This window comes from Trachypithecus francoisi, unplaced genomic scaffold (assembly GCF_009764315.1).
Source record: "Trachypithecus francoisi isolate TF-2019V2 unplaced genomic scaffold, Tfra_2.0 Lachesis_group4, whole genome shotgun sequence".
Taxonomy (NCBI): Eukaryota; Metazoa; Chordata; class Mammalia; order Primates; family Cercopithecidae; genus Trachypithecus; species Trachypithecus francoisi.
Window position 1 is genome coordinate 61,755,588 of NW_022681469.1, and position 1,002,048 is coordinate 62,757,635.

A 1,002,048-nucleotide genomic window follows, 5' to 3' on the forward strand; every position below is an offset into this window, starting at 1 on the left:
CTCATCTGTGAGCTGGAAATAGTAACCATGGCGTTTCCCAGCTCAAAAAAGGTATCTACATTTTTTATCCTAGTTATGCATTATACTTATATTTTTAAAAATGCTTGCTTAGTGAATTAGTCAGTAAAAAATGTTTTTGTGTTCGAATTTTGTGTTATCTCTTATGATAAAAGATGTACATGCAATATATAGAAAAATATATTTAATGTAAAGCATTGCAGTTTCTGACTGGCATACACATTTACATTTTTTACTTATTGCTAACTACCTCGACTAGCCAGCTGTGAGACCTCCACAGAGTTTTAACTCATCTTACCCTCTATTTTATCCTACTGAAATCTAACATGTCTACTGCAACTCACCACCATTTCCTCCCACTTCTGTCACCCTGGAAGCCCATGGGGAGCAGTGGAACATGGAAGCAGGGACATGTGAGGAAGGGAAATGACTGAGAAGAATGTACACCGCTATCCAGATCCCATTAGGCCGTTAGCAACCACAGAACCCACCAAGTCTCCTGCTGCAATAGAGAGGACGTAGAATGAAAGGAAGAGAAGGAAGAAGCAGAGAGGAAAGTTAAGACGTTAATAATAACCTGGGCAACAAAAGGATGCCCCCATCTCTACAAAAGATGAAAAACAAAACAAAACAAATTAGCCAGGTGCAGTAGCACACACCTGTAGTCCTACTCAGGAGGCTGAGGCGGGAGGATACCTTGAGCCCAGGAGTTTGAAGTTGCAGTGAGCTATGATTGTGCCACTGCACTCCAGAATGGGTGACAGAGCAAGATTCTGTCTCAAAAAAGAAAAAGGAGTTAATACATCATGGGAGAAAAAGAGAACAAGTCCTTTTCAATCCTCAAGGAGTGTTCTAGAGTCCTTCTTTATCACTTCGGCATCTCACTACTATTTCTCAGTCCCTAACAGCTGATACTAGAATTCTGCTGTGTCTCCTCTACCCTCTACCTAAAGTTCTTGCTCTGCATACACTTCAGGTCCAGGGTATTGAAGGCAGTGCTGCTAGTCCAGAATTGGGGACGGTTCTTTTTTTATCATCATCTATTATGGTCTAGCAGGACACAAAGAAGTGGAACAGAGGGAGACCCTGTATCAATCAAACAATCAGTCAGTCAGTAGAACAATGAGAAACAGGGATTTTCTGCCCCTCACCCTATTGAGTGATCTTCCTGGACTTCACAGGCCATGACTCTGAAAGAAATTGATCTCACTGAAAATGTAAAGATTTTGTTGTTCATTTCTTCTTCTTTCACTATATATGATGCATTTTCAAAACTTTTCAGCACTTAAACCTTGGGAATTATATTTTATATTGTTCTAGTCACAATGTGCTTGTAAATTTTTAATCTCTACACTAGACCCAGTCACTGATATTTTGTTTCCTTAATTTTTAAAATTAAATATTAAAAATCTGCTCTATAATTTTATGTGGAAGAAAGCATTGGATCATAAGGAAATATATATATTCACAGTTCATGTGAAGACAATATATATACATATATAGATATAGATATAGATATTCTTGTCCCAACTCTGCCACAAGGGTGTTGGGCAAGTCAGATTTATTTTGTTCTTTTTAAAGTGTATACCATCTCTGAAATTCAGTTGCTTCAATGTAAACTGGGGATAATATTTATCTTACTGGGCTCTCCTGATCTTTAAAATAGGTAATGTATTTGATAACTATTATTAAATGATAGCTTTAACATTCTACCTTCTTTTCCTTTTTAATGAGAGAATCAGGTCAGGCACAGTGGCTCATGCCTGTAAACCCAGCACTTTGGGAGGCCGAGGTGGGTGGATCACTTGAGGTCAGGAGTTCGAGACCAGCCTGGCCAACATGGTGAAATCCCATCTCTACTAAAAAAATACAAAAATTAGCCAGGTGCCTATAATCCCAGCTACTTGGGAGGCTGAGGCAGGAGAATCGCTCAAACCTGCAAGGCAGAGGTTGCATTGAGCCGAGGTTGTGCCACTGCACTCTAGCCTGGGTGACAGAGCAAGATTCCATCTGAAAAAAAAATTAATAATAATAAAGAGAGAATCACAAATGTTTGGGGATATGAGGTGACTTGGGAATATGGGATAATAGGTGGGATACAACCTATTATAGATGGGATAAAATTGGGAAATTAAACCACTTTATGAAATAAATGTTATTTAATTCAGAAACTCTTGATTTTATAAATATTTTATAAAATGCTTATTTATTTATATATTTATTTATTTTGGAGACAGGGTCTCACTCTGTCACCCAGATGAGTGCAGTAGTGCAATCTCAGCTCACTGCAACCTCTGCCTCCCAAGCTCAAGCAATTCTCCTGCCTCAGCCTGCTGAGTAACTGAGATTACAGGTGTGCACCACTACTACCCAGCTAATATGTGTATTTTCAGGAGAGATGTTGGTCAGGCTGATCTCGAGCTCCTAAACTCAAATGATCCACTTGCCTTGACCTCCTAAAGTGCTGTGATTACAGGTGTGAGCCACCACACCAGGCCTAAAGATGTTTTTGAGAAGAGAAAGAGGGACTTTAAGCCAAAATACAGCTAGAAAAAAATAGATTAAATAGATGTTTGTATCTTCAAACGAGTAGACAGATATCGCCATATTCTTGCACAATAAGGCAGTAAAATCACTACTGTCCCTGATCCACTGTCCACTTGCTAAAGGTGGAACTCTGCTTTTGCCACCTGCTGTGTGTTTAAGTAGCATTTTAGTCCCATTGCTAGGACAGCATCAGGGAAACAGATGCATAGGGAAAAATCCAGTTGCCTGCTCCTGCGGGTATAACAAAAAACAACTAGATTGATGAAATGCTGTCTCAAGTACATATTTTACATAAATTGCACATATTTTAAATAAATGTACATATTGTACATATTTTAAATAAATTTAACTTTAATTTTTGTTGATTATTAAAATCACAAGCTGGATACAGTGGTATATGCCTATAGTACCAGCTACCTGGGATGCATGGCAAAGGATTGCTTTAGCTAAAAAGAAGATTAAAAATAGTTCATCAATGCTAGACTGGATAAAGAAAATGTGGTACAATACAACATGGAAAACTGTGCAGCCATAAAAAGAACAAGATCATGTCATTTGAAGGGAGCTGGAGACAATTGTCCTTAGCAAACTAATACAGAAACAGAAACCCAAATACCACATGTCCTTACTTATAAGTGGGAGCTAAATGATGAGAACACATGGACACATAGAGGCGAACAACACACAGTGGGGCCTTTCAGAGGGTGGAAGGTAGAAGGAGAGAGAAGATCAGGAAAAACAACTAATGGTTACTAGACTTAATAACTGGATGACAAAGTAATCTGTACAACAAACCCCCATGATACACGTTTACTTATGTAACAAACCTGTACTTGTACACCTGAACTTAAAATAAAAGTTAAAAAAAGCCTTTTCAAATAAAAATATAAAATTGAAAGATTAAGGAAAAATTGACATTTAAATGTTAAAATTTATAACATAAAGTAGTTCAATACCAGTCATTTAAAAAATTTACATTTTACATGTTACATATGTTTTTCAGTTATCTCACTATAGATTTGGGTACTATATTCATTTTATGCACAGATGAATTATAAATTGCATTTATATTCAATTAAAATTTAAATAAACATTTTAATAATGAAGTAACATATTAATATATGTGTATTTTCCATTTTAAGAAATTTTACCTCAATTATTATTTTTTTTGAGATGGGGTCTCGCTCTGTCACCCAGACTAGAGTGCAGTGGCATGATCTCAGCTCTCTGCAACCTCTGCCTCCCAGGTTCAAGCAATTCTCCTGCCTCAGCCTCCCAAGTAGCTGGGATTATGGGTGCGCACCACCATGCCTGGCTAATTTTTTGTATTTTTAGTAGGCACGGGGTTTCACTACGCTGGCCAGGCTGGTCTCAAACTCCTGACTTTGTGATCCACCCGCCTCAGCCTCCCAAAGTGCTGGGATTATAGGCGTGAGCCACTGCACCTGGCCCAATTTTTTTATATCTATAATATTTATACAGACATTTCTATAATCAATAAACAAGATATATAGTTACATGTTTATTCCTCTGGAAGTTAGTAATATCATTTTTGTCTACTCATTCACATCTTTAGGGAAACAAAGTCATGTTTGTATTATGATTTCTATCATAAAATATATTGTACCAATTGTTCACAAGCATCCTACTATATTCTCTGGCTACCAATGAACTCGAAGGGAAAAAATTCGATTTCTTCTGTTCCAGAATTTTGCATATAGAATTCTCTTTCTAAAATATTGACTAATTTCAGAGGTTTGGTCTTAGCCATGTTCAGAGGTAAAATTAAAAGTATATAAACACGAGACTAAGGAAGAGTTAGTCAAATTTCAGCTGAATTCATAGAGCATCCCTTAGTTTCCCTTTGCTTCCTTCTATGAAATAGGATTGTTAGGAGCAAAGAGGCAGCTCATGGGAAGACAACACATGACCTAGTGAGACAATGCTAAGCACCCAGATGAGGCTTGGCACTGCCCGGGAAACTGGCGGTTGAGGGCACGAGCATGCGTGCATGAAAGCACACAGGTACACAGCCACCCGTATCCCCACCCCCTGCCCCGACACTTTCCTTCTAAGTGCTGAGAGATGCTATGGCACTGCTCAGAAAAATCCTCTCTGTATTTTCTTCTAATGAAATCATAGTTTATAAATACAACAAGGTGCACATTAACATGAAAAGCAATAGAGTTAAATTATTTTTCTCTTTGGTCCTCCTGTACCTTACTTCATCAAACTGCAGACCCTCAGGATAGTGAGACAGCGACAAGATTTACTCTCTGCACTTGATTGCCAAGTGGACCAGAGGCATCATTTCAGCTTCCTATCAGCTGGTTTATAACAACCTCCACTCAGGTCTCACTTAGAAGAGAACACAGATCCGAGGGAAAATCATTCTGTTTGGGACGTTTTCCAAAACATATTAAACTGAACATTAGAGAAAGCTGTAAAGAGAAAAATTATAGAGGCCCAGCTTGGATACCTCTTTGCTACACTGCTTTGGGGTTATTGGCAGTCTGCCGGAAGGTACCTTATGTGCTCATGAGAGAGGCCTTCTTAGACTGTTTTAAAACGGCTTCATCTAGACCCAGAATGAGATAACATAAGACTGAGACTTGACTCTCTCAGAAATGAGCATTGGATGGGGGAAGTGTAGCTTCATATGTCATCATACCAGAAATACTGAAGTTCGTTTAGGGAACTTAGAGAGGGTTTATGACAAAAATATATTTACAATGGCATAATCTTTACATTTTGATACTTTCTAAAGTTAGTTTTGCCATGCTGAAAGGAGTCCGGTTTTAACTAAGACCAGAGCAATGGCACTTTGCAGATGAAAAGAGAAGCAAGTGATGCTGTCCTTAGATCAATCCTATTTCTCAGGGATTCAGAAGGGAAGATATGCTAGGAGGCATGCCCACAGCGGTTTGAGATGCTGACCTTACCCCACCCGTCTCTACAGATCATGTGGTCCATCCAGAGTCTTGTGCTCACATGCGGACTGCTTGCTGACACAGCAGGATTATTTTTAAGTATTATTTAATGGTCTTGAGTCTTTTGTTGGGGAAAAAAATAAAAGAGTGGGATGGAGAATTCCTCTTTTTATCATAAGTAAGGGTATGCATTTCTGGAAGCTCTGACCAGATCACCAAGACCCGAGGCAGTGAAGCTCACCATCTGGAATAAAGTTCCACTTAGCCATCTGCAAGCCACTTACAAAGACTATTTTAGGCACAAAATAGCAGCAAATTCTGTAATGTTCATCCAAGAGCCTGCATTTCTGAAATTTCCTCACAATATTTTCTAAAGGAAATCAGTCACTGAATGAGTGGGTCTACCCTGTGTCTCTAAAATCCAGTACATACTAACACCAACTGAAAGTACTTACACAGGCCAGGCACAGTGGCTCACACCTGTAATACCAGCACTTAGGGAGGCCGAGGCAGGTGGATCACGTGAGGTCAGGAGTTCAAGACTAGCCTGGCCAACATGGTGAAACCCCACCTCTACTAAAAATACATAAATTAGCCGGGCGTGATGCATGCCTATAGTCACAGCTACTCCGGAGGCTGAGGCGGGAGAATCGCTTGAACCCGGGAGGTGGAGGTTGCAGTGATTCGAAATCATGCCATTGCACTGCAGCCTGGGTGACAGAGCAAGACTCCATCTAAATAAATAAATAAACAAATAAATAAACTACACATACACACCCACACACATACAGGACATGGAGCCATTATGAAATGAAAACAGCTAAGGTGAGACTGGGTTCGGCCAGCTATGTGACTTCTAAGTGGCATCACAATTTGACAGGTCTTTTAGGGAGTTCATAACTGAGAAGTACAGAAACTTTATTTGGTCAACAAACCATAAGTGGTCTCTAGAAATAGATGAATTCAACTCAAAGTAAACACTAAATTAGCCAAAATGGTAATGATCAATTTACAACAAAAATGCAGTTGCATTTGAGACTGAAAACATTGCCCCATGGGACCAGTTCATTTTCTTTCTGTTGGGGGCTGGCATGGGGATCCAAACCATAACTCGAAGTGATAAGGACAAAACCAGCATGGTAAGAATTCCATATCTCATCTGAACAAGCATGCAAATCTGGATCGCCAAAGAGTGTACTAGAAATAGATTATCTAGCCACACCCTGCAGATTCTGGGACCTGGGAATTGTATTAAAAAAGCACCTCAGACAAACCGTTGACATCAGTTTTGAATTGGGGAATGACTGAAAGCTTATCCATTGTGCCAACATCACTCTAGGACAATCAAATATACCATCTGCACTTTAGAGATATACCAGCCCCCTGACTAAACAGTTCATATTCTTATCTCCTGCCGCCTGGACCTATTTGAATGAGCACTGCCAGTGAAGCTCTTTCTGGAAATATCTATGGCTGAATAACTTCTTTCTAACCAACACCTGCTTTCATTACTTGCATTGTTACCTTCACTTAATTTTGCTACATCCTGTGATCTATTCTGCTTCCTGAAAAGCAGATTTTTCAGACAATAGTACTGAAAAAATCCCAGCAAAACTGGAAATCAGATCTATTTTGGGTTAATTTAAGCTTCAGTGTCATAATCACTAGGCATATTGCTTTCTACATTGGTTTTTACACTTCATCTCACAAAGGACACTGTTAATTCCAAACACTGGTGTAACCTCTCACTGTTCCTGTTCTTCTTCATGTATTACCTGCCTAAAGAATTGAGATAGTTGGTTGTCTAACAGTGGGTTTGCCTGGTCCAAAGGTTTCAGAAATTTTATTAATTTATTTATATCCATTCCCTCATTCTACTCATAGGCACAGTAAGAACATATTTCAGTTATGTTAAAAAGCACACATTAATTTTAATAGAATATTAGAAGTCCCTAACTATCAAGAGCGAGCTGTTAAGTTTTTTTTAAATGGAGACTAATACATGTTTTGTTTTGTTTTGTTTTGTTTTGTTTTCCGACAGGGTTTCACTCTGTCTGTCACCCGGGCCAGACTGCAACAGTGTGATCTCGGCTTGAGGCAGCCTTGACTTCCCAAGCTCAAGCGATCCTCATGCCTCTGCCTCCCAAGTAGCTGAAACTACAGGCACATGCCGCCAAGCTTGGCTAATTTTTGTATTTTTTATAGAGATGGGGTTTCACCATGCTGCCCAGGCTGGTCTCAAACTCCTGGCCTCAAGTGATCCGGCTGTCTCAGCCTCCCAAAGTGCTGGGATCACAAGCATGAGCCACTGCACCCAGCCATATATTAATTTTTATTAGGAAAATACACACGTATAATAAAGAGAAAATGACTAATATTGAAGAAAATATGCTTGTAACTCACCACAGACAATAGAGTTTTTTAAACATGTAAATCTCTTAATCTTGAAATGCAGAAGGTCAGGATCTCCCCTTCCTCATTTTTGTTCCTTTCCTCATCCATTGTGGAAGGTATAATTAAGGTAAAATGTGTTTGTCAGGAGGAGGACAATACCGGCAAACTCTGTTGAGATGTTGTGATGTTCCAACTGGAAAAATATTTATCCAGCAGTGAAAAGTAAGGCATGGCTACCTGTCTGCAAGGAACATTGCCTAGAGTTTTCATTTCTGCATGACAAGTTCCCCTAAGGACCAAGTCACAAACTAGGAGACTTGGCAGATAATTGGAAAAGTTAAGAACATCATGAGAAGAAGAAAGAAGGTAGTAAGAGACCAGGGTCAGAAGACTTCAGAACACCTGAAAGGGATTCTAATCGAGCCAAACATTAACAATTAACGTTAACAATTTGAATTGAGAGAACATCAGTAGGAAAAGGAAATGAATGTTTGGTATAATTCAACAGCATTTAGATTTCACTAGTTTCCTTTTTTTTTTTTTTTTTTTTTTTGAGACGGAGTCTCGCTCTGTCGCCCAGGCTGGAGTGCAGTGGCCGGATCTCAGCTCACTGCAAGCTCCGCCTCCCGGGTTTATGCCATTCTCCTGCCTCAGCCTCCCGAGTAGCTGGGACTACAGGCGCCTACCACCTCGCCCAGCTAGTTTTTGTATTTTTAGTAGAGAGGGGGTTTCACCGTGTTAGCCAGGATGGTCTCGATCTCCTGACCTCGTGATCCGCCCGTCTCGGCCTCCCAAAGTGCTGGGATTACAGGCTTGAGCCACCACGCCCGGCCTCCTTTTTTGTTTTCTTAACTTTTATCTTAAGTTCAGGGGTACATGTGAAGGTTTGTTATATAGGTAAACTTGGGTCATGGGAGTTTGTTGTACAGATGATTTTGCCACCCAGGTATTCATTTTCTTTAGTCTGTCACTGATGGACATTAAGGTTTATTCCATGTCTTTGCTATTGTGACTAGTACTGCAATGAACATATGTGGCATGTATCCTTTGTCATCTAAAATGATTGTTTTCTTTCAAGTAGAAAACTATACCTAAATATCCTGCCAAATGTTAAAGATAAACTAAGAGTTTAGCTTACATTATCTACATTTTTTTTCTAACAACTAGTCCAATAACAATAGTATCACTACACTTCAAATTCTGTCCAGTCCTTACCTTAATTTTGCAAAAAGCATCAGTGGTACCTGTTAAATGCCCAAAGAGGGGGAAAATGTTTATTCTATCTCCTCCCTAATTTAACACTTGATTTTTCTTCGCAATTTGATTTGAATGTTGCTCCACTTTTATTCATGCAACAAAATTTTACTGAATAACTACCATAACTCAGACACAGTTAGGTAATGGTTTAATCTGCCTGTTAATTAAAGCTTTGCCACTTGATGAGTTCACAAAAAAATATTACCTCCCAGGCTGTTTGATGTCTCTATAATTTTACTAAAGGTCTCTTTACTTGCTCTCATGTCTTACTTCTTTGGTCCAAAAATTAGCTGGGTGCAGTGTCTCGCCGGTGTAATCCCAGCACTTTGGGAGGCCAAGGCGGGCGGATTACCTGAGGTCAGGAATTTGAGACCAGTTAAACACCATGGTGAAACTCCCGCCTCTACTGAAAATACAAAAATTAGCCGGGCGTAGTAGTGTGCGCCTGTAGTCCTAGCTACTCGGGAGGCTGAGGCAGGAGAATTGCTAGAACCCAGAAGGGGGAGGTTTCAAACCAAGATGGTGCCACTTCTCTGCAGCCTGGGCAACAAGAATCATACACCAGCCTGGGCAACAAGAGTGAAACTCCATCTCAAGGAAAACAAACATACAAACAAACAAACGTCTACTTTATATTTTAAAATGTAGGCCAGGGTTTACTTACCATCTTAAGCCTTCTTTCCCTTCCCACCCCTCTAAAATATTGGACACCACTTCCTTTGTGCTCTGAATAAGCTAATCTATATTTCTATAATATCTATGTTATATAAATATATCTTTAAATATCCATAACACACACTGTATTTTATTTTCCTAGCTACTTTTTGGAAAATTACTTCTTCCCCTTTTCATCTCTGTAGTTCAGTTGGAACTAACTTCACCTTCACAAAACTCACATAAAAATGATATAAGTAGTAAAAACCAGACTTCATTTTGAAATTGATATGAATGCTTGAAAAGAAAAGGTCTCTTTTCTGAAATCTTAATTGCTAAGCATCGTATAAAATCAAGGATCATATATGCCACCATTTGTTGGTGGCAAGCCTGAGAGTGAAATCATTAGAGTAAAACTCAGCCAAGAAGTAAAGAGGTAGACAATGTGTCCTAAAACTATGTGAGTTCCTGGATCTAGCTGTGGCTGAAGCCATTTGTACCCCCAGATATTTAGATGTTCTTGCTAATGAACATTATTCTGATTAAATCAGTTTAGACTGAATTTTCATCATTTGCAAGCAGAAAAGCCTGCAGTAATACATCATGTCTGTTGCTGTAACTATACTGTTCTGTCTAAATTGCCTCTTCTAGTCTATGACAGAACTTGGAACAAAATGGGTACTCTTTTGGTTTACTGATTAAAGAATGAATATGAATGAATAAAATAAATACATGGAGGAATATAGAAAAAAGGTAAATTTCTCGTTGTAGCCCCAGTATACCAACAATTTGGTGCCCTTGTTCTAAAACAAACAGAAATGCCCAGTGAAAAAACTAATTAATTATTTCCAAGTTATTGTACTGCACTGTGCTGGTCAAAGTGGATCACCATCCCTTGAAAAATCCTAAGATGGCTTACTCAGGTTGAATGGATTTAGGAAATATCTCAGGATAACCAAACCCTTTACTTACTTCTTAACACCAAATGATATCTTCCAGGTCCTAAAGTTATTTTAAATGGCACATGAGATGGCGTCTCTGTCTGTTCTCTTGAGATCAGGTTTCATGGTCTAATCAGACTCACCATTAACAATCTTCCCCTGGACAGGAACAGAGTTAATATAGTGTGATGAGAGAGTGTTGGCCGGTGGCTCAAGCAGCTCTGCAAGTCTGCACATGTGGATTCTATTTTCAAACCTATGATTGATTTACTTTCAGACTATGGCAAACCCTCCACTCTCCCACATGATGCTTATCAACAAATGGTGTCTGCTTAACTCATTTATTGAGAAAATGTAACTGCATTTCAGAAATTTAAAATTATTTCCCATGAACAATTTTTGTTTCTCTTACCACAATGTAGTTCTGCATGCATAATACACTACCTGATCTAAATAGTTACATTAAGACTTTTTTTTAAATTTTGAAAGTTCAACATTTCCTCTTAATGAAGATATTGGCCTATGTTTCCAATTTGATATTCTTCTTATCTCGATTTATGTTATTTATAGCTGTAAAAAAAATCACTCTGAAGATCCATTGTTTTTGAACATTCTCTTAAGTTGTTTCCTATGGATTGTAAGCTACTCATATAGGGATGAATGAGTATTGAACGTACATCTGTTGATTTGACTTAATGACATTTGAATTTGATACAATAATCATCAGTTCACATATATAAGGTGATATATGTGTGTGTATCATTTCCAAATGCAAACTGCTAGAAGAAGGGAGTATATATACATTTGGAACTCATTTTTCTTTTGATGGTATACAAAGTTGAGTTAGCTTGTGTTGGAAAGAAATGGCAGGGGCTGTGAAAAACAGAGTTTCTGAATTATTACTGTACCTTAAAGTCAAGAGCTAGGATAGATGACTTTGAGGGATACTTTAGAAGTCATTTTATTATTTGAAAACCAATACTAGATACCATAAGAAATCATATAAGACACTATCATCCATAAATTTTCTTTAAATTATTTTTAAATGTACTTGGTGTATGGATTTGTGGTTAGAGTTATGCTGACCTACTTAGTTCCATGTTATGGAACACGTGAAATAATATCAGCACTGTCTGTTTCTTCAAAGACTGAAAAAGAAAAGTTACTGGGAAATCATCTCGGCCTGGCACTTTGGGAAGGATATTAAATCAATGTTTTGTTCCATGTTAGTCTCTCTTGCTGGGTCAAGTTTTTTGTTATTTGAGTTTGTTGGTTATTTAGTTATTTTGGTTTTCATTGTTATCTTCCATTTCTTCTAGGGTTTTGTAATTATTTTCCTGTACTTCTATAAATACACACTAAAAATGATTTGATTACTTCTGTGTCTGTACCCTTTAGCTTTTTGTCTGTATAATTGTGTAATTCTGTTTTCTCACGTAATTTATTTATGTATTGTAAAATATTTTATTTAAAATTTGGCTCTGCATTATTTATCAATGTTGTGTTTTTATATTTGGTTCACTTATTTATGTCTTTAACTTTATTTGTGCCTTTCAATCTTCTTTCTTTAGATTTTTTTTTTTTGGTCTATTTCTATCTTATTTTGTTAGATGTTTAATTTTTCAGATTTATTCTATATCAGCTTAAGTTGCATGAAAATATAATGCTATGAAGCTGTGTCTAAGCTGAAGTTTGGCTCTATCCTATACATCATATATAGCATATCATATCTCATATATATATGGGATATGTAGGGGTTCATCTAAAATATTTTCTGAGTATTAAATATATTTACATACATAAGCATATACAAACATATATATGTGCATGTGTATGTGTATATATGCATATATAATAACTGGATAATTTTTTTATTTCATTGGTGTCATTTGTTCTATACTACATTTTGGAATATGTTATCTAAAAATACTGTTTTTAAAACACGTTCAAAATACCTTGAGAGGAAGTGTTATTCTAGTGATGTATTTATTTATTTTATATATTTGGATTAACCTGACTAATAACTATATACATCTACATGCTTTTATAGACTTACTATTTCTCGAGATATAAGATTTCTTAAGTTAGCCTCCTGCTTCTACAATTTTTTTTATAGTTACACCCATGAGAATCTGCAATTCTTGTTTAATATACTTTATTATTTGCTGCGTAATAATCAATTCATTTCTCTAATTCAAGAACATTAGTTTTCCATGAGTTGAGTGTTTCCATGTTGAGTTCTATACCTAATATATACCATTTTTCTATGACTACTTTAAAGAAATTGTCTTTTCTGTAGTTTTTAGTTTTTAAGATATTTTATTTTTTTCCTAATAGTCATTTGTTTATTCTATGATACAGTTTTTGTGCTCATTTGTTTATATTTTTCCAGTCTCTAATTTATATCACTCTTTTGTTTCATGAGATAATGAAGCAAAAAAATGGTATAAATTAGACTTATTTTTTGTTTGCTTACCTGTTTTATTTTTTGTTTCATTTATTTCATGTTTTCATGTTTTTTGTACTTCTTGGAGATGTGCAAGTATTTTTGAAATAATTTTTTAAAATATTTTGTGTAAATCCTATAAAATGTTTTTTTCCAATATTATATTATATGTTCTTAAAATTGGAGTAGCATTTTTTATAGGGCTCAGGGGATTATTGTTTTCATCTTTCTGATAATTAATGTGGGCAGTTATATCTGGATATTATCCCCTGGGATATAATTTATATAAATTTCCTGTAATTATTTTACTTCCTTATCTGAGACCTGTTTGTGTTCACATCAGAACATTGTGAAGTTTGAGGGTGATTATTGCTGACTTGTGTTCTATGTGTAATAACTTTATAATCTCATATTAGATCGGAGCCATGGGTTCGTCAGTAAAAACTGCATATTAACATGATTGGTGGATTGGTCTCTGATATTTTAAAATTAAAGGTTTTATTCCATCAAATTAGGAGTCTTTCCTAAGCCAATAGGAGATATATTTGAATTTAATATCAAAGTTAAATCATTAAGGTTTCTTTTCCCACGGATTCATTCAGAGAAGTTGAGTTCCACACCATTGCCAATCTTTCCAGCATCATTCCACCTCCTCTCTCAGCCAAAGGAGAGAAAAATAGACAAACTATGAAGAGCTCAAACATGACTTTCTTTGAGAGCTTTCCCTCAGGTACTTGCACAGCTACAGAGATTCTTGTGTAATTTATTTTCTCTTTTGTGATTCTGATGGAAAATTCTATATTTATTTTTGTTGACCATTATGATTTTATGTTGCCTCTGCTGCCTTTCTACCTGCGAGAAGACAAACTCATTCATCTTTAATGAATAATTCTCATGGTGATGATGACATTTGCCTTCTCTTTCCTTTAGTTATCTGTCTGCAGATAGAATTAATTACTCTTGAAATGGGGTTTGCCAATTATTTAACCTGAAATAATCTCATTTTCCACAGCTCAATCAAAATCCTGGGAGGTAAAACTTCTCTAACAAATGTTCTTAGTATCCTCGATGATCAATCCACCAGAATACTCATTTTCTTCTAAAAATATTACTTTACTTTTTTAGCTCCATGATGACAATCATACCTTCCAGTCAAAAAAAAAATAGCTTTTTATTTTAAAATGTTTAGAGGCTATGATTTCTGTAAAATTAAAGACAAGGCTCTTTCTTTAGCTTTTGCCACACTAATTTGTCCTGGTCAAGCCAAAATATCATTTTAGTTCGTGTGGTACTTAATTGTGAACAGCAATGGCTGGAGGATTTTAAGGGTCACTAGGTCCAGATGTTTGGTCATTAGTCACCACCATATAACCCACCTTCAATATAATAAATATGGATAAAATAAGGAAACGCTTCAGCCGTCAACAAGATTAGTGTTCAAGACTAATAGGAGCCTGATTTCTGCTTTTTAACTTTGTTAACATTTAACCCTTTGAGGGCACAGAATTTCACTTGAAGTAAATCTCTCTCCTCACACACTCTGCTCTTATTTTCTGAAGTTTATATACCTTCATTAATGGCACATCCATTCACCAAAGAAGTGCAGGCATGCTTTTAAGTATTTTAATACTTTACATCACACTTCATATCTTTTTCTTAACAACATATTGGAATGTTTAAGAAGGTGGTTTTGCTGGACAGTCAGGTAATTGTCTGATAAAGTGACCTATGTCTGTGGCTATAGAACAGCCTATTTAAAAGAATTTATTGGACATATTGGGTTGATCTGTACTCCCTAAAACAATAAAAGGATTATTTGAAAACCTTCTTTGTGGGTTTCCTCTTCTTTTTATTTTTTGGTATTTGTATAGAAAAAAAAGTACATGTCCTAAAATCTTCTATCTCTTGTGTAGTATTTCTCAACTGGTGCAATGAAAATAAAACTTGCAACTGTATGCTGCAGGCCTTAGAATCTAGCTACAATAGATGCCATTTCTGTCACTTCTGTAGGCACCGCTGTAGTAAATGAAATAGTAATAATACTAACCATGTAGAGTTGTTATTTGGATGAACAAGATAATGTAGGCATTCAATTAATACTAATTTTATTTTTCTTATTTGCATTGATGTTTGAACAATATTCTGAACGATATGTTTGCAAATAAAATACCCACTTCAAGAGGTGGATAAGATTGTTGGCTACAAGCTGCAAAGGATCCTTTTGCTGGTATTTTGGCATTATGGAATGCCTATAATATCTGCTATTTTAAATGTAACTCTTTGTGGAAACTCACTTTTTTGTTATTAAATTAAATATCATCTTGAGTCTGTTACTCGGACAACTTTTTTTCTGTTAAAACAGGCCTCATCCTGAATTATTAATAACTCACTGTAATTATAGCTTTATATTAAAATAAGAATTCCAAATTGAAAAAAAAGGAAAATATATATCTTTGGCTAGTTGATGCAGTTCACAATGCTAATTGTTTACTATATATGTATCAGCATTCTTAGAAACATCTTTTTTATTTTAGCTTTACTGATCTATAATTTACAGATAAAAGTGGTATATATTCAAGGTGTTCAATATGATGATTTGATATTGTATAATGATCACCACAATCAAATTAATCAACACATTCATCACCACACAATTACTTTCTTTGTGTGTATGTGTGTGTGGTAAGGACACAACATCTACTCTCAGCAAATTTCAGGTAAATAATACAGTCTTGCCAACTAGAGTCACCATGCTGTACATTAGATGCCCGTGAGTTACTCATCTCATAATTGAAAGTTGTATACTCTTTAACCAACATTCACCACTTTTCCCATGCCCAAGCCCCTGGAAACCACCATTCAGGGTATAATTTTGATGATAATACAATGGTGTCAGTTGTGGCCTCCTGAGTACCAATCTTTCTGCTCTGTGCAAATGCTCCAGAACTCTAAGCCTGGCCATGTGAAAATCACAGATTGTCTCTTCCAGGTCTTTAAGTCCTTTCTTGACATGTCACAGGAGCTAACTGACAATGATCTGGGTGAAAATAATTACTCAACTGAAAGAAACCAGTAGAAAAATAATGGATCATCCGCTTCAACCAAAAAGTGGAGAGGTCCATTGACTAAATTCCAAAACAACCTCAGAATCCTTCCTCTTATCATGAATTGTTTTTTGTTTGTTTGTTTTCTTCTCTATCTACTGCTAGTTCATATATTTCCTCTGTAATTTATTGTTTTCTTTGCTCCAAAAATAATAACTATCTCATTCCATATGGTCTATTGTGATGGCACAATGCATTTATAGATAAAAAAGAAGTAATTGATTGCTGTATCAATTATATGATCCTAAAAAGGCAAATTTGTATAGGCTTCTATATAGTTAACTGCATTATTCATTTTCTATTAAGATGTTTTTATATTTTGCAAACTCAATCGGCTTTCGGTCTTATTTATGCACTGTACTAAACTCTTTTTTGTTTCTTCGTTTGTTTGTTTGTATAGAAACAAGGTCTTGCTCTATCGCCTAGTCTGTATACAAAGGTGAAATCAGAGCTCACTGCAGCCTCAACTTCCTGGGTTCAAGCATCCTCCCATCTCAACCTCCCAAGCAGCTGAGACTATAGGCATATGCCACAACACCTGGCTACTTTTTTTTTTTTTTGTACAGACAAGGTCTTGCTATGTTTCCCAGACTATTTTCCCAGGTCTTGAACTCCTGGCTTCAATTGATTCCCCCACCTTAATCTCCCAAAGTGGTGGGATTACAGGTGTGAGCCACCATACCTGGCCTGTTTTTTTGTTTTGTTTTGTTTTGAATATATAATATTTATTTTTCAAGATTGTTTATTAATCCAGATACATAAAATAGTTTACATTTAGTATGTGTGTATAACATACACAGGGTAATTACCTATTGTCCACACCAGTGTATATATACATGTACATCAATACATAAATTAATATTCATTTATAATTTATGTTCCCTTATAAATTTGGAAATTAGCTTTCCAATGCTTATATCTATTTCCATTGAGTCTGGGAAAATTGTCACAATTTATGTATTATGCTGCTGTGAAGCTATATATGCAATATATAAAATTTATTTTCAAATGTCGACTGAACACTTTATAGATTTTTATTTCCTCCATCTCTTTCTGTAACCCTATTACTTAAATTATTAGTACAGCTGTCTGAGAGATCAGATTTAAGGCCTTCAAATGTTTCCTTGGTCTTAGAACAGATGCCTCAGGAGACTTTCCATCAGAAAGGTACATTGGATTAGCACAGCCTGTTTCTCTACCATATTCTTTAAGCAGAACTGACAGCCTCAAAATAAGAAAAACAATTTTTGTTAGGATGTGTATGGAATTTAAAGAGAGGGCATATTTTCTCCTTACCAGTATGAAGGATACCAAAATTGATTATCTAGAAAACAATTTCATACCATTCCAATGAATGAAAGGAGGTCAAATGAAATCCATAAATGTGTCAGGCTTCTATCAAATGTAATAGATGCTTACAAAATCAGAAGAGTGTTTTAATGAAGACGGAAATTAGTGTATCAGCTTGGTAGACCTATCAATCCAGGCATAATTCTTTGGCATATGATAGCAATATTGAATGCATACACGGTGATCTAGTTTTGCCAGAACACATACATCAATGTTTACTGATTAAGTGGCAGTGAAGTGTCATAAGATCTGAGACAGAATCTTCAATTCCTTAGCAGAAGAATGGATTTAGTGAAGAATGCTGCACCTGCTACTTTTCACCAAGTGAGATTTAAGGATTAATTTTTTCTTTTAACTCTGAACTGAGTATGTAGACTGGATTATACCTAAGAATTGGAAGACACAATTCTAAGATGACAAGTAGAAATATTTCACAAGTTATAGACAGCTAAGATTAACTCATGAAAAATAAATGGAAAATGTAAGCAAAATATAAATCATTTTATTGTACTTCTCTAATTGTATGAGAGGGGACATGTGTCTGAATATAAACTTGTGTTTGGGCTACAAAAATCTTCATATTTGGCAAAGGAGTTTTTCATCATAGGACTGCAGCTTTTCTAGACTAGATTTCTGCCTCTGACTATACATTATTTATGCAGGCACCAGTTGAACTAATGATATTGTTCAAGCAATGAGATACTTTCCTACAGAGTGAAAATCAAGAAATCCCATGCAAACTGCACAGGCATTTTCATTTCATTATTTTAATAGTAAAATATACACTTTAAAACCTGGAAGGCAAAAAAAAAATGTATCTAATTTTGACTTGTTAAGCATATCTAAAATTTCCTTTTACAAAACTACACCAAATTCAAGATTTTTTAAATAATTATTATTATACTTTAAGTTCTAGGGTACATATGCACAACACACAGGTTTCTTACATAGGTATACATGTGCCATGTTGATTTGCTGCACCCATTAACTTGTCATTTACATTAGGTATTTCTCCTAATGCTATCCCTCCCCCAGCCTCCCACCCCATGACAGGCCCCGGTGTGTGATATTCCCCTCCCTGTGTCCAAGTGTTCTCATTGTTCAATTCCCACCTATGAGTGAAAACATGCAGTGTTTGGTTTTTTGTCCTTGCAATAGTTTGCTCAGAATGATGGTTTCCAGCTTCATCCGTGTCCCTGCAAAGAACATGAACTCATCCTTTTTTATGGCTGCATAGTATTCCATGGTGTATATGTGCCGCATTTTCTTAATCCAGTCTATCATTGATGGACATTTGGGTTAGTTCCAAGTCTTTGCTATTGTGAATAGTGCCGCAATAAACATACATGTGCATGCATCTTTATAGTAGCATGATTTATAATCCTTTGAGTATATACCCAGTAATGGGATCACTGGGCCAAATGATATTTCTGGTTCTAGATCCTTCAGGAATCGCCACACTGTCTTTCACCATGGTTGAACTAATTTACACTCCCACCAACAGTGTAAAAGTGTTCCTATTTCTCCACATCCTCTCCAGCATCTGTTGTTAAGTTCTTTGTAGATTCTTGTTATTAGCCCTTTGTCAGATGGGTAGATTGCAAACATTTTCTCCCATTCTGTAGGTTGCCTGTTCATGCTGAGGGTAGTTTCTTTTGCTGTGCAGAAGCTCTTCAGTTTAATTAGATCCCATTTGTCAATTTTGGCTTTTGTTGCCATTTCTTTTGATATTTTAGTCATGAAGTCCTTGCCCATGCTTATATCCTGAATGGTATTGCGTAGGTTTTCTTCTATGGTTTTTATGGTTTTAGGTCTAACATTTAAGTCTTTATCTTGAATTAATTTTTGTATAAGGTATAAGGAAGGGATCCAGATTCAGCTTTCTACATATGGCTAGCCAGTTTTCTCAGCACAATTTATTAAATAGGGAATTCTTTCCCATTTCTTGTTTTTGTCAGGTTTATCAAAGATCAGATGGTTGTAGATGTGTGGCATTATTTCTGAGGCCTCTATTCTGATCCATTGGGGGGTGTGTGTGTGTGTGTGTGTGTGTGTATGTCTGTTTTGGTACCAGTACCATGCTGTTTTGGTTACTGTAGCCTTGTAGTATAGTTTGAAGTCAGGTAGCATGATGCCTCCAGCTTTCTTCTTTTTGCTTAGGATTGTCTTGACAGTGCGGGTTCTTTTTTGGTTCCATATGAACTTTAAAGTAGTTTTTCCCAGTTCTGTGAAGAAAGTCATTGGTAGCTTGATGGGGGTGGCATTGAATCTATACATTACCTTGGACAGTATGGCCATTTTCATGATATTGATTCTTACTATCCATGAGCATGGAATTTTCTTCCATTTGTTTGTGTCCTCTTTTATTTCATTGAGCAGTGGTTTGTAGTTCTCCTTGAAGAGGTCCTTCACATCCCCTGTAAGTTGTATTCCTAGGTATTTTATTCTCTTTGTAGCAATTGTGAATGGGATCTCAGTCATGATTTGGCTCTGTTTGTCTATTATTAATATATAGGAATGCTTGTGACTTTTGCACATTGATTTTGTATCCTGAGACTTTGCTGAAGTTGCTTATCAGCTTAAGGAGATTTGGGGCTGAGACGATGGGGCTTTCTAAATACACAATCATGTCATCTGCAAACAGGGATAATTTGATTTCCTCTTTTCCTAATTGAATACTCTTTATTTCTTTCTCTTGCCTGATTGCCCTGGCCAGAACGTCCAACACCATGTTGAATAGAAGTGATACGAGAGGACATCCTTGTCTTGTGCCAGTTTTCAAGGGGAATGCTTCCAGTTTTTGCCAATTAAGTATGATATTGGCTGTGGATTTGTCATAAATAGCACTTATTATTTTGAGATATGTTCCATTGATACTTAGTTTATTGAGAGTTTTTAGCATGAAGGGTTATTGAATTTTGTCAAAGGCCTTTTCTGCATGTATTGAGATAATCAAGTGGTTTTGGTCATTGGTTCTGTATATGTGATGGATTACATTTACTGATTTGCATATGTTGAACCAGCCTTGCATTCCAGGGTTGAAGCCGACTTGATCATCGTGGATAGAGTTTTTGATGTGCTGCTGGATTTGGTTTGCCAGTATTTTATTGAGTATTTTTGCATTGATGTTCATCAGGAATATTGGTCTAAAATTCTCTTTTTTTGTTGTGTCTCTGCCAGGCTTTGGTATCAGGATGATGCTGGCCTCATAAAATGAGTTAGGGAGGATTCCCTCTTTTTCTATTGATTGGTATAGTTTCAAAAAGAATGGTACCAGCTCCTTTTTGTACCCATGGTAGAATTTGGCTGTGAATATGTCTGGTCCTGAATGTTTTTTGGTTGTTAGGCTATTAATTATTGTCTCAATTTCAGGGCTTGTTATTGGTCTATTCAGAGATTCAACTTCTTCCTGGTTTAGTCTTGGGATGGTGTATGTGTCCAGGACTTTATACATTTCTTTTAGATTTTCTAGTTTATTTGCATAGACATCTTTATCATATTCTCTGATGGTAGTTTTTATTTCTGTGGGATCAGTGGTGATATCCCCTTTATCATTTTTTATTGCATCTATTTGATTCTTCTCTCTTTTCTTCTTTATTAGTCTTACTAGCAGTCTATCAATTTTGTTGATCTTTTGAAAAAACCAGCTGCTGAATTCATTGATTTTTGGAAGGCTTTTTTTGTGTCTCTATCTCCTTCAGTTCTTCTCTGATCTTAGTTATTTCTTGCCTTATGCTAAGTTTTGAATTTTTTGCTCTTGCTTCTATAGTTCTTTTAATTGTGATGTTAGAGTATCTATTTTAGATCTTTCTTTCTTTCTCTTGTGGGCATTTAGTGCTATAAATTTCCCTCTACACATTGCTTTAAGTGTGTCCCAGAGATTCTGGTGTGTTGTGTCTTTGTTCTCACTGGTTTCAAAGAACATCTTTATTTCTGTCTTCATTTTGTTATTTACCCAGTAGTCATTCAGGAGCAGGTTGTTCAGTTTCCATGTAGTTGTGCAGTTTTGAGTGAGTTTCTTAATCCTGAGTTCTAGTTTGATTGCACTGTGATCAGAGAGACCGTTGTGATTTCTGTTCTTTTGCATTTGCTGAGGAGTGCTTTACTTCCAATTATGTGGTCAACTTTAGAATAAGTGTGATGTGGTACTGAGAAGAAGGTATATTCTGTTGATTTGGGGTGGAGAGTTCTGTAGATGTCTATTAGGTCTGCTTGGTGCAGAGATGAGTTCAAGTCTTGGATATCCTTGCTAAACTTCTGTCTCATTGATCTGTCTAATATTTACAGTGGGGTGTTAAAGTCTCCAAGTATTATTGTGTGGGAGTCTAAGTCTCTTTGCAGGGAGTCTAAGTCTCTTTGCAGGTCTCTAACAACTTGCTTTATGAATACAGGCTGCTCCTGTATTGGGTGCATATATATTTAGGATAGTTAGTTCTTCTTGTTGAATTGATCCCTTTACCATTATGTAATGGCCTTCTTTGTCTCTTTATATTTTTGTTGGCTTAAAGTCTGTTTTATCAGAGACGAGGATTGCAACCCCTGTTTTTGTTTTGTTTTGTTTGTTTGTTTGCTTTCCATTTGCTTGGTAGAACTTTCTCCATCCCTTTATTTTGAGCCTATGTGTGTCTCTGCACATGAGATGGGTCTTCTGAATACAGCACACTGATGAGTCTTAACTCTTTATCCAGTTTGACATTCTGTGTCCTTTAATTGGGGCATTAGCCCATTTACATTTCAGGTTAATATTGTTATGTGTGAATTTGATCCTGTTATTATGATGCTAGCTGGTTATTTCACCCATTAATTGAAGTAGTTTTTTCATACCATTGATGGTCTTTACAGTTTGGCATGTTTTTGGAGTGTCTGGTACCAGTTGTTCCTTTCCATGTTTAGTGCTTCCTTCAGGAGCTCTTGTAAGGCAGGCCTGGTGGGGACAAAATCTCTCAGCATTTGCTTGTCTGTAAATGATTTTATTTTCCTTCACTTATGAAGCTTAGTTTGGCTGGATATGAAATTCTGAGTTGAAAATTATTTTCTTTAAGAACGTTGAATATTGGCCCCCACTCACTTTGGCTTGTAGCGTTTCTGCTGAGAGATCCACCGTTAGTCTAATGGACTTCCCTTTGTGGGTAACCTGACCTTTCTCTCTGACTGCCCTTAACATTTTTCCTTCACTTCAGCATTGGTGAATCTGACAATTATGTGTCTTTGGGTTGCTCTACTTGAGGAGTATCTTTGTGGTATTCTCTGTATTTCCTGAATTAGAATGTTGGCCTGCCTTGCTAGGTAAGGGAAGTTCTCCTGGATAATATCCTGCAGAGTGTTTTCCAACCTGATTCCATTCTCCTCATCACTTTTAGGTACACCAGTCAAACGTAGATTTGGTCTTTTCACATAGTTTCACATTTCTTGGAGGCTTTGTTCATTTCTTTTTTTTCTTTTTTCTCTAAACTTCTTGCTTTATTTCATTAACTTAATCTTCAATCACTGATACCCTTTTTTCCACTTGATAAAATCAGCTATAAGCTTGTGTGTGTGTCACGAAGTTCTTGTGCCATGGTTTTCAGCTCCATCGGGTAATTTAAGGTCTTCTCTACACTGTTTATTCTAGTTAGCCATTCATCTAACATTTTTTCAAGGTTTTTAGCTTCCTTGCAGTGGGTTAGAACATGCTCCTTTAGCTCAGAGAAGTTTGTTATTACCAATCTTCTGAAGCCTACTTTGGTCAACTCGTCAAAGTCATTCTCTGTGCAGCTTTGTTCTGTTGCTGGCGAGGAGCTGCAATCCTTTGTAGGAGAAGAGGTGCTCTGTTTTTTACAATTTTCAGCCTTTCTGCTCTGGTTTCTCCCCACCTTTGTGGTTTTTATCCACCTTTGGTCTTTGATGTTGGTGGCCTAAAGATGGGGTTTTGGTGTAGGTGTCCTTTTTGTTGATGTTGAAGTTAATCCTTTTTGTTTGTTAGTTTTCATTCTAACAGTCAGGTCCCTCAGCTGCAGGTCTGTTGGAGTTTGCTGGAGGCTCACTCCAGACCCTGTTTGCCTGGGTATCACCAGCAGAGGTTGTAGAACAGCAAATATTGCTGAACAGAAAATACTGCTCCCTGATCCTTCCTCTTGAAGTTTTGTCTCAGAGCGGCACTCGCCTATACGAGGTGTCTGTAGGCCCCTACTGGGAGGTGTCTGCCAGTTAGGCTACATGGGGGTCAGAGACCCACTTGAGGAGGCAGTCTCTTCATTCTCAGAGCTCAAATGCCATGCTTGGAGAACCACTGCTCTCTTCAGAGCTATCAGACAGGGACGTTTAAGTCTGCAGAAGTTGTCTGCTGCCTTTTGCTCAGCTATACCCTGCCCACAGAGGTGGAGTCTATAGAAGTAGTAGGCCTTGCTGAGCTGCGGTGGGCTTCACCCAGTTCGAGCTTCCTGGCTTCTTTGTTTACCTACTCAAACCTCAGCAATGACAGACACCCCTCCTGCAGCCAGACTGCTGCCTTGCAGTTTGATCTCAGACTGCTGTACTAGTAGTGAGCAAGGCTCCATAGGCATGGGACCCACCGAGGCAGGCACAGGAGAGAATCTCCTTGTCTGCAGGTTGCTAATACTGTGGGAAAAGTGCAGTATTTGGGCAGAAGTGTCCTGTTTTTCCAGGTACAGTCAGTCACAGCTTTCTTTGGCTAGGAAAGTGAAATTCCCTGACCCCTTGCACTTCCCAGGTGAGGCGATGCTCTGCTCTACTTCTGCTCACCCTCTGTGGGCTGCATCCACTGTCCAGCCAGTCCCAGTGAGATGAAGCAGGTACCTCAGTTGGAAATGCAGAAATCACCCATCTTCTGTGTCGATCATGCTGGGAGCTGCAGACTGAAGTTGTTCTTATTTGGCCATCTTGGAATGGATCCAAAGAATTTTCTTTAAAGTAACAACAGGCTAAAATAACAAGTAACAATAATAATCTTGTATATGTATATGTGTATATGTATATGTATAGAGAGACACAATACTTATTGTTAATATGGGTCATTTGACTTCTGATTTCTAGTCCAACATATAAAGAACTTGGAAGTCATCGTTATCATCCAAATATGAAAGAAGTTGAACAAACTGAAAATCAACAGTTCTTAGCTCAATCAGACAATTGAAGTCACAAGTCGAACTACCCCTTGAAAACTGGAAAGATGGAGAAGTGGATTCAGAGAATAACAGCTTACCTGAAGTGGAAGCCCAGGAACAGAACCCTGCAACTGGCATCAGTAACAGGATTAACATGTTAAGCTAGAAATGATGAATTGCTGGAGGTACAATGTAAACTAATTTGACAGTTAAAAACTCTGAGGTGTCAAAGTCTTAGTAAAGACCTTCACTTTTTTTTTTTTTTTTTTTTTTTTGAGGCGGAGTCTCGCTCTGTTGCCCGAACTGGAGTGCAGTGGCCGGATCTCAGCTCACTGCAAGCTCCGCCTCCCGGGTTTATGCCATTCTCCTGCCTCAGCCTCCCGAGTAGCTGGGACTACAGGTGCCCGCCATCTCGCCCGGCTAGTTTTTTTTGTATTTTTAGTAGAGACGGGGTTTCACCGTGTTAGCCAGGATGGTCTCGATCTCCTGACCTCGCGATCCGCCCGTCTCGGCCTCCCAAAGTGCTGGGATTACAGGCTTGAGCCACCGCGCCCGGCCAGACCTTCACATTTTTATGAGTTTTACCTGCAGATTCTCAGTCAGGTTCTAGCTTTAAAGATTTAAGCAAAATTACCTCTTGTTTCCAGCAGGATGACGGGAAAAAGCAACTATTTTGGAATATACTCTGAGCTCTCAGTTCTCATCAAAAAACTATAAAAATAAAATCATGTCATTTTCTGCAACATGGATTGAACTGGAAGACATTATGTTAAGTGAAATAAGCCAGGCACAGAAAGATAAATATCATGTTTTCTCATTCATATGTAGGAACTAAAAGAATTGATCTCATGAAAATAAAGAGTAGAATGGTGGTTATCAGACACTAGGGAGTATAGGGAGTAAAGGAGTATGAAGGTTAACGGGTACAAAAGTACAATTAGCTAGAAGAAATATGTTCTAATCTTTGACAGCACAGTAGAACAACTATAGTTAAAAATAATGTGTTGTATATGTCCAAATAGCTAGAAGAGAAGATTTGGAATGTTCTCAACACAAATAAATTATAAACATCTGAGGTGATGGATATCCCAGTTACCCTTATTTGATAGTTGCACATTGTATGCATGTACCAAAATATCACATGAACCTCATAAATATATACAACTATTATAGCTATTGTATATCAATTTTTAAAAAGTCCTGGCCCCGAGGAAACCATTTCATCAGAGAATAACTGGGGTTTTGCCAGACCCTAATCAAACAGAGAGAAGGGAAATGCCCAACTCAGGCTCACTAAAAGACTGAGACCTAATCACAGGTTTGTAGAACACCTCCCCACCTACCTTACCAACACATAGATAGCACGACTATATAACAGGAATGTAGCTAAAAGAACTATAAGTTCCAGACCCTATTTATGTAGTCTCTCGGAAAACCTGAGAATCACAGGGGAAGCAAAATCATGGACATTAAATAAAATGTTAGTTTCTGACACCAAAGCTACAGCAAACTGAACATGGCCTAAACCCCAGAAAGAAAAACATAAAACTTCACACTAAAGACCTTTCTATATCAGTTCCTCTTGGCAGGTAATCATGTCTTGCTTTCAATGAAAAATTACAAGGCATGCTAAAGGGCAAAAATTACACTCTGATGAGGCAAAGCAAGCATCAGAATGAAAACCAGATCTAGCATAGGTTTTAGAATGATCACATTAGGAATTTAAAATACCTATGATTAATATGCTAATGATTCTAATGGAAAAGTAAGCAGTATACAAAACAATGGGTACCATAAACAAAGAGATAGCAATTCTAAGAAAGGATCAAAAGAAAATGCTAGAAATGAAGAGTCCCTTTGATGAGCTCATCAATAGACTGGACACAGTTGTAGAGCAAATCAGTAACCTCGAATATGTGTCAATAGAAACCTCTAAAACTGAAATGTAAAGAGAAAAAATTAATGAAAAAGATAGAATAGAATTTCCAATTACTGAGATAAATACAAAAGGCATAACATATGTATAATGGAAATACCAGAGAAAAGAGTAAACAAAAAAAATTTTCAAGTAGTCATGGCTGAGAATTTTCCAAAATTAATGACACCGAGCCATAGATCTAGAAAGCTAAGAAAACACCAAGCAGAACAAATATCAAAAATTCTATACCTAAGTACACAATATTCCAACTATAGAAAATCAAACACAAAGAGAAAGTCTTAAAGAAGCCAGAGGGGAAAAAATACTATATTACCTACTGAGGAATAGGGATTTGAATTACAATTATATTCAGAAACCTCAGAAAGCATCCAAAGAAAAAGAACATGGAAAGAAATATTTAAAGTATTTTTTAAAAGCACCGTCAACATAAAATATTTTATCTAGCAAAATTACCCTTCAAAAGTAAAAGAGAAATAAAGACTCTCTCAGACAAACAGAAATGGATGGAATTTGTCAGTGGTAGATCTGCTTTGCAAGAAATGTTAAGAGAAGTTCTTCAGAGAGAAATAAATTATATAGAAACTCAAAGCTATATAAAGGAAGAACATTCGAGACACTGAAAGCTGTATAAAGGAAGCATTAGAGAAAGCTTTATAAGTTATATAAAGGAAGTATTAGAGAAACTCAAAGCTATATAAAGGAAGAGCATTAGAGAAGGAGTAAGTGAAGGTAGTACAAAATCTTTCATTTTTCTCATTCTTAATCAATTTAACAGATAACGTATTGTCCAAAATACTAACAATGTACTTGACCATTATAGCTTTTTGATAAGTAAAATTAATGACAGCAAGATTACAAGGGATGGGAGGAAAGAATTAGGAAGATCCTGTTATAAGGTACTTGCATTACCCATGAAACAATATAGTTTTATTTGAAGCTGAATTTGGATTACTGGTAAATGTATACTGCAAACTCTAAGGCAAAAATGGGCTAGCCATTTTACATCAATTAACTTACATATTTTTATTTTTATTTTATTTTACTTTATTTTATTTTTTGAGATGGAGTCTCGCTCTGTCGCCCAGGCTGGAGTGCAGTGGCCGGATCTCAGCTCACTGCAAGCTCCGCCTCCCGGGTTTACGCCATTCTCCTGCCTCAGCCTCCCGAGTAGCTGGGACTACAGGCGCCCGCTACCTCATCCGGCTAGTTTTTGTATTTTTTTAGTAGAGACGGGGTTTCACCCTGTTAGCCAGGATGGTCTCGATCTTCTGACCTCGTGATCCGCCCGTCTCGGCCTCCCAAAGTGCTGGGATTATAGGCCTGAGCCACTGCACCTGGCCAATTTACATATTTTTAAACCCTTGTAGTAAACATATGCATCATATTATAGATGTGAAATTAAGCATAGATTCAGAAGAAAATTTTCAGAAAATATTTTTTTCTAGACAAGAAAACTAAGGGACGTATAAATTTTCAATTTACTCAAGTACTAAGTGGAGGACTCATAATTTTAACCTCTATCAGCTTTCAAATCCTGTAATTTCTACCACAGGCTCATGATGCTTCCAATTTGTGAACTGTCTTTGAAATATGAACCAAATCACAAACTCATGAGTAAATGGTCAAAGAAAATCAAAGCAAAAAAGAGAATAGATATTTTTTTAAATGATATCAATATAAGAAATATGTTTGGAAGTAGCAAATGTCCTTTGTACATTGGTATTGAATAAAAGATAGTGATGAGGAGTACATATTAAAAATAGTCCAATTATTTACATTCCAGGAATAGTACTGTTATCAATCAACTTAAAGCTATACAACTTTAAAGTATGGAAAACTGAATTCAATGTCCTAGAGAGGCGTGCCTTAATTCATTCCTTCAATAATAAATGTTTGCCAACCAAGTACAACACTGCCCTGAACAAGTCTCTCTGGTATTTCTGTACTCTCTACTTGTATGTGACTTATAATTGTTCTCTTCCATCTTAAACTGCTGAAGTATTAGAAATTGTATCTCAATAGCCTTCATTAGTCCTAATTCTGCTATTTGATAAGTACCAGTATCTTTGCCACATGACAGCCCTAGAAATATTTGAGGTATATTATATCCCATTGTTTCTCTGAGCTAAACATTCCTATAGTATTTCTTCTTGAGGGGAAAGTCATGACTTGCATTTTCTACCTGCTACTCTGAGGAATAGTTCCAGATTGGTGACCTATGCTTACAAAATATTTCTCAAAGCTGTGGCAACAAAAGCCAAAATTGACAAATGGGATCTAATTAAACTAAAGAGCTTCTGCACAGCAAAAGAAACTGCCATCAGTGTGAACAGGCAACCTACAGAATGGGAGAAAATTTTTGCAATCTGCTCATCTGACAAAGGGCTAATATCCAGAACCTACAAAGAACTCAAACAAATTTACAAGAAAAAAACAAACAACCCCATCAAAAAGTGGGCAAAGGATATGAACAGACATTTCTCAAAAGAAGGCATTCATACAGCCAACAGACACATGAAAAAATGCTCATCATCACTCACCATCAGAGAAATACAAATCAAAACCACAATGAGATACCATCTCACACCAGTTAGAATGGCAATCATTCAAAAGTCAGGAAACAACAGGTGCTGGAGAGGCTGTGGAGAAACAGGAACACTTTTACACTGTTGGTGGGATTGTAAACTAGTTCAACCATTGTGGAAAACAGTGTGGCGATTCCTCAAGGATCTAGAACTAGAAATACCACATGACCCAGCCATCCCATTACTGGGTATATACCCAAAGGATTATAAATCATGCTGCTATAAAGACACATGCACACGTATGTTTATTGTGGCACTATTCACAATAGCAAAGACTTGGAATCAACCCAAATGTCCATCAGTGACAGACTGGATTAAGAAAATGTGGCACAAATACACCATGGAATACTATGCAGCCATAAAAAAAGGATGAGTTCGTGTCCTTTGTAGGTACATGGATGCAGCTGGAAACCATCATTCTCAGCAAACTATCGCAAGAACAGAAAACCAAACACCACATGTTCTCACTCATAGGTGGGAATTGAACAATGAGATCACTTGGACACGGGAGGGGAACATCACACACTGGGGCCTATTGTGGGGAGGGGGCAAGGGGGAGGGTTGGCATTGGGAGTTATACCTGATGTAAATGACGAGTTGATGGGTGCTGATGAGTTGATGGGTGCAGCACACCAACATGGCACATGTATACATATGTAACAAACCTGCACACTGTGCACATGTACCCTAGAACTTAAAGTATAATTTAAAAAAATATATTTCTCTTGGCCCACACAGAGTTAAAAAAAAAAAAAAATCACTTAGCAAGATTAAAAGTCACAAGATACTACACAAGAATACATGTTTACCACATTTTTCTAAGTATCTAAGGGTTCCAAGAATGAAGTCCCCATGTATATTGGAGTAGTTGCCCCATAACTAGGGCAATACCCAGTCCACCACACATTTCACCAGTCCTTACTGCCTTTTCCCCACTAAGGAAGGCCAAGCAGCAGTTGTCATTTAGTATCTTGCCGTTCTTTCTTTGTTTTTCTTTCTCTTTCTTTTTCTTCCTTTCTCTGTCTTTTTCTCTTTTTAATTCTGGGTCCACTTCACTCCTTTACATTACAAACCTGGCTCCTCAGGCGATTAAATTTGTCCTGAAACTGTATGTCACTTTGTCTCATAAAATTTCATATCCAGAACTAAGCACAATACACCATTTTTAGACCACCCTCTTTGATTCTGATGTTATATTACTATATAAAAATAAAAATTGCATTACATTTTTTGACATCCCAAGTAAGCTTACAGTGAATTCACAGTCAAGTAAAAGTCTCAAGGCTGAAGCCCTGCATGCCACACAGCTGGAATTCCTTGAAAACCACCTGCAGACTGAACATTTCCCTATATCCTAGTGGGATACTTGGAGCTCTAGCTAACTGTGAGACTAAACATAAGTCACCCCTGCAATGACCCATAGCTATGTTCTAATAACAGCTTTTACCTTATTCTCACTTGAATCTTTATTCTGATGACTTGATCTTTGCCTATTAATACCTATGCAGAAGTTCCTGCTTTATATTTTGCCATGTCAGTACATGTGCTGCCTCATCCCTAAACCCTAGCAGAGTAACTGATACTGTTACTGGCTTTAGACAGCAAGCTTGTGTATATTTCAAAATGAACCTTGTGGCTAGATTTGCCTATTAGTCTGACACTGCCTTTTACCATTGTTTCTGTTCTATCTCTTGAGTGGATGTGCCAGGCCTCTGCTAGTTGACAAAGGACTCTCGTCCCCCAAAGTCAACTAGCAGACAGGGCCAGATGAAGGTCCTAGGCACTACTACTTATCTGCATGGTGCTTCTATTAAATATATCACACTTACATTTTTATGCAAATAGTTAAGGGATTCTTTGTACTGTAACAGTTAACTATAACAGTTAAAATTTGTTTTAATTATAAATAATAATATCTCTCAGTGGTATATTCAATAATATAAGTATACTACATACTCAATAATATAAGTATACCATATAACTATTTTTATATTAGCATGGTGTTACATTCCCAAAATATTCACAAAAGACCTTTACATGGTTCACGTTTTCCGAATGTTCTTTCCTTTCAGTTACCATCAACCTCTTTGCTGCTCACTTTAGCACTAAACTACAGCTGATGCTTGGAATTTTTGAATGAAAAACTTTACAAATGTTCCTACTACATTTACCGAAATTCTTCCTTTCACTTTATAAACCCCTTTCAACCTTGATTTGCTCACTCAGCATTTTACTTATGAATTCTAGTTTTAAAGCTTCTGAAATTTTGATAATTATCCCCTGATTATCTACAAAGTAAAGCAAACTTGGATAGCGACTTGTGGCTCTCCTCTATAGATAACTATTTGGGTTAATATTTTAATATTGAAAGGTAAATTTGAATTGTGGCATTTAAAACTTCTTAGTTACAATTTATTAATCAATAAAATCAAATAGTTCAGGCAAAAATGATAAGAATCTGGTATAAGTGGTCTAACTAAGTATTTGAGTTGTAGAATTCACAGAACTTGCTAACAATTCCATGCACTCCACAGAAGGTACCAAGTTCAAATAGTCCCCTAGATAAATTTTGAAAAAACATTAAACTTTCCAAAACATACACCAGTGGATTTCAACCGGAGGTGAATGTTTGCCAAAGGACATTTGTCAACGTCTGAAAAACATTTTTGATTGTTACAACTGGGCAAGCTGGCAGGAAGTGGGGTTAGGTGTCCCTAATGGCTTCTAGTAGGTACAGGCCAGATATGCTGCTCAACATTTTGTTACACATAGGACAGCCCCTACAGCAAAAAATTATCAACCCCATAATCAAAAGTGCCAACATTGAGAAACCCTGGCATAGAGAAAAATGATAAATAGAAAGCACATTCTTAGTTTATATTCAAAGACAAATGAAATTCCAAAACTAAAAACTACCAAAATGGCTATAATAAATTTATGCATAAAGCTTACTTATAATTGTCTATGCAAATGCAATGATAAAATATGAACAATTCCAATTGTCTTACTGAAATAATAATCATGACAAATGTTTTATTTCATGAGCAGATGGATAATTCAACAAAAGCAATCTGATGATAATATCTCATTTTATTGAATAATAAAAACAACTAGATCTCAATACATCCCAAACAGCATTTCAAAAAATTTACTATCCAATTCTAATTTAAAAATACAATCCTCATGCCTATAATCCCAGCACTTTGGGAGGCCGAGGCAGGCAGATCACAAGGTCAAGAGATCGAGACTACCCTGGCCATCATGGTGAAACCCCATCTCTACTAAAAATACAAAATTAGCTGGGCATGGTTGCACGGCTGTAGTCTCAGCTACTCAGGAGGCTGAGGCAGGAGAATCGCTTGAACCCGCGAAGTAGAGGTTGCAGTGAGCCGAGATTGTGCCACTGCACTCCAGCCTGGGAACAGAGCAAGACTCTGTCTCAAAAAAATAAAAAATAAATAAAAAATAAAATAAATAAATGAATAAAAAATATAATCCTAGTCTAGTGATTGAAATAATCTTTATTAATATGGTAAAAAGCATTTGTGTGTGTGTGTGTGTATATAATTAGGGATTATACTACATAATGTAAAGTCTATATACTTGATATAAAAATATGCACAAAATCATGTTGAATAATGAACTACTAGAGGCATTTCTGTTAAAATTAGAAATTTAAAAATGTGACAATTACCAGTATATTAGGTTATATTCTAGAATGTAATAAGACAAGAAAATATGTATTAACATGAATTTTATATGGAAGAGGCAAAATAAGCAGTAGCACCTACATATAACATTATTGAATCCCTAGAGAATTCCAGAAGACAGAAATCTATCCCAATGATTGAAAGAATGCAAATTTGTTAAAGCAATATTTTGAAAATTATAGATTTACTTAATACAAGAAATAACCAACCTATCACAAGTTAAAATGCCTCATTTGATTTGCATTAATAATCATGATACTAAGCTTAAAATAGAGGCTATTTTTGCTTTGGATTACCTACTCTCTCTTCCTCCCCTTCCTATGGCAACATCCCAATTTTATGGTGCAGAACTAAAGATGTCCCTCACATGCTGCTATCTAGATCTTCAGTTACTCTGGCCATCTATTTTTTTCTAAACTCATTATTATTCTTTGTTTATAGAGATACCCTATAAAGGTTCAGTGGATTTGAAGTTGCTTGTTAGGGTAATTTTAGTGATTATAACCAAAGAACTAAAAAAGTGAGATATAAAGGACCAAAGGAGAGAAAAGTTCAATGACAAAAACAAACTGAAAGATGAACTATTGGGTTCATATTGTGCCTGGATGGAGAGACCTAATCAGCAAAGGTGTAAGTTTTTTTTGCAAATAATGATTACAATTCCATGTTATCACAATTCCACTATTAGGATGTGACCCTTAACTAATTAACATAGTATTTTATTTTTTAAATTAATTCAAGAAAATTAATTTTTAGAGGTATAATGCAAAGTATCTGCCTATCAGATAATAAAACAAATCAAATAAGCCCTTTTTACTGCAGGAAAAAGTCAAAATAAACACAGAGATGAACAGACATAAAAAGAAATTGTAGCAATAACTTCATATATAATAAAATTATAATTGAAAACCTATAAAAAACATTCAAACAAATGAAGTTAACCCCTTCCCATATTACATATACACATACACACGTGCACACACACACACACACACAAATAGATTCCGGTTCGATTAAAGGTTTAGATTTATGTACGAAACCATAAAAACTTAAGAAAACTTCAGGAGACTGTTTTTAGCACCTTAATGTAGAGAGAGTCTGTATTTGTAAAAAGAAATCTAGGTCAGACTTTAGAAAGGGAAGGACTGATAGATCTGTTAACATAAAAATATAGAAATAAAAATCCTACACTGTATGACAAAAGTCACCACTAAGAAGGTTAAAAAACTTATTTGACAAATGCAACTATGTTTTACCTCATTAATAATCCAAGAATTACAGTTTTAACCAACCAATCAAACTGAGGACAATTGCAGAGGCCTAGTGATAAAGACATTCCAAATACTGTTGATATAAATTAGAACATTTCTGAAGCACAATTTGGTAAAAAGGTTTTAAATTCTGAGTTCACAGCAATTTTTATTCAGTGAATTTATTTCTAGGAATTTTTTAAAAGAAAATAATTTGACAAGTCTGAAAAAACACATATTACGCTTGTTTCTTTAAACATGATAGCAATAATTTGGAAACAACCTGAATGACCGTCAATGATGGATTTTTCATGAACAAAGTGTAATGCAACCATACAGAAAAATATTATACAGCCATTAAAAAGTTTGAATTATGACTACAGTTAATGAACAGATGTTTATAAGACAGTAAATAAAACAAAGCATGTTGTTATATCAAGTGTATAGACTACATTACGGAGTATAATTTCTAATTATTAAAACAAAGTCTGGAAGAATATACATCAAATGATTAATTACTGAAGGATAAGAAATTAGGATATTTAATTTATTTTTACTTCATACAGTTTTATACTGCTTGAATTTTTCACACAAATCAAACATTATCTTCATCATTGTAATGTACGTTAATATGAGTTCAATTTGAAAAAAATAATTGGGTCAGAAAAAATTAATCATACATTTGGGCCTAATAATTTCACTTTTAATAGTTGATCCAAAGAAAAGAATTCAAAATAAGAAAAGTCTGCAGAACTATCTTATTGGATCACAATTTACAATTGTAAAATATTAAAACCAGCATATATGTCCAACAATAAGAGATTATGCCATTTCACAAAATATTATGAAACCACTAAAATGCAATTAGGAAGATTTGCAGAAACTTGACCCAACATATTTGACAAATAATCAGTGCAAAAGCAGGATACAAATTATATGTTTGTAAACATTAGAAATATTTGCATATACATGGTAGATTTAAACAGGCATATTAAAGTTGAATAGGATTTTTGTTAGTGTGTATATGTGTTTCAGAGTTAAACTCTTCATAATATCATTTATTTCTTGAAAAAATTTTTTAGAATGAAACATTCTTTGTTTCTTTTCCTTAAGCCTTTTTGGCTGGTTGGTGAACTCTGAAGACCGTCAGTTTACCATTGATTCTATATTGCCATTTCATATCACATCTCACAGTTAGTGATGATGCATTGACATATATTATTGGTTTACAATCCTTACAAACTTAATTACATATTCACAAGTTCTATTTTTTTTCTCACTTCACTCACTACATTATCTGTAATGTGGTGACAGGTACCGTAAATTTACTTACACACTTCTTTTCTTTTTTTGTTTTTCAACTTTTATTATAGGTTCAGTGGGCACAGGTGCAAGTTTGTTAAACGGGTAAATTGTATGTTCCTGAGGTTTGGTATACAAGTCATTCCCTCACCCACGGAGTGAGCGTAGTACCTGATAAGTAGCGTTTCACTCCATGCCGTGCTACCGATGACCCACCTAAAGTGGTCCCCAGTGTCTATTGTTCCCATCTTTGTGTCTATGGATATTCAATATTTAGCACTCACTTATAAGTGAGAACATGCAGTATTTGGTTTTCTATTCCTGCGGTAATTCCCTGAGAATAACAGCCTCCAGCTGCATTCATGTTGCTGCAAAGGACATGATTTCATTATTTTGTATGGCTGTGTCGTATTCCATGGTGTATGATACAGTTTGGCTGTGTCCCTACCCCAATCTCATTTTGAATTGTAGCTCCCATAATTCCCATGTGTTGTGGGAGGGACCCAGTAGGACATAACTGAATCACGGGCGCGGTTTCCCCATACTGTTCCCGTGGTGGCAAATAAGTCTCACAGATCTGATGGTTTTCTAGGGGGAAACCCCTTTCACTAGGTTCTCATTTTCTCTTGCCTGCCACAACATAAGATATGCCTTTCGCCTTCTGCCATGGTTGTGAGGTCTCCCCAGCCACGTGGAACTGTGAGTCCATTAAATCTTTTATTCTTCTTAAATTATCCAGTCTCGGGTATGTTTATCCGGTATGTTTCAGCAGTGTGAAAATGGACGAATACAGTGTATATGTACCACATTTTCTTTGTATAATCCATTGCTGATGGGCAACTAGGTTGATACGAGGTATTGGCTATTGTGAATAATGCTGCAATGAACGCATGAGTGCAGTGTGTTTTTGGTGTGAAGGTTTATTTTCGTTTGGGTATATCCCCAGTAACAAAACCGGTGAGACAAATGGTAGTACTGTCTTAAGTACTTTGAGAAATCTCCACTGCTTTCTACTGTGGGTGAACTAATTTACATTCCACTAGTAGTGTATAAGTGTTCCCTTTTCTTCGAAACCTCAGCAACATCTGTTTTGTGTTGTTTTGTTTTGTGCAGTGGCACGATCTCGGCTTACTGCAAGCTCCGCCTCCCGGGTTTACGCCCTTCTCCTGCCCCAGCCTCCCCAGTAGCTGGGACTACAGGCCTACAGGCGCCCGCCACCCGCGCCCGGCTAATTTTTTGTATTTTTAGTAGAGACGGGGTTTCACTGTGGTCTCGATCTCCTGACCTTGTGATCCGCCTGCCTCGGCCTCCCAAAGTGCTGGGATTACAGGCGTGAGCCACTGTGCCTGGCGTTTTTTTAACTTTTTAATAGCAGCCATTCTTAATGGTATGAGATGGCATCTTATAGTGGTTTTGATTTTATTTTTCTAATGATTAGTGATCATGAGTATTTTTAAATATATTTGTTGGCCACATGTATGTATTCTATTAAGAAGTGTGTCTATTCATGCTGTTTGCCTATTTTTTAATGAACTTGTTTGGTTTTTGCTTATTGAGTTAACTTCCTTATGGATTCTGGATATCAGACCTTTGTTAGTTGCATAGTTTGCGAATATTTTCTCCCATGCTGTAGATCTCTGTTTACTCTGGTGATAGTTTCTTTTGCTGTGCAGAAGCTCTTTAGTTTAATTAAATTCCACTTGTCAATTTTTGTTTCTGTTGCAATTGCTTTTGAGAACTTAGTCGTAAATTCTTTGCCAACGCCAGTGTCTGAAATAGTATTTCTTAGGTTTTATCCTAGGGTTTTATAGTTTAGGGCTTACACTGAAGTCTTATATCCATTTTAAGTTGATTTTTTTAGTATAGTGAAAGGAAGGGGTCTACTTTCAATCTTCTGCATATGGCTAGCCAGTTATCCTAGCACCACTTATTGAGCAGGGACTCCTTTTCCCTTTGGTTGTTATTGTTGACTTTGTCGAAGATCAGATGTTTGCAGGTGTGTTACTTTTCTTCTGGGTCCTCTATCCTGTTCCGCTGCTGAAAGAAATCAGAGACAACAAAAACAAATGAAAAAACATTCCATGCTCATGGATAGGAAGAGCAAGTATTGTTGAAAGGGCCATACTGCCCAAAGTAATTTACAGATTCAATGCTATTCCTATCAAACTATCAATGTCATTTTACACAGAAGTAGAAAAAACTATTCAAAAATTCATATGAAATCAAAAGAGTCTGAAGAGTCAAAGCAATCCTAAGCAAAAAGAACAGAGCCAGAGGCATGGTACTTGTACGAAAACAGGCACATGGATTTACACTATTTTCTAATAAATTTCTTACAATATTTCCACATGCACACCTAATATGGTTAGGCTTTATGTTTCCACCCAAATCTCGTCTTGAATTGCAATCCCAGTAATCCTGATAATCCCCACATGACAAGGGAGAGATCAGATGGAGGTAATTGAAACATGGAGCGTGGTTTCCCCCATGCTGTTTTCACGATAAGTGAGTTCTTAGGAGATCTGATGACGGTATTTTAAGGGGCTCTTCCCCCTTAGCTTGGCACTTCTTCCTGCTGCCTTGTGAAGAAGGTGCTTTGCTTTCTCTTTGCCTTCTGACATGGTTGTAAGTTTCTTGAGGCCTCCCAGCCACGCTGAATTGTGAGTCAATTAACCTCTTTTCCTTTATAAATTACGCAGTCTCAGGCAATTCTTTCTAGCCTATGAAAATGGACTAATACAACACCTAAACAAGATTAATCTCTTATACAAAAAAGTTAACCAGACAAGATAAATATATTTATAAAGAGAAAGGGGCACAGCAAAGGAAAAAAAAAAAAATTAAAGCAACAACAGCAACACAGTTAACAGTTAATACTTTATAAGGTACCAGGCACTGTTGTAGGCACTTTACATCCATTAACTCCTTTAATAATCATAACAACCTTGTGAAGTAGGTACTGTTGGTCAACTGTAATTTACAGATAGAAAATACAAAACAAAACAAAATGAGTCACAGAGTTAGGAATCACAGAGTTAGGAAATCTAGACATAAACCTGGGCAGTCTGGGACCTTCTTGCTCCCAAATCTACATCATTTACTAAGGGTGTCATGTAATATAGCCCTTTGGTATTGTTATTAAACCACATTTCAATTACCATTATGTAATATATACATTGAATATGTCATCTTAAAAAAACTCGAATATATGCATATATATCACACATAGTGTTAAAACTGTACTATTTATAATTTCTCTAGGCTTTCATGAAGGACTCACAGGAGTTGATCTCAGAATCCATTGTGATCTATTGAAACTGTACTTTAAGGTCTAATTAATAATTTTCTGTGAAAAACTATTAGATAGTATTTTTTAAAATCCGACTCCAAAGTGCCCTTTAAAATTGAGAAGCAAAATTTCATGTATCTAACTTACACAGAATTTAGACTATTTGGGTATTTCATCTGTCTTCATTGTTTTTTTTTTTTTTTCATTTGAGAGAGACCAAGGAAACAAAACAAGGAATTGTAAAATACGATTGGTCCTTGGTTTTCCTGAACCATCTTAATGGATTCCTGGCAGTGGAACAGGAATTTCCATTATATAGAGAGCAGCAGTCACTAATTTTACTTAAAGCCAAGCAACTGAAAGAGTTTGGTCAAAAGAAAAATGTTGTAAAGTTGCTTGCAATGCATCACCAAAAGTATTTTCAGGAAGACAAAATGATTGTTTTAGCAGATAGGTTCTTCCACAGCTTGAAAATGTGTTTTTCACTTGTACTTCCTACGCTATTGGTAATTTGGGAACTTTACTAATTAAGCTTTTTGCCTACTGTCAATGCAGTACAAAGTCAAGCTATTAAGCTATAAACTGTAAAAATTGTAAAAATGATTAAATCGTACAGCTTAGAGATAATGCTTTACAAACTTAGTCATACATTCATAAGTTCTTTTTTCCCATTTTAAAATGGTTTGAGGCTATTATGTAGCTGTAGCTAGGATAGTTTCTATCTAATCTGACATGATCGTATTGTTTTGGTAGATTTAACAATAAAGAATATAATAATCTTTTCAACAAATTTAGCATCAGTAGTATCAGACATTAGCAATCTGAAAAATACTCATGTTTTAATACCTTTTTTAGGTCAATCAAAACGAAAATAATGTTCGATTGTTTTGTTATGTATGGCAATTGCTGGTTTTTTTGTTTTTTTGTTTTTCTTATTTGAAGAGCTCTGTGCCTTCTATAAAGAGGGACTCACTCCTCAGGAATACTCTAAGTATAAGAGAAGATAATATACATAAGGAGAACTATGGAAAGTATAAATTAAGCAAGATATTCTTCATCTTTCCTATGGCTTAATTCTTATGTTTTTGAATTGTATTACATTTCCCTATTCCTTTTCTTCTGCCTAAATATCAAGCTTCCTTCCCTTCATCACACGTAAGGTATATTTTCCACCAGTCATTAATCAATGTAGCCATTCAGTCAGTCTACTTGGGATACAGTGAGGGAATTTCCATTGTATTCACTTTTTTTTTTTTTTAATACTTCAAGTTCTGCGATATATGTGCAAAACCTGCAGGTTTGTTACATAGGTATACACATGCCATGGTGGTTTTCTGCACCCATCAACTCATTATCTATGTTAGGTATTTCTTCTAATGCTTTCCCTCCCTCATCCTACAACAGGCCCTAGTGTGTGGTGTTCCCCTCCCTCTGCCCATGTGTTCTCATTGTTCAATTCCCACTTATGAGAGAACATGCGGTGTTTGGTTTCCTGTCCCTGTGTTAGTTTGCTAAGAATGATGGTTTCTAGCTTCATCCATGTCCCTGCAAAGGACATGAGCTCATTCATTTTTATGGCTGCATAGTATTCCATGGTGTATATGTGCCACATTTTCTTTTTCCAGTCTATCATTGATGGACATTTGGGTTGGTTCCAAGTCTTTGCTTTGGTGAATAGTGCTGCAATAAACATACGTGTGCATGTGTCTTCATACTAAAATGATTTATAATTCTTTGGGTATATACTCAGTAATAGGATTGCTGGGTCAAATGGTATTTCTAGTTCTAGATCCTTGAGGAATTGCCTCACTATCTTCTACAATGGTTGAACTAATTTACATTCCCACCAACAGTGTAAAAGCGTTCCTATTTCTCCACATCCTCTCCAGCATCTGTTGTGTCCTGACTTTTTAATGATTGCCATTCTAACTGGCATGAGATGGTATCTCATTGTGGTTTTGATTTGCATTTCTCCAATGACCAGTGATGATGAGTTTTTCAAATGTTTGTTGGCTGCATAAATGTGTTCTTTTGAGAAGTGTCTGTTCATATCCTTCTCCTGCTTTTTCATGGGGTTCTTTTTATTCTTGTAAATTTGTTTAAGTTATTTGTAGGTTCTGGCTATTAGCCCTTTATCAGATGGATAGGAAGACTCAATATCATGAAAATGGTCATAATGCCCAAAGTAGTTTATAGATTCAATGCTATCCCCATCTAGCTACCACTGACTTTCTTTAGAGGATTAGAAATAAGTACTTTAAATTTCATATGAAACCAAAAAAGAGCCCATATAGCCAATACAATTCTAAGCAAAACAAAACAAAACAAAACAAAACAAAAAAAACAAAAAAAATACACAGCTGGAGGCATCACGCTACCTGACTTCAAACTATATTACAAGGCTACAGTAACCAAAACAGCATGGTACTGGTACCAAAACAGATGTACAGGCCAATGGAACAGGACAGAGGCCTCAGAATAATGCCACACATCTACAGCCATCTGATCTTTGACAAACCTGACAAAAACAAGCAATGGGGAAAGGATTCCCTATTTAATAAATGGTGTTGGGAAAACTGGCTAGCCATATGCAGAAAACTGAAAGTGGACCCCTTCCTTACACCTTATACAAAAATTAACTCAGATGGATTAAAGACTTAAATGTAGGCCAGGCATGGTGGCTCACACCTATAATCCTAGCACTTTGGGAGGCTGAGTGGGGGGGGAGGTGGATCACAGGGTCAGGAGTTCAAGACCAGCCTGACCAACATAGTAAAACCCTGTCTCTACTAAAAAGAAAAAATAAAATAAAATAGCTGGGCATGGTGGCAGGTGCCTGTAATCCCAGTTACTCAGGAGGCTGAGGCAGGAGAATTGCTTGGTCCTGGGAGGCGGAGGTTGCAGTGAGCAGACATCGAGCCATTGCACTCCAGCCTGGGCATCAGTGTAAGACTCCATCTCAAAAAGAAACAAACAAACAAAATACTTAAATGTAAGACCTAAAACCACAAAATCCTAGAAGAAAACCTAGGCAATACCATTCAGAACATAGGCATGGGCAAAGACTTCATGACTAAAACATCAAAAGCAATGGTGACAAAAGCCAAAACTGACAAATGGGATCTAATTAAACTAAAGAGCTTCTGTACAACAAAAGACACTATTATCAGAGTGAATAGGCAACCTATAGAATGAAAGCAAATTTTTGCAATCAAAATTTTAATTATCTTATGTTTAAACAATGGGAGAAGATATGCTGCCAATTCACAATGTAATATTCTCATCATAGAACACAACATATGTAGTTAAGTTAAACTATTTGTGATTTGAGACTTTTTTGGGGGGAAGGTCTTTAAATTTGTCTCATTCCCCCAAATAGAAACAGACTCACTGTAAGAAATATAAGGTAATATAAAAACACCTTTTGGAATCAGAAAGAACGGCGTCCCAATTCTTATTTTGCCATTTCGTGTTCATGGGATTACTATTAGCTAATTAACCTTTCTTAAACATCAGTTTCCTTGTCTGTCAAACGGACACAGCAAGAAAAGCTCTTAAACTGTTAGAGGCTCAATATACTGCTGTCTCTGTGAGATGTTTAGTAAATCTTCTGTGTGAGATATTTAGTGTAATTTTTTCTGTAACAATTAAACTCAACTCCTCTTTGGATGGCTATTTTTTAAAGTCCTAAATTATCTTCTTTAATGATACCTATATGATAAGAGTTATAAACTTTCTGTTGTAAGTGACCAAATTATATGTAAAACAAAACTTTGAAAAAGTTCAAAATGATACAGTATTTGAGACTTAGATGTATCTTACAGACTAATTTGGATTCATGATGTTTCGTTTCCTCTTTTACTCCACTCGCAACCAAGAGATGATAACTGAAGAGAGATATAAAAAATGTTTACAGTTTGGTTTATCCTCTCATGTCCTTCATTAACGTACTGTGGGTGTTGTTCTTTTAAAAGGCCAAGGTTCATGGTTCTGTTTTTTAATTGCAATTCAGTCTTTCCTCCGTCTTCCAGGAGCATCGGCTTTATCATTGCTTGTGAGATTTACAGCGCTTCCTTCCATGGTCAGCTTGCTAATAGGCAGTTGTTGAGCTCCCCAGAGTCTAAACTAGGAAATATGAGCAGTATGTAGTTGCTACAGCTGGAGTCGCATTCCACTTCAGAAGCTTCTTAACAGCATTCTCAGATGTGTGAATATCCATTAGTGACCCAAGGGGATTACTCCCTGGCACCAAGTATACCTTTATGAGGGGTCTGGATGATGAGACTTTCCCCTCCCATCAGCAGAAAGTAAGGCAAGGCAAGGGACTTGGAGATTGGCGAATTCAAAAAGATAAATAAAATAAATAAATGTGTGGGAACAGAGAATGCTTCTTAAAAAGAATTCAAAAGGAAAATTATAAAATTTGGCGATGGGGTACATAAGTTGAATATTTATGTTGAGTAAATAGCTAACATATTTATCAAAACATTCAAGGGCACTAAGGCTAAAGTAACATGACTTGATCTTCCTGTGTCTGTTTATGTGGATGGCAATTGACAGTAAGCAACACTAAACTTTCACTTCCTGTTCAGTGTATCTAGGACAGACAATACTGGGAGGATGACTCAGTTGCTCCTGCAGCAACTGCCCTTTGAGGAAAAAGCTTCCTGATTTCACCATGTCTCTTTTAAAATACTTCTACTCTTCCTGCCCACCCCAACAGTTCTGCAGCTTCTCTTTTTGCAGCAGTATCTCTAACCACTGTCCTCTAGATGTTATAGCAATCAGAAAGTCTCCCTTTCAGTTTTAAGAGTAAGGGGTAAATATTTGTGAGTAGATGTATTCATTTTATAGAAGAGGTTCATGAATTTTCTTGCATAAGCCATGCCTGCATTATTACATTTGTACAATCAGAGGGAAAGACTACTGCATGTTCAAGTAGTAGGTACAGTGAGAGGATCTGCAAAGAGAAAATGCTAGGGATTGAATGCTGATTAAATCCATGATATTAGCTAAGTGAGGAAGAAAGTTCGTATTAGAATCTTGCAAGTAACTGTCTGCATTTTATATCCTTCACAATTCCTAGTACAAACTTTTGCTTCTAGTAATAATATATAACATGTAATATTTATGTAACAAATATAAGATGTAATAACATATAATTTAAAACTATTATATGTTTTGAATGAATATATGAATGAATGATTCCAGAATTATTTAATTAGAATTAGAAATTTCCTAGGCCAAGAGTAATGGTTTGTATGGTTCATGAACAGATGGGTATTCAGATTTCATCCATTAGAGAGCATGTTTCACAACTCTAGCTGCACATTAGCATCATCTAGAGAGCTTTTAAAAAAATGTTGCCTGAGCCTCACCTCCAGAAATGCTGATTTAACTGTTCTGTGGTGGGCCTAACTTTGGGTGTTTATTAAAAGCTCCCCAAATAATTCTAACACGCAGCCAGCATTAAGAATCATTATGGTACCATCTCGTAGGTAGATTCTTAGAATGACTTGCACATTACAGGAAGTGAACATCTTTTGCTGATCTATTAGGGGGAGGAAACTATGAGAGAAAGAGAGAAAAAATACATGTATTCCAATTATTCCACATTTTAATACATTTATTCAATAATTGGTAATATGTATTGAGTTCTTATTGTCACACACTCTATGTATTGATGCTATAAATATTGAACATAAGCAGATATTGTGGAGCTTATAGTCTATTGAGAAGAAACAGACATTAATTAAATAAAACAGAAATGCCTATGAAATTGTAATACTGACAAAGCCATTTAACAAAAATACATCATAGGAAAGGAATTTTTCTATATTCCTTGAGAGGCATGGGTTTCCCAGTGAAGTGATATTTGAACTGAGAATCTAATTACTAGCAAAGATGAGAGAGTAAAGTGCTGTAAGACAGAGGACACTGCATGTGCAAGGGCCCTGAGCCTTCAGGGACTACTCATTGTAAGAAAGTCAGTAAGGTTGTCATATAGAGATTAAGGGGAGGGTTAATTTGATACATGCCTGAAGACATAGGTAAGAGATGTTTCATGCTTGTTGGCCATGTGATGTTAGTTGGTGGAACACATTAAGGCTCTTGATTATTATCCTAAAAGCAGACAAAGTCATTAACAGATTTTAAGAAGAGGTGAGGTATTATCAAACTTGAATTTATAATAACAATCGATTGAGGAGATTGTATTGGGAGGAGATAAGAATGGATAAGGGAGACTAATCTGTAAACTATCCAAGTAAGAGAGGATAGAAGCTTGGCTTACAGAGCTACCAGATCAAATGGAGAGAGGTGGAAGAATTTTAAAGGGTGTTTTAAATATGCAGTGTAATGGAGAAGCAAAACTGTTAAAGACCACATTTAGGGAGAAGATGAGAAATATTTTTGTAAATAAGTAAGTTAGAGTTACTTTTTATTATCCAAATGGAAACATCAAGCAAGTTGTAGGTTCTGTGGGCTTGGGGCTCAATACAGAACTTTTAAATAGAAAATACAATTTTTGGAGTCATTTTCAAACAAAGCAGGTTAATGAATGCCATTAGATGAAATTTTCTTTCAAGAAAGTACAGGGTTTGAAAACAAGAGAGCCTAGGTCCTGATCTTTAAAAAAAATCCAACATTTTGACCAGAAGAAAACCAGGAAAGCATGGTCTACCTTTACTTCATACTCTACCCCTTTTATTTCCTCATGTTTGTGCATTATGTTATAGAAGTTTCCATACAGTTGGAATCAGTTGGAACCAAAATTTTGTCAATAATGTCTTTGCTCACAATCAATTGACTTATCAAATTCTAGATTTACATGAGTTTTTACAATAAAGATAAACTAAGAAAGACCAATCTGCTACTGAGAAAAATAGATTATTCAAAAGGGTATGAGAGGTTTCAAATTGTGATGGTGTTCAAGTTTATGTGAAAATTAATATGGATCAAGTCAATGGTATTCTGGTAATTATGTGATATCACTGAACCCAGTGTTTACAATAGATTCGCAGACCTGGTTTTCAAAAGTCATTCAGGCCAGCTTCAACCCACAACTGGATCTAATATATAACAGATAATAAAATTAAATCTTGGGAGACCACCCAACTTCCATAAGCTCATAGTTCTAGCAAAGGAAACATCTGGAAAAGGATCTAGATCTTCTCGGGAGTCCTGTGCTCTATCTAATCACCATGCTAATAAATGTAATATACACCAGTGGTTCTCAAAGTCCTGAGACCAGCAGTCTCAGCAGCATTTGCGAAATTCTTAGAAATGCAAATTTACAGGCTCCTCCTCAGACTTCCTGAATTTAAAAAATCTGGGGGTAGGACCCAGCAGGGTATCTTTTAGCAAGCACTCTGGGTGATTCTGATGCATACTAAAGTTAAAAAACCACAGGCATGGACAATAGTGATATCTTAGGTCACTTGATGGTTTTCAAAGAATTATCATCCTGTCAGCCATGTTTCCCATAAATGCTAATCCTAGTAACACCGTAAAACTGGTCTTTAGGAAGAGCAATCTAGCAGCTTTGTTAGATTTAACAGAGAAATTGAAAATTTAGAAATGAGTTGTGGTTCTAATTTATTATGCTGACTGTGAATAAAGAAAGAAATGGTCCCAATGTAGAACCTGTAGCGATGACATTTTACATGAAGGATAACGTACAGAAAGAAACTTAAAGTGCCTTCAAGGTTTAGAGCTTCAAAAAATTTAATTAAAGAAATCCTGTCCACAAATCTATCCTGCTTTGTCCTCAACTTGTTGCTATGGTTTCCCATCTTTTTCATGCACTCAGAACTTTAGAAGTATATCACATATCGCACATACTCTCTCTAATAGTATTTTTTTCAAGCTCCCCATTTGAGGATACAGAGCTTTACTCATCCTTATATCCCCTGCAAAAACTGGCAGAATGTCTTTCACATAGTCAATAACTCGAATAACTGAAATAAGAAATCCTTATGTAAGAATCATTTCAGAAAGGTGATTAAGTTAATATTTACTTTGATGCCTCAGAACAATGGGAGGCACCCAATAAAAATATTAAAAAACAGATGAACCTGGAACACTCACAGCAACATATAAACCTTCAAACAAGTCTCTATCACAGCTTAGTTCAATCTGATACATTCCTAAATGAGCTTCCTTTGTTTCAGCCAACACGCGTTCCTTGTATGCCAGCTACTAATTTTAGTGCATCCCCCGCTTTCTTTATAGTTTCTATAGTTTTGTTGTCCTAAAACTGATAAGCTTTTTATTTTGTATTCATTTAGAAATCAACCTCAAATATGGAACCATTTGCATACTTAATATGTGTAATTGTATATTGAAATGTATTTTTAAAATTTATTCTCTACTATTTCTCGCTCTTTAAAATATTTTAGCTAAATAGAAAAAATACATTTATCTTCACATTTACGTGTTACAGTGTGCATAGACTATTTTGCAGATAATGAAATAGAAGCTTCTACTAAATTTAGTCAGTGAATAGGTGTTCCTGCATTCATAGGTAAAATTATGTACATTTACTGTCAAAAAAAAGAAAGAAAAGAATTTTCTATATTCAAATACATATGGAATTACCGAAAAGGTGGTATATGTATTTGGGTAGTATTCCACTCTGTATATTCATCTATGCTAAAATATACTAAATGATATAGAGGTGGGTAAGAAGGAGTCCAGATAATAGCATGAGATACTTGTAATTGACTTAGTTTTGCCATTAGATCCATGACTTCAGGAATCTGTTTCATGTAGGTCTCAATCTAAAAAATACAGAGAAAATAATAATTGTTTTTCGAAAGACTAAAATATTGACCCAAGTACCACAATTAGCACAGGACCTGAGTCACAGTGCCTGTCTCAACATTTATTAGTTTATTATGAACTGCTGTTATTATTGTTAATGCAACTTTTCTTCAGCATTCCCAAATATCAACTAGGCCATCATATCTTTTATCTACAAAAAAGTATTGTTGTCACTCATATTTACAAAAAATTTACTTCATTCATATAAAACATACTCGATTTCCATAAAAATCCCCTTTAATTGTGTGTGGGGGGGTGGGGGGGGGTGAACACCTATCTGCTGCTAGGTAGTAGCTACAGAAACAACCATTTATTTTCCTTCCTGTAAACTTTGTGTATTTTGGCAGTCAGTGAAGCCATGGCATACAGGTGAGGCTGTATGCAGCCCAATCGTCTAAACTTAGGTAAGAACATTCTAAGAAGTAAAAATATAATTATTTGAAAATTAATCATAAGAAATTACTGCACTCATTTTAGTTGTCATAATCATATTATAGTTCTGTTTTTGCTTAAAGAGTACTTGTCTTTTAGAGATATATCAAAGTATGTACCTATGAAATAATTTAATGTCTTGGATTTCCACATATATAATCTGGAGGGGAAGCAATAGATGAACAAAATTAGACATACTGTTGAAATTAGAGTTTATATACATATGTTTTAATTTACTATTCTCTACACTTTTGCAAATATTTGAAAAAATTCTGTATTAGTTCGTTTCACACTGCTATAAAAATACTACCCAAGACTGGGTAATTTGTAAAAGAAAGGAGGTTGAATTGACTCACACCTCCAGATGGCTGCAGAGGCCTCAGGAAACTAGTCATGGTGGAAGGCCAAGGAGAAGCAAGGCACCTCTCACATCTCGCTGGCAGGAGAGAGACGAAGAGAGACAGAAAGAGAAAGGAGAGCGCACACGAAAGGAGAAGAACCCCACACTTACCAAACAACCAGATCTCCTGAGAACTCTATACAACAACAGCAAGGGAGAAGACCACCCCCATGATCCAATCACCTCCCACCAGGTCCCTCCCTTGACACATGGGGATTACAATTCAAGATGAGATTTGGGTGGGGACACAGAGCCAAACCATATCAAATTCATAAATTAAAATAACTAACAAGTGTAAATGAATAAAGTACATTTTTCTATGCCTTAATTCTTTTTGCTAGTCTTTGAAAATCTGACTCTCAGCAGCCTCACCTGTATGCCATGGCTTCACTGACTGCCAAAATACACAAAGTTCACAGGAAGGAAAATAAATGGTTGCTTCTGTAGCTACTACCTAGCAGCAGATAGGTGTTCACCCCCCCACCCCCACCACACACAATTAAAGGGGATTTTTATGGAAATCGAGTATGTTTTATATGAATGAAGTAAATTTTTTGTAAATGAGTGACAACAATACTTTTTTGTAGCTAAAAGATATGATGGCCTAGTAGATTTATGAGCCTCTGTATAGTTGGGTGAAGTATACTGATATACTGATAAGATAGCAAGGAATAAGGCAATTTCAGTATAAAGTTATATCACAGTAATAAAAATATGCTAAAAGTGACCGTATGATGAATTTACCATGACTATTATAAAAGCAAATACAATTCCAAACTTTTGCAAATCTACCCTTGTGGAAAAGCTTTCTTAGTAACAGATGGGATATTTTGGAATCAAAGGGGAAACGTATGAGTAACGTTGAACTTTATTTAACCTAACCAAATCTCACATAATTGATATAAGGAAGTTTAAAAAATCATCCCAGAATAAATAAATGCATCTCATAAATAAATGTACCATATATGATATTGAAATACATGTATGAGGTACATTTATATATAAATATATCCTATTTTAGCCTAATTTTTTCAATTTCCCTTATTATGTTTCCATTATTTTATCAGAATAATATTATTCTTTATGTAGACAAATTTGCCATGAAATTCATTGCTAAGTAATTGTTGTGGTGGGGAATGTTGGACTCCCAAAGAATTTTTATGATAAGGGGGTATTGTACTTCAAAGTCACTTTTAAAAGTGACCTTGGTAACTGATGTGTAATTGGATCTACTCTTGCAAGTGTCCTAAACTATTCTAAAACTTTTGGCTTTATCTTTTGCAAATATATGACTTTCTGACAACCAGATACTTGTAATTAAATATAGATCCAGTATAAACATGAGAAGTCATAAATCATAGAATCATTTTTAAACTAGCATAGTGTACTGTGTATGTACTTCAGAAAACCTGGAGCATGTTAAGCTTTCTCAAAATGAAGAAAACAAAACCACCTTCATTGGGCTTGAGATATCTTATTATGAACATTATTAGTGTGATGGCTGTTTAACCTAGTGATTAACAAAAGGAATAGAGACAAGCTTCTAATTTGTGAAAGCTAAACATTTTTTAAAAACCGTATCCTATTTTACCTCAGAAAAACATCCTGACCTATCATTTAATCCTAAGGATCAGACTATAGAAAAGCAGTCATCTCCATTTTAAAAAGTTTAAATGGACAATATTTTTCTTATAAATATACAGCATGTTTTTTAGACTAAATATATTGACACTCACGGACATAATTCATATTTTTCTACTTAAAGGATTATTTGCATGCAGCTTAATTTATTGAAAAGAATGCACCAAGAAGTCACAGAGGGCTACTATTCTTTTTAACTTGATATTCTTAGCTTATGGCAGAGTTTATCATTCATAAATATTTTCTTCCAGTGTTAAGTTAATGCTAATGATTTATAAAAGAAAATAAAATACGTCCATATTAGATGACAAGAAAAAATAGTGCTTGGAGTTTTATAATTTGGGATACATTTTCTTTTTTCAAACATACAAAAGTCCCTTCTCAACCTACGTGTAATCATTATAGGATGTTACTCACCATTAACGATAACCCTTGACTTTTGTCATACTCTCAAGTGGTAGGCTGAAAAAAAAAAGGAGACTTAGGTTGTGACATGATCATGTATTCTTTTCAGCTGGATATAGGCAGTATAAGTGTGAAGTTACATTCCATTCATCATGATAACATGATGTGAAGGATGCAGTATAGGATCCACACTTCTGAATTCAGTCATTCTCCTCCACATGGATGCTTCTTGATTTGCACTCTGAATCACCGAACAACTCTTTCAATTTAGCTGACAGGCTAATTTAAGCAATCCTAAATATACAGTAAGTCCATCAGATGTTTCAAAATACAATTCAAAATTTCATATTTATTAAAACCCATTATAGTCTTTCGATTTTGTCCTTTGTGCACAAGTCTCCTGATAAGGATTGCCTCCTTGGGGTAGCCGGTAAAACCAAAGCATAACCTGATGACAGAAGGAAGAATTGACAAAGACATGTCACCTGTATTTGACATATGTGTATTTTAAAGAAATTGAAATCCAAATGTCTTCATTAGATATAAAGTATCAAAATTTGGAGGGCTAGTCCAAGAAATATTGGCTTCCTATTTGGAAGAAGACAATGTTAGCATATATCTACCAATCTAAAAACTATACATTCTAGTTATGAATACAAAGAAGAAAGATTTAATACACAGAACACATTTTCTCATCCATAGTTCACCATTGCTCCATCTGTAAGGCCGCACCTTTCTACAGAAGTGCGTTGCCTTGCTGAGAATTAAAAAGAAAATTTTATATTCCAGTGCTATTTCTTTTGCAGCACCAAAACTTTATTTTTAAAAGAATCTTTTGATTAATACAGTGGCATGTTAAATAAGCACATCCTCCGTGATCCTTTCATTTTGTCATGAGGTAGAGCACTCACAAACTCTGAGATAAATAAATGTTATTTTAAACAGTTAGAGTTTGTGTTTTGTTTTTTGTTTTTTTTGTTTTGTTTTTTCTGGCAGCAATAAAAAACTAATACACGTGGGTGGGTGGAAGAAGAAGGGGCAGGAAACTGAGGAAGAAGTACGTAAGTAAAATCACCTTATTTCTAATGTTCTAATTCTTAAGGAAATGGGAATAAGGCTCATGTTTGCTCTTTTTCTGTGCTTCATAACATATATACAATATTTTATATTTTTTGGTATCTATCTCACCTTATGGGAAAACAGTTAAAAGCTCTGGCACTATTTCACTCATGGATCTGTGGCAAAAGGAAGTTATAGTAGACTGTCATTCTTTTCAAATGAAACTTTTTCCTTTCACGAAAAAGAAATACAGAACTCATATCTAACAATTCCATTTCCCTACATAATTTGCACCAAAAGCTAGTTCCTGAGTCTATTTCTCCAGGTTTCTGGCCAGCATGCCCAGTGTATTCTGAACCAGCTGAGAAGCAGACACAAGGATCAGATGGGACTCCAGATTTTCATTCTCTCCAGTACAGCTAGATTAGAAAACAAAGCTTGACTGCCAGAACAAATTGCACCATACTCTTCCTTCTTCTGAGATTAAATTTACCTTCCCAAGCAGAGGAACAAATAATCAACATGGTAAACTTACCATGGTAAGTTGACCATGGAGAAGAGAAAGCAGAGTGGAAAGCACATACTATGTGAAACGCAATTTATTGATTCCTGCAGGAGCACAGTGGGCTACACTCTGGCTAAACAGTGGGCAGGATCTTGCAAGGAATGGTCTAATCTGATTATAGACATTCACTAGCTTTTCAGATGATACATGTTCAAGTCTTTGATGAAACCACAGGTAATAGAGTTACTTTCTGGTTTATGTTGTTTTTAACAAGATATAAGCATCATTGGCAGAATAACAATAAGTATTATTTTTGTCAGAATAATTTAAGTGGAATAACTTAATTAGAAGATATGTTTGTCCTGTGAATAATGGCAGTCTAAAACATTATATATGCTGCTAAAACTTTAATAATGTAAGACTAATCTGTATAATAAAGGTGGTAAGACGGAGGCACCAGGAAGAACATCTTGATGCCAAAAGACGTTAGCTAGCTGGACTTGTAAGAGGTACAGCATTAGCTATTTTCCCATATGCAAAAATCTGCAGATGCCTATAAAAGCTGTAGAACTCCTTTGAAGTCTGTTACTGATTTTAGCGTGTGTTTGTGTGTCTGTGTGTGTGTGTGTGTGTGTGTTTATGAGAAAGAGTCTCGCTCTGTTGCCCAGGCTAGAGTGTAGTGGTACAATCTTGGCTCACTGCATCCTCTGCATCCCAGGTTCAAATGATTCTCTTGCATCAGTCTCCTCCAGAAGCTGGAACTACTGGCACCCGCCATCACACCTGGCTAATTTTTGTATTTTTAGTAGAGATGGGGTTTCACTATGTTGGCCAGGCTGGTTTTGAACTCCTGACCTCAAGTGACCCACTCGGCCTCCCAAAGTGCTGGGATTACAGGCATGAGCTACCTTGGCTGGCTGATTTTATTTTATTGAATAAGAATTTACATATCAATTTATAACATGTATTTTATATAATATATAAAAATGTATATTATAAAAGTATGATGTATTTAATCTTCCCCTGAAAACATCACTAATCATCAAGAAAATGCAAATCAAAATCGCAATGAGATATCATCATACCCCAGTTAGACTGGCTATTATTAAAAAGACAACAAATAACAGATTATTTTTGGTGAGGATGTGGAGAATCGGGAATGTTTATGCACTGTTGGTGGGAATGGAAATGAGTACAGCCACTATGGAAAACAGTATGGAGATTTCTCAAAAAACTAAAAACCACATAATCTAGCAATCCCACAACTGGGTATTTATCCAAAAGAAAAGAAATCAGTATATCCAGGGGATGTCTACACACAAATATTTATTGCTGCACTATTCACAATAGCAAAGATATGAAATCAACTTAAGTGTCCATCAATGGATGAATCGATGAAGAAAATGTGGTTTGTATACACAATGGAATGCTATTTGGCCATAAAAAAAGAAAAAAATTCTTGTCATATGCAGCAAACATGGATGGGCCTGGAGGTCACTATGTTAAGTGAAAAAAGCCAGACACAGAAAACTTCACAGGTTCATCGGTGAGTGCTAAAAACATTCACTCATGGAGGCAGAGATTAGAATGATAGATACCAGAGGCTGGGAAGGTTTGTGGTTGGGAGAGGGGTATGAAGAGAGGTTGTTGCATGGGTATAACCATATAGTTAAATAGAAGGTACCAGTTCTAATGTTTGATAGCAGACTAGGGGGACTATAGTTTGCAAGAATGTATTATATATTTTAAAGCAGCTAGAAGAGAGAACTTGAAATGTTTTCAACACAGAGAAATGATACTCAAGGTGATGAATACCCCCAAATACCCTGAATTAATCATTATACAATCTATGCATGCAACAAAATGTTACATGTACTCTCCATATATAAAATACTATATATCAATAAGAATAAAGGAAAAACTTATCAAATAGAATTTTGAAAAAGTGGTGTAGTGAACACATTTACCACCATCTTATATTAATCTTTTTTCTTCTGGCATACTCAGCATCAAGGATAGAAGCATTACTAAAATTAACTTAATTGCACTAAAGACAAAGGAGAATGGTGAATGTAACTTGAAGCATATTAAGGAATGCCTGAATTTCTGAACACAAGCTTATCCCTATCTTTAAAAGCCAACTACAGGAGTATGGTTCTTTTTTACTATTACACACTTCTGTGACAGGGTTGTTAGCACCTGTAGCTATCCAAAAATAATCCCAAACATGACTTCACGTAGTGCTGGGAGTTTGACTGTTTGCTGTCAGATCTTTTCTCTATCTTCCCTTGTTTGACTCTGTAACAAAGGGGACTGATCCTCACAATTATTATTTCCCAGTCTGCTTTGCAACTTGGTTGCCCATTGGGTCCAGCAATGAGAAGCACTGCCGGGAGGCTGAAGGTTCTTTTTAAGTGAATGAATACTATACTTGAATATCTACTTTGACTTCATAGAGTGAATTAGCTTGCTTCCAAGACACTAATGGAAAATAAATAGTATCTTTATCCTTGTTAATTATTTTAACTTGCTAATGATATGCATTGAATTCTAGTTTAGAATTTATTTGAAGTCTGGGAAAATAGTAAATATTTTGAATAGTTTTCTCACTCCTAGAAATTTTAGTATATTGGAGTAAAACATATTACAATTCTTAGAGGGTAGTGAATAATATATATACCTATTTATTTCAATCACAAAATAATGATATAAAAGAGTATAGTTTTCAAATCAGAACAGAGCAAGCAAAAGCAAGTGGTCAAAAAATATTAGTTACTTTAATTTAACCATTGGAATCTAACATTGTTTATCACTCCCTATATCTCAATATCTCTCTGTCACTGACTTTTGTGGGACAATGCTCTTTTACAGTTACCTTTTCTCTGAACGTTCTTTAGAAACCACTTCACATTTTACATTTTAAAAGTATTTCATCTTTTATTCTATTTCAGTCTTGCTCTATAATTTATCTTCATGGTGACCTCAGCTTTAATTATCCTAATATGGTTCATACTAGTAACTGCAACATTTATAATTCCATGTCTGTGCCCTCTTTTGAGCAATGTTAATTGAGTATTAACTCTGGGGATCTGTTAACTTTGATCACTGAAAGTGGGCATTTAGATGTCTCTGTTACCAGTCGGAGTTGCGTTAGATATTACGAGATGGTAGAAAACTTCAGTGAGATCATTTAGGCCCTCAGAGTATGGCTGGAGGTTAAACACCACATTGAAATGTAGAAAAATAAATAAATAATGGCCACCAATAAAGAAATACTTTCAAAAGTCCTTGTAATGAAGGAAGATATTCAAATATTCATTAATTTGACAAATTACTTATTATTTTGTTGCCTTTACTGCTTGGTAGATGATTAGCACTTTGTTCAAATAGTCACTGCAGCAATTATAATGTGTTACATGTATATTTATATACTCATGCTGATTAGATTATGATCATTTCAAAATGTGGATCGCTCTTATTCATGTTTATATTTACAGTACTCAGTACTGTAAATGTACAGTACTCACTGGCTTTATAGACATTCAGTTTCAGGAAGAAAGTTTTTTATCAGCTAATAAATTTACAAATGAACTTAAAGAAGAAAAATCTTAGCTAGAGTGATTAAGAAAAACATTACCAGTTTTCATAGAAGTCTGTATCAAACCAGGTTGGAGGATTGATCTAGAGTAGGTCATTGATCAAGATTGATGGCCCCCAGACCAGTCTATGATTCAGAAATATAGGACCATCATAAGTTTGATTTTGACTAGCTTCTGTACTAAAGGTAGCCCAATTTGGTGGAGGCAAATTCAGCAACTAGAATCATCATGGAATTACACTACATTTGCTGAGGAACAATGATATTGATCAGGCTATCTGTTCACTTAAAAATGGTACCACAGTCAGCCTATGAAAGTACAGAATAGAGAGTACAGGGTTCATCCCTACAAGCCAAGGAGTTAGATTGTCAATTCAGATATAGGTTCTGAGTGTAGTTTTAAATCAACAAGAGAATTCCAGTGCTCATTAGGAACTAGAATAAGCTATTAAAGAATTACTAGGAAGATAGGAGAAAACACTGGCTTAGTGGAATTTCTGGTGTTCAGAGTTCAACCACAGAAACCGCTGTACACAAAAGTTTCAACATCAAGTATATGTAAACATCTTGATATGAAGCAAGCCAAGTGGCTTTGCTTTCAGATTAAAAGTAGATGTGAATAAACTCGAAGGAAACTATAAAGGATGAGAACTAAATGATAAAACTTTAGAAGAACAAACAACATCAATAGTTTCCAGCAATGTAACTATTAGCTCCCTTAAGAAATGTCGATATAAAATTATACTCAGTATTCATTGTTTTATAAACCTTAGTACTGATGGAAAATATTGTTTCTTCCATAATTTTGGTGTTTCTTCCAACAAGGCAGGATTCAAAATGTGATATATTTGATGTCTTTATTTTCCCACATACACACCTTTTGTGACATCATAATTTCTTACTTTCTTCTCAGTGTGTGGACTTAAGGAACTTTACTAGATTTTACTATTCCTACCATAAAGAAATTGTAAACACAATGATAAAGTCATTTTATTACTAGCATATCCTGGGGAGCTTCCTAACTTAATCTGTGTGGAACAGACTCATCACTGGTATGTACTTCTCTTCCTAGAAATCCAACAACACTACATTTCCAACCTCTCTTGAAATTACGTTGGAATCATATGACTGGCTTCTGACTGTTGAAATGTGGCAGAAACTAATGCTGGCCTTTTCTTGAGTTGTGTGTTTGTCCTCACTGTGTTCCATTTCAACTGTGATCTTGGAGATCATATGTTCAAGATGGCAGCATAGTAGGATGGAAGAGCCTCCGCCCCTGGGTCCCTACTTGCCCAACTCATGTTAGTGTATTGATGTGAACAAGAAATAAACTTTCATTGTGTTATGTCATTGAATTTGGGTGATTATACATTATAAATACTTGCATCAGTTCCTTTGACTAATACTTCCAGCCTGAGTTAAATTTTTCCACTTTGCAATAGTAACAACATGTTTATATATCTATTATGATTTTTATTTCAGCGCCTTATTAGTCTTTTTGTTGTTTACCTCCTCTTTCTCTTTGTCTTTCATAAGTTCCTTAAGGACAAGGACTTTGCAAGACAATGCATATATGGAAAACTGTAGATGCACAAACATGACTAGTGAATGAATATTTAGATGCATTAGATTTTAAAATAGTTACATTCAAAGTATTAATTAATGCTGAGTTTTTGAGATTCTATTAGTCAAATAATAGTTTACATGCTATAGTCCTAAGCCAGGTAGAGAAAGTAGCATGAAATTAAAAAGCAAATTTTTAAAAAATTATTATATTCCTTTAACACTACTATAGAAGTCATATCCTGAGTTGATAGAAATAAGTTAGGCATTACAAAAGTCATCACCTTTGTGCCACATGATTCATTGATTTCTTCTAGGTATGGATTTTTATAAGTCAAAAATAAAAATAAAACTTCTACTGTAGTTGCTAATATTCTTTTAAAGATTTTAGAGGAAAAAACTTGTTTTGTATCATATTACAAAAAATGAACTTTGTTTCACACTGGAAATGAGTACACTCAATAGTACCCTCTCTCCCCAATAACTCTTAGTCATAATAGCAAAAATTGTAACCATATATATGTGTACAGTATATGCATCTGTACATGCAAGTACCCATGTATGTGAGTAATCATTTAGACACTATGCTCAAAAACAAAAAAAGAAAGCCTTAAATGCCAGAAATGATTAGGATTACTAAGAAACTAAAGGGGGATGATAAAATTAAACAATGACTTGCTAACCTAGAATGTAAGTAAGAGCCTGAGAGAGAATGGCACACAGTGGCAGCACATTGAGTTTCTCCAGACCCAAGGAAAGTAGAGACTGGAAATATTAAGAGAGTTGGAGCAACACAGAGTAAGTTTGACCATCAAACCATGGAAGATACCTTTGACTGCAGAATTCTGTACTCAGTTAATCCCATTGATATATGGGATGAAGACATTTTCCTAATATACAGGAACTCAGTTTACAACCAAAACACTCCCAAAATACTACTAAAGAAATTAGTCCATTAATAATGAAAGTGAATTCTATGAGGGGGTAGTGAGTTGAAAAAAATGTAATGGTGTACCACAGCCAAAAAAAGTAGAATAATATGTCACCATGTAACTTAGCTAACACTTGGAAAAATACAGAACAATTGTATCTTTTCCTGAGCTACAAACACTAGATATACTAGCTAAAAGCACTAACAAAATAATGAACATATATACACACACACTACTAGTGAACAAATGGTATATACACTAATAGTGAACATTATATATATAATATATACTATTTATTATACAATATATATTCTATATATATACACTACTATTAGTGAGCATATATATATATTTTTTCCATCATAGCTGAAGTATAAAAAAAAAGAAAATGAGACTTGAAGCTCCCAGAAAGAAACTTAAAACTTCATTCATTCCAGAATGAAGAGGGAATGTAAAGACAAAATGGAAAATTCACTATTTCATGCTTTGAGAGGAGGAATCTGCCCAAATATAGACCCTACATCTAGGAGACTAGAGTTTTAATGGCCAATGGCAAGAGAAAACATGGCACTGGGTCTTAATTCAGTATAGAGTTGGAAATGAGACTTCTAAATAAAACTGGGACTTGCAAGGTTTGTCCATTCAAGACAAATAAAGAAGAGAGTCTAAAAAAAAAAAAACTGTGTCCCAGTGGAATGATAGTGAAATCTTCCCTATACCAGGGCTTTAATGACAAAAACAAAACAAAACAAATAAACAAACAAAAACACCACCAAAGAAGGTCTTACGTTAGAAGTAAGTCCTCCAAGCTTCTATACAACTCCATGCACATGGCACTGTTTAGGTAAGTGAGGAGGGTGGCAGGGGGCTGGAAGATGAGGCTTAGGCAGACTCACAAATGAAACTTAGGAAACCACAGTAAGAAAAACATTTATCATAATGCAAAACCAGTAAACAAGGGTCTGTCTAAATGGCCTTATTAGACTCTTTAAGCCAATGTTTCAGAACAGACATGCATGATAATTTCCTTTCTGCCACAAGCATAAGAAAAAAGATTTCACTAGCATTGAAAGACGTTCATCTTAAAATCCCTAAATAATGATGATTTTTAAAGAAGGATATTGTATTAGTTTCTCAAGCCTGTTGTAACAAATTATCATAAACTGGGTGGCTTCTAACAGCAGAAATTTACTCTTTCATAGTTCTGGAGTCTAGTCCAAAATTAAGATGTTGGTAGAGTCATTCTCCTAAAGAAGAATCCTTCCTTGTCTCTTTTGGCCTCTGTTGGTTTCCAGCAATCATCAGCATTCCTTGATTTATAGCAGCATAACTCCAGTCTCTGCCTTCATCTTTGCAGGGCCTTATTCCCTAAGTCTCCTCTGTGTCTCTGTATGTCTCCAAAGCTCCCTCACCTTCTAAAGAGTCCAGCATTGGATTTAAGGGCTGCACTAATCCGGTATGACCTCATAGTAACTCGATTATATCTGCAAGGTCTTATTTCCAAACAAGGTCACATTCACAAATACCTGAGGTTGGGACCTCAACGTATCTCTTTGGGGGACACAATTCCACCCACAACAGACATGTAAATGCTTATGATGATTCAAAAAATAGACATTCTCCTAACTTTCTGTTAAAGATTTCTCAACTTTTCTGGAGGAAAACTCACAATGATTATCAAAAGATGCAAAATTTCATATTCTTTGGCGTGACTTCATTTAAAAAACTATATCCTCAAGAAATAATTGGAAATAAGTAAAAATTAACAACAAAATATATAGAGTATCATGCATAATAAAAGAAAATCTTTATATACATATTTATATAGTATTAAAGCCTTTAAATTATAGATCAAGTAATTTTAAAATATAGTAAAATACTAATGAAATACTTTAAAGTAAAAAAAATATATACCATAGTTTTTTTGAGGTGTGATAGTCGTATGTTTAAAGAGTTTTTCTAATTGACATTGTTTTTATTTTTTCTTATATGTATATTTTTCAAAGTTTCTCCAGTGGATGTACACATGTGTTACTCTTATGAATCAGGAAAAAAATAAAACAGTGTTGTTCAAAAACCCACCTGTTCTAGTGGTCATTCCAGCTGCAATGATTTCTTAGTCTTCAGTTATAATAAATGGTATCTGTTCATCTGCTTTTTTGTCTTTTGCTTTCCTGTATTGTAATTGTGTCTTTCCTCTGGCTCTTTTGATCAACATTGTTATTGTTTTTCATGTCCTACTGAAATAATAATGTATTGTGTGTGATTACAGATCTGCTGAAGTACATAGAAAATGATTCTGCAAAACAGCTACTTAAAAAAATTGCAATGCTACAAAAACACAACACACTCCATAAAACATGCTGAGAAGTTATGCTGTTTCACAAACATTTCAAAAAACCATCCAGAAATGGTAGCAATGCAGCCAAAGCAAAAAGTGTAAGGAGCAAGGAAGAACACAAGCCACAAATCAGAAACTAAGGAACTGAACAGCTAAATTACACCCAGAATTATTGTATTATTTTAATACAATTGTTAAATGATTTGTTATCCCCTTTTCAATAAAAGCCATAGCCTAACAAATAGACTCTCTATAGCACTTATTTTATGAATGCATGTTGTTAATATTTTAAATATTTAATGTCCAGTGTGTGTTAAGCACTACTGATGTCAATCCAGGAAATCCACTCTATTGGCCTGCAACATAGGAATTTATAATTTCATCAAAACCAATGCCCTGACATTTAGAACAATGTGGGACACATCTTTATCCTGTTCTGTGCCCCAGGAAAGTTATATCTTTATATATTTTATCAACCAGGTTCTCTTGTCCTCTGGATCCTAGTTGAATTTGTACAATGGAAGTTACCAGCAGGAGATCAGAAGGGAGAGAGGTCTGTTTATTTATTTCTCCTATCCACCCACTATGGGTCATGGTTTGGTGGTGGCAATGGTCCACTATCCAAGACACAGTTACTGTTGTGCAACTTTGATGTTATCGACACACCACTTGGATGTAATCTCTTAATTGTTCCCCATTCTTGCCTATCAAGCCTAGGAGGTTTAAGGACTTCCCATCAACAATTCTCCTCAGGTGATTTTCTATCACCTACATCTTCCCTTATATAAAAAACCTGTATACTCCTTGTATAAAAAACCTGTGAATAACTTCACCAATAACAAGGAGTTACAGATTCTCTTAATTGTCTCACAGCAATTCTCCTTGCCTCTAGGCATATAGAAAGACATATTTCAACATACCACAAATATAAACTATAAAATCTGCTCCAAGGATGAGACAGCTTAAACAATAAGGATCTTGCCCATTCGCATTTCTGCTTATTCCTATGTACATACTTACCTTAAACTGTTTAAATGCTCCTTTGAGTGAACTATCTCCTACCTGGAAAACTTCTGACACCTTAATTTTTACCAAATTTGCCTTCAAGAAACCGACCTTTTAAAATGGATTTGTAACTACTGTTCTTCTATTCAATCTATGCAAAGAATCTCTTTGTTGAAATTAAATGAGACATTGTGAATTTGTGGCTTACATTGGTATTAGGCTTACTCAAATTATCACTAGTGGTGGCATGGGTGGAGAGTAAGGCATTTGCAAAACTTGTGGTAGTGAAGTCTTTCATCACTATGGTGATGATGATTATAAAAACCACATGATGAGCTAGCTTTTTCTAATTAGTCTAAAAACATGAAAAACGAGAAACACACTGAAAGCCTTGAATTCACAACTCAAATCATGGGTGGAGAGTCAACTGATTTTCAGGGCGTTCTAAGAAATATTAACTTATTTAGTCACAGAGAAGTTATGACTGAATACCCAGCCCAAGGCCTAATAACTAGGGTTAAACATTTGAAATTCCAAATAAATATGTAACATCTTCAGTCTCTTCTGTCAAGAGAAGGACATAGGCTTACCAGGAATAGCACTCTAAAAGGTGGTATGGGAACATTTGGGCAGACACAGAAAGTCAAGATAGAAGTCACAGAAAATTCAAATCATTCTCCATAGTCCCTAGAAGAGAAAACTGCCTTTCCCCCGACCTTATGCTCTGAGAAAACAAGCCTCTCCTTGTATAAAAAACCTGTGAATAACTTCACCAATAACAAGGAGTTACAGATTCTCTTAATTGTCTCTTACAGCAATTCTCCTTGCCTCTAGGCCTATAGAAAGGCATATTTGAACATACCACAGATACAAAACTATGAAATCTGCTTCAAGGATGAGACAGCATAAACAATAAGGATCTTGCCCACTTGCATTTTCAGGAGTTTTGGTAACACAGGTGAAAATGATTTTTAAGAGTAGACCAAAAAGCTAAAATAAGATTTATTTTAGCTAAATTTAGAGAAACTCACCTGAGATGAGCTAACATATTAGCTTAAGCCCTGGGAGTAAAGTTAACAGTCTACTTGGTCCATTAATCAAATGAAAACTGAACCCAAAAGAGAAATACTATCAATGCAGTGAAAATGGCAACACTTCCTGGAATGCTAAAGGAAGAAGTGTGAAGGAATGTTAGCGTGGATCTACTCTGTGCCAGTTGCTCACCCACCTCCTACTATCTTCCCAGGAAGTCCAGAGGATACTCTTTTCTGCAAGGCATTAGTAAAACCTCTTTTACTATCTTGTGATGACTGTCTTCTGTAAGCTAAAAATAGCAGGGAGAGATGATGGCTGAAACTGAGATCTGTGATTCAATTTTTATAACAGAATCCTGGACCACAGATTCAAGAAGTAGGCCTAAACCATCAGAGACAATGTGGCCACACATATTGAAAAATACTCTGCAATGTGGCCATGAATAATTGTCTTCAACTAACACCATGAATAATTCTCTAAGTCTTCCCCAAAAGGAGGGAGCAGTGTTAGAATTCTAGACTGGAGAGAATGCACAGATGTTTGCAAGGTTAAATAGACACTGGCTTTTCACTGAGTTTAATTCTTAGAAATCCAAAACACCACTAATATTTATCAGTTAGAGCAGATGCTTATTAAAGTAAGATGATAGATGGTGTCTTGACCCGAGTCTGTCTCGCAGTGGAACCAGTGATCTAGCCTGTGGTTATTTAGCACAAGCATTCACAGTAAAAATTACAACACTTAGTAACTGGTAAAATTGCCCACAGTAATTACCTCAGCATGGATAAAGAGATAGTATGATAGAAAATTTTTAGTGGAAGGCCCTATAAATGTGGCTGTTCATCCAAAATAGTACATTCAAGGCAACACTATGCCTCTTGGAGAATTAACATTATCATTATCGTGTTGAAAAATACAGGATTGGCAAATCCTCTCTTCTCGCTATTCAACTGGTCTCTTTAGGCATTGCAAAATGAGATGGATCATGAATGAATAATGATTGTGGATTTTCTTAAAGATGATCAGAAGCTGAAGCTAAATTCAGTTGCTCTTCTTGATATGATTGGAGCAAATCAGTCGCTGGTACCTGATATACAGCTTTTGAACAAGAAATTACTTTCTTTTCAATTCTCATCAACAAAGATTTGTAAAGTAGTTGTCCTGTACCTGGAAAGGGTGGAAGAGTTTTGTTTGCTGGATGTGACATATGGAAATAAGCAAACGTATTAGATATGTTGTAATAACATGGCATGATGTCCTTGAAATGGACCAGCAAGATAATCATTGTTGTCCTGAACTATAATATGACACAGAGAAGAGTTGACATGGCCCTAAGGTAAGGCAGCAAACATATGCTGCTGACTTTTCCAGGTACAGATTGATCATTTCTTCCTATTTTTGTTGATGGGAATTGAGCTTTAAAATGGTTGATTTTATGGCATGTAAATTATATCTCAGTACAGCTATTTTTTAAAATAATAGATTTTGAAGTAGAAAAGGGATGGTCAATGAGAATATTCTCCATTTTTCCATCCACCATCTGGCTGGTAAAGAGAGACTTCCTTTCTCCCACTCTGACTTTGACTTCCTCTTTCCCACTCTTGGAGGCTTGCCTCACCATATGTGGAACTCCTTCACTCTTGGCCTTTATTTGAGTCCAACCAATGTGAGGCCCAGAAGGCAATCATATGACAAAAGGAGAGCGATTCAAGATATCTATTCTGCTTACTCTCTCCCCCGATGAATTATAATTAGTTAGTGCCTCTGTTTCTCTATCTACAGCCATAAGCTCCTATCTGGTAACTTCTCTCCCAAAATTACATCTCCCTGTACATTCAGTAACAGCTTTTTTCCCCTTGTGCTTTCACTCTCAAGAGACTAATAGGTTCCAGCTGTTGCTAATCTCTGCATGCTTCACCATCTTTTTGTACTTCCTTAATTCTTCCCACACTTTTTAAATAATGCCTAATCATTTCTTAAGTTACTTGTTTGAGGTACCATTTTCCATCAGAAGGCCAGCAAATACAGAAGGTCTCACGGAGATGTGAGAAGGTAAGACTGGCAAAAATACTTTTAAAGAGAAAATGAAGCAAACCATATGAATATATTGGGAAAGAGTGTTCTACGCAGAGGCAAGAGCAAATGCTAAAGCCTGAGGCAAGAGTGTAATCAACCAGCTTGCTTAAGAAGCAGTAAGGAGGCAAATTTGGCTGAAGTGAAGCAAGTACAAGAGTTGTAAGAAATAAGATTGCAAAGAGGATAGGTTCGATGAGATGATGTAGTAAACTAACGGATGTTGTAGAAATTTTGGAATTTACTCTGAACAATAGGAAGCCATTGGGAGGTTTAAATGCAAAAGTGAAATTATTTAGCAGGATCACTCCAGCTGTTAGAGCTGAACAGACCCTAGAGACAAGCGTGGAAAATAACGTTGCAATAATCTTGCAGTAAATAGGCTAGAGATGATGGTAGCTAGGATCAAAGCGATAGCTCTGGAGGTGATGGAAAGTAGGCAAAGTCTCAATATGTTTTGAAAGTAAAGCCAACAATAGTTGCTTATAAATTGGATAGAGAGTGTGAGTGAAATAAGAGTCAAGAATGACAACAGCCATTTTGCTTTGAGCAATGGAAAGAATGGATTCACCATTAATTGAGATGACCTTTGAATTATTTCAAAGAAATATAGACTTCTGTTTCTGCAATCCATACACAACTTAATTCTTCTCAAGAAACATGGTATTTATCATTAATCTCTTGCAAAATATCCCCCAGGTCCTCTAATAATGTCATTTCATTCAGTGTTGTTTTGTTGTAGCATTGATGAGAAAATTAAAATCAATTTCCGGTGGGAGCCACTGTCTTGCATGGTTTGCAGTCACGTCATGTCTGTGTGAGTTTTCTCCGGGTACTCTAGTTTCCTCTCATATCCCAAAGAGGTACATGTTAGGTTAATTGGGGTGTCTCAATTATCCCAGTATGGTGAGTGTGGGTGTGGGCATGAGTGCTCCCTTGAGGGATGGTGTCCTGCCCAAGACTAGTTCCCACTTCGCACCCAGAGCTGCTGGAACAGGCTCTGGCTACCCACAGTCCTGAACTAGAATAATTGAGTAAATTACCTTACTTGTTTTCACTAATCTTTCTTATTTATTTATTTTTTTTTTGAGGTGGAGTCTCGCTCTGTTGCCCGGGCTGGAGTGCAGTGGCCGGATCTCAGCTCACTGCAAGCTCCGCCTTCCGGGTTCACGCCATTCTCCTGCCTCAGCCTCCCGAGTAGCTGGGACTACAGGCGCCCGCCATCTCGCCCGGCTAGTTTTTTGTATTTTTTTAGTAGAGACGGGGTTTCACCATGTTAGCCAGGATGGTCTCGCTGACCTCGTGATCCGCCCGTCTCGGCCTCCCAAAGTGCTGGGATTACAGGCTTGAGCCACCGCGCCCGGCCCACTAATCTTTCTTAAAGGTAGGTGTAGCTCACATTTATCTTGATGTCTATTATTAGAAGTCTTTTGGTCTTTAGTTAGAGATTTGGTCATGTTTTTATGACCAGTAATGTGTGGTAGGAACTAAGCTCTTGTTTGTATCAACTAGCCTATGGTAAAATTAGTTTTGTTGTATGTTGTTTCACTTGACATCGCAGTTTTCAAGAACCTATCTACAACTCTAAGTAAGGACTTGCTGTGCAAATGTGTTATATATCATTTTGTTGCTTTATAAGGACTCGCTAAATAGCAAACTAGTTGACATTTTCACAACTTACTCATTTTAAAAGTACACAGGGGGGTGATGGGTGCACCAAAATCTCAGAAATTACCACTAAAGAATTTATCCATGTAACAAAAACCTACCTGTTCCCCCAAAACTACAGAAATGAAAAACAAAAGTACACAGGGTTTTTACAGTTTCATAATACAATGTAAACCAAAAATAATTGTTTGATGATAGCCACTCCTTTAGACTCATTCATCAGAAAAAGAGAAAAAAAAAAAAGCATTTCCTAGGAATGGCTAGGACCCTGAAGATCATAAAACATACCATCAAGAGTACTTTTTATAAATTTTTAGTTCATGTGGTTAGGTCACTGACGTCAAAGCAATGATGTGTCTCACAAGAACAGATGTAAGTTTTCAAGTATTTCATAATTTAAACGCATTGTTTTCTCAGTGTTTCAGTTTACAGTAATCAGAATCTGATGTCTATTTTAAAGAATCTGAGACTATTGCTATAAATAGCCCTACAATTTGCATAAAAGTAATATCAATGAATTGATGAGTTTAAGGTTAAATAGTTATGTAGAGGTAATAATGTAAGTTAAACATGATAAATAAACACACTCATTTTCCACACATGGATTCATCAAAGTAAAACATGAATGTTGTCTTTAATACCTCTTAATGCATGCTTTGTTTTGGCTATTTCCAACTGTATAGTTCTGTTTTAGAGAAATACTTAATGACAGACAACTGAAAGACTAACTTTTTCATATGTCTTTAAAATTTCGATGTAAAAGTGACAGGAAGAGGACACCTAAGTGCCAGAAATAAGTGCCAGAGTAAACCTGAGTGCCAGAGTAAAAATCAACCTTCCAACCATCACAAAAACTTAATGTTTTATTAGGGTTTTAGAATGTAATGCATTTTTGTTGGAAATGTATTAATTTATGTAATTCTTTTAATGATCCCATAGGGGCCTATCTAATATGTGTGTATGAGACGTCATGACTCAGATTATGAACTTTAATATATTAAAACAAATATCTTCATTTTTACTATATATCCCTCTAGATCTAAAGTTGATAGACCAGCTTTGGATAGATGCTCTGAACTATGCTATCTCACCTAAGATGTGAATATCAAATGGTAATTTCTTGTTGCTTATTAACCAATACTTATTTAAAAATGATAAAGTCAATACATTTTATAATGGTATCTGCACATATACTTTATGAATAATAATAGAATTAAACATACAATGAAATCTTGCTAACCTAGGAAGATATAGAAAGCAGATGTGAATGAATAAACAATTTAAATTACCATTTTAATACAGTTGGTCTCAATAAGCAGCATTTTTAAAACTACATTCATGGGTTCTACAATAACCCTACATTCATGGGTTCTATTATTAAAGTGTGTATTTATAATTATTATTTACATATAGGTAGCACTCTGTTTTTCAAACTTTTCTGCCCCATTTTGTTGGCACTGTTAATTTGCATTGAGTTTTTTTAAAGTTTATCAAAAGTTAATTTAAATCTGGTTATCAAATTTTCAGTCTAAGTTGATGGACTCTAAATTAATACCAGAAACTTGTTCTCAAGTGTCCTAATTCCACTCCTAACCATCCAATCTTATTCATAATAACTTTATATCTCTCTTCAATCTATAGATTTATTTTCATACGTATCATATATATTACAACATATGTTAGTCTTTTTACGTCCGGTCTTGAATTGCTCTAAGTGCTTCTCCATACTGCAAAGATGTCTCTGAAATACAAATCTGATGCATTCATTTGTTTAAACCCCTCGAGGATTCCTATTATTCCAAAGATAATATCCAATATCCTTAGTAGAGTTTTAAGGCCCTTTATCTTCTGGCCTCTGTTTATCTTTGCTCCTCATCTGCCCCAAGCTTTCTAACTCCTAGACTCTAAACACCAACCGAAAAACAAAACAAACGTCTTTATTTTTTGCCTCAGTCATACTGACTTCCTTGAACATCTCGCACTTAACTCACACTCCCTTGCTTCCAGTCTTTGAACATTTTTCACCATCCTCCTATCTTTTTAAAAACTGATTTAGGTATTCCTTCTGTCAGACGATGTCCTTCCAATGGATTAATCACTTTTTGTATTTAATTTCCCCTGACTAGTTTGAAGTTTCTTAAGTGACATCCTCATAATTTTATTCCCAATTCTTAGTGGTTTTTCCATGAAAAAATAACTGATTCAATGCAATGAAATTAATTTTCTTATAAAGTGTTTACTTGTAGTTACCAAAAAAAGTTGCTAGCACAATAGAGGATGGACAAAACTTATTATTAAAATTAAAATGGTCAAAGTTCTTCTGCTTCACTCTGCAGACCTGCTCTTGCAGCACAATAGTCCCATAACAGAAGCCATGGAAATGATTTAAAACAAAATCAGATTCTTCTCGCATAATCCAATCCCCATAACCTCTTCCCATCTCATCTCCTACCTCTCTCATCCCTACTCAAACCTTCCTAGATATTTTGCAGTTTCATGATTGTTGGATCCTGCCTTAGGGACCTTGTAGATGTAATTTTCTTGGACCTCAATTACTTGCATTAATTCTTTCTCAAATAACAACACTCAAAGAGAGCCAGCTGCTCTAGGTGCCTTATCTAAAATATCAAGTCTTTGTACATACCATCACTCTCTTACCTTACTCTGAAGTCTGTGTTTTCCTAATAGTACTTTTCAATACCTGACATTAATTTACATATTTATGTACTTACTGACTTCCCTAATTAGCTCATTGGTGGCATGATTTGAACTTGTCACATAAACAGCTGTATTTCTAGCACCTAGACCAGGGCTTCACACTTAATAGATGTTCAATAAATATTTCTGGAAGGAAGGAAAAAATAAACAATGAAAGATTAAACTGTTAATACTTTTTAAAAGTTTATTTGATGCTTTAAACCAATTGAATGGCTGACTTAATCATAAAATCGGGCATGCAGTCATCAATCCTTTAATTAGTCTCAAATAACAGGTTGAATAGTAGATTTGGTGATTATAAATAATCTTGTTAGTATTACAATATATTGTGAATACAGTTATTTATATTATATTTTAAAATTATAATACTTGTGTATTATAGACAAAGGATGTTTATTAAGTCCTTGGACATTTTCCCCCAATGTTTATATTTTAACAAAGTTGTCTCTGGGGGTATTTACTTCATAAATATTTGAGAGTTGACCATTGTGGACACTGGTGACAGAGTAGGGACCCCAGCTGGGTCAATAATAATATTTCATTCCCCCAACCTTGGTGGTTCAAGTGTTGGCAAGTATCCCAATCTGACCTAGGCAGAATATTTTGGAAGAATTTTTAAACAGGAGAGGTGGTCTCAGTTCTCTGTAGCTTCAGACGTAGGAGGTTTTGAGTACAGAGCTGCAGGTGGCTATTTTGCTCATTGTGTGGAGAAGCCCATCTGTAGTCAAAGATAATAAATATGACTCATGGAGAGAAATAGAAATTTGTGATAGACCAAATCCTCCAGGCATTTGTTGTATGGTTTGAACTGCTCTGACTTTGGAGCTACCCTTTCTGCAGCTTGGGATGTTTAGCCGTTCCTTCAGTTCTCTACATTACCACAATGTATGTCTAATATATAGCTTGTTATTGATTAAGCTATTACAATTGGATTTCTATCTTTACAACGAAGAGAGTTCTAAGAGTATTTATGACAAAATGTCTTTTGAAAATATTAGTGTACTTGAGCCCTATGAAATTTTATGATGCTGTTAAAGGAAATGGAAATAATTCATAAAATTTAACTTGCTACATTAAGTGAACAAATTAAAAATTGGTGTAGATCATGAGATACCACTAGGGCTGGGAGTATTGGGGGAAGAGGAAAAGTTTATATATTGTATTTTTTTTTTTTTTACAAGAAGCACTTATCCATTTTTAATTAAAGAAAAAACATACAACTATTTAAAAGTAACAAAATAAAGTAGACAATAAAGAATCTGTTTACTAATTTAAAGCAATTTAGCTTAGATAGAGAATAATAAGGCTAGATCTAGACAGGCAAACCATGTATGTATATCTATTGGTAAAATACTGTCTTTAAACTCTTACTATAATGGCAATCTCACTCTGACCCTTTTTAGAGTGCTACAAGCCTCCACTCATAATAAGGCAACCTCACAGGGGTAATATATGCTTCTAAGAGCAAATCACAATCTTTAGTCAAGTTATTTTCTGTATTACTTGACTATAGGAATTTAACAATGTAAAATAGGATATATGTTGTCAAAAGAAAAGGAAATAAAAGTCTTCCAATAGACAGAAAAATAGAGACAAATTTCTGTCCAATATCCTTTAAACTATATTTTGATACACGGAGAGTGAAGCTGCTAGCTTTGTGGTTCAACTGCTCTGTGGATTCATAACAATGGATACATATGTAAGGATTGGTCAGTACTTTGGGTTTAGAGTCTCATTGAACTAGGATGTGACTTTCTGGCTGTTGGCAATCAATTAACTTCACACAGAAAATATATGCTACTCCTCATATCAAGCACTGATGGCAGGTGCTATTTAAACCAGCTTCTGAATCCACATTGCCTGGATCCTTTTTAGCCAAGTAAATATGATGTGTCAGCAGAAAAGGGCAGGACTTTTGAGTCATTCAAAGCCGAGTTTTAAATGCTGATTCTGTTAATTTTAAGCTTTGAGATTTAGGGGTAACTATTTGTCTTATGCTTGTTTTCCTAATATGAGAAATGGGTTACTAGCATGGAACATTCAGAGTTTTTGTTAAATTTAGTATTTTTCTATAAGCAATTAATTTAACTTTCACCAAGTAAAGTATCATCATTGTTATTATTTGTTTTAAGAATATTGTTTACTCAGACGATTAAAGTGCCCTGTAGCAATATGATTAATTCATTTTGATTACAGTAAACATTAACATAAATTATAAATTTTCAGAGATGATGTCTATAGGGAAATTACCTGGAACTTCAAAGCTAACAATATTCATGCTTTTTGGAATAAATGTAGAATGAACTGTTTATGTTGCCTATAAGAATTTATTTAAAGTTTCCTTCTAGTGCGTAATTTTCCCTGCAACTGTAATTAACCTTCAAGATTTTATGGGACTTAAGTGTTGTTTTGATAATATAGTTTTGATAATATAGTATGATTTTTCTTTTTTTTTTTTTTTGAGACGGAGTCTCGCTCTGCCGCCCAGGCTGGAGTGCAGTGGCCGGGTCTCAGCTCACTGCAAGCTCCGCCTCCTGGGTTTACGCCATTCTCCTGCCTCAGCCTCCCAAGCAGCTGGGACTACAGGCGCCCGCCATGTCGCCCGGCTAGTTTTTTGTATTTTTTAGTAGAGACGGGGTTTCACCATGTTAGCCAGGATGGTCTCGATCTCCTGACCTCGTGATCCGCCCGTCTCGGCCTCCCAAAGTGCTGGGATTACAGGCTTGAGCCACCGCGCCCGGCCTGATTTTTCTTGAAGGTCCAAGTATAGGTGTAGTATCAGCTCTATGAGTGACAGTTGCTACTAGAAGGTGGGAAAACAGATGACAGACCAACAATGGGCAAATAAAAGGGGCAAGGAGGGGTTCTGTCCTCCATTAGATCAAGGTCACACTCAATATTTGATCCTTTAAATTAAAATATTTCAGTATATGTTGTCCTCTGGTTTTTGAAACAAGCTTTAGTGAGAAAGTTGTGATCTATAATACATCCTAGGAGACCTTTAGATCCAGAAATTTTACATAGCATTCAATATTTCTATTAATTAAACTTCAAATATTTATTCCATTGTGCTCTGTGTTTTGGCATTGCAGGACAGATTTCCCAAAAAAAATTTGTCCCTTTTATTTTAATTAAGAAAAATTTGTACAAGAGTTTTTTTGAATACTACGTCAGGAAAAATAGACATAGAACAGAATGTTAAAAATTCCAATATTTTAATGTTAAAATGTATTAATATCTTAAAACGTATTTTTAAATGAATCATACTATGTAACATGGAAAAATATAAGGTCTCATATCTTATAAAATCTCATAGAAAAATAGCAATAATAACAAAACAGTAACAATAAAATCCAGATTTGTTTAGAATTTAAGTATAAAAATTACTTTAAAAATTATGAAAAACTGGAAAGATGTACAGTTAAAACAAATTCAGATGACAGCAGTTGACCACACAAAAACGGTATATTTCAAGAGGCTTAGGAATGATCTTGAAATTTTGCTTCTAGGATTTTATTCTAAATGAGTTATTATCTATATGTATGTATATCTATAATTTTATGTACAAAGATGTTTGTAAATGAATTAATATTAGCAAAAATTGAAAACAAAACCTAGAACTTAATTTCAACAATAGAGAAACATCTAAATTTCATTTATTACAGACACAAAATTATTAACATGTTTTAAAGAACTTTTGGGAGATGAAAATGCTAATGATACAATATAAAAATATGATACACAGTGCATTTGTGTTAATAAAAAATAATAAAAGAAAATAGAATGTTAATGAATATTTTGGGGTGGTGAAATTATGATTATTTTTCTCTTCTATATATTTTTCTATATTTTCAATTTTTAAAAGGTCACATTGTTAATGTATAATTTAAATCAAAATGAACATTGACCTAAATAATAAATACATGGCATACCCAATGGAAGAATATGACTGTTTAACTTCCATATATGATGAAGACTATGTTTTATGTCTTTTTCTTTTAGTTTATATTATCTTTTATCTATAAAAATTCCAAACAACTAACAAACAGAAAGCAACATCATCATCAACAAAAAAGACCCTCCACAAAAACCCCATCCAAAGGTAATCAGCCTCAAAGATCAAAGGTAGATAAACCCACGAAGATGAGGAAAAACCAGTGCAAAAATGCTGAAAATTTCAACAGCAAAAATGCCTTTTGTAATCTTAATTTGGTGCTAAATGCCCCAATTAAAAGACACAGCCTGGCAAATTGGATAGAGTCAAGACCCATCAGTGTGCTATACTCAGGAGACCCATCTCACATGCAAAGACACATATAGGCTCAAAATAAAGAGGTAGAGGAAAACTTACCACGCAAATGGAAAGCAAAAAAAAAAAAAAAAAAAAAAAAAAAAAAAAAAAAAAAAACAGGGGTTGTAATTCTAGCCTCTGATAAAACAGATTTTAAACCAACAAAGATCAAAAAAGACAAGGATATAATGACATAATGGTAAAGGGATCAATTCAACAAGAAAAGCTAACTAGCCTAAATATATATGCACCTAATACAGAAGCACCCAGATTCATAAAACAAGCTCTTAGAGACCTACAAAGAGACTTATACTCCCACACAATAATAGTGGGAGACTTTAACACCCCACTGTCAATGTTAGATAAATGAGACAGAAAATCAACAAGGCTATTCAGGACTTGAACTGAGCTCTGGATCAAGCAGACCTAATAGACATCTACAGAACTCTCCACCCCAAATCAATAGAATATACATTCTTCTCAGTGCCACATGGTACTCATTCCAAAATCAACCACATAATTGGAAGTAAAGCACTCCTCAGCAAATGCAAAAGCACATAAATCGTAACAATCTCTCAGACAACAGTGCAATCAAATTAGAACTCAGGATTAAGAAACTCACTCAAAACCACACAACTACATGGAAATGGAATAACCTGCTCCTGAGTGACTCCTGGGTAAATAACAAAATTAAGGCAGAAATTAAGAAGTTCTTTGAAACCAATGAAAACAAAGAGACAATATACCAGAATCTCTGGGACGCAGTTAAAGCAGTGTTAAGAAGGAAATTTATAGCATTAAATGCCCACATCGGAAAGCTGGAAAGATCCAAAATCCACACCCTAACATCACAATTAAAAGAAATAGAGAAGCAAGAGCAAACAAATCCAAAAGCGAGCAGAAGACAAGAAATAACTAAGATCAGAGCAAAACTAAAGGAGATAGAGACACGAAAAACCCTTCAAAAAATCAATGAATGCAGGAGCTGGTTTTTTGAAAAGATTAACAAAATAGACCATTAGCTAGACTAATAGAAAAGAGAGAAAAATCAAATAGACACAATAAAAAATGGTAAAGGAAATATTACCACTGATCCCACAGAAATACAACTACCATCAGAGAATACTATAAACACTTCTATGCAAATAAACTAGAAAATCTAAAAGATATGGATAAATTCCTGGACACATGTACCCACCCAAGACTAAACTAGGAAGAAGTTGAATCCCTGAATTGACCAATAACAAGTTCTGAAATTGGGGCAGTAATTAATAGCCTGCCAACCAAAAAAAGCCTAGGACCAGACAGATTCTCAACTGAATTCTACCAGAGGTACAAAGAGGAGCTGGTACCATTCCCTCTGAAAGAATTCCAAACAATTGAAAAGGAGGGACTCTTCCCTAACTCATTTTATGAGGCCAGCATCATCCTGATACCAAGACCTGGCAGGGACATAACAAAAAAAATAAAGCTTTAGGCCAATATCACTGATGAATATCGATGTGAAAATCCTCAATAAAATACTGGCAAAACAAATCCAACAGCACATCAAAAAGCTTACCCACCACAATCAAGTTGGCTTCATCCCTAGGATGCAAGGCTGGTTCAACATACGCAGATCAATAAATATAATCCATCACATAAACAGAACCAGTGACAAAAACCACATGATTATCTCAATAGATGCAGAAAAGGCCTTTGATAAAATTCAACAGCCCTTCATGTTAAAAACTTAATAAACTAGGTATTGATGGAGCATATCTCCAAATAACTATGACAAACCCATAACCAATGTCATACTGAATGGGCAAAAGCTGACAACATTCCCTTTGAAGACTGGCACAAAACAAGGATGCCTTCTCTCACCACTTCTATTAAACATAGTATTGGAAGTTCTGGCCAGGGCAATAAGGCAAGAGAAAGAAACAGAGGGTATTCAAATAGGAAGAGAGGAAGTCAAGTTGTCTCTGTTTGCAGATGACATGATTTTCTATTTAGAAAACCCCATCATCTCAGCCTAAAAACTTCAAGTGACAAGAAACTTCAGCAAAGTCTCAAGATACAGTTGAATTATCAGTGTTTGGTATGTAAGTACATACTTAATAAGTATTATTATTCTTATTCTAAGTTATAAAAGTTAGAAAGTCTCACTGTACACATGATGATATCAATTTCACTGGCTAAGTCAAACACAAACAAATGTGTTTTCAAGTGTGTTTAAAATATATGGTTGTGTTTTAAATGTTCTCTTCAGCTCTAAAAAATTCTTTCTTGTGGAATTTTTAGGCCTTGAACAGTTCTAGAATATTACGATGTCCTGTCCTCATTTTACTTTCAGCCCGGGTTGAGAGGAAATTATTACTCCTTTATCTTAGCCACAGATATTTCCTGGCCTTTGGTCATTTTAGGAATTCTCTATTTTCACAACTCTCACAACAGCCATTTTTAACAATCTAAGACCACAGCCTAAAAACAAATGAAAAAAAAAATCAAGTACAAATTTATCACTAAAACAATTTACATTATTGACAACCCTAGATTTATTAAAATGAAAGAAAGACATCAATGTTACTGAAGATGGCCACAAAAATGGTACTAATTCTAGTCTAAGCATTTGGAAAGATTTTTTTCTTTAGTTCTGTAGATTTTCTCATATGCATGGTCAACCGAAGCAGAAAACTCCAGTTTGTATTTTCATATTTTTTCTATAGCTTTATAAAGAGAGGAATTCCCATTTTATTGCCACTATTCAATTTCATATGGTCAGAGCTGTCAACAGGAAAGTTCCCATTGTAATGTTCATTGTCCTGGTACTAGTTTACCTACTAGTTTTGTTCACTCAGAACACCAACTTGCTAGTCTTGCAGAAATAGTTCTTCCAGCACAAAATATAGTCATCTCTGTCTCTGAGAAGGTTGGCTTGACCATGCTTTCTATATCTGCTCTTAGGAAAATCTCTAGAGAATTAGCTTTTGTGACACGGCCCTTTAGATTTCTTATATAATTTTTTTATTTTTTAAATAAACTTTTTTTCTTTTTTTTGAGATGGAGTTTTGTTCTTGTTGCCCAGGCTGGAGTGTAACAGCATGATCTCAGCTCACTGCAACCTCTGCCTCATAGGTCCAAGAAATTCTCCTGCCTCAGCCTCCGAGTAGCTGAGATTACAGGTGCCCGCCACCACACCCAACTAATTTTTTTAATGTTTTTTTTTAGTAGAGATGGGGTTTCGCCGTGTCAGCTAGGCTGGTCTCAAACTCCTGAGCTTAGGTGATCCTGAGCTTGCCCATGTCGTATTTAACATCCTATATTGTGATATGTCTCAGGTTTTCCTTTCATGTGACGTTTTTCAAAAAAGTTGTTTTTTCTTTGTGTGGTAGTTTATACTAAATTTTCCACAGATTCTTTTGAGTGTCTTTTCACTGTCATAACATGAGCTACCAAAGCCAGTCGGGAGAGTAGGTCAGCCAATATGAAACATAGCATCAGTGCTTCTCAAAAGTAAATATAGTACTGTAAAGAAAACTCTAGTCAAATTAGCAAATATTTTCCCGACAAATAATTTATTTCTACTTTACCAGTGAGAAAACTGAGGTATAGAAATACCTTTTATGGCATTTTTTTTTTTTTTTTTTTTGAGACACAATCTCATTCTGTTGCCCAGGCTAGAGTGCAGTGGCACGATCTCAGCTCAGTCTAACCTCCGCCTCCCAGGTTCAAGTGATTCTCTTGCCTCAGCATCTCATGTAGCTGGGACCACAGGCACCCACCACCATGCCTGTCTAATTTCTGTATTTTTAGTAGAGAGGGGGTTTTACCATATTGGCCAGGCTGGTCTCGAACTCCTGACCTTGTGATCCACCCGCCTCAGTCTCCCAAAGTGATGTGATTACAGGCATGACCAAGGTATAGAAATGTTAAGAAATGAGTCTAACCTTATTCAAAAAGAAAGTATAGCACCTACTGCCACGTCTTACTGACTGTGTAGGTTTTTTTCTAGTTAACAACTCCCATCAACTAATCCAAGACATTTTTGCTCTCTCATATCTGATCCTATGTCTCTGGTAGATGCTAAGTGGTCGTAGCACACTTTCCAGCTGAATCTGAACTTAACCTCTCAATCTTTCTCAAGAGAAATCAGTACAGAGACACTAGCAATTGGTTAGAGTTAGCGCTCAAACAGAAAGCTAGTTTTTAATCACATTAGAATGCATTCCCTTGCTGAAATGATTTATGTCGTTATTTACCTGTCTGCAAAATGGGAGAACTGGACTAGAAAATCTCTAACATCTTTACCACCTTAAAATTTTATGAAGATCCCAAATCTGTATGTTACCAGAAAATATGTAATTTAGAAATTCCTAAGTATTTTCCATAGAAAATATATTTGAATTACAGTATGTTTACAATATGAAAGTAGAATTACCCATGAACTTATATTCATTTTATAACCTTCAAATGTTTTTCCTCAGGATAGAAATTTCTCATGCTTGATCACAGCCCAAAGATAATTATGTCCTGAAAACACACCACATCTTTATTCATCTAGAAGTCCTGTCCCGTATGTGAAGAAATAAGGGGAATAATGAAGAGCCACACACAGTTGAAATAGACCATGTGTCTGGTCTTTACTAAGGCATATTCTCCTGAGACTAACCATTTGATATATGTTTTACAAATTGCATTTTTAATGGAGTATATGAAGTATGAGGTCAGATGAAATTCTTAGGTTATTTCTGTGAAGTCTGATGTTTTACAAATAATGCCAATACTGATTTAGGAATCTTTCAAAATTACATAACTGTGGTTTAGTTTTGCTTTTTCACCTAGAGGTATAATCTTTTTTTCCTTTCAAAAGACAATAGCAAAGCTCTGCTCTGAGAAATCTCTCCCTTTCCCACTCCCTTGTTTTTTTGGCCAAAATGAGCTCACATCGGTCCAGATCTGAGGAAGTCACAGCCACCATGTGCAGTCTTTTTGCTTTCAGCCTGCAGCCCAGGAAATTACTACCTGTGTGGGCAGATCTTTAGTGCATAACTGCTAAGTTCCACAAAACTGAGGATTCAGCCAAAAGAAAAAAAAAAAAAAGGAAAAGAAAAAACTAAAAACATTGTTTCTTCTACCAAGAAACCCTCTTTCTTTGAGGTTTCATAGCCCAGGTTACAAACAAAAAAATGTAGAGTTAGCAAGGCATAGTCCCTTACAAATGAGAAAAACAAAACAAAACACCATAGAATATCCTTAATAACACTTAAGAATTTTTTTTTATTATTATACTTTTAAGTTCTGAGATACCTGTGCAGTACGTGCAAGTTTGTTACATAGGTATACATGTGCCATGGTGGTTTGCTACACCAAACAACCCGTCGTCTACATCAGGTATTTCTCCTAATGCTATCCCTCCCCTTACTCCCCATCCCCCAACAGGCCCTGTGTGTGATGTTCCCTTCCCTGTGTCCATGTGATCTCAATGTTCAACTCCCACTTATGAGTGAGAACATGTGGTATTTGGTTTTCTGTTCCTGTGTTACTTTGCTGAGAATGATGGTTTCCAGCTTCATCCATGTCCCTGCAAAGGACGTGAACTCATCCTTTTATATGGCTGCATAGTATTCCATGGTGTATATATGCCACATTTCCTTTTTCCAGTCTATCATTGATGGGCATTGGTGTTGGTTCCAAGTCTTTGGTATTATGAACAGTGCTGCAGTAAACATGGGTGTGCATGTGTCTTTATAGTAAAATGATTTATAATCCTTTGGATATTTACCCAGTAATGGGATTGCTAGGTCAAATGGTATTTCTAGTTCTAGAGTCTTGAGGAATTGCAACGCTGTCTTTCATAATGGTTGAACTAACTTACACTACCACCAACAGTGTAAAAGCCTTTTTATTCCTCCACAATAATAAAAATAATATGCTAAGTGAAAGCTCTGTGCCCACTTACTCATTTAATCATTATGTCAACCCTATTTAGTACAGATTTTTATCTCCACTTCTTAGATGAAGAAATTGAGGCAGAAAGAAGTTAAATACATTGTCCAGGGTTACAGGGATGAAGTAGAGATGCTGGGATCTGGCTCACGGGTCTCTCACTCTGGTTCACAAACTCAGCCTCTGGAGTCCGTTGTCCCAGTTACAAATATGGACTTATGAATACTTCCAGAATCCTCACAGCCCCACAGAGATTAAGTCACTGTAATTAGTTTTCAGTTCTTTATAGGTAGAAAGTATGGAGGAAAAGCATACTCTTCTGAGTGTACATTTTAGTAGTCTCCTATATCATTCTCTCCTCTGTGATAACTCAAGACTCTCCCCTTTATAATCTAGTTGGGTGACACATCACTAAGTTTGCTTCTTGCATTCTGTTACTCTCTTGCATATAATCAGATGATTATGTGCCATGGCAGGGGCAAAGAATCTGGACCTTCTGTTTCTTATGTGCCCTGTAGTGCCTGACTTTCCAGAGTGTGTTGGATGACTGTGTTCCAGGGGGCTGAGAGCCACAGACATACAGATGCCACTTGATAACCACATGTCATTATTAGCATTATTATTCCCAGAAAACACTCCCTCCTATTCAGGATTCTGTTACATAGCAAAAATAGCTGAGGAATGGAAAGGCAACATTGTTTGGTGATACAAGCATTCATGCATGACCGACTAAAGAGGCAGGATGTACAAATATGATGTTTTCCTCTTTTTCAAATGTGGCACTTAACATTTTAATTCCATTCAACATATCTGAGTAATCATCAGGAAACAGTAGCCTCAAAGGTATTTAAAAATGGATTTGTCTCAGTAATCTTTGAGTTCCACCCCCTCCCTATCCAATATGGAAGTGTTCAAGCGGAGGATAGTGGCCCATCTTCCAGGGCAGTAATAGAGAGAATACCTGCACTACCATAGAATTTGAATGAGACATCTTGAGAGTCTATCTTGTTATAAGCTTTCATAATTCTGAGACATTGGGTAGTATTGGTATATTAAAAATGAAAAAGAAGAATATAAATCTTAATTATGGGTTTTATGTTATTTAGAATATCATTTAAACCTAAAGCAATTTCCATATGAGCAGTGGTAAATTGAATTAGGTTTTTAAAAAAAATTCTTCTGGCTAGATTCCCTGCAGCTAATCTATATGGTTATGCCATGTGGTTAGAAACAGGAAACACCTGTCTCTCTGCTTGCTAGCACTCACTTAACATGATCCCTGGCAAAGCAGTTTTTTCAGCCCAACTCCAATTCACCAGAGGTCATTTCAATATGGACTATTTCAACTTGTATTACAAACCATCAGTGCTTAACAATTTTCAAGCACTTTCTGGATATGAATCATTATATAGTCACAAGAGGTTTTAAAATTATTGTCCTGAGGTCCTCTGAAAGAGATCATTTGCAAATTTCAAATTCATTGGGATTTCAATACATAAAATACCTTATTTTTACATTTTTATTGTCATAGAGAGAATATATCTCACCTTGCAAAATGGAATGTGTATTTCTAGTTCTTTGTTTTTAAAAAGCATGAAATGTAAAATCTATTGTAAGAGTTTCAAATGTCAGCACAGTATATCTGCCTTAGGGCTTTCAATATTTTACTCTTTACAGTGCTTCAAAGTAGAAACCTCATATTTAATATCCCATTCAAATTCTGGCTTTGAATTTTGTAATACAAAGTTTGACAGCTATAACCAATACAGATGCTTCAGATATGCTAACAATTTATGCTTTGAGAGTGACTATTTTTTTTTTAACATTACCATAGTTTCATAATTGACAATATGCCTAGGTTAACCATGGAAAAAATGAGGTTGGGGAATTGCTTTACCATTCCCTCTGGTTGTGATTGTACTCATTTCTAAAATAAGGGGATGAATAAATAGACTCCTCCCCACCCCCAACTTAAAGGAGTTAAGAAACAAATATTGACTTAAAAATAGCAAATTGCAGAATTCCTATTATAATAAATATTCCACAATTATTATACGATTTAGTCACTCTTGTAGAACTACGTGGCTGTTTGAGAGAGCTCTTTTCACCCCACCCCTGAAAATTTTCTACCTATGCACCAGACAAAATTATTTGGTATCTCCAGTAAATACAATGTAGCACTGGCTTTAAATTATTATACTGTACATTGCCTCTTAAATTATAATCTGCTACATGTCATGTTTTACATCCTCTTCAGTTAAAAAGTCAATTTGACAGACAGACAACATAACAGCATGTTATGAAAGTGAAAATTTTTAACATAGATTAAAATTTGGCAGTTTACCTATTAATGTGTTTTGATCTATCAACTTGCCTTTGCTTTTTTATACAGGAATAGAACTAACTGATTAAACATAGGTTGACCAAGCAGACAATAAGGCAAAAGACAGGACTAACATTTGATTACGTAAGTAAAATTAGAAATGCCGGTAGATATGCCTCTGCCTTCATCTTTAAAATGTACAGAAGTTTTTGGACAACTAATGCTCTAATAATGAGGTTGGTGCACAGAGAAAAGAGAGTTGGGAGTGTAGCAGTTGCATTGTGTCAATAACAACTGCCAGACATGAGTTCTCTGGGCATAAGTTGTACTTATAGAAATAGGCAACCATATGTCAAATTTTTTCTAGAAATCTCAGTCTCTCAGTGGAGATGCCTCTTGAGATACAGGGAATTCTTCCAGCTCTAAACGTATGCTATAGTTTTAAGAAATACATTACACTTTGAGGGTCATGTCACTACCAACAGGACTATAATTTAGACCACAGAGAGCTAGGAGAACAAGAGCAAGGCTTTTTCCTTACATCAAAAATCTATCAATTCCTACATAGAAATTTCTCATAATTGAAATGAATTCATGATTTGATACCTCATTACTGCAATGCGGAGGTACAAAAGGAAGCTGGAGGAAAATAACCCCCTTACACACACAATTTTAATTTTAGAAAAGGAAAGAAAGAAAAAAGAAAGGGAAACAATACAATTCATAAGGTGATGGAGATGAGAGAACTTCTTAGGTTATCGAACACATTTTGACTCCTTTTTCTCAAGTCATTGACTGAAAAACTTGGGCCATCTTCCCTGGTGAAAGATTTTAGTAACATTCTTCTGCTATAAACATTCACCAATCACTGGATAAACACAGACACAGACATAGCTAAGTTATAATATCTAGTCCAAGAGGTTTAGGAAGATGTTTTTAGGAATAGATTGGTGTGGGTTAGTTCAGTTTCTAGGTAAGGAAGTCAAAAATTGGATAACAAAGATCTGATTAGAAATTTGCCCCATAGCCACACCCCTAATCTTTTGTCTTTTTCTCTACCATTTCTCAATCTGAGTTCACAGGAGGTGGAAACTCTTTTGAACTCCTTTGAATATGGGAATCTCCATACTGATGTTTACTAAGTAGATCTTAAGTTTTAAGAATCTGCTTACTTTTTTAATGATCTGATCACTTTTGAGATTTAAAAAAAAGGCAAAACATTTTCTCAGTAATTTAAGCAAAACTGGCAAGTTACAATCCTAATTATATATTACTGAAGAAACTGGCTAAAATACTTCGTGTTGTGATTTCAAATCCAGAATGAAATCTACCATGGCAGGAAACTGGGGGTGGAGGCTATGTAAAATATAGTGGAATATTTTAGTAAGACCTTAAGTGAGGTAAGAAAGGAAGGGACATCAGTCATATGGAAGCAGAGAGAGAGAGAGAGAGAGAGAGAGAACATCATTTTTAAAAAAAGAAAAAAAAAGCCCTCTAATAGGCAAGGTTCTAAAATTACTGAATCCAAAAATATCATGTCCTGCGAAACTCTAATAGGCCAATTATCTGCCCTATGCTGAATAAAGGTCCTATATGACAAACCCACAGCTAAAATCATTCTCAATGAGAAAGAGTTGAAAGCTTTTCCTTTAAGATCAGGAATAATACAAGGATGCTCACCTTCACCACTTCTATTCAAGGTAGTACTGAGTGTTCTGGCCAGAGCAATTAGGCAAGAGAAAAAAATACAAAGTATCCAATTTGGAAAGAACGCAGTTAAATTTTTTGTTTACAGATGACAGTCTTAAACATAGAAAGCCCTAAAGACTCTCAGAAACCTCTTAGAACCAATAAATGAATTCAGCAAGGTTGCAGGATACAAAATCAACCTATAAAAACCAGTAGTATTTCTATACAATAAAAAACTTTCTGAAAAAGAAATTAAGAAAACAATCCCGTTTACAAAAGCTACAAAAACAGAAGTTTAAGAAGGTAAAAGATCGTAAGCATTGATGAAGGAAACCAGGGAAGACACAAATAAATGTTAAAGAACTCTTATGTTCATGTGTTGGAAGACTTAATATCACAAAAATGTTCCTACTACCCAAAGCAATCTACATATTCAGTGTAGTCTTTATAAAAATTCAAATGACATTTTCACAGAATTAGAAAAAACAATCCTAAAATTCCTATGGAACTGCAAAGACACTGAATAGCCAAAGCAAGAACAAAGCTGGAGGGGTCACATTACCTGACTTCAAAATATACTACTAAGCTCTAGTAGCCAAAACAACATGGTACTGGCATAAAAACAGACATATAGACCAAAGAAACAGAAGAGCCCAGAAATAATCTACACATTTATAGTCAATTGATTTTTCAACACAAATGCCAAGAATACACAGCGAGGAAATGACTGTCTCTTCAGTAGATGGCGTTGGGACAACAAAATATCCACATGCAGAAGAATGAAGTTAGCACCTCTTCTCACTTCTTATACAAACATCAACCCCAAAAGATGAAAGACTTAAAGACCTGTAACTGTAAAATTTCTCAAAAAAGATATCCATTGCATTGGTCTGGGTGATGATTTTTGTTTGTTTGTTTGTTTAGATATAACACCGAAAGCAAAAAAACAAAAGCAAAACCAGATAAATGGTATTACATTAAACTAAGTAGCTCTGTACAGCCAAGGAAACAATCAACACAGTGAAGAGAAAACTTATAGAATGGGAAATTATATTTGCAAACTGTATGTCTCATAAGGGGTTAATATTTACAATATATGAGGAAATCCAGTAATAGAAAACTGAATTAAAAAATGGACAAAGGATCTAAACAGACATTTCTCAAAAGAAGGCACACAAATGGCCAATAGGTATATGAAAAACTATTCAATATCACTAATCATTAGAGAAATGCAAATTAAATCCGCAATGAGATATCACCTAACATATTGGGTTATTAGAAAAAAAGATGAAAGATAACAAGTGTTGGCAAAGGAGTGGAATAAAAGGAACTCATACACTGTTGGTGGGACTGTAAATTAGTACAGTCATATGTTAAACAGTATGGAGCTTCCTCAAAAAAGTAAAAACAGAACTACCATATTTTTCAGTAATCCCAATACTGGGTATACATCCAAAGGAAATGAAATCAGTATGTGAAAGATTCCTGCACTACCATATTCATTGTAGGATTATTCCCAACAGACAAGCTATCAAATCCACATAAGTGTCCATGAATGAATTAATGGATAAAGAAAATGTGATATATGTCCACAGTGGAATATTGTGAGTTGTTTAAAAAAAAAAAAAAAAAAAGGAGATCCTGTCATTTTTGATAACATGAAGGAAACTGGAGGATGTTACATTATGAGAAAAGTCAGGCACAGAAAGATAAATATGGCATGATTTCACTTGCATGTGAAATCTACAAAATTTAAGCTCATAGAAGTAGAGCTTAGAACCGTGGTTACCAGGGGCTGGTGGGGGAGAGATGGAGAGATGTTGGTCAAAAGATACAAAATTTCAGTTAGGAAGAATAAGTCCACGAGATCTATTGTGTGACAGGATGGCTATAGTTAGTGCAAGGTACTATATTCTTAAAAATTGTTAAGAAAGGAGATTTTAAGAATTTTTACCACAAAATAATAAGTATGTGAGGTAATGTGTATGTTAATTAGCTCAATTTAGCTATTTCACAATATGTGCATATTTTAAAACATGTTTCACACAATATATACAACTTTTGTCAAATAAATAATGTTTGCATGGGCAGAGGTCCAAGACTTGAGATAAAATTGGTTTGCACTGTAAAGACAAGAGAAATGAGGAAAGCCTGAACCTTTAAGCGCCTCCAAAATAACTCAGGCTGTAAACCATTTACCCCAGATTAGTAAGATACTCTCCCAAGTGCCAACATAAAATGAAATCTCCTAAATGCCACCTGGGGACAGTGGGCATATTAGATTTGCCTTATATTTGAGTAGGTGAAGTAAGAGATGAGACTATAGCATTAATCTAGGAGTAAGGTTTTTATCACAGAAGTTACCATCAATACCTGATAAATTATTGAATCAACATTGGCAGAATACACCAGGAGTGGTAAACACAGGCACATTGTTTCTTGTACAGTCTTCTAGTAAAACGAGATTCTGAATCACTGGTTTTCTTAATTCTCCATCCATTCAGTCAGCTATCTCAGCATACTTTCCAGAAAAATGAGGCAGTGTTTTTATCCCCAGTTAAATTATTTTAAGTCAGTTTCTTTTTCTATTAAGGAATTGCATGTCGTGCAATTATAAGGAAACTCCATTTGTTGAAAAGATAAACTTTAGAGTTCACTTGACATAGCTTTTTGGAGAATATTTTTCTTTTTCCATTAGCTGTAAGGCCAATAGTATAGAGTTTCCTAAAACTTTTAGAAGTTTGTTTACGTAAACTGGCACTCTAGAAGGGGAGATGGGAAATAGACAACATGTGAACTTCCCAAAGCTGGAAATATGTCTGCAGAGTGTATCAAGAGTTTATACATCAGATTCACTACAGGCAGGAATCAGGGGACATCTGGGAACTCTGAAGCCCTCTTGTGAAGATTACTTTAGCTCAGATAACCTCAACATTGAAACGTGGATTTTATATTCATTTCTTGTCTAACACAGACAACATCAATAAAGATATACCTTGCCAAAGATGATGTCAGCCTTGAAGACAAAAGATTTGACATGATTTCAAAGAACTGTCTTAGAGAATTCTGGGTTTCCTCGACATAAGCCATGCTTGTCTTGAGAAGTGGCAATGAGAATTCACTGTTTGTGTTTGTTAATGCATACTTTTTTGAGTCTGGATTTTCTGCAGCCTGCTGTCAAAGAGAAAATGGTCAAAATTAATTAATTGTCAATAATTTCAAGTGTATTGCCATGTGAAAGATCACTCACCAATTCAAAACACTGTATTCCCTACAGCAGTCTTCATAATAAAAAATAGGAACAGAATTAAAGTTTAATGAATATAAGTTAATTAAAGTTAAATATAGCTTTGTTTTGAAATAGATATGTTTGCAGTAAACTAAAGACAATTTTTGAGGTATAATTTTAGGATTTTCATTTTGTGAAAAAAATAAATTTCTAATGCAATAAGATGAATTTCAGGTAAACTTTTAAATGTGTTGATATGTATTGAATGAAGCAGCGATAGAAGAGGTTGATAGATTTCTTTAGTTTTAAAGAAGTCTATGGCTCTAAAAGTTTGAGTCACTTGTATATGGTTCACATTTGTTTATATTTTTCAATAACTAGCAATATATACATGCTTCATGCAAGTATAAGTTATTTAATTTTTTTGATGATCAAGTCTTCTGAATTCAATCATGTAAAAAGAAGAATTTGACATTTTTATGTCCCTTTAAGATTGGAGTCCCACTTATTTCCTCTTAATTGAATATATTCTTTGCTTTTCATTTATGGATAACTACATTTAAAATCTATATTGTCTTTGAAGAATTATTTTTGTATTTAGCTCCCACTTATTCACAATATTTATTAAGATTGTTAAAATTAGGTCTCAAGATCCATCTGCTATTTCTTTTAATTATCCTGTTCTTAAATATTTTTGTTTTTATATACTGAGAATATGTCAAGTTTTTTAGTCATTTTTGAATCTGAGAACACCTTACAGTAGTTCTCAAACATAAATGACATTCTGATTGCAAATGAAATTCTTATTTTATAGCATTTTTCTCTTAAAATGCAGTGAATTCTATGATTTCATGTTCTGTCAGTATCTTCAGTTTCAGTCTGATTTGTGTTTAATTTCAAATAATTTTTGCCCCTTTAAAAACTTACATGTAGAATAATGTAAATAACATTTATATTGCTTTATTTAATGCAGAAATATGTGCTAAGTTTTACTAATATTTCATAGTCAAAATTCATTTTAACTTTTTGCATAGTTGGGTATGTTTTGCTAATAGGCTGGAGGTTTTTGTCTTTGGTCTTGTTAGAGCATTCTTTATTACTTTTGTATAAGTTTAATACTTCAACAATAACTACTATTTACAAACACTTTTTATAGCTTTCTGGGGGTAAAAATGCCGCTTTGTTACATGGATGTATTGTGTAGTGGTGAAGTCTATGCTTTTTTGCATAACCATTGAAATTACTTACTGTACATTGTACCCCTTAAGTAATTTCTCATTCCTCACCCTTCTCCCATCCTCCAATCCTTCCAAGTCTCCAATGTCTGTTACTCCATTCTCTATGTCTATATGTACACGTTATATAGTTCCCACTTACAAGTGAGAACATATGGTATTTGACTTTCTGAGTTATTTCAGTTAGATAATGACCTCCAGTTCTATCCATGTTGCTGTAAAAGACATGATCTCATTCTTCTTTTATTATTTTGTTTTTTTTTTTTATGGCTGAGTAATATTCCATGGTGTGTGTGTGTGTGTGTGTGTGTGTGTGTATCTCGTTTTCATTATTAATCTTTTGATGGATGCTTAAGTTGATTCCGTATCTTTGCCATTGTGAATAGTGCTGCCATAAATATATGGGTGCAGTTATCTTTTTGATATCATGACTTGTTTTCCTTTGGGTATATACCCAGTAGTGGGATTGCTGGATCAAATGCTAGATCTACTTTTAGTTTTTTGAGAAATTTTCATACTGTTTTCCTTAGAGGTTATACTAATTTACATTCCCACTAACAGTGTGTAAGCTTTCCCTTTTCTCCACGTACTCATCAACATCTATTATTTTTTGATTTTTAATGATAGCCATTCTGACTGATAGTATCTTAATGTGGCTTTAATTTGCATTTCTCTGATTAGTGATGTTGAACATTTTTCATATGCTTGTTGGGCATTTGAATTTTTTTCTTTTTTGAAAAATTTGTGTTCATGTCATTTGTCAATTTTTTAATGGAGTTATGTTGTTGTTCTTGTTAAATTCCTTGTAGACTCTGTATATTAGTCCTTTGTTGTATACATAGCTTGCAAATATTTTCTCCCATTCTGAAAGTTTTCTGTTCACTCTGTCGATCATCTTATTTCCTGTGTAGAAGCCTTTTAGTTTAATTAACTAAATTGTCTATTTTTGTTATTGTTGTCTTTTGAGATCTTCGTCATAAATTATTTGCCTAGGCCAATATTCAAAGGTGTTTTCTTCTCTTTACTTATAGAATTTTTGCAGTTTTAGGTCTTATATTTAAATCTTTAATTCATCTTGAGTTAATATTTGTATATAATGAGAAACAGGAATCCAGTTTCATTCTTTTGTATATAGCAATCCAAATTTCCCAGCGTCGTTTATTGAATTAGGGTGTCCTTTATCCAGTGCATGTTTTTGTTGACTCTGTCAAACATAAGTTGAATGTAGGTGTGTGGCTTCATTTCTGGGTTCTCCAATCCATTTCCTTGATCTATATGTCTATTTTTATACCAGTACTATGCTATTTTAGTTACCATAGCCTTGTACTATAATTCAAAGTTAATGTAGGAATACTTCTGGCTTTGTTCTTTTTGCTTAGGATTGTTATGGTGATTGGGTTTTTTTTTTTTAGGTTCTATATGAGTATTTTGATTGTTTTACTAATTTTGTGAAAAATGATGTTGGTATTTTGATAGGAATTGTATTAAATATGTAGATTGCCTTGGAAAGTATAATTTTAACAATACTGATTCTTCAGATCCATGAACATGGAATATTTTTTCATTTGTGTCATCTGTTAATATAATTTCTTTTATCAGTGTTTTGCAGTTTCCTTCTAGAGATCTTTTTTTTACCTCCTCGGTTAAATATATTCATATGTATTTTATTTTCTTTTTTATAGCTATTCAAAATAAGATTGACTTCTCAATTTGGTTCTTAGCTTGATTGTTATTGGGGTATAGAAATGCTACTGATTTTTGAATGTTGATTTTGTATCCTGAGACTTTAGTGAAGTCACTTATCAATCTAAGAGTCTGTTTGAGCAGTTGTTAGGGCCTCCTAGCTATAAGATCATATTATGACCAGACAGAGATAATTTAAAGTCCTCTTTTCCAATTTAGATGCCTTATTTTTTTCTTTCCCTTGCCTGATTCCACTTGCTAGGTTAGTACTATGTTGAATATGAGTGCACAAAATCAATGTGCAAAAATTACAAGCATTCTTATACACCAATAACAGACTAACAGCCAAATCATGAGTGAACGCCCATTCACAATTGCTTCAAAGAGAATAAAATACCTAGGAATCCAACTTACAAGGGATGTGAAGGACCTCTTCAAGGTCCTTCTACTACTCAGCCATAAAAAACAATAAAATAATAAAAGAAGAATGAAATCATGTCTTTTACAGCAACATGGATAGAACTGGAGGTCATCATCTTAACTGAAAAAACTCAGAAAGCCAAATACCATATGTTCTCACTTGTAAGTGGGAACTATATAATGTGTACATATAGACATAGAGAATGGAGTAACAGACATTAGAGACTTGGAAGGATTGGAGGGTGGGAGAGGGGTGAGGAATGAGAAATTACTTAAGGGGTACAATGTACAGTAAGTAATTTTGATGGTTATGCGAAAAAGCACAGACTTCACCACTACACAATACATGACCTCTTCATGGGAGAATCTACAAAGAACTCAAACTTACAAAACAAAACAAAACAACCCCATCAAAAAGTGGGTGAAGGGTATGAACAGACACTTCTCAAAAAAAGACATTTATGCAGCCAACAGCAGACACATGAAAAAAATGCTCATCATCACTGGCCATCAGAGAAATGCAAATCAAAACCACAATGAGATACCATCTCACACCAGTTAGAATGGCAATCATTAAAAAGTCAGGAAACAATAGGTGCTGGAGAGGATGTGGAGAAATAGGAACCCTTTACACTGTTGGTGGGACTGTAAGTGAGTTCAACCATTGTGGAAAACAATGTGGCGATTCCTCAAAGATCTAGAACTAGAAATACCATTTGACCCAGCCATCCCATTACTGGGTATATACCCAAAGTATTATAAATCATGCTGCTATAAAGACACATGCACAGGTATGTTTATTGTGGCACTATTCACAATAGCAAAGACTTGGAATCAACCCAAATGTCCATCAGTGATGGACTGGATTAAGAAAATGTGGCACATATACATCATGGAATACTATGCAGCCATAAAAAAGGATGAGTTCATGTCATTTGTAGGGACATGGATGAAACTGGAAACCATCATTCTCAGCAAACTATTGCAAGGACAAAAAACCAAATACTGCATGTTCTCACTCATAGGTGGGAATTGAACAATGAGAACACTTGGACACAGGAAGGGGAACATCACACACCATGGCCTGTCATGGGGATGGGGGAGGGATAGCATTAGGAGATATACCTAATGTAAATGACGAGTTAATGGGTGCAGCACACCAACATGGCACATGTATACATATGTAACAAACCTGCACATTGTGCACATGTACCCTAGAACTTAAAGTATAATTTTTTTTTGAAAAAAATGGATATCCTTGTCTTGTTACAAGTATTAGAGGAAATGCTTTCAGCTTTTCCACAATCAGTATAAAGTTGGATATGGGCTTGTTTTATATAACTTTTATTATTTAAGAAATGTTTCTTATATACCTAGTTTGTTGAGGGCTTTCTTAAAAATTTCAACAGTTTTGGGAGTAGTTTTTAAGTTCTTTAGTGTTGATTTCTGATATTTTGGTGCACTCATCACCTGAGCAGTATACACTGTACCTGATTTGTAGTCTTTTATTTCTCATCCCCTCCCAACCTTCCCCCAAGTCCCCAAAGGCCATTATATTATTCTTATTCCTTTACATCCTCATAGTTTAGCTCCCACTTACAAGTGAAAACATACAGTATTTGGGTTTCCATTCCTGAGTTACTTCACTTATAATGATGGCCTGCAGCTCCATTCAAATTGCTGCAAAGGCCACTACTTTCTTGGCCTTTGTATTTTATTTTATTTTTTGCCTGAGTGGTATTTCATGATGTATACATACCACATTTTCTTTATCCACTTGTTGGTTGATGAACCTTTAGGTTGGTTCCATATGTTTGCAATTGCAAATTGTGCTGTTATAAACATGCAAGTGCATGTGTCATTTTCATATAATGATTTATTTTCCTTTGGGTAGAAACTCAGTAGTGGGATTGCTGGATTGAATGGTAGTTCTACTTTTAATTCTTTAAGGAATCTCAACACTGTTTTCCATACAGAGTTTAATAGTTTACGTTCCCACCAGCAGTATAGAGGTGTTCCTTTTTCACCACATCCACACCAGCATCTATTATTATTTTATTTTTTATTTATGGCCATTCTTGCAGGAGTAAGGAGGTATGTCACTGTGGTTTTAATTTGCATTTCTGTGATAATTTGTGATGTTGAGAATTTTTTTCATCTGTATTAGCTGTTCGTATATCTTTTTTTCGAAAATTGTCTATTCATGTCTTTTGCCCACTTTTTAATGGAATTTTTTTTCTTGCTGATTTGAGGGCTTTGTGGATTCTGGATGTTAGTCCTTTGTCAGATGTATAGCTTATGAATATTTTGTCCCACTCTGTGGGCTGTTTACTCTGCTGATTTTTTTTTTTTCTGTGCAGAAGCTTTTTAGTTTTAATTAGGTTCCATCTATTTATTTTTGCTTGTGGGTTCTTAATCATGAATTATTTGCTTAAACCAATGTGTAGAAGAGTTTTTCCAATATTATCTTTTAGAATGTTTATGATTTCATAACTTAGATTTAAGTCATTGATCCATCTTGAGTTGGTTTTTGTATAAGATGAGACGTGAGGATCCAGTTTCATTCTTCTACATGTGGCTTGCCAGTTTTCCCAATACCATTTTCCCTGCTTTGTTTTTGTAGGCTTTGTCAAAGATCCACTGACTGTAAGTATTTGGCTTTATTTCCGGGTTCTCTATTCTGTTCCATTGGTCTATGTGCCTATTTTTATACCAGTACCATGCTGCTTTGTTAACTGTACTCTTGTAGTATAATTTGAAGTCAAGTAATGTGATGCCTCCAGATTTGTTCTTTTTGCTTAGTATTATTTTGGCTATGTGGGCTCTCTTTTGATTTCATATGACATTTAGGGTTGTTTTTCTAGTTCTGTGAAGAATGATGATGGTATTTTAATGAGAAATGCATTGAATCTGTATATTGTTTTGGGCAGTATGGGTATTTTCACAATATTGATTCTACTCACCATGAGAATGGGATGTGTTTCCATTTGTTTGTGTTGTCTATGATTTCTTTCAGCAGGGTTTTGTAGTTTTCCCTGTAGAGGTTTTTCACCTCCTTGGTTAAGTATATTTCTCTAAGTTTTTTTTTTTTTTTTTTTCCCAGCTATTGTGAAAGGGGTTGAGTTCTTGATTTGATTCTCAGTTTGGTCACTGTTGGTGTATAGCAGAGCTACTGATTTGTGTACATTAATTTTTGTTTCCTAAAATATTGCTGTATTCATCTACCAGTTCTATGAGCCTTTTTTGGATGAGTCTTTAGGGTTTTCTAAGTATACACATATCATCAGCAAACAGCAACAGTTTAACTACCTCTTTACCAATTTATTTCTTTCTCTAGTCTAATTTCTCTGGCTGGGATTTCCAGTACTATGTTGAATAGAAGTGGTAGAAGTGGGCATCCTTGTCTTGTTCCAGTTCTCAGGGGGAATGCTTTCAATGTTTCCCCATTCAGTATAATGTTGGCTGTGGGTTTCATGTAGATAGCTTTTATTACCTTAAGGTTTATCCATTCTATGCTGATTTTGCTGAGGGTTTTAATCATAAAGGGATGATGGATTTTGTCAAATGCTTTTTCTGTGTCCATTGAGATGATCATGTGATTTTTGTTTTAAATTCTGTTTATGTTGTGTATTACATTTATTGACTTATATATGTTAAACCATCCCTGCATCCCTGGTATGAGACCCGCTTGATCATGGTGAATTATATTTTTAATATGCTGTTGGATTCAGTTTGCTAGTATTTTGTTGAGAATTTTTGCATCTATGTTCATCAGGGATATTGGTTTCTTTTTTGTTATGTTCTTCCTTGGTTTTGGTATTAAGGGGATACTGGCTTCATAGAATCATTTAGGGAGGATTTCCTATTTCTCTATTGCTTGAAATAGTGTCAATAGGATTGGTACTAACACCTCTTTGAATGTCTGATAGAATTCAGCTGTGAATCCATCTGGTCCTGGACTTTTTTTGGTTGGCTTTTTTTTATTATTATTATTTCAATCTCACTGTTATTGGTCTGTTCAGAGATTCTGTATCTTCCTGTTTTCAGGAAGGGTTGTATATTTCCAGGAATTCATCCATCTCTAGGTTTTCTAGTTTATACTTGCTCATAAAGGTGTTCATAGTAGCCTTGAATAATCCTTTGTATTCTGTGTTATCAGTTGTAATACCTCCTGTTTCATTTCGAACTGAATCTTATTTGGATCTTCTCTCTTCTTTTCTTGGTTAATCTCACTAATAGTAAATTTTTCTTTTCAAAACAACAGATTTTTGTTTGATTTATCTTTTGTATCTCTTTGTTACAATTTCATTTAGTTCTGCTCTGGTTTTTATAATTTCTTTTCTTCTGCTGGGTTGGGGTTTGATTTGTTCTTGTTTCTCTAGTTCCTTAAGGTATGAGCTTTGATTGTCTACTTACGCTTTTTCACTTTTTGATGTAGGCATTTAATGCTATGAACTTTCCTCTTAGCACTGCTTTTGCTGTATCCCAGAGATTTTGATAGGTTGTGTAACTATTATTTTTCAGTACAAATACTTTTTAAATTTCCATCTTGATTTCATTACTGATCCAAAGATTATATAGGAGCAGCTTATTTAATTTCCATGTATTTGTATAGTTTAGAAGGTTCCTTTAGGAGTTAATTTCCAATTTTATTCTGTTGTGGTCTATGAGAGTACTTGATATAATTTTGATTTTCTTAAATTTATTGAGACTTGTTTTGTAGCCTATCATGCAGTCTATCTTTGAGAATATTTTATGTGCTGATGAAAAGAATGTCTTTTCTGCAGTTGGTTGGGTAGAATATTCTGTATCTGTTAAGTCCATTTGTTCCAGGGTATAGTTTAAGTCAATTGTTTCTTTATTGACTTACTGTCCTGATGACCTGTCTAGTGCTCTCAGTGGAGTATTGAATACCTCCACTATTATCGTGTTTCCATGTAGCTCATTTTTAGGTCTAGTAGTAATTGTTTTATAAATTTGGGAGCTCCAGTGTTAAGTGCATATATATTTAAGAGTGGTATTTTCCTGTTGGACTAATATTTTCATCATTATATAATGTCCCTATTTGTCTTTTTAAAATTGTTGTTGCTTTAAAGTCCGTTTTATCTGATGTAAGTATAGATACTCTTGCTCACTTTTGTTTGCCATTGGCATGGAGTATCTTTTTCCACCCCTTCACCTTATGTGAGTCCTTATGTATTAGGTGAATCTCTTAAAGACAGCAAATACTTGTTGGTGAATTTTTATTCATTCTGCCATTATTTTAAGTGGAGAATTTAGCCCATTTACACTCAACATTAGTATTGAGATATGAGGTAGTATTCTATGCATCATGCTAGGTGTTGCATGAATAACTTTTTTTTTTTCATTGTTTTATTGTTTTACAAGCCCTGTAAAACATGCTTTAGGGAGGTTCTATTTTGGTGTATTTTAAAGTTTTGTTTCAAGATTTAGTACTCCTTTTAGCATTTCCTGCAGTGCTAGCTTGGTAGTGGCGAATTCTCTCAGCAATTATTTGTCTAAAAAAGATTTTACCTCTCCATTTATGAATCTGTTTCACTGGACACAAAATTTTTGGCTGATAATTATTTTGTTTCAGGAATTTGAAGACCCCAATTCCTGCTTGATTATAGGGTTTCTGCTGAGAAATCTGCCATTAATCTGATAGGTTGTCCTTTAAGGTTAAGGGAGGAGACCACCCCTTATATTGTCTTATGCCCAATTTCTGCCTCCAAAGAAAGAAGTAAAAACTAAAAGGCAGAAATGAAATCCACAGGCAGATAGCCCAGCGCCATGCCCTGAGCCTGGTTAAAGATCGACACCTGACCTAACTGGTTATGTTATCTAATGGTTTCCAGATGTTGTTTGGAAAAGTGTTGTGAAAATCCCTGTTCTGTTCCGTTCCATTCTGATTACTGGTGCATGCAGCCTCCAGTCAACTGATCAATTGCTTGCTCAATTGATCACAACCCTCTCACACGGACCCCCTTAGAGTTGTAAGCCCTTAAAAGGGACAGGAATTGCTCACTCGGGGAGCTCAGTTTTTGGAGACATGAGTCTTGCCGAAGCCCCTGGCCAAATAAAGCCCTTCCTTATTTAACTCAGTGTCTGAGGGGTTTTGTCTGTGGCTTATCCTGCTACGTTTCTTGGTTCCCTGACTAGGAAGTGAGGTAATTAATGGACGGTCGAGGCAGTCCCTTAGGCGACTTAGGCCTGCCCTGTGGAGCATCCTTGCAGAGGACTCTGGCCAGCTTGAGCGACACAGATCCTGAGAGCACTCCTGGGTAGGTAATTTCCCCAGTGGAATGCCCCACCAGAGCAGCACATGGCAGGCCCCTGCAGAGGATCAACGCAGTGGCTGAACACTGGGAAGGAACTGGCACTTGGAGTCCGGACATCTGAAACTTGGTATGACTGGTCTTTGGAACTTACCCATTCCATTTGAGTGGAAGTGTGGCCTGATCACCCATGGCATGCCTGTACCGACACTTTGATTTTTGCTTTTGACCCTGCCTTGGATTTCTTGATACTCTGATTTTGGTTTGATTCTGGTTTGGCATAAACTCTAAAAGTGTGTGTGTGCCCTTTTTACCCGTTCTTTGTTTTGTGGTGTGCGTGTGGTGTGAGCATGGTGTCTTGTCTTGAGGAAGCATGGGTCAGGCACAAAGTAAACCCACCCCACTGGGAACTACGTTGAAAATTTTCAAGAAAGGATTTAAGGGAGATTATGGTGTTACTATGATACCAGGAAAACTGAGAACTTTGTGTGAAATAGACTGGCCAGCATTAGAGGTGGGTTGGCCATCAGAAGGAAGTCTGGACAGGTCCCTTGTTTCAAAGGTATGGCACAAGGTAACCTGTAAGCCAGGACACCCAGACAAGTTCCCATATACAGACACTTAGTTATAGCTGGTTTTAGACTTCCTCCACCCATCCCCACCCCCGCACAGTGGTTGAGAGAATAGCAGCATAAGCTGCTGGTAGAGGCAAGGAAAGACCAGCAGAGAGAGAGAGAGGAAACAGACAGAGAGGAAAAGAGGTAAAGAGAGACAGGAAGAGATAGAGAGGAAGAGACAGAGAGACAAAGAGGGAGTCAAGGAGAAAGAGAGAAAGAGAGAGGCAGAGAGAGAAAGGAAGAGACAGAGACAAAAGGAAAGTCAGAGAAAGAAAAGTCAAAGAGGGAAAGAGATAGATATACAAGTAGTTAAGAAAAAACAGTATACCCTATTCCTTTAAAGCCAGGGTAAATTAAAAACCTATAATTGATAATTGAAGGTCTTCTCCGTGACCCTACAACACTCCAGTACTACCTTGTTGTAAGTATAAACAAGAGCATAGCCTGAAATCATTGAGGCCACTGACAACCGGTAGCCTTCCTATCAAAAATCCTTAACCTAGTAATCTGCAGATTGCCCAAATGCATTCAATCTGTAGCAGCAACTGCTTTGCTAACAGAAGAAAGTAGAAAAATAACTTTTATAGGAAACCTCATTGTGAGTACCAGTTCAAAAGTATCCTAAGGAAAAAAAAAAAAAAAAGATGATTTAACATTAACCACTGAAAATTCCCTTAAACCAGCACGTTTCCTAACAGGGGATCTAAATCTTAATTACCATACAAAGGACCGACCAGACCTAGGAGGAACTCCCTTTAGGACAGAATGATAGATGGTTCCTCCCAGGTAATTGAAGGAAAAAAAAATCTATACCAATTCTATGTTAATTTGGACTAAACAAGCTCTTACAAATAGCAAAGGATAACTGAAATCCCAAACTTACAAGGTTTTCAACAAAAGTAAAGTTTGCTAAAAGTTAACAGTGTAACACGTATTATAGTAACTTCTAATCTTGTGGCCTTAGACAGTCTAGTCCACAGATATAAAGGAAGTTTGCTTTGGAAAAGAATGGTTATCTTCGGAAAAAAAAAAGGGAAAAAAGGTGGGGGGCAGAATTTATATAAAAAGAATGTTATATGGTAAATTCTTGTCCTGAGATAAATTAACTGGTTGTTTAAAGAAAGAAATGTTTGTAATAAGTCTGAAAGTTGAGGCAGGTCAAAGAATTGTCTGTGAAAGTCGTGAAAGAGAAAAAAATGCTATAAAATAAGAATTTATGCAAGAAATGTTATATAATTTAAAAGCAACTAGGCCTCCTGAATGTAAAACTATTGAAAAAACAGTTTATGTGCAAGGTGTATAAGGAAAGTAAAATATACTTCTGGTAAAAGGATTATAAGGAGGCATAAGAATATGGATTTTTACCTACATTAAAAGGTTAAAAATTGTTTTGAAGGTTTAAGCAAGTTTTAAAACATTAATTGTAAAGGAAATTTATGTGTGTAAACATATTGGCCAAAGTTAAAGGGGTGTCATCCAGTTTTTCTGTGAACTGAACATTAAAATAAAAACACAACGGGTTTTTCTTAAAGCACTAACCTGCCCTTTAACAAGAAGGTTACAAAGAGTCTAGAAAAATCTTACCTTATGGTCTGACATTAAAAAATGAAATGTGTCTACAAAGTTTTATTAAAACTAAGTTTAATGCTAATAGCACACTAATATAAAGGTAAAATTTATCTGGTATAAAAATCATACAGGAAGCACTGTCAAATATAAAATGGTGTTTGGCTTCTTTGGTCTAAAAACTAATAAAAAATAGGTGCTAAAGGAAATTTCTCAGTAGAAAGGCACTAAGGACTATAATATAGTCCACTGTTGATGTCCCCACATTTAAAACCAAAGGTCGATTTCTTAAAAATTATATAATTGGTTTATCTTCCACTTTCCTTTCCCTCAAAACTAAAAGTCTTCTAGCACGTGTAGCACCCCTAGAATTTCTGGTAAACCAGCACCAACCTGAAGATCATGTTCTCATCAAAAGGTGAAACAAAAGGAAAGTTGAGTCCACCTAGGAAGGACCCTACCTTGTGCCGCTAACCACCAAGAGTGCTGTTTGTACAGCGAAAAAAGGATGGACTCATCACAACTGAGTCAAGAACGTGTCACCCCCTCCAGAGTTGTGGGCCACAGTCCCAGGGGAAAACCCTACCAAACTAAAGCTAAGAAAAATTTAACTCTTTCATCTGTTTTATTACTCTTTCTTCTTTCCTTGCTCTATTGCTGACCATCAAGTTATTAACATAACAAAGTCAATTTCACCTCAAACTATTGCATTTAATGCTTGCCTTGTTATACCCTGTGGGGACTTGCCAAGTCAAAGACACCTCTCTACTTCAGAAAAGTACCTCTGTCCCTCTTGACTCTCCTCAGACTGGGCATTAGTAAATTAGGATCATTTAATCCGGGGAAATTTCGATAGTCTCCAGTGTCAACCAGGAGTTTTGGCCCCCAATATAGAGCTTTTATGCCATAGTTGGTCCAACGTTCTGTGGACTACTAAAGAGCAAGGATGGACTGCCCTAACTGGTTTTTGTAATTTCCTAAAATCATACATTCATTTTACTAGAAGGATCATAGAAGTTAAAGACTTGAAACAAACTTTGGCAATTAAGACAGGATACCAAGATGCAAATGCCTGGTTAAAGTGGATCAAATATTCCATCCACATGTTAGACAAAAGCAACTGTTATGCTTGTGCACATGGCAGGCCAGAGGCCCAGATTGTCCCCTTTCCACTAAGGTGGTCCTCCAGTCGACCAGGCATGGGCTACATGGTAACTCTTTTCCAGGATTCTACAGCCTGAAGTAACAAGTCGTGCCAAGCTCTCTCTGCTATATCCCAAAGTCCGGCACCCTGTGGGTCAGCCCCTGAAGGCCATCCAGCTTCTGTCTCCCAACACTAAGTTCACTTTGTGTCTCTCGTGACAGGGAGGAAACTTAGCATTCCTTGGAGACCTGAAGGGATGCAGTGAGCTTAAGAATTCTCAAGAGTTTATCAATCAGTCAGCCCTTGTTCATCCCCGAATGGATGTGTGGTGGTATGGTGGTAGACCTTTATTGGGCACTCTACTGAGTAACTGGAGTGGCACTTGTACTTTAGTCCAATTGGCTATCCCTTTCACCCTGCCATTTCATCAACAAGAGGGAGGAAAAATAAGACATTGTAAAGCAAGAGAAGCCCCTTATGGGTCTTTTGACTCTCATATCTATTTAGATGCAATTGGAGTCCCACGGGGAATACCAGATCAATTTAAAACTTGAAATCAAATAGCTGCAGGATTTGAGTCAATATTTTGGTGGGTGACAGTTAATAAAAATGTAGGTTGGATAAACTACATCTATTACAACCAACAGCAATGAGCTTTTCATGAGTTAAAAGAAAAACATGTCGTCCCCAGCCCTGGGGCCACCTGACCTGACAAAACCCTTTACACTCTATGTATCAGAAAGAAAAAATGGCAGTTGGAGTTTTAACCCAGACTGTGAGGCCCTGGCCAAGGCCAGTGGCCTATCTCTCAAAACAACTAGATGGAGTTTCCAAAGGCTGGCCCCCAGGTCTAAGAGCACTAGCAGCAATGGCCCTGTTAGCACAAGAAGCAGATAAACTAACCCTTGGGCAAAACCTGAATATAAAGGCCCCCATGCTGTGGTAACTTTGTTAAATACCAAAGGACATCACTGGTTAACAAATGCTAAGTTAACCAAGTACCAAGGCTTGTTATGTGAAAATTCCCACATAACCATTAAAGTTTGCAACACCCTAAACCCTGACACCTTGCTGCTGGTATCAGAGAGTCCAGTTGAACATAACTGTGTAGAAGTATTGGACTCAGTTTATTCTAGTGGGCCCAACCTTCAAGACCATCCTTAAACATCAGTAGACTGTGAGCTGTACATGGACGGGAGTAGCTTTGCTAACCGCTGCAAAGTGACTCTGAAAAAGACAACAAGCCCTTCTCCAGTCACACCTGGAAGCTGACTGGTCTATGCATGGCCAAAGCATGAGAAAACTCGTGGTGGAACTCATTTTCCTTAAAATTTGGCCTTCTACAGTAAGGACTTCAGCTGACCTTCCTCAGACTGAGGACTCTTCCCAGTGTATGCATCAAGTCACTGAGGTAGGACAAAAGGTTGCTATGGTCCTAATTTATGGTTATTGTAAGTGTACTGGAACTCTAAAAAGAACTTGTTTGTATAATGTTATTCTATACAAGGTATGTAGCCCAGAAAATGACCAACCTGTTGTGTGTTATGACCCATTTGAGCCTCCCATGACCACAGTTTTTGAAATAAGATTAAGGACCGAGGACTGGCGGGGGCTCATAAACACTAAGAGTAAAGTGTTAGCCAAACAGAAGAAAAGGGGGCATCCAAACAAGTCACCTTGAAATTTGATGCTTGTGCTGTCATTAATAGTGTAAGTTAGAAATAGGATGCAGTTCTCTTAATTAAGAAAGAGGCTATATGGCAGAAAATAAGTACATTTGCCATGAATTAGAACTGTGTGAAAATAAATGTGGATACTGGTCTTGTGTCATTTGGGCTACTTGGATAAAAAATGAAAAGAATCCTGTCCACCTTCAGAAAGGAGAAAGTGGCCCTTCCTGTGGTCAGTGTAACCCCTTACAACTAGTAATAACCAACCCCCTTGATCCTCACTGGAAAAAAGGGGAACGTGTAACCCTAGAAATCAATGGGGCTGGACTGGATCCTCAGGTAAATATCGTGGTTTGAGGAGAAGTTTATAAACACTCTCCTGAGCCAGTATTTCAAACCTTCTATGATGAACTAAATGTGCCAGTACCAGAAATTCCAGGAAAAACAAGAAATTTGTTTTTGCAATTAGCTGAGCATGTAGCCCAGTCTCTCAATGTCACTTCATCTTATGTATGTGGAGGAACTATAATGGGAGATCAATGGCAATGGGAAGCCTGAGAATTAGTACCTACAGACCCAGTTCCTGATAAATTCCCGGCTGAAAAGAATCACCCTGATAACTTCTGGGTCCTAAAAGCCTCAATCATTAGACAATACTGTATAGCAAGAGTGGGGAAGGACTTCACCCTTCCTGAGGGAAGACTCAGCTGCCTTGGGCAAAATCTATATAATATATATAATAGTACTACAAAAACAGCCACCTAGTGGAGTTCAAATCACACTAAGAAAAACCCATTTAGTAAACTCCCAAAGTTGCAAACCATGTGGACCCACCCAGAGTCCCACCGGGACTGGACAGTCCACTGGATTATACTGGATATGTGGGCATAGAGCTTATGCCAGATTACCTGACTGGTGGGCAGGTCATTATGTTATCGGCACTATTAAACCATTTTTCTTCCTACTGCCCGTGAAGACAGGTGAACTCCTGGGCTTCCCTGTCTATGCTTCCTGTGAAAAGAGAAGCACAGTTATAGGAAATTGGAAAGATAATTAATGGCCCCTGAGAGAATCATACAATATTATGGGCCTGCTACTTGGGCACAAGATGGCCCATGGGGATACCAGACCCCCATTTACATGCTCAACTGAACCATATGGTTACAAGCTGTCTTGAAAATAATCACTAGTAAGACCGGCAGAGCCTTGACTATTCTTGCCTGGCGAGAAATTCAGATGAGAAATGCTATCAATCAAAATAGATTGGCATTCGACTACTTGCTAGCAGCTGAAGGAAGGGTCTATAGAAGATTTAACCTTACTAATTGCTGTCTACACATAGATGATCAAGGGAAAGTAGTTGAAGACATAGTTAGAAATATGAAAAAACTGGCACATGTATCCATGTAAGTGTGGCATGAATTTGATCCTGGGGCCATGTTTGGTTCCCAGTAATAGAGAGATTTAAAACTCTTATGATAGGAGTTAAAATAGTAATAGGAACCTGCTTACTGCTCCCTTGTTTACTATCTGTACTTCTTCAAATGATAAAAAGCTTCATTGCTACCTTAGTTCACCAAAATGCTTCAGCACAAGTGTACTACATGAATCACTATTGATCTGTCTTGCAAGAAGACATGGGTAATGAGAATGAAAGGGAGAACTCCCACTAATAACTGAGATTCTCAAAGTGGGGGAATAAGGGAGGAGACCACCTCTTATATTGTCTTATGCTCAATTTCTGCCTCCAAAGAAAGAAGTAAAAACTAAAAGGCAGAAATGAAATCCACAGACAGACAGCCCAGTGCCATGCCCTAAGCCTTCTCAAACTCGGTGTCTGAAGGGTTTTGTCTGCGGCTTGTCCTGCTACAAGGTTACCTGATGCTTTTGCCTCACAGTTCTTAAGATTCTTTCCTTTATCTTGACTTTAGATAACCTGATGACTATGTGCTTAGGTGATGATCCTTTTGTGATAAATTTCCCAGGTGTTCTTTGAGCTTCTTATGTGTAGATGTCTAGATCTACAGCAAGGCCAGGGAAATTTTCCTCAATTATTCCCCCAAGTTATTTTTCCAAATTTTTAGATACTCTTCTTCCTCAGCAACAACAATTATTCTTTGGTTTGACTGATTAACATAATCCCAGACTTCTTAGAGGCTTTGTTCATTTCTTTAAATTCTTTTTTCTTTGTGTTTGGTGTCCCGACCTGCAGGACAGTCGAACGGGCCCTGGAAGGGGGAGTGGGAATGGAGGAGACAAGAAAACACAAGAAATGGAGACAAGACAAGTAGCCTGATCAAGTCTCGTTTATTGAATGCAGGGTCATGCCTTATATAGGCTGGCAGAGGAAGAGGTTGGGCCAGGGCGGTGACGGGGGGGCCGGGTCTTCTCAAATTACAATCGCGCATGCGCCATGGGTTTGTACTTTTCCCGGGCGCGGGATCGCGCCTGCGCCCTAGGCTGCATATCTTCCTGGGCGGGAAAATGTTTACGCGCGCGCGGGAAAGGTTGGCGCGCGCGGGAACAGTTTGGGCGCACCCGGGAAAAACTTAGGCGCGCGCGGGAAGGGTTTGTAAATAAAGAACCCGGGAATGTGCCGTCCTGTCTCCGCTTTGCGGAGATCAAGCAACAGAGGTCGGCTAATTCCGGGCCTCATGGCTTTGGACAGGTCCCCCTTTTTTATATATAATTACGGCTAGAAGATTGTCCCTCGGGAACTGCGCCTGTCTTAGGTTGGAGTAATGCATCTCATCACTGGTACCCGTCATGGGATTAGGCAGTAGCTTATGACGGCCCTCCTGTCTTAGGTTAGTGAGAGATGATGCTCTCTTACCCGTCATTGGCTGTCCAGTTCAGCGCATAGGGAAGGTGGTCAAAATGGGTGTGAGTATGAACCACCGCGATCTTCTTGTTCTAGGCGATTATAATGGACCTGTATAGGCTTCGCTTGGATAGCCTCGACTTGTTGCTTAATGAATGTCCTGAGCTTATTGAAGACCAAAGGTCCTACAGAGAGTAAGAGCAATAGGCAAAGCAGGGGGCCCAGGAATGGCATAAGATAGGGGAGGAGTCCATGGAACCCAGTCCAAAATGGGTTATGGGTTATTTCTTTTCGTCGTTTCTCTAGGTCTTCTTGTAGATGCCTGATTTTATCCCTGACGATCCCGGATTTGTTGGCATAGAAACAGCACTTCTCCTGTAAAGCCAAGCAGATGCCTCCCTGTTCTGCAGTTAGTAAATCTAGGCGTCTTCTATTTTGGAGCACTACTTCTGCCAGAGAATCTACCTGATCTTGTAAATCTTGTATAGTACTTGAAATGGCCTGCATATCTGAGATCAGTTGGCGAGACAATTTGGTGTATTGAGTAACAGAGACCCCTAGGCCTGTAGCCCCAGTTGCTACGGCAGTAGTTGTGCCTAATCCTGCAAGTAAGGGGATAAATTGTATTGCCCTTTTGTTTCTTCCTAAAAAGTGATCTATAGCTGGGATAGGTACAGGTTCATCTCCAGGGATAATGTCTATGTCTGGCAAAAGTGTGGCTAAGACACAGCGTCCTGTCCAGTTAGTAGGTAAATAGGTATAAGCCCTATTATTGCCACATATAAAAACTGAACTGTTTGGGGCACACAGCGATTGGGAAATATTTACTATGGTGGAACAATTATTGAATTGATTGAATCCTACATCAAGGTCGTAAGTGTTATTAAGGGGAGGGGAGTAGATGCAAAAGGAACTAGGAAATTCTAAAGGCTGTACCTTAAGGGGAGGAATTATGGTGCAAGGGGTATTGGATGTATAATTTAAGTTATTACTGGGTATGGCAAGAGGAACAGGATCTCCTGATTGCAGACACAGCCAGCAGTCATTAGCCAGACTAGAGTTGGAATTGTTAAGCAGGTTATGAGTAGCCGTGAGGAGGGCAAAGGTCTGGGCATCAACTTTCTCTTCCCTCGGGCTTTGGGCAAGGCCAAGGGGTGGTAGTGAATTTCCGGTACAGGGACCTTTGCAACTCTTCAAGTTTTTTGTATACCCTAATTTCTCGGACCTTGTCTTGTGGTCCTCCTCCATCAGAGATATGAAGGGGGGGTGAATATTCCAGCAGACAGGCTGTCCTACAATTCCAATACAGCCAGCTGATATAATGTTATTGGTATTTCCTACAACTGTAGGAACACTACTGGCCCCTATAGTGGGGGTTCTAGATCTTGTTAAGATAGCAGTATAGTATGTTTTACCGCCAGAGGTACATTCTAAATAAGTATTGTAGCAGGAACTATGCATAGCAGTCTCAAATGTGTCACAAGGGCAGGTTGTGGTATCCCCTCCGCTAAATATTCTTGGGGTTGACACACACCTCCACTTAAGAGAGTCACTAGACAGGTATGCTGTGTAAGCGGAGCAGGACACAGCTGAGATGTACGTATTTGGAAGGGAGGTCACATAGCCCCCCAAACAATCACAGGGCTTACCGTATCGTTGTCGTATATATTTACGGGCCTCATGGGGATTACCAAAGCCGGCATATACCTGGAGTGCTTGGCAAATAAGCACCATGGTCCAGAGGGTTGTAGTTGAAGTTCATCTCTGCAATAGAGGAAAAGAGTACTCTCAGGGAGAAAATTACTCCCTGGATTGGTTATTGTTAGGTACCTGTCTTACCAGTCGCTCTGGTAGCCATCTGGCTGCATCATGAGTTTGAGAAAAAACACAAACTGAGCCTCTTCCCCAGATTAACACTGGGTCTGGACCATGCCATGTGTTGTCTAAGGGGTCTTTCCACTTAACCATGGCAAATTGTTTTTTGGACTCAGAATGCCAAAATCGATCGGCTGCTGATCTGTTCAGGTTGTCCAAATTTAAAAAATTTAAAATAAAAAGTGTGTGATTAAGGATATTTCTAGGGGTGCCCTTAGTAGGGTACCATTCTCCCTTTTATTTTGTCAATGGTGGTTTTTAAGGATAGGTGTGCTCTTTCAACTATTCCTTGTCCTTGAGGGTTATAGGGATTCCAGTAATGTGTTTTATTTGTAATTTAAGACAGAAGTCTTGGAAGGCTTTGGATGTATAGCCAGGACCATTGTCTGTTTTTAGTTGTTTAGGCTTTCCAACTATGGAGAAACAGTGTAGTAAATGAGCTATAACATGCTTGGTAGCTTCGCCTGTTTGTAGGTGGCCAGTATAAATCCACTAAATGTATCTATACATACATGGACGTATTTTAAGTTACCGAATTCTGAATAATGAGTGACATCCATTTGCCAGATCATGTTGGGAACTAGTCCTCTTGGGTTAATTCCTAAGTGAGGGACTGGCAGGTATGTTATACAGGTCTGACATTGTTTAACTATTTGTCTTGCTTGTTCTCTAGTTATCTTAAACATCAGTCTCAAAGTTTGAGCATTAAGATGGTGTAAGGCATGAATAGCCTGTGCTTGGGCTAGGTTTGTATTTGTAGCTATGGCTACTATCTTGGTTGCCATATCAGCCAGTTGGTTGCCCTGGGATAGAGGTCCTGGTAGTCCTGAATGAGCTCTAATATGTCCAAGAAAGAAAGGTGTTGATCTGTCATGTATTAATTGTTGGCATTGTAAAAATAACTTGGCTGTGTCTGACACATGTTTGATTTGTGCTACGGTCTCAAGTAAAGGTATTGAGTGAGCTAAATATGCACTGTCAGTATAAATATTAAGGGCCTGATTAGGGAAGGCTGACAGCACTGCGATTAGGGCCTGCAATTCTCCTAGCTGAGCTGAAGTATGGCTGGTTTTGAATTTAACAGTGGTGTCTGCAAAGGTATATGCAGCAGTTCCTGTGGATGACCCATCAGTGAATACTAATAAGGCATTGTCTAAAGGTATTTTACTGGTGACATGAGGGAAGACAAAAGCATGTAGCTTACAAAATTGAATAAGCTTGTTTGGCGGGTAATGGTTATCTAAGTTACCGGCATAAGAGGCGCAAGCAATTGGCCACGTTTCAGTATTTTGCATCAACCAATGGATTTGTGGCTTAGAATAAGGTTGTATGATCATAGAGGGTTCAATTCCAAAATATTTTTTGCTATTGTCTCTACCTAGAATAATTAAATCTGCTATGGCATCATAATAGGGGAGTAATATACCTTTTTGGGTGATGAAGGCAAGTGGACCCACATAATAGGGTTATTTTGCCAGAATAAACCAGTGGGTGTTAGTGTTGTGTTAAATATTAAAAGGGTTAATGGCTGTGAATAGTCTATGTTAGTAACAAATTGTTCAGCAATGGCCGTCTCTACCCTATTAAGTGATAAAAGAGCTTCTTTTGATAACGACCTAAGGGACTTAGGGTTGGGGTCACCTCTCAGGGTGTCAAATAAGGTTTTAAGTCTCCTGTGGTGAGTTTTAAGTAGGGTCGAAGCCAATTTATGTCTCCAAGGAGCTTTTGGAAATCATTGAGGGTTTGTAACTGATCTTTACGGATAACGGCTTTTTGATTGTAATTTTAGGTCCTTTATTTGAAAACCTAAATATGTATAAGGGTCTTGTAGTTGTATTTTTTCTGGAGCTATTTGTAACCCCGCTGTGGTTAGTTCCTGTTTGAGTTGGGCAAAACACTGTAAGACTTGTTCTCCTACTTGTCCTGCTATAAGAATGTCATCCATATAGTGTATAATATACATTTGTTTCCATGTCTCTCTAACTGAGTGTATGGCTGTAGCCACATATTTTTGACACAAGGTGGGACTGTTGGCCATACCTTGAGGTAACACTTTCCATTGGTATCGCTTCATTGGTTCTTTGAAATTTATAGATGGTAAGCTAAAGGCGAATCGTTTTGATCACTAGGATGTAAAGGTATTGTAAAGAAACAGTCTTTAAGATCTATAATGATTTTAAAATATCTTGAGGGATTGCAACTGGAGAAGGTAGCCCGGCTGTAAGGCACCCATAAGGACCATAGTAGCATTTACTGCTCTTAAATCTTGTAAGAGTCTCCACTTTCCGGATTTCTTTTTTATGACAAATATGGGGGTGTTCCAAGGAGAGTTGCTTTCTGTAATGTGTCCTGCCTCTAATTGTTCCTGCACTAACTGTTGGGCAGCGGCAAGCTTCTCATTGGTTAGTGGCCATTGATCAACCCAAACGGGTTCATCTGACTTCCAAGTGATTGGATCAGCAAATTTTTGGGGTGCAGCCATGTCAATGGCCACGGTTAAAAATTTCCAAGCCCCCTTTTATCTAATTTTCCTATGGCTGGGATTGGCTGCAAAATGCCATCTTCTCTTCTTCTTCTAACCCTTTCCCAGGGTGGTAGCCCTGAGCCAACATTTGTGCAGTGACTATATCATTTGGGCTACACATCATGACCCTCATTTGGGAGAGAAGATCTCTACCCCAAAGGTTAACAGGCAAATCAGGGATAACAAATGGCTTAATGAGACCGGAATTACTTTCTTGATCTCTCCAGGTGAGATATTTGGAACTTGGTCTAGGGTTACTACTTTGCCCGATTCCTCGTAAATTTGTTAAGGTCTCTGAAGTGGGCCAACTGGCCGGCCAATCTTGTTGTTTAATATTGTTACATCGGCCCCTGTGTCGATCAGTCCTGTAAATAACTTTCCGTCTAGCCACAAGGTGAGAGAGGGTTTTTGATTAGTAATGGGCTGTACCCAGTAGATGTCTGAGGATCCGATTCCTCCCTTTCCTCTTAGGGGCGATTGCACTTTATTAGCTGTTTTTAGCGATGGTAACAGGAGTAACTGCGCTATTCTATCCCCTTGAGGAATGATAATGATGTTGTCAATAGCCTTGGCCATGATTTTGATCTCTCCTATATATCACTATCAACTATTCCCGGAAAGACCTGTAGGCCTCTCATGGTGACGCTGCTTTTCCCTAGGATTAATCCAAACATGTTTGAGGGTAGGGCCCATATATACCCGTACTTAGGGCCTGGGGTCCCATTTCAGGGGTTAATACTGTGTGGGAGGTGGAACAGAGGTCCAATCCTGCACTTCCTGGGGTTGCTCTACTAAGCTGTGAAATGGATTGTGGTTGGTGGTACAAAACTGACCGCCCCATAAGCTTGTTTCGGGGCCTGGGGCGGCCCCTCAGTCCGTTTCCCTGTTGAGGTGTTAGGGGATTCCTTGATTGTCAGTTTTAGATTTACATTCGTTGGCCCAATGTTTTCCTCTTTTACACCTAGGGCAGAGGCCTGGAGCTTTTGCCTCTAAGGTCTTAGCTAGTTCTCCCTTACAATCCCTAGCAAAGTGTCCCATTTTTCCACACTTGAAGCACCCCTTGCTATTCTTATTTTTACTGGCGAGGAAGTCTTTTACAGTTTGTCCACTAAAGGCAGCAGCCATAGCCAAGCCCTGCTGATATGAGGGCCCTATGTCTGAACAGAGGTGGATGTAGCCTGTTAAGTCTGTTTTCTTTCTATAAGGTCTGATTGCTGCCTGACAAGCCGGGTTAGCGTTTTCGTAAGCTAGCTGTTTTACATAATCCACCCCTGCCTCGGCATTTCCAAATATTCTGCTGGCCGTGGTTAAAAGTCTATGTACAAAGTCTGCAAATGGCTCATCAGGTCCTTGTTTGACCCCCGTGAGCGAGGCTCCTGGATCCCCTTTAACAGGAAGTTTTCTCCAGGCTTTGGTAGCCGCTGCTTGGATTTGAGAAAACAGTCCAGGATCATACTGCATCTGAGCATCGGTTTCTGTGTAATTACCCGAGCCAGTTAGCATATCAAAATCCCAACCATTTCTGGCTTGCTGGTTTCTCTTGGCCGTATCTCTACAATTCTCATAAAATTCTGACTTCCAAATCATATGGTCGCCTCCGGAAAGAACTGCTCTAACTAAGGTATTCCAATCTATGGGAGTGAGCCAATTTTCGGCCACAGATTCGACTATGGCCAGGGTGTACGGGGCAGTAGCTCCGTATTGCGAGACAGCAGTTTTTAGTTCTTTTATTACAGTAAATTCAAACCCATTGTGGTGTCTCCAGGCTCGGCCCTGCGCATCTGTAGTTTCCGTTACCGGAAAAACATCTCGAGGAGAGGAATCCTCCCTATCCCTACTACCAAGTGACCTTCCTTTTGGGACATGCTGTCTGGGTCTCTGAGGGTGAGAGTGTTTCTCTATTCCTTTAGGGTATTGAACGCTCTGACTTCCTGTCCTTAATTTCTGCAATCTAGTGATTAAAGACTGATGTAGTTCTTCGAGCTTTATTTGCTCTTCAAGTTGTGCAATTTTTTCTCTAAGCTCCTCTTTTGGGTCTATTACTGCCATAACTGTGGGGGCAGAAGCCTTATTATAGGGAGGGGGATAAGTAAGAGTTTGTGGCCAGTCAGAATTATGATATTTTGCTGCCTCTTCCTCTAAATTATCCCAGTTTACTTCTGAAGGTTAAGGTTATTTTTACTTTTGCTTTCATTAGTTGTAGGTAAAACTGGGTATTTTTTAGCCTTTTCCTTATTTGATGTTTCTATGTTTGTTATTGAGGGGACCCCAGCCTCTTCCTCATCCCTTTGTAGCGATATAAGGTCTATTTCTTTATTAGGTATGGATTTTTCGAGGTCGCTTTGGGAACTGCCTCTTAATATTTCCTCAGTCTGAGTAACCACCGCCATTACCTCAGGATCTTTTTCTTTTTCCTTTTTATCTATTATATCTCTGATTAGATTCCAATAAGAAAAAGCTGTCACCGGGACCTTTTCTGGTCCAAAAGTACTATAATAATCTTGAAAACAATCTCCCACTCTACGCCACCTCTTTACGTCAATGGTCCCCTCTTGTGGAAACCAAGGGCAGATTTCTTTTACAAAATCAAAAAATTAAACAAATCATTACTTTTAACCTTTACTCCTCGTGTTTTTAAAGCCTCTTTTAATTGCCCTACATAAATCTGATGCTGGCTTAATTCTTGCCCCATAATCAGACACTGTTACTCACCTCTGGTTCCAACGCGGCAGGCTCCCGCGACGTCCGGAGGAATTTCTTCCACTTTCACTTTCGGCCGACTTTAGTGCCTTCTTCCTCACTTTTTCCCCCGTGTCCAGGTCCCTGTTCGGGCGCCAGGTGTCCCGACCTCCAGGACAGTCGAACGGGCCCTGGAAGGGGGAGTGGGAATGGAGGAGACAAGAAAACACAAGAAATGGAGACAAGACAAGTAGCCTGATCAAGTCTCGTTTATTGAATGCAGGGTCATGCCTTATATAGGCTGGCAGAGGAAGAGGTTGGGCCAGGGCGGTGACGGGGGGGGGGGCTGGGTCTTCTCAAATTACAATCGCGCATGCGCCGTGGGTTTGTACTTTTCCCGGGCGCGGGATCACGCCTGCGCCCTAGGCTGCATATCTTCCTGGGCGGGAAAATGTTTACGCGCGCGCGGGAAAGGTTGGCGCGCGCGGGAACAGTTTGGGCGCGCCCGGGAAAAACTTAGGCGCGCGCGGGAAAAGCTTTGGGCGCGCGCGGCAACAGTTTTGGCGCGCGCGGGAAAAACTTAGGCGCGCGCGGGAAGGGTTTGTAAATAAAGAACCCGGGAATGTGCGGTCCTGTCTCCGCTTTGCGGAGATCAAGCAACAGAGGTCGGCTAATTCCGGGCCTCATGCTCCGGACAGTTTGTCAGATTGTGTTAATTGGAAAGCCTTGTCTTTGAGCTCTTAAGTTCTTTCTTCTACTTTAATTCTATTGTTGAAACTTTCCAGCATAATTTGCATTTTTCTAGGTGTGTCTTTTATTTCCAGAAGTTGTGATTGTCTTTTCTCTATGATAGCTATTTCTCTAGATACTTTTTCAACAATATTCTGTATTTTTTTTTAATTTCTCAAAGTTGGTTTTCACCTTTCTCTGGTGTCTCTTTGAGTAGCTTACTAATCAACCTTCTGAATTCTTTATCTGGCAATTCAGAGAGTTCTTTTTGTTTTAGATCCATGCTGGAGAGCTAGTATGATCTTTTGGGAGTGTTATAGAACCTTGTTTTGTCATACTACCAGAATTACTTTTCTGGTTCCTTCTTATTTGGGTAGACTCTTTCAGTGGAAAGATCTGGAATTCAAGGGCCGCTGTTCATATTACGTTGTACCACAAGGTGATCCCTTGATGTAGTGCTCTTCCTCTTCCCCTAGGAGTGGAGCTTCCTGAGGGCCAGACTGCAGTGATTGTTATTGCCCTTTTGGGTCTAGCCATCCAGTGAGCTACTGTGCTCCAGGCTAGTGCTGGGGAATGTCTGCAAAGAGTCCTATGATGTGATCCATCTTCAGGTCTCCCAGCCATAGATATCAGCGCCTGCTCTGGTGGAAGTGGCAGGGGAGTGAAGTGGCCTCTGTGGAAGTTCTTGGTTGCAGTTTTGTTTAGTGTGCTGGTTTTCTTGAATGCTAATTATGCTAGCAGTGAAGTTGTCACACAGACAGACTCAGGACCTTTGGTTATTCAGGGTGCTGCAGGCTGTGGAATTAGCTATTGTTTTCTCCTTCTTTGGTGCAAGGTTGTTCTGAGTTGCTGCAACGGCTTGGGTTGGCTGGCCACCAGCCAAGAGGTGGTAATTTCCAGACAGCACCAGCTGTGTTAGTAGAATGGGGATATAATCTTGCCCTACTTTGGCCAGGATGAGTACTTGGGTTCCTCACATGATGGACAAGGCCATAGAACTCCCAAGAGTTTATGTCTTTTGTCTTCAGCTACCAGAATAGGTAGAGAAAAACCATGAGGTGGAAACAGGATTAGGTGGGTCTGAGTTCAGACTCTCTTTGAGTGGGGCTTGCTGCAGCCACTGAGGGGATAGGAGGGTGGTTCTTAGGCCAGTGGAGTTATGTTCCCTTTGGGGATTTTGCCTGCATTTTCTGCAACATACAGGTCACCAGGGAATTCGGGGGAAGCCAGCTATGACAGGCCTCACACAGCTCCCATGCAGCCAGCAAGGCAAGTCTCCCTCCCACCATGCCCTGCTAACCACATTTAATTTATATCCAGGCAACTGGCCAGCAGTGTTGAGATCTTGCCACAGTCTACAAGCCTCCCCAGTGAGAAAGCAAGAAGGGCTCTCAGATCTCACCCCTCCCTGCCTGCCCTCACTGTTGCCTGTGGCTTCTGTGATCATATCTGCATCATATCATTCACCCCCACAGGATTCTATTCAGGAAAATTTGTGCTAAATTGAAATAATTACAAAGTTTAGCAACGAGATTCCTTCACACTCCAGCTCCTCCCAAGTTCCACTGTCTGCCTTCCTTTCCCCAAGGACCTCTGTGAGAAAAGGACAGGAATGATTTCCCTGAGTTTGAGCTGGGGACCAGGAGTTTCTATAGGGTTTTTCCTGCTGTGGCTTCTACTTTTATGTTTTTCTGGACTCCATTAATCTGTTTCAACTCTAGGTAAGCTTAAATCTGTGAACTACAAATATCTGAGACAGGTCCCAGTCAATTTAGAAAGTTTATTTTGCTAAGGTTAAGGGTATGTGCCTGTGGCACAGACTCGGTGGGTCTTGATGAAATGTGCCTTGTGTGGTAGGGGCACAGCTTAGCTTTATACATTTTAAGGAGACATGAAACATCAATCAACATATATAAGATGAACATAGGTTCAGTCTGGAAAGGCAGGACAGCTCAAAGCAAAGGTGGGACAACTTGAAGAAAGGAGGGGTCTTCCAGGTCATAGGCAGATAAGACAAATGATTGCATTCTTTTGAGTTCTGTTTAGTCTTTCCAAGGAGGTAATCAGATGCGCATTTATCTCAGTGAGCAGAGGTATGACTTTGAATAGAATCGGAGGCATGTTTGCCCTAAGCAGTTCCCAGCTTGACTTTTCCCTTTAACTTAGTGATTTTGGGGTCCCAAGATTTTTTTCACAAATCCTTCTCCTGTGATCTATATTTTCAGGTTCCCCAGTGGGGATGTGTGTTCAGAGACCAACTTTTCTCCCTCTCACACTTTGGAAACTGTTTTTCAGCTGTCTCACAGAGTTTGTAGCAGCAAGTTGCTTCTTTCAGAGTCTGTAAATTTGTTCTGTTTTCCTGGTATGTTCCTGTGGTGGTTCTTGGAGTAAAACTTTGGTGCATATATGTATTAGTCTGTTTTCATGTTGCTGATAAAGACTTACCCAAGACTGGGTAATTTATAAACAGAAAGAAGTTAAATGGACTCACAGTTCCATGTGGCTGGGGAGGCCTCACAATCATGGCAGAAAAAGAAAGGCACATCTAACTTGGCATCAGACAAGAGAGAGAAGACAGCTAAATGAAAGGGGAAACGAAACCATTATATCTCGTGAAACGTAGTCACTACCATGAGAACAGTGTGGGGGAAATTGCCCCCATGATTCAATTATCTCCCACCAGGTCCCTCTCGTAACACCTGGGAATTATGGTAGCTACAGTTCAAGATGAGATTTGGGTGGAGGCATAGCCAAGCCACATCAACATATATTTTAAATCATTGTATCTTCTTGCTGAATTGACCCCTTTATCATTATATACTGATGTTCTCGGTTGCTTCTTATAATCTTGACTTCCATTTTGTCTGATACCAGTATAGCTACTGTTCTTTTTTGGTTTTCATTTGTATGGAATGCTGTTTTTCATCTCTGTATTTGTAGTCTTTGTGCTTTGAAAGGTGAAATGTGTTTCTTGTAGGCAACACATTGAACATTTTGTTTGTTTTGCTTTGTTGTTTGTTTTGGTTTGGTTCATTCAGCCACACTATGCCTTTAAAGAGTTTAGTCCATTTACATTCAGTGCTATTGTTGATAAATAAGGACTTCCTCCTGCCTTTGATTTATTTGTTTTTTGATTGTTTTGTATTCTTCCCTGCCTGCCTGCCTGCCTGTCCAACCCCTTCCTCCCTCCTTCCCCTTCCTTCCTTCCTTCTTCCTTCCTTCCTTCCTTCCCTCCTTCTTTCCTTCCTTCCTTTCCTCCCTCCCTCCCTCCCTCTTTCTTTCCTTTTTTGCTGTCTACCTTCCTTTCTTCCTACCTTTCTTCCTTTATGTGAAGGTGGTTTTCTCTGGTGGTATGTTTTAATTTCTTGCTTTACGTTTTTTGCCTATCTGTTGTAGAATTTATTTGATGGTACCATGAGGCTTACAAATAACATCCTATAACCCATTATTTAAAACTGATTATGACATAACACCAATTGTAAAGAGAAAGTAAATAACACAAAAGTGAAAGAAAACTTTTTCATTAGTTTTCTTTATTAGTTTCCTACACTCTAACTTCATCTCCTCCTCCACCTTTTAACTTCTGTTGTTTCTATTTGTATCTCATTATACTGTCTATGTCTTGAAAAGCTGTTGTAGTTATTTTTGATAGGTTCATCTTTTAGTATTTCTACTCAAGATATAAGTAGCTTACACACCACAATTACAGTGTTATAATATTCTGTGTTCGTGTACTTATTATTGACAGTTAGTTTTGTACCTTTGGATGATTTCTTACTGCTTGTGAATGTCCACTTCTTTAACATTGAAGAACTCCCTTTAGTATATCTATAGGACAGGTCTGGTATTGATAATCCCTTAGCTTTTGTTTGTATGGGAAAATTTTATATATATATATATAAAATTTTATATATAATATATTTTATATATACTTTATATATATTATATATATTATATATTTTATATATATTATAAATTTTATATATACTATACTATATATATCCTTCAAACATGAAGGAGAAATAAAAATATATATCGTATACTATATATATACACACACACTGTATATATATATACACTATATATACTATTTATACACACACACACACACACACACGTTTACTTTCCTATCACTGCTATTTCTTACTCATTATCACAGATTATCACGTATATATTCCAGTCACTCTAAACCATAACTTACCTGGCATGTAAGTTGTAACTCAGATGATCATGTCTGCCCTATGTCTCAGTTTCCTTGGCACTGATTTGTTTGTGCCAGGGATATCAGAAAAATAATTATGTTGACCCTTTCCTTTGATGATCATTAGTTATAGATGATAAATTTTGATCTCTAATTTTAATCTCACCAGCAGATTGCACTAATAAGCAGCACAGTTAAATGGCCCTGTGGTCCATTAGACCATCATAGACTTAAATGTTATTATGTACACACTGTAGTATAGTTCTAACCTAATATTTTCTTTCTTTACATTTTTATATAAAACCAAAATAAAACAATTAGGAATCATAAGATTTTAAGTTTATCTTTTTATGTTTTTCTCTTCTTTTAAATCTCTGAAGTTTGCAAAAAGATGGCCGTCTAGATGCAACCAGGAGGAATATGTACCACATAGGGACCAGGACATCAGAAAGACTGGCACACTCTGAGGAGATCTTTGGAGGGAAGGCATTGAGAGTAAATGGAGAGAAGACACAGGTGTTGGGCTGAAAGGGAAGGAAGCTGGGGACACTGTGTGGGGCTACCATGCACTAGGATTTGTTCCTGGCCCCTAATGATTCCTGAAGAGGGGTGAGTTGAGCACATGAGGTGCAATTCACTCTATGTGATATGGTTTGGCTGTGTCTCCACCCATATCTCATCTTAAATTGTAGCTACTATAGTTCCCACGTGTTGTGGGAGGGACCCCATGGGAGATAATTTAATTGTGGTGCAGTTTCCCCCATACTGTTCTCATGGTAGTGAAAAAGTCTCATGAGAAATGATGGTTTTATAAGAGGAAACCCCTTTCATTTGGCTCTCTTTTCTCTCTTGTCTGCCACCATGTAAGATGTGCCCTTCTTTTTCCACCATGATTGTGAGGACTCCCCAGCCACGTGGAACTATGAGTCCATTTAACCTCTTTCTGCTTATAAATTACCTAGTCTCAGGTATGTCTTTATCATCATTGTGAAAATGGACTGATACACAATGGATCTCTGGAATCCTAGCAGTAGGACATCTCAAAACTCCCATGGACACTTGAGTTGACAGGGACAGCTGCTTAGAGAGGTGTTAGAGGTGCATTAGTCCATTTCATAATACTAAAAATAATTGCCTGAAAGTGGGTAATTTCTAAAGATAAAAGGTTTAATTGACTCACAGTTCAGCAGGAATGGGGAGGCCTCAGGAAACTTATATTCATGGCAGAAGGAGAAGGGGAAGCAAGGTACTCTCTTCTCAAGGCAGCAAGAAAGAGAAGTGCCAAGGGAAGAGGGAAGAGACCCTTAGAAAACCATCAAATTTTGTGAGAACTCACTATCATAAGAACAGCATGGGAGAAACTGCCTCCATGATTCAATGACCTCCACCTGGTCTCTCCCTTGGTGTGGGAATTATGAGAATTACAATTCAAGATGAGATTTGGGTGGGGACACAAAGCCTAACCATATCATTCTGCCCCTGACTCCTCCAAAATCTCATGACTTTTTCACATTTAAAAAGCAATCATGCCTTCCCAACACTCCCCCAAAGTCTTAATTCATTTCAGCATTAACCCAAGTGTCCAAGTCCAAAGTCTCATCTGAGACAAGCCAACTCCCTTCTGCATACAAGCCTGTAAAATCAAAAGCAAGTTAGTTACATCATGGATACAGTGGAGGTATGAGCATTGGGTAAATACACCCATTCAAATTGGGAGATATTGGCCAAAACAAAGGGACTACAGGCCCCATGCAAGTCCTGAATCCAGTGGGGCAATCAAATGTTAAAGATCCAAAATAACCTGCTTTGATTCTATGTCTAACATCCTGGTCACACTGATGCAAGAGATGGGCTCCCACAGCCTTGTGCAGCTCCACCCCTGTGGCTCTACAGGCCCCCTCTCCCGGCTGCTTTCATTGGCTGGCATTGAGTCTGCAGGTTTTCTAGGTGCACCGTGCAAGCTGGGTACAAGCTGTCAGTGGATCCATCATTCTGGGGTTTGGAGGCCTGCTTCTCACAGCTCCACTAGGCGGTGTCCCCATGTGGACTCTGTGTGAGGGCTCTGAACCCACATTTCCCTTCTGCACTACCCTAGCAGAGGTTCTCCATGAGGGCTCCACCCTTGCAGCAAACTTCTTCCTGGCCATCTAGACATTTCCATACATCCTCTAAAATTTAGGGGGAGGTTCCCAAACCTCAATTCTTGACTTCTGTTTACCCGTAAGCCCAATACCATTTTAAGAAAGAACCAAGCTGATCTGAAATAGGTGAAAAACTGAAAAAGTCACTTTAAGAATGCAATCTCAAGTACTAACAGCAAAATCGAGCAAGCTAAGGACTCTCCAGGTTCAAAGATCAATGATCTGAAATAACTCAGTCAGACAAAATCAAAGAACAATTATTAAAGAAGAATAAACAACACCTCCAAGAAATATGGGATTATGTAAAGAGATCAAATATCTATGACTCATTGGCATCCCTGAAAGAGAAAGTAAGCAATTTGCAAAATGTATCTTAGAATATTGTAGATGAAAATTTTTCCAATCTTGCTAGAAAGGCAAACATTCAAATTCAGGAAATGCAGAGAAACCTTGTGAGATAGTACACACACATACACACACACACGCACACACACACACACATACACACATAACAAATTCCCAAGACACATAGTCATCAGATTCTCCATGGTCTCAATAAAAGAAAAAATGTTAAAGGCAGCTCGAGAGAATGACAAGTCCTCTACAAAAGGAAACCCTTCATGCTAACAGCGGACTTTTTTTTTTTTTTAGCAGAAACCCTACAAGCCAGAAGAGATTGGGGACCTATGTTCTGCAGGCTTAAAGAAAAGAAATTCCAACCAAGAATTTCATATCCAGCCAAACTAAGCTTCACAAGCAAAGGAGATATAATATTCTTTTCAGTCAAGCAAATGCTGAGGGAATTTGCTGTCTATGAGATGTGCCTTACAAGAGGTCCTGAAGGGAGTGTTAAATATGGAAAAGGAAGATCATTACTGACCACCGCAAAACACCCATAAGTACATAGACTACTGACATTATAAAGCAACCACACAAACAAGTCTGCATAATAACCAGTTAACAATATAATGACAGGATCAGATTTGCATGTATCAATATTAATCTTGAATATAAACAAACAAAATGTCCCCATTAAAAGGCACAGGAGCAAGTTGGGTAAAGAAGCAAGACTCAACAGGATGCTGTCTTCAAGAGACTCATCTCACATGCAGTGTCACTAATAGAGAAGCATAATTCTTTTTTTTTTTTTTTTCCTTCAGATGGAGTCTTGCTCTGTTGCCCAGGCTGGAGTGCAGTGGCATGATGTTGGCTCACTACAACTTCTGCCTTCCAGGTTCAAGTAATTCTCCTGCCTCAGCCTCCCAAGTAGCTGGGACTACAGGTACATGCCACCACACCCAGTTAATTTTTTGTATTATAATAGAGACAGGGTTTCACCATGCTGCCCAGGCTGGTCTCGAACTCCTGAGCCCAGGCAATCCGCCCACCTAGGCCTCCCAAAGTGCTAGGATCATAGGCATGAGCCACTGCGCCTGGCCGACAAGCATAATTCTTTCTCTGGTATATTAAATATTTCATTGTGGTAGGATCTATTGCTGGGGAGTTAATATTATCCTTTAGTAATGTCATAACCCCTGCTTTTTTATACTTCCAGAAATGTTATGCTTGTTCCTTCACAGCTGAAGAAACAGTCACTTCTTTTTACTTTGAATTTATTTTTCTTTGAAAGGACATTTTTCTCTTGTTGATATGACTGTATGTATATTTAGTAGGGCCATTTGGCTTTGCTTCTGGGTGTTTTCAGTGGCAGTGGATGTATGAATTCCTTGGTTATAGATAGTGTGCTGGCTTTTTCAAATGCCAATAGTGGTAGCGGTATACGGGGAGTTTGAGCAGGCCCATGGCCTCCCACAAAGACAGGGTGGCACAGGCCTTGAGAAGCTAAGGCTGTCTTCTACATGTTATCTTCTTTGTTTTCTTCATTATGATCCACTTGTCCATTTACATGTCATTACACCATTACACTAAAATAATTTCTTAGATTTGTTTTCTACTTGATTGATTTGATTTCTAAAATGTCTATTCTGCTATTTACAGTGTAGAATATATATTTTTATTCTAAAATTTTAATTTTGTTAAAATCATTTTAAAATGTCATCAGTGAATAATGATTGCTTTAAAACTACCTTATCAATATAAACACTTCCTTTTCTTAATTCCCATATTGCACTAAGTATAACCTGCAACATAATATTGAATAAAAGTGATAAGAGAAGATATTTTTGTCTTGTTTCTAAACTTAGAGGGAAAGAATTTAGGCTTTCACCAATAAGTATGATATTAACTGTAGGTTTTTCAAAGATGCCTTTTATCATATTGAGGAAGTTTCCTTGTGTTTCTAGTTTTCTGAGAGTTGCTATTATGAATAGTCATTGTATATTGTCAAATATTTTGTTGACATATACTGTATTAAGATAATCTTTTGTGGTTTTTCATTTATTACTTTGTTAAGATTTTTAATTTTAAAAATATTTAATTGACAAGTAAAAACTATATAAGATTCTACATGAGTACAATATGATTTGATATATGTATACACTGTGAAAAAATTACTATATCATGTTAATTAACACATCCATAATATCAAATAGTTACATGTCTATGTATGTGTGTGTGTGTTAAGAACACTTAAGATCCACTCTCCTAGCAATACAGTATTATTAACTATAGTCACCAGGATGTATACTAGATTTCTAGAACTTCATCATCTTATAACCGACAGTTTGTGTCCTTTGAGAAATATCTTTCCTTCCCCCAAACCCCAATTCATGGCAAGCAGTGTTCTTCCCTCTTCTTCTAAGACTTCTACTTTTTAAGATTCCACATGTAAGTGAGATCATACAGTATTTGTTATTCTGTGGCTGACTTATTTCACTCAGAATAATATTCCCAAGGTTTATTCATGTTGTCACAAATGACAGGAGTTTCTTTATTTTATGGCTGAACAATATTCCATTGTATTTCTATGACATATTTTCTTTATTGATCTGTTGAAGGGCACTTAAGTTTGTACCATACCTTTCTTTCATTTTTTCTTAATGTAGGTCTTATCACTATACATTTCCTTCTTATAACTGCTTTTCCACATACCATAAGTTTTGGTATGTTGTCTTTCCAATTTTGTCTAAAGATACTTTTTGATTTGCCTTTTGATTTCTTTGACCTATTGATTATTTAGAAGTGTTGTTTAATTTCTATATATTTGTGAATTTTTCAAAATTCCTTGTATTATTATTTCTAATTTTTTGATATTGTGCTCAGAAAAGTCACTTGATATGATTTGAATCTTTTAAAATTTGTTAAGACTTGTTTTATGGCCCAATATATAATCTCTCCTGGATAATGTTCCATATGTGCTTGAGAAGAATGTGTATTCTGTTGGTGTTGAGTGAAATGTTTTACATATGTCAGTTAGATCTATTTGGTCTATAGTGTTATTCAAGTTTGTCTTTTAATTCATTTTTGGTTTGGGCAAACTACCCTCTTTTCAAAGGGGGATAATGAAGTTTCCTGCTGTTATTACATTGCTGCCTGTTTGTCCCTTCATTTCTGTTAATATTTGACTTAAAATATTAAGTCTTTCACTGTTGGTTGAAATATATATTTTAAGTATTTAGGCCCTGAGTTACAGGGCCTTTATGTGGGAATCACAGTAGGTGTGACTCCTGGGACCCTTGGTAGATGGCTCTGGTAGCAGGACCAAGGCCAAATGGAGATATATATATATATATATTATATATATATATAAACACTTAAATATATATATGATATATATATACTTAAAATTTTATGTTATCTTGATGAATCGATCCTTTATTATATAGTGACCTTATTTGTCTCTTGTGACAGATTTTGTCTGAAAGTCTATTTTTTCTAATAAAAGTGTAGCCAACCCTTGTTACATTTACTGTTTTTATGGAATATATTTTTCATCCCTTCCCTTTCAGCCTATGTGACACTAGGGCTAAAGTAATACTCTTGTAGGCAACATATTTTTGGACTATTTTTTAAATTTATTCATCCACTCTCTCTTTTGATTGGAGAATTTAATCCATTTATATGCAAAGTAATTATTGATAGTTAAAAAAACTTACAAATTTTTCATTGCTTTTTGATTGCTTTGTAATATCTTTGGTCCTTTCTCTCATCTTCCTTTATTATTTATTTGTTGATTTTTACAGTGGTATGCTTTAATTTCTTTGTTTTTGGTAGATCTGCCAGAGGTTTTTTTCTTTGTTGTTACCATAGAACTTATACAAAACATCTTACAATTATTACCATGTATTCATGAATCTGCATGTTTATTACTTCTCAAGACTTTTCAGTCAGTATTTCTTTAAACTTTCTGCCACTTCTTTTTCTTTTCCTCTTCTAGTGTTCTCATAATTTTATATATGAAGGCTTGATGGTATTCCATATGTTTCTTATACTTTCTTCTCTTTTTTTAATTTCTTTTTATTTCTCTAATGCTAATTTCAAATGGTGGCCTGTCTTGAAGTTTGCCATTTTTTTCTTCTTCATGATCAAATCTTCTATTAAAGCTCTCTATTGAATATTTAGATTTATCATTGCATTCTTTAACTCTAGAATTTGTGTGGTTCTTTTTTATGGTTTATGGTTTATATTTCTTAAGCTTCTCATTTTGTTTATACATTCATTTACTAATGTAATTTAGTTGTCTGTGTATTCTTAAATCTCATTGAGCTTCTGTAAGGATGATCATTTTAATTTTTTTTCAAGCAATTTATAAATCTCCCTTTATTTGGAGTTCTGATGCTAGAACTTTATTAATTCCTTTGGTGGTGCCTTGTTTGCCTGATTCTTTGTATTCATGCAGTCTTGCATGTGTATGTTTACATGGAGTAAACATTTCTTTCTGGTATTTATGACTGATTTTGGCAGGTAAAAGCCTTCTGTTGGGTCCCCAGGGTGATAGGATTGCCTCTGGGATCACAGTTGAGTCAGGGTGGGAGCCAGGTCAAGTGGCTGCTGCTGGGTCTGCAGTGGGGTCTGTGGTTGGTGCTTATCACAAGGGGTTGGAATAGATATGGGTCCTGTGTAGTTCCTTGGTGGACTGGACCGTCACCCAGGTCTACAGGTCTGTCTCTTGGAGCACAGATGCGCATGTCTCCTTCTGGGCCTTTAAGTCGGCAGGACTGCTCTCAGACCACAGCTAAGAAGGAATAGAGCTGAGTTTTAGGGTCATTTCAGTTGGGTCTGAGTTACAGGGCCTTTAGGTGGGAATCACAGTAGGTGTGACTGGGTCTCTGAAACTATAGTTGGTGAGTGTGCCACTTGGGAGTACGTATCCCTTCTCATGGCTGTGGAATATTGGTGCTGTGGAGATATAAACAAGGGACCTCTTACTCTGTTATCTGGTTGATATCACCCTTTTCTAATTTGTAAATATAGTTATTTACATTTGTCGATTCCTGAATATAAAACCAACCTTGAATTCCTGTAATAAACTCTACTTAATCATGAGGTATTATCTCTTTTTCATACTGCAAGATTTGTTGTGCCAGATTTTAAGGGATTCATGTCTCTGTTCATAAAGGTATTGGTCTATAGTATTCTCTATAGTTTTACATGTATGTGTGTGTTATAATCCCGGTGAACATGAATTTGTGTTAATATCTCTGACTTCAATAAAGTGCCAAAGGATTTATTATAGCTTTTTGTTCTTCATTATCTGTAACTTCCCTCTTTAACAATAAGAAACCACCCACCACTTTTCTTATGTATTTCTTTAAAAGTTCATTTTGTCTTTAATGTTATAGTTTAGAGTCAAACGTAGTTTTCTGAGGTTTATTAAGTCAGTCTCTCCCCACCTCCCATTTAGTGAGGCTATGTTATATATTTGTGATACAATTACCTTCATTCGGTCCTGGAGTATCCCAATATTTTGGTTAATTTTAAAAAATTTTTCTGTTTACATACATTAAATTTAACCATTTGAGGGGTATAATTCTATGGCATTTACAGTTTTTAAATTTTTATTTACATTAATTTTTCAGAGAGAGGGTCTTTCTTGCTATGTTGCCCAAGCTGGACTTGAATTCCTGGGTTCAAGCAATAACACCTGCCTCAGCCTCCTAAGTAACTTGGAGTACAGGAATACACTCGTTATGCCTGGCAATTTCCATGAGTTTTGACAAATCTGCAGACCCCTGAAACCACAACTCACTGCTATATATAACAGTTTGTCTGTATTTCTTTTTCATATTCAATCCTCCTACCACATTCAACCAACCACTAGCAACTACTGATTTGTTTTCTATCTTGATTGCATTGCCTTTTTCAGAAGATCACATTAATGCAATCATACAGTAGGTAACTTTTTTCTGTCTGGTTTCTTTTACTTAGCAAAATGCATTTAATATTTATCCATGTTGTATGAAGCAATAGCTCATTTCTTCTTATTGCTGAGTATTACTGCATTCTTTGTTTCTCCATTCTTTTGTCCGAGGACATCTTGGTCACTTCTAGTTTTAGTGATTATGAATAAAACTGCTATAAAAGTTTTTATATGTGAACATAATTTTTCAAATCACCTGGAAGAATACTCAGAAGTATAATTGCTGGGCCATATGGCAAGTCCATATTTAACAACAACAAAATAAAAAACACAAAAATAGCCAAACTGCCACCCAAAGTGCATGAATCACTTTGAATTCCTATAAGTGATAAATGTTCTATATCCTTGCCTGCATTTGGTATTGCCCATTATTTAGATTTTAGTTATTTTAATGGATGTTTAGTGGCATCTCATTATTGTGTTTTTGTTTTTGAGACAGAGTCTCCCTCTGTTGCCCAGGCTGGAGTGCAGTGGCGCAATCTCTGCTTACTGAAACCTCTACCTCCTGGCTTCAAGCAATCTCAGCCTCCCAAGTAGCTGGGACTACAGGCATGCACCACCACACCGTCATGCTAATTTTTGTGTTTTTAGAAGAGACAGGGTTTCATCATGTTGGCCAGGCTGGTCTCAAAGTCCTGACCTCAGGTGATCTGCCTGCCTCAGCCTCCCAAAGAACTGGGATTATAGGCGTGAGCCACTGCACCTTGCCTCGCATTATATTTTAATTTACATTTCCCCAATTACAAATGGCATTGAATATCACTCCAAGTATTTTCCATCTATGTTTTTGAAGTTCTGTTTAGATCTTTTGTCAATGTTTTATTGGGTTGTTTGCTTCTTGTTGAATTTTAAGAATTTTTACATATTCTAGATGAAGTTCTTTATCAGATACATGATTTGAAAATATTTTCTCCTAATTTGTGGTTTGTCTTTTTTTTATTTTTCACTTATTTATTTATTTATTTTTAAGTTCCGGGATACATGTGCAGAACATGCAGCTTTGTTACATAAGTATACGTGTGCTGTGGTGGTTTGCTGCACCTATCAACCCATCACCCAGGTTTTAAGCCCGGTGTGCATAAGCTATTTGTCCTGATGCTCTTCCTCCCTTCACCGCCCCCAACCAATAAGCCCCAGTGTGTGTTGTTCCCCTCCCTGTGTCCATCTGTTCTCATTGTTCAACTCCCACTTATAAGTGAGAATATGCGATATTTGGTTTTCTGTTCTTCTGTTAGTTTGTTGAAGATGATGGCTTCCAGCTTCATCCACGTCTCTGCAATGGACATCTCATTTCTTTTTTTGTGGCTGCATAGTATTCAGTGGAGTATATGTATGTGGCTTATTTTTTCATTCTCTTAACAATATATTTTGCAGATTGATTTTTAAATTTTTATTGATATCTATTTTATTGATATTTTCTTTCATGGATGTTGCTGTTGGTGCTGTCTCTAAAAACTGATTGCCAAAGTCATGAAGATTTTCTCCTATTAATTACATATGTTACAGTTTCATGTTTTACATTTTGGTCTATGATCCAAGTTTTGTATGAGGTGTGAGTCATGTGCTGGGGCTTATGATTTTTACTTTTGTCTTTTTGCATATGGTTATTCACTTTTTTGCAACACAATTTGTTGAGAAGACTACCCCTTCTTCATGGAATTACCTTTGAAACTTTGCCAAAAACTGTTGAGTATATTTGTTAGGGTCAATTTCTGGGCTTCTGTTGATGTTTATGTATGTGTCTATCCTTTCTCTAGTGCCGCATTGTGTTGATTGCTGAAGACTTGAGTGAGTTCTCCAATTTCCTTCTTTTTACAGAAATGTTTAGCTAATAATCTAGTTAGTATCTACTAAAAATTTAATGGATTTTTTAATGGGGATTGTGTTGACTATATGCACCATATTAGAAAGAATTAATATCATAACAGTATTGTGGTTTCCAATCCATAAGCTTGACGTCTCTCTCAATATATATAATTTCTTTAATTATTCTCATCCATGTTTTATAGCTTATAAAAATAGATTCATATAAAAGTGGTTCACTTGAGGATGGTTATTGTGGATTGAAATGTTTTATATTTCAAATGTGAATTTCTGATACATCAGAATACAATTAACTTTTGTAAATTGAACTTGTACCTGGCAATCTTAATTAGGCTTATGGACTACTCTCAGAAAAAAAAAAAGTAGATTCATTGGGAATTTCTACATAGAAAATCATGGCATCAGATTACAAAAGAAAACTTTTATTTCTTTCCTTCTAATCTGTATGCCTTTTATTTGTTTTTCTTGCTTTATTGCACTAGCTAAGACTTTCAATATGCTATTGAGTAGGAGTGGTGAGAGAGCACATCCTCTTCTTGTTCCAGATCTTAAGGAGGAAGCAATCAATCTCTCACCATTAAGTATAACGTTCACTGTAGACTTTTCATAAATACTCTGTACCAGGTTAAAGAGTTTACTTTCTACCACAGTTTGCTGAGAGTTTCCATCATAAATGGATATTACTTTTTACCAAATTATTTTTCTACATCTGTTTAGAAGATAATATGGCTTCTCTTATTTAGTCTGTTACTATGATCAAATTCACTTATTGACTCAATATTGAACCAGTCTTCCATTCTGTAGATAAAGTACCAGGTCATGATGTGTTATCCTATTTATATATCATTAGACTAAATTTGCTAATAATTTGTTAGACATTTTTGTGTCGATTTTCATGAAAGACATTAGCCTGATTTTGGTAATATGTTGGACTCATAAAAGGCTGAGAACTGTTCCCTCTGATTCTATTTCCTGGAAGTATTTATATAGTACTGGTGGTATTTATTTTTTAGTCTGATAGAATTTATTGAAATCATTTGGTCCTAGAGCTTGATTTATAAAGTTTTTACTACAATTCAAAAGACATAGGACTATTTAGCTTATCTACTACTTTTTTGATAAGCTTGGGAGTTTGTATTTTGTGGAATCAGGCCATTTCATCTAAGTTATGGAATTTATAAGCATAGATTTTTAGTAGTATTTTCTTACTATTTAAAACATTGGTATTGATATCTCCACTTGATACTGGTAAATTATGTCTCCTCTCTTTTGTCTTAGTTAGCTTAGCTAGAGTGTAAACTTCAGTAATAAAGCAATGTAATTTATGAGAGGTACAATGAGAAACAGAAAGTGCATGTTAAGAAGAGGAAATTTTGATTTATGTTTTTTCCTTTGCACATTAAGCAAGAGGACAACTAAAGACAAACATAGAAGACCAACAAAATATCTTTAAGAAGGTAGATAAAACTGATATACATAAAATTCTGCACTCTAAATAAATAAATAAATTATCTTCTTTTTGGGGGTTCCTGGAATAGACACAATAATTTACCCTATATTTCTTCACTGAGATAACTTCCTAAAAATCTAAGCTAGTAGTACTACTACATATAACATTCTCTTACTTCATTGCATAAAAACTAAACATTAATTAATGACAAATATCATAACAGTGGTAAATCCTAGTAATTGTGATCTTATTAGATATTAAGCAATTTGCAAAAGAAACTGGAACCTTCTGCTTCGTAAAACAAGGCAAAATGAGATATAATCAACTCTTCTAAGATATATTAATTTCTCTTTGAAATGTAGTCAATTTTAAAGGATGACTCCACTGCTTGGAACCATGTAAAAAATGCTATGTGTTAATAATGCCATGGGATCCTTAGGGTGTTACTTGACCAACCAGAAACCTCTGTGGCTGGCGCCACCTCTGCTTGAGTTTTGCTCATGCCTCCTGCTCTCGTTCTGCCCACTTGGCCCAGCAGGCTGTGTTTGGCTCATGCAACTGGCCTAGGTCCCACAGCTGCCAAGGACAAGCCAGGTGCAGAGCAGCAAGCGGTGTGTGGGTGAGCAAGTATGGGGTCTGGACATTGTGCACAGTCAAGCATGGCTGTGGTGGGGCAGGCAGTTCAAGGCACTGGCAGAGATGCCAGCTACTGCGAGGCTGCAGCTGGACCAGAAGTAAAAGTGGCTTCCACTGTGGGCACCAGTGTCTGGACAAGGGGAAATTAATTACACCCAAAAGCTTAGAGATGCCAGGACCTGCAGAGCCTCAAAAAGGATGTTACAGCTGTTGCAACTCTGGCTTGGGGAGCCCTGATGTCTGGGCTCCCAGAAGGGCTGGAGCTCTCTTCTCCTTCTCATTGCCCGCAATGTGGGTAGTGGGGGATGTGTTTCAGCCCTGTTTGTGTTATAGCTCTTTCAGTCCTGCCATTCAGCATGTCCTAAGTTCTTGTCCTATGTCCATGGAGAATGAGGTATGTGGACAACTGCAGGGTGAACAAGGTGGAGAGGAAGCTTCCTTGAGCTACAGAACAGCTCTCAGGAGGTCCAAAGTGGGTAGCTCCTTTCTGCAGCCAGATCGTCCTGATAAGTGTCCAGCTCTCAGCAGGAAGGAGACCCACAGTGGGTAGCTCATTTTTACAGGCAGGTCAGCCCGACAAGTTGAGGAGACCCATAGTGGATAGATCCTTCCCATAGCTGGTAGTCCTGATGTCTGTGTTAGTCTGGCTGGGTCCAGGGTTGTTACGGGCTCAAAAGGGAGTTGGTGTGTGCTGACTGGTCCATGGGCAGCCATGGGAAGGCCTGGAAAAAGCACTATAAGTTTTTCTCTTGGCCACTCAGAACTAGTAGCACTGTCCCCAGGCTTTAGGCCATCTGTGACTTGAAGGTGGAGCTTCACCGGGTACCCACCCCTTTCTGTCCAGGAACTTGTCTGCCTCCTGCTGCCATCAACATTTTGTCCATGGTGCCCAGCTGCTCGTGCTGAAGGTGCCTGCAGGCCCACGCTAAGCTGCCCTCTGTACCCCCTCAGCCTCCTTCCTGTTCTTGTTGGTGCAAGGTAGCAAAAGGCTGGTGTTTTAGCACTGCCCTGAGTATGCAGACTCCTAGCTGGGTTGTGACAGTGCCCAGGTTTGGCCACAACTTTAATCCAAAATCAGAGGGGTTACTGGGAGCTGGGGAGGAGCGGGAGCAGGCATTCCCAAGCCTGTGGGAACAGGGGGTCTTCCTGGGCCCCTGAGAGCACAGGGATACCTGGGTCTGGAGCTGAGTCTGGGCAGCTGCAGCTGCACTCAGGAGCGCAGGGTTCCTGCCACGCCAACTCGATAGGGGGTAGGGGTCTCACCTGTTCCTGGCTCCTGGTGGCCTGTGGGGCGTGCAACCCCAGTCATGTCTCCTGTGCTGCAGTGGGCATCTTCACAATGGCTGCTCCATACAGGCCTCTGCTGCCATCAATAATGAATAGCATAAATCAACATTTTTGTTTGTACTTACATTTTTTTAAAGTAGAAAATTAGTGCAGTTCCTTTGACTTGTAGCACAAATGTATGTTTTCTTTATATTTTTTATAGAAATTTCTATCAATATGCATCTACATCAGAGAATGCTTCTGGTTTGTTATGTAATTTTTATGATGCTCTGAGATTATTATGGAAATATTGGGGAGAAGTAATTAAACATTCTTTATTCCACAGCTTATCTAATAATGTTTTTATATTCTTATTAATATTAGACTGGGAGAATTGGCAATTTATAATTTTTTTCTTTTTTAATAGCAATAATTAAGAACCATTACTAATTTGAGGTCAAACTATTTCTTTAAGTACATTTAATTCAATACACTGGAGAATGAAAAATTGTAATACTATGAAACTCTTCTGTAACACCTGTAATCAGATAAGCCATTTCCAATATGTTAAGACTTTTTATTCATGGAAGATGCTACTGAAGAAAAAGTATGTGTCTCAAGCTTACCAGACCTTTGTATGTCTGAACACAGTTGATAATAATAGATTAATTTCATGTTTCATATACTTCAGAATGAATTTTCATTCTAATTAACTGCAGTGTTTTTCAGTGAGTTACCGGCTTATTTTGAAAGGTTACAAAAAGTGCCTATGATAGGTCTATATCTCTACTAAAAAAATCTGTTTGAAGCAGAGGTGATTGAATAAAGTGTAGTTATAACAAATAACCCAGATATTTACTATTACCACTGTAAGTGTTAAAATTGAGTAAAAAGGTAACACTCTACAAAATAGAATATTAAAGGATTCATGTCCATTTAATATACAAATTACAATGATTGTCTCACTTAATTTTCCTTACACTTCTTTGCAGCCATTTTAATCCTGCAAATTTGTCAGTAACATTTCTTATGCAAATTTGCTAAGAGTATAAAAACGCGTATTTGCTTCATAAAACACTATTGGACTTCTTTTTCTCTATAATTTTATCTTTCTACTATTATTCACTATAAAACACATTGGCCTAACTAGCAACATAACTTGTTTTTAATGTCTCATCTCAATTCCTGGTTAATTCATCAAGGTGGCTTCTGTCTCTAACACTTAATTGTAATCGTCATTAATTAGGGTCAGTTTTTTGCTGTTTTGTATCTACTTTGCTTAATCTCATCAGCACCATTCACCTAATAGATTATTGTTTAATTTTTCTTCTTTTTCTCCCACTCCTCCTTTCTCCTCTCCCTCTTTCTTATGATTCCTCTTCCTTCTCTTCTCCTCCTCCTCTTTCCCCCAACCCTACCACCCTTGAGTGAGATACCCTTCTTTTCTTATACATTGCTGCTGTTGGGCATGACATGAATTTGCAATGAAAAGTTACAATAATAATTATCCAGTCTTTAAGCAATTTATACACTGTGGCAAAAAAAAAAAAAAAAAAGAATTCCCAAAGTGTGTAAAAAACAAAACAAACTTTTCGTATGGCTCAAATGTCATTTCTGTATTTTAGTTGAAACAATATGTCTTTCCTAAAATATATTATAAAATGAACTTTAGTGATAAATTAACCATGTTGCTTAAAGGATATAAAATGAATGGCTTCTTCTAAAATGAAAATGAATACATACAATAGAGTTGCTTTGTTAATTTAAACATCTTAAAGGTAATTTTTCAAACTGTTTCGGTGGCCTGGAGCCAAATTTTATGCTTCAGGTGAACAAAAATCTATCCTTTCCAAATGAACACTATGGACTGGCAGTTTACTCAGAGGAAAGAAATGTTTAATGTATTTTCTTTGCTATAACTATCAATAATGATATAGATAAACTGTAAAATATAAAAAGAACCTTTTGTGGAGAATAAGCTTTGCTTCATCACCCTGTTAAGATAAATGCAATTTGCACTCACAGAAAAACAAAAATTTAAACTAAAACGTAGTACCATGTCACATCAGTTTTAAAAGGCTTACTTATGTCTCAGCCATATGGTTGAACATCAGAAAAATAATGTCAACTAAATATATTATTTCACCAAAAGACAAAAGTGTGTTTTTGTTTTCTGGCTTAAAATATTGCTGTTCTAAATATTTTTCCCTCAAAGCTCATGAATATACCATATATATAAAATAATACCAGTGAATTATGAAACTGTAAACTATTCAGCATTTGAATAAACTAATAATGAATCTCAAAGTATGGAATAAATCCGTATACTATATAGCACACAATTAACTCTTCATAGGCTAATAGATTTTGAAACTATGAAACTGGATTATTTTCCTATAAAACTTGATTATTTTAGAATTTTGATAGGGAAATTAAGATCTAGTAAAAAATAGTGATCAAGATTTATTGAGAATTAGTATGTAAGACCAGGAGACAGTGATTATATCTTTATAGCAGCAAATAAAAAATGCTTGGCAGTTTCAGTTGCAGTTAAGTGGAATGGATTCTAATGGCATTATTTGCCTTGGAATCTACAGGAAGGAAATGCATTATTTGAAAAACTGATGAATAGAAGAAATGAGGTCAAGGCTTTGGGCAGTGAAAGGGAGGCCTCTGAAAAGAGTTGAAAAAGGAAAGTGTGGGCCAGATCAGAAGAACAACGCAAGTGTTATGTTGTATTCTAAGAAAGTGTAATGCTATATCAGGGTGCCTGGGGGAACAAAGTTCATGAACAACATGAGTACTCCCAATTCAAATTAAATTTACAAGCCTAGTTTTTGATATGCAGATTCTTAAAAAAGGAGGTAAAAAAGCCAAGAACCAAATAACATAGCCCAGACTTCTGTTTGTGATCGATCTATGATTGGATCACTATGAGTCAATACCATCAACCAAAAAATAGTACCTTCCTGGACAAAAATCCCATATTATTTAATAGTTTCTTCTTTTTCTTTAGTGTTCTATACTGCCGAAATACTCTTGTTGAAGTTATTTTCATTTCTTGTCCTATAGAAAAAGTGATATTGTTACATAGGTAATTATCATGTTTCATTTCAAAAATAAGTTTCTATTGTATTTCTTTTGTGTTAACTTTTAAAATTAGTAATAACTGACATCTTTATCATAGATCTTCTTACCAATTCAAACAAATTTTTTTTACGCATTTGTTTACTTTTTTGTTTTAGTAGCATTTTTAGAATTATTTTTTCACATTTTCTGTTAGGATTTTGTTAGCTCTTTACTCTTTCTGTTCTTTGTCACTTTTTGTTGGATATAAAAAGACTCCTAATATTGCATATTAATTTTCTACCCACCACTTTACTATATAACTTAGTGTTTATAATATCCTCTTGGTTTAGCTGATACAGTTATCAAAACAAGTAATAAATTTACCTTCTTTCCAATTCCTGTAATTCACTCTTTTCTTTTCTCCTTGAAGTTGCTATTTAAATAGCAACACTCAAAGTCACTCTTGAGCTCAGGTGTCATGATAAATTCATTAGGTCATTTTGGATGTTTTTTTTTTTTTTTTTTTTTTTATGAAAGCAGTATACTTTAGAATGTTTTGAAGTACTAATGAACAGAATGAATGAAAGCATGCCTCGGAGGGGAATGCTTGTGAGAGGGTTCTGAAACAGAGCAGTTGACTTATATGGCCCTGAGTATTCCAAGAAATGATGTGTTAACCTTGTTTTACTGATGAAGTAATCAAGGCAGAAGCAGCATCAGCCTTTTGTTCTTTCCTTTGTTTTATCTAACATTGTTTGGTTTGCTGTCTTTCTCTCAATCACTTTCTGATGCTCCTTGAGGTACTTAAGCTGCTCTGGCATCAAGTTTCCCTTTTCGATGGTTTTCCTTTAGTACTAAGGGCTAAGTGTGCTCATCTTCTCAAATATGTTGTCAGTTAGACTTGGGGGTCTACTGTCCACTTGGTTCTAGTGATCACTCACGTTAATCCTGAAGTGATACTAACCTCTAAATCTAGTTAGTCTCTTGGCACTACCAGGTACACTATTTATTGACCTCCCTTTTGATATGTGTCACGTATGGGACAGCATAGTTACAACTTAGTGTAAACTGAGAGCCTTGGCTGTTGCCAACACGGAGATCAGAAACTTTCTAAATGGGATGCAAAATGTGGTTGAGGTTATAGCACCAGCATTCCTTCTGAGGGTTCACAGTGGAATGAGGTAAAGAGATCCTGTAGAAGAGGCTATAGAAAGACAGCCCGTATTGGGAAGCAGCTACGTGCCTCAGTCCTCGTGCTGGAGTTCAGCTTTTCTCGTGGGACTGAATCCCAGTCCAATATCTTAATGAGCAGCCACCTCAAAGGCAAAACTTTCTAACGTCCATATAACCTACCAGTTCCAAACCTTCGCTACATATTAAAATTCTCTGGGTAATTATGTAATTATAATGTGTAATTATAAAAAAAATTTACACATGGTCAGGCACGGAGGTTCACACCTAAAATTTCAGCATTTTGGGAGGTCAAGCAGGGAGGATCGCTTGAGTTTAGGAGTTAAGAGACCAGTCTGGACCACATAGCGAGACCCTGTCTCTACTTTTAAAAAAAAATGGTGGGTGTGGTGGGGCTTCCCTGTAGTCCCACCTAGTTAGAAGGCTGAGATGGGAGAATTGCTTGAGCCCACTGCACTCCAGCCTGGGCGACCGAGCAAGACTCTGACTCAGAAAAAAAAAAATGCATGTCTAGGTTTTAGGTTTCAACTATAAATTACTGATTTCATTAGTAGGTTCAACAACTGTGTAGTCAGTCTAAGAATCACTGATCTTACTTGGCTGTAAAATATCATCTGTCTTTCTTCTTTACTTTTCTGGCTGGCATTCTACCACTACATGGACACTCTGGGCACTTATGGTGCAGAATAGCCTGGGTCTGTCAATTCCCTTTGGCCATTGTTCTTTGTATTAACTACTTGGTAGATGCTCCACTGCTACCCTGGCCCACCTAATAGTCTATTCAAGTCTGGTAAATTGTTTACTGAGCTATAAGGAGTAAGCATAATTCACACTTAAGTCACTTACATAGGTAGTTAGTAATAGAGCCATCCCAGAAACCAGGTGCACTAACTTCTAGACATCTGTTCTTCGCATTTTGTCTGAATGCTTTTAACTTATTTCATTATTTACTTTACTTTGTTCTAGAGTCTTCCTCTTTCCCCACATTTGGGCCTAGTATACTAACTAAATATAGATTACTGATTTTTTTTTTTTACATATTTTTTCCTTTGTACTCATATCTCATTTTAGACAATGCTAAAAAGATCACTATTCATTATTTCACATAGTAACTAACATCTGCAGTCAATTAAAATGAGTCTAACTCATATGCCACATGGTACAGAAGCTGGATAAAGTTTTTTTATTGAAGCTAGACATTGGTAATGTAATATGTAATGTATATGCACTCTGTCACATTTCATTCCTCATGTCTTTGGACTTAGGTGCTATAAGAAGTCATGACCAGATGATGAAAAATTATGATATCTTTAATTTTTTCAAAGAAATAACTGTTTTGCTTTCATCTGGGTCCCCAGAATTGTGCTTTAAAATGAATTACAATATGCAAATTATTTTCATACTCCAAGACTGAAAGGATATTGAAATAAAAGCAAAAGTGTGACAGTGTTGCATACTGATGTTTCTCAGAAGAATCTGAGTTCTCTCATTTTTTTCCTTTCTCTTTAAACCATCAAGGAACAAGCAAGAGGCCATTTATTACATATATATTGTGGCTGATAATCAGGATTTCTATTTTAGGAATAATCTATTTTACTTAGCTAGGAAGGAAAATGAATCAATTTAATTACATGGGTGAAAAAAATCATTCCTAAAAATCATGTTACTCTAAATTAAGCATCACACTAAATATGCACGTGAAATTTTACAGTTTGATATTTTGATCACTAAAAAACTTAAAGTGGTGTCATGTATTTGGCCTACAACAAATAATAGTAAATGTGCAATCATTCAATATTGTATTATCATATACAGTTGGACTAAAATGAAAACATCATAAAATACTAACCTATGTTTTAATCTTACGAAATCACATTCTAATTGCATTATATATGAATTTCAGAGACATCTTTAGCCTTTTTTTTTTTTTTTTTGAGTCTCACTTTATCGCCCAGGCTGGAGTACTGTGATGCTATCTCAGCTCACTGGAACCTCTGCCTCCTGGGTTCAAGAAATTCTCAGGCCTCTGTCTTCCGAATTGCTGGAATTACAGTCTCACACCACCATCCCTGGCAAAGACATTCTTAGACATTAAAGCTGCAAATAGAGTCTCAGATCTCAGTTTCCATGTATAATATTACATTAAATTATTTAGTAAGAACTCTACTCTTATTCATATATGGCAGTTTAAATAGTGGAGAGTAAAATTTTACCCACCACATATAATTGAGAAATGGGATAGAGATCATTAGGAAAGAGTGAGCCCAAAATAGAACTTTCTTCTCAAGAGAATATTTTAAGTATAGGTTACTCTAATTATAATTTAGTATTCTTTTCTTTTATAAATAAAATTTACTCTCTTTCTCCCATTTACTCCAGTCACTGTGTGATAGCATACTCAAATTTCCTTTACCTCTAAATTTATTTAGTATCTTCATACTACAGTTATACTATTTATTTATACACCCTTAATATGTGTCATGTAGGTGACAGCATAGTTGCAACTTAGTCCAAACAGAGAATATTGGCGATTACCAACATGGAGAAGATCAGAAAATTTCTGAATGGAATGCAAAATGTGGTTGAGATTATGGCACCAGCATGCCTGCTGAGAGTTCCTGGAGGAATGGGGCAAAGGGACCCTATAGCTGAGACTACAGATTGACAGCCTGTGTTGGGAGAAAGCTACTTTTCATGGTATCAGATTCCTTCAACAAGTACTAAAGTGGGAAAGTGGGACCCAGATTGACAGAGGGAGAATCATCAAGCTCCACTTGAGAAAAAATGCTGTACATTTCCTATGGTTAAAGTAGATAGCATAAATTATTCCATCACGGAGCATACGTATTGCAGTGGAGGCAATGGCCCAGTGTCTTGGGCCAGACATGGGAAACTATGAAAGCAGATGAGATGTTAGTACTTGGAGCAGGCATTACATTGCTAGATACCTCCCGTTACCACTCATTTTTTTTTTTTTTTTTTAATCAATAAGAGAAGCAAGAGAAGAGTCCTGAGAGTTCAAGCTTTAAGCTCTTAAGAACCTGAGTTACCTTGTATTAGCCAGATATTCATTTGTACTACCAGACACAAATTGGGATTTGTGAGTTAAATTTCAATTAGGTAGAAATGTAATTGCAAAGGAGCACACTGACATTGGGTCCATTTTGTAACCACAACTATTTAAAGCACATTATAAATTCTGAGTGCATTGCCCTACTGCCTTCTCACATTCAAGGTCACCCTTGATAAGTCTGAAAATTATTATAGTCAACATGTATTAACAGCTTATTAGGGCTAAGGTATAGTCTAAGCACTTAAAGGTCTGAACCATAAAAGATAGAAACTATGATTATCCTTATTTTGTGGTAGAAGTCATTGAAGTATAAGTTAAATGAATTTCCTGAATCACATGTTTAGTAAATTGCAGCATCTGAGTCTAGAGTTTTTTAATACTACATTACACAGCTTCCCAGGGCAGTCATTTTCTCATTGCTTTTTGTATAACTTAAAAAATGTCGGCCGGGCGCAGTGGCTCAAGCCTATAATCCCAGCACTTTGGGAGGCCGGGACAGGCGGATCACGAGGTCAGGAGAGCGAGACCATCCTGGCTAACACGGTGAAACCCCGTCTCTACTAAAAAATACAAAAAAAAACTAGCCGGGCGAGGTGGCGGGCGCCTGTAGTCCCAGCTACTTGGGAGGCTGAGGCAGGAGAATGGCGTAAACCCGGGAGGCGGAGCTTGCAGTGAGCTGAGATCCGGCCACTGCACTCCAGTCCGGTCGACAGAGCGAGACTCCGCCTCAAAAAAAAAAAAAAAAAAAAAGTCTTTAGAAACTTTGAATATCTTCTTATCTCTACTGTTCTGAAGTTAAATGCATATATGTCTAATTATGACTCTTTTTAAATTCAAAGTGATAGGACTGTTGTGGGCTCTTTTATTCTGAAATTTGTTTCTCACATCAATCTGTTTTCTCACATTCATTTGTCTTTTTTCTTTTTTGTGTGGAAACCCTCACGTGGCGAAATAATGGGAGCTTAATTCTGGGGTGCAAATGCCTACACTAGAAGGCTTGGTTATCCCATTTTTTTCCCTAATTTTTTTGAGCAAGAGAATAGTCAAAGTGAGAATTGACTAGATGAAGCCTTCAGCAAATTACAAAACTTAGTGACTTTCAAAATTGTAGAAACTTCTATTTTTGTTCCATGTCTCTTCACTCTGGAATGCAGGCTGATAAAGCAGCCACTGTCTCAATGTTGCTGTTTGTGGTTGATGGAAGGAAGGTTCTTGAAGGGCGTCAATCACATGATCCTGCCTGAAAAGGATTTCACATCACTTTCTCTAGCAATTCATTGGCCATAACTAGTCACATGGTCCTATACAATTATATCAATGAATTAGTTTGGGAATAAATATGGATTGCTTATGATTTGCACGTCCAGCATTAGTGTTAGCAAGTTGTTATCTAACAACAGTTACTTGTTAGATAAATTCAGTACATACACAGTCACTGAATTTCAGCCCTATTTTCCATTTCTATGTTTTACCATACTGACTGATTCTGAGATTAGAGCTTCTCTGAGGTCTTCTTTTGTGCATTAGTTCCTACGTTCTTCCTTATAGCATATATCTTCTAGCATATGCTAGGTTGTAGCTTTTCTGGTTTCATCCAATGATTAATTCTCAATTACCTTCTGCGTTCAACCAAAGTGTTGATCTTTCTCCCTGGCCATAACACTCACTTTTTACTTTCTGTTCTCCTTATCTTATATCTTTCATTCTTCATTGTAATTCTAGTGGAATATTACAAATAATGGGGCAAACTGTATGTATTATCTGCCATCATTAATATGAAGTCAGGTGAGAAAACTGGTTTTTCAGTCTTACAGTTTATTCATATATTGAGACACATCTAAATATATGAGGAAAAATACTTCCGATGTATGAGATAATCTTTCCTTATGAATCCAAAGTATAAATCTGTTCTTATTAGATTTCAGGAACAAGTATAATATCAAAATTTTAAGCTTTGGTATTACAGTGGGATTTAAAAAATAACTAGTTCTTGTCTTGAGGAAGTTCAGGATTTATGAGAGAGGTAAGTTACACAAATATAAATATATAGTACTAATTTAAAAATAGAGTATATAAATAGTATGACATTACACAAGATGGAGAAATTCTTTTCACCTCATAAATGCAAAAAGTTAATATAGGAGAATACTTATTCCCTCTGTTCCTTACCCACCTCACTTCCCTTTCCATATTCTACTTTTCCTGCTTTACCAATCCATCCATCTAAACTAAATGTATAATACATTTAATTCTTTCATAAGAAATTTGAGACAATTCCTAATTAGTACTTAGGATTCATTTTAAGCATGGCTATTATAGGCTGAATGTTTGTGTCCCCCCAAAATTCATATGTTAAAACCCCACCTGCCACTGACTCCCTACAGTGTGATGGTATTCGGAGGTAGGGCCTTTGGGAAGCAATTAGGCTTAGACGAACTTATAATAGTGGAGCCCTCATGAATGAGATTAGTGCCCGTATCAGTGAATAGAGAGAGCCTGCTCTGCCCTCTGCCCTCCACCATGTGGAGATACAAGTCAGCAGTAGTCTTCAGCCCAGAAGAGGCTCCTCACCAGAAGCCAACTGTGTTGGTAACCTCGTCTCAGTTTTCCAGCTTTCAGAACTACAACAAATACATTTCTGCTGTTTATACGCCACCCAGTCTGATAATTTATTATTGCAGCCTGAACTAAGTCAGTGATCTAAGACCTTAGACACAGTTTAGTTATAGAACTTACCTAAGAAGTAAGCAATTATTTATGCATACACATGCAAATTCATACCTTTTTAAAAGACATCTGTTGTATCCTTTAAAAAGCTATATTTATATGAAATTTGAATAAATAAGATTGGCATAAAAGAAGGTTGAAGGGTCCAAAGATTCATGAGACTAAAAATAAATGTGTTGCCTACTTTTACTTTCCTGACCTACTACATCTAAGGCTATGACTTCAAGTGGTGTTTATATATTGATTCCAAAATCTATATTGTTTCCTCTGAATTTTCTTGCTGAGATACAGACTTTTATATCCTATGACTGCTCTATACCTTTATATCCCTATAGACTTCTAAAACCCAATCTTGCCAAATAAACTCATTATTTCTCCTCCTGAATGTAGTCCCTCTCTTAACTTCCCTTACTCAGCAATGGCTCCATCACATATCTGGAATCATGGTTAATTTCTAGATCAAGTGGTTTCAGGTAGGATTCTTTGGCTCCAAGGAATGGAAAGTCTGACTAAAATCTGAATAATTCATTATGCTATCTAATGGGTTATACTTTCAATTGTCTCTATTCACCCCATTGGTGAAGGATGACTCCTATTCATCCCTAGGATTTCTGCCCCAGGAATGTGGGAATTGCTGAACATACAATATCTAACAGTGGAGAGATGAGATTGATAGCAAATTATACTCATAGCTTGGGGAAGAAGGACTCTGGACATCATTCAGGTCCACATGGGGTTGCATTCAATGACAAAGTGAACAAATAGGGTTTCTGGGAGGCTTTGTAGTACAGTATCAAGAGGGCGCAATTCCTTCTAGTTTTAGAGGGAGGATGTATTTGGCTTTTTTGACCAATTCTACTGAGCTGGCAAGGAACTGAAACCCATTCCTCTGAGATAAGCAGGAATGGTGCCTGGTTCATTGAATATGGAAGTGACCGGATTCCAAGAGCTGACTAGAAAGAAGAACCTGTGTTTGGGCCATGCATGGATGTCCCAGTTTCAGATGTCAAAATGGCATATAATATTTGGAATTAATTTTAAGCCTTACACTACAGTTATTAAGAGTTGTTTTCTGGAGGGAATTTCTGGTGATCTCTCCTAAGGAATAAATGTTAGAGACTTTAGCCACATTCTGAGAGCTCCAACCACATGATTGCTTCCCAAATCTTCATGTTATCAATCTTTTGGTATTAGCCTTAGGCCCTGATCACCTGGCCGAACAAACCATGAACTACTAGTCCAATGTACACCCTGATCTCAGGCCATGACTTCCAGGTTACATGGAAGATAAAGCATAGTGCTAATTGTCCCACCTACAAAGGCTATTTATTTTATTCATTTTATTTCACAGCCAATCTTCAGTGGGACTTAATACTGTAGAAATCTTCTGTAAGTAATGCTAATGAATTACACAGAGGTATCTATAGTAGTTGTTGTTATTTGTCCTCTTTGAACTGGTCATAAAAGCAATCCATGAAGCCCTAATTAGGATAACTAAAGAGGGGCATGAGTAGGAAGGCTGAAGTCAGAGCACCCAGCTCATGCAAATTGATTTGTGCCTTCCCGGTGTTCTCAGGTCTAGTTCACATACCACAATTCCACCTTAACTGTGGAATGTTATCAGGCACAATTGACCCCTTAGTAAGCTAGGACAGATGGATAATTTTGGACACATAATCAGTTCATGTTCCAGACACACATTTGACTTGCAAGATTATATATTTCATTTCCTCCATAGACTTTGTTTTGAAATCTATGTTGTCTGTTTGTTTCTTAGTTGTCCCCCAACCCCCTTCAATAAGAAAGAAATTTTTAGCTGAAAATTAAGTACCTCACTTAAATACCCTATTATTCTCCTACTGGGGAGAATAATCTCTACAAAGAGTCTAGATTAGATGCAAACATTTTGAGCTCCAATGAATACATAGGTTTGTAAGGTTGAGTAGCGGAGGTACTTGCACTGATTGTGTAATTGCCCAACAGGTTCTTGCTGTGCACTGCACAGACAAAATTAGCTCACCGAGACAATGGTATTTCAGTAAAGAAAGCGTTTAATTGATGCAAGGCTGACCACACAAGAGACAAAGTTATTACCCAAATCAGTCTCTCTGAAAGATCAGAGGTTAGGGTTTTTCAAGGATAGTTTGATGGGCAGCGAGCTAGGGAATGGAGAATGTTGATTGGTTGGAAATGAAATCATAGGATACAGAATATGGTCCTCGTGAACTGAGTCATTCACTCGGCAGGGGCCACAGGACTGGTTGAGTCATAGGTCTGAGTGAAGTCAGGTGGTTGTCAGAAATGCAAAAATCTGAAAAAAAAAATCTCAAAAGACCAATCTTAGGTTCGGTGTTAGTGATGTTATGTACAGGAACAATTGGGGAAGTCACAAATCCTGTAATCTCTGGCCATTTGACTCCTGAGTAGTAAGGGATTATAGAAACTATGCCTACATGTTAGCAGAATTCAGGCTCCTCTCATAACCCTAACATTGTGGCTTTCACGAGTTTTATAAAGGCAGTTTAGTTTAGGGAATGGCTGTTAGCATCCTGCTTTAAGGTTAAACTATAGACTAAATTTCTCCCAAAGTTAGCTTGGCCTATGCCCAGGAATGACCAAAGACAGCTTGGTGGTTAGAGGCAAGATGGAGTCAAATTTCTCCTAACTGTATAATTTTACAAAGGCAGTTTCAGTTGTATCCTGGACTACATGGAACTTTATCCTGTTAAGGGCATCATTCAAATCTGACAGTTATTAATATAAATATTTTGAAACCGCATGTCCAAAACTTTTAGTCTCCAGTATCCAAAGAGGCTATTCAAGCATTTCATGTTTTTAATTTCAGAGGGTACTTTTTTTTTTAATGTTAGAGATTCTACCATAACTTACACGAGAGCTAAATACTGATAGAAACTTCCTGATGTGGAAGTTCGGTGCATTTTTTGTGTAATATTTTGTGAACATTGTCATTTCCATGGTGTTTATGCTTTTTTGCAACCCAATGGCAAAAAAGGGCATGAGGGGAATTGGGAGCCTTCTTTTTGCTCAGACAAATAAATGTTCCAACATTAATCTAGTTATTTCAACTAGATTTAGAGAGGGGACCAAAGTTTATTAATTTTTTTAGCACTCAGCAATTTCTATTTGTGTGTGTATGTGTGTGTGTGTGTGTGTATAGATATATAATGTAAACATTAAAAACTTGCTGAATGGATATATAAACAATAATAAACAATAAGAATAAAAAATAGGAAGAATTTCAGCCAGGAGTGGTGTCTCATGCCTGGAGTCCCAGGATTCTGGGAGGCCAAGGAAGAGGACAGCTTGAGCCCAGGAGTTTGAGACTAGTCTGGACAACATAGTGAGACCCTGTCTCTATAAGGAAAAAAATTAACTGAGTGTAGTTGTGAAAGTCTGTGGTCCCAGCTAATCAGAAAGCTGACGCAGGGGGATCACTTGAGCCCCACTGCATTCCAGCCTGGGCAACAGAACAAGACTCCCATCTCAAAAAATAAAAATAAATAAGTAAAGTAAAAAATTAATTAATAGAAAAAATGGGAGCAATTTAAGCATAAGTTTTTAATAAATCAGCCTTGGCTCAGTTTTATTAAACTTCAACACATGCTTTCCAATGGCTATATTAAAAAAAAAAAAACTATAATTCCCATGTCTCATTATACTATTGTTGTTACAAGTAATAGACTGACTTAATAAAATGATCTACTTATCCATGATAATGGATTTAAAATTTATACATTCATGTCTTATGATCCTTGTTAAACTTCACTGTCAAGTAAAATGTTATACAGTAACCTAATTCATGCTTTGAATACCTGTTTTATCTAGGGAAATGTTTGGCACTGGCTCACATATATAAGCTTATATTTTTGATCACTACATTTTAACTATAGTATCAGAGATATTCAAGAAATGATTTTCCTATTTAGTTACCACAAAGTGTGGGAAGGGATGATAAGAAGAAACAGAGTCAAATACATATTTTTACACATCTGTGGGAATTTTTATAGACATTAACCAGCAAGCAAATTCATGGCAGTCAGACGATGTTGTACTGGAAACAATCAACCCACAATGTGCTCCTGGAATGCACTGATAGCCTGTACTTCTGGGAGCATCTGAACTGCTTGTTCTTGAATTAGAGCCATTTAGATAAAATTTAAATACTGTAGTATTTAGAAAATATTTTATATAACATTTACTTCGTTATTATATGTGCATATTGAATATTTACTTTAAAATAACTTGGGTTCTGAGATTCCACCATATGGAATAATATGGTGCAACTATATGCCATGAGATATGCATGATTTAATACTAGGTACAAAGCCAACCTCTGGAGAAGTCCACGGATAATTCTCCTCACTCATTTGTATTCCTTTCCCTTTCCCACTACAAGAGGTGACCTAATTAAATTTCGGAATATTTATAGTAACTGACATGATAGCACTTACTATATGCCAAGTATTATTTTAGCCCTTCTACGTTTTTTAACCACTTAATCAAAGCAACTCTGTAATGTTGAGTACTGTTATTATATGAGTACTATTATTCTTTCGTCTTCATGGAGGCTTGGAAAGAGTAAGTAAATCGCCCAGGATCACAGTTCTAATAATTGAGAGTAGTATGGGAGGAGATGATGATCACACTAGGGAAGTGTTAATGGCAATGTAGAAAACTAGACAGATATCCAGTATAATTTAGAAGTAAAATTACTTGACTCAAAATAAGATCCTGGTAAAAGAAAGCAGTACAAAGTACAATAATTCCTATGCTTTTGGCTGGAAAATTCTGTGGATGTTGATGTCATTTACAAAGTTGGGGAATGGGGAAGGAACCCTGTTAATGGAAGGGAGAGAATGTGAAGTGGTGGAGGATACATTGCAATAAGAGTTATGTAGGGACACGTTAAATTGGGGGTCTTTTTTTTCTAGGCTGCATTCTAGGGGGGACAAACAGACACTTGCATATAGGTGGTTTATTGCAAAGAACCCTCAGAAGCAATACCTGTGAAGGAAGTAAGCAGGATTGAAAAAGAAATTGGTGATGTACAGTTGAAAGAGAGGTGTCGGTCAATCTCATGGGAAACTGGAGCTGGGATGGCCCTCCAGAGATGTGCTGAATTGAGACATGTTACCAAACCTGTCCTTTTATCCCTTTGAAGTGGGTATTACTTGGAGAAACGCAGCTTCCTCCACCCCAAAGTGATTTCTGGGGAGAATCTTGGCTGTGAACTACAACTAGTCAACTCCCCTGGAAGATGGAAGAATGAGTACCTCAGTTTTGAGGCACACTCAGATGGAGAAATCAAATTGGCCATCTACTATATCAACATGGATGTAAGAATCCAGACGTAAGGGAAAAAATCAAGGTGGGAGATATAAATTAGGGAACTCATAATAAGCATTTTCCACTCATATAACATAATGCCAAGGGAATACGTATGGTGGGTTGAATTGTGTCCTCAAAAAAGAAATATCCAAATCCTAATCCCTGAAACCTGTGAATGTGACTTTATTTGGAAAAAGGGACTTTTCAAATGTAATTAAGTTAAGGATCTAGAGATGAGATTAGCCTAGATTTAGGTTAGAACCTAAAAACCAATGATACATGCTCTTATAAAAGACACAGGAGGAAAAAACACAGACAAAGGGAAAAGGGACACAGGAGGAAAAACACAGACAAAGGGAAGGCAGAGGCCAAAATTAGAATTAACTGCTACAAACTAAGAAATGCCTGGAGTAACAGAAACTGGAATAGACAAGAAAAAAATAAATTCTCTCTTAGAGGCTCAGAGGGAGTGTGGTCCTGCTAACACCTTGATTTTGAATTTCTGACCTCCAAAATTGTGAAATAATATATTTCTGTTGTTTGTAAACTACCACTGGGTGGTAATTTATAGCAATGCTAGGCAACCATGATCATATGTAACAAACTCCCTATGCCTAAGGGATAAAATGATATTGAGAAGCTAATTCCCTATAAGGATAATAACAAAGATTTATATACTACTAAGGAAACCACTGGACGAAATTATGTTTGTTGTTATTTGTGAGATACTTAATCTCAGTAAAATTTTGTATTTCTCTTTAATTTGGAAAATAGGAAGTTCAAAGTATTAGTGAACACTGTTTAATATTTTATTTTTATGTACATATTGATCCTACTACATGAAGGGCACACTACTAAACTTCCATAATGCATATTTAGGAATAGCCTGAAAGAGAAATACCAAAATAAATGACAACTTGAGTCACTGAGGACTTTGAAACCTTAGGAATAACCCTTGGCAGGTGAGAACAGAATAGGGTTCAGAGGGTTGATGGAATTTTCTCCAGGTACACCCTACTCCTCCTTTGCAATCAATAACAATACAAGGAGAGATTAAGGAGGAGCTTGCCCCTGAGTATTCACTCGTGTAAGCACAGTGGTATAAATACTTCAGTGTTACAAAACTGAGGCATCTACTATCTTATTATCAGCAAGACAACAGCATTGATCAACATGCTCCTGATTCATAATGAGTGATTCAGTGACTTCAAGCTCTCAGTATCCCAAGAGACAAATACAGAAGGGTTTGAGATATATTAGGATTACAGTCTTTCCTTTGGATTAGAGGGAGTGACTCAGACTGGCTCAAATCAGCAGCAATCTAGCTTATGAGGCCACCTCACACCCTAAATGGTATCTCTTGAGATGGAGTGGCCCTGCAACATCACTATTATATAGGGATTAATAAGACATGTACTTGAGTGTTCAGGAACGCACACTATAGTTTGAAAGCACAATTGTAGGTTTTTTTGGATCATCTTGAAGCTATGTTTTCAGGTTTAGCTTAACCATTCTCTTAGGTTTTTTTATTCATGAATTTCTTGATTCTCCATTCTTGTTTCACAGCATTTCTTACTTCTATAAATGAAACAATAATAGTGTATACAGAAATCTTTTACTGAATTATATAGTTAATAATAAGTTAGGGCTATAGTTTAGGTCTTTTGGTATTATGGTATCTAATATGTAATTTATAATATAAATTGACTGAGATTGCTTTACAATTTTGCTCTTTTCTTCAATTTAATGCCATTTGGGTACAATGACTTTTCACCACAGAAAAAAATGTTGAGGTATCAAGGCAGTAAAGGATTCAAGCTTTAAAGAAACATTTTCTACCATAATTTTGCCTAGTTACAGGCCATGTTGTATTAGTCACAGTTGAAATAGAAACAACTGGACTTGAGACTTTTGCCCTGTCCGTATTGCTCATCCTAATGTTTTTAAAAATCGAAATGTGTTGTTCCTTTCCACTTGCTTTCCTCTCTTTAGTGACTAAATTGACTTGCTTACCATCAGTTGTGAGCCACTTAATGTCTTTCTTGAGGCTCTGCTGACTCTAGAATTTAGGAAAATATAGAAAGTCCATCAGTAAACTTAACGGCCCAGTATTAAATCAAACTTTCTCTTGAATTCTGGTTTTGCATCCCAGTTTTATTTTTTAAATCATTATACTTGTCTTATTTAAAAATGATCCACATGATCTGCCCATTTTTTCTAACTTTGTCCAGTCCCACTTTTACTAATTCCAGAATTCTGATTCAAAAAAACAATTTAGGGATAGATTCTTGAGTCACAGATGAGACAGTCTGAGATGCAGGTTGACATGTCTTATTAGGTTTTCCTAACCTGACATGGGGTTGTACTAAGTGGAATGATGTTATATTAGAAGGAAAAGTAGATGTCCTCCAGAAGATGTCACAGCTTAACCATTATTTAAAATGAGATGGAAATTTAATTGAAAAATTAACCAAATGTTTGACTACTTGAAGCATTCTTCTTATTCTGGCAATACTAGAGATAGTATGGTTATTAGTAGATTAGGATCTTATTTTACTAGAAGCTGGTATTATTTATTAACCTCCTATTTTGTGTCTGTCCTGTATCATTAATAATTGTTCCCACCATATTGCAAAGAAAATGCTGCGACAATTTACAATTGCAGATTCTGATCCCCTAAGCTCACACTAGTAAAAACTAAAGCTACAGTTGAGACTAGGTTTTTTAACGTTCTAAAGTCCACACTTTTTTTTTAAGTATGCCACATTTTCATAGATTGTAACAGAGATATGTTCCAAATATCTCTCTCGGTCCAAAGCAGAGTGTCTAGTAAATACTTGGGTTTTCTTTATTTCCAAGCTCTTCCTCTTTGTTTCCTAAAAGGAAGTAATTTAATATAAATGTTATTTAAGATAATTCTGACAAACATTCAAACTCAAATCTATGTTGAAAAACAGAGGAGAAAATGGCCTAACCACTCTAGAACACCAGAGAATGCTCTAGAGGAGTGGTAGTGTTTACAGTGGGTATTAAAATATAGGTAATGGTAGAAGGGAGGTTAGGAGAAGGCATTGTGGGAGTTGTGTTCAGCGCAGAAAAATGAATTAGTGCATTATATTTGAAAAACTTTAGGTAATTTGGTAAGGTTTAAGTTAAAATTGCATTTCTTTTTTTTTTTTTTCGGTATTAGGATAGGAATGAGGGGAATATGAAGTCATAAGTAGCGAGAGGCCTGCTTCTAATTGGTGTCATATGTCCTCCTAAGGCACTTATATTTTATTTTATAAGCAATGGGGAGTCACTGAATATTTTTTAAAGGGGGAAGATGTGATCAGAGGTAAATTTTAGAAAATAAGTACCACGGGGGTGGATTGAAGTGGAAAGGAACCCAAAGTAGGGAAACCAGTTGGGAATCATTTAAATGGTTTGGGCAGGAGTTGACAAAAGTCTGAAGAAAGAAAGTAGTAGTGGGTGTGGAAAGTAGTGGGAAATCAAAAGGTATTTAAGGTGTAGGCTTGTCAGAATTTGGTCATTTAATGACACTAAAGCTCTAGCTTAGCTGACTTTGCCTCTTTGACTTGGTCCTGAGATACAGAGGGCAAAAGGAGAAAGAGATATTGAGAAAGATGTTAGTTATTTTCTAGGTATGTTAGATTAGTCATATATTTAAGACTCCTAGGTATGAGTATCCAATGACGATTGGGAATTTGGACCAGAATGAAGATAGGAAACCATAACATTCAATAAAATCATATAGGTAAAGATTTTATAAATGCCAATATTTAAGGGCCAGATGAGTTGGACTATCTTGAGAAGGGAGTGAGTGAGAACAGTGAAGCACTGGAACTCAGAGAAGTCTGAATTTTCAGAGGGAAACTGACAGAATATATTGAGATTGGAATGAGCAATTAGGAAATCATCCAAAGCAGTTTTGGAGGAGAGGTTGAGATGAAATTTCAGGAGATTGAGAACTAATGAAAATGAGGACAAGTGGAAATTTAGCAGAGAAAATTAAACATTTTTGATGAAAGGAAATAAGAAAATGGATGAGGTAATGCATTTTTGTTGAGGGAAACTTAAGTATCTGCCCATAAGTGAGAAGAAGTTTCTTTCTTCATACCCTAAGCTGTTAGCTGAAGTCAAACATTCTCCCAGAGCTAACATTGCCATCTGCTTCTCCATTACTAGTCTATATCTACTGTGCTCCAGATGTCTAATTGTTGCTGAGATTTGGATGAAGACACCCAGGGCAGTGTGAATCTTCCATCTACCTTCTTCCCAGCTCAGCCACTAAACACAGGTCAGTTCCCATCAGGTTCTTTCCTTCCATCTGCCATCAACGCCTTGTTACCAACATCTTTTTATTACATAGTGCTTTTTTTTAGAGTTAGTAATATATGCCTCTTCATGCAATTTTTGGACGAATACTCTCCTGTGGTCTCCTGCAACTCGCGCTGTGTTTGTGTTTCTCATCATTATATTTCCAATGCCCAGCAGAGAGAAAATTTTGAGGTCTTGGTAATATTTGTTATACATTAGAAATCTTTTTGATGTCATGTTTCTCCAGGCATTCCTAAAATCATCAGCATCAGAATGATTCAGCTTCTGAGGTAAGAAACAGAGGCCTGAGTGACTATTAGGTAGTGACTATAATCATTGTTATTATACACATGTATTTATTGAGTGAATAAAATAAATCAGACAAGGAACAGAAACTTAGAGGTGTCATATGACATGCCCAAGTTGGGGAGCGGGGATGTGTCCCCAGGCAATCTGACTGTAGAGCCAGGAACTTCTATCATGCACCACAGTCTCTCTTGCCTCTGTCAGATTTCTTTGAGGGTCTCTAAATGAAAATGAGCAGGCAGCCTGCCATCAATCTGAAATGGGGATTTTAAAAGTTTGATGAGCTTTTTATTGTGTCAAGAAATAGCCATTTAATTGTGATATGTAAAAAAAAAAAACATATTGCCAAGTCACAGAATTTTCTAATTTTATTCTGTTGTTTGGTATCATTTACCATAAGAAAGAACCTGACTGACAAAGTTCTTTTTGTTTGATATTTATAGAAATCTGTGGTGCAACTATATAAGACATTTGATATTATTAATGTGACTTAAATAGGAATAGAATATCTATTAAAAAGAATTATCCCAATAGTAGTCCTAAATGTCAGCCACAATCAATGAGAACTGTATTGATTATCAGGTATGTCCAACTATAGAATCCAGATCCAAAGAGAAAAATGAATAGAAAAGCCCTCAAAAATAATGCAATTAAAATGGGATTGCAGAATGTGTTTTAAAATATGCTCATAAAATGTGTTCAATTAAAATTGAAACAAAAAATTGCATGTAGATACAGTTTTATAAAGTATAATTCAGAAACATCCTGCATCTGAGTCGTCACTAATGTCACTTAACATCCCCCTGGCTGGTGTAACCCTGGCTGCAGGAAACACTCGAGATTCTGAATTAATTAGAGTGGGACCTAAGTATCAATATATAAAACAAAACCAACCAACAAAATTTTCAATAAGCATTTCTAACATGCAATCAGTGTTAAAAATCACACTAAGTGTATATAGTCTTGGGCAGCAGTGACTCACCCATCTTGGCATCTTCTTGTCTTCGTATCCTCAACACTGTACAAAGTCTCCCTCACGATATTTCTGAAGAGCAATTTTTAATTTTCTCATCTGGATTTGTCCCGTCTACCTCACCCCTGCCTTGGGCACCCTCCTTTGTCCCCTGCACTTTGGGGACTGCACTGCTAGTCAGGATGTTAAACTTCAGAATCCTGAGAGTAATTCTGTTTCTCCCCCAACTTTTTTTTTAATATAACCAGTAAATCATAAAGTCTTCTCCTTTTTGTCTTCTAAATATTTCAAAGATCAGTTCACTTTTCTCTATCTACCTTCCTACCAGTCAACAAAAGTTTCACACGTCGATGGTAGGCTCTTAAGTGGTCTCCTTATCTGTAGGTGTTCTTCTATCAATAACACATTTCACCCAGAGTGGTTGTCCAAAAATGCAAACATGATGATACTGTTCTCTGCCTAAAACTCTTCAGTGGCTTTCACTTACTTAAATACCCAATGTGATTCAGAGAGAGTTTCAGGCCCTGGTTCTTCATCTCTCCAGCGGCATCTTCCACTTCATCTTCAGTCACCCACGCCTCCAGCCAGACTTAACTGTCACATTGAGCTACTTCCAGTTCCCTGGATGCATCTCTTTTCATACACTCCTCTCTATTTCTTACAGTATTGCCTGCTCTTCCCGTCAGCTTAAGATCATGGCCGCCTTCTCTGACCAGCCTAGTCTTGCTAGGTTTTCTGTAAGCTCCTATAATATTTATTTCCTACAGGATAGCACTCATCTCACTATTGTAAATATTTATTATATTTTCAATACTCTCAGCCAGTACTCCCTCAAGGAATTATTTTTATCTTGTATAAAGGGTCCACATCTAACACTTCAGTTGAATAAAGAATAAATGCATGTTTCATGGAGTACACATGGATACAAAGAAGAGAATAACAGACAATGGGCTCTACTTGATGGTGGAGGGTAAGAGGAGGAAAAGGATTGAAAAGTTACCTATCAGGTACATATTTATTACCTGGGTAATGAAATAATCTGTAAAACAAACCCCTGTGACATGCAACTTTCCTATACAACAAACCTGCGCATATACCCCTGAACCTAAAAGTTAACAAATAAAAATAAAAAAAATTTAAATTACACATTAATGGTTACAGTGATATAGTTTGAAGATTTGTCCCCTCCAAATGTCATGTTGATTTGTAGTCCCCAGTGTCCGAGATCAGGTCTGCTGGGAGGTGTTTGAGTCATGGGGGCCGATCCTTTATGAATGGTTTGGTACCCTCCTCATGGTAATAAGTGAATTTTTGCTCTATTAGTTCATGCGAGAGCTGGTTGTTTAAAAGAGCCTAGCATCTCTCTTTCTTGCTTTCTCTTGCCATGTGACATGCCTGCTCCCCCTCTGCCTTCTGCCATGATTGAGCAGATGCAGATGCTGGTGCTATGCTTATTATACAGTATGCAGAACCATGAGCCAGAACAAACATCTTTTCTTTATAAAAGACCCAGACTCAGGTATTCCTTTATACAACACAAAAAGACTGATGCATGTAGATAATTAGGATCTTTAGTGCTTCAGCCCAAAATGAAGATTGTACTAGGAAGATGATTGTCATGATAACAATTCATAATAATGTATGGCATTGATGAGTGATAACAGTGCTGGGCTCTATGCTAGGTTATTTACATTAATTTTATCACTTAATCATGGCAATCCTTCAATGTAGTTACTGTTATTTTTATTTTAGAGATGAGGAAACTGAGACTTTTAGATGTTATGTAACTTGTCCCTGGTCCCATAGCTAGTAAGTGGTTAAGTCAGGTTTTAAATCGAAGCAAGGAATTCCAGTGACCACATGGCTACACTGCCTTCACAATGTGGACTAGGGTAGTATTATAGTTCCTGGATTAAGAAATTTTACAGGTCACTGTAACTATAAAATATAAAAGAAGGGAGGGTAACAGAGGTAATGACAACTAACATGAGTTTGCTAACTATTTTGCTGTTTACAATAGTTATAATCAATGATGCCATACTTTCACAAAACATCCTTTTTCCTTAAACAATTAGGGGAAATAAGAATATCTGGAAAAGGGAATTCCTCCTAATATAGAAAATTGCCAACATTGCTTGCATTTTACTCCAACCTATACATACATTGTCCTTATATCAACATGTTGGATAGCTGGTGTCTGGAATCATTGTTTCTAGGGAAGTTACTAACAGTCAGCCAACTCGGGTTCTTAGTTCAGTTTTGACAAAAGGAGCTGGTGGCCTTGGACACAATTTAACTCCTCTGGGCTGCTTCATGTGAAAAGAGAGCACTTAGAACTGCATAAGCTCTCTGTCTTAGAATCCATTAGCTATTTTTTTAAACTTTGAGCATTTTTTTTTTCATGGAAACTTCATCCTACAGTATAAGAAATGTTTTAAATCATTCATCCTTATCATATAAAGTTCATGATGAACTTATTTTTTAGATCAAAAAAAAGTTTCAAATGACTCAAAACTATTACATAATAAATCATTTGGGGGAAAATTCTACACATCTAAGAAAAGCCAAACTTTGACAAAATTTCATGAGTATACATTTTTAACATATTAATAACTAAAGTATACAGTTTGATATTTGGGTCCAGGTTTATATTTTATGCAAAAACTTCCTAAACTTTCATAATAAATACATTAAGCGTTTATTAAATGTGGCACATTTGACAACTGGTGTATGCTGAGTTTGTTCATTTTTTCTTATCGTCATAGCTATGAACCTACTTTAATGTGACATACTAAATTGGGCAAGTTATATTCCTTTTCCAATTATGGTAGTGATATTAAATTTTCTTCTCAAATACATTTTTAAACAGTTCATTTATTAAATATAAAACAGCATTGTTGAGTTGTATAGCAATTTATAGGAAAGTATATAGGTTCTCTGGTGGGTAACTCCACTTTGAGATACAAAACATTTAGGAATTTAGAAATGTCCAAGAACTTGAATTTATTAGGACTTCATACCAGTAATTAAAAATTTTCAGCAGTAGTGAAAACTGGTGGTCAGAGGTAATGTCTTACAGATCTAAAAATCTAAGGTCTACTTGAATATAATGCAAAGAGAAAAGACTACCAATACATGTCTGTGGATGTACAAATGAATAATTCTAGTTTCATACATCTAGGAAGTAATAGGGTTAATGGGCGGGGGTAGATGTTTGATTGTTCAGTTTGTTTTAGGTAGAGGTGTTCCAAATGACTTTAGACCAGAGGGAAAGAAGCCTGTTGAGAAGGGGAGAAGGGGGATGGAATATCCTTGAGAAAGAAGAACCGATGAAGCAAGGTCCCAAGAGAAGAGGCAGGAGTGGGATCAAAATAATTGATAGAGGAAATGAAGGTCTCTGGGGAATGAGAAAATTAAAGAGAGAAATTGGTATAGAATGAATCCAGATGTTCAAAAAACAAACGAAATCTACCTTACACTTTTGTCTAGGTTTTTTTTTTTTTCTGTTAAAATGTCTTTATCAGACATGGGGGTCAGATTTTCCAGTAATCACCATCATGGGTACCCACATACTACAGTCCACCCATATGTAGGTATTTTTCAAATTCTCCAGATAGAAAAAAGACGAGTAGGCCTATGTTCTACTAGATTCCATACAACATCAGGCTTATCACTTTATCAGATAAGCATAGGAAGGCAGGTCATAAGCTAGCATAAGTGTAAAAGGAACCTAATAGGGTTTTTAGGGAAAATTCTTTATACTTCATTGCCTCAGCTGCTGTTCAAATGTTAGATGCATAGAAGATAGATAAGCACATTTCAGATACTCTAACTTGTTTCTTTTAACCTACTTTCATGAGGTCTTTAAAGAAACATGGAAACATTTTTGCCTAGGGAACTTTTTTTGGTAAAAGAAGTCCAAAGTCTGATTGATTAGTACATTCCTAAATGCCTTGATGGAGAAGGTAAGTTAGAAGGTTAGACTTAAGTAAAGGTGTTGTGAGTGAATTGACAGTCGTCCCTCTGTGTATGTCGGGGAGTGGTTTCAGGATGCCCACATGCATCAAAAGTCTGGAAACTGGCCCTGCAGAATGTGTGTATAGAGAAAGTAGGCCCCTGGTATATGTGGGTTTTCCATCTTGTAAATATTGTATTATTTTTCAATCTGAATTTGGTTGAAAAAAATCCATATAAGTAGATCCATGCAGTTCAAACATATATTGTTCAAGGATCCACTGTATTTGTGTGAGTTGAGGTTTGTAATTGTAAAAGCACTATTTAAGCCTAACTTTTATTTCCACAATCCAGAATTCTCTCTTAAAATATATTTATGACAGAGCCATCTGTCTCTTCCAACTGGATCTTTAAAAAAGCAGAAAACCCAAACCACGTGGTGACTTTAAATGATAAACTTTTATTCTGAATATACTGTTTTTGCACAAGATTTAACACAACATTTTCTGGGATTATAAATATTTTTAACAGTATTATACAAATTTTTACAAAATGTTTTTATCAGGCTAGATAATTTTCACAAAAGTGTCAAGAGAACAAAATAAAGGGGAGAAAAAATCTATTGTTCACAAAAGCCAGTTGGCCTTTTGCATGAATGCACACCATTTTAATAAAAGTATTCCTAAAAGCATGATCTGACACTCATACAACACAACAAAAAGACAGCTTTACTAGGTCACATTATAAACTGAATTGGCATCTACACAAGACAGTATCCCATTAGTTTCAGTGGAATTTCTTTGAGATAACTGTGTGAACTAGAAATAAGGTAGATGAAACTATTGGTAAGGGTTAATTCTTTAAAAATCTGGAAATTTTTTCACCACTCGATATATTGTATTGGTTTGCTCTTCACAGAAATATACTGTGAATATTAACATTCTGCTATGGGAAACAATACAAGTTTAGATGAAAAAATATTTAAAATTTTGGGCAAGTGAAATAGTCATTCCATTCTATTCTTTTAAAAAAGTCACAACATCCATTTTGTTTCACTAGGTCAGACTATACCATTAAACATTTTAACGTCTAACATGATCAATGGAATAGATTCAGAGTTTTAAATTAAGACAAAATTTAAGCTTTGTTGGTCACAGACAAAGATTTAAATGAGATTTAAAATACAAGAGAGCATCAAATAAGCAAGTAACACTTGGGTTGCAAAGGTCACTTAAAAGGGATACTGCCTATTTGAACCCCATAAGGCCAGTTTTAAAGTTAATAAAAGGAATATTATAGGAAAACTTACAAATGGCAGCAACACTGTTTTTTTTTCCCCAAGTTAAGCAGTAATGCCTCAAGCATTAGAAACATGAAAAAAGATCATACTAAAATCTTATAGGCCCAGGACCTAAAAATCTCTTCAATCAAACTTGCTAACTATGTCATGTTAAAAACCTGTTACAAATATGGACCACGGTTGGTGTTTGGCAGTAATGCTGGTTGTTTAAATGAGGAAAATATAAAGAAATCATTAATGCAAAATTCTTTCTTGTTACTCAACACCATCGCCAAGCTTACCTGAACTCTGTTTTAGTGACTACATTAAGCCACATGAGGATAACAAAAATTAAATAGTAAAAGCAGTGTATAATTTTTTTTATTGATCTGTTATACTGTTCAGTCGTTGGAAATCAATATTAATAACAGGCTATAATTTAAGTTCTTGTCAACATAACTCAAAGAAAAATACTAAATGTAATATAATAATTTGATGGGATGAGTGTTACTGTCTTAAAGAAAAGTATGCTAAAAGCATGAAGACTAATATTAGTCATGGGAACAATTTTTAGTAGTCATGGGAACAATTTTTAGTCAGCTTGTTCTTACCCAATTTATAATCGTATTTGTCAATTTGTCAATAATATATAACTTTATAGCAGAAAATAAAGGTTTATAGCAAAACTCATGCATGTAAATATATTTTGATGGCAACAGAAATCAAATAGGATCCTGCCAAGAGATGCCAAGTTTAACTGCGATTAATACAGTAACAGTGTAATTGATGAAAACATATAATCGACATTAGCCATGAAAATATATTTAATAGATTTTGAACATAATTTTAAGGTAGTTTGTTGTATGCTGGAAGCAATTCAATTGTTTCAATGTGCATTGTTTATATACACAAACTAACAATTTTATATTTTGATACCCCGTTCCTAACACTATCATGATTTAAGATAGTCTAGCAAAAATTGAACAATAACTTTTAAATATTGAACAAACAACATGATTTAAACGTTGTTACTAGAGTGAAAAGTTTTTTTCCACATATATTTTAAATCACTTTGGTGTTTTCTAAAATGTCAATACCAGTTATGAATGACACTACAAAATCACAACAATGCATTAGAAATGGTAACTGATATCAACTCTTAGAACAATAGTTGGCAAAGTGATTCCATTTCCCCCTCCCCCCTTTTTATTGAAAAAAAAAAATCTTAAATAAAGAAATGTACACAAATGGTACCTAAGGTATATTGGTGGTGGGAGGGAATTACAAATGTATGCAAAGCTAAAAACAAAACAAATATTATCTTTTAAACTACGTTAAATTATTGGTTATATCTTTGATATGTGGAGCATATTAAAGCATGCTGGATAATGTTAATAACTTTGACTTAAAAAGGATATGTAAGAAAATTTCCAGCATATACACATACCTTTAACTGGCATGTTCCAAAAAAAGAAAAACTGCATTTTATCATAAAAAATATCTACATACGTTCAGCCTTCAGTAAAATTATTAACTATTCTTAGAAGTACACATTCATAGTTTTTACCCTTTTTTCAAATACTGTTTGCTCCAGAAAATAATTTTTAAAAGCATAAATAATCTGCTACCGTATTAGTCTATAATGAAATATCTGATTTACTACACTAACCATTTTCACCAATGAGGCTGTATAAAAAACAACTTTTATTATTCACAATCAAGTATTCATGTGCATACATAGAGATTCAAGGTTTCCTATTTGTTCAGATTATTGTAAAACCCTTATCAAATTGCATGGAAATTTTGGTCAAACGATCATACCATTTAAAATGGAAGGGCAAAAGCAGCAGTAGCAGGAACTTTTGGATTGTATGTGCTACCATTGAAACGAACAAAGAGGAAACCTAGGATGAATCTTCATTGAGAACATATATGTACTTTTCAAAAAATAAATGTGTCAAATCTGATTTATGTACTTAAAATATCTGTACATAGGTTATCAGGCGAAAGCACGAATCTGTATAAAATTCATTAATTCTCATTTCACCATTTATCTAACCCCAATCATTCAGCATTTACATTGCACAGTATATTCAGAGTAGTTTAACAACATTTTAAAAGATGACTTAAGTGCATTTACACTGCAAGGTTCAGATTCTTACGTAACAATAATATCACTCAGTTAACTTTTCAATGACTACACTCTACAGTAAGAGAAAAAAGAACTGAAAAGTTAAAATAGCAGCAGCATCATGCAAAATACCCTTGGTAAACCAAAGTTCATTTATCACAAGAAAAACATTTCCCCCTCCCCCCAACGAGCTTTTCTTAGAGCATTTTTAAATATCTGGCTAGCACTACATTACTGTGAACAAAAGAAACATTACATCAAAGCACTTATTAAGGGCTTGCTTACATTTATGAGGAAATATGTCACATATTCTAATTTCTCCCTCAAGCACCTTTAGTTTAATAATTTCTTAGGTACTATTTTCAAACCATCAGTTCATTACTCCAAAATTTAATTGGTCATCAATTGTGTTTTATTTTTGGCAAAGAAGCCATTCTTCATAAGGCATTTTATTCATGGCAAATTTTTCATAGAAAATTAGCCATTATTTGTGTTTCAACAATTTAGACCAATGTTAATTCTTTCTCTATACATTTCAATAATTGTTACTCAAAGCAGGAATTAACTTTTAACAGAAGAATAAGTGAAGGCAAAAATAATTTATTTCCCCTTAGAGATTTTCTTAGTAAAACTGCAACAAGTCAAAATTCCAGGTCAATATCAAGACATTTCTTATGATTCATAAACAATTGTATGGGGTACTCTTTCACATGTAATCACCAACAATGCAACAACAAACTCCCAAATTTTCCAATAGAGGACACATACAGGATTTTGCTTTGATGTTATACATAGATGATGCAGCATTCACACACGTTTAAGGATCTGACACCCTGACATGCAGCCAGTGGGTGCCTTAGGAGTCTGCGCCTTAGTGCTATGCCATGGTATAGGCCCAGGTAATGTGTGTCTGATTTTATAGCTGACCCTACTTTAATGTAATTGAGGGCTCATATTCTGGCAGGGTCTGGAGTTTAATTATGCAGATTTGGTTTCAGAAGGTCACAACAGGCGGTGTCTGCTGCCAGATACCAGCCAAAGTAGTAGAAACTGGATTCCGAAGATATACCACAGGGAGGGATTTAATCCAGAAACACCACCACAGTCAGTATAATCCTCCTGTTGTAAAAAATAAATAAATAAAATAAAAATAAAAATAAAAATCTTGAAAAATCTTTAGTAACACATCTTTTAGAGTAATCCATATTTACTTCACTTCTGAACTTACCTTATAAAATTGCTTTAACTGAAATCCAAATAAATTACTTTCTTCTGGATTTTATCATTGAGGAATTTTGGTTAAAGCAACTTCCCTAGCATCATTTGACAAATGCTTTAAATTTTTAGTTGTAGATTTTTATGATTATGAAAGAAAATAAATGCTGTTTGAATAATAATTTTAAAGTAAAAACTTTCAAAAATCCTATATATTTATAAATATAAGAAATGTAAAATTGAATAGGTTTTATAATTCCCAAGAATTATGATTTTAGCAACTATGCTCCATATGGGAAAGTTTGGGACTGATAAATACATTTCCATTTCCCAAGTTTCTTACACAATTTCTAAGGTTCAACATAGAGTGCAATCATAGCATCTGGACCTTCATCAAGAATTAAAGTAAAATGAAGAATAATGTATTTGAACCATAAACAATGAAAGGACACTGAAAATACATATCCAAAATAAAGAGCTAAGCTAGGAAGAGATTTGTCTTGAGACAACAAAGAAATATTAGAATGAATATACTCACATTAACTCCCCACAGTCTAGTGGTAGCTCATTTAGTTCCCTCTTAATGCAAAAGTATTATTCATCTTTTATTCCTAGGTTCTATATTTGATAACAATTTCCACATCCTTTAATTCCTTTTAACATAGTGAATTTCATTTTTAAAAACCTCATATTTTATTTATTTTTTTAATTTCAATAGTTTTTGGGGAACAGGTGGTTTTTGGTTACATGGATAGTTCTTTAGTGATTTCTGAGATTTTGGTGCACCTGTCACCCAAGCAGTGTACAATGCACCCAACGTATGTAGTCTTTTATCCCTTTCCCCTCTTCCTCCTGAGTCCCCAAAGTCCATTATATCATTCTTATGCCTCTGTGTCCTCATAGTTTAGCTCCCACTTAGAAGTGAGAACATGCAATATTTGGTTTTCCATTCATGAGTTACTTAGAAAAATGGTCTCCAACTCTATCTAGGTTGCTGCAAATGCCACTATTTCATTCCTTTTTATGGGTGAGTTGTATTCCATGTTGTATATATACCACATTTTCTTTACCTACTCATTGGTTGATGGACATTTAGGTTGGCTCCACATTTTTGCAATTTTGAATTGTGCTGCTATAAACATGCATGTGCAAGTGTCTTTTTCATAAAATGACTTCTTTTCCTCAGGGTAGATACACAGTAGTGGGACTGCTGGATCAAATGGTAGTTCTACTTTTTGTTCTTTAAGGAATCACCATACTGTTTTCCATAGTGGTTGTATTAGTTTACATTCCCACCAGAAGTAACAATTGTTCCTTTTTTACCACATCCATGCCAACATCTATTTTTTGATTATGGCCATTCATGCAGGAGTAAAGTGGTATCACATTGTGGTATTAACATGCATTTCCCTGATAATTAGTGATGTTGAGCAATGTTTCATATGTTTTGGCCATTTGTATATCATTTTTTGAAAATTGTCTATTCATGTTTTTTTGCCCACTTTCTGATGGCATTATTTGAAAGATCATATATTTAAACATCTTTAAAGAATCTAATCTAAGGTAGATGTACTAAGAATCAAAATAATAGGTTGAATAATTTTACAAAGATTCTAAGTTCCCAAAGAATAAGAACTTTGACTATTTTCATTCACCAGGATTTAATACAGTGCTGCCACATAGTAAATACATAAAAATTATTTCTTTAATTGTATTTTAAGGCAGCAGAACTATTTTGTTTGTTAAGAAGAAAGCAAGCTTGGAGAAAAGAATCTATGAAAAAAATTTTGGTTTCAATCAATGTACCTCCCAAATCTAAACAGAATCATAAAATAATCAATTCTTAGTCTTTATCCTATTTGACCTTTCAGAAACATTTGACAAATATATAACATTGTCTCCTTGAAATATGTTCTTGTGTATCTTTGGCTAACCCACTCTTCTGGTTTTTCTTGAAACTTGTTTGTGTATCTCTCCTTGGCTTGACCTCCTTTTCTTCATGCTGTCTGCAATGTTAGACTTTTCCAGGTGTTACTTCTCTCTCCTTTCTTCTTTTTCCTTTACACTTTGTTCCTAGATGATCTAATCCAGTCCTACAGCTTTAAATTTCATCCATTTCCTAATATGTCTTTTATATGTTCAATCCTGTATTCTCCTCTGGTCTCTGTATTCACTGATCTCTACTTTCTCCTCTTGTATGTCTCATAGGGATTTCAAACTTGACTTGCCCCTAATATAATTCTTCTGGTATCAGTAAAGAGCACTTTTAGAGTAGCAGATAAGGCCAAAGACTACAAGTAATGTACGATCCTCTTTTTTTCTCAAATCCAATCCATTTTTTTTTTTTTTTTTTTGAGATAGGGTCTCACTCTGTCCCTCAGGCTGGAGTGCAGTGATCTTGACCTCCCTGGGCTCAGGTGATCCTCCCACCTCAGCCTCCCGAGTAGCTGGGACTACAGGTGTGCACCACCACACCTGTCTAATTTTTTATATTTTTTGCAGAGTTGGGGTTTCAGCTGGGAATCCATCCTCTAACTCTAGCTTCAAAATAGATCCCCAAACCTACTGCTTGTCACTACTGCAGGTCCAAGTCACCATTACTTCTTCCTTCTATTTTGCAAAAGCTGCCTCACTTGTCCCATGGCTTCTACTCTGCCCTTTTGCAAATACTTCTCCAAAAAGCAGTCTTCTTAACACCACACAATCTTTCACTCCCTGCTCAACATTTCTCATCATTCTCAGAGCAAAATCTACATTCTTTATTAAGGGCTACAAAGTCTTATGAGGTCTGGAGCCTGGCTGTCTCGTCTTCCCACTTTCTCTTCTCCCACATACTCACTCTGCTTCAATAACACTGGCTTCCTCTGCAACAGGCCAAGCTCTTTAGTGCCTTTGCATTTGTTTAGTTCAGATGCTTTTCTCTCCAGGTAGGGTAACCAGATAAAAAGCAGGGTACCAGTAATAATTGAATATGAGATTAAAAAAAAGAAAAAAAACAAATACTTTATATAAATGTATTTCACACACAGAAGAGTGGGTAGATACATAGTAACGATTTGATAAATGAATAGTAGGTACTCAATAAAGCAGCACACACTGACTGGTTAGAAACACTAGGAGGTATTAACTTAAAGAAGTCATTGTCACTTAACCAGGAGTACTCTCCAGTTATGATTAAGTGTTAATTTGAATAAAAATTACCACACAACAAGACCCATTTGTGTATTAAGAATATATTTTGTCATCTTGATAATATACAAATGTGTTATGGAAAGAAAAATATTCTCTTTGGCCCTTATTTCAGTGTTTTTATTTTTATATTTGGGTGTTTTTTGTTTCATTTTCTCTGTGTGATGATGAGATATAGCTGTTTCGATTTGGGAGGTGGTAGTTTAGATAAGTTATTGGGGCTCCCTGTAGTCTGCATGTCAATTCACACTGAAAAATGTGCCTTTTAAGTTTCCTGATCATGTCTTCCCATACATTTTGCATGGTGCAACTCCATGTAATGTATTTCATAGAATCATTTCAAGTCTTATTATGGGCTACATTCTAAATCACAAATGCACTGATGTGGGAGCAACTCAGCATTATCTCTGTCCTATAGAGACTGAAATCCCACTGACACCATGAGCAGATATAATAAATCGGTCTGATTTTTAAACAATTATTTAAGTAGAAAATAACATATTGGTACTTTAAGTTTAGAACATTAAAATGGAAGAAGAATCAGTGCCAATATTATATATTTATTTTAAAATATGATAAAACTAATTTTATTAGACTTCCTTAGAGGGGAACGTCTCTTAAAAGATTGTGTTTTTAAAGATATCAATTGAGAACTCTTTATTCCTTTCTTTCTCATTACTCTTTAAAATATCTAAACCATAGTAAAATTCATATGGTATTTGCCCCCAAAGTTTTCTTTATACAGCATGTGTTACCAGTGGCTAAAATCTTTTGAATTTACTGTTGCTAAACTCTTATTCTGCCTTTCTTTCCCCATATAGAACCTGGGACAACTAATTGCATACAGTACAAGCTTAATAATTTTTAATTTATTAAATTTAGAAATACATTTTTCAAAAGAAAATGTTCTGGTCATTTGGCTAAAAGGTTTTTGATCTTTTTTTTTTTTCTGAATTATAGCCATCTTTAATTTCCTTCAAAATGCAAGTCACTGTTGAAGCCAGCCATCAAATCATGGATTAACTTTTGAATTCAGGTAAGTCTGTACTACAGTTACCACCAGCAACTTCAAAGAAAATCTATATTTAAAAATTTTTAGGCAGGTAGATACTGCATAATAATAGGAATAATGCCCCTAGCAAATAATTTGTTCTCCTACATGGCACCTTAACACTCTTACACATTAACTCGAGAGATAGGCAGCATATTTATTCAACTCTTTAAATGTAGACAGATTATGTACCCAATCATATGCTTTATAAATTGGGTTTGCATAAAATAATAAATTTAATGGACAGAATTGGCTTGCCTTCTTTGATTAATAAACGTTAGCTTTTTCATTTGCTTTTGTACTTGTGTGTGACTTGAGTCTTCACAAAGCTTGTTATCAAAAAGTCTTGTTTGAACACTTGAGTTCTGATGAAGTCGTCATGGTATGGAGCTTCATAATTGTTTATGTATAATCTTTCTCCTTCTGGAATCTACAGGATATAATGGCCCTTTGGTAGGCTTTGGAGATTACATTACCATTCTACCTTGCTTGTGAGCAGAACCTAATCCAACAGAAATTGCTAGTTTTTAGCCAGACTATATTGGAGCATAGACCATGACCTTTATTGGTCCTTAATGTGGGAAACAACTGCCAACTAACCTTTCAGTACTTTTTGTAATGATTTTTTTTCAGCTTAATTGTTTCAGAGAAAATAATACTTCCTCTGATATCATTATATCAACATTCAAATAGCACTAAGGGGATTCACTGTTCTATACTGATAACTGTGTTTTTAAATACTGAAACCACATCTTGTTAATGTAAAATATACACCAATATGTATTCCTGTGATACGATAATATAAAGGAATCTCAAATGTGTTCTTTATAGAGATCAGGATATAGATTATTGAACATCTACAATTATGAAGTTCCATACCATGAGGACTTCATCAAAACTCAAGTGTTTGAGAGTTTTTGATACAAGCTTTATGAAGACTTAAGTCACACACAAGCAAAAAAGATAAGCAATGAAAAAGCTAACATTTATTAATCAAAGAAGTAAAGCAAGTCAATAATTGTCCATTGAGAAATTTATTTTATGTAAACCCAATTTATAAAGCATATTATCCGGTACATAAATATCTAGTTGAGTCCATGGTGATATATAATTATTTCCATGATACATTTATAATGGTGGTGGAAAGAAAGTATCATAATAGGAAAATGTTATTTTCTGTGTGTTTTGGGAGGAGGTCTTAGGTTAAAAAAAATTTACATTCACTGTTGCTATAGGAATTTTTTTTTTTTTTTTTTTTGGAGACGGAATCTAGCTCTGTGATCCAGGCTGGACTGCAGTGGCACGATCTCGGCTCACTGCAACTTCCACCTCCCAGGCTCAAGCAATTTTCCTGCCTCAGCCTCCAGAGTAGCTGGGACTACAGGTGCATGCCACCATGCCCAGCTACTTTTTGAATTTTAGTAGAGATGGGGTTTCACCAGGTTGCCCAGGCTGGTCTTAACTCCTGACCTCAGGTCCACCTCGGCCTCCCAAAGTGATGGGATTACAGGCGTGAACCACTGAGACCAGCCATTGCTACAGGTTTTTAAGAGAAAGGTAAAAAGAGAGCTGGCCTACTCAAGACCAATACTTACGTATTTTTTAGTGTAATTGATAACCTATAAATCTTACCTAAAAGTTCTATAATTGAGAGAAGTAAGCTTTTGAATCAAGGGAAAATTATGGAAACATATTTGGTAACACTTTTCTTGTGTAATGGTCGACTACCTATGAACTTCTTTAAGGAATCAATATTTCAAATAGTTGCATACATATCAATTTTTAAAATGTTTATATGAAGATATTTAATTTTAGTATTTTAATTATTAAAGCAACGTTTCCTTTGCTTGGAGTCTTTCGCCATGAAAACCATTCTTTTATTATCCCAGAAGACAAGTGGTTATTTTCTGAGACTCCCTCTGCTATTCTACTCCCCACCCTCTACCACCCCTGCCTGTGAATTCACTCCATTCATAGTAATGGCCACATCTCCATCTAGTGGCTTCCTAATCAATGACTACCTGGAAACCGATGACAAACACAACAAGTGTGTGCTCTAGTAACACAATCATGATGATTCCAGAGCATTAGAAAAGAAATTGCATAACAGTAAATGAAGAACTAAATGCAAATGCAAGTGCCGAAACCTCTCTTTAGTAGTACTGAATATAGAACTCAGAAATTTCTTCAAAGGTTAATAATTTGGGGCTGGATAATATTAAATAAAATGAACTTAGAAACTGGACGCACTTATTCTAAAATATTTCAATATTTTGAGAGTAAAAATCTAAAAAGTTATTTAAGTCAGATTTATTTTAAAAAGTAGAAAAATCTGAAAGGAATTGAGTCCATTAAATTTGCATTAGCATCTTTTGTAAATAAACTGAGATAACCACCTGTAAAAACTGTCATTAGATAGTTCTCGTAAAATATCATGAAGCATGTATATCTGTCTCTGCAATGACGACTTTTACACAAAACCTTTATGAAAAAATCATTTTTACATAAATATTGAAAATTAATATGTTTCATTTAGGATTAGAAATTTACATGTCATTTGAAATCAGCTATTTCCAAAACAACATTGGTCCTGAGATTTTAATAACCTGGTTTCAGGAACACTAATATTGTGGATTTAGGGATATGGGTGATTTTCTAAAATTTCAAGCCAAAAACAAAAAGAAAAATTAGAGAAAGTGACTGACCATCCACACCACATGAAAACTTGCAGTAAAATGAAGATAGGAGCTGACATCATGGTACAGGCACGACTCGTTGTGCATTTAAGTTGATCCTATTAATAACGGGCAAAGTAGCAAGTACAGGAAAAGGAAAGAAAACACAGAAAAGAAGACATACAAGATGAGATTTCATGCAATTTGCTGGCAGTTAATGTGAGTCTCCATCCAGAGCAGATTCACAGTGACCATTGCAAATAAGCATTACCAAAATACTCCACTGCTAAAGAAACACAAGATATTATTAGCACACCAAGCTACTGAGCAACAGTTGTACTTTCACACACAACCCGTTTATAGGAGCTTCAATTGCTGAACATTTGTGTCTTGGTCAAATCTTTTTAATGCCTTGATCATAAGATAGAGCCTCCTAGAATGATATTTTGGGCAACAGGGTTTTTATGTCATTTTTTCAAGTTCAACTGAATTTAATATTCCTACTGTTAAAAAACTGGTGACAAATAGTTGATGAGTGAAGTTTCTCTAATGAGTGACATGACCCTTGGCCCTTCATAAAATATTCTTTGGGAAATAATTTTACATGGGCAACCTGCTGAAGGTGTAGTAGGCAGAATAACATGAGTCCTCCTATCTGGACTTTATATGTCTTTAAAAAAAAAACCCTTAGTGGCAATGTTGAAATACTTTCCCTAGCAAGGATCAATAATCCCTCACAGAGATAACTGGGATTGACTAGCTAATACATCTTGAATTTTTTAGTCCCCATCACTGATTTTATTTCTTCTTTGCTCCATTTTTAATTTATATTATCTGTGAAATGTTTTATCCTTTCTGGGACAAATGCAGCTATGTATTTGAGTAGGTAAACCTCTTCTAAATAACTCTTAAAAATGCACATTAATCAACAGATGTTCTGCCCTATTTTTAGAATAAACAATTTATGAGATAATGCATTACACGTTTGGATAGATGCTCATTGGTGTGTGCAAGCCACTTCATGCAGTGGCGCACCTTGAAGAATCAGAATTGGGAAGTATTGTATTTAAAATTAATTAAAAAGAGGTGGACAGAGATTTTTATGTGGACTTCATCTTTGAGAATAGATTAGTATTTCTAAAGCATAAAGCTAATGTATTACATACTGATGATGTATTACCTACCTTGTACATAATCTATACACAGTAAGTCAGAATAGTATTTATTAGGGAAAGATAGATGAACTATAGGAAACATAGTAAGCCATCTTTAAGTGACATATATTTAATATGATTTGTAATATTTTATCAAACTAACCCTGTGTAATTGACCTGGTCTAATTTCAAACACCAGAAAACGAAATTAGTACAATTAAAGGAAATAATACAAGTCTAATATGTGATAGAATCAGAAACCATCCGAAAGAAACTAGAACTCTATAATAATAAGACAATGGCTGTACAACAGGTTTTTCAATTCACTGAAGATGAATATAACTAATAAAAATATAATAAACTTAATTTTTATATCTTCAGGATTAGAATATAAATGGAGGCAACAAGTATACCATAATTAACATTTACTATGAGTTAATTATTTATTAATCTTGAAAATCAGACTTATGACCTTGGATTATTAGTAAATTGATTGGAATTGTGTTTGAAAGCACAATTTCTGTGGGAAGGACATAAAGAAGCAACTGTTAAGTTTATGCTAACCATGAAAACTACTGAAATGAAAAAAATCTACCAGCAAGTATGTCATGTTAATGAGAAAAACTATGGTTAAGACATTATGTTTGAGTTAAATTGTCTCCTTGAATTCTTGTGGACAGTGAGCATTAATTTATAGTATTTTAATCCAGTAGAAGTGTGATCTTACCAAGACATTGTTATCAAAGCAGACATCAGGCCCTTTTCGGTATCTGGGTTGCTTAACCATGTCACAAGGATTTGGACCATCAGCTAAAGAGGCTTGTTAAGGAATCTCTTGTTAGTTTTTTTTTCCACATGACTAAAAATAAATACAATGCAATGTATTTCCCGAAACATGTAAGAGATCTCATCCAACACAACTCAAGTACATTGGGATTTAAAGAACTAAATTGTGAATTATCCTTTTCTGGGGCATGTGTAGCATAATTATTCTTGACATTCCAACTAAATTTTGAGTGAGGAATCCATTCTGCCTTTGCGAGGTGATCACAGCAGTCTAATATTTTTCCTCTTTATGAGCATAAACAATGTGACAAGATTCAAAATGCATTGTTTTAATATGGTTTTCCTTTCCAGATAGCTCTGATGTCAAAGGATACAAGTCTGCTCTGCTTGTATGAGCAGTCGTGTGTCACAGGGACATGTCCCTTTGCTCTCAACCATTATGAATATTAAGTTGGTGTTCATAAGCTTTTCACCATGAAAGATTCTGCAAAATATGATATCACAGAAAATGAGTATCTTTGTCAAAATAAATGGAAATATTTCAAAGATTCTTACATATTAAAATGAAAGACAAAATATGACATTTGAAACATAAAGCATTCCCAACAGGAGTATGATTTTAGAATAAAAAAGTTTCATTTATTAGTGTGAAAATATTACCTATGTCAAATGAATAAAAAATTGCAATAGATGTTTTCTGTGTGACCATTTTAAAGTATTAGTTCTCATTGCAAAATAAGCACTATTTAGTTGTTGATGCACATAGAAAAAAGTTTTTCTTTACACTTACAAATAATTGTGATACTTATCACTGAAAATATGCCAAAGTTGCCTTATTTTACGGATAACACAACAGGAAATACAAAAATGTCTAGGCATCTTGCCCAACTAAGGGCAGAGAAAAGTCTGGAACAGTGCTATGAAGCAAACTTTCTGTGAAGATGGAAAAGTTTTTTGCACTGTCCAGTATGGTAAATACTAGCCACTCAAGGGGTATTGGGCACTTAAAATGTGACAAGTGTGACTGAGGCACAAAATTTTAATTTTAATAACTGTAGTTGAAATTTCAATGGCCACCTATGGGTGGTAACTACTGCACTGGACAACACAGACATGGACAGAATCAAGGGTTTTGAATTCCATCCCCTGTTTTGTCCACACCCTAAGCTGCTCTTTCTTTAGTAACCAACACAGAAAATGTAAATATATATCATTAAAAAAGTAATTTCTTCATCATTATACATTTTGCAGAAAAGTGGGATTTTCTTTTTGCTCTGTTAAGCTTTGATTTCCATAAAACAAATCAAAAGGAAAGTATGATTCAATTTAATGTCTTGGTTATATTGACCTTTCACTTTACAATTTAACTTACTTCTTTAAGCACACGTTGCTCTTGCTGGATGTCAATTAATAAAAGGCCAATGACTGTGAAACTCTGATGTATCCAATAAACATGCCACAATTCCATTTCCTAAGGTCCATACTCTGATACGCTAATCTCCTCTAAACAAGATAGTCTGCTTTTTTGTGAATTCATGCTTGACTCCTCCTTCCCTTTCTTCTCTTCTTCATATATTCTACCTCCTCCTTGGACACAGAGGTTTGCTAGAGAAAGTCATAAACCATACCACGTCGGCCGGGCGCGGTGGCTCAAGCCTGTAATCCCAGCACTTTGGGAGGCCGAGACGGGCGGATCACGAGGTCAGGAGATCGAGACCATCCTGGCTAACACAGTGAAACCCCGTCTCTACTAAAAATACAAAAACTAGCCGGGCGAGGTGGCGGGCGCCTGTAGTCCCAGCTACTCGGGAGGCTGAGGCAGGAGAATGGCGTAAACCCGGAGGCGGAGCTTGCAGTGAGCTGAGATCCGGCCACTGCACTCCAGTCCGGGCGACAGAGCGAGACTCCACCTCAAAAAAAAAAAAAAAAAAAAAAACATACCACGTCTACTAAAAATTCATGAGAGGCTGCTTAGCCTCTCTTGCAAAAAATTTTTTTAACTATTCTGGCACTTTCATAATCTCAGATTACCTCACCTCCTCCTATTTCTTCTTCTGCTATGGTAACATTTCTTCTAAAATAACCTGCCCTCCACCTCTGAAAACAAAGTGTCTCTACTCTGTGCTTTGTAAGCTGTGACTTGCTGCTTTCTTCTCAGGAATCTTGTGGCATTAATTATTACTTTCCCCTCAAAATCCCCATCTTGCCTTTCTCCTCTATCCTCATTACAACAAAATTAAATTCTCCATCTCTTCCCAACATTTTAAAAGATATTTTATGGATACTGACTAAACATTAACCATGACCTAAGAAAATTGTATTTTTTCCCAGTTCCTTCAAATTCAAATAAAGATAACTTTCAGTTCTTCAAGTCAGAGAAGACCAGAAGTAAAAACAAAACAAAACGAGACTTTTTTTGTAAATCTGTTTAGTTACCAATAGAAAAATAATTCATATTTGGCTTAGAATTATTTAGAATTACTAATATATTTAATTTTATAACTTTATATTAGAAATTTTTAATATAAGTTATTTTAGGAAAAAAGTAAAAATATCAAATTTCTCTATGTTCTGCCTAAAGAGAAAGTAATTATCTTGATCATGTAATTATTATTATAGTTGAAGAAATAACAGCTTATCAAAGTTAGAATTTTAAAAATTATACATTTTAAAAGCCTACAGAGAAACTAAAGATCTTTGACATTTTCAACTTAAAACAATTACTCACATTTCTGGCTCCAACACAATTTTCAGTTTTTTCTGTAATGATTATAACAGTATATACAATTTCTTAATGAAATAGGACTACTCCAGAAATAAAGAAAGAAATTACCTGGAACAGTTTCCACAGTCTAATACACCACTGAATGATTTACTATCATTATCAAAGAAATACTGGGTTTGTTCAGTAATGCAGCTCTGCTTTGACAGGGAGGCTGTAAAGTCATCATCTTCCATCTCAACTTGGGTGAGGAGAGGGGGGTAAAAACAAAGAACACCATTAGGAGGGGCCACTGTAGTCAGTCCCCTGGAGTCTTCACTTCTCATAGAGCAAAATAAATGTCGCTAAGACCAGGACGCCTGGACTGGCTTGTTTACTGCTGTGTAATATCGTGGCAGCCTGTAATAGATGCCTGATAAATATCAATAGAATAAATTAATTTAAATACATGATGGCTATGAGATCAAGGCCAATGTGACCTAAGTAATTTCTAAGACATTAGGAAAGGTTGGACAAAAAGTTTCTAGCTCTAAAATTATGAGATGGGTGATCTGTTTTCTCTTTCTCAACAAATATTCTCTGAATTTGCTGAACTCAAGCGTATTCCCCCAAATAATTTTTATTGCTATGACAGTGACAAGGTCTGAGCATTTACATACCTGCCTCAAGGAGTCGTGGAAAGGTCAAACTCAAGAGAAACTGCTGTAGAATAGACCTGAATTTTTCAAATAAAAAAATATAATAAAAATCTAGGGAAAAATGTGTTTTTACATGCACACATATACATACTGTTTCCCTTTATCTTTTTGGGAAGGGAAGTCTAGGAGTGTTTTTATTTAAGTATTTTTAAAATTATATAACACATTGTAACCTTTCTTGAATGTGTCAAAGAAGTCATGAAATCAGAAGTGTTCAGATCTTGTTCTGGACCAAGTGAGACACAATGTGTTAAGAAGCCTAATAGGCAATGTTATCAAGCAGGAGTGTTCACTCTAAGAAGGAGAATGTCAGTGTTGCAGCGCATAGGTTTTTACGTTCATTACATCTCCTTATTTTAGCTTTTAAAACTATTTGTTTTTTGAATTGCCCCCGCCCCCAACAAAGAAACAACACTGTTTATACCATGGGTTTGAATTTGTTAACTATTTACTTTGTAATATAGAATATATTTGTAAATATGTAATATAACTTTCATGAGACAAAATATACATATTATATTGAGAGATATGGCACATTTCAGTTTTACAGTAACTGACAACTGAGCCAAATTTCTAGAACTGAATTTAGTTTAAAAAAAGTGGGGGTGGGAGGGGATATAGGATAAAGAAAGTATTCATTTTAAAAGCCTACTGAAATTAATATATAAAATCACATCAGAAAATACCATTTTTCAGAGTAAAACAGAATTTTCTAAATCTTTCAAAAAATCTCAAAATTTTAAAATCCTAAAATCTTCTTTGCTGCTTTAATGATATCATCACTTAATTTTAGCTGGGCAAACCTTAACATCAAATGAATATTGTACATTAATCTACGTGGAATAGGGCTAACAATACAGTGTGATGATACTAAAAAAAAAAAAAAAAAAAAAAAAGATTAGAGGGGAGAGAAGGAAGAGGGAGATCATGGATCCCAGACATAACAGGAGGTTTAGTTACAACTAAACAATAAGAAATGTGATCTTCCAGACTTTCCACAGTGCGACAATTGACCATTTGAATGTCTTATTTTCATAGGTTGTAGGATCTACAGGTGAGGGATGGGGGAGGTTTGGAAGGTAGAATCGGTGAAAAGAAACAATTAGATCCATTTCAGCAACATGATGCCCCTAAAACAATACCAGTACTTATATCAATAGTAAAGAGGTAGAAGGTTGCCATCATGCCATGAATTTGATGCATGCAGACATCCAATTTGGATACTAAAGACAATTAAATTGTAACTTCTTACAGCTCAATACACCTAAAATTGGTGTAATACTTTTATAAATACTTAATACAAATGAAAAAGAATTTCAATAGATGTGTAGAGGAAAGAAGACTCTAAAGAGGTTGAAGTTTACATCCACATAACATTGTTTTCATATGAGAAACTGAATAATGGTAATTTTATAGTGTTCACTTAGGAAAAAATACCAGTATTACCAATAAGTGATGTAGAGAATGAAAAAACCTTAACTCCCTTAATAAAAAATTGAGTGTCCCCTAAATCCATATTTTCATCAGATGCTTTCCTATTTTACAACTTATTTCTTTCATTACCAATAAAACTAAAATTTTGACCTACCAGGCAGCAGCAGTGGCCCACCAGCCAATTTGTAATATGTCTGCTATTGATGGCTATAAAACAAAATAATAAAGTCATTTCAGTAGTCTACTTGATACTGAGGACACTTGAGTATCCTCTTGAGAAGAATTGATTAGACTGTGGATATTACTGACCACATATGCTGAGCGATGTCCTGCTCCTTGTTTTGGTGCAGCACCAGGCTCGCATACTGACTGATAATCATAAGATTTGTTAAAAGCATAAACTGATATATTAACCAAGTGTCTCATCAAGCTGGGATCAATCTCTCCGAAAAATCTTCCAATCTGGTGAAGAAAAAAAAAAATCATAAAGCAATGTGTACTTAAAATGTAAGTCAAAAATGAACATTGGAATCACCACTACAGTGAAAAGAAATAATACAAAGAAACTGAACTACAACTGAGGAGCTTAAAAACAAAAGCAAATGAGAAACTGTATATGACACTGTGAACAAATCAAAATGAGAGTAAGTGTTCTCATTACTCAGTGGGGCTGTGTGATGTTTTATTTGTGGAAGAAATGGACACACATTACTAAGCACTAAATCACAATCAAATGCCTCCCAGATGAATAAAACAGGGGTGGGGAATGAAGAGGTGTAAGTCAAAGGGTACAAAGAAGCAGTTATGTAGAATGCATAAGCCTAGAGATTCAATATACAACAGAGGACTGTGGTTAATAATATTGTTTTGTCTACCAGAAATTTGATGAGAGTAGATTTTAAGTCTTCTTACCATACTGCAAAAAAGGTTAACAGTCTGAGATGATGGATATGTTAATTGGCTTGACTTCAGTAATCCCTTAACTATGCAAATCAAAACATTTTGTTGTACATCTTAAACATATACAATAAAAAAAAGATCAAATGTCCCCCCTGGGGAATGGAGAAGTAGCATAAATGAGAGAGCAGGCTGGCCTAGAAAAAGAATTTGTAGGGACTGTGATGAACTGGAACAAGTCCCATCTAAAGGGGCAATCACGAGTTAATCAGCTTCACCCCATAAACACTGTCATCCAGAAAACAAAAAAAGCCCAGGGTTGAGATCTCTTTTGCTTTTTCCAAAAAAGAGAAGCCAGGAATACAGATTCAGAAGCGAAATTAGTTGGCATCTAATTCAAATTTGTTAAAAATCTTGTATGAGGTAAATAGCCTATGTGCTACTAATTTGCAGATTTGAGACTAGAAATCACATCAGTTTTAACCAGCTATATATTAAATTAGATATCATCAACTGACAAATTTTGAAGTGAAAATTTTCTAAGTATCTGAAAGATTAAAAAGGTCATATCATGCTACAATTCGGAACTGTATGTTTTAATGATACCAGTACTAAAATGTAAAATCAAATAACATAAAAACTAGACTTAGCACGCCTTTCTTAATGGTTTACATAATATTAAGCATTTTACAAATTATTTTATGACAGAAACAAAACAACTCATCAATTTCTAAAACACTGAAAGAGGTTTTGTAATGTTCATCCGGGAAACACACTTTGGAAAGCCTAATTCTCTCTTATTTCAGGCACATACCTGATTAGTATAATCATCATGATTTGCCATCAAAAGAAACCCACCGTCATCCAGAATTACACAATCCATTACCTACCAAAATAAAATGAACAGTTAACACATTTTTAGAAAGGTTTGGAGGTTGCATTGTCTTTACCCCATTATATGTACATGATTAGAACAATAAAAAATAGAAAATTTTAAATGACAATCTTCTCTTGAACGTATATGTTCATGAAATTCTGGTGAAATAAAGGCATGCATAGATTTATATCAAACCATCACGCTTGATAATCCAACACCAACCATCCATTTGAGACTGTCAATTCAGTCTGTACAAATCATAAAAGCAAATTCGAAATAACTTTTTACCACTTTCTTGTCATCTAAATGATCCAGAAAACTGGATAGAGAAAATTATTTAATAATGAATAACTGATTTAAACAAATACTTAGGATTTCAACAAAAAGATATTTTAAAAAATATCATTTGAGTTATCCTGTTTCACAGACATAAAACACGTCACTACTATAAGACTATAATTATTTCATATTTTTAGATTGAAAATATGTAGTTGGATAATTGGAGAATTAAAAGCAAAATGCAAAACAAAAAATGTCCATGGTTAAGAAAATACTTAATTCACCCTGAAACATAGGATAAATTCCTACCTAGTTTAAATCATGTTTTAATGTATGAAAATCAATGTAATAATTTGTATTTAATAAAATCACAAATAAAAACATTGTTTTCAAAGTTGAGGATGTAATGCATTGCATTTTCCTAATGTGGAAGCAGCTTATTACTAAATTTTTTGCTCTTAAAACAGCTACTTCATAGTCTATGTCAAATAGATAAGGTACAAAAATCATCGAAATTATTGGCTCATAATTCCACAGGAGTAGGAGTGATAAAGATGATATAAACCCCCTGTTTCCCTTGGAGATATGCAGACACACATAAGAGGACTGGAAGAAAATATCGTTTCATCATTGTTACTCAATTTTTAGAATAAGAGCATCTTCAACTTTTGAACAAAGTTCACATTTCCTTTTTCAATTTCTCAAACAGATGTGAAAGTAATACAAGACAACTTAAAACTCAATCCATGTAACTAGAACTTTATAATAAACTGAAATACTTCTGGGTTTAGTTTAAAAAAATTTCACGTTCAAAATCAAAAGCATATAAATTCAAAGGAATATATTATTTCGCATTTCCGTAGAAATTTTTACCCTTTGATTAAATTCCTGCATATTTTTTGTCATCATTCTAGTCTTAGCAAGAGTAACACAGGGAAATATTGTACTCAAAAGTGATTTTCAACAGTTTTCTTACATCACTGTTTCTTTTGCAGTCACAAACTGGACCAGCACACTGAAAGACAAAAATCCGATTATCACATTTTTTTTAGCAGTTGGATTTTAATTACATTATTACCATGTTATAATTAGAAATTCTGGAATAATTTATCCAGTAGAAAAATGAGATTAAACAGTCTAGTCCATAAGAAACAGAAGTTTTATCTTTAAAATTAGAAAATGTCAATCAATATATAAACTAGCATTGCATGTTGTAACCTTGAAATACTTTTATTACATATTGACTAATTTAAACAAAAAGCTTTGAAAAAATAGGAATTCAGAATTCTGCTTCAGTGTAGTGGTACTGAGAACGTATTTGCCTTATGTTTATTTGTATAAAGACCTTATGTTTTTTTCTACTGAATTTTGAAAACATTAAATATAGCATAAGAATTTTTTTAAACTATCTTACCGGATCTCTGATTGAAGTTTTGGTGAAATTCTCTATCCAGGAATTTACATCGATTTTAATTCCAACAACTGAAAAATTAATTTGAATTAATTCAAAGGCATAATTACCTGTAATACAACTTTTGCAATATGACAGTTTAATTATTTTGATAGCAAGTATCAGATTATAGTTTATTACAGAAGTTTTAGTCTTTTGTTCTTCATTAAGAAATAATGCTAATAGCTCTTAAACTATTACATAAATTGTAATTTATATTCACAAAAGAGTATATTCATTAGCCACAACCTGACCAATTAACTAATACAACAAGCTAAATAAAAAACATTAGTGTCAGGAGAGCCTCATAAACTTGAGGTCATTCAAATGGTACATTTTAGGAGGTTTCCCTAACTCCACCAGTGCTTGCAGTAGGTGCTTAATAAATCTTATCTGAAAGAGTGAACAGATGAGTGGATGAGTAGGTGGGTTAGTAGGAGAGTGGGTGAATAAATGAATGGCTGAGAGAATAACTGATTTAGTAAGTAAATGAGCAATTGAGTGAATGAAGGAATAGGTGGATGAGTTAGTAGGTGATGGAGTGAATTAATGTAATAGATCCACTAATGGGGTAAAGCTGCCCTGAGGAGCAGGAAGGCTCAAAACACTGTCCTTTATAACTTCATCAAACACTGAATCATACAATCAAAAAAGCTAATAGCTTTAACCTTATTGTATGCACTCACTCTAGCTCACTTACGATCCTCATTGATGCTCACTTTTACTATGTTTGTTTACTTGCCTATTTTTCCAAAAAGTCATTTTTCTATATATTTTATAGCAAGTTTTTAACTGAGCCCTACTTAATTCACTTTAACAGACACCTAGTAGAATATAGTATAATTATACCATATTTATCTTTTCCCTCAGGGCTGGAAACTTAACTTTTTTGTACAAATATGTAACTCCTTGGCCATATAACTTTGTATGTATTTTAAAGTATTAAGAGAGACTTCTGGAGTGGGGTTGCTAATCCAACATTAAACATTTTTATTATTATACTAAACTGATTCCATAAATTTGTGTCAGAGTATAAACATACACACAGTTTTGAAAATTCCTCAAATCTATGTAGTATCAATTTGATTTTATCCCAACTTCACAGGTAACTAGTTATATTTTATTTAATTTTTAAAGTATGCATGCCTTTTTTGTTTGAGACCTTCTGATGACCTTGATAAACATTGCCAGTTTATAACATAAATGCCAAGCAACATTTAATTTTGGTTGTGTTTTTGTAATTAATATTTATCCTTACCTGCAGGTTTAAGAAGTTTTCCTTGAATATATATTTCTACAGCTTTGCTTACCATAATGCCCGATTCATAGGCACCAGGTCCACTTTCTAAAAAATAAATAAATAAACACCTATCAAGATATATTGATTAATAATATTGATTTTCTGTCGTTAGATACAGATGGATAGTATTTTGCTTAAAAATTCTAGCATCTATAAACCATAAAAATGTTTGTGCTCTCCTTCCTCTCTTCTTCCTTTGTATATACTAGGCTAACTGGTATATCCATGAATTGGTTTGTATTCATTGATTTGGGGGCATTAATTAGCTTGGTTACATCTTCTCTCACAACATTTGTTAAAATATTAGGGAGTTCTGTTGAAGTAAAGTGGAAAGATTGATTTTGGATACATAAAACTGGCTTTGTCTAAAATATATGTCACTGGGTAAAACTTTGAAATTCTCTGAACTTGTTTCCCCATTTATGAAAATAAAGGGAAATAGTACTTATGTGCAAAGATATTCAGGGATTAAATTACAAGGTTTTTGGGAAATAACTCAAAATATTTTAAAAGATAAGCTATTAATTGTATAATTATATAATTAATACAGATAAAATGTAATTAGTCAATGGAATTACTCTACTTTATTTAATTCTTTAAATGTTTTTCAATACATTTTCAGTTGTAATATGAGGGATTATCTACATGTGTTTCTACTTCTTATGCATGCCTGACAGATAGGCTATCTCTAAATTATTGGAAGACTGCTGTGTATGTATTTTGCCTCTTCAACTAAATGATGTTTCTTTGCTATTTTCCTAATGCCTTGCAATTACTCTATTTTTAATGATGACTATTCTGAGTAGTTGACATAAAATGTAGTGACTTTGGGGAAAAGCAGATAGTAGCAATAATTTATTTTTAAAATGATTGAGAAAAGCTGAATTCCAAAGCAATACTTACTGTTAAAGTAGGGAGCAGTGAAAACATAGTTATCATTATCTAGGCTCCTTTTATAGAAGCTGTCCTCATATGTCTCTGGGTTTTCTTGCCAATTTTCTCCAGCCCTAAGGAGGAAATGGCTCATCATTTGTATTCTTTAATCTATCTGATAACCTACTTTATCCTATGTGGACTTGCTGAGCTTTACAGATATGCCTACATTTCAGGTACGTCTAAAGAAGTTAGTGGTAATTGATAGCATAACTGATACTCATTACTGAGCAATGCATCCGCATAGCACTAAATTAAGAATCAGAAAAAGCTAACTCCTAGTTTTACTCCATTGTTTACTAGTCAGGTAATAGGACAAGTAAGTTAATAGGTCAATTAATGTTAGTAAGCATTGGTGACTACTCAGCCTACTTCATGGACTGTCATGAAGGTAATAGAGACAAGATGCATCAAAGAAGAGTGAAAGACCATGAAGTGCTACATAAATATTGCTGATAGGCTATAATCATTTGTGTTCATTTCACTGGTTTAGCTTGTATCTACAAAGAGAAAAATATCTTTAAATGTCTCTTAAATTTGGTAATAAATATATTTAGCAAGCATTCCAGAATTTTATAATGTCATTTTTCAGAGAAATAAAATCTTTTAATAATGTAAATACTGTAAACAATGGCTCCAATGTAATCTAACGGCAATCAGTTTATTTGAAGAATGGCTTCCTTATGCTGTAATGTACAAATCCTTGGTGCAGTCTTTTGTAATGTACTTGTTTTTACAGATGTTATTTGAACTTACTCTTTGGGATAAACTCTGGTAATCCCACCATCAGTCACAACAAATCGTGCTTTCACTCCCTTGCTGGAACAGAAGACAAAAGAAGGAAATGTTCTATTGAACATATTCTAAGATACAAAGTTAGGTGTTGGTGATACAACACCTAAAGTTTCTAAAGTAAAGGAAGTAAATATATCAATAGATGCACAACAATGTTTTAATAATTTAAATTATGTATGAAATTTGTTACTTGAAGGATGTTTAAGGAAGACATCTCATAGGAAAATAATGACTGAGGTGCATTTTGAACATAGAATATGAATTGACAGCAATGACACAGAAAGCAGGAAGGTATCACTTGTAGAGAGGAAAGAATGTATAAGGGAAAGCTACCAGAGATAGCTGTTGTTTGGTATAGAAAAAAAACATAAGACAAAAGGAGAGAAACAGTAAGAGGTAAAGTTTCAAGTACAAGTTTCTCAATGGTCAGCTAATGAATGATTTTGAATTCCATGTCAGAGAGCTTCACCTGTATCTTGAACTTAGAACTGCATTTTAGGAGTTAGATTCTGGTAAATACGAATTGTATGGAGAATTGACTAGGAGCTGCGTGTGGAGGAATGGAGAATGTTAAAGGCAGAAAAATCAGTTGCCGTGATTTCTTAGAAATGGGATCTTAGGGCCTTGATTATGAGGTAGAGAAGAAAACATTGCTAGGAGAAATATTTAGCATTTAGTGACTGAAAATGGGGTGGAGAAGAGATTATAAATAAGAATCATATTCAGATTTTCTTGACTGGATGTATGGTAGTGCTATTAGAAATCCAAATAAACACTGACTAGAAATCCTACTTCAGCACAAACAGAAACACACAATCATGCCCATTTAATTTGGTTTATTCACCCTGAAGTGTATGTGCATGAAAAGCTAAGTAATGGCAGACATTAGTACTGAAAAACACCCACAAGTGAAAATGCAAGTTGTCAACAACTGTACAGTGATTTTCTTGAGAAATAATTATTAAACATTACTAATGAACTGTAAATTTTTGAGACTCATACCCAACTTCCACAGGAGAAACGAAACTGAAATGCAGAATATATACTTTTATTAATAAGAACAAATACTTACATATTTTTCTGCTTACTCCAGTAATTTTGGACAAGTTCATTTGTAAAGCCTGCATCAAGCAAGACTCTATTAATCAAATCCGTGTTACCTTACACAGAAAAAGGAGATCATCAGTTACACTCACAGTTCTAAAATTATGACCATAATGAAAAATATATTTTCTATTTTCAAAAGCAATTTAGAGTAGATATTTCTATGAATTTTAAAATATATTCCATATTCATTTTCTTTGTAATTTTTATATTGTTCATCTTGCCTCACATTTTCCAGGAAATGAATGGATTTAGTAGCAGAAAAACCAATTCTAAATGAGACAAATTATTTTGTAAACTTTATCAAAATATGAAATAAGCATGTTAAGAAACAGGAAATAGTCTTTCTTTTGTGTTTTTGTTTATTTCTGTATGGTAGCATGATGATTCCCAACCACCATAATTTTGTGACAATTTAATGTATACACACACATAAAATTTTATATATGTATATAAAATGTATATATATAGAGAGAGACAGAACTACCTCTGAAATTATCAAATAAAAACATTCAACAAAAAGTTACTGCCTACTTTCACTTTCATGGTTATAAGAAAAGCTATTTTCATTCTTTTCTATCATAAATATCAAAACATAGGATAATCTTGGAGTAAGAAAGACTATAAAAAGTTCAATGCCACCCACTAAGGAGCAAGGAATGGAATGAGTATCACAGAGCAGTACAATCCCAAGAATGATTTTGAAATCTACTGGTATTGGTCACAGAACCAATACCAAAGTAGATAATAGGATGTCATTTCTTGAGCAGCTGAAGTGCATATTAGCCCAAGCTTAAAGATAATTGAGGAGACAGATGATGAGGATCAAAGGTCAATTATTACATATTCTTAAACAAAAACCTCTGCCTTCTTCCCATTCTCCTTGTTCCTCTCAACCCACTAAGCTCTGACATAACCTAACAGGTACCCTCTGATATTTCACATTTATGATAAAATTTGACTCTTTTCAGATAAAGAATATATGTTCTTAACATCCTATTACTATACAAGGTGGTGGTGAGATAGGCTGGAAACATTTTTGTTGCTTTTAATTATTTTAAGTTAATATATCTTACACCCAGGATTAAAGGATCAATTTAATCCCTATTTTGGAATAAATTTTAATTCATTCTAGACACTCTTTTTTTTACTGTATTATTTTAGAAACGGAATCATTTAAAAAACAGGTCATTTGGAAAGTCAATGTTTTAATTGCCTCCAATCCCTTTAGGTAAAACTAAATAAATAGATATAGATATAAAAATTGGATTAAAATAAGTGATTCCAATTATTTTGGAATAAAAAGGAGTGATTCCAATTTTCATGGTGTTCTGAAAAGTTGTATGTTAAGAAAAACATTTCTGATAAACTCTTTTTGCAAGGAATATGAGAGTGTTTTATAACTTTGGTATCCAGTTACAGGAATAATCCACAATCTTATTACAGTTCTCTCGGAAATGCCTAGTACTCATTAATAGGAAATAAACAATGACATAAAATAACATTTCGAAGGCACTAGCTCAGTCTCAGTGAGCTTGTACTGAGTAGAAAGGTTTGGAATCATCATGTTAAGACATGATCAATGTAGACGTCGGCTCCCATGACAGGTTTTCAGAGTGGCTCACTGAAGCCACTAACTAATTTGTGGTAAAGTGAAGGAGCTAGAAAGTTATTTCTTGTCATATGCAATAAATTGAAGTTAAGGGCAGCTTTAAGAAGGGCTTTGCCTTTTTGATAACTGATAAAGTGCTTTGTTTGACCTTTCCTGATAGAAAGATAAATAACTGAAAAACAAACAAACAAAAAAAAAAGGGAGGAGGAGAAGGAAAAGGAGGGAGGGGGAGAGAAGAACAAAGAGACTCCTCTTTGAGAGAGAACCAAAAAAGTCAAATATGTGTACTTATTCTTTTTCCAAATTTTATTTATGAAGATAAATTTTGCCATGAATTTGGTTTTCCTCTTATTTCCCATTTGTACAGTATCTGTTCTGGTAGTGCTTTTATAATAAATATTTTTAGGAGAAAAAAAGATTTAGATTTTCTAATGATTTAAAAGTCAAGTGTCCATAATTTTCTATTAAGCTTAGAGTATGAATGATGCAAATTTACCTGAAAGACAAATATAATGGTTAAAAACTAATTTTCTGTTGTCTATTTTAACTTGATTTACCTCATAAATGAAAAATTACAGAAGCATAATTTTTTAAGACATAAAGTTAACTTGTGATGAAAATAGAATGTCAGGAAGGAAGAAAACCATTAAGTGATATATCTTTATTTATACTTTGGTTTTTATTCTACCCATATTAAAACTCATTATAGTATTTGAAGGATACAAATACATTTATAAAAATGTATGTTTTTCTCTATATAGCAGGCAAAATGCTTTAAAAAATCTTCAAAAGATCATTCAAAATTAAATTTCCTAAATTTGAGAGGAGCTAACATAAGCGTGCCATATTTACGTTTAACCATTTGAAAGAATCTATTACCTTAATTTTTGTTTTGAAAATTTGATGTAACTAAATAATGACATAACATTTCTTTAGTTTGCAAAATTAAGGATCAAATTGTTACATTTTACTATTAGAAAGTTATAAAGTAAATAAACAACCAGCACAACATAAAGTAATATGACTATCATATCCTATGATATACTATAAACCAATAGAACCACACTCAAGCAATCATTTTGAATTAATGCATACTTACATGATGGGTTGTTTGGAGTTTTTCTATCAATAAACTCATTGAAATTTAAAAGAAATTCAGTGTTATTATCCGATATTTTCAGGTCATTGCAGTAATCTCTGAAAAAAAAAAACATTTTGAGATATTAGGTATTAAAATCGAAACTTTACAGGGTAATTAAACGTAGTGAAAACTCTATTTTTTTTTTTTTTTTTTTTTAAGCTATAAGACTTTGCAAACCATTGAGCTTCTTGTAACTTCCATTTCCTCACTTCTATAATGGACCAATACTTTGCCAGTAAGTGGTGATTATAGGCAATGTGAATTAAACATTTGGCCTTTGGACAATAGGTGCTCAATAAATATTAGGTTTTGGTGTAGCTACTAAACTATTATCATTGTATATCACAGATTTAGAAGTCTCATATAGCAATTAAAACAGAAATCTTGGGGCATGGGAGCAAGGGGTGGGAGAGCATTAGGACAAAAACCTAATGCATGCGGGGCTTAAAACCTAGATGACAAGTTGATAGGTGCAGCAAACCACCATGGCACATGTATACCAATGTAACAAACCTGTAAGTTCTGCACATGTATCCCAGAACTTAAAGTAAAATTTTAAAAAACTGCCTGGAGTTTCATACATACACAAACGCAATTGAGTGGATATAAAGCTAGTGAAATTTGAATAATATTAGTGGATTGTATTTATGTCAGTTTCCTGGTTGTGATACTGTGTTAAACTTATACAAGATGTTGCCATTGCAGGAAACCGAGTAAAGGGTATATAAGTTCTGTCTGTATTATTTCTTGCAACTGCATGTGAATCTATGATTGTCTCAAAATAAAAAAATAAAAAATAAATAAAATAAAAAATAAAATAACCCAGAAAATAAAAAAACAGAAATCTTAAAGTTCATTACATATTAACATATTTTAATAAAATATTACCATTATTTAAAAAAATATTTTAAAAAGTGGCAGTGTTTTACATATTTGCAAATTATCTTTAATTCCTGATAAGACAAGTATGTCTCTGCAATCAATTGCAAGATTTTGTTTTGGTACATAAACAAAATTTGTCCTCACAGAGACGAGAGGCTTGTTTTTTTCCGGATATTGTGGCTGGTTTTTTTTTTTTTTGATAACATACTCAAACTTGTTTATTTGTAATTTATTGATGGGTAGTTGTAACAGAATCTGAAACAACATTAATAGTTGTTTTTTGTCTTCTGTTACATTAAAATTCCATAGTCTTTCTTACACTTTAATCTTTTAAGCATCTGTGATTTTGTAGAATCATAAACTGGTTATTTACAAAATGAGTTGTGTACAACTTCCAAATAATGACACATTATACAATATTGACAAATTACACTCATTATTAAGTATTGGGAAGGTATCATGTACATAGTAGCGTATACAACTTTCCCAAAATTCTAATTTTTGTTTGAAAGCTCAGTTTCTGTCACTGGCAGCAAATACTCTTAGTTGTTTTCTTCGACGTAAAAGGCTCATCTGATTTATTTTTGAGAAAATATCTGCTGAGCATCCAAGTCTGAATAACCATAGTTCTGTAATTTGTTCTTTCAAGTAATGTTACATTAAAAAAAAATGCAGAAAGCACCTTGTTCCCTTCCTCACATAATCATACAAATTCTGTACTTTTTGAGACATCCAAGTTACTCTGGGATACAGTAGCACTTCTAGTTTTATCACATATAATATTAAAAGACATGCACTCAAGGGGAAAACTTCAATAAAATTTATAATTCTGAAATAGGGTAGCATGATGCCTCTAGCTTTGTTCTTTCTGCTTAGGTTGTCTTGGCTATATGGGCTCTTTTTTGGTTCCATATGAAATTTAGTTTTTTCTAATTCTGTGAAGAAAGTCAATGGTAGTTTGATGGGGATAGCACTGAATCTATAAATTACTTTGGGCAGTAAGGCAATTTTCATGATATTGATTATTCCTATCCATGAGCATGGAATGTTTTTTCATTTGTTTGTGTCTTCTCTTATTTCTTTGAGCAGTGTTTTGTAGTTCTCCCTGAAGAGGTCCTTCACACACATCCCTTGTAAGTTGTATTCCTAGGTATTTTATTCTCTTTGTAGCAATTGGGAATGGGAGTTCACTCATGATTTCACTCTCTGTTTATCTATTATTGGTGTACAGGAATGCTTATGGCCGGGCGCCGTGGCTCGTGCCTGTAATCCCAGCACCTTGGGAGACCAAGGCAGGCAGATCACGAGGTCAGGAATTCGAGGCCAGTCTGGCCAAGATAGTGAAACCTCATCTCCACTAAAAATACAAAAAATTAGCCAGGCATGGTGGTGGGCACCTATAATCTCAGCTACTTGGAAGGCTGAGGCACATGAATTGCTTGAACCCAGAAGGTGGAGGTTGCAGTGAGCCGAGATCGCGCTATTGTACTCCAGCCTGAGAAACAAAAGCGAGACTCTGTTTCAAAAAAAAAAAAAAAGGAATGCTTGTGATTTTTTTTGATTTTGTATCCTGAGACTTTGCTGAAGTTGCTTATCAGCTTAAGGCAATTCTGGGAAGAGATAATAGGGTTTTCTAAATATACAATCATGTCATCTGCAAACACAGACAATTTGACTTCCTCTCTTCCTATTTGAATACCTTTATTTCTTTCTCTTGCCTGACTGCCCTGGCCAGAACTTCCAATACTATGTTGAATAGAAGAGGTGAGAGAGTGCATCCTTGTCTTGTGCCTTTTTCAAAGGGAATGTTTCCAGCTTTTGCCCATTCCGTATGATATTGGCTGTGGGTTTGTCATAAATAGCTCTTATTATTTTGAGATATGTTCCATCAATACCTAGTTTATTATGAGTTTTTAGCATGAAGGGGTGTTGAATTTCATTGAAGGCCTTTTCTGCATTGAATGAGGTAATCATGTTGTTTTTGTCATTGGTTCTGTTTATCTGATGGATTACAAGGCTACAGTAACCAAAACAGCATGATACTGGTAAAAAACATATAAACCACTAGAACAGAACAGAGGTCTCAGAAATAACGCCACACATCTATAACCATCTGATCTTTGACAAACCTGACAAAAACAAGCAATGGGGAAAAGATTCCCTATTTAATAAATGGTGCTGGGAAAACTGGCTAGTCACATGCAGAAAACAGAAGCTGGACCCCCTTCCCTACACTTCATACAAAAATTAACTCAAGATGGATTAAAGACTTAAATGTAAGACCTAAAACCATAAAAACCCTAGAAGAAAATCCAGGCAATACCATTCAGGACACAGGCATGGGCAAAGACTAAATGACTAAAACACTCAAAGCAATGGCAACAAAAGCCAAAATTGACAAATGGGATCTCATTAAACTAAAGAGCTTCTGCACACCAAAAGAAACTATCATCAGAGTGAACAGGCAACCTACAGAATGGGAGAAAAATTGTGCAATCTATCCATCTGACAAAAGGCTAATATCCAGAATCTACAAAGAACTTAAATTTCCAAGAAAAAAACAAACAACCCCATCAAAAAGTGGGCATAGGATATGAACAGACATTTCTCAAAATAAGACATTTATGCAGCCAACAAACATATGAAAAAAGCTAATCATCACTGGTCATTAGAGAAATGCAAATCAAAACCACAATGAGATACCATCTCACGCCAGTTAGAATGGTGATCATTGAAAAGTCAGGAAACCACAGATGCTTGAGAGGAAGTGGTGGAATAGGAACACTTTTACATTGTTGGTGGGAGTGTAAATTGGTTCAACCATTGTGGAAGACAGTGTGGCGATTCCTCAAGGATCTAGAACCAGAAATACCATTTGGCCCAGCAGTCCCACTACTGGCTATATACCCAAAGGATTATAAATCATTCTACTATGAAGACATGTGCACACATATGTTTATTGCAGCACGGTTCAGAATAGCAAAGACTTGGAACCAACCCAAATGCCGATCAATGATATAGACTGGATAAAGAAAATATGGCACAGATACACCATGCAATACTATGCAGTCATAATAAGGATGAGTTCACGTCCTTTGCGGGGACATGGATGAAGCTGGAAGCCATCATTCTCAGCAAACTAACACAAGTGGGAGTCGAACAATGAGAACACATGGACACAGGAGGGGAACATCACACACTGGGGCCTGTTGGAGGACAAGGGGAGGGACAGCATTAGGACAAATTTCTAATGCATGTGGGGCTTAGAATCTAGATGACTTGTTGATAGGTACAGAAACCACTACAGTACATGTATACCTACGTAACAAATCTGCACATTGTGCACATGTATCCCAGAACTTAAAGTAAAATTTTTTAAAAAGTGTATATGCATATATATACACATACTGCTCACAACAGCACATATAATATATAATTTATATATTATATAAATTTATTATATATTTATATATATTATATATGTATAATCAAGCACATAAAGGGCTTAACATACATTAACTGAAGTAGACATTCATTGGCTTGTCCCACATGCCAAATACTCTTCCTTCTCAAGTATTTTCTCCTCCCCTAAACACATCAGTAAATTCCAGTCTTCTAGTCAGCTGTATTGATATCATTCAGCTATAAAAAAGTACTGATATGTGCTACGACATGGATGAACCTTGAAAACATCATGCTACATGAGATAAGGCAAATGCAAATGGTCACGTATTATATTGTTCCATTTATACGATGTGTCTAGAACAAGCATATAGCCGTAAGAGACAGAAAATAGATCAGTGGTTGCATGGGTCTGGGGAGGGTTGGAAGAAGGATGGGTAGGTAACAGTTAAGGTTAGAGAATTAATTTATCTTTATAATGATGAAAATGTTCTAAAATTAACTCTACTGGTAGTTGTACATATATGTAAATATATTTTAAAACTTTGAATTTTTAAAAAAAATGTGTGTGACACTGACTACAGAAATTGTTCCTACACTAATACCTGCTGGATTAAACAAAATCCATTGCCTATGAATTAGGAATTAGAATTGAAGACTTTCTTTATATATCTAGATTCTACCCTAGTTTCCACCTTGTCTTATAGTGAAGCTGAGAAAACCAATGTGCATAATCTGCTACTTAATAACTGGGAGAGACAAGGGAAGAAACTGTAGAGAACAATACAGACCTGAGATGGAGAGTCTTGCCAACCTAGCAGGCCTAATTCAATCCCTTCTTAAATTTTTTGTTATGTTCATATTCTGCGGGACCTGGTTTTTTTCCTAGCTAATGTTCTCCTTAATACTGAGAAAATTCTTTCTAGTTAAAGTGGGTTAAAGCTGCTCTCAGTAATTCAGAGTAACTTGAAATTAATTAAGTGACTTGCGTCCAAAAATTACTAATAAGATTGCAGGTATTATTAGTGATATAATTTTTAAGAATATTCTTTATATTTTTACAGATTCTCCAGTCACCAGGTATTTATACAGCACCTACTGTGTGCCAGCAATGGATTCAATATGGGGTACTGAATGTTAAGTCAAATAGACAGTCATGGTCTGTTGAGGAAAGTAAATAAAATGTGGCCAGTGCTCCCCAAGAGAAATAGAGAATTCTATGAAGCAGGAAGGATGTGTACACCAGTGAAGAAAGGAAAGAAACCCCACATCAAAGAACTTTTAAGTTTGGATTTCGGAGGGAGTGGGATGCATGTATATGTGTGTGTAGCCCAAAAGGGAAGAAAGAAGGTAAAACCAAAACCAAGCAAAAAAAAAAAAAAAAAAAAAAAAAAAAAAAGAAAGAAAGAAGAAACAAAGAAAAAAACAGTGCATTTAGGAACTGAAAGAGGTTAGTATGGCTGAAATTTAGAGTAGGGGTAGGGAAACTTTCCCTGACAGGGCCATGGAGCAAGTGATTTAGGCTTTTGTGGCCCATAAAGTCTATGCCACAACTACTCAACCCTGTGTTTGTAGAGAAAGCAGCCAAAGACATTCCAGAAACAAATAAGCATCACTGTGCTCCAATAAAACTTTATGTTTAAAATTGATAGCTGATCTACAGGATGGAGATGGTCCCCAGTTTAGAGTGTGAGGGACCACACTGGTACACCAGGGCTTGGCGGAAGAGCATTTGAAAGCTATAATATAAAGCACAGAAAATCATAAAGATAATATAGAACCACTGGCCTGTATTTAGAAGATGAGAAAAATGATTTTCTTTCCACATTTTAGAAACTCTCTCTTGTTACAGAACAGAGACAGCATTAAGAAATATGGGGTAAATATGAAAGTAGGGAGATCAATTAAGAGGCAATGTAGTAGTTTAGATGAAAGAAGGCAGAAGCCTGGATTAGGGCAGAGGCAGCTGAGATTAACAGATATACTTGATACTCATAAGACAGAATGGGCAAGACGTGGTGATTGATTAGAAGTGAGACACAAGAGAAAGGAAGCAGGGAAGGACAACTAGCAGGTTTCAAGATTGCTCGTTTGGGAGGATGGCATTTTCTCCTCTGAGGCAACACAGGTAGAACTTTCCAAAGGAAACAAGTATTTATAAGATGCTAAATCTGAAGCACATTGAAGAGATATTCTTGTCTGGTTTCCAGGAGATATGAATGTCTCATGTTGAAATATATAAAGTCTGAAAATAGATACAATATAGGATTCAATAACTTAATGAAATATTAATGAAACACATATGTCTTTGTCTCTAGATGTTTATGGCCATCATATAGCTTTGGGAGTTATGAACCTAACCTGTAGGCAGGGAACAGATGGGTGGCTTGTGGTCTGAATGCAGTCTCAGATAAAAAGAGAGCCTGGGCTAGCACCCTTTGCAGCCTTCTCATATGACTGATCAGCAGAAGAAATGAAACTCATGAAAGAGACAGTGAATATGCATCCAGAGAGGCAGTAAGAAAATCAGAATAGTGTGTCATCAAGCAAGAGAAAGCATGGAGTGTCAAAGGACAGCGTGATCACCAGTGTCACACACTAAAGGACATTCAAGCAAGATAAGTTTCTCAAGGATAGGGGCACTCACAAAGCCAAGAATATGCTTTGTTAACACAGATTTCTCAAAAAACTCATATTCCCTATGTTAAAGTAGAAACAGAATCCAGAAATATCCTTTTGCAGGAATTAAAAGGTAACTCAGAACAATTTATATGCACCTTTGGGGTTTTGGGAGTAATTTAAGAAAAGTGAAAAAGTAATAATCCAAGCTTCTATGTAAATTGTTCCCAGATTAATGGGAATTATATTTGAATATTATATGTGTCTGTCATGGAGTAGGAGTCAAAAACTGAGGAAAGAAAGTAAAATAAAGAACATCCTTCGATTATTGAATAGTTTCAAATAATTACAGAAAATCGAGATGGGGAAAAAGATGTGTATATGTGATAAAGAAGGGGAATTATATGGGAGAGAAGTAAACTTGGGTAGGAAGAAATGAGGTGCATCTAAAAAACTATGTAAAGCAATGCCACTGTAAACAATTTCTCCCAGACAGTTGAATTACACCATTAAAAAAATCCATTATTATGTTCATTCTATCCGTATGTGTAAAGATACACATAAATATTGGTATATATATGTGTATTTATATATGTATGTGTGTGTATATATATATATATATATTCACAGGTACAAATACACAATTTTCTATTATTGTTGGATGCACTGGTTGTTTTACAAGAGCAAAGCCTATATCCATCTCATTCCCATTGTATCGCAGAGTCTACATTGCTTAGTAATTGCCGTTTTTTTTTTTTTTTTTTTTTTTTTAAATGGAGTCTTGTTCTGTTGCCAGGCAAGAGTGCAGTGGCATGATCTCGGCTCACTGCAACCTCCGCCTCCCGGGTTCAAGTCATTCTCCTGCCTCAGCCTCCCAAGTAGCTGGGACTACAGGCACGTGCCACCACACCCAGCTAATTTTTGTATTTTCAGTGGAGATAGGGCTTCACCATGTTGGACAGATGGTCTTGATCTCTTGACCTTGTGAACCACCAGCCTCGGCCTCCCGTATGTGAATGAGTAAAGAAATGAATAAATAAGATTTTGTTTCAGTTTTAAAGTAATTATTTCCTTTGATTCCATAATGTGATACGGAATTAATCCAGAGCAGTCTTGACTCAATTCTGAACTATTGTTGAAGGCCTAGCTACTAATACAAGATGTATCAAAAATACAACAAAACCAACCTTGGTGCTATGAATGTATAGCCAGATTCTTCAAAATTATCTGGCTTCAGGGTTTCCGAATCTGCAAAGACAATGTTACAGGATTAGATAGGTAATTCAGAGTATATATCCAGAGATTCTATAATAATAATAAGGCATGAGAAAGATTATCTAATAAGAAAAATTGAAAATAGAGTACTTACATCCTAAAATTGAAACATATCAATGAATATAAATGTCCTCAATGCTTCCCAGTATAATAACATTATAATATGGATTAATTTCATAACATGGATCCCACAGTTATTTTAAAGAAAATGCTATGTCTATAATTTTCTGATCTAACCCTACTATAACCAAATATCTTTTAAAAAAGTGATTGATATGAATGTTATGCCAGAGGTATTTTAAAGACCAATTATTTATATAAACAGTTTACCAATATTATGATACAGAAAACAATGTTAAAAAAACTCATTAATGCCTTTAGTGAATTAATAACATTCCTCATATTAGGTATGAATTAGTAAGTGGAAGGCTACAAAACAAAACTCCTTAAGTCCAAGAAAAAAACTTGAGTGTGAACCAGGTTGCATATGAAAATACAGCATATTCTTTCTACCATTTTTTTGCTGCTGAGTTTTGAGTGATCATGAAGGAAAATTTAGTAAATGAGAAGCACAGAGGATGATATCCAATAGGAAGGAAAATATCAGTGGAAATGTCAAGTGTACTAAACAGAAAGAAATTGAGCAACAAGAAAATACTTGCCCTTCATTTTGCCCTTTTTTGCTGTGAAAATCCATCAGAAAGAGAAAGCAGGGAAACAAAAAAAAAAGAGGGTAAAGCAAAGGGGGTCACAAACAATATTTTATTCAATGACTTTCTTGAATAAAAATATTGTGCATAGATCAAAGGTTCATTTATGTACAGCTGTAGTCAGGGGGAAAAAAGACATATTTTGAAGACTGGATAGTATGTCCTGTCAATTATCACTAGATTACCCTCTCTGTACTGTGGTTATTTCAAGGGTCTGTTTTGCAAAGTGATTAATGCAGGTGTAATACCAATGACGTCAGGCTATAAACATAATATAAACATAAGCATTTACCAATAAAAAACTCACTAGTTATCGCCTTATTTATCAATTGAAGAACTAGCTCATGCAGAATTGCTGGTTGTGAAAAGACCATCATATCTATCTATCAAGTGAAAATGGAAATATAAATGTACTATGTATAATACACTATGAACACCAGGCCTGCTGAGGGCAAAAAAGAACTGACAGAGAAATGAAAGAAACTGTAGCTTACTTTAAGATCAGATGCAAAACATATATGTATATTTTTGGTATTGTTTTGTTTTTTACTTCATCCTCACAGAAAAATTTAAGGTTGTTAGCAATAATCGGCAATGTGCAAAGGATATGATGGTCATTTTACTTTACAAAATCTAGTCACCCCAAACAAAATAAACAATAACTTGAAGTATGCACTAGTATTAATTACTCTACATTCCAAATGAGGCTTAAAAAATTAATCCATTTGCACTACTGAGACATTAATTTGGATTACGAAAAGAAAGTTAATTGCCAAACCAAAGCCAAAGACCAGTGCAATTTAATTTATTCAAAGTAGAAGAAGTAGAAGATGTGAAGCACAATATTATTCTGGCCAAATGCAAAATAAATAAATAAATAACCAGAAAGAAATAAAAGGAAAGAAAAGGAAAAGCTTTACTAGCACAGTGCCATGAGAGTAGAGACTATGTTGATAAGTAGCATGTGAAACATTTTGCTCCAGCTAGCAGACCCTTAAAACGACAGCAACAGGACACAGCACTGCAATGATTCTATGAGCACATAGCAAGGCAGGGAAGGGCGGTGGGGACTGCCAGTGAGACTGGAGTACCTGCTCATATTCTATCCATGTAGAATATTTCTTGTTCCTTGCATGTTTGGAATGGGTTAGAATCATTGCTGTAGATTTGGTAATAACACCTACTAAAATATTTAATAAGCCTTGGGTATTCCAAAATCTAGACGTATTTAAACATCTGGTACTAGGAGATAACAAATGGACCCTGAAGTCACTTTCACAGTACTTACATCTGGCCTGAGTTATTGTCTCTTCTAGTTTGGCTTTTATATAGTAAAAACTGTAGGTTGGTAATACCAAGGCCAAACTGCAATAGAAACAAGAGAAGCATAAACACAAACAAACAAAAATGAAACATAACTTAAAAAAAAAGACACATCAAGTTCATGGGAAAATCAAAAGATCTTCCTCATGGGAAGGAAAAGACATATTATTTTCACAAGAAAATGCATTCAGCAAATACAGTACTTAATTTTGGTCTTGCCATCCAGAGTCATCTAGCTGTCTACATTGTAGGAAATCAGAAGAGACAAGTGGAAAATAAGCTCCTGAATGAACCCATAAATGAGGCAAGGAAGGAATGTCATGTCCCCCTACTATATTTCCAGAAAATTAAAGTATTTTGAATTTTAACAAAAAATTGAAGAACATTAGGGTTATGTTTAAACAAAGTAAATATATAATACCATTTAGATACACTTCCTTAATGTATTATATATCATGTTAAAGTGCTTTCTATAAAATGGACATACTATTAAAATAAAATACAAACGGAAGAGTTACTATTATCATTACCTTGTTTTTTTCTTTCTTTCTTTTTTTTTCTTTGGAGACAAGGTCTCACTCTATCCCCCAGGCTGGCATGCAGTGGTTTCAATCATGGCTCATCGCAGCCTCAATCCCCTGGGCTCGATCGATCCTCCCACCTCAGCCCCCGAAGTAGCTGGGACCATAGTCACATGCCACCACGCCCAGCTAATGTTTGTATTTTAGTAGAGACAGGATTTACACTATGTTGCCCAGGCAATCTGCCTGCCTCAGACTCGCAAAGTGCTGGGGTTACAGGCATGAGCCACCACACCTGGCCATTATCATTACTATTGAACAATGCATAAAGTCATCCAAAATATATTCTTCTGAGGGATTAAATACCCACTATTTTAAAACTCTAATCCTTGGGCAAGTTCTCTAGTGTCTACTCATAGGCAAATTCAGATTCCTTTACTGCACTAATAGAAATTGTCTGCTCAGCTCATTAGTTCATACCCAATAGTAAAACTAAGTCATAGTATTTATTTCAAGTTTATTTACTGTGGCTATTCCACATTTTTTGGAAGTTTGTTATTAGGTGCAACAGGAACTGTATCTTGAGTTTGGTAGTTAACAAGAGTCATGGCGCTACTCTAGTCTTACGGTGGATGTCCAAAGCAGAGGAGAGTTCCAGTGAAAATCTTAGGCCAAATTCAGAATGTTTTAGAAACAAAGAATGTCAGACAAACCGGCCATCAAAACTTGCCTTAATGACTGCCCAAAATAAAAAGCTGTTAGGTAGGTATCTTACTTATTTTGAAATTGCCAATTAATAATAAAATAATAAAACACATATCAGAATTGTTAAAAGATTTCAGAATTTTATGCACTTTCTAGTAACACAGCTGCATATGTGTAATTCTCCTACTCTCACGCTAATACTCAAATGTAGGACATAACTATTCCATATCCACATGTGCTATGGAGCCACATGATCTTTGCTATGCTTTGAATATACAAGGAAACTTGTGAACAGTGGGTTTACAATACCTTTAAAATGCCCAATCTAACTACTTTCCAAAAGCAATACTTGTTTAATGTGACCCACTTGGTCACCTTCGGCATCCACTTTTAATAGCCCAAATTTTAGTAATGTGCAGGAAAAGGTGTGCATATCTAGGCTTTTGAGTATTTCTAGGCATGTGTAGATCCTTTAATTAATTTTTAATAATTTCAACTTTTAGATTTAGGGATGTGTAGAGCTTTTGAATCACTTAAGCCTCACGTAGCCCCAGTTTTGGGAATGGCTATCCCAATGCCATTATGTATTTTTATAGACAATATAGAATAGGGAAAACCATGATATTTCAAAATTTCATTCTTATGACTATAAATATTAAAATTTCACTCTATGAAAAGGAAAAAACACCAAGGGTTTATTTGCTAAAATTTAATGATATAATAAAGATAGCAAAATGAATGGATGCTTGTTACCTCCAATTCCCAAACCTTTCCCTGTCATTAAGTAATTCACAGACATTCCTTATGGGAAAAGGTCAGAGAAATAAAATGTTATGTAGATTTAATGAAAATTTCTATATTCACTTTATAGGTAACTTCCTTTAAGTGCAGGCAGAGATTAAAATTAAAATAAGTAGTGCAATCACTCTGACAGCAAGATGACCTTTCCTCATTCACTTGCCATTTACAAAATGTACAGCAGAATTACTGAGCACTGAAGATTGTCTCCTACAAATTCTTCTCAAGGGAAATTAGGACATTTTTATTGCCCCATCAGCATTTATTGCTAAGAGAAACTTCTAATTAAAACCGATAGCGTTATATCATACAACTGCTAAAGTGTCACTCTATAAGCTTGGGTTACATCTAATATACCATAAATATAGTCTGGAAACCCATGAGGAAGAAAATAGAAGTCTTAAAATTGGCATATCTACTATGTGTTTTGTTGGCCTGTAAGTCTTTGGTTGTTATTAATAGCTATAATCAGTTCTATAGAAAAACATAGCTATACTTAATTATGTCCATCTCAAGCCGAGTTAATTTTTCAACATATAGCCAGATAAGATCTTTATCAACATTTCTAGTCAATGGTGCTGTCATATACAATGTCTGCTGTCTCTGTCCCTACAAAACCGATAGACCAAGACTGCTTTATTTCCTTCTAGAGATTAAAGTTTAACAAAGCAAGTGGCCACCAGATGAATGGTATAGCCCAGGCACTGTTTTGTGACTGACAGAAACATGGTTAACTGAGTTAAGTGGACTATAACACACCTATCAACTCATTTATCTCCATAAAAGTAAATTATTCTCTAAAAAAGAGAAAGCATCCTATTAAAATAATTGATTACATTTCAAAATACAGTACTTGGTTCAAGACTTAGGGAGAGAGAAATCACCAGATGAAAATTTTGTATCTCATTCATGTAATCAAAACGTATCATGTTTTTTCCTTCAACTTAGATGTAATATTTTGTTCTAAATCTCTGTGAATTTGTACAGTGATTCAGAAAAGTATTTCCAATGGAAATAGATTTAATCTGGCCCAAAGTTGAGACTTGGAAAGTGAATGTGTGAAGAAAACACGCAAAGGTGGGAAAGTTGGGGCCTTGTCAGAGAACAGTGATATGTATAGTGATGGAAGTGGCAGAAATGACAGGACAGATACATTGGGCTAGAAATGTATGAAGGGACTATCAGACTTGGAAGTTCAAATTAAACTTCGATGAAAATGGAAGGAGATGAAAGTTTTGTCAACAAGGAGTGATATGAACTTGAGAAAAGAACATTAACCTGCCCACACTGTATATTATCACTCAGTGTATGAGGAAAAGAGGTTGAGTGTAGAGGCCATTCATGAGACACATAAAACACCCCAAACGTGTCCTTATAACTGTGGGAGAGCCAGCTATCACATTGTAAGGGTCAAAAGAATCCAGTTTTTCTCAGAATTAGTTCGTCTAAGCAACAAGGGCACAGAACACATTCTCATACAATTCCCTTATACTCTGTTTTATCATAAAATCATCTCTCAAGAGACAGACCTTCAAGACTTCCTCTTTTTGCACCTTTTGACAAGTTAATCTAAAAACTGAAAGGTGGCAATAATCAAGGAAGGGGGAGGAAAAAGAGTAACTTGTGTATACACATGAAGATTATGCATGTATAAATACATGCCTAGAAATTAGAGATAGAAATCAGTTGATGGAAAAAAGTAAAATAATTAAAACAGCCATTCTGGTGTTTTGCAATATGCTCTCTTCTTCTCCGTCTATTCTACATGCAATCCTAGGAATATTAAAAGAGACAGGTTCCTATGATAATAACATAGGCTCCCATAAAAGGTTATGCATATGTTCTGGGGAGTTGGTTTGATTTTTATTAGGAGAGAAATAGTTGAGTCCATCACAGCCTACATATTAATTGTATATTAATATGTAGTTAAAGAGACTTCCGTACTTAAATATTGCAATGGAAGTTCAGTACACCATTATATAAATTTGAAAGGATGAGACAGATCGAAAATTTCTTCAATTGGAAAATTCTTCCATTTCTCCAAATTGAAATTCTTCAATTCTGTAAATATTTGTAGAGTGCCAACTATGTGCCACTGTCATACAAGCTGATGATTCAGAAGTAAATAAAGCAGGGAACAATCCCTGCCCTCTTGGAACTTACTAGTGAGAGAACAGATGATAATCAGTAGAAATAAGTTTATATATGCTTCATGTGTGTGTGCGTGATGTTAAATGTCAATAAGGGTTATGGAGAATATGAAGTGCAAGAGGGAGATAGAGTGTGGAGAAGCATTATACATTTTAAATAAGATTGTTGAAGAAGGCCTTTCTGAAGAGATGAAAAGTAAGTAAAGATGGGTAGATGAGGGAATGAGCATGTGACTGTTTGAGAAAAGTAATTCCAGGCATAAGTAATTTCATATACAAAAGTGCTGAGGCAGATGGGTGCCAGTGTTTATGTTGTTTTGCAAAAAGGACAGTGTGGCTTAACCAGGTACTGTTCAGTGGAGAATCTGGAAGATAAATTCACAGAGCTGATGGTGAGTGAGGTCAAATGGTTTAAGCCACTGATGGCCTTGCCAGACTTCGGGTGTCAGACTGAATGAGATAGCAGATTTACTGGTGGGAGTTGAGTAGAGAAATGAAACAGTCTACTCAAGGGTTAAGAACCTTCTTGTGATTGTGTTGAGAACAGAAATAAAGATAGAAGATGGAGATACAGATGCAAGTAGTTATTATTCTAATAGTGGGAGTTCTTTCTGACTACTTCTATTTTACTCTGTGAAATGGAAAGCAAATTCATCACCTGAGCGAAAATGATGAGAATGTACTACAGGTTTGGAGAGTGAAGTGATCAAGAGTCATGTACGAGCATCCTAAAATTACAGGATTATGGAGACTGTCAGCCATCAGTAAGGCCCACTTCAGGTTAGAGGTCATGAATTTTAGGTGATATATCAGCTAGTGAGTATTTTACTTCAGCCACTTTTAGCTGTATGGGTACAGTGTGGTGTGGCTAATAATTTGAATGTAACCAGGACTAGTATTTGGTAAAATGCTGTTTGCCAAACTCAACTATGATGAAAGGAGTTGGTGGTGTGCACAAGACAGTGAAAGACCCACGGAATTTCTGCTAAATAAAGAAGGGCACAAGGACACGAAGAGGGCAAGGCAGTAAAAAGGAAGAAGGGATTGATGGATTTCATGTCTTGAGTCAAGGGTTACTACTAGTAGCAGGAGAGGATGGAAAGTTAAAATGTGGTAAGCTGAGAGTTGGATGAAAAATTCTCATGTAAAGACTATGAAGACATTGCAGACTTGACACTGTAAAAGCTGCAGAATATGATTTTGGAGTCAGTGGCTAAGGTAGGGGGGTAGGCAGATGACAAGATCATTAGAGGAGAGGAGGCCAAAAGTAAGAGAGCCCAGGTAGTAGAAACATCATCTATGTCAATGCTACTTAAAGTGTTTCCATGGACCTAGCCAATTTACAAACTATTACCAGCCCATGATAGCAAAATACAGAAACTGGGAGGAAGTATTCAGAAAATTTTATAGCAATGTAACAGACTAATTTTATATCTGTGAAATCTAATAGTAAAAATTTTGAGCTTATGTTTTCTTTTCTTTTACAGTTTATTTTATTAAATAATTTTTATTTTTCTTTACACCAGTGTATGTATGGCATCGTTTGAAAAACAGTGAAATATGTGAATGTAGGAGAGTGACAATGAGCCAGGGGCTGAAATCTTTATAGGAATGAGAGGGACATGATTGTTAAGAAGGAGGAATAGCAAGTGGTGTGGTTTGGTGGCATGAGATTCAAAGATGGAAATTTTAGAAAGAAAAAAAAAAAAAAACAATGAGTAATAAGGACACACTCATATTACCCTCAGTATTCTGAAGACTGTAGAGGAATTAGTGAGCTCAGAGGAGAGTTACAGCAAGAAAGTGAAGGAAGTGTTGAACAAGTGTTGAAGAATGGAGAATTACCACTAGATTACTAGGTTTTAGGCTGTCCAACTTTCCAAAGCCCAGCCAATAAGAGGAATCAGAATATTATAGAACTGATACTCATATATCAGATACTACAATGATGAGATAAGCTTTATATCTGAGGTTAGTTTTCAACTCAAATGTGTGTAATGTAAACTAAACAACTAAAAGAGGAAGTCAGTGGAAGTGAACCCTACATATTATTATGGGTATTTGTCAACATTTCTCATGTACAAATACAAAATATATAGATTTATATCACATACATTTTCATTTGTAAATTTTATATTACTAGATTTTTTCCATCTTTTCCATTTTAAAAATTAGTCTATAAATTTACTATGTTTTCATGTTGGGAACTCTTCTATTGAAAATCACATGAAAATTCACTTATGAAAATGCAGACTTAATATTAATCCATTGGAATACACAATACACATAGAATACAGTTAATTACCTGTAATCTGTGCCATTGACAGGTGTCCATGTATATGTCCTGTTTCCTTTGTCAATATATCTCTAGAAAGAAGTTTGATGTGGTTATTTTCATGGTTATTATCACATTTTGTATGAATATATACGAAAAGTAAAGCAGTAGAATTTACTTATAAATTTTGCAGTCATTTAATACTCATCTTTACAAAGGTATGATCTATTTTATTCTATGTTTATTTATTCTGTGTGTCTAGCAAAATTTTTGACAGAAATAAATATAAGTACAAAATTGTAACAGTTTATGCCAAATTATCTTCAAAACATTGAAAACAGTATTTCCTGAAAAACAAATTTTAATAATGAAATAGGACTATGAAGTATTTAGACAAGGCTCAGATATGTCCATACTAAAGTATGTTTAAGAGTAACAGGCAACATCAGGACATTAACGCAGTGTGTTTAGATCCAAATGTGTGATTAGCATATGACTGTTTTTATGAAGCCACTATTATAGCATTATTATGGTATCATAAGAGGCTATTCAGTATCACTGAAGGTTAGGAAAATACCTAAATCCACCAGGGAAAGAAAATACAGAGCTAAAGAAGTTCATGCATGGCTATATCTTTTATACATGCACTCTTCCATTAGGTATAGCGATGACACATGCGTAATTTTTAATTTGCTTAGTTATTTTTGAGTTTCATCATTCTCACCAAAACAGTGACATGTACCGAAGTATTTCTTGGTATAAGGCACCATGCTAAGCACCTTAAAGTCATTCTGTCACTTGATCCAACCCCTGGAGTATATACTTTTATATCCCACAATTTATTGATAAAGAAATAAGGGTTAAAGAGCAGGTAACGTACTTAAGTTGGCAAAATGTATAATGTCAAATTCATGTTTATAACAACTACACAATGTATGTGTGTGTATGTGTCTGTGTGTGAGCATGTGTGGGTGTATGTGCAGCAGATGGGGGGAGGGGGAACAGGGTTGGTGAAGAGGGCTTAGTATTCTTAAAAGAATTAGAAGAAACAATGCTTATATATTTGTTACTACTCATATACGCATAAACAAACAGGGCAAGCAAGTGTTGGTCTGCAAGTTATAAATAAAATACGGTATCAGAAAATAGTATCAGAGCAGAGAAATAAAAATACAAGCTTTTTCAATATCAGTAGCAGAAATTATAATCTGGTTCAGTCTTCAATTTGTAATGAAATAATCATTACAAATCATTGAAACAGACAATTTTAAACATTATTACTATCTATTTTGTTAGTCAAGAAATCTATTTTCCAACTGTTTTCAAAGTTTGGAAATGTTCTCAGATTAGCTTCTTAAGGAAGTCGTTATTCAGTAAGTTTATCCTTACTAAATTCTGCCATCTTGCAGTAAATTTTCTGCATGAAATAGAACAAATGCATTCTAGTTTTAGCCCAAGCATATAGTTATAAAGGACTGTTGATGGAATATGTGTAATAAATACAAACTATTTTCAGATTCCAACAAAACAGATTCACTTGGGCATAAATTAAATTGAAAAGCTCTAATTCTATTTTAAACTTATTTCAGTAGTAACACTAAAATCCATAAAAATACAGTATCATAAGGGTTAGCATATATGTATTAAACATTTGATTATTCATATAATTTCTCATGTATTTCATACACTTACAATTTTCATAGAGTAGTAAGACTCATGAAAGACATGACCATGAAAAAAATGTTTACAAATTAATTTCAGACAGGTTTTGGTGAAAAATATTCAACAAATCAGGTGTAAAGAGAGGTTCTGTGGGAAACATTTCCTAGGTGAGGAATTTCAAATTACTTCCAACTCATGCCAAACATTGTGAAATGTGCTAACACTGGAGATTCCTAGCTCATCAATACGGAAAATGGTATAAGAAAGGTTATATAATTCCTACAACAACCACAAAAATCAACTTCAAAGTTAATAGCTAACCTAAGCCTGTGGAATTCAGCTACTTTGGCTAAACCACATAATACTATAATGTGAAGGTTACTATCACATCCTAAATATCTCTGCAAAATCCCTTACATAGACCATTTAGAAAGAGCTTTTGAAAGATATCACCTAAAAATTAGAGTACTATGTATGCACAGAGTTGTAACTGTTTTGATTGTCTATAAAATAGTGAATAGTGATAAAAATTATAGTCACTCATAGAGTAAATAATAACTTTTCTTGAAATACCAACATACATAGAAATCTGGAGTACAAGGAAGGCAACACAGTAATTGAAGATTAGCAGTTATATCTATTTACAATAGTGTGTTCATGAGAGACATTTTAAAATTCTAAGATAGGAAAACATAGACTTTAGCTGAATATTTGTCAAAAAAAGTAATTTGCAGTAAATTGAAGGGGGAAAAATATCAGTGGAAGTTAACAGAAAATTACTTTGTAAGCTGAAAAAAGAATGTGCAAAAGTCTAAGTAAATAGATTTGAAGTTTCAACAAAGACTGAAATGTAAATATACCTCCCTTTGTGTTCTGTAATAGGGACTCATAATGATATTAAAATGAGAAAGGCCATGTGCTAATGAAGGATCATATTCAGATCCTAGCTCACCTTCCACCTAGGGAAGGATCTGATGAGGAATTTCAGAGAAATGTCATCCATCTAAAAAGGATGAGATTGTGAGGAAAAGGATCTAGGTTATACATAAAAGCTTAAATTACACTTCCAGGTTCAAAAGCTTCTGAGACCTATATTTTTCAAATACTCAAATGTAAAAATGTCTGTATGTACTCCACATCTGACTGATAATAGACATACTCCAATATGATAATAGACATAAATCAATTATTTGTGGGGGTAGTTGTGTTATCACAGGATTTAATTTCAGATGTAAGTGCTGGGAAATTTTAAAGTGTGTAACTAGTAAATGAAGATAAGCCAGAAACAAGTAAACAAAAAGCTAAAAATACAAAATAATTAATATATGGAACTCAATAATTAGAACAGCTACCTAGACAAATCATATAAAACACATAGCTATTAAATATTAACTTCAATTTTGCAACATTGGCATGGTGTAAAACATGGCAAAATTGCGCATTCTATTTCTCATAAAATATATGTAAAGTATAATTTCAAGAATATACTGTTAATGTACAAGAAAACATCAAGAAACCTAAAGCAATAGTGTTTTATAAAAAGAAAAAAGAATTAAAAATATATCTTAGTGAAAATATCCCTCCAGCTAAGAAGTGTTTTAAAAAAAGAAAAATTGTTTCCTAGAGATATCCGTTTTATAATAGTGGATTAATAGAAAAAAGGACAAATTACCAATATCAAATTTTCTTGATATAATTTTTATTTAAGAATAAGCTAGAATCAATTCTTACCTCATCTTGAGATTTAACCAGAGTTCTGAATGTTTTTTCTCCACTTTCCCCATCAATCATCTTATTTCGAATCTAAGAGTAAATGAAACAACTACTTTATTCTAGAAACAAAGCTGACCTGCCAAAGTATGACTATTAACATGGTAGTTTTTTAAGTTTTCTTTATGTAGAACAAATAAAATAAAAATAGGGAGTTAGTTTTACCAGTATCTGCAGTTGTTCTCTGGGAATTTTTTTAAGTTACCATATTATACTCATTTTACACTATTTTAAAATTTAAATAAAACATCCTTCATGAAATATTTTCAATCTGTTGGTAGTTTTTGAAACATAATTAATAAAATGAATGGTCAATTACGTTACGGCTGGCCACATTGGAGTGGAAAGTAGTCACTGAGACATAGAAATGTATATGTACAAAATTACATATAACACAACACGGAATGCTTCGAATTTCTGCCTTACACAATGAGTTTCATGTGAGAAAAGATTTTTCAAGAGTACTCTTTATACTTTTTTGTTAGTAATTCTTATATCTGGAGTACAAAAAAATCTAAATAAAGGATAGAGAAAACTGTAAACACCTATTTGGATTTCAGATAATAGAGTTGAGTCTCCTTCAGTAGAATACTCCAAATCCTTAAAAATGCAAGGTTGGCCAGGTGCGGTGGCTCACTCCTGTAATCCCAGAACTTTGGGAGGCCGAGTCAGGCAAATTGCTTGAGGTTGAGAGTTCGAGACCAGCCTGACCAGCATGATGAAACCCCATTTCTACTAAAAATACAAAAATTGGTCAGGCATGGTGGCAGGCGCCTGTAATCCCAGCTACTCAGGAAGCTGAGGCAGGAGAATGGTGTGAACCCCGGAGGTGGATGTTGCAGTGAGCCGAGATTGCGCCATTGCACTCCAGCCTAGGTGACAGAGCAAGACTCCATCTCAAAAAAAAAAAAAAAAAAGGTGCAAGGTCACATTATCTACTAAATATTCCAGTCTACTGGCAATTCTCAGAAGTTTCCTCAACTTATTTTTTATAACTCAACCAGTGATTTACATTTGGCTTCAGGCAACTGCAAATAATAAGTAAACAAACTTGGTGTGATTAAAGGAATAAACTGAAGAATATACGAATGTGTGATGTATCTAATTTCAAATATTTGGGTCTGAAAGGAAGGAGTAGATAACAGCTTCTAGTGTAAGTTGAGTGTGCACTTATGAAGAGCTCAAAAATAATAAAGACTTTACCATGAACCAGGTCTTTTGCTAAGTCCTTTCTATATATTATTTCATTCGATCACTATTACTAATTGATTTAGAAGAAACTGAGGCTTGGAGAATATAAATAAGATCATTTTGGTCACTCAGTGGAGTGACAGCCCAGACACCAAGCTTATCCCTATTACTTTATCCTACTTTATTATGTCCAGTACTTTACAACAAACATTATTAATCACCTAAACACCCTAACACAAGGCCACAGTCTAGGGTAATTAAAATAAATTAAATTCTGTTGTTCTACAATTAAAATGCACTGTAACAAGCTATAAAAGAAATATGATGGCCTTTGCAAAGGAGTTAATCCATCTGGAAAAATCCTAAAAATCTGTAATCTGGAATGCAAGAGCCAAGTTCTGCTACTTATTAGCTGAAGAACTGTAGAGAAACTATTTAACCTCTCTGTACCTCAAATGTATCATCAGTACAACAGATATTATAGTGTGAAATAATAATAGCAACACCAATTTCCAAGCTTCTTGAGAATCCATGACTAACATATATCATATACTTAATGTTATTTATTATTTGTTTTATTTTTCTTATTAATATTCTCATTATTATGGAAGACTCTCTCAGAGGAGGAAATATGCAATTTTGCTTTTGAAATAAAATAGATTGCCAAGTAAAATGTATTAAGGCAAACATGGCAGCTTCTCTCATGCTACTCCTTATGTGCTTGAGTGGCTGGATTCCTTCCAAGTCTTTTTTCAATACTATACCAACATCCTCCATCTCTATGAGTTTTACTGATGTTTACAAGATAAATTTGTATTAGAAAAGTGAAAATATGTCTACCTTTAGAAAGAGAAAGAACACTAAGGTCAAACCCAACTTAAACATTTATTCCTTTTCATATGATCTTTTGGATAGGAAAAACCCAGGATCTAGAAAATTTTAATGACACAGAACATTCATCTTTGTGTATACAGTATCTAACAGACAAGCTAACACATTGTAGCTGTTCAACAGATACTTGTAGAAGGAGTGCACACCAGCATCTGACCTGAGGAACTGTTTAGTCTTACTGATTCCACTCACCTCCACTTTAATATCATTCTCTAACTCTGCATCAAGGAAATCCAATGTTACTGGCTCCTGAGATTTGGGGTTCTACACAGAAAACAATAATAATTAGGTACACGTAACATTATACAATGATGCTGTATATAAAACAATTCAATGGGTATTTATGAAATTAATTGTGCAAAAATTACTTACCTAGGATACAATAACTATATAAAGGTATCTTATTTCACATACACACACACACACACACACACACACACACACATATATATATAGCTTACATATATGAAAGCTAGAGATTGAGCTTTCAGTGCAGGCAATCTTAATTAATAACCAAGTGAAGAGAGTCTCATTTTGAGTGGTGTATTTGATACTGCATTTCTAATCACAAGCTCTTTGGGCACACTACTTCTGAAGAACCATTCACAACTTTCTTTTCATTAATTAGCATGGGAAAGGGGCAAAATATAGCCATTTGGATAACTTATTTGGCCATAAAACAATGGCAACATGTAGGAAAAATAAAAGTATATGATAAAATGTTTTAAAATTATATTTACATTTGCCAAGTAAAACATTCTATTGGACCTGTTCTTCCTTCTGAAAGTGTATAAAGAAAAGGTGCAAGTGTGCTTCATATATTTCAATCTGAGAAATTTTATATTTTAATAATTCAAACGACATCAGAATGCATAAGATAAACTTGTGGTTGCCATAAAGATTTTAGATTAGTTATTATAATTAAAGTCTTACTAGGTTAATAACCCCTGGGTTCACTGAATACTATTTCCTATTGCTTCTTCTTGCTGGTGTATAATAATAAATAAATAACACTGGGGAATAAGATAAATTCTTATTTATCGATATCATTATATAAAATGATACTGTTAGTCTGGCAAATTTACCTCATATTTTCTCAATTGCAAAATGAAGATTCATTGAACTATTTGATAAACAAAATACAGTTAATTCCTCTATAACTTCCTAAGTAATGTAACATGTCATACTAAAATTTTAAAGCTTACTAGACCAATAAAATCATAGTAGGTATATGTAATGTATAATTGCAAAATTTTATAAATTGAATTTTTAATTTTTATTAAAATATTACCTAAATCTGATAACTGGATACCAGTAACAAATGCAAACTATGCTGGATTAGTGCAAAGGTCATTCAAACTTTAATAATATAAGCCTCACAGGCTCTTTCAAAAGATATTCGGATCATCACTGTTTCAAGCACTGTTTTAGGAAGAAACTGCCCAAGACAGTTGCAATAAGTAAAAATGTACTAAAATTAAGCATATCTTATCAAGATGCTGAATGACATAGTATACATGGCAAATATTTACTGACAAAAATGCCTTCCTTCAAAGAGTAATTCCACCTAAAGATGAAAATTTTTTATTGCTATGGTTTTTGATAAATGAACATTCTTAAAGGCAAATTTTTAAAAAACAGCCATGTCTGGCATTTTAATTGAAAAAAATATTCACTGCTTAAGTACTCTATCGCTATCATCAGAAGATTCTAGAATACTGAAAATAAGTATTAAATTTTTCAAAGGTGAAAATGCTGACCAGTATTGGTAAGATACTGATGACATCTTACTGCCTGAAAAGGAAATACTCATTTGAAATGTAGTGTATTTTAAAAGAAGAAAAAAAAAAAAAAAGGCCAATGTTGAAAATCCTTCTAATTTCTTTGTTTAAAAAATGGAACGTAGGAAGTCCCTAACAAAAGGATACTCTAAAGTTTACAATATTATTCAGCATTGCTCATTTAATGTCCCATGAAATAAATCGTCTTCACACAAACACCGTATCAGCATTAAAATTTTAACAAACTCACTGCAAAACAAAGTAAAAATAATGAAAATAATAAAAAGTAAACAGAAATAAGAGTATTTATCTTACATGCAATGGATAATGCATAGCATGACCAGACCCAAACAGCATGCATGGAGGAGGCATTATCAGGAAGAATTGGCAATATGAAGATCATGTCCCAATCCAGCATACAAAGACACAGAGAAGAAAATGAAATCATAAAAGAAAAATCTCAATGCATAACTTGTACTTTTAAAATAGCAATCCAGCTGACCATTTTTTTAAAAGATCCATCAAGGGCATGGTGACTACAAAATTCAAAAGCATAATCTTTCAATAAGAAAGCACCAAGAGAGGCTGAAGAAATGGAAAATAGTCTCGCATACCCATTATTTTTGTTTGATATTTAAAATACCTAGTATTTCTCATTGGCAAAATTTGGATATCAATGGAAATAACTACCATACCATTTGTGGAAACGAAAGAACGCAAAGTTAACAAATTTTAAATTGAAATAATTACTAGATAGTATTACAAATGGTACTTAGTGCAAAAATATCCTTCAAATTGAGGAGTCTTGTATGGTTGCTAGTTTGCCATTTAGAGTTTTCTTAGAATGAAAACAAAAATAAAACAAACCATTTTCAGGTTGTTTATTTTTTAATTATATTGTTAAGAGTTACATGCAATATTTGAAGTTGCTGCAAATACAAAAATTCACTAAAATGCACATGACTGCAAAAGTATAAGATAATATATAAAAAGAACCATGCAAGGATAGTAACAAAATAATATACTATATCAAGAAAGGCATAAACATAACTTTAAACTTTATAGGAATTATAAAAGATATGAAGACTTTCATATGCAACAATATGAAATTCAGTTTGTTCTATAATTCTAGCACTGGAAGGGAGTTAAAGCTTCTCAACTAGTTCAGTGGCTCTGCACTTTAGAACTCCATGGGGAGCTTTAAAAACTATTTAGAGGCCGGGCATGGTGGCTCACCCTTGTAATCCCAGCACTTTGGCAGGCCGAAGCAGGTGGATCACGAAGTCGAGAGATTGAGACCATCCTGGACAAGGTAATGAAACCCCGTCTCTACTAAAAATACAAAAATTAGCTGGGCATGGTGGCCGGAAGCTGTAATCCCAGCTACTCAGGAGGCTGAGGCAGGAGAATCATATGAACCTGGGAGGCAGAGGTTGCAGTAAGCTGAGATCGTGCCACTGCACTCCAGCCTAGCGACAGAGTAAGACCCATCTCAGAAAATAAAATAAAATAAACAAAACAAAACAAAAACGATTTAGAGGCCTGGTCCCATCACTGCCAAATTAAATCAGAATTTTCAGAGGATGAGGCAGGGAACTGACATACATATTTAATTTCCTAGGTGAATATACTGTGTAGGATGGAAACTAGTTCAATTCTCCTGCTTTTCAGATGAAGAAATTGAAGCACTACAGGATTTAGTGGAGTGCTCAAGAACACAGTGTTGGCTATTAGAACCAAACTAGCATTCAGTTCTACTACTTCATAGCTTATCCATCTCTTCTTAATGACATATTACCTCTTCATTTTAATGTCACCCACTTTTTTATGTATTTATTCATTTTTTTTTTTTTTGAGATGGGTCTCACTCTGTCACCCAGCCTGGAGGCAGTGGCACAATCTTGGCTCACCACAACCTCCACCTCCTGGGTCCAAGCGATTCTCCTGCCTCAGCTTTTCGAGTAGCTGGGACTACTGGCATGAGCCACCATGCCTAACTAATTTCTTTTGTATTTTTTTATTTTTATGTTTTAAGTAGAGACAGGGTTTCACTATGTTGACCAGGCTGGTCTTGAACTGCTGACCTTGTGATCTGCCCTCCTCAGGCTCCCAAAGTGCTGAGATTACAGGCATGAGCCACTGCGGTCGGCCTTAATGTCACCAACTTTTTTAAAGAAATGGTAGGCTTACCTATAAAATCTTAAATAATGTTGAACATCCTTTGAAATTCTGAAATTCTCTTGCTAAGCTGTAGGAAGTATCCTTTTATGCTAATTATTAATAGTTTTACTGTGCATATAGAAATATTGCATACATATGATAACGGAAGTTTTGTTGCCAAAAGGAAAAGCTTTTGCAATGAGTTTGCCAGGTAATAAAATTCACTACTTATTTGCACTTTGGTACATTTTTTTTTTTTTTTTTTTTTTTTGAGGCGGAGTCTCGCTCTGTCGCCCGGACTGGAGTGCAGTGGCCAGATCTCAGCTCACTGCAAGCTCCGCCTCCTGGGTTTCCGCCATTCTCCTGCCTCAGCCTCCCAAGTAGCTGGGACTACAGGCGCCCGCCACCTCGCCCGGCTAGTTTTTGTATTTTTAGTAGAGACGGGGTTTCACCGTATTAGCCAGGATGGTCTCGATCTCCTGACCTCGTGATCCGCCCGTCTCGGCCTCCCAAAGTGCTGGGATTACAGGCTTGAGCCACCGCGCCCGGCCTTTGGTACATTTTTAATTAGCTAAGGGAAATTTCTTTAATGTCTAACCCCAAATTACACTTTTTAGAAGTTTTGGCTTAAAATGTGTGGCTTATGGCAACTGTCACATAGGAATTGTATTTTATTTCCACTTAGAAGTAAATTTACAAGCAAATTGTTAGGATCACATGAATTTGATATTAATTTTATAATTTTAATAACAAATTTATTTTTAGAAGCCATCTCTTTATGATTTCTCTGATTATTAACCTGATTCCATAATTGACTTTGCAATCTTTAGTTAGCCAATACATACCCTCTACCATTATTATTAACATTTTTTGCTCTGGTTTATTAAGAAATGATGCTCATCTCCATTTCATGCTCTGGAAGCTTGATGTCAGGAAAGGCAGCTTTAATTATATAAGCTTTAAGAACAGAAGCTTAATCTCAAGTCGGATTTAGCAAATTTGAAAGCACTGTTAAGTCTACCTTCATTCACCGTTACCTGGACATTGGGTCTCCTTTTTCTTAAATTAACTGTTGGTATACCTACACCAATAGGCTGAAGCAACAGAAAAATGGTAATTCATCATACTACATATCAACATAGGTAGGGGTTCTATCCTATAATCAATTTTCCTCAGATATTTCCTTGATTGGAAAAAGGTCTAAATGATAGACTTAGAATTCAAAGTATTTGGTAGGTATGGAGTTCATGAGTCAATAAAATAAAAATTTAAAAATATCTTCAACGAATAAAAACTGTTACATGAATAGTCATTTTTAAGAAAAATGACTATTATTTTTCTTTTTCTAGAAAAGTACATATTTGGGAAGTGGGAAAAAAGGTTGTCTGTCCCAGATTACTTTTCCATCAATTTGAACAAAAAAAGAAAAAGAAAAACAACAATTGTTAGAATTTACACGACCCAAATATAAATATTTTTAATGTCCATCCCTCAATTTATATATTGAAATCCTCATCCCCAGAGATGATGGTATCCAAAGGCTTTTGGGAGGTGACTAGGTCCTGGGTTGGTAGGTCCCTCCTGAATGGGACTGGTGCCCTTATAAAAGAGGCCCTAGAGAGACACGTCTCACCCCTTCTCCTCCATGTGAGGTTAGAGTGAGAAGATGGCTGTGTATAGGGAGGCAAACCCTCACAGAACACCCATCTGCCCAAGCCTTCATCTTGTACTTCCCAGTCTTCAGAACTGTGAGTTACTAAATTCTGTTTATAAGCCACCCAGTCTATGGTATTTTGTTACAGCAGCCTGAATGAACTAAGAAAATTATATGATATTAAAAAGTTTTAATGTTTAATATTTGTGCCTTTGTTTTCTGAAGTGATACCAAATGTTCTATCTGTGGAACTAATGGAGAATGTAACCATAACAGTGTAGATTTATTTTAAATATTAACTTCTCAAACACAGATTGTGCACAATTTCCTATACAATACATATTTCTTAGAATTGAACAAAATGAGGTATCTAACTAAGTAGACCTAACCTGGTTATTTGAATGACACAAAATGGAAGAAAGTTAAAATGCTTTTTGGAATAAAGCAGAATATATAATTCAACTCATGTCAAAATGTGGTCATGCTGGTAAAAGTACAAGCTTAGAAAATGTTATGAGTCCTTAAAAATTAAATATGTGAAAAGTCCGTAGCTATTTTATTTAATGATATTCTGGGGCTTCTAAAGAACACTCATCTCCAAAAAGCTTTCACTGAAATATTTTTAATTAAGGTTCCCATATCAGGAGGAAAACACAGGCATTGATCAAAAAATACTTGCATAACATTAGACTTTCACCTTATTAAATAATAATGGCTGCTATAGATAAGCATTATTTTTCTTCACTTGTGTTAATGAATTTCTGACAAAATAATTAAAATTAATTTTGTTAGTATACTGTCACCATATGTTCCTTTGTATTTGTGTATTTCTAAAGCAATTATTATCTTATACTATGTCATCCTTTTATGAGGTCTTGTATCAATCTGTATAGCGTCCTCCTTTAGCCACAAAATGGAAATCATAATATTTACTGAGTTAATGATGAGAATTCACAAGCATATTTAATTCACAAGCATGAACTTCAGAAATAAAGAATAAACTGATATTCAGAATAATTTCTTTTTCATGGTGTTCTGAAATAGTATTTTTGGAGATGTCTTTCTGTTACATATTAATATTTGCTTTAGTAAAATCCAAATATAAAAATATGAAAAGCTAATTTATAATATGGAAGAAAAATATCAGTTGGGCTTTAATGAAGTTGCTAAAGAATTTATTTTCTCTGTAATATTATAAATTTTAGTGAATTATTTCAAATATGAACCAAATATAGGTTAATGTCATTCAAATAGTAATATTTTCTACATAAATATTGGTTATTAGTAGAATGTAGAAAAGAAAAAAAACTTCAAATTATTACTTCTCTTTGACTATGAAAACCACCTAAACTGTTACAGTCATTAGATGGTAGATTTATATATATCTCCATCATATATGCATTATTGTCCTTATTCTTCTTTTTGTCTATGATATATTTTAGTTCCTTTGGGTGAGGGTTAAAGTTTATAATTATAAAAGTAGAGATCCTTCACACCCACCCTTCATCACATTACACTTTTTTTTTTTTTTGAGATGGAGTTTCGTTCTTGTTGCCCAGGCTGGAGTGCAATGGAGTGGTCTCGGCTCACTGCAACCTCCGCCTTCTGGATTCAAGAGATTCCCCTGACTCAGCCTCCTGAGTAGCTGGGATTACAGGCATGCACTGCCACGCCCGGCTAATTTTGTATTTTTAGTAGAGACACGGTTTCACCATGTTGGCCAGGCTGGTCTCGAACTCCTGCCCTCAGGTGATCCGCCTGCCTCGGCCTCCCAAAGTGCTGGGATTACAAGTGGGAGCCACCGCACCCAGCCCACGTTACACTTTTATTACTTTTGAATTACTTTAGTTAGGGGAATTTAATTGAAAATACACTGGATATACAAAGCCCAAACAATAATACTGCAAAATTATAAAAAAAAAATTGAGATATAAAAAGATAAGTTTTCAAGCTATAGCAAAATCATGGGATGATTAGCCAAACACAAATTACTCTTTTAAGAGGAATTTAACAGGTTATACTTTTAAAGAGCTGTGGTAGTTTAATAATAATATGAAAAAGTACTTATGCAATATTTATATTAAAATAACACATTTAGCATAACTAGGGTGATCAACAGCTACATGTGCTACAAGTAATTATATGATGAATTTGATATGGAAATAAGTTCCAAAGTCAGATAAATTAAAGTAGACATTAGTTATAAAATGTAATATTATTTAATGTATTAAAATAGATAATTAATGTATTACATTTAATGTAGTTTTGCATTCAATATCAATAGTTCTTTCATGGATTTGAACAATATTTAAATGACACAACTTTGTGTGTGTGTATGTTCACACACTTGTGGTATATTCTAATATATGGCTGACATTACATATCCATGACTCGGGAGAAAGAAGTAGTATGCATAAGTCTGCATGGTTTAAAGATCTTCAATATTATCTTCAAAGTTAAGCAATAACTAAACAGATGCTTCTAAGGTTACAATTATAAGACTTTGATTAATTTTACGTCTAAATAAATTTTGCTATTAATGCCCTGTGAAGCAGTTCATGAAGAGTGAAATGAGTTGTTCAAGATAATTTATGAAAATATCTTGAGAAAATAGGCATAAAAATTAGGATAATATGGCTCATCGATGGCATTTTATCTCTTTCAGATTAACTTGCTGATTAATAAATATTTCCCATTTCTGAAGCCCATCTCATGAATTTTACTTATTCAATCTCTTACATCTCTTTACAGGCCTGTCCTAAAGTAAAAGGAAAACCATTCTGGGAGACGGAAAGCAGAGTTAATTACTAGAAGAGAAGGGCAATAGAAAATGTGACCTGGACATAGACGAACATTACTAATATTTATCAGGTTCAAATTCATGTCTGGAGCAATATCCTTTATTATCTTACAGCCTTAAAATCAAAGTCAGAAGTGGGATGCATGAAATTGAGGCTCAGTGGGTGATAATGGCTGTCTTTGAGATAAAAATATTACTGCAGCTAAATTGGTAACAGAAAATGAAAACGGCTTTTACTCTTTCATATATTATGATGTGTTGTCTTGACATCTAAGAAGAAAGCCACGTTACAGACTGTACTTTGATATTTAGTGTTATATAATAAATTTTAAAACAACAATCCTATTAGGAACATTAGTCATTAATTCTACAAAACACTACCCAGTGTAAACAAATTATATACCGACCTTTGGCTGAAGATTTGGATGTAATAAAACATAACCATTAGGATCGATTGCAAAGTAATACCCATTGGGGCACAGCTGGAAAAGAAAAAACATAAGCTTAGATATACCTGAGTCACAATTAGAAATCTATATTCTTTTAAATACATAATGTATTAAATACACATTTTATAGCATGTTGAAAGATAACATGGAATCATTTTATTTTAGAGATGCTTTTAACCATGTAGTTCCTTTGCTAAGATAACTGTCCATAATTTTTGAGAATTACCTAAGTGCTTTGTGGCCAAGCTAAATTAGTACAGAGTTCTAAACTAGAAAAGGTATCAAAAGAGCAAATTTCATCTTACTGTAAAACGTGGTGTCAGTCTTTTAATATCTTCCAAAGACACATCTACCCCCATCACACCAAGAATCAGCTGGTTCTGTAATAAGAGAGCAAAAATGGCACTTTATATCAAAAATTTACATATTTTTACACAATTATCATATGCTCAAATTTTGCTGGCATTATGGTTATATTCCATATTAGTTTAAATGTATATATAGGGTGAAGGACTCTTGGTGTCAATTTACAAGGATTGTCAGCTTTGTTTCCTACAACTTTATCATCATTATCATTTAACTTAGCAAAGAAAATCTAGATAATTGAGGCTAAAATATATAAAAGATAAATAAAAATGTTTGACACTTCTTGTACCCTTTTCTTCTAATATTTATTTTCACTGCTATCGTATAGTCAGCGCGTATAGCTGTGTGTCTCTATATGTGAGTTTAGACTGACTTTATGGTTTACTATAATTAAGAAACCACAAGAATGTCCAGCTTAAAGATTATACAATACAGAATAAGAACACATTGGATTTTTGCTGCAGATAGTTCCTGCGTATGTAACTATCCTGAAAGTATGTGACCATATTGGTGATGAAATCCTAAAAAACACTATTTCTAGTCACGGCTAATAACTTCTATATACCAAGCAACAGGCATCACAGTTTTAGGTGCAAGTAGAGGAGATTTGTGGCAAACTGCCATCATGATCTTCCATGGGACATAAAGATGGAAATTGTGTTAAAATTTTGAGTCCAAAATTGTTGTTTCAAATGGAAATATATAAATTATAAAATAATAAATTTGAAATGTGCTTGCAAAAAATTATAAAATCTAGTAATTACAAAAACATTTAAACTTTGTGGAGGTACAGATAGAGTAAGAAAGTTCTGTCAACAACTATGCTCTTTTCCATGAACCAATCCTAGTCTGAGCAAAAACTTCCCAACTGAAGCAATCTCTTAGTTCACAGTGAGATTTGTGAACACGTATGAGAAAGAGAGTTACTCTTTTATGAGTTACAATATTTAGAACCTGCAGATAGGTAAGAATGGTAATGGGTCCCCAAAGAGAAATAACTGTTTTCTATGGCCTCCTTATTAAAATAAGGAGTTCAACTGAGATATATAATAACTGATCAAACAACGCTTAAGTGCAACAGACTTCATGAAACCATAAAATGGAAATAAATATTCACTCAAATCAAGTATCTCACCTACGTTATAAAATCAGTCTCTAGTATTAAAAAGCTCAACTTCAAAATCTCAAATTCCTTCTGAATCAAACTAAAAAATTGGAATGCAATCCTATTTAAAATCAAAAGCATTTAACAAATAAGAAACAATAAGTATAAGATACGTATTTTTTAGAACTTTTAAATAGGCATTTTACTGCACTGACCAAAAACCAGTGCTATAAAAATTAAGTATTCTATGAAATTATTCTTCTTGTACCCTAAAATAGAAAAAAAAAAGATAAATATTAATTTAAATCAGATCCTTAAGTTACAAGATAATTTTTAAAAAGCTACTGTTTGGGAGTTGGGGAGGAATGATTTAATATACCAATGTACACCTGATACAAACATCACCATGCTTTTGGTCTTCGGATTTTTCTTTCTAAACTCCATTAATATCTCAGATGGATTCTTAAAATATGCACATAATATTACTGTCCATTTATCATATAATTACTCCCAGAGTCTGACTCTGTGTTCTCATCAGGTCATAGTTAAGTGGAGTTAAGTTGAATCTTGGCTCTAGGGCAACAGAGAGTTTGACCTGCATTTCCTTTTTCCCAGGTGGTTATCGCATAGGCAGCTGTTGCCTTTGACCTCTGGCCTCACAAGACAGTTACACTGCATGTGTTTTCTTATGGAAATATCTTATCCATGTTGAGCTTCAACGTCACAGTTTGTCATTTATTATTATTAATTTTATCAATTAACTTTTAACCTTTAAGTTTGTCTTATTTTCAAATTGGCCGGTTATGTTGAAGACCGGAAGAGTTCCAGTAATGACAAGTCCCAGTTCCTAAAAATAGATTCAGAGAGAAAGGGCAAATTAAAATTACAATTTAAGCTTTGTCAGAGTGCATTAGCCTTTGATATCTGAGACTGCATTTTATAGTTACTTTATAAAGATCCACAAAAATTAGTAACTCATTTTGAATATCTATTAAAATTTATTTTTAAAATATCGATGAAAATATCTTGGAGAAAATTAGGACCTACTAGTCAGCTACTGAAGCATGAAACATTTAAAATAATATTCTAAGATAACTTTAAAAATAATCAACTTACACAACTGGTCAACAGCCTGTATGCATTTCAGTAACTCTCTGTCCACTCCCTTTTTAATAGTGATAGTTCACCTAATAATATCAGGGCCTCCATAAGCAGAGTGATAATAAAATATTATTTTAAGTGATTTACTTAGCTTCCCTTTTTGTAGCCTCATTCTTAATTTTTTTTATGCCCTAAGCCAAAGATTTAATGCTAAATGACAAATGTGCAGTTGAATAGCATGATAAATAAAATAAACATTCTATTGATACTGCATATCTGGGATATTCTAAGTAAGTGTTATGCTCTTCAGAAGAAGCAATACTACTTCTAAGTAGCCCCCAAAATAAGCAGTACTTTTTGACAAGGTAAAATGATGAAGAAAAGACAACTGAAAGCATCAAATATAAAAGTCTAGTCTGAAGAGTTTAACATAATAGAAATAATGCCATCCTATTAATAGGCATATAACTTAATATATTAAATGAATTCATAGAGATTAGTTGAAATAAACTGATTTTCAAGTCAGAGTTTGCTTTTGTTACTGACATCTATATCCATTATAATTTTTAGCCACTATTTCATGTCAAAACTACCTGTTTATCAAAATCACTCTTTAAAATAATTTTTAAATTATTGTTTGAAATTTTGAATTTGCTAAAATGAGAAAATATTATTAATCATCTCACAAATAGTGATTCCAAATCCAAAGTTCATGAACTTGGAACAGAGTTCTGGAATCAGAACCGAGTTCATAAAGTTGGATTTGGAATCATTATTCATTAGAACATTAAAAATTTTATTAATATCAGGGAGCAAATGTTGTGGTATCAGGTTGTGGTTCATAATTGGGCACATAGGAGGCCCAAATTCAGTGGGAATGATGAATGAATTATGGAGGAGAGACAATAATAGAGAAGCTTCCAGCAGACCAAAATACCAAATTATTTGCAACAAATAAAACTAAGGAAACAACCAAACATATTTGGGTGCATGATGATTGACATGGTTTGGCTGTGTTCCCACCCAAATCTCATCTTCAATTGTTGTTCCCATAATCCCCACGTGTTGTGGGAGGGATCCAGAAGTAATTGAATAATGGGGACGGTTTCCCCCATTCTATTCTCATGATAGTAATTTCTCAAGAGATCTAATGTTTTTATAAGTGGCTTCCTCCTTTGCTCAGCACTTATTCTCTCTCCTGCCGCCCCATGAAGAGGTGCCTTCCTCCATGATTTTAAGTTTCTGGAGGCCTCCCCAGCCACATGGAACTGTGAATCAATTAAACCTCTCTTCTTTATCAATTACTCAGTCTCGGGTATTTTTTCACAGCAGCGTGAGAACAGACTAATACAATTATATATAATATCTATATTATATATAATACATATATATGAATATATATGATACATATATATGAATAGATTAATTCATAAAACTGGTATCCAAAAGGTAATTCAGTAAAGATTTGGTGAAGTGTCTCTTAGAGGTATAATCTATATGCAGAGTTTTAAAAATGCTACCGTGGTTTAAGACGAGGTAGATATGGATGTAATCATTTCCTTTGCATTTTTACTGCATATCATTATTTGCTTCTAAAAATGGTAAAATGTAGCCTAAAGTGAGTTACTAGATTACTAACATATTGGATTTAAGATAATTATGAATGAACTTATTGGAACCCAACTTGAATTTTTTCTCCTCATTTATTAAGCAGACCAAAAACTTGTACTCTACTCTTGAGCACTGCATGTGTCTCTAGAAAATAAGAGAGAAATAAAACAAGATTTCTCTATCCTGGAATTTTAAAAATATTTTCTAGAGCCCCAACTCTTGTCATATCTCTTCTTATAAAGAGCTTCACTTTGTCTCCTAATTAAAATGAACCCTCCACAATATTGTCCTAATCTCTCCTTATCACCAAAAATGACCAGGGTATCATTTTTTTGATATACTCAGTGCTTCCCCAACTTTTAGGCTATACTCCATTTCTATGGTTTCACTTTTCACCACCAACTGCAAAAATCTGACACTAATATGACCAGCTAAAATGTCTCCATTTTCTTAACCACAATCCACTTTGCCCCAATACTGGCTTCTTTATTTTGAAGTCAGAATTCTTTTTCTCATTATATCCATTATATTTGGTTTTAAAATATATTTACCTTTTCCTTTTTAATATAACTGTTTGTTTTTGACCAACATATATTTTTAATCTCCTGTGTGGAGAGATTATAAACAAATAACTAGGAATATATGGGGATCACTTTATTATTTTCAAACCGGTAAAAAGAATGCTGTGTGTGTCCAATGAATAGCAAATTCATGTGTTTCTTTTTTTTTTTTTTTTTTACATTTAGTTTCAGCTTATAGCACAGCACATTTAGAACCAACATTTCCTCCTAATGTCATTTGTGCTATCAGTAAGAACCTTACCAGCAATGCAGACATGCTGGCTAATGAACTTCCAGTCAAAAGAAACACAACAGGGCATAATTATTGACTCCTCCTATCACACACTGTCCTGTGATGGATTTGAAAAGTGCAACATTTTGACCACAGCTTTGGATCACTGTGTGACCTTAAGTAAATACGTGATGTCTAAAAGGAACACTGGACAGTAATTTTAAGCTAGGGCTTGAGGTAAGCAAGCTTCATGCTTCATTTTATCTTTCTTAGCGTGCAAGGCTGATGTTAATAGTGCCTATTTTTCTTCTAACTTCCTGTATATGTTTATTTTCTAAAAACCAAATGATAAGTAATTCTAAATGGACTGCATTTTGCCCTGTGGGTTCATCATTACATTTGGAAAAGCAGTAACAACATATTACTGATCTCCAAGTAGGGAAAAGGGTTACTGAATCAGCATTTATTTTTCAGGTCTTATTATTCTGATTCTCTCCAAATATATTATTTTAGTAAATCATTAATAAGTTCTTCTCATTAAGACTAAACATAAGAATAAAGCTTAAGTGCGATGATTATTATTTATAATTTTCATGTCAGGAAGTAAACATTACATTTAAACAATTTTCAACTTTGGCCCTATTGACATTTTTGGAGGGATGATTCTTTGTTGTGTGTGGTGGGCAGTTTTCCTCTGCATTAAAGGATGTTTAACAGCATGCCTGGCCTCTATCCACTCAGGGGTGTCCAATCTTTTGGCTTCCCTAGGCCACACTGAGAGAAGATGAATTGTCTTGGGCCACACCTAAAATACACTAATACTAACAATAGTTGATGAGATTTTAAAAAGAGCAAAAAAAAAATTCATAATGTTTTCAGAAAGTGTAAAAGTTTGCGTTGGGCTGCATTCCAAGCCATCCTGGGCCCCAGGTTGGACATGCTTGCTCTAGATGCCAGCAGCAACCCCTCCCCTCAAGCCATGACAATCAAAAATGTCTACAGATTTTTTCCAAACGAACTGGAAGGGGCAAAAAGACCCCCCTGTTGAGAACCACTGCTTTTAAATTTAATGACATATCTTTACTAAAATGTCAGTTGTGCAACGGACAATTTAACATGTGTTTATTTCACACCAGATTTGATCATCTCAATGACGTATCTCCATAAAAAGTCTGAGGTTGAATCTGGCACAAAAGATTATACTAATATATTAAGATGTTTGTGACGATTTCAGTATAGGGTAAAGTTTTTGCCTATCTAACAGCATGTATTCCTGAGTTTTAGCAGATTCTGCTATAGTTGTGGGGGCTAGACATGCTTCTATGCTTCTATTAGCTCCTATACTTTAAAAATACTTTCTTCTAAATTATTGTCCAAAATCTGCAAAAATAGATTCAAATTCATGAAGACTTTCATCTTTTTTTTTATATTAACAATTTAAAAACTTACTGAAATGCCCATGTATTCAACATTCCAGGTTGGAAATTCTACATTCTCAATGAAGGGATCAAGTAGACAATAAGCTAACACTTTGTATTTGTAATTCTCAACTACATACAAGTCTATGTTTTTATGTAAATTATATAAATTCCAGGAAAAAAGTCTGTGATATAAGAAATTTGGGGGAGGATTTAATGAAAAGGTAAACAGAGACATCATCTAGAAAGAAGTAGAAATCATCTGTGTGCTTTTGTTATGAAAGTCTTTGACTGAACAGCTCAACTTCTTACCAATGCATCCAGGTACACATTTGTCCATTGGACTTGCTTAGCTTTGTCTCCTGCTAAAACCATTGGTCTTCCCAAAACATCCAAATATTCCTGTTTATGGAAAAAAAAAAAAAGTTGTGGTTAAAACTAGGAATGCTGTGTTGTAATAAAAATTACAGAGAAAAAAATATCCTAGAGTTAAAAATGAATATAGAATCAAAATTATTGATACTGAATATACAATCAGATAACTTCTATTTTGGGTACTCCATAAGCGGTATGGCTACGTATTTTGAATCAACAATATGTGACTTATATTATTTATACAATATATCTACCCAAGTTTTTTTCCAGTAACAATCAGAACATTGTTTTCTGTGTTACAGCCAGTAAGTGAAATACGTTCCTTGTGAATTGTTTCATGTTAACCTAAACTATTTAAGGCTCTGTGATTTACTGCATGGAATTGCACAAATTTAAAATCATAAAGCAGCCACATACTTTCCTTCATATCACAGATTGTTTGGCTGAAATTCAAAACTACATTTAAACACATCAAAAAATAAAGGAAATACTGTGCCAAATCTAGACATCAGACTCAAATGCAGCTGCTGTTTCATTTCAACATTCAATGTATTCAGTATTCACTTCCACAAATGCCATGTTATTTATGCTAAATTTTGACTTTGTTTATTTTGTTTATTTTGTTTAGCTATGTTTAAAAAGGAGTAGCAATTTTCATAGTAATTTATGATTTAAAAATAATAAATATTTAAATTAACTTAATTACTACATTCTACAAAAAGTTATTTAACAGGCGTGATTTCAACTGAATGATGTTAGAAAAATCATCTCCTTGTTGTAACTTTATTTTAGATAGATAAATAGATCCACAGGGGTTATTTGGGAGGTATTTAAGTTCCAACTAGGTCCCTGTACAATTTGTCCGGCATAATTAGTGTTTAATTTTATACATGGTACCTACAATTTGAAGAAACTTTAAAAAATCATTTACAGAACCAAGTTCAAATTACATGAAATGCATTTTTAGAAAATTTGATTTTCTGTATTTTCTATGATGTTTTTAACATCTGAGAGTAACAATATACTCGTTTTATTTACCTGAGTTTTGGGTGTTTGAAAACACTTGCAATGTTAATGAAATAAAACCAATATATCACCAAGATACTCAGTATTTTAATATAAGTGTAATATTACAGATCTTTTCATTCTTACTAATTTTCTCCATATGGAGCATATTTAAACCAGAAAAGAAGTATCTTATACTTGAAAAAAAAATTTAAACACGCTTTAAATAATCATACCTGAGTATTGATTCTTATTGCACCAATGGAAGGAATTTCATAATAATAACCTGAAATATACATATATATATTTATATATAAATGTTACTTTATAATAAAGGGCCACAAAATTATTTTATTTTATAAATATTCATAAAGAGTATTTTGAAAATAATATATTTCACTTCAAAATTGAACTAATACTGAAATACCAAAATTAAGAAAATGGTTTATGAATCATCACAACAAACACACAGGCTTTGTGAAAAATTTCACTACATTTCTTAGTTACTATAAAATAGGTATTATTCTTCTATGAAGGAATAAGAAACATGGAATCATTAAAAATATTTTTTCATTGGATAAATTATTAAAGATACATGATGGATAATTATTATATTTATATAAAATCTTTGCCTAAATATAACTTTCAGAAAAAATTTAGGTTCTTTTTGTTGCCATGGCATCAGAGTTCATTTTTCAAAGTAATATATTTTTTCTCAGTAATACCATTCTTTCTGAGTGAAAATATGAGCTCACTGCACAACATTTGAATTATCCTGGAATGTATAAGATAAGATTTTTCAAAAACAGTAATTAAACCACCCAGAGAAAAAAATATATATGTCATACTCTCATATTTAAGCTTTATGAAATTCAGATATTGTTTCATTCCTAATTTTTCATGTAAGATTGTATCTGATATATATCATCCAGTATAATTCAGTGTAATACATTATTTTATAAATGTGGAAATATAATCAGATGTCTGAATTTTCATCTAATGTAATGCTAATGTCAAAAAATTTGTATGTGTTTTCTCTAGAGAAACATGTTCATAATCTTACTCTTGCCTGATTCTTATAAAAGTTAGCTACAACTTTAGCTTATTTTAAATAAGCACACCTAATAGCAGCTACCAAAATATTTTTTCTTCTAATTAACTAGAAGAAAACAGATTTGTTACCTTTGTTTTCACAGGCCATCCACTGAATAGGTCCTCTGTCATAATTGTGTTGACCAACTGAAAACGTGAATACACGTACCTGGATGAATTGAAAAATAGGTATTCATTAGGCTTAATAAAATTTAATTGAATGGCAAAATAAAACAGCTAAAATGTCTATTAAAAAGAGTGTTTTCCGGTTGAATGATACGACAAGAAAAACTGAGGTCAGTAAAGACTTCAGAAAGGGACCAGAGGAAAACCACATAACCTACTGTAAATATAGACTCCAGCTGCTACATTTAAATTTGTACCTAAGTGTCCTCTTGCATATTCCATTCCTCGGGCAGGAGCATGACTAATGTTTCATTCATAGAAAGTACATCTTTCATGGCCAAGCACGGAGGCTCACGCTTGTAATCTCAGCACTTTGGGAGGCCGAGGCAGGTGGATCACCTGAAGTCAGGAGTTCGAGACCATCCTGGCTAATATGGTGAAACCCCGTTAGTACTAAAAATACAAAAAATTAGCCGGACCTTGTAATACATGCCTGTAATCCCAACTACTTGGGAGGCTGAGGCAGGAGAATCGCCTGAGCCTGGGAGTTGGAGGTTACAGTGAGCTGAGATTGTGCCATTGCACTCCAGCTTGGGCAATGAGAGCGAAATTCGATTTAAAAAAAAAAAGAAAGAAGGAAATAAAGGAAAGAAAGAAGGAAAGAATGAAGGAAAGAAAGAAGGAAACAAGGAAGGGAGGGAGGGAGGGAAGAAAGAAAATAAAAGAAAAGAAGATAAAAGAAAACAGAAAAGAAAGAAAAGAAAACACATCTTTGAGATCCAACCTCACTTCACCTGTCTTACATAGTTATACATGTTATCTACATAGCGAGCCACTGCAAAAAAGTTTATTTCCCTATTTCATAGGTATGTAGTAATGAAAAACTATTCAGAAAGGTCATTGTACTTCAAAGTTGCTTAAGGCAATTAAACTCTGTGATGGTTTTCACCATGGAAATAATTAGGATGCACACATATGATTATGTTGTTAGTATATTACTTATTTTCTACAAAAGTTGGCTGACAAATTTAAGTAGATATTCTAAGCTCCTAGGATTTTTAAATATAACCAAAATATTGACTGTTCCTAACATGCTAAAAAGTATGAAAATATTTTAAAATCAATTGAGAGTTTTTATAATTTAAGTATTTATTGAAAGCCACTAAATTTAAATAATAGTGTGAAAATATAAAAGGTAAATTCCATGAGGTCAACCTATACTTAATAAAATGATTTTTTCATATATTGATTTTTACTAATTTAGTAATCTAAGTAAACCAATACTCTCAAACCAACATTTTAGCTATTTCTTTTTATTTATTTATTTATTTTTATTTTTTATTATACTTTAAGTTCTAGGGTACATGTGCATAACGTGCAGGTTTGTTACATATGTATACTTGTGCCATGTTGGTGTGCTGCACCCATCAACTCATCAGCACCCATCAATTCGTCATTTATATCAGGTATAACTCCCAATGCAATCCCTCCCCCCTCCCCCCTCCCCATGATAGGCCCCGGTGTGTGATGTTCCCCTTCCCGAGTCCAAGTGATCTCATTGTTCAGTTCCCACCTATGAGTGAGAACATGCCGTGTTTGGTTTTCTGTTCTTGTGATAGTTTGCTAAGAATGATGGTTTCCAGCTGCATCCATGTCCCTACAAAGGACGCAAACTCATCGTTTTTTATGGCTGCATAGTATTCCATGGTGTATATGTGCCACATTTTCTTAATCCAGTCTGTCACAGATGGACATTTGGGTTGATTCCAAGTCTTTGCTATTGTGAATAGTGCCACAATAAACATACGTGTGCATGTGTCTTTATAGCAGCATGATTTATAATCCTTTGGGTATATACCCAGTAGTGGGATGGCTGGGTCATATGGTACATCTAGTTCTAGATCCTTGAGGAATTGCCATACTGTTTTCCATAATGGTTGAACTAGTTTACAATCCCACCAACAGTGTAAAAGTGTTCCTATTTCTCCACATCCTCTCCAGCACCTGTTGTTTCCTGACTTTTTTTTTTTTTTTTTTTTTTTTTTTGAGACGGAGTCTTGCTCTGCCACTCAGGCTGGAGTGCAGTGGCCGGATCTCAGCTCACTGCAAGCTCCGCCTCCCGGATTTACGCCATGCTCCTGCCTCAGCCTCCCGAGTAGCTGGGACTACAGGCGCCCGCCTCGTCGCCCGGCTAGTTTTTTGTATTTTTTAAGTAGAGACAGGGTTTCACCGTATTAGCCAGGATGGTCTCGATCTCCTGACCTCGTGATCCGCCCGTCTCGGCCTCCCAAAGTGCTGGGATTACAGGCTTGAGCCACCGCGCCTGGCCGTTTCCTGACTTTTTAATGATTGCCATTCTAACTGGTGTGAGATGGTATCTCATTGTGGTTTTGATTTGCATTTCTCTGATGGCAAGTGATGATGAGCATGTTTTCATGTGTCTGTTGGCTGTATGAATGTCTTCTTTTGAGAAATGTCTGTTCATATCCTTTGCCCACTTTTTGATGGGGTTGTTTGTTTTTTTCTTGTAAATTTGTTTGAGTTCTTTGTAGGTTCTGGATATCAGCCCTTTGTCAAATGAGTAGATTGCAAAAATTTTTTCCCCATTCATGTCTGAAACACCAAAAGCAACGGCAGCAAAAGCCAAAATTGACAAATGGGATCTAATTAAACTAAAGAGCTTCTGCACAGCAAAAGAAACTACCATCATTTTAGCTATTTCTAAATATAGACGTGCAGAAAATCACTTTTCCATGAGTTCAAATTCCAGTTTGAACTATGTTAAGAGCTTTTCCCTAATTCATGTTGATTGACTATTTCAATGGACATTTTCTAACTGTTTTATGTCTTTTAACTGTTGCACATGATTTCAGAGCACAAATCTCAAAAGAGATTTCACATCTGTTCTCTGTTCTTTCACTGGTCTTGGTCACACAGATCACATTATTACAATCCCTGTCCCCAAAACGTACATCAGGGATGTTGCTATTTCATTTGTAAGGTTTTAGGTGAGTCACTCTTACATCATCCAGGTTTGCCTTAGCTGGTTATGTAAGAGACCACATGGTGAACGTAATTCGAGTTTTAAATACTTCAAATTGTAAGAATAAATGACTGTTTCTAAGTGAATGATAGAAGTTGTTTTTTTTCTCTCTCTCTCTATCTATCTTTCTCTCCAGGAATTCCCAATCAAAATGCAATGGTTTCATTTTCTTTAATTCATCAGTTAGGTCATTTTTGGGTCTGTCTATAAATTTCAACGTAGGGTTACTGCTTACATAGTTGAGCTTACTTCTAAATGGAAATATTTTTATAAGCAGGTTGACCACCCTAACTGATAATTCAATTTAAATGCCAAACCCTAAACAATCATCAAATGAATTCAAGTGAGGGAAGAAGTCCAGATGCTCCAGAAAGCACTGGGGGTTCTCCCTCATAACTAACATTTGAACCCATACCTCTAATTTTCAACTGAAGCATGGCTTTGTCTAGAAGTTCCTGTTACCACAACAATCATCTAGTAAAACATTTTTCATAAAATACTTTCAGTAAAAAAATAAACAAGTAAGACTATATGAATCTTATATCTATGTCTCAGAAAGGCAAGCATTTCTAATAACATCGAGGCTACATTCAGATCCACACGTGATTATTTGACTGATGTTATCATTCAAATAGTCCAAATAAACACTAGGTCAAAAAAAAAAAAAAAAAGCTTGTTGCTTTATTTATTTTGCTATAAAAGTTTCACTTAACTTCTATGTGTTTGCTTACATGGACCCCTCAGAAGTTTTCAAAATTAAGGTATTTGGGATCAGGGCTGGGGGTAGTGCACATTCTGTCAGTTTTAATTATAATTTTTGAAACATGCCAAACTCTTTTTGTTCTTTTTCTCACATAGGTTCTTGGCTACTTAAATGTAAGCTGCATTAACTAACTGAATCATTCCTGTATCATCAATGTATAATTTGTACTCCTTTTCTCAATTTCCATTTGCCTTGTAGAGATTTTTAAAAACATTATTTTCCTGAAATTTTATTCCAAGTGTTTAGCAAAATCCTAATTGCAAATGCACCCTTCTTTATAATTTATACAACTGCCTTACCATTACAATATTTACACAATCTAATATACCCAAGATTATTTTATCTCGGCTTTATGTATGTATATGTATATACATACACACACATACAAACACATATGCACACAGGTATTTAATGATTTTATGGATTATATAGATTATCTTAGAACTTTCTATAATGATCTTATAAATATATATTCAGTTGAGAAAAAAGTTTAATATAAGTCATTCAAAACTTAGGATCTACTGTAGTACCTTACACACATTCTTCATATGACAGTAAAAATTTAAAATAAAAAAATTTCATTCCTTAGTGCCATACTTGTCTTTTCTTTGTACATTTAAGCTAATTCCATAAGAATTTTAACTTCATTGATTTCATAAACATTCACATTACATATTGTATAGTGCGTATATATAATGTATTGGTTAAGTTTAAAATAATTTTTGTGTACACAAATTTCTATTTGGAATTGTAAATTGTTTCATTCCTATTCCATACTATACTACTGCCACCATGTGGAATAGTCAATGAACTAAATTCCAGATGCTAAAGTCCATAGAGGTGATTGATAACCTGCTTCTTCTTTTGTTTTTTTTTTACTTCTTTAAACTTACAGTTCTTGTTTAGCCATAATTTTGGAGTTATAGAAAAATAAAGTGATTTCTTCAAATATGTACAATTAAAAATTTAAGGTAAATTACATTCTCAAAGATGTGTATTTGTACAGTTCCTTTAAGTACATTTGCATGATCTTACATAAAAACAAAATGACATATAAAAATAACTCAAAATGCTTAACTGGTAGTCACACAAGCTAAATATTTCATCTTAATTCTCACTTAAGCAAATCACTTACATGAGAGCATATCTACATCCAGGCTAAGGTAGCTTTTGTGGAGAAAAAATTCCTTTACTCATGCCTAGTAGTATATTTATAATCACAACACTAGGTTCATATAACAAATGCACATGAAAATTTTCTGTTCTGAGTAAAATGTTCCTAGAAAATTAACTAAATGTTTCTGAACATGTATGATTTTAGATAGGCTCATCTTTCAAAAGGTTTGCTTCTATGAAATTTTCATCATAGAGCCACATGAGACATATACAATAACAGATGGCTTTGACAATTATTTTTCATAATGCTGGAGTACAGGTCTTCAACAGAAATACAGTGGGAAGCTAGTATTGAATAGACGTTGGATTGGGTTTTAAAAGTGCCAAGATTGTACAATTTAGCATTTACTGTAGTACATTACTCATCAATGAAAACAAACATTTGTTAAATGAAGAACAAGTAAATAGACACTTGAGTGGTTTCTACTTCTTACCAGAGGGATCTAAGACAGACTTTGGTGTTATCCAACATATCAATAAGTTCATTACAGTATGTGGTAAGAGCAGGACCAAAACTGGGCTATTAGTTGTCTTGCATTTTGCAGTTTGGGCTGTTTCACTATACTTACATCATCATACATTCTTAACCTTTTTATTTAATATGAAATAAGCAGACATCCTTACTGGAGGTAAACAAATTTTTTAGGCAAAATAAAGTGTACTTAGTACACTTATTTATGTACTATGTTCTTCCTAGAAAATAAAAAAAAATATCTTATAATTCTGGATTCATGCATAGTTATATAATTGTAAAAGCAGTAATTTGGGGAGCAGACAATAAAATTAAACTTAAGGCCAGGTGTGGTGGCTCACACTTGTAATCCTAGCACTTTGAGAGGCTGAGGTGGGTGGATCACTTGAGCTCAGGAGCTCGAGACCAGCCTGGGCAACATAGTGAGACCCCATCTCTACTAAAAATACAAAAATTAGCTGAGCATGGTGGCTTACGCCTGTAATCCCAGCTACCTTAGGATGCTGAGGCAGAAGAATCACTTGAACCCAGGAGGTGGAGGTTGCAGTGAGCCTAGATCACACCACTGCACTCCAGTCTGGGCAACACAGTGAGCGAGATTCTGTCTCAGTTGCGGGTGGGGGGCGGGGGTGGAAATACACTTAAAAATTAAATTCCTAGCCAGGTACAGTGGCTCATGTCTGTAATTCCAGCACTTTGGGAGGCTGCGGCAGGCAGATCACGAGGTCAGGAGATCAAGACCATCCTGGCCAACATGGTGAAACCCTGTCTGTACTAAAAACACAAAAAATAGCTGGGCATGGTGGCACACACCTGTAATCCCAGCTACTTGGGAAGTTGAGGCAGGTGAGTTGCTGGAACCCGGGAGGCGGAGACTGCAGTGAGCTGAGATCACACCACTGCACTTCAGCCTGGCCACGGAGCGAGACTCCGTCTCAAGAAAAAAAAAAAAAATTCTTATGGCCCTATGGCTTTTTAACATAGTCATAAACTTATATAATTTTACTTTCAGTTGTTTCAAAAACTAATTTTCCTCTGAAAGGAACAATAATTCAATAATTCAAATTTGGTATTACAGCTCTGGCCTACTTGATTTGAGAAGACTTTTAAGTAACAGCAGTTTTGGCTATTTACAATGTATTACTGATTTGTTCCTTATATACCACTGATTTTAACTTTATCCTACAGTTCTGACTTCTGCTAATCTGTTTTTGTTTTGTTTTGTTTGAAAACTAAAATACTTGTCTTCAATTAAGAGTTCTCCAAAGCCACAGGGTCAACCTATTTTAAAAAGCCATAGGAATTTGTTTCCCAGCAGAACCCAGTTACTGGAAACTGTCACCTCAACAATTATCAGTTACCCAGAGTTCAACTTTAATTTACAATAGGCAGATGTCCAAAGAATAATGGAAATTAGTCTATGAAGAAAGCCAATAAAACTAAAATAAAAACTTCAGCCTTCGAATCATGTTAGAAAAATGAAGTCAGAAATAGGTTTTATTAATCTACTCTGTGTACTAAAATTTTTGGCATTAAGCCTATGAAAATACTAGATTGGATGGAATATTTTAGGATACAATTCTACTGTGGTTTCCATAATTCACAAATACATCAGAATCCAGAGCATTTGACTAGTCTATATCTCCAGTTTTATAGCATTATGTAATAAATAAAAGTGTCCAAATTCACCTTTCACACTTTATTTTATAAAGCCCAAGGATCTGAAAGTTACTTGCAGCCTGCAAAGTTTTGGCAATCCACCTTAGCCTGTGAAAGCTGTGAGGAGCAGATCCCTGTGGGGAAGTCTTGCTGTCTGACTTGAAGGCAGGCTCCTGGGTGGGCAAATTATGATTAGCATAGCCACTGAGCTGCTCAGAGAAAGACACAGACATATGGCCAGTCAGGAGCATTCTGCATGAGGTTACGGAATTCAGACTGTAGCTTACCATCTTGACTCTGCCAGTTAGTAGCTGTACAACTTTCAGCAAGTTACTTTACTTTTCTGATTTTGGATTTCTTATTTCCAAAACGGAGGTGATGGTGATGATGATATTATTATTATATCATATGATTATTCCAGTTGTAAATGAAACAGTAAATATAAAGCATTAATATATGGAAATTATAAGCTCTGTGTTAGCTATGGTAATGAAGATGATGATGACACCAATGTTTGTCTTTTGTAGTCAAACTGTTAGTATTAAATGAGGTAATATTTCCCATCAGCGTGTCTTTAGCCTTTTATGCCTCAAGAGGAACCTAAAATAACTCAAAATAACACCTTCCTAGATGAGCAAATTTGGTGTGCTTTCTCATACTTAGCAACAAACTCTAATGAAAAGGGGTCAGTATTTTCTAAATGCCATTTTGTCCACATAAGATGTATCTATATGAAATTTCCCGTATTTATTGCAAATTTACAAATATGGCCGACACATCTGCTAGAGGGTCTGACAGAGACAAGAATTTAATCAATGTCTGTTGAATTTGCTCAAGTGAATAAAACAGAAAAACTGTTTTATAAAGAACAACAAAGTGCAGTAGTAAGTTTTGCACACACATTCAAAAAGAACCAAGCTAATATTTCTCTTATGTGTCTTACATGTGGTTGTTTGACTTACATACATGCTATGATATTTTTAATTCACTAGCAACTATGAATCACCCTCACAACATCAGATTGTAAGGAAGTAATCTGAGGTTTCCTTTTTCTCTATATGCATTTATAGTACTAGATAAAGAATAAGCTAGGGATCCACTGAATTTCCAAGCAACTTACAGTTCTGCAAAGAGTATTATCAGCTGAGAGGGTAGAATAGAAGCTGTATGGTGATTTATTTCAAATGTTCCTCTTGGGAAACGTCAAATACTTTGCTGACACTGATAATGAGAATGCTCATGAAAAACTACGTGTTAGATGATTAGAGTGAAGGGAAAGGTGCCATCACTACAATCATTTATTATATAAGCTGAAGTGTTACCTACTTATAAGATGACATATATAAGAACATCTATATCAATTTTATTCCACATTCCAATATTTAGGAAAAAAAAGTTTTTAATGATTTCCTTCTAAAAGAAGAACAAACCTATTTAATTTTTCTAACATTTATGAATTTTGTATAGATTAGGAGCATATATATTGCATATGTACTGATATGACCAACATATCTGCTAGTAATGAGCAACTACCATGTATCAAGTACTGTGCCATCCTTTAAGAATTCATTGGTATGTTTACAAATGTATACAACTACTTCGTGGAGTTTATATTAGATAGGAAGGCTCCAGATAAAAAGCAAACACAGCATTAAAATAATTAAAAAATGGTAATATGAGGGAAAGAAGACCAGGAAGAAAGAGGGTGCTGAAATAGAGGATGATAAAGGGGATGTCTGGGGAAAGGTTCCACTGTAGAAAGGTTGAGTGGGGGAAAATCCCTCTGAGAAGATATATTGTGAGTAGAGTTCTTAATCAGAGAAAAGAATCACAGAAAAATCAGCAAAAAGTGCCTTTCTGGAATAACATTTTAACACAAACAATGGGCAATCTCAATTCTAGGTAGTAAATTTTACTTGGAATTTCATGTGTCATTTCTGTGCTATAAAGTTTACATCATATCATATACTCTGTGCTTAAAGTAATACTTAACCTCATTTTTCATTCAGTTTGTTTCAGATATTAAAAGGACTTTGCAAAATGCATTAAAATCATATAATTCAAAGCTGAAGATGTGCCTGGTAAAATATTCCATAGTTTGAGGGATTGACAACATTAATTTTACTCTAAGAGAAATGAGTGTAAATAAATGTTATCAGAGACAAGAACGCACACACGCACACACATGTGCATAAAACGTATCTTTTAAATTGATGATCACGCTACTGGCTGGGCATATTACATGGTAATTATTGTTTTCAGCTTCACAGTAACTCCAGAATAAATACTTGGTTTTTATGAACAAAGGTAGAGCCCTATTCGAAAGCTAAAAATTTAAGTAACTGTTGAAAGCATCAAAATATCTGAAATAAAAGTTTTTAGAAGCAATCCATGTGTTAAATAGAATTAAATGTTACAAGTTAAATGTCCTTCATTATCATACATTTGGACATTTCCTCTAAAGGCTTTCTTTTTGCCTGATGAAGAAGCCAAGCAGAGACAGTAGATATGCAATCAATTATTTCCCAGGGATTATCTTCCTTACTATCTGTTGAAAAACTGACAGTGTTCACTCTAACTACATAAAACACATCTGCATATTCAGCTATTTGTAACTTGGTTTAGATTTTATAAACTATTGACTATTTCTAGTTTGGATATGAGAGCAAAACAGAAAAGACTTTCTCGATCACTTTTTAAAGTAAATTCTTTAAAATAAGTGCATTAAGAATAATGCATTGTCAAAAATGGATTTATTGTCAAGTGACTATAACGTCAAATGTGCATTCTTTGAAAGTTATTTCAGATCTATCATATGATTTTTTTCTTATTTGTTCTCATTCAATTTACTAGTTATTTTGAACTTTTTATTTTATTAATTTGAATGTTTTTTCATTTTTTAAATTAATTCTTAGAATTAAGGTAAGAGTCAGAGAACTATTTCCTAACTGGCTAGGCAATCTTAAGTATATATTGCTAAGCAGTCCCTTGGCTATTCTATGGAAAATAAAATATTTTTAAATTTTGGTAGCCCTGGGAATTATCTTTCAACTCTGTGTCTGGTTTTACTTTCCTTTATTCATTTGTTTGGACTACGTGATCGAGTTCATTTTAGTTTTGGCACTATTTTTAAGGAGGTCTCATGTACATGGGTGAGCCCTAAGGAATGGCAATGGTGCAGGTAAAGATTATAAAGCAAATGTATTTTAATTTGGAACAGCTGTGTGAGGAGATTAACATGGATTCAGTTTTAAAGCTATACCTACCTATAATCAGGTAGATTAATTCCCAAGAGTAGTACATTTCACAAAAGAACTCAAACATTTTGTTCTAATTCTCAAACCTTTTGGCCTCATTAAATTGTGCTGTGTATCTGCTGCAGCCTCATTCTTCAGCTCTCCAATTGTACCTCATCAGGCCTACCCAGATTGCTCTGAAACATTTCTGATTCATCTAGACGAAATATGAATGTAAATGAAACATTCTGCAGCCACAATAGTATTAAACAAGAGGCGTGGGGGAAAACAAAGAGTTAGTTTTTTTGTTTTTTGTTTTTTAAGCTCACCAAACTTTCTTTCAAGATGTTGTAATTTTTCTGTGTTTCTAAATTTTATTATATTATGGCAAGAGCACGACATAAGAGCTATCATCCTAACACACATTTAAATGTACAATGTATTACTGCTGACTCTAAGTACAATGTTTACAGATCTCTGGAGCTTATTCATCTTGCTTAACTGAAACCTCATGTCCACTTCCCATTTCTCCCTTCTCCCCACTTCCGGCAACCACTATTTCACCCTTTGAATCTATAAAATTGACCATTTTTGATATCTCATGTAAGTGGAATAATGCAATTTTTTCTATTGATTTTACTTGGTACAATGTCTTCAAGGTTCATCCAGGTTTGCACACATTGAGAATTTCTTTCTTTTTTATGCTGAGTAGTATTGCATGGTATGTATATACCACATTTTCTTTATCCATTCATCTGTCAAGGAACATTAAGGTTGTTTCCTTATCTAGGCTATTCTGAATGGAAGTGCGCTTCAAGATCCTAACTTCAGTTTTTTTGGATAAATATCCAGAAGTAGGATTGCTGGATGCTAAGGTAGTTATAGTTTTAATTCTTTGGGGGACCTCCATATTATTTTCTGTAGGTGCTGCAAAATTTTGCCTTCCCATCAACGTTGTGCAAGGATTCCACTTTCTCCACATCCTCCCCAACACTAGTCTTTTGTTTCTTTGATAACAGCAATCCTGACAGGTAAGAGATGATATCACATTTTGGTTTTGATTTGTATTTCCCTGATGACCAGTAGTGTACATTTTTTCATGTAGCTATTGGCTACCTCTATGTCTTTTCTCCAAAAACATCAAGTACTTAGCTCATTTTTCAATTGGGTTATTGGGGGGTTTTTGCTGTTGAGTTGTAGGAGTTATTTTCATATTTTGTCTACTAACCCTTATCGAGTATATGGTTTGTAAATATTTTCCCAATTCCAAAAGTTGTCTTTATAACTCTGTTGGCTGTTTCCTTTTCTGTGGACAAGAGTTTTAGCTTAATGTAGTCTCATTTATTTTTGGATTTATTACCTATGTTTTTAGTGTTATATCCATGAAATCATTACCAAAATAAATGAATGCCATGAAGCTTTCTCCCTGTTCTCTTTTAGGAGTTTTAACATTTTAGGTCTTAAATCCATTTTGACCTTTAATTTTAGATTTTAATCCATTTTGAGTTGTTCTGTGTGTATGGTGTCAGATAAGGATCCAATTTCATCTTTATTTGCATGTCAGTATTCAGTTTTCCAACACCATTTTTTGCACAGGCTATTCTTTCTCCATTCTGTATTGTTTGCACCCTTATAGAGGATCAGTTGGCCATACATTCACGGAGTTATTTCTGGGATCTCTATTCTGTTCCAGAGGTCTAAATGTCTGTCTTTATGCTAGTTCCCTACTGCTTTGATTACTGGACGCTTTGTAATACATTTTGATATTAGGAGGTGTGATGCCTCCAGCTTTAGTCTTGTTTTGTTCAAGATTTCTTTGGCTATTTCGTGGTCTTTTGTAGTTTCATATGTATTTTGGATTTTTTTCTATTTTTATTAAAAATACCATTGTGATTTTGATGGCGGTTGCATTGAAACTGTAGGTAACTTTGGATACTATGGAAATTTTTACAATATTAAGTCTTCCAATCCATTAACATGAGATGTCTTTCAATTGGTGTCTTCTTTAATTTCTTTCATCACAGTGTTACAGTTTTCAGTATACAAAACTCATTTGTTAAGTTTGCCTCCCTTTTTAAGTTTATTCCTAACTATAGTATTCTTTTTGGTGCTATTGTAAATGAGATTGTTTTCCTCATTTCCCTGTCAGGTAGTCAGTTGTTAGTGTACAGAAACACAACTAATTTTTCAAATGTTGATTTTGTATTCTGCAATGTTGTTGAAGTTTATTAGTTCTAATGAGCTTTTTGAAGTCCTTTAGTGTCTTCTATATTTAGATCACTTCATCTGCAAAAGGAGACTTTCTTCCCACTACTAATTTTTAGTTTCACTCCACTGTGGTCAGTAAGGAGACTGGGTATGATTTCAATCTTAAATTTGTTAAGAATTTGTTGTGACCTAACTCATGATCTATCGTGAAGAACGTTCCATGTGCACTTGACAAAAATGTGTATTATTTGTATTGGGTCAAATGTTCTCAATCTATTGCAGTCTATTTGGTTACGGTGTTGTTCAAGTCCTCTGTTTCCTTATTGATCATCTGTCTGGATGTTCTATCCATCACTGAAAGTGAGGTATTCAAATTTTCTAGTATTATTGTATTGCTGCCTATTTGCCCCTTCAGTGCTGTCCATGTTTGCTTTATATATTTAGATTCTCTGATGTTGGGTGCATATATCTTTGTTATATATTCTTGCTGGATTGATGCTTTTATTATATAACATCCTTCTTTGTCTCTTGTGTCAGTTTTTTTACTTAAACCCTGTTTTGTCTGATATAAGTGTAGCCACCCATACTCTCTTTTGGTTATCAGAATAACTTTTTTCATCCCTTCACTTTCAGCCGATCTGTGTCCTTAAATCTAAAGTGGATTTCTGATGGGCAGCATATAGTTGGGTTTTGTTTTTATCCATTCACCCACTCTGAGTCTTTTGATTGGGGAGTTTAATTCATTTACATTTAAAATTATTATTGATAAGACAAAACTTATTATTGTCATTTTGTTATGTTTAGTTTATTTTAGTTTGTTAGTCTTGTCTGTTATTTTAGTTTATTTTAGTTTGTTAGTCTTATTTTTCTTTTGTATTTTCTTTCTTTCTTCCCCTATGTTTGTCATTTTGATATTTTAAAATTATACATGAACTTTTTAAAAAAAAGTTTTAAAAAGTTGCATTCAAATATAGAATTTTTAAGAGTACTGAGCATTTACATTTTACTAACTCTATCAAATTTGATTTTTACACATTGGCCATTTGAAAGATAGTATTTTTGTGGAAAGTGAAATGCTGTGCTAATAAACTTATTATGTAACATTAATTTTGTGGCTCTGGAGTTAGTATTGCATGCACAACTTTAGATAACAACAATAAACAATTATCTTTGCACACAGCAGGCAATAAAGTTAGAACGTGTTCCTCAATTCATCCACACACATTTGAAGCCATATTGGAAGACGGTGAAAAATATACAATGTATGTATGTATACTATTTTATGTATATAAGCACTCTACACGTATACATATGTCCTTGGCATAAACAATCACTATGCGAATGTTGTTTTCATAAAATACAAATATATTCAAAAGTATAACTGAATTAAAGGTGGTTGTCTGCTATCATTTGTACTCATTGTTAGTGGATACAGAACATTCAAATACCTGTTCTCATTTATTTGTGGGATCTAAAGATCAAAATAATTGAACTTCAGGAGATAGAGAAGAGTGGTTATCAGAGGCTGGGAAGGGTAGTGCTGGGGGTTCGTAGGGAGGTGGAGACGATTAATGGATACAAAAAACTAGAATGAAAAAGACCTAGTTCTTTAATAGCACAAGAAGAATATGGTAAATAATAATGGTACATTTAAAAATAATGAAAATGTATAGTTGGGTTGTTTTTATTGCAAAGGATAAATGCTTAAGGGGATGGATACTAAATTTCCCATGATGTAACGTGATTGCATGCCTATACCCAAATATCTCAAATTCCAAGATGAACGTTTTATTCATTTAACACGGTCTTCTCACATTAGAAAATGTGGGATGTCATTTAACTTCAGAGTGCATATGAAATGTGGGACAGCAGTGTTTCCAGAAATAAATATCTAGTTGTCAAATTCAGAAACGTGTTCCATCTCTCTCAATCCCTCCTCTTTTAAAGATCTCTATCAATTAGCCTTTCTCAGTTTTGTATCTATAAGCTTTCCTCGTCTGAGTATCCTCTCATCCATCTTTAGCATATAATAATGTATAAGGTATTATATTGTAAAACAATATGCATATACTCATATGTGTGTACAGGTATATCTCATTTTATCATGGTCCTTTGTTGCATTTTTTTTTACAGATTCGAGGTTTCTGGCAACCCTGTATCAAGTAAGTCCACTGGTGCCATTTTTTCTAACAGCACATGCTAACTTCACGTCTCTGTCACAGTTTAGTAATTCTTAGAGTAGTTTAATCTTTTTCATTATTATTATATCTGTTATAGTGATCACTATATCTGATACAGTGAATATAGTGATATTATATTGTTATAATCAGTGGTCCCTGAAGCTGGCAGAGGTTGGTTCATGAGGTGTAAGGAAAAAAGGCATCTCTGTAACATAAAAGTGCAAGGTGAAACAGCAAGTGCTGATACTGAAGCTGCAGCAAGTTATCCAGAAGGTGTAGCTAAGATCACTGGTGAAGGCAACTATATAAACAACAGATTTTCAATGTAGAGAAAAACAGCCTTGTATTTGAAGACAATGTTATCTAGGACTTTCATAGCTAAAGAGGAGAAGTTATTGCCTGCTTCAAAGTTTCAAAGGACAGGATGACTTTCTTGTTAGTAGCTAATGCACTTGGTAACGTTAAGTGGAAGCCAATGCTCTTTAACCATTCCAAAAATCTCAGGGTCCTTAAGAATTATGCTGAATCTACTCTGCTTGTGCTCTATAAATGAAACAACAAAGCCTGGATGACAGCACATCTGTTTACAGCATGGTTTGCTGAATATTTTGAGCCCACTATTGAAACCTACCGTTAGAAGAAAATATTATTACTCACTGACAATACATGTAGTCGCCCAAGAACTCTGATTGAGATTTGCAAGGAGATTAATGTGTTTTCATGCCTGCTAACACAACTTCCATTTTGTAGCACTGGGATCAAGAACTAATTGTGGTTTTCAAGTCTTATTATTTGAGAAACACACTTGGTAAGACTATAGCTGCTATAAATTGTGATTCCTCTTACTGATCTGGGAAAACTGAACTGAAAACCTTCTAGAAAGATCCACAATTCTATATACCATTACAAACATTCTTGATTCGTGGGAAAAGACAAAAATATCAACATGATCAGGAGTTTGGAAGAAGTTGATTTTAACCCTCGTGGATGGCTTTGAGGGGTTCTAGCCTTCAGTGGGGGATATAACAGCAGATGTGGATGTGGTGCAAACAGCAAGAGAACTAGAAGTGGACACTGAAGATGGGACTGAATTGCTACAATCTCATGCTAAAACTTTAACAAATGAGGAGTTGCTTCTTATGCATGAGCAGAGACAGTGGTTTCCTGAGATGGAATCTACCCCTGGTGAAGATGTGAATATTGGTCAAGTGACCCAAAGATACAGAATATTAGATGAACTTATTTGATAAAGCAGTGCCAGGTTTGAGAAAATTGACTTCACTTTTTAAAAGGTGTGCGTGGGTAAAATGCTATCAAATAGCACTGCATACTACAGAGAAATATTTTGTGAAAGGAAAAGTCAGTCAATGCAGCCAACTTCATTGTTGTCCTATTTTAAGAAATTGCCACAGCCATCCAACCCTCAGCAACCACCACTTTGATCAGTCAGCAGTCACCAACATTAAGGCAAGACCCTCCACCAGCAAAAATACAAATACTTGCTGCAGGCTTAGATGATCGTTAGTGTTTGTTATACATTTTGTGAATTAAAAAATAGAGTATTCTTTAATTAAGGTATGTACTTTTTTTAAGATAAAGTGCTATCACACAATTAAGAGACTACAGTATTTAGTAAACATAACTTTTATACACAATGGGAAAACAAAAAATCTGTGTGACTCACTTAATTGCAATATTCGCCCTGTTGTGGTTGTGGTGATCTGGAACCAAACCCTCAGCAGTGTGTTTGTATGCATGTGTGCGTGCGCACATAACATGACCCTGAGTTAACTTATTCTTCTCCTTTATTTCTTAGCAAATTTGCCATGATTTAAAAAAGAAAAACAGCTTATATTTATATTCCTACTTCCTCATTCCTCATTTACTTCTCAACCCTCTGTTGGCTTTTACTCATATCACTTTATGTAAGAGAGGTCATGCCAAAGTTATATACGTGGTTCCTTGTTCCTGGAGGGGATATCCATTTGAAACAGATATAAATAAGTGTGGAGACAGATATATGTGTGTGTATATGCAGGCTTTTATGTTTGTATTACTGTGTGTATCACAGAACTTTGTTATAGCCTCTGAAGTTAGAAAAACAAATACTATGCAGTTCGAAGAATATCTTAATTTTTATGTTAGACGAGACAAAACTAAATGAAACATCATAACTGAATGCTAACTACTTAATTTTCAAAATTTCCTTAGCATTAATAAAGGTTGTATGTTTTCAGGAAAAATGTGTGGTGTTCTTAAAACGCAGCATCGATATGTTAGCAGACAAACAGCAGGACTGTTGAAGTTGAATATAAATTGATTTATTAGTTTTATAAAAGTACATGTGATATGAATCTTTTATCATGTGGTTTATCCTGTCATGAAACACAACCTTTGTTTAAAAAGTTGAGCTCCTGTAAAAGGTGACTGGAATGAGAAGCTGTATTTCAAGATAATGATATTTAGATTGGACACTTTTAGGATCGATACATAGAAAAGAGGCTTTAAACCAGTAAATTCTTCACTAATTCAACCAACTGAACAATTTGTGAAAATAGTGGGTGGAATACATTTGCTTTCCTTATAACATAAAACCTTGTGTGTTTAAAAAACAGAAAAAATCAAATTAATGATATGCCTCCAAGACACTGTGTTAATCCTGGATATACAGAGAATTCTGAAAGAGGAAAAAAAATACCACATTTCTGAATTTACATGAAAGCAACTTGTTTTTATTTATTTATTTTTTACTTAAATCTACCTTAAAAAGCCTTTATACTCTTTTAAAATCAGATATATCTTATGCACAAATTTGAATACAGAATGTAAAATTAATTGTCATCTTTGAGTCAAAAACTTTTCCTTTTTGAAATAAAGTATGTAGAGGTGAACAAGATTCCTAGTGGTTGCTTTGGATGATTTCATTATGAAAGGAAAAAAACAATTTATTTACACTTAATACCTTTTAAAATGATGTAAGTAGTGGCTTGCACTTACATACCTCTCTCACAAAATAATAAACTTAAAATTATGACGAATTATAAGATCCTAAAAAGTCTCTTTTAATTGTCAGAGTAAGGTTAATTTGTAAATTTTTGAGACAGTATATTTTATATTAACGGAGTTGAATTTTGTGTTAAACTTTTGTTATATTTGAGTTCTTCAAAATAAGGAAATGCTAGATTATTTCAAATATGTGAAAGCAGCATATTACTTGCCCCCAGTTATATTTCATAATTATAAATCTGTCCTGTAACAGCACTCATGCTTCCAACCTCTGTTATGTATTCTCGATTTATTTGTTGTGATGTATTAGGAACCATCATTGGATCTGTGCTCTGGGATGCATGCCTAAAGTTCACAGTTAAACAGGACACAGCCCTGATATTATATAATTTTTTTTTTTTTTAATCCAGAGAGGAACAGAGGAGAGATGTCGTGGGTAGAGTATAGAGTGAGGGATATGTACATGGCTTTGCACAGTGTACTATGGGATCAGAGGCCAAGCATCTAAAGAAGCCTACAGTGGGAAGGAGGTTCAGGGACATCCTCCAGGTGGTGAGGATTACCCTGAATTTTGATTGAGGAATAAGAGTTATTAAATAAAGATATGCATATTATATACTAGATTAATGCATCTGCATCTTCCCAGTAATTTCATTTCTGATGATTTGAAAGAAATATTCATAGAATCTAGTTATCACTTGAAAATATTCACAATCTATTAACAGCTCAGTTCATTTATCAACTTTTCAAAAGTGGTTCCTCTATACTGTTAAAATCATCAGATGCTAAACAAAAGCCAAAAGAAGTATCCTTAAACCTTACATTAAACTGTGTGACACTGTAGTACATGCAGTAAGCAAAGAGTGTAAGTAATGTGAAATTATGTGTGTATTATTTCAGTCCTTTGATCATTTTTAGACACTCATAGGCCAAAAATTTTAGCACCTAGAGTGTCTTAAAGTGTTCCAAAAATTTAAATCTTTGTGTAAAAAGTTGAGCTCCTGTAAAAGGTGACTGGAATGAGAAGCTGTATTTCAAGATAATGATATTTAGATTGGACACTTTCAGGATCGATACATAGAAAAGAGGCTTTAAACCAGTAAATTCTTCACTAATTCACCAACTGTTTCATTATTTCATCAAACTGTTCCCCATTATTCACAATATTTTGTCACCAAACCATCTGAACATATTAATTCATTTTTGTCTTGCTTTTGAACACCCAATCCATATGTGTTCCTCAACCACATATAAAACAATCCATTAGAGCTAGTAATAACCACACCTTTCAAAATGGTGAAAATTCCAATCAGAAGCAAAGTGAATGAGCATTTTACCCTGCAGAGTCTTCTTATATATACATGTATAATTTTTGTAGAAATTGTTGAAACACCAGAAAGTTTATAATTTCTAATTACTTTTTAAATGAATCATTAGCATTTTAGGAAACATTTAGGTTGAGAATCACAGTACTCTTACAAAATATGGAGTGTTGATCAGAAAACTGAAATAAGCTGATGATAGGACTGCTGGAGAAGATAGTTAGAGTTTGATTGAAGCTGATATTCCTCCGCAGTATCAGGTTCAGTGAGGTCCCTCTCTCTGTAATACTCTTCCCTTATAGTAAAGCATACATTCAAATATATTCCAACTACAAACCCTAATCTTCACAGTCTTCATTTGCTTATGAAATGCTTTCTTTGAATATATTATACCTATAAAAAAATTTGTCTTCATCTTTTCTTGAAAGGAATCAGTTTTCAAATGAGGATGTAGTTTCTGCTGTTGTAAACTGCCTTTTTGTAAATTTACAAAACAATAGACATTTGTTGAGTATTTAGGAAATTTGAGTATTACTTCAATCTTTAATAATTAAATAATATAATAAATTTTATCCAATAAACTGTAAATGCTTAAATTTTTCCTATTTTTCCATTCCTTGGATTTCTCTATTTTAATAACATTTTATTTACAATCTATGCATAAGAATAAAATAGGACCCATACATATATTTTATTAAAATATTATTAGGCATGAGTTGCCTGTGAATATGATACAAATATTGCATTTAACAGCTCTCTAATTCACCCATTAGTTTATAATGTATGATTCATATGGCTTTATAATTGGCACATTCAAGTTTTAAACCAAAAATTCTCCCCTCACTACCACTACCCACTATCTCTTTAAAAACCACCTAGATCAATATTAAATTTTAAATATTATAAAATTACACTCACTTTTTTATCTTTATTGTATTTGGCAAATATCTCCTGGGCTCTCTCTTCTCCTCCATCCGTGAACAGCATAATAATCTTATTGCAGTTTGCTCTGGAAACATTATACTGTTAAAAACAAAACCACACAAAACAATATGCATATAATTCACAATATAAGAGAAAATAAAGCTATATGGAAAGTGCATGAGCAGGTTGCAAGTCATTAATGAAATATCTGCTCACAAAATATATTCTAAGAACTGGTTCCTGGATCAGTTCAGGCCCACCCCCTTCATCAGGCCTTCCCCTCACCACCCAGATAACCATAGGTCTATCTCACTTCCTTCAGCCTTTGATCAAATGCCACTTTATCATGAGGTGATTCTTCACAACTATGTTTTAAATTGCAGTCTCCCTCCCAGATAGTATCTTCACAGCATTTTACTTTCTTTTACTTACATATTTTATTTTCTTGTTTATTGTTGGTGTCCCCCAACAGAATGTAAGCTACATAAGCGAAGGAAGTTTTGTCTTTTTTGCTCAGACTTTTTTGTCCCTCCCTAGAAGACTGCCTAGCGCATAATACAATCTCAGTAGTTTCTTAAAAAATGAGCTTTTAATAAATGCTTATGTCAATTTTATGTCCATATAATTTTATAGTATAAACCAAAAATAACATTATTTTAAAATGTGTATCTTCAGTCCACTTCCAAATAAGTGTTTTCTTCCCTCTTTACTCATTCTACTTTATTCACTTTACCTGTTTGAAATCACAAATCCTAAAATTGATCACCTAAAATCCAATACTCTTTTGTTCCTTTGTAAAGGCCGATACCTATTCCCACGATATCCTCCTATCCTCTCTCAACCAACCACACATATTCTAATCCTGAAAGACTCAAGTCCATGGTAAATCTTCTTACACTTTAAGGTCTCCAAAAGAGTTAGATATGGGAGAATGATGGATTAGCACCAAAGGGCCATTAAAATGAACAATTAATTTAGAAAGCTGGACTTCTCTGAGGTCTAAAATTATTATCTTAACTTTTCTACTGTTGTGAAATGTATTTGCTTTCAATGCTGAGAATAAAAGATCACACTAATTTATGAATGCTCAGCTTCTTTGAAAATGTCAACCCTAGGTTCAGTGCTGTCCAAAAGAAATATAACATGAGACTAATACGGAACTTTAAATTTTCTAATAATTACTTAAGGGGAGTAATAAGAAATATTCAACATTAATCCTAATAATATATTTTCTTTAACCTAGTCATCCAAAATATTAATCAATATGAATATTGAACATTAATCAATATTGAGATGTTATACAGCTTTTTCTTCCATAATAAGTCTTCAAACTTCAGTATGCATTTTATACTTATACAACACATCAATTCAGATCAGCCACCTTTCAAGTGCTGATAGCCACCTGTGATTGTTGTTACCATATTGTACAGCATGGCACAGCCCTGGCTTTTAAATGACTAATATTTTTAAAAACTCATTAATTTTTCTTTAGTGTTCTAAGTCATTGAAGGTCCATGCTCTACCTTGTTTTTTCAACGAAGATAAAACCCACTTTCTGTTGTGAAATTAATAAATACAACATTTTTCTTTATTAATGAAAAGATCCTGTTTCAGGTCATCTCACTCCATTGACTCAGCCATTAGAACACTGGGAGTAAAAGCTTTTAATCAAGCATTGTAGAAGCACAAGTATTAACTGATATAATTTGTCACTTTCAAGCATGGCTCTTATCTTTGAAAGTAACCTATCTGAAAATCTGACTACACAAAAAGTTGCATATTTTATCATCAAAATACTTCTGTGAAATGTGCCTCAAATCTCTTAACTAAAATTAGTTTCTCTGGTGATTTGTCTTTTTTTTTTTTTTTTTTTTGAGACGGAGTCTTGCTCTGTCACCCGGGCTGGAGTGCAGTGGCCGGATCTCAGCTCACTGCAAGCTCCGCCTCCCGGGTTTATGCCATTCTCCTGCCTCAGCCTCCCGAGTAGCTGGGACTACAGGTGCCCGCCACCTCGCCCAGCTAGTTTTTTGTATTTTTAAGTAGAGACGGGGTTTCACCGTATTAGCCAGGATGGTCTTGATCTCCTGACCTCGTGATCCGCCCGTCTCGGCCTCCCAAAGTGCTGGGATTACAGGCTTGAGCCACCGCGCCCGGCAGGTGATTTGTCTTTTTTATCTGCGTGTGTAAAATAGGCAAAATAATATGTACCTAAAGAACTATCCTGTAAAAATGTTAAACAAAACCATAGGACATGGTTTTGTTTTTGAAGTACTGAAAGTACTATTATTGGACGCAAATATCAATGTAAATTAACACATTAGGTCTTGCTGATCATTTGTATATTTAAGTAAATAAAATTATAATATTTCCCGAGAGAGTGATGTTAGGGCATACACAAAAGAAGGAATATGGGGAAAATAAAGAAACCGTTTTGCCTACAACATGATTTTTCCGAGGAGTAGCCTCTCAGGACTTATGGTGGAGCCAAGTACGTAATAGCAAATTTTCAATGCATTTGCAATTATCTAAAGAATCACACAGCGACAACAATTAACTGGCTTTGAACAAATTAAGCCAAAAAAACTAGATTATTTCAATAAAATTACAATTAGTAGAGTTGATAACTTACTTTAATATGGTACTTTGCTGTATTTCTGTGTGCCAGTATACAGCACAGCATCTATCATATATGCACTCAATATAAATGTTTTTGAAAAATGCATATATATGCTAATATTTTATGAAATGGTACCTGAAGATTAATTCAAATCTAAATGTAAGTTTTACTTTGGGACTGATATGTCTAATTCTATTTAATACTTGCTTCAGTGATCTTAAAGGTGGATGCTGCAAGGACCCCCCCCCTCCAAAAAAAAGCATTTGAGCGATAAGATGGCTAGAAGTGTTTGAAAGAAAACAAAATACGCTTCAAATTATTTTAATATAAAGAATTTCAATATATATATGAGATGTATGGAAAGCAAAACATATTAGACTTACTTAGGGAACAACTGGGACCATATTTTTAAAATCATTACAATTGTAGCAGTTATAAAGGCAGCAGGAGAGGTCAATAGGAGTTAAATCATATTTCATCAGCAACTAATAAATCTGGAAGTTAATGTGGCCTCTTTAGTGAGGCTGCCTCTGAAATTGTACTTTACACTTGAAACTCCTGATCATTTCACAACTGAAACCTAAACAGGAGGCAATGAAGTGAGGGGAAAAAAACACTAAGAAGAATAATGAAAATGCCCAGATCAAGGAAACTCAATTATTGACTTAAGCAAAAAATAATTTTTATCAAAAACAAGCATATTTCTTTACTAGAGGAAGAATACATCTTAATCTAATGGTTAATTACATTACAATTTCATAGTTTTGAGCTTTCAATTTTTATTAATGAACATACAACATTTCACAAACATATGCATTTGCCACGCATTATTTCCCTTGAAAATAGCAGGGCTGTACATCTCTGATTTTCCGTCTTCTTACTTATCTAACGGTGTCTAGTAAATAACATGACCTCAAAATTCAACATATCTGAAACTGAGCTATTTCTTTTTTTTGTTTGTTTGTTTGTTTGAGACGGAGTCTTGCTCTGTTGCCCAGGCTGGAGTGCAGTGGCCGGATCTCAGCTCACTGCAAGCTCCGCCTCCCAGGTTCACGTCATTCTCCTGCCTCAGCCTCCCGAGTAGCTGGGACTACAGGCGCCCACCACCTTGCCTGGCTAGTTTTTTTTTTTTTTTGTATTTTTTAGTAGAGACGGGGTTTCACCAGGTTAGCCAGGATGGTCTCGATCTCCTGACCTGGTGATCTGCCCGTCTTGGCCTCCCAAAGTGCTGGGATTTGAAACTGAGCTATTTCTACCCCACATTTCCTCTATGTAGGTTCCTGTGTAATCATCTATTTACTAGTTCGGTTCAGAGAATGTAGTCACCTAAGCCCCTCTCACTCTGCAACCCAGCCCACATCACTTAATCAGTTCCCATGCCATGCTCCTTAGTAGCTCCTCACTTCTATTCCCACACCAGGATCTCTACAATAGCTTCCTTAACTGAGAACACTCCAAGGCCATACTCTAAAGTTTTCCTTTGCCCTTAAACACTTCCTTAACTGATACCTCATGGCCTTTCCATTTCCATCAGGTTTCTATATTGCTCATGTCGTAACTAAAAAAGGCAGCCATCTGTAATTTTTTACAGTGCTATGTTGTGTCACACTTGTGTACTTTGTCTACAATGTGATCCTTTTTCTGAAATAATTTTCCCTTCCTCTACCTACCTAAATTCTAATCATTCCTCAAAATCTCATTTTCACGGGATTGCCACACTTTCCTGACCTCCTTTGAGTGAGCTGAGCCCATTCTCTGTGCTGTCCCAGGGAACACGCTAAATACCCTGTAATGGCACTTGCACACTGTTCTATGGATGATGATTTAGCACATTATGCTGGGCCTTCTGAGAACAGCTGGTCCTGTTTACTTCTATAATTCCAGCACCAGCACTATGACAGGAATTGGTGATGCATTCCATAAATTTTGGCTGAATCAATAAATGAATCATCCAATTGGATATCTCAAAAACTATTCAGAATACTCAGGAACAACAAACTCATATTTGCATAAAGACCAAATGTAACAGTTCATTCAGTGATTCAGCAAATATTAGAAGACATTATGATCTGACTTCTTACCAGACATGGGCTAGTAATTACAGCAGTAATGACCATGACTCCAATACCACCCAGCAACCTACAGCTGTGTGTGGTTTGCTACATGCCAGGTTCCATAGACAATCTTATGCACAGTTCTCTGAGGTACGTGTTATAGTGACCTCTAATGCATACATGTGGAAACCAAGGTGCAGAGAAGTAAGTTTCCTACTCTCAAACATGATAACAATATTGCCTAGTAAGAAATAAAATAATTGAACAATGGTCCCTTCTTTTAAGTAACTCACAGTGAAATAGAGGGCAAGGTAATTTAAAAACACTAGTCCACAGTATTAAGACACACACTGTAAGGCCAGGTGCAGTAGCTCATGCCTATAATCCCAGCACTTTGGGAGGCCAAGGTGGGTGTATCACCTGGGGTCAGAAGTTCAACACCAGTCTGGCCAACAGGGTGAAACCCTGTCTCTACTAAAAATTAAAAAAAAAAAAAAAATTAGCTAGGCATGGTGGCGGGTGCCTGTAATCCCAGCTACTTGGGAGGCTGAGGCAGGAAAATCGCTTGAACCCAGGAGGCGGAGGTTGCAGTGAGCCAAGATCGTGCCACCGCACTCCAGCCTGGATGACAAGAGTGAAACTCCATTTCAAAAAAAAAAAAAGACACACGCTATAATCTGACAGTCTAACTGTAGACGCTGATGAGGGACTGTGGGGAATCCTCACTGAGGAAGAATCCCTGCTCCAGGAGTTGCATTTCTGTTCATCTTAATGTCTACCATTTGGAACTTTCTGTACATTTAGGAACTTAAAGACCCAGACGAGATGTTTAAAACTAAAATGTTCTCAGTAACCATTTGATGATTGAAAGTTTGAGGTTACAGATAAAGACTGTAGTGATTGAGATAAGAAAAAGTAATGATATTCTACATAGGCCAATTAAGTTTCAAGGGTTTATTCAAACTTAAATTCAACTATTTCCTCATAAATTTAAAAACACAGATTGAAAAAAATAAAGATCAAAAACTTAAAAATCTACATTTTAGATACATTTTGAATTTTAAATTCAAAAATAAAAATAGTACAAAGGTTTCTTCTGCCTGCACACATCTGCTTTTTAAATAAATGGAAAACAGTACTATCTAATCCCAGACAGTAACTATCAGAATATTGAAATTCAGATACTACAATTGAAAAAGAAAAAAAAAGATATAGCATGATACTTACATTAAGTAGCTGTTCAAAAGCAAAACTAAAGCCCTTCTTATAATCTGTAATTCCTTTGGCTGTGATATTATTCACCGCATCTTTCAATACTTTCTTATTTCTTACATTTGCTTGGACAAGGTGCTGAAAACAGCTCACATCCTGAGCATTGCTGTTAAACTGCAAAAGATCAAATAGTAAATATATGAATGAACATTAAAATCAATCATATAGTTTTCATAGAATTTGTGTTTGATACTCCTAAACGGTATTGCATTGCTTCCTCTTTCAAATGGAAAAGCGAGTAGGCTGGTAACAAAGGTGCATTAAGAAACAAATGGCAATTTTCTACTGAGCTACCAACCCGTACTGGAACGCTGAGTCTGCTGCTTATATTCCCAAAGCCTGGTTTCCCTGCTTATAAATTTGAGAATTAAATTATATGACATCCCTTCTAGTTCTCAAATTTGATGAGCATGTAGAAAAAATAATCCAAAGCAATGAAATATATGCAGAATCCAGAAATGATATGGGATGCCTGCCCCGGTTGTGGGGACATGTTAAATATTTTCATTGCCTCTTATTAGGAAAGACTGGTTGGCAAAGTAATACACTGAAAACATGAATCAATGTTTAGTCATTTTGAAATTTGAGGGTACTGTTTTTCTATGGAGGCTAACAGAGGAAAGCAACGTGAATCAAGAACAACTGGTGGCCTTTTAGAAACATCACTTTAGAGGTTACTAAAGAGTGCCAGGGGGACCATGGAGGCCAGGCAATGGAGCCCTGAACAGCAGAGAGGCTGTGGGAGAGAAAACATCAACTCCAATGTTAACTGCCCAAGATGGAAAATTTAAGAACGATCATCAAAGTAACTTCGTCAGCCCCATAAAAAATATTCACATCGTTCTCTGGATAGTTCCAAAAAGAAAGAACAATAGGAATGCTGCAACAAAATCCAGGATAATAGGATGAGTGCAGTCATCCAATCATTTATTAACTCTGTAATCTGTGGAAGTTCTTCAGCTCTTGGCACCTAGACTGTCACATCTGCAAAATGGGAATAATAATAAAAAGCATATTTGCCAGAAAAAAGGGACTGGCCAGATAAAATGTTAAAGATACTTCCAGATCAAAAACATACACTTATTTTAATGAGTGGGCCACAATTTATTACATATTCTTGAAAATATAATTCATCTTTTTTTCTCTGAAGATCACTGAACCTAGTTATAAGGTGCACTGCACAATTCATCAGTTTATTAAGCAAATATTTACTAGCAGCCTATTATATACCAAGAATCATGACTGGTAGTTTTATACTTTCAGGCATAATTATTTGCACATACACAAATGCCATAAATATATAAAGTTATATAGTGTCTACTATGTGCTGCATTTACTAGATATTCTAAAAATGTACATCATTTTATCTTTACAAATGTTCTTTTAGATAAACATTATTATCCCCATTTTATCTATGAAAAAACTCATCCTGTATTGCCTCTCAATATAGTGTAATAAATTATGATTCATTCTATAAAGCAATATAATATTATGCTCTAGAAGACAATATTAGGAGAGGCATTTCTAATTTGGATTGTGAACATTTGAAAGAAAATTCTCCTAAACAACGGCATTTCCTGTGATTCCAGAGAAATGTTCCAGTGAAGAGCACAAAGGAAGAACATTGCAAGCAAATAGAACAATATGTGCAAAGGCCCTGACATGGAAACAAAAGAATCGTTTTGAAGAAAACATAAGGAGAGTGAGTTTAGCTCGGTCTCATAGGAGGACAAAAGACACAAAATGAGTTCAGAGAGGGAGGCAAGGGCTAGATCATGTGAGGTCCAATGGAAATGTTGAAGATGATTTTAGTTTCTATGAAATGGAAAGTCACTGGGAGATCTTAAGCCAAATGTAAAATAACTGAATCTAGAATTTTAAGAGTGCATCCTAGCTGTTGTGTGGAAAATGGACTTGAGATGAGCACAATATAAAGGAGGGAGAGTAATTAGAAGGCTTTGCAGTAACCTAGCTGAAAATACATAGTGGTTTTGTTATTTGTGGAGATGGTTAGAAAGGAAAGAATTCAGGAGGTATTTCTGAGAAAGAATCAAATAGGACTTGGTGGTGGATTTAGCAGGATGCATAACAGAGAGGTATCTTGAATAACTGCCAGGTTTCTGACTCAGGCATCTGGAAGGATAGAGGACTGGAGGGATGACTGGTTCAGGGATAACTGAGGAATACAGAAGAGAGGCACAGAGTGCAACTTAGGGTGAGATTTCAATAGATGTGAGATATGCAAGTATACATGTCAAGAAATGATAACATTTAAAGCATGAGGCTCAAAATAAGTCTTGGTTAAATAATTTATAAAAGAAAAAACAGAAGGCTTCAGGAAAAAAAAAAGGTTTAAAGCCATATGAAAACAAAACATAAAAAGTAGAGTAGAATAGGAGTACCCTGAGAAAACTAAGTAGGAGCAAGTTTCCATGGAGACAGGAGGAAAATCAGGAGATTGGACTGTTTTGGATGAGAGAAAAATGTGTCAAAAGGAAGATAATGTGTGGAGATAGAGAAGATGCGGACTTAAAACTGCCCAGTAGGGCTCGGCACTGTGGCTCACACCAGTAATCCCAGCACTTTGGGAGGCTGAGGCGGGCGGATCACCTGAGGTCGGGAGTTTGAGACCAGTCTGACTAACATAGAGAAACCCCGTCTCTACTAAAAAAACAAAATTAGCCTGGTATGGTGGTGCATGCCTGTAATCCCAGCTACTCGGGAGGCTGAGGCAGGAGAATCGCTTGAACCCAGGAAGCAGAGGTTGCGGTGAGCCAAGACTGCACTTCAGCCTGGGCAACAAGAGTGAAACTCTGTCTCAGAAAAACAAAACAAAACAAACAAAAAATGCCCAGTGAACTCATCCACATTATGTAGGCAGCCTTGGGTGGGCAAGGGGAGGGCAGAACCAATGGACAGCAGGAGCATCTGAATGCAGGAAAATCCTCAAAGTGCTTTGGCTGGAGGCAGAGCAGGAAAACAGGGTGGCATCTGTAGGGTAGACCAGGGGTCAAGAAAAGTCTACTTTAAAGCTAGGGGTCATGAGCGCATGAAAAGACTTGTATTAAAGAGAGAAGAAGAAAAAGATGCAGGAAATAGAAGAGAGGTAAAAAATAAAGTTCGTGGAAAGGTAGGAACAGATGGATCCAGGTGACACACAGAGGAATGGCCCTTCAGGAAAATGCACATCAACTTCATTATTCTAGGAAAGAAGAGTGGAAGCTGACCCAGCCAGGTGGTACTTGGATTTGGATGATGATCGTTACTGTCTGTGGCATTTGTCGCCTTTAACAATGAGGCAAGGTGATTAGGATAATGAGAGGAGAAGGAAGGCTTAGAGAGAAGAAAGATAAAACAAGAGGTAAAATATCCTGCACAGATAGTGAGTTCTTTTCCATGTTTATTTTGAACACGACTTTCATGAATATCACCAGTGTGAGAATAAAGTTCCAGTATATTTATTTACTGTTTTCTATAAATTCAAATATTGAAAAGTGAGTATCTTCAGGTCCAAATGACCAGTCCCATTGCCTCTTTTATCACTCTTCTATTCTTTGGTTATTGGATGCAACCTTATTCTACATGTTCCATTTTCAAAACAAATGTTAGAATTCCCCTGTATTGGTAAGTAAAAATACAGTTTGCCAATATATTACTAGTAAAGTGACCTTAGAGAATTATTAGAAATTGTTACAGGAAATGTTATTAACTGGCTTATTTAAACCATGAATCATCATAAAGGTACAAGTTATGCAGAAATTGAGCACTGAATAATATATTGTTCAGTCTTTCAGTTGACCTTGACCTGCTTTTAACACAGAAAAGTGAAGCATCTCATTAAGTCACTTTAACACAAACTGACGAAATGTGAATTCAATTCATTAAATACATATTCAGTAGTATATAACAGAATTACTCCAATTGCACTCATAATAAAACTCATAAATAATGTACAGAACGGAATAACTTACAAAGTATAACTCCCTATACCAAATCTTACTCCCCTAGGAAAGTGATGAGAAATTTGAAAGCTTACAATCGGATAAGACTATATTTCACAGGTATCTTAGACTCATCAGTTTATATCATATTATATATATTTTAAAAATAGGTTAATTTTCATGGGCTGAAGTGGCAGTTGGATAACATGTGCCTAGATACTAATTTAAAACCACGTATTAAAAACCTTAGAGCAAAAGTGTAATAGTAAATATATTACAGAACTTTGAAATGGTATATGGTGAGTGAAAAGAGATTGAAGGAGCTCTGATTTTTCATCTATTAAGAAAATACTTCTTGTAAAAGTGTGTATTTAACATGACAGAGTCAGAAATTCAAACTAACATTACATTGATTCCTTTCCCAATCCCAGAAAATTCAACTAAGTAGGTCACTCATCAGAACTGCTGAGAACAATTTCTGTTACCCTGTTTAGATAGGAAGGCACGTGTGTTAACATGGGCATCTGGGGTAAAAATCCTGGAGGGCTTTGTATTTCAACTCCAGCATTGGGGCATTCTTTCCTTTACCCTTCTACATCTCTTGTTCCTTCTGCCAAAAACACTTTTTCCCACTATATATACTGTTCCTCTGCCCACAATACTTTTTCTCCCTTCTTCACTCGGTCCTCATGAAAGTTTTCATGACCTTCCCTGACTAGATTAAATCACCCAGTACTAAGCTCTCCTAAATCTATCTCTTTTTTACAGAGCACCAGTTATAATCTCATATTTCTCTATATCCTAGCTTGATAAATAGACCCCTCTATTGGATTATTAGCCCAGATGGCCAGAAAATGTGTCCACTCCACCACTGCATCTTCTGTACTTGGCATGTAATAGACATGCTATAAATATTTACTGAATAAATGGATAAATGTTTAAACTCCTTGGATGTGGGCTTTAAGAAAATTAGAAGCCAGTATAAAATGTTGATCAATAATCAAGCTATAGATTTATAAGTAGATGAATTGCATCTTAGCTCTGCAATATGTTGTTAAACTTGTATATTCAAAAGGACAAATACACTGTACAAATAGACATTTAAAAAGTCAAAGATATACAGAACATCAAACATAAGAGTCTGACATACAGTAGATGTTAAATGGCAACTCTATTGTTTTAAAAATTATTTAAGTAAAAAGCATTAGGATACTCAGTACTAAAATTAGAACAGATTCCTAATTCATAAGATTCAGATAAACTGCCTCAGCTGTATTGAGCTTGAAATAAAGTTTACTAACAGGATGATACAAATGTCCCTCAAACATTAGTGTTTGAAACGGTTTCTTATAAAACTATGATCCATGCATTTCAATCTTCCAAAGAACTTTCTTATTAAATATCACCGTCAAGTACACAAATCCACAAATCGAAAGATGCTTTCCAGTCAAAACAAAGTATCAGTATCTCAAATGAAATAAGCCAAGCTTTTGGTTTTGTAAAGGCAGTCTCTATTTTTGCTCTAATTTCCTCTGCTGAATAAGAAATCATTCCACGAAATAGTTCTGAGAAGGGGGACTCTGCTCGTCATCACATTATGTCAGGATACAAACAATGAAATATTTCTATTGCCTTAATATACACTACAAGTCAAAGAAGCAGAAAGTTACTGGGAAGTGCCCTTTGCCTGGAAATGGCAACTGGAACACATCTTCTTAGAGTCCCAAGTCTTTCTTTGAATGGTTTACTGGAGTCAAGTAGTTCAGAACTAGAAACATGAAGAATTAAAGACAAAAGATCTTCTTAAGGTCGTATCTTCTACTTGAAACTTCAGTGAAGGAGAAGCAGCTCATTTATTCTTTGCCCACTTGATCTGTCTTTTTAAAATTATTTTTCGTTTTAAAACATGAGACAGGGTCTTACTACTTTGCCCAAGCTGGTTTCGAATTCCTGGCCTCAAGTGATCCTCCCACCTCGGCCTCCCAAGCAGCTGAAATTACAGGCATCAGTCACCGTACCCAGCTCTCAACATGTCTTTTAATTTGCATCCCTTCCCTTCAGAAAGACTGTTCTCCTACGCATGGATTCTAAATGTTTAAAGGCAGGCTTTCTTTAGGGTACTTTGTACATTGTTTAGTCCTAAAGCATTTTTAATAAGCAAAAACAGGACATAACTATAGTTTTTGAAAAAATTGTTCAATATTTTTTACTTAACATGTCTTAATGTTTTATTTTCTCTATTTTTGGCATGTAAAATAAATAATGGTGCAAAACTGTTGGCTCAAGTCATGTAATGATCAGCAAAAATAATAATTCAAATCCAGACCTGACTGCTTTGGAAAAGGATTTAATTAAAATAATATTAGTAACCTTATTTATGCAAGTTAACTATGATGGATAACATATATAACAAATTTATATTTTATAAGCTATATTAAATAATTTAAATAAGAAACTTAATAAAATTTTGCATATTAGTAAGTACAAACACATGGTATCAGATACTATTCACATTTTGGCCACCAGATGGCGATGCAGGAAAATAAAAGGAAAATGACCAGCGGCTGTGCGCTCCAACATTTTGGCTATGCTTGTTTCATGTACTTATTCCTATTTTTAAAAAACTTTCAAAATTTATTTTGATTTTCATATTTTTCATAGTAAGTTTGGATTATAAGAGATTATATGAAAATGATTAAAATCCAGATAAAATAGCTGATAACATTTATCCTTACAGATGTGGATACATTCCCAGTTAAGAGTTATTTCTTAAAAACTGATGAGAAATAAGATTTATAAAGTTGCTGTTTAGAATTCAATGTCTGGGTGAAATGTTGTAACTGCAGTCAGGACTTCGGTTCATTTGTTACTGCAACTTAGCTGCATTTTTGGATGTTTAGTATGTCTTTGAATTTCAGAAGTCAAGAAATGAATAGAAAAGTCCAGATGAATAGAAAAAAAAAAAAAAATGCTTGTTGGGTTATCTGTTACCAAATTACTTTCCAAAAACTTTGTTCCAATTTAAAGTATATGTGTGCTAGTATCATTGTAGCCTCATAAACACTTCCCATTTTTTATTTGCTAAATTGTAAATAAAAATATTTCAATATTTTAACTATTTGAATTTGATTGCTAGCAAAATGACCCTTTTTCTCAAATAATTTTTGTGTAGTTCTGTTTTTCCAGATTGTTGCTTACTATTTAATCTAAACCTGTGAGTCTATTCCTTTATTATTTCTTAAAAGAGTTTTCTACTTAGAAAATCAACCATCTATCAGCCAGGAAATTATTCATCTGTAACCTTACTAATGTTTCATGGGTTTTGGTATATAGTCATGGTGGAACTTACTTTCCCCAATACTATGAGGTGATAACAAAATTAGGCAATTTGTTTTTACAAATAACGAACTTTCCCTTTTACGAACAAATCCATTCACGATCCATTCCTTATAACAAATTAAGATTTTGGATATATTTCTGTAATTTCTTAGTTCTTTGTCCCTCTGTTATTTCATGAATTTACTTTTTAATATGAATAATTTTTAAAAGTATTAGCTAACATGTATTGAGAATCACCTGCGTGCCAGGCTACACAGTTGATATCCACTAAGTTAACTTTGAACAAGCTACAGTTTTAGTTTTAATAGGCTTCCCATTATATAGTTGAGGAAATGAGGTTTCTAATGTTAAAGTGTTCAGAGTCAAGCAGCAACCAAGACTCAGAGCTCAACCCCAAGTGCAAACTCCCTGACGCACTTTTCTCTAAGGTCTTTAGTCATTTCCAATTACAGTTTAATAACAGAGGAGAAAGTTGCCACATCGTGTCATGTGATTTTTTTTTTACAACTCTCTTTCTATTGCAATAATCTTAGAAATTTTTGTCAAATTAAAATTGCTTTTATGAGTAAATTAGAAAAACTGCCATCTTCACATGGGTATCCTTTTCATTCCAGGAAAAATTATTCATTCATTTCAAATTTCAAATCTTTTAAATATATCTCTCACATTCTTTTCTCTATCTTCAATACAGGTCCTAAATATATTACTAAAAGTACTGCTAGTTAATTCATGATTTTTGCTAATGTTGTGAATGTGATTTTAATTTCTGTTATTAATCCCCATCCAGGGAAAACTAGAAGGTGTGGTCACCCTCTCACAGTCACAGACAAAAATGTCTTCACTAATGACACTTGTGGAGTTGGCCACTCCACTCTTCAAGTTGACAGTGCTGTTCCCAACAGTGGCTGCTAGTTTGCGGTTTCCTTGGTCCACTGTATAAAAACAGAAACATACTGAGAATGAATTATCTCTTCTTTAATCAATTTAGGAAAAACAAGTCTAGTCCAGGCCTTGCCTTTAATAAGCATCACAGCCAAAACTGATTCAATTATTTCCTCTAAGCTGCAGATTGCTCCTTTCTGAAATAAAGGGTTTTTCTAGATCAGGTGGAAAGTCCTTCAAATTCTAAAATCATATAATTTATATCAGATAGTTTAAGAATCAGGAAAAAAATATAAATATGGAATAAATTCTGTATATGTCTAAAAAATGGCACCAGTAGATAAAATTGAATACAATTCTCTATTATAATTATAAAGACATGAATTGTGTTTGCCTATAAATGTAAATCATCATTCATCAAATATTTCAATAAATATTTTCATTTTTAAACAAATATTCCAAACAACTGGAAGCATGATGTAACCTATATTTAGTTCATTTACCTTGTTGAAATCTTGGATAGATTTCTAAATAAGTCCCAATTATCATTTTTCATATATTCTGTTTATATTTTGATAGATAAAATTTTATAATTCTCTAATCATATTCATTTAAAAACATTTGAAGCCATTGGAAGTATGCCATTCTTTCACTTGAAATGTAAACTGAATTTAGCATCCCCCCGTATCACTACCTGACATTTCTGTTTTCTCAACCATCTTTTAATCAACTGTGCACTCCTGAGTCCACAGCACTTTTCCAACTGGAAAAATGTGCAGCTTTCTTTCCCACCCCATCATTCTCCAGGTACAATAATCTTATCAGTATTATTTTCATTACAAATGTTTTTTTGCATAGCCCTCTATAAATTTGAATGCTAGCTCCTGAAGACAGAACCTTAATGAAATGATGAAACAATCACATACTCTCTGACCTAGTCCCCTTTACCAACACTGTGATGCAGGCATGACCAATATGTACAATATTTTCATGATACCTGAAGCTGAGTACTTGGAAAATTCCCTAGTTGAAAAATAAAATAAAATAACAGTTACAGCATGGTGATGGCTCAGTTTGCCTGAAGAACATGAAAAGAACCACATACGTAACAAATGTGTTTGCAGAGCAGATACTGCAATACTGATTATGTGAGTGAGGATGACTGGCCATATAAAAACACAAAGTTAACTTATCACTGATTGAAACTGTTTATAAAATTCTGACATCCATCTGGTACATTTTTTGTTCGGCACTGTTCTGACTGACAAAAAGGTAGAGTCAATTCAAGAACCACCACTATGTGCCTTGAACTATTCTATGTACAGTAACATTAGTACAAAAAAGACTCTCGCTATACTCAAAGAAGCATGCATTCCTGGAGAGAAGGGAATACAGAGATATAGAAAATAAACATAGGTAAAATATCAGGTGAAGAGAAATGATAGAAAAAATGAAGTGACATGAAATAGTAAATAAACAAAGTGGTTGAATAACTAATATTGGAATGCTGTCTGAGAGACAGTCGTCAGAGAAGTCCTCTCTATCAGGCAGCATCTGAGCAAAGGCCTGAGGTGGGGGAATATCTGCGGGATGATCAGGCAGCTATCTAGACCTGGAAGCATCCAGATTCACATAATAGTAAGCAGAAGTACTGTCTCATCTGTACACATCTATAAGACATGCACTAGACAGAAAGGATACATCTGCCTCTTAAGAAAGTTTACTCATGGCCGGGCGCGGTGGCTCAAGCCTGTAATCCCAGCACTTTGGGAGGCCGAGACGGGCGGATCACGAGGTCAGAAGATCGAGACCATCCTGGCTAACACGGTGAAACCCCGTCTCTACTAAAAAATACAAAAAACTAGCTGGGCGAGGTGGCGGGCGCCTGTAGTCCCAGCTACTCCGGAGGCTGAGGCAGGAGAATGGCGTGAACCCGGGAGGCGGAGCTTGCAGTGAGCTGAGATGGCGCCACTGCACTCCAGCCTGGGCGACAGAGCGAGACTCCGTCTCAAAAAAAAAAAAAAAGAAAGAAAGTTGACTCACATAACCAATGAATTCTTTTAAACATGAAATTGTACCTGGGATGCAGAAACAGCTGATGACACTTATCAACTAGGTGTGAAGGAATTATTTTCAATTTAACCCAGTTCCACTGAGACAAATTATATACATCTGGAAAACTTAGAGCATGATTATGATATAAATTAATGACAAAAAGATAGGTAAAGAAGATACCTACCAAACTACATAGCAGGAGAGATTTCACAAGGATGGAAAACATATTTTAAAATATATTTTAAAGTGTGCAATAAGCATGAATTACTGAACAAAACATTAAAAATGTGAATTAGTTGTAGAAAAAATTGCCAGTATTTTTATTTGAAGCTTATAGAGAACTTATACAAACTGTCACTTTATGAAAAATTTCTTATACATTAACATAAGATAAAAATATTTTCATGTCTTAGCACATTAATTTTCAAGCTATAATATATACATCAACATTCTCAAAATGCTTTTTTGTTATTCCTCTAGGAATTTGATGAAACAGATTTTGTTTATTCAACAATTAAGATTGCAGTGTATGCATTTTAGTAATAAGTTCTCATAGAGTCAATTTATATTTGAATTTCTTTTGAATTTTAAGCATACTAAATAATTAAGAACAAATATGATAGTTTAGTTTAATTTAAAGAACTGAACAATTCTGCTACATCTATTGCTCAGGCCAGCCCAAGTCACTTTCTTTACCTACACTCAAAATTAAATGAAATTATAATTTAAAAAATTTTACCTAATAAGTACTGACACACATGACATCTTTTCCTAGTCCTTCAAGCTCCATCAAATAAGTCAATAACTTTTATAATTTTAAAAACAATAGTTTAGTTCAGAATAAAAGTATTCCCTTTGCCTCACCCTGAATGTTACTTTGCTATTTCCTTTTTACATATACAACTAATTTCTAAGTGCCAAAACTGAGTGTACCACGTAACTAATGGGAAAAAAAATACTTATCATACTTGTCAACACCTTCTTATAAACTCTCTTTATATTTCCAAAGCAATTAAGTTATCTTCCGGCATCTCATTAAAAAAAAAAAAGAAAAAACCTAAATAACCTTGATGGCTTTGCCCTGCTATTATAACAACTAAATGTGTCTCTTTCTTCTATCTTTTCTTACTGTCCATAATTTCTTCATGTGTCTTTTAAATGAAAATACTTTTATAAAGCTCCTATCTTTACCAAAAAAAAAAAAAAAAAGTACAGAACAGGTTAGAATTCTAGTTCTTTTAACAAATTCTCTTAATTCTATTTCTTCCTGTTTTAAGACCTCCCCCATCCCAAAGAAGCAAATGTCTACAAAATAAAAATATTCAAACATCCATAGTATTAGGAATTCTATAAATTACCAAGCTCTTAAAATGGGAGTCAGTGAAAAATATGATTATGTATAACAAGCCCCCGTTAATCATCTGCTGAGTTTGCTAAATGTACCTCTTTAGTATACTGATTTCCTCTTCTCTAATGACATGAAGCCCGCCAGTTATACACACAGTTAACAGTAATGTGATAAAAAACCCCTGCACAGGAATCACTTGGGGGACTTTTCAAATGCAGATGCTCTCCTTTGCTCTGGAGTGGAGCTGGAGATGCTGCATTTCTACCCATTGCTTAAAAGAACTCCCAAGCAAGGCTCAGGCTGCTTGGCCACAGGCCCCACTTTGATGGCAAGAAAATAAACTATAGTCTTCTTGTTGACATAAATGAGCAATACATCAACATAAAGTTTTCCTGAACTCTAGATGGATGGCTTTTGATAAGACATGAAATTATTCTCTTAGATTTGTCACAAAACTGTATCGGCATGGCAAATATCTTTTATTTTATTTGAGCTCTGGCAAAAAGAGGGCCTGTTTGGTAATAAACTTTTAGCATTGGGGGGTACAAATTGCTTTTAAGTTCAAATCGTGCAGCAATTTACAATTGTACCTGCTTTCATATGCTGAGTAGCGAAGTTCCTTATCTAAAAAACCAACAAAACATGTCCTTGTCTAGGAATACATTAGGCATATTTTAGAAGGAAATCTGAAATTTAAAGCACATAGGAAATGGAACAATTGAAATCATCGCATCTCTTACTTGCCTACACAGTGCAACTCCATATTTAAACCACCCCCTGCTCTGATATTAGTTGGTGTTAAACATTCAAGTCAGGAACTGTGAAATGTCTGAGATTTTACAGCAGTTGTAAGCTAACAAGTTAGCCTCCTACGGTGTCATAGATAAAAGGCAGAAAAAATACAAGCCCTCTGAGTCAGAGATAAAGAGTTTATTACTCATAGCAACAGCAGGAGCAGAGTAACATCTTTGTTTACAAAAGCTGCCCAAACCTCCATTCCCACAGGAAGACAGGAAGACAGGCAGGGGTCACCTGCATCGGTAGTGAGATGGGTTTCCAGCCAGGAGTCCCAAGATGAGGAAGTCCCTGATCTTATACTGGGACTTCTGACAGCCCACTCATCCTTCCCTCCAGAGAGACACAATAGTTTAATTACTCTGCAATGAAAAACTCTTTGGGAGAAGGAGAAATCTCTTTACTATCCTGGAATGTAAATAAATCTGAGTAAATTGGCTGTTAATGCTTAGACCTAAATGTGAAAGATTCATAGAGAAATGTCTCCCAACAGTTGGTGGAAAAATGTTGGAAGATGACACTAATAACAATAAACATCATCATAATACATGATTACAATATATAAGCACTTTACATGTGACATTTCACTTGGTACTCAACATTTTAGCAAGTGAAATTATCCTGTCCATTTTTAAGATAAGGAAACTGACAGAAGCCCTAGGTTACTTGTGTAAGGTCATATAACTAGTAGTTTCCAAAGTTGTACATTATCCCTATGCAGTTCTACCAGTCCATCTAAGAGGCAGATTGCCTGTGGAGAGTGAGTCAAACCAGATGTGACCTTACTAATACTGTCCATGCAGGTATAATACGTTGGCAGGATCATTCCATCCTGTTGCTCTTTATTTGATATAAACCAACATATATCGGCTCCTTGAACCACATACTGTGGAAAGCAAAGACTTTTACAATCTTTAGAATACCATATTCAGAATTATTGTTTGTTTATATAGACAAATAATAAGCACAGACCTGTCTCACACAGAGGTCTGGACCCAGGAAATCTGCAGGCTTTTTTAGCAGTTCCATGTAGGGAAAACCTTCCAGCTAGAATAGGGCTCACCTTCCTTTCCAGCCTCCTGTTTAGCTATGGTTCTTCACTTTTCATTTTGTACTTACATTTATAAACTGTCACTTCTAGGACTGTTGCTTAGCGACTACAATCTGGACAAAAGATCCAACCAATTTTTTAAAAAGTTATCTCCTACAAGCAAGAGCAAAGATATTATAAGGAATTATATTTTGATCATTTTTTTTCTGGTGAAAAATCAAAGACAGTATTTTATAATGACCATGAATTGGAAAAGCTTCCATGAAGAAAACTGAGTCAAAGATCCTTAACATAACCATAATGTGTGCATCTAATTCTTTAGTAAGAAATGTGTGGTTTTATTAAAAGACATAAAGATCTTCTTTGGTTGTTAACTTTTAACATATTGTCTACAATCCATATACATTTTCCCATCATCCTCTACTGGTTTGCAGTATTTTACTCCTAAAATGTCAAACTCCCTCACATTCATAAACAAATTCAAATCGCTGTGTCAACATTTGAAATTTTGCCTGCAAATCAGAACATGCTGTGATTGAATTGCTGCTCGTATCATCTACCACTGACTCCTATCAAAGCATATAACTGGATTAGTGGGAAAACAGCTACATTATGCTTGCATTTCAGCTTTGCTAACAGCAGGTTTCCTTTCTGCAACAAAGAGCAACCCTGGAGACAGTAGAAACACTCAGAAATGATGCAGCATTAGTTCTGACATCTTATACATGGCTTTAAGCATGAAAAATTACTGTTATTTTTAAAAAGAATGAAAGAAATGTAGACATATAACCCTGAAAATAAGAGGCTACCTGATTTTTCTGTCTGGTGGCTTCTGGGCATCTTTGGGGAAGTGTTAATATAGATTGCATCCAAAGTCTTTGGATGACCCACATTATCTTGGGTATGAAGATAAAGAGAAATGCATGAGGTCTCTAAGGAAAAATTACTGTCAAAGTTACCTATAGAACCACTCCCTGCTTCCTCAGTGCCTATGGATTCTTGAAGTTACAAAAGCTAAAGGTATATTGTTGCTTTCCTGGACTTTCAAACAGCTTTAGAGAGAAAATAAAATACACGTGCACATGTGCACATACACATACAATATGACATTATACATATATTTTGAAGTTTTTTTTCCTGAGAATTTCCATATCATTAAATTGTTAAAACTGTATTTAATGAGAAGGGCCTATCTGTTAAAGACAAAAATGTAGTTTTACTTTTTTCTTACCAGAATGTTGCATAAGAATCAATTCTCTTTAAATCTGTCAGTTTCAGACAGTATATACTCAAAATAAAGCAGAGTAACTCATAAGACTGAAAAATTTCTTTAAAATTATGAATTTAATGTGGTTGACACTAAAGATTATATATAACATGGTTAACACTAAATATTATAAATGCAAAAAAGGCTATATGAAGTTTGATAAGAGCAAAAGATACACGGTAAAGAAAGTAAATATTCTTGAAGATTCAGCCTCGTAACTTTTCGGTTAAATCTAGAATCATGAACGAAGATGGCTACGCTCCAATTCTTTATCTTTTCTTGGAAAAACTGCTAAGACTCTTTCTACCTGTTTTCTTATCTGCAATATTAAGAAGAGCAGTATTGTCAACCTCACAGGGTTGCTGTAAAGACTAAATAAATTACCATGAGAAACCCTTAGAACAGTTTCCGCCACATGAACATTGCTTTAAAAAAATTAAATGGTCTGTAATCCCAGCATTTTGGGAGGCTGAGGCGAGTGGATCACAAGGTCAGGAGATCAAGACCATCCTGGCTAACACAATCAAACCCCGTCTCTACTAAAAATACAAAAAATTAGCCGGGTGTGGTGGTGGGCGCCTGTAGTCCCAGCCACCCAGGAGGCTGAGGCAAGAGAATGGCATGGACCCAGGAGGCGGAGCTTGCAGTGAGCCAAGATGGTGCCACTGCACTCCAGTCTAGGTGACAAAGCGAGACTCCATCTCAAAAAAAAAAAGGAAAAAATTAAATAATTACCTATCAATTATGATTAAATAGAAGGTCAAAGCACAAATAAGAAAAATAATGAACACATGTTTACTTTGGATCTTATTTGTACTGATTTTCTGAGGAGCAAATCTATGTCTCAATATAATCACTCAAAATTATTTAGTGAGTTTTCAATCATAAAAATATATTATTTTGAAATAATAAAATTAAACAAAAGTGTACAGTTAACAAAACTTCAGAGTGTAGTTGACAAAGAAAATGATCTTTTTATAGTAAATGAGAGCCATAAACAAGTAAATAAGTAACCAAAACTAATTAAGCCTAAGGAAGAACTATGAGCTGGGACCAGTAACACCAGGAGCCAAAACCAGTAATATGTATCTCCAGAAGCAGAGTGGAAAGTCACTATGACCTTATCTTTCAAATGTCTTCCTAAGTATCGATCTTGTAAGTTCCATGAGTTGTGCATGTTTCAATATTGCTTTTCTATCCATTTCTGAGATATTAACAGAGATATTTTCATAACTTTTAACTTGAGGTACTGAGGTGCATACTTCCAGGTCAAATGTATTCTCAGTTTTTCCTACGAGTAATATATTCTATTTTCCCATATGCTTGTACCTCACACATTCAAGCCATACCAAATGAGTATACCCAGCTTAGGATTTACAAAGAGCTGTCAGTGCATCAGTAAAGTCTGTATTAACTTGGTTCACAGAAATCACAAGGAGATCTCCTGCAATTGTGTTTCTTAAGAAATTATTTAACAATTTTCTTCAAATAAATACACATTTAACAACATAATATTTTTAGGAAAATCAATGGCCTTTAAAATTGACAGGCATTAGGAATCCCAATGCCCATTCTGAGTTCTTTAACTAGGAAATAAATGTTAGTTGCTCAGTAAACACTGGCAGTATAAAATTCATTCAAAGCTTGCTTAATCGGAAATTATTTTAAAGCATTTTATCGATAGTATTATTCAGTTTCTAATTGAGCTAGATGATATTGATGCCCCATACATTTTTCCATTCACGTCAACCCAACTTTTAACTGCCTGAGATTGCAGGGAGCCCTCTGCTCTTGTGCATGGTGGTCTGGGAATGCCCGAGAATTAACATTACTTGGGAACAGTCATCAACTTTATATACTCCAGCACATTTTTCCCTTTGGAAGGGATGGCTCCAATTCATGAAATCTATACTCATTCCCAGAGAAATAAGATCTGCTCACTCACAATGGAAACTTGTTCGAAGACAAATTATTTATTAATTCTCTGCCTTGTTTTAATTCCCACATTTCTCTAACAGTCTTTCCTAGAGTTACTTTCCAAATAAACCATTTAAACTTGAATCCTTGTCTCAGTGACTATTCTGGGGAAACTCAATCTAAGCAGATACCACCAGTGTTCTTAGTAAGCAGACCCTCAGAATGGGATTCCAGAATTGAATCATTTCCTAAACATATGGCAACAAAGACCCTATTGGTACCTGCGTGTACAGTCATCACTGAAGTCAGAAAACTCCTCAGATGCTGTGGCAACACAATTGCTAAGATTTTCATCTGCAGCGATCAGAATAAAAGACAGATTAATGGCGATGCACTTAGCGTTTGAGAGATATGGGGACAATAGTAATCATAAAAAAAAGAGTTGGTTGGTTGGTGAATTTCACTGAAGAAAATGATAGCCTTATGTCAGCCAACTATCAACTAAGGGCAAAGTAAGAAAGCCAGAAAACCTATGTGGCAACTAATTAAAAGATTCTCATTTCCCATTTTGGGAAGGTCAGTATGTGCTAGAAATTTGGCTCAGAATTTTCTTTTGAGAATCTCAGAATTACAAAATACACTGCATTCACAACCTTGGCAGCTTTCTGTGCAAAAGTTAGAACATCAATAGGCAAGGAGAGGCACCCTTTGTACTAGGATGAGGGCATCTAAGTGGATGCACTTGAGAAGATGAAATTCTGGATTCCCCTATACCCTCTGGATAGGCAAAAGTAACCTGTGACCCTTAGTTAGAGGGTAGTAGCTTCTGTGTTCCTAGAGACCATAAAAGATGATGTATACTCTCCCCATGATCTGATCATATCTCATCTAATGGCTTTAGGCAACAAAAAGGCCAAGTATCAACATGGCCCACCTTGAAAAGTACAGTCTCTACTCCAGGAAAACAAAAAAGAAGATATTTGACAAAAAAGTTTCAGGATCTGCCTAATATGAACCAGAAGATACTGAGATAATATGCCAGGGAATGGATGTTTAGGGATATTGAAGCAAAATACAACTGGCCATCAATATTGTTGTGGAAAATAAGTAACCTACAATTAGAAAACTCATGTACTCCTATACAGTTCTAAATGGCATGGCTGGTTGGCCAAAGTCCTAAAAGGATCAAGAGTAGAAGATGTTCCTTATACAGAGTTTTGGAGAAGCAACATGAAGATGGACCTATGGAAGCAGGCATGAAGCATAAAGATGTCTTTGTTTTGCATTAATGTTAGTTAGAGAACATTCGTCACAGAAAAGATACTAAACAATTGGGTAGATAAGATGATCTGTCCACTGGAGATCATCCAGCTCTGTATGTGACAACTGTACTGCTTGCAAAATAGGCCCATGAATGGAGGAGCTGGATAATAGAGAGGGAGGATATACAGGGGCCTAAAAGCATGGGTCTGTCTCATCCAGTTTGATGCCACTGGCAAATAACCAACCCATGAGAATAGTGCGATGCCGAGTCTTCAGTATAGTACTACTTCTTAAAGAAAGCAACCAACATTTTACCCCCTTGGAGAAGGGGTAAAATTTGTTTTTTCTATTATGGATACAAATTCCAGTTATGGGTTCCCCGTTCTTGTTCACAGATGGGGTGTCATTAAATATCACTAATCCTCAGGTTCACAAATACTGCCTGATTTATTGTGGGATACTGAATAACATCTCAAACTAAGCAACACATGTTATAGTAAAGGGAGTCCAATAAGAAGCACATGACCACAGGACTCACAGGGTCTACCATATGTTGCATCACTACAGGCTGCCAGCCTGATAACATTGGGACAGTCTCCTCTCAAAGTACAACTAAGCTTCCAGCTTACAGATGATGATCTGATTTGGGATGCTGTCTTCAAGATGCAATATGTATTTTGAACCACAGTGCTATGTGCTGAAGCCAGCTTGTAACTGCTAATAAAAAAAAAAAAAAATGGTTGAAATTTTCATGAAACGTAAAAGCCAGTTAACCCCACATTGGTAGCTTAAAATTGGTCATAGTGGGAATATTTACATCATGAAAATTGGCAAATGCTACATATCAATTTTCTCCTCCACCCCCTGGCTTTGCCCCTAAAATGTAGAATGTATAAGTATGAAAACCAAGGGGGTGAACTAGGAAAATCCCCTCTTACTATAATTAAAAGTGATCCACTTGGGAAAGGTGTACTTCTTGTCACTGAGACTTCAGGCTCCACTGAAATAAATGTTCTGCTTTCCAAGTGTATATGTGTTGGGGTAAATGGGCAGGTAATGCAGTGCTCCTACCAGGGTCCAAGAAAGAATTTAACTAAACCTAAATCCAGAGCTACTATCCGAATATGCTGCAATTCTCATGCCAGTAGACTAACAAGAAATTCCAGTTGACAAGAGGAATATCACAAGGGTTGCTGCTATATAATAGTGAGAGGGAACTCAGGATTCGTTCAAGCATGTCTGTGGTTAGAGATAACTGTGAATGGACAACTGCAGAAACCACCATTTGAATGGGGACAGAAACCATGGATTCATAGGGCCCAGGGGTAAGAGTCTGGTTCGTACTATCAGGTAAGCCACCAGCACAGGAGTTGGCCAAGGCTGCAGGGAAATTAGGAAAGGTATTAGAGAAAAGAAAAGATGAGTATGAAGTCTATGCTTGGTTCTAACTCTAGAAGCCCACCATCCCGATGTTCCATGTTTGTTTATTTAAAGATTGTGACCAGTCTCCATCTTTAAGAATCACTGACCGGATAGATTGGATCCTTGACCAGGCTTCTAACTACCAGCACCTACAACTTTTTGTTTCAGTACTCCCTCTTGTGGCCAGTCTGTTTTTCCCACACATAGGGAAGTCAGCTACCTAAAACCTCGGCTCCTTTGGATTTAGGGCAAGTTAACTCTGAAGTGAATATTACGTATGGCTTCCAGAATTCCTCAGAGAATTAAGTTCCTTTAAATTAAAGTAAGATTCTGTCATTGTTTCCTTCCGTCCACTGCCTGACTTAAGTAGTGGTGTTTTCTGTGATCACCACCCAAATACACTATTTATATCTGAATCTACAAGTGAAGTTCAGTTTCTCGAAGAAGTCAGAATAACACATTCACCACACTGAATATCTGCTACTTGTATATAAATTTCACCTAGACATGTCAAATCTGCGCTGGATTTAAGATTTTCTCTTTTACTATGCCATAGATAGTATTTTTTTTTTTAAGAACTATCCCCATGGTTTGTTATGAACTATATGTTAATATACAAATAAAGCCAAATAAGTATCTTTCCTGATAATCTTATTTGAGAGATCAAGTATTATATTTTACTTGTTTGTATTCTGTTGAAATACATAGTGAGCTGACACACAGGGTCAGAGAGATTGTAAAATCAGACTTAAATGAATCAGCTCTTACGTAGTATCAAGTTTTAATAAATAGTGTGGAGAATACAGACAAGCTAAAGGACTTCTGAAGGTTCAGAGGAAGTAGTTAGAGGCCTCACATGAAGGAGGGCTTCCCAGCTCCTCCTTCCTGTGTTGAACACATTCTTCTTGCCCACATGAAGGGAAATCACAAAAAGAGTTTCACAGGGCTCCTTGTACTATAGAATACTTCCAGTTTATTCCCCAGAGAATTCTATCACCTGTGAGAGTTTTGCCAAGAACCTTGCCTCATAGGTATCATGTTTTACCATACCTACTCTTAGGCTGCAATATACCACCAGAAACATTTCAGGGATAAATTCTCTTCCTCTTAGTAAATATCAATAATCTAGTTACCTGGAGCTTCAGGTGAAAAAGGATTAAACACGGTCTCCTGCCTTCGTATTTCTAGTCCCTCTTAGTGAGTAAATCAATTTCAGACCAGCTGCTTTAACTTCTTCCTCCCAAGTCATTTCAGAGACAGATCCATTTTCAATACAAAATAACCTTACCACAAACTCCTCCTCTTCACATCTCTATGAATATATTTACCTCAAATGTAAATATATCCTCCAGAAAATGGCCATGAAATATTTTGCATAAATTCTATGAATTAAAATGAGACGTGGTAACATTTGTTTCTTTTATTTCATTTGCTTCACAGTTCAGTACTTTTTTGCTATGAGTAGGAGGCTCTATGATGGTTCTGAGAAGACTTTAATAAGAACACATTCAAATATCTATTGGTTTTTATGCTAACAAGAAAAACATACTATAAAAACACAATATATTATAGATATGTGTCAAGGTGAAATGAGGATGATAATGAATAGAAAACTGCCATATAATCATACTGACAAGTTGCTATTTTCTAGTAGTTTCAATGGTGTCTGTGAGTAAAGGGGCTCATATTACCTACTTAAGCTCCTCTGAGTGAAGCAGGATATGTGGAAGGCTTCTTTTTTTTTTACAGTCATTACTTCAATTACTTTACCCAGGGGTAAATTCTTAGAAACTCAAAAAGGATCCTGGCATAGCATTATAAGAGGATCAGTCACTAAGATAGGACAGGTCAGTAAGATAGTCTTGCAATATATCAGAAATGTCTCAGCCTCTATAAGATAAAAGTATATAGTACCTAAAGTCAGGAGAAGATAGAAACTCCAAATTTAATTCAGGAAAATGCAGTCATCTTATACTTACTGAAGCTACATTCACGAAATCATCATCTGAGAGGGTTTCTAACATTTCGGAGACAGATGTTCGGATCAGTTTAAGTGTCAATCCACTAACACTTCCACTCCTATAAATAGACAAATGGGTCCATATATGTTATTCATCATTTATTTAATCAAAAACATCATAAGGAAAGATAAAGTATGTACTGACGCTAGATCTTTTATATATTATTTAAATAATAATTTTGCCCTTGAAAATCTTGGTTTAAAAAGTCACATTTTTTGATAGAAGTGGAAATTATAAGAAATCCTGCCTTTCTTTCCTCCCAGTATCAGTACATGTGCATTTCTAACTGAAATTATCAAAATTACATGTTAAGTGACAATTCACAAAAAATACAGATACTGATGGTATAGTCAGTCATTTAGGAATGTGTATTAAATACCAGTTCTGTTAGCCAAGTTAGAAGAGAGGAGTAGAGAGATTCATAGACATAGTCATTGCTCCAGGGAGCCCATTGTTTGACTTGATTAAAACAGTAATTATAAATCCACATAACAATTGTGATAACAGATTTGCAAAGAAAATGCCTTGTTCTGCATCCTAAAGTAAACATCCTCTAGAATTTATTCTTCATTTTTCTTTTCTCTACACATTCTACAATACTTGATGACTTCACCTATGTGCAGGGCTGGCTCAACTCTAGGCGACTAACCCCCATTTCTACATTTCTAGCTCCCAACACTTTCCTGGTTTTATCTTTTGAGCTGCCTGCTGAACCACTACAACTGAATGTCCAAAATGACAAATTATGTCCAAACATATTTTTCATTCCTATTTATGTTCTTGGTACCAAAGAGTCTATGTCTCAGTCATCCAATTTGTTCTTCCCTCTCAACCTTCCTATGCATTCAGGCAAACTCCCTTATTCATTCCATGTAACAGTGTTCCAAGGCTGTGGTCCCCACTCCACCCTCACTCCTCTCTGGCTCAGTCTTCATTATATGAAGGTGCTGAGCTAGAGTAATAGCCACTCAACCCAGCAATTAGTCTCCTTCACATGCTAACAGGTGAAAGTTCTAGAAACACATCCTGACCTAATACGTTTAAAAGCTCATAGATACCAACTAAATAGCCAGTAATCTCAATAGCCCTGTATTCCAATCCTTTCATTTTGGCATTTTCTCTCTCTCCTTCCTGTAACCACCACAGGTTCTTCCTGCCCGCTGCACTAACAAAGACCATGGCATTGCAGTAACGAAAGAGTTTACCTGATGCGGGGACAGCCATGCCAGACAGGAGATGGTGTTATTACTCAAATCAATCTCATCAAAGGCTCGGAGGGAGGTTAGGAATTTTTCAGACAGTTTGGTGGGCAAGAGGCTAGAATATGAGTGCTACTAATTGGTTGAAGATGAAATCACAGGGGTGTGGAAAATGGCCCACATGTGCCGAGCCCACTTTTGGTGGGGGGCACAGGACTGCTTGAGTCACAGGTCCCCGTGGGACCATCTGCTAGAAATGCAAAAGCCTCAAAACATATCTCAAAAACCCCACCTGAGATTCTGTAATAGTGATGTTATTTACAGGAATAATTGGAGAAGTTGCAAATCTTGTGACCTCCAGAATAATGGCTAGTAATTATTTAACTACATCTACATCTTAGTAGAATTCAAGTTTCTCTCATCCTTCTAATTTGGTAGCCTTTCATTGGTTTTATAAGGGCAGTTTCATTTTAGGGAAGGGCTATTCTCATTTAAACTATAAACTAAATTTCTCCCAAAGTTATCTTGGCCCACACCCAGAAATGAGCAGACAATCAGCCTGTGAAGCTAGAAACTAGAGTCAACCATGTCAGATTTGTCTCACTGTCGTAATTTTGCAAAGGCATTTTCAACCCTCTACCTCCTCCGTAAATGTCCCCAGACTTACCTGGGCAGCTTCACTTCTGGCAGTTCTTCCACCTGAAATTCCACTCTCTTTCCTCTCCCCTCCTATGCTTGTGTTTGAAAACATGAGCCATGAGGAATCAATCCCAATTTTATCTCCTTAATGCTTTCCTGGCACATTAAATCAAGTTGCTATCTCTTACAGGTTCCTTTAGTGCTATGTCATACTTTTTATCTATTAATTTCTACAATTATTTTTGTTATTTGTTAAGGTCTAGTTTACCTAATACATTTGGATTATCTTTGAGATCAGGTACTATGTCTTTTTTTTTTTTTTTTTTTTTGAGACAAGCTCTTGCTCTGTTGCCCAGGCTGGAGTGCAGGGCATGAACACGACTCACTGCAGCCCCCATCTCCTGGCCTCAGGCATCCTCCCACTTCAGCCTCCTAAATGTAGCTGGAATTACAGGTGTGTGCCACCATGCCCAGCTGGTTTTTCCTTTGTATTTGTTGTAGAAGTGAGATATTGCTTTGTTGCTCAAGCTGGTCTCAAACTCCTGGGCTTAAGCCACCTGCCTCAGTCTCCCAAGTGATGGGATCACAGGCATGAGTAACCACATCTGGTCTCAGGAACTATGTCTTAATCATCTTTGTTTCTATGTTACTACACTGTATGTAAGAACACCTCAATACATTTCTGTTGAAATAATTTTTAAAAACAGTATTTCAATTTCATATATATTTTCAATTCTGGGATATAAATTTGGCTTCTATTTTGAAATGACATTATTTCTGGACATTATTATACATCCAATGGTATAATATATTGCATTAATATATTGATTTTACTTAAGAAGAAGATCAAGGATTAGCATATAAGATCTATAATTTAATTAAAGTAACATGAGGCTTAAATGCATCTTAACAAAATAAGAATTAACATTTAAATTACATTTGTTGAATTCATTTATCTTCTCTTTTTCAGGCTGGGTTATAAGGGTTTGGACAACTAAATTAAATTGTTTTACTGTAGCTTAAAATGGGGAAAATTCAAATGTTAATACTTGCCTGTGGGATTTAGCCGTCCCCAAATTACTAGATTTTGTTTCTTCCAATGAGACAAAGGATTTTTTTTTTTCTCTCAGGGAAAAACATGAGCATTTTTTTCTCTTGGGGAAAAACATGAGTAACCTAAGCATTTTACACTTAGTGTTTAATTCCTTGATTATTGCTCTTTAAAAAAGTAAATCTCCATAGCAGGATATAATCTTTTCCATTTCTGCATCTTCAACCTTATTAGAAAATGTGTACACATGCAAACATACACATATAACTTGGATTGTAGCACTATAACAAATAAAGAGACCAATATAAAAACTCAAGGAATTCTTTCTTGTATATCACCATTTCACTTTGAGAAGTCCCAGATTTTTTTTTTTTTTTTTTTCCTGAGACATTGTCTCTGCCACCCAGGCTGGAATACAGTGGCAGGAATATGGTTCACTGCAGCCTTGATCTCCTGGGCTCAGGCAATCCTCCCACCTTAGCCTCCCAAGTAGCTGGAACTACAGGTGTGAAGCTACCATGCCCAACCAAGTTCCAATATTAACTTATTTATTTCATATTTAATATTATATATAATATTAATATATTAATACCCATATAGATTCTCTTCATTTTCAATTCAATAATTTGTTTTGTTATTATCTTGATATGGGTTCATTGCCTGAATATAAAAGTCATCATAATTTTTCTTTGTTTCTTTTTTAACCTATCAAACATTTCTTAGTCCCAACCTACTACTGTTATCTACAAATCCTCCCATATTCTCAATATATAAATATGTGGTATTTAACTACTCACACATCCACAAGAATAAGCATGTCTTTAGGAGATGCAGCTCCTTGGATGTACCTGAAACAAATATCATAATAAATGCTTTTCTCTTCCAAAATATCAAACACTGATGTTTGTTGAATTGATATTTACTGATCTCTGAGACAAGGTTTTTTCCCCCAAGCAAAGACCCACCTCTGTCCAAGCAGACAATGGTTTTCTTTACATATTCTTCAATGTCAGTTTGATAAAAGCAATATCCAATATAACAATAGAGATGTCAGAAGCATAATATTTAACATTTTTCGATATTTATAACAAAAGATGAAGAATTATATTTTAACTTTGAGAAGAACATTTTTCCTGGGAAAACAATTATCTAAACTCCGATTGTTGACCGCAGGTTTAAAAGTCACTTTAATGAATAATAGATTGTCATATTTTTAAATGTAAAAAATAAGGACAAAAAACAGATAAGTTGTTTAGGAACATTAAAAAGCAGTATCAACAGAAAAGAAATATAAGTGGCCAATAAAGAGATTAAAATTAGGCAATATGTGATGTTATTACCAAGAATTTCAAAGGCTCTCAAACTTTACAGTGTTTAAGAATCACCTGGGGTATCAGTTCAGAATATTAATTTCCAAATTCAACCCTGTGGTATCAGAATCTCAGTATTTTAAAGAGACGCTAGAAGAGATTTACACAGATGGTTCAGTGGTTGTGGAGAGAGATCAACCTGACTGTGTATGACGGACCCAAAAAGCGCATTCACATTGCCTGTTCACCTGCTGGAATGGCGCCTGACCTCTCCAACAGGAAGGGCTGCACCTGACCTCAATTTTTTACCCATCCCTGAAGCCATCATTGTAAATGCAACTTCTCAGGAGGTTGCCAGTTAACTTTCCAGTTAGTTTTCAGACAACATACAGCACAATTAGTTCTATGTGTTGAGGAAGCAGTGGGAGTTTATAAACTGCACCCTTGCTTGATAAGAAGGTAAAGTGGCAGAGTTGCAGGTGAATTTTCATGGACAGCAAACCTGGCTGATGCCTAGTATCTTAGTGCTGGTCAATGGGAAGAGGAGAAGACAGGACATGTCTGCCTCTACTGACTGGCACCCAGTTTCGAAGTCTCCTCCAAAACAACCAACTCCTGAATTCAAACAAGATGGTATATTAGTTTTTAGCTCCACTCAACAGCCCTATGGCTCCACAGGAAGAATATGTAAATTAATAACAATTGTCACTATTAAACATGGTTGGTGTTGACATAAATTGCTACTGGGATATTTAAAAGGGCATCTAAGAGCCTCTAAATACATGTCTTTGGAATCAAACTTCATGCTCTTGCAATTTGTCTGAACCCTAGAAAAAAGTCAGAAATAACTTAAATGTTGAATAATAGAAGATTTCGTAAATAAGTTACCACACAGTCTTCATTCAAATGATGGTATGTGTCTTTTCTCATGAATATCTACTCAAAAGTTATTGATATGAAAAGTGTGGGATACAAAGCACTACACTGTATATGTGAACTCATTTCTTAATATTCAGACATTAAATACATTTTTAAAAAGCAAATAAGACACAAATAATCATTTTAAAAAACCCCAAAATAGTTGTTTTCCAGTAAGTCCAATAACAAATTATTGGTATTTTTCCAGCTTTATGTTAGGAGAACAAGTTGCTTCAGTAGTGAGGAACAAATAAAACTTCATTTTGGAAAAAAAATCAAACCTAAGCTATATGAATATAACTAGGGGCAGCTTTTACCTTGGGGCCAATTCTCATTAGTTCACTGCCAGAGGCAAATTATCTCCTACTCTATCTCATCTCTGTTGGAACTCTACTCCAAGCAAACTGGGATCCCTACCATAGAAATCCCTACCAGCTAAGAGGTGAAGCACTGAGATTAAACATAAAACTTAAAGCAGTCCATTTGAAATGAATGTGATAAGTGGGTTCAACTATAGTAATTAGCAGTACCCACCTGAACTCATCATTTGCATTTACCTTTACCTATATTTACTTATTTTTAAAAATCAGATCACTTTCAATAAGTAGTTAATACTCATCCTAATAATAAAAAGATTTCGACTTTTTAGCAAATATATATCTTCTTGCCTATATTATCTTTTCATGGCTAGCTAAAAATTCTTACCATGGTCTTCTGCGTACATCATAAAGGTCAATCTTGTTTGGAGTTCTACTATTATCAACCCATGGTGAAGCTAAAAAAAAGAAAAGAGATATTAAATCAAAATATTAGACACGCTCTAAAAAAATGAAACTTTTTTCAAAACCACAAAATGAAATAGATACGTAAGTTCACTTATGTACTTCAATGTTCAAATGGGAGATGTCATTTTTAAGCCCTCATAATATATTGCTTTAACATGGAAAACACTACAGCAGTACAAGAAGGAAACCAATGATAGTCAATTCTCTTTTTACATGTTATTTCAGAAATAAATTTACACATAACAGTTTTTTGGGTGCTAGCTTAATATGTTTTAGTAGGTGTCCAGAGGTTATAATTTTTTTCTAACAGAAAACTTATGTGCCACTAATGAAAATTGTGCTTTCAATTATTTTCTCCTTATATTTTCATTCAATGCCATATTCTCTTGGTCTATATAAGACAACTGTTTTTCTTGAGTTTTTATGTAATAGAATTTTACCCAGTCCCTGTTAAAATGATAATGAAAAGGTCAGCTGTAATTAACTCCATAGAAAGCTGTTTTCTTTAAATTTATTGTAATGATATGAAGTAATTCAAACGCAGATTCAACAATCTTGTATGACTTTCACAGCCTTTATCATTTTGCAATAATCAGAAAAAACTTCATCTAATTGTATTGATTTTTAAATGCAATTAATTTAGATCTATTCTAATTAAATTGATACATGCTTTAATTAAAATGCTTTGCAAAGCTTTACATGCATGCATACCTTAGACCTAATGAAAAAAATAAATGCTGATGAATTGGATGATACTTTCATGCTAAAGAAGTCCCTGTCCTTGAACATGTTTAAACATATGACTCCAGGGTAAATGCCTAATTCATATGACTTATGTTCCCCAATCAATTTCGTTTTTCTGAGGAACTACAGAAATTATGAAGAACTTTACTCAGAGTCAGGTTTATTAGCCAATTAAGATAATCTGGCCAATTAGGATACGTCAGAAACTATATACAACTAAACTCCTCCTTGACTGTGAAATATTTTTTCTTATTAGCAGCTATATTAAAAATTGATTTATTCATTTTAAATGACTAATCATATTTACATAAAATAGCAAGTTTAAATACAGCACTCTTCCAACCACCATTGACACAGTCAATGTAACTGAAATGGTGAGTTTACTGCAATTTGTTCAATTTGCACTTGCAGAACGTGAGAGTCTGCGATGTAAAATAATCCTTTGTGTGTGTGTGTGTGTGGCAGTGCTAGAATTAAGTAACAATTAATTGATACTGATACATACATCAGTTCACTTTCGTCATCCCTCTGTAATATCTAACTCTCCAAGATGGGGTCTTAGCAACACCTAAAACTTTATAAAAATTGTATCCTTCTTTCAGTAACGTGTTATGCCGATAATACATTTACTGCCGCTCAACTCCAAATGCACCCTTCTACCTTGCCCTATGAAAATGGATCTGAGCCTTTTAAATACTTTTCCTTTATCAGATGGCACATTTTCAAGGCTTGCCTGCAAATGATGCAAAACAGACACTGAGTGAGAAAAAGGATTTTACTTCCTTGTTCTAGTTTGTTTGCCCACAGGCTCTTGTAGCATGTGCTGCTGTCTGGTGTCTGTCTCCTGCACTGTCTGTATATTCTCCAGAGCTCAGCTCCTACAGTGTTGGAGTTTGCCCAAATTGCCCACTCCTGCAACATGGCCAGCTTCACCAGGCTGAGGCTCTAATTCTGTCACCTGTACCCCTGCAGCCCCACCCCCTGCCCCAGGTATTTTTGTAGAGGAGAGCTTACAAGGAAAGACCTGGAACCTCACAGGGTAAATTTGCAGCAAATCCTATCAGTGTGATATCACAGTGACTTCTCCACTTTGGTGGGCCATGACCATGGCCTCTACAAGGTGTGAACCTCATCCTGGGAACTGGCGGATTAGGAGCTCTGCCTTGGGCCCTCTACCTCAACCCTAGAGGCAGTTGTTATTACATATTAGATTATGTAATATTATATCTGATACTCATAAATCCTTTAGAGTTGTCTGTACTTCTAGCCAATCCCTTATTACTCCAATCCCCATTGTAGATAATTTTTTATTAAAAAATAGACTTTCCCTGTTCAAGATATTATATTTTTTCTGTCTCCTGATTGAACCAAGACTGACACAAACGTATGGGGTAGATGAGAGAAGTGATTAGTTACCACTGCCAATATGACAGCAGCAATCCTGAGTTAAAAGTGGTGTGCAATGAATCTGATAAACAACATAAAGAAATTGGAATTTGAAAGTTATGTTTCAATTAGATTTTTGAATTGTTTGCCAATCACATTCATCTAGGATTTCTGTTGTCACTACCATTGCTAATTGAAATTAACTGTGATATATATTACTATGTTCAATAAAATGTGTATCTTTCTTTAAGGAAAGAAAAAAGTTAAAAGGCTATCATTTACAGTATGAGCCAGACTATTATATTTTAATATTGTTTATAACCTTCGGTGGTTTATATTTTAAAATATTAATAATCTTATCTTAGAAGTTTTCTGAGATATTTCCTCTTAGGTAGTAGCCCTTGATTAAACCAAATTAAGATATTAATGTTGTGGTAAAATTGAACAACATAATTTCTTCTGTGATATTACTCGTTCCCTTGTAAAATCCCATCATGTCATTTAAATGGTTAATTCTTCATATACGCTCAGAATTATGAAAGATCAAAGAGTAAAAAGGCTAATAACCATACATTGTAATTCCCTGAAATAATCAGTTTCATAACCATGCACGGCGAAAGCTGCATGTTTAGAGAGGGAAAGAGAGCTTCCAAAATTCCTGTAAAAAGTGAAATGCTGCTCAGTTTAGATGACTTTTTAGTGTTCTAGGAAGACTTGGGGAACGGCAGAAGAGAGAACTGAAAATGACAGTTCACAATGTAGACATCTCCTTTTTGAATGTCATCATTAAAGGTGATAACAATGATTTACAGGAATGTTTTCCCCTAATCAAAAATGAACCATTAGTGTGTCCTTTACTAAATCTACTGGTCTACCATTTACTTCACCTTATACATAGGATGTGTTATGGATGTTATCAAATTGTTGATTTAAGCAGGTATTTACTTGTACATTAACTCAGAATACTAATATATGTAATAGGAAAATATTCTTGAGAAAGTATGCAGATTTTAGTGACATTTTCTGGTTAATATGGTCTAAAAATAATAGCAAAGTACCCATTTTTTTTTTTTTTTTCAGCTGCTAGGAAAGAATAAAGCAAATAATGATGCATTGAGTACTGATTCTCTTGGTAGAAACATCAAATGACAGCTAATTGCATTTCCCAATTAAAAAGTTCAAGTGTATTTTTTCAATTCTAAAAACTTCACAGTCTTAGTCTCATGATAATTTTAAAAAGTAAATTTCATATACTCAACAATGCCATTAAAAGTCACTCCTGGTCCTTTGCCTAGATCTAATTGGTGGACCATTATTTTTGGTTTGTCTCAATCATCTCCTATAGAGTATTAGTCATGGCTCTGAACTGCAAGCCAAGATAATCAATTGGGACTATTTTCAAGCCCAAATTATTTAACTAAATGTGTACTGCATAGCTCACACAATTTCCATAAGTTTCAATGTTGCTCAATTACTATCATCCCAGAGTGGATTCTCCACAGTCCCTAATTTGCACCATGGCTCCAATAACCAAGTTCAGGGTAGATGACTGTCATTAGAAGAATGTGGATTATACCCACACCAAGGTGCCAAAAAATCTAGGAAAGTGAATAGCTGGCCTTTTCAGATTTTGAGTTATCTGCTCCCGAATAAAACTTTTAACCCGGGAAATACTCAAAATACAGGAACAAGATTCTGTGTTAGCCAGGGTGGCACAAATGCCTTAATGAAAAATCTGAAATCTTTGGTATCTTAGTATAGTAAAATACTTCTAAGTCAAATAACAGGCTAAGTTGTGCAGGATGTGGAGAGTGGTAGTGCATGGATAGATTGTGCGCCAGGCAGTTATGCCGAGTCTTAAAGCTGGCAGAGCTTTTGTCTCCTTCAGCACTTGGATTCCAAGGGCATCCAGGACATTGGGCTTGCAGCTGCTAGATGGAGGGAGGAAGTGTGGAGAAGGCACACTCTATCCTAACAATCTCAGGCTGGAAGTGACACATATTACTTTCACTCATTTTCTATTGGTATGAACTTGTCACATGGTCCTGCAGAGACCAAAAGGTGGGAGAAATGTAGTCCCTGGCTAGGCAGTCTTTTTTAAAAGAAATTTTCCCAATCGAATGGGAAGACAGAACTTTGGTGGACAGCTAGCAACCCTGGTCACAGGTACAAATGAACAATTTAAAAATTAGTAACATCCAGTACCTATTAGAACATCAAATTTTCTGTACTCATCAATGTCTTCAAGTAATCCACCATGGAGATGACGGAGATGAGGATAAGCTAAATTTAGAACCTAACAAATAAATAAAACATACCAGTATTAAGAATTATTTCTAGACTAAATTTTAGGTCTGAGGTGGCTTGTACAAGAAATTTACTGGTGAAAAGAACAACTGGAAGTCATCTGGGCATTGTTGTTGATGTTGTTTGTGTTACTAACGAAACCACAAACCTGGCCTGCAGAAATGTAATTGAACCCTAAAGCAACTTTTCGGCACTAAACTTGCACCAGGAACAGCAAGCTATAAAAGTTGTTTAGCCTCAAGCACACCCTTCAGATGTGTCAGAAAGTGTTTTAGACAAGATAGTTACTCCCACAGAACACTACCAGAAACAGAGAGATGAGCTAACCAAGAAATACAGCTTTACGCAAGAGTAGGATATGTTTGTATTTCTTGCCTGATAGAATGGGATAGGGTGAATGGGTCAGTGACTGTTCTGTATTTCTTACTCTCATTTTACAGATGAGAGTTTTTATCATAGTTATGCAGCAGACATGACCAATGAATATTATATATTTGGGCAGCAATGGGAATAGGGTAGAGAAAGTAACTGGTACAAGGCTCTATTATAGGTAGTCAAATTAGGAAACATCCTACCTGATGGAGAGAACTGCATGTGACCCAGAGATCCTGGATTTTATTCATTTGTTGGGAATTTGAATCCTCTACGGGGAGGAGCTGAGTATGTTCTACACGTGGGGAAAAATGGTATGCACAGATACTTGAAATGCCAGAAGAATGAACTGTAACAGGGCTTCAATATGCATTTCCTCCTCCTTCCTTCTAGTAAGAGTCCTCATGACTGCCCTGCCAGAAATTATACTTTTCAGTTTCTCTTGTCATGATGTAGCCATGTGATCAAATTCTAGTAGATAGGATGTGAGCAAAAGTGACATATGCGTGATTCTTCAATCACTCTTGTTGCCTTCTACTAATTTTCCCCTGTCTTCTTTTGGCCTCAAAAGTTTTATGATGGTATTGAGCCCACGTTAACCAGACAGATGAGGATAACAACCTAAGGAATGGCAGATAGCTGAAACCTCAGTTGCTGGACGACACCATGGACCAGGGTTACCCTAAGCACTGATTTACCTATTCGGTAGAAATTTTACCTCAGAGTATTTTTTAAATGTTTCATTATATTGATTATTAAGTAATTGAGTCAGTACCTTGATACAGGTCAGGACTTTTCTCAATCATGCAACCTGGGTCAAGTATTAAAGCTAAGAGAATGCACAGGAGGCAAAATCTTCAAGGGGTGTTTTGAATAACTGACGGAGTACAATTGGAATGTTCGTAACACAAAGAGTTGACGAATGCTTGAGGTGATGAGTACCCCCGCTAACCCTGATGTGATTATTACACATTATATGCTTGTATCAAAATTATATATCTGCTATGTGCCCATAAAAATTAAAAAAAAAAAAAAAACTTTAAAAAAATCTACTTCACTGTATTGCTCTCATTCCCATATATTTTTAGGAGAGTTTTATTTTGTCCCCAAGAAACTGCTTATTGCCATATAAGACTTCTAGTGAGTCCCAAGTAAACGGTCCCAAGTAATCAGTTACTTTTGAAAAATAAAAATCATTCCCAGATGAAATTTTCAAATGCTAAATGTCTAAAGCTTTATGGCTTAGAATCATCAAGGAGATTCACAGGCAGAAGGGAAGACTGGAAAGCAAGTATTCCAGGTGAGTAAATGTTCATATGAAGAGTCTATTCTCTTGTCATTTTGAAATTGTCTTCCCACATTGGATCTAGCCTAGTGCAGAAATTAAAATCATGAATTTGGGAACCAGCATACCTGGATTTTTCACTGGGTGCATGAATTTGGATAAATTATTTAACCTTTTTTTTCCCCCCAGTAAAATGGGACTAATAATGCCACTTACTAGGATTACAGCTAAGACATAATGAATTGTGCATATAAACACTTAGAACCACATTTGGCGCAAAATAAGCACTGCATTTACAGATATCTGAAACAGTATCACCGAGTCACTGGAACTACTTATAGATTCAAGATTTTTAAAAATAATAGATTTTTCTAGGATATGCTTAGATGTTAACCACTGAAAAGCATGTCCCTGTGACTGGGGCTTAGAACATGATACTATTTCCCCATTCGACTCCATCTCCCTGATGCAAGCTGGTGTTACACCGTCAACAAAACTTTCTAGGAATTTAAAAACTGACTTCATGATATTAGCCTCAGAAACCTCATGCAGAATACTGACATAGATGAGAGGACAGGATGGGCAAGATGTGCAGACAGGGACCTAGAAAACAGTAACTCTGTGTTCCTTAACGTTCTCCAGCTGCTTGTTCTCCTTGTTTCATTTTTATTTAGAAACTGATTCTCTACAATTCTACTCTAAAACTCTCTTTCAGTTATAGTACTTATGATCTTGACTTGTTTATGCAGCTTAAAAAATATCTATTATACACTATATACACAAAACTGTGTTAGGTGGTATGAGGCACACAAATGTGTAATTAACTATCTCTCACTGCATAGATTGCAATGGTTTTTAAAATGGTATATGCAAAATAAATTCTGGAAGAAGGTAAAATTCGCTATCTATTGTAACATATACAAAAACAAAATTATCTGAGAGAACAAAATAAAGATTGCTTTTGGGCAAGTCTTCATATGTTGGTATTTTAATGTATTTATTTTACTTTAATTTTTTTGAGATGGAGTTTCCCATCTCATGTTGTTGCCCACGCGTGAGTGTAATGGTGTGATCTCGGCTCATTTGAACCTCTGCCTCCTGGGTTCAAGTGAGTCTCCTGCCTCAGCCTAGTAGCTGGGATTACAGGCGCCTACCACCACAACCAGCCAATTTCTATGTAGTAGAGATGGGGTTTCACCATGTTGACCAGGCTGGTCTCGAACTCCTGACCTCAGGTGATCCGCCTGCCTCGGCCTCCCAAAATGCTTTGATTACAGGCATGAGCCCCCACTCTCGGCCTGCATTTTATTTTGAATGAACGATAAGATGCAGTCGACCAGAGATGGGCTCTAGGAACTAGGCACACAGAGATACAAAAACGAAAAGGCAGATTTGAAGAATAGAAAATAAAACAAAAAAATTAAAAGGGGAGAAAATGTAATACAGGGCTAAATAATGAAGTTTGAACTATACATTAAGAGAGAAAACTGGAGATGTAGATTGAATTCGAATCTTTGGATAGTCTCAATGTCATGGTAAGAGAGCCAGATGCCATTAACTAGACAATGCCAGCTTGTATAATTCACCAGACAGCTGATAATCCAACTCTACCCCATATCACTTTTATTACTTTTTATCTTTTTAGATAGAGTCTCAGTCTGTTGCCCAGGCTTGAGTGCAGTGGTGTGATCTCGACTCACTGTAACCTTTTTTCCCAAGTTCAAGCAATTCTCCTGCCTCTGCCTCCTGAGTAGCTGGGATTACAGGTGCCTGCCACCACGCCTGGCTCATTTTTGTATTTTTAGTAGAGATGAGGTTTCACTATGTTGGCCAGGCTGCTCGAACTCCTGACCTCAGATGATCCTCCCTCCTTGGCCTCCCAAAGTGCTGGGATAACAGGCATAAGCCACTGCACCCGACCCTCCACATCATTTTGAAATAATTTTACTAGCTCTTTGCTTGCATTATATTTTAGTGTGTTTACAAGTTTTCATCCACCTATGAACTCCTCCAGAAAAAAAATCTTCTCTTACTGGTATTAGAATCCTCAGGATATCTCAGTTTCTTCAGAAACAGGAGTTCTGCCTCGTTCTTATCAGTCTTTCCTCCTTTGTCCAGACTTAATTACACTGATTTAATCAAATAATTTTGAGTTTTAATTTTGTTTCTGGGCAGTGAGTCTTGGTACTTAGGATATTCAGATGATATCACTCTATTGGTGGAAGAATGACTTTGATATTTCCACTGTAATATTTCCAGAAGTTTTTTTCTTTTTTTAAAAATTATACTTCGTTCTGGGGTACTTGTGCATAATGTGCAGGTTTGTTACGTAGGTATACATGTGCCATGATGGTTTGCTACACCCATCAGCTTGTCATTTACATTAGGTATCTCTCCTAATGCTATCCCTCCCCTTGCCCCCCATCCCCCGACAGGCCCTGGTGTGTGATGTTCCCCTCCCTGTGTCCATGTGTTCTCATTGTTCAACTCCCACTTATGAGTGAGAACATGCGGTGTTTGCTTTTCTCTATTTCCAGAAATTTTCTCTAACTTATAAACAATGGGCAGAAACCCACACACAGATACATGGTATTACAGCCAAGGATAAATCACCATAATTAAAAAAATAAAAGCCCTTTTAACAAAGTGGATTACTGGTAATACTGAAGATGCCAGATAATACACTTAAAACATTTTTACTTAAAGTGATACCTGTCAGCAGGAATAGCAGTCAACAAGGACAAGTTGGGTAGTTAAATGAAATACTCAATAAAGTAAATGGTACACAAACACTTAATCCTTTAGATGTCCCATAATGCAGTCATTAAGTGACTTGGAAATAAGCGTGAGAACAGTAAGTTCTATGAGGCAAGTGTTGGGGTGGACTTACTGGGAAATAATGTTAGATATGTGCTCCACAGAGAAAACCATGAAGTCTGACAGAGAAACATGTTTCTTATTTTTGTATTCAATTAGATGACAATAATGACATAGCTAAAAACATAAAACAAACTATGATTCCATGGGAACAGGTTTCCTAGTTTTGTAAGTCAAACTCTTAGATGATGGTGATAGTGATAGATTTCTTTGAAAAGTTTGTATTTAGCGTACCTGAGAAGGTGCTTGAAACATCTGATTTTCTGACAAAAAATTTTTCATTTTTCATAATCAAGTATACTGAACATAAATGAATTACACAGCAAAGATGTTCTATGCATCTAAAAATGAATGACATAAGTATAGATATTTGTAACACATAAAGAAAAAAGAAACAGATTGAGATATGTATCTTAGAAGCTGAAAACAGCTAAAGTTTTATAGCAATTCTTATTTACATATTTTGCATATAGTGTTATCCCCAGTCAAATTACAAATGGTTCTCATTTTCATATTGCCATCCTTGTTTACCTACTCTAATCTGTGAGCAATAAAATCAAATATTTAGTCAGTTTAGGTATGACTGAATCCATGGCTGACCATAAGGTGAACAATTATTACAACTCTGTAATAATCTGTGAAAAATAAGACAGATTCGGGTAAGAGATAAGGTTATACAAAATGCAACAAAAATGCTACAGAATTGCCTTCATAATCGGGATGAATTCAGAATTTTAAAACAGTATATCATCCTTTTGTGTATGCATAAGATGCATCTCCCACACAATACAATTGGTGGACAGTATATAGCAAAGAAAACCATGTAATAGGAAACCAGTGCTTCAGCGTAAACAGAGCTATTTGTACCCTCTTGTCAACACCTCAAACTTTACTGTTCAAAGTTAAACTCATCACTTTACTCCCAAAATAAAAACTTTTGATTGTTAATTTTAGTAAACAGCTTTGATATTCTCATCCATCCAACTTAAAAAATGATACTCAACTTAGACTCTATGTCAGTCATTAAATTCATGTTTTTAAAAAATGAAGTCTGAGATCATCATTTCTATTTAAGAATTCTTAATTCCTATTTGATCCCTTGTTCAAATCTTTAAAATTCCACGTCTGACCATTAAAATAGCATATCTTCTGGTCAAGCTTCCCCATGTCTTTCTCCTTCTAATCATAATAATAAGTGCTTTAATCATAGTATTACAGTGCCCAAAATGTTTGTGGCACTTTGCCTACACATTAAATCCCAAACCATTCTGACATGCAAGGCCATATAATCTACCATTAATAAACCTTTTGATTCAATATCACTTTTTCTGTAACAAACTATTGGATTAACTGACCTCACTAGTCTCCAACAGTAGTTGTTCATCTCCTTGTATTTTTACTTTATGCCATTCTTCCCGCCAGAAACATTTTGCCTTTTCTTCTTCATTGACTTGATTTTCAATCCAAAGCTCATAAACCTCTTTTATGGCTCTGATCCATAATTACCTCTTCTTTTTCAAAAATTTCTATAGCAAATCTATTGCTACTGTCTATTTAAGTGACTTGGCATTTAATCATTTAATAATTTGTATTGCAATCTAAATTTAAGATGTATTTAATTTAGATGTATAAGTTTTGACTCCCTAGATTTAAATTTTCTAAAAGGCAGAAATAACTTGTTATTTTAAAACACAAATGTACACATATTAACCATAGCAGAGATGCTTTTTGTTCCCCAATATCTGTTTTCCTCTTTTTACTTAGTACAGCCCCCTGCCATTTAGCTGGATATATGGCCATTTTGAAGGTAGCTATGACCAAGAGACCACTAAATTCTGGCCAGAAACAAACAAAAGAGAATGCTTTATGTGATTTCCGGGAAGTTCCCTTAAAAAGGGGACACAGATGAACACCATTCTTTCCTTCTAATAAAGAGCACAAGTAACAATAAGGCGGAGGCCATGCTCAGAGAAAGACAGAGTAATGAGATTTGGGGTGCAGACCCCTTATTGGTATAGTTTCCCTACCTGCCCCAGTCTATGTTAACTCTGATTGACATGAGTAAAAACAAAACTTCCGTAGTGTTAAAAACCACTAATATATACGTTAGGTTCCTTTATTATAATCTCATAGTTTTGAAATTAACAAATGAGATAGGGTAGAGAAAGAACAAATAATAAGACATTAAGTAAATTTCATATGGAGATGAAGTAGATTTTTAGTTTCCTCTGTTTTTTAATAAATACAACTAATTGTCTAAAAAAAGAATAAGGGCTGGCTACATTGGCATTTCAATGAGCCACTGATTCCTAATAAGAATTCCAATTACTGCAACAATTGGTACAATTTCAGGAGACATTAACAGGTGAAATGACCAGTTTGTACCTATGGTTTTTACGATGAGTAAGAATTCACAAAGTTGATAGCTATTGAAAGCAGTTTTTAATAGCATTAAAATTAATTTATATAATAAATTAAGAGCTTCTGAAGGAAAGAACTTGCAAGATAAACTGATTTTCCAATGAGCACATATTCAAGGAAGACATCATTAAATATGAGTTCCTAATCATATCTATGCCATGAGCTAGGTGTATGACTAGGGCTAGTCACTCTACTTATCCTGCAAAACAAAGACTGTAGATGTAACAAATGCTACAGCAGGCTCTAAAGCAGATAAAATTAATGCTTGCTTTGGAAATCATTTCGTTCAAACATCCCAAGTTACTGATGAAGAAATAGGTACAGAAATATAATATGACTTAGTTGAAGTACTAAGTGATGCTGATGACAACTTTTATATGAACCCAGAACTCTTCATACTCTACCTACCTTCCAAGAAGGAGAGGAGAAAGAGAAAGAAGAGGGTGGAAAAAGAGGAAAAAAAGAAAAAAGAAGGGAGAAGATAAAGGACAGATACCAATGATTTTCATAGCTTATTTCCATATACATCAACAAAAGTATAAAGCAGGCTAATGTTCAGTCCATGGACAGACAGCAAGAGTTTAAATCTCCACTAATTACGAAACTACTTTTTTGAGTCAGCACTGCATAGGCACCTTTATATTGCGCTAGCTCTAGAGATCTCACTGGAAGTTAGTGTTTCTACATTTAAATGATCTGATAAATGAAAATAATGAGAGTACTCTAACTTTCCCCTACATCTGGGCAATATACTCCAAACAGATTTAGTGCTTCTTATTCTCTTAACAATTCTACAATTTAAGCATTGTTATCCTCCTTGTTTCACAGCTGAGGTCAATGAGGGTTTTCCAAAGGTCATCATCATACAAAGTTTACTGGTGGAGGTGGGGTTTATATTCTGGCTGTTTGCTTCAAGAATATAATTACTGTGGAATCTAAAAAAGTCTATCTTGGTTGGGTGTGGTGGCTCACACTTGTAATCCCAGCACTTTGGGAGGTGGAGGTGGGTGGATCACCTGAGGTCAGGAAATCGAGACCAGCCTGGCCAACATGGCGAAACCCCGTCTCTACTAACAATAAAAAAATTAGCCAGGCATGGTGGCATGCATCTGTAATCCCTGCTACTTGGGAGGCTGAGGCAGGAGAATCTCTTTAACCCAGGGGGCAGAGGTTGTAATGAGCCGAAATTACGCCACTACACACCAACCTGGGCGACAGAGTGAGATTCTGTCTCAAAAAAAAGAAAAAAAAAAAAAAGTTGATGTCATAGAATACAGAGTCTAATAGTGGTTACTAAAGATTGGGGTGGTTACAAGGGAGGAAGAGATGGGGAGATGTTGGTCAAAGGACGTATAATTACAGTTAGAGATCAGGAATAAATTCAAGAGATCTAATATATAAACGGTAACTAGTTAATGATGATATATAGGCCATAATAACTATGTTAGGTGAGGCTTTGTTAATTAGCTAGATTTAACCATTCTACAATGTGTGTGTGTGTGTGTGTGTGTGTGTGTATGTCAAAACTTGTACATGATATTGTCTTTCAATTAAATGTTTTATTTTTTATTTTAATTATTATGGGTACATAATATTGACGGGGTTAAATATATATATATATTGCTCACCTGCCTCATGGTATGTGACTCTGCTTTAAGTAGCATATTAATAATCAACAAGAATATATTTTAGATTCTGTTGTGAATCAGAAGGTTCTAGTTCCTGCAAAACATTTTATTTTCAATAGCTCTGTAGCAAGTATTCGCTTACAAAAATAAAAATCGGTAGCTTACAGAATTTAAAAATGAAAATTATAAAATTCTATATATCTGGCTGAATAGGCTTTGCTTGATCTTTACAATACTGTGATGTAATGGGGAAGCTGACTTTCCGATATTACATATAGAAACTGAAAGCCTGAAAGAGAAGGTTGATGAATTTAGCAAAAATATACAAGACAATCAGTTAAGCTTGCATTTCAATAAAAAATAAATACCTTCTTAGTAAAAGTGTATCACAAATATTGCATGAAACATACTTACACTAAAAGGTTCTTCATTGCTTATTTGAAATTTACATTTAATTGGACATCCTTTATCATATCTGGCAACCCTACAGAAAAGTGACCTAAGGCCATCAGCTAAAATCCATCTCTTCTGACCAGTTTCACTATGTGGTGTTGTTGCCTGACTTTATGGCTTAGTCATGTTTAGATTCCTTCCAGAGTTCTATTTCAGTTTCCTTGTCAACCCACTGTAAGCTTCAATTATGTTCTTTAATGTCCGAGATAAAGAGAAAGCTGCATTTAGGCAAAATTATTCTAGTTGACATGCACTATTGTAGAAATAACTACTGTTCCCTATTTTCAAAGTACTTTTCATCATATTATCTCATTGATCACAATAACCCCCAGGGGATAAAATGAGGAGTTATTAATATTCTACTTTTTCAAATTTGATGATTAGGTCTCAGAAAGTTTAGGAGACCTACCTAGGTTCTCACAGCTAGTAGGGAGATCCTAGCCTGAGGGTCAAGTCGTCTATGTAAAAGTTCAATTAAGTAGAAGTAACATATATGCTGTTTCCACTTACTGTTAAGATAATTAAAATACTGAAAGACTATTTTTGACCTCTGGTTTAATATACAGTAAACAGGGGTGAGTCCTTCTATATTATTTTGCTTCTATCAAAATGATAAAATCAGAGAAGTATATATAGTCTGCCAAAAAATTTTTTAATCACGTCATTTAAATAAAGCTTTAAACTTGGTTGTTTTTGTGTTAAAAACATAGTCTTACAAAAACAGAAACACAACCATGCACTTTTAAAATTATGACATTGTCTCGATGTCTTACTAAAGACTTGGTTCTATTATACCACTATTGTCAGAAAGAGCAACTTGGTAACAGATTCACTAAACTAAAATCGATTCAAGTGTATTCTATAGCAGTCAAGTGGGCTATTTTAAAGACCTTCCTGTAACAGGTAAATGAATTCAGCCTCTCATTTGGTGAGTCAATTTGCTTGCCAAACTCTCACTTCAAACCTAGGTATTATGAGTGGGCACAGGGTTGCTTCTCCAGCTAATGTTCTGGAAAGACTGATGCAGGACTTTCCTCAGTCACTGTGCCAGCCAGAGATCTCTGGTCAGTGATGCCCCTGCCCAGTCCTTGCTTGGGCCCGGGTTCACTGCAGGAGACACCCCATCTACTCTGCCTGCTGGTCAGCACCCGGCCTGCACTCCGGTGTGGATCCCACAGTCACTGTGACTGTGCACCCAGCCTCTGGCAGGAGGGGGGTGTGAGCAAGTGAGTGCTGGGCTCCGGTCTGCCATTCCAAGTGCTGGCACAGAAGTGGGCTGTATGTGGGGCTTGTGGCTACACAAGGCATGTCGTAAGTGACTCCCGTGGTGGACTCTGGCACCTCGAATGGGGAAACGTGCTGGCACCCAGGCAGGGGTGCCTCTGACCCCAAAGCACATGTGTTGGGCAGCTGCCCTCCACCAGCAGAGGGCAGAGGGCCATAGTGTTACAACTTCCTTTGTACCCTCATTTCGTAGATTCTTGTCACACTTCCAAAAAGAATGAGGTTATGCTGACAATTGAAGGGTGGGGAGGGTGGAGAAGAATCTTATTGAGCAATGAGAAAGCTCTCAGAGGAGAAGGAATGTAAGGGTCATTGCCCACCTGATGTCAGATCGTCTCTTGCTCAGTGTGGTTGGTTTTCATGGACTCAGAATGGAGAGTTCATGTTGATTGGTTTCTAAGTATTCAAAAAAGCCTAAAACAAAGGCACCACTCAAAGGCGGGCATGACAGTGTAAAAAAACAATTAGGAAAGGGTAGGTATATGTGAAACAGGTGAAGAGCAGGGCTCAATCAGAGGAAAGCACATCAAATAAGAAAAGAGATTCTCAATCTGGTCCGGGGATTTACCAAACTTGAAGCTAGGCTTTAAACGGTCTTCGGCTTGAAGGCAGTGTTTCACCAGAAACCCGCCCTATCTTCACAGATTTTGTCTGTCTCCTGCCTCTTTCAAGACCACATGAATTCTGCTAAATATCTAAATACATTTTCCAAGATGAAGCAAACAAATGTCAATTTGAAAATTTGACATTTGAAAATACATGATTAGCGTTAAAAAATTAAAGCCATCATCCCTCAAATAGCATTTGAAATTCAAGAATTACAGAATATGTTTTATTAGTAATTTTTAAAGTTAACTGCTGTTTGTTAAAAGAGCCATTTTTGAAAGGTGTTTACAATATAACTTATCTTTCCATCCACCTCTTGATCCCCATGTTTTATCTCCCATTTTGGATGCATTCTTTCCTTCCTCTCCTCTTGTTTTTCTCTGGTAACCCTTTTCTCTCTTCCTCTACATCATCATTTTCTCTCTGATACTGGGCTCTTGGTTGCTCATTATCATCCTAATTTTCTTTTAATTATCACTTTCTTCTTTGCCTTACTTCTATATGGAATATTGTTGTGATAAATAATATATGAAAAGACTTAAAAGCTACATAATGCTGTAAGCTGTTGACAAATATATTCTTACATTTGTATATTATAGAACATTAGATGTCTATTTCCTGTATTTTAAATTATATCAGGCCTTATAATTTATAAATGTTTTATAAGACCTTATATAATTTTAAGGTTTATTACATCAGATTTATTATGTGCATGAGTAGTGTTGTCTTTTGCCTTTACGTTATCTTATATAAGTATTACATACTCAAATTTTAAGTCTTTTGATACATAGTATTTAACATGTTAATAAACTAACAAGATTATGTCTAGAAGGGTTCTACTAAAATAAACAATATTTCATAAAGGGAAAATTCCCCTATTATAATGATAAACTACGTGATATATTACCATCAGATATTAATACAAATATTTAATTATAACTCATTTTTCCAATATTTAATACAAACTTGGCTTCTCCTAGTGTGTTGGACTTATGCGGAAACATTATTACTGATTTTACCATCTGGGATCTGCAACCCTGTCCAAATCATATGGTCTTTACCTAATTTGAGTACCATTAGGTCCATTGATATCCAGATACTTACATTCATTGCTATAATATTACAACCCAAAGTTATGCTTTCTAATTTTTATTCACCCCTATTTACTGCTGTGACTTTTTATATGAATAACTCAATTTGTTAAACATGTTTAGGACACCCAAGTCTCAAGAATTATGCTATTTAAAGTCATACTGTAGCCATTTAAAGCCAAATTACCTAGCATGTATCCCATAACTCAGATCATGTTTGAGAAAGAAAATGCATTTTATGTTTTTCAGCTTGCGCTAAAAATTGGAGAAGTTAAAAACACCAACAGACATTTCACTTAAAGTGTTTTCAGGATGTCCTAGGAATTAATTTTTCATGTTTTGTTATAGAAATTACTATTTATCTCTCCTTACTTTTTTACAATAATACATATTTATAAAAAGACTTTTTCATTTTAACATAAAACATATTCATCTTCATTGAGTATATATGATCACTGAGATGCACTCAAAAGTAATATAACCTGACACATAAGAAAAACTATATTTTCTTTGTGATTTCATTTTATTTCTTGTCCTACTCATTTTAACAGATCCACATCTACTGATTAAAGAAACACATTAAACTTTTGTTACAAATTTCAATCACAGACCTAAAACCTGAAGATAAATATTTCAATTAATTTATAAAAATTCAATTCAATTCTCTAACATGACTCACAGCTTGGTGCATGCTGAGCAGTTGGGCCTTTATCTCAGAGCTGTTTTAAGATTGATGGTAATTTCCTGTTCCAGGTATATAACTAAGGATACCTGCTCATGGTCTCACAGCAGCATGGCCTGATTCCAGGTACTAACAGCTCCAGTTGCTCCTTAAGTATTTCAGTTTAAAGTGATTGTGGTCAATCTAAAGCCATGTAAAGAGGAATATTCCTTCCTTATATAAGTAGTGTGATATAGTCATCTTTTTCTTACAATATCAGGGAAGATAACAGAGTATTCTTCAGACACATTGAGGGTGGAACTTGACAATGATTGAATCACTAAGCACCTACCTGGATAATATCGAGCCAGGCCAGTGGCACTGCCGAAAACCTGCCACAATAGTGAAGGGTCTTCCTCTCGATTTTTTTTGAAAACTTCATCTAAGGCACTTGTCCAGTTGAGTTCATTTAACACAATTGTTGCTAACAGAAAAAGGAGAAACAATTAATTCAAATTTATAAATAAAAACTGAATCTGTCTTCTTTATTTAGAAAATAATATTAAATATGCTCATTGTTCTACTTTTAAGAGAACTCTAATCCAGTGGTTATCAACGTTTTCGACATTTTAGAGGACAGTTTGACTGAACCTACTACCAACATGTACACAGTATTCATTGAAAGATGATAAATCAAGACATTTATCCTCTGGAGAGAATTTCTGAAAACAAAACTTTATATGACAGTAGCCTTAGTGACATTTTGGCCTAGGTTATTCTTTGTTGTGAGGTCTAATCCTGTGAACATGTTTAGCAGCGTCTCGGGCTTCTACCCACTAGACACCAGTACCTCCCCACCCCCAAACTGTGACAAGTGAAAATGTCTCCAGACTGTCAAACGGCCCCTGTGGGCCAAATCCCTCCTGGTTGAGAACCACTGTGACACATAAAATATGAGGAGGTATGAGTGGTATTCCTTTTTATCCTCAGAGGTAGTTCTGAGGAAAACTCTGGGGCACCTTAGGACAGAGTTTTAAGACCACAGTAATCAACTCTTGATGACTCTGTGGCAGAGCAACATAAATTAGCCTGCTAGTTAAAAAAAAAAAAAAAAGTTTTCGTTGAGCATAGCTTATTAACTATGTTTACATAACAAAACTGTACATATTTTAGTAACGGGAAAATTTATTCAGAGGCTTGACAATATCAGTGTTAGAAACCAATCAGCTGACAATTTATCACTACCTTCATAAACAATGGTGTTTTTTTTCCTCCTGGCTAGTTCTATTAATAATAGAGTACGGTGCCAATAAGGGCCAGGTGATTGATTTTGATACGTATTTATAACTAGAAACTGATCTTGGATAGGTATTACAAACATATACCATTCATTACAATGAAAGCAAAGCAATTATAATGCAGGATACAATCTAGGTTAAAATAATACATAATTTATAATTACAGGTCTTCATGATCATAACTTCTCAAGTCTAGCATACTAAAAATTGAATTGGCCTCATATAATTTTCCCTCTACACAAAAACATGACATAGAAAATTTTCTATGTAAAATATACACCATGCCCCGAGAGATTAGCAGACTGGGCCACTTTGCATTTGACAATCTCTGACCAAGCCTGAACACGGTGGAAATGTGCTTAGAATGAAGACTGGAGATACAGCTTAACTTTCTTCTATTTTTTTCTGTGATGACAGCAAATAAAAGAAATGAGTGCCATCATGGTTAAATCATGCACAAGCCTTTTTAAACGTAAAATTAAAAGAGCACCTGTGAAACAAGATGCACAGCCTATGTGTTTATATTTTAAAGTTTGTATCATTTACCAAAAAAGAAAACAAAAACAAGGTGATTGTGAAACTATTCTGGGACCAGCATGCTAACACAGTCCTCATTATTGAAAACTAACAAGATTTTCATCTTTATGGATGCGATTACTTTCAAAAAGATCAGTTGTGTGTGTGTGAATATTCATGAGCTGCGTCAGATCCATCGTGCATCTGAGATACTGGAGAATTCATATTCAAAAGCATGATCCAATGAACACTAAGCGGCTGGTTATATGAGAATTTATATTCACACAGATAACCTGAACTGATACCCACTGTTCATGAATATTTATATCAATATACAAAATAGCATAGAAAGAGGAACATTGTGTTTTCTCTTAAACATTTATGACTTTTATAGTAATATTCTACTAAACAAATGTTTGTTTATGATCCAGATAGACTTCATTAATCCCCAATCTATTCTATCTCTTTAATTTCCTTGATTCTTTCATTCATATTAGGCAACAACATTTAGTTATTTTTAAGAAAGTTTTGTTTTCAAGGCTGCTAACTTTTTCTTAGTTTTGATAACTCAACAGCTACTAAGTATTGGGTACTGACACACTGATTGTGAATTATACTTTTATATACTGAAAGAAAAAGACAAGTTCTAAAATATTCCTATTATCCTGGCAATATGTTTTAAAATTTCCAGTTGATGCTTTGAAAATTTTCTTTACCAGGCAAGCCATGACTAAGGTAGATTTCAAAATATTTTTCTCAAGATGTGTTCATCTACAAATGAGCAAATAATATAAAGATCCTCGGACTAGGCACTAGAACTGATTTTAAATTTGACTCAGAATGAGAGTATTGGTATTGCACACCTATCACATCTGTTTGGTTTATAAATTTGATAATACTCAATGTGTAGTAAGATGTAAGAATATGATACTTCCATGTGTTAGTATATAGTTACAGGGACTTTTTAATGCAATCATTATCCTATTATTCACAGTCTTTTTATGGATATCCAGAAATCAAAATTCAAAGAGGATCTACCATAGGAATGCAAAATTACTACAGCCTTTGTAGAAGGCAGTTTGACTGGATCTACCTACCAACATTCACATGGTGTTCAATGAACAATGTTCTTCAAGAGATTTGTACTACGTACAGAATATGGGTCTCCATTTCTTCATCAGAGTATTATAGAGCAAGAATCATTCATTCAATTATACCATTCAAATTCCTTAAATTACCAAAACTAGAAAGTAGGATTAGATGGTTTCACTAGGAAAGCTTTTTCTCAAATAATATTGAAAGCAGCTTAAAAAAATGGAAAAGAAAATATATAAAGCATCAAAGTAAACAAGGAAGAATAAATACTATTTTAGACCTTGCGTTATCTGCCTATATTTTTCTGATCCACATTATGAATTATATTTGACTAATAAACCTATATTACTCTGGTACCTTGAAAAGACCAGATTATTTTTCTTCTTAACCTTATAAAATTAAACAGCCCATCTAGATTTACTAAGGTGCCCAACATTTCTCCATCTTTATGCTATTAGCACACCCAGGATAAATAATGCTGAAATAAGAGGGTAATCTGTAGATGATGGAATAATATAACACTAAATGCACAATACTGGCCGTGCTAAAACAAGTTTATGTCATTTCCTGGATATGAATTGTGCTCTGTCATTTCCATTGTACTTACACATTATCTCTCTTTTTCTGCCCTTGTCTCTATCTCTCCCCAGGATGCCCCTTAACCCCCATCTCTGTTTCTGTCTGTGTCTCTAAATGTGAGGGTAGAGTTTATTTAGGAAGATTTTTTTAAACTATTCTAGTTACCACCGGGTAAGTCAAGTGCTTTTTAAAGTTAAAAGTTGTTTTCAGGAGATGCTTTGTTTTATATTATAAAGAGTTTATGTGGTTATGCTGGTGCCTTTCTCTATTCTTAGAAAGTATTTATTTTTATGCTTTCCTGTTTTCCTGACACTGTAGTTCTTAAAAAATAGAAGGTATAAAACGTGATTCTTTCATAACAGGAAAAATAAAACAAGGCCAAATTCCTTGGAAAATTATTTTCAGCAAATATTACTCTAGATTATGAAGCTGTATTTTTCATTCATAAAAAAACCTAATCTCAAAAAATAGTTGTGGAATTCTGATTTGCTAAAGTTCAATAAATTTCAACGAAATTCAACAAAAAAGTTTTCATTTGTCATTGTATATTACAAAGACTTTAAAATGCAATTATTATTCTATAAGTCATAATCTTTATTTGAATGTCCAGAGCAAACAATCACAATTCAAAGGATTTTATTTAATTGTGGAAATATCAATGGAAATTAGTAGCCAAATAATGTTCAATATAAAAATTCCAGAATAAATTTTCTTTAGAAAAAAACATGATATTTTTGGCTATAAAAATCCTTTTATTTGGTGAGATATATTTAATAATATTTATAACAGGTGAATGATATTCTATAAATTGGTATTATTTAAAATTATATTGTATTTTATATTCTCAATTATATATTCTATGATCTTTTTGGCACCAGGGACTGGTTTCGTTAAAGACAATTTTTCCACAAATGGAGGTGAGACATGGTTTTGGGATGACTATTCCACCTCAGATCATCAGGCATTATTAGATTCTCATAAGGAGCATGGAACCTAGATCACGCACATGTGCCGTTCATAACAGGGTTCATGCTCCTATGAAAATTTAATGCTGCTGCTCACCTGACAGAAGGCAGAGCTCAGGAAGAAATGCTCTCCTGCTGCGTGGCCCAGTTCCTGACAGGTCAGGGACCCGGACCAGTCCATGGCCCAGGGGTTGGGGACCTTTGTTCTATATGATACATTATTTATTATATATTATTTCAACAGTTGCCCTCTTTTTCTTCCCTACTCCTGACAAATAGTAATGCTTTACATTCATATACACTTCCAGTTTCTTGCTTCAGATGAGATTAGAAGTATGAGTGGTCAATATTTTTTCACTATAGAAGACCATTCAATGACAATCTAGCCTTGAACCTACTACCAGTTACTGACAAATTTAGCTAATTTTCTTAGATTAGGAGTATAATTAGTTCTCATTTTCTGTCAACTTTTAAGAAATGAAGATCTTTATCCCTGTTAGAAAATTCAATTTTGTAAAAATTAAGTCTTTTATAGATGTCCAAGGCCAAGCCTCCTAAAAGCAGTGAATGCTTGGAAAGCAAACCTTGACTTTGAGGTCTCTATTCTGAATGGCATAACAGGATTTCACTGATAATTGATTCAGAATGCCAAGCATACATCTCTATTCTTTGTTTACTTAGTTTTTAAAAACATGGCCTTGGTGTTCAGCAATTCTCTCTTTTAGAGTATTCTATTGTTCAGTCTGGATTCTCAAGGGAAGAAAGAAAAATCTAATTTGTAACAGCACAAAAGAAACCCCTTACGTTTGCTGCTAATTCTTCTAAAAGACACGTCTATTCTATCTATAGCTTGTTTATGACAAGGAATACAGATATTCCAATATTTGACGAGCTCTGAATCCAACGTTCTTCTGCAAACTTCAACCAATAAAATGTTGCACTATTGCTCCCTCTTAAGTCTGAATTAAGTTTGAATACATTTTCTTGATTTATTCAGGGTCCAAGGCCTCACCATACATTGATGGCACCATGTGACTGAAAAATGTTAATGTTTTTTCTAAAGTCAACTACAGCTTTTGTAACAGCTTTATTGAGGTGTCACTGACATATAAAATTGTATAAAGTATGAAATGTGATGTTTTAAAATACCTGTATTTTGTAAAATCATCATCAAAATCAAGTTCATTAACTTATCCGTCACCTTTATATAACTACCATTAGGGTAGAAGTTGGGGGAATTAATTTAAGATATATCCTCCTAGAAAATTATAATACAATATCGTTAACTTTCCTCACCATGCTGTATATTAGGTCTCCAGAAATTACACATCTTTTAAAACTGAATTATTGTATCCTTACCTACAGCTTTCTAATAAAGCATATTTATGCAAGAAAAAAGAGAAAAAACATTTGTTATGACTTACTGAAAATATAAAATTAATAAGTCTCTGATAAGAGATGTAGCTATTAAAGATACGTAAGGGACAAGATACTAAAAATTACTTTTGTTGAGCAATACCAAATATCGTACAGTTAAATAAGTAAAGCAAGAAAACAGGCAAAAAATGTTTACTATTTCATGTAATTTATACTATTCTATTACAGTATTGCATTGAGATAAAAATTAGCTTATTCAAACTACTGTTACTAATAACAAATACGAACTTAGTAATATTAATCACTTACTTCATGCCAAGTATTAATGATTTCCTATGCATCATGTAACTTTTAAAATGACACTTTAAGTGGAATATTAGTATTATCTTCCCTTTTACATAACAAAAATAAAATCTCAAAAGGTTATACAAAAATCACACAGTGCAAGCTGTAGAGATGGCACTCAAACAAGTATACTAGACTCCAAAATCCCTGCTTATGAGCTATTTATTTCTAGGCTTTCAAACCTTTTTGTGTAGCTCTGATTATCTAGAATTTTAAATCCAAAAAAACAAGATTGCCTATACCTTTGTAACACAATGGTTCCTAATTAAGACCTATATTTCACCCCAGAGAACATTTGGTGATGTCTAGGACATTTTTCATGGTCGTGACTAGTTGGATGCTATTGGCATCTAGTGAGTAGAGGCCAGAGATGCTTTAAACATCCTACAATGCACAGGATAGAACCCACAGAAATATCAATCCTAAAAAGTCAATGGTGCCTAAGTTGAGAAACCCTGTTCAAGTATAACTACAAATACAATTGATCAACTTTGGGGGAAAAAAAGCGGTGTACCCAATGAATAGTGTCAATAAAAAACCACAGTAAACTTCTGGAAAATAAAAGTTTATATATTTAAAACTATTTCTTTTTGACAGTAAATTTTGTCTATATTTTATTCTACATTTTGGCACTCTTTGGGTTGGGCAAATTTTCATTTTAGTTTTGGAAACGTACTATTCTCTTCCTTAAACAAGCAGGCAAGGGTTTCAAATCTAGTTTTTAGTGCCCTTAAATGTTACCTCCTCCACACCTTTCATTTTTGGACAATCATAGAATATTAGAGATTTTGTTTAGTTTTAGATTCAGCACTTATTGTAAATATGATTCTAAACAAAAGATATCTTTTGTGACAAATGTTCATTTCAAACATATAAATAAGGTAGTCATGAAAAGAGTTGCATTATCAGATAAGCTGGGCCAGATGTCACTAATTTTATTCACCAACCCTAATCTCTGAAAAGAAAGATGTTAAGAAGAAGAAACCTACTGATCTAATTAAGTGCACAGGGAAAAAAAGAATCCACTTTAAGGAGAAGACAGTGTGCATAAATATTAAAATGAATGAATCTTTTCAGTGGATTTGGCTAATGGAATCTCATCTAATCCCAATGTAAATGAAAGATTAATAAGGTACAGGGAGATGGGAAGACCAAATCTAATCTCCCTAATCATATCTCGGGCACAAGAATCTACCTCCCACTGAGGATGGGAGAGCAGAAGGCTCCGAGGCACACAAGGACCTTGATGAGGAGATAAGCCTTATTCCTAAAGTTAATTTGGTACAAATGTGAAAAGGTCCTTGTCCTTGTCAGTTGTCTAGCCCCTGTATTACTGAGATTTCCGGCCTTGCCCCCTATCGCTTTAGTTTCCTGCAGATTGTGCACCTGGCCAATGCCCAGAACACAGCTGTTCTGCTTTAATGAAATCTGCAAATTGTGGAGCACAGAGGAGGAGCTCAGAAGAAATCCACTTTATTATTAAAGAAAATAAGGGTAATCCAAGGGGAATAGAAGACACTAGGATCTAATATCATGTCTACTAATTGAAGGATTTAATGTCACTTGAAATAATTTGACAATTGTAAGATTTGAGGAGAAGGATTGTATTTTATATAAGAAACCTCAGAAATATAGGAGTCCAAGGTCAAAATATTGTTTTATCCTTCAAGCACTCTAAGTTTCTCTTCTTAGTATTATCAAAACAAAATAAATTATTAATGATTTTGATAGCCTAGAATCACAATCACTGGCACAACATGCTACTTAAACCAATTCATTTAACTTCTTGTGCATCTGTTCTTTTCATCTAAAAAGATGAATATAGCTATATAAGGATCCTAGATTGCTTATAGGGTTGGTGTGAAGGTCAAATCAATTTATGAATGAGAACTGAATTAGCAAGCGCATTTTTATTCCAGTTCTTTCCTCAGCTAGATTAAAATACGGTAAGGTGCACATCTCCTTAAGTGTCTTACATAGACAACAGCTTTTGACATGTCAGCATATTGTTTTAGTCTGGTCAGTAATTTTCTTTTCCTTAAACAAAAACACATTTCTTTTACATAGAGCAATTAGAATGTAATTCTGTTGATGTTGTGTAAAGCAATATTCCTTCTGCTTAACCTCCTAATTTATTTAAACGCTCTCACATCATAAGATACTCTTCATTAGAATCAGCTAGTTGAAAATTTTCATTTCAAATTTAGGAACATTATCTAATTTGTAAATATAAACTAGAAATTTTAGCATAATTATCTGAAGAAAATACAATATCTTCTATTGATAGTACTTCACAGTCATTTTTTTTCTTGAGACAGAGTCTCACTCTGTTGCCCAGGCTTGAGTGCAGTGGCACCATTTCGGCTCACTGCAAGCTCCACCTCCTGGGTTCATGTCATCATTCTCCTGCCTCAGCCTCCCAAGTAGCTGGGACTACAGGCGCCTGCCACCACGCCCAGCTAATTTTTTTTTTTTTTTTTTTTTTTTTTTAGTAGAGACGGGGTTTTCAACATGTTAGCCAGGATGGTCTCGATCTCCTCACCTCGTGATCCGCCCGTCTCGGCCTCCCAAAGTGCTGGGATTACAGGCGTAAGCCACTGCACCCAGCCCACTTCACAGTCATTTTTATGAGAAATTTTAGTATTTGTAATTAAATGTGTAAATAAATTGTTAAATTTCTATTGTATATTTTAGAGTAATATTTCAGTAAATACATAGCCTGCTAAATTCTGGGTAAATGAGAACAAGAGATACCCTAAAGATCTTTCATTTAGACCTTAAAAAGGGAAATAAAATGTGTGAGTTTAAAAAACATCAGAAACTCTGAGAGCAGAGAAGTGAAGCTGGAAGCCACAAAAGAATGAATATGCAATTAAGACCAAATTTAAAGGACTCCAAATTAAAGTGTGTGTGTGTTTTTTTCATGCATACTATAGATTTTCTTGCTGGTGAAGCCTTTTTCTAAGTGGTATTTTTTAAATGAGCATGTGAATGTATGTAATGTGTGCAAAGACTGTACTCATCCATTATCCACCCTCTCACAGACTGCATGTCTTTCTGTCAGAAGTAACCACTTGACCTTGGGAGAGTATTTCACCCTCTCTAAACCTCAGTTTCCTCACCTGCACAGTGGGGATAATAATAGCATCTGCATCACAGGGCCATTTTTGAAGATTATACATACTTAGAATACTACTTGTCATTTAGTAATTGCACAATAAATGTTACCTGCTGTCATCATTAATCATCATTTTCTCTGTCTCCTAATGCTCAGCATTTAAAATATATTTTTAATTTATCTTGATTAATTCTGATGTGACTCCTACAATGCAAGTATGAGTGACTAAAACCTAGTATTTTCTTCTTCCTCAAGGAACTCTTGTCCTTCTTACCCCAACCCCAGTAATGTCCAACAATATACTTAATTTTTTTGCTATGAATCTCATGAAGAAAATAGCCTATTAACCTTTGCATTTCCAATGCTATATAAGACAACAGCAAACTGAAAAGAAAGATTTTTAATATATTATATAATTTGGTGAGAAAATAATTTTTACAATGGCATATTCCCAGTGTTCCAGAAAGCAAACCACGTTGATGAATGCTATACTGAATATAGAATAGTCACAGTAAAGTTCCAGTAAAAGAAATGAAATTATATAAGGTCTAATAGGCATAACAGACACCACCCACACATACACATGCACATACACACAGAATTATGCACATACAAGTTCCGGTTAATGCTGAGAAGAAACTCTGGCTGAGAAATACAGACCAAATTAGATAAGTGAAATCTCTTGGTTTTGCTGTGAGACTGCCCAATTGCATAAGAAATTTAGTGTCTCCATATAAATCTGGACTGCTGAATTCACAAAGAAGGATCAAAAGTATTGGAACTGACTAATGAGATACGGTTGAAGAAGGATAACAAGGCTCCTGGGGACGAGGGTGATACTGTCAGTGAAGCACACACAGCTTGGTACTCAAGGGTTTGTGTCAACCAGTTTTAGAACAAAGAGGTGCCTGGTGATTTTAAGATGGAAAGATCAGATCCATTGAAGCACAGTATATAGAAGTCTGCTATAATCAAGAACAGTGACCCGTTGGTTTAAACATGTACTGCTTCAGAGTTAAAAGAAAAAACAAAAAACAAAAAAAAAACACTATACACATCTCAGAAATTGAACTACAGATTAATACTTACCGAATCATAATATATAAAGGTATGAATGAACTCAAGCACTATTTCTAAGACAACATGAGGTTAATATCCTTGTATCTCTAGTTGCACCTGTATAGATATTATCCATGTATGCATACGTACATGCAGAACATTATATATTTTATGTATACAGATATATGGACGACTATATACAAAAAAATCAATATTGTCAGTATTCAGGATGCTTACAACATAGTGAGCACGACTTGTTTAGACTTTAATGTACTCATTACAGTTGACACATTAAATTTACAAGTCCTTTCTCGTGTATTACTCAGCAGATATTTTAATACAAACAGGAATCTTTTTCTCTAATAAACCATGTATTTTTCATTTTCATTCATAGCTCAATATCCCATAAAACCTTAGATTTTTCAAATAGATTTAAAAAGCTCATTATTCTGACAAGATTTTAAATATTAAAATTAATTCAACACCTGATCAAAACATGTACCCATAAGACTTTTAAAATGACTTAAAAATTTTCAATCTGACAAAAGATAATAGACAAAGGTAAACAACCAAGTCATGTTGGTTCTAACACCAGTGTAGTTATCCTCATTTCTGCTCCTAGTCATACTCTTGGGTCTTTTGCGTAACCTTTAAATACCCTCCCTGTCTCTAATTTCAGCTCACTTCCATCCATTCTTCCTACTGCCGCCACAATATTCTACTTGGCAAATGTCTTCTCTAATTAAAAGTATTTATTGGTTCTCCATAAAAGCTGGTCTTTTATGATTGGCTTCCATCCATCCTTCTAGCGTCGTCTCCTACTGCTCTTTCAAACACAACAAGCCCAAGCCATAACAAGACTTTTACCATTCTCAGAGGATGCAAAGTTTACTCCTGCCTCAAATGTCATTCTGTATACTGTCTCCTCTGACTGGACTGTTTTTTTTTTTCCTATGCCTACTTGTTAAACTTCTCCCTTATTACTGTTCAGCATCACCTTCTCTACAGGGTGTTCCTCGATTTTCCCCACACCATCTCCCCTTACCCAGCAGAGTATAAACTCACTCCCAGTTGCTTATATTTCTCTACATTCCTCTATTAAAATAATTCCTACATTTCAGTATCTTTATATGTATGCCTTCCATTATACTGGGTAGGGAAGGCACCATGTTATTTTTCCCGATGCCTAGAATATAGTGAAAGAGGCAATGGGATGTGACAAACCTGTGTTTAATGCACAGTTGCCCAACCTTGAGCAAACTATACGATTGTACAGACTTCTAGTTTTTCAGGAAAGGGGTGGATAAAACATTATGTACAATAGCTAGGGTTATGAAAATTAAAATATGCTATATTTAATGTATAACAGGCATGCCATAAACAGTAATAACTAGTATGTTTTGGTACTTACTAACAATATCTATTTGTTAATGAATGAAAGAGTATGTGAATATATGAACTGTACCTCTATGTTGGATAATTTTAAGTTGGAAGTAATTTTCAGTGAAAGGTAATAATTTTCCCATTCATTCATTACCTTTCATTCATTGGTGCCACATCATATCTGACCAAGTACAAATGGTACAACATTTCCTTTTCTTTCCTTCAACCAACAATGATAGACGATGGATGGGTATCATCTGAATCGGAGTAATTTCATCCATTCAAATGTCCATTTAATCCTGTTTTTAGTTTCACTTCAAGTTCTGTGATAAAACCACCCCTTTAATGGAGATGTTCTGAAGAGCCTGGTGTAAATACTGGCCCAATTTTTAGATAAAACCTTTAGGTCAGTGAATACGACTATGAAGCTTCTTGTTAAGTATTCCCCAATGTCTGTGCTTCATTTTCTAATCATCTCATTTCTATCATACATTCATCCAACACATATTTACTAAACACCTATTATGTGTCTGGCACCATTCTAAGCTCTTGGGCAAGAGAATAGGCACACTTTTTCTTAAAGAACCAGGTGGTAAATATTTTAGGTCTATGGTCCACATGGTCTCTGTCACAATTCACTTTACAGCAGTAGCACAAAAACTTCCTTAGACAACACATAAACAAATGGGTGTGGCTGTGTTCCTGTAAAACTGTATTTATAAAAACAGGCAATGGGTGATAGTTTGCAGACTCCTATACTCAAGCTCCAGGGCCTATTGAGACAGACAGGACTTCTAACACTCTACTGGAAGAGAAACACAATAAACACATAAATAAGAAGATCATAAGTGCTCTTTAAAGAATTAAATCTGGAGATGCCATAGAGATTGACTAAGTGGCTACTGTAGATCAAGTTGTCAGGAGTATCCTCTTTGAAGAACTGTATTTTAAACTGGTATTTTAAAGACAACTAGCCATGGAAATACTAATATAAAGCATTTTAATAAACCAGTAGACACAATGATACTGACAAATAGGAAATACCTAGATATCGACATGATGGTATTATGATCTAGTGTGATATTTCAAGGACAAACTCTCAATATCAAAATATCCTGCAATAACAAAACATCCAAACAGATACAGATGGCACAAGAGTATTGTGACAGATTATAAATGGTTTTAATTTTTTTACTATAATTGATATATCTTAGAAAGAAAAAGATGTAACTCTAGCATCATATTTAATCATTTTTTAATCACTATTTAATAATTCTTCATGAGGCTCTTCAAATTCAATTTCAAATAAATTGTGATCACTATTTTTGAAGACACTTTGAGTCTAATTGAGAAGACACATAGATAAAGCATCTAAATCAAATTTTGCTTTGTACAACAGACCCTATGAATAACACCTGCCTATCAGAAACTAAGCAAAGGTTTTGAGGAGCAGGGTAGAAGTAGTGGTCACAAAAGATTTTCTGAAACAGGTGATAAGCAGTTTAAAAGAAAGGGCAGAGAGGTAGTAGAAGGACCACATGCCTGATTCAGTGAACTCGCTGTACAGGGCACACAGGCAGAAATAGACATGGGGCATTCTGGGAGTTGAACATTGTTCAAAGTGACTGAATGGATGAGGAATGTGGGGCAATTACAGGGATGTTATTAGAGACACATGATTATAATATTCTAGGAGTACTAAACTTAAAATAATCTGAGAATTATGGAGGGCCATAATAAGCTGAAGTGTGAAATAATCATATCTTCAAAAGTCAGCCAGATATGAAAAGAGAAGAGAGAAAGCAGGTACAGTCAGACTGGTGAGGAGGAATACCATTCTGAACTGAAACCGTGGTGGTGGATATAGAGAGTGGAAAGAGATTAAAAAGATGCTGAGAAAAAATCTACAGGCCACGGTAACAAATGCGGGAAAGGAGAAAACAGGAAGCCTGGTTTTCTGGGTTGGGTTCTTAGTGTTATTAACAAAGATATGAACATTGGATGAGAGGTGCACTTGGGGACAACAGTGATACATTCAATGTGAGGTGCCTCTGAGATATCCATTAAACTGCGTTGTTTAAAAAAAGGCAATTAGAGTAGTCAATCTGCATTTTAGCCATGAAGCTTACATGAAAGAATCAGATTTGGGAATCGTGTTTCAGTGACAATTCAAATTATTGATTGACTAAAATTATCACTAAAAGGACACCACAAATGTCTATGAACCCTCAGGTTAAAGAGGCAAGCAAGGCCAGGTCCAGTGGCTCACACCTGTAATTCCAACACTTTGCGAGGCCCAGGCAAGCACATCACTTGAGGTCAGGAGTTCAAGACCAGCCTGGACAACATGGTAAAATCCCATCTCTACTAAAAATACAAAAATTAGTTGGGCGTGGTGGTACGTGCCTGTAGTCCCAGCTACTTGGGAGGCTGAGGCAGGAGAATCGCTTGAACTCATGAGGCAGTGGTTGCAGTGAGCTGAGATTGCAGTGAGCTGAGATTGTGCCACTGCTCTCCAGCCTGGGTGACAGAGCAAAACTTCGTCCAAAAAATAAAAATAAAAATAAAAATAAAAAAAAGTAAAAATAAAGCAAGCAACAGGAATCAGATAGAAGTTGCTAAAAGGAAGAAATGTGGACCTAACTCTCACAAACAAAAACATAATTTCCCATTAAAAAGTAATCAGTGGACTGGGACACTTTAACATTGTTTTCATTTAACTAAAATGGCAAAATGTGCTTTTCAAATATGATTGTTGCATTTGCATTAAAATAAATGTACTGATTATAAATTCCATGTATCTATATAAAACTCAGTCTATCAAGAAGAGATAATACGAAGGATGTTGAAACCAATAAAAACCCATTATTTTTTAAAGCATTTTTTTTAGATTTTGCCTTTTTCAAAATTGTTATTGATGTAAATCAAATACCCAGGGATAGAATGCCTGCATATCTTATCTGTACAGCACTTTGACTAATGCTCACTGTGCACTTGGAGAATAAGCAATTTCCCTGCTGCCTCCTTTAGAATGATGAGCTAATCTACTCTGCCTTTACACTTACAGAAAACCTCAAGAGACTGAGGCTTGATGATTACACGGTCTTATAAGGCCATAAAGTTCTACCACAGGAGTCGTATATGTATTATAAAGACACTTCAAATTGCTGAACATACTCTCCTCACCATCACTGCATGACTCTTCTGCAATTCACTTGCACCTCTGGCTTTTTGAAATGATTTAAAACTGCATCAGAACTCCATGCACGCAGGCCAACCATCATCATCAGAAGGCTGGTCTGACAAGATTTAATTACTTAGAAACATATCAGATTTTTAATCCTCGAAAATAAAACTATAAATGACTTTTCAGTAAGATGTAACACCAAAAGGCATTTTTCTCAAAACACAAAATTAGACATGTTAAGAATAAACTCAGTTTAATTTTAAACTAGTAGTTATTCTGATGTAAACATTCATGTTACACTGAAATGAATTTTACCGTTTTTCCCAAAACGCATTTGCCTTCATATTAATCTTACTCATGTTTTTAAAAGAATCCTTTACTTTCTTGTCAGTTTGCATTCTGTATCAAACTGACGGAAGCCAAAATCTTTCACATTATTTGTCAGTTTCACTGCCCTTTCAAAATAAATCTGTAGCAAAGCCTTTTCATTTGTCTGATCCAGTTGAAAATCTTTTATATTCATTCTACTGAAGCATTGGTCTTCAATTTTTTCCTTCCACTCACTATTCCTAGATGTGACACTTCTAACAATTTGTAGTTAAAATTAAAAGCCTGTATATTTTATTACTGTTTAATATGTTCATTTGTATATTTTTCTATTTTTAAAATTACATACTCTAAAACAGGTAGCAATACCTTCTTAAACAGGAAGGTAGGAGTGTGTGTGAATCACTGTAGGAACCAGATTCTATTATTCTGTTTTCTATTTAAACTGATGTATACGTACTACATGTATAATTAATGACATTTACGTCATTTAAAAAAGTAGTTCTACATGGACACAGGGAGGGGAACAACACACACTGAGGCCTCTCAGGAGGTAGGGGTAGGGGGAGGGAGAACATTAAGAATGATAAGTAATGCATAGTGGGCTTAATACCAAGGTGGTGGGTTGCATGTATACCTATGTAACAAATCTGTGCATCCTGCACATGTACCCTGGAACTTAAAAATGAGAAAAAAATATTTCAAAGGAAAAAAATATTTAGTTCTGATACATCTTCTACACACTGAAAAAACTTTAAATAATTTTTTGTCGTGTGAGGACAGAAAAGCGAGTTTTTCAGGCTTGTAGAGATTCCAAATGCAATGAGATTGAATTTACTATTTGTGTTAGTCTCAAAGGGGCTTTCCCTTAATGCAAATTTATTTTCTTGAATCCAAGGGTATGGTGATCTTTTCTACTTCTTGAAATGTCTTCTTACTTGATAGAAAGTTTTTTTTATTTTAAATCAAAAATCCAATTTTTATCTAGAATTCACATCCTTTAATAAAATATAATAGATCATTCACAGTTATTATTAGTGTTTTTAGAGCATAAAGATGTGTTCATTAAAATGAAAACTTCCCTGAAACCCCTGGATGCTATTTTTTATGTCCATTTCTAAACAATTTCCTTCTTTCAATTTGTTCAGAATAAGTTGAAATAAATGCTATCAACATCAAAATATAGACTATCAAAGTGTACTTATTTCCTGGCTTAAGAAACTTTTATCTGGAATTTGAATCAATGCACAACTTGCTGGAAAGATTTCTAAGCATGAAACATATACCATATATGAAGTTTATAAACATATGTATTTATGCCAAGTAAAATAGAGATTTACTAGAAGATTTAAAATGGTGTTCTAAATATTTCAATTTTGAGACTGTTACCCACAAAGGTATATTTTAGACCAAGATTGATTTCCTGAACTTTTTAACTTTTTTTTTTTCTGGTAAATGCTTTAATGCTATTTTCTAAGTAGAGCTTAGAAATGTTTAATTGTACAAATTTTTGAAATGTACAAATCATAGTAAGACCATAATTTTGTGGATGAACTCTTTGAAATATAATAGAATTAGAATATTTGGCAATATTTCATGTTGAAATCTAGAACTTACTATTTATATCAAACACAAATATAGATACAGATCTGCCAAATGTGTAAATGTCATATTCCTTTATAGACTTTTATCCTGGAGGATTCTTATATAAATAAGATATTATATAAGTAGATTAAATTTGTAGTCACCATACACTAACATAAAATGAAAATCTAAAGAAGAAAACAACTCTGCACGTGTACCAACTGTATATTACCAACAGAATTTTAACTTTGGAACCAAGTGGGTATTGGTTAGAACAGACTTTCCAACATTCCCGTACCAAAGTCTCCAATATTATCATTAATATTATAATATAGCAGAAGGTCTATATTTGGCATGGCCAGAGTCTTAAGGGGGCACACAGATGATGATGGGTGACAAATACCTTCTACATTATTTACCTAGAAATTCAACAAATGAACGCCATTAAAATATTACATGACAGATGGAATAAGACAAATGAAAATCTAAAAGTTCCAAAGTAAAATTTCCAATATATTTTTAAGTATACTTTCTTGATAAATTGAAAATCAGCAAGGCACATAATAGTCACATTTAGTCCATTGATAACCTCTAATTTATTTTCAATTTCCATTTAGGTTTTATCCTTTGTGATCTTAATAACAAATTCAATTAAGGTGGGTATAGCAATGGAATAGTTGCAGTAATGGTATTATAACATGATACATAGTCTCCTATAATGCAAAAATGTCTCATTTTACTGATAGTTTAAATATGCTTCTGTCCTTTTTTCACCACAACCTACCAATTCAAGTTAAATTCAAATCTCTTAATTTGATTTTGACCTCTAACCTATGATTATATAGTATACGTTAGTTCAATTATTTTTGTCATAAATTAAGTGGTGTAATTGTATCAGTAGGAAAGGTTAGCATTACATACTGTGGGTCATAGATTTTGAGGTTTATATAATAAATTGGAGATATTATTTCAGCACATAAGATTTATGTATTCATGTAATATGTTCATCTGTGGACATGGTAATGAACAAAAATGTAGACTTAAAACTATTAGAGCCTAAAATCAATTTCTCCTCCAAACCTCCTAAGAGAGTAAGCTGCGGGTTTTTGTTTTCCCTAACCTGTCACTGTTTTAAAATCTGGATTAAAGAGAAAAAGGACAGAAGATTGAAAATAAGAGAAGGGAAGTAACAGCTACTCTGCAGCTCCTGAAAATCTGATTGAGAATGGTTTTAAGACTTGAAAAAATTAAGCTTTAAAATTTATTTTAGAGATAAAACTCTTAGATAAAAATTTTGATTTTTAAACATTTTTGGAAAAAAAAGTCCCGAGAAACAGAGGAAGCCAGATTTAAATCAATTCGTTAGCAATTTTATAAATAGAAGGATGGCAGAAAGATAAGTAAATGAGTAATATTTCAGGAAGATTTAAGTGAAAATACCATATTTGTTGTGTGTATTTGATATATATATACATATATATATATACACATACATATATAAATTAAGTCGGTAAAAACATCAAAGTAGTTGGTTTGTTATTATTTTTCACTCATCCTACAACCTGTTGCTTGTTGCTGGTGGAATTCAGGTATGGAAAATGGGGCAGTCTCTGCAGTATGTTTTCATTCAACAAAGGAACTTAGACTGATGGAGGTTCTATCTATACGGGAGTGGGGCAGAAAGAGTTCCAGAGGGCCCTGTGCTGGCAATTAAATCCACCAGCTTGAAAGTCATACATATCATTTGCACCTATATAACCAGTGGAAAAACGCCAACCACAGATTACCACCCTGCTGCAGGTTAGAAAGGGTGCATAATCCTATGTGTCTAAAGGAGAGATTCAGATTCCCTTGAAAAATGAAGTATCTACTAACCCTTGTCACAGCACAAAACACTAAGATGTATTATGAAATGATTATTTTTAACTTCATTACAGACATAACCTATATAACTGGAAAGTCCATGACTTTTAATAATGATTTATGTGGATGAACAAAAGAGGAACAACTTGGCCAGGTGCGTGGGCTCATGCTTGTAATCTCAGCACTTTGGGAGGCTGAGGCGGGAGGATCACTTGAGGTCACGAGTTCGAGACCAGCCTGGCCAACATGGTGAAACCTCATCTCTACTAAAAATACAAAAATTAGCTGGGCCTGGTGGCAGACGCCTGTAATGCCAGCTACTCAGGAGGCTAAGGGAAAAGAATCACGTGAACCAGGAGGTGGAGGTTGCAGTGAGCTACTGCACTCCAGCCTGGGTGACAGAACCAGGCTCCATTTCAAAAATTAAGGCATAATCTAACAAAAAAACAAAGTCTGGAATGTTTTTGGAATTACCCATATTTTTCTAAACGAAGCAAAAGGTCTAATTAAGAGAGAAGAAAAGGTTATGTGTTGAAAGTCATGAAAGACAGAAAAAGGAATATTATAACACTGTGGTTGTGGTATTTTGTTACATAGAGTCATAATGGCTACTTTTGTACATAATTCTTAATGTCTAGTTTACCAAAATACTATCGTATGTGATAAGACAAATGAGTACCAGTTACTCAAATTTACATTTTGATTTTTTCTTATTATTTGTATAAGTTAATGCCAGTTATAGAATTAGATGCTTGCCAAATAAACCTTTGTGTGTGTTTATGTATGTATGTATGTATGTATGTGTATATACATATTTCAGATTTTGACAGAATGCATAAAAGTAGAAGTCAGTTTTAATCTTAGCACATCCTTTCTGAGAAAGCTAAAAACAGTATATTTAATGCCCTACGAGTAAAATATATTTAACTCCCCAACCCGAATATGTACAGTTAATTTTACTGATCCATAAGAACTGGCTTTATTGTGGCAAAATGAGTTTTATTATAGTATTTTAGTAAACTTAACTTTAAATATTAAAAATACTATAAACTCAAAAATATATACTTTATTATACACAGAGGGAGGTTGCATATGAATAAGTTGAAGGCCATCGAAGTGAATAATTTCATATTAAAATTTTCAGATATAGTCTATTCATTAAAATATAACCCATCTCAAAATCAGCTACTAAAATTTATATTCACAAGCTACTTAGAATACTGTAATATTTGTGCTAAAAGAACCAAGAATCTAATTAATATAATTAAATTAATTTGCATTTGAGTAAATTTAATTAATTGTATAATTCATGTTTTCAGTTATTTTAGTACTGATTTAAATTTAATGAATTAATGAATGAAAAGAGGATGTTTATAGATACACAATTCCATGTTCAAGAACTTGTTTTAATAGTATATGACAACCTTCTCATCACACAGACTAATCAAAATAATTTATACTTAAGTTTTCTTATGAAAATGAAGAATACTGATAAATTAGATTGATTTTGGTTTAACAGTCATCTAAGAGTGATCTAGTCCCCTCATACATGTTTTCCTTTAATCCTCATTACAGTCCTTTGAGGTATTATTATAAATAGTATAATCTTATGAAAGACAACTTTGTCATACTATTTTTGCTTAAGCACCGTTTATTTGAATGTTCACTGAATATCACCGTGTTCCTTTTATAGTTCGAAAATTTTATTTCTTGCCCCTTATTTTTGGAACCATTCCACTTATGCTTAAAAAGGCTATCCAATTCACACTATATTACTTCTTCCCTAATTTTTCTACTTTGAAAAGCCTTTGAGGAATCTTCAAAAGCAACCCATAACATCCTTTAAAAAGTAAGTATGAGATAATCAACTAATTGAGTAATTGTGAACTCCTATGTGAAAATTTTAACAGTACGACATGATTTAAGAAAACATGTTGTAATTGAAGTGATATGAATATTGATTTGGCAGACTACAATATATCAATAGTATTCTTCACTAAAATGATTGTATATAACACTTGCATGGTCTTTTAAAATTATAGATGACTGCCTTTCAATTATACCATCTGGACATTAGAGGGAAGATTCTATTTCTCAAAATATTCTCAGAAATCCTTATTTTGAATTATACTTGAAATTGATGACAAATATTTTGGACCCTTCAGGAATTATCTTATTTTTCAAACAGCTATAACTCCTCTAGAATTAAGTCCGATGAAAAACACTGTCTTATTCTTTTTGAAATATCGTAACTACTATTTTCCCTAGACTAAAAAATTGATACTGAAGGTAATTTCAAAAGAGAATTGTAAGGTTAAAATACCAGAAATAGCATATATGCGAAATTATTGTGTCAATCTTATTCTCATTTAAAATACTAAGAGAAAATGATTTTATATAATTTAAAACAGTTTAATTTGAGAATACACAAACTGTTAATAATGAATGACAAAATACAGAGGATAATCAATTTTATCCATTTACCCTTCTGTTACAAATGAGAAAATTTTGGTTGTATATCCTAGAAAATTAATCAAACCAGTTTTTGTCTTTTTAGCTTTGAGGTTGAGCTGAAAATTCACGACAGTCACAAATTAAATTATTCCGGAATTAAGATGTTCTCCTCCAGGTCAAAACATTCCTGTGACTTACAAAAGGTGTAGATTAAATAGAGGAGCCATTTTGAGTATAAATAATACTATCTCCATACAATGAAGCCTTCCACCAACTACCTGTATGACTCATCTGGGGACTTCTGCTCTATACTCAGAGTGGCTTAGTCACTGCCAACGTATTTCCATATGAAGGATGGTGATTAATAAGAAAATATAGAAACAATAGCTGATCTTCACAGACTTAGAAGTGTAGTAATGGCACACTTCTTCAATCACATGGCAGTCTAGGTGAATACAAGATACTAACAGGCCCCATTGTCCATGACGCCTATGTGAACATCCACACATGTTCCAATTACTGCCACTTGAAAGGAGCAAGCAAAAACAGAACCACCTTTTCAGAAGACTGAAACAATATTAGCAAGACCTTTAGTACTATTTTATAATACTCTCAGGTAGTTTTTTAAAAATAACATTATTCATTAAACTAAAATTTACATATAACTTCATTTGATCTAATGACAAATGTTGACTAAATCCAATCTGAATATTTGCCTATCTCATAACCTAGTAGTTTTAAAGTCTGATCTTTGAATTTTGAGACAAAATAAACATGAAATCTTTATAGTCCATTTAAAATCTTTGTCGTTTTAATAAAATTTTAGAAATATCTTTTAAATGCCTTTCTACCTCTAGGGAGAAATCAAATGAGATTTTATCCACGAAGTCAAATGCCAAATGATTAAAATATCCTCATCTCAAATTCCAGACCTCCATTTTTTCTCCCAGTTGTCAATCCCTTTCTAATTTGCTGTGAACAGTACTGTCAGTCTGTTTTGGAAGCTATTTTAATTTAAGATTATCTCTCTTCAACCTTTGAATGGCCTGTCATTTGTTATATCCATCATAAATGCTAGCCAAGTACACTTCTGATTTCCAGCTGTCAATTTATAGAGGCACTGAATTTTGCACACATTTTTTTTCATGTCTTCCCTCTGGCTTTCCTTTGAATTTTTTTTTTGAAACAGTAAATTTTAATTGGAATTCCCTGCTAAACAGTAAGAAAAAATAAAGCAATAACTGGCTTTTAAACAAATCCCTGAATATTCTTATTCCATAAGAGACTAAAAAAATCACAATATTTTCTTTATACATTGTGCCTAGGTAACTGTGAAAACCAAATGGACATGAAGAAAATCTAGTATTGTTGTAAAATACTTGAGCTTCTTCTTAAGAAAAGGCACTGAGAAATATCAGCTCTGAGAAGTACTTGTGGAAAAGTATATGTTATATTCCTTTTGGACTTATGTGCACACACTAGACAGTGTGCTGGGATTTATGTGATCTGCATGTGGGCATTGTTCTCCTAATTAGATAGAAAACTTGGGTTCAATACCAAGATTAACCATATATGCTGGCATAGATTCTTAAAAACTTCAAGTACTCTTAACTCACTGAATGTCCTCCGTGAGGCTCTCCTAAGAACAGCAGAACTTCCACTGGCTTTTTCTTACGTATTTGGCCAAATATACAACATGAAATAAATTTGTAATGAAATACAGTATAAGAGATACAAAGTAAAACATTAAAAACTATCCAACATTTTATGCCCTGATTTTGGCTGACTTAGTGGTATCTGCTAAGGCTGGCACGAAGCATGTAAGATTCCATCATTCTCTGACAGTACCCCAGGTAGTTCTGGGGAGCAAATCCAAAATGTTCCCAGGGCCATGGAAGGAATGGGCAGGAAGTTTTCACATACAACAGATGTGTGTTGCCTGGGTGAAAGGAACCAGAGAAAAACAGAACTCCAAAAAAAGAGTCAGCATAAACCAGCTACAAGGCCCACCATCTACCCAGCCCTGCCCTAAGTTATCCAGACAGGTAACAACCAACCATCCTTGTTCTTCCCTTCCTGTCTGCTTCTCCCTACTTTGGGTAAAATTCAAACAGCGGCTATTAAATGCCCAGCCTCCACTGAAGGCTTCCATTAGCTCTTCTTTAAGGTAGGGAAGAGGAGTTAACACTAACTCAAATTTGGAAATTTCACTATTACAATGAAAATAAGCTTTTAAATTTCTTTTTTGTCGAGAGAGAGAGAGAGGAGAGAGAGAGAGAGGAGAGAGAGAGAGAGAGAGAGAGAGAGAGAGAGAGAGAGAGAGACTCGCTCTGTCACCCAGGCTGGAACGCAGTGGCGCGATCTCGGTTCACTGCAACCTCCACCTCCTGGGTTCAAGCCATTCTCTTGCCTCAGCCTCCCGAGTAACTGGGATTAGAGGCACATACCACCACACCTGGCTAAGTTCTGTATTTTTAGTAGAGGCAGGGTTTCACCCTGCTGGCCAGGCTGGTCTTGGACTCCTAACTTCAGATGATCCGCCCTCCTCTCCCTCCCAAAGTGCTGGGATTATAGGCATTAGCGTCCGTGCCTAGCCGGAATTTCTTAATTGAGACATTTTTATTGAGATTGTTTTTATGTCTAAAGGTAATCTAGATCATTTTGTTATTTTGAATCTCCAGGAAAGTCACCCTTATCCAGGGTCACTCAATGAAAAGGTTTAATAGGCTATCAAAATAAAGTTGGATTTTCACAATAAACCACATGTCACATTTGTACAAAGTGATTCACACAGAAAGCAGAATGAGTTATAAATGGTATCAAATTTAGAATATGCCCACTTCTTAATATACAGCTTTCTGAAAAAGTGATTATGTGAATTAACTGAAACACATACTTGTGAGAGGTAAATGTTACATAGTCACATACATATATGAAAAATAATGGGTAAAACAAATTTTGTTTATTCCTAGCAGAATTTCTTTGACATTTTAAGGGTTAATGCGTACTATGAACCTCCAAAGAAGTAGCTCTAAATATAGCTACTTACAGATATCCTCATATCTGCACATACTCAATGAAAGAGAAGGATTTCTCTTTGTTGTAGAAGGCCACCAACCCTTTCAGACTGAGGCCTCTTTTGTGACCCCATTTAATCCTAATTACTTCTTAAAGTCTCTACCTCCAAGTATCACATCACATTGGAGGTTAGAGCTTCAACATATAAATTGGGGATGGAGGGAACACAATTCAGTCTAAAGCAATTTACAACATCTATAAAGCTATTACTAATTGGTCTGTTCTGTAATCTGAAATGAATTAAGAAAACAGTATCTATATGATAAGAATACTGTATTTTTGGCATTTGGGTTGATAAGTAGTCCATATTCTCATATCAGAAAATCAATAGTGTATTGTTCTCTATGAATATGAATGTATTACATAAATATTATTTTAAAAAGATAGTAAACGTAAAGGCCAACTTTACCTCAGAAGCAGAATTGTTTCTCTTTGTGCCAAATTTATTAATTATGATCAAATTACCCTAGCCTAAAATTTACATTCCCTACCTCAGGCTTGTCCTCAATGTCTTATGATGTTCTTACCATTTCCTTGCTAACTCCTAATGAGAAACAATGTTAATTATGTAAGCTAATCACTTTTTACAATATATGATCACTTTGTTACAGAATCAGTTGTACTTTTTAAAAAGTGCCCTTTCTTAGCACTTAATCAGATTTCTGGTTGCATGATTCAGAATCAAGACTTTATAATTTAAACAGCACTCTAAAAGAAAAAAAGAAAAGCTACTCTGTTAATATCAGAACCATGATAACATTTTACCGACAGTTCTTTAAAAACCGTCACCTTTTTAGTCATTTAACATACAACTCTATATATTATATAATGATGTACTTTCCAGAATTAAAGAACACGTTTTTTTCTTTTTTTGTAAATCATCTGGTTTAAAAAAATCAATAAACACAAAACTTAAGAATGCTCTACTGATGAAAACTCTTTTATGATTCTATTGTGATCCAGATTCACATTTGTGAAAAATACCAAGCATAGAAAAAAATTACCCTGAAAAATACCATTGGGTTGGAAATGTAGTGCATTTTTCAGCTCTTCATCAGAGCATTAGGTATGTTAGGAAATTCGTGACGGTGAGGATATTCACGTACGGCAGCTCAGGTAAGTCATGTCCCATTAGACTAATCAGCAACTCTAACAAGAATGAGTCACCATCTGGTAAAACTTAGAACAATTAAGCCTGTTTTGATTTCTACCATGGTAATAATGAAACTATCAAGTAAAAAATATGTTGTGGAATTATTTGATTGTTGTTCATGAAACAAATTTGGTATAGTTTAGATTTGAGGAACATGGTAATATTTTGAATTAGTGAGAAAAATTGTTCTCTTTTATTCATCTTAACTTTGCTATTTGGGGATTTAAAAATAGGAAGATGGAAGCATTTCCTATTAGATAGATTCCTTACATTAGTTACTGCATGCAATCCTCACTGCAACCTAGTAAGGTATATTCACCTCCTTTGATTATAAAGAAGTTGAGTATGTAATTCAGCGATAAAGCCAGGACTTACATCCACTTCTGTTAGATTCTACGTTCTTGTCCATGACCCATAGTTGAACCTTGATGATGTGAATGACGTCATTTTTAACCCCAGGATTGTACATGTTTAAAATTCTAGCATTTGAAGGCTCAGATTTTTTAGTATAAATGTGTTATTTCGGCCCACCTGTCCATCACACCTCCTATTCGTACACCTTTTATGCCCATTCTCATCAACAAAGTATCCCATATCCACAACTTTTTCATAGAGAGAAAAAGATTACATAATTCTTCCTCCAGAAAACATCCCACAGCTTTCCATTTATGTTATGGATTGGATGTCTGTATACTCCCAAAATTCATATGTTAAAGCCCTAACCGCCAATGTGATAGTATCAGGAGATGGGGTCTTTGGGAGGTAATTTCCATGAGGTCATGAGGGTGGGGCACCTACAATAGGATTAATATGCCTCATAAGAAAAGGAATATAAAACAGCCTGCTCTCTCTCTCTGCTGGTGCAGAAGAGGTGATGTGAGGACACACTGAGAAGACCCAGGAAGAAAATTCTTACTGGGTACCAACCCGCACCTCAATCTTGGATTTCCTAGCTTCCAAAACTGTAAGAAATACATGCCTGTTATTTTAGCCTATCTGTCTGTGGTATTTTGCTATTGCAGTCTGAGATAATTAAGACAATCTCAAAGTAAATATCAAAGTCTTTGCAATCGTCTATAGGTCTGTGGCTGACATGGCGTCTGCTGCTACTCCTGCTCCCCGTTCCCTTGCTAACTCTGCTCTGGCCACACTGGTCTCCCTGTTGATTATGAGCCCACCATGCTCCTGCCTGAAGATCTTTGAGCTTTCTGTTTCCATGGCCACAACCTTCTTACCCAGGTGATTTTTATGGCTCTTGTGCTCACGAACTACAGACTTCAATTACAATACTTCCTTAGCCACAAGGCCTTCTCTATCTACCCATTATAAAATATCACTCTTCTCTCTTATCCCAGGAACTATCTTTAACCTCTTCTCTACTTTATTTTTATCAAGAGCCTTCATTACACTATGACATACACTATTATTTTAATTGTTTGTTTTACACTCCACTATCCTCCAATAGAATGCAGGCTCCATAAGTACAGAGATTTTTGACCATGTAGTCAGTGCTATATTTCCATTATCTGGAAAAGTACATGACATGCTAGGTCCTTAATAAGTATTTGCTAAATGAAGAAATGTGATAAAGGCAAAATAAAGAGAACATTTACTATTTTTCATTTCTATGATATGTATTTTAACATACATACATATTTGAAGCCAGTTTGTTTTAATTAATTAAATTTCACTTGATGATTGACCGCCTCTGAGGTAATTAAATGATAATACCATGTCTAAAAAAGCTATTTTCCCAGTTATGATTAACTTTTCCTTGATATATATATATATACATATATATACATATATATATATATGTATTTCTTTGAAACAGGGTCTCACTCTGTCACTCAGACTGGAGTGCAGTGGCATGATCATAGCTCACTGAAATTTCTGCCTCCTGGGCTCAAGTGAACCTCCAACCTCTGCCTTCCAAGGAGCTGGGACTATAGGCACATGACACCACCCAAGGCTATTTTTAAAATTTGTTTAGAGAAACAGAGTTTCACTATGTTGCCCAGCCCGGTCCCTAACTCCTGGGCTCAATTGATCTGCCCACTTTGGTCTCCCAAAGTGCTGGGATTACAGGCATGAGCCACCACACGAGGAGATTTCTATTCCAACAAAGATAGTCAAAAGATACTCTGTTAAAGGTATACTACCCATGCTGTACTTGGAGTAACAACAAAATGGGCTGTTTACAACAGTTAATGTAAATTATTAGTAAGTGGTGGATCTGTGTTGCAACAGGTTACTAAAATTTACAGGAGATTATGCAATTGTCGGTAAAGACTGCACGCACCTTTTTCCTCTGCAATTTTGACACTGACATCATCTAAGATACAGTAGCTATATCTTTTAAGATAACACAATTGAATATCAAGATATGTTACAAGGATAATTGATTTTTAGTTTAAATTACAAAAATGAAGTACTTTTAGTAAAGCATATGAGACATCAAAAGATAATATAACTCATGAAAATTGTCTTCTTTTATCAAAATGAAGATATCTTCATGATAAAAATATGTTAGGTATTTTTACTTCTAAAATGTAAATAATAATTGCTTTACTTAAATTACAGGGTAAGTATAAGGACAAAAGTATCTGGTCCCTAAAAGCTTTATGGAAGTTGGGGTTCCTTCCTATTATTTTCCCTTATTAATGTTATTCTTAACGAGCAGATCACGAGGTCAGGAGATCGAGACCATCCTGGCTAAGACGGTGAAACCCCGTCTCTACTAAAAAATACAAAAAACTAGCCGGGTGAGGTGGTGGGCGCCTGTAGTCTCAGCTACTCGGGAGGCTGAGGCAGGAGAATGGCGTGAACCCGGGAGGCGGAGTTTGCAGTGAGCTGAGATCCAGCCACTGCACTCCAGCCCGGGCGACAGAGTGAGACTCCGTCTCAAAAAAAAAAAAAAAAAGAAATATAATTATATAAAGAAATATCAATACAAATTGCCACTTAAAATGATTATAGAATATTCTATGAAAACAGCCGTACATTGAGTCTAAAGTGACTCAAAAATTAATAAAGTTCTGTGATTAAAAACAAATTAAGTCAGAATATTCAGCCCTTGTTTTTACTAAGTTATATGCTTGTCTTCTATATTCCTAAGCAGATAAATTAGATCTGAAAATTAAGTATGGTTTGGGTGTCCCCTAAAAGAAAAGGAGCAACCAGTGAAATTCTCAAAAATGGAGATTTTGAGATGGGGCTCTAATTAAATACAGTATTTAAAACTTTAAATATATCACTGAGCAGAAATAATCACATTTCAATTCAAGGGACTTTAAAAAGTAATCATCTTTGTGAAATTAGAATAGGAGGTTTCTTATAAGAGTGCAGCTACACAACTGTCTTAAAATGAAGAAGGTTGCTTCCTTCAGTTAAGCCTTCAATTAAAGTGCACTTTCATATTCATTAAACTCAGAAATCTAGAACAATCCTCTAAATCGGATATGTTCCCATACACCGCATGAAGAATGCCGGTAATTATTAAATTTTCCAGATCTTGTGGACATTTCTGATTTTATTCTTGTCATTTATTCATGCAGCTTATAACACTGGATATGAATTGTAAAGTACAGGCTGGGAAAGGTTAGAGTCTTACTGATGAGATTTCAGCAAAGAGGAAGATGCCAATATTAAGATGAATGGGACTAAATAAATAATCCAAAGACAGAGCTTCTTTTTAATTATGATATATCCCAAAGAATGCCTATAACTTCTGAAAACATATTAAATATTTTATTGATTCTTAAAATGATAAGAATGATGTATTCTCTGAGACTATTAAAATTATCTGTAGCTATTTACAAATAGTTTATTTTAAATTGGAAAGAAAAACATTGTTTATACAAATTTAAAACTGTACCATACTAAGATATGTGTATGCCTATGTAAACATTTTTTAAATTCTTAAAAAAATTTGTTCAAATTTGTAAGTCAGATTTCATATTTGTTCTAGCATACAATAGATGGATGCTTTAGTTATAAAGTGATTTCAACTAAGTAAAGGAAGAAAAAGAGTAACAGAATGCAGATTCTAATGCAAAGTAAGTATCTTACTGCCTCCTGTGGACAATTCTGGCTCACAACTAATCAAACAATAATCTATAAACTTGTCCAGACAATCTGTCTTGACTACCAATACTAGACATAGGACATTAAAGACGGCTGGCGTGGGGGCTCACGTCTTTAATCCCAGCACTTTGGAAGGCCGAGGTGGGTGGATCATGAGGTCAGGAGTCTGAGATCAGCCTGGCCAACATAGTGAAACCCTGTCTCTACTAAATACAAAAAAAAAAAAAAAAAAAAAAAAAAATTAGCTGGGCATGGTGGCACATGCCTGCAATCCTAGCTACTCAGGAGGTTGAAGCAGGATAATTGCTTGAACCCGGGAGGCAGAGGTAGCAGTGAGCTGAGATCGCACCACTGCATTCCATCCTGAGCGAGGGAATGAGAAAGTAAAGAGAAAGCAGCTAGGGTTCTGGCCACACCACATTTATTTCCAGCACAGTGGTTTTTGCTTTAATCTCTTTTACACATCAGTCTTCCATGTAAATACATATTGTAAACAAAATGTTCATAGATTAAAGCTATTAGAAAATCACTGACTTAAAATATCTTGTGGACATTTATAAATTATTAAATTTAGAAATAAAAAAGCCTCCCAGATATCAACAATACAAAACCCAATCATAAAAGATTTCTAATAAATGAGCAACATTCAAGTTGGCTTCAGTTTTCTTCAACACAGTAATGCAGGTTGAAAAGCAGTGCCATAATGTACAGAGTACTGACAAATACTATTTTGACTCAAAGCTTGTATACCCAGCCAGTTTTCCTTCCAATCGGAATTCAGTAGAAAGATACAGAATGAGATTATTATTTTGTTGATATATCCAACAAACAACAGGTGATAGATCTGAAACTAAAGTGGAAGATGTATTATTCAAAAATTGAGAAACATAACCATATAGCTTAGCATTGTCTGAATAGTTATAATAATGACAAAAACAATTACAAATATCAAAAGTAACTATAGAAAAAATAACACAATGGTCAAAGAAAAAATATTAACATATGAATCCAAATCCCAAATGATTCTAAAAAGGGCTTGGAATTAATAGTCTGAGTTGGATTGTAAAAGTTAAATTATGTTTAAGGCTCATGTAAGAAACTACATATATATACACACAAATATATATATATATATACACACATACAACATTTTGTTTCTATTATACATAATTATACATTTAAAGTCATCAAAGAATTGATAGGATGAAAACAGTAGCACTTTTAAAACACTTAAAAGGAGAAATGAAATAAAATAATTTGATCAAAGAGAAAATTTGTTATAAAAAGAATCATACATGCATTAAAAATTGTTTATAAAAACCAATAATCTCAAAGTGAATTAAAAAAAAGTCATTTACAATGTGAATCCTTTACTTAATCTTGTGAGTCTAAATAAACTTTAACTGTAAATAATAACAACAACAAACACTTACATAGCACTTACTATGAGCCTGGCACTATTATGAGAACTTAAATACATTAAACTTGCTTTATCCTCAAAGGACATTTCAGGATACTAATCTTATCTCCATTTTACAGATGAGAGAATGCCTACTCAGAAAGTTGCAGGATTTGCCCGAGGAAATAATACTGCTAAAATTTACATTTGACCACAGGTAGTCTGGTTCCAGAACCCAGGCCATCTGGATAATCTGGATTCCAAAGAGGAATATAAGAAACATATTCTTTACAATCTCAAGCAGTTCTTTTCCCTTATCCTTTACTATGTGAGAAGGCAGGGAACAAGGTGCAGGATGGGGTGGAGGGATGGGTTAAAGAATAAATAATATGGAAGACCAGGGATATGACTGAACAAATACCCTGGTTCTGGTCACAGTTCATTCTCAGACACAATAGAGCTGTCCTTTGGAAAATTCCTAGTTAGAATTCTCAGGCTTTGCTCTGATTAATGCAAAGTGTGTCTCTAAAAAACAACACCTGAGCAAGCTTCCTCCACTATTTTCCTAAACACTTTTTTCCCCCATCCCTTTCTCACAGGGCAGCCTTCCCAACCAAGATTTCAAGTCACTACTTTTCTAGTTTTTGAGGTCTCTTCCTTTTACCCAAGCACTTCTTTTGGCTGGAAGCCCACAATACATTGAGAGGAAGGTACTTTTTACATATATCCTAGAGTAAGGCAGAGAAACATACACAGAAGGGGAGGGAAAAAGAGAGAGAGACTGACAGACATGAGAAGAAGTCATAAGAACTGGAAAGAATCTAAAACATACAATTTTCTCCCTTTACTCATTTACGCAAGAATATTTTTGCGCATGTGTGTAATATAGCTGCACAGTTTTGACTTTTGACAAGTATATCTATATACTTTGTAAGTTATGGATGGCAACTGGGAAAGCAGAATTAATTACTAAACATTAAGTAAGAAGGACCACTCCATGGATGCAGGCTGTCCTACGAATATTCATTTAGTGAGGCTATATTGACATAAACTGTTCATGAAAATCAGATGATTCTTTCACATAAATCAGAGTTTACCACAGACTCTTATATGACAAACAAAACAATGTCACATTTGCTCTTTTTTCCCCTCAAACATGGGAAACATAAGACAGGCAACAGCATGGTATTCCAACAGATGTTAACATTCTTTTACTTACAGCCCTCATAGATGTCAGTAGGAATATGGACTGCTGCATGCTGATAAGATATTTGTCGTCCAAAATTAGCATCTTCAATGAAAACGGGTTTTATCCTCTGGCTGCCTGGCTCACTGTCATTTTTCTCAGGCTATAGAGAAAAGAGAAAATAAACAGAATATTACAATTTTTGCTAACATAAATATTTCCACATGCACTTTATTTGCCAAATGCATTTTTTTCAAAAAATATATCTACAAGAATTGTTTAAAATACAGTACCTTAATAGCATTGGATACACAAATTTCCATTCAGGTATTAGCAATCACAGTATATCTTTATTGTACTATTCACATTATAACTAACTGCTCTCCTGATTTCCTCAATGTTGGAGTCATTCAGGATCATCTTTGGGGGACGAGGGAGATCTGACTTCCACATATATAATACTTATCAAGATGTAAACTTAAAGAATTGGATAGGCCAGGCCCAGTGGCTCATGTCAGTAATCCCAGTACTTTGGGAGGAAGAGGTAGACAGATGGCTTGAGCCCAGGAGTTTTAGACCAGCCCAGGTAACATGGCAAACCCTTGTCTCTATGAAAAATAACAGAAAATTAGCTGGACAAGGCAGCACAAGCCTGTAGACACAGGAGGCTTTAGGTGGAAAGATCGCTTGTGTCTGGGAGGTTAAGGCTGCAGTGAGCCATGATCACATCACCACACTCTAGCCTGGGCAACAAAGTGAGACGCTGTCTCAAATAAATAAATAAACAAGCAGACAAATAAATAAATAAAATAATAAGAAACTGGATAGGTGCCTTTTATATACAACCTAACTAATATTATCGACTTGAAATAAATTTCACAATTTATGTAACTAAATTTATATTGGGTAGTTAAAGATGATTCTTTGACAAATAATGGTACGTATGACAGAAATAATATGGCAATGAAGGATTATTTTAAATCTCATCCTCTTGCTTTTTGCATGTTTTTCAGGTATACCAATTTTTGTTTTAAAAAAGAAAGTATACTAGGAAAGGAGTGATCTATTTAAACTATAAATACAATTAAATCCTAATTCAACCAATTTGTCTCTTGAGGTAGGAATGAAGATCCAATCAATAATGATTCAAGAAAACCCCTCAGGAGTCTAAAGTCAAAGATTAATTTTCTATCTATTGGAACTATACTTTTGATACTGAATTACCTTGTTGCCTTCCCCTTGTAACAAACTAAGAATTTCATTCATTTATCCAAAATGCATCTATAACATTTTTTGACATTTGTTAAACTTTTTTTGTTCAAAATATATTTTAATTCTACCCTAACTGTATTTGTTTTTAAATGATGTGAAGTTTAAAAATTACGAGTTAAGCAAAAGTGAAAAGGGAAAAAAAACTATTTGTTTTGGGTGGAAACAGGTAGAAGGAGAAATGAATGCATGTATACGTAGCAAGTGTTAGCAGTATTATTCCTGGCTTTGCAATTTTAAGAAATAATTTGTGCTTTCTGGTTTTTCCAATAATACAATAGGAATGTATTATATTTGTGATAAGAATAAAACTATTAAGGTTTAAGTCTTTTCTATTAATATTATAAAGCATTATATGCTTGTCTTACATAAAAATTACTTCTGTTTCCTCTGTATCCTCTCACACTTAAAAATTAGCAGTTTTATATACATCTTATGCAGGCTCTTCCTCTTTTAAATAACCATATAAATGGCTTTTAGAAATAACTTTAAAATAATAATGTACTTCCCAACTTATAAAATCATGTATCAAGAATCCTTAAGAACAAATAATAGAGCTATTTCCATGGTTCTCTTTTTGTAGTTTATATAAATTAAAATAACGTCATTAAAAAGATGAGAATTTCTAAATTGAACTCATTTGTTATCTTTAAGCTACTGGAAACTACTGTTCCTCGTACCACCATACTCCATGTCTTTACTTATCTTTATATATTATGGCAGTATATATTTAACTGAAATACAGTATATATTACACACAAAGGAGCTTTTATGAAAAAACCTACTTAACACAGAATGTCTCATGTAGTAATTAACTACCTCAAATAAATTCTCCCTCTGAAAAAAAGAATTCCATTTCTTCAGATCACATACAAGAAAGAACATCTATGTCTCCATCCAACTGTTTTTTTTTCCAAAATATATCTTCTGAAGTCTACAGACCACCATATACAAATGTGTACAGAGAAAATGAGCAAGTGGATTCTAAAATATATTCAAATGCATTTGGTAAAACAACTGACACATGAAATGCATAATTCTCAGACTATTCTTCTCAATATAATTTCAGCTATTAAATAACAGATTAGATCACTCAGAGACAGACACACAAGCTAATGTTGGATGAGGAGGTCATTCAATTTTACAACCAGTGCATATTAGCAAATTTAATTTGGAAAGTCACAATGATAATTCTTTGACAGGTACAAAAAGCTCTTGCAAATTTAACATATTTATCTCACCCTTAGAATTGATATTTATAAAAAGCATTGATTTTTAATATTTTGTTCTCTTTTTCATGTTATTAACTTAAAAAAATTCCTACTTATAGCAAAATATTCAAAAATTAAAGTCTATATATTTTTACCTAAATAGAAATGGAAAGTTACTTAAATATTTTGCACAATTCAGATTTGCAAACTGATAAACTTTACTTGCCATTATACTATGGCTATATTTATGTCCCCAGTTCTGTATTATTTTTGTGTGCCACAAAGCTGTACAAGAATTAGTTGATATAGAATAAAGTGGCTCACTAAAACTCTCTATGGAAATATCACACTTTGTATTTCTATCTCACAAGTAAAGGAGTTAGATCAACAGTCTTGGCCAGGCCGAGTGGCTCATGCCTGTAATCCCAGCACTTTGGGAGACCTAGGCTGGACAATTGCTTGAGGCCAGGAAATTAAGAACATCCTGGACAATATAGTGAGGCCCTCATCTCTACGAAAAATTTAAAAATAAGCCTGGTAGGCCGGGCACGGTGGCTCAAGCCTGTAATCCTAGCACTTTGGGAGGCCGAGACGGGCGGATCACGAGGTCATGAGATCGAGACCATCCTGGCTAACACGGTGAAACCCCGTCTCTACTAAAAATACAAAAAACTAGCCGGGCGAGGTGGCGGACGCCTGTAGTCCCAGCTACTTGGGAGGCTGAGGCAGGAGAATGGTGTAAACCCGGGAGGCGGAGCTTGCAGTGAGCTGAGATCCGGCCACTGGACTCCAGCCTGGGAGACAGAGCCAGACTCCGTCTCAAAAACAAAAAAAAAAAAAACAAAAAAAAAATAAGCCTGGTATGGTGGCATGCTCCTGTTTTTCCAGCTATTCAGGAGGCTGAGGCAGGAGGGGCTTGAGCCCATGAGTTTCAGGCTGCAATGAGCTATGATCACGCTACTCCACTCTAGCCTGGATGATAGAATGAGACTGTGCGCACACACACTTGTGTCTGTGTGTAGGTTCCTGTGTGATGAAACAAGTCTTGCATGAGATTCTCCAATATGTATGTATGCATGTATATTTTCAAATTTCAATCTCTAAATACATCTTGTTTTTTTGTAGTTTTTTTACAGTTGTTATTCACATTAGGGGCTGCAACTTTTATAACATAGATATTACTGATTTTAGAATTTTTTTAAGTCTCACATATTATTCTCAATATCAATTTTGGATATGTAATATGACTTAAGGCATGGCATTATAGTCCAATATAAAGTATTATCAGAGAGAGGATGCGTTACTTTTTTTTTTTATTATACTTTAAGTTCTAGGGTACATGCGCACAACGTGCAGGTTTGCTACATATGTATACATGTGCCATGTTGGTGTGCTGCACCCATTAACTCGTCATTTACATTAGGTATATCTCCTAATGCTATCCCTCTCCCCTCCCCACCTCCCCACAATAGGCCCCGGTGTGTGATGTTCCCCTTCCTTTGTCCAAGTGATCTCATTGTTCAATTCCCACCTATGAGTGAGAACATGTGGTGTTTGGTTTTCTGTTCTTGCGATAGTTTGCTGAGAATGATGGTTTCCAGCTCCATCCATGTCCCTACAAAGGACACAAACTCATCCTTTTTTATGGCTGCATAGAATTCTATGGTATATATGTGCCACATTTTCTTAATCCAGTCTGTCACTGATGGACATTTGGGTTGATTCCAAGTCTTTGCTATTGTGAATAGTGCTGCAATAAACATACGTGTGCATGTGTCTTTATAGCAGCAGGATTTATAATCCTTTGGGTATATACCCAGTAATAGGATGGCTGGGTCAAATGGTATTTCTAGTTCTAGATCCTTGAGGAATCGCCACACTGTTTTCCACAATGGCTGAACTAGTTTACAGTCCCAACAAGAGTATAAAAGTGTTCCTATTTCTCCACATCCTCTCCAGCACCTGTTGTTTGCTGATTTTTTAATGATTACCATTCTAACTGGTGTGAGATGGTATCTCATTGTGGTTTTGATTTGCATTTCTCTGATGGCCAGTGATGATGAGCATTTTTTAATGTGTCTGTTGGCTGTATGAATGCCTTCTTTTGAGAAGTATCTGTTCATATCCTTTGCCTACTTTTTGATGGGGTTGTTTGTTTTTTTCTTGTAAATTTGTTTGAGTTCTTTGTAGGTTCTGGATATTAGCCCTTTGTCAGATGAGTAGATTGCAAAAATGTTCTCCCATTCTGTAGGTTGCCTGTTCACTCTGATGGTAGTTTCTTTTGCTGTGCAGAAGCTCTTTAGTTTACTTAGATCCCATTTGTCAACTTTGGCTTTTGTTGCCATTGGTTTTGATATTTTTGACATGAAGTCCTTGCCCATGCCTATGTCCTGAAAGGTATTACCTAGGTTTTCTTCTAGGGTTTTTATGGTTTTAGGTCTAATATTTAAGTCTGTAATCCATCTTGAATTATTTTTCGTATAAGGAGTAAGGAAAGGATCCAGTTTCAGCTTTCTACTTATAGCTAGCCAATTTTCCCAGCACCATTTATTAAATAGGGAATCCTTTCCCCATTTCTTGTTTCTCTCAGGTTTGTCAAAGATCAGATGGCTGTAGATGTATGGTATTATTTCTGAGGCCTCTGTTCTGTTCCATTGGTCTATCTCTGTTTTGGTAACAGTACCATGCTGTTTTGGTTACTACAGCTTTGTAGTATAGTTTGAAGTCAGGTAGCGTGATGCCTTCAGCTTTGTTCTTTTGGCTTAGGATTGTCTTGGCAATGCAGGATCTTTTTTGGTTCCATATGAACTTTAAAGCAGTTTTTTCCACTTCTGTGAAGAAAGTCATTGGTAGCTTAACGGGGATGGCATTGAATCTATAAATTACCTTGGGCAGTATGGCCATTTTCACAATATTGATTCTTCCTATCCATGAGCATGGTATGTTCTTCCATTTGTTTGTTTCCTCTTTTATTTCACTGAGCAGTGGTCTGTAATTCTCCTTGAAGAGGTCCTTTACATCCCTTGTAAGTTGTATTCCTATTTTATTCTCTTTGAAGCTATTGTGAATGGGAGTTCATTCATGATTTGACTCTCTGTTTGTTACTGGTGTATAAGAATGCTTGTGATCTTTGCATATTGATTTTGTATCCTGAGACTTTGCTGAAGTCTTACCTTATCAGCTTAAGGAGATTTTGGGCTGAGACAATGGGGTTTTCTAAATACACAATCATGTTATCTGCAAACAGGGACAATTTGACTTCTTCTTTTCCTAACTGAATACCCTTGATTTCTTTCTCTTGCCTGATTGCCCTAACCAGAACTTCCAACATTATGTTAAATAAGAGTGGTGAGAGAGGGCATCCTTGTCTTGTGCCAGGTTTCAAAACGAATGCTTTCAGTTTTTGCCCATTCAGTATGATATTGGCTGTGGGTTTGTCATAAATAGCTCTTATTATTTTGAGATACGTTCCATCAATACCGAATTTATTGAGAGTTTTTACCATGAAGGGCTGTTGGATTTTCTCAAAGGCCTTTTCTGCATCTACTGAGATAATCATGTGGTTTTTGTCTTTGGTTCTGTTTATATGCTGGATTACATTTATTGATTTGCCTATGTTGAACCAGCCTTGCATCCCAGGGATGAAGCCCACTTGATCATGGTGAATAAGCTTTTTGATGTGCTGCTGGATTTGGTTTGTCAGTATTTTATGTGCTGCTGGATTTGGTTTGTCAGTATTTTATTGAGACTTAGACTCCCATACAATCAAAATGGGAGACTTTAACACCCCACTGTCAACATTAGACAGATGAATGAGACAGAAAGTTAACAAGGATATCCAGCAATGGAACTCAACTCTGCACCAAGCGGACCTAATAGACATCTACAGAACTCTCCACCCCAAATCAACAGAATATACATTCTTCTCAGCACCACATCACACTTATTCCAAAATTGACCACATAGTTGGAAGTAAAGCACTCCTCAGCAAATGTACAAGAACAGAAATTATAACAAACTGTCTCTCAGACCACAGTGCAATCAAACTAGAACTCAGGAATAAGAAACTCAGTAAAAACCACTCAACTACATGGAAACTGAACAACCTGCTCCTGAATGACTACTGGGTACATAACGAAATGAAGGCAGAAATAAAGATGTTCTTTGAAACCAATGAGAACAAAGATACAACATACCAGAATCTCTGGGACACATTTAAAGCAGTGTGTAGAGGGAAATTTATAGCACTAAATGCCCACAAGAGAAAGCTGGAAAGATCTAAAATGGACACTCTAACATCACGATTAAAAGAACTAGAGAAGCAAGAGCAAACACATTCAAAAGCTAGCAGAAGGCAAGAAATAACTAAGATCAGAGCAGAACTGAAGGAGATAGAGACACAAAAAACCCTCCAAAAAATCAATGAATCCAGGAGTTGGTTTTTTGAAAAGATCAACAAAATTGATAGACCGCTAGCAAGACTAATAATGAAGAAAAGAGAGAATCAAATAGACGCAATAAAAAAAATGATAAAGGGGATATCACCACCGACCCCACAGAAATACAAACTACCATCAGAGAATACAATAAACACCTCTACACAAATAAACTAGAAAACCTAGAAGAAATGGATAATTTCCTGGACACTTACACTCTTCCAAGACTAAACCAGGAAGAAGTTGAATCCCTGAATAGACCAATAGCAGGCTCTGAAATTGAGGCAATAATTAATAGCCTACCAACCATAAAAAGTCCAGGACCAGATGGATTCACAGCTAAATTCTAGCACAGGTACAAGGAGGAGCTGGTACCATTCCTTCTGAAACTATTCCAATCAATAGAAAGAGAGGGAATCCTCCCTAACTCATTTTATGAGGCCAATATCATCCTGATACCAAAGTCTGGCAGAGACACAACAAAAAAAGAGAATTTTAGACCAATATCCCTGATGAATATCGATGCAAAAATCCTCAATAAAATACTGGCAAACTGAATACAGCAGCACATCAAAAAGCTTATCCACCATGATGCGTTATATTTAAAGTGGTCTTTCATACAGACATCAAGTCTGAATATTCTGGTATACTAGGATACTGGGATCAATATTATGGATTAAAAAGTAATGTTTAGGCCAGGCGCGGTGGCTCACACCTCTAACTCCAGCGCTTTGGGAGGCCAAGGCAGGCAGATCACAAGGTCAGGAGTATGAGATCAGCCTGGCCAACATGGTGAAACTCTGTCTCTCCTAATAATACAAAAATTAGCTGGGCATGGAGGCATGCGCCTGTAGTCACAGCTGCTTGGAAGGTTGAGGCAGGAGAATTGCTCAAACCTGGGAGGCAAAGTTTGCAGTGAGCCGAGATTGCGCCACTGAATTCCAGTCTGGGTGACAGAGTGAGAGTCCGTATCAAAAAAAAAAAAAAAGAAGAAGAACACTTAAGCATTACTTTAAACATTACTTTTTAATACACAGTATTAGATTACTCTGTTACCACTAGTTCAGCATTGGAATTTAAGCATCCTGTGCTGCTCTGCTAATTAAAGATGGTCACCAGGTCTGACTCGTACAGAGGAAAAGCCTTGTGATTTTTTTTTTTTTTTTCATTTTCTTTTGTTTTGAATCAGGATCTTACTCTCTTCCCCAGCCTGGAGTACAGTGGCACAATCATGGCTCATTACACCCTTGAGCTGTCAACCTCCTACCTAAGCCTCCAGAGCTGCTGGGACTACAGGTGCATTCCATCAAACCCAGCTAGGTTTTTAAATTTCTATTGCTTAGAGCCAGTGTCTTGCTATCTTGACCAGGCTGGTCTCAAACTCCTGGCCTCAAGTAATCCTCCTGCCTCAGCCTCCTGAGTTGCTGAGATTACAGGTGTGAGCCACCACACCCAGCTTGAAAAGCTTCATTTTTGGTAAATCTCTTGGATCAATGAGAAATGAAGACTCAACAGAATTGCAGGTGATGATGCCCAATTGAAGAATGAATAAAAAGAGGTGTGGAACTTTCATCCAGTCAGAGTTGTTCTAAGTTAGAAGGCCAGGTTGAATATTAATTGATGAGTCTAGTACAATGACAATAAGAACATAACTGAGCCTTCTGATTTCATAGATTTAAGTTGCTATTTTTTCCTAGGACTTAGAGAAGTATTTGGTAGATGAACAGATTTAGAAAGAATATGAGTTGGATGACACTGAATATGCACTAAGGATTTACACATAATATTTGTACTTTTACTGAATCATCACAAATAAAAATTTGAAATTATGTATTTAATGAATAGAAATATTGTTCTTGCAAACAACATATAAGCTTAGCTAAAATATTTGATGAAGAACAAATTTTATGAATTCAGATGATTTCGCCAGTTCTTCGGGTAATAAAAAATCTTGTAACTCCTTAGATTTACTCTGGAAAAAACTATAGCATTGATTCTTTAGAAGCAATTTATTTAACATACTCAGAAAAGAAATTTTTAAAATTAACATGAAAAGTAAATTTATAACATCAGCGGCGAAAAGAAATTTGAAGAAATCTAGTTTTTGAAGATTAGATTCACTGTAAAGTTTTCATGTATTTTTCTACTAATAATTATGACGTATAAGAGAGAAGAAAGAAACAGTCTGAGATATGTAGATTTTGGGGAAAAGTGAAACCACGAAGCAGCTGAAATTGTGCAGTAACAAAAAGAAAGTTAAAAAAACACTGTAGGGAATATTAAAACAAATAACATATAAATTTTCCAAATGACAGTCAAAGAAAAATTGGAACTAAATTAAGTTAAAAGGCGATAGTGATCCCTGCAATAACTTGTTTATTAAATTTAAAAGACAAAAATGACATTCTTCAAATAAGATATATTAAAGTTGCTGATGAGGACTATAATGATAGCATTCAAAAGATTTGAAATGCAGAACCTGAGGACATCCTTGAAATAAAACTGATGTAATTTTAGTTTGCATGACGAATAAATTTAGTTTGCATGAATGCCCATGAATTGCCTATCACAGGACCTAGCAGGGAGTAAGGAGAGCCATTACCAATACAATACAGTTGAGTATGATGGAAAAGATTTGGGGTCTAATTTAAATTCCATATGTAGTATGAAGTTTTCAAATATCCAGCTTCAGAAAAGGATGTAATACAGTGCTACAAAAGTATACCCGTATTTATACATTATGTCTAAATGTGTCACGTATATTTTGGGAAGAGAGTGATATTTATCTTCTGCTCAAGGATTGTAAAAGGCACTATGCGATTTTTACAGAGTCTGAAAGTTCAACATAGCACTCCCCATGGAAACCATGTAGTACCATGCACTATATTATAAAAGGAAATGTTTTAAATGAAGCCATTCTACTTCCAAAAAATTAAAAGAATCTTTTTATATTATGATACACAAATATACTTTTCAAAATATTGCCAGGGCAAATGAGGTTTAAAGCCACCACCACCATCTTGAAAGGTACGAAGATCAATGACATTCTCTTGATATCTGAGGCAAAGACTGGCTAAAGTCATACAACCAAGATCTAATTTAAGAGATCAGACGGTAGGACTCCAGGATCCCACCATAAATGCCATTAATCCAGGACGACTAGGAACCCATGTTTAAACCATCTTTGCAAAAGGAGCATGTGCTCAAGTGTGTAAAGCATTAAAAATACATCAGGACAGGCTTGAAAAATTTTGGAAAGCAGCCCCAAAAACATAAGGCAGAATTCTTAGAAGACACTGAGTCTATTCTACCTTTTTACCGGTTTTATAGTTTCTCCCCGCAGTGATTCCTGAGATGGCTACATTCCATACAGAGATGCACACATTCATTTTAAGATATTCATGGTAAACATCACTGGGAATAGTGGATAAGAACAGCAGAAACTTAGGACTCAAAGTTTAACAAGCTTATACATCACACACGTTATATTTTGCCTCCGGCAGGAACACTGTAACCTCACAACTGTCAATGATAAAACTAGTTGTATGAAATATAAGCCAAATTCCTCAAAATTAAATGCGGACAAAATAATGGATAGATGTAATAAATTCAAATTTTCAATCAAAACTGTCTCCAAAATTTTACCCCTAAGTCTCATTTTACAACAGCTCCTTCACAGGTCCTCTTCTTCCTCACAGGTACCCGCTGCCCAGACAGCACAGCACAGCGACACACTGTTCCAGCTCTGGATCATACAGACTGCACTGCGTTCACTTCCCTACTCTGACAAATACAAAATGTGTGGCACTGGACAAGTAGCTTATGCTCATTAAATTTTACTTTTTTTACCTGAAAAATAAAATAATATATGTACCACAAAGGGTTCTCGTGAATTGTAAATGATACATAACGTTATAGTAATGGCTAGTATATATTATACATACTTATTCTATACCAGGTAGTAAATATACTAGGTTGTATGCTTTAAATGCTACCACTCAGTATAGAATAAGCATATGTATGTAAGTATATATCATACAATCAGTATATATATAAGTATATATAATATCTGCTAGCTATTATTACCCAATCCAAACGTATCACATCAAAAATATTTAAACCATTTATTTTAGAAGCAAAAAGAACCAAAGCAATTATGGATACAAAGTAATTAATATTCTACCTTTATGCCATCCTATTCAAGGATTCAATATTGGCCAACATCAAAAATTGAAATAAAGATTGCAAACTATAAGATAATTTTTCAAATGTTAGAAAAGAAACCTATGAGGCAGAAGAATAGGGTCTAGAGGCAGGGAACCTAAGGCCAATTCATGCTGACTTTCTAGAACTAAATCAAAAGGTAAACCCAACTTTCCATGCCCAAGTAACAAAAGGAAAAGAGACTACTTCCTTTGCAATACCCTCAATCCCCTTCCCACTGCATGGCAGAGGAAAAATGCAAAGTACCTCTGATTGGTCCCCTCCCACAACCAATCAGACTGGTCACAGTCTTTATTTGCATAGGGGTGTAACTTTGTAATTTCACGTCGGCATCTAACTGGTGCCCTCCAGCAGCCAATCAGGCTGATTGCAGGCCAAATCTTCTTGTGTAACTTCACTTCAGCATCTGATTGGTCACTTTCTGCAGCCAATCAGAATGGTTGTGGGCCACTACTTCATTTACAAAGAATGTAAACCAAGTAAGCAACAGAAACCTCTAGAGGGTATTTAAACTCCAGAAAATTCTATAACTGGAGCTCTTGATCCACTTGCTCAAGCCTGCTCCTACTCTGTGGAGTATACTTTTGTTTCAATAAATCTGTGTTTTTCTTTCATTGCTTTCTGCATTTTATCCAATTCTTTGTTCAAAACTCCAAGGACCTGGACCCCCTCCACTGGTAACACCTAGACTCTGATTCTTTCTTCAATAATTAGATTTCATCACTGTTTGATACCGAAGAGTGTAAAACAAAGGGTACATACTATAAGACAGCTTTTTAAAATGCTAGAAAAGAAACCCAGATTTTTCCTTTTTCTTTAATAATTAGATTTCATTGCTGTTTGATGCATATCCCTACTAGCTTATTCTAGAACCAGGTTTATTTATTGCTATAAAGTAAAATATAATCATTAAAGACTAGACATTGAAAAAGACATTTAGATAGCAGATTATGTTGGAATTAATGTTAATGTAGACAAGACTCTGCTAAGAGGAAAATAAATAGCAACATAAATATGCAAGGGAATTCAGCAGACTAGCCAAATGTCCCAGACAGGACAAATTTTGAACATGATCAATAAAATAAAATGTAGCAAATAAATCAATTTAATGACATGGGAATTCTAGGTTGAACTTACTTCATTTGAATTTTAGTCAGATAGATCTTGGAATTAGGTTAATAAGGCTTTGTAATGATTTCCTTTCTTTTTTGCTTACTCTGGGAATTAAGAAAATAGCACAGTTTGCGGGCACAACTCAAGTCTTCTGAGGAATTTGCTTCACTAATCTTCAGGGAATTCAATGGCTTATTGGGTCAGATGTCTTTTGAAACCTAGACTAGGAATCCAAGTAAATTTCAAAACTAATGAGAACTTGAATTTGGGTTTTCATAGATAATTGTTACATTGCTAACTTTTTTTCCTCAGCTTATTTTAAAATCTAGTTTTTCTTTAAAATCTGAATAAACAGAGCCAGAAATGATGGCAAGTGGCCACAGTGCCAGCTACTCAGGAGGCCGAGTTGAGAGGATACCTTGAGGCAGGAGTTTGAGGCCAGTCTGAACAACATAGTGAGATCCTGTCTCTAAAATTAAAAAATAAAATTGAATATATAAAACCTACAATGATATCAAAACAGTCTTTCCCATTTGTGTTTGCATTTTTAATATGTGCTTTGAGCATTCAACTTTGATTTGTATTTTGTGCATGCATTATATTAAGGTTTTCATACAAATGCAAAGATTAAATTCATGACAATAAAATGAAAAATATCTCAATATAATGCCCTTTCATTATTAACACATTCAGATACACAAATATGCTCCATTTGATGCTAAGATCACTTCTACTTAATCTTAAATAGTAATGATATTAATAATTAATGTTTTTCAGAATTACATTAACATTTCTAGACTTTTCTCTATGATCCAGGAGATGGTCTGTATGTTTCATATGTGTTAATTTCATCTTTATAATAACTCTGAGGTTGGTATCACTATCACCTCCATTTTATAGACCAAATAAGCAAAAAGCAGAGAGATTATGTGATCTTGCCAATGTCACCCAGATAGGAAATGGCAGAGCTAAGATTTGAATCTAGCTAGCGCTCCAGTATATAATCTCAACTATCACACTCTATTGTCTCTACTGTATAACAAGGTATACAGCAATTGTACATGTATGTCTTGTTATTTAGAAGAAACAAAAATAGTTTCGTGTAGAAGTATTTAGAAATAAAATGTCCCTATCTTAAAAGACTTAAGCAAGTCATAGATGACATGATTCATTATACTATTTCTCTCTTCTATATATTTAAAATCTTTTTCCTAATACAAATAATCTTACATTTAAACATTATGCTCATTTGAATGATGTAGGCTCTTTGGAAATAAAACTCAACTTTTTAATTAATATTATATGTAGAATAAGAAAGTGAAATCTGTCAAATTTCCTCAAAGAACTAATGTCTGCACTGTTTTTGCTAACTAGGAAAAAAAAAAAAAAAACAAGGAAGGCTTAAAGAGAGAGTTATTATTTAAATTGGGCTTTTATGTGATCATCATTATAATGAACAAAATCAATAGATTACACTCGAATGTATCCTTCTTTCTATATAAACGTGAACCTGGTGCTACACCAGCCTAATAAACACGAAAGAACAGTAGAAATCAGGAAATTCCAAATTTCGTCCTGATGCCAACATGTACTAATCTCATGACCTTCTCTGTATGATTTACTTCTATTATGAAGGCTGCTACTACTTCATCTCTAACCACTCATATCCCATACTCCCCTCCCCTGCCCCCACATTCCCCTAAATGCTGGTGTTCTGAGGAGTCTATCTTGTACTGTCTTAAGGTATTTTTTTTTTAATGTTGTGTAGATGTGTGAAGCAGGCTGAAAGAAAGACACTAACGAGTAGTGGTATTACAGCAGGCTGGAGAATATGTTATATCCAAAGGTATTCAAATTCATTTTGTTTTTAACTTTGTATAAGCATGCCAAAATTTATCTGTAGATGAATCTGGCCTTGCTATATATGTAACTTCACACTTGCTCAGGAAATTTCAGCCACTTGTTTTCAAATTCCCCTCATAAGCTAAACATAAAACTCTATTCTAGGCCACTCTCCTAAGCAACCAAACTAAATACTTAGCAGCCTACTAGAAATCTCCTCTTGAATATCCTTGAGCAAGTTTTTGGTATAAATGTTCTTGACTTTTAAAAATCTTTGTCTGAATCACTGCAGGCCTTCCAAACCTACAATTATATACAGATTTCTTGGCAGACCTGAATGTTTTCTTCCATTAAATCCTTGATGATTATATCTGATACATGTGCTTTGACCTGATCTCTGGGAAGACAGGACTTATGAATACACCTATGAATTCTGACCTTCATATTTATTAACTTTGTTCCCACATTTTTTTTTTTTTTTTTTTTTACTTTTCTGGCACTCGAAGAGTACTTCTCAAACTTATTCTGAGGATTATTGATAAATAATTCACATTGTCAAATTTGTTAGTTTCTCCAATGAGAATTTTGTTTCAGTGGTTTTGTTTTGATGGTTTTAGTCTACTTTTTATAGATCATTGACTGGCTCTTTCTTTGGGGACAGTAAGCATATATTAAATGTTGTTTGTCTTTCTGCCTGACGTATCTGAATACTTACTTTACTGTTACTGAATCGCTCATGGATTTCTCCATTGACTAGATTTTATTTTATTAGTCTTAAATGAAGAAAGGCCTATCTAGTCTCAAGACTGGGAAGTAGTCTGATGGTACAGATTTTTTTCCCCAAGTATGTGCTGTCATATTTGTAACTACGGAAGTGACAATGATATAAAACATGTGGTCCCGTCACTGGTCAACAGTAGGGCAACCATTTTCTTCAAAGTATGTATTTCATTGTCAATCTTCTAGATTATAGACCTACATAGGTCTGGGCTAAGGTTGGGGATAGCAGGGAAAAGATCTCTCTAAAAATGAAAGAATGAAAAAAATAGAAAGTATGAGGAACAAAAATGGGGAAGTCTAGAATATGATTATGACGTGTTCTTAAACTATACTTAAGAACATTCCTTTTACAGTTGTGTGAAATGAAGCTTTAATATTAACTTAGATTTATTGGGAAAGAAATTTTGGGTGATTACAGTGTGTACGCAATATTGTAAGAGTCATGTCAGCTGCTATAAGTGTGTAAGAGCTGCTCTCTGGGAACTTACATTCTTAAGAAGGGACCTCAAGATAATAATTCACAAAGGTTGCCTTCAAGAAGGAAAAACTTTCATTTCACTGCCAAACATTGTATGTTCCACTTAGGAAAGTTTCTGCTAAAGTTTTTGCAGAGTATTAAAAACCAAAAAGACAGTCAGTAATAAGTGATAAAGATCTTGGCAATGGAAAAAGATATATGAATATACTGTTTATAAATGTATATAATAATGTATCATAATTAAATGTATATTTAAAATTTATAATCATAAAATGAGATAATTTCAATAGTTCTTAACAACATATTTGAGACCAATGTCTCAACTTAGATGATTGTATTAGAGCAGTGAAAGGAAATGACTGATGTGACTACTAGGAAATACTGGAAATGATCACTAATCTACTAGTCTTAGGAGTTGGAAAACAAATCATCTCCAGCGGAACTGGTGAAAAAGTTAAAAATAATAACCAGAGCATCAGCATTTATAATCTTTTAGTTATACCCAGGAGGTATAACATTTAAAACAGAAACTTTATTTAGCACTTTGTTTTTGCGGGGGCGTGGGGGAGACGGAGTCTCGCTCTGTTACCCAGGCTGGAGCGCAGGGACCTGACTGCAAGCTCCGCCTCCTGGGTTCACACTGTTCTCCTGCCTCAGCCTCCCGAGTAGCCAAAAATTTTTTTTAAATTTTTTTTTAGTAGAGACAGGGTTTCACCGTGTTAGCCAGGATGGTCTCAATCTCCTGACCTCATGATCTGCCCACCTCAGCCTCCCAAAAGTGCTGGGATTACAGGTGTGAGCCACCGCGCCCGGCCAGCTCTTTTAAGTTAAATTTGTTTTAGGGTTATAATGTTATTTTGTATTTTGTATTTCTATATACATATTATATATGTATATTTTTATACATTATGCATCTATGCATATTATACATATTTTTATATAAATATACATATTACATGTGTATATGTATATATTTTATATTTTGAATTTCTATATAGTGAACTGCAACCTAACTTAGTATGTTAACAAACTGCAACCTACTTTTAAAGTATATTCTTGTAACTAATAGCTGAGCTTCAGCTAATCATAGCAGCTGAGTTTCAGCTAATCACAGGCTGCCCAGTGATCAGATTATATCCACAGAGGGCAAATGCTACATCATGCCCAAGTAAGGTAAATGTCCAGCTATAACCAATCAAGCTGTTTCTGTACATCATTTCCTTTGTCTGTCTATAAATACTGCCTGGGTGGGGCTCTCTCCTAGTTTTGAGTACTGCCTGATTCACGAATCATTCTTTATACAAATAAACTCGGGTAAATTTAATTTCTCCATAATTTCTTTGAACAGCCCTCAGATATTAATCTCCATTGAAACATACTGAGGACTAAATTTATTAATAATGTTATCTCAGCAGTTAGTATGCCAATTAGCCCCATTGTTTTATTAGATAGTCGATGTAGATGTATGAGATTGTAAAATTACATTTTATACTCTCAAATGACACATTTTTAATGAGGAATATGACATTGTAGAATTTGAACAATAAAAATACATAGCTAAACTAGCATGTAGAAAAGTGAGAGCCAAGAATAGTGATAGTAGCCAAATTCAAACAAAAACAATGTGATGACATTATGATTTGTGAACACCTAGTATATAAAATACCAAGCAATGCATATATAAAGTTGTAAATAAAAGATCCAATTAAATCTACCCCCTATTGCAAAACTTTTGGTGAGGGTGAGTAAATTTCATCATCCGTAGGAGTTTAACTTCATGAGATAGGTAACAATCTTTTTTTAAAAAATGTAAACACTGAAAATCATTAACTAGAATATCAAAGTGTAATATGTACTTACAGTTCTTAACTTTCACTGTAAGATAGTAAATATTTCTATTGCAGAAAACAATTTGATCATTAGTTAACAAAATACATTAGGAGTAATTAGAAAAATCTCAGTACAGAACTTAATTTTATATTCATTTTACTATAAAAGAATTATCTCCCACAAAGGGTTTGATTATATTTAAAAGACAACAGTCACTCAGATGAATGACTGGAGTGTTTGCACTAACTTTAACATGTCAAGAAGAACAAATTCAAGATATGTGCAGAAACTGCTAATTAATGACCTTCTTCTCAACTACTATCCTCTCCCTTCTCTCTTTAGTAATATAACTCTATGTGTTAGTTGGGTATATACACATGGGTCAAGGGTTAGGGGGAAAAAGTACTCCATATTCTCTTGCAACAATTCAAGGCTGGTCACTAAGTTGTTGACAATGGGCACAGATAGAAGTGATGTATGCAAACTCTGAGACATGCCCCTAAAAGCAAAGGGTGTGGCTCCCATCGTCACTTGCCTCTCTCTTCTAATCTAGAACACCAAAAGAATCATGGATATTGGAACATCGATCTTGAGCACAACATGGAAGAGCTACAATGTGGAAAGCAGAGAATGGGGGAGAAGAACCTTGAAGCCTGGTAAGACAGGGAGTTGCCATATTAGCCAATGTATCCAGAATGTTCCTAGAGAGGAATCAACTTCTGTCTAATTTTGGCCATTTTTACTTTAGTTATCTGTCAAACAGACTAACTGATATACTAATAAATACAACATAATTCATTTTGATTCAATGTTTAAGATCTTATAAGAGCATTAGCATTATATTCTAAAGCACTTTGAGCTTGTCCAATGAAAAATTTTTAGTATACAATAAATTATCATATAGTTATTTACAAATTCTGAGAAAAATTCACATGAAATATTCCAAATACAGAAAACTGAATTATGCCACAAGGATTAACTTTGTATTTCACATTCAGGTTGATTTGACATGATAATTTATTGGTATTTTTATTTTATAAAGCCTTCTACAAGTAAAATTATATTTCGTCATGTAATTCCTTCCATGCTTTCTCTTAACAAATTACATTCTTGCTTTACTTGAGCAATGACAGCCATAAATATGGCCAAATGCAATAAATATTTACATAGTGCTTATATATATCAGCAATATTCAGATTTGTATGTGTAAAATAATGTTTTATCCAGTATTAAGAAATGCACATTAATGTACAGATTTCACAGATATGTAAACAACCTCACTTTGGCTCAGAAACTTTTACAAGTCAATGAGCCTGAAAAAACGTAGGTTTCCCATGTTGGGGGCAAAATCTGAATACTGGAAGACAAGTAATCAAAACAGTGAAAAACTATTTCAATGTGTTAAATTATCTTTTAATATAATGCTGAGCAGCCTATGAGGAAATAATGTCTCTGTACATTAATGGTGGTAGAACTTGGTCTGCTCCTTTTTGTAAGTGACATTACACTATGTACCAAAATTCATTAAAATGTCAAAAATTCCCACTTTTGGGAATCTATCCTAAAAATAAGTTTAAAACGTTGAAGAAAAATGTTGATTTGTGAAGATGTATTGATATTCATGTGAATACTCACAAAGGAAAATTAACCTCCAAGATAGAAGTGGGGTTAATTGAATCGTGTTATATCAACTAAAAAGAATGATCCAACTATTTCACAAGATAAAAAATGATTATGCCACTTAATAACTTGTGTACTTAAAGAATCATGCAGGGCCGGGTGCGGTGGCTCATGCCTGCAATCCCAGCACTTTGGGAGGCTGAGGCGGGCAGATCACGACGTCAGGAGATGGAGACCACCCTGGCTAACACGGTGAAACCCCGTCTCTACTAAAAATACAAAAAATTAGCCGGGTGTGGTGGCGGGCACATGTAGTCCCAGCCACCTGGGAGACTGAGGCAGGAGAATGGGGTGAACCTGGGAGGCGGAGCTTGCAGTGAGCCGAGATCATGCCACTGTACTCCAGGCTGGGCGACAGAGTGAGACTCCGTCTCAAAAAACAAACAAACAAAAAACAAAACAACAACAAAAATAAAAACCAAAAAAAGAATCATGCAAATAAACAAACATATATGTTCATGAGAAAATCTTAAAAATGTACCAAAAAAAAACATGCTTATAGTAGGGTAAGAGTAATGAATGTCATTTTCTTCCCTCCTTTTGACTATTAAATTCTATAATGTGGTCATATTCTTTATCCATTTAAGTATATTCTTTATATATAAATATATATTTTCATTAGAATCTAAGACTACCCAGAACTGAAATGAACTTTATGGATCACCTATTCATCTGTATCATGTCTTAGATGAGAGAGTAACAGTTCAAATTTTGATAGCCCTAGGGTGACTATAATTTTAGGGCTGGATTAGGGCATGAATTATTCTGATTCCTATTGTAGTTCACTTTGCACAAAACAACACTTTTTGCGAATTATTCTGATAATGTTATTGTTTGTATATAAAGAAATTGAGTTTTCTCCAAATGCTGACCATCACTTTTTTAAGTTTTAAATTTAAATGTGGACATTTTATTATTTATGTGGCTTTGATTTAATTTGCTAAATTTCACCTCATGGCAGAAAAGAGAGACAGAATCCTTTTCATAAGCATAAATATATAACCCACAGTAGTATTAGATACTATTTTTTTTAGATGAGAAAATGGAAAAAACAGGGCAAGCTTAATAAGTTCACTTACACATTTTTTTCTCTCTCAAGAGAGTTTGATTTAAATATTTGAATGAACATCAGTGAAGGCAAACTATGTAACAATATTAGAACTCAAGTATTACAAATAGTAACACGTGCACTTTTCCACTTGTAGTGGACATATATGCTCAAATGGGCACCTTTGAAGCATTGAAACTGGACTGATAGTTACTAAAAAGTCATAATGACATTTTACATATAATTGTTAAAATCTTGAACAAAGGAAAATGACCGATTTCAATGTAAAATAAAAATTATTTTCTAAATAATGAGCGAACCTAAATAAAACTGTTTGACATATAAATGTAACTTAATTAGTTTAGAGAAAAAATACGTATTTGAAGTATTGGTTTCAGTATCTTTATGCAATCCTTAATTGGAGGATTGCATGTCAATGCCATTCACTTTATTATAAGTCTTTGTCATTGCTTTACAAATTAAATATTAAATAAATGTTGCAATTTATGTACCAGGAAGGTTGACGAAGATTTTGCATATATTTTTAAATAAGTTGAAAAATATCAAGTTCTAGTTATAATGGTGAAACTAAACATCTCTTCAAAAATGGTATTTATTTTGACATCAATAAACTATTAAAACATTTTGTTTTAGTTGACAGTTTATACTTAATAAGCCTCCTACATTGTTAAAATAATATATACAATCATGATAAGAGGAAAGGTGTCACTGGAATACCACCTATGTCTAGAGGAAAAAAAATACTTTTCAAAACACCCTTAGCTCTTCAACTATAAATTGGAGAAAATAAAACCTTCTTCATTCACAGTATTGTTGTAGGAACTAAGTAAAGTAAGTTGTGTAAAGTGGTTAGTAATATGGTTTGAGATGGTGGTGGTATAATTTGTTACAATTTGGGAAACTGTGACATTATCAAGCCATTACGTGTTTTCTCATTTTTTGAAGACCAGATAGACTTGTTTTATATATTTTTTTCATTTTCTTCTTTTAAATAGCTGGAAGAAAATACCATATAATAGTATATAAATATAATTATTTGGATTCAGATGAGAAATGTGTGAAACATATGCAATACTTTTATTATATTTGTTTGCTATGTTTACTGAAATATCCCAAGCTCTTAAAATAACTAAAATATAGGATGACCTTAACAAATATTTTGTCTTAAAAATAAGTATACATAGGCAATTTTTAAGAGTCAAACAAAAGAATTTTAAAAAATTAAGTGTAACGTTTATTAGATAACTTTGAAAACGTTTTCACCATAACTAAGTAATAAAATGTGTCCTCAATGTCTATCCAAATGTTGCAATATTAGAAGTAACTGATTAGCACTAAAACAATCCATGTTTTCAAGTCATTTAAATATGCATATTAGAGTCATTTATTTAAAAAGTCATATGGAGCAACTACTTTGTTTCAGACTGTACAAGCAGGGCAGGTTGTTGCACAGCTTCTGGGGTGTCATTCATATTGCAGTTGAAGTAAATGGTTATCCCTGGTGTGTAAAGTTCAAGTCAAAGCAGATAGGCGTGGTGACCCTGGTGACCAGAGCCAGGATACAGAGATAGATGGGATTTGATAGCTATTTTCAGTATTGCTAATGGAGTCCAGAGTACCACAGCTGGTACAGTCGACTGTGGTCTGGAAACAGTGCAGTGAGGGTTCAGATCCAGAGACACACATGGAATTTTTACTTAGGAAGATGCCAAGAGTAAGTTGTTAAAAATCACAAAAGTTCTTCATTATCTTGTATCTAACCAGTATTTTGCTCATGCAATCTAACATTGTCTTAAAAACTAAGCCTGCTACCTCAATTTATTCTATAAGACCAATCATTTTATTATAATTAATTTTCTTGGAATTTAATGTAAAATATTTAATACTTACATCGAGATCATCCTTTGCATTGTAGTAGACAACTTCATTGCTCTACAAAAAAAAGAGAATGCTTTACTGATTTCAATAAAACCAATACTGTATCAAACATTGAATACATTTTGTGCATATTTCAAATAAACTCCTTGTAATCTTTCTTTCACAATATATTCCACAATGATCCATAAAGATTAGCCACTATTTTTCTAAGAACATATTAAAACAGTTTATCAGTGATGTTACATCTTGCATTGGGAAAAAGATCCCAGTGTACGTCTGAGACCTATTTGTCAAGAAAAAATAAGTGAAAAATTCGTAAGTAAAATAAATTATACACGAACACATATATACACCAATATATTAATACATAATGAACAGGATAATTCAAGAAGCATGTAAGATACATGTCTTAATACTTTGTTGAAGCCATGATTTTTACATACATATACACACATAGAGTGTCAAAATGATTCTTGTGGAAATGTGCATCTATAAAATATTGGCAGAAATTTACTCATGAGAGTCAGATACGAAATGATGAGCACCTGGGAATTCAGATAGTAAAAAATATCACATCATCTCACACTAACACTCTCATATTCTAGCAAAGTGGTGAATTAGCATTGGTTTTCTAGCAAGAGTAAATATATATGGATGACTCTGCTAGCCATCAGTGTTCCTGAAAAATACAATAAATATAAATTAGGGCTATAAACTATGTCATAAAGGAAAAATGGAAATGGATTAATAAAATGACTGTCAGGAATTTAAAACTCTTATTCTGTGTGTCTCTGAGGCTAGTTCTATGCAGTGTAAAAATAATCCGCTTATACTGATTTCTCTGTCTTATTCCAAATTGATTGAAGATATAGTTCATCTTCCATATGTCTTCAAGCAATAAACTCACTATGATGTGAACACATTTTCTCTGCCTCTTAAACATCCAAAAACATAGATGCTGTAAAATTTTATTAAAAGCATATAATACACAATTTTTAAAAAAGAAATTACTTGGGAAAAGTTCACTAAATTAGTGCTTCTCAAAGTGTATTCCCTTTCCCCCTCCCCCGCAAAAATCACTACTTCTTCAAGATATTAATGGATGTTATGCGGGCAAAAGCATTCCATGATCATATGACTTTAGAAAATAATAAAGTTAAAATTGTCTCTTTCCAGCAGAACTTCACAGAGACAATGTATGACTGTACATTATACATCTCCAAGAGGAAAATATATTGTGTTTTCTCAGTTTATTTATCACAGAAATCTGTCTGTTCTTGTTTGAGAAACATACCACAAGATTGAAACTCTAAAAATGTAGAGGTCTCTATGAAGACCAAACAAACCAAAAATGATATAAATATCAAAACATATGATTCATAAGAGACTGAAACCGATGAGTTTGAATTTCATTTAGAATAACTAAAAGATTTACATTATTTAATTGATTTCCAAAAGAATTATTTAGTAGCTACAAATTTTAACATGCATAAAACTTCTAATTCCTGAAACATTTCTTATAGCATTAGTTTCATAACAGTTAAAATAAAAAGCAGAGCTCATCACATGTACAAAGCAAGACAATCTTCTGAATCCACCTGAGACCCAAACCTAATTACTAGTTTATTGATCCTGCTTGTACCTCTGCAGTTTATACTTAGGAGACAATTTTCAATTTAAAATGTGGATTCTGCAAAAAGTTAAAGCACTGAATAAGTTCATCTTCATTTTAGACTTTATTTTCTGCCATATGCTTGTTTATATTAACAGAATGGGAACATGAAGAAAACAAGGTGAGGCTGCATTGAATTTCAAGCAGTTCAACATCGTCATTTTCAACAGATGCTCACTAATATTTACATGCACACACCATTGTGCCAAGAAAGGCAAAAAATAAGTCAAACCTATCAACTCCTACTCTTCTGGTAAAATAATGGATACAGATCAGCTGTATAAAACAACCTATGTATGTAGGATTATACTTGGTTCATGGTACTAGAATTAATGGTTAGTAAAGGAAGTATTTCCTAGTAATAAAATATAAATAATCATTATTGATTAAGGCTAAGATTAAGAGTATTTCACCTAATGTCAGAAGGGTTACAAGTATGATGTTTTAAGTGCCAGTATTGATATAAACTCAGTATTGATATAAACTAAGTATTTTGATTCCATTAAGAGCTATGCATGAAACTAAAATTAAGTAAAATTAAGAATTAAAAATATCTAAATTTATTTGAGAATTTCCAAATGTTTTTTTTCCCTTTTTTTTGTGTGTACGACATTCTACAAAACTTGTTACTTATCTCTTCTTTCAGAAACTATATTATGAGGATCCATGGTATAATGATGAGCACTCTCAACTCTGAAACTCTATGTTGCTTTTAAAGCTGTAATTGTAAAGGTGCATTTCAAAGTTTACTTAAGTATTATGAATTTGTACAAGACTTTCTGGATTCTGAATTGCACATAATTCCAAATGCTGAGTTTTTAAGTAAACTGAAGAAACCAATATATATTAGTCATAAAATTATATTGCATGTCAAACATCCATATTCAACCATACTCATCCATATGCCTTTCTTATAACTAAGTATTTGACATTTCCTTTTTTTATTTTTTATTTTTCTTTTGAGATGGAGTCTCACTCTATCACCCAGGCTGGAGTGCAATGGCACGATCTCGGCTCACTGCAAATTCTGCCTCCCAGGTTCAAGCAATTCTCCTGCCTCAGCCTCCCAAATAGCTGGGATTGCAGGCATTTGCCAACACACCTGGCTATTATTATTATTATTATTATTATTAGAGATCGTGTTTCATCATGTTGATCCGGCTGGTCTCGAACCCCTCACCTCAAGTGATCGGCACGCCTCAGCCACCCAAAGTGTTGGGATTACAGGCGTAAGCCACCGTGTCCGGACTTGACATTTCCATTTTAAGAGTTCTTTCTCAATATGTCATTCATTTACATGGTCAAAATATCAATAAAAAAAAAAACTGACTTTTTATAGAAAACAACAAAATGAGAAAGCACTTACTCAAATATGCGAGCTTAGACAGGTTGTCACATTTTAAGAAGAGAACATAGACCTTAGTGGAATATGCAACCAATTATGTCCAATACCTTAAAACTAAATTTCTTCTTCACCCAAAAATGGGATATTGCTTTTGGCTTAGGAGCATTTATGTTTTTCTTTCTCAAACTCCAAATTTTCATTCATAGCATATACAGTTCATTATTCCCTTATTTCATGAAACAGAAAAGCTCACTTGATCAATTTTAAAAAGAATACATTTATACAGGGCATCATGAGTTGAAGAAACTAACTCTGCATCTCCTCTGTCAACCAAATTCACCTTTTCGGAATATGATATTAAAATAAATGCCAAACATTCAAAGAGCACTTAATTTATACCACCACATAAAAATAATTTCCACATCTCAGCTCATCATATTTTCTTATTTAAAAAAAAAAAAAAATGCAATTGGCAGGGCGTGGTGGCTCACGCCTGTAGTCCCAGCACTTTGGGAGGTTGAGGCAGGCAGATCACGAGGTCAGGAGATTGAGACCATCCTGGTTAACACGATGAAACCCTGTCTCTACTAAAAAATACAAAAAACTGGCTAGGCGTGGTGGCGGGCGCCTATGGTCCTGGCTACTTAGGAGGCTGAGGCAGGAGAACAGCGTGAGCCCGGAAGGTGGAGCTCGCAGCGAGCCAAGATAGCTTCACTGCACTCCAGCACAGGCGACAGAATCAGACTCTCAAAAAAAAAAAAAAAATGCAATTACTCGTTTGTGATTTTTGTTTGGAAGATTTCAGAATTATTTGGCTCAGAAACAATTTCAACTATAATTTTGAGAAAAATCATATTTTGGAGAAGCAGTCATTCTCTTTCATATCAATTCATTCATAGCTATCTTTTTGCCATTTATAAATGTATTAAGATATGTGCAGCTATGTTAACTAAATCAGTCTTTCACTAGGAATTATTCAAATCACTCAGTCACCAAAATATATTCAGAACGAATCTTAACAGGATTGGGATAAAGGACAATTCTTAGGAATAAAAGACGATTCACACTGAATCAACCAAATTCTGTTCTGATGCTTTTACAGACATGAGTTTTACTTAAAATGAATTCTGTGCTAATAGAAAATTAGGGGAGGAAATTAAAAAAAAAAAGTTAAATGCCTTAAGTGGATAAAATTAAAGGAGAAGAGGAAAAAGTCTCAGCTGAATTCTTTCTCCCTTAATCCCGTCTCCTGTTCCTATCCCACTTAGACTTTGTACAGGGAGATTTTCGGGCTTCCACATCAATCGAGGGAGCCACATCCCACTCATTGAATAATTGCTTTGGCAACCTTCTCTGTGCTAAGTACTGGAAAAACAAAGATGAATCAAATCTACACCCTGACCACAGGCAGCAAGTGTTCACCCTCCAACTCGTCTGTGGCAAAGAGCTGACCTCCTGTATATGAAAAATATCTCATTATGGTTGGATGACATGACTGCATAAACTAAAACTTTCTCAGTTTTCAAAATAGTTGAGAATTAAGAATTTAAGATAGTCAAGACTTTGCCCCTCTGTTGATCAGTTTGAGCATGTGTGTGTTTCTTTCTTAATCATTTCCCTGTCTTATTACTAAAAATTCCCTCGGTCCCTTCTCCAGAAAGTACGGTTATACCAGTATCATTTAATACTTTAATTAAAACTATGGCATATAAACTAATTACCATAGGCACAAATGATAGAGTAATCTTCTCTATTATCCTTCAGCCTAAATGTCTTTATGCAAATTATTAAACAACATCATGTTGGAAAGGTATTTCACATTCAAACACACAGGTTTTCAGTGGATTTCAAGGCATTATGTGCAGTAGGATAGAATAAAGGCAGCAACAGCCTCAAACTAGATTCAGGGATTAAGCCTTTGGAGAGCTATTTTTCATAATTTAAGCACCACCAGATGACAAGAACAAATTGTTTTGTTTCTGATTTTTAACCATGCAGTTTAGTTATTTATTATCTCCTTGAAACAAATTTGCCCAAATGGTCCATGCTAATATAATACTGCTGCTTACTGAACTTTAAAACATCCCCTAGCAAGTTGAGAGATAAATTACTTTAGTACCACATTGTCTATTGGGAGTCAAAATTAAATCTGAGCAAAACAGAACTTTCCATCTTAAAAATGTATATTGTGAGTGACAGCTCCTTGCATGCCACTTGCCCACAAATGTGGGCCTCTGATGAATAGTTTATGTTAAAAATCTGACGCAGACATGTAAAGCTTCCCTATGGAACTAACATGTTGCCAGGAAAAAGGCTTAAATATTGCAACTGAAAATTAAGGTTTTATAATCAACAATTAAAATATATGACACATTCAAAATTCAAATAGAGACTAACTTCCTGTCCAATCTACTAATTCTCTTTTCTTGGCTATACTCAGCTCTGCACATCATTCACAGCCTGACAAATTTTGGGCAACTGTCCTGTCTGCTAAAGTCACTTTTACAAAATATTGCAATCTTATTGTCATTTTTATCACTCCTGAGTTCCAGATATGAAGTCAATTGGTTAAACATTGTAGAGACACTTCATTAAAAATAAGTTACGTTAATGATTCATGCCGGCCAACATCTACACTGTTTAGCTAAAATCATTTATAACTCAAATTTTCTGGAAATACATTTATAGCAATTTGACTTACTAACCGCTGCTATTTTGTCCATATCAACTGTTGTACATGGGATGAGTTCAATCAACAGCACTGTAACACTGTTACAGAATAAAGAACTTAGGAACATGTATGTATGTGTGGCTGTGTGTGTGTGTCAGTGGCAAGGAGGGACATGAATGTGAGTGAATCACTTTCAAGACAGTGGTCCAGGAAAAAAAGTATTTTTTTCCTGTCATTATATTTGTTTGAAGTTTGGAAAACATGAACATATTGAGAAAGCATGTAATTTAGAAGATGAAAAGAAAAAATAAAAATGGGCACAGGTCCATCTAGAGATCAGTGTTACCATATAAACTGAACTGAAGATGTGCTAAACCTGCATTCATATTATGTGACAAGAGACAATAAGATAACTGATTTAAAGTGTTAAGTACAGTGCATGGCATACAATATATGCCCCATAATTGTTAACTACTTTATATATATGAAAAATATCAGGAATATACATCCACAGAATTTATCTATTAACTTTAGTTAATACCTATTTATACATGAAGTAATGTAAATTATAATTTTATTTTCTTAGATCAGTTAGGATGCAATGTGTCTATTTAAAGTATTATCTTCAAAGATTCCACATAGCAGAGTGGAGAAGAAATAAAATTACTAGTTGTTGTTATGCTTTTTAATCTGATACACCAAATGAGATGATTTATAACAAAGCCTAATGCAAATGGTAATTAATTGGAGTGGAAAGGGCTTATATGCATCCTGTCCACCAAATGTGTTGCTGTGCTCCAGACCTGTGTGATTCCGTACTCTTCCGTCTCTACATGTACACCTCCACATATCAATCATCATTCATTACCGCCTACAGAAACTTTCAGCTTGTATTAACCTAAAAGTTTGCTTGTCCATCCCAACATTCAAACTGCCCAATCTTGCTGGAGAAAATTACACACCAGTAAATCAGGAGTTTTTATGTTTTAAAAACTGTAACAAACATGTAGGGTTGTTTGGTAAAACGTTTTTCTATTCAGAAATCCTACAGCTTTTCAGAAACTGTTTATTCACCCAGTCTAATCATGTGATTCTGTCTGGCTAGTAAATCACATCACCCTACTTCTCTGATGACAGAAATTAACAAGAACCTAAATATATTCAATAACTGTATTCTTTGGGTGTAATAGGTCTAGGCGTAGTTATAGTTGTAAAAGTTGAGCCGGTTACAGCCTGAATCCTTGAGGCTTTCTTCATCTCTTGGCTTCATGGTTACAGGACAAATCATTTAATTTTCTTAAGTGAGTAAGAATCTGGCTTCTAACACAATCGATAGTACTGATACTAATAACATACTTTTTTTTTTTTTAATTTTATTTTTAATTTTATTTTTTATTATACTTTAAGTTCTAGGGTACATGTGCATAACGTTTATATCATGTATAACACCCCAATGCAATCCCTCCCTCCTCCCCCCTCCCCATGAGAGGCCCCAGTGTGTGATGTTCCCCTTCCCGAGTCCAAGTGATCTCATTGTTCAGTTCCCACCTATGAGGGAGAACATGCGGTGTTTGGTTTTCTGTTCTTGTGATAGTTTGCTAAGAATGATGGTTTCCAGCTGCATCCATGTCCCTACAAAGGACGCAAACTCATCCTTTTTGATGGCTGCATAGTATTCCATGGTGTATATGTGCCACATTTTCTTAATCCAGTCTGTCACAGATGGACATTTGGGTTGATTCCAAGTCTTTGCTATTGTGAATAGTGCCGCAATAAACATACATGTGCATGTGTCTTTGTAGTAGAGTAATTTATAATCCTTTGGGTATATACCCAGTAGTGGGATGGCTGGGTCATATGGTACATCTAGTTCACTAATAACATACTTTCTAAAATATTTTATTCGAATCTGATTTTCTAGTACTAATAGTATTATTTGCTTAAAGTTTAATTTTTATTTGTAGCTTTATGAGAATTTCAGCGTTCTAGAACTAACTCCTAAATCTGCGTCCTGGATGCTAGCCCCTGCTGATTCATTAAGAATTCCATTTCTTCTTCATCCCCTTTTTCTCCCTTGTGTATCCATCTTTTATTTAATCCCATTAAGGTAATTTGCAAAATGCAACTAAGAGAATTTGTGGAATAAAAACTAAGATGTGTTCTGGCATGAAATATTTTTCACCTAAAATTTAAAATTCTAGCAGAAGGTTAAGAAAATATATCAAAGAAGCCAAGTTCAATGTTTCCTTAGCTCCCATATAAATACAAACCATTTTAATATTTTTCTAACATTTTTCTAATGAACTAAAGGTCAAAAATCACCTACTGCCAACTTAATATTTTGTAAGTCGTATATCAGTAATCATTACCATTTTTTAAATGATGGATCATTTTTTACATCAACTCTTCACTAGCCTTTAAAATTAGCTGCATAATAAAAAAATCAAAATAAGTCTACATTTTGATTGTATGCTTGAATATCAGAGTTTTATTTAAAAAGGTTAAAGTAAAATGATTTTGCTAGTGTGATTCAATAATGTATGGATTATATTGAAACATAATCTGTTCCTTCTTTGAATTTTCAGCATTCTTTCATAAGAATAAATAAGCATTGAGCTTTGTACACATGCTCAGCCTGATTTATGTTAGAAACCTAAACACATGTTTTTTGAGACCCTGATTACTAAAGGTAACCCAGTGAGTTAAATATTCTCAATGTCAATTTTTTTTTTTTTTTTTTGAGATGGAGTCTGGCTCTGTCACCCAGGCTGGAGTGCTGTGGCCAGATCTCAGCTCACTGCAAGCTCCGCCTCCCGGGTTTACGCCATTCTCCTGCCTCAGCCTCCCGGGTAGCTGGGACTACAGGCACCCACCACCACGCCCGGCTAGTTTTTTGTAGTTTTTAGTAGAGACGGGGTTTCACCGTGTTAGCCAGGATGGTCTCGATCTCCTGACCTCATGATCCGCCCGTCTCGGCCTCCCAAAGTGCTGGGATTACAGGCTTGAGCCACCGCGCCCGGCCTCAATGTCAATTTTATGTATTGAAAAGCTAAGACTAGCAACAGTAAAACTGGTCTTCTTATCCCCAATCAAATACTTACACCTCCTGTGTATTATGAATGCAGGCAGGACCTACATCTTAGAGACAGTGAATTATATATGTGTGTATATATATGTATATGTACATATGTATATATAAAGTACATATATAAATTTTATATATACACACATACACACACATTCTGTATATATATTATACACACACAATTATATATACACATACATATATATACCTATATGTACTAGGTATATATATATACACATATATACCTATATGTATTAGGTAACTATTTAGAGTTTACCTAATAGTTAATTTAGGTAACTATTTAGAGTTTACCTAATAGTTAATCTTTGAGACACATTCATTCATTTTATCCATTCTTTTAACTTTGTCTTACAATCTACATTAAAATATAAATTTAAAATTATTAATTTATTTAGCTTACTGGAAGAACAACAAAACTAGAAAATAATTTTGGCCTTTTGTAAGCTTGCTTCTGTTACTTTTACCACATATCACTTTACATTTCTTCATCAGGTATTTTCCATTGCTTAATTGTAATATTTTAGTCTGCTCATTCTTTTAAGTTGCCATTATGGTGTCTGTAAATTAAAGTATCACTTCATAAGTTGTCCAGCACATTAACCAATCTACAAGCCAAAGACATCTAAGAGAAGTAGTCACAGTGAAACATAGTAGATCCATGTGTCCTTACTATGTTTAATAACCTAACTGCAAAGATACTCATGTACTACAACCCAGAGCTATACTATCATGCTGGTGACACAAATGGAAATATCTCCCTAGAGGAAAGAAACAGTCATGACCTTCACTAAAAGGAACTGCTCATTGCTTCTACATAAGTATATATATAATTTTTAAAGGTAAGAAGATTAAGCTACTACAATTTGAGTAGAGACAATGTTCTATTGTGCATATACTCAATGTTAGCAGTGTCTGGAATGCTGTATGAAGTGCTATTGAAAGGATTGATAAATGAGTAAATGAATACAATAGGCCTATGAGCAACTGTTAGAAATTTGGCCAGGTGCTGTGACTCAGGCCTGTAATCCCAGCACTCTGGGAGGCTGAGGGGGGCAGATCACCTGAGGTCAGGAGTTCGAGACCAGCCTGGCCATCATGGTGAAATCCTGTCTCTACTAACACTACAAAAATTAGTTGGGTGTGGAGGCACACATCTGTAATCCCAGCTACTTGGGAGCCTGAGGCAGGAGAATCACTTGATCCCAGGGGCAGAGGTTGTAGTGAGCCAAGATAGCGCCACTGCACTCTAGCCTGGGTGACAGCAAGACTCCCATCTCTAAATAAATAAATAAGTAAATAAATAAATAAATAGAAAAAAAGAAGCTATTAGAAATTCTAATAAAATAACACACACACACACACCCCTGCACACATACATATAATGCATCACAGTCGGAAAAAAAGTATACAGTTTTACAAAAGCTCAAATAAAAGGTAGGCTACTTTCACTCTCATAGGAAATCAAGGAGAAATTCCAAGTAGACTGATTTCAGAGTTCGTTGGCTCTTGAACTTCAAAGGAGATCAATTCCTATTAAACATTAAGAGCTATATCAATTTATTTCTTCATCTGATAAACTTTAATAGGAGTTTGCCTATAAGCTATTTTGGTGCTCCAAACGATATCAATAAATATATGATTTAAACTCTATGAGAAGAGCAAAGGTAGAATATGAGAAGGTAAATACATTATTTTCCTCAGGCACCAAATCTCCCAGGAACCTCATTCCAGAACTGAACAAACACATTCATAATGCTGTGGAACTTGCTTTAATCTCTTTTAATCTGTAACTCCAATGAAGCTTCAGATATAATCATCTAAAGCATTAAAATTTAATCCTCCAAAATATTTCATTTCTTATGTTTCTTCCTACTGACTCAGACACCCCACAGTCCTTCTTGACTCACGATCAAAGTCAACAGCACTTGATCATAATATATGATGTCTTAGCAAGAGAGTTGTTAATCTGTCCAATGGTAATATTAGCCCTTCCTTTCCAGATTAATGACCATCAACTCCAGATTAGTATCCTACTAAAACAAAATATGAGGATTAACATTACGGTCAATGAATAACTTAGCTTAAAATAATCTATTCAGGGCCGGGAGCGGTGGCTCAAGCCTGTAATCCCAGCACTTTGGGAGGCCGAGATGGGCGGATCACGAGGTCAGGAGATCGAGACCATCCTGGCTAACACGGTGAAACCCCGTCTCTACTAAAAAAAAAAAAAAACTAGCCGGGCGAGGTGGCGGGCGCCTGTAGTCCCAGCTACTCGGGAGGCTGAGGCAGGAGAATGGCATAAACCCCGGAGGCAGAGCTTGCAGTGAGCTGAGATCGCACCACTGCACTCCAGCCTGGGCGACAGAGCGAGACTCCGTCTCAACAAAAAAAAAAAAAAAAAAAAAAATCTGTTCAGAATCAGAGCCTCAAAGAACATTTGGTTGGTAATCACTACATCAGTTTCATTCATCTTTCATCGGGCTTATAGGGATATGTAGGATAGGAAAGAAAGGGTAGTACAGGGACATTTATTATGTATCACTTATGAACTAAACAGTCACATATATACAGTACTCCTTGCTCATCTCCAGGAGAAACTTCCAAGACGTTCCAGTAAAGGCCTGACACTGCAGATATAGATAATATTCCTCTGTTATACAAACTTACAAGGTTTAATTTATACATTAGGCACAGTAAGAGATTAACAACAATAATCAAATAGAATAATTATAACTTTATGCTGGCATCACTATTCTGTGAAAGTGGTAACAGCTAAAACAAATATATCACTGTCCAGCTTGGATACTGCATTATGTTCCTATAAGGCAACAGACTTAAAAGCAAGGCTTATTAAAGTAGAAAGGAGATTTGCAAGTTTCAAAACTAGATGATTTTACATGTAAGACAAAACTAAGAAGTCTAAATGATGAGGCACAGTCAGAAAAAAAAAAAGTCAGGATATGAAACAAGGCATGTTCCTCCCTATTAGAAAAAGGAATATTGAGAATCTCCAGAGTTGAGTTGAAAGAGCAAAAGAAAAGCTGAAGGAGAGCGCTAAAAGTGACATATATATAGACTGGCTCCCATTATAGGTAGAAAACAGTGGGAGAGGGAAGGAGGTGTGTTTGGGAGAAATTTGTCACATTTTCTATTGGGAGTCTGGAATAAAGACTTTCCATTATTAAGTAAAATAAAGGTGCATCCAGGAAGCTTTCTTTGCTGCAGAAAACTCCCCAGCATCCCTGCTTCATGTCAAAATTGGATAACCATTTTTTTTTTTTTGAGAACAGAGTTTTGCTATTGTCGCCTAGCTGGACTGCAGTGGTGCAATCTTGGCTCACTGCAACCTCCGCCTCCCAGGTTCAACTGATTCTCCTGCCTCAGCCCCCCAAGCAGCTGGGATTGCAGGCGCCCTCCACCACGTCCAGCTAATTTTTTTATTTTTAGTAGAGAAAGGGTTTCACCATGTTGGCCAGGCTGGTCTCAAACTTCTGACCTCAGGGGATCCACTCACCTCAGCCTCCCAAAATGCTGGGATTACAGGCATGAGCCACTATGCCCGGCCAGATACCCTTAATGCCTCTCATAGAACCTTCTTGTATTTCCCCACTCTATAAATCAGAGAGAAGAGTCACTACACATCACTGGTTTGTTGTATTGACTAAATGGACAAGTATCTGAGTCAGGGATTGGCTGCACTCCCTGCCTCAGTCTGCGCACTCACCGCACCATAGTGTGATCACCTGCCTGAGCCCTGGGAGAGACTACACCTCAGTCATCTTTCAGCCCATCACAGCTTAGACGCCATTAACTGTTAAACAAGCCTGCCTCCTTCATAAGGTCGTTGAATCATCTGATGAATTCTCTTAATATTCCATAGACAAGATGTTCATTGACTGGTTTTTAACACTGTCCTAGGTTTGGTTCTCTAGAAATAGACACTGAGATTAGGATTTGAGCATAGGTAATTTATTTGGGAGGTGATCTCAGGAGACACCAATAGGAGAGTAGAGAAGTGAGACACCAAGGCACACAAGCTGTGGTCCAGCACACAAGGCTACGTAGGAACCTTGGGAGGCTATATGGAATTTCACTCAGAACAGTCATTTCCCAAGAATAAGGAGGCTCAGGTAGTATCCGCCCATACCAGCTGTCACTGAGAGTGTTCACTCCTGCACATTCTGGCCACCTGAGAAAGCCCTTAAGGCCAAGATGTGCAGACGCTTAGAGTAGGAAGCCATGAGTATGTATGTGCCCGGGAGCAGTGTCTCACGCCTGTAATGCCAGCACTTTGGGAGGTCGAGGTGGGAGGATCACGAGGTCAGGAGATTGAGACCATCCTGGCTAATACGGTGAAACTCCGTCCCTACTAAAAATGCAACAACAACAACAACAACAAAACAACAACAACAACAACAACAAAAAACATTAGCCAGGTGTGGTGGCTGGCGCCTGGAGTCCCAGCTAGTGGGAAGGCTGAGGCAGGAAAATAGCGTGAGCCCGGGAGGCGGAGCTTGCAGTGAGCCGAGCGGAGATCCAGACCGCGCCACTGCGCTCCAGCCTGGGCTCCACAGCAAGACTCCGCCAAAAAAAAAAAAAAAAAAGTGCGTGTGTCTGCGTGTCTACATGTACGTGTGTGTGTGCATGCGCTGAGGAGATGTGGACGGGGAAACAACACAGCATCTACTATAGGCACACAGCAAGTGTTTTAAAATACTTACTGAGCACATGGGTAAATGCTTAAAGGACTTTAAGCATTGACTAGTTTAGCAATGTGGCTTCCCGAGGCTTTGGTTCCTCCCCTGTGACATGAAGATTCAATTGACAAATACGGTCTCTAGAATCCTTCCATCTTTAAGGTTTGGTGTTTCCACTAACTGCTTTGCTTTAGATCACATCAAAAAAACAAAATCAAACAAAAAAAAACTGGTAGCTAGGTTCATCTACTTTTTTTCCCCCAGTAGGCCATTGATTACTTTGCTTCTCATGTGAGCACCCAACAGAACTTAAAGAGGCATCTCTCTTATTCTGAAAACAAAGCAAAGCTTTCCCTTAAGAAAAAAAAATCTTTTTTTGAAACCTCCAGTACATATTTTTGTAGAAGCATGTAAAATTGTAAAAGGAAAAACCTCTGCATCATTTATTTTTTCTATCTTGAAAGGTCAAGTTAAGGTATATTCATTTATTCTTGGAAAGTAATGACTATGTTCCAAGGATAGATGTTTGCAATAGAAACATCCGCAAACTAATCTAAATCAACCCCTTTACACCTACCAAATAAAAGCTGGCAATTTCCCCATTATGACATAAATTACCTGCTATAGATCAATTGCTGCTCTCTTTCATTAATATAATTAAATGACATTCATTTGTATTTAACTAAAGCAGAAATCAATGTTTTTTTATAGGGCATAGATTACAGTGTAAATCTGTACCGTTTCTTTGTAAAAAAAAAAAAAAATTGTTAACAGTACAAAAAGAGGAAGGCTGTTACAGAAGGAAAAAAAGTAAAATAGCTTCAGACATTGTAGTAGCACTTTATAATTGCTTGGAAACAAAAATTTCCAATAGCTTAGGTTTATTTAGCCTAGTTTTAGTAACTGTATTTAAGTTATATTTCAAATAGCTTTTTAAATTCAAGCTGTTTACTGATTCAGAGATAATCTGTCTTTTTTTAAATTAAAACATGCATAATTGTTAAAATGTTAATTTCCAAAAGCAACAATCCAAAAGATTCTCAACAAATTCAAAACTCTCTCAACATAGTCCTAAATTGTATACTTTATTTCATCTCTTGTCCAAATTTAAAAGAAAAAAGTAAAGGAGAGGCAAGGAAAGGGAATTCTGTGGACCATGCTTCATTCCTCAGGCATATTTTCATAGTAGTTATTTTAATTTCAAAATGCATAATTGTTTAACAAATGCAACATTTTCTTTTCTTTAGAGTAGTAAATGAAGGTCTGTATACATTTCCAAAAAAATTACAGACAAAGTTGTACCAAGGAAAGGCTGAATCATGGCAATACAGATACACTGAATGACAAATTTAAAAATCTACATTCTTTTTCTTGGTGCAATTCTTAGTCTGTGGTTGCAAACCAATCTATCCTAAGTTGTTTTGGCTTCTCATTTATCAATTAGGTAAAGAATTCCAAATTCAGAGCAGTATAAATGAAGAAATTTGGATGGTTTTTAAATAAGAAATTGAGGTAAAAAGAAGATAAACTGAATAGCTAAAGAACTAAACAAAACCACTTCAATCATAAGAGGCTGGTGTCACTTCGGTGGAGAGCAAAAATACTGCAGAGAAGCTGAGTCAATTATAGAGTTGTCTACATTTTAAACTGTGATTCCAGATGTGTTATTGAACAAAGGAACACATCAACATACTCATCTTTTGATCATATTAACTTCTTTCTAGCACATAAGAAACTCAGTATGAAAAATATTTTACATTTAAAGAATCAAGCAATTTCAAAGTTAATATCCAGGTGAGAAGAATGAAGAAAATGTATTAGCACCTAATTAACCTTTATAGACACAATTCCCTCTCTACAAAACTAGAAGGAGATGTTTTTTCCTCCAACGAGTTGCATATTTTTGTCCACTTTCATAGACTGTTTAGTAAAAACATAGCAGATCTAGAAACACATAAGAAGAAGAAGTGAACTGAAAGCAGATCAAGTGAGATTACATCTAAGCTTTATATTCCAAAGTTAATATCAGGCTATATATTTATAGAGGACAAGCAAAACCTAAAAATGACTAACCAAAGCTTATAAGTGTTAATATAATAATATGCTTTCCGTTTACCATAATGTAAATGATACGAAAACCACAGTTATATTAATATAATTGGTCTATTATTATCTAGAAATTGTTTAGAGATTTCTCCCCCTACCAAAAAAAATTATATCTTAATATACGAAGTTGGGCTCAGGCTAAGAATTTTCTTAAAACCTTGAGAAAAGGTTAATACTTGAGAAAACGTAAAACCTTGAGAAAATATTAACAGTAATAGGTTTATCAGGAAAAATACAGGACATCCAATTAAATTGGATGATGAATTCTTTCTAGTAAAAGTATGTTCCAAACTTCTACAAAAGGTATAGTTACTTGAAATTCAAATGTAACTGGGAATCCTGTGTTTTTCTGTACTAAATCTGGCAACTTTCATTTATGAGATAGTATTATATCATTTATACAAATTTTACATTATTTCTGATAAATTTTAAAATTCAATATTACTGCAGAAATTGGGAAGCGGAGAATGCTACATCACTAAATACTAGCTTTGAAATTAAGTCAGGAACATGATCTCAAAGGAGTAACATCAAAATTGCAAACAGCCCCAGCCCTTAGAAAACGTAATTACCCAGAAAAGCCAAGGTATATTTCTGTTATTGAAAACTGGAGTAACTGTTTAGTTAAAGGCATTACATGCTTCAATGGTACTTCCAATTTTACATATAGAAGAATTATTGGGCATTGTTCATTTAATTTCTCATTTTGAAACATACTAAGACAATAAAATGGTTGCATTGGTAATTTAGTAATTTATTAACTTTTGAGAGCATTCATAAGAGAGAAACATGGCTATATCTGCCATCCCACTGATATTGCTATAATATCAGCAATCCCACCTAGGCTGATTTCTGTGACCTGATCAGCCAGGCAGTTACACTCAAAGTAGACTATACAATCCTTCTAAACTTGCACACTAGATCAAATGAAATTACATTCTGACAGGCACTATTTTTAATGTCAACGGTATACGAAAGGCTGAGACCTTGGCAAAACCTGCAAACTCAGCATTTTAAATGACCTTTAAATAACTGCTTTCCTTTCTGAAGTTTTCTTGCCACCAGTTATTCTGTTGAGATGACCAGGAGCCTAGCTCTCTCAGAAATTAATGAAGAATTAAAACTGCGAAAATAAATCTGGACACTAAAGGCAAGCTAGTCATATATAAACAAAACAGGAAACTTGAAAGAGCTAGGTGAGAGATTATACATGATTAATAAAATATTTTTAGATCTTATTTCTAATAAGTTTAATCCTTACAAACTCAAGTTCAAATTTCCGTAAGTAGAAGGCAAATGCTCAATTGCATAATGTAAAGTTGCTCATGGAACCATTTTTCTCCAGTCTTCATTTAAAAGACTCTTGGATCTAAAGTGGGATCTAAAATTGATGAATTATGTAATAGAATCTCTAACTATATAATATAAACTTCTTTGTGACAATCATCATGACTACAAATTCCAATGCCTTAAAGCTTTTAACTATAGCTTTGTATGACTACTTCTTGATGTTTAATTGACTAGTCATTGATTTATAACTGGATTATGTATAGGGGTGTCAAGAAAATTGTTTTGAAAAGCTCTGATGAAAAGTTGTCAAATTCCTCCCTCCATCAACCAAACCTTACCAAGCATCATTGTTCTAAGATATACAAATGTACTCTTAGAGCAAACAATAAAAAAAAAAAAAACACCCATTGAACAGCACAGTTAAAAATAAATATTTCAATGATAATAGTTTTAAAGAGAAACACTTAGCAGGAAGAAAAAAGATAATGTTGCAGAGCTTGTAATCCTGTAATTAAGCATTAAATCTTGTGTTAAGCTTCTTGACAGACTAGGAGAAAAGGAAATCATGATTGCTAGCATGATTCTCTGCATCTGATGAAAAGGATAAATGGGATTTTGCCGTGAGCAATAAGCTTTTTCTTATAACCAAAGCCTGTAGAACCATGAAAAACATAATGGATGTAGTTCTCAACAAACAGAAAAAGATTCTTCACATGATGTCTGTGTGTCTCACCCTGCCCCATATACCTGCATATGTAATGATTATATCTATTTGTATAAAAGGCAGACAATAGTCTAATATCACTTTTAATTTTTAAAATATTTGTCAGCAGAACACTCAAATGCTTCAAGAAGCATGTAAGTTTTGTACATGTACAGAGAACAAAGAACCTGAGATAACTGGTACTCCATTTTCCTTCCATTAGTAGAAAGGTATGGTATGCACTGTTCTCATTCCTAAGCGGGAGTTGAACACATGGAAACAGGGAGGGGAACAACACACACCAGGGCCTATTGTGTGCTGGGGGACAAGGGGAGGGAACTTAGAGGACTGGTCAATAGGTGCAGCAAACCACTATGACACATGTATACCTATGTAAAAATACCTATACATTCTATACATATATCCCTGAACTTATATTTAAAAAAAGATATGGTATGCACATAAAAAATACATGCTCACATAAATTCGGAAAAAGAGTATTGTGCTGAAATTAAAGAGGTAGAGGCATAAAATTTGATTCAGAAACTGAATGCCATATTCCGTTTTCTCTTCAGATTGTATAAATCTTTGCCTTTTATAAAAAATGAATACTAGTTGGTCTTTGTAAAGTCATTTCTAGTAAAACAAGGTATAAACAATAATGATAATGGGTTATCTATCCATTTATTGATTTAGTATGAAAACTATCTAATATGGTTTGGATCTACGTCCCCACCCAAGTCTCACGTCAAATTGTAATCCCCAGTGTTGCAGGTGGGACCTGGTGAGAGCTGACTGGATCATGGGGCAGTTTCTTATGAATGGTTCAGCACCACTTCCTTGGTGCTGTATTCACGACAGTGAGTTCTCAGTAGAACCGGTGTGTAAAGTGTGTGGCACCTCCCTCCTCCCCTTTCTGTCTTGATCCTGCTCCCACCACAGGAGATGCCTTGCTCCCCCTTGCTTTCTGTCATGATAGTAAGTTTCCCGAGACCTCCCTAGAAAACAGAAACCAAGCAGATGTCAGCATTATGCTTCCTGTACAGCCTATGGAACAATAAGCCAGTTAAACCTATTTTCTTTTTAAATTATCCAGTATCAGATATTTCTTTATAGCAATGCAAGAACCAACTAATACACCATTTCATACAGTACTCATCACAAATATTAAAAAGATATACATTATTACAATTTGCAGATGAGGAAACTGATGTTCAGGGAGGTAAGCCAATGTCTCAAAGTAAGTACGTACCAAACAAGAAATCTGAATCCAGGTCTATCAACCACAAATGCTCAAGTTACTTCCTCTAGAGCAAACTTATATTTTCATTTACTAATATAACACTACAAACATACCATACATTTTTTGTGTAAATAAATGTATTTATAAACAAGCATATTTAACTATGAGAATAATAAATCCTAAGTCTCTCAAATTCTGTATAAAAAGGTTCCCTCCTGGAGCTTCCCATGTGGTATTTTTTGCTATTAGCAAACAGAAAATTGGTTCATCAAAGCTAGATTTGACTCTAAAGTGGTCTCTGCACCCGCATGTCTCCCTGCTACTAGCCAGCCAAAGCATAATGCTGATGACATTTTTAAAAAATGACAATCGAAGAGTGAAAAGGTGCAGAATATAAGATGCCATCAGCATGAAGAAAGAGTATAAAAATTACTGTCTTAACTACTATTTCACAAAGAGCAGCTGAAACAGACAACTGTAAATTGAGGAAAAACACAGTCAAGTAATCAGTAAAATAATACTAAGAAATACATTCAGCATGCTAGTCAATATATTCAGTTTGATGCTGTTAATAGTCATACATTGATAATATTAAGCATTTTACTTACCCTCTCATCTAATTCATGTAACACTCAATTTACTAAAAATTAAAAAGTGGATTTAGAATTACATATGAATTTTTATATCATCATAAGATTTGGTGTTAATGTATAAGATCTAAAATATTTGTACATGAAATATAATTACATAATAATGGCATACTTTTAAAAAATAATTTTAAATGAAATATGTTGGTATACCATGTGATTAACTTAATTTTCCATGCTTTTACTTTAATTCAGAAAATCTTGCTTTTAAATTTAGTTACAATCAGTGTCATCATGGCTATTTAGTTACTTGTTTTGTTGACTTCTCTTTACTCTAGGTTTCTATTCACTATTGGTATCAGTTATCCCAGGGGGAAGCCCTTTATAACCCAACTGTGGGCCACAAATACAGCTCCAAGGGAGCCTGAAAGCAGTTAAACTACTGCTATAGATCAGTCTTTTCCAAGGGAGAACGTGGTAAATCAATCTTGAAGCAACTCAAATAGTTCTCTGTATTATCAACTTTTCCCCTATATTTGCAAGTAATATATTGTTAGTCCACTTATTTTTAAAAAAGGAAATTATGCATCTTCCCCCTTTTTATTTGTCTGTATATCTTTAAAAGTATATAAATAAGAACTATAATTTTAGTATAATAGTAAATAAACTTATTTTCTTTTAATAAAGGAGAGATCAATGTGCATAATATCAAGTATAATCAAGCTGTTAAACACTGTTTAAAAATCTTTTTCTTTGTGAAGTGGGATGAACAGGTAAATTGAAACGAAAAGCTGAGTAGATTTATCTTTTTCTTGAGTTAAATATGGTTGAACTTTTTTCTCAAAGGCCCCTGTTTATAAATGCATTATTAATCTGTCATGAAAGTTGCTTAAATATTATAGTTTCCACATTACCAAACTGAGTAGCATCAACATAATTAAGTAAATTTCCTATTAAGCCACACAATAGATGTTTTATATTCTTTGAAATAAAAATATTTTGATGAATTTAATTTGCTCAACAAGTAGCCTTGAATTGTACATCTTCTAAAGGAATGTAAAGTCATTGGAGGATGCGGCTCCATGATTCTCTGAGCCACAGTTAGGAATTATGGTACAATTGCCGACCTTTCTAAATTCACAAAGCTTGCAACACGGCCAAGCAATGCTTTTGTAGCCAGACCTTGGCTTTTCTTGTCATTGCTGTTTTACTGTGAGTCACAGAGCCCGGCTCAAGACAATTTATAATCATCAATGAAATATCCTTGACATTTTCAGAATACTGTAAAAAGAAACAAAATCAAGTAGGCCATATAAAGCCCCCACACCAGAGAAATCCCATGATCTAAATTTCTACAACATTCTCTTCATGCTTATTCTGTGGGCAGTTTGATGAAAATGGTTTATAATGTGATTTTATTGATTTGTGGATCAAAATTATTCATGTGTTCTTCCACCATATCCATGTATTCCACCATTTCCCATTGCCACCACAAACAAAGACTTGTGAGACAGAAGAAATTTTGGGGATTAAAATGCAGGTTATTAAATTTATGAATCAGAACTTCAGAGAAAATCTGGTAAAAATAGAGACAATTCTGGGAAGCCTCAGGATCAACATCTATGATATCAAAATAACAGAAACACCGATACTCTTTGTCAGGTCATTTCATTTCCTTCCTAGCCAAAGAAGTAGGTTTAAGTCATCTTGAATATATGATCTAGTCATTTTCAGCATAGGATTTTGAAAAAAGAGTTTAGCAATAGGGCCAAACATACACTTTAAATTTATTACAACTTTCATTCTGCAATCTATCCTCTCCTGAGTCTAACTAATGCTCTTTGTTTCAAGACCCAAAATGCTCAAAACATAAATACCTCAGATTTTCAAATAAAAGTATGAAAATATAAAATTTATTAGATTTCACCAATTGTTGAGTTCTAAGGTAATAAACTCTGACATTTATAGAAACACTAAGATTGGAGAAATGATTTTGGGACAGTTCTAGAGCTTAAAATTCATGCTGAATAAACATATGAAAACATGTTTTCAGCATGCTGAATATACGTAAACATCTCCATTTTGATAAGCTGGATATGTATCAAAATGGATAAATTGGATATTCATTTGAGAAATTATATTCTTGCTTTGTACAAACATATGTAAACCATATATATAATTTGTTTATAATATATATAATATGTTTCCACATATTTGTATAAAGCAAGAATACAATTTACCAAAATGGATATTTTCATTCTGTGCTGCCCTGCCCTCCTTACTTAATAATTCACATATTCACTTTGCAAAGCTTTAAAAATATGTTCCAATAGGGAATTAGCACTTTTGCTAACATAATCAGTCTCAGTGAAATGTACTGGTAACGTGTATGTGAAATGTGTTTGATAATGACAGGTTGCTATATACCTTGCAGATTCCATTACAAAGCAAACAGGAGAAATGGAAATCAAGTTAAAAAAAGAAAAAAAAGCAAATTTGAATGCCAATAAAAGTTCAGTTGTGTTTGCGTAACCCACATTGGAATATCGGTTTATAAACAATGTGACATTATTCATTTTCCTTTATTTAAGCTTGAATCTACTCAAAAGCCTCTGTGAAGTCTTAGGTGAATAATTTCAATTAAATATCAAAATAACTTGTGCTATTGGTAACAATATTAGTCCTATTTTATTGACGAGGAAACTGTGGCTTAGAGGTTAAATAATTGGCTGAAAGTTATACAATGGAAAAATGACTAAATTTCTGTCATCTTGGCTGGAGGTCCTACTTATTAGAATATGTAACTTCCAAACATAACAGTTTTGATACTTCATGGTTCAAAAAATTAGACTTTATGTTAAACAGCAAATATCCTATTGAATAGAGGCAGATGCACAGTAAATTATATGTTGTATAATCAATATATCTCATTTGCAAATGGTAACTTTAGGGTATCTGTTTAAATATCAGAGTATTTTCTGCTCTCTGTATTGCTGTACTGGTTTACATCATATTTTCTTTTCTTCATATTTTCTAATAATTTAAGACCATAATTTAGAATAGCTAGCAGGTTTCTAGGGGATAATTAGATACCACATATATTTTCAGGAACACTTAAGTTGACATTGCCTATTTTGGCTTTGAAAATGCAGCTAATTGTACTACCTGCAGTTTTCTACTTTTTCCTAATAAATTCTAGCTGAAAAATGTAAAAAATAAATCCCAGTAAGAAAGCAAAAGTGGTTATCATCAAATTGCAAGAAAACCATGACTTAATCCTTTTTACCCTAAGTCTTATTGACTGCTTGAATGCTAAAAAACTGACTGGACTGTTTGAAAGGAAGCATGCTTTGTAAGATATTTGAAACTATTCACCAAGTTTCAGAGCTACCTCAGCATCTTCTCCTTTTAATCTTCCCAATATTCCATCAAATCACTAGCTTATTCAGAGATTCAGGAATCCATCCATATCCATATTTTTCAAAAGGTGAAAGAAGAAAGAAAAACTAACCAAACACATGAGATCCTAAAATAAAAGGAGTAATATCCATTATTCTTCAGTCTCAGAAAAATTACAGATCTGTTCTTTAAAATGGTGATGAGAGATGGCCCCAAGAAGTGAAGGAAAAGATGAAGGGGTTCAGAATCTGATGTTATAAACTGGTATAAGTTGACAAGGAAGTTGGCACAACACTGAGAAAAAAATCAGATGAAAACAGTAATGGAGAAGACAGACACATGAACACAGCCAAAGCACAGATGCATATGAAAAGGACATCATTAGTGACAGGCTTTAGGAAATCATGCAAAATGAAATGTTAAAAAATGAAGATACTTTAAAAAGACTGTAATAAAGAGAAAATACCAGTTATGGAAAACAGAAAATGTAGCTCAAATAATGTGATGTTCCTGAAGAGAGTGCAAACACACACACACACACACACACACATAGACTCAAAAATATGCAGAAAGATTATATCTCTGAAATAAAATTAAAACTTTAATACAAAGACACCAAACAATCAAAAATAAGATGTACAAGATGTATTATTTCTACTTCAATCTCAACAATGAAGAACGTATCATTCGGAAACCAGTGAGAAAAAAATCAGTTAGGAGGAGTCTACAAATTTAGGAGGAGTCTACAAACTGGAAACAGACTGATTTTCGACTTCCTACTAGCCACTATGTATGACAAAAGACAGTGAAGAAATGTCCCAAAATTTTGAGGAAAATAATACATACTTAGCAAAGGCAACCTTGTAGTCCAAAATGAAAAGGCCAGATATTCTCAATCATACAACAACTCAGATTAGGGCATTCTACCACTCTCCTTGACCAACATGCTTAACAAAATCCAATCAAATTATGAAATTAAAAAGAAAAAATTAAAGAAATAAGGTAATGGAGGAGATATCATAAAAGTATTGCTGATAAAATTTAATCCATCAAAATATAGAATCAGTATCAAATCCTGTCAGAATGTTTATTATTATAGAACATAAGGCAAACCTTAATGTAAAAGTAATAATTTAATAAGATTTGGGAGATATGTGGAAGGTGTGAAGAAATGCTCCATTACCCAGGCTGGAGTGCAGTAACACAATCACTGCTCACTGCAGCCTGGACCTGCTGAGGTGAAGCCATCCTCCCACCTCAGCCTCCCACCCAAGTAGCTGGGACTACAGGTGTATGCAACCACGCCCAGCTAATTTTTTAATTTGTTGTAGAGACAAGGTCTCCTTATGTGGCCCAGGCTTGATCTTGAATTCCTGGGCTCAAGCGATCCTCATGCCTTGGCCTCCCAAGTGCTGGGATTATGGGCACAAGCCACCACACCTGGCCTTTACTACTATTTTATAAAATTATTTCTTAATTCCAAGAAAAAAACTCATCATTCTCTTCTATTTAACTGACTAAAAATCTTATTTGCCTATATATATGTTGGGTCACTATTGTGGGAAAAATATATCTTTTCATCCCATTTTAAGTTCATAGCTGAGACTCCTATAATAAGAGTTTAACAATAGAAAAGCATATACACTTACTTATTACAGGTTTTATGTGACACAAAAGCCTTCATAAGGAAATGAAGACCCAAAGAAACAGGGCACCTTGCGTATTTTTTATGCTAGGTTTAATGAGGAAGTGGATAGTTATGGAGAAGTCTGATTGGATCTAAAAAGCTTGATGTAATAGAGATAAGCTGGGGCAAACTCAGCAAGATCTGTTCGTTGAGATTTTTCTCTGTATCCCTGTATCTTCAGAGATGAGGATGTTCCTTTCCTTCCTTTCTCTGAGGGTTTTATGACCTGCTTCAGGAAAGAAAGACGTGAGGGAATGTCAAAGAGACCTCCTGCCCTCGTGGTTTTCTTTGATTCCTTCAGCTTAAAATATTTTGGGGTAGCATGTACTGAGTCTCATTACTAGAATTCTATAAAACAATTTTGTGGATACCAAAGAATAGTGGAGTGGATTCTGATTCATAATTTAACAATCTCAAGATTATTCTGCCTGCAGAATATGAATGTTTTGGAGAAAAATTGGTGTTGGTGGAGATGAAGAGAAATGAATGCTTGTTTGATAAGTTTTAGAGTTGGAATTGACAAAATTTGCAGATGAATTACATGTGGAGTTATGGCAGAGAGAAGAATTAAGATTACTCCTGTATTTGAGCTATATTAACTGGAGGAGAAAGTGATATCCTTTGAGATCCAAAACTTGACAGAAGATCAGGATACTGATGGAAAAAAGTAATAGAAATAATAGTTCACAATGAGAACACTTGGACACACGGTGGGGAACATCACACACCCGGGCCTGTCGTGGGGTGGGGGGAGTGGGGGAGGGATAGCATTAGGAGTCATACCTAATGTAAATGACGAGTTAATGGGTGTAGCACACCAACATGGCACACGTATACATATGTAACAAACCTGCACATTGTGCACATGTACCCTAGAACTTAAAGTATAATTAAAAAAATAAATAAATAATAGTTCACCTGGGAATGTTAGTCTTGACGTGCCAGTGAGACAGGCAAATGAAAACAGCAAGCATGTCATTGGATAAATGAGCCTAGAGCTCAGAAAAGAAGTTTGGGTGGAATTATATGTAAATCCAACAATATGGATCAGGTGTCCTTGGAGGAATATGGGCATTAAAGATGAGAAGGTAAAGACTGTGCTCTAAATTTAGATGACATTAAAGACACAGAGCTACTGTAAAGAAAAATGTACCAATAAAGATTGAAAAGGAATGGGTAGTGAAAAGTAGGAAATCAGGGAAAGTGGGGTTTTCTAATAGAGAAGTGTTTGAAGAAAGCAAATATAGTAAGTGGTACAATAAAATGATGAAAAAACACAAAGTGTGAACAAAGTGTGAAGATAAATAGAACATGCTCATTCGATTTGATGACATAGAGGTAGTTGTTAACTACAAAGAAGAGCTTCACCATATATGAAATTTAAAGTCATATTGGAGTGGGCTGGCCAGTGAGTAAAGGTGAAAATGTGAAAACTGCAGAGGTCCACATAACTTTTGGAGGTTTGCAGTATAAAACAGTAAAGAAATGTGGCAGAGCTAGAAGGAGTAACAGATTTTTTTTTTTTTTTAATGTCGGAAAATACTGGAGCTAAGTATGTATGTGAATGAAAAGATGAAGTGAAAAACCTTTTTGATTAACAAAAGAGAAGATGATAGCGTGAGAAAGAAATCCACGGCTAGGCTGGTTTGGAAGGCTGGAAGATGACAAGACTATCAACAGAAGGCATGAGCTTTAAAGGAGGAGATCATTTTGTCCAGCAGGGGAGAGCTGGTCATTCCTTTCAATTTCTTTTTTTTTTTTTTTTTTTTTGAGATGGAGTCTCGCTCTGCCACCCAGGCTGGAGTGCAGTGGCCAGGTCTCAGCTCACTGCAAGCTCCGCCTCCCGGGTTCACGCCATTCTCCTGCCTCAGCCTCCCGAGTAGCTGGGACTACAGGCGCCGGCCACATCGCCCGGCTAGTTTTTTGTATTTTTTTTTTTTAGTAGAGACGGGGTTTCACCGTGTTAGCCAGGATGGTCTCGATCTCCTGACCTCGTGATCCGCCCGTCTCGGCCTCCCAAAGTGCTGGGATTACAGGCTTGAGCCACCGCGCCCGGCCTTCCTTTCAATTTCTATAGCATTGAATATGTAAACAAACCCAGTACCAATATCCAGCCACAAACTTCTTAAGAACTTGTTGAAGAAAAATGCAGACGAAAATTCTTCAGGATTTGTTTTCAAAAGACTTTGAGAGACCTCTCAAAAGTATCTTCTTTCTACTTAGAGACATCTTTTCTGACTAAGCTTCTGGTTGCAATGTCCACTCTCTCAACCCCAATCCAGACCCTTTTCAGTATCCTGGACAAATATGCTCTCTCCACTGAAACCAGTCTACTAAGCCCTCAGTCCCCGGAGTCAGCTTTCCTGGGTAGCTCCCAGTGTCAAAATGTATTCCACTAGTGACTGTACTCCATGCCTATATTAATCCTCTGTGCCTCATAACTTTGCTTCCTTATTTTAAAGCTTCAATTTTCACTGTAGTGTCAACCCTTTAGGAAGAAAACTGTCAGTCCAGGTCTTCAAGTCCTGGAACATTTTCTCTTTCCCACAGTAATATTAGCAAAATCATTAATATATCTATACCTCCACTACATTGAAATTATTCCAGCATCTGATGTTATTCTTCATACAAAAATTATCCCTGGGAATACAGTGATTTCCCCAGGGTTCTGTTCTGAAGAACTGACAGTAAATGGAAATATATATTAGTCTCTACATTTTCCAACTTCTTTGAAGAAATACATCTGAAAGGAGATAGTGCCTCTACACTAAAATTATCATTTTTAAAGACTTTCCAAAATTTTAGGCATATTTATATAAATTATCTCATTTAATTTAAAAACAACTTTTTGGAGATATGAAAGTATATAGCAATAGGGCCCCCCTAGGCTAAACCTGAATGACGACAATATATGTTTGGAGTTGGCAAATCATCTCTTTTCATGCATTGAGTTCCTGGAGGTCAACTGATTCTTGTTTCCTAAAGAAGGAGAAATATAGACAAGAATGCATAGAGACATTGAGAAGATGAGAGTAAAGAAAGAAATAAAAACATACAAAGAAAGGTGTTTCTGCCTTTATAGAGAGAATAATTAAATAAATGATGAATGAGCCGTTTTCTTCAGAACTCTGTCAAACAGGTAGTATGAGAAAGAGCTTCAGGTCTTTTATTAAAAACCTTTTGGGTTGGAAATAGGGGCATTCACCCCATTTTTGCATAGAGCACATTGAATCCAGCTCAAAGGCTTCACAGTTTGGGATGCTGCAATGGCAAACATAGCACAACAGTACTAGGAGCTGGCAGATGCTCACTAGACTAGGCAAATATCCATCAAGAGACTGTGCCAACTTGCTTGTGAACACCTGAGACAAACCCTGGGGTTTCTAGAAATATCTTCCTTGGAAGAGAGATAGTACTCATAGAAGCAGAGAAAGACAATTATCAAGCATCTTGCAGTAATAATGATGCTGCTGGAGATCACAGAGCCAAGAATTTTTTAGATTAAAAAATTAATATTCAAATAGACTATTATTTTGCTAAAAGTGCACAGCAAGTTGTTGGCAGAGCTAAAATCTGAAGTAGATTTGCATAACTCTAAGACTGAGGCTCCATGACTATACCAAAGCTGTATAGAAGTATATTGTAGAAGTGCAGTTCAAATTTTCATTATCTCCACAGTTATATTGACAATAATGCTTACAAGCAAAAACAGATATCCTAATACTACAAGTAATTGTTTTTTAATTAAAAAATATATATAGGCTACTCTGTCATATATTGGACTAGACTACGGTTTTCTTGGTAATGCATTAGCCACAGTTTTATCCCCAAGAAGTTCATATTTTAGCAGTTAAAAAAAGTGAAGCAAGGAAAACTATACAGTGAGCTATACTTGAATTAAATATATATTGGTCATTGGGGAGCATATAAAACAGAAAGAGCATTGTTAGACAAGAAATCTAACATTGGTTGATCAAAAATATGAAGAAATTGGAGAAAAACAGAAGAGATTTCTAGGCAGAGATTATCAAAACAACTGAAAGTGAAGAAAAGAATATTGTTCTAGGGAAATGTCCAGTAATTTATTCTGCTTTGAGCTTAGTTTTCAGGACAGCAGTAATAGCTGCTGGAGAGATTATGCAATATAAAATTTAGGAAAGGCTAGATGGGGCCAGGTCATAAAGGGCTTAGTACACCCTAAATATACACTATTAATAAAGGGAGAGTCACTGAGGATTTTTGAACAAGGATATGAAATGAATGGAAGTAAGTATATGGAATAAATCTTCTTAGATTATGCATTAAATGAAAATTGCAGTAATTTGTAATGCTTATGTATTTTTCTTAACCTTTTTATTTTGAAGTTCAAAAATACAGTACACTCCCAATTTAATGCAAATAAGCAGTATACAACAATTTTAATAAAATGCAGCTCAAGTTACAGAGAGGCTAATGAAATCCAAGTTTGAAAACCTTCTTTTGACAGTTGCAATTTGGTACCAGCTGGTGGCAGTAATCTACTCCAGCCTAAACATCAATGAGGATGATACTGGGTGCTCTGCACGGCTGAAATTTTTAGAACACTGGCAGCAATCCCAGGAATCTCCCAATAATTTAGCACTATTTTCATCATCTCAATCCAAGGATACTGAAGCAGCAGATTGGTCCTGAAAATATAGAGAACCACCTTCTACCTCCCCATTTCCTAAGCCAAGGATGTTTGCTCTCTTTTAACTTTTCCCTCCTTTCCTGAGAGGAGAGGGAAGGAAGAGAAAGGAGGAAATTTGCCCAACCTCATTTATATCTACATGTGCATTATCACAAGACATATCATCATGATGTCTGACTGCAGGGGCTTCTACCGTACTATCACATACTATTGTCATTTTGGCTTTAATAGAAATGGAAACTGAGGTCAGCAAATCATTAGAAAATATTAAAAATTGTTAACTGTGAAACTAGTGTTTTTGCCTAGGTAATTAACCGTTAAATATTTTGCTTCTTTTCAATATAAAAAACAAAAGAGATAGGTTATCACCCAGTATAACAATTTTAAGTCCATGGTTAATACTTTTTATGCCAGTGTTTTAATACTCTTACCACAGCATTTACATATATGCATGAACAAAAACAGTAAGGCACACAAATACACCTGACTCCTTTACATTATACTGGTTTTCCAGAATTTGGGGGTAAATGAGTTTTGCATTATGGCTCCTTTTAATCTATCTTTCTGATGAAGATAAAGTCTCAAGACTCTTAAAAAGCTGTAATAAAGGGAGGGGGGAGGGACAGCATTAGGAGATATACCTAATGTAAATGACGAGTTAATGGGTACAGCACACCAACATGGCACATGTATACATATTTAACAAACCTGCACATTGTGCACATGTACCCTAGAACTTAAAGTATAATTTAAAAAAAAGCTGTAATAAAAAATTGTTTTCCTACATACCAGAAATGTTGCAAAAACATTAAAATATGCAAGCTCTTGATTTCAACAGTGTTTCAACCAAAGGTGGAAACTAAGAAAGACTAAATAAAGCCAGAGCCTAAAATCATTTTGATTTCATTTTGATTTGATCTATTAAAATTCACTTATTTGTTCATTAACACAAGCTATGCCCTCACTTTTTAACCCTAAAACTCAGTTCTCTCATATCCAAGACCTCATACCAAGTGACTGTGTGTCTTCGATTCTAAGTAAAACAAATACAGTGTGTTTTCACATCCCACATATTCAAAAGTGTTTCTGCTACAAGCAATAAAAACGATGCAATTTCATGAAGTGAATAAGGATAGATGAAATGATTAAATACAAAATGTCGGTGCCTATTAGTTTAACTCATATAAACACAAAATTTAAAATATCAACATTTCAAAATATGATTTGGCAAAGTAATTTTAATATTACAAAATTAAAGCTATAACTGGAGAACTAAATTAGCCTGATTGACACTCAATAACATACAACTTCACCAGAAACATTTTCACTTTCTAATTTACTTTGTCTGTGAAGCTGAAGCTAAAAGGGACTCTTCAAATATTTTATGTACTGGCCAATTTCTAGACGTCTGTACTCTGCCTGCACAGTAACAAGCTGGTGCTAATAAGCCATACATAAAGATCCTACTTATTAAAATACAAATTAGACACCCCTTATGTTTATACATGTGTAAGTACAATTAATATTGCAAGCTTCGTTGGAAACAAAATTGCTTTAGTTAACCAACCATTGCAATGCAATCAAATGAGATTTTAAATGCAATTGGAAAAGATCTGTTTGGTAGAAATAGCAATTATTTCATGCGGAACAATTAGCTTTCCAAGCTCTTTTTTGCTTCTCCCACCTGCCCTTAATAGAATAATTTGTCCATCATAAGTGACGTGAAATGTCACCTTTAACACCCATAAGTTGCATGGAGACCTAGAAGGCAGCTGGTAGACATAGCTTATTTACAAATATTAGTTTGAACTTGTAAATGCATGACCACATAAATCTTAATCCATTTAGAGTGTACGCCCTTTGTTCCCTCAATTGTATATTCAGTTGGGAATTGAATGGAGCTGAGAGAGAGTGTGAATTGCATGAACCCTTTGTTGTTGCCAGCATATTAGTGCTTTGCCTTTTATTCTTGTTGTTCATGAGATTTCTCTACATTACACAGTAGGGAATGTTAATCAACATTTTGCCTGAGTAATATTAATGAAACTTGCCTACTTACACTTGAGGGAAGAATCAGAATATTACATTGCTCTTTGAAATGTTAATGTACCTTTTAGGAAATTATGTCTGCCTTCTAAATCATCTTAGTGTTAAATTATTAAAGGATGGCATTAAAGAAATATTGCACTGATGCACATTGTTAAATACCTTAAAAGATAAAAGAATTATAAAGTTTAAAAGAAGGACCTTTTGAAAGATGGTAGATTTATCTTCAAATTAAACATTTTTAAATGTTTGGTTAAAGTATTGAGAAAATTTACAATTGTTTTGTGTGCTTTCACAAAACAAGAGATTTAATGTTAATGATTTCTAATTTCCAAACATGAATTTGAACTGTATTCTGTTCTGGTCTTGAAGGATTTATTTAACCTTCCTGTATCTGTGCATTAAAACACCATCCAGTTTACTAGGAACAACAACAACAAAAAAAAAAGCTAAGAGGAGTGTATTATTTTTGTACTTTTTATTTATTTGAGTCTTAAGATTAGATAGTCTTCATTGAGGTTCTATTCTCCAAGCACAAAAACGACCACTATCTAAACCTTCTATCACTCTATGGCATTTCAAAGGGAAGGGCTATCATAAAGACTATGTATGGCTGCCAAGGTAAGATATGGGAAATAGCAATTCTCAGTGTGCAAACTGTGACAGACGTGTGTCCTGTCAACATCATTCACAGTCCTTCAGGAAGGATGCTCAGGAAATGAGTTGACAGGACTCTAAGTGGTCTAACTTGTTTTCCCTTTAACGGTCTCTTTTGATGTCAATCAGTGTGTTGATAGGCCCTAAATAAACGGTGAGGTAACCAAGGGGGAAATTAGGAACAGAATTTGTTCAATAATTCTCCCACATGGTGACCACTATTTGCTAAGAACTCCTAATACTTACTGGGCAAACAATTCAGTTTCTATTTCACCACAGAAGAGTTAGTAATGGCTTTTGTATTATTGTGGGCCTGACTTGTCCTCTTGCACAACGTTCTTTAGCAGTACTGCTACTTGGATATACGCACTGAAAAAATGGATAATAGGAGTTACATTTCAAGGTAATTTTTTTCACATTTTGACATCTCTAAGATACAATTGCTGATGCATCATAATTTAAGTGTCTTTTTGGGGGGATGCTCAGGGGAGATGGGGTCTCTCTCTGTTGCCCAGGCTGGAGAGGTGCAGTGACGCAGTATCAGCTCATTGCAACCTCCACCTCCCAGGTTCAAGTGATTCTCCCGCCTCAGCCTGCCAAGTAGCTGGGATTACAGGCATATACCACCAAGCCCAGCTAATTTTTGTATTTTTAATAGAGATAGGGTTTCACCATGTTGACAAGGCAGGTTTCGAACTTCTGGCCTCAAGGGATCCACCCGTCTTGGCCTCCTAAAGTGCTGGGATTACAGGTGTGAGCCACCATGCCCAGCCAAGTGGCTTTTTCTTAGAAATAAGTAAAATAAATAGAATGACTAAGTGCCTTACAATTGACGATTTACATTCGATAAAAGACAGTAATAGTGAACTTGAATTGAGAGTTTTTGTGATGTGTTTGTGTTGTGGTCACCCATTACCTCAATATAGAAAATAAAATCATTGCCAAATGTTAGTGTTAATGAGACCAATATTAAAGAGTTCACAATAGAATTAGGAAATGAAACCTAATGTCTAGAAATTAATAAATAGTTAAATAAAACAACACCAATGATATAGGCATTACTACAACTCTACTTGCCAAGTTTTTTTTTTCCACATTATTGCTCCTTAAAAAAGTGAAAACGACATACAACTAATAAATGACTACTTAAAATACTACAAAATGACTTTAATGCAAAGAAAAAGGGTGTTTTGAACAGGGAATGTATAATCTATATATTTCAGAGGCTGATTTTGTGTGTCCATTTTGAGTTCTCCACATTACTGAAGATTCAAACTGAAACAGCACCAAGGGTATTACATCCATGCTAGGCAGAATACATGAGCTAGCCATACATCTATTATGACTTTACATGGCTTTTACCATGCATGCGTTATGTTGTGGGAGATAAGGGAAGAATAATTTATATTTAATGTTGTTAATCAAACATATATTTAGCTAGATTTGTTTTGCTGCTTTTTGCCAATTTGCAAAAACAAAAAAAAATTGTTTCTATCTAAAAGCAACTAAGTATATTGTAAGCCCCTTCATTCACTAGATGAGCTTAGTTTGCTCGATGCTCTAGGAGCTTATGTTTTTAGCTTAATCACTGATTTTTTCCTTAATATATCATGGATAGCAAATTGATCTTTATTAACCTATATATGATAAAGGTTGTAGACAAAGCCAATACCTACATAATATTAATACCAATCAGGTTAACTGATATGATCAGTTTAGTAATCACCAAAACTGGCAGTTGTCAAATAGAGTCTCTCATTAGTAGACTGTTTAAAATACATAAATTAGTGACAAACAGTAAAAAACAAATAATGTCACAAGTATCAAGAATGAAAGACTATGTATTATATAAGTGAACTAAATATCATTTAGTGCATTTTCCTTTGATATTCAACATAATCATACAACACAAAGAAGTGCTAATTCCTAAACCTCAGTTTAGTGTCTATTGAAGCACAACTACATACCTCCAAATTTGAGACTTTTGCTTTGCAAAGAGTACAATTAAGCTGTCGCTCACATTCTAAACCTATTTTAAACGTGGGAAGGTAGAGGGGAGTTGGTTATATCTCCAAAATGAATTGTCTAGAAGTTTTCTGTGAGCAGAAATTATAAAAATTTTCTTTCACTGCAACTGTAATCATTCAAATATGTAACAGAAGTAATTTCTGATTATTAAGGAAATATATTTTTTACTATGCCCCTTGGCTGTAAGAGGACAGATAAATGATAGATATGCAGACCTTACCACAAGGAGAATTTCTGCTATTTCTATAAACTAGTAACTCTTAGTTCACAAAACAAGTTTATTAAAAAAAACATGCAACTGCTAATGTCAGCTGGCATTTCTCAAAGTAGGCCAGAGTAGAAGAGAGATTACTTAAAAGTGAAACAAATTAAATTTAAAGAAGCTGAATATATTCATTCTCACTTTCATTATATTGCCCACCGTCATGGTGATTATAATATGCATACTGCTTCTTAAAAACTCAAAGTACTTAAAGGCAACTTTTTTCAACTTGTATATTCATAATATCAATAAAAATTATTCAGATATTAAAATTTAATGCTATTTTTAATGTATTTTATAAATAATGTACCTTTAATTATGGAAGAACATTTCAAGGGTTTTTTTTTTTTTATTGTAATATGGAACATAAGAAAGTACATTTTGGCTAACTTAATTGGCCCTGATTACCCAAAAGCAATTTCTTTTAAAAGCAACAAGTGTGGTTATTTTTAATCCCATAAGATTCCATCATTAAAATATATTTTAATATGAACATAATTATCCATACGCAATATGTCAAGCTACTTAAATCAAGTAGTTAAAAGGGGTTCTTACTGCAAAATCTTCCCTCCACTGGTGAGCTGCTTGAACTTTCTCCGCTTCCAATGCCAGGCGCTGAAAAACAAACAATAAATCTTAGAATTCAAATGACCACATAATATGGAATTGTTATATAAAATGCTTGGGCTTTCTAATCAATTATGAGGACATAAAAAGCAGAAGATGATCATTATTTATGATTCATAAATTCTAAATCATTTAGTAATCTAATCTACTAAAGTTGATGTATGTATATTTACTCTTTAGCAATATAAATAATATACTATTCTTGAATACCATTGAGTTTGTTACCTCTGCCATCACAGCTATAGTGTCCTCTATGAGTGCTTTCTTTCAATGACTAATACTTCAGTTTTTAGAAGAAAAACTTGAGTATATTAATTTTCATCTTATTTTTAGTAAATACCTTTAGAGCATACATTTCTCTAAAAAAAAAGACATTGAGAGATTAATATGCACTAATATACTAGGCACCTTCTTAATTGCATATTGCGTTTTTGCCAAAAGCCACAAAAGCTGAAATAACTTCCCCTTTGCTGAAGCGCATCTTTAGTAGTTCTTTCAGCGATAATCTTTGATAGAGGATTGGTGCATCTGAAAATTGCTTGATTTCACCTTCAATTGTGTTTGCTAAGGTAGTTAAGAATTATAAGCCAATTTATTTTCCCATAGCACTTTCGAAATGCTATTCCATTAAGTTCAGTGGGAGATGACAGTACTAGTGTCAGCCTGATAATTACTTTTTATAAACATTTTCCCCCTACTCCAGTAGCTTTTAGACTTTCTCTTCGTATTTTTCAACTTCACTATGATGTCCTCCATGTGATAGGCTTTCATAAGACGGTGACGTTTAATGGTTAGCAACACAGAGTTGGGGACCTGACTGTCTGGATTTGAATATCAGCCCTTGCAAACTACTAGCTGTGCAACCTTGGGAAAAGTTAAGACTCTTCTCCCATTATCTCATGTGAATAACGTAAAAGCCTGCCTCATGGCTTACTGGAAGAACTAAATGAGTTATAAAGTGTTTAGAACAGTGCTTGGCACAGTAAACAATATATATATGTCAGCTATCAACTTCAAAGAGTAATTGTTCTATTTGCTCCCTGGATCCCCTTGAGAAAATAGTGCAGTGTTGAGTTTATTTGTGGTTTGCCTTATGCAGCTAGAAGATAGTGATAAAACTGAGCAAACAGAAAAGTAAATAAACATACTAAACTCACTTATTAAGGTATAGAAATTATCAGGTTAGGTTTAAAAAACTACAAATCTCAGAGTCGTTTATTGATTCATGCTGTTTGTGATCTACGAACTATTCCTCAGTATAAGTTCTTCCTGTGGAGGTCCAGTCTACACTGGATAAACATCTTTTAGATCAGTTTTTAATGTTAATGTATTGGCTTCTATCCCTGTGATCTGTTATAATCTATTCATTTTTCTAAGCTGTTACATAGGTTTTATCAGTGACTCTGTAATATTGCCTAGCGGGAGATCTCAATTTAAGAGTTCCAAAGCTAAATTTAAGTGAAAATCTACCATAGTGTGCTAAAAGGACAAGGATTTTGGTTTTCACTACTAGGCAGAAATGGAATATATAAGGAGCTAGGAAGTGTTAGAAACTGTACCACGTAGAGTAACCAAAAGGCGGCTCCCTCTCCCTACAAAAACAAAAACTAAATAGCAAAGCCAACAGAAAAACATATACATTTCAGAAAGACTGCATCATAATACTTTTGGAAACTCAACTTCAAATGAAAAATGAAGCAAAAAATGAATAAAACAGCAAAAGAATGGAAATGGAAGCAACTCTTTTATAGAAACACTTCAGTATGGGCAGATAAAGAGAAGACAGAATGAGAAAATAAGCATGAAGGCTTTTTCTTTATTTCTTTGTTTTGATACAGGGTCTCACTCTGTCTCCCAGCCTGGAATACAGTGGTATGATCATAGCTCACTGCAGGCCTGCAGCCTTGACCTCCTGGGCTCAAGTGATCTTCCCACTTCAGCCTCCTAAGTAGCTGGGACTACGGGTGTGCATCAAGAAGTCCAGCTCCCCTCCCCTCCCCTCTCCCCCCACTCCCCGCCTCCTTCCCTTCCCCCTTCCCTCCCTTTCCCCCCTCCCTTCCCCCCCCTTTCTTTCTTTCTTTCTTTCTTTCTTTCTTTCATAAAGTTGGGTCTCAAACTCCTGGCCTCAAATTACCTCCTATATCAGCCTCACAAAGTGCTGATATTGCAGGCATGAGCCCTCCTGCCCGGCCAAGGACATGCTCTTGACAAAATTCACAACATAAATCTTCCCCATTTTAAAAAGCAGTATAATAATAATAACTAAACTTTTATATGTATGGGCAAAAAAAAAAAAAAAAAAAAGATTTCCAGAACTTAAACAAAATACTGCATAAAATATTAAACTTTTTTAGATTAAGAAATATTACAACTCTAAAATGTCTTTGGGTCTTAGAGAAGAATATTAAGATTTTTCTTCAGAATACACAGGAGGATGCTGTTTCAGCAAACAAAACACACTAGTGAGCATTCACCCACAGGGCTATGCAGTTTCCAAGGCACCAGCTGTAACTCTACCAGATCTTTCCTCCTTGGGAGTGCATGAGAAAGTGTAATTTAACTGATCTCACCCAGAATCACGTGGCTTATGACTTGAACATAATCCATGTTTAGTAAGTTATAGTGACAGTAATCATCACAGTTAACTATTTCCAGAGAAACAGAATAACAATGGCAATAAACTCTAATACAATTTCCTAGGAGGAAGAGAGTCCAAATCAGCTTTATTTATATGTATTCTGAACATTAATTTTACAAAGTAAATGTCCTGTATTGCAAGACTCTGAAAAAGTTTTTAGAAAAATAAAGAAAGGCATGAAGTTATGTATACCAAAGAAGTTATGCACTTTAAAAGGCTGGTCTGAAGCTTGAAAGTTGTTAAATTTCATATCCTCAGGTTGGAATTTTAGAAATATAAAATCATGAAAACTCTACTCTTGTTAATTTCTTTGTTCATGAAGAAATTAATAAATATTTTTACCTAGCAAATTTCATGAGAAAGCATGTAATACAAAACTTTAGATACTTAGTCTATCTTGGGACTAGAGTCAATAGTCACGGTGGTGCTATTTCTCGCAGCAAAAAACCAGCTGGTCATTACTTATAGAAAACTGACATGTCTTCTAGACATGTTAAGTCTTTAATTCATTTCTGTTTTGGTCAAGTGACATTTTATTTTTAAAGCTAATGAGCTACCATTAAATGCCACCGGTGAATTGTGTTAAGGCTGTCAAAGGCCAGGCGCATGGCTCATGTCCGTACTCCCAACACTTTGGGAAGGTGAGTTGGGAAAATCTCTTGAGGCCAGGAGTTCAAGACCAGCCTGGGCAGCATAGTGAGATCCTGTCTCTAAAAAAAAAAAAAAACCCCAGTTAGCCTGGCATGGTGGCACATGCCTATCATCCCAGCTACTCAGGGGGCTGAGGCAGGAGGGTCACTTGGATCCAGGAGTTCAAAGTTACAGTGATCTATGATGGTACCACTGTACTGCAGCTGAGCTACAGTGCAAGATCCTGTCTCAAAAAAAAAAAAAAAAATTAAAAGGAGACATAAAATATCCAATAAAATGTGAGTATCTGCTCAATAGAACATCCCTGTTTCCACAGCTGGCTATATAAGTATATCCTGTAACAGTAACTTACTTCAGAAAAAAAAAAAAAAAAGAATACTTTTCTAATTTATGGCACAGTATAATACAGTATCAGACCTTAAAACCAGACTGAGCGCCACACAGAAATAAAAAAACCTGGATTACAATGAATACCTATGAGAAAAATTTGAAGCTAATTCTGCTAATATTAAGATATTCAGCAAGGTTTATTAAATGGCTTTATTGTAAATGAGATACCACATGTATATATGAAAATCCTTTGGATATCAAATAAGTATTTACAGAAAGTAATAGATGTGTTAAGAATGAATGCATCCCTACCTACCTATTGGTTTGAACATTTAAAACAGAAAATCACTGTAAAGGCTTTAAGGACTTACAACTATAACAAAAATATACTTGACCCCAGACTTTCTGACTCCAAAGCTTATGCTCCTTCCACAAGACCCTTCTTTAGATTCCCATAAAACCCATCACAGTATATATGAAGACAGAGTAATATCAAAACCAAAACACTAGTAGAATTCTATTTTAGGTTAATAAAAAATCCCCAGCAAAGTTTTAGAAATTACTAAAAAATGAAAAACAAAGCCAGCAGCAACAACGAAAACCATATTTTAGTTGGGAACCATCTTTACAGGTCTTATCCTCAAATCCTGAGAGATTATTGCTCATCAGTAAAAATGCTTTTGCTATGTAGTGGTCTGCAGGGGGAAAGATAGAGAATGGAAGAGGTTTTATCAGATCAGAGAAAGATCAGCTCCCTTGAAGGTCTATTCATTCTCAACCTTTACTGTTTATCATATCTTCATCTTTTCCATTAGCATTGAATTCTGTCAGATGATATGAACTTCTATAAAAGCAGTATTATACAGTATACAAAGATATAATTCTACTGTCCTAATCAATATCCACATATATTTTTCCAAAAAATAGACTATCTTCCAAACATGTAACTTGTTTCCTAGATTGCAAATTTATTGCAAGTTAAAGATAAAATTTGCTTTCTGAAATTATGAGAAATTTTCTTTTGATAGCTTTAAAAAGAAACCATCAAGGATCATATAACAGTTCAGTTAGAGTCCCATAATGTTGGTACTCTTGTTTATATACAAATATTTGACTTACAGACACCATTTAAACAAATATCACTAAATTTCAAAACAATTTCTTCAGCTAATGTAAGTCAAGATTTTCCTTTTTAATAAAAGGTAATAGAGATCTACAACAGCAAATCCAAATAAAATATGCATGTGGCATGTGATTAATCTTCAAACAATTAATACCCATTACAGATTAGCAAATTGTATTATACCTATGTTGACAATTCAATTATCACTCTAGGAGTTTCACCTACTATCTTCATCAAAAGGTTCTTAGCATATCAAAAGGATCAGGATAATCATTTGAATTTTCTACCAATACCTACTGAAAATAGCAGACTTAGGTGAACAAACAGACTTCAATGTCCGAAAGAAAAGCCTACAGGTACAATCAATTACTTTGGAGCTATGGTATAATGAACATGCACTTGTAAAATCAGACAGATCTGGTTTACAATTCTGGTGCTGCTTTTCACTAACAATACAATTTTAGGTGATAAAGTTAACAATTTTGCACCTAGGATTTTTTTAACCTTATATTTTCTACTTGGCATTCTATATATCCAGCATAATACAAACTCAGTAAAGTTTTGCTTCCATTTGAAGCTGACAAACATGAACCCACAGAGTAGGCTATGTCAGAACTATAATCACCAATGACCTCTTCAACACGTAAATATGAGTGAAATAAATGAAAAAAATCTTACTGGTCCTTAAGTTTTCACTGTATTTTACCCTGCAGAAAAGCTCTGATCTGTAAAACCGTAGGGTAACCAAAAGCATATGCAATTCAGGGAATACAACAGTTCAGCTCTGTAAAATAAGTTCAATTTTATTTTATTTTTACCACAAGTAGAATAAGAAAGCAGAGAATGTCATTGTGTTCTCCCTGTGACACCTTATTTTTTCTGAAGGGCGGGGAAGGGTATAGGCAAAGTGTGACATTTCTTCAGCATTTCTTATGCTGATAGGCAGTCTTGAAGGCCTCAACAGACATAACAACATAATACTTCCAGGAATATTTAGTATAATATTCCATCTCAAAGGTAAAATGTTCTTTTTCCAATAACCTTAACCAGATAATGGGAAACAATGCAGTTTAAATTCATATAAACATGTATGGTCAGCAGAATTCTACCAAAGGCTTCTAACAATTTGTTATATCCCAGTGAACAAGGATTTTACTATGAAAATCTTAATGTGCAGAGAAATTGCTCTGTATGTTTAAGTCACATGTGCTGCACTTACAGATTGCTAAAAATGTTTCTATAAAGAAACATTATTAGTACTTTGAAATGGTTCTGTTAGCTAAAGAAGTCAGGCTGGAAACTGGGATTTGAGGATTAAAAGTTATAAAATGTAAACAGACTAACCAGGATGAGTTAACTTTGGCATATTTCAACATTTGATAATTGTAGCAACTAGATAAACACCCTGACTAGGGGGAAAAGTTATTTCTGGGACAAGAAGCCTAGTGTGTTTGCTTCTATTCAACGAACATTTACTGAGGCTTGTTACACGCACGTTTACAGAATAAAAAAAATAAGACATAGTTTCACTAACTATGCTTCTAAAGTGACCTTATATTCATATACCATACACATCATATACACTCACACATAATATCATGTGGTCAGTGTTTCACAGGTGCTTTCTCAATAGTTAAGCTATACACGCTTTATTCATTTTACTTCATTTCAGTGAGTTCTGCCACATGGAGAATACATTTTTAAAGTACTGCTTCTATCATGATGCGAATATCTCAAAGAACAGGCAGGATTCTAAAAATAGTGTCATTAGCCAATTACAAGATTTAGCTACAGGTCTCTTGTTTTTTTTTTGTTTTGTTTTGTTTTGTTTTGGTCTGGGGTGGAGGGTACTGGGGAGGCTAAAAATACTGAAAAGCGCAGAAACACTCTTGAGCCTAACACCCCAGAATTCACTTTGATCTTTATATTCGTTTTATAACTGTTTATGTAAGAAAAAAAAAATACAAATCACCTTGAAGTTCACCTTATTCACCTCTTCTGACCAATTTCCCTACACAAAGCAATCACTATAATAATCTGACCTATAACCTTAGGCATTGGTTGGAAGTGTATTTTTAAAAATATGTAAATATCATCTGATCGATATTGTTGATTCTCCTTGCTAACAGGCTACATGCAAAGAGAAATTCCACAAGTTTCATGAGGAATGATTTATCTAAGAACAAACCTATCATCCTTTCAAGGTTTGGACTGAACAAACAAATTACAGTCAATGGTGTATGAGAAATTATTTGCTGAAGGTTTTGGAAAGTTAAGATAATATCTGGTGGAGGACAAAACCCCTCAGGGAAACTAAGCTAGAGACATTTCTAAGATTTTTTTCAGAATTGAAATTTTATATATCAATTGCATATTTACTAACAGAATATAGAATAGGTCTTATTTCTTAATACAAACCTACCTATTCCTTCACTCCATCAAGAGACCCTCTCTCTTCACAGGCATTCATGATGTAATTTGAAAGATTCTAAGTCATCACTTAAGCAAGGCAACTTAACCAAAGACATGTTGAACCCCTCTCACTATTGTGCTATAGGTTAGCAAGCCCACCCTTATAAAGATGACTAAATGCTGTTTTTATGTTTTACTTATGCTTGCCTAAAAAATTCTTGCAGCCACATTACAGATAAATCTTATAATGTACAAGGTATATTGTAAGGATACAGATTAACTCTTTTTGATAGCTATTGTTTTCTTACAATTGATTTCATGCCAGATTATGGGAAATAAAAATCTCATAATACAAACACAATTTCTCTTTACAGCCTAAGCTTTAACGGAGTGTAGTACATGCAAAACATATAAATAAAACTTGCTGAAATCAAGCCAGTCATCATTTATTTTTCTATGTGTGGCCACGTGAAAAATAAAACTGTCGCCTCATAACTTCTGGAATGTGTTGTATAGATTTCAACCTGATCTGCCATATTCATGAAATACTTTAAAATTAACCACAAAGCTTCAAGTCTTATCTTCAGAGATATGATTAGTTCCGAATGAATTGGCAGACTCTTCAAATACAGAAGGCAGGGTAAGGGAGATAAAATCTGGTGAGAACAGCGTCCTTTTAGCAGTATGAGAACAAATAATACACAACTGGTTATTATCATACCTTCTTTGGGATCTACGGCGCAAAATAAAATAAAAAAGTTGTCCGAGTGAATATAATTTGCAGCTCTACTCTACATTTTGCCACCTGCAAAGAATTACGTGTTGAACTTGTTCAGCAAATCTGGAGCTGATCAAAACCCCTCCAACCCCACCATCATCCAAATATTCTGATTCTATAGCTGGTGTTATTCCTGAAAATCTACATGTGTACTATGTTACACCTTTTCCGTAGATTAACCTTGAAAACACTCTTCTAGAGGGTAATATTTTAGAGCTATTAGACATACAGATTGAGTTACTTTTTAAGAAGCACCGTTCTAAATAGCAATATAATTATCCTAAGACAACAAAATAGCCCATGCCCTTCACTAGTTCCATAACCTTATACTATCATGGCCCATTACGCTATACTCAATTCGCTCTCCCTCTAAATCAGTAAATGTGTACATTCAGTGCAGGAAGCAGTTCTTTCACATCTGTGCACCTCCAGTATGTTATACAATGTGCAGCAGCATGTAGGCACTCAGTGTGTACGGAATTGTGGAAACAATCATTTCCAAGCATTTTCAAGGTTGTATCAACATTTATAACCAGGTTCACCAAGTCATCCTCATTCAGTATTATAACACTTAGACATTTTGTGACTTTCTGGCCACAAAAGCTGTCCTCCTACATGACAAGCATACATCAACACCTAATTCTTAAAAATTGCTGGATTAACTCAACACTACCTGTCTCTTAAAAAGTAGTAGAATATGGCCAGGCAAGTGGCAGGGATACATACTAATCCATGTAATTCCACTCTGGGGTCTTAGAATTTTAACTACTGTCAGTTACCTTATTCTCTGCATGTTGACTACTGCAGATTCAAAAACCCAGGAAAGAATCAGTGTGGAGAAGGGAGAGAAAATGGACTGTGGAGAGGAAAAAAACAAAAAAAAGAGGACCATTTCTATACTATAGTCCTGCTGATAATCTAGCCTAAAATCCCACAAAATTAAGTCACAACATCAAACCATTTACATTAGGAGATCATCCACTCAGAGAATGCAAATATCTCTTCAGCTTGAGAACTGCATTCTGGGATGTCACACTAATTCCAAAGGCCTTCAATCACTTTGCATACCAACCAAATTGCCTACAAATAAACACCAACCTAAGCTGCCCTAAACTGGTTGTTTTACGTCCCATGTGACCACTCCGTCACATATCTAGCAATTACTTTTTACTACTATGAATAACTAAGGAAGCATAATATAGTAAAAACAGCTCTGCCACTTATGACCAGTAACAAATTAATAACTTTTACCACAATTTCTCAACTGTAAAATGAGAATTTTTTTTTTATTATACTTTAAGTTCTAGGGTACATGTGCATAACGTTTATATCATGTATAACTCCCCAATGCGATCCCTCCCTCCTCCCCCCTCCCCATGATAGGCCCCAGTGTGTGATGTTCCCCTTCCCGAGTCCAAGTGATCTCATTGTTCAGTTCCCACCTATGAGTGAGAACATGCGGTGTTTGGTTTTCTCTTCTTGTGATAGTTTGCTAAGAATGATGGTTTCCAGCTGCATCCATGTCCCTACAAAGGACGCAAACTCATCCTTTTTGATGGCTGCATAGTATTCCATGGTGTATATGTGCCACATTTTCTTAATCCAGTCTGTCACAGATGGACATTTGGGTTGATTCCAAGTCTTTGCTATTGTGAATAGTGCTGCAATAAACATACGTGTGCATGTGTCTTTGTAGTAGAGTAATTTATAATCCTTTGGGTATATACCCAGTAGTGGGATGGCTGGGTCATATGGTACATCTAGTTCTAGATCCTTGAGGAATTGCCATACTGATTTCCATAATGGTTGAACTAGTTTACAATCCCACCAACAATGTAAAAGTGTTCCTATTTCTCCACATCCTCTCCAACACCTGTTGTTTCCTGACTTCTTAATGATTGCCATTCTAACTGGTGTGAGATGGTATCTCATTGTGGTTTTGATTTGCATTTCTCTGATGGCGAGTGATGACGAGGATTTTTTCATGTGTCTGTTGGCTGTATGGATGTCTTCTTTTGAGAAATGTCTGTTCATATCCTTTCCCCACTTTTTGATGGGGTTGTTTTTTTCTTGTATATTTGTTTGAGTTCTTTGTAGATTCTGGATATTAGCCCTTTGTCAGATGAGTAGGTTGCAAAAATGTTCTCCCATTCTGTAGGTTGCCTGTTCACTCTGATGGTAGTTTCTTTTGCTGTGCAAAAGCTCTTTAGTTTAATGAGATCCCATTTGTCAATTTTGGCTTTTGCTGCCGTTGCTTTTGGTGTTTTAGACATGAAGTCCTTGCCCATGCCTATGTCCTGAATGGTACTACCTAGATTTTCTTCTAGGGTTTTGATGGTATTAGGTCTAACATTTAAGTCTCTAATCCATCTTGAATTAATTTTCGTATGAGGGGTAAGGAAAGGATCCAGTTTCAGCTTTCTACTTATGGCTAGCCAATTTTCCCAGCACCATTTATTAAATAGGGAATCCTTTCCCCATTTCTTGTTTCTCTCAGGTAAGTCAAAAGGACAAAGCTGGAGGCGTCACGCTACCTGACTTCAAAATATACTACAAGGCTACAGTAACCAAAACAGCATGGTACTGGTACCACAACAGAGATATAGACCAATGGAACAGAACAGAGTCCTCAGAAATAATACCACACATCTACAGCCATCTGATCTTTGACAAACCTGAGAAAATGAGAATTTTAGTAGTGCATATATCATTTTGTATTATAAGGGGTAAATATGATATGTGCTTAGTATTCAATAAATACAAGCTATTTTATATTAAAAACTAAGATAGAGACGTTAAGAGACTCGTCATAAAGTCAATAAACTGAATTCTTAAAATTATTATCCCACCAAAAAATATTACATACACCTGAGAGAAAAAAAAGCCATCTTAAATTCTTTCCATAATAAAGTTATTGGAAAGGGCATACCTTCACTGAGATTACAAACTTCAGAATTCTTTTGACTATATTAGTCCTCTGAATTAGTCCCAATTTCAATCACCACACTGAGAGAAATTTCTCCTTGGGTCCCTCATGTTTCTGCATGTCACAGGAACAGAGGCAAAAATACTAGTTTTTCAAGAATGCATAGTAAACTGCCTTGGAATATAGAGATAGTGTCTCCCTCCAGAGCGAGGGCAGATTTGTTTGCTGCCCAGAAAAATAAAAGTGATCCTCTGGGGCAAGTGCAGTGTCCTGGCAGACCCCTTCAAATGACTGGGGTTTCCCAAGCTCAGAGTTCATCCCATTACATACACCACAGGCCCTTGGGCCACTGAGCAGCATCCTCGCTGGGTTTGAGAGTCCAGAGATACCAATGCGAACATAAAGCTGGTGCTGCCTACTGTGCCGTGAGGCATAAGGTCCACTGTGACTCAGAGAGTTTCCTGCATCTATGAAATTGTGGTCGGCTAGCTTGTTAGCTTGCAATTAGGGCAAAATCTCAGACCCTTTACATTTCTTGATATCCATGTTGTGATTTTTGTTGTTACAGTTTCTTTCTAGTTTGATCTTGAGATCTTCCTTGAGAGTGGCCTGAAAGCAAGAAAGCCACTCTCTGGGAGAGCCCTGATGAGGGGGTGGGTTGTGAGGAGGAATTAGGCCTATGGGACGGGTAAGACACAATGCGAGGTGAAACTAAAATGCATAAAACAGAAGAAATGCATTACTCACAGATCCCAGAGAGGTTGGGGGTGTCCAAAAGAGGCCAACGGGAAGTCTAGAGGTGACAGGGAGCTCAACCAGCAGGTAGCAGGTGGGTGGAAGAGAAATAGAGACAGAGACAGGCAGAGACAGTGAGGAAGATCTCTGGGACTATGCCTTTCTTAAGGTTCTCAGGCTTTCTCGCAGGAGTTGCGGATTGGCTAGTTTGCAGAAAACGTGCCAGAAGGGGGAACTTATTTATGTAACTCTGGTGTTGACCATTAGGTTTATCATGGTCAGCAGCTGTGGGGCACGTCAGATTTTTTTTGCATCAGTGAAACGAGAAACAAGAGGGTCGTATCAAAAACTACGAGGGGAGGGGAAGTTTTAACCAGGCCGAAAGTGATGGGGTGTTACTGGGTTTGAAACAACTTATGTCAGGCCTAGAAACTAACGCCAAGGCAGTAACTATATTAAACAAATTTATGACGTATCATGTCTGGCTGAGTCAGCTTGTCAAAATGTTCACTGATCCATCTCTCTGGCTTCAGACTCTCACTATGATTTAACTGGTGTCATCTTTATTTTGTCTTCAGCAGTTCTTTAGTGACTCTGCATTCTGGACCTTAAGAGTCACTATGTCTTTAGAACAGTACTTCTCAAAGTGTGCCCAGACCCGCTGGGGCAGCATCACCTGCAACTTGTTAGACATGCAAATTATCAAATCTCTCCCTAGGTCTACTGAATGAGAAACTTCTGGAGTGGGCCCTGTGAATCCATGGTTTCACAAACATCCAGGTTATTCTAATGTGCACTGAAGTTTGAGAAGCACTGCTTTAAAAGAAAACTTCACAGCACCGTTCAAGGATAAGTTTTAGGTTATCTTAAAAAAGCAAGCTCTCATATCTGAGGGAAATAAAACAATTACAACTTATGTGTTCTAAAGCTCTTTTGAAAAAATAAACCTTGTAAATGAAACAGAAGTCACTGGAATGATACCAATTCAGAAATTTAATCGTAACTTATTCTGACTTTTAGTGGTTATTGTAATTTGATGAACTTTGTCTCTGAGCCAATTAACTTTAATGTGAAAACAGTAAAATAAAAGGAAAAATGATATTTGCTTTTTAGACAAAATATGTAAAGTGATAGCATAATATATTAATATTACAATCAAATATATATTGGAAATGTTATTAAATCCTCAATAAAGTGTCCTAAAATTTATTAATTTACATTAACAAAATTTCATTTTTTAATTGTCTAAAATTATCTTTTCTAATTTTTTTCTTTGAAATGTACTGTTGTAACACACTGCTTCATATGTATAGTCTTTATAATTATCCTTTCCCTTCCTTCTTTCCTTTCTTTCTTGGATGTAGGATGCTCAAACTTGCTTGTCCTTGTGAGCCCGCTACTCATAATTTGCAGGAATTTGTGTAAGCTTCAGGATTTCATTTTGTTTTAGTATTCTGGTTGCCAAATGCATTAAAGTTTATAAAAGGTAGAAGGAAGAAAATTGCTATACTCATAAGAAAATGATTAAATATCTGTAGGAATTAGGTAAAAGAATTAAACTACACAACCACTTTAAAAAGGAAAAAGATATGGAAAGGCCCCCTCTCACTACCAGATTTTTGCATATAAGGTTCTGTCTTTACAAAACTCTAGAACCGTATCAAAGTTCATGTGGGTCTCATTATTCTACCAAAATAACATAAACACAATGTAACTGGACATGATCTAAATTGACATAATGAACCAAAGAATTGTAAAATGTAGTATAATAGGGTAAGAAGTACCTTTGAAACTTATTTTTGGTACTTTTTTCTTAATTTTAAGAAGGAATACAAAGTAAATCTAAAAAACTCAACTCTGTTCAAAGAACTTAGTGGGAGGTAAGAATACAAAAATTTAGTATACATCTGACAAAAGAACATACTTTAATTACAAATCTTTTCATTCACATATACATGCATAAGCTTGCATATGCATATATGAAATGAGATGAATAAAAATTGATTGCCCAGGCATGGTGGGTCCTGCCTGTAATCCCAGCACTTTGGGAGGCCGAGGAGGGTGGATCACGAGGTCAGGAGTTCGAGACCCGTCTGGCCAACATAGTGAAACCCCCGTCTCTACTAAAAACACAAAAAATTAGCCAGTTGTGGTGGTGTGCTCCTGTAATCCCAGCTACTCAGAAGGCTGAGGCAGGAGAATCACGTGAACCTGGGAGGCGGAGGATGCAGTGAGCCGAGACTGCACCATTGCACTCCATCCTGGGCGACAGTGTGAGACTTCATCTTAAAAAAAAAAAAAAAGCGATGCGCAGGAAGGGTAGATAAAATCAGGAAAACTTATGTTGATCTCCATAGTGAAAACTAACTTAAAAGGTTTATTTTATCAGTAAGGACCATCACTTTTCTCATATAATTTACTTTTCAACATTTTATAATCCCTAAAGTGTTTATCATTATATTGACCTTGTCATAATCCCAGTGTTTTAAAACAGTCTGAATGATTAACTTTCCAAATCAGCTGGCAGAGAGATATCCATTATCTTCCATTGCCCCAAACTGGTCTTAAATAGGTATTTGAGATGGGCAGATACTACACACAAATTTGAAGAATTAGAAAATGCAGTAAAGTCCCAATAATATATAGTAACTAAAAATATCATCAAGTGTTCACTTCAGTTATTCTGAATATAATTCTCAAGTTGGTTTTTATTTTTAAAATGTTGTGCAATTAAGAATACAAGAAACCATAAAACACACACTGACTTTGAAAATATGGGGAAAGGAGAGTTTTTAAAATTTCTCTGAACTTCTGGTTCTTCTTCTGTAAAAGAAGACAATAATACCCATTTCACAGAATTTTTTCATGAATTTTTATAAAAATTGAGAAAAAAATTACAAAAAAAGATTTTTGCAAAACAGAGCAGTGACATCTGATTCAACATTAGCTATTATGAATGAAGAAGGAGGAAAAGGAGGACAGGGTTCTTTTATTTTATGGAAGGTATAATCAAATAGGTATGTATCACTGTGGTCAATGTACGTTACGCTCCCAAGATTGTATGAGATTCTGTCTGCTGAACCACCTCCAGTCCTTTTAATTTTACAATAATGGTTTGTCATCTCCAGCTCTGCTCCTCCCACCACCCACACTCTTATATCAAAGGGGATTCATTTCCAGTTACCTCAGGCTATTCTTTGACTGCTGGTAAACTATTTATCGTTCCTGACTTGTTATATTAATCTTATTTTACCTTTAAATAATTTACCTTTGAGTTTAATTAACTTGCACAGGCTGCCAATTCAGTGAGTAGGATGGTTTAAAAAAAAAAAATGAAAAGTGTGATCTTAGACAGTAGGCAAATTTTCTGTTTTGCTAATGTTGCTATGGAAACATCGCTTTCCTCTTTTTGTGTTGTTAATACATGGAGGGGGACGGATGTATCACATTCTGTGGAAAAGTGTGTACTATGTGCCCCTCTCCCTTTATAATCTTTCCTCCTAGGAGTTGGAAAATTACTGTGATGTGTAAATCAATCAATCAAATTTGTAAAATACAAATTTACTTGGTTTCTTAAATGATAGAAACATCATCCACTAATAATCTGAAAAAAATGTGCCACTTCTGTTTTCCCCTTTTTCTAGAGAACATGATTTTATAAATGCTGTAAAATATTCTGTAGGTCTTTAGTTTTTATTTTAATTTGAGTAATACTATTATTATTTCTCTTGTTCTTAAGTGAGTTTTAATGATTTCGGTAAAAGCTTCAGTAACTGACGTTATCAAAGATTCTTTTAATAATTCTCATACTATTATCCTGTAATTTTCCACTCATATTTCTTAGATATAAAACTTCTAAGCGGTGACAAAATTTTAAGCTCTCGGGTCTGCAGTACAAAGTTCAAAAAGGCTTCTTCTTTTCCTTTTTAAGAAAAATTAAAATTATATTCATTATACAGTATACATCATGTTATTAAGAATAATGATGGTTAAAATGTGTATATTTTACAGTTTACGAAATTTCTTTTACACATGGCATCTCAGTTGAACATCATAATGAGAAATAAATAAAGAAGGGTTGATATATTTTCAGTACTTACTCTTTACCAAGCACTTTACAGAAATTATCTATATTTCCTACAAACTTAGTACATACTCCCATTAGTTTCATTCTACAGAGGAGTAAACAGATGTTATCAAGCTTAAGCCCCCTTAAGTCACCAGCTAAATGGTGAACCAGCTGGAATTTAAATAGAGGTTACCTATTCCAGAGTCCTTGTCTCTACCCTGCCTGATGAAAGAAGTTATACAACTTACTCTCAACATCATGTAAGTAGGAGACAAACTATGAACGGGAGTAATTTTTTTCTCATTCTACATACAGTAGAGCATACTTATGGCTATGTGTCAAATAACCAATTAAGCATTTGGAAAAAGTCTCCCTCAGCCTTTATTTAATTTTGTAGTTATTTTCTAAATTAGTAGCATCCTTTTACATCTGGTATTTTCCCCCACTACCCCACTGCATTCTACCACTTGGCTGCAGCATTCAGAGGCTGGAACATTAGGCCAAATGGAGGTAGGGCTGTGTAGCAGAAAGCTATATAAACATTACTGACTCCAATAACTCAAAAGGAGCAATGTTACTATCAATCAATAAAAAATAATAAATATCAACAATGGAACAAAGTGTTAGATTTTAAAAAGAAGAATAAGATGAAAACATCAAAAGTGCAGGGTAAGGGTAGGAATTCCTCCTCAGAAATTCAACTAACTGTTAGTTCTTCTAGAGACTTTCATGATATCTATTATTAAAAAGGCAAGTGAAGGGCAAGGACAGTGCTTACTTTGAACATACAGACTGTATTCACTCTGTGAAAGTTTGTAAGAGCAGATGAGATATTCTTTTAAGAGATTTATTAATATTTATCCAGGGTATCTCCAAGCATTCAAGAGACGAATTTATACTAAAGAAAGGGAAAATACAAGCAAACACATTTGATTTAAAGAAATGGGCCACACCAGGCATGGTGGCTCACACCTATAATCCCAGCACTTTGGGAGGCCAAGGCAGATGGATCACCTGAGGTCAGGAGTTCAAGACCAGCCTGACCAGCATGGTGAAACCCTATCTCTACTAATAATACAAAAATTAGCTGGGCATGGTGTTATACGCCTGTAATCCCAGCTACTCGGGAGGTTGAGGCAGGAGAATCGCTTGAACCCAGGAGGTGGAGGTTGCAGTGGGCCAAGTTCGTGCCATTGCACTCCAGCCTAGGTATCAAGAATGAAACTCCATCAAAAAAAGGAAAGAAAGAAGGAAGGAAGGAAGGAAGGGAGGGAGGGGAGGGGAGGGAGGGAGGGAGGGGAGGGAGGGGAGGGAAGAAGGAAGGGGAAGGGGCCAGATTTGGGGAAGGTGGACAAGGTTAATTCTGAGTGAAACCTCCTAAATATGCCCCCTGATTATCCTTATACCAGACCTCAAGGACTCTTGAAAGAAAACACTATAAGTTATTTCACCAATATCTCTGTAAAGGACTAAAATCACAAGGCAATGATACTTTGATGTATGTTACAGAGCAAAGTGAAGGTTGCAGGGTATTTACTTCCTACCATTGGCATTATGGGTGTAGAAACCATCCACAGGAGGCTCAGAAACACCCCAGACCTGACTGAGGTATGAGGGCATTACCATGTATAGAGATAGTCTCAAATTTTTTTTTGGTAAACAGCTTTTAAAAGTGTATTATACACTATTTTATCACCAGCTAGGTAACATAGATGGAACATGTTAGGACAAAAGAAACAGAATGGAGGATTTCTGGAAAAGCAATCTGATAGCAATTATAATAGCAAACATGTATAGAGCTATTATATGTGATAGTATGATATGTCCAAGAAAGAGGCACTGTGGATTTAGACACTGATTTGAATTCTGAATGTGGCCCTTCCATTCATTACATATAATCTCTAAGCCACACCTTCTTCAAAAAATAATGATAACAATGCAAAATATTCTCAAGTTTATGATGAAGCTTTAATGTCACAACATAAACCATCTGATGAACCATAAGACTCATTAGTATTCAATGACTCTAGGTCTCTAAACTTCTTTTTTCCTTCCATAACACTTGATCTATTTTTAAGGCTGCAAATGATAATAAATGATTTTTTAATATCCATGTATCTCAACCTCACAAATATCTGGCTTTTTCACAAACATTAGTCATATAAAATCTGGCATTTGAATTGGCAAATATTAAAAAAAAAACCATTTTCAACTAAATATGTATGAAATCTGTGTCTCTACCATCAATCAATCCCAAAGGCTGAAGATAAGTACCACAATAATCCACATAATAAATACATTTATTACTCATCTGCAATTTACAACTGCACAGAAAAATTTTAAATTGGAATCCTTTCAAGCAACACAGAATCACAAGCCTAAAAACAATCTAACCTATAGAGTAGGCATGGAAAAATGTAGGCTGATTTAAATTCACCAAAAAGTTAACAACAGAAATAAGGACAATGTACAATAGTATTTATTACTCCAGCAACATCTGGAGATAAGATTTGTTAGCATTTTCAATTACGAGATCACAGAAGGTCAAAAGATAATCACATACATGGATAAACATTGCCAAAAAAAAGATGTTAATAGTCAAGATTTCAGAGGAAATCGCTGATAGCCATCAACGAATTAGAATTGATTTAATTAATTAAATCAGTCAATTTGATTTAATCAATTAAGTAAGTCAATGCAGATTTATTGATCACCTACTTTCTATTAGTAGAGTTTGATTTTAGGAGCTGTGTAGATTACTTTGATAATTGAGAGCTAAATTTGGGCTGCTATAACAAAAATGCCATAGACTGGGTGACTTAAACAACAAATATTTATTTCTCACAGTTCTGGAGTCTGGGAAGTCCAAGGTCAAGGCACTGGCAGACACAGTGTCTGGTTAGGGTCTGCTTTCTGGTTCATACGCATACATATGTATGATAGTATGATATATCCAAGAAAGAGATATTGTGGACTCAGAGACAGATCTGAATTCTAATTGTGGCTCTTCCACTTATTACATGTAATCTCTACACCATATTTTCTCCTTGTATAAAATAGGATTCTCCAATGACAGAATTGGTGAGGAGCTCTCTGGGGTCTCTTTATAAGAGCACTAATGCCATTTGTGAAGGCTATGCCCTCATAAACTAATCACCTTCCAAATTCCCTACTTTCTAATATCGCCTTGGGGATTAGGTTTCATCATGGGAATTTTGGGGCACATTAACATTCAACCTCTAGTATAATTTGATCAGAGAAAAATACCACAAAGAGAAATATAAAATAGACCAAAGACCAAATATAAAATTTGTAAAGAAGGTAGGAAGTAAAAAAGGAATTTAGCAGTCAGGGAGAAAGCAATATCTGGTAGTTGAGACAGTTCAAGCAAAATAATATAGTAGTCATATTTAAGGCATATTTTACTTTTTTGGCTGATTGAATGTTGACTAACTTGATGTAGCAAGAATCTGTCTAAATAAATCGGTAATATAGTATTAAAAAGTATCATCATGGGAACTTGGTACAATGTCTATCTACTAAATAACCAGTGAATAAAATTAAGTTTTATGCTTACACACTGTTGATGGGAATGTAAATTATGTTAGCCACTATGAAAAGCAGTTTGGAGTTTTCACAAAGACCTTAAAACAGAACAAAGAACTACCATTACAACCAGTAATCCAATTTTGGGGTATATACCCAAAGGAATAGAAATCATTCTACCATAGACACATGCATGCATCTGTTCTTCACAGCACTATTCATAATAGCAAAGACATGGAATCAACTTAGCTGTCCATCAACAGTAGACTGAATAAAGAAAATGTGGCACATACATATCATGGAATACTACGCAGCTACACAAAAGAATGAGATCATGTCCTTTGCAGTGACTTGGATGGAGCTGGAGGCCATTATCCTAAGTGAATTAACACAAGAACAGAAAACCAAATACCACATGTTCTCACTTATAAGTGGAAGCTAAACACTGAGTAAACATGGACACGAAGAAGAAAACAGTAGACACTGGGACCTACTTGAGAGTAGAGGGTGGGAGGAGGGTGAGGATAGAAAAAGCACCTATTGGGTGCTGTGCTTATTACTTGGGTGATGAAACCATCTGTACACCAAACTCTCATGCCATGCAATTTATCTGTATAACAAACCTGAACATGTACCCTTGAACCTAAGCAAAGTTAAAAATAATTAGACTTTTAAAAAGCAACCAATGTCAATACTATGATGAAAATGGTATTTGGGCTGTAGTATTACATTCTTCTTCAATGCATAAGCACAGTATAAATGAGATTACTTTATGGGTAAGCAGTAATAGAGACTCATGTGTGGGAATCTAGAAAGACTTAGCAGACTGCAGTTGTGCCTAAATTTTTCCCTGTTTAGCTGATAGTGCTCTAAGTTTCTCTGTCCAAGATTCACTCATTTGGCCCAAATACGCATTACCTATTCCAAAATTGCTCTTAAATACAAGTATCTATGGAAATAATCATGATGAGAAATTTTCTTGGAACTAAATTTACCATGAATTAATTTATTTTATCTTTCACAGATTGAAGATAAACAAGATACTAGAAAATGAAAAAATTTGGCAAGGGTTAAAAGCAAAGGAGAATAGAAGAATTATTTTAAAATAAGAGATACCAACTAAATACGGCAACTCTGGGTAAAGACTCAAAGGGGTGAATACTGTGGAATAATGGACGAGTATAAAAGAGCTTGACACTTACAGAAAAGAATACACAAGGGAGAAGAATATGGACAAAAAAATCTGTGTAAGAAAAATTTCACTTTCATTAATTGTTACTGACTTTTTTTTACAAGGCTAGCGCTGGAAATAGATAAAAAATGCACAGTAGCTGCATTAAGATTACTCATGACTTTGCTTTAAGAAAAAATTAAACTAATTTTAAAAGTTATTAATAAAAGGTTTACATTAGATAAATGAAATGATAGGAGCCACAAATTTTATTATGCATATATTTCAAAGATAAGTGATTTAGAATTAGTTTTTCATTTCAAATAATTAGGTAACCCTACGTTGCCTTGAAACAATTCTGTTATAAAGTTTGCAACAGAATTGTGTAGTATTCAATGATGAGAAACTGTCATTTTTGGCCTTTTTAGTGAAAGGTTGTTAAGAGTCAGAGAAGCAAAGTATTATAATTGAAAGTAAACAATCTTAGTCACCAAAATGATATTGTTATTCACCTCCACAGAAAGAATAATCTCAACAGCAAGACTGTATTACTCTTGTTCTATGCATGAAGAATTTAGTTTATCAATTAGTTTTTCTTCATCCTGAATGTGAGCCAATGTTTAATTGCTTCATATCCATAATTGTATTAACTATGAATAAATGGTTTTAAGAAAAAAATCTGTTCTGTGGCACAAAGGACATTAATTACTAAAAGACAATAGCAATTCTTTGCTATCAATCAAAGATGCAGAATAGCATGGCTACCTAATGAGGATTCAGCTTCATTAACTTTCCTCAAATCTCATTTGTAATATGAAACATCACCATATATTCAATTCCCAGAAAGATAAATTTAATCAACTCAGTAGTGTGTGGATTTGTTTACACCACCCTTACCCGTCATCCAGCTGCAATTCCATGTCCTTTTCAAACTGTAATACTTTCATAGCAAATTATTTTGATAGAGCTTTGGGCCATTTTCAATAAAATAATGAAATCCTCCCAATATCCTTAAATCCATCACCATTTCCTCTTGGTATTATAAGAAAAATAAATTCATAGAATCATATATTGTTAGAGATTGGAAGGGATCTTAGGAGTCATTGGATCTATCCTTATCATTTTACAGAATGACAAACTAGATTACTTAAAGAAACTTTCTCTTTGAGCCTTGAATAGTCAACAAGAGCTATCAAAAAACATTTTTCTTAAAAGGGAGAGTATGCCATTGAATGACACTACAAAATTACAAAATATGTTCCATTGTATATGTACAGGTAAACAAGTAACATTTAATAGGTATACTGTTAATGGGGGCAATAATAACACTGTGCTGATAAAGAAGATAAAGGTTTTATGCACAACTCAAAAACATCTATAATCAGAAAAGATACGCTTTTCACTCATCCCACACTCACAATTCCCTTATTACATAATTATTTATAAAGGATTTATAAAGAGAAATCTAAGAGGTTAAGGGATCACAAAATTAGTAATTTGCCTTAATCATTATTAGAAAACGTGCTTACTATACATTTATTGGTTATACTTTTTTAAACTTAAGTTACATCTTTGTATCTATTCAATATAATAATTCTAGCATGCATGTTTATTTAAATATAATTTATTTCCAGTCTGGGAAATAATTTTTCAAAAGCTATTAGTTTAAAAGATTTTTGCAGTATTAGCTTTCTGATAAAAGCTTTGAGAGCTTCCCAAAGCAATCTGAATTTATCGAGCTGCTTTTCAGCAAAAAGGTGTTTAATTAGGTTGTCTCACACTTCTCTAAACCTGAAAACCTAATCACCACCTTATAACTCAAAGAACACAGGCAAGTTGCTTTGACAATTATCCTGTGTAAAACCTTTGGTTTTTCCTTCTACTCATTCCTACCCTCTATCAAGAAGAACTTTGACTTTACAAATGTTTTATATTTTTTTAAATCAAATGAAAAGTTAAAGAAAAAAAACAAAGTCATAACATGAATAAATCCAACTAATTTCCTTCCTCTCTTGTTAAAGAGGCTTGTGTGTGTATGTGTTCACATAATCAACTGCAAGTACAACCAGACGTTTGAAAGCAGCAAATCAAAAAACAGGAATAAATAAATCAAGAAAGAGAAAAATTTAATTATTTTATTAATGAATATATTTCAAAGAAATAGGCTGCAACATACAAGCTTAATGAGATATGCTTTTCTCTCAATGAGGATTCATATTCATCTTAGAAACACAAAGAATGATTATTATCATTTACTGTGAGTATAAGCACTCTATCATCCAAAGAAATCTCATCACATACTGTGGAAACCTTCTTAAAGTTATATTTTCACAAATTCGTGCATCTAAAAAAAGTTTGACTCTTCTCTATCCCTCTTTACTTTACTCTGTACTATCAGATACATAACTTTAGGCATGAAGATACAGTTCCTGCCCTCAAGAATTTTCAAATTTAATGTAAAGAAACAGGAAACAGAAAAAGAAAAAAAAAAAAAACTCAATAGAACGACTTTGTGTCCAAAAGTTATTTCATATTCAGTAAGATTCCAAACAAGAAAATAAGGTGGATATGACATAAAATCACTTAGTGCTGAGTGCCAAGCATTGTATTAGGTAATTTCACAATAACTCTATTTTACCATCACCATACTAAATTCTTAGAAACTCATTCAGAACAGGCCCCAAGTTATCTAGTTAACAAAAAACAGAGGAAATATATAGAATATATATACGTGTGTGTGTGTGTGTGTGTGTGTGTCTGTGTGTGTGTGTACAGAGAAGCGTAAAAAGAATCAAGGGTCAATCCTTGAGAAATATCTGTTTGAAAAGTTGAAAGATCAACAGAATCAGTGAAGAAAACAGAAATTAAGAATTCAAGATGTATAAGTGTTAAGTGTAAGTATTAAATGAACTGTCTTTGACTGAGCCAACTGCCTGGCAGATAATCCTATGTCTTCTATACAATACTCTCTGTTGATTCTATGTAGATTTTCAAATGCTACTAACTTGAGCAGCTGTTCCTTATTTTATTTCTGAAACATCTAACTTTTTTCTGTAACTCTAAGTACACACACACACACACACACACACTGTACATTTGATCTCCGTACTTTGAGATTGGCTGCAGAATATATTATTCTCTTGTATAGTAGCATCTACCTTGACTTGTACAGAAAATATGAGATGGTTAATGATATTTTAGTCATAATTTCTTTAAAACAAAAACAGTTATTTTATGAAGGTCATCTGGAAAGCATCAGTTAAACTGGAATTAGATCCCATTTGTTCTAATTCCCAGTCCCCTTTGTCTGATGCTTCTTCTGCTAAAATATATTGGTAAGTGATGTGCTGCTCTCAAGGGGTCGTACAAGGATTTAGCCAAAGCTTTATAGTTAGCTTTGGAATGAGAATTGCACTTTACCTGGACTTCAGCCCCTCATAATTCAAGTAAACAAGGCCAAACAGGTACAATAATTAAATACTGTTAATGTTAGACACAGTTTGGAATTTTTCTGAAGTAACTTTAAACAATGTACATTCATAGTTTATCTAATTTTTAAAATTACTAATGGCGACATCACAATAAAAAATTAATAGCTTCTATTACGTATGTCCAAAATAAACCCGGGCAAACTGACAAGTATCTGGGATATTTTAGCAGTTTTTAGAATTAACAATAATTGCTATCATTGTAGTTTGCCAAATCTTTTGAGATGCATGGGTTTGTGGGAATATATTTAAGTCTGAAAAGATTTAGCATGAACCAAAATGAAATGTCTCATTTTTTAGGTAGATTTAAAAATAATTAAATGAAACATTTATTACACGTGAGCACACCATAATCTATGGAAATGTACACCATATTGAAGTGAGTACAAAAAGTTAATGCATTGCATTTTATGGTTAGATTTTTCTGAATCACTTTTACAATGTTCTGTAGGTTCATTGAAATGTATCTTCCCCCCAACAACCAAAATTCAATATTTGAAGAGTAGGCATTATTGAAAACAAATTTGTTTAACATGCTAGCCAGTTATATACTTCATATGTTTTATCTTTATCTTGATTAGCTGCTTTAATTTTGTGGTGCTGAATAAAATCAAATAACCTATTTACTTACAAATGCTGGCTTCCACAATATTCCCTTTATCTACTAAGCATATTTTATCAACTTTATGTCATAAATATTTTTAAAAGCATATTTGTATAATTGTTTTCATGGTGCAGTGGAATCCCACCACAATAATTTTGGCATCAAAATTATACGGCTGCATTGTTGTTCTGGTAACGAATCTCCTCAAAGGAAGGAGACTTTTGTGTTGAATTAAATTTCTAAAGCTAACTGACTTTATTAGAGTAAGATTTCAAAGTAGCTGCTAAAAGCCGTGTGTATTTCTACATGAGTTGGCCTGAGACAGTGGCAGAATGTGAATCATTCTTCCATGAGCTGCTCCATAGGGCTGGGTTATCAATTATCATAAGCAACCTCCAGTTGGTAGTCAAGCTAGGGCTCAAGAGCTCCGGTGATTGTCTCAACCCCACCCTTCAAGATAACAAACCTTATCTTGCTTTGTGTCAGAAATGACAAACTCCTGCATGTTCATGCAGGGATAGCAAAATAAGTCTTTATTTCTTATGCCAGAATGGCAAAAAAAAAAAACAAAAACTTTTCTTCTCTTAATGATTTGTGTGTATGCTGAAGTATGTATATGTAAATACCAAGCAAGAGTTGAAGTCGTTACACAGCAGATCTCACATCCACTTTTCTTAATAGCTTCATTTTTTAAAATGAATAATAGCTATTAAGCTAAAGTCCAAGCTGAAACATTGTAAGTCTTAATGAGAAGAGAGAGCAAACAATATTCTTTCATGTTTTCATTTGATTTTACATATATTACGATATATTTTAAAGAAAAAATAATTCTGAAAATATCTTCCGATTTGAGGAAAGGACAGCAGTAACAACAACATCTGGCAAAGGTCAGATCAGGGAGAAGAGATAACAGTAAAATTATCTGGGAGGAAGAACTGGAAAACCTACGATAAGAAACTTTGGGAGGCCGAGATGGGCGGATCACGAGGTCAGGAGATCGAGACCATCCTGGCTAACATGATGAAACCCCGTCTCTACTAAAAAAATACAAAAAACTAGCCGGGCGAGGTGGCGGGCACCTGTAGTCCCAGCTACTCGGGAGGCTGAGGCAGGAGAATGGCGTGAACCCGGGAGGCGGAGCTTGCAGTGAGCTGAGATCCGGCCAGCCTGGGCGGCAGAGTGAGACTCTGTCTCAAAAAAAAAAGAAAAAAAAGAAATAACTCTCAACTGTATTCTAGAATGAAGTAAGAGTCTGCGAAAATACTTGATAATGAAAGGTAAGCAGTATTGTACTTTCACATCTACCCAGCACAAGAACAGGGGGAGAGGGAGATAGAGCCAGAGATTGAGATTCCCAGTAGTCATATGAAGATAATCGTAATAGGCACAGACAGCACTTTAAATTGCACTCTTTTATCTTTTACAGAAAATGTTTCATATGCAATTGTGTTTCTATTTTTAGTGACATATACTTAAAGTATCTTTTCAGATTTACATTTTATCTCAATTCAATGATTCCATTACCAATTAATTTTTGTTTACAAAATTATTTCACCTATACTTTGTTAAAGACACTGCAATTAGTATCAGGGATACAGATTTAAAAGAGAGTCCCTCGATACAGAATAGCCTCATAAGGGAAATAGATGAGACCATCACCATCTGGGTTGATGAGTGATGGGATGGAAATGAGTGGTATGCCGTATACCATATAAGGTAGCACTTCATGTAAAATGGGGTGGGATACGGTATTACGGAAGGTTCCATTGAAAAGGTGATTCCAAATAAAGATTCAGGAATCACCTTTTCCATTGAAAAGGTGATGAAGGAAGGAGATTCAAAGTATGTTGATACAGCACAGACTGGAGATTGGAGGGATAGTGGTGAAAAATGAGGGTAGTTAAATAGGAAACAAATATTCTATTTAAAGATCATGCTTACTATTAGAACTGGATTTTTGTGTTTAGGTCTGTAGAATGTTGTAGGGACAAATAAATTGCCTTTCTTCTTTGCCAGGTGAAATCTCCTGTCTCTGTCATGTATTAAAAAAAAAAAAAAAAAAACCCTCTGGCCTAACAAAATCTCTACCAAATTGAAATCTTTCAACCCTTTCACAGCTTGGCCTGGCTCATCCTGAGAAGTTCACAGAATAATTTGCACTGTAGAGTCATGGCTCTGTGACTACCATCCCACACTTGCAACTCTTAATGACTGGATCAGAGGACGGAGGATAGATAATGGCAGAAAGGGTCTTTATTCGGTTGCACAGTTATACTTTGCAGTGGGTGGGTGTGGAGAAGTTGAAGTGCTGACTCTGTTTCCTGAAAAGCTTTTGCAGTTCTGCAAAAATTCTCACATTGGGGTTACCTAAATGTAGTCACTGAGCAATTGTGATTCCTTCCTCATCTACTCAGTGAGCCTGTCTATAAAATCTGGATTCTGCTAATTCACAACCAGCCTCTTTTGGTTGGAGACATCTTGATGCCCCCACCCACACCCAACCAACTATCCTCTTTGCTTTTTGTTACATTGCTTCAAAGTAGAAGATTAGCTAAGGCTAGAACTAGATTTTGAAACCATTTTGCAAGTCCGTATACATGGTCTAATAACTCTCTTTAAAGTAAGGATGTTTGGCATTCATAACCACTAGCTTTGGGGTCTAGCCAAAATTTCCAGACAGGAAGGGTGCCATGTTAACAACCAGTTTACTACACTATGAGGTTTGGATTTTATCATAAAGACAATGCTAGAAGACTTCTATGGGGGATGCTTGAAAAGGCAGACTAGCTGGACACACCTGAGGTGGGTATTCCTGTTGGATAGCTACTGCATTGCTACATTAGGGAGAAAACAAAAAGATCACAGATCTAACTAGTGCCATTAGGAATGGTGCTGTGGGAAAGGATTCAAGAAATACTAAGGAAGGAGAATTGAGATGATTTAGGCTTGGAGATTGTTGTTTTATGGTTCATTAGTTGGTCTGTTTGTAGATTTGTTTGCCTTCCAGGAAGCACAAGAGAAAACAGGAACAGTTGACGGAGGGGAGCAAAGTCATTAAAGAGTTAGGAAAAAGATTGAAATAACAAGAGAAGATTGTTAGACTTGAACAAAATAGCCTCTGATTTACTTTTGTCAGAAATAAGAGAGATGGATGAAGACAATTCAGGATTAGAATAGTTTGGGCAAAGAAACTGAGGTAGTCCACACCTGGTACTTTTCTGTTTTTATATATGTGAATAGAGAACGCTTGCCTTAACATGAAAGAGGATATGGTAGAGTGGAAGAAAGGTAGTACAAATTTGAAATAATACACTTCTTTTGGGAATTGAGTGAGGGAATTATCTAAGAATAAATAAATAGATTTTGCACTCTTCAATTTTCTGAGGAAAAGTATCCTCTTCTCATGTAATGTTTTGAAAGTCAAAGTACTGAATAATAAGAATCTGTGAAAAATTGTGGCTAGGTTAAGCATGTTGCTATCAAATAAATGTCTTAATTATTTTGACACAGAGAAAAAAACAGGTTACATCCTTGGAGATGAAAATTTATAGAAAAATTAATCTTTACTAAAGATTACTTAATTAGGAACATTGTTATTGTGACAGAATATACTATATGAGAGTATTCAAAAACAAAACCTAAGGTTTAAGGAAAATGTATGAGACTCATAGGAACAGAAAATTTTAAATTTCATCCTATCAGTGGTTCTCTGAATAATATGTCTGATATTTTAAGCACTCCAGAATACATTTCCAAAATAAACTGATTTTTCTAATTCAAGATTATTAGAAATGTTTAAAATCATGTATGTGCTACAACTTTGTAACTATAAATCACTACATAAATGTGAGGCATTATACCACAAAGACTAGAATTGACAGGCATATAATTTTCTAATATATGGGGCTGAGAAATGAATTACAAATGGTCTTTTTTATTGTATGGTAGAAATTACTTTTAATGGAGTGTGATGTGTCACAAGCACTAAAGAAACATCAAGGCTTTGATAATCCTGGTCATTCTTCACAAAATCTGTTGTTACGTGGCATGTGCCTTAGGGATGACACAGACAAGTTACCAGTTTTCAGAAGAATTAAACATTCAACTACAATTACTTTTAACCTAATATGCATGAAAATAACATTTCCAAGAGAAAATTCGGCATATATTTTCTACTTCTAATATCTGTTTTTAAACTCTCTCTCTTTCTCTATACACACACACACACACACACACACACACTACCATGTGTTTTAATTATATCTTATCTTGCTATCCCATCAGTTATATTTATGGGAAATTTGCATATATATGACATTATACACACACACACACACACACACACAAACATACACACCCCTACCTGGAATAAAGACAAAATACATGCAACACATTTTCTACATTGAGAAATACTTGTATTAAATGTCAGGATCTTTCCTGAATTCCAGGTACAGAGAGAGAAATCTCATCCTTGTCTTGAATGAGCTCATGGTCCCATGGGAATGCCATTCATTTCTATACCCCCAGTATAAAACAAAAACAATAAATAGACGTTATCTGCTGTAAACCAGGCACTGTGCTAAGCACTCTACAGACTTAATATTTGATTGGCACAACAATACTATCAGGTACTATTAAGGCCCACATTTTACAAATGAGGAAACTGAGGCACAGAGAAGTTAAAAACCTAGAGAAGTAGTAGGATGGGAGGAATAAGTGAGTGGAGCACAAAGCACTATGCTCCTATTTTGGCCTGGCTATAATTATTCTGTGTTGAGCCTGGGCAAGTTCTTTCCCTTCTCTCTGAGTCTCAGTATTTACCACCTGCAAAATGGACTCATGGAGCACTGTGAGCCACAGGGCTCGAAGGCACTGATTTCCAAATGTTGCTGCACATTAGAAAGACTAAGAGAGTTTCCAAATATTAACATCTTGATACCATGCTGGGATCCCACATCACTTAAATCAGAAGGTCTGAGGGTAGAAGTCAGGCATCAGTTTTGACGCAACACTTTTAACGGACCTAGGCTGCTATCTAACTCGGTGTAAGAAGAGGAAAACAAGCGCCCCCCTTCTATTTTACATACAAACACAAAGAGATACTTGGGACTTTTTTTTTTTTTAACTGGATACCCTTGCTTTCTGGAATCCCCATCAAAGAAAGCAAAGGGCTTATGGAGAGGAAACCTAATAAAACCTTAATCCTCTACTCCACCAATACTACGCTGCTCCAGTTAAACCGAGAGTTTGTGAGCTTCCTTTTTATTAAAAAGTAATGCGCCACAGTTTTTGCAGGTTTGAATTACCCATAAGTATATACATCCCAAAGACATTTTGGCTTTGTGACGAGTTTCACTTAATGCTCCATACTGGGGTTATAATTGTGTATTCTCATTTTCTCACACTTACAAGGAAGGATTTGGATTTCCCTTGCCTCTGTCTTTATGGAAGAGTCAAGATGCTGACAACTTTCCTCCCAGACACCTGTGATTCTAGTTTATACCTGTAATAATCACAGGCATTGTGTCTCCTGTAATATCAACTTGTTCAAAGAGTAAAGTATTATTGACATACTTTTATTTTCACATAGTTATTTTGCTTTCACTGGCCTGTATGTACATATTAGTTTATTTGCATTACTGGGTTAATTACATATTGATTATTCTATATGTGTTCAGTTTGTGAGCATAATCTTAATATTTGTTGTGTTACAAAGGCTCACAATAAGAGCAGAACAAGATATATTTTAGAAATATTAATGAAAAGAAAATGCCTTGGTAGATTTTATTACAACTAATGTTAACTATTATAGTAATTTGATTTGTTTCATCATAAATGAACAGAGATTTGGGGCTCCAAAACATGTAAAAAATGTTTTGAAGTAATTCACCTTAAAAGTTTCTATTCTGTAATAAACTATGCTGGCTTTGTGGGGGAACTTTCTGAGAGTTATTTCAGTATACAGAAACAAAGACTCTAATTGCTTCTGAACAATTCATCTTTAAAACCCTATTTATATTAGCAGAGAGAGAGAAATTAGAAATTAACTTTTTTTCAGCCAAAAAATATCTTCAAATTGAGTTTTCTTCTTTGGCAGTTTCTAATGAAGTTATATATATATATTCTCACTTTATAATCCAGCAGTTCTACTCATAGATATATAACCCCCTCATTCCAGCAAAGTAAAAGCATATGTACATAAAAAGAGATATACAGAAGTTTTACTGCTACTTATAATACCAAAAAAAATGAGAAACATGAATGTACATCACTAGGAGAATGGATAAACAAATTGTGGTATATTCATATAATGGCCTACTACTCATCAATAACAAAGAAGAAATTATTGCCACACACAACACACAAATTAATCTCAAAAGTATTATGCTTTATGAAAGAAGACAGATACAAAAGGAATACATACTGCATGGTTCCATTTTATGAAGTACAAGAATAGGAAAAGCACACCTATAGGAGAGAAATTGGAATAGCATTTTCCTGGGTTGGAGATAAACTATAATTTTCCCTTGATACAAAAAAATCTCTAAATATGTGTGCAAAAACACACATACATATATATAACAAAACCTGCAGCAAAATATGGTATAGAAATTATTAATATCTGTTTAATACTCTTATCAACTCAAGTCGAATATATTGTTTAGCAAAAAAGCAATGTTATCCAACAGAATTTTTAGTGTAAATATTTATATAAATGTATCACATATATATAACATTCATATACATATTTATAAAATGTATACTCATGCATCATAATTATTAATTACACCTGTGAATAAAATAGTAAAATCTTTTTATTTTGGGTTTTAAAGCATTCTCTATTGTCTTTTCAGTAATAAGCATATATTTTTACTTAAAAAGGATATTTATATCTTGTAAAAGAATAAATATAGCAATTGAATTTAGCCTTATTAATTACCTTCTTCTCTCTAATGAAGAAAGAACATGAATTCTGTAAATTAGTTGTATGTTTTTTAATTTACACCATGTTACTGTATAGTTTTTTTCTGTTCACTTATTTCTTGAAATTTTTTACAATCCTTTACTTTGATCCTTCAAGATTGTACTCTTTTTGTCAAGTTGCTATTTTGTGAACACACCCTATTTACAAGCTCTTCCATGATTCTGAACATAACTCAGGCCTAAAAAAGATTCTAAACACCAAATATGCAAAAAGCACATTCCAGGAGAAATGATATGTGTGAAACCATGGAGTGATTTGGAAATGTGAAGCTGTTTAACATATCTAACTGAAGCCAATTACACAAGAAAGGCAATGAGATATGCAGCTTTTGAGACAAGCAATCTTATGACTGGAGAATGATAAGGCATGTGTGTGCAGGCATGTTATGCATGGGTAACAGAACTGTACATTTTATAAAAGGTTCTTAATGAAACAGTTTTAAAAGAATCTCGAAGTGTATACATTTATTGATTATTCAAGTATATTTACTACTAGGTGACTCCATTCATTTCTAGTGCCTCTTGTTCATTTACTCAACAAATAATAGATGTGAGACCACTGGAAACAGATATCAGAAGGGGTGTCTGTGACAGCAGTAGCTCAACAGATCTTATTTGCACTGAGAAAGAGACATAGCAAACAAGCCTGTGTGCTAAGCACAACCAAGGAGAAGTTGAGGGTGTTAGAAAAGGAAGGTTAATGATATGAGGAACGAGAAGTGCTCACTAGTGACGCTGAAATCTCAGAATTTCAGTAAGGATGTATCGTCCATAACATGCTTTTGCTTCTCATGGTTCTAGTCACATTTGTTTTAATCACTTTAGAACGTGTACCTAGTATCACTTACAAAAATATTTCAAACAATACATTAGGTATCTGGATAATCTGGCCAGCATCATGGACTCACAAAGACCACTTAGCAAACATAGTGGATTATCAAAAAAGACACTGAGTGTTGGACAATGTTGGTAACTGCACAATGTTGATGATTATGCCAGTCCCCTTTATGTGCCCAGGTGCACTCTTCCCCCAGGTGCAGTGTTAGCTACAAACAGTTTACAGCTGCCCCTTCTCTAAAGAACGACCCTCAGCTGAACAGAGGCTCCTCAGAGGTTGTGCTACCCTTCGCTAGTCCCCACCTCTTCTCCCTGGGGCCTACAGCCAATGACGGATTCGAACAGGAATACAAAAGGCTAACCCTTAACCATCACTGATGTGAGATTGACTTTGCAGTGCAGTTCATGCTAAGCATTCTTCATGGGATCAGGCTGAAAGGAGTGCTCTGGCTGAAAGTTTCTCCTTGCTTAGCTCTTTCTCCTGCTTCCCACATTCCCTTACCTGTTCTTCCTGAATACCCCCTGAACAAACAAGAAATTCAATTTCAAGCTCTGCTTCTAGGAGGCCTGGACTAAGACAATGATACTGTCCTGTAAGGAAAATAGATGTGCCACGGTCAAGAATAGGCTGAGGCAGACATCTGATCCAGCAAGACACAGCGAGTTTGGAGTGCAGGCACACAACTCCTCTCAGCATATAACCATGCCACGTGAAATGCATTAGGTGATCACCCACGTGAGCTCGTGCTTGGCTTGGAGCCACTATTGTATGTACAAGGTATAATTACCCTGCTGACACTGTACATATGGCTTGCACCTAGGCATGTGCCCATGACTTGCTGGCGCCCAGAGAAAGAGTAAAGCCATGTCGAAATTCCCTACCATTCCTCAAGCATTCTTTCAGCTGTCCACCACTCGTTCACCCACTCCCCTCGGTCCTCAGCTTGGGCTGGAACCTGACACTTGGCATAGCCAGCAGGATACTAAGGAGAGTGAGCCTTAGGTCCCCGCTGATTCTGGGTCAGCCATGCAGCCGAAACATTGGTTGTGGTGCCCGGTGGCAGCTTAGTGCTGGATGGGATCCAGTGGAAACCTGGGCAGCAGTAGATGGGTCCCCCGCGAGGATGGAGAAGGTGCTGAAACAGCTGAGCACCGAGAAGGAATGAGACTTTGCTGGCAGAGTTGGATGTGTGTTTTTGACTGCGTTACAAGAAGTACACACCCAGTCCCTGAGGGATGCAGCAGAGGTAAGGGCACTCCAGGTACGGGCGGGACACCTGGAGGCCTGGCTACAGAGCTTGGAAAAGGTATTAGACGTTGCTGTGAATGCAGGCCTGGGTCCGTTGTCTCGACCAGAGAACCCCCACTGGGTCTGATACAGAGGAGGCTGTCGGTGGGACCAAGGGGTCCGCGCTGTAAAGAAGGGGAAAATGCGCCACCCTCAGGGGTCCCCCCACAGGAGAAAAGAGACCCCAATGAGTGACACGCTGACAGATGTGGATAGATTTGATTTTGGCCAGGTTGACAGACAGAAAATCAATAAGCAGCCCAATGAAGTACCCTTAACTTTGTGGAGAAAGTTGTCCCCAGAGCAGCAATTCCAGAAAATGCCCAAGTGGGAGAAGGACATTGCTGTGCAACCCTGTCACGCCCAGGTGCTTCAACTCAAAGACTATGTGCTGCAGCCATGCAGCGGGTATAAAGCCTTTGCTGTTTGATGAGGGACCTGGCTGAAGTGCCCAGCTTGCGGGGATACCAGACAACCAGAGCCCACATGTGGAGCTGACAATCCACTTGTACCCCACCAATGTACAGCGAGTGCTGGTGCTGGTAGACACCAGCACAGATACATTCTGGAGGTGAATATTTTACACAGCTTGGTAGCTGTGCCGTCTATTGTGGACTTGATGGACCACTTGACAGTACTGAGACAGTACCACTGTGTAGTGGACTTGGCCAATGCCTTCTCTTCCAGAGAGCCAGGGACAGCTTGCCTTCATGGGAGGACGACAATGAACTTTCACAGTGTTGCCGCAGGGCTATATGCATAGCCCCACCATATGTCATCGTCTTGTTAATGATACTATGCTAACCTCTGATTCTCTTGCAGATTTAGAAGTGGTAAGGCTCCCCTTGCTTAGAATTACGATCATGCTACTGAGACCACCTTCCGGGCAGCCAAATGGGCTGTTCAGCAGGCACAAGCCCTATGGGTAGGGAGCCCATTTGAGCTGCATGTGCATGTGACCACACATGGTTTTGGCTGGAGACTATAGCAGCAAATGGAGCACTTGAGAACACCAGTAAGCTTTTGGTCTCAGCTATGGAAAGGAACTGAGCTCGACTATTCATTGACAAAGAAGCAGTCAGTAACTGTATATGCTGCCCTTCGGGCTCATGACAGCATGGCAGGATGGATGACAGTCATCGTCCTAATAGCGGATGGGTGCATTCATGGATAAATGAACCCCCAAACTGGGATGCACAGACATCCACTTTAGCAAAGTGGGGCCCATACCTGGAGCAGCTGAGTACACTGAGTACAAGTCCCTTAGCAGCAGAGTTGCAAGAGATCTTGGGACCTGTAGTCCTAAGGCAAGATAAGGTCATGGGGCCTGAGGCACCCCTAGACCCCAAGCCTTCACCATTTAAGGAAGGACATCCTCCATTCCCTATGGGGCATAGTACACAGATAGGTCTAGCCAAGGTGCTACTGCTGCCTGGACTGCTGTTGCACTCCACCCTAGTATTGACACCACATGGTTTGATACCAGGTGTGAACAAAGTAGTCAATGGGCTGAACCTAGAACAATGTGAATGGTGATCACCATAGAGGTGACAACTATGATAATCTGCACTGACAGCTGGGAAGCTTATCAAGGCTTAGCCTTGTGATTAACTACCTAGAAGTTACAAAAGTGACTAGTTGGTCACCAGTCCATATGTGGCCAGGCCATGTGACAAGACCTAGGGGAGGAAGGATGACCTTCTCCAACCAGGTATGGGAACGAACGGTAACCTGTTGTTGCCTGCCCCAACACCCTTAAAGGTAGGGAAATAAAAACCTGGCTTAATGTATAAAGCAACATTGGGGTAATGTCACCATGGGGTGGTTGCCTGCCATAACCTGGAGTTGTTGCTCCCTGTATTACTACTGTGACCTCTGGGTCCAGGGTTCCACCCGGTGGGCACATCTCCCCACTAGAAAAACTCCCTCAGCCTAGGGGGTGGAATACAAAGCCTATGTGTTAAACCTGTGTGTCCGGGGCCTATGTACCCAGAGTCTATGTATAAGGCTTATGTGTTGGACCTGTGTGTCCAGGGCCTGTGTGCCCAGAGCCTATGTATAAGGCCTCTGTATCAGACCTGTGTGTCCAAGGCCTATGTCTGCTTTGGTCTAGGGGGTGGAGTGTAAGGAAAATGGACATGCTGCGGTCCAGAATAGGCCAAGGCAGACATCCAGTCCAGCATGACTCAGTGAGTTTGGAGCGCTGGTGCACAACTCCACTCATTATGTAGCCATGCCATGTGAGGTGCATTAGGTGATCACCCAAGTGAGCTCATGCTTGGCTTGGAGTCACTGTTGTCTGTAAAAGGCATAACTACCCTGCTGACACTGTACATGCAGCTTGTGCCCAGGTCGGCTTGCACCCAGGTTCATGCCTAGGCTCACTTGCATCCAGAGAAAGAATAAAGCTATGCTGAAACTCCCTATGATTCCCTGAGTGTTCTTTCAGCTGCCTGCCACTTGTCCACCCACTCCCCTTGGTCCTTAGCTTGGGCTGGAACCTGATATTTGGTGTGACATGCCCCAAAATTTATATAATGATTTAAAGAGTATAGATTTATATATGTAACATATAATTATTAAAAATTATATATTTGCAATGTGTTTATATATATATATATGCGCATATGTAATGAATATTTTGAAGGCTTGGGGGAACCTTTTGCTCATTAAATCTGCTCCTATTAGAGTAGTAATGGGGGCAGTACCTACTGAGTCTTACTCCCTTCCAGCTAAGTATTATTCCCAACTGATAACTCTTTCCCTGTCTTTTAAGTATCAACAAGTAGGACAACATATGTTGTCTTTCTATTGTTGACGGAGGACACAGATAAAACAAATAAATCACCTTTTTTTAAAAAAAATTAGAATTCATACACACACACATATGTGCTAAACTTTCATGTCAAAAATGGTTACAATCCATTTAGATTGTAAGTTATTAGAATATCCTAGAAGAACACAGATACTGTAGCCCCACTTATTTCTATAGTATAAGTCATTTTGAAGAGTAGATTTTGCTATTTACATTTTCTAAGATTACAGAAATATAAATTCAACTCATATAATGCATAGTGTTAAAAAGCTTAACCACAGACCAATGATACACTCTGAAATAATTCCCATTAAAAAGACTAAACCAAGTTAAACTGATTTGCTCCAATAATTTTTATTACATACACCTTTTCTAATCCCTTTCACTTTGATAGATACACAACTTAAAAAATGTTTTGTTAACTAGTTAATTAAAAGTTAAAGAAAAAAACACAAGAATGTGCTTTTATCTGGAGGTTTCCCATTAATGTCTAAAGGCCAATTTATTTCTAAAGTATATTGATACTTCTATTAATCATGACTTTAAAATATATACTTAACAAAATGTGACTTGAATGTAAATTTTTTGAATTTCTCTTTTCAATTTCTTGAATTAAATCCTGAACTATTATTTCTGGAATCAAATTTACAAGCTCAGTGTGAATCAATTAACTGCACTTTAGATCATACTTCTTAGTTGTTGGCAGATAAATATATATATATATATTTGTCGTTGTTGTTTAAAGTCTGTATTTTTCCACAGAAGGACTATTTAAAAATTTACCAGTTTTTAAAATTATCTTTCATGAATGAGAAAGGTAAAAGAGCTAAGTACATAATAACCATGAAATCAAACATTTATTATACACGAATTGTAATAACTCTTAACAAGTAACAACCATATATATTTTATTTCCTAATTCATCAAATAGTGACAATACTACCACTGCTAAAACATTCAATAAACCAAATTAGATACTTAGGAAATAAAATAATTAGCTGCACTCAAATAAAATATTAAAAATATGCCATAAAAGATGCAAATTTAATTGCAAGAACAGTTTCTGTTCCATTTCTTCGGGCAACGCCTGAGGCTTATTATCTTTTTTCTAGGTCTCAAAATGGCAGGAGGTAACCAATGCTTTTGGTAGTAAAATATAATAGCAGGATCCCAAATTCTAAACAGGATAAAAACTATTTTTCCAATAGTGACATTACTAACTTGGAAGAATAACAACTAACAGGATACACAGTGAGAGATACAGATATGTTTATACATGTATGTGTTGTAACTAAAAACCAAAACAAGAATGAAAAATTAGGTATTACTTTAACCATCCTATATATAATATTCTTTAGGGAATAAACATCTTTTTTTAACCATATAACATTAGACTCGTTTATAAAGACAAACTAAAACAAGGAATACATTTATTGAATGGAATTTAAACATACTTACAAAATTGCAAAAACTCCCTTTCCTGGTAAGCCAGGTGATTGTAAATGTTCTCAACAGTGGCATTACATGATTTTTAGGCAGAACAAGTCCTCTTCCATGGGACTATCCCTGGCCCCACCCACTAAATGCCACCAGGTTTCACTGTGACAATCAAAACAGCCTCACCCATTTTTAAAAACTTGGGGTGGGGAGCTGGGAGGTGTGAGAGGGTATTATATCAGCCCCTGGCTGAGCACATGATCGATCAAAGGTCTCAGAATGGAGCAGGCTGAATTCAATAAACATGGTCCTACCATAGTAGCTCTGTGCTCTTAGAAAAATTCCCTCTCTGTGCCTCACTTCATGCTTCTGTAATATGTCTTTTTCTTAGCAATTGTTTGCAAACCTCCCAGAATCATTGTATGGAACAAATGAGACATTGACAGTAAAAAAGCTTTGTAAAGTATCAAGTGCCATCCAAAATTATGACATTTTGTTTCATTTAACAATTATCCTATGCTGTCCTTTTCATGTTTGATTGGAGAAGATTTGAGGTTAAAAAGAAAGTGTGCATTACTGTTTAATTTGGACACAGTATACTAATTTGGAGGCTGCAGTTTTTTCAGTTATCAGGCCAGAGGCAATTTTAATCTTTGACCCTGTGCTATAGCCTTAATGAGGCCACACAGTCACCTGCTGGTAGCTCCAGAGGTGAAGAAAAAGAAGCTGGTACTAGTAGGAATTTAATAACCTCTTTAGGTTTTGCTCCAAAAAATCTAATCTTGTTTAAGTGGAAGCAACAACAATATGCCCATTGTAATTTAATTCTATGGATTTAGGAAATTACAGATTTTCCCATTCCATAGATTTGTTTTCAATATTTCTCAACACATATATATTCAAAAACACGCACAGTATATTGCTATAGAGGGTATACAAAACCCCCTCATTTCTTCATTACTGAAGTTGAAAGATCATTGCTTGCTCTCCTAAGAGGCTTATAAAGCTGTCTAACTTTTAATGGCAAATAGCAACATATCACATTCTGACTTGCTGTGAACTTGTGCCATATACCTTAAGGGTGAGAAAAGGCAGCTGTCACTTTATACAAAGAATGGTGCTTCTATAATACAGTGACAGAATTCACAGTGTAATGCATGATATTGCAAGAATTACTGAAAATGACTCAAATTTAGATTTGATCCTTAAAATTGGTTTTTACCTTTTAAATGTTTAATAAATATGCATTATAGAAGTGTATGTATAGACATATGTATGTAAAGTATATATAGGAACGATAGTACTTAGGTTCTATTTTTGACAGGAACTCTTATTTCATAGCATTAACGACTTGATATCATTAATAGTTTATTAGAAAGCTATAGAATTTACATTAAAAAATATTCAGGCTGATTGTTCAATTTACCAAATTTGTTTCTTGCTATTTCTTCACCACAGCGGCTATATTCAAATAGCCTGGAATCAAATATAAAATTATAATTAGATTAACTACACAGGTAACTTCCCAATGTACTTTTCAATTAAAAATACATTTTTAAACAAAAATAAATCACTTAAGATGAGTGACATTATTCATATTCTAAATCTGCTATTCATATAACTCCTCTTAAATTTGCTTCTGTAACTCTTATTGTTAAAAAGTACTGACAATGGTTTGAAAAGTATCTTTATCAGATTTATAACCATTCATTACCATTATCAAATTTTATCAGTTTATATTTATACAAAAAAAGCCCCAGTACACAACGTCCTAGTATGGAGGAGTAAGTTCCAGAGTTGTACTGTACAACATGGTGACTATAGTTAATAACAATGTACTGTATTTTCAAAAACTGCTAAGAGAGTAGGTTTTGTGTTCTCACCATAAATGAATGATACGAGGTAATACATATGTTAACTAGCTTGATTCAGCCATTCTACAATGTTTACATATTTCTAAATAATAGGTACATAACAGATACATACAATTTTTATTTGTCAATTGAAGTTAATTGATTTTAAAAAGAAAAGCTCAGCTTATATATAAAAACGATTTCCAGTGATTGCCTTACAAATATAATTTCCCATATTTTACATCAGTGAAGCAACTTCAGATTCATACACATTTCAATTCATACACATGTATGATTGTATCCATCTCACACAACATCACAGCATCTCACACAAACACATACCGAGACAGCTTTTTAAAAGAAAACTTGCAGAGTACATTTCAACCAAATATGTCTGGGGGAAATTAAACTGGGAAATGGAGACCATTCATGGAGTCTCAGTGCAGTAGTCTCTTCCCTTCTACTTAATCATTGTGTGAAAGCCGTCATAAATCTATGTCCACTGATCCACTTGCATTTGGCATAGGGGTTGCTAGATTATTTATCGAAGGGATTTCTGTCAGACTGGGATTAAGATGTCCTAAAAATTCCCAAGTGTGCAATTCATCACAACACAATTTAGAGAGTGAAAAGAGAGCCACAATAGACCTTGGTAGCAAAGTGGAAGTGAGTGATAGGTGAACCAAAGCCCCCAGCTTGATCTAAAGAAAGCAGACAACATATACCAACAGTGTCAATCAAACCGCCTCATAAGCAGCCCCATGAATATAAAATAGGGAACAAACAGATTGGTTTTTCTTTCCTTGTTCCCAACAGTTATAAGAAGATACATTCCAACATTAATGAGCTTGTTTTTGTATATACGCCAAGAAAGTTCTATCTCTAATTTTTTCTTATAACCAAAGAAACAAAAACACGCATTATTTCTGAAATAATGGAGGTTGTGAAATATTTTATTTTTGCCAAATTGTTCCCCTACATAGCCAGTGCCACATTTTTGCACTGTGTGAATCAAATAAATCTTGCCTCTTTGTTTCTAAAAATTAACAAACTGAAGTATATTTTTGGTACTTTCAGACCCACATTTATAACACAACCTAAAAACATCCCCAATCTAAGTGTGAAACTTAAATCATCATGTTAAACTTAGATTTAAAAAATTAAAAAGAACTGCTAACAATAAAGCAAATGTCACTATGTACCAGAATTCTTTGTGGAGGTCAGTAGTCAAGTTAGTCAAATTTTCTCAACTTAAATATAAAATCAGTATTTCTCACAGAGGCTATTATGGATAAAATTATGGTCCCCAACATTAGTGTGTGGCAAATGGCTTGCACTGTAGAAGTATTTGTTGAATAAATGAATTAAGAGGGTAATTAATAATAGGTTCATTGATTTATTTAGTTCAAAACAGTTCTTTTTAAAATTATGCTGAATTTGCAATAGTTCGAAACTTTAATTCTAATCTTCTTTGAGGCATGCCTCGTCTACTCTATTTATTGGTCTGATATGTTATGAATATATTGGAAAATGTCACCTTAGAAGGAATAAACATCTCTGGAAAAAAGGTAACAATATTGACTGTTCAGGTCTCTTGGATTGGATCTCAGATAGTGGGTGGGAGTTGAGACTGTCTCCCATGCCAGAGAACTATAACCAGTAATTGTTAACCTTGATCTGTGACTTCAGCAGTAAGGGGTCATATGAGCTGGGACTTAGAGATATAGTTTTAGATTATTGGATGGGTGTGTGCAGGCTGTTCAGAGGTTATTGGAAATTGCACTGTATCTGGGGTAAAAGGAAGACAACTAGACTCCTTCATGTGGAATACGGATTTTTGCAGAAGTGTCTGTTAGTTCAGCATAGGTATCAAGGGATTTCAAAACATTCATACCTTCTGAGCTAGTAATTTCTCTCTGGTCCTAAGAACAACTCCAGTTAGGTAAGGGGAACTGTCTAATGTACAAAGATGTTCAACAAAAGAATTGCCTCACCGTTATCCTGTTGTTTCCTTTTTTCTATTAAATTTGAAAACAAGAAACTTATGAAATAATATAGAGATGCTCAATTCATATTTGTTTAATGAATGGGTTAAGTGCTTAATATGTTAGGATTAGAACAGTAATAATATATGCAGTAGAAAAAAATACCTGAGGTTTTCCACATGCTAGGCACTGTGTTAAGAGCTTTAAAACAATTTTCCCATATGATGTAATCTTCACAGATGTGCTATAAGGTAGACTCTATTTATATAAAACATTTTTGTTTATATGTTTTCATTTTCTATCTGCATAGCATCTCTTCTTTGATAATAATGGCACCTCAATTTTTACGGTGAGGCTCCTTCTAGAACACTCTCAACTCATTTGCCTTGGGACAAGGTTTTTTTTTTTTTTTTTTGGTAATAAAAGTTCTTTTTTTTTCAAATATGATTTTAGGTTCGGGGGCACATGTGCAGGTTTGTTACATGGGTAAATTACATGTTGCGGGGGTTTGGTGTACAAATGATTTTGTCCACGTGTACACAATGTTCAGCTCCCACTTATAACTGAGAACATGCAGAATTTGGTTTTCTGTTCGTGCATTAATTCACTTAGGATAATGGCTGCCAGCTGCATTTGTGTTGCTGCAAAGGACATAATGTTGTTCTTTTTTATGGCTGTGAAGTATTTTCTGGTGTAGATTTACCACATTTTCTCTATCTAATCTACTATTGATGGGCACCTAGGTTGATTCCATGTCTCTGCAATTGTGAATAGCACCACAATAAACATAGGAGTGCATGTGCTTTCTGGCCAGAATGATTTATTTTCCTTTGATTATATACCCAGTAACGAGACCGCTTGGTCAAAAGGTAGTTCTGTCTTAATTTCCTTGAGAAATCTCCAAACTACTTTCCACAATGGCTGAACTAATTTACATTCCCACTGGCAGTGCATAAATGTTCCCTTTCTCTGCAACTTCACCAATACCTGTTTTTGTTTGTTTGTTTGTTTTAGTTTTTTTTACTTTTTAGCAGTATCCATTCTGACTGATATGAGAGGGTATCTCATCGTGGTTTTGGTTTGCATTCTGATTATTAGAGTGATGTTGAGCATTGTTATATGTTTGCTGACCACGTGTATATCTTCTTTTGGGAAGTGTCTGTTCATGCCCTTTGCCCATTTTTTAATAGGCTTATTTGTTTTTTGCTTTCTAAGTCTCTCATAGATTCTGAATATTAGATCAGGGCAGGAGAATTTAGTCAGAAGGCATATAACCAGGACTAATCAACGCTCCATCATCTTGATCCAAATGATGGATATAAGAATAATCAATGTATATAAGGGTTGCCAGATCTAGCAATTAAAAATATGGGATACCTAATTCAATTTGAATTTCAGACATACAATGAATCATTTTTTAGGATAAGTGTATTCCATGCAATGTTTAGGTCACACTTTTTAAAAAAATGATTCATTGTTTATCTGAAATTCAAATATAATTGGTGCACTGAATTTTATCTGGCAATCCTACAAGGAGCAATGGTAAGACTCAATCCAAGACTTATACTCAACCATTGGACAAGAAGTACTTCATTTTTCCCTTGCAGTAGATAAGTTTGTAGAATATAAGCCTACAGTTACTATGTGCTATCTTTTATTCAATATGGGGAAATTCAGCCTGGGAGTAAAACTTTCACAGAGAATAGCAGACTCAAGGTTCATGTCAGCAGATATGGATGCATCTTATATCATTTGAAGAGATACGGATGCAGTCATGGCTGAAGCCATTTGCCCTTTAGACTTTGTCTGAACTGGCACAAAGTTTATGTTCCAATACATTTTTTATTGAAACATAATTTTTGTTTATGTCACATGGGACTGAAATATGCTCGTAAAATAGGTCATTATTATCCTCATAAATGATGAAACAGGTATTGCTTTGATAGATTTAAGGTTTCAGAGCAAGTATGTGGTGGAATTGGGAAGACAAGAAGTCTGGGTACAATATCCTAGTTCTTTTTTTTTTTTTTTTTTTTTTTTTTCTGAGATGGAGTCTCACTCTGTCACCCAGGCCGGAGTGCAATGGTGCGATCTCAGCTCAGTGCAACCTCTGCCTCCCGGGTTCAAGCAATTCTCCTGTCTCAGCCTCCTGGGTAGCTGGGATTACTGGTGCCTGCCACCACACCCTGCTAATTTTTCATATTTTTAGTAGAGACAGGGTTTCACCATGTTGACCACGCTGTTCTCGAACTCCTGACCTCAGGTGATCCACCCACTTTGGCCTCCCAAACTGCTAGGATTATAGGCAGGAGCCGCTGCACCTGGCACAATATCCTGGTTCTTAAGTAATATTCTAGACTGTTTTTCAAAAAGACAACTATATAACATGATAAACTGCAAGTTAAGTCTTTAAAAAATATTTACACACACAAACAAAAAGGAAGACATCCTCTTGAGGAGCTAGTCTTGTTGAGGCTGGCAGAGCACAGGACCCCTTGGGTATATTTATCTAAGGTCAGACAAGGTCATAACACTTCCAAGTAAAACAGAAGAAACTCAGCTCTCCTTCCTCATCTGTTTGTACTTCCATAAGGCTGTACTTTTTCTTGCTACAAAACACCCACTAGATTTGAAATGCAAACTCACTAAAAACCAAAAACTAAAACAAAACCTGCTTTCAGTTAAATAATGGAAAAATACACACCTAAAATACAAATTTGATCATGCCACTCTCCTGCTTACAGGCAAAGCACACTTTCTCTATGTTGAATGTAAGAATTTTAATTTTCTGACCATTGTCTACTCTTCTGTACTCATCTTTTGTCAATCTCCGCTTGCACTTTGCTGACTTGCCACACTGAAATTCTGGCAGCTGTGTACAGACTCAAGCTTTTTTTAGCCTCAAAATATCCTACACTGTTCTGTGTACCTGGAATTCCCTGCTTACCCCTTTTCCACCTATCTTCATCTACTCAGGCCACTATAACAAAATACCACAAACTGGCTGGCTTTTAAGCAACAGAAATTTATTTCTCACAGTTCTGGAGGCTGGCAAGTCCAAGATCAATGCACCAGGAGATTCAGTGTGTGGAGAGGGCATGCTTTCTGGTTCATAGATGGTGACTTCCTGCTGTGTCCTCTCATGGTTGAAGGGACTAGCCAGCTTTCCGGGGTTTCTTTTATATGGTTACTAATCCTAGTGGCCAGAACTCTACCCTCATGACCTAATCTACTTCCAAAGGCCCCACCCTTAATACCATCACCTTGAGGATTAGGATTTCAACATGTGAATTTTTCAGGGACATAAGAATTCAGTCCATTGCAACACTGGAAAAATTCCAACTGACATTTGAAAAGTAAACTTACCTACCTCTTCTGAGAAAGGCTTTTTTAATCTATTACAACCCTTCCTAAATTGGTGAGATAATGCTCTTCTATTTATGAGACAATTCAATAGTTAAGATGCCTGTTTCATGCTGTATTGTATGCTCTCATTAAGCAGTCATTGGATGCAAGTTTCCTTCAGGGACTGGGCAAGCCCTTGCGCAAGGTGGGTTTTTTGTTTTGTTTTTTTTTTGTTTTTTCTCTTTTTGGCTTAAGACCATCAACTGCCAAAAATCCCAGCAGCTGGAATAGTAAAGATCTCAATCCTCAAAGAAGGTTCTGAGTGAGCAACACAGCACACAATATCCAACTTGGAAGTTATAGAAGTCTGGAATAAAACTATCTCATCAGAAATCAGAAAAAAAAATACTCTATAACATATAATAAAGGGTATAGTTAACACAACCATTTAAAATAAAAAGAACTGTAAATGACTGCAGCCAATCCATGTATACAATGGATTCTGTTTACAACATATCAAAATTATTAATTATAGCAAGTTAAATATCAAGAAAATCAATTAACTCTTCAATTTCCTGATAACAGTCTTGTGACCAAAAATAATTTACAAACCTCCAAAAAGTTAAACTATTATGAAGTAATCTAAATAGCATAATTTATTATTTCAGCTTTATCAATAGTCTCTTCCTTTTGGTGAGACATTAACAAAAAGAAATATCATTTAAGTCAGCATCTCAAAGAACAATTAATTCAAAGAAAGTTTAATGAGAGCATTTAGCCATATGTTGAAAACAACCCAATAGTCCCATAGAGAGTTTCTGCTAAACACAGAAATTGACCCTCCTGATCTTAAAGCTTGAAATTTACATTTGTCTTACGTGAGTTTCTTCCTCAGGAAAGGAACTTCAGGCCTCTCCAAAAAAAGGATGAAAGAAATGAAACTCACTAGATACCACACCCAGACAAGCCAGACTGCTCATGCATCATAATTTCTTCCTTGGCCCTCCATTATTCCTGTTTTCTTACATATTGGTTCATTTCTTCCCTGCTATACAAAACTCTAGTTTTACTAGTCAGGGAGATGGATTTGAAGCTGAGCTCCCATCTCCTTGGCTGCAGCATCAGATTAAAGCCTTCTTTCATGGCAATACTTATTGTCTCAGTCATTGGCTTTCTGTGCAGTGAACAGCAGGACCTAGACCAAACCCCAGGGTGTTTCATTAACAGTATCAGAACCATAATAGCAAGCAAGAAATCTTGTAATTTCACTCCAAATAAATCAAGAATTGGAGTCTCTACATTTGCATTTCACATTCTATGAAAATAAATATGATTTCTTAGAAACCTGAAATATGATTTAGCAATAAATATTACCTAATATATAATATAATTAAGCTCTAATGTAATTCATGTATGAGTTCTTTTATAACTTTTTAAAATTTTTTCCTGTCACTTTATTTTTCATATTCTAATATATTAAGCATTTAAAATAATTTTAATACTTCTTTAAAATTCAATGCCATATTATTTTGTTACATATTTCTTATTGACCATGATTTCTTCTTTTACACCAAAATCTCCTTGACAGGAATTATCTTCTTGAATCACTAAAATTCAGAATTTACTTCACTCAAAAGAATGTTTTTTGAATTAATTCTATCAGTATTTTTACATCTTGTTTTTATAGTGAGATGCATTTGTTCTGATATGCCATAGAAAATTATATGCAAGGAAAACACTTCCCAGAATCCAATTCAATTTGACATGAAAAAAGATACAAAATAAACCTTAATTGTGCCTCAGAAAATAATCTTAACTAGTCAAAAATCATTTTGCCTCTAATTGAGATCTTTCTGCTCAGTGTACTTTGTCACTTTATCACAGGTTTCTTGGCCATATTGTCTAATTACAAAACCACGGCTCTTGTTTCTTTATACAGAGATTTGTAAATAGTTAAATCAATGGGAAAAATGCATCTTAAATGAAGCCTGTGGTAGAAATAATTTTTCACAAGTGGTATGTCAGTTCAGGATCAATTTGAGAAGTTCCCAAGCCTAAAACAATCCAATGGAGAGGTCGTAAGAAACCAGAAATTAGAGCCCACCAAAACAAAGATCAGTAACCTATTTTCTTGTATAGAACATTTGCAAGCACTGTTGCCTAAAAGTCTTTTCTGGGAAATTTTTTTATTCACCTTTTGTTTCCAAATATTCATTATATTGTTTAACTGTCTCACCACACAAAGCAAATCTTTCTGGACAGAGTAATAACAATAGAATATGAAGCAGTTTATCAAAATCAATTTGATTTGCTACACATTCATGAGATATTTTATTGTATACTCCAAACTTGCCTTTTTCAAAAATCAAACTGCTGATTTATTCTTTTTTTTTTTTTTTTTTTGAGACGGAGTCTTGCTCTGTCGCCCAGGCTGGAGTGCAGTGGCCGGATCTCAGCTCACTGCAAGCTCTGCCCCCCGGGTTCACGCCATTCTCCTGCCTCAGCCTCCCGAGTAGCTGGGACTACAGGCACTCGCCACCTCGCCCGGCTAGTTTTCTTGTATTTTTTAGTAGAGACGGGGGTTTCACCGTGTTAGCCAGGATGATCTCCATCTCCTGACCTCGTGATCCGCCCGTCTCGGCCTCCCAAAGTGCTGGGATTACAGGCTTGAGCCACCGCGCCCGGCCGATTTATTCTTTTTTATCTGAAGCATTCTGAAGCTTAAACCATCACAATAATGAGACAGTTTGCTCCTAAGAATGGTTCCATTTTATCAAGTATTTCAGCTATCCAAAGACCAGACTCCTAGCAAAATCAAGTAGCTAAAGCACAATGAATCCAAGAGGAAAGACCAAAAGGCCAGAATGTCCTGGATAAGAAATAAACGTGCATAAATAAGATTAAAAAAAAAAAAAGTAAATATATCTGTCGAAAAAAAAAGAGCTATACATTCTAAACTTCTTGATCTTCAAATTGCTGTAAGCCTAAATGCAAAAACAAAAAAAAAGCTGGATAATCCTCCTCCAATAATTATATTTTCTACAGATACAGTGTTGAAGATGTTTTTAATTACATTATATGACATTCTTTTTTATGTCAAACCAGTGGAGAATTAATGTATACTTGCCAAATTTATAAGATACTATTTCCTTTATTTTCATAATGTCTTTGACCAACTCCATTAATGACAGAGGCTCAGGATCTTTTTATTAACATCATCTTTCTGACTGACCAAGTTTGTGAGTAAATTTTTAATTTGTTTCTCTCTCAAGCACCTTTTTCCTAGACCCTTAAAACAATATACTTTGAATTAATTGCAAGTCACACACACAAAGTGACAGTATCCTGAAGCTATAAGATTTAAAACAGGACAATCAACTAATAAACAGAAAATAAGATGTTTTACTTCATGTTACATTGATGTCTGTTACATCCAGTCTTTAAAATAAAAAAATATATATATATACACACACACACACACAAACACACACACACACATATCAGGAAAATGACTGAGTATGTCTTTAGGATATAAATAAATTTCATGGCTATGTCCAAATAAATTCAGTCCATTTCCAAAGTCAACTAAAAAGTTTTTTTTTTTTTTTTAATGAAACAGAGATAGAAAATTTCAAGTACAACTATAATTTCAGCGGTTATACAGTGGTCGTTATACTGTTGCCAAAAACTGAAGATCTATCAATATTCATGGTAAGGTTTCACAGAAAAAAAACAAAAATCTTTATCATTATAATGAGCATAAGTCTAACTTAATTTAAAATAAAAATCAAAAATAAATTTAAAGCTATTAAAATTCAGAATAGTTTCAAGGGTAAAATATATCACTAATACTCCATTTTGAAAACTACTTTTCAGTTAGGTTTTCGTCTTTTTTTTTTTTTTTTTTTTTTGCCACCATCATTATAACTGACACACCTACATGTACTGAATTTTTTTTTTTTTTTTTTTTTTAATGTGGGAGCTACTATGCAGGGCTTCACCAAGACTACATTATTTATTTTTTAACTCTCAGGAAAACCCTTTCAGGCAGACACTATTTTTATTCTCACTTAAGATGTACAAAAACAGGTCCATAAGGAGGCTAGCTCTTTTATTCAAGTTCAGACAACTCGTAAGCAGTGAGCCTAGAATCAATGATGACAGTTTTCCACCAGACCAAGAAGTACTAAGCCTGAAAGAGAAGTACTGCTTCTCTTAGGAAACAGCAAAGTAATTTGCAGACTTTATTCCAGATTGTTTTCTACTTGCTAATATGTCCTGGTAAAAATAATGGCACCTTACTATAAAATAGGAGTGTAGAACTTGTCTACATCACATATTTATAGATTTTTTAAATTATAAATTTATTAATTACCAGGAAGTAAGTACAGAACCAACATGAGTGACCTAACTTCTAATATTGACAAAAAATTACTTTTCTCTGTAGCAGCTGAGGAATAGACACAACATACGTTGTGTGTTGTGATATTACACTAAAACTCAAGAAATAGAAGTTTCTTAAAGCTTTGAAAGTTTACTGCAATGTGGAATCTTAAACTCTATTAATAAACTTTAATCCTTTATTACATTAAAACACACTGATCTATCTACTCATGCATTAATTGAAATCCCAAAGAGTTAGATATTTGGATTAATTTTTAAATATTTCTATATTAGCAAAATAAAAATATTAGCCTATATTTTAAGAGAAATGAGCGTATGTGGCTAAGTTTTGCCTAAATGGTCTTCATAGGATCCTCCATTTAATAAGGCAGCATCTTTTCTCTATTCTGTGATGCAAATATTAATTGTAAATCATAAAAATTTACTAAAAAGATGTTATTAAAATCGATTCACTTGTACAATGGTATGGCCTAAGGAATTTACAATGGTGTGAGGTAGCTACCTAATAAATACTTGTCTAAAAAGCATTAGAAGTCTTTGGGATTGCAATGCCTTGAGACCTATACAATCTGAATTCATGCAGAAAAAAGTAGCATAGGTCAAATCTCTGTTATTTAGTAGGAAATAACTTGATAGTCTGTATTATTGACAATCACCTAACAATATAGTATACTTCGTAAAATTATTTTATATATTTTCTAATCTTGGAAATAAGCATAATTGGTTCTACATATAATTATGTTTTTCAATTTCTGTATCACTTAAATGAAGACATCCATTCCACATCTGAATTTCTGTTTCCAATATTAACAAAAAATCATAAACTTAAGAATTTTTGCTGTTTATGTGTGACATTTAATATATAAGAATTAAAAGACTATCCACTATTGTAAATAAACAAAGAATTGTAGTCAAATTCTAGGTGACATTAAGTTGTGTTTTAATCATTTTAGAAAGATTTTAAAGAATGTCATTTTCTTTGAATAGCAAAGACCTAGTCTCAGCTTTCTGAAAAATTTAATAAACTAGAGAACTGTCATAATAGTTAAAGTAACTTTAAATTTATACATGCTTAAACAAAAAGTACAAGCTTGACTCTTAAATTTCAATTACATTTAATTATGAAATATCTAAGCATATTTCTCATCTATGCCTTATGATTTAGTTTTATCTTATTCTGATGAGAACAACATTTAAATATCAATAGTTAAAGGTACCTACCAAAGAATAGCATATTCATGAAAAATATTTGAGATTTAGAAAAACACCTACAGGTTTTCAACGGATTTTATACTTAGAATCGTTACAAAATTATTATTTCCCTTTTTCATGATATAAAGATTATTGTAGATTCGCCGTTTTTCCATTAAAAAGAGAAAGTATAGCTTTTGACAACAGCAGAAGTCACAGGCATTAATAAAAACCTGCATAAAATTAGGAGTAGTGATACTTGGTTTCCACTTCAAAATAGAGGGCACACAGCAGATCTTTAAACATGTCAATATCTGTTAACATCTAGGAAAAATTTCGGGCATTGTTGTCAATCAATACAAAAAATAATCTGAAAATAAGATACTTTTGAGAACTTAATTATGTAGGTCTGATAGAAATCAATAGATTGATGGTAATTATTTTTTTAAAATCCACAAAATGCAGGGGTTATATTCAAATGTCAATGTAAATCTACGTTAAGAAATTCGCTGCTTGGGTTTAGGTGGATCTTCATTGTGTTTGGTTGAAGTCAAAGCACATCTTTATGTTACAGATGACAATTTTGTTCCGCCAGCATTTCTCATATGTTCTGGTCTCATGACACTTTTACATTCTCAAAAATTACTGAGGACCCCAAAAAGCTTTTGTGTATGTGACTTATAGCTAGTATTATTTGTTGTATTAGAAATTAAACTGAGAACTTTTGAATTTACTATTTATAATTCATTTAATAAAAAAAACCCCTCATATGAGTAATAATATATTTTAATGAAAAATAACTAGAGTTTTAAAATGAGATGAGAGGCAGAGAGCTATAGTTTGAAAACAAATAAATATTTTAATAGCTGTTGTAGATAATGGTGGAAAATCTTTTGCAATACTACAATAAAACTCGAGAAACAGAAAAACAGAAAAGTTTCTTTCTTTCTTTCTTTCTTCTTTCTTTTTCTTTCTTTCTTTTTTTTTTTTTTTTTAATGAAATCTTGCTCTGTGTCACCCAGGTTGCACTGCAGTGGCAAGATCTCGGCTCAATACAATCTCCACCTCACAGGTTCAAGTGATTCTCATGCCTCAGCCTCCCGAGTAGCTGAGACTACAGGTGCGTGCCACCATGCCCGGCTAGTATTTGTATTTTTAGTAGAGACAGGGTTTCACCATGTTAGCCAGATTGGTCTCAAACTCCTGACCTTGCATGATCTGCCCACCTTGGGTTCCCAAAGTGCTGGGCGGCACTGCACTTAGCCCATAAAAGTTTCTTAAAGTTTTTAAGGTTTCGTGCAATATGGAATCTTAAATCCTATCAATAAACTTTTTCATTCTTTGTTACATTAAAGCACAGTGGTCTATCTTACACATGGAGTGTGTATTTTATACTCATGCATGATTTGTATTCTGCCGATCCACTGAAAGCGCTTTGGGGACTCCTCAGTGTCCTTGGACCACACTTTTGAGAACTGCGTTACAGTGTTTTAATAGAGAAAAATTTTTAAACACTCTTGCATTATACACATATCAAATAAATACGATGATTCAGGACTGAATATTACACATAAGACTCACTTCAAACACATTTTCTACAGTAGATTCTCCAATTCCTATTGAGCTATGACCTGGCTTTAGAGTTCCAATCTCAGCCGGGGGTGGTGGCTCAGGCCTGTAATTCTGGCACTTAGGGAGACCCAGGTGGGCGGATCACTTGAGGTCAGGAGTTCGAGACCAACCTGGCCAACATGGTGAAATCCCGTCTCTATTAAAAATCAAAAAAAAAAAAAAAAGCTGGCGTGGTGGCAGGTGCCTATAATACCAGCTACTCGGAGGCTGAGGCAGGAGAATCGCTTGAACCATGGAGGTTGCAGTGAGCCAAGATTCCACCACTGCACTCCAGTCTGGGCAACAGAGTGAGACTCCGTCTCAAAGAAGAAGAAAAGAAAAGATTTCCACCCTCAGGGTGAAGCAACTTCACCCTGTTGTTAACCTGTTGTTAAATCAGTTCACTGTTACAAAAAAAAATTCACTACAAATTCAGATAGCACTTTAAAGTAATTTCAAGATAAGCAATAAGATATTTTCTATAATATTTCTTTTTGGGTAAATGATGAGTTTGACATGAAGAAAAAACAGTCTGAAAACTAAATAGCTTTGGTGACTAGTCTATCTGCTTAAATAAAAATGAAAAAAAACAAAAAACAAAAAACAAAAAAGAGCTTCCTTTTAATCTATATAATACCAAAGGTTTCTTTATCAGTTTGTAAGAAACACTAGCTCCTAATTAAAAGTAGGTCACATTCTTTTGGTGACACCAGAATATTGTTAAAAGAAAAAATTAAGCAAAATAGGGTTTCTGTAGGAGGCAAAGAGAATACATCTGTTGCTCACAGAATCCAAATAAGCAGCCCAAACATGCTGTTCAAAGTGAAGACAGGAGAAAGTGGAAGTCCCAAGGAGAGTTACTACAGTATGGCAGGGATTTAGATGACGTTTAGCCAGAAATGAGACTTCTGAGAAGGAATTTCTAGGATAAAATGACCAGAAGTTGATCTGATCAACAGTCAGTTGAGACCAGGGAAGCCAGAGAGAACTATACAAGACTATAGCTATATTATATACTTACCTGTAACCATAGTCATATGGTTTTCTATACTCTATACTGTTAGAATACAAGGAGACTCAGGACAAAACTAGCTTGTCCTGTTTCTAGCTTGAGCCACAGGAGTCTTCTTAAGACCAAGAGTATTGGGAGCAAATGAATGAAGGTTGTTCTACTCCCTGGATCAAATGAACTTCGTAATTGTAACAGAAGAGGTGAGCTATCACGAATGCTTCCTCCTCTCCGAAGACTTCCCTGCCATCCTCAAGTCACATAACTGCCTACTGCTTTCGACTTTCTAATAGGACACTTTTTTTCCTTTAACATAGGCTATTATCATTTATTATAAAGCCGAGCTCTTGAGGGCAGGAATCTTTTCTTACTCATTTATTTTATCCCAAGCATCTAATATAGTACCTACCACATACTAGGTACTAAATAAGTATAATAATTGTTTCTTGAATGAAAGAACATCCAAATAAAATCAAAATTAGGTTTTTATTTTCAGAATATTATGTTGTTAGTTTTCTTTTTTTCTTTTTTTTTTTTTTTGAGATGTAGTTTCACTCTGTCGCCCAGGCTGGAGGGCAGTGGCACAATCTCGGCTCACTGCAACCTCTGCTTCCTGGGTTCAAGGGATTCTCCTGCCCCAGCCTCTCAAGCAACTGGGATTACAGGCACAAGTCACCACACCCAGCTAATTTTTTGCATTTTTAGATAGAGACAGGGTTTCAACAAGTTGGCCAGGCTGGTCTCGAACTCCTGACCTCAAGTGATTCACCCACCTCAGCCTCCCAAAGTGCTGGGATTACAGGCATGAGCCACTGCGCTCAGCCAGTACTTTGCTTCTAATGTTTTATCTTAAAAATGCTAAATTACTTTAATCTTGTTCTAAAAGAAGTTTTGTACTTTAAATGCATTGGATTCCAAAATATAAAAACTCCAAAACATGCTATAAAATTTTTCATTCTGGCCGGGCGCGGTGGCTCGAGCCTGTAATCCCAGCACTTTGGGAGTCCGAGACGGGCAGATCACGAGGTCAGGAGATCAAGACCATCCTGGGTAACACGGTGAAACCCCGTCTCTACTAAAAAATACAAAAAAAAAAAAACTAGCTGGGCGTGGTGGCGGGCGCCTGTGGTCCCAGCTACTTTGGAGGCTGAAGCCGGAGAATGGCGTAAACCCGGGGGGCGGAGCTTGCAGTGAGCTGAGATCCGGCCACTGCACTCCAGCCCGGGCGATAGAACGAGATTCCATCTTTAAAAAAAAAAAAAAAAAATCCATTCTTCTAAATCTGCCAGTCTTAACATTTGTTTCCCCAAGGTATCCACTAGGGTTGAAATTAATCATACGATATATTATTTTAAAAGTCATAAATTTACTTAACCTGACAAAGCAATTGACATACAGGTGATTTTCTTTTTTACTTTTGGCTGTAGAAAGCAGGAAAGACAGAGAACATCAGGGCATCCTTGCACTTTAGATGCAATGACATTCGGTAAATCATACCTCAAAACGGTAATAATACATCCTGTTTCAGGCTGTTGTATGGATTAAATTCACGTCAGGCATCCGGCTCATGTTCAGAATACTATTAGACCTTTTGTGTTGTTTTGTACATTTCCTGGCTAGTCCAAGACAGCATCATGTCTCACTTAAACCACTGCAATAGCTTCTAATTGGCCTTCTTGATTTCACACTTGTCACCCCAGTCTCCACACAGTAGCCATAATGATGCTTCTGAAAATGTAAATCAGATATGCCACGCTCCTGCTTAACCCCATTCAATGGCTTCCCTTGGTCCTGCCTGTTCGGGCTGACATGAAGATTCCACCCCACTCCAATTTCATCACCTGACGTGGCATTCCTACTACTACATCACCAGCCTCCTTGTGGTGCCTTGAACATGCCAGGCACGATCCAGCTTGGGCCCTTGCTACATCTAAAGATCCCTTGCCTGGAATGTGCTTCCCTTCACTTTCATTACTTTAGGCCTCTGCTCACATACTTCGTTATCCTCTCAGCCTCATTCCAGTCACTATGATTTTATTCACTACTATTTGCCCAAGATTGACAGCAGTGCCTGATACACTGTGAGCCTTCAAAAATATTTGCTGAATCAATCAATAAATATATTATTGATAATAATTCCTTAAAATCCTAGTTAGCATGCAGGAGAACTGTAAAATCATGCGAAAACATTTTTCTTTATCACAAACTTAAGAATAGCTAATATTTATTGAATGCTTACTTGCTGTACAAACAGGAAGTAACTAATTTGGACCTCATACAAAACTTACATTATAATCACTGTGCCCATCTGGCAGTTTAAAAAAGCTGAGATTCAGCGAAGTTAGGTAATTAACCCCAACACAGTAAGGAAATGATAGAGTCTGGTATGGAACTCAGACATTCTGGTTACAGATTCTATCTGAATCAATACAATAATTTCTAAAAGTAACTTCACAACTAAAATACTCCAGTCTCCTCACAACATTCATTTTCTTGTAGGGTTCATACAATCATTTTGATCTACTGTTAAAATACATGAAATGATTTGTTACGATTCAAAGAGCATTTTTTCCTGTCATGTTGGGAAGGGTAAGAAATAAGACAGAACTGACCGGGTGCGGTGGCTCACGCCTGTAATCCCAGCACTTTGGGCGGCCGAGGCGGGCCGATCACAAGGTCAAGGGATTGAGACCATCCTGGCCAACATGGTGAAACCCCGTCTCTACTAAAAGTACAAAAATTAGCTGGGCATGGTGGCGCACGCCTGTAGTCCCAGCTATTCAGGAGGCTGAGGCAGGAGAATCACTTGAACCCAGGAGGCGGGGGTTGCAGTGAGCCAAGATTATGCCACTGCATTCCAGCCTGGGCAACAGAGAGAGACTCTGATTAAAAAAAAAAAAAAAAAAGAAAAAGAAAACAGAAAAAAAGAAATAAGACAGAATCTATTTCTCAGTCAGTCCACACTTGATAGTTCATATAGGTCTGAGGAGATGTAGCTCCCTGTCTTAACAGAAACTGTGTGAACTGCTCCAGTTCACCAATCATGTAGTGGCTGTTTACTCATCCCCAGGCCACATGTCTCTCCACATGGCATCTGGGTCTTCCCCTCAGCAAAGCTAAAATGTGCAATGACAGATGAAATTTCTGCTTTTATTTGGATGTGAAATTCAAACCTAAGTTGGAATGCTCCACTGCTGGAAAGCAAACTTAAATCATTAATGAGGCATAAATTTTATGCCTAGTTTGTCCAATTGACCGAAAAAAATACATCAACTATTGAATGATCATGACATAAAGGTAACACTTGGAATTATATAAACAATCATTCTCTTTCTCTCTCAACTTTTTCTAAGGGTTTTCCCATTTGCACATTAATTTTTGTCCAAGTGATCTTACTATTTTGTTGAGAAAAAGGGTCAAATGTAGAAAATAAACTAAAATGACAGAAATATTAGGAAAATTAAGAAACAATAAGAATTATGAACAGAAGTGTTTAACAAAGAAAATATAGTACAGGCTTTGCCAATTATGAAATTGAATCACTCTGGATGCAGCAAGGAAATAAACAGAGAAATGATAGAGTAGAAATTAAGAACTAGGTTGATTGCCCTGACAAAGGTAGCTGAATAACTTTAATTCTCTGTACTTCAAAAGGCTTACTATAAAATTAATCTCACCACATAGATTATCCTTCCAACTCAAGTTGATTGAATTGTGGTGTTAAATCTGAAATTCTTGAACTACTTACCAGAATAGGATTCAAGAATTCCAACAATCTCTAGAAAAAAATATGCAAAATTTTGTGCAGGTATTTAATATTCATTTTACTGGGAAAAGTTGCACATCATACATGAATTTTTCAGGGCAATCTATGATCCAATACAGATTTAGAAAAAGCCTATTCAATATAATTGGCATGAATCATTGATATTTCTATATTTTACACATACAAGTTTATATGGAAGACAAGTTTTGTAAGACATAAGACCAAGACTTTCCTTTTTGGGACGAAGCCATCCTACTACCTAGAGGAATGTCTATCCATCCTCTATTAGATGGCAGTCTTAAAGTTGCTGGTGTCAGTAACTTTTTGAAGGAAGAGAGGTATTGCTTCTGATCCCTATTGTCTTTTAAAATAAAAGAATTTCTAAAATGGATATCAATAACCCATTTAATTGAATGTCAATGCATATTAATCATGTTTTTCAATGCAAATGAAAAACTTGATTAGGACTAAGGCCTGTAGAGAAACTAAAAGCTAAAAGGATTATAGCCATCTATTCATTATTCAAAATAAAACCAATTCCAAAATGTGAAGTCCATGTTAGGAAACCTAATATAATTGTACTTTAATTATCTTTTTGAAATGTATCAAATAGGAAATCATTTTTTAAAAAATGTCCTAGGTAGTTGTCAAGTTTGCTTATTAAGTTGTCAGTCCTTCTTGGACCTCTTTTGCAAAGCACAGGTGAATAACCATCTTATTTGTGGCAACCAACTGTCGTAAACCAAAGGCTCATTGATTTTCATTGATTCACAAAATTACTAACAGCTTAAAATGTACCCCCAACATCACCACGGCCACTTCTGCTGCTCTATAGCCGCCATTTATTGAGGGCTGACTCAACTCTGCTGGGCATTGCACATCTATTTTCTAATTTCTAATCACATACTCAAGAAAAAGATTGAACTGGAGCTGCATTTTAGATGAGGTAAGCATTTATGACCTAGACTTCCTTCCTGGGATGAACACTTTTCCTATTACCCATCCCTTCTAGAGAAAGGGGCGAACTGATTTAACTTTTTAGTCAGGTGTGCAGCCTCTGAGATATTTTGTCATTCTGCTAACATATTGGCTCTTCAGAGGGATCGGTAAAAAAGCAATTGAGCCACAGAACCATTGGTGTAGGCCTCCTGAGTACAGAAGAGGAGGGAGCTCATTCAATCATGCATTATATTAGAAATTAGAACCAATCCATAGATGAAAAAGCAATTAATATCCTATGGGAAGAAGAAATAAGTAATATGGGATTCAGAAGAGCTTAATCCTATAATATTAGACCTAGAATGTATCTTAGCTGACTGTTTTTCTTGCATCCTTCAATTAAAGGCTATATTTTATATTTGTATACTTTATTATCTACTAGATATTGTCAACATTTCCTTCTAAAAGAAGAATCAGGTGAGTCAGGCGCTGTGCCCAGTTTAACTTGTACTATAAAAGCTGGTGTAGAAGGCCTTCCCTTTGCCTTATATAAAATACAGAAAAATACTAGAATTCTTATTTGCACAAGGACAAAAAACGATTTTAAATTACCTTGGTAATGACTTATCCAAAGCTATGTTAGTAATTTAAAGTATGTTTTAAAATCTTGGATACAGATTAGTACAACTGAAAGGTGTTATTATAGAGATCAATATAAAGCCTAGAATATACGAAGTTAAAAAAAATAAAAAATAAAATGGTATCCACTCCCCACTACGTGAATGAGATCAAATTTATCCATGCTCAATGAGTTCAGGAATTTCAGCCTAAAAGAACATGACACAGTCTGGGAAGACTTGAAAACAAATCAGCTGAAACTATTACTACGGTCTCAAATGATTCACAGAGAGCTGGAAAGAGGCTTTAAGAGCCGAGATACACACGTGCCATTGATCTGAAAGAAACAGAAAATAAATTGTATAAATGACAAAGTTGACAACTTAGTAATGATTTTGGGCAAGGCTCTACACTTTGGGCCCTGAGAAGATAACACAGAGTCATGTATCAGATTAGTGATTAGTTTAGCAAGCTATTAAAATTTCTTCCAACTCCGAAAATATGGACTTATCAATAAAAGTGAGTAGTTTGGATTCTCTGGATAAACATATCCCTAGAATATTGAAGGGAAATTCCTTAGACTAACATAGCTTAATAATTGCTTGATAACAGTACAGCCAAGTGGTTAAGAGAGTTACTCTAGACTTGATTAAACCGACTTCTGCTCTGCTACTTATTCCAGGTTCATAAACCATTATTTGAAACCTTAAAGCCAGAGATTTTGCAGTGTGGATGGTTTTTAACGTTAGAAAGAAACTACAGTGAATAATCTGTAATTTTATTAACATTCCCAGTATCCAATACTCAAACATAATATTTCTACAGTGATTCTTCATAGTAAGTATAACAAATAAATGTTTTATATATCCTCATCTCAATTTAGGTAAGATTGTTTGTCTCCAAAATATCTCAAGTCTGTGGACGGTAGAATTCTAAAATGAATCCCAGGTGTACATGTACCCCCTGCTGTGCATATCCTTTATAACAATCCCCTACCCTAGAGTGTGCGTAGTGCCAGTGAATATGATGGATATCATTCATGTTACATTATATGGCAAAGGCAAAGGGATTTTTCCAGATGTAATTAAGGTCCTTAATCAGTTGATATTGAGTTAATAAAAACGGAGATTATCTCAGGTGGACCTATCCTAAACTTATGAATGCTTTAAATGAGGATCTAGTAGTCAGAGACTATAAGGAAAAGAGGCTTTCTCCTACTGACTTTACAGAAGCAAGCCACCATGAGTTTTACAGCTGCCAAAAAGTAAATTTTGCCAACAACCCAGAAACTTGGAAGAGGATCCCAAACCTCAAATAAGGTGATAAGAGGCTGCCTGGTGAGACCTTGAGCTGAAGATCCTGTCAGGTCATATCCAATTCCTGACCTATGGAAACTGCGAAGCAATAAATGGCCATTGCTTTAAGCTGACAAGCTTGTGGTACTTGATTATACATCATGGAAATGCATGGAAACCGAATACAAGGTTAGATCACCTTTTGCTAACAATTAGTTACAAAAACATTTTAGTTCTTAGAGATTTCTGAATTTTGAAATTGTGAATAAGAAATTGTATGCCTGTGGTTGTATGACTTGATAAAGTATTTAATTCCTATGAGCTTTAGCTTTTTTTTTTTTTTTGAGGTGGAGTCTCGCTCTGTCGCCCAGGCTGGAGTGCAGTGGCGCAATCTCGGCTCACTGCAAGCTCCGCCTCCCGGGTTCACGCCATTCTCCTGCCTCAGCCTCCCAAGTAGCTGGGACTACAGGCGCCCGCCACCTCGCCCGGCTAGTTTTTTGTATTTTTAGTAGAGACGGGGTTTCACCATGTTAGCCAGGATGGTCTCGATCTCCTGACCTCGTGATCCGCCCGTCTCGGCCTCCCAAAGTGCTGGGATTACAGGCTTGAGCCACCGCGCCCGGCCGAGCTTTAGTTTTCTTATCTCTGAAAGAGAGGCAGTAACAACACCTACTTCATAGGCTGGTGGTGAGAACTTAATAAAATAGTGTATATAAGACACTTGATATAAAACATGAAACCACCATCCCATTGTGAACTTTTTATTATTATTATTATTTTCTACCCTTTGCTCTAAACCAGTGATTTCAACACTAGCTACATGTTAAAATCACCAGGACAGCTTTAAGAAATAGCAGTGCCTGGGCCCCACACCATATCAATCATACTGGGATCTCTGGTTGCAAGACCAGTACCACTGCAGTTTTAAAAGCTCCTGAGATGACTCTAATGTTCTCTAAGACTCTAAGATGACGCTAATGTTAACTTGAGAATGACTATTCCAAATATGTCACAGAAAATCTTGGCTTTTTAAAAAATTTGGTAGCATTTAATGGGTATTTCTGAATAACTCACCATCAAGATAGGGAATATTCTATTTTTAAACAAGCTTTGCCCTCCACTTTACATAATGAATTCTTTCCATTATATATCCCTATTAGATTAGCTTAGTAGATATGGATTTACTAGGTAGCTTCTTGTAGTGTAACTCCTTTTGGAGAACTGACAAATCACAGGCCTGACTCTCAAAACAAAAGACACCAGACCTTGTATCCCAAATGCAAGGCCCTTTCAGAGCACATCACCTTGTTCCCTGCATAATGACTCCGCCTGATTTCTACTATAATGAGACTGAATACAGAATGCACACTAGTCAAACTATAAATAGCAGTAGAACTCTCACCCACAATCTATGAAGCAACCAACCTGGAAAGACAATTTACACAGAATAGTCAGAGCTTGATCAGAGACTGCCAACTCCCAATTTTATTATTTCTTATTTTTTTGGTCCCTGCTTCCAACTCAGAACCAACCAGAAAATCTAATATGCTCCTCAAACCAGTCACATACCTAGTTTACCTCCAGGTTCTCATGCCAACAATCCCAATCAGAGCACACCTAGAGCCTTCTTTCTCTGCCTTTCCCACACTTCTGTTTTATTTTATTTTATTTATTTTTTTAAATATTGGCAGGGTCTCACTTTGTTGCCCAGGCTGCTTTCAAATTCCTGGGCTCAAGTGTTCCTCCCTTCTTGCCCTCCCAAAGTGCTGGGATTACAGGCATGAGCCACCGTGCCCAGCCTCCTGCTTTACTTTGAGTCTCTACCAAATGCATGTGATGATGGCTCCCATGGAAAGCTTTGAATAAATAGATCTAATTTTTGTGGTTTTATTTATAATTGCCACAAAAATGTAGGTGAAGGAGGAGCATGTTCTTATAAGCACAGCTCCAATTCCTGTTACACTTTTTTATCTATTCAGGTAATTTAACTGTGAATGTTTAAACTTTGTATTGGAGTATAATATCCAGAAAAGTGCACATAAGTATAAAATTTGGTGAATTTTCACAAACTGAAACACCCATGTAATTAGCACCAGATGAAGGAACAGGTTGTAACTAGAGGCCCTCCTTTGTGCTCCCTTCCAGGCACCACAACCTCCCCAAAACAAGTGACCAGTATGCTGACTTCTAACATCACAGAGTAGATTGGCCTGCTTTATATTTTATTGAAATGGAGTCAGAGAGTAGTATTCACATTTTGTGTGTAGTTTCTTTCATTCAGTGTTATGTTTCAGTTTTGTCCTTACTTTTGCATGTTTTCCTTGCAATGTGATACTCCAGTGTAATGAATGCTTCACAATTTATATTTTACATCTTATTCTTGATGGAGATTTGGGTTGTTTCTAGTTTGGAGCTATGAAAAATTGTAATGCATTGAACATTCTAGTACATGTCTTTTGGCAATCTGCACATTTCTGCTGGAAATGTATCTAAAACTGCATATGTTTCACTTTGATAAATATGAAAATTATTCTTTAATTTTAAAAGAAAAACAGGAATCATATATTGGTCCTCAACTAGAACTGAAGAAGGAATTTGGTAGCCAAATGGGTGCAACCTAAATCCTGTATTTTCTTTCATGGTTATGCTATTTTAAAAGATTGCATTAAAAATGTTTATCCTACAAAAAACCAACATTGCAGATATTATGCCATTTTCATTTCTTCTAGAAATACACAGACTATCTTATGTAAAAGGTAATTTACATCTACTGGAAATATATATATATCTGAGAATACCAGTATAAGAAAAGCATCCTTGGCTTTCTTTTTGTGTAGTACAAAAAGAGAAAGAAGCTTGGATTTTAGGAAGGCTTGAACTAAGCAGGACAAACTTCTCCCTTATATAAGCTGCTTGAGGCAGGGGCCAAGTCAGAGTCATCTTTATAGTCTCACATCTGTACCTCTGATACATGAAGGGTTTGGCTCAATGTTTGTGGAATAAATGAATCCTCAAAAAGCCATGTCAGCAAATGTTCCTCTTGAAATGTTCTTTTAATGAGCTGGTAGGACACTTGATAAAATTCATTAAATCAGCCTTCCTAGCCCTACCTTTTGTTGTTTGTGCTTCAGAGTTCAGCACTGGGAACCTGCCCACAAGTTCTGCCCTTCCAGGGGAGGCTGGAAAGGGCTTGAACCAAAAAAGAAAAGAAAGCAAATGTTTACATTTTACCTGCTTGAGAACACTGACTGCTCACCTCAGCATTCAGATAACTGCCCTCCAACCCCAAGGTGGGATAGAGATCCTGCTGTATTATGAATGTTGCTACAATAAGGCACAAGAAGGAGCAATAGGAAACACAGGTGAGCCACCGAATCTGGCAGCTTCCAGAGGCCTCAGAACATTCACATTTGTAGATGCATTAACTGTGCTTGTTTAGTAGCTGACATTCACTACTCACATTTTCAAAGAGGTATTTAGATAGAATTTCAAAGGTATGTTTTGAGGGGACCAAACACATAGCACTAAGGTAAGCCACCTCAATTTTGTAGATTTTTCATCAATTGCCATTAAAAAAAAATCACATGGTATAACAAGTAGAAATCAGCCTGAGAGGAAAAATGTACTAGACTGGATTTTTTTTAAAAAACTGCCCTTACATTTATTATGCACTTTCCCTCTTCACCTCACCCATCCCATATGGAAAAAACAAAATCATAAAAACATTAAAGAAACAATATCACCCCAAATTCCAACACTGTTGCCCAAGAAATGTTTACATTTTTTCCTAATTCTTGTGAAGTCTTTGTTCAGATGCACAATTAGAAAAATAATGGTAATCATGATATTACCATTGATTTGAAGTCATGTTATGTCATAGACTTTTTACATTTTACTCTTCCCCAAGGGACACTAACTATATTGTAACCAAGTCTTCATAATATTAGTTTTTAAATTCCGTAATACGTTACCCACAATAAACTGTCATTCTATTTTATTACAGTGTGACATTTTGCCACAGAAAGTCTTTTACTATTCCATCTTTGTGGCTATTTAGTATTTTTCCTACTTTTAAAATTTTTTTCTGAGAATACTCAGCAATATCAATACAAGCCAAAGAGTTTGTGTATATTTATTGTTTTTAAAACAAATTTACTTTGCAAAATAATTTTTGTTAATTTTACAAATTTAAATAGTCAAAATGCTAATATGTGAAAAACATAGCGCCCCAAATTAGGAAACCATTCTAATTTGGCTTATACCCATCACATTGCTAATCACCATCTATAAAGATTTATCTGGATAATGCTTTCATTAAATGATGCATATTTTAAAGTAACAAATGTCCGCCTTTTTGTATTGCTGGCAAGACAAAAAAAAATCATCCATTTTCAACAGTAGATTGAGGTGAGATCTCCATAGAGACAAAGAGTAAAAAGCTCATTTAAGTTGAAAATAGATTGTACGCCATAGTTTGTACTATGGACTTTCTCAGTGTCATCTAATTTAATGCTGCGAAGTAAATAATAATTGCCCCCGTTTTAACAAATTGAGATTATCTAATATTAAGACTTGGTTGGCCGGGTGCGGTGGCTCACGCCTGTAATCCCAGAACTTTGGGAGGCCCTGAAGCAGGCAGATCACGAGGTCGGGAGATGGAGACCATCCTGGTTAACACCGTGAAACTCTTGTCTCTACTAAAAATACAAAAATTAGCCTGGCGTGGTGGCGGGCGCCTGTAATCCCAGCCGCTCGGGAGGCCGAGGCAGGAGAATCGCTTGAACCTGGGAGGCAGACATTGCAGTGAGCCGAGATCACGCCATTGCACTCCAGCCTGGGCGACAGAGCGAGACTCTGTCTCAAAAAAACAAAAGGAGAAAAAAAAAAATACTTGCTTAAGGTCACATAGATTCAGGGTAAAACACAGATTAGGTTGTTTCTACTACAACATTCTAAATACACAAAAAATTAATAAACTAATTACACAGATACTTCAGGATTACTTTCAAGCAGACATGTCCAAACATTGAAAATCAGCTAGCAAATTTCTTATAACGGGGAAACAATTAACTGATTATTTGGAAGATACTGTACTTTTTCTGACTTTGGGTTAATTATAAAGAAGAATCACTTCATAAAGTTTATTTCAGGTGAAAGAATTAGTTATAAAGCATTATATAGTGATGGCTACACAAAACTGTATTTCAAAGAATATTGTTTTATTCTTGACATATTACTATTTTCACAACATGAACATTTCTACAATGTTCCACCAGGGTTCACAAATATTATTTTCTTCTTTTTTTTTGTCAGTTTATTGCTGAAAAACAGTATACATACAGAAGAGTGTATACATTTTAACAAGGTAACCATATTCATATGATGCATTCACATCAAAAAACAGAAATTGCCATTATCCCAAAATCATGCTTCTAACACCAGAGATTAGTTTTGCCTTCACAGATTTTTTTTAATCTAGCAAAGCTCTGATAAATTATTTGTGACCTTTATTGAAGTATTCATTTAATTTCTGCTACCTCTTCCATTTCTTCCATGAAGATAGAAGTTTATCCCACGAGATCAAGTAAAGTAGACCAGATGAAAATAGTAATATCAAATTGGCACTGGTAGGGACAACCTTTGAATACCTATCATTTGGCACATACTATACAAGACCTTTTTTTCCCACTCTTACAACAACATCAAAACTAAAAAGATTATGTTTCACTAAAACAACTCACAGAGAGTAGTTATATTTGCATAACAGGATTTATTCCTGCTTAGTTCACTACCATCTGTTTTCATATTTTAAGTCAAAAGATTTATACATTAAACAATCTTATATAGCTTTTCACATGCTATTTTAGAAAGCAATTGGCCCAAATCCTGATTATTTTTTCTAAGTATATAGAGTTGTTTCCATAGGTAGGATATAAACCCTCAAATTCAATATTTTTTGATATAAATAATTTAAAGTCTTATCACAACTGTGAAAAGAGCAATTACTTATTCCATTTATGATAAATTATTAATTGAAGTATGCATTCAAATATAAACTTCCTGATAGCAACTTCTTTAATCCTTATGTAGAACGTAAAACACTAAACAAAGGAGAAAAATCTTCAATAATTTACTTTTCTCTGAAATTTACATTTCTCTGAAATGGCTCAAGATACTTCCCCTAATGGAGAATAAAATGAATTCTATGTGGAACCAGATCACTATTGTAATGAAAATGTTAGGATTTAACTATTAAAAGCACATACATAATATATGCTGTGTCACATCTTCCTATATTAATAGGTTTTAAGTATTAGATTATTTATAATAAGATTCAACAACATAAAAAATATATTTTTACCACCTTACCCATACATCTAAACTAAAATGTCACAGAGGGTAGGTAGGGTAAGGAAAGTAATGATTCAGATGTTATTCAAATAAGCCTGAACAGTTACCTATTTACATAAAAAATTGGATGTTTGACTTTATGTTGATTAAATAATCAACTGATGTCTTTTTTGCCCCTCTGACAATTTTATGATTTTTAAGCCACAGCCTTAGAATTTTCAAGAATATCATTTCAGAAAAAAAATAGCTATTCTTCCATCCTGACAACTTTATATCATTTAACCACAAGGGGGCCATAATTATCTTCTTTGAATTGTTTAAGCATGCCAGGAAGCAGATAACATTGAAAATAAAACCAATCCATTCTCAAAAATTAAGTAAACATAAGAAAACAATTAGGAACATACAAATCTGATTTTTGAAAGTAAAATGAATATGAAACACACAGGTATTTCCCATACATGTTACACATTTGAAGCAAGATACTTACCCCTACTTCTGTCTCCAAAACAGGCACATCTCTGTACCTTCTGAACGCACAATAGACTTTTATCTTAAACAGAATTAGTATTAAGTATGATCGTTTGTGAGAATTATTGACAAAGCCGCTATTGCTCAAGTGCTGCAATTTATCACTTGGCAAATAATAAATGCACCTCCAGTCTGTGCTAACCTGATGACCTGAGGTGAAATTTGAGAATGAGTAAAATTACCAAAATATGCTCCCCTGGCTAAGTGAGCACACTAAAAAAGGAAAATAACATCTAACAATGGTATGCTTAAATTATGTTCTTTTTAAATTAAAATTACAAAACAGATGGAATGGTACACTATACAGAGCAATAAACGTTTTGTTCAAATATTCTCTCTGGTATATTCAGCAAAATAAACTCCTTTCTGCAGATAAAAATACAACATTTGTCTTCTGAAAGAAATATTCCACACAAGTGCTAGTATAAGGTAGAACTAAACTAGCTGTTCCACCCATGGCCCTATGTTAATACTTTAGTGCCTTCAAAGATGTTACCCAAAACTCTCACCAAAGGCAAATGAACTTTCCCTGAGGGGAGGGGCAGGCTGCTTCTAAAGCAGTGGCCACATTATGAATTCACACTGTATCCAATGATCTTTTTAAATTTCCAGTCACTCATGCCATCCTCACATTATCACTTTAAATTTTGTTATACCAAGGAAGGAAAATGTTGGTAACAGTAATAATAAATGCTGGAATAACAGAAATACGCATCCTTTTAATAATATTGATACGAGTTCTGAGAGTCTTCTAATTTTAAAATTTCATGCTACATCTTTCATATTCATTCTCATGTTGTCATAATACCTGGATTTCCTTCATTTTTTAAAGATTTTTCCTCAAATGCCAAGCACCACTGTCTAACTACACTGCTGGTTGGAGGATATTTAGGCTTTGAGATAACATGACAAGCCAACTGGACAATCCAGAAGAGGACAAGAATGGCCTGGATGTAGTCTGAAAATGTTACAGTGTATGAGCCCCAATAATGTCTCTGTACCAAGGAAATGGATATTTCCATGACTCATTCCCCTCATCCGTCTAATGGAAATGTACTCATCACCTGCTCTATATGCTGATGACTATGTGTCCGTGAACTGTGGAAGAGGTATACATAAAGTAAGCCTATTAACCTTCCCAATATTCTTATGTGAAAAGCCAAGGAGTGAACAGAAATGAGTAGGCTAACATTTGGCAAAATTCTCAGTTATGCAGCACTTCTTTGTCGAGGGAAACCAGTATTTGAAAAGAAAAAGCAGTACGGAGAACAGAAAAATTATCTCCAGAAACTCCTAACAAGTTACCAATAAATAGTGAATTATAGAATGTGAAACCCAATTTCTTAGGCCAAATGTTATTTTCGGTACAAATTTTCAGAGCCTTTGGATCCACTCTGTTTTAGGGTAGCATAGGCTCAATCCATTCCAATGGAAAACAGAGGGTGATTCCAGGGCCCAACCTATATTAAAAACAGTGGTAGTCAATAGTGTAATATGGCATCTGTATTCCAAACTGATAGGTACTCTAGACATGCATAACTAATGCACAACAACATCTTTCCTACACGTTTTTCAAAAGACCTTCAACAAGTTGCCCTTGACATTCACAAAAGAGCACATTCCCTATGATAGTGCTATTTCTCTCTTTAGTTTTAAATTAAATGTGACATTCATAATTTAATCTCCTCACTAACCAATTGTATATCAGAAAAATTGACTTAGAGTAAGCATTTTCTTCACTGATTAATATTAGAATGGGGAATTCAACCAAAGCTATTAAAAGCTTTTGTCCCTTTCTTATTAGTAGTGTTTCTTACATTGAGCTTTTAATAAAAGGCTATAACTTGATGATGTAACAAAAGTAGAAGAAAAAACAGTGTATTTAAGCTCTATTTCACCATGTTCTTAATATTTCCTCACTTACAGCAGATTTTCATGCCATAAAACTAATTTACCACCCACTGCAGGTGATTTTAACTCTAAATTTTAAAATTTTATGAAGAGTGAAATAAAATAATAAATAATCCAATTACTAAAAACTTATTAAAGAGACCCTCCTTCCTCAAACACGGTTAAATGCATTTACATTTCTAACTCAGTATTTTAATCCAATTATAAATAAGAATATCCTTTAATGGGTCCACTTAAATCATAAATCAGCACTTGTAAAATTAAAAATCACCACAGTAATTCTATAACCTGGTACTTAAGTGTCTTTTTAAAGTAGCTGGGTATTTACCCAGCCCTTATATAAATTAAGTGAAAAGTAAAGACCAGAAAAAATATGTTCTAAATCCTAAAAACAAATTTTACAAGTCTCCCACTCTTAATACATTTCACAATACTAAAACTAATGATAATCATTTTCTCCCTAACATTTTTCAATTTGAATAAAGTCAGGAAATAAAAAGACAATCTAACAACTATCACTTCTGAAGCTAGATCAGCAAATTTTTATTGAACACAAGGCATCAGAGTGATGTGTTATTGGCAAAACATACAGACAAACACACAGATATATACTTATGTCTTCTAGACTGGTTTTTCCTACCTCCAATCTTCTGTGATTTTATTCTATTGGGCTATGCATCTGGTGTGACTAGGCTGTCTCAAACTTTATTCATTTAAGTACTTTTTTATTTTATAATCAAATTATGGACAATTTATAATCTCACATTAACATTTTGATCTAATTGGATTATTTTCTGAATGCAAAGTACAGATTGCAAGCTAAAACACACATTAAGTATAAGCATTTGCAAAGATAGGACAGAGGGTCTTGAAAGAGCTTAATTTCAATATGCTATAACCTATCAGTAACTTACACAGTGTATTCAAATATATATTCAGTACTTTACTATGTGTTGGTCACTATGTTAGTTGCTTTGTTATACATTAAAAATAATCAGATACAAAAGCATCAAACATTAAAACACATTAGCACAAGTTTTATGTGTGCAATTAGTAGCTAACCTAAAATCTAAAGATGCCAATTTAAAAAATAAAGTACAGTTAAATGATGCACACATTACTACTCATTGCTGTTACTCATGGTTGCTTGTAGTTACACAGTATTTTTCCACACACTATCTCATATATCTTACAATCCAATTTCGTCCTCTCAACATCTTACATGTTAAATAAAATAGATACTATCTTCTATTGTGAATGAGGAAATGAAAAGATAGAGGTCCTGATACTTTGTTACACAGAAAAATCATACAATAAATTCATATAAGAAGGGAATAAGATTTAAGTTGTCTATCTTCTAGTAGTGTCCCCACTACCTCACATGTAACATACCCACACTTTCTCATGCTATCACTAGCAAGGGGATTTATGCTAACCTTTTGAATGTGTTCTTATTTTTGACGCCTCAATTTGTGAACCAATCATCTACAAGATAGGGGAGAGGCAAAATTATGTCACACAAATAGACATTCCCAAACACATAATGAAGCTATTAATCGGTCAATTAAAGATGGTCCTATTAAAAAGTGAACAAAGGACATGAACAGACACTTTTCAAAAGAAGACATATATATGGCCAACGATGATATGAAAAAAGCTCAACATCACTACTCATTAGGGAAATGAAAATCAAAACTACAATGAGATACTATCTCACACCAGTCAGAATGGCTATTACTAAAAAGCCAAACCATAACAGATGCTGGCAAGGTGGCAGGAAAAAAAGAAACACTTATGCACTGTTGGTGGAAGTGTAAATTGGTTCAGCCACATTCAGTAGTAGCTGATCTATTTGCAAGAAGAATCTATGAGTTTTTTTGAGAAGAGGAATCTTGGATCTTGACTTAGATACTTTTATATCTTCAGTGTTATTTGTATATCTGTTACACAGAAGTCACTCATTAAATGTTTATTGAAATGAAAACTGTCATCACATAACGCTGCACCTAGAGTTGGCTCTGATGGATCTGTCCTTGCAGATAAACTAGATGTTGCTTGGGAATAAACACGGCAATTGGATTCCTTCATTTTATTATTCTCAAAACTCATCACAATATCTGACTCCAGACAGATACGCAACAATCTTTATTGAATGAAAATAAAATCACTGAGTAGATGAATGGTATATTGGGATATGGACATTTTGAGGTAAATAATATATTCAATTGATGAAAATAGCAACCAATAGAAATTCTAGTAATGACTGTGTTTATCTTTACAATAGAGTTTAGTTAAATTCATTTATCCCCTTTTCTCTGATATCTTTAAGAAAAACAGAATATTATTTTAGAAATATTATTATGCCAAGAAAATAAGAATATGAATCAGTATGCTCACTGGTAAATGGCTAGATCTTATTGCTCCTAAATGCCAAAAACTTAGTCAAATAAAGCAATATATGGAACCAATATGATAAATTTGGTGTACTGTTTAAAAATAAAAAATCAAGTCTCTATGAAGGTACCATAAGGAAATCAGAATTTTAGCTCCACACAATCATGATTTGAAAATACTTTTTAAATACTCAGTAGACCCCACGTCCCTGAGAAAATCCCACAGCTATAGTAATGCTCCCACATTTCCTTAAAGTTTCTCATTAGTAATCATAACAATAGTAGGTAAAAATAATTGTGCTATCTAAATGCATTTATTGCAGTAAATTTATTGTTCTCTTTAAGGAGCACTTTGCGCTTCAAAGCTTTTCACTAGAAAGAGATAAGAAATAATTTTATCAATATTCATCATAAAAATATCAAAGCCCATATCATTAAAGTTAGTGGAAGAGTTTTCCACAGAAATAATACTGAAGCCTACATTGTCATGTAGCCTAAATGTCTCTTTTTTTCATTAGATTTGGAGTCAACTGCATTTTCCTGACTAGTCAATTACTTTGTAAAAGGCTGGAAGGCCCCATTGGCGGTCATTAGCCTATTTGCAGGGTCTACTGGAACTTGCCTCTGTGCTTCTGAAGTGTATACACACATACTGCCACCCCAACAACGGGACTCGTTTTCAGGTTTTCTACACATTTATGAGATCTCAGCTTATAAAAGCGTTCTTTCCATGGTCTGTGGTAAAAAGATTAGGATATTAAGTATAAAGAATCAATAAATAATGTAGATGTTATTTGCTTAGCTAAGAATTGATATATTAGAAATGAAAACAGCACTAAGATTATTCTGCAAAAGAACAGTTATAAACTACAATGTTAGACTCACTTTAGGGCGTCTATGCAATAAGAAAGGATCCTTGACTTTGGAGTCATACACACCCACGTTTAAACCCCATCTCTGGCACTCAGGCATACCAGTTGCATCACTGGGCCAAATTAGTATCTATGAGCCTTGGTTTCCTCCTCAGTAAAAATAACACCACTGACCTCATAAGTTTATTTTGGTTATTAAGTAAAATAATATCTCTCAAACAAAGGAAAAGTCTCCCAATCTACGTTATATCCCTTCGTCTTCTCCATTCTGCCCTTATAGATAAGCTCCATGAGGAATTGAATTTCAACCCTGATCTAATAATGTCATTTTATATTTTGGATCTAAATCTATTATGTGAGTTTAAAAAACTATTAGCCTCCTTTCATAAGGACATGAATCATATACTGAGTTTTAAAATTGCAAAGTTTAGAGGCCAATACAAGGGTATTACTGATTTGGCAGTATAAATACATCAAAGAATTCTCACAAACCGTATCTTTTATGTTGCTTTATGTACCAATAATTCATCAATTAATTTATTTTACTAAATTCTTAAAACACAAACTTGTGTTTTACTTAAAAGGTAACTTTAGGCCAGGCACGGTGGCTCATGCCCGTAATCCCAATCTCAGCACTTTGAGAGGCCGTGGCACGGGGATCACAAGATCAAGAGATCAAGACCATCCTGGCAAACACGGTGAAACCCTGTCTCTACTAAAAATACAAACATTAGCTGGGTGTGATAGTGCGTGCCTGTAGCTCCAGCTACTCGTGAGGCTGAGGCAGGAGAATCACTTGAATCCGGGAGGTGGAGGTTGCAATGAGCCGAGATCATGCCACTGCACTCCAGCCTGGGTGACAGAGTGAGATTGTGTCTCAAAAAAAAAAAAAAAAAAGCAACTTTAAGATCTTACTTTAAAGGTGTCATAAAGTATAGTTATGGAAATATTTCACAATTTTAACTGAATGGAGAGTACACCAACCTAGGAATCTAACTCAGTCCTTAAATCATCTTTGAAGTTGGATCAAATTCTCCATGTTAAAATTCTACCAGTTCTTTGTAGGACTGATGTAACTCATGTGTATTAAAAATAATTTTTAAGATTTCCTCAGTAGTTATGACCCTGATTACAAATCAGACACCTTTGTATGATTTACTAATAGTTTACATTAACAGATTATCACTTATTAAAAATAAAGCCATGTCTTCATACTTCAATATTTGACCTGAATACTTTTTACTTTTCTATATTTTATTCTCTACACGACAAGGTAGCTGCAGAAAGAATAATGCTAATCTAGACTATATTTTGCATTAATTCAGGGACTTTTGGAGCTACACTGAATTGCTTTTGCTTTTCCAGACCTGCTTAAGGTCAGACAGCTGAGGAAAAGCCAATACCCCATAATGAAATCTCAAACATCCTGGGAATACTCACTTCAAATCTGTGGGATCAATCTGGGGATTCACGACAAAAGGAGTCCCAAGAGATCTACTTATACCATCACCATCTCACATTTCAGATCCTAGTCTCCTAATTATTCTAGAGTGCTTGATGGAGAAAGGGGCAGAGGAGGGAAGAACAGAAAGACAGTATGTATATGTTTAAGGATGCATGGAAGGGAGGGAGGGGGCAATTAGGTCAGAAGGGTTAATTCTGCGCCCAGTCACATATGTGTAATTAATTTCTATGTTTAGTGCAAATGCAACTGTATCAACAGTATTAATTTAATATAATGGCAAGCTGAGAGCAGAAATATATGCTACTATTTTTAATTTCTATGCAGTAAATTTGTGTCATTTTTCGCAGTATGGTTCTATTGAAAACCTTAACAGAGAAAATATTACTTTCTGGGCTCTAAGAGCCGACTGATGATGTCACCTCTTGAAATGTATTTAACTATTTAAATATTAAGCTAAAATCATGCTCCAACAATCTTCCTAAGTTGTTTCACTCACATAAGAAGGATAAAATTTATCCTCAAAAGAATGCTATGAGGCTTGTTAAGAGGGGAAAAAAAGTGAAAATGCCTAATGGAGTACATGACTTAGGTTAGGGATTAGTTGACATTATGTAAATCTGAATGTCATTAGAGTAACAGTAAATGAATTTTATCACCAAGAGTAAGAACAGTATAGGGTAGCATATAATATGTAATACTAAAATAATTTCTAATATAATATATTTTAATCAATTTTCTAGCCTATCTGAGACATATTCAGAAGATAGTAATCTAAGATGTAAAGTGGAAAAAGAAATTAACACAAAGCTAACTATATGGAGCAGCCACAGCAATTCTTAAAATGTGAGAATAAACATGTTAAAAGTCTCATATTCAACTTCACTACAACTATTTTACTTTTCAGTTAAACTAAGAATTTCATTTGTGAATTTTAAGTAATCTATACTCATTTCTACCAGGAATATTTTCTGGTTGCACATTTTCAAATACAGTCAACTTTTTCTTGCTCATATGCTGGCATTCAGTCTGGCATTCAGTCTTTTATAGCAGTAATCACTGAAAGAAAATACTTCTGTCAAATGCAAGAGATCTTATTCAGCAAATTGAATAACACAGAAGAAATTTTCATTATGTGATACAGAAAATTTTCCTTCTCCAAATAGAGTCACTGCATTGATTTTTTTCATGATTTGTTTGTTGTCTATTACACACATCTACACATTTTAAATCAATTTTATGAGTCCAGATTCATACTGAATTTATTGCAGAAAAACTAAATATTTTGTAAGAGCAAGAAAAAATGTATTTTGTTTTCATTTTATTAAAATGAAGGGTGTGCCTTAAAATCATATTTAGTGTAATGGTTAGGAAATAATCACTGCACCATGAAAGTTTATCTTGTTTTAAAACCATAAATCAGGCTGTCCAGAAACTTTTTAAAGTATTCAAAAATTGTACTTTCAACTCTGGACAGTTTATGATACCAAAACATTTTAGCATATATTACACAGATATTTGCATTCCAAATATCTATTTAAATTCTTTATAAAAACATTTTAAACTGAATTGTTCTGATATTTTGTTTTATAATGAAACCAAGCCTTTAAAGATGGTGTATAAATGTAAACTCTTCTTTACCTTTTACCTCCTTTTTGTTTCAAGTTCTCCCCATCCTGCTACCGCATGCTCTACTATCCCACCCTCCAGAGGCACCATTAAGAAACAATTTTTATTTACATACAGCTTTCTAAACAAGAAAATAATCCTGGCTGATTTTAGCTATAGATCCTTTAAAATTCAATTCTGCAATAGAGTTTATGCCTTATAAATATTTTTTAAAGATGGTTGACATGTGACTGGCTCTTATATTTTTCTACAATAGAGAAACAAGTCTCAATTATACCCAATTAGTTATCCAAATACTCACTTGTTATTGTGAGTAGTTAATATTACCAATTTGTTATAAAAGCAACCAACAATGACTAAATACTTGTTATTTGACAAGCAAAAGTGTTTTTGTTTTGGTTTTTACACACATTATATCTTTTAATCCCCACAACAAACCCAAGAACAAGGTGTTGTCATGATCCCCCTTCAGAGGTGAACAGGCGGAAATACAGGGAGACCATGTAGCTTGCCTACACTCCCACCATGTTACATGAGTGCAGACAAAAGAAAACACATGTAGTTTTCTTACTACATGTAGCGAATCCCAAACTCTTCTTCTTTATTCTACATATCCTAAAATAATGACATTACAGAACTATTTACATTTAGCTCTAATTTTGAATTTTTAAAAATGGTTAGTGGTTCTTTTACTGAAAGGTCAAAATTTCCATTTTCCAAGGTGACCAGAAGTCTCACACTGCCTTCAGAAAGAAAACAGGGACCAAAGACTTAAAGCTTTTCTGGGCTGAGCTCACTCTTTCTTTAACAGATTAATTTAGAGGTAGAAACTCTTTCAAACTTCACCTTGATTTATATCTTTAAGAGAGGGGAAAGAGTTTTCATTCATTTATTAATGTGCACATTAATGAGATAATTTGTGGGTTTATTACTTCTTCAAAGACATTAAACTTCTCAAGGGAAGACATTTCATGGAAACAACATGCATTCTTACTATTAAAATTTCCACTTTAATCTCGATGGATAAATAATACTTCATATGTAGATTCATTTATTAGGATTTTAATAAGCTTTTAAGTTCAAATCCTTTATGACACTAAAGGATGAGTTATCCAAACCTAACCAGAAATCTTTTTTATTTATCAAGGGCGTTACTATAATCCCATAAGACAAAAGGAAGAAAGCATGAAGAAGCAAGAAATCTAAAATATTAATCATATTGCATTTTAAAATGGTCTTTGCAGTCTCTTTTTTATATGTAAATTGGATGTTTAGGCTTAGTCTTGGTTTTCTATAGTAGAACAAACAGTGCTACCTGTGTTAAACTGAATCAAGTAATAACTTCTAAGAGGTATGCTGAAAAACAAATAGAACTGAAATAATACCATGACCAGATGTCTTAATATCAGTTAAAATAAAAGGAAAATAAAATTAAGCAAGGGAAAAAAAGCAAGAGAATAAAGCACAGAATGGTTATGACTACAAAAATAATCACCACACAAAAACAGGTCACATGAAGGAAAACTATTCTCAATAAGAATAAGCCGCATAACTTAGGAATCCTTGTTACAGTGTCCTTTTTAAAATTTTCTCCATGGATAGTAGTGCTAAATTTTTCTTTTAAGTATCATTGCATTCTTTATGTGATGTCACTAAGGCCATTTAAAAATCTGTTTCCAAAATCTTTCTCTAACAGTCCCAACTTTCCAACTTTAACATACTTATATAAACACAACTACTAGTATTATTTTAAAATGCATAATTTTAACCATATTCCATTGCTGCAGACAATTGCAATATGCTTTCCATCAAATTCATATGAATTATACATAGAAAAAATTCTTTGATCATTACTGTCTCTCACACATGGGAAAAGTGGAATAAAATAGATGTAGCAACAGCTTAGAGCTGATTGTCTAACAAAGCATAAAGCTTCCTCCACCATGTCCACTAAAACATATGGAGCAGCACTGATATCAAACAAGAAGTACAATGTCTTGCCTACACAGCAATTCTGTGGCAAACACTAAGCCAGCCATGGAACCTTAAGGTTTCATAATGTCAGTGTCTACTGTCTTCCTCACATCACTGTCATCACAGGTGAGGCTAAATTCTCTGAATCCCCATGGGCTTACAGCTTACTCTGCCCTGCACTGATGCATAATTTGTTTTGGTTTTGAATAAATCCCTGCATAATTATTTATTCTTGTAGCAGTCTCCCTCACACAATTGAAATTCACTTTTAATGGTTTCCAAGAGGACAGAACCCCTCGGTTTGGTGTTTCCAGAGATGTAAGAAAACTCTAATAATGTTTTATGAATAAAAAAATACAACCCCAAATTTTCCTAGAAGACTTTCGTAAATATTCAGTAATTTAAAATGTTGCAAATTCATTGTCCAGACATACACAAAATGTCTCTCTCTCTCTCTCACACATGTGTGCGTGCGCACACACACACAGAGAGAATTTAGAAAACTGGTTAGTTTTCTAAAATTCACTTTAAAGGGAAGGTTGCCATTTTGATCTAGGAGAAACTGGTAACATTAAAGAATAAGATACATGTATGTTTTGGTTTCTTATAAAAGTCCCGGTATCTTCACCTTCTGGCATAACATAAACTATTGATTTATATTTAAATATTCTTTCGATGATAGTTTGTAGTTTATTGTAAGCATTTAACTTAAATTTTTTCTTTATGACTTCGTAGTTATCAGTGAACTCTCCTCATTAAAGGTCTGACATTCTACTGTCTATGTATATGGGATCATTTGTATTCTGTCATGATAATCCCTTTACAGACCTAAGCCTCTGTGTCCAAGTATGCTAATAAATTGCTAGGTTTTTTCAAAGACACCAAAGAATATTCATTTATTTTATAAATGCCCCATGTTTATAGCAGAAAAAATCTAGAAAATATTGATAAGCAAAATAAGCAAATACTCTACAGCCCACTCAGTTAATATCTTAAGCACTGTCTTTTTATATAGAGATATATCTATATATGTATATATCTTTCTATATTTTATGCATATGTAGAGATATTAATATATACATTTGATTTATACATACCACATTAAAAATATACTTGCACACCCGTTCTTGCTCATATGATAACAGAAAGTGAACGTATGTTCATCTCAATAAATATCTGGCACCATAAACATAGATCATATTTCATTAACCAATCTGCTATTATTTGAGAACTGAACATCTAAAAAACATCATAGAACATTTTTGGAAGTGCATGATAAGCATTTAATTTTAAAAAATACTTTATGAGTATAAATGGGACAAAGTTTCTTCTCTAAGTCCTGTCTGATCTGTGAGTGTAGGAGTGTAGGTGTATGTGTTTGTTTGCAGAGTGGGGAGAACGTTGAAGGGTAGGGGGCTAAGAGAAGGAACTTTCTTCTTTGATCAGCTCACAAATGGTTGAGATAGCTATACAAGTTCATCCAATAGCTAGTTGTTCTGTAAAAGTGTTTTAACCTTTTTGGGGGAATATTCAGATTATTTTGAACTTTATGAAAATGAAAAACCATCTTTGGCTGATGATATAGACACAGGCATGGGCGTGAGTGAGATGGAATTAGGGGTCCTTTTGGTTTAATTCTGTCAGTATTGTATATCAACATATTGTTCATTTTTACCTCTCTCCCCACCATCACTCCACAAGTACACAAATACACACTTAAAGAAGACACCCCATACCTAGGGTCTTCTTCCACTTCTCCAGGTCCGTTGCTTATCCACCAGTCTCCAGCTTTGAGAATAAGGGAGGTCAAAATGTGCTGGACAGAGTCCAAGTGGAAGTTTTCAGACTGTCAGCCATATTAGCTAGCTTTCTCCTTTTCTAGGTCTTTTGTGGATTTTAAAATAGAAATTTTGATTATGAAGTGGGGAAATACATTACAGTAAGTAATTTATTTGACAGTAAGGTCTACCAATATTCTTCCCAGCCATATTTGGATGTACAGCTCTGGAAATGAAAATAGAAAGACCCAGGCTAGACACAGCAGCTCACACCGGTAATCCCAGCACTTTGAGCGGCTGAGGCGGGCAGATCACTTGAGACCAGGAGCTCAAGACCAGCCTGGGCAACATGGCGAAACCCTGTCTCTACAAGAAATACAAAAATTAGCCAGGGGTGGTGATACGCATCGGTAGCCCCAGCTACTTGGGAGGCTGAGGAGGGATGATGGCTTAAATCCGGGAGGTGGGGGCTGAGTGAGCCGACATCACACCCCTGGACTCCAGCAACAGAGCCAGACCCTGTCTCAAAAAAGAAAATAAAATTAAAAGGCCCAACCCTTCTCACAAGACCCACTGAGGTCTGCCCAAAGTAAATCCAAGCATGCATTGCTGAATCAGTTAGTGCTTTATCATAAAAACACAGGCTTGTTTTGATTTGATAACATCAGGTTGACAAAGTCATTTTGTTAAACATTTTAACTACGAGGAAAGAGCCTCCATAATAATTTTTATCCAGTTTTTAAATTTTCCTCAGAACAAATTAAACTGGTAATGTTTTAACATTATAAATTCACTATTCAGTAAACCCATAATTTGGAAAGAAAAAAAATACTGTACAACAAACAAATGTTAATTCTATGAAATGCTGAAATATGGGCGGAGGACAGTGGAAATCCCTCAGCCCTCCTAACATAAACTTCAATATCTGATTAGAACAAGCCAAGTTATCCCTGTTTTAGGGAAATGAAACCAGGAAATAACACAAAGGCCAGGACTAAGCAATAGGCATTAAACAGCCGCTTATACTGCCACCAATCTACCACCTTTAAAACATTGGGCAGGTCAAGCACAGAATGTCTGCAGATATTATACAGGCTCACAGAGACCAGTGGTAACTCCACTGGAGATTCTAAGTTGCCATAGGTAACAACTATGTGTATAAATAATAACAATAACAACCATAATAAAATGATATAAAGTACTTCGTGCATAAGGTTAATGATGTCCATTCAGCAATCAGGCATTCACTGTGACTGTTTTTTCTAAATTGTTGGAAGATTTCCATAGATCCATTTGGGTCTCTGTGACGGTTCTTTTCCCTAGGCCCTCTGTTTGGAAGGCTGATAATTGGAGATGAAGGCCCTTCTGCTGACCTGAGAAGATAGGACAGCTCTTTAACCCACACAGAAACTACACCCAGGGGTGACCCCATTTGAATTGTGCTGTTGATTTTCCCAACCACATTGTTTCACAGTCATTTAAAACAGGATTTTAATAATCATGAAAATATGAAAGAGAATATTAAAATCCAAAAGTTTTCTTATTCATAGGCTAATACTTTGAATAACAAAGTGATTTATTTTCTGACATCTGAAGGTAACCTTGCAAACCCAAGTGAGTAATATTTTTCTTGCACCTATTGCCAATTGAAGAAAAAGTTTTCCGTACATTGAGCACAATACAGAATGCAGCTGCATCTCAAGTTGCAAAACACAGCATTGATGCAGTAGATCAAAATCCTGCTATAGTACCACTGGGGAAGAATAGATGGTTCTTTGGATACAGTGATGAACAAACACCTACCCTAAACAAGCTCTAATGAGAGAAAGGCCAAAAAAAGAATGCCCTCCTAAAATTCAACATAGATGTTTTCCCAAGGTGTCATGGGAGGACAAAGGAGAAGCATCATACTCAGTAGATGTAACCGGGGTAAAAGACACTAGGAAATACTTCAAAGAGACAGTTCCCCTACAGTTGAGTCTTAAAGAATAAATGTTGGCTAGGCATTCAAGGAATATAATTAGTCAAAGGATTCTGGGTACATGGACTTGTAGAAAAAAATAATGCGGATAAAATAAAAGGCATACAATAATCTGGGAATGGAATTCTTTGCAGGATCATTTGGCTTGGTTAAAAAGCAAACATAGGGAACAAACAAAATGAGGCTGAAAAGGTGTGCAAGAACCAGATCATGAAAGATCATTTTGACTGGCTAAAGAAAGACATTTCCTTGGCTCTTAACTTCTTTATGTGTTAGCATTATCTTTAACACATCATGTTCAGCATTGTTAACCTCATAGTTACAAAATGGCTGGAAATAGAGCTGAAATCATCCTTTTCATCCCTCCAGTGGGAGAATAAGGGTCATATTCTCACAACCATCAAACAATAATGCTGAACCCACCTATTAGAATACCCTTGATGTGATCTCTATAATCACGCACGCATGTTGTGCTGATTGACTTAGACAGATTTTATCTCCAATCCTGAACCAGCTTGGCTTAGAATAATCAGAACCTATCCCTGAAGCTGGGCCTAGGACCAGTCCTACATAATCTTACCTACATTTTATGACTGTTACAATATGAGAGTTTTGAGAAGTGGGGAAACAGGAAAATGATTGGTGAGTAGGTGTCTTAGTCCATTTTCTGCTGCTATATTAGAAAACCACGTATAAAGAACAGAGGTTTATTTGGCACACAGTTTTGGAGACTGTGAAGTCCCAGGGCATAATGCTAGCACCCAGTGAGGGTCATCCCATGGTGAAGGCAGAGGCAAGCAAGTAAACAGAGAGAGGCACCAGGGGCAGGATTTGTTTTGTAATAACCCACTCCCATGATGACTAACCCATTCTTGAGACATTGACATTAATCCATTCATGAGGTCTCCACCCTCATTGCCCAATCACTTCGCATGAGGCCTCACCTCCCAACAGTGCTACACTGGGAGTTAAGTTTCAAACATAAGAACTTTTGGGGAATACATTCAAACCACAGTAGTAAGTCATGAGCAAAACTATCTCTACTGCTCTTCTGCAATTCTCCTGCATTTTAAGGAAGCTTTATAATATTACTTGGAGAGAGAAAAGCAAAAGGCAGAAGTGATCCTATAAAAATAAATTCTCATTGTAGGAAAGCATTTTTGTTTCTTAAATAACATATAAAATCTTATATAATTTCCTGTGGATATATCCTGAAATCTCCTTTGAACTTCATCACGTAACTAGGTACATACAGGCAATTCTTAGGGATCTGCACCTAGTGGCTTTAATTATCTTTTCTCTGACGAGAATCACTATTCTAGTAGGAGTCTAAGCTTCTATTGTTACTGCTTAAGCAATAATTTTTTATGTGTTAGATCTCAAATTTTAACAAACACCAACTTCTAACATCATACTATAGTAACTTTATTTTAATTTCTTACCTAGCATTCTGCTTTCAGTACATAACATTCTTCCAAGAAATTAAATAGTGGCTCTTTTGCCTGTTCTTCCTCTCTTGAAAAGATTTCACAAGAGTTCTGGTTTACTGGTAATTTCAAATACCTGTCACATGAAATAATTGCTTTCCACCATCATTTTTCCCGGACTATCAGCAATCAAAAATCACTTACAGTTTGCCATCAGAATATCTCAGGACTTGATTTGTATCATTTTAATAGCCTTTTCCCGGGTATTTTCAAAAATTAAGAGAGTCTGTTACACATATTTATCTATTTATATGAATAAATAAAGCCAAAAACTGTAAGAAGCAGTCATATGACACATAACAAATAAGATATCTATATTTGTATTCAAAAATCTTCTTGAAGCAAAGGGACATAATAATGAATGTTGTTCTCACACTCTCCTGTATCTCCCATCTCTCAATGTCATGATGTAATAAGAAGTTACTGAATAGTATTAAAGCCAGAAATCACCTGCTTCTGCCCCTTGTATAATTTATACAGTTTTTTTAAAAGCTTGTATAATGATCAGTTCACTAGCACTTAAAATAGGTTGCTGCTGTTGTATCTGAAAACAGAGATTTTTAAATTCTGTACCAAGAACAATCATAAAAAGAGACACAAAACTATGTTTTGGGTACTGGAAATTGTCTATATCTCGATAGGAATTTGTTATACATTGTTGTAGGCATGTGTCGAAACTCATTGAATTTCACACTTAAGATTTGTGTATTTCATTGTACATTCATGGTACTGCAAAGGAAATATCTACATACACACATGCATAAAATAATTTAAGAATACAATGTATTATCATTGTGCTGTGACAAGTAGATCCTTGTAAAGCAATCACTCCATTGGTCATCTGCCCAAGGACAATATGGCTGTGAAAGGATTAAGCTGTAATGCCTTTTTTCCATTGCTTTTCTAGGTATGTAAGTGATTTGATGTTATTATGCCCTCTGTTTTTATTTTCAGAGCCATACATTGAAAATATTTTTCCAGCTTTGTGTATGCCATACATTAGATTCATTAGAAAAACTTCCAACTACAAAATATCAAGTAGTACATCAGTGGTTACATAGCTTGGAAGGGACAGGAGATATTATGCAAATCTGGACCTATCTGATGACATATCCTTAGCTTTCCATGGGCAACCTTTAACATTTTTTGTCTATAAACAGTTATCAGTCACAAAACTACAAGAGACATGCAAGACAAAAAGTCTAGTGAATATCACTTTATTTATCTATGATATATGTACTTTGCAATACCCAAATCTGTGTCTTTCAAAATACAGATTTCAATTTTTTATGTCATTGACTATATTTTATTTATTAGACAGTATAACATTGCCTGTTTTCCAAAAACATCCTACCCTATTCTTATTTTAAAATGGGAATGAGAGTGTGTTTTGTGAGGGGCAAAATAGAAACTAAATTTCAATAAGCTTCTTCCCTTTGCAACAATAATAATAATAGACATTTATTTGATGTTGATGATAGGCCAAGCATTTTGCAAACTGCTTGATACAACCCTTACAACTATGCTCTGAGGCAGTTATGCTCATAGCACTCATTTTTCCAAAGTAAAGTAAAGAGAGGTGAAGTTACTTGCCTGTTAGTAATAATTAATGAGTACTGGAGCCAATATTTGAAAGCTAGCAGGTCTGTCTGGCCTTATCACAATGATACGAGCCATATTCTCTCTTAATTAAACATGTATTGGTTCATTTATTAAGCATACACTTATTGAATGTCCACTGTACTCATCAATGGAGACTTAGAGTTCTTGACCTCAAGGAGTTACAAAAATAGTAGGTGTTACACTACTAGAAAATGTCGCTGCAGTTTGATAAGAACTATGCTATTTAAGCAAAAGGAAGAAACAGGTGGCCAGGCATGGTGGCTCACGCCTATAATCCCAGCACTTTGGGAGGCTGAGGTGGACAGATCACGAGGTCAAGAGATCGAGACCATCTGGGCCAACATGGTGAAACCCTGTCTCTACTAAAAATACAAAAATTACGTGGGTGTGGTGGCGTGTGCCTATAGTCCCAGCTACTCGGGAGGCTGAGGCATGAGAATTGCTTGAACCCAGGAGGCGGAGGTTGCAGTGAGCCAAGATCATGCCACTGTACTCCAGCCTGGCAAAAGAGTGAGACTCCGTCAAAAAAAAAAAAAAAAAAAAAGGAAGAAACACTTAACCCAGACACAAATTGTGGTAGCTGTGTGGTAGCTGGCAGGGTGAACTGAAGAAGATATAAAAGAGGCTAAAATGTACGAAGGTTCTGTGGCGAAAGCCCAGTTTTAAAGAAGGAGAAGTTATCCAGCTGAGGAATAAAATTAAGGGTGTTCAAAGGTCAGGGCACAAAGTGAGCATTCAGGGAAATGGAAGTGTGAGTGGATTATAGAGAGGAATGGCTCAAAAAGAAGGGCTTATACTGGATTTGACTTTCAAAATAATTTGGATTTCACAACAAAGAGAATGAAAAGCCATTACAGAATTTGGGATAGAAAAAATGATAAGTTTTGAATCTGAAAAAGATGATTGGCAGTAGTATGGAAAATGAATCAAATCACAGGGCTGTGAGAATCTAAAGCAAGAAGATGGTTAGAAACACAGACCAGAAATGATAAGCGCATGATGTGAGGCAGGCATAGGGCCATGGCCAGACTTCTACATTTTACTGAAAAGGAGATCCATGAAGAGAGAAAGGAACTTTATAATTAAGGTATTATCATACTGCATGTATCACATAATGTTCAAGAACATTCACCAAAGGCATGATGAGAAAAACTGGCTCTGGAAGATGGTTTCAAGTTACAAGGAAATCTAAAAGATACCAAAAAATATTTTAATACACAAAAGTAAGATAAAGAATCTGAGAAGTCTTAACATATTGGCATGTAAAATAAATGAACATTAATGTTAACAATCTTTCATGTTAAATTCTTATGTAATTATTTGTTTAATAAATGTCATGGTCCTATATAATGTGTTTTTATGATATTACATGATTTTTACACTAGAAATAATGTATATATGGTATTCATTCTCCAGAAACTTGCAAGGTTTCAGAGCAGATTCCCTGAAGCTTCTGAACCTTGAATTTAGTATGTTCCCACATGGCTAAGAAGCATGAGGTCAAAACAATTTTTAGGTGGCAGATTTTTTTTGGAAAGAAATAAACTATTTTGTTTTCTTGACAACACTAGTTGATGAATAGCTTTACCCTCCCCTAGATTCTGAGCTTGAGGAGTGTTTCTATTCCAACTTAAAAACAAAGCATCAAAAGTTGATGCTACCAATAAATTATTCATCTAATCTCTATTCTAATTTACCAAAAATAAATAGTAAATATATTTTTGCTTCACTACATACTAAATAGGGTGCCATCGAATTATACATCATTAAAAGTTTAAAAAGATCACATCTTCTCTCACCCCATTCCATCTCCGTAATTTCGTTAATTCTTTTTCTGTCCTTTCAAAAATAAATATAAAACAAACAAACAAAATAGCTTAACATTCAGCATAAATCCTGTGTTTTCTGGAATGCACTCAGTAAGAAAAAAATGTATACTATCATGTTTGTAATTGTGGGGAGAAAGAACCATAAAAGGTTACTTGTTTTTATATACCTTTTATTGGTTCACTTTGCTTTAAACCTTTCTTTGTTTTGCTCTATTATTTTTTCTTCCAGCTTCACTGATGAAAATTTATAAGTAAAAATTGCACATATTCAAGGTATACAATGTTATGCTTTACTATACATATATTATTTAATGATTATGACAGTTTAATTAACACATCCATTATCATCTATGGTTACTATTAGCAGCTTTTTTTTTTTTTTTTTTTTTTTTTTTTTTTTTTTTTGAGGCGGAGTCTCGCTCTGTCGCCCGGACTGGAGTGCAGTGGCCAGATCTCAGCTCACTGCAAGCTCCGCCTCCCGGGTTTACGCCATTCTCCTGCCTCAGCCTCCCGAGTAGCTGGGACTACAGGCGCCCGCCACCTCGCCCGGCTAGTTTTTGTATTTTTAGTAGAGACGGGGTTTCACCGTGTTAGCCAGGATGGTCTTGATCTCCTGACCTCGTGATCCGCCCATCTCGGCCTCCCAAAGTGCTGGGATTACAGGCTTGAGCCACCGCGCCCGGCCACTATTAGCAGCTTTTAAGTGTCACCCTGTTATTTCTGTTCCTAATTCTTAAGCGTCCTTTTGGTGGAAACTCCTAGTGATAGGAGGAAGGAATAAAAGCATTTACATCCCTTTAGGTTCTGTGGTCTCTCTTTGCCTAAATAAGCATATCATTTTCTGAGTTAGCAATATGGTATCACTTATATGTTTCAAAGCAATAATGCCATCCCCATCAAGCCACCAATGACTTTCTTCACAGAACTGGAAAAAACTATGGTAAAGTTCATATGGAACCAAAAAAGAGCCCGCATTGCCAAGACAATCCTAAGTCAAAAGAACAAAGCTGGAGGTCACACTACCTGACTTCAAACTATACTACAAGGCTACAGTAACCAAAACAGCATGGTACTGGTACCAAAACAGAGATATAGACCAATGGAACAGAACAGAGCCCTCAGAAATAATACCACACATCTACAACCATCTGATCTTTGACAAACCTGAGAAAAACAAGAAATGGGGAAAGGATTCTCTATTTAATAAATGGTGCTGGGAAAACTGGTTAGCCATATATAGAAAGCTGAAATTGGGTCCCTTCCTTACACATTATACAAAAACTAATTCAAGATGGATTAAAGACTTAAATGTTAGACCTAAAACCATAAAAACCCTAGAAGAAAATCTAGGCAATACCATTCCAGGACGTAGGTATAGGCAAGGACTTCATGTCTAAAACACCAAAACCAATGGCAACGAAAGCCAAAATTGACAAATGGGATCTAATTAAACTAAAGAGCTTCTGCACAGCAAAAGAAACTACCATCAGAGTGAACAGGCAACCTACAGAATGGGAGAACATTTTTGCAATCTACTCGTCTGACAAAGGGCTAATATCCAGAATCTACAAAGAACTCAAACAAATATACAAGAAAAAAACAAACAACCCCATCAAAAAGTAGGTGAAAGATATGAGCAGACACTCCTCAAAGGAAGACATTCACACAGCCAACAGACACATGAAAAAATGCTCATGATCACTGACCATCAGAGATATGCAAATCAAAACCACAATGAAATACCATCTCACACCAGTTAGAATGGCTATCATTAAAAAGTCAGGAAACAATAGGTGCTGGAGAGGATGTGGAGAAATAGGAACACTTTTACACTGTTGGTGGGACTGTAAACTAGTTCAACCATTGTGGAAGACAGTGTGACAATTCCTCAAGGATCTAGAACTAGAAATACCATTTGACCCAGCCATCCCATTACTGGGTATATACCCAAAGGATTATAAATCATGCTGCTATAAAGACACATGCACACGTATGTTTATTGTGACACTATTCACAATAGCAAAGACTTGGAACCAATCCAAATATCCATCAATGACAAAGTGGATTAAGAAAATGTGGCACATATACACCATGGAATACTATGCAGCCATTAAAAAGGATGAGTTCATGTCATTTGTAGGGACATGGATGAATCTGGAAACCATCATTCTCAGCAAACTACCACAAGGACAAAAACCAAACACCGCATGTTCTCACTCATAGGTGGGAACTGAACAATGAGAACACTTGGACACAGGAAGGGGAACATCACACACTGGGGCCTGTCATACGGTGGGGGGAGGGGGGAGGGATAGCATTAGGAGATGTACCTAATGTAAACGACAAGTTAATGGGTGCAGCACATCAACATGGCACATGTATTCATATGTAACAAACCTGTACATTGTGCACATGTACCCTAGAACTTAAAGTATAATAAAAAAATAAAAAAAAAATTAAAAAATGAAAGAAAAAAAGTATGACATTTTACGTAGCATTGTTGACATATATAATCTTCTGCTATCATTCACCTTTCTGCTATAAGATAGGTAGAGAAAGTCTAAAGGCACAGGTTGTGAGAGAAACTGGCTTCAAAAGACCTCATAGGGTACAGTACATTACCTTGTTTAATTACCCACATCTCAGAGTCAGTCTTTCACCTTTACAAACTTAGATTCTGGTTTCATCAGTACTCTTGGAGTGGACATCTCCCAGATTAGATCTAAAATGTATTCATTTATTGCATTTAGAAAAGAATCCAAACTCACAAATCTGCAAGGTTCTAGTCAGTCTGATCTTTCCCTAGCTATTCGGCTTCATCTTATCATGGTGTCCTTTCAGTACTAAAATCATAGCCTGTTCTGACCATTTGGGTTTCTCTGCTTGAAAAACTGTTTTCCCCTCACTTTCTAAACAAAAGTTCCAAGCTTTTCGTGTCTAGCTCAAATGTCACCTCCTGACCACCCACACTAAACTGCTCCTTCCCTCTTCCACTAGTTCTTTGTGTCTTATCACTATGTTCATATCCTCCACTGTGTATTTCCCAATGTGAGTGCATCTTGTCTGTCTCACTACTCTAGAACACAGGCTTTTTGAGGACAAGCAACTTGTCTGTCTTTTCTTTGATGTATGTATGCCCAGAGTACATAATAAAGCTAGCTCCAAAGGTGAGCACTTTATAATATTTCATTTGAGAAAGAATTAACCCAGTTCACAAGATTTTGGTATAACAGAAACTGTCAATTATTTATGAGAAAATTCATTCCCTTAATTTTCATAGATGGCACACTCTATACATTATCTGCCTGTAGGCAGAACTTCTTTAAAAGCCCAATGATAAAAAGAAAATTGTTTTTGAGCTGGGAATGAGAACAAAGGGCCTTAGATTGATATAAGAATTAATGGGAACAATCACAATATACTGATACATCCAGAACCTAAAAGTCAAAGACTGATGGCTAAATACCTTCTCCAGAGGTAATGCTTGATTGCTCACTGACAATTTTCTATGATGTCCCTTCTTTCCTTGTTTGAATTACTGACCAACTGCCCTACAGCTTAGTACTTTCATGCCCTAAGTAAGTTAATACATTCAGTCAAGTTACTGAAATAGTCATTCTGGGTTAATTAGAATCATGCTTCCACCTTCCAGTGTGTGTATGCACCTGTGCCTGTGCAAGTACACACACTGGGTGATGGAATCCATGAACTAAAGTTTGACTATCAGGCTGGGTGAGGTGGCTCACACCTGTAATCCCAGCACTTTGAGAGGCCAAGGCAGGTGGATCACTTGAGGTCATCAGTTCAAGACCAGCCTGGCCGACATGGTGAAACCCCATCTCTAAAAAAAAAAAAAAAATAGCCAGGCGTCGTGGTAGGTGCCTATATAATAGCTGGGCATGGCGGTGGGGAATGGCGGGAGGCTGAGGTGGGAGAATTGCTTGAACCTTGGAGGCAGAGGTTGCAGTGAGCCAAGATTGTACTACTGTACTTCAGCCTGGGTGACATAGTAAGACTCCATCTCAAAAAAATCAAATAAAATTAAATAAATAAAGTTTGACTATCAGAGTTTGATCTTCTCTCCAAGTTCTTGTGGAATGATTCAATTCAAGCTGCCAGGTATAAACAATATATAAATGTCTAAACTTATTCTTACATTGTACAATTCATTGTATTATCTATTTTTTTTTCTAAAAATCACATTGTTTGGCCATAGAGAAATACTGGTTAATGAAGAGCATGTAATCATTGCATGCCTACATGAGTGTAGGAAAATACAGGCACATACTGATATACATACAGCAAAGAGAGAATAAAGAATGGTAATACAGAATTATGAGAACTGTTTTTAAAGTATATTTGAATTTTTACTAATGACTTTATTGTCTTATTTAGAAAATCTTTGACTTACAAATTAAAGCTTAAGGACGAAGACCCTTAATGGAACCATCCATTAGAGGATGCTATCATATTCTGACAAAAGGAAAGCATGAAGAACTAAAATAATCTGAATCTCTAAGGCATTTAAAATATGCAGCAACATAATTTTAGGTAAGATACATTTCACAAAAGAATGTTTGACTTATTAATACCTGGTACTTTCTGTGAATATATCATTGTCATTGGAAATAATTATATGCTATCATGAGTTTCAAAAATGTAACTATTTCACCTAAACTATGTGCTGAGATTTCATCAGAGATGGTATTAATGGTCAGGGTGGCAGGAACAAAACAAACCTGAATTCTTACAATTTGGAAGTGGTTTGTTTTGCTCACAGTACTATCCAGGTTTTACTATACTGGCTTCATTTTTTGTATTTGTGTCAAGTTTTAATACTTTTCATCATAAAGAAACATAAAGTTTCTGTGAGTTTCAGTCAAGAAAATAGTTCATTTTCCTCTCTTTTTATGAGACTCAGTGTGGTAGCTTACATAAGGCATTTCAGCTGAGCAAAGCAGCTCTAGTCGGCTTTTCTCCTCGAAGGGACTGGCACAGAATACAAGACAGGATTTTGGCGCCAAGCCCACAGCAGTCTATATTTTTACCACTAATCATATACATTACCCCTGTCTTGACACTGAAAACACACATTCAGTGCCAATCATCTATTTTCAGGAAAAAATGCATACACATCTTGGGATAATTTCCATTTACAACTGGCAACTCAATCCACTGAATCAAATTGTACTCATTTTGATTCAAAGCCAATGTGGTAATGCCTAAAATGTGAAATACAGGCACTGGGTTGAAACAATGAGATCACAATAAAGAAATGCAGGAGTTAATGAGAGTAAGAATTCTATACTTCAACACTATGTAAATCATAAAACAGTGTCAAAATGGAATAATCATAAATGTCTTTCCTCCTTTTGCAGTGTTATAATATCCTCTCTTTCATGACATTAAGTTGGTGAGATATAACAATTGTTAGGAATCTGGACTGGTTCTCGCATTTAAAAAAATTCTGGTGTATGAAATCTGAAAAATCTAGGAGCTCTGATAAAAGCTTGACTGTAAAGTGAAAGGGAGAAGAAACATATTAGCTAAAAAAAAAAGACTACAGGCTTTAATAATATTTATTTTGTTTGTAGATTTATCTTATAAAGATGGGGGAGATTAGAGAATTTATAAATGCATAAACTTTGAGGCAGAAGCCAGTAATGTGGAAGAGAATAGAAATAAAATAGAAGCAGTGATGGCTGGTGGAGGGAGACCCCAATGTTGAAAGAGATGTGAGGCAAATGTTCCTGAAAGCAGGTAAAGCCATTCGCTTCTACAGAAGAAAGGACACTTTTTCTAGGACTGGAGGGAAAGAGCTACAGGTGGATACAGATAAAATTTGAAAATACAGGAGTTCAAAGAGGAAGGAATCCAGCACTCCACTCATGCCTAAAGTAAATCACATGCTATCCATTCTAAACAGTATGTACTCACAATGCCTTTTATTTCTTCCCATTTCCTTTAGAGATTACAGTTCTCTTTTCACTTACTCCTATCTCCTCAGACAGAAGGCAGAAGAAAAAAAAAAAAAAAGAGCTTTAGTGACCTCAGCCAAATAAATAGTTCCTTGGCCAGTCTGAAAACATGTAAGGATGTCCAGCTCAATGGAAAAGAACGGTACACATTGTTGTCCTTAAAGAGAGCTTCAATTCTTGAGTAGTCCTGGCAGGTCCATCATCTGAGCCCTCGAGCCTTACATAAACTTTATTGAGTCAGAGGGTATATAGAACTAAAGCTCCCAGTTCATAACCACTAACTACTCTGACAAACCAAGAATTTCCTAGTTCAAAACCTGGAGCATCACTCTAAACAGCTGTGTATGGCAAGATAAAATACATCACCAAGAAAGTTCTTTTCAAAGCATTTAAATATTAATCATGCCTCTGTTTTCAAAAGATGATGTTCTCCCTTTTTGGTCAATAATCACTCATCTGACCAACCAAAAGAATACATAAGCCAATACATTTCAAAATGTGTTTTCTGCTTAAAAAAAGGTAAATTTTATTTATTTATTTATTTATTTATTTATTTATTTATTTATTTCTGAGACAGAGTTTTGCTCTGTTGCACAGGTTGGAGTGAAGTGGCACAATGGTCCAGTCTCGGCTCACTGCAACCTCTGCCTCCCAGGTTCAAGCAATTCTCCTGCCTCAGCCTCCACAGTAGCTGGGGTTACAGGTGCACGCCACCATGTCTGGCTCTTCTTTGTATTTTTAGTAAAGACAAAGTTTCGCCGTGTTGGCCAAGCTGGTCTTGAAATCCTAACCTCAAGTGATCCGCCCACCCTGGCCTCCCAAAGAGCTGGGATTACAGGTGTGAGCCACCACACCTGGACAGAAAGATATAATTTCTTAAAAAATAAAGTCCAAAATCGGATTCATGAATAAACTATGAGATAGATAGATAGATGATAATAGACAGATGAAAGATAAATAGACAGGCAGACAGACAGATCTATAGGCAGGCCATTTATGGATTGTCAACTTCTATCCAAGAAAGAACCATTATGTATGGTCTCAACACAAATCATTTAGCTTGTAATAGGGTTAAAATGTAAAATTTAGTTTTTAAATTTTATTTTAAATTATAAGTATTTTAGTGTCCTTCTGTATATATATATACAACATTCGTGCCACATTTGTTATTTGGAATACTAATGAGCAGTCTAAAGCTTTCATGTGAATCTCTCTGAAATATTTCTATGGTAACACATTTGAGTTATTAAGACTATAAGCCTGAATTTGAATGTGATATTAACTATATACTACTTTCAGTCCTAAATACTATAGGGTGATGAAAGAAAGCAGAAAGACATAATTATAAGCATCCAGGAACACAAATATTGGAATGATAAAGTTCTGAAAAATTAGGCTTGGCTTGGGTCATACGCTCACTCTCACATAGGTGGGGAGACAGGAACAGGGGCCCTTCACTGCATAAACTGCAGTGGTTAAGAGCTCAGACTAGTGCCTTATTGGTTAGGTTTGGTTCCACTACTGACTAACACTTATTAGTTATTTTATGACCTTGAGCAAGTTACTTAACCTCTCTCTTTTGTTTTTGAGGATTTTTGTCTCTAAAATTGATATAATTATAGTAGGTATGTTGTAGGGTTGATATAAGAAGTATGTGAATTAATAACATTTAGGGCTGGACACGGTGGCTCACGGCTATAATCCCAACACTTTGGGAGGCAGAGGTGAGTGGACAACTTGAGGTCAGGAGTTCGAGACCAGCCTGGCCAACACGGTAAAACCCATCTCTACTAAAAATACAAAAATTAGCTTGGTGTGGTGGTGGGTGCCTGTAATCCCAGCCTCTTGAGAGGATGAGGCAGAAGAATCGTTTGAACCCAGGAGGCAGAGGTTGCAGTGAGCCAGGATCACGCCATTGCACTCCAGCCTGGGTAACAAGAGTGAAACTCCATCTCAAATAAATAAATAAATAAATAAAACACTTAGAATCATGCCTGGCACTTAGCAAGTGTCATGTATAGTCATGATCATCAACATAATTCTTGATAATCTCACCAGGATCACACCCAATACAAGTACATTCTCCATAAAAAATTAGCTGGGTGTGGTGGCAGGCGCCTGTAGTCCCAGCTACTCAGGAGGCTGAGGCAGGAGAATGGCGTAAACCCAGGAGGCGGAGTTTGCAGTGAGCCGAGATGGTGCCACTGTACTCCAGCCTGGGAGACAGAGAGAGACGCCGTCTCAAAAATCAATCAATCAATCAATTAAAAAAAAGAGAGAGAGATATGTTATCCTTTTACATATGTATAGCACCATGCTGAGAAAAGTGCTTTGGTCACTGGCTCCAGATAAATAGGGAAAACTTTAGCCTACACTTGAAAAAGTAAACATGAATGGTGTTATTTCTAGAGCATTGCCACCAACTGAAAAAAAATTCATTTTTGTATTTTTCCTTTTAAAAAAATACATGAGATTGACCCTGTCAGGACTCAGAAAATGATACCCCAAAGTATGATGCCTTGGCAAGCTGAGTATTTTGAACTAATGGAAATTGGGAAGGTCTCAGTACCATGTCTTTCTGACCTTCACCCGTCCTCCTGTCTCCTACTCATATATCTCTCATGAAACAAGCCATAAAAAGCAAAACTCCTCTTCGCCAAGGCAGTTATTGAAACTAAAATTTTTCTCTCCCAAAGCAATCATGAAACATAGAAGAGTCACTCTCTCTCCTTCCTCCCTTCTCCCTTTGAACACCTTCATTGAAATGGGGTCCTGCTCCATACCCAGGAGGAAGGAATGCTACACAAACAGGCCAAGAAGAATCTGAACAAACAGGCCTTGCTGGGTTCCCCCCTTGTCTCTCACCATTAGATCATGCCTTTTTGTCCAATCACATTTCTACATGGTTGTCCATTCTTCATTGAACCTAAGCATAAAAATAGACAAGTTTCCTGGGTCTTTGAGGCTTCATTTCTGAAGGCTCCTATGTCACATAAAACCTTTTTTTTTTTTTTTTTTTTTTCTGAGAAAGAGTCTGGCTCTGTCACCCAGGCTGGATGGAGTACAGTGGTTCAATCTCAGCTCACTGCAACCTCTGCCTCCCAGGTTCAAGCAGTTATCCAGCCTCCGCCCCCCAAAGTATCTGGGATTACAGGTGCATACCACCATGCCTGGATAATTTTTTGGCAATTTTACTAGAGATGGGGTTTCACCATATTGGCCCGGCTAGTCTCAAACTCCTGACCTCAAGTGATCTGCCTGCCTCAGCATCCCAAAGAGCTGGGATTACAGGCATGAGCTAGCACACCTGGCTAAAATCTTTATTGAATAAATTTGTTATGCTTTTCTCTTATTAACCTGTCTTGTTATAGAAGTGTGGGCTATCACCCTGGTGATAAGTGAGGAAAGGTATCACACCCCTCTGGCTCTGCCCCTACAACCCTATCCACAGAACTAACTCTGAAATTATAAATGAATGACTTAAAAAATGAAATAAAAGTGATTATTCCAACAGACTGGTAACATATTCTACTTGGAGATAACTTAAAAGAGACAGTAAAATGAAAATAAAGGTATAGATATACCTTTGTTTTGTTTTGGTACCATCTGAACTATTATCCATCATTGCTGGCCATTTTTCATGGTGAGGAAGAAAAAGGCAGCAAAAGCAAAGGTATGTTTGATTTTCCTCTATATGATATGAATAAAATCTACATGGATATGGCAAACAAATTAGAGAGAAGATTACCCCAATCTCCGCAAAATGAAACATGCTACAATATGTTTTCTTCCTCCAAGACTGAGATACGGCTATAAATAAACACATAATATGGGGTTTTTTTCCTCTGAAAATTTGGAAAATATTCTAGTTTAACATGATTATGTAGGCTGTCACCATTTTTAAAAATTGCATTAAGCCCATAAACTCATTCTAATTGGCAGATCTTTAAAAAAGATGTTTATGCTTACAGATCCTAATGCTTTTGAGAAAACAGACACCCATTTCCATTTCCTTTGCTTCTCAACACATCATGCCGGTGACAGATGTTTCTGAACTGTTTCAACGTCCCTGTCTAAATAGAAAATGCACACTTAATGATACCCATGTGTGTATATTTATATTTCTAGTCTTATCTTTATATATCTACAAAAGATTGTTCCCCTTGGTAATTACAGTCCTATTCAATATTAATGAATTATTGGCAGAAAGTCACATTTTATGTTTATATCTACACACAAAAGATCTGCTTTTGTACATTATGATGACTACAGATACTCATGTTTGTAAGTGTAAATGGTCACAATGTTTTACATATTTTTTCTTTTAAAAGCTTAAATTTCATATGCTTATTTTCAAGGCATATAGTCAAGGTATCGTTTATTGTGAGAGAGTAAAAGAAATGCAGCTTAGTGTCAGCTCTGCTGTCTTTGACTAATCCGCTAGTCACCCACTTTAATGGCTCTTCATAAATAATTCAAATTTTAATTATGCTGCCAGCCTCTGACCTAAAGAGAAATGAAGAAAGAAAAGGAAAAGAATGGGCCAGGGAAAGCATATCAGTTGAATCAAATTGTGCCTCCAGTAAATGACTTTGTGTCTCACAGCTCCACTTTCCTACTCAAGATGCACCTGCTTCCTCATTTGTGATTTTTAAAAATAATATTAGTGTCATCTAGAATACACCATTGATGATTAACTATTTATTTTCTCTATATCTATCATATTTACAAATATACACTTATAGATGAAAATATATACCTAGATTATAATAGAGTCCCCTGACCAGATATCTCCCCATTGTTTCCCATTTCAAGCTCTGTTGTGTCTCCTAAAAAAGTCACTGGAGTTCATCATAATATCAGGCATGTTCGTATCACTGCAATGACACATCAGGTCTCTGTTATATTAAAAAAGAACACATAAGTCTTCGTCCAAACCCAGGTCTTATAAGTTATTGTTGGAGGAACTGCTGCCAAATGAATGGCTGGCTGAATAGATTTAGGAAAATCTAACTGCATCTGTCACACAGAAAGCTGGCCAAGGTAGATTTGACAGGCGATACATGGCTGAATGATCTCTTCCCACCTAAAAACATCTTTTAATTGCATCAGGTCTCTCAATCCACAGTTGAGCATCTGCTCATTAGAACCAAAGCAGTATTTCTCAAATTGAAATGCTGAATCTCACTGTATAATTTTCTTCTAAATATTACCTTACAATTTTCCTAAAGCAAGCAAACCCAGTCATATTTGATGTAAGATCTCTGGGGCCAAATCTAATCTATGTATATTAACAATTTTATCTTTCATTTTTTTTTTTTGGCGTCAGTATAATTTTTGTCCTATTTATTTAACAAAGAACACATTTGGATTTCATTCAAGAAATCCCCACTCACAGATATATATCCAGAAGTTGATTTAATCTGCTCTGAGTTCCTTTTTATTGCTGAGTAACTACCTTTTACAGCAAGCCCTTGTGAAAGATTTGGAAAATCTATTGGACTTTATACAAAAGTATTATTTAGCTGTCTCAAAGACGAATTTATCTTAAAATTACATAATTCTTCAACCACTTGCCATTATTTGCAGCCCATTTTCTGTTTGCTTATACCCTAAAATTTTGACTTTTCAATCATTTCCCTCTTTATTTTCCTTTCCCCTTATCCAGGATTTAATTTGGAGAACTGAGAGGCAATAAAGAATCTCCTAGAATCTATATTTTTGGTAACTTATTTTGTTGGTCTAATCTCAATAAAGAACCTATATTTTTGGCAACTTATTGTTCCAACTCTGTCTATATGATGATAAAACGGTCAGATGGAAATACATTCTAGCTCATTAAACTGTCTATTTGATCTACAAGATGGCAAATTTATTTGTGTATGTGCATCTTTATAATGCACCATTTCTTATAAAATTATATCGAGACAGTCTTAGAGGAGCCATTCAATTACCTTGAAAAAAGCCACAAAAACATTTTTATTAAATAAACCAATTTGGAAGATGAAAGAGAAACTGTCTGGCTTTTAGATAATTAGGTACACCTTCTTTGTCTATGTGAAATCTAGGTTTTGATTTAAGATTGACAAGTACAGGGTGCTATTTGTTATCAGTGGACAGGCTACTCTGTAGCTCACTGCTATTCTGATATACTCATGTTTCAACCAATTTAGATAAGAATAAGTTTCTCTAAGTACTCTTGAGTTAGTTTAGTAGAAAATGTCATGAAAATGGTTGTAAATTTACATGTAGAAATAGAACAGTGTAGAAATCAACTCATAAGAAGTATTTTATGAAACCCTAAATGCAGTAGGTCAGTGCTTCCAACCAGAAATCTACTGGCAAGAAAGGTTTTCAAGTCTTTTTTTTTTTTTTTTTTTGAGATGGATTGTTGCTCTTGTCGCTCAGGCTGCAGAGCAACGGTGTGATCTCGGCTCACTGCAACCTTCGCCTCCCAGTTTCAAGCGATCATCCTGCCTCAGCCTCCCGAGTAGCCAGGATTATAGGCGCCTATCACCACACCTGACTAGTTTTTGCATTTTTAGTAGAGATGAGGTTTCACCACGTTGGCTGGGCCGGTCTTGAACTCCTGACCTCAGGTGATCCGCCCACCTCTGCCTCCCAAAGTGCTGGGATTACAGGGGTGAGTCACCGCGCCCAGCCTCAACTAATTCTTAACAAAAACGTGTTTGACCTTTTCCTATGCCCAGTTAAATTGTAAGAAGAACTACAGTATCTTAAAGAAGACCCAATCTAAAATGTATTTGATTTGCTTGATATATCCATTTCAATCACAGGACAAACTACTTCTGAAAAATTTTTATCCATCAAAAAATCTTTTGGACTCTATGCAAAAGTCTCAAAGATGAATCTATCTTAAAATTATATCATTCTTCAAACACTTAACTAGAAGTTTCCATGAATGTGTACAGAATATAGCCTTCTTAAAACTGGCAGATCAATTTAGATTCAAATAGATTCAAGACAAATATCACAATCCTAAAATGACTCTTTATAAAAATAGCATTTATTTTTCAGTGAAAAACTATATTTGTGAAAAGGGCTATACTAATGTTTTGATTTAAAGGATAAGCACTTTTTATATGTGCACTTGTGTGAGTGTGCGTGGATAAAATCCCTTTACTTATACTTTGCCCATTTTTCTTCAGATTGCTAATCTTTTGCTTATTGATCTTTCTGATATAAATACAACCTTACAGTTCATAAGTGTCACGATTATTTATGCCTCAGAACCAAATGAAATGAAATTCAAATCAGGAAAACAGCTCAGAATAATTTGTTTGCTAACGATTCATCTGAAGACCTTCAATTGTAGTACCTAATTGTATAATATGGTATTACTGTACAGCATTATTCAGTGCTCGTCTATTTCTTCCATCAGCCTGGAAGTTCTTTGACTCCAAGCGTTCTAAACAGAATCCTTCTTTTTAACTATCACCTCATACTTTTCCTCATTTACAACAGCAACCATGATTGTCTTACTGAATTGAAGAAATGAAAGCTTTTGAAAGCCCTTAAAACTACAGACTCGGCCGGGTGCAGTGGCTCACGCCTGTAATCCCAGCACTTTGGGAGGCCAAGGCGGGCAGATCACGAGGTCAGGAGATCAAGACCATCCTGGCTAACACGGTGAAACTCTGTCTCTACTAAAAACACACAAAAAAATTAGCCAGGCATGGTGGCGGGCGCCTGTAGTCCCAGCTACTCGGGAGGCTGAGGCAGGAGAATGGTGTGAACCCGGAAGGCAGAGCTTGCAGTGAGCCGAGATCGTGAAACTGCACTCCAGCCTGGGCGACAGAGCGAGACTCCATCTCAAAAACAAAACAAAACAAAAAAACCTACAGACTCTACAAGCTGCCTATTTGGACAACAAAAATAAATAAATAATTAACAGTTATTTTACTACTTTTGGTAAATTAAGTTACTTAAATATTTTACACAGGCAGAAGAAAAATCTGTTTGGCATAGCGTTTTGTTTTTATCCTTTTACACAAAAGCATTTGTGAAATAGAAGTGGAGTTTAGAAAAATTAAAATTGTTCAGATAACACAGTGCAATAATTGCATCAAAGTTAAAACGTGTCTTTTTTAAAGGAAATTCCACAGTAAATGTCTCAATGTTTCAATATTAAATACTCAGTAAACATTTAACTGAGCATAATATATCACAGGTATGATATTAACCTTTAAAGGTTATTTTAGGAAAATAAATAAAACAGCCAGCAAAGGAATTATGGAGAGAACCTGAAACATACTGTTTAATGTTTATATAATTACAAAAATTTACTGGGGGCAACCCAGTCATTCACTCTCCCTCCAACTACACATAGTCTTTTTTCTTCTCTTCACTTCTTCTTATTCAACCAAAACCAGAAATATCCAAACAGAAGAGTTAATTATTGGGGATGTGCAGGCCATGGTTGGGAAAAATGTTGAGAAATTACTTGGGCTATGTGAAGCAAGCTGTCTTGCATGAAAAGCTATATTGTGCTCTAAAGAAAGTAGGAATGGAAAGAGAATTTGAGAGACACCTGAGACCAAAAAAATAAGACACAATTAAGAATGTTGAATAGAATACAATGACAAGAAGCCTTTCCAAGACAGTAAATCCAAAAAGGCTGCTAAATAGCATAAGACAGGAAAAAGATAAGGAAGCAAAGGGTGGCTGGGAAGCTTTAATCCAGAGCTCCCGATGTACAAGAGAGGCTGGCAACAGGAAATTGAAAAGACAGTGGTTCTGGCCAGAGCAGGAGCAGATGATGAAATGGCATAGAAAAATTGACAGCAAGTGCAAACAGTTTTAAAAAGAAAGTTGATGCCCCTCTTGTATACTCTTCCTTGGTTATGCAAACCTGAAACCTAGATGTCTTCTTTTCTATCAATGCTCACCTTCAACGACACAACAAGACCTACCCATAGTCCCTCTTTCCTGTATCTCCCATCGCCTCTATTTGCAGAACTGTTTCCATTTAAGCTGTCTTCACCATCCTGAATTTCTGCAATAGTCTCCTTGGTAGCTTCCTGCATCTGATTTTGAACCCCTCTGACTCATACACCCCGTAGAACTGCCAATGTAAATTTACGAAAATACCAATCTTATTCTCCTTTTTTTTCATACATTTTACAGAAAAGCCATAGAATTCAAATCCAGGTGTGTCCACTCTTAAGTGTAAAGGACTCCAAGGGCAGATGCTATACAAGACCCTTCATTACTGGCCTCTACCTACTTTTCCAGCCTCATGTCTCATCATTTTCTTCATGCTTCATAACTTTGCATTGTGTACCACCCGAAATTCTCTAGAATATTTTATTTACCTACAGAGTCAAAGAATTCATCTATATGCTTCTGTGGTACTTGTGCATCTATAGGAATTACTTATTTGACAATTTTCCCCACTGGACTGTGAGGTCCTTAAGGCAGACACTGTCTTTCAACTCTATATCCTTTGTACCTAGCTTAATGTCCAGAACGTAAGAGGTACTTAGTAAACATTTTCTGAGCGAATGATTGAGGCATCAGCAACACCAGCAAGAAAGTGGCAGACAAGAATTAATCCCTTCATTTACATTCTCTCCTCTTCCAATGTCACAGCGATTTGTTTCAAGCTCCAATTCACTTTTGTTATTATTAAAGTGCTTCAGTAGATGAACAGTGTTATCGATAGTCACCACAAACTTTACTGACATATTCACAAAAAAATCATCTCTAAAATCACTCAAATGTTTTTCTATGTTGTAACAGCAAGCATCATTGGAGGTGAGGCATCTAGGATACAAAGAGTAAACAAGAAAGACTCCAATGCCTTATTTGGTTACATAGTTCTGCATCATTGTTCTGCCCTTCTGGTTTCCATATCTTGAATTCCATCTTTATAGGCCCATAACTTGGCTTTCTATCTAACTAAATTCTTTAGCTGTTATCTCCTCAGCTATTTCTGACATGCACTATTAATGCTTTGTTTTTGGTTTTGCTTTTTTAGTATTTATTCACACATCTTCATGCTCTTGAGTCATTGGCTATTCCCCAAGCCCAAAAGGTAGCTATTGTTGTGACTTCTATTACTATAAATTAGTTTGGGCTAATTTACTTACTCCTTTACTTCATATATATTGACTCATATAACATGTAGTCTTCTCCATCTGGCCTCTTTGGCCCATCACTATAGTTGTGAGATATATAATTGTTGCTGTGTACAGCAGTATTTTGTTCTTTTTATTGCTGTGCAGTTTTCTATGTATGTATATACCTCGGTTTATTTATCCAATCTTTCTTTAAAGGACATTTGGATTGTTTCCAGTTAAGGACTATTGTGAATAAAAATGTGTATCTGATGGGAAACATGTACTCATTTCTGTTGGGAATACCCTAGGAATTGCTGGATTGTAGGGTAGGTACTGCCAAAGAATTTTCCAAAGTGGTTTTGGTGAAACGGATATCCACACATCTAATGTATTTAAGTTCCGGTTTCTCCATATACTAGCTCCTCTCTTCTATCCACATTTTAAATCTTCTTTTTTAAGTTGTGAATTCTACACAGACTCTTTCAAAGTCATCATTACTAAACTCCCATTAACCACTTCTTTGGGTTTCACTCATTATTTAACTTATTTCATTATGGCCTTTGTCTAACTACTCTTAAGTCCCATTTCAAACTAATTGTATTTTCTCCATAATCATCTTTCTTGAACTGTATTCCTTATTTAACAACAAATTACTTCTTTACCCAAACTCCTTCCTGTGTTGCATCAGATGACAAATGAATGTCATAATTCTCATGAGACTCCGGCTCTATTTCATTCTTCCACTCTACAAATACAGTGTTTTAACCCCAGATTCAGGCCTCTGCTCTTGCTTTTTTCATGTCAACTATCACCTAAATGAAAGTACACATCCACTACCATCCTCTCTCTCAAAAGTGTCAATCTTCTAATTCCATTTGCTGTTCGATAGCTACAGCAATAGAGTCTACCATCACCTCAAATTCATCATTTAGAAAAGGAAAGTACTGCTTTCTCTAGAACCTAGATCCTCTCTAGTCCAAATACCATGACGCGCACAGTCATTCGATCTGAAAACCTGAGTCATTCATTTCTATTATTTCTCCCCTACATGCAGTAAATGAATAAATTCTCTTGATTCTTTATCAAATTTTATCTTCATCATCTAAATATATATAGTTATTTCATTAAAATGGAAAGATTTTAATTATAATTTTATTCATTTTCTACCATCCACAAGTGAACCCATTATCAATGGTCAGATTTCACACATGCTTGCTAATTTCTAATTTATTGATTGTGACTCTCCGACTATCATCAAAACCACCACCATTAACAAAGCAATAACCATCATGCCATATTTTTGAGTATATATATTATCCCTTTTATGTATGACAAGTAGTACATTATTGTATTATTTCCATTTGGAAGTTTAGAAAAAAATAAGCTTTAGATGCACAATTATTAATTAGAGCCAAGGAGATAAACAGGCATCAAGAGTAAGGTAAATGGCTAGACCAGCAAAGCAGCTAATTACAATGTAAAACTCAAATCATCATTTTTTTTCTTTCCTGAATCAATTTCAACTTTTTCAAAATAAATAATATTTATAATCATAGACAGTAGATGATGGATGAATGGCTAGACCAGGAAAGCAGCTAATTACAATGGAACACTCTAATAATCACTTTCTTCTTTCCTGAATCTATGTCAACTTTTTCAAAATAAAAAATATTTATAATCCTAGACAGTAGATAATGGACTAGCAATCCAAACAGTACTAAAATAAAGGAAAAATAAATTTACAGAAGTCAAAGCTCAATTAAGCCGAAACCCAAAATGATTAATTTATGAGAGAAAACTTCTGACAGATTTTTTTCTCTCAATATAATCTCTAAAAGACAGATATTCTATAAAACATAAATAGAATCTAAATTGTAGCATTACAGCTTTTAGAATGGAAGAATTTTGACAGCAAGAGTATTGGAATATATGACAAAAATGTAAAATAGCCCTTATTGAGGAAGTTTTGTACTAAAGGTAGTCCAGTGGTGGCATCAGTCATCCAATAGTAATAATAGTTGTAGTAATGTGTTCAACACCCTCTAATATGCCAGTGAGAAGTTGGAAAAAATTACTGTCGTGGCTTAAAAATATGTCTACAAATTTTTTGATACATCTTCCTTCAAGTGGTCGGCTGGATATAGCACCTCACTTCTCACAAATAGCATAAAGTAGAAAGGATAGCACCCAACGTAAGAGACTAGGTTGTAAAAGGTAATGTGAATCCCTCCTTGTGCTTTCTTGAATTGCTCACTGTTTGGGAAGTTAGCTACCATGGTCAGACCATGTGGAAAGAAGCCCAAGTGGCAAGGAACTGAAGTCTCCAGACAATAGCCATGTATACAAACCACCTTAAAAGTGGATCTTCTGAAAACAAAAGAATAAAGGTACTACCAAGAAAAAAAAAAATCAGTGTAATATCCTAGTACTTCTTTTGGTAAACTTATTTCTGAATGTTTCTGTTTGTTGCTATTATAAATAACATCGTTTTTCTTCATTTCAAAAAAAAAAAAAATGTGCACAGTGAAAATTTAAAAGGAGATTTTGCAGCACCAGGCAAGCCATCAGAGAAGCACCACCTAGGAAACTATGAGAAAGACTCACCCAGGTAAGCCACTCCTAATTTCCTGACTCATGGAAACTATGAGATGAGAAACGTTTGTTACTTTAAGCCACTTTGTTTTGAGGTAATCCATTATATGTAGCAATAAGGAAATGTAGCAATAAAGAACTAATACTACTAATAAACAAGTGTGATATGTTCTAAATAAAATCACAAAATAAAGTTAAATTAAAAAAAAATCTATCAACTTCATTGCCTAAAAAAATAATATCCAATGTTGAAGAGGAGATAGAAACACACTATCATAAACTCCTAAAGAATTCCAGATGAATAATCTGGCAAGCTCTATTCATAGTTTTTAAATAATAATAACATACCTTTTGATATAGTTCAACTTTGAGAATTTATGTTAAGGAAATAAGAAATTTGTACATATATTTCTATATAAAAATGTTTACAGGATTGATATTTGTGGTATTAAAAACTGGCGTTCTTCTAAATTAGCCATAGGTTCTGGCATATACATATGATGTTGCCATTATGATTCTATTGTATATATTATTTATTATGTATTATGGTATATCTTATCTATAACATTTTCTATTTTATTATTATTTTTAGAAACAGGATCTTGCTATGTTGCCTGGGCTGTAGATATTCACAGATGTGATCATAGCACGCTGAGGCCTTGAATTTCCGGCCTCAAGTGATCCTCCTGCCTCAGCTGCCCAAGTAGCTTTGACCACAAGAGCGCCTTACCACGCCTGTATTATTTTATTTCATTTTTATATTTGATGAAATAGGAAAACATTCTGAATATATTAATTAAAAATGAAGGGTATAATTCCAATTTAATAAAAGTTGTGTGTGTATGCATGCATAAGTGTGCACATGTATTTGCACCTGCATACAGGTGCACATGAGTATAAAAGAAAAGAAAGAGGAATGAAAATAAAAGCTTCTTGATGTTGATAATATTTATACCTAGGTGTAGTATTAAGAATATGCTTTATTTTTCACTTTGTACTTACTCATATTATCAGTTTCTTAACAATGAGAATGTAATTTTTCTACTGAAGAAAATAATCCCAGTCATTATAACCCATGTGACTGCTCTTCTACAAGACCGTATGTCATTTAGCCCTCTGAATTCTCCTTATATACTCTTGTACTTGCTCATTAAGCTCCAACCACAGCGACCCTCCTGATCTTAGAACACAAACAGCTCGTTCTGTCATAGAGCCTACGCACTAACCCCTCCTTCTTCCTAGAATGGCATTTTCACATCTGCTCACGGCTCCTTTCACCACTGTACCTTCCTCTCCAGTAACTGATAGGATCTTCTGACTACCAAATTCAAAGCAGCCTGCCTTGGCAATACATTAAAAACTATGTTCACCAGATTTCCAATCTTCACAGTACTTTTATACTATAAAAATCTATTATTTTCTTTATTGCATATTTACTTTACTTTGTAAACATAAAATTACCATCTGGAAACTTGCCTGTCTTGGTAACTACTGTATCCCTAGATCCTAGAAATAGCAAACATTCATGAAATGTTTTCTTAATAAATGAATCCTAGAGTGAATGCTTCATTTAAGTTGCTGACCATCACATATTCTTTACACTGTCTCCACTCTTGGGTTATAGACACTGCACACTCCAAGTTTTCTTCTTACATTTCTAATCAGTAATGTTTTCTCATTCACTGAGTCAATCACTGTTAGGTTATCCTTATTTAAGTGCAAAAAGGGGAAAGCAATGTGGGAAGCACCATATCTATATTGAACAATGTACGGGGCTCATATGAATATAATACACTTCCACACTCAAAATAATACTATATTACAAACTCCACGAGGGGAGGCAATTTTTTGTTGTTGGTTCTAGCTCCTAAATCAGTGCCTGACATACATTAAGCACCCAATAAATAAATACGTGTTCAATATAGGTATTTATGAATGAATGAATGAATGAATGAATAATGGTCAATGCATTTTGTTCCATGCATTCATAAAAATGATATAACTGAAAGGAATAAAATAAAACAAGCCAAATTTTATTATCTGCAAGGTCACACAGTATGACCTAAAGCATGTAGCAACAAAAGTATACTGAGTGAAAATAATTTGCTCACGAACCAATCTCATATGCAAGCACTAAGTAAATCTGATATGAAATATATAGACTGCTGTATAATGCACAGCTTTTTCCATCAAGCAGCCACCTATCCGGTGATGCCAATTAAATCACAGCATACATTTATCACTTCAATTAAAGATCAAAATTTACTTAGAACCTACAGCAAGATCCTTGCCTCTGTCACGTAGTTCCCTAAAAAGAACTGGAAACAATACCACATTTGAACTGTTTTCCCAAGTATTCAGAATTTCAGTACCACTCCCCCTTTTATAACTCCTTTTTAAAATTCAGATCCATCTCAGAGCATGTGCCCAGCAGTGTTTGCCCATTATTTAACACTTTCTTTTTAACTTCTCTGATCTTCTTGAATAGATACCACAGCTGTTCATCCAAGGTGAATGTGAAACCCCCTATCAGATTGCTCTCTGATTCTATCAGTCCCAAAAGCAGATCTATCATTATCTCTGGAAGGGGTCTTTCTGCAGAGAGCCCAGAGTTTGTGTATGCTTTTAGTATACTCTCCAGCATGACAAACACCATCTATCTGGCTTTACACTGTCATTTCCACTGAAAACCTGTAATTACTTTCCACAAGCAACACTTCATCCTGCCAAGCTGATTAAAAGCAATACGCGCAGGAAGGCAAAGAGTGGCAGTGCTCAGATATCAAAATGTTTATCTTATAAGCAACACTGCAATGGCATGCACACAGTAAGCACTAAATAATTGTTTTTAGATATTACATTTGCTCTTGGACAGACAATATAGTTAATTATTTTCTCATGAAACATAATAGTTTCTTAAAGAGTGAGTAGGGCAGACCAAAATGGACTTTTGAACTGCTGTTTATTTAAAATATTCCACCATAAAGGACATATCATTCCACGGTCTCCACTCTCACCATCTAATTTACATCTATACCAAATAAATAATTACTTAACTATTATCATTTCTTGACAAGCAAACCAATAGGCAGGTACTTTTCCTTTATCACTTTCTTTAACTGAGTTGAGTCTACTTAATTTGGCTGATTAGAGCAATCAGGTTTCTGCAGAAGAGTGTTTGGAGATAGTATCAAGAAGTACTTAATTGCAATTAGATAAATTTTATAGTGGACGTTTGTCATGGTTTTATTTATTTGTTGTTGTACGTTAAAATATCTTTCTATGTCTGGAGAATTTCCCAAGATATAAACTATGTTGAATGTCAATGTTCACATCCAAGTAGAGAAATCAAAAAATTGTTTTCCCTGTCTCCTTTGCACCTGGGACTTGGCCAAACAGTTTCATTTAGCCAACCAGATATGGACTTGCCTTGGGTTTTTAATGCTAAACTAATGACCTAGAGAAGCAAGGATAGTGACAGAGCCACCCTGGCCATGGCAGCAACATCGGGGCAGCAATAGCCAGTTTGTTTTAGGGGCAGATATAGTAGCTTCAGGTAGCAATAGAAACTATGATGTTTCTGTTCAGGGATGGTGGCAAGAGTGTCCTCCCGAGCCTGGCTCTTAATGTGATTTTAAGTTTAGTTCTTAATTCTGTGAATTAGCCAACATATTATTCTTTCAATAAATATGTCTGCTGTTTAAGTCAGCTTGTCACTCTATTATTTGAAACCATAAACACTTACTGGGACAACTTTCTAGTAGTGGATACTTTGATAGATACATTGACATACATCTCTCCCCCACCCTTTTTTTTTTTTTTTTGAGACGGAGACTCATTCTGCCGCCAGGCTGGAGTGCAGTGGCGCAATCTCGGCTCACTGCAACCTTTGCCTCCTGGGTTCAAGCAATTCTCCTGCCTCACCCTCTCGAGTAGGTGGGACTACAGGCAAGCACCACCACGCCCAGCTAATTTTTGAACTTTTAGTAAAGACAGGGTTTCACCATATTGGCCAGGATGGTCTCAATCTCCTGACCTCATGATCTGCCTGCCTCAGCCTCCCAAAGTGCTGGGATTACAGGTGGGAGCCACCCTGCCCGGCCTCCATCTCTCCTTTTTTAACAACAGTTTATGTTTGGCCATTTAGAGATCGTTCAACATGCTATCAGCTAAGACACAATGGTTTTGTTGGACAGACTTTTCACATTTATCTGTATAGTAGTAGTGTCAGTCTAACTCTGTATTTGAATATCTGAATATTTAATTGCATTTTGCTTTTCTTTTTTTTTTCTTTTTGAGACAGAGTCTCGCTCTGTCACCCAGGCTGTAGTGCAGTGGCACAATCTCGGCTCATTGCAACCTCCGCCTCCCAAATTCAAGCAATTCTCCTGCCTCAGCCCCCGAATAGCTGGGACTACAGGCACCTGCCACCATGCTCAGCTAACTTTTGTATTTTCAGTAGAGACAGGGTTTCACCTTATTGGCCAGACTGGTCTCGAACTCCTGACCTTGTGATCTTCCCACCTCAGCTTCCCAAAGTATTGGAATTACAGGCGTAAGCCACTGTACCCAGCCCCCTTTTTTATCTTATACAACAATGGTTATGGATTGGACAAGCAAAATTGCTGGTACTTGGAAAAAAAGCATAAATGTGATTGCCTTAGTAGAGTTGATACAATGATAGAAATTTGACCTAAAACAGCAGTCTATCTTCAACCTCAACTGGTTGTGTGAGGATATATATATACCCACACACACACAAAAATACATATTTAATATTTTTATTTTTTACTTTTATTTATTTATTTTTTTTTGAGATGGAGTCTCACCCTGTTGCTCAGGCTGTAGTGCAGTGGTGCGATCTTGACTCGCAGCAACCTCCACCTCCCGGGTTCAAGCAATTCTTCCGCCTTAGCCTCCCAAGTAGCTGGGACCACAGGCACACACCACCACACTGGACTAATTTTTGTATTTTTAGTATAGACGGGGTTTCACCATGTTGGCCAGGTTGGTCCTTGAACTCCTGACCTCAAGTGATCCACCCACCTTGGCCTCCCAAAGTGCTAGGAGTACAGGTGTGAGTCACCACACCCGGCCTATAACTGATTTTAAAAATTTTTAGCTGTCTTACAGCAAGGCTCCTCCCTCCTTTAACATGTATGTTAATCTTCATTTATTCAACTTTTGGTATGAATCACACACAAAAGTAGAAGATTGTCCGTATCTATCAACTTCTTATGTTAATACAATTTATTATTTATTTGAAACATCACTCATTACCTAATATACTTATATCAACAAACAAAATTACACATCTTCCTGACCAGGTACAGTGGCTCATGCCTGTAATCCCAGCACTTTAGGAGGCCAAATCAGGCAGATCACTTGAGGTCAGGAGTTCGAGAACAGCCTGGACAACATGGCAAAACCCCATAAGTAATAAAAATACAAAACTTAGCTGGATCTCAGCTACTCAGGAGGCTGAGGCAGGAGAATCGCTTGAGCCCAGGAGGTAGAGGCTGAAATCAGCCGAGATCATGCCACTGCACTCCAGCCTGAGAGACAAAGTGAGACTCTGTCTCAAAAAAATAAAAAATTTATACATCTTCCTGACAAAAAGAAACTTCCAGTCTTCAGTGGAGATGATAAGTTCCAAAAATGGTTACCAAGTTTGTGATAAAACTCATGAACTCTCTTCTTTTATTTCTTTGGAGTAAGAAATACAACAATTCAAACAGAAATTAACAATGACCTACAAGATTGTAATAGAATCCCTACATTTTTAGTTCTATTAGTTTTATTTGAATAGAGGATCCAAATTTTAAATTAAACCTTAATGGCATCAAAGCAGATACAGAAGGGTAAGACTTAAAATGCAAGCATATGTAAGAGTCTACTCGACCAGCACAGACACTCCTGTCTAAATGTCAACAGAACACATGAGTTGGTTTTCAGTAGTTTCAAAGGTTTCTAGGAACCTAAGCAAAACCACGTGACTTGTCCTTCAGCTTCTGGCTTCCTTAAAGCTTCCAACCTTCCCTCAGCCACCCATCCCAGCATTTCATCCAGGGACGCTATGAAGAAAAGTCAGTGCCAAGGTTTTCTCTTCCATGAAAATTTCACTGTATTTTGCAGGCAAACTACAAGGTCAGTATTTGGAGAAAAAATAGAATTTTCTTGTTAAGGTAATTCCATTATGACTAATAGGTTCAGATGTGCAATAAACTGAAATGAATATGTTCTGGAGAAGTACGTGGATAGAGGATTCTTTCTGCCCCTCCTCTATTTCAGGCTGCAATGAACCCATTACCATTAATAACTGGAATTTACTTATCTATCTATCTATCTATCTATCTATCTGTCTACCTATCTATCTGAAGTTATTATAAGTAGTATAGCCCACTTCTGAAAAGTTGGCAATTCAAATTTTAGGGAAAGACATATTTTGCAAATTAAGAGGCCATCTATAGAATCTGATTGTCAACCAGTGTGTACTTGTTATAATCCAAAATGACTGGCTAATAATATTTTCTCTAGGGTGTTTCTTCATCATCGACCATTAATACTTCTAAATCTCAGTGACAAAGACCTCTTCCCAAGTTATATTCACCTCAATGCAGATAAATCTATATGGGACTAAAACTAAACAGATTCCTTAAATAATATCCAGTCTCCTCTTCTAACCTAACTTTTTGTAATTGCTCTCTCCTTAGACTGCCAGGTTCCCATAACCTACTGCTTCTTTAATAGTTCCTTTTAAAAACTGATCTGTGGTTAAGATTTGAAAAAATTAGGTCTCCCTGAATAAAATCATAATAGGTATATATACTGCTTATTATTTGTACTCTGTAGCTTTAGAGTCATTTTTTCAAACTAAAATGTAATTAGATTGTGTCTTATGACAAGACTCAACTTGGTCCAGGTAATTTTCACACAATCTGGTCTCTCTGTTCACAGCTTAAGTGATCAAAAGTAATTGGACCTAAATATCTGTAACAATACAAAAATGATATAATTGCATGCCATTTTCTATGTTTCTCTTTTAAGTGACATGAAACAAACAAAACACCTTTTAAAAACCTGGTATTAATTTATTTAAAGTAAATCTTGTGAATCAAAAAGAAGCAGCACTAAAAATATATTAATTTTTAACTGAACAATGTATTTTATTTTGAATCATAAGTGAAAATACATGTTACTTGTATGATATTTTTGATTGTTAGTTTTGGCTAGTTTCCATTTCAAGACGTTTAACATGTAAAAATAGTATGTGTGCGTGCTCATGTACATGTACATATATATTACACTGACAAAAGTACTGACAAATTATAATTTTCAGAATTCCAGGACAAAAGAGCTCAGAAGGACACAACACGAGGCTCAAGTACTTAATAAAAGAGTTCTGTGGCATTTTTGTTTATGCTAATATCTTCCCAAATGAAACTTTAATGTGTGCCATCTTAATATATCCTGAAGAGTACACAGCCTGTCCTACTCCCAAGCTCTAGTCCAGCTCTGAAAGAAGCTAACGATCTTCACCAATACATGAAATTTACATTTTTGAAATTTAGAAACCAATTTAGGATCACAGGATTCTAGAATTATAGTGTTATAAGCTTTGTATGTAATCTCATCTACACCTTTTACACAGAAACCTTATTAATTATTTTAATTTAATTTTATTTTTAGAGATAGAGTTTTCTTTGTTGCCCAGGCTGGAATGCAGTGGTATGATCATAGCTCACTGCCGCCTTGAACTCTTGGGCTCCAGTGATCCTCTCACCTCAGCTTCCTGTGTAGCTGGGACTATGGGCACATGCATCAATGCCCACCTGGAAATTATTTATTTGTCTGAAGTCAAACTGCAAGTAAATGAAGAGCCAAGACGCAAATTTAGGCTCCTGATTTGGAAGCCATTTTAGTGCATTTCCACAGCAGCAGGTATGTCATTTGGGTTTCCTTTAGCTGCAAGTAACTGAAAATCCAACTCAAATTGGTCTGATTATTAAGGAATTTACTAAACTGGAGAACAAGGAAGTTCAGATATAAAGTGTGATTCAGTGTTAGTTGACTGACCACCTCCACATAAGCATCAACTAATCAAGTGCTCCATAATTTAAAGGCTCCTCTTGTTCTCAGGAGAGTCTGGTTTGGGGCCAGTGGAAAAGAGATTTTTCTTCCTCATACCACTACTGAAGATACTTGAGCTTTGCACTTATAAGACTACCCTTGAACCAGTTTTTCTAGACAACAGAAGACCATGTGTTAATCAACTTAATCTTAGGTTTTACAAGAACCAGTCATCGTGTCAAGAGACAAAATCCCATGTCAGTAACCGGTCAGTGTCATCCAAACCAGATGGATGCTACACAAAGGAGAGGGGTGAACTCACTGTTCAAGAGAGAGCCACAGGAATGTGCACGTAGTCCCAGTTACTCAGGAGGCTGAGCCAGGAAAATGGCGTGAACCCAGGAGGTAGAGCTTGCAGTGAGCAGAGATCGTGCCACTGCACTCCAGCCTGGGCGACAGAGTGAGACTCCGTCTCAAAAAAACAAAAAATAAAAATAAATAAAAAAATAAAAAGAGACACAACGTCCACTACACAAGACAATGTGGAGACGTAACTTTTTCACCTAAATTCTTACCTACTAATTGCCATCCCTTAGAAAGTGAATATCCTCAATTATATGGAGTTTCACATAGATTAAAAAGCAACATTATACCAAAAAGTTTTCTGTCCTCTATAATATGGACTATCTATAAAATTCAGAGTTGTGCCTTGCCTTTCATTTTATCTGCACAAATATCTCTATTAAAAATTAGTTCAAAACACTATAAGTATATAGTAGGATATGATAAAGATGCTATTTTTATAGATTTTATATCAATATGTTAAATATAAGTATGAATATAAATATCAAATGTACATGTCATGAACTTTCATTTAATAGCTAAAATAATTTATAAATTTAAAATATTATGTTTATTTAAAACTCCCTGATTTCATTCTACAATTGGCAATTCCCCTTATAAATGTGATGTCATACATCCTGTAATAATTTAGGATTTTTTTCATGATAGCAATTTCTAAAATCTTTCATAATATTGAAAATATCAAGAAAAAAAGCAAAAGAAAAAAAAGAAAAAAACTCCACGTGCCAAAGCTAAATCTAATCTGTTGACCATTGGTCGGACATGGTGGCTCATGCCTGTAATCCCAGCACTTTGGGAGGCTGAGGTGGGTGGATCACTTGAGGTCAGGAGTTCGAGACTGGCCTGGTCAACATGATGAAACCCCTTCTCTACTAAAAATACAAAAAGTTAGCTGGGTGTGGTGGCCCCCGCCTATAGTCCCAGCTACTTGGGAGGCTGAGGCAGGAGAGCCAGACTCTGTCTCCAAAATATAAAATAACAATAAATCTAATCTGTTGTTGCAGTTATGTTCAGATCCAGAGTGATCTAGGGAAGTTGGGGAATATCTGAATTGAAAATACCCAGCATGATCCCAACAAGTTCCAGGGAGAAAAATCTGTGTGAGGGTTAACTGATGCTTCCTGACCACGGGTTGACCCCTGTGAGACAGGTAAGAGTTGTGGGCGGAAAAGTTAGCAGGATTTGTGAGAAAAACTCTTGGCAGAAGGAGGGCATGTCTGATTTCCCAGTATACTTAACCTAAGTAATTATCCTATTTTCTCATATTTATATCTAGTTCCTATACTGCCAACAAATAAAATAATGTTTTCATAATTCCATTTTATTAAACAAAGTGTTGTGTAAATAAAATTGTAAAATGGGGGGAAAATCACAGAAGGTTATCCATAAAAATATCCAAAACAATAAAACTGATTCCCAAGTAAGAAGATATACTTGAGGATATTTCTGATTTTTTTTTCCTTTAGTTCAAATTTATTTTATATGTATGTGGCAGAGAGGGTGTGGGAAGGGGCATCTCAGGTACATCATGCACATTCCTACAATACATTACAAATTTAAATGCTGCAATTTCCCCAATATAAGGATCAAATTAAATAAAACTGGTAATGCCATGGCAATGGTGACTATGCATTCAGAATTTTTCAGATATTTTTAACTTTATAAAAGAAGCTTCATTTAAACAGCTGAATCAAGAGACAGATTTTGTTTCCCACACTCCTTACAATGTATTATAAGAGACCTGCTACCACAATTGTGTTTTGACCATATTAGACCTTCCCTGAAGAATACCAATCTAACTGTGGCTATTAAAAAAAAAAAAATTGAAGTTAAAAAAAATTTCATTTCACAAAATAGTGTACCAATCTTTTCCATTCTGTGTTCTAGAATTCAACCTGATCTTTCTCAATTTGTTGTTTCATGAGACATTTACAAAGCTTTCTTCCACAAAGTTTCCTTCTAATATTAGAAGAAGACAATTCAATGCTTACTACATGCAAGGCTGGGTAGGATGAATAATGAAAAGATAAGCCAGGAAGGATCCAGCATCTAAATAGCTTATGATTTTATAGAACTTTAAAATTTACAAAAAGGGATAGATATTTATTAAAGTATTAAAATATACAATCTAATAGCATAAGTGTTGATAGAGTTCCTAACAAGCAATTTCATATGGAGATGAAAACATTAATGGAGACTTTTAACTGAATGGTATATGTGAATATGGAGAGCAAGCTTCTAAGGAATTAGGAGTAAAAATGATATGATCTTGGAAGAAGACAGTAAGAGGAAGATTCTTATAAAACTTTATTAACAATCACCATAAATAATCTCTATTTTTTAAATAAGATAAGGTCACACATGGACTTTCGGACACTAAATTGTACAGTAAGGGAAAAATAGCATTAATGCATGTAACTAGTACAATAACGCAACAACTAATGAAACAGAATTGAACATCTAGAAACAAATTAGCAGATATATACCTTTTTAAATAAATGAGAACATGATTCTAGAATGATCACTTAACTATTTGTAAAGAAAAATGAAAAGATGTCCACCTTGCAGTATGTAAGCCCATTCATATAGATTAAGAGGTTAAACATGAGGGAAAATAAATTAGAAAAATAATGAAATGATAAACTAAAAGAAAGGAAATAGTTCAAGTTAGAGATGGTCTGTTTAAGCAAAACTTCGAAGATAGAAACTACAAAGAACTGGGTGTGGTGGCGTGCACCTGTAGTCCCAGACACTAGAGAGGCTGAGGCAGGAAGATCACTTGAGGCAGGAGTTAGAGACTCTACTGTGCTATGATCGCCACTGTACTCCAGCCTGGGCAACATAAAAGCCCTCTCCCAAAAGAAAAAAAAAAAAGGAAAAAAAAAAGAAAGAAAAGCCTCTAAAGAAAAAGATTGACAAATCTACACAAATTTAAAAATAAAAGACACAAGCAAACTGAAATAAATATTAGCATCACATATCTTGTATCTCCAAGGGCGAGATCATGCAGGCTAATGTAGAAACTTGGCTTCGAGGTTTAATTGATACATTAAAAAGTCACTGGAGTTTGCCCAGGTATTTGCCATTTTCCCCCTTGCTGTGAGGGTTAATACAGTTGTCTTAGTCCATTCAGGCTCCTGCAACAAAATACCCTAGACTGAGTCATTTATAAACAAAGAAATTTATTTCTCAGTTCTGAAGGCTGGGAAGTTCAAGACCAAGGCACCAGTGCATTCAGCGTCTGATGAGGGCTTGCTCTCTGCTTCAAAGATGGCGCCTAATTGCTGAGTTCTCACATGACAGGAGGGGGAGAAGAGCAAGGAGGGTAAACTTTCTCCTTCAAGCTCTTCTATATGGCGCTAATGGCATCCAGGAGAGCAGAGTCTTATGATCTTATTACCTCCAAGAGGCCTCACCTCATAATACCATCACCTTGAGGGTTAAGTTCCAACATAGGAATTGTGGAGAAACATCAACATTCAGGCCATAGCAACAGTATATATGTGGCTTGGGTTGTCTCTGTAACATACATAAGACCCTGAGAGGTCCAACCCTTCAGAAGTTAACAAAACTCAAATTTTTACACATCCACTATTTTATTGTTAATAGCCCCAACAAACAGATTTTTAGCCATGCAGCAGACTGCCTCCTTTGTGTATTCCTTAAAACTCCACCCACATCTACTAGCAATAGATCAAGTAAGCCCTGGGCAACGAAAATCCCAAGGCCCTGCTGCCTTGCAGAGCTCTTTGATCCACAACCACCCCTCACCCAGTGCTGCTTAATGACTGCACATAGACATGGAAGGCTCCTCTCTGATTCCCCTCTTCCCTGGAGTTCCCCTTGCCCTCCTCCTCTTCTCAATGGTGGTCATGGTCATAAGCTTCTGGATGGCTTCATGCTGCAAAAGACTTCCTCGCTCTTGCATTCCTGTTCAAGTGCTGCCCAATAAAACCTGTTTTGTGGTAATGCCTCTCATGGTCATATCATTTTCCTCAATCAGGCCCCAAATCCTTTGAATCCCCTACACACAGCCCAACGCTGTGCAATCCTGCAGTCCCAGCCAAGGTACCTTTCACAGACGGAAAAGTGTCACGATATGCAGTAGGTACTGTTGAAATAGTTATTCCCTTATTTACTTATAAAATGTAAGTAACTTTGAAATTCTTCAGCTCTTAAATGAAGTACATAACTGGTATTTAAAAAATTAAATGCTGAGCAGGGGGTGATAAGAAGGTGTCAGGGCAGTACTCTCCATGTATTATGGTAGCTTTGGGTTGCAGCACATTGGCTGCATCCACTATGATTAGTGGACCATATGTAACATTTTACAACTGAACCCTTGGAAGAGTAAACGTGAGGAGCATATATGAACACATGGGACTGGACTTTTCCTGGTAAACTGGAACATATGGTTACGCTAATTATTTTGACAATGACATATTTAAAAACTTGATACTGGAGGCCATGGGACCCTCTATGAAAAATACAGCTTATGAAAACTCTTTCCTACTTGGTGATGTCTTAGGTTAAAGTACTCAACACTGGCGCAGCTGATAAAATACAGTAGGGAGTATGCACATGAATGAATCATTCTATTGTTTGTAGATCAGTGATTAAAAAGCCACAGATGGATTCCAGTGAATTATTCCTGAGGAACTGAAAGCATTTTCTTGGGCTATCCAATGGCAATATTTGTTGTTTTCCTTTTCCCTTGTCTCTTCTTCCTCTCTGTCCCTGCTCTGCCATGCTCCCTTGTAATACACCACTGTTTGGTACTTTTTCTCCTTTTTTTCCTTCTCTCCCATATCTACTTATTTAGCATTTGTGTGTCTGCCAGTAGCTTTTACAGATATTACTTGCTATCTAGGGGCTTTAATCACCTAGACAGCATCATAAAGTTGTTTTGGAAGAAAGGGTCCCAGGCAATTGAGAAATACCCCTTCTCTGGGAAGTCTCTGTTTTTCCTGTCTTACCACTGCCCTGTTTGTGCTGGTCCTCTGCTCTCTTATCCTCGTACTCACTGTTTTTCTTGCTGAAGAAGAAGCAGATTTATAATCACTCACAGGAAACTTTGATTCTCACATATTTACTAAAACATACACACACCCCAAAACTACCTACTCAAAGAATTTTAAAACTCAATGAAATGGACACAGGATTTTATCCAGGCAAAAAACAGATACACAAATGTCTTACAGCTTTTTATAATCTAAGCAAAATACAAAGTTGTCCAATCTTTCCAAAGTGATTTTCTGAAGTATTGTTTCTAGCTTTGTTCATTGTCCTAAGTTTCCCTACTTTCATATTCCGAGCCAGACACTGATTATTGATGTAGCAAAGCCTGGTGGGAGAAGGCAGATTAGATCATGTCTCAATACCTCATATGGCCTTAAAAAGCTTTAGTTTATTCTCACAAAAAAAAAAAGAGAGAAAGAAAGCAAAAAGAAAAATGTTTTATTTTCTTAATCACCAATTGGTTTTTGCTTCCTTAGCAAAGTTACTTTGTCCCCATGCCTATTTAAGTGTGTGGGGATTTTTCCCCCATTTACAAAGATGAAATAGACTCCATGAGGTGCTTGGAACACATTTAACTTATCTATAGGTTTCAAAAGCACAGCAGGTCCAGGGCATGAAAAAGGCAGGCAGGTGCTCTTTGCATCCTGCACCATTTAACAAGCACACACAAATTAAAAGAGTAATTTCTTCTTTCCTTAATCATCAGCTGATCTAATTTATAGTTCATTTATTATTTATTATTACTGTCCTCATGTTCTTTTTAATCATATATGTCTCCAACCAAGGGTAATGACAATTAGAACCAATGTGTTTTTTTTTCTTTTTCTGTAGATTTCCAGAAAGTAACTTCAAGTCTACTTGCAGTCCCCGACATACAAATCTATTAGCCTTCTTTTCTTTCTTTCTTTTCTTTCTTTTTTTTTTTTTTGTACACTAAAGTCCTTTGTTTATTTCCAAAAACAAATTTCTTACTAACTTAAATTATATTTACGCAGGCAGTTTTAGCAATAAGGTCACTGGTTTCAAGGATGGATGTTATCCTTGGCTGGGGTGTTGTGGAGAAATAACCATATTAAATTCTATTACATCTCCTCCCACATGCACCCCAATGCATAGTTGTGTTTGTTTTCCATTTTCTTTCTTATACACAACATCTGTCCTATATGCTTCACTGCACTGTTTTTTAGTGAAGAAAATGCAGCTGAGAAAGGAAATGAGTATCAAACTCAGAGCTCCCAGGAGAGCTGACCCAAATTCTCAAATGATAGCATTATAATGCACTTTCTACTTTCAGATCCGGGATATCATAGTATGATTCCTTAATGATTTAAATGTCATGTATTTTGGCAAGCTCTCTCTGACAACCCTTTTAAAAATGATGCAGACAATTAAAATAATGAGAGAACAAACTATCAACCATCTAACAACAAACATAAAAGAATAAAGCTCTGAGAGTTACAAGGGCTAAGAATAGAGCTTGTTTATCTCCCTTTTTTTTTTTTTTTTTGAGACGGAGTCTCACTCTGTCGCCCAGGCTGGAGGGCAGTGGTGCGATCTCGGCTCACTGCAAGCTCCGCCTCCCAGGTTCACGCCATTCTCCTGCCTCAGCCTCCTGAGTAGCTGGGACTACAGGCGCCCGCCACCACGTCCGCTAATTTTTTGTATTCTTAGTAGAGACGGGTTTCACCGTGTTAGCCAGGATGGTCTCGATCTCCTGACCTCATGATCCGCCCCCCTCAGCCTCCCAAAGTGCTGGGATTACAGGCGTGAGCCACCGCGCCCGGCCATCTCCTTACTTTTAAGTTGGTGACAGACTTGCACACTGTTATACTTCTCTCAGCATTATATGTGGAGCAGAGCACTGGACATTGGATGCTATTTGGCCATGGTATTAAATGTTATGAGTGCTTGAGGTATAATATTTCCAACTTATGTGTGTGTGTGTGTGTGTGTTTTGAGATGGAGTCTCGCTCTCTCGCCCAGGCTGGAGTGCAGTGGTGCGATCTCGGCTCACTGCAACCTCCACCTCCCGGGTTCATGCCATTCTCCTGCTTCAGCTTCCAGGGTAGCTGGGACTATAGGCGCCCGTCACCACGCCCGGCTAATTTTTTGTATATTTAGTGGAGACAGGGTTTCACCGTGTTAGCCACGATGATCTCGATCTTCTGACCTCATGATCCGCCCACCTCGGCCTCCCTAAGTGCTGCGATTACAGGCGTGAGCCACCGCTCCCAGCCCTAAGGTTTTTATACAAAGGTCTTCAAGTGCCATAGAGTAAACTTTCCTGCAATTGTCTTCTTAGCATACATTCCAGTATTAAAACTTGTTCTGTTATTCAATATTTATTAAAAGATTATTATTTTTGACTCATTTTTATCCTACTCTTGTCTTCTAAAAGTTATATTATGCATAATTTTAATAAAATTAAGGGAAGAGAGGATTGTTTGGGGCAGTTAAGGTAACTGAAGGGAATAGAGAAGGAGCACTCACATTAAAAGATAGATTCTTTTGCTTCTCTACACACACACACATATATTTGAATGCTTAGCTTCTTTTAACAAAGAATAATTGAATTGATATATTCTGTTGAGTCATCTAGGCAGACTAAAAATTATTCCTGCTAAAATATTTGTATCTCACAAATGCATACTTGTCTCTTAAGACACTGGTTTAATATTCCACATCTGTAAGGAATCTGATGCTAATTGAGCAGGTTTTCTTCTAGTATTAATTTCAATTATTTAGAACAGCATGAAGTTCTTCGTAATTTCCCACCTGACAACTGGGACCCAAAAGAACAGCTGCCTATGGTTTTATGCTGCTATGAGCATGCTGGATATCAGAGTCAATAAGTTTAGGCATGAATTCTCTGTGTGTTCCATTGAGGTTGTGAAAATCAAGCCTTTTGGAGGAGTTCAGAGGAAACCTGCAACTGAGAATGATGTCCATACCACTGTGCAAAGTGTTATGACAGTCACAGATCTCAAAGGAGCTACAGGAAGCGAGGCTCCCTGCTGTAATGAACACAGCCCATAGTTAAATAATAAATCACAGTCATGTATCTAGTCTGCAACAGCCACTACCTATCAGAAAGTCACCATGACCACATAGTGCAAATATTTAGTTCCACACAGTTATATATCTCTATGGGATCCAAATAAAGTAGTTATCTATTGTCCTTATTAAAGCAGAAAACGAATGCTATTTGTTTATGGTGAAGTGAAAGTCAAAATATTATTTGAATTTATCAAATGCAAAAAAGTACAATAAAACCTAGTCATACACCTCCACATTTAAATATACCCCTCAGCATGACTTTAAGAATCAAGTGTCCAACATATACATAATTTAGTACAAACATCTTTTGACACCTAACATTTTTTTCTTTTGCAAAAGAACAAAAGGCTTCTTGTACAAACACACAGTATTGTATCTGCTCTCAGATATGCCAATTCACAATACAATGAACAAGATGAATTATTCATTTGAAAATTGCGATTGTTTGTGGACAGAACTTTGCAGAGGCCTAGAATAAAAAGGTAGGTAAAAATGGGACTAGAATTGAACACAGTAAAAAGGCGCTAACCATTCCAAATAATTTAATCAATTACATAATTAATTTCTAACTTCAAGGTATGATAAGGGTCTCTGATTAAAAAATTAAATACGACTCTCACTGACTTAAGGCATAGAGGGAAGAAATACCATTTAACCTAACAGAGCTCAAACACAGTTCATTTATCTTGAATCTCTATCAACAAATAATTGGCTCTGAAACCTTACCTATCTTTGAGAAAACTCTAATATTTACAGCCTTTTACAACTTGACTTAAAAGGGAGGAAGTTGTCTTTCTAATATTTATATCCCTAGTAGTTAGCAGAGTGCTTGGCGTATGTCAGTGATCAGTAAATATTGTTGAATGAATAACCTTATCAATGGCACCAGATATAGGGACATGACATACTGTCCCCAAGACAAGTATTTTCCATTGAAAAGACTGCTTCATCTTATCCTTAACTTTTTTGTTGCTGTTGTTCACTTAAAGTAGAACCTACATTACTGTTGTGATTTCTGAAGATCAAGTTGAAAGCACTTTAGAATAAATTAAAGCAGAGAGAGACTAGAAGTTGAAATATCATTTCAGAAGTTGCTGCTATTAGGTTGGTGCAAAAGTAATTGCAGTTTTTGCCATTACTTTTAATAGCAAAAACCACAGTTACTTTTGCACCAACCTAATATATTCCAGGTAAGATTTAATGAAGTTCTGAACTAAGCAAAAGGAAGACTAAAGGACAGAGGCCAGCATAATACAGGAAAAATCAAAAGGATGCCTCAAATATTTTCATGCAGAGGTATAGAAGGAGGAGGGACTAATTGTTGCTATTTTAATTTTAGGTTATGACAAAAATAGACACTTCAAGAAGGAAACAGGTACATCATCTTTCAGCAGTAATACACTAAGTTGAAATAAGCAGAAACCTACACAAGACATAAGAGTTCAAGCTAAACTTTGAGGGTAACACATTGTTTTAGATAAGAAAGCAATATAAAGGTAATACTTTCATTTCCAAATGCAAACAATAGTTTCATTTTATTTTTTATTAAATCATATTTTTCCCATATAGTAGAGGTGTCCATTTTAAAAGTCAATGAGTACTACAAGTCGTATTAAAGGAAAAAAAAAAAAAGGCATGAATTTTTTTTTTTTTTTTTTTTTTTTTTTTGAGACAGAGTTTCACTCTTGTTGCCCAGGCTGGGGTGCAAAGGCATAATCTCAGCTCACCACCACCTCTGCCTCCTAGGTTTAAGCAGTGATTCTCACGCCTCAGCCTCCCAAGCAGCTGGGATTACAGGCATCGCCACCACGTCCGGCTAATTTTGTATTTTTAGTAGAGATGGGATTTCTCCATGTTGGTCAGGCTGGTCTCAAACTCCCGACCTTAGGTGATCCACCCACCTCGGCCTCCCAAAGTGCTGGGATTACAGGCGTGAGCCACCGTGCCCAATGAAAGCATTATTTTTAAAAATCCTGCCACCTTTTCCACTCTTATTTCACTTCCATTGCCAATCATTTTCTACTTTCTTTTCTTTTTTTTTCTTCTTTTTTTCCTTTGAGACAGGGTCTGGCTCTGTTGTCCAGGATGGAGTACGGTGGTTATATATTATATATTTAATATATACATATACTATATACTATATGTAATATAGTATAATTCCTTTATCTAGAGTATATATAATATATAAATATATATCTATTTAGATATCTATATCTCTCTATATCTATTTAGATATCTATATCTCTACATCTACACTAGATATAGATATATAATACATATAAAAATATAATTATATATAAAATTGATATTTCTATATCTATATCTGTGTGTATATACATATGTGTGTGTGTGTGTGTGTGTGTGTGTGTGTGTGTCAATTTTTTTTTGTCTTTCTTTTGGAGAGACGTGGTCTCACTATGTTGCCCAGGCTGGTCTCAAATTCCTGGGCTCTGGTGATTCTTCTGCCTCAACCTCCCAGAGTGCTGAGATTACAGGCATGAGCCACCGCACCCAGCCCAGAGATGTTTTCAGCCATGTTAGCTATTTTTGTTATATACTTCCATTTTTAAATATAACATGCAAAAACTGCTATACCTTTTTAAAATTTAGATAATATCCACAAAACTGTGTTATCAAAATAATTATTTATTTTTCTTTTGTTACTTTCCCTTCCCCACTACACACAAACACATACATACACACACACACACACACACACACATTTTTCTCCCTCAGTTTTTCCAATTTAGCTAGTGGCAACTTTTAGGTAGTTCTATATTCAGTGCTGACATAATTATGATAATGAAAATATTACTCATAGCAAAGCAATGTAGTGTGCTGTGACATTTCCTTTATTTTACAACTTGTTGATTTCCCTGGAGTTATACATTCTCAGGTTCTCTAAAGGAAAACTCAGTCACTTCAACGGGATCAAATATATTCAGCAATCCATCTGCTTCATGTTTTCCTTGGAGACATAAGTCCTGGATACCTCCATGACCCTGCACCTATTTGATGGGATTAAACTCCTTGCTTGCTGCTCTGCTGACATCCAGTAATTGCCTTGCTTCTTCGTTTCCAACTTCCTGTTTCTTTAAAACAATCCATGTAGTCCTTTTATTGTTTGTTTCCTTGTTTCGTTGGAGTACTTCCTCCAGTAGCTTCCTGAGAAAAGGTGCATTGGGAGAACAATTTTTTGAGAATTTACATGTTCTACCTTACACTTGATTGATAATTTCGATACACAATTCTAGTTTGGACATTATCATTTCTCAGAATTTTTAAGGTATTTCACATTGTTTTTAGCTCCCAGTGTTATTAAGAAGTCTACTGCCTTTTTGACTATTATTCCAATGTACTGTCATTTATCTTTCTTTCTGGAGCTGCAATATAATTTTTTCAGTGTTCCCAAACCTCTTGTCAATGTGCTGTTCTTTATTTCACTTCCTACTTATGATGTCTTTCAATCTGGCTTCCAAGTCCATTACATATGAGAAATTATACATGGGTATATATAATTTAAATAAACAAATTTTTATATGAATATATGAGTAAGCATTCTTACTATATACAAATATATGAGAATCACAAATACATATCTATGCACATATGTATATGTGTATATATACACACATACACACACACACACAAATACACATTAAAAAAATTCTTCACCTCGTTTTTTTCTTTTCAGAAACCTTTTTTATACCTCATAGACTGATCTCATTTCCAATGACTTTGTCTTCTATTTTGTATTTTTTTGCCTTTTTTTTCTAGGGGAGTGTCTCCTTAACTTTACCTGTCTTTACTTCTACTTAATGTTTCTGTTATGAATTTTTATAAATTATCTCAATAGTCCTTTTATATAGCACTCTAATCTTGTTTTACACATGAAAGATCTCTTATCTAAGGATATTTAATATCATTTCTGAAGTTTTCCTCGGTTTCCTGCATTGTCTCAGTTGCCTCTGTTTTTTGCGTCTTTTTTTTTCTTTTTATCCTGTTTGTCATTTTGACTTTGTCATTATGTTAAAAGCTTTCTTCAATTATACATAATCTTTGTCTATCCATATTTAAGAGTAAGACATAGAAAAGCTAGTTGAAAGCCCACTCTGCAGGAGCAGGTTTGTTAACAGGTAGGCTTTACCACAGGGTGATCAGTTGGTGACCTGGCCATTTCGTTTGCAAATCCCAAAATGTCAGTCTCTGAAGATCTCCTCTCTTGGGCCAATAGCTCCAGAAATTAAGTTTACAAACTCCTTTCTAATTCTAGGATTCAAGAAGGGAAGAGTCTGGGTATCTCACAGCTCAAAGAAGAGGCTTCATTTAATTCTAAAATAGTTTCCTGTTTTAGAATGATGCCTCATACACTTCTTACTTCCAGCTATCTCTAAGTCCAGAGCTTCTTGGGTTCAACCCAGGGCTGAGTTCAGTATGGGAGGGATCTGGGAATATAATTTCTTTTCAACACTTTCAGCCAATCTTTATGTTTTCAGCTGTATTTTGCACCCAGCTTTTTAAAGGCAGCTTATGGCTCCCATTTCTAAAACCTTCCAAAGACATGAGGTGCAACTGTGACTATTTCCCAACAGAATATGTATTTATTATATATTACCCCAACAGAGGCCCTTGGCTTTTTGCTCTTTCTACTCTTAGAAGATAATGATCACTCTTTCGGCTCTACAATTTTGTTAGCATTTCTTATCTGACACTATCTTCTCTTTTATCATCTTTATCCTCACAGATTTAAGTCTTTATTTTATTTCAGTGGGGGATTTGAAAGAAAATAAAGATAGATACGCTTGCTCAAGCCATCATGTTTAATCAAAACTCTAGTAAACTTAACTATTTTAACGTAACATAAATTGCATGAGCTATATTTTAATATGGCTAAATATCTAGTCAAGATATTCTTATTTCTTACCACTAGAAAATACTTAAAATTGACAATAAAAATAACTTGGTATTTATTACATAAAATTCAAATATTTTTGGTTTGATGTGGTCAGCTGTAACATAGAAGAAGGATGGAAATTTTAATTTGATATTAGGCTCCTTTATCACAGGTCTTCTCTTGAATCTAGGAATTCAGTTATTCACACTTGCAATTTCCATATGGTGACATGACTCATCATTTATTTTTACTCTAATTAAGTTTTCTGCTGCAACAGAAATATAACTTTTTGTACTCTGAGATGAGCTATTTTATTCTGGAGAGAAAAATAAATTTCACAATAAAAAGCAGATTGACTAATGGTTAATGATAAGTCATGTCATTAAGTATCTCCTAATGTTAAAAATATGTCATGAGTCATGAAATCTAGTATGCATAAAACAATTACAGAGGAATCCCTGCAACAAAACAGATGATAAACCAGATTTAAAGCAGTTATGTATCTGAAGCCTAACCATATAGAAGAAAATCTAAAGCAACAGCCTATAAAGTAAGTATCAATCTTACCATTCTGAAACTTTGTTAAAGGAATTACAATAATAAATTTGAGTTAATTTTTTAATTTATATTTTTCTAGCTACATTTTATGTTGTTAAAATGTTTTACTTTTTTTTACATGATATATCCAATTTATAAACATCTCAATAACAAAAAAAGAAAGTTAAATCAGTCTAAGACACATCAACTGCAGATAACTAATACCAGGCTCATAGTTACAATTTGTCAATATTTTACTTGCTAACTTGAAAAGGAAAAAGACAAAAGGCTTGCCATCTAATTATTAGTTGTGCAAAAATCTTTCAGAAAAGGAAGTGAAACTTGAGACATCATTTTTGGAGAGCACCTATATTTCCAATACTTCATTTTTGCCCATTTCCTCAAATATTCCATAGAGGAAAAAGAACCTTAAATATAAATGTTAATGTAAAAGGTTCCTTGTTACAGTAAAATAAATACAAAAAGGCAAAAAGATTCGGGGAGATAATGATCAAAAGGTATAAAATTTCAGTTAGACAGAGGGAATAAGTTCAAGAGATACAAGGTGAGTATAAGTAATAATAATTTATTGTATACTTGAAAATGTCTAAGAAAGTAGGTATTTTTTTTTTTTTTTTGAGACAGGGTCTCTGTTGCCCAGGCTGCAGTACAGTGGCACAATCACTGCTCACTGCAGCCTTGACCCCCCAGGCTCCAGCAATCCAGCAATCCTCCTGCCTCAGCCTCCCCAGTAGCTGCGATTACAGCTGTATACCACTATACACTATACCTCGTTAATTTCTTTCTTCTTTTTTTTCTTTTTTCTTTTTAGAGATGAGGTTTCACCATGTTGCCTAGGCTAGTCTAAAACTCCTGAACGCAAGCGATTCTCCCACCTCAACCTCCCAAGGTGTTGAGATTACAAGGTATGAGCCACCACTCTCACCACAAACACATGTAAGTATATGAAGTAATACATAACAGCTTAGTTTAGCCATTCTGCAATGTATGCATATTTCAAAACATCATGCACACCATAAATATACACATTTTTATTGAGCAACTTAAAAACCTAAGAAATAACACTATAAGTTGAAAAAAACAAAAAGCAAAAAGAGTACCCGAGCCACCTATTCCCAAACATGTCCAGAAAAAAACAAATTATTTCTCAACTGCTCTGACTTAGACATTGTCCTTGGGGAGATAGTTTCAAATTTCAGCAGGACAGACAGTTTAGTGATTTATAGCATATAAACATAAATGAGTCACTATTGCTATAACACGACCAGTTTGTGACAACATAAAGGAGAGAAGAGTAGGAAAAAAGTGTGAGGATACAGAGTTAACATGTAGATTCTGAAGTGGAAAAACTATTTCTGTAAGTGACCCCTTTAAAATAGGGTTAACATCTCAGAGCATATCTGACATCTGAATCAGTTAGCTCAACATGTCAAGCTAAAATTTTGCAGCCTTGGGCACAATAGCGGTTACAAGTAAGTGAAGCTTTATGCTACCACAGTTAATTAGCAGAAAGACACCTAACTAGAAACCTCTTAGAATAGCAGGAAGGATTTTTGAGAAATTTAGACCCAAGATGCTTAATTGCACATTTTAATTTAACAAATTGTATGTCTCCTTTTAAAGCTATCTGTTAAACTCCTATTCACTTCAATGTGGACTGATTTAAAATGTAACTATAGCATTCCCTGACCCCATGCCATCCCACAACAAAGTAGAGTTCATCATTCTCTCCTATGTATTACCACTGTATCTGAACATTCTTTATGATTTCATTTGTTATATAGTATTCTGATTAATTGTATATGTAGGTGAATATGAATTTTTGCCACTCCAACCTGTAGGAGCCTAGCAAATAGTTGGTATTCAATAAATAAGAATCTATGAGATTTAAAATTAAAAGGATTTATGCATGTAGTTGGTGACTGCCTATGTATCTGCAAAAATCATTTTAAATGTCAGGGTTTAGGATACTATTATTTCTCATTAGTAAAAACTTATATTGGCAGGGAGTGGTGGCTCATGCTTGTAATGCTAGCATTATGGGAGGCGGAAGTGGGAAAATCACTTGAGTCCAGGAGTTTGAGACCAGCCTGGGAAACACAATGAGGCTCTGTCTCTACCAAAAAAAAAAAAAAAAAAATCAAAAATTATCCAGGTATGGTGGCACACATCTATAGTCCCAGCTAATCAGGTGGCTGAGGCAGGAGAATCCCTTGAGCCCAAGAGGCTGAGTGCAGTGAGCAAGGTTGTGCCACTGCACTCCAGCCTGAGCAACAAAGAGAGACCCTGTCTCAATAAATAAATAAATAAATAAATAAATAAATAGATAGATAGATAGATAGAAAAAAACTCACATTAAAATGAATTACCCTATTTAATAGCATAACAACAATCTTGATCATTGATCTGTAACATAAATGTCTCCTGGCAGCTAATACTCAGATACCACACCTGTTAATATTTCCTTTGGAGAGGGGGAGATGTTGAATGGCAAACTATCACTTGTTCTCAATTGGTAACTTCACATAATTAGAAGTGTGTTTCTTCTAATATAACCAATGCTATTACACAACAGAAAGAATGTATACAGTTTGTAGACTAGCAGTCAACATTCCTTTTCAAAAAAATAATTTTGTAAAACAAGTCATTGTAATTATAGAATAAAAAGAGTTTCTATTAAAGAAATGAACAAACAAACAGAATTCTAGGATACAATGGCTACGTTTTTATTCCTGAGATCACCTTTAACCTTTTTAATGTAGTTGTAGTCTTTACCAGTATCTGTGCCTTATAACACTGGCCAGTTTACTCTATGTAGCACATCTTCTTGGGAATGTATTATATTTCAGATGCTGGAGACTGGTAATAAAGATTTTACTATAAAACAAAGTCACTAATACGTAATCTTAAAAATAAGTATGTATTCATCCACCTTCATAAACAAGAACCAACCATAATTTTCCCCCATTATTCTCTTGTAATATGGATATATCAGAAGCAGAATGTATTGCCAATGGGTGGTTTTAATTAGAATCAAGTAGGGTAAAATTGAAATTTTAATAATTTGTTAAAAACCTTTCTTCATTAAATACACAAACAACATTATTATGAAATACATCACTAACTAGAAAATGTTATTCAAAACCTCTTCAACACAAAAACGTTTGCAGCTATTGTAGAATTATACATACTAATTGGTAATTACTGAGTAATATTTAGTATGAATTTTTAAAGTGCTCCAGTAGCAAATAATGAATCTAAAAACTAGTGCCATGTAAATGTTTTCCACCAATAGGGAATCCCAGGGCAATGCAGACATTCCCACTTACTACCCAGTTCTTTGATTTCCTGGTGTACTAATATTAAGTGGACTATAACCATAATTGCCACTAAAAGATAACATTACAGAGTGGCATTATGAGGTCATCTGAGATTCCACTGTCTTCCTTCTTCTTCTATGCTTATATATTTCAGACACATAATCCAAGTTTTCTATTCTTTTCTATAATATTGTTAACATCTGAATGACAGTATCTACTCTCTTTACTTAAAATTGGTGACCAGAACTTATGAATAAGTTTCCTTTCTTTACTTTAAATTTCATAATTTCATATTTATAGTTCAATCATACTATGAAATTTATTTTTAAAAAGGGTCCAAACGTCCTTTTTTCTTTCTTAGGAGACAAGGGTCTCACTATGTTGCCCATGCTGGAAAGCAGTGGCTTTGCGCAGGCACACTTCAGCCTCTAACTCCTAGGCTTGAGTGTTCTGAGTAGCTGGGACTACAGATGCATGCTACCACACCCGGCTCCAAACGTCTAATGAGGCAAGTTTATGTACATATAGTTCGACTAATAAGTAAAAGGAGGCCAGGCACAGTGGCTCACGCCTGTAATCCCAGCACTATGGGAGGCCGAGGTGGGCCGATCACCTGAGGTCAGGAGTTCAAGACAAGCCTGGCCAACATGGCAAAACCCCGTCTCTACTAAAAGTACAAAAATTGGCCGGGCCTGGTGGCATGCGCCTGTAATCGCAACTACTCAGGAGGCTGAGGCAGGAGAATCCCTTGAACCTGGGAGGTGGAGGTTGCAGTGAGCCGATATGGCGCCACTGCACCCAGCCTGGGCGAAAAGAGCGAGACTCTGTCTGAAAAAAAAAAAAGTAAAACTAACAGTAAATATCAAGTCATTTTTTACTCACCTGGTTAATTGGAAAAAAAAAATTCTCTACTTATCATACAAACATGTTGTTAACATTAAAGAGACACTATGTATACAATGAAAGTTGATCATATAGCAAATTATTCTGTTATTTTTTTTGTTTGTTTGGGGGGGTTTTAGGGAGAAAGTAGGTCAAAGTGGAAACTTCTACTTTCTCATTATTGTTTTGGGTATTTTGGAATCAGCGTTTTCTCAGAAAGAACAGTGAAGATAGTTTTACTTTTTTTTTTTATTTTTTATTTCTTTGCATTTTAAAGGGCACTGTTTATGTGAGGTATTATATTTAATACAATTATTCATCCATTAATTAGTGATTATATTTAAACATTCACTGTTAACATAAAATAATCCGATTACTTCAACAATATTTCTCCAATATACTTGTCATTATAATCTGCCTGGTATAAATTGCAAAGATAACCCTAATGAAGTCATTTCCTAGTGGGTTCCCAGTTTTGGTTATTAGTCCAATTTCAGTCATTGCCCATAACATAGCAATTCAATGTTATTATGTTCCTTTTTCATTTTCTAATATGTTTCTACAACAGGTAGTCCAAATTTTGACCTTGAGTCCCTAGTCACCTTCCTTTTTTTTTTTTTTTTTTATTATACTTTAAATTCTAGGGTACATGTGCATAACGTGCAGGTTTGTTACATATGTATACTTGTGCCATGTTGGTGTGCTGCACCCATCAACTCGTCAACACCCATCAATTCGTCATTTATATCAGGTATAACTCCCAATGCAATCCCTCCCCACTCCCCCCTCCCCATGATAGGCCCCGGTGTGTGATGTTCCCCTTCCCGAGTCCAAGTGATCTCATTGTTCAGTTCCCACCTATGAGTGAGAACATGCGGTGTTTGGTTTTCTGTTCTTGTGACAGTTTGCTAAAAATGATGGCTTCCAGCTGCATCCATGTCCCTACAAAGGATGCAAACTCATCCTTTTTTATGGCTACATAATATTCCATGGTGTATATGTGCCACATTTTCTTAATCCAGTCTGTCACAGATGGACATTTGGGTTGATTCCAAGTCTTTGCTATTGTGAATAGTGCCGCAATAAACATACGTGTGCATGTGTCTTTATAGCAGCATGATTTATAATCCTTTGGGTATATACCCAGTAGTGGGATGGCTGGGTCATATGGTACATCTAGATCTAGATCCTTGAGGAACCGCCATACTGTTTTCCATAATGGTTGAACTAGTTTACAATCCCACCAACAGTGTAAAAGTGTTCCTATTTCTCCACATCCTCTCCAGCACCTGTTGTTTACTGACTTTTGAATGATTGCCATTCTAACTGGTGTGAGATGGTATCTCATTGTGGTTTTGATTTGCATCTCTCTGATGGCCAGTGATGATGAGCATTTTTTCATGTGTCTGTTGGCTGTATGGATGTCTTCTTTTGAGAAATGTCTGTTAGTATCCTTTGCCCACTTTTTGATGGGGTTGTTTGTTTTTTTCTTGTATATTTGTTTGAGTTCTTTGTAGATTCTGGATATTAGCCCTTTGTCAGATGAGTAGATTGCAAAAATTTTCTCCCATTCTGTAGGTTGCCTGTTCACTCTGATGGTAGTTTCTTTTGCTGTGCAGAAGCTCTTTAGTTTAATTAGATCCCATTTCTCAATTTTGGCTTTTGCTGCCATTGCTTTTGGTGTTTTAGACATGAAGTCCTTGCACATGCCCATGTCCTGAATGGTATTACCTAGGTTTTCTTCTAGGGTTTTTATGGTATTAGCTCTGACATTTAAGTCTCTAATCCACCTTGAATTAATTTTCGTATAAGGAGTAAGGAAAGGATCCAGTTTCAGCTTTCTACTTATGGCTAGCCAATTTTCCCAGCACCATTTATTAAATAGGGAATCCTTTCCCCATTTCTTTTCTCTCAGGTTTGTCAAAGATCAGATGGCTGTAGATGTGTGGTATTATTTCTGAGGACTCTGTTCTGTTCCATTGGTCTATAGCTCTGTTGTGGTACCAGTACCTTGCTGTTTTCGTTACTGTAGCCTTGTAGTATAGTTTGAAGTCAGGTAGCGTGATGCCTCCAGCTTTGTTCTTTTGACTTAGGATTGTCTTGGCAATGCGGGCTCTTTTTTGGTTCCATATGAACTTTAAAGCAGTTTTTTCCAATTCTGTGAAGAAAGTCATTGGTAGCTTGATGGGGATGGCATTGAATCTATAACCTTGGGCAGTATGGCCATTTTAATGATATTGATTCTCCCTATCCATGAGCATGGTATGTTCTTCCATTTGTTTGTGTCCTCTTTTATTTCACTGAGCAGTGGTTGGTAGTTCTCCTTGAAGAGGTCCTTTACAACCCTTGCAAGTTGGATTCCTAGGTATTTTATTCTCTTTGAAGCAATTGTGAATGGAAGTTCATTCCTGATTTGGCTCTCTGCTTGTCTGTTACTGGTGTATAAGAATGCTTGTGATTTTTGCACATTAATTTTGTATCCCGAGACTTTGCTGAAGTTGCTTATCAGCTTAAGGAGATTTTGGGTTGAGACAATGGGGTTTTCTAAATATACAATCATGTCATCTGCAAACAGGGACAATTTGACTTCTTCTTTTCCTAACTGGATACCCTGGATTTCTTTCTCTTGCCTGGTTGCCCTAGCCAGAACTTCCAACACTATGTTGAATAGGAGTGGGGACAGAGGGCATCCCTGTCTTGTGCCAGTTTTCAAAGGGAATTTTTCCAGTTTTTGCCCATTCACTGTGATATTGGCTGTGGGTTTGTCATAAATAGCTCTTATTATTTTGAGGTACGTTCCATCAATACCGAATTTATTGAGCATTTTTAGCATGAAGGGCTGTTGAATTTTGTCAAAAGCCTTTTCTGCATCTATTGAGATAATCATGTGGTTCTTGTCTTTGATTCTGTTTATATGCTGGATTACGTTTATTGATTTGCAAATGTTGAACCAGCCTTGCATCCCAGGGATGAAGCCCACTTGATCATGGTGGATAAGCTTTTTGATGTGCTGCTGAATCCGGTTTGCCAGTACTTTATTGAGGATTTTTGCATCGATGTTCATCAGGGATATTTGTCTAAAATTTTCTTTTTTTGTGGTGTCTCTGCCAGGCTTTGGTATCAGGATGATGTTGGCCTCATAACACGAGTTAGGGAGGATTCCTTCTTTTTCAATTGATTGGAATAGTTTCAGAAGGAATGGTACCAGCTCCTCCTTGTACCTCTGGTAGAAGTCAGCTGTGAATCCATCTGGTCCTGGACTTTTTTTGGTTGGTAGGCTATTAATTATTGCCTCAATTTCAGAGCCTGCTATTGGTCTATTCAGGGATTCAACTTCTTCCTGGTTTAGTCTTGGAAGAGTGTAAGTGTCCATGAAATTATCCATTTCTTCTAGATTTTCTAGTTGATTTGTGTAGAGGTGTTTATAGTATTCTCTGATGGTAGATTGTATCTCTGTGGGGTTCGTGGTGATATCCCCTTTATCATTTTTTATTGTGTCTATTTGATTCTTCTCTCTTTTCTTCTTTATTAGTCTTGCTAGCGGTCTGTCAATTTTGTTGATTTTTTCAAAAAACTCCTGGATTCATTGATTTTTTGGAGGGTTTTTTGTGTCTCTATCTCCTTCAGTTCTGCTCTGATCTTAGTTATTTCTTGCCTTCTGCTAGCTTTTGAATGTGTTTGCTCTTGCTTCTCCAGTTCTTTTAATTGTGATGTTAGAGTGTCAATTTTAGATCTTCCCAGGTTTCTCTTGTGGGCATTTAGTGCTATAAATTTCCCTCTACACACTGCTTTCAATGTGTCCCAGAGATTCTGGTATGTTGTATCTTTGTTCTCATTGGTTTCAAAGAACATCTTTATTTCTGCCTTCATTTCGTTATGTACCCAGTAGTCATTCAGGAGCAGGCTGTTCAGTTTCCAGGTGGTTGAGCGGTTTTGATTGGGTTTCTTAGTCCTGAGTTCTAGTTTGATTGCACTGTGGTCTGAGAGACAGTTTGTTATAATTTCTGTTCTTGTACATTTGCTGAGGAGTGCTTTACTTCCAATTATGTGGTCAATTTTAGAATACATGTGATGTGGTGCTGAGAAGAATGTATATTCTGTTGATTTGGGGTGGAGAGTTCTATAGATATCTATTAGGTCTGCTTGGTGCAGAGATGAGTTCAATTCCTGGATATCCTTGTTAACTTTCTGTCTCATTGATCTGTCTAATGTTGACAGTGGAGTGTTGAAGTCTCCCATTATTATTGTATGGGAGTCTAAGTCTCTTTGTAAGTCTCTAAGGACTTGCTTTATGAATCTGGGTGCTCCTGTATTGGGTGCATAGATATTTAGGAGAGTTAGCTCTTCCTGTTGAATTGATCCCTTTACCATTATGTAATGGCCTTCTTTGTCTCTTTTGATCTTTGATGGTTTAAAGTCTATTTTATCAGAGACTAGGATTGCAAACCCTGCTTTTTTTTGTTCTCCATTTGCTTGGTAGATCTTCCTCCATCCCTTTATTTTGAGCCTATGTATGTCTCTGCATGTGAGATGGCTCTCCTGAATACAGCAGACTGATGGGTCTTGACGCTTTATCCAGTTTGCCAGTCTGTGTCTTTTAATTGGAGCATTTAGTCCATTAACATTTAAGGTTAATATGGTTATGTGTGAACTTGATCCTGCCATTATGATATTAACTGGTTATTTTGCTCGTTAGTTGATGCAGTTTCTTCCTAGCCTCGATGGTCTTTACAATTTGGCATATTTTGCAATGGCTGGTACCGGTTGTTCCTTTCCATGTTTAGGGCTTCCTTCAGGGTCTCTTGTAAGGCAGGCCTGGTGGTGACAAAATCTCTAAGCATTTGCTTATCTGTAAAGGATTTTATTTCTCCTTCACTGATGAAACTTAGTTTGGCTGGATATGAAATTCTGGGTTGAAAATTCTTTTCTTTAAGAATGTTGAATATTGGCCCCCACTCTCTTCTGGCTTGTAGAGTTTCTGCCGAGAGATCTGCTGTTAGTCTTATGGGCTTCCCTTTGTGGGTAACCCGACCTTTCTCTCTGGCTGCCCTTAAGATTTTTTCCTTCATTTCAACTTTGGTGAATCTGGCAATTATGTGTCTTGGAGTTGCTCTTCTCGAGGAGTATTTTTGTGGTGTTCTCTGTTTTTCCTGGATTTGAATGTTGGCCTGCCCTGCTAGGTTGGGGAAATTCTCCTGGATGATATCCTGAAGAGTGTTTTCCAACTTGGTTCCATTTTCCCCCTCACTTTCAGGCACCCCAATCAGACGTAAATTTGGTCTTTTTACATAATCCCATACTTCTTGCACGCTTTGTTCATTTCTTTTCTCTTTTTTTCTTTTGGTTTCTCTTCTCACTTCATTTCATTCATTTGATCCTCAATCGCTGATACTCTTTCTTCCAGTTGATCGAGTCGGTTACTGAAGCTTGTGGATTTGTCACGTATTTCTCGTGTCATGGTTTTCATCTCTGTCATTTCATTTATGACCTTCTCTGCATTAATTATTCTAGCTATCAATTCTTCCACTCTTTTTTCAAGATTTTTAGTTTCTTTGCGCTGGGTACGTAATTCCTCCTTTAGCTCTGAGAGTTTGATGGACTGAAGCCTTCTTCTCTCATTTCGTCAAAGTCATTCTCTCACCAGCTTTGATCCGTTGCTGGTGATGAGCTGCGCTCCTTTGCAGGGGGAGATGCGCTCTTATTTTTTGAATTTCCAGCTTTTATGCCCTGCTTCTTCCCCATCTTCGTGGTTTTATCTGCCTCTGGTCTTTGATGATGGTGACATACGGATGGGGTTTTGGTATAGGTGTTCCTCCTGTTTGATAGTTTTCCTTCTAATAGTCAGGACCCTCAGCTGTAGGTCTGTTGGATATTGCTTGAGGTCCACTCCAGAACCTGTTTGCCTGGGTATCAGCAGCAGAGGTTGCAGAAGATAGAATATTGCTGAACAGCGAGTGTACCTGTCTGATTCTTACTTTGGAAGCTTCCTCTCAGGGGTGTACTCCACCCTGTGAGGTGTGGGGTGTCAGACTGCCCCTAGTGGGGGATGTCTCCCAGTTAGGCTACTCAGGGGTCAGGGACCCACTTGAGCAGGCAGTCTGTCCCTTCTCAGATCTCAACCTCCCTGTTGGGAGATCCACTGCTCTCTTCAAAGCTGTCAGACAGAGTCGTTCGTGTCTGCACAGGCCACTGCTGCTTCCCCTTTTGTTGTTTAGCTGTGCCCTGTCCCCAGAGGTGGAGTCTACAGAGACAGGCAGGTTTCCTTGAGCTGCTGTGAGCTCCACCCAGTTCGAGCTTCCTAGCGGCTTTGTTTACCTACTTAAGCCTCAGCAATGGCGGGCGCCCCTCCCCCAGCCTCGCTGCTGCCGTTTGGGTTAGATCACAGACTGCTGTGCTAGCAATGAGGGAGGCTCCGTGGCCCTGGGACCCTCCCGGCCAGGTGTGGGTATAATCTCCACGTGTGCCCGTTTGCTTAAAGCGCAGTATTGGGGTGGGAATTACCCGATTTTCCAGGTGTTGTGTGTCTCAGTTCCCCTGGCTAGGAAAAGGGATTCCCTTCCCCCTTGTGCTTCCCAGGTGAGGCAATGCCTCGCCCTGCTTCAGCTCTCGCTGGTTGGGCTGCAGCAGCTGACCAGCATCAATTGTCCGGCACTCCCCAGTGAGATGACCCCAGTACCTCAGTTGAAAATGCAGAAATCACCGGTCTTCTGTGTCTCTCGCGCTGGGAGTTGGAGACTGGAGCTGTTCCTATTCGGCCATCTTGCTCCGCCCCCGATAGTTTTACTTTAAAAGTTAGATGAGAATGACTGGGTGCGGTGGCTCACGCCTGTAATCCCAGCACTTTGGCAGGCTGGAGTGGGCAGATCACTCGAGGTCAGGAGTTCGAGACCAGCCTGGCTAACATGGTGAAACCCCATCTCTACTAAAAATAAAAAATTAGCCAGGCGAGCTGGTAGGTGACTATAGTCCCAGCTACTGGGGAGGCTGAGGCACAAGAATCACTTGAACCCAGGAGGCAGAGGTTACAGTGAGCCGAGATCACATCACTACACTCCAGCTTGGGCAACAGAGCAAGACTCTATCTCAAAAAAAAAAAAAAAAAAAAAGTTTAGATGAGAGTATGAATACATAATTTCAAAGTGCCTTCACTTCACTATCATGTCTTTAAACTTCAGTTTTATTGTTATATGAGTAGCAATCAGATAAACATAATTGATTTCTACAGCCCTAAATTAATAGGATTATAGAAAATCAGAAAATAGGCCGGGCGCGGTGGCTCAAGCCTGTAATCCCAGCACTTTGGGAGGCCGAGACGGGCAGATCACGAGGTCAGGAGATCGAGACCATCCTGGCTAACACGGTGAAACCCCATCTCTACTAAAAATCCAAAAAAAAACTAGCCAGGCGAGGTGGTGGGCGCCTGTAGTCCCAGCTACTCCGGAGGCTGAGGCGGGAGAATGGCGTAAACCCGGGAGGCGGAGCTTGCAGTGAGCTGAGATCTGGCCACTGCACTCCAGCCTGGGCGACAGAGCAAGACTCCGTCTCAAAAAAAAAAAAAAAGAAAGAAAATCAGAAAATATTAGAGAGCTTATAAAAGGGAAAAAAACCTACATTTTAATCATTAGCCAACTTATTCATTCAGTAAATATTTATAGAACACCAACTATATATTAGGAACTATGTTAGGCCCAACAGGTATGAAGATAAATATGAACTGAAATGGGCGCTTATGGATTTTACCAGTTAGGAGACAATGAAACAAACAAAAACTTGAATCATGACCAATCTGTGATCATTGCTCTGAAGATAATACAGGTTGGTGTCTCCCATTCAGAATAACAATAGGGGTGGGTGTCTGATTTAAACAACATCGTCAAGCAGGTTATTTTGATCTTCACACTGAGACCTAAGGTGAAGAAAGAAAAAGTAAATAAAGCACTGAGCTAGGGAGTATTTTTTTTTAAGTAAAGGGAACAGAACGTGCAAATATTCTTAGGCAGGAATAAAGATAAGGCTTCTGGACTGAAGCATTGTAAGGGGTCAAGAGGAATTAAATCAGAAAGGAAAGGACAAACCAGATCATAGAAGAACTCACAGCCCTTAATAGGATTGCAGATATCCTTTTAAATGAATATTTTATATGTAAAAGAATGAGAATTTGAAAAGCTCTTTCATCATGTAATATACAAACCATGTTGTCCACATAAAACAAAAGTTGTCCACATAAAACAAAAGTAAAAGCCATGAGTAATTCATGTAAAACTAAAGGTTATCAGAATATATATGAAAAGCCTCAGTAATTTGCTATATTTGCTACTGTGTAAGTATGCAGGAAAGACCATTTTTTTCAAAGTAATTATTTCTAATTCATAAAGTTAAACATGTCAACCATGTTTTCCAACTTAAGGACATAATTAAATGATAGTCAACCAAAGGAGGAAGGCTTCTTAAATTAGAATATTTAGAATAGTGAGGTTACAGCAATTCAGAATACAGAGAATTCAAATCTAATCCACAAATCTGTCTTCTATAAATATAAATACAACATAAAATAAAACTAAAACATTATAACTATAATAATCTAGACATAGTATGTACTTTCTAAAATTAAAATACACATGAAACTGATATAGTGTCAGTTTTCAAAACACAGTCTGAATACTTTAATATATTGAAAAACTAGGACCTGGATTGCTGGTGTTAGTGATTATAATGAAGCCGTTGATAACTTCCAAATTTAAATTTTACAAAGAAAGATTTGTTAGGTTGATAAATAACATCCAAATGTAAACATTGCAATTTAATTTACATATTACAGTTTCATTGAATTTGCGTAGAAGTTGACATGGTAAGAACGTGAATGACTAAAGAAAAGTTTGCTATCGTTTTTTGGAGTCGGGGGACAGGTGGGGGATGGAGTTTCACTCTTGTTGCCCAGGCTGGAGTGAAAAACCATGATCTTGGCTCACCGCAAACTCCGCCTCCCGGGTTCAAGCGATTTTCCTGCCTCAGCCTCCCAAGTAGTTGGGATTACAGGCATGTGCCACAACACCCGGCTAATTTTGTATTTTTAGTAGAGACAGGGTTTCTCCACGTTGGTCAGGCTAGTCTTGAACTCCAACCTCAGGTGATCTGCCCACGTCAGCCACCCAAATTGCTGGGATTATAGGCATAAATCGCGGTGCCTGACCAGGTTTGCTATCTTAATAGAGCAAACCAATGTCTTAGGTGATCATTTTTCACTTAGAAATTTGATGAATCAAAATATAAATATATACATAGTATAAAATGTACATGTTGCCCTAACCATACATAATGAAAAAAGAGTTGTTAAGAGTAGATTGATAATGATCCTTTTTATTCCCACCAACATAGATGGTAGAAAATTTGATATCTAATTTTCAAATATTTCAAATATGAATTTTTAAAATAAATTTTCTTACATAAATAAGGGATGTTTCCATTAAATTGTGTATTAATTTTGGTAAATACTACATACATACACACACATATATATTTTTTGGGATGGAGTATCTCTCTGTAACACAGGCTGGAGTGCAGTGGTGCAATTTTCCGCTGACTGCAACCTCTGCCTCCTGGGTTCAAGCGATTCTCCTGCCTCAGCCTCCCGAATAGCTGGAATTACAGGTGCCGGCCACCACACTTGGCTAATTTTTTGTGTTTTTTTAGTAGAGATGGGGTTTCACCATGTTGGCCAGGCTGGTCTCGAACTCCTGACCTCAGGTGATCCATCCACCTCAGCCTCCCAAAGTGCTGGAATTATAGGCGTGAGCCACTGCCTGGCCTATGCTATTATATTTTATGGACAGAATGTATTTAAATTTCCTTTCCTAAATAATATTCCATGAACCTATCAACTCTATTGAAAAAACAAAATCTGCATATAACTGTACCCCTTAGTAGAGGTCGAGATTTTGGGGTTTTTTTGGTGATTTTTCATATAAAGAATGTTTTATGTATCAATAAAATTTCCATTTATGTAGTTGACACATACATTTCGAAATGGTAACCCCTAATGTAGGTGGTAAAGTGTGAGAGAATGAGTACATCCAAACATTAGACTATACTTTCACAGCCCAATTTGAGTATGTGTAATAAAACGCCTTGAAATGCACAAACCTTCACCTTCACGATTTCCAATTTTTTTTTTTTTCCTTTGTTTGAGACGGAGTTTCGCTATTGTTGCCCAGGCTGGAGTGCAATGGTGCAATCTTGGTTCACTGCAACCTCCGCCTCCCGGGTTCAAGTGATTCTCCTGCCTCAGCCTCCCAAGTTGCTGGGAAACAGGTATGCACCACCACACCCAACTAATTTTGTATTTTTAGTAGAGACGGGGTTTCTCCATGTTGGTCAGGCTGGTCTCAAACTCCCGACCTCAGGTGATCCGTCCACCGTGGCTTCCCAAAGTGCTGGGATTACAGGCATGAGCCACTGCACCTGGCCCACACGATTTCTAATTCTTAAAATCTATTCAAGCAGTAACCTTGAATATCAGAAATGACTATGTACAAGTCATGCATCCAAACAATAATTATATACAGGCAAATATAAGCTAAATATAATTGTTTACTAAAGGGAATAGTTAAGTAAATCCTAAAATGTCTAAAAGATTGTTTAGACAACCATTAAGAATCATGTCACAAAGGAAGAGTTAACATAGGAAGCAAGATGATACGTTGGAGAAATAATACAACATTTCAACATCTGGCCTTTTTCTTTTTTTCTAAGATGGAGTCTTGCTCTGTTGCCCAGGCTGGAGTGCAGTGGTGCGGCTCACTGCAAGCTCCGCCTCCTCGGTTCACACCACTCTCCCACATCAGCCTCCTGAGTAGGCAGGACTACAGGCGCCCGCCACCACACCCAACTAATTTTGTTTTTATATTTTTCATAGAAACAGGGTTTCACCATGTTCGCCAGGATGGTCTCAATCTCCTGGCCTCATGATCCACTTGCCTTGGCCTCCCAAAGTGCTGGGATTACAGGTGTGAGCCACTGTGCCCAGTCAACATTTGGTCTTTTAAGACCAAAATAATTATTATCAAGATGACTATATTACTCAAAGCAATGTACAGATCCATTGTAATACCTACCAAAAATTCCAATGTTATTTTTCACAGAAATAGAAAAAAAAATTCTAAACTGTGTATGTAACTAAAAAAATCTCAAGTAGCTAAAGCAATCCTGAGCTAAAAGAACAAAGCTGGAGGCATCAGTACTTGACTTCAAAATATATTACAAGGCAACAGTAACCAAAACAGTATGGCATTGGTATAAAAATAGACACATAGATCAGTGGAACAGAACAGAGAACTCAGGAATAAATCCACATATTTACAGCCAACTGATTTTTTACAAAAGCGCTAAGATGAAACTGGGCCCCTATCTTTCACCGTATACAAAAATCAACTAAAGAGGGATTAAAGATGTAAATGTAAGACCTGAAACTAAAATTACTACAAGAGAAGATAGGGTAGACACTTCATTGGTCTAGGCAAAAATTTTTAGGCTAAGATCTTAAAAACACAGGCAACAAAAACAAAATTAGACAAATGGGACCATATTAAACTGAAAAGCTTCTGCACAGCAAAGAAAAAAACAGAGTAAAAAGACAACCTATTGAAGGGGAGAAAATATTTGCAAACTATTCATCTGACAAGGGACTAATATCAAGGATATATAAGGAACTCAAACAACTCAACAGTTAAAAAATGGGCAGAGGATATAAACAGACATTTCTCAAAAGGAGACATACAAATGGCTAACAGGTATATAAAAAAATATTCAACATCACTAATCATCAGGGAAATGCAAATCAAAACCACATGAGTTATCATCTTATTCCAGTTAGAAGGGCTATTAATAAAAGAACAAAATGTAATAGATGCTGGTGAGAACGTAGAGAAAAGAGAACTCTTACATACTTTTGGTAGTAATGTAAATTACTACAGCCACTATGGAAAACAGTATGGAGATTTCTTAAAAAACTAAAAATTTAACTACCATTCTATCCAATAATCCCACTAGTGGGCATTAATCCAAAGGAAAGAAAATCAGCGTATTAAAGAGATAACTGCACTCCCAAGTTTATTGCAACACTACACCACAATGGCAAAGATAGGTTATCAGTCTAAGTGTCCATCAGTAGATGAATAGATAAGAAAATGTGGTAGCATATATACTTAATGAAATACTATTGGGCCACAAAAAAAGAATGAAATTCTGTCATTAGCAGCAACATGAATGGAACTGGAGATCATTACGTTAAGTGAAATACGCCAGAAGCAGAAAGACAAATATCGCATGTTCTCAATCATATGTGGATGCTAAAAAGTTGTATTTCATGGAGGTAAAAAGTATAATGATAGATAACCAGAGGCTGGGAATATTTTAGGAAGGGGTATATAGAGAGGGGCATAAAGACAGGTTGGTTAATCGGCACAAACACACAATGAAAGAGAAGTAATGAGTTCTAATGATTGATAACAGAGTAGAGTGACAATAGTTAACAACGATGTATTGTTTATCTCAAAATAGCTAGAATAGAGGACTTGATCAGTTCCCAACACAAAACAATGGAAAATATCGAGGCAACAGACACCCTAAATACCCTGACTTGATCGTTACACATTCTATGCATGTAACAAAATATCACATGTCCACCATAAGGATGTACAGATACTATGTAATGATTCAAAAAAATTTAATGTTAATTTTTTTAAAAAGAATTGCTGTTAGTCTCAAATGGTCTTAACTCTGCCACTAATTAATGTTGCAATCTTGGGTAATTTATTTATCTGAATTTCAGATAACTTCTCTCTAAAATGATAATTGTGAAGAATGACTTATGAAATTCATTTTAATTAAGACACTGTATTTTGTAAGTCTCACGCACACATGTACATGCATACAAAGTATTTTGGCATAACTATGATTTTTAAAGTAAACATTTATATAGAAATAATTGGATGATAATAAAGGGAACCAAAAACATTGCACTCCAAAATATACTTCTTTGACATATTTTGAGATGGCTATTCAGAGGCTATTCAGAGATGGCTATTCTGAGATGGCAATTCAAATAGTCCTGAAAGCTGTCTTTTGTCAAGGAGATTTGCATCTGTTGAAAACAATCTTATTAGTGAAATAAATAATCAATATTTTTCTGGGGCCCTACACGTTACCTCCAGATGTAGGAAATAAACTCAACCACAGCCTATCATCCATTCTTTCTCAGAGCTGCTACCTATGAGATTTCATTTACATAACAAGACTACCTTTGCCCCAAGCCTTTCTTTCTCTCCTATAACCTGTCTTGCCATGCTCCAAGTCCCTGTAATTTTTATAACACAAGATGGTATAAAAACAACCACCATCTGGCCTATTTCTTGAGTTTTCATATTTTCTATGATGCTCATGCACATGTGTGCACAAATAATAAATTTATGTGATTTTCTCCTATTAATTTGCCTTTCATCAGTTGATTTTCATCAAATCTATAGAGGGCAAAGGGAAGGTTTCCCTGCACTTTTGGCGCTATGAGCAGCATAACCAAAAGCTCTTTTTTTTTTTTTTTTTTTCTTTTTTTTTTAATTAATTAATTTATTTATTTATTTTATTATACTTTAAGTTCTAGGGTACATGTGCATGACGTTTATATCATGTATAACTCCCCAATGCAATCCCTCCCTCCTCCCCCCTCCCTATGATAGGCCCCAGTGTTGGATGTTCCCCTTCCCGAGTCCAAGTGATCTCATTGTTCAGTTCCCACCTATGAGTGAGAACATGCGGTGTTTGGTTTTCTGTTCTTGTGATAGTTTGCTAAGAATGATGGTTTCCAGCTGCATCCATGTCCCTACAAAGGATGCAAACTCATCCTTTTTGATGGCTGCATAGTATTCCATGGTGTATATGTGCCACATTTTCTTAATCCAGTCTGTCACAGATGGACATTTGGGTTGATTCCAAGTCTTTGCTATTGTGAATAGTGCCGCAATAAACATACGTGTGCATGTGTCTTTGTAGTAGAGTAATTTATAATCCTTTGGGTATATACCCAGTAGTGGGATGGTTGGGTCATATGGTACATCTAGTTCTAGATCCTTGAGGAATCGCCATACTGTTTTCCATAATGGTTGAACTAGTTTACAATCCCACCAACAGTGTAAAAGTGTTCCTATTTCTCCACATCCTCTCCAACACCTGTTGTTTCCTGACTTTTGAATGACTGCCATTCTAACTGGTGTGAGATGGTATCTCATTGTGGTTTTGATTTGCATTTCTCTGATGGCCAGTGATGATGAGCATTTTTTCATGTGTCTGTTGGCTGTATGGATGTCTTCTTTTGAGAAATGTCTGTTCATATCCTTTGCCCACTTTTTGATGGGGTTGTTTTTTTCTTGTATATTTGTTTGAGTTCTTTGTAGATTCTGGATATTAGCCCTTTGTCAGATGAGTAGGTTGCAAAAATTTTCTCCCATTCTGTAGGTTGCCTGTTCACTCTGATGGTAGTTTCTTTAGCTGTGCAGAAGCTCTTTAGTTTAATTAGATCCCATGTGTCAATTTTTGCTTTTGCTGCCGTTGCTTTTGGTGTTTTAGACATGAAGTCCTTGCCCATGCCCATGTCCTGAATGGTACTACCTAGATTTTCTTCTAGGGTTTGATGGTATTAGGTCTAACATTTAAGTCTCTAATCCATCTTGAATTAATTTTCGTATAAGGAGTAAGGAAAGGATCCAGTTTCAGCTTTCTACTTATGGCTAGCCAATTTTCCCAGCACCATTTATTAAATAGGGAATCCTTTCCCCATTTCTTGTTTCTCTCAGGTTTGTCAAAGATCAGATGGCTGTAGATGTGTGGTATTATTTCTGAGGACTCTGTTCTGTTCCATTGGTCTATAGCTCTGTTGTGGTACCAGTACCTTGCTGTTTTCGTTACTGTAGCCTTGTAGTATAGTTTGAAGTCAGGTAGCGTGACGCCTCCAGCTTTGTCCTTTTGACTTAGGATTCTCTTGGCAATGCAGGCTCTTTTTAGGTTCCATATGAACTTTAAAGCAGTTTTTTCCAATGCTGTGAAGAAAGTCATTGGTAGCTTGATGGGGATGGCATTGAATCTATAAATAACCTTGGGCAGTATGGCCATTTTCACGATATTGATTCTTCCTATCCATGAGCATGGTATGTTCTTCCATTTGTTTGTGTCCTCTTTGATTTCACTGAGCAGTGGTTTGTAGTTCTCCTTGAAGAGGTCCTTTACATCCCTTGTAAGCTGGATTCCTAGGTATTTGATTCTCTTTGAAGCAATTGTGAATGGAAGTTCATTCCTGATTTGGCTCTCTGCTTGTCTGTTACTGGTGTATAAGAATGCTTGTGATTTTTGCACATTAATTTTGTATCCTGAGACTTTGCTGAAGTTGCTTATCAGCTTAAGGAGATTTTGGGCTGAGACAATGGGGTTTTCTAAATATACAATCATGTCATCTGCAAACAGGGACAATTTGACTTCTTCTTTTCCTAATTGGATACCCTTGATTTCTTTCTCTTGCCTGATTGCCCTAGCCAGAACTTCCAACACTATGTTGAATAGGAGTGGTGAGAGGGGGCATCCCTGTCTTGTGCCAGTTTTCAAAGGGAATTTTTCCAGTTTTTGCCCATTCAGTATGATATTAGCTGTGGGTTTGTCATAAATAGCTCTTATTATTTTGAGGTACGTTCCATCAATACCGAATTTATTGAGCGTTTTTAGCATGAAGGGCTGTTGAATTTTGTCAAAAGCCTTTTCTGCATCTATTGAGATAATCATGTGGTTCTTGTCTTTGGTTCTGTTTATATGCTGGATTACGTTTATTGATTTGCGAATGTTGAACCAGCCTTGCATCCCAGGGATGAAGCCCACTTGATCATAGTGGATAAGCTTTTTGATGTGCTGCTGAATCCGGTTTGCCAGTATTTTATTGAGGATTTTTGCATCGATGTTCATCAGGGATATTGGTCTAAAATTCTCTTTTTTTGTTGTGTCTCTGCCAGGCTTTGGTATCAGGATGATGTCGGCCTCATAAAAAGAGTTAGGGAGGATTCCCTCTTTTTCTATTGATTGGAATAGTTTCAGAAGGAATGGTACCAGCTCCTCCTTGTACCTCTGGTAGAAGTCAGCTGTGAATCCATCTGGTCCTGGACTTTTTTTGGTGGGTAGGCTATTAATTGTTACCTCAATTTCAGAGCCTGCTATTGGTCTATTCAGGGATTCAACTTCTTCCTGGTTTAGTCTTGGGAGAGTGTAAGTGTCCAGGAAATTATCCATTTCTTCTAGATTTTCTAGTTGATTTGCGTAGAGGCATTTATAGTATTCTCTGATGGTTGTTTGTATTTCTGTGGGGTCGGTGGTGATATCCCCTTTATCATTTTTTATTGCGTCTATTTGATTCCTCTCTCTTTTCTTCTTTATTAGTCTAGCTAGCGGTCTGTCAATTTTGTTGATCTTTTCAAAAAACCAACTCCTGGATTCATTGATTTTTTGGAGGATTTTTTGTGTCTCTATCTCCTTCAGTTCTGCTCTGATCTTAGTTATTTCTTGCCTTCTGCTAGCTTTTGAATGTGTTTGCTCTTGCCTCTCTAGTTCTTTTAATTGTGATGTTAGAGTGTCAATTTTAGATCTCTCCTGCTTTCTCTTGTGGGCATTTAGTGCTATAAATTTCCCTCTACACACTGCTTTCAATGTGTCCCAGAGATTCTGGTATGTTGTATCTTTGTTCTCATTGGTTTCAAAGAACATCTTTATTTCTGCTTTCATTTCGTTATGTACCCAGTAGTCATTCAGGAGCAGGTTGTTCAGTTTCCATGTAGTTGAGCGGTTTTGATTGAGTTTCTTAGTCCTGAGTTCTAGTTTGATTGAACTGTGGTCTGAGAGACAGTTTGTTATAATTTCTGTTCTTGTACATTTGCTGAGGAGTGCTTTACTTCCAATTATGTGGTCAGTTTTGGAATAAGTGCGATGTGGTGCTGAGAAGAATGTATATTCTGTTGATTTGGGGTGGAGAGTTCTATAGATGTCTATTAGGTCCGCTTGGTGCAGAGATGAGTTCAATTCCTGGATATCCTTGTTAACTTTCTGTCTCGTTCATCTGTCTAATATTGACAGTGGAGTGTTGAAGTCTCCCATTATTATTGTATGGGAGTCTAAGTCTCTTTGTAGGTCTAAGGACTTGCTTTATGAATCTGGGTGCTCCTGTATTGGGTGCATATATATTTAGGAGAGTTAGCTCTTCCTGTTGAATTGATCCCTTTACCATTATGTAATGGCCTTCTTTGTCTCTTTTGATCTTTGATGGTTTAAAGTGTGTTTTATCAGAGACTAGGATTGCAACCCCTGCTTTTTTTTGTTCTCCATTTGCTTGGTAGATCTTCCTCCATCCCTTTATTTTGAGCCTATGTATGTCTCTGCATGTGAGATGGCTCTCCTGAATACAGCAGACTGATGGGTCTTGACTCTTTATCCAGTTTGCCAGTCTGTGTCTTTTAATTGGAGCATTTAGTCCATTTACATTTAAGGTTAATATTGTTATGTGTGAACTTGATCCTGTCATTATGATATTAACTGGTTATTTTGCTCGTTAGTTGATGCAGTTTCTTCCTAGCCTCGATGGTCTTTACAATTTGGCATGTTTTTGCAATGGCTGGTACCGGTTGTTCCTTTCCATGTTTAGGGCTTCCTTCAGGGTCTCTTGTAAGGCAGGCCTGGTGGTGACAAAATCTCTAAGCATTTGCTTATCTGTAAAGGATTTTTGAAGCCACAGTCGAGGGAACTCAGAATCTGTCAGGCTGGCAGAAGGATAAAAATGTCTTACTAGTCAGATTCCCAGGTGTCTATCTGTGGAATGCAGTTGAGCAGATAGTGAAAGTCACTGTTTTTCCTTTTCCAAATTTAAGATTAATAAGAGAAAAGCATTTATACACACTAGTCCTAGGTTCAGTGACTCTGGTAGATATTTTTGAATATTCATATTGTCTGATCCTTTTCCTCCCAGAAATAGTCATGTGTTTTCCTTTGTCTTTGTTTTTCTGTCTTGTCATAAAGTCCCTTTGGTCGTGTTTTATGTGTCTGAGAGCTCACCTTGTCATCAAATGGAATCACTATTTTCCAGTCTCAGCCATCCAGATGGCATGATTTTGGGGTCATGTCTGGTAGCCAGTGTGAAAGAGGTGAGAACTCTAAGACAAGTAAGATTTTAAGCAGCACACTCTTTGTTCTGAATTTGCCAACCTCTCCAGGGAATGTGTCTTAAGAAGTTCCATCCCCTTAAGAAGAAGAAAGGGATTTTGCTGTCTCCAAGAAGCAAAAAAGCAGTTGTGTCTTAAGAAGAAGTTTCGTCCCCTAAAGAAGAAGGGATTTTGCTGTCTCAAGAAGAAATTTTGTCTTAAGAAGTTCCATCCTCTAAAGAAGAGGGGATTTTGCTGTTTCAACTTTTGCTGCACGGTTAGATCTGGAATGTCCAATCGCACATGGGCCTATCCACTGTCACAGATTAATGGGTTAGTGACTGGCAGCTTCCCACAAATTTCTGAGAGACTGGAGACATCGTACGCATAAATACCGTCCTTAACCTGTGGCAAAAAGAAACTTCTGCTCTCCTATCCTATTTCTGGGAGTGAATTTTCTGGAGGATCATGGGGGCTACATCTTTGGTGCACATTTTTAAAATGCCACTTATATCCATGGTACGCTAAACCTGGAAAGTTATCTCTGGGAATTTCCAAGTAAAAGGCTTATTAGCTTGAGTCATTAATAGAATAAATAAAATTGGCTATACTTAAAAGAAAACTTTTTAGTGAGTATTTCTCTTCACCAGCTCTCTTAATGGTATCTATGAAAAAATACAAAAAAAAAAAAAATAGCCTTAAAACCTCTCTTGGTAAAAACAACAAAAAGGCAGACCTCTTATTTAAAATAAAATTAAAATCCTTTGTGTGCTCAACAGCCTGCTTTGGTTTCTCCATGGAATCTGCAAAAAAAGCACTCCAGCGTGTGGCCTAGTGGCTAGGGTTCTGTGATCCCATGATACAGCCATCATGATTACATCCACATCTCTTGAATCTCATTAGAGACTCAGAGAGATGTGGATGTAAATTCCTTAACTTAGGAGAAAAAAAATAAACATTTATAAGAATTATATAATTATATTTTTAGGTGGGAGAATGGAGTCTTGCTCTGTTGCCCAGGCTGGAGTGCAATGGCACAATCTCGCTCACTACAACCACTGCCTCCTGAGTTCAAGGAATTCTCCTGCCTTGGCCTACCAAGTAGTTGGGATTTATAGGCACGTGCCACCACGGCTGGCTAATTTTTTTGTATTTTTAGTAGAGACAGAGTTTCACCATGTTGGCCAGGCTGGTCTTGAACTCCTGACCTCAAGTGATCCTCCCGCCTCAGCCTCCCAAAATGCTGGGATTACAGGAGTGAGCCACTGTGCCTGAGAAGAATTATATAAATTCTTTTAAATAATTATATAATTTATAATTCTTAAAATAATTATATAATTTATAAATTTATAATTCTCATAAAGAATTACATAAGAATTAATTTGAATTTTTGTAACTTTTGACATTTTGGGGTACCTATTTGTTATAGATCATTTTCCCCTCCGTGGAGGGCTATTGCTCTCCTGTTCATATCTATGTCTTTCTTCTAGCTGTCTTTGGGGGTGGCTCTGGATCTTGTTAGGATCTTCTTTGCATCTCTTTTGAGATACCTCTTGCATCCTTGCTTAGTCATAAAAGACTTACTGGTTTTGATTCTGAGTCATTTGGTAGATACCTTCTGTTTAAATGCAAAGAGGGATAAAAAATATTCAAAAGCTGGAATACTGGCGATTTGTTCCAGCAAAAATCTGATGATGAGAGATTTGAAAAGATTTTGTAAGAGCCCTGTGGTCATCAGCTTAATTAAAAGCTGACATTCAAACTATGTATTGTTTAAACTTCCCTATTCTCTTTCAGATCCTGTTTCTCACACAGGAATCTTTTTCAGTGAACTGAAACGCCATCTTAATTGTATGTTCAGTCCCTCTGTTGACTTCCTTTCTTATTGGCAAGAGTTTTGCTTAAACAAAAAACTAAAACTTCATTGGCCTTTTGGGAAGCTTAAGATGTATCCACACTGGTTCCTCTTGGACTCAATGCTCCATTTGATTCTTGTTCTCCTTTTGCCACTTTCAGTCTTCCACCCAGTTCCCTTTAATCATTGATTATTCCTCCTTCAAATCCATATTTCTTTCATTTGGCCAATCATGGATAAAAACGTACTGAAAGGAAACATGAGAGTTATAGTTGTCACATAAAGGGATCGAAAAGGGACTTCTAGGAACACTCATATGCCTTCAAAACACAGCCAAGGTACCACTGTCCCCTTTTTGGGTAACCTATCTTCCTCATAGAGCCCCAACAGTCACAAGTAGGTTCAGCCCTAATTCATTCATGGGCTCCACCCTGAATTCAATAATCTAGTTAATTTAAGAAACAGAAACTTAAAAAGCCACCTGTTCAACTAAATGGATCTTCCAAATACAACTTTTCAATATTTGCTGCCCATTTTCAAACCTGCTGTAAAAAATTTCACATCTGTAAGAAAACTCTCCATCTGTAAGGGAATCTTCCCTCTCTACACCAAAACCACTGGAAAACTATATAATGGGAAAGGCATTCCCTTAAAAGTTTCCATAACAAACTTTTGTTTAAGGTATTTTTCCTGGTTATTTGTCTTAAATGGGCCTTTACCTATGCCCTTCTTTGTCTTGGCAAATAACGATGTTTACATCTAAGTTCTCTGTCTTTGAGACAGAAATTTTCTATCTTAATTCACGTAGGGCCATCCCATTAGAAGTGCAAGTTTAAGGTTGCCTAGCTAACAGTTGCATAGGGCAATGAAACAGGTGATCTCAAGATTGGTCTAAATGGGGTGGAGAAGGGCTATTTGGAAGTTGGCAAATGAGAATTTCAATGAAAGCTATAAGATTTGATTCTGTGTTTCTATGTTATATGTCTATATCTGTTGTGTATACGTGATATTTCTAAGCAAACCAATATAATCGTTGGTAAACAAAGCTAGTTTTAAAACTGTTGATAAAGGCCAGGCACAGTGGTTCATGCCTGTAATACCAGCACTTTGGGAGACCAAGGCAGGTGGATCACCTGAGGTCAGGAGTTCGAGATCAGCCTGGCCAACATGATGAAACCCCGTCTCTACTAAAAATATAAAAATTAGCTGGGCATGGTGGTTGGTGCCTGTAATCTCAGCTACTCAGGAGGTTGAAGCAGGAGAATGGCTTGAATCTGGGAGGCAGGGGTTGCAGTGAGCCAAGATCACGCCATTCCACTCCAGGCTAGGTGACAAGAGTGAAACTATGTCTCAAAATAATAATAATGATAATAATAATAATAATTGATAAAATGGAAAGTCTTTAGAACTATACTAAATATAATTCAGACATTTTTGCCTGGGTCTACTGGTTAGATAGGTTTATACTGTCTGTGCTACAATTTTCAAGGTCATGAAACTGCTCCTTCTGTAATATTTTTTATGCTTGTCTAATCTGTCTGTAATCTAAAGTATGCTGGCTACTTGATTCTTCCAAATCCTTGTAAATATCTTTATGTGACCGTCTGTCTTTGGTTTTGAGCCTCTGGACTCCAGAGTCTGGAGAGGTGGCCATAGTAAGACCTGGAAACATATGTGTGTCCATGGCACGTGGCCCACCAGCTGCCATGTTTACATTTCTGTCCTCTGTCCTGGGTTGTAAACCTGGCATATGGATCCAGGACCCAGATAGTCCCTGTTCTTCATACCTGTCCTGAATGCCATGTGAGTAACTCAGAACCCATGACAACTGGGGAAGACATTCGCAAGGGCACCTGTGTCATAGTTTCAAAATACTTTTCAGTAAAGTCTTTAAAAGTCTTGTTATGTGAAATTAAGTAATAGTCATAAAAATGTCTGTATGTCTGTATCATTTCTAAGCTAAAAATACTATAACATTAACTATTAAATATAACTAAATTTATATGCTTTAACATCTTATTTTTATATGGTATAGAAAAGCTAAATATATTTAGATCTGTTAATTAAAAACTAAGAAAACATTTCTTACAAATTATGTAAGTTTTCTTACAAAAACTAAGAAACAATTCTTACAAATTATGAAATGGTTTTCATCTACAAATAGTGATATGAAACAGTTCAAAATTACTTCCTAGGTTTTCACTAGAAATTAAGGTTACTAAGAGTTAATATTTAAATTAATATAATTAAATCTATTAAATAAATAATTCTATATGTAATGTGTACAAGAAACTAGCAGATACATTCTTTGGTAAGAAAAGTTACAAAAGGTATGATGATGTATGTGTATTTGTTGAGAAAATAATTTTGTCTAGTTTAGAGGTTAAAGGTTGCTTCAAAATGTAGGGAAAAATTATGCAGATAAAACTAAATGGGCATAGAAAGTTGAGGGAAAAGGAGAATTTCAAATTTTGTAAGGTTGAATGGATAAAGTTAAATAATTTTATTAACATGGTTTTTAAATTGAGCCTTCATATCAAAAACACATACTAATGCAAAGCTATAATTTGTTTTTTTTTTCTTTTGAATAAGATTTTCATATAGTAGTAACAAGAAACAGTAAAAGACTTTGGTTTACCCTTTAGGAAAACTTTTAAAAAGGGGGGAAGGGAGAGAGAAACAGATTCTGTGTAACTCGTGATGTCTTTACTAAGTCTTTTAATACTTGGAAAGCTTGAGTCTCCTCTCTAACAAACAGTAAAGGTTTTTGCTTTTTGAAATCTTTTAATTATCACTTTGGCTAAATGAATGACTATTATTTCACAATGACCTGTGATCCTATTTTTGATAAAGTGTTTTAAACCTTTGGCATGTTTAATAGGCTTCACAGAATGAAATTTTAAGTTGTAAATTAAGTGTTCTGACCACAAATTAGCTCTGGGATGTTACAGAGGAACCCTAAAGCATCCAAAAGAGAGACAATAAGGCTTATTTTATTTATTAAATTGTATAGACCACATTGTCAAATAAGAAATGATGTTTAATCTTCTTTGAGTTATATGTGTATAAATTAATATGTGTCCAAAATTTGATGAGACTCCTAAATATCTGACGTGTTAAATTTCTGTATGCCACAGAAAATAACAAAAGTCCTTGTTAGTTCCATCTTTAACCATGGTCACTTTAAATCTTGTTGTCATAATAAATTGATTATTCTGATGCTTTTTGTCCATAAAAGCTTTCTGCAAATCCTAAAATGGTATGTCTTCAAGGAGGTTCATGGAAAAGACTACAAGTATTCTTAAATACACGTTTCTGACAGCTTTTTAGATCATACAAATGCACTAGGTAAGAATTTCTGAAACTCCAATACAAAAATAAATAAATAAATAAAACTAGACTCATAAAATTGTTAACCTAGTATCAAGCAGAACAAGAAATACATTTAGTTGAACTGATGGAGGACTAAACTAATTTTTTATCACTGTTTTTGACTGAAATATTGTTTATGCTGTTTACTTTTTACAGTTCTTTTCCAAAATCAAAAAAATATATTTTTTTTTTCTTTCAAGTTACTCACAGCTTATAACAATTGGGTAGAATAAACTTTTGTGAGCACAATTTAAACGTTTACCTTTCACTCTACTGCTCTCTCCAGAATTCAGAAGCTAATTGTGAGTATTCTTATTTTATAGCAATATAGTTATTTGTGTAAGTTGAATAACAATCTATTTTATTTTGTAACAATTGAAGACACTGGTTATTTTACACAGGCTTTGACAATAAATACATATTTTAAAATGTGACCAGCCTGCTTTGAAGCACTGGGATTGACCTTATAACACCAACAGACTTGGAAAAAGACTGGCCCAGCTACCTTGCCTACACAATTCCCTTACAAAATTCCTGACATTGTTGTGATAAGTAAATTATGTCACTTTCTGACAGGCCCCCAAGAACCTCAACATATTTTAGGGACCTTGAGAAGAAAGCAAATTACTCAATTCATACTGGTATTACAGACACAGTCTTTGGCTTGGCTCTAAACCTCGAGAGATTTTAAAAAGTCTAACATGAAATTTCATATGAAAAAGTTACAGCAAAGTCAACTTATGGCCTATATGACTAATCACTACCCTTGTTGCACTTTACGCAAATAATCAGGCCAAAGTTAATAAGACTAAAACTTATTTTATAAATAAATTGGTCTTACTATAGTATGCCTGTTACTAGTTTCCAGCTCACTGAAGTTTTTCTTGTTTGTTTTTCAGATTTTGTTATTTCCTGCAATCTGGACTGAATCTTAAACTTTTAGTCTCCTTTAATAGCTGACTGTGATTCTCCAACCTACTGTTTCCAATTTTGCATACACCATTCTGACTTAAAAATCACTAGAAATAAAAATTGTGCTTTTCTTAAAGCCCTACAAACTGAAGCTGGACAATCTGTCATAAACTTGGAGAGAAACGACTGTAGCCACTTAATATATAAACAGTCTTCATGACTATTGAAGTAGAATCACAAAGTTAACTGAAACTTTTGTTGTTTTTGTTTTGTTTTGTTTTCTTTTCTTTTGAGACACAATCTTACTCTGTCACCCAGGCTGGAGTGTGCAATGGCACCATCTCAGATTACTGCAACCTCTGCCTCCCGCGTTCCAGCAATCCTCCTACCTCAGCCTCCCGAGTAGCTAGGATTACAGGTGTGCACCACCATGCCCAACTAATTTTTTTTTTTGTATTATTTGTATTTGTTGTATTTTTAGTACAGACGGTGTTTCACCATGTTGGCCAGGCTGGTCTTGAACTCCTGAACTTAAGTGATCCACGAGCTTTGGGCTCCCAAAGTACTAGGATTGCAGGCATGAGCCACTGCACCTGGCCTTGAAGGATACAAAATTAATGTGCAAAAATCACAGGCATTCTTATACACCAGTAAAAGACAGAGAGCCAAATCATGAATCAACTTCCACTCACAATTGCTTCAAAGAGAATAAAATACCTAGGAATCCAACTTATAAGGGATGTAAAGGACCTCTTCAAGGAGAACCACAAACCACTGCTCAGTGAAATAAAAGAGGACACAAACAAATGGAAGAACATACCATGATCATGGATAGGAAGAATCAATATCGTGAAAATGGCCATACTGCCCAAGGTAATTTATAGATTCAATGCCATCCCCATTAAGCTACCAATGATTTTCTTCACAGAATTGGAAAAAACTGCTTTAAAGTTCATATGGAACCAAAAAAGAACTCACATTGCCAAGATAATCCTACGTCAAAAGAACAAAGCTGGAGGCATCACGCTACCTGACTTCAAACTATACTACAAGGCTACAGTAACCAAAACAGCATGGTACTGGTACCACAACAGAGCTATAGACCAATGGAACAGAACAGAGTCCTCAGAAATAATACCACACATCTACAGCCATCTGATCTTTGACAAACCTGAGAGAAACAAGAAATGGGGAAAGGATTCCCTATTTAATAAATGGTGCTGGGAAAATTGGCTAGCCATAAGTAGAAAGCTGAAACTGGATCCTTTCCTTACTCCTTATATGAAAATTAATTCAAGATGGATTAGAGACTTAAATGTTAGACCTAATACCATCAAAACCCTAGAAGAAAACCTAGGTAATACCATTCAGGACATAGGCATGGGCAAGGACTTCATGTCTAAAACACCAAAAGCAACGGCAACAAAAGCCAACATTGACAAATGGAATCTAATTAAACTAAAGAGCTTCTGCACAGCAAAAGAAATTACCATCAGAGTGAACAGGCAACCTACAGAATGGGAGAAAATTTTTGCAATCTACTCATCTGACAAAGGGCTAATATCCAGAACCTACAAAGAACTCAAACAAATTTACAAGAAAAAAACAAACAACCCCATCAAAAAGTGGGAAAAGGATATGAACAGACATTTCTCAAAAGACAACATGCATACAGCCAACAGACACATGAGAAAATGCTCATCATCACTGGCCATCAGAGAAATGCAAATCAAAACCACAATGAGATACCATCTCACACCAGTTAGAATGGCAATCATTACAAAGTCAGGAAACAACAGGTGCTGGAGAGGATGTGGAGAAACAGGAACACTTTTACACTGTTGGTGGGATTGTAAACTAGTTCAACCATTATGGAAAACAGTATGGTGATTCCTCAAGGATCTAGAACTAGAAGTACCATATGACCCAGCCATCCCACTACTGGGTATATACCCAAAGGATTATAAATCATGCTGCCATAAAGACACATGCACACATATGTTCATTGCAGCACTCTTCACAATAGCAAAGACTTGGAATCAACCCAAATGTCCATCTGTGACAGACTGAATTAAGAAAATGTGGCACATATACACCGTGGAATACTATGCAGCCATAAAAAAGGATGAGTTCGTGTCCTTTGTAGGGACATGAATGCAGCTGGAAACCATCATTCTCAGCAAACTATCGCAAGAACAGAAAACCAAACACCGCATGTTCTCACTCATAGGTGGGAACTGAACAATGAGATCACTTGGACTTGGGAAGGGGAACATCACACACTGGGGCCTATCATGGGGAGGGTGGAGGGGGGAGGGATTGCATTGGGAGTTATACCTGATGTAAATGACGAGTTGATGGGTGCTGATGAGTTGATGGGTGCAGCACACCAACATGGCACAAGTATACATATGTAACAAACCTGCACATTATGCACATGTACCCTAGCACTTAAAGTATAATAATAAAAAAAAATTTAAAAAAAAAACTTCTTAAAGTTGGTTTTCTTAAATCAAGATCCAAAAATAAATAAATAAATAAAAGAAACTCTTGATTTGAAATACAATCCAAGACTGTGGATTCCCACTGTGCCCATTTAAACTGAAGATGCTTCAAATTCTAAAAAAAACTAATTTACAGATGAGTCCAGACATTAGCCGTTGTTTTTCCTGTTTCCACAAAAATGCCTCTTATTAACAATATATTTAAGTGCATCATATGTACAGGCCTGGTTTGAGGGTCCATCTGCAATGTAATGTCCGAGAATGAGGAGTAACTTTAATTGAACTGACCTATCCTCAGGACTAACAGATTGATATCAAGAGAATATGAGCTAGGTATTCCAATCTACCTATTTTTTCTTCTTCTTTGCCAATCTATCTCAAAATCTCCAACCCAAATTTACCCACAGATAACAATCTTTGCATAATATGTGAAACTTTGTGAAGATAAAGTTTCAAATGGGAGACTAAAGGAAACCAAAAAGATTTCACCCTCAAATATATTTCTTTGACCTATTTGGAGATGGCTATTCAGAGGGCCTGCAGACAACAATAGCCCTAAAAAGCTGCCTTTTGTTAAGATTTGCATCAGTTGAGAAAAACCTATATTGGTAAAGTAAACAACCAGGCTTTCTCAGAGGCCCTACTTATCAGCAGATCTCAGAAATTAAATCAACCACAAGCTATGCTATCCATTCTGTCTCAGAGATATTATCGGTGAAGTTTCATCTGCCTAACGAGACCACCTTTGTCCCATGCCTTCCATTCTCTCCTAGAACCAGTCTTGCCATGCTCCAAGCCCCTACTCCTTCTGTAACCTCAACATGGTATAAAAGCATCAACCAACTGGCCCTTTGAGTTTTCATATTCTGTATGACTTCTCTGCACATGTGTGCATGTTAATAAAATGTGCATGCCTCTTCTCCTTTCAATGTACCTTTTGTCGGTTAATTTTCAGCATACCTGAAATGCCCACATTTTCAGAGGGCAAAGTGGAAACTTTCCCTTGGTTCTTTCAATGTACACCAAAAATATAAATCATGTTTATTTACGGGTAATAAGATTTCATGTAGTTCTAATTCTCATCTTTCCTATATTGAACATGTATATTTTGTAATTTAAAAAATATTACTCCAAAATCAGTACTAAAAAACAAAATAATATTGCATATCATGTCAATGATTTAGATCAGTATTGGTTAATGCAAACTACTGTAGTATACATTCTTTTTGTAGATTTTTACATATATCCAGTGCTTCTATGGGAGAACATATACCTTTCTAAAAGAATCACATGAATAAATAATGCTTAAACCATTTACTTTTTCAATCACAATAATGTTTGGGTTTCTTTTACATCTGAATCTCAAAGGATCAAAGGTTGCTAGGGTAGACAGGTAAATACTTTGGTTTGCTTGACTTAATTTTTTTTCCGTATTTGCTATACTGGCCATCTTAGCTCAGTTGAAAATTGAAGGAAAAAATCAAGTTATATTTGTCTTCATTAATTTTTTATAGACACTAAAAGAACTCTACTTGTGTTCACAATGCGGAAAGCATTTATTCTTCCAGTCAGCTGTATGTGTTGGTCATTAAGGAATGTGAGAGAGTCAGAGAACATTGTTTTCATTCAATTCTTCCAAACACCAGAATAATGAAACTTCTGGCAAAAACAGTATTCTTATTTGTTCCTATAGTCAGCACAGAAAACAAATGCGGTAAATATCAACAATATGTGGGAAGAATTGCAAGAAAGTATAACATTAGTGAGGTGTGCTAACTATTAGTAATCTTACAGCTGCTGAGAAAATTATTTCACTCAAACGTTTGCATGCCACCTTTTCTGTTTAAAAAATAATAAAATAAAATCTTATTTAATTTATATTGTCCATATTTGCATAAAAAATATTTACCAATTTTAATTTGTGATTTTCAACAGCAGCCCTTCTCTCCGGACTAAAAAAAGACCCCGTCACTGTAGCAGCAGTAATAATGACATTTTAATATGATACAGAAATGCCTGAGATAAACTTATCCATCATTATGCCAATGAAAATGTGATAATTCAAAGCAGATATGACTGCTGTTAACAGTGGCTTCAGCAACCTGTGTTTTACCACCCCATATCATATGATATCCTATCATATTCCAATGTTAAAGAAACAGGAACAAATAACTTTGTCTCTCCTGCTTTAAGTGTTAAGCATATTATCTTTTTTTCTTCTCCTTCTTCTTCTTCTTCTTTTTTTTTTGACAGAGTCTCACTCTGTCACCTAGCTACTTGGGAGGCTGAGGCAGGAGAACTGCTTGAAACCTGGGAAGCAGAAGTTGCAGTGAGCCTAGATTGTGCCACTGCACTCCAGCCTGGGCAACAGAGTCTCAACAAAAACAAAAACAGGAAATAACATGTCCTGTCTCTTCAAGTTGTATCAATTGGATTGAGGAGGGCAAGAGAAGTAGGGAGTAAGGAGCATCAGTGTAGAGATAAAGTGCATCTTAATTTGCCAAATAGCTGGTACCATATTTAAATAGTAGGGTTATTGAAAGACTAAGGAAATAATAGAAACCATGATGAATTCGAAAGGCACAACCTTCAAATGATCGTGTACAAAGATGGAAAGAAATACAATAAGAAAAAAAAAAAAAACAGCAGCAACAATTTTGTTAAACAATAAAAAGTTGGAAGAAATAAAAACAAGTTTTTCAGTCATTAAAGTAAACATCAATGGATTTAATTTTCTCATTAAGAGACAGAAATTACCATATTGCATCAAAAATTAAAAGCTATATATTGCTTGAAAGGAACACCACTAAAAGAAAGTTGCAAATGTTGTAAATAAAAAGAAAGGTATGCCAGAAAAAAAATCAGGTAAGATAACACTAAAAGACAAGGTGGTTTTTAAAAATTAACCTGCTACATGCAAATTAAAAATGTCATCCTCCACTGATAACATGAAGAAGGGGAAGAAATCAGAATTCTAGAAAAATAAATCCTGAATAATAGATAAAACAAACATTGTATTTCACCACACAACTAATTCTACACACAGTGTAAATCAACTAATCCCCGCTAACAGTAGAATTAATCAAAATTTATCTCGATACTTTTTTCTTAAGAAGTTTCAGTTAATCACTGCTTACATTTTGTAAATACTGGGTCTGGGTAGAAATTAAAATTAATTCCTTAGATCAGTGTCACCAGGTGGTATTTTTTTAAATTATTTGCTTTGAAGTATGGGAATTCTAGGTATAAAAAAATTCAACAAAAAACCCCTTGAAAATCAAAAATCTAATATATATTTTACTTGATAAATAAGTTTATGTTTTAAAACCTATAATTATAAATTTTAAATACAATCACTAAGAATTCCTAAAAGACACAGATAATAAATAAGGTAGTTTGAATTATTTTATATAGTAACTACTTAAGAATTTAAAATAACTGTTTTAACAATATTCAACACTGTTCTAACAACTGACAGGACAGAAGTGTTCCTAAAGTCTCTCACTGAATACCACTGCTTATTTGTTCTTGGGTATATGTCCTTGATAACTCGATTTTTCCTTTCATTATTCATTGCCTTTATAAACATTAATAAAATTATTTCTTCTCTGACTGAAATTTAAAAAGAAAATCAAATATTTTTACCCTTGCCAGTTCTAACTCTAATTCTCCTTTCTCTCACCACTCCCAAATTCTCACAAAGAGAACAATCCGGTCCCTTAAAATGAGACATGCTTATAAGATTTGTCCCTCTCTGATGAGAATCAAATATAATAGAATAATGTTCTATCTGAAAGAAAAGAAAACTAAAGCTATTGAATCAGTAGCTAACATACAAATCAAAAGATCTGTGTGTTAGTCTGTTCTCACGCTGCTAATAAAGACTGGGTAACTTATAAAGAAAAGAGGTTTGATGGACTCACAGTTTCATCTCCACTGGGGAGGCCTCACAATCATGGTGGAAGGTACAGGAGAAGCAAAGGCATGCCTTACATGGTGGCAGGCAAGAGAGATTGTGCAGGAGAACTTCCATTTATAAAACCATCAGATCTTGTGAGACTTATTCACCACCATTAAGAACAGTTTGGGGGAAACTGCCACCATGATTCAATTATTTCCACCTGGCCCCACCCTTGACACATGGCGATTATAACAATTCAAGGTGAGAGCTGGGCGGGGACACAGCTAAACCATATTAATCTGATTCAGTAATACACTCTTAACACTACAAAGTAAATCAGAAAAGGATGTACAAATGTCATCAAAGCCATATTAGGCAGACGCTGGTCTTTCACTGGTTAATGTTAGTTGAATATTACCCAATGAGTAAACATTAACTGTACCATACATGTGATTCTGCATGTATATAAGCTACCAAGAGTAACTATTAGTCTTTTGGGGCTCACTGCTTCTTAAAATGCATACATTATTTTCTTTTTTTAAATGCTGTCACTAAATGGAGAAGTCAGAAATTACTACTGTCACACAAACACAACAAAAATGTACACTGCCAGCTTCCTCTGTAATGGATGCCTACTTATGTGGCAATTTAAAACACAAGGAGATCACAGGGATAATTCCCCTGTGTGTGTACGGCTGAGAGGAAAAGTATGGCCTGCCTTGACAGAGACTGCTTTTAAGTCTTTAAACTGTCCTCCTTCCAGTATTTATTCAGTATGCCTTCCATGCAGCTGAAAAACGTTGTTTCAAATCAGTGAGCACGTCTAAAATACCTAAGGAGGAGCAGCTAAGAATCTTTGTGGTAACTAAAACCTAGTAACTTTTCTCAGGGCAGGCATTAAGTGCCACTTGCTGTTTCTTAATATGCTGATTTAGCCTCCAACAGTGACAGGGCAATTGGTGTGAAATGTCAGCTAAGGATTGGAGACTACTATTTAGAAGAGAAATTTGATCATGGCAGCATAGCAACACCAAGTAGTCCTGATTTTCTTCGCCAGATGACTAGCAGACATTTGGCATCATTTAAATTACAGAAAGGGCAATCCCCAAAAGATAGCTTCATTTGCAAAATTATAAAGCTCCAATAAACAGTTATTTGGGGGAAAAAGAATGACGGTGTATATATTAAACATCTGTAAATTCAGTGAAGAATGAAAATATGAAGAGAGTTTTCCCAAGCTCTTTGTACTCTACTAGATCAACTCAGCTGATCTCCATGGTTTACTTTCCCCCCTCATGTGATACCTCTCTCCTTTCTCCTTTAATTGAGTAAGAGGTCTTGTCTTTTAACTATATATATATACCCTCCATTTCTCACTAGTTGTAATTAAAAGTTGGTTAATTAAGCACGTCTTATGCTTAGAACTTCAAATGATATACTTCACTTTTCAATGGCCTACAACCTATGCTTTAGGAGCTAACAAAAATCACTTCTTGAAATACCAACAGAGCAGCATAATTTTTTTGAAAGGTTGCTAGTCTCATTGCTAATTTAAAAAGTGAATGTCTGCATGGTATCTAAGCTCAAGTTCAGAAATAAAATCTATTCTAATTAATTTTGATCTTTATACAACTATATATGCCATAATATCTAGACAAGAATTTCCCCAAAATACTCCTAAAATATACTCACTTATGAGTATAAAAGCCCCAGCACAGTATGTGGCTTGTAGATACTCTAAAATTGTTGTTTTTCACATATATAAACCTAAGTAATTACAGTGAGATTAATAAAAACTCGTGGATGTTACAATCTCTGTCTCCATTACCAAATTCACCACACATTTTATGTAAATACTTAATGCAAGTAAGTCTAGAGAATAAAAAGGCTAGATCCCCTCTCCTTTGTTCTCTCCATGCCTTCTTTCTTCTCTTTCAATCCTTCTCTCCTTTTACATAAATTGTAACTTAATTAAAATAAGCTACCATTATTGCTTTTCAATGCCACATCTAATGTAAAATAAAACACAGTAATATGTAATCTCATTGTGAAACAAAAATGCCAACCTAGAACTACAAGACCTCAGATAATATACTTAAAACTTTTTCATTCTATACTTCTCTGCCTTATCACATCATGTAATAATAATGAGAAGACGAGTAGGAAAAGCAATAGAAAGAGGAAGAGGAAGGGACAGAGGAAGAGGGAGAGGAAGAAGAGAAAGAGGGGAAGTCAGAAAAAAAGAGAATTAAATGGAATAATCTGTGTAAAACACTAGGCAGAGTGCCTGACACATGGTAAGTGCAAGGCAGAGTGAGGAGATATGCTGCCAGAAAGCTTGGAAATTAAATGGATCCGGATGCAAATACACGGGCAAAATATCTCTACAAAATTCAGACTATCAATACTAAGTACAGAAGTATGTTGTAAGGATTAAATGAGTAAATACAAAAAAGCCCTTAGTACAGTGTCTAGTATATCAGGAGCACACAATACATTGTTATTAAGACCTTCTATTTTAAGGTCTCTATAAGATATTTGATATTTTTAGAACATTTTAATATTTAAACTAAAAACATAATTACTCTCTACTGAGAAATTACGAGCATTAATTTCATTTCAATGGATACAATTTTTGAATCAAAATATAGTTGTTAACAAAGACATCAAAAATTATACATGATATTCATCTGTTTTTATCTAAACTAAAAAATACCCATGTGAGACGTAGAAGTTGATGTGTGCAGTCATTTAACGGAAATGAACATTTCTGCAAGAGCCAAACTTGTTACTATCAATGACGAGCAAAAATGGCTATTTGAAAATCCTAATTTTAAGGAAATGTTCTGAGCACATAAATATAACACTTGATAATTTACTTAAATTTTTTTGTTGTTTAAGAGATCACATTAGGTTGTTTTGCTAGAAAAAAATGGCACAGGCAGTAAGATACAGGGGAATAAATTCTCTCTAAACCCTCTTGTAGAAAATGAGTCATTATTATTTATTATTAGACCTTTAAGTTGACGGACCTAGAATTTCTCAGAAAAGACAGTGTAAACGATCAGGGGTGACTGGTTCACAATAGACCAACATTTATAGGATTAGCTGTAATTGGGGAGTAATGAGTCCTGAGACCAAATGAATAAATTAACCAGAGAAGGAGTAGACAGTCTTTTGTAACTAATGTCTCGGCTGTCAAGACACAACTTGGCTTTTGCTCTTAACTGGGCCTTGACAGTGTCCGCTGCCCTAGAATACAAGGACTGCCAGCAGCAGGAGCACTCATCCACACTACAGCCTGTTGGCATGCTGCCTGTGGCTGGATAACACACGCAAGATAGAGCATATGAGCTGGTATCTAGAATCAGTAACTGCAACTCTGAGGCTGAATTTTTTTTTTTCTTTAATAAATCTGGAAGACAGATGTTTGCCCCAACCAGCCTGTTAATTCTGAACTGATTATGTTGCCAACAACAAAGGCACTAATCTGCAGAGAAAAGTATGAGTTTTAGACATTATTATAATAATTAAAAATATATCTGTCATTTAAAATTAAGTCCTACTTACAGAACCGTACTTAACTTATTATACTGAGTCAAATGTAACTCAGTCATTGTTGCTTAAGTCTATTAGACATTCTGTTATTTAAAAATAAAAAAGAGAGAAGGAATTAATGGAAGAATTAAACATTTCTATTTTGTTAAAAGAAAAACAAATAATAAATAATGTCCCATCCATGGTTTTGAGAGAGACAGGGTCTCACTTTGTCACCCAGGCTGGAGTGCTGTGGCACCATCATAGCTCACCACAGTCTTGAACTTCTGGGCTCAAGTGATCTTCCCGTCTTCGTCTCCTGAGTAGCTGAGACTATAGGCACATGCTACCACACTTGGCTAATTTTTTTTTTTTTTTGAGACAGGGTCTTGCTATATTGCCCAGGCTGGTCTTAAATTATTGGCCTCAAGCAATCCTCCTGCCTCAGCCTCCCAAAATGTTGAGATTACAGGAGTGAGTCACCACCTGACTCCCATATGCTGTTAGACACAACAATTTCACTTACATGACTTAAGTATAATAAAGCAATCAAAAGTTTTCTCGTATATGTGTAAAGATATGCTATAAACAGTATTCATATCACCCATATAAAAAATAAACTATCAGAAGGAGATAGCTAAATAAATAATACATTCACAAAATGGAATACTATAAAATTAGTAAACAGATTTTATATAAGTTAATAGGCATTCACATAAAAATCTGCATGAAATACTGGTAAGTCACACACACACACACACACACACACACACACACACACAATTATTCTAAAGGGTAGTCACCAAACTTTAAGAGGTAGTTTTTCTCTGGATAGTGAACACTTAAGAGAATTTTTCTTCTCACCTCATACAACATTTTTTGATTTGTTTAAATTATTTACAAAAATATATACTTATATATTTATAAACATAAGATATATCAAAATCATCTAACACGTTTAGTATAATCTAACATAGAGTCTACAGAAAATAAATCAGCTTTCACTGTAACTGGATCATACGCAGATGAAAAAGTATGAATTTGTAGTTATCCACTGCTTTATCATAGTGATCCCCTATAAAAGCACAACCTTCAATGCTGGCCTCAATGCTTTGAGAAAATTAGAGAATAAATATTCGATAATTTCCAGAACACAGTACAAATGAAAAAGGAATAAAAATTTGTCTACATAGGAATGCTAAAAAAAAAAAATCAAGGCTCATTAAGTTATAGAGTTAAAAGCATATTGTTGAAAAGCACAGACATAAGTCAGACATACCTGGGTATAAAACCTCCTCCACCTGACACTTGAGAGTGGGATGGGTACTGGGTGCGGTGACTCATGCCTGTAATCCTAGCACTTCGGGAGGCCAAGGCAGGCAGATCAATTGAAGTCAGGAGTTCAAGACCAGCCTGGCCAACATGGTGAAACCTCGTCTCTACTGAGAAATACAAAAATTAGCCTGGCGTGGTGGTGCACGCTTGTAACACCAGCTACCTGGGAGGCTAAGCAGGGAAAATAGCTTGAATCTGGGAGGTGGAGGTTGCAGGGGGCCGAGATGGCATCATTTTACTCCAGCCTGGGCGACAGAGCAAGATTCTGTCTCGAAAAAGAATAAAATAATAAAGTAAAATAAAATAAAATAGAGTCTTACCCCCTCCCCCAAAAAAGTGAGATGGCTTTCACCTCAAAGTGTAACAGATTACAGACTGTAAGAAGACTGAAGAAGACTGTATCTTAACTTCAAACACAATAACATATCTTCCTCATAAGGTTATTCTGAAGATGAAATTTGATACTGTGTGTAAAGCACTTCCCACAATGTCTGGCAAAAATGATGGCTCAGCAAGTGAAAGCCATCATTAAGTGCCAAGAACACTAAGTTGTGATGAATTGATGATAGCTCCTACCATCCCCAACACCCCCCATGCACATACATACAAAAATGAGATATTCTTCTAAAAAGAATGTCAATCAAAGTTTAGTATACACAGGAGAGAGAAAAGAAAAAAGCTTTAAATTAGACAAGGACACAGAGGTTAGGAATCATTTCTTAAAAACCAAGCTAAGCAACAATAATGGGGTTTTACAATTGTGGAAGCTTAATCACTAAAAATATTTGAGAAAAGAACAGCCAACTCCCTCGCCTTGGTGGCTCAGACATTCAACTGTGCGAGATGAAAAGACCAAAAAACTGAAATTCCAAAATTCCATCAAGATTTAGGATTTTGGGCCAGGCATGGTGGCTCACGCCTGTAAGTCCAGTACTTTGGCAGGCTGAGGTGGGAGTGGGAGGATCCCCTGAAGTCAAGAGTTTGAAACCAGCCTGGGCAAAACTGGAAGATCCTGTCTTTACAAAAAAAAAAATTTTTTTAAATTAGCCAGACATTGTAGCATGTGTCTGTAGTCCTAGCTATTCGAGAGGCCAAGGCAGGAAGACTGCTTGGACCCAGAAGGTCAAGGTTGCAGTGAACCATAACAGCGCTGCTGCACTCCAGCCTAGGTAACAGAGTGAGACCCTGTCTTAAACAAATAATAAAAATAAATTTTAAAAAGATTTATGATCCATGATACTTTAATTAAAGTGACACAGCATTCCATCATTCTAATGGTAAATTGTGTCAGGAGATTTTTTAAAAATCGTAGAAAACTAATCTTGCAAATGTAGTTTTTGACTTTAGAAGCTTTAAACAATTATGGGCCAGGTGCAGTGGCTCACGCCTGTAATATCAGCCCTTTGGGAGGCCAAGGCAGGTGGATCACAAGGTCAGGAGATCGAGACCATCCTGGCTAACACAGTGAAACCCTGTCTGTACTAAAAAAATACAGAAAAATTAGCCAGGCCTGGTGGCGGGCGCCTGTAGTCCCAGCTATGCGGGAGACTGAGCCAGGAAAATGGCATGAACCCAGGAGGTGGAGCTTGTAGTGACCGGAGATCATGCCACTGCACTCCAGCCTAGGTGACAAAGCGAGACTCTGTCTCAAAAAAAAAAAGAAGAAGAAGAAGCAGCAGCTTTAAACAATTATGAAGAACAGATCCAAAGAACACCTGTGTATATATAAAAGCCAGAATGGGTTTGGGCATCTCACAACGGGCTTCTACCTTCATGTTATTCAGTAAAAGTTAGCAAGTGAATTTACAGAGGAAGATTTAGAGTTTATTTTATTCTGTGGGGAGATAATAAGGGGTTAACAAGGAAAAGGGAAAAGTAAACATCAACAGATTAAAAAATAAAGTTAACATTTAGGAATCAGAACACCACTTTTAGCTCAACTCTATAAATGACTAAATGCTATTTAATATTAGCAAACATTACTTGATCAGATTGTCTTTGAATTTATGGGATACCATGAAGTGAAGTTCTCTTTAAAGATTCCATTATGTGAATCAAAGAGGTTGGCCTTGAATCAGCACTGTTTCTCTGTATTTATTTTTACCCAAAACACTATTAACTAGCACATTCAGAACAGAGCATTTCTGTTGAGGTAAGCTTGCTATTTGGTGGGGAAAAAAAAGAGGTGAAATGACATATGGATTTTTTTTCTTTTTTTCTTTTTCTTTTTGCCTCACTTTGGGATTATCTTGCAACAATCATCCAGGATTTCATAGACTCTGAAGTCCCCAAGTAAAGTTTGATGACTATCATCATAGAAAGAACACGGTACAAGCAGCTCAGAATCCCAAGTTCTGGTTCCAGCTCTACCACTAACGGCCTATGTGCAGGACCAGCCAGCTCCGGTGGGTGTGAGACCTGTGCAGTCAGATGAGGCTGACTTACTTGGTAAGGACTCCACACTCAGAAGGACTCCATGTTCGGTTTCATTCTCTGATGCTGCCCTTCTGAAATGCTAATAATTTATTAAGAAGAGCCTCACATTTACATTTTGTACTAGGCTCTACAAATTGTGGTTTTTGCCTGAGCGAGTTTTACAAGTCACTTGAGCTAATTCTCATTTTGCTCAAAGTAATCACAAACCCAACACTCCCTTTCCCCCATGCTGTATTACCAGAACATAAATTATACATTAGATACTGCTTTCTGATCCTAAAGCCAACTCTAAGAATCTCATTTCCAAGAGATTTCGTTTAGAAGACAGAGCCTATCATTGTTGCCTCAAACCTTTCCATGTCTGAACCTTCCATTTAATAATTAGGTGCCCTATACCATTAATTGTGCTTTCTATCTTAAAGGTATATTTGACTACTACCTTTTTTTCAAAAGTGTCTTTGTTAAAATACCCATTTAGTGCTGACAGTACTCCATGGAATGTGGGAGGAAAATGCATTCTCTAGAACTGAGAGATTTACAACAGAAAGTGTGGTTGGCCGGGTGCAGTGGCTCACGCCTGTAATCCCAGCACTTTGGGAGGCTGAGGTGGGCAGATTACATGAGGTCAGGAGTTTGAGACCAGCCTGGCTAACATGGTGAAAACCCATCTCTACTAAAAATACAAAAGTTAGCTGGGTGTGGTGGTTGGTGCCTGTAATCCCAGCTACTTGGGAGGCTGAGGCAGGAGAATCCTTTGAATCCGGGAGGTAGAGGTCGCCATCATACTCCAGCCTGGGCGACAAGAGTAAAATTCCTTCAAAAGGAAAGAAAGAGAGAGAGAGAGAGAGAGAGAAAGGAAGTTGGAAGGAAGGAAGGAAGGAAGGAAGTTGTTTTAAAACACTACACTGCTAACCTTTAGATAATACATTAATCAGAACAAAATGTTATTAAACTTAAAATGCTGAGTGCGGTAGAGAGTACCACACAGTTACAGGTAAATGGATCTGTCTCCTTGGTGTAACTGAAAAGGTCGTAAACACAGCACTTAGTGTTTCACCATCTCTTCTGTTTGGCCCCAAATTCCTACCATTATAATTACTTTAGACTTAAAAATCTATAAAGATGCCGCTCCAGTGTGTAACGTAACAGAGGAAATGTGATGGTGTATCTGGGGCTTTCCATTTACCACATTAACAAATGGTATCAAGCAGGACAGGCATCTCCCACTTAAGCAGTAATATGCTTCAGAAAAATCTAATGTTCTGAGTGAAAATTCTGATAGCCTATTATTTATTAAGTGAAAAAAAAATAGAGCATTTTTATATCAACCTAAACCCCTCACAACCAGCTTTCAACCACCTAAAGAAAACAGTAAAATAGACACTTGCCAAATGCCAAGGTGCGTGGACAAATGTTATAAACTATTTATTAGGGTGTAAAGGGGTACAGGCATCATTTCCTGCTCACACAATGAACAGGATGTTAACAGACAGTGTCTACAGGCCCTACTTGGCCTTTCACTGTTGGCAGAAAACATGCACATCTCCTAAGTTGGCACCTGGACTACATTTCAAGGCATCTCCACATGATTCTGATGTTCTACTATCTGTAATGTAAATCACATGTTATTTTGTTAAAGACATGAGATTGGAAGATGTCAATGTAAGTAGGTGCCTTATAAGCATCAGCAAAAAGCAAAACAAGAAACAAAAACATCTTAGTGAGAGCTCAGTCTAGTCTGTGCAGATTGGATTTCAAAAATCAAGAGGCATTCCACTGGGCAATCATTCACTGGAAAGATATTCTGCAGGTTATGTCTGAATTTTATTCGGTAGCTAAACTAGCTAAACTGCACTCCAGGTAGGTGTTACAAGCTGTAGGACAAGCAAAATAAATGACGTTGCTGACTTTAAAGGACTTAAATATAATGGTACTATGAGATCCCAGTAGAGCATTAATATGGCTTTCTTAGTTATAATAGCTACACGTCAACTGGACAGATTGTTTTGAGTTAACTGGACAAATGACAGACAAATAAATTTTGGCTAAGATTATTGAGGTGCCATGGAGCTGAGAAACATGATGCAGCCACCTAAAAGTTAGTGTAAACACAAGAATTCCAACCCAAATCTCTCACTCTATGTAAGATGTGGTGAAGTCATTTAACCTTTCTTAGTTTCAGCGATGCACTGTAAAGATTAGATAAGTTAATGTTGTAAGCTTTTAAACAAATGACAGGTCACACAAGGGAACACCAAGTGTTTTTGTAGATACAGCAGGTCTTCAAATAACGTTGTTTTGTTCGGTATCGTTTTGTTGTAACACTGATGAGAAAAAATGAAAATCAATTCCTGGCCAGAGCACTGTCTGTGTGGAGTCTGCATGTCCTCCCCATGTCTGAATAGATTTCCTCTGGGTATTCCAGTTTCCTCCAGCATCCCAAAGATATGTACATTAGGTAAACTGGCATGTCTCAATTGTCCCATGACAAGTAGGTGTGGGTGTAGGAATGAGAGCACTCGGTGATGTGATGATGTCCTGTCCAGGGTAGGTTTCCATCTTATACCCTGAGCTTCTGGGAGAGGTTCTGGCCACCCAACACTCTGAACTGGGATAATTACGTAAATAATTATCTTACTTGTTCATATTAATCTTTCTTAAATGTATGTATAGCTCACATTTATTTCAGTGTTTAATAACAGAAGTTTTCGGTGTTTATGTAAAAGTTTAGTAATATTTTTGTGACCAGGAATATGCCATGGACACTTCACATTTGCTTATATCAGTCAGTGGGAAAATTGGGTTTGTTATATAGTGTGTCATTTAAAGTCGCAGTTTCCAAAAACCCATCAATGATGCTAAGTGAGAACTTACTGTATACACAACTGGGTTTGAATTCTTTGCTAGCTGTGTAAGCTTGGGCAACGTATTCAACTTCTCCAGGCTTTCATTCTCCCATGTGTACAGTGAAAACAACTATATGTACTTCGCAGAACAGAAATAGTGTTAGAAATATATGGAAAGTGCCTAGTAAAGTATCTGGACCATTGCAGACAGTCAATAAATGCTAATGATTAATTTGCCCCTTTTCTAGTAAAACTCCAAAAACTTTCAGTCTTCTCCATCTAAGTAACCAGCTCATTCACTCATGCTTCTACATTCTTTTTACCCAGAACACTTATTTTTTAAAATTCTGTCCTTTACCACAACTTCTTGTTTCTCCACTATTCCTTATAAACGTACACTTTATCCACATAAAAATGTCTATTCCCTTGAACTCTTATTTCTTGACCATTATCAGATCCTATCTAACATGGTTCCTGGTTTCAAACACTTCAACTACTGTTGACTATTCTCAAATATTCTTGATGTTTACAAAGTTTACTTTGCTAATCCTCAATCCTAGATGGATTCAACAGTCTTCTCATTCTATTAAGTTAGTGCAAAAGTAATTGTAGTTTTCTACTCTTCATATTATGCCAAGCCGTGTTAGAGAAAGCTGATTTGATTATGAATATAACTGCTACATTGAAAGGTGGGGCTCCATAGAAAAATGCCCACAGAAAACAATGTTTCCTTTCTTCTCCTCTGCTTCTTTAAAATGATTTTTCTCTAGACCGTCTTCCATAAAACTCATATTAAATCCTGAAAAAGTCTTGACATAGACATCAACTGGTGGGATACACATTGTAATTGAGAGTTCACCCAATTTTGTTCAGAGAAGCAATGGCCTAGCTAAAACTACATTTCTTATCCCCCTTGCAGCCAAAGGTTGCCCAGTGAGATAGACACAGAAGTAACAGAGTGAGATTTCTGGAAATCTCTTGAGTTACCTACCTATGTATATCTTATTACAGGAGGAAAAATAAATCCACACTCTGTTTAAATCATCCTTTTTGTTGGCTTGTCTATTAATCATACTTGAACACAACATTGTGCCTTTCAGTTTCCCTAATTTTTCCATTCACCATTGTATATAAAAGTGTTATTGCTAAAAGTAGTCTCAGTTAATCAATTAAAATATCTAGTCTGGAATAAAAATAAAATATCTAAGCTTAATGTAAAATTCATTTAAAATCCCATTACTATGTTAGTACTGCTTCAGACCGAGAAACTTCAGATGGGGAATGTGGTAGATGGCTATGTCTACTCTCCAAGTTTTTCCTCCTGATTTCATCTCGACACTACTTAGCAGCTCAAGCACGGTGATTTCAGCAATGGCACTATGAGAAAGTTGACAACAGATGGCCTTTTCTTGACTATAATTATGTGTTGTTACTCTCTGGGGCTGATGGATGTTCAACACTGACTTGTTCCTTTATTGAGATACTTTCCCAGTTGTTTGGAGGTACCCAGGACATTCAATTGCAATGTAATACTTCTGAGGGTCATTTAAACCCCAGCCCCTCAGCTCCCATTTGACAGTATATTTCTACCCTCTTTCTGCTAAACTAGTTTTGTTCCTGGCAGGAAGCCCTGTTGGGTCCTGTCCAAGACCAGCTCCATCTCACACTGCCTTGTTTTGTATGTAAGTTTGTGGCCCTTGATGCCGTGTCTCATTGCCCTGTCATGGGTAAACATGTTGAGCCTCAGTACTTCCCTTTTAGCATCCACAGGCACGTATCAAATCCAAAAAAATAAAAGTAATCTCAATTTTGCAAAACAATTAGTGGATTACCTAATCCCTTCTCCACTCAGACTCAAAGGGAAATGTATTAGCTCTCTAAGTAATCTTCTCAAAGACATTTACACTAAGATTACAGAGAAGGGTAAGCATACTTTTCTCCTTGGAGAAAGCAAATGGCACAACATTTTATACCTCTTTCAAAGGAATTTTTCTCCTGTTCTCTTTAACCTGAATAATTTATACCCTCCAGATAGATTCTGGATTAATGGTCAAAATATGCACATCCACATAAACACAGAGTTTTCAGAAAGCTCTTTGAAATTCATATGTAGCTTGGAACCTCATTTTTAGAACATGAGGGTGTTTTATATCTTCTGATTCTTCTCAGTATTAGGAAGGCCCTAGATTTTATTCCTCAGTCATTTTACTTACCCATAATAGACTCTTTTCACCTTTTCTTACTTTGCTCTCCCAAATCTTCAACAAGTCCCCAAGACTCCCATAGCCCCTTCTATCTTTACACATAATATCCCCTTCTACTTGGCCAAGAGAAAAGTGGTCATCCATTGTGACTTAAATTTTCTCTACCTGCAAAACTGTCTTTATTTACATCTAATAATATTCCTTCTGTCCCAAGTGAAAGGTTCCAAAATCTTTTCAAAGAAAATCGCATGTCCTCGATCTCTCTCTGTCTGCTTTTTCTGGAATAATCCTTCAACATTCAGACTATATTTTTCTTATTTTCAAATTTCATAGATTTCTGCTTTTCTAGCTATAAGCATGCTTATATGTCCTCCAGTGTCAAAAATAAACAAGAAAGAAAAACATGCTTTAGTAGTACTCCACATTTTCCTTCACTGTCCTACCAAACTTCGTGAAAATCCAGACAAATTTCTTGCCAATGTTTCACTTTCCAATCACTCCTTAACACTGCAGTCTTCATTCTGTTCCAATGCATTCTATTGAATCTATTCTAACAAAAGTAAACCAATGATCCCTAATAGCCAAACACAATGAATTTTGTATTCTTCTTTGAGTCTCTAAAGAATTTGAGAATTCCTTCCTGGATCCCCTTTCTCACTTCTTTGGATCTAATTTTTCTGGAGTTTCTTTCCACATTTTTTAGTTAAAATCCCTAGAGATAAAGATCAGAAACCTGCATTTTTATAAAATGTTATTGGCACTGCTGACAAATAGAAATGATATAGAATGACTGGCCTAAGAGTTAAAGAAAAATAAAACAAAAAAACTATTTGGTTAAATAACAATAATGTAGTACTTCTAGGAAAACAAAAACAAAACCTACTTTAAAAATCACTTGAGAACATTTGTCATGTTCCTCTTCTTGTTATCTAATCATAAGCTCAATATCAAGGTTGAATTAAGAGTTGGAGTATATTACAGTATTTAAAGCTCCAAAATAGATTGGAGCAGCTTTAATTAAAGTTACCAGGACAACCAGAGGGAGACAGAATATGCCACAATTGGAAAGTGTCACCAGAAAAATTTGTTTATTGTAACCTTGATCCTATTTCCTTTGAGCAAAATGCCTAGAGACCTTCATTTACTGGGCAGATCCCCTTGGCTGGCCTGGTTGGTGAACAATGAGACCACTGATTTCATTTACCTCCATCTCTCAGAAGGCCGCACTGGAGGTTGAATTGCTTTGTTGAAAAGCTTTCTCCTGTGAATTGTTCATTAACACTTGCAGATATTTCAGCCTAGTTCAAGCTGAAATGTATGTTCATAATAATGTTAAATGACTGTATCTTTTTTTGCTTCAAAACACTGTTTGATTTGAGACTGCTTAAGAATAATCCAATGATAATAGTCAGATAATCACTGCAGGGAGCCAGTTCCTGAGACACAGATATAGCAAATGTCAGAAAAAAAAAAAAAAGTCATTTAGCAAACACATCTTGGAAATAAAAAATGGTTCAACTTATGAACCATTTTTAGAGGGGAAAAATACTGGATTTTAGACAGAAGTCAAAGTTGAATTCTACCACTACCTCATGCTATCTACACAGTCTCAGATAAGAACATTGGTATTCTAAATTTCCTAATTTATAAAATATGAATGCATAAATGTTTAATGTGTCTACTTCACAGAGTTTCTGTAAGGGCCTAATATATATGAGTCATCAGAATCATAACATGATTTTATATAGTAACAAGCCCCCCCCCCCAAAAAAGCAAAATTGCTATCAAAGAGACAGCAATGAAAATGTTTTGATATCATTTTATCTTTCGGTTCTTTCTAAGGCTGGTAGATGCAGCTGATCAAAACACAAAAGCACAAATGAGTGTAAAATAAAGTTGAAATAAGTAGTTTAGAGTCAAACATATAAACAAAAACAAGATAGCGCATAAGGCAATAAGTTAAATTGACCTTTTAATCAAAAAGATTATAAAAGATAGGATTAACAATTTAATCTTCAAATACATAAAATCCGTGTTCATGTATGCATAATAACAATTATTGCAGATACTAAAAAGCAAAAATTTCACCCCAAAACCCTCCAGTTTTTAATTTCCTTTTTTCAAAAACCTGAATTATCAAAGACTGTTAAGTAATTTCTTTAGAAGGCATATAAGAAAACAACCAGTTACATTTATTTTTCTCTCACAGTGTTTACATTTATATTTTCAGAGGTATCTTATGTTTACCGAAGAATAATAAAGGTTTTAAAATTTTTCAAACTCAAATTAAAATGAAAATTGTTTGAATACCATATATTCTCTTTCACTAAATCATTCTTTTGAAAATGGTTAATTGATACAGGATTCACTGAAAAATTAAAAGCCTTCCAGAATATTCTATTATCTAGATCATCCAATTATTCAGCATGGATGAATAGAAGTTTACAAAATACTACTTAGCCATCATTTCTTCCTTGTTATGATTACACACTTCTTTAGGTCAAAGGATGTATTTGTGTAATAACTAGGAATGCAGATCTTGAAGTCAGACACACCTGAATTTGAATTTTACATTCAAATTCACATTCAAATTTCACATTCTTGTTGCTAAAAGTATAGTCTTTGTACCAGGAGCGGAAGCATTACCTTAGGCTTGGTGGCTTATTAGAAATGTACTGTCTCTGTCCAGATTTACTGAATAAAAATCTGCATTTTAACAAGAGTCATGGGTGATCTGCATGCATATTAAAGTTTGACAAGCATTGGCAAACATTACTTATTAGATATATTTCCTTGGGCAAGTTTCAGGAACTCCCAAAGTCCCAGTTTCTTCACTGAAAAATGAGACTAATACTGGTGTCTCTACCACAGTATTATTATGGGAAATAATTCGATGATGCTACTTAGTAACCACTCAATAAAGTCTAACTGGTATTAAATTTTATCATCTACTTTAGATTTGTATATTCATGATGTTTTCCACTATATTTACCTATAAAATTATATTAGTGTCCCACCCAGAAGAAATAAAGCTCCTTTAATCCAGATGTCTCCCTGAGTATAAGCCTACAACAAAAATATAAAGCAAATTAACAATGCCATCTTGCATTCATTTACAATACAATGTAGCATATGTTTTTCCATTAGCCTCAAAATATTTCTCTTTGAAATAATGTTTTCTATTTTTGTGGAATCAAGGAAGTTAAGCAAAGAATTTAGTTTGAAAACAAACATGAATCTGTCTCCCTGAAATAAAATAGAACTATTCTACACTTAATTAGCCATTGTGTCTTCGGTATTCTGTCATCATGTGCCTAAGATATTCTACTGATCCCTCACAAGACTCAAATAATGCACCAGGTGTCTTGAGCTTCCATTCCAAATGAGAAATAAGAAAGTCTCAATAGGATTATACTTTAATTCAATTAAGGCAAGACATACACTATTTCATTCCACAACCTTTTATAAGGGACTATGATGTCCAAATCACCTGCTTCCTATATCCAGAGGAAAAATGTAGACTGATAAAATCAATATAAATCTAATCATTTTCCACTGTCACCTGAATATTAATCACTTCAGTAGATAGCACCTTATTTTTATTAGATAAGTTTTTATTAAAAAACATTTACATAAATAAATGCTTAAAAGTTATATTCTCATCTCCAAAATTGAAGATAATAATGCTTTGAATTTTCCAGTAAAGAAAGTTTATCTTCCTATGGATTACTCAATTATTATTATTTTTATTTATTCATTTATTTATTTTTATTTTTTTGAGACACAGTCTTGCTCTTTCGTGCAGGTTGGAGTGCAGTGGCGTGGTCTCAGCTCACTGCAAACTCTGCCTCCCGCGTTTAAGCAATTCTCCCTGCCTCAGCCTCTGGAGTAGGTGGGATTACAGGCACCTGCCACCACATCCAGCTAATTTTTGTATTTTTAGTAGAGACGGGGTTTCATCATGTTGGCCAGGCTGATCTCGAACTCCTGACCTCAGGTGATCCTCCCAACATGGCTTCCCAAAGTGCTGAGATTACTGGTGTAAATCACTGCATCGGGCCTCAGTTATTATTTTTAATCAAATGTTTCAACTTCTAGCAACATGGCATAACAGAATTTCCAAGTAACATACCTGCTACACTACAACAATATCTTGGATACTTGAAGAAGCATAATATAAAGATTTAGAAGTATCTAAGAAAGCATAGAAAATTTCTGAGGGTCAAGATATTTATAAAACATAGTAAATAAAAAAATCTGAACTCTGAGTATTAAGTAAACAGGAAATTCAGAGTTGTATTGAGACAAATATCCATAAATGTACTGAAATCTATACAATAAGAGGAACCAGGCTGGGCGCAGTGGCTCATGCCTATAATCCCAGCTCTTTGAGAGGCCAAGGCAATAGGATAACTCGAGCCCAGGAGTTAAAGGCTTGCCTGGACAACATAGGGAGACCTCATCTCTACAAAAAATTAAAAAACTAGCCAGGTATGGTGGTACATGCCTGTATAGTCCCAGCTACTTGGAGGGCTGAGATGCAGCAGGTTGAGGCTGCAGTGAGCAGTGATTGTGCACTGCACTCCAGGCTAAGCAATGAAGCGAGACGCTGTCTCAAAAGCAAACAAACAAAGAGTAAGAGGAGCTAAACTGAAGCTCCAGCATTATATTTAACAAAAGATGTATAAGAAGTTTATGAAAAAAAATTGTTAAAGTTTATCAAATGGTGTAAAATACTGCTAAATGAGAGATACTATGTATAAATAGAAAGACAAAATATAATAAAGATATCAATTCTTCTCAATTTGATCTGAGTCAATATAATACAAATCAAAATCCCAGCAGACATGTTCCGGGATAATTATATGCTGAATCTAAAATTTAGATTAACGGTAAAAGTTTAAGAATACTCAAGATTATTCTGAAGAATAAAACAGTGAGGGACTTAGCCTATGTATTTAGTCTGTTCTCACACGGCTAATAAAGACATACCCCAGACTGGATAATTTATAAAGGAAAGAGGTGTAATTGACTCACAGTTCCACACAGCTGGTGACGCCTCACAATCATGGCGGAAGGCAAAGGAGGAGCAAAGTCACATTTTACATGGCAACAGGCAAGAGAACATGTGTAAGGGAATTCCCCTTTATAAAACCATCAGATCGTATGAGACTTATTATCATGGGAGCCACACAGGAAAGACCCGCCCCCATGATTTAATTACCTCCCACCACATCCCTTCCACAACACGTAGGAATTATAGGAGCTACTATCCAAGATGAGATTTGGGTGGGGACACAGCCAAATCACACCAGCCTACTAGATATTGAGCTGGACAACTGGAGTTCACTAGGGGAAGGCAAACTATTTTATAAATGCCCTAGAAAAATTCCTTGGAAAAAATCATTTGAAATGCAGACTGAAATTATATACTCATATAACTTGCAAGTGGACTAAACACATAAATGCAAAAGACAAAGCTTAGAATCATGTAAAATGAAATATATTAAATTATGTGTATAACCTCAGGGTAGGCAAGGATTTCTTAAAGAAAACATTCTACAATACTAATAATTAAAAGAAATGTTGACTTTGCAATAAAATTAAGAATTTATCTCATCAAAATCACAATAAAGGCAACGGACAAGGCACACACTTGAAAAAGATGTTTGGGTCATATATAACTAAAATGAATTAGCATCAGGAATACATAACCTACAAATCAATATTTTAAATTACAAAATTTTCACTGAAGAGGAAACAATAAAGGTAAACGAATATACAGCAAAATGTCTCCTTCATTAGTGACAAGCAGAGGTATCATTTACACCCATTTGATTGCCTATAATTAAGAAGTGTAACACTTTCACATGTTGGCCAGAATATGTATCAATGTGGGCTCATATACAACTAGTGAAGGTCTGAACTGATACGATTATTTTGGAAAACAATTGTCATATTTTATAAAGCTGACTCTGCGAATACACTACAATCTAGCAATTCTACTCTCCTGTATTGACCCTACAGATATTCTTGCACATAAGTTCTATGAGACTTGTTCAAGAAAATTCAGCAGCACTATTCATAATAGCATACATCTGGAATAATCCAAATAATTTACCCACAGAGACGAAATGAAGGAATTGAGATACATCCTCATAAAATGATATTTAACTGAATAAGATGAATTAAATCTAAGTGCAAACATACATATAAATCATACAAACATAATATTGATGGAGAAAACCAAGTAGCTGAAGACTACATACAGTGTGACATGAATTTGATAATGCTAAAAAGTAAGCAAACTAAAGAATAACTTGTTCAGCAAAACATTTTTGAGGAGGGAAACTATTTTTAAAAAGAAAAAAATGATAACTTGAATATCTAGCATTTTGGCCACCTCTAGCAGAGAGGAAGGGTGATGGAATAAGAGACTATACAACTAAAGAGGATGATAATATTCTGGGTTTTATGTTGTGTAAACATGTTCAATTATTATTATCTATCATGATGTACATATGGATTTAAACATGTTCAATTATTATTACCTATCATGATAAACATGGATTTAAACATGTTCAACTTATTATGTATCATGATGTACATATGGATACATATAATCAATTAAACATATATTATTAAAATATAATAGTAATATAAAATCAAATTACAAATATTTAGGGTTTGCAACTAAACCATAATATCTCATCTTTTATGAACATATCAGATGAACACAGTTACTAAGAAGAAGAACGCATACCAAAGAAAACCCCTCAATAGGGCATGAAAATTAAATAATAGATAAGTAAGGAAAATAATAAAATGAGCAGATCCGATTTAAACTCACCACCAGGGCTTTAGATCTGTTGCTTAGAAGTTTCTCAATATCCCTGGCTGCAATTTCTACCAGCTGGCGTGCATTATTTGGTTCCACAGTATACAAATCTTGATATTTCTCATAAATCTATGTGAAAGAAAAAAAAGACAATAAGAACAATAGTTACTTATTTGGCTTACAAGTTCCCATTAGAATGTATTTAAAACTATAAACAACTGATTAGAAACACCACCCTGTTCTTCCTTTATATTGATCTTTTTGGAGTTTGAGTGTGTCAGGAAAAAATATGTAAATATAAATTTGCTCTAAGACCACTAGCTTGCCAAAATAGAGGTTATGTTAACAGGTTGTAAAACATCTTGTACCACAATTGTTTGTACACGCAATTTTGAAGCTTGATGCTGCACTCTCCAATCTCGAAACTGGGTATTATCTGTCATCAGCATCGTAAGAGAAAGGGTAGTTATCCTAGACAACAGAAGGCGAAGTGGAGCATGGGAGGTCAAACCTGGAGGAGTATGGAAAACAAAGGTAGGAGGAAGGGTTGTGTGCTACAGAATGGAGAGAGAGAATACATATAAAGTCCTTGCCCATGTTCATCTAGATAACAAGAGGAGCTTTAGGGACAGTTCACATATATAGAGGAGATGAAGGTCATTAAGGTTTTGGTTAGAACTGTAATGGTGTATTTATTTTTTATTATCAAAGTAAATGCTGCTGTTAGTTTTTAATCACTGAATTAAAGCACACTGAAATTAAGCTAGGTGCCAAAAGAAAAATTTGACTACCTTTCTGGCTCACCTTATTGTCTATGGAAGGATTTCCCCAGAGTGGCATAAGCTGCACCTGTCTTACACAGCCTGTACACTCTCAGCAGGAGAGGAAGAATTAAAGAAAGGGTGGTTGGAGGGGAAGCAGTCACAGTGTTTGTGGCTGGAGGGCTGAGATGAGAAGGAAATCCCTCATGCATCTAACAGATGGGGTGCACATGCATGACTAAACCATCTTTGAAAGCCAGGACCTGGCAGGTTTTTACTGTCTTATGAGAAGTGAATCCAGGCACATACAGGAACCAGTTCAACCCTGCTTTTTTCTGGCACAACTCCAACATTCTGCTTTACTACCAACAGGTTCTACAGTATGATCCCAGCTGTGCACTGGTAGCACTGGTGCATACTGGCTTCAGATGAACACGGATACATACTAACATTTATTGACTACAGAACATATCAGTTTTACACGGACTTACAATTTTTTATTTGAAACTAAAATTTATTTGAAATTAAAATTAATATTTTGTAAAGATTTAAATTCATTTTTACTCCTAAAAGTGACTCACTCACACTGTGAGGTTTTTCCATACTCATGTGAACTTTGAACTTGTAGGTTTTCACTCAAAGTACTCAAGGCACGTTAATTTAGTGACAAAACCTCCATATTTGGATTCATCCAGGAGTCCTGCATTTTACTAGACTGCTTATGCTTTCTGCTAAGGGGCAGATTATTGAACTCTGTTTTTTTTTTTTTTTTTAAGACCCATGTCATCCATGAAAAACTTCCTCCAATGCAAAGCTTTCTCTTTCATTTCAGACTAAGAGAAGATTCAGGAATACTGATTAATTGATTTGGAGTACAAATAGATAAACTTCAACATCACTTTAATTGATCCAGGATACGTAGTTCTTTGCAGTAAAACCAATAGAGCTAATTGGTGTGAAATGTAGTGTGCATTGTACCATTAATACCTTGTTCATTTCTCTATGCAGTCTAACCTCCTTCCTGTCGTATAGGGAATACAATATGCATAGGTGGAGATTAGTTCAGATGTGCAAACTATACTTCAAGTAATGTCATTTATTAAGTCTCTTCATACATGTGCCAGACATATTAATTATTTGGTGCTTTAAGGAATAAACAGATTGTAAGTCCGCAGAAACAATTTATTTCAAGTATGTATCTTCTCAAATATATAAATTTATATCTCTTAAATTTCCTTTTGGGATAATTTGTAACTACCTAACAGAAACAAGATCTAACTCACAAATAAATGTGAAAAAAATTAAGTCAAGAAGCTTAAGTCTAGAACCCCTAGTGTAAATATCTGGCTGTATTATTTTATATATAAAGCCACAACTGAAATGTTTTCTTTGGTAATATAAATAAATTAAAATTATATAACTCTCCCCCCAAAAAACTAGCTCTTGCTTCTGGTTCCAAAGACTACAATCATCTTTGTTGTCATGAGAGCTATTGCAAAGCTCTCCTGATATATGTTTAGTAAATAATTTTCAGAATAGAAAGTTTCATATGGAGTTTTATGATCACACAATATATTTTCATAATATGTGTATATTTCCAACTCTTTCCATCACTAAGACATATTTCTACAATATTTCATGTATTAATATTTCAAACACATCTTGAGGTATCTTTTCCTCTTCTTCAGCTTACTGTTTTGTAAATAATTATCTGCTTTGCCATTTTATCCAATTTCTTTCTTGAAGGAAAAATAGCACGGTGGAAATAATATGAGTTTTTGGCACCAGACAGAGTTACATTTCAATCATGTCAACTCTTCACATGCTGTGCAATACTGGCCTTCGTTTTTTCTCTACTAGAAAGAATGTAGCATATAGAGAGGGTTCAAAGCAGTATGCTTTTCCTCCTGATACACTCATATGCTTTAGTTTTCCTACAGTTCAAGTTCTCCTGCTGCCATCCTGAGGTAAGTCTTAACAAAAAGAATACTTGTCACCTGTACATTCTTCCTTTCCTACAATCTTAACCAACTAGCTTTAATGTACTTCCATTGTAACGTTCAAAGACCAAGTTTCTCTGTGATGACAACATAGATTATGGTTTGTGAGACAGGCAGAAAAACCATAATCTACGTTCTAAATATCGTTGTTCTAATTAACATAATATGTTAATTATGCTAATTAGCTATGTTAACATAATCTATGTTCTAAGTCACTTTGCTCTAATTAGGTCCACAGTTCCAAGATAATCATCACAATTATACATTTTAAAATAACTTCAAATGTAATATCTAAAAACTGATATTACTCAATGATATAATTGCTTAACAAAATTCCTAAAGAAACCTCTTGGAAATCATAATACAGATGCCCCAGAAATATTTCCTCAAAACTAAATATGCTTCCAAGCTTTTAGATGACCTAAATTTAAAAAAAAAAAATTTATTAAAAAAAAAAAAAAGATTTTTAGAGGCAGGTCTCACTATATTGCCCAGGCTGGGGTGCAACGGCTATTCACAGAGGCAATCATCCTAGCCCTCCTGGCCTCAGGTGATCCTCCCATGTCAGCCTTCCAAGTAGTTGGAACTACAGGTGCATGCCACTGCACCCAGCTATATCATTATTAGCAATCAATTTAGGCAGCTACTCTATATCACTTTTAGGTGTTTCATATACATTATATTATTTATTCACTTTAAGAAATCTATAATATACATTTAATTAACCATTGTATTAGTGAGAACAATGGGATTCAGGCTGTAGAATATCTGGAGGGAGTCTGAATCGCACTTCATCATAAAAGAGCAAACCAATGCCCAGAGCAGCCGAAGGTGAATGGTAAAATGTGGCATATTTAGGCAAAATGAATCTGCAATGCCACTCTATGCCCTGAATCTTGCTTGGCTTCAGCAGGATGTGGAAATTTAAGAAAGCTCTTTGAAATGAGCAAGAAAGGAACAAGGGTCAGCATGTCTGCTAGGAGATAGGCTCTGCCCACGATCAAATAAATTCTAATGCAGAAGCTGAGAGATGGAAAGCGGGAAGCAGATGCCCGGCTGAAGGATAATGGTAAAGAATCAACTAGAGCTGAGGAGCCCTAAGCAGGTTGAGAAGATTGGCCAAGTTCTAAGTAGCAGTCAAGTTCACTATCTATATCAAGAGAACAAAAGCAAGCAAATACACCAGATATCTTGTCATATAAGTTTCTCCCTACACCCAGGCACTGAGAAACAAAGTAAAGAAGATTAGAGAAATATCAAAAAAGAGTTAAAACTTACTAAATCCTTAGTTGGCCACAAAAGGTTGTTTTGATCTGAAAGAGGCTAACCTTCAAGTGATGAAATTAATTTTTCCCACTCCTAGGGAAGAGAATGGCAGCTCATAAGCAAGTTAAGTTCCCTAAAGAGAAACAGTCAAATTTCTGCATATTAAATCTTAGGTAGGTAAATTTTGACAACCCCATCTCCCAATACTTGCACGTGTACTTTCGTTCCATGGAAATTGGCTTGGACAAGCAATCAAGATTTCTGCCATATCCACAGACATCTTTCTGAGGGATGCTTTCCCTTTGACAGTCCCTGATGAAATAGGAGCTCCCTTACATATGGCTAGAAATATTCTAATGTATGGCCTTGTCCTTGACTTCTAACCAATTATATCAGGAATTTTATCAGACCTGCAAGCAGTTAACTTCTGAGGCAATGGCATGTAAAGAGCCAGATACAAAAGACCTGTATAAATAAACACACTGAACCAATCAGATGCTCTTACCACAGGATGACAGTTGGATGAAATAGCATGGATCAAAGGTTTAGTAGAAGTGGAACTGAAAAGACTAGTGGGAGGAAAACAGTATTCAGATCTACTGAGCAATTTAAGTGGTGGTTATGACAGACAGAAGAATGGCTTCCCAAACATCCATATCCTAATCCCCAGAACCTGTTAATATGTTGTTATATAGCAAAAGGGAATTAAATTTGCAGATAGAATTAAATTTACTAATCAGCTGGTCTTAAAAGAAGATTACCCTAGATAGTCAGAGTTAGCCAGTGGAATCACAAAGGTCCTTAAAAATGGAAGAGGAAGATGTGACTTAGGAAGAGTAAACCAGAGAAATGGCAGCACGAGAAGAAATCAGGCCAACACTGCTGGCTTTGAAGACCAAGGGAAGGAGAAATGAGCCACAGAAAGGACTTCTCATCTCCAGAATTGTAAGATAATGAATCTGCATTGTGTTAAACCAATAAGTTTTTAGTCATCTGTCACCATAGCAATAGAAGACTAACATAATGTGTTGCGGGAAGTCAGGGACCCCGAACGGAGGGACCGGCTGAAGCCACAGCAGAAGAACATAAATTGTAAAGATTTCAAGGACATTTATTAGTTCCCCAAATTAATACTTTTATAATTTCTTATGCCTGTCTTTACTGCAATCTCTGAACATAAATTATGAAGATTTCATGGACACTTATCACTTCCCAAATCAATACCATTGTGATTTCCTATGCCTGTCTTTAATCTCTTAATCCCATCATCTTCATAAGCTGAGGAGGATGTATATTGCCTCAGGACCCTGTGATGATTGCGTTAACTGCACAAATTGTTTGCAGAGCACCTGGGCACCTTGAAAAAAGAACAGGATAACAGCAATGTTCAGGGAACAAGGGAGATGAGAGTTTGGATTCTGACTGTCGGTGAGCCAGACAGAACAGAGCCATATTTCTCTTCTTTCAAAGGCAAATAGGAGAAATATCGCTGAATTCTTTTTCTCAGCAAGGAACATCTCTGAGAAAGAGAATGCGCCCTGAGGGTAGGCCTATAAATGGCCCCTTGGGGGCAGCTGTCTTTTACAGTCAAAGCCGAAGGGATGAAATAAGCCCCAGTCTCCCATAGCGCTCCCAGGCTTATTAGGATGAGGAAATCCCTGCCTAATATTTTGGTCAGACAAGTTGTCTGCTCTCAAACCTGTCTCCTGATAAGATGTTATCAATGACAATGCATGCCCAAAACTTCATTAGCAATTTTAATTTCGCCCCATCCTGTGGTCCTGTGATCTTGCCCTGTCTCCACTTGCTTTGTGATATTTTATTACCTTGAGAAGTATGTGATCTCTGTGACCCACACCTTATTCATACACTCCCTCCCCTTTTGAAAATCATTAATAAAAACTTGCTGGTTTTACAGTTTGGGGAGCATCACGGAATCCGCCGACATGTGATGTCTCCCCCGGACGTGTGATGTCTCCCCCGGACACACAGCTTTAAAATCTCTCTTTTGTACTCTTTCCCTTTATTTCTTAAACCAGCCGAGATGCTTAGGAAAATTGAAAAGAACCCACGTTAACTATTGGGGGCAGGTTCTCTCGATAATAAAGAGTTAGCTATGAAGAGTTCCCAGCAGAGTCAACAATGATAGCTTCTGAGGCTGCCTTGCCTCTGAACTGCCCTTCCTTGGAACAAATTATTTTCTAAATAACTTGAGTTCTTGCTGAAAGCCAGGTTCCTCCTGAGTTTGCTTAAATTAGCTAGTTTTTTTTTTTTTTTTTTAATAGGATCTCACTATGTTGTCCAGGCTGTTCTTGAACTCTTGAGCTCAAGCAATCTCCTTTCTCAGCCTCCCAAAGTGCTGGAATTACAGGCGTGAGCCACAGCACCCAGCCTATTTTTTTTTAAATGAGTAGGTCAACAATATACTTCCTGAGTGATTCACTGTTCCTAATAATGAAAAATTCTAACAGAACTGCATGTCTGAAGTTGTGATTAACAGTATTTATTAATTATTAGTTTGCATTTTCACTTCATTTATCATTAGATTCTGATGAATATGAAAGATGAGCTCCATTGTGAGCAACATACAATTTCCATTAGGCATCAGGATATAATGAAATTAGTTCAAGGATACCCATTGTTACCTTCACAATTGTGTGATGTTCTAAGAAGAAAGATGACAGAAAAGCTAAAAATATCAAAATGAACATACATTGTATAAAACTGTACACAAACTGGATAAATAAATATCACCCTACCTCAAAATAATGAGAATTGGGATTAAAAGAAAGTGTTACATTATATTTCCCACCATCATTCTAATTCCACTGTCTGTTGGATAACAGGAGTAAATTCAGTATCTTCAATACTAATGAAGGCAAGAAAAGTGATTCATTGTCACCTCTGCTGCTTCAGATACCCACAAAATCAATTTCACTTAATTTTAGTTGAATTTTGCAACGTGGGATGGTTTGTCTGTGGGTTATACTTTTTTTTTTCCTTTATTAAGTATTCCTTGGGCTTTTGAACTACTTGTTCCCTAGCAACTAAGAATGTCTTCTTTCTAAAGGGTGTATTAACACAAAAGAATGATATAATGTTATTTCTTGGTCACTTTCAAGGATCAAAGTTCCCTTAACTAAACAAATACTAATGCAATATTTTTATATATCATAAGTATCTTTTTTCTTTATTTGTCATAAGTCTCCTAATCATCTAAGCTGGTCATCACATAGAAATGTTGAGAAATGTGAAGATTCCTTCATCTAAGGTAAAGAGTAACTAGTGACTGGAGATCTGAATCGATGTTAGAATATGCTTTTAACAACAACAAAGACAATACCAACAAAACCTCCTTTTCTCCTATGAAAATTAGTTGAGTTTTAACAAAATGAATTTTGCCATAAAAATTATGTAATCATTTCTAATTAGTCCCTGATCTCTTCAACCTCTTCCTTCCCTTTGATTAAAATAATAAATGATGTCATCTCCTAAATAAAAGTCAGGCTTTTAAAATGTCTTACTCTTTAGCATATTGTCAATTGTGTTTAGGGCTGCTGTGTAAATAACTAATGCAAATACCAACTGCTAAAATGTATTAATTCATCTTAGTGTGTGTGCATTTATGAAACCATAGGTAATCATTTTACAAGATGCATGATATTGTATTAATGTCATTTTTAAAAATCACATTTGATTCCCTGCATCTTCACTCTAAGTAAATTATGGCCTTTTTTTCCTTTCCCTATAACCTAGCTTTTTGAATTGGGACACTACCTTTGAAATTTTTTATGACTTGATATTTCTATTGTGCTACTTTTAAGCACATGTGAACATCAAACATATATAATTTATATAACTGTCATATTTATTGTGTATTTTCTATTCCCCTTCACCAGAAGGTAAATTTCAGGAAGACAAAGATTTTTGTCTGTTTTGTTCACTGGTATATAACCAGTGCATAGCACAGTGACTGGCACGATCAATAATGAGTGCATGAATTAGTGAACGGATACTGATTCTGTGTCAGGCTTTGCTGGGAATGTAACTTCCCTGTATTTTTATAATTTATAAAACAACTTCTTCCCTGTATTTTAAAATCAACATTTATTTTAAGCCTAAAAAAAAGACTAAGATACTATGCAGTTACATAATAGACTACAAATACAACACTGATACAATAATTAAATTCCAACAATAGAATACACAAAATAAGGTAGTGATCAGTGTGAGGAAGAATATGAGTGTTCCAATGAAGAGACATAGAAATGCATGCTGTCAGAACTCCCAGAAATTAAGATCAAAAAGGCTGCAACAGTCACATAAATGAAACTACAGCCATGTTTTGGAGGAAAAGTGATTCAGTAAGGGATGAAAGAGATCAGAATGTGTGTAATACAAGGAGTTATGGGAAAATAGAGTGAAAGGCAAATTGAGACATAATTATGAAGGATGATAAAAGGATATTGGTTTATATCTTATTCTCTAGTCTACCCAACCTATTTTAGACTAGTAAACCACCTAGCTCAGAACTTCTAGTGGCTATCACAGCAATCAGTGCATAGGAAGAATCTGAATTATAAATTTGTTCACTATAAACACAATCCAAATATATATATATACACACACACACAGGCAATTATATACATGCCACATACATATACACACACATATAAATACATAATTTGCTCATATCTTCAAATTTATAGTGCATACTTTTCCATGATAACTATATCAAACTGGCATTCTAATACCCAACTCACGAGTCTCCCTAGCTACTCTATTCTTTCTATTTGCTGTGATACAGCTTCTTAGCTAGGACTATAACATTTCAAATGGAGCATCGTCTTTAGAAGGATATTTAGGAAGAATGAAGTCACAATTGGTGAGCGTTCTGCAGCACACAATGCTACTTGCCCTAGCTCCTATTAACAAGAACATGATGGTGACACTTCCAAGCAATATATTAAAGAAGGAAGAAAGAAAAGAACAAGTGACGATTGTAAACAGGCCACTTAATTTTCTCCATATTATACATAGGAACGGGTGATTATATTTAACCAGAAATGCAGGTTGTCCCTTGAACAGAAAAACTAAACTACAACAAAGATGAAAGAATTTTCAGTTTTTAGGATAAAGGTGTTTGGCACAAAAAGTAAATTGTAAGTTCATGTTTAAGAATACCTAGATTCAAAACAAGGAAAACATTAACATACATAAATAACAGAAACTCTCTACCTGTTTTGTTGTTGTTTTTTTTTAATTCCAGAGGTAATTTATTAACCTAGCCTCTCTTTTTCCATATCTGAAGCTATATATAAATTGTAATTTGAGTATATACTTTGACCAGAAAATTCATACGCAATTAAAAGTGAAAAAGATCATACTAAATTCATTAAAACGAAATTTAAAAATAATTAACCATAGGCTGAGTGAGCTGCCTGTTTAATGTCTCTAACCCCAAACGACCTAAATTCATTTCACTGCCAGTAAAATAATTTTTCAAAGCAGCCTGGTTTTAATTTGCCCATAACTGTCATACCTTATTAACAAATGGCTTTTCTAAAGCAAAACTGATACCTACCAATGCTGATATACAATTTTACAAATATATATTCATTTAAAGAATTTCATACACTCAGATTCTTCAGTTCTTCTTGAGCAGTTTTTCAACCTTAGTACAATTGACATTTTACAGGTAATTCTCTGTTGTGAAGGGATGTCTCATGCACTGTAGGATGTTTAAAAGCCTCATTGCCCTCTATACCAAGACTATGCAAGTAGCAACCACCCCATGCCCCCAGTTATGATAATCACAAGTATTTCCAAAGATTGCCAAATATATGCCAAGGCACAAAACAGCCCCTGGCTGAGAACCACTGCACTAAATACATGTTTAGAGAAATAATAAATAATAACATATCCCTCAAATACTAGCATAATTTCAGGATGTTAATTAACGGTTGGAAGAGAATGGTAAGGTAAAAGAAAAAACATTTTAATATCTTTTGAGAAAATATTGAAAGTCACCCTAAAATTAGAAATCCCCTGAGTTTATTCTGTGTCTTTGAAAATTAATGTAATTAACCACTGTTCAAACAAAAATAGCTTCTTACTTAAAAATCTCCAGTGCAGCAGGGAGGCGGGGGGAGGATGATGGTGAAAGGAATCCATACTCTCTGCACTCGTTGTAGTGCTATATTCTGCAGTCAAAATAGATTTCTTTCCACTTATGACAAAAAGAGCAAATCCAGAGTGTAAGATAATTTTAAATTGCCTACATCATTATGGTGCTGATTTAGTTATAGCACTTAATTGCTGAGGGAAGTAAGGCAACTTTGAATAAAAGCAAAACATATGGAATTAATAATAAATTGCTATATTTGTTTATTTAAAGTGAGAAAGCACATAACTTCCTTACAATTGTATATTGCCTTTTACCCTCAAAACAACTGGGTAAAGGGAATTCTAATATCTGATATTCTAATACAGCTTCTTTCAGCACTCCCGGACTTGAAGATTTCCAATCCTCCTTGTTGCCTGCGCATCTTGCTGATTCCCTAGTCAGGATCACCAATGATTAATTGTGTTCTGTTTTTGAGTATCTCCCTTTGTAAATATATTAAACTCTCTGCCACCTAGAAAAAGAATATTCTATTTACATGACATGACATGACCACAATGTCAAAGAATAAGCATTAGTTTGAATTACTAATGAAAAGAAATTATTCACTCAGAACGCTTATGTAAATACTATCTTAATTGAGAGTGCTGAATGCTCAATATTTATACACATTTCATATTTACATCTTTGAGTAGCATATTGAAATGTAAAGGTATTGGTTTTGAAACTTTCACTTAATAAATCATTAACAACGAATCAAAAGCCAGGAAGTTCTACGGCAATGCCACTGCAGAATAAGCCTACCTTCAAAATTAAGCTTCCAGGAAAAAGTTAATCAACATATTATTCTAAATATATTTGCAGATGCTATCCTAAAATTTGAGAAAGTCAGACAGTTTGCCTTTAAGAAGAAAGCTTCATAACGACAATGTGACATGCACCATTTCAAATGGCAATGGTAAACATTTCATTAACTTTAAAACATTGTTTTCAGGAATATTAAGACTATTTAATTTTTTTAAATGTTATCTATTCATAAATATGTGATGATCAGCCTTGCCATTTGCCAGTGCAGTAGCTAAAGGAGTGTGTGTGTGTGTGTGTGTGTGTGTTTAGAAATAATAAAATATATTTCAAAATATTCTGTAATAAAATACATATATATTTTTCTAAATTTGGGGATTGTTTTCCTATTTTTCTGTCTATAATGTTTTAAATGTGTAAATACAGCTTCTATCTCTATTAATATAGCTTTAATACATTTTTATATATTCAGATAATAATACATACAAGTGAAGACTGCTCTTGTCCTCCACTATTGGTTCTGTCCCCTTCCATTGTGACAGAATTTTAGTGGGGCACACGGCTGTTCAGTAAAAGCCTCCACTTCTTTGACACATTTTGAGTTAGATGTGACTAAATTCTAACCACTGGAATGTGAGCAAAACGTCTTACTCTTAAGTGACTGGATATCTTCTCTCCAAATCTCTTTCCCTTTACATGACAACTGGGAAATAAAAGAAACTGGAAGAATAATTTTGTATCCAGGCATGGAAGCCACACGCTAAGGATGGCAAAGTCACCCTGCCAGCCCTCGACAGCTTACCTCTCAACTGCTATGTGACAGAAAAATACATGTTTAGCCTGTACCTTTGTCATACTGGCCCAGCCTGTGTACCCCAACGTCACCAAGTAATACGACAAATGAATGACATTTGTTGAGCTCTCAGTATATGTCAATAAATAATTTATATGGATTGTATCATTAATCCCAACAACTCCATGAGATTAAATATCTTGGCTAGATCCTAAAGCTGGCAATTGGCAGAACCAAGGTAAAATAGCCTTAGGGATTTTTCAGAGGGATATGCTATAATACTCCATTTGAAATATTATGTGTTTTCTTCAGTTAGAAGACCATAAAGAAAAAAAGTCAGTGAAAATTTACTTTCTGTATCATTCTTAGCAATTATCTCAATGGATATACAAACCATTCCTGTGGTATCAACAGAAATGGGAGGTTTTAAATTATGAATGTATATTACATGTTAAAATTTCCCTCCACTCTTTTCTTTTTGAAAAAAAAAATCAAATGGAAATATCATGAGTAGGTAATTGTTGCTTGCAGAGCTTTGGTTTCTTATAATTTATATCTTTTATGAAAAGAGCATTAGCATAATCAGATATACTGACCTTGTTTACATGGGGATCTGCTTATTTTTTCAAGGTACAAGTAAGGACAAAAAATGCTATTAACATATGTTCTAAAGCATACAAGAAAGTGTTTCAAATTTCAGTGTTGCATTCTATTTAATAGTTGTGTAACCTAAAACAAAATTTTAACCTTCCCTCAATTATTTTACCCACCTTGTAGATGAGCATATACAACTGATGGACATATGTATTCTCCAAATGGTTCAGTCATGGAATAATCTAATAAAAGACATCTGAAAAGTCTAATGCATCAGGGACAATAGTCCTAAGCAACCCTATTCACTCTTGATCTTTAACAGAAGACAGGCAGGTAACCTGGGAAAAATCTCACATTTGTAAAGTTGAAGCACTGAATGTATTCAATAATATTAGCAACTTTCTGTGGGCTACTATTTTAGGATACAATAAAGCAATTTTCACAAAATTGCAAAACTATATTACTATTTTATTTTATTTTTGAGACAGGGTCTCACTCTGAAGCCGAGGTTGGAGTACAGTGGTACAATCACAAAAAAATATATTACTTTAGCTATGGTACCTGTGTTGGTTCTTGGCCTTCACGTAAAAAGCTAATTGTACCCTGTGAAGTCAGTAAAAAATGAATGTAATTTGTAATTTGAAGAACCTTCATTTCTACAATATTAAATTTCAACCTGGAGCCCTGCTAAACTCCTGTGTTTATTCAACTTCTGGCCCTTGCCATGTATCCAACACCCCCAATCTCAGCTCAAAGTTCACTCTAAACTCTGACATTCTTCCTCAAAAGGAATGAGGCAATATGGAATCATTTGTCTGTGTAAGATGACACTCTTTGTGTGCCCTAGTACTTAAATTCTTTTTCCAATAATGAATTCTGCTCTAACACTCCTCCCATCACCCCAGTTACCTAACATATTATTCATTAATTTGGAATTTTTCTGTCACCGTAATGAGGTATGTATCCCATAAACAGAAAATTAGAGAGATTTTCTTTCATCTTTTCCATTCTATTTTGTTATGTTAATTCAGACAGAGTCATTGATTCATTCATCAATAGCTATACTCTTCTTAGTAATCTATTCTTCATAAAGCATAATAGAAACCAGTTAGACTTCTTTTTGGTTAATGAGTCATTGCAAAAAAGCAGATTCAGAAAGAAAAGTTTCACATATTAACACCACAAGGAACAATGAGGCCAGCCAAGCAAGTTGTTTTTTGAGGCTGGGGAAGCACTCACAGAGTAAGGGAGATGCTCCCAAGAGCATCTCATTTTTAATCTCCACCTGTTGATAAAGACAGTCATGTAACTTCTCATCAGAACCTGTAATTTCTTTATTTTCTCATTATGATTAAATAAAATCTTTGCTCTCAATTTAAATAGTGTCCAAATGAAAATTAACAAAGATTTGGTGGTGCTTCCATAAACTCCATGACTTTCATAGAGGCTCACTTACTACCTACACACTTTCATATTCTAATATAGCTTCCCACGGTGAATCACTACAGATCCCAAGCATCGGCACACAGTAACTCTCAAGTTTCTTTGCACCATCAGTAATCGAGATTTGTTTTTATCAACAGAGTGTCAGTTCTCTGAGGAGAGGAATACTGTGTCTTTGTTTATCCTTGGCAGCCTGCACAGTGTCTGGGACATATTACCTGCTCAACATAATACACTGACTAGAATTAAATCTGATCATTGTTATTCGCAGGGAACACCTTTCATTTCCAAACATATTCCTCTTATCTCACAGACACTTAGGTTTGTTCAATACACTCTAGAGTTGTTTTATAAGGAGATTCTGGTATAATTTTTTGAAGTATGTATGTATGTGGTTTCCTTAAGAATTTCTATTAATACATGAAGTAACCACACATTCCATTTCCTCATACATATTTGCATGATAAATGGTCATATATGATACATCAAGCTGCTTTTATACCACTTTATCTCGTTGACTCATCACATTTTTGGAAAATAAAAGGCCTCATTTCATCACTAACAACACAAGATGAGAATACTTTCAAATGTATTATTTACATTGAAATGAAAGTAGTGAGGCCCTTAAAAAGTGACATTTAATTTTTAATAAATCTTACAGAACCTATACATGTAAATGCTCTTACCCATGGAAAATAATCTAGTTAAGATGCCATACAAATATTTATATACTGCTGTCACTCAAACATCGTTTTAGAGTGACTTTCATAGCCAATTCATAAGTCACAAGAAAAATCATCTTTTATAGAGTCTCCTTATCTTGCACCAAAACCATTATTACTGATCTCAATGACTAACTCTAATCTCTAGACATGCCTGTAAACACTTTTCAAATAATTTTTACCCTCAAAGAATGAAGATATGTTTTCACTGAGGATATTCAAAAGAATCCATCACAGGAGTTCAAGTCACCACTGTATGAGGGATTATTAAATATATTCTGAAGAATGGAAACATTATAATAGTAAGTACATGACTTCCCTATTTAAATTTACGGAGAGCATACATGACATGCAGACTCATTTAAGTGAAACCTACGTATCGACTGCAAAGTGTACTGAGAAAGTTTCCTTAGTTTTTAAGGATGGCATTTCTTGTTCACAGTAACTAGCAGTACCAAAGGTTTCTCTCAGAATTTCACCACCAGACCCACATGAGAAATCACATCCCATTTGTAATATAGAGATACAGTTTCCTAGAAGACAAAACTGCATTTGAAGTAATGAAAAGATTAAGAAATCTCCTCAGTGGATTTTACTCACATCAACAAGCTGATTGACTCCACTTGCTGTTTTTGCCAGTGTGACAAGGTCTTCTTGCATCTTATCCACCCATGATTTGATACTGCAGAAATCAGAAAAGATTATGTTCTATCAGATCTCTGGCAAGTAAAAGTCACACGCTGATATTTTATATCCATGCTGCAGATAATTCATTAAAATGCCCTTAAATTATTCTCCCTCTTAGTACCGGCTATGTCCACCCTTCCACTCCAGCTTTAAATTGCAAAAGCACTGAACCTTTAGTGTGCAGGCTTTCAGGATGCTGAAATGCCTCCAAATCAAAAGAGGAAAATGACATTGATGTCTTGTCCAATGAGAGTAAACGATTTGCTTATTTTGTATTAAAATTCCATTAACTAGCTATTAAACATTCTAAACTCCAAACTTCATCTTTTAGCTTACAAGTCTTCTGAATATAACAGTAAGATTATACTAAATGCAGACATTTGTAAAATGCAAGAATAATTCCACCAGCCAGGTAGAACATTCATTCAACAATTTGATGCATTCCCTTCTAGTCTTTTAAAATTCCTTCACATAGTTGAAAGTATGTTATATAAAATTCATATATCTTTCAGCTTTATGTCATACGATATGTACTTTCCCATGGCATTACAAACATTTTGCAAACATTTTATTTTTAATGGCCACTTAATGTTCCATTATCTCTATATTCCATAATATACTTGACCATCCTCCTTTTTAAAGGGAAATTTAAGATATCATCAGCTTTTAACCACTACATACTACACTACCACAAATATCTTAGAGCATGAAGCTTAAGAATATTTTACTTCCAGCCCGGGCATGGTGGCTTACGCCTGTAATCCTAGCATTTTGGGAGGCTGAGGTGGGTGGATCACGAGGTCAGGAGATTGAGACCATCCTGCCTAACACGGTGAAACCCTGTCTCTACTAAAAATACAAAAAATTAGACAGGCGTTGTGGCCGGGCGCCTGTAGTCCCAACTACTCGGGAGGCTGAGGCAGGAGAATGGCATGAATCTGGGAGGTGGAGCTTGTAGTGAGCCCAGATCATGCCACTGCTCTCCAGCCTGGGCGACAGAGCGAGACCCATCTCAAAAAAAAAAAAAAAAAGAATATTTCCTTAGCTAGGCTGTTAGATTTGGAATTACTAGATCCAATTAGATTTGGAATTACTGGATCCAAGTAATTACTGGAATTACTAGATCCAAATTTTAAAGCAGTAGTTTTGATCATTACAATTATGATTGAAGGATTTAAGTTCAAATCTTTTTCAGGTATACAATGCACATCTTAGATGACCATTATGCAATGGACATCTTAAAATATGAGCTATGGATGTCAGGATATTTTAGAAGACCCTAAATCCATGTTCTATATCACTTTTTCCTTGTATTAGAGATATTACCAAATAGAACCACAAAATCTTCCCCATTCATATTAAAATCATTTAATTTGTATTCCTCCATATATTTCACTTATTCTTCCTCAGGTTGTAGACCTAAAGTGTGTATTCCTTTTTGCCAAGGCAAGTACAAAGAAACATTAGTAAGCTACTAAGAATGCTAGATGATTTATATTTGAATTTGAACTTTTCTCTAGATATCTATGTATAATTTCAATCATGGAGATTTAACTGTGTACGTCTTCTCTTCCTTAGGGAAGAATTCCAGTAGTATAAATATAATTTTTTAAATATAAATATAAGTAGTATAAATATTTTCTTCAGATAAATTTAAATATAACAAAATAAATATCGAATAAAAGTATGACATGGAAAAGAGATTTAAATGACATGGAAGAGAGCATTTAAAGAATGATGAGCAGATAAGAGGAAGAAAAAAATGGAAAGTCAGTTATAGAAAAGGATGAAATGCCTTAGACGAAAACACAGAGGCTTGACTGACACACGAAACAAACTAGTTACTAAGTGAAATACATTAAAACTAGGAATACTTTAGCACATACGAAAATAAGGAAGAATATTTATTGAATCACGCTGTATGAACAGGATAGAAAAAAGGTAAATGAATATCAAGAAACAAAAAACAAATAAAAGAGAGTAAGGCGTAAAATAGAGAAAAATTGTTATAATAATATTTTAACTAGTGCTACTTATTTGCTGGTGCCTATATTTGAAAAATATTATAAGTAAATACTCTTAGTAAATACAGTTGTGCCCCATTTTTATATTAAATACAAAAATTACAGTAGGGTACAGGTAGGAGCAAAAACCATTGATACAATAATTTCCTAATTTAGATGAGACTATCTCATTTCTCTAAGCAGGTGATGAACAAGTACTAGAATCTAGAGAAAATGAGTCATCTCTTCTCAAATATAATTTCCAACACTGACAAATAGTAAGAATGTTATACATCCCTTTAGCTCGAAACTGAGAGGCAAAGAATACATATGTAAAGAAGTGAATTTAACTCATCCCTGAATTCTGATTTATACTAAACTGATGCAAAACATGCATTCTAACTTGTCACAAGTGCACTGTCACTACCAATGTTCATTGAGGTGAACCTACTTTGGCTGAAAAGCAATTCAGAACCCATCCAGTCTTCCCTACCCCACTGACAAGCTGTTAGGAACACTTTATAGGAACAAGGATTATTTTTTATAAATATGAGGTGTTAACCTGGTTTTCTGAAATACTTAGGCACTCAGGCTTTCAACCTGGAATTAAAAGGTTATAAAAAATAGAAAATAAGGAAAGGCCCCATTCATCATGAAAGTAAAAAATTACTCAAGTGAAAACACTCACATGAGCAAAAAATTTTTATCAGTCTTTCTCTTTCTTGGTAAATTGTCAAGCACAAATATGTAATCACTAAGCACTATTTTATTAAATTTATACAGAAGACACTATAAAATTTGGGGGAAATTACAGAGGATACAGCTTTTTCATGTAATAAGCAACTCACATAGCACTCCACTAGGAAGAATTCATTGTTGTTCTTTGTCAATCCATTCAACAAGTACTAGTAACTGTTGGAAAAGATACTAAAAGATGGAAATGCAGGCTGTGTTTAAAACTGGGTCTGGGAGGGAGAGAGAAAACAACAAGAAGAACATAGTAGGAAATGTTTGAGGAAGCACAAGAGAGTCAATGCTTAGTAAGTAGTGATATGAGGAGGTTGATAGAAGAGGCTTTCTGGAGTAGTAACTACTTGAAGTCATATTTGAAAGACAAGTGGAACTTGCCAAAATTGAGCAGAGAGGGAAGTAACAACGAAGGCGGAGAGAATGTAAAACGACATGTTCAGTAACTTCAAGAGATTCAAACGATTGAGTCCAAGCTTGGTTCAGCAAAAGGTACGGAATGAGGGCAGGAGAGATAGGGAAGAGTGATGGGTCAGGCCAAGGGTCTTAAATACGATTCTGAAACATTTAGATTATATTCTCAAAATAATGGAGAGATACTAGAAAATGAGAAGTCAGAGAGTAAAAAGATCACATAAATGTATATAAACATGATTAAATCATTTCCCTGACACTGAGTGGATGGTAGTTTACAGGGAGAACAGAAATCACAAACAGAAAGTCTAGTTAAGAGGTAAGAAATGAGATGGACTCAGACTAATTTAGTGGTGGTGGAAGGGATAAAGGAAAAAGAAGGGGAGGCCAAGTAGAAGCAACTAGCGCAACAGAAATTCTGAAGGATGGACAATAAGATTTCATGCACTGTTGGGTATAGAAAGTGAATGACAGGAAGAAAGTGGGATGATTCAGGGGGTTTCTCAGGTAGCGGATGATGGGAAATTGTGGTATAGAAAGTAAGTATAGGAGAAATAACAGTTTAAAGGGACATTGACAGGTTCATTTGTATTGGTTCAATTAGAGGTGTTTGGGGGAGACTCAAGTATAAATATACACTAGGTAATTGAATGGCATGGGTTTAGAGCTCTTGAAAGAGAAATCTCCATAGAAATTAAGATCAATGTATAACTCCCAAAGTAGAGTGAACAGCAAAAGGAAGGAAATAAACAGTAGTTACAACTCTGGCAAGGTACATTTAAAAAACAAACAGAGGAACCTGAGTAGTAACTAGAAAACGGAATCCAAGAACAATGGTATCGCAAGAGCCAAAGCAGGGAGAAGTTTCCAAAGAGAAGAAAGAAGTATACAGTCATCAAATAAGGTGAAAAATTTATCCCACCTTATCTTTCAGGAGAATGAAACATGGAGAATGAGGAATCAGTGTTCTTTTTGGTTTTTAATAGAACAGAAGTGAGCCTATTTCTATGCAAAAAGAGAAAGGCAAGTAGAGAAGAAAATATCAAAGATTCAGGAGAGAACATGTAATTTATTGACAATGATGGGGTACAGGAAATGCCACCCCCAAATAGGGCACCTTGGCGTTTAAGAAAACAGCAAAAGCAGGGAGGTCTTTCTGACCTTCTCCCATGAAGCAGACAATAAAGCCTAAGAATGTCACTGTCTGACCTCCCTCCCTTCTCCCCTGAAGACTCTCATGTGGCAAGTGTCCTGCCCTATACCCAAAGGGAAGGAACATCACACAGAGACTCCAAGAAGTACTGAATAAACAAGTCTTGCTAAGCTCCCCTAGTTTATTAGTAGATCATACCCTTTCACCTTCTAATCATACTTCTGCAGTACTGTCCATAAAAACATACAGTTTTCCATAGGTTTTTGGGTCATTTTCTGAAGGTTCCTGTGTCACATAAAACTTAATTCATATGCTTTTCTCTTGTTATCTGTCTTTTATGTTATAGGAGATCTCAGCTGTGAATCTTGCAATAGGTAAGAAATCTTTTCTCCCCTACAACTGTCCTTTAAAAGGTTCCAGATATTTTTTCTAGTTTACCCCTCTATTCCAACGTGAGAATGTGGAAGTGAGAGATGAATTAAGAAATAAGTAGAACCAAAGAGAAATTTAATCCATGGGAGGAAGACAGGATACTTCTTCTGTGGAAAATGAAAAGAGAATGTAGATTTGGGGTAAATTGAAATAACTGGAATAACTAGAACAAAAGTTGAGACAGTTTTACCTACTGTTCTCTATTGCGTTTGTAATGAAGGAGGACCAGTTATCTGTTAAGGGACAAGAAGTAGGTATTAAGGTAGATAGCTGAAAAGAAAAATTGGAGGCTTAAAAAGAATAGCTAGAGAGTATTTAAGGACTTGGCATTATGCCGGAGGTCATCAGTTTCCACTGGTATTAATCAGTATGACTGTGTGAAATTCTTACTAGCATAGTCTGAGGAGAGCAAGTTCAGGGGAAAAAGGCATTCAGATGAATGTGGGGCAGATACCAGCAGGTGAGAAAGAAAGACAAGGAAAGGCAAGTTGACGGTCCTGACAATTTCAAGATCTCCACACATTCTAAATTAACAAGGACTACTGAAATATTTGCTAAAATGTTTTTAATATTTGCATAAACGCTTATCTCCTTAACCCTTTTTCTATGCAACCAAGAATTTTGTCATAATATTTATAAGAAACTGTGAAAATACCAAATTACCAGATTTCAAATTTTTATTTTTTGCATTTTTTGCCTGATAACTTATGAATATACTGCAGAGACTAAATGAGGAGGGCTGAGTATACACACCACACTTTAAGTCACCTGACACAAGCATTTTTAAAAGAACAAAATCCTAAAATTATTGTGAAATCAAATTGCTCTATGAAAGTTTAATAGTTTGAAAATCTTTCTCTTAGATAAAAATATATGCAATCTTAGGCTAGCTCAAGAAAGTGCATGGCAACTCATGTATATCTGGTTGTACAGGTATAATAGACTTTGACTAATAGGTACATTGTTTCCATGAGAAAATACTTGGAATTTTTCAAATATGCAGTGGCAAGAACACATTTAACACTGTTTGTTAGAAATGTATATTCCCTGGCTTCAAGTCTCCGATAGTAAAAGAGGTTTCAGTGTTATAAAGGCAGGACTTGAACATGATAGCTAGTCAGAAGAGTAAGAACAATGGATGGTACTTGTGAAAGAAAACGAGGAGAAGCTCCAGAGTTTCCCTATGCAGTCAAGGTACATTTGCAACAGAACTATTTCTTATCCTTTTCCTACCCAATGTTCACCACTGCTCCACTGCCCTCTTGAAACCCGTGTTCCTATGGCTCCTATGACCCTATTCCCTGGTCTTTTATATTATTATCATCTGACTCCTTCACATTTTCCCAAAGCCAAATTGGTCATTTCTCAGCATCTGTCTTTGATTTTATGTGCCATTCTGCTTCCTTACTTCTCTTTATTTCTACTTCTTCAAAATTTCCATATATAATATCTAAATCTGAGCTCCAGTTCTACCTTAACTACCATTTGATCATTTCATCTAGATGTCCCACCATTCCTTTCAAATACGTACAATATTGAACTCAATAGCTTCCTTCCCCATACTATAAACCCTCTATGTCTCTTCTCCTTGTTGGAAAATCATCTCCCCAGTCATCAGACTCCATACCATCAATTTCTTCATCTTATCCCTCCTCCAGTCCTTTGTTTAATAATAGTATCTCAGCATTTTTCCAACACAGAGCTAATAGCTAAGTGCATTGAGACCTTATTTTATAACATCTCTATGCTAAAGTGTTTAATATGTATTCTCTCATTTAGTCATCGTAAAAAGTAGTGTTCATCTTTCACTGATGAGAAAAATTAAGAGATGAAGAAAATTGAGAAAAGATAAGCTACACAGCCCGCTAGCTTTTTATTTTCAAAGACCTTTTAATCCAACCAACCTCACACATTTCCATGCATGCTGACTGTCCTTTTCCACATTCTGCCTTTGCACTTTATATAACCTCTACCTGGAATTAATATCCCACTTCCATCGTGAATGGATAAATCACACTAATATTCTAATATCACCTTTCACAAATTCCCAAATTAAAATATTCTTGTCTCTCCATGCAACTTCAAAAGTCCTTTAATTGTGCTGTGCACTTACTTCCTTATACTTTCATAATTAGATGAATATACATTTATTCTCATTTATCAATGCATTTCCAAAGTTTTTATGACAGTGCTTTGAATATAGTAGACACATAAGTATTTATTGAATAGAAAAGTAAATTGAAATGAAATGCAATTGCACTACCATTTTTTAAAAATAGGTATCTTTATTTAATGCCTTAATGCATATCTTCTCTTCATAATCCACATCAGAAAAAAAATGAACTGCTGGACCCATGCATCTGTAAACAGCATCCATTTTTCAACAAGTAGCAGATTATCAAAATGTAGACTTAATACTTTAAAGAAATTATTAAATCTCTAGAATGTATGCCTTAAAATTCCAAATATTTTGTGTGTATTAATTGTCATAGAAAAAAAGTCTTATAATCCTTCTCTGTCCCTACAATAACTCATTACAGAGTTGACTAGCAGTACAAGGTTAGGTGTTCACAAATTCAATAAAATTTGAAGCAGCCACTAAAATATCTCTTAAAATTGACGCAAATCTTTTATTGAATAATTTTAAAAAATCTTTTATATCCTTTACTTCACTTTATTGTACAGAAACAGCCCAAATTCTAAAAGCAAACATGTAAAATATGCAGATTTTCATTAAGTTTGAGATAAAAAACTTGCCATTCAATTAATATTGCTCCTTTTGAGGTTGGATTTGTCTGTAATGTGGCTTTCAAAAGAGCAGTGCAGTACATTCAGAAAACTCTTTATTTTCAAAACGAAAAAAAATACGGTAATCCATTTCATTTTGTGTGCATATGCAAAACAACAAATTCAGAAAAACACAAATTACACTTTGTGTAATCTACTGTAAAAGTATAACAGTTGAGTATAAAGTGTCAAGTCTGCATAGTTATCTAATTGTTTTAAATCCTAAGCTAAAGAGAGAATTTGCCTGGTTGGAGCAATGCAGCCAGAATGATAGCTAAGAATTGTTATAACAGGCCCTATCCAAGATTAACTGTCTTTCCTTCCTATATTTGATGTGCCTAAGTCTTCTGGAAAAAAGAATAATGTGTGTAAACCTACTCCAATTTGTAAGGAGAGAATATCGACACAGATCATTTTTTCATGCGCTTCTCAATTTATTCCACTAGCAATTATCACAGTGACAAAGAGGGAATGGGAACTACACCATAGAGAAAATGGAAAGGAAGAGGGCTTGTTACAGTAAGGGATTTATAGGAGGGGTAGTGGAAAAGTGAGATGTCTGTACCACTTGGAGCCCTATCCTAAAGCAATTCTCTGCTTTTTGCCACTATTTTTAAGAAATCATTTATTTTTAACCTGAGCAAATAAGAGACATAGTTATGCCCTTTGGAGCTGGGAAAAAATTTAAATATCAAAAAATCTAACAAACTGGCCACTTCAATTGTGTTGATGCATAAATAGCTTATCATAAATCTGAAGTAATAAGATCATATATTTCAAAAGTCTAGTGTTCCACTTGCTATAAATACTCTACCAATGCCAAACTGTTCCTATTTTTGTTATATAATAAACCACCCACAGTGTTCCTGTAGTTGGGTAAAAATAACATAAGTAAGCCAAAGATTTAGATAACCTAGACATGAAATTTTGCTAAATATGCATTTCTTATAACATGGATAAGTATACAATTAATTTTTTTTTTTTTTTTTTTTGGTATAAAGGGAGTGCTTGTTATCTACATTAAATCATAAGATTGTTTGTGAGATGGGTGTCATGCCAGGAATGGTAGTTAGTTCCTGAAATTATACTCAATTTAAACCATTTTCAATAACACTGCTGCTCTGTTTTTAGAAAGCTGTTTCAACTTGTGAAATGCTTTAGTATTCCATTTTTTGACTAGAGTAATCCTGTAAGAAATGCAGAAAAGGATGTGCTCATGCTAATCAGTGGAAAGGTAAAGTACTTGAGAGTAGGAGAAAAGACTATCATTAAACTCTGATTCCTAAGCTGTTCATGTTTCTCTGCCTTCATTTTCTGTTTTTTTGTTTTGTTTTGTTTTGTTTTTGTTTTGTTTTGTTTTTGTTTTTTCCTGCTCGTGTGTGTGCGCGCATGTGTCGTGTGTAGTTAATCCACATTACAAATTTCATACTCATAGCTCTCAAAGGCCCTGAGATCTACTTTTGTTTATAAGGTCTTCTTTTCACGAGATCTAAATTTATTTTCATGAAATCTTCTTTTCCACTATCTTGGATTGATTTTTGTTTTATCCAAGTATTTTTTTTCATCTTTTCTTTATTTTCTTCCTCAGCTGCAGCAATTTGCTTCCAGCTTCCAAGACAACAAATAAAAATTATACTTTGGGGTTGATAGTAACGTAGTTCCATGGATTGGCTGGGGGGAGGGTTCTCATACATGCGATTTGTTCCTTGAAGCCTTGAGGGCTTTGTTTTTTATCCTTCCACATCACAATTAGTTACAACCTCTAGCATAGTCCCGGGTAGCCTGATGCCAGCCGAGGTGTCCCACATGGCCACACAATCTGCTGCTGGTGTTTCTATGAACCAAATGAGCTAAAATTCTAATTGCTCATTACAAAATCTCCATTCATTTTATTGAAGATCTTTCCCTTTATTGTTTTATCTGTGATTTTTCTCAGTCATTGCAAATTGTTCACAAAATTTACTTTAGCCTATTTCAAGCATGTATTTAATTATTTAATTACCATGACATTTAATGTCATGGTAAAAATTTCCTTATTTTCTTTACTTCTAGGAATTTTTAGCTGAGCATTCATAATATTTCCAATACTATAAAAACCTCAAATGCTTATTATGTTTGGATTCTAACCTAAATGGCGAATCCACTTCCCCATATAGGTAAGTATCTCCAGTCCAGCCTGTTGAACAGTTTTACAAATATGTCAGTTTTGTCATGCTCTTTAAATATGTTTTCTACTAAACTGAAATCACCTCTCTAATCATCTTCATCTCCTGAAAATCACCCAAGTCTGGGCTTAAGGTCACTCCTCTGGCCAATTCAAGTCCTGAAACTCTCATATTTTTTTCTTTTCTCTAACTATGTAAAATATGTACAGCCTGTCCTACAAAATGTTACACGTCTAGACATACTGTTTTATATTAGTGTTATTTCTCCAATAATATTTACTTTCCTTGAATGGATGGGCCATAGCTTATCGTGTTCTGAGACTATCTAGCACAGTTCTGAGCATACAGAGCTCCTTAAAAAACAACAGGTAATATCTATTGAGCACCTATATGTCAGCAACTGTTCTAAACATGTTATGTGAACATACTCTTTAATTCTCACAAAAATCTATTGAAGTAGATACTGTTATTAGTCCTACTTTACAGATGAGGAAACTGAGGCATAGAGAGGTTAAGTTACTTACCAAAGGACACAAAATTAGTGAGTGGCAGAGCAGTTTGCCCTGAGACGTCAATAACGTATAACTCCATTAATAAATGCTAACTGATGCCGTGGTCTGATTCATGGTTTGGTTTTTGTTGTTAAACCACCAGATAGTAGCCCTCAACTCTCCTCTCATCAGAACTTGGAGATACCTCCTGTTTTCTAGTTTACAGACTGTCATAGCCCTAGGTTCAAAGTCTGTTTCATTGACAGAAAGCGAGAAAATAACATTTGCGTAAGTCTTTCTTTACATGGCAAGAAAAAAGGCTGTTATAGTTAGAAAATAAAGATTTAAAAACAAGAATATCTAAGTATGTTCTTCCTTAAGACATCTCAGTGGAAATACATACATATTAATAATTATTCCTTCAATGCTATAATTTTTCCTCACTTTAAATGTTTAAGTTTTCATCAGCATTTTCAAATTAAACAAGCACCATTTACTTTACTTACAACCAGAAGTTGTACTACTTTCATTAACATAACATGACATCCTCAGTGTTATGCATTAGGTCCACAGCAATTGATTCTGATATTATTTATAACATGCACACAGACTTCACATACAGTAGTAGCAGGTTAGGTGTAGAGGCAGTGATATGTTTATAAACATAAAATATTCTAAAAGCAACATTAAGTCCTTCAATACGCATAGAAAATATGACTATGTCAGCTGGCCTTCATTGTTTTTATGATGTAGGTTCAGATATACAAACAAATGCATGAATATAAAACCAGGACCCAAATTGACTCATGTGGCACTTATTTTAAATATAGCCTATAGTGTAATCTGCTGACAGCTGTTCTAAGACAGAGCTTATTTAACAATCAAAAAGCTGTCAATGCAAATATATTAACTGGCAAATTAGAAAGACAATAACTCTCTTTCTGAAAACCATCAGAAAAGAATATTGCCAGGTTATTTCATCTTCAACATTTTTTTTAACATTAAGTAAATGATTCTAGAGAAACAGAAATGAAGCCTTTGAATATGAGATGGTAAACATCTTTCTAGCTCAGAAAATATATTGCAATTTTAATTGCTTTCAACCTTTTTGTCCTCACAAAACATGGTTCTCTCTGACCCTCTTTGCCTGAGCAGCATGTACATTGCCCTTATGTTCCCCTCTGCTGGCCTGAGCACAGTGAACATTCTAAACAGAAGATTGTTTCTTAGATAGGAATTAGAAACAGCTCCCTTTCCTAACCTGCTCAATATAAATGAAAAACAGTTTTGTTTTTTCCCCATTAATGCAGTAAAAATAACAATGAGAATTGTGTTTACAAATAATGTTTATCAAATGGCAAAAAAAAGTTGTAATTTTTAGCACTATCCAATAACCCCTTTCAAAAACTGTGAACCATTAGTGCAAAGTTTATGTAAATGTCCAAATAATACAGAAAAACAAATCATTTTTAATTTCTTGGTCATGCTTTCAACTATTTTTTAATTTGAATTGTTCAGTGTTCCAAATTATGTAACATTTGCTAATGTTTAAAAAATAATATTATATAATTATGATCTTTTATGTATTATATGTTGAAAAGCAGGTCAAAATCTAGGCAATTAAATTTTTTAAAATATTAAAATATTAGGGAGAAAAAGCACTTTGTATAACTAAATCCAATAGAAGCTTGCATATACTCTCGGTAAATTAAAAACACGCTTTAAGACATGATTAATGTATGTACAGTTATTGGAGAAGGTTTTTTAAACATTATTTTTCTATTTAAATATCATTTAACTTGCTAATACTAACAAAAGAAAAAAACACAGTGTTAGCTCTATTTTATCTTATGGGGAAGCAAATGTCAAGATGGTTACTGGAATTTAAATTATTAACATAAAATGTGAAATAAACACTTTAAAACACAATAGTTGATCTCATAAAATGCCTCATTTGTCTTGATGTTTATATCTTTCATATTTCAAATAATTATTCTGTAATTAGAAGCAAAGACTTGAAAACTGAATCATAGTCAATCATCTTAGATACAGGTAGGAGGCATTTAACAAGCCCCAGTGAAAAGAGAATGGTATTTTAGCTTGAGGTCCCTGCTGTAGATGGCACGCCCATGTAACTCATCATCTTTATGAAAGAATCATGAAGCAGCCAGTAACATGAATTAAACATCAACATTCCAAATGAATTGTTGCAGTCTTCTAATTTTTTTTTCATTATTAGTCATTCTGTCACTGTTCCTAGTGCTCCATTTAGAGCACAACCCAATGTGGATTTCAACAAGCAGTTTTTAAAACGGACCACCCTGTATTGTAACGTTAAAGTCTAAAGATTTCTGAGGCTAGATCTGTGAATCATATGTGACTCAGCAGCCTCCCACAGGCCTGAAAACCCTTATATTCTCTCTCAAAATGTTCCTTCTGTAGAAGAGAGGTTGAATGGACTCCTTTATCACTATTCAGGAAATACAAAAGGACTTGAGCACATGCAATCCATTAGAATTCACACTACCTGTTTTAGGTCACCTGCAGTAACGGAGGAAAAAAGGCCCTTCAGTGCATCTCCTGCTGTCTGCAGAACTGTCTTTTCAACTACCCTACATGTATTTTCCCAAAGCTCTGGTTTATCCTCTCATGTCTCTTGATCCTATCAGGGAAATAGTGACCTCATAGGCATTTATATCACCTTTGGACATCCTGTAAGTGAACCTTGAACTGAGATTATTTCTCTAGTTAATGCAAGTAATAAATAATATTTTCAAATACTTCTAGAAACTGCAGAAGGAAACATCATGGCCTTCTAGTCCAGTTCTTAATAAATGCAAGCCTCCTTTATACATTACACATGAAAAATTATCATGGTAATTCTCCCAAATTCTTCCTTCAATGGGCATTCATTACCCTACTGAAAACCTTTTTATTTAGGTGCAAAACTGTCAGAAAGTTCTGCTAGGTGCAAAATAAATGATGGTATAATTGTCTTATAAATTGGCAGGCAATCCCCTAAAATAAGACCTACTCTTTACATATACTTCTATATTGCTTAATTTTTCAATGATTATTATCACTTTGAAATGTGTAAGCTATAAAAATTTTAGAAAGAAATTAAGTGTCCTCAGGCATCCGATTTCTAATGCCTACCAAAAGAACACATAAAATAGTCATTTTTATAATGTATGCAGCTAACTTAGTTATATGTGGTCATCTGACTACCATAGTTTTACTTGTTTGTCTTTTTTTTTTTTTTTTTTTTTGAGATAGAGTCTCACTCTGTCGCCCAGGCTGGAGCGCAGTGGTGCAATCTTGGCTCACTGCAAGCTCCGCCTCCCGGGTTCATGCCATTCACCTGCCTCCACCTCCCAAGTAGCTGGGACTACAGGCGCCCGCCATCACGTGCAGCTAATTTTTTGTGGCTTTTAGTAAACAGGGGGTTTCACCATGTTAGTCAGGATGCTCTCGATCTCCTGACCTCGTGATCCACCCGCCTCCACCTCCCAAAATGCTGGGATTACAGGCGTGAGCAACCGTGCCCGGCCTGTTTGTCTTTATCCTTAGATTTAACCAGAATGAAAGGAATGAACAAAAGTACATGTGTGTAAAGGGCAAGGTGAGACTTTTTATCTTGATTCTATTAAAAGAAAAGCAGATCAGCAATTAAGGGCAAAATAAGTAGTAATGATTAATAAACATCTTACCTAAGTTTTGGATAAATACTTTCTGACCAGATGGTGGTCAGGCAGCCCTAAACATATTCAGTTCTTGGACCTAGGCTTGGAGTTTACGGATGGACTGGGTCTGATTCTCCAGCCAGGTTCTTCAGACTATAGATCTAAGGAGGATCCATAACCAGTGTCTAAGGACAAAACTGAAGCCAAGAACCAAACAAGCAGCCCAAAGGAATAATGATTCAAAAAGGTTGGGCGAAGACAGGGCTCGGGGGTTCGCACCTGTAATCCCAGCACTTTGGGAGGCCAAAGTGGACAAATTGCTTGAGGCCAGGAGTTCAAGATCAGCCTAGTCAACATGGCAAAACCCTGTCTCTACGAAAAAAAAAAAAAAAGAATAGCTGGGCATGGTAGCTCATACTAGCTACTCAGGAGGCTGAGACACAAGAATCGCTTGAACCCAGGAGACAGAGGTTGCAGTGAGCAGAGATCACGTCATCGCACTCCAGCCTGGGTGATACAGACCTGTGTCAAAAAAAAAAAAAAAAAGAGTTTGGCAGAAAGATTGCAGGGCTCTGGCTAGGGGACTGCAACTGGAGACAAGAACATAGCAAATGTCAAAGATACAGCAAATCAATTCAGAACTGTGAATCTAGCTCAAGAAGTTCACAATATGATTAAGGACCTATATATAGAGTCCCTGCATTGTTGTCCACCTGTGGATATAAAGGTAAAAGCCCTGACTGGTTAAGAGAAATGGTCACAAAGTTTTGTTTAAAGACCTCCACTCTGTATATAGTTTCTTGCTCTGGGATACCAAACTGCACCATGCTAAATGCCACTAAAATGAGAAATTAATTTTGTTTTTCTTATTTCTATAATAAAACTGCTATCTAAAAAGTGCATAATATACTTCTTTTATGGTAATGCCAGGGCTTAAATTAGAATCTTATTCTTGACCCTCCCAATCAGATTCTTCCTGCTAGATTTTTCAAAAAGCACATGGAAATCACCTTGGATAAATTCAAGCATAGTGTATATACTTTCCATCTAAAGAAAACATCTCTGTCAGGATTGTGGGAAATGGTTTCTAATTGCCATCCAAGCTGGTCTTGTTCACTATGTTCAGTTTTCTGATGGGACAGAAGGGAAAGTTTATGGAATGAATGGATGAATGGGCAGACAATAGGATTAATGCAGGAGACTCTGTTGTGTTCATCACAATGTCTTTCCTCTTCAGTAGAGACGTTCAGGGAGGGCATAAAGCTAGGAAACCCAGGGGAAATAACACATTCCTGATTGACCAATTCTCTCTCAACTTATAACACAGCCACCTGGCACTAGATAAGAATTAAAAAGGGAAAATAAAACAAGGAATTGAAAGAGATCCAGAGAACCCAAAGGAAAATAGATTGAGAGAAGGAATAAGGGACAATGACATCTGGAAGTTGGGAGAAGAGGGGAAGACAGTAGAAAAAGGAGACTAGAAAGGAAGGCACAGTTTAGAAAAAGAATGTGGGGTTTCCCTTAAAAAATGAAAATTTACTTTTGCACATTAAAAAAAAATTGGCCTTCCACCAAAAAGTAGGAGGCATTTAACAAGCCCCAGTGAAAAGAGAATGGTATTTTAGCTTGAGGTCCCTGCTGTAGATGGCACGCCCATGTAACTTCACATTCTGACAGGGGGCCTCTTTACTCTCTACTCTCTTAGCCCGTGAATGGGGAAACGTTAGCACTGAGAGCCTCAAAAGAGAAAAGGAACCAAATGGCAAATAATACCAAAGCCAACTCTCCTCCTAGAACACTCGTTGCTACAACACAGACATATAGGACCATGTACTCACTTTCACTTTGGGGAACAGAAAGAAATTTTGATCTTGAACTTATGTTGTCTGTAGTATTTGACACTGTCATTGAAAAGCAGTTCCTTTTATTCTAATATAATGTCAACTTTTGTTCTAGATTTGCAGGGTATATAAGCAGGTTTGTTATACGGGTATACTGTGTAATGCTGAAGTCTAGGGTACAAATGATCCTATCACCCAGGTAGTGAACATAATACCCAATAGGTGGTTTTTCAGTCCTTGACCCCCTCTCTCTATCCCAACTCTAGTAATCTCTTTGTTTATTATTTCAATCTTTATAACCATGTGCACCCAATGTTCAGCTCCCACTTATATCAATGAGAGCATGTGGTATTTGGACTTCTGTTCCTGCACTAATTCTCTTAGGATAATGGCCTCCAGTTGCATCCATGTTGCTGCAAAAGACAATACGTCGGTCTTTTATATGACTGTGAAGTATTTCATGGTAGGTGTGTACCACATTTCTCTATCTAATCCACTGTTGATGGGCACCTAGGTTGATTCCATGTCTTTGCTATTGGGAATAGCACCACAATCACTGCAATGAACATATGAGTGTATTTGTCTCTTTGGCAGAATGATTTATTTTCCTTTGGGTATATATCCAGTAATGGGATAGATGGGTTGAACGGTAGTTCTGTTTTAAGTTCTTTGAGAAATCTCCAAACTGCTTCCCAAACTGCTAATTACCATTCCACAATGGTAATTAGGGAACTAATTACCATTCCCACCAATAATGTATAAGTGGCCCCTTTTCTCCACAGCCCTGCCAGCATCTACTGATTTTGAACTTTTAATTTAATTTTTTTTTTTTTTTTTTTTTGACGGGGCCTTGCTGTGTCACCCAGACTGGAGTGCAGTGGCATGAAAAGGGCTCACTGCAGCCTTGACCTTCTAGGCTCAGGTAATTCTCCTGCCTCAGCCTCCCAAGTAGCTGGGACTACAGATATGCACCACAATGCCAGGGTATTTGTTTTTTAATTTTTTTGTAGTGACAGGGCCTCATCATGTTGCCCAGGCTGGTCTCAAACTCCTGGGCTCAAGCAATCTTTCTACCTCAGCCTCCCAAAGTGGTAGGATTACAGGCATGAGCCACCATGCCTGGCTGATTTTTGACTTTAAATATCTATTGTGACTGCTGTGAGATGGTATCTCACTGTGGTTTTGATTTGCATTTCTCTGATGATTAGTGATGTGGAGCATTTTTTGGTATGCTTGGTGGCTAGAAAACCTGTTCCTAATAGTGTCCACTGTTTTCTCTCCCTATCATGCTTTCTCTCCATGCCTTTGTATTTTTTCTCATTCCTTTAAGCACCAGGTCAAATGTCACCACCTCACAGACGCATTCCTGACCATACTACATAAATGCATCACTTTTCCCTGCCTTCTGTCCTTCACATCAGGTTCTCATTGTTTCTTCAGACACTCACAACCATGCAATTATTATATTTGTCTGTTTACTTGTTTTCAGCCTCTTTCCTCCAGAATGTAAACAGCTCAAAAGAAAGTGTTTTTCACCTGAAGTCAAAAGCACTTATCTTTGCACTGAGATAAAATGGTTGCCCAGATAAGTATTAATTGAATAAAAAATGAATGACTCTTTGAGGGAAGCAAGGAGAGTAGTCAAATTGGTATATTAGCAAGGTGTGATAAACAAGGTTTCTATTGAAAAAGCAGAGACTTTTTAATCCAATAATTTCTCTTTTTTTCTTAACTAGTAGAATGGAGAGGATACGGGTAAAAATAATCTTAGCTGACACAGAGACCATGAAGTGTCTTTTAAAGTTATGTGCAAAAAAAGATTTCTATTTGAAATATCTGAATTTTTATACAAAATGTCCACAAAACTGTTTCATATGGAGAAAAAAAAAATCACTGTTTCCTTATAAAATTTCAAAATTCAGGGAGGGTGAAGCCATCGCATTAGCAACCTCAGTGTAATCGAGAGTAATGATTTCTGGGTTCTGTCCCCCGACACTAGCTTTGATCCAGCAACATACTTAAAAGAGGCACTGCCACCACTGCCAGTTTGCTCAGCTACCTACATCTTCAACTGCCAGCATCTACTTTGGTTGTGGGAATGCTCCTTGTCGCAAGCAGAAACTTCAACCCAAAGGATTGTAGAAGTATCTCCCTATGAAATTCAAGTATTGGCAGACTAGAATAAATGTTTAGATTCTTCAGAGAAAAGCAGCCAAACAAATTGTGTGGAAATATACGGAAGTTACTATTTAACATTAGATGGCTTTGCCAATTGCTAAAATTACTTTTAAAAGCTCATTAAGTTCTGTGAAGCAGGAAAGTAATGACACCATAGCTGATCTCCCATTCAAAGTCACAAGCAGATTCCTAAATGAAAAGGAAAATAGAGTATCTGCATTTTTAGACTTTAAACAAATCCATGTACTGTTTTATTTTACTTTAAATTTTTGAGACTATTAATTCCAAGAAATGTATTATTTCACATATTTTATGTTTTAATCTAACCTCAATTTCCCAGAGTTGCTAAGAGACTAGAATTCTATTATTGAACAAAAAAAAGTAAATTAAAATAAATTAAATAAAGCCATAAGGACTTATTTGTAATATCTCCAGCCTATCAGTTTCCTCTTTTTTCAGAAATTTCCAGATACGTCACAGTCATAGTAATTTACATTTCAACTATTCCATAAGGAGCCTCCATAAACTAATCCTCCTATACTTCCAATCTTTTCTATCAATATTTTTTCTTTTGCTGTACATAACAATGACTCTTGTATCATTCTCATTCCAGAATAAGCTAAGTTCATCTTAGATCATTCTGTATAAAATGAAGAAGTTTGAAATATTTTGAGTAGGGAATGTTACTAATCACATACTTTCCATTTTCCCAATTTACAGACACTTCTCTTTCTATTTTTTTCTGCGGGGAATGTCTCTTTCTTGAAATCTCCTTTCTAGAAAATTTCCAGTCATCTTTTAAGGTTAAATTTAATAGTTTATTCTCTGTAAATCCCTTTAGGATGGATTTACATACAATTATCAAAATTTACATATAATTATCAAAAAGAGTTTCGCATTACATAGTAATTATTTCTTTGTCAAATTCTCCATTAAACTTTAAGCTTCATGCAGACAGTGAGAGTGACTAATGCTTAATACCTAGTAGGAATTCATTAAATGTTTAATGAATTAATGTTAATTCTATTACATGAATAACTATCTTTGCCACCCCTTTCTCCTTTCATTCTATACTGCCACTGCTTTTAAGGACTTTTTCATCTAGTATATGGACTACTGCATTTTCCGGCTAACTGGTCAATCTGACTCTGGCTTCCTCTGCCTCCAGTGCTTCAACAGCTCTTTTTTCAGAGTAAATATTAATGGATGATAGTTTGTAGTAGCACCAATATTACTTTTCTGAATATAAATTTAATGTGTATATTCATTACATCACAAGAAATAGTAAAAAGTTATTCCACTACTAAAACAGGCCAAGAAAGAAGACAGAATATAAGCTGATTTCACCTATGACCATAAGCAAAATCCTATATAAAATACTGGTAAGTCAAATCAGACAGACATTTTCAAAAATAGTATATCACAACTATATATACTAGTTGTTTTAGGAAGATATAGATATTTCACCTTAGAATAGCCCAGTTCCTCCATAAATTAAGTGCGAACATCAACAATTTAAATAACCTCTCTGAGTCTGCTTCTTTATCTAGGTTTGAGAAACTGAAATCAATTAAGACAAAAAGAAAACCATTCAGAGCAATGTCTGGAACATACTAAATAAACAACTATGATTAATATTATATTATTTTCAACTTGTAATGTAATCCAGTAAATTAACAGATGATGGCAAAAATGGCCCAATCATTTCAATGAATGTCCCCCAAAATGTTTTTATTAATATTCCATTTTTATTCTTGCTAAAAAATTAGGGTGTTAGAAAGAGAAAGTTCTTAACTTACACATTATCTACCATATAGATATGTGAAAAAAAAATTTAATGTTAAAAATCTTTAAAATATTCCACTTAAAGACAAAAGGAAGAATGTTCACTCTCATTAGTCCAATAACGCTGTTATAGAACTCACAGTTAATGTACTAGGACAAGAAAAGAAATACAAGGGATAAGCTTCAGGAAAGAAAAGAACAAAAGCTTTTATTATGTAGCATATGACTGTCTACATAACAATCTAAGAGAATAAACTGATGAATTACTAAATTAACTCATGGTTAAGTATGAAATTTTGGAAAATCAATATGAGAACTGTAAACAAATAAGTGGAGCAGTGTACAGAGAACTAGAAATTATCAGGAAAAAAAGGATTAAAATTAGTGATAAGAAACTCAGCCTCACTAATAACCAATTAAACAATTAAAATACACCAAAATATTTTATTACAAATCAGATAAACAATAATTTTAGAATACTGACAAAACTGGGAGAGACGGATAGATGGATGGATGGATGGATGGATGGATGGATGGATGGAAATAGAGACATACAGATATAGATACAGAAATATATATAAGTAGATATAGATACTCTTTGAAAGCAAATCAGGAAATATTGTTCAAATATTTTCAAAGTGAAAAATACCTATTCTCTATTCATGTCTAGGTTTCTATAACAAGGAAATGCTCTGAAAAATACATAAAGTAGTATGTATAAGGATGTTCACTGAAATATTATTAGTAATAGAAAATAAGTGGAAGGAACCCAAATATTATCAACTAAGGGAACTCCTTAAACAGTCTAAGGTACATCAATTCCATGAAATATGCAGTAGTTAAAATATTTAATCAAAAATAAAGGATTTTAAAATAATGAAAAGATCTCAAGGACTTTAGTGAAAAAGCAAGTCATAATAGAGTTATCTGAATGTATATGTAAAAAAATAAATATTTGATTCTATATGCATTCACACAAGGAGCACCGTACGCAGTGAACACTACTGAAAAGATACATCTGGACTGTTAATAATAAAATGGGTAGTGAAAGTGGGGGATGGGTTATAAGGGGTGTCCTCTCTAGTTTATTTTGTATATAACTTATTAGCTGCTTGCATCTTTTGCAAAATAATGCATAGTAATGTAATGAAAATAGAAATTGTAAAGGGTAATTCACTTTAGAAAGAAAGGGTGTACTAATTAACATGATTTGGAGTATTTCTCATTTAGTAAGGGTATAGCAAAGTGATGGGTAAAGTTCTTGTGTTCTGGGCTAGACTTGGGTTTTAATTCTGGTGTGGCTGTTTCTGAGATGATGTGAGACAGTTACATCATCATTGGAAAAATTAGGCTAGTAATGGCACATAACTCACAAGGTTTTTTTGTAAGGATTAAAAAAGATCTTATATAGAAAATGTTTAAAGCAATGTATGGTACATAATAAATATTTACTAAGTTTCTGTTGCACTACGAAGTCTAAAATGCTAAGAATTTAAGCTTAAGGCTGACAAATCAAAGTACTGCTAATATCTACAGCCTTAATTCTTTTTACTTTTTTTTTTTTTTTTTTTTGAGACAGAGCTTTGCTCTTGTTGCCCAGGCTGGAGTGTAATGGCAAGATCTCGGCACACTGCAACCTCTGCCTCTCAGGCTCAAGCAATTCTCCTGCCTTAGCCTCCCAAATAGCTGGGACTGCAAGTGCACACCACCATCCCCAGCTATTTTTTGTCTTTTTAGTAGAAATGGAGTTTCACCATGTTGACAAGGCTGGTCTCAAACTCCTGACCTCAGGTGATCTGCCTGCAAAGTGCTGGGATTACAGGCATGAGCCACCGTGCCTAGCCAGTCTTAATTCTTTTAAGAACCAATAATTATTTACATTAGAATAGCTGTGCTCTCAATATTAAACTCTACTGAAAAAATCACTTATTCCAGATGGGATTTTATAAAAACTTGTCATTTTAATGAAATTCTATGAAATGTTTAACGTGCAATTTCTTTAAAAGACTATAGGCCTGGTATGTTGTACAACTGTTTGTCATTTTCATGCTTTTAATTCCCTTCTGTATTTTTTCTATATTTAATAAACATTCTATTATTAGAAAAAGAAAATGAAATTAACTAAACTTCAATTTCATATATTGAACAAATTAATATGATTTGAAGCTTAAAAACTGTAGATTATTGGATTTGGATATTATCTTTGATATGTATTTTTGTATAACACAAAAAGCATGCTCAACTACGTGCTTAATTAACTTACACATAAATTTTGTTCCAAGGCAACATCCCCAAAATTAAAAATATAGTAAACAAAAATATTAGCTCAAAAATAAGCTATAAACTTAAAAATATTGTGCAGCTTTATTGTAGCATTTCCAAAATCACCAGGTAATTTTAATATAAATATTCCTCCAAAAATCTGTTCAATCCTCTGGAAATTAGTATGAGATTCCTCAATGCATTTAAGATATGAATGAATTATTTCTCCAATAAGTGACTTACAAAATTGATTCATATAAAGAAAGCAGAAATAAATTCAATGAGGCAAAATCTAATATTGTATAAAATTTTGCAATATATTGTTATGAAGCAGGTATTTATTTTCTAATCTCACCTAAGACATAAAAAAGAATTTTATTCAAATTTAGGATATGGTTTGCAGAGAAAAATCATGATAATTGCTTATAAAATCTTCAGTTTTCAAAACATATGATATCATCCTGTTTTTTGAAGGACTTGCAAAGGATCTACAATGGATGCTGAAGTATTACTATATGTACAATCAAGAGAATGGCTTACAGTTTCCTGTAAATATTCTTATATTTTACTATCTTAAGGTTAAAATGATTAATAATATGAATAAAAAAAATCAGGCCAGGTGTGGTGGCTCATGCCTGTAATCCCAGCACTTTGGAAAGTCAATGTGGGTGGATCACATGAGGTCAGGAGTTCAAGACCAGCCTGGCCAACATGGTGAAACCTCATCTCTAACAAAAATACAAAATTAGCTTGGCATGGTGGCACATGCCTGTAGTCTCAGCTACTTGGGAGGTTGAGGTACGAGAATCGCTTGAACCCAGGAGGCAGAGGATGCAGTGAATCAAGATCATGCTACTGCACTCTAGCCAGGGTGACAGAGTGAGGCCCTGTCTCAAAAAAAAAAAAAAAAAAAAAAAAATTAAGTATATAACACATTTTAGAACGATCAGGTTCTAACTAGACTGCCTTTATCCATGTAACTCATTTAGTGTTGGAAAGAGGCTTCTAATTGAGGTTAGTAAAATCAACAATTCTTTATTCTTTTTTAATAACATAGTAATATGCTTCTCAACCTTTAAGAAAAACCAGCCAGTCCACAAAAACCCTCCACACACTTATAGACCAGTTGATTAAACTAGATCCCGTCTGTTCCTCAAGCAAGCCTCAACCTTCATGATTCATTTTTAAGAACTTAATTTTCTGCGCTGTCAATTCCCCCTTTTTAATTGTTACAGGATCTCATACATAATGCATAATTGTATTAAAACATATCGTACTGCCTTGTGACATAAGTTGTCATGTAAAATGTAATAATCTTTGACCTCCACCCACCCATTGACTTCAATAAAAAACAAAAATTATGGCTAAATAAAAAACAAAAAATCTGGCTAAAAGGGCTTTTAGACTGTGGCACTAGCAACTCCCTAGCTAATGTACAGAACACTGAGCTCCTTAGACACTCTCCATTCTGTTACAAATATTTTCCTATTGTGTTTTCAAGGGTTGAATTTATAAATAGTTACTCACCAAATAAATCTATGCATTAGTGTATCTCCAAATAAGTTCAGTGTGATCATACATTTTAAAACAAAAATATGCAATTGGTGTTTCATTTGCTTCTATCTAGACACATGTACGAAAACAGTAAATTATAGTTTCGAACAATATAATCAGGGCAGTGTTTTCTAAAGAAAACCATCCTGAGAATGGAAGGCTATTTAACAAAAGTTGTATCACCCATGGGAAGGCTTCCTTCTGTTGCCAGCTAAAGGTTGACAAGGGTCACTCTGCACGAAACCAGACATGAGCGACATTCAAGGCAAACCAGTTCCAATACAGCTTACTTGCCAGGGAACATTACACTTCCTCTCCAAGACAGTGTAAATGTTTTAAGGTCAGAAGAACACAATGCCTGTCAAAGTGTTTCATGTATGTTAAAAAGACAGGTAATTTAGGAAGAGTCTCTGACATTTAAAAGGGAATCATGCTTTCACCATCTCCCCCTCCTCCAACTTGACACCTAATTAAGCATCAATACAAAACAATATAATTGAACAGATGTACTAGTCATTAACAGGAATCACCCATTCTCCTATCAAATCAGAGTGTACAGACAGGGCTCTATTTGTAATAGGTTGACTTAATTGCCTGAGAATTCCCCAGAGAAATGTACAAATGGATCAAGACATCTCACACATACACACATACACACCCCACAGACAAACACATGCACTCCTAAGCTTTGATCCATGCTTTTGTCACTGTTACATCCATCTTTGCAAATGAGAATTTATGGTGGCTGCAATCAGTACTAGAAGATCAATTAAATAAATGGAAAAATAAATAAAGCTGGATGAAAGGTACCAGCATTCAGATTCAGCAACACCTTAATAATAAAAGCTTTTCATATAGCAGTGCTTTGCCCAATGTAGTTGCTTAAATTTTACTAGTAAAAACAAAACACATACCCTGATTTGAAAAATTTTAAAAAGAGCACACTAAACAAAAACGCCAAAAAAAAAAAAAAAAAAGACTACAAAAGAATTCTTTCCCCTGGCAACCCTCTCTTGGATGTGTAGATTGTATCTGCTGACTATGTGGCTCAGTTTTCCCTTATTAAAATCTTTCTCAATGAAATCATTTGGAAAGTAGAAAATAAGGGATCTCTCTAAAGGATTAAATAAGTAGCTGGATTTAGAATTCAGAAAACAGATTCCAGTTTTCTAATACCCAACAAGCTAAGGGCACTAATGTGAAGGAATATAAGAGATTTACTCCCAAAAATATCATATTGGATCTGAATTTCAAATGAAAAATTGGCATCCCTTCCTGGAGTCAGAGAGATGGAAGAAAAAATAATGAGCAGAAAAGACACAGAAATACAACTTTCAAACGAAATGTCCCACCCTCACTTCCCCAACCAACATGCACACGCATGCGCACACATTTAAACATTGAAGTCTATCACTTTTCTATCTGTCTTACCCCATCACCCTCAGGCCAGTGGAGAATGCAGTCCCTGGTGGCTGCTTGCATTTCAGGTTCCAGAGATGACATTGTCAGGGCTTATTCCTGGGCTTTTTCAGTGCCATAGATTTCCCAGCCACGTCATCAAATCCCTCCTGTTGGAACTGCAGGTGCCAAGATCAAATTTCCAGCCACCCTGATCACAAGGGTATGGGGGTGTAGAAATGGGGAGTGTGGTCCAGTTCTAACCTCTTCTCATGCAAAAGGTTCCCAGTTGGTTGCCCCAGCTCCATGGCACCTCTTCCCTCCTCTTTTCTTGGAGCACATATTATCTATACCACTCATTGAGCCATTTAATGCTTTCAACACTTCTTACAATTCTGTATTTTTTTTATTATAAAGTTAACGAGCTTTCTGTGTGTATTTTCTCCTCCACAAAGAAGTAGATTTTTGAGGGCAAGGCATGACCTGTATTTCTTTGTATTTAGCACAGTGCTTAGTAAATATACTCAATGCCCCCCAAATATTATTGATTTCATTGTAGACTGTCTTAATTGCCGACAGCCCCAAACAGCATGTCTTTGAGGTCTCCGGAGTGAAAATCAGTTACTGGTGATTGCCTCGGGCTCTCCTGACTCCAGGAGGAAGCTTAATGACGGAAAACACATTGGCTGTCCGTCAGCAAAACAAGACCACGTGTCACTGTGTTTCTGTGTCAGCTAAAGCTGGGGGATAGAAAATAGGTGTTACAAAGGACATCTTCAGGGCCTTAAGCCCCCTACCTCTTGTGAAATATGATAAATCTGTGCTTCTTTTCTCAAAAACACACGCAAAAATATCTGCCTGGTTTTGTCCAATTCATCAGCCTGGGAGACGGGTAAGAAAGGTAGTTAGATCCTAAACATGGCTAAATCCTTTAAAAACAAATTTTTAAATTACTAGGAGCTTTTAATGGATATTTATCCATGACTAAGCAGCTCAACAAATACCTGTCACTCACACACTAGAAATGAAACAAGCTTTAATGCACACAGCACCAATCATACATTTCACTCTATTGTTATCAAAAATACAAAACAGCTGGGAACCTGACAATGACAACCTAACACTCATGATTTTAGATACTGTCCTTGCTTTACTTCCCAAATAGGAGATTAATGTTTTCTTTAAAGGGAAACAACCAACAGACAAAATACAACCTTTGAATACGAACTGTGTATTTTTCTCACAGTAAGTAAACAATAGATATTCCAAAACAGCAGGCATCTTATTAATTCAGTAGGGTCAGCAATGGTTAAACTCTTCTTATCTGAAAAGAATAATTTCACACTTCTTTTCCGAATACACATCTCTGTATATAACTTATAAAAATTCATGTGGGTTAGAAGACTGGATCTGTGTATGTACAGAATTTCCATATAGTACCAAGCTTGATTAAATTTTCCCTTGCTACTAGCCTTCTCAGAGACTAACAAGTAAAATATGCGGCTGTGAACAGCATTTCATTTCACCGTTGATGAAAGTGAGCTGTACTGAGCAATGTCGGCTTTATACTTTTAAGAAAATCTTTTAGGCGATGGAGGAAAACAGAAACAAAACCAACACTACTTTAGAATGAAATGCTGAACAATGAAATGAAGGGTTATTAATTCTCTACCACTTGAAGATTGTTTTCCACCCTTCAGCATGCTGAGATAATTATATACACATGACATTGTATTATACATGCTGTTTGCCTACTTCAAAACTGTTCTCTAATGCAAGGATTATTGATGGAAGCTTCTTGTGCATCATGTTAAAGGCACAAAAAATTACCTAATTTCCACTAGAGCTAATCCATTACTCAAATTTTGTCAAGAAAATTCTGGATGAATTGTGTAAAACTGCCAGGTTCCATTCCTAATAAAAATGGATTTGTTTTTATTGGGGTCATACAGTCAGCTTTTAAAATCTAACATCTCTTCTTTTGCCAAAAACCTAACATTCCAGTTATTGATTAAAACTTCAGAGTTGCTTTGGAAGGTTATTAGATTTTCTTTTCTATTTAGATCAGAATTGTTATATTGGATCAATGCAATTATAACCATCTGTAGGATTTAGCTTTCCACGTTGGCATGTCTTGTCCCCTATTTTATTTTCAGAGATAGTATAGCCACTGTAACTCTTAGTAATTCCATCAAGAATGCAGGCAGAAAAATCCAATAAAAATTATGAGAGGAATTATTTTGGCTTTTTCTCCCTAAATTGAAATATTTGCCTCCTTCTTTCTGGGTCATGGTATACTCCCTCACCTTCCCCTGCATAATGGAAGGATTTGATCATCTTACTGGTTCACACTTGAAATATTGATCAGCCCATGAATATTAATAATCAAGAGTCACTGTGATTAAAGGTTAGGAACCCTTTAAAAGAGAGATCTTTTCTCTTGCACTTTCTGCCCCTTGCTACATGATCATAAGGCCTCAGACTGAAACGTTCCCAATCTCTTTCTCTTCCTGGTCCAAAGAACTTGCATGGAGAGGAAAGCCCAAGCCCCCTTGTGAACCTAGCCTTTTCTGTCTATGGTTGATGTTAAAAACAAAACAAATTCCTAAAGGTCATCTAACTCAAACCTTCATCCAAAGGATGTAGTCTAAATACATTAAATTTTGGCTTTATCTTCTTACTTGGGAGTTCAGGTCTTCAGAGTTAGAATTGGGATTCCAATCATGTATGACCTGTATGATCCTGGGCAGGACGCTTTGTCTCCTTAAATTTGTATTTTCTTTCCTGCAAAATATAGCTACTTAGCATTACCTTTCTCTTAGGGATGCTGTGAGAAGTAAATAAAATAATGGATTAAATGGGTTCAAGAATGTTAAGGCTGGGTGTGGCGGCTCATGCTTGTAATCCCAGCACTTTGGGAGGACAAGGCAGGAGGATTGCTTGATTCCAGAGTTTGAGACCATCCTGGGCAACATTGTCTCTATTTAAAAAAATTTAAATTAGCTGGGCATGGTGGCATGTGCCTGTAATCCCAGCTACCAAGAAGGCCAAGGCAGGATGATCACTGGAGCCCAAGAAGTCCGGATTGCAGTGAACCATGTTAGTGCCACTGCACTCCAGCCTGGGCGACAGAGCAAGACTGCATCTCTGAAATAAATAAATAAATAAATAAATAAATATTTAAAATATTTACTATAGAAGTGCTCAATAGTAGTTACCATAACTATATTAAACATCATGAGTGATTATGAGCTCAGTTTCTTAAAAATTATATTTTGTTAATGTTTTTTAACTATAGAATTTCTGTTGAACCATACCCTGTTTCCCTATAATTTTTGTGCATTACAGCTATCTCTAAATTTCTGATGCTTTCATTACATGCTTATTTTGTCACGAATTCTCCAGACTTGTTAAAGTACAAAATTATTAGTTACTCTTACTAGACTATGATTTCTTAATACATTAGCATCCTAGTTATCTCCTTAAAAATAACTTAATTTGCCAATAAACTTGTTAAATATAATTTGACTCTGAGATTTGAAGCCACCATTGAAGATGTCCTCTGGCCAGAATGAAGTTCTGTATTTGTCAGGATGGCAAGCTTTGTTCATATTCAATTTCACTTCCTAGGTTTTAAGTTATATTGTTCTTGCTGCTGCTGCTGTTGCTAATGCATGTGTGCAGGGGTTGACTCTGTGTGTGTGTGGGTGTGTGTGTGTGTGTGTTACACTTGGGAGCTGCATCTAAGCTAGTTCTCCTCAACTCTGTATTATAGATTTTAAATTTAATCTAAAATTATATCTGTCTCTGTTAAATTGCATTTTTTAAACAAGAGTAGGCGAGGAGACTGGGAGAAGAAGTGGTGACTTTTGGTGTGTGTGGCCTGTAGTAGTTTTTTAATTCAGTTTCTCAAATGTTTCCCCACCATTAGCATTACAGTTCATTTGTAAGCTTAAAAAAATTGCAGATTGTCTGATGCAACCCTATGTCTACTGACTGACGAATTTCAAAGCATAGGTCATAAGAATCCATGGAAACATGATTCATAAGAGTTTTTTTTTTCACATAAAGTTTTTAAACACTTCTCCATAGAAAAATGTTTCAAAGACAATCCTGATAAACCATAGACACATCCATTTTGTACCATTTAAAATTTGAGAAGTACTTTAACAAATACAAACATATTTCTTCATTATCACTTGTAACAATGTATGCACGATTTTTTTTTTAGAAAAAAATGATTATGTTTATCTAACTTACACTTATCTGAACTTCTCTGAAGAGGACATTTAGGAAAATGTGATCTGCCATCCTGGGATGCATTCAAAGATTATTGACTACTCAGACAATTGTCTAAAATTTCAAAATTAATATATATCTTGAACCACGCATTAACTTTTTTGAAACACAGAGTTCTGTTGATATTTTTTGTTTTGACTATGGTAAGAACTGGAAATAATTTGCTTTTACCTCTGTTTCGTGACTCTTTCACTGTAAAGAGTGCCAACTCACTCCTTCTATGAAATCTATGGAAATTGTATCATGTGTACTACTGTCCTCTCTTCCTACATATATCCATCCTTCTTTCTCTTACCCTTCCTCCAATCTTTGTTATAATTTATTTTTAATTTTAATTTTAATTTATTTTTAATTTTTACACTATTTTCCATTAAAAATAAGTAATAAAATAAGTAATATCTTGGCCGGGCACAGTGGCTCAAGCCTGTAATCCCAGCACTTGGGAGGCCGAGACGGGCGGATCACGAGGTCAGGAGATCGAGACCATCCTGGCTAACACGGTGAAACCCCGTGTTACAAAATACAAAAAACTAGCCGGGCGATGTGGCGGGCGCCTGTAGTCCCAGCTACTCGGGAGGCTGAGGCAGGAGAATGGCGTGAACCCGGGAGGCGGAGCTTGCAGTGAGCTGAGATCCGGCCACTGCACTCCAGCCTGGGCGACAGAGCCAGACTCTGTCTCAAAAAAAAAAAAAAGTAACATCTTAAGAATCTACTGGACTATCCACTATCCATATGCTTTAGGCAATATTTTTTACTCCCTAAGTATGAAAAGTAAAATAAATTAGTGCCTTGCCACATCCCTTCATCATCCCATAACCCAGCTTCTCTCCACTACAGCATTATTTTTAAATTGTCAAGTTTATTACATTTACATTCTATTCTCTAACCATAATTGTCTCCCATCACAGTATCCATGAAGCAGAAAGTTTTGGCATTAAAGCATGGTTCATTTCAAATCTCAAATTTTCTCACCTCCAAAGAAGATGATAAAATTAAAGTAGGAAAATTCATTTTGTGACTGATTGGAAAGGTAGAAAACATTCAATACATGTACAACAACTCAAGCCTGTGCTTTTATGTAATTCATAATATCAATTTTATGTCAATACTCCCTTTATACCACAGTCTAGACATAGAGAAAAATATCCTATGATTGATAGGTAAAAATATCCTATGACTATGTGTTATATGTTTGGAGAATTGATCATTCAATTTTTCATGTGAGTGATTCCAAACTATTATATAATAAAAAGTCTGCTGTAACTCTAGACACTCTGCTAGAACATATTTTTATAGAGACAGGTGGCAAGTGAGAGGGAAGGGCATCCATTCAATAAGCATTTTGATCAAGTAATTCAATTTTCACAAACTACTCATTTATTGTGTATGTGTGTGTGTGTGTGTGTGTGTGTGTGTTTATAGAGACAGAGTCTTGCTCTGTCGCCCACCATGGTATGCAGTGGCATGATGTCGGCTCACTGCAACCTCCACCTGCCAGGTCCAAACGATTTTCATGCCTCAGCCTACCGAGTAGTTGGGACCACAGGTGCATGCCACCACACCCAGCTAATTTTTGTATTTTTAGTCAAGACAAGGTTACACCATGTTGGCCAGGCTGGTCTTGAACTGTTGGTCTCAAGTGATCTGCCTGCCTTGGTCTCCCAAAGTGCTGGGCATGGGCCACTGCGCCCGGCCACATTTATTATCAATGTGTATAAATATGTCCTTGACAGGAACAAAACTATCTAGATTCCATGGTCCTATACAGAATATAGTCTCAAATTATTTGTGACTATCTTTATCATTAGCTTGGTGAAGAGAAACAATATTTATGAAAGACAGTTTAAAAGACATTCCTCTGTTGTCTATATATTATATACAGATCAAAACCATGTTCTTGGCCCACAATGTCTCAAAACCCTGCAAAATTACTTTTACTAAGTTTGGCTTTATTACTGTACCCTTAGCTTTTATGGGAAGAAGTTTACAAAATTCAATCCTGCAGTTAATCTTCAATAACTCATGTATTGAAAATTTATGGCAAGGTTTTCTTTCTCATCTGAAGCACCAGGAAAAATACCTGAGCTCCCTTATGCAATTAGTACACTATTTCCATATATAAATTGTACATCAGATTTGTTCTGTTCTTACTTTGGCTGGTAGGAAACTCAAGAATAAAATTCGAAGGTCAATTTTTAATAGCTGTGTAACATCCATGGTCTATATATCTGCATTCAACCAACTCTAGCCTCTTATTTGTATTTGCCTTTTTCCAGTCTTTACTTTTGTATAAATTTTATTTTCTATAGCTTTATATTCATAGTAGTGTATAAATAAATACAAAAATATTTATAGATACTCCCTATTTCCTAATAGACCGATTTTACCCACTCACATATGAGACTTTTAAGAAAAAAACACTTCAGGGAGGACGTGAATCTTCATGACTTGAAGGAAGCATCCTCAACAAAGATATTGTAAATCCCAAAGAGAAATAAAGTTCAAATTGAAGTGGGGTTATAGATTGTACAGAGTTCCAGTGAGAAAGCATTATGATAAATAACTGCATATAGAAATTCTTTTCAATTTAAGGAAGTTTCCTGATTTTCTGATGGCCAGAGTTTTGTCCTTTACCTCTAAAATTTACTAGAACTAAAATGAAAGTGAGACAGAAGCAACTAGTCCTTCCCAAGGCTTCTCATCCTGGAGTTCTCTGTCAAGTGGGTGATTTTGACTATAAAGTATTCTTTTGTTTTCTTTGTCTGAAGTCATTCCCAGATTAGTTTGTGACTTGCTTGAGCATGTTTCCCAGCAGTGATCTTGGGCTGTCCCATTCACTTCTGACCTGCACCTGCTCTTTTCAAGTATTGCACCAAGAGTAGCTGAGGCCTAAACAGAGGCCTGCTGGCCCATTCACAGAGACTATTCAGAGAGCTGCAAGGGGAGGGGCAGTGGGCGGGATGGCAGCCCTCCAGAGAAAAAAGGAAAGTGACCCCTTAAATCAGAGAATGACCTTTTATTTGTTATTAGTTGTCTAAGTAAGTGTAAGGGGACCACCTCCTCCATAATGCGCTTTGTGATACGGTAAATGTTACATGGCCTAAAATGGTGCTTCTGAAAAGATTAGATGAATTATTGGTATTTAAAACTAATTAAGTGATATGTTTAGATATCTAGACAGGGCATAAAACCTATTACATAACTGGTGTTCAAAAACATTTACGGTTTGTTTCAAAAACAAGAACGTAAATGTATTTGGAGACATTTCTGCATGAAATATATCATGGTAACAAGGGATTTACAGAACACTTAAGTTTCTCACTAAGGTTTGAGATTCAGCCATTCAGTACTTCTGTTATTGTGGTATTGTGATTTCTTCTAAATCTTCAGCTCCACAGTTGTAAAAGAAAGACTCACACTTATATTTTATCTAGTAACCTAAAAGTCAGCAGAAATTTTAAAATAAACCCACTAGGCATATTTACACATTTGCCATTTAGAACACAGCCTTGAACAAGAAAAACAGATCATAATTCATGTTGGGTATTTGTCTCCAGTGGACAAGTTTACAGAAATTGTTCTTCAGTTCTTTTTTTTTTTTTTTTTTTTTGAGGCGGAGTCTCGCTCTGTCGCCCGGGCTGGAGTGCAGTGGCCAGATCTCAGCTCACTGAAGCTCCGCCTCCCGAGTTTACGCCATTCTCCTGCCTCAGCCTCCCAAGGAGCTGGGACTACAGGCGCCTGCCACCTCGCCCGGCTAGTTTTTGTATTTTTTTTAGTAGAGATGGGGTTTCACCGTGTTAGCCACGATGGTCTCGATCTCCTGACCTCGTGATCCGCCTGTCTCGGCCTCCCAAAGTGCTGGGATTACAGGCTTGAGCCACCGCGCCCGGCCTTCAGTTTCTTTTATTGAGATTTTTGGGCCACTAATCTGTTCCAAAAGAGAAAATAATTGGCCCTGAGACTCAACTTTTCCATCCCAAGGATGCTTGTAGGCAAGACTGCCAGCAGTACCACTGCCACTCTGAACTAAAAACTACTTGCCATTCAATTATTCATATTCAGCCCTTCTAGGGAAGAGAAAGCACTAAAGAGAAATAGAGCAGCAAATATGTAGACATAGAAAGTAGGAAGAAGATTTGTAATAGTTGCATGGGTAAAGGGAATCACAGAAGAATGATGTTATTTAAAATAGGTGACAGACTCAGGAGTTCCAATAAAAATGAACAGTATCCTTGGTCTTCATACATACAAAATGAATTAGCGGCAAATATGCTCAAAAAGGTACACAGTTCAGTGAAATGCTGAATTACCTCATGCTCTCAGAGTAGGAACAAGCACAGTATTTTTAACGCTTTTGGTTTGTCACCTGAGCTCTGTCAGGCACCCACCTCCACAAGAACTTTTATCATTTTGCCTACATTCTCCTATTATGAATTAAGTATATTTGATACCAATGCTTAATTTACTAATATACACATGCTAGGTGACTATTTTGGTCAAAGTTCTTTCCATATAAATTAAGATTTCCAATATTGACAATAGCAAGTATTTATAAAGTACCTCTTCACACTAACACATGTAGATTATCAAAATTTTACATATTTGAAAAAACGAAATAATTATTTAAAATAAACAAGCCAAAGCAGCTGCTGCAAAAATATGCAAGTCTAAGGAGGTACATTTCCACCACGTATAGTCAAGAGGCTGTTGCAAATAAGAAATTGTGAGAGATACAGGAAAACTACCTCCTTTTCACTTATAGTATATATTATACTTAAACCTCTCATTTATCACATTTCATTTGACTAAAACCAAGAGAATTAAGGTGACAATTGAAGAGGTCACAAGGGGTATTTTGGTTTTGGTTTGAATGCTGTAGACTGAATTGTGTTCCCAAAAAAATGTGTATGTTGAAGCCCTGAACTCCAGTGTGTCCGTGTTTGGAGAAGGGGCCTTTGCAAGGCAATTAGGATTAGAAGAGGTCATGAGTATGAGGCCCTCATAATGCATTTAGCAGCTTTATAAGAAAAGGGAGAGAAAGACTGTTCCTTCTCCAGCATGTGAGGACACAGCATGGAAGTAGTTATTTACAAGCCAGAAAGAGAGCTCTCACCAAAACCTGAATGAGTTGGCACCTTAATCTTGGACTTCCGACCTCCAGAACTGTGAAAAATAAATGTCTTTCACTTAAGCCACCCAGTCTATGGTTTTTGTTATAGCAGCTTGAGCAGAGTTGTAAAATATTTTGAAATGAAAAAAAAAAAAAATCACTGCTGAAGAAGTGAAGAAGAGGCAGGAAAAGTGAAGTGAAGAAGAGGGAGGAAAAAAAGAAAAAAAACTTTTGTCTGGAAAGAATTTGTTTTATAATGTGAAATAAACATTTTATTAAATGCTAAGGATAAAAGAAATGTCAAGCTTGTTTGTCTTGTACATAAATGACAAAAATGGCACTTTTCATATAATTTGAGATCAGTAGACGTTAGGACAGAAGTTGACCAAAAATATATCTCACTGCCAAAAACAGCAGAGATGCAGTTCTTTTTTACTGACTGTTGATGCAAGACACAAGGGAAAACTCTGGGGCATGATGTAAGAATCAATTAATGCACATAACTGGAGCATAAATCACATTAATGTATTGCAATGCTCTTGCACACTTTAGCCCCTACTGAAACACGGGCCCAATATAAATGCTTTCTCCTCTGTAGGCATTAATGACTCTCTCCCCTTCCTTGTTCCAACATTTTTATGAAACTTCACCATTGCACAAGACAATGAATCTAAACTCCAGACTTCTCACTGGATTTCAGGCTCCTGGAGGAACAGGATTGTATGTTGCTAAACTTATGCTTTGCTCGTCCATCCCTTTCTGTCCCTGCTACTGGCCATCCAAAGAGGCCGGAGGAGTCTTCACTCCCACTGCTGGAATAAGAAACTTCAGAATCTCAAACTGAAATGGATCATAACTTACTACAGAAGGAATTATTAGCTATTTAGAGAAAAAGACTTTCTCATACATACCTTTTCCCCCACATCTCCACCTCTATCCTCTTTCCCTGATGCTTACAAATGTCTTCCACTGATGCTCATGACGATAAATGAACACAAAATTCTGGTGATAAAATATAGTTGAAATAGTCCATTATAACCCTACGTGGTACAATATGGGTTAAATGAGCTCTACAAACTGGTGTGGGAACCTGCTGCTTTAATGCTAACATATATTGTCTGTTTTCCAAAACATTTTGGCAAATATATTTTTGGAACACTACGGCCAGATACCACTTACACTGGTACACTTTCAGACACTATATTTAAGGGTTTTGTTGTTGTTGTTTTTGGTTGTTTTGTTTTGTTGTTTTTGGTTTTTTTGCTTGTTTGTTTATTTTTTGAGACAGAGTCTCTCTGTCACCCAGGCTGGAGTGCAGTGGTGCAATCTCCGTTCACTGCAACATTCGTCTCCCAGGTTCAAACAATTCTCCTGCCTCAGCCTCCCGAATAACTGGGATTACAGACACCTGCCACCATGACCAACTGATTTTTGTATTTTTAGTAGAGACGGGGTTTCACCACGTTGACCACGCTGGTCTCCAACTCCTGACTTCAAGTGATCCAACCCACCTCGGTCTACCAAATTGACAGGATTACAGGCGTGAGCGACCGTGCCCAGCCTATTTTTATTACATAATATGAGCTACATTCTAGCATTAATATTTAGGTTTAGAGTTGTAAACACATTAGAAATGACTGAACTAGAATTTTATTTCAGGTAATTTCAAAATATTTTTGGTTCTTGGAATAACTATGCATTCTTGGAATCTGCAAAGTGCCCTGGAGACCTCCAGCTACCATTAAGTAAGCAGCAATTTTGCCTGTTGAAATGACAATAGCCACTTCAATAAGTGCATTCAGCAAGGGGAAAAAATACTATAGTACTGCATACTCTTCCCTTTTAATCAGCCAGATTCTCAATTCTTTCTTTGGGCTGCATTCTCCTATTGACACTTTTACATCAAATACAACCAAACATCATTACAAAGGTCAAAATATACTTTGGAATACATTTGCACATGAGACTGAGGAGAAAAATTAGTTTCTGTCTCAAAATTACATTTTAACATACTTATCATAGCCTTCTAGAGCCAAAGAAGTGCCTATTAAGAACTAACACTGGGCCAGGCGCAGTGGCTCAAGCCTGTAATCCCAGCACTTTGGGAGGCTGAGACGGGCGGATAATGACGTCAGGAGATCGACACCATCCTGGCTAATACGATGAAACCTTGTCTCTACTAAAAAATACAAAAAACTAGCCAGGTGAGGTGGTGGGCGCCTGTAATTCCAGCTACTCGGGAGGCTGAGGCAGGAGAATGGCGTAAACCCGGGAGGCGGAGCTTGCAGTGAGCTGAGATCAGGCCACTGCACTCCAACCTGGGCAAGACTCCATCTCAGAAAAAAAAAAAAAAAAAAAAGAACTAACACTGGCCGGGTGCAGTGACTCATGCCATAATCCCAGCACTTTGGGAGATCACCAGAGGTCGGGAATTCAAGACCAGCCTGACCAACATGGAGAAACCCCATCTCTACTAAATATACAAAAATTAGCCAGGCCCGGTGGCGCATGCCTGTAGTCCCAGCTACTCGCGAGGGTGAGGCAGAAGAATCACTTGAACCCGGGAGGCAGAGGTTGTGTTGAGCCGAGATTGCACCACTGCACTCCAGCCTGAGCAATAAAAAGCGAAACTCCGTCTCAAAAATAAAGAAATAAATAAATAATAGAAGAACTAACACTTAGCAAAAACATACAATGCAAATACAAATAGTGAAATAAAAGACAGCCCCACATCCATTTAAAGACTCTATATGCAAAAGTATCAATCTCCTTGTTTTATTGTAAAAATATACTATAATTTAGCTTTTAATAATCAAGTAAAAATAATTACATCTAAGCAATAAGATTAGCACCCTCTACACACTTCTTAATGTATAAAGTGGTATAATTAAATATATTATCTATAACATGGTTAAATAATTGTTGACTGTTTAATTATTAATTATTATACTTAAGATAGTTCTTTGAAAAAAAATTAGGTCGTTTCAAATGGTCATGTCTTTTATAAATCATTATATGCCCTCACTATGATGGCTGGTAAATTAATACATATTGCTAGCCCTTTCCCAGGCATATAAAAAAAATAAATAACCATAGAAAATAGCAGAAGGTAGAAATATATTGTGATGTATCTCTTGGAAATAAGTAAGTGTGGCTCTCTTACTCTTCAAAATTTAAAGCATTCTTAGTTGTTATTCCAATTCCTCCCCCTTTAAAAACAGAAAGGCATTTTCTTGAATATTGTTCTTTATATGAAAGTTAAAATCAATGCTGGATCAGAGAAGATCACATGAGTCAAAAAAAACATACATGTTTAGCAATATTGTTAGCTGCTTTTGCACTGCCAAATTTTGTGTTTCTTTAAACTCACAAATGTTTAATCATGCTGAGAAGTGCCAAGGGTGATAAATTTTATTTATGAAGTTATAATATATTGATATGATGTTCTAACAATGAACAGTACCATGAAAATACTCGATTTTATGATTCATTTAGAATCGTAATTCTGAGACACTCAAAATGACCAAGAGCACAATAGTAATAGTTGCTTATTTTCTTAGCTAAATGCAAGTAAAAGTAGCAAAGGAAATTAAAGTACATTAGAAAAGCGTAAGTGTTCAGGTTCAGAGTGAAGCTGTGCCTGTTCAAATTTAAATCTGAAGGCCGGGTGCAGTGGCTCATGCCTGTAATCCCAGCACTTTGGGAGGCAGAGGCAGGCGGATTGCTTGAGCTTAGGGGTTCAAGACCAACCTAGGCAAACATGACGAAACCCCATCTCTAAAAAAATTTAAAAATTAGGTGGTCAATTAGCTACTTGGGGGAGCTGAGAAGGGAAGACCACTTAAGCCCACGAGGTTCGAGCTATTACACTCCAGCCTGGGTAACAAAGTCTCCAAAAAACAACAAAAAAACAAATTACATCTGACCTAATCTCTTCATCTCCAGATCTTCCTACTGGCAGAGTTGGCTTCTTCTTATATAAAAACAGGAAAGAAGTACTTTCTATTTACAAATTCACTTGAATGCTACAAATTAGTAAATATTCTAGAAATTTTATTATATTTCACAATCAAAGGAGGTCATGGTTTATTTTTGTTTGATTTGGTTATTTTACTAGCAGCTAAATGGACGTGTGACAAACTACAGAACAGATGGATAAGAAAATAAAATCCAGATGTTTTGACCACCAGCGCTCTCTTCTGAGAGCAAAACTCACAACATTTTGAAAATAAATTCAGGTTCATTTTTCATTTTTCATATTATTTTCCATTTCAGATAAGATGCAGGAAGGTCATAATATCTCTGCTGTTAGCAGCTTTAGAGTACATGAGAGTGGCAGTAGAATATAATCAAAGGGCAAGGGCCAACCTAGGTGCAACAAGGAGCACCAAACTCGCAGTTCCACTTGCTTCCACAGAGTGGGATTTTGATTTCATGTGAGGGGGAAAGAATGTGTTTAAAAGTTAATATGAGGTCTTGTACAGTGTGCACCTTCTGTAGACAAGAAGAGAATGCTTAAGTTTACTGTAACAGCAGTATGTTTAGGATCTCTCCTTAAGATTTGATCCTCTAAACTTTTATTTCCAGAACAAAATGAAAAGAAACCCTGAAATTAAAACATATATATTAAGGTAAGCCGGGCACAGTGGCTCACGCCTGTAATCCCAGCACTTTGGGAGGCCGAGACTGGTGGAGCACTGGAGGCGAGGAGTTTGGGACCAGCCTAGCCAACATGGCAAAACACTGTCTCTACTAAAAATACAAAAATTAGCTGGGCATGTTGGCACACACCTGTAATCCCAGCTACTCAGGAGGTTGAGGCAGGAGAATCACTTTAACCTGGGAGATGGAGATTGCAGTGAGCCAAGATCCCGCCACTGCACTTCAGCCTGGGCAACAGAGCGAGACTCCATCTCAAAATAATAATAATTATATATATATATATATATATATACACACACACACATATGAGTATATATGTAAAGATATATGTATGTATGTAAAGGTAAACAATAAAACAAGGATGGGAGTTAATTCTGGTTCCTTTTGTTTCTTAGAAGTTTCTTAATAGACAATTTTCTTTTGTAGAAAGTTATTATTTTGACTGTCATCTCTGCCACCCTGGAAACATTTTAATGCATGCTCAAGATTAACAAACTTTGAATGCTTATGTTGGTAGTATTTAACAAACGCTTTGATCCCAATATTCATTTATATATTACACATGCTCTAATCTTCATAAAGACGTCCTGAGTTCCTCACCTCCATTCTTAAATATGTATTCTGTTAATAACACAGTATTTAGAAGTACAGAATGCTAAATAGTATGAGGTGTTATCTCTACTGAATTGATCTCCTAGTCTCCCTGCCCCCTGAGCTTTCTAATCAGGAAGCTGGCCCACTTAGCTGATATGCAGATTCGATGTCTCATTCTTATTTGATATTTGACCATAGAAATTCCCAGTCTCTATTAGAAACCTCCAGTCTCTATTAGAAACCTCCAGTCTCTGCTTCCCCATCTTTAAAACACAGTTAACCATATTTAATTTCCTGGGTTGTGGGGAGAATAATATGAACTCAGGTATATATCCTTAATAAACTTAAAGTAACTGAGCAGAGTTCCTTATACACAGTAAACATTCACATAAATAGATGTAATTGTTTTGAAGTTAAAATTCTGATGTGTTTGTTTAAAGTCTCCATGTGTCATAATTTATTGATAAGTTAAATACATCTCACGTGTTCTTTGTGTTATTACTTAAGTTTTTAAAATTGCATATGCAACAGGAGCTCAGTGGAGAAGACACTTCAAGTCTGTGGAAGTTTCTCTGAGATCTTCAGGGAATAGGACAGAAGAAGCAAAATAAAGATGAGCTCATATTCCAGAAGTCTGCAAAGGTTTACAGAAAGGGCTATGTAGGTGTGGCTGATTTGAATGACAATCAGTAGAACACTCTACTTAAAGTCAGTGAATCTAGCTGTAGGAATAAGATTGGAGACAGCAATTCCTTTCTAAGGTCTTAACCTTCCTCTAGCAGAAAGCGGAGTCAATAACATGTATCTGTGTTCAAACCTTTGTATTTCTTTGGAGTAAAAAGAGAAACCTCTGACGTGATCATTATACACTATGTACATGTATCAAAATCTCCTATGTACTCAATACGTATAATTATTATATGTCTATTTAAAAATTTTTTAAAAGAGAGAAAAGTCTCTTGGGAAAGTTGGTATTCTCCCTGCTCTCAGGTAATTGAGCAAACCTGGAGGTGAAATAGGATTGAAGCTTGAGAAACTCTTTAGGGATTCCTTAAAGCAGATCTTAAGAACTAAAATATCAACAAGAAAAGTCAATTATCAAAGAAGCTAATGCAAAATGAGTAGCAAGAATGCAAAATGCTACTTCTAGAAAAGTGGTTCATGGAGCCATTACTGTGGATGCGTATAGTTCCAGAGATCCTAGGAAGCCCAACCCCCTTACCACCTATTCAAACAACTCATGTGATGTGTTTTTTTCCTTGAGGTGTTTACCATTGGTTATGGAACAGCATCACCCTCACACACATAAAAATGTGCAAAGCTGTGTATCCAATATAGAAAACATTAATTACTAAAGAGACTAACGGGGTCATAAAAAGGAAAAAAATGTTTTTTAAATACTTTCAAAGAAATTATAATATTTTTAAAGATTTTTTTTCATGATACAGTAGCTCCATTTACTAAGGGTAGTTTTATTTAAGGCTCATGCTATCTTGACATTCACCTCCTTTTTTCCCCATGAAAAATATAAAAGAGCCTTGGGTTTTTTCCTCCTCCTAAGGTAGACAGTGTGGAAAGGCAGAAAAAAAAGGCCAAAACTCTGCCAAAAAGCTGTACATCTAAGCAAGACAACTGGCCCATTAACAAATGTCTCCATCAATATCTTACCATCTGCTGTTTGCACTGTACTTGTCAATATTGAGCATCACTCACAGTTCATGTGACCATATAAAATCTCAGAAAGCACAGAGTACCAAGGTGGGAAAAAAAAGCAAATTCAAAGATGGTTTTAGAATCTGACAACACATTCACCACACAAGGATATAATTAGATGGAAACAAGTTATGTACTTTGCATGCTTTATGTGTCAAAGGAAATTCCTCATAATTTCTAACAGTAGATTGATTATGACTGGCAAACCACGCAGTGCAGTCTCCACTTCTCCCTCTGATTCCACCTGACCTTTTGCCCACTCATCTAATTCAGAAGCTCAGATTACCAGATTAAGCTGCTTAAATTCAAATCAGTGAATTTTAATTATTCATGTTATTAAAGGATACTGATGTTGTGGCACACTTAGGTAGGATATAGCCCAAAAATGTTACACTGGTTTTATTAAGAAATACCTTAAATGTTTTCTTTTCCAACAATACACTTCTTTGTTGTCTTTTATGTTTTGTTTCTTTGCACAGATTCAAAGAAAGCCGAAAGCAGGAGTTGTTTGCAGAGGTACAATTGATAGTCCCATGTGATGGAATTTAAAGGGGACTGGAAAGGGGATTCCTTATGGGAGATCTTAAGAACTAAAACATCAGCAAGAAAAGTGAATTACCAAGGAAGTTAATGCAAAATTAGTAGCAATAACGCAAAATGCTTCTTCTAGAAAAGTGGTTTATTGAACCATTACTGTGGACGTGTACGGTTTCAGAGATCCTTCCCAACTTTCACTAGTCTTTCTGAGTTTGACATTAATGTTCCTATTTCATTAAATATTCCTTCATTTGAAAATACTCCTGTGAAGAGTGACATTGATAGTGGCAGGAAGCAGACGAATCCCTGGGCAGAGAGGGGCAGGTCCCTGGTGAAACCAGACCTTCAAGCCAAAAACACTTTAAAGCCTAAAAGCCAAGCTACAAGTTAAATCAATGGACTGGATTGAGACCCTCTCTTCCCATGTGGCACACTGTCCTCTGATTGATCCTCACCCTTCACCTATTTTACATAAACCTACCCTTCCCTAATTGGTTTTTCATGCTGTCCTTCCAACCTTTGAATGATACCTTTGTTTTAGCTTCTTGCACACTCACAAACCAACCAGCACGTGCTCCCCGCTTCTGAGCTCATAAAAGGCCCAGACCCAGCCACACTGAGATAGACCACCCCACTTCGGGTGGGGGGCCCACCCTCATGTCCCCTCTCTGTAGATAGCTGTTCGGTTGCTCAGTAAAATTCTTCTCCACCATGCTCAGCCTTCAGTTGTCAGAGTAACCTCATTTTTCTCGGACACAGGATAAGAACTCGAGAACCATCGAACATGGGTACAAGCCATAATGCAGGGAGGTGGGGACATACTCATCCCAGCCATGGGTTGAGCTGGTATGCAAGCCAGGCATGGCCCACTGGGCCAAATGAGTGTAACACCTCCTGCGGCAGGCCTGGGGCCAAGCAAGGCCTAGGCTTGGGCATTGCCGGCCACAGAAGTCCCCGACTGGCAAAGTGGCCATGAAAAATCCTGCATCAACATGTTCAATCATTAACAGTTTAGAATGAATCAATTTATTAACATGATTGGAGAATAGATAGTATATCAACTCTAGGTACCTTCGGGAAAAGAAAATCATTGGGTCTTTTCCCATTAGAATTCCCATTCTAACAATTCCAATTAGAAATGTGTTGCTTTGGATTTAAATGTTTGAATGCCTCTATAAGGCAGTGGGAAACAACATAGAAAATAAATAAATTTATTAGCCCTAACCTTGAAAGATGAAGTTATCCCTTTCCTACCTAATATTCTAAATTTAATTTTGCACACAGGTTCTAGGTAATCGGTCTTCTAACTCAGTCCTAAAAAATTCAAATACAATAATAAAGAGACAAAGAGAGGAAGGGAGGGAGGGAGGGAGGGAGGGAGGAAGGGCAATAACACTTTAATTGCCTTGAAACAGCACTTGCATATAAAAACTGTAGCTATATACAAACATATAGGAGTTTAATAAAGTAACAGAAATGAACTTCCTCTTGCAATAGGGAAACAGTGACCTCTTACACAAAGAACAGCAGTAAGCATGCTCTTGAATGTAATGAGTATATGATCCATGCTGGAGGCTACAGAGGTCTGTGCAAGTTATGCAACAGCTCAAATACTACTACTGTATCCATGTTAACAAAAATATAAACAAAAATAAGAGCCAATAAGATATATATTGAAATTAGACAATGGAATTAAAAATAAAATTTAAGCCCTTGGCTGTTTTATTTCAATGTAATAGCAGATATAAAAGATGCAGTTTCTCTGCATTCTTATAAATATTTTACTATAACAAACACTGAGAATTGAAAATATGCTTCCAACAATTAAAATCCACCCATACAAATATCTGTCCCTACCAGTGATTGAGCTCTCAGGTGTGGCTACTAAATGCTACACTGTATTTATACTAAAGCTTTCATTTGCATATTTATGATATAAAGAAGACAGGATAAAACTTTTTTAAGTTGTAAAAAAAAAATTCTTAATATTCTAAAATGTAAAATCAAATAAACGTGTAAAACAATAACATTTGAGTTACTGATATACATAATTTGCAAACATTGTTTTATTTACAAATAAATAGACACTTCATAGACTTCTACTGTAGCATTAGTGAGAAACTAGCAGCAACAACCCTTTGTTGAATTGAAAATTAGGGAGCAACGGAAAGGTGAAGTGAGAAGAGGCAAAAAAATTTGCCAAAGGTCAAGTTGAGAAATAAACAAAACTTTATTGAGACTGTGCTGAGAAGTATGCAATGAAAATAAATAAAGCATATTAAGTTCACCAATAGAGGCAAGTAAAAGGTAGCATCAGACTCAAAGGAGGGTTTTATTAACTCTGGGTTGAAAATGGAGGGAAAGGACCCCAAAAGATACATTTCTGGACATGTCTACCTGCATTTTAAATCACAATCCAGTGATTTTTATCTTATTCCTCATTCTTCTTTATAAATCTTATAGAGCTTAGAAGAAAAATGACAAAAAGTAAAAAGAAGAAAAAGGGAGAGATCCAGACGGAGGGAGGGAAGAACGGGAAGTAGGAGAAAGAGAAAAGGAAACAAAGGAAAAAATAGAAAGAAAAGAAAGAAGGGAGAAAGGAAGGAAAAATAAAACCACATTTTCTTTGTATTAAATGAAATCTACCATTATAGATGATAGCTAGCTAGACAGACAGACAGATGGAGATGGATAGATACAGCCAGGTTATCAACAGCCAAGATCATTACCAGATTGCTTCAAAGACATTTTTTGAGAGTTGTACCTTGGATTTGAGACACAGAAAAATGAATCATTCCTGAAGCAGCAATAAGCAGGTGGTTTATTTCGGGTGAGTTTTTAGGGGCTTTTTGGGTTTTGTTTGTTTGCTTCTGTGTTTTCCCAGAATCTTGTTTCATAAAGATTTCTCAAATTCAGGATGAACTCAACCATTAGAAGTAAAAGAATCAATTGATTTTCTGTTAGACAAAGAGAAGTGAAGTAGAACAGAATAAGAAACAGAGGTCCAAGGCAACTTCAAACTTTTATTAGTGAGAATGTACATAAAGCCATAGCTCTCCCCTCTGGGTTTAACTAAAATGAACCAACTCTCAGATACAAATGTGCTGCCCCAGGTGGAGGGCCTTTCTCTAAAACACCAGCTTCATTTTTTTTATATACTTCTTTCACCTTCAACCATAATAATAAAATCTAATGACAATTTCAATAGTAAAAGTTAGCATTTCCCATATTTGCTAGTTGCTACTATCTCCTATATTTGCTAAGAATCCTGGTAAGCAGTATACTTTTGAAGCATCCTATGGGTAGATAATATAGTCATTCAACTTTGCAGATCTGTTCAAAACAATGTATCGAATGCCTGTTATATGTAGAGTACTATTCTAGACACTAAAAACACAACATCAAATAAAAAAACACACAAAAAAACAACACTGATGGAATGCATAATACGACGGAGTAAACTGAGCGACAGAGAAGTAAAAGATATTTTCCTGGTATTGCACACCAAGTAAGTGACAAGGTCAGTGTCAAGCAGTCTGATTCCAGGACGGGTTCCCTTACACCATGTGCTTTGCTGCTATGGAAGCTAATGCATACTTGGCCAGGGGTTATCCATGGCATTCTGCTTTTCAGATTTTAATTGTAACATTTAGTATTATATCAGTAGTAATTCAATGTAATGTAGTTACAGATTTAAAAGCCCTCCAAGCGCATGTCTCATATAAGCATGTAAGGCACTTCAATTACTACAATTATTTCATTTAAATTCATTGATAAAATGTGTATTCTAAAAGTGACTGAGGAACTGAATTGAATATTATGCTGTTCATGGATATGAACAATAGCTGAGTACAATTAATAGTCTATTTGGGTACAATTAATAGTCTGAAGGAAGCTGGACTAACAGGCATGCCTATCTACATTTATAATACAACACTTCAGATCATGGTCAATGTTTAGTATTACAGTAAGTATGTATTTTCTCAGCCTATAGAAATATTTTCTAGCATAAAGTACATAATAATTGGAATCAAGCAGACAGCTCATTTAACTATATTGAGACCCAATCGTCGGTATAAAAAAATAAAATAGGCATAAGACACATTCCCAACATTTGTTTGATAGGCTTAAGGGAGATGATATATGTGATAATTCTATGCAGACTACAGAATGCAGCGTCCTTTGATTTTCTCTTTTCAGGATTACAGAATTGTTTGGACTTTCTAATATATTTTATTACTTTTAGTAATTAGCAGTTAAAATGTTCCTATGTATAAGTCAAGATAAAAATAATTTGCCCTTAACTCCTTAAACCAACCTCAAGGTTTAGTAGCCACTTTTTCTGAGTTGAAATTACCTTTTCAACTTTCATAGAGGCCCTTTATTCTCTAAGTTTTCTCTTTCCAGGCTGGGTGCGGTGGTTCACACCTATAATCCCAGCACTTTGGGAGGCTGAGGCAGGAGGATCACCTGAGCCCAGGAGTTTGAGACTAGCCTGGGCAACACAGTGAAAACCCATCTCTATAAGAAATAAAAAATTAAAAAATACATAAATAAGATTTCTCTTTCCAAATCCAGGTTTTGCGTAATTTCAAGCAATGTGGAATTCCAGGTATAATCATATAGTTCCATAATCTGGCTCTTTAAAAATGAAGGGGGATATCTGGATAGTCTTAAATCACCTAAGGTTTCTTGATACTAGCATTTCTCAAGGTTGATTCACCACTCTATGGCTACACAATATATGTCTGCCCTGGGGACTCCTTGTACTAGCTACTTCTTTACATCTAAATAGCTATTGCTCAATTTGTAAATACTGCCTCTCATTTCTATTCACTGTCTGTACCCTTTTACATGAAGCTCATTTTTATCTTGAAGCTTGGCTTTCCTGGCAGTAGTCCTGCTACTTCCTATATCCAAATAATGAAGGAAATCTAACTATAATGAAACCAAGACCTAAATTACTATTCAAAATATTGAAGTGTCTGGACCCAGATTGGCAACATACTAGGCATGGAAGAAATCAAGTATCTGTAGACAACAAAAGTTTGCTATCTCCTCACTGATGTTAGAAACTAAGGTTCTTTTCCATTCATATTCCTTAACTGAAAACAAAAGTCTAACAGAACTCCAAACTAGAGATTAAAGTCCAGTCACATCTTTCCAACCAATTTCTGACACTGTGAATTGAAATGTGTTTCTTTTTGAACTCATGCATTGATTTCTTCACGTCTTTCACCTATTTCTAGGTTTTTCATAAAAGTTGCTATGAAACTCTCCACCCCACCTCCATTACACACTGAGTACCAATCAAAATCATTTGGTCTTGGAACCAACATCCAGATAGAGGAGGCTTTAATCAATAATTCACTTTCCCGAAAAGGATTTTGGCTTTTGTTTATCATCAGCATTTGGTCTCTCTCCAACTAACAAGCCCTCACATGTATAACCTGTATCATTGTATTTGTAATTAAAATAACAAAAAATTGAATATTCTTATATGAATCTAAAAATATATTTTTATTTTAATACACCTATATTTGGTATATTTCAGTCTTCTCTTAGCTCTTTATTCTTTCGACATTTTTTTGGTCCTATGTTTTCTTTCTTTGAATATACTTATCTAACTTATATATTTGTGTTTATGAAAGTATTTTTAGATTGCAAGTGATTATTCTTAACAATATTCATTTTGCCTAGAATTGAGCATTTTAAAATGCAGAAGTCTATGCTCACAGAGCACACAAAAGAGTGAAGAAATACAAAGACAAATCAGTGATTACAATATAAGGCAATAATGACTTTCATGAGGTATCTGCACAAGGAGCAATATTTGTATAGAAGGTAGCAACTGATTCCTTCTGACAGCCAAATGTATTGAGCATATATTGCTATTAAAGACTGTACTAAGCACAAATGACCTCATTTAATCATCATTACCAGGCTCTGTGATAGGCACTGTTACAACGATGAGACACAGAGAGGCTAAAAACAACAGAGCTAACACCGTAGCAGAGTCAACATTCACATTGCTTATTAGATAAGACTTATTAGATGAAACTCTGAAAGACTAAATGGCTTTTATTAGACGATAAAAGGGGAAAATTTTGGGCAAACCAGGTGGTGGAACAGAATGACCAACAGCCAACAGTCATGAGTATATTAAAAACCTGGTGAGAGATACCAGTGGGATAGGCTTAGACAGATGAAGAGAGTGGCTAAGAATGAGGCTTCATAGGCAGGCTGTGTCCAACTACTCTTTCACCTGAATATCTAAAGATGAAGTCATTCCTTAAAGATTTAGACTGTATGATGCTAAGATTAAACTACAACTATTAAAGAAGGAAGGGCTCAATAGCCTTAGAGCCCCGGTCCTAACATTTAGGGGAGAAATTAAAAATGTAAGGAAGAGGGCGGAGCAAGATGGCCGAATAGGAACAGCTCCAGTCTCCAACTCCCAGCGCGAGGGACACAGAAGACCGTGATTTCTGCATTTTCAACTGAGGTACTGGGGTCATCTCTCTAGGGAGTGCCGGACAATCGGTGCGGGTCAGCTGCTGCAGCCTGACCAGCGTGAGCTGAAGCAGGGCGAGGCATCGCCTCACCTGGAAGCGCAAGGGGGAAGGAAATCCCTTTTCCTAGCCAGGGGAACTGAGACACACAACACCTGGAAAATCGGGTAACTCCCACCCCAATACTGCGCTTTAAGGAAACAGGCACACCAGGAGAATATATCCCACACCTGGCCGGGAGGAGCCCACGCCCACGGAGCCTCCCTCACTGCTAACACAGCCTCTGCGGTGATCTATCCGCAAGGCAGCAGCGAGGCTGGGGGAGGGGCGTCCGCCATTGCTGAGGCTTAAGTAGGTAAACAAAGCCGCTGGGAAGCTCGAACTGGGTGGAGCTCACAGCAGCTCAAGGAAGCCTGCCTGTCTCTGTAGACTCTACCTCTGCGGACAGCGCACAGCTGCAGTCCATTAGGGGAAAGAGCGGGGCGCTGCAGACCCGAACGACTCTGTCTGACAGCTTTGGGGAGAGCCGTGGATCTCCTAACGCGGAGGTTGAGATCTGAGAACGGACAGACTGCCTGCTCAGGTGGGTCCCTGACCCCTGAGTAGCCTAGCTGGGAGACATCCCCCACTAGGGGCAGTCTGATACCCCACACCTCACAGGGTGGCATCACCCCTGAGAGGAAACTTCCAAAGAAAGAATCAGACAGGTACACTCGCTGTTCAGCAATATTCTATCTTCGGCAACCTCTGCTGCTGATACCCAGGCAAACAGGGTCTGGAGTGGACCTCAAGCAATCTCTAACAGACCAACAGACACTCCTTCTGACTGTCAGACGGAAAACTATCAAACAGGAAGGACACCTATACCAAAACCCCATCAGTACGTCACCATCATCAAAGTCCAGAGACAGATAAAACCACAAAGATGGGGAAGAAGCAGGGCAGAAAAGCTGGAAATTCAAAAATAAGAGCGCATCTCCCCCTGCAAAGGAGCGCAGCCCATCGCCAGCAACGGATCAAAGCTGGTCAGAGAATGACTTTGACGAGATGAGAGAAGAAGGCTTCAGTCCATCAAACCTCTCAGAGCTAAAGGAGGAATTACGTACCCAGCGCAAAGAAACTAAAAATCTTGAAAAAAAGTGGAAGAATTGACAGCTAGACTAATTAATGCAGAGAAGATCATAAACGAAATGACAGAGATGAAAACCATGACACGAGAAATACGTGACAAATGCACAAGCTTCAGTAACCGACTCGATCAACTGGAAGAAAGAGTATCAGCGATTGAGGATCAAATGAATGAAATGAAGCGAGAAGAGAAAACCAAAAGAAAAAAGAAGAAAAAGAAATGAACAAAGCCTGCAAGAAGTATGGGATTATGTAAAAAGACCAAATCTACGTCTGATTGGGGTGCCTGAAAGTGAGGGGGAAAATGGAACCAAGTTGGAAAACACTCTTCAGGATATCATCCAGGAGAACTTCCCCAACCTAGTAGGGCAGGCCAACATTCAAATTCAGGAAATACAGAGAACGCCACAAAGATACTCCTCCAGAAGAGCAACTCCAAGACACATAATTGCCAGATTCACCAAAGTTGAAATGAAGAAAAATCTTAAGGGCAGCCAGAGAGAAAGGTCGGGTTACCCACAAAGGGAAGCCCATCAGAATAACAGCAGACCTCTCGGCAGAAACTCTACAAGCCAGAAGAGAGTGGGGGCCAATATTCAACGTTCTTAAAGAAAAGAATTTTCAACCCAGAATTTCATATCCAGCCAAACTAAGCTTCATCAGTGAAGGAGAAATAAAATCTTTACAGATAAGCAAATGCTTAGAGATTTTGTCACCACCAGGCCTGCCTTACAAGAGACCCTGAAGGAAGCCCTAAACATGGAAAGGAACAACCGGTACCAGCCATTGCAAAAACATGCCAAAATGTAAAGACCATCGAAGCTAGGAAGAAACTGCATCAACTAACGAGCAAAATAACCAGTTAATATCATAATGACAGGATCAAGTTCACACATAACAATATTAACCTTAAATGTCAATGGACTAAATGCTCCAATTAAAAGACACAGACTGGCAAACTGGATCAAGAGTCAAGACCCATCAGTCTGCTGTATTCAGGAGACCCATCTCACATGCAGAGACATACATAGGCTCAAAATAAAGGGATGGAGGAAGATCTACCAAGCAAATGGAGAACAAAAAAAAGCAGGGGTTGCAATCCTAGTCTCTGATAAAACAGACTTTAAACCATCAAAGATCAAAAGAGACAAAGAAGGCCATTACATAATGGTAAAGGGATCAATTCAACAGGAAGAGCTAACTCTCCTAAATATCTATGCACCCAATACAGGAGCACCCAGATTCATAAAGCAAGTCCTTAGAGACCTACAAAGAGACTTAGACTCCCATACAATAATAATGGGAGACTTCAACACTCCACTGTCAACATTAGACAGATCAACGAGACAGAAAGTTAACAAGGATATCCAGGAATTGAACTCATCTCTGCACCAAGCGGACCTAATAGACATCTATAGAACTCTCCACCCCAAATCAACAGAGTATACATTCTTCTCAGCACCACATCGCACTTATTCCAAAATTGACCACATAATTGGAAGTAAAGCACTCCTCAGCAAATGTACAAGAACTGAAATTATAACAAACTGTCTCTCAGACCACAGTGCAATCAAACTAGAACTCAGGACTAAGAAACTCAATCAAAACCGCTCAACTACATGGAAACTGAACAACCTGCTCCTGAATGACTACTGGGTACATAACGAAATGAAAGCAGAAATAAAGATGTTCTTTGAAACCAATGAGAACAAAAATACAACATACCAGAATCTCTGGGACACATTTAAAGCAGTGTGTAGAGGGAAATTTATAGCACTAAATGCCCACAAGAGAAAGCAGGAGAGATCTAAAATTGACACTCTAACATCACAATTAAAAGAACTAGAGAGGCAAGAGCAAACACATTCAAAAGCTAGCAGAAGGCAAGAAATAACTAAGATCAGAGCAGAACTGAAGGAGATAGAGACACAAAAAACCCTCCAAAAAATCAATGAATCCAGGAGTTGGTTTTTTGAAAAGATCAACAAAATTGACAGACCGCTAGCTAGACTAATAAAGAAGAAAAGAGAGAAGAATCAAATAGACGCAATAAAAAATGATAAAGGGGATATCACCACCGACCCCACAGAAATACAAACAACCATCAGAGAATACTATAAATGCCTCTACGCAAATCAACTAGAAAATCTAGAAGAAATGGATAATTTCCTGGACACTTACACTCCCCAAGACTAAACCAGGAAGAAGTTGAATCCCTGAATAGACCAATAGCAGGCTCTGAAATTGAGGCAACAATTAATAGCCTACCCACCAAAAAAAGTCCAGGACCAGATGGATTCACAGCTGAATTCTACCAGAGGTACAAGGAGGAGCTGGTACCATTCCTTCTGAAACTATTTCAATCAATAGAAAAAGAGGGAATCCTCCCTAACTCTTTTTATGAGGCCAACATCATCCTGATACCAAAGCCTGGCAGAGACACAACAAAAAAAGAGAATTTTAGACCAATATCCCTGATGAACATCGATGCAAAAATCCTCAATAAAATACTGGCAAACCGGATTCAGCAGCACATCAAAAAGCTTATCCACCATGATCAAGTGGGCTTCATCCCTGGGATGCAAGGCTGGTTCAACATTCGCAAATCAATAAACGTAATCCAGCATATAAACAGAACCAAAGACAAGAACCACATGATTATCTCAATAGATGCAGAAAAGGCTTTTGACAAAATTCAACAGCCCTTTATGCTAAAAACGCTCAATAAATTTGGTATTGATGGAACGTACCTCAAAATAATAAGAGCTATTTATGACAAACCCACAGCTAATATCATACTGAATGGGCAAAAACTGGAAAAATTCCCTTTGAAAACTGGCACAAGACAGGGATGCCCTCTCTCACCACTCCTATTCAACATAGTGTTGGAAGTTCTGGCTAGGGCAATCAGGCAAGAGAAAGAAATCAAGGGTATCCAGTTAGGAAAAGAAGAAGTCAAATTGTCCCTGTTTGCAGATGACATGATTGTATATTTAGAAAACCCATCATCTCAGCCCAAAATCTCCTTAAGCTGATAAGCAACTTCAGCAAAGTCTCAGGATACAAAATTAATGTGCAAAAATCACAAGCATTCTTATACACCAGTAACAGACAAGCAGAGAGCCAAATCAGGAATGAACTTCCATTCACAATTGCTTCAAAGAGAATAAAATACCTAGGAATCCAGCTTACAAGGGATGTAAAGGACCTCTTCAAGGAGAACTACAAACCACTGCTCAGTGAAATCAAAGAGGACACAAACAAATGGAAGAACATACCATGCTCATGGATAGGAAGAATCAATATCGTGAAAATGGCCATACTGCCCAAGGTTATTTATAGATTCAATGCCATCCCCATCAAGCTACCAATGACTTTCTTCACAGAATTGGAAAAAACGGCTTTAAAGTTCATATGGAACCAAAAAAGAGCCCGCATTGCCAAGACAATCCTAAGTCAAAAGGACAAAGCTGGAGGCGTCACGCTACCTGACTTCAAACTATACTACAAGGCTACAGTAACCAAAACAGCATGGTACTGGTACCACAACAGAGATATAGACCAATGGAACAGAACAGAGTCCTCAGAAATAATACCACACATCTACAGCCATCTGATCTTTGACAAACCTGAGAGAAACAAGAAATGGGGAAAGGATTCCCTATTTAATAAATGGTGCTGGGAAAATTGGCTAGCCATAAGTAGAAAGCTGAAACTGGATCCTTTCCTTACCCCTTATACGAAAATTAATTCAAGATGGATTAGAGACTTAAATGTTAGACCTAATACCATAAAAACCCTAGAAGAAAATCTAGGTAGTACCATTCAGGACATAGGCATGGGCAAGACTTCATGTCTAAAACACCAAAAGCAACGGCAGCAAAAGCAAAAATTGACACATGGGATCTAATTAAACTAAAGAGCTTTTGCACAGCAAAAGAAACTACCATCAGAGTGAACAGGCAACCTACAGAATGGGAAAAAATTTTTGCAACCTACTCATCTGACAAAGGGCTAATATCCAGAATCTACAAAGAACTCAAACAAATATACAAGAAAAAAACAAACAACCCCATCAAAAAGTGGGCAAAGGATATGAACAGACATTTCTCAAAAGAAGACATCCATACAGCCAACAGACACATGAAAAAATGCTCATCATCACTCGCCATCAGAGAAATGCAAATCAAAACCACAATGAGATACCATCTCACACCAGTTAGAATGGCAATCATTAAGAAGTCAGGAAACAACAGGTGTTGGAGAGGATGTGGAGAAATAGGAACACTTTTACACTGTTGGTGGGATTGTAAACTAGTTCAACCATTATGGAAAACAGTATGGCGATTCCTCAAGGATCTAGAACTAGATGTACCATATGACCCAGCCATCCCACTACTGGGTATATACCCAAAGGATTATAAATTACTCTACTACAAAGACACATGCACACGTATGTTTATTGCGGCACTATTCACAATAGCAAAGACTTGGAATCAACCCAAATGTCCATCTGTGACAGACTGGATTAAGAAAATGTGGCACATATACACCATGGAATACTATGCAGCCATCAAAAAGGATGAGTTTGCGTCCTTTGTAGGGACATGGATGCAGCTGGAACCATCATTCTTAGCAAACTATCACAAGAAGAGAAAACCAAACACCGCATGTTCTCACTCATAGGTGGGAACTGAACAATGAGATCACTTGGACTCGGGAAGGGGAACATCACACACTGGGGCTATCATGGGGAGGGGGGAGGAGGGAGGGATTGCATTGGGGAGTTATACATGATATAAACGTCATGCACATGTACCCTAGAACTTAAAGTATAATAATAAAAAAAAATAAAAAAAAAAAAAAAAAAAAAAAAAATGTAAGGAAGAAGAACACAGCTGGAAGAGAAAGAGCTCTATTTCTTCATGACTTTTATTGCAGCAAATCAACAAATTTACTACTCCTCATAATTTAACAGTCTTTGCCACAGTGAAGACAAACATCATTCCATTAAGGAATGTGTAGCAACAGAATTCTCAAGTCAGAAAAAAGAATGACTTTTATCTTTGAAATTCTTATTTATGTGGTGAGTAAATATATATGTGTGTACATGTATGTATGTGTATATTCATACTAACATATCTACAGAATTGAAATGCTGTTGTTAGACACAACTAAAAGTAAGTATCACTTTACATCTATGCTTGGTTCATTTCTGAGTGAGGTCTCACTACACTACCACTTCAGTTTCTTTCTTTCTCCTTCTTTTTTTTTTTTTTTTTTTTCCCCCAGATAAAGTCTTGCTCAGTTATCCAGGCTGAAGTGCAATGGCATGATCATAGCTCACTGCAGCCTCAAAACCCTTTGCTCTGGGGTCCTCCCACCTCAGCCTTCTGAGTAGCTGGGACTACAGGTGTGCACCACCATGCTGGCTAATTTTTTTAATTTTTTGTAGAGATGGGGGTCTCAACATGTGGCCTAGGCCGCTCTCAGACTCCTGACCTCAAGAGTTTCTCCTGCCTCACCCTTCTAAAGTGCTAGGATTACAGGCATGAGCCACCACACCCAACCCCATTCTCCCTTTTTTTTTTTCCTTCCTTCTATCCTTCTTTCCTTCCTTCCATCCTTCCTTCTTTTGACATTCCTTTTACTTTTTCATTCTTCCTTTTAATTATAAGCTGAGGTTATTTTTATAATGGAACAGAGAACCTTCTACATTTGAATCACCAATTCAAAGTAGATCAACACACTTGCCAATATCTGGCTGGTTTGTGATTAGTATGAAATGAAGTTTAAAGTCTCATAAAAATCGGAATCAGCACTAAAAGGAACTCTGTTTCCACTCAGTTCTATTTCTGTATTGTAACTTAACAAAAACTGTTTTATTGGGAGGCCGAGGTGGGTGCATCACCTGAGGTCAAGAGTTCAAGACCAGCCTGGCCCACATTGCGAAACCCTGTCTCTACAAAAAATACAAAAATTAGCTGGGTGTGGTGGTGGGCACCCATAATCCCAGCTACTCTGAGAGGCTCAGACAGAAGAATCACTTGAACGTAGGAGGCAGAGGTTGCAGTGAGCCGAGATCACTCCACTGCACTCCAGCCTGGGAACAGAGGAAGACTCCAACTCAAAAAAAAAAAAAAAAAAAAAAAAACCTCCACTTTAAATAGCTATGTAGAGATTCAACTACTTTCACAAGATAGGAAAATAATTTAGAAAAAAAAGTTCTTAACAATGATAAAACATCTGTGGGTTTACATTTCCCATTTATAAACAAGCAGACAGGAAGACTGGTGAATATTTTATTTACAGTTTTAAATCACTTCCTATTTGTAAACAGATAAAAACTAATTAGCAGATTCCATCTCCCTCCACCCCGGACCCCCCCTTCCCCCACCACACACACAGACCTTCATTCTTTCAATTTTATACCTTCCATCCCAGAAAAGAAACTAAACAGTTCAAAATGGGGAACCTGGGAGATATCGCTGCAATTGACCCCCACCTTCACTAAAGTTTACTATAATAGAAAATCTTCTACATTTAAGTCGCTAATTTAAATTCCTACAGATTTCCAGGTTTGTAGCATCACTCATTCATTAAATCAGCCAAATTTGTTTAGCATCTACCATAGGCAAGCTACTCCATTAGGCATTAGAAATAAAAAGATAAATAAGACATTCATTTATTCCCTCAAAATGCTGACTTCTAGAGACTGGAACTACATTAGTGAATAAAAAGGCAAAAGTTTGCATCCTAGTAAAACACATTTTAATGGGGAAGCTAGAAAATGTGACGAATAGGTAAACCATATAGTGTTAAATATTTACAGGCATAAGAGAAGAATAAAACTGGGAAATGGGATAGAAAGTGCGAGAGCAGAGTTGTAATTTTAGAGAGGCAGACAGGGTTTAGTTTCTTTTTTCACAGAACTCAGTAGAGAAAGGCAATCTTTTCTTAAAAACTATGGCAATACAATGTGATAAATGCTACTAACCAAGTGATTGACAAAATGCGAAGATTACATAACAGAAAGAGCTACTGATTGTTGGAGAAATCACAGAGGGAAGAAACCATCTGAATTCTGAAAGAGAAGATGACATTCCCAAGGGGACTGGTAGAGAACAGGCAAAGGAACAGCATATGCAAAGTCAGAGAGGCAGCATTTGGCGAATAATTGCTATTTATCAGCAGACAGTAGCAATTACCATTGAATTCAGAACGTACCATGTTCCAGATACTTTCACACATCATCGTGATTAACCCTCACAATAAATCTATGTGCTTATTAATAGTATTCCTTTTTTAAAATAAGAGCAAGGCCAGAATGAAGATAGAAGGAGAAACTTAAAAAATAGGTTGAGACGGGCCGGGGGCAGTGGCTCACGCCTGTACTCCCAGCACTTTGGGAGACCGAGGCTGGTGGATCACGAGGTCAGGAGATCGAGACCATCCTGGCCAACATGGTTAAAGTCCATCTCTACTAAATATACAAAATTAGCCAGACGTGATGGCGGCGCCTGTAGTCCCAGCTACTCGGGAGGCTTAGGCAGGAGAATTGCTTGAACCCAGGAGGCAGAGGTTGCAGTGAGCCCAGATCACTGCACTTCAGCCTGGGCAACAGAGCAAGATTCTGTCTCAAAAAAAAAAAAAAAAAAAAAAGAAAAGAAAAGAAAAAGAAAAAAAAATAGGTTGAGGTTAAAGAGTTTGAATATCATCCTTTAAACGAGTCAACTGAATGTTTTAAAATAAAGAAGGGACATGATCAAAAGTTACAGTTTGTTACACTGTAGACTGCAGTGTGGAGAACAGATCATTGGGGTTGGGAGGCAGAATGATAATAGATTATTATTTATAATAACGAAAGGCTATAATTTAATTAAAATGTGGCAAAAGCTTGATCTTAGCCAATAACCGTGGAAAAATTAAAAGTAGGATAAGAAAAACCTGGTAGCCAACTAAATGTGGGTGGAAGAGGAACGGAAGAGCATAAAAAGGGGAGGTATTCAGCCAATTCTAAATGTTCTAACTTAGAACATCTAGAGGGTGACACTCTTAGCAAAGAAAAAAAAGGTAAGGGGAGAAGATTGGGAGAAGAGAGGATGGAGATAAAAAGGGGTCTAAGTCTGAACTTCTTCAATATATCTGGTGATACTGAAGTCAAGATACCCAATGGACCTGAAATGATGACCAGACTGACGAGAGAAAGATGTTGGAGTTAATACATTTCAGAATTGTTAGCAAGTATATCGTTGTATTAGTTAGAATTTTTTTGGTGGCAAAAGACAAAAAACTCAAATTGCTTGTAGAAGTAATATAAACTCTTTTTGGCCGGTTGTAAAGTCTCTAAAAGTAAGGTGGATTTTCAAGTGTAGTTTAGTTAGGACTCCAGTTCTCTTTCTCTCCAATTATTTTCAACTTGTCTTCTTCCTTCTGTCATGTCATCATGGTTTCACTTAGGGTAGCAAAATCATGTATCAATCCCCAATTTTATATCTGCATCCCACAAAATCCAGAAGAGAAATATTCTCTTTTGCTACTTATTGAACAATAGTGCTACGCATCTTTCTAGAAGAACTTGGGTGTCACACTCACCACTGCCAAGGTTGAGGAGATTTCACTGATTAACATGGAATCAGCACCCCTACCCCAAACTATATGGATACTACATCATGGGGGAAGACCGGAATTAATGCTGGGGAAGCAATCCCAGTGTCCTCCTCAGTTTCCTTCCAAGGCTGACAGTGGCTCATTGCTCCATTACCTAGCAGCAGGAAGTTTTTATGAAGTCACATCTGAAAGAAAAAAGTATTATTCTAAGATGGACCAACTTTTTAGGATTGAGCTTCCAGTATCATCCAAATCCAACTACACTTCCTTACCAGAGGTAATGACAAAGTAAATATTCAGGCTATATGAGAAACTATATTTAAAATGTAAGTACTGACTAGTTTTCATAAATGTGAACGATGAAAATCTAGTGGTGTTAACTAAGAATTCACTTTCCTCTTCTTCTATCTGCCTCTCACTCCAATCCCTACAGCAACTCAGTAGCCAAAGGACGATACCAGGGAACACAAATTAAAGAGTCGAATTCTTGGATGGGAGTTCTAAATAAGTTCTGGAAACTCTGGCCAAAAGAGGGACATGGAAAGAGCCGATAAAGGCCTGTCACCTGAAGGAACCTCGTGGTTGCAATGAGGACACAGAGTGACATGTGTATCCAAGAGGGCACGGCAGGAACATGGAGAGCAAAGGATCTATAGTTGGGACAAAGATCAGAACAGATTAGCTTCATTTCAAAGGATGCTAGATGAACTCTTCCCTTCTGAAGCCTAGAACTGCTTAGGCCTTCCCCAGATCTTAATTGACACCCCTGGTTCAAATGAGTTAGGGAAGAATCCTTAAATGAGTTTAGGTTAATTGTTAACTAGCTTAAGTTTTCTTCTAAGATAGTTAAGAAGGAGTCAAGGTTGAAATGAAGCTCAATTGTGGGGGAATAAATTTAATTATATTTCTTGCACACTTGCTTCTATAATGCAATTTTGTTTAAAGCAAAACTCTAATTCCACACTTGGCATCATTTGGCAACTTTTTAAAACTAACTCATTATTTCAGACCCCAGTCAATACTACTAATTTTACAACTTCAGAAAAGAAAATCATAAAACTGCACTCTGTGTCTCATGCAGTGTCACTCTGTAGTCAACAAAAAAGATATTTGCTGGATCAGTGAGTCCAGAGAGAGACGTGATTTGCCAAATATGGCCCATTAGAGTACTAAGAATTTAGGGTAAGGTTTCAGCATTTGTTGCTGTCATTCAAGTACTAAATTTATATTTACTTGGGGCAGTGTATACAGTTTGAATAGAAGAATCTAAAGCATGTAAGACACTTTCCTGATTTAGCTGATTTTAAGAGTTATTCTCATTGAGCTAGGATGTTTCAAAAATGGTAAAATACAACTTTTTTTGGTACTATGATAACTTTTGTTGAGGTAAAATGAGTTAGCAGATAATACTGATATTTTCTTTAACATTTTTAAAATTATCTAATTAGTCGTTTAGAAGTCACTGTTCTTGGGATTTCTGGACATAAAACATGGTCAGCGGTGAAAGACAATAAATGCTCTCAATTTACAAGTGAAGATGTATGCCTAATTAGACAACAGTGGTATCATAAAAATAACAGACGATTAACATACTTTCTTTTTAAACGTAGGTATCAAATCTACTAGTAGCCTTAGGATGGTCTTTTATTAATAAAAGGACATAAAATTAAGGTTTTAAAATTTAGATATCTAACTAAATTAAGGCATTCAAATGAGCTAAATTTATACAAATGAGATCACATTTACAAATCTGGGAGAAATTACTTTACTTCTAAGTAAAGACATTGCAACATCCCTGGGAAAAATTAACATTGATCTTATAGGAGGCTACTGAACAGGAAAATGAATGACAAAGTCTAGGAAATCATACTGTGGCTGAATGATTAACAGAAATGCATCTGTGAAAGTTAGAAGGAGATTCCAAGGAATGACATAGTAGGTACTTATGTATTACAAAATGCAAATTATCATGACTGTACAATTGGAACTAGTTTTCAAGTGTGGGGATTATAGTTTGAGTGGTGTCTGGTGGAATACATTCTCCAACCCATCATCAAAGTGTGTCACATCCTCCCTCTTTCCACCTTTGGGTTTATAGTTTAGATGCCTGTGCTATATATAAAAAGAAAAGAATGTATTTTTGAGAAGCCCGGGCTCAGAAATCATAGCTTTGGTGTTCATTACACTGCTTTTTGGGGGGCAAGTCTTTATCTGTTTCAATCTTAGAAGCTTTTTTTGTCTCATTCATTTGTTAATTTTAGGCTTTCCACTTTCTTTTCAACTTTATCCAGATAATTCCTTCCCCCAAAAAAATTCAGTAACTATAATGAATCAATGTATGCTTTAGTAATTTCAAATGATAGGTCTACATATATAAACACTATCAAAAAATCAATTATCCTATTTACTACCCCTCTACAAATATGATAAAGAGGCCTTACTGGCAGATCTGTTAATGATAGAAGCTTTGTGTCCCACCAAAGAATGTGATTGATATAGACAAAGAGTTCCAGTACAGCTGAAATTAACAACTGCCTGACAGGTGTCTTCAACTCTGCTCCAGTGAATTCTGTGACATCTGCTTACCAGAGAGCACACATATAAGGTGTGTGAGCTCACTTTGCTAGACTACGAATATGCATTTGAAATCCAAAGAGGAAATAGAAAATGAATTTGACAACCGTATTTGAGTACCTTTCCTTGGGCTACAGCTTCTCATATCACTAAATAAGCAAAGTAAGATATGAGTACACCAAATGACTCATAATATTTCTTCACTTCTATAAAATGGAATCCTCTATCTCTCAAACATTGAAAGATTACTACTGCTTATTTATTAATTGATTTTTTCTTCATGGTCTGCACATTTGTCACAAAAATGTCTAGTAAGAGCAATGCTTGCTAAAATTTGTAAATGAAGATTCCTTTTAACAATGATACTGATTTATGATCTTTAAAAAATGATACTGTTCCTTGAAAACACATATTTGATCTTTAAAAAGAATTTGAAGGAAAAAGTTTATATTAACAAAAATGCTATTATAAATTCATGAAGATTTCCAAATACAATTTATTAGTAACAACAGCATTGACGTACAGTTGGCAAATTGCGAAAATTATTATGAATAAGACAATTTAGGTGGGAAAAAGATAAATAAGACATAGCATCTACACTTTACATACTACAGTGTATTAAATAAAAGAGTTCTCTAGATAAGTGTTAATTAATGCAACCCGATTCCCGGGAACTAGACACTGTAGAACATAGTATTTGCTCAATAAATCATTTTTGAATGAATAATCATTTCTACTGAACTGACATAGCCCATCGATCCCTGATAGATTAGCCTTCTAAAATATCTAGAAGATATTCCTCCTTCAATAATCTTCAATGGCTCCCCACTTCCATCAGAACAAAACACATCCCTTGCATTAAAAGGACTCCACAATCCAGCTTGTACTTTCTTTTTTTTTTTGAGACTGAGTCTCACTTTGTCGCCCAGACTGGAGTGCAGTGAATGATCTCAGCTCACTGCAACCTCCGCCTCCCAGGGTCAAGCGATTCTTGAGCCCCAGCCTTCTGAGTAGCTGGGATTACAGGCGCCCACCACCATGCGTGGCTAACTTTTTTATTATTTTTAGTAGAGGCGGGGTTTCACCATGTTGGCCAGGCTGGTCTCGAACTCCTGACCTCAAGTGGTCTACCACCTCAGCCTCCCAAACTGCTGGAATTACAGGCGTGAGCCTCAGCACCAGACCTTTCCTTTTACTTTCTTTTTGTCTCTTCTCATATTGTTTTATACAAGGCAGCACAGCAGAGTGAAAAGAACAATGCTTTTGAGATCAGAATGGCTGCTGGGACAGTATAGCAAACTTGACTTACTAATGTATGATACTTTGTATGACATTGGAATATATGCAACTCTTTGAACCTCTCTTTTTACTAAATAAAGGTAATTAATACCTGAGGGAAGTTGTAAACATAAGAATAATAAAGACGCACTTAGCACATATGGCACAGAACAGATGCAGGGCATGTACTCTGATACTGTTGAGATAACTTTCTCTCTTTTTTCAATCAAGTTGTATACGTTCTACTTTTGTTTATAGTGTTTTCTTCCTTCTAACCTCAGACTGGAAAATCCACCCTATTATACTTGGACCTAAATCCTATTCCATTCTGTAAGTCAAATCAAAAGCTACCATTTTAGATAAGCACCATATCCAAGTACCAGGCAGTTGTGAACACAGCATAGTCAACTAATTACAGATGATCCCAAGAAGTTTTATGTACACAGAGAAGACCATATAAGGCACTTTTAAGCTATCAACCAAGCTTCAAAGATACTAAAGCTTTAAGAGAAAAGACTTGATGGGGAGGATGGCAAACAGACAACATGGTTAACTTCATAAATGTCATAGCTTCTGTGAAGGCTCTGTGACCTCATGAGCCCAGAGTTGTTACTTTTTTGTGTGTTCATTATTGAACTATTTTGTACATAGCTGTGAGGCACACACCGCTTTGAAATATTCATGATTTCTTTGGCTATATCTATGAGTTCCCCAGTTTGTAATTACTTGAGAACAAATAAAAGGCCAAAATCCGTACTCTCTCCATCAGTGCCTTCTACATAGTAGGTATTCAACGAACATTTGAGTGACTATTACTTGTTGATTATCAGATAATGAAAGTCTTGTGACTTTTTTTTTCAATTAAGGTTAGTACAGTTTAAAATGTTGTTTTCTGCAAGTCATGCAAGTCAAATATAAGTGGATGTAAATAATTCTGAATGCACCTTACAGAGTTCCCCAGTTTTTTAAAGGTCTGTTTCTTCTGGTAGCCTCTTAATTCAGGAAACTGAAATATGAAGAAGTAAAGTGTGGTACCCAAGATGATGCAAGCACTGGCAAAAGCAGAAACTAGCTACTGTTAGGTTCTCCTATTCAGTGGTTCTCAACCTTGGCTACCTATTAAAATCATCTGGGTAGATTCTTAAAAATACCAATGTCAGGCCAATTCTCCTAATCTCTAGGGTAGGGCCGAGGCACTCGTAACTTTTTTAAATTCTCCAGGAGATTCAAATATGTATCTGTTGTATAAAGCCATTGCACCTCTCGTAATTCCAATGAACAATGTGATTGCTAACAGTTCCTGAGAAAATCATTGCCTAAGGTCTCTTCTGCACACTGTTGTTTTCTGGGTTTTAAATACAGTCATGCAACACGTAATGATAGGGATACATTCTGAGCTATGCATTGCCAGGCGATTTTGTCATTGTGCAAACATCATAGAGTGTGCTTATACAAACCTAGATAGTATAGCCTACACATCTAAGTTGTATGGTATAGCCTATTGCTCCTAGGCTGCAAACAACATGCTACCCTAATGAATACTGTAGGTAACTGTAACACAATGATAAGTGTCCGTATATCTAAACATATGTCAACACAGAAAGCTACAGAAAAACAGAGTATCATAATCTCATGGGACCACTGCCATATACGTGGCCCATCATTGAACAAAATGTCATTATTTGGTGCATGTATTTGAAACTGTGGCTCTTTACCTCTTAAACTATTACACTTACTTTTCCCCCTGAGTAGCATGCTTTAGATAAATCTCTAAATAATAGTTCCTCTGATTTCTTCAGAAACATAAACACACATGCACAATTTTAGTAGAAAAAAAGTGCTCTGCTTTATTACAAGAAAAGGTATGTTTGTGTGATTTGAGACTTTTATGATATCTGCTTAGGTTGTGTAAGGGAGGCCCTAAAATACACCTTTTCATCCTTTCCTTATGAATCAACCCATCATAGCAGTTTATCTAATCCATTTTTTATTAAATATTGTTTATCACTTCTGTACTGCTATCTATCCAACATCTTTCATTCTGATTGGCTTAGCCTTAAGAAAAAACTAACGCATGTTAACAGGCAGTAGAAAAATTACCTCTTTCATGAGCTCAGTGGTCTGAAGGTGCACGCTACATCGGGGTGGCTGATGCCAGGTGTCTGGCTTGCGACACTTAGGAAGTCCCTCACACCTGTCAAGGGAGGCAGACTGCAAGAGAGAAGGCGAGTCTGACTGAGCAGGCGCATAAGGGCAAACCCTGCTCCCAACTGCTGCTAGCAGAGCTCTAAAAATAAAGCGACAAAAGCACAGGGAAGGCAGAATGAATTCTTAGCACTTGTACTCTTCTATTTCTGTCTGTTACGAAGCAGGTGATCTCAGTACCAAGCGATGAGTCTTTTAACTTTCTATATACCTCACTTTCAGAAATGATCCTCATGACTGCATTCATTCCAGCTGTTTCAAATTCATAATCATAAAAAGAATCTTTTTTAATCTTTCAAGACTGCCCTCTCTCTCATAGGATTACATTCTAAAATAAGCTTCTTTGATATTCATTTGCCTATTTCACTTTGAAGATTTTTTTCATATGTATTACTCTGGAAAACAAAATGTTTATTCCATTAATACTTTACATATTCTTTGAGAGAAGCAAGAGTTTTAAAAGCCATTCCTTTATCTAGAGAGATGCCAGTCTAAATGTCTTCCAGGTAACGATCACTAGTCTAGAGAAAGTGAAACTATGAACTTGTTAACAACATCTTTTAATGGCCCTCCAAGTAAGGCCATATTTATTATAAATGTTATTTTAAATTCTCTGGTGCCTGAGCAGCTCTGCATGAGAGAGGAATGCAATGTAGTGGTTGAGAGAAAGTTTGAAATCAGATAGACCTGAGTTATAGCCCTGCCCACTATTACTGTCTATATAGTCCAGAACAGGTGATTTAACTGCTTAATACTTCAGTGTCTTCATTTATAAAAAAGAGAAAATAATGTCTTTCCCTGTTTTATAGAATTGAGACCAGAATTAAATAATATAAGTAAAATACGACCATATTGCTTGGTATCTAGCACTCAATAGATGCCACCAATTATTATTATTGCTAACTACAATTTTTAGCCAAATAAACAGCTGGTGGTTCAAAAGATAAAGAAGTAATATTATTTTTAAAATGTTGCTGACATTTTAAAATAAGTACCTACATGTACATCCAAGAATCCAAACCCTCAAAGCCTTTTCTCCATACAGGTATGTGGACACCTTGCCTCTTCCCATTCTTTCTGGCATATGGAGCAGAAGAGCTAGAAGTAGAAAATATCTTGGGGAATTTTTCCTGAGTAGTAGTCTTCACTGGAGACACTTCTGCATTTTAATGCATTTCTCACAACAGGTATGCACAGGACATGTCTAAATTTGCTGAGAAGTAAAAAAAAAAAAACAATTCACAGCAATTGAGAGTACCTCAAGATGCTAAACTCCTTACCTCAAGCCAAGCCAAATGAAAACTAAATCTCTCTCTCTCACAAACACACACACACACTCCCCATTATCTGGATTTGCAAATCCTCAAAAAATCTTCTTTCATAATTCATCATTACCACTTCACCTAAATCTCAAATGGTAATACTGAGCTGCCATCCACGTAGGTGTCACCAAATACATGACAAGTCATTTTTAAATATAAACTTTGATCAAGACACCAGTGAAGTACTTCAAAACATCATGTACACAATAAATATATACAATGTTATCTGTGCATTAAAAACACAAAAACAAAACAGGCCACATCTCACAGGTATTTGTATCTAGACACTTGATCAGTCTTACAGAAACTGTTCAGGGCTTCACTTACACATCTGTAACTCTGTTCAAAGCTATCAGGGCTTGTAACTTTTGTTGTTGTTGTTTGTTTGTTTGTTTTGAGACAGAGCCTTGCTCTGTCACCCAGGCTGGAGTGCAAAGACACAACCTCAGCTCACTGCAACCTTCACCTCCAGGTGAATCTTTTTATGATTATGAATTTCAAGCAATTCTCCTGCCTCAGCCTCCCAAGTAGCTGAGATTACAGGCAGGCGCCACTAATTTTTTGTATATTTAGTAGAGATGGGGTTTCACCATGTTGGCCAGGCTGGTCTCGAACTCCTGATCTCAAGTAATCCGCCCGCCTCAGCCTCCCAAAGTGCTGGGATTATAGGCGTGAACCACTGTGCCCAGCCTAGTGCTTGTAACTATTTAAACCATTATCTCTGATTTGGTTCTCAAAGAACATGGAAATCATTTCTTAGTCTCTTGGTAACTACTCAGTTTATTTCTGAAAGATATACCAAGAATTGATGATTTTCTCATCAGAAAACATCATGATCTGATCAGAAAATCATCAATTATCGGTATAAATGGGGAAAATTATGCAGAAATCTTATGTTAAAAAGTACTTGATATTCAAAAAGTCTATTTAGAGTGAACATTATACATCTCCCTTGAGATTATCAAAACATTGTGTTAAATTCAGAATTAATTCAGAATTAACAACAGAAACATTTCCCGTTATTTCTGTCAAATGACAAAAGGAGAAAGCTCTAAAGTGTTTATAAGCCATTCAAGTAAGCATTAACAGTTTGTTAAAAGTGAAGTATTTAGTTTGCTAAATTCTCTTAACTGTAATAATCTAATCTTAAAAATTAGAGAAGTATTATTTGAATGAGTCCCACATCTATATATTATTTCTGTTTTCATGTCAAACAGATTTTGATAGACTACCTCAGTATTTCTTACATAACATTTCCAAGTAGTTCTTAATTGAACATTTCTTAGTCAATCACTTTTAATCTTTTATATTTTGTCTGAGGAACAATTTTTACATATCTGTGCAAAAGAAATTTTGTATTAATTTATTAATTTTTCATCTCTAATATTTAACATTTACCCAAGGAAAATGGGTCATCAGCAAGTTTATTTCTACTCATGCCCTGGTTTCTCTGCCAAAGAACTGTTGTGTCTGCATTTTCAGGCCAGGGCTGTGAAGTGCCTCTTCAGAGTCTTCCCACCTCTGCCTGGCTGCAGAGCTTCACCCTCGTGACCCCCATCTCCCTGGGGAGCCCCAGGACAATGGCTGACATTGGGTTTCACTCTCAAGCCCTACCGTTCCCTAGGAAAATAGATGGACTTGTTCTATTATTCATACTTGGCAGAAAAACATTTGTTGAGATATTACAATTCTTTCCCAAATGGCACCATTATAAACAATAAGTCTTAATTGTAGTCAAATCTTTTGTAAAGACAAAGTAATTTAGGAAAATATAAAGCTTTTAAGGTGGTAGATATAAATACTTAATGAGTTAATTATTGTTAAAATGAGCCTATAAATGATCTGAGAAACGACCTTGTTCTATTGGCTTTGTTTCTTCAGAGACTAACACATTGCGTGAACTATGATGGGAAATGCCTATTAAATCATTTGATTAATATATATATGCACACACACATATATACTCAATACAGAATATAATATTAAATGAAAATATATCTTGAATTATTTTATTAATGATATACAATCCTGAAAAACATTTATAAATTACTTTGTATCTGTCAAAAGTTTAACTAATGAAGTACTAGAATCATAATCTGAGATGTAATAATAATACAGTCAAAATTTTATTTGGTTGGTCAACAAATAAGCCTGGAGGCTATTTATGGAGCAAAATCAGAGCATGCAATTACTGGTGTCTGCACTTCATCACTTCTAATGATGTCCAAACTTCATTTCAAATACAAGATGAGCTCAGAAAAAGCAGTCCTCAAGCAGCCCATTCGCCAACCCAAAGGCAAGATTAATGCTATAAAAATCCAACATGATGGCTTAGTGAAGAAGATGAATAGCCTGATATCACATGTAAATACTGTGCTCTACAGTCTTCAAAGTATTCACATATACACTGCCTCATTTGAAAGTCACAACGACACATGGTACTAGAGAAGAGAGTGAATTTGAATGCATTTTACTGATGAGGAATGGAGACTCAGAGACGTTTATTGCTGTACCCAAGGACCCCTGGCTAGTATGAAATGCTATAATCACATGTGACCCCACACACATATTACAGACCTGGTTAAGGAAACATAAAACAAACATGGCAAAAAAAAAAAAAATTGTGGCAAGACCTACTAAACATAACTATGGACAATAATCTATTACATACTAATTTGTGAGAAGCAAGAGTAGCAATGAATATTAAAAGCATGTATAAAAGCATTCCATCCAGGGAGGCCAGGGTGAACATAGTATCAAGTCCTGAAAGAAGAGACACACTATACTGGTGCAGCCTACAAGTAATTCTGATCCATTCTGAGGAGGTGTATGTGTTCAGAATGTTTATTGTAAAAATGTCTTCTTCAAGAAGTTGAACTTAACACTCAACAACCAGCACTAACAGCACAAAGTGAGCCTGGCCTTTAATTCTACATGTCCACACACCCTAGAAGTGTACACTTCTGTAAAAACAGTCTTAGTGCACTGGTTATAGCTACTCATTCATATTTATAATCACATCATTATCATTCTAACAATGCACATATTAACAAATTCATATTATCTTAACTTAAAATGTCCCAAAATAGAAGGTACTATTCTCACATTACCTTATTTAGAGGAAGAAGAAAAAACAGCTTTCTAAATTAGCTCCCTTTTTCATTAAACAAGTCTTTAAAAATCTAAAGTTTCTCTTTATTTCTTGGGAAATCTGTCTGGCAAGAATCATCCTATTTACCCATCACACATTTCCCAAACCTGGAGCAGATCCCCTGTGGTTGCACCACAGAAGAGTACGGGAAGACACATCAGATATAAATCTCTTTGTCCAAGAACGCTAGAAAAATTCCCTAGGCATGAAGTCTGCAAGTTGCATAAAATTACCTGAAATTGGTCCGGCGCGGTGGCTCACACCTGTAATCCCAGCACTTTGGGAGGCCAAGATGGGCAGATCGCCCTGAGGTCAGGATGTTGCGACCAGCCTGGCCAACATGATGAAACCCCATCTCTAATAAAAATACAAAAATTAGCTGGGCATGGTGGTGGGAGCCTGTAGTCCCAGCTATTCAGGAGGCTGGGGCAGGAAAATCGCTTGAACCCAGGAGGCGTTGCAGTGAGCTGAGATCACGCCATTGCACTCTAGCCTGGGCGACAAGAGCCAAATCACCTCAAAAAAAAAAGAAAAAAAATACCTGAAATTTTAATCTGGTAGGACCTAATAAATGGGCAACATTGCATGTACCGTCACTGTGGTCAGGTGGGTTATGTATGGCTTTTACCCACTCATAGGCTGTGTGCCACGTAAGACTTTGAATTTTGTCTTTAGGTTAATGCACTACATTTTTTTTTTTTAAAACAGGCTTACTTGCTTTAGATTTAGATTAATCTTAATTTATTTTTTTTTCTCTTCTACTTCTGACAGTATTTTCTTTTATTTATTTATTTATTTATTTTTTTTTTATTATACTTTAAGTTCTAGGGTACATGTGCATGACGTTTATATCATGTATAACTCCCCAATGCAATCCCTCCCTCCTCCCCCCTCCCCATGATAGGCCCCAGTGTGTGATGTTCCCCTTCCCGAGTCCAAGTGATCTCATTGTTCAGTCCCCACCTATGAGTGAGAACATGTGGTGTTTGGTTTCTCTTCTTGTGATAGTTGGCTAAGAATGATGGTTTCCACCTGCATCCATGTCCCTACAAAGGACGCAAACTCATCCTTTTTTTATGGCTGCATAGTATTCCATGGTGTATATGTGCCACATTTTCTTAATCCAGTCTGTCGCAGATGGACATTTGGGTTGATTCCAAGTCTTTGCTATTGTGAATAGTGCCGCAATAAACATACGTGTGCATGTGTCTTTGTAGTAGAGTAATTTATAATCCTTTGGGTATATACCCAGTAGTGGGATGGCTGGGTCATATGGTACATCTAGTTCTAGATCCTTGAGGAATCACCATACTGTTTTCCATAATGGTTGAACTAGTTTACAATCCCACCAACAGTGTAAAAGTGTTCCTATTTCTCCACATCCTCTCCAACACCTGTTGTTTCCTGACTTCTTAATGATTGCCATTCTAACTGGTGTGAGATGGTATCTCATTGTGGTTTTGATTTGCATCTCTCTGATGGCCAGTGATGATGAGCATTTTTTCATGTGTCTGTTGGCGGTATGGATGTCTTCTTTTGAGAAATGTCTGTTCATATCCTTTCCCCACTTTTTGATGGGGTTGTTTTTTCTTGTATATTTGTTTGAGTTCTTTGTAGATTCTGGATATTAGCCCTTTGTCAGATGAGTAGGTTGCAAAAATTTTCTCCCATTCTGTAGGTTGCCTGTTCACTCTGATGGTAGTTTCTTTAGCTGTGCAGAAGCTCTTTAGTTTAATTAGATCCCATGTGTCAATTTTTGCTTTTGCTGCCGTTGCTTTTGGTGTTTTAGACATGAAGTCCTTGCCCATGCCTGTGTCCTGAATGGTACTACCTAGATTTTCTTCTAGGGTTTTGATGGTATTAGGTCTAACATTTAAGTCTCTAATCCATCTTGAATTAATTTTCGTATAAGGGGTAAGAAAAGGATCCAGTTTCAGCTTTCTACTTATGGCTAGCCAATTTTCCCAGCACCATTTATTAAATAGGGAATCCTTTCCCCATTTCTTGTTTCTCTCAGGTTTGTCAAAGATCAGATGGCTGTAGATGTGTGGTATTATTTCTGAGGACTCTGTTCTGTTCCATTGGTCTATAGCTCTGTTGTGGTACCAGTACCATGCTGTTTTGGTTACTGTAGCCTTGTAGTATAGTTTGAAGTCAGGTAGCGTGACGCCTCCAGCTTTGTCCTTTTGACGTAGGATTGTCTTGGCAATGCGGGCTCTTTTTTGGTTCCATATGAATTTTAAAGCAGTTTTTTCCAATGCTGTGAAGAAAGTCATTGGTAGCTTGATGGGGATGGCATTGAATCTATAAATCACCTTGGGCAGTATGGCCATTTTCACGATATTGATTCTTCCTATCCATGAGCATGGTATGTTCTTCCATTTGTTTGTGTCCTCTTTGATTTCACTGAGCAGTGGTTTGTAGTTCTCCTTGAAGAGGTCCTTTACATCCCTTGTAAGCTGGATTCCTAGGTATTGATTCTCTTTGAAGCAATTGTGAATGGAAGTTCATTCCTGATTTGGCTCTCTGCTTGTCTGTTACTGGTGTATAAGAATGCTTGTGATTTTTGCACATTAATTTTGTATCCTGAGACTTTGCTGAAGTTGCTTATCAGCTTAAGGAGATTTTGGGCTGAGACGATGGGGTTTCTAAATATACAATCATGTCATCTGCAAACAGGGACAATTTGACTTCTTCTTTTCCTAACTGGATACCCTGGATTTCTTTCTCTTGCCTGATTGCCCTAGCCAGAAGTTCCAACACTATGTTGAATAGGAGTGGTGACAGAGGGCATCCCTGTCTTGTGCCAGTTTTCAAAGGGAATTTTTCCAGTTTTTGCCCATTCAGTATGATATTAGCTGTGGTTTGTCATAAATAGCTCTTATTATTTTGAGGTACATTCCATCAATACCGAATTTATTGAGCGTTTTTAGCATAAAGGGCTGTTGAATTTTGTCAAAAGCCTTTTCTGCATCTATTGAGATAATCATGTGGTTCTTGTCCTTGGTTCTGTTTATATGCTGGATTACGTTTATTGATTTGCGAATGTTGAACCAGCCTTGCATCCCAGGGATGAAGCCCACTTGATCATGGTGGATAAGCTTTTTGATGTGCTGCTGAATCCGGTTTACCAGTATTTTATTGAGGATTTTTGCATCGATGTTCATCAGGGATATTGGTCTAAAATTCTCTTTTTTTGTTGTGTCTCTGCCAGGCTTTGGTATCAGGATGATGTTGGCCTCATAACACGAGTTAGGGAGGATTCCCTCTTTTTCAGAAGGAATGGTACCAGCTCCTCCTTGTACCTCTGGTAGAATTCAGCTGTGAATCCATCTGGTCCTGGACTTTTTTTGGTGGGTAGGCTATTATTGTTGCCTCAATTTCAGAGCCTGCTATTGGTCTATTCAGGGATTCAACTTCTTCCTGGTTTAGTCTTCGGAGAGTGTAAGTGTCCAGGAAATTATCCATTTCTTCTAGATTTTCTAGTTGATTTGCGTAGAGGCATTTATAGTATTCTCTGATGGTTGTTTGTATTTCTGTGGGGTCGGTGGTGATATCCCCTTTATCATTTTTTATTGCGTCTATTTGATTCCTCTCTCTTTTCTTCTTTATTAGTCTAGCTAGCGGTCTGTCAATTTTGTTGATCTTTTCAAAAAACCAACTCCTGGATTCATTGATTTTTTGGAGGGTTTTTTGTGTCTCTATCTCCTTCAGTTCTGCTCTGATCTTAGTTATTTCTTGCCTTCTGCTAGCTTTTGAATGTGTTTGCTCTTGCCTCTCTAGTTCTTTTAATTGTGATGTTAGAGTGTCAATTTTAGATCTCTCCTGCTTTCTCTTGTGGGCATTTAGTGCTATAAATTTCCCTCTACACACTGCTTTCAATGTGTCCCAGAGATTCTGGTATGTTGTATCTTTGTTCTCATTGGTTTCAAAGAACATCTTTATTCTGCTTTCATTTCGTTATGTACCCAGTAGTCATTCAGGAGCAGGTTGTTCAGTTTCCATGTAGTTGAGCGGTTTTGATTGAGTTTCTTAGTCCTGAGTTCTAGTTTGATTGAACTGTGGTCTGAGAGACAGTTTGTTATAATTTCTGTTCTTGTACATTTGCTGAGGAGTGCTTTACTTCCAATTATGTGGTCAATTTTGGAATAAGTGTGATGTGGTGCTGAGAAGAATGTATATTCTGTTGATTTGGGGTGGAGAGTTCTATAGATGTCTATTAGGTCCGCTTGGTGCAGAGATGAGTTCAATTCCTGGATATCCTTGTTAACTTTCTGTCTCGTTCATCTGTCTAATGTTGACAGTGGAGTGTTGAAGTCTCCCATTATTATTGTATGGGAGTCTAAGTCTCTTTGTAGGTCTCTAAGGACTTGCTTTATGAATCTGGGTGCTCCTGTATTGGGTGCATAGATATTTAGGAGAGTTAGCTCTTCCTGTTGAATTGATCCCTTGACCATTATGTAATGGCCTTCTTTGTCTCTTTTGATCTTTGATGGTTTAAAGTCTGTTTTATCAGAGACTAGGATTGCAACCCCTGCTTTTTTTTGTTCTCCATTTGCTTGGTAGATCTTCCTCCATCCCTTTATTTTGAGCCTATGTATGTCTCTGCATGTGAGATGGGTCTCCTGAATACAGCAGACTGATGGGTCTTGACTCTTTATCCAGTTTGCCAGTCTGTGTCTTTTAATTGGAGCATTTAGTCCATTAACATTTAAGGTTCATATTGTTATGTGTGAACTTGATCCTGTCATTATGATATTAACTGGTTATTTTGCTCGTTAGTTGATGCAGTTTCTTCCTAGCCTCGATGGTCTTTACATTTTGGCATGTTTTTGCAATGGCTGGTACCGGTTGCTCCTTTCCATGTTTAGGGCTTCCTTCAGGGTCTCTTGTAAGGCAGGCCTGGTGGTGACAAAATCTCTAAGCATTTGCTTATCTGTAAAGGATTTTATTTCTCCTTCACTGATGAAGCTTAGTTTGGCTGGATATTAAATTCTGGGTTGAAAATTCTTTTCTTTAAGAACGTTGAATATTGGCCCCCACTCTCTTCTGGCTTGTAGAGTTTCTGCCGAGAGATCTGCTGTTATTCTGATGGGCTTCCCTTTGTGGGTAACCCGACCTTTCTCTCTGGCTGCCCTTAAGATTTTTTCCTTCATTTCAACTTTGGTGAATCTGGCAATTATGTGTCTTGGAGTTGCTCTTCTGGAGGAGTATCTTTGTGGTGTTCTCTGTATTTCCTGAATTTGAATGTTGGCCTGCCCTACTAGGTTGGGGAAGTTCTCCTGGATGATATCCTGAAGAGTGTTTTCCAAGTTGGTTCCATTTTCCCCCTCACTTTCAGGCACCCCAATCAGACGTAGATTTGGTCTTTTTACATAATCCCATACTTCTTGCAGGCTTTGTTCATTTCTTTTTCTTCTTTTTTCTTTTGGTTTCTCTTCTCGCTTCATTTCATTCATTTGATCCTCATCGCTGATACTCTTTCTTCCAGTTGATCGAGTCGGTTACTGAAGCTTGTGCATTTGTCACGTATTTCTCGTGTCGTGGTTTTCATCTCTGTCATTTCGTTTATGATCTTCTCTGCATTAATTAGTCTAGCTGTCAATTCTTCCATTTTTTTTTCAAGATTTTTAGTTTCTTTGTGCTGGGTACGTAATTCCTCCTTTAGCTCTGAGAGGTTTGATGGACTGAAGCCTTCTTCTCTCATCTCGTCAAAGTCATTCTCTGACCAGCTTTGATCCGTTGCTGGCGATGGGCTGCGCTCCTTTGCAGGGGGAGATGCGCTCTTATTTTTTGAATTTCCAGCTTTTCTGCCCTGCTTCTTCCCCATCTTTGTGGTTTTATCTGTCTCTGGTCTTTGATGATGGTGACGTACTGATGGGGTTTTGGTATAGGTGTCCTTCCTGTTTGATAGTTTTCTGTCTGACAGTCAGCAGGACTGTCTGTTGGTCTGTTGGAGATTGCTTGAGGTCCACTCCAGACCCTGTTTGCCTGGGTATCAGCAGCAGAGGTTGCCGAAGATAGAATATTGCTGAACAGTGAGTGTACCTGTCTGATTCTTTCTTTGGAAGTTTCCTCTCAGGGGTGACTCCACCCTGTGAGGTGTGGGGTGTCAGACTGCCCCTAGTGGGGGATGACTCCCATCTAGGCTACTCAGGGGTCAGGGACCCACCTGAGCAGGCAGTCTGTCCGTTCTCAGATCTCAACGTCCGCGTTAGGAGATCCACGGCTCTCCCCAAAGCTGTCAGACAGAGTCGTTCGCGTCTGCACCGGTCCCCGCTCTTTCCCCTGTTGGACTGCAGCTGTGCGCTGTCCGCAGAGGTAGAGTCTACAGAGACAGGCAGGCTTCCTTGAGCTGCTGTGAGCTCCACCCAGTTCGAGCTTCCCAACGGCTTTGTTTACCTACTTAAGCCTCAGCAATGGCAGGCGCCCCTCCCCCAGCCTCGCTGCTGCCTTGCGGATAGATCGCCGCAGACGGCTGTGTTAGCAGTGAGGGAGGCTCCGTGGGCGTGGGACCCTCCCGGCCAGGTGTGGGATATATTCTCCTGGTGTGCCTGTTTCCTTAAAGCGCAGTATTGGGGTGGGAGTTACCCGATTTTCCAGGTGTTGTGTGTCTCAGTTCCCCTGGCTAGGAAAAGGGATTCCCTTCCCCCTTGCGCTTCCAGGTGAGGCGATGCCTCGCCCTGCTTCAGCTCACGCTGGTCAGGCTGCAGCAGCTGACCAGCACCGATTGTCCGGCACTCCCTAGAGAGATGACCCCAGTACCTCAGTTGAAAACGCAGAAATCACCGGTCTTCTGTGTCGCTCGCGCTGGGAGTTGGAGACTGGAGCTGTTCCTATTCGGCCATCTTGCTCCGCCCCCCTAATCTTAATTTATTAATGTATATTTTCTTATAAGAGAAAAAATGCCCAGAAGAAAAAGCAAGATGGATGAATCAGTGTGTGCAGATCAGTATGTGTACACACAGCCAGTAAAAGATCATATCTGGGAATCCAAACACAGGAAAGATTCAATACTAAATATTCTAAAGGAATTATTTTTTAATAATATCTCACTTAGGCCAGGCGAGGTGGCTCACACCTGTAATCCCAGCTCTTTGGGAGCCCGAGGCAGATGGATTGCTTGAGGTCAGGAATTCAAGACCAGTCTGACCAACATGGTGAAATCCCGTCTCTCCTAAAAATACAAAAATTAGCTGGGCATAATAGTGGGCACCTGTAATCCCAGCTCCTCAGGAGAGTGAAGTAAGAGAATCACTTCAACCTGGGAGGTGGAGGTTGCAGTTAGCTAAGATTGCACCACTGAACTCCAACCTGGGTAACAGAGCGAGACTCCATCTCAAAAAATAAAATAAATAAAAAATACATAAATAAATAATTTAAAAATCTCATTTACAATGTAATCACCGTAATAATTGCGGTATATGACAGTATGATCCACCAGTCCTTAAATGACTGAATAGTGATGTCATGACCATCCAAACAGAGCAGCAAAAAGAAGGTAATGGTGTCTGGATTAGTTTGCTCAGGCTACCATAATAAAATATTGTCAATTGGGTGGCTTAAAACAACATAAATGTATTGTCTCAGGGTTCAGGACACTAGAAGTCTGAAATCAAGGCATCAGCACGGTCACGCTCCCGCTGAGAGCTCTCAGGAAAGATCTGTTCAAGTTCTCTCCCCTTGCTACTAGTAGTTCTTTGGTGTGTGGCAGCATAACTCCAATCTTCACACACACTCTCCATTCATAGCACTGATCCTGTGTATATGTCTGTGTCCAAATTCTTCCTGTATCCAATATGTATCATATTGGATTAAGCGCCTACCCTACTCTAATATGATCGGATCCTAACTAGTTACATCTGCAAATACCCAATTTCAAAATAAGGTCACATTCTGAAGTACTGGGGGTTAGAAATTCAACACAGTAATTTTGGGGAAGCACAAGTCAATTCATGTGGGTACTCGACAGCAGTCTCATATGTAATGCCTAAATTAGGATTGTTCTTGATATTAACGGTTTGCATAACTTGGCTACTTGCAGCTGTTTAAAGCTCTTAAACTGCTATTGTGGAATATAATATGTAGTAATTATCCCATTTCTTAATGCATGTAAAGGAAAGAATGATCCAGCACATGAGGAGTCAAGAAGTGTTTCTCAGTCATTGTGGTTTATTCAAGTTAATATATCTACAATCTACATATATGTGTAGAAGTTGATAAATATATAGTTTCACTACATATTACATATACATATTATTAATATATAATCCAAATTTCCTAAAGATCATACCATATGGCAGACGTATTAGTGAGATAGCCTCAGCATAGGGCCACCATAAAATCTGTTGTCTGACCTGAACACTTTTGAGAGTGAAAGGGCACTATTAACAATTAGGCTAGACTACCGGCAAAAACCAGAGGGTCCTAGTCACATCCAACATGACTGTAAACAAAGGGAAGAGCCCAATTCAAATAAAATGACAGTAGGTATAGAATAGACTTTTACCAAATTTGTCTGTAGTAGGAAAGGGAAAGGCAGTGATCCTTCTGATCATTTGTAAATATTGAATACCTTAAAAAAGGGGGAGATCAATGTGTGAAAAATGCATTAGATTTTGCATATAGTGAGAATGTAACATATTTACGTTTTGTAAATAAAATGGCATACAAAAAAAGTATTATGGAGAGGACAATATTAAAAGGAGACACTAACCACATCAACATGGGTCTTTCTAGTCTTTCCGAAGACAATGCATGTCTGTTCTCACGCCGCTATAAAGAACGCCCGGTACTGGGTAATTTATAAAAGAAAGATGTTTAATTAATTTACACTTCCACAGGTCTGGGAAGCCTCAGAAAACTTACAATCATGGTGGAAATAGAATCAAACACATCCTTCTTCACATGGCAGCAGGAGAAAGAAATGAGTTCCCAGTAAAGGAGGAAGTCCCTTATAAAACTATCAAATCTTGTGAGAATGAACTCAGTATCATGAGAATATGATGGGAGAAACCAGCCCCCTGATTCAATTATCTCCACCTGGTCTCCACCTGGTCCCCACCCGCTCCCCTAACGGCACATGGAGATTATGGGAACTACAATTCAAGATGAGATTTGGGTGGGGACACAGCCAAACCATATGAGACAATAAGAGGAGAATGCATCTGAAATATTTAAGACCCCCATTAATGCCAATCAACTAAAGAAGTGAAATAATGTATCATTTCTTGTCTGTAGAAAGAAGAAAAAGAAGCAAAGATATTACTTTTTGATAGAATAAAGCAAAATATTATTCTGTAACAGAGATTCTGTGCTTCCCTCATGTAATTCTGATTTTCCCTCATGCAATAGCATTCCCTCCTATCCAATGTAGACAGTGATCACTGGATTTCTCTATTTCTATAATACACCACTTTGTGGTGTCATTCTTGTAAGTGCACTGTCCTATAAGACAACAAGCATTCTCCATTTACAGAAAAAGTAGATGAGCAGAAACACCTGGTATTCTTTTCATACTCACCAAGCTATTTTTGGTGTATCAGAGTTCAGGCCAGCCCTATAAAACTTCAGAACCACATATAAGATTGAACATTATATGCCTACAAGTAAAGCGTCATAGTGTCATAAGCCTGTCCCCAAAGTGCTTTTATTGTTTTGGAGTCTCCGTAATTGTACCTCTCTGAAAAAAAGCCAAGTACTTTCAGCCAAGAAAAAAAAAAATCTTCATTAGTTTACTATGCAGCTTTCCCAGGTGAAACAAACACCCTCAGCAAGAGTGTGTGTCCATGTTAATTACAGCTTGCCCACAGGCCACCCTGGCAACTGTCCAGCCTTCCTGATATCTACAAAGCATTTTATGCAGTATGCACATAGCAGGATAGATTGCCTAATTTCCGCTCCAGACCCAGCAGGAAAGGACAGACACTAGTACCTTTCTGCTAAAGACATGTTTCACTGCAAAATTTTCCTTCAGGAAATTCACAGATCTCCAGGAACAAGGGAAATTTACCCCTGGACATTTGACTGTACATTACATAATTACACTTCCTGCTTCACCAAGCACTAAATTTAACAGCTTAATTTAGAAAATAATTTGAACTACCCAATTTACCTGTTTTAATAGCATACTCGTTATCAGGAATTAATGAATAAAACTCACTGATGTGACAAAACTTTAGCAAAATGCAAACACCACATCAGGATTATGAAAGTCAGACAGAATTGGACACCACTAGCCACAGAAACATGTATCATGGGTCAATTTACTATGCAGATTCAACTAAATATCTGCATTAAAGTAAAACCTTAGATCAGTGGTTTTCAACCCAGGGTGATTTTGCCCCTCAGGGGACATCTGATGATATCTGGAGACATTTTTTATTGTCATGACTTGAGGAGGGATTGCTTACTGGCATTTACTATGTAGAGGCCAAGGATGCTACTAAAATCCTATAATGGACAGAACAGCGCACCCCCGCCCTCTCACTTCAAAGAACTGTCTAATCCAAAATGTCAATAGTCCTGAGGTTGAGAAATTCTGCCTTAGGTTATGTGAGAAAAATTAGTAGTTTTGCATAAATTCTGTGTGTTAATACTATGTCCCACAGATGCATTTTAATAGACATTAAAAGTTATTTTCAGTCAAGTTTCTCTATGATTCTCCTACCTTGCCAAAATTATGAATTGTCACCAAATACTATACAATGAAGTACAAACAAGTTCTATAAGATTAAAATAAAAGAATCTAACATTCATCATGCTGTGTCTGAATTTAGGAGAGATGAAAGACTGGTGAGAAATATAAATGACCAGCATTCCTGGCATCTACAAAATGCAAAACTAAATTACATGTAATGTTAATTGAGGATTCCAAAGATTTCTTAATTTCCAGTTTTCATCCATTACCAACTCATGATTTTTTTTCCCCTTAAACATAAAACTTGCACTGCTTTTAACCTACCACATTCCCAAAGTCAGAAACAGAACCACTCTCACTGTCAGATAAAAGCATGAGAAAAGTATTCACAAATGTACTTAACTAGACGTAAGGTGGAAATCCAGTTCTGTCTCTTAAAAACTGCTAGACATCTTCTCTGTGATATAATTTAAAAGGAATAATTGCTTTATATGTTTTGAAGTCCTTGCCTCATTATTTATAAACAACAACTTTGCAGAGTGCTTGCCTGTGATAAATTTGTATTATGTTTTATGTGGAGCAAATTTTTGACCTTCAATTCAGAATGACAAAAAAATTGAAAAATCATAGCGAGCAGGAAAAAAAAATAAGGCCACACTTTTCTCTAATGTTGGTTGTTATCATTTAGTCCTTTATGGATAACACTCAACTATCTTTTACGCTTCTTCAAGTCCATATCCTTCAAAACATCTTTATCCTTCTTATCCTAATGTTTTGTCCCTCAATCTACCACATGGGTATTCAGGTATCTTATTAATTTTATTTAAAAGTCCTTGTGCTTTATTATTACAAAATACAACATACAGAGCAGTTTTTTTCCTGGCCATGCTCAGCTTATCAGAACTACTTTATTATGCACCACTGGTATCTATTTAAAATGATGACTTTGTTTTAGAACAGAATCTAATGTTCTAAGGAAACAGTATCTGATGTTAGAAAGGGGAAAACCCCAGGAAGCATTCTTTCCAAACCTGCTCCATGACTTTATGCCAAGCCATTGGTAAGCAAACTTTCAGAAGCAGATACCCGAGAAGCTCCTCTTCTGAAACAGTGTTTGGCAGTAGCAATCACAAGTCAGAATAGAACTATGAAATAATTACCTCTTTAAAAATATGGTCCACATTGAAATGGTCTACAGCAGAGATTTATCTGTGCTATTAAACTCTCTTTAAAATGACATCACTAGGAAGATTCTGCTTATCCAATGGTTTGAGACAGAAGGGTTCCTTTGAATTTTAGAGGGGAGAGGGCTCAAATCATGGGTGAGACATAAAAATAAGAATTTGAATTTGATCAATCAAGGAAGAGCGTTCGGGCACTGCTACTCCAAAAAAGAATTAATATGGTAGAAGAGCAGGGAAAGAGACGCAGACGAACACAAAGCCAAATTTCATCACAGTTGATGATTGCCTCCTGCACTACTAAGAATGTTTATATTTCTTTCAAGGTGCTTACCTCCATATAGGACTGGCTCAGAACTCATCAGACCACAGATGCATATATGTGCCTTAATTCACCATCTCATTGCAAATGAGGATGGTCAGGGAAGATAAAGAAAAACACAAAGAATCTTATCTCAGAACTATCTTAAGTCTACAGAATGATCTTACAGATAATTTGGAATATACAATTCTGGTCTCCAAAAATTTCCCATGGTGGTTTTCATCCATTTTCGTTCCTTAAACATACTTTTTCTTTTTATTCCATGGACCCTTGAAAAAAGGCCTAACCATCCCCTAACTGAAGTTATTCACAAAGAAGAGAATACTTAACTTTTAGACGTGAGGTTTATGAGGCAACATCTGGCTTTAAATGTCCATCCCATATTTTTAGCCAAATTGTAAATCAAGTAAATTAAAATATTCATGTTTAAGGGTCATTTTGCCAAGATACTTTAAATGATGTGTACATAAAATGTAATAATAATTAATATTTTACTGCAATAATTAACTGTAATAGTCACCAAGGTGTTGGACGATTTCTATTGGTAAGATTTCAGCAGCTATCTCTTAGAATCACGGCCTCTACATTCTCTTTCTTGAAGATTTTCATCCTTGATGAATAACCTCTATGATGTTTTTTATAAGGAAATTTATCAATAACGTTATTTGTTGTGAGCTTTATCCTGAAAATCACTTAAAAGGGAAAAGCTACTCTAGGAAGTTTAGCAAGAGTATGTCTAGCACTGTTTATATTGGTATTCTTCTTGACCTGACATTGTAACTATTATCTGGGAGATGCAGCATCTTTGCAAAAATATCTAGTTTAATTCAATTCGTTTTAAGCGACCTACTGGAAAGCAGAAAAAGGACCCCTCAAGAGAGTCTTAAAACACATAACTCTGATCTTCTAAGAAACTAGTTTATCTCAACAGTCTGGAAAATCTCCATAAAAGTTCTTGAGACAACTGTTCAGGAAGAAGCGTATAGTAACAGATAAAATGTAGTAAGGACTGCATGGAAAGGCATTTAAAACAAAACAGATAACCTTGTACTAGTCTTTTGATATAATTCATGCCTTGGTTTCATTAGGTAAAATCCTACATGCAACATAAGAACATCACTGGCAACAGGCTGTCAGAAAAATATCCAGTAGAACAGAAAATAAGCAAAAGATGCTTTGTCTCACACACACACACACACACACACACACACATTTTCCATACATTTTAATTCCAATGTGCACAGATGCTTGGAAAGAAACTGAGGTCCACAAAATGAAAAAGCTCTGCAATTCTCACTATTTGCTAACTGAACACCTGAACCAAACTTAAAAGGCATTCCATTCCTTGAAAACTTTTAATTGCCTTTTGCAAGAATATATTGTTTAATTCAGGATGTGTTTCAATACAGGGAGAATTATTTATACTTTTATACTTTTGCAGACACTCTGAGATCTGAGTTATCAACGGAGACTTTTATATAGCCTCAGCCTCATAGGCCAAATATATTTTAAACAGATACATACATACACACAGACATATATATATACACTTTTTTTAATGCAGAGAGAACTCAACCTGCCCCAGGCATGCATTAATGTTTTTATCTTCATTCTTGGACATACAATCTTTGTGCATTAACAATTTTGTAAACATCTGCTTCTTGACTATATGCAAATAATCTCAGAAGCCATCAAAAGGGAATAGCTACCTTCAGATTAGCTGATTTACTGAAACTATGAACAAAGAGTATGCAGTCCTCCTCTTCATTGCAGTATCAAAATAGTTGGTTTGCTGACAGCAAGTGTTTGAATTCATGGCAAACAGTAAATGCTCTAAAGAGAACACATTAAAAGCCAAATTTGCTTATGAGAAACAAAATTCTGGCAAGGAGGTACAGCTTGTAGTTCCTTGTCAAATAGCAGGCTTCCTTCAAACCAAAGCATTACGATTACTTTGAGGAAAAGGCCATTGCTATCCATAGCTAAAATAGAAAGTAAGTGTTGAAGTAGAGCATATCACTTTCATATAAAATCATTTAATGTGAAAATCTTCTATTGTAGTTTTTGTAATGTCATTTTCAAACTGAAAACAGTAGTTTAGTTATGTCTTAAATACTAAAATAAAGTAAACTAGAGCTATTCAGATTATGCTACTCAGAGGCTGCTAATCTGGGAACTGTGTCTACCAGTCCACAAGAAAAGTGCACAAATTGGGAGTGTTTACACACTTTTAAAACTGTTTGGAAAGAGTAATTCTTTGGCTGTGGAATTTAATTAAGTAAAAGAAGGTTTATAATTTGCATATCTTTTTAAATTTCATTTTTCTATTAATTAATTTTCATTCCATTTCACAAAAATATACCTTTGCAATGGATATAAAATTTACAAAATAAATAAATCAACCCTACCCCTTTAACACGGTTAGTGTGAAAAGCACTGAATTAGACAATTACTCTGACCAGCGTTCCTCGGTGCTAGCAAATTAATTATTGCTAGAGTTATAACAAGAAAAGTCCTGAACAAATCCGACAACCAGCAGCACTTTGAAAATAAAATGACATAAGATATGCACAGGCTGAGCAGGGAAGCACCTGTATGGAGTATATGAAGGACCCACTTTTTAAAGGAAATTTACTGAGCACCCAGTACATAAGCAGTATTAAAAAGCATACCATCATTATTTTTTTCTTTGAAAAACAGAAGTCATAGCTATTCACCTAAATCTACTCACTGAAGTGAAGAAATCATTAATAATTTATAACTGGGGTGTTAGTTAGAGGACATTACCATTACATAGTGATACAAATGAAAAATCAGATGCTGTTTAGGATTGTAGAGTATTGGCTAGTTTATGCAGGCAAATAAATGCATATTTTTCAGGAGATACCCAAGTATAAACCTTAATTTGGAAGAATCATAGTCCTTTACTTTTCAAAAGAATTGTTTTGTAATTTTTCTACACATTTATTGACAATAATGGTATAAATTGGCTTAAACCATAGCAAAAAGAATTCTTCTTTGCAGAAAGTGAAAAGTTCAGCTAACTAATGGTGACAGCACCCTTAATGACTAGCTAATGAGCTACTGGAGTTTACTTTCCTTACAGGATGGATCAGAACTAATGTCACCCAACACAGTCTGCCTGAAGGCAAGAGAGTGATAGGTCATCTGATGCTTCACAGCATTTCCCGAATCTGTGAACACATAAAGTAGGGAAGAAATGAGCATTCACATCTTTTAGTTTTTGGTGTATTTACGATGGCTGTCTAATCTAACACCTGTGGTAGGCAGGATTCTGAGATGATTCTCATCATTCCCACTCCTGCAGAGCCCATTCTCCTTGAGTGTGAGTGGGGCCCATGCTATGAAGGGATGCCACTCCCTTAATTATGTGATGTTATGTGGTAAAGGTGACACGATTCTGCAGATGGAATTTAGATCTCACATCCCTTGATTTTGAATGAACCAAAAAGGGGAGTATAATGGATGGTCTAACTTAATCAACTGAACGCCCTTCAAAGAGGGATTGAGCCCCCTTTCTGAATGAAGAGAGTTTCCCTCCAGTCTAGAAGAAATAAACTGCCATGTTGTGAGAGGACCTTTAATAGGGCCTCCATAACCACAGGATTTTGAAAGAGGAGCAGGAAGTAGCCCCATACAGGAATGCAGGCCAGGCAAGTCCTTATTGCAGCCTTGTGAGACTGAACAGAGGGCTGCCACGACGACTCAGCACGGAAACTGTTAGATAATAAGTGTATATTGTTTACAACCATTCAGTTTGTTGTAGTATGCTACACAGAATAGAAAATACCAAACCAGGCCGGGCGCGGTGGCTCAAGCCTGTAATCCCAGCACTTTGGGAGGCCGAGATGGGCGGATCACGAGGTCAGGAGATCCAGACCATCCTCGCTAACACGGTGAAATCCCGTCTCTACTAAAAATACAAAAAAAAAAAAAAAAAAAAACTAGCCGGGCGAGGTGGCAGGCGCCTGTAGTCCCAGCTACTCCGGAGGCTGAGGCAGGAGAATGGCGTGAACCCGGGAGGCGGAGCTTGCAGTGAGCTGAGATCCGGCCACTGCACTCCAGCCCGGGGGACAGAGCAAGACTCCGTCTCAAAAAAAAAAAAGAAAAGAAAATACCAAACCAAAATAAAGAAATAAATACATTTACATTCCCAAATTTTAAACATGACATTCAATTTTTTTTTCTTTTTTAAGAGACAGAGTCTTGTTCTCTTGCCCAGGCTAGAGTGCAGCTGCTGGATCATAGCTCACTGCAGCCCTGACTTTCAGGCTCAACTGATCCTCTCACCTCGGTCTCCCACATAGCTGGGGCTAATAGGTGCATGCCAACATACCCACACAATTATTTAATTTTTAGTAAAGATGAGGTCTTGTTGCATTGCCCAGGCTGGTCTCAAACTCCTGGGCTTGACTGATCCTCCCACCTCGGCCTCCCAAATTGCTGGAATTACAAGTGTGAGCCACCATGCCCAGCTCAGGATTCATTTTATCTCTGCGTAAAATGCCTTTATGAAGATTCTACTTGGGGCTGGGCGCGGTGGCTCACTCCTGTAATCCTGCAATTTGGGAGGCCGAGGTAGGTGGATCACCTGAGGTCGGGAGTTCAAAACCAGCCTGGCCAACATGACGAAATCCCGTCTCTTACTAAAAATACAAAAATTAGCCGGGCATGGTGGCACATGCCTGTTCTCCCAGCTAGTAGGGAGGCTGAGGCACGAGAATCTGTTGAATCTGGGAGGCAAAGGTTGAAATGAGCCAAGATTGCACCACTGCACTGCAGCCAGGGTGACAGTAAGACTCCACCTCAAAATAAATAAATAAATAAATAAATAAATTCTATTTGGTTTGTTTAGATTCACTGAACCTTAAATTAGTCATCAGTCTTTGATTTCCTCTGTATAATCTGATTCACATCTTTTTTGCGCACGTCGAGGATCTAACATGTGTTTCTAACTCTTCTCATTTATTCATGCCTCTACACGAGGAGAAAAACTCATCAACTGGCACAATAAAGGGCCGCACATAAAAGACTGCACACACCCCTCTTCTATACTTTAAAATGCCTTATGAGCTCGGATATAAATTCTTGAAAAATTAGAATTGATACTATAAACAGCATAATGTAATTGATTTTTACTTTTCTGAAAATATTTCATAATATACATTTATTACTCAAGGTAAACCATGATGATATGTTTGCTGCTCATCTTAGAGGAAAAAAGCCCCATTCTATATTACAGATAGTATGGTAATTATTGCTTATGTAGCTTTAAAGTTACTATTTTCCACTTGCAAAGATTCCTAGAACTATATTGTCAAGGGAGAACATCTAGGGCCTCTTTCACAGAACTAAAATCATGAGGGACAATGGGCCACTAAAATTATTTTTCTGCACACGAGGTCAATTTTTCTGCAAGGTCAATGACTTCATTATATACTACAATATACTCCCCCACCCTTATTAGAAATTTTGCTCTCTCTTTCTGGGGTTTCAGTTACATGCAGTCAACCAAAGTCCAAAAGTGTTACAGAATTAGAGAGAGACCACCTCCACACAACTTTTATTACAGCGTATTGTTATAACTGTTCTATTTTATTAGTTGTTTTAATCTCTTTTCTGTGCCTAACTTACAAACTTGGTATATAAGTTATAAGCTATGGGTATGTATACATAGGTAAAAACATAGTATATACTTTTAATCAGTAATATATGCAGTTTCAGGCATCCACTGGGGGTCTTGAAATGTGTCCCCAGCAGGTAAGGGGGTACTTATCTGTACTTGATATGCCCTTCAATCAGATACAAAAAGAAGCTTGGTACCATATTATGCTTTAGCACAATTTGGTGGTAGCAAAATGTTTAAAAGAGAGGAAAACATCAAACTTGATCATTTTTGCTTTCAGAAAGAAGAAACTTAAAACAGTGGGAAAATAAACTTTTCAGGAACATAACCACAGGTATGGGAGTGCTCAAGTACCAAGAAAGATCTAATTTATGGTCAATAGATACATGAATGGCAATTATGTAACAACTAAAACCAACTTTTTAAGAAATAGGAGGTGAGCAATTAAATGTTGGATAGTGCTAAAGCCAGAAATTCTTCCTTACAAGATGTTACCAAGTAGGTCTTACATCTAGTTAATGGTGGAAGCAAACAGGAACCCACGTCACCTGATTAGACTGTTATCCTGCTTCTAATCAGAGTATATTTGTTCAGTGCTTTCTACATGCAGTGTTTTACATGAATATTTTTAATCCTTACAAGAACCCTATGAAGTTTTATGAATGGGAATGTTGACTTGTTCAAGTTACCCAGCTAATTGTAGAGCTGAGATTTTAATCTACACTTTTAATCAACCATGCAAGTTCCATGAAATAATTAAACCCTAATGTTCAAAAGCATCAATTTTTTAATGCAATGACTCCTCTTCTATGCATTAATACGGTATTAGTTACAAATCATTTTGAGGAGAACTAAAAAGTCACTCAGATGAATATCTGTCCTCTGGTTCAGATGAGGAAACCTGATTAGAAAGGCAGCAACCCACGGACAGATGCAATGGCTCACACCTGTAATCCCAGTGCTTTGGGAGGCTGAAGCAGGAGGATCACCTGAGGTCAGGAGTTTGAGATGAGCCTGGGCAACATAGTGAAATAGCAAGACTGCGTCTCTCCAAAATATTTAAAAAACAAACAAACAAACAAAAAAAAAAACAGAAAGGCAGCAACCACACCACATACGATCACTTTTTAGAATACAAGAATGAAGTTTTAATGATACTCAGCATAGATCCAACATCTAAATCCATTTAAATTATAGGAGACCTGTGTAACTTGGCAGGAATCTGTACTGATTTAGTAAACAGAAAGGATATGGAGCAAACCGTCATCTTCAGCTTCAGACAAAAGTCATGACACATAGCATAAAAAATCTTAAACATAACCCTAGGACAACAAGCAAGGAACAATCTGGAGCATTTTATTTATTTATTTTTTGACTTGGTCCTCCCTTTCCTACTCCCATTCCAGAGATTTTCCCCTAGCGCTCTAATGAGATAAATATGAAAAGCATAAGAGAAAATAGTAATCTTTACTAATCTCCATAGATTACACCAGGAGTAGATTAGAAAATCAAGAAAAAATGTCTAGTTCTAATGGCTCCACATTAGAATAAGAAAAGATGAAGGAACTAACACTTTTCACTCTTTGCTCAATAAATTCAGTGGAATATACATAGACAAGTACTTGAAGGCCTATCATTTAAGCCTTACAATTTCCCCTAAAAGGTATGAAATGAAATTTCATACCTTTTACAGAATATGAAATGAAATTGAAAGAAAATTAACTTTCCAAGATCACACAGGCTATATCAGAAGCAAGGTTCAACCTTGGGATTCTCTGACTCAAAATCCTGAATATTCCCACCATACCAGACTGCCCACCTTGAGTCCTCTGAACTACCATAGCATAGACTCATAAGGTTCTGGCTTAAGTATCTATCAACTTAGCAACTTTTGGGAGTTAGTAGAGTAATACACAACCACTGTGTGTTTGAAGATGTGCAAGAGTAGATCACAGGCTTCAGATGGGACAAAAAATTAAAACAATAATCAGCAGTTATATATCACATCCATTTTGATGTTTCAGTTACTCCTAATAAATTTACAATCTTTCCCATGGATGATGGCATTTCTGGATACTACAAAGCATTTTCAGGTTTTATGTTTTCTAAATATATATATTCTACATACATGTAGCACATCTGAATCTGCATATATATTTTCTTCATATCTTATAACTTTCACTTGATAGAAATCATTATAATATATATTTGATGTTCATATATTGTGTAATGTTTATTATATGTACACACACATCATATAAATATGTATATATCGGTATACGTGACTGATGTATGCGTTTCTCTGCAGTTAGGGTAGATATACAGAGGCAACAGAAGGAAGAAGGAAAATAAAAATCGATTCTGAGTAGCCTGCTGACCCCAGGTTTTGGCTCCCTGTGCATATTACAAGAACAGAATCCAGGAACCAATTCACTTCACAGGTAGAAAAACCCAAAAGGGGTAGGACCAAATCCAAGACTTGCAACCTTCAAATGGCTACTCTGTCACAATCATGTACACCCAGAACTCAGCTGGCCTTCAGATGCCACACAGACAGGTTGTGTCACATCTGATAATTTAAGGAGATGAATGACCTCATATAATTATCACGCATGATTTGGTCTGTGATGAGTTACCATTCCCCTATGTTTATTTATTACCATCGAGGAAAAATATAAATTTTAAACAATTACTCACTCACCAGTAGACCTTGAAACCCATGTGTTAATCCTCTGGGAACTAAGCTATCCACGCACAATGAAATTTCACCTCATAAAAATTAATGCCAATTTCTACACTTACATCGACAGGAAAATCAGGTGTTTGGACTGACAGCCAAGCAGCTAATATGTTTAATTTAGAGCAATCTGCATAGCCTCTATTGTGCCCATCTTCCTCAGGCTTCATATGGCCCATTTGTTCAAGTCCCCCAATATTTTTGCAGATGTAAATTTAAGTCAATTCTAATAAAATGTCATGACAAAGACAGGGTGGTATTTTTAAAGTGACAAACATCATAAAAATTTTACACATTCTTTTCTGTGGCAAATGTCAAAATGACTGCTATAAAAAGGCCATGTTGGCCGGGCGAGGTGGCTCATGCCTGTAATCCTAACACTTTGGGAAGCTGAGGTGGGCAGATCACCTGAGGTCAGGAGTCTGAGACCAGCCTGGCCAATACGGTGAACCCCGTCTCTACTCAGAATACAAAAAAATTAGCCAGGCATGGTGGTAGGTACCTGTAATCCCAGCTACTTGGGAGGCTGAGGCAGGAGAATTGCTTGAACCCAGGAGGCGGAGGTTGCAGTGAGCCGAGATCAGGTCATTGCACTCCAACCTGAGTGATAGAGACTCCGTCTCAAAAACACAAAAACAAAACCAAAAAAAAGCTAGGCTGCTGGCATTGAAAACTTGCTGCTTCAATGGTTATCATCAAGTTGTAATCATTAGTCATGGTATTAATGTATTGGTTAATCTAAAACATCTGTTTTATCCATAAATCAATTCCAAATTTGCACCAGAAATTTTATTTCAGTGCTTGATTTCTACCAACAAAAAAACAGTGTTTATGAGAGGCTCAACTCCATTTATATTGCAAAGTGAAGGGCTAGAGTTAAATGAGTGTACCTAACCATCAGTTGGATGAGTCAAGTAAAAGCTGGCCTTTTTCCGTACGCTCTAGGCAGATTTTTGCTAACTTCTGTATTGGTTGCGAAAAATGCAACTGGTCTTGATTTTACTATCCTGCACTCACTCAATTTGTAGGGTAGTCTGGAATCATTTCTATAAACATCTTAGATAGATTGCATTATTAACTTTCAGATATTCTGTTTTGAGGCTAAAAACTCACATCTTTGACAAGGAGAGGATATTGGTGGTAAAGCTATGACTTTTAAAAATAGATTCACACTCTGTGGCACAGTTCTCCTACAACAGGTGCTGGCTGAATTGTCACAACAAAGCACATCAAAAGCTTTGTGGTTCTGCTTTCTTCATGGTCTCTTTTAGGACACTGGTTTTGTCCTTAACCTAGGGATGGAACAGTTCACCCACCCTATTTCACTTACACTCCACTGCATCTCTTTCCCTTTCCCTTTTATGATGAAAGGCTACACAGGTTTTAGGAAGAGACATTTTTAAGACCTGCTAAGCATCCCTTTTTCCATTCATTTTAAGTTTTTCTCATGCCCCAAATGGTTATATATTAGCAGAATAATCTAGCTCACTAATCTATAGTCATCAATTCATGATCTCTTAAAGGCAGAAAAACCACACAAGGCACACATAATGAAGCCTGGCTATTAAACAGTCCTTTAAAGGTCCCCACGCATTCTTTCATTTAATCTTCATGGTAACACTGGATGCAGGAAGAAAAAATACTATCCTTGTTCTACAGATGGAGAAATCAAGGCTGAGAGTTAGTTCTGCTCTACTTTACATGACTCCTCTCCCTCAATCTTATTGCTGGAATATACAGTCAGGCGAGATAATAGATACTAAGACCTCAAACCTCCTGCAAGGGCAGCAAAGTTCAGCAGGTAAGTGTAGGAATCTAGAATTGAGCTGCTTGAGATCAAATTTGAACTCCTAAGGAAATTCAGAAAAGTTCTTCATACCCTAAACTTGTTCCCACATTTACAAAACAGAGATAATAATAATACTTATCTCAGAGGATTGGCTTGAATGTTAGATGGATTAAAAAACATGAGGCCAGGCACGGTGGTTCGCGCCTGTAATCCCAGCACTTCGTGAGGCTGAGGTGGTTGGATTACTGAGGTCGGCCATTTGAGACCAGCCTGGCCAACATGGTGAAACCCTATCTCTACTAAAAATACAAAAGTTAGCCAGGCATGGTGGTGCACACCTGTAATCCCAGCTACTAGGGAGGCTGAGGCAGGAGAATCACTTGAACCCGGAAGGCAGAGGTTGCAGTAAGCCAAGATCACGCCACTCCACTCTTGGAGTGAATAAAGAAATAACTTGTTCATTATTAATTATGAATTTATTATTCATTATTTATTTTTTCTTGTTTTATTTTTAAGTTCGGGGTACAAGTGGAGGTAGGTAACATAAGTAAACTTGTGTCGTAGGGGTTTGTTATGCAGATTATTTCATCAGCCAGGCATTAAGCGTAGTACTCATTAATTTTTTTTTCCTGACCCTCTCCCTCCTCCCACCCCCCACTCTCTGAAAGTTCCCAGTGTTGATCCCCTCTATGTGTCTATGGGTGACAGAGCGAGACTCTGTCTCAAAAAAAAAGGAGAGTACTAATTAATAGTGTCTGGCATACAGAAGGAAAAATGTCAGAAAACAATATTATTGTAACTGAAGGATGATTGGTAGTCATTATTACTGTTCAGACACTGCAGGTAGAGACACCAAAATTACTTCAAACTGTGAATATCTATGGGAGAGAAAAAAGAGCAGTCACAAAAAGGAAATAAATAGCCCACCTTAACTCTTCTCATCTCTTGCCACAAACCACAAGAGTGGTTTTTCCACACTGCAACGGTACCAACGAGAGGAACACTGATTCTCAGATCCACTGGCATCTGCAGTCCTAACCATTCATTCATTCATCTTGGAAACTCAGGGAACTGCCGTGATGGCAACTGCCAGTAATTTCCAGACCTTCGGGAGATCTGAGATGCCTCAGTGAGGGTTAACCAGGGATACACTTTGCAGGGATATTCTGTCAGTTTTTTGTGTATTTGTTTGGAGACAACCCTCCCTATGTTGCCCAGGCAAGATCTGCACTCCTGGGCTCAAGCGAACTTCCTTCCTCAGCCTCCCTAATAGCTGAGCCTACAAGCGAGCCCTCGCCCAACTTCCAGTGGTTTTTTATCTTCTAAAGTTTATTATTTTGTTTTCTTGACAAGGATCTGTTTCAACCAAAACTTCTCCCCTCTACTGAGGGCAGGAAGCACCAATAGAGTTGGGCAGTAAACCACTACTATTGCTGAAAATCAATGAATAAGTAATGCTAAATTGTCAAAGGAAATAACGATTTGCTCTTTTATCTGTTTTTCAATGATATTACTGGAAGATCTTTCTACCACAAGCACTACACACTTTTAAAATCTAATGACATTGGCCAGGTGTGGTGGTTCACATCCGTAATCCCAGCAATTTGGGAGGCCAAGGCGGGTGGATCACCTGAGGTCAGGAGTTTGAGACCAGCCTGACCAATATGGTGAAACCCCATCTCTACTAAAAATACAAAACCTAGCCGGGTGTGGTAGTTTGCGCCTGTAGTTCCAGTTACTCAGGAGGCTGAGACAGGAGAATCACTTGAACCCAGGAGGCAGAGATTGCAGTGAGCTGAGATCACACCACTGCACTCCAGCCTGGGTGACACAGTGAGACTCCATCTCAAAAAAAAAAAAAAAAATTTCTAATAACATGTTCTAAAACTACATGGATCTTTAAGATGATAATCTCTCCTAGGAAAGAAGTAAATGAAAAATAAAGACAAGTGAGAACCAAATGTTGCTGTGTCCAAAGGTAATATAGTGGCAAACTGGAGTCTTGTTACTATCACTGAAAGAAAAACTCTAGTCCATGCCTCTCAAAATTTGAATATCACTAATGTGTATGTATTACATTTCTGAATTATGTCATTCCTTCTCGAGAATGGAGTATGTAATTTAAATCATTCCTCTAAAAACATCTCCAGTAAATTAAAATTATATCTATCCTGTATTCCAACCATCTGCTTTCCTTCTCAAGGCTGTTTCATATTTCAAAAGTTACTTTGTAAGACACTGTGTTTAGTCTTGATCCCTTCCTCACCTGCCTCTATCAGAACATTCATCCATCAATCATGGCATCTCATTGCTTTCATTTCTCTGACATTTAGTCTTCTCCCTCTGAGATACGGGAATCTCCCCTCTGGTAACACTTATTTAGTTGTCTGTACAGCCTTCCCCACCTTCCCCGCCCTTCCCACCAGAGTCTTTTTCTGAGAATCGCCTCTTCCCCTATCCACGGTAATAGCAACTGGCCTCTTACAATGTAATACCTCCTAATAAGATTGGACCAGATATGGTGAAGTAACCCAAGCTCAGGCAACCAGAGTCTCTTTTCCAAATCCCATCTCCTGGTCACAATTAAATGGGCTGTAAGTGGCCATCTGGCCCATATTCAGACTATCAACACATCTTCTTTGGGAGGTTATCTTTAGGACTAGGATTCTACACTCAAGCTGGTTCAAAGCTTCAAAGGAGAAAACATAATCCCTCGCAATCATTCAATATCACGAACACTGGAGGCAGATAATGCCAACTTATAGAGAAAGAGAAGAAAGAAGTGACACAAAGACAAGCAGAAAATGACTTGAGAGATTATCGTGATAGCAGTCTCACCTTTGTCTGCAGTTGTTGGAACATCCTTGACGTGAACTCCCATGACGGATCATCCAGCCCCACTATGATTTAAAAATATTTCTTTTTGGTTTACGAAAGTCCTATGGTTTTGTACAATTTACAATCCCAAATGGCCTAATATTAACTTCTTCATTATTTATTAATTTTTCTTAACTTTTATTTTTAAGTTCAGGTGTACAAGTGGAGGTCTGTTACACAGGTAAACTTGTGTCATAGGAGTTTGTTGTACAGATGATTTCATCAGCCAGGCATTAAGCCTAGTACTCATTAGTTATTTTTTCCTGATCCTTTCCCTCCTCCCACCCCCTACCCTCTGAAAGGTCCCAGTGTGTGTTGATCCCCTCTAAGTGTTCATGTGTTCTCATCATGTTGCTCCCCTTTATAAGTGAGAACATGCAGTATTTGGTTTTCTTTTCCTGTGTTAGTTTGCTAAGGATAATGTCTTCCTCTGAATTTACTATCTCTCACTTTCCTCATGTCACCAAATTCCTGGAAGGAACAAACTGCACTTGTCTCCATATTCTCAACTTGACCAACTCCTCAAGCCACTGAAACCATGCTTCTGTCCCTGACATGATGAGACTTCTCTCTTTCATCAGTGGCCTTGATGCCTTCCTTAAAGGGGTCATCTGGTTTGACCTTCCACAAAATGAAACTGTAAATCGAGGCCCTTCTTTTGAAATTCAGTGGCTATCTTAGATTACAGATAAATATGAGTTAAATAAATGGAAAAAAAAATCCTCCTTCTGCCTTCAAAGATATTGCTCTCTGAATTTGCCTCCAAACTCTCTTCAGATACTTTTTTTTTTTTTTTTTTTTTAACACAGAGTCTCACTCTGTCACCCAGGCGTGCAGTGATGCAATCTTGGCTCACTGCAACATCCGCCTCCCAGGTTCAAGTGATTCTCCTGCCTCAGCCTCGTCAATAGCTGGGACTACAGGAGCATGCCATCACACCTGGCTAATTTTTTTTTTTTTTTTTTGTATTTTTAGTAGAGATGGGGTTTCATCGTGTTAGCCAGGATTGTCTCGATCTCCTGACCTCATGATCTGCCCACCTCGGCCTCCCAAAGTGCTGGGATTACAGGTGTGAGCCATCGCGCCCGGCCCAGATACATATTTCTAAGGGCCTAACAGACATCTATAAGATGCACTGCAAACTGCAAATGTCCAACAGTCAAGCTACTCCCACTCTCACAACATCAACCTGCATTCCTCCTTGTTCTCTAGCCTACAAAATTAAGAGATCTAAACAACATCTCCAACTCTTCTTCCCTTCCCGATTCCCCAAATCTCACAACCACCAAGTCCTGAAATTATACTTCTACCTTAAACCTGCTTTACCTTCTCACTGACACTAATCTTTTTGAAACCTCAGGCATCATCTCTGGTTCAGTGAATGCTGCAATGGTATACTAACTAATCTCATAGCCTCTGCCTCATATACTGGCCCTCCTTAATCCATCTTCTACATATTATGATTCAAATCTATTACTTTTTTTTTTTAATTTAAAAATCTCAACAGCAACACAAGATGAAGACCAAATTTGTGTTGGTACACAGAACAGGGCTATTGCTAATGTCGATGTAATATGAGCACTGCCCATCCCCTCCTTGGGTCAGGGGGCAAGAAATTTATCACCAGACTTAAGCCAACAGCTACCAACATCATTTCCCATCGACAAGTCCAACGCCTAACAAAGAACATACCATGTTTCTTTAGACCATGCCCCTTCAGTGTGCAATGTACTTTTTCCTTGGTCATGCTCTGATGTATCCCAGTGTTTCATAGTCAGCTTGGAATTGCTAATGTCTTCCTTAGGAACTCTCTCCCTCAGTTTGTATTCTCAACATGTAGCTCAGTGCCGTATGCAATTTGCACTCAATAATAATTGCATTAATTGTTGAATTAAATTATATTTGGTGTTAAAAAATATTTGAAACAAGAAATATTAAAAGAGGCAGTATAAATGAAAACTACTTCAAAAATAAAATGTACTATTTATTTAGAAGCCTAGTTTTAAGTATACTACCTAGAAGGCTGCTTACCTGCAAGTTATTTCTTTCTTGTAATCTAATGAAAAAAAATTTACTAATGGAATTTCTTTCTTGTTGATTAGCACTTAAGCTCTTAATTAAAGGTTATACTAGTGCTTCTTATCCAATAAACCATTTCCCAGAATTTCATAAAAACTAAAAATTTTTAAGTACTTATGTTTTGAGATCTAGATAATTTTATTGTCTTTGGTCTCTAAGGTGAATTTCCAAATGTGAATATTTAAGTCTCTAAAAATGATTATTAAGTTTAGGAAGCAGCATTTCCAATATAACCAAGCTCACATGGGAAATGAAGAAAACAGAAGAAATTAAGAAAAATAACCAACTGCTACCTTTAGTATCTTTAATATAATGTTGCACCTCATAAATCTGAGGGCTCTTCTCTCCGTCCCACTTACACATCCATCATTCCTCAAAGTATTTTCACCACAATGTCTGTTGATCACTTTTTAAAAACAAGAGATTTTGTAGTCTGCCTGAGCCCATTTATTTTATTGTACCATTCCTCTTGTAACTCTCAAAATATGGCATTATTAATATTTAACCATCCCTTCACATAGTTTGACAGTACGCACCTTAGAAAAATTTTATTAGCTCTTTCCTCCCCTTTCCCTAATTATCCCTAAGGTATTGAGCAAATATCAAAAGAAACAATTCTCTAGACTTGTTTGACAATTTTGTTATGTGTTGATTACATATTACAGGTTTATCTGTATACCAAAATCCCTCAACAATTTCTCTTACAGAGAAATGTCTGATAACAGGAAATCTCCTGAAACAGTGAGTGCAGATTTAAGTGAAAAGGACCTGAAACTGAGGTCTGATCACAGATAACTTAAGAAAAACAAATTTTTAAATTTTTCATTTGATTTGATGTTATATATAAATAATAATGTTATGGTTAATAGTAATTGTACGCACGTGTGTGTATTAAAGAGCGAGAAAACAGAATTTATTATTTGAATAAAATAATACTGGAATTACTTTTCATCATTTGCCAGGAAACCACCATAGTGCATTTTTAATTACTCAGAAAAAAAGAGCTTCAAATAGACAGTAAGATTATCCCCAAATCCGAAGCATTTAAAATGGCCAACACCATTATTTTCTACTGCCACCAGTTCTAGTTTAAGTTGTTCTTCCATTTATGATATAGAATTTTAAATGTATCCTAATTTTTTAAATCCACAGAGCATATGGTTAAAAAAAATCAGCAGAAGCAAATGTTAAAATAACATTTAGCCAGAAATATCCCACATTCATATTCAAAGAGAACTTCAAATATTGCTTTATATATAACAGCCTAATTCTGAATTATTGAAATTAACTATAAAAAGTGTGCCGGTTTATTGAGGCCACAAAGTCAATCTTTTCCTTGTTCATAACCTGTACAAAACAGTGGCAAAATATAAAGGAGCAATGACCGCTTTCTTTACTCAATTTTAAAAACTGCTAAGAGTAGCTGACTCTATGTGCTGAATTACTACAAAAGATGTAAATCCTACAAGGAAGGGATATTTAAGAGCTTATATTTTTACAAATAAAAATTTTAAACCTGTGCACATTTGCCTTCATTCCTAAAATATCACACTACCAAATATGTTTAATTCTTACAAATTTCAAAGCATATCTTATCTAAATGAAAGAAATAAAACTGCTTAGTATGTAAAGAACTTTTAATAGGTGCCAACATTTCAAACGTAGTTTCTTTCTCATACTTGTTTCGTTTAAAATATGGCAAAACTGTCTTTAGAGTCACTTTTTTAATTACTTGTCAATTATGTTAGTAACCTATCTCTAAAGGACTTGAGCATTTTCCGGCTGCTTGTGTATGCAATATCTCATTTAATTGTCTCGGCAAATTATTCTTAAATGCTGGTGTTATTAAGTTACATATAATCCCTGAAAACAGTTGTGGACTGACAGAAGATCTAAGGTATGCACACTTGTGAATAAACTTACCTTACGGAGGTTTTTCTACTATATCAATTCACTTAAAGTTTTAAAAATATGTGTGGACATACACATACAATATTATATCTTAATAGAATACTATATAGTGACACAAACTAGGAAAGTTATCTATGCGATGTTAATATTTTGAACTCTCAAGGAAAAGTATTATAGTATTTTTTCACAAAGTGCTGCCACTTTTACTTAATTGACATTGAGGTCAATTGCCTTTTTCTCTCATCTCTGTGAACAATATGATGCAATCGTTTACATGTTTCAGTGCACACACATAAAAAAATGAATCGTGTAAGCTACATGGTTGGCCATCACAGTCCATTTCCAGTTTACTGGAAAGCAACTGTATGAAAGCCTTGGGAACAGTCGTGGTACTGCTCACAGATAGTTCATGAAAAGAAAGACTGGTTGACACACTTAGTGACATAGTGCTTGATGCACACTGTAAGCCTTAAGTAAATGTGGAGGCGATATAATAGAACAAAGTTTGTTCCCCACGGAAAGCAGCTGACCTGCTTTTTGAAACACTACCACAGACAGCTCTTTTAATAGAAATAATGGAACATTGTCATTTTAATAACAATAAAATGTTACTTTTTTGAAATACTGAAATTCTGATTTTTTCCCCAAATGCTATGTATACTTATGTTAGAAATGTTTATGTCCATACATGTAAGACACTAAATGAGATCAACAAATAGCATGATTTGCCTAAGATATGTTTCATTTTACCCATTTAAATCTCCAATTTAAGGTTAGAAATAGCTTGAAGACATGTGCTAGGAAATTCTTGCAAACTTGCATCTATATAGAGAAATAGGGAAATCAAGAAAAACCTGAAGAGGTGCTTTATATAATGATACTCCAGAGAATATGTAAATTAAATAATAGTTTGTTATGCGCACTATTGTAAAAATTATTTGTAAAATTTCTAAAAGCATTATTGTTTATGAATATATACTCCTAAATATATATACTAAATTTTAACACAATAATAATTTCCATATGTTATGTTTTTGTAAAAATTTACTATGTGTAAACCCTAGAAAGAAGTATTTTATTGTTAGTTTTATCAACGTTGGAGACATAACAGAAAGATATCTACACAGTCAGGCTGCTGTGAAGAAAAAAACTGAAAAGCTCTTATCTATTGTCAAAATGAACCACCTACTTTATATTCAAATTTTATGTATATTTATTAAATTATATTAATGAAAGCCATGGATGGGAAAGATAATAAAGGTACATTTTATTTATCTTTAATAAACCATAATATTCTTAGATTCTTGTATTTTCTGACATTTTTTCAAAAATTATATCCATTTCAGTCTAATTTTCATTCAAATGCCAATCCAAATAGCTACATACATAGCGATGTGTAACATTAATAAATTTAACATAATATTACTACTTACATGGAAAAATATATCTATTGTTGCATATTTTAAAACATACATCTGTGGAATCATAAATGTTATATGGTTAAGACAATGAAAACAAAATTAAAGACCTGAGAAATGTTTATTAATGTTCACTGTTTCAGGTTTGATTTTACATTTAATATTTTATCTCATAATTGATCATATGGCACATTTCCTTGTGTATGTAAAATGTAAACAGAAACTGCTGACCTTAAGTGAGAATAATTATGTCACTTCTAATGCATACAGTAGATATCCATTACAATATCTTGACATACAAAATTTCTCCTTTATAGCCTTAAATACCAATTTCTCTAATAACAGAAAAAAATTTATATCCTAAGTAATTAAACCCAAAAGTACTATTCTTATGAGACTTTATGTTTATTTCCTGTGGAGATCCATAATCCTTCGTTTTATGTTTATACCATTATACACTTTATATTAAAATCCCCGTATACCAATGGGCTCTCAGCCAATTATTGTAGACTGGCATTTTGATGTGACTAAGATAAAAGTTTAATATGAATAGTTATAACTATATATATTTTTAATTGCATTTGTAAATAGATTCTAAAATTAAGGACAAATTTAAGTTAACATTATAATACTGGCTATCACACATGTAATTCTAAATTTTAAAATAGAAGTCTTTCAACATGTGCCAAGAAATTATTTCTAGAAAAAAGGACAACTACCCTTTTTGAAAGCTACGTTTTAAAAATACCAGTACATGTGCATACTATAGCATAAAAATGATATATTTTCCATTTATATATCAACCAATACATATTATGTGACTGCTACCATATCACGTATTTATGTTTCACACCATAGGGAGACAAACATTTCCAAAAGAAACACCCAACCCAGAGAAATAATTGTATCAAAATTTCCTTGCCTGAAAAACATCTATTTTAGTGTTAACTCTTAGAACAGGTTAACTACTACTTTAATCCAAAAAAATTTTATATTAGAATGTATGTTAAACCAGAGAGCAAAAATTGAAAGAAGATACTTAGACTGACACATTATTTGTTTTACCATAATAGAATTTAAGCCCTTCGTACAGATGTAAACACTCTACATTAAAAAAAAAAAAAACTGAATTACTAATTCTAATTGAAGTCCAACTCCGATTAGTGCATAATTAATTTTATAGTGTGTGATGGCATGCTCTTCCTCTTCAGATGATGAAAACTTCTTATAATACTTTTTCTCTGAAAAATAAAATTGGCAAAAAAAACCCCAAAAATATTTCCTAATGATTCCCAGAGAAATTTATATACAGAAGCATAATGATTTGCCTTTAGTGACACTACAATCTTAGTACTCACTTTTTATAAATTGGAAGTTTTCCCCAAAGATTTGAGATTTGTCCTGATTACACAGTGCATAGGAATTCTTTTCTCTAAAGAAAAGCAAATGGCACCACATCTTCATGCAAAAAAATTACATTTTTTTGTTTCATAAAGTTTATTCAGAAATCTAATATGAAGTACAAATGTCAACCATCAGTTCTTTCCTCAGAAGAAAGTGTTACTAACTTTTCAAATGAAAAACTGAAGATGCCGAAGGCTTCCAAAAATATTGCTAAGATTACCTACAAGAGATTGACTTCGCTCCACAAAACCTTTCATTAAGTATTTCATTCATGAGATAATGTCCCATATAACTTGAAAATATCTTGAATTTTCATTGTTAAGAAAATTTCAGATCCTTTCAAAGAAAAGAAATTGTGGTGTCCTACTTCCCATTTTAGCCCACTATTTATACTCTTTCCTGTCTAGTAAATTTCTGATCATGAAAATTGATTTACTTACAATTTTAGGAAAGCATTATTGCAGATGTTCTTCTCACAATAAGGATTTTTACATTAATATTTTACCATAGTATGTTGAGGAATAAAAGGTTGTATTTTGTTGTAGTTTTCTCCAATGGTATGATGATGTATCCTCTCCCATGACAAAAATATTGATAGATTGTCAGTTAAAAACAACAGTGTAAAAATGTGTAATCGGAACACATTTAGAAAGTGACTGTTTTTTAAAGAGCCACTTCTTTATTTGACACAGAATGCAAGCGACTCACTTGAGTTCTCACTTTACAGGCCAAGCGACAAAAAGGCTTAAAAAATTAAATGGAAGTGTGATGCCTTAACAAGAGTAAATAATTCTGAAGCACCCTTAGGGTGATTCTTATTCTTTTTATGTTCAAAAATATCCGACTGGAACATCCTGCCAATTAAACGAAGATCTCCAGATGGCATTTACCCTTCTGCTTCATAACAAAAAGGATCTGCAATCAGTTTTATGAAAGATTACCTAAAGAGGAACATTACTGTAAATCAATGACAACAAAAATTAGACACTCCCCTTCTCCGGGATAGAATGTGCATCCTCCAGATTCTTGCACTGACACCTAACGTAATAAATACTTAAAACTGAATCTTAAATAATAGCCGCAGGGTTTCCACCGGTAAAGATTCACTGTTACTTTCCACCAAAAACTCCTGTATTCAGCACTCAGCCAACAAAGGACAGCAAATAATTCCCAGCAGCATAAATACCGGGAAAGCTACCTTGGGCTTTGTTTTTGTTATGTAAAATGCATTAAAGTGACTCATGCACTTAAGATTACCTACCCTTAGAAGCTTTAAAGAAGCTTCAAGAACCAAAATAAATGCTTTCCCAGAAAGCCGGGTAGGCTATTCGGTGCATTAAGAAATATGTATATATTTATATGTGCCACTGAGTTTGATTCTATTTTGCTGCCTGAGAGAGGAGAGAATTATTATTTTTCATTCCCTTCCTGTCGTGTGACTATAGCTACCTATAAGCCCTCTATTTCCAGAACAGCAGCGAGGTTTTTAAAAGTTATTTTAGAAATGTTAAAAATAAAAGAAAATTGCAGGAGACTGGAAACAGTCCCTCCTTCAAAGAAGAGGCTCTATTCAAAGAACAGGGACCGCGTGTCTGCCGACACTTAGATTTTTCAAATCATGGGGTTGGGGAGGTTGGATCGCTGGGTCCCAGTACCTGCGAGCCCCCTGCGTTGACAGCACGCTCGGCCGCGGGGAGCCAGCACGCGTCTAATTGGAAGGCTGTCAAGTGCATCCAGTAATGTGGGATAAAACGAGTTTGGGCACTACAGCAATTAAAGAGCATCTCGGAGGCCAAGTGCCGGAGAAGTCCACGCTACCTCCGCAAGCCTGAAATTACCTATTTGTAAATTACCCAACCAAAACATAACTTTTTATTGAACTGGGGTGAATGAGAACGGGTGAGCTGGCTGGAAACTTTTTTCCCCAGTACGGCTGAACTCTGAAGTCTAGAGAATCCCGTTAGAGACTGGCTGACACGCCGCAAGTCGTCGGCGGGCGCTTCCTGGGACAGCCGGCCCCCGTGCCCGGCCCCGCGGAGGCGCCCGAGACGCCGGTTCGGAGCGCATTCCAGCGGCTAGCGGCGCGCACCGCCCGCCCGGCCTCTCCGCATCCGAGCCCGGCTCCCCGGCCGCTCGCTCCCCACCCCCACGGGCGGAAAAGCCCCGCGACTCGGGAACCGACCCCCACCCCAGACTCCCGCGGCGCCCCTCGGCCGGCGCTCCCTGCCCGGCCCGCCGACTTACGTGACGGCCGAAGGGAACGGCTCCTCCGACGAGGGGCCGATGAGCAAAGATTGGAAAAGTGTCAGAGTCAAGGCCAGCAGGCAGCCAGCAGCCATCTTCGCGATCGAAGATCAATGCCCCCTCCCTTCCCAAGCGGGGGAAGGAGCGGCGCTGGAAACCGCGGGCGGAGGAAGAGCAGCACACGCCGCCGGGACCGCGGGCGTCTGGAGGGCCGGCTGCGCCCGGGGCCCGAGGCGCGGAGCCGCGCGGAGGACGGCGAGGGCGGGAGCGGGCGACGGAGAAGGGGCGGTGGCGGGCGGACCCACTAGCGCGCGTCGGTTGCTCCGCGCCGCGGCCGCCTGGCCTCCGCCGCCATCAAGGGCGAGTTTGGAAACAGACCTCCGCGAGCCCGCCGGCGCTCGCGCGCTCTCGCTCTCCCTCTCGGTTTCCTCCCTGATTTATTCCCCCGATTGCCGAGGCGAAGGCGGAGGCGGGGGCGGGGGCGGAGGAGGGGTGACGGCGCTGGAGGGTGGGGTGGCTGCAGGAATGGGGGAATGGCAGGCAGAGAGACTTGTGGAAGCGAGAGGCTCCGTCTGGCTTCTCAGGCAAGTCAGAGGGAGGCGGCTGGGGGTGGGCAGCGGGAGGGCTGGGCGTCAGAGCAGTCGGGCGGAGACGGGCCGGGAGCAGCCCTCCATACAAGGCAGCCAGGAACTCCCAAAGTCGGCGCCGGCTTTCTCCCGCCGCCCGGCGTGCGCAGGGGGAGCGGAGCAGCCCCGCGGGGCTCCCGGGGGACGGTCAGCCGCCCAGCGGGCATCCACAGGCTGCAGAGGCTCCAACCTAGGACTTGGCTCGCGTCTTCGGGGGTTATTTTTGCACATGCAGGCAGCGTTCCCCCCAGCCCTACTCCCAGGCGCAGAATCCACTGTCTGCCTAGGAATCGTGAAGTGATTTGACAACAAATGTAGGAGGGGTTTGTATTGCATTTTAAAGCACCACTGTTGACTCTCTACCAGGTGGCACTATATGCCCGCGTGTGCCATAGGTTATAGCCTCTGGCGGGGCTGGGTGTCCTTTGTGCCAGCGGCCCCACGCCCAGGTACTGCTCGGCTCACCTGGCCAGGACAGAGCCTCGGGCACCGGGCTGTGGACTGACAGAGAAGTACTGACGCTGTAAAATCTTCTAGTCCTGTGGTTCCACTGGACAGAGGGGTGGAGGGACGAATTCTGCATCTAGGGAGGACAGTAGTAAGAGAAGGGCTTTGCAGCATCCCAGTTGGGACTGCCTCCAAAAGGGTCCTAACGCCCTACTCTGGCCACTAGTCTGCCCGGCCTGACAAAGGTTACCGAAGGGTGAGCTCACTCTTGTCAATGCGAAGGCATGAAAAGGGTAAGCAGCAGGAACAGGTGGCACTCTGCGAAATGCGCCTGAAATGTAGAGGAGGAATTAAGGGAGGGGGAGAGAGCTAGGGAGTAGCAATGTCGGACTGGTTTTACCTCCTGACTCAGGAGAAGCAGTGGCAGGCTTTCTCCTTGAAAAAAACAGGGTCTGCGAATAGGCCTTTCCCGTCCAGTACAAGACTCCTATCCAAAGGGCCCCTGGTGGGCCAAAGGTGGAAACATATCCTTGCACACCTTAAATTCTTAAGCTCCCTCTAGTAGTGTATGAGAATACTTTTGACATGACGTGCAGAGAATACAATTTGTGATGACTATCCTGCATATGCAAAAATTCTGTAAGTATCGGAGTGACTGTCAGATTTTTAATTAGCCCGTTCTTATTTCTAGGAGAAGCTTCTGAAAGAAAGAGACCCTTATTAATCGGAAATGGATTTTCCAGCTCTCTGAAGGCAATCTCCCAAAACAAAAACTGATAATACTAGTACTACTATTAATTACTGACCAAATTTTAAAAGCGTGTGTAATTTTATGATGCCTAGCATCGTGAATTGTTTTTCCTTCCCACTTATCTCTCCTTTTTTAATGCTTTATTTGTTTTCTTTATGTTCTCTGCATCTCTGTCTGGCTCTTTGTTTCTTTCTTTCTACTCTGAGTGGCCTCACAAAAGGCACCCCACCGTGACTTAACTTAGTTTGTTTTATGCTAGGCATGGAGACTGTGGCAGCAGGAGCTGCGCAAATGAGGGATGAAGTGGGATGTAATGGGACTGAGAACTACAGCTCAGAAGGGGTATTTTATATAACTGAAGATAGCATTCCACTCCAAAATTAGATAAGCAAATAGTCAAATTAATCATTTCTTCCATTTTTAATAATTTAAAAGCAGACATTCTTCCCCAGCATGAGGATGAAGAAGAGCAGAATTAGATGCCCATTATTGTCTATGTGATATGTTGGTATCATAATACCCTCACTACCTAAAAATATCATTATTATATATTCTGTCAATTATTTCAACATCAACTTCAGACTTCCCACTATGGTACACTGTTTCCAATTTTATATCTTTAGGAGAAAGGGCTTAAAGAATAAAAGAATGTAATAAGCTTGTAGAGAAGGTAAGTCAGCTTTTATTATTAACTTTGTTGGCCTTTGAGCCAAATCTCAATTTCTTTGGATCACTCTGATGAAGCACTGTGTTCTCCAATATGTGAAGCTGTTGAGGAAAGATAGTGCTTCTACAATTCTTAGTGAAAGGGTTGATTATCAACTGTGAGCCTACATCATTGTTTAAAACTCTGTTGTGAGGTTTGCTATTAATTGCTTTTTACCAATCTAAACCTTTTTATTTAGGATATTCAAAATGTGTGTGTTTTTTTTTAATGTATGACAGCTAAAAGAAGACCATTTCCACAACATACCATTATGTTTCTGTTGGATTAACTATACCCATAACAATGCATTTTTTCAGCTCAGTTCTGTTATTTCGGAAAATCCCCTTAAAATCAGATTATATCCCATTAATCTTAATAAAATGTTGCTTAATCACAATAAATTTGCTATTCAACATAAAATATTGACAAATCATAAGGATTGATGTTAAGCTGTTATAGTAAATGATGTAAATGTGCAGTAAATATATTTATTACAGGTTATAAGTGTGCAAGAAGTCACAAATCAATATCTACTATTCATTTAAAAAGAAATATTGTAATTAGAAAGTAAGTTAGTGAAGTATTGCAGGAGATTTTTGCATTTAATCATTTCTAGAACAAAGTTTAAAGAGATTTAATTCATACAAATCACTGGCCTTTACCTACAACAAACTTGAGATTGGCACCTTTTGGCTCAATCTCAATTGTTAATTCATATGTTTAATTTGTTCATATGCATTTCATTTTTTAGTAACTGAGTAAATAAAAAACAATAAAAACCTGATTGCCATGAAATGTTTATTCTTCCTTATTTTAGGTGATACTATGATTATTGGCAGCATAAAATTATGTTTTTATTGTAGTTTTTTATGAGTGTATGTACAAACATTTTTCTGTGATTTTATTCAGTAAATCAAATCTAATTTCTTCACCATTTTGCCTGAAAAATTGAGACAAAGTAACCTAATTGAAGTTATTTTATCTTTCTCTCTCTTTTTTGTGCTCATGTACAAACAGACAAACCCAAACACTGAAAAGGAAAATAATTATCCATAGCCAAAAAAAAAAGTTAAAGGAAATAATTTTCATGTGTTTTCCACATCTTAAGAAAACTAAGGTGAAAACCTTGACAAAGGGCCTTATTTGCTTGTTTCCATATAGGTGCATATGACTCATCTCTGAGACAGACATACTGTAAAGAGTCATAATCAAGAAATCTTGTGATTTGAGATGGTACTATGCTTCCATGCACACAAAGATGTGTGCCAGAAAAAGCAAAAATTAAAGACAAATGAACAGAAAGCATCAACAATCTTACCTCTTTGGGGAATACTTTCAAGAGGCAGGAATAAGAAAGAAAGCAATTCCGAAGTATCGATGCCCAGGAGAATGGTTAAGAGAGTGTGCAGTGATTTTTTAAGTCAAGAGTTTATATTTGGCATTTTTAAAGTAAAGTGGCACATTGAAGCCTTCATAAAAAATAAAAAATAAGAAAAGCTTAGAAAAGAAACTATCCTAAACTAAGAAACAAGGTCAAATATTTTCTACAAATAAGACAACTATTTAGCAAAAAACTTCCTTGACCCAAGTAATACAGCTATTGAGTGATAGGGCATTGAAGTTCTGATGAAAGAAATACCTTTTCTAACGAGGCGCAAAGTAACATTAAACAAGTATTTATTGGAGGTTTATTATTTGTCCATCAGAATCCCCATATTGGCAAACTTATGCTAGTTTAAGTATTTAGAAAAGAGTAGCTGTTATATTTTAAAATACCATCATGTCTTCAAGCAATAACTTCAATGTTATTTTATTTTGAATCTCTGCTAATCATACAATTTTTCATTCGGTTTCTTTTTTATTTTACTCTTTCTCTCCTTTTTCCTCCATTAAACAAACACATTCAGAAAAAATCAGGACCTACAACATGACTTCCTATTTAAACAAAACAAAACAAAACTGTATTCATCTCTAAAATCTGAATTTCATAGCAAGATCTTTCTTCACTCCAGAGAGTTGCAGTTGTGTTTTTTTTTGTTTTGTGACTGTGACAGTACAAAAGTATATGGAATCCATTTATGTAGGCCTACATAGACTAAGGGAAGTAGATAATTCGGTTATTTATCCAAATATTCACTAACAATGAAAATGCAATGGGAAGTAATTAATAAGCAGTAGATGGTAAAACCTGAAATAGGAACAACTAATAACTATTTCCAGTTTTTTTAATTTTATGGATGCAGCCTGCCATGAGAGGGGAAGAGAAAGGTCATCTATTTATACTACTCTTCTGATACTAGGGTTTCTGTTTTGTTTTTAGACAGGGTCTCACTCTTTCACTCAGGCTGGAGTGCAAATGGCATGATCTCGGCTCACTGCAACCTTTGCCTTCCGGGTTCAAATGATTATCATGCCTCAGCCTCTCAAGTAGCTGGGATTACAGGTGCCTTCCACAATACCTGGCTTTTTTTTTTATTTTTATTTTTATTTTTATTTTGTATTTTTAGTAGAGGTGGGGTTTCACCATGTTGATCAGGCTGATCTCGAACTCCTGAAGTCAAGTGATCCGCCCACCTCAGCCTCCCAAAGTGCTGGGATTACAGGTGTGAGCCACTGCACCCAGCCAATACTAGGTTTTTTATATTCTTTAAACACAGTGAAACACCTTTGTAACCTAGCATTTTTCTATAAAATTTAGATATGTTTTGGATCAAATTGACTTCCTGAATAATGTAACTCATTATAGTAGGCTACAGATAACATAGTCTATTAGATGGGTGCCCATAGAAGCACCATAATATGTTGCCAGGGGTTTCTTCCTCTGAAGTAATGAACATGGGAGAGAAAATAAGACAGCAGTCATTTTATTTTTGTAGCCACATATTTTAGATTGATATTTAAGTGCCTACCATTATTACAAAGAATACGTGACTATCTGGACATACTAGTCAACTTACAATTAAAATACTATATTCTTTTGATACATGAATAAAATAGAGATCCCGTTGTTGTCTATCACACCTGGGAGATACAAACTTTTATTGCAGTTTTGCATTTGGGAATATTTGACAATCCACATAGAGCAAATACTATCCAGTAATAGTATTTTCTTCAAGATGTGCAAGGTAGTGGAGTATAATTCCTAAAGATTACTGGTAATTTAGGGGAAAAAAATACTGTGATGTCTAATCAGCTGAAGAATATTGTTGTTATCTGTCTAATGCTTTTACCACGTTTTTATAATCAAATTAATAGTATTTCAACATTTCATGCCTTTGAAATTAAGGACAGGGATTTTAAACCATTTTCTAAAGATAGCTTGTGTTGTATAGAGTTGGAATTCATATATATTGATTTTCTTTTTCTTATCCACAATTCTTGAAACTTTACTCTAGGGTGACCCATTCTTTAATAATATGGTTCTCTCAGAATGTCCATAGCTATCTAGAAAAAAAGAATTGATTTAATAAATTTGCCAACCTGGGTAAAGATGGTCCAAACAAAAGCAGTAAACTGGGTCTTGAGTTTTCAAGTGGAGTGTTTTTATTACCTGGGTGTTGCTACAAGCCTTTCTGTTACACAGAGATCAATCTGTCTTTTGCCAAGATGTTCATTTTTGTGGATATATTTTATACTATCAAGATACTGGCAGATTAACATTCAGTTAGTTTAAACCAGACAGTCAAATGCATAACTTTAAAATATCATGGCCGGGCGCGGTGGCTCAAGCCTGTAATCCCAGCACTTTGGGAGGCCGAGGTGGGTGGATCACGAGGTCAGGAAATCGAGACCATCCTGGCTAACACGGTGAAACCTCATCTCTACTAAAAAAATACAAAAAAATTAGCCGAGCGTGGTGGCGGGCGCCTGTAGTCCCAGCTACTCGGGAGGCTGAGGCAAGAGAATGGCATAAACCCGGGAGGCAGAGCTTGCAGTGAGCCAAGATGGCGCCACTGCACTCCAGCCTGGGTGACAGAGCGGGACTCCGCCTCAAAAATAAAATAAAATAAAATAAAATATCACATAACTCCAAAGAGAGGATATTTGTTTATTATATTGAATAACATTTAATCATTTAGCTGTCATTAATAATGATCTTAACTTTAATTGTATCATTTCACTTATGATTAGCAGTCATTATTTGTAACAAGGGCAAGCATGTTTTGGTTGGGAAGACTGTGTATATTCAGTCACCTGTGTGTTTTTCTCTGTTGCTATCAGAAAATTCCTCATATTCAAGACCTAATGCTTTCCAAATGACTTATTACAGTACATTTGGATTTCCTATGTTTTGGATTAAATATACATTTCCTTTAAACTTCATTTGTTTCTTAAAATATATAAAACTTTTCCCTTTCAGCAACAACAATACTTATCAACAATGAGCTGTCACAGTAAACCTAGTTACAACACCATGTCCACACCTCAATTCAAGCCTTAACATCAATGTTCAGGAGCAGAACCAGTTCTGCTGTTTCTCCTTTTTTTCCCAAAGTTAATCAGCCAACTCACTTCGCCCCTTCTCCACCCCTTCTTTTGATCTTTTTCTTCTTCAACAGGCAATAGTTGATTGTCTTTATTGTCTTTAACATATTACTATAGGAGAGACTTTTTTTCTTTTTTTTTTTTAGTAGTAGTAGTAGTAGTAAAGAGAAAAGAAAGTAGAAAAGTAGGGAAAGCAAAGACAAATTATCTAGAGGAGAGAACAATGGAAACATGAAGGAGGGAACAATATGAAACAAGGATGACTTTGTTCATATAACACAGACAAACGCAATGCAAAGAAGAAAGAAACCAGAGATGGAAATGTCAAGGCCAAAATTGCTTGAAAGAAACTGGGAGCATAAATGAGACCAAAGAGTAGGGCAACTCAATTTGCTTCAATATTCAATCAACTGAAATTTGTATTGCTAAACAAATACATAATATTCAAATCTCATGATTTTACAAGAAATATAAATAATCATTCAAGGTTTTTGTTCTAATTTAAAAGTAAAACAGGTTACATGATGTTAAGATTTAACACCCCCCGCCTTTTGTGTGTGTGTGTGTGTGTGAGACAGGTTCTCACTCTGTCGCCCCTGTCTGGAGTGCAGTGGCATGATCTAGGCTCACTGCAGCCTTGACCGCCTGTGCTCAAGTCATCCCCCCCGCCTCGACCTCTCGAGTAGCTGAGACTACAGGCACACACCACTATGCCTGGCTAATTTTTGGTTTGTTTTGTAGAGACTGGGTTTTGCCATGTTGGCCAGACTGATCTCGAACTCCTGGCTTCAAGTGATCCACCTGCCTTGGTCTCCCAAAGTGCTAGGATTACAGACATGAGCCACCGTGCCTGGCCTTTAAGTACTTTTTTAAGTAAAAAAGTAAATGATATTTGAAGCATTACATTAGATCCAACTACTGTAACATAAGTTTGCAAATTCCCTATGTGTTCAATGTTAGTTGCAAATAGTTGCAAATCCAATCACTTGACATGCAGAATATTTATATGAACTAGGAAAAACTATATTACTTATCAAGTGCTGATTTGTATATAACAAATTTTTTTAGTAAATTACTCATGAACTTTAATTAACCTACATTTTTAAAATTTTCAACTTTCAAAATCCCGTTTTTTCTCGCTATACCTTTTTCAGAAAAATTCACAAACAATAGTAAAGTGTAAATGGGATTACAGGAAAGGGCAACAGTGACTTAGCTACTTCAATGATTTTCTTCTTACCTGAAAAACTGTTCACATTTAAAAAATGTTCAGGATCCCCGGACTGTGTCATCTGTCTTGGGCTCCTTCCCATGTCTTACATCAGTTTGTTCTTAATAAGAAAACTTGAACTTATTCATATATTAGGCTTGTGTCAAATACTCAAATTACTGATCTCGGATTTTCTATTGGCTCTTAAAATTAATCATTACACAAACTCCTCTGTAACTAAGGATAGCCATGTTAACATACAGAGGTGTGTTAGACATAGGCGTATCTCTTAGCTATGGTATTTATCAAAGAGCAGAGCTACGATTTGAGCCCAGGCATACTTCCTTAGGTACCCTGACTGTCAACCTCTGTGCCATATGGTCTTTCTGCTCTGAATATTTAGTAGTTCAGACATTTAGGCAGAGTTACTCAGCCTTCCTGAGCCTCAGTTTTTAATTTTCTTAAAATTAGGATAAAGCTGTGGTATAGTTTTTTTTAATTTGTTCTTTTTAACAGCTTTATTGTTTTTATATATACTATAATATATACCAATTCACGCATTTAAAGTATATATTCTTTTAGTATTATAGAAAGATTTTCACTCCTATTTAAAAAGATCAACCATTAATATTTGAACTGGGATTGGGTTTGATGAGACCTACATGTATTGGCTATGTAGACATGTGCCAAATAGAAATTCAATTTAACATTAACGTTAGACAAACTTTAATGACTTTGACCCTTAAGTCTTACTAATTCCTAATGACAGGGTTTTTCCATATATAAAACCTTAGTCTCTCTTCTACACATTGTCCATCTTGAGCACGTAATCACTATTAAAAAACTTGTATTTAAACTTATATGAAAAAATATTAATCATTAGCTCTCATGTGATAGATTCATATAAACATAAAATTATAATTTAGATTGGCACACGTACCTATGTTTTTATTTGTGCCATTTGTATCATTTATGTATATATATGGAGTTTATGTTGTCATCTTTTTGCTTGTACAATGAAAATAGCATTTATGACATTGAAGTGTGTGAAGCTGTAAATGGCATTTGCATTCATAAGATACATCGACTGTGCTTCTACATTTAATCACTGGCTAGAGCTATTTATTGCTTCGTGTACTGTACTTCCATAAAGAGCAGTACCTCAGCAGGACACCTTCATCTACTGACTCTTTTTCCCTTTCAATGCAGATCAGAAAAACAGAAACATTTTATAGAAATAAAACATTGTCACCTTGATCAAGTAAATAAGCTTTAAAAATCTAAATATGGAAATACCAGGAAAATCAAATCAATAAAATCTATAACTAAATACATTTCATTGTGGCATTTTCTATTAAATCCTCACATGTACAGATATATGAAGAATGTGTCATTTTATTTCTCAATGAGATATTAAAACAACTGCCTGATTTTTGTGCTTTCTCTTAAGAGAATTCTTTAAAATTTAAGTAAAATAAGTTTTTAAAACTACAATAGTAACAGTAATCTACAGGCAATCAACAACTTATCTGTTTCAAATGACTATTTTTATATCTGTATTTTGAAACATAGGATGTATTTTCTCATGTAGATTTTAATTAGGAACGTGAGCATGCATTTAAATTTCTACATAGTTTCAGTCAATGGTTCTAGAATCACCACTGTAGTCATGGTGTCTAGTGGACTTCAAATAATATGTAAATTAATAACCTTGGAAATATCACTTGATTGATGTGGGCTGATGGTCATTTATTTTCATTAATAGCATAAGGGTGATTTACTGTATTTCACTAAGAAAAAAAGCCAAATTCTCTGTTTCACACATGTAGCACATTTGTAAATGTATAGAAACCTAAAGAATTCATGATATTTCCTGATGCAACCTAGAAATTTAGTTGTGTATCTTCTTTTTCTTTTTTTTTTTTTTTTGAAACAGAATCTTGCTCTGTTGCCCAGCTTGGAGTGCCGTGACATGATCTTGACTCACTGCAACCTCCACCTCCCACGAGTTCAAGCGATTCTCCCACCTCAGCCTCCCAAGTAGCTGATTTTACAGGTGTGTACCACCACATTTAGCTAATTTTTGTATTTTTAGTAGAAACAGGGTTCTGCCATGTTGGCCAGGCTGGTCTTGAACTCCTGGCCTCAAGTGATCCACCCATCTTGGTCTCCCAAAGTGCTAGGATTATAGGTGTGAGCCACCATGACTGGCCTTCCTTGTATATCTTTATTCATTCATTTATACATTTATTCTCTCAGTCAGCCACCTATTCACTTTGGATTAATTATATAGTCCTTTCTTGCTAACTTACTAAGACCCAAACATTATGATAGAAATCATGTGCTTCATAAAGTTATATATGTATTTCTACTTACTACCCACAAATTGGGTTACGTGTGTGTTTGGATGTTATATATAAATGTTTATATGAGACAACTTATTTTCCAGTCTTAGGATGTGATGCCCTTTGTTATTTAAAAAAATGTTTTAAACTTGAAACTTGTGTCCAGAATTCCACGTCAAGAACCCTTGTAAGTTACATTGCTTGGGAGAATGTAAAATGGCATAGCTGCTTTGGAATAGCTTAAATGTAGAGTTGCCATGTGACTCAGCAACTCAACTCCTAGATATTTACCAAAGAGAGAAAAACATGGGTTTACACAAAAACATGTACATGAAATGTTAATAGTGGCAATATTCATCATAGTAGAAACAGGTCAAATGTTCATCAATTGATGAGCAGATAAATAAAATTGGTATATTCATTCAATGGAATATTATTTGTCAATAAAAATGAATGAGTTACTGATACATGCTACAACATAAATAAACCTTCAAAACATGTCCAGTGAAAGGAGCCACTGATGAAAATCACATATTGTGTAATTCTATTTATATGAAATATCCAAATCAGGCAAATCCATAGAGAATAAAGTTGATGAGTGTTTGCCTAGGACAGGAGTAGGGTGTTAGGGGAAATGGAGAGCAACTGCTAATAGGTATGGGGTTTCCTTTGGGAGTAATAATATGTTCTAAGATTGATAGTGGAGATGGTTGCATAACTTTGTAAATATACTAAAAGCCATTGAATCATACACTTTAAATGCATAGTGCAATTACTAGACTGCAAATCTAGACAATGTTGCCTTTATTCAAGTACCTGGGCCATAGTAGTCACACGATAAATATATAATGAAAGAAAAAAGGTAAGTAAATAAGCCAGAAGCATTACATGCAAGAAAAATTAACCAAAATTTGGTATTGGATCTGTTTAAAGTAAACTCAATGTAACTGAAATGAATTATAATTATTCTCCTAAAAGCCAAGATTGATTCCTGGGAGGGGTAGATTCATAGAGATGGGGGCTTATCTTCTTCTACGCAGTTTCAGAGGGCATATTCAGCACCAGGAAAGTGAGACAGAGGCTGGACTGAGTGCTACTGGTAGAAGATGACAGGAAAAGGTTTTAGTTGTAAATTTGAAGCTACTCTCCCACTCATACATATTAGTGGTTCTCCAGCTTGAACATGCACCATAAACACCTGGAAGACCTGTGAAAACACAGATGACTAGTGCCCAAGCCCTGAATCCCTGATTCAGTAGGTCTAGGTGGGGCCCAAGAATTTACATGTCTGATATATTTGAAAGTGATACTAATTCTGCTGGTAAAGGGACTACACTTTAAGAACCACTTGCATTTATGTATGTTATTAATAACATAAATGTTTATGAATGGGATATGATGAGAGGTGGGCTAGAAAAAAGGAGAAAAATATACAAAAGGAAATAATACACTGAAAACAAATTTGTAATTCAATAAACAAACTCAGAGCAAAGCTTCTAACACTGTGGATCATCTTGGCACATGGTGAGAATGGGGATTCAGTGAAGTGAGCTTTAGCATCAGGTGTTACTCTTAACACCACTTTCTGAGTTAAATCCCCTGTCAGGTCTGGTGCTCACTTTCATGTATAAAGGTCACTGATACTGACATATGCCAAAAATAGCTCCAGCAACATGGGAAGCCAAGTTGGAAGTCTACTCTTCAGTGTTAGAATCAGGGTGTGTCAAAGTCCACATTCTTCCCAAAACATGTACCCATCAAGGCCATATTCTTCCCTATTTGGTTTAAAACTCTATTATCAATGTTATGTTGGCTTAGTAATCTTATTATGTTGAATATTATGTTACCCTATTATCACGTTATTTTATTGGGTGCATTCAAATGCACCATTATCAAGTATCAGTTTATCACCTGGGAAGGAGATTTCCAGGCTCTATTAAGCCAAAAGTTATTTTGGTTCAGGTAAGAAAATTAGTATAGATTTGATTTAATGCAAATATTTCACTCTAAAATGGAATGGTTAAGATATTTTATTTAACTTACCAAGCAAATCATTTAGCAAGAAAAATAATCAGCAAGAAAATATTGAGTACTTTAAAAACAGTCTTAGATGTTTCCAAGTCTACTTTATGTGACATTAAAAGACAATTTCATCCATTTTGATGATTTCCAGTAAGACTGAGCTTCATATGGGTTGCAGAATCCTTTCAGGGAACAAAAGGAAAACATAAGCAAAACTACTTTAGTTAAAAATAGGAAATGGTCTTAGGGCTTTGGGCAGAAAAGTAATCTGGGTACTCCAAAGAAAATGTGATATGGAAAGAAAAATAATTCAATAGAGAAAGTGTAGAATTGTAATTCAGTCTTCCTCTTTTTATTTTTTCATTTTTTTTTTTGCCATAGGATCTCCCTGTGTTTCTCAGATTGGAGTGCAGTGTCACGAACACAGTTCATTGCAGCCTCAACCTCCTGGGCTCAAAGGCTCCTCCGGCTTCAGCCCCTCAAGTAGCTGGGACTACAACTGTGCAGCACCATGCCTGGCTAATTTTGGGGTATTTTTTTTGGTAGAGACAGCATTTCGCCATTTTGTTCAGGCTGCTCTCAAACTCTTGAGCTCAAGAAATCCACCAGCCTCAGCCTCCCAGAATGCTGGGATTACAGGCATGAGCCACTGTGCTTAGTTCTTCTTCTTTTAACTCTCTAAATTTCCCAAGGAAATCTGTATCATCTGGAGACAGATGCTTTAATTCTTTATTTCTGTTATGTCAACTAATATGCATAAACAGATAGGAGCACTAGTGCAAAGACTGCCACTGGTAAATACATGGATTGGGTTACTGTAACATTTGTGATTTCCAATTAGAATTTTGTAAATGCAATGACTTTGAAAACCATTTCCAAAGCCATATATATATGCAATATTTTACTTTACAAGAAACATTGCATTGTGACTGTAAATATTAGATAATTCTCTATTACTTTCAGAATCAGATTATGTGAACTGGCAAGCCAATTATTGGGTTTAAATTAAAATATAATCAACATTATTAAACTACCTTGACAAGGCTAAGAAAATCAAGCCTCTGAAATGACACACCTACTTTAGTAATAATTTATCAAATGAAATGGGTTAATTCTTGTCATCATATCCTCAATATTTTCAAGTGTTATCACCCATAGAATTTGGTTCTAATTATACCACTCTTATATAAAACTGTTGCAGTCATATGTTTTTACATTTATTTCTCATTAATACAAAAATAGTTCCATTCTTGGAGGTAATTTGACAAGATTAAATTCACACATGCCTTAATGTAACCAAGAACCTTAAAAATAAAAATTGATAGAGGATCATGCTACATTATATCTAACAATGTATTTTACCTAGTACTTACCTTTAAAGGAATATGTAACAAACTGCTGAACAAAATAGGCAAATAATGTTTCTGTACCTAAAAAACTACAAATTTTAGCATTGATTAATATAGTCTCAGAATGAATTATATTCATTCATGCTATGGTTTTTATAAGTTTTGGTATCTTAATAGGGGAAAAATGAACACATTCTCAAGGATTAAAATTTTTTTTTAAGATTGAGTTTTTTTCTGATTATGTAAGTAATTCTTTATTAGGTTAGCATTGATTTATTTGACAAATACACCCTTAAACATGAATGGTTTACCACAGGAAAAAAATAGGTTTTGCTTACTATAATATAGTCCAATGCAGGCTTGCTTGACGACAGGCAGATTTCTCCTAGTTGTAATTCAAGGACCCAGGCTCTTTCCTTCTTCTGGCTCCTTCTCTCTAGGGCTTTAGTGTTCTTTGCATCCAGATAAAAGGAGAATGGGGAACTGGACAAGGAATATCCACTTCTTAATGGCTTAAAATTTATCAATTTCTACTCTCATTCTCTAGAGGTAAACTACTCAGTCATATAGCCTCACCTAGATGCAAATAGAGGTTGACAAATGAAGTTCCTGCCTGGGCAGTAACTTCCCATAAATTTGATGGCAAGTTAGTTGTCTCTGCCATAGACTATCCTCTGACAACTAGATATCGGTGCTTCTTTCTTCCCACACATAGAACATTCTTCTTCCTTCTAAGCGAAGTGCCTATCCCATCTATATTATGTTAGTCCATTTTCACGTTGCTATAAAGAACTACCTGAGACAGGGTAATTTATAAAGAAAAAAGGTTTAATTGACTCGTAGTTCCACAGGGTATACAGGAAGCATGGCTGAGAAGGCTCATGAAACTTATAATCATGGTGGAAAGTGAAGGGGAAGCAAGCACATCTTACCAAAGTGCTATACAATCCCAGCACTTTGGGAGGCCGAGGCAAGAGGATTGCCTGAACTCAGGAGTTCAAGACCAGCCTGGGCAATACGGTGAAACCCTGTCTCTACTAATATACAAAAAATTAGCCGGGCATCGTGTTGTGCGCCTGTAGTCTCAGCTACTCGGGAGACTGAGGCAAAAGAATTGCTTGAACCCGGGAGGCGGGGGTTGCAATGAGCCGAGATCATGACACTGCACTCCAGCCTGGGTGACAGAGCAAGACTCTGTCTCAAAACAACAAAACAAAACAAAACAGATCTTGTGAGAACTCATTCACTATCACAAGAACAGCAAGGGGGAAATCTACCGCCACGATCCCATCACCTCCCACCAAGCCCCTCCCCCAACAATGGTAATTATAATTCAACATGATTTATAATTTGATTTGAGTGCAGACACGGAGCCAAACCATATCACCATCACTTTATCCAGCTCCTTGTCCAGGATCTCTACGCAATGCACAGTTCTCTCTACTTCATCAAAGTAGGGCCCCGCATGATCCTGTGATATCTAAAGAACAAGTTTCCTGCCCATCCCCTTACTACACACCTGCAGTATAAAATTTGGACAGTGAAAGGATTGCTGCCACAATTCTCATTTGCAAAAGAACCAATGGTATATAAATACAAAATTTACTGTTTCTCAGCAATGATAAAATTTTGCTGTTCAGATGTCATGAGGAAAACTTAACTTTGAAGAAGCTCTACAAAACCTTGACTTATCTCTCTGAGATTAATTTTCTTATCTATTACTTTTGATGGCCTCTGGTTCCAATTTATGGGAGGTTTGTCTTTGTCTATTATCCTCCGTGACTGCTTCTAAAGTGGACAGTGAAGAATATTCCCACTCTCGTGGGCAGAACAGTAGTCCCCTCACAAAAGTTTACATCCGAATCCTTAGTACTGGTGAATGTGTCATATTATATAGCAAGGGAAAATTAGGATTGTAGATGGAATTAAGGTTGCTACCTGACCTTGAGATGGGAATATTATTCTGGATTATCTAGGCGGGGTAGGGGGCTGGTATAATCAGAAGGTGGAAAAGAGAGGCCGGAAAGTCAGTGCAGAATGATGCAGCTTGAAAAAGACCAGACCTCCATCTCTGGCTTCTAAGATGAAAAGGTCACAAGCTAAGAAATGCAATGTTGTCTAGACGCTGTGAAGAGCAAGGAAAACAGATTCTCTCCTAGAGCCTCCAGAAGGTATGCAGCCCTGCTGACATTTTGGTTTTAGCTCAGTGAAACCTATTTTGGATTTCTGACCTCTGGAACTAAAAGAAAATGCATTTGAGTTGTTTTAAACCACTATATTTTCAGTGATTTATAATAGCAGCAGCAATAGGAAACTAATGCAACCTCCTTGGGAGCTACACAGATTTTTGGATTATAATCCCTATTATTGCAAATTTGTAGGGGTAGAGAAAATATATATATATATATATAGTTGTAGCCTTTTTTTAAGGCCAGGCTTATGTTGTGTTTAGTTCTCAAAGATAGGATTATTTTAAAATTTAAAGCAGGGATGTCCAATCTTTTGGCTTCCCTGGGCCACACTGGAAGAAGAATTGTCTTCTTGGGCCACAGATAAAATACACTAACACTAACAATAGCTGATGAGCTACAATAAAAAATCGCAAAAAAAAACTCATTATGTTTTTAAAACCTTTATTCATTTGTGGTAGGCTGCTTTCAAAGCCATCCTGAGCCACATGCAGCCCACGGGCCATAGGTTGAACAAGCTTGATTTAGAGGCTTCTAATTATTTTTCTCAGTACCAAGTTACAATAACCATACTCAAAAGTTATGTCCTAGACATATACTCAACTTGGCTTCAGGAATTTTTTTCTTACTATCCTCTCTCTCTTTCTCTCTCGTTAATATTAGCTGCCTTAGAGCCATCTGAAAATATAAGCTTATTTGGGAATGAGACACTCTTAAACTAATGTTTATCATAGGGCTGAACTTTTCATCCCATTCTTACATGAACCCTTCTCTTTAACACTTCATTAAGTCAGACAAGAATGAAGCAATTCACAGTATCTTCATTATAGTTTTTTAAAATATCTCTTTCTTTAGACAGAGTTATAGGTTTGGTAGTGATATAGTTGGCTTATTAAGTTCTGCTGGTGACAATTTGACCAAATGTTTTGACACTCCATTACATGTGTCTCTAACTTTCTAGTCTGATCCATCAATTTATTTGCAGACTGTCTCCTAACCATTGAACCAGTACCACATACTTTAGGTTTTTGTTCTGGTAGCACTCAGTTCAAATAATTAATTTCTGTATTAGTTTGAGAATGTTAACTGTTGTTACAGATAAACCAACGTGTTTCAATGGCTCAACAAAATGGGCATTTACTTCTCACTCTATTAATCATACGATGTGGAGATTCATCCAGATGTTTGTTATGCTAAAAGCATAGCAAAGTTTTCAATAGTTTCTCCGTGGTGCAAGACAAGGATTAGAGTTCTGGACCTTTCATGAAAAGAGCTAAGACACACATTTAAGACCTTAGAGTGGCTGAGTGTAGTGACTCCCATCTGTAATCCCAGCAATTTGAGAGGCTGAGGTGGGTGGATCATTTGAGACCAGGAGTTCAAGACCAGTTTGGCCAACATGGCAGAACACTGTCTTTTCTAAAAATACAAAGATTAGCCAGGCTTAGTGGCATGCGCCTGTAGTCCCAGCTACTTGAGAGACTGAGGCACGAGAATCACATAAACCCAGGAGGCGGAGATTGCAGTGAGCCAAGATCACGCCACTGCACTCAAACATGGACAATATAATGAGACTGTCTCAAAAAACAAAATAAAATAAAAGCCCTGTAGTGTATGCCCTCAGCAAAGGGGAAATCCAGAAATAGACAAAATATTATCAAAACCTTAACCCAGAAGTCACTGCTCATGGAAAAAAGAGTCCATCAATCCTGTGGCCCTAAGCTCCCTGAATCTCAGAGTGATCTGCAGAAGAGGGCAGAGAAGAAAAGAAATGCCTTCTTTGTAAGTGACTTTGTATAAAAGCAACTCACAGAATTTTTGCTCACGTTTCAATGGAGGAACTAATCACATGGTGCTGTCTGTTTGCATGGATTTGCCAAAGTCAATTCTATACTTTGGGAAGAGAGCTACACTTCTGTTGTTCAACAGTTAGCTGTCTTTGCTGCTAATACATACTTATCATACATGGGACAGAGTGTTTTTTAATTTTTCTTACTTATAAAGGATTTGCTCACTAGGACTATATCCTCAACCAAGATAGAAAACCAGTGCTTTTGAGGTGTGATGCTACATCCTGGCAGGTGGAATATCAAGCACAAAATGTTGATGAATTAGAGAACTGAGAGCTTGAATACGAGACCAAGATAAAGGTCAGGATCACAAACCTACCATTTACCAAGATCTGCAACAGACCCTAGGAAATAGCACACACACACACAGACACACACACAAGCACACACACACACACGCACATGTACCCCTAGTACAATGGTTCCTATCTTCGAGGACCTTAAAATTTGGTTGAGGAAAAGGGTTGAGGAAATAACCCAATTAAGTACAGCAATTGAGAAGTGTTATAGATGACAAGTATAAGGTACTAGGAAACAGTTCAACAGCAAAACTTAATATTGATTGAACAATTAGTAAATAGTTTCTTGAATGAAGATATCCAGAAGAGGACTAACAGCAAGGTGAAGAGTGAGGTAAAAAACATTCCAGTAAAAGAAAAATCAGCCAGGCACTGTGGCTCACGCCTGTAATCCCAGCACTTTGGGAAGCCGAGGCGGGTGGGTCATGAGGTCAGGAGATCCAGACCATCCTGGCTAACATGGTGAAACCCCGTCTCTACTAAAAATACAAAAAAAATTAGCCAGGTGTAGTGGCGGGCGCGCCGGTAGTCCCAGCTACTCGGGAGGCTGAGGCAGGAAAATGGCGTGAACCCGGGAGGCAGAGCTTGCAGTGAGCGGAGATCGCACTACTGCACTCCAACCTGGCGACAGTGTGAGACTCTGTCTTAAAAAAAAAAAAAGAAAGAAAAAAGAAAGAGAGAAAAATCATGTGAAACTGGAGCAGATTCTTTATTATGATCGAACAAATTAGCTTACAGCAGACCAAAGTTTATTTTGAGAACAACTAGAAAAGTCACATAAAATATTTAAAGGCATCAAAGTTCTGTTAAATCAATCAGGGTAAAGGGTCCAGAGGTTTGGAGAAATGGCTATAAAGAAATGCACTAATATTCCTAAGCAAAAGTCTGAGAATACGGCTTTGCCTGGGCAAAAAGATCACTGCTGGAGGAAAGAGGTATCTGGAGAGATTTCAGTGATCTTGCAAGGCTGAAGTAAAAAAAAAGCAAAAGAAAGAAACTGCGGGACAAAGATCCTGAGAGAAGAGAGGCTTGGAGAATTGTACCGGACACGTGCAGTTGAACAGGTTATGAAGAAAGTTTCCGAAAAGCATAGCAAAGTTTTCAATAGTTTCGCCAGGCTGTGGGGACAAGGATTAAGGTTCTAGACCTTTCATGAAAAGGGCTAAGACATACTTTTAAAAGCCCTAGTGTTGGCTGGGCGCGGTGGCTCACGCGTGTAATCCCAGCACTTTGGGAGGCCACGGTGGGTGGATCACGAGGTTAGCAAATCCAGACCATTCTGGCTAACACAGTGAAACCCAGTCTTGACTAAAAACACAAAAAAATTATCTGGGCATGGTGGTGGGCGCCTGCAGTCCCAGCTACTCTGGAGGCTGAGGCAGGAGAATGGCATGAACTCGGAAGGCCGAGCTTGCAGCGAGCCACTGCACTCCAGCCTGGGCGACAGAGCGAGACCCCACTAAAAAAAAAAAAAAAAAGGCCTAGTGTTACCAATGGGGATGGGGTGGGGGTCTTGACTAGGAGTTGTCCAGGTTCTTGGCGTTTTGAACAAAGAATTGGACAAAAGGCACAAAGCAATGACAGAATGAAGCAATAAAAGCACAGATTTATTTAAACAAAAGTACACTCCACACAGAGACAGTGGTCTTCAGCAAGAGGCTCAAGAGCACTGGTTACAGAATTTTCCCGGGCTTAAATACACTCTAGTTGGTCACTTGGTTTACACCTTATATAAATGAAGGAGTGGCCCACAACCAGTCTGATTGGTTGTGGAAGGCAACCAATCAGAGGCTGAATGAAGTTACAAAAGTTATAACCTATGCAAACATCTGATTGCTTGTGGGAGGGGCCCAATTAGAGGCTAAAGGGAAGTTACAAAGTTAAAAAAAAAAAAAACCTCTATGCAAGTAAACACTAGGCCCTGGCCAAACTGATTGGTTGTAGGAGGGGACCAGTGAGAGGTGCTTTCCATTTTTCATCTGCCATGCAGAAAGGAGAGGGCTTCAAAGGGTGTAGCCTCTGTTTTTTTGTTCCTCGGGTGTGGAAAGTTGGGGTCTTCCTTTTGATGTAGTTCTACGAAGTCAAAATGAATTGGCCTTAGGTTCCCTGCCTCCAGATTTCATTCTTCTGTATGCCCTCAGCAAATAAGAAATCCAGAAGTAGACTAAATATTATCAAAACCTTAACCCAGAAGTCACTGATCATATTAAGGACATTAGCTTCAGTATATCTTCCTTGAGAAAGAAAGGGGAGGATAATATAATTTGAAACCTCTATTGATTTTTATGCCCAATGTCTAACAGTTAGTCACATATTCTAAACATGCCAAAAAACAAACAAACAAAAAAAAATAGAATTATATGATCAAACATTTAGAAAACATAACAAAACAAAAATGGACTTATAGGAATCCAATTAGTGGAAATAGCAGACAAGTACATCAAAATAATTATAATTAAGATGTTCAAGAAAGGAGATAAAAATATGGACAAAAAAATTAAAAAGGTAGAAAATTTAGCCAGAGAGTTGAAAACTATTTTTAAAAATCTAATAGAACTTTTAGGGCTAAAGAAATAGGTATATTTAACAGCCGATTGTGCTTGTGAAACAGTAGGGAATTTGAATATAGGTCTATGGAAAACATACTATACTGTACTAAAAAGAGAAGAAAAGAAAATTACAGAAAAGTATGTGATAAACCTGTTGGAAAGAATGAAAAGCTCTAACAAACATGTAATTGGTGTCTTGAAAGGAGATGAAAGAGAATGGCGCAGCAGTGGAGAGAATGGTTGAGAATTTCTAAAACTGATGAAAGAGGCCAGGTCAGAAATTTGGGAAGTACTGTAAATTTCAGTATAAATAAAAAGTAAACCATAATGACATGATCAAATTAAGCCCATGATAGTTAACTGCTAAATAACAGAGACAATGAGACAATTTTGAAAAGTCCCACAAAAAAAAAAAGAGCCAGACAAGTAAGAATTTGTCTAATTCCAGAAAAACGTATTTAAAAATCAGTGTACTTAGACTTTAGTTAATAATAAAATAATGATAATTATTATAATAATAAGAGGAATGATCCAAAACAAAGCTGCAAAAGGAAGAAATAGGCAAAGTTTATTCAGAATCTTGGAGACCATATTTAAGATTTTAGATTTTAGCTTTCCTTTCCTTACTCCTTATACGAAAATTAATTCAAGATGGATTAGAGACTTAAATGTTAGACCTAATACCATAAAAACCCTAGAAGAAAACCTAGGTAGTACCATTCAGGACATAGGCATGGGCAAGGACTTCATGTCTAAAACACCAAAAGCAACGACAGCAAAAGCCAAAATTGACAAATGGGATCTAACTAAATTAAAGAGCTTCTGCCCAGCAAAAGAAACTACCATCAGAGTGAACAGGCAACCTACAGAATGGGAGAAAATTTTTGCAATCTACTCATCTGACAAAGGGCTAATATCCAGAATCTACAAAGAACTCAAACAAATTTACAAGAAAAAAACAAACAACCCCATCAAAAAGTGGGCAAAGGATATGAACAGACATTTCTCAGAAGAAGACATTCATACAGCCAACAGACACATGAAAAAATGCTCATCATCACTCGCCATCAGAGAAATGCAAATCAAAACCACAATGAGATACCGTCTCACACCAGTTAGAATGGCAATCATTAAAAAGTCAGGAAACAACAGGTGCTGGAGAGGATGTGGAGAAATAGGAACACTTTTACACTGTTGGTGGGATTGTAAACTAGTTCAACCATTATGGAAAACAGTATGGCAATTCCTCAAGGATCTAGAACTAGATGTACCATATGACCCAGCCATCCCACTACTGGGTTATACCCAAAGGATTATAAATCATGCTGCTATAAAGACACATGCACACGTATGTTTATTGCGGCACTATTCACAATAGCAAAGACTTGGAATCAACCCAAATGTCCATCTGTGACAGACTGGATTAAGAAAATGTGGCACATATACACCATGGAATACTATGCAGCCATAAAAAACGATGAGTTTGCGTCCTTTGTAGGGACATGGATGCAGCTGGAAACCATCATTCTTAGCCAACTATCACAAGAACGGAAAACCAAACACCGCATGTTCTCACTCATAGGTGGGAACTGAACAATGAGATCACTTGGACTCGGGAAAGGGAACATCACACACCAGGACCTATCATGGGGAGGGGGGAGGGGGGAGGGATTGCATTGGGTGTTATACCTGATATAAATGACGAATTGATGGGTGCTGATGAGTTGATGGGTGCAGCACACCAACATGGCACAGGTATGCATATGTAACAAACCTGCACATTGTGCACATGTACCCTAGAACTTAAAGTATAATAATAAAAAAATAAATAAATAAAAAGAAATAAAAAAAGATTTTAGATTTTATCTTCAGGTAATGAAAACCTTTGGAAGACTTAACAGGGGAATGACATGATCAAATATGCATAATTAAAACCTTACCTTTGCAGTTCTGAGGAGAATGGATGGGGATGGGGGAAGAAAAAGAGTGGGAGACCAGGAATCTGGTCACCATAACTAGGAGTAAAAGCTACAAAACAAAACAGAAGAACACTTGGCATAACTATGACTCAAGTTTAGGGAACAACCACAAGCAAGGTTGATTTGATCCTTGGTCTCTACGTGTTGAGTGAGACCTTGTAAAAATATAAAACTTCCAACCAATGATTGTTGCAATATAGACAAGACTGAAATTACTGGTCAGGGTCCGGTGATCGGTGGTCAAATCTAGAGTCTCCACTCTACTGCCCAGGCTGCAATGCAGTGGCACAATTATAGCTCAGTGCAGCCTTGATCTCCTGGGCTCAAGTGATCCTCCTGCCACAGCCTCCTGAGTAGCTGGGACTACAGCCATGTGCCACCACACCCAGCTAATGTTTTGATTGTAGAGATCAGGTCTTGCTATACTGCCAGGTTGGTCTGGAACTCATAGGCTCAAGTGATTCTCCCACCTTGACCTTCCAAAGTGCTGGGATTACAGGGATGAACCACCACACCCAGCCCTCAGTGATCAAATCTGTGGATACCTAACATTTGTCCAGGTGAGGACCTGGGAATTTGATACTGCCTGTATACACTGAAACGATATTTTGTCCTTTGTTGTGTTTTTAGCCAGATAATTTTAGAGATGTTCATGCTGCATATAGTCATAATAGGGATAAAACTTCTAACTGTGGTCATGAAAGGGAAGGAAACTAATGATTGTCAAGCACTTACTAGTGTCAGGCACTGTATTTTATGTTTTATATATTTCATCTCATTCAATTGTCACAATGACCTTGTAAAGCGGTCTTATTCCCTTTATACAAGTGAGAAAATTGAAGCTAAATTTAAGTAATTTGATGAGAGTGAAAGAGTAGTTAAGAAACTTGTTTAGGAAAGCACAGCTACCAAATGGCAGCTGGAAATAAACCGAGTTCACTGACTTTGAAGTCTGTGATGCTTCCACTATGGCATTGCTCTGCAAAACCCTTTAGATCTTTTTACATCATCACTCACACTTTCAGGTAAGGATTTTGGTTCTACAAAAAGTTGAGCAGGGAAGGAAGTAACCAGTACTGTCCCAGGAAGTGGGATCAAGGGCAGAGTAATAAAAGGAAGGTGACTCAGTTTCAGTGATTATTCTGATCTGATCTTTTTTTCCCAACTTGGTGAGTCATATATAACTTTGTTTTATGATGACTTCTATTAACTAGAACAATAAAATATTAATAAGCATATACAATTCCATAGAATAAGATCATCACAATGATATGAGAAAAAAGAGATAGTTACAATATATAATGACATTTTGGAGAAATGTAGAGCTTCTTAAAATTTTTCTTTGTAAGTATGTAATTGTCTCTGTGTACAAATATCTAACCTTGGCACTGCCCCCCATCAGTTTTCAATTAAGACTGAGCTGAAAAATATGGAACATGGTATTACCCTATTTTATTCTTTAATGAAATATTACATGATGCATGGAAAATCCTGTGCATCACATAAGTCTTACTGTTTCTTCGGAAAGAATATGAAGGAACTGAAGAACAGTAATGCATGAAAACACATTTAATAAAAGTGACCCAATACCTCTGCTACAAGTTCCAAGTTCAGTATCTCATAAAGGATGACTATTCTTGAGAAGAAGCAGAAAACTGCAGAATTTCTTAAAAAGTAAAAGTAGAGAATCAGATAGACTTTTAACTATACAGCTCCTGAAACAACAGCAAAATCCCCATAAACAATGTAGTTGTACTCTAGGAAGGACTGAGAGTGGTTTATGGAGGCTTTGAGAGATGGGGTCAGAAAAATCAACCACTCATTATCTGGGGACCATGATTCTTGGACACTTTAGATAGCATGGTGTTAAGCAATCAGCCTGTCTGGAATGGAATTAGTATTTCTGCTCTGCTATGTACCAAAAGTGTAACATTTTCAAGTTTTTTTGAATTTTATAGACTTCAGTTTAGTAATGTAAAAAATAAAAATAGTAGTGAAACCTATCCCATGAAGTTATTGTAATGTTTAAATGAGTTAATAGATGCAAACTAAAAATATTATCTGGAAAATAACAACTACTCCGTAATTGTTAGATACCGTGACATCACCACCACCATCATCATCATCATCATCATCATCATTTTAATGTTATGGTTAATGTATCATCATGATCAACATTTCTCTGTTTTCTACAACTTTGCCTTTGGGATGTCCATTTTGCTCAGACTGCTTAACTATTTCATTTTGTCTTTCTTAGTCATTATTTTCCCTTTTTATTTTTCCATGTTTTTCCTTTCTTTCTCCCTCCCTTCCTTCCTTTCTCTTCTTTATAACTGTTTTTAATTATTTTAAGTGTAATATTTGATGCATATAAAATAATACTTACAGCAGATTATAAGGTTCAATAAATAGTCATAAATCAACCACTCCCATATCTACCACACTGATTAGGAAATAAAGCATCACCGGCACACCTTGGAAGCCCCTGCTTGCCTTGTCCTGGTTCCATCATGTCTCTTCATTTCCCATAAATTCACTAATATCTTGAACTTTCTCATTATCACTATTTTAAAAATATATAACCATTTTATCTCTGTGTGTATTCTTAATCAATGGATTGTTCAATGTTGCATGTCTTAAAACTTTATGTACGTAAGATTTTTCTTGTTTATAGTCTTCCACGTTGCGTTTTCACCTCTATCTTGTGATTCCAAGGTAGATCCATGCCAATTTTAGCTGTAGATCATTCATTTTTATTGCTTACTAGGATTCCAACATATAAATTCACCACAATTCTTTTAATCAATTTTATTGCTAATAGGTCTTTGTGTAGTCCCTAATTCTGTGCTGTCATCAACAGTATTTCTGTGAACATTCTTATACCTATTTTTTAGTTTGCATGTTTCAGATTTTCCTTAAGATACAATCCAATGAATGAATTGTTGGATAGTTGAGCATTCTCAACTTTACTAAATACTAATAATATTAGACTATTTTCTACGGCAACTATCACGCTCTACATCCCAACTAGCAATATATTAGAATTTGGTTACTCCAGAGACTCATTTGCACTAAATAGTATCTCTCTTTTTTCTGCCTAGCAAAAATTTAAAATGAAATCTACTTGGAATTCAGGACATAAGGGTCTATAGCATTTTGCTGGTCCTGAAAACTTTGTTGTTGTTGTTGTTTATCATAGTTAACACTTTCTTCTTTAAAGCTTCTAATCTTATTACAACTTTAGTAGATGAGAATATTGAAGGTAATAATTTGAAAAAAGTTCCAGCATGTAAGGTTTTAATTATGCATATTTGATCATGTCATTCCCCTGTTAAGTCTTCCAAAGGTTTTCATTACCTGAAGATAAAATCTAAAATCTTAAATATGGTCTCCAAGATTCTGAATAAACTTTGCCTATTTCTTCCTTTTGCAGCTTTGTTTTGGATCATTCCTCTTATTATTATAATAATTATCATTATTTTATTATTAACTAAAGTCTAAGTACACTGATTTTTAAATATGTTTTTCTGGAATTAGACAAATTCTTACTTGTCTGGCTCTTTTTTTTTTTGTTGGACTATTTTCAAAATTGTCTCATTGTCTCTGGTATTTAGCAGTTAACTATCATGGGCTTAATTTGATCATGTCATTATGGTTTACTTTTTATTTATACTGAAATTTACAGTACTTCCCAAATTTCTGACCTGGCCTCTTTCATCAGTTTTAGAAATTCTCAACCATTCTCTCCACTGCTGCGCCATTCTCTTTCATCTCCTTTCAAGACACCAATTACATGTTTGTTAGAGCTTTTCATTCTTTCCAACAGGTTTATCACATACTTTTCTGTAATTTTCTTTTTTTCTCTCTTTAGTACAGTATAGTATGTTTTCCATAGACCTATACTCAAATTCCCTACTGTTTCACAAGCACAATCGGCTGTTAAATATACCTATTTCTTTAGCCCTAAAAGTTCTATTAGATTTTTAAAAATAGTTTTCAACTCTCTGGCTAAATTTTCTACCTTATTAATTTTTTTGTCCATATTTTTATCTCTTTACATGCTGAAGCACCTTAAAAAAAAAAAAAGCTATAACACAGTAGGCTATTATAGCTAGATAACTGAAAACATATCATCTCTGTTGACTTGATTGCTCCGTGAAGATGTTGACAAGCTCAAAGAGATTCTCTTCGGGAAGGTTAGAGACCAAGGATACAGAGATTAAATTCCTCCACCTTGATATCTTGGGAATGGTATTGAGTCATGCTGGCAGAGCTTGGTGTGGAGGCTGACTTGTCTCAGGCAGTTCGTGTTCTATGGCTGTGCAACTCCAATGGCAAGAGCTAAAAAAATCAGATTAAATAATTTACACTTTCTTTTTTTAAAAACTATATGTACATACTTATATGTTTCTAATAATTAAATGCACAATGAAAAACAAATATATTTCACTATATTTAAGATCACTTTTGACAGAAATTCCCTTAGTTTTCTATGTTAGAAGTATAGTTTGATTCCATAAGCAAAATTTTGAGAGAGACTCTTTTGGTCTTTCATAATGCAATATACAAAATTCCCAATGGAGAGGGTTAAAGTCTTTCTCTCTCTCTTTTCTCTCTTTCTATATATACATAAAATATATATTTATATATATTTATATATGTACACACAAGTGTATATATACACATACATGCATATATATATACACACACACATATAAATAAATATATATATAAAAATGTGGGGGGTGGATAGATGTAAATTGCTTGGGAAGCAAGAAGTCTTGCAAAAATTGTCAGGCCCACAGAAATTCCATTTGGGCTGCCAAATTTGCATTAGTCCCGCCCACAGTTTGAAATGTCACCCCACCCTCTCTTTGCCATCTGCACCACCACCTACTGAATCCTATGTCTCTAGTCTTAGAGAACAGAAGCATCTGCCTATGACAGGCACATTCAGAATTGCCCCCAAACAGATTCAAATGAAAATCCAAAAGATTTATTAAAGCAGAGTTACTATATATATATATGTTTTTAGAGTGAAAGCTTTACGATTATAAGGTTTTCAGTCTGGTTTCTTTTTTCCTGATTTCTTCTACGTTATAAGCATACACAAAGAAGATATTTTTATGATAGATCTAAAATCACTTTGATAAATTAGTAACATACAACCTCTGCAAATGTTTTCACTTGTTGCTAATTAAATGATGCAGCTGTTTTTCTACTGATTACTAGCCATTTATTAATTTATTCATCTAGTACACATTTTTGAGGCCATAAAGTATTAGAGAATCAATACAATATGTTTGCAATACTCCTGAAGACCATGACCTAGTGCAGTGCTGTCTAATAAAAATATGATGTGTAGCACGTATAAAACATTTAATTTTCTAATGTCAGGTTAAAAAGAGTAAACAGAAAGAAGTAAAATTAATTTTACTAATATACAGTTAGTTGTCCTTCAGCATCCATGGGAGTTTAGTTTAGTTCCAGGACTTTCCCCAGGCACCAAAATCCACAGATGCTCAACTCCCAAAGTATTTGCATATAACTTATGCATATCCTCGTATATATTTTTATTTATTTGTTTTTTGTTTTGTTTTTGTTTGTTTGTTTTTTACAGAGTCTTGCTCTGTCACCCAGGCTGGAGCGCAGTGGTGTAATTTCAGCTCATTGCTACCTCCACCACCTGGGCTCAAGTGATTGTGCTGCCTCAGCCACCCAAGTAGCTGGGATTACAGGCATGTACCACCACACCTGGCTAATTTTTTGTATTTTTAATAGAGACAGAATTTTGCCATGTTCATCAGGCTGGTCTTGAACTCTTGGCCTCAAATGATCCGCCTGCCTTCACCTCTCAAAATGCTGAGATTACAGGCCTGAGCCATTATGCCCAGCCTCCTCCTATACACTTTAAATTATTTCTAGTTACTTATAATACCTAACACAATGTAAATGCTATGTAAATAGTTGCTATTACTGTGTTGTTTAAATAATAATGTTAAGGACAAAAGGTCTGGATGTGTTCAGTACAGATATTTTAGATCCAAAGTTCATGAAATCCATGGATGCCGAACCCATGAATATGGAAGACTGACTGTACTTTATCTCAATATATCCAAGATTCTATCATTTCAACATGGAACCGATATAAAAATTATTATTGTGATGCTTTATATTCTTTCTTTCTGGTACTTTTTAGAAATCCTGTTCATACTTTACAGTTATAGCATATCTCAGTTTGGATGTGCTCCTTGCAAGTGCTCCTTACCCACATGTGGTTAGTGACTGCTACGTTGGACAGCACAGGTCTAGCAGATAGATGATATTCATTCACTCTTTCAGAGTGAGGCAAATGGCATGCAAATAAGTACTCAATCAAAGTGTGATGAGTGTGATGAGGGGGTGTTTACAGGGACACTTGTTAATCTTATGAGACTAGAAAAGTTTCCCAGAAGAATTTTAGGCCAAGGATTAATTGAAAAATAGGAGTTATACTTGCACAATAGAGAAGCAACAGAGAGAAATAGGCAGTTTTCCAGACCAAGCAAACAATATGTGCCACTTTAAGGTGCTGAAATAAGTCCAATATAGGAAGACATATGCAATAGAAATAGCAACTAATTATATATAATGGACTGACATTCAAGACGCAATGGGAATATGGAGAATCAAGGATCGTGGGGTTAGGAAAGAAGGTAAAAAGTTTAACTAGGAGTTGAAGAATGAATGGGAGTTTGTAAAAAGGACTAATAGGATTGGGAAGGAGAGAGGGTTTCTCAGGTAAAGCTTAAAGTTATAAATGAGCAAGGCAACATGGAAAATTTGAGATCGCTCCTTTAGGATGAAGATGAGAATATTTGTGGTAGTAGTAGGAAATGAAACAAAAGAGCAACACTGGGGCCACATCACGAAGGGTCTTCTTTGCCGGGATCATATAAACTTTATGTCACAGATGACAAGCTCATATTGAAGAGTAAAGCCATGCTGTGATCAGGCTGGTACAGCATAGCCTTCTTTCTGCATTGGAGAGTCATTATCATATTCTTGCCTTGGTACCCTGGTACTTCTAGGACTGTCATCTTGCTTTTACTCGCTCTCTGCTTGCTTATTCTCACTGTCACCTTGCTTTTTAAAATTCCTATGGAAACCTGCCTTTTGACAATAGAATCCAGTACCCTGGGATCTGGACACCTATGATAGCATCTCATCATGTTCGCAATACATTGCTTGGATCTGATCAGCTTTCAAGTTCTCCTGTTAAAGGTAAACCCTTTACCTTTACCTTGCTGCAGAGCTGAGCACTCCAGGTGGGAAGGATGAGATCTTAGCATGCTAATGACAGTTTAAAGAATTTAGAAAATTCTTTTCTTTTTCAAAATTACCTGGAGTTTAGACAATTGTCTCGCAAGACACTAAAACATATCCTGCTTTTGTTCTGTAGGACACTTCTGAGCAGGTACTTCTTTCTCTTTCTTTAAGAACCCTAAGCCCCTACAAAGAAAATAGTTGATGGGAAGAAAATTACACGGCATAGAAAGATGAAAGATAAAAGTATATTAACATAGTTTAAAGGATTATTATACCTATTGCATGTGCAAGGATGTGTGAAAAAATTAAATTCTTTTAAATATACCGAAGTCTTCTTTGGACATTGATTTTTGTCTCATTTATTCATTGACTTAAAAATATCTACAGGCCAGGTGCTGTGGCTCATGCATGTGATCCCAGCACTTTTGGAGGCCTAGGCAGGCGGATCGCCCGAGGTCAGGAGTTCAAGACCGTCTCTACTAAAAATACAAAAAAAAAAAAAAAATTAGCTGGGCATGGTCATGGGCGCCTATAATACCAGCTAGTTAGGGGGCTGAGGCAGGGGAATTGCTTGAACCCAGAAGGCGGAGGTTTCAGTGAACTGAGATCATGCCACTATATTCCAGTCTGGGTGACAAGAGTGAAACTCCATCTCAAAGAAAAATAAATAAATAAATAAATAAAAATAAAAATATCTACTGAGTGCCTACTAAGCCCAAGTGCTATATTCTGAATGCTGTATATACAGTGATAAACAAGACAGATAAGGTCCCTGGCCTCAGTGAGAAAAATGCTAAGAAGAAAAAATAAGACAATGGGATATTGAATACAGCAGTAAGGATGCTTCCTTTCTCAAGTTACAGAAATAAAAAAAGAACAAAAATTTTAGTCAATAAGGATATTGATTATCTCACACGACATAAAGTTAGTGGTTAGAAGAGTTCCAGGATAATTCAAGAACTCATTTACTTCATCATTTACAGAAATTATTTCTGCTTTGCCATTTCCAACATGTTGGCCAGTCCTGTTTGCCTGGATATCCTGAGGACTCCAAAATAGCAGAGTCTCAGTAGTCATTTTCAGACAATGATATCCTGGGGATAGGAAAGGCCGCATTCTTTTTAAGCAGTGAGATATATTTTTCTAGAAGTGCAATGCCCTGGCCCCCACTCAAAACATCCTCTGTATTATATAACATGTTTATTCCTAGACCAATCAATTGTTAATAGTCTGAGACAACGATGAATGCTTTAAAATAATCAAGTATCTTGGCCGGGCATGGGTGGCTCATGCCTGTAGTCCCAGCATTTTGGGTGGCCGAGGCAGGCAAGTCACTTGAGGTTGGGAGTTGGAGACCAGCCTGGCCAACATGATGAAAAGCCATCTCTACTAAAAATAGGAAAATTAGCCGGTCATGGTGGTACTTGTTTGTAGTCCCAGCTACTCAGGAGGCAGAAGCAGGAGAATAGCTTGAACCCGGGGAGCGGGGGATTGCAGTGAGCTGAAATCACGCCACTGTACTCCAACTTGGTGACAGAGCAAGATTCAGTCTAAAACAACAACAATAAAAACAAAAACAAACACAAATTATAAAGCATCTTGCTTTGCGGTTAGAAAGGGTCCAGTCTCCCTTGAAGATCTTGTTCTTCTAGGGGACGTGACTAATACCAAGGTCCTATCATCAAACAGTGACTGTAGAATAAGCAGTGAAAAGTGTCTGCTACAGTGAGTGGCTGAATTGGAAGGAGTGGGAGATCTGAGAAATCTCTCTGAGATAAAATTGAACCAAGATCTAACTGATGAGAAAGACACAGCCATACAGCAATCTGGGGGAAGAATATTCCAGGCAAAGTGAAGAGCAAATGAAATGGATCCAAGATGGGGAAAAGTTTGATGTGCTTGAGGAAATAAAAAAGACAGTGTGGATGAAGTTCAGAGAATATTTGGGAAAGTGAAACTTAAAAGGACCCAGAAGCAAGTACTAGCTCAATCTACATAGTCTTGTGAGCCACTGTAGGAAGCTGAGTTTTATTCTGTTGAAACTTAGATGTCATTGGAAAATTTTGAAGCTGGAGTTTTTTTTGTTGTTGTTTTTTTTTTTTTGAAACAGAATCTCACTCTGTTACCCAGACTGAAGTGCAGTAATGAAATCACAGCTCACTGCAGCCTTGAACTCCTGGGCTCAAGCAATCCACCTGTTTCAGCCTCTCAAATGGATGGCATTACAGACATGAGCCACCGTGCCCATCCAAGCCTGAAAAACTGTTAAGCCATTTAAAAACAGTTACTTTGGTTGCCATGTAGGAATGAGTCACAGTGAGGCAAGAGTAAAAACATTTAAGAAACAAATGTAGTAGAACAGGCAAAAAAATCATTATAGCTAGTACAAAAACATTATATTAAAGGTGGCAAGGAGATGCCAGTTATATGTTGGGGTATTGCTGACATGATCTATCAATGGATTGTTTGTCAAGGATATGAAAAAAGACAGAAATAAAACATAACTTTTGGGTTTAAGGCCAGAACAATTGAGTAGATATTTGTACCATTAACTGAAATGGAAAGTTATTGAGGAGAAACTGATTTTGTTGGGCTGAAGAAAATCAAGAATTCTGTTTTGGACATGTTGAGTTTGACATTCCGATTACATCCAAGGAGAAATATGAATACAGAATTGGCCAGTGATTTGGACAGGGTTTTCAGCCGGAGACAATTTGGGTAATCATAATATGGATTAGATTTTAATTTGTGGGACTAGATGAGATCATCTAGAAAAAAGGAGATGGAGAAAAATTTCATCTAAGGACACATTAAAATTTACAATTTTGTCCTATGAATCAAGATTAGCAAAGTATCCTAAAGAGGAACTACCAATAAGGTAAGAGAAAAGCCAGGATACTGGAGCATCTTGGAAATCAAGAGAAGGAAGTGTTACAAGATTGAGAGGTAGTCAACTGATCAGTGCTGCTGAGTGACGGAGTGAGAGAAAGACATAGGATTGACCACGGGCTTTGGAAAATGGAAGTTGCTGAAGACTTAGATAATAGCCTTTACTTAGTGAAGTCTGTATAAATAGCTGTTGAGTTAAAATGCTATTCTGGTCTGTCTTATTTTTTTTATCTCACCACTGTCCCAAATTCCAATTATGATAAATATCTAAACATTTTTAGTACAGCATAATACATATTTTGCTTTAATGTGGCCTTGATGATTAGCCATTCTTAAAAAGATTTGATTTAACATATTGTTGGGGATAATTCTCCAAAGGTCTCTTAAATTCCTTTATATCTTGCTAGTGGAGGAACTTAGCCTTTGTTCTGAACTCTTCCTAAAAATGTTTTATAGGGAACAACCTTGAAAGATGAAGATGGTGTCTTCTTCCGGAGCAAAAACATGTTTGTTTATTGTTATGTATAAATATGTATGATGTATTCTATGTATGGGAGAAAGGCCATTCACGCTTATTGTCCATTAGAAAGGATCTGTTTCCTAAGCTCAGAATGCCTCTCCAATAATGTAACCCACTACATGTGTGGATAGCATCTGTCTCTTTTCTAATCTGCCTGTGGGAATTGGAGTATAGGCCTAAATGATAATACTCTGGTATCAGCTAATACAATGAGTAATAAAGTTTTTTTTTTTCTTTGACCTTGGAGCTTCATGTCTTCTGTTGGCAACCAAATATTGTGGCAGCCCAACCTGATAGCTTGCAAGTACAATAAAATTTCCCATCCTTGGCAGTACTTGACACACAAATGTATCTCAGTGATCTAAGCTAATGAAAACAATTATTTATTTTCAGTTTATAATGTTTAGTCTCCATAATCATTCTATTACATAGTTTTGTTGTTGCTGTTGTTCTATTAAAACATTGTATACTTTCAAGCCTTGCCTATACGACTTTGGCTGCTATTTCCACTAAGAAAGGAGCTGTTCCTTGTGGACATTTGGTATAATGTTCAAGAGGTATCTTGAACAGACATAGAGTGAATATTATAATAATATATTGAAAGATCTCCACAGTTTCTATCAAACTTTACAGTTCATATTCTACTTTTTTGTAACTACAAATGGAAATAGAATTATGATGTTTTGAAACTGATACACTAGTTTCTGTGAAAAAGAAAAAAATAAGTACTGCCATTGTGTTGTAATTAATATTGCTTCAGTAATACATGATAGTTTATTTTCTCCTTCTTCACACACTCAGAATAATAAATTACAGAACGAGAAGAATCTCAGAGAGCATGATTTCTAAGGCCTACTTTTACATATGAAGAAATGGAAACTGAAGCATGTTGCTGAGTTAGTTATATTACCAGGATTGAATTTAGACTTCTGATTGTCAGCTAATTTTTCCTGTCACGGTGTTTTATATACTTATTCCCTCGGACCTCTGTCCTCTGTTAATCCCTTAGTGCCAAGAAGGAGGAATGTCCTGAAAAACAATGTATAGTGTCAAGAGAAATCATGTGGCAGATAAATGAGACAAAAAGGATCAGGTTTATAGCTGAGGCTCCTCAGTCACCAATGGCCAGCTATTGCCAGCAAATTCTACTAAAGACAAATGAACAACCCATACTGGAATTTCGAAATCTGCTCACTTAAAAAAAATCCCATTGACTAGAAATTCAGAGAAATTGTTATGAGCAAGTCATCAACAAATTAGCAATGCCAGACACAATTGCAACATCCATTTGTTCCTTTATTTAATTCCCCGGGCAGGTCAACTGAAAGAATAAATCACATGAGTCATTTGTCATTAAGTAGGACAAAAGCTCAGGAGTTTGATTTTATATATATATATATAGTTATTTCCTTTGCAACATATTTTAGGCATTACATAAACATAGAATAAGAATCCTTCTGCAACTAGACACACAGCAATACTTTTTAACAGATTATAAATCAATTTTAGACTTCATCCACTTTGTCTATGTTTAATTTTCCCTGCAGAGACAGAAGGTACAAATTTAAAATTTATATCTTATACAGAGTAACAATCTTATTTGTTTATTTAATGGCCTAAGATTGATTATATTTCTTCTTTTGAACCTATTAAAAAGTGAACAAACTTCCATTGCATTTTTTTCCTTTTATGTGTAATCTTGTTTACAACTCTAGGTTTGTTGACACCACTTGATTCTAAGAATGATTGATTCCTATCTCCAACCAACCTTAAGAATTTTGTTTAAATCAACTCCAATGAGCTTCTGATTTTCCTCTTACTTAAGGGCTATAAAGCTGCACTGTCTAATCAGCAACAGGATTTATATCTAACAAGTTCTTGATATTTAGCTGGTAACTGGGAAGTTTATTCACTGCCATCTAAGTGGTGAGAATTATTTTTACCTACATCAATCATTTCTATGGTTAAATGAGAAGCAACAGCGTGGTGAGTCTGAGCACAGCAGTTAACAGCTGTTAAGACAGAGACATTTTTTTTTTTTTTCCCCTTTAAATTTGCCTCAGCATTATGTCCTAGTGCTGCTTAAGCCACTTCTGATATTCTGGAGGGTTATAAGACTTTTATATGGACTTAAATTTGTATAGTTAAGAAATCATTGGCAAACAAAAAAAAGTTTTTTATTGAAACCAACGTATACTTAAATTCATCCTCATTTGTATAAACAGCTTATCTTTTAAAAATACGCAGAAAAAACTACCACGTTGCATGTAACTGAAACTGAGTATATTAACATGCTTTTTCCTAAATATGCCAATAGATGCCAGTTATTATTTAACACATGGGATTCAGTTTCATGGCACAACTATATCTAAATTTAGCTGTGCCATGAAACTGAATCCCACATGTTTATGAAGAGACAAACATGCCAATATGGACTTCTTATGAAGAGGTAGTCCATTAAAATGAATCTCCGTAAGGTTACTATACGTTATCTTTATGTTTTAAAAGCTGTAACAGAAAGTACTGTGTTCTGTTTTGTGAACACTGTGAGCTTAATTCAAAGGCTTGTTCATTCTATTATTGGTCTTGTAACCTCTCCTGCTTTTATGATTGTATTTTATTGCCTCTCCAATGTAGTCTTGCCTGTTTGTCATTTCTTTGTTACTAAATATAAGTGAAAATGCCATGATATTGTTCTTCTGATTTTCTTTAGGGAAATTTTGACTCATTGCTTCAGTTTTGATATCCTTACTCCCCTCTCAGCTACTGTGGTTCACTCATGTTGGCTTTATGCCATTATAGTACCAATAAAAAATGTTGTGACAGCATTATCACTAAGTGGTGTTGCGTATCTGTATTTATATTTTTATATTTCTTGATATTACTTGCTGTTGTTATATTGAAGTCAAGAAGGGTATTAGATTGTTAAATTATGGCTAATCATATTATTAAAATGTTAATAAATAGATAAATATATAGCATTTAATCAAAACATCATTATTCACTTATGGAAATGTATGTTAAGTACTTTTTCAAAATTAAATGATCAAAGGAATTCACTAAAGTGAGGGTTACGAAGCTATCTTAGTTAACCTGTTTATAATTTAGCACGACCTTTTGACAGATGAGCTGTCCTCAACAACTTGCTTTATAAACGTAGCTTAAATTATTTGCGATAAACTAAAATATAGACCAAAATCACATTTACCTATTTTATTTGAATTTACTCACCAATATGAATTTCTTTTCAAAGTAAAGCAAATTACCATTACAATCTATAATTTGCATGCAGACATTCTATTTCTGTTACCTATCCTGTTATAAATGGCCTTCTTCTCTTCAATTCTCACTTACTAGTCTGTCCTCAACAGAGCTGTAAAAATAATTTGCTTAAATTGCAGGTCTTATATCATTATTCTATTGCAAAACATTCAGTGGGCCCCAATTTTCCTGTATAACAAGGAAAAGCAGGTATTCAGAACACTTCACATTCTGGATACAACCTTCTTTGCAAAACTTATCCCTCTCTATATGTGTTCATGGATTGTAACACACTTGGCAGAATTAAATTGTATGATGTTTATTTGTTTTTTTAGGCAAAAATACATTTAACTATTTTAATTATAATTCATCTTATTTACTAGTAACTTTTAAAGTTTTTGACAATGTTATGGACTTATAAGTTATCACACAGTCCTTTTTAATTTGATATATATTTTTTGATTTCTGACTGAGAAATTTTGATTTCTGAGCTCAGAAAGTTGTCACTTACTTGATATGACAGAAGTGGCAAAGTCAGAAATAGAATCTCTATCTTCTGATATTTAGTCCAGTGGGTTTGGTTTCCAGTGGCTTTGATTTTTTTCATATTAGCAAGCTGCTTCAATATCATGTTATCATTCAGCAACATCAATATTATTGTTATTACATAAAAAGAAAAGAAAAGCAAATAATAAAACTATAATGCTAGTTATTACATACATATTAAATATTATTAAATCTTTAAATATAATTATACAATAACTATATTAATATAACTTTTACAAAGTAGAAAAAGCAAATATGAAAACTGAGATAAAATATATGAGTCAATTCTTTTTGTACCTGGGACAATATTATATATACCATTTAGACATGATAAACATTGAAAATATTGTGATATGTTGTAATAGTTTAGGAAAAAATATTCATATATGTCATATCATTAGGGGATTTTAAGATTGTATGAATCTAATATAGCATCTAGAATGAATAATAGTAACCAAAAATGGGTATAAATTGCAAGATTGCATTTTTTTTTTTTTTTTTTGAGACAGGGTCTCACTTTGTCACCCAATCTGGAGCATAATGGAATATTCACAGTTCTCTGCAGCCTCTACCTCCTGGGCTCAAACAATCCTCCCACCTTGGCCTCTCAAGAAGCTGAGACTACAGGCACATGCTACCACACCCCACTAATTTTTATATATATGTATTTTTTATAGAGATGGAGTCTCACTATGTCACCCAGGCTGGTCTCCAACTCCAGAGCACTAGGAATACAGGCTTGAGCAACTGTGCCCGGCCCCAAGATTGCATCTAAGTAGATGAGAACTTGATAAACTATCTGTTTTTTTTCAGGTAGCAGAATTGAACTACTTCTAAATAATTGAAGTAAAAAGTCTTCCAGTATAGCAGACCCTCTGTAGCGGGAGTTTTCATATCCGTGGATACGGAGGGCTGAGTCTACTAGGCAATTTTATATGAGAAACTGGAGCATCTGTGGATTTTGAACTCTGTGGGGGGTCCTGGAACTAATCCACTGCAGATACCAAGGGATGATTGTGTCTATGCTGCAAGACTTGAAATCCTGGCTACACCACTTATTGGCATGAGATCTTGAGCAAGTTACTAAACCTTTCTGTTTCTCAGTTTCCTTATCTATAGAATTAAGATAATAATAGCACTTATCTCACAGATTTGTTTTGAGGATTGGATGATTTTATTCGTGTTATATACTCAAAATAGTTCTGGACACATTTAAGGAGTTCATTTGTGTTACGTACTCTGAACAGTACCTGGTTCAGTAATGTTAGCCATCACCATCATCATCATCAATACATTCATCATCGAAAACAATAATAAAGAGCCTATGAAGTAAATACTTGTAAAATTTGGAAAGGAAGCATATTCATGGAATAGTATACATTTCTGACAGCAGTTTCAGGTTAAAAGTAAAAGAACCAAGGGATATCTAGCTGCATCAATTTAATTAAGTCAGTTTAAATAAATCTGATATAAATTAGTCATAAGGCTAAAATGGAGACACCAAAGAAGTCAACAAGCATTTGTGACACTTAAAACAGTGAACCTGGGATTTATTATGAATAAACATTCTTCATAAGTGAATGGCCAGAAAATTTCTATTCTGTCACCAAGTGTGTCGTTATGCTTAAAATTTTTTTTTGAGATGGAGTCTCGCTCTGTTACCCAGGATGAGTGCAGTGGTGCAATCTTGGCTCACAGCAATCTCCGCCTCCCGAGTTCAAGCAATTCTCCCTGCCTCAGCCTCCCAATAGCTGGGATTATAGGTGGATGCCACCATGCCTGGCTAATTTTTGTATTTTTAGTAGAGATGGGGTTTCACCATGTCAGCCAAACTGGTCTTGAACTCCTGACCTAAGGTGATCCACCCTCCATGGCCTCCCAAAGTGCTGGGATTATAGGCATGAGCTACCACACCTGGTCCTGGTTGTGCTTAATAGACATCATACATTTAAAACAAGTATTTTTTAAAAATCTATTAGATTTATCTAAGTAATAATAAATAATCACATTAGCTGAAACATAATATAGTCTTAGCTTTTGGGTTATTTTCAAATAACGTACTTTAAAAGTAGGTAGCAAAATGGTTGCCACACTGAAGATGTAGAAGAGTTGTGATTTCGGGTTAGTTGGCTGAAATCAAATCATCAACTCATCTCTGTTTATAAACTGTCTCAAGTATAAGTATGGATATGTTTCTTATAGTAAAATTCTGTGAAGATCAATAACGGTTTTAAATGTAATAAATTGTCATGTATTGATTAAATGAAGTCTTTTGCAGAAATATTTTCACATGAAATTGTGGCTATGTTTCTCATTTCACCCTCTAGTGGTCTTATGACAATACTGCATTTTCCCTTTTTAGTCATTTCATAGTTGGTTCTGCTTTCTTTGGTTAACACTTGTTTTACAGCTCAATGCTAAATGACTTAATCATATCTCTATATTAATGCATTGCTGTTGTTGAGTCTGTGCTAAAATACTGCTCTTAAAACGATAGAGAATAATGGGTTTATTTTATTGTTTTCATGATGTTGATAGACTCAAGTCACACGTCCTGTCATCTACTTACTCTTTTCTATTAAGGTACTTTGGTTAAATGTTCCATATCTCCAAAATATGCTCTAAAAATCTTCATGGAGGGAAAAGGTAATTGACAGTCTTCAGAATTTCATTGATTTACACTCTTCCCTCATCTACAAACCAATTTAAAAATCATAATAAAGTGGTAAAAGTTTATGGATCTGACAAAAGAAGGATAAACGTATACATTTTACTAATCCTGGAAGCTTGAAATATATATCAGATTTCTACAAGATGGTGAAAGAAGAAAAACATGCTATTTTTTAAAAATCTTCTAAAGCTCAATCATATGTGTTAATATGATACTGCATATTTTTCACCAAAATGTGAGGTAAGCAAACAATAAATAGTCTTACCTGAATTATATGGATCCCTGACAACACCAATGAATACTTGAAAAGGTTTGCAGACAATTACACAAGTAACTTTTCACTAAGACCCTGTAGGAGAATATCAGTGCGTAAAACATTTTTTTATTTTGCAAGTAACACTTTTTTCCCCAATAATATTTTAGGAAGTCTGAATTTAAGCATTTACGATTTGTTATTTATTTATTTTAGAGGCAGGGTCTTGCTCTGTCACCCAGGTTGGAATGCAGTGGCACCATCATAGCTCACTGTAGCCTTGAACACCTGGGCTTAAGTGACTCCTCTGCCTCAGCCTCCCAAAGTGCAGGGATTACAGGCATGAGCCACTGCACCTGGCCACATTTACTATTTGGTCGCATCATTGATAACTACATTTTTAGGTCACTTTATCTTCTATCATGCATATACATATTTGTTATTTTCCCAGTAATACTCAAGTTTGCCCTGTCTTCAGTTATTGGATGATAATGATAGGTTTGAGGTTTTCTTGTTTTTTCATGATGTGTTTACTATTCTGATTGAAGGAAAATTAAATATTGCCTACAGATTGTACCGTTACTGCGCAGTGATAATACTTGGAAACTACACGTATTTTTGAAGCAAATTTAATCACATAGAAGACTATATGTATTATTCCATGTTTGTTTATGTGCCACAGAATTAGCATATGGTCAAGAAAAAAAATATACAATTTTTGAAATTAGTTGGATTTTTCATTCATTTGGATGTATATTTAATAAAAGTTAGAACAGATAAGACCTTTGTCCCCAGGAATCTTCTTGCTAGTCTTCTAGAAAGATACAAAATAAATAATAATACACATAAATATATGACTACAAATATCTTCAGTGAAGAAAAAATAAGAATATAATAAAGATCAGGAGTATGTGATTTAGATTTTGGCATGTAGGAAAGACTTTGCTGAGAAAACAATATTTAAGCTGAAACCTGAAAGATAATTTAGAGTTAGCCATATGGAAAGTTGGGAACAAGTTTCCCAGGCAGCAGAACTGTATGCTTAAAAAGTCTGAGGTGGAAAACAGCTAAAAAGTGAGCTACCAAGTAGCATTTACTGTAATTCTGTATACTACAAAACTATACTTATATTCTTGTTATTTTCCTTTGGGCATTTTTTGGTCAATGGAAAAACTTGTATTATCAAATAATTTATTCATAATAAATACATGTGTTAATTGGGTATCTCAGTAAATGAAAATTAAGATCCGCACACATCTATGTGTATATACATATATAAGGAATAGGCATGGCTAAGTACTCTAAGAATGACTTCAACAATTTTTTTTATTCCTTAGAAAAAGAATGAGTGGTATTGACATATTTTGCATATAATAACATTCAAAAGGATCTCCGCAGTAGGCTTCTCTCTTTCTCTCTCCTTTCTTTTCTTTCTGTTTTTGAGACAGGGTTTTGCTCTGTTGTCCAGGCTGAAGTGCAGTAGCCCAAACATGGCTTACCACCACCTTGAACTCTGGGGGTCAACCTATCCTCCCACCTCAGCCTCTCAAGTAGCTGGGACTATAGGTGTGTGACACCATGCCTGGCTAATTCTGTATTTTTTTGTAGAGACAGGGTTTCACCATGTTGCCCAGGCTGGTCTCCAACTTCTGGGCTCAGGGGATCTGCCTGCCTCGGCCTCTTAAAGTGCTGAGATTACAGGTGTGAACCACCACACTGGCCAAGGCAACATCTTATAGATAGTACTTTTTTTTTGACAGGGTCTCGCTCTATCACCCACGGTCAAATGCAATGGCACAATCATAGTTCACTGTAACCTTGAACTTCTGGGCTCAAGCAATACTCCCACCTCAGGCTTCCCAGTAGCTAGGACTCTGGGCATGTTCCACTAGTCCCAGTTAAATTTTAAATTCTTGGTAGAGATGGGAGCCTCATTATATTGTTCAAGCTGATCTCAAACTCTTTGCTTTGAGTGATGTTCCTGCCTCAGCCTCCAAAGGACTGGGATTACAGGGATAAGTTGCCCTTCCAGTCTAGATCGTGCTCTAGATTGTCCAGAGCATTAATCTGGAATTTTTCTTTTTGTTGGGTTTTGTTGTTTATTTTTTTCCCCTCTGTTCACTATTAAAGTATAGGACATTAATGATCCAGTAAAAATGTAAATAAATGCCTATATCTTTATTACCTGGCGTGATGGTTAATATTGAGTGTCAATTTGATAGGACTGAAGGATACAAAGTACTGTTCCTGGGTGTGTCTGTGAGGGTGTTGCCAAAGGAGATTAACATTTGAGTCAGTGGGCTGGGAAAGGCTGACCCACCTTTAATCTGGGTGGGCACCATCTAATCAGCTGCAGGTGCAACTAGAATAAAAGGAGGCAGAAGAATGTGAAAAGACCAGACTGGCTTAGCCTCCCAGCCTACATCTTTCTCCCATGCTGGATGCTTCCTGCCCTCGAACACTGGGCTCCAAGTTCTTCAGCTTTGGGACTTGGACTGGCTTCCTTGCTCCTCAACTTGCAGTCTATTGTGGGACCTTGTGATTGTGTGAGATAGTACTCCTAAATAAACTCCCCTTTATACATACATCTATCCTATTAGTTCTGTCCCTCTAGAGAACCCTGACTAATACACCTAGCTAAAGTAACAACCTCAGCTATTATTTTTTAACACTTCCCTGTAAGACTTGAACTATAAGGCCAGGTAAATTCCCAAGATGGCAAACCACCATCCTGGAATCTTAGGAGTGGCATCCTCAAAATATTTTAGAAGCAGATGATTGCTCAGTGACCAGCCCATTCCTTCTCACCTCTTCAAAATAAAGGAATCAAAATAAAAACAAGAGTTTGTTTATCTGTTCCTTTATACAAGATACACTATGAGTAAGGGTAAACCTATGTCCTGGTCGTGTTTTACACCTGTTGTCATAGCTTAATTTTTAATGATATTCCACTTTGACTTTCAAAAGTGTTCCAGTTTAAGACAATAAATTATACTGTCATTTTGCCTATTAGATCCTCAGTATAATCCATTAACAATAGCATGTCATACTGAAACCACCTAACCACTATTAGAAGTTGCCCAGTACCAGACAGTATTCTTAGTTGCAAGACTTGGAAACTCTTTGTGGAAAACATAAGCAAAAAACGAATTTCTGGGAGGGATATGGGACAACTCAATGTATGAAGAGAAAACTGAAGAACTAGTGTCCCTGTGCAACAAAACGAGAACAGTTCCCGGAGACGAGTTAAGAGAAACTGTTGAACAGCCTATTTAAGGTGCCACAAATTGAGATATTTTGCCTCAGAGATTCATTGTTTGTGACATTCTGCTAAGGTATCAAATTTAAAGACAGGGTATCTGATTGGTCTTGGGTCAAGTGTTCCTTTTTTTTCTTATTTATTTATTTATTTTATTATACTTTAAGTTCTGGGGTACATATGCAGAACGTGCAGTTTTGTTACATAGTTATACATGTGCCAAGGTGGTTCACTACACCCATCAAACCATCACCCGTATTAGGTATTTCTCCTAATGCTATCCCTCGCCGAGCCCCCCACTCCAACAGGCCCTGGTGTGCGCTGTTCCAGTCCCTGTGTCCATGTGTTCTCATTGTTCAACTCCCACTTATGAGTGAGAACATGCAGTGTTTGGTTTTTTGCTCTTGTGTTAGTTGGCTGAGAATGATGGTTTCCAGCATCATCCATGTCCCTGCAAAGGACATGAAATCATCCTTTATTATGGCTGCATAATATTCCATGGTGTATATGTACCACATTTTCTTAATCCAGTCTATTATTGAGGGACATTTGGGTTGGTTCCAAGTCTTTGCTATTGTGAATAGTGCCACAATAAACACACGTGTGCATGTGTCTTTATAGTAGAATGATTTATAATCCTTTGGGTATATGCACAGTAATGGAATTGCTGAGTCAAATGGTATTTCTCTAGATCCTTGAGGAATTGCCACACTATCTTCCTCAGTGGTTGAACTAATTTGCATTCCCACCAACAGTGTAAAAGTGTTCCTGTTTCTCCACATCCTCTCCAGCATCTGTTGTTTCCTGACTTTTTAATGATTGCCATTCTAACTGGTGTGAGATGGTATCTCATTGTGGTTTTGATTTGTATTGATTTGTATTTCTCTAATGACCAGTGGTGATGAGCTTTTTTCATATGTCTGTTGGCTACATAAATGTCTTCTTTTGAGAAGTGTCTGCTCATATACTTTGCCCACTTTTTGATGTTTTTTTGTGTTTTTTTTTTTTTTCTTGTAAATTTGTTTAACTTCCTTGCAGATTCTGGATATTAGCTCTTTGTCTGATGAGTAGATTAAAAAAATTTTCTCCCATTCTGTAGGTTGCCTGTTCACTCTGATGATAGTTTCTTTTGCTGTGCAGGAGCTCTTTAGTGTAATTAGATCCCATTTGTCAATTTTGGCTTTTGTTGCCATTGCTTTTGGTGTTTTTAGATATGAAGTCTTTGCCCATGTCTATGTCCTGAATGGTATTGCCTAGGTTTACTTCTAGGATTTTTTATGGTTTTAGGTCTTATGCTTAAGTCTAATCCATCTTGAGTTAATTTTTGTATAAGGTGTAAGGAAGGGGCCCAGTTTCAGTTTTCTGCATATGGCTAGCCAGTTTTCCCAACACCATTTATTAAATAGGGGGTCCCTTGTCCATTGCTTGTTTTTGTCACGTTTGTTAAAGATCATATGGTTGTAGATGTGTGGTTTTATTTCTGAGGCCTCTGTTCTCTTCCATTGATCTATATATCTGTTTTGGTACCAGTACCATGCTGTTTTGGTTACTGTAGCCTTGTAGTATAGATTAAAGTCAGGTAGCATGATGCCTCCAGCTTTATTCTTTTTGCTTAGGATTTTCTTGGCTATGCGGGCTCTTTTCTGGTTCCACATGAAGTTTAAAGTAGTTTTCTTCCCCCAATTCTGTGAAGAAAGTCAATGGTAGCTTGATAGGAATAGCATTGAAACTATAAATTACTTTGGGCAGTATGGCCATTTTAATGATATTGATGCTTCCTATCCATGAGCATGGAATGTTTTTCCATTTGTTTGTCCTCTCTTATTTCCTTGAGCAGTGGTTTGTAGTCCCCTTTGAAGAGGTGCTTCACATCCCTTGTAAGTTGTATTCCTAGGTATTTTATTCTCTTTGTAGCATTTGTGAATGGGAGTTCATTCGTGATTTGTTATTGGTGTATAGAAATACTTGTGATTTTGCACATTGATTTTGTATCCTGAGACTGCTGAAGTTGCTTGTCAGCTTAAGGAGATTTTGGGCTGAGATGATGGGGTTTTCTAAATATACAACCAGCAATCATGTCGTCTGCAAACAGAGACAATCTGACATCCCGTTTTCCTATTTGAATACACTTTCTTTCTTTCTCTTGCCTGATTGCCCTGGTCAGAACTTCCAATACCATGTTGAATAGGAGTGGTGAGAGAGGGCATCCTTGTCTTGTGCTGGTTTTCAAAGGGAATGCTTCCAGTTTTTGCCTATTCAGTATGATATTGGCTATGGGTTTGTCATAAATAGCTCTTATGATTTTGACATATGTTCCGTCAGTAACTAGTTTTTTGAGAGTTTTTAGCATGAAGTGCTGTTGAATTTTATCGAAGGGCTTTCCTGCATCTATTGAGATAATCATGTGGTTTTTGTCATTGGTTCTGTTTATGTGATGGATTATGTTTATTTATTTGCATATGTTGAACCAGCCTTGCATCCCAGGGATAACACTGAGTTGATCATGTGGATAAGCTTTTTGATGTGCTGCTGGATTCGGTTTGCCAGTATTTTATTGATGATTTTCACATCGATGTTCATCAGAGATATCAGTCTAAAAATTTGTTGTTGTTGTGTCTCTGCCAGGTTTTGGTATCAGGATGGTGCTGGCCTCACTAAGTGAGTTAAGAGGATTCTCTCCTTTTCTATTGTTTGGAATCTTTCAGAAGGAATGGGACCAGTTCCTCTTTGTACCTCTGGTAGAATTTGGTTGTGAATCCATCTGGTTCTGGACTTTTTTTGGTTGGTAGGCTATTAATTACGGCCTCAAATTCAGAACTTGTTATTGGTCTTTTCAGGGATTTGACCTCTTCATGCTTTAGACTTAGGAGGGTGTATGTGTCCAGGAATTTATCCATTTCTTCTAGATTTTCTAGTTTATTTTCTTAGAGGTGTTTATAGTATTCTCTGATGGTAGTTTGTATTTCTGTGAGATCAGTGGTGATATCCTCTATATCATTTTTTTATTGCGTCTATGTGATTCTTCTCTCTTTTTTTTTTCTTTTTTATTCTGGCTAACAGTCTACCTATTTTGTTGATCTTTTCAAAAAAAACCAGCTCCTAGATTCATTGATTTTTAAAAGGATTTTTCGTGTCTCTATCTCCTTCAGTTCTGCTCTGATCTTAGTTATTTCTTGCCTTCTGCTAGCTTTTGAATTTGTTTGCTCTTTCTTCTCTAGTTCTTTTCCTTTTGATGTTAGGGTGTCAATTTTAGATCTTTCCTACTTTCTCTTGTGGGTATTAGTGCCATAAATTTCCCTCTACACAGTGCTTTAAATGTGTCCCAGAGATTCTAGTACATTGTGTGTTTGTTCTCATTGGTTTCAAAGAACATCTTTATTTCTGCCTTTATTTCATTATTTACCCAGTAGTCACTCAGGAGCAGGTTGTTCAGTTTCTGTGTAGTTGTGCAGTTTTGAGTGAGTTTCTTAATCTTGAGTTCTAATTTGATTGCACTGTAGTCTGAGAGAATGTTATGATTTCTGTTCTTTTGCATTTGCTGAGGAGTATTTTACTTCCAATTATGTGGTCAATTTTAGAATAAGTGTGATGAGGTTCTTCAAAGAACATATATTCTGTTGATTTAGGGTGAAGAGTTCTGTAGATGTCTTTTAGGTCCACTTGGTCCAGAGCTGAGTTCAAGTCCTGAATACCCTTGTTAATTTTTTGTCTTGTTGATCTGTCTAATATTGACAGTGAGGTATTAAAGTCTTCACCATTATCGTATGGGAGTCTAAGTCTCTTTGTAATTCTCTAAGAACTCGCTTTCTGAATCTGGGTGCTCCTGTATTGGGTCCATCTATATTTAGGATAGTTAGCTCTTCTTGATGCATATATCCCTTTACCATTATGTAATGCCCTTCTTTGTCTCTTTTGATCTTTATTGGTTTAAAGTCTGTTTTTTCAGATATTAGGATTGCAACTCCTGCTCTTTTTTTGCTTTCCATTTGCTTAGTAAATATTCCTCCATCCCTTTATTTTGAGCCTGTGTTCCTTGCACGTGAGATAGGTCTCCTGAATACAGCACACTGATGGGTCTTGACTCTTTATCCAGTTTGCCAGTCTGTGTCTTTTAATTGGGGCATTTAACCCATTTACATTTAAGGCTAATATTGTTATATGTGAATTTGATCTTGTCATTATGATGCTAGCTGGTTATTGTGCCCATTAGTTGATGCAGTTTACTCATAGTGTCGATAGTGTTTACAATTTGGTATGTTTTTGCAGTGGCTGGTACCAGTTGTTCCTTTCAATGTTTAGTGCTTCCTTCAGGAAGTCTTGTAAGGCAGGCCTGGTGGTGACAAATCTCTCAGCATTTGCTTGTCTGTAAAGGATTATACTTCTCCATCACTTATGAAGCTTAGTTTGGCTGGATATGAAATTCTGAGTTAAAGATTCTTTTATTTAAGAAAGTTGAATATTGGCCCCCACTCTCTTCTGGCTTGTAGGGTTTCTGCCAAGAGATCTACTGTTAATTGGATGGGCTTCCCTTTGTGGGTAACCTGACCTTTCTCTCTGGATGCCTTTAACATTTTTTCCTTCATTTCAACCTTGGTGAATCTGACGATTATGTGTCTTGGGGTTGCTCTTCTCGAGGAGTATGTGGTGTTCTCTGTATTTCCTCGATTTGAATGGTGGCCTGTCTTGCTAGGTTGGGGACGTTTTCCTGGATAATATCCTTAAGAGTGTTTTTTCAGCTTGGTTCCATTCTCCCCATCACTTTCAGGTACACCAATCAAAAGCAGATTTGGTCTTTTCACAAAGTTCCATATTTCTTGGCTTTTTTTTTCATTCCTTTTTATTCTTTTTACTCTAATCTTGTCTTCACACTTTATTTTATTAAGTTGATCTTCAATCTCTGATATCCTTTCTTCCACTTGATCGATTTGGCTATGATACTTGTGTATGCTTCATGAAGTTCTCGTGCTGTGTTTTTCAACTCCATAAGGTCATTTATGTTCTTCTTGAAACTGGTTATTCTAATTAGGAATTTGTCTAACCTTTTTTCAAGGTTCTTAGCTTCCTTGCATTGGGTTTGAACATGCTCCTTTAGCTCAGAGGGGTTTGTTATTACTCACCTTCTGAAGCCTACTTCTGTCAATTTGTCAAACTCATTCTCCATCCAGTTGTGTTCCCTTGCTAACAAGGAGTTATGATCCTTTGGAGGAAAAGAGGCATTCTGGTTTTTCTAATTTTCAGCTGTTTTGCGATGGTTTCTCCCCATCTTCATGGATTTATCTACCTTTGGTCTTTGATGTTGGTGACCTTCGGATGGGGTCTCTGAGTGGGCATGCTAATCCTTGCTGTTTGTTAGTTTTCTTTCTAGGAGTCAGGTCCCTCTGCTGCAGGTCTGCTGGAGTTTGCTGGAGGTCCATTCTAGACCCTGTTTGCCTTTGTATCACCAGCAGAGGCTGCAGAATAGCAAAGATTGCTGCCTGTTCCTTCCTTTGGAAGTTTTGTCCCAGAGGGGCACCTGCCAGATGCCAACCAGAGCTCTCCTGTATGAGGTGTCTGTCAGCCTTTATGGGGAGGTGCCTCCCAGTTAGGATACACAGGAGTCAGGGACCCACTTGAGAAGCCAGTCTGACCCTTAGCAGAGATTGAACGCTGAGCTGGAAGGTCTGCTGTACTTTTAAGGGCCATCAGATAGGGACATTTAATTCTGCTGAAGCTGCGCCCACAGCTGCCCCTTCCCCTAAGTGCTCAGTCCCAGGGAGGTGAGGGTTTTATTTATAAGTCCCTTACTGAGACTGCTGCCTGTTTTTCAGAGATGCCTTGCCCAGAGCAGAGAAGTCTGGCAGTCTGGCCACAGTGGCCTTGCTGAGCTGCTGTGGGCTCCCCCAAGTTAGAAATTCCTGGTGGCTTTGTTTATACTGAGAAGATAAAACCGCCTACTCAAACCTCAGCAATGGTGGATGCCCCTCCCCCAACCAAGCTTGAGCGTCCCAGGTGGATCTCAGACTGCTGCTGTGCTGGCAGTAAGAATTTCAACCCAGTGGATCTTAGTTTGCTGGGCTCTGTGGGGGTGGGGCACATCAAGCCAGACCACTTGGCTCCCTGGCTTCAGCCCGCTTTCCAGGGGAGTGAACAGTTCTGTTTCACTGGCGTTCCAGGTGTCACTGGGGTATGGAAAAACAGCCCAAAGGGCCAACCAGTTTTGTACTTCAAACCCATGGCTCTGGTGGCCTAGGCACTGAAGGGAATCTCCTGGTCTATCAGTTGCAAAGACTGTGGGAAAAGCACAGCATCTGGGCCAGAGTTCACCCTTTCTCCTGGTACAGTTTCTCAGGACTTCCCTTGGCTAGGGAAATGAAATCCAACACCACTTGCGCTTCCCGGGTGAGGCGACGCCCCACCCTGCTTCGGCTTGCCCTCTGTGGGCTGCACCCACTGTCCAACCAGTGCCTATGAGATGAACCTAGTACCTCAGTTGGAAATGCAGAAATCACTCATCTTCTGCATCAATCTTGCTGGGAGCTGCAGACTGGAGCTGTTCCTATCCAGCCATCTTGACAGCGTTCTTTTATTTTTTATTTTTTATTTTTTTCTTTTAGATGGAGTCTTGCCCTGTTGCCCATGCTGCTGGAGTGCAGTGGCGTGTGATCTTGGCTCACTGCAACCTCTGCCTCCTGGGTTCAGATGATCCTCCTGCCTCAACCTCCCAAGTAGCTGGGATTACAGGTGCCTGCCACCACGCCCAGCTAATTTTTGTATTTTTAGTAGAGACGGGGTTTCACCATGTTGGCCAGGCTGGTCTAGAACTCCTGACCTTGTGATCTGCCCACCTCGGCCTTCTAAAGTGCTGGGATTACAGGCATGAGCCACCGCACCTGGCCAAGTGTTCCTCTTAATGATAGGGAAGGTCAAGCACTTTAATTGGCAATTCTTCCAAATGATACACAAAGGGAAAAGTGAAACAGGATTGAGGTAGAAGGAAAGGTTGCTGGCCAGAAAACCACAAAGGTTCACCACCTACTGTCAGGTAGCAATGAGGACTCATCTCAGAGGAGGTTTCAACTGACATGCATGATGCAGTACAGTTGAGAAATCCCCTTTTAAAGACTTGAGTTCATTCTTAAGACATAGGAAGACTTTTATATTATCATTTTAACCAATTGTTTAAAATTTCTACTCAACTTACTTTCACAAAATCCTTAGGTAAAAGTAAGGAGGCATATAATGAACAACTGCTCTTTTCAGGTAAGCAAGTTCATCCACTTTTAACTCCTCCACATCTTGTTTCTGTTTGGATTTGCAGATGTAGTAACTGAGGAAACACATGAAAATATTAAAACAATGGTTGAGATCCATACTTCTCAATCTGGCATTTAATATTCTCCACAACTAAACCCAACCCTGTTTTTCCAGCTCTATTATACCTACTCATATATCCTGGGAAATATATCTACTCATCAATACCAAACATGCACAATGTTTTCGTGATCCTTCTGCCTCAGCCTCCCAAAGTGCTGGGATTACAAGTGTGAGCCACCGCACCTGGCCCCACAGTGATTTTTTGATTCTTTGCCTTTGTCAAAACCACTTTCTACTTATCATATTCAATTGTGACATATCTTTCAAGGGCCAGCTCATCTCATACTTACAGTGAACAAATTTATCTTGCTTTCATAGGTCAGAAATATCTATCTTATGTTGTAACTCTTCCTGGCAATTTCACTGTTTTGAATAAATTGTATTTCATGTGAATATGTATTATACTTCTGACAATATCATACATTTCTTAAGAAGCAGAAATTATTTATCATAATTTTTTATATCCATAGCAGTGTGCCTTGAGATTTGTTAATTGAATATGAGTCTAAGTTTTTTTTTTTTTTTTTTGGAGACGGAGTCTCGCTCTGTCGCCCAGGCTGGAGTGCAGTGGTGCTATCTCGGCTCACTGCAAGCTCCGTCTCCCGGGTTCACGCCATTCTCTTGCCTCAGCCTCCTGAGCAGCTGGGACTACAGGTGCCCGCCACCGAGCCCGGCTTATTTTTTGTATTTTTAGTAGAGACGGGGTTTCACTGTGGTCTCGATCTCCTGACCTTGTGATCCACCCGCCTCGGCCTCCCAAAGTGCTGGGATTACAGGAGTGAGCCACCATGCCCCGCGAGTCTAAGTTTTAAGTAGCAATGACCAACATCTACAGATAAACCCAAATTGCTATGCCTTCTGCTTTAAAAAAAAAATGTTAAAAATAACTTTCTTACTATCTTTAATATGTTTATTCAAGAAAGTTTCCACCTTTAAATAGCATTGGGATCTTAGCCAGTTAGACCAATTAGCTCATATCCATTTATAGATTCAAAATGAGTGCACTCTTCTTGCATGACTCTATTTGATGTAATTACATGTTCTTTTATGACATGAAACCAGAGTGATGGTACTTTAAACAATTACAAATCTTGAAAATTCATAGATTGGAATCGTTCAATTAATTTTAGTGTTTAAACATAATACAAAATAATACATTCTTTTAGTTCCTTTATATTAAACTCTATATACTGGTCCTGATTTTCATACAATATAGACTTGCTGAGAAATTGTCAACCTTTTGGCTGGTTTTAATCTTTGAAAGAGCTTGAAAAAAATTCAGCAGCAACATACAATTCCTTTACTAAAAACATCTATTGCTCTCCCAAATTTACTCATATATAATTACTGCCATGTTAACCTCATGTTCTATGATTTTGCTAAAAGATGATATTACAGTTTTATAATTACTGATTTCTTTCTGTCACCTGTAATGGGTAGTTGTTTTGTGCCAGAAAAACTATTAAACACACACTGTTAAAGGATTTAACTAAGTTGGCTTTAAATATATATATAGGTTACCATTTGTCTTTTGCTCTTAATTGGTAAGTCCAAACCTTTACAGTAGTAACTTTAAAATGACATTAAAAATTTGTTTAAGTTTTTATCACTAGTGACTAGTGTTTGTTTATACATGCCATTCCTATCCCTTCAAGAATTTTTCAGTTGAAGTTTATAATTTTTCTGTCTAAATTAAGATCTATAGATTTTTTGAAGCTGTATGCACTTACTTGAACAACTAGTCTAACCAGTCACTTCATATAAATGTAGCTCTTTGTGAGTTGACATATACACATGAAATTGTTCCAAGCTGTGGCATTGTTAGGTCAGGAACGCACCCAATTCTCTGAATTTAAGTGACAATGTCGTTGTTGAAATCATAGTGTTCATTTAGTCTCTATAAAAGCAAACAAATATGCTTTAAAAGTCCAAGGTATCATAATGCCCAGAAATGTGGCCAGGATCACACTGTAACTACCCCAGTATTTATCAAGTGTAAATATTAATATATTGTAGAAAGTTTCTATATCCACAAACGTTAAAAAACATCTGTGTGTGTGTGTGTGTGTGTGTGTGTGTGTGTTGTTCATGGTCAACAACCTCTCAAATATAATGTCTTGCTTTGAGGGGAAAAAGCATTATAATATCAAAAATAAATATGACTCTCTGTCTTGGTTCATTTTGTGTTGCTATAATACCACAGACTAGATAATTTACAAAGCAAATACATTTATTTCTCTTAGTTCTGAAGGCTGAGAAGTCCACTATCAAGGTGCTAGCATCTGGTGAGGGCCTTCTTGCTGTATCATCCTATGGTGGAGGGAGAGAGGGTGAGAGAGCACAAGAGAGATCAAGAGGCCTTAGAACTCATTTTTATCAGGGACCAACTCCTGGTATAACAAAATTAATCTATTCATGAGGCTAATTGCCTCTGAATGATCCCACTTCTTAATATTGTCACAGTGGGAACTACATTTCAACACGAGTTTTGGAGGGGACATTTAAACCATAGCACTCTCTAAACATGACAGTATCCTTGCTAAGTCACCCAAAGTTTGTCCAAGCGGCCTTTGCTCTCCTTTCATGATACTTTTCTGCACACATCTCTGTGATAGTATAATTGGTTATGGCATTACAGTAGTAACAGTAAACCTTGGATTTTATAAGTATGTACCAGACACTTTTGTTCAGTTCCAAATCAAAAAACACTCTTCTAAATGGATTTGATCTTTACATGTTGTATTAGTTGGCAGGGCTGCAACAACAAAATGCCACCGACTGGGTGGCTTAAACCAAAGAAATTTATTTTCTCAAAGTTCTGGAGGCTGGAAGGTTGAGATCAAGGTGTTGGCAGGTTTGGATTTACCTGAGGCCCCAGTGATGTTAGATTAGGACTCACCTCAATGAACTCACTTAATCTTTACCTCTTTAAAGGGATTATTTCCAAATCTAGTCATATTTTGAGGTACTGGGAATAAGGGCTTCAACATATAAAAATTTGGGGGAGTGGGGGTGGGAGGGGAACAATTCAGTCCACAATACACTGTGTCACTAAGCAAGAACAGTGGGCAAGAAAGCAAAGGCAAGTCATTCTGAAATCATCACACCCATGTGTGAAAATTTCCACTACACCATGGCTGAAGATGATGAAAAGTTTGTAGCATGTAAAAGAAAGTAAGTTTTCCCATATAATTGGAATTTATCACCCATCCACACTTGCTTCATCAACTTTTTACCAGTAGATCCCTTTTACTCTTTAGCATAGGGGTGCTCCAGGAGAGGCATCACCTAGCATAGGGGTTTCCAAACTGTTTTGTGGAATGCTCTATGATTCACAAATTCTTGATGTATATTTCACTTTGAACATATTTAAACTTGCACACAAATGCATTACATATATAAAATAAAACTAAAAACAGGTTCAATTGGAACACTGAAAGCTAATCATGTATATAATGGATGCTGCTGGGCTCAAGTGATCCTCCTGCCTCAGCCTCCCAAGCAGTTAGGATTACAGGCAGGTGCCATCACATGTGGCTTTTTTTTTTTTTTTTTAAGAGACAGGGTCGTGGTATGTTGTCCAGGGCTGGTCTTGATCTCCTGCACTCAAGCAACCCTTTTGCCTCAGCCTCCTATAGTTGCTGGGATTATAGGTATGAGTGACCATGCCCATCTCCTTTGAAGGCTTTTTAAAAATAGTTCAGACACTGTGCACTTTTACTCATGTAAAATCACATAAGGAGGCATCATCCACGCCAGGCAAGTTGTGGGTACATTTGCCCAAGGCTTATTCTCATGACAGTACTCGAGACAATTTTGACTGCATTTAATAAGTGAATATCTTCATGATTTGATCCTTTGATTATTTTCAGTGCTGTCATTTGGAGGGAATCTCATATGACATGTATACTCATATTTTCTTCTATTGAACAAATCCCAAATCCTTCAGCTTTCTGGGATCAGCATTAATTTTAATACTTATACAATAGCAGAATGAGTCCCATCTCTCATATTATGACTAGCATCCCAGTATTTCAGGGGAGAATGGGTAGGAATTAGGTTCCTTTTATTTAATACCTTAACTTTGGGCTTCACTTCACCTGCTCCACCATCCTTTGGGTCTCTTATTTCGCTCTACCCACTTTGCCCCAGGCTGAATACTACTTCAGTTCTTTATTTTTCCAAAGCACTGCTTAAAAAATTTTTCTTGTAAATAATTTTACTAAAGTCTTGCTGATATAGATTGGCAATCAGAAGCCTGGTTGGAACACGAACACAAAAAAGCAAAAACTTCAAATGCAATGTTACATTCATTATTTTTGGATACCTAATCAGTTCTTTCTCACTATGTAATTCCTTATTGGTCTTGGGCCTCTGTGTACCCACAGCCTCCTGCTGTGTGCCTAGGGCTTGTTTTTGTTTCTTTTCTCCTTATAGGTGTACTCCCCTGACTCTATTTCAGATATCCTCAGCTGGACACTTTCAGTCCCTTGAGTTATAATTAAACAATTTCTCTTCAATTTCTCTTACTTTCTTGGCAGAGGAGTAGTTCCCTCTTTACTTTGTTCATTCCTTCCCAAACATACTCTTGGTGGATCTTGGCTTTAATGTCCAAAGGGGTTCTTTACCTCATATAGGAAATAGAAATCTCCCCAATTTAAACTATGCCATATTTTTTATAAATCGGAAAGAACTTGCCTATTGCTTGCTATAGAGTTCTTCTTTTTCTTTTTTCTATTCATGCTTTTTGGTGATGTTGAAAAATTACCTATGAAAACACGCTATATATTAAGAACAGAAAAATGCAGGCTGGGCGCTGTGGCTCACGCCTGTAATCCCAGCACTTTAGGAAGCCATGGCGGGTGTATCACCTGAGGCCAGGAGTTCGAGACCAGTCTGGCTGACGTGGCAAGACCCCATCTCTACTAAAAATACAAAAATTAGCCAGGAGGGGTGGCATGCTCCTATAGTACCAGCTACTCGGGAGGCTGAGGCAGAAGAATTGCTTGAACCCAGGAGGTGGAGGTTGCAGTGAGCCAAGCTGGCACCGCTGCACTGCAGCCTGGGAGACAGAATGAGAGTCCATCTCAAAAAAAAAAAAAAAAAAGAAAAATGCGGAAAATATAACAATGTGTATAGTTACATATTGATTAACCTCAAGATAAGTCATATAATACTATGTTATCTCCAACCTTCAAGTAGTTATTGAAGATATTGAAAGCAATATATGAAATTTATGATTTGTGATAAACAGAAAGAAAAGCATTTACACAAGCTAATTCGAAAAGAAGAAATCAAAATGGTTATAATTTGGTATGGACATTTTCCTGTTATATTAGAAAAATGTATATATAACTATATACATAAATATATACAAATTATAAAAATTTTTTAGTATGTATGTTATATAAATTTATATTTATGTTAATTATATTGATGTTATACAAATTTATATTTATATTATGTTTATATTATACAAATTATATAGTAAATTATACAATTATAATTATATATGTATATACATATAAAATATATCAAGCCAGAAATCCATATAAGTACAGAAATAGTTTTTATATTTGTTGTAAAAAATATGAATAAAATCTTTGTATGTTTTATTGAGCAAAATTAAGTAGTTTAAAAATGTTGGCATTATTCTTCATGTCTCTATTTATTTCACATTCCTCAGCCTACTCCTCAGTAAATTATTCATCTCTACCTAAAAAATATTTCTGGAATCTGCTCCTTAACATGATCTCTGCTGCTACCACCTGCAGTGACTCCTGACACTACCTGCAGTTCGGACAAACTTTACAGGCTCAGGGCCGAGTTCTCCACAAGACTTTTGTTATTTCAGACACCAGCCACACGCTCAGAGGTTCCTAGGTTCACCCTCACTTCTGACCAACTAGCAACACATTAGAGGGTTCCTACACTACCTTTTCAGGCTTCATAATTTATTGGAACATATTCAGGAAAGGACTATACTTCCAATTACAGTATTATGATGGCAAAAATAATAGAAACTGGACCAGCCAAAAGAAAAGACAGATAGGGTGAGATCTGGGAGGATCCCAGATTAAAACTTCCTATGTCTTCCCCCTGTCAATACATGTCACCTTCCTAGCACATCAATGAGTAAAAATATGTATAGAATATTGTCAACCAGGGAAACTCACCTGAGTTTTGGTGTCCAGAGTTTTTACTGGGGTTTCACAATAGACATGGATAATTGAACTGCTGACCAGATGATTGAATTCAATCTTCAGCCCTCCCTTCCTCTGAAAGTTTAATGGTAGTTAATGGTAGGTCCCTAGATAGTTTAAATCAGCGAGAATGAGTCATCCCTGAAATTGGAGTTAGACATCTATTATTTTCCTTAATTGACAGCATTAAATGTGTCGGATTAAGAAGAAACAGTGTGAAATCTTTTTTCACCAATTAATGAACAAATAAATGGCCGTGGACCCAATTATTGGCTAAAATAACACATTATTAAAACAGTAATTTATCTTTGAGGTAAAATATTTCTTATTTCAACTGCTGGATTGAATTATCACAATAGTGTCATGAGATGATAAGGTGAAATATTTAAAACTTTTTTTGTAAAAGAGTAGACAGTAAATACTTTCAGCTTTGTGAGCCACAAATTCTCTGTCACAACTATTCAACTATGTAATTGCATTGTAAAAGTAGCCATAAGCAACATGTAAATAAACAGGTGTGATTATAATTCAATACAACTTTGTTTACCAAAATAAGCAGCAGGTAGGATCTGGCTTATGAGTGATAGGCCAATAAAAAAGGATATGGTGGTAACTTATTTATCAAGCAGAATTTTCCCAATGCAATGCTGAAAAAATACTAAAACAAATTGGATGCTAAAGGTTATATTGTTACCAAAACATCAGGGGTTTGACCCAAGTCCTGCTGCTCACTGAACAGAAAGCCAATAACTAAACAAGTATTGTCAGGGAAAAACGCTTTAATGAGATCACCTCAAATCTATCTCCCTGACCAACTAAAATTGGGGGTTTCTAGAAAAGGGAAAAAAATATAATTATATGTGGGAAAACTGGAGCTAGGAAGGGGCAAGGAAGAGGAATTGGTTAACAAAAAGCAGGTGGTCAGTTAGGAAAGCAGGAATTAGGGAAGGGTAAGAAAGCAATCGTGACTAATTAGGAGTCTGGCATCTCATTGTCTAGATGTAGCAATCTGGTGCCTTGCAGTTCTTTGATATATTCTGAGAGCCCAGAAGGTCATTTCTTGAGGAAGAAACTCAGATAACACAAACATAGTTTCAAGTTTTAAAATCAGAAAGGTCAATTTCTATGTTTCTCAAAGAAAAAAAAAACTGTCTATGGGATTATTGAGTTGGTTTCAATATGAGACTTCCATCTTCTCATAAAAGAGTCTCACTGTCCTCATGGATACAATTTATGGTAAATACAAGTTACACATTTGAACACAGAAAATAAATGTGTTTTTGGACTTCTGCTTCTAGCAAAATGGAGTAGATTTTTAAAATACATTTCTTCCACTAATCACAGCTAAAAATTCTAGACATTATATGTAAAACGAACATAATAAGACTCTGAAAGGTAGAGAAAAGAAGGCAGACCATTTAGAGGTGCTGAAACCAGAGAAAAAACATGATAGTAAATTCCCCGAGTTTTCTTTTGCCCTCATGTATCCCAGACAGAATGCTGGAAAATTGACAAACTGGAAATATAAATAGGGGCAGACAAAAATAAACCCAATGAAAGCCTGTCCTCTGTAGCCAATTGATCAGGAAATGGGAGGTTTAGCAAGAGGGAAACATTTTACACAATAAATAACTGCTCTACTCTGGCTAAACACCAGAGAAATAACTGTGGCCCCAATCCCGCTCTCCACCACAGCAAAGGCTAAGTGGGAAGCCTCGAATTACACCATTCCTAACCCACCTTCCTGGACAGTGTGAGAGAAGGCCAAGTTAGGGAGCTGGGATGTTCTTCCCCACTGGGCAATAAGGAGTGCCCATTCCAACAGCGTCAGTGGAAACCAAGTGGGGAGCATGGTCTTCTATCCCATGCAGTGACTAGGTGGCCTTTCCCCTCTTCACCAGGGTGGGGTCAGAGGAGGACTAATGTAGAATCAAGACATTCCCTAACACCCAGAGATGAGGCCACTCCTGCCCTGCTGTCAGTGGTGGGCAGAACTCCTACCCTGATCAGCAGTAAGAAAGCACTCCTGCTACTCCTAGTCACTGTGGTATCAGCAGAGGGATCATGCATCATGGTATCAGCAGAAGGGAGCCAGAATTCCACCCATACCCAGCAGAACAAAAAAAGTGTGTCTTATTTAATCTCAATGAAGGCTGAGAGAGAACTTGACCTTCCACCCCTACCTGGAAGTAACAAGGTGGCACCCCTCTCTTCCTCTGCTGCAGCAGTGTCAGAGAAAGCCAGCTATGAAAGATTTACGTAAAATCCAGAGTCTCATAATGTGACCCACGAAATATCCAGGATTTAATTAAAAATACTATGTTATTCCAAGAAAAAGGAAAACCACAATTTGAATAAAAAGGAAAAAACAATGCATACAAACATCGAGATGACAAACATGTTAGGACTAACTGACCAAGATTTTAAAGCAGAAACTTAAAACATGTTTTAACAAGCATTACAAATATGCTTGAACCAAATGAAAATAGAAAGTCTCTGAAAAGAAACAGAATATGATGGCAACAAAATAGAAGAAAAAATAAAGAACCAAAGGGAAATTTCAGAACTCAAGCACACAATAACTGCAATAAAAACTCAGTGAGTAGATTCAACGGCAGAACGGAAACGACAGAGAGAAAATAGATTTTTTAAAAATTGATAAGACTGCAGGGACCTATGGGGCAATAATAAAAGAGCTAACATTCCTATCATCACTGTCTGGGAAGGAGTGTACAAAGAGGGCAGGACTGTGAAAGTACTCAACAACATGATGACTGAAACCAGTATAGGTACCTAAAATAATATGAAACTCTGAAGATTCAACAGTATAAACAAAACAAAACAATTTGAAAATAAACAAAAGGCATGAAGGTTAAATTAACGTAAACTTCAGGAAGTTTAATGCCCTGAATATTGGAAACAGAATGACCATAAACCAGAAAGAACTCTTAACTTATTCGGGGTTACTTGGAATTTTTCGAGCATATAGAAAATTTACTCAGTAACTGTACCTCCATGAAGCAACTAATAATGACAATGCGCTTGTGATGCAAAGGGCTATTTTTCTGCATAACAATTACTTCTGTTAACAATACATTTAAATGGTGTGTTTTCCCTGGGAATGATTTCCTTTCAGAGGAGGATCGTATTTATTGAATATAAAAGGCTGATGATAATAGCAAAAAGAACAGTAGTTCCAACCATCACATCTTGATACGACTTAACGGGGAAAAATTTACCAAGACATATTTCTTTTATACATGAATTTCCAAGATTGCATGGCACAATTCTGGTTTTATACCATCCATCCATCAATGTAAATGCACACCATTGCTAACGCCTACATGGCTGGGTAATACTTATGGGGAGCAGCTATTAGTAATGTTTTATTTAACTCTGACTTCTTAGGTTAGATTCAGCTGTATATTTATTTCTACTGGCAATTCTGTATAGCAGCCTTAATAAGAGTCTATGGGAAATAAGTATTTGAATTTCACAATATGTATACATGAAGCTAAAAACTTCCTCAAAGCTTCGCTGACAATGTTCTCAAGGTTAGGTTTCCACATGTGGTTATTTACAATTCAGTATTCTTTTTATTTTGACAGGGTCTCACTCCATTGCCCAGGTTGGAGTGCAGAGGTGGGCTCACAGCTCACTGTAGTCTCGACCTCCTGGGCTTAGGTGATCCTCCCATCTAAGCCTCCTGGATAGCTGGAACGACAGGCACACACCACCATACCTAGCTACATTTTTGTAGAGATGGGGTTTCACCATGTTGCCCAAGCTGGTCTTGAACTCCTGGACTCAAGTGATCTGCCTGCCTCGGCCTCCCAAAGTGCTGAGATTAGGCATGGGCCACTGTGCTCAGTCCTAGAATTCAGCTTTAAACAAAGAATTAGTTAATAAACATGCTTATAGTCATTCTTTATTTATAATAAATGGTGAAAGTTGGAAATATCTATCATATGTATGACCAAAGTGGATGCTTTTCAAAGACAATCACTATCCTTTACTCATCTCTATATTTCCCTCAGGGCTACTTATAGAACTCTATATCTACTAGACATTCAATGTATTTGTCAAATGAATGCATGAGCGTGAATGATGTTTATTTTCCTTAAAATATTTGTCCCAGACTCAGCTACCATTTTTCAGGACTATATTCTGCTTTAACATTTACTATTGAATTTAAAAATAACTCACTGATTATTATATTTTGAGTTTTGCTTTTAAAAAAACACACACACAATTGGAAAAGCAAAAAGCAACCCCTGACGTCCTGAAACCAGTGTGCCAGTCACAACAAGGACTCTTGTTAGAAGCTGACCTGGTGCTCACAGCTAGGCTGTGCTGCTGTTCTGTGAATGTAAACATTCTCTGATTATCAACATCAGACAAGTTTACTCTGAGACCAAGATAAAGTGTGGCAAAACAAGGCCTCTTCACAATTTTATCTAAACAGACAAAAAGAAGGCCACTGTGTCACCACAAACTACCAAACGCCTCCATTTCCCAGTAAATGTAAGCAAATATAAATGACTGCTTTTTTAAAAAATCATTTACAGCTTTGTTCTCATTCTAGTTGCTTTCTCTATTTCTCTAAAATTTATTGAGATACTCTTACGGGGATCTTTGGGGTGTCACTTTTCTAGCTGGAAACCTGTGGCCGGTGGCGCCTTTGCCCGAGTTTTGCTCGGGCCAGCTGGGCTCGTTCCACCCACTCAGCCTGGTAGGCTGCACTTAGCTCATGGTACTGGCCTGGATCCCACGCCTCCAAGGGGCGAGGCAGGCGTGGAGCAGTGAGAGGGGTGTGTGAGCGAGTGTGGGGTACGGGCATTGCGCAGTCAGACACGCTGGGGCTGCTGCCATGGGGTGGGCAGCTCCAGGTGCCGGCATGGGTGCCCGCTCTCTGCGAGGCTGTGACTGAACCAGGTGCAGTGCAAGCAGCTTCCCTGGTGGCGCCTGTAAACGTGGAGAGGCCAGGGAACTGCAAGGCCCCAAAAGGAGTCACAGCTCTGTCTCGTGGAGCTCCCAGGTCTGGGTTCCCCGAAAGTCCACAGCTCTTCTTTCCTTCTCTTCATCCACAACGTGGTGAGCAAGCGACATGTTTCAGCCCTGTTTGTGTTACAGCAGCTCTTTTAGCCTCACCATTCAATGGGTCCTGAGTTCTTGTCTCGCGACCAGGAAGAAAGAAGTAGAGGGTGAGCAAGACAAACAGGAGATTTATTGAGCAATAGAACAGCTCAGAGAAGACCCGCTGGGGGCAGCTCCTCTTTGTAGCCAGGGTGTGCCAACCAGTATTCAGCTCCTGCCAGAAAAGGTAGCTCCTCTCTGTAGGCAGGTCGTTCCAACAAGTGTTCAGCTATCGGCAGAGAGGGCAGCTCCTCTCTGTTGCTGGTCATCTTGTCGTCTGCAGCTATCAGCAGAGAGGAGGCACTGGAGTGGGTGGCTCCTGTCTGCAGGCATGTCGTCTGCAGCTCAGTAGACAGGGTAGCTCCTGTCTGCAGCGGGTCATTCCAGCATCTCTGCGTCCTCTGCTCTGCTCTGGCTGAGACTGGAACTTTTATGGGCCTCAGAGGGGAGGAAGTGCGTGCTGCTTGGCTCATGGGGTGCCATGGGTGGGCCTGGAAATGGCACCACAAGCTCCCACTCCTGTCTGCAGGACTGGCAGCATGGCCCCCAACCTCAGGCCCTCCCTGGCCCGAAGGTGGGGCCTCACCAGGGACCCGCCCTCTTCCACCGAGGAGACTGCCTCCTGCGGCAATTCTTGATACCCAGGCTGCTGGCACCAAGGGGCACCTGCAAGCCAGCTCTAGAACCACCCTCAGCTTCCTCTAGGCTTCCCCTTTCATGCCTGCAAGTGCCCAACGTCTGGAGGGGGCCAAGGTGACAGGAGGCTGGGGTGTCAGCACTTCCCTAAGCGTGGGCACACCTGGCCGGGCTGTGACAGCGTCCACGCTTCGCCCCACTCTGAGACCGGAGCAGGTGCCCTAAGCAGGAAGAGGCATGGCAGCGAGAACGGATACCCCCGAGCCTGCGGGGACAGGGGTCCTTCCTGGGCCCCCAACGGTGCATACTACAGAGATGGTCGAGTCCTGTGCCTAAGAGGGCAGCTGCAGCTGCACCTGGAAAGCTCCTGTCCTGCCAGCTGGGAAGGGGCGAGGCTTCCTGCTTGTCCCCTGCTCCGGGTGGCTCTGTGGAGTGTGCAGTCTCGGCCTCACCCCTGAGATCGGAGTGGGCGCCAACAGCGAGAAGAAGCTAGGCAGCGGGAGCAGGGACTTCTGAGCCTACAGGAGGCAGGGGGTCCTTCCCGGGCCCCCAAGAGCACAGAGACGCAGGGGACCTGGGCCGTGGCAGAGCGCCTCCAGCGGCACCCAGGGAGGGAGGGGCTCCTGCCTGCTCCATGGAGTTAGGGGTGGGTGGCGGGACTTCTGCTGGCTCCAAGGAGTGTTATAGCCCTGGCTGCGCCTCCTCGTTGCAGCCAGTGTCTTGGTAGTGGTCGCTCTAGATGGGTCACTGCTGCCATCAATACACACTTGAAAGCCCATGTTTCCTGTATTGTCTGGGAACTAAAAAAGTTAAACAACATGCCTCCTTTCCTCTTTAGAAAAATTTTAAACCCACAGAAAATTTGAAAGAACAGAACTAACACAACCATAAACCCTCTTTCTAGATTCAACTATTGTTAGGATTTTGCTACAGTTGGTTATCTGTATGTGTATGTCTGTGCTTAATACATATAACACACATACATGCACACACATACATATTTAAGTTGCAGATTTACTCCTAAATCATTAAACATGCATGTCCTATGAATAAAAACAATTTCCTAAATAACCACAATATCTTTGTGGTTTGTCTTCTTCCTCAAAGATTTTACAATCTAATACCCAGAACCTCTGAATAGTTACCCTATATGATAAAAGGAACTTTGCAGATGTAACTAAATTAAGGACCATGAGATGGGGGAAAAAAAAGTGGTTGGGTAAGAAAAAAGCAACCCTTGACAACCTGAAACCAGGTGGGCCCAATCTAATTACATGGTTCCTTTAAAGTAGAAGACCTCTCCTTGATTTGGTCAGAGGGAGATGTGACTATGGAAGAATGATTAGAGAGATGCAATATTGCTAACTAAGAAGACGGATAAAGAGAGCCCCAAAGCCATAATGTTGGTGGCATTTTAAAGCTCAAAGAGGAAAGGAGATGAATTCTTCCTGTGAGCCCATAGAAAGTAAGGCAGCCTGATTGTCCTAGCCAGAACTTCCAACACTATGTTGAATAGGAGTGGTAAGAGAGGGCATCCCAGAGAAAGAAATCAAGGGTATTCAGTTAGGAAAAGAAGAAGCCAAATTGTCCCTGTTTGCAGATGACATGATTGTATATTTAGAAAACCCCATTGTCTCAGCCCAAAATCTCCTTGAGCTGATAAGCAACTTCAGCAAAGTCTCAGGATACAAAATTAATGTGCAAAAATCACAAGCATTCTTATACACCAGTAACAGACAAACAGAGAGCCAAATCATGAAAGAACTTCCATTCACAATGGCTTCAAAGAGAATAAAATACCTAGGAATCCAACTTACAAGGGATGTAAAGGACCTCTTCAAGGAGAACTACAATCCACTGCTCAGTGAAATAAAAGAGGACACAAACAAATGGAAGAACATACCATGCTCATGGATAGGAAGAATCAATATCATTAAAATGGCCATACTGCCCAAGGTTATTTATAGATTCAATGCCATCCCCATCAAGCTACCAATGAGTTTCTTCACAAAATTGGAAAAAACTGCTTTAAAGTTCATATGGAACCAAAAAAGAGCCTGCATTGCCAAGACAATCCTAAGTCAAAAGGACAAAGCTGGAGGCGTCACGCTACCTGACTTCAAACTATACTACAAGGCTACAGTAACCAAAACAGCATGGTACTGGTACCAAAACAGAGATATAGACCAATGGAACAGAACAGAGTCCTCAGAAATAATACCACACATCTACAGCCATCTGATCTTTGACAAACCTGAGAGAAACAAGAAATGGGGAAAGGATTCCCTATTTAATAAATGGTGCTGGGAAAATTGGCTAGCCATAAGTAGAAAGCTGAAACTGGATCCTTTCCTTACTCCTTATACAAAGATTAATTCAAGATGGATTAGAGACTTAAATGTTAGACCTAATACCATAAAAACCCTAGAAGAAAACCTAGGTAGTACCATTCAGGACATAGGCATGGGCAAGGACTTCATGTCTAAAACACCAAAAGCAATGGCAACAAAAGCAAAATTGACAAATGGTATCTAATTAAACTAAGGAGCTTCTGCACAGCAAAAGATACTACCATCAGAGTGAACAGGCAACCTACAGAATGGGAGAACATTTTTGCAATCTACTCATCTGACAAAGGGCTAATATCCAGAATCTACAAAGAACTCAAACAAATTTACAAGAAAAAAACAAACAACCCCATCAAAAAGTGGGCAAAGGATATGAACAGACATTTTTCAAAAGAAGACATTCATATAGCCAACAGACACATGAAAAAATGCTCATCATCACTCGCCATCAGAGAAATGCAAATCAAAACCACAATGAGATACCATCTCACACCAGTTAGAATGGCAATCATTAAAAAGTCAGGAAACAACAGGTGCTGGAGAGGATGTGGAGAAATAGGAACACTTTTACACTGTTGGTGGGATTGTAAACTAGTTCAACCATTATGGAAAACAGTATGGCAATTCTTCAAGGATCTAGAACTAGATGTACCATATGACCCAGCCATCCCACTACTGGGTATATACCCAAAGGATTATAAATCATGCTGCTATAAAGACACATGCACACGTATGTTTATTGCGGCACTATTCACAATAGCAAAGACTTGGAATCAACCCAAATGTCCATCTGTGACAGACTGGATTAAGAAAATGTGGCACATATACACCATGGAATACTATGCAGCCATATAAAACGATGAGTTTGCGTCCTTTGTAGGGACATGGATGCAGCTGGAAACCATCATTCTTAGCAAACTATCACAAGAAGAGAAAACCAAACACCGCATGTTCTCACTCATAGGTGGGAACTGAACAATGAGATCATTTGAACTCGGGAAGGGGAACATCACACACCAGGGCCTATCGTGGGGAGGGGGGAGGGGAGAGGGATTGCATTGTGAGTTATACCTGATATAAATGACGAATTGATGGGTGCTGACGAGTTGATGGGTGCAGCACACCAACATGGCACAAGTATACATATGTAACAAACCTGCACGTTATGCACATGTACCCTAGAACTTAAAGTATAATAATAAAAAAAAAAATTAAAAAAAAAAAGAAAGGCTCTTCTTAAAATACACTCTCCTTAATGTAGTGACAATGACATTTAATAAACATTATTGAAGTGGTAAAAAAAAAAAGAAAAAAGAAAAAGAAAGTAAGGCAGCCCTGTCAATACTTTGATTTTAGCTCAGTGTGACCCATGTCAAATTTCCAACGTACAGAACTATGAAATAAATTTGTGTTGTTTTAAACCAAGTTTGGGGAGATCTGTAATAGCATCAATAGAAAACAAATACAACTATTTTTATTTGTAAGAAAATTAACAGTTAATTCTATATAATCAATATATAGTCCATATAAAATCTCTTCTAATTGTCTCTAGAAAAGTCTTTTATAAATTTTTCCCCAAAATCTAGGATCCAGTGAAGTTTACACGTTACATTTGGTTTTTTGTCTCTTTGGTCTCTTTTAATCTAGAACAGTAGCTTTGCCTTTGTCTGTCCTGACATTGACTGTTCTATTTAAGAGTCCAGGCTGGCTGTCTTATAGAATGTCCCTTATTCGGGATTTGTCTGAGTGCTTTTCACATGATTAGATTCAAGTTAGATAATTTCTTGGCAAGGATATACGTCATAGGCAATGATGTGCACTTTTTATTGCTTCAAAGCTTGAGGCTCTTATCAGGTTGTCCAACTTTTGGTGAGTCTAAATTTGATCACTTGTTTCAGAAGATGACTGTGATTCTTTTATTGTAATAGCTATGGCCTTGTAACTGATGTCATCTGTAGGCTAATATTTTGAGAGTTTCAAATATGTTGTTCTCCTAAAACTTTTCACCTAATGACTTTACCATTGATTGATGATTCGTGCCTGCATTAGTTATTACATTGGAATTGAAAGATGCATTATTTTTCTCATTCTGTGATTTCTTCTATATTTATGAAGCATTACATTTTGTAAACACAGTCATCCCCATGGTATACATGGGGGATTGGTTCTCGGAACCAATCAGAAGATGCTCAAGTCCCTTATGTAAAATGACATAGTATTTGCATATAACCTATGCACATCATCCCATACACTTTAAATTATTGCTAGATTACTTAGAATTCCTAATACATCACATCACTTTATTTGTGAATTTACTTCATAGTAAAATCAAGTTTTGCCTTTTGGAACCTTGGGAAACTTGTTTGATCTGTAGTTGGCTGAATCTACACATGTGGAACACACAGATATGGAGGGCCAACTGTATAAGCTTTTCTATTTCCCTGTTATTGCTTCTCTTTCTCTCTCTCTCTGTCACTCTCTCAATCAGATGACTTAGGACATTTTTATGACTGTTTATAACCCATAAACCTCTTCAAGAACAACATTGCTCTTTTGAATCCCACTCATTTTAAAGAATTTCTGTGCTTTCAGACACAACAATATATCCCAGATTGACCTTGTCCTGTCCCAAACTGGCAATCAAGCACTTTTGTAAGGAGAGGGATCTCTGGTCCCTTTTAATGAGGAATGGAATTTAGAAACCAAGATCTGGGTGCTATTTTCACTCATTGTTCTTGAGATGCAATGAGTTATTGATGCAATTAGCTTATTGATTTTTCAGTCTTTTTTCTTCTCTATCAATTTTCTTGTAAGTGTGGGGTTGGCTATATCCCCAAAGTTTTGAAATAAAGTATTTCATTACACTCACTTTAAAATATTTTCTAAATTGCTACTGTGATTTCTTCTGTGAGATACAAGTTTTTAAAGATTATTACTTAATTTCCAAATCTATGAGGATTTTCTGGTTTTCTTTCTGCTGTTGTGTTATTTTAGTACGTTGTTTTCTTTTTCGGATTCACTTCACCTTTACTATGAACAAACACAATCTCAGATTAGTACAATTAGCTTCAGAGTTGATATTAATAGAAATTATTCCAAAATTATTCTTGTCACAAGTAACTACTATCCCACATAAAAAGGGAAAAATCCCACCCAATCAAAGGTATCCTCTGTATGTTTCCACGGCAATGTGTTGTTTATGCATTCTCAATTTTTTTCTGGCTATTTATCCACCACTTCTCCAATGGATTCATTCCATCTCTTGGAGAACCATATAGACTAATGACAGCATCTGGGACACATCGACATATCAAGATCATGGTGGACATTGTTATTATAAAAACTACTCAGGTCTTGAGAATTCCTGTGCTGAAGAATCCCAAAATGACTTGCCCAGGGTCACATAGCAAGTCAGTGGCACAGTGGTAGGAGAGGCCCTGGCCTTAACCACCAGCATAACATGGCCACCGCCCTTTTTTAACCTTTCATGATGACCTATTTGAGCTATATTTACAGTGAGTACACTCAAGATACTAGCAAACCAAGGAGAAAATTTTCCATTTTAAATGCTACAACCATCTTTTAACCTAAAAAAAAATTATAAATCAAATACATTCAAATTACTTCCACCCTCCATCAAATGTGGGCACTTAAGAAAAGCAGCCCTAACAAAAGTTTCCAGAATGAATCCCAGAAGGAAATCCTGCAAATCACGATACTGTTAATCCACCACTCAGGTCCCTTTTTCTACAAGCCACTTCAGTAGGCTCTCAGGTGCAAAAGGATTCCACAGAGGGAGTGAGGGCAGGCTCATATGCAACATTGTGATTAGAAAAGATGTAAGGCACCCGGGTTAAGTTGTCAGCACACTACCAAAGGAAGGACTGTTAGAAATCCAGACTCTTGATCAGATCTGAGTTTATTATTAATGTGTGACTTGAATTGAGCTTTAGAATCTTGAAAACAGTGTTCCTTACCCAGCAGACACATCCCCACCCCCACTCACACCCACACCCACACCCACACATACATTGGGGATCTCAGCCTGAGGTGCCATCCAGCCTGATGTAGGGTCATGGTACAGATCAGATCCATGGCACACGATTACAATAGGAAGAAGTGAAAATTGTTTTTTATTATTCATATATTATCAAGCAGGCCTCTGATGACCTGTGGAATTATAAATACTAGCGGACATTTCCAAGGGGTAGGCGCACAGGTCAACAAAACTAAACTACAGTGATCTTCCCTTAGATTCTTTTCTACTGAGGTGAATAGCTCAAAAGACAAGGATGCCTTTAGTTCAGGCTAACCCCTGTAGCCTCTCTGCAATTAACACAGGAAGAAAGGCCCTCCTCCCTTCCAGCACTGGGGCTCAACAGTGGACTGAGTGTTTGGTAGTGTGCATTTCCAATCTTAATAGAGCAAAGCCAGGCTTCTGCTTTGATGACTGAGCTACAGGGACAGGAGTGGTCCAAGGTTCTCAAAACACTGATGGTCTGTTTTTGTTTTTTTTCCCCAGACTTCTATACTATTGTCTGCCCTAGGCTGTAGGGAATACAGGTTAGTTTGCTGAACAGACACTCTGCTCAGCAGGGTTTGTAGTATCTCAAATCTCAGGTCTCAGCCAAAGCTTTGCAGTTCACCCTGACTCCAGGGAATAGGGCCTCTTTTTGGGGTGAGGCACTTGGGTTCTTGCCCTTGCTTCTTTCCAGTGAGAACTGTTTCCTCCTACTTCTATAAGCATTGTACTGCCAGCTGAGAGCACTGACTCAGGCGGGGCACCCTTACCGAGCAAGCAGGAGGCATTCAGCATGCTCTCTGGTTCTGACCCAGACAGAGGGGACTGAAAATAAACCCTCTTTTGCTCTGTGGCTGACCCACCAGCTTAAAGTGAGCACTTGGATTGGCTGTGCCTTATGAGAGAAGGAGAGAGAGAGAGAGGCTCTCTGGGCCAGAAATGTTTCTGGGAGGGTTTGCCAGCCTTGTCTTGAGCCATCAGTGTGGCAGGGGAGCACAGGGGTATAAGTGGAGACACCCTGGAGGCCACATGAAAGTGGCAGCTAGCTGTACTTTCGAAAGAGAAGCAATGGTTCAGTGACCCTGAGCATTCTGTCTGCAGGAGGGAGCTGCCTGGACAGCAAGTCATCACTCTGAATACACGCAAAGGAGGCTGCCTATCCAGGGAAAGAAGAAAATGTTCAGAGAAGAGAAAGATCTGGTAAAAGAAAAGGGACAGACAGGGTAGAGCCAGGAATCAAGAATCAGGGTAGTGAAGAGATTCCTAACCCTGCCCTCCAGGCAGTTCTATATTTTAGGCTAGATGTTAACAGAGCCAAAAAAAAAAGAGAGAGAGAGAGAGAGAGAGACAGAGAGAAGGGGCACAACACTGGAGAAGCCTTCTAGTTTTTACTCATTTCAAGGAGAAACTGGAATTAATTAATGAATGGACCTAATATCTAGTTTACTTCATTAAGACTCCCAATAACTCAGTAATATTCTCAAGCCCCTGGCAACATGTTTTCAGATCCCTTCTAATGTGAAGTTTGCTGTTAGAAGCTGCCTATAGATCCTGTCCCTCAACCTCTCCATCTCATGTCCAGCAGTGGAGAGGAAATTGGCAACCCAACTAATTCCTCCTCTCCTTCAGAGTTTTTTCAAACATCCCTCTTTGGGAGGGAAATACTCTTAATAGTTTAACGTTCTAAGCAATGTATATATGCATATATATTTTATGTTTGACCCGACTCCACCTCCTAAAATCCTTCCCTTTTTTTGGATGTTTGGAAATGCCACAGCCATCTTATTACTATGAGGGGAGCAACCAATATCCTGAAGATGGCAGAGCAGCAAGAAGAAAGAACTGTGATGAGCAGCTCATGGAATCCTCAAAATTCTATGAGCTGCTGTTTTTACCAATTCTGGAAACACCCAACTTCAAGACTTCTTGATACATGAACTAAGAAATCTCCTTGTTATTAAAGAAAAAAAGAAAGAAAAGAAAACCCTTCCTCAGCAGAGACCACTTGTACTACAAACTCAGCACGTCTCTTCTTTATCCTCAGCCTAAACTATATGTTCTGACATTGAATTAGCATTGCCAAACACCACAGCCACTTCTTACCCCAAGCCAGGAGAGAATGCAAGCATGCTGTGTGGTGGGGCTTGAAGTCCTCACTAGGTAGGCAGCTGCACGTCTGATCATGGCAACAGGTTCCTCTTGCTTCACTTCCCTCGTCCTTACATTCACACATGCTAAATCTCTCCTCCGACAGTTTATCTGCTTTAGAAGCTTTATGTCAAATGAAGTTGCTTTTCCATTCCATCTAGCAAAAGCGTGGGCTGAAGATAATTAACAGGGGACTGCCCAGAAGATTCTGTTTTATCTTTAGCTCAAGCCACCTACTTCAAAGCTCACAACAGCTCAAGGAAAGACAGCTATCTGGAGCAAAGACCATTTGTTTTAGGTTACAGAAAGGTTGTCAAGGCTTTGGAAGCTGGACACTGAACAAAGACTGACCAGCTGCTTTCCTGGGAGGCAATAAGAGATAGCAACAAAGTGAAAAGGAGGACAATGGGCCTAGAAGAGAGGGAGGATCAGAGAAGAAATAATATCAGCTTAATGTCATAAAGGCAGAGTTGTTGGCTTTCAAAACCTTTATATTTTAAAAGAACACTGTACTGGAATGGGTTAACATCGTCATCTTTAGCATTCTGGTAGCATTATTCAGTAGTTAGTAAACAGACATTAAAACCTCTGCATGGCTGGTTTTTGAAAAAGGAACCTGAGGGACCCCAAACTCAGCCACTCTTGTAGATTCAGTCTCCGGTTCTTTTAATCCTGGCCAAGGTGGAGGCCTTGGAGACTTTCTTCTGGTCATAGGCCAGACTCAGGGAGGACATGCAATCAATGAAGAATGTGGTAAAGCTGATGTGCCAGCGGTACTCACTGGCAGAGTAGTCATAGGGAAAGGAGTGGTGGTAGTTGTGGAAGCCCTCACCCACAGCTCCAAGTGAAACCAGGACATTCTCCCGGGGGCTAATGTTCTTGTCATAAGGACGATATCCGAAGAGGTGAGCAGCTCTGTTCACCAGCCAGGTGGCATTAAGCACTACAGCATACCTCAAGAAAGTGGCAACGAACAAGCTGTGTTGAAAAGTTTCATCCCAGAAACACCAGGGCACAAGCGTGGGCAGAATGAAGCACATATCAGCAGCAAACTGGGGTTTGTAGTACCTCCTCTGGAACATCACCAGTTTCTCGGCTTCTAGATCAGACAAGTCTAGCGTACCACCCTTCTCTTTGACAGCTAGGTGTTTGCACACAAGCAGCCAACCCATGTGAGAGAAGACAAAGCCGTGTCTGGAATTATGAGGATCAGCATGTGTTTCTGAAAACTTGTGGTGGGCACGGTGGTCATGAGCCCATTCATAGATATCATTCTGGAATGCCATTGTGTTGACAATGATCAGAAAGAGCCGCAGAGGCAGCCAAGGTTTGTAAGACGGGTGGACCACAGAGGATGAGCTTCTGCTGTTATGCCCAGGGCCCTGACAAAATAGTAGAATAACCCCCAAAGCCAGGAGTAGAACTTGCAGGTAGAAATCAAAGTGGTCCCAAACAGGGCGCCCAAGTGTAGCAGAGACATAAGGATGATGTTTCTCCAGACATAATTTACCTTGGGGCTTGGGCTTTCCTTATCTTTGTAGGTGGGGTTATATATATCATCTTTTATATCAGGGCGAATGTCTTCTTCCAAGTAGACGGGCATCATCTCCAACTTATCTCCCCCATTCTGCAGGACCCTGGAGGGAGGCGCTGTGATGGTGGTGGTGGTGGTATAGGAGCTAGAGATAACTCCGTCCCGTGTTCCCGTCCCCCAGGTGCGTGGCTGGGGGACGTGGCCGCCATCCCAGGATCGGGAGCTCCGGGGACGCAGGCAGCCTCGCCTCCCTCCCAGGCGAGCACCAGGGGCTCGGTACCTATGTTAGTACTTTGAAGAATGTGAAGACTTGCCTGGCCCAGCATATGATCAGTTGTGTTAAACATTCTATGTGAACTTGAAAAGAATGTGAATTCTATAATTTAGATGTAAGTTTATTAATATGTAATTAGATCAACTTTGTTAGTAATGTTCAAGTCTTCTACATCTTGATTGATTTTTAACCTGTTTTATTATTTACAAAGAGATATGTGTTAAAATATCCAATTATGGCTGTGAATTTGTTTTTTATGTATTTGTTTTACCTAGAGAAAGACAATGTTAGTAGGTACATAAAAGTCTAGAATTGCCATATCATTCTAGCGACTCAAAGTTTAATTAGGAAATATTCCTCTTTATTGGTAGTAATGCTTCTTGCCACTGTTAGTATGAGCTTTCTTTTAGTTAGTTTTTGAATACTATTTTTTTTTCATCCTTTTACTTTTGGTCTTTTATTTCAACTTAAGAAATGTCTTTTGTAAGCAGCATAGGTTTTCAAATTTTTGTTTTAAATCCAGTCTGAAAATCTTTGTTAGTGTTTTCAGTCTATTTACATTTACTATAAGTACCATTATATTTGAGTTCAAATCTGCCACACTACTCTCTGCATTCTATTTATCCACCTTTGCTGTGCTCCTTTTTTCTTGCTTTCTCTCAGATTAAGTATTTTCTTATTATTTATATTTTCTGCCTTGTTAGACTGATAATTATATATTATTCTTTTAGTGGTTACTCTAATGGTTACATTGCTGACTTATTCAAGTCTAATAAAAACTAACACTCAGCATTTCTTAGACAATGCAAACACATTGGAACATATTGATTTATACCATTCATGCTGTTTGTGTTATTATTAAAAAGTATTTCTAACTCCTTAAAACATTGTTTATATTGTTTTATAAAGTAAATATTTATGCAGATTTATGTTTATTATGTAGTCTTTCCATTGTTTTTCACTTCTGATATATCTCTGTGCTGCCTTGTTGGACCCTTTTTCTATGAGCAGATCCTTATAGCATATCTGAAATAATTACTGACACAATTACTGACATAAGAGTACATGTTAAGAAATGAATATGGGCTGGGCACGGTGGTTCACACCTGTAATCCCAGCACTTTGGGAGGCCAAGGCAAGATTACCTGAGGTCAGGAGCTTGAGACCAGCCTGGGCAACATGGTGAAATTCCATCTCTACTAAAAATACAAAAATTAGCTGGGCGTAGTGGTGCACACCTGTAATCTCAGCTACTTGGGAGGCTGAAGCAGGAGAATTGCTCAAGTCCGGGTGAAGGAGGTTGCAGTGAGCCGAAATCGTGCCACTGCACTCCAGCATGGCCGACAGAGCAAGGCTCTGTCTCAAAAAAATAAAAAATAAAAAAAAAAGAGAGAGAAATGAATATGAAATATAGCAGGGATACAGAAGACAAGTGAGTTGGGAAGTGTTAAATTTGAAGAATTGGAAGGAAGGTCAAACAGGAGCTTATTTATAAGAGAGCTTCTTATTTCTTCAGACTGACAACTGGCTTACAGATTTAAGACTCTTAAACCATCCAGTAATAAGAGTCAACGTTAAAACTTTTAGATGAAGCTTAAAATTGGTAAGATGTTGACTTTGAACCATGAATGGAGTTGGTCCAATGACAGTCTTTTAGATGGGATGCTGTGTTTGGAGTACAATTATTCCATTCAGATTGCTCTCTACCCTCTACAATTTACGCATAAGCACAGAGGAGGAAAAGCCTGCAATGAAAAAAAAGAAAAAAAAGAAAGAAAAAAAAGAAAAAAAAAGAGGCAGTGTATATTTTTTAGATTCTTTTAAGGTATGGATTCTGAGACAGACAATCCTACAGTTTGAATCTCAGCTTTTATACTTCCAAGCTATTTTGTCTTAATTAATTGTCTCTGCCTCTTTCTCTCTATGATCTTTTCATTTCCTCAGCTAGATAATGAATATAATGAGAGTGCTTATCTTATTGGGTTCTTGTGAGAAATAAATGAGATTATCTTCAAAAGTGGTAAGTCCATGCGTTGCACTTAGTAAGAGCTCAATAAATATTAGCTGCCCACACTCATATAGTCTTTCAGGGAGACTGATGACACAGGGCAGCATTTCATCATGACAATTGTATGAATACAATGTTTTATAGATTGTATGTGCAGAAGGAGACATTTCCACCCAGTTTGGTATAATGCCTGTTAAGAGAAACAGGTAAGTATAGTAACAGCCACACTAAGATCAGAAAGAAGTGGTAGAAATGACCTGAGTCAGGTTGCCAATAGGAAAACAGAAATAGTATAGGAAGAAATGTTGGGCACATCAAGGTAGAAGAAGAGAAGAGAAGGGTTATGCTTCCTCAGCATGAGGTACCCTAAACCCAGGAAGGAGGGGTTGGGAATAAGTTTTATAGACACTCTGCTGGTGGAGTTGAGAAAGGGAGTTTTCTTTTTTGTTGTCAATGCCATGTTTCCTTTTTGTATCCTTCAGATTAGTGGAACCAGAGAGAACATCAGATTACATAGTATAATGTATAAGTATGACCTTAATACATAGCAGAAGAAGCCTAGTATAGCAGCAGAAGGCTTTTTCTTCTTTGGGTTCATGTGTACAGTCTAGAGAGAAAGAGGGCAATCTGAAGAAGAAGACCCTAATACACAGAGAAGAACTCAAATACATACAGTGGATGGTATTGGCGTCCTTCTCAGATCCCTTTAACTGCCTAGTGCACCCATGTACCAGTCGTTATGTGCATCAGCTGTTATCAACTCACAACCACCCCCTTCTCCCAAGACTTGCAAAACCGAAGCTGTCTCACCTAGAAGGCTATTTCTCACCCAGACCTGTGCTGATTGGCTGGGTCCTTTGCCCAACATGGAACTAACTTATTTGTCTATTTTTCACTCAGAGTACCCCACCGTGGTCTCAGGATGAAACTAGCTTCTGAAAGCACCTCTCTGACCTGTTCTGCTCCTATCGCTTCCCTTTCTGTAAGACATCACTTGAACAAGAATCCTAATCTCAGGATCAATTTCGAGGAAGCCCATGACAAAAGGAAATACAAAAATAAATCCTAGTAGCTTTGAAGACAAATAAACATCATCAGAAAAGTTTATTTTTACAGGCTCCGGACCAAATACTCTGTATCATTCACCACATAGAAACATTCTAAAAACATATTTTATGGGTATTGTTTCTAATCTTTTTTGCAAGGTATTAAAAATGTCTTTTGCTTTTTCTTATTAATAGCAATCTCTCATCCATACTCTGCTCTGCACTTCAGTTCACCAGAGTCATGTTGCCCACTTTCTGACTGATAGTGATAGCATAGGTATCTCCACAGCTTTGTCTAGTAATGATGATAATAACAGTAAGTGCTGACATTTCTTGAACACTTGTACATCCCAATAGCTTCTTGAAGTACTTATATAGATTAACTCATTTAATCCTCAAAGTGGCCCCATGACATAGGGATCATTATTGTCCTTGTTTTGAAGAAGAGGAAACTAAAGCACAAAGTTTTTAAAGTCAACTTCTCAAGGTCACACAATGCGAATAGAGGTGTTAGGTTAGTCCAGTCCAGACTTTCTGAATACAGAGATCACGTTTTTAACCACTAGTCTCCTATATCCACCCGCTCCCACCAACTCTACAACATCTGAGGTGATATAATGGCTCCACACTCTCTCAGTTCTCTGTTACTTCCCGTGGAGGAAAATACATAAGTAGCCCATATGATATACAGTCCTCCTCTCACCCAGAAAGATTTTCTTGTGAAAAAAAATAAGAGGTTATTATGGGAGATAATATGTATGTTATCTTACATGACAAAAAAGAATTTGCAGATGTGATTAAGTTAAAGACCTTGAGATTAAGTGATTATTCTGAATTATCTGGGTGGTCCACTGTAATCACAAGAATCCTTAAAAAAGGAAATGGGGAGCCAGATTCGGAATTTATTAGACTTTTAACCTTCAGAACCAATTTGTGTTTTAAGCCAGTAAATTTGTATTAATTTATTACAACAGCAATAGAAAATTAATGCAGAGACTGAGATAATGCATGTAAGATGATTACCATGGTGCATAACTAGAACACAGACCTAGCATCCAACTATTAGATATTATTATTATTGCTGTTTTTATTTATTATTAATGATATCATTTTGAATGTCTGAGAAGGCTTCAAAGAGCAGTTGTAGCCTAACTTGGTCGTTAAATACTGATGAACTAAAAACAATGGGAAGTACCTGGTAGAAGGAACAATGTTGGCAAAAATATGGTAATGGAATAACATAAGGTTTGCTGAGAAACATGTTTTGGAGATCCTTCAGTGACAAACTTTATGCAATTGGAAGCCTTTAGAGTTAGTGATATGTTGGAAGCTTTGTTTTCAAGAATGTAATCTGATGAGTAATTGACACTGGGCAAAGTTCAAGAAAAAGACACTGACTCTAGTACTGAGATAAGAGCAAGAATTAAAGAAATATAGTGGAAGAAGAAATAATGGGATAGATAGAGTATGAACTTCCTGAGGGCTGGGCCTCTGTATCACTCATTTTTTGGGAACACCTAAGAGTGTGACAGTATTGATTATGAAATATATACTAGTTTAACAAGGAAACAAACCATTTAGAGAAAATGCTAAATAAGATGTGACTTATGTCTCCAAGTTCTGGGATAATATCTAGTATCTTTCTCTTAGCCTCAGTGTCTAGGAGAGTGTTTCCACTAATGCTCAAAAAAATATTTATTTTGGATGGGTTTTATGCTTTTATTTCAACTCCATAATGAACTAAAGATCTATAGAGAGGCAAGAATGGGAGATACTTGAATTGCCAGTAAAGAGATAATTGAATTAGTAAATGTGAGTAAACAAAACCTTAAAATATAGTCCGTATGGGAAAAACTCTGGATGATCCAGCAATTGCTATAATTGCCCAGAATCTGAATCTCAAACTTCTTACTCCTTGACCAGTGTGTTCATGTTATACCACAGTTGTCTGATTAGAAATACTAAATGACTAATAATTATTAACAATACGTTTCTTTTAAGCTACAAGCCAGAAAATATATCTACCTTCAATTTTGTTGGGATTATTAGTTAGAAAATGTTTCTAATTAATGTAAATCTTAAGGAGGCAGATACTGAAGAAGTGAAAGTACTTGGGATAATAATGTAGAAAAAAATTAAGATACTGTTTTTGTATTAGCAAGGATTTATATGCTTTTATTTGTTCCAAGCAAAAGAATCATTATCTCCCCCCACTCATTAAATCATTTGATTGCACACTCGGTCTTTTAAGAGTTCCCAAATGTCATGCAGTTTTAACATGATATTTGTCTGTGTGTGTATTTTGGGAAAGGTGTGCTTGCTAATAAATTTAAGACAGCATGGCTGCATTTTATATGGCACCTAACCTCAGTCCTGTGAAATATTGTCATGGTTACCTGCAAAGCAGCAGGATGTATGTGGGTGAAAGATGAGGTTCAAACAGTATAAGAATAGACTCTTTAACAGAAACCAGATTATGGACAAAGAGAGGAAGGTGGAGGAAGGTAGGAGGAAGTGTGAGCAGACCAATGATCAGCTATTTTTGAATTAATGCATTGACTAAATAATTTCTTTTCTGTAGTCATTACCTGATAATTACTAGTTTCAAATGGTTGCATCTCAGAGACTGTGTCCTTTATGGAAGTTGCCCCACAACAAATTGGAAGAAAGTGGGAGTGAAATTATAAATTATCAAAGTAAGGGGGCCGGGCGCGGTGGCTCAAGCCTGTAATCCCAGCACTTTGGGAGGCCGAGACGGGTGGATCACGAGGTCAGGAGATCGAGACCATCCTGGCTAATACGGTGAAACCCCGTCTCTACTAAAAAAATACAAAAAACTAGCCGGGCGAGGTGGCGGGCGCCTGTAGTCCCAGCTACTTGGGAGGCTGAGGCAGGAGAATGGCGTAAACGCAGGAGGTGGAGCTTGCAGTGAGCTGAGACCCGGCCACTGCACTCCAGCCTGGGCGGCAGAGCGTGACTCCCTCTCAAAAAAAAAAAAAAAAAAAAACAAAGTAAGGGAATTATTTAAGGAAAGGATGAGTGTATTCATTAGGACACAGGGTGGTCCCCGTACTTCAGGCATTTGGAGATTATTGAAACACTGAATAATTCAGCTTGTAAGCTTTAGTACATTTACCTAGACTCTTTAGCCACTTTTGTGTTTAAACTGCTTTGCAATGATAATTTGTTGTTCATAAGCCTTCTCCTAAAAAAAAACAAAATTTCTTTCTATGGTTATTAAAAGTCTTCGTTATTGCCTAGATTTGTCAAAATCTAGGTTGATTTGACTTATTTGTAATATGTTACTCATTATTTCATTCTGTTTCCTACTTTTCAGCAGCTTGGTTAAAGTGTAATATTCTCTTATTATTTTTACATTACTCTATGAATTTAGAGGAGAAAGAAAATGGCTAAAAAGAGATGGCATTTTTAAAAGCATAGATAGTTCAGTAATAAACTTAACAACACTCTGTGTAGCTCTTAGCAAACACCAACCTAGGCCGTGGAGCAACAACAACAAAAAAAACGCCACATACACAAAACAGAAAAAAAGACAAATGTGATGAGCCCCATGTGAAGCGGAGGAGCAAAGAGATTTGGGACTACAGAAGACTGAGCAATTAAAAAGAGACTAAGTTATAAACAAAGATTATTCAAACCAAACTCCGACACAAGCTTGTTTACTATTCACATAATGAATATGAGAATTGATATTTAAAACAAGTTTCTGAACATTCCCATTAGGGATAACATAAAACTAAGGACATCCTGTCACCCAAAAAAAGCAACAAATTCTTTTTGAAAGATATAGACTCCTTGAATCTGGTGATTCCATCTTAATTTACCTACTCTTGTAAATAATCTCAGATGAATATTTTATAATCGTGAATGACTCGATAAAATGAAAACAAGTTTGCCAAAAAATATACAACTTCAGGAAATAGAATCTGATTTGTGAAGATACTCTTTCCATGAAGTTTAACTTTTTTTCTAGTAGATAATTTAGTACTATTGTTTCTGCAGTTTAAATTGATGCTAAAGATGTATAGAAATGAAACTGGTAAGGAAAGAGTGATTTTTTTTTGTTTTTGTTTTTGTTCTTCATTCCCAGAAGAAAAGCCTCAAGCTGCAGCAGGGCAGTTTTTCTTCAGGGTCCAATTATAACAGAGGCAATTATGTTTTATGATGCATTCACGACCCTTGCAATTCTTCTACATGCATACATAAAACTCAGCACATGTATGTGTCAGCATTTACTAACATGTATTCCAAATATTGCTTCATCCATCAACAGAACTGTACAGCCAAAAAGGAAGTAGAAACTAAAATGCGCTTCATTAGCTTTTCAAATAATGTTAAATTTACAGACATGTTAAAGAGCAGGCTGCTGTCTCAGATTAAGCCAGACTCTTCAAGGTAAGAACCAATAAAGGTAAATATTTTCAGTTGATGATACAATTTTATTCTTTAAAAAACAAATTAGTCTGGGCACGGTGGCTCACACCTGTAATCCCAGCACTTTGGGAGACCGAGGCAGGCGGATCACGAGGTCAGGAGATCGAGACCATCCGGGCTAACACAGTGAAACCCTGTCTCTACTAAAAATACAAAAAAATTAGCCGGGCGTCATGGCAGGCACCTGTAGTCCCAGCTACTCGGGAGGCTGAGGCAGGAGAATGGTGTGAACCCGGGAGGCAGAGCTTGCAATGAGCTAGATTGTACCACTGCACTTGAGCCTGGGTGATAGAGCCAAGACTCCATCTCAAAATAAATAAATAAATAAAATAAAATAAAAAATTACAACTGCCTTTTTGTGTCCCTGTATCTCACCAGCACAAACAAACAAACCCACAAACTTTTACAAGTCGAAATCTAAGATCTCATTTGCAGCCCGTTGACCCAAAATCCATAGCATTGTCGTGAACATGCTGTGAAGAAAAGCCAATACATCACTGTATACTACATGCTCTCTGGTTCTCATAATGGGAAAAAGATTCAGGAAGCAATACAAACATTTGCAAAGGAAAGAATCTTTTCTTATGATATTTTGGTGTGACTTGTCTTTAAAGTGAATTGAGCTGTCATTCTTTTATTTTTTTCCTATAAAATAAACATTACTGTTTTAATGCCAGCTGGGTTTTCCTTCTCAGAATATAACTTATAATGGAAAAGTAATTCTTTTTTTTGGAGAATAATTATTTTCTTGTTCAATAACTCTACGCCTTCTACTTCTTGCATTGTCGTTCTAGTACATACATCAGTAAGCATTCTATGATAACCAGAAGAATATTTGTAAACATATTAATAAATGTTTTGCCATAGATTTAGAGCTATAATTTTAGAGGTGAAAGCCATTTAGAAATCTCTCAATTTTACTGATATATAGTTTGAGGTCCACAAATATTCAGTGGCCAAGATCTTCTGTGAGGGTCAGAAAAGACAGTACGACAGATCTTATGATGGACATTTGTTTCTAATTAGAGGGGGAAAAACACTTGAATCGAATATTTGGTTACAAGCTTTTTTTTAAAGGCAGCAATAGTCCTTAATGGTTCTGAGTCTGCAGGGTAGACTGGAAACTTAATCTTCTCTCTCTCCCCAGTGATGCTGATAGAATTTTTTAAAACTACTACACATACAAAGAGAACAAAAAGGTGTGGTATCAGCAGGCAAGAGGTTTCATCAAATGTCTGGAAGACAGAAAGTGGATTGAAGAATGCCAACAAATACAGCAGGCTGTGGGAATCCATTGTAGAATTACCACAGAGGAAATGAAGAGGAGGGAGTCCAGGTTTGAACATGGAAATGTCATGTATTACTGAGCACCAGGCACTTTACACCCCCTCCTCAAACCTCCAAATGCGGAACAACCTGCTGCCGGCATCCACCCAGTGAAACCTCCAACAGAGTACAGTTCCCTAAATGACTCAATAGAGCCCTCTGGTAAGAAGTAAAGAAGCGAATTTGAATGTTGGCACCCTAGTTTAAATCTGCTTTAATTCTATAATGTAAGGCATATCTGAAATAAAAGCCAGGTGTCTGACTCATTACCCTTAAGAATCAGTCAACATACTCGTTAATGTACAAAGAGCACACTTTTTCCCTATTATTTATGAACCAATAACCCAAGATATTACTCATATTATCATTATGGATTGATAATTAAAATGTTTGAGGCCGGGCGCGGTGGCTCAAGCCTGTAATCCCAGCACTTTGGGAGGCCGAGACGGGAGGATCACGAGGTCAGGAGATCGAGACCATCCTGGCTAACACGGTGAAACCCCGTCTCTACTAAAAATACAAAAAAACTAGCCGGGCGTGGCAGCGGGCGCCTGTAGGCAGGAGAATGGCGTAAACCCGGGAGGCGGAGCTTGCAGTGAGCTGAGATCCGGCCACTGCACTCCAGCCTGGGTGACAGAGCGAGACTCCGTCTCAAAAAAAAAAAAAAAAAAGAAAAAAAGAAAAATATGTTTGAAGTAGAAGACAAATATAAAAAATAAAAAGACAGTACCAAGAGGAAATCACGGCAATTTTCAGAACAAAGACAACATTCAAGAAATTGTTTACTGTCTTTATAGACATTCACTAAGATATTGCATCTATGAAAAATAATTACATGCTATGTAAAAGTATCAATAAAAAAAAAGCTACTGAAAATGAAAATGTATAATTAACAAACAGAAACTGCCTATGAACTTTGGAAGATAAGAGTAAATAAAATCTCCTGGAATATAGAACAAAATAATATAGACTAAAAAATATAAAGGAAAAATCTTAGATATAAATGATTAATCTAAGGGTCCTAATATGACTCAGTGGAGCTCGAATAGAGACTAAATTAGAGAAAATGGAAGGGGTGAATATAGGAGGAATTATCAAAGAAAAAAATAGGCCAGGCGCACTGGCTCATGCCTGTAATCCCAGCACTTTGGGAGGCCAAGGCGGGTGGATCACCTGAGGTCAGGAGACCAGTCTAGCCAACATGGCAAAACCCTGTCTCTACTAAAATTACAAAAATTAGCCAGGCGTGGTGGCACGCGCCAATAGTCCCAGCTACTAGGGAGGCTGAGGCAGGAGAATCGCTTGAACCTGGGAGGTGGAGGTTGCAGTGAGCTGAGACTGGCCCACTGCACTCCAGCCTGGGTGACAAAGCGAGATTCTGTCTCAAAAAAAAAAAAAAAAAAAAAATATAAGAGGGACAAACAAGTGTTCAGATTGAGAACTCCCATGGAGGGCTGATGCAGATGAATTTAAAAAGATCTAAGGATAAAGGGAAGATTTTAGAAATTGAGAGTGGTATACATACATGTGAGAGCATGTCAGTGAGAGAGATTGATTTGAGGATATACTTTGGCAAAATGATGGATTAACTAAGAATGATTAAGACAATGAATCCAGTAAAAGGTGAATTTAAACCAAAATAGAAATAAAGAGAAGTCCCAACATGACAGTTCTAAAGCAGGCCAGGGGAGCAATCTGTCCAAATCAGAGCAGAAGGATGGAAGGCTCCTGGAAGGTATTTCTAGGGGGAAATAAAGTTCAAAACAAAGACAGTGTGGTTGCCAGGTTGGGATCATGGCAGTGATCCAGCTGAGAAATAAGCATGGTAGTGGAAGACTTGAGAAAATATTGAATTTGGATTAGATTTTGAAGTTAAAACTGATCAGATATGCTAGAAGATTGAATGGTCGATGTGAACAAAAGAGCAAGGTCAAGTATAAATCTAAGATTTTCATTTTAACCACCCAAGGGAATAAGAAAGGCCCTTAGAAATGTAAGGGTCAATGAAATATCTGTGCAAGAATGCGTGTTTATACAGACGTAAGTTCAAATTAGAGCCAAAAGTCTGTGGGGTTCAAGAAGAATAAAATTAACGAATGAAACTAAGATTAAAATTAAGGACTAAATGGTATGATTCATATTAAAGATACTGAAGATAATGTGAGGGAAGCAAACATAGCTTTTACACAAAAAAAGAGAAAAAAAAGAGATGTCATAAACTTCAGGAAAAAACAAATTACCAAACTGTATAAAATATGCATGATCTAACGAAGTAAATAGTTTTAGTTGGATAAAACTAACCAATGCCTGGCATTAGTTTGAGTCGTTCATTCATGTAACCATTCTTAATTCATCCATTTATATAACAATGAACTGCTATTATGTATCAGACACTATTAGATATGTGGAAGAAATAATAGTAAACAAAACAGATAAGTCTTTTATAAGCCTTCATTACATGAAGAAAGTGGATAAACAAATAAGAGATATAAATATAGTGTAGGTAAAAGTACACTGCAGTAAACAAAAGTACAGCCAGAAAACAGAGAGTAGTGAAGAATACTTTTAAAAATGATGCTTGAGACCACATGTGGTGGTACATGCCTGTAATCCCAGCACTTTGGGAGGTAGAGGTGCGGGGATCACTTGAGGTCAGGAGTTCGAGACTAGCCTGGCTAACATGGCGAAACCCATCTCTACTAAAAATACAAAACTTAGTCAGGCATGGTGGTACATTCCTATAATCCCAGCTATTCAGTAGGCTGAGGCAGGAGAATCTCTTGAACCCAGGAGGCAAAAGGTGCAGTTAGCTGAGATCATGCCACTGCACTCCAGCCTGGGTGACAGAGCGAGACTCTGTCTCAAAAAAAAAAAAAAAAAAAAAAATTGTATTAAAAAATAAAATAAAATGAAAAGACAAAACTCAGCCAGGCATGGTGGCACAGTTCTGTAGCCTGAGCTACTTGGAAGGTTGAGGAGGGATACCCACCTGAGCCCGGTAGGGTGAGGCATCTGTGAGCTGTGATTGCACCACTGTACTCCAGCACTCCAGCATGGGCGAGAGAGCAAGACCTTGTCTCAAAAAGAAAAAAAAAAAAAGAGAGAGAGAGAGAGAAAGAGAAAGAATTGAGAGATTGAGAAAGTGTTCCTTGAGGAAATGATCTTTAAGCAGAGATATGAATTAAGTAGGGAGAGAGTCACTGAGATATGAGACACATTTAAAAAATTGTTCTACAAAGTGTAAATTTTCTTGAAGCAGGACTGTGCATTAGTATGAAGGAAGCAACAGCAAGTGAGAGGCAGTGTGAAAGAGAAGTTGGAAGAAGAGCTGGATGCCAGATTACGCAGATTTTGTACTTTATTCTAAGTGGGGTGGGAGGTTCATAGAGAGTTCTGGAGAGGAACAAGGGGATTTATTTACATTTTAAAAGGTTTGTCCTGTTTGTTGTGGGAAGAAGGTTGTGAGGGTGGACTCAAGAGGGGAAATGAGATAAATTAGGAGTTAATGGTAGTCATCCAAGTGAGAATAGATATAGTATGATGTAATTATTACATATTGCATGCCTCTATCCAAATATCTCATGCACTCCATAAATGTATACACCTACTATGTACCCATGAAAATTAAAAACAAAAAATGTTAATATAGGGAACCTCCAGGTATCAAGCACAGCATCTTATGATTGTTTATTATAGTCTTGTGTGATTTGAAAAAAAAAAAAAAAGAGAGAGAGACAGAATAGATATAGTAGTGGAAGTGTTGAGAAAATATTTGATTTGGGTTGTATTTTGAATGTAGAGCCAATAGAATTTGCTAGAGAACCAGATGTTCAATGTGAAAGAAAGGGCCAGATTGATCAAGTATAGCTTCGAGATTTTCATTTCAACAACTAAGTAAATGGTGCTGGCATTTATTGAGATGAGGAAAAAAATAGGGTGGTTCTCAGCAGTGAACACCTTTGCTATCAAGATTATTTCCTCTGCTATGAGTTTCAGGAGTTCATTTGGAAAAGCATAACCATAATTTGACTCCTAATTCTAAGCTGTATTAGTCTTTTCCCTGTAACAGAGAATATAGAAAGCTATAGTTTCTGTCTGAACTGAGGTAGGAAATGAAAACAAGCATATACTGGGGAAAGGGGACATCCATTACTATTTCAAAATAAGATCAATGTGATATGTATGCATAAATACATAGGCACATATGTACAAATTATATATATATATATATATATATATATATATATATTCTTGTTAAAGCACCCATGAAGCATGTATAAACTGATTATAAAATGTTATCTCAGTTTGGGATCTCTAGAAGCAGAGCATGAGACAGAAATTTGGATGCCTGTCATTTATTGAGGGAGTGCTTTTCAGAAGGAAGAAACCTAAGGAAGGTAAGGGAGTGAGGACATTGGGATAGGAATGAGGAAGGGGCTGGGCCAGATCCACATAGCATGATGGGGAAGGAGATGCTAAGAACATAACTGCACCTGTAATTTCTTTTACCTTGAGATGAGGGGGTTGGGCTTTCATATTCTCTATCAGTTAGTCATTGAGTGATTATGGGCCTCCCTAGATGGCTGCCCTCACCAATTTCTTTTTTTTTTTTTAGACGGAGACCCACTCACTGTCACCCAGGCTGAAGTGCAGTGGCATGATCTCAGCTTACTGCAACATCTACCTCCTGGGTTGAAGCGATTCCCCTACCTCAGCCATTGTGAGGAAGGAAGAGGAATGCATCTACCTGAAAAGGAAAATGCATCTATAGAGAAAACTGGAGATTGGTAACACAAAGGAGATTGATCAAAGAAGTAAATATGTTAATCATCATGACAGCCAGATTCCTCGATATCTTAGAAGGGAGACAAATATGAAAGGGAGGAAACTAAACTGAACGCTGTGGCATTGAGTGGGAGCTGGATGGGTAAGTGTGAACTAAAGGTTTCCAACAGACCAACACATAAGGCAGTAATACAGATGTATATTGTGTTACGTTGCATGTGTACACTCACACGTTCCCTACATCTGTTCACTTATCTGGGATCGAATCAGTAACATCCCAATAACACAAGCAAACTTAGAGTTCAAAACTTGGCTTCTCAAAACCATTTCCACTAAAAGTAATCAGGGCTCCTGGTAGAAATGATAATATCATATCTGGAGCAAGAAAATTATGAGATGAACCTAGAATATCTTGTGCCAGAAACAAAGAAATGCTCAAAGAATGAAGGGGATATATCAAAAGAACATAAAAGCCAGCTTAAAATGGGTCCCACTGGTCAACTAAGAAACAACATGAACAAGCCAATAATGATAGTAATGGATTACAGCTTACGGAATCAAGTGGGAACCGTGAATCTATACCAAAATAAATAAATTAATAAACTGAAAATGTAATAAGGAATAGGATATTTACATGACTTTGAAGTCTCTTTACACAAAATATTTACTCTATTTCCAAAAAAAAAAAGAGTAACTTTACAGTAGGCAATCCGAGTAAACACCATCTTAGTCAAGTGGTCAAAGTGAACCATCATCAATGATGGAAAAAGCTGAAATCATGTGTCACCTGAAAGGCAAAGAGGAGGATACAGCCACTGCTGTCATATTCCTACCAAAGATACATAATCTGAATCTAATCATGAGGAGAGATCAGATATGACCAAATTAAGAGGCATTCTATAAAATTATTACCAACTACAGCAACGCAAAGCTCATGAAAATCAAGGGAAGACTAAGGAACTCTTTAATACTAAAGGAGAATAAACATATATGAAAGTTTCTCTTTTCCTTTTTTTTTTTTTTTTTTTTTTCATATAGAGTCTCACTCTGTCACCCAGGCTGGAGTGCAGTGGCACCATCACAGCTCACTGTAGCCTTGATCCCCCGGGCTCAGGTGATTTTCCCACCTTAGCCTTTCGAGGAGCTGGGACTACATGTGTGTGCCACCACACCCAGCTAATTTTTGTAGTTTTTTAGAGATACGTTTTCACCATGTTGCCCAGGTGATCTCGAATAACTGGGCTCAAGCGATCCATCCACCTCAGCCTCCAAAAGTGCTGAGATTACAGGCATGAGTCACCTCATCCAGTCCTTTTTTCTTTAACAATATAGAAAATATAAATCTGTATGAGCCACATACTGCTATATAAATTGTATTTTAGTTATGATGTTGCTTGATGTAATTATAAACTGATGTTGGTTACTATGATTACAAATGAAATCATTTTGCAGAAAAGACTTTTTTTGTTGTTATTGAGATGGAGTCTTGCTCTTTCACCCAGGCCGGACTGCAGTGGCAATCTTGGCTCATTGCAAGCTCCACTTCCCGGGTTCTCGCCATTCTCCTGCCTCAGCCTCCCGAGTAGCTGGGACTACAGGCGCCCACCACCACAGCCGGCTAAATGTTTGTATTTTTAGTAGAGACAGGGTTCACTGTGTTAGCCAGGATGGTCTCGATCTCCTGCCCTCGTGATCCACCCACTTTGGCCTCCCAAAGTACTGGGATTACAGGCATGAGCTACCGAGCCCGGCCCAGAAAAGACATTTTTAAAACAAGTAGCAATAAATGAACGGATTCTGAGAATAAGATGGAAAAATGTATCAATGTTACTTTTCTAATTTTGATGGTTGTATTATGGCTACATAGAAGGAAAGTCCCTGTTTATGGGAACTACACAGTAAATTTTAGTCTTTTTTTTTTTTTTTTTGAGACGGAGTCTCGCTCTGTCGCCCGGGCTGGAGTGCAGTGGCCGGATCTCAGCTCACTGCACGCTCCGCCTCCCGGGTTCACGCCATTCTCCTGCCTCAGCCTCCCGAGTAGCTGGGACTACAGACGCCCGCCACCTCGCCCGGCTAGCTTTTTGTATTTTTTTTAGTAGAGACGGGGTTTCACCATGTTAGCCAGGATGGTCTCGATCTCCTGACCTCGTGATCCGCCCGTCTCAGCCTCCCAAAGTGCTGGGATTACAGGCTTGAGCCACCGCGCCCGGCCAAATTTTAGTCTTTGAAAGACATGGGATATCCATTTGGCAAATTAGTTTTCAAATAATTCATTTAAAAGATCTTTCTTTTCTGTAAATTTTTGGTTATTTTAAGATAAAAAATAAAAATTCTCAAAATTTATATTGACAAAAAATCTCAAAATAATTCTGAAACCAGGTAGTTTTATTTTACATTTTTGAAATAAATTATGTCATATTTTACAGAAAAAATATTATCTTCAAAAACTGGCTTAGAATCTAGACAAAGAGGAATTCCATTTCAATGTGGTATATGAAGTTATCATCATTCTGAAACCCAAATGCCAAGATAAGAAAGCAATCATTTCTGTGACTATAATATATCCTAAATAAAATACCACCATTCTTAATTCCCTAGTAAATCATGAGCAATTAGGGTCAAGACCAGAGATAAATTTATTTAAAATGTAATAATTAAAAGCATGGGATCTGAGGTAAAATACATGTGATCTTGAATCCCTGAGCTGTCACTAGCTGGATGAACTTAGATAAGCTCTCTGACCTCATTAAGCTTCAATTTCTTTCTTACTAACCAAGTAGAAGATTCATCAGTAATTATCTATTTACCTAATCAGAAAAATTAGAGTAGCCTCCTTTGATTCTAGAAGAGAACTTCATAAATTATAATACCTAATCTAGAACAGAATTGTTATAGGACCAATAGGTTTATATGCCTGCTATGCAGTAACAGACCAATACATTGAGACAGCAAGGATGCAGCAGAGAAAGCATTTAATGGTCAAAGGATGCTGAGCAAGGAAATGGAAAGACACCCTCAAATTCATCTCCTCTAAGAGTTCTGGGCTGGAGTTTTTTTAAGGGGATTATGGAGAGTGAGGGGCTGGAAAATTGAAGTTGTTAATTGGTTGGAGTAAGGGGAATGAAGCCTTGGGACATGGAAACTGAATTCTCTGGTGAGTCAGCTTCTTGTGGGGTCCTTCAGACCAGCTGATGTTTGTAGTTTCACTGGTATGCAGGATCTGAGGGAATATCTCAAAGGGAAAACTTAATGTTTTATGTTCAAGTCATTATCTATAGAGCAGTTAAGGGGAACTATAATCTTGCAACAGGGTCTACATGATTCCAGGGCAGTAGGTGCCAAACTATGAGGAAGCAGGTCAGAGAGCAAGCTGACCTAATGATCAATGCTGAATGTGTTGCAAGCTTGGCTTATTTTCATTTCTCACCCCCTGCCCTGCTTCTTCCCTGATTAATTTTATAAAGTTTACAGGATGGTTTCAGAATTCATGCACATGCACATACACACATAACTAGCACTAAAGTGATTTAATCTTTAACAAATTAGAGAATATCAATCTGTATAAGTCATATATTGCTACATAACAAATTATGTGTTGGTTGAGGTTGTAGCCATCTAAAGGCTAAACTGGGGCTCAATGTTCTATTTCCAATGTTGCTAAACCTCATGCTTAGTAAGGTGAAACTAGCTGTTGTGAGGAAGTCCTCAGCTTTCCCTCCATGTGAGCTTGTTAAGGGCTGTTTGATGTCATGGTACCTGGCTTCCTATAGAATAAGCAATCCAAGAGAGCAAGGCAGAGGCTACAATGCCTTTTGTTATACTAGCCTAGGATGTCATTCCATCACTTCCACAGTACTCACCTAGACCAGACCTGTTGCAGTGTGCAAGGGTATTATGCAAGAGGGTGAATAACAAGAATTACGGTTCACTGGGGGTCATCTTAAACCAATAGCCACTGCCTCATCTGTGCTGAAACTTGGAATGACAACTGTTGGTTCACTACATTATTATCCCCACAAAACACCCTTTTTCAGTGATATCCACTCACCACAAATGAAATGGGTGTAGCAGATACCTGCTGCTTATAGAAACGGACTCAAGGCCATGACCACATTTTTTGGTCACATGACTCAGACTAGGCCAAGCAGTCTCTCTTTGCCTTGGGACAAGGAGTTTCCCATATAAGTCTTGCTATTTTCTTGAAAGAAAGTGTTTTAAACTGAGAATTGACTAGTAGCCATTTTGCAGCTTAAGAGAAAAAAGAAGCAATGTACAAAAAGAAATAGATGAGAACTGGAGGGAGAATGTTCACAGAAGTGGTTTTTGCTTGGTTGCCCATGCAGTATCTGTTTTATTTTTCAAAATTCTCACATATCTATATTTCCTTTTGGTGATATTAGAGATGCTGATATCACTCCTGACTTGTGGAGGAAACCACATAACCAAAGCACAGTTGATGATCACATTCCATCTTCAGGACATAGCTATGGCCTGGGGCCTTGCAAGCATAGTTTGGTCTCAGCAAACCTCAGATTTTTAAAAGACATTTGCTCTTTCCTGAAAGAATGAGAATATGAAGTAGCCTTAGGGTCCATTTGCTGCCATACTAGGATTAGGCTTAGGATAAATCTGGCATTGAGAAAGGCAGTGAAAAAAAAAGAAGAAAATTGGTCCTTGTTGATATACTGAAAAACTATGGTTGGCTTTATATGAAACCTCACCTATCTCTGGACTTCTCAGTTACATAAGCCAATAAAGAGCCTTTATTTTTCTGAAAGCTAGAGGAATTTTTATTTTGCAAATATGAAAATGTAAGAATACTTTTTATTTTTTTCAAAATTTTGCTGGGAGAAAATAACAATAATTCCAAGATCTCTGGAAGAAGTCTAATGTGAGAATATTTTTAGTCTTGGCGATATTTTCACAATTTTTTATTTACAGAGTTTATTTTCTCCCTTCTTATAGTTTAGAGGAGAAGGCCTCTAATTATCCAGGCTTTACCCACAATGGGAATAGTTTTCTCCCCATATAATCATCAACCTAACAAAAAGGCTTAGCTGTGTCTTCTGGCTTACAGAATACAGCTTGAATTCATGTCCATTTTACACATAAGATTGTATTTCTGTATTTTTTCTGTATTTCTGTGTTTTTTTTTCCCTCCTCAACCTTCTAATTAAAAATTCAAATCTACAGAATGTTGAAAGAATATTGCAAAGAACACCCATAAATACTTTCCCTAGATTGATCCTATTGTTAATAATATTTTGCTACATTTGCTCTATCTCTCTTCTTACTCTCCTCTGTGTGGATATGTACACAAACATAGGCACAAGTTTTGTTTTAGTTATCTACTGCTGGAATTTGTACACCCTCACACCTAGTGGCTTAAAATGCAATTTATTATTGCCTTTCGTGCTTTTCTGGGCTGATTGGGATTAACTAGGTGGTTTTTGCTTGGGGTCTCTCATGTGATCTATATTAAGTAGTGGCTGTCACTAAGGTCGGCTATTTGTTTCAGTTAACTGAACACCTAAGATGGTCTACTCACACCGCTATCATCCGTTGACCAGAGTGTCCTCCTGTATTAACTGTATTTTCTTGTTTTCTTTATTTTTGATGCTCTGGAATCTGGTGCTTTTCTCCTTGGGGAGATAATGCCCCTCCTAGGCTAGCCAATTCCTAGAGACAGCAAACAGCTTGGCCAGCAGGGTGCCTTAATATGCAAATTAAGCAATTCAGAGCCCATACTCTGAACTACTTCCTCTATCTGGCTCTTACGTCCCAGTAGACAATATTCCTATTTCCTAATCATCTGAAAGCCAGTTACCAAGCAAGCAGTGATAACCCCTAGACCACAGAGCCTCCTGAAATTATTCAAACTAGTCAATCCTCAGCCTACTCATCCTGCCTTGCTTTTCTCGTGAAAACCACAAGAAAGTCTCCTGTTCATGTTTCCCCCTCCCTACTTGTGTCTCCTGACTGACCTTGGTGATTGCCTGTATGGTAGTGCATGCCTCTCCTCTTGGGATCTGTGAGTGACAAAGTACTTTGAATGGTAGTCATCTCTTGATCTGTCAGCTTCACTATACATAAATAATAATAAAACCCACATTTAAAACAACTTTCTATGTGGCTTAGCCTTCTTACAGTATGGTGAATGTCTATAGGATGTAGAAGCTTCCAATCTCGTAATGCTTTGGCCCAGAAACTGCACAGCACACTTCTACCATATTCTATTGGTCAGAGCAGTCACAGAGCCTGTGCCATTAAAGGGTGGACCCCACCTTTTATTGGAATAAATATCAAAGAATTTGTGGCCATCCTCAGTCTGCCATAGTCTATCTTAAGTCCACAAATTATTTATATGGCTCCTATATGTGAGATTTATTCAACCTCTTCTCATTTCTAAGATCCCAATATCTCATAACTATTAAAGCATCAGTCTAGGAGTTTGCCACTGAATTCAGGTCCAGATGCAGATGAAGTTACTTGAACATGATTCCTTGGGTCTAGGTGTTGTGAACATCCTTGGGTGTTGCTTGCTGAGTATAACTGCTTTCCATCTGAAGACCTAGCCACTAAAGAGAGAAGTTATCTGCTGTTCACAGACCCAACATACAATAGTGAAGCGGAGATTGAATAATCAAAATTGATATTCCCTTGGAAGGGGAGGAGAGAATGGGAAATGGAGTCATATAATAGTCACTGGTTTATAGTAATTCTGAAATCCAGCTGAGAGCCTGTCCCTGTTAATTAGGGCCTATTCCTATTCACTGGGATAATTCTTTGAGGTTCCTGACTCTATCATCCAGACTCTTGATTCCACTGGCTGAGTCATCCTCCCTTTTGGGTAAGAAATTTCCTGTATGTGCAACTGAATAGATTTCTCAGCTTTCTCCCTGCCCTTAGAAGGTTGGGGAAACCATAGGCCTATTTTTATGTTGTGCTGCCTCTGCCCCATAATTTTCTATCAATCATATTGGGGTTCTCTCCATTATCTAAACACCAGATACACAGATATCTTTAGATAGACTGTCCTCTAACTTGAGCTCAGTGTGACGCTTCTGTGGGACAGTGCCCTAAGGGTTCCTCAAAGCCTGCTGTTTAATACAGAAGGACTACAAAGAACATTCTTCAGTTCCTTAGAAAGTTTTTTGTTTAACTGAAATAGTCAATTAGATCTTTCTGTCTTATAGAAACAAAGGGTTCTACAGAAGTACCTAGGATTGATCTCTGCCCCAAATTCATGTCTTGTATTGTGTGTGTGTTTGTTTGTTTGTTTCTGGGAAAGGCTGGAAATAGTTTTTTTTTCTTCATGGTATTTTATCATAGAGAGTGTATTAGTTTTCAAGTGCTGCCATAACAAGCTGCCACAAACCGATTGGTTTAAAACAACAGAAATTTGTTCTCTCACAGTTCTGGAGGCTGGAAGTCCAAAATCAAGTGTTGGTAGGGCCATCCACTCTCTGGAGATTCTAGGGGAGAACCTCTTCTATTCTCTTAGCTTCTGGTATTGCCAAAAATCCCTGGGGTGTTCCTTGGTTATTAGACACATCTCTGCAATCTTTGCCCGTATTGTAACATGGCATTCTTCCTCTGTCTTTCTGTGTGTTGATGTCTTTTCTCTTCCTTATAAGGACACAAATCATATAGGATTATGGCTCACCTTCATGATCTCGTCTTAATTTGATTACATTTGGACAGATACTTTTTTTCTTTTTTTTTTGTTTGTTTTTGTTTTTCAAATAAGGTTAAATTTACAGGTACCTGAGGACTAAGACTTCAACATTATTTTCTTAGGGGACACAATTCAACCTAAAACAGGCAAACTAGAAGAAGCCAGTTTCCGCTTTTAAAATTCCTCCTGGAAATCTTCCTGGCTAGATTGGCAAGCTTACTAGGTACTCTTTCTATTTTCTTTTCATTGCAGGTACCAGTACTGCCAAACTTTCCTTAGTCTGCCACAAGAATCCCCTTCTCTCCATCTTATACTAACATTTTCAAACCTTTACCAACTGTCTTCTTAAGGTTCTTCCAACTTCTGCCTACCACTCAGTTTCAAAGTCAATGCCACGTTTGGTGTTTTGATACAACAGTCTCTCTCTCTCCCTCCCTCCCTCCCTCTCCACACACATACATGCCCAATTGTATATATATATTTACACATACACAAATATACATATGCAGACATATATATATATATATATATATGGTAAGAGTTATTTTTGAACATCAAGATACTACATGATACTACATAAAAAAATCATCCTTCGGTACTTCGGCAAAAGTGATCTAAGAATTCGGTTGTTTTCTTTCATTATCACAGTACAATTACTTGATTCAAAAATTTTAACTTGATACATCTTCAGATTTCCCATTTCCCATTTAGAGTTTTTAAAAATCTGGAACTCAATTAAGAATTTCACATTTCAAAAATTTATGTCACTTTAGTCTATTTTAATTAATAATAATTTCTCACCTTTATTTTTTGTCTTTCATAATATTATCATTTTGAGCCCACACCAGTTGTTTTTCGGAATGTCACCTTCCTCTCCGAATTTCCTCAGACTATATAAATTACTGATATTTGGTCACTTTTGACCTACAAAAACAAATTCTTATGATTCAACATAATAAATAGGTGATACAGCCTATCTATACCAGCTAGGTATAGAGCCATATAACAGCACTTTCATTATTAGTGGTTTTATTAAATTCAGTAATTGGTTAATGTTAATATCTACTAGAGTTTTCCATTGAAAATTTGTTATCTTACTTTGTAATTAATAATCTCTGAAGTTGGCTGGGCATGGTGGCTCACGCCTGTAATCCCAATACTTTGGGAGGCCGAAGTGGGTGGATCACTTGAGGTCAGGAGTTCGAGACCAGCCTGGCCAACATGGTGAAACCCTGTCTCTACTAAAAATGCTAAAAAAAATCAGCCAGGCATGGTGGCACATGCCTGTAGTTCCAGCTACTCAGGAGGCTGAGGCACGAGAATTTCTTGAACCCTGGAGGTGGAGGTCGTAGTGAGTCAAGATCACACCACTGCACTCCAGCCTGGGTGACAGAGCAAGACTCTGTCTCAAAAAAAAAAAAAAAGAATCTCAGAATCTCTGAAGTCACATTTTGAAATGTTCTAAATAATGTATTTTCCAAAACCTTTTGCTCAATGGTTTAATAATTCATTGAGAATTCTTTTTGTAGCAATTATTGTAATCCAGTTGGAAAACAGTGGTTTTTTTTAGCTCTATCATTCCTTCAGTCTTTAGTAGTTGGTTTTCTTTTCTTCCCCCACAAACCTATTTGTTCATATTATAAACTACTCTGATAATAGTTTCTTGAGATGGCAACTAAAAGCATGCAAAATTGTACAAATACTTGCCTTGAGAATTACATTTTTTAAGAAATTAAATGATTTGGCATAGGCTGAATGGACCTTAATGTGGCCCCATGATTCTTGTAGCTTGTGCTTCACCCTATATAATCCCCTCCCCTTGAGTGTGGGAGGGACCTTTAACTCACTACTAACCAATAGAATGTGGCAAACATGAAGACAATTTGTAGATGTAGCTAACTAAGGTCCTAAATCACTTGTTTTCAGTTAATCAAAAAGAAGATCATTTGAGTGGGCCTGACTTAATTAGGTGAAGACTTTTAAAAGAAGGACAAGGCCTAGCTGCTGCAGTGACTCACGCCTGTAATCCCAGCACTTTGGGAGGCCGAGGTGGGCAGATCACCTGAGGTCAGGAGTTCAAGACCAGCCTGGCCAACATGGTGAAACTCTTTTCTACTAAAAACACAAAAATTAGCTGGGGAGGGTGGCGGGCACCTGTAATCCCAGCTACTCGGGAGGCTGAGACAGGTGAATCATTTGAACCCAGGAAGCAGAGGTTGCAGTGAGCTGAGATTACGCCATTATACTCTAGCCTGGGCAAGAGCAAAACTCTGTCTCAAAAAAAAAAAAAAAAAAAGGACAAGGCCCTCCCTGAGGCGACATGATGAAGTGACCATGCTGGAGAAGATCACATGGTAGGGAACTGCAGGGTAGCTTCTGGGAACTATAAGTAACTTCTAGGAAATGCACGTGGCCAATAGCACCTGAGGGCATCCTGCACAGACAGATAGCTGGCGAAAAAGCTGTGGCCTTCAGTCTTACAGCCATGAGGAAATGAATTCTGCCAAAAGCCTGAATAAGCTGGCAAATATATTTTTTCCATGTCAAGCCTCCAGATGAAAATGTAGCCTGGCTGACTCATTGCAACCTTATGAGACTGAGCAGAGGATCCAGTTTTGTCATGCCTTGTCTCTTGATCCATGGAATCAATGAAATGTATGTTGTTTTAAGTTGCTAATTTTGTGTTAATCTATTAAATAACAACAGAGAACATACTTAGTAGAATACAAACAGTAAGTAAATGAAACTGGTTACACAACTTTTTATCTAGTATAATCGCATTAAATACAAATATATGTGTATATATATTTATTTATATGGCAAAAAGATTGGAAGAAAATATAACAAACCATTAAGTATTTATCTAAGGAGGCTGGGATTGCAGCTGATTTTCATAATATTATTAATATTTTTGTGAATGTCACACATTTTGTATAATAAAAATACACAGCCGGGCACGGTGGCTCACACCTGTAATCCCAGCACTTTGGGAGTCTGGGGCGGGGGAATCATGTGGTCAGGAGATCGAGACTATCCTGGCTGACATGGTGAAACCTCGACTCTACTAAAAATACAAAAAATTAGCCAGGCGTGGTGGCGGGCACCTGTAGTCCCAGCTACTCGGGAGGCTGAGGCAGGAGAATGGCGTGAACTCAGGAGGCAGAGCTTGTAGTGAGCCGAGATAGCGCTAGCACACTCCAGGCTGGGCAACAGAGCGAGACTCCATCACAAAAAACATATATATGTATATATATTTACCTAGAAATTATTTGTAATAAAAATTGTAGATAATTTATAAAAAGAAAAAATAAGTTTCACTGAGAGAGTCACATGGTTAGCATCTTAGACCTGACACTGTCTCTAAATGGTTAAATCTACATTATTAACTCATCTCTGATGAAGAGGGGAAAATAGTTAATTCATAATCTCCTTTAAATGTCTAATATCTGGTAGCTCTATCACCAATTTACCAGGCCAAAAGATTTCTTTGCCATATTAACTAGAACTTAATAAACATTCTGTAAAATCTGTATGTTTTTGATCTTTTGACTTAAGAGTAGAATTACATGGAAGATCAGTAGGATTATCAATCTGCTTCTAATAATGTATAACATGAATGCATTACATTGCCACTATTACAACTACTAGAATAAAATTTTCTCCTATCTTTAAAAAACTTTAGTAAACATAAAAGTCTTACTTTAATACTATCCTGATTTTGAGCATATCATATAAAAATTATATAGACTTTTAATTGTTTCAGAAACTAAAATCTTCAGAATAGTATTTAGGAAAGTACTCTAAATTCTAACTATAAAGCTAGAATGCATTTCAAGTTGATTTCAGAAATGGTTTCATCATATATAGAAATAAGAATAAGAATTTCTAATGTCTTTACTCAGAAAAATGCCCTATTTTCAGCTTCCTTGAAATAAACCTAGAGTAATTAAGCTAACACTAAATATATATGGCAGTCGATATGGTTTGGCTCTGAGTCCCCATCCAAATCTCATCTTGAATTGTAATCTCCACATGTAGAGGGAGAGATCTGGTGGGAGGTGATTGGATCATAGGGTTGGTTTCCCCCATGCTATTCTCATGACAGTGAGTTCTCACAAGATCTGGTGGTTTTACAAGGGCCTCTTCCCTCTCCTCTTGTTTGCTCTCTCTCACCTGCCACCATGTAATACATGCCTCTTTCCCTTCCGCCGTGATTGTAAGTTTCATGAGGCCTCCCCAGCCATGTGGAACTGTGAGTCAATTAAACCTCTTTTCTTTATAAATTCCCCAGTCTTAGGTGAGTGAGTTCTCATGAGATCTGGTTTGATAAGTGTCTGGCACGTCCCCTGTATGTGCACTCTTTCCTGTTGCCATTGGAAACATGCTTTGCTTCCCCTTTGCCTTCAGCCATGATTATAAGTTTTCTGAGGCCTCCCCAGCCATGCAGAACTGTGAGTCAATCACATTTTTTTTTTATAAATTACCCAGTCTCAAGTTTTTTTGTTTTTGTTTTTGTTTGTTTGTTTTAGACAGAGTATTGCTCTGTTGCCAGGACGGAGTGCAGTGGCACAATCTCAGCTCACTGCAACCTCCACCTCCTGGGTTCAAGCGATTCTCCTGCCTCAGCCTCCCAAGTAGCTGGGACTACAGACATGAGCCACCACACCCAGCTAATTTTTGTATTTTTAGTAGAGATGGGAATTCACCATGTTGGCTAGGATGGTCTCGATCTCCTGATTTCCTGATCTGTCCACTTCGGCCTCCCAAAGTGCTGGGACTACAGGTGTGAGCCACCGCACTTGGCCTCAGGTATTCTTTATAGCAGTGTGAAAAGGTCTAATATAGCAGCCAAAAGAGACTAAAAATAAACATGCATTTTTTTTCTGAATTTTTGCTCAATACTAATCAATACTACTTAATTGAATATATAGATTTTTGTTAATTGTTAAAAGGACTAAATTACTGAGCTGAATGGATTGCTTCTATAAGTCTGTCCCACATTCACCATATTGTTATTCACTTGTCTTTTGTATGTCTTTTGTTTGTCTGTTTTTGCTATGGCTGTGATAATAGCCATCGTCTTCTAAAATGCTATTATATAATCAAATTATAGGGAAGAAAACCTAAAATTAAAAAATATGAAGAAATTAAGTAACTTATTGATATGCAAATTTTGGTAAATTACAAAATTTGTCCCTGTAGATTATGTGTTTTCACAGGAACAGAGTTCTAAATTGATTGCTCTTATTGACAGATCCAGCTTATAGGAGAATTTCTAAATAAAAAGAATGTGCCATAGGAGATCTTGAAATGTTTGGATTTTTATGCATACCTGTTTGGTGTATAGTATTAAGATTTTGTAATTTAAAATTATGAAAGGAAGAAGGGTACAAGCTGAGTATCCCAAATCTGAAAATCTGAAATCCAAAATGTACCAAAATATGAAACTTTTTGAGCACTGATATGATGCTCAAAGGAAATTTGCATTTTGAATTTTGGATTTTCAGATTGAGGGTGTTCATCCTGGAAATACAATGCAAATAATCCAAAATCTGAAAATAATGTGAAACCTGAAACACTTCTAGTCCCCAGAATTTTGGATGAGGGATTCTCAATTTTGGATGAGGGATATCTTATGTCAGTATACAATTGACAGTATTCCTATCTTGCAATGTTCTGAGTGAACTTGTCTTGGCTTCAGGGGCTTTACAATTCTAGTAACTACAATGTCTAGTTCATTATGTCATTTTGTTAAAAATGCTAAATAAAGTGCCATTTATTATCTTCAGTTTGCATAATATTTGTCATTTAAAAACTCTAGTTTTACATAATAATTTGAAAATGAGACTATTAATCCACATGCTGGTTCACTGCAGATTGCCCACCTACAGGAGCGTCATAGTCTGTTTGGTGCTGCTATAATAGAATATGTGAGACTGGTTGATTTATAATTAATAGAAATTTATTGGCTCATTATTTTGGAGGCTGAGAAGTCCACGATCAAGTCACCAGCATCTGGCAAGGGCCTTTTTTTTGGGTCATTCCATGGTAGAAGACAGAGCAGAAGGAGAGATGGGGGGAGGGGAGAGAGAGAGAAAAAAAGAAAGCAGAGGGTGGCAAACTTGTCCTTTTATAAGGAACCCACTCTTATGGCCAGTCGTGGTGGCTCACGCCTGTAATCCCAGCGCTTTGGGAGGCTGAGGAGGGTGGATCTCCAGTGGTCAGGAGTTCGATACCAGCCTGACCAACATGGAGAAACCCCATCTCTACTAAAAATACAAAATTAGTCGGGCATGGTGGTGCATGCCTGTAATCCCAGCTACTTGGGAGGCTAAGGTAAGAGAATCACTTGAACCTAGGAGGTGGAGGTTGCGATGAGCTGAGATTGCGCCATAGCACTCCAGCCTGGGCAACAAGAGTGAAACTCTGTCTCAAAAGAAAAGAAAAGAAAAAAAAAAGAACCCACTCTTGAGATAACAAGTTCTTTCTCAAGATAATGACATTGATCAATTCATGAGGGTGGAGCTCTCATGACCTAATCACCACCTCTTATTAGGCGCCATCCCCTGGCAGTGTTGCACTGAAGATTGTTTCTATTACATGCTCTTAGGGGAACACATTCAAACCAGAGCAGGAATATTAGCAAAGATGACTGTCTAGCTTTGTTTGTAGTCTTATTTCACATTATTTTCTTGTAATGAATGGATGATAAAAATAACACTGAATTATGCACACATACTCAATTCAAAAGAAATCAGATAGAACACCTTATAAAACTTTAGTCACAATTAAAAAAAATCAACTTATATTTCATATTGAGAAAACCTGCTCAGAGAAAACTAAATGTGTCTAGATGAGGCAGATAATTGGTGAGGTAACTGAAGAGGTAATATTTATTTTTCTTTTCCTTCATAATTTCATTGAACCCTCAAAGAGAAAAAAGTTAATATGTTAATGAACTCACTGCAAAAAATTTCAGCATATTTCTCTATATAATCACTAAAAAATTGACAGGAATCACTATAATCACTATAAAATTAATAGAAAAACCCAAGCAATAATTCCTTTATTTTTTTTTACAGTGACTTCAAACCATAAATAGCCATGATAAAACACTATCCTTTTTGACACGAATACAGTATTTTTCATTCTTTTTTTCTTCTTAGAATTACTTTTATTTTAGAGTCATTGTGGAGCAAGCACTACAAGTACAAACAAAGAAATGTAAGATTCTACATTATTTTGGTCCAAACTCTCACATGCATTTCAGGAATGCTGAATTTATTAGTAACCATTTCTACACAGGAAAGGTATGTTAAGTTATAACTTTAAAGCTTACCTTCTTTCAAATTTAAAGCCTAAGGTTTGATGTGAAATTGCAGAATGAACAAAAGCATAATCTGGGGGTATATATGACACAAAAGAAAGCAGGTAATTAAAACGGAATTTGTAACATCCATACAGAAATACATTGTTGTGGATATTTAATTATTAGTCTACTGTGTTTTAAACTAAGTAGAAGCAATACTGAAGAGTATTAACCATTCAATTTGCATAGCAGTACGTCTGCATGAATTTATTTAGCAAAGCCACTTCCATTATTTTGACACATTAGAAAAAAAAAGGTTCTGTCTAATTGGCCTTCAAACTCCCACTTCCACCAGGATGGTGTGTTAATCTATTATTATTTCACATGATATGTGCTATGTGGCACTCAGCGAACACAGCCTAGTTTCAGATCTGCTAACGAAGTTCATTGTGCCATCCATGTATTCCTTTTAATCGCATTCCTCTCCTTCTTTGGCAGTGATTATAAAAGCATACATCTTCAAAGGAAGTAAAGAAAGCCATTAAATCTAAAGTAGTGTTCTCTATATAAACCCAGGTAGAATTGCACTGTTTGAACAGCTGATGCAGTTTTGAAGACTGAATTGAGAGGCAAAAGCATACCGTGTCTTCATTTCATTACCTGCAAGTAGTTTTATTAGAGTCTATTACTGAGAATTGTCCAATACTCATATTCTATTAAAAGTTAGAATAAATTAAAATGATTTCATAGGAAACGTAATCTAAGAAACATGTACTCATTGTCCTATGGCCACGTGACAGCTTCACTTGTATGTCAACAGATACTTTAATTGCGCCTGTTAGAAGATTCCACTGTAAAGCATTTTCTGCATTCCAAGGACTATTTCATATTTCTCTTTTCTTTTCAAACTTCTTTCAGGTCCTCACTATTTCCTTAATCTTATTAATTATCTTTCATCATATTTGATTTTTCCAATGGGAAACAGTCATTTAGCAACTCTGAATTCCTCCCTTCCTAAGTAATAACATATCTACATCTGTACACAAGCACCCTGCCTTCTCCAATATTGTGGATTAAGTCTCCCTGCTTTTACCAAAGGCTGACTTTAACTGCCCTGCTTTAGTTCTGGAACCCATCTCCTCTTAGCACCTCAGCAACTTTGTTTCTATAATTACTCTCTTCCTGCCATCATCAGTTTCTTCCTATCCATTGTGCTATTTCTCTCAGCATACAAACATGTTTTACTATCACTTAAAACAAGTAAACCCCTCTGACACTCATCCTCTCCAGCTGCCTCACCTTTACTCCTCTTCATAACAGAACATCTTCCTATGGTTACTGTCTCCACATCATTTTTTTAAAATTATTTAATTAAATTAATTAATTTATTTATTTTGAGACAGGGTCTCACTCCATCACCCAGGTTGGAGTGTAGCATCATCATCACAGCTCACTGCAACTTCCTCCTCCAGGGCTCACATGATGGCCTCCTGAGTAGCTGGAACTACAGGTGGACACATCACCATGCCCAGCTAATTTTTGTATTTTTTGTAGAGACGGGGTTTTGCCATGTTGCCCAGGCTGGTCTCTAACTCCTGGGCTCAAGTTATCTGTCCGTCTGGCTCTTTCAAAGTGCTAGAATTACAGGCATGAGCCACTGTGCCTAGCTCCACATCATTTATCAATATTTATTATTTGCATTTTGCTGTTTTTGCTTCTCTTAATTCTGACTCACTTTTTCTTCAGAGATGTTTCAAAACAGATGTCAGACATCATATCTGTTTGTTCATAAATACTTCATGTGTATCCCCCTAGTAAGCCATTTAAAAATAACTATAATATTATTACCACACCAAAATAACAGTAGTCTTGAATGAGCTAATATACAATTAATTCAATATTTCTTAATTGTCTTAAAAATATAGTGTTCTGATATACGTTATTTGGGTGATGGAGACCCTAAGAGACTTGTCTTTACCACTACACAATCTATGCATGTAAAAAATTACACTTGGCTGGGCGTGGTGGCTCACGCCTGTTATCCCAGCATTTTGGGAGGCCAAGGTGGGCGGATCATGAGGTCAAGAGTTCAAGACCAGCCTCACCAACATGGTGAAATCCTTTCTCTACTAAAAAAACAAAAATTAGCTGGACGTGGTGGCGCATGCTTGTAATCCCAGCTACTCAGTAGCCTGGGGCAGAAGAATCGCTTGAACCCAGGAGACGGAGGTTGCAGTCAGCCGAGATCGTGCCACTGCACTCCAGTCTGGATGACATAGCAAGACTTTGTCTCAAAAAAAAAAAATTACACTCATACCCCTTACATGTATATAAACAAGAAAAGTATACAGTTCCATTACCCTTTTATAATGCCACTTATTTGTTGAAGCAACTGAATCACGTCTCCCATGGAATTTGGCTGATTATTACATCTTCTTGGTGTCATTTAACATGTCTTTCTATCCCCTGTATCTCCTGAGAGCTGACAGTTAGATCTAGGGACTTAATTAGATTAATATTTGACTTTCTTTTGGGCTGAAATGCCAATATTGGCTTGTCAGTAACATTGCCCAAAAGCTCTATAAAAATGTCTTCAGTTTACCCCCAGTTTTCCACTTTTAAAATTTATTTTCTGAGGCTCTAACAGTAACACTCTACCTCATTTATTTTTTCATGTTCAACAGATAACTTCTGTGCTACTTCAAAATGAAAACTGATTGACGAAAATTCCTCAACATCCTACCAATGAGTTAATAAATCTGCCCCCATAAACACCTGTGCTTTTGTTAAAATTGTAAGTAGAATAGTTTTTTCCTATATAAGACTCATCTCGCTGGGTGTGGTGGCTCACGCCTGTAATCCCAGCACTTTGGGAGGCTGAGGCAGGCAGATCACGAGGTCAGGAGAATGAGACCATCCTGGATAATACCGTGAAACCCCGTCTCTACTAAAAAATACAAAAAATTAGCCGGGCATGGTGGTGGGTGCCTGTAGTCCCAGCTACTTGGGAGGCTGAGGCAGGAGAATGGCGTGAATCTGGGAGGCAGAGCTTGCAGTGAGCTGAGATTGAGCCACTGCACTCCAGCCTGGGTGACAGAGTGAGACTCTGAGACTCCATCTCAATTAAAAAAAAAAAAAAAAAAAAGTACTCATCTCTTCCTTCTCAGGGAAATTACTTCATTGATTTCTCTCTTCTAGGTCAACCTATTTTTTTTCTGCTTGTACCTCATTAGGATTTTAACATGCTCTCATTTAAAAAATGATCAAAGAACTCCCTTTTAGTCCCTCAACCTTCTCCAGCTATCTCTTTCATTCTGATTCATAGCAAAACACTTTGAAGAAGTTTTCCACACTCTTCATGAATTCTTTCTTACCTCCCACTCACTTCTCAACCCTTTGCAATCTGGCTTCTTCCCACCAACAACTCCATTGAAATTACAGTTGCCAAGGAAATCAGCAATTTCCACATCAGTAAATCAAATGAGCACTTTTCAGTTCTTATCTCGGTTTATTAGCTGGAAGTATTTGACAGACTTATGATTCTTCTTGTAAAGTTTCTCTGTTTTGTTAGAAGATAAGATAATCTTGGCATACTCAAAAACAATAAAACAAACAAAACCCAGCACTCTCAGCTATATAGGAGCTAACCCAAAATGAATGATTTTACCATTTGCCACTTCTGTTGGAGTGCCATAATTACCATATGAGGATCTCTAAATGGATACTTTTCAATGTAGTATTGTCATAGATCCAAGACTTGTTCTGCCTCTATCTTTTATAATTTCAACTTTCGCTATAAATACTCAGACTAATTCCTAATGTCCACTGTCTTCATACAGACGGTTTTAATCAGATAGCTAACTGCTTAGGAGGAGATTCACTGTATTTAAAAGAACTATATTCTTTCATTTTACTCTGGGCAGACAAGATATTAGATTTTCTGTCGTTAAAAGCCAGTTAATTAAGACAGTGAATAGAATATGGAAACAGAATTTTTGACCACCATATCTAAGAAATGTTTATGCAGTTGATAAGGCAATAGTTTTTTCTAAATACTTGAGCACCATGGAATGAATTAAAAGTGAATTAGAAAAATGAATAACAGGGCTCGATAACTCCTGTTGGACAAGCCATTTTTATATTAAAATAATTAGCTCATTCTCATATTTCTATTACATACATTAGAGCAGCCTGATTCTTATTCCTTATCTGTAAGTAAAATATTTTGTAGCCAAAGAAAGTCATTAGTTAAAAATTCATATTGAGTAAAACTTTTCAATAAAAATACTTTGTGATTTCTCTGAGGCTGAGGCAGGAGGATCACTTGAGTCCAGGCATTCGAGGCTGTACTGCACGATGATCATGCCTGTGAATGGCCAGTGCTTTCCAGCCTGGACAACATAATGGGAACTTGTCTCTGAAAGAAAAAGAAAAAAGCATGATAAAATGTAAGCCCCAGATTGGAAGGAAATATTTATAGTCTATGTATCTGGTGAAAGATTGGTAATTAGAAGATATAGACAAAGAACTCTTACAGTTCATTATTAAGAAGGCAAACAATCAAAAAATCATTAGACAAGAGATATAAAGACATTTCAAAAGAGAAGACCCAAAAATTGCTACATAGGCACACGAAAAGATATTTAATATTAATAATCAGAGAAAACAAATTAAAACTATGAAGGCATGCCAGTACACACCCACAAAAACAGCTAAAGTTAAAATGACTGAAAATACTAAGAGATGGCAAGAATATATAGAGACTGGAAATCTCATACATTGTTGGTTGGAATGCATCTTTCAAACACTGTTGCTGGGAATGCAAAATGGTGACCAATTTGAAAAACAGTTTAGGAGTTTTTTATACATGAAGCATAAATTTAACATACAATCCAGCAATTACACTAGTATATATTTATTCAACAGAAATGAAAACATATGTTCACACAAATACTTTTACAGAACTATTCATATCACCTTATTCATAAAAGCCCAAAACTGAAAAGAATGCAAACTCCCTCAGTACGTGAATAGATAAACTGTGGAATATCCAAGCAATAAAATACTACTTGGTGATAATAAGACATAAACTACTGTTGCACACAACAACATAAATGGCATCTGAATATGATAATTAAAAAAAGTCAGACACAGAAGATTATATACCATATGATTCCATTATATGAAATTCTGGAAAAGACAAAACCAACCTATAGAACAGAAAACATCACATTAGTTAGTTGGGGCCAGGTGTAAAGTATTGACTTCAAAACTGTGCAAGGAAAATTTTGGTGGTGATGTAATATCCCATATCTTGATTGTGATACTGACAACAGGAGTGTGTAGAGAATCAAAAACACTAAAAAAGGGATGCCAGTTATTGTATGCAAACTATGCAATAAAGTTGACATATAGTATATAACAATGCAAAAAGAATGAAATTATAAGCCAAAATATAGAATACATTTTCTATGCACAAACTGATAAAAAATATTCAGAATGAATAAAATGCCTACAAACCTATAAAGAAAAATATAGCCCAATAGAAAATGGGCAAAATAAGTGGACAGGCATTTTCTAGAAGAGAAAACAAGAACTACCAAAAACAGGTTGATTAATGGACAACCTCAGTAATTAGATAACGATGTATTATTTATACCCCCCTCGACTGGCAAAAATTCGAAACAACAGGACATCTCATATACTGCTGATGGAAGAGTAAACTGGTGAAACAACTTTGCAAAATAATTTGGTATTATCTTATAAATTGAACATGTTTATAGCCTATGAACTTCACTCCTAAGTATGCACCATAGAGGAACTCAGGCATAGATATAAAAATGTTCACAGAAGCATTGTTTGTAACAACAAAAACTTGAAAAGAATACAAACGCTTACTGAAAAAAAAAAAATAGAGTAATAAAATTGGGTATTTTTATACTGGGAGTCCAAAAGAGTGACAATGAATAAACTGTAACTATATATCTCAATATAAATGAATTGTAGAACATTTTGAATACAAAATCACAGAAGATAAACTATAAATTAAAAATTTTTTAAAGAAATACATTCTTAGGAAATCTATAATGCGAAACGAATCTTAAAACATTTTAAAGAATGATGGGAAAGCTGGAGCTTGAAATTTGGTTATTCTTGATAATATTCAAGTTACATTTTGTCTGTGTTTTTATACATGAGAGTTTTATTTTCTTCTTGTATTTTATGTTGTCCATTTGTCACATTTATCTTTCAAATATTCTATTACAAATATTTAAAAAATGGAAAAGCAATCAACCCATACATTTTTACTGATATTTTTCCTCTCCCTTTTACTCTCTACTTCCTTAAAATATAATAATACATTTAACACATTCAAATAGATAGTCCTTTTGTATCTTTCAACTTGGATACCATACCATTTCCTTAGGAAAGCCATTTTTGACAATTCAGATTATGTTCTCATGCTGTCTACTTGCTATAAGTTTCTTTATCATCCTCTATTATAATTGCAAGTCCATTTGTGAATAGCCTACTCCATATACCTTTCTTGTGAAAAAAGAATAATTTTGTTCAGCTTTTTATTGAACTCTGTTGTTTAAGCTAGTGGCATACAATGAACATTTCTTTGCTATGTACTGTCCATATGGTAAATACTAGCCATATGTGGCCACTGAGCCTTTGAAATGTGACTAGTGAGACTGAAGAAGTAAATTTTTAATTTTTTTTAAATTTCCATCAATTTAAATATCAATAGCCATATGTGCTACTGTACTGGACAGTGCTGGTGTAAATAATGGCATCTTGTATTGAATTAACTGCAACATAAAACTCTGTATATATTTAAAAATGTAAAATGGATAAAATGTATAAATAAGAAAATAAATAAATTACATTTACCATGCATTTGTTTTTCAATTTCTTATAGAATTGAGGAATTTTTTGACAGATCAATTAGTGATTCTGGACTCTTTTATTACATACTCACTTTGTAAACAGGTAAAATAAATTGCTAAGGTATTTCCTTTGATAGTACTTTATTCTCTCAGAATATGTAAGAAAACTTATTAAACTGCTCATCTGAATGAATGCAAGTATCAGTGGTATACTCTTAGCAAACCTTATATTGGCCGAAGTTACCCAGTGTACCATAATGGTAGCTCTTCCACCTAAAACTGTGAACACTAAGTAGTTGACATATGTTCTGAGTTTGTAATAATTATATATATTTTTTGCTTGAAAGTGACAGAAGCCCCAGTTCAAACTAACTTATGGAAAAAAGAAAAATTGGCTTACATGACTGAAATGTTCATACGTAAAGCTTCATGTGAGGTTGAAGAGCTCACATTTGCGATCTGTCTTGTGTTCTGTTTCCTGAGTGAGCACAGTTCTCAGACACAGGATGGGAGTCTTTGGCAGCTTCTGCTCCTTGTTATTCAACGCCCCTGTCCTACGGACAAGAGGTGGTATTTTTTTTCCATTGTTTCAATAAAAGTCCTGAATTTACTCTGATTTGATTGTGTAGGTCAGATACCAACCTGAATTAATCCCAAGGAGCAGTGAAATATGATGGTATTTGGACAGATCAGAGTTTACTTCTTTGAGAAAGAGCTGGACTGAGTGTAGAGAACAGGGTGTTTCCCAGAGAAAAATGAGGATATCATTACTAAAGATGGGAAACTTACAATCAGAGGCTGAAAAATGTTCATTCCAGAGTTGTTCTGAATCATTCAAACTCTTCACTTGTCTTAAAACATTAGGATTTATAAACCTCTGGTTAGCAAGAGCTTGTTGTGCCCTTTAGTGTCATTCAGAGTAACCAAAATGAGAATATCATGATGCATTCCTCAAAGAAGTTTCTGTATAATTTTTTGTGTATTCTATTAGTTCTAAAATTGCTTAGGAATTGTACAGAAATTCTAAGGTTACTTACTTAGAATTAACGAAATAATTCTGATATAGAAGAGATGTAACTGATATCTCTTTCAAAGCACATTGATACTTCTGTTGGTTTTGCAATGGTGTTAAGTTACACCGTGTGCTTTACCAGAACATATCTTCCTCCTTACGAATAAAATCATGACATGCAAAAACCCTTAGTTCTGGGATGGATTATTTAATTGATCTATTTTCTTGAACTGGAAACTGAAACCAATATAGCCTAAATGGTGCTTAATGTCATTTAATGGCCAAACTGGAAATAAAAATCATTCATTTCCTATAGTAGTACACTTCAAGCATCTCCAGACAAGTGCCAATTCTCATACATAGTTCTGAAGAAAAAGATGTAATCTGCTAAACTTAAGTTAGTTAATAATATTCATGCATCTTGAGGTGGGGGCCGGGGGAATAGATTAAATACGAATAAAAGCAACAGGAAGTGAAAGGACAGAAAAATCCTCACATAAATGTAACCAAAGGTCCAATGTTTGAAATTTGGAAGTGAACTGTATGTCACATGAAATAAAGGGTCACATATTCAAATGACAGAGACTAGTGTACTTTCTGTCCGGATGGATGGTAGTAACGACATGTAAGTGAGTGACACTCTCCGTTCATGTGCTGCTCTGAATTTTAAAATCAACATCAATAGCATATCATGTGAAGCCTATAAAGTTGCATGTGTTCCTTTCTTACTGATTTTTGTTAGGCACAGAATAACACATGGTGAAAGGGGAACTGTTATATTATCATTTTATTGTTTACTTACCCTAAGGTCCCTTTATAGTACAGACTTTCCTTACAAATACATTTCTCTGAGTCATTTGTATAAATATGCTTTACTGCATTGTATAAAAGATGTCTTTTTTCAGGTTTTTCTTTAAGGATTATTCTCTTTGAGGTATTTGTTTCTTTTAGATATCAGGGGAAATTCTCAAAATCAGTGATATTCCATTGTAAGACAAAAGTACAAAAATATTTTAGTATGATTTGAGAACCCAGTTCTCAAATTTGAGAACCCATAGGGCCACTTTTGATCTAGCTATGTATAAATTCAGACATATTCCATCACTTATTTCTTTATTTCCTATCATTCAATCATGCTGAACTACTATTATTACTTAGTAAATGGTACTTTGATAAACACTGCTAGGTTCTGTGCTAAGTATTTTACATACATAATAAGAAAACTCACACAACTCCATGAAAGATATATTATTTAGTTTTCATGTTACTGCAGATAAAACAGAAGCTTAGAAAGAAAAAGCAAAGTTTTCAGAGTCACCACAGGTAGCAGAAGCAAGGAGTGCAATCTCCACATGATCCTAAGCCTATATTCTCACACTCAGTGTTACAGATAATGCCTCCTACTTGCTTCTCTTAAACCAACACATTATTTGACACTTCCATGTCTTTTTGAACTCAACTTCCATTGGTAGAAATGGCCTTACCATTTGTGTCCATCAGAAAAACTCCTGTACATCCTTTCACTGAAGTCTCAGATCAAACATCAGCCTTTTGTGTCCCTCCAGTCTCCACCATAACAATTAGCATAGGGCATTTTAATTGTTTGTTTTCTAAAATAATCTCTCTCAGACTGTGAATTCCTTGAGAGTGGCGATCAGGTGTTATAAATTTTTGACCCTGCAGTCTATCACAGAGCTTAGCTGTAGAAAAGAGATTATGATATATACTTACAAGCACACTCCATCATTATATCTCTCTCTGACACTACAACCCTACTGTGTAAGACACAGCTGGCACGCTTTATAAGGACAACATCTTATTGTTAACTCAATAAGCACATAATAAAAATACTGAAGGATGCAAAAATCAGGGGTTTTAAAAACATTATTTTCCTTTTTAACTTTAGGTACAAAAAATGTAATTCAAATCTTTTTGAATCCAAAATGTGGGAGATTTGAGAGCATCTTTCGCTATGGTATCAAACTGATCCCTGCTGGAAAGAGGGCCTGCAAAAGGCAGAGAGTTCCATGCTCCAACTGCTTTTTCTCTTGCCTCCTTTCAAATTCCTCACCCTATAAATCTAATACTCTGCCTTCAGCCTGGGTTGGCAATAAATCACTACTTGATTCAGTTCCCTGGAAAGAATGACAAGGGAGTGATGCCCATGGGGTTTTGGTTCCTCGGGATGAGGTCTGAAGGAACAGAAACCCCTATGGTTGTTAAGGCTCTAGATGACATATAAAAAAATAAAATCATACTATTCACACTGGGAAGATTAATCTCCTGTTAATATATGTTTTGTAAATTATGTGAAAAGGGTGGCCATAGCTAGCCAAGGTCTTACACAAGACTGCCTTTTATATTAGTGTTTGTGTATATCAGGCTCCAGAATTTGGGAGGTGGAAGTATGAGATAAGAAAGTAAATTTCCACATTCTTATAAAATATTAATCCTTTACATGATAAGCCCTTTCCACTTCACATGTAGGGAATAAGAAGCCATTGGAAGGCAGGGTGCAGTGGCTCATGCCTGTAATCCCAGCACTTTGGGAGGCCGAGGTAGGCAGATCACCTGATGTTGGGAATTCGAGACCAGCCATTAGCTGGGCATGGTAGTGCATGTCTGTAATCCCAGCTACTCAGGAGGCTGAGGCAGGAGAATCGCTTCAAACCGAAGGTGGAGGTTGCAGTGAGCTGAGATCCTGCCATTGCACTCCAGCCTGGGCAACAAGAGTGAAACTCTGTCTAAAAAAAATTAAAAAAAGAAGCCTTTGGAAGTGCAGGCAGGCAAGTAACTTGACCAGATGTGTGTTTTAGAGACATCTGTCTAGCAACGGTACAGTCAGTGGAGATGGTCAAGACTGTAAACAGGAAGACTGCAAGGAGGCAATTACAATTATTTGATAATAAAGATGGACAGCAGGTGTTAATGAGGGGCAGCAACTTTGTCTTTATATATAAATACAATCTGCAGGATAAAATAAAAGTGATAAAAATAATTTCCAGATATTCTGGAATACATATCTAGTTGTAGGGTGCTAAACTTGAGGCTGACCATAGAGGAGCAGGTTTGGAGACAGATTTCACATTCAGGTTTGTTATTTTAAGTTTGAAGGACTTCTAAATCACCCAGGATCATTTGTCCAGAAGACACACAGATTTTAGAAATATAGTTAGTAGCACCATAATCCTTCCAGACACAAAATGTAACCTCCTTATTTTTTGTAATTTCTACTATTAATAATTTTTCTCTCCCTATTCCAAATTAACAAAAAATCCCTGTTATAGTTTTAAAATCTTTGATGTTACAAATAAATCTACCATCTTATTTTCAACACAATCCTGGTTTATAGTTATCCTGGTTGAATGCATGACTCTGTAGTATAATTTTTAATCAAGAATTGATCAATACTTTCAAGGAATCAAGACATATGAATATAAATGTTAAATACTAGATGGAGAGGGACAATCAAAACATGCAAGACAAGTTATGATTTGACAAATGAGATAATGTTTAGTTGGGCTTTGAACAAAAAGTTGGTTCTGAAATGGGCATACTGAAGCAGAAAAAAATATTAAAGCTTGGAAACTTGACATGAGAACAAAAATTTTACATGAATGTTACAGTTCTATCACTGGTCTGTTCGTATTTAAAAGGAAAAAAATCTGATCAAATATTTCTTTGCACTCTTAAGAATCGCCAATCTGGATTAAAAGAAAATGTAACTGCTATAGATTTAAAATTACGTCTGGGGTCCAAATTACATTCAATACAAGATTCATAGTATGTGTGTGTTTGTTTTTAAATAATTGCAACTTATATTTTAGATTCAGGGGTACATGTGCCAGTTTGTTACATGAGTATACAGTATGATACTGAGGTTTGCGGAACAACTGATCCTGTCACCTAGATACTGAGCATAGTACCCAATAGGTAGTTTTTCAACCCTTGGCCCCCTCCCTTCTTCCTCCTTCTAGTAGTCCCCAGTGTCTACTGTTGCCATCTTTATGTCCATGTGTACCCAATATTAAGCTCCTACTTATAAGTGAGAACATGTAGTATTTGGCTTTCTGTTCCTGCAGTAATTCGCTTAGGATAATGGCCTCCAGCTGCATCCATTTTGCTACAAAAGACATGATTTTATTTTCTTACGACTGCATAGTATTCCATGGTGTATATGTACCTCATTTTCTTTGTCCAATCACAGTTGCTGCACACCTAAGTTGATTCCATGTCTTTATTATTGTGAATAGTGCTACAATGAACATATGAGTCCATGTGTCTTTTTGGTAGAACAATTTATTTTCCTTTGGGTATATCACCAGTAAGGGATTGCTGGGTTGAATGTTAGTTATGATGTAAGCTCTTCAAGAATCTCCAAACTTCTTTCACAGAGGCTTCACCCATTTACATTCCTATCAACAGAGTATAAGCATTCACTTTTCTCTGCAGCCTCACCAGCATCTGTTGTTTTTTGACTTTTTAATAATAGTCAGTCTGACTGATGTGAGATGGTATCTCATTGTAGCTTTGATTTTTCATTTCTCTGATAATTAGTGATGTTGAGTATTTTTTCACATTTGTTGGCTGCTTGTATGTCTTCTTTAGAGAAGTATCTGTTCATGTCTTTTGCCCATTTTTAAATGGGGTTATTTGGTTTTTGCTTGTTGAGTTGCTTAAAGTCTTTGTAGATTCTGTATATTAAACCTTTGTTGGATGCATAGTTTGCAAATACTTTCTTCCATTCTGTAGTTTGTCTGTTTATTCTGTTAATAGTTTCTTTTGCTTTGCAGAAGCTCTTTAGTTTAATTGGGCCTCACTTGTCAATTTCTAGTCAAAAATTCTTTGCCAAAGCTGACGACCAGAATGTTGTTTCCTAGATGTTCTAGGATTCTCACACTTTGAGGTCTTACATTTAAATCTTTAATTCCTGTTGAGTCAATTTTTGCATATGGTGAAAGGTAGAAGTCCAGTTTCATTCTCTCTTATATGGTTAGCCAGCTATCCCATTTATTGAATAGGGAGTCCTTTCTCCATTTATTTTTTTTGTTCACTTAGTCAAAGATCAAATGACTATAAGTGTGTGGCTTTACTTCTGGGTTCTCTATTCTGTTTTATTGGTCTATGTGTCTGTTTTTGTACCTGTACCATGCTGTTTTGGTTACCATAGCCTTATAGTATAATTTGAAGTCAAGCAAGGTGATGCCTCCAGGGTTGTTCTTTTTTATTAGGATTGCTTTGACTATTTAGGCTCTTATTTGGTTCCATAGGAACTAGAGAATAGTCTCTTTCTAATTCTGTGAGAAATGACATTGATAGTTTGATAGGAGGAGTGCTGAATCTGTAGATTCCTTTGGGTACTATGGTCATTTTAACAATATTGATTATTCCAGTCCATAGCATGGGATGTTTTTCCATTTTTTTGTGTGTCATCTATGATTTCTTTCAGTAATGTTTTATAGTTCTTGTAGAGATCTTTTTTTTTTTTTTTTTTTGAGACGGAGTCTCGCTCTGTCGCCCGGCCTGGAGTGCAGTAGCCGGATCTCAGCTCACTGCAAGCTCCATCTCCTGGGTTTACGCCATTCTCCTGCCTCAGCCTCCCGAGTAGCTGGGACTACAGGCGCCAGCCACCTCGCTCGGCTAGCTTTTTTTTGTATTTTTTAGTAGAGACGGGGTTTCACCGCGTTAGCCAGGATGGTCTCGAACTCCTGACCTCGTGATTCGCCCGTCTCGGCCTCCCAAAGTGCTGGGATTACAGGCTTGAGCCACCGCACCCGGCCTCTTGTAGAGATCTTTCACCTCCTTAGTTAGATGTCTTCCTAGGTATATTATGTTATTGTATTATTTTATTGTGGCTATTGTAAATGAGATTGTGTTCTTGATGTGGCTCTCATCTTGAACATTATTGGTGTATAGAAATGCTACTGAGTTTTGTACATTGATTTTGTATCCTGAAACCTTACTGAAGTTGTTTATCAGTTCTACAAGCCTTTTGGTGGCATCTTTAGGGTTTTCTAGGGATAGAATCATATGGTCCATGAACAGAGATTTGACTTCTTCTTTTCCTATTTGGATGCCTTTTATTTCTATTGCCTAATTTCTCTGGCTAAGACTTTTAGTACAATGTTGAATAGGAGTGGTGAGAATGGGAATTCTTGTCTTGTTCCTATTCTTAAATGGAATATTTTCAGCTTTTGCCTGTTCAGTATAATGTTGGCTGTGGGCTTTTCACAGATAGCTCTTATTTTGTTGAGGTATGTTCCTTTGATGCCTAGTTTCTTCAGGGTTTCTATCATGAAAGGGTTTCTATCATGAGATTTTTTTCAAAAACTTTTCCATATCTATTGAGAAGATCATATAGTTTTTGTTTTTAACTCTGTTTTTGTGGTGAATCACATTTAATGATTTGCATATGTTGAAGCAACCTTATATCCAAAGAATAAAGCCTATTTGTTCATGATGAATCAACTTTTGATGTGCTGCTGAATTTGGTTTGCTAGTATTTTGTTGGGGATTTTTGTGTTTATGTTAATCAGGGACATTGGCATGTAGTTTTCTTTTTCCCTTGTGTCATTATCAGGTATCAGGGTGATGCTGGATTCATAGGATGAATTAGGGAGAAGTCCTTCTTCCTAGAATTTTTGGAATAGTTTCATTATAATTGGTACTACCTCTTCTTCGTATGCCTGATAGAATTTGGCTGGGAATCCATTTGACCCAGGGCCTTTTTTTGGTTGGTTGTTTTTTCTGATTCAAGTTTGGAACTTGATATTGGTCTCTTTTGGGTTTCAATTTCTTCCTGTTTTAATCTTTGTAGGTCGTGTGTTTCCAGGAGTTTTCCATTTCCTTTAGATTTTCTAGTTTTTGTGCAGAGAAGTAAACAACCTGGAAAACATGTTTGAGAGACTCATTCAAGAAAATTTCCCTAATTTTGCTACAGGAGTGGACATCCAGATATGAGAAATCAGAGAACACCTGCAAGATACTTTACAAAATGAATATCACCATGACATATAGTCACCAGACTGTCCAAGGTCAATGATAACAAAATCTTAAAGGCAGCTACAGGAAAAAGGTTAGATCATGTGCAAAGAGAACTCTAACAGGGTAACAATGAATTTCTCAGTAGAAACCTTACAAGCCAGGAGAGATTGGACCTGTTTTCAGCATTATTAAAGAAAGGAAAGTCCAACCACAAATTTTACATTCTGCCAATTTAAGCTTCATGAGTGAAGGAGAAATACAAACTTTTCCAGACAAGCAAGTGCTAACGGAATTTGTTACCACTTGACCAGCCTTATAAGAGATCCTTAAGGGAGTTCTAAACATGGAAATAACAGAATGATACCTGCTATCACAAAAACACATAAGTACAGATCCCACAGATTCCATAAAGCAACCCCACAATAGGAACTGCAAAGCAACCCTCTAGTAACTTGACAATAGGATCAGAATCTCACATACCAATATTCATCTTGAGCATAAATGGTATAAATGCCCCCGCCACAACCCCTCTCCAAAAGACACAGAGGCCAGCTGTGGTGGCTTATACCTGCAAACCCAACACTTTGGGAGGCCAAGATGGGAGGATCATTTGAGCTCAGGAGTTCAAGACCAGCCTGAGCAAAATAATGAATCCTCATCATCTCTACCAAAAGTTTGAAAAACAGCCAGACATGATGGCACATTTCTGTTATCATAGCTACTTGGAAAACTGAGACAGGAGGATTGGTTTTGTCCATGAGCTTGAGACTACAGTGAGCTATGATTGTACCACTGCACTTTAGCCTGGATGACAGTGACACTCTGTTTCAAAAAGACAAAAAAGAAAACAAAAAACAAAAGACACAGAGTAGCAAGTTGGATAAAACAACAAGACCCATCCTTCTGCTGTCTCCAAGAGACCCATTTCACAAGTAACAACATCCATAGACTCAAAGTAAAGGATTGGAGAAAGATGTGTCACACAAATGGAAATAAAAAATGAACAGGGGTCACTATTCTTAAATCAGATAAAATAGACTTTAAACCAACAACAGTGAAAAACACCAAAGAAGGATATTATACAATAATAAATGATTCAATTCAACAAGAAGACTTAACTATCATAAATATGTATGCATGCAACATTGGAGCACCCAGATTCATAAAACAAGATCTTTTTATAGATCTTGTAGATCTATAAAAAGACTCAGACAGCCACAAAATAATAGGGGGAGAGTTCAACACCCCACTGATAGTGTTAGAGAGATCATCTAGGCAGAAAACTAACACAAATTCTGGACTTAAATTTGACACTTGACCAATTGGACCTAGTAGACATGTACACAATATTCCACCTGCCAACCACAGAGTTGTAATTTCTTCTCATCTGCACATGGAACATACTCTGAGATCAACTAAGGCTTGGCCTATAAAGCAAGTCTAAATAAACTAAAAAAAATTGAAATCTTACCAACCATAGTCTCAGACCACAGTGGAAAAAAAGTAGAAATTAATACCAAAAGATCTCTCAAAATTCACAATTACACGGAAATTAAACAATTTGCTCCTGAATGACTTTTGGGTAAACAAGGAAATAAAAGCAGGAATAAAAAAGTTTTTAAAAATAAATTAAAACAGAAACAACAACAACAACAACAACAACAACAACAACAACAAAAAACAGATGTTGCAGAGAAAATGGAAGGCTTTTACACTGTTGGAGTGTAAATTAGCTCAATTACTGTGGAAAACAGTGTGGAGATTCCCCAAAAATCTAAAAACAGAACTACCATTCAACCCAGCAATCCCATTACTGGCTCTATGCTCAAAGGAATATATATTGTTCTATCATAAAGACACATGCACATGTAAGTTCATTGCAGCATTATTCACAATAGCAAAGACATGGAATAAACTTAAATGCCCACCAATGGTAGACTAGATACAGAAAATGTAGTACACAGACACTATGGAATACTATGCAGCCATAAAAAGAACAATTTCATGTCCTTTTCAAAAACATGGATGGAGCTGGAGACCATTATTCTTGCATACTAACACAGGAACAGAAAACAAAATATTGCATGCTCTCACTTATAAGTGAGAGCTAAATGATGAGAACACATTGCCACATAAAGGGGAACAACAGACACTGAGGACTACTGGAAGGTGAGAGAAGGGAGAGGATGAGGAAAATAACTAATGGGTATTAGGCTTAATACTTAGGTGATGGAATCATCTGTACAACAAAACTACATGACACAAGTTTACCTATATAACAAACCTGCCCATGTACCCTGGAACCTAAAATAAAAGTTTAAAAAAAAAAAAAAAAAGAGAGAGAGAGAAAAGAAAACAGAGATACAACATACCAAAATCTCTGGGAGACAACAAAAGTACTGTTAAGAGGAAATTTTACAGCACTAAACACTTAGCTCAAAACGTTAGAAAGTTCTCAAATTAACAATCTATTATAACACCTAGAGGAACTAGAAAAACAAGAACAAACTAACCCCAACATTTGCAATAGAAAAGACGTAAACAAAATCTGAGCAGAAGTGAATGAAATTGAGACCCCAAAGTCCATACAAAGAATCATCAAACCAAAAGTTGGTGTTTTGAAAGGATGAACAAGATGGATTTAAAAAAATAGGAAAGAAAGAAAAATAAAAAGAGAGAAGATCCAAATAAGCACAATCAGAAATGACAAAGGTGACATTACAATGATCCCACAGAAATACAAAAGATCTTCAGAGACCCGTATGTGCTGTTTCATTATAAGGAAAAGGAATGCAGAGAAAAAAGCAAGAAATACTGTAATTAGGTATAATATAGAGGACTGTCTATAACTGGTTGATGTTAGCATGAACAAAAATAGATCATTGACTACTACAACAATTTGTAGAAATAAATAAAGATTAAACCATGTAGGTTTGCAGCAAATCTTCCTTTGAAATTTGCATTTGAAGTAGATACTGTGAAATTTCAATGCCTTATGGTGCTACCTATTAAGATTAAGCATTGTCTATAATCAATATATATAATATTTATCTCAACAATAAAAATATTAATATAATATGGCATGGGCAAGCAGCATGTTTTCTTTCTGAAAACAGAAACCTGTGAGTTGTGTAAGTGAGTGAAATAAAAAATGCATTAAAGCAGGAAGAACACTGATATTTTGGCAGATTTTTTTAAACCCAATTTTAACTTTAAAACATTCTCAGTTTAAAATCATACACACAGACATGCATACATAATGTTAAAAAACATTTTATTATATTTTAAAAATGTGAGTTCCACTTAGTATCATGTTTGTATTTTATTTAGTACCATTTCTGCAAACAAGATTCTTTTGTATGGGTAATTTGATACACATGCAAACAAAATTAATTCTAGGCTTTTAAATAATAATTTATGCTGTTCTTGGTGATATAACAAACCTTTATTGAATCTAATAGTTTTCATAAAAAATAGAAATACTTCTGTTATTGGAGTCCCACTTTAAAGTCTTTACCTCAAGACATTAAAGATAAAACTGTCATGTAATCACAACTGAGAATGTTTATTTTTTTCCTTGAAATTCTTATTAGATCTGGTTGTTTCCAAGAGGGAAAAGAAACTGAAATGAGCTTCAAAGGACAGAGCACTGTTGACACGTATATAAGCATTGTTAAGTCTTCCCCTGGCTTTTAAAAGAAATTTCAATGACTGGTATTAATTCTTGACAGTTTTATTTCTAATATCATCTGGTCGACATAAAAGAGCCTCTGTCAATGTTTAAAATGGGCAGAATAGAATGGGAATAGAAAACCAGTGTAATATTATGAGTGAACTCTAATGCACCCAAAGTGGTAATCTGTTTTTCTTAATTAAAAGAAGGAAAAGAAAGCAACTTATACTACAAAATACTGATGCTTCAAATTCCCAATTAATAGTAAATACATATTTTAAACTCTTTTTTCTGTTTTACATAAAAAATGCAGTGTCCTCTTGTTAGAAGATTTTTGTTGCTGAAACATTTTTTTTTTTTTTGGCACATTTTATTACATGAAACAATGCTCCTGACAGATTGCTTTCAGTTTCTGTGACATGCAAATAGAATCCATGTATACTTTGCTCTTACACACTTTTTGCAAAGTCATTAAGAATAAGTCAGGGTGGTCAAAGACACCTTTGGTTTGCAATGAATAGTCAATGAAACAATATGGGTAGGTCATTTAATATAGTTGTAATCGATTGCTGCTGTTGCCTTTCCGGCCAAGCTGTTGTGCAGGAACAGATTTTTAATTAAATAAATAGCTGGGTCGGCAGGCAGGTGCGCCTGGGCAAGCAACCTGCCCCGGGATTTGGTTTGCAGCAGTTGCTTGGCAACACAACACAGACGGTCTCTGAACAACAGCTGCACCCTCTGTTAGCAGCTAGCAGATGCTCACACCTCAGAGAATGGTGTCAGAAATAATGATTTGTGAATAATAGTTTGTAGAGCTCTCTAATAAACAGAAATAAAAGAGCCTGAATGATAAAGGTCAAAGACATTCCAGACTGTTATAATGAATATGAATTTGGATCCAGTGAAATTATCAGAAAAAGACAATGAAGATAAAATATTACTGATACACTGTAACTACAAAAAGAAAAAAGCAAAGAAACTTCGATTACATATGATACAAAGTGAGAGGTGCTTTTACATAATTTCATTTAATTTTTCAAATAAACTTCCAAGTATTTCTATGTCTACTTTAGAAGATGAGACACTGAGTTTCAGAGAATTTAAATCATTTACAATTATAAATATAGTTCCACTATTAATTTAGTATGCAAATTTAGGTAGAAATCAAAGATGGAATATTTAACATATTACAAGAAAGAATATGTGGCCGGGCGCAGTGGCTCAAGCCTGGAATCCCAGCACTTTGGGAGGCCGAGACGGGCGGATCATGACGTCAGGAGATAGAGACCATCCTGGCGAACATGGTGAAACCCCGTCTCTACTAAAAAAATACAAAAACCTAGCCGGGCGAGGTGGCGGGCGCCTGTAATCCCAGCTACTGGGGAGGCTGAAGCAGGAGAATGGCGTAAACCCGGGAGGCGGAGCTTGCAGTGAGCTGAGATCCGGCCACTGCACTCCAGCCTGGGCGACAGAGCGAGACTGTCTCAAAAAAAAAAAAAAAAAAGAAAGAAAGAAAGAATATGTGTAATGTAATAACTGTTACTACTAGCAACTGGTAGCCATGTCAGTATAAAACCATGTTCCTTATGCTGTTTTTATAGGATCATGATTGAATTTAATATAACCAAAAGTTTGAGTAATTTGGTCTGTTGTTGTTAATTTTAAAATATCAAAAAAAAAGCAGGACTGGAAATTCTGAATCTCTGTAGTCATAAGAACATATAATTAAGTTGTGACAAATCAGAACCTCCTACTACTTTATTCTTAACTGATTATCCCATGCCATGAACATATGGCCCCAATTTTAATGTTTCTTTTCATACAAATTAAGTTGAATAAAGTCATTAGAATTATCTATTTGTGCTTTGGTAAAGTAAAAATTGCTTTAATGTTTATTTTAAAATTTATAATATTTGTATTTTACAAGACGCTTTAACAGTTTTTTTTAAGGCAGTGTGTATACAAAACTTTTTTTCTCCAGTTCATCATCCTATGCACACATGGGGTATGAGAACCGAAGTACAAAGGGAGAATATATAATCACACAGATTAATCCATCTCCTCTCTCACAACTGCACATATGTCCATGCTTTGCTGACTATGTGCCCAGCTTTTCCCTTAATTTACAATAAATGGAAACTCATTAATAATAAAGCAGCTTTGCTATAAAAATACATGAAGTAGAGTTTTATAATTTTGAATATTTTTAGTAAAAAGGTATATTTTCTTTTAAAACCATGTTTAAATAAAATCTCCACAAATATTATTCAGTAGTCATAATATTTTCTATGAATCTTTAGATGAAAAATATTTATTCATTTTCCCTTTAAAGCCTTAAAAACTTGTTACCTAAATAACATAAGTTATCACATTTTTTGAATGAAGTGTTACAGGTCTTTGAGAAGATAAAAATACTTCCATTCCCAACAACTGAATATATAACTTATTCATGATAGAGCATTGAGTTAATTTAATGTTGAGTGCTATATTAAATTATTCTTATTGGGTCAACAAATAAAGAGTTGCAGATATTCTAGAGAGTGTTTATTTCATAATTTTTAAAGGATATAAATGAGTCTAATAAATAAGTTATTTATACACACGAATAATTGCATATTCCAAAAAGTTGACTTTCAAGAGTAAATCCCTAAGGAAAGAAAAAACTGTTTTTTTTTGTTTTTGAAGAGGGCAATGTTGATCGATTAGGCATATTATTGGATTTTAGGATAAAAGCCTCCACTCTTACTTATCCTTAACATAGATTTAAATGCTAAATTTTTGACTGATACTCCAAAACTGCTTTACTTCATTAACTCATCAGTGTCAAATATGTATTGAGGGCAAATGTAGGAAGTATTCTCTGGATATTTGTTCAGGCGAATTTTTAGATAAAGCAGTCCTTGCAAAGAGATTTCTAACATCAGAACTCACCATTATAGTTTATGTAGGTATATTTAATTTGTAAGTGGATTAACTGTCCTCAAAGCCAACTCCTACTAGAAGGGAAGTATGAATCTTTGATTTATAAAACTAACAAAAATAAGAGCAGTGTCATAAATAGTTTTATTATACAAATTTTAAAAAATATATGAACATATATCACTAGAAAATAGAAAAGTAAAAATTTGCCTTAGTAGTATAATTCAAGGAGTTCTATGAACATATCCTGATACGATGCATGAGCGTACTATATCTCTTTCATGATATTATTGCTAAAAATACACAGTCCAATGAAATCATTTTAAAAAATCAGACAATCTGAAGTTGAGAGATATTCTACAAAATAACATGTCAGTACTCTTCAAATGTGTCAGTATCTTGAAAGAAAAGAAAGCTCGAGGAGCTTTTCTGGACTAACTGAGACTGAAGAATTTATAAGTAAACATACTGCAATCCTTTTTGGATCCTCGACCAGGAAAAGTGTATCAGTGAAACAGTTGACAAAATTTAAATATAATCTACAAATTCAAAATTATTGTATTAATATTAACCTTCTGGTTTCTATTTTACTGTGGTTATATAAAGTGTTAACATTTGGGGAGTGCGGTTGCAGGTAGAAATAGGACTTTGTTGAACTATTTTTGTAATTTTTTTGTATGAGTAATTTCAAAATAAAAAAATTAAATTAAAAAATTAAAATTTATTTCTCAGCATCAAGCCATTGTTGAATGTAAGTCAATACCTACTAAGAACCAGGTGCACTGGCTCACACCTGTAATCCCAGCCCTTTGGGAGGCTAAGGCAGGAGGATTGCTTGAGGCCAGAAGTTCGAGACCAGCCCAGGCAACATATTGAGGCATTGTCTCTACAAAAAATAAAAGCAAAGTTAGCTGGACATGGTGGCTTATGCCTGTAGTCCCAGCTACTTGGGAGGCTTAAGCAGAAAGATTGCTTCAGCTCAGCAGTTCAAGGCCAGTGAGCTATCATCACGCTTCTGCACTCCAGCTTGAGCGACAGAGTGATACCTTCTCTCTTAAAACAACAACAAACAAACAACTAGTAAGAGCCGTATTTTAAGCTCTTATTAATATCAACATCATTTTCTTTGTGATGGTGTCTGATGTCACTAAGTACAAAGGGCAAAAGGAAAATACATACATATAGATCAAATCAGATGCTTTGAGAGTAAAATGTAGACTCACGAATATTGGTACAACACAAATAAATGGGAACTGTAAACTGGGGAATGTAGTCACTGAATTTAGAGACCCTATTTAGAGAAGAACTATCTCAGCTTACAAAAGAACAGAGTCTGTAATAACAGTAACTCATCCATCTTTGAGCTTTAACCACTCAGCATAGTGTCTTGCATACAGTAAAAAGTCAATGCATGTTTATTGAACTACATAGGAGTCTGGTGAAGAGGTCATCTTCACATGGGGACAAATGGCCTATTTCATCAGTTCAATGTGGGACTAAGCAGTCCACTCAGTAGATGGAGTTTGGGCAGATTTCCCACCTTACTGTTGTATTTTCAAAATGATTAACATCCTTAGTATTTATAATCACATATATGATACAAATCCAAGAGCCAGAAGAGATTGTCAACTCAGGAAAAGAGGTCTCAGAAAGAAATGAATGGACTGCTGAGATGTTTGATAATAATGTTAGGAATTTCTGTGGTTGAAAAAAGAAAAGAAAATGGAATATCTTTACTTCTTTAGAGAAAGCATAAACAATGAGTCATTATTGAATTGAGAACTACTTTGTAGAGGGCAATCTAATTGTTGACTATGCCCCTGGAGGTGTAAATCAGAAAATCATTGGATACCACTAGTTCACAAATTCTCTTTCATCACACGCAAACAACAAATGCCTCAACAATCAATCAAGCAGTTCATTCAGAATCTGGTGCTGTGTCAAAAAGATTGCCAAATGCTGTTGTTACACTGCATTATCTTTCAGTAAGAATATAGTTTTTCTAAGTTTTTCTCTCAATCAAAACCACATATTGATACATACTTGCTGTCTTTCACAAGTCAAAAATACCAACAAAGCTTTGGATTGCTTTCAACTATGTGGAGACAACTCGGTTCATTCCTCTTGACAGGTTATAAACTTTAAACATTAATTCTATATTTACATATTGCTGATTTAAAGGAGTGAATGTCGCTTTACCTTTACTGATTATCAAATCAGTGACAATTTCTCAAATTAGGGTATAATAAAACAAGTATTCTTGAGAACTTTAAACAATGAGAATGTGGAAATATTTTATTTTCTATGTCTTCCATTTTAATTAATAAATCAATGTTCTGCTAAGGATTGTAATGTACTTATGTAAAAGACAAAATAATTTTTGGAGGGCCTAAGGAAGGAGTAGTGATGGCAAGGTGTCATTAGGCTGACATGAGCTTAGTGAAACTTTAATAAGTATTTGCTGATTTTATTTAGGAAAAAGCTCTTATTTAAAAACACTCAATGAAAAAAAACACTAACAAAACCACAGTAAAAAAAAAAACACATAATAAATGGAAATATTTAGGCATTAGGATTATATTTATCAAAAATATGAATATAGCTATTGATCACAGATTAGTTATTATTTTTTAACAAAACTTAACCTTTGATATTTCAGGAAAATGGCTTTTTATTTCCCCTAAGAAAAGAGAAATTAGAAATAAAGCATGCTTAAATATTTATTCTCTCAACCTTGAGCATGCAAATCTCTGAATTTATACTTAACTGGAAGAGTAACATTTAAAGACATTCTGGAAGTGGGAATGGGAGGAGGACTAGAGGGTACTAAGTATGCTACATAAGCCATCCAAAATATAAAGGAGATTTAATGCATCAGAAGCAATACAACTGGAGATTTTTTAAAAACAAAATATTTTCTTTATAATGTTTAAGATGTCTTTACAACTTTATTCCTACATTTGACCCATATATTTATCTAAAAGCATAACAGATCTAGGTCCCCCAAGAACTGGACAAAAGTTCAGGGATTAGACGTGAGAATATGAGAGCAGGAGGCGGAATGAAAAGTGAGACATAATTTCTTTCTTCATTTTGGAGTCTAGACACAAAGGAGAGAACCAATCTTGAAACAGTTTATATTCCTTAGAGACAAACAATATGTAAATGAATAGCATTCTACTGCTATTAAGTTTATCTGTGCCAGGTACAAGTTATATATGGAAAAAGATACAATTTTATTCTTAGTTTAGCAAGAATAAGAAGGTAAAATGGGGTCATTTTTAGTTATTTAAATTTAAATAACTTTGCTAATGCTGCCCTCTATTTCTCACATTACGAATATTCAGTTTTGTGTGCCATAGTGTCAACTCTAGTTTCAGCAAGTATCATTTATAACATATATATATATATATATATATATATATATATATAGAAATGGATTGTCTTAATAAATCTTTTATAAGTATTAATTGCTTTCTAGTGAACATTATATAGAAATCAATGAGGCTTTTGGAGTGAGTTGCTCCAGGGATGCCCAGACCTAGGAGAAGATAATTGTTGACCTTTTACATAAACAGATATTTTCTTCAGTATGAATTACATACTGGCATCACCTATAAAGCTTTTGAAGAATACTGATGTACAGACTCCAATCCAGATTAATTAAACATCTCCTCTAGGACTGGGACCCCAGATACACTAATTTTCAACTCCTCAGATGCTTATTTCAAGCTAGGGTTGAGAAACGTTGATGTAAATGTTTTAATAAGAATTAAAGCTCTCAGTGGTGGAAACACAGCTTCCCCCTTCCTTTCTCTCTCTCCCTCATACTAGCTGTGTGATTTGGCCAACTTGCCTCCTTTATAAAATGAGGATGAAACTAGTAACTCTCTCAGGGGATTGCTAAATTAATAACATGAGTTAATATTTGTAGAATAATTCAAACAATAGTAATAACTGTGTAAATGTCTGTTAAATAAATGTACAAAACAAATCAGGCCTTGGAGTAAAGGGAAAACCATTTTAGGATGGTAAGGGAGTAGGTTTAGTAGCCTGAAATCCTGAGCGCTCTCATCATAATCAGAACATTATTAATGGTTTAGCTTGGGCTTGATCAAAAAGTCCAATCAAATAGAAATTGTTGCAATATTTGATGATTTATTTAGTTGTGAGTGACCGAAACAAAACTGACTAAAAATTATTGATGCACATAACTGAAAAGACCAGTGACTCAAATGAGACCTCATGGTTTAAAGACATTTTCTCCTCCTTTTTTTATTTTGAGAGTTTCACTCTGCCACCCAGGCCGGAGTGCAGTGGCAGGATCTCAGCTCACTGCAACCTCTGCCTCCTGGGTTCAAGCAATTCTTGTGCCTCAGCCTCCCAAGTAGCTGGAATTACAGGTGCGTACCACCACACTTGGCTAGATTTTGTATTTTTAGTAGAGATAGGCTTTTGCCATGTTGCCCAGGCTGGTCTTGAACTGCTGATCTCAAGTGATCCACCTGCCTTGACCTCTCAAAATGCTGGGATTATAGGCATGAGCCACTGTGCCCGCCACTTTCTCCTCTTTCTTAACTCTGCTTTTCTTTCTAGGCTTCAACCTCAGATATACTCTTCCTTTTCACAGCAAGTAGTTCCATCTTATGTGCATTGTGTTTGGTAATTCAAGGAAAGAGAGGCCATTCTTCCCTCTGTAGATCCACGCAGAGTCCCAAGATTGAGTTTCCTTGTCTCTGGCTTGCCCTGTCCAGAACGGTGTTAATTGCCTTTGCTGCCCTGATATCACAGTCTTCTGGTTTGCTTACCAAAGAAGTCATCACTGAGTGCAGGGAAATTTGACACTCAAATTAATTAGACCTAATTCATATGCTCATTTTGAGAAGTTGGAGTTAACCTTGCACAAACCACGCAGATAGAGTGGGGGATTAGTAACCCTTGAAAGAAAAAGCAGGGTGCTTGTTATCAAGAGAGGGAAAACGGATGTGGAGCAGGTTAACGGCAACAGATATCATCATGGTTAAAGGATAATCATTCTATACCTCTTTGAGACTCCTTTAGTGGGCGCCTATGTTCAGCTAGATTTGAAATCTGTGAGGTAGCATATTCAGAGGCCCTGGAAGGCTCTTCTCTCATTGCACAAACCTGCCTGCCTGTTATTTCTGAAATTCTTTTAAGAGTGGACACAACATTTATGTTAAGACTTAAAATGCAAATTACCCTGGACAAGAGAAGATACTCTCTAGACTCAAATTAAGATATAATTAGTTGACATGAGATCCTCTCTGGGGGGAAAAAAAGTTTTGATGGGACGAGAGGAAAAAGAAGCCAAAGAACAAGTAAATGGGCACAGAGAGGTGAAGCACTGGGCACACAGCCCACTGATCGCAGCTGCCAAGGTTGGGCCCTTGTCAGAGCTCTAAAACACCGACTTCTCAGGAAGTCACATTCTGGCATCTTAGAGCACTCAATGTAACTCCCAATTTCATAATCTGCTTAAAGTACTTTGATTCAAAATCAATTCTTTGGGTGGTTATAGATGGGACGGATTGTGGGTGCCAAAACAGTCCTTCAATTCAGTGAAAGCCTTGATTGTTTGACATTATAGGGATTAAATACTGTGGTTATTGGCTAATTTCTTTCACATTTAAAGATGTTGCTGGGACATCATGCAGACACGTCAGTTTTAGCTCTAGCAACTGCCAGAAATGGCACTGTGACCTTAAGACTTGGACACTTTTATCTTGGCAACTGGACCACTAGAAGACTGAAAGATTTCACTTCCTTTTCCAGATAGGCTTTTTTAGGGTGCTGTGTGTGCTTCTGTTTTTATTTGCTTGCCCTCTTTCAATTTCATTTACTCCTATTTAACAAATGTGTACTGAGCAACTACTATATATCAGTGCTCCATGCAGAGTAATAACGTTGGTTTTTTGTTTTGTTTTGTTTTGTTTTGTTTTGTTTTTTGAGACAGAGTTTTTCTCTGTTGCCCAGGCTGGAGTGCAGTGGCGCTATCTCAGCTCAGTGCAAGCTCCGCCTCCCGGGTTCATGCCATTCTCCTGCCTCAGCCTCCTGAGTAGCTGGGACTACAAGTGCCCGCCACCACACCCAACTAAATTTTTTGTATTTTTAGTAGAGATGGGGTTTTACCGTGTTAGCCAGGATGGTCTTGATTTCCTGACCTGATCCGCCTGCCTCAGCTTCCCAAAGTGCTGGGATTACAGGCGTGAGCCACTGTGCCCGGCCAATAACGTGGTTTTTAAAAATTAGCTTTTCTGTGACCTCTGTGGTGAATTTGTCAAATTTCTGTTGTGAAATTTGGTTTGTGTTTTTTCTATAAATCTGACCTGTTGATTTAATCTTCCCATTTCTAACTTCTGCTTCTGTTTCTTCACTCTGCTGCCCAGAATTACATTAATGTGCCTTTGTTTCCATGACCTCAGAATCCTCTGGTTTTCCCCCCAAGTCCTTTCTGCTGTCTCTTTCTACGTCTTCCTCACTCCTTCCACGTAAGTGCTCTTTAGACCAAATTTCCTTATTCTTCTAGGTGGGCTACATGTCCCTTCTACATGTCCCCATAATACCTTACTAAAAAAAAAAAAAAAAAAAAAAAAAAAGATCCTGCACTGTAATGAGTTGTTTGCATGTTGGTATTTTGACAAGAATTTAAATTCTTGGGGAAAGAAACTGGATACTATTCACTGTTTTAACTACTACGCAGCCCAATGCCTAAAACTGAAAATAAACTCTTTACTCCTAATAGAACATATCCAAGATATTTTGCCTGAAGGAGACACATAACAGAGAGCATCAGGGCCATTCCAGGCCCATGTGATCATGGAATTAGATCTAATGCTATAAAGCAGCTCTTCCCCAAAATAGAAAACCATGGCACGTCCAGTCCAGGAATATGGAATCAGAATCTTTGTTAATGACCAGATAGTGTTGAAGACTCAGAAACCAAGGCCCTATACTTATACTTGGGTGTAAACTTTTACTCAACTCATATTAAAGTTAAGATAATATCTTTTTGCCACATTTAAAAGGAAGTTAAATCTCAACACAGGTGGACTCTGATATTGATTAAAAGAATAATTGGGGACCAGAGATTTTTATGAAATAAATGAAGAGCAATAATTGTTATTGAATAACTCAGGTAAAAAATGATTCTGTCAAACTTCTTAAGAAGTGCATGCTCATTTGTCCAATACATTATCTTCTAGAAATTTGTATGCTGATGAGAATACTAAAATATGGAGAAAACAATTATAATGGAAGGGGGTACTGCTGAAGTGATGTTCATGAGTAGTCAAGAGGAACCAGGATCTCGCACAGATGGATGGAATTGCCTTGGTTAAGAGTACAGAGAGTTTCTCCTTGTAGGAAAGAGGCTACACTAAGGGCAGAGACACAGGTGGGATCATGTAATTCCTCCTCTGATTTTTTCTGTTTTCACATTGAAATAAGTAGCAGGTTATTACTGAGAATAAGGAGGTGCTTGAAATCTAAAATATGAAAGTATGAAATATGAAAGTAAAGAAAGAAATATAAAGTAAGAAATATGAAAGTATGAAAAAGAAGTTTCTAATACGAGTGGGAAAGCAGCAAATGAATTCCACATTGCTAAATCCACTGGCCATTTCTCTGGAAATTCGAAAGATAGACATAGCATTTGACATAGTTCTTTACGCTCTCCTTTTCAGAATACTTTCTTGACTTACTTCCCCCCGCCCCCACCAATGTTTGACATTCTCAGGCTCTTTTGCTGGTTTTGTAGCATCTCCCCTAGATTCCGTAAGTTGCAGTGCCCCCGAGCTGGAAATCTGAAACTCTTTCAACCTACACTCCCTAGATGATCCTACCAATTTTTATGACTTTAAAAATCATGTATGTGCGGCCGGGCACAGTGGCTCACGCCTGTAATCTCAGCACTTTAGGAGGCCGAAGTGGGTGGATCACGAGGTCAGATCGAGATCATCCTGGCTAAGACGGTGAAACCCCGTCTCTACTAAAAATACAAAAAATTAGCCGGGCGTGGTGGAGGGCGCCTCTAGTCCCAGCTACTCCGGAGACTGAGGCCGGAGAATGGCGTGACCCCTGGAGGCGGAGGCTGCAGTGAGCCGAGATCGCGCCACTGCACTCCAGCCTGGGCGACAGAGTAAGACTCTCTCTCAACAAAAAACAAACGAACAACAACAACAACAACAACAAAAATCACCTATGTGCTGATGGCTCTCAAATTTATACCTCCAGCCCAGATTTCTCTACGAATTCCAGATTAATATATACAACTGCCCACTTCATGTCTCCGCTTGGAATTATACCATACATCTCAAAGTTAGTATGTACAAAATAGAACCCTGGATATTCCCCACTCCCTACAAATCTGACCCTCCTTTGTTCTTTCCAAATGTAGTACATGACAACTCCAATCTTCTGATTATCCATACACAAAACTTGGAGTCACCCTTGATGACTCCCTTTCAGCAAACTGCATTTCCAGTTCACCAATGTATCTTTTTGGCTATAATTTTAAAATATATCCAGATCAAATCACATTCCCTCAGTTCCATTGCAGCTACCACTCTGAACTAAGCTGCCTTCACCTTTAGACTTCTAACTAGTTACCCTTTTTTAGTCTACTCTTTCTTTTCCTCCATCTACTTCAGCTACAGCCCCACCTCAATGTTCCTAGAATACACTAGGCGTATTCCCAATTTAGGACTTTTGTACTTACTATTTTCTCTGCCTTGAACACTATTCCCTGTGTTAGCCATATGGTCTATTCCCTTGTTCTCTTCAAGTCTTTATAGATGTATAGAAAAGAGTATGAAAGATTATATACCAACATCTTATCATTACGGTTTATAGAATACATACACATACACACTTAATTTGGCTCTCTTCAGAGAGTGGAATTTAAGGTGATGTTTTAAAGTTTCTATTTTAATACCTAAATAGTTTCTTAGTTTCTCTAATGAATGTAACAATAATAAAGTTCTACCTCACTTCAAAAAATGCTTTCTTCAAATGGAGTTAAATAGTGCCATGATTTATAAACTTGCTGTTCATTCTTCCTCATTGATATGATTAGTCTATAGTAAATGTTACATGTGATATCTTCATCACACTCATCTTTTCTTCTCCATTAGCTAGTTTCGTTTAGTATACTCTAGTGAGGGTTTAGAAACGTAATACTTGAGATCTTCAATTGCATTTGAAGATTTTGTAGTCACCTTCTACTGATATAATAAAAAGATTATAAGTGCATTTAGAATTACTTAAACTAGAATGAACATCACAGGGATGATTGGTATAGCAATGATGACAGTGACAGTAACAAACACTATTGTATATTTCCTATGCATCAGACTGTACCATAAACACAATATTCAGACTAGTCTCATGAAAGAGATACTATTGCTTCACCCTTTGAAAGATAAAGAAACTGAGAAACAGATAAGAGATTAAATAATTTGTCTAAGATTACACAAGTAAATCAGAGAGTTTGAATTTAAAGTGAGATTTGTCTGATTTCAGTGGCTTTGATATTGACCACTTTACTTTTCTACCAACAAAACAGTCATCTCTCTGATAATAACCTCCACAAGATGGGAATCAGATTAATCTAAACCCAGATTCAGGCAATGATGAAATTTATCAGAGGAATTTTTTCCACCTGGCACTAGATAACTCCTGAATCTTTCTAAGGTCTCCTGTTAAAATAAGCTGTTAAATTGTTGGTATAAGACACAGGCATAAGGAGATAAGAACAAACATTAACTTCTAATTCTTCCTCTTTCACTAATTGGGTATAATTTTCAACAACTTTTTTCTGTATCACAGATTACTCAGTTTTAAAATTGATGTTTTTGGCTGGGTGCTGCGGCTCATGCCTATAATCCCAATACTTTGGGAGGCCAAGGCAGGCAGATCACTTCTGGTCAGGAGTTCCAGACTAGCCTGGTCAATATGATGAAATCCTGTCTCTACTAAAAATACAAAAATTAGCCAGATGTGGTAGCAGGAACCTGCTACTCAGGAGGCTGGGGCAAGAGAATCGCTTAGACCCAGGAGGTGGAGGTTGCAGTGAGCTGAGATCGCGCCACCGCACTCCAGTCTGGGCAACAGAGCAAAACTCCGTCTCAAGAAAAGGAAAAAATTTTTAAAAATAGTGTTTTTGATTTATTTTTTCTAAGAACACTTCCAGTGCAGCATTTAAAAAATATTTTATAAATGTTTGCTCCAAATGTATAAATATACAGCAGTAATATTTTATTCCAGTTAGAGTCTCAGGAATCAATTTTACAATAAAATATTAAAAATATAAAGAGGTTTTATAAATACATTTTGGATTTCTATCATGTTAGTAGGGTGGTAGTGAAGATCATCACAGTAGTATTTAAGTTCTAAGGTAAGATCTGCCATTATTTTCAACAGATATTGCTTAAACAAGAGCAGGCCACTAGGACTTACATGACCCTGCTTTGTCTGTTGAGTTGAGGCTAGAAGAGAACAGTGATCTGCTTTTGGGAATGTTTGCCTTATGTAGACAAAGTCCCAAGAAGTAGATTCCTAATAGCTGTAGAGGGAAGGTTGAACGTTCAGAGCTTCTTGCAATGTTAATTAAAGTCTATCATTCTTTGGAGAACTTCAAACATAATGAACACTGGGAACATGGGTACTGCTTGGCTAATCAACATTAAGTTAGATGTAGATAGTGATTAGCACTGTTATATTAATACACTCTGAGATGACACATGTTCAATTCTGGGAATAAATACAAAATTTCTCTAATTTTTTTTAAATTTTAAAATTGGAAAAACGAATAGAATGAGAAACTTTATACAGTCTCATGGTCAATTATGGTGTTTGAATCGTGCGAGTTGAAAAGGGTATTTGGAAGCCTTAGCGGAAAAGTCAGGAAACTTCAACCGATCTTTAAATTTCACAGGTGCCTATTTTCTAACAAGAAAATATCTGTATAGAAGCAGTGAGGAAGAACCATTCATTCAAACTATAGAAAAACCTTGCCATAACCCAAGAAGTGCGCCCTAAAAATACAATCGCATAAAATAAGGGGTTTCTTTCATTCAGATTTACGTGTCCTGCTGCAGCAGGTCCGGTTTCCGGCGGTTTCACTGCAGCATCTAACCTCATTCCTTTCAGTCCCTGCTGTGGTTTGGCGCCATCTGGTGGAAGTTAGGCTCTGGTTTAAAAAGCAAGCAGTTGTTTCTGGTTCCTGTGTCTGGATGCCAAGGACTTTCAGGATAGCGTTAGCGATTTTGAAACTTCCTAGTTTACAATTGTTTCATCTCCCCAGACTCTCCACCAGTAGTCTGACCCAGGAGAATATTGGAGATGAAGGGATCCACTATTTCTCCCACTTTTTCAGATGGAGGATGGGAGGAGTACAACAGCCAATTCCCATTCACATTATATCCAAATTGGTGTTATCACAGCATTTTACTGAATGTATACCCATCCATAAAGTATTGGTTGACTCTTAATCTGAATTAAGGCTGGAGACCAATGCTGGAGTTATGTACTCTTGCAGAAGCAGATAGATTTTTTCTTCCCTTGATTAATTTCCTGGCTGACCAGCCTTCCAGTTTCCATTGTCTCTGTCTGGGGGTTTTATTTAAGGTTCTACTGGGTACCCAGACACTTTTTCTGGTTCATTCTTTTTTGTCTGTAATGGCTGCAAGTTTCTCAGCTTAGTATTGCTTCATTATACACAGCAGTGTTTGCTTCAGAACTTCCAGAATCTTTTCACAGCTTTTGGCTGCTGGTGGAGCGGTGGTTTGGATTTTATTATTTATATAGTTTGCATATTTTATTGGTTTCTACCGGTAAATTGAATTTAGTTTTATTTGTACATTTCTGTGATCTTTTCAAAGAGATTTGGAGAAGGAAGAGAAGAAAATATATTTGCTTAGGTAGTCACGTTGTTAGGGCATTTGTTCCCTCATTTTTATTTTTATGTATTTATTTATTTTGAGATGGAGTCCTTGTCACCCAGGCTGGAGTGCAGTGGCACGATCTCAGCTTGCTGCAACCTCCAACTCCTGGGTTTAAGTGATTCTCCTGCCTCAGCCTCCTGAGTAGCTGGGATTACAGGTGCACGCCACCACGCCAGGCTAATTTTTGTATTTTTAGTAGAGACAGGGTTTCACTATGTTGGTCAGGCTGATCTTGAACTCCTGACCTTAAACGATCCACCTGCCTTGACCTTTCAAAGTGCTGGGATTACAGGTGTGATCCACGGCCCCCAGCCGTTTTTTCCCTCTTTAATAGGTGAATGTATGCAACTCCTTCTGTTTAAACAACAATAACGGCATTTCTCAGTTATGGACTGAATGTGAGGACACTGTGAGAAGGCAGCCATCTACCAGGCCAGAAGAGGGCCCTTACCAGCACCTGAGCATGCTTTGAAGCAAGGTGGATGCTGGCATCCTGCTCTTGGGCTTCCTACCTGTATTAGTCCTTTCTCACACTGCTATGAAGAACTGCCCGAGTCTGGGTAATTTATAAAGATAAGAGGTTTAATTGACTCACAGTTCTGCATAGCTTGGAAGGCCTCAGGAAACTTGCAATCATGGCAAAAGCCAAAGGAGAAACAGGCAACTTCTTCACAAGATGGTAGGAGAGAGAATACGTGCAAGCAGGGAAAATGCCAGATGCTTATAAAACCATCAGATCTCATGAGACTCACTCATTATCGTGAGAACAACATGGGGGAAACTGCCCCCATCATCCAGTTATGTCCACCTAGTCCTGCCCTTGACACATGGGGACTTTTATTCAAGATGAGATTTTGGGTGGGGACACAGCCAAACCATATCATCCCACCCCAACCCCTCTCAAATCTCATGTCCTCACATTTCAAAACACAATAATGCCTTTCCAATGTCCCTCAAAGTCTTAGCTCATTCCAGCATTAACCCAAAAGTCCAAGTCCAAAGTCTCATCTGAGACAAGGCAAGTCCCTTCTGCCTATGAGCCTGTAAAATCAAAAGCAAGTTGGTTACTTCCTAGTCACAATGGGAGTACAGGCATTGGGTAAATGCACCCTTTGCAAATGGGAGAAATTGGCCAAAACAAAAGGGCTACAGGCCCCATGCAAGTCTAAATTCAAAATGGATTTTGCAAATTTTCCAAACTTTTATGTTCTGCTTCCCTTTTAAATATAAGTTTCAATTCCATGTTTTATCTTTGTGAATACATAAAACTGAATGCTTTTAGTAGCACCCAGGTCACATCTTGAATGCTTTGCTGCTTAGAAATTTCTTCCACCAGATACCCTAAATCATCTCTGGAGTTCAAAGTTCCACAGATCTCTAGGGCAGGGGCAAAATGCTGCCAGTCTCTTTGCTAAAACATAGCAAGGGTCATCTTTATTCCAGTTCCCCACAAGTTCCTCATCTCCATCTAAGACCACCTCAGCCTGGACTCATTGTCCATATCACTATCAGCATTTTAGTCAAAGCCATTCAACAAGTCTCTAGGAAGTTTCAAACTTTCCACATCTTCCTGTCTTTTTTGAGCCCTCCAAACTGTTCCAACCTCTGCCTGTTACCCAATTCCAAAGTCTCTCCCACATTTTCAGGTATCTTTACAGCAGTATGCCACTACCTGGTGTTAATTTACTGTATTAGTCCATTCTTATGTTGCTATAAAGAACTGCCTGAGACTGGGTAATTTATAAAGAAAAGAGGTTTAACTGCCTGACAGTTTCCCATGGCTGAGAAGGCCTCAGGAAACTTACAATCATGGTGGTAGGCATCCTTCACAGGGTGTCGGGAGAGAGAAGAAGTGCAACCAGGAGAAATGCCAGATGCTTATAAAACCATCAGATCTCGTGAGACTCACTCATTATCACGAGAGCAGCATGGGGGAAACCACTTCCATGATCCAGTTACCTCCACCTAGTCCCACCCTTGACAGGTGGAGATTACAATTCAAGATGAGATTTTGGGTGGGGACACAGACAAACCATATCACTAGCCTTCAGAACTGTGAGAAACAAATGTTTTCTGTTCAAGCCACCCAGTCTATGGCATTGGTGTAGCTCACTGATATCCACTCTATGCTTTCTCAGATTTCTAAAGTGTTGGCCTACATCATATGTTCTTCATGCTTCCAAGTTTTTTTATTTCTTCTTCAAGTAATTCCTGTTTTCAGTATTTGGAAAAGCTCTTCCTACCTCCACCATTCCTTTAGTGAAAATGATGGTTGTAATCATCGTCTGTTGACCCCACTCTATAGAAACACGACAAACTCTTCTGCAAATACTTATTATCTTACAAATTGGACTTACCTTTCTAGTCAGAACAACAGTACTTGCAATCATTTTTTTTTTTCAGTTTTTAAGAAAACTTTAGATTTATTGTGAATATAGAAAGCAAGGACATTTCTGTACAGCACGCAGTATAGTCAGATTTAATATACTGAAATATACTGATCCTAAGTGACACTGGTTTTTGTCTATTTTCAAATTTCTTTTTATTTCACCTCACTTTTCTATACTCCAGTTTTCTCATTTGTAGAATTGGAATGTTGGATTAAATTATGTTCTGTCCTAGAATTAACACAATAATAGCAATATCATTATCACCAACAACTTATATTTGTGTAGCACTTTACTATATACAAAGGACTTCTGTATGTTAGCAATTAAACTCAATATCCTTGAAAGCCAAATATTGTAATTAACCATTTTAGAAATAAGAGAAATAAGCTTTAATTTGTACAAGGGAGAAAAATTGGTATGTGGTGGAGCTAAGATTAAAAGTTAAGATCTCTGATTCCAAATTTCATGTTCTTTCTACCATGCCACAGTCTTTTCTTATTTGGGAGATCAGGGATATATCTATTTTTTCCCTATTAGTCTATCATTTGACTTTTTAAACGCCAGACTTTTTTCTTTATAAAATGATGCAAAATGTATTGTACATGTGGTTTGTCTTTATTGTTATTGTTGTTGATTTTAGAGACAGGATCTCCCTCTGTCATTCAGGCTGGAGTGCAGGGGTGCAATCACAGCTTACTGCAGCCTCCAATCTCCTGGGCTTAACTGATCCTCCTGCTTCAGCCTCCTTCTTGAGTAGCTGGGACTTCAGGCTTGCGCCACCATGCCCAGCTAATTTATTTTTATTTTCAGTAGATATGGGGTCTCACTATGTTGCCCAGCCTGGCTGGTCTCTAACTCCTGACCTCAAGTAATCCTCCTGCTTCAGCTTCCCAAAATGCTGAGATTACAGAAGTGAGCCTCCATGCCCAGTCTACACATGGTTTTTACCTTAAGCCATTTCCAAAAAAAAAGCCAGTTCTACTTTCAAAAGGAGACTTCCAATAAACATGTGGGAAATTGCTACTGCTGTACTTAACACAGTTCTTCTCCATCGAAAGTGAGGAGTTTCCAAATTAGGGAAAAGGTGCCAAGATCACCACCATGAAGTGGGGATGGCAGGGATTCGAAAGAAGTGAGACTGGGTTGGCACTGTGGTATGACTTCCAGATTAGCTTTCTAAGTCCAGAAAAGCCCAAAGAGCTCTCTCCAGATTGAAGAAAGACACCAAAAGAGGCAGTTTTGTGACCAGAATGGGCACTGGCTTTGAAGACGGATGAACCTGGGTTCATACCCTGCTCCCTCTCCTCTGACAAGCTGAGTAAACATGTTCAACTTTGCTGACCTCTTAGAATCTAGGTTTTCTGATTTGCAAAATATCTACCACATGTGGCAAGGGGGAGGTTAAAATGCCATAAATGCATAAAAAGCACCAAATTCAATGTCAAGAGTGTTGATCATATCTAATAACGTCTGGTATGATACTGTGATATAAGAAATATATATTTGGTGTCTGCCCCCTGGTTCCTTGCACAAAACTCTCATAGATAGGGGCTCTAGAAGAATCTTTTGTTCTGATATTTGGCTTTTGACCCCAGTTCCTGATAGAGTTCCTAAGATCTTTATAATTTATTTAATGATAGGAAGAACTGACACAGTTCCTAAATCCCCTGGAATTTTTGAGTGAGAGTAGCATCTTTTTTTAATAACGAAGTGACTCTCAGTGGGCTCCTGGATGGTCTTGGCTGCCACGGGAACCAACCATGTGATTAGAGGGTTGGAACTTTAGGTTCCATCCGCTGGCCTCCGAGGTAGGGAGAAGGACTGAAGATTAAGTTGGTCACCAGTGGCCAATGATTTAATCAATCGTGCCTACATAATGAGGCCTCCATAAAATCTCTAAATGACTGTGTATGGGGAGCTTCAAGATAGTTGAACGTGTGGAGGTTCCTGAGGATAGCGCACCCAGAGAGGGCCTGGAAACTCCGCATCTCTTCTGTCATGCCTCACCCCATGTATCTCTTCCACCTGTCCATCTGTATCCTTTGTAATATCCTCCTTGATAAATAGGTAGATGTTCGTAAAGTGTTTCCCTGAGTTGTATGAGCCACTTGAGCAAACTAATTGAAACCAAGGAGGGGATCATGGGAACCCCAAATTATAGCCAGTCAGAAGTACAGGTCACAATCTGAGACCTGCAATTTGCATATGAAGTGGGCACAGTGTTGTGAGATTGAGCCCTTAACCTGTGAAATCTGATGCTATCTCCAGGTAGATAATGTCAGAAATGACTTAGAGGACACTCAGCTGGTGTCTGCTGGAAAATTGCTTGGTGTGGTGGGAGAAACCCACATCTGGTGTTAGGCCTGTTGTATTGAGTGACTGTGTGAGAGTTAAGGGAAAATAAAAACAGTTGTTTTTTTCTTCTTACATCTGGTTATACACACAATCTGGTAGGTATACCAGATAGTTCAACTGAAACTAGATTATGTAATCTCTGCCCCCACTAACAATTCTACCATTTAAAAATTATTTTGGACTATGATTTTAAAAAATATTTTAGTGCTACCAATGTACTGATATAAACAATGTCAAACTTAATGCTTTAACTTGAGAAACCCATACTTGCATTGAACAAATTCACCCATTTAGTAAATATTTACTGAGCATCTACTGGAGCTTAGTGCTGAGGAGTAAGACAAGTATTTTCTCAGCCCTCATGGAGTTTATATTTTATTTACACTTCCACTTAATTGTCTAAATAAATAAAGCATGAATGCAATTTTTAGAAAATCTTGCCATTGATAAGTCAAAATTTACTTTTAACTTTGGTATAAACTTCCCTTGACAACACTAACTCCCACAAGAATAACAAGGCAATAGATATGTTTGGCAGAGCAACTATTTATGTCCTGTCTTCTGTGTTGCCAGGGTGATGGTAGCAATATTGAAAACATTGGAGGTGGTTGTTATTGGCAAGGATCCCGACTTTCATTTCCAAATGGAAGGACTGTAAAAAGCAAAATGTAGGCTGGGATGTGGGCAGTAGACTGGCTATGGCTATACATAAACTGGATGAATGGATTATTGATGATTAACTAAATGTGTATGCTATTCTTGTTAATGTAATACTCACAGGCAATATTTCCTTAATGATATTCAAAAATTTATGAAATTTTAGTGGTTACATCAAATATTTTGGCTTTCTTTGAAAAGCTAGGCCCTATCATTGTATGCTTTCAAAAATTGTGATTTTTGTGGCTATTTTTTTTTTTTTTTTTTTTTTGCCCATTTTCTCTTCCTCTCCTTTCGATGGAAAATAATTCAAAGGCATACTGAGCTTTTGGTCTCTCCACTAAAGAAGAATTGAAATGTTGCCATAGTATAAGTTTGGCTGCTAAAGAATTTTTTTAAACATTGAAATATAGATTATAAAGGAAATAAATGATTACATACTAACCCTGAAAAGAAAAAGTCATTTGTTAGGACTGCTAAATTGGAACGCACCAGATGCATTCAGACATGTGAGCCAGAGGGAATTGGTGGTGATTTTTTCTCCCTTGCCAACTTTATTCAGTGAATCTCTAACTCCAAGCCAACTAGCACATTGTTACCGAATTAATTAAAACAACAACAACAATAAACTCCTTGTGAAGAATGCTAGGAATTGAGCCTATCAAACTCCATGTCCTCCTCCCTATAGTGTGGTGTATTTGTGTGCTACAGAGTTGAGGGAGAGAGACAGAGAGAGAGAGAGAGAGAGAGAGAGGGAGAGAGGGAGAGAGGGAGAGAGGGAGAGAGGGAGAGAGGGAGAGAGGAGAGAGGGAGAGAGGGAGAGAGAGAGAAGAGAGAGAGAGAGAGAGAGAGAAGAGAGAGAGAGAGAGAGAGAAACATTTCTTAGATTTCTTTGCTGAATTTCTTGATACAAATTAGGTTTTTCCAATGATATGCAATGCTGTGATATTTGAAAGGCACAAGTAATACGGAGACATTTTGTATGTTTGATATAAATTTGTTGTTTGTGATAAAGTTGTATTGATGAGACATTTTTCGGCAGCAGAGTTTTAGTGTCTACTTTCTAGCTTCTTCAGTTTTGAGAAGCATTTTATAGCTACCACTCAGGCCCAGCCTGGATCTCATCTCTCCAACTATTGCAACTATTTATTTGTTTATTTATTTTAAGTTCTGGAATACAGGTGTAGAACGTGCTGGTTTGTTACAGAGGTATACATGTGCCATGGTGGTTTGCTGCACCCATCAACCTGTCATCTACATTAGGTATTTCTCCTAATGCCATCCCTCCCCTTGTCCCCTACCCACCAACATGCCCCGGTGTGTGATGTTCCCCTCTGTGTGTCCATGAGTTCTCATTGATCAACTCCCACTTATGAGTGAGAACATGCGGTGTTTGGTTTTCTGTTCCTGTGTTAGTTTGCTGAGAATGATGGTTTCCAAGTTCATCCATGTTCCTGCAAAGGACATGAGCTCATTCTTTTTTATAGCTGCATAGTATTCCATGGTATATATGTGCCACATTTTCTTTATCCAGCCTATCATTGGTGGACATTTGGGTTGGTTCCAAGTCTTTGCTATTGTGAATAGTGCTGCAATAAACATACGTGTGCATGTGTCTTTATAGAATGATATATAATAGTTTGGGTAGATACCCAGTAATGGGATTGCTGGGTCAAACAGTATTTCTGGTTCTAGATCATTGAGGAATCGCCACGCTATCGCCACACTGTCTTCCATGATGGTTGAACTAATTTACACTCCCACCAACAGTGTGAAAGCGTTCCTATTTCCCCACATCCTCCCCAGCATCTGTTGTTTCCATACTTTTTTTTTGAGATGGAGTCTGGCTCTGTCTCCCAGACAGGAGTGCAGTAGTGCAATCTTGGCTCACTACAATCTCCGTCCCCCGGGTTCATGCCATTCTCCTGCCTCAGCCTCTTAAGTAGCTGGAACTACAGGTGCCCGCCACTGCGCCCAGCTAATTTTTTGTATTTTTAGTAGAGATGGGGTTTCACTGTATTAGCCAGGATGGTCTCGATCTCCCGACCTCATGATCCGCCTGCCTCAGCCTCCCAAAGTGCTGGGATTGCAGGCGTGAGCCACCACGCCCGGCCCTGACTTTTTAATGATCGCCATTCTAACTGGCATGAGATGGTATCTTATTGTGGTTTTGATTTGCATTTCTCTAATGACCAATGATGATGAGCTTTTTTTCATATGTTTGTTGGCTGCATAAATATCTTATTTTGAGAAGTGTCAGTTCTCAAAAGTGTCAGTTGCCCACTTTTTATGTTTTATTTTTCTTGTAAATTTGTTTAAGTTCTTTGTAGCTTCTGGATATTAGCCCTTTGTCAGATGGATAGATTGCAAAAATTTTCTTCCATTCTGTAGGTTGCCTGTTCACTCTGATAGTTTCTTTTGCTGTGCAGAAGCTCTTTAATTTAATCAGATCCCATTTGTCAATTTTAGCTTCTGTTGCCATTGCTTTTTGTGTTTTAGTCATGAAGCTTTTGCTCATGCCTATATCCAGAATGGTATTGCCTAAGATTTCTTCTAGAATTTTTATGGTTTTAGGTCTTACATTTAAGTCTTTAATCCATCTTGAGTTAATTTTTGTATAAGGTATAAAGAAGGGTCCAGTTTCAGTTTTCTGCATATGCTAGCCAGTTTTCTCAACACCATTTATTAAATAGGACATCCTTTCCCCATTGCTTTTTTCAGGTTTCTCAAAGATCAGATGGTTGTAGATGTCTGGTGTTATTCCTGAGGCCTCTGTTCTGTTCCATTGGTCTATTATATATCTGTTTTGGTACCAGTAGCATGCTGTTTTGGTTAGTGTAGCCTTGTAGTATAGTTTGGAGTCAGGTAGCATGATGCCTCCAGCTTTGTTCTTTTGGCTTAGGATTGTCTTGGCAATGTGGTCTCCTTTTTGGTTCCATATGAAATTTAAAGTCGTCTTTTCCAATTCTGTGAAGAAAGTCAATGGTAGCTTGCTGGGAATAGCATTAAATCTATATATTCCTCTGGGCAGTATGGCCATTTTCACGATAATGATTCTTCCTATCCATGAGCATGGAATGTTTTTCCATTTGTTTGTGTCCTCTCTTATTTCTTTGAGCACTGGTTTATAGTTCTCTTTGAAGAGGTCGTCACATCCTTTGTAAGTTGTATTCCTAGATATTTTATTCTCTTTGTAGCAATTGTGAATGGGAGTTCACTCGTGATTTGGATCTCTATTATTGGTGTATAGTAGTGCTTGTGATTTTTGCACATTGATTTTGTATCCTGAGACTTTGCTGAAGTTGCTTATCAGCTTAAGGAGATTCTGGATTGAGAAAATGGGGTTTTCTAAATATACAATCATATCATCTGCAAACAGAGACAATTTGACTTCCTGTTGTCGTATTTGAATACCTTTTATTTCTTTCTCTTGCCTGATTGCCCTGGCCAGAACTTCCAACACTATGTCAAATAGAAGTAATGATCGGCCGGGCGCGGTGGCTCACGCCTGTAATCCCAGCACTTTGGGAGGCCGAGGCGGGCGGATCACAAGGTCAGGAGATCGAGACCATGGTGAAACCCCGTCTCTACTAAAAATACAAAAAAATTAGCCGGGCGCAGTTGCGGGCGCCTGTAGTCCCAGCTACTCAGGAGGCTGAGGCAGGAGAATGGCGTGAACCCGGGAGGCGGAGCTTGCAGTGAGATGAGATCCGGCCACTGTACTCCAGCCTGGGCGGCAGAGCGAGACTCCGCCTCAAAAAAAAAAAAAAAAAAAAAAAAAAAGAAGTAATGAGAGAAGGCATCCCTGTCTTGTGCCAGTTTTCAAAGGGAATGCTTCCAGCTTTTGCCCATTCAGTATGATACTGGCTGTGGGTTTGTCATAAATAGCTCTTACTGAGATATATTCCATCAATGCCTAGTTTACTGAGAGTTTTTAGCATGAAGGGCTGTTGAATTTTATCGAAGGCCTTTTCTGTACCTATCATGTGGTTTTTGTCATTGGTTCTGTTTATGTGATGGATAATGTTTATTGATTTGCGTATGTTGAGCCAGCTTTGCATCCCTGGGATGAAGCCAATTTGATCTTGGTGGATACGCTTTTTAATGTGCTGGTTTGATTTGCCAGTATTTTATTGAGGATTTTTGCATCAATGTTCATCGGGGATATTGGCCTGAAATTTTTGTTTGTGTATGTGTGTGTGTCTGCCAGGTTTTGGTATCAGGATAACGCTGGCTTCATAAAATGAGTTAGGGAGGAGTCTCTCTTTTTCTATTGTTTGGAATAGTTTCAGAAGGAATGGTACCAGCTTCCCTTTTTACCTGTGATAGAATTAGGATGATAGTCTGCCTGGACCTGGGCTTTTTTTGGTTGTTAGGCTACTAATTACTGCTTCAATTTTAGAACTTGCTATTGGTCTATTCAAGGGATTTGACTTCTTTCTGGTATAGTCTTGGGAGGGTGTATGTGTCCAGGAATTTATCCATTTCTTCTAGATTTTCTAGTTTGTTTGCATAGAGGTGTTTGTAGTATTCTCTGATGGTAGTTTATATTTCTGTGGGATCAGTGGTGATATCTCCTTTATCATTTTTTATTGTGTCTATTTGATTCTTCTCTTTTTTCTTCTTTTTCTGGTTAGCAATCTATTCTGTTAATCTTTTCAAAAAATTAGCTCCTGGATTCACTGATTTTTTTGAAGGGTTTTCCATGACCGTATCTCCTTCAGTTCTGCTCTTAGTTATTTATTTTCTGCAAGCTTTTGAATTTCTTTTCTTTTGCTTCTCTAGTTCTTTTGTGATGTTAGGGAGTCAATTTTAGATCTTTCCTGCTTTCTCCTGTGAGCATTTAGCGCTATAAATTTCCCTCTACACATTGCTTTAAATGTGTCCCAGAGATTCTGGTATGTTTTGTCTTTTTTCTCCTTAGTTTCAAAGAAATTATTTATGCCCTAATTTTGTTATTTACCCAGTAGTCATTCAGGAGCAGGTTGTTCAGTTTCCATGTAGTTGTGTGGTTTTGAGTGAGTTTCTTAACCCTGAGTTCTAATTTGATTGCACTGTAGTCTCAGACTGTTATGAGTTCTGTTCTTTTACATTTACTGAGGAATGTTTTACTTTGAATTATGTGGTCAATTTTAGAGTAAGTGTTATGCGGCACTGAGCAGAATGTATATTCTGTTGATCTGGAGTGGAGAGTTCTATAGATGTCTATTAGGTATGCTTCGTTCAGAGCTAAGTTCAAGTCCTGAATATCCTTGTTTATTTTCTGTCTCTTTGATCTAATATTGACCATGGGCTGCTGAAGTCTCCCACTATTATTGTGTGGGAGTCTCTTTGTAGGTCTCTAAAACTTGCTTTATGAATCTGCATGCTGTTGTATTGAGTGCATATATATTTAGAATAGTTAACTCTTCTTGTTGCATTGATCCCTTTACCATTATGTAGTGCCTTTCTTTGTCTTTTTTGATATTTGTTGGTTTAAAGTCTGTTTTATCAGAGACTAGGATTGCAACCCCTGCTTTTTTTCTTTTTCTTTCCATTTGCTTGGTGAATATCCCTCCATTCCTTTATTTTGAGCCTATGTGCGTCTTTGCACGTGAGATGGGTCTCCTGTGAATACAGCACACTGATGGGTCTTGACTCTTCATCCAATTTGACAGTCTGTGTCTTTTAATTGGGGCATTTAGTCCATTTACATTTAAGGTTAATATTGTTATGTGTGAATTCGATCCTGTCATCATGATGCTAGCTGGTTATTTTGCACATTGGTTGATGCAGTTTCTTCATAGTGTCATTGGTCCTTATATTTTGGTATGTTTTTTGCAGTGACTGGTACCAGTTTTTCCTTTCCATATTTAGTGTTTCCTTCAGGAGCTCTTGTAAGGCAGGCCTGGTGGTGACAAAAATCCCTCAGCATTTGCTTGTGTGTAAAGTATTTTATTTCTCCTTCACTTATAAAGCATAGTTTGGCTGCATATGAAATTCTGGGTTGAAAATTATTAAGAATGTTGAATGTTGGCCCCCACTCTTCTGGAATGTAGGGTTTCTTGTTGAATGTTGGCCCCCACTCTTCTGGAATGTAGGGTTTCTGCTGAGAGATCCATTGTTAGTCTGATGGGCTTCCCTTTGTAGGTAACCTGACCTTTCTCTCTGGCTACCCTTAATATTTTTTCCTTTGTTTCAACCTTGGTGAATCTGATGATTATGAGTCTTGGGGTTGCTCTTCTCGAGGAGTATCTTAGTGGTGTTCTCTGTATTTCCTAAATCTGAATGTTGGCCTGTCTTGCTAGGTTGGGTAAGGTCTCCTAGATAATATCCTGAAGTGTGTTTTCCAATTTGGTTCCATTCTCCCTGTCACTTTCAGGTACACCAATCACTCATAGTTTTGGTATTTTCACATAGTCCTGGTGTTCTTCTCTAAGCTGGTTATTCTAGTTAGCAGTTCCTGTAAACTTTTTTCAAGGTTCTTAGCTTCCTTGTTGCAACCATTTTTTAAATTACCCAATGTTGTAAGTCACTTTCTGGCCAAAATACCTAAAGTAGTTTTAGTTTTCTGCACTAAACCTTGTCTGATGTGCATCTCATTATCCTTCTCTACTTAAAAACTTCAGTCCTTATCCACTCTTTGTAGAAAGTATCCAGATAATCAGCATGATATTAATTGATCTATATAACAATAAATATCTTACAATTATAGAAGCATCATTTATGTTTCCATAAATCCATTCAGCTTTCCTCAAATTCATTTACTCTTAATCCAGTATATTTAGCAGCACATGTAAGTTTTCTTACATTTCTCTCCTAACTTGTTTACTAAAATTTATCTTCCTTCAAACTCTTATTCTTATTCTCCTCTAATATGATAATCATCCTATGATTATCCAACAAGAATTGATCTCTTTCTCACTTAAACTAATCTAGCATTTCTGTTTCTTTAGTATCATGTGAATCTCTTCAACACTATTCAATTTCAACTGAACATTGATGACTCTCTCCCCCAATTTGCATCACTGAGTACAGAACCAAATGATATGTCATTACTCAAAATATATATTGAGTACTGAACCATGGGACAATCATTGTGCTAGGCACTGGAGTGAGGTATAAAAACACAATCTTTGTCTTAATGAACCTATATCCTAGTAGGATTTAAGTAATCGTTAAACAAATCAACCCTAAATAACTATAAAAATCTCAACTGATCAGTTTGATAAAGAGAAGCATGTGTTATGCTATTACAGGAGATTTTATCTGGTTTGAGGGTTAAGGAAAGCTAGCTATAGAAGTGACACTTGAGGTGATATCTAAAGGATGAACTGACATTAAATGTGATGGTGAGGAATACTGGTGACATGGTGTGTCAGTATGTCTGTTGCTAAACTGGCAACTAGTAAGGGAATGGACCCCCTGCTCCTTCTTACAGAAAGCATTAGTAGCTGACAGATTCTAATGGAGTTTCCCCCTCACTTTACTTAGGAGATGGAGGAAGCACCTTGGGAATAGGGAATTACCCTCACCAAAGAACATACTTTCCTTTCCACTGGGGCTCACCACACCCATCCCTTTGAGTGTGTCTCTTCTAGTCCCCAGTTTTCTATACACACACATGCACATACACAGATTTGAAAGGATGATTGGACTATGAGCAAAATAACAATGAAATATAATACATTTATTAAATACATATCAGGGCCCAGGCATATTTCTATTTATTTACATCTATGTTGGCATTTAATCTGCATAATCACCCTATGGAGTGTATTTAAAAAAAAAAAAACAGAAAATACCAAGACTTACAAAATGCCGATATAAGCACCATTGAACATTTACCATGGATTAAATATAACTGTTATAAACACTATTTTTATAGTTATTATTCTCATTTTACTGAGGGACAGGGAGATGAAGTTACGTGTTCATGGTTACATAGCTAATGTGGCCAGAAGAGGATTTGAACCAGGCTGATTCAATAGCAGAGTACTTGTGCTATTAACCACTCTGTTGCTTTCTAGGACTGTTTATGACCCTGTTTAATAAATCCTGCAAGGAGGCTTCTGACCTCCATTTTTGCAGTATCTCTTTAGAAAGTGGGTGCTTAGAAGCTCTTTGTTCACAGCTTTGAGTTCTAATCACTAATGCTGGGAAACAAAAAATTTCCATTCATCATCCATTATGTATGAGAATTTTTTTTCCATCATTTAACACATTTCTGGGTTTTTGTGTCTTTTAGGATAATAGATGCTGATAAATGCACGTTATGGAATATTAAAAATAATTAAAATATGATTAGGAATATGTGCTTTGTGAATAATGTATTATTTTGGATAATTACAGAATTACTAACTTCCATTAATTTGGAATGGTAAGAATGAACTGAACTATAGTAAAAAGATATAGTTATAGGTAAATATATATATTCATCAAGAATGAATAAATCTCACCAACAGCATTTTGCTGGCAAGAACATCAGCATAATGGATAACATTTCTGTTATAGATGTGCCTTGTAGAAAAATAATCTTGCCACACTCTTACAGATTCCTTTGTCATTATGTGAAAAATGTAGAAGCAGCGTGGTTTTAAACAGGTCCTGTACTGAATTCTAAAAAAGGATTTCCCTAAAGGAGCATAAGGGTGTCAGTAACACCTCAAAACCCTGTGCAAAATTTATGTTAATTTGTGTACATGTGTTTTAATGGGAGAAGGAGTTCATTGCTTTAACTAAGTTTCTGGAATGGTTCCCCAAAACGGTTAAGAAATGCTGATGTAGGCCGGGCACAGTGGCTCAAGCCTGTAATCCCAGCACTTTGGGAGGCCGAGATGGATGGATCACGAGGTCAGGAGATCGAGACCATCCTGGCTAACACGGTGAAACCCCGTCTCTACTAAAAAATACAAAAAACTAGCGGGGCGAGGTGGCGGGCGCCTGTAGTCCCAGCTACTCGGGAGGCCGAGGCAGGAAAATGGCGTGAACCCGGGAGGCGGAGCATGCAGTGAGCTGAGATCCGGTGACTGCACTCCAGCCTGGGCAACAGAGCGAGACTCCCATCTCAAAAAAAAAAAAAAAAGAAAGAAAGAAATGCTGATGCAACATAGCAACATGCTTATCAACACTAAACAAATCTAAGACAATATATTCATTTATAACTATAAGAAAAGCATTAATCATTCTCTATTAAATAAAAAAAGTATAAAGACTGACTAATAAAGCATTAAAATAAGCATTTATTTACACACCTTTGTTATGAATGAAGTCAAGATGGGCCTCAGGCAGATTGATCCCTTGGAACTGATTTTCCTGGCAGCAAAATTTTCCCTGTATCAGCAGCTCATTTTTGCTTTTCCCTTTATTCTTGTATCTTTTTATTTGGGATGATTTCAAGTGAGATAAAGTTCTGAAATCTAATTTTTCTTAAGGTTAAATGTTCAGTTTAAGGTTAAATGTTAAATAAAAATCCTGAAACCTGTTACATTCCCCCACAAATTTAATTTTCAGAAGGTACAATTATTGAATTCTAACTCATAGCAGAGACACATAGAATAATCTGATGGATAGTCATCTTCATAGCACAAAATTGGTACTTATTCTTAGGCAAAGTTAAAACGCTCATTTATAATAATATTGTCAGTTTTTGAGATTATTTTGTCATCTACTAATTTGTATGATTGAGGAAAAATAAATTTGTCTTAGAATCAAAAGCAAAAAAGTAAAATATATACATATACACGAGATAAGGAATACATTTTAAAATAATTTTAATACATGATATGTTAATGTCACACTTCACAGATGACACTCATTAATGAAATTTCAGAAAAATAGACCAACCTAGACAATACCCCAGAGATAATATATTTGCCTTATTTCTATTTCTGAATAATCTGAATAATATAATACTCAAAATGTCTTTTTTTCCCCCAAAGTTTAGGATTGCTTTTCTGTGAAGAATGTCATTGGGATTTTGATAGGGATTGTATTTTATCTGCAGATTGCTTGGGTAGTATAGACATTTTAATAATATTAATTCTTCTAATCCACGAGCACAGGATATCTTTCCATTTATTAACACCTTCTTCAATTTCCCTTATCAATGCTTTATACTTTTCATTATAGAGATACTTCACTTCTTTGGTTAAATTTATTCCTGGGTATTTTATTTTGTTGTAGCTATTGTAAATGGGATTTCTTTGTCATATATTTTACTGTTGCATATAGAAATACTACTGATTTTCGTATGTTGATTTTATATTCTGCAACTGTACTGAATTTGTTCATTAGTTCTAACAGTCTCTTGGTGGAGTCTGTTGGGTTTTCTATATATAAGATCGTGTAATCTGCAAACTGGAACACTTTTACTTGCTCCTTTTCAATTTGGATGCTATTTCCTTCTCTTGACTAACTGCTCTGTCTACGAGTTCCAGTACTATATTAAAAAGAAGTGGTAAAAGTAGGCAACCTTGTCTTCTTCCCAATTTTAGAGAAAAAACTTTTAACTTTTCCCTGTTCAGTATTGTTAACTGTGGGTTTGTCATATATGGCCTTTATTATGTTGAGATATGTTCCTTCTATATATACTTTGTTAAGAATTTTTACCATGAAGTCATGTTGAATTTTATTGAATGCTTTTCCTGTGTCTATGGAGATGATCATATAATTTTTGTACTTCATTCTATTAATGTAATGTAATGCAAATCAATGTTTATTGATTTGCGTATGTTGAGCCATCTTTGTATCCCTAGGATAAATCCCTCTTTAACCTAATGAATGGTCTTTTTGATGTGCTGTTGAATTTACTTTGTTAGTATTTTGTTGACGTTCATCATGGATATTGTCTTATAGTTTGCTATTTTTGTTATGTGCTTGTCTGGTTTTGATTTCAGGGGAATTTATTTTTTACATCGACAGAAAAAATTATATTTATCATATACAACATGATGTTTTGAAGTATATATACATTGTGGAATTACTACATTTGGCTAACTAACATGCATTACCTCACAGTTATCAATATACATATTTCAAAATAAACAAAATATAAGATGTGTTTTTTAGCAAAACTTATTTCTGCCAAAGGGATTTCAGTTAGTATCATTTAAACATTTTGCTGAGGAAAAAAAAAGATTTCAGACTTAAATGCTGAAAGCAATGAAACTACTTTATTTTGTAATTTTCTTTTTTTTTAACCACACCAGACAGATGTGTTTTATTAAAAAAGAAAAAATAATAACTTTAATCGGAAAGTCTGATTAAATTCAATATTAACACAAACTCTTAAACATTTTCTGGAAAAGTCAAAAGGGTACATCACAGAAAAGCAGGCAGCTGCTGACAATTCTTTGGTGGAAAATTAAGTTGCAACTTATCCAGGTTGCCCAAATGATTAACAAGCCAAGTTTGTTTTTCAAAAATAGGTTTTAAGATATATCAAAGAAACTATACAATACAAAAATTTAACAATATGACAAGACACATAAATACTGGTTAAAATAAGCCTTTAAATGCTAGAAAACTAAAATGGGAAGAACTTACTGAAGGGTAACATACATAAAATAAGGCCTAATAGCAATGAACAATTCTAAACATTTTCCCAATGACTGACTAAGTTTCAAAAGACAGCTTAGGAAAATGATTAACATGTAGTTTTTCTTTTTTCCTAGCCAATTCAGTTCTACTTAGATAAATCTGGTTACCAGTCAATACATATATAAATTAATTTTTTTCTACTCAATTACTACCATTTTTTTTCTTTTTCACCTTTTCCCTAATTTTATCTAGCAATACTTTTCCTTTGATCAGTTGAACTCAAAGGTTTAGTACCTAAAATGAGTATCAACTCTTATTGGAATAGCACTTGGGAAATGCAATTCTAGAAAAGGCAAATGTTTAACTGAGGTGCTTGACAAAGTTAAACATCCGTTCTCAACATGACAATGTCTCCCATGTTAATCCCTAGGTTAATGGCTGCTCTTGGCTAGATCACATGACCCTGCATGATACTGTAATGTTCCCTGGTGAGGTACTGCAGAGCTGTGTGCACAAACACCTACTCATTTAAGCTTTCAATAAATACAAAGCATCATTTTAAACAATCACAGTAGAATAAATTAAAAATAATGCATTTCTATTGGCCTGCTTTGCTTCTTGAGCTGGCTTGGAATGCTGATTGTGACATAGAAGACACAATAGTTAATTAGTGGTAACTCCAAGCTCTTTAGACTTCAACACTTCTCTTTCTTCACGCCTCAGCACTTTTTTTTTTGCAGTAATAGTGGTGTTCTTCAATAGCATCACCACTGCTACGGGGCCAATACCTCCAGGAACTGGAGTGATATAACCAGCTTTTTGTCTGACTCCTTCAAAATCCACATCTCCAACTAGCTTGGGTTTGCAGTTACCGGATCATGAACTCTATTTATTCCCACATTAATGACGGTTGCTCCTTCCTGGATCATATCTGCCGTGGTGAGATTTGGAATGCCTGTAGCAGTTATCACAATATCTGCAAGAATTTTATGTTTCTTCGGCTGCTCTTTGGGAATATATCAATGAGATACTGTAACAGTGGCATCACCTCCAGGACCTTCATGTGCCCCATCTGTGTGCAGTAACATTGCAATGGGCATTTCAACATTTTTTGACCTTCCGACCACAACCACATTCTTCCCTAGGGCGGCAATGCCAGTTTACTCAATTATTTCTCACGCATACCTAGGGTAGCCAGTAACATGGAATACTGGGCAAACACATTCGCCCTATGTTAATTACATGAAAGTCATCAACATCCTTGTCTGGAGAAAAGCATTACAGATTTTTCTCTGATCAATATGCTCTGGAAGAGGCAGCTGAATAAGGAGGCCATCTACATTATTATTCAGTTTATTGATTAAATTAAACAGTTCTTCCTCTGAAACTGAAGCTGGTTTCATAATCGTCTCACTGTTGATTCCCATCTCTGCAGCTGTCCTGGTTTTGTTGAGGATATAGGAGTGACTTGCAGGATTCTCGCTGACCAGGATCATGCTCAGGTGTGGCCGTTTGTTACCTGAGGCCAACCACTCTTCCACCTCCTGCTGCACTTCCTGCTTGATCGGCTGGGCCAGTTTCCTTCCAGAAATGACAACAGCTTCATTTCGAACTGCCTCAAGGTGGAAGGGGTGAGGGTGGAGGGAGCAGCACTGACATGAGGAAGTGGCAGCCATAGCCCACACCGGTGACCTCACCAGGAGGGCTATTCTGTAATTTTCTATCAGACTTTCCAAGTATTTTTATTCTCTGTCTTGTATTTTAGTAGTTACAAATATTTTCTTGATCATTACTGATTTTTATTTCCTATATTGTGGTGGAAATTTTTATTTTTATATATGGATTTTTGCATTTTCAGGTTAAAATCTTACTCGGTGAAATCTCATATTTTTCTTTCAGAGTTAAGCACAAAAGGGGAAAGATCAGTCTATAATAGAACGATGTAGTGAAACCTTAGCAGAAAAATATCTGGCAGTAGAAACAGAGGTGCCTCTCTGAGAGCTAAAGGTTATGTCTTCTCTCCAAGCTATCTATTCTCCGTCACTAATGAAGTTGAAAAAGAACTTTTTAAAAGTTTTTTTTTTTCAAATCAAAAGTTCTGTTTTTCAAATCAAATTTTGTATATCTACATCAGTAAACATAGGCACATATAGTATACAATAAGGTATTTTATTTAAAAGTTCCTTGCTATTAGAATATTGATTCAATGCATAATTTAACTGTGTAATAAGATCTTAAATAGTTTTGTCTCCTTTTTCCCAGATCCATTCTCTTATAGTGAAACTACAAAAGCAGGACTTTCAGAACTTCCCCATCTCCATTCATCCATACACTTAAAATTTTTATTTTAATATTTTTAGTATTATTTATTCATGAATTCATTTATTTAACAAATATTATTTTCTCCTGCCTGACACTATGCTTATTTCTGGGGATACAATAAGGAGAAACAGAGAATCCCTGTCTTTATGGAACTTAGGATCTATATAGGGAGACAGATGTTGTGATTATCACCTATCAATCACAACCCACGTTATATTGTGATTAATGGTACAAACAGAGGCATTCGGTGGTTTGCTTGAGGAATCTGAGGTAGAACTGAGATGAATGGAGGTTAGTAAGGGAAAGAGAAAAGAAAAGCATGTAAAAAGCTGTGTGGTGGAAAGGTTGGAGGTATGAGAACAGCAAGGCTGAAACAGTACAAGACGTGTGGCAGACAATGTGGATAAAAATGTTGGGACAAACATTTTCAAACTAGACAGGGCCTTACTAACTACATTGTTTTGCAAGATTTTTGTCCAACTGCTTTCCTCTTGATCCCATATAATAATGGAAAAACACCGAAGCAGTAGGCAATGTAGAAACATTGCTTGACTTGTATTTTGAGGAGATCACTTAGCTGCACTTTTGGGAATATTGGAGAGACACTGAAGAGTTTATGGGAGAAATAGTTCATGGGAGAGATGATGGTATTATTGACCAGAGTTGTTATGGTGGAGAAACAAAGAAATGACTGAAAGGAAGAGGTTAGTATTATTAGGGAAAAATTGACTTTCTTGGTGAACTGGAAAGGGTGGTGAGGGAAAAAAATGGTCAAAGATAACTGCTACTTAGATGGACAGTTATGCATGTTAAAATATGTTACACTAAAAAGGGGAGATACGATTGTTCTAAGATAGTTTTGAATATATTAATGTATGGAAGTGTTATCAGCAATCCAAGAGGAGAGGGCAAGTAGGCAGTTAGATGTTTGGGTCTTCAATTAGAAATATAAATTTCTGAAGATAGCCGAATAGGAACAGCTCCAGCCTCCAGCTTCCAGCATGAGTGACACAGAAGATGGGTGATTTCTGCATTTTCAACTGAGGTACCGGGTTCATCTCACTGGGACATGTCAGACAGTTGGTGCTGGTCCACAGGTGCAGCCCGACCAGCAAGAGCTGAAGCAGGGGCAAGGCATCGCCTCACCTGGGAAGTGCAAGGGGGAAGGGAATTCCTTTTACTAGCCAAAGAAAATTGAGACACACAACACCTGGAAAATCAGCTAACTCCCACCCTAATACTGTGCTTTACCAAGGGTCTTAGCAAATGGCACACCAGGAGATTATATCCCACACCTGGCCCAGAGGGTCCCATGCCCACAGAGCCTCCCTCATTGCTAGCACAGCAGTCTGAGATCTAACTGCAAGGTGGCAGTGAGGCTGGGGGAGGGGTGCCCGCTATTGCTGAGGGTTAAGTAGTAAACAAAGCCTCTGGGAAGTTTGAATTGGGTGGAGCCCACCGCAGCTCAAGGAGGCCTGTCTGCCTCTGTAGACTCCTCCTCTGGGGACAGGGCATAGCTAAACAAAAAGCAGCAGAAACCTCTGCAGAGGTAAATGTCCCTGTCTGACAGCTTTGAAGAGAGCAGTGGTTCTCCCAGCACAGAGGGTGAGATCTGAGAACGGACAGACTGCCTGCTCAAGTGGGTCACTGATCCCTGAGTAGCCTAACTGGGAGACATCTCCCACTAGGTGCAGACCAACACCTCACACCTCACACCTCACACGGCTAGACACACCCCTGAGACGAAGCTTCCAGAGCAAGAATCAGACAGCAATACTCGCTATTCAGCAATATTCTATCTTCTGCAGCCTCCGCTGCTGATACCCAGGCAAACAGGGTCTGGAGTGGACCTCAAGCAAACTCCAACAGACCTGCAGCTGAGGGTCCTGACTGTTAGAAGGGAAACTAACAAACAGAAAGGACAACCACACCAAAACCCCATCAGAACGTCACCATCATCAAAGACCAAAGGCAGATAAAACCACAAAGATGGGGAAAAAGCAGTGCAGAAAAGCTGGAAATTCAAAAAATCAGAGCGCATCTCCCCCTCCAAAGGAATGCAGCTCATCGCCAGCAATGGAACAAAGCTGGATGGAGAATGACATTGACAAGTTGAGAGAAGAAGGCTTCAGTTGATCAAACTTCTCAGAGCTAAAGGAGGAACTACATACCCAGCGCAAAGAAACTAAAAACCTTGAAAAAAGAATGGATGAATGGATAACTAGAATAATCAATGCAGAGAAGACCTTAAAAGAACTGATAGAGATGAAAACCATAACACGAGAATGATGTGACAAATGCACAAGCTTCAGTAACCGACTCAATCAACTGGAAGAAAGAGTATCAGCGATTGAAGATCAAATGAATGAAATGAAGCGAGAAGTGTAGAGAAAAAAGAATAAAAAGAAATGAACAACGTCTCCAAGAAATATGGGATTATGTGAAAAGACCAAACCTACGTCTGATTGGTGTGCCTGAAAGTGACAGGGAAAACGGAACCAAGTTGGAAAACACTCTGCAGGATATCATCCAGGAGAACTTCCCCAAACTACTAATGCAGGCCAACATTCAAATTCAGGAAATACAAAGAACGCCACAAAGATACTCCACGAGAAGAGCAACTCCAAGACACATAATTGTCAGATTCGCCAAAGTTGAAATGAAGGAAAAAATGTTAAGGGCAGCCAGAGAGAAAGGTCGGGTTACCCACAAAGGGAAGCCCATCAGACTAACAGCAGAACTCTCGGCAGAAACTCTACAAGCCATAGGAGAGTGGGGGCCAATATTCAATGTTCTTAAAGAAAAGAATTTTCAACCGAGAATTTCATATCCAGCTAAACTAAGTTTCATAAGTGAAGGAGAAATAAAATCCTTTACAGACAAGCAAATGCTTAGAGATTATGTCACCACCAGGCCTGCCCTACAAGAGATCCTGAAGAAAGCACTAAACTTGGAAAGGAACAACCGGTACCAGCCACTGCAAAAACATGCCAAAATGTAAAATCCATTGATGCTAGGAAGAAACTGCATCAACTAATGAGCAAAATAACCAGCTAATATCATAATGACAGGATCAAGTTCACACATAACAATATTAACCTTAAATGTAAATGGACTAAATGGTTCAATTAAAAGACACGGACTGGCAAATTGGATAAAGAGTCAAGACCCATCAGTTTGCTGTATTTAGGAGACCCATCTCATATGCAGAGACACACATAGGCTCAAAATAAAGGGATGAAGGAAGATCTACCAAGTAAATGGAAAACAAAAAAAAGGCAAGGATTGCAATCCTAGTCTCTGATAAAACAGACTTTAAACCATCAAAGATCAAAAGAGACAAAGAAGGACATTACATAATGGTAAAGGGATCAATTCATCAGGAAGAGCTAACTATCCTAAATATATATGCACCCAATATAGGAGCACCCAGATTCATAAAGCAAGTCCTTAGAGTCTTACAAAGAGACTTAGACTCCCAAACAATAATAATGGGAGACTTTAACACCCCACTGTCAACATTAGACAGATGAACGAGACAGAAAGTTAACAAGGATATCCAGGAATTGAACTCAATTCTGCACCAAGCAGACCTAATAGACATCTACAGAACTCTCCACCCCAAATCAACAGAATATACATTCTTCTCAGCACCACATCACACTTATTCCAAAATTGACCACATAGTTGGAAGTAAAGCACTCCTCAGCAAATGTACAAGAACAGAAATTATAACAAACTGTCTCTTAGACCACAGTGCAATCAAACCAGAACTCAGGACGAAGAAACTCAATGAAAACCGCTCAACTACATAGAAACTGAATAACCTGCTCCTGAAAGACTACTGTGTACATAACAAAATGAAGGCAGAAATAAAGATGTTCTTTGAAACCAATGAGAACAAAGATACAACATACCAGAATCTCTGGGACACATTTAAAGCAGTGTGTAGGGGGAAATTTATAGCACTAAATGCCCACAAGAGAAAGCAGGAAAGATCTAAAATTGACACCCTAACATCACAATTAAAAGAACTAGAGAAGCAAGAGCAAACACATTCAAAAGCTAGCAGAAGGCAAGAAATAACTAAGATCAGAGCAGGACTGAAGGAGATAGAGACACAAAAAACCCTCCAAAAAATCAACGAATCCAGGGGCTGGTTTTTTGAAAAGATCAACCAAATTGATAGACCACTAGCAAGACTAATAATGAAGAAAAGAGAGAAGAATCAAATAGACGCAATAAAAAATGAAAAAGGGGATATCACCACCGACCCCACAGAAATACAAATTACCATCAAAGAATACTATAAACACCTCTACGCAAATAAACTAGAAAACCTAGAAGAAATGGATAATTTCCTGGACACTTTCACTCTTCCAAGACTAAACCAGGAAGAAATTGAATCCCTGAATAGACCAACAGTAGGCTCTGAAATTGAGGCAATAATTAATAGCCTACCAACCAAAAAAAGTCCAGGACCAGGTGGATTCACAGTCAAATTCTACCAGAGGTACAAGGAGGAGCTGGTACCATTCCTTCTGAAACTATTCCAATCAATAGAAAAAGAGGCAATCCTCTCTAACTCATTTTATGAAGCCAACATCTTCCTGATACCAAAGCTTGGCAGAGACACACATAAAAAAAGATAATTTTAGACCAATATCCCTGATGTACATCGATGCAAAAATCCTCAATAAAATACTGGCAAACTGAATCCAGCAGCACATCAAAAAGCTTATCCACCATGATCAAGTGGGCTTCATCCCTGGGATGCAAGGCTAGTTCAACATACGCAAATCAATAAACGTAATCCAGCATATAAACAGAACCAAAGACAAAAACCACATGATTATCTCAATAGATGCAGGAAAGGCCTTTGACAAAATTCAACAGCCCTTCATGCTAAAAATTCTCAATAAATTCGGTATTGATGGGACGTATCTCAAAATAATAAGAGCTATTTATGGCAAACCCACAGCCAATATCATACTGAATGGACAAAAACTGGAAGCATTCCCTTTGAAAACTGGCACAAGAGAGGGATGCCCTCTCTTACCACTCCTATTCAACATAGTGTTGGAAGTTCTGGCTAGGGCAATCAGGAAAGAGAAAGAAATAAATGGTATTCAGGTAGGTAAAGAAGAAGTCAAATTGTCCCTGTTTGCAGATGACATGATTGTATATTTAGAAAACCCCATCGTCTCAGCCCAAAATCTCCTTAAGCTGATAAGCAACTTCAGCAAAGTCTCAGGATACAAAATGAAAGTGCAAAAATCACAAGCATTCTTACAGACCAGTAACAGACAAACAGAGAGCCAAATCATGAATGAACTCCCATTCACAATAGCTTCAAAGAGAATAAAATACCTAGGAATCCAACTTACAAGGGATGTAAAGGACTTCTTCAAGGAGAACTACAAACCACTACTCAGTGAAACAAAAGAGGACACAAACAAATGGAAGAACATACCATGCTCATGGATAGGAAGAAGCAATATTGTGAAAATGGCCATACTGCCCAAGGTAATTTATAGATTCAATGCCATCCCCATTAAGCTACCAATGACGTTCTTCACAGAATTGGAAAAAACTGCTTTAAAGTTCTTATGGAACCAAAAAAGGCCCTGCATTGCCAAGACAAATCCTAAGCCAAAAGAACAAAGCTGGAGGCATCACGCTACCTGACTTCAAACTATACAACAAGGCTACAGTAACCAAAACAGCATGGTACTGGTACCAAAACAGAGATATAGACCAATGGAACAGAACAGAGCACCCCAAAATAATACCACACATCTACAGCCATCTGATCTTTGATAAACCTGACAAAAACAAGAAATGGGGAAAGGATTCTCTATTTAATAAATGGTGCTGGGAGAATTGGCTAGCCATAAGTAGAAAGCTGAAACTGGACCCTTTCCTTACTCCTTATATGAAAATTAATTCAAGATGGATTACAGACCTAAATGTTAGAGCTAAAACCATAAAAACCCTTGACGAAAACCTAGGTAATACCATTCAGGACATAGGCATGGGCAAGGACTCCATGCCTAAAACACCAAAAGTAACAGCAACAAAAGCCAAAATTGACAAATGGGATCTAATTAAATTAAAGAGCTTCTGCACAGCAAAAGAAACTACCATCAGAGTGAACAGGCAACCTACAGAATGAGAGAAAATTTTTGCAATCTGCTCATCTGACAAAGCACTAATATCCAGAACCTACAAAGAACTCAAACAAATTTACAAGAATAAAACAGCCCCACCAAAAAGTGGGCAAAGGTGCACTTTTTGTCTTGATTCTTAGCAGACTATTCATGTGGACAAGAACTTTCATTAATCTAAAGGCCATTTAGTCATTCAAACCAATAAACTTTCTTCTCCGTTTAACTTCCAAGTTCAAAAATTTTTAGCCTCTAGAAATCAAATCTTTTCTATTTATCCAAACATCTCAAATAATTCAAAAAATTAAATTATTTAATAATATTGTATATTTAATATTTAATATTTATAAAATAATTTATTTCTGTGAGATAATAAATATTTCTCCTAATTAGCAAATTAAAATTCTAATTCAAAAACATTAGGCCCATTAACATATATCATTACCTATTTTATCAAGACAAACTAATTTTAGTTTCTAAAAATAAGATGTAGACATTGATAGAATGGGAAAATAAAATGTAACAGCACAAGGGCAAATGCCAGTTTTTGAATTATATATAGTGATGATTCATGGGCAGAATCATAAATCTTAAATAATAGAGTACATTTATCTTGAGGGATTGTCATGAGCATATGGAACCTTTAGGTATTGTAGTAACTAACAACTACTCGTAGACCAGAGTGAAATCCCAGCTTAATGCCTAGGTTCACGTACATTGTGCACGATAAAACTATTATCATTAGAGCTTTTTGGTTTACTTTGTTTTTGTTATTTTTTTAAAAACTAATTTGTAAGCTCCAGAAGAGAGAAAACTAGTGCTGAATAAATCAGGTATCAAGTGATCCATTTATTTAAAAGATATGTTTTCCAAAAAATAGAATGGCCATGTTCCAAATTACAAACCTGCGTGTATATGCCTCTGTGCGTATGTGTGTCTGCACACATTTGTTTGTGTTTAAATGTATAGACAATAAATCTACTAGTCTCTCGTGCCATTGTGGACATTTGAACCAGTTTTTTTGTGGTAGTTTACTTTTAATATACAGAGGGTTTTGTTTTTTTTTTTTTTTAAATGAATGCTTAACAAAATGAAGCTGACTGGGTAAATAGAGAAAAGTACACGGGAAGATATAATCTGACACAATAGCTCCAGATTTGAGTTGGATGGCTAAGGGTTATTTTAGATATTAAACATAGAAGGTGAGGAATTTTGAGGAAGAGAACGTATTTAAATCCTTCCATCTCTGTAGTGCTCTTACATGGCTAGCACAGAGAGCCCACATTTAAAAGCTGATGGAGTACTTTTTCCTTCAGAAAGTTAGCTATAGGGTATATATTGACTGCCTGAAACAACAGTGCTCAAACCAAAGTGAAAAGAAAAAAAAATCCCTGCTCAGAAGCAAGAGAGGAGAACCAACAATATGTGAACATCCCTGCCGTGCTTTTCTGTTCTCTGTAAAACTGAACGTATAGAAAGTAGCCTGGTTTTTGTTTCATTAACTCCACTGGATCCCTCTTGCACAAAACTTTCAATATCGGGACAGCCTTGGGGGACTTCACTTCTAACAATTCCTTCAGGATCACTCTTCTTGCTAAACCAGTCAGGTTATTTTTAGGTCTTAAGAGCAAGCGTTCCAGGTGAGGAAGAAAACAGACTGCAGGGTAGGACTGTGGGAATATTCCAAATTCAGCCACTGAAATCCCACTAAATAGAGGCAATTATGTACAACCCCTCCTATTTTTAATTTACTTTAAATATAGTTTTATGCATTTTGCTTAAAAATAGAATACATCTTCCGGAGTAATTTTGTTTGCAGAAAAAGAAAGGGGACAAATTTAGAAAACAAGAACCCCCAGTCCATCAAAAAAAAAAAAAAAAAAGTCAAGATATTATAGTGGGTTGTAAGCCTCACATCTATCAGATTTAATTTTTTCTCCTAAGAGGAAGTCAGACAATTCTGACAGCCTAAGCCTAGATTATCCTTGGCCTTAGACCATTTTCTTCAATGTGTCTGCAATTTGATTCTTGTTGATTTCTCCCAGGGATTTTTTCCAGATGAATAATTAATTAGAGTCCATGTCAATTTTCTATGGTCATTGAGTACTGTCAAAATCTTCCCAGATTAAAACTCGTGATTTGTAAAATGAGAATTGTTACATATCTACTTTCCTTGCAATTTTAAGGTTGTCTACATTCATGTGAGATTTGTCATTAAAAACTCAGTTGTCTAAGTATTATCCCTAATACACTTTCCTTGTTCAAATCTTTCATCACTTCAGTACCTCAGGAAACTTGTAGCTCAAACAGTTTGGATTTTATTATTTTACCATGATTCAGTAACCATTTAGCACCCATGATACATTAGATTGTAAAAATATGTAGCTATTGCCCGCTTTTATAAAATTTAAAATTTTTCTTTGATGGATACATTCTAGGATTTTTTTTTTCTTTTTTTCCTTTTTTTTTTTTTTTTTTTTTTTTAACTAGAAAACAGTGACATAGTCTGGCTTTGTGTCTCCACCCAAATCTTATCTTGAATTGTAATCCCCAGGAATTGAGGGAGGAACCTGATGGGAGGTGATTGGATTATGGGGGCGGTTTCCCCCATGCTATTCTTGTGATTGTGAGTTCTCACAAGATCTGATGGTTTTAGAAGTTGTTTGGCAAGTTCCTCTTTCACTGTTCTCTCTGTCTTTCCTGCCGCCTTGTGAAAAAGCTGTCTGCTTCCCCTTCAGCCATGACTGTGGATTTCCTGAGGCCTCCTCAGCCATGCAGAGCTGTGAGTCAATTAAACCCATTTCCTTTATAAATTACCCAGTCTTGGGTATTTATTTATAGCAGTGTGAGAACAGACTAATACAAACAGCATATAAATAAATGATTGTATAAATAATGAAATCAAATAATTAGAAAATGGAGATACAAAACCCACTTATGATTCTTGTTCTAAAATACAAAGGATGATTCTACAAGTTTCCTTAGTAATCTTAATAAACTTTTATCATTTGTACATTAAGAATAACTGCAGTGATGGCTAACATATTCTACATATTTTTGAAAGTTTCCTTCCCCAAAGAAACTTTTTAAAAAAGTCTTTTTGTTGAGTCTCATTTTACAAATTATCTTTTATTTTGACTTTTGCAACACATTTAAGGTTTTAAATTCTAAGAAACTGAAATCAATTTCATTAAGGGTTCAGTTTGAATATGAAATGTTCTGTAATTAATTTCATCCATATCTCACAAACTTTTCCACTTTTATGTCATTGAAAAACTGTATGTATAAAATTACTGATTTTGATTCAGTTAGCTCATCAAAATACATAAAAATTCTTCTGTGTTATTTATCATTATATTGTTTGGTTTTTCTTATATTGTTCTGTTTATTTCTCGACGGTATTAATCTAGATGACAGTCATGCTACTAGATAAAATGTTGTAATATTTCCTTGGAATTCACAACTCTCTACTTCCTATTATCTTTTCCATTTTTCCTAATCTGTAACATGTATTTTTCATTTCCCCACACTAATAAACATTGAAGACAAATGGATTTACTATGTTTGTGTCCTAAATTCTATATATATAAATATATATATATATTCCTTATTCTCCATGACTTTCTGCTCTTTTTCTTCTCATGTTTTCATCTAAGATAGCCTTTCCTTTCCTCAGTATCATCCATGAAGTTTTTCTTATGTCATCAACCTGAAGAAATAGCTCCATATCTAAACTGTCATAGCAACTATTTGGTAAGTAAGTTAATTTGATCATTATTTGATTAAACAAGATTTCTTGAGCACCTATTATGTGTCAGGCACTTTTCTAAATACTGCAAATACAACAGTGAATAAATAGAAAGATATCCATGTCTTGAGCTGGGTGCAGTGGCTCATGCCCTGTAATTCCAGCACTTTAGGGGGCCGAGGCAGGTGGATCACCTGAGGTCAGGAGTTCAAGACCAGCCTGGTAAACATGGTGAAACCCCATCTCTACTAAAAATACAAACATTAGCCAGGCATGGTGGTGCGCTCCTGCTGTACCAGTTGCTTGGGAAGCCGAGGCAGGAGAATTGGTTGAAACCAGGAGGTGGAGGTTGCAGCGAACTGAGACGGCACCACTGCACTCCACCTTGAGTGGCAGAGTCAGACTGTCTCCAAAAAGAAAAAGAAAAAGAAAAAATATATATATATATATTTTTTTGAGACGGAGTCTTGCTCTGCCACCCAGGCTGGAGTGCAGTGGCCGGATCTCAGCTCACTGCAAGCTCCGCCTCCCGGGTTTACGCCATTCTCCTGCCTCAGCCTCCCGAGTAGCTGGGACTACAGGCGCCCGCCACCTCGCCCGGCTAGTTTTTTGTATTTTTTAGTAGAGACGGGATTTCACCGTGTTAGCCAGGATGGTCTCGATCTCCTGACCTCGTGATCCGCCCGTCTCGGCCTCCCAAAGTGCTGGGATTACAGGCTTGAGCCACCGCACCCGGCCAAAAAACTATTTCTTAATGAAACTTTCATTGTAATGAGTGAGCCAGATCATAAAGCAAATACATAAATATGTAATTGAAAGGTGATTATAGAAATAAAATAGATAAAGGTGATAGAAAGTGAGCTTTTGTATGTGGTGGGGGGAGTTGCTTCTAGTGTCCATTATTTTTCCTCATGTTTTCTGTCAAGTTCTACCTTCCTAAATGCATGATTATTTTGGATTGAATGCCAGATTACATATGAAGAGTTGTAGAAATAATTTGAGGCTCTGATTATAATGCAGTGACAGCTAGTCTGTTTTCATTCCACTACTACTGAAAGACTAGGAGCGCTTTCAGGTTCTGGAAAAAGTCTCAAGTCTTGAACTCCAATTTTTCCTCCCCAGCCCTGTGGGGCAGCCAAGAGTTCTGCACAGTGGCACAGCATCCCAGCTACCACTCGTGGAGTTAGTTGTCATGTGATGCCCACCATTGATGGAAGAGGAATGAGCAGTGGATGAGAGGAGCTTTTAAATAGGGAGGTCAGAAGAGGCCTCTGATCTGTACATGCTATACTAATGCAGCTTGTTAGTTTTTAAGCAACGACAGTGATCCGTGGGATCCTGATGGGGAACTGCGGCTTTCTTGAAGGATTCACGCTTCTTCAGCAAAGTCTTGATCTTTGAGAGGATGGTCATTTCTTCTCCCCAGCATGGACTCTTTGGGGTCTGTTCAGGCTTCTGGGATAGAGGTTATACGCAGGAACTCCCATTGCACTTTGGGTTTCCCTCACTTTATCTGGTGCACCTGTTTGCAGCTGGAATATATGTAACGGGAGGTGAAAACACATACCTGAACTTCCTCCTTTACCCTGGTGTTTCCTTCCTCCTCCCACGATTCCCCAGAAGCGAAAGAGGCAGACATTACTCTTCCCTGAAAGAATCTCCTGTAACCGGAGCAGCCGGCTGTGTGCCTGTGTGCCTGACGTATTGGGAGAGGACTGTGGAGGAATCCTCGGTGCTGGATCTTCTGATTTATTTAGTAAACCACCTTATTAAAAACACAGGCAGACTAGTATCTTGGAAAAGAAGATACTTTCTTTTTTTTTTTTTTTTAAGATGGAGTCTCTCTCTGTCACCCAGGCTGGAGTGCAGAGGCATGATCTCAGCTCACTGCAACCTCTGCCTCCCGGGTTCAAGCGATTCTCTTGCCTCAGTTTCTCGAGTAGCTGGGATTACAGGCGCCCACCTCTGCGCCTGCTAACTTTTGTATATTTTGTAGAGATGAGGTTTCGTCATGTTGGCCAGGCTGGTCTCAAACTCCTGAGCTCATGCGGTCCACCCGCCTCGGCCTCCCAAAGTGCTAGGATTACAGGCATAAGCCATGGTGCCTGGCCAGAAGATACATTTTTATCCATTTCCTCCAGCCCCTTTGCTCTTGAGTGACAGTCCTTCAGCCTGGCTTTAGAGATGGGAGACCACAAATAGAATCTTTTTTTAATGAAGGAAGTTAAAATACATCAGTTTATTCTTTACATAATATTAATCCTGACAAACTAGAGAACTGTTCCTGCTGAATAATATCCTCTTAAATGTGACTCCTTAGGCTTGATCAGATTGTGACATTTCTCCTCAGGAAATTATTTCACCACTGAAATCCCAATAACCTATGTGAGAATCTTGTTTCAGCACCACCAAAGGTCAGTTAGAATGTACTAGTTTAAAATGAGTCATCACCTATCAAGTATTCTAGAGAGAAATGCTTATCACAACATTTGCTTTTTAAAAAACTTTGATCCAGAATATTTTGTCCAACCCCAGCAAGTATAACTTGCTACAAAGGGAACAGGTGTCTTTATTTTATTTTATTTTATTTTATTTATTTATTTGATCTCAGCTCACCGCAAGCTCCACCTCCCGAGTTCACACCATTCTCCTGCTTCAGCCTCCCGAGTAGCTGGGACTACAGGCACCCACCACCACGTCCGGCTAATTTTTTTGTATTTTTAGTAGAGACAGGGTTTCACCATGTTAGCCAGGATGGTCTCGATCTCCTGACCTCATGATCCGCCCACCTCCGCCTCCCAAAGTGCTAGGATTACAGGCATGAGCCATCACGCTCACCTGGAACAAGTGTCTTTTACTGATTGGTTTTGTTTCCTAGATTTGCACAAGCCCTAGTACTATGTAACCGGGCAGAGTATTGATGTAGAAAGTAGACTCACCACATATTTTCTGCAGATTTTAATTACAACGACGTTTATCCACTCTAGTGCAATATTAATCCCTATCTCCATCATCAAGTATTTATTGAATTTAAACTCACATAACTGCAAATGAGGGGATAATAAAGCATACACAGACATGGGCATGGAATAGACCACAATATAAGGGGCATTTGGGAACCTGGGCAGTGAGACTTGGGGGCTGATTGTTCGGGTTATAAGGATCACAAAGCTCAATGACTTCTGGGAAAAGACCCTCTCTCCATTATTAAGTGCATGGGCTTTGGAGAGAGACTGCTGGGCTCAAATGTCATTTACTGGCTATGTGACTTTGGGCAAGTCACAAAAGATCCATTGTTATACTAGAGATGCTGTCATAGTGGATAATGTCCTTGTAAATGTGACTCCTTAGGATTGATCTGATTATGCATCTCCACTCAGGAGATTTTTCTCACCAATTAAATCTTAATAACTTCTGTGAAAATCTAGCTCCAGTGAAGACTTTTATTTCTTGAATTTCTCTACATCCCCCGGCTTTCTAACTTATAGAATGGAGCTAATGATAATGCTTTCCTTATTGGGTTGTTAGAAAGATGAAATGAATCAATGTTGGCAATGCATTTAGAACAGTGCCTGAAACACATTACATACTATATAAATACAAATCAATGTATTCCCAGGAGCTGCCATTTTTCTACTAAAACACTGGTATTGTGTAAAACACTCCTTAATTCCATAGCGTACAAAGCAGAAGTAAGTGTTTGCAGGGCTAAAAAAACTATGTACAGAATATATACAATTTCCTTGATAATAAACAGCTATAGAAAGCTTATGGTCCATATTGAAGGAATGCAAGCTTACTTAAATTCTGGCAGCGCAGATACCTATGCATAGCCAGAGATAAAACAGACAAAAATTCTGTATACACAGTCCAGACTGCAAGCAATTGTCTCTCCAACTGACAGTAAATGCCATGGCATAAAAAGCAAGTATTCTTATGTAGCCAGAGCAGAAGATGATCCTCCTGGGACTTAGAAGAGGCCAGTAGGTGGTGCAGAGCTAAAAGATGAAAGAAGGCTGAAATCTGAGTAGGAATATCATGAAGGGCTATGTATTTTCACTGAATCCTCAGTACAAAGCTTCCATAAATTAATACTGTAACCATACTATGATATATTTCTGGTTTGCTTCATGTGTATTTATACACATATAGACACACACACACAAGCTTACATTAACTGCTTAAGTGATTAAGTGTTTTTCATCTTATAGAGCCCCTCAGTCGCTTTTAGTAAATTCCTTTTGGATAACTAAACATTCAAGAGCAACTTCTTTTACATAATGTTATAGACAGGGGCCTGAATTAGGAGAACCCGAAAATAAGCACTCCACATATACTTTATAAAATGATGCCTTAATGACAATGCTTGCCATGAGACTGCAAATGTTCATAGAAATTTTAATGTATTGGGGGGAGTTTATAAAAAGGAGTATACAGTGTTATTTGTACAGTTTTAATATTAAATGTATTGCTCTGAAAATTGCAAAAAAAAATTTTTTCTTGAGCATCTAAACATTTATTTTAAATTTGATTATATTCGTTAAACAATTATAAGTTGCTATGATTAAGTCTCCAAACCCCTTAGACAGTAGATACACAAAAATGATTGTAAAACTCATTAAGTATATGTATATGTCCCTTTTTAAAAATCAGCACAGTAGGCTTATTACATTTCTTACTTTTTCCAATAATGTTTTTGTATTTTTCTGGTATCACTGACACTCTTATTTTGAAAACCTCTTAGGGATTCAGTGATATCATCTTGATTTCTCCTGATGATTTCAGTAATGCATGCAGAGCCCCAGCACACAAATAATACTTTCTCAGACGCTCTGAGGTTGCAGAGACTTAGTATAAGATCAACAGATTCTTTTTGGGTGACAAGAATTAGTTTGTGGTAATGGTTGCATAATTTTGTGAACATACTGAAAACCATTGAATTGTATACTTTAAATTGGTGAATTATATCTCGGTAGAACTATGGAAACATAGTCAATCAATTCTTGGTTACGTTTCCCATGGGAATTCAAAATCTAGGCACTAATCATCATGTAACTTCCTTTTACTAGCCAAATTTTGGCTAGTTCTGTCAATATGGATTTTTAAGTCCACACCTTTCATATGTTTTATAATTTTGAGCCACCAAAATGATTTTTGAAAGTCTTATTTGGCCAGTGTATGGCATGTAGTGATTATTCCTTAGAGGATTTCAATTCATAGGATTATCAAAGGTTTGACCTTCTGGGAAATCAGGAAGGAATCTGAGTCGATAGGTTCAAAAGAGTACCTGCAGAACAGGGGTCCCCAACCCCCTGGCCACAAACTCGTACCGGTTTGTGGCCTGTTAGGAACGGGGGTGTACAGCAGAAGGTGAGCAGTGGACGAGCAAGTGAAGCTTCATCTGTATTTACAGCCACTCCTCATCACTGGCATTACCACCTGAGCTCCGCCTCCTGTCAGATCAGCAGCAGCATTAGATTCTTATAGCAGCGCGAATCCTATTGTGAACTGTGCATGCAAGGGATCCCGGTTGTGCACGCTTTATGAGAATCTAACGCTTGATGATTTGTCATTTTCTCCCATAACTCCTAGATGGAACTGTCAAGTTGCAGGAAAACAAGCTCAGGGCTTCCACTGATTCTCCATTATGGTGAGTTGTAAAATTATTTTATTATATATTATAATGGAGTAATAATACAAATAAAGTACGCAATAAATGTAATGCACTTGAATCATCCTGAAACTATCCCCCACCCCAACCCTGCTCCATGAAAAAATTATCTTCCCCGAAACCAGTCCCTGGTGCCAAAAATGTTGGGGACTGCTGCTATAGAATATTTGGTAGTGTAGTGGTTAAGTGCAGTGTCGCTAGAGCCAAACTACTTAAAGTTAAATCCCAGCTGTGCATCCTGTTAATTGTGTGATCATGAGCACATTATACAACTTCTGTGTCTCAGTTTTCATTTGTGAAATGAAGATAATAATAAAATCTAACACACACAGTTATTAGAAGGATTGAATGTATTAGCGTGCACAGAGCATGAGAACATAGTAATTTGCTATTATGGTATTAAGAACTTTATTACTACTAATGATTGTTTATTAATACACAATACCTTTCTACCCATTATCACTTTCTTGACTCTCGTTATAGTAGGTTATTTCTTGTGACCACCAGTATCAGTTCTTCCTGTTCTTGGTGTAGTGACTATTTCTCCTGCACTATTTGATTTACTCATTGTTCCTTATATTTAGGCTTGCATTAAACAGATTGAAACATATTTATATGCATATTTCTAAAACTGACATATAAAAGCACTATACCCATAAAAATGAATGGTCCACTAAACTACACATTATAATGAATGTAAAAACTAGTCATATCCTATTTACCTTAGTTTTGTTTGACCATTCTGTTTCCACAAACTTTATAACTTCTCTTTTGAATATTATACGCCCATACCTTTTGTAGACTCAATGTGTACCAGTTGTTGTCTTCATCATTATGATCAACATTATCATTAGTATTATTTCATTGCTCAAATGATCAAATTTGAAACTGGTTGGGGCAATGTGGTGAGACCCTGTCTCTACAAATAATAAAATAAAATAAAATAGAATAAATTAGCTGGGCACGGTGGCATGTGTCTATAGTCCCAGCTACTTGGGAAGCTCAGGCAGAAGGATTGCTTGAGCCCAGAAGTTCGAGACTACAGTAACCTATGATAACCTCATTGAACTTAAGCCTGGGCAACAGGCTCTTTTTAAAGAGACGACGTTGTTAAACGATAGCATCTCATTGTTGTTATCACTTAAAAGAAATCACATAAATTCAGAGTAAATCTAACTTTTAAAAGGTTTCCTCTGCAGCAATGTGCTTTTGTACCATTTCTAAAGAAAAATTGATTGGGTAAGATTATCACCACTATAAATATAGACATAAATACAGAAAAATCTTTCTTAGTATACCAGTTTGGCAACAAATAATGTGTGAATTGCATATCAGAAGTAGAAACCTGGGATCAAACAGATTTTAATTAAAATTCTGGCTCCAGCACCTACTGGCTCTATGACTCAGGGCAAGTTTACCTAATCTTTGTAAACTTTACTTTCAAAACAGAAATAATAACATCTGCCTCTTAGACTTTGTGAGGATTACATGGAATAACATTTAAAATGACAGTGAACAAGGCTAGCTAGCACTTGCCATCTACAGAAGTTATTAAATGTTTTTCATTTATGAATGTATTATATGATTCTATAAAGTCCTTCTTCCCTGCTTAGAGTAACAGTATCATTATACGTAAAATTTTTTCCTCCAGTGTAGTGAAATGTGATAGTCCCCAAGATCTGGCATTTTTGGAAGCTTATTATGGGGACTACAAGCAGTAGTAGTGGAAGAGGGTTATGAGAGCTCCATATAGAGATCTCAGGTGATAGCTACTCTCTCTCTTACAGAAAATCTCTTGATGTGAATTTTGTTTCGTTTCATTTTGTTTTTTTGAGACAGAGTTTCATTCTTGTTGACCCGGCTGGAGTGCAATGGCGCGATCTGGGCTCACTGCAAACTATGCCTTCTGGGTTCAAGTGATTCTCCAGCCTCAGCCTCCCAGGGAGTTGGGATTACAGGCATGCGCCACCATGCCTGGCTAATTTTTGTATTTTTAGTAGAGACGGAGTTTTGCCATGTTGGCCAGGCTGGTCTGGATCTCCTGACCTCGGGTGATCTGCCTGCCTTCGTCTCCCAAAGTGCTGGGATTTCAGGCGTGAGCCACCACGCTGGGCCTCTTCATGTGACTTTGAACCAGACTTTTAATGTATGGAAACTTCTCTTTTGAATATTATACGCTCTGTTTTAAATATTAAACAGAGTGGAAAAGACACGAGGGATTATTTAATATATATGGCTTATATGTTCAAGATAAAGCCCTGAACATATAAGAATAATAAAATGTTTTCATTATCTCATTTGATCTTTTCGAAATTTAGATTAAGAATTTGTCTAAATTTATTGACGTTTAATAAGGTTTTGCTATGTGAGTTAATTTACATAAAGCACTTTAATGATATTAACAAAAGACATTAATTTTTTTGTATGGTTCAGCTGGGCCCTCGAGAACTCCTATGAATCTTGGTTTGGGGGAACTACTTAGTAAACAATAATGGCTCCCGTTTAGTGTCACAATGAAGGGTACTTGAGGTTTGAGAATTTCTTCCTAAAAATGTAGTGTTAAACATTAGGTGCTGGCACCCCTTAGTGTACACATGGATTATTACAGCTTTGTCTTACTCGCCTTTGTCTTCGGTACTCAAGTGTGAATAAACCTCCAAAGATCTGTGAGAAAATATGCAAACATAGAAAACCCCAAAATATATGTGTTAAGAATAACCTCTACATCACTACCTCCTTTGTGATAGTTTTAATAATCCTTATGCTGTTTCCATATTGTTAGATATCTCCTCTTGAGAGACCCCAATAGATTCAATTTAGGTCTTGATGCCATATTTTCAGGTTATTGTTATGCAGTGTGGGTCAAGTATGATAAAATAAGTTGTATTTGTTGTTCAAGTCTGGCCTAGATTGCCCTAGGTAAGGCCATCATCATTTTAAATTGGTTTCTTATTCAAAACAGGCACTGTCCTGCTGTAGGTTGAGAATATTCTATTGTGTTTTTCTTACTTAAAAAAAAAAATCAAAGTTTAATTCACTATGAACAGTAATGAAAAGCCTAGATTAAGGAGAAAATGTAGAAATTTGTCATTGCTCTTATACTTTGCAGTTAACAGTTTATTGAAAACTTATTCAGCTGAGGAAATATTTTCATCAGTTTTTTATTCATCTCAAATTCAATGCTAAGTTCTTGTTATTCTGATTTTTTCTTGCATTCTTCATATTGCTCCTTACAGTTTTTATTAATGATGTTCATCAAATATTTCCAGTTCTCTTCCTGAGCACATGGTAGAATTGTACTGTCCTCCTGTGAATTACACGGTGGCTATGCAGCTTGCTTTAGCCAACGAAATCCGAGTGAAACTATACATTTTACATTGGGGGTAAAATTTAGAAGCCAATTATTTGCCTTTCTCCCCTCTTCCATGATGACAAGAATATTCCAGATGGAGGCTACTCTGTGTCCCAGAAGGAAAATAATGCAGTATAGAGACCCCAAATGACCAGTAGCTGAAATACAGCATGAATGAGAACTTAAACCTTTGCAGGTTTTTGAAACAGAGTCTTGCTCTGTTGCCAGGCTGGAGTGCAGTGGCGTGATCTCGGCTCACTGCAACCTCCGTCTCCTGGGTTCAAGCTATTCTCCTGCCTCAGCCTCCCAAGTAGCTGGGACTACAGGCATGCGCCACCATGCCCACCATGCTCAGCTATGTGTGTGTGTGTATGTGTATATGTACATATATATATATATATATTTCTGTATTTATTAGTAGAGATGGAGTTTCACCATGTTGGCCAGGATGGTCTTAATCTCAACCTTGTGATCCACCCACTTCGGCCTCCCAAAGTACTGGTATTATAGGCGTGAGCCACCGTGGCTTTGCAGTTTTAAGCCACAGAGATTTGAGGTGGTTCTTTACTGTAGCATAACATAGCCTATCATAACAGATACATTCCTCTTCTTAGATGTACCTATTTTTTAAAACTTCCTCCATTGTTAGTATGAATTTTTTATAGCTTTTGTAAAGTTTTTTTAAAAGATAATCCATATATTCATAATCATGACTTGATTAATAATTCACCACCAGTATTACAAACTGAGTTTTTTTTCTATTAGTAGTAATAGGTTGTAATTTATTGTTAAAATATTTTCTTGAATGTGATGAACTAAATTTTGAGATGGCCTAAAAAGTAAAGATAACAAATGTCAGTTTGACTTTGTCCAGAATGTCCTGAAGAACAAATTTCTTTTTTATCTCCCTAGTATTCATTTAAATAGAAGTATACATTTTATGTCCATAAAAAGCTTATTAAATATAAAACTCCAATAATCCTTGCTAAACTAATAGTAATATGATCAACCATTATACCACTAACTTTTAAGCAATCTGTCTTAACTTTGAATTGCCCTGGATTAAATCTAATATATCTAGAATCAAGAGAATCTGCAATGTTAAGAGTAAGAGCATAAATATTCAAAAATATTACCACTGTCATACAATTGTATGATCAACTTTTTTTTTTCCTTCATGGACAAATATGTAACTGGAAGACGTTTTTATTTAGTTGCTTTTGGGTTCGGCACTTGCAGATACATAATTATCTTATTTTCCTTTTGTATTTTATCCTTTTTTGTTACTTTTGGACAATAATTCATTCAGTCAGGCACGGTGACTCATGCTTGCAAACCCATCACTTTGGGAGGCCGAGGCAAGCGGATCACTTAAGGTCAGGAGTTCAAGACCGGCCTGGCCAATATGGCGAAACCCCATCTCTACTAAAAATAGAAAAATTAGCCGGGCGTGATGCATATGCCTGTAGTCCCAGCTACTCAAGAGGCTGAGGCAGGAGAATTGTTTGAATTCAGGAGGCGGACGTTGCAGTGAGCCAAGATCACACCATTGCACTCCAGCCTGGGCAATAAGAGCGAGACTGTCTCAAAAAACAAAAACAAACAACAACAAAACACTAACTTAATTCATTCATTCTACAAATAATCACTAAAAGCTTGCCATATACCACATACTGTTCAATATTATGATTATTTAGTTATTACCACAGCTTTCTGTGAAACAGCTGCAAGATCAAAATGGCATTCTATAGCTCTGAAATCTAGATATGGCTGTTTCTATAAGAGGTAAAGTTTTCTAATAATTTTAATATTGAAGATTTTTACTGACATATAATTTACATGCAATAAAACAGATTTCGAGTGTACTGTTTAATATGTTTTGGGAAATGTGTACACATATAAAACTACCACTCTAGTGAAGTAATAATGGAATAAACTTCATGAAAATTGCTAAAATCACAGATTGATAAGACCAAGATTTGATAAGAATGTATAATAATTGAAACTCTCATATATTGCTGGTAGAAGTGTCAAATAGCACAATCACTTTGGAAAACTGTCGCTTTCTTCTTTTTTTTCTTTTAGATAGGATCTCACTCTGTCGCGCAGGCTGAAGTATGACGGCGCTGTTTTTTTTTTTTTTTTTTTTTTTTTGAGATGGAGTCTCGCTCCGTCGCCCAGGCTAGAGTGCAGTGGTGCGATCTCGGCTCATTGCAAACTCTGCCTCCTTGGTTCACGCCATTCTCCTGGATGGCACTTTAATAGCTCACTACAGCCTCAAGCTTCTAGGCTTAAGCAATGTTCCTGCCTCAGCCTCCCAAGTATCTGGAACTACAGGAGAGTCCCACCATGCCTAGCTAATTTTTGTATTATTTTAGAGATAAGGTCTGACTATTTTGCCTAGGCTGGTCTCAAACTCCAGGCCTCAAGCCTCCCAAAGTGTTGGGATTACAAACATGAGCCATCATGTCTGCAGTTTCTTACAAATTTCAGCATATATCGATCCTAAATGTTAGCAGTTCTACTGTAGCTGTTTACCCAACAGAAATGACAACACATGTAAAACAAACAAACTACACAAGAATTTTCATAGCAGTTTCATTTATAATTGTTCCAAGTTTCAAAATGTCTATCCACAGCTAAATTGATTAAAAATTTATGGTATAGTCATAGAATGGAAGACTGCTCAGCAATAAAAAGAAAAGTATACTCTGCTAACACATAGAACATATAAACAAATCTCAAACACACTGTTAGGCCAAAGAAGTCAGAGAGGAAAAGAGCAGATAGTGCATGATTCCATTAATATGAAGTTCTAGAATAGGCAAAACTAAGCTGAGTTGATAGAAACCAGAAGAGGGGTTGGCTCTGGGTAGAGGAGAATGGGGAGCTGTGTGTGGCCAGGTAATATAAGACAACTTCTCTGATGGCAGCTAAACTAAAAGCTGTCTTCTTAGCTGTAAAAATAGAAGCTAGAGGATAGTTATATTACCTCTTTAAAATGATGTAAGAAAATAACTGTGGGCCTAGAATCCATTGGAAATCTTTTTTTTTTTTTTCAGACTAATGAAAACAGAACATTTGGGATTCCTCTTTCCATGAGGGTAGATTAGACCTTATCAAAAAACCTCCTGTCCCTCTTTCTTCCCCTGCACCCAAAGCACCCTATGAATTCCGGCAAAATGTAAAAGTTAATTACTTAAAAGAACTAGAGAATGGCCAAACACAGGCATACATTAATGAAAGAAAATGACACTGGGTAAGTTCCCATTTATTAATGGCTCTTTGCCTAGTCCATCCTTGAACTGAAATGTGAATGCAAAGCTGCAGTCTTTCTATAGCTCTGAAATCATGAAATTTTGTCCATAAAATCTGCACCCAAACTCCACTGACCTGTGGAAAATATATGTCTGGCATAAAATATAAAAATCTAGGTAGGTATGGAAGAACTGGAATAAGAATTCAACTGCCACCAACTTCATAGAAGGTAGTTTGGAGTTTACGTCCAATCAAATTGACTACATGCTAAAACAACAGATCAATATTTTATTGAGAAACATGGCAGAATCATATATTATTTATAGTGTTGAGGCTGTGATTTAAAATTACTAGCCACATAAAGAAATGGTAAAACAGAAAATATGATCCATATGCAACAGAAAAGGCAATCAATGGAAACCAGCCATAATATGACACAGATGTTAGATGTTAGGAAAAGGATTTTAATGTAGCTATTATTACTATGCTCAAGAACAGACATACACTAATAAAAAATTAATACATCTCAGCAGAGAAATTAGAAACTACAAATTAAACCAAAACAGTCTAGTACTAATATATTTGCTAATATTTAAAGTACTAATATATTTGCTAATATTTAAATTGTCTCTTAAATGTTATATATATATGTATATATATGTATATATATGTATATGTATATATATATGTATACATATATATATATGTATATGTATATATATGTATACATATATATATGTATATGTATATATGTTGGAATTTCTTTTTGTTTGATTTAAAGATATTTTATTTACTATATCACTATTATAAATATAAATAATGAGGCTGGGTGAGGTGGCTCACACCTGTAATCCTAACACTTTGAGAGGCTGAGGTGGACAGATTACCTGAGGTCAGGAGTTCAAGACCAGCCTGGCCAACATGGTGAAATCCCATCTCTACTAAAAATACAAAAAAAATTAGTCAGGCATGGTGGTGAACACCTGCAGTCTCAGCTACTCAAGAGGCTGAGGCACAAGAATCACTTGAAGTCAAATGCAAAAAACACACACAAAAAACATATATATAATTTCCGTAAAATAAACAAAAAAATTCTAGCATTGAAAACACAGTATCTGAAATTTAAACCTCACCAGATAAGTTAATGACAGACCGGAGATGACCAAACTAAAGGATCAGTTAACTTGAAGACTGATCAATAGAAATTAGGAATAGCCAAGGAAAAAATATCTTAAAAGAACAGAACCTCAATGGCCTGCAGAGCAATACCTGGGACTGTCCCAGAGGACAAGGGAAAGAAGATGAAGTAGGAAAAAAAACTGAAAAAATCATGACCAAAATTTCCTTCCATTTCATAAAATATATAAATTTGCAGAGTCGTCGATGAATCTTAAGCTTCAAGCATTGTCTATAGGCAGAAGATAAATGGCCCCATTTCATAAAAGACTTTGGAATGAAGAAGAAACGAAAAGGAAGGTACAGGAAATACGCTGGTGATTTGAACACACAGACAGTATACAATAATAAAATAATGTCCTAATGAATTAAAAGAGGATAAAATTATGTGATGACAATAACATAAGTTTAAAAGGAGTAAGTGTGATTAAAGTACCATATGGAAAGGGAAACGGTAGTGATTATCCTCAGATGTAAGTTATGTCTGTGGGTGACCACTGAAATAATGGCTATACAGTGTAAAACATAGTAGGAAAGGGGATAGGCAGGATGATAGGAAATAATCACCCTAGAATTCTATATCCAGACAATTTTGCATAAAGGTATTTTCAGGTATTCAACCCCTCCCAAATATTCTTTAATTCCTCTTTTTCAGAAAACTTCTGGAGAATATGCTCTGCCAAAAAAAAAAAAGCAGTGAAGTGGGGAGGCAGGACTGCAAGAGCAATAAATGGAGTTATATTCATTTTCTAGGGCTGCCCTAACAATATACAACCGATTGGGTGGCTTATACTACAGGAATATATTTTCTTTTCTTTTTTGTTAAATTTTACAAATTTGTCTCTTTTTTTAAGAGAACAAGTTTGAAACTTTTAAGTTTTGGAATACCTGTGCAGGACATGCAGGTTTGTTACACAGGTAAACGTGTGCCATGGTGGTTTGCCGCACCTATCAACCCATCACCTAGATATTAACTCATAGATACATTAACTCAGTATCCTGATGTCTCCCTCCCCTCACTCCCCCACTACATGCCCCAGTGTGTCTATGTGTTCCTCTCCATGTGTCCATGTGTTCTCATCTTTCAGCTACCACTTACAGGTGAGATAATGCGGTGTTTGGTTTTCTGTTCCTGCGTTAGTTTGCTGAAGATAATGGCTTTGAGCTCCATCCACGTCCCTGCAGAGGACATGATCTCATTCCTTTTTATGGCTGGATAGTATTCCATGGTGTATATGTACCACACTTTCTTTATCCAGTCTAACATTGATGGGCATTTGGGTTGATTCCATATCTTTGCTATTGTAAATAGTGCTGCAATGAACATACGCATACATATATATTTATAACAGAATGACTTGTAAGGAACGTATTTTTATAGTGCTAGAGCCCAGAAGTCTCAGGTCAAGGTGTGGGCAGAGTTGGTTTCCTCTGAGGCCTTGCTCCTTGGGTTACGGATGACTGCACACTTGCTGTCTCTTCATGAAGTGGTCCTTCTCTGCACACTGCCCCTGGTGTCTGTGTGTCCTAATCTCCTCTTCTTAGATGGACCCTTGTCAGGTTGGATTTGGGCATAACTTAATGACTTCATTTTAATTTAATTACCTCTTTAAAGGCCCTTTCTTTAAATCTTGTCACATTCTGAGGTACTGGCAATTAGGGTTTCAAAATATGAATTTTGGGGGAGCACAGTTCAGTCCATGACATGGGTATGAGAAAAAGGGGGTAGTAAAGAAGCATAATTCCCAGAAATGAAGCTTTAGTGAAATTCCCAGGATGACAGCTGCAGCAGGCAGGCCAGAGAACCAGCAGTCCGAGTTGAAGCAGGAAGATAGAGGATTCCCACAGTGATAGCAACAAGAAAAACAGAAACTTTCAGATTTATCTGAATTGTGAAAATATTGAGAAAATATTTACTCTTCTGGCAGATAGTTGAGGAGGAATTAGAGACAGATATATAGGAAACTTAGCAACTTAAAAATTTGGCAGTAATTTACTCCATAGAGAACAAAGAGTTGTACAAGAAAGGAAATACAAGCATGGCCATGATATGGCTTATCTGTAAATAATATTTATATAGTTATAGTAATAAAAACACTGGTTATTTTTCCAATTAAAATTGTGATGTAACTCTATTTAGAAAAAGGTCTGGGAAAATGCGAAAGCGGTCAATCTCACCTTCCATAATAGGAAGTAAATAATAAGACCTAAACCTGAAAAAGGCAAAAAAAAAAAAAAATAGTTATAGTGTGCTCTTAAGGATATGGACATGACTAAGAGAAGAAGCTTCAGAGTTAGAGGAATTTGTTTCTGAGAATGAAACCAGAGGACAGGTAGAGGTGAGATAGAACACTACTATTTGGCATAAAAGTTTAGACTTTTTAAACTAAGAACATGTATTTATAGCAAATGTTTGGGGGAAAAAAGCAAATTAAAAATCATATTGAAAAGCAGAATTTTGTATTAGTCCGTTCTTGCATTGCTATAAAGAGACTGGGAAATTTACAAGGAAAATTACTGGAGACTGGGTAATTTATAAAGAAAAGAGGTTTAATTGGCTCACAGTTCCACAGCCTGTGCAGGAAGCATGGTTGGTGGGGGGACCCTCAGGAAACTGACAATCATGGCAGAAGACAAAGTGGAAGCCAGCAGGTGCTTCATTGCTGGAGCAGGAGGGAGAGAGAGCAAAAGGGGAAGTGCCACACACTTGTAAACCACTAGATCTCATGAGAACTCACTCACTATTAAGAGAGGAGGAAGTCCATCCTCATGAGCCAATCACCTCCCACCGGGCCCCTCCTCCAACACTGAGGGTCACAACTCAAGATGAGATTTGGATGGGGACACACAGCCACACCATATCATTTTGTCCTTGGCCCCTCCCAAATCTCACGTCCTTCTCACATTTCAAAACACAATTATGCTTTCCCAACAGTCCCCCAAAGTCTTAACTCACTGCAGTATTAACTCAAAATTCCAATCCAAAGTCCCATCCTAGCTAAGACAAGTCCCGTCCACCTATGAACCTATAAAATCAAAAACAAGTTAGTTACACCAAGATACCATGGCGGTATAAGTATTGCCCAAATACTCCCATTCCAAAAGGGATAAATTTGCCAAAACAAAGGGGCTTCAGGCCCCAGGCAAGTCTGAGATCCAGCAGGGCAGTCATTAAATTTTAAAGTTCCTAAATAATCTCCTTTGACTCCATGTCTCACATCCAGGCCACACTGATGGAAGGGGTAGGCTCCCATGGCCTTGGGCAGCTCTGCCCCTGTGGCTCCGCAGGGTCCAGCCCCCACAGCTGCTTTCAAAGGCTGGTTGTTGAGTGTCTTTTCCAGACACACGGTGCAAGCTGTCAGTGGATCTACCATTCTGGGGTCTGGAGGATGGTGGTCCTCTTCTCACTGCTCTACTAGGTAGTGTCCCAACATTTCTCTTAATATATATGCTCACTGCTTTTTTTTTTTTTTTGATATCTCCATTCAGTATTTCATAGATAGTTCTTAGTTCCTTATTCCCCAGGCATGTTTCTTCCTTCTCCTGAACCTCCACCAACTGTGTTTTTCCATGCACGAAGTAGCACTATTATTCAGCCAGTCACTCAAGTCAGAAAGCTAAACATCATGTGTCTCTGATTTACTGCCAACACATAATCACTGAATCCTGTTGGTTCTACCTCTTTACAATCAGCTTCCTTTTCTCCATCTCTGCTGATTGTCACTTAGTTCTGGCATTACCAAACTTTTTATAGTTATTTACACAGGTACCAATTATTCTCTTGCCTTTAGTACTACTCACATACTAGTTCTTCTGCTTGAATCAATTTTTTGTCTTCTCTTTTAGAGATTAGCAAAAACACTCGATCTTTCAGAAAGTTCTCCCTCACATACTCATCTCATTACTTATTTTGGCCTGGATATGATATTTGTGCCTATTATAATGATTTACACACAGAAGATGAATAATTTTCTTTCAAGAATAAATAAATGGATTGAATAAATATTGATAAATTCTAAGAGAATGGGTTTGATTCTTCCGTCACTGAGTAGGAGTCATTTCTAGGTTACTGAGGTTTAGGTAAAAAATTGTGTATCTGTTCTACCTAAACTCTATACTGGCTAGAATATTTTAGAACTGTTTTTATTGAAAAGTACAAATGTTTGGGCCAGGCGCGGTGGCTCAAGCCTGTAATCCCAGCACTTTGGGAGGCCGAGACAGGCGGATCACAAGGTCAGGAGATCGAGACCATCCTGGCTAACACGGTGAAACCCCGTCTCTACTAAAAAATACAAAAAACTAGCCGGGCGAGGTGGCGGCGCCTGTAGTCCCAGCTACTCGGGAGGCTGAGGCAGGAGAATGGCGTGAACCCGGGAGGCGGAGCTTGCAGTGAGCTGAGACCTGGCCACTGCACTCCAGCCTGGGTGACAGAGAGAGACTCCGTCTCAAAAAAAAAAAAAAAAAAAAAAAAAAAGAAAAGTACAAATGTTCTAGCCATCATTTGCAAATTCAAATGCCATGGCTTTTAAATACAATAGAAAAATGCCTATCAGTTTAGGTATTTTCTTTAACACATAGATATTGTGAAAGAATGGCCCTGCTACTTTAGGAAGTATTTTCTCTTGAAGAGGTTAAACTCAGTGGAAGAACACTGTCTGCTTAAAAGACATCAATCAGAGATTCAGCTACTCCTTTCCCCCTTCCCATCCTCAGTTGAGCAACTGTCAGTTTGCCAGAAAAGACCTCAACCCGTGCTCTGCTAGGATGTCAGAGAGATGCATATTCATCGAGGACTGCTCGGGACAGAGTGAACTTGGTGGCTGCATTTCACTGTGCTTGTTCTTAGAGAAAATTTATTTTAAGATACAAAATTTCTCCTTTATATTAGGATATACTCTTGACAGCTAAGGGGGTAAATAGTCACAAGAGGTTGCTGAGTGGAAAAATTTCAGTAGCGCTAAGTTCAAGAAGAATTTAAAATGAAAGGACTGTGTACAAGCAATGTAATTACCTTTGTCATCTCCTTCAACTTTTCAGTGCTGGAACTTTCCAGTAGCTAAACACACAACTAGAAACGAATCTATTTTCATATTTCTTCATATACATTTATAAATAGGAGGTGGCAAAACACAGATTACATTGTTATGTATTTTCCCCTTTTTGTTTTTCTGAGTGTAAATGCATTGGGAAACAGAAATCATATGTGATATCATGATTCATCTCTTACTTTGTGACCTTGAATAATTATTTTGGCAATTTAATGAAGCTCAGTTTCATTTTCTACAAGATAGAGGTAATATATGTTTTGCCAAATATAAAGCTTTTAAAACACATCAAATTAATTTATATGGAAGAGTACTATAATTGTAAAAGTGTTTAAAAATGCACAAATTCTTTCTTACGTAATACACATATATTCATTTTTGAAGTTTCTAAACATAAGTTAATTAGAGACATATATTGTTTACATGGTTTGTTCATAGCATGGGTTTAGTAGGGCATTTTGTCAAAGGAGGCACAATTCTTCTCTAGAGTAGGTTTAGGTTATATGGTGAAAGAATTTGACGCTATGATTAGAAGTTAGGACATACTTTTTTTTGGCAAACAGAAGTGAGATAGTTTTCATTAATTCTTATTCATTCTTATGTATTAATTTTGTAATATATTTGAGCTACTGCTAAGTAACAAGCTTTGTCTTAGGTGTTGAGGATAAAAAGATGAGCATTGCTCAGCCTTTGACATCTAGCTATGCACAATCTAGTAGGGATTCAGAAAGATAAAAATTGTAATAAAACACTCTGCACATTCTATCAAGTGTTATGAAACTGTAAAAGAAGGGGTAATTAACTTCATATGGAGAAGGGACAGACAGGTCCAGAAATGCTTCATGGAGAACATCTAGATGTAAAGAATAAGAGAGGAGGAGATATAAAGGAATTCTAAGTTAAAAGGGGACAGTAGCAAAAGGTAACATAACTAAATTCATGTATAAAGAACAAGCTACCTAAAGATTAGAATATGTGGTAAGGAAAAGGTAATGATTATAGGAGGAAGGAAGGCAGATCATGGAGAGCTTATTACCATGCTTGGAAATCTAAACTTGATTCTGCAGGTACTGAGCTATATTAAAGAGTTTTAAATAGACAAGTGTCAAGTGTCCTAAGTCAGATTGTGTATATGTATATGTGTATGTGTATGTGTGTGTGTATGCGTGTTTATTCTGAAAGTGGTATGGAGAAGAAATTCCAGTGTAAAGAATCCAAAATTAGGGTGACAGGAGGCTATTGCAACAGATTTTTAAAATGTTGAAGCTGTAAAATGAAACGATTTTCATGAGGATCAAGATTTGGGATGATCAAGAAAAATAGTTTAGAAGTACAATGATTGAATGAAGATGAAACATGATGGAGAAGTCAACATCTAAACTGACTACTGGATTCAGATTTGAGTACCTAATGGGATGGTGGTTGCTATGGCTTGAATATTCCCCTCTAAAACTCATGTTGGAATTCAATTGCCATTGTGACAATATTAAGAAATGGGAGTTTTAGAAGGTGATTAGATTATGAAGTCTCTGCCAATGCTCATATCTCAGGAGTGGATTAGTTATTGCCCAAGTGGTTGTTATGAAAGTGAGCACTCTCTCACAGGAGCTCTCTTGCCCTTCTGCCATGGAATGATGCAGCAAGGAGGCCCTTGCCAGATGATGGTGCCATGCTCTTGGGCTTCCCACTCTAATAGAATCACAAACCAAATAAATCCCTTTAAAAAATAAAAATTAAAATACCTAATCTCAGGTATTCTGTTACAGCAACAGAACACCGACTAAGAAAATTGATACCAAGAAGTATGGCAGTGGCTATAACAATTATTTGGCTGGGCACGGTGCCTCATGCCTGTAATCTCAGAACTTTGGGAGGCCAAGGTGGGCAGATCACGAGGTCAAGAGATTGAGACCATCCTGGCCAACATGGTGAAACTCCATGTCTACTAAAAATACAAAAATTATCTGAGTGTGGTGGCTTGCACCTGTAGTCCCAGCTACTCAGGAGGCTGAGGCAGGAGAATCGCTTGAACCTGGGAGGCGGAGGTTGCAGTGAGCCAAGATCGCACCACTGCACTCCAACCTGGTGACAGAGCAAGACTCCTTCTCAAAAAAAAAAAAAATTATCTGAAAACATGAAAATGACTTTAAAACTAGATAAGGGGTGGAGGCTGCAAGAACTTTGAGAAGCAGACTAGAGAAAGGATAGTTTGCCATAAACAGAGCATTAAGGGCAATTCTAGTGAAAGGTCATAAGAAAAAAAGCTGTAAGGAAAGTTTGGAGCTTCTTAGTTATTATCTAAGAGGAAGTGATCAGAATGCTGATAGAAATACTGGCAGTAAAGTCTATTCTGATGAGGTCTCAGACAGAATTGAAGAACAAGAAATTGAACACTGGAGTAAAGATTATCCTTGTTAAATTGTGGCAAAGAACTTGGTTGCATTGTGTCCATGCCCAGGGGCTTACTATAAGGTGGAATTTAAGGGTGATGAACTAGGATACCTGGCAGAAGAATTTTCAGAACAAAATATTGAGGGAGCCATGTGACTATTTTTGGCTACTTACAGTAAGATCAGAGGAGAAAGGAATGATTTAAAGATAAAATTTATAATTAAAAGGGAAGCAGAACAAGAAGATTTTTAAAAATTGCATCCTGGTCATATAATGAGTGAAAAGGCATCTTCAGGAGAGATTAGTACCAATAGAAGAGAGATGCTCTTTATCAGGACAATGGGGGAAAGTCTAAAATTTGAGATCTTCATGGCTGCCCCTCCCATCATAAGCCCAGAGCTCTAGGAGGGCAGAATGGTTTCTGGAGAAGGACCTGGAACACCTTCCAAAAGCTTGCTGCCTAGAGCTGCCTCTGGACTCTGTTGCCTGCATTCTGGTGCAGTGCTCCTCAGGCACACCAGCTGTGGCTCAAGCAGGCCCAGGGGTAGCTTGGGATACTGCTACAGATGGCACAAGCCTTAAGCTTGGCAGCATCCACATGGTGCTAATTCTGCAGGCTTACAGAACGCAAGCACTCTGGAGGCATAGTGATCTCCACTTAGGTTTCAGAGAATGTATCTGACAGTCTGGGGACCCAGGCAGAGACTTGTTGCAGGGGTGGAGGCGCTGCAGTGAGTCCCCACCAGGGTAGTGCATGGGAACTGGGACTGTGACTGAGGTATTGCATGGGAAGTGGGATCACGATCGATACTCCAGAACTATAGATCAACCAGCGTTGGAAAGCTACAGGCACCCACCTCCCACCTATGAGAGCAGCCACATGACCTGCACCCTGCAAAGCCACAGGGATGGGGCTGCCTGAGGCCTTGAGAGTCCAAGCCCCACACCAGTGTGCCCAGGATGTGAGGACATGGTGTCAAAGGAGGTTATTCCAGCATTTTAAGACTTACTGTTTTTTTCCCTGTTGAATTTTGGACTTACTTGGGAAAAGTAACCCCTTTATTGTCACCCATTTTTCCCTTTTGGAATAGGAATGTCTACCCTATATCTGTCTCACCATTGTACTTTGGAGGTAGATAACATGTTTTGAGTTCATACACTCACAGTTGGAGTGAGTTTGCATCAGGATGAATTGTGCCTTGAGCCTCACTCATGTCTGATTCAGATGAGACACTGGACTTTGAACTTTTTAGTTGATGCTGGAATAAATTAAGACTCTGGAGGCTATTGGGATAGAATGAAAGCATTTTGCGTGTGAGAAGGACATGAGTTTTAGGGGGCCAGGGATGGAATGCTTTGGTTTCAATGTCCCCTCCAAAACTCTTGCTCAATTTTAACTTCCATTGTGATACTATCAACAAGTGGAAACTTTAAGAGGTGATAGATCATGAGGGCTCCACCCTCATTAATAGATTAATGGTGTTATGGCAGGAGTGGATTAATTTTTGTGAGAATGGGTTAACTATTGCCAGAGTGGTTTGTTATAAAAGCAAGCTATCTTCCACACAAGCTTTCTTGCTCTTCTGCCTTGGAGTAAATCAGCACGAAGGCCATTGACAGATGTCAGTAACATGCTTTTAGACTTCTCAGCCTCCAGAATCATGTGCCAAATACATCTCTTTCAAAATTGCTCCAGTCTCAGGTAGTCTTTTGCAGCAGCAGAAAACAGCATAAATCAGTGGTTGTAGCTACAAGTAGACAGACAGGTTTGGGGTACAGGTATTAGTGCTTGAAAAATGGGTTTCATTTAGATTATGTTGAGTTTTACTGTTAAAGAATTCAAAGGGACGTTTTTATTAAAAGGGCATATATACGTGTTTGACCTCTGTAGAGAATTGACAGGGATGAGTGAGAGAGAAATATTAAAGTTATCAACCTTTTATAAAATTGATAGTTGAATTTTTGGATATAGATTAAAAAGCTTAAAAGGATTATTAAATATGAAGGAAAAAGCTTAGGAAGGAGAACTAAGTCTGTGTTTTGGACAGCTGTTATCAGGTTATGGTCCAGTAGCAATACTGAAATAAATTTCTTATGACATTACAATATTATTCTCTATTGAAATGAGATTAATGTTATCAACTAATTAATCATACTGGCATAGAAAAATTATGTGAACATATAGATTAGAATAAAAGTTTCATATGATAATTTCTAGTATAACATATGTATCTTTCTACATTTTAGGATTATTTATCAGAGCATGACCAACTTATAGGCAATCTGGGAAAAATTACTGCTTCTTATATATTAGATTCTTCAACTTTAAAATAAGGAACAGTGATGATAGTTCACTTTCTTGTCCTATGATTTCAAGCAGGGCTAAATTAGAATCTAGGCTTTGCCACTTACTGGCAGTAAGCCTGTATCATTGGCTGTAACCATCTTTTTTTTTTTTTTTTTTTTTTTTTTTTTTTTTTTGAGACGGAGTCTCGCTCTGTTGCCAGGCTGGAGTGCAGTGGCCGGATCTCAGCTCACTGCAAGCTCCGCCTCCCGGGTTCACGCCATTCTCCTGCCTCAGCCTCCCGAGTAGCTGGGACTACAGGCGCCCGCCACCTCGCCGGCTAGTTTTTTGTATTTTTAGTAGAGACGGGGTTTCACTGTGTTAGCCAGGATGGTCTCGATCTCCTGACCTTGTGATCCGCCCGCCTCGGCCTCCCAAAGTGCTGGGATTACAGGCTTGAGCCACCGCGCCCGGCCGGCTGTAACCATCTTAATGCACTTAACCATTGTATCCCTGCAGTGCCTTAGACCAGGCAGGGGAATGAAATATCAATATAACTAGACAAAATAATATAAAGTAGGTGACATTTGTCTATCTTGGCATCTTTAAAATTTTAATTAATAAGGGACATCAAATTTTATTTATATATTCTCATCTTAATAGTTTACTTATAATACGCAATAAGTATATAGCCACTTATTTAAAAGAAAGAAATAACAGGGCACAGTCCTGTTATTTAATATATAATTTTGTAATTCTAGCTCAAAGGTAGGTTTGTGGTCTTGATTTGGTCTTGCTTTTGGGAAGAGTGTTTGTACATATATGTTTGTATATATATTTTAATTACTAGAGTTAGTTTTAGTCATTGGGTTCTCAATATGATTATCTTCATGTCACTCAGTATTTTTCTTAATGTCATTAAATACTTTTTAGAAATGAAATATGCAGCATAGATACGTAGTACTTAATAACAAAAGACTAGCACACCAACATGGCATAAGTATACATATGTAACAAACCTGCACATTATGCACATGTACCCTAGAACTTCAAGTACAATACTAATAAAAAAAAATAATAATAACAAAAGGCAAAAAGCATTACTTTTTTCATCTTTAATTCTTGGTAAGATACCTTTAATAATTTTGATCTATTGGCTGTTCTCTAACATTTTACATCATTTTATATATGTTAATGGATTAGTGTGCCTATTAATGGATAAATTTTTTAAAATTATGCATCTTATTTTGACAAAAAGCTTTCTTTTTTATAGATCTTATTGCTTTTATTTCTTTTCATTCTTTTGAGAGCATTTAGAATTTTTTTTCAATATAATTTATTTTCATTTTGATGTGATATATTTCATCTTCTCACTCTATAATCCTTATACATATCTCATTTTTAATCATTTTATATATTTAAAATACCTACAAATATATTTAGTACAGTATCCAGAATTTACTTTGTGCTGAGTTTTCTTATGTTATTTTAGATTTTGACATAAAATTTTTTTCATCAATGTAGATGTGCTTCTACTTATTTAGTGGGACAGAATCCATCAAATTCAAGTGCCTTTATCACTGATGTTCTTACTCATATATATAAATATTGATTAATCAAATTTGCCATAGATACCAAATATTATTTTAAAGACTAAAATAAATTATCCTGTATCTAAATATATAATGAGAAGATAAAACTTTCGTTGATGATTTATAACAGGAGTTGTCAAATTTTTCTATAAATCCAGATGGCAACGGTTTCAGGCTTTGTGGACAAAAGGAAAACTTGAAGATATTATACAGTTTTTCATATGATGAAATAAAATATTTTCTTTGATGGCGAGTGATGATGAGCATTTTTTCATGTGTCTGTTGGCTGTACAAAATGTCTTCTTTTGAGAAGTGTCTGTTCATATCCTTTGCCCACTTTTCGATGGGGTTGTTTTTTTCTTGTAAATTTCTTTGAGTTCTTTGTAGGTTGAGAGAAATGCAAATCAAAACCACAATGAGATACCATCTCACACCAGTTAGAATGGCAATCATTAAAAAGTCAGGCAACAGGTGCTGGAGAGGATGTGGAGAAATAGGAACACTTTTACACTGTTGCTGGGACTGTAAACTAGTTCAACCATTGTGGAAGACAGTGTGGCAATTCCTCAAGGATCTAGAACTAGAAATACCATTTGACCCAGCCATCCCATTACTGGGTATATACTCAAAGGATTATAAATCACGCTGTTATAAAGACACATACACACGTATGTTTATTGCGCACTATTCACAATAGCAAAGACTTGGAATCAACCCAAATGTCCATCAGTGACAGAGTGGATTAAGAAAATGTGGCACATATACACCATAGAATACTATGCAGCCATTAAAAAAGGATGAGTTTGTGTCCTTTGTAGGGACATGGATGCAGCTGGAAACCATCATTCTCAGCAAACTATCCCAAGAACAGAAAACCAAACACCACATGTTCTCACTCATAGGCGGGAATTGAACAATGAGATCACTTGGACACAGGAAGCGGAACATCACACACTGGGGCCTATTGTGGGGAGTGGGGAGCGGGGAGGGATAGCATTAGGAGATATACCTAATGTAAATGACGAGTTAATGGGTGCAGCACACCAACATGGCACATGTATACATATGTAACAAACCTGCATGTTGTATACATGTACCCTAGAACTTAAAGTATAAAATTTTTACAAAAAGAATAAAAGAATATTTTCGTAATTTTTTTATTGACAAAATTAAAAATATAATATTTGAGTATGATTTTTTGTAATATTGGTCAACTAATGAAAATACTTAAATTCTTTTTTAGAGGCATATTTTCCATAAATAATATTCAAATTTAGTGTTCCCTATTATTAAATTGGTTGCAAATGTTCATTTATAAAAACATTCTCAGCTTGAAAGTCTTGCAAACTGAGACAGAAAGCCAGATGTGGTCTGTGGGCTATAGTTTGTCACTGCCTGAGTTAGAGGATACTTCAACAAAATTTGGACATTTAAAAAATAGTTGAAGATGTTGAAAAATTTTAATTTTAGTTATGTGACAATGAAATATAACAGTAATGAAACCCAATACTATAGCTATAGATATGTCTGAAAAATTGTGGTCTATATGTTGTATTGTTTATAAACTTCATGCTTGATTAGCTCTCTAGTAAGTCAGAAGTAATTGTTGGCAAATGAAAGGACTGGTCTGCAGATGAATTATGATAATAATGCTACCTAGTTTTCCCTCAAGATTAAGAGCTGAGCTACGGATTCTCTGACCCCTTTTCATGATTCATAAACACTTCTAAAACCATTACACAGAAAATTATTTGTAAATATTTCATCACATTTTTCTAAAGAAGAAAAAGAATATAGAGAGACTTCCCATGATGTGGATCACCTATGTCACTCATCAACGTAATGAACTACAAGGAGCCCTGACCCCAAAACTCCTTATCTGTTTATCTGGGAATAATATGACTACTACATAAAGCTTCAACTCTGGCCACATGATGAAAACCAAGTCTCCTTCCCTTCCCAGTAATTTAAAGAGTATTACTAATCTTTAAGAGAAACCAAGGTGACTCAGGGTTAAGCTTCTCTTTTATTCCTCTTCTTAGGCCAGTCTATTAGCTGGGACACATTATTATTACTTTTTACCTTTGACCTACAGATTTGGCTTCAACATATTGTCCTTCAAATCTGAGGCTGACCTCAGTAACCTGGTAGGTTCCTATTTTCTCTAAGGCCAGGGTGCTTCTCTCAGGATCAGAGGCTGTCTACAAGCCCCAGGCTTGAAACCAAGGCACCGCTGCCTACTTTGCACCTTGGACACTGCATTCTGGCCTGTCTTCCTGGACCTCCCCAGTCTGGCCAACATCAGAATCTCTACTGCAGCGCCTTGCTAGTGTTCTGAAATGATGCCCCGCAAATGCCTATCTATCCTCTGGGTCCAGTAAATGATCAAGTTTTCTGTAATAAGACAATTCAGAAAACTATAGTGAAAAATCATTGTTATACATACATATACACACACACCAATACTATATATATGTAAGTATTTGATATTATAATACATATAAGTTTATAGTATGATACATTTATATATTATATAATATTTAATATAAATATATGTTATATTATTATATATGTTAGTATATATTATATTTAAGTACAACATATATGTACATATTAGTTGTGATGTCCTTCCCATTTTTGAGGTTGAAATGCCCTTAACTTTGTGAAATAATGCTGGTGTTAAGTGTTTAATATTTAAGTCTTTAGTTGAAAAAGTAAGTTGAAAATTGTGTTTGCCTAAAGTTTTGTGATTTTACTAGAGCATAAAATCCCAAAATCATGGAGAGGGGGAAGGGCCAGTTCTGGATAATTGCAGTTAGCTCATTATAGTCCTCACAGACACCGATGGCTGGTCCACTTCCACTTGTTGCTAATTATTCTGCTAATTGAGTCCCAAGTCCATTTGCAAGACTGCACTTTGTCCCATAGCCTGAAGAGTGCACCATCCCCAAGGATGGCTGTTCGGTGAGGAGTTATTTTCCATATTTTACCAGTCTAGACACTGATGACTACAAGACTTAAGTGATTTGCTTCAAGTGACAGGACTACATGGTCAATCAATGCCAAAGTGGGGGCTAACACGAATGGCAGCAATTCAGCAGGTGCCTACAAATCAGAGTGGCTGAATCTATTTACCACATCCAATTCTGTTATAGGAAATAGGCTTGATGAAATACAATAACTTAATCCACCCAGAAACAACCTGCCCTATCCATCCATCAAGCGAGATGTCACCTTCATATTTTTTCTTTCAAAATAACTTTCTTGTAGAAACTTTTTGTATTTGCCTAGACATCTCTTCATGTTTTACTTTCCTATAAACTTGTGGTGGCCCTCATTTAGTCACTTAAGTGGAAGCAATATTAGGATTCCATTCACCAAGTGTTAACGTAATATACAGGTTAATATGCATTTACATGTATTTTGTATTCATGATGCATTTTTATTATTAGCACAATAAGTGTAATATTTACCCTTGCAAATACGTTTTATTGTTATGTAGGTAACTGAAAACAATTTTTACTGGCTACAGTTTAGAACAATCTTTCTGCTACATTTTCCCACATATGCAAACGCATTTATATAAGCCTCATCTTAGATGTATATTATGCAATGGGGTCACTATTCAAGAGCTGAAAATACCACATAGATGAATATAAATTTCAGATTAAAATGTTTTAGGAAGTGCCAACACTTTCAGTTCCCCAAGTGCTTCAGATTAATCATGATCGAGTCCATAGTGGGAGACTGAAGGATGATTCCAAGAATGTTGTTTAGCTCCTTGGAGAGGATTCATTACCTCAGACATTATTTGACATAAAAACAGATGTACCTCTGTCATTGCTTTGACCTCTCCAACAAGATGAACAACTAGACTGATACACTTATTGATCAGAGCAAAACCCATTCCACCAGAAATAGACAATACATACACCCCAGTGTAAATGAAGAATTAACTTCTAAGTAGATTGGCTATTAATCTGGAATCTGAAACAATACAACTAGCTGCCTGGCAGTGCTACCTTTTTATTGTAGGTACACAGATAAAAGGACTGTCTGCATTGCACAGTGGGCAATATTTTATTAATATGGGTAGTTTTGCATGAAGCCTGTAAATCAAATATGCCAAACTTGGTCTGCATTATAAGTGTGTTGAATATTGAAAGTGTTCATCATTTTGCAATTAGCTTGCCTCTGCTTTTTCTCTAAAGGTAAGTAACATGAAGCATTTGTGAATGTTAGTGGGTACATATTGAACAACTGATTCAGATGTTCTTTCACGGTTATTGATATTTATAATATTTATATAATACCACCTCACAAAAAGCGTTCTATTAGTAAAATGTTAAAATGAAGGGAGAATGGGGAGAGGTGAGGGATGAAAAAACTACCTAATGGGTATAATGTACACTATTTGGGTGATGTTTACACTAAAATGCAGACTTCACCATTTGATAATATATCCACATAACAAAACTGGGCTTGCTTACCCCAAATCTATAATATATATAAATTATGTATAATTTTAACTTTTCATATATATTTAATCTATTATGTATATTATTTATATTATCTATTATTTATATTAAAAAATAAACATACAGTAATGAGGTATAAACAGAGCTTTTTGAGTGAGTTAAAAATCTGTTTAAATTAGCTGGGAACAATTTTTAAAACTTACTAGTTCTAAACTCTTTTCAAACCCTTCTGTGAGTTCTATTTTTCGTCATTTCTAAGGACCAAAAAAATTAAAACAACTGACAAATATTTAATGCAAGTTGGTTATATATGACTGGGTGAAAGGGAAGAAAAATATTTCCTTACTTCTAGGCTCATGGCTGAAAATCTAATAACAAAAGACAGATTAACAAGAGAAAAGCATACACATTTATTTAATGTAAGTTGTACTTCACATGGCAGCCTTTACAAGGAAAGGAAGACCTGAAGAAGCAGTTATACTTGTGTATGTTTCATAGTAGGTTTGATGAAGAATAGTCATGGAAAAACATGATTGGAGGGCAAAAGGGTATGATCTAATGGTAATAAGCTGGGGGAAACACAGCAAGGCCCATTTGTTCAGATTCTTTTTGTATCCCTGTGTCTTCAGACACAAGGATATCCTTTTCCTCTGGGTATAGGGTGGCACTTCTCATATGAGGATCTTTTTACTTGCTTCAGGGAAAAATTTAAAAATCCTTCTTAGGTTTTATGGCATCCTTCGGGGGAAAGGCAAAGAGGTGAGAGTAAACTTCCTGCCTCTGCTGTTTTCTCAAATGCCATTTTTGGGTAACATTTCCTGAACTCCATCACTAGGTAAGGGCCAGAAATCGTTCAGTAGCTTCTTTGATTAAACAAAATTAAGGTAAATATGTGTGTGTAAGGCGGGAGTGTGTGTGTCTTGGGGAAAGGATAGTGGGAAAGCAGGAGAGAAGAATGATGAGGTCTGGATGTTCCCATATATTTTCATTTCTCCTGAAATACCCTTTCTGTAAACAAGTAGAAGCAACATTAGTTACATGAATATATATATATACATATATATATATATACATATATATATGTACACACACATACACACAAACACAAGAGTGGAATTCTAGTCTTCTCCCCATCTAAAAGTTATAAAGGGGAAGAATGATGTGTGTTTACTGGAGTAAAAAAATTATATCAGGGATGCATGAATCAATCAATAGATTTTTCAAAATGATCTCATAGAACTTTTATGCCGACTCATATGCTATAAATATTAGATGTGCCATACAGAAATTGCTTTTTACCCACAGAGATTCACTGACAAATCCAAATCCTTCAGCATGCTAAATGCAGACTTTCTGCAGTGATAAATGTCATTAACTATTGCTCTACCACTTGGTGCTTTCTCAGTCTACGTGGGAGCTACACTCTTTTAGTAGATATCACAAAAAGAAAAGTTGTCTTTCTTGAAAGGCTCAGTTTTCTTTCATGTAATAAAATTAAAAGTTATTTAATTAGGAACCCCACTTAATAGCAATGATTGCCAATTCATTCTAAATAAAAAATAAAGTAATTGTATTTTAAATGAAAAAAATATAAATAACTAAGATGCTCTCAAGACACAAGAGACCATTCATGAAATTTGGAAATACTTTTGAAAATTAAGAATAATTTTTAGACAGCCTTGTAAAGGCTGCCATATGAAGTACAACTTACATTTCGCCATCAGCATGCAATTATTCTACCTTTTATAACAATCTGTCAACATAAAAGTATAAAATTTATCATATAATCAGGATCACAGTTGTAAAAATAAACCACATGTAGATATTTTTTCCTTATGTGAGTTAAACTTGTTTGCAGCACAGTCAATTTATATAGCATTCTTCTTAACTGTTGAAGTTCTTCAACAGTTGCTTTAACTACAGTGTTTAAGAATTTTAGACGTGGTAGAAGAAATTTAGTAGAAAGAATGCTGAAATATTCTTTGCCCTTTTCTTTCAGATGAAGACATTATGGTCATAAGTGAGATATGGTGTCTTGATGTTATGAGTAGTACTACTTCTGATGATTAATATATCTACATTACTCTAATGAAGAAAACATTTTCATTTACATTTCTTATTTGATCTTTACAATAAACTAGTGACATAGAGGGGTAGATAAGTAAAGATAATATTTATTATTATTGATAAACAAGTGAGGAACCGAAACAGAATTTTAGAGATTCATCCAGGGTCTTATTTTGAGAAACAGTAGAGAAGAGACTGATTCATTGACTAGTCTTTTGATTCTCATTCTAGTGTCTTACATCATACCAAGTTGCTAATATAATCGACTTCCAAGTGTAGAGTATCTGCTTTATGGCTTGTTAAAGGGCACTTAGGCACTGCTGATGATTCATTATGGTCTTCATTTTAATAACATTGCACAACTTTTAAATGAAAGAAGCATATGAGATAATCTAAGACATTTGCAATGATTAAGAAAAGAAAGGTGGAGGTTAGAAAAAATTCCAAGACAATGTGGCATTACAAGTCTGGATCAGGTACCAGGAGACCATATCAAAGTTAAAGTATTTGGAATTTATATATTTTCATAATTTTATGGAAACCTAAATTACTCTCTTTTTAAAAATTTCTTCTCTTGCTTTTCTCTCACTAATTTTTTGGAAAAGTTGTTTATGAAATCCTCTTCTAATTTTTCCTTCAGCTTCACAGATGAAAGACTTTAACGCTATTATTTCACTACCTTTGTCACTAGCCTAATTAGTGACAGAACGCATAATCTGGAAAGGTTAGAAGGGCTGCAAATGATAAGTTCATTTGTCTCTCTCTCTCTATATATATATATCTTAAAATATATTATTATCATTGATAAACAAGGAATTGAAACAGAATTTAAGATATTTGTCTCTATGTATATATATCTTAAAATATATATTTATTATCACTGATAAGGAATTGAATCAGAGTTTAGGAGATTGGTCTCTCCCTTTCTATATATATCTTAAAATGTATATTTATTATCATTGATCAGTAAGGAATTGAAACAGAATTTAAGGGATTTGTCTCTCCACATGTACCTCTGAAAATATATATTGATAAATCTTACATTCTGTTTCAATTCCTTACCTCTATATATATCTTAAATTATATATTTATTATCATTGATAAACAAATAAGGAATTGAAACAGATAATTGAAGAGATTTATCCAGGGTCTCATTTTGAGAAGGAGTAGAGCAGAGACTCATCAACTAGTCTTTTGAATCTAACTCTAGTGTCTTCCATAATGCTAAGCTGCTAATATAGTCAACTTCCAAGTGTAGAGTAAGAACAGAGAGCGCTCTGTTTTCTGAAAAGATCATATTATTTCCTTAAGATCGATTCCCAGAAGAATAAGTTAGGGTAGAAAGATATAAATAGTTTTTAGTGATGAAAGTTTTTATCAAAGTCTGGTTCGATTTAATTTTCATAAGCAGTGTTTGAATATACCAATTTCTTTGTGCCTTTGGTATCATCTTCATTATGTTAATGTGCTGGAAAAATACATTAACTCATTGAGTTAGTTGGCTTTTCCTTTATATTTGTGAGTTTAAACTAATTGTTTATTAATCATCAATATTTTCTCTTTTATAACTTCTTTGATGTATTGACTTATTCAACAATACTTATTGAATTCTTATTCTTTGCCAGATACTGCTTGACACTAAGAATTTAAAGTTGAGAAGAAACTCATTACTTTCAAACAGTTTGCAATCTGTTGGGTATAGGAAAGCAAAGGGAGGCAAAAAATAATTTGCTGGTATTCATCTTTTTTCTTGCTATAAATAAATTGTTATTAAGTAGTTCCCATTATCTGACAAAATATAATTCAATAACTTTCTTTTAGGAATTATTGCAAAGCAAATAAAGCAATACTGTTAAGATGAACAAATGATTAAATGAGCATAAAGGTGCTGAGATATAAAGCATTAGATTTTAATGGATAATGTCAAATGAACCATTTAGTAAAACATGAAATACAGAATGACTATATACAATTTAAAAATACAAATGACTAATAATCTCTTCTCGTCTATAAAACTGCCAAGCCTTCTTTTGTGACATTAACTTCTTTATGCACAATTTTCTTTCCAAAATGCTTCACTACCATCACATCTATTTGAAATAACTACCATCAGCATTCTATTCATTTTATTCAATGATCACTTTCAGGACATTGCAATTTGAAAAGCTAGGATAATTATGTAACATATTTAAGTCTATAGATCTATCTTGGATCGCATTGGTGCTAATACTTAACATTTGTATTACTGTTTATGATTTACAAAACACATTCAGTATAAAAATGTCTTGGAATCTGCAGCAAAGCATGGGAGGGAGAGATGATGAGTCAGTCCTCATTCAGAAACATGGTCATGGAAAGAGAGCCAGAAGTCTCCAGCGAGACACACAATCCCCAAAAACCTTTTTGTAAACTTCCTTCCTGCCTATCTTCGGCTTTTTCTCCCTAAATACCTCTGTGCCTCACTACTGCTACTTCCTGTTCAATTAACATCTTTCCTATGTGATTGACTAGAACATTTCTACCAACTTCCAAGTTCCATATCTATATCTTTCCAAAATTTTTCTTGTCTCCATCTTTCTTCATATTTTGGGCAAATTAATTTCTTATTTTTGTGTTCTCAAAGCATTTTCTAACTCTCATTATACCATCTACAAGTAGTAATATTGCAATATGTTTTCTGTTCCTCTCTCCCCTTCACCAGGAATTTAGCACCTGGGGGAATATTTGTGGACTGTTAACAGCATATGTGAATAATTGAACAAATTACACACATTTTGAGTAGTGAATGTTAGGAAAGAGGTGACAGTTTCTTTGGAAATATCTGTAGTGCTGAGTGTACAAGTCCTGGGGAAGACAGAAAAAGAAAATAACAGAGGGCCAACAATAAGCCTATTTCAGATCCCATTCAACAAAAGTGTATTTGTTGGAAAATACTAAAGATCTTATTATTGGCCGGGCGCGGTGGCTCAAGCCTGTAATCCCAGCACTTTGGGAGGCCGAGATGGGCCGATCATGAGGTCAGGAGATCGAGACCATCCTGGCTAACACGGTGAAACCCCGTCTCTACTAAAAATACAAAAAACTAGCCGGGCGAGGTGGCGGGCGCCTGTAGTCCCTGCTACTCCAGAGGCTGAGGCAGGAGAATGGCCTAAACCCAGGAGGCGGAGCTTGCAGTGAGCGGAGATCTGGCCACCGCACTCCAGCCCGGCCGACAGAGCAAGACTCCGTCTCAAAAAAAAAAAAATCTTATTATTATAAAATCCTTTTAATTTTATAAGGAAATGCCACTGTATCAACCTGAGCTCCAGGACATTTTAACACTATTTTCCATAATTTGAAAACTGTGTATAAAGATAAAAATATAAAATACTTTAATTCCCTATAAGAGAAAATTTAGTTCTTTAAATTATTTTTACTGAAGTTACATTTTACAATGGCTCACTTCAACACTAGATGAATAAGATGTTTTGTAAAACTCCGGAAAACACATCATACTTTACACTAGTAAGACTAATAGACTAGATACTGCTGGCAAGATGGACGAATAGGAACAGCTCCCAGCGAGATCAACGCAGAAGGCAGGTGATATCTGCATTTCCAACAGAGGTACCCAGTTCATCTCACTGGGACTGGTTGGACAGTGGGTGCAGCCTAAGGAAGGCAAGCCGAAGTGCAAGGGGTCAGGGAACTCCTTCTCCCAGCCAAGGGAAGCCATTAGGGACTGTACTGTGCACTCCAATCCAGATACTGCACTTTTCCCACAGTCTTCACAACCTGCAAACCAGGAGATTCCTGCTGGTGCCCGCGCCACCAGGGCCCTGGGTTTCCAACACAAAAATAGGCGGCCATTTGGGCAGACACAGAATTAGCCCCAGGAGTATATATTTTTTTTATTTTCAATACCCCAGTGGCACCTGGAACACCAGCAAGACAGAACCATTCACTCTACTGGAAAGGGGGCTAAAGCCAGAGAGCCAAGTGGTCTGGCTCTGTGGGTCCCACCCCCATGGAGCCCAGCAGGCTAAGATCAACAGGCTTGAAATTCTCACTGCTAGCACAGCAATCTGAACTCGACCTGGGATGCTAGAGCTTGGTGGAGGAGGGGCGTCCACCATTTCTGAGGCTTGAGTAGGCGGTTTTACCCTCACAGTGTAAACAAATCCACCTGGAAGTTTGAACTGGGTCGAGCCCATTGCAGCTCAGCGAGGCCACTGCTGCCAGACTGCCTCTCTTAGATTCCCTCCTCTCTGAGCAGGGAATCTCTGAAAAAAAGGCAGCAGCCTCAGTCAGGGACTTATGGATAAAACCCCCACCTCCCTGGGACAGAGCACCTGGGGGAAGGGATGGTTGTGGGCACAGTTTCAGCAGACTTAAACATCCCTGCCTGGCAGCTATGAAGAGACCAGATCTACCAGCACAGCGTTCCAGCTCTGCTAAGGGACAGACTGCCTCCTCAAGTGGGTCCCTGACCCCTTTGTATCCTGACTGGGAGACACCTCCCAGGAGAGGCTGACAGATGCCTCATACAGAAGAGCTCTGGCTGGCATCTGGCAGGTGCCCCTCTGGGACGAAGCTTCCAGAGGAATAGGTAGCAATCTTTGCTGTTCTGCAGCCTCCACCAGTGATAGCTAGGCAAACAGGGTCTGGAGTGGACCTCCATGAAGCTCCAGCAGACCTGCAGCAGAGAAGCCTGACTGTTAGAAGGAAAACTAACAAACAGAAAGGAATAGTATCAACATCAACAAAAAGGATGCCCACTCAGAGACCCCAGCTGAAGGTCACCAACTTCAAAGACCAAAGGTAGATAAATTCACGAAGATGGGAGAAACCAGCACAAACAGGCTGAAAATTCCAAAATCTTGAATGCCTCTTCTCCTCCAAAGGATCACAACTCCTCGCCAGCAAGGCAACAAAACTGGATGGAGAATGAGTTTGACAAATTGACAGAAGTAGGCTTCAGAAGGTGGGTAATAAACGTCTTTGAGCGAAAGGAGTATGTTTTAACCCAATGCAAGGAAGCTAAGAACCTTGAAAAAAGGTTAGATGAATTGCTAACTAGAATAACCAGTTTAGAGAAGAACACAAATGACCTGATGGAACTGAAAAACACAGCACGAGAATTTCATGAAGCATACACAATAGCTGAATCGATCGAGCGGGAAAAAAGGGTATCAGAGATTGAAAATCAACTTAGGCCAGGCGCAGTGGCTCACGCCTGTAATCCCAACACTTGGGGAGACTGAGGCGGGTGGATCACGAGGTCAGGAGATCAAGATCATCCTGGCTAACACGGTGAAACCCCATCTCTACTAATAATACAAAAAATTAGCCAGGCATGCTGGTGGATGCCTGTAGTCCCAGCTACTTGGGAGGCTGAGGCAGGAGAATGGTGTGAACCCGGAAGGCAGAGCTTGCAGTGAGCCAAGGTTAAGCCACTGCACTCCAGCCTGGGCAACAGAGCAAGACTCAGTCTCAAAAAAAAAAAAAAAAAAAAAAAAAAAAAGGAAAAGAAAATCAACTTAATGAAATAAAGTGAAGACAAAATTAGAGAAAAAAGCATGAAAAGAAACAAACAAAGCCTCCAAGAAAGATGGGACTATGTGAAAAGAGCAAATCTATGTTTGTTCGGTGTACCTGAAAGTGATGGGGAGAATGAAACCAAGTTGGAAAATACTCTTCAGGATATTACTGAGGCAAACTTCCATAACCTAAGGAGGCAGGCCAACAATCAAACTCAGGAAATACAGGGAACACCACAAAGATACTCCTTGAGAAGAACAACCACAAGACACATAATGAAGGAAATAATAAAATGAAGGAAAAAATATTAAAGGCAGCCAGAGAGAAGGGTTGGTTTACCCAAAAAGGGACACCAACCAGACTAACAGTGGATCTCTCAGCAGAAACCCTACAAGCCAGAAGAGAGTGGGGACCAATATTCACCATTCTTAAAGAATTTTCAACCTAGAAATTCATATGCAACTGAATTAAGCTTCATAAGTGAAGGAGAAATAAAACCCTTTACAGACAAACAAATGCTGGGAGGTTTTGTCACCATCAAGCCTGCCTTACAAGAGATCCTGAAGGAAGCATTAAACATGGAAAGGAACAACTGGTACCAGCCACTGCAAAAACATGAGAAATTGTAAAGACCATGGACACTATGAAGAAACTGCATCAACTAACAGGCAAAATAACCAGCTAGCATCATAATGGCAAGATCAAATTCACATATAACAATATTAACCTTAAATGTAAGCTGGATAAATGTTCCATTTAAAAGACACAGATTGGTAAATGGCATAAAGAGTCAAGACTCATCAGTGTGCTGTATTCAGGAGACCCATCTCATGTGAAAAGACTCACATAGGCTCAAAATAAAGGGATGGAGGAATATTTACCAAGCAAATGGAAAGCAAAAATAAAATTAAAAGCAGGGGTTGCAATTGTAGCCTCTGATAAAACAACTTTAAACCAAAAAAGATCAAAAGAGACAAAGAAGGCCATTATATAATGGTAAAGGGATCAATGCAACAAGAAGAGCTAACTATCCTAAATATATATGCACCCAATACAGGAGCACCCAGATTCATAAAGCAAGTTCTTAGAGAACTACAAAGAGACTTAGACTCCCACACAATAATAGTGGGAGACTTTAACACCCCACTGTCAATATTAGAATAACAAGACAGAAAATTAACATGGATATACAGGACTTGAACTCATATCTGGACCAAGAGAACCTAATAGACATCTACAGAACTTTCCACCCCAAATCAACAGAATATACATTATTCTCAGCACCACATCACACTTTTTCTAAAATTGACCACATAATTAGAAGTAATACACTCCTCAGCAAATGCAAAAGAACAAAAACAGTAACAAACAGTTTCTCAGACCACAGTGCAATAAAATTAGAACCCAGGATTAAGAAACTCACTCAAAACCATGTAACTACATGGAAACCGAACAACCTGATGACTACTGAGTAAATAACGAAATGAAGGCAGAAATAAAGATGTGACACAAAGACAATTAGAACAAAGACACAATGTACCAGAATATTTGGGGCCTATTTAAAGCAGTGTGTAGAGGGAAATTTACAGCACTAAATGCCCACAAGAGAAAGCAGGAAAGATCTAAAATTTGCATCCTAACATCACAATTAAAAGAACTAGAGAAGAGCAAACAAATTCAAACACTAGCAGAAGGCAAGAAATAAGATCAGAGCAGAACTGAAAGAGATGAGACCTTAAAAATCCTTCAAAAAAAAAAAAAAAAAAAAGAATCAATGAATCCAGGAGCTGGTTTTTTGAAAAGATCAACAAAATAGACCACTAGCCAGATTATTAAAGAAGAAAAGAGAGAAGCAGCAAATAGATGCAATAAAAAATGATCAAGGGGATATTACCACTAATCCCACAGAAATACAAACTACCGTCAGAGAATACTGTAAACACCTCTACACAAATAAACTAGAAAACCTAGAAGAAATGGATAATTTCCTGGACACATACACCCTCTAAAGACTAAACCAGGAAGAAGTCGAATCCTTGAATAGACCAATAGCAAGTTCTGAAATTGAGGCAGCAATTAATAGCTTACCAACCAAAAAAAGCCCAGGACCAGACGGATTCACAGCCGAATTCTACCACAGCTACAAAGAGGAGCTGGTACCATTCCTTCTGAAACTATTCCAAACAATAGAAAAAGAGGGAATCCTCTCTAACTCAATTTGTAAGGCCAACATCATCCTAATACCAAAACCTTGCAGAGACACAACAAGAAAAGAAAATTTCAGGCCAATATTCCCGATGAACATTGATGCAAAAATCCTCACTAGAATACTGACAAACTGAATCCAGCAGCACATCAAAAAGCTTATCCACCATGATCAAGTTGGCTTCATCTCAGGGATGCAAGGCTGGTTCAACATATACAAATAAATAAATGTAATCCATCACATAAATAGAACCAATGACAAATTCACATGACTATCTCATTAGATGCAGAAAGGCCTTCGATAAAATTCAGCAGCCCTTATGTTAAAAACTGTCAGTAAACTAGGTATTGATGGAACATATTTCAAAATATGAACAGCTATTTATGACAAACCCACAACCAGTATCATACTGAATGGGCAAAAACTGAAAGCATTCCCTCTGAAAACCAGTACAAGACAAGGATGCCCTCTCTTACCCCTCCTATTCAACATAGTATTAGAAGTTCGGGCCCAGGCAATGAGGCAAGAGAAAGCAATAAAGTGCATTCAAATAGAAAAAGAGGAAGTCAAATTGTTTCTGTTTGCAGATGACATGATTGTTTAGAAAACCTTGTCATGTCAGCCCCAAATCTCAAGGTGGTAAGCAACTTCACCAAAGTCTCAGGATACAAAATCAATGTGCAAAAATCACAAGCATTCCTATACACCAATAGACAAACAGAGCCAAATCATGAATGAACTGCCATTCGCAATTGCTATAAAGAGAATAAAATACCTAGGAATACAACTTACAAGAGATGTGAAGAACCTCTTCAAGGAGAACTACAAACAACTGCTCAAGGAAATAAGAGGACACAAATGGAAAAACATCCCATGCTCATGGATAGGAAGAATCAATATCATGAAAATGGACATGGTGCCCAGAGTAATTTTTAGATTCAATGTTATCACCATCAAGCTACCATTGATTTTCTTCACAGAATTAGAAAAATCTACTTTAAATTTCACACGAAACCAAATAAGAACCCATATAGCCAAGACAATCCTAAGCCAAAAGAACAAAGCTGAAGGCATCATGCTACCTGACTTCAAACTATACAACAAGGCTACAGTAACAAATACAGCATGGTACTGGTACCAAAAAAGATATATAAACCAACAAAACAGAACAGAGGCCTCAGAAATAATGCCATACATCTACAACCATCTGATCTTCGACAAATCTGATAAAAACAGGCAATGGGGAAAGGATTCCCTATTTAAAAAATGGTGTTGGCTAGCCATATGCAGAAAGCTGAAACTGGATTCCTTCCTTACACCTTATACAAAAAATAATTCAAGATGGATTAAAGACTTAAATGTAAGACCTAAAACCATAAAAACCCTAGAAGAAAACCTAGGCCATGCCATTCAGGACATAGACACGGGAAAATACTTCATGACTAAAACACCAAAAGCAATGGTAACAAAAGCCAAAATTGACCAATGGAATCTAATTAAACTAAAGAGCTTCTGCTCAGCAAAAGAAACTATCACGAAAGTGAACCAGAAACCTACAGAATGAGAGAAAATTTTTGCTATCTATCCATCTGACAAAGCGCTAATATCCAGAAATACAAGGAACTTAAGCAAATTTATAAGAAAAAAACCAACCCTATCAAAAAGTGGGCAAAGGATATGAACAGACACTTCTCAAAAGAAGACATTTATGCAGCCAACAAACATGAAAAAAAGCTCATCATCACTGGTCATTAGAGAAATGCAAATCAAAAACAATGAGATACCATCTCACACCAGACACAAAGGTGATCGTTAAAATGTGCAGGAAACAACAGATGCTGGAGAGGGTGTGGAGAAGTAAGAATGCTTTTACACTGTTGGTGGGAGTGTAAATTAGTTCACCTATTGTGGAAGATAGAGGTGATTTCTCAAGGATCTAGAACTAGAAACACCATTTGACCAAGCAATCCCATTACTGGGTATATACCCAAAGGATTATAAATCATTCTACTATAAAGACACATGCACACGTATGTTTACTGCAGCATTGTTCACAATAGCAAAGACTTGGAAGCAACCCAAATGCCCATCAATGATAGACTGCATAAAGAAAATGTGACACATATACACCATGGAATACTATGCAGCCATAAAAAAGGATGAGTTCATGTCCTTTGCAGGGACATAGATGCAGCTGGAAACCATCATTCTCGGCACTCTAACACAATAACAGAAAACCAAACACTGCATATTCTCACTCATAAGTGGGAGATGAACAATGAGAACACATGGACACAGGGAGGGGAACATCACACACTGGGGTCTACCCGGGGGTGGCGGGCTAGGGAAAGAATAGCATTAGGAGAGAAACACCTAATGTAGATGACAGGTTGATAGGTGCAGCAAACCACCAATGCCATGTGTATACCTATGTAACAAACGTGCACTTTCTACACATGTACCCCAGAACTGAAAGTATAATAAAATAACACTAATAGACTAAGTAAGATGATAACTTAGTCTTATTGCTATTAAAGATAGCAAGTCAAAATATCATATGCATTTTTTCTAAGAAGAAATATCTGGACAAAAGTGAAAACAGTACACAATCTCTTATCAAATATGCTGGAGGCCAGATGTATTTTAGAACATAATATAGTCTGGATTTTTGAAAAGATAGAATATTGATGATACTTAGTATTGCCTAATACCTCAAAGGGGCCTGGAGCAACATTCCATAACCAAGCATGTTAACATTTCTTCCGTGAAACATTAAGATTTAAAGTAATATAAATAAAAACTAAACAGTCTTTCTCCCTTTTTTTCTGGTCAAGGTTTGCAGTTGGATGAATAAAGAAAACAGTTTCAGTTTTTAAACCTCCTTTGAATATTAATGTTGTGGATAAGGGATTGTGAACTTGTACTGTTTTTGAGTGTATAGTATAGGCTACATCAAAGTCTAAACAAAGAATAGTGGACCATAGTTCCTGAACTTACATATATCAAAAATCTATATTTACAAACTTCTATGCATCACATTGAACATATTTGTAGTTTTTGAAAACTAAACTTGAGTGAAAGAACTTTGCCTGCATAAAAATGTCTGTCTACAAGAGCTCATAGAACATTTATATACATTGATCCTGTATTTCTGCATAATATGAACATCAATATATTATTAGAAGACCTACAAATTGTAAAGATAACATCTTTTATCACATTAGATATGAAACTAGGAATTTAAAAAAGAAACTATAAAAACTAACAAAATGTCTGCTCTTTTAACATTAAAATATTAATAGTAATAGTAATAATAACTATCTCCATAATAGTCATTATGTCAGAGGCAATAACATCTAAAATCACAAATTTAGAAAAAAATAAAACCCTGCATATATAAAATATATATATGAGATATAGTGATACAGCAAAAGTAGAGAGTAGAACAAAAGATACAGGCTAAATGTCACTTATAAAAAATACTAGATAAATTAAGTAAATATTCCACTCAAGAAAGAAAATAAAGTGAACTTTGCTTAAAGTAAGAAAAGGATGGAATCAGTAAAGATGAAAAATTAGATCATTATAGAACTAGAAATACCATTTGACCCAGCCATCCCATTACTGGGTATATACCCAAAGCATTATAAATCATGCTGCTATAAAGACACATGCACACATATATTTATTGTGGCACTATTCACAATAGTAAAGACTTGGAAGCAACCCAAATGTCCATCATTGACAGACTGGATTAAGAAAATGTGGCACATATACACCATGGAATACTATGTAGCCATAAAAAAGCATGAGTTCACGTCCTTTGTAGGGACATGGATGCAGCTGGAAACCATCATTCTCAGCAAACTATCCCAAGAACAGAAAACCAAACACCACATGTTCTCACTCATAGGCGGGAATTGAACAAAGAGAACACTTGGACACAGGAAGGGGAACATCACATACCAAGGCCTGTTAGTGGGTGGGGGGAGGGATAGTGTTAGGATATACACCTATTGTAAATGACGAGTTAATGGGTGCAGCACACCAACATGGCACATGTATACATATGTAACCAACCTGTACGTTGTGCACATGTACCCTAGAACTTAAAGTATAATAAAAAATAATAATTAAAAACAGAAAAATTAGGTCATTAAACCAACTATTAAACCAAAAGAAGTTTCTTTTCGTGAATGAATAGTAAAAGAAATTATTTGAAAACCTATGTAAAAATAAAGGAATACAAGTACACAAAATAAGATAGAAAATGGGAGACAGTTCAGTGGAAATTGAACTACAAAAGCTTGGTTTCTAAAATCTATAAAAATATATTTGAAAGCAAATAGAATGATTTTCTAGCAAAATATTAAAACTAACTTCAGAAGAGTTAGAAATTCTAACCAAACTGGTTATTACAAAAGGAATTGAGAACATAATCAAATAACTGCAATTTCCCTCAAAATGCCAGGCATGATGAATTGTATAAAATATTAAAGGAAAAAAATTCCTAGGATGTTTAAACCATCTCAAAGCATAAAAAGAAGAAAAACTTCCAGATTATTTTAATGAAATATATATATATATATTATATGAACATCACAAAAATAGAATAAAACAAAAATTAGGGTAATTTCATTTATGTCTGTTAATGAAAACAATGCTAATTAAAATACCAGAAACAAAAATCATATGGAACATAATCAAGCAAGGTTAATTGTTGAGATGCAAATGTGGTTCAATGTTAACAATTCAATTTACTAATAGGACAAATGAGAAAATTCATAATATGCAAGGACATTTCCTAACATTCAACATGATTTGTATTCTTCCTAACTTGTAAATCTACAATTTCTTAATACATAATTGCAAATACTTAGTGATTAAAATATTGGAAACATTTTTCTTACAATTGGCAACAAGAATTTGTAATATTTATTTAATATTTTTATGGCTGTACTTGCAGATACAATTTTAAAAAGATGAAACAATTAAAATTAGAAAGGAAGATTCTACTTTTGACTAAAAGGAAGTAATAAAGACCAGAGTTACTCTGTTGTCTTGTGATGGACACACCCTAAGTTTACTACCAATAAATCATGTTATTTTCCTCCCCTTGAGTCCACACCGGACCTGTGATCTGCTTCAACTGAATAGAACATGGGAAAGATAAAGGGATTTTACAGATAGAGTTAAGGTTCTAAGTCAATTGAGTCTGAGTCAATCAAAAAGGAGATTGTCATGGCTGAACTTGACTTTATAAAGTTGCCCGAGAAGTAATGTTGCAAGAGGAACTCATAGCAAGGAACTGCAGGTGACTTCTAGGAGCTGAAAGCGGCCCTTGGATGAGAGATGGAAGAAAACAGGGCTCTCAGCCCTGCAGCTGCAAGGAATTGAATTCCATCAACAACAACATGAGCTTGGAAGAAGACACCCAGTTCCAGAAGAGAACTCAGTTCTGCCCAACACCTTGACTTCAAGCTTGGGAGACCTTGACCACAGAACCCTATTATGCCATACCTGGACTCTTGACCCATGGAAACTGAGATAATACATGTATGTGTTGTTTCAAGCTACTAACTTTGTGGTAACATGTTGCACAGCAATAGAAACTAATAAACACTTCAAATAACTAGAAAACCAGACAAAATATATGAAATAGTTTAACTGCCTGGACAACAAACAATACACAGGAATGTGATTCCCACAGTAAGGGAAATAAAATGAGCCTTGTAATTTCACCAGCTTTCTGCCTAGAGTCAGTATCTAGGCTGCAGTGCAGGGAAGAAAAAATTTAAACAGGTGGTTGCAGTCTCCCTGAATTAAGGAGACAAATCAGAGTTCAGGGAGGCTAATAGAGCTGGATTTTACAGGGTACAGTACTGAGGGGAAATTATTGCTAAAGAGCTCTGGATATTTGCAGAGGTCTTTCTGAATATTTGGCTAAATACTAATGTGCCCACACAGACCTAGTCACAGTTTGTGCTCCATGGTAGAAAGACCTTCTAATACATGGGCATTGGGTAGAATCTTCAGCAGGGCATCGCGTTAGGAGTGGGGCCAAATTAACCCTAGAATAATGGCTGCTCTGGACCTGCCCTCCAAAGATTTAAAGCAAGCCTCGAAAGCTTTTTACCTATTCTAATCAAATGCCTACCAAAACAAAACCCAAAACTATCTTAAGAAATACAACAAAATCCAGCAATTAACCACGTAAAAATAACAATATCTGCCATCCAATAAAAAATTACCAGGTAGGCAAAGAAGCAAGAAAATACATTCCACAATTAGGAGAGAAATTAGTAATAGAAACCAACCCGAGCATCTGGCGTCTCCTAGGGGCCCCCGGGTCAGCTTCCGCGGTCTCCATGACGGCGGCCGGGTTCTCCGGCTGCGCCTTCACTGCCTTCCGGCCTGCGCTCGCCCCCTACGTCTTCACCATCGCCACCGAGTCGTTTGCACGCTGAGTCATCATCTTGCTGCACGTGTTCTGGGGCATTGTATTTTTTGATAGCTGTGAGAAGAAAAAGTGGTACATCCTTCTTATAGTTCTGACCCATCTGCTGGTGTCAGCCCACACCTGCGTAAGTCCTCATTATGGAATAAACCTGGTGTCGGCATTTGTAATTCTGGTGCTCATGGGCATCTGGGTATTCTTTTTTGCTGGAGGCAGCTGCGGAAGTCTGAAACTCTGCCTAATCTGCCAAGACAAGGACTTTCTTCTTTACAACCAGAGCTCCAGATAACCTCTGGGAACCAGCACTTCCCAAACTGCAGACTACATCTTTAGAGAAAGCACAACTGTGCCTTTTTCTAAAAATCCCTTTTTCTGGTGGAATTGAGAAAAAACAAAACTATCCAGATATGAGTTCCATTCACTTGGCTTTCACGCAACCGCTCTCCAAAAGGGATGCCTCAGTGGTGGGCGTCCTGGATGAACGAGAATCACCTGGGGAAATGTAAAGCCTACTGATTATGGGCTCCACCTTCCAGAGTTAATTGGCCTGGGCACATGGTGAGTTTTAAAAGCCTCCCAGGTGATTCTGACGAGCAGCCAGGCAGAGAACCACTGGTTTGGTATTCAAATAGGAGCTCCCTGAGAGAGAATACGACAAGTAAATGACAGTCTGGTATTTGTCTCCTAACCCAACTTGTGCTGAGCAAGTAAGTGTCGTAATGTCAAATCCTGGTTAACTTTTATGTTTGTAAGTTCTGAAGTCACTAAAGGCTAAAGGGCTGTCGCCTCTGTTAACTGTTTTCGTGTACTTCACTAGTACCATCTTAGAGCATGGTAGGCTGGGCTTCTAAATGCAATCATAAATTACACTGACCGACTATGGTAATTTAGCCAAAGTAAGACACTGATTAAGCCGTATTTTTCTGAAGTTCTGTCATTCCAGGTTTTGCTTTCTGAGGCATTACATTGTTTTTGAGTATAGATTACATTTTAGTAACCAAAAATGATTGTTTCCAACTTCTTGGGGAAGGTATTCTAAAATCAAGAATTTTTATGCAATGTCTGTAAGTCCTTCCCCTGTTTAAAGCCTTCCATGGACTCTGCCCTAAAGCCGTTTGGCTGCAGCGTTCACCACCTGACTGCCAGTTGCTGGGCTAGATGAGGTGAAGTGTATTGTTTTTTCTCTGAGCAGCTGTGCAGGGAGCTGAGTGATGTGTCCTGGGACAGACTTCATTGGAGCTAATGGAAGTATAAACAGAAGCACGAGAAAATGAGCCAAAAGGGTGTTGTTGACACTTTCACTTGCTCCTGTGATATTAACACTTTCACCTAAATGGTTTAATGTAAAATTGGAAATAGATCTTAAACTGCCAAATCTCACACTGTTAAACAATCTGTATGATATTTAGATCTAGTCAATGTCTCTGGGTTTTGGTAGCAGATACAGCATTCCCTTTACCGGAATACCCAAGGTGTTCTTTCAGCTTCCAGACAGCTCCTTTGATTTCCTTTATAGAGGGAAAATGCTAGCAAGTCGTGCCTTTACTATTAGAAATTGTTCCCAGTTGATGTCTTTTGGGGAGCTGGTAGCGTGAAATGCAAATGACCTGTACATTAAAGTGATGGCTCAGTGAATATCATACATGCAGTAGAACATTCAAAAGAGAGGAGTAGCAATGCTGAGGGGCTAGAGGAGTGACCGTCGCAGGACAGATGGGTGGGTTTGACAGATTGTGGTGGGAAGAAAAATGAACATGCCTGAAACACACATGGCCAGTATTTTGGGCTAGCGACACATCATTCCAGAGACCAAAATCTTACTCATGAACTAGACCTTTTTCGATATCAGTGAACCCCATGTTTAAAATATTAGAATGTTTAGAGAGAAAATAGAGATTACAGAGATAAAAGAAGAGTAGGGCTTCCAGCAATGCTGTAAACAGTCTGATACGCGATTGTGGTTATTCCCCTAAAGTTTACTTCAGCACTAACACCAGAGCTTCCGCCGGAGTTTGCAGTTTTCCAGCTTTATATAAGATTTTCCTTTAACTGGAAGAGTCAAGGATATAAAGACTGAACAGTGACATTTACTGTGCAACATCAAGGGGAATAAGATACTCATCAAACTGGAATTATTCTTAACATGGTGTTCTTTGAATAAGAAAAATACATAGTTGGTTATTATGGACTTAAAACTCTGTTAAATGGATATTCTGATAAAATATTTGTTGATCTGTAGAGTGTGGAAAGTCTGAGAATATTAACTTTACTCATCTTGAGCTTTGAGGATGTTTTCTATATGCTGATAGCTTCATATTAACTAAAAAAGCTGGATATTGTAAAATCTTATTTATAAAAACTCAGAGGATGAGAAAATTTTCTTTGATGGTGAGACTGTTGTCTTAGTTCAGGAAATTATTTAATAATCCCTTGTTACCTATGAATGAAGGAACTTTGTAATTCTGATGTCTCCTAAAATGTCAGTTTTTCCAGAGTCAGCTTAGACACTGTTTTTGCAAATAGCCATGGTTTGCCTTATGCCAAGGAAGCCCAGAGGGAGGGCCTGCTCCTCCTCTGTTGCTGTGTATATATTGAAATGCTTTTTAATTTTTTTTTTTTGCATTTGTTATCTATAATGAGCTCTCTGAGCCATGATAATATGTGAGATGAACCAGAGGTATTGATGTTATATACTCTCTTCCATTCAGGAGTTTCTGCTTGGAGGGAAATGTGGATATAAAGTTGACCTGTAGAATTGTGAATATTGTTGTAGTTATTGAATATATTGCCGTGTGAATAATAGAGACTGTGTTGCTCTCTAGTATAAGCTATATTTATTTTTAATTCATTTTAATTAGTAGTTATATAACTGGAGAAGTTTTGTTACCTTTATCCTGGCCTGCCTGACTAGCAGTATAATAGCAGGAGCCTCTTTTAGAACATCTTAATGAAAACATGGCTGAAAGGAATTAATGATGATATCCGCAGACTGCATAGAAAATGGCTTTTGTTCCCCGTGTTAACATTTGCTTCTCAATCACGTTTCAATGTTTGCAAAGAGTGGCAGATTCACACCAAAAACAGTAGGTGTTCATATCCATAGAGTGGATGCAGAATAAGCAGTTGTGACAGGAGCTTCTTCCTGCCAGGTACTCCTCCCACTTACCTCAACCTAGCCCCAGACAGGCATTAGCACTCAGTGTGGGCCCTTGGGCAGCCCTGAGGCCTGGCTGGGCCACCAGACAGGGTGGCAGCCTGTCACGGGCATCAGTAGCCTGCTTCCTGGGAAGAGTTCCTTAAGGGCGTTGGCTGTTTTTGTTAGCTAAGTTTTTTCTGGGCTCCACCATTCCTAACTCCAGGTGGACAAGATAGACGTCACACAAAACAATTTTAAAGTAGTTTGCTTAGTGCATTTTGTTATGATTGCAATGTTTGTTTCGCATTTAATAGGAGGCTTTTTACTTTATTACATTTTAGTCTTTAGAAGAGGTGGGTACTGTCACTATGTAAAATATGTAATATTTTATATGTTATACTATGTCACATATACTTGTAATATTAGACCTTACATTCAATATACAATGCAATTGACTCTTTACAGACCTGCATTTTTCAGTGAACAATAAAAAGATTGTCTGGCACAAGAAATAAAAAAAAGAGAGAGAAACCAACCATGAAAGGACAGAGATGATGAAATGTCAAACATAGACCGGCAGATATTTAAACAGCTATTACACATTATGTAGCTATTCTGTGTTTTCTGAGTTTAAGAAAGTAGAAGAAAACATAAATATGGTGAGAGAAATGCAAGGTATTATTCAAAAGACTCAAGTAGAATTTAGAAGTTCCCTCTTACTAGGGAAAGAAGCTAGGCAGAGAAGAAAGGAGAAATCCTGAAGTTGCTTTTCCTTCACTCTAAATCAGTACCCAGAACTTTACTTTCTACTCCTGGCCCTGTCCCCCACTTTCCCATAAGCCACCCAGAGTCCAAAGAACTGCCCTAGCCTTCCGTTTGTGGCTCTCTCAGTGGTGAGATGACCCTCACCTGCATGCTGACCCAGAAGACTCTCTATGTTCCTGGGGGGAAAGTGGGGGGCAGGGAAGAGGGGCAGTGCTTTCTCCAGTTTTGGGCCCTTGCTTGTACCACTGCATTAGTGATTAAAATCTTATTTTTATTTTATTTTTGGCTTGTTGCTTTAATTGCCTACTATAGCACCTGGTAGCTCAACCTCTTTCTTTCAGCTCAGCTGAGCTCCTGAGAGCACAGAGACAAAAAAGACTGAAAAATAATGAAGAACATCTATGACCTGTGACAAAATATCAGGCACTTTAACATCATACAATTGGAGTACTAGGAAAAGAGGGAGGGGACAGAACACAGAAAAAAAGAATGGAAAAACAATTGCCAAAGTTTTCTGATTTTGAAGGAAATTTTAAATCTATAGATCCAAGAAGTTTAATAAATCTTAATAAAAAATTACAGGAAGATGTATGTTATCATTTGTAAATTCCAGAAGAATCAAAGGTTTAACTGTAAAAAATATAATACCTTATACATGTTTTTAAAAGATTAATTTTAAGAAATAATTGTGGGCCGGGCACGGTGGCTCAAGCCTGTAATCCCAGCACTTTGGGAGGCCGAGACGGGAGGATCACGAGGTCAGGAGATCAATACCATCCTGGCTAACACGGTGAAACCCCATCTCTACTAAAAAAATACAAAAAACTAACCGGGCATGGCAGCGGGCACCTGTAGTCCCAGCTACTCGGGAGGCTGAGGCAAGAGAATTGCATGAACCCAGGAGACGGAGCTTGCAGTGAGCTGAGATCGCGCCACTGCACTCCAACCTGGGCGACAGAGCAAGACTCCGTCTCAAAAAAAAAAAAAAAAAAAAATTGTGAGTACAAAGTTCTAAGTGTTATTCCAAACCTTGAAAATATTACAGAATTATTAATAAATTTGACCACTTAAGTTTTTTCATGTCTGTATGTAATGTATATTTTAAGCAAAGGACGTGTTTATCATACGTTTTACAAAAGGCATTATATTTAACAAAAAGCATGATGGAGTTTTGCAACCTATTGAAAGCTCTTGAAAAATCAATAAAACTACTGGCAAACAACGTAAAATAAAGTATATGAACAGTCAATTCACTGCAAAAGTCTATGAAAAGATGCTCAACCTCGCACATAATTAAGGAAATGTAAATCAAAATAATAATAATGTGGGGACATTTACCCCCTGTACGATTGAAAGGGATAATAGTTGAAACAAGTGTAGCAGGATTGTGTGACTTTGACATTCTTGCTTTGTTCAACAAAGAGGGATGTGGGAAACTCTTTGGAAGGAAAGTAGATAGTGATGATCAATAATAACAATGTACCCATTCTTTGACACTGCAACTCCATTTTTAGGAAGTTGTATTAAAATTACTCTGTCAGGTGCATTATAATAAATGAGTAAAAATACCCATTACTGCATTTTTATATTAATGAAGGACTAGAGAAACCAATACTTAATGACATATGGACTCTAATGTAAGAAATGATGTGACAATGCAATGAAACACAGTGCGGCTGATGAAAAGAATAAAATATGAATATAAAATTATTTCCAAGATATATTTTTTTAAATCTAAAAAAAAGATACAGAAGAGGATGTATGTATTAAAACTATAGAAATTAGAAGATCTTAAGATGAGGGAAAAAGAAACAACTATAGAGGATATGTGTGTATATATGTAATATACCCATACTCACATATAAGTTGGTATTGGCATAGACTGTGTCTGAGATAACTTTAGTTGCATTTGGTCAAGGAAATTAGGAGCCTACATAAAGAAAGACACTTACATATCACAATTTACCTTTAAAATGTTTAGTTTTGCAAGTTAAAAACTTTTGAGTTAGCAAAACTATTCAACATTAGCTAACACAAAAGATTTTTTGTTTTCCTTAAGTAAAATCGATTTTCATGTTTTTGGGCATACAAGTTGAGAGTAGTTATTCTTGTAGTCTATTTTTAAATGACAATAAATCTTTGATATTCAAAAATTGAATAATTATAGTTTCAAGTATATGAGTTATCTGGAAAACTCATTGGATATAGTAATTTATAATCTTGCTGAAATTTGATTTAGAATCAATTAACTTATTACATTGAGACTCGTCAACTGTACATTTCTAATTTTGATTTTGATGTGTTGGTTTCTAATTTATCAAGTTTACCTAATAAGCCTTATAATGAGATACAAATTGTGTGTGTGTGTGCAAGCCATTGCCAGTGATAGAAAACAAGAAATCTAAGAAGCCGTAACTGGGCAAATCAAAGTTTTGCACAAATTACATGGAAGAATGCCAACTCTAACATTTCCTCAGATTTATGCTTTGAATAAGGTTTATAAAACCCATAAAAGGAAATAAAGAAAAAAAATGTACATGAAGAAACGAAGCTATCTGTTCCTTTTCTTCTGGGTATGCCTTGGTTAAGAACATTTTCAAACCTTTATGTTATTTGTGTTGTATATTCATAAATTTGGAGGATTCAAAAAAGTTTGTAATACAGCCTTAAAACAGTTAATTTTTTGTCTGTCCTGTATCAGGCATTTGTCATACTTCTCATTTTTCCAGAGGCCAAAACTAAACCCATGAGCATCTTTATCTGGCTGCCTGTAGAGTGAATGCTTGTGAGGTAAGCACCATGCTTTTCATTACAAAATTGGGGTACTATTTGATGAAAATAATAAAATATCTTCCTGATGAATTATATACAAGTTCAGATATTTGAAGATATAATACTTGCAGTAAAGATCACTAACCTAGCATATAGGGAATAAAAGGATTGCAACCTTAAGGCCCTATTTTATATATAGCAATTTAGCAAGAACAAGCTAAAATGATAATCCCCCAGTGCTGTCACAATTACAGTATAATAAGCACAGTATATGCCAACCACTCAACAGTTATGACAGTTAACTGAGTTATGATATAACTGAGCTGACTTCAACCCTTTTAATAAGTAACATGTAGCTGTGCAAATTCAATTTTTTGCCATTTGAAAATTGCATTCCCGAATATCTATGTGTTAAAAATAAACAAATTCAAGTTTATGAATAAAAGTGCTTGAAATAATTTAAGGAGATAGTTCCATAATTCTAGTACCTTAATATGATGCAACACAAGTGTGGTCCTTCAGTAAGTACCACATCTAAAATATGAATATATTTATTATGAAATAGTTAAAAAGCAAAAGCATGCGCTATAGTATCAGTCATAACTTATTTAAAAATTGAGACATTACTGGGCTGAAACTTGGGCCTTGCTTTACTTTCAGATCTTACCTTCTTCAATATATATGGTTCCTCAAAAGAGTCAGTGCATTAATCAAAACTTGCTATGAAGAAAAATGTCTTACAAAATGGACACAGATGAGACAATTTATTTTGTCTTCAGTTTATTGCTATAATTTAGTGTTCTGGAGAGGTACTGCTGAGAGGTCTGCCCTGGGAATAAAATATACTTCATTTATTTTCCAAGTGTTAGCAGCTATAAGACTAGATGGATAAGAAAGTGGTCATGTCATAAAAATACTGTATTTGCCTTAATATCAGTTTAAATGGACCAAGTGGCCAAAATAGTCTCTAGATATCACCTGAAGTAGCCTTAGTGCTGGATGTGAAAATCTACATTTCTATTCAGATAAATGAGGATCCAAGCATATGCCTCACAAAATAATTGACTTTTCACAAGCAATTCATGTAGTTCTTTCTTAAAGAGCAAATTCAATTGATGTGTTTAATACTAATTGTCTAAAAATGGTGGTTGAAATAATTGCTTACATTGAACCTTTGTTGCCTGTGTTAAGATATACTTGAGCCAAGAAGCAGTTTTTGAATTAATCAACATCATTCCATAGGTCATTTTTCTATTAATTTCATCAAATTTTTTAGTGATTTCTCTATAACATTGTGTTTATTCTTAGGAACACATAATGACAATATAAGAATTCTATGCGATTCCGTAGAGATCTCCTCAGCACTTCATTTGTGATTTTGCATGTTAGTGTTCATTCTCTAACCTCTCTTAAGTTACTTCCTCCTGAGAAAAATGATTTTCGCTGTTGGTAGGCCGACATCTCACAAAATCATACATTACAGGAAATGCATGAACAACCAACAATAGTCTGGCCCAAGACCGACTTAGACTTGAGACTTGTCTACAAACCTCTCTTTCACCGTCCTCCATCATCAGAGCAGAGTTGCCAGGGCTGCCATAATCTCACATAGGAAATGAGACAGTGGAGGAATCCATATTGGACTTTGCAGCTGAAAAATATGTGGCTTAGCCTCTTAGCTGCTTAGTTACAGAGGCACAGATGCCTCCTGAAAGCTTAACAGAAGGTGGGAAAGTTTATTTTAAAGCTTCATCTGTGCAGGAAAAAAAAAATTAAAGCATGCCCCTTTAGTTTATGAAGTTTGTTTATTAAACTAAGCATAGCAAAAACGGGCTGAGTAAATCCTAATGGAAGTTCGCATTTTAGTTATTTATAGGTAATTCATTAAATGAAATGAATTAATAGGATCATAGATTTAAGAAAGGTGGTCTCCATTTCACCTATTAGGTATAAATTACCCATGTGTTACATAATATTTTTATTATCTATGCTTTAATGGAATTAATTGAATTTTTTGTCATTTGATTTAATCATACCTATACAAGATAGTTCAAATATTGAACTATAGTCAAAAGATATGAGTATTGAAATACTTTTTTACTGCTCATTTAAAAATTAATTATTAAATGTCTCCTAAGAAAAATGCAACATAAATAATTATTTTTGATAGAAAATGATATATAGGTAATTCCAAATGAGTGATTATGAGATTTATTTTAATATAAGCATTCATAATATTCTGTCCATATCAGCTTTTCTATTTATTTACAGTTCTGGAAATTACATATATGAAATAAGTAACTGGGGGTAAAGGAGGACATCTGCCTGGCCAGATGAATAAGCTAAAAGAATTCTAACAGTAAATAAATAAATAGAATAAAAGAAGTCACAACTGGATCATCTCCCCTTTTAAGTAGACGTATGATTTCTAGAGTAATAACTTACAGGATGGCATGTTTATTCATCCCATATATTTTACCGAGCATCTACTCTGTGAAAGACACTGAATAAGGTATCAAGATTCAAAAAGATATCAAGATTTTAAAAGACCATGTTCCTTTCCCTAAGAAGCTCACAGTCTATTTGGCCTAGGAAGGTCTGTCGATTAATCATTAGAAGACAATGTCATTTCCAGTATGAATGGGCATCACCCAGAAATTCTGTATTTTATGAACATTTTCTTCCTTAGTTATATCTTTATAATTATATCTCACAAATATTCCGTATTAGTGTTAAGTCTAACATTATCTTATTTTTCCAGCCCTCTCCTTTTATATGCCTTATGTATATTGTCTAAATGCATTAATTAAACTACTTACAAGATACATTGGTGCTCAGAGGAAAGAGGATTATTCTGCCTATTAAAGTGAGGCTTCACAAAGAATGTAAATATAACACATAATTTGGATACTGAAAGGTTAGAAGTCTGCTAGTTCTACAAGAGGCAGGATATATTCTAAGTATGGAGAATATTATGCTTAACCATATGAAGATATAAAATCAATGCATGCTAGCAGTTGTAAGTATTTCATTGTTAGATATTATGACAGGGTAGAGTGGCAGAATCTTGAAGTAGAAATAGTGAGAACAATTTAGCTAGGTAAATCTCATTTATTTGTCTTATGATGGCTAACAAAATGGAAATTTGAAAAAACAATTATCACTGATGATAAATCATTTCAGTGATAAATATTTACTAAGATCTATATATCTTTATTAATATATAAACAGGCAGGTATAATAACTATATATATATGCACATACAATGGCTTTATCTATTGTATTAGTCAACTTGGGTTGTCATAAGAAAATACCACAGATGACACTTTAAACAGAGATTTATCTTCTCACATTTCTGGAGGCAGGAAGGTTCAAGATCAAGCAAGCTCTCTGGTGTTTTTTCTTAGAAGGACACTAATCCTGTTGGATTAGGGTACCACCTTTATAACTTCATTTAGCCTTAATTAATTCCTTACTTCAAATACAGCCACACTGGCAGTTAGATTTTCAACATACAAATCTGGTCATTGCCAGGAAGGGAGGAGGCTGCAGGCAGACACAAACATTCAGCCCATAACATCTGTCTACATCCAAGGTGTTAGTATAGTGAAGCCAATTATTCCATAAAAATAATCAGCCACTATATTAGTTTGTTATCGTGTTGCTATGAAGAAATACCCAAGAATGGGTAATTTATTTAAAAACAAAAAAAGAGAGAGATTTAATTGACTCACAGTTCCTCATGGCTGGGGAGGCCTCCTCTTCACAGGGTGGCAGGAGAGAGAATGAATGCCAGCAGGGGAAATGCCAGACGCTTATAAAACTGTCAGACCTTGTGAGAACTCACTCACTATCAAGAGAATAGCATGGGGGAAACTGCCCCCATGATATAATCACATCCCACCAAGTCCCTCTCATGACACATGGAGATTATGGGAACTAACTACACTTCAAGATGAGATTTGGGTGGGGACACAGCCAAACCACATCAGTCACTTAATTAGATGCATCAGCCAATTTGGTCAAATGCTAAGCCTTACTCCCTGTTTGCAGCTCAATACTAAATGAAAAGTGTACTTGGTACTGTTTATAATCAAGTTTATAGCATTGGTTTTTCACATTTTATTTCTCGCATTCTTCTTTGCATAATCAGCTGAGTTCTGAATACTTTTTTTTTTTCAGTAAAAAGTTTTCCTTAGCAGATGTCTACGACAGATTTTGTAAAATGAGACCATTGATAGGTGGAGGCTATTGAGCAGAGGAGTGCTGCTCTCCCTAAGGAATTGCCAAACCAGAATAGCAGCTAAACCAGTCCACTATGAACGCTTTAACAGCTCCAACAGCCTCAGAGTTTATAGCATACCTCTCACTGATAGCTAAAGCTCCATAACAATGCCAGAATAGTTCTCATCTCTGTCTTTGTACCAGAATCTTCATTTAACTCCAAAGCAGACTAGTAGCTTCACAATTGCATTCTTCCCTACATCTCATACATTTAACTAGGGAATGCTGTGTGCCATGTATATTGTGTTTATTTTTCATTATAAATTCACAAAATTTGCTTGAAATGAATGAAAATTCTGTCTCGTCTACTGTAGTCTGGTCATTGCGACTTGCAAGCCAAGCAGAGCATTTGAATGCCAAGTGCAGAGCTCTGATTGGAGCTCAGTGTAGCTTCACTGTCAGCTCTCTAGTTTATCCAGATGGTGCTGGTTTTGCCCAATGTGTCATTTTTACTTTAAATGAACAATTTCGCCCTTAAGTGCCAAAGAAAAATGGATCTTTTTTTATCCTTTGTGAATGAACTTAAGCTCTCTTTGAAGCATTAAAAAAAGTTTTTAAAAATGTGTAGCTTCAAGATCAAGATAACCATATTTAGAGAATATCTATTCCAATACATTTATGTAGCATGTTTAATTTCCTCATATTTTATTTGCTTTTTTCCTTATTTTTTGTCACCTATTACAGTAATTTCTCTATTTTCCTGGTGTGTGTTATGTGTGGAGATAGGTCTCACTATGTTGCCCAAGTTGGTCTCAAACTCCTGGCCTCATGTGATCTTCCCACCTTGGCTTCTCAAAGTGCTGGGCTTATAGGCATGCGCCACCACACCAAGCCCTACAGTAACTTCTCTAACACTGACCATCAACAAAGATTTTTTTCTCTACCCAAATTAGAATAACTAAAGACAATTTCTTCTTCTCCTAGGCAATAAATCTTTCGTATTAATATATTCTCTTGGCAAAGGGAAGGGTGAAGATCTTGGACTTACAATGTGTGAACTAGTGATTCTAGAATTGCTATTAGTGAGCCCCTCGTGCTTCTATCTGAGCACCTTAATCACTGCTTGTCATCTTCTCTTTACACCTGTCATCACCATTATATAGGGCTCCTCAGAGCAGGACTATGTCTGATACAGCTTTACACTCCTAGAACCTAGTACATTGCTGGGTATATAATGAAATTTCAAGAAGTAGTATTTTGGAGTGCTTAAGACCATGGTTTTCCAAGTAAAACAGATTTCACCATGAGGTCTCACTCTGCCACTGATACTGGGTGACCTTTAGGCACTTGTAGTAAATATTTGTTGTTTTTATTCTCTTCTCATATTTTTGTTGTAGAATCCTGATTTTATTTTTCACTTCCTCTTGAGAGAAGAGGATGTGGACAGGGTGGTCTGATCCCTCTCCAGTTGGAGAGATGATCATAAGATCCAGGCTAGCTAATATACACATTCATTCACTGATGACAGTGACTGGCTCAAAGATAGGCGCATCGCTCAAGTCAGTCTCTTTTTAGTGAGCCTGTGGGGGAAGAGAGAGCCCCCTTCCAGCTAGAGGTTAGCAGAGGGGATGAAGTAAAGCCAGAATATGTAGGTTGGCCACTCATTAAACACTGGGACTTAAAAAAAAAAAAAAAATCATGTGACACCAAAGCTGCAATTCTTGTCTCAAAAAAAATCTTCATTTTCTGCCTTAACAGCTTTTTGTCTTACATAGTGACTCTCAGCGAGAGTAGGGAAGGAAGGAAGAAGACACATTAGCTTAGAGAGTCTTGTTAAAGCTTCACACGCTGCACCCCATACCTCTCCTCACATAGAGTAACTCTGTTAAGAGGATTTTAACTTTTAGGAGTGGATGTGTGGATTAAAAATGAGAATTTATTTTTTAGGACAGTAGTTTTCAAACCTGGCTGCAGAGTAGAATCATCCGAAGAGTTTTCAGAAGATAAGAATATCTAGAAGTGTTATTGAGCTTGAGTTTTTGTTTGCTTTATTTATTTATTTTTATTTTTTAGCTTCCATATTAGTCAGCTTGGGTTGCCATAACAAAGCGCCATAGACTAAGTAACGTAAACAACAAAAATTTATTTTCTCACAGTTCCAAAGGCCAGGAAGTCCAAAGTCAAGGTGCCAGCAAGATAGGTTTAATTGTGAGGTCTCGTCCCTTCCTGTATGTGTCTGCCATCTCCCTCTGTGCTCATATGATCTCTTCTTTGAGAGTTCAGGGAGACAGAGCTAGTTCTCTGGTGTCTCATCTTACAAGGGCAATAATCCCAAGATGAGGATCCCGCCTTTCTGACCTCATTCAACCCTAATTACCTGCCAAAGGTAATGGACCTGTCTTCACACTAAGGGTTAGGGTTTCAGCATATTCATTTTGGGAAAACACAAATATTAAGTCCATAACAGCTTTCAGGTGATTTCAATATGCTACCAGAATGAAACCACGCTTCAGGGGAAGGAAAAATGCCATTTTTTCTATGCCTTTTTATAGGTTCATGGCTGTGGCTACTACAGCAGAAGGCAGATTAACAAAAGACAAGGATACCAATGTATTTAATATATGTATTACATGATATGGAATCTTTCAAGAAGAAGTTTAGCCATTTCTTTGGGTCTTCATTTCTTCTTGTATACTTGCAAACCAGAGTTGACTTTAATATATCAGAGACTTTCTTGAACTGTCTCTTCATTCCACGTGTTGAGTGACACTATATTTCAAATCATGTCTATGCAGTAACATGGGATGAATTAGTACGTTTCCCAGATATGTTTGGAAGACCCATGAGATGCTTGTTATTTTTTTCTGACCCTAGCAATGTTATCATGAACAGAAGCTGCAAATTCAGCTACATTATGGATGAGTATTTTCATTTGTGGTTTAAAACACTTTCTACTGCAAAATATTATCCCCCTCCAAAACTATTAAAAACTGCAGTTATAAACTTAAGTACTATTTTTAACTTTTTGAAAATTAATATATTGTTTTAATAAGCTCTTTCTACTACTGAATGTCATGATAAAGAATCTTTGCCAGTGTTCATATGATCAGAGAATGTGTTAACATTTATTACCAAAAATGTCCTCATTAATATTTTATAGAATGTCTGGCATAGAAAGTGGTGTTAAATCTCTGAAAGACTGCTGTCTTGTTTATTCATGCTTTTACTCGAATTTTGTTGTAGCAGTGGAGAATCAACATTTGTAGGTGGTTTCAATGAATTTCAGACAAATTTTAAGTAATGTGACTATTTTTCAATTAATTCATTGTTATCTTTTCCATTCTAAATATAAAAATACATTAATCAATGAGTAAAGTGTTTGGGCTATCAAAAAACAGATAAGTAACCTTTCAAAAGAACTCTTGAGCATGGAATTCATTCTTTTAAAATATTCAGCCTCTTCCCTATGTTAGACATTGCGAAGGCATTGTGGAAGTTTGGGAGAACGTCTTCCTTCCTGTGTCTGTATTATAGAGCAGCACTTTCCAGCAGAATGTTCTGTGATGCTGATGATGGAAATGTTCCTTGTCTGCTACACTGTCCCATATGATAACCACTAGGCACATGTGGCTTTGAGCACTTGTTGAAGCCAAAAAACTAAATTTCAATTTGCTCTAATTTTAATTAATTTACATTTACATATAAATAGTCACATGTAGCTCATGGCTACAAAAATGGACAAAGTGGCTATAGAGGTCAAAAAATTAAAAGCTTGTTTTCTTAGTATCCCTTTGCAATTAATAGTGATCATGTTTTGTGTTTCACGGTTATGACTGATGAGACTGTATCTGTCAGAGTGTGGTCGCAGAAGCAGAACCACGTGAAATAGAATAGTAAGACTTAATAAAATAGTAAAAGATTAAGAATAATATAATGACTATACACTTGTCTTGTTGGAAGGGTTGAGTGTCATAATTTATCAGTTAGGAGTGTGTTCTGCAGCAAGAAATAGCTTTCAGGAAATCCACAAAGGATGGCAGGGAAGCTGTCACCTATGTATCCACCTGCCTGCGCACCATGCTGGATACATCTCAGGTTGCAAAAGCCAAGGAAGTGCTTGCTCAAGATCCCACTGACTCCCTGCAGTGGGTTCATTCTCAAGTGAACTTCCAGAGTCAAGGGAAATGATCTCCAATGATCTCAGCTGCTACTTAGAGCTACCATCAGAGAATAAGTGCTACTCCGCCTCAGTTCTTCACATTGCTAGCTTGCAGTGTCCCTCGGTGGCGGAATCTAAGCCAGAATCCTACTGGAGAGATCCTGAGAGATACAGCTGTGGGCTTCTACAGTAGGATGCAGAAGGGAATGTACAAGGGGTCAGGGAATACCCCTGAGTTGACAAGAGGCATCCTGACACACAGATTTAAGAGGGAGTTTTCTGTTATCAGTTCATCTGGTTACCTCACATGTGGATAGGATGGCAGGAGGACTTGTGACCAGGAGACAACAGACATATGAATGGCAATAAATATTCTATGATGATGGAGTGGAAAGAGCCTCAGGGCTGGATGACATAGATGAGTTACTGTACCAGCCTTGGATTGACTATATCTGTTGTTAAGTTAGAGAAATAAAGCCATGATAGTTGATTTTTTTTTGTTTTGTTTATGTAATAGAAGACATTCCTAAATGATACAGGAAACCTGCGAAATTGTGCAAGACTTTCTCTCTCCCTAAGAAAGAGTTCATATTTAACAATTTTATTGGATCATAACTTAAGTTGCGGCAACCATTTCGGGTTTGTTCCTTCCTTTTTATTTTTTGGTTTGATTTCTTCCTTTTCCTCTCCTCTCCCTCTACCTCCCTTTCTCCCACCCTTTGAACTTATCTTTCCCCAAAATAGCTTTCTTTCTGATTTATTCACTAAATATTTTATAAGGCCCTACTGTGGACCGTGTAGTAGGTACTTACAAAATCAAAATGCCCATGCTTTTATAAAGGTTTTTAAAATCACAATGGTCCAATGTTTGTTTGTTTATTTTGAGATAGAGTCTTACTGTGTCACCCGGGCCGTAGTGAAGTGGCATGATTTTGGCCCACTGCAACCTCCACCTCCTAAGTTCAGGTGATTCTCATGCCTCAGCCTCCCAACTAACGGGGATTACAGGTGTGTGCCACCATACCCAGCTAATTTTTATATTTTTAGTAGAGATGGGTTTTCACCATATTGGCTAGGCTGGTCTCGAACTCCTGACCTCAGGTGATCCACCTTCCCCGGCCTCCCAAAGTGCTGGGATTACTGGCATGACCCACTGCCACTGGCCCAATGTTATTTTTGAGACTTATCTTTTTTAAAAAAGAGTATATTATAGTTGGTCTTCCATTTATAATTTCCTGACTTCCCCAAGAAACACTACATTTCCTTCTGACCTCTAGTACTCAACGTAGCATTTGAAGACCAGCAGGATTAGTATCATCTAGAGGCTTGCAAGAGAAGCAGAGTCCCAACTGTAAGAAGGACTTTTGCTTTATTAAAGATTTTTTGGAGGGTAAAGAAAAGAGCTGCACATATCATCTGATTTCAGAAAAGCAAGAATGTGAAAAATGTGTGGTTTGACATGTAAGAAATAAAATTTACATAGTATATATACATATATAAAGTTATGTTTACCTTGTCAGTCAGGGCTGCCAAGGGATTCCAAAGCTGATTCACAAAGCTCACAATACACTTGAGGGGGAGGAGAAGATAAATAAAAGTTGGTACAAAGTTATAGTTAGATAGGAGGAATAAGTTCCAGTGTTCTATTGCACCGTAAAATAATGTACTATGTATTTCAAAATAGAAGAAAGGATCCTGAACGTTTTAACCACAAAGAAATGATAAATGTTTGAGGTTACAGATTTGCTACTTACTCTAATATAATCATTACACAATGATACATATATCAAAACATCACATTGTACCCCATAAATATGTACAATTATTATGTGTCAATTAAAAAGAAAATAAATTACAAATATCAAAAAAAGAGAGGAATATCTGATGGTTTTCCTTTGGCTAAAGAGATAGATCTTACATCCCAGAACATGGACACAATAGACTTTACCATGAACCCTAAACTGTTCATGACATCTCCCTTTCCAGTACCCACACACGGCATGCCCTTCCCCCTCCTAACTCTTCACCATTCAAGGAACACGGCCCCTGCTCCCAAACTTCCCTGCTATACTCTTAGCCTGATTCTTCTTCTGCTCTTCTGTACTAGCAAACTAGTCATAATGCTTCAGGTTACAACTCAAAGGGGCACATCCTTTTCCCGCTTAGTGATGGCCTCCATCAGATTGTATTACATTCAGTTATAGTTTTTCCTTCTCTGTCACTAGAATCTATGTTCCAAATCAGCATGGAGGGTTTTGCTGTTCTTGTTATCAATAATGTAATGTCTGATGTGGTACATGCTCAAGAAATGTTTGATAAATTATTTCAACAGTTAGTTTAGGCCAAGTTAGGCTGCAGTTGAAACAAAAACAAAACTTAGCACTCAGTGTTTCTGAACAACCAAGGCTTATTTCTAGCTCAAGGTACATGCCTATCACAGGTCAGATGTCGTTCTACTCCAAGTCATCATCATTCCAAGTTCCAGGTGGAAGAAACAGTCTCTATATGAGACACTGCTTATCTCAAGAGAGAGCAAGGGGAGACACTGTCAAACCACAGAAAGGTTCTAAAAGCTTCTTTTTGAAAGTGGCTAATTTCACTTATAGTTTATTGGCCAAAGTGAATCATAGCAGATAAAAAGAAATATAAAATCTTTCTATAGGGAAGGACAGCAGATATTCTCAATCACAATACAACTTATTATAATTATCCATAATAACCCAAAACTCATTAATCACTTACTATGTAACAGGCATAGTGCTAAATACTTCACAGGAATTATTGCCATTACAAGGCGCTCGAGCCTGCTAAAGGGCAGTAATTTATCAAGTCATACAGCTAGTAAATGGCAGAGCTTAGTGATAGAGACAGTTTAATTTGAAGATTAAACATTTGGGTTTTCATACTGCTTTACCATAAAAGATTTACGAAATAAATGTAATTCCCAAGAAAAAGAGCAGAACTAATAGCAGCAGGCTGCCTGTTGAAGCCATGGTTTTGGTTACTAACTAGATGATAAAGTACACATGCTCTCACAATCTGTCACAAATCTTTGTGTAAGGCTGTTGTTTTCAATCAGGGCCAATTTTGCCCTGCAAGAGACATTTGGCAATGTATAGAGACATTTCTGGTTGTCACTACTTGCAGGTGGTGGTGGGAGGTTGGTTGTTACTGCCATCTAGCAGGTAGAGGCCAGGTATTCTGCAAAACATCCTAGGATTCACAGGACAGCCCCCACAACCAAGACTTATCTAGCCCAAAACGTCAATAGCATCAAGGTTGAAAAACCCTGAGGTAGGGAATGAGATAAAATATTTAGGTCACCATTAAATATGAGACTTTACTCTTAAAGTAAATAATTGTAGGAATATATTTTCTACCCTGATTAAAACCTCATTAATTTTTACTTCATATCAATTTAAAACACTCCGAAACTTTTGATGTGTTTCTATATTTCTAAAAATTATCCGCTATTTATTTAGATACAATGCAAGCTTCATTCAGATTTAGAAGGATGATGTCATTCAACAGGAAGGTGACATTTGGAGGAGAGGCTCTGAGCACCCCAGGATGTGGTCGCCAGTCACGGAGCAGAAGAGGCGGAAGCTGCTGAGAGCTCGGTTGGCTCTTGGAACCAAATCACTTTTTGATGCACTCTAGCAACATTTTCCTCTCCCACATCTCCGCAAATGCACTTTATATTAATTAGCTAATGACTCTAGTGTTTTAATAATGAAAATTCAAGTAAATAATCAGTACCATTAATGGCCATTCTGTCTCTTCTTGTTGAACAAAACTAGCTTAATTTGCATAGTGTAGGCAGGATTATTTCTTTATTATATTAGACACCTTTTCCCCTTGATGTATCCCTTTGATTATTTCTAAAATGTCTCATTTCACTGAAAGATTTAAGAGAAAATTTATGACATATTTTGGCCAACTTCATTGATCAGTTTATGTTCCAATCTTTATTTTCTTTTCTAAATCATATTAAAGTATTTAAGTGGTATCAACTTATGACAACAAAATTAAGTACAAATTTTAACATAAACATGCCTCTAGCAGCTTTTGATGGTGACATAGTTTGAACAATCAAATAATCAATGTTGAATCAGTGTTGGAAATCCTTGCCTGACACTTTGTTTATATAAACAAAATTGATCAGTTTATGCAGGCTAAATTTAGTGAGGTTTTGAGAAAATACTCTAGTACAAATGCTGTCAAGCTTTTCCTGTAAAGGACATATTTTTAGGTTTTTGAGGATCATATGCAACCACTCAACTCTGTGATAGCGCAAAAACAGCCACAGACATATGTGAACAAATAAGGGTGGCTGTGTTCCAATGAAATTTATTTACACGCAAAAAAGTGGCTGGTCGGACTTGCCCTGCAGGAAGTATGTACTTGACTGACCCTTGCCCTAATTAAATTAAAAGAGCAATCAAAATTGCACAGAAAGAAAAAACTTTGCCTCTAACAAGACCTAAGTACTCCCCAAACTCTAGCGGGTTATAAAAACTCCCTGCCATCTGACCCAGACCCCATTCTCAGCAATTTTTCCTCCTACGTTCCTTTATGTACCTCGTACACTAACCTAAATAAGCCATTCTCTGTCCTCTACACGAGATTTAGGAGTTCCATGGCTGTGATCCCTGTCTCCCTTATAATACATAGCATTCTACTTTAAGTTTCAGCTCAGTTGTGTGCTGCTTAATGCTAGAGAATGACATTGTCATGGTTTGTCTTTTACCCAGGTCAGGTAGCTTCCTGTGTCTAACACAGGATGTTGAAACTGCAGGGTTGTGGGAAAACCATATGCTTTAGGGTCAGACATATAATGGTTTGAATCTCAGTGCTGCCATTTGTTAGTTACATGACTTTGCACAAGATACTTGACCTCTTTGAAGTTTATTGTTTTATATGCAATATTAGCTAATGAATACCTGCATAGAAGTATTATAATTAGGAATAAATTAATTTAGTGAGATTGCATATGCAGGGGCTTCAGTGAATGTCAGGTATTCCCCAACTTTTCTCACCTTTAGGGAGTTATAGTCATAAAATGAACTAAATAAATAAAAAAGTAAATAAAGTGTTTTGAGTCAAAGTCACCCAGTAAAGTGTTTCTATTTTTATTAAGAACACTTAAGGCAATAAAATACAGAAACAAAGAAAAGAGTAAGGGCAATGAAACAGAAAAGATATTTTTTTCCCCTTCCCTCCCTTCCCTTCATCTCTCTCTCTCTCTCTCTCTCTTTTGTTTTTGTTTTTTTTTTAAGATGAAATTTCCCTCTATCATCCATGCTAGAGTACAGTGGCACAGTCACAGCTCACTGAAGCCTCAAACTCCTGAGCTCAAGCAATCCTCCTGCCTCAGCCTCCAGAGTAGCTAAGACTACAGGCATGCACCACTGTGATGGTTAATATCGTATGTTAACTTGATTGGATTGAAGAATGCCTAGATAGCTGGTAAAGTATTGTTTCTGGGTGTGTCTGTGAGGGTGTTGCTAGGGGAGATCAATACTGGAGTCAGCAGACTGGGAGAGGAAGACCCACCCTCTATGTGGGTGGGCACCATTCAATTGGCTGCCCACCTGGCTCGCACAAAGCAGGTGGAAGAAGGTGGAATGAGCTGACCTGCTGAATCTTTCGGCTTTCATCTTTCTCCTATGCTGGGTGCTTCCTGCCCTTGAACATCAGATTCCAGATTCCTCAGCTTTGGGCTCTTGAACTTACTCCAGTGCTTTGCTGGGGATCTCGGGCCTTCTGCAGACTGAAGGCTGCACTGTCGGTTTCTCTACTTTCGAGGCTCTAAGACTCGGACTGAGCCACTACTGGCTTCCTTGCTCCTCAGCTTGCAGACGGCCTGTCGTGGGACTTTACCTTGTGATGGTGTAAGTCAATTCTCCTTAATAAACTTCCTTTCATATGTGCATATATCCTATTAGTTCCGTCCCTCTGGAGAACCCTGACTAATAAAACCACCATGCCCAGCTAATTAAACTTTTTTTTTTTTAGAGATGCGGTCTTCCTACATTACCTAGGCTGATCTGAAGCTCCTGGCTCAAGCTATCCTCCCTCCTCAGCCTCCTAAGTAGCGGGGATGACAGGTGCAAGCCACCCTGTCAGGTCCAGAAAAAACGATTTCTATGTAGACCTAGGGGAATTAGATTGATAATAACTGTGACATATCAAATTTGGGGTAATAAATGTATTATTCAATAAGTGTATGGAAACTGCTACTGATTGAAAGAAACAATTTTAAAAAGTTCCAAATATCTCAATGATATAAAATATTAAAAAATGAGGCCATAAATAAAACCAAGGAAAGTGTGAATTAATCTATTTATAATATTAGAACATGGAAAGACTTTTAAATTAGCCATTAATTAATTAAAGGCTTGAAAATTTTGACTTATAAAATTAACAACAAAACTTCTGGATGACAATGAGTAGATTCCAAAGACAAATTTGAAAAATTAATAACAATTTGAAACAAAACTTTATGCATATGACAAAATGGTAATTTTTAATTTACAGAAAGTTTATGTAAATCAGTAAGAAAAGATGAACCAATTTTTTAAAAGAGCAAGAAGGCATTCTCCAAAAACTAGGAATGACAATAAATTGCAAGAAAGATGTTCAATCTCAGTAACAATTGAAGAAATGCAAATAGCAGAAAAAAATTGGATTTTTCTCCTATTAAACTGTCAAAAAATTAGAATAGTTTGATTTTCCCAGTGTTGTCCAGGATGTGGGGAATGAGCTGTCTCATAGGTTGTTGTTGAGAGCAAAAATTGCTACATCCTTTCCAGAGGACAATTTGGCAATATCTATCAAAAATTAAAATACTTTTAGCCTTTGCCCACTGATAAAAATTTATCAGTGTACTTATAAAAAGTTTGTCAAAATTTATGTGCAAGGGTACTCACTATAGAAATTTTTGTAAGAACGAAATGCCAAAAACATCAAAATGTTGTTCACCAAGAGAATAAATATATTTATCACGTACTAATATGAGGGCATATTCTACCACAATAATAATGAAATGTAGATATATGTGCTAGTATGATGAGATCTCTAAAATCTATTTTAATTGAAAAAAGATTTAGGGTAATATGTTAAGATCTCTTTTGAGAAAATAAATGTAAAACTGACTACATATTTGTGGCTCAATGTACATTTTGGTGATGGAAAGGAATCACAAGAAACAGTGGGTGCTTTAATATAGTGGTTAATATACAAATGGAAAGGAACGGGTGATGAGTATTTTACAATATTTTAGATTATATAGTTTTTAAACATTATATAATGATTTACATTATTATTACTATTTATCACAGTAGTTGAGTACACCTATTTGGTTCTTACAGAGATGGGTAAGATTGGGGGCCATTTTATATTATATTCTTTATTTTGAGAAAGAAATCAATATTTTAAATATAAATACACAGACCAATACAAGTATGTTTTTAAAGGTAAAACCATTCCCAAGAATTGTTTTAAGTGAGAGCCTGTGGTTTGTACCAAATTGTGTTAAACATAAGGTAGCTATGGAGAGAACAAAATGCTAAAAACGAAGGAAATGATCCTCTAACAGCTTGTGGATAAATATATCTTGGTTTCTTGGTTTCCGTCAGTTTTTCTGCTCTCATCCACTATTTCTTAAAATATTTGTGAACCTCTGAATGTGTGTTATTGAGGAATCACTAGATCTACATGCTCTTTTTGAATGTATACATGGCCAATACACTAATTATAAAGTTAGCAATAACCTCTTTGTTAATGTGCACCGTCCCAATAGCCAATATTTTCAAAACAATCAATGGATTATTAGCTAACTCAAAACCTGATTGATACTTTGGAAACAGAGTTTCAAACATAATTCTTCACAGTATTTTGTAAATCTGATTCCACTTAATATATGTAATCAACCTTGCCTTCAAATATTTTAAAAGGCTAATTGTCCAAGTTGTAGTGATGTTGTAAGATGGTGGAGAAATTATAGGAGAGTGGCGCCTTTCCTCAGCCCTTTCCTCAATGCTGCACCTTGGTTACTACACCTATCTATTCTTATTTCCCATATCAGCTTTCCCAAATGACCATTCTGCTTCTCAAAACCTGTATATTAACACTTTCCTTTTTTTTTTCTTGAAATATGAGCAAGTTTCCATCATGGGAATTTAAAGCTGGGGTGGAGTGGGGAAAGGTTAGATGAAGTCTAATGATGATTTACCTCAGGGTCTGACATTGAATGTCTCAAGTATGCTTCACCATATCACCTAACATCCTATATTCCATTTATCTCTGTAAGTTTTATTGTCTTTTTTTTTCTATAAAGGAATAGTTAGGTTTTTTTTTTTTAATGTACAATAGTTGCTATTAGGCTTTATACAAGTTAGTGTTGGTTCATTTTTCACCCATGGATATTAAATTTCAAGAAGTACAATTATGGTTTTTAATGAGAGTTTATAGTGTAAGAATTTTGCAGAAGGCCAGTTTAGATGTTTTTTCTCCTAGTAGGTATTTAACCATACAAAGAGTTCAAAGATTAAATTAGCACAAACAGATGAGTTCCTGAGATTAAAAACAAATAGTTTATTTATTTAGATTCTCCAACATTGGCCCACAGTTCTTATCTTTAAATACTGGTTCTTACCAGGAGGTAAATGAAAGAAATTGTGAACGATCTTACAAGATGAAGAGACATTTGAATGAGTTAAGCTTTTTTTGTGTGTGTGAAACTGACCTCGCATGCTCAGAGCAGTGTGATGAGTAGCACTCTCTGCTCCAAGTTGCTGATACACATCTTGAGAGTGGTGAGATGGAGATTCTGTAGGCTGGTCCAGCCTTTGCTATGCTTCCCCTAATGACTGCAAGCCAGAGCCATTCAGTGATTCTCAGTATTCTCCTTCTAAAAGGTCTGAGACTTTAACATGTGAGCTTCCTCAGCTTTCTTTCCCTATAACAATATACCTCGATCTGACACTTATTTACCTTTTTCCTGGTTTTATGGGGAAGGCTCTTTCTAAGGCTCACCACCCATAAGTATTGAAGAAGTTGTTTTATCAAGAATTCCATGATTCTCCTCTTTCTTCAACTTTTCTCTTTCTTCTTGATCCTTCTCTTTTCTGCATATATTTATTTTATCCTCTTTTAAAATAAGTTTTAAAGAGAAAAGGAAACTCTCTTGCATTGATCTTCTTTACTTCTGGCTATCAGAGTACATTATCCTTATGCTACAGGGTAAACATTTTGAATGAGTGTATTTTTGCTTCCTGACTCTGACTCATTACCTACCACTCTCTTTTCAGTCCACTGCAATCTATTTTCTGCCTTTATCTCATACCCAAGAGACCACTCAAGTCAAAGCACTCATGACTTGCCAACATTAAAAAACAACTGACAATCTTCTTTCATATTTTAATTGACTTCTCTGTAGTAGTAAAAAATGTTGCCCCTTTCTCATATCTCCCAACTTAAACATTTTTTTCACTTTTCCTGTGTTGCTAAGTCTCCTGCTGCATCCTAGAGTTTCATTTCTTACTGGACTTTTCCATTACTACCCACTATATAAATGTAGCCCTTGCTAGAGCTCTCTTCTCCTTTTCTTTCCTTCCTCCTTAAGCATGCTTAACTAGCTTTACAATATCTGCTAGCACCTTTAACCTCACAATTTTCCAACCTATATCTTGAAATCTAACTTCTGTCATTTCTGAAGCTCATATATTCAATGACTTCAGTGAGATTGTTGTTAGATCCTGTCTTCGTCAGTTCATTCTTATTAGATGCTGTCTTAGTACTTTAACAAAATACTGTAGACTTGGTGGCTTATAAACAACAGAAATTTATTTCTTACAGTTTTGGAGGTTGGAAATCTGAGATCAAGATATCAGCATGGCCGAGTTCTTGTGAGGGCTCTTCTGGGTTGCAGACTACTGACTTCTTAGATTCTCGCCTGGCAGAGAGCAGAGAGAGGAAGCACGGGACTCTCATAAGGACACTAATCCCATTCATGAAGGCTCCTTTCTTATAATCTCATCTAATCCTAATGGTATCCCAAAGGTCCCATCTCCTAATACCATGACATTGGGGTGTGAGATTTTAACATGTTCAACATATTAATTTTGGGGGGATAGAAATATTCAGTCTGGTACAGAGGCCTCACAGGTTCCTGAAATTTCACACAATGAAAACTGAACAAATCCGACTCTCCAAATCTGCTTCCAAAATGAACATTCTCTCTCCAGATCTCCTTAAAATTAAACATTTCTTCTCCAAATCTACTTCTTTCTTTTCCTTGCTTGTTATATTTAGATGTCTACCCAGTTCTTTCAAGTATTGCTCTTTAAAATATTATTTCATTCCTCTCAATCCTGGCTGTAGTGTCGTGGTGCTGGAGCTGGCTGCTATGGCGGCAGCATCCCTGTTCAACAGGGGAGACAGTTGCTCCCTTAGTGGCTTGGTTTTGTTTTGTAGCTTTGGGAATTCTTTCTAAAAGTTCTAGTTAAAGCCTGCATCTTCAGCTTTCCAAATGATCCTATTAATATAAAACAAATAGAGATTTAATTTTACTATAACAGATTCTCTGCAACTGGATCTTTACCAATATAAACGACTAATATAGTTTCCTTCTAATAATATTTGTTACTTTTCATCACATTTTTTTTTGGTTGATGTGTCCATTTCTTCTGCTTGACTGTTAACTATCTGAGCATGATATTCCTGCAGTAGTGCACATAGTAGATATTCGATATTTATAAGCTGAATGCATTCACAAGTAAGTGGTATGTGCTATACAAAGATAACTTCATAATAACTATCTTTTACTCTAGGAGCTATTTAACATTATGCTTAAAATATTAATGAAAATGTGACTTCAACTCAGTATGCTAAAAATATCTTTTAATTATCTTCCAAGACTACATTTTTCTTTAATAGTTGTATCTCATTTCCAAATGTTCTTTGATCAAGAAAAATACTTTTGTTGTCCTAAAAGTTTTCATGCATGATTTCATGTTCTTTGTTGCACTTGAAAATAGAAATTGAAGTTATAAAGTTATAACTTTAAGATACATTGATGCTGTCAAGCTGAAGGCCATGTAATTTTTTCTTTGCATTCCTCTGCGGTTCTTAACATGTCAAGGATGACTAGTCACTTTCATTAAGCACTATGACCTGGGTGTGAAAATCCAAAGATATTACAGTGCTTGTCAAAACAGCTTAGCTCATTTGGCCTCTTCTGTGCCACTTATTTTAAAGCTTAGGAAATGAAAAGCAAAGAAAGAGCTTTAAATAATGACAGTTATGGTTATTAATTATAAGTGATAAATTATAAATGATATTTAGTAGTGCCTATATACAATAAAGTCAGTTTGGAATATGGGGTGCAAAATTAAATGTCTGCAGGAATGGGACAGATTATGTAACAAGTGAAATGGGCTAAATTGGACAAAATGAGTGGGGGAGGATGGAGGGAAAGGAGATTATATTCATGGTCTAAAGGGACTGGCACTACTCAGGAGGAACAAATTGGTGCCTTGCAGACAGATAAGCCCAGTGTGGCAGATCTGATTTTTAAAAGAGAAAACAGAAATAAAGAGTTTGCATGGATCATTCTGAACTGTAAATATTGCCAAATACATAAAATTTACATACAGACTTAACTAAAATTTTGAGTCAATGTCAGTTCACAAGACTAGGTGCCAAGTCTAGGTCAGAATCTATTAAGAGGAGAACGCTTCTTCACAATATGACTTCCATGTAATACATTCATATTACATTTCTTCAGGAATAAACATTTATTCTTAACTACATATGTACATTTTTATAAAAAATAGACTTTGGTCAATGATTTCTGAGTTTTTATTGTTTAGATCACCGTTTAAAATCCTAACTAATATTTTAATCAGTCATATTGAATGAATGAATAAATGATTGAGTGAATGAATGCCATAAAGGTAAGAAGGTGAATGTGAGGGAAGGCCTCATCATTGTTCTTAAAAGCCTGGATCTTGAAGTCAGGGACCTTACAAAGCCATTGGAAAAAAATGAGTGTCTAAACAGGAAAGTAAATTTGATGTCACAAGCAATCAATCACTGCAAATTAGTAAAATGTAATCATTACACTTAGACTAGGCAGTGTTTTATTAGTACATCAAAATAAGTCTGTTCCTAAGGGAAATAATGCTAGGGATAAATCGATAACACAAAAAAGAAAATAATTCACAAAGCTGTAGATATATAGGTATATACTTGTGATTTTATGTAGCCATTTGCTACATATCCATTAATAACTTTTATATTTATTACCAACAAAATGAAAAAAATAACATCAGGTTACTCACTCAGCTGTGTAGTCAACTTCCTGGCTTCCAGTGACAGCTTCGCTGCTTGTTAGCTGAATACTTGAGTTAAATACTTGATTTAACTCTCAGTTTCTCCATATCATGGGGTTGTTAGGGAGACGTAATGAGAAGTAAAGAGCTTGGGACAGGGAATGCCACATTGTAAGCACTGAATAAATATTAGCTCTTATTATGTATTATCAAGTGTCTCCTTTAAAAAGTATAGCTTGATTGACTGACAGACTATTTCTTGATTCTCCAAATTTTTATCTACTGAATGAATATTTTAAGTACTAAGTATTATGGAAAGAGTGAGAGAAAGATGAACTTCTGACCTGGAAGTGCTCAATTACTAGTAGAGGATATAGAAATGCATACATGCCAAAAATTCGAAACAATGTAAATATTTTCATAGAGTTTTTGTTTGTTTTTTATAAAATATTAAGAAATATATGTGAACCTGGAAGCGTTAAAGAAAGTTTGACATACAGGTGATATTTAGGCTGAGCAAATCATGTAGGACTAGCAGAGGTTTTTTCCAGGTGGAGAAGAGGAAAGAAGTAAGTGAAAAAGGAAACTGCACCAATTATATAACAGAAATGTTTTCTCTGAAGAGCATATTTGGTGCAAGAAATGGGAAGTAGTTTTGACTCAGTGAAATGTAGAAAGTTGAGAGGCCTGGGTTATCCCAGATTAATATGTTTTATCACAAAATACATAAGAAAATGGATTCTACAGTTAGTGGGATACCAAAACAAGTGTTAAATATAATAAAATACTAGCAAGTGAAAGCAAATACCAAAAACAATGAAGTAAATGGAGCTTCACACTCTAGGCTCCACTTTCCTCTCTCTGTAAATATATAGTATGCTATATAACATTATTATTCTTTCTAATTATTTCCACCTTTTCTTCTGCAGCAACCTCCTAAAATTTTTCGAGTCTTGGTATAAGCTGAATGTTCTTGCTTGGGGTTAATACTTAAGATGTACTTACTGGCTCTTCATCATTTCAGTTTGAAAATTGATTATAAGCTTTTGTTGTTGCTATCTGTAGTTATGTCTTACTACTCCAAGAACAATTAGAAAAATGCATTAGACATAGTGATTATTAAAACGAATATACTTGAACTAGGGTGATAGGACTTCTTTAAAACCATAATTTGCACAGATGGATGTTCTATCTTATGTGGATAAAACTTATTATCTAGCTTTTTACGAGAATTTCTGCTTTTTAATTGAGGTTATTGTCCTGAATACTACCAGCTCACATACGGAAATTCTAAAAGGCACTAACAAGTCACTTCTTCACATTTGAGAAAGCTCTTTGGAGGATTCTATAGATATGAAGAGAATCATAAAAGGTTGTATGAATTGCATTTATCTCAAACCATTAAGTTTAATTTTTACTTATCAGAATGTTCCCTTTCAAACATAAACTAAAGGGAAATATGTCTAAGTTTTTCTGTGAACACCCAAGTACTGCTATCAGAATAAGATGACCTAATCATTATCTCAAAGGCAATTTGTGAGGATTAGCACCAAATGTTTTCTGAATTGCGTATTTGTCAAAATAATTCGGTTTTCTGTGTATATCCTTTTAGAGATCATTCTTTTTTTTTCTTAGATGAAAATCTACTTTTCCTGAAATTGAAATTGCTGAGTACAACCTACAATATAAAGCTTTATAAATATTCCATTGAGATTTCTCAAAAGATTTCGTTGAAATTTTACCTATGATGACAGATGCGATAAGAAAGCCAGGGCAATATTCTTTACTCTGTGTGTACATTCTGAACAGACAAGATTTATGTTCCTGTTTTCTACAAAGGACAGAGGATGCCAGGCATCTCTCATAAATCTATTTACATTTGCCGTAGGATGGATATCACAGCCAGTGTTTGAGTGTATTAATTTGGAGTTCAAAAGAGTCATTTTCATTCAAAATGTGAGAAACATGAGATGATGAAAGACTGACTTTAGTGGTATGCCGGTAAACATTTGAAAACTTAGAAAAAGTTAAAAAAAAAAAAGTGCCCAGCTTTTTGGCATTTTCTGATTTCCTTACTGTAGTATTTTCATTATTTCCTATTTTCAAGTCACCAACATGATGTCAACTGGCTTACAAATTCCTAAACTGGTTTGCAAGTGTCATTATGAGTTGGCTTAGCACACCAGTGAATAGAACATGATATTTATTTTTAGCAATCGATCAACTTCAAGCTCATTAATGACATGATCAAAATAATTACAGTTCATTTTTAAGTGAAAGTGGAAAATGTTGCTGCATTTTTCCTTTAATATAGAAGAAAAAATATGTAAGTAGCTTTTGGAAAAATGGCACGAAATATCTCTATTCATATTGTAGGTTGTTTTGGGTGTGGTCTTCCTGCAAGCACCACTTTACTTTGAAATTTATTAGAAAAAATAAATCATGGAAATTAGAAAGTGAATGGAAACGGTTTTTCTCCATTTAATTTCATTACAGTGGTACACAACGATCTCTTGGGTTAATGTCGTAGCAGTTTGTCGATTGATCAGAATAATTCTTATCTATAGACAAGGCCAGGAGTATCAAGAAGCTAGTGTATAAAATATATTTCCCCAAATATGTGTAATGCCTATACAAATTTCTATTCATAATATATTTTAATACCTTTTCAAATCAAAGGAAAAACAAAAACATCGTTAGAGAGAAAAAAAGCCAATCACATAAACAGAAAACTCCTGTGAAGCAAACTCTATCATTATCATCATTTTATTTTATAATTTTTAACTATACGTTTAATTTTTGTGGGTACATAGTAGGTGGATATATTTATAGGATACATTAGATGTTTTGATACCAGCATGCAATGTGAGATAAGCAGATCACAGAAAATGGAATATCCATCTCCTCAAGTATTTATCCTTTGTGTTACAATCCAATTATATTCCTTTGGTTATTTTTAAATGTACAATTAAATTATTATTGACTATAGTCACCCTGTCGTGCAATCAAATACTAGGTCTTATTCATTCTATTTTTTGTACCGATTAACCAAATCATCCCCACTTCCCCTTTTCACTTTCCACTACCTTCCCAGCCTCTGGTAACCATCCTTCTACTCCTTATCTACATGGGTTCAATTATTTTGATTTTTAGATCCCATAAATAAGTGTGAACATGAATGTTTGTCTTTCTGTGCCTGGCTTATTTCACTTAACATAACGTCCTCCCGTTCCATCCATATGGTTGCAAATGACTGAATCTCATTGTTTTTCATGACTGAATAGTACTCCATTTTGTATATGTACCACATCTTCTTTATTCATTCATCTGCTAATGGATACTTAGATTGCTTCCAAAAAGCTGCAACAAAGATGGGAGTGCAGATATCTCTTCAATATGCTAATTTCATTTCTTTTGGGTATATGCCCACCAGTGGGATTGCTAGATCATATGGTAGCTCAATTTTTAGTTTTTTGAAGAATGTCCAAATTGTTCTCCATAGTTGTTGTACTAAATTACATTCCTACCAACAGTGTACAAAGATTTCCTTTTCTCTACATCCTTACCAGCATTTATTATTTCCTGTCTTTTGTATATAAGCCATTTTCACTGGGGTGACATGACATCTTATTGTACTTTTGATTTGCATTTTTCTGATGACAGATGATGTTGAGTACCTTTCATACGTCTGTTTGCCATTTTGTATGTCTTCTTTTGAGAAATGTCTATTCAAATCTTTCCCTAATTTTTAATTAGATTATTAGATTTTCTCCCTCATTAGCATCATTTTATACATAAGAAAACTGAAATACAGAGAGGTTAAGTAATCTGCCTAGGGTCATGCAGCAGGTAAGTGTCAGAGCTAGGACTCAATGTCCTTTTGATACTGCTACCTACATAACATACCTTTAATATTTATGGTTTAGAATTATCGGTGTATTGGATGGGCTCTTTTGATTGTTACCTGGAGAGACTTGCTCAGGTTTCCTAAACTACATAAGAAAACAGGAATTATATTATGCAGCCAGGTCTCATTGAGTCCCAGAAAATCCTCACGTGCAACTTTCAGTGAAGAGACAAGAATTGCTAAAACCATACTTCAAAAGGTACTGCAACACCATTCTGAATTCAGTGCAACTCTGGTTCTCATATGATCTTATTCCCCCTCTACAGAGAATGTTCATTGATCTTGTTGGGATTCAGAAAAATGATATCTCAAAGTATGATGCTTTTGTATGATGAGTACTTTAAAGAACATTGGAAGGCTTAAGTAGCAGTCTCAGGACCAATGTCTCTCTGACCTTCTCCTGCCCTCCTATCGCACACCCCTCATTCTCTCCTGAAGTGAATCATAAAAACCAGAATTCCTCTTCCCCAAAGTGGGTCATAGAAACTAGAACCCCTTTGCCCCATAGCAAGCCATAAAACCTAGAAATATTGCTCTAACCTTCCTCCACGTTTTCTCTAGAAGCCGACTATACAGAAATTCTCTGACCTACGTCTCTTTAATAGTAGGTCATAAGACCCTCATTCCAGATGGGTCCTGCCCTATACCAAGAAGGAAGAAATGATACAACAGAGAGCCAAGAGGAATCTGGACAGGCTTTGCTGAGTTTCCCTACTCAGTCTATTATCTTTAGGTCTTCCCCTTTTGTCCAGTCACATTGCTACACAGCTGTTCATGCCTCACCAAACCTAAGCACAAAAATAGACTATTTTCCCTGAGTCTCTGAGTCTTCATTTCTGAAGGCATCAGTGTCACATAAAATTTTGAATAAATAAACTGGTATGCTTTTTTTCTTGTTAACCTGTCTTTTTGATGCAAGACTTCTCTCAGTCACTTTGCCAGCTGGGAACCTCTGGCTGGTGACACCCCTACCTGGGCCTTGCTTGGCCATGCTACTTGCTGCAGGAGGTGGCTCGCCCACTCAGTCCACCCAGGTTGCGCCTGGCTTGCACACTGGCTCAGCCCATGGCTGGGCCAGGTGTGCCCCAGCCCACCTGTGTTATAGCTCATACACCTATCTGGTGATTCCCAGGTTCTTGTCTTGTGTCCTAGAAGAATGAGGATATGCTGATAATTGAAGGGTGAGGAGGATGGAGAAGAATTTTATTGAGTGAGGGAACAGTTCTCAGCGGAGAGGGGACACAGGGGTGGTTCCCCACCCGAAGTTAGGTGATTTCTAGGGTTTTTACAAGCATGGATGAGTCTAGGGTTTTTATAAGCACAGGATTGGGAGGGGTGGGACGTAGGTAGCATTGGAAAAGGTAATATTTGGTGAATTTAAAAGCGTTATTCAGAAAGAACCATTTGGGAAAGAGTAGGCAAACAGGAATAGAAGATCTCACTCCAGGTCGCAGGTCTCGGACTGTTTTTGGCTTGAAGGTGAGGTTTCACCGGCGACCTTCCCCTGTCTGCCTAGGCATTTGTCTACCTCCTATTGCTCTCATTTTGTTACGAGTGTTGGTCATGCCCTCATGATGGAGAGGAAAGGTATTAATCTCTACTATTTCTGATTCTACAATGTCTACTATTGCGTGTTCTGGAATTTATTTGACTCCCCTACTTTTTCTGTTCTTCTAAATTCCTTGGTTAGGCTTTGGAAAAAGAAACTCCGATTAACTAAGCAAATTAGTATTGCACCTGTGTAAGCAGAGCTTTATGCTAAGCCATCTTTATGAAAGATACTAGATTATTCTTAGACAAGGAGAAAGAGGGAGTAGGAGAAAGCAAAACCTCAAGTTTGGGGAACTACGTGGATGTCATTATCATTCATCACAATAGAAAATACAGGAGAATGAAGGGATAATGATTTCAATATTGGTTGACTTTAGTCTTAGGTACTGCAAAATACATAACAGGATATTCATTCTATTAATACTATTCATTAACAAGAAAAACTGAGTGGACTGAAGGCCAGGAGAACCCATTAGCCAACCATCAGTGTACTTGTCATGTTTAAATCAGAGTATCTCTTAGCCATGCCATAACTTAGTCTCATATTCTTTTTTTTATTTAAAAATTGCATCAATTAAATATTTAAATTAAATCCCAATGCATTTTGAGTGTGAAGTTTTAATTAAAAGTCAGTACACTATGGTTTTCTCATGTAAATTTGTTGCTTGAATGCTGCCTGGCAAATACAAAAAGGATAAAACAGAAAATGTCTTTGAGGTAAACTCAGCAAAATCATAGATGCAGTTCCACTGACTACTGCTGCATTGAAAATCCCTTCAGAGATAGGAAAAAATAATTCCTGTCTATAGTACTGCACATTCCCTAAACTACCTTCTTTTGAAGCAGTCATTAACAGCAGCATCCTCAGTGTATAGTGTTTTATAGTTTCACTGTGTGTGACAACATTAAGCATCATTAAAAAAGGTAATTAGAATAAAAATGCAAAGTTCCATACATCTTTTAAAATACATCAGATATAGTCTGTCCTTGAAACAAAAAAGGACATGATAATAAAGTTAACTAGCCTTTTAAAATACGTGAATAGAATAAGAAGGAAATCTTTAGATTGCTTTAAAAAACACAATTAATAACTCTAAAACGAAGTGCTAAAAACAGAAAATTTCAGTGCTTGAGCAAGTAAACAATGTTAAGGTAAGAACTGACCTAGAAATATAGCAGAAGAGTAAAGGAAAACAAAACACATAAATGTCTCTTTGAAGAAAGCATAGGATCAAGAAGAAAATATTTATTGCTAGCAAGCAAAAAAATAGAAAAAAATATTATAACTGTCCAATCTAAATACAAAACACCCATATAATGACATTTATATAAATATTATCAGATATGCTTTCAAAGTGTAGTTACAAAAACAGTCACATTGTCATGGTAAAATGGAAAGATTTGAGATACCCAATGCTATAGAGATAATTATTTAAAATCATAAAATCAAATGTTTAGTCTCACTATACATCATCCAGAACTGGTAACTGAAAAACAAATAGTAATTTTAAAAATTATTTAGGCTGAGTACAGTGACTCATGCTTGTAATCCCAGCACTTCGGAATGCCAAGGCAAGAGGATTGCTTAAGCCTAGGAGTTGAGACCAGCTTGGGCAACAAAATGAGACCCCCATCTCTGCAAAAAAATTAAAAAGTAGCTGGGTATGGTGGTACAACGCCTATACTACCAACTACTCCAGAAGCTGAGGTGCGAGGATAGCTTGAGCCCTACAGGTTGAGGCTACAGTGAGTCTTGATCACACCACTGCACTCCAGCCTGGGTGACAGAGTGAGACCCTGTCTCAAAATAATAATAATAATAATATAATAAACTATTTAGAAGGATGAGTTCAATTTTTACATTATTTCCAGCAGATTTTTTCCCTGAATTAAAGCAACTGCTGACTAGTGTAAGAGTTCTACAGGAATGCTGGGTATGAAATGCAAATTTGGGGGGAAAGGTTGTCATCTGTGACTCAAGAGAAGATGATAAGTCAGTGATAAGCTCTGCTCCAGCATAGGGAAATGGAAGTTGAATTAAAAAGGTAACTCTTGTTTTGTTCAGGAGTAATGAATGCTTTAGCTTTGGGTCTAGGGTGAACTGAACTGTTGGGTGTGTTTTACCTTATTATACTTAGGTTTGATTTCAACCATACTTTCTGAAGAACCCTCATTGAAAATTATAGTTAAATGGATGCACTAATTTGTAAAGAGCTTTTTATAAAATATATCAGAAAGATGAAAACAAAAACTTAAGTTTTAAACATTAAAAAATGCCATTTTTAATGTAATTTCTTATTTATTTTTATTTATTTTTAATTATACTTTAAGTTCTAGAGTACATGTGCACAATGTGGAGGTTTGTTACATATGTATACATGTGCCATGTTGGTGTGCTGCACCCATTAACTCGTCATTTAAATTAGGTATATCTCCTAATGCTATCCCTGCCCGTCCGTCCTACCCATAATAGGCCCTGGTGTGTGATGTTCCCCTTCCTGTGTCCAAGTGTTCTCATTGTTCAATTCCCACCTATGAGTGAGAACATGTGGTGTTTGGTTTTCTGTTCTTGGGATAGTTTGCTGAGAATGATGGTTTCCAGCCCCATCCATGTACCTACAAAGGACATGAACTCATCCTTTTTTATGGCTGCATAGTATTCCATGGTGTATATGTGCCACATTTTCTTAATCCAGTCTGTCATTGATGGACATTTGTGTTGGTTCCAGGTCTTTGCTATTGTGAATAGTGCCACAATAAACATATGTGTGCATGTGTCTTTATAGCAGCATGATTTATAATCCTTTGGGTATATCACCAGAAATGGGATGGCTGGGTCAAATGGTATTTCTAGTTCTAGATCCTTGAGGAATTGCCACACTGTCTTCCCCAATGGTTGAACTAATTTACAGTCCCACCAACAGTGTAAAAGTGTTCGTATTTCTCCACATCCTCTCCAGCACCTGTTGTTTCCTGACTTTTTAATGATTGCCATTCTAACTGGTATGAGATGGTATCTCATTGTGGTTTTGATTTACATTTCTCTGATGGCGAGTGATGATGAGCATTTTTTCATGTGTCTGTTGGCTGCATAAATGTCTTCTTTTGAGAAGTGTCTGTTCATATCCTTTGCCTACTTTTTGATGGGGTTGTTTGTTTTTTTCTTGTAAATTTGTTTGAGTTATTCATAGGTTCTGGATATTAGCCCTTTGTCAGATGAGTAGATTGCAAATATTTTCTCCCATTCTGTAGGTTGCCTTTTCACTCTGATGGTAGTTTCTTTTGCTGTGCAGAAGCGCTTTAGTTTAATTAGATCCCATTTGTCAATTTTGGCTTTTGTTGCCATTACTTTTGGTGTTTTAGATATGAAATATTTGCCCATGTTTATGTCCTGATTGGTATGGCCCATGCCTATGTCCTGAATGGTATTGCCAAGGTTTTCTTCTAGGGTTTTTATGGTTTTAGGTCTAACATTTAAGTCTCTAATCCATCTTGAATTAATTTTTGTATAAAGTGTAAAGAAGGGATCCAGTTTCAACTTTCTACATGTGGCTATCCAGTTTTCCTAGCACTATTTATTAAATAGGGAATCCTTTCCCCATTTCTTGTTTTTGTCAGGTTTGTCAAAGATCAGATGGTTGTAGATGTGTGGTATTATTTCTGAGGCCTCTGTTTTGTTCCATTGGTCTATATCTCTCTTTTGGTACCATTACCATGCTGTTCTGGTTACTGTAGCCTTGTAGTATAGTTTGAAGTCAAGTAGCATGATGCCTCCAGTTTTGTTCTTTTGGCTTAGGACTGTCTTGGCAATGCAGGCTCTTTTTTGGTTCCATATGAACTTTAAAGTAGTTTTTTTCCAATTCTGTGAAGAAATTCATTGGTAGCTTAATGGGGATGGCATTGAATCTATAAATTACCTTGGGCAGTATGGCCATTTTCACAATATTGATTCTTCCTATCCATGAGCATGGAATGTTCTTCCATTTGTTTGTGTCCTCTTTTATTTCATTGCGCAGTGGTTTGTAGTTCTCCTTGAAGAGGTCCTTCACATCCCTTGTAAGTTAGATTCCTAGGTATATTCTATTTGAAGCAATTGTGAATGGGATCTCATTAAAAATTAAATAACTAGGCCGGGCACAGTGGCTCACGCCTGTAATCCTAGCACTTTGGGAGGCAGAGGTGGGCAGATCATGAGGTCAGGAGATAGAGACCACCTTGGCTAACACGGTGAACCCCATCTCTACAAAAAAAAAAAAAATACAAAAAATTAGCCAGGCGTGGTGGCGGGCACCTGTAGTCCCAGCTACTTGGGAGGCTGAGGCAGGAGAATGGCGTGAAACCCAGGAGGCAGAGCTTGCAGTGAGCCGAGATAACGCCACTGCACTCCAGCCTGGGCGACAGAGCAAGACTCAGTCTCAAAATAAATAAATAAATAAATAAATAAATAAATAACTATATTTCTTAGTTATTAAAAAAAACTTATTTCTTAGTTATAGATTGGTCATTATGAAAAATACTCCCTAAATTGGTTCAAATATTGACATGCCAGAGATGTTGATTTATGAATTCACAAGGTACTTTGAGATTGAAAGCCATGATTTCCACTAGGAGTGAATTTACTTTCTGCTTTAAGGGACCAAGACGACTTTCACTGCTTAATCATTCTGTTAAGTACTTTGTTAGTCACAACTTTAGCCTCAAGCCTCTATGGAGATTAGAGGAGCACACAGGAAAAGATTGACAAAGCTAAATTGAAAAGATTCGCTTGACTTAATATACAGGAACACTTTTGTTTCTTTACCAAATTTAAATTTCTAACTAGGATCATATTTTTACATAAAAACTACTTTGAGCACTAAAGGATAAAAACAATTCACATTTTCATATACCTATGGGAGGAAAAAGCCTTAAACATGCCTCCTTGATACTTGCTAGTACTAGAAATCTTGGTCTTACCAAGGAAAATTTGTGAAGATCCTTACAAAAGGATTTCTTACATAAATCCAGATAGAGCCAAGTCATTTAGTCAATGATCAGTGGTTATGCTTTCTTGTAGCACATCCTTGTTACTGCTGAACATCATGGTCTTCAGGGTATTGCAGATATTCCATGGGGCCTTTGCTAGGAGAAGTGTGGACCAAAAACTAAAGTTATGAGCATTATTTGGGAGCTTGTTTAAAATACAAAATCTCAGGTGACACTCAAGACCTTGTGGATGACAATCTGCACTTTAACAAGATCTCCAGGTAGATCATATGCATGTTAAACTGAGAAGCACTGTTCTAAACTTGTTAGGGTCTCACACATGAGCGTCTCACCTTCACAGTCTCTATCACTTTCAAACAACAAGGATTTTCTAAGTACCATTTAACTCTCCCACTAAAATCAGTGAGTCCTAGATTCCCTTCTGTGATTCAAAAAATTCTCCTTCTAAGTTGCAGTGAGCTAAGTTTCTGTCACTGGGAAGTAAGATGGATGATGTTTGAGGTACCTGGAAAGACAGACAAATGACTCTGGGTTTCACACACCTTCAGGTTACCATTACTGTTTTGCTCAAGTACTTAAAATGTAGAAATACCTTGGACTTATAGAATTATTTTCCAGATGAAGCCCTCTGTTGGCCTACATGAACTATGAGATTCCTATTTCACTTCTAACATAATTTAGATGTTATTTTACTAAAAGAGAATCCCCTACTAGGCTCTACTCCAAAATGATGCACATTTTGGAAGGGTCATTTACTTACGTGATGAGTTTCTTCTAATGTCTCCTTTTCTTAAGGGAAGCTTCTTTCAGTTTCATCACAATAAAATGTGTGGAAAGCCCTGTACAATCATTATTATGTTACTATATAAACAAACCGAGTTTTAATGACAGTGTTGTCAGAGGCATTTGAACCAGACTGACTCCATCTTGATAGCGGTTGGGTAAAGTAAGGCTGAGACTTACTAGGCTATATTCTTAACTAAGAATGTTAAGGCATTCTTAGTCACAAGATGAGGTAGGAGGTCAGCACAAGGTACAGGTCACAGACCTTGCTGATAAACAGTTTGCAGTAAAGAAGCCAGCCAAAACCCACCAAGATGGTGACAAAAGTGACTTTTGGTTGTCCTCACTGTTCATTATACGTTAATTATAATGCATTGGCATGCTAAAAGACACTTCCACCAGTGCTATGACAGTTTACAAATGCCATGGCAACTTCATGGAAGTTACCCTCTATGATCTAAAAAAGGGAGGAACTTTCAGTTCCCCAGGAATTGCCCACCGCTTTCCTAGAAAACTCATGAATTATCCACACCTTGTTGCATATAATCAAGAAATAACCATAAAGATGGTCAACCAGCAGCTCAGGCTGCTGCACTGCATATGGAGTAGCTATTCTTAATTCTTTTACTTTCCTAAAAAACTTGCTTTCACTTTTGTTACTGGAAAGAGGTCCCGATCTAGACCCAAAGAGAGGGTTCTTGGACTTCTTACAAGAAAGAATTTGGGGTGAATCCATACAGTAAAGTGAAAACAAGATCATTAAGAAAGTAAAGGAATAAAAGAATTGCTACTCCATAGGCAGAGCAGCAACATGGACTGCTCTTTGGCTATTTTTATGGTTATTTCTTAATTATATGGTAAACAAGGGGTGGATTATTCATAAGTTTTCCAGGAAAGGGGTGGGCAATTCCTGGAACTGAGGGTTCCTCCACTTTTTAGATCATATAGGATAACTTCCTGAAGTTGCCATGGCATTTGTAAACTGTCGTGCTGATGGGAGTGTCTTTTAGCAGATTGATCCATTATAATGAACATATAATGAGCAGTGAGGATGACCAGAGGTCACTTTTGTCACCATCTTGGTTTTGGCGGGTTTTGGATTTCTTTACCAATCCTTTTATCAGCAAGGTCTTTGTAACCTGTACCTTGTGCCGACCTCCTATCTCACTCATCCTGTGACTTAGAATGCCTAACCTCCTGGGAATGCTGCCTAGTAGGTCTCAGCCTTATCTTACCCATCCCCCATTCAAGATGGAGTTGCTCTGGTTTGAATACTTCTGACAGATTCACCTCGAATTCTTTCTTGTGTGAAATCCAAGAACCCTCTCTTGTGGTCTGGATCGGGACCTCTTTTCTGATAACAGTGTGTGCCACAAGGAATGCCTCAAAGAAGAACACTACACTGACAATTTCTAAACAGCAGCTTATTAGGGGAAGTGAGAGCAAATTGTCTTGTTTATGCATTGGCTCTGGAGTTCTTAGGGCAAGATATCAGAAGCAGGATGCATCTTTGGATTGGTTGAGTTCTTAAAAGAAGGATGGTTGGAATTGAGATGAGATTCTAAGTGAAGAGAAAAAGTGTTGAGAGTCATCACACATTGTGAGGCTGCAATCAATCACAAACCTAATGATGATGGTTGTTCTGTTTTTCAGGATGGTGGAGGAGAAAGGCAAATGAAACTGAAATGTTATACTTTTCCAAAATTAAAATCTCCATTTTTGTAATTATTCACTATATAAAATATACTTTAACAAAACTTCAAATACACAAGAGGAAATATCCAATTAAATGCCATCTTGCCTTCAACAGCTAAAGGCTATGTGAAATCAGTTCTATCTCCGTGTTTCTGCATATGCATTGTTTTATAAAACTGACATACTTCAAGAAAGGAAGATAGCTATCTAAAGCCATCAGTTACTGGGTGTCAAAACCGAGATATAAAGTTTGTATTGACTGTTCTAAATTTATTTATTCAGTCTTTCCTTCATCTGACTACTAGTTGCATACTATAAGTTACCACCCAGAATGCCCAGCTCCAAGGATATACCGGTGTACAGCAAAAGTAGACTAGTCAATGTCTTCTGTGACATAATTTACATACAACGAAATATTCAATCTTAAGAGTAATGTCACTCTAGAAAGTTCTCTGATGCCTCTTTCTAATCGACCTCCTCCCCATCCTTTGTGAGTTAAAGAACATTGTGATTTTTTTTCTGCCATAACTTAGTTTTGCCTATTCTAGAACTTCACATAAATAGAATCATTCATGTGTTCTTTATACACATGGAATTATTTGTGGCTTTTGTGTGAGGCTTTTTAAAAAACATCTGCGCATAATATTTTTGAGATTCATTCATGTTGTATATTATTCATTTATTGCTGTGTAGCATTCCATTGTGGATACAGCACAATTTGTTTATTCATTCTAATAATGGACACTTGGGCTGTGTCCAGTTTTTTGCTATGATGAATAAAAATGCCATGAACCTTCCTGTACAAGGCTTTTTGTAGGACTGACACGATGGCTTACGCTAGAAATTCCAGCTACTTGGGAGGTTAGGATGGGAAGATCGCTTGAAGTCAGGAGTTCTAGGCTGTAGTGAGCTATGATCACACCATGGCACTCCAGCCTAGATAATAGACTGAGACCCCATATGTAAAAGAAAAAAAAAACCCACTTTTTATAAATATATGTTTTCATTCCTTGGGTATAAGGCATATATAAATCATACAAAAAAGCCAGATCATTTTTCAAAGAAGTTATGCCATTTAACTTTCCCAGTAACAATGTGTGTTTGTATTGTTCTGTAACCTCATCAACACTTAATATTTTCACTCTTTTTAAAATTTTAGCCCTTACTGGGAGTCCATCCATAGATAATTTAAAGAAAAACTATACAAATTTATTTTCTCATCTCCTAATAATGTTCCCATTAATTATATACTCGTTTTATATTTCTAACTTTTTTCAAAAATATGTGTAGTAGGCTTGGGTTATGTATTAATGTCTGGGTAAAGTGTACCTTCTTATTTGCCTAATAATGAGTGAGGCCTTGTAAGTTAGGGAAAATAACCTTCTGTTATTTGAGGTCTGACTTGGTGAGTCCAAGGCTCTTTCGTCATCTTAGAAAGGAAGTTATGAATCTTCCTCATAACCTGAATCCTTCCTAAAGCAACACTTGACAAATGGCCATCCATATTCTGCTTGGTCACTACCCGTAATGAGTGGTCTGCTTTACATGACATCCCAATCCATGTTTTAATGTTCATAGTTTGTTGTTGCTGAATAACTCCAATTTGATCTCGGGCTTTTTATAGAATACCTGATTATGACAATGTGATATATCATTCAGTCATTCATTAAATGCATGTGTACTCATTTATAACAAATATTATCACACATTCCAGACAGTTTCTGGGCAAAGTATTCAGGATCCAGTAGTGAATAGCAATGGCCTTCCCTACATGAATTTTTTTTAGTCTAGAAATTAATCATTTGCTAGCATTGTTATTTACCTGGTTTTCCCTGGTCTCTTTTTCAAAATACAAAGTAGCACTTACAGGTGAACTCTACCCATTATGGAAATGTATTTATAGCAACATCAGGAAGCTATTTGTTTTCTTAAAAGATGGGGTCTGCAGCCTCAATCTCCTGGCCTCAAGTCTCTCATCCAGCTTCCTATAATTAACTGAAATAAGAATATTGTTTTCTAATATTCTTTTTCATTTAATATGTCTAATTATTAAATTTTATTAAGCTAAAAATCTCCTAAAATGTCAATGCTTTGTTTGTTAATAAGTTGTGCTCTTCTCTAATAGAATAATAAAATGCAATTATATGAGTTGTCCTGTATTCTGCGAGCATATTTACAAAAAATGGTTTAAGGTTATCTAGAAAGTCCAATGTCTACGGCTTCCTCAGAGACAGTATCTACTGGCTGCCTTTTTCTGGTGTATAGGCCATACTTTCCTGATTCTTTGCATGTGTTCTAATTATTTTGTTAAAAACTAGAAAGTTAAATAATGTGCCAACTGTAGAAATTAGATCTTTCTTCAGGTTTATTATTTTTGGTGTTTCTTGTTGTGGTGGATTTCTGGAACGAATTCTTTAAAGTCTGTATTTTTTATTGTGTGTGGCCACTGAGGTCTCTTCTCTGTTAAGCTTTGTGGTCTGGTAATGGTTGAACAGAGATTCCCCGGAATGCTTTGAATAAATAAGTCTCTCAGCTCTTGCCAAGGGCTGACTATGTGTGTGTGTGTGTGTGTGTGTGCGTGCGTGTATGTGTGTGTGTGTGTGTGTGTGTTGGGGTATTGTCAGAGGCGTTTTAACCAGAGCAACTCCATCTTGAATAGGAGCTCGGTAAAATAAGGCTGAGACCTGATGGGCTGCATTCCCAGTAGGTTAGGCGTTCTTAGTCACAGGATGAAATAGGAGGTTGTCACAACATACAGGTCATAAAGACCTTGCTGATAAAACAGGTTGCAGTAAAGTAGCCGGCTAAAAACCACCAATACCAAGACAGTGATGAGAGGGACCTCTGGTCTTCCTTACTGCTCATTATACACTAGTTATAATGCATTAGCATGCTAAAAGACACTCTCACTAGTGCCATGATAGTTTACAGATGCCAGAGCAATATTAGGAAATTACCCTATATGGTCTAAAGTGGAGAGGAGCCCCCAGTTCTGGGAATTGCCCACCAGGAAACTCATGAATAATTCACCACTTGTGTAGCATAAGCTGCTGTTCTGCCTATGGAGTAGCCATTCTTTTATTCCTTTACTTTCTTAATAAACTTGCTTTCACTTTATGGACTTTTCCTGAATTCTTTTTTGCACAAGATCCAAGAACCCTCTCTTGTGGTCTGGATGGGGACCCCTTTCCAGTACCAGTATGTTTTCAGTACTCCTGAAGGCAATTTACAACTCCTTCTCAGTCTTCACTTCCAACTTGCACAGAACCTCAAGGTCAATCAGAGGCAAGAGATTTGGGCTGTCTTCGTCTTTCTTGGTTATAGGCCGAGCACTGAGTATCCGTGAGGAATTCTACATTTCCAGGAACGTCTGAGCTTTTCATAGCCCTTTATGGACGTTCAATTCCTGCTTTTCCAAAGAATTATCACTTGGTGTTTTCTACTAATGTTCTGAAAAGAGTGCTGTTCATGCAGAGGGATCTCTCATTCGGGTCAAATGAAAAGAAGCCCCTCAAGATGGAGCTGCTTGGCAAGCTGCCATATAGGTCACATAGTGACAGGTTTTTGAGGTTGGGGCTTGGGGACACTCCAAACCAGTTGGCCTCTCCTAGGGCTTGCTGGGCTGCTGGTTTTCAACTGCTGTAGTTGTAAGATTTTTGGTTTCCAAGGCTACTGCAGAGCAGGGGAAAGGGACACATAAAAGACACATTAAATATCATAAAGCTCACAGTTCATGCTAAGATTCACTTGTTTTTCTAGAGTGAATGCTCCTCAGATTGTTGCATGACTTTAGTTAATTTCCAGAATTCTGAAAATGTTCATTTTGACAGTGTTTGCCAGTGTTATTATTACTTTTATGCAAGATTGAATTTTCAGAAGTCTTTGCTTTTCCAGGAGTTAGCCCTCTATCTTGCAAATTTTATCGTTACAAATGGGAAAATAATACTACCATTTCATAACACTAACAAGTCATATCACATTTTTTCTAAATGCCCTTCTAGTCTTCATTCATATAAATACATTTCATATGATACAGTAATAACAATATTTGTAGTGTGATTATTTTTCTCAATATTGTATGATGAACATTTTCTGTTTCTACATTTCTAATTCTGTGTTCCATATTACTGACATCTTACAATTTATTGCTTCTTTACTTCGATTATTTGCCTCTAATTGTTTAAGATTATTAAAAAATGCTATGATGTCTAATTTTATGAATATAACATGTTTCTCCCTTTGGATATTTTTCTTGTGAAAAATTTCTAGGAAGCAGAATTAGCAGGTCAAATGATTCTTACATAACTTTAAAAAAATAGGAAGCATAATTAGCAGATCAAATGATTTTTATATAACTTTTAAAAAGTACAATACACTTTCCAAGACAGGACTGTATTTATAGTTATTTATTATTTCTCCCATCTCTTTACTTTTGTACACATGCCTGCCTGAACATCTTTTTATTTTATGAGGTTAAGGAACCCACCAATAAAAATGTCCTTGGTCTACCTTTTGTAAGCATTTGTACATCTTATTTCTCTACTCATACTTTTTAACGGTTAGTGAAATGACCAGTAGGGTTAAGCAAATGGAAATGTTTTATGCTATTTAAACTAAGATAATATTTATTAATATAATATCTATATTACAAGCTTCACTAGGTAATATTGAATTCCCTTAGGCAAGTGCTTCTAAAACTTTATTTTGGGCATGACTCAATTGGGAATTCTTGTAAAGGTCAGATTCTGAATCAGTAGATCTGGGGCACAGCCGAAGAATATGCATTTCTAATAAGTTCCATGAGCCATGAACCACAATGTGGATAGCAAGACCTTGTGACATTCTTCTGTATTTGTATTACTGCCCAGATGGTTAAAAGGATGAATTTAATAGTATCCTAGTTCTGGTCAAATCTTGGCTTGAAATCTTCACCTTATTTAAAGAAATACACTGGAATTAGGACCAGAAGGGGAATAGACGGATTTAAAAATGATTCCTGGTGCATTATCATGGAGCAGACATACTCACTGATTAGTTCCCATCCTTCTAAAGACATCATCCTTCCCTTTCTCCTGTCTATCCATTATCTAGGAGCCTATTTTAGAAGACATCACCTGAAGTTCAAAACTTGATAAAAACACCTTGTTACTTTTCACTGGTTTTTAAATTGTATCAAGGATATAAATTGTTTAAATGAACAATATCTTTTAGTATCAATACTAAACTTTTCTCTCTGATTTTTAAGCTTAAAATTGAAAATAGGATCACAGCAACTCTCAGGAGGTATTTGCTTCAGAATGGTAGGCAGTATTTCCAGTTCCAGTGCTTTTGTGATATGCTTATCATCTTCTATTCTTAAAAAAAAATGCAGACAGATGGCTATTTAGATTTTATAAATGGATTTTTAAAAAATCACGTTTACCAGGATGTGCATTGTCAGTAGGATTTAGGATATTAGCGTATTCATTGTTCAAGTTTTAAAGTATTACAATAGAATTCTCTTCTTTAATGAAACTGTATATTATTTGAATTAAACAAAATAGTTATATCTTTAGTTTTTTCAAATTAACTGTTTAATATGGCTTAATAATGTGAAGTAAGTATTGTAATATTAAGTAGATCACTTAAAGTCATATCTAAATAAATCACAAGTGACTCAGGACAACCATAATGGATTGTGCAGACTTAAGAGAAGAACTTCTTATAAATATGGTACCTTAAAAATTACAACAAACCAGGGATAAAACAGATAACACAAAATTACAGTCTGGTTTTAAAAAAATCTCTGGCCTAGAAAATGTGTGGCCTTAGTTGGAGGTAGTCCTCAACTGATCATGACCTCACATACTTGCCAGAAGCAAACGAGGGAATTATCTTATTTACAACATTGTAGGCTTCAAATCATTTCTTTGAAATTTTTTAAAGTACAAAACCAGAAAAATGGCCACAAATACAGGTAGATCTCAGAAATGAGAAATGTCTGAGATCTCAGCAAGCACAATAGCAGCAGCAGCAGAAACAGCTCTTCACGTGCTGAAGAAATTAGAATGATCAGATTCAAACTATAAAACAATTGTACCAACTATGTTTAAAGAAGCAACAGACAGGCTTGAAGATAATCTGCTGGAAACAGTAAAATAAAGTGACATGGAATTATTAAGAAGGAGCTGAAAAATCTATAAGGATAAAAATACATGAGAACTATTTTTAAAAATTTGGTACATATACTAAGGAACAGAGAAGTGAAATAGAGGATATAATGGAAAAATATCTCATAAATTCAATCAGGATGCTGGAAGGAGAGAAGATAGATTGGAACGGGGTGATAATCAAAGTGATAGTTGCTGAGAGTTTTCTAGAAATGATGAAAAGCTATAATTCACTAATTCAAGTAGCTGGAAAAAAAAACAAAATTACTAATCCAGATTGATAAGAAATTCTATACCTAGACACACCACAACTAAAGTGTAGGGAAAAAGACAAATAGAAAATCCTAAAAGCAGTCATACTAAAAAAGAGAGAGAGTACTTTCAGAAAAGTAGCATTCAGATTGAAAGAAAAAAGGAAGTTATTTACAGTTAAAAGAAATGAGATTCTGAACACATATGGAGCAATTGGTCCTTGAATGGAATAACGTGTACTCTGTTGTAATAAGAATGAAGAAGATGGGTATAGATGAAAATGTTTATAAATTCATGAAAGAAATGAGAGTGTTCCCATCAATGAAATGTGAGACAGGATTATCAGTTAATGGTAAAGAAAAAGGGTATGGAAAGTCATGTATTCAAGAGTGGAAAACTAGAAAAATATATAATAGGATTGCAGGCAGCAATGAGTAAAATTACATGAGAATCGTGGAAAAGTGATATAGGAGAGGCAGCTATAGCTTGACAAAGCAGGTCCTGGGTGACAGGAAATTTGAGAGATTCTGCAGCAGAGAGGATCAAGTGACTGCAGACAGGAGGCTGGCTGAGCTGGCAAATGACAGCCAGAATGAATTTTGGAATATATTCAATTTTCTCAGTGACTTCCATAAGTGCTTAGGGAGGGGAACCTGGTAAAATATCATTCACTATCTTTAATCAAAAGTTGTAGGGCTCTCCAGGTAAATATTAAATTTATCTGTGATTTTTTCACACACTGGTTGAATCTCAGATCTGTAGTTTTCATATGCAATTAAATATCTATGCAAGAATGCATGCTGCATTCTCTGCCACACTCATTCAGTGATTCCAGATTATTCTCTAGATATAGGTATAGAACTGCCCCATATCACTATCTTGCCCATCTCTGCAAGAAGACAGAAGTCCTATCACATTTTTTTTCGGGGTCATCTTTAATATAAAGTTGTGGAGAATTCAAAGGCTGTGGCAAAGCTCAGAGGCCATTTCTTAGGCCTTATTTTATCTGCTCCCATCTGTAAGATGGCAATAGTTTAAGCACATCAGAATATTTGAATTAGCGTATTGAAATAATCACTAGTTTAATCTGAAAAAGAAAGTAATTTATGAGCCCACATTCTAGTTACAGCTAAAAAATATTTGAACAGCTGGGCAAACATTTCTTAATTGAATTAAAAGGAAGTAAAGAACAATTATTCACTGCAGTAATAGCATATAAATGGGTCCAATAAAAGCAATGGTGGGGATCATTGCACCCTAGGTACTTACTGCAGTTAACTAGCCTTGAGTTGTTGAGGAATAAATGCCTTTGTGATGTGTGGGTAGCTCTAAGCAAGGACTAAATTGAGCAAATTCAACGTTCCTCATGGTAAATAAGCATTTAACAATTCTATAACCTACTTCTCCCCAGCAATAACAGATTACTTTTCATTACTGTACTATTTAAGTTGTTGTGGAACATTTAGCTTATATATGTGTTTAAAATTGTTCAAAAGTCCCTGGCATCTTCCTTTTGGTTGTGAAGTAAGTTTGGTAGTCTACACAGGGTAGCATTCAATAATCAAATACCAATTTCAGGGTTGAGTACAGTTATTGTTTCAAAGTTCTATTTACCATTTTATTTCTAGCATTTAGGTCAGTACCAGTCCATGCAGGTGTGTAATTCATTTACTGTATTAACTTATTATACTTAGTATAGTCATATCAAAATGCTCAAGGTCAAAGTTTGAAACATAGCTAAGTTCCTGAAAAGATCTTCACCTAAAATTAGAGTAAAGATCACTGCTCTTCTCTGTATTATTATGTGTAGCCATGTCATATTATTCTCTCTACATTCTCCATATATAATTTAATATGTCACTGAGGGAAGCCTTGTTTGTCACTAAGTCCAGGACTTGTCTTCAGTTTGTACAGACTTCAAAAGATATTTGCCAAGTGAGTAGGCTTAGAGGTTGACTCATAGTTGCAAAATTCAGAGGTGTGTACGTGTATGTCTCACTCTCTGTGTGTATGTTTATTTGATGTATTATTTATTACAATAAGAAATATAACTGCTAAGTGAAGCATCACAATTTTTGTATGGGACACAACATTATTTTCACATTGCTTTTCACCTGATGAGAACTGACTTCAACCTAGGGCTTTATTTTCATATTTTAATGGATAATTGTATCAAACTAAGGTATCAGGATTGGTCATTTCCCTTTCAAGGGTCTGTCAGCCACAGGGGTTAGTAATGGCAATGTTTACACTTCAGAGCTTCCTCCCAGAACAGCCAGCAGGAACACCATGTGTCGTCTTAACCAGCTCGGTTTTTTGTAGGTTTTTCTGCAGACAAAGCTCTATTCACCTCTTTTTCCTTTGGCTTGACTTTTTCTTTAACAATTTATTTCAACTTAGATAAGTTAACAGAACCAGAATGAAGTTACATCCAGATTTTTTGTTTGAAATGTTGCTACTCCTAGAACTTCACTGACACTCACTCATTTGACCCCAATGTAAGGCTCTTTGGTTCAAATATAGTCTTCAGCATGCTAATCACTGGTGACAAAATGAGGCACAATTTCCCAAGAAACAGAATCAAAATTAAAGTCTAGAGCAATCATTTAATACATCTTGCTTGTAAATCCAGTTGCACAATAAATGGAATGGATAAAATTTGGTGAAACCAGGTTGATTATAACACCTTACATTTGCATGAAATGCTGTATTTCACAAAGCCTGTGAAACATTACCTCATTTCAGTTATAAGTCCAACTCTTCTTGACTGAGATTAGCCCAATAGTATATGTGTGTGTCACTGAGGTTCAGAGAAGTTGGGTAACACTTACTAAATAGAATATGTAGAGAAGTCTAAGGCTTGTTGGTAATAATTTTCTTTAGATTTGAATGAATGCTGGTAGACATTTCAAAAGCCATGCCATACATATTTGTTCTTTGACCCTTAAAATATTCTTTATTTATTCAAATGAACTTATTCATTTAGACTATAGATAAATTAATGGGCATTCAAATTTTGTTACCTTCATTGTGATTTTTCTTGCTCGTATTCTAAACATAATTTTCTTCTGACCTTTTGCTTATGAAATAAACAGTTAGCATGAACTTTGGAAAGTGACTTTGGGTTCAATACATATTCATCAGATATATTTCTGTTGAAACTATTTTTTTTAACTCTCACAGATTTGTGAGGAAACATTGTCATAGACAATTATTCAAGACACTGACAAGTTGGTGAAAGTACTATAAGAACATCCAAGAGCATTTTATAGCTAAACATCACTGTTATTATTCACATTTAATTGTCCCAAATTCTCCATGAAAACAATAATCATTACCTAATTATTTAAATATATTAATAATCCCTATTATAGGACATTAATGTATATGGTAATTGTTGATAATTGTATAAATCACTCATGATGCAAATTTTCCCTCTCAAAAAAAATTCTTGGACACATTTCCAATTTGAATAAAAATTTCATGTCTTTCTAATAATCCCTTGAGTAAAAATCTAATAAAAGGATACACATGCAAGAGAAAATTGCTGAAAGTTTTTTATTTCCCTTGATTACAACTTTTATTTCTATAGTAAATATTATGAATTATTTAAAGGGCTGGATTTTTTTAGTAGTATTTTGCATATATATATATATATATACATATATATATACACACACACACACACACATATACATTCCATATATAAAAAACATAATTTATCCTAGTATTAACAGTTAGTTACCAAAATTCTATCAGTACAGTATTGGTTTTAATTTCTTACCATGAATTGATATAGGAATAACTAATATAGAATTTTTCAAGAGACAACTGAAAATAGACTGATGAGCCTTGGTCACAGATTCTTTTGGTTTTAATCCTGGCTTCATATCATCATTACTTGTTAGTTAATATAAGCCTGGAAAGAATTCAGCTCCTATAACAAAAAAATTATACATGGATATAGGTATAGTTGTATGTGGATATGGACACATGAATCCATTAACCATATGAATATATGGATCAGAACACTTCTATCTTGTAAGTTTGTTATGAAGATTGAAAAGAGAATACGATTAAAGGAACCAGAATGTTCTGGCCAATTAATAAATAATTTGTCTTAAAATAGCAATGATAAAAGCTGACTTTTATTAAATACTTAATATGTGCCAGGCACAAAGAAAGAGTGATGAATAAAATAGCCAAGATAGTTCAACTTAAGGAGTATATATTCAGTAGGGAGTAGAGAGATAGTAACTGAGTCAAACAATAAATAACGAGAATTAAATAAATTATCTCAGTGATGCTATAGAAGGTGTTTTGTAGAACAAGTGCTTTACACAGAGTGAGAACTGAAAATTTTACGAGAAGATACCATTTGACTAGAGGCCAAAAGAATGAAAAGCAGATTACATAGCGTTTGAGGGAAGACCAAAAAGCATTAAGCTAGTTTGAGGAACCAAAAGGAAGACAGTTGAGACTCAGAGTTTTCTGAATTAGGAATGGTTTTAATAAGATCTGAGGGGAAAGCAGGAGCCAGATCATACACATTGTAGACCATGATAAGAAATTTGGATTTTATTGTAGCACATTCAGAAGCCACTGAAGGTTTCTAAGTAGGAGAGGTGTCATCATGAACATTTAAGGTCTACTCTGGGTGCCGTGTAGAGAATGAATTGTAAGGGTGAAAGAGTGAAAAAAGGAGATCAGTCCAAAATTATTTAAAATGGTCTGGTAAGCATATGATGGTTTTTTAATCTGTCAAGTAGTGAAGTGGTTCCCAAGCAGCAGTGCCTGTTCTGCTGGCCACACTTCTGCATATTTGTCTGATAGGAAGTCAGCAAGCCAAAATGGGTTTGGATCATTTATTACTCACTGAAGAACAGGCAGCACAAACTTCAAATTTCCATTGGTTCCCTTTGGTCCAAAATCCCATGAGGGTAACACAGAGGTGGGCCTAGGTGAATACTGCACATGTAGTAGATTTGTGTCATGGTTGAAATTAAGAGATCCTGATCTTGTCTAGGGGCTGATGGCAAACCTGCCCCTCTTGACACTATCTGTAGTATCCTGAAATATCTCCAGGGAGAGAGACTAGCTTTCCTACTCTGAGTGTAAGCCAACCTAGTCTCTACTCTGGAGCAGTTTGGCAAACAACTTTAAACAAAGATGTCAATGCGGCTTGCCCAGAAGAGCTGCAGAAGTGCCAGCACTGCCTCCCAGTACATCTACGATCAAAATTTTAAAGGAAGGTGTGGCTGAGGCATAAAATAATCCAGTGTAGGATATCTCAACTTAGTTCCATTTTAAAACCTTTCACATGTCTTTTGCTTTTTAAAAACCATTTTCCAGTTCCAAATGAAAACAAATAGAAATTTCGACAAGATTTCTAGAATTAATAAAAAGAATGCTATTGCTTTTCATTTTTATTGGATATACAATAATTTTATTTTTCTAATGTTTTAGTCATTTTCTATTCCCAAACTTTCCCTCTAGTTCTGTGCATTTAAGTCTTTCCCTTTCCTGTTCATCCCTCTACTTACATTGAGTTGGCTGCCTCCGTGTATTTCCAGGGACTCCTATGCACAGCTCTGTCAGAGCATGTAGCAGACTTCAGTTTGCTATTTTTTGTCTTTACCATTAGATCATACACTTCCTGAGGTCAAGAATAATGTCATTCACCTCCATATGACCAGCAGCATACCATATTTTTACTTTAAGGGAGTAGAAGCTCGATAAAAGCGTGTTGAAAAAATGTTGAATTGATAGCCATTGTTGCATTGTTTCAGTTCATATATTTCCCTTTTCACAGTAATTACCTCCATGGGAAAGTACTGTCTCCCTTTTGGGGACTTCTGTATCTATGGGTTCCTCATCCAGGAATTCAACCAACTACAGACTGAAAACATCAAACAAATAAAAATAATAATACAACAATAAATTAATACAAATAAAAAACAATATAACTACTATTTGCAGAACATCTATATTGTATTAGGTATTGTCAGTAACCTATAGATAATTTGAAGTATAGAGAGGCTGAACATAGGATATACGCAATTATGACAGCATTTTATATTAGGGACTTGGACATCTGTAGAGTTTGGTATCCTCAGGGGTCCTGGAACCAATCCTCCTCTAATACTGTGACATTACTTTGTTTTTCATGGCAATTGTTATTTATTTACATATTTTTTCCTCACAAAAGGTAAGTAAGTCTTCTTGAGGGCAAAGGTGATGCTATCTTTAATGTCATACATCTTCTTAGTGCCCTGTAAAGAACCTGTATGGAGGAAATCATCAAGTATTTAAGTGAAATTGATGTAGCCAGATGTAGTGGTGGGCTTCTGTAATCCCAGCTACTTGGGAGGCTGAGGCAAGAGAATCACTTGAACCCAGGAGGCAGAGGTTGCAATGAGCCGAGATTGTACTGTTACCCTCCCGCCTCGGTGACAAGAGTGAAACTCTGTCTCAAAAAAAAAGAAATTGATGCAATGCAGGTGAGCCCCCAGATTGGGACCTAGCCAGGGAAGGTTCTCAGCTTTGCTCAGGAAAGAATTCAAGAGCAAGTCAATGGTAGAAGAAAGCAGCTTTACTGAGGCGGCTGTGTTGCTGCTCTGTGATTGCCCCTGTAGAACAGGGCTACCCCATAGGCTGGGCATGGAAAGTAGCAGCTTAGGGTAGTTCTGCAGCGATATTTATACCCACTTTTAATTTCATGCAAATTAAGGTGCCGGTTATTCAGAAATTTCTAGATAAAGGGCGGTAACTTCCAGGTCATTACCATGGAAGGGGCAGTAACTTCTGAGTGTTGCCATGGCAATGGTAAACTGACATGGCACAGGTGGGTGTGCCTTATGAAGAGACACTTTCACCTCTTCCCTGTTTTAGCCAGTCTCTAATCTGGTCCAGAGGAAAGTCCCACCACCTATGGCAGTAACCCCTCAGAGATTAGATACTCCTCCTTAATCTTAAGGGGACTACAGAAAGGCAGAGGTCTACTTCTGTAACTCCTTTCTTCTGAGTTTATGGGTGCAGGCCCTGCCTAGTATCAGAAGAGGAAAAATCTCTGGATAGCTGATGTAAAGGGTACCAAAGCAGGATGCTTTCATTCCCCAGATCAGTAGACAGGATGGGGTGGAAGCCTCGTGTCAGCATTGTTGTTGCCTGGGACTGTAATGTAGAAGACGCATACTTTACTAAGAGGTTAAACAAGCAAGGACCAACAATTAGTAACAAGACAGCTATCAAAGGTCCTAGGTGAAATAAAAACCAGGTGAGACTTGGGAAGGCACTTTTGATAGTTGATGAGATCTAACTGGGGTCAGTGGCCTGGTTGTATCTATGTCACCAGATAGCTTGGTCATAGATCTTTTGCATGTTAGCCTCAACCTGTCCAGATTTATTAGTATGTGTGCAGCAGGTTTTGTTAGTAACGGCACAGACTCAGCTTTTTTCAGTTAGTAAATAAGCCAGTGCTAGTCTGTTATTGAGAACTACATTTACCAAAGAGTCTAGGGACTCATGAATTCCCTTAGTGCCCGACCTGTGTTGATGGTTAAGGATTCTAGCATTTGAGTCAAGTTCTTTAATGTTGACTCCTGGTAGGCAACAGCACTCCAGGGTGCTGTTAGTCCTGTGGCTGCCCTGATTCTCACAAGAATTAATTTCACTGCTTGCTTACTTCTGATGTTTTGGGTCTTATGGGGTTATAGACTATAATGCCTGCAAAGGCAAGGGTGGCCAGTGTACATTTACCTGTGTTCTACATTTTTTTATACAGGGGAAAGCCATTTTTTTATACAGGGGAAAGCCACTCCTAAAAGAACAGGCAGTTCCCTGGGGAGTTGGGAGCGGTTATGGAGTGTGACTTCTTTCCATTCATGGCTGCAAACAAAATGAGCCCAGCTGGGGCACAAATAAAAGCCTTATGGGGTGTGGCATCTATTCTTTGCTTCCAAGTAGAGTCTATGAGATATTCTTCCTCTGTTCCAGTGGGGGTGGCCAAACAACCTTTGTTTTCCAGAAGGGTGTGGTACTCTCAGCTTCCTGGATTGGGCAGTAGTTTTCCCCCTATATGTTCTGATCCAGGTAAAAGCACCACATATGGTCTCCTCACTTACAAGTGGAATCCCACTTACCTCGCTGTGGCCTTGGGAACTTGGCAACTAGAGACGAATCAGAGCATTGCAGGGAAACTTCTGCTTTTGTGTCATTAACCCGACAGTGAATGCAAAAGATAAAATCATTAGTGCACTGTAGATATGGATACCCAACTTCCCAGGTCCACGTAATAGTAGCTGAGGGAGTTCAGGTAGAATCTGTTATGTGGAAAGTTCTTTCTAACAAGCAGGGGTCCAGGTTCTTTGGCATTGCTATGGTTAGTTAGGAGGTCTAGGGAGTTATAGACTCCCTAGATTTTCCACATAGACCAGAAGGTGGAAATCTCTATCCTGGGGATGTTGATGACAAACACAGCAACCATGAAGATTTCCTGATGCTATAATTTTTGTAATATTGACTATAGAGTTTTGGTTCCCATCCACCCTGGATCAGGGTGACTGGGAGAGCAAACAGGATTCACAGCGAGAGCATGGTGTCCGGGTGGGACTTAAAGTTGCCTGTACGCCCAACAAGGACAAAAGAGGTGTTTCAACAAGGAGGAGGTGGTTGGCCAAAGTGATAGAAAAGAGGTATTACAATCAGGAATGGGAGAAAATGAATGCCCTTTTTCTCATCCGCAGCATCACATTACCACTTCTGGCTGAGTGCTGATTCTTTTAAAAAGGTAGTGGAGGACTTCCAAAGGTTCACAGATATATATATCATGGTGTCCCCCTTTTGTGCCTGTGACTCATAAGAAACAGGTTTTATCCTGGACCAGTATGCCCAACTAGTTATTCCCTGAAGTTTAACAGCAGTGGGGGAACTTAATAACTGATAAGGGCCCTTTTATTTTGGTTGTAATTGATTCTTGGAGGATCCTTAATTTTAAAGTTTTTAGTAAGACTAAATATTCTGGTTAGAGGCAATACTTTAGGTTCATATTCTTGAAAGACCTTGTGAACCTAGCTTAAATTTTAAAGCAGGCATAGTGAGGTATGTCCAACTCCTGGTTTCCATCTTGGTCTGAATTAGTTTTTTTTAATTTTTTTAGGATTTCCTTTGGCCAAGTGACTTAGAGTAAAAAGACTTATAGTCAATTAAATATTCTGGACCAGACAAGAATGGAAGTGGGTAGAAACTCATTAGCCTTTAAAACTATTTTAAGCAATTTAAGAGTCAAAAAAAAAAAAGTAAAAATAAGATTATACAACTGACTTAACTATAAATTCTGTGCATTGAGCTGCTATAATCTTGGCTTGTAGCAATTAGCTATATAAGACATAAGCAATTTTGTTTAGGCATCTGTGTGCCTGTCCTTGATTTGGAGGGTCTGGATTGTTTCCCTCAAAACCCAGCCTTTGCAATCTCACATGCCCACCTCTTCTGAGATAGTCCCCAAGTCTGGAAGGATTCAGTTTTTTAAATTCTGGAGGTAAAACATAAAGAATCAGCAATGTTTCAAACAAAAGACCATAAGTCTTGCCTAGTTTTGAGAATGACAGGGAAGGAGACTCACAGGTAGCTAAACATTTAAGCTATTCAGTATCAAGACATAGAATAAGTTAATTCAGTTAGAAACAAAATTATTTAATGGATACCAGCTTGTCTCTGTGTCTCATGAAAACACTTTACTTCGATTTTCCCCTTTGCTCAGGTTTAAAGACAATGTTTTGGTTAACTTGAGTTTGGTGTTAGATGCTGGAAGGAATTGGTGCTTTCTCTATTTGAGCTTTGTGTACCTGGGAGTCAAAGTGCTGTAACTTAACTTAACTTGGACTAGTTACCTAATAAGATTACCTGATGAGTTACCTAATTTTATTACCTGATAAGGAACTTGTCAGAGGTCTGGAGGTGGTGATCCTGGAAAACATGACCTGACTAGAAACTGAAAAAAGAATTTATAACCTTGTGATGATCAATTTTTACAGCTTTGATAAACCCCAACAACAACCCAGAGATTTAAACTAGGATTTGATTCTGAGGGTGTTTGTCAAAGGTGTTAAAAAGTTCAAAATATTTGATCAATAGGGAACCACAGGTTATTGTAAGCAACAGTTATTTGTTTATCCAAAGTGGTAACACCCTCTGCAGTATAATTACCTCTCTATGGGAAGCCCACTTAAATAACCTGAAAGTTAAATTTGATGGAGAGAAAAAGAATACTTTAATTTGATCAAATACAGGAAAAGTGTGTTTAAGATTATGAGTATAGCAAAAGAACATGAAAAGTTTTCCATTTACACTGAAAATTTGGAAACATAAAAACCAAGTGCCCCATGGCTGCTTTTTATAGCTTTCTCCTGTCTTGGGCAGATTGAGTAATAAAATACATACCCAGGAGAGCTTGCCTTCCGGAAGAGTCTAGAAGTGTATTTCTGTTGGTGTATTTCCTGAGTGTCTCAACCAAACCACCCTGAAACAGAGTGGGATTTTTTATTTTTCCCTGAGTTGTTTCTCTAACCTTGTCTTAATTGACGGGCTGAACTGCACACTCTTTCCTCCACTTTTTCTCCGCGGTACGGCAAGCAGACAACAATATTTGCAAGTCATGACAAGTTAAATTAAAGAACATAGTCAACTTAACAAACTCCTCTATAAACTTTTCTGAATTCTCTGAAAACTGGCCACATTTTTCATTGCATAAAGCCAAGTTGCACATAGACAATAGCACATGTACTCCAAGTGTTCTGTTATTTCCATCAGCTACTGCCTGCAATGGACACAGGTTTGATTTTCAGGGCTGATATGGGGCCTTACTCCTGGTGGTACTGGTTGGGTTTGCTTTCTTGGGAAGAGTGGGTATAGGCTGGGGATTGTTAGATTGGCTGGTACTTGATGACCTTGGGGTGAAATCCTTTATTAGAGAACTGGCAGGACCCCCTCATCAGAATTGGGGGACTGAGGAGGCTCCAGAGAGGGTGTAGGTCTTCTAGAGGGAGCATCTAGTAGGGGGTCCCTTAGGCATGGCTTCCTGGTGCCTGGAAGTAACACGAGCCAGTAAAAAGCTCTAAAAGCCTATACATAAGGGACCTCCTCCCAATTTCCTTCTACAGAACAAATGTTAAATAACATAAAGACCCAGGCCTAGGATGGATCTGTTTATTTTCTAATTGGTAACAGACCCAAACAGTGTTGCAATAGAAAATGAGTTTCGAATTTGAATTTGCTCCAAGAACCTAAAAGACACTCCAGTGACAAGTCATCTGGGATGCTCATCATTGTTCCCATGGATTGCTGCAGGACTCAGAAGTTTTTCTACTTCTAGTGAGAGTAAAACAACTGGGCTCTTGAAACTTTTCTTTTTTAGATTCTCACTTACTGTAGAGAAGGTGAAAGTATAGAAGGCAAGACATTATGAAAGTGGACTATATTTGCCAATGAACAAAGTATGACAAAAAAGTATTTTTATTAAGCAAAGTATAGAATTAAAAGTGTAAATAAACTGACAATAAGAAAATCCTGTTATGGAAAATGATATCTTTAGGGCAGAAAACAAGAATAGGCAAGATCAAGATTCCCCTAGGGGAATGCCAATGCTCAAAATCCCAGAGTATCCAGTGGGCAGCCAACAATACCAAATGCTGAAAACCTGGAGTAGCTGAGTATCAGTCAGTGGGGGTCACCATACCAAATGTCAGAAACCTTAAAGTATCTGGGGGCTGACCAATGCTGAAAACCCCAGAGCATCAGTGGGGCGGCCAACAGGAACCCCAAAAGCCTGTTTAGGGACACAGAACAATGTGACTCTGGTGTCCCAGAGTCAACACAACGTGGGATCTCTCATAACCAAATGTCTTGTCTTAAACAATTGCCCAAATACAGTTAACAGAAAGTCAAAGCAAAAACAAACACACAAACAAAAACCCTGCAGACAAAATATACATTTTAGAACTGAAAGTAAAATGGCTGGTTGAGCAATAAAATGGAGTCAGAAGAGAAAGGACCAGGGGAAGCAGTGACTTTGCTCCTCATTCACAAATCATATCACAAGGATATGCTTTGAGGCACTCAAATGATGGGGGACTTTTAACTGCTTAGCCAAAAGGGGACGCTCATCCATTCACAGAAGCCAAAATGGTGCCAACTGATCTTCCACATGAGACCTGGGTGAAGGTCTCTCCAGATTCCCCCGGATTTGGTGGGCTCAGGTACTGCAGTGTGATAGGCCAGCGTGGGCACTAGTAACTCACTGGCCTGCCGGCCCTAGGAGCAGGTCCCATACGAGGCAGTTGCACTATGGCCACTTGCCCATCCACTTGGCTCCACCTGCCAGGAAAAATGATGGCTCTGAAAAGAGCCTTTGATTATTGAAATTTTTAGCAGCTCTTTGGTGTTACAACTTCAGCGTCACAGCTCTTCCAGCCTTGATCACTGACTGTCTCGCTGTCCATCTCCATCTCTCTGCTCACTGTCTCTTGTTTTCTCTTGCCATCACCTTGCCAAGTGCTGTCTCTTGTCTCTTGTTGTTGCCTTGCTGACTGCTAACGGCCACTTCTCTCACCATCCCTCACACTGTAGTCTTCGCTCTTCAGCATCAAGTTGGGCATAACGTTGATGCAGGGTAGGCAAGCCCCCAGATTGGGGCTTAGCCCAGGAGGATTCTTGGCTTCACTTAGGAAGAATTCAAGAGAAAGCTGGTGGTAGAAGAAAGCAACTTTATTGAGGCAGTCGTATTATAGTTCCATGACAGCTCCTGCAGAGAAGGGCCACCCCATAGGCAGTGTGTGCAGAGTAGCAGCTCAGGGTCAGGCCTGCGGTCATATTTATACTCACTTTAATTCCATGCAAATTAAGAGGCAAGTTATTCAGAAATTTCTAGAAAAAGGATGGTAGTTACCAAGTTGTTGCCATGGAAAAGGGTGGTAACTTCTGAGTGTTGACATGGCAATGGTAAACTGACATGGCACTGGGTGGGCATGTCTTAATGGAGAGATGTTTTGCCTCTTCCCTGTTTTAGCCAGTATTAAACCTGGTCCAGAGTAAAATCCTACCTCCTACCTCAAAATCACTGGCCCATCAAATTAAATTCTTCCCATAGAGAACCAGTGATTCAAACACTGATTTTATTATGAGTAACCATTCCTTTAAATGAGGATAGTGAGAGGAGAAAAAAGTCATAAAATAAACCAAAATTTAATTTTTCATTATGAGAGAAGACTTTTGCAAAAATTTCTTGGTGTGACATTTATACATGGCATTCAGGATATGTTACCCCAAAATATGTCATGTTGGGATATTGACTATTTTAAACTTAATCATTTGAGAAACCACACATGCAGAAATAACCTTCTGATCTTCCCCTGAAGCAGGTCATAAGACCCTCATGTGAAAGCTATCCTCCTTCCGCCTGAAGGAATGGAGCAACTTTATCTTCAAAGAGGAAGGGACACCAATAGATATGTGAACAAACAGGCCTGACTGTTTCCCCTGGTTTACTATAGCTCATACCTTGTCCTATCACAGTTCTCTACAACTCTCCACTCTTGATCAAATCTAGCATTTAAAACACTTATTCTTCACTTCCTTATGAAGGCGGTGTGTCATATAAACCTGTATTATAAATTTATAAGCTTTTCTCTTATAAATCTGTTGTTTGTTACAGGGGCCCAACTGAGCACTTAGAAGAGTAAATGAGAAAGATATTATATTAGTCTGTTTTCACCCTGCTAATAACAACATACCCAAGACTGGATAATTTATAAAGGAAAGAGGTTTAATTAACTCACAGTTCCACATGGCTGAGAGGCCTCATAATCACGGCAGAAGGTGAATGAGGAGCAAAGTCACATCTTGCATGGTGGCAGGCAAGAGGTGTGTGCAGGAGAACTCCCCTTTATATACTTATTCCTATCATAAGACCAGCACAGGAAAGACCTGCCCCCATGATTTAATTACCTTCCACTGGGTCCCTCCCATGATATGGGAATTATGGCAGCTACAATTTAAGAGGAGATTTAGGTGGGGACACAGCCAAACGATATCAGATATTTTTCCTCCCCTACAGACATGTATTTAGAGAGGGAAGAGGTTGTTCATTGTATCTTATTTTGTCACAGTGTGACATGTCTATAAAATATTGTGATTATAATGGCATGTAGGTTTATTTATGTTAAGAAATTCTAAACAATCTTTAAAAAATCACATTCCTGAGACTTTTTCATAATAACTATAAGGTTTTTTAAAAAAACATTTTCTCTCTCTCTTTACATAATCAAATTGAAGGTATTATTTTGGCCAGATTTTTAGATTTATTTTCTGAAAAATAATGTAAGTTTATGCCAGATTGTGTGATGTTCTCTTTTGTTCTACAAATGCACATTTTGAAGCTGTGATATAAATATTATGATTCACAAACATTTAAAAATGTGGCACTGTTTTGACCAGCTGTGTTCCTTTTTCTAAAAATAACTCATATTTATTACATTTTCTTATTGAAATTTTAATATCTGGGTACTACAGTAATAAAACTGTTCAATTAATATGTAATGAGTGATATTGTTATGTTAACTACCTACTTTACATTACAGTCATACATAACTTTTGACATCCATAAAGGTGATTGTGTATTATAATAAAGTCTAAAGCAGTTATACTATTCTTCAGTTTTATTTTAGGTAACAGAATATTTTGTTCCAAGCATGTGGTAACCATAGTATTTGAATATTCAGTCCTATATATGGTGTTCAAGCTGTCATGTTCCATTACTAATGTCCTTCAACTAGAAATTTAAAAATGTAAGTTTTCAGTCCAATTTCACTATTACACCAACAGTCATTTGAATTTAAGCAAGTTCTTATCCTAAATCCAGTTTCTTTTTCTATAATACTTAGTTCAAACACTCAATAAACATTTCCTAAGCCCGTATTATATTCTAAACACTGTAAGCATAGGGTTGAAAGGCACAGACTTTAAGGGATTAGTGGTGTCAAAGTAAAATTTTCAAAAAAAGAAAAAATTAGCCAGGCTTAGTGGTGCACACCCCTGGCTCCAGCTACTCAGGAGGCTGAGATGGGAGGATTGCTTGAGCCGGGAAGGTGGAGGTAGCAGTGAGCCATGATGGTGCTACTCCAACCTAGGCGATGGAGGAAGACCCTGTCTCAAAAAACAACAAAAAGGTTAAATATGTACCTGTCAAATGAGCATGAAGTGAACACATGTCAAATATTTAATTTTCTCCATAGTGATAGAATCTGTAAGATGGTAATAGTGGTTCAAAGAAAGGAGCAAGTATTTAGAGTAGCTGAAAGAAGGAACACTTGAATAATGAAGTCTATTAGAACATCCCACCCTAGTATAGTCTCTTTGGCATATGGATTGTTTTGAGCTAAAGACAACTGGGAACCAGCAGATGGAGAAAGAACTCTCTTTACCTTACTGCCTAAAAATAGAGAATAAATTTTCCCTTTTGTAAGGAAAATATTTCCATTTATAAAGGAAATTTACATTTGTAATTGTGTCTCATACCAGAGATAACGTTTATCCCCTGAACAACTCTTATCTGCAGAAGACAACCCTTATTTACCATACATTTCTCCCCATTCTTACCTTCCCATAACATGCCTCTCCTGTGCAGAAGCCCCATACTCCTTTTCCTTTGTTTAGCCTAAATTGGTTTATAAGCCCCAATTACCTGCCTGCCAGCTTGTGGCTCATTTATTTGTGAGACTTCATTGCATAGGTGTGTAATTAAAACAGGTTTTTCTCTTGTTAATCTATCTTTTAACAGTTTGATTTGTGGGCCTCAGTCATTGAACCTAGGAGGGTAGGAGGAAAAAGATTTTTCCTCCCTCATAACAAGATTGCTGATTTAAATGTAACCCTAGTTAATATCTTACAAAAGATGTGACAACAAAACCACATTGCTATAAAACAAGAATCATTTGAATCTACTGTCTGGTGATTATCTTTATAGAGTTGTAACTTACATAAATCAATAGAAAATTAGCATGGGGCAGAAAGATGTGATGCTTTTCCTCAACCCATCTTAAGGGTAATGTCCAATACTCTTTTATAAAAAAAAAAAAAAAAAAAGACAAGTTAACTTGAGAAAAGCATAAATTTATTTAATAAAAGTTTTATGTGACACAAGAAACTTCAGCAATGAAGATGCAAAGACTCAGGGAAGACTGTCTGTTTTTATGCTTAGGTTCTATTGAAGAATGCCCATCCATGTAGAAATGTGATTGGACAATGATGGTATGACCTAATGATAATAGATTGAGGAGGGAAACTCAGCAAGATTTTTCTTTCTGTGTAACATTCCCTCCTCCTGGGTATAGGGCAGTACCCCTCTGAAATGAGGGTCTGTTTGGCAAAGGCACTTGACAGCTGAAACTGAAGCACACCCTGAGAGTGATCCTATGGTCTAAGAAAAGTGTTGGTTCAGAGTTCTGAGCTAAGATATCTGGAAATGGCCAATCTGGAGATTCACTCCTTATCTCTGAAGGACATTTGAATCCTTGGCCCATCCCTTGGAATGCAGGCCATACAGGGGATTGAGGTCCTTTGTTTTGGGTTAAAAGGAAGTTGCTAGGTGGAGGGTGCTAAGTAGAAATACTGCATAAACTACATGCTTTTTGCAAATGGTAGTTGCACTGGATTGCCCCTGTACATATATCCTCAATAAATCCTATTAGCTGTTTCTGGCTCTCTTCTGTGGCCTCTTGCACACAGTACTATACTTATTGGAGCCAATAAGGGTCTAGCACAACAGGGTCTTGAAGAGAGAAGAGAGATGAGGGAGCAACCTTTCTAGGTTTTATGGCTCACTTTGTGGGAGAGAAGTTCTAGTTTGTATTATTGTATTCATTTTCATGCTGCTCATAAAGACATACCTGAAACTGGGAACAAAAAGAGGTTTAATTGGACTTACAGTTCCACATGTCTGGGGAAGCCTCAGGATCATGGCAGAAGCTGAAAGGCACTTCTTACATGGTGGCGGCAAAAGAAAAATGAGGAGGAAGCAAAAGCGGAAACCCCTGATAATCCCATCAGATCTCCTGAGACTTATTCACTATCACAAGAATAGCACAGGAAAGACCAGCCCCCATGATTCAACTACCTCCCCCTGGGTACCTTCCATAACACATGGGAATTCTGGGAGATAAAATTCAAGTTGAGATTTGGGTGGGGACACAGCCAAACCATATCATTTCACTCCTGGCCCCTCCAAATCTCATGTCCTCACATTTCAAAATCAATCGTACCTTCCCAACAGTCCTCCAAAGCCTTAACTCATTTTAGCATTAACCCAAAAGTCCACAATCCAAAGTCTTATCTGAGACAAGGCAAGTCCCCTCCAGCTATGTGTCTGTAAAATTAAAAGCAAGCTAGTTACTTCCTAGATACAATGGGGGTACAGGTATTGGGTAAATACACCTGTTCCAAATGGGAGAAATTAGCCAAAATAAAGGGTCATGCAAGAGGTTACAGAGTCCACACAAGTCCAAAATCCAATGGGGCAGTCAAATTTTAAAGCTCCAGAATGATCTCCTTTGACTTCAGGTCTCACATCCAGGTCACACTTATGCAAAAGGTGAGTTCCCATGGTCTTGGGCAGCTCCTCCCCTGTGACTTTGCAGGGTACAGTCTCCTTCCTGGCTGCTTTCACAGGCTGGTGTTGAATGTCTGCAGGTTTTCTAGGTTGACTGTGCAAGCTGCCAGTGGGTTTGCCATTCTGGGGTCTGGAGGACGGTGGCCCTCTTTTCATAGCTCCAGTAGGCAGTGCCCCAGTAGGGACTCTATGTGGGGGCTCTGACCCCACATTTTCCTTCTGCACTGCCCTAGCAGAGGTTCTTCATGAGGGCCCCACCCCTAGGGCAAACTTTTGCCTGGGTATCCCGGCATTTCCATACCTCTTCTGAAATCTAGGTTGAGATTTCCAAACCTCAATTATTGACTTCTGTGCACCTTCAGGCTCAACACCATGTGGAAGTTGCAAAGCCTTGAGGCCTCCACCCTCTGAAACCAAAGCCTGAGTTGTATGTTGGCCCCTTTCAGCCATGGCTGGGACTGACAATCTTCAACAAAAACACTAAAAGGAAACATTGCCATCTCTTTTGCTTGTTTACAGGTTTTGGGTACTTTTCTTAGAAGAGGGAACGAGAGATTAGTAAAGTATGGTAAGAGCTTTGATGTAAGCAGGAGCAGAGTACTATAAAAGCAAAGGAGTCCCCACTTTTCCATGGTTTTGCTTTCTGCAGATTCAGTTACCTGAGGTCAACCATGGTCTGAAAATATTAAATGTAAAATTCCAGAAATAAACAATTCATAAGCTTTAAGTTACATGCCATTTTGAGTAGCATGATGACCTCTCACACCATTCTGTTTCATTCTACCCAACATGAAATGTTCCTTTGCCCAGAAAATCCATACTGTGATACCTGCTTGATTAGTCACTTAGTAGCATCTTAGTTATCAGACAGATTAAAAAAAAAAAAAAAACATAGTGTATATAGGGTTTGGTAGTATCCGCAGTTTCAAGCATTCACTGGAGGTCTTGGAAAGTATTCCTCATAGATAAGAAGGGACTACTGTGCAGCAAAACAGTACTTATTGGTGACTGTGTGATGAGCAGGGGTGTTTTCAAGGAAGATGTGAAAATGCTAGGAACATTCCTTCTGACACCTGAAGAACAGGTAATCAGACAGCAAAGGAGAAAAAACAATGTAAAGGGAGAACTCTGCCTTTGACTCCTCATTGGGCTATTGTGTGGATGATAGGAGATACAAACTCCAAAAACAGTAAATAGAAAAGAACAAAATCTGATTAATGAAAAAATGCAAGAGTGGGAAGCAAAGTTGTTTTCTTTGTAGAGGATTAATCTGACTCAGAAAGTGTGGAACAAATTAAGTAGTCAAAGACTCAAAGACACAGCTTTAGTATCAGCAGGAATGCTTCAAATAGCTTGAAAAAGACAACCTACTAGGGAATAACTCTTGACATTGTGACTATGGGTTGCCTGGAAATACTAATGGTGCTATTTATTATTATATTGTCTTGTCAAGGTTTCTCTATAGGAACAGGGATTATAGCTTGATATCATGATTGTAGATTCCACAGGGACTCTTTTTAATGTATATACTTATGGGCAGCGACAAACAAACATAATTTCAGCATCTGACTACTGTACATTGGAGGAAGAGGCTTAACCTAAAAATGTTGACCTAATCACAAATCACTTTCCATGACAACTCTTTCATACTTTCTGGTTAAATCAACAACTCTGGCATTACCTTTGGCATCATTACATCATTCATTTGATTATATTCAAATCATTACATCTTCAATTTATTTGCAAATCCATATGCAAATTTTTTTCTAAATTTTTTTTCTGAGATAGTAACAAAGGCTTGTTGAACTTTCTATGATGCCAGTTTTGGACAACAGAAACCTTAGTTTAGTAATAATGCAAAGTTCTTTTTTTCCAAATATCTTTCATTACTTTTTAACCTAGGACTTTTGAAAACAAAATAAAACATAATTTAAAAGGATATATACTCTCAGATCATTGAATAAAACAATATTCATGAATAATGGCAGCTTTTATAAATTTATGCATGATAATCTCTAAATTATATATAAGAATCCTGAGAGCATTTTCAAATTCATTTTAACTGAAGGATTGACTTTAATAATTAGTCTTGCTTGTCTAGAAAATTATCTGTGGTCTGATTTTTTTTCCTTCTCCTTTGTTTTCCAAGATTTGTTATTCCTCTACTATATATCCTCACTTATTTATTATGAGAAAGAGGATAGCAGCCCCTGACAGCTAAAAACTGTTCTTGAACTGTCGCTTAGCCCTCAGTCTTGCTGGCTGTTGACCTTGCATCTGCTCTTCTCCTGTTGAACATAAACAATTTTATGACTACAACACCAGAAAACACCATAGATGCCACCAACATCTGTGACTGTAATGGATAAAGACTAAAACAAGATGACTCTATAATTATGTCTAATAACAGACAAAAACATGCATATTATCAAAATCCAAAAATGACCAAACTCCTCCTCTGCTGGCTAATATGTGTGGCTCCTCTGCCAATCACAGTTTTCCTCTTCCCTCACTCTAGATGAGATTCATTAAGATGCTGTAGAAGACCAACTCCAAGGTGACCCAAATTATTCCCACCTCCTAGTCGTCACACCTATGTGTAATCCCCTTCCCTTGAATATAGACAGGATTTCTGACTTGCTTTTAGCCAGAAGAATATGGCAAAGATGACGTGATTTCACTGCTGTGACTATGCTGCATAAGATTGTTAACTCCCATCTTGCCAGCAGACACTCTTGACTATTACTGACTCTCTCACTCTGCCTTGCTGCCTTTGATCAAGTAAGCTGCTGTATGCAGAGGTCCACATGGCAGGGAACTGAGGGCAGTCCCAGCTGACAGCCAGCAAGGACCTGAGGTTCTCAGTATGACAACTCAGAAAGAGTTGAATTCTGCTAACAATCTCCTGAGCATGGAAATTGAGCCTTCCCCCGTAGAGCCTTGAGATGAGACTGCGGCTGCAGTTGACACGTTGCTTGCAGACCTGTAAAAAACCCTGAAGCAGAGAATGCAGTTAAGCTGTGTCTAGAGTCCCAGATCACAGAATAGTAAGATAAATGTGCAGTTTTAATCCACTAAATGTGTGGTAATTTGTTATGCAATTATAGATAGCAGATACAATGGTCAATTATAGAATTATAGAATCAATTATAACTCGAATTCCTGAAAACAATCAGTATATAAAAAAGCCCTCCTTCCTTCAAGCTGTCCCCAAATTACCTAACAAAAGCCCAGATTTTATAATGCATTCTTAACAGCCTTTGTATTGAGACACACCCACAATTCCCACTGGTATGTATTTTCCATTGTTAAAATGGATAACCTCCTCAACTTTGCTCAATTGTAGCTCTATTTGTGGTGGCTTTAGGCTGTTGGATGGTGGCACTTTGTCTTTCAATGCTGAGCTAGTTCTATCTGTTGACCACTGACCTTCCAAAAAGCCCCCACCCGGCCCCCCACACAAAAAACCCTGTTATCAAACAAAACCAAGTTTATTAGATCTACTATAGAACTCTAGCTTGACAGAATCTTAGTGGTGTCTTACAATGTAGAATTTAGGGGAGGATATTTATGAGGCTTTAGGTCCTTGGTAAGTGATTTTAAAGTGTGTGTTGCAAGGTGAAGAACTAGTTGGGACTGGGCAGCCTTAATGGCATAATAATTTGGGAAACGTGAGTACAACTAGATGGAGATCCTAAAATGAGCTTTGATGAACAAATACTTTTGTCTTGACAATTAAGATAAAGTCACATATTGCTTAACTACCAGAATTTTTTTTTTTTTTTTTTTTGAGATGGAGTTTCACTCTTGTTGCCCAGGCTGGAGTGCAATGGCACCATCTCAGCTCACTGCAACCTCTACCTCCCAGGTTCAAGAAAGTCTCCTGCCTCAGCCTTCCAAGTGACTGGGATTACAGGCATTTGCCACCATGCCCAGCTAATTTTTTGTGTTTTTAGGAGAGACGGGGTTTCACCATGTTGGCCAGACTGGTTTCGAACTCCTGACCTCAAGTGATTCCCCTGCCTTGGCCTCCCAAAGTTCTGGGATTACAGGAATGAGCCACCGCACCTGCCCAGCTACCAGGATATGTTATGAGAAATGCATCGTTAGGTGATTTCGTCATTGTGTGATCATCAGAGTAAACTTACACAAACCTAGGTGGTATAGGATATACACACCTAGGCTAAATGGTATAGACTATTGCTCCCAGACTACAGACCTATACAGCATGTCACTGTACTACATACTGTAGGCAAATTGAACACAGATGGTCAGTATTTGTGTTTCTAAACATAGAAAAGGTACAGGAAGAATACAGTATTATAATCTTATAAGACTATTGTTGTATATGTGATCTGTCCTTGACTGAAACACCATTATGTGGTACATGCCTTTATTTTAATTTGTTTAGTGTTATTTCCTAGAAGCAAATATTTCCTGGATCAGGTAGGTAAGTTATTGTTACTTGCCCCCAGTACTGTTTAACGCTATCACATAAAAGTATGTTTTGTCTCAGTATTGTTTGTCATAAGGCAGGGAATAAGGTTTGTTTCAATGTTCATATTATTGTATTATGGCCCTTGTTTCTATTTCTAGGGATGATCTGCTTAATAGCATAGTTCAAATTTCTCTTTAAATGCAGATGCGATTTGCTCTACCGTAAAGGAGGAGGCCTAACTCTAATTACCCCATATTTAATGTCCATTTATAGCTCTTTCCACCTTCTCTCATTCTCTATTTTCATCATAAGATCCTATGAGAACATTCCAAGTGGAAATGCAAAGAAGTTCTTAATTCAATCCTTGTGGCCAGATCACGGTCTCAGGCCTGAGTGATGAACACAGTCCTCTCTGGGCATAGTGTGTACGTCCTGGCTCTTTCGAGCAATATTATTAAAATACTTTTTGGGTATAGCATTTCAGAGCTTTACTTCTTTTTTTTTTTTCTTTTTTGAGACAGAGTTTCACTCTTGTTGCCCAGGCTGGAGTGCAATAGCATGATCTCAGCTCACTGCAACCTCCGCCTCCTGGGTTCAAGCGATTCACCTGCCTCAGCCTCCCGAGTAGCTGGGATTACAGGCATGCACCACCATACACGGCTAATTTTGTATTTTTAGTAGAGTCAGGGTTTCTCCATGTTGGTCAGGCTGGTCTCGAACTCCCGACCTCAGCTGATTGGCCCGCCTCGGCCTCCCAAAGTGCTGGTATTGCAGGTGTGAGCCACCGTGCCCAGCCAAAGTTCTACTATTTAACACCACACACGCTCTATCTTGTGGTTATATCTATACCTACAATTTTTCCAATATTGAAATAGCCTGTTGGATAATATGGAAACATTCCTACCAATTAAAAACTCCTTTTAAAAAACCCTAGACAGGAATAAAAATCTTTTGAAATGCATTGCCTTGTGATAATGTGTTGAAGTTCTGTCTTCTCGTTGGCAAGTCAACATAGTAGGAACTCATCTTTCTGTTCTCGCAGCTTTCAGTTCTAATCAACTCCTGTGCTGCTGCTTCTTTGGAATCTTTCTTTTCCACTTGCTGGGCAAACACAGAAAGGCAATTTCTTCCCTCTCTAGTCTTATCAGAGAATAACTGCAGGTATATAAAGTGTAAACTATATATGTATCATGGTTATGGGGTCACTGCAAAGTATCATATAACTGGAGGTTTTTATTGACCATTAATTTAGGGCACATCAAATGCCAAGAACAGATATGTATAACTCAAGTCACAACTTTGAAGCAATTAACTCTGCTGTAGTTCACTGGGAGAAATAACCTCTTTTTTGTTTCCTTTCTGTGTCAGAACTAGACATATCATAGCAGGTACGCAATATATACTTGACTGATTTCAAGTCAAATAAATTCGGCAGATATGATTGTCTATTACATGCTAGTCCCTTTTCAAGTTGCTTGTGATCTGTCTGTAAAGATTCCTGTCTCGTGAAGATTACATTCTAATAGATGAAGCCAGACAATATATATTGAATAGAATAAATAATTGAACTAGGTGATATGTTAGAAAGTGAGAGGTACTATGTAAAAGGGAAAAAGTAGAGAATGTGAGAGGAATGAGGGGGAGTGGAGGGGTTGGTGGGCAAGATGTTACTGTTTTAGAATGACTGGGCCTTGATAAGGCGGAGTTTGCCAAAACATCTCAAAGGAGAGGTTTTCACTTAAAAGGAACAGCCACATGTTAGAAAACATGCAAGAAAGCCAGCATGGCCAGAACAGAGTGAGCAAGAGAGAGAACAGCAGAGCAGCGGATGTCACACGTCACAGAGTGGTTTCTTCAGGTATTTCATTCCAGAATTCACAATGACTTATTTGATCAAATTTCTCTTTTCAAAAATCACTTCCATGAATAGAAATAGCCAAATGAATATGGAAAATACTTCGATATTTCTTATTATGCATGATAATGGTCCTAAAAATGCATTTATATTATTAAATTTATTATGATAAACAGATCTCATTTGGAATTATAGAAAGTACATGAAAAAATTAATTTTAAAAATTCAGTTTTGGATTAAACTCTCCATAAATACACTACCGAACTGTAAAAGTAAAGGGTAATTGAAATGCATATACAAACAGAACCTCAGTCTTAGCACAGATTTCTCACATTACAGAATCTCCATTAATGTTGGCTACTTCCCACTTTAGGTTTTTCTAGTGATTCAGGAATTTAGTCACTTAGTGTCATCTAGTGGCATTTCTTGGTATAGCAAATAAAAGTTAAATATTTGTCAGCTTGGTATAAAAGGAGCAGAAATTATGGATAGCCTTGAATGTACTGTGGTATTAGCCAATCAAAGAATTTAAAGGCTGTTAAAACAATAACATGGGAAACAACCAAAGTTAATCAATAAGGGAGTGATGGCTTTCACATTGATAACCTGACCGCCCCAAACCGGGCATCGGAAGGCAGATTTTCAGAATTAGGATTTTGTCTTTTTAGGTTGTATCAAAGCTAAAGAATGTAAAAAAAAAAAAAAAGTTTCAGAGCTTGAAGAAACTATAAGCAGCCATCATTCCAGTATGTGAAAGTATAATACTAATGCTCACTTAATGATAGCCCTGAGAATACCTCAAAATATTTAGTGCAATTACATTAAAAAAATTCACCTAATTTATTGTTGATCATTCTCTTCACTTCATCTTAACTTTTGTAACACAGTTTTTGGTGTCGTATGTCTATCGGAAAATCGCTTTATAATAAATCTTCTTAGGCCAGTATGAGGTTTATTTTCAACTGTATTTTCTTGTTCACTGACTGACTGAACCATAAAGGGCCAATTCTGCCAGTCATTTGGGTAAGTGAAGGGTATTTCTGATGGAGCACTGCTCTGGGAGTCAGGAGCCCTGCGTTCAGATCCAGCTCTGTCCCACTGTGAACTCAGGTCAACACTGTGAGTCTAGGTTTTAATGTCTTCACCTTAAAAAGAAGGCAAAAATGTATTGCTTTAAAAATATGTTATTATAATAGCCTATTATGCAACCGCATTGTAATAAGTACATTTTATTACAATGCTTTACTATATTATTAAGTTATTTTCTACTCCATCATGTACTTAAATCTTAACAGTTACAGAAATGATGAAATATCTTTCTCCAGGAAATTATAATACAGATAGAGGCTTTTGAGATGATGATGGAGACAAGAATCTAAGACAGAAGAGGATTTTTATTCTAAAAAGAGAGAAAAACAAAAATATCAGTACACATTGTCTAAGAGAAAAGGGATCTAAATACAAAGGGCACTATAAATATTTTAGACCTAAAGGAAAATATTCTGCTAGCTGTTGTCACGTGATTTTGATCCTTTATCTTTTACTTCAGGGTTACCAAATCAGTGAGTCAAATTATTACATGCTTTGTAAGAGTTAGGTCATAATTTTAGAAGATATTTTATTAAATCACTATTGCTATATGACATCTGAACTGCTAATAGTTTTTGCATGCCATTAAAATACCCATTCGATATTTTAAACATTTTTAAATTGATAAAGCTTTTGCATCTGATTTCACTCTATTGTGTAGTATAAATTTCACTGGGATAATTTTATGGTAGAGTATAAAATACACAGGCCTATCACCCTTTCTACAATACATTATGCACCTGAATCCTTAAAATTTGGGACATCACATAGTATTGGAGAGCCTGACTTCATATTATTTTGATTTTGTGATCTTGATTTTTAAATCTTGAATTATAAAGTACAGTTCTGTAAATAGGTGATAAATAGATCAGTTAAATCCAAAGGCAGCAGTAAATCAGTAGTTTTCAAGGTTGTTTGTTGATAAGGATCTTAAGGGGCATTTCCTCAAAATACAGTTTGCTAGGCCCATGTTCCAGACCTGCTAAACTAGAATCTTCAGAGAAGAAGTCTAAAAATGTTGTTTTTGTAAAATGTGCCCCCTGGAGATTATTGTCATATTAATTTATAAAGCAAAACTCTAATTCAAATATAAAATATACCATAAGACACAACCTTAAAAGGCAAGATAAATAAGAACCCCTTTTCTTTTTTTTTTTTTTTTTTTTTTTGAGGCGGAGTCTCGCTCTGTCGCCCGGACTGGAGTGCAGTGGCCAGATCTCAGCTCACCGCAAGCTCCGCCTCCCAGGTTTACGCCATTCTCCTGCCTCAGCCTCCTGAGTAGCTGGGACTACAGGCGCACGCCACCTCGCTCGGCTAGTTTTTGTATTTTTAGTAGAGATGGGGTTTCACCGTGTTAGCCAGGATGGTCTCGATCTCCTGACCTCGTGATCCGCCCGTCTCGGCCTCCCAAAGTGCTGGGATTACAGGCTTGAGCCACCGCGCCCGGCCAAGAACCCCTTTTCTAATACTTCTAACTTTGAATAAGTACCTTCACTAATTTAAGTCTTGGTTTTTTCATCTATAGAGATGGTAACAATGATTGCACCTAAGTAAAGATAGGGCGGTGAACATTGAGTCAATGCTCATAAAACATCTAGTACAATATCTGCCATAAAATAAGAGCTTAGATAATAGTGTGATTATTGCTGTGTCAACATTGTCATTCTTACAGAATAAACTCAATTCGTATGATTTATAGTCACTTAAGAAATATTTATTCACAGTGGAAAATTTCTAAAGTTATTAAAGCTGTAGAGAAGTTGAATCGTGAAATAAGAGTATGCTGTACTCATGTTTTGTGTTTGTTTTCATAATCTTGAAATAAACTTTCTGTAATTTCTTTTGCTTTCAAAGAGTTATACTGCCACCTTGTGGCAAAGAGGGTAGAGCAAAGACAACAGTACCCGACTCCCTTGGGGATCATGGGATCAAAAATTATTTATTTAAGTGAAGACATGAAAACAGCTTTACAAATATTGGCCAATAAATATAAACAAATGAATGAATGAAAGTAAGTTTTTAAACAGGGAAGTAAAATTTAGAAATAAAATACTAACTTGAGAATTGCAAATCTTTCACATGCAGGATGCTGCCAAAGTAATGATTTGCCAGGTCCATTTATTGCTCCGGAGACCTCATAGAGCTGAGTAAGCCAAATCGGAGCTTTGAAAAGTCAGCATGATCAAGGCACTAGGAGTTCAGGTTAGGGGCAACCCCCAATGTGTCTCAGATACTCAACTAAGGTAGAATATTGAACATGTGTTAGCCAGTTCATCATAACTTTATTTGTAGATTTGAACTTTATACATAGAATTCAAATTCCTGAAATCATTCTATGCGTATTTTAAGAATCCCCTTAAGAAATATTTAAGACTAATTTTACGTGAAATCTTGCCTTTCTATGCCCCCTTCCTATCATATCTTGTCTCGCCTTGACAGTTTTCAAAATGATGGAATTATTGATTTAGAATTAAAGCACAAATTTCATGATGATTTTACTTTATTTCAATTTCATTGTTCAAAATGAATATTCAAAAATCAGACATTTATCCGATCTGCCATTAATGTGAAACACATTGATGTTTTTCATTCAATTATTTTCAATTTAAAAATAATTTAGTGAACTGTCAATGGTGCACTAAATTATTTTTTTCTTACGAAATTTCATCAGTTCAAATGTAGATTTTACTACTTATCAACTTATTTTTATAACAAGTTAGCAGCATCGGTCGGCTGAAATTAACTTTAAAAAGACATTTGGTATAAAATAATTAATTGCTAGCAAGCTTCTCAGCATTTTTAAATTTTGTGTTTAATGAAACTCTTTTGAGCATGTCGAAGCATTCCCTACTCAATTCTCACCCACAGGTATTCAATTATCACTCTATTAATATATACACTAATAATAACTTCCTTTCTCTACTTCACCATGCTAGCAATTAGAAGGAAATTACTCCTGAATAACATGGAGAAGGGGAACATTTCTTAATAGGTAGTTCTTTAAACTTAGAGAACTATGATAGTACGTAGGTTAATATAATTTGTAACAATTTTCCTGCTTTTAAAAAATGTGTCTTTACAAAATAGAATGCTGGGCTGGGCACTGTGGCTCATGCCTGTAATCTCAGCACTTTGGGAGGCCGATGTGGGTGGATCACCTGAGGTCAGGAGTTCGAGAACAGCCTGGCCAACATGGTGAAACCCTGCCTCTACTTAAGGTACAAAAATTAGCTGGGCATGATGGTGGTTGCCTGTAATCCCAGCTACTTGGGAGACTGATGCAGGAGAATCACTTGAAGCCATGAGGCGGAGACTGCACTGAGCCAAGATTGTGCCACTGCACTCCAGCCTGGGTGACAGAGTGAGACTCTGTCTCAAAAAAAAAAATAAACAAAATAAAATGAATGTTTCAGGCAGACCTAATGGCATGCATCTGTAGTCCCAGCTGCTCAGAAAAAAAAAAAAAAGATCTTTGGCTATTGTGTTTGGTAACATTACTATACAAGACTTGAACAATATTTATTAATCAATAATTATTAAAAATTTTTAGATTGTAATACAATAAGGCATCTGTGCATATCGATCAATTGTACACTAGAGATATGGTCCTCAATGACCTTATGGAATAATGAGACAAAAACAAGCATTGGAACAACTATAATACATAATAGAAACTGTTATGAGATTTTGGAGATGGGAGGGGTTACTTGTAACAATGACAAGTATCACAGCCAGTAATAGGAACCGTTCTCCCATCAGTATTTTCAAGTTCCGAACTCATTATCCTTCTGTGTAACCCATCTACTAAGTACTACCAATAAATTATTCCCCAAATTTGCCTTCTCAGCTTGTATACATAATTGACTATTAAAACACCAACAGAGAAGAAATCAGAAAACAAATGCGAAACGATGCCACCAAAAGTTCGTAGTTTTTATGAACTAAAATGAATGAATAAAATAGTAAATTTTATTGAATGAATGAATATAAAAGTAAATTTCATAGTTTTTATGAACTTTTGGTGACATCATTGGGACCCAGAATCCCTAGTCAATTTTTAGTTGGCTTTGCTCAATTCTTTCCTTCATTCTTTTGGGCAATTGTTTTACTTTATTTATTTTTTGTAGGGACAGGATCTTGCTATGTTGAACAGGCTGGTCTCAAAGTCCTGGCCCCAAGGAATCCTCCCACCTTGGCCACCCAATATGCTGGGAGTATGGGTGTGAGTCATTGTTTTGGGCAATTGCTTTGAAAGAACACCACTCTGTTCATATCCCTGTTCCTGTCTCCTACAGAAATCTCCACTACTCTCCGCCTCTCTCTACTCTTTTATTTCCTTGAGAAACTTATGGTCAGCAAATGTGTAGTTCTACAACTTTTTATACCACCCTCACCTAGAGATATATATGCATCATATCTTCTGCCATCTACAGTAAAGGGCTTATTTATTTAGTTATTTTAGAGACAGGGTCTCACTCTGTTGCCCATGCTGGAGTGCAATGGTGCCATCATATTACACTAACCTCAAATTTCTAGGCTCAAGCAATCCTCCCGCTTTAGCCTCCCAAGTAGCTGGGACCACAGGCATGTGCCACCATGCCTGGCTAATTTTTAAACAAAATTTGTGGAGATGGGTCTCACTCTGTTGCCCAGACTGGTCTTGAACTCCTGGCCTCAAGTGATTCTCCTTGAGGAAAGAGTAAAGAGGACTTTGTCTTGCAACTTGGATACCAGTTCAGCCACAGTAAAATAAAAGCACCAAGCAGAGTCCTGAGGCCCCCATTCCAGGATGTTGCTCCTGGATGTCATTTCTAGACCTACCGTGGGTCCGGAGAGAATCCACTGCCCTGAAGGAAAGAACCCAGTCCTGTCAGGATCCATCATCTGCTGATTAAAGAGCACTTGGACCTTGAATAAACATGGACAGCAGCCAGGCAGCAGTTGTCATGGGCCTTCGGCAAGATCTAGTGTCATACTGGCTTCAGGTGTGACCAGCACATTCCCAGCTACAGTGGCGTTGGCCATAGGCCTCCTTTCCTTTCTGCTTTAAGAAAGGAGAGAGAGAGGAGTAAAAAGGATTTGACTTTCAGTACGATTTGACTAAGCCAGTAATATTTGAATGAAGTCTATGCTACTTCATTTTTTATGTCTTATGCTTTGAGATACACACCTGGAACTGTAATAGATGTTGAACATATGCATTGAGCAAGAGTCCTGATCCTGCCCTCACAGAGCTTCCAGGCTGGTTGGGCGAGAGACATTAATAATTATCTTACTATAGAATGGTCAACTGTAATCAGTACTATGAAGGAAAAATATGGAATGGTAGGAAAAATTAAAAGGTCAGATTCAGTCTGAAGAGTCAAAGAAAGCTTGTGTTATTAGTTTGATTAGGCACTAACTTTCTAGTTATAGGGATAACATCAGAGATAGTCATTTTGTTCTTCAAATAGAAAACATAAACACACTAAGCTTGAGGAGACAAAATACACAGCAGTAGGGTTCTTACCAAATGCAATAGGAATGGCATAATGGACACTGTTGTGTCATGTTGATTCAGATGTCCCCAGGAGACAGTTATTTGGTCTGTTATTTCCATAAGCCAGTTGAAAACAGGCCTAATGTTGGTCAAACTTCTAAGGAATTCAGGGAAGTGATTTCCCAGACACAACCCTTCCATCAAATATTTAAACTGGATAGTTTTCAGCAAATTAAAGTTTTACATTTCAAACATAGCACTGGCTGAAAATGCAAATACTAAATTAGACTCACGTAGCATGAGCCAATTATATATTTAAAGCCTATAGCATAAAATTTAGGGAACCATAATTTATTTAATAATAAAATGACATTTACCTGAAGGCTCTAAAAGTGAATTGTTCTTCACACTTCATTGCAAAGACATTGAAAACGTGATGTTTGAAATGAGGTCTAAAGTATGAGTATTAGCTGGGAAGAGAGAATAGCCTGAGAAAATGCTGTGCGGCAGAGGGATAAACAAGGTTTTTTGTTTTGGTTTTTCTTAGAAATTGAAAGGTCAGCATGGCTACAACAGAGAGGAAAGAGAGAGTGTAATGAAAGAAAAGACAGCTGAAGCCCAATCACATCTCCTTGGATAGGAACTATTCTAACAGTAATGGAAAACCATCAGAACTTTAACCTGGGAGATTTGGGCTGCTATACCAAAATACCATTGCTGTGTGGATTATGAACAAAAGAAATGCATTTTTTTCCCAGTTCTGGAGGCTGAGAAGTCCAAGAACAAGGAGCTGGCAGATTTGATGTCTGTTGAAGGCCAGTTTCCTGGTTCATAGATGATGCCTCCTCTCTGTGTTTTCACATCGTAGAAGAGACAAGACAGCCCTCTGAGAGCTCTTTTACAAAGGCACAGATTTCATTCATGACAGTCTTTTGTTGAAACACTAACCTCCAAGGTGATGGTATTACAAGGTGGGACTTTGGGAGGTGATTAGGTTATGAGGGCAGAGCCTTCATGGATGGGATTAGTGCCCTTAGAAAAGTCCACGTGAGGACTGAGGACACCGTGAAAAGATGTCCACGAGGAGGTGAGCCTTCACTAGACACAATTTGCCAGTGTCTTGATCTTAGGTTTTCCAGCCTCCATAACTGTGAGAAATAAATTTCTGTATAGAAGTCACCTAATTTATGCCATTTTGTTATAGCAGCTGGAATGGACTAAGGCAAACACCCTGCAAAAGATTAATGTCATGCTGGGGTTGATATTTTTCTAAGAAGAGAAAATTGGGAGAATATCTAGTGTGTTTGAATATAGTAAGGAGTATATTATATAACTGAAAGAGTTTTTTGTTGAATTAGTGAAGAGCATATATAAAATTAATCAAATTGAAGAGATAAATATTAGCTTAAAGGAAGCAAAATGTTATACAAGAAAGAAAAAATAATTGTAGTGTACTCAGTTTAGTCCTATAAACCAAAACCAAAATTTCATTCATAAGTAAATTGGGAAGATGTGTGTGTAGTGTGTGTGTGTTTGTGTGTGTGTTTGTAGTGGAGCTGGAGAAGGCATTGTTAAAAGATATAAATCCTCACCTTCCAAAAAAGGAAGTCAATAGGTAATTTCAAAGAAAAGATATAGAAAGTAGGAATATGTATTAACATGTTTTATGGATGTACAGTGGTAAATAAAAAAGGATTATATTGAAAAATTCAAAGTGGTAGCCACTCGTAAGTAAGAAAGGGATGGCAGAGGTTAAAGACACTGGTAGAGCCCTTTGACACTCTGTGATGGTTAAAACTGAGTGTCAACTTGACTGGATTGAAGGATGCAAAATATTGATCCTGGGTGTGTCTCTGAGGGTGCCGCTAAAGGAAATTAACATTTGAGTCAGTGGACTGGGAAAGGCAGACCCACCCTTAATCTGGGTGGGCATGATCTAATCAGCTGCCAGTGCAGCTAGAATATAAAGCAGGCAGAAAATCGTGAAGACTAGACTGGCTTAGACTCCCAGCCTGCATCTTTCTCCCTTGCTGGATGCTTCCTGCTTCCTTCGGACTCCAAATTCTTCAGTTTTGGGACTCAGATGGGCTCTCCTTGCTCCTCAGCTTGCAGACAGCCTTTTGTGATCATGCAAGTTAATACTTAATAAACTCCTCTCTGTATGTATATATTCTATTAGTTCTGTCCCTCTAGAGAATCCTGACAAATACATACTCTAAGCACTGCACCAGTATTTTTGTGATTAAATAAAAATCAAATATTGAGGAAATAAGAGAATAAAAAAACAAAAAATCTGAAGTATATGATAAAAAGAGAAAATATCATGCATCTCTATATGGCTTGAATTTGTAGCAACTAAGTTACATCATGTTTATAATAAAATATCTATTTTAAAAACCAAATCTATACACAAATAAACATAATGTACAAATAAGCTAGCCTAGCCAGCTTATTTTATAATGAAGATTTTATTAACAGCAGCTTCTGAAAATGTTTAAGGAAGGAAATAAATTTTATTGTGCCATTTGTTTTATCATTCTGAGATTACCATTATTTTCCCTCTAATGTATAAGCAGAAATTTTATTTCATAACTGTAAAATACTATTATCTTTTCTTCTTTCTGTCAATAGTAATATGTCCTTCAACTATTTATCTGTGTACTCAAATATTTTTACTTAATGGCCTGATTCTTGTCATGATGTTCCTTTTAAAGATCATCTTAGTATTCTGATAGGGAGGACATTTTTACATTCTCTAAGCTTTCTTTGCTTTTTAAAGTATACTGAATATCAGAGAGTTACAGTCTTACTATTTTAATATAGACATGTTTTAGAATATGACTCAGCTAGCTCTACCACTCAATAATTGTGTAACGGAGCAGGTAGTGTTGTCTTTCTGAGTTTTCATTTCATCATTTTAAAAATGAAAATTATTTTTAGATACATTGTAAGCATGTTATAAGGATTATAAATATATAATATAGTATTGAGTCTATACATAGTCGTTTATCAGTAAATGATTACTATTACTATTAATTTAGGCTAGCTGGTGTTATGGGGCCTGAATGTTTGTGTCCCTCCCCAAATTATATTTTGAAGCCCTAAACCCCAGTGTGGTAACATTTGGAAGTGGGCCTTTGGGGGAGAGTTAGATTTAGATGAGGTCATGAGGTGTGCGCCACCATAAAGAGGATACAAACAGAGGAAGAGAGACCAGAGTTCTCTTTCTCTGTCATGTTAGGACACAGCTAGAAGCCATCTGTGGGATGTGAGAAATAAATATCTCTTGCTTAAACCATCCAGTCTATCATATTTTGTTATAGCAGGCAGAGCTGACCAAGACAGATTTTGGTACTGAGAGTGGTTCTAAGAATAGAACTTTAAGGAGGAGGTTTCTGACTTGCTTCTGAGGTTTCTGGAATTGTCTCTCTAATCGAATCTGATTAGATTCAAATATCCTAAAGACTCTATGTCTAGTAGTAAACAGAGCTTTGGTAGTCCATGGCATAATCTGGCTATACAGATGTGCGAAATATCTCTGTTGGATATTCTTAATCAACCACTTATAAGAAGCAAAGAGCTAGGTGACTGTGTATATGACAGAACATTTTTGAAAATCTAACGTGTATAATGATTGGTTGGCTGGTTGCTTCTAGTGGCATTGGGCAAAGTGGTGAAGGAAAAGGACTACCTCAGGTTTTCAAATTCCCAGGTGAAATGTTGCACAGATGACTTGAAAGCTTCTGTTTATATTCTGAAGGAAACACTTATCTCCTGTAGCTGCAGGGCTGAGATTGCTGAAAATCAAACACAGAAGCTTATCCTGTGATTGACTGAATTACAAAGCAAATTGAACTCCCAGCCTCAAAGAGTGTCTACTGTTAAAGTGAAGTCGTTGATTGAGAAGGAATGGGATCCTTTAAGTTGGCCTGAGGTTTTGTGGGAAAGATCCACATGAAGCAGCCAGGGACATTGAGTTGCTAAACTCTAATGAGTCCTCTCTGCCAGTTAATGGACTTCCCACCATCATATAAGCAGCTTTTCCACCCCTAGTGGGAGCAGTTTCTGCACACTCAGTGGTAGTGGCCTCTCTATCCCTGGTTGAGAGCATTAACCCTGCATTGCCTGAGACATGTATTACCGAATGGCCTCCCTTGAGACAGTGGCCATGCAGCAATGATTCTCCTTAGGACCCACCCCATGACCCTTTTATGCTTTTAGACCTTTCACTAAACCAAAGTCCCAGCAGGCTCCCAGAGGTGAGGTACAAAGTGTGACTCATGAGAAAGTATGCTGCACTCCAAAAGAACTCGTTGAATTTTCTAATTTACACAGACAGAAATCTGGGGGAAAATATGGAAATGGATATTGAGGGTATAGGATAATGATAGAAGGAAAATAAAGTGGAACCAGATTGAACTTATTTATTTATTTATTTATTTATTTTTGAGATAGGGTTTCACTATGTTGTCTAGGCTGGATTTGAACTTCTGAGTTCAAAAGATTCTCCTGCCTCAGCCTGGCAAGTAGCCAGAACTACAGGTGTGTGCCAAAATGCCCAGCTCCAAATTTATTGATATGGGCTCACTAAGTGGAGATTCTTCATTTTAAGGTTGCAGCTCAGGAAGTTAGGAGGGGCTCCTAACTGTTCGGTTGGTGAACTGAAACGTGGACCAAAAGGTGGCCTACTGTGAGTGAAATAGAAGTGCTGAGTCTGCCGTGATTTAATGTAGAGGAAATGATTCAAAGCTTAGGAAGACTAGAATGTTAGACAGGATTTGTCTTTTAAGACCTACTTATACCCACACTGGGAGTGTCTAGAGGACATAATTTCACCACTACTAAGAGAAATAAATCTGTGAGGTTGGGGAGGGGGAAGCATTTTTAAGAGTTCTGTGATCACTCTTATCTGTAGGCCAAGCTTTAGAGTGAGGACATCACTATATTGGATCAATGCAACGGGAGTAATTGCAGTGGGAGTAATTGGATCCCAAGGTGGCGGGGCCAAGTGGTGGCACTCAACCACCAACAGCAAAATGTGTGTAATTATTGTAATGGACAGTAGAGTCAAAGCAGCAATCAGAATAGTGTGACTCACACAGACCTAAGGTGTTTGCTAGTTGATCCTGTGTTCCTAGAAGCGAAATAGCTAGGAAGCCTACTAATTCTTACATGACCTGTATAAGCATAATATTTTTAGGTCAAATGGACAAAAATCTAACCTGGATTACATAAGCAGAGTTATGGTCCCTCAATCAATTCCCAGATGAGCTATTTGCAGACCCAGAACCCTCTGAATGAAAGGGAGACTGGATCCCCTTGAGGAAGGATTCTGGTACACTACCAAAAATGTTTACTGTTAATCTTTCTTCCAGCCTTTTCCAAAGGGACCTATGGCCTTTTAATAAGGTAATTGTTCATGGAAAAAAAGGAAGTAATCAGACCTCTCAGGGGTTACTGGACACTGGCTCTAAAATGACACTAGTTCTAGAAAACCCGAAATATCACAGTGGTCCCCCTGTTAGAGTATTGCCTGATGGAGGTCAGGTGATCATAGAAGTTTTAGCAGATCCATCTTACACTGGGCCCAGTGGGTCTCTCAACCCATCCTGTGGTTATTTCTCAAGCTCCAGAATGCATAATTGACATAGATATTCTCCACAGCTGGCAGAAAGCCCACATTAGTTCCCAGACTGTGGAGTGAGGGGTTATTATGTCGGGGAAGGCCAAGTGGAAGCCACTAGAACTGTGTTTACCTAGGAAAACAGTAAACAGTATTCCATCCCTTGAAAGCTTGAAGATATTATTGCCACCCTCAAGGACCTGAAAGGTACAGGTGTGGTGACTTCTGTTACATTCTCATTCAACTCACCTGTTTATCCTGTGTAGCCGACAGATGCATCTTGGCAAATTAGAGTGGATTATTATAAGCTTAACCAAGCAGTAGCTCCAATTATAGCTGCTGTGTCAGATGTGATTTCACCATTTGAGCAAATCAACACATCCCCTGGTACCTAGTATGCAGCTAATGATCTGACAAGTGCTTTTTTCTTCATACCTGCAAATAAGGACCACCAGAAGCAATTTGCTTTTCGTTGGCAAGTCGATACCCTTTCACTCTCCTATATCAGAGGTATAGCAACTCTTCTAGCTTATTTCATAATTTAATTCCCAAGGATCTGAACCGCCTTTCCCTTTCACAAGATATTACACTGGTCCATTACATTGATGACATTATGATGATTTGACCTAGTGATCAAGAAGTTGCAACTACTCTGGTCTTCTTTGTGTATCAGAGAATGGGAAGACATTTGTGTATCAGAGGACGAGAAATGATTCCAACAAAATTTCAGGGGCTTTCTGCATCAGTGAATGTTTAAGGGGTCCATTGATATGGGGCATGACAGGATAACTCCTTTAAGGTGAAGGATACGTTGTTGCATGTGGCTGCTTCCACAAGAAAAAGAGACACTGCCTTGTGGGCCTCTTTAGATTTTGGAGTTAACACACTACTCATTCGGGTGCATCATTCCAACCCATATCAGGTGACTGTAAAAGCTACTAATTTTGAGTGAGGCCCAGAGCAAGAGGGAGTTCTGCAGTAGGTCCAGGTTACTACTGTACAAGCTGCTTGCTAATTGAGCCACATGATCCAGCAGATTAAATGGTTCTTGAAGAGTCAGTGGCAGATAGGCATGATATATGTGAATTTCAATACAGCCCCTTAGGATTTTGGAGAAAATCCTTGTCATCCTCCACAGAAAATTACTCTCTCTCTCCCTTTTTTTTTTTTTTTAGAAACAGCTCTTGGTCTGGTGTTGGGCCTTAGTAGAGACTAAATGCTAAACCATGGGCCACGAAGTTACCATGGGACCTGAGCTACTCATCATAAACTGGGGGTTTTCTGATCTGCCAAGCAATAAAGTTGGGTGTACACAGCATCACTTCATCATGAAATGGAAGTGATATACATTTTGACAGGCCTGAGCAGGCCCTGGAGGCACAAGTAAATTACATGAGTAAGTGACTCAATTGTCCATGGTCTCTACTTCTGCTGCAGTGGCTTCTCTTTCCCAGCCTGCACCTATGGCCTCATAGGGAGTTCCCTAAGATCAGCTGACAGAGGAAGGGGACATTCAGGTTTGTTTTACAGAGAGTTCTGCATGATATGCAGGCAGCATTGAAAGTGGACAGCTGCAGCACTGCAGCCCCTTTCTGGGCCATCCCTGAAGGACAGCGGTGAAGAGAAATCCTCTCCATGGGAAAAACTTTGAAAGGTGCACCTGGTTGTTTACTCTGCTTGGAAGGAGAAATAGCCAGCAATGGGATTATGTGCCAACTCACGGACTGTGGTAAATGGATTAGCTGAATGGTCAGGGACCTGGAGGGAACATGTTTAGAAAATTGGTGACAAGAAAATCTTGCCGAGAGGCATCAAAATGTGAAAATATTTATGTCACATGTGAATGTTTGCCAAAGGGTGACATCAGCAGAAAAGAGTTTTAATAATCAAGTAAATGGAATGTCCTTCTCTGTGGATACCAGTTAGCCCTTTCCCCCATCACTACTCAATGGGCTTATGAACAAAGTTGCCATGGTGGCAGGGATGGAGATTATGCATGAGCTTAGTAACATGGACTTTCATTCACCAAGGCTGACCTGATTGCAGACTGCCTAATTTGTTAGCAGTAGAGACCAACAGAGTCTGCCATTCACTGCTGGTAATCAGCCAGCTACCTGGTGGTAGGTTGACTATATTGGACCACTTCTGCCATGGAGGGAGTATCATTTTGTTCTTACTGAAATAGACAGTGTAGATATGAATTTGCTTTCTCTGCATACAATGCATCTGCAAAAACTACCATCCATAGATTTCTAGAATGCCTTATTCAGCATCATGGTATTAGACACAGGATTGCTTCTGATGCAGCTGGTTTGATAGAATGGTGGAATGGCCTTTTGAAGACTCAGTTACAGCACCAGCTATGTAGCAATACCTTGTAGGACTGAGGTGAAGTTCTCCATAAAACTGTATATGTCTGAATTATCTTCCAGTATATTGTACTGCTTCTGCCATAGCCAGGATTTATGGGTCAGGAAGCAAGGATGGAAATCAGAGTGGAACCACTCACTATTACTCCTAGTGACCCACTAGCAAAAGTTTTGCTTCTTGTTCCTACCACCTTATGCTTTGCTGACCTAGAGGTTTTAGTTCCAAAGGGAGGGATGCTTCCATTAGGAGACAAAACATGATTCCATTGAACTGGAAGTTAAGATGGCTATCCAGCAACTTTGGACTCCTCATGTCTCTGAACCAACAGGAAAATAAGGGATTTACTGTCCTGGCAGGGTTGAGTGATCCTAACTACCAATGGAAAATTGAACTGCTACCCCACAATGGAGGTAAGGAAAAGGATGTCTGGAACACAGGAGATCCCTGAGGGTGATTAAGATCAATGGAAAATGACAACAACCCAATCTAGACAGGACTGCTAATGGCCCAAGTCATTCAGGAATAAAGGTTTGGGTCATCTACCCGATAAAGAACCACACCCAGCTGAGGTGTTTGCTAAAGGCCAGGGAAATACAGAATGAGCAGTAGGAGAAGATAGTTATAAATAGCAGCTAGGACCATGTGACTAGTTACGGAAATTAGGAGTATTTCTTCCTTAGCTTGTTCTGAATATGTGTGTCTGTGTGTGTATGGATAGATAAAAGATAGATAGATAGATAGATAGATAGATACCTAAATACATAAATTTCCCATAAGAAATTGACTCATGTAATTATGGAAGCTGAGAAGTCTAAGAACTGCTGCCAGCAGGCTATATATGTCTCTTTGTTTTCTTTACTTTCCTGTTCCCTTTTCATGTAACATAACATGTATTGACTTTATATGATATTATTTATTTATTTATTTATTTTGAGACAGAGTTTCACTCTTGTTTCCCAGGCTGGAGTGCAATGGTGCCATCTTGGCTCACTGAAACCTCCGTCTCCTGGGTTCAAGTGATTCTTCTGTCTCAGCCTCCTGAATAGCTAATTTTGTAATTTTAGTAGTGATGGGGTTTCACCATGTTGGCCACATTGATCTCGAACTCCTGACCTCAAGTAATCTGCCTCCCTCGGCTACCTGGTAGTAAGTTGATTATATTGGACCACTTCTGCCATGGAGGGAATATCATTTTGTTCTTACTGAAATAGACAGTGTAGATATGAATTTACCGTCTCTGCATACAATGCGTCTGCAAAAACTACCATCCATAGATTTCTAGAATGTCTTATTCAACATCATGGTATTAGACACAGGATTTGTAATCCCAAAGTGCTGGGATTATGGGTGGGAGCTACCACACCCAGCTGTATCATAGTATTTAAGTATTGTTAATTTTACATCTCAGTATTTAAGTTATAGGATATCAAATATGAGTAAACACCCCCCAAGGACTTTGCCTCCTCTTCTGGGGAAGGGGTTAGTGCATTTTCAGTTCTATGCAGGGTAGTTTTATCACATTCGGTAGAATTATAAATTTGTTATTGTCTTTATTTGGAGATAAAATATGTTTAAGAAGATGCATATGAGTGCCAAATTGGCAAGGAGTAGATTTGTGATGGTTAAACTTTTGTGTCAACTTGACAGGGCCAAGGGGTGCCCAGAAAAATCATGATTTCTGGGTGTGTCTGTGAGGGTGTTTCTGGATGAAATTAACATTTGAATTAGTAAACTGAGCAAAGCAGATTGCCCTTTTCCACTGTGGTTGAGCCTCATCCAAATCTGCTGAAAGACCTGAGTAGAACAACGGCTGAGTAAAGAAAGAATTCTTTCTCTCTGTTTTTGATTGGGGACACTGGTCTATTTCTGTTTTTGAACTCAGACTAAGACTGAAACTTATGCCATCAGCTCTCTTGGTCCTCAGGCCTTCAAAATCAGACAGGAACTTATATCATCTGCTCACCTGGTTCTCAGGCCTTCAAACTTGACCTGGAACTATACCATCGGCTCTCCAGAGTCTCCAGCCTGCTGACTACAAATTTTGGACTTCTCAGCCTCCAAAATTATGTGAGCCAACTCTTTATGGCAAATTTATCTATCTGGATGTCTGTGTATCTATCCATCTACCTATCTATCTATCTGTCTATCAATCAATCACCTACCTACCTATCTCCTATTGCTTCTGTTTCTCTAGAGAACCCAGACTAATATAGACCTGAAAGGGAAAAAAAATGAATCTTAGTATATCCAGATTTTCTAAAACATGATCTTTATATTGATAGAAATTGTGTGCTTTTTTTGACATAAGATGCAGAGGAATAATAGTATCAGGATGTTTTTTAAAAACTGCGAACAGACCAATTTCTGTTTCCTACAGGAACTACTTTGTAGATCCTTTCAGAACAGCCTAAGTGAGATATTGGGGGTGTTGAAAGGTAGAAAGTATTGAATGGGTTGATATCAGATATATTTTTTTTAAACAGGGGAACCTTCTCTTCCATTCTACTACGCTACTACACTCTTTGCATAAAGTCACCTTTGTGGAGGACAAAGGTCTCTGCAAAATATTTTGAGGGAAAAGATAGAACGGTATATTTGTATTGGATATAGATCTTCTACCTATATATCTGTATAGATTGAAGAAAAGAGTAAAGTACTTTAAATATAGATTTTGCTGTTACAGACAGGAAATGATGAATGCAGAAAGCTGAGGACCCGAAGCTGCCAGAAAAATCTGACTTAGCCTCATTAGATATTTAAGAAATAAAACATAAATAGATCACAGCAGAAAGACTCTCATTTCTGAGGCACTGCTAGGCACAGATTTTGTGCATGTTCTCTATTAACTGGGTCATCATTGATTAAAGAGTTCTTCTAGTGCACTTTGCATACTCATTCAGTATTAAACTGAACTCGATTCAACTGAACTCCTGGGGCTCCAGCAGAGGGCGTGATTCACAAATGCTGGAGCAGGGGACGCTTTAGCAGTGTATGTCTAGAAAAGCAAAGATGAATCTGGAATTTCCAGCCTATTTCAACCTTTTCCTTTTGCAACGTGCTATATTCAGGTAATCAGTAATTCAAGCTAATATGAAAGAACAATGAGAAGCAGCTGAGTTTTTGGAGAGATATTAATTATTGAATAAAACATTTTAAAATATTTACTGGAATGGGGTTTTCAAATTAATTGCATTTTTCTTTAAAATGCATGGAGTATGTCTTCTTTTATTAATATTAGCTGCCTTTTTGATATTGAGTCCAGAAGCTGAGGAAAGAAAAAAAAAGTTTAAATGCCAAGTTAACAGCATATATTAGGGAAGAAAAGTGACTGTATTGAGCAGGTACCTACAGCTTGATAAGAGTTTCTAATAATGAATTCTAAACATCAGTAAATAAAACATCACTGAATCATAATGAACTTTACTCCTTAGGCAAGTATCTTAAAATACATATTTTGTACTTGCAAAAATCCAGATGTCAAAAATATTCAGGGACTATGGGGAAACTGATTGAGATGTTTAGGAATTAACCCCCATCATCAAGACTGCTTGGCCCCTTCTGATCTCAGAACGGCTTTCATGAAAATATTCTACTGTGAGTGCCTGTCAGGGGTCTTCATGTCCGAGACAGGCTGAACTTCATGATGACTGGAATAAAACATTTTCCTTAAGCGCTTCCTCTCTTCCATCTCCTGACTCAAGACCCCAACATTTGGTCTTGATGTTTCTGAGGGCTGTGGGTTTGAGTTTTAAGTTTTAACTTATAAATATTTGGCTTTCAGCCCTGACTCTCTCCTACTGTGCATAGGAAGGAAACCAAAAGCATTCAGCTCACATTGAGCAATAATGATTAACATATTAAAGGCAAAGTGATACTTTAATGGTGATTTTTGATAATGTTACTGATGGTAGTGATGATGAAGGGCAACAATAACAAATAGAAAAAAAAAAAACAGAAGAGAGCATAAAAGGTACCCAATAGAATGGCAACAGGCTAGATATGTTTGAACTGAGACCCTAGACCTCAAATAAAACAAAATAATCTCAATCTCAATTACATCTATCAATGTATCTAGGTTCTGGGATTTTTTTTTTCTTCCCTGGGAGCAGACACACTTTCAAATTCCACTTTATGAGAGTACTAAACAATCTCAGAGGCAGCAGCTCTGAGCATTCCTTTGAAGTATGTACTAAAGAGACATTTCAAGCACTGCTAAGAGTGTGCTGCACCATCATTAAAAACCAACATTAAAATTCCGAAATCAAAGGCATGTTTACACCAGCCTAAACCATTTTTTCTTACACACTAAAAGAACATCAAGCTATCTAAAATGATTTAGTGAAAAAGGTCTCTTTTCCTTGTTTACCCATCAACTAAGAAGGCATTGAGCCAATGTTATTCTAGTTATCTCAGCATTTTTAGCATTCTCTTCGTATAAATTTTTCGAAAGGGCAAACTTCACATATGCAATATCATATCTGGTATAAGAAATAGACTATTTGAGGAAACCAAAATTATACTTAAAACATACTAGGAAGAAAATAATGTTTGTTACTCTCCAAGACAGAATGAAATATGAGGTGCACTGATTTCTAATTCCAAACTGAATCCCATTTTTCCCTATAGCCTTAAGTTGTAATTGCCATTAGATTTCTCTATCCTACTTTTTCATATTTTATAGAGAGTTCTCAGAAATGACGTGCTGTGGTGGCTATGGAAATGCCCTGCTCAGATCTTCATAAAAACCTTCTGTGGGAGGGCAGTTGATCAACAGTTTCTAGCTGCTGTCCTCCTGAGTGCTGAGGCCACATGTCCCATAAGCTGCTCCCAGACAATGGCCAAGCACAGCAGGGTAGAACCAGCGCATGCCTGCTCAAAGTGATGCTTCCGCTAATGAACACATTTTCCTTGAGGCGCCCCCCACTGCCTTAGTGTGCCCAAGATTTTTTCAGAACTGTTCTGCAGTCTGAAGGAGCCCTTCCTTCTCAATCCTTCCTTTTCTTTTCCTTCTTCACAGTCATCATGTTTCCATCTCAGTCTGAAGGCTCTTCCTTCAAAGGTAATACACCCACAAATCCCTTGGACATCCAGTCCTGTCCTGGTGTCTACTCAGAGGACCCAAACTGATACAGAGTGGTCTGAGAAAACAGGTGACAAGAAGGGGGTTGTGGGGACCGGATCATTCACTCTCTAGTTGGCAAATAAGGACTTAGCAAGATGCCTGGCTTTTGAACAGAAACCTTCATAGCACCAATGATAAGAGAGAATTAAATATGGGTGACGTTGAGAAAGGCAAGAAGATTTTTGTTCAGAAGTGTACCCAGTCTAAGTACGTTGAAAAACCTTCTGGAAAGAATTGACTACTCTAGATGCCATGAAGGCCATTGATGATTCATGGGAGGAGGTTAAAATATCCATCTTAACAGGAGTTTGGAAGAAGTTGATTCCAATCCTCATGAATGGCTTTGAGGGGTTCAAGACTTCAGTGGAGGAAGTCACTGCAGATATGGTAGAAATAGCAAGAAAACGTGAATTGGAAATGGAGCCTGAAGATGTGACCAAATTGCTGCAATCTCATGATAAATCTTCAATGGATTAGGAACTGCTTCTTATGGAGGAGCAAAGAAAACGGCTTTTTGAGATGGAATCTACTCCGGGTAAAGATGCCATCAAAAATGTCAAAATAGGCTGGGCACGGTGGCTCACGCCTGTAATCCCAGCACTTTGGGAGGCCGAGGCAGGCAGATCACTTGAGGCCAGGAGTTCAAGACCCACCCAGCCCACATGGTGAAACCCTGACTCTACTAAAAATACAAAAATTAGCTGTCCGTGGTGGTGCACACCTGTAATCCAGCTACTTGAGAGGCAGAGGTACAAGAATTACTTGAAACCAGGAGGCAGAGGTTGCAGTGAGCCAAGATCTTGCCACTGCTCTCCAGCCTGGGTGCCAGAGTGAGACTCTGTCTCAAAAAAAAAAAAAAAAAAAGTCAAAATAATATCAAAGGATTTAGAATATTACATAAACTTAGTTGATAAAGCAGTGGCAGGGTTTAAGGAGATTAACTCAAATTTTGAAAAGAAGTTCTACTGTGGGTAAACTGCTATTAAATAACAGTGCAGCTTATATAGAAATCTTTCATGAAAGGAAGAGTCAATCTATGTGACACACTTGGCTGTTGACCTATTTTCCAAAACTGCCACAGCCACTCCAGCCTCCAGCAACCACCATCCTGATCAGTCAGCAGCCATCAACAAGACCCTCCACCAGCAAAGAGGTTATGCCTCGCTGAAGACTCAAGTGATCATGGTATTTCTTGACACTACATTATTTTTGATTGAGGGAGGTACCTTGTGTTTTAGATGTAATGCCATTACACATTGAATAGATTCTAGTATTGTGCAAAATCGTTTTATGCACTAAAAAGCAAAAATTTATGTGACTCACTTTATTTCCACTTTTTATTGATTGTGGTGTTCTGGGACCAAACCTGCATTATCTCCGAGGTATCCCTGTATATACCACAAGGAGGGAATCAGAATTCAAACTGTGGACTCTCATTGATAATAATCTATCAGTATTCATTCATCAGTGGTAACACATTTACCAAACCAATCCAGCATGTCAATCATCAGGCCACTGTGAGGCTGACAGGCAGAGGGGCATCAGTGAACTCTGTATCTCATACTCATTTTCTTAAAACCTAAAAGTGATATAAAAAATAAAGTTGACTTATAAGTAGAAGCAGAAAAAATTCTCTTTTAGCCACCTTCTCCCCATCCTGGTAGATTCTCTGTTGTCACCATCAATGAGGCTTATGCAGCCTGAGCCCTGCTGCCCCTCAGCATCCACAGACTGGCCAGGATGACATTTCTCCTGTTTTCCTCTGGAGTAAAAATTCTCTGGGGATGACACCCTCACGGTCAAGCCCCAGGTGATGGGCAAGAGGGCTCTGAGCCTGTTCACCATGTAGATATGGAAGAGGGAGATGGTTTATCAAAGTAAAAGGTGGTAAAAAAGACCCACACTTTCCACAGAGGCAGACTTCTGAAGATGACTTTGAGGACTGTCCCTAGGGCTACCTAGGGAGCATGAGCTGTGGATGTCAGTACCCATGAGGGAAGGGGCCTAGGTCACTGTGTCCCCTCTGTGGCTGAGTCACTTCATCCAGGACACTTGGATTGAACAGGGACACACTAGATTCACAGAAAATCCTTGGGAGTGTAAGACCTGTTCAATTCGATTTCTCCTGAGTTCTTACGATTGAAATCCAGGTCTGTTAGGTAACACCTCTCAGGAGACTCTTCAGTCCTGTGGCCTCATGCACCAGGCTTGATCAAATACACAGGGAGAGGGAGCCTCACAGGAAGATAGTTGCTGGGCTCTTTGTAGGCAGGACCAGGCTTCCCTGCATCAGAAGGAAACTTGAAATCAAAGTAAGGAACCTCAGCAGAGTTGGGCCACCATGCTGCCCTGAGAGGATTGTGTCTGGACAAGGGGCTATGGCATAGCCCTACTTTGACCCTCTAGCTATGCTGTAGGGCTAGGTGGGCCTGGAGTGGCCTGAGCTAGGGGCTGCCATGAGCTCTTTCCACTTTCCCAAGGCACTACATAAGTAATGTCACTTTCTATTTGCACAGCAAAATCAGGGACACAGTTTTCTAGAACATGGGGGTCCTCTCCTCCCTCAGCTCAAAGGATGGTCTACCCTAGTTTGTAGACCCTTGTTTGTGTTAGAGATGGAACAGTCTGCAGGGTTCCCAGTGATCAATTTTGGCCCACAGGGCACTGGCAAGTGGACGCGGAGCTGTGGAGCCTTTGGGAGCCATGGAGTGCCTGTTGCCAACTATGAAGTGCCTCTTCAGATGGTGCTGGCCCAGCTGTGGGCAATAGTACTAGTGATGTATGGAATTCTGGGACTAATGATAGCAACCCTGTGGTTGCTCTGGGTGATCTGGGCATGCACCACTGTGGTGGCCTTTATGCTCAGGAGATGGCACGTAGTGAGAAGAAGGCAAAAGCTGGTCAACAGAAAGTCCAGGGGACCCCAGGCCAGTAGTGGCCTCATGTCGCCCATGCTGGAGGCCAGTCCTCTATTTCTCCAAGTCTTCTTAGTGGCTGTAAATGAAACAAGCAGATCTTCTTCTTAAGACCTAGGTCAGCTCCTGAAAAAAACACAAAAAAGCATGCCTCCTGAACTTCCCTAAGTGACTGATGCAAAGCTCATCCCGCAGATTTCACAACACAGTCGAAAAGATCTGGGGCAAACTGAGGATGATCTTAATGACATCATGGACTGTCATCAACCTTCAAGCTGCCCAACCAAGAAATTGCACAGCAATGAAAGCAATGCTTACAGGCAAAGACGGAGAAGAAGGAAAGGCTGGAGCAGACTAAGGCAGGAATGAAACAGGCCATGAATGTTGGGCTAAGATGACTGACCTTCCTGGCCCACACTCCACCTAGCATCCTGCATCTGCTCAAGGTGGTAGAGACCACATGGGGGATGGGAACTTGGCAAAGGAGAGGATCAGGGAAGCAAAATATGGTGGTCACCCAGTGTCCCCGCCACAAGTTTCTCTGAATAACGTGGATGACGATGATGACTTAGGTACACCCTTTGAATGTCCTAAGCAGGAGCTTGGAGAAGCAGACATGCAACTGAAGGAAGACATCCAAAGGAATAAAGAACTCAGAGCACAAATCCAAAGTTTGTTCAGCAAGCAGTCCTCTCTGCAGGGTGAAAGTACACAGCTGGAGAGAGAGCTCCTGAAGCTGTAGATGAGGCTGCTGCCCACTCTGCCTGAACTGCGCTAAGAACACGTGATGGAGCCTCAGCAGGAGTCCATGGTGGAGGACGCCTACTGCCTGGACCTCAATTAGAGACTTCACAAGGTGTATGAAAACCTGAAGCGTGCGTGTCAGACCTGCAACTGCTACAAGAAGATGGCCCAAGACCTGGCCCAGGACTTGAAGAAAGACACTCTCAATTTTCAGAGGGAGATCCTCTTCTATGAGAAAATAGCCCAGGAGGGCTGGATGGCTGCAGTGTCCACTGACAGAGTGCTCCAGGTGCTCCAGAAAGAAAATGACCACAACAGGCAGAAGCCAGCTGACTGTGAGGCCACGTTCCAGCCTTTCCTAGTGGCTCTTTGGCTCCTGGGTCTCCACTCACAGCCCACAGGGGCCTGGAAGTGCCAGGGGGACCACCAGGGCCCCAGGAGGGAGGCGGGTCATGATATGAGGGCTTAGGTCCAGAGCAGCTACAGATTTGATTCTGTTCCCCTGTAGTCGGATACTGAATGCCCAGAGCCTCAGCAGAACATGAGCTGGTGCTGTTCCCTTTAGAGTGCTTTTGATTGAATTCCTGCTAGTTTACCTACTGTTCATTAGTTGATGCTGAAATTGATCTCATTTAAGTTTGATAGATAGCATTAGGATTGTAAGCTTCGGGTACCAGCACCAGGGGAGCCTGGGCCTTGCATAGTGGATGAGTCAGCTTCTTGGGTCAAAGCAGGTGAGAACACGGACAGGCACGTATAGAGCTTGGGCAGCACCCACCACTCCGCCACTCCATAGAACAGAAGCATGAGTGTTGCTGTGTTCACTATCTATGCAGTCAGTCAAGATGTCTGAGCTTCTGTGTTAGCTTTAGCACTGATGCAGGTGCTTGGGAGGTGTGATAGCAAAACAGCCCCACAAGGCCTGAGGACCATGGAGCTCATGTCCTTGTGAGAGGCAGGCAGATATCAGGGCCCAGTGCACACATGATGGTAACACGTGCTCTGCAGACACCTCTGATAGGGCCAAGGGCTGACAGGGAGGTAGCACACCTGGAGGTGACTAAGCTGAGATCTGAAGGGCAGCAGGAGGCAGCCTCTCAAGGTCAGGGTGAATATTCCAGAGAGCCAAACAGGATCAAGGCCCTGAGAGTTTGGAGTCTGGGCCCAGGGGAATTGGAGAAAGATGTGGGAGGGTGTTGGGGAGGATGATGGGCAGGGCCAGGTACACAGATGGTGTCTTTGGTGCCATCTAGTAGCCTCAGGGAGGCTTAGGGTGGGGGCTAGGATTTGGTGAGGGGCCTTACAAGGGCCTTCTGGGAGAATTGGGGCCTGACCTGCGTGATCATCAGGGATGGAGAAGGAAGAATGATTGGGCTGGCTTCGGGTGGTTGTGGGGCAGGGAAGGCGACTGAAGACCAACACTGAGAGGTTTGCTAATGATCTAATTAAGTGAAATAACCCCTAGTGAAATCTCTGTGGGACCTGGGATCCGGTCAGCAAGGCTCTGCAGCAGAGCCCAGTGAAACAGGTCTTCTGGGGAAGAATGTGGTAAAACATATCTGTCTTGCACTTCTGTTTGGTGTCTGCAATATCTACTGGCCCTCATGACCAGACGGCCTCACCTCTTGGGCAATCCTACAACAGGGACCCCAAGGGCAGATACAGGAAGGGCTTGGAGGCATTGTGAGGCCTCCCATGTGTAAGACCTTTACATGGGATCCATTTACAAGGCATACGATGACACTACCAGGCAAGGATACAGAGAAGTTTAGCATCCAGATCTCCTGGCCAGTGGAAGGGAAAGACTCATGAGCGAGAAATGCTCAAGAGTGTGATGGTGCAGTCAGTACTGGCACTATGCTTGCCTCTCTCACTGCATTGTCCTTGTTGTGACCAGGGAGATGAAGATGGTCAGGGAAGGCTTTCTGTAGGAGGTGACCCTGAGCTGAAGATTTCAGGATGGGCAGGAAATATCTACAATGCTCTGAAAACTTCACAGTGCCTGGGAACCACCTGGAGGTTTTGTTACGATGCAGACTCTCAGTCCTCAGGTGGAACCTGAGACCCTGCATTGCCATAGCTGATACCTTGTTGAGACCAGACACAGAAGAAGCAGCACTGGAGATGCTTCTTGGATAGAAGTGGAGTGAAATGAAGGGGCTGGATTTATCTGGCTTAAGGCTCAGACACAAGGTTGCAAACATCCTGGATCGGAGTGGGGTTGGCGAGTTTCTGCAGTTGATATTCTGGGTCCCGACATCAGGCAGGGAAGGCAACCCCATGCAGCAGAGCCCATGTCCAACTCTGCAGGGGCGCTGTGGCCAGCTATGCTCTCAAATGCCCCAGGCCCACTTGGCCACTTAGCCCAAACCCAGGGATCCTCCTGGCTTGTGCTTTTTTTTTACCCTGTACATCCCATCCATCTTGTGTCCCACAGATCCTACCTTCAAATGCCCTCTGTTCTCTCCTCTACGCCACCACCATCCTCGTGCAAACCAACTTGACTTTCCATGGAGCAGTTTCTCCTGGAGTAGTCCCTCTTCCTGGGACCCACTTCACTCCTGCCCCTCTCTTTATCTCCATGCAGCAATGGGTACTTTAACCAAAGGCCCGAGCTTGTAAAGCCTGAGGCCAGCTCTTGGCGTGAGTGTGGAGAATGTGCAGCAGCCTCTGCCCTCACCCCTTCTCCCTGGCTCTGGGTCATGAAGGGCAACTGCCCCAGCTGCCCTGTTTGGTGTTTGTGTCTGGCATGTTATTAAGAGTTCTCCCTTCTCACTCTTAACATTTTCTAGTTAGGATCATCAATCATAAGGATCACAAAATGATGGCTTATCTGAGTTCAATCTCTTCCTGATCTGTGCCATATGAAAATATATATAAACTCATAAGCAAGGTGGACAGAATGAGTTAAATCTTAATCTTAATCTAAATGTAGCCATGGACAGTGAAAAATCTTCACGATTATCCCAATTTATCCACCATGGGACTATCACATTTTTGGTTAAGGCAATTCTTTTTTTTTTTTTTTTTTTTTAACATGGGGAAAAAAGCGCATACATATTTTACCTCATTATAGATAGCAAATGTTTAGTGCAGGGATATTATACAGATATGTCAGGCTTTTTAAAAAGGTAATATAGAACTTTTTTTTTTTCTTGGAATCTCACTCTGCTGCCCAGGCTGGAGTGCAGTGGTGTGACCTCGGCTCACTGCAACCTCTGCCTCCCAGGTTAAAGTGATTCTCCTGCCTCAGCTTCCCGAGTAGCTGGGACTACAGGCATGCACAACCACGCCCAGCTAATTTTTATATTTTTTAGTAGAGATGAGGTTTTACCATGTTGGCCAGGCTGGTCTTGACCTCTTGACCTCAGGTGATCTGCCCATCTGCCCGCCTTGGCCTGTCAGAGTTCTGGGATTACAGGCTTGAGTCACTGTGTCCAGCCATATATATGTATATATATGTATGTGTGTGTGTGTGTATATATATATATATATAAATAAAATATATATACTTTAAGTTCTCGGATACATGTGCAGAACATGCAGGTTTCATAGGTATGTACGTGCCATGGTGGTTTGCCGCACCCATCAACCCATCATCTACATTAGGTATTTCTCCTAATGCTTCCCTCACCTAGCCTCTTACCCCCCTACAGGTTGCAGTGTGTGATGTTCCCCTCCCTGTGTCCATGTGTCCTCATTGTTCGACTCTCACTTATGAGTGAGAACATGCAGTGTTTGGTTTTCTGTTCTTGTGTTAGTTTGCTGAGAATAATGGTTTCCAGTGTCATCTATGTCCCGGCAAAGGACATGAACTCATCCTTTTTTATGGCTGCATAGTATTCCATGGTGTATATATGCCACATTTTCTTTATGCAGTCTATCATTGATTGGCATTTGGGTTGGCTGCAAGTCTTTGCTATTATGAACAGTGCTGCAATAAACAAACATGTGCATGTGTCTTTATAGGAGAATGATTTATAATCCTTTGGGTATACACCCAGTAATGGGATTTCCGGGTCTAATGGTTTTTCTGGTTTTAGATCCTTGAGGAATTGCCACACTGTCTTCCACAATGGATGAACTAATTTACACTCCCATCAACAGTGTAAAAGCATTCCTATTTCTCCACAGCGTCTCCAGCATTTGTTGTTTCCTGACTTTTTTAATGATCGCCTTTGTAACTGGCGTGAGACGATATCTCATTGCAGTTTTGCTTTGAATTTCTCTAATGGCCGGTGATGATGAGCTTTTTCTAATGTTTGTTGGCCACATAAATGTCTTCTTTTGAGAAATGTCTGTTCATATCCTTCACTTGCTTTTTGATAGTTTTTTTTTTTTTTTCTTGTAAATTTGTTTAAGTGCCTTGTAGACTCTGGGTATTAGCCCTTTGTCAGATAAAATGCAAAATTTTTCTCCCATTCTGTAGGCTGCCTGTTCACTCTGATGATAGTTTCTTTTGCTGTGCGGAAGCTCTTTAGTTTAATTAGATCCCATTTGTCAATTTTGGCTTTTGTTGCCATTGCTTTTGGTGTTTTAGTCATGAAGTCTTTGCCGAGGCCTATGTCCTGAGTGGTATTGCCTAGGTTTTCTTCTAGGGTTTTAATGGTTTTAAGTCTTACATTTAAGTCTTTAGTCCATCTTGAGTTAATTTTTGTATAAAGTGTAAGGAAGGGGTCCAGTTTCAGCTTTCTGCATATGGCTAGCCAGTTTACCAACACCATTTATTAATAGGGAATCATTTCCCCATTGCTTGTTTTTGTCAGATTTGTCAAAGATCAGATGGTTGTAGAGTTGTGGCACTAATTTTGAGGCCTCTGTCTGTTCCATTGGTCTATATATCTGTTTTAGTACCAGTACCATAGTGTTTTGGTTACTGTAGCCTTGTAGTATAGTTTGAAGTCAGGTAGTGTGATGCTTCCAGATTCATTCTTTTTGCTTAGGATTGTCTTGGTTATATGGGCTCTTTATTGGTTCCATATGAAATTTAAAGTAGTTTTTTCAAATTCTGTGAAGAAAATCATTGGTAGCTTGATGGGGATAGCATTGAATTTATAAATTACTTTGGGCAGTATGTACATTTTCATGATATTGATTCTTCCTATTCATGAGCATGGAATGTTATTCCATTTGTTTGTGTCCTCTCTTATTTCCTTGAGCAGTTGTTGGTAGCTCTCCTTGAAGAGGTCCTTCACATCCCTTGTAAGTTGTATTCCTAGGTATTTTATTCTCTTTGTAGCAATTGTGAATAGGAGTTCACTCATGAGTTGACTCTCTATTATTTGTATATAGGAATGCTTATTATTTTTGCACATTGATTTTGTATCCTGAGACTTTGCTGAAGTTGCTTATCAGCTTAAGGAGATTTGGGGCTGAGACGATGGGGGTTTCTAAATATACAATCATGTCATCTGTGAACAGAGACAATTTGATTTCCTCTCTTCCTATTTGAATACTCTTTATTTCTTTCTCTTGCCAGATTGCCCTGGCCAGAACTTCCAATACTATGTTGAATAGGAGTGTTGAGAGAGGACATGGTTTCAAAGGGAATGCTTTCAGCTTTTGCCCATTCAATATGATACTGGCTGTGGATTTGTCATAAACAGACTTTTACTATTTTGAGATATGTTCCATCAAAACCTAGTTTATTGAGAGTTTTTAGCATGAAGGGATGCTGAATTTTATCGAAGGCCTTTTCTGCATCTATTGAGATAACCATGTGGTTTTTGTCATTGGTTCTGTTTACACGATGGATTATATTTATTGATTTGCATATGTTGAACCAGCCTTGCATCCCAGAGATGAAGCCGACTTGATCATGGTGGATGCGCTTTTTAATGTGCTGCTGGATTCGGTTTACCAGTATTTTATTGAGGATTTTCGCACCCATATTCATCATGAATATTGGCCTGAAGTTTTCTTTTTTTGTTGTGTCTCTGCAAGGTTTTGGTATCAGGATGATGCTGGCCTCATAAAATGAGTTAGGGAGGATTCCCTCTTTTTCTATTAATTGGAATAGTTTCAGAAGGAATGGTACCAGCTCCTCTTTGCACCTCTGGTAGAATTCGGCTGTGAATCCATCTGGTCCTGGGCTTTTTTTGGGTTGGTAGGCTATTTATTACTGCCTCAATTTCAGAACTTGTTAATAGTCTATTCAGGGATTCAACTTCTTCCTGGTTTAGTCTTGGGAGGGTGTATATGTCCAGGAATTTATCCATTTCTTCTAGATTTTCTAGTTTGTTTGCGTAGAGGTGTTTATAATATTCTCTGATGGTAGTTTGTATTTCTGTGGGATGTGTTGTGACTTTTTTATGATTTAATAGATCTCATACATCAGAATTCTGATCATGAATGACTGACAGAATATTTTTCCTGGGCAGTCCTGACTTAACTAAGACTGGCTTGTGGTTAAATTAATATGTTTGGTTTTTTGAATGTTAATAGTAATTCTGATTCAGTAAATGCTATCGCTGTTTTCATCTGCTAAAGATATGATTGGACTTTATTAATAATGTTCAATTTTCCACAAAGATGGTGCTTGCCATCTTAAAACTTATTAGAGATTGGTTTTATATTTAGATGTGTATAACTGGCTAAGTGACTATATTTAAGTACTGGGGAAATCTCCCCTCTTTCTCAGAACCAAGCGACTCATTTGTGTTTTATGTTGTTTGCCTCTCAAAGGTTGGGCTAAAGATAAGGTAGCAATGTCTACTTTATATTTTTGGTGTTAACTATACCAACCCAATTAGAATTTCCTGTATCTAAAATGGTTCCTTGGCCAGGTGTGGTGGCTCATGACTGTAGTCCTAGCACTTTGGGAGGCCAAGGTGGGTGGATCACTTGAGGTGAGGAGTTCAAGATCAGCCTGGCCAATATGGTGAAACCTCATCTCTACTAAAAATACAAAAATCAGCCAGGTGTGTTATCACGTGCTTGTAATCCCAACTACTCAGCAGGCTAAGGCAGGAAAATCGCTTGAACCCAGGAGGTGGAGGTTGCAGTGAGCCGAGATCGCACACCACTGACCTCCAGCCTGGGCAACAGAACAAGACTCTGTCTGGGAAAAAAAAAAAGTTTCTTGTACTTATTGAAAGGCATTTTAGTGTGGTGTATGTGTAATATCAAATAAAGAATATTTAACACTTAAAAAGGAAATATATCATCTGAAATGCAAAGCATAGATATTTCTGAATAAGGTGGCAGCCCAATTGCTGCTGATTTCAGGAGTGATGACCTAGGAAAAGTCCCCAGGGAGAGGAATGTCTTGGGTGTGAGGATCAAGGCATTTGAAAGACACAGAGTGAACAACGCCTGTAAGGACAGCAGAACTGACTATTTACTACTAAGTTGAATTGTTGCTTTATAGAGGTATAATGATAAATGATAAGGAAGTTGACAAATTCATAAAGTTAGGTGTGATAGCCAGAGGCCCTTTATGGTAGTTTAGGAAGAAGCCTAAACTGCAAAGGAAGAGCTGAGAGTTGTTGAGAAGCAGACCTGGGATTTCATAGTGAGAACTGCAAAGCTCCAGAGACATTTTAATATTCAGCAAAGACAGTACAGGTTTCCCCTAAGGTTAGGGCTGTGGTTAGGATCTCTGGAACCCTACCAGATAGAATTGGAACACCTGAGTAAACGCTGACTGGGGTGGCAGCTTTAAAAGCCCTGAGGTCCTCTCACTAGAACACTTACTTTAGAAAACCTGTAATTGTAAATTCTTTCTCTGCCCCTTTGAGATGTAAATCATTTTAAAAGCCTCTTGCTAATTTTATAATCCTGGAAAGTCTTTCTTCTGTACTTAGAAGCCACTCTTTTGACATGTAATTTCGAGGAAAGATAGTGCACCCATTTTTCAGTTTCTGTGTGAGAATGGAAGCCTAACTTTTATGGGTGCTAATTAGCAAACGTGGATGCCCCCATAATTGAGAAAAAACATTTGCAAACTCAGGATTAGCACATCCCACTTATCAACCGCCCAACCCCCAGCCCATGTCCTCCAGCACTTTTCCAGTAGATCACTCCAGTTGTGAAAATTCCTCCTTCCCTGTGTTTCAATGGAGTTGACCTCAGACGACCTCTCTCTTCTGTTTTAGCAGCTTTGAATAAAGTCTTCTTTGTCTTCCAGTGCAATTTTTACTTTGACAATATCCCTGAGAACTGTGGCTTTTCAGACCCCTCTGACCCTCAGAATTTGCAAAAGGGAGAAGACTGTCCCTCCCTAGTAAGAGCTAGCTTTGCTCCCCCGCAGGAAAAAGTTACAGAGCAGCCTCTCCTTTGCAGGATGACAGGTGACCTTCTCAAGAGTTGCTGCTCCTGCTTATCCTGATTATAAAGCTGCAAACTATGACTGAATTCTAGCACAATTTAACTGAAGACATACTGGGCTGATAAGGGAGAAATGAGTTTATAAACTGAAGGAGTTTCAACAATATGCTACAATGTACAAACAGTAGCCAAGGGATCACCCCTGGGGTTAGGTTTGAGGGTGCTTGATCAAGGAAGCCAGAGTGAAAGACTGAATAAGAACAATTGACTTGGCAACACTTTTTTTTTGAGACATTTGATTTTACACCCTGGTAAGGATCCCAGAATATAGAATAAACTTTCTGCTAAGAGTGGCTCTTAGAGACCAGGAATAAGTGATGGCCCTGGACGAGCAAAGTGGAAATGCCTGGGTTGCCTGGCAGAAGCAAAAGGCTCAGAATGTGGGCCTGATTAATGTATGGCATGTAGGGCCAGAAGCCCCATTAGATGATAGGCTTCATGAGAGGTCACAGGGAGTCCTTCAGCCAACAGGAATCAATTTGGTGAGGGCATCATCATCCGTGAGTTCAGTGGCAGCTCATCTCAGAATGACAGGGCAGTTCGATGGAAAGGGGCTCCCAGAACAGGTCTGATTAGTATTCATGAGCAAGCTGAGACGTGAATGAGTCTAAGTGGCAGGGCTTAACAGACAAAAGCAGGGGACATACAAGATTGGAGTAGTCAAGGGAGCTTGACCTTCAGGGAGTTATGGAGATTGTTAATACAATATAGCATCACTATGGGCAAAATAGACAGGTAGCTAATGAGTGAGCTGCTTAACATCTACAATCAGAAACAAGCTAGAATGAAGAAGCAGGAGGCTGAGGCCAGTTGCCACACATAAAGTTACAATGCTTTGCCCACTTCTGATGCCTAAATTAATTTTAAGTTTCAGGATTCATTTACTAAAGAGATGACCATGTGCCCATAAAGGAACAAGTCTCCTATACCACAGCATGTATAGAATATAATGATTCCCCAAGTCTTTTCTCAAAGTGACTTACAGTTATTTACTCATGTGACCATTTACTAGGAAAAAAGAAGTACTCACAGGAATATTGAACAGATTTCTGAGTTGACATTGATACCTGGTGACTCAATGAATCAGCAGGGCCCTCTAGTTAGGGTGGAGATTTACAGGAGCCATGTAATAAGTGGAGTCTGCTAAAGCCAGGCCTAGAGTGGATTCACTGTGTTCACAGACATATCTGGTGGTCATTTTCTGGTCTTCAATATGCAATTGGTATTTTACTTGACATTTGGCGTATTCCCCATGTTTGGTCTTTGGACTTCTTGGAAAGACCAAGTGGAAACCTCTGAAATTACTCCTCCCTCCTACCTGTACCAAGACAGTAAATCAGTGTGTCTCTGGGGGACAGGGAGAAAAGGTAGAAATAAACACATTATTCAAGAGCTGAAGCATGCAGGAATGTGTGGCCCTAGCATATCTCAGTTTAACTTACCATTCTTGCCCATGGATAAAATAAATGGATCCTGGAGAATGAGTATAGACTACAGACTACTGTAAACTCAGCCAAGTAATGGTTCTGGCTGCAGCTACTATACATGAGTGGTATTATTGCTAGAGCTGATATTAAGGCTTCAGGTAATGTAGCACACAGACATGGATTTTGCGAATACATGATTTAAAACAACTCTGATCAGAAAAAATCAGGGAAAGTTTCATGTATGTGGAATGGACAGCAATATTCACTTACAGTTTCACCTTAGGACTGTCTTAATTATTTCAACCCTTTGTCATAATATATTTAAAATTGATCTCAACCATCTGGATACTTCATAGGCTATTACATTGATTTATTGATTTATGATTTATTTATTTATTTTATTGATGACACTAAGCTGATTTCAAGAATTCAAAAAATAGTGGCTAGTATTTTGGAAGACTTGCAAAGACACATTTTTGAAGACTGCAATTTCAGTCAGGTTTTTAGGGGTCCAGTGATCAGGGGCATTTGAGGTATCCCCTGCAAAGTAAAAGTCAAATTTATGTATCTTCCTGCCATTATCACAGAAAAGGAAGTATCACACCTGAAGGACCTTTTTGGGTCATGGCTGGAACACATTTTGAACATAGTAATATTGTGTAGCCCTTAAGTCCAGTAATATGAAAGGATGATAGCTTTAAATGAGTTCCAGAATAGAAAAGGGCTCTGCAGCTGGTCGAGGATGTGGGTCAAGCAGCTCTACCACTTGGGTCATGTAATCTGTCAGGCTCTAAATTGTTGTAAATGTCAGTGGTGGGAGAAGATGGAAAATAAGTTTATGGCAAACCCCAGTGGGAGAATCTTAGTGTATCCTACTGGGATTCTGAAGCAAGGCCATATCTGCAGTGGAGAATTATACTCCATTTGAGAATCACCTTTTGGCATGACAGTTCGCCCTAGTACAGATGAAATACTTAACTGTGGGCACCATGTAAGCATGTTCCCAGAACTGCCCATAATGAACTGGTTTTCTTAGATCTATGGTGTCATAAAGTCAGCAGGCTCAGCAGCAGTCCATCACAAGTTAAAAGTACTACATTGGAGATCAAGTTTAAGCAACAACAAGGGCACAGGCAGGCTGCATGAGCAGGTGGCCTAGACCCACATGTCAGTCAGAATGGTTGTACCAGTGCCCTTTACTCGGTGCATTTTCTAAGACCAGCTGAAGAAAAGGAAAAATACCCATGCTTGATTTATAGACAGGCAGTCTCAGTATAAGAGCTCAAACTGAAAATGGATGACAGCAGACTGTAGCATTACTTGATAATCAGTAGAAAGAAAACATCTTCCCAACATGTGGAGGTGAAAATGAAGAACCTGGTCATCCAGTCTGAGGAGGGAGAAATGGCCTGAGGGGATAATATACACAGATTTCTGGACATTTACTAATGGCCTTGATGGCTGGTGAAGGGCTTAGGGGGAAAAGACTGGAAGATCAGAGACGAGAAGGTCTAGGATAGCATGTGGGTGGACACATGGGAACTGGTACAGAGTGTGAAGAGTTTTGAATCTTAAGTTAATGCCTAAGAAAGCATGTACGAAAGAAGATATAGTGAACAATGAAGTAGACAAAATGATTTGGTTAGATGACATTAGCCACCTTTGTCGATGACCTCTCCAGAAGTAGGATGATGAGCACATACATGAAATGGCCCAGTCATAATACTGGTATTTCTTGATCATGATCAAAGATTAGATTATGCTTATGCTTATTGGTTTGCCTCATAATTATCCTCCATACCTTTCTATTGTGCTTAAAAATCTAAAAACTAAGACAATTATATGAACAAATCATGAAGTTCAGAAAAAACTGGAAATACCAGAAATTATGGAACTGGACAGGGTTCTATCTGAAGCACAATACATTGCCCAGAAAGTGAGCCTTATTTTATTGGTTACACGTATTTGGATTCAGATATTGACTCAGATTGAGTATTACAATTTAGTTTTAAATCTTGGCTAATTGTAGTGACTTTTTTGAGAAATTATATATAAACGGGCAACAAGCAAGACAACAGAAAGGTTTTATTTAAAGAATGCTATAGTGTTGTTGGTTTTGTTAGATCTGTGGGGAACACTGTGGGTAATGTAGTCCAACTCTTTAACTTGGGAAACCTGAGGCCTTAAGGATACCCACCTAGTGTTGTAGCACTAATTAGTGTCAAAATTATGGTTTAGAGTCCAATTCTCGTGACTAAATATCCTGTATTTTTTAAAACTAAGTCATATAGTCTCTTGTACATAGAATAACCTTACTTGAAAATACTGTGGCTACCCACATAAATCCATATACCTTGAAATAACTGATCTATTCATTTAATTTATCTTAATGAGGTGGCCTTGAATAAATCTTGTGTTTTGTCCTTTCAAAACAGAAGGAAAATGCAAATGAGATAGTAGTTGTAATTTTCAAAAGTGTGAAAAATGATGGCAGGTTAAAAATTCCCAAATTAATCCATGTAACAAAACTGCATTTGGATCCTCTAAATATATGAAAATAAAAAAGAACATCCTGGTCTATAAAACTGACTTGAGGCAGGCTTTGATTCTGGAAGGCTGTCTATTCTTTTTCCAAAAGCATTCCTGATTTTAAAAAGGAGGAGGAGGAGGAGGTGGAGGAGGAGGAGGAGCAGGAGGTAGAGAAGGAAGAGGAGGAGGGAGAAGAAGGAAGAAAATTTGTTCATGATTATGAACAAATCATGAGTTCAGAAAAAACTGGAAATACCAGAAATGATGGAACTGGACAGGGTTCTAGCAGAAGCACAATACATTGCCCAGAAAGTGAGCCTTATTTTATTGGTTACATGTATTTAGATTCAGATATTGACTCAGCGTGAGTATTACAATTTAGTTTTAAATCTTGGCTAATTATAATGACTTTTTTGAGAAATTATGTATAAATGGGCAACAAGCAAGACAACAGAAAGGTTGTCATGGTTACATGGTTACAAGGTTACAAATGTGATTTGTAAAAAAATTACAAAATTCTCAAATCACTAAATTGTCTCAACTGTTTGTTCACAGATTTGAGAGTGAATGTCTTTTAGAAGGTGTTAATTAACCTATTCCACCGCTGGACAATCTTTTTGATTGTTTACCTTCTGGAGAAGAGGTTACAGATTTTACCGACCTTATTTTCATCTTCTACTCTAGGGTAAATTTACAATTTCAATATGCTTTTGGTCAGGTTAGTGAAAACTCACTTTCAAGGTTATTTCCACTTCAGGGGCGTGTGTGTGTGTGTGTGTGTGTGTGCGCGTGTGTTGGAGGTGGCAAGTGGTTGGGAAGTTAAGAATGTGAGCAACTAGATCTTAACATTTCCCCCAGCTTGACCACACTCATGACAGGCTGCTGCTGCTGCTTCCTTCTTTCTTCTTTCTTCTTTCCTCCTTCTCCTTCTTCTTCCTCCTCCTCCTCCTCTTCCTCCTCCTCCTGCTCCTCCTCCTCCTCCTCCTTTTTAAAATCAGGAATGCTTTCGGAGAAAGAATAGACACGCTTCCAGACCCAAAGCCTGCCTCAATTCAGTTTTATATACCAGGATGGTCTTTCTTAAGGATGATGGAATCGTCCCTTTAAAATGCAGTCATCAAGGAAGATAGTGTCCCTATCTCCTAGTCTCTTGCTGGGGAGAGAGGAATTTCAGTGGATTCCTTCCTCCCTGTCATGTCATGAAGACAATGACAAACGTATTTGGAGTGGGAGAGGAGAAGGAAGAGGATTTGCTTAGGCATTGAATTTAAGTATTAAAGTCTTCATTCTTCCCTCCTTCTCTTCCCTTAGCCAATTATGTCTACTTATTCCCCTGTGAGGTAACCTATCCTTTCTTTTGTGATAATCATGCCCTGAATTTTCATAGTTATTAGAATCACACTATAGTTTTTATCCACATATTTATAAAACTCATTCATATTGACATGTATAGCTCTCATTTGTTCATTTTTATTGTTTCGTATTATGCTGTTGCATTAATATACTGTACAATAGTTACCTATTTTATTATTGATGTTTGGGTTGTTTTGAGTTTGGGGCTATAAAGAATGATACCAATATAAGTATGCTTGCAAGGATGATATCAAAAATATTTAATGATGGGTAAGGCAAAGTCACATACCAATCATAACTGTTGCCAAACCCATCTGAGTGGAAGCTTGGACGTGTCTCCTGGTGCACATTTTCAAACATTTTTCTGATATCTGTATCTAGGAATGGAATTAGTGAATTATAAGGCATTTACTTTGTAGAGGCATTTAACTTTACAAGGTGATTTTAAGCTATTTAAAAAAAAGGGTTATACCAATTTATGCTTATATCAGTTTATACTTACATGAGAATTATTAATACATTGCCAACATTTAAGTTCCCTAGAATATGTTTTTGCCAATGTAATGTGCATATGATGTCTCATTGTAGTTTAAACTGGAATTAACCTGAAACTAATGAGGTTGGGCATCCATGCATGCTTATTAATCATTTGAATTTCTTTGTCCTCTGATTTATTTGTGTATTCTTGACAGTAGTCCTTTTAAAATTGCTTTAGATAACAAATATCTTTCTGAATTTTGTGGCTTTTCTTATCAATATTTTTATAATTTATGAGAAACAGAAGTCTTTATTTTTGTGTAGTTGCATTTATCAGATTTGCCTTTCGATTAATATTTTTCTGTCTTAAGAATGTTTTTATAACCCGAGTTTATAAAGATTTTTCTGTATTATCCTCTTAATGTTTTATAAATTTGACGTTCACATGAAGTTTTAAAATTAAATACAATTTATTTTTGCTAATTGTGTGAGATAATATCCAGTTTTATCTTTTCAAGTAGTTAATCGACCCACACTAATCATTAAAAGTTCATGATTTTATCCAGATTTATTTTGCCTCCTCTGATATATATATTTGTGTGTTAGTCTGCTGGTCTCACTATTTTGTTCTATTATTCAATTTATCTATCCTGCGTTAGTACTATACTCTTTTAACTTTGGTACTTTTTAAAAATTATTCCTTAGGATTGTCTGGAGTGTAACTTGTCTACTTTTATGAGTCTTAATAACTATTAGAAAAATAGTTTTCAAACTTGGTCTTCCTCTTCAAGTATGCTTCGACTTTCTTGGCATTTTGTGCATCAACATAAATTTGTAATCTTCTTGTGAAATTCCACATATATTTAAAAATATGGTTGCATTGGGCTGGGCGTGGTGGCTCATACCTGTAATTCCAGCACTTTGGGAGGCCGAGGCGAGTGGATCACAAGGTCAAGAGTTCGAAACCAGCCTGACCAACATAGTGAAACCCCGTCTCTACTAAAAATACAAAAATTAGCCAGGCGTACTGGTGCACACCTGTAATCCCAGCTACTCGGAAGGCTGGGGCAGGAGAATCGCTTGAACCCAGGAGATGGAGGTTGCAGTGAGCTGAGATCGCACCACTGCATTCCAGTCTGGGCGACAGGGTGAGACTCTGTCTCAATAAAAAAGAAAGAGAAAAGAAAAACGAAAAATGTGGTTGCATTGAATACCTGCATTTGTTGCATTTTTGATTTGGGAAGAGTTGAGTATCACTACAATATTCAACTTTTTCAGTCAGTGAACATGGTATTCAGGTCTTATTTAATATATTATCTGAATAAGATTCTCTGTAGAGGTCTTTAACTTCTTTGTTAATTTATTCCTAAGGATTTGATACCTTTGATGCTAATAAAAATTATGTTTTAACAATTTCATTTGTATCTAGTAGAACTGACAAATTCGCTTGTATATTCTAAAGAAAATTGTTGAGTGTTTGGATTTTCTATGCATAAAGACATATAATCTATAAATAATTATAATTTTCTTTTCTACTTCTTGTTAATTTATTTGTATTTTTTTTTTTTTTTTTTGAGGCGGAGTCTCACTCTGTCGCCCGGACTGGAGTGCAGTGGCCAGATCTCAGCTCACTGCAAGCTCCGCCCCCCGGGTTTACCCCATTCTCCTGCCTCAGCCTCCCGAGTAGCTGGGACTACAGGCGCCTGCCACTTCGCCCAGCTAGTTTTTGTATTTTTAGTAGAGACGGGGTTTCACCGTGTTAGCCAGGATGGTCTGGATCTCCTGACCTCGTGATCCGCCCGTCTCGGCCTCCCAATATTTGTATTTTTTTTCCATGCCTTGATACATGACTGGGATCTTTGATACAATATCAAATAGAAATGATACAATAGGCATACTTGTTTTGTTTCTGGTCTCAAAAGAAAAGTCATTCACCAACAAGTTTTATACATAGATACAATTCATTAGATTTAAAGAGTACTATTCCATTCCAAGTGTGCTATAAAGTTTCCATTGCGAATGAGTTTTTAATTTCATCAAATATATCACAGTATCTTATAATTCTTATGCTTTAGTATATTAATGTCGTAGACTTCATTAATTCATTTCCCAATATTAAAATACTCTTATGTAAATAGTATAATTTAACTTGATCATGATTTTTATCATTTTTATACATTGCTGGATTGATTTTGTTCCTTATTGGTTAGATATCTTGACATCCATGAAAATTTCTCATATCTGATTATGGTAACTTGGTTTTCTTTTGATTGGCATGGATTTTTTCATTTAATTAATCTTTTCAAATAATCAAATTTTGGAAGATTGTTTTCTTATAAATAATCCATGAAATTCTTCCTTCATTTCATAAATAATAAAATGAAAAATATAATACAAAAAAGTAAAAATGACAAAATAAAAAAATTAAATTTGTTTGGAGTTGTTAGTTATACAAGAAGGAAAGATTTCAACATTTTTGCAATTATAGTTTTATCACTATCTTTTAATAGATAATTATTTTGTCTCAGTCTTCAAGATCTGTAGACTGTAGCTAGAGACATTTTCAGCTTTTAATACCTAGAAAATAAATAGTCAAAAACCTGAACTTTGTAATCATTCATCTATCTATAACTCTTTAGACCTGGCATTATCTTAAAAAACCTCCAAGATATACTTCACCTAAGAATGCCCTTAAAAGTTTACCAAAAGTATATTACATAAAATTTGATCAATCAGTGTCAATATATTCCTAAATTTAATTATTGCAGAGAGATGAATAGATAAAAAATAAAAATTTAAAGCAACTAGTTTTTTACACTGTTTTAAGTTCAAAAAATGAGAGGTAACTTACTTGTTATGGCAAGAGAGTATCAAAGAATGTAGTAAACATGTAAGCCCCCTCAGACATGCCTTAACTGGCCAAAAAGGGTAAATCTGAACATTAATATGAATAATAGCTTCAAAGAATTATATCAAATATGTTTCAATCTTTGGTTTTATAATGACATTAAAAGTAAAAACAAAAAGGAATTCCTTATTTTTGGAGGATGGTAGGGAACTATCTATTATTTTGAAATATGGTAAATGGATAAAGGAAAATTGTTGAGCTTTCTCTGCCTTTATCCTAGATTTCTTGTACAGACTATACCATGGGGTAACCAAATATTGACTCAAAAGAAGTTTATCTTTTTCTAAATATTTCAAGAAGAAATAATGATTGATATAGAATATTATTATTTTGTAACATTTAATGAATTAATAAATATATTTTAGGGATTCAGCATCAGTGGCCACAAGCAGGACAAAGTAAGAGACCACCAGACATATGTGCCTCCCAGTACAGGAATACAAGACCAACCTGTGACAGAGAAATTGAACATGATTTGGACCAAGCATATAGAAAAAAATACCAATGTACAAGT

General features: G+C 36.3%; 2 protein-coding genes, 2 long non-coding RNA genes and 1 pseudogene across 6 annotated transcripts; 1 reads left to right on the top strand and 4 right to left on the bottom strand.

The window, feature by feature from the left end:
• Nucleotides 1–47,430: 47,430 nt before the first annotated feature.
• On the bottom strand, nucleotides 47,431–60,387 carry LOC117073591. The gene is made up of 3 exons (XR_004433283.1): nucleotides 60,260–60,387; nucleotides 50,533–50,577; nucleotides 47,431–47,599 (listed from the first exon to the last, which is right to left on the bottom strand). It is a non-coding gene; the product is annotated as an uncharacterized LOC117073591 (long non-coding RNA).
• A 94,573-nt stretch (nucleotides 60,388–154,960) lies between these two features.
• Nucleotides 154,961–681,218, bottom strand: CACNA2D1 (calcium voltage-gated channel auxiliary subunit alpha2delta 1). Of its 3 annotated transcripts, XM_033192867.1 has the most exons (39): nucleotides 680,628–681,218; nucleotides 577,702–577,783; nucleotides 562,607–562,723; nucleotides 382,087–382,146; nucleotides 347,376–347,417; nucleotides 325,587–325,716; nucleotides 293,854–293,985; nucleotides 276,307–276,376; nucleotides 274,171–274,221; nucleotides 270,443–270,542; nucleotides 249,139–249,297; nucleotides 243,235–243,339; nucleotides 223,216–223,294; nucleotides 222,270–222,319; nucleotides 220,966–221,055; nucleotides 216,501–216,578; nucleotides 214,566–214,640; nucleotides 214,219–214,293; nucleotides 210,395–210,451; nucleotides 205,609–205,680; nucleotides 203,296–203,367; nucleotides 199,933–199,994; nucleotides 193,419–193,495; nucleotides 191,333–191,393; nucleotides 183,201–183,298; nucleotides 180,458–180,545; nucleotides 179,347–179,409; nucleotides 178,561–178,664; nucleotides 177,616–177,702; nucleotides 176,322–176,389; nucleotides 175,884–175,922; nucleotides 174,566–174,637; nucleotides 173,164–173,316; nucleotides 173,009–173,061; nucleotides 171,382–171,437; nucleotides 170,834–170,963; nucleotides 168,375–168,484; nucleotides 167,942–168,024; nucleotides 154,961–159,049 (listed from the first exon to the last, which is right to left on the bottom strand). In XM_033192867.1, exons 1-39 carry the CDS (start codon nucleotides 680,720–680,722, stop codon nucleotides 158,933–158,935), a joined length of 3,312 nt encoding a protein of 1,103 aa, XP_033048758.1. In that variant the 5' UTR covers nucleotides 680,723–681,218; the 3' UTR covers nucleotides 154,961–158,932. The 3 variants fall into 3 exon arrangements, with proteins under 3 accessions (XP_033048758.1, XP_033048760.1, XP_033048759.1); XM_033192869.1 differs by lacking the exon at nucleotides 210,395–210,451 and having other exon boundaries at nucleotides 205,609–205,665; nucleotides 680,628–680,832; XM_033192868.1 differs by lacking the exon at nucleotides 210,395–210,451 and having other exon boundaries at nucleotides 680,628–680,832.
• On the top strand, nucleotides 581,800–619,860 carry LOC117072562. Its single transcript, XR_004432856.1, has 3 exons — nucleotides 581,800–581,856; nucleotides 582,452–582,479; nucleotides 619,542–619,860. It is a non-coding gene; the product is annotated as an uncharacterized LOC117072562 (long non-coding RNA).
• A 71,418-nt stretch (nucleotides 681,219–752,636) lies between the features above and the next one.
• On the bottom strand, nucleotides 752,637–761,763 carry LOC117072142 (acyl-CoA desaturase-like). The gene is given in 3 exon segments (XM_033192093.1): nucleotides 752,637–753,331; nucleotides 753,334–753,800; nucleotides 761,711–761,763. Coding segments are annotated over 3 exon segments (1,215 nt in total).
• Nucleotides 761,764–833,430: 71,667 nt separating this feature from the next.
• On the bottom strand, nucleotides 833,431–834,443 carry LOC117072143 (annotated as a pseudogene).
• Between the last annotated feature and the right edge of the window lie 167,605 nt (nucleotides 834,444–1,002,048).

Coding starts and splice junctions, on each gene's coding strand:
- CACNA2D1 (XM_033192867.1), bottom strand. CDS start 680,722: ATGGCTGCTGGCTGCCTGCTGGCCTTGACTCTGACACTTTTCCAATCT. Junction 577,784..680,627: donor CCGTTCCCTTCGGCCGTCAC/GTAAGTCGGCGG, acceptor TGATTTCTGCAG/TATCAAATCATGGGTGGATA. Junction 175,923..176,321: donor AAACTTCAATCAGAGATCCG/GTAAGATAGTTT, acceptor TTTGTCTTTCAG/TGTGCTGGTCCAGTTTGTGA.